This window comes from Ambystoma mexicanum, chromosome 4q (genome assembly GCF_040938575.1).
Source record: "Ambystoma mexicanum isolate Mex_15411 chromosome 4q, UKY_AmexF1_1, whole genome shotgun sequence".
Classification (NCBI taxonomy): Eukaryota; Metazoa; Chordata; class Amphibia; order Caudata; family Ambystomatidae; genus Ambystoma; species Ambystoma mexicanum.
The window spans coordinates 457,758,276-458,911,708 of record NC_090928.1 but is presented as its reverse complement, the minus strand read 5'-3'; the positions used below and the strand labels follow the sequence as shown (position 1 = coordinate 458,911,708).

General features: G+C 44.8%; 1 long non-coding RNA gene across 1 annotated transcript; it reads left to right on the top strand.

The window, feature by feature from the left end:
* Nucleotides 1–830,639: 830,639 nt before the first annotated feature.
* On the top strand, nucleotides 830,640–837,517 carry LOC138467787 (uncharacterized). Its single transcript, XR_011268138.1, has 2 exons — nucleotides 830,640–830,946; nucleotides 836,868–837,517. It is a non-coding gene; the product is annotated as an uncharacterized lncRNA (long non-coding RNA).
* The last annotated feature ends 315,916 nt before the right edge of the window (nucleotides 837,518–1,153,433 follow it).

Genomic DNA, 1,153,433 nt, shown 5'->3' with positions numbered 1-1,153,433 from the left:
CACTGGAACATTTTACCCATTGTGGGATGTATTGACCCACTCTGCTATACTACGCAGCCTCACTCTTCTATCTCGGGTGCAAGAAACAGTGAAATGCGGCAAAGCCTTTGCACGTGCCAAAACCTCCAATACTGCGTTTTTCAATGCACAAAAGGATGGTTGCACAACCGGCCATTCAAGATGTATGTGTGATGGAATAGAGGACATGCTGCAGAAAAAGTGCCAGTGGGCTCCATGACAAGCAAAGATAGAGTGCAGAGGGAAAAGCAGCGTTTTGCAAGTGAAACTGCATAATTCGCCTGTAGTTGACATTTACTTTGCTGCTAAAACTCCAAAATACCTGTACATAACACTTCTCAACACTCAAAATCTTGCTTGGCGCTAACATCCATTTAACCTAAGGAATCACTGCAAATGTACAAGGTCCTGAAAGGTTAAGAGCAAAACATTTTTCAGTAAAACTGGATTGCTTGTGAATGACAGTTCCTGTCAAAAATCTGAGTGCTGCCTGTGAATGACAGTTCCTGTCAAATAGGCTCTCCTGATTAAGCTTTAAAGTTATTTAAACTGAACGTTTGTCAGATTAGTAAATATAAAAGGATTGTTGCTGAAATAAACACAGATTTCAGTTGTTTTTGATCCTACAGGTTTAAGCTAAGAAAGTAATTTATTTATGTCATTTGATGCAACAAGTTTTTTTTTCTGGTGGATTTTAAGTCAAGAAATGAAGAATAAATTAGCCTGGCTGGGCTGCAAGAAGTGGAAAAACAGGTTTCCCCCAAGAGGAGGGCATTCCTCTCATCAGATACCCACTGACATATGATAATTTTGGGGTAGGACAGAGATTGAACAATGGCAGATTCTCCAGGCCAGGAAATGGACGTGTGAAGAGGTCATAAACTTGGCTTTCAGAAGGTTCCCAAAGGTGGGGGCTACTCCTTGAGCTCCAGGGAGAGACTAAAGGGGGACCTTTGCTGCTAAGAACATGTAATGAACGCTTTTTAGAGACTCATAACTTGTTATCAGAAATGGTGAAAAATATCAAAAGGGCAGATATGTTAGTCTAATTTTCGGCACTACATTTCAAAATGTGATGGAACTGTGTAGCATATCCTGAACAGGTATGGCGATATATGTGATTTTATGGGAACTGTATTTATACTAGAATTGCTAAACTTTACACACACATCCCTATGGTAGACACACATACTTGTGGACATTTGGACAAAGGTTGGAAATTGTTTTCATGAAGAAATGGACGAAATGCTGCAAAAAGGCGAAACAAGATCTCACAGCTCCAGGATTTTGATGAACAGATAACACATAAAATATGGAATCCTTGCATGTAATGTTCATAGAGTTACAAATGTATAAATATGTATTTAGAACAAAATTTGATTTTGATACTAGTGGCTACAGGATGTTTCTAAGGAATGTAAAAGCCAAACCATATATGTGACTACATCCATCCTTGATCCAATCACTCAGATGCAAGGCGGAGATGAGGCTGTGATCAAATCCCAGTCCAAGGGGAGAGTTTAGTTAAGCCGGCTCATACACCCATTTGTGTGATGTCATTTGAAAGGATAAATAGAGACAGCTGACAATACATAGACACTCACTCTTCTGATTCCAGCATAGCACTCTGGTCCAGCATTCAACAGCCAGCCTTCAACATCCTTCCAGATCCAGATGCCAAGGACTAGGCCAAGCAGTATCTGAACCATTTTCAATTAGGCCTCAATCCTCAAAATAATCCTTACAACCCAGTGAAGCGCTGTGGTGTGGGAAAGCATCCTGCAACTAGCATCCTGAGACTATCTGGCTTGTTACCATAATGCTTGCCTGATGAACTCACCATCCCGCTGATTTGAAATACGCAGAAACAAGAAGGGCAGATCCTGTGCCCTTCTTGTTTCTGCGGCCTAGCTGATCCAGTCCCACGCCTGATGTGCTGTCTTTCCTTGGTAGATCCAATCCATTGACCAGAACCGTGACTGTCCAAAAATCTTAAAATCCCAGTGGATTGTGAGTATTAATAGGACGCTAGAGAACTATTGTATACCTTGGATGATCTTGTTCCATTCTGATCTCTGAACTATCCCTACTTTCCTAGCCAGTTACAGTGTCAAAATCTTTAGTGCTATCTTATTCTGTCTAGTTGCTAAAGCGCCATTTTTATAGTCATCTTTATTTGTGTAAATCTGATACATAAATCCCACTTTGAGTGGTGGACTGGTGCCGCCAGGGAAGGTGATGGGGATCTGTTACTGAAGTCATGAATCAGTCTCAGAGCTTACTTCGTCCCAACTTGGTTGCCTAGCCTGAACGCTCTAGCCTTGAATGAAAGCATAAGACATATTTTCTGATTCTAAACTGAAGTCTGTGTCCAAATTCGTGTCTTTATTTTTGAAAAACACTTCTCACTAAAACCTCTATAACTCCCTCAGTTTTTAAGATAGAAACAAAATTTCAACTCCCACTTGTACCCAACACCCTTAGCTACATGTACAATGCAACAACAGTGTGATTGTCCAGTTATATCAAAAATCGCATAAGTAAAAGTTTGCCGCAAATTGACATTTGGAAAAGATTTACACGAGTGAATTACCTTTAAAATATTTCCCACTTGGCCTTTGAGATCCCAACTGTTTCCTTTTGATTAACTCATTGCTTGTGTTTGCTTGCATCTGTTCAAAGTGGCCCCCGGCAGGAATTTATAATAATTTAAGCATTTTGAACATATTTTGTGTTTTTGCTCAGCCAATTTCAAAGCCAAACTGACAGTTGAAAAGTCAATAATTTTTTCTCTTGTGTTTAAGGGGGGAAGGTGGGAGTGATATTCTGTTTCATCTGCATTATTCCTCAATACCTGCTTTCTCCTCACATCTATTTAAATTACCTATTAGTGGGTTGAGGGGTGTTGCAAGAGGAACCCCTAACCATAGTGCTATCTGTTCCAAACCAACTCAGAAGTATCCTTGTCTTTGCTGCATTCTTTTTGTGTTCATTACTTCATTCCTAGTTCATTAAAGATATTTTTCATTGTTCATGTCACCCCATTGGCGATTGTTGTTACCTATTAAAAATATATTGTGATTTTAAATTCTAAATAAACTAACAAATATTTACCTTTACAACTAGCCTGATTTCTAATTCAGTGTAACCAGGGGGGTATTTTGAGGAGGGTGTGATAGGGGTGGTATATCAATCAGAATATTTAACTTATAGATAACATTAAATAAGGGTTTCATTTATGCACTACATGCTGGGCAAGACTTGGGTGTGTGCCTGATTGAAATCACTTACAGCTTGGGAGCTCAGGTCTGGGATCCTGAATTTGACCTACCACTCGTGACAGTCTAACACAGCATACTAGCCGGCGGGGTACATATACCTTGTTGGGTTGGCATACTGTGCTAGACTGTACAAGCACCCCTCAAAAGAAATACTAAAAAGAATTGGGCTTGTTTGCAAAAGTAAATTAAACCTGAGATAAGTCAGAAGGAAATTATTATTTCTGGAATGGCAACCCCAGTGAACATTAACATTGCTGGGGAACACACCCTGCACAAACTGTTTGTCAGGGGTGAGTGGCCAGAACAGGATGAACAGGTATGGTTGCAGGAAATAAAAGAAATCACTGCAATTGACCTTGATACCTGGCAGGACAAGGGTCCATTACATCAAGCACTTAGCGAGCTTTTCATGGCCCCACAAATAAAAGAGGAGCAGTGTAAAATTGCCATAATAGCGGCCTACCTGTACCTCCACATAGGAATTATGCAGGAAAAGCATGCAGACAATATAGATTTGGCAAATAGGCAAGGGGAAGCACAGCAGAAAATCCAGACCAATCTGGACTCTGCAGAGCAAAGGCTCCAGGAAAGCAAAGAATCAGAAATAGAGGCTAGGCAGTATATCACCAAACTCCAATAAGATCTGTCTCTCTTACTACGAAAGAATGCAGAGCAAGATACCCAGGTACAGACACTGCAAAAAGAGTGTCAAGAAAGGTTTGACTCTTTACAACAGAGTCAACAGAAGTTGGAGCAGCAGTTAACCTTCAATAGAGCCTGCGCAGAGCAGGTAGTCACCCTACAAAACCGCCTAGAATCCTTGAAAGAGGAAAATAATAAATTAATTATTAAAGACATCCACTCTCAAGAGGAATTTGATGAGTAGCGCCAGAAATGTAGCGCATAAAAAAACAGAGGGATGACCTTGCTGCACAGAGGGTCACTCTAACTCAGGAGAGGGACGGCTTAGGCCAGGAGATCAGCCATTTAAATACTAAGTTAGAGGAAAGAAAGCTGGCCCTTCAGGAGTTTAGTGAAATCAAAACTGATTATGAAAAGCTACTAGAGCACATCAGGCAGGTGGAGGATGCTCTGGCAAATAACACTCAGACCAATAAGGACCAAACTCAGGAGGTGAGTCTCCTGCAGCACAAATTGGCACAATATTTCCAATCCAGTCAGGAAGCAAAGAGAGACGATGAGGCTCTCTGTGAAAAGAATGAAAGACTCCACGAGCAGATAGCTGTGCAGGAACAAATCATAGAGACCAGTAAGGCCTTAATAGAGGAGCAAAAGGGTCAGATTGTGGCATGTCATCAGGGAATACGGGCTGAAGGAGATGAGGTAAGATGGGAAAGAAAAACCCCTGAGCATAACCTCAGGACTCCTTTCATCAGGGACTTTAATCCCTTCTGTTCCATGGACTCTGCCACCCTCATGTCCACTGGCTCATATGAGCCAAGGGCCACAGGGATGGTAGACTTCAGCACAATGGGAAATATGGGACTGACAGATCAGCGCCTCCCAGAAATGGATGGGTGGGCCTCACTGTACAGATTCCCAAATGTGAGGGCTAGCCTCTCTGATCAGGAAGACTCCAGTGAGGGGATAATCAGAGAATTGGGTCCTCAAAAATATCACCTACCAAGCCATCAATCTGTCAAATTTGGTGGGGAACTTCATGAAACTAGACCCACCAAGAGCATCTTAGAAACCTCTTTCCAGCTAGGGCAGGTGGGGGCGGCTACTCAGCCAATCCTAGGAGCAAGGGAGAGTCAGAAGACTCTTCTCAGTACCACAGGTTTCAAGAGACTAGGCCCCCACATTCTGCAAACCATTCCCAAGCTCGCAGAATCAGGGAGAGCCTAGACGATCAGATAGCTACCTCCTGTAGCAGTGCCTCTGAGTCAGAGGATGGGTGGACAAGCGCGACCAAAACTAAAAAGGCCAACAAAATTAAGTGGGCTCTACTGAAAGATCCCCTGAAACAAATCAAGGACATTAGGAGCGTCATAACTCCCTATCATAAAAATTCAAATGTTCAGTGTGGGAGCACCTCGAGTTGTATGAGCAAATGATGTACACTTTCCACCTGAAGGAAAGCCAAAGTCGCATTCAATATGTCAAGTGGACATTTTTCCCTGAATACTCCAGCTTCTTTGCGGGGCTGGAGGATCAGAACCATTCAAGATTGTCCACCTATAGGGTGGCCGTCTTAAACCATTTCTCTATACATAGAAACCCTCAAGAGGCCCGCAAGGTGGCCTACAATCTGCAATGTGGGGAAGACCAGGCCCTACAAGAATTTGTACAAGAGTTGAAACGTGACTTTGTGCAGACCACCAGGAGGATGCTCACAGACAGTAGGAGTTCATCAATACCTTCTTTAATGCACTCCCTAAATACATTGTGATCCAGCTGGTGAGGGACTTTCATGAGAAGAGATCACTAGACTGGGTCAATGAACAGGCAACTCGCATTTATGAAGTACAGAAACCGGTAGAAAATAAAAGTACCAATAAAACCCCCAAACCAACAAACACCCCTGCTGCTGCTAAGGTGGCGGAGGTGAAGGTTGCTCCCATTTTAGATCTGGAGATGGGGGGGGGCCTAAAAATATTCCTGTGCAATATCCTCCTAACCAGAGACCCAGAAGGCCCTCGGGCCAATCCCAAGCAGGTAGTCAGGGAGGTAACCCCACAAATGGGACCCCTAACTCCCCTGTCTACATCAGCCCCCATTACAAGGGCAGCAGACCCATCCCCGCAGCCCAAGGGGGGAATCCAACCAGGCAGCTGCCAACCCAGGAAACTTCCCTCCTAACTTACCCCAGGAGGGTAGTAATCCCCCAAATGCCGGGTTGAGTTTCTTTCCCGAATACCCGCCAAACAGCAACCCCCAAAACAACCCTTCTTTATTTTCCCACTTTCCTGAGCCCAGACAGCCCAATCCGGGAGAGGGGAGGCCAAGGGTGGAGAGGTACCAGAACTATCCCAACCAAGGGTATTATGGGAGAAGGGACAGTTACCCTTCCCGTGATCAACCTAGGATGGACCAGAGAACCCCATACCAGCCAGAGCGTGTGTCCCAACTGGAGCGCCAGGTCCAGAACTTGGCACAGGATCTGGGTCGCATGATGAGGGCTCAGCAGAACTCTCAGATGAACATGGCGGCCCAGAACCCCTCAAATCAAGGGTCTGGTACTCCAGAGCAATGATGGGGAGAGAACCCTGATGACCCACCAGTTTCCAGGCAGGAGGCACAGGGAGAAGGGAGGTGTAAAGCCTTAGAGGAAGCTTCCTTCCCCACTTGTGAAAAGCCCCTGGAAACTCAGGAACTGGGACCAAAATCTCCTGCCCCGAAAATCTGCAACCTAAGGAACACAGGGCAGGTAGGAGAAATAAAGGGCCTAAAAAGACCCATTTTGTGGAAGAGGTTAGAATCCTCCAATTTGAAGGAGAGGGGTCCTCAGAGGATTCTGGGAAAAGGATCTTCTCCTTCAGGGATGGGGGAACTCCTCCCAAAGAAAAATGGGTCCCGAAAGATCTGGATCAAGACTAGGTAGATGTGGGAACCGAGTTAAAACCGCCCATTATTGAACCCCAGAATGACAAACCAGAGAATCACCTTGCCCAAAACCAATTCTGGTGACTGCCTCCAAAAAGGGGGGGCAGTCCAGAATCAGAACCAGGGGAGTCCAAAATGTCCCCAATATCCAATTGTCACCTTTTTCTTACAGGTTCCCAAGATCCCAAACAAAATCTTGCCCAAACTACCTCTCTGTCAGAATCAAAACCAAAGAAATGGACAACAAGAGGAAAACAAGTGGGTCCACATAAACCAGCTAAAGAGTTGCCACCCCAGGCATACTTTGCGGCAGATAGAAGGGCTTAAAGGAAACCCAGAGGGGGGAATTCCGGACAGCTAGAAAAATTATTAAATATTCATTGATTACACCTGAGAAAATGGGTAAATTATCACTGAATAATAGATGAGGTAAATGGCCAATTGTTAAGGAATGCAAGTGTCTTTCCCACTGCTAACATCCCCTGAAGATGTGTGGACACAGTAGTGGGAAAATGTCCATAACCATGCTATGTTCTGTTTTCTAGCATTTGAATTAAGAATCATCCCAAGAATCACAGAGGAGGACCACTCGGGGACCGGGAGGGAAAACCCAAGGAATCTGAAGTATTGTCCCACCCCAACCCGAACCAGCGAGGAGAGCGTGTCGCCTCATTCACTGATGGGAGAAGCAAATGAATTTCTCCAAATGGGCAGAAAAGAACATCCCAATTGTCTGACTCTCTCTCGACTGGAAGTCATAATGAAGTCGTGAGGGGGGATTTGTGGGATGTATTGACCCACTCTGCTATATTACGCAGCCTCTCTCTGCTATCTATGGTGCAAGAAACAGTGAACAGAAGGCAAAACCTTTGTACGCGTCAAAACCTCCAAAACCCTGTTTTTCAACACACATAAAGATGGCTGCACAACCGGCCATTCATGGTGCATTCGTTTTTCTCTTGTGTTAATGGGGGGAAGGTGGGAGTGATATTCTGTTTGGTCTGCATTATTCCTGAATACCTGCTCTCTCCTCACATCTATTTGAATTGCCTGTTGGTGGGTTGAGGGGTGTTGCAAGGGGAACCCCTAACCATAGTGCTATCTGTTCCAAACCAACTCAGAAGTATTTTTTCTTTGCTGCGTTCTTTTTGGGTTCATTACTTAATTCCTAGTGCATTAACAAATTAATTGTTCCTGTCACCCCACTGGTGATTGTTGTTACCTATTAAAAATATATTATGATTTTAAATTCTAAATAAACAAACAAATAATTACCTTTACAACTAGCCTGATTCCTGGTTTAGTGTAACCTGGGGGGTATTTTAAGGAGGATGTGATATGAGTGGTATATCTTTCGGAATATTGAATTTATAGATAAAAATAAATAACAGTTTCATTTGCGCACTTCATGCTGGGCGAGACTTGGGTGTGTGCCTGATTGAAATCACTTACACAATGTCTTGATTTAAAAAGTGCAAAACACACTTGCAAGGCCATTTTAATTTCTGTGTTTTTTAAAATCCTGTTTTTCATGAAAAGGGGGCCTTTGAATATCTTCTGCACATGTGACTTAAAGGCCGTTTTTCAGTTTGACCTTTCCTTTTGTAATGTCAGATATGCGTTTTGATTTCCAATGTTTGCCCATGATCTGATATGCTATGATATGGCATTTGTAACAGATGTTTCGAGGTGCGACGAGGCAAGGGAGGGGGAACAGAGGGAAGACAGACAACGATCCTACTAGGCCAGGTGTCGTTCAGATCGCGCAAGTTTATGGGAAAGGAGAGGGGAAAGTTTGGGGGGAAAGAGGAGGGGATAGTGCAGCACAAGGGATATGAATAAACAACAATAGTAAAAGTAAGCCCAGCAGGTGGCAAGTGCAGAGGTAAGTGCAGGCATCAGGTGTCAAGGGGTGGTAGTGGGACTGTAGGGACACAGAAACAATCCCCAAGTGTGGTGTTTGCCAGGAAGGCAGTGCAGGTGTGTGACTGGCGGGGGAGGTGACCTGGGCCAGAGAACAGAGGGTGGCCAGGTAACCAGTATAGTTTCAGCCAGGAGGTCAGCAGGGGAGAGGAGGAGGAAAAGCAGAAGCAAAGAGAAAGGTTTTGAGGTGCTTCCAGAACCAGAGATGGTTCTCCTTAAGTTTCAGGCAGGCTGTTCCAGAGGGAGGCCCCAGCTGAGGAAAGAGACCTACCACCAACTCGTTGCTTGGAGAAGCGACTAACCCTGAGGGAGTTGGAGGCAGATGAGCGAAGGGCTCGAGAAGGAAGATATTTAGGAAGAGAGAGTTGAAGGTATTGAGGCCCCAGGCCCCAGAAGGCCTTGTGTACAATGCAGAGGGGTTTAAACTTAATCCTCGCAGCCACTGGGAGCCAGTGCAGAGATTTCAGTCCTTTAGAGATACGATCCCTGGGCTTGAGGCCAAGGACAAGTCTCGCAGTCCTTTTCTGGATGAGTTGCAGAGGGCAGAGAGTAGAGGCAGGAAGATTTAGAAAGAGGCTGTTGCATTAGTCCAACCTAGGGAGAACAAGAGCTCTGGAGACAGTGAGCTTCTGGGTGAAGGTGAGGAAAGGAAGAATACCTCTGCAGAGGTGCAGCTGGTAGTGTGACCATTCACATAGCTCTCCCTTGTGTTAATTGCAGAAGCACACACACAGTCTGAATGAATAGACCCATTTTCAGTGTGGATGTTTTCTGAAGGCTGGTGGGTCATTTATCCAGTGGGCCTTTTAGTTATCTTTGCGTGAGCCATGTCAGCTCACACAAAAATATATTCAAAATGAAAACATGACCTGTTTAAATTCATTCCAATTACATGGATGCTTATAGCATGTAAAGGGCAATTTTCTGATGCCACAACCCGCTGTCTGTTAACCAGTTTTGGTTATATATTTGTATTTCCCTAGGATCACTGTGTACAATAAAGCAGGACATCTCAGTAACAGTCTTATCACATGCTAATCCATTGTCAGGTTTCTGTTCCTGTACAAATATATGTTCCCATACATGGAGTGTCTGTAAGGTTACCATCCCAAACACTATCCATCATTGTTGCATCCTTGATAAACCCCACCTAGACAGCTGAAACGTTTACAGATTTGCTGAGTCCAGTATCCAGTAGATATCAAAGCTCGATTTGATGTATTCCAGATATGCCTCATTCTCAAAAGACAGGTACCCCATTGGAGCATTTGCAAAGAGTTAGGATGAGGCCTCCAAATGGCCTCAATTCCTGTCTCTTCATCAAATCCCTCATCACATTCAAACAGTTGTTGTCACAAAGACCGGAAACAAAAAAGAGGGTACTTCATCAGGGCAATGACAGCGAGGAGAAATATGGATTACAGCAACAAAGGTCACTGCTCCTGTCATGTGCACCACCACCTGCCTTAAAGCAACTGCCACCTTTCTGGTGACACAGGCATCCATTGACACCACCACACCATGATCTAACAACATAACTGTCTCTGCTACAGCCTCCTTCTCAACCCTGAAGAAAAATGCAAGTCAATTTGCTCAAAACAATGGTAAAGATGCATGCATTGATTGAAACTAAAAGCAAGGAAGGACTAGCTAAGTCCACTCCTGTATGTTTCCTCCAGCATTACCAACATCACGGGCAGTTGCTCCAGTGGAGGCTGGGCCATTGATGGTGTCAGTGGAAGTAATTGCAGATGGCATGCAAACATGGGGGCAGGACTTCCTAGATGAGTCCCACCATCATCATCATGAATAAACAGAGACCATCACTGAAGATGAGAAGTGGGCTCTTCTAATTGTCCATGTTGGTGCAGTAAAGAGTTATTTGGTGTAAAGAAGACAGTGTCTCATATGGACAGCACATGTCTTGTGCTATAATTAAGATGTGCAAGGTTCAGCAGAAGTGTTCAAGAATATAATGACCTCTTTAAAGTAGATGTGTTAAGACAGGCATTTTTAGAGTTTATTGAGGTCTTTGACTGAAGAAGGCATTCATCACGACATTACCACTACCAGTTGTGGATCAAGATGGATATGTCATTGTGTATGCCAACATACAGGTGACATCTCATTTTATGTTGATTGATGATTTGGTATAGTGTAGTTAGGTGCATATTAAGTAAAGTTTTAGACAGAGCTGTGGCCTTGGGTATAGCACATACACTTATGTTACATGTAGATGGGAATGTATCCATGTTGCCCTAATGGGTCTGATTGGCAGGGAGTAATGTGAATTGAATGAGAGCAGTAGCTTTGATTCCCATTGAATCTTTTCAAAACAGGGAAAGATATTATGATATGTATTATCATTAGGCATCGGGCTGGCCAAATCATTGAATCTTCCTGTATATAAACAGGGGTGGTCCTTGTGCCTGTGTGTAGGCACATGCCAGAGTGCCGCTCAGGAGGCCATTACTTTTTTAATCTGGTAAGAGAGCTGTGAGACCACAGAAAGTGTAATCACTAATATGGAATGGTGATTGGAGATAGTAATGGGTCTTCAATAAAGTGGTGAGTGAGGATGAGATGTTTTAAATTTGAAGGCATATCATGTACCCCTGTGCTGATTGTAGCATTGATTAGACCAATCACCAAGGGAGCAATTACAGGAAGGCCAAGTGTGGGGGTGTTATCAATACAGAGTTGCAGAATGGGGAGGATGCTTCAGATGTATCCTGTGTCTTTGTGGTGCTAAGGACTGAGACTGAGTTGGCAAGATCTACCTTGGTTTCTGAGAACGTTTAGCTGGTTGGATGGAAAATCAGTAGTGGGGCTGTAGTGGTATCATGAAGACACTATGTGTGTGTGCAAAGCTGCACCAGATAATCACACAACATTTGCCAAGTTCATGGGGAAGAAGCATCTCTGGGAGGAAGGTCCTTCTCACAGAAGATTTAGTACATTTTCTTCGTTGAATTTGTCACATAGTGATGAAGCTTTGATAGTGTGCTGTGCTCAACCCACGGAGGGCAGATGTGTACCCTCTTTACATCACTATGTGGCAAGGATTACTAGCATACAGTACATGGTGCTGATTTCCTATAAGGTCTCTCAAATGCTGTACCTCCATGTTTCATTGCACATAGACTGTAGACAAATCACTTATTAGCCTGACTCTTACTAGAATTGGTTATTTTGGGGAGTGTGGCATAATGGCTGGGTCTGCAGCTGTACTACATTCCAAAACAGTTAGATTCACAGATTTGAAACAGTCTGTCCTGATTATATTATTTCCTCTGTACCAGGTTGGTCGAATAGCTTGATTCCTGGTGGCCAGAAGGTGAGTGACATTAGATGTTTCATGGAGAATAAGCAAGTGTCCAGACAAATAGGTGAATAGTTAATGTCTGTTTCTGATGTGAACATTCAGTAGAATTAGAGGTTATGGCTGTGACTAGCATCATGTGTAGATTGTTGAATAGTTTAATGAAGACAAAGCAGTCTGCGTATTCTGTAATCACTGGAGAATAACTGCTTTATTGGCTGACGGTCACCTTGCAGACACAGGCAGGAATAGCTTGCGAAAGATGCAAGATTGAGTGAAAAAATTAATGTCCATGGTGAAGACAGATTGCCTTTTAAGCTAAGAATATACAATATCTATCACATGCAATCAGGTCAAGGAAGTGCCACACCTAACAAAGTATCGATCACAAAGTCTTAGACTGGTTAGTGATTTCCTTGCAACAAATGTCATCAGAATGGTTCTCCACACACCCTTTCCATCTCCACATTTTAGCTAGCAATTCTATAGCTAGGAGGAAAGATATCACCGTTGAAAGGAATCTGAGATGTGTGACTCATAATTCTGAGAAGCTGTGGTCCATGTTCCATGATCATGTCATATAACTAGTAGAAGATTTTGGATAATTGGATGTGGCTTCAATTGGTGAATGTGTCCAAGAGATGCATGTTCCTGATTAACACTTGCAGAGTTTTTTGTGGGCTGTCACAATTTTCCTTGAAACTGTGGTCAGCTTGATGTGGGAAATCTCTGCAGGGCTTGTAAGGGGCACAGCAGAGTGCACTCATCCGTAGGAAGGGACTTATGAGGTCCAATATTTTGGTTGATGCTAGTAACTGCTCTTCGGAGTGCTGGATTCTTGGTTTTTCGATCTTGCCAATACATGCATGTGGTTGGATGGTAAAGTATTTAAGAGGTTATTTGAATATAATTAAACATTACCATTCTTTCAATGAAAAACTCTTAGTTCCTCAGAAGCAATTGAGGAAAGATTAATGAATATGTGAGAAGTATACATAATATATTTCAATATAGTCACACAAGGAATTTTCAAATTTATCATCTATCTTTCTCAGTTTCATACAAAAGCTGTCCAGGATTCCCAATGTATCCATCTTTTCCAGTCACTCCTCAATTGTCCAGACTGCTTTCAATGCCACAAAACATGTTTTTATTCCCACTGATATGGCTTTTTGCCAGATTGTGCCAAGCGTAGAGCGCTATTACTGTTTTGACCGACCATTAAACAAACTTGTCTGTGCATTTATTTAAAAAAAGGTCGCAGGCGCTCCTCTCCAGAGATAACATGGCATTATAACCTGTTCTGAGTGGAAAGTGTGAGCTTCGTCAATAAATAGATTTTTTACTTAATGTATGACATACATTTTTATCTTTTGGGTAATACACTGACATGTACTTGAGAGTCCCCTTTTCTCCCCACATTTCCAGAGAATGTTAAAATCATGGTTGTGGTAGGTCTTATTTTTGTGGGTGTCCAATTCATCCAGAGCCAAGATGTCTGTTGCCTTCATCTGTGTTGCAAGTTCATATTTGTCTGGGATATAGGTGATAACATTATGGACTATCGCTAATGAGGTTATTCACCAAGTCCACTCTCACATTTATATACCCAGATCTCCAGTCCAATTCAACCTAGTTTTATCTCACATATACCAATTGTCAGGTTGTATGCACTTAAAATCAAAAACAGCTTAAACTGTTTTTGTTTTCAGTTAGGACATGGATTAAAACAAAGTCATGCCATATGTGTTTTATCAACTTTCCAAAACTGGAACACTAAAATTGTTCTCAAATTCATATAGTTCAAAATTTCAGATACTGAATTCTTGCTTTAACATGGTAATTATGAATCCAAGAAAGCCAAAGACACCTATGCATTTTGGAATATGATATAAATATTGGTGGTAAGTGAGGAGTGGCTAACATTTCCATAAGGGCCCTTCATTCCATAATACTTTGTGAACCTAACTGAAAAAGAAATGAAGGTATCCTGACAGCATGGTTGCCCGCCAAGCCCTGAAGAATACCTGATCTTTTTTCATGATGCCGAGGTATGAGTACTTGTTCCGACCTGCAATACATGTCTCAGATTTTGAGAAAGGATTGGCATACATGGAGGATCGCCTGTCTCGTTAAGTTAAACCTTATTTGGCTATTCAGTGTGATGCCAGTAAAAACCATATTGTGCCATATGATTTTGCAGTTCTGAAGACACTGCCACAACGTGGTCATAGTTATGAACCTTAGTGACAGTCAATGGCAAGGAGAAGTGTTAGGTGATACACAGGAAGCTAGTGATTGGATAAGATAGTCAGTGATTTAAAGGAAAGTAAAACCAACCTTTAGGGCTAGAACAAACAAAAGCCAACCAATGCATTGTGTGTTAGTTCACATGCAAAAAGTGATATGTCTTGAACCGATGTGATGACTGCTATTAGTGCACCGAGCAAAGGATGTCTGATTGTGTTGATGATCCCAGTCTTTTGATCTGGGAAAATGTGCATGAGCCCAGAAATATGGGCCCTTGTAGGTCCAATGGCTGAATTCTGTTTGGTGCACAGGAGGTACACTGGCAGACTGATTTCATCACAAGCTGGCATACTTCTAGGCTGGCAATTACAAGAGGCCTAAATGTGTGTACCCCTGACCTCCTGTGTTGTCAAGAGTATATTTGTCCATTCAGCAATCAGTAGTGATGCATGGCAGGCAGGAGGTGTAAAGCTATCAGAAAGCTGGGGGACTTGTTGTCATTTTTAAATTGAGAGGAGAATGTAATCTTGAACAGACATAATTAAGTATACATATAATAGTGATAAAGTAAAATGCCCCAATGTCTGAATTATACAGTTATGCATATATAGCAAGATGCCATACTCAATATTTTCTGATCTTGTTCCAGGAACATAATCTGGAAATTGCTGTGGGTGTCATAAAAATGTGTTTTTGTCCCCCAGTTGCTCAAAAGGTATGGTAGAACCTTCACTATCAGGATAAATATCAGTTACTAATAAGTCTTACTTTAATTGGTGATGAGAACTACATGCATTGATTCCATCAACACTCCACTCACATTGCTGGTATTTTACATTTTGTAAACAGCCAAAACAACACACATATGCTTGATGTCCCCAATGGATACAGAATTCTATAACAAGACTGTCCAAAAAACATCTGCAGAGGCCTCGCCATCATTTATGAGCCATCATGGCCATGTAGCCAACTGGACATTGCAACCATTGGCTTTTTTACAAGACCTTTCCTGCCACTTTCCACTCTACTCAACAGACACATTATTATACGGATTTCGTGAAGACCATGTCACTCACGTATGCCAATAACATCTTCTTCCATGACTACAACATCCCTGGCAACTCAGCAACCATGACAATAAAGAGAGATCTATGCTACCTATTCAACACTCTGAACCTCACACAGTACACAAAAGACCCAACTCCCAGGAAAGGTAATATCCTCAACCTCACCATCACCGTCCTGCCCACCCTCCACCAAAGCTCTACAATGGTGCTCGACCGTTCATACTAACTGGCAACCTCAGTAACATTTTGTCACACTACACCAGTCAAGCAAACCCATTGGAATCCCAACAAACAAGCATTCAGATCATTTAAGAACTTCCCAGTGGAGGATCACACACACAATATACCTGGCTAAACCCCACTTCACATGGGCTGATCTACCTCTGAGAAACCAGGACTGTGACTCACTTCTAAAAGAACTCAACACCATGCCTCACAACCAACATCAGCTGCCACGCCTCAGTGAAACTGAAGAACTCAACGTAAACAAATTAACAATCAGAATACAAGAACAGCTCATACAACCTCACATTGCTCAATGAGCTCCATGCTACTCTCTGATGACTGATCACCACTGCCAACTTCAAGTACTATCAAAAAACCATAGACAATATCAACAATGAAAGCAGATCCCTCTTCAAAGCCATCAAGCACTTCATCAACCCTCTGCCCGACCCATCTGTGCCACACTTCATCGAATAATCCACTGCCATCAACTCTTTATTCATCCACAAGATCAGCATGATGTACCAACACATTGACGCCAATGCTACAACTGACAGCACACTACACATCCCATCTCACAATACCACAACGACTTGGACACATTTCAGGACACTCATTATAGAAGATGTCACTGCCACCCTAACATCCCCCAAGGGCACCTCCTATGTGAGAGAGATCTTCCTTACCTCTGTACTTGAGATCCTTCCTACTGAAGCCCTCCTCCCTTACTTGACCAACATCAAAAGCTCCATAACTCAATTCACCTTCTGCTCGACCCTCAACACTGGGCAAACCTGTCTGCTTCTCAAGAAACCAATACTGAACCCTGACAAACACAGCAACTACCGCCCCATCACCCATTTCCCTTCCTAGGTAAGATCCTCAACAAAGTAGTAGCTACACAACTCCTCCAACACATTGAAACCTACAACCATCTTCGGTACTACCAATATGGCTTCAGACCAAGATGCAACACAGAAATGTCTAAGATCAAGATTATCAATGATTTCCTTAAAACCCTTGATGATGGTCATCCTTGCCTCCCGGTTCTCTGTGACTTCTCAGCAACATTTGACAAAGTAGACCTCTAGACACTCACCACCAATCTACATCCCTGCATGGGGATCATAGAGATCATCCTCATCTAGTTCAAATTGTACTTTACTAATTGACAACAGTACAAATGAATTCGTCCAGATCACCAAATATGGCCATCACCTTGGGAGCCCCACAAGGATCTATCCTCTCCCCTGCAATCTTCTATCTTTACATGGAGCCACTGAAACCTGCCCGTCTCTACCAATATGCCGACTACATGCAGCTCTACCGCAAGATATCCTCCATTGAAGACATCTGCATGCTGAAGGCCAACCTCGCATTCCTTCTCCTGACCAACAACACAGAACACCCTGACATCAGACCTGGCTCTCTGCTATGCTCCTCAAGGGATTTAAAACCCACCTGGTCACCTGTGCAAAGTCCCTTGGGTTAGACATTGACAGATACCTCTCCTTCGAACAGCACATAGAAAGAAAGACACAAACAGCTTGGTACCAACTTCCTCTCTTGAGGGAAATAAAGCCCTTCATTCAAGAAAACAATCCTCTGCCACCCGGATGGTGGTTGTTCCCTTTTCAACAGCCTTACCGCCGACTACCCTGGCATCCCTGAGATAGCTGCAGCACATCTCAGAAAAGGAATCCACAAATTTGACATCACCATGACCCTCATCAAACAGCATTGGCTCCTGCTGCAAGCCTGTATCATCTTCAAATCCTGCTGCACCATCTACAAGGCTGTTACCCTGAAGTCTGCAAGCTACCTCACTGAGAAACTCAGCATCTCTGGAGGTATATGATCAACCAGAAGTAAGGACATGTTCAGACTTGAACTCTGCAGGTGCAGGAAATATAGAACTAGAAATCAGGCCTTCTCTGCTATGCTCCAAGACTCTGGAACCTCCTCCCTGTCACACCCAAATCGCCCCCTTGGTTCTACAATTCAGGAAGGAGCTCAAAACCCTCCTCTTCGAGGAATGGCTCTTCCCTAACATCTTGTTCCACACACCTCCACTCCCCGCCATACCTGAGACTGGATGATCTGATCCCCATTGTTTCCTACCCTGGTTGCTTTTTTGTAGATTCCTTGCTGACAAATTGCAATACCGTTCCTAGCTCTGATTCACTGTGTAGTGCTTCATGTGGTTTACTGAACTAAGATGCAGCTTTTTGTATATAAAATAATGAAAACAATGTTGCTTAAGAATGAATAGTACCCGGCGAGGGACAATCAGATTGCTACAAATCTGATTGGCCCTCGCCGGGTCCTTACCTGCTGGACACAGCCACGTTCCTCTGGTTCCTTCCATGACTAGCCACCATGGAAAGGAGAGAAGGGACTACCTGTAGTCATTGTCCAGTCAAACGATTGAAAAAAAAGGATCGAATGACCTTTTGCTCGAATGCAAAGGGATCGGAAAAAAAAGGGTCACATTTTTTTTAATTTATTTACATATATATTTTAGTTTGGGTTGGTAAAAAAATGTATTTAATAAAGAAAACGGGGGGCTGTGGGGGAACCCCCCTAAAAAAAAATAATAATAACAAAAAAATCAACCCTTTTTTTTGATCCTTTGTCGATCAAAAGGCATTCGATCCTTTTGTCTTCGACCCTATCACTGGCAACCCCTGTAGTCCCTTCTCTCCCTTCCATTGCAGACATTTGCTTTGTTTACTTTTTTAATATCTTTTTAATGGCCACCGTGGAAAACTAGAAGGGATCACGTATAGTCCCTTCTCCCATTCCATTGCAGTAGCTTTCTCTATTTAATTGTGTTAATGTTTTAAATGGCCACCATGGAAAAGGGACAACAGATTTAGTTTCCCGTTCCATGGGAAGCATTGTTTTTTTTCGGTTGTGAAAAGCGGTAGAATCTCGCAAATGAAAAAAGTTGCTAAGCCCCTCGCTGGGGGGCATTACCTATTCAGGTAATGCCCCCCCCCTCTTCCCAGCGAGGAGCTTATTGCTTAAATATTTGTTGGGCAGTTGGACTGTTGATTTAGAAGAAAAGGATGCATGGTAGTTATACCTGCATGACTTGTGAAATCTTCAGAGAATATGTATGGCTAACAGTAATATTATATTTAAGACATGCATTTCTTCACATCATAAAGATCCAGCATTTATTTTAAAACACAGTTCAGATGGTGCCCTTCCCCAATCAAGCCTTTCAGGTCAGGTAAAAAATCAGAAAGTGGTCGTTCAAGTTGTTCTGTATCCCAAACTTAACATTGTCCTATGTTTACAAACTGTAAGGCCATAGCAGTGCCCTGGGGTTTGATATTGGCTTTTCCACAGACGTTTGCGCACTATCACCCACTAGATGAGATTAATATATTGTTATTTACTTAGGATAAGAGATAAAGTGTTAAAAAGAGACTACATTTTATCTTTGTCTGGTATTAGCCAGATAAATAAAGTCAAGAAAATATTTAATCAGTATGGATTTACAAGAAACATTCATTGTTGGACTTTGTGTTTAGAGGAGAACATTAATTATATTTCAGAGAGAAATGTCTCAGGTGGAGTTATAGTTGACTAAAGTGACTTGTTTATTTTATTGAGGAATTTGGGACTATATCGTGTACACTAGATTAATAGAGTTTACATTTTTCTGCAAGATATTTTTTTATATATTTTTTCTTCATTTGTAGTTTCACTAAGTGCAGAAATAATAAAATTAGATTCTAAATAAAAGGAAGAAATACTGAAATATGTCATCTGTGAAATTATTTCTGCAGTAACGTTGCATGCTCCCAGGAAACGGAGCACATCAAACAAATAAGAGACAGTCATCACCACCATCATCATTTTTATTTAATATGTGAAAACAAATTTGCAACAAAGTGGTCATTAGTATTCCTTATAGTATATATAATAGAAATGCACTGCAAACTGAGAAAAGCCTTCTGTCAATTAAGCCATTTCATAAAGAAATGCATCTGTAAAATGTTGGTGCCTCATTACAAGTTTGGTGGTATTTTGATGGTAATTCTGCCGATTTTGCTAATTATTTGGCAGTAAGGTAGTGGATTTTCCTTCAGCTTACGCTGGAGAAAAATTCTCCATCTCACCGCCAAAGTTGTAGTACGACAGTGCAGTAATGGGGCGATAACTGAGTTACCTCATTTTTACTGTCGTTTATTTACCCCACCGGCGTACTAATAATGAGGAGTGGTCCTTTTGAGAACGAAAGTAACCACTGACATAATGTGCAGCCATGTTTTCGAGAAAGACAGTTCTGTATTGGCAGGGCCAAAACTTTAGAAAACTCAAGTGCTTAGTGTTATATATAATATAGCAAAATGAGCCCAAGTAGGGAAACACCCTCTGGTAAATAGTGGCTATCATCCGTTTCACAAACCAATGAAGTCTCAAATTCCTAGTCCCAACATCATGTAGATGTTTAAAGACCGGCAATGCCAACTTGAACCAATCATCTAATATCGCTGGTTTCACCTCTCATGTTCCAATCTTTGCTTCCTTGACTCGCATCCTAGATCACTCCCACTCCCACACCCACTACTGATTAAGATGTATCATTGGTTTCATTAACAAGGTAAAAAGCAATAGTTAGTGAGTGACTATAAATAGAAAACAGTGCCCAACTATACTCATTATGGATAGAAAGTAACTTCAGTATAAATCAGATTCTTATACAGGTTGTTCCATAATGTGGGGCCCAACATTCCCACTGTTCTTCCAAAATGTTTTGTTCTATGGACTCTTTCCCCCAGTGAAACAGGTTGAGGGCTCGATTCCATGCACAGGCTGAATGCATGGTGTGATGGCAAGGTATTCAAGTCTGTTTTAGAAGGATTTTTGTAACAAACCTAGGCCCTTTAAACTTTATTGTTTTCCATGTAAGCAGAAACGAGAGATCCTAGAATCATATTAAGGCATGGGCAGAAGATGCAGTGCAAACCTTGAACTGAAAGAATTTCCAGGGGCTTAACTAGATCGAACTTTACTGGTGTTTCCTGATGTTTGAGATATGAGGTTCCACTAGGTTTGACCATGTCCCTTTACAAATACAGGTGAGTAGGAAGTCCGGACAGCCAATTGTTGCCATTTGACGAGGCAGGAGAGCCATGCATTTGCGGAAAGGATTTTAGCTAGTGTATTGTGGAATTGAATTGATAAAAGAGCCTAGGTAGAGTTAGAGAATTAGCTTGGATTTTATTTTGAGGAATGGGATTTGGGAGAAATGATTTGCTGGGTGCTTGGGGGTGACTCGGCCATACCTGCTTTGAGGGTTCCACAGAAGGAGAGGTAGACAAAGAGAGAAATGAAGCAATCTTCAGGCACACCCCATGTGCCAGTGCATAGTCTTTTCCAAAAACGGTGTGAAAAAAACACATGCTTGTTTTAGTAAAGATGAGCAGTCACATCAAAAGCACGGGCATCCATTGCAAAGTAAACAGAGTAGACCCCAAGAAGGAGATGTAAAACCCTTCTCTTCCCTTCCATGAAAATAGGAGTGCAGGCATTGGGCACGGTTGCACCACCATCCCGCACCACTACAGCAGGCCCATCACTTGGAAGAGCAAAAAACAGTCCTGTAACGGATCAGGAAACCCCCAAACACTCCTGAGAACTAAACATCTGCAAAATATATCTATACTCACCTGAACTTGACAAAACACTCAAAAATCCCTCCAACCAATTTGTGAGCTTGTATTGTGCACTCCTAATTCATCGGGCACACAAACACGACAAAGGAAGCAGGAAGCAAGTTGGGCCTTTTAAAGCCTCAAGCCTGTTTTAGAATGGAGCAGGACTTTTGATTGGCAGGTCGAATTCCCCTTTTGAGGCTTGGGCCTTGTTTCCCATGGCAGCGTTTGACCTTTTGGCAATCCCATATGAATCCCACTGAGCCAGTTGGATCAGCCCAGAAAAGGGTGACTTTCCTGCATTGCACATTTTGGGAGGTTAGGGCACCCATAGTTTTCTGAAGCATACACACTGTCTTCGCTGAATTGTAAGGCATTTAACAAGACATCTGAATTAGATATTTGGGAACGTCTTCATGCATGATGTGGCAGCCTCAACATTAGTGACCATGAAAGCTTTACATGGGGCGGGAGCTCAGTAGAGGGCGAACTCGGACGCACGTATGTTCTTGCCGGTGTAAACTCACAACAACTGCATATGAGGTATTCCAGATCACAGGTTAATAAGGAGACCATCACATTTCCTGAGATTTTCCACGGGTTGTGGAGTATTGTTCAGTGTCTGTGACTATGTGAAGGCAGAAGTAGATATACATTCGGAAATGTAGTACTGCCTCCTTTATGTTACCCAGATATTGATCGGCATATCCTCTACAAAACCTGGAAGTTCAGAGGATATAATTTGTTGTCTGTGCTGGGATTCCTATGGGTACTGCTGCGGAACCCCATATATGGCACTGAAACGTTGGGAAGCGTGGTGCTGATTGCAACATGTATGTCGCAGTTCCAGAGAGAGGCGTTTAGCACTCGAGATCTCTTCCCATTAAGCCAGCCCATGTTGTCGGTGTGTGATAAGTGTGTTTTACATTAAGCATAAGGCAGGGCTGTCAGCCAGCTTAACATATGTCACATATGTCACATAGGGAGATCTTCTCAGATCTTCATTAGTGCAATGTAGCTTACTTCTATGGCCATAAATCATGATTTTCATCCATTAGCCTGCTGTGGGTCTGATCATAGAGAGCTGCATGTTCCCACTCTGGGACCCTACACTCCTCTGGCACAGGAATGGCAACCCTGGTATTAGGTGGTAATTAGCTTAGTCTATTGGGTATGCAATTTCTCCCTTATCTAGCATATGGTTATGATGGGGATAGATAGATAGATAGATAGATAGATAGATAGATAGATAGATAGATAGATAGATAGATAGATAGATAGATAGATAGATAGATAGATAGATAGGTGGGTAGGCAGGTAGATGATTAACTAACATTGATAGGTGAAAAACATTCTAAGACTCTAACTCAATGGTTAATTAACCAATGGATAACACATGCAGGTGGGGCGGTATGTCAGGCATGCTTGTAGCATTGCAAATTATTACGTCTTTTAAAAAGTCATGCGTTTTCAATGCGATCTATGATGACAATAATCTATATTTGTTATTACAATGTAAATAATTCCAGAAGTTCATTTATTTATGTACAATACAAATCAACTCAATGCAGATCTGGTATATGAACGGAAATCCACGAGCACTGAGAACTGAAAGGAAACGAGCAGACCATGTGCTGCAGGTCCATTGCGGTACTATGCAGTGTACACGCCCCCTTTAATCCTCCTCTTTCCCACTCTCTCGCCCAAATGACGGATAGCTTGGGTATGTGAGAGTCCAATATTAGCGACTTTAACTCACAGCACCCTGAGGCCGAGCACTATGCATGGAGCACTAGATATAATAGAGTTAATATTCTCTCGGTCTGCTGGGACCTTGCATCCACTTCCAAACAATTCTAGCAAAACATTTCCCAGCAACAGAAAAACAGATAATATGAAAGCACAAGGGCAGCTCAGAGGCATTCTCCAAGAAAGCAATATTTAGCAGTATGCATTATTTCTTATTGAAATATCTTCGGCTTATTTCTGAGCCTCAGGAACTTCTGACAGTAAAGTTCAGAATGATTATCATGATACCTCAAAGTCCCACTTAAATGTTTTTGGCGAATCTCTCAGACATTTTATAGACATATTTCAGCAAGGCTATGAAGGTTTATAAAGTGCACTTAGGAACAAAGTAAGGAACATCAATGTACACCCATACTGAAGCAGTGTCTCAGCAGGTGGAGCTCATTTTAGGGAATGTAAGCTTACTTCTAGCGCTCTGAAGTGTCTTCGAGACACTTAGCGCGATACAAAACAACCAATAAATAAATAAATAAATAAAAGCATACATAAATAAGTAAAATGGCACTAACAACATCATTGATAATAGCAGAATGGAAAATGGAACCATGGACATGACGTTTACAAAATAAAATAGATCATCACCATCTGACACAGATCAGAGGGTTCATTTAGTACAACTGGATGAGGCGTTGGAGGAGGCCAAAAGATGTGGTGCATTGCCAGAAGCGAGGATACTCCTGTTGATGGCAACTGCTGTACATCTAACATATTTCCGAACAGCCTCCAAGACATGCACAAGCATGCGTTGCAAATTCTGGTAGTCGCCATGTGTGCACAAGCTTACATAATAGTCTCCATAGCACTAAGAAGGTGGGTTATGTTCTTTATGTTGGTGTGGTAACTTGGTGAATAATTATGAGCCAGCTGGATGGGAAGTGTAGTATCGCTTCATAACAGGAAATAAGACCCACTGGGCCTGATTTGCAAAGTGTCTTTCAATGGGATTGCCCTTTTGAAAAAAACGCGTTTGTAAATCAGGCCCATTGTTGTCACTTTAACGATTTTATACATGCCCCAGCTCTGGAGTCAGCTTTTTTTCGTGAATGAAATTATGGAACATTAAACAGCCTAGAAACGCCCTTAGATTTGAGCACCATTATCTGGATTGTTAGACTTAAATAAGTGCACGTCTATTGCAACTATTTCACTCGCCCTTTTGGAAAAAGCCGATGGGTGCCAAGTAGAATTAAGTGGTAATTTAGGACTTAGCTGGACATCCACACAGGGTGATCACAGCTTCGTGTGAGGCCCTGGGCTCACACTTTTAGAGACGTTAGCAAATTTCGAACGTTTTTCGCAGGAGTCAGCGTGAGAGGCAGTTGCAAACAGTTCAACAAAGGCTTAAAGACGAAGGAAAATGAAGCGCCCAATTCACGACAAAAGAGAATTGTGTCCTCACCCTTTGCCACTTGCATGTTGTGATTGAGACAACCTGCTTCTTGTGAACACATTCTTATTCACATATGCGTTCCACGCATGCTCAGTGTGTTGCAGAAATCAGCCACGAATGGCAGTACTTAAAAAAAAAAAAGTTAATCTCCAGGTGCATGTCCATGGAATAAAAAATGAATGCTACTGGAAACAAAGTGAAAAGAAATATACATTCACATTTTTAATTGAAAGTGGTGAAAGCTATTGGGGCAAGTGAAACACTTTCAAGGAGAAATGGCAAAAGACCAAAATGGTTAAAAATGTGACTTATGTCCGGTTGAAAAAGCAGCCTGCTACAGTAGCAATGTGTAATGTCTACCATCACAGGATCTGCAGGTAAGTGGCAGGAACCACGCTGGAGCCATCAGGCAAGAAAGTGGAATAAGCTTTATTGTTGTTTCAGGGTAATAGATTTGAAAGAGGGAGAAAGGTCAGGTGGCTACATCCTCAAGCCATCACCTCACATCCTGAATCCTTAGCTGACATAAGTGGAACACTGAGGACACTTTGGCCCCGATTCATGGAATATTTGCCTGGTTCAAAGTGAATTTTCACTGCTGAAAAGGGACTTTGCACTGCATTTTGTACTGCAAAAATGACTATGCGCTGACTTTGCCCGGACTTTGCACTGTAAAAATACACTTTGCACAGCTCCATGAATCAGGGTTTGCGTTGGCAGCGCAAAGTCACTTTTCAGCAGTGCAAATTCACTTTTAACCGGGCAAATGTCCATGAATCGGGGCCACAGTGTTCCACCACCAACATTCTATAAGCTTGCATTGAATCAGCAATACAAGCAGGCACTACACAATTTAAGGATGTTTTTGTGACTCATAGTGCAACTATTACAGCCATTGACAATCCTCCAGACACATATATTTTTCATGTGCAAAGTGGATGTGTTTGGACATACAGTAAATTGTCGCAAATGGCTATTCTCACATTTTTGTCAAACATATGCTATTTGTACATGGTGCAATGTTGCACTTTGTTCAGAAGCAACAGGGACGTAATTTCACCAAAATTCCATGGGTAGCTGAAGTGACATCAGATGACCCTTGACCTCTGATGACATCACAGGAAGTGATGTCATTTGACCAAACCCCAAAGTGACATCACAGGAAGCAATGGAACCCAACCTTTCACTATTGACAAAACAGGAAGGGGCATCATTATGCATTGTTTCGAAAAATATGGTTATGATATCACTAAAATGTGATATACATTTCATACAAGAATTGATCACTATATGTATCATTGATATCTGTGTGTATAGGCCCATATTACCAAATTACTGTGAATGCAGGTAGACGTCCAAGGCCAAATGATAATGATGTATTTGTATGAAACACTTACGCTTAAGCGCTTTATATAGAAAAAATAGACATACAATTTCCCCCAACCTGTGTTTTTACTCATTTATCAACCTCAGAAGCACAAACGTCTAAGTTGGGGTGTTTAAGAACAGACTAAATCAGCGACTCATGACCTGAAGTGTGCCTGAAATAAACCTTTAATGAGTCTAGCAATTATTGTGTAGCATTCCAGAAAGATACATTATTTGTTATTCCTATTCTTTCTTATTTAGGGTCACTGCTCATAGTGTTACACTTGAGCAACCACTGTTTTTTTTTTTTTTTTAAGAGGCCTAAACAAGAAAGCCAGCTACTCCAGATACAAAGAGCCACATGGAGCTGGCCACATCCCAGGAGCTTCATGTTAAGTTTAAGAGGTTGGGAGTCAAAACATACACAGGTGGAGCCGCTCGTGAGTTTCATAAATCTTTACTGGGTTAGGTCTACAGGTAAGTACATGAGGATAGGAAGGTAAAGTACATAGGCAGGGGAGACATCCACCGGCCCCCTCTTCCATTCAGGGCCAGGTCCCAACTGATTTTCTTAGAACCCTCATGCGCAGTGGAACACTCCTGCAAGGTCCTGTCCAAACATTCTACAACACACTCAGTACAGCACCAACACATACTCTCAGAATGGACAGGGGCAGATCAAAACCTAACACATCTTCCCCCTATATAACCAGACAACAACAGGATAAAAACACAGGGAGAAGAAACAACATTGCTCTGAACACAAAAAAAAAATTGATACTGACCACAGAGGTCGGATCTGACAAATCCTCTTCAATACAACTCTGACTAACCAAGCTACAGCTCAGAGCAAAATTTGCTATCCTCACTTTACCTTACACTAGCTCAAAACAGCTAAGCACCAACCATAGACAAACATCAACTCTGCAGCGGGCCCCACCACAGACGTCAAATAACAGGGAACCAGCCCTCATACACCCGGCAACCATAACCACCATGTTACATGCAAAACAATCGTAATCATCAAACTTCCAACTACAAGGTGTGCGCAAACACCTTCAAAACCTAGCACACCTGCCAGGAATAAATTTGTCCCACGCACAAATAAAACTGACGGGGTTGCCCCCATCAACAATTTTCCACATTTTAATAATGACCCTTGTCCAGTGAACACAACCCATAACCAACTCCACTCAGACCTCCACACAGCCTCGAATTCAGCATTAAATATGGTGAACATTAACACAAAAATATGCACCCGGAATAGAACCATAATTTAAGCCTGCAGAGAGATACTGTGCGTACATGTGACAAAGATATTAATTGGATAATATACATTTCATCTGTGTGTACCTGCGGAAGAAAAATGTGTTAAACATATAGTGCATCACATGTAACTACCATTGCATTTACTTTACTTTAAGTAATACAGCAGTTGTCCTGCTCAACACCAAACCTTTGAACATTGTTATTTGCAACTCAACATTACACCTAAGCACACAACCATAATGACATCCAGTATGCCCAAATAGCTACTAACATATGACATCTCACATGCACCTCTAATGTACATCCTATGCCAGACCAAAGGCATAAATTGTACACTTAAAATGTACTACTCACGCCCAATCAGTGACGTAGTGTGCACATCATGCACAAAACCAAGAGCATCTACAATGCAACTTGTGTAGCTACTATGCTAAAACAATGGCATCACCAAAGCAAACTGTGGCACAACTATGCCGAACAAATGACACTTCTTGTGCACTAATACACAACCAATGCCAAACCAATAGCATCTAATATGCCAGCAATGTCACAACCTATGCCAAACCAAATGGCATCTAAATATGCCAACAATGGCACAACCTATGCCAAACCAATGGCATCCACTATGCCAGACTACTGGCGCCTGATATTCCAAATCCATATCCAACATCTCCAATAACAGACATTGCAACTAATGCTCATAATGTTAACCATGCATTAATAAATCACTTTGCCATTCCCATAACCTACCAATAGAATGAATCAGACATAGTTACGCACAAATAACAATTCATATGGAATGCATTTAAATCATTTTACCAGAATTGCCAGAATAAAACAAGTGGTGAAACCACAGTAACACTTTAAAAATATTATCACAGCAATGCATATCCTTTTTTCCAAACAGAGCAAACCCCCTAATCAGCAGAGTGTCTTTGAAATTGTTGTCACATATCATGTGTTGTCCCATAAAACTCGGCTGATAAGGTAGCTGACAAGCACATACCCTATTATTCTTCAAAAGACATGAAGTGCTTTCACTCTGAACATATTTTGGCCAGTAATTTTCTTCAATAAAGATAACTGTGCTCCTCTTCTCACAAACAGCATTACACCCTTTGTTGATGCCATAAAAACTTGAACGCCACCAAAAATCAATATGAAAAGTACCTTACGTCCCCCAAGCGGTAACAGCCGATGTTGTTTCAACTAAAAAAAAAAAAAAAACAAGTCCACACGATAGTTAGCTCTGTTGGTCCACATTTGCAGCTCCTTTAGATTACAACGAAACGAAAAGTAATCCATCGCAGCACGCACGTTGAAAGGTGCTCTTCCACACTGTGAAACTCTGTAAGACCCGGAAATGGGGCACGTACATAACACGTTGGGAGGTGCTTTTTTTTTTTTTGAACACTGCAATACTCTGTTGTGACGTTGTTGATCGCTTCTGGAACTCGGCATGAATGTTCTAACCAGCAACATCGCCGACACCTGCAGCAGCATAGTGACGTCACCATTTGGATGTGCGCCAGGGCCTCGGACAGATCTCTCCAGGCAAACCGTCACCTCAGGGCTGCCTGCCATACCGGAGCACACAGACTGTCCACTCACACGGCGTTCCGTCGGAAAAATGGAATGACGGTAAGACACATCCAATGATGCTCAAGTCTTTAGTGTCTCTCCGATCTTCTAATATGACACTTTAAAGCATGTTGTCCATGGCACTGCACTCCCAATTTGAAATGCCAAGACAGTTATTTACATGCTACTGCTCCATGTTTAATGTCGCTCCAACCTTGTATGTAGTTACATTAACGAACCGACAGCGACTTTTAAACCTTAAATCCCCAACCAGGAACACGTTCAAATGAGGCAACTCTTAGGTAATTCTCTGCACTTGCTACAGAGATTTCCCCCAGCCCCTGTGCGCTGTTATAAATGGGTAATGTGCAGTTCCAGCACCAAATTCACCCGAAATAACGGCCGTGCAGCGCAGCCCCTGCAGGCACTGATGAGCCTGTCTCTCACACTAGTCAACGGGGTGCGCTTACCTCTGGGGCCAGGAAGTGGCCGGTGGATGTCTCCTGCTCCTCTGGTGTTCTGCCTCCTTTTTCTTGCTGCAAGTGCACTCTGTCTTCAGTTTCCCTTTCCTGAAATGCAGCGCTTCCTCCTTAGACTGCTCTCTTTCTCCAGTGACCGTCTCCAGAGACAATTCCTCATCACCAGTGTTACGTTTAAGAAGTTGGGAGTCAAAACATACACAGGTGGAGCCGCTCGTGAGTTTTATAAGTCTTTACTGGGTTAGGTCTACAGGTAAGTACATGAGGATAGGAAGGTAAAGTACATAGGCAGGGGAGACATCCACCGACCCCCTCTTCCATTCAGTGCCAGGTCCCAACTGATTTTCTTAGAACCCTCATGCGCAGTGGAACACTCCTGCAAGGTCCTGTCCAAACATTCTACAACACACTCAGTACAGCACCAACACATACTCTCATAATGGACAGGGGCAGATCAAAACCTAACACTTCAATTTTAAAATATATATATATATATATATATATATATATATATATATATATATATATATATATATATATACTACAAAAAAAACTTTGTTGAGGGGACGTTATCGTTAAGTTGCTCTACCAAAAACCTGTGTACTTCATTAAAAAAAAAAAAAAAAATCTACCTCCCCGTTATGGGTCAAATTAAAACCGAAAAACCCCTGGAATTCGCCAGTTATGGTAAACTAAGCCCCCATACCTGCCATCACCACTGTACACTGCTAACACTAACACCCAGAACATGAAAGATGGCATCACAAATGTTATTGATGACATCACTGACGACATCACATGTGGAGCCCCTTTGTTTTCGTTTTGTCCCTTCCAGTAAAGACCAGTAGCCACATCCCTGACATTGTGGCCATTAACCATACATAGAGGCTCCCCCTCAGCGGCGGAAGCTGTACCGTTCAGTTGTTATGTACATGATGACACTTGTTAAAAATGAGAACACAATGACATGCACAAGACAAAGCTTTTCCGTCGTTGTCAATGACCTTAACATACATGTGTTGTACATGTAGTAATTTTTTTTCTATAAAAAGGAGGGTAAAAACGCAAAGAAGTACTGTACTTAAGTTAACATAGAATCCCAAAGAAACTGTGTGATGTGAAGGATAATGATGTCAGAAATACTGGCAGCAACACCATTACCAATCACCTTTCCACATATAATGTCGTAAGTGGAACAAGTCGAAAGGTGTGCAGATATGTGTATTTTGAGTGTGTAACCATGTATTATTTCACAAGAATTTCTGGCCATAGAGCATCTACGTGACAGGAATTGGCCTGATGGTGACAGAAAATGGACGGACGGCACTGAAGCATACGAGATGGGCTTCACCCTCCCACACCCAATGCAAGTGGTGCGCAGTACCTTTCGCAATAATGTTCCTTGGCTGCTTAAACAAATGGAGCAACTATAAAAGAACACATTATGTCCTGCAACATAGCATACCACATTGTGAAAACAGAGAGTACATTTGTAAAGAAAACACAAACATATAATAATTAGTACATACGTTTTATTTCACAATAAACTGAGCGAAATCATCACTCTATGTAATTAGTAAAATGGTTTGGTTTCACAATGACCTGTGCGAAATGATCGCCCTATGCACATTTTCATAGAAGTGGAATGGTTGTCTCTTTAGGTGACAGTGACAAGTTGAAAGGCCACATTCTTTTCTCACACACAAAAAGTTAGCTGTGCTGCCAAAGTAGTCGGTTTCCTCCCACAATCATGTGCAAAACGACGTCAACCGTTCTGATGTACACCAGCGGAAAGGATGGAATGTTACTTCTTATGACGACAGAAGCGTGTCTCTTTGGGTAACAATGAAAATTTGAAAGGCCACGTTGGTTTTTCACACACAGAAAGTAAGCGGTGCTGCCAAAGTAGTCGTTTTCCTCCCACATTGATGTGCAAGACGACGTCAGCCATTCTGATCTACACCAGCGGAAAAGATGGAATGTTACTTCTGATGACGACAGAAGCGTACGGACACAGAGGGCTGACATGATCATCCCAGTGAATTATGACACTCAGACAACCGGAGATGAACAATTACAGTTGACGGGTGCAAAATCCGTCACTCGGTAGCTGTAATCCGTGACAATGACAATAGGGAAGGAAATATCTGATGGGTAAAATGGGAAAAAAAATGTATGAATTTTTTAATGAAACCAAACAACCTTTGGATAAACGAAATTTATGACACATAACATTTTTATTGAAAATTTAATTCAATAGGCTGAAATGCAGTGGGACCCTATGTAAGGCGACAATGTGCAATGTCCATATTAGGGTTAGAAAATGGAACGGTACTGAAAGCTGGAATGTCGTTATTAATAATAAAATTATTGTTTGGAGGTAGCAGCACGGAGGAATACCAAACAAAACGTGTATCACCATGCAGCCTTTCTACAAAATAAAATTTTAACACTTACTTCTTTTAGTAAAAATTATTATAATTTGGGGTAATGTAGTGGTATCATACAAACGTCAACAATGTGCCATGTCCATAATGGGCGAAAACATGACACCGGAACATTAATCTTGTAAAGCATTGTGGAACTTTTTTTTATGCGGGCAAAGTGAAGAAATACCGTCAGTGTGCTATGTAGTTGGCAGACAGAGACTTACATGATTTGGATGGCCTCCATTGCGTGTGATGCAGGCAAACAGTAGTGTATGAGGATCAGTGGCTCTTCGGAAACTAATTTTGCATGCTCGGAGCAAATGGTTTTGAAGCATAACCTTATCAAGCGATATGTTTTCCAAACTGTTACTCCCTAAATTCTTTCTACTCTTTCCCTGTACGTCAAGGTTAAAAAACAAGGGACCCTTATGGGTGTTGACAAATATGCGACCGTACTGAGCTCATAGTGAAAACAGAAAACGCAGTGGCATTCACTCTGAATGCAAATACATTCTCATTTTGCAACAACATATCTGTGGCTATTCATGAGAACGGCTAATCGTCGACACGTGCAGAAGGCCTGTGTGTACGAAATAATGCAGGTGGCAGTGCCAGATTTCAAACAGTAGGATGCCAGGCTGACTGCAGTAATGATGTGAATGTGTTGTAAAAGGAACGCAATAAGTTCATTTCATACAATGAGTTGTAAGGCGCACCGTACGGTATGAGAGTGCTAACAATCATTATTACATATTTCTTTTTCATCTACCACGTCTCTCTAATGCTCACCTTTCCAAACAGTGTTCCATAAGTGCAGCAAGTGCATTGGTGTCTTCTTAGGGTAGATTTGTTACCACCGATGTGCCGATGTTTGCGGTCAACTGAAAACAAAGTAAACATTGCAGCCGTATCGAAAGATTACGACGCACTTCACGCTATGCCACAGCCAATCGGTGCAAGCGCAACATGGTCGCGGGCAGCATGCCACGGAATAGCCAATTGCAATCTTGTCCACGGATGGAACAGGGAAGTGTGTCCACTGAGCGGACATAGATATCAATAATTTTTACATACATACTTTTTGTTGGTTTTTCAGGGAACTACTGAATGGATTGTAACAAAATTTACAAAAGCACGCTTTCGTGCCCAAGCCCCTGCCACAGGCGCAAATTTGTTGCAAATCTGTCCAGCGGTTTGCCCTGTAGCCGTGTGCAAAGTTTTCCCCCATTCAGTCTATGGGAAAAAATAAGTTTTGGAAACCCCTCTATAACTTTCCCCACCCTGGACCAAACATCACCAAACTGTGCAAAAAAAATCAGAGTGGCCCATATACTTTTTTTGCAAAGTTTGGTGAGGATTAGTCCAGGTGGAGCAGAGTTATAGGCCGCCCAAAAAGTGCTCTTCCTATGGAAACAGCAACTTAACCATAACTACATGGCCACTACCGTGGCCATGTATTATATATATTTTTTTCTTTTTTTAGGGGTTTCAATGGGGACCACAGGGGTAGCAAGGGAGACCTCAGAGGTCACAGTTACGACCCCTGGCAACCCCCAAATGATGTCCCTGAGAAGCAAATGCAATTTTGGCTGCAAACATGCTTCATGAATCAGGCCAAAGCCCTATCAATATCCTGTCAGAGCACCGGAATACTCATCAACTAAAAACTACAGAAAAATAATTTAAAAACAAGAAATGTGTCTTGGAGTAAAAGCCACTCTGAAACTAATTTAAATACTGTTCATACTCTTGAATGATGTAGGGATGCAGGAAAGATTTGACAGTTTTAAACACTTTCAAAAGTGTCCCTGTAGGAAATATCTTGGTACAATCTTCTAATGTGTCAACCTTTTGCCATCATGAGTTCATGAGACCCTGAATGCAGAACAACACTTAAAACTGATCTCTGCTACAGAGAGTTGCATGTACTTATCTGCATGAGGTTTGTTGTCTGTGTCTGGTTAAAAGTGTTTGTGATTTGTTTATTTGGGTATCAATATGCTTCCTCATCCCAAAGAAAAAATGCATCAGTTGATCAATTTGCCACCTTCAAAATTGAATCAGCTTGTCAGTTTGTCTGCTCAATGGAGAAATACCCTGGAGCAACAATCATGCAGGATGCCGATCAGCTATGCATAGAACATTGTCCATCGTTTAGTAACTGATCTTTTTTGATAGACTTGATGACCTGAATGGTGTACAAAGGCTGTGGACGCTGAATGAGGTATTTAGGTGTGGATCACGTTAAATTTCCACCCACTAGATGAGATGCACTTGGATGCAGCTATTGTCGGAAAAAAACACCAATAGACTCTCATTGCATGGAGGTGAGTGCACAATTGCAACCTACCTTAATATTTAGACTGGAACAACACTTAGTTGTTAATACATAGTTTTCTTCTGTCATCAACACAAAATATCCCCTGCCTATGCCCTTAAAGTTGCTCACACTCTACTACTTACCTCTGCCATCTTCACTATTATGGCCACTACTACCAAAACATGCCCCACCAAAGATAGCAATACAAGACTTAGGTCGAGACTACCCAGTATCTATGAACCTATAAGTAACCACCCCAATAACGCCAATAGACATACTATCACCCAACCAAAGAACTCTCCCCCAACAGTAAGGCAGTCTACCCATACTAGTGATCTAACCCCCACTAAGATTCATGCTACTCAAAATACCCGTTCACCTAAAATGTGTACATTAGCCAAACCTGCCAGCTCCTTAACACTATTCGGATCCCTCATTAACGCTAGATCTGTAGTAGCCAATGCTACTGAAATTGCAGATATCCTAAACAATGATAACCTTGATCTACTAGCCATAACAGAGACTTGGCTACACGAGGCTGCAGGACCAACTCTAATGTTAGCAGTGCCTGACAATTACCAAATTCTTAGAGCTGGCAGACCTAATGCCAGAGGCGGTGGCTTTGCCATCATTTTCAAATCCACCCACTCTATTAGACTCACTGCGTCAGCCTCCTATTCATCCTGTGAAGTACTCTCAGTCAAACTTCCCCTCTCTAATAATCGCACACTATCTATACACTTGATCTACAGACCCCCTGGGCCTTTAGGCACATTTGAAGATGACCTAACTAGTATTATAGCCAACAACACCAAAGACCACTCTCAAACTTTACTGATGGGAGACATGAATCTCAGCTTCAATGATTCCGACAACAAACATGCAGAGTCAGTCGCAGCTTTGTTGAAGGACCATGGCCTTAATCAGAAGGTCCTTTCCAATACCCATACTAAAGGAAGAACCCTTGACTGGGTATCTGAACTGAACTGCAATATTAACATAACCAACATTGCACCACAAATATGGACAGATCATTATCTAATAACCTTCTCCACCACATTAGATCTTATCAGTCCTAAGACCAACAATATGGTACCCCCCCTTATGACTAGAAGCAAGAAGGATATTACGGCTGAAAAACTTATCCCTATTCTCCTCCCTGCTATCTGTGGTTCAGACAGCAATAACCCGGACACTTTGGTAAATACCTTTAATGATGCAATGACCAATGCACTGAACGCAATTGCTCCTGCCAAACTGCGCAAAGCTAAACAGGAAACCCATTTAAATGCCTGGTTTACCCCTCATCTGAAATCTCTAAGACTACAAAAAAGAAAACTCCAATCTACTTGGCGCCACTCCCCTACTGAAAAGAACAAAAATAACCTAATTGAATTTGCCAAACTCTACAAAAATGAAATAACCTTATCCAAGAAAAACTCCTAAAGCTAATTCTAACACTAAAGAGTTATTTTCTATCCTTCGCGAACTAGAATCCCCAATTCAACCCATAGACAATTCCCCCAAAAACAAAGAATGGCGCACCAATATACAAAATGCCCTATCTAACAAAATATCCTCTCTCCAATGCAAAATTGCAACAAAAAAAAGACACATTATCTTCGTCTGATCAACAAGTATCTCAACTTCCTGAGACTAGAACAACTACACCCTTTAGATTCAAAACTATCTCTATCATTGACACAGAGAAAATAATACTTTCCCTTAAACCTTCAAATTTCAAGGGTGACATCTGCCCAGCACAAATCATAAAGGATACAGCCAGGGACCTGGCTCCTTTTATCTCCAAACTCATAAACTCTTCCTTCAAATCTAATACAGTACCTGCCAACCTCAAAGAATCCTGGGTTCTCCCCTTACTCAAAAAACAAACCTTGGACCCTACTATCCCCACCAACTATAGACCAATCACAACTGTGGCATTTTTACTGAATATTCTAGATAAAGCTGCATATATACAAATTCAGGACTACCTGGAAGTAAACTGCCTACTCGGTTCACGGCAATCTGGCTTCCGCCGCCCTCCATGGCATGGAAACAGCTTTGCTAGACCTTAAGACACAAATTGAGGAACTAAAGGATAATGGGAAAACAGCTTTGCTTCTCTTACTGGACTTGTCGGCAGCATTCGACTTGGTGGACCATGCAGTACTATGCAATCACCTCAAATCTGCTGCCAACTTCACCGGAGATGCCATAGCCTGGGTCCAATCATTCTTAGGTAACCGTACCATGCAAGTCTTCTCCACTTCTGCGTTGGCTGACCCCATCAAAATAACCTGCGTTGTCCCACAGGGATCCTGTGTCTCCCCGACCATGTACAATATGTTCACCAAACCTCTGTTTGACAAGCTGGACAGGCTGGGTGTCACCTACACGAATTATGCAGATGGCACTCAAATCTTCATACCCCTTTCGGGTGACTTCGAGGCAGACTTAGCCTTGGTGAACAAGATTTATACCCTCATTCAGGCATGGATGGCATCTGATGGCCTCTGTCTGAATGACGATAAAACGGAGTTACTAATTTTAGGCTCTGAAATAAATATCTAAAAACTAAGCCCCAACTACGCATCATTCAACATTGATAACAATCCTATCAAGGTGATGTCAGTGGTTAAAACTCTCGGATTCTACTTGGACACCTCCCTCAAACTTGAAAAGCAAGTCAATTCCCTTTCCTCCTCCACAACATACACCTGCAAACTTATCCGAGCTGCTAGACCGTACCTCTCTATGGCCAGCTGCATCACACTAGCCAATGCTTTGATTATGTTAAGACTAGATTACTGTAATGCCCTGTACTCAGGAGCCAATAAATACATCACAGATAAAATTCTAAGACTACAGAACAATGCCTTGAGGGCAGCATTGGACATGCCCTACAGAGAGCAAATTACTAAATTCAGAAAAGAGGTCAATTGGCTGAAGATAACAGACAGAATCCTCCTCAAAATAGCCTCCCTTACATCCAAATGCCTGAATAACCTAGCCCCCCCCCCACCTCATGGACAAAATTACAAAAAGAACAGCCACCCGCCCTACTAGATCTGCCAAAACATTCATGCTAGAGACTCCTAGGTTCAAAAGATCGACTGCGGGAGGAACTAGCTTTCCTGCCAAAGCTGCGCAATGTTGGAATAAGTTACCTCTTGACCTTAGATGTGAACAACCCTACCCTAATTTCAGACACAAGGTACTCAAATGGCTACGCGCCAATGACACATTACCAGACCCACCACTTCCGGCCTCTTTCTCAACCTGCATCGGAGATCTAAATACATACTCTAGGTATTTTGCATGCATGAGCACCCAAATGGTTGTACATGTTGCAGAATTACATATTATTATGATGTAAATTTTATAAATATGATTTGTATATGTGCCCTTTACAGTTAACATGTTAGTGTATCTTGACACATTAGCTTTGCTCTGTACTTCTGCATGCCTGCATATCTGTTGTATATTCCTATGCTAAGCACTGTAACCAATCTTAAGACTTCTTGTTGCACATTGTATTGCTGCGCCCGGCTACCCAATGGCTTGTTGCACATTACCAAATAAATAAACAAACAAACAAACAAACAAACAATGTTCGGAAGTCAGAAGTTCAATGCCTCAGCCAAGTGGATGAGCTGTGTTGTTTAAATGACAAGTGACGTTGCTGAATGGTCTGCATGCGTATAAATCATATTTGCATTGGTATAGTGGACCTCCCAGTTCCTAACCCAAGGAAGCAGAGCACTAAAGCCTGAGTCAACCCCACCTTTTCACAACCACAGAAGACAAGGTAGGCCCCAAGTTACCAGGACAGTGCTAAGGACCTAGATTATTATACTTCTTCTCCACTGTCTCTTTATCTCCTTTTATAATATGTTACATGCATCTGTGCTCATCACAGAAGCATTCTGCCCAGCATTATTCACAAGAATTGGTATTTTATTAGGCTTGTACAAAGTTAAGATATAATTGAGTTTACCATGTGTTCTAAGAAGTTTTTTTTAATGTCCCCCAAGTGCAAGATATTTTTGTAGTGATATAAAAAAGCAAATTAACAAGAGGGGGGGTCCTGGGAGTTCCTCTGCCATACATTAGTCCTGGTTATGAGAGACTACCCAGAGTTTTTAGCTCACTATCTTTCACAGAGAAGAAATATCCCAAACATATCAGTCTTCGTCCTGCCCTGGGGCAGTCCAGCACCAAAATGCTGGGCAATTCTCCTCTGAATAAGAGTACCAACAGCATCCAGTTATTTGCATATTTCAAGTAACTTTGGGCCTCACCCTCAGTTACTAGGGGAATCCAGACGTGGACCCCTTGCTCACTATTCTTAGAGAGGCACAACTATACCCTACTGATGAGGTTCAACCAGACTGAAACACGTGTCTGGGGTTGCTGTTGGTACTCTTGTTCAGAGGAGAATTGCCTAGCACTTCGGTGCTGGACTGCCCCAGGGCAGGACAAAGACTGATGTGTTTAGGATATTTCTCCTCTGTGAAAAACAGTGAGCTAAAGACACTGGGTAAGGCTCTTGTAACCAGGACTCTTGTCTGGCAGAGAGTCTCCCAGGACCCCCCTTGTTATTTGTGGTATAAAAAAGGTGATGAAGTATTAGTAGAAGTAGTAGTGTTACTTTCTTAGCTTAATAGCCCACATTGTTCCCTTTTTTACCTTCATCTAAAATCAAGAATTTAGGAGTCATTATGGACCACATCCTAAGCTTAGAGCACCAGATTACATCTGTAACTAAGAGGATTTTAGTCGTATCCAATTGTTGGGGAAGATAGTCCCTTTTCTGACATTTGCAAAATAATATACAGCCCATCATGTCTACAATTCTCTTGATCGATTATGCCAAGTCTATACATGGGGTCCCACATTTGCCTGATTACAATACTCAAGAGAATGCAGAATGCAGCAGCAAGATTGTTACTTAGATTTGAGTGTAGATATTGCATAGGTCCAGCTCTTATATATTCTCAGTGGCTCCTGATGGGGTGTAAAGTTACCTTGAAGTTGCTCTCTTTCAGTGCTATTAGTATCCGTAGGTTGGGACCAAAATTATTGGAGAAAAATAAAGAGACAACTCCCCACTGGAATCATAGATCCTGGTTACACATAAACCTGGTAATTCCTACTTACACCAGAAGACATGTGTTGCGCTCATCCATCTGGACACTTGCACCTCATGTTTGGAACTTTGGCAAACCTGGCACTTTGCATTTTAAGGAAGCCGTATCGTCATTTACATCACACAATATGCTCCACAAGGGACGTGTTAAACACATAAAGTATCATCATCTTGTCTCTAATGTCTCTGTTGGTGAAAACATGTATTTTCTGCTTTATGCACTAATATATTGCCTTTGTTCCAGTTTGGTTTCAGAGTTTGCATTATTATGAAAACGAAATGAAATGACTTATATGCCTGTTTAATTTACTGCTTGCAAACCTTGCTGTTTCCTGAGATGACAACACTTTGTGATATTTGATTAATAAACAATAATTGATTTACTCAATTCAGGTGTCTATTGTCATAACACTTCACAACAATCTCGGCTCACTCATATACACAACTAAGCATTGCTCCTTACAAGTATGCTGATACTCATACCTGTCAGCACAACAGGTTATTTCTTCTTCTTCGATCTACTTCCGGAGATCTACTTTGCTATATACACAAGGTCTAAACATCTATTAATGTTATAAGTACTATCTGTTTATCTTTCTGTTTCCTGCAATTGCAATGAGAAGTTTTAGCAGGGATTAACAAATAACAATGTATACAATGACATTTGGGAGATTAAGGCTGTAACTCACTTACAATATTGCAAGTCACTCACATAGGTAAGTATGCCTTGTACATTATGCTGATAAACATGACTGTCAGCACAACAGAACACCATTAAGGTCAGGCCTCAAGACCTTGGGTTGTTTTTAGGACATTCATAATACAGTGAGAAACACAGATCCACATCTTCTAAAATACAATAATCGAGACTTTGCCCTACACTGTTGAACATTGGATGAGAAAATCCAAAGCTCGTATGTAGGGCATTGCACGAATTACGTTATACAGTTATCTGAGATCCTTGTGTTATCTCCGCCTGGATCGTATATGCTGTATCAATATTGGTCCACATCTTTCAGTCTCAAGCCATGACCTTAGACTATACAGAATGCATAAGTGCTTATACTTCCTAATTTTTCTAACTTTAGGTAGCATGTCTGCCAGGAACCACACAATATTATTCCCCTCAAAGGCGGTTTTCATCATAAAGGGAACTAATCACAATTCATCTATGCACGAAAAAGGAACACTCTTACGTCATATATCTAGATGACCAGGCTGATGATTATTCATTTTACCCACTCATCTTTCTTGTGTTACCAACAACATTCACCTCTTACATGTCCTACTCCTGGACTAGATAATTTCTGCTGCTGGCTTGGCAGCCCCATAAATACTATTCTACAATTCTCCAACTATACATAGTTTCACAGATTGCCCAAACATGTTCTCGAGCCCCTCACACTCCCAACACTAACCGATTTTAACTTGTACTTCTCCAAAGTTGCTTTGGTTCCACAAACTATATTTTATCACAACACGTACTTCTTTCCTTTCCCTTTAGAATCAAGTCAATATTTGTTGAACAATTATGCACCAATACTAGCATAAATATTCTCCCCAACCCAGATCATTCCACCACTTCACCTGCAACCTCTTCCCAGCACTCCCACCACGTACATGACTTACTTTCATGCTCTTCTCTTCAGCAGACTCAGGTCTGGTTTTCCTACAGGAGAGAGCACATAACGCCATTCACAGACAAGGCTGGACACTTTACCTTGGTGGTTATTTGGTGCGTTATAAAGCAAATTTTACATTGCATAATAAATTAAATTTACAAATATGCAAAGAAATGACAGTATTCAAATATTGGGCAATACTTCAAGGCTAAACATTTCACCAATAGTCTTGACACATTTTCTACTAAGTATTAAGATCCTGAAGACCCCCCACCCTTTTTTCATGACAAAAACAAGCAATTAAAAACAATAAGGGTAACAGTAAATGAGTAGTAAGCAACTAAAGAGACATGTGTTTGGTTATTGTTTCGATATTGACTTGTTGACCCAAGAAAAGACTGCTAAAAAAATGTGTAAAATGAGATCATTATCCTTGGAGAGATTTTTCACCTGGTACAGGTACTATGATATGCCTGGCTGGTTCTTACACAAATCATCAGACGGATGGATCTAGACCTATTCGAAAAGAGTTGAATATGTGTCAAATCTTCCCCCAGATGAACAGGGAACATTTAAAATAACAAGAGGGAATGTATAACCACCCTTTTGGAGCTCACTAAGGGTGTTATGTACAATAAGTATATGTTTAACACATAAATTCGTCTACGTGTAGCTAAATATGTAGGGACAAGACTGCTTGATATCCATGGCACATAGTGTTGAGGAGGCTACTAGTCACATGAGCAGGCCTTGCCACTTAGCTGCCCCGCCCACCATCAGCTTCCCACCTTTCTGGCTGCTACATAAGGATCCAAGCCCAGCACCAGGCAGGCAGTGTTGAGGAGGCTGCTGGCAGATGACCAGGCCTAACCACTCAGCCTCTGCCCCTCAGTTTCCTGCCTTCCCGGCTGCTACATGAGGACTCCAGCTCAGCTCTTGGCAGACAGTGTTCAGAAGATGCTGTTCATATGATCAGGCCCTGCCACTAAGCTGGCCACCCCCACTGCCAGATTCTTACCTTCCCAGAAGTGACCTAAGCATTCTAGCCTGGCTTCAGGCAGAAAGCATTGTGCAGGCAGCTGGTCACGTGACCTTTCCCTGCCACTCAGTTGGCCACCTCACCACTATTCTCTCATCATAATGGCAGCTACATAAGATCTCCAGCCCAGTTCCAGGCAGACAGTGCAGAGGAGGTTGTTTTTCACATGACAAGACCCTGCCACTCAGCTGCCCTACCCATCACCTATTTCACCAATATTCCTTAGGTGTCCTCATGGCTGGCTTCCTCTGCAAAGAATAGACACAGTCAAAGACCATGCTTGTTTGTGCCTGTTCAGGCCTGATTGCGCCAAGTGACAGTTATTCTCATACCTCGCACACAAGACAGACATCACAATCTGCCTTCTGCCAACACATCCGTGCCTATCCTCTCCAGGGTTGGTCAGCCAAGCGCCTAAGGCTGCCCTATAGAGCAACTTTGACAAACCTCATCAACATCCCCTGCCCCATAACATATGTAAACTACCCGCACTTCCCCACGTATTGCTGATTAATGCCTGCTCTGTAAATGCGCATGCTGACATCATCAAACTCATATCCTACAATGATATTGAGGCCTTTATTATCACAGAAAACTGGTTCACACCCACATACTCCCACATCTTTGACATACACCTACCTCATGGTTACTATATCCAATATACTGATCACAGAGGGAAATCCAGAGTTGTGGTGGCAGTAATCCATAAAATGGATTGACCCTTTATGTTACTCCCCAAGCCCCACATCCTGCCCTTGAAATCCCTCTCTATGGGCAATTTTGGGGGAGTCGGGCCACTTTGACCACTTGTCCAACTGTCTCGTCTCTGTGACAATTTCCTTTCTAATAACTTCTTTCTCAGAGACAATGTCTCTGAAGATCATCCTGAAAAACACCTGTATGATTCATTGCTTGCCCTGACCATCTTTATGGACCTCAATCAAATCATACTCACCCCTACACATGTCAAAGGCCACATGATCAATCTCGACTTTACCTCCTCCCTGCTCATTTCCTTCACAAACCCACACCTTCTTGACTAGACTGACCACTCTGTGATCCATGTATTCTTATCACATACATCATTGCCATATAAAGGCAAGGCTAATCTGCCAGTTTTCGAATGCTGCTCTTGAAAGAACTTCCCATTAGTCAGCCAAGGGCCGACCTTCAAGATATCTTCCACCACACTGGATGCTCCATCCTTTATGGAACCATTCATTGACTCTGCCAAGTAGGTAGCCTTTTCCCTTACACCTATAAAGACCAGTCGAGCCGAAGCCAAACCATCCACACTATAGCAAAGGCCCAAGCTCCACTAAAAATATGCACTTAATCAGATCCATGGAAAAGTGATGACACAAAATTGCAACTTGCAGCATCTCATCTCTCCCATATACCCGTGCTCCCAATGCAGACACATGCTCTCCAGTGCTAACACTGCTCATTACACATCCACAATCAAGGCAACCGCTGACAGGAGCAGAGACTTATTCTGAGTAGCCAAGTGATGTGCCAAGCACACACCTGATTCCGGGGGGTGCCAGCTTCACAAGTGTCAATGTGATGGAACCAGTAACTTCTTAATAAACAAAATTACTACAATCAGAACTCTCATTGACAGCTCCAAGTTGGACAATGGAGTGATTTTCACCTCTTCAAACAGACTCACCCAATGGACCAATTTCACTCTCCTCACCCCACAAATATCTCAGACTCCATCCTTCAAAACCATCACTTACATGGTGGCCACCCTTATTAAATAGTTAACCAGCAGAGCGCTCAACGTGCTCCTCGATATTGTGAACACCACACTCAATGAGGATTAATTCCCAGAATCAAGCAAGACAGTCTCAGAGGATCCCTCATAAAAAAGACAACATTTTGCCCAGAGGACACACATAACTATAAACCCATCACAAGCCTAACATCCATTGGGAAACTCAGAAAATGTTGCTGCGACCCAACTATTGACTAAAAGCAAAGACATCTGCCTCCTCCATGACTACCAGTCCAGCTTCTTCCCCAAATGCAGTAACAAGATTGCTGCACCATCCAAGTGCTAGATGATGCATTGCAATTCATTGACAAAGTTGCCGTGTGCCTCATAATACGCTTAGACATCTTGGCTGCATTCGACACCAACCCTCGTGGCTGAGAGGATGGGCTTCTCTTCTACTGTCCTCAAATTCTTCTCCTACTCACTGACTGGTAAAGACCAAGCCTTACAGAGAGGTACATTCAGATCCACACAATTCCCATTCAGATGTGGGGCCACACAAAGTTTCATGCTCACTCCAATTATTTGTAACTTCTATATGGACACGTGATAATAGGCAATTGGAATCATTCACCATGCAGTTGTTAGACTAAGTCAAAGCCCTAGACTTTTTTCTTGACTGTACCCTCTCCTTCCAAAAGCACATAGCCAAGAAAACCCAAACAGAATGCCTACAGATTGGAACAGAACACCACACTCCACACAAAATAAAACACTTCACCCACAGCCCTGTATTACTTCTGGGTAGTGGCTCAAGCTCTCATGATCTCCCACATTGATGGAGAAACACCCTCATAACCCTACTCCGAGCCATGCATTTTCATACCCCCTTCCTTGAAGGCAGTCCATCACACTGCTGACTGCCTCCTTACAGGTGCCGGAAAATTAGAGATCATCTCTACCTCCTTGCAAGAGATTCAATGGCTCTCCCTCCCTGTCATGAAATTATTCAAAACTGCTTGTGCATCATCTACAAAGGATTCTTGAATGGCACACCAATATAACTGGTGGCTAAACTCCCTCTGAAGAATATCACATCTCTGGAGGCTCTCACACCAATCATGGCATATCCATCAAAAGGTTTCAGTCAAAGCTAGCCCACAAAAACTCGACTCACAAACAGTCCATTTCTTGCCACACCTCGACCCTGTGAAACTCTTTCCTGCTGCAGGCTTTGAAATACCCTACCAGCCAAAATACTAAAAACGTGTCTCTTCCATCAATACCTCTGATACATCTAAATCCACATTTGTCAACCCTTCCTCTAACAGTATTGCACTAATGTCAAAATATATCATGCTTAATGCTGGCTCCCACACGTAAAATGCCCCATTGCTCTCGAACTAGGCTGGCACTATAAATGATAAAACAAAAACATATATACGGTGATCACCATGTTCTTTCTGCTCTGACTAGGATTGATACCATAATTCTCTTGATAACAGCCTTGGAAATGCATTGGCCCCTTTAGGACGGAAGGTAACCGTATCTAAATGAGAGTTCCAAAAGGTAAGTGTGTTAGCCTAGCCCTTGAGATGCCTATTACAATTAGTTTTTTTTAGGAGAGAGAGCATTGACCAATATTGTTGATGTTGCAGGAGTGAGAACACATCAAACCATTACTGTGGTTTTGAGGGACCATGCCAAACAATTAATGCAGGCCTTTTCATCATGGGCTGCCCAGGGCTGACTCTCTGCTAGACAGAGAGGGATGCCCGCCATATGATTCCACATCCACCCATTTTAAGCAGTGGTCGAAGTGTATGAAAAGAAGTAGTGGAACTATGTTCCCTACTGGCCTGCCACAGCTTCCTACAAACCCCATCGCCACACCCGCTCCCGTGCACAATACAAACCCCTAAACAAATGCACCTGCTGTTGAAGTGCAAGTTTCAACTTCTTCCTACAGTTATTTTAAAATAAAACCATTCTGTAATGGTTTCGTTTTAAAATAAAAGTATAGGAATGGTAAAGTGGAATTACAAAAAGTAGAGGAGCACCACTCCCAACCGCTCCCGCCCACTTTGACCACTAATGTTAAGCATTAAATGCACTTTATCTGCATTTGTATTAACTTCAAGACTGCGGAGGTCACTTTCGATCACATAAGACATGCACAGATGGTGGTGGCATTAACTGGAAGGATGCACGTAAAATAGAGCAAAAGTAGGAACAATGTGAGAACAAGACAAACAAAATAAAAACTAAACTAAAAGAAACTGGTGACTAAGAAAGTTAACATTAACATAACGAGCGGTACTATTCAAAGGTAGAAAATGAAAACGGTTGCATTATTTTGCGATACTGGAGAGAGTGATGGTGTCAGGTGTGAACGATGAGGGAGAGGGAAAGTTGATGCCCAACTCTGAAGAGATCCACAATCAGGCTGACTTTGGTTGTGATTGGAAGTGGGTTCCAATGGAGAGGGGAAGGAACGGAGAAATACAGAATAAAGAGGAGGTAGAAGAGAGATATGGGACAGTTAGGTCCCATGCAGAGGAGGAGCAGAGGGAACAAGATGATCCGTAGGTAGAGATACGAGTTAACCATGCATTGAAAGTTGATAGCTTTGTAGACTAGGAAATGGCTAGTGTACAAGGCTGCCCCCCTCCCCTTCCCTCCAACTCTCCTCTTTCTCACCCATACCACCGGATAAGGTCTCTAGACAAGTGCCCTCTATGAAAGTCTCCTCCAAACAGGTGCTCTTTTGCTCCCCCAGAACTATCCAGGACAACATTGCGAACCTTGCCTAATTTCTGCAACTGCTCCTTGGCCACTGGCTTCTTCATGCTAACCCTCAAGCACTCTTTAGTGCACCCTCTCCTCAAATAGCCTTCTGCCGACCCCTCCTGCATGGCTAACTATCGCCATATCTCCATTACCCCATTCTGACCAAACTCTTGGAGAAGCTGCTCATCTTCCAGCTGATCCACCACACTGAATCTGTTGGTTGTCTCCACAACCACCAGTCCGGCTTAGCATTCAGAGGCACAGAAACTGCACTCCTGAACATCCATGAAAACTTGCTCTCAAACATTGATTCCAACTCTCCTTTCGTTCTCATCCTTCTTGATCTTTCCTCTGCCTTTGACACAGTCAATCATGCCACCTTTATAAATCGGCTCTGTGATACTCTTGGCATTACAGACTTGCCACTGGACTGGTTGACCTTCTTCCTCTCTGACCGATCTGGACCCTTTCTCTCCCCCTCACACTTTCTACCTGCGGCATCCCTCAGGGCTCGATTCTCTCGCCGTGGCTCTTCAACATCTACCTTACCCCTCTAGCCCATGTGATCTCCTCCTTCTCTCCTCACTTCCAGTGTTATGCGGATGACATGCAGCTCTCCTTCAGGCTTCCCCCCACTGTCTCCTCTTCTGCCTTTCTCTTTCCTGACTGTCTGATGGCTATTCAGGCATGTTGTGCTGCTGACAATATTTGCCTTAATGCCAGTAAGACTAAGATCCTTCTCATTGGGACACCAGCTCCCTCCGTACATCCTACTCTCTAGCCACCCTCCATGGGCCCCTTCCCTCCCCCTCCTGTGAGGCAAAAAAATCCTTGGTGTCATCTTTGACTCCCCTCTATCCTTTTCTCCTCACATTGTGGACCTTGCCAAGAAGGCCCACGTTCAGCTGCACCTCCTCAGTGGCATTCTCTCCTTCCACACCTTCCAACAGAAACTCAATGTCTCTAGAGCACTGATCCGCTCTAGGCTGGACTACAGCTGCAGCCTCTTCCTCAATCTGCCCAAATCCTCCCTTTGCCCCTTTCAACTAATTCACAATAGGACTGCAAGACTTATTCTTGGCCTCAAGCCCAGGGACCATATCTCTCCATCCCTAAAATCTCTCCATATGGCTCTCTCCCGTTTGTTGTGAGCATCAAGTTCAAGTCCCTCTGCATCATCCACAAGGCTTTCTGAGACCCCACTTCATCCACCCCTCTCTCTCCAAACACCTCGCTGCTGGAGTCCTCAAGCTCCAACTCTCTGCAGGTCAGACACTTTTCCAAGCAGAGATTGTGGGGTAGATCTCTCTTGTCCACAGGAGCCTCACTCTGGAATGGCCTCTGTGCCCCTCTCAGGCTTGAACCAGATCTCCTTAAGTTCCAGAAGCTTCTCAAGATCCACTTCTCTTCACCCTTCCCTCTCCCCCTCCCCTGCTAATGTCACCCTCTGCCGTTTTTTGTCTGGCTAGCTGGTTCCCTCTAACTCCTACAAGGCACAGGCCCTCCTCACCCAGTGTACCCCAGCATCAGTCTACCCTGACCGCCCTATTCAACACTTGCCCTACTGGGCTCCCTCTCCTGTACTAACCTGGCAGGGCCTGTACCCCTACTGAGCCCACCCAGCCCCGTCTTTGCCCTTAGATTGTGGCCCTTCATTACCTGCACTCCCTGCATTCCTCTGGCACTTATCCACCTGGCCTCTCCTTAGCACTCACCAATCCCGGGGGCTCTCTTGCCCCCTCTTCTTACCCCTCCAGCACTTGCATGCTTTACACTCCGATCTGCACCTTCCTTACCCTCCTTAGCATTAGAGCGTTCTGCTCTGACGGCACATCCCCCCTCCTCTCCCACTCCCCTGCACTTCTTGATACCGAATGACAGAAGGCCCAGTAGTACTGTTTTTTGGGGGGTTTTGTTTTCTTCATCCCTGCCCCCCCCTTGTCTTGTTGCGCCTTAAAACAACATTTGCTGTATAGGCGCATTATAAATACCCAATAAATAAATAAAAGTAAATAAATGAAGAAACTTGAAAAAGGAGTCGTCGTACATGCAGAGGCATCTAGCATGGTGTCTGTAGGGTCTAGCAGGGGACACTCTGTTTAGCCTGTAGAGTGCAGAGAACAAGGTTGAGGGATTTGTCTGGAGGGAGTGAGGAGTAGAGAGGAAAGCCAAGGAGTAGGCACAAAGATTAGTCATCTTTCCCCAGCACGAGGGAGGAGAGTATAGAGTAGTTAGACATGGATGAATTTTCAGAATGTTTAAAGTGTTAATATGAGAAAAAGAGGCAATTGTAGTGATGCATTTCGGCAGTTGGAGGTAGATATTAAAGAGAACCCTAATGTTGTGATTCTTGGGTAAGGGAGCATGAAGGTCATGCGATAAAGAGATAAGAAAGGGGAGAATATAAAAGGGATTTTGGAAAATTAGATAAAGATGATTTCCAATTTTGAAGAGTTACACAGGAGGCAACGGAGAGCCGTCCAATGACAAATTGCAGTGAGGCAGTTGGTAATTTGATCCAGGATGGGTTTGTAAAGGAGAGAAAGGAAAACTTGATTTGAATTTCATCGGCAAAGAGGTGATATTGAAAAACAAACAACAAGATAAGTCTTCCTACTGCAGTGGTTAGAGGGTGAATATCAGAGGTACAAATACAGATCATTTTTGGACACCAACAGAAAAGTGGGGGGGGTCATACATTTACAAGATACATAAGATTGTAAAGAGCAACCTTCCAGGTAGGATGCAATACAAGTGAGAGCAGTCTGAGTGGAGCTTTTACTGTGGAGTGCGATTGGAGTGGATTTCCAAGAATATCAACCTGAAAGCACAGAGTGGTCCATTTGAAGACAACCCGTCTCTGTGACCTTGGTCAGGGACATCCTATAGGGCCTTAAACCCTCCAGATGCAATGCAGACACCTGCACTTCATAGCTCAGAAAAGACTTCAAGGACCTCCTACTGCTGCAAATCACTGACATCATCAATGCCTCATTTGCCTTCAGCTCTATCCCTGCATCACACAAAAAAGGACCATGGATCTCACCCTTCATCAAAACGCCTTCACTTGACCCATCCATCCCTACCAATTACAGACCTATCACCACAGTTCCCTTCCTACGAAAAAATCATAGACTGGGCTGCCTACATCCAGATTCAGCAACACCTCGAGCAACACCATGTTCTCAGCCTGCCTCAATCTGGCTTCTGCCCAAGGCACGGTACAGAATCAATGCTTGTTGATGTCAAGAACCAGCATGACAATGCCAGAGACTCTGGCAACCTCTCCTTCCTCAGGATTCTCGATCTGTCTGCTGCCTTCAACCTGGTTGAGAACTCCATCCTCTGTCCCCATCTGACCACCACTGCCTCCTTTTCTGCAGAGGCAACCAAGTAGGTTGCATTCTTCCTGACTGATTGAAGCTCTTTGCTGAAATCACTCATCCACCCCCACAGCCATCCCCTGTGGAGTGGCCAAAGGATCATGCATCTCCCCTACCCTCTACAATCTCTACACCAAACCCCTCTTTGACCTCCTCGACTCGCTCAACATCAACTATGCTGACGACACCCAGATCCTCAACCCACTCACAAGGGATGACCACCCGGAATCCCAAAAATTCAACGCAATCTACAAAACCATTCAAGCCTGGATGGCTACCGAACATCTGGTTACATGTCTTTATACCAAAATATTTTATATTGAATGAACATATCTTGAATATTTTATATTGAAAAATATAGTGAATGCTGTTTCCCAGCCCTAAAAACCCACCCCAACCGTTTCCCAAAAATATTTAACCCTTTATCCTACCCTTGATTGCATTCACTATAAAATTGGTCAATATAAGATATTCAAGATATGTTCATTCAATATAAAACATTCAATATAAAAACTGTATACCTGACCGTCTATGCCTGAATGATGAAAAAACAAAACTCCTTCTCATAGGCAACTCAGCTCCAACTGAGCCCAGTTTACCATCTATTCGCCATCGAGAACCATCCCATTCACATCGCTCCAGTCATCAAAAACGCTTGCCATCCATTTAGACGCCACTCTGGCCATGTTGTGCCTTGTCAGCGCCATTGCCTCCTCTGCCACCTTTGCGACCAAACTATTCAATGCGAGCCGACCCTTGTTATCCACTGACAATTGCCCCAATATCACCAGGGCTATCATCAGATCCAAGCTGGATTACTGCAATGCACTCTCTGGAGGCTTTTCTGAGCGAAAGCTAGAAAAAGTTGCAAACTATTCAAAACAACGCACTGTGAGCTGCCTTCGGCCTGAACAAGCATAATCATATCTCTGCAGCAAGGAAAGAAGCACACTGGCTCAGGGAACAAATTAAGTTCAAAATATTCGTCATCACCCACAGCTGCTCAACAACACCACCTCCTGCTGCCTGGCCCAGAGACCCTCCAAGCCAGCCACCTCAAGGCCCACACATTCTGCCTATGGCAATTACCTTGCCGTTCCAAGGTACCACCAGACCAAAGCTGGTGGCTCCAGCTTCCCTGTCTCTGCAGCCATGTTCTGGAACTCCCTCTCTTCGGCCTTCAGAGCTTAGCCTTCCTACAGCTTGTTCCCAAAATGGCTAAAATCTCACCTGTTTCATTAACAGCTTTAACTGCATGCTGTCTGTTGTTTTTATCTACATAACCATAAATCTCTTGTAACTAGCGCCTAGACACCCATGGGTTAAGTGCACTCCTACAAATGTAGAAAAATAAACATTAAATAAAATTAAACATGATCAAAGAACTTTAAATAATGGAGGAGTGGGGAAACAGGGCATTCATTTGACAGGATGTTTGGGTCAGCAGAGGGCTTCTTCAAAAGACATGGCAAAGTTGTAGATTTGAAGGAGGATCTAAGAGTCCAGTGGAGAAAGAGAGGATAAAGAGCACAGAAAGATAATGGCAGCTGATTGAGATTAAGTGACTGTCTGAGGAGCAAAGAGGTTCATAGAAGCACAAGGTTTGCTCCTACAAGCATGGGTGCTAATTTGGTAGGAGAGACAAAGGGGAAGATGAGGTGGGGAGGTGGGGAGGTGTGGTCCAGAAGGAGGGTGGGGGAATGTGAAAGAGGAGGGCTGCAAGAAAGAATTTTAGAAATATTAGGGGAAAAGTAGTGAGCAAAGTAATTTAAAAGAGACAGAGGAGGTAATGGATAATAACTTGGAAAGTGTTAGCAATGCGTTTTGGGTAGGCGAGGGTTGCAGGACTGATTGTGGATGTAGGAGATTAATGTGTGTGAAATAGGGTGATTTGTCCAGGTCCAGTACAGAGGTTAGGGCAGCAAAATAATTTTGTAGGCTAGTTTTTGGGTGGGAGTCTGTGAATTACAGAAGTGCCATAGGTCACAATGCATGTTTGGTTTGAGGGTCTGTATCTCAGAGGTCATCCAGGGCTGTGGACATAGACAGGAAGGTGTGAATGTGTCTGCAGTATAGTGTTGGTCAAATGGGATCAAAAGTGCATAGTGAAAGTCAGAAATATCATGGCCACTGGAAGAGGCATAAATAAGGAAGAGGGACCGGAGAGAGATCCTCACATAATGAATGTTAGTGGGTAGAGAGCCTTGCTTGATATTCCTAATAACCATTGAAAGGGGAGAAGAGAAATAAAAGGTGGATGGACCGAGATGTTAAAGTGAAGAATCGAGTAATCAGAGGGGGAGGGGTCAATGAAGGTGTCATCAGAGGGGAGCGAAGTAGAGGGAAAGAGATCAAGAGAGTTTGCAACAGAGTTGTTAAGTTGGTTGGGGAGAGAGAGGTCAGATAGGAGGGAGTTAACTTTAAGGCATGTGGATACAGGGATCTTGGAAAGGTCAAGGTCCCCCGCATGGCAATGGGAATGTCATTGGAAGGTGAATCAAGGTGAGGGTTCAGGTCAGGGGGGAAGGAGGTTCGAGGATCAGGGGGTTAATAGAGAGCTAAAACAATGATAGGAGTAGGAGGGAGGAGTTGAATGGTTCCAAGAAGAGATGATGTCAGAGGAGGGAATGGGGCAGTGCTGTGGGTGAGGGGGATAGATGTGTTGCAGATTCTGGGATAACTGCAGCACCAGTTTTGAGGGATGTGGGTGCAATAGTACACAAGGAAGTTGAAGACAAGGTAGAGTGAGGCAAAAGTTATACGGAATTCTGGCTGAAAGCTATGAGAGAATGGGAGGAGAAAAGGGAGTACAAGGTGGAATGTAGCGAAATCAAGGTGAATGAAGGAGGGTAAATGAAATAGGCAAGTGAAAATAGTAAAGGAAGGATGCAACCCAAGAGGGGGATATTAGAAGTGAGCAGGAAGGGTAGGACAAAGCATTGATTGGGAAGTTATGACCTAAGCTAGAATGGGGCTAAAGTTGAACAAATGAAGCTTAACAGGCTCAAAGAAGGGATGTGTCTTGTTTCTTAGAGGTAACAGCAGGTCAACAGTGAATGCAGAGTCATTGGGTCCAAGGATCCCAATGGGTGGATGTCAGTGTCAGGAAAAGGTTGAGCACAGAAAAGTCTGTCATGAGCAGGGGCTGTGTCCCTGGGCCTTTTCTGTCCCTAACTGGTCCAACCATGTTTTTTTTTCTTTCTTTTGCTGCTTTTTGCTCCGAACTGCGAATGCCAGGCTGGTTGCCAATTTGACTGCTCAAGATGGCTCCAGGACTGCCAGGCAGGATCGATTTGTGACATTTTGAGAACTGGCTTAGCCCCTAGCTTAGTTCTGGCACACAATGGAGGCAGTGAGTAATGACTTGACTAAAGATAAGCAGAGATAAATAAAACAATAGCCCTGTTAGGCTCCCACCTAAGTGACTTTTAACAAAAAGAGAGAGGAAGAAAGGAGATTAGGAGACAGGTGAAATAAACCTCCCTAAAGGGGGGCGCTGTTGAGCAGCCTGCAAGATGGCCGCTTAGCGCTCGAGCTCCACGCCTAGCCGCCACCTATCCGATTACATTTGCGGCTCCCTGCCTCTGGAAGAAATCGGACTCCGGGTACCCGTAATCCACCCACGAACTACGCGGGCGGCGGCGCGGCCTGTGCCATCGTTCGTCTCCCGAGTCTCTCGGGCCCCGACTCGGCGCTCGCCTCCGCTCACTTTGCTGCTGGATCGTGCCTGCGTCTTAGGCGCGGCTCCTCTACGCCAGTGGCCCGGAGTTACAACTATCTCCGCCTGCCCGCCCCTCCGGGGGGAGGAACGTTGCTGCGCCGGCCGTCGGGCCGCGGCTGAGGGAGTGTGCTGGCGGGCCCGCTCGAGATCGTTCCCCGCCCGGCTGCGGACCCTGAGGGCGACCCACGGATCTGCGACCTCTCCCTCCGCTCCCGGGGGGCTGCTGGAGGTCCGGCGTGCTGCGGCGGCCCTGCCTGGACCTGACCGGTTGAGCGGCGAACTGCGAGGTGAGATCCGGGTGACTGTATTTTTCTTCCCGGCGGGATGGCCAGCTGAGGCCTGGATGTATGGATCGCTGCTGGGGCTGCATGGGGACCTCACTCCGCTTCTGGGCCTACGCTGCACCTCACCTCCTCTAGGGTGGGCGACCTGCTCCACACCTAACGGACCCCCGCCTCCCTGGTCCTGCTTGATCCTCGCCACGTTAACCGGGCCCGCCACTGGCGGCGAACTTTACCGCACCGGACCGTTCCCACTGGCTCCGCGGCATCTCTTCCGCACATCTCGCCCTCTCAGCGCCCCAACCTCTTATTGACTACGCGCTGCTCGCCTTGGCGGAGTCCATCACTGGGTCTGTGCTGGGTGGGCTGCCGGTCCCTCTGCTGAGCCCTGCATTGGCTTCATATCTTCAATTCCCACGCATATCGTCTCCCGGCTCAGGGCTTTACCAACCTAGGCCTACTTGGCCGCCTCCTACGTGCCCGTAGCAGAACGTGCCGCTACATCTGGCTACTCTTCGCTCTGCATCTCCCTCTCATTCTCTTCCATCGACCATGTCGAATCGCTCCAAGAGCGGCGCTAGAGGGGGTGCCATGGACAAATTTACTAAAGCGGTCCCTCGATCCGAGGGGGGCCACGCATCAACTACGCCAGAGGAACCTGATATCGAGCAGAGCCCTGGGGCTCCATCCCCTGATCTTACTGCCATGATGGAATCGATGGCAAAAAATTTCGCCTCCTTTCATGAGAAGCTTGACGACATCAATGCTAATGTGGCTTCGCTCAAAACTCGTGTCGATCAGGCTGGCTCCAGAATTACAGAGGCCGAGAATCGGATTTCGACCAACGAAGACGAACTACACACACTACAGGACACTGTGGCTGCCTTGTCGCGTGACATGAAGAGCGTAAGGGCCAAATGTGACGACTTAGAATCCCGCTCCCGTAGGAACAACCTACGCATCATTGGGGTTCCCGAAACCGCCCTGAAGGGTCGTATGGAGGAGGCGGTCGAGCGCCTACTTAAGGACTTGCTTGGGGACCCGGAATTTTCCCCTTATTTCACTGTTGAGCGAGCTCACCGTGCCTTGTCCCCGCGCCCCAAGCCTGGCGATATCCCCAGGCCCATTATAGCCAGGATCCTCAATTACCGGGACAGAGACCTCATTCTCCGCCTGGCACGCGAGAAGGGTGAGCTGCGCTTGGAGTCTAACACTATTCGAATTTTCCCGGATTTCTCAGTGGCTGTGCAGCAGGAAAGGCGTCAGTTCCTTGGCGTCAAGAAGATGCTTCGGGAGCGCAAAGTCCCATATGCCATTTTATTTCCTGCCAGACTCAAAATCACCCACAGGGGCAAACTCTTTTTCTTCACCATCCCTGAAGAGGCGGCGAAATTTATTGAAATGGAGATACCGCTCCAGGGCCTTGCTGATGAGAACTGAGGGAATGTCGAGGAAAGGGTTTATTCGCTGCATTTGCTGTCTTTGTAATTACGCTATCTCACTGTGATGGTCTATGCACTCGTTATTGCCCGGGTTGGGATGCCAGGGCCCTACTCCTCCTTTGGTCTGGGTTGCCGCTGTACATAGGTCCAACATTGTAAGGTTTAGCTGCCCAACTGTCATGTTTTCCTCCCTAAGCGGCACTACTGCGAGACCCCCACTTCATTAAGACCGCTCCAGTTCCCCACTCAGGGGACACATGGGGTAGATGCTATTCGTTTGTTGACACTGGTCTGGTGGCTGCGGAGCCGCAGGGGCTTGCGTGAGGTCCCCACATTTCCGCTTGTGGGCGGGGACTCGCGCTGGGAGTCCACTGATACTGTTTGTTTTGTAACAGAGCCGCTGGCTCTAGGCGTGCTAGTGCGTGGCAACGGCGCACCCCATTGCGATTGCACTGTTTTTCTCTGTTCTGTTGTTATGGGTTGGCCCCTGTTGGGCCCTTGGGGGGTTCTGGCCAGGTTGTGGTTGGCCTAATGTCGGGCGGCTAAGGGTGGGTGATGGGTACACTGCTGATTCACGGTTAGTGGTGCGGGTGGGGGGTGGGAAGGGGGTTGTTTTCTCAAAAGGCACACGAGGTTTCATTGGGCGCATGCTGGCGGGACGCAAGCGCGCATGCTGTTTTAACTACGGAGGCCCACATTGCCACTTGGGTTGGGATGTTCACTGAGGATGAATACTGCGGTTGAATATGGCTACGATTAAAATGCCTACTGTCATAATGTCCTGGAATGTTCGAGGACTTAGCAACCATACCAAAGCGCGCAAGATCATGGCGTATGCCAACAGGCATAACTCTAGGATCCTGCTACTGCAGGAGACACACTCCAATGGTCTGATACCAAGGGCACTTGCCCCATCCTGGGGTCCCGCCAGATTTTTCACTTCCTACTCCACGCAGTCCAGGGGGGTTCTCACGCTTATCCACAAATCAATTAAGTTTGGACTTCATAAAAGCTACATCGACCCCGAAGGTCGCTACGTTATATTACACTGTACATTGGTCAATAGGGAATACCTGCTTGTCAACACCTACTGCCCCAATGTGGACTCACCGGAATTCTTTGACGCAATAGCCACCATACTTCTGGGTTATGTGGGAGTGCACATTATATGGGGAGGAGACCTAAACCTGATATTGGACACTGTCTTGGACAGAACATCCACGACTCCTAGGGCAGTCTCCCGCGCGGCGCGCAGACTACGGGGTCACATGAAATCCCTCAACATTTGTGACGCCTGGAGGACTCTCCACCCGCAGAAACGCGAATATACCTATTACTCGTCTGTACACGACAGCTCGTCCAGGATAGATCTGTTTCTTGTTTCCGGTGAGGTAATGGGCGGAGTGGAGGGCGCGGGCATTTTGGCCCGCACGCTCTCGGACCACGCCCCAATCACATTGTCCCTGAAATTAGGCACTACTGCTCCAACGGTCAGCACTTGGCGTTTTAAATCTGAGGCCCTAAAGGACATCGTGTTTAAGGCCGAAATACTAGCGGATATCGAGTCGTTCTTCGAACTTAACTCTCTCCAGGACACGACCGCAGCGGTTAGGTGGGAGGCCTTCAAAGTATATATAAGGGGCATGTCCATCTCCCGGGAGGCCGGGGTGCTGAAGGCCATTAGAACTGCCCTGGGGCAATCTGAGGCCAAATTGAAACAACTTGAGCAACGCGCCACTACCGGCTCTGACACCTCCATTCTTGCCCAGATTTCTGACGAACTTCAAGTATATAATACACTGGCCACCTCCGAAGTCCGTTATTTCAGTCGCCCACAGGCCGCCAGGAGATATGGGGAGGGCGATAGACCTGGGAAAACGCTTGCGACCCTGGCTAGGGGGGAATTGGGCCGTACACAGGTCTCCTTCATCAAGGATCGGAATGGGGACGTGCAATGGGCGGACCCGAAAATACTAGAGACATTCACTGAGTTTTACAGCTCCCTCTATTCCCAGCCCGCAGAACACGCCGAGCAACATATGCGCGAACTCCTCGGGCAAACTCCTACCACAGAGATTTCCCAACAGACTAGGGACCAGTTAGACTCCCCGATTACATTAGACGAGATAGTAGCGTCCATCTCCGACTTGCCCAAAGGCAAGGCGCCTGGCCCTGACGGCCTCACCGCCGACTTTTATCAGGAACACATTGCCGTCCTGGCCCCTCGTCTGTTCGAGGTATGGAACGAGGCGCTACAAACCTCCATCCTTCCCCCCTCCATGCGTGAAGCGGTAATCACGGTGTTGCTCAAACCGGGCAAGCCGGAAGACGAATGTGGGTCATACAGACCCCTCTCTCTCATGAACCTGGACACAAAGATCTTCGCTAAAATTATTGCCAACCGTTTCTTACCGATAATGACGCACCTTGTGCATGAGGACCAGGCGGGCTTCGTCCCGGGCAGGTCCACCTCCCACAATATCAGGAGACTGTTTAATGTCATGTCCCGCATAGACCAGGATGCCCAGGCTGTGGCGGTTACGTTAGACGCCCAGAAGGCCTTTGACATGGTCTCTTGGAAGTATATGTGGCTGGTCCTCGAGACAATGGGTGTTGGTCCAAACATGATAGGATTCATCAGACTTTTGTACACCTCCCCCGTGGCGCGGGTTCGTGTTAACTCTCTTACATCTGAGATCTTCACGCTTTTCAGAGGCACCCGGCAGGGCTGCCCCTTCTCGCCGATTCTCTTCGCACTGGCGATTGAACCGATGGCGGACTATGTGCGCTCGAGACATTCTCGCAAAGGTATAAGATTAATAGAGGAGCCTGAAATCATATCCCTATATGCAGATGATGTCCTACTTTACATCAGGGATCCCGCTACCCATCTCAACCCCATACTGAGAGACATCACTCGCATTGGTACACATTCCGGCTTTACGATCAATTACTCCAAGTCGGAGATCTTCCCGCTTACGAAAATTACTACACACCCTGCTTCTGAATATCCTCTGCGCTGGGCACGTAACGGTATTAAATACCTGGGAGTACATGTATCCCTCACTAAACCCACCCTACTCACCGATAATTACTCCGCTGTAGCGCGGACTGTTGAGGAAAAAATTTCACGATGGCGCACTCTCCCGTTGTCCTTTGTGGGTCGACTGTCCCTGATCAAAATGATCCTCCTCCCCAAGCTCCTGTACACCTTTAGTAATGTGCCCCTGTGGCCTGGGAGGGCATACTTCACTAAGCTTCACACACTCTGCGCACAGTTCCTCTGGCACTCTGGTGCGGTGCGCAAAAAGTGGACTGACATGGCACTCTCGTACAGGCGGGGGGGCATGGCTGCCCCTGACCTGGCTACATATTGGTTCGCGGCCCAAGCCCAGTATGCCACCCACTGGTACCCCGGCGCCCCGGGACGCCCTCACGTCAAGCTGGAACGGCTGGCATCCTCGGGTATTAATCTGATGACCCTAGTGCTGCACCGACACTACGCACCGGACTCCCCCATTGACCCCTTAGCCGCGACATTATTCGCCTGGTCACACATACTAAGCCCGTCGCCTGGGACTTCTCCGTATTACAAGTGGCTGCCTGTGTGGGCCTTCCCGGGCCTGGAACCCACGCACGATGTGGCCTTGACCCGCCACTGGGAGGCTTTGGGATATAGGGCACTATCTGACTTCTACCCAGAGGGCAAATTTATAGATCCCCGGACGTGGAGGCCGGGTCACACCAAATCTCCCTTAGAGACCCTTCAATACTTCAGGCTTCGCGCTTCGTTCCGCACTATGTGGCCCTCCTTCCCAAACGAACCCCCAGACGACCCTGCTTTAGCGTACATTGCCAATTCGGGCGGGGCACGGGGGGTTGTCTCATCACTGTATCACATCCTGCAGGTTGCCTCCCCTGCCCCGATCCTTGGGGCGCGCAACAAATGGGCTGATGAGTTGGGTCTAGAGATACCGGATGGGTTATGGGATGGCATGTGCCTCCACACCAAAAGAGTCTCCTTCAACTTTCGCTTTCGGGCCATGCAGTATAAACTCCTCAACAGGCTATACTACACACCTCACAGGACTTCTGGGTTTGCTCGCTCCGAGGTGCGCCTTTGCCCTCGTTGCAAGGCCACAGATGCTGATCACCTCCATATGTTCTGGTCCTGTCACAAGCTGTCCGATTTCTGGGGAGGGGTCATGAACACACTTAGTGCGGTAACTGAAACCACTGTCGATCCCGACCCTCTGGCAGTTCTATTTGGGATTTGGGGCACCGAGGAAACTAAACGCCTGAAAAAGTTTCTAGACATAAGTTGCATGGTTGCCAAGAAGTGTATACTTCAGGCCTGGCGATGTTCCTCTCCCCCGACCCCTCAGAGATGGTTGGGCATGCTCACATGGTCAAGGAACTGCGAGGAGGACTATCTGGCTACGCTGCCTGCTCGTTCTCGTCCTAAGAACATTTGGAGTGAATTCACCACATATCTCAATAACCTGTCTGATGCCACAACGGGGTCTTGTCCATCCCCGGCACCCACCCATGCATTGTGATCTTATCCAGCCTCCTCTTTTGTTTGTACAATATTGCAGTCATTGTTGTAAAGATGTTATTGTGGCCCGTTGACGGCTCTACGAGCCACTCGATTTATATGCTTGTTGTCCCGATGTTTGTACCCTGTGAACCTCTGCCAATAAAAATAAAAGTTTTAAAAAAAATAAACCTCCCTAATGCTGGCTCACAAACCATTTCATTTTTTATGTCACCAAAGCAATCCACATGTGTCTAAAGTCTTGTCCCGGCAATCATTCATGTCATATTGCTGTCTCCTCTCATACAGGTACTTGTGTGGCGTGTTTCCTTTTCGACTTGAGGCTGACTCTTCCCCCAACAATGTATTTTCCTTGAGCGTGTGATACAAACAAAATCTCTCTATCTCTCTCTCTCTCTCTCTCTCTCTCTCAGAGAACAGTTCCTAAGCTAATGTGTAAGAAGGAGGACTAGACAAAGGTTAATACGCATATGGAGTGTTAAATATGGAGTGTTAAATACTTTCATCTGATATTAAAAAAATGTGAAAGCAACAAAGCTTTTGACTGATATCATTCCTGAGTGAGATGTCTTTGCTTTGACTTAGAACCTACATGTACTGATGTTTAAGACAGTGTATTAATTTAGTAATAAATAATACCCTCTCGGAATGGACTACAGAGAAGAACATACAGTGGGCTGGAACACAAATTCTGATGGGCCTGACACCAGCTGCCTGTTAAACCTTACAGGTGTATTCAGGAAACAAGGGCTGGGTTGCACTAGTTCAGTTTACTCCCAGAAAACTCTTAGAAGTTAATGTTAATGTTATTATTAAAGGTATTTGTACCGTGCACCGACACCAACAGTTTTGGTCCCCAAGCAGATCTGTAAACGAGAAGGTGGTTTGGGTTAGTAAGGTGAAGAGGGATAGGATAGTGAAAGAAGTGATGTCCTGTTGGCAGCTTCAGTTGGGTTGACACGTGCGCTGAGCTTCGGTGCGAGTATCGGATCGATGTCAGACCTTGTGTGCTGTTGGTGCGGCTTATGTGTTGTTTGTTTGTTGTTGCAGTGTGTTGAAGATTGTGCGGCTTGCTGCATGAGATGTGGTTGTGTGGTTTGTGTATGGGTTATGTATGCAGAGATTTTTCAGCTTTTTGGTTAGTGGGTTATATGTCTCGCGGCTGACACTGGCGGTTTCACTAGATGCCTACATTTGAGGATCCTGGATGGTGGGGGGGGGGGGTCAGTTCTCACAATACACTACATTTCACCATACAGTAGACAAAGAAGTAGGCCCCATCTAGATTTGAGTGTCCTGTGATGTGGTGGGGAGGCCTAGGTTTCATAATGTGGAAACTTTACCTTCACTTTATGTTTGAATTTGTGCACTGCTCTAAATTCATGCTTCAAGCTCCTAACTAACCAATGAGTGAACAACAGTATGTGTGTCACATAAGTGGGAGCAGGGATAATTTGGCAAAGAGAAATCTACTCATTAACTTATATAGGATATTCTTGACCTGGTCCAATGCAAGGGAGGCAATGGAGAGCACCCGTTCAAGATACTCTAAATTTCCAATCCACAAGTAAGACATTGGATTCCCTAAAGGAGAGGTGGCTGCATTACAAGCCTATTACCCTTATTCAGAAGAATGCTTGGTGTGTTGGAAGCTGCATACGATTTTAATACCTGCTTTGCATGATGTTGCTTGGACTAGCCGCCATATTTAGAAATTCAGACACGCTCATGGAACATTATGGCTCACCTCTGGGAGAGAAATGACACCCTTTTTCTAACTGGGGGTAGCAGAGAAATGTATGTAATGTTCCCTTTTTAATTTCTTTGGTTTAGGCTTAGTAAGGGTAGCCCACAGAAAGACCACCTTCTAGTTGTGAACTCAGAGTTTTGGCAAGATGTAGTACTAGTTCAACAAAAGATATGTTTCTCTGTGGCCACAATGGAGTGCAGCACTGCAGCAAGTATTGTGATGCACTCTGGTCTGTGGATATGGTACTGCTACCATGTGCCTGTTTCCATTCATATGAACATAGCTCTTGGCAGGAGACTGAGACGTTAATCGTATGATAACTGTAACACGCTTTTCGAAAAAAAAAAAAAAAAAAACACTGTCAGTCCATTGAATGTATTCTGGGATGCACCATCACACCCCAGGGTTTTATAATGGAGCCATCAGTATGAGCAAAGACAAATCATGTAACCCCTCATCATTTTAATGAATGGGCCTGTTGATGGAGGTCCAATGTGGTTCACTAGTGTGCATTGCTTTTCATGATATATGTCTGAATGGAGCTGTCATACTTTGAGGCTAAGCATCAGAGAACACAAGTATCGCACATCAGACACCACACTGGCCATGAATGAGCGCTGTAGCAGGTCCACTGGACATTATTTTGGTAAACCGGCTTTTGTAGATCATACATGTTTTGCTCAGGCTCATTGTTTGTTCAGCTTTCCATGTGCTTTAGCACATATAATAAGGTATGGTGTGTGTTCTCTCCTCATATTATATTCATGTTTAATGGTTGGCTATGATATGGGCCTGCATGCCTCCTGTCAAACGCGCATGCCTTCTACAGACTGCTGGCTTTATGCTGCTCCCCCTTTCCAGCCTGGCCTTCCTCCTTTTTTAGAGTCCCCCCTCCCCGCGTCCACCATTGAATGCTTTACCCGAGGTGTTCCCTCTCCTGTTTCCTTACCCTACCCACCACTTACCAGGCCACGAGTGCATGCGGCCGTACTTCTGTACTTCCGCACCCCATCCGCCATCACCTTCTAGACCTACGGCGTGTTTTTTTGTAATAAAGATATGCCATATCTGCTATGCCCATATTCGTTTAAATTACCCACTGTATTCAGAAGCAGGAGCCTGCCATGTACGAAGGGATCTTTTTGTCTCCCCTTATAAATATTCAAAAGATACACACAATAGTAGTATAACTTTGATAGACTGTTAACAAATTACATGAGAGAAGTTCAAACTGCAATTCTACAACTGATTAATGGACATATACCATTGTACTTCGTTTCACAGGATATCATTTATCAAATGATAGAAAGGTTGACCAGGAGGGAGATTGATGTGGTACAGGTAAAAATTGCATTTGAAATGGGTAATGCAATGCCATTATATGTGGACTTAGAAAGATTGGAAATAGGGTTTTTACTATGTATCCCGTATGTAGCCCCTGAACTCATTTATCAAACCAAGTGGGTACACAATGTGGGATTCTGGCAAGAGGACACATTTATGTATAGATTAAGACTCCAGAAGTGGTGGCGTTTCAGTCATGGGAGCCTGAGGTTTACTTGATACCAAATTTGGAAACTTGTGTGAAATTTAAAGAACAACATTATATGTGCCAAGGTAAACCGTTTATTCCTGATGCTACGGACGCTATTTGTGGTTTGAAATCTGACCCAAGTAGTATAATTTAGCGTGTTTTGGAGTGCAGCGCCACTTCATGGGATCACATTATTGCTGTAAGGTGGTACAGCAAGCCACGTGTTGCCAGGGTAACATATGGACAGGTATATGAAGACAGGCTTTCTATGTTAAAAGAACACCATTTTTTTCTCAATACTTAGTTTAAAAGAAGACCATTTTTTTTTCTCTCACTTCAAATGCCTCAATTACAGGAGAAACGTTAGATAATTAATTAACTTGATTAACAAATACTAACACAATTTTAACTCCTTAACATTATAATGTGTTCTTCATGTGCAAAATGAGGCAGGCTGAGATTCATTTTAAAAGTGTGTTCAGATTTTTTTTCCTCTCTCTTTGCTCTGTTCACATTCTTTGCAGGAAGCAAAATTCGAATAGCAGGAAATCAGTTAGATACAGTTGCGTACAGTAAAAGTGAGCCATTGTTGAGGAAGAAGGGTAGAATATTGTGTATTTTTATTGGTGACATGTCACCTTAGGGGCTGTAACAGATGTTTCTTGAAGCAGCTCGGGGAGATCGAGAGGGCTTAGACATTTTGCAGAGCTGCTGTGAGGACCTGACTGGGCTGCTGGGAGGGATCGTTCCAGTCCACTGCTGACCTTCGGAGACTGGGGTTTCCTAGTCAATTGGCACCGGCTTGAGAACTGAAGATTGCAGATTGAACTGCATGTTCTCGCTGGGTGCTTTAAAAAGAAAGCCCTGGGCCACTTCTCGGAGGCAACAAGCCAGGAGATTTCGTGTTGCTGAAAAGCTACAAACAGTTGGTAACTATCACGTACAACTTGAGGGAGCGTTGTCTGAATGAAGTCTTTTTCAGATAGGATACATATAGCTGGGGAATCGCTGTGTTTAAATGCCACTTTATAATGTTGCCATCTAAATGACTGTTCTTTTTATTGTTGCAAAGGTAAAATGAAATGCCTTGTATTTTTGCACTTGTTTCTCTTCTGTTTATTCTAGAAAAGACTGCCTCGCAAAGATGGTAATGTATTATTTTGAAATGAAACTCTTATAAATCACAGCCTGTGTAAAGGTTTTTTTTTTTTTTGCTTCAGTCTTTCTCTGGCGCATTTCGCCCATATCACATAATAAAAGGGGAGGTTATTAGGTAATATATGTGCCAAACTTCCAATGCAGATGAAGTAATGTTATGAGCAATTATAAATAGCTGTGCGCGTGGTTCCACTCAGGGTATATGTGTGTGTGTGGCTTCTGAATGGAACATAATTCGATAGTCTGCTGGGTGTACATGAATCAGCAGAGAAAGAGGCCTCTGGAAATATAATTTCACTAATGTAAATAAATTACTGATAATACCACAGGGGTTGGTGAATGCTATATGTGGAAATTGTGGTATCCATAAAATGTAGGCCCAAGGTCTCTCTAGTGATCACACGAACAGACCAGGGGGTTTTGTATATTGGGACCACAAGTAGAACAGAAAATCATGCTCATCACTATATCACAACGAAATGTATACCAACCAAATGTATCTGTGTACTGAAATAATGCATAGCCACTATACCATTATAATACCAAACCCAATCTAAATGCAAGGAGTGATTATTGCTAAATTATTTTTATTTTTGGCGGTAAGAAAATACCGCTGGGCCCTAAATCTACACAAAATACCCAACAACGCGCCTGAATCAAGGATGTCATGCAAGCAGTATTTTGCAGGCCGCCCTTCTGTCAACTTCTAGACCTACGACGTGTTTTTTTGTAATAAAGATATGCCATATCTGCTATGCCCATATTTGTTTAAATTACCCACTGTATTCAGAAGCAGGAGCCTGCCATGTAAGAAGGGATCTTTTTGTCTCCCCTTATAAATATTCAAAAGATACACAAAAACACAACCACACACACACGCGCACGCACCTACACACACAGGTCCAGCCCTTTTCATTCTCGGAAGTAGTGGAATTTGGCTGGATATCCCTGGGAAAAAATGCATGGCAGGATTCTGAATCTAGGAACACAAAAATCCATGTCCAAGCTGCCACAAACTGCATCTAAAGTCGTTAACTGTTCCCTACCTGGGAGATGAAATTTCAGAGTTAGCTGATCTATGGTCCTGTCTACCTTTGTTTTGCATTTAGGCACAATAAGGTGTGATTAATGCACGATGGCTGAAGGAACAGCAGCAAAGGGGTGATCGGGACTGGAGCACTATTGTTCTGCAGCTCTGCTAGTTAGGAATGGAAGAAGGGCAATACTGCTGCATTCTGTTTAAAACAACAATACAAGCAGGTATCATGTATGTTCTTTCACTAGGTTACATTCAGTCTTGAAAGTACATTTAAAACTCGGATTAGATTGTGTAGGTCAGGGACGTCATTTGAACAAAAGGCCTGGGGTAGCGGAAGTGACATCACGTGACCCTTGACCTCTGATGACATCACAAGAAGTGTTGCCATTTGACCCCACCACAAAGTGACATCACGAGAAGTGATGGGACATGACTGTTTACCCCTTAACAAAACAGGAAGTGGCATCACATAGCACTGTTTCTAAGTACACTATGAAACAATTGTTACAATATTACTGTAACATGATATACATTTCATACAAGAATGGATCACCATATGTATCAGCAGAAAAAAAACATGTTATAATTGCAACTTGCGAAAAGCAAAATACATAGTCCGAAATGGATGCTTATTCTACTCTAGATGCTTTGTGAATTTGAGGTGTTTACGAACAGACTAAATCAATGACGCACCCCTTGAAGTGCACCAGAAATAAACCTTTAATGAGTCTAGAAATTATTGTATGGAGTTCCAGAAAGGCAAATAGTTCAGATAGCCACATGGCATTGGCCACAGCCCCAGCCCAGGAGCTTCAAATTGTAAAAACAAAAAAAAAGTTTTTTTTTAGTTATTTTTTTTTAGGGGCAGCAAAGGAGACCACTGGGGTAGCAAGGGAGACCTCAGGGGTCGCAAGTGAAATACATGCCGACCCCTAAATGATGTCTATGGTGTAGGCTCTGAATACTGTACATGCTAGTTTTAGACTTCCACTCGAGATGGTTAAAATAATGCACCACTCATACACTCTTTGCTTGTTACTATAACTATCGATAGATTGGTTGATTTAATGAGTCAGCTGTGTACATTGCAAGATATCTCTACAAAGAGCAATGCTGTTTTATATAAGCTCTGTGTATTTTTAACACTTTTTAAAATACTATCACTTCACTGCCAAGTAGCCCCCCACTTCATTGCTCCCCCTGCCTCCCGAAGGTGGTATTACACAATATTGTGTTTCCATTTCCAGCACTAATGTTCTATCCATCTTGATGGACAGTGGGGAGGGACAGGGATAGAACATTTGGTCCTCAATGTAAAAGTATATTTATAGTTCATGGATCTCACAAAATGCAGGTGTTGATACATTTTATTGGAGCGACTGGTATCCTCGTGCAGAGCTGGAACAATGCATAAGCATTCACAGTACTATAGACTTCTTCATCGAGCAATGCAGCGGTAGCAGTGTGTTTAGGGGAATGGAATATAGGGGCTCATTACAAGGTTGGTGGCATTCTAGTCGTAAATGCACCAGAATGCCACCAGATGAAATGACCAAGCCGCTGGCGATAATTCAGCCACATTTGCTGATTTTTTGGCTGTAAGGTGGCAGATTTTCCTGCAACCTTTTGCTGGAGGAAAATCCTCCACCCCAACGCCAAACCTGTAGTACGGCTGCTCAGTAAAATGGCAGTAACAGAATTACCACCAAGTTACTGCCATTTTCACTGCCCGCCATACTTGTAATGAGGCCCATAGTCTTTTCAAAGATCTAAACATTGCCCACTTTTGATGAACGTTGAGAACTTTTTCACAAGTTTGGCCTACACATTTTGGTACGGTCTGGAGAGGAAAATACATCCTGCTCAGTTTGAATGCATTAGTGTTGAGAAAGGGGACTTTATCTGTACAGCCCGAGCTAGAGAGTATCGCCAGGAGGAGGACTACTCTGCATAACTCTCGCCCCTGACACTTTCCAGAACATGGAGAGGAGTGAGCCTTGCCTTGACCTCTCGCAGCCTGCTCTCTTAGCCTTATTCCCCGTCCGGGGTGTGTCTGTTTTATTCTTTTGCACGTGTAAGACGGGGAGGGAACAAACATTTGGTGACCCCCTGCGACGTGATTTTGAGAGGTGCCTCGAGGCCCGCACCGTGCAGCGAGATCCGGGACGCCCCCCAGCAAAACCATCATCTCAGCGGCCGACCAGCCTGTGCGCACTACAAGAAAGGGTCAAGGGTTGCTGGTTGATGAATACCCGACTGAAAAGCTGCTCGCCGAGTCGGGCCATGGCTTGGTTGGGGTGCGAACCTGACTGGGGTCAGACCGTGAACGGTGACCCTCAGATTACCTGACTGATCACGTGAGTGCCGGTTGCGAAGGTTTCCAAGGAAAGCTAAGGGGGAAAATAAGGGAACAAAAGAACAGGTGATAGTGGATTATAGCAAAGAGTAGGGGCTGTGTGAGTGATGCTGAGACTTTTTCTGATCTGTCCTTTATATGGCCATTATGTTTTTTGAAAAGTGAGAAGAAGAAGAGAAGAGGTATCCTAGCCCAAACGGGGTAGAGGCAGCGCCGCGTAGCATTGTCTCGTCCAGTGCAGATAAATAAGTGAAGATAAAGAGAAAATAGTAGGAGTCTCGTGTATTGAGTAGACTCTGAGTAGATTATTTAGAATATTCTTTTTCCGTGTAAGCAAGAAATTCTTGGGAAAGAGTAAGAGGGGGTAAGAGGTGGGGAGTGAATGAGAAGAGAAGGTAAAACGGGGAAGGGTAAAAGGATTTGGTAACGGGAACAAAGGGGAAATAAAGGCGCGCAGGTAGTGCATGAGCATGTTATGTGTTATATGTTTATCGCTTCTTGTCCATTTTTTGTCGCATATGTCAAAATATTGTAAGTAATTTGTTGGTAAGGGGTATACATGCGAAAGTGAACTGTTGAAATTGGAAATGCAATAATTACAAAGGTAACATTCAATATTGATTCACAATAACTGCCAATAATTAAGAAACGCTTGACATACTGTTCATCTATACAAGGGGACAGGTGGTTGGAGGGTGTGATTAGAGGGGGGCTCAGGTGCAAGCACACATTCAAGTGAGGGGAGAAACATTGTCATGGGGGAATAACACTGTTAGCTCATATTTGCCAGCACCTCCCACTATACAGTGATAGGATACAAAAATACCAGGATCAGAGGGTGACGGAGATAAAAGGGGACAGTGTGACACCAATTTGGCCCGAGGGAGGGTCGTTTGACAAAAGGGTGTTAGATTTAGTGTCCACGCACTTATTGGCGAGATATAAGGGGAAACAGTTGCAGAACATAAGGGAAGTATTGGACCTGTGGCGAATGTTCGAGGAAATTGCCCCCACAGCGGTAAGTACAGAAAAAACAATCGAAAAACAGAAAACGCAGGAAGAGGTAAGCGGAACGCCAAAGGGTGAGTGCACAATGACCACAGCTGAGAATGACACAACCAAAATATACCCCTTAATGACAAGACCAGCAGTAGGATACAGCAAGCCTCTGTACATACCGGCATGCCCCACCCCCACTCCCTCAAATGGAGCAATAGCCACAGTACCACCGCCATATGACAAAGGAGGCCTTTATGGCCCGAAAAGTGCACCCCCGGTGAACTTAGCACGATTAACCAGAGATTTAGACTGCCAGCTAGCGCATGCACAAATGGAAATAACGTGGCTAAGGGCACTGTGCGACCGAGGACAAATGCCACCGGCGGGAGGGGAAGTACCACGGCAGATCTCACACCCCCGCTAAGTGCAACAGGGGAATTAGCCCCAGCGACGCCAGAGCCAGCACAGACCATACTTTCTCAGGGAACACCTACATCACAAGGGCGAGAGAAAGAATGGCGATCAGGAAAGTTCCTGTTCCATCTGAATGATAAACCAGTGAGAATTATACGCCCAGCCACCCAAGAAAGCCAGCGCGGAGAAAGACAAGAGGAGAATGGCGAGCAAGAAGAGGAAGTAGAGGGGGTGTGGAGCGATCTAGACGAATATGAGGAAGGAGTGGCAGCTGTTGGATCCCCACTGTCACATCATTTCGATGACATGGATCCACGATCACCGCCACGATGGCAGGGTAGATTAAGTGAGCGAGTAGGGAATATGCTGGTAAGTAAGACGAAGAGAGGGACAGTAAGTAAAACCGGGAAGAAGCATAAGTTGCAGATGCGGTTAATACATAAAGGAGCAGGCAGGCCACACTATATCCCGTGGGCCCAGATGGATAACAACAACTTGTTGAAACTCCTCCCCCCACTTGCGGGAGGGGCGGGGAAATGGATACATGCGTTCGAGAAGAACACGGCAGGAGTACCGTTGGCGATAGGCGATGTAAAAAGTTTGCTAGTGTCTGCCGTTGGTGATCAAGCAGACAGGGTTTGGGAAAAGGAGGGATTTCCGGGAGTAACAATGAGCTGTGACCGCCACGATGGATCATCCTTTAACAATGTTCGAGCACAAGTATGGGACGCATTGCGGCGCGCATTTCCAGATATTCCAGATTTACATTTGGTAATGCAATATACAATGGAGGAGAACGAGGACGCTACGCAATTCATATTGCGGGTGCAGGACTTGTGGAGAAGCGAAACTGGTACGGCGTGGAACCAATCCACCGCTTTGTTCTATTTTATCATCAAGAAAGGGCTCCCAAAGGAGGTACAGAAGGCCTTGGACAAATTAGCTGGGATAGAAACCAAGGGTTGGCCTGAAAATCAGATTAGAATTGTGCACCACTGTAGGAGGATCAAAGAGAGAGAAAAAGAGATAGCACAAAAATTGTTGGCAGACGAAGCAAAACTGGTGCAGAACAAATTAGTGAAGGTCGCCACCATAAACGCCAGCATAACTGCTGACAGAGAGAATGAGGGGGATGAAAGTGCGGGAAACAGACCAGTTGGGATAGCAGCGCTGTGGGCAGCAGGAGAACAAGGACTGTGGAATGGAGAAGAGCCACACAGAGGACCACAGTGGCAAGAAAGACCGGTGAGAGGAAGAGGTGGGTACCGTGGCCAGAGAGGGAGGTTCGGAGGTATGGGGAATAGAGGATTCGGTGGGCAAGGGATAAGAGGGGGATAGCAAGGGTCATGTTGGAACTGTGTGAGATGGGGCCATTATTCAAGAGATTGCAGAATGCGGCCTTCAGGGTATTTTCAAGGGCAACCACCCATGGACAATGAACAGGTATGGGGATGCCAACAACCAGGTAGCCCCTATGGATTACCAATGGGAGGGGGAACACCACAGGACCAGTGGTATAACGAACCCCAAATGCAACACAAAGACAGCCACCCCCACAACCACATCACAGTGCATCACAGCCAATGGCAAGACAAAACACTGTAGGGAATGCCAGCAATAACAGTTTCGCAACAGCTGCAAACGGTGCACCTGCACCATTCCGTGGCATAACAGTAGTTGGAGATAATGTCTTTTCAGTTCCAGGACAAGAAATGTATGCAGATTAGGACAGCCCACAGGGAGCACTTGCGTGTCCAGTCCTATCCACCACCCTACGCACAGAAGAGGAACCACTAGTGGGGGCAGAGATAGGAAACAAGCAGTTTATCTTTATGGTAGACTCAGGAGCTGAAAAATCATGTCTTATGGAAGGGCGGTTTCTGCTCTCAGGCAGGAATTTGGAAACGCAGGGGTTCTCTGGGGCAATTTTAAAAGTTCCTTACACCAAAGATCTTGATATAACGGTGGGGGGAAAAACAGTGCATGCACCCTTACTGTACCACGAAGACGCACCAAACAACTTGCTGGGTATTGATTTGCTAAGTAAATTGAACATGACCATTTCATTTACAGAGCAGGGAATAGTGTGTTCCACCCCAGGAGTATGCCCAGTACAAGTAATGTTGATGATTAGTACAATGATGAATGAAGTTGTAGTGCGAGGGATACCCATTGACATAGACATGTTTATCTATGGCATCAAACCTGAGATAACAAGAAAAGAATGGAGGACACCATCAGACTTTATATTCCGCCCAATTGCAAAACACAGATGTTGTGGCAGGCACGATAATGTCCATAAATACAAACAAGAGGTGTGCCCCCGTGTGCATGTGTGGGCAGGGGCAGTATAAACATTCAAAACAAGAAACCTAAAAAAGGGTACCCACGCCTATGACAGTCCTAAATTCTGTCAAATAATTATATTTTCTGCATAATATCCTATTTCATTTCTCCAATCAAATTACAATGTACACATGATGAATGTTATGCTTTATGTTTCTGTTTCATGTTTTGCTATGTCTTTTAAACCTATGTAAAAAGCATTCTGAAATTCTTTTAAAAAATCTGTTTGGTTGTATAAATACATTTATTTTCATGTACTCCTAGGATTTTTCTTTGGTTGTGTTGTTTCTGTGACTTTCCTCGAAAGCACACACTGTATAATAATATGGAGATTTAACCGAAATTATTGACAGAATTTAGGACTGTCATAGGCGTGGGTACCCTTTTTTAGGTTTTTTGTTTGAATGATAATGTCCATAGACATCGAGGCAGTTCAGGTATCGAGTAAACATATTGTGGTCATAGGCTTGGACACGCATGGGTGCGAGTGGAGAACTGTGTTATGCATAGATCTGAATATAATGCTAAGAGACATAACTGACGAAGAATTATTCACTGATAACAAAGACGATGGAGAGATAATAATGGAAATAAGTATACCACGTGACATCATGATCCAGTACAGGGAGGTCCACAACCCACTTATGGCTAGTGTTAATGCCCCACCGACAATATTTGAGGAAGACATGGCAAAGGTGGTACCAGAAATTTGGACTAAAGGCCCCCATGATGTAGGGTTACTACAAGAAGTGACACCAATAAAGATAAAACTCAAACCAGGTGCCATACTGCCAAGAGTGAAACAATACCCGATATCCTGAGAAGCAGAGGAAGGTATTAGGGAGACAATAAATGCACTCCTGAACCAAGGTATGATAGTGCCATCAAACTCCCCGTGTAACACGGCTATCTTCCCAATCAAAAAAGCAAAAGGAGGGGCATGGAGGATGATCCAAGATCTCCGCCCACTCAATGACATCATTCAAAAAGAGTTCCCGTTAGTGCCTAACCTGGCATCAATACTGTGCAGTATACCCAAAGAATCTACATGTTTTACTGTGGTTGACTTGAAGAATGCTTTCTTCTCCATACCACTTGACCCAGGATTGCAGTACCTTACAGCATTCACACTGGGAAACAACAGATATGAGCATCGCAGACTCCCACAGGGGTATTGCGAAAGCCCCAGCATTTTTAACAGAGTACTACGTGAAGATATTGGAAACATAGATGTAGAGAGCACCATTATATAATATGTAGACGATTTACTCCTCTGCAGCAAAACAGAAGGAAAATGCAGAGAAGACTCCATAACGCTATTAAACGTGTTAGCTACCAAGGGGTACCAAGTGGATAAAGGGAAACTACAATACTGCCTTGCCGAAGTTGTATACCTCGGAGAGTTAATATCAAAAGATGGAAAACGAATACTCCCAGACAGGGCAGCTGCTATACGTTACATAATCATACGAAAAACAGTGAAGGACATGCAAACATTACTTGGCATATGTAACTATTGCCGAGCATGGATCCTTGATTACGCAGCATACACATGTCCATTACTGCAAGCATTAAAAGAAGCACAAAAGAGTAGAGCCCCAATAAAATGGCCACATGACATGATGACTCAGTACTTCAGACTAAAAGGCCTTATTGCAGATGCCCCAGTCCTCGTGAACCCAGATTATGAGAGGGAAATCTTCTTGTTCTCGCACTGCAATGGAACACTGATGACAGCAGTGCTGACACAAAAAACATCATTAAGCCACAAACCATTGGCCTATTACAGCGGAACACTAGATGCAGTGATGCAAGGTCACTTCGCGTGCGAACAGGCCCTCGCAGCTGAGGCCTTCGCCATTGAAAAGAGTGCCACATTTGTGATGGGATGTTCAGTAACATTATATGCAGAGCATTCATTATTTGCGATTCTTGAACGGTCAAAATCAACATTAACAACACAGTGAGCAACCGCATACGAGATAATAATTTCAAGCCCCAATGTGCATGTGGTCAGGTGTAAAACAGTAAACCCAGCAACATTCATTACAGAGCCATGCACAATGGAGGACATGCAGGAACACGACTGTGCAACCAATGAGGGGGGGGGCGACGATATTCCCAAAGCAAGTGAAAACGCCCTGAAGGATGGAGAAGTATATTTCATAGATGGGTCAGCATCAGTAAACCCAGAAACAGGGGAGAAGCATGTAGGAATGGCAGTAGTACGTATGGAGGAAGATAGCTATGAAACAATTGTCCAAAGCGCCTCCCGTCCCATTACTCCTCACAAGCGGCTGAAATAACTGCATTGATTGAAGCATTACGCACAGCCAAAGATTGCACAGTGACTATATATTCAGATTCAGCATATGCAACTACCACAGTCCATTCAGGACTATCCAACTGGAGTAGAAGGGGGTTCAGAAGAGCAGATGGCTCCCCAGTACAGCACGCCGCGCTATTGAATGAATTGATAGATGCATTAGCGGAGCCATTGGTAGTTGCAGTGGTGAAATGCCAAGCACATACCAACAACACAGATGTGATCTCATTGGGAAAGCGGCAGCCGACACGGCAGCGAATGAGGCCTCGTATTTCAATATAACACCAGCATCCGAATGCATTGTAAAGGCAGCCACTGCAGAGCCACAAGAAGAAGCTTATAGTAACACACCCATAGCACAGCTAATAGAGCTACAGAGGAGAGCACCACCGGAGGAGCAAGAGTTGTGGAGCAAGCAGGGGTGCAAACAATCAGCCACAGACCTCATTTGGAGACCGGAGACAACGGGAAAGGTAGTGGTGCCGGTAGAATTACTAGAAGTAGCATTCCAACAGCTGCACTTCCCAGCCCATGTAGCAAAACAACACATCGCCTCAGACTTCCAGGAACATTGGTTTGTCCCCAACCTACAGGAACACTTGTCAAAATTTTTCATAGAGTGTACAAAGTGTAAAACACACAATTCAGGGATGACATTGAGGACATTGCGAGGGACTTTGCCATGACCAGCATGGCCATTCAGGGAACTCCACATAGACTACGGCGACATGGGAGAGAGATGTAACAGAGCAAGGTATCTAATTGTGGTGGTTTGTCCCTTTTCAAGTGTGCAGCAAATTTTCTAGTGCGAGAAGTGTTCTCCCGGTGGGGAATATGTGATGCGATACAGTCAGACAATGGCACACACTTTGTGAACAACATCTTCAAGGAAGTGACATCACTCTTGGGGGTAAAGCACAAACTGTGTTCCATTTATCATCCGATGGCTAATGGAATGGTAGAAAAGATCAACCGCCTGCTCAAGAATAAATTATCAAAGTTGTGTAATACATTAAAGAAAAACTGGGTATATTGCCTGCCCCTAGCACTGTTCCAACTCAGAATGCAACCATGCAAGGACCACCATCTGAGCCCCCATGAAATTGTGACTGGGAGGCGAATACACACACCACTCTCCCTGATTAGGAGAGAATCAGACGCACACAGGACTGCCACAGTGCTGGGGGAGAATTTAAGGAACACTTAACTCAGCTGACGCGCGCAGTACGCAGCATAGCCTGACAAATAGCACTGCCTTTTACTGAAAATGTGGCAACTGACATACCACACCGCCTGCAGACAGCCCAAGTGGCCCACCGATGCCAGGGGCACAGGTATACGTGAGAGGTTTTGAGAGGAGATGGAATTCACAGAGTTTTCATGTCCCCTACGACGTTATCTATAGTACGCTCACTGCAGTGTAAGTTAAGGGACTGAAATATTGGGTGCACCTCTCAGATGTGAGGAGGGCACGCAATAGTGCACTCCCTCAGAGCGAAAAGGAATGTGCAAGTGGTACTACAAATGAGGCTAAGAAACAATGACAATGTGATTTAAAGTAAAGAAAAAAAAAACTTGAAAGGGCGAAAGGGCGAAAGTAATGATGCGCCCTCTGATTTGCCATGCCCTATGTCCGTATCCTTCTTCCTTTCATTCTCTTTTCATCACTCTCTCCTGCTATAAAATGCCTAAAACAGTGGACATAATTGAAACAAACATATAACAAAAAAAACAAGCAATAGTAAATGGAAGTAATGAGTAAACATGAAATGTAAATATACATATATATAACTAAATGTTTATCACATGTGTTGTGGTGATGGGTATTTGTGTGCTTTTTGTGGAGAGCCACGATTGTGGATTGTTGTATATTTTTAAACATTTGGACCAGTATGAACTGACACATAATGTTGGCTAGAGACATGCAGGTAACATTAATTGGGATATTTCCAAAAAAATTAATCTGATCCGAGGCTGCTAAGTACTAAGCACCAAGCACTTTATGGACAATTAAGTCTTTATGCACGTATGCACCTGGCACTTTGACAAACTGCACTAGGCACTTTATTTGACAAATGTCGAATGCACTATGCACTTTACATTAAGGCATAAGACACTTTAAATAAAGGGAACAAGGTACTAGATGAAAACCATATAGTACCACATTAATCGGATCAAGTGGAATATTACTCGTATAAGTTGCAGGCACTATGCACTCTATTGCATAAATGGCTAATGCACCATGCACTCTACATGAAGGCATAAAACATTTCATACTTAGAGAATTAGGCATCTTATGGTAATTAGAAATTACCACACTACTTGGATCACGTGGAAACCATTTAACACACCTGACATCTGCAAGACTAGTACAAAGTGTGCCGTAGAAGAGACCATACCATTAAGAAGTTATTAAAAGTTCACGAATGATAGTACTGGGTATTACGAGAGTCTGTAATGATTATTTAATCACTGACTTCACATGAACCAACTTAAATGGGATAAAACACATCACAGGAACTAAGCCTATCTTAAGATGGCCGCCAGCACACAACCAACTAGTTACTAACATGTAAGACCCTTGTTTGTTTCCACTAAAATGTCGATCCGCATGTCCTGTTTCTATGCCTACAGTCATGTCTCTTTGTATTTTAACACTATGGTGATAGGATACTGGTGTTGTGAGCAAGCGGCGAGTAACGCCGCGAAACGCGTCAACTTTTGTTGGGAAAGCCGAGATGCAAGGCGTATTATATACGATGCCAACTTTTAACCAATAAAGAGGTTATAAAAGATTTGCTGAGAGTGATGTAAATCTCTGAAGTAACATCCGAAGGCGAGTGCTCCTCGAATGACTGATGGCAAGTCAGTTGCATGGATAACATATATATATATATATGTACATATTCTGGTGACTTAACAAATTTGTATCATCCCTCCAGGTGACAAATGGCCCAACGAAGCACAATCAAGGAGAATACATTAATGTTAGATAGTAATAAGGATGCCATTAGGGCTAAAAGGTTTTGCAATGTTGAATGCGTTTTGAAATGTGCTGCAGTTTTGTTTTCAGTGATGTTGTTTTTCATGGCCTGGTACCATACTCTCTTATCTATGGTAAATGACATGCACAAAGGTTGGAGCGGGGCTAATCTGATACGAGAAGGTTCCAACCTAATAGGGACTGGAGTAAAGACAATGTGGGGAGAAACATATAACATTGGTATTAACGGTACAAATGTAACGCAACCTTCAGAACACACCGCTGCAGGTCCAACAATTGTCTCCTTGTCACAACCTGGCATAAATATGAGTAATGATTATGAATCGAATGAATATGATGGCGACTATTATTGGCCGAGCAACCTAGCCAACACAGTACGCATGCACAAACAGCCATAGAACCTACCTCATATTACGCTGCTGCTACTAATGAGTATACACATGCCATATTCAACAGCAATGACAGTGCCTGGGCTGGAATGTTCCCAATACACTACCAAAAAGTGAGAAGCTACAAGGAGGGAGGGAGGAGGAAAAGGAAAAGAGGGGCGGGAGGGAAAAGATACAACATTTATCATGACCAGGGGTTAGATGAAATAGAAGACCTCCGCCACACTGATCAATCTAACAAATGGTATTCAGACATGAGTGCCACGACAAAGCAAGCAACAAATGAAAGTTGTAATGTCTGTTCACTCATACCACATGCATCAGGGACACCGAAAATGTTGGTACCACAGGAAGTGCCCTTGTCGGAGGATCAATGTTTAATTAATTTAGTTTTGTGCAGGATAGAAAACACCTTCCAGGTACACACCGTCACTATAGAAAGGATGGAAAATGAGAGAACATGCACAAGCCGGCGCCAAGGAGTAATTTGCCTCAGAGAGCCATTTCTTGTCATCAAAGGGACAAGGTATGCAGAGAATAAGTGACACGATGAAACTATCGAATGCAAAGCAGAAGCACTCCGGGGGCTATCTGAAGACACCTTCCAATGGATAAAAGAATTGTGTGCTCCCATTTGGTCGCAACACGTCACTAAGCTAACATGGATCACAGCACTGGAAAAGCCCATAAAAATACAGAAAGAAGTACTGCATGAACTATGCTTCCATGGGGAAGGGAAGGTTAACATGGGGGAGGCAAAGAAATGCAATAAGACACTAATAATACCTGGCTTGAGGAAAGGCACCGCAGCGCTCATGGATATGTACTGGATTTGCGGCAAACAAGCTTACCTGCATCTCCCTGCATCCTGGAAAGGTACTTGCGCCTTAGCCACCCTCCAAACAGCCCTGATGGTAATACCAGAAAGTCATGTCCAAGGAACAGCAGGAGAATCGGCTGGCAAATCGGCAGCAGGAGAATCGGCTGGCAAATCAGCAGCAGGGCAATCGGCTGAGCCATCGACAGCGCCCCAACTAACAGTAACAGAACCTCCAGCTTACGAACTGTTGTCAGAGCATGAGTTGAAAACAAAGCTATCACGAAGTAAAAGATCATCCAGCTATATCTCATCCGAATCTTCAAAACTGCTTGCTGAGATCCCGCAAAAGTACAAGCTTTTCTCATCTGCAGAGACATTCTTCACATCGCTCCTTTCTCCAGGGCTCCAAGCACGAGCCAATGCCAAATGGTTACAAATAGTGCGCTGGGAGCTTATCCAACTGGCCAACGACACTGAAGAAGGATTCAAGATAATAAAAATAGAGCTCCGTGCCTTGCGCCTAATGACAATGCAAAACAGATATGTTCTAGATCTCCTCACGGCGATGGACGGTGGTGTTTGCCAAAAAATAGGGGGGGCCTGTTGCACATTCATGCCATCTGAAGATGCAGATAACGGGACACTCTCACAAGTGATAACAACAGTCCACAACCTAGGAGAAAGGATGAGAACAGAAGGCGAGGCAGAAGAAAGCACATGGTTTGATAACATGTTCAGCTGGATACCATTGTGGGTGAATGTAATGGTGAAATTACTCGTCCCCATGATCGTCTTTGTGCTCCTATTCTTCTGCGTGTGCCAATTAGGACTCCGGTGTTGTGCAAAAAGTATGTCTACCTCAACTATGATGATGGTAACAATGGGCCGTCCGACAACGGTAGCAACCATGATAGATGCCCAAATACAAACAGGGGAACATAACACTCCAAAATACAGGATTACTGCCTTCTGCAGGCAATATGGGGACAGGGTTGATAATTTATATCACACCACAATTAAGGAACCAACAGAATTGCAATGGTATAACGAGGTATGGGTAGACCTGGACGGGGAAGGTGGGATATACTTAACATGCATTCCAGATGAATATGCAAGAAGAGGGAATAGCTTGAGAAGTGTATGCAGAACATGGATACCAATAAAGGGTACCCCAGCCTGGGAAGAAGCAGTTGCTGAAGCTGAGTACTACCGAAGGGAGAATGAAAAGAATAAAGTGTCATCATTTGTTACTTTAGATGTAACGAAAGGGGGAATGTGTAGGAGCAAGGGGCCATCAGGCCCCTCACATCCTTTACTTCTCAGTACCAAACTCGGACCAAGTGCCTCCAGTAGGGGGTTCGCCCCTTGCCCTTATGCAATGTTAACTTTTATTGATTTTCGCGTAGATGGGACCACTGAGCGGAACACGGGGCATTCATTTTTGTACCCCCCTTTTCACTCCATCTTGGTGACTAGGCCTCACTGGGATAGTACAAAAACGCTTCTCCTCCCTTTCTCGCAGCAGCCAGGCACGCAGGGCACAGGGCCCCCACCCTCGTTCTCACTCTGACTGGAAAACTCTGCGGTTCCATTCTCACGCTGAAGCCGGAGGTATTTGCAACAACTAATAAATGTAACACATCACTCTTCCTCTGAGATCACTGTCCTGCATGAGAACCTGCATGAACTAAGCACATAGCTCGTTCATCTCCACAAACGTGTCCTTGCCCCTGTACCCTCGCCAGTGGAAACTGCCATTGTGACCCTGTGTCCCTGTAGGTCATTCCTTTCATGTGCCAGACCACTGACCACGCCATGATGCCAGATCCCCAACTAACATTAGACCCCTGCTGCAGTATATCATTGCCTACCACTAACAAATGCCACATACCAGAGATTCTTGTGAGCACAGACCCACACTTCTACCAGTGTATTATAGTGGTCAAGACCCTTAACCTATGCGCTGTGTAATCCAATGTTATTGATAGTATAGATATACGTGTGACTTTTATAGAGACATGATAAACTACTGAAAGACTTTGAACAATTGTTATTTAGTGCATGCATTTTTGAGAATATATTATGTTAGCTTAGATAGTGACAACCCTGCTTCACAGCGACCTAACCTTCACCCACTCGGAGCACAGATGTCTGACATCCATCCTCCCGCCAACCAAGCAATCAACCCGGAGGAAGAGATGCCACCCACACCTAAGTCACCACACGAACTGATCAATCCAGGACCAACGTAGTATCCTATGTTAGTTGCGTCACTTCACTTATAAAAATGTATTGTAACGTTAATTTTGTCAGAGTGCTCTCAGAGATCTTTTGAATGCCATTCATTAGATAAACCTTGCCTTGAACTCTCGCAGCCTGCTCTCTTTGCCTTATTCCCCGTCTGGGGTGTGTCTGTTTTATTCTTTTGCACGTGTAAGACGGGGAGGGCACAAACAGTAATAATAAATAATAATCTAGCTTTTATATAGCACTTCGAAACCTCAGATATCAGAGCGCTGCTTATTATTACACACGGTGTGAAGGATGAAAGGCTGAGTTTGGCCCTGCAGGGATTCGAACCTGCGTCAGCAGGCTCTGCACAGATGTCAAAGCGAGCGCTTTAATCACTGTGTTATCAGACCAGCAAGCAACTTAGACAGTGTAAAATGCTAGCCCCACCACCTTGCCATGAGTTGATATTGTCTTTTCTGTGCATGACCATCATTAAGGGTCGCAGATTTGGCAATCACAGACCCCTATGTTGTATCTTGAAACTCTTTTGTTCCAAAGACTCGCAGGTTGACTTCATCTCCTTAGCCTCCAGTACCCACAAAAGGGAGGTATCTGTGTCTTCATGACCCATCCCCATCCAAGGAAACCTAAAATTAACTGATGGTCAGACTTTCTGTGGCACAGTACCTGATGGTGGGGGCATTAATGAGGGGTCACAGGTGACGGTCTTTCATCCACTTCAGCAACACTTTAAATTGGCCATAAGCTTTACACAAATTTATTTCTGTGCACATCTTGTGATTTCATCATGGTTAAAGGTTGTTTAATGTCACTTCTTGAGCACCAATCTGATGTAAAGATCACCTACTCCCTCGGACACCAGGGGGCAATGATTCCTTGACGTCACTTCTCAAGTCTGTGGTATTTTGCTGTGGTTTGCATTCTGAAATTACTGTGTTGCTTAACCTAGGAGTATAAAGCAAATAGTATTCATTGTTAAAAAAATATATGTCATTTTTCTTACATTATTTGTTTGAATATCTTGGGTTTCACTTTTGCATTCTTGAGTTTCAATTGGGTTCTTTCGTTTTGTTTCGTATCCTTTTGAGTAATGTTTGTATGAATGCATTTATTACTAGGCATTACTTTGACACAAATAGGAATCACATATAAATGCAAGTGTCTTGTATATTTTTTAAAAACTGCAGACGCTGTAAACAGAGCTCGTTCAAAGTCACATTTTAACCCATTTGTGTACACTTGGAAGTAAGAATTCTTAGGTATTTGCACCTAATCAAAGGGTGGCCACGAAACAAAGCCCCAGCTTTCACACTCACCTATCTTTCTAAAGACCTTTGGCACCCATTATCGAGCATGAGACACACTGAGCTGAGATGATAGCGGGCTGTGCACCATTCGAACATTGGTAAAGTTCTTTCTATTTCCCACATTGTTTGCAAGCTCACAGACTCTTCCCAGGCATGAGGCACTCGGTGGTAACATTACACAAAACGCCATTGAAACTTTGGGAACATAGTTTGTAGTGGCCACATTATTTGGAAACCGGTAAGATTAAGGAACTGTATTGAAATCACAGCATGGCCCGACACTGCTTATAGACCGAAAAGCACAAATACATACCTGGCTTTAGCAAAAACATCCAGGCAAAGGGCCATTCTTAAGAATAATAGGACAATGAAATCAATGTAGGTACAAATATGGATGAGGCTGCCAGGGTGTTGCAGAAATATATTTTATTCATAGTTGTTTATTGTTTAAAGTGCAGACCTGGCTTGAGATCAGCAGAGTGCTGTACAGGTTGTGGGTAGCCACCCTTTGGGTTAGCAACTTTTAACAACAGTGCAGTACTATGAGCTGCAGACTGTGCATCCATTGGGATTAGTCCTGGGTCAGGTTTAAAAAAAGAAATGTTTTCAGAGAATGAAATTGGAGAATTGTCAGGGCATTCCGAGCCAATACCGGGATCGAGTTCCAGAGGTACGCTGGTGTGCTAATTGTGATTGCTTTGTAGATGATACATGCAATCTTGAATACTATCCTGGCCTGAGGAGGAAGTCAATGTAGTTGAGGTAGGATGGGGTGATTGGATCAAATTTGCATGCACCCGTACTAACATGTGCTGCAGCTTGGTGGACTCCTTTTACGGGAGCCAAGTGAACAACTGAGAGACCTGTCAGGAGGGCACCTTCCTTATCGATGTGCAAGACTGTAAGAGCCTGCACTGCGGTGCAGTTGTCTGGGGTGAGGGGTTTGATTTGGCAAAGGCTGGCGTTTTTGGGAGACATGTCATTTGGGCCTTCCTGGCTATGTGTTTCTGGAAGCTGTAACAAATCCAGAGAGTTTTTTCCCCTTTCCCGAGGGACTAGGAGCGTGAGCCTGTTAAGATTAAAAACCCCTAGGTGACAGGGCCAGCGGAATCTCAGTGGGGGCAAACCCCCACACTCTTAGAAGACACAAGATAGGGCCATTTTTTATCATCCCTTATCCCAAAAAAATAAAACATTTGTTGACTATTTGGGAGTGAAATGGTTCACTAACTCATGACTTCACACGTGAGTTTCTGATTTGACACCTGATCCCTTGTCAGTTTCTGAATTGAGAACACAGAGAACAAACACGCCGCTTCTCATGGTGGAGCAAAAAGGTATGATTCACCGAGAGGAATGGGCAGTGAGTTGCTCATGGAGCGGCAGAGGCAGGCAGAACTCCTTCTAGGAGACGTGTCCAGAGGAGGCAGATCGACACCTGCCAAAGCATGCAACCATGCAGAGGCCTGGGGAACAGTGAGACGCTGAGAGAAGCAGAAGTCAGAACACCTGAAGAGTCTGCATCTGAGTGACTGATGGTGGGCCAAGGAAAACAAACCAGCAAATACCAAAGGCTCCGGTAGAGGGAGACTCCAACACTAACAATGGCTGAGACTATAGAAGCCACAGAGGAACTGAAAAAGCTGACCCCTAAGTGCCCTGTCTGCTTGCGGAGAAGCACAATAGAGAACAAGGTATGTGTTGGCTCCAGGGGACGTGGGAGGGTAAGGCCAACCATAACCCATGACTGGGAGCCAGACACCAACCCCAAGGGGTTCCATGTGATATAATCGCGGCAAAAATTGCCGTGATAACAAAACATTGCGGCAAAAATGCTGCTGTTTTTGCGCCGCCGTCAATGAAAAACATGCAGGGGACACCCCCGCAGCCCCCGGACCCATTATACCATTTAAGGTGAGCGGGGGACACCCCCGCAACCCTCACTCCCCTCAAATGGTATAATGGGCACACTTTTACCGGGTCAAACGGCGGCATTTTTGCCGCAATATTTTTTTACTGCAGCATTTTTGCCGCGATTATAATACCTGATACCCCCCAAGGTGAGAAAACAAACCCAGAACAGGGTACCAGAGAATAAACAAAAAGAAAGAAGCATGGAATCAGTATCTCCTCTCCCAAAGGCAGCCGGCATCATTGACTCAGACTACAGAGGGGAGGTTACATTATGCCAGAAAAAAAGAGCTATACTGAAAGGACGGGAGAACCAATTGCAGCTTTAAATGTATTAGAACGTCTTTCTAATTCAAATAGCGCCTCCCTAGGTTTTGAAGGAACCACTAAAAACCTGACCCCCAGACTGCCCACCTGATTTGGATGACACCACCAGCTTACCCCATCCAGCCTTTGTCAAAAGAAATGACCAATATCTAGCCAGAGCTTTTGAAAGGGCTGCTGCAGAAAGTCAGGGTCTTTATCAAAATGGATCCTTCTTTTTGTAAAGCAAGGCCTACTGGACCAAGTGTGTAGTGTGATGGCCAAGATAAGGCCCCCTCGGCCAGGCTCAGTTTGCGTAAAATAAGGAGATCAGACAGACTGGTGGTAAATCAAGCTTCATGTATTTATATCGAAAATTCACAGCATACAGAGTTATCAGCAGGGAAAACAGGATGCAGCATGCAAGTGTTCGGGCAGTAGCCACAAGGAGGTCTCCCTAGCCCCCCACCTTAGAGTGCCAGTTTATATGGCATATCATAGGGAAACGCTAATCTGTTTCTGTACTTTTACAATGGGGGTGTTACTTGGCACGACATTACAGACCTTTGGCAAGGACTGTCGACATGTTACTTGTGACCTTGTGACGCAGCCCTGCGGGGACATCACGGGGTATTATGAATAAGATGCATTTTGCAGAAACCCCTTCTGTTATCTCCCATATATGCGTCTAATGCTAAACATGTAGAGAATAAGCAGAAGGGAAGGCCTGAGGTGTCCTCTGTCCTAGGAGGCTTTTGGGCCTGTCCGGGGTGCTGCATGTAGAGCAGGCACAGGGAGGCAGAGGGAGGTGACATGGAAGGTCTGAAGCCTAACTGTATGGGAGAGCCTATTAGCATTGCATTGCATTGCATAACATAACATAGTATTGCAAAACATAGCATAGCAATCCTGCGCATAGCATAGCAATCCTGCCACATCAACCCCCATTTGGTCATCCTTGAACAGAGTGTAGACCACAGGGAGCGGAATTGCTATTTTAAAAATTCTACCCATTCGTATTGGTCATGTGACCTAAAACATCTACCATCTCCTGTTCATTGGAGGAGTCTTTTGAGGCGTCCTCCGTAATGTGAAACTTCTCTATTTCAAGTGGCAGCAGTTTAGCCTTGGTGGACAAGTGAGACACCTGTTTAGCACAGCATGATAGAAAGCAGCGAATAAGAAAAACGATCCTTGCAAAGTCGACATTTTTATAACAACAATAATTAAAATATCAGGTAGAATGGAAGAACCAAGTGAACCAAACGTCATTTGAATCCACGTTAACATGAGCCGGCATAACCCACGTTAATACTGTACAAGGTGGTACCAACCCCTTGGAGGTGTTTTATGATGTCCTCAGCCTGGGAGGAGGTATCTGGTCCCCATGTGCAGCATTCTTGTCCTATAATATTACAGGTACCCCCTTGGGCAGCCATTAAATAATCAAGTGCCATTTTATTCTGGAGGACCATTCTTCCGAGTGCTACTTGTTTGCTCTTCAGTATCAGTATACCTTTCGCAGTGTTGTTAGCTACCTATTTGAGGACAAGTGATAGGGCATGAGATCAGCCCTGTTAGTTGTAGTGCCAATGCTCGGGATCAGTAACCCTACGAGGCCTTTGAACCATGTTCAGGCATTGCATTGGCCCAGTGAGGTGTGTACTGAGCATGTGGAAAAAGGGACACATGGCAAATTGCTGTGCGAATAAACCCAATGGTGCACTGGCCAGTCCAGCTGGGAGCCATTGGTATGCACTAGCTCCACAAAGGAAATATAACCCCCTGTGGGTGTAGAAAGCGTGTTGGTGCTATAACTTTGAAATTGTCCTATCTTACTGACAGTATTGTTGTTACTTTTGCTTGTAGTAGTGCTTCTGTTAAGCACATGGGTTGTCGGTTTAATACCCATAGAAAGAAGGGTGCTTAGCATGGTGAAAGAGATCAGAGCGTGTGGAACAAAGGCAGTTGGTATCGTGGTTGGTACATTTTTTGGCATGGCTGGAAGAGAAGAGTCCCCCAGGAAAGGAATGCATCATATTCGGACACAAAGAGTTGTTTATCTGGAGTTCATAACATCATTCATAAATATTGAACGAGAAAGGGATGAAAGGAATCCTCTGACTGGCGTACATAGGAGTGTTTGAGCATATATAGCAATCAGAAGCATTCATTAGGCCAGCGTAGGCTGAAAAGAAGTTGAGGAAGTTGCTGGTGTCTGGGTGTGAGATGGGGTATGTACGGTGGGGTAGAGCAAATATCATTGTAAGAAACAGCAACATGGTTCAAATACACCACATAAATTAATGTAATAGCAGTAATATTCCTAGCTTTAGCATTCCAACCCTACGGAGATTGGGGCCCTATGTCCAAAAGTTCCAAAGGTTGTCTGTCGTCACCAGACCAGATAGGCAAGAGAGAAGCAGGGTTGAGTAGGGCGCATCTGATGAGAGTGTTGTAGGTGGCAAAGAGGAGCAGTTTTTCATTTTTGGTGAGATGTGGAGCTGATAGGTGATGTGTTTTACAACTGAGGAGTAGTGATAATGCAGAGTGTGGTACTGCTATGTTTATGTGATGGGCTAGAACGATGTTGTCAGCTTTTGTAAGAAGGGCAGTGGCAGCTGCTGCTCTGAGACATTTGGTAAATGTGGAAGCCACAGGGTCTAACTGTGAGCTAAAATAGGCTACAGGGCATTGTAAGTCCCCTTGCTTGTGTGCAAATACGCCTAAGGCATACCCATCTTTCTCATCACAGAACAGGGTGAATAATTTACCATAGTCAGGAAGGGCGAGGGCTGGAGTATTGGAGAGGGCAGACTTGACCTTGCTGAAGGCTGAGGAAGCGTCAGGAGACCACTTGAGCTTGCCAGGCTGGGAGCATTGTAGCATCACCTGCAGAGGTGCAACCTTACAGGCATAATCAAGGATCCGGGCGTGACAAAAGTGGCTCATTCCCAAAAAAGGAGTGCAGCTGCCTTTTAGTGGCGGGCATGGGACACTGTAAGATGCTAGACACTCGAGAGGGGGCAAAGCACCTAGCACCATTGGAAATGTCATATCCAAGGTAGCGAACTGTGGATAGGCAGAGCAGTTATTTCTCAATGTTCACTTTGTGTCCTTTTTCTGCCAAAGAAGGTGATGCTAATAGCATGTCATCCATGTATTCGATCATAGTGGATCCTCCAAGGAAGGTGACATCCTAGAGGTCTTCCGGTAGAATCTTTGAGAAGAGGGTTGGGGAGTCAATAAAGCCCATCGGAATGGACCTGTAGGTAAGCTGATGTCCCATGTATGTGAATGCAAAGATATACTGAGAATCATGGTGGATGGGGACAGAGAAGAAGGCAGAGGCAAGATCAATGCAAGTGAAAACGTGTGCGTGGGCTGCGACACAAGAGAGAACTGTCAGGGGTCCAGGACCGCTGCATGTGAGAGTATCATCGCCTTATTAAGGGCACACATATCGTGAGCAAAACGGGATTGCCTGTGCCATTTTTCTCAATTGGCAGTATCAGAGTATTGCACAGGCTAGTGGTGTAGTAGAGTATGCCCTGTTCAATGAGGGAAAGGTTACAGGCTTAATACCTTCCTCTGTTCGAGTGGATATTTTGTACTGGGGCACACGCAGGAGAGGAACTTCTGGATTGAGAGTGATGCGAACAGGTTTAGCAGAGAGAATGTGTCCTACCTCATTGGCATGTACTTCCCAGAGGGCCACTGGCACAGAGTCAATAAGGTGCTATAACTGTGTAGCTTGTGCAGGTGTCAGTAATGAAGGAGGCCCTGTAGGAGACTCCTTGTGAGTGGGCTGTTGGAGGAGAAGCAAACATTCAGCTTGCCTAGATTGTGGAACCTCTAGATAAATACCCTCAGGTAAACAATAAATTGTACAATGCATCTTACAAAGGAAGTCAACACCTAACAAGTTAGCAGATGAGCAAGGGCTTAACAGAAAGGCATGGTGTTCTAAAATAAGACCAATAGACACAGGCAATTGCTTTGATGCTGGCCATGAGAGAGTGGTGTCAGATATCTCAACAGCAATGACAATTCCTTTTGAGAAATCCCCATTTGAAAAATCAGCCGCTCGCAGCATGTAGCGCCTGACCCTACTATTAATCAAACAGTTCACGCAGAGAACTACAATATTATCCAAGCGGATAGAAAATCAGGGATTTGGGGTGGAGTGGCCATTATCGGCAAAACTAACCCAAACATCATAGAAGTCACCAACATTGCTTACCCTCTGCTGAATTCCTCTCTATCAAATTAACAATATCTCACACCAGAACTATACTTCTACACCTCATCTATAGACCACCTAGTGCCATCATTTCCTTTGAAGAGGACTTCGCCCACCTACTGTCTACCAACACTAAACCGGGCTCACAAATCATCCTTATGGGTGACTTTAACCTGGGCCTCAATGACCCTAATGATGCCAACACTATCTTGCTCAACAACACTATCACTCATTTAGGCCTTACACAACACATCACCAAACCCACACACTCAAAAGGGAGATCCCTGGATTGGTTGACTGACTCCAATTGTGACCTATTATTAATTGACACCACCCCCTGCGCTTGGACAGACCACCATCTCATCACCTTTTCCATACCCAAAGACCTGCCCAAATATGAGCCTAATTGCATGACACCTCAAACTACGTCCAGAGATAGACGCAATATTGCTATAGAGAACCTAAGACCACTCCCAAACCCAATCACCAATGCTAACCATCCTATCTCTAACTCTAATCCAGTGGCCCGCATTAAACTTTATAATGATAGGCTGGAACAGGCCCTTAATCAAATAGCTCCACTTCAACTAAGAAAGACTAAACCAGCTGCCCACATGAAGAAATGGTTCTCTGCTGAACTAAAAGCCCTCCGCAACATTAAAAGAACAGTGGAATCCAATTGGAGAAAAGCCCTGTCTCTTGCATCCAAAGATACGTTCTCATCGGCAGCAGCCACTTACAAAACTGCCATCATGAATGCCAAAGAGATTTTTTAATTTGAGAATATATGACGCCAAATCCGGCACAAAAGAATTATTCTCCATCCTAAGAGAATTGGAATTGCCTGTGCCCCTTACAGATGACTGTATCAAGGATAAAGCTTGGTGTAATAATATTCAACAAGCACTCTCAACTAAAATAACTCTCTTACAAGCTAAGATTGATTTTAAAAAAAGCTAGCCTTGCCCCAAAGACCACTCGAAAATTAAAAAGAGCTCCACCAGTCCCGACTGCCCACCATTTCACTTCGCCCCAGTAACAGAGTATGAAGTAATCAACATAATTGCCAGCCTTAAACCTTCAAACTGCCAAGGTGACATATGCCCTGCCTCAGTCATCAAAGACGGAGCTAAAGACCTAGCCCCCTTCATCACCACCGTGATCAACTCCTCATTCAAAAAATGTTCTGTACCCAATGACCTCAAAGAGGCATGGGTCTTACCTCTCCTCAAAAAACCCAACTTAGAACCCAACATACCTACCAATTATAGGCCCATCACAACCGCCCCTTTCTCCTCAAAATACTAGACAGAGTGGCATAGATCCAAATACAACAACATTTGGAAGACAATAATCTCCTAGGCCTGCTACAATCCGGATTTAGACCCAGGCACAGGACCGAAACTCCCCTCCTGGATCCAAAAATCCAAATGGATGACGCCAAAGACAAAGGCAATTTGGCCATCTTGCTCCTGTTGGATCTCTCTGCAGCCTTTTACTTAGTTGACCACCAAATTCTCACCCAACACCTCTCCTTGGCTGCCACATTCTCACAGAATGCCACCAATTGGATTCGGTCCTTCCTTTCCGATAGGTCGACTAGGGTCTTCACACCTTCGACTGAAGCTGACCTTGTCCCAATCCAATGTGGAGTACCCCAAGGTTCCTGTATTTCCCCCACGCTTTACATCTTTACCAAGCTCCTCTTTGACCGACTTGACGAACTGGGTGTCACGTATACCAATTATGCGGACGACACCCAGGTGATCATTACACTCACTGGGAATTATGAGAAAGATGCTGCACAACTTAATGAAATCTACCTTGAAATTCAAGCATGGATGGCCACCCATAGCCTCTGCTTGAATGACGACAAGACGGAACTACTCATAGTAGGTACCCAGGCATGACTTAACAAATTGAGCCTCAGGTACCAATCATTCACCGTTGATGGCAATATCATTAAAGTATCAAAAGAAATGAAAATGCTAGGCGTATATCTTGACTCTACATTATCACTCAAAAAACAAATAAACGCCACTATCTCATCCACGGCCTACACTAACAAACTAATTAATGCCTGTAAGCCGTTTCTCTCAACCACCAGCTGCCTTACACTATCCAGAGCATTGATATTGTCCAGACTAGACTACTGTAACACTCTCTTCTTGGGGTCCACTAATCACAATCTGAACAGACTGCAGGTCCTTCAGAATAATGCCCTTAGATGTGCCCTTAATCTTCCTTGCAAGGCCCACATCTCCACCATTAGCAAGGAAGTCTGTTGCTCCCCATCCAAGATAGAATCAAACTTAGATCGCTTGTCATGCCTCTTGCTGACTGTACCACATTACTTATCTGACAAATTCTCCAGACACAGTTCTTCCAGACCCACCAAAACACCTTACATGCACCAATTGAACATTCCCAAATTCAACCTGAAAACAGCAGCGGGATCCAGCTTCCCTGTGCTACCAGCAAAATGCTGGAACACACTCCCCATGGTAATCAGGGCTGAAGAATCATTTTGGTCCTTCAGAGCTAAAGTACAAACATGGCTCTCTTCGCAGTAAGAATACTAGTCCTACACACATATAATGTACTTTGTAATGCACTCTGTAACCTTGTCACGAACCACTGTGTTACCCGGTTCTCTTGCTACCAACGGTATCTCATTTTGTTTGTTAGGACATTGCTGGATGATATGACCCCTCTGCTGACAATATCTGCAGAAAGGTTGCCCTGTCAGAGGTTGATGGGCAGGCAAAAATGGATGTGCAAAAGTCTTTTGTGGCAGCGGGATCTGTTGGGAATAGGTCTGGTGTGGGGTATCCAGGTGTCCCTGGCTCCCAGAGGCCGTCTTTTGTTGAGTATGCTGTATTTGCAAAGCCATCAGGTGTGTAGCCACATCTTGCTCCTGGCGATTGAGTTTGTCATAGAAATGTGCTGCTTGCAGTGCTTTTTCAATAGATTGAGCCTACCACCCAATTTGCACATTCTGTATATTGTTTGAAGGAGACCACTCACAAAATGAGAAAGTAATACAGGTGTAGTTTGTTCCCCAAGTATTTAGTGAATCCATCAGGTAATCTAGACAGGTAGTCAGAGGAAGATTCTGACTGGTTTTGTTTGCACGTGGTGACTTTTAACCTGTCAGATTTGACTGGTTATTTCTCTTTGATGAGGGTGGTAAGTGTGGTATTATTTGCAGTAATAGTTACCCCATGCACCAGGGTGTCAGGCCATTGCAGTTTGTCCATAATTTGTTTGTATAGAGTGTCTTGGAGGACCTCCAATAGGAGTTGTTTAAGGTCTCCAATTGTGGGATCATAACAAGCAATTACTGTGTTCAAATGTTCCATGAATGCATTGGGGTTGTCAGGCAATGTGGGGAATTGCTGTGCCGTGGTATAAGTCAGTGGCGCTCCAGGGAGTGTGAATTCTCATAAGTTCCGCATCAATATTTGTCTGAGAGAAGGTGTGCATAAGAATAAGGGTGGCGGCCGCAGCAAAGGATGTGGAGGTGTCCATAGTGTGTAGCGTGGAAGACTTAGAAATGGATGAATGTGGCAAATGAATATCCTGCCTGGTCAGTTGTTCTTGCCTGGATTTAAAAGCGTAGGAGTTGGACAGTGATTACAGGTTCTCCATGTATTTCTGTCAAATTGAGACAGACATGCACCTATTTGAGGTGGGAACCTACTTGGCTGAGAGCGAGTCCAGGGTGGCATGTAAGTAGAGGCTGCTGGTGGCAGAAGTGGAGGCGGGACAGGGTGATACGAAGTGTCCTGTCTCCTTGCAGAGTGGATGGATCAGTTGAGAAAGCAGGTGGGGATGTAAGAGGCAGGAGAGGGTGGTGTGGGAATTTGACAGTTAGTCGTGGTGTAACTGGTGGCAGTTGGGGTGTAAAGGGAGGTGTGCATGCTCTCAGATGAGGTGAGTATGGTGTAACTTCCTCTAAAATGTCTACCGGTGGTGCTGTGGGAGCCTCTGCACTGGCATCTCTACTGGTGTCTGCAGAATAAATTGGGTAGAGGCCTGTTTATTTAGTGGGTCAACTCTTTTGCCGGCTGGCTTTTCCTCCAACCTACCCTGAGAGTTCTTAAGCAATCTTGGCTGACTGTTGCACAATCTGTCCATAGACACGTTGTACCATGTGAAATAAGTTGACCAATGACCATCTGAAACCTTACACTTTTGTAGAGGTGCAGCCAAGTACCCCCACCAAAACTCTTCCCCCATGTTACCCATATTTTGGCAACCAGAATTGATGATACATGCAGTTCTAATAAGAACGCCAATACCGCAAAGAACTTTCAAGATAAGGTACCCTTTGAGAAAACCCTATATGAATGCACAAAGAAATGGTGCCTGCCTGGCTGGAGTGCCAGAAGAAATGTGCATTTGAACACGGAAAGAGACTGATGACGTCATGCGAAGTAAGTGCTAATGCACCCAGAAAAGATGGACAAGGTGAAAGAACATAAACATTCTCTAAGAGCTGAAGAAAAGATGGTAAAGATGAGCAACATTTCGGGCTCGAGATGAAGATGCTCAGGCTACAGAAACGCTGAAGAATATGTAAATCAGTTTACACTTGTACAGACACCGTAACACAAGTAGAGAAAAGTAATCATAAGGATGGCTACGTAGTGAATAGTTTTGTGGTGATGTGCCAATGTATACATATAGGAATGTACAGAAGCTGGATATTCTATGGTGCACTTTAGCAATGCTCAAAATCCCAAGGTGAAAGAACAAGGATCCAGTGTTTGGCGCAATTGGAAATTACTGATGGTGAGGACGAATTTCGAGAAAGGCTTGGCTGGCTCAGCACCAAGAAGACGAGGCCACAGTGAGTTAGGCGTCTGTCAAAAAGGCTACAAGATACGTGAGAAAAGAACAAACTTCTGTTTGAAGAAGAATGAAAAAACATTGAAGGTATTAAATTCAGTAAAAGGCTGAAAAACGTGGTCTCTAGTTACATGGGTGAGATCAAAATAGCTTGGGTCAAGCTACATCGAAACCAAGAAGAGCGAATGATGCCGCACGCCCTTTATTTCTCTGGCGCAAGCAGCTTCTGTAAGGCCAAATTCAATGCCTTAATTGACCTGCAGACTGTAGGAGTGATGATAGATGTTGGACTCATTGGTGGGGAGCCAAGACCATGCCAAACCTCCATGCACCTGGAATGGTAGCCTGTGTGCTGCTAGCATGTGGAATATTCTAAAGGGGTGCAAGAGTGCCAAACCAATCATAGAGGGTCACGTAGTAAAGAGCCCTATAGTTTGTGTAACCAATTAACCATTGTGTATTTAGTGACAATGATGATAACCATTTATTTGCCATGGGCTTAGTTGCCCACCTGATTTAAGATACCCAATCATAACCTCCGGTTATATAGAACGTATACTTAGATGTTCCCTGAAAGCCAACCACCATTACTCATAAGTTTTTGTAGTTTTCCACATAGTATGACATCAGTAATGACAAGTTATTGTTATAAAATTAATGTTTTTTTCTGAAATGTGTTGAGATCATGCTGTGCGATGTTGGATGATGTCTTTTGCACTCCCTGTTTTAGATAATTGATAATAAAACAGAACGCAGTTTTGCCAACTTCCTGAGTAGTTTTGATTATTGATGTTTGAGTAACTTCTGCATGCCCAACCACCTCGAAATATTGCTTCCTTGACATAAAGGACTCTAAGGTCTATGAGTTCACATTGTAGCAGAGGATGGTTAAAGTCCCCTAGTAGGCTTTTAAGGGTCTCGGATTATCGGATGTCCTCTGCCATTTAGCTGGAGGAACGCAAAGCTCCCTGTAGATAGCGGCTAGCAATAAAAACTTGCAAGTCACTAAAAAGATAGTTGAGACAGGTTCCTCTTTCACGAAATTCCCCTCCCGATTTCTACAGGCAGCTGAGCAGACCGAAGGCTGAAGTGGCTGGTTAAGGAGGAGACGGTCCCGCGAGTCAGGAGCTGAAAAAGGAATGGTGAGTAGATTGGGAAATGTGCAGTGCATGAGGAAAATTATAATGGGGAGAAGTAACAGAGGGTTGGTTAGGTATTAGGTTAGTGATAAAGAGTATTGAGTAAAAGTATATGGACAAGGTGTGATCCGTGGGAGAACCCCAGAGGCCTGCATTCAGGAACATCAGAAGAGATTGTTTTAAAAACCAAAGCGGATATATAGGCGACAAACAAAATAGATTTTGTTAAAGAAAACAATCTAACTCCCCATCAGGAGTAATTATGGGGCAGAAAGTAGCCACGAGGAGCGTTGGCAAAGATGTATGTGGGCCAGTCTGTTTGTCTATGTGTCTTGTATGTTATATATTTTATGTGTAAAGAAAAAGTGAAGTGTCGAAGAGCGACAAAATAACAGAATTGTGTTTAAAGGATGAGAGAAAAAAACATGCATTTATTTAGTCATTGACAGTATTGACTGAGTAGGTAGATTGAAGTAAAGTGGGATTCAGAGGCTTGGATCTGTGACGGTTGGTGCATGCTCATATCATGTTATTTTTCAGAAAAGTGTTGTCTGTGTAAAACGCGGTAAGAATTGACAGTCGAGTGAGACTTGTCACAATGGAGGATTGTACACTGCTTATACACTTGTGCAAACAGTTGCCAAAACATACACCCAAACTTAAGCATTACAGTGCAGAATGGGTTAAGTGTAAGGCTGATAAGATGTTCATGCCATGGCCACAAGGGGGATCGCTGTCAAAAGCAGTTTTCTAATACATGACCACGTATTTGCACGCTGTGTGCACATGAAAAAAGTAGGAAAAAGGGTTAGCTAGCCTAGAGCTTTGGAAGATGTTCCAGGAGGAACGGGAAGACCGGACTCCTGAAGACTGGATGCTTAACCAGTTTAAAGAGTGGGGTGAAGAACCTTCTGCTTCCACTACCGTGCCTGAAGTAAATGGCGATAATGCAAAAGATGAAGGAGGGTATCCACTCAGAGTGCTTAAAGCAGCGACAGGATATAGTAATCTTACATATTAACTGCCTGCTTATAGCAGTGATGAGAGCTCAGAGAGGGCTCCAGAGAAAGATGTGATCCCTGAAGTCCCACGGGACAAAGAAAGAATTGAACGGTCAGGTGTGTCCCTGGAGATACAAAGAGAAATTAAGAGATGGAAAGGAGAAAAAGATAAAACTGCCAAGATCACGCTCATTCAGAATGAGTGGGTAGGCGGTCTGATATTTCTCAAACATGTTGGGAAGAGCATTGAGGAAGAAAGAGGACACTAGGAGAATCGAGGAAGCTAAACAAGTGCAGAAGAAATTGTCCAAATATGCTATAGGAGGAGCAATGCTGACTAGTGGAGAAGGGCTACGAGCACAGCAAGCAGCAGGTATGCCACAGGTGAATAACCAATGGCAGTCTGATCAAGGAGGAAACAGATTTATGCCAGGAGGCAGAGTAGGCTTCCACGGAAGAGGAGGCTTTCAGAATAATCCAGGAACTTTCAGAGTAATCAAGGACGTTTCCAGAATAAACAAGGTGGCAATCAGGGCATGCCAGATGGGCAAATTAGAAGATTCCCTCCTGTATGTTGGACATGTGGAATGACAGGACATATAGCGCAAACATTTGGGAGTCAAGGGTATGTATAGAATCGGCAATTCTCAAGGGGGGACAGCTTATCCTCCAGCATATAGCTCACAAAGCAGGTACAGGTTCGCCCAAGATCAGACAGTGTATCAGATACAAGTACCAAGAACACAGCAGGCTTTGCATTCACAGCAACCACCATTGAGTCCACCACAAGGACAATCACAGCACGCAGCCATGCAGATATACCAAAGTGCAAATACAGGACAGTTATTGACCCCTAGAATAATAGGTATCACTGTGGAGGGGGGGAATCCTTTCACAGGTACGAGAATAGTATGGACCCACAATAGGACAGCTCACTGGGTGACTTGATGTGTTCAGTACTGTCTGTGACACCTGATCCTCAAGAGGAACCAAGGGTTGACATCACAATAGGAGGCAAATCCTTTTTTTTTAGTAGACACTGGAGCAACTCACTCATGTATACGAGAGGGAAAAATGTTATTATCGGGTAAAGCCATGAATGCTCAAGGATTCTCAGGAGCCACAAGTAGAGTTCCTTTTACTGAAAAATTGCCTGTCTCTATAAGAGAATGTGATATGTCTGTTCCATTATTGTATTTGATACAGGCACCAGTTAATATACTAGGCCGAGATTTAATGACAAAGTTAAATATGACAATTTCTTTCACTGATGAAGACATTATTTGAATGTAAGTGAACTTATTATGGCATTCACAGGGCAAATAGCTTTGCGAGGAAAGCCGCTACAACCAGAGGTTTCTAACTATGGGGAATGCATTTTGTTAACATGGCTATCTGGACTAGTGGGCAAGGTAATGAGAGTACCTGATACATTTTTGTTTATACCACAGATGCCTATGGACGAAGAGGGGGGACAGATATTTCCTTTGGAGTTACAAGCAGATGTAGTGTGATGGGAGCTGGCCATGCTCGAAGGATTCGATGATGAGGGTAGGCCCTGGAGGACAGTGATTGATATTGGGGAAGGATACCGATTGACTGATGTAACTGATGAGGATATGTTTAGAGACAACATGTCAGATGATGAAGTAATGTTTGAGATGAGCATTACATACAAGATCAGGACAGAGAAGAGCGAGATCCCACAGTGAATGGTGATCGTGTGGCAACCTCCTACATTTTTTGATAAAGACATGGAGAAAATACCAATCTCCCTATGGACTACGGGCATTATGACGTAGGTCTGTTGAAGGGGGTGGTAAAGTCAAGATTAAGCTGAGGCCAGGAGCAATTTTACCTTGAGCGAGGCAGTATCCTATGTCTCCTGACGCGGATGAGGGGATTTTTAAGACTATGTCAGCCATGATGGATCAAGGCATTTTAGTGATGTCAGAGTCACCATGCAATACCGCAGTGCATCCTATCAAAACAGCAAAAGGGGGGTTGTGGCATTTAATTCAGGACATGAGGACGATTAACCAGATTGTAGAGGCAGAGTTTCCTCTAGTTCCAAATCCGGCGACAATCCTATATAATATCCCATTTGAGACACCATATTTCACGGTGATTGACTTGAAAAATGCATTTTTCTCGATCCCGTTCCATAAGGACTTTCAAGATCTTACATAATTTATGTTCTGTCAGATGAAGTTGAAAAACACACGTTTGCCTCAAGAGATTGTGAGTCTCCATTGATTTTCAATAGGTTCCTGCAGATGGAATATTGATTTGCCAAGTTTTGTGCTGCAATACGTAGTTGACATTTTAGTCTGTAGCACATCCGAAGAAGAGTGCAGACGAGACTAGATTCAACTAATGATAATTTTAGCAGAGAAACAAGGGTATAAGGTAGTGCAGAGGTGGCGCCAAGTACCCCCGCCCAAAGCTCCTCCCCCATGTTGCATATATGTTGGGAGCCAGAGTGTGAGACACATGCAATACCAGTGAGAGTACCAATACCGAAGAGAATCCTGGAAGTAAGATTCCCATTTAGAAAGCCATACATGCATACACAACATTTTGATGGCCATTTGAATGAAATCCTGGACGAAGCGTGAAAACTGAGCAAAAGAGAAGATTGGTGATGTCATGAAGAACAGAGCTGATGCACCTAGAATAAATGCAGGCACTTGAGAATATAAACACTCTATAGGCACTCTAAGGAGGAGGTGCCAAAGATGAATAACATTTCGGGCTCGAGATGACGATGTTAATGCTACAGAAATAAATAATAAGAAATCAAGTCATTTTACAATTGTACAGATGCAGTCATGCAAGTAGACAAAGTATTCCTAAGGCTGGCTATAGTGAATAGATTGCAGCAATGCACCAACATATATGCATAGGAAACCTATGAACTATGGATGATTCCACAACGCACTTTAGAAGATCTACATCCAGTGAAAGGAAGGTTTTCAGTGTGTTGCAGTTAGAAATCGGAAAACTTAACCATGGAGGTGTACCAACAAAGGGCTTAGCTGGCTCAACACCAAGAAGTCAAGGCTACCTTGGGCCTGAATGTTCAAAGCAATGGTTACAGAACGTGATGAAAGAGCAAAACTACTGTCTTGGGTAAGGAGTGAGAACATTGAAGATGTCAGAGTTTCATCATTCAATAGTATTTTAAATACAGAAAGACTTGAAAACATGGTCTGCAGCCACATGGTTGGATGAAAATAGACAGTGGGAAGAGCTGTATCGAATCCGAGAAGACAGCATATGCCCCTCCTCCCTCATATTCTCGAGCTCAGAGAACATTTTCAAGGCTAAGTTCAAAGTATAATTGACTGTCAGAATGCAAGGGTGATGATGGATGACAAGCTAATTGGTGGGAAGTTATGGTTATGACCATCCCACCAGCATCAGGATGTTAGCCTTCATGCTGCTTGTGTAGGTGGAATATGACAGAGGGGTACAAGGGTGTCAACCATTTATAGGGGCTACATAATAGAGAGCCCTGCAGTTTGTATAACCAATGGGACATCATGTATTTGATGACGTTCCTAAATGATCTGCACTAAGGGAGGACTTAGTTACCCCACATGATGTTAGAGACCCTAACACCATCCCAACACATATGGAATGTATACCTAGATGTTCCCTGTAAGCCAACCAATTTCCCAAGTAGGTTTTTGCAGTTTGCAACATAGGTTGACATCAATGATGACGTGTTTTTAGTATAAAAGTAGTTTTCTAATGAAATGCACTGAGTGTGAAGATCGAGCGAATTGGTTGTTCTTCATTTTAACTCACTGTTTTAGATAATTGATATTAAAATAGTAACACTTTGCCAACTTCCTGAGTTAGTTTAATTATTGATGTTTGAGTATATTCTGCATCCCCATCCATCTAAAAAAAGTATTTCTACCTCATCTAAAAGGGCTGGTTCTGACACCCCAGTTCACTTGGTAGCCGAGAGAGGATGGTTAAAAATCTATCGACATAGTAAGCTTTGGGGTCCCGGAAATATCAGACGTCCTCCACCATTTATCTGGAAGAATGTGATGGTCCTTGTAGATAGCGGCCATTAGTTCAAATTAAAACTTGCAAGTACAGGTGGGACGGGTCCCTCGTTTTCAAGCAAAATCCCCTTCTGACTTCTACGAGAAGCTGAACGAACTTAAGGTTGAAGCAGCTGGTTGAGGAGGAGATGGTCCCGAGGGTCAGAAGTTGAAAACGCAAATGGTGAGTAGACTGAGTGAGGTGGCAAACTGAATGAACACTGAGTGGGGAAGAGTGATAACAGGGATAGATTAACAGAGGGTTGGATGATTGGGGTATTTCTTTTTTTTTTGGGTTAAGATGAAGAGCATCATAGTGTGAGAAGATGAGAGTCACAGTTTAAAGTAAATAGACGAGGAACGATCTATATCACAAGCCTGGAATCCTACATCAAGGACGTTTAGAAGAAGCTTGTCCCGAAGTCCTAGTGGACCTATCTAGGCTACAAAAGATCAAGGTATAATCAAAGGGGACAGCTCATACTCCATCAGAGTCAATACTAGGGGCAGAGATAGTCATGAGGAGCATTGACGAAAGTATATGTGGGCCAGCCAGTCTGTCAGTTTGTCTGTTTGTCTGTATATTGTATATGGTGTATGTGGCAAAGAAATGAAATATTGAAAACAAGGAAGAAATAGACTGTGGTGGAAACATTGAGATTTGAAAGTTAATTATGTATTTATACAGTCGACTGATAATGTTCAGTGAATAAGTAGATTAAAGTAAATGTGATATAAAGGCTTGGAGCTGCAACGATTGGTGCACGCTCAGATTATATTATTTTGTACAAAGTGTTTATTTGTGTGAAATAAAATAAAACTGTGACAGTCCATTGTGATTGAGTTGTGATGAAGGATGTTACTCTGCTCAAGCACCTGTGCAAACAGCTGCCAAAACACGCACCCAAACTTAAGCAATACGGTGCAAAATGGGTTACGGGCACAGCAAATAAAATGTTCATGCCATGGCCACAAGGGGGATAACTGTCTAGAGCAATTTTGCAACATATGACGACAATTTAGCATGCATCATATTCGGGAAAAGAGTTGGAGAAAAGATTAGCCAGTTTAGAGCTTTGGAAGATGTATCAAGAGGAGAGGAAAAGCCTGCATCCATATATTATGTCAAGGGTTACCACACAATGTGCAGAGACAGTTCAAGAAGCTGGTGGGTATAGAGGCAAAACCATGGCCAGAAATACAACTGACAATAGCGCATCATTGCCGATTGTTGCAAGAGAAAAATCAATAGAAAGAAGATGGTAGGAAGCTTGAAGAGGCTAAGTTATTACAGAAAAAGCAATCGAAGTATGATATAGAAGGGGCAATGTTAACTAGTGGAGAAGGTTCTGGATCACAGCAAGCAACAGGTATGCCACCGGTGAATAACCAATGGCAATTTGGCTCGAGGAAGTGGAAACTTCAGTGGAAGAGGAGGTTTTCAGAATAATCAAAGGAATTTCCAGAGTAACCTAGGTGGGCGTCAGCCTATGCAGAATGATAATCAAGGCATGCAGGGAGGGCACATTAGGAGACTCTCTCCTGTATGTTGAACATGTGGAATGACAGGACATTTAACACAAACATGTGGGAGTCAAGCGTATGTGCAGAATGGGCAGTTCTCAAGAGGCGGACTGCTTTTCTGCCTGCATATAGCTCACAAAATAAGGAGGGGTTTGACCAAGAACAAACAGTGTATCAATCACAAGTGCCGAGAATACAACAGGCTTTGCAAAAACAGAAAGCACTGTTGACTCCACCAAAAGAGCAGTCACAGCATGCACCCATGCAAATACAACAGAGCACAAACAAAGGACAGTTAATGACTCCAAGGATAGGGGGTGTCACTATCGAGGGTGGAAATCCATTCACGGGCACAGAAATAAGTATGTACCCACAATAGGACAGCTCACTGAGTGAGTGGATGTGTTCAGTACTATCAGTAAAGCCAAATCCTCAAGAGGAACAGAGGGTTGACATCACAATAGGAGGCAGATCCTTTTCTTTTTTAGTAGACACAGGTGTAACTCGCTCATGTGTATGGGAGGGAATTTTTTTACTATCAGGTAATGCCATGAATGCTCAAGGTTTCACTACAAGTAGAGTTCCTTTTACTGAAGAATTGCCAGTCTCTCTAGGAGAATGTGATATGTCTGTTCCATTGTTGTATTCAAAAAAGACACCAGTTAGTATACTGGGGCGAGATTTGATGAAGAAGTTGAATATGAAGATTTAATTTAGTGATGGATGCATAGTGTGTTCAATACCAGGAATACATTATTTAAATGTGAGCAAATTCATTATGGCATTTACACGACAAATAGCCATACAAGGGGTATTGTTAGAACCAGAAGTATTTCATTATCGGGTGCACATTTTGTTTACATGGTTGCATGGTTTAGTAGGTAAGACTATGAGAATACCTGATGAATTTCTCTTTAGACCAGAGGTTCCCATGGACAAAAGAGGGGGGACAGATTTTTCCCTTCAAGTTACAAGCAGCTGTAGCACGAAGGGTTTTGGCTATGCTCATAGGATTTGATGATAAAGGCAGATCCTGGGGCACATTAATTGCCATTGGAGAGGGTTACAGATTAACTGATGTCACTGATGAGGATATATTTAAAAACAACCTATCTGATGGCAAAGTAGTTTTCAATATGAGCATTACATATTTGGTCAGGGCAGAAAGAAGTGATGTCCCACAGAGAATGATGATAGTGAGACAGTGTCCTGCATTTTTTGATGAAGACATGGTGAAAGTGCTAGTTTCATTATGGACCACATGCCCTTATGACATAGGCCTGCTAAAGGGGGTTGGAGAAGGTAAGATTAAACTGAAGCCAGGAGCAATTATACCTCGAGCACGCCAGTATCCCATGTCTCAAGAGGCAAACAAGGGTATTTTTAAGACGATATCTGCCATGATGGATCAAGGCATTTTAGTGACCTCAGAGTCACCATGCAATACCGCAGTGTATCCTGTCAAGAAATCGAATGGGGGGTCATGGCATTTAATTCAGGACATGTGCCCAATTAACCACATTATAGAGGCCAGGTTTCTTCTAGTTCCTAATCCAGCAACGATTTTATGTAGTATCCCCGTTGAAGTGCGATATTTCACTGTGATTGTCTTGAAAAAATAATTGTTCTCAATCCTGTTGCATAAAGATTCTAAGGATCTGATGTCATTTACATTCAGCCAGACTAAGTTCAACAGCACAAGATTGCCCCAAGGCTATTGTGAGTCTCCATCGATTTTCAATAGAGTCCTGCCGATGGATTTAAGCAATATTGATTTGCCAAGTGTTGTATTGCAATATGTAGATTATATTTTGGTCTGCAGCATGTCAGAGAAAGAGTGCAGATGAGATTTAGTTCAGCTAATGATTGTTCTAGCCGAGAAAGAACATAAGGTGGACAAAGAGAAATTGCAGTATTGTCAAGAAGAGGTGTTATACATAGGCCAGTTAATCTCACATGAAAGAAAGTTAGTTACACCTGAAAGGGCTGAGGCAATTTTGAAAACAGCAAAACCGCACACGATAAAGCACATGCAGCAATTTCTGGGACTATGTAATTATGTGAGAGCATGGGAATTTGATTATAGTTCATATACAAGACCATTGTTGCTGGCCCTGAGAAAGGCTCAAGAGAAGCAGAAAATATTGTATGGACTAAGGACATGGAGGAAGTGTTTGATGAGTTAAAAAAAAGCAATTTGTACAGCTCCAGTTTTAGGGATTCCTAATAATTCTGAGGAATTCTTCTTATTATCACAGACAAATGGAACAGTCATGACGGCAGTACTCACGCAGAGAACTACGGTAGGGTACAAGTCTTCAGCATATTACAGTGGGATTTTAGACCCAGTAATGAGGGGTCACTTCCAATGCAAATAATCTTTGGCAGCCAGCGCATTCACCATTGAAAAGTCTGCCAGCATTGTAATGGGGTGTTCCATGACGTTTTTTTTTTTAGCATGCATTATTTGCTGTTTTGGAGAAAACCTTAAGGTACACTGACGTCTCAAAGAGATTCTGCTTATGAGGTGGTCATATCAAATCCAGCGATTAAGATAGTTAGATGTACAACAGTGACCCTGCCACATTTGTAGCTGAGCCACTGGCAGAGGAGGAGCAGGCACATGATTGCTCAAATTATGAGGAGTTCTATGATGAAATCCCAAGAGTGAAAGAAAATGCTTTAGCCGGTGGGGAGATTCTCTTTCTTGATGTTTCTTCCAAAAATTTATCAAACTGATGGGCAAAGATATTCAGGTGCCGCTGGGATTAAGCACACGGCTAACAGGGAATTCAAAGTAATGCCAAGTTCACAACTACCGTTCCACTTTCAGCACAGGCTGCAGAATTAGTGGTGCTGATTGTCGCACTCGAGAACAACGCAGACCAGGAAGTGACTGTGTACAGTGACTCCTCCTATAACATCGACAGTACACGCAGGGTTAGCACGTTGGAAAAGGAGGGGTTACCTCCGGGCAGACGGCACTCCAGAGCAACACACTGCTCTATTGGACAGACTTATTAAGGCACTACAACGCCCAGTAGCCATCACAATAGTTATGTGCGCAGCACACACTAAGAGAGCAAACTTTATATCATGCAGAAACCAAGCCGCAGACAAAGTAAAAAGAGTTGCATATTCAGCAGACATTATGAACTTTTATACGCCCAATGTGAATGAAAAAATTGTGGTGATCATGATTATAAATGAAAGTTTTAATAATGTATCAAAGACACAATTAATGGAAGTTCAGGGTAAGAACCACAGGATGAGAAATATCTGTGGACACGGAGGGGGTGTTCTTTGTCCCCTTCCAAGGCATTGTGGTGACAGGAAAGCACTGGTAAACCAGTGATGCCTGTAGCCTTATTAAGGGTGGCATTAGAACAGCTTCACTACCTTGTGCATGTCACTAGGGAAAGCCTCGCAGCAACTATTCTGCAAGATTGGTTCATACCAAATTTGTTTGACCACGTTGCATTTTATGTAGTGAATTGCATCATATGTCAAAAGTTTACTTCTGGGCACACGCTGTGAACAGTCAGAGGAATTCTACCTCAACCAAATGGTCCTTTCAGCATTTACATATTGACTATTTTGATGTGCTGCAGGTCTGTAATTGATATAGATATATGATATTGGTGGTTTGCCCCTTTTCTAGGTGGATCAAGGTTGGTCCATGCACACACCCAGATTCTACTTGCACTGCAAAGTTCTTAGTCTGAGAAGTATTTCCTAGATCGGGAATATGTGAGTTATTAAGATCAGATAATGGCCCACATTTTGTGAAGGAAGTATTCAAACAAATGAGCGTATTGCTTAGTATAAAGCATACATTTTCCTCAGTTTATCACCCGCAAGCTAACAGGATATATGAGACACTCAACAGTCTGCTTAAAGAGAGAATAGCCAAGCTTAAGTTAACATTGAAAAAAGGATGGCTGCATTGCCTGCCTCTCTCATTATATGCATTGAGGAATCAAACAGGCTCTGACCATCACCTCACGCCCCATGAACTATAATGGGGAGGCGAATGAGAACACCTCTCACTCCTCCATCGAAGACTACAAGTGATGCCCAAACAACAGCAGAATTGTTAGGAGATGAGCTACGTGCCTACTTAACATGTATGATTACAAGCGTCTCTGCATTTCAGACCAAGTCAAGCGGATGGGGTGTCAGTCTCAGAACACAGATGAAGACCATACAGCAACCAGATCAAATGAACTTTATTACCAAAGATTTTCCCCGGAGATCAGGTTCTGATCAGAAACTTTGTTCGAAAAGGGCATCAACCCAGGTTTAACAGTAATTTCATCATAGAGGATGTTACACTATCAGCAGTGAAGGTACTAGAAAGACATTCCTGGATATTCCTCGGTGACGTAAAGATCTACACCGGCGAGACCTCATCACCCCCACCCCATTAGGAAGCAAGTCAAGGAGAAGAAGTTCAGCATGTGCAGACTAGATTGATGACGAGGAAGAAGGACGCAGAGACTGTCCAGTAAAGATAGATAAAGAGTTCATTGGACTGTGGTTCATTGGAGACACTCTTTGTAGCTGCTAAGCAAGGAGTGAAAAAGCTATTGTTCTTGAGTCACAGGTGTTTGCTGAACATTGGACTGAGACCTTTTGAAGTCTTGAAAGAAAGGTAATGCCAGACCTAGAGTTCCTTTTTGACATTTGGAAGAGGGAACAGTTCCCTGATTCCTTTCTCACTGAGTTTCTCTTTGGAGGAGCCCATGATGGTGCCTAACGGCAATGTTCATTGGATCATTCTTGCTGTTTTTCTCTTCATTCTTTGTGAGTATGCATCATTGGTTGGGAGAATGTCTGGTGTTTATGTATTCTTGCAAGATCCTAAAAATGGTCCAATTCTGATGAGACTGCTCACAGCCATAATTGAGCAAATCCCACAGCTGCCTGAATACAGTACAGCAAGCACAGATGGTCCTGTCTGACGAAGACGCACACAAACTGCTTGGAATGGTCTTTTATTTCTTGATTGAAGAGCATCCTCATCTTGTTGGATGACACACCAATACTCATGCATTCCTGAGAGATCCTAGAAATCGACCTATGATAGATTGGCTGATGCATGAAACATTGCAGGCAAATCTGTTTAATGAAGAGATTAGAATGTTGTGGATTCAATATATATGTGCTTTGCGCTCTTGACCACTCTTACAAATGGATATGCAAATATGAGGAATTGGTGACGTTAGCTATATGAGAACTGGCAGCGACCCCTTTTAACCCTCCAGCTCATCCACAGAAGCTGGAAAAATTGACAATCTGACATGTGTTTCGACCAGCGGGTCGTTCTAAAGGTCAATTACTGGTTCTTTCACAAAGGGACCAGATCCCTGCGAGTTGCGTTAATGGTCCATTTACGCAACACGTGGGGATCTGGCCCCTTTATTTTTTGGCAGCTCTGATTTTTGGGTATATATGTTCAACTAGCCATTGATGCATGGCTGAAATGTTTCCGGGTCACACCCTGATATTACACAACCAATTTTATGCAATTTTGTGGATTTGAATCACTATTCCTCCTGGAAATACGAATACCAATCCACTTTGAGTAACATTTTGTGCAAGAACCAGTAATTGGCCTTGAGAACGAACCACTGTTCGAAACACATGTTGGCTGTCCGATTTTCTTAATAAAACCATCATTCAAGAAATTTGCACTCGTGGACATTTCCATATCGAGACAACATATATTGGACTTTGAATGATTTTTCTTGCAACTTGAGCGCGACTCTTCGACCCATCATAACCATTTTGATTGCCAGATCTGTTTATTGCCTGACACAGCTTGAACGCATGAATGGGCTTGTCAAGTGACGACATTCATAAACTACTGGCGCTAGTCTTTTATTAATTGCTGAAGTACATCCTCATTTGGTTTGGCAAAAAGACAACTCTTTTTTATCTATCCGGAATTCTAACAATCGTCCTGCATACAGCCAGCAGTTTGTGGAGTTTGTGGAGCAGATCCAGCTATTGCCAGAACATTTTATGAGATTGGATGATTAAAGTTTGTTTTTTCCTTCCTTAAAAGTAAGCAGCTACAGGCAACATTGATAGCACTAACAATGTGGCAAACAACGAGAGAGCACCACGACGTGCAAGAGGCTATTGTTGTATATGATGGACATACTTATATATAATGTATACATGCATCATGTTCATTATTATTCTACTTTCACTCACAGTACGCACTGTCTATTATGTAGGTCCAAACAAGGCAGTAGTTCCTGTGTATCTTCCTATGCAGCAGGAGGGTACAGATGTGGCAATTGTAAGACCACCAAGTCCTTTTGTTATGTTCCTACTCCATGGGTGCATATGATAATGCCTAATCCTGTGACAGATAGGTCTAAACCTCTTTTTGTTAGGAGGTCAGTATTGCACGTTTTTCATTCTTGGTTACCTTTGTATTATGCCAATAGGAAGATAACTTATGTGACTCGTCCTACACCAGTAGCACATGTAAAGACACCGATTACACTGACATATGTCCCTATGATTCCCCCAGGAAAAAGAAATTATGCAGACATACTTCATGACATGATTATAAGAGCTCATGAGGCAAGAAGGAGACCTAAGAGAAGTACAAGGAAAGATTATCATGACTTAAATGATTATCTAGACAGCACAGCACATTTGGGAAATAACATATGGTATAAGCACATGAAAGAGGTAGGAAGGAGGACCTCAGAGGAGGAATGCTATGTATGTGCACTCTTGCCTTATAGTATGGGGAAGTCTAAGATATTCATAGCCATTGAAAAAGATGGTCAGACAGCACACTGTGTATCTCACATTGTACTCTGCCAAACGAGAGGTCAGTTCATGGGCCAAGCAGCCTATTTAGCATGGGCAACAGAATGGACAGATCCAGATGAAGATGATTATGTGCAAGTCACAAAGACAAGAGCAAGAGCCCATACTAAAAATCGTGTGATAAGATATGAACAGCCTGGACTGAAAGGGGCTGGAATCAGATGGGAAGTGAACAGATGACTTGAAAGTCAAGGAAAATCAGCATAAGAGATTTGAAGATGGAAGAACAGAGGCCAAATGCAGATTTGGGGATCAGTGCTTTTTCCAGATGGATGAGAAGAAGGAGTGGTCATCTGCTGAGTGTGGGTAGTAATGGGACGCTACAAACCGACTAATGACATTGTAGAGAACGGATGAAAACCTCTATGGCCGAGACTACTGACATGGGTCGAAGGCAAAAGAGGGCCTTTACAGATAGTGCCTCTGGAAAGTGCAAAGCTATGTTTCAGAAATAATGGTACAAGAAAACTTGGAGAAAACTAGAATTGTGGTTGAATCTTTGACATGCCAGGAATGAGCATTGGAACAGCAGTGTTAATGGATCACTACTGGCCTTGTGGATCCAGAGCTTATATGAAGCTGCCCAAGGATTGAGGAGGACTATGTTCTATAGTGAATGTTCATGTTCCAGCATTGGTAATTCCAAAAGGTGACCTGGACATTGGTGAGTTTCTTAAAGCAGATGCTCTCGTGAGGAAAAAGAGATCTGCTGAAATCCTGAACTGAATGAAGAGAGAGAATTATTTCTCAGCTAAGTCAATAGCAGCCTTTGATTCAATCCCATATGAACATAGATTGTTTAGTAAGACTTCAAAGATTTTCATGACAATCTTCATGCCAGGATCCAGACAGATGCAAACACTAAGTGGTTACAAATAACCAGATGGGAATTGTTGCAGACGATCAACACTACCATAAAGGGATTGAATGCTATCAAGGAAGAGCTGAGAGCCATACAACTGTGACACTTCAGAATTGATATTCCCTGGACATAATCACAGCCATGGTTGGAGGTGTTTGTGCCGAAATCGGAGAACCATGTTGCACATTCATACCTTCTCACAGTGACGAGAATGGCACCTTAACAGAGGCCATGTTAATGCTGATAAACTTGCACATTCAGATGATAGACGAAGTGCAAGACAATGCTGATGACAGTTGGCTTGGATCAATCTTCTTGTGGATTTCACAATGGATGGCAAACATGTTGAAGTTCCTTGGAGTCCTACTGGTGATGGTCATGGTCGGATTTTGTGTGATCAGAATAATAATCACACAATGCATGAAGACTGCAAGGAAATCAGTAGGAATGAAGATTATGATTGATGTTGAATCAGGAGTGGAGCATAAGGAGCTGACAAATAAAGAAATCAGGGACTACGTGAAGGCCAGCATCCATGCACTTGATAGGAACAAAGTTCCTGTATCCGAGACACCACAAGAAGTATGTTGGGAAATGGATCTACTGCAGCCCCAATGGACAATGCTTGCTTATGGGCCTCATCACGACCTCGGCAGTAACCCTTAAATCCGGCGGTAGCGCTATTACCGCCGGATTTAAGGGTCCTCCGAATCAGGGCCTCGTCATATTTCAACCCAGCTCTGAGCTGGTGTGAAATCCGCCTAGAATTTGCGCTCATACTGCCGGCGGGAAATCCGCCAGCGGTATGAGCGCAAAATTTCCCCATTGAGCCCAATGGGGAATGGGGCATTCCCGAATGGGCTCAATGGGGAATGGGGACATCCAAGTCCGCCCAACTCGTGATCCCGTGCTATTAGCGCCGGGGGCTATGGCGGTCGCGCTAATAGCCCCTGCGCTAATACCGCCGGCGTTACCGCCGAGGTCGTGATGAGGCCCTATGACTTGGAGCGTAGATGAGCAAGTGAAATCAGCAGGAGGTCTGAAGGGAGTCATAAAGATATGGATACCAAAGAAGCATTTCTTCAGGCGAGGATGTTTAGATGTGAAGGTTGATAATAGAGTGGTGGCTGAATCGCTCAGATGGGCGAGTGTACAGGTGGAGCCACGTACTCCCACCAAAATCTCTGCCCCCATGTTGCCTTTATGTTGGGAACCAGAAATGATGACATGTGCAGTTCCAGTAAGAATGCCAATACCGCAAAGAACCTTTGAGATAAGGTACCCATTGAGAAAACCCTATATGAATGCACAAAAAAATGGCACCTGTCTGGCTGGAGTGCCAGACGAAATGTGCATTTGAACACAGAAAGAGATTCATGATGTCATGCGAAGTAAGAGTTGAGCAACCCAGAAAAGATGGACGAGGTAAAAGAACATAAACATTCTCTAAGAACTCAAGAGAAGATGGTAAAGATGAGCAACATTTTGGGCTCGAGATGAAGATGCTCAGGCTACAAAAACGCTGAAGAATATGTAAATCAGTTTAGACTTTTACATACGCAATAAGGCAAGTAGGGAAAAGTAATCATAAGGCTGCTACATGCTGAATAGTTTTGCGGTGATGCGCCAATGTATACATATAGAAATGTACAGAACCTGGATATTCCACGATGCACTATAGCAAGGCTCGAAATCCCACGGGTGGAAAGGATTTCAGTGTGTGGCGCAGTTAGAAATTACTGATGGCAAGAATGAATTTTGAGAAAGGCTTGGCTGGCCCACCGCCAAGAAGACGAGGCCACAGTGAGTTGGACGCCTGTCAAAAAGGCTACAACGAACGTGAGAAAAGAATAAACTTCTGTTTGAAGCAAAATGAAAAAACACTGAAGCTGTCAAGAGTTCATCATTTAATAATATCAAATGCAGCAAAAGGCTCAAAATAGTGGTCTCTAGTCACATGGATGAGATCAAAATAGCTTCAGTTAAGCTACTCCAAAACCATGAAGACCGAATGTTGCCGCACTCCCTTTATTTCTTAGGCACAAGCAGCTTCTGCAAGGCCAAGTTCAAAGCCTTAATTGACTGGCAGACTGTAGGGGTGATGATAGATGTAGATCTAATTGGTGGGGAGGCAAGACCACGCCGATCCTTCATGCACCTGGAATGGTAGCCTACATGCTGCTAGCATGTGCAATATTATAGAGGGGTGCAAGAGTGCCAAACCAATCATAGAGGGTCACGTAGTAAAGAGCCCTATAGTTTGTGTAAACAATCAATCGTAGTGTATTTAGTAACAATGATGATGACCATTTATTTGGGGTGGGCTTATTTGCCCACCTGACTTAGATACCCAATCATAACCTCTGGCTGTATAGAATGTATACTTAGATGTTCCCTGAAAGCCTACCACCGTTACTCATAAGTGTTTATAGTTTGCCATGTCGTCAGCAAAGACAGGTTTTTGTTATAAAAGTACTGTTTTTTTCTGAAATGTGTTGAGATCGTGCTATGCGATGTCAGATGATGTCCGTTGTACTCCCTGTTTTAGATAATGGATAATAAAACAAAACGCAGTTTTGCCAACTTCCTGAGTCATTTGGATTATTGATGTTTGAGTAACTTCTTCACCCCCATCCACCTCTAAGTATTGTTACCTCGTCTTAAAGGCCTCTAAGGTCTGTGAGTTCACTTTCTTTGTTCCAAAGCCTCACACAAGACAACAAGGTGGTGCGTCTGAAATAACCCCACCAGTGACCACTGAAACTCCTTTTGACCCTGAGCCAAAACATTCCACACTTTCAAATATTTACAGTTGAATGCCCCATATGTCGAAAACATGAAGAAGGCATTCATCCCTACTGCATGAGTAAGTTGTGTTGTGGAAAGCTTAGAGCCCATAGCTAAGTCTAGAAATCCAAAAGAGACACAAGGGGTGGTAGGCCCGCAGGTACTGCCGATCAAGAGAGGTATTTGTAAAAAAAACTCCAGCCAATTGGCATTTTCCAGTGGTGACAGCTTAAAGACAAACAGGAGAGGTGTTACACAAAAGGGAGACAGGAGCAAGCACGTATTGATTGATTTTGCTGAATATAAAGATAAAGTCATATACAAGAAGGACCAGAGGAACCGTGTCCAGTTTATCTCACAAATAGCATTTGACAATTAACTATCAAATGGCCAAAATGCACTCTGCCTCTAAGCTGAAATAAGAACATAGATAGAGACTGCAGGGCTTTCAGTGTTGTGATAAATAAAGCAATGAAAGTGTGAGGCCAATCACGCAAATTTTGTTAAGCAGGAACGTTTTCTTGTAAATCAAGGCCTCCCCGTGCCTGGAAGAAAAGCATGTAGGTATTTCTGTAACACTATGTTGTCTGTAGCATGGACAGTGTGCTGGTGAATAGTAGCACAAAACTTAACAAAACAGACAATAAATCCAAAAAACAAAAAACAAAGTGAATTCATCAAATCAAATGACAATTACAAGTAGCCCCAATGAAAAAATGGCAATTCCCTAAACAAGGCGAGACTGCAGGCAGCAATTTAAAGATATCTGGCTGAGGCCAAGGATATGTGTGTTAATGGCATACCACGGCGACCCTTTGATTGAGTGGCAAAGGTAAGCCAAGGCGGAGAGAAAGTCAAAACTAACTCGGCGACAGAGAATAATCACAAGGTCAATCATTTAGTTATGCACTACCAAAATAAAACAGCGACAGTGTGCTGACACAGAATGCAGACAAAGAACTCCTAATGACCAGCGACGGACACATGCATAGAAATCTGCACACAATCCTGTCCAATGATACCACCTACAAAGGACCAAAATCGTGGTACCTGTGGCAGTAATGAATTACCAACTCACTCAATCTGGGGGCAAACCGTGTTTATGTGACAGCACACATCTACTTCAGGAGCAGTGATTCTCAACCCATTTAACTAGGAGACAGCATCATGTCTCACTAGCTCCAACACCTAAAATCGACATGTGACAGCACACAGTCCTTTCCTAAATCACAAGAAAATGCAATCAGTATCTAAACATTGGCTTCAAACAGTGTGAGCAGCAAAACTAACTGCAACATAAACAGTAAAACCTAACGCGACAAATGTATAATCCAAACCACCAGTGCAAGAAGTGATATCAAATTTACCACTAGTATAAACAACACTTCATTCTCACACTGAACATGACAAAGAGACAGAAATTGCATTACACTAAAGTTGTTCACCAGAAAAGGCCCTTTAAAAAAACAATGCCTCTCCTGGCTTCTGTAGTCCAGAGCTTAACGTTATCATTGTTTTATGTTTGTCGAGAACATTTGTGAAAACATTAAACACTGAACATTAAACATTTGGCTCCGATGTTGAGCTGTGCCTGCAATTTCTGCATTCGAATCATGCTGCACTGAATACAGGGAAGAGGGGGGCATGGCCAAATGCAGGGGCACTGCTCTGCTATACTATTGGACTCTATTGGTCGCTCTGTGTTTCTCTATTTGCAGCCACCAATTGTACACAAACTTGTAATACTATGTATGTCTCAGAAGATGGCTAATAATAAAAACAAATCATTACACGCATGAAAGCTTGCTGCACTCAATCGTAGTTATTTAATTTTATCTCTACACTGAATCCAGCATATAGCACCTAGAAGCCCACAACAGACAGACCGTAAACAAACACAATGAATGCGCTCAACAGAAATAAAACTCTCTGCCGTGCTGCTATCACATACAAATACTCAACACAAAACAACAGGGCGTGTAAGGAAAGTGAGAAAGAGACATTACAAATGAACATTAGTCAAAATACCATGCAGTGCTGAGAAAACACTGTGCCATAAGCGGAAGGTTGATGTTTACCCCACTCTGTCTGAGGAAAATCAAATAGGTTCACGGTTGTGCTCTGTGACCAAGATTTTCCAGAGGCCACTTCCCAATCACACCACTGAGTTTGGTTTCTTCGAAGATAACAGATGCACCATGCTTCTTAACAGCACCCTCAATATGATGAGGATTTAAGGTATTCGACCTGTGGTGGTGGTCAGTGAAAGCCCCCAGAAAACTTCTGCGCAGTCCTGAGAAGAGTCACAGCGCCATTTCTGTGGTAGCCAAGATAATACCCCCTCTGCCAGCCTCAGTTTGCAGCAAATAAGGAGATCAGACAGAAGGGTGGTAAATCAACCTTCATGTAATTTATATTACAAATGCACAGCGTACATAGTTATCAGCAGGGAAAACAGCATGTAGCATGCAAGTGTTCTGGCAGTCGGCACAAGGAGCTCTCTTTGGTCCCCTACCTTAGAGTGCCAGTTTATATAGCATATCATAGGCAAACACTATTTTTTTTCTTTCAGAAAGGAGTGTTTCTTGGCATGACTGTACAGATATTTGGCAAGACCTGTTGACATCTTACTTGTGACCGTGTGACACACCCTGCTGGGACATCATGTGGTATTATGAATAATGACATTTGCAGAAACCCCTTTTGTTATCTCCCATATATGGGGCTAATGCTAAACTTGTAGAGAATAAGCAGAAAGGAAGGTCTGACGTGTCCTCTGCTCTACGAGGGGTGCTGCATTTAGATCAGGCACAGGGAGGTCACATGGAGGGTCTGAGGCCTAACTGTATGGGAGAGCCTAATATCATTGCATTGCATTGCATGACATAACACATTATTGCATAACATAGCATAGCAATCCTGCATATCTTAGCATAGCATAGCAATCCTGACTATCATAGCATAGCATAGAAATCCTGCCACATCAGTAGTAAGAGGGATGGGACCGGGAGACACCCACAGGTCATTCCCAGGAGCCACCAGAGAGTGGTTATGGGCCTGGCTCATTCCCACCTAACCACCCATCCCCAGGAAGTAGCAGAAGCTCAGGAGCAAGTTCTCAGCAAATGTTACTGACCCAGGGTGTACACTAGTGCAAAGACCTATGTGGAAAATCGTGAAGTTTGTCAGAAGACCTCAGCATCCCCTGTCCCAAGAGCTGCTTTAGAGCCATTATGTATTATTGAACATGTTGTATTTAAACAAACTGAAGGTTAGTTGCAGCACTACATATTAAGTATACCTTTTAACATCTTTTAATGTAATGAACCTTCTCACAATAATTTGGTTTAGTTTGTTTATTTATATAGCGCAGCCGAACCCTAGGGTAACTGGGCGCTTTATCCTTAGCCGCAATGGTTACAGAAAGTGGCACTTACAGAAGACAGCATAAGATGATACGGTACAATAAATATTGTGAGGGACCAGATTACAAAATAGTCTGAGAGTAGTGGCAAAGTAAGGTTATAGGCGAACCAGGTTACACGTTGGTCCGTCTCAGAAGAGGCATACATTTGATACGAAGATACGAGTGGCATACATGGTGGCATATCTTTGATACATAATATGTTCAATTAGTCCAAAAATAGACATGACAGCTTGCTTTCTGTGAGATTTTACAATGGCACTAATACATCAACATTTCTTTTCACATCTTGGCACTTCATACTCACGTACTTGGGAGGATAGCTCAGGGGCAATGCGCTCGCCTTGGAGGCAAGATGATGCAGTGCAACACAGGTTTGATCTGCGGGTCCGCACTTCCTCTGGGTATTAAGCGCGTTGTAAATAACCAATTACAATTACCCCGGTCTGTCCACTAGCTCATAGCAAGGACATGAAAATGGACATTGTCAAACCCATCTATCTTTTACAAAGACAACTTTCAAGGCGAAACATCTCTAATCATGACCATAGAACGTAATATACCAACAAATTGTAAGGAAACGTTGATCAAGTAATCTTTAATAATAAACTCAGGAAGAGACCAGATAAACTCCAAGACACGTTTAAACCTGAACTACTACACCTGAAAGGGAATTTTGACCCAGAGCAAGTATACTTAGAAGTGAAACCTCTCTCTCCCAGGAGTGAGTAAATTGGAAAATGTGAATTAATGGCTGATCGCCGGCATGCACACCATAATTGAATGAATATAACATCATACCTTCAAATCACCCACCCACCCTGTGTCTTGGCTCTTTTATTCCTGTGTTTTTAGGGGAAGGGGGTTTCTTGGTATGTCACCAATGTGGACCGGGGTGGCAGGGTTGTGCAGTGCATAGGCTACAGAAGGAACACACATTACTGATAGTTTTCAGTGGTTGATGGGCCACCCAGTTCCTGCATGTTAATTCGGATGCCAGCAGCGGGAAATCACTGAGTAGCGGGCCACTATTACTCTTACCACGTGAACAGATTGCCATGAGTGAGGCCCTTGATGGATACCCCCTTTAATACATGAGGAAACAGTAAAACAGCAAAGATATATTCTTTCCAGAGAGTCTACAATGGGAATATGTGCAGGCCCTGGGTGATGGCAAGTAACACCTAATTTCAGGATGGAAGCATAGCTGGTAGGTGCACATTATATCCAACAATAAATAAACGGTTAGAGGAAATTCCATAAAGCCTGGAATTTGTCTGCTCATTCTGTCCAAAAAATGAAGTAAAATGGTGGGGCTCTCATCAGTGGATATTTTCCAACCTATCCCTTGTGCTTTAAGTCTTGAATGAAAATGTCTGCTAACCAGCTAGCTACAGTGGTGAAGTATTGAGAAGGAGGAGAAGCAGAGAGATCCTGCTAGTCCTCTCTCTCTGAGCCCATACATGCAATACTGAGAGCGAATTTGGATTCTCTTTCGAGCAAGCAAGAGTCTGCACACGAGCGAGTGTTGCTTCGGAGTTCTTAACCAAAACGGGATCTTGAACACCTGTGCAAGGGGGATTGATGACAGATTTGATTTCTGGCAGTGCCCAGTTTTCACCAAAACAGTTGGTTTGTGATGGGTGAGCGCATGTCCTTGTGCTTCTAAAACTCAAATATGGAACTCATGTTGAGGGACGGGTAATGCTTCCCCAGGTGGAACCCACCGTGGCAGCAGGAACTCTGAAAGTGGCCTCATTGGGAAAGACTGCAGAGCAAATAACATTTTCCATTTTGTCTCTCCGAATCAGCCTCTGCTCCAGACGCATGAAGGTTGACCCACTGATTGACTGATTGATCAACAGCATGTGTACTACTGCTGGTGACAAACACTCGTTGCTTTTTTTCAATCCACGCGTGATATTTGTCCATCGGTCCCAGGTATGGTCTGCAGGCAAGATCCTACGGCCATCTTTCCCTTCGGTCCAAATCTACTGTATTTAATTTTCTTCTCTGAGAATCTGCCTGGGAATCCTGCCATGTGTTTGCACTTCAAGAAAGAGGCTGTTTCTTATTCAGTAGCTTGAAAACATTTAAAATTACTCCCTTGAGGGTGAGTTTGGCAAGAATCTCAGACTCGCAGGACGAGAAACACCGTTTTCTCATTATCATCCAGGTCCTGGGATGCCTCTTAATTTAATGAGCCTTTTGTGTACTTTCTCTTGAGTAAGGTGAACACGGTAGGATTTAGAAACTGCAATGATTTGTCCTATGTGCGCCACTTCTATTTTACAGAAAATGAATTTATTTCTGACTGTCGTTTCATTGGCCATCACATCGGCAATTAAGGCCTGACACTGAGACGCTATTTCTCTGTTCCATCTTTTTAGTTCGATTTACGGGTATAGCATATTTTACATCAATGATCTGGAATTTATTTGACATGTTTAACTTTTCTACTATGTTTCCTTTCAATTCTCCATTATGAGAATGGCCAGCGCGCCGATGACGAATGACACATTCCAATGTAGCAGAGTTCCTGCTGCAATATCTTCCTAGCATAGCATGCATCTATGATAGCAATACATGGGAGGGGAAACCCACATATCAGGGAGGGGTCTGCAGGTGGATTCTATTATTGTGCAATGTCATGTAGCCGTATTCCCAACAGTCCACATTGTGCAGAATGTCCACCACCTATTAACCTAAATTGTACTGGAGTTCCTGCATCAGCCAGCTTATACTTTACATTATTTTGCTTGTATTATATTTTATATAGCACTTTTTCCCCAAGAGCGCTACAATGAATTACATACAGTACAACACATGTTTGGGTTTAAATGCAAAACACACCCGGGTAAACTAAAAAAAAAAAAACATTTGGTTACTTATGATGGAAAAAGAATAGACAAAAGGTGTTGTTTTAAGTGTTTCTTGAAAATGAACAATGGAGGGGAAAGACCAATATCTAAGAAAAGAACATTCCAAAGTGTGGAGTCAAAAAGGTCAAAGAAACGAAAACAGGACAGGGGACAAGATGGGCAAGTATAGAAAATGAAGGTCGATAGAGTGAAATAAGATCAGAAAGATAATTAGGAGCAAGAGAATGAAGACATTTAAAGACAAGACATGGACAATTAAACTACAAACGAGTGTTGATTGGAAGCCAGCAAAGTTGAGCTTAGTAAGACGAAATATTAGTAGAATAACCCAGGATAAATAAGATCTAAACCGAAAATGTAGAATAGAACGAAAAGGGATCTGTGCGTTATTCGGCAGGCCAACATACGATGAGTCTCCATAATTCAACTGGGAAAGAAGCAGAGTTTGGATCAAAAGTTTAGAAGAAGAATAGGTCAGAAGATGATGAATTTTCCAAAAAATGAATAGCGGAAAAAAAGAAGTGTGTACTATGGGCAAGATTTCCTTATGAAAAGATAAAGTAGAATCAAAAATAAAAGCAAGAGTATGCGCATGATCAGAAAGAGAGAGAGTAAGGGAAAGAAAGGACAGAAATTGAGGGTGCCGACCAATGTGAATGCTGGAAAAAATAAAATGTCTTTCTTTTTTTGGTTTGAATTTCAGAAAATTAGCTGACATCCAGGAAAGAATTGAATAAAGACAAGATAAAAGCTGCTGATGTAGAGAATCAGAAGAGGAAGGGAAAGAAAAGACAATTTGAGTGTCATCAGAATATAGGTGAACATTGAAAACAAACTGTGTAATTATGGCATCCAGAGTAGTCGTGAAAAGAGTGAAGAGCAAGGGAACCAACACTGATCCTTGAGACACCCCAAAGGGACAGGATATAGAGGAGGATCATAACCATTCCAAGACACTGAAGAGGTGTGAGCAGAAAGATAAGAAGAGAACAACCTAAAGCTTCTCTAGAAATACCAAATGAGGCCATTGTTTGAATCATAAATGTGTGATCAACCATGTCAAAATTGGCACTGAAAGCAAGTAAACTCGGAACAGAAGAAACCTTCAGATGATGAGCGTGGTGTGGAAAGTTAGAAGCAGTCAGGAGGGTCGTCTCTGTAGAGAAGCTTGGACAAAAACCAGATTGAAAAGGAATATTAAGTGAAGAGCGAATATTAAGATAAGAAGACATTTGATGATGAACAATTCTTATTAAAACTTTCCAATTCATTGTACAGGACCCCGTTCATTACCATGTTTAGGGCTGAAGGAACTCTGATGGACTCCTTCTATTTAAATCGCAAATCGCTTGTTTGCTAATTTCCCAGACATACAACTCTAAGGGGTTCCATCGGATAATGTCCCCTCAAAAATCTCGCCATGAAAGAATGACACCATTTTGTTGCAGCAACATTATCATATGGAACCTGAGGGGGACACCCCTGCCCCCATTTACCCCATATTTTGTCCCCTCATATAATGTTTCCTATGCCTTTTCCCGGTGACTATATGTAAGGTGACATTGTATAAGGGGACCATATTACATGATTCCCTGTAAGGGTGGTCCACCGGTTTCAACATTGCTCTAGTAATGGGACAGAGAAGACGCAGCTGGAATTTCATATTCCCAGCATATATCCTCCATGTATCCCCCATTGGGGGAGGACTCATTACGGTTAAGAGTGGAAAGTTAAATTCTTTCAGAGTTCCTTAGGAATTCCTCAGACTCGTGATTTCCCCATTGCATTATCGAGACAGTGAACATTCTTGTCTAACTAGAACTGAGTTGTCTGAAACAGACCTAATATACAAAGGAACAATGTCAATGCTTCCCTTTTTTTTATCACGCGTTGTCGATTATTCCCATTGCAATCCTCGACAATATGTATAACTCCATCAGAGACTCAGAGACATCCAGTAAAATTCTCCCACAGAACACATTCATTTCCTTATTCTGTTAGGGGTGGAACATGGCCAGTTAGCTATAAACCACGCACAGACAATTTTTCAGCATGTTTGTATGCCTGTGGGCCATTTTGGTCCAGATTCCATAAATGGAGCTGTTCACTGAGCATGGGGTTTTCCAGCTACAGGCAGGATAGTGTACATGGTAGCCTCCATTACTGAACATCATTGTGCACTCATGAAATTATGCAGTACATTTTGAAATTGGGACAGATAATGATGCCTGAACCCACAATCTACCTGGATTTGCGTGATATCATGCGGGGAGTTCAGGCCCACACCAGCATGTTTTTCACTGAAGCACCGGCACCATTAAGAATGGTGCCGGTGCTTCAGGATTCCCACTCCCATGGAGTACTATTGTACTCCATGGGTATGGAAACTTACCGTACCACCGCCTCTTGTGATATCCCAGTAGCACCGGGTTGTTAGGTGGCGGTAACAGTAATACAGGATTGTCAAAGACCCTTGCTTTCCTTTGATGAGACCCTTATAGGAAATGAGAAAACATTTGGGACAAAAGACTTTAAGAGCCATTGGTGATATGTTTCGTAACATCTGTGCATATCACAAACATCTCTATTGTGATTAGTGTGGGGCCCCGAATGAGAAGTCCATCCTTGCCTTTGCTTTATGCATCAAGCATAGCATCTTTTCCAATTAAATACTGGCATTTATATTTACTCAGATGGAACACCACAGTTTGCATAGACTGACAGACCTGAATCAGAACTCAATAAACAGGACAAACATTCAATTGGCATAGATCAAAACGATCCTCTCTCATAATTAATCAGGTGTGTTCACAAAGGCGACAAGTGTGAGATGAATCGCACTGCAGAGGATTTGCAATGTGCAAACGATCAGTTTACAGTGTACCAAGTAAATAAACATGGATGTTTTGGGCAGCATTCTGAGTGGTTTTGTGGCTGTCAAAATGTAAAGAAAACACATATTTTCTGATATACCTTCCACTAAAGCTTCCAAAGTGCACAGCCAAGCAAACTGTTGTTTGTTTGATAAAAAACATATGTGAATGTCCATGCCTGCTATGCACTCATTTCTGTACATGTCAGTTTGCACATGAATGCACATAGCGGATGTTCAATCACATTTGCATATGTTGTGTGTACAGTGATTCAACTGTAAACATTGGCTGCATTGCATCAGTCGAAGGAGCTTTCCTGCTGCAAATGCAGCATGAAGCCATTGCATTTCTTTGCTCTGTGGTGACTGCAAAACTGTTCAGAAGATGGTCACTAAAGTCTCATTCGCTGCTTACAGCGATTTTTACGATTGTTTTTTTGACTCCATTTTCCAACATGCAATCGTTCAGGAATACTGGCTTTGAAAACCTTGGACTGAATATTAAAGGGTTTAATGTCTCCTTCCAAGGAAATTGGTACTGTGCTTGCTAAACCAGTGACCTTTGCAACACATGTGTTGCAACTCAATCTGGCCGCGGTGAGGACTTCAATCCATGCAGGGGCTAACATCTGAGCCCTGAGCAGGGGAGCTGTTAAGTTGCATCCCCTTTACATCCATTTTAGATTCATGGGTAGATTGATATATCACCTAATATTTTAAGGATATTGACAATGCTTGTAATGCAATAGGTATTGGGTTTCTCACACATCATTAATCAAAGGTTTGAATGTTCGGAATAATCCATTTTCCAAACATCAAGATAGAAGTCATCCACATCCGTGGACAATGCTTTGACTTTAAGCTGGCAGTCACAACAGATGTCATGCTTGGCATGAAATAAACATTGCTCTCTGTCCCAACCATGAGTTAAATAATATGTCTGGAACAGTTTTGCCATTATTAGATGTTGCTTAAAACATGTTGATGTATTGGCCAGCGAAACTATACTTTTACCAAACGAAACCCTTGTTGTATAATGACTTATGAGATGACCATCCACTGAGATATGAATGTCCAACATAGCCTATTCACTCATCGCATTAATGTTGTCGTTCTCCCAGAATCCAGACAGGTATGTTATGACCACAACTCTATAGACACAAATGCAGAAATTGCACAGGATGTGTAAAACAATTAATTATTAATTTTACATAAATGTAGCAAAGTAGGTATATGTGTTTGTGACAAACATAATTGTCACCTATCACGCTTCAAACTTATGTCACAGTAGCTGCCATGATATCTCACACAACTCCAATATTGCGTTGTAATAACACCTTAACACAACTACATCTAACACCTACAGCATCATAATGGATGTGGGACATAGGCCGCCTCAAGTAGCACAGACATAAGGGATTCAAGCATATTACTGATTTATAGTTCACATAAATACAATTTATAGACTGGCATATTTCTTCACAATGGTGCAATACAGTCATGAAAAAACTTAACAAGAAAAAGAGAATGCTTTATGGTCCCTAAAACGTTAAGGCACAAACAGGAAGACAACAGGACTTTATGGCGTTCTTATGCCTCGAACAAGGAACATTGAGTGCCCTGTAAGCCTGACATGGGACAACATAAGAGGTCCTAAATGTATTTGAAATATTGTGTGTGGGAGGAGAGTATTGCCCTATATGCGAAACCATAGTTTGCTGAATTCTGCAATGCTGCCCTGACCAGTCACCTTAGTGCATCTGTCACCACTTGAACATGTTTCTTTCAATATTTCACACGTGTAAAGGGTGACATTGTCCAACTCCCTGTTGAACTGTGTCATGGGAAATAAAAACGCGGTTAATGGTATCACAGTTTTAGAACTGGTTTTAAATAGTGACAGTGTGGCAGCAGACCCTACTCTTCAGAGGAGAACTAGCTTTTCTTTGAAACATGTTTGTTTGGTGTGTTGTTTTAAATTATTCTAATGAAAAAAGGCTTTTAACCTGTGAAGTGTAGTGGACATTTTGGACAATGCATTGGGAGCATTCAACATGTCCATCTCTCGAATGGGGTAATGAAGATAAATGTGTAATGATTATATACCATACATCTATGCTTTGCAAAGTCACTTGTCAGCTGTGCCATATAGCTCACACTTTTCATTTCATTTTTAACAGAAGAGATCCTGGGCCTGATTCACAGAAGTGTTTTATATAATGGCGCAACCCCATAGGAAAATACTCTGTGAATCAGGCCCTCTATGTTTCTGTTTTGGAAGGTTAATCTAGTCTAATGCATCTTCAGAGATCAGGAATTCTATATTTGTATAAATAGGTATGAACATATTTGAGGCATTCTAAGCGGTGCTTGGCATTTGATGGCAGAAACTGGGCATGTAAGGAAACTGGGCATTTAAGGCATGATGGCGATGATACCATTCATGTAGGGCATTAGTTGGCATTCATGTGCATTTTGGAATAGGTGTTGCATATTATGGAAGAACCTGCACTTATGAAAGTATGCCTAACACATGTCAACTAAGCCATGCATATGATTAATTAACTGGCACGACATGGCATGACTGAGCATTTGGTATCGGATGCCAGCAACTGTACACGCCGGGTGGCACATTTTATGGGGGCACTATACCATGCCTATGAAATATTACCTAGCATTAGAGGGCATTTCTGATACATGTGTGCCTGCAATTGGGATTTGAAGGCAGCAGAAACACATGTGATGCTGCACCTTACATATGACCAACAAGGAATAGGCTGTGAACCCTCTTTTTTGGTTACGGTGGCCTGGCTCATGAGGGTATAACAGAGATATATAAGTCCGAGCTACCTCACTCTTAAAGCACTATGGTAAGTGTTGAAACACAACAATGAAAAACTAATGTAGCATGATCATACTACACTAGTATAAGCACACATGTAGTTAAAACAAAGTTTATTCTAAAACAGAAAGTAAAGAAATGGTGACAGCAAGCAAAACACCAACATAGTACTGTATATTTTTGTCACAGTATTTAATACACATCATAGTTTATGAGCAATGGATTAGTAACATAGCCCATCTCAAAAGAGGACTGTCGACACTATGTTTTGTGTTTCTAGTTCGGAAGAGAGTGTCTGGTCTGGGATGCAATCATCTAATTCCATAAGTCACCCAAGAGATCCAAAATGTCATCAGGACTCGCAAAAGCTGATTGGTATCAGGGTGTAAGAAGAGGAGGCGAGTGCTTCAGCAGTCGACCATTAGTATAAAAGCAATAGAGAACAAGATGACAAATTAATATGTGTTCTACCATATTAGGATACTACTTAAAATAAGCAGATAGTGAGTCGATATAGAGATGTGGGTGTCAACATACCAGTGGATAATGAATGTAGAGCGCCTTTGGGCTGAACACGATACGACGGTGCTGAATAGGTCATGTCGTGGAAAGGTTCAATGTAATTTTCTAATTTCAGTCCTGCGAGAGTCAGGTAACAATTAAATATTTTGAGTACCAAGAGGATCAATTTTGTATGTAACTAAATACGGAAAAGCAAATAAAATACCTGTAGTCACACATTCAAAAACGTAATGGATCCACGGAGGCTTCTGCACAAGGTGCAGTGTTATTCGGGAGGAGCCGCTACAAAGGAAAAATAAGTACATTGTAAATGTACTACTGTCAAAACACAGAAAGGCCATGTATATAGGGTGCTGTAATGGCACAGATTACTAGCGCTTACCCTAAATGGAGTATCTAGTGCACAGAAGGGCAGGCGTCTCTTTCAGCAGTGCACACAGAAACATTCTGATCTTGTCATTGAGGAAGTCCCTGGTGTGGTGGATCCCGTGTGTGAGCAGCGTGTACTTCAGAATAATTCAGAGTTCATCTGGTATATTCGTCCTGGTGAGAAATTGGGCCTGCTGTGTGTCATAATGGACTACAGCACACGATGTTTATGTATATTATCAGGCACCTAGCTGATTAAAGTGTGGAGGCGAATTATATATATATAAAAACGTGATGTCATCTTGGTCAAATGTTTTGCAATGTCATTGGTGTCAGAGGACATAGAATGTCACGTGTAATGCCATCAAGGTTGTTATGTCACTTTCTCTAATTGTCTGATAAACTGATGTCCCTGAGTGTCTGTGGCAAGGAAAATCAATAGCGTGGACTGACGTTTTGTGTTTTAGTTTGCATTTTTTTTAGATCATGACAGCATCGTTTTTTTTTCTGATTCTTAAGCATGCTTGTTATAATTTTTGTACTTTGGGTCTGCCTACTTGGCTAATAAAAAAGAAAACTTGATTTTCTCTAAAGTGAAACAAAACATTTAATTAACCTGTATTGATGTATCATGGCAACTAGGCATTGTCTGCCCATCATATTCAATAATTCCTTCCTGTCAGAAGCTGCTACCATACTTTCTGCAGGGTCCATGCCCTGATTGTTGCATGCATTTATATCATGTTTCAGAATATCACATCAAAGGGGCTTCCTACAAGAAGGGCAAGACGGTCAACGCTTTTCTTTTTATCTCAAAAATTAAATGCTTTCATCTTGGATAGGTGACATCATTTCCGACGGCCATCTTGGATCAGTCACATCACTTTCTGAGGCCATCTTGAAACAGCTCACTCTCCAGGTGAAGTCTACACGAGGCTCCACTGGGAACACCAATCATGAAGTAATCACCTCATCCAAGACACACCAGGGAGAATATTAAAGAGATCAACCACTGATGGACTAGAGGATCAAGTGACAAGAGTGTGTGACATCACTTCTGTAGTCCTTAGGAGCATACAGCCAGGGGTTTCCCAGTTCAGGGCAGACTAGTAATGGGTGAAGACTAACCATTGACCACCCTCTTTGCCTCTTTGCTTATGGGCCTTTGTGTTGCCTTCCTACCTGCTGCACCTGTGAGTACCCCAAGCTTGCTATTTACTGTGCTGTCTCTCTACATGGTGGTACTCAACTATAATGCATTCACTCCTGTTCCACCTGCTGCTCCTCCTACTCACCTCTCCCTACGCTTTCTCCAATCATGCTACAGTTTCCTCCTTTAATATCCCTGTTATAAAACTCACATTTTGAAACTCCCACTATTCCATCTATCTTGCAATTCCAACTACAACCAAACAAAGCTTACAAGGTAACCAGACCTCTCCTAAGACCTGTCCAGCTCACCTCTCTTCCTCTGAGACTCAATTTCTCAACTCCTCCTGATTGCATCAACTGAACATTTCACTCTACTCTAGAATGGTCAGTCTGTATGCAACAAAACTTCCTTTAATACTGAGTACTTTAATGCCAGCTCGCCTCCCCTAAAATCTCTTGGTATCACTGAAACCTGCATTTCTTTGTCTAACACTGCCACTATGGCAGCCCTACAAGACTCCAAACTATCCTTCATTTACTATCCTCATCTGAATGGCAGGGGTGAGGCATCAGACACCTACTCTCGTCCCACTGCAGGGCCTCACAGATCTCCAATGTCAAACCCTCTCCCACCTCTTTTGAATTGACCTTCTCTACTATTGCATCACATCATTCGGCTCACATCATCTCCATCTATCGCCCGCCTTGTCTCACGGCACCATTCTTTGATGAACTTGGGCAGCTTGCTGATTCTTTGTCCACTAAACAGCGCCTCATTCTCTTATGGGACTTTAAACTTCCCTCTCAAACCATGTCTCAGAAATCTTAACTTCAGTCTTTTCTTAGTGACCACTCTCTCTACTCTATCCATCACCTAGCTACTCACACCGGGGGACACCTTTGTATCTCTTATTCATTGCCACCTCTCGCTCAGCCACTAATGCTACTGTCTCACCATCCTTACCTGATTGCTCCATTGTTTCGACCAGCATCTCCTTTCCACCCTCTGGCATCTCCTCACCACTTGCCTCACCTGTTACTAAAAGGAAATGTGAACTTCTGCCATCCCTTACAATCTCTCTGGCCTACAGTTGCCACTCTCCTCCTTCACACTTGATGCCCCTTTCACTTAACTGGTTTCTCCTGCTTCCAATTCATACTATGTGACTCATTCTACTCTTACTTCCCACTGCTAACTTTCACCCTTAAGTCTCAGCATCCTTAAACATGGGTCACCTCATTCATATGCTGTCAGCACACAGACATCTATCGGCTGCTGTGCAAATGCACGCTTACCCACTCACATGAGGACCTTCAACTCTACCTCTCTGCCCTAAATTCTCTCAAGTCCTCTCTTCATGAAGTGAATTCTACCTCACTCTCCTTTACTCTAAATCCAACCATCCTTGCTGGCTACATGACACCCTAAACTCACGCCTCACTCCTCCTAAACCTATGAATATAAACTCTGCTCCCACAGCTAATGACCTAACTGAATATTTTGCTGCAAACATTTCCAAACCTTCCTCACACTCCCTCCTCCTACATTCTACAGTCTGCCAACTCTACCATCATCCTCTGCCTCTATCTCTCACTTTGGTCACAGTACTACTGGAGAAGTCCTATCTCTATTGATAAAGACTAACCTCCCCTTGTGCCCCTTTCAAACCTCTTTTTCCTCAGCTGGTCAAGTGTATTGCCCCTTTAGTGTTCTCTCAGCTCAATGAAATCCTCAACCTTTCCTTCGACTCCACTTCTTTTCCCTCTATTTTCAAAAAGGCCACGGTCATACCAGATAACGTTTGCCTTGTGTCTCTCCTTCCGCACTACTCAAAAGTGTCTGAAGGAGTTGTGTTCAACCATCTTACACATTTCTCAGACATCCACAATCTTTGAGACCCTGAACAAGCAGGTTTCTGCTCCTGTCACTCCATGGAAACTGTTTCCATGAATGTCTCCAACTTCATCACGTCTGCTTAGCAATCTAACCTATGCTCTATCCTAATTCTCCTTGACCAGTCTGCTGCCTTTGACACTGTCGAACACTCTTAATATATTCTCTTCTACTTGGAATTTGCAATGAATCCCTCCATGGATTGAATTTTACCTGGCACTTCACCAATTTGCTGTCTCCTGAAGCAACAAAGCCTCTCAAATCACTCCTCTGACTATTGGAGTGCCACAAGGCCCTGCCTGGATCTTTTCCTCTTGATACTCTACACCTCTGCTCTTGGGGCACTAATCTCCACCTTTGGGTTTTTGTATTACCCCTAACTTAATCTTCCCTAACCGGAGGGCGGGGGAAAGACGCCATGTAGACATACCACTAGCACACAGACGTTATATAGGCAAGTTAGGACATCACACAGGAATGGACAGGGAGGAACCAGGAAGGTGGGGAAAAAGGACACCAATAGACATTCCTCAAAACCAAGTGAGAAAATATAGGTAGGTAAGTACCCCACCCGGGAATTGTCAGGGGGCACCAGAATCTGCCAACCTTAACATCGCCAACCCCAGGGTGGGGGAACACGCATGCTCCAGCCAGATACACAAACCACTAAAGGAAAAAGAGGAAAAATGCCACCCATCAACATACATGGCAACTAGGCAGATTAACGACAGTACCAAAAACAAAAATAATCATAGATATGGAGGAAAGACAAAGAGGTAAGAAAAAAAGAAAGAAAAAACTGAACCCGACTCTAAAACATCAATTTCCACATACACTTCCCATACAAATATTCACACAACCACTTCTCTGCTCAGCAATCTGCATGTACTTCACTACACTGCAACAACAGACAAACAACACATAACCCAAATCAACAGCACATGGGGACTCAAACAAACCTGATAACCGCATTCAAGCTCAGCATACGGTGCAAACCGAACTGAAGCTGCCAATAGGACATCACAGCGCTCACTCTCCTATTCCCACTACACTCTACTAACCTCCCTAACCCCCTTTTTTTCAGATCTGTCAGAGAGCCCAGGGACCACTCAGGTGGTGACGGTGTGCGCTACAAATACCTTTAACATTAACATTAACACCCAAATCTTCTTGTCTGTTCCTGAACTCTTCTATGATCTCTCTATCAACATTTCCAACTGTCTCTCCGTCATTGTTTTTGGATGACCTTGCATTCTCAGATATTACACTCTAGCAAAACAGAGGTGCTCTTCTTCCCTAGCAAATACTCTCTCTTATCACTTCCCCTGCCTATCCAGTTCCCACCGGACACACTCCCGTACTCTACTTCAGCTAGAAAGATCAGCATCATCGTTGACCCTTCTCACACATTCCCTACCTTCATCTCCAAAACTCCAATGGTGGCTCGGATACAACTCCTAAGTATCCGTAAAATCAGGCAACTCTTTCATTTCAACAATGCCAAGCATCTCTTAACCACTTTTGTCTTCTCTAAACTCGACTACTGTGCCAGCATCCCATTTAGTCACACCGTTAATGCTTTCTGTCCTCTTGACAACATCATGAACTTTGCTATCAGGACTCTCTTTGAATTTCCTGACCTCAAAACTACTTCCTTGAACCATCACCAGGCTGGATGGCTGATGATGCAAAAGATGACCATATTTAAATGTCTTCTCCTGGTTTACAAATCTGTCCATGGTTTGTGACCACTTTATCTGTCCTCCTCTACCCAACTCTACAAGCCTTTTCGTAATCTCTGCTATGCTTCCTCGACTACTCTTGTGGCACCTCTTCATCCCTGTGCTTCCTCTCTTGTCCGTTCTTTCTCTATTTTTGCTCCACTTGCATGGAATTCTCTTCCCCTGCACATCTGAGAAACAGTGAGCATGGATTTGTTCAAAACCAAACTTAAAGCCTACCTCCTAGCATCCAAGTTACCCTCTTAAAGTACCTCTCATCTGCCTTCTAGCTCCCATGTTTCCCTTTCCTCTAACCTCCCTCTCTCCCTCACTTTCTCTGCCTCCACTCTAGCACTTCATCCCTCATGGCCACACCCCTAGCACAGTTGCCGTACTGCTTTCCTACACTTAAAAATGTCTAATGTTGATTTTCCTTAATATATCTATGCTCAACCATGGATTGTCCCCAGTGACTGTTCCATTTACTTCCCTCCCAACCTGATCATAATGTCACTCAAACTTACCCCATTGCAAGAGGCTCAATGCTTCCCATTAAATCTAATTTCATATTTATTGTATGTTGTTTTGTGATCAAAATAAATAAATACATTGTTAAACAAAAGACAGTTTAAATCTTTAAAAACGTATTTTCTAAATACAGAATTGTTTTACTAATGTCACTTGTCATACTTTTAATTTATGTAAGGGATATTCATGTTGAATTCATGCACGTGCGCGTTCTCAATGACACTGGGCCTAGTAACATTTTTGTTTTTGTTCTCCCTTGTTTCCCTCACTTGCCTTGTCGCGCTCTGAAACACTTGTGTACGAGTGCAATACAAATAAAATATCAATATCAATGTTATGTTATGTTATCTGGCTTTATAAAGCGCTGTGGTTGCCCAAAGGCATCATGGCGCTGCGGGTGGATACGTAACACAGAAAGCAGGTGTAGGTCACAAGAGAAAATTAGAAAAGAAATGTTTTGACTTGACGATGGAAGGCCAATGATCTTCAATAGAATGGATAGAAAATTGAACAATATTCCAAAGGATAGATGCTGCAATGGAAAAAGCACATCCACCCACACTAGTGCGATAGAATCGAGGAACCTGGATACACAAGGCATTCTCAGAACAGAGAGAAATGGCCGGAAGTACACATACTGCTGTGAGTTTCAAGGCACATCATGACGATCCTCAACCGTATGTTTCTTAACGTACTATACGTCTCATATCAAATTCCTATGATTCAACGGTTGATATTGTTTTCTGTTAAGAGGTGATACATTTCTTGCCAGTTCCAGCATTCATTCAGTATGAAGTGCAGCATTTTGTTTAGCTGTCTTTCGGACAGTGGGGTTGACTTGGCTAATAGTTTTTGTGTTATGCCCCCTTTTCTATGTGTTCCATGTTGGTGTTCAGGTGATGAAGTAAGTGGTTAAATGGTTGTGAACTAGATTGGAGTAGGCTGTAATTGTGGGTGGCAGCTATATGCTTGGGACCTGTGTGGATGCAATGTGCCTAATATGTAATCCTCTGCCATAGCTTCCTCTTTGAATCTTCATATGATTTGAGATGCTGGTAGTGTATGTTTGACACTTGGATACATGCCGGTGGACATCCTTGGAATGCTCGTGCATACCTATGTTTGTTATCTATGCAGCGGGCACTGATAACTGTTGGCAGTCTTTGCTTTATCTATAGGTGGTATAATTTGTTTATGGTCAGTGCTCGATTGTTCCCCTGTTAGGTTCCCACTTCATAACTCCCATACATACATATATACAAACATGTGTTAAATTGTTTCACGTGTCTTTTTCAGTATAATGTTGTCAGAAGTGTGGTGGTTTGCTAATCTTGCATGCCCTTTTTATCAGGCTTGTGTGTATATATGAATGTAGCCTTCTGGGGAATGGGGTGGTGATTGATACTGATGTCTTTTGCTACTAATCGGAGTCACAAATTATGAACATTTCAAATATTTTCATAGAGACACTCCATACAGCACTTCCTCAACTCTTAAATTAACTCCAAAACATTTCCACATATCTGCTTGTAACAACTTGAATTGAAGATTGATTTGGTAACTAGCTCCCCCTTTCTGGTTGTTATGTGAATTTCTCAACTGCTGTTTTTGCTGTGCAGTGCTATGATTCCTCACAGTTTTTTTTTGTAAGACTGTCACTGTGCCCGTGAAGATAAGAAAGCCCTTTGATTGGTAAGGGTTTACATATTTCTGTTGTGTTTGTGTGCTGTATGTACTGGTGGAGATTGGTTGGGATAACTCTGGTGCGAATGTGGCGTTGATGCTGGTTATCTTTGACTGTGCTTCAGTGTGTTGATTGCCTGTGTCCCTTGCAGTTCTTGATTGTTTGATTTTAATTTGTTTTCGTTTTGTGTGCTGTCATTATTGGCCTGTATGAATGATCTCCCTTGCATAGTGTGGATAGCTCTTTCAATGTTTGTATGCGTTTCTGTTTACATTATGATTTCTTTGTACTGTACTTGTGTGTGAAGTTTGTACATATAGCTCTTTTGTATTGCCTCAAAAAGCCATTTCATTGTCACTTCTCACCACTATTTTGGCCCCCAAATATCCCTCTTATACAGCTAGTATATCCATGTGAGACATTTGGCCTCATTTACAAACAATTTTTAGAGGATTTCCCATTGAGTCTAGGGACTGACCACAACCACCACATCATAATACGGCCATGCTCCCAAGACTCTGGCACTGGCCACAACAAACACACGACAATGTGAACACCATCTGCAGATTTCAAAGTAGACCGCCAACCCTATTTTTCCCCAATGGCAATATCACTATATCATCTAGATTTCACTCCCTTTCTCTAACATGCACTCTTGCAGTCACCAAATAACCCCAAACATGTTTCTCCAACTGCCCACTAAACACTGCCTACTGCAATAGTTGTGGCCAAATTATTGGATGCATGGCTGTATGATACTGCAGTAGTTGTGACAGTGCCTAGATTCTTGTGTGCATGGCCTATTTTTAACCTATGCAAAAATCCTCATATCATCTACATTCCACTCCCCTAACCTAATGAATACCTGCCTGCAGTCACCAGACAAGCTGTTCACTCAAGGCCCTGTCCATGGACTACCGCGGTGTTCGTGGACTGCCGCACCACACATGCTCTTCTTCCACCTAAACAAATAGCCCCATATCATCCATCTTTCACTCCCCCACCCTTCCCAGCCCCTCTTCCCAAATTATCTAAACTGTGTCCCCCCCTTAACGAAACCTCATCAAACTTGATAAGAATTTGTACAGGGGGAGTAAAGTTATAAGCCACTCAAAAAGTGTTCTTCCTATGAGTTGAGCAACTTAAGCATAACTACACGGCCACTACTGCATGCCGCATAATCTTGGTTTATTTAAGGAAAAGTGGGGTAAAGATAATAGATTATAATAATAGATTGTTTCCAGCATCTTCAATGATACGCTGCCAGGATGACTCATAGCAGAAGAACATTTGCTTTGGGTCGTTTGGTCCTACTGTTGTATAATGATAACCTGAGGTTGGACACCTTTAAGGCGTTGTTTAAATTGCAACCCTGTGGTTTCACCTATGACAACAGCTATACCTCTGAGAATATCATCTTGAGTTGTCTTGTGACTCTTTAGTTGTTACAGTAGCAAAGATAATGACACTGTTATCCACAATCACTCTGCCGTCAGAGCCAACAAGAAAATGATGGCAGGTGGTATCACTCAGGTGCACTTAGGAGCAAAGCAAAAACCTTGTGATATTTGTTCTATTTAAGGGAGGTAGGAATACCATATTAGCCAATCGAAAAGTGCAGGTTGTTGTTTTTTCTATAAAAATCAAAAAACAAAAGAGGATATTGCAGCAATGACACCTTCATTAGACTAACTCAATATGTATTTCTGTCAGCTTTCAAGAACACACGTGTCTCTTCCTCAGGCACTGTCACTTATGACACTTACAAAACAGTGCTTACAAATGTGTCAAATTTCCAAGGTCATGGCAGTAGCCTTTAAAATAACAGCAGCCTTAGAGGGTTACTTTGCTGCTGTGGTGTCTCGGCCCACTACAAGCGTAGATTCAGACATATTACCTATTGATCGGCATCACTCTATCATGACAACACAACCAACTACAATTAATCTAACAAGTTAAAATGGGAGCCTACCATTATGATGGTTTGCCTGTTCCCCACACAGTCCCACAGGGATCCTCCCTTTTCCCGGTATTGTTCAACGTTTATGGTCAGCAGTTACTGAATAGTTCCTCACAATTTAACCTTAGTTATCACTCATATGCCAACGACACTCAAATCTAGGTCAGGCTTAAAAAATAAAACTGAAGCAATCCAAGGAATACTTGCATATGCCCAAAGCTACAATTAAATACTAATAAGACAGAAATTATCCTCTTTGGGCCAAAAAACCTGCCAACTGGCTGACATTGTATCATTTCTTGCCCAGCACTATTCAAACTACCTGCTAAATCTTCCTCTAAAGTCAAACATCTTAGCTGCATTTTGCAGTTGAACTTAAATCACAATCTACAGATCAGTGAAATCGTTAAACCAATTTACTTCCAACTTAAACTATTGAGGCCTATTCTCCAACTCATCACAGAAAAAGATTGTCCAGCCGTTGTCGGGATCTGTGTGAAATCATAACCTTAGTAATGTACTACCCTTCTCCTATGTCTGAATTTCAAGGGTCTAGCCAGGCTCCCAGCTATCTTTGCTTCTAAAATCATGTTACACTGTTCATCCCTACCACTTCGATCAGCTTATCAAAGTCTTCTGGTGATTCCTCCTTATTTTGATCATCATGGAGACAAACGTTTTTCCATTTATGGCCCACAAGCCTAGAATTCACTGCCCCTTTATCTCCGAAAAAAACGAAGTCAGTAACTGTGGGATGTTTTTACCCATGCATCCTAGCCCTACCACAAAAACTGTGCAGTACTGGCATTGAAAACATCATGATAGCCAGAGCTTCCCAGAAAATACCCAGGGAAATGCATGAAGAATAGGCTGCCATCCATTTTTGCCGATGTTATGGGCACAGAAGGGCACTGCCTAAAACCACCATTGGACTACCCACACAGTAGCCTGAAACCATCGGGAATGGCAATGCTGATTGCCAAAAGCAACCTAGAACTGTGGGGAATTCATTTCTTAAATCCCAAAAATGGTTACATTACCAGTACTCACCACTATCAGAAAGCCGGCGTTTTAAAACAACACCAGACATTTGTGTAAAACTGAATAAATGAACCCAAAGCAGGCCAAGGAAAGACTTACTAAGAGGTGGATACAATGTAAAGTTATATGCTGAAGTGACTTGAATGTTCATAACAAGACTGGCTGAGCTCTGCAGGTCTGCAGCAGCCTAACTGAAACTGGATTTAAAATTACCAAAAATCGAAATGTGTAAATAAACTGAGGGACAGACTTGTGACTGCCACATAGTTTGTCACTGTTAAAATGTCATAGTTTTGAACTTAGAATCAGCATTCTAGCTGCATATGTAAATATTGTCTTGACTTAAACTGGGGAACAAAAAGTGACATTTTATCTGAAACCTGGCTTAATGAAACTGAATTTTGCCCACCAGCTACCCCCGACAGGAGTTGAGACTTGCACAACAGCTGTGTTCCCAGACCTAGCTGCCTTTTGCTGCTCCCACCAAAAGGGATATGACACTTCATTTCATTCCCCCAATCAAGGGGAAGAGGAGGAAGTGGCCAATGACAAGTGGAGAGGGGTAGGGCCTAGAAAGCTAGCCTCTCCACCCACTTTCAAAACACATAAAAGCAGACAGTCAGGACAGATAGAAGATTCAATTCCATTTGCTGCGGAGCATGCTGCCGGACCATACCACATCCAGAGATCCAGACTTCAAATCCATCAATCTTCATAACCTGTAACAGTACCTAGAAAGCAGAGCAGTATCCAGAATCCGGAGAGGCTAGACCAGCAGAGCAGAGCTGACCCAGACCGCTGTTAGCAGAACCAGAGAGCTGACCCAGATCACTGTGAAGTGCCAAGACCAGACCAGAGTCCAGTCCGAAAACCTGACCAGATCCGTGGCGAGGCCTATTTCTAAATATATTGTGAGTACCAAGCAGAACTGTGCAGAACCCAATCTCTTAGTTAAAATAATCTAATGCAAGCTATTTTAATCTAACCAGAACTGCCTAAAAGCTGTCACCTGTCATTTTCTATCTGCAAGCTGTAACCTGTCGCTTTGAACTTTTAAAATTACAAATCCAAAAAACTACCTTTATTTAATCGTCCGTATCTCTGGAGCCGTTTGGGCTAGGTTTAACTTTCCTCTGAAAGCTTAGAATCTTACCTTTCCAACAAGCCTAGAACCGACTTCCTACACCTCATACTTTTGCCGTAAACACGATTCTCGCACTCGTAAATTTTACCGCGATTTGCAATTTGGTTAAAAATCCAGCCACGTGTGAAAACAGCAGCTTCCTTGCTTTCCTTTGCCAAAAATTTGTTTAACCTGCTAGTTACTCCTAGATCCTTGCTAAAGTGAGCCTGAACTCATCCCAAGTATATTTCACTCACCCTGAACCTCCTAAAGGGAATTAAAACCATTTTCAGCATATTCCTCACTTCATTGCCAGCACATATAAAAGCATTTTGGGCCTGTGTTTCAAACTTCTGTAGTCTAAGTTTGCTGGGGTGAACTGAATTACATTTGATTGCATTTCTGAGAACTGTGTGCTTTCCTTCCATTTCCTTGCATTGCATAAAGGGGGGGGAGTGGATTGCCAGAGAAAGTGATTACATTGTCTTTTGCTGAAATCCTATCAAGTTATTTTCTGTATTGCATTTTCATTCCACATTGCATCCATTTGAAACCATAAAGGTATTGTTGCTATCTTATCCATCCTATAACCACTCATCATTGATTATAAAGAAGTGTGCTAGTGCCGGACTATCCATTATTGATTACTGCTCAGATTAAGTGTGATATTCAATTATTAATTCATTATAAAAGTGTGATATATATATATATTGTTTAAATTCTCAAATAAACCTTTTAAACTTGCAAAACAGAACTACTTCTTGGCTCAGTGGGGTCAGGGGGATTCCAAGAGAGGGGTGTTTATATAGGGGTAGTCATCCAGAACGCATGAACTGGACGTAAAGATATATCAATAAGGGTTTCCATTCAGTATCCCAGACTAGGCATTGACTTAGCTGTAGTGTTGAATTGAATCCTCTTACAAATTGGGGGCTCGGGCCGGACGTTTGGGTTAGATCTATCACTTGTGCAGATTAATACAGCGTGCCAGCTGACCAGATACACATATCCGGTCAGATCACCACGCTGTGTTACGCTGTAAAGCACTCCTCAAAGGAACGCTCTAAGGAAAAGGTCTGTTTTGCAAAAATAAAATATAAACTTCTGTAAGTCAGGACAGAGACCAATCTCTAGAATGACGACCTTAGTAGACATGAAAATAGCCAGAGAGCACTTCTTACATAAGTTATTTGTGAGAGGGGAGTGGACTCACCAGAACCGCATGGTCTGGTTGCAGGCCATCACGCAACAGGTCACTGAAACAGGGTCAGATACATGGAAAGATCAGGGTCCCTTACATGTGGCCCTGAGTGAACTATACATGGCTCCTAAAGCTAAGGATGAACAAGACAAGATGGTTAGGATAGCGGCATACCTGTACCTATATATGGGAGACATGCAGGATAAATGTACTGAAAGCCAGGATCTGGCGAATAAGCGACAGATGGCGTTAGAGAAGGTCCAATCTGACCTGGTCTCTTCTGAGCAGAGGCTGCAGGGGAGCCAGGAGTCAGAAAATGATAGTAGGCAGTATATCATTAAAATAAAATAAAAGAGGATGTGCTGCAACAGGAAAAGGCGGACCAGGATACCAGATTTCTGGCCTTGCAGAAGGAGTACCAAGAAGGTTTGGACTCCCTACTGCAGAGCCAGAAAAAGCTGGAGCAACAGTTAGACTTCAATAGGGCATGTGCTGAGCAGGTAGTCACCCTGCAAAGCCACCTAGATAGGGAGAAGGCAGCGAGCAATAAACTGATTTTGAAAGACCTGGATACCCAGGCAGAGTTTGACCAGGAGCGCCAGAAAGCTGGTGCCTTCCAAAGGCAAAGGGACGACCTGGCGGCACAGATGCAGGCTCTTAGTCAGGAAAGGGATACCTTAGGCCAGGAAGTCTGCCACTTAAAAAGGAAAATGGAAGAAAATCACCTGGCCCTCCAGGGACTGGGTGACCTCCAAAAAGAACACCAGAACTTGTTAGAGCACACCAGGAGGGTGGAGGATGCTCTAGCAAGAAAGGAGCAGGCCAATAGGGACACAGCTCAGGGGGTAACCCTCCTGCAGCAGAGACTGGCCCAGTACTCCAGGACCAATCAGGAAGCACAGAGAGAAAATGAGGCTCTCTGTCAGCACAATGATAGGCTCCAACAACAGGTAGCGATGCAGGAGCGACTGATAGAGTCTAGTAAGGCCTTAACTGAGGAACTGAAAGCGCAGGCTCTTGCATTGCAACAGGGAGCAGGGGCGGATAGAGACCAGGTTCGCTGGGAAAGGGAAACTCCTGAGCATAACCTCAGGCGCCCTAGTACCAGAGGCCTTTATCTCTCTCAGTCCCTGGACTCTGCCACCCCCATGTCCCCTGACGCACATGAGCACCGGGCCACAGGGATGGCAGATTACTATCCAGCCAAAAGCATGGGGCTCATAGGCCAGTACCTCCCAGGAATGGATGGGCGGGTATCCGGATATGGGCACCCAAGCACAGTGCAATTTAGTGGGGAACCCGAGGAGAATAGGCCCATTAAGGGCATCCTGAAAGCCTCTGCCCAGTTAGGTCAGTGGGGGGGTGCCCATCAAATCCTCGTAGCAAGGAGGAATCTGAAGACTCCTCTGAACGGCGCAGGACACAGGAGACCAGGTCCCCACATTCTGCCAGCCACTCCCAGGCTCGCAGAATCCGGGAAAACCTGGAAGAGCAGACAGGAACCTCTGGGAGCAGTGCCTCTGAGTCAGAGGATGAATGGACCAGGGTTACTCGAACCAAAAAGGCCAATAAGGCAAAAAGGGCCTTGCTTAAGGACCCATTGAAACAGATTAAGGCAATCAGGAGTGTCATCACGCCTTATCATAAGAACGCCAAGTACTCTGTTTGGGAACACTTGGAGCTCTATGAGCAAATGATGGAGACTTTTCATTTCAAGGACAGCCAAAGCTGTATCCAATATGTAAAGTGAACCTTCTCACCAGAATACTTAAGTTTCTTTGCGGGGCTGGAGGACCAAAATCATTTAAGATGGTCCACCTATAAGGCGGCCATCTTGAAACATTTTTCTGTTCACAGAAATCCTGAAGAGGCTCGCAAGGCAGCCTACAATTTGCAATGTGGGGAGGATCAGGCCCCACAAGAATTCGTGCAAGAACTGAAACGTGCCTTTACGCAGACCACCAGAAGGGTGCGCACAGACAGCAGAGAATTTGTCAATACATTTTTCCATGCCTTGCCCAAATATATAATGACCCAGCTCGTGAGAGATTTTCATGAGAAAAGATCTTTAGACTGGGTCATTGAACAGGCCACCCGGATCTATGAGGTGCAGAAGCCCATAGAAAATAAAAATAATGCGCCCAAAAACCCCAAAACCAACAGCACCCCTGCTGCTTCCAAGGTGGCAGAGGTAAAGGTCACCCCCGTTTTGGATTTGGAGATGGGGGGGCCTAAAAACCTACCTGCACCTAATAATTCACAGCCCAGAAGGCCCTCGGGCCAGTCACAGACAGGGAGCCAAGGAGGCAGCCCCACAAATGGGGTCCCTCGCTCTCCTGATTATGTAAGTCCCTGCTACAAGGGAAACCAACCAATCCTGGGTTATGTGTGGACTCCTCCAGCCCAAGGGGGGGGGGTCCAGCCAAGCACCTGACCCGGGGAACTTCCCTCCTAACTTCCCCCAGGAGGGCAGAAAGTCTCCAAATCCTGGGCAGAACTTTTTCCCCAGGTATCCGCCCAAATTCTACCCCCAAAATCCTCCACCCTTCTTTCCCCAATTCCCTGAGCCCAGACAACCTAATCCGGGAGAGGGGAGGCCAAGGGTGGAGGGGTACCAAAATCTTCCCAACCAGGGGTACTACCAGAGAAGGGATAGCTACCCTTCCCGGGATCAGCCCAGGGGAGAAAATAGAGCCCCGTATCAGCCTGAGCGGGTTTCCCAGTTAGAGCGCCATGTCCAAAATATGGCACGGGCTCTGGGTCACATACTGAGGGCTCAACAGAACCCTCAGATGAGCATGCCACCGCAGAATGCCCCAAACTCTGGACCTGGTGCTCCAGAACAATGACGGGGGCAGCACCCCGATAACACACCGGTTCCCAGGGAAGAGGCACAAGGGGAAGGGGGGTGTAAAGCCTTGGAGGAAGCTTCCTTTCCAACTTGTAAACAGCCCCTGGAAAACCAGGAACCGGAAACAAAATCTCCTACCCCTGAAAGCCTGCCTCCCAAGGAGCAGAGGGGGGGTAGGAGAAACAAAGGACCCAAACAGACCCACTTTGTGGAGGAGGTACAGGTCTTCCAATTTGAGGGAGAGGGAGCCTCAGAGGATCCTGGGGAAAGGACCTTCTTCTTCAGAGATGGGGGAACTCCTCCCAAGGAAAAATGGGTCCCAAGGGATGTCAATTCAGACTGGGGAGATATGGAGACTGAGCTACCGCCGCCCATCATCTCATCCCAGAACCCACAATACCGAAATCCCCTGGTTCAAACCCATCCTGGTGACTGCCTCCAAGAAGGGGGGGGCGGCCCAGAACCGGAACCAGGGGAACCCACAATGGCTCTGATCTCCAGTTGCCAACTTTTTCTTTCAGATTCCCAAGACTCTCCACAGAATTCTGCCCAAATCTTTACTCTAGCAATGTCCAAAACCAGAAAGTTAGCCCACCAGTTGTCCAAAAATGTGCATTATCTGTGCCCCTTGAGGAGAAGGAGGGAAGATACTATGCCCCGGTGCAAGTACAGGGGCAGGGTACAATTTTGGCACTGGTGGACACTGGATCCCAAGCTACCCTTCTGTCCAAAAGGGCCTTTGAGGAACTAAATGCAGAAAGGGGGGAGAATTACCAAATTCCTCTCACCTCTCTTCCTGGACAACTACAGAACTTTGACGGGAAGGAAATTCCTGTCAAGGGGACTGCAGATTTGGACATTAAAATTGGACGACACAAGGTGAAACACCCAGTCATAGTAGTGACTCCAGAGGGCACCCATTGTTTACTAGGGAATGACCTCCTGAGAAGGTTGTCACCTCTAATAGATTGTGTAAACAAGGTCCTCTGGACCCAGACTAGCCGACCAATAAAATTAAAACAGAGTGTCAACCATGTTAGTTTAAACGGCACCTGCCACATGGTTGAACAAAAATCTGACCAAGTAGAATTTCACTTCCAGAACAACCAAACTCCAGACGTGACAGTAATAGCAGTAGGACAACAGACTGGTGATGGGGGGTCCTCTCTATTTCTGAAAATCAACCTTCCTTCCAGTTTAAAGTGGTACTCCACGCTAGAAGGAAACACTTTGAAATTCTTTACTAATCCACAATCAGAAACTCTCACTCCTATAGTCCAGAAAGATGTGAAATCAGCTCAGAGCCTGGCTGATATTCAGCAAATTGGAGAGCAGTTGTTCATCCCTGTTCAGTTAAATGATGGGAAGGACTCTGTTCTCGCTCAAGTGTGTATGAACAACGGTAAGAGCTTCATCAGCGAAGCCATGTTCCGCCAACTCCCAAAAGATCCAGCAATTCCCACATTCAAACTGATAGACAAATGGGAAATGGACCTGGAAGCACCCAATTCCAAACGTCTCCTGCCAAGCAGGTGTATGCTCAAAATCTCCATTAGCAACAAGAGCATAGTCCACCATTGTTGGGTCGTGCGAGACGTCACTGCCGCCTTTTACTTAGGCAGTGACATTCTCAATCGCTTTGCCATTAGTTTGGACCTAAAAAACTTCAAAGCTTGGTCCCGATTAGCGGATAATCCCATGGGCTTTGATGATCCAGAAAAAGCATTTAGGTCAGCTCAATTGCTACCTTAGGCAGTTGAAATTCAGATCAAAGAGGAAGTCACCATCCCAGAAAGGACCCGACAATTCTCCCTGGAAGTGAAAGTTAAAAGAGGACAACATTTGAAAAACCCTGAAGCTTATATACATCTAAATGCTTCTCTCCAACAGCAAGGGTTGGGGGTAAACCCAACTCCATTAGTCAACATAGAACATGACACCATTCTAATAAAGGTGGATAACAGCAACTTAAATAGTATTACTCTAGCCGCAGGCACCATTATTGGAATGGCGGTTGATGACCGATATTTTTCCATCGATTTAGGAAATGAACTGTTAGGACCAATTCCCAAGGACTGTTTTGACAGTGACAGTGAGGACAATACAATACCAGACAGGATTTTTACCCGCTATGGGGGGAACTTCCTGGTGTACACTTCTTGCCCTTATGGTAAGGAAGATGTGACTTGTGACTTCAGGAGGGATGAGGTGATTTTCCAGGTCCATGAGGGCTGCCTTTCCCACCTGAAGCCTCCAGTCCAAATCAGCACTCTGACCAGGGACTTCTCCACCCAGCTGGAGGAGGCCGCTGAGATAGCCAAACCAGAAGTCTTTCCAGGCTTCAGGCAGATGGTGGAAGAGAGAGTCAACCTAGCTGATGCCTGTGTGACTCTGGAACAGAAGCAAAAGTTGAAACAAGTCTTCTTGGATTTCCAAGATCTCTTTGCGGTAGACTCATATGACTGTGGTCGCACCGACATCCACACAACAACAATCCCCACGGACCCTGGCATGACTCCAGTGTTTGTGAAGCAATATCGCTTGCCTCTCGCATCAATGGAGTCCCTTACTGAAATAATTAAGAACCTTGAGTCCAGGGGAATAATCCGTCCCGTCCACAGCACCTTCAATAATCCGGTGCTTGGAATATTAAAGCCAAACGGCCAGTGGAGACTCTGCGCTGACCTTAGGGAGCTCAACAAACGGGTCCATACTTCCCGATGGCCTCTTCCCTACATTGACCAAGGGCTGGCCCAGATTCAGGGGTCACAGGTATTCACTGCAATAGACCTGACCAATGGATACTGGACCGTGCCGGTCAGTAGGGAGGACCAATAGAAGCTGGCTTTTACCTTTGGGGGCCAGCAGTATACATGGACCCGGACTCCCTTCGGATACCTCAACTCCGGCAATTAATTCAACATTTTCCTACACAAGGCCATGCCCGACCTGGGTGCAAGGGGTAACCTGGCTTATGTAGATGATGTCCTCATCAAAAGTTCATCTGTGGAGGAACACATAGCGGAGATCCGTTATGTTCTGACGCAGTTGAGAGCCGCCGGAGCAAAACTTTCCTTTCAGAAAGCACAGTGGTGTAGAACCCGTGTTAATTTCTTGGGGCATGAGATTACTCCTCAGGGTCTCTGTCCCCAGGAAAAGAAAGTGAAAGACCCCACAACTCTGCGGGAACTAAGGAGCCTCCTTGGACTGACTAATTACAGCAGAAAGTTCATTGAGGGCTACGCAGAAACCACCAGACCCCTGATTCATCTCCTGAAGGGGGGGGTCAAGTGGGAATGGGGTCCAGAACAAGCCGAGGCAGTAAGACAACTCAAAACAAGCCTCTCGCAAGTGCCTTTCCTAGCTTACCCTGTCAGAAACAAGGAGTTCTTCCTGGAGACGGGGTTCTCTAATACGTGCTTGATGGCAGTATTATACCAAAAGCATGACAAGGTCAATAAAGTAATCTCCTATGCGAGCAAAACTTTATCCTCTGTGGAGGAAAAATTCAACGATTGTGAGAAGGCACTCCTGGCAACGGTGTGGGCATTGAAGAATTACCGCCCGTTTATCCAGGGGAAACACATCATAGTGGAGACTCCACACCAGCCTCTGCAATATCTCCAAAGTGACAGAATCCGGGCCGGAAATGTGAGTAATTCCTGAATTACTTCCTGGATTCTGTCAATGCAAGGCTTTCCTGTGGAGGTCAGATATGGCCAAAACAAGAAGAGTCCCCTCGCGCAAGGTCTGGCTGACTTGCATGATTGTGCCAGAGAAAACTGTCTCGAGGACGGAAGTCTAAAAATCAAGGACAACACGGAGGCATAACTTAATTTCCCACACAAAGTCTTTGAAGAGGACAAGTGTGAGGGAAGGCCCACTGTCTATGTGGATGGATGCTCGTACCATGTTGACAACGACGGGGAGAAAGAACTGGTGGCTGCCGTAGGGAATGCATGGGTGAAGGAGTTCCCAGAACCCTCCGCTGGATACAAAATTGGTCCCCGAAGTAGTCAGGTGGCAGAATCGATGGCTGTGCATCAGGACATCCTCACTGCTGTCCAGCATCAACTCCACGAACTGGTCATAATCACAGATTCGGATTATGTACGGAACGGGTTCGTGGAGCACCTGGTTAATTGGAAAACCAGAGGCATGTTATGTGCTAATAACAAACCCTTGAAACATGGGAAGTTGATCCAAAACATTGATGATCTGGTCACCTCGAATGAGATGACCATCTATTGGAAAAAGATCAAGGGTCATTCCAAAGTAGAGGGACCAGACAAAACTGGAAATGACTTAGCTGGCCAAAACCGGGGCCATCCAAGGGGATCTAATTGAGATTGAGTCCCTGTTGGGGGAAATCCAGGTCACTGCTATCACTAGGTCCCAGACAAATGCTCACAATGATCTTTCAATTGCACAATGGAGTAAGGAGACCCCTGATGCTGATTTGATTACAGCTCAGAAGGGGGATCCAATTATTGGTAAGTTTTACCAACACTTTGAGGACCCTGAGAACTTTCCCCTGACGGATACCGATTACATTGGGAAAGAGGACCTAAGAGTGTTGATGAAATGTCCAAAAATGTTCCGAATCCAAGACGGTTTGCTGGTAAGGAAATCCAAAGCTGGCCACGATCAGTGGGTGGTTCCTACCTCATTCCGAAGCCTGATGTTAAGTCACGCCCATGATGCGGCCACCGCCGGTCATAGGGGGTTTCACACAACACTGGAAATCTTAAGAAAGGTTGCATACTGGCCACACATGGGGCAGGACCTTGACCAATACTTGAAGGGGTGTCTTGTGTGTGCACAATTTCAGCCATCATCCCTCACGCACCGTGCACCACTCCAAAAGAGGGGGATGACACTGCCATGGTCAGATTTGCAAATCGAGTTTGTAGGCCCCGTGATTCGCTCTGCTAGGGGGAATAAGTACATGTTGACTGTGACATGCTTGTTTACCAAGTGGGTGGAATGTCTCCCAGCCCCAAACTGCAAGGCAGAAACGGCAGCTGCCTTGATGATTAACCACATCTTTTCCCGTTTTGGTCTACCTCAAAGGATTGAGTCAGACAGAGGTAGCCACTTCACCAGTGAAGTGATGACAAACATGTGGGAGATACTGGGGGTCAAAAGGAAGTTGCATATTGCTTACCGGCCAGCTTCTTCTGGGGCAGTAGAGAAATATAACCAAACCATTGTGAGCATATTAAAGATGTTTGTGGCAGATTCGGGGCCAAGTTGGGATATCCGATTACCTCTGGTCCTAATGGCCATCAGATCTACCCCTTCATCTGCAACCAAAATGTCACCATTTGAGTTGATGACTGGACGCAAGATGGTGCTTCCTCAGCATTTGCTCTACAGAACCCAAGAGCAAACGTTGATAAATGCCTCCACAACTCATGAGTATGTGGAGAATTTAAGGAAACACCTTCAACATGCTTTTGCCTATGCTCAGCGGAATCTAGAAAGATCAGCTGAGAGCATGAAGACCCACTATGACCTGAAAACTTCCAGGAAGGAATATCAGGTGGGGGACCGGGTCTATTTATACAATTTCCAAAGGAACCAGGCCAAACAGAGGAAATTTTTGCCTACATGGAAGTGACCCTTTGAGATTATAGACAAGATCTCCCCTGTGGCCTACAAGATCCACATCCCCAAAGGAGGTTTGGCAGAGGGGGAAGACAAGTGGGTCCACATAAACCAGTTGAAGTGTTGCCATCCCAGGCACGCTCTGCAACAACTGGAGGAGTCCTCTGCAATCCCAGGGGGTACCGCTCCAGAGTAATTCAATTCCAACCCTAAAAGATCCTACATATAGCCTATCAAATTCTGTGTTTCTCAAGTTTATGTGTTCCTGTCTCTTAATTTAAAAAAATGTGCATGTTCATATCTGCTGAGTTCTAAAATATATATGCCACCCCACTATATCAATGGTGGGGGAGAAATGTCCATGAATAGGTATTGCCGCTCTTCCTTTGTCGTCCTAGGAGAAAGAAAACCTTGAGACTGGCCAGGGAGGACGATCCGGAGACCGGGAGCAGAGACGCAAGGGGCCCGGGGTACCGCCCAATCTTCCCATCAGGACCGGCGAGGAGAACCGATCGATCCGACCGGATGGAAAAAAAGATGCTGAACTGTGCCATCTATTGGAAGAAGATGAGGAAACATCCCAGATCTTGCGAGTTCCATCAGTGAAACAGAATGGCCATCGCAAGAGGGGGGCTTGTGGGATGTTTTTACCCATGCATCCGAGCCCTACCACAAAAACTGTGCAGTACTGGCATTGAAAACATCATGATAGCCAGAGCTTCCCAGAAAATGCCCAGGGAAATGCATGAAGAATAGGCTGCCACCCATTTTTGCCGATGTTATGGGCACAGAAGGGCACTGCCTAAAACCACCATTGGACTACCCACACAGTAGCCTGAAACCATCGGGAATGGCAATGCTGATTGCCAAAAGCAACCTAGAACTGTGGGGAATTCATTTCTTAAATCCCAAAAATGGTTGCATTACCAGTACTCACCACTATCAGAAAGCCGGCGTTTTAAAACAACACCAGACATTTGTGTAAAACTGAATAAATGAACCCAAAGCAGGCCAAGGAAAGACTTACTAAGAGGTGGATACAATGTAAAGTTATATGCTGAAGTGACTTGAATGTTCATAACAAGACTGGCTGAGCTCTGCAGGTCTGCCGCAGCCTAACTGAAACTGGATTTAAAATTACCAAAAATCGAAATGTGTAAATAAACTGAGGGACAGACTTGTGACTGCCACATAGTTTGTCACTGTTAAAATGTCATAGTTTTGAACTTAGAATCAGCATTCTAGCTGCATATGTAAAAATTGTCTTGACTTAAACTGGGGAACAAAAAGTGACATTTTATCTGAAACCTGGCTTAATGAAACTGAATTTTGCCCACCAGCTACCCCCGACAGGAGTTGAGACTTGCACAACAGCTGTGTTCCCAGGCCTAGCTGCCTTTTGCTGCTCCCACCAAAAGGGATATGACACTTCATTTCATTCCCCCAATCAAGGGGAAGAGGAGGAAGTGGCCAATGACAAGTGGATAGGGGTAGGGCCTAGAAAGCTAGCCTCTCCACCCACTTTCAAAACACATAAAAGCAGACAGTCAGGACAGATAGAGAGATTCAATTCCATTTGCTGCGGAGCATGCTGCCGGACCATACCACATCCAGAGATCCAGACTTCAAATCCATCAATCTCCATAACCTGTAACAGTACCTAGAAAGCAGAGCAGTATCCAGAATCCGGAGAGGCTAGACCAGCAGAGCAGAGCTGACCCAGACCGCTGTTAGCAGAACCAGAGAGCTGACCCAGATCACTGTGAAGTGCCGAGACCAGACCGGAATCCAGTCCGAAAACCTGACCAGATCCGTGGCGAGACCTATTTCTAAATATATTGTGAGTACCAAGCAGAACTGTGCAGAACCCAATCTCTTAGTTAAAATAATCTAATGCAAGCTATTTTAATCTAACCAGAACTGCCTAAAAGCTGTCACCTGTCATTTTCTATCTGCAAGCTGTAACCTGTCGCTTTGAACTTTTAAAATTACAAATCCAAAAAACTACCTTTATTTAATCGTCTGTATCTCTGGAACCATTTGGGCTAGGTTTAACTTTCCTCTGAAAGCTTAGAATCTTACCTTTCCAACAAGCCTAGAACCAACTTCCTACTCCTCATACTTTTGCCGCGATTTGCAATTTGGTTAAAAATCCAGCCACGTGTGAAAACAGCAGCTTCCTTGCTTTCCTTTGCCAAAAATTCGTTTAACCTGCTAGTTACTCCTAGATCCTTGCTAAAGTGAGCCTGAACTCATCCCAAGTATATTTCACTCACCCTGAACCTCCTAAAGGGAATTAAAACCATTTTCAGCATATTCCTCACTTCATTGCCAGCACATATAAAAGCATTTTGGGCCTGTGTTTCAAACTTCTGTAGTCTAAGTTTGCTGGTTTGAACTGAATTACATTTGATTGCATTTCTGAGAACTGTGTGCTTTCCTTCCATTTCCTTGCATTGCATAAAGGGGGGGAGTGGATTGCCAGAGAAAGTGATTACATTGTCTTTTGCTGAAATCCTATCAAGTTATTTTCTGTATTGCATTTTCATTCCACATTGCATCCATTTGAAACCATAAAGGTATTGTTGCTATCTTATCCATCCTATAACCACTCATCATTGATTATAAAGAAGTGTGCTAGTGCCGGACTATCCATTATAGATTACTGCTCAGATTAAGTGTGATATTCAATTATTAATTCATTATAAAAGTGTGATATATATATATATATTGTTTAAATTCTCAAATAAACCTTTTAAACTTGCAAAACAGAACTACTTCTTGGCTCAGTGGGGTCAGGGGGATTCCAAGATAGGGGTGTTTATATAGAGGTAGTCATCCAGAACGCATGAACTGGACGTAAAGATATATCAATAAGGGTTTCCATTCAGTATCCCAGACTAGGCATTGACTTAGCTGTAGTGTTGAATTGAATCCTCTTACATACCTTTATTTAGGAAGTTTCACAAGTCTCTCCCCTTCTCACCTGCTTTTGTTGTTTGCTTGTGACCTTCTGTGATGTCTTCTTTCTCACGGTCCGGGATTTGTACAAACCCGAGTGCTGGTCCTCGGATTCTAGCGTGAGGTTCACAATCCAACTCCCGGGTACGTTCAGATGTCCAGGGTGAATACCAGGAAATAAATATGGTTGCACTCGGAGGCACGGAAAGCCGTGACCCGAGCGCGGTTGAAAGTCCAGGAAGTTCGGAGGTAAGGAAGAGGAATGGGAGGAAGGAAGGGAGATTCAAGGAACCAGGAAACAGGAATCAGAAGAAAGCCCCGAGTGAACTCCGGCAACACACGTCCAACTGCAGCAAGTGGTAGCGTTGAGACGCGCAGAGCCACGGGGGCGTGTCTGTTTTGTAGAGCGTATACCGTGGAGCATAGAGACTGGCAAGCAGCATTCCGTTTCAAGCGGCCATGTTGGAAGGATCACTGTATTCAATCCCCTATGGCTCAGGGACCAGGAAGTCCAGAAGGGACGCAGACGACGGTTCATGACAGGAAGAAGGTAAAGACTCACCTCTTTCATTAGTCTTCCAATTCTCCTCATGCATCTGCTCTCTTTGTGCTCTATATCATCACCATTTGTGCCTAGATACATTTCCTGCGTGGTTCCCTCTGGGATTTGAGCACTATAAATAATAAAATATAATGACGTCAAAATCAATTGTTACCACCTGTGAGTGAGTTGCTCAGAGCAGGGAGAGATCAACCCTGTGACAAAGCAAGCAAAGATAACCCTGACTTCTGATACATCATACTATTGTCCTAACATTTCCTTCCTTAATGTTTGGATTATGTTGATGTTACAAACATGTTTATGTTTTCTGTTACTCTTTTGTCTGCTTACGAGACAATACTTCTCATGTCGTGAACTACTTCTGCTGCATGAATCTTCTTTGTTTTGTGGTTTACTTGCCATGATTATTGTGGATCAACTGCATGAAATGTGTTCTGTGGCTGTGACCACAAATTAGGACAGATTTCAAATTAAAGACCACGTATGAGAGTAATATTTGGTTGTACTGCACTGGCAACGATTATGTTGCACATGGTCAAAGAGTTCTACAGTAGCACTCCCCACGAGAGATCTAGGAACCCAAACCATGTCCTGATCATCCCAAAGGCATGCTCTATGGGATTCCTGGTGTGTATGGGCCCGAGTCATTGAATTTGTTGCACAGTTCAAAGTGACTTTGCACTGCCGACACAAACCGTGATTCATGGAAGTGTGCAAAGTGTATTTCTCCAGTGCAAAGTCAGTGGAAAGTCCTTGTGTGTGACTTTGACTGTGTTGGCAATGCAGCATCACTTTTCAGCAGTACAAAGTCACTCTAAATCGTGCAATACATTTCATGAACCCACCCTACGCGTGCTCTGTATTAAGGTTTTTAGCCTGTAGTTCCTGGGTTCCAGGAAGGGGTGGGTAGGTGCCTCTTCAAAGGGTACCAACCACTATTGCCTGTGGATGCGTCATATGTTGTTTGATAGCATTTGTTCAAGTAGATGTATGATAAACGTTTGTTTCTGGACACACCAGGCAACTCAATGGTTGTGCTATGGTAGAGTGCCGGTAGATGTAGCAGTCATGAGTTGTTCCAGGAAAGTTGGCATTCACATTTAAGATGATGTTGGCTGGATTGCACCCAAAATGAACTTTCACAGAAAGCTAATCTACCAGTTCCTGTACACGTGTCCTGTAGTTGGCATTGGTCACGTGGGTGCAGTCAGTGTCATTGCACATACCGAGGAAGGAAGTAACGTGGTAAAATCCTATTACAATGTCTGCCCTTGTGCATCCATCATGGGGTATGGCTACATGTTTCCTGTCGATTGCAAGGATTTAATTGATGACCTGTTGTAGCATCTGTGACTGTGGGATCTGAGAGGTCCTAGATGTCATGCATCTTGTCCACAGAAATTATTCAGGTGAAAACAATTTAGGGCACCCAATAGCTTAATTAGTGATAGTAAGGAAATTCCTTCATTGATGGTGAGGTGAGACACTACTTCCACTGAGTATGCGTCGCCAGTATTAGCTGGGGTGGGGAATAGATGTCAGGTTGACCTCTTCATCTGCCAGGACAAATAAAGATCTCCTCCTATAAAACCTTTCCTCCCTTCCCAGTGGTAGAAGTGTACGAAAAGAAGTAGTGGAACTATGCCTTCACTCCCCACAATCCCCATCCCCACGCCCCGTCCTACACGTGATCCAAACCCCCAAACAAATGCATCTACTGTTTAAGGGAACGTTCAGTGAAGTGCACTAAAAGTGCAAATTTCAACTTCTTCCTACACATTTATTTTAAAATGAAACCATTCCGGAACGGTTTCTTTTTAAAATAAAAGTATAGGAACAGTAAACCTTAATTTAAAAAAAGTAGTGGAGCACCGCTCCCAACCACTCTTGCTCACTTCGACCACTGTCCTGTCCCCTTATCATTAGACGTAACAGAATCATGATTCCCACCAGGATGCGACAGTTTGGTTAGATATACATGGTTCACTGTACTAGCCGTTTTACACTGTGCTCTGTATTCTGATTGGAGTTTTCTGGGTCCGTTTTTTTTGTGGGTCAATCATGTGCTTTCTTTTGTGGGCTGTTGCAAAGCTCTGATTAGAGCATATGGCTATGGGCATTTTTCACACAAACCATCACCTCAGCTTTTTTTCATTTTGGTTTTTGGTTGCATTTTTCCCACTTTTGCTAGTCACTCCCCTTTTGTATGCTTATTTTTTCTTTTTCTTGATGTCCGGCCTCTTTGTCCATCTTTTACATTCCTTTTGCGCATCATTTTTTGCAACTGAGTATCTTTGAGATGCACACTTTTGAGAATCATGTGCATATATTGCTTGCGCAGTTGTTGCTCATCTCAGATTGGACCATTAAAATGTCTGAGTACCTGCCCCTTTCTGTATTTTGGATTGGGGCAAAACTTGTTTGCGCCATTCCAAATTGCACAAACATCGAACATGATTCTACATTCACTTGCTAAGCTTTTAGAAGCAACATTACGGCCCCGATTCATGGAATTATTAGCGTGGAAAATCTGGGATTTGCATACCATTTTGTGCGCGAAACCCTGTTTGTCGATTCATGGAATCGACTGCGAGGTACTTTTTCGTACTATGAGGTGACTTTGCGCAGGCTCAGCACATCTCTGTGAGCAGTCAAGTGTCTTGCCCGAGACATCACGCAGAGCTGGGTGAGGCCTACGCAGAGGGCGGATTAAAGGGGTGTAACTCGGAAAATGAGGAAGAACAAGTGAAAATGTGGGAGTTCTGAAGGACGGGCTGCAGGCAGTCCATAGCAAGCCCACTAATACACACGACAAAGCATATAAAGCATATGCATGGATGTGACCACACATCCTCTCCCCTATGAAATGCCCATGCAAATCCCTTGATCTCTTGGCCACCCGAAGGCAGGCATAAAGACACTTGCTCATAGGAATCGCAGTGCAGAGGTGGGTTTGCATGTCCGATGTAGGGGTGCGTGCACGCAGACGGGGATCCTATCGGACTCAGGTATGTGCATACACAGCGTAGTGGTGTGCTGGGCCGGTTTACAGGGGTCTGCATGCAGATTGACCAAAATATGAGAAAAGTTACGGTAAATGGTATGCATGTTCTTGGAGTGCCGGTTACAGTTACAGGGGAACCTGCACAGTGTCGTTGAGGTGCTGGCTTGGTTGTGGGGGACCCCACATAGTTTTCATGGGATGCGTGTGTTCGCGCCGGGGAGCCCACAAAGGAAGGTCAATGTGTCTGTTTTAGCTTTGTGTGGGGCCGCATCAGGGGGGTTCTGGATACGACTTGCATATAAACGTTTACTTTGCGCAAACAATTCCATGAATATGAAGAGTGCACATTGTTTATTCCGCGTGCAGGCTCGCGCAGTGTCGTTCTCAGCGCGTGGCCCTTGCGAGATAAATGCACACTTTTCCATGAATCGGGCCCTAGATGCTCTGCCCTCAGGGTGGAGATGTATTCGGAACACTAATCGCGCAGTTTATTCTGAACAGAGGAGCCCACATCTGCGGAAAGGCACTTGAGGGTGACACTGAGTGAGAGCCAGATAAGGATGTGGCAAAGGTTTGTGGACAATGACCATCAATGTGAGCTCGGTGAATCTAAGAGAAGAGCAAGACTAAGGTGAGGTGGGAGAAATCAAGGGTGAAAGGGGCAAAGGAAGTTTTGTGGGGTGAGTACTCTAGGATGAATAATGACTGTTGTATATTATGTGCTTTCATGATGATTATTAAAGAGATGTTGCTGACTGGTATAAGTGGCGACACAAATGAAATGTGTACCATTGTTGATTTAAACATATATTATTATCCCAACAATAAATGAAAACATATCAATCCATAAAAGCCATATGTATCGCTAGAGTAATGGTAGGCATGTTCCTGGCTTAAAACATTGCATTGGAAGCTGAAGTACTGCACCTTGGCTGTCTGGCCTCCTTGGAATCTTAGAATCTTGCATGTGGCACATTTGGTTCTGTGGTTCTTAGGTTAGCGTTTCTGGGAATGAATGGAAGTTCTTACACGAAGCAGCATTAACAAATGATCCAGAGGCTTCCAGAAGATCATTTGAAGGACCGTAAGCACCCAGGCACAATAAGCAGAGGTGTGGCCCAAGAACCGCTGCATGTCTGCCTGGTGTCACCCTCGCTGACTGAGAACATTGCCATTGTATTCTCCCGCCGAGATGAAGTATGTCGAAACATCTTTCCAAAAGCATATCCGTTTTTTAAAACACGTACTTCTGCAAGAAAATGGGGTTTACATTGTTAGACTGTCCACTAGGCTGCCTTATGGGTTCACATATTCTAGTTTGCAAAAATAAAAGTGACCTTCGGAAGGAAGTGTTTGACTCGAGAGGTCAGCCTTTTGTACGCTCTTTATTTTCATATTACTGCAGCCGACTAAAGAAGTGTTGCCAGGCGCAGACATGTTAATCCCCGTGTGTTTGAAACAAATAGGTGAGCCACTGGCATCACAAAAGGAGGGAGAGCCGCTCTCAATGTAAGCGAACGAAAGCGAGAAAAAAAAATACACGAACTGTGCTTCACTCGCCAGAAATCACCGCGGATATACACTACACAGGGACATCCGTCAACACTAATCAATATGTGTGGTGTTAGTCATGGATGATAAATTTGAAAGGGATTATAACTGTAAACAGTGATCAATAGAGACTTGCTGGGGGAGACAGGAAAAAAACAACGTTAAAATGTTACATGGCTAATAAAGTAAAGGGGTCAGCCATAAACAAAACTCCAGTGAGATCCACTTATGCCAGTGCTGTTTCTACAAAGAGGAAAAAAAAACAGCCATTTTGTGAAGGCAATTGCTACTAAAGGGCACATTATTAATTTACAGCGTATTTGCTGAGCCCTCCGTTTGGAAGCAACATTCTCCATTAGCATGTGGTTGCAGATGTTTGGTTGGATATGAGCTGGCATCCCAGAGGCCCCCTGAGTACCTCTTGACTTCCCCTCCTCCGCCCCGCCCCCATCCCCTTTCGCCCTGACTCCACCATGGGCATATATGACTGATCAGGACATTCACTGCGGGGACATTCATCTCTGCAAATAAATACATCCAGGGCTCCGAGCAACAAAGGCGCAGCGCCTCGGCGGCTCACCCACAGATGAACGGAGCGATCTGTCTTGTCACCAGGGGTCGCAGCAAGAGGTGACCGGGAGTATATACCTTGGCTTTCCGTGCTGACGGTTGCAAGCAGCTTCTTTTAGAAAACAAACATGCCACGTCAGGCCCTTATCCAGTTTCACCAGCACTGCTCTCTGATCATGTCTGCCCACACCTTCGGAGCCACAGCTCCAAGACTTGACATATGTGCTTTTTTTTTTCTCCCTGCCGACCTTTTGGTGTCCTTTCTGCCACTGTGTGTAAACTGTAAGCTGATATATGAAAGCAATTTTTTGTGGTGCCACTTGTTTCTGAGTGATTGCGCACACTTTACGTCTCTGGCCTGCCACCCTTCCGCCCCGAGAGAATCTCTCCGTTTGTTTTCGAGATGGCAGCAGCAAAGGTGAAAGCGGGGGCGAAAGCAAGTTTAACGGCGTCAAGTCTTTGGCTGCCCGCAAGCACCTGTACAGGGTAGAGATAGAAAGAGGACGCAGACTGGCTGACCAGAGCTAGTGTCTCCAAACCAAATCCCTTTACCTGGTAGAGAGTTGCCATCACAGACGTGCTGCTTTACAAACCAGGTCGTTTTAATGTAAAGACATCTGCAGGTGTAGTTTTCACATCTGTTGCACATGTATTCATTTACCCTTTGCTCTCTGGAGATCGCCTACAGTTTGGTGTAATGCTGAAAGAACACAGCACAGCGCTGAGCGCTCTATTGCTCTCTAGCTATACATTCTCCCTATATTGGCCCCAAAACGTTGGTTTCCTTACGTTTCCTCAAAAACCACAATGAATGACAGAATTCACTTGCTATGAATCGGACTTGCTCCCTGAAGAGTCTGCCAGTAGATAGGGTGGGAGGAAGGATATTTGAAGTAACCTGGAAAATTAACCAATTATGCTACATGTGCATCAATTTGGTTCCCTTGTGATAGCCTGGGCAGGTGCCTTGTATGAACTTCAACAGAACTGGTGGTGGAAAGACTGCTTCACCTAACTGAACATTTCAAATCTACTTGTCCACGTGGATTTCAATATGCATTTCCGCATGCGAATGTGACTATAGAAAGTCTCAGCAGTATTCACAGGCCCGTTTTTGCTCTCTTTATGTGCCATATTCTGAAGCGCACAATAAGCCCACCAAAAAATGCCTGAATGGGAGATTTGGCCACTCGAAAATTCCGAACGGCTGAAAACTTCGACCAAATTCCCCACTATATTGTGAGAAAGGGTTGCAGGGGTGTCCCCCGCAGCTGATCCCAAAAAGTAAAAAAAAAGGAAAGGACCCTGCATTGCCGGAAGTGAAAGGGAACAGCCGTTGCAGGACACGGCGAGTCTCTGGCACACAGCGAAGTGTGCTGTCGCAAGGTAAGTATGGGGGTAGGGGTGGTGATGGGGATTGGGGTTGGGGTGTGGGTGGGGGCCGAGGCCAAGTCGGAAATGTTCAGGGGAGAAAGGACCAAAGGTTATTTTCAGAAAAATAATCTTTGGTCTTTTCTCCCTCAAACATTTTCCTCACAGGATTCTAACCCCGATCCCCATATTCCAAGGGCCTCCTTCTTTCATTCCTTGCTTCTTAACCAATAGCTCATGCATACTGGGACAAGTAACTCCGCATGTTCATTTTTAACTGTGGTGCTACAATTTCCTAGCATGCCATTGGTGTTCACTAAAAAGCCAGATTTGGATTAAGGTTTTCCTAATGGTATAGGGGTAAGCAGACATATATGTTATCCCCTGGCTAGGTGGTATCATGAAGTTGCATAGGACCATAAACTGAAATACTATCAAAATGACTTCCCAGAATGTATAATCAAGTAGCTCAAGACACACCTATCATTTTCGATGTTTCCCCTGATTCGCCTGCATGGGAACTTTCCTCTGGGTGCTCTGATCCCATATGGCTCAAGAGGTTGGCAATTTTAGATTTGCATTTCAAATCACCTGGGCTTTTGCTTGTCAGGAGCACATGTAGTACCACAATAATGCACAGGGCTACCCACAGCACATGGTAATAGGCAACTAGATATTGAGTAGCATCCCAGGTACTAATACCCTGGGGTGCTGGCCACTGACCGTCCTCTTTACATGAAGTATGCGGTACAGATGCACCTTTTCCTCCGTAAATCAGATTTCCTGCCTCTTGAATGACAAGGTACCCTGTATGTCCTCCAGGAAGGTGATGGGACCTTGTAAGCAGCCACCATTGAACATTCTTGGAGACCAACTAATATCTAAGAGAAGATCCAGGGTAAGGAGCAGCCAGGATCCTCACCCCCCCCCCCCACTCTCTAGCAGGGACAAGCCGAAAACTGTTGCTCCACTTGATGAAGGAATTGGCCTTCCAGGAGAATGGCAAAGCCTGCTGCTGTGCCAAGACCTATCAGCTGTTGACCTTTCACCAGCCCACTGGCAGACCCATGCAGCTGAACTCTCAAGGAAGAAAGGTCTGGAACACCAAATTGTTCATCAGAGCCAGATGTTAGTGTCAACCACTCTGCAAGCATAGGTTACTGGTGGGTGGATACCCCGTAAGGGAGGATTGCCAAATTACCCCACCCACAATAAAGTAACACGACCACACAGGGCTGTTAAACCTGCATCAGAAGAGCCTCAGCGATCTCAAGGGAGCCTCTGACCACTGCTCCTGCAACCCAACACTGCCACGGTTCGCCGTTCCCCACATCACTCTGTCTTCACCTCAAATGCATGGAACAAGTAGATGTAATTCTCTTATCATGGCAGCACAACCCGGTGTGCCCACACATACTGATCGTAAAGGCGAGAGTCAATACCCTGTAGCAACAAACAATACACTGACAAACAGGTCCAACGCTATGCACCACTGGACACTAGTTGTGTACTATTAACATCTGGTAATAGTGACTGGGCCCTAGAAGCCCAGTATTGTCATAGTTGGGTAAAGGGTAAATCCCTATCACTGCCCCGTTCAGAATTGTATCTTATAAACTGCAACCAGGTGTCTTGCAAATAGATGGAAGGATAATAATGCTGTGGCCATGGGGGTCCCAATTGTGGTGGAACTACGAACAAGTGAAAATTACTGACTACAAGGTTATCGTAACAAAACCCAGCATTAGTATGTCCCTTATCAACTAATGTCTGCAAATGCAGCTTTCTGCCTTAAGATATTATTAGTGGACAAAGAAAAATGTAGGTTATGAAGGTCTACAATTGAAAGTGGTCTTCAGGGCCTGGTATAACGACAGTGCTGCCCATATTTCCGAATAGACATATGAAAACATAACCAGAATTGCCAACATTGGCTCACATTGTTTCAAATAACAGCAACAGCCCCAGTACTTTTCTGATTCTATTTAGGGTCAGGATTTTCTTCTAAGACACTTATTGTTGGTTTAGTTAATTCTGTTAGCTACTAAACAAGACATTGGCGTCATTCTGAGATTGCCGTTAAGCCTCCGGTAATACCGGCGGCTTACCGACAATCTTGATTTACCGTTTCCACCGCCCGATATTCCGGTATTACTGGGATATTACGGACGGCAGAGTAATGGTAAATTTCTATTCCCATGGAGTCCAACAGGTCGTTAACAGTGCTGGTGCTTTAGTGAATTCTCTGCCGGAGCCAGTCATACCAGCCTTATTTCCGGTGATGTTACCAGACAGGCACTCTTGTAATGAGGCCCATCGTGTTGCAAACGTAATAAGTGGATATTTGCAAGTAGGGGGCATTGTGGTAATTGAGCTATACTGTATCTGGTACCAATCCACAACCCCCCACCCAGAGCACTTGGGCCTTTGTTTTTCAACTACAGCTACCGTGAGTGGGTCAAGGAAATGTTGGTGTCCTCTCTAACTCTAGTCTGGGAAACCATGGGGAGCAAAGGCAGCCTCACACAAGCCACTTTAATCTGTTCCCTGTTTGTTCCAAAAGCCTGGAAATGTTTAATAGCTATGCACCTGTTTCTCAGTGAACAGAAGAGAAATGCCTTTTAGAATAATTGAAGAAAGGTCTGTGCACATCTTCTGGTATGAATGTAGGAGTGGTATTTGTAGTTATGATCTGTGCACATAAGACTTGTTGCTTTGAGATTCAGCACTTTTCTGGCACAACCATAAAGAGAGATAATATCACTGCATATAGTCTTTGATGACTTTGCAGAGAGGCACTGCATTTTGGCTTTACAACACATGTGCTAAAGTGGCCTCATTTAGTCTGTGTGATAGCAGGCCTCATTAAGTCTGTGTGCTCCCACACACTGCCAGCCAGGGGAACAGTAAGAAATGCATGGCTCTTTAACATTACAAGCAGCAGCAAAGGGTTGGGCCGGCCCGAGGATTTGCGGGGCATTGGCCAGCAAAAGATGTGCGGGCCCCCATATTTGCATAAATGGTGACCAGTGATATTACAGAAAGTTATTTCACAGAATGAGCCTTTAATATACAAAATATCATGTACAGTTACATTAAAACACGTTGCAATTATTAAGACAGGAGACAAATACAATGTGACATTCAGTATATGATTTGCCACTGTTAACATTTACCTATGAGGAATATCAGGAGTGGGGCTTTACTTTGTACTAGCAGAAAAAATGAGAAGGGAGTCTCATCACTGTACCCCGTGACCCTTCGTTGGCGAGGGTGAGCAGGCCACAACTGTTTGGCGGGTGCAGGAATTTAAAGGGGAAGCAGGGAATCCCATAACAGAATGTTGCAACGGTAGCTGTGCAGCTTAGGTGACTGTTGCTGAGATGTTATGTTTATATCTTCCTGTAAATCATATGTCTTATTTCCCATTACTGCTGTAAAATCTGCTTAAAGATGTGGTGTTGCGATTATGGGATGGATATGGCCCCATCGCATCACTAGTTGTGGGAACTTCTGGCCCCATAGTTAAAATCTAAAACTGCCACCTATGCATATACCCACACTAAGTGTACATATCTTAAAGCGAAATACACATGTTTGATTCAATTGACCTTTCCCCTTACAATATTATGCACCAGACAAAAGATTATTGGCATTTAAAAAATATTAATTAACACCAGAAAATGACCTTATAGGGGAGAATGTCCAATAACTATGTTGGCAAAGTGTAATAGTGGCTCACCCCTTTTTAATCCCAACAATCTATCTGAAATATTCCCAGGAAAACAAAATCCCAGTAAGAGACATGTGTTTTTCTGACACTTTTATGTGGTCTTGTGGGTAAGCATCTGCACTTGGACATCCTTGGTGAAATCCTTGTAGCCAAAAACTTGAGCAAGTATGCCAGATTCAAAAATACCCAAGCGGGGTAGCAGCCATCCTCTGAAAAACGTGTGCCCACTCATATGTACCCTCTACATAAGCCTAAAAAACAACACATGCCCACAATGAGGGAAAATAGCACTTCCAAAATTGCAACCTCTGGGCATATATACATGATTGGTGTGCCTGCTTTGCTTTGAACAGTATTCTGTTTTTATAAACATGACTTAAAAAGTACACATACAATAGTAAGGTATTCACACAAATATATAAATCCTTATGGAAACAAGTTAGGCAAACATTTTTCAATTGTGGCATCATTCTCCTCTTCTTGAATTGGAGACAACAAATACCAGAATGCAATTCAGCAGAAGGCCAAACATGGCCTTTGAGTTTTGAAAATGTACTTTCAAGACAGACTATTGTGAGAAAAGGTTACTTACCTGTATGTGTTTCAATATTTGACAGAGACTGGCTTTATATATGGCGTGATGAAAATATTACATAATACCTAAAATAAACTCTTTTTGGTGTGTTAAACATGAACATCTGAAAATAATGTAGTTAGTTTAAAACTGCTCTGTGGAATATATTATTTAGTGGCTGGAGAAGGGTGTAAATCGAAGCAGCTAACTGGTGCTCCTTAACATGGAAACGCCTTGCCCAAAACAATGGTCTCTTAAATGTAAACCGCTGCTGCTTTAAAAGCTAGGCTACAGCAAAGAAAGTGATTAGCAGTAATTGTGGGGCCTGCAGCACCTCATGGGTCGCTCCGAGGGGGTATTTGTCTTAAGAGCATCACAGTGGCTTCGGAGGTGACACTGTGGCCTTCCTCAGCAAAAGTGTAAATCGTCAAGGACGCAGCAAAGCCTCTCTTTAAAATAATGTGACCTGCTATAGACAAGGCTTGAGCTGGTGCCTGTGGGGCCCCCCATGAGAGCGGGGCCCTGTGCCACCGAACACACTGCACATGCCTTGGGCCAGCAAAGGGAAAGGGTTATGGCACCCCTGATCTCCCTCTATCTGGGCCTCTAGATATCATAGTCAGAAAGGCCAGTCAGGCAGGCAGGACCAGGTACAAATATCATGGCAAGAGGACAGCAGTGGTGCCATGCCCATCTTCCACTGAAGGGAGTTGGAGAGGGACCCAGCATCTTTGCTCTCCCTCTAGTACACTCGCCTTTCACTGCCCACTTTCTCCGTCACACAGTGAAAGGCAGTGAAAGGCAGCAAGGGAGCGCTGGGACACTGCACCCCTGCTACCTTGCATTCCTTCTCCCCAGCCAGCCAACAAAGTTGGGGAGGCCTGGCAAGCAGTGGAATTTGCAGGGCAACAGGGTATGAGACTTAAGTCCTATGGCTGCATCTCTCAAATGCTCGTAACATTGGGGATTTGCACATTTAGTAGCTCAATCCCAACACAGCTTGAGTTTATTACTAAAAATATGGAGCAATTTAATTAATGCAGTGTGGAAGTGGTGAAAATGGTCTGCTGTGGTCTACCCTGGTGAACCTGTGAGGATTTTCTCTGTGGCTGTTGAGGGAAGGAGGAGCCTGTTACAGCCTCACATCCACACAGAGACATAACCACACTTCCAGCGCAAAGCCCATGCTGTGTGGAAGTGGTGAAAGTGGTCTGCTGTGGTCTACCCTGGTGAACCTGTGAGGATTTTTTCTGTGGCTATTAAGGGAAGGAGGAGCCCTGTTACAGCTACACAGCCACACAGAGACATAACCACATTTCCAGTGCGGATCACACACAGTGTGGAAGTGGTCTGCTGTGGTCTACCCTGGTGAACCTGTGAGGATTTTTTCTGTGGCTGTTGAGGGAAGGAGGAGCCTGTTGCAGCCTCACAGCCACACAGAGACATAACCACACTTCTAGCATGGAGCGTGCGCGGTGTGCAAATGGTGAAAGTGGTCTGCTGTGGTCTACCCTGGTGCACCTGTGAAGATTTTTTCTGTGGCTGTTGAGGGAAGGAGGAGCCTGTTATGTTACAGCCTCACAGCCACACAGAGACATAACCACACTTCCAGCGTGGAGCACGCGTGGTGTGTAAGTGGTGAAAATGATATGCTGTGATCTACCCTGGTGAACCTGTGAGGATTTTGTCTGTGGCTGTTGAGGGAAGGAGGAGCCTGTTACAGTCTCACAGCCACACAGAGACATAACCACACTTCTTGCATGGAGCGTGCCCAGTGTGGAAGTGGTGAAAGTGGTCTGCTGTGGTCTACCCTGGTGAACCTGTTGTGAGGATTTTTTCTGTGGTTGTTGGGGGAAGGAGGAGCCTGCTACAGCCTCAAAGCCACACAGAGACATAACCACACTTCCAGCGCAGAGTGCGCACAGTGTTGAAGTGGTGAAAGTGGTCTGCTGTGGTCCGCTGGGTGCCGGTGAGGATGGTGCCATTACGTCTACTCAGAGTGGTAAGCTTTAAGCAAGAATAAGTAAACCTACAGCCAACATATGTAGTTTGGGCTAAAAAGTCAAGCCCCCAATAATTCACTACGGGTTGGACTAACTAAACTGGAAACAAAACAAAATCCACCCCATTTTATGAAAGACATTGTTATACCATCCCCATGTCAAGCACTACCCCATTGACAACAACAATAGCCCAGAGTTCACTCGTAGCTTAATTTCAGACGAGGTTGTAAATTGCAGGAGAAGATCTCAAATGGCTGTTGCTTGAAGCCGCTACAACACATACACAACACGTGCAGTGAACAAGAGGGACTGTGGGCTATAAGAACCAACGTATCTTTACCCACCTTCCCTCGGTCGTGAGACTGCAGGACAGAGATCCTTTGATCTAGGCCGGTAAGGTGGTCAGGTGGGGTGCGCGATTTGGTTGGAGGAGCCGGTGAGCGGCGAACAGGTCTTGACGCATAGGACTGGTGTTCAGCTCGTGGGGCTGACCACGCTCACTGAAGTCACCCTAGAACAACCGGGTCCTAGTGCCCGCAGTGGCATTCAGTTTAGGAGCCAGTGATTTCTCACTCGATTTTCGGAAAGTTAACACGGTAAAACAGTGCAATCAAAACAAATGTATGGAGTAATTTCTGTCAAGATGACAGGAGAGCCCCGGGATGGCACAGCATTACATCGGAAGAGGCAGTAGCCCCTACTAACCCAGAAATAAATGATCAGGAAGCTGGGCAGCATGTACACAATGGTGAAGACAGACACAATGTCAAAGCACAAGTGCATAGAGGGGCAGCATCCCTTACAACTCCAAAAAATGGAGAGATGAGGGAAGAAGAATATGTTGGAAGAGATCATTGGAAAAAAGGATTAGAATTTTCAGTTACAACCATGAAAATACAAAAGAAAATAGAAGACCACTTTGGCAAAAGTAGATCAAAAAGTGCATACGATGAAGAGATGATATGGATGGAAAGTAACTTTTTGAACCCCAATAAAAGATTGAGAAGGAACAGGGGGACATTAGATATGACAGTCCCCACAATATCAGGTCTAAACATAAGTGACTTGCCCAGCTCAAACAAGGAACATGAGTCGACAACGCTGGGAAATGAAGAAAACACGGAAGCTCGGCAAAGCTGCTTGGAAGCAAGCATTGCTCAACCTGAGAAAATACAAGAGCGGGAAAATCAAGTAAATAGAAATACACTCTCCGCACTAAACTATGTTCTGAGTTTCTTGGTGTCAGTATTTGAACTACTAAAGGGAGAAGTGCAATCACAAACAGGCACCCTCCTAGAAATGACAAAAGAGTTGGCAAACCTGGATGGGACAATAGAGGGCTGCAAGAATGTGCTAAATACAAATATCCTGCAAGAACTTCAAGGAGTGAGAGTGGAATGTACCAAACAGGGACTGGATCTATCTGCCATACAACAATGTTTGGCATCCCGGAAAACATATGAGGAGTTGGACTTCAAGCTGAAACAGGATATTTTATTACAACTCAAAATTCTGAATCAAGGAAATTTAGATACAGATGAGAAAAGAGACCAACAAGCTCAAAATTCCCTGATGGATGACACCCTACTGTAGGAATCTGTACTGGAATAGTTCAGAAGATTGGCGAATGCAGGTAACGTTCTTCAAGAAGAAGGGGTGGTGCCATTTCCCCAAATGGCAAAAGTAATAAAGGAGAGTGAGACTCACATGAAGGGGGTGGATGAAGACTATGATCGTTCACTACCTCGGGGAGGTAAAAGAGAAAGAAAAAGAGAAGCAAGGAGACAAAGAAGATTGAAAGAAAATATAACACAAAAAAGGAGAACAAATTTAAAAATCAAAAGAAAAAGAAACATAATAATGCAGAAACAAATAACTTTCTGAAGAAAATGATAAATAAATACATTGTCAACACAAACAAGGGGAGAATAGGAACTTATTGAATTAGACCCCCAGGAAAATCCAAGTGTGAATACAGGATTGACAAAGAAACAAAAAACCATGGTGGAAAAATGAAAATCGGTAAAGGCCAGTCAGTTATCCTATTAGAAGATATTAATCCACCAAGGATATCAACAGGCTGCCAAACAGAAATTGAGAAAGCTGGTCCGACGCCATCTGTAGAAGACCAAGGAGAGCCTACCGATTGCACCAATATTTCTAAGAATGAAACAAAAGGCTGGAACACTAAAAAAAAATCAAAATGTTGAGCCAAATGGAGAAGTGAAGACCACTTTGTAGGTTGCATCGATATTTCTGAAAAAGGCTGAAGTAGAACAAAAAAATTGGCTACTGGAGAAGAAATAAAGACGGGGGAGGGAAAGTATAGGATGATTGGTGAAATTGGGACTGAAATTGGGACTGGAGAAGGAAAATCAAAAGAAGTGAGGGGGTTTCCCATCCCAGAGTCAGCAAGAACAGTTTCGGTAGAGATCCCAAAAGAACAGTTGGATGGAGAAGCAAAATAGCCATCACCATTCGCCATGCCAATTATTTGGCTGTCCTCAATTGCGAATAAAAATCAGATAAAATCACCAAATGGAAGGACTATTCTATAACTGTTAAAAAAAAAGTGCTGAGTTTGTATCTCATTAATACTAATGACATTAAGTTTGTGAAATTCCCGGACATAGAACACACTTTGGTGGCCGATGTTGGATGTGCCTCAAGAGAGGTGTTCACAGCCATTAAAGGGGCAAAGGACGATCTGAAGAATTTGAATCTATTAGTCCCAAATTCAAGGCCAGAGATTCTGACTCAGCAGGGGGGTGGTGGTTTGGGAAGTAGCCCACATCATGGGACTAAAGAATCCCCCAGAATGGACTCACAGGTGGTGGGGAGCCCAATGGTACTCACAAATGCGATAACAAAGGAAAATGCTCTGTCTCTACTTGCGAGCATTCTCACAGAGGTTTTACAGAAATTGGGGTTGAGCCAAAAGCCTCTTTGAGAATGATTGTCTAAAAATCTTTTGTTGGAACACACGGGTGCGAATAACTTCACATCCAGGTCCATGAAAAGTTATCTCTTTGGGGAGGGAGATGTCATAATGTTGCAGGAAACATGGATGTTAAATCAAATTGCAGTAGAGGATTTTTTTTATAGAGACACAAGCAGCACCTCAAAAAGCAAGAGGTCGGCCAAGCGGGGGGATGCTCACGGCTCTTAAATGTGCTAAATTTAGGGATATATACCCAATTGATTGTAAAACGCAAGGGCTGCTACTATGCAAAGCAACATTGAAAGGAGAGAAGCAGGTCCTGGATGTGATAGCTTGTAATGTATATTGGAACCCCGCGTGCTCTGATTTGAATGTTTCTCTGGATAATCTATCACAGTCCCTGGAAAAGCAGGAAACATTGTTTGCAGGAGCAGAAATAATACTGGGGTGAGATTTGAACCTTCGATGCCTGCATCTATCAAAGGAGCACACAAAGCATGCAGGGCGGAGGGTGACAGAGAATGGTCACTAATGGGTGGACTTTTTAAAGATGTGGGACCTGAAAATGTCAAATGGTAATCTCCCAGGGGACATGCCTGCAAAACTGACAAAAGTTCAGGGCACCTCGGTGTCAGCACTTGATTGTTTATTTCTATTTAGTGGATTATTTGAACAGAAGGCTATGCTAGATATCCGGGAGGGGGGTAGAAGTGACCATCTATGGCTAGAGCCTTCTTTTCTAGAACTACTACTGGAAGTTCAGATGAGAAATTTACAAAAATTGGAGTGTAGGAAGGGGAGAGTGTGAACTCATAAATATAAGGTAGGGGGAGTGAAACTAAATGAAAAATGATCTGCTCTGCCTGAGTCCATCCAATATGAGAATAGCTCACCTATAGGATTTATAAAAATTCATCTGGTCAATCTGCCTGCCGAAAGTAAATGGAGATGGCCCCAAATATAAGCACAAACCTGCGTATGATGAGGAGACAATGAAAAGAAAAGAGAGCGAAATAGGAATATATATGGTTGATAAAACAAACTCAATAAGGGTAACAGCGAGGTTATAAAAGAGGAGATAAGGTTGTTAACAAAAAACTATAAAGAATGGTCTATGTCAAAGAAAACAGATAGACATCAAAAAGATGGAGAACACATGCTAGAATTATTAGCAAAAAATAATTCAAATGAATTCTGGTCTGTTATCAACAAGCTGGAGGGGAAATCGGTGTCAAAGCAATGCAATCTGGTCAAAGAAGAGGACTGGATTACCCATTTAAAATCAACTTTTGGAAAACCCATAAAAAACTATTTGTGAGTGTGACACTGAAGCAAATTGGCAAATTGAAACATGTTGAAGAATTGATTATGAAAGGCTCTTCCACAAAAGCAGCGGGACCAAATGGTCTGACTTATTAAGTATTGAGGAATAGACCGGATCTATGGTCAAAACATCTCAATTGGCTCTTTACGGAGATCCTTGTTAGAAGGCAATTGCACCCTTCCTGGGGCTCTGTGACCATAATCCCTTTGTTGAAGGGGGGAGATAGGACGGTGGCAGCAAACTACCGTCCCATTGCCCTCTTGGACATAGATAGTAAGATATTTATGAAGATTCTTTTGGGAGAGTTGGAGACCTGGTAAAAATAAATAAAGATTTTATCAAGATTCCAGACAGGCTTTACGGGGGGCCTCTCCACCACCCTAAATGGTATAGTGTTAAATCTACTAAGTGAGATAACACAAAAGAGTGGTGAAGAACAACTCTACTGTGCTTGGGTGGACTTCTTTAAGGCCTTCGATCAAGTGGATAGGGGAAGACTCTGGCAGAAATTGAGGGCAAAAGGAATTCCAGAGGGAATTTTGGGTATGTTGATAGAATTACATAGAGAGAACGATATCAGAGTCCGGTTGGATGAGTAGGGCCATTTGTCAGAACCAGTGAGGGTGAATTGGGGGGCGAGGCAGGGCCATTTGGGGGCTCCATTTTTCTTTAATCTCTATACAGCTGATATGGGAGACTTCCTGGAGTCTTATACTTTGGCAAGTCCAGTACTGAATGGGTTAAAATTCCACTTGCTTGCCTACGCAGATGACATCTTAGTCCTAGATAGAATAGCTATTGGGATTACAACAACTCCTAAATGGACTGCATCAATATGCAAGTAGAAATGGGCTCTCTGAAACCTGCCAAATTGAAAATACTAGTCTTCAAGCAGAAAAATACACATGTCACATCTCATCAATGGTCTTTGGGAGGAGAAAAAATAACAAGAGTAGAAGAACTGGTCTATATCGGCTTCAAAATATATGCTAACCCAGCAGTATACAAAATGGAGCTTGAGATGTCTATGAGACTAAAACCCTTGACGGCACAGATGAAAAAGATACTAGGGAGGTATGGAAAATTATCCCAGTGATAAAATTCTATCAAGCAAAAGTGGCGCCCATCTTACTTTATGGCTGGAGGCAAAACCTCATCTGTGGAATACACAATGGCAAAAATGGGAAGGCCTTCTGTGGAAACGTGCAATGGGGCTGCCATTGTGTTTATCGATGAACAACCTTAGGTTTGAATTGGGCCTTAGGTCACTTGAGTCGCAGGCAGGGTGGAAATTGATATCACTCCGGCACTGGACAGGAATTATACTCAGTTGTAAAAGCTCACATGGAATCAGGTAAATCAAATCTACTGGACAATTTAAACCTCCTTGTGGTAAAATTACTATCAAATGCCAAAATAGAAAGTAAATTACTTATAGAAGATCCGACGAAAGCCAATAAGAAATGGTAAGAAATGGATTGGATCCATACAATTGAGAAAATAAGATCAGGATCCAACCCAAATCCCTTTGAGGTTGTAGATCGGAAATTGGGGTTCCTGAGCAAATACTTGGTAAAGTTTCCTGATTGGAGAATCAGGAACACATTTTTAAGGTTAAGGTTGAATGTCACCAAAACAGGAGAGATCTTAACAAAAAGAGGAATGGGTGGTCTGGCATTAAAGTTGTGCCAGACCTGTGAAAATCCAGAACAGCAATCTATCAAAGATTTACTGCTAGCCTGTGATGGCACACTGGAGCCCAGACAGATCTGCTTCAGCAAATTCACATACCCTGAACTATATGATACACAAGAATCTTTGTTGGAAAGATTGACTGGTGGGCAATCACAAGAAATGACAATAGCAGTAATACATATGCTAGTAAAGCATGTAAACTGTAAAATCGAGCTCTAGATGTGTTATAGGATCATGCATATAGAACTACCCACTACCACTTTGTATAGGTGGAGCTATTATCGAGAAATGGTGGAGAGTTTATTTTGTTAACACTGTGGTTGTCAGGTCCTACCCACAAGACAAAGAGGGTGAGTGGGTCTGTGTATTTTCTATGACTTTGATTTCTCCTGTTATTGGTGTGGAAAGGAAATATTAGAAATTTGATTTTATTTATAATTTTAGTAGGTTTTAAATGATATATGTCAGTTGGTTCCTAGTCACGTGTTCGACAGTCATAGTGTCGAAATACAAAAGTTTTGACACAACAGGATCGAAAAAAAAATGTGAATGCATTGTTTTTTTTGGGGGGGGTTCCCCCCCAAACCACCGTTTTTTTGGCAAAACCCACTAATTTTACTATAAGAACCAAAAAAAACATTTACATTAAAAAAAATGCATTTGAATAATATGTTTACGATCCTTTTGTTTCGAAAGTATTGTATTTCAAAACTATGTATTCAAAACTTTGACTGGACACCATGTCAGTTTTATGTACATAGTTTGGAATTACTATGAATTATTTGTAAAAGGTTAATGGTAACCATAGGCAATACGTTTTAAAAAAATCATATTGCTGTCTGTAGATGTTGTGCAAATGCTACATCTATTATGTGAACCACAACTTAAAAACAAATGCTGGGCCACAATTGAATGAGATACAGACATGACTTCTACACGATACACAAAAATGATGTCTATATAGCATGCTTCCAGATTACTCCTCTGCAAAGTCAAGTCTTACATACCTATCCTGAGTTTTAGAACAGTTTTCCAAGCCTAGACAGAGGCAATATGCTGCTCACAGGCGTTCAGATGCCACCTTGACCCTCTGGAAACCATCTTGCATTCTGCAGCACACCTCATCACAGGACTACAAAAATCTGAATGCAGCACCCGATCTTCAAGGAGCTGCCCCTTCAAGTACACCTCCTTAATCGTGCAGCCTGCACCCCTACAATGCATTCACAACCACAACAGCACTCTACCTGACCAAGAAACTCATCATCTCTGGAGGACAGAGCACCACCGAAAACCACGACATTGCTAGACTGGAAACAAAGAACTACAAGAGGGTAGAAAACAGGGCACTGGCCTTTTCTCCTGATACCCACCCTTTCTCTGGAGAAATGTACCAATGCAGATCATACTAGCCTCATCCAACCTTCACTTCAGAAAGCAGAAAAACCCTACTCTTCAAAGAAAATCTTGCCAATCGCTGATCACTCCACTCAACCCTATTGCTCCCCCTCTCCCAGTTCCCCATACCTTCAGTAACTGAAAACAATCTTTGGTGGGTGTGTGCAATCAAGTCGAGAAACCCCCTAGTGCTCACAATCATTGGGACCACTTGCAGCATGACTTGTGAGGCTTCTTGCAGCACCCTGCCTTTATTATCCTCCTGTGTTAGTGCATGATTGGATTACTGATCCCACATTTGTCTCCAACTCCAGTGCTAGAGTACTTGAGAAGAGTGAAACACCTTTCTGCCATGCAAGTCACCTCCCCTTCCCCTTTGGTTGTAACAGTGTTCCACCATTGTAGAGGAGCTGAACATATTGGCATTTGTTGGCAAACCTTGAAAGTGGGCTGAGTACCAAGGCCTTTGATGTCAATACCCTGTAATTGTGAAAGTACCGGGCCATTTAATAGCAGTCCATGGGAATAATGTGAGAACATGGATATTTTAGTGCCATCTATAGAAAGAGTGTGACTACCTGCACATTTGTTGGCAATCACTGTTAATGGTGTGAGTACCCATCCATTGTACTTCAAAAGAGTGAGTATCGGACCTGCAAATGGAATAGTAATCTTCGACAATAGTGAACATATCTGCGCATATGATGGCAATACTTAGCAATTGTGTGAGTACCTGGATATTGTATTGCAATATTTGGCAAATATATGAATACTGAGGGATTTGATGGCAATACCTGTCAAATGATGTTAATACTTGCGCATAGGATGGTATTCCCAGGAAAATCTTGTCAATGCTGTAGAGGAGGAGCCAAGCACCTCTACCGGAAGTTCTGCCCCTATTCTGCCTATATGATGGCAACCGGAAATTGTGACATGTGCAATACCAGTAAAAGTGCCAATTCCATGAAACAAGGTATTCATTGAGAAAACCCTATATGTATCCACGAAGAAATTATGCTATTCTGAAGGAAGTTCCAGAAGAAGTGTCAGTATAAATGAAAGAAAGAACTGGTGACATCACATGGAGAAGAGATGACGCACACAGAGGAGATATCAATGAAGTAAGGATATAGACCCTGTAGAACCTGATGGCGAAGTAAGGAAGAATGATACATTTTGCCTTTGAGAAGAGGATTGCATGTGCGGAGAACCACCAAAGAAATTGCAAAACCATTTTACAATTGTACAGATGCAGTATTGCAAGTAGACAAAGTAATCATAAGGCTGGCTGTGCAGTGAATAGATTGTGGCGATGTGCCAATCTATACACATAGAAATACATAGAAACTGGATGTTTCACAATGCACTTTAGCCAACTTGGATCCCATGAATGTAAGAATTGGAAGTGTAGCGCAGCAGAATAAAAGCTGACGGTGAAGGAAGATTCGAGAAAGACTTGTGTGGCCCAGAGTTAAGAGTCGGGGCCGCCGAGAGCCTTGTCATGTACTCAAGAAGATACAAAAACATGAGAAGCAAGCTCAACTCCTGTTTGAGGTACAATGAAAACCGGTAAGGGTGCCAAGAATTTTTCATTTAATGGTATTAAAATACAATGAAGAGCTAAAAAATGTGATCTCCAGTCACATGATAGGATCAGAATTGACTTTGGGTCGAGCTACTCAGAGACCAGAAGATAAGGCCATTCTTCACTCCTTTTTATTCTCAGGCGCATTGAGCCCCTGCAAGGCCAAGTTCAAAGGTATTAACTGAATGGCAGACTGCAGGAGTGATGATGGATGTTGGGCTAATTGGGTGGGGAGGCATGACAAGGCCAAACCACCCAGCACCTGGAGTCCCAGTTGCGTGCTGCTAGCGTGTGGAAACTTTCTGAAGGGTAGAAGCATGGCAACCAATTATAGAGGGCCACATATTAAGGAGCCCTATAGTTTGAAACGACAATAGTAAGTCGTATATTTTCATGACACGGAAGATGACTTGCATTTGGGATGGGCTTAGTTCCCCACCTAACCTTAGAGAGCCAATCACATCTTCTATCCCATAGAAAATATATGTATATTTTCCCCGTTCACCAACCACAACTCCTCGTCGTTTTTTCTTATTTGCCACGTAGTTTGACATCACATATGACGAGTTTTTACTATAAAAGTGTTGTTTTTTATGAAATACTTCAAGATAGTCTGTGCGGCGTCCGTTGATGTCCGTTGTACTCCCTGTTTTAAAGACTTGTTATTAAACAGCTTTACCTTTTGCCAACTTCTTGAGTCAGTCTGATTATTGATGTTTGAGTAAAATGTGCATCCCCATCCATCTCAGATACTGTTACCTTGTCTTACAGGACCCAGTGTCCGGGTTCAATGCATTGGCATCTGAGGACAATAACTGGTAAGAATGTGATTATGCAAGCCTTAGATGGAATTACATAGTGCATGATAGAAACTTCTGCAATATAATGTCATTATTGCAGCCTATGATGGCAGGACCTAGAAAAAGTAGCCTACTATCTTACTGTGCAATAGATATGACAGGATGTGAGTAGCTTTGCATAGGTAGGCAGTGCTTGACACATTCCTAAACTATTGACTTTGTCATGGCTGGGTTATTGTTATAGGATTTAATGTTATGTAGTATTCTTAAAACACATTGTTGCTTGAGCTTTCATGAGTCTTGTGCTGTAATCGAGGCAACACCTTCTTTTGCCAGGCCTGGTTTGTCCACATTAAAGACTACTCCAGTGGAGAAGCACCTCTGCTGAGACGCTAGAGAAATGGTCTGCAAACCTTGTCCCTCCAAATATTCTGGACTACAACTCCTACCAGCCCTAACCAGTATAATCAATTTTAAGGAATCATGGGAGTAATAGGCCAAAAATCTGGAGTTGCTCAGGTTGCAAAATGAGCATGATGTATGTCTTTGGCTTAGGGAATGTCAGGATTCTAGGTTTTCTGCAGTGCCCGGGTGTGAATGTGGTGAAAAAATGAAGAAGAGAAAGAAGAGACAATACCATCCTACTCACTCCTTAGACCATGAAGAACTATGAATAGCCATGTCTCAGATATAAGAAAGCTGGGAGGAACTACGGCCATTCTTAAAGGAGAAAAAACATTGACTTGTGGCTAAAAGCGGTCTGATGCCAGAGGCTGATGGGAAGATCTTCAGGACGGCTATGGATTTATGCGGATGGCTATATTGGTTTTGGAGGCTGGATGCCTCGTGTGCTGAGGTGGGGCTCTTCTAGAATGTATCTGCGTATCCAAGCCATTTCATCCTTGTCTAAAAGAGCAACCATTATTTCCTTCTGTAAAAGAGTGCCCTAGGGCTATTCGGTGTCCCAAAGGGTTTTAGTATCATCTTATCAGATGGAAAAACGGTAAAGGGTGCTAGGTTATGTATTGGCCGCTGAACAGCACATGGCTGCTGCTTTTGAAATGCATATTCTCAAGTCGTTTTGGTAGTTGTGGAGTGAAAAGGACATACTGTTGGTTGGGGAAGCAAATACAACTATATGTGGTAGAATCCAAAACCCAAGACATTTTAGACAGTAAGATGTCATTGCATGTGGAAGAGTGCATAGTGATGTCTTGTGGAGAGATAAAGGAAATTGCTTTTATTTGCCTCCACACTCACCATACACACATACACAACCAAATTGCCACTCAAGAATGTACTGCAAGATACATTTTTGGCCTTGTCATTTATTGTAGGCCTGAGGCCTGATTTACACTGTGTTTTTCAATTGAATGTTCCCATTGAAATTACGTTTGTAAATCAGGGCCTCCATCTCTTCTGGGCTGGTAACGAGTGCTGGGATGCTCTTTGGTTATAGTTGGGAAAGGGGAACCTAATGCACCCTTCTTATGTAGATAGACCTGCATAACCATTGTCTGCACTTCTAGAGTGTAATGACTTCACTACATAGAAAATATGCTAAACTAAAACAAGCTCAAATAATGGCAACCATATACTAAAAACAGCTCTTCGTATCAATTTCAAAGAGTAAACAGCAGTGTGTGGTTGTCTTAATGGTCATATCTCGCAATTTAGAACTTAATAACTGTGGCATGGACAAAGTAACTTGTCCAAGATCACAATGTGTTTTCCATAGGGTAGCAGTAACTCTAAGATGTCCTCTTTCTGAAAGAAAGAAGTAAAACACAAGGTCATACGCCCTTCCTCTGCCCTCTAGAGGAAACCAATGCTTCAGCACATGGACAAGAAATACACATGGAAGATGGACAACACCCGCGAGAACACTAAAATATAAAGTCATCAAAGGACAAACGTAAAACAAAAGACACTTATCCTGACAAGAAATCGCTGAAGACGACCCATTCGAGATTGGCCTGTAATGTCTTCTGCCCTTGTTTATAATTGAGATGGTCCATCAATGCAGCGTTGTCACAGCACACAGGAAGCCAAGCACACATAAAGCATGGTGACGAAAATGGCGGCCGGCTTTAAGATCAGAAACAATGGCGCACTTTCAGTTACGGAAATGTGAGATGATTTCTCATGTAATGGACACATATGAATTAATTTATACTGTCGAGTGAAACATTGTATTTACAAAAATAAATAAAGTACAGAAATCAACAAGAGAAGCTAGAAAATTACTGCTGACAAAGATCTTGAGAGCCGCTGTCCATTCCTACTCAGAACAGTTCAGGCAGATCAACTCTTTCAAGATCTACTTATGCTTTGAGTGATGATCACTATGAACACCAGGCCCATGGATGGCACATGTGCATTCAGCCAGTTGGATTTTGCAGCCTGGTGATGCACAATGTGCTACTTTGATCGACTAACATATTTGGCACTTGCTCTTTGACAAATCACACGTGCGAAAGCCATTTTACTATGATTAGTATGTTGTTAGGCTCTCAAGAAGTAATTAAAATAGATATAAATTAACCACTCAGCTGTTCTCTTGAAACCTGTTGCCACAAACAGAAGAGGTGTTGAAACTGGTCGGTACATTTAGCAAGCTTCTGCCAGGCACACACTATATCTGCACCAGTGCAGTTGCTATTTGTGAAATGTTACTAGTTTTCGAGCACTTGTGTAAAATTGTAGGCAGCCTTTGGGAATGAACTTCCCTAAGTAAGTATACCTAATTCCTGGAGCCAGGAGCCATTACCATTTAAGCAATGTGATAAAGAAACCTATGTGTTAATATTGTGTTCTGCAATGCAATATAATTCCCTTGCTTTTAGTATTTGCTGTACACAGAGTATGCCGAGCCAGGTTCATGATTTTCTTTGATATTTTGGGTCTGTCTATCTGGACAAAGATTGTTTGCCATGTCTTGTATTTTGTGTCTGTCATTTTTCCAGATTTTATTGCCAAGAGTGCAAGTGCACACAGCAACCTCTGTATACATCAGTAAAATACACTCTGTAACAAAGGTATATTCTACTATTGTGCCCACCAAATCCCCAATATATTTATGCCACCTTAGCATCCATTTTTATTTTAGGTTGTTTACTAATGTTGTATTTACAGGTGGTCACATTTTATTTGTATAGTTTTGTCATGTAATTTTGTCCTGTCCTCCTCTCTGGTTTATTTTTCCACCTTCCCTTGCAACATCTGGTCTTGAAGTCACATTCTCTCAACACATTCACATGGACCCATATACTCCGCTCCTTCAATGTTACATTTTGTAAGTGCTTTCATTCCCTTTGATTTCTATAAATAAATAAGTAACCCGAGTTTTAGTTGGTAACTGAATTGGAACAGACCTCCTGACATTTTGAACAACATGTAGCTAAAAAAAAGCCCCCCTTACTGTAAGTGATTACGTCTGTAATGTGTAAAAACACAATTCAGGCTCACACTTAATTTGAAATAATATGGTCTTCCAATTTATAATCAATACTCTGCCTAGCCTTCTGTATCCAGTGAGCCCCCTTTCACCTCCACTGCACAGAATCTTCAATACGTCGTTCCACAGGGATATTTGTTGTCCCATTTACTATCAAATATTTCAGGGATATTTGTTGTCCCATTTACTATTAAATATTTAGGTGTGCAATCTGATTAAGAAGCTGCAGTTGATGGGGGTGCAGGTGCTTAATTATGTTGTTGACAATCAGTTTATTGTTAAGGTCTCACTCAATCCTGGCAACCCTATGGATAATTATCTGAATGTCTGTTATTTTGGCGGATGCATAAATTCTAATAATCTGAAACTGAACCCGTCCAAAATGGAAACATTGTTTTTAAGATCAGCTCAGTACCCATGGTTTGCCTAGACATGGCCCAAACAGCTGGCCACAGGATCTGAACCTCAACCTAAAGTTAACTGTTTGGGTGTTATGCTGGATAAGCACCTATCTTTGGCAGGTCAGGTGGCAGATGTCTCAAAAAACCTCCATTGCTTAAAAAAAGTGAAGTACCTTCTGCCCTGCTTTCCTATTTTTAGTGAAATGCTAGGTTCACTATTCTAATAGGATGTACTTGGTCCTTCCCAAATATTGATATTTTAGGGAAATTATGCGAAATTAAAGGATGCAAAGGAAAACTCTCCATTTAAAAATTAATTAATGGACTTCATCCTGCCCAAAGCATTCAAAAGAAACACATGCAAGGAAATATTGTGATGTCAGCATCTCATATCCAACAAGAGTGTGTTTGTCTACAATAAATGACAAGGCCAAAAATGTATCTTGCGGTTATATGAAAGTAATCATCAACCTTTACTAAAGGGTGAACAGCCAGATCTGAGATGAAAAATTACAGCACATTAAAGAAAAGTGAAAATTGAACTGAGGCCTATTTTATTTCTGATTTCTTCTTTAGAGGACTGTGAATCAGCACTATAAAATAAAAACCTACAGGGAGTTGAAGTGTAAATCTTTGACAGGAGCTTGATTGCAAAAACTTTACACTTTTGCCCCTGTATAAAGAATCAATTAAAACATGGAAACGTGGAAAAGAAAGTGACTTTAAATGCTACATTTGTGAATGCAACCAGCGACGTTGGGCTACAAAGCAAAATTATATTTTGTCCAACTCCAGACACCGTGCTGGCGAAATGTTTTCACAAGGAAATTAAACCCAGGCCTTTGAGGCTAGGCTATTTAATTTATGACACTACGTGGATTTACTAAAGGCCCAAATGTTCCCAAAAACAGGCCCTCAGAGGAAAACAGATTGGGTCCATTTACAGTTTCCATTTGTCACTGTGTCTGTCCACCAACTCCCTAAAACCACAAGAATATATTCATAGAATTGGGCACACTGTGGACTTGCCTCAAGTAATCAGAAATTCTCATCAAACGGTTCTTCCATTAAGGATGTAATTCACACTTATTCACACATGAAGCCAGGCATTTGTGACAGCCAGTTTTCCTAATCACTCTTAGCAACTGAATTTCAATGAACTTTCTAACAAAGAGTCCCATTACAACCAAACTCTCAAATGGCCCAGCTCCGAGCCTCCTAGAGACGACTGACACCCTATGACCTGTTGCCAGGCCTGGAACTTGAAATATCATTAACATTGTGAAGAAAATGATAGCATTTTCAAATGTTACACATACAGTAACATTTTCTTGAATATCTGTTGATAGGAATTTCATAGCAACTTATTTAAAAAAGAAATACTCTGGGTGAAAAACTCCATCAGATGAATGAAGGACGATATTTATTAAATATGTGTTCACTATTCAAATTATGCATATTTAGATATGTTTTCACAAAAATGTTGGATGTCAGTGATTCATATATCCGAGTTTCCATGCCGGGTAGGCTGATATTCTGGGATGGGAATATAATCTTTATGTGAAAGTATACAAGAATAGAAGGCAAACATCTGTCACACCCATACCATATGTCATGCTGAGATGAGAAATCACATTATTTGATTCACCTGAGGGAGAGCAATCTGGCAAACTAATTAGAAACTCAATCTCACGTGGGGAACGTGTATTATGCTGCAGTGGTTGAGGCCAGGGCCTAGAGTCTTGGGTGCTTATGCCTTTGGCCATGCCCTGAAGACTCTAGGCCTTGGCCACAACCACCGCAGCATAATACACCAATGTTGCCAAACTTTTTGACTGTGGGATGTGGGCTGCTTAGGGGATATGTTTTCAGAAAATGTGAGTACTAATTGGCAGTAGCGTAATAGTGTTTATAAGGTAGTGAGATGATGTGTGTTAGTTTGTTTGTTGGATTGTGTTCAGAATGTTGGTATTGAAGACTGTAAGCATTTTGGTTTGTATTTATTGGTGAGGTGTTCTTTTACATGGTTGTGTTATGTTGCACTATTTGAGAGTCCAATCATTATATACTTAATGTTTCCTTTGTTGAGGCTGTATGTAGAGTTTTGGCCAGGCCATGCAGTCAAGATGGTAGGGTTTGGCAACAAACACTGCAGCATAAGACACCCATGGAAGCAAACATTTTGGATTGTGATCTGTGGTCAGGTGTTTTCTTGAATGGGTGTGTTATGCTGTGGTGTTTGTGAGTCCAATCATTATATACTTACTGTTTGACTTTTTGTGGTTGTATGCAGTTTTTCATGACATGGGTAATTGGAACAGACATTCTTTTTCAATCTCTATGATAAAAGAAAAGACCATGGGCCTCATTACGACTCAGGCGGTAAGGGTTTTACGGCGGCGTAAACAGCGCCGACCCTTACCGCCTGATTCCGAGGTCCCTTAGCGCCATGGAGGTTTTAACACCTGCTTTTAGCAGGTGTTAAAATCCATGGCGCTAAGGGACCTTGATGTTAATTATGCCACCGTAATTTACGGTGGCGTAATTAACGCCTTCCCCACTCCCATTATGCCCTATGGGGCAAAATGGGAATGGGGAAGGGAAAATGGGAAAATGGGGATTTACCGCCCCGCCAAGGTTGGAATGGGGCGGTAAATCCGCCAACCACCATGGCGTAAACGTAGTTTACGCCATGGTGGTAAAGTCATGGCCCAGGCGGTAACTTACCGCCTGGGTCGTAATGAGGCCCCATATGTTAGTGTAGTTAGTTTATAATGAGTTATTGCGTTTCATAGTAGACATTTCTGTATTTTGTCGACCCTCATAGTTAGTACTTCAGAAGTACTATAGTTCAAACAAGTGTACTGTGAAATTTGCTCAGTTCCTTTGTTTGTTTATTAAATCATTGGGTCTGTGGGAAAAAAATTCATGCTGGAGTAAAAAAAAACATTCTATGTTGTGGTACAATATATTTCTTTCATTGATTTCAGTAGGAGGAATTGACTAGGTGTATGGTTTTTGTTTTGGAAGCGGTCGTAGTATTGTTACAATTAGATAGCAGTTGGTGTATTCTATTTGTTTATTTATTTTTCCATTTTAGTGGTATTCATCTATCTGTTGGCTTGTTGCAGATTTTTGGGGCAGTTAGATACCTGTTGGCATGTTCTAACTGTTTATTTCTTATTTAATTTTAGTGGTATTCATTTATCTGTTTGCTTGTTGCTTGTTGTGAATCTTGGGGCAGTTAGATACCTGTTGGTGTATTCTAACTGTTTATTTGTTGTTTCATTTTACAGGGTAATTCATAGAAATTCGCACAAAAGTGGCGCACGCGACTGGCGCACAGCGTGCCCATGCGAATGACGGCGCCAGCCGCGTGCACTAAAATCGATTTCCGCGCACAGCGTATTCATGGATTTTCGCATCCAAAACCAGCCGTGTCGCAGCGTGGCGCAGCGACCCTGCAGCAGCGCCAGTTACGCCCCCAAGAACGCCCTTGCGCAAGGAAAAGCCTTCAAAATCCCCAAATAATCGCAAAGGGCTGCGCTAACCCTGGACCAGTTCACAGGGCTGGCAAACAGCAAACGCCAAGCGGGGAACGTGTATTTCAGTGGTTCGCGGGAAGTTCCACACGCGATTGTCCTGTGTACGTGTGCATCAGGGGTGCGCGGGAAGTATCACACGCAAAATCAGCAGGGTACGTGTATTTCAGGGGTGCGCGGGAAGTATCACACGCGATTCCAGCAGGGTACGTGTATTTCAGGGGTGCGCGTGACGTTCCACACGCGATTTCAGCAGGGTACGTGTATTTCAGGGGTGCGCGGGAAGTTCCACACGCGATTGGCCCTGTGCGAGCAGGGTACGTGTATTTCAGGGGTGCGCGGGAAGTTCCACACGTGATTTCAGCAGGGTACGTGTATTTCAGGGGTGCGCGGGAAGTATCACATGCGATTCCAGCAGGGTACGTGTATTACAGGGGTGCGCGGGAAGTTCCACACGCGATTTCAGCAGGGTACGTGTATTTCAGTGGTGCGTGGGAATTTCCACACGCGATTGGCCCCGTGCGAGCAGGGTGCGTATATTTCAGGGGTGCGCGGGAAGTTCCACACGCGATTGGCCCCGTGCGAGCAGGGTACGTGTATTCCAGGGGTGCGCGTGACGTTCCACACGCGATTTCAGCAGGGTACGTGTATTTCAGGGGTGCGCGGGAAGTATCACACGCGATTCCAGCAGGGTACGTGTATTACAGGGGTGCGCGGGAAGTTCCACACGCGATTTCAGCAGGGTACGTGTATTTCAGTGGTGCGTGGGAATTTCCACACGCGATTGGCCCCGTGCGAGCAGGGTGCGTATATTTCAGGGGTGCGCGGGAAGTTCCACACGCGATTGGCCCCGTGCGAGCAGGGTACGTGTATTCCAGGGGTACGCGGGAAGTTCCACACGCGATTTCAGCAGGGTACGTGTATTTCAGGGGTGCGCGGGAAGTTCCACACGCGATTGGCCCTGTGCGAGCAGGGTACGTGTATTTCAGGGGTGCGTGGGAAGTTCCACACGCGATTGGTCCCGTGCGAGCAGGGTACGTGTATTTCAGGGGTGCACGGGAAGTTCCACACGCGATTTCAGCAGGGTATGTGTATTTCAGCGGTGCGCGGGAAGTTCCACACGCGATTGGCCCCGTGCGAGCAGGGTACGTGTATTTCAGGGGTGCGCGGGAAGTTCCACACGCGATTTCAGCAGGGTACGTGTATTTCAGGGGTGCGCAGGAAGTTCCACATGCAATTCCATCAGGGTACGTGTATTTCAGGGGTGCGCGGGAAGTTCCACATGCGATTGGCCCCGTGCGAGCAGGGTACGTGTATTCCAGGGGTGCGCGGGAAGTTCCACACGCGATTTCAGCAGGGTAAGTGTATTGCAGGGGTGCGCGGGAAGTTCCACATGCGATTTCAGCAGGGTACGTGTATTTCAGGGGTGCGCGGGAAGTTCCACACGCGATTTCAGCAGGGTACGTGTATTTCAGGGGTGCGCGGGAAGTTCCATACGCGATTGGCCCTGTGCGAGCAGGGTACGTGTATTTCAGGGGTGCGTGGGAAGTTCCACACGCGATTGGTCCCGTGCGAGCAGGGTACGTGTATTTCAGGGGTGCGCAGGAAGTTCCACACGCAATTCCATCAGGGTACGTGTATTTCAGGGGTGCGCGGGAAGTTCCACACGCGATTGGCCCCGTGCGAGCAGGGTACGTGTATTCCAGGGGTGCGCGGGAAGTTCCACACGCGATTTCAGCAGGGTAAGTGTATTGCAGGGGTGCGCGGGAAGTTCCACATGCGATTTCAGCAGGGTACATGTATTTCAGGGGTGCGCGGGAAGTTCCACACGCGATTTCAGCAGGGTACGTGTATTTCAGGGGTGCGCGGGAAGTTCCACACGCGATTTCAGCAAGGTACGTGTATTTCAGGGGTTCTGGGGAGTACTACACGTGAATTGGCCGTGTGGGTCCTCCCAGGTGTTCGCTCTACAACCTCCACGGCCCCTGCAGGCAGCCCACACCATGGGGGACTACCCTGCATCCCTGCTCATGTCCCGCAGGCAGCCCATCCACCATGGGCATGCCCCCCAGCCAACCCACATGTCACCTTGCACTAAGATCAACAATGCATGTCTCCCACCACCCCCACCCCCCAGCAGTGCAGGGGCAGCCTCCACAAGGCCCCCACCCATGTCTACCACCACCCCCAGCCCCCATCCACCAGGGGCAGCCTCCACCAGGCCCCCACTCATGTCTCCCACCACCCCCACCCCCCAGCAGTGCAGGAGCAGCCTCCACCAGGCCCCCACTCATGTCCCCCTGCACCCCCACCCCCCAGCAGTGCAGGGGCAGCCTCCACCAGGCCCCCACCCATGTCTACCACCACCCCCACCCCCCAGCCACCAGGGGCAGCCTCCACCAGGCCCCCACTCATGTCTCCCACCACCCCCAGCCCCCAGCAGTGCAGGGGCAGCCTCCACCAGACCCCCACCCATGTCTACCACCACCCCCACCCCCCAGCCACCAAGGGCAGCCTCCACCAGGCCCCCACTCATGTCTCCCACCACCCCCAGCACCCAGCAGTGCAGGGGCACCCTCCACCAGGCCCCCACTCATGTCTCCCACCACCCCCACCCCCCAGCAGTGCAGGGGCAGCCTCCACCAGGCCCCCACCCATGTCTACCACCACCCCCACCCCCCAGCCACCAGGGGCAGCCTCCACCAGGCCCCCACTCATGTCTCCCATCACCCCCACTCCCCAGCAGTGCAGGGGCAGCCTCCACCAGGCCCCCACTCATGTCTCCCCCCACCCCCACCCCCCAGCAGTGCAGGGGCACCCTCCACCAAGCCCCCACCCATGTCTACCACCACCCCACCCCCCAGCAGTGCAGGGGCAGCCTCCACCAGGCCCCCACCCATGTCTACCACCACCCCCACCCCCAGCAGTGCAGGGGCAGCCTCCACCAGGCCCCCACTCATGTCTCCAACCACCCCCTACCCCCAGCAGTCAGGGGCACCCTCCACCAGGCCCCCACCCATGTCTCCCACCACCCCCTACCCCCCAGCAGTCAGGGGCACCCTCCACCAGGCCCCCACTCATGTCTACCACCACCCCCACCCCCCAGCCACCAGGGGCAGATTCCACCAGGCCCCCACTCATGTCTCCCACCACCCCCACCCCCCAGCAGTGCAGGGGCAGCCTCCACCAGGCCCCCACTCATGTCCTCCTGTACCCCCACCCCCCAGCAGTGCAGGGGCAGCTTCCACCAGGCCCCCACTCATGTCTCCCACCACCCCACCCCCCAGAAGTGCAGGGGCAGCCTCCACCAGGACCCCACCCATGTCTACCAACACCCCCACCCCCCAGCCAGCAGGGGCAGCCTCCACCAGGCCCCCACTCATGTCTCCCACCACCCCACCCCCCAGCAGTGCAGGGGCAGCCTCCAACAGGCCCCCACTCATCTCTCCCACCACCCACACCCCCCAGCAGTGCAGGGGCAGCCTCCACCAGGCCCCCACTCATGTCTACCACCACCCCCACCCCCCAGCCACCAGGGGCAGCCTCCACCAGGCCCCCACTCATGTCTCCTACCACCCCCACCCCCCCAGCAGTGCAGGGGCAGCCTCCACCAGGCCCCCACTCATGTCCCCCTGCACCCCACCTCCCAGCAGTGCAGGGGCAGCCTCCACCAGGCCCCCACTCATGTCCAACTCATGTCTCCCACCACCCTCACCCCCCAGCCACCAGGGGCAGCCTCCACCAGGCCCCCACTCATGTCTCCCACCACCCCCACCCCCCAGCCAACAGGGGCAGCCTCCACCAGGCCCCCACCCATGTCTACCACCACCCCACCCCAGCCACCAGGGGCAGCCTCCACCAGGCCCCCACTCATGTCTCCCACCACCCCCACCCCCCAGCAGTGCAGGGGCAGCCTCCACCAGGCCCCCACCCATGTCTCCAACCACCCCCTACCCCAGCAGTCAGGGGCACCCTCCACCAGGCCCCCACTCATGTCTACCACCACCCCCACCCCCCAGCCACCAGGGGCAGATTCCACCAGGCCCCCACTCATGTCCCCCTGCCCCCCACCCCCCAGCAGTGCAGGGGCAGCCTCCACCAGACCCCCACTCATGTCCAACTCATGTCTCCCACCACCCTCACCCCCCAGCCACCAGGGGCAGCCTCCACCAGGCCCCCACTCATGTCTCCCACCACCCCCACCCCCCAGCAGTGCAGGGGCAGCCTCCACCAGGCCCCCACCAATGTCTCCAACCACCCCACCCCCCAGCAGTGCAGGGGCAGCCTCCACCAGGCCCCCACCAATGTCTACCACCACCCCCACCCCCCAGCCACCAGGGGCAGCCTCCACCAGGCCCCCACCCATGTCTCCCACCACCCCCTACCCCAGCAGTCAGGGGCACCCTCCACCAGGCCCCCACTCATGTCTACCACCACCCCCACCCCCCAGCAGTGCAGGGGCAGCCTCAACCAGGCCCCCACACATGTCCCCCCCACCCCCCAGCAGTGCAGGGGCAGCCTCCACCAGGCCCCCACTCATGTCCAACTCATGTCTCCCACCACCCTCACCCCCCAGCCACCAGGGGCAGCCTCCACCAGGCCCCCACTCATGTCTCCCACCACCCCCACCCCCCAGCAGTGCAGGGGCATCCTCCACCAGGCCCCCACTCATGTCTCCCACCACCCCCACCCCCCAGCAGTGCAGGGGCAGCCTCCACCAGGCCCCCACCCATGTCTCCCACCACCTCCTACCCCCCAGCAGTGCAGGGGCAGCCTCCACCAGGCCCTCACCCATGTCTACCACCACCCCCACCCCGCAGCCAGCAGGGGCAGCCTCCACCAGGCCCCCACTCATGTCTCCCACCACCCCCACCCCCCAGCAGTGCAGGGGCAGCCTCCACCAGGCCCCCACTCATGTCCCCCTGCACCCCACCCCCCAGCAGTGCAGGGGCAGCCTCCACCAGGCCCCCACTCATGTCTCCCACCACCCCTACCCCCCCAGCAGTCAGGGGCACCCTCCACCAGGCCCCCACTCATGTCCAACTCATGTCTCCCACCACCCTCACCCCCCAGCCACCAGGGGCAGCCTCCACCAGGCCCCCACTAATGCCCCCCTGCACCCCCACCCCCCAGCAGTGCAGGGGCAGCCTCCACCAGTCCCCCACTCATGTCTCCCACCACCCCCTACCCCCCAGCAGTCAGGGGCACCCTCCACCAGGCCCCCACTCATGTCCAACTCATGTCGCCCACCACCCTCACCCCAGCCACCAGGGGCAGCCTCCACCAGGCCCCCACTCATGTCTCCCACCACCCCCACCCCCCAGCAGTGCAGGGGCAGCCTCCACCAAGCCCCCACTCATGTCTCCCACCACCCCTACCCCCCCAGCAGTCAGGGGCACCCTCCACCAGGCCCCCACTCATGTCCAACTCATGTCTCCCACCACCCTCACCCCCCAGCCACCAGGGGCAGCCTCCACCAGGCCCCCACTCATGTCCCCCTGCACCCCCACCCCCCAGCAGTGCAGGGGCAGCCTCCACCAGGCCCCCACTCATGTCTCCCACCACCCCTACCCCCCCAGCAGTCAGGGGCACCCTCCACCAGGCCCCCACTCATGTCCAACTCATGTCTCCCACCACCCTCACCCCCCAGCCACCAGGGGCAGCCTCCACCAGGCCCCCACTCATGTCCCCCTGCACCCCCACCCCCCAGCAGTGCAGGGGCAGCCTTCCCCAGGCCCCCACTCATGTCTCCCACCACCCCCTACCCCCCAGCAGTCAGGGGCAGCCTCCACCAGGCCCCCACTCATGTCCTCCTGCACCCCCACCCCCCAGCACTGTGGGGCACCTGCCAGCAGGCCCCCACTCATGTCCAACTCATGTTCCCCTGCACCCCCACCCCCCAGTACTGTGGGGCACCTGCCAGCAGGCCCCCACTCATGTCCAACTCATGTTCCCCTGTACCCCCACCCCCCAGCACTGTGGGGCACCTGCCAGCAGGCCCCCACTCATGTCCAACTCATGTTCCCCTGCACCGCCACCCCCCATCACTGTGGGGCACCTGCCAGCAGGCCCCCACTCATGTCCAACTCATGTTCCCCAGCCAACATGTCATCACAATCTAGATCCCCGGTCCCTATGGTCAGCCTCCAAATGCAAAACACCCACCTGAGTATTGCATCCACCCACTCAGAAATGGCAATAACATGATAGAACTGCAATTGCAAGTTTGGAAACGAACACATGTCCCTCACATACACCCAATGGGTGTCAGTGAATCTCAAAACCCATATCATGATATGCATGAAACCAATGAGATGATACTACACATTGAAGTTTGATCAAAAAATATGTATTAAAGAAAACATGAATTGAATCAAAAATAAACTAACAGAAATGGGAATGTAAAAAAAGTAAAAAGAAGCATGTCCATGAAAAAATGCAAAACCAAAAATCAGAATCCAAAGGAATGGTGTCCAAAGTCACAGTCCAGAAAAGAAAATCCAATGGGAAATTATAATTGAAAGCCATTGCTCCATGGGTAAATTGTAAAAAGAAAAGAAAATCCAACAGTGAACTATGTACAGGTGAACAAGCCAGGGTCCATGATCCCAACAAAAGAAATGAAACCTATCTAACAACACTACCTAATAAAAAATAACTATATACAAAAATGTGGCCCATTGTCCAAAAGGTCCAAAGAAAATGCAAAAACAAAGGAAACCTAACACTAACTACATAACTATTTACAGGGGCAGCGGGCTAGTCCAACGGCTCACTGGATGTTGTCATCGGCCAGAGCATCATCGAACTCCTGTTCAATGGCTTGGAGGCGGGCATGTTCCCTGGCCCCGAGGTCTCGCAGGGATAAAGCAGTGTCCAGCTCCAACTCCCTGCGAAGACCCTCGAGGCACTCAGCCCGCCTCAGCGCCCTCCGCATGGAGTTCTCCGCCCTGACCATTGTGAGACGTTCCTCCTCTACCCGCTGCCGCTCCGCACCTATCTGCTGGCCCAACCGCTCCCACACGGAAGACACTCCCATTCCAGGTTTCTCCTGCCCTCCGGCCGATGCCTGCACCCCTGATGTTGATGGCCCCGAGCCATGATGCCTCCCACGTCGAGCCTGCCGCTGCCTCCGACGCAACTGCCTGTGCCAGCACGACGGCATCCAGGCTGATGGTATCCACCGACGCCGTCGTGCACGTGCCCTGCCCGATGATGCCGTCACATCCTCCATCTGCTGGGGTCCAGTTGCTGGTGTGTCCACCCCTGCTGGACCTCCAACTCCTGACTGTGGCAGGGATGGAATCCCCACCGAGCCGGCTGCATTGGTCAGGGCAGGTCCACAGGGGGCCCTGGTGGCATCTGGGCCGGAAGACGGCATGGAGAACGACTGGTGCATAGTCTCCACAGAGGAGGAGAGGGTCGCCAGATTGGCCGACACATGTAGGAAACCCCCGACCATGGCCGTTCCCAACTGGGCCACGTCGGCACGGTGCTCTCCGTGATGACGTGCATGCTCCTCCCGGGAAGCACATACCTCATCACGAATTGCACCTGTGCGCAACGCGACACCAATCAGGACCTTCTCCATACGGCCAGGGGTCCCCTCGTACGCAGGTGGAGGGGAGTCAGATGACATGGACATCCCCCCTACCTGCGGACAGGCCTGGGATGGGGAATCCCTGCTGGTGCATGGTGGTGCAGTCACAGTGTCAGGGCCAGTGACATGCACAGGCCCCTCCACGGCGACCTGTTCTGCCTCCTGCCCCTGCCCCTGGACTGCAACACTTGCACCAGCAGGGATGCCCCCACCAGGCCCCATGTGCGCCTCAGTAGCGGCCTCCTCCTCCTCTGTGGAAACCACCAACCTGGATGGCTCCACCCTGTCTTCTGCCGTTGCAAGCCCCTGTGGGGGCTCAGCCACCCCTTCTGCTGCAGCTGTGGGGGCATCCCCGCCGCTTTGCTCCACAGAGCCGTCTCCGCCCTCTTCTTCACGTGGCGCTGTGTAGAGGGAGACATAGAACACAAGCATCAGGGTACTGTACAATGGTCCCCTAGACAGGAAGCAATAGCAGATGAGTAGCACTGTCAAAGATCACTTCCATCATGTCCCTCCACAACACATGGCTCAGTGCAGGTAAAACACATGTGGTAACAGGCATGGCGCATGCTATAGCATACATGTCCAAGTGATTCTTGAAACATACACTGTTGTTTTGGAACTCACATGCATCATGTGCCAAGCCTATCACATGCACACACTTCACCCTAGTTTCATCCATCTGGCCTCGTACACCACAGACACAGTGGATACAAGGATGACTAGGCTGCATCAGTGAACCTGAACATTGCGACAGACATGTGTCATGCATCCCTTGCATTCACAAGTCACAGACACGCAGGTCAGACACACAGACATGGACAGCATACATGTGCATGGCATCAGCACCCATCCCTCACCCATGTCCAGGAACAGAGACTGGCATGCTTACATGTGGCCATTCCGCATAGGGCAACCCATGTTGCATTTGAACACATGCACCAACCATGTGGTTCACACATTACTGGTCTCACATGCATGACGTCCCTGCACACACACATGCATACATGGCCTATGTCACACATACAGGCAAGTACCAGACAACCAGCACACTGCGACATGCCCTGTCTCACACAGCAATGCTTGGCCACTTACCGCTCAACTCCAGACGGGTCTGCCTCTCAAGGATCTGGGCGTGGAGCGCTGGGCCTACGCGTTCCAGGACACTCATCTGGATGGTATTCATGCGGCCCCGGCCCCCCTCCACGAGGCGCCGGGCCTTCAAGAGGGTCCTGGACCTGCAGTCATCCCAGCGCTTCTTGACATTTGGTAGTCGCGGACTGCCACCCCCTCCGCGTTGATGGCAGTCACGATGTCAATCCAGATCCGAGTCCGTCCTTCCTTGTTGGCGCGCTTACTTCCAAAGAGGGCATCATACTGCCCCAGGACTTGCTCCACCAGGACACCAACTTCGGTGGCAGTGAAGCTGGTGCCCCTCTGCCTCTCTGGCCGGGGGTTGCCAGTGGTGCCAGATGTTGCAGTGCCTGACATGGCAACCCCAGAGGCAGGAGTGGGTGGGCAACTGGGTCCTGGGGCTGGGCTGTGGAGCGATGGTATCCCAGTCCGGAGTCTTCTGTTCCAGCAGGGGTGGACACAGCAAATGGACCCCTGCAGATGGCTGATGTGCAGGCACCAAATGGCAGGGCACGGTGGCAGCAGGCAGGCAGGCAGGCAGGCAGGCAGCAGATTTTGGCTCGTGGGAGGCTGCTCGGGGCTCTGGGGGGCAGTAATTCGGCCTTTTGGGCAGGAGAGTGGTCTTCCGTGTGCTTACGCGTGGCCAGCTTGATATGGAGTGATTTGGCACGTGAAAATCCTGCACGTCTGCGTGTAAATCGAGGAAAGGCCCTTAGCGCGTATGCACGTCAGCACACATATGCGATTTCATTGGACCAAAGGCCCTTAGCGCGTGAGCGCGTCTGTGACGTGAGGCGCGCGGGTGTTTCCCTCATTACACGTGATGACAGAGCACACGTGGATTTCCACCAATCGCGTGTGGAACTTCCTGCGCACCCAGAAATACACGTACCCAGGCAAATCGCGTGTGGAACTTCCCGCGCACCCCGTAGTACACGTACCCAGGCAAATCGCGTGTGGAAGTTCACGTGCACCCCGAAGTACACGTACCCAGGCTAATCGCGTGTGGAACTTCCCGCGCACCCCGAGGTACACATACCCAGGCCAATCGCGTGTGGAACTTCTCGCGCACCCCGAAGTACACGTACCCAGGCAAATCGCAGGGCTGGGGGGTGGGGTGGTGGGAGACATGTGTTGGACATGAGTGGGGGCCTGGTGGAGGGTGCCCCTGCACTGCTGGGGGGTGGGGGTGGTGGTAGACATGAGTGGGGGCCTGGTGGAGGCTGCCCCTGCACTGCTGGGGGGTGGGGGTGGTGGGAGACATGAGTGGGGGCCTGGTGGAATCTGCCCCTGGTGGCTGGGGGGAGGGGGTGGTGGTAGACATGAGTGGGGGCCTGGTGGAGGCTGCCCCTGCACTGCTGGGGGGTGGGGGTGGAGGGAGACATGAGTGGGGGCCTGGTGGAATCTGCCCCTGGTGGCTGAGGGGTGGGGCTGGTGGTAGACATGAGTGGGGGCCTGGTGGAGGCTGCCCCTGCACTGCTGGGGGGTGGGGGTAATAGGGGATATGAGTGGGGGCCTGGTGGGGGCTGCCCCTGCACTGCTGGGGTGTGGGGTGGTGGGAGACATGAGTGGGGGCCTGGTGGAGGCTCCCCCTTCACTGCTGGGGGGTGGGAGTGCAGGGGGACATGAGTGGGGGCCTGGTGGAGGCTGCCCCTGCACTGCTGGGGGGTGGGGGTGGTGGGAGACATGGGTGGGGGCCTGGTGGAGGCTGCACCTGGTGGCTGGGGGGAGGGGGTGGTGGTAGACATGAGTTGGACATGAGTGGGGGCCTGGTGGAGGGTGCCCCTGACTGCTGGGGGGTGGGGGTGGTGGGAGACATGGGTGGGGGCCTGGTGGAGGCTGCCCCTGCACTGCTGGGGGGTGGGGGTGCAGGGGGACATGAGTGGGGACCTGGTGGAGGCTGCCCCTGCACTCCTGGGGGGTGGGGGCGGTGGGAGACATGGGTGGGGGCCTGGTGGAGGCTGCCCCTGCACTGCTGGGGGGTGTGGGTGGTGGGAGACATGAGTGGGGGCCTGGTGGAGGCTGCCTCTGGTGGCTGGGGGGTGGGGGTGGAGGTAGAAATGAGTGGGGGCCTGGTGGAGGCTGCCCCTGCACTGATGGGGGGTGGGGGTGGTGGGAGACATGAGTGGGGGCCTGGTGGAGGCTGCCCATGGTGGCTGGGGGGGTGGGGGTAGTGGTAGACATGGGTGGGGGCCTGGTGGAGGCTGTCCCTGCACTGCTGGGGGGTGGGGGTGGTGGGAGACATGGGTGGGGGCCTTGTGGAGGCTGCCCCTGCACTGCTTGGGGGTGGGGGTGGAGGGAGACATGAGTGGGGGCCTGGTGGAGGCTGCCCCTGGTGGCTGGGGGGTGGGGGTGGTGGGAGACATGAGTGGGGGCCTGGTGGAGGCTGCCCCTGCACTGCTGGGGGGTGGGGGTAATAGGGGACATGAGTGGGGGCCTGGTGGGGGCTGCCCCTGCACTGCTGGGGGGTGGGGGTGGTGGGAGACATGATTGGGGGCCTGGTGGAGGCTGCCCCTGCACTGCTGGGGGGTGGGGGTGGTGGTAGACATGGGTGGGGGCCTGGTGGAGGCTGCCCCTGAACTGCTGGGGGGTGGGGGTGGTGGGAGACATGAGTGGGGGCCTGGTGGAGGCTGCCCCTGGTGGCTGGGGGGTGAGGGTGGTGGGAGACATGAGTTGGACATGAGTGAGGGCCTGGTGGAGGGTTCCCCTGACTGCTGGGGGGTAGGGGGTGGTGGGAGACATGAGTGGGGGCCTGGTGGAGGCTGCCCTTGCACTGCTGGGGGTGGGGGGGGTGGGAGACATGAGTGGGGGCCTGGTGGAATCTGCCACTGGTGGCTGGGGGGTGGGGGTGGTGGTAGACATGAGTGGGGGCCTGGTGGAGGGTGCCCCTGGTGGCTAGGGGGAGGGGGTGGTGGTAGACATGAGTTGGACATGAGTGGGGGCCTGGTGGAGGGTGCCCCTGACTGCTGGGGGGTAGGGGGTGGTGGGAGACATGAGTGGGGGCCTGGTGGAGGCTGCCCCTGCACTGCTGGGGGGTGGGGGTGCAGGGGGACATGAGTGGGGGCCTGGTGGAGGCTGCCCCTGCACTGCTGGGGGGTGGGGGTGGTGGGAGACATTGGTGGGGGCCTGGTGGAGGCTGCCCCTGCACTGCTGGGGGGTGGGGGTGCAGGGGGACATGAGTGGGGGCCTGGTGGAGGCTGCCCCTGCACTGCTGGCGGGTGGGGGTGGTGGGAGACATGGGTGGGGGCCTGGTGGAGGCTGCCCCTGCACTGCTGGGGGGTGTGGGTGGTGGGAGACATGAGTGGGGGCCTGGTGGAGGCTGCCTCTGGTGGCTGGGGGGTGGGGGTGGTGGGAGACATGAGTGGGGGCCTGGTGGAGGCTGCCCCTGCACTGCTGGGGGGTGGGGGTGCAGGGGGACATGAGTGGGGGCCTGGTGGAGGCTGCCCCTGCACTGCTGGGGGGTGGGGGTGGTGGGAGACATTGGTGGGGGCCTGGTGGAGGCTGCCCCTGCACTGCTGGGGGGTGGGGGTGCAGGGGGACATGAGTGGGGGCCTGGTGGAGGCTGCCCCTGCACTGCTGGCGGGTGGGGGTGGTGGGAGACATGGGTGGGGGCCTGGTGGAGGCTGCCCCTGCACTGCTGGGGGGTGTGGGTGGTGGGAGACATGAGTGGGGGCCTGGTGGAGGCTGCCTCTGGTGGCTGGGGGGTGGGGGTGGTGGTAGACATGAGTGGGGGCCTGGTGGAGGCTGCCCCTGCACTGCTGGGGGGTGGGGGTGGTGGGAGACATGAGTGGGGGCCTGGTGGAGGCTGCCCGTGGTGGTTGGGGTGTGGGGGTGGTGGTAGACATGGGTGGGGACCTGGTGGAGGCTGCCCCTGCACTGCTGGGTGGTGGGGGTGGTGGGAGACATGGGTGGGGGCCTGGTGGAGGCTGCCCCTGCACTGGTGGGGGGGTTGGGGTGGTGGGAGACATGAGTGTGGGCCTGGTGGAGGCTGCCCCTGGTGGCTGGGGGGTGGGGGTGGTGGGAGACATGAGTGGGGGCCTGGTGGAGGCTGCCCCTGCACTGCTGGGGGGTGGGGGTAATAGGGGACATGAGTGGGGGCCTGGTGGGGGCTGCCCCTGCACTGCTGGGGGGTGGGGGTGGTGGTAGACATGGGTGGGGGCCTGGTGGAGGCTGCCCCTGAACTGCTGGGGGGTGGGGGTGGTGGGAGACATGAGTGGGGGCCTGGTGGAGGCTGCCCCTGGTGGCTGGGGGGTGAGGGTGGTGGGAGACAATAGTTGGACATGAGTGGGGGCCTGGTGGAGGGTGCCCCTGACTGCTGGGGGGTAGGGGGTGCAAGGGGACATGAGTGGGGGCCTGGTGGAGGCTGCCCCTGCACTGCTGGGGTGGGGGTGGTGGGAGACATGAGTGGGGGCCTGGTGGAGGCTGCCACTGGTGGCTGGGGGGTGAGGGTGGTGGTAGACATGAGTGGGGGCCTGGTGGAGGCTGCCCCTGCACTGATGGGGGGTGGGGGTGGTGGGAGACATGAGTGGGGGCCTGGTGGAGGCTGCCCATGGTGGCTGGGGGGTGGGGGTGGTGGTAGACATGGGTGGGGGCCTGGTGGAGGCTGCCCCTGCACTGCTGGGGGGTGGGGGTGGTGGGAGACATGGGTGGGGGCCTTGTGGAGGCTGCCCCTGCACTGCTGGGGGGTAGGGGGTGGTGGGAGACATGAGTGGGGGCCTGGTGGAGGCTGCCCCTGCACTGCTGGGGGGTGGGGGTGCAGGGGGACATGAGTGGGGGCCTGGTGGAGGCTGCCCCTGCACTGCTGGGGGGTGGGGGTGGTGGGAGACATGGGTGGGGGCCTGGTGGAGGCTGCCCCTGCACTGCTGGGGGGTGGGGGTGCAGGGGGACATGAGTGGGGGCCTGGTGGAGGCTGCCCCTGCACTGCTGGCGGGTGGGGGTGGTGGGAGACATGGGTGGGGGCCTGGTGGAGGCTGCCACTGGTGGCTGGGGGGTGAGGGTGGTGGTAGACATGAGTGGGGGCCTGGTGGAGGCTGCCCCTGCACTGATGGGGGGCGGGGGTGGTGGGAGACATGAGTGGGGGCCTGGTGGAGGCTGCCCATGGTGGCTGGGGGGTGGGGGTGGTGGTAGACATGGGTGGGGGCCTGGTGGAGGCTGCCCCTGCACTGCTGGGGGGTGGGGGTGGTGGGAGACATGGGTGGGGGCCTTGTGGAGGCTGCCCCTGCACTGCTGGGGGGTAGGGGGTGGTGGGAGATATGAGTGGGGGCCTGGTGGAGGCTGCCCCTGCACTGCTGGGGGGTGGGGGTGCAGGGGGACATGAGTGGGGGCCTGGTGGAGGCTGCCCCTGCACTGCTGGGGGGTGGGGGTGGTGGGAGACATGGGTGGGGGCCTGGTGGAGGCTGCCCCTGCACTGCTGGGGGGTGGGGGTGCAGGGGGACATGAGTGGGGGCCTGGTGGAGGCTGCCCCTGCACTGCTGGCGGGTGGGGGTGGTGGGAGACATGGGTGGGGGCCTGGTGGAGGCTGCCCCTGCACTGCTGGGGGGTGTGGGTGGTGGTAGACATGAGTGGGGGCCTGGTGGAGGCTGCCTCTGGTGGCTGGGGGTTGGGGGTGGTGGTAGACATGAGTGGGGGCCTGGTGGAGGCTGCCCCTGCACTGCTGGGGGGTGGGGGTGGTGGGAGACATGAGTGGGGGCCTGGTGGAGGCTGCCCATGGTGGCTGGGGTGTGGGGGTGGTGGTAGACATGGGTGGGGGCCTGGTGGAGGCTGCCCCTGCACTGCTGGGGGGTGGGGGTGGTGGGAGACATGGGTGGGGGCCTGGTGGAGGCTGCCCCTGCACTGCTGGGGGGTGGGGGTGGTGGGAGACATGAGTGGGGGCCTGGTGGAGGCTGCCCCTGGTGGCTGGGGGGTGGGGGTGGTGGGAAACATGAGTGGGGGCCTGGTGGAGGCTGCCCCTGCACTGCTGGGGCGTGGGGGTAATAGGGGACATGAGTGGGGGCCTGGTGGGGGCTGCCCCTGCACTGCTGGGGGGTGGGGGTGGTGGTAGACATGGGTGGGGGCCTGGTGGAGGCTGCCCCTGAACTGCTGGGGGGTGGGGGTGGTGGGAGACATGAGTGGGGGCCTGGTGGAGGCTGCCCCTGCACTGCTGGGGGTGGGGGTGGTGGGAGACATGAGTGGGGGCCTGGTGGAGGCTGCCTCTGGTGGCTGGGGGGTGGGGGTGGTGGTAGACATGGGTGGGTGCCTGGTGGAGGCTGCCCCTGGTGGCTGGGGGGTGAGGGTGGTGGGAGACATGAGTTGGACATGAGTGGGGGCCTGGTGGAGGGTGCCCCTGACTGCTGGGGGGTAGGGGGTGGTGGGAGACATGAGTGGGGGCCTGGTGGAGGCTACCCCTGCACTGCTGGGGGGTGGGGGTGCAGGGGGACATGAGTGGGGGCCTGGTGGAGGCTGCCCCTGCACTGCTGGGGGTGGGGGTGGTGGGAGACATGAGTGGGGGCCTGGTGGAGGCTGCCCATGGTGGCTGGGGGGGTGGGGGTAGTGGTAGACATGGGTGGGGGCCTGGTGGAGGCTGTCCCTGCACTGCTGGGGGGTGGGGGTGGTGGTAGACATGGGTGGGGGCCTGGTGGAGGCTGCCCCTGAACTGCTGGGGGGTGGGGGTGGTGGGAGACATGAGTGGGGGCCTGGTGGAGGCTGCCCCTGGTGGCTGGGGGGTGAGGGTGGTGGGAGACAATAGTTGGACATGAGTGGGGGCCTGGTGGAGGGTGCCCCTGACTGCTGGGGGGTAGGGGGTGCAAGGGGACATGAGTGGGGGCCTGGTGGAGGCTGCCCCTGCACTGCTGGGGGTGGGGGTGGTGGGAGACATGAGTGGGGGCCTGGTGGAGGCTGCCACTGGTGGCTGGGGGGTGAGGGTGGTGGTAGACATGAGTGGGGGCCTGGTGGAGGCTGCCCCTGCACTGATGGGGGGTGGGGGTGGTGGGAGACATGAGTGGGGGCCTGGTGGAGGCTGCCCATGGTGGCTGGGGGGTGGGGGTGGTGGTAGACATGGGTGGGGGCCTGGTGGAGGCTGCCCCTGCACTGCTGGGGGGTGGGGGTGGTGGGAGACATGGGTGGGGGCCTTGTGGAGGCTGCCCCTGCACTGCTGGGGGGTAGGGGGTGGTGGGAGACATGAGTGGGGGCCTGGTGGAGGCTGCCCCTGCACTGCTGGGGGGTGGGGGTGCAGGGGGACATGAGTGGGGGCCTGGTGGAGGCTGCCCCTGCACTGCTGGGGGGTGGGGGTGGTGGGAGACATGGGTGGGGGCCTGGTGGAGGCTGCCCCTGCACTGCTGGGGGGTGGGGGTGCAGGGGGACATGAGTGGGGGCCTGGTGGAGGCTGCCCCTGCACTGCTGGCGGGTGGGGGTGGTGGGAGACATGGGTGGGGGCCTGGTGGAGGCTGCCCCTGCACTGCTGGGGGGTGTGGGTGGTGGTAGACATGAGTGGGGGCCTGGTGGAGGCTGCCTCTGGTAGCTGGGGGGTGGGGGTGGTGGTAGACATGAGTGGGGGCCTGGTGGAGGCTGCCCCTGCACTGCTGGGGGGTGGGGGTGGTGGGAGACATGAGTGGGGGCCTGGTGGAGGCTGCCCATGGTGGCTGGGGTGTGGGGTGGTGGTAGACATGGGTGGGGGCCTGGTGGAGGCTGCCCCTGCACTGCTGGGGGATGGGGGTGGTGGGAGACATGGGTGGGGGCCTGGTGGAGGCTGCCCCTGCACTGCTGGGGGGTGGGGGTGGTGGGAGACATGAGTGGGGGCCTGGTGGAGGCTGCCCCTGGTGGCTGGGGGGTGGGGGTGGTGGGAAACATGAGTGGGGGCCTGGTGGAGGCTGCCCCTGCACTGCTGGGGCGTGGGGGTAATAGGGGACATGAGTGGGGGCCTGGTGGGGGCTGCCCCTGCACTGCTGGGGGGTGGGGGTGGTGGTAGACATGGGTGGGGGCCTGGTGGAGGCTGCCCCTGAACTGCTGGGGGGTGGGGGTGGTGGGAGACATGAGTGGGGGCCTGGTGGAGGCTACCCCTGCACTGCTGGGGGGTGGGGGTGCAGGGGGACATGAGTGGGGGCCTGGTGGAGGCTGCCCCTGCACTGCTGGGGGTGGGGGTGGTGGGAGACATGAGTGGGGGCCTGGTGGAGGCTGCCTCTGGTGGCTGGGGGGTGGGGGTGGTGGTAGACATGGGTGGGGGCCTGGTGGAGGCTGCCCCTGGTGGCTGGGGGGTGAGGGTGGTGGGAGACATGAGTTGGACATGAGTGGGGGCCTGGTGGAGGGTGCCCCTGACTGCTGGGGGGTAGGGGGTGGTGGGAGACATGAGTGGGGGCCTGGTGGAGGCTACCCCTGCACTGCTGGGGGGTGGGGGTGCAGGGGGACATGAGTGGGGGCCTGGTGGAGGCTGCCCCTGCACTGCTGGGGGTGGGGGTGGTGGGAGACATGAGTGGGGGCCTGGTGGAGGCTGCCTCTGGTGGCTGGGGGGTGGGGGTGGTGGTAGACATGGGTGGGGGCCTTATGGAGGCTGCCCCTGCACTGCTGTGGGGTGGGGGTGGTGGGAGACATGAGTGGGGGCCTGGTGGAGGCTGCCCCTGGTGGCTGGGGGTGGGGGTGGTGGGAGACATGAGTGGGGGCCTGGTGGAGGCTGCCCCTGCACTGGTGGGGGGTGGGGGTAATAGGGGACATGAGTGGGGGCCTGGTGGGGGCTGCCCCTGCACTGCTGGGGGTGGGGGTGGTGGTAGACATGGGTGGGGGCCTGGTGGAGGCTGCCCCTGCACTGCTGGGGGGTGGGGGTGGTGGGAGACATGAGTGGGGGCCTGGTGGAGGCTGCCCCTGGTGGCTGGGGGGTGAGGGTGGTGGGAGACATGAGTTGGACATGAGTGGGGGCCTGGTGGAGGGTGCCCCTGACTGCTGGGGGGTAGGGGGTGGTGGGAGACATGAGTGGGGGCCTGGTGGAGGCTGCCCCTGCACTGCTGGGGGGTGGGGGTGCAGGGGGACATGAGTGGGGGCCTGCTGGAGGCTGCCCCTGCACTGCTGGGGGTGGGGGTGGTGGGAGACATGAGTGGGGGCCTGGTGGAATCTGCCACTGGTGGCTGGGGGGTGGGGGTGGTTGTAGACATGAGTGGGGGCCTGGTGGAGGGTGCCCCTGGTGGCTGGGGGGAGGGGGTGGTGGTAGACATGAGTTGGACATGAGTGGGGGCCTGGTGGAGGGTGCCCCTGACTGCTGGAGGGTAGGGGGTGGTGGGAGACATGAGTGGGGGCCTGGTGGAGGCTGCCCCTGCACTGCTGGGGAGTGGGGGTGCAGGGGGACATGAGTGGGGGCCTGGTGGAGGCTGCCCCTGCACTGCTGGGGGGTGGGGGTGGTGGGAGACATGGGTGGGGGCCTGGTAGAGGCTGCCCCTGCACTGCTGGGGGGTGGGGGTGCAGGGGGACATGAGTGGGGGCCTGGTGGAGGCTGCCCCTTCACTGCTGGCGGGTGGGGGTAGTGGGAGACATGGGTGGGGGCCTGGTGGAGGCTGCCCCTGCACTGCTGGGGGGTGTGGGTGGTGGGAGACATGAGTGGGGGCCTGGTGGAGGCTGCCTCTGGTGGCTGGGGGTGGGGGTGGTGGTAGACATGAGTGGGGGCCTGGTGGAGGCTGCCCCTGCACTGCTGGTGGGTGGGGGTGGTGGGAGACATGAGTGGGGGCCTGGTGTAGGCTGCCCATGGTGGCTGGGGTGTGGGGGTGGTGGTAGACATGGGTGGGGGCCTGGTGGAGGCTGCCCCTGTACTGCTGGGGGGTGGGGGTGGTGGGATACATGGGTGGGGGCCTGGTGGAGGCTGCCCCTGCACTGCTGGGGGGTGGGGGTGGTGGGAGACATGAGTGGGGGCCTGGTGGAGGCTGCCCCTGGTGGCTGGGGGGTGGGGGTGGTGGGAGACATGAGTGGGGGCCTGGTGGAGGCTGCCCCTGCACTGCTGGGGGTGGGGGTAATAGGGGACATGAGTGGGGGCCTGGTGGGGGCTGCCCCTGCACTGCTGGGGGGTGGGGGTGGTGGGAGACATGAGTGGGGGCCTGCTGGAGGCTGCCCCTGCACTGCTGGGGGGTGGGGGTGGTGGGAGACATGGGTGGGGGCCTGGTGGAAGCTGCCCCTGAACTGCTGTGGGGTGGGGGTGGTGGGAGACATGAGTGGGGGCCTGGTGGAGGCTGCCCCTGGTGGCTGGGGGGTGAGGGTGGTGGGAGACATGAGTTGGACATGAGTGGGGGCCTGGTGGAGGGTGCCCCTGACTGCTGGGGGGTAGGGGGTGGTGGGAGACATGAGTGGGGTCCTGGTGGAGGCTGCCCCTGCACTGCTGGGGGGTGGGGGTGCAGGGGGACATGAGTGGGGGCCTGGTGGAGGCTGCCCCTGCACTGCTGGGGGTGGGGGTGGTGGGAGACATGAGTGGGGGCCTGGTGGAATCTGCCACTGGTGGCTGGGGGGTGGGGGTGGTGGTAGACATGAGTGGGGACCTGGTGGAGGGTGCCCCTGACTGCTGGGGGGTAGGGGGTGGTGGGAGACATGGGTGGGGGCCTGGTGGAGGCTGCCCCTGCACTGCTGGGGGGTGGGGGTGGTGGGAGACATGGGTGGGGGCCTGGTGGAGGCTGCCCCTGCACTGCTGGGGGGTGGGGGTGGTGGGAGACATGAGTGGGGGCCTGGTGGAGGCTGCTCCTGGTGGCTGGGGGGTGGGGGTGGTGGTAGACATGATTTGGACATGAGTGGGGGCCTGGTGGAGGGTGCCCCTGACTGCTGCGGGGTAGGGGGTGGTGGGAGACATGAGTGGGGGCCTGGTGGAGGCTGCCCCTGCTCTGCTGGGGGGTGGGGGTGCAGGGGGACATGAGTGGGGGCCTGGTGGAGGCTGCCCCTGCACACCTGGGGGGTGGGGGTGGTGGGAGACATGAGTGGGGGCCTGGTGTAATCTGCCCCTGGTCGCTGGGGGTGGGGGTGGTGGTAGACATGAGTGGGGGCCTGGTGGAGGGTGCCCCCGACTGCTGGGGGGTAGGGGGTGGTGGGAGACATGGGTGGGGGCCTGGTGGAGGCTGCCCCTGCACTGCTGGGGGGTGGGGTGGTGGGAGACATGGGTGGGGGCATGGTGGAGGCTGCCCCTGCACTGCTGGGGGGTGGGGGTGGTGGGAGACATAAGTGGGGGCCTGGTGGAGGCTGCCCCTGGTGGCTGGTGGGTGGGGGTGGTGGGAGACATGAGTGGGGGCCTGGTGGAGGCTGCCCCTGCACTGCTGGGGGGTGGGGGTAATAGGGGAAATGAGTGGGGGCCTGGTGGGGGCTGCCCCTGCACTGCTGGGGGGTGGGGGTGGTGGGAGACATGAGTGGGGGCCTGGTGGAGGCTGCCCCTGCACTGCTGGGAGGTGGGGGTGGTGGTAGACATGAGTGGGGGCCTAGTGGAGGATGACCCTGAACTGCTGGGGGGTGGGGGTGGTGGGAGACATGAGTGGGGGCCTGGTGGAGGCTGCCCCTGGTGGCTGGGGGGAGAGGGTGGTGGGAGACATGAGTTGGACATGAGTGGGGGCCTGGTGGAGGGTGCCCCTGACTGCTGGGGGGTAGGGGGTGGTGGGAGACATGAGTGGGGGCCTGGTGGAGGCTGCCCCTGCACTGCTGGGGGGTGGGGGTGCAAGGGGACATGAGTGGGGGCCTGGTGGAGGCTGCCCCTGCACTGCTGTGGGTGGGGGTGGTGGGAGAAATGAGTGGGGGCCTGGTGGAATCTGCCACTGGTGCTGGGGGGTGGCGGTGGTGGTAGACATGAGTGGGGGCCTGGTGGAGGGCGCCCCTGACTGCTGGGGGGTAGGGGGTGGTGGGAGACATGGGTGGGGGCCTGGTGGAGGCTGCCCCTGCACTGCTGGGGGGTGGTGTGGTGTGAGACATGGGTGGGGGCCTGGTGGAGGCTGCCCCTGCACTGCTGGGGGTGGGGGTGGTGGGAGATATGAGTGGGGGCCTGGTGGAGGCTGCCCCTGGTGGCTGGGGGGTGGGGGTGGTGGTAGACATGAGTTGGACATGAATGGGGGCCTGGTGGAGGGTGCCCCTGACTGCTGTGGGGTAGGGAGTGGTGGGAGACATGAGTGGGGGCCTGGTGGAGGCTGCCCCTGCACTGCTGGGGGGTGGGGGTGCAGGGGGACATGAGTGGGGGCCTGGTGGAGGCTGCCCCTGCACTGCTGGGGGGTGGGGGTGGTGGGAGACATGAGTGGGGGCCTGGTGTAATCTGCCCCTGGTGGCTGGGGGGTGGGGGTGGTGGTAGACATGAGTGGGGGCCTGGTGAAGGGTGCCCCTGACTGCTGGGGGGTAGGGGGTGGATGGAGACATGGGTGGGGGCCTGGTGGAGGCTGCCCCTGCACTGCTGGGGGGTGGGGGTGGTGGGAGACATGAGTGGGGGCCTGGTGGAGGCTGTCCCTGCACTGCTGGGGGGTGGGGGTGGTGGGAGACATGAGTGGGGGCCTGGTGGAGGCTGCCCTGAACTGCTGGGGAGTGGGGGTGGTGGGAGACATGAGTGGGGGCCTGGTGGAGGCTGCCCCTGGTGGCTGGGGGGTGAGGGTGGTGGGAGACATGAGTTGGACATGAGTGGGGGCCTGGTGGAGGGTGCCCCTGACTGCTGGGGGGTAGGGGGTGGTGGTAGACATGAGTGGGGGCCTGGTGGAGGCTGCCCCTGCACTGCTGGGGGGTGGGGGTGCAGGAGGACATGAGTGGGGGCCTGGTGGAGGCTGCCCCTGCACTGCTGGGGGGTGGGGGTGGTGGGAGACATGAGTGGGGGCCTGGTGGAATCTGCCCCTGGTGGCTGGGGGGTGGGGGTGGTGGTAGACATGAGTGGGGGCCTGGTGGAGGGTGCCCCTGACTGCTGGGAGGTAGGGGTGGTGGGAGACATGGTTGGGGGCCTGGTGGAGGCTGCCCCTGCACTGCTGGGGGGGTGGGGGTGGTGGGAGACATGAGTGGGGGCCTGGTGGAGGCTGCCCCTGCACTGCGGGGGGTGGGGGTGGTGGGAGACATGAGTGGGGGCCTGGTGGAGGCTGTCCCTGCACTGCTGGGGGGTGGGGGTGGTGGGAGACATGAGTGGGGGCCTGGTGGAGGCTGTCCCTGCACTGCTGGGGGGTGGGGGTGGTGGGAGACATGAGTGGGGGCCTGGTGGAGGCTGCCCCTGCACTGCTGGGGGGGTGGGGGTGGTGGGAGACATGAGTGGGGGCCTGGTGGAGGCTGCCCCTGCACTGCGGGGGGTGGGGGTGGTGGGAGACATGAGTGGGGGCCTGGTGGAGGCTGTCCCTGCACTGCTGGGGGGTGGGGGTGGTGGGAGACATGAATGGGGGCCTGGTGGAGGCTGCCCCTGGTGGCTGGGGGGTGAGGGTGGTGGGAGACATGAGTTGGACATGAGTGGGGGCCTGGTGGAGGGTGCCACTGACTGCTGGGGGGTAGGGGGTGGTGGTAGACATGAGTGGGGGCCTGGTGGAGGCTGCCCCTGCACTGCTGGGGGGTGGGGGTGCAGGAGGACATGAGTGGGGGCCTGGTGGAGGCAGCCCCTGCACTGCTGGGGGGTGGGGGTGGTGGGAGACATGAGTGGGGGCCTGGTGGAATCTTCCCCTGGTGGCTGGGGGGTGGGGGTGGTGGTAGACATGAGTGGGGGCCTGGTGGAGGGTGCCCCTGACTGCTGGGAGGTAGGGGTGGTGGGAGACATGGGTGGGGGCCTGGTGGAGGCTGCCCCTGCACTGCTGGGGGGTGGGGGTGGTGGGAGACATGAGTGGGGGCCTGGTGGAGGCTGCCCCTGCACTGCTGGGGGGTGGGGGTGGTGGGAGACATGAGTGGGGGCCTGGTGGAGGCTGCCCCTGGTGGCTGGGGGGTGGGGGTGGTGGTAGACATGAGTGGGGGCCTGGTGTAATCTGCCCCTGGTCGCTGGGGGTGGGGGTGGAGGGAGACATGAGTGGGGGCCTGGTGGAGGGTGCCCCCGACTGCTGGGGGGTAGGGGGTGGTGGGAGACATGGGTGGAGGCCTGGTGGAGGCTGCCCCTGCACTGCTGGGGGGTGGGGTGGTGGGAGACATGGGTGGGGGCATGGTGGAGGCTGCCCCTGCACTGCTGGGGGGTGGGGGTGGTGGGAGACATGAGTGGGGGCCTGGTGGAGGCTGCCCCTGGTGGCTGGGTGGTGGGGGTGGTGGGAGACATGAGTGGGGGCCTGGTGGAGGCTGCCCCTGCACTGCTGGGGGGTGGGGGTAATAGGGGACATGAGTGGGGGCCTGGTGGAGGGTGCCCCCGACTGCTGGGGGGTGGGGGTGGTGGGAGACATGGGTGGGGGCCTGGTGGAGGCTGCCCCTGCACTGCTGGGGGGTGGGGTGGTGGGATACATGGGTGGGGGCATGGTGGAGGCTGCCCCTGGTGGCTGGTGGGTGGGGGTGGTGGGAGACATGAGTGGGGGCCTGGTGGAGGCTGCCCCTGCACTGCTGGGGGTGGGGGTAATAGGGGAAATGAGTGGGGGCCTGGTGGGGGCTGCCCCTGCACTGCTGGGGGGTGGGGGTGGTGGGAGACATGAGTGGGGGCCTGGTGGAGGCTGCCCCTGCACTGCTGGGAGGTGGGGGTGGTGGTAGACATGAGTGGGGGCCTAGTGGAGGCTGACCCTGAACTGCTGGGGGGTGGGGGGGGTGGGAGACATGAGTGGGGGCCTGGTGGAGGCTGCCCCTGGTGGCTGGGGGGTGAGGGTGGTGGGAGACATGAGTTGGACATGAGTGGGGGCCTGGTGGAGGGTGCCCCTGACTGCTGGGGGGTAGGGGGTGGTGGGAGACATGAGTGGGGGCCTGGTGGAGGCTGCCCCTGCACTGCTGGGGGGTGGGGGTGCAAGGGGACATGAGTGGGGGCCTGGTGGAGGCTGCCACTGCACTGCTGTGGGTGGGGGTGGTGGGAGACATGAGTGGGGGCCTGGTGGAATCTGCCACTGGTGGCTGGGGGGTGGGGGTGGTGGTAGACATGAGTGGGGGCCTGGTGGAGGGTGCCCCTGACTGCTGGGGGGTAGGGGGTGGTGGGAGACATGGGTGGGGGCCTGGTGGAGGCTGCCCGTGCACTGCTGGGGGGTGGGGGTGGTGGGAGACATGGGTGGGGGCCTGGTGGAGGCTGCCCCTGCACTGCTGGGGGGTGGGGGTGGTGGGAGATATGAGTGGGGGCCTGGTGGAGGCTGCCCCTGGTGGCTGGGGGGTGGGGGTGGTGGTAGACATGAGTTGGACATGAATGGGGGCCTGGTGGAGGGTGCCCCTGACTGCTGTGGGGTAGGGAGTGGTGGGAGACATGAGTGGGGGCCTGGTGGAGGCTGCCCCTGCACTGCTGGGGGGTGGGGGTGCAGGGGGACATGAGTGGGGGCCTGGTGGAGGCTGCCCCTGCACTGCTGGGGGGTGGGGGTGGTGGGAGACATGAGTGGGGGCCTGGTGTAATCTGCCCCTGGTGGCTGGGGGGTGGGGGTGGTGATAGACATGAGTGGGGGCCTGGTGAAGGGTGCCCCTGACTGCTGGGGGGTAGGGGGTGGATGGAGACATGGGTGGGGGCCTGGTGGAGGCTGCCCCTGCACTGCTGGGGGGTGGGGGTGGTGGGAGACATGAGTGGGGGCCTGGTGGAGGCTGTCCCTGCACTGCTGGGGGGTGGGGGTGGTGGGAGACATGAGTGGGGGCCTGGTGGAGGCTGCCCCTGAACTGCTGGGGGTGGGGGTGGTGGGAGACATGAGTGGGGGCCTGGTGGAGGCTGCCCCTGGTGGCTGGGAGGTGAGGGTGGTGGGAGACATGAGTTGGACATGAGTGGGGGCCTGGTGGAGGGTGCCCCTGACTGCTGGGGGGTAGGGGGTGGTGGTAGACATGAGTGGGGGCCTGGTGGAGGCTGCCCCTGCACTGCTGGGGGGTGGGGGTGCAGGAGGACATGAGTGGGGGCCTGGTGGAGGCTGCCCCTGCACTGCTGGGGGGTGGGGGTGGTGGGAGACATGAGTGGGGGCCTGGTGGAATCTGCCCCTGGTGGCTGGGGGGTGGGGGTGGTGGTAGACATGAGTGGGGGCCTGGTGGAGGGTGCCCCTGACTGCTGGGAGGTAGGGGTGGTGGGAGACATGGGTGGGGGCCTGGTGGAGGCTGCCCCTGCACTGCTGGGGGGTGGGGGTGGTGGGAGACATGAGTGGGGGCCTGGTGGAGGCTGCCCCTGCACTGCTGGGGGGTGGGGGTGGTGGGAGACATGAGTGGGGGCCTGGTGGAGGCTGCCCCTGGTTGCTGGGGGGTGGGGGTGGTGGTAGACATGAGTTGGACATGAGTGGGGGCCTGGTGGAGGGTGCCCCTGACTGCTGGGGGGTAGGGGGTGGTGGGAGACATGAGTGGGGGCCTGGTGGAGGCTGCCCCTGCACTGCTGGGGGATGGGGGTGCAGGGGGACATGAGTGGGGGCCTGGTGGAGGCTGCCCCTGCACTGCTGGGGGGTGGGGGTGCAGGGGGACATGTGTGGGGGCCTGGTGGAGGCTGCCCCTGCACTGCTGGGGGTGGGGGTGGTGGGAGACATGAGTGGGGGCCTCGTGGAATCTGCCACTGGTGGCTGGGGGGTGGGGGTGGTGGTAGACATGAGTGGGGGCCTGGGGAGGGTGCCCCTGACTGCTGGGGGGTAGGGGTGTTGGGAGACATGAGTGGGGGCCTGGTGGAGGCTGCCCCTGCACTGCTGGGGGGTGGGGGTGGTGGGAGACATGGGTGGGGGCCTGGTGGAGGCTGCCCCTGCACTGCTGGGGGGTGTGGGGGGTGGGAGACATGAGTGGGGGCCTGGTGGAGGCTGCCCCTGGTGGCTGGGGGGTGGGGGTGGTGGTAGACATGAGTTGGACATGAGTGGGGGCCTGGTGAAGGGTGCCCCTTTGACTGCTGCGGGGTAGGGGGTGGTGGGAGACATGAGTGGGGGCCTGGTGGAGGCTGCCCCTGCACTGCTGGGGGGTGGGGGTGCAGGTGGACATGAGTGGGGGCTTGGTGGAGGCTGCCCCTGCACTGCTGGGGGGTGGGGGTGGTGGGAGACATGAGTGGGGGCCTGGTGTAATCTGCCCCTGGTGGCTGGGCGGTGGGGGTGGTGGTAGACATGAGTGGGGGCCTGGTGGAGGGTGCCCCTGACTGCTGGGGGGTAGGGGGTGGTGGGAGACATGGGTGGGGGCCTGGTGGAGGCTTCCCCTGCACTGCTGGGGGGTGGGGGTGGTGGGAGACATGGGTGGGGGCCTGGTGGAGGCTGCCCCTGCACTGCTGGGAGGTGGGGGTGGTGGGAGACATGAGTGGGGGCCTGGTGGAGGCTGCCCCTGGTGGCTGGGGGTGGGGGTCGTGGGAGACATGAGTGGGGGCCTGGTGGAGGCTGCCTCTGCACTGCTGGGGGGTGGGGGTAATAGGGGACATGAGTGGAGGCCTGGTGGGGGCTGCCCCTGCACTGCCGGGGGGTGGGGGTGGTGGGAGACATGAGTGGGGGCCTGGTGGAGGCTGCTCCTGCACTGCTGGGGGGTGGGGGTGCAGGGGGACATGAGTGGGGGCCTGGTGGAGGCTACCCCTGCACTGCTGGGGGGTGGGGGTGGTGGGAGACATGAGTGGGGGCCTGGTGTAATCTGCCCCTGGTGGCTGGGGGGTGGGGGTGGTGGTAGACATGAGTGGGGGCCTGGTGAAGGGTGCCCCTGACTGCTGGGGGGTAGGGGGTGGATGGAGACATGGGTGGGGGCCTGGTGGAGGCTGCCCCTGCACTGCTGGGGGGTGGGGGTGGTGGGAGACATGAGTGGGGGCCCGGTGGAGGCTGTCCCTGCACTGCTGGGGGGTGGGGGTGGTGGGAGACATGAGTGGGGGCCTGGTGGAGGCTGCCCCTGAACTGCTGAGGGGTGGGGGTGGTGGGAGACATGAGTGGGGGCCTGGTGGAGGCTGCCCCTGGTGGCTGGGGGGTGAGGGTGGTGGGAGACATGAGTTGGACATGAGTGGGGGCCTGGTGGAGGGTGCCCCTGACTGCTGGGGGGTAGGGGGTGGTGGTAGACATGAGTGGGGGCCTGGTGGAGGCTGCCCCTGCACTGCTGGGGGGTGGGGGTGCAGGAGGACATGAGTTGGGGCCTGGTGGAGGCTGCCCCTGCACTGCTGGGGGGTGGGGGTGGTGGGAGACATGAGTGGGGGCCTGGTGGAATCTGCCCCTGGTGGCTGGGGGGTGGGGGTGGTGGTAGACATGAGTGGGGGCCTGGTGGAGGGTGCCCCTGACTGCTGGGAGGTAGGGGTGGTGTGAGACATGGGTGGGGGCCTGGTGTAGGCTGCCCCTGCACTGCTGGGGGGTGGGGGTGGTGGGAGACATGAGTGGGGGCCTGGTGGAGGCTGCCCCTGCACTGCTGGGAGGTGGGGGTGGTGGGAGACATGAGTGGGGGCCTGGTGGAGGCTGCCCCTGGTGGCTGGGGGTGGGGGTCGTGGGAGACATGAGTGGGGGCCTGGTGGAGGCTGCCTCTGCACTGCTGGGGGGTGGGGGTAATAGGGGACATGAGTGGGGGCCTGGTGGGGGCTGCCCCTGCACTGCCGGGGGGTGGGGGTGGTGGGAGACATGAGTGGGGGCCTGGTGGAGGCTGCCCCTGCACTGCTGGGGGGTGGGGGGGGTGGGAGACATGAGTGGGGGCCTGGTGTAATCTGCCCCTGGTGGCTGGGGGGTGGGGGTGGTGGTAGACATGAGTGGGGGCCTGGTGAAGGGTGCCCCTGACTGCTGGGGGGTAGGGGGTGGATGGAGACATGGGTGGGGGCCTGGTGGAGGCTGTCTCTGCACTGCCGGGGGGTGGGGGTGGTGGGAGACATGAGTGGGGGCCTGGTGGAGGCTGTCCCTGCACTGCTGGGGGGTGGGGGTGGTGGGAGACATGAGTGGGGGCCTGGTGGAGGCTGCCCCTGAACTGCTGGGGGGTGGGGGTGGTGGGAGACATGAGTGGGGGCCTGGTGGAGGCTGCCCCTGGTGGCTGGGGGGTGAGGGTGGTGGGAGACATGAGTTGGACATGAGTGGGGGCCTGGTGGAGGGTGCCCCTGACTGCTGGGGGGTAGGGGGTGGTGGTAGACATGAGTGGGGGCCTGGTGGAGGCTGCCCCTGCACTGCTGGGGGGTGGGGGTGCAGGAGGACATGAGTGGGGGCCTGGTGGAGGCTGCCCCTGCACTGCTGGGGGGTGGGGGTGGTGGGAGACATGAGTGGGGGCCTGGTGGAATCTGCCCCTGGTGGCTGGGGGGTGGGGGTGGTGGTAGACATGAGTGGGGGCCTGGTGGAGGGTGCCCCTGACTGCTGGGAGGTAGGGGTGGTGGGAGACATGGGTGGGGGCCTGGTGGAGGCTGCCCCTGCACTGCTGGGGGGTGGGGGTGGTGGGAGACATGAGTGGGGGCCTGGTGGAGGCTGCCCCTGCACTGCTGGGGGGTGGGGGTGGTGGGAGACATGAGTGGGGGCCTGGTGGAGGCTGCCCCTGGTGGCTAGGGGGTGGGGGTGGTGGTAGACATGAGTTGGACATGAGTGGGGGCCTGGTGGAGGGTGCCCCTGACTGCTGAGGGGTAGGGGTGGTGGGAGACATGAGTGGGGGCCTGGTGGAGGCTGCCCCTGCACTGCTGGGGGATGGGGGTGCAGGGGGACATGAGTGGGGGCCTGGTGGAGGCTGCCCCTGCACTGCTGGGGGGTGGCGGTGCAGGGGGACATGTGTGGGGGCCTGGTGGAGGCTGCCCCTGCACTGCTGGGGGTGGGGGTGGTGGGAGACATGAGTGGGGGCCTCGTGGAATCTGCCACTGGTGGCTGGGGGGTCGGGGTGGTGGTAGACATGAGTGGGGGCCTGGGGAGGGTGCCCCTGACTGCTGGGGGGTAGGGGTGTTGGGAGACATGGGTGGGGGCCTGGTGGAGGCTGCCCCTGCACTGCTGGGGGGTGGGGGTGGTGGGAGACATGGGTGGGGGCCTGGTGGAGGCTGCCCCTGCACTGCTGGGGGGTGTGGGGGGTGGGAGACATGAGTGGGGGCCTGGTGGAGGCTGCCCCTGGTGGCTGGGGGGTGGGGGTGGTGGTAGACATGAGTTGGACATGAGTGGGGGCCTGGTGGAGGGTGCACCTTTGACTGCTGCGGGGTAGGGGGTGGTGGGAGACATGAGTGGGGGCCTGGTGGAGGCTGCCCCGGCACTGCTGGGGGGTGGGGGTGCAGATGGACATGAGTGGGGGCTTGGTGGAGGCTGCCCCTGCACTGCTGGGGGGTGGGGGTGGTGGGAGACATGAGTGGGGGCCTGGTGTAATCTGCCCCTGGTGGCTGGGGGGTGGGGGTGGTGGTAGACATGAGTGGGGGCCTGGTGGAGGGTGCCCCTGACTGCTGGGGGGTAGGGGGTGGTGGGAGACATGGGTGGGGGCCTGGTGGAGGCTTCCCCTGCACTGCTGGGGGGTGGGGGTGGTGGGAGACATGGGTGGGGGCCTGTTGGAGGCTGCCCCTGCACTGCTGGGAGGTGGGGGTGGTGGGAGACATGAGTGGGGGCCTGGTGGAGGCTGCCCCTGGTGGCTGGGGGTGGGGGTCGTGGGAGACATGAGTGGGGGCCTGGTGGAGGCTGCCTCTGCACTGCTGGGGGGTGGGGGTAATAGGGGACATGAGTGGGGGCCTGGTGGGGGCTGCCCCTGCACTGCCGGGGGGTGGGGGTGGTGCGAGACATGAGTGGGGGCCTGGTGGAGGCTGCTCCTGCACTGCTGGGGGGTGGGGGTGGTGGTAGACATGAGTGGGGGCCTGGTGGAGGCTGCCCCTGAACTGCTGGGGGAGGGGATGGAGGGAGACATGAGTGGGGGCCTGGTGGAGGCTGCCCCTGGTGGCTGGGGGGTGAGGGTGGTGGGAGACATGAGTTGGACATGAGTGGGGGCCTGGTGGAGGGTGCCCCTGACTGCTGCGGGGTAGGGGGTGGTGGGAGACATGAGTGGGGGCCTGGTGGAGGCTGCCCCTGCACTGCTGGGGGGTGGGGGTGCAGGGGGACATGAGTGGGGGCCTGGTGGACGCTGCCCCTGCACTGCTGGGGGGTGGGGGTGGTGGGAGACATGAGTGGGGGCCTGGTGGAGGGTGCCCCTGACTGCTGGGGGGTAGGGGGTGGTGGGAGACATGGGTGGGGGCCTGGTGGAGGCTGCCCCTGCACTGCTGGGGGTGGGGATGCAGGGGACATGAGTGGGGGCCTGATGGAGGCTGCCCCTGCACTGCTGGGGGGTGGGGGTGGTGGGAGACATGAGTGGGGGCCTGGTGGAGGCTGCCCCTCGTGGCTGGGGGGTGGTGGGAGACATGAGTTGGACATGAGTGGGGGCCTGGTGGAGGGTGCCCCTGACTGCTTGGGGGTAGGGGGTGGTGGGAGACATGAGTGGGGGCCTGGTGGAGGCTGCCCCTGCACTGCTGGGGGGTGGGGGTGGTGGGAGACATGAGTGGGGGCCTGGTGGAGGCTGCTCCTGCACTGCTGGGGGGTGGGGGTGGTGGTAGACATGAGTGGGAGCCTGGTGGAGGCTGCCCCTGAACTGCTGGGGGGTTGGGGTGGTGGGGGTGGTGGTAAACATGAGTGGGGGCCTATTGGAGGGTGCCCCTGACTACTGGGGGGTAGTGGGTGTTGGGAGACATGGGTGGGGGCCTGGTGGAGGCTGCCCCTGCACTGCTGGGGGGTGGGGGTGCTGGGAGACATGAGTGGGGGCCTGGTGGAGGCTGTCCCTGCACTGCTGGGGGGTGGGGGTGGTGGGAGACATGAGTGGGGGCCTGGTGGAGGCTGCCCCTGGTGGCTGGGGGGTGAGGGTGGTGGGAGACATGAGTTGGACATGAGTGGGGGCCTGGTGGAGGGTGCCCCTGATGCTGGGGGGTAGGTGGTGGTGGGAGACATGAGTGGGGGCCTGGTGGAGGCTGCCCATGCACTGCTGGGGGGTGGGGGTGCAGGGGGACTTGAGTGGGGGCCTGGCGGAGGCTGCCCCTGCACTGCGGGGGGGTGGGGGTGGTGGGAGACATGAGTGGGGGCCTGGTGGATGCTGCCCCTGGTGGCTGGGGGGTGGGGGTGGTGGTAGACATGAGTGGGGGCCTGGTGGAGGCTGCCCCTGCAATGCTGGGGGGTGGGGGTGGTGGGAGACATGAGTGGGGGCCTGGTGGAGGTTGCCCCTGACTGCTGGGGGGTAGGGGGTGGTGGGAGACATGAGTGGGGGCCTGGTGGAGGCTGCCCCTGCACTGCTGGGTGGTGGGGGTGCAGGGGGACATGAGTGGGGGCCTGGTGGAGGCTGCCCCTGCACTGCTGGGGGGTGGGTGTGGTGGGAGACATGAGTGGGGGCCTGGTGGAGGCTGCCCCTGCACTGCTTGGGGGTGGGGGTGGTGGGAGACATGAGTGGGGGCCTGGTGGAGGCTGCCCCTGCACTGCTGGGGGGTGGTGGTGGTGGGAGATATGAGTGGGGGCTTGGTGGAGGCTGCCCCTGGTGGCTGGGAGGTGAGGGTGGTGGGAGACATGAGTTGGACATGAGTGGGGGCCTGGTGGAGGGTGCCCCTGACTGCTGGGAGGTAGGGGTTGGTGGGAGACATGAGTGGGGGCCTGGTGGTGGCTGCCCCTGGTGGCTGGGGGGTGCGGGTGGTGGTAGACATGAGTGGGGGCCTGGTGGAGGCTGCCCCTGCACTGCTGGGGGGTGGGGGTGGTGGGAGACATGAGTGGGGGCCTGGTGGAGGCTGCCCCTGGTGGCTGGGGTTGGGGGTGGTGGGAGACATGAGTGGGGGGCTGGTGGAGGCTGCCCCTGCACTGCTGGGGGATGGGGGTGGTGGGAGACATGAGTGGGGGCCTGGTGGAGGCTGCCCCTGGTGGCTGTGCGATTGCGTGGTGGGAGACATGAGTGGGGGCCTGTTGGAGGCTGCCCCTGCACTGCTGGGGGGTGGGGGTAATAGGGGACATGAGTGGGGGCCTGGTGGAGGCTGCCCCTGGTGGCTGGGGGGTGGGGGTGGTCGGAGACATGAGTTGGACATGAGTGGGGGTCTGGTGGAGGGTGCCCCTGACTGCTGGGGGTTAGGGGGTGGTGGGAGACATGAGTGGGGGCCTGGTGGAGGCTGCCCCTGCACTGCTGGGGGGTGGGGGTAATAGGGGACATGAGTGGGGGCCTGGTGGAGGCTGCCCCTGCACTGCTGGGGGGTGGGGGTGGTGGGAGACATGAGTGGGGGCCTGGTGGAGGCTGTCCCTGGTGGCTGGGGGGTGGGGGTGGTGGGAGACATGAGTGGGGGGCTGGCTGGTTTAGGCTGCCCCTGCACTGCTGGGCGGTGGGGGTGGTGGGAGACATGAGTGGGGGCCTGGTGGAGGCTGCCCCTGGTGGCTGGGGTGTGGGGGTGGTGGTAGACATGAGTGGGGGCCTGGTGGAGGCTGCCCCTGCACTGCTGGGGGGTGGGGGTGGTGGGAGACATGAGTGGGGGCCTGGTGGAGGCTGCCCCTGACTGCTGGGGGGTAGGGGGTAATAGGGGACATGAGTGGGGGCCTGGTGGAGGCTGCCCCTGCACTGCTGGGGGGTGGGGGTGGTGGGAGACATGAGTGGGGGCCTGGTGGAGGCTGCCCCTGGTGGCTGTGGGATGGGGGTGGTGGGAGACATGAGTGGGGGCCTGGTGGAGGCTGCCCCTGCACTGCTGGGGGGTGGGGGTAATAGGGGACATGAGTGGGGGCCTGGTGGAGGCTGCCCCTGCACTGCTGGGGGGTGGGGGGGGTGGGAGACATGAGTGGGGGCCTGGTGGAGGCTGCCCCTGCACTGCTGGGGGGTGGGGGTAATAGGGGACATGAGTGGGGGCCTGGTGGAGGCTGCCCCTGGTGGCTGGGGTGTGGGGGTGGTGGTAGACATTAGTGGGGGCCTGGTGGAGGCTGCCCCTGCACTGCTGGGGGGTGGGGGTGGTGGGAGACATGAGTGGGGGCCTGGTGGAGGCTGCCCCTGGTGGCTGGGGGGTAGGGGGTGGTGGGAGACATGAGTGGGGGCCTGGTGGAGGGTGCCCCTGACTGCTGGGGGGTAGGAGGTGCTGAGAGACATGAGTGGGGGCCTGCTGGAGGCTGCCCCTGCACTGCTGGGGGGTGGGGGTGCAGGGGGACATGAGTGGGGCCTGGTGGAGGCTGCCCCTGCACTGCTGTGGGGTGGGGGTGGTGGGAGACATGAGTTGGACATGAGTGGGGGTCTGGTGGAGGGTGCCCCTGACTGCTGGGGGGTGGGGGTAATAGGGGACATGAGTGGGGGCCTGGTGGAGGCTGCCCCTGCACTGCTGGGGGGTGGGGGTAATAGGGGACATGAGTGGGGGCCTGGTGGAGGCTGCCCCTGCACTGCTGGGGGGTGGGGGTGGTGGGAGACATGAGTGGGGGCCTGGTGGAGGCTGCCCCTGGTGGCTGTGGGATGGGGGTGGTGGGAGACATGAGTGGGGGCCTGGTGGAGGCTGCCCCTGCACTGCTGGGGGGTGGGGGTAATAGGGGACATGAGTGGGGGCCTGGTGGAGGCTGCCCCTGGTGGCTGGGGTGTGGGGGTGGTGGTAGACATGAGTGGGGGCCTGGTGGAGGCTGCCCCTGCACTGCTGGGGGGTGGGGGTGGTGGGAGACATGAGTGGGGGCCTGGTGGAGGCTGCCCCTGGTGGCTGGGGGGTAGGGGGTGGTGGGAGACATGAGTGGGGGCCTGGTGGAGGGTGCCCCTGACTGCTGGGGGGTAGGAGGTGCTGAGAGACATGAGTGGGGGCCTACTGGAGGCTGCCCCTGCACTGCTGGGGGGTGGGGGTGCAGGGGGACATGAGTGGGGCCTGGTGGAGGCTGCCCCTGCACTGCTGTGGGGTGGGGGTGGTGGGAGACATGAGTGGGGGCCTGGTGGAGGCTGCCCCTGCACTGCTGGGGGGTGGGGGTGGTGGGAGACATGAGTGGGGGCCTGGTGGAGGCTGCCCCTGCACTGCTGGGGGGTGGGGGTGGTGGGAGACATGAGTGTGGGCTTGGTGGAGGCTGCCCCTGGTGGCTGGGGGGTGAGGGTGGTGGGAGACATGAGTTGGACATGAGTGGGGGCCTGGTGGAGGGTGCCCCTGACTGCTGGGGGGTAGGGGGTGGTGGGAGACATGAGTGGGGGCCTGGTGGAGGCTGCCTCTGCACTGCTGGGGGGTGGGGGTAATAGGGGACATGAGTGGGGGCCTGGTGGAGGCTGCCCCTGGTGGCTGGGGGGTGGGGGTGGTGGTAGACATGAGTGGGGGGCTGGTGGAGGCTGCCCCCGCACTGCTGGGGGTGGTGGGAGACATGAGTGGAGGCCTGGTGGAGGCTGCCCCTGGTGGCTGGGGGGTGGGGGTGGTGGGAGACATGAGTGGGGGGCTGGTGGAGGCTGCCCCTGCACTGCTGGGGGGTGGGGGTGGTGGGAGACATGATTGGGGGCCTGGTGGAGGCTGCCCCTGGTGGCTGTGGGATGGGGGTGGTGGGAGACATGAGTGGGGGCCTGGTGGAGGCTGCCCCTGCACTGCTGGGGGGTGGGGGTAATAGGGGACATGAGTGGGGGCCTGGTGGAGGCTGCCCCTGGTGGCTGGGGGTGGGGGTGGTGGGAGACATGTGTTGGTGATCAGTAGTGCAAGGTGACATGTGGGTTGGCTGGTGGGCATGGCCATGGTGGATGGGTTGCCTGTGGGACATGAGCAGGGGTGCAGGGTAGTACCCTGTGGTGTGGGCTGCCTGCAGGGGCCGTGGAGGGTATAGAGGGAACACCTGGGGGGACCCACATGGCCAAATCACATGTAGCATTCCCCGGCACCACCGAAATACGCGTACCCTGCAGAAATCGCGTGTGAATCTTCCACGCACATCGGAATACACGTACCCAGGCCAATCGCGTGTGGAACTTCCCGCGCACCCCCACCTAGCCAGGCCAATCGCGTGTGGAACTTCCCGCACACCCCGTAGTACACGTACCCAGGCCAATCGCGTGTGGAACTTCCCATGCACCCCCACCTACCCAGACCAATCGCGTGTGGAACTTCCCGCACACTCTGTAGTACACGTACCCAGGCTAATTGCGTGTGGAACTTCCCGCGCACCCCGAAGTACACGTACCCAGGCTAATCGCGTGTGGAACTTCCCGCGCACCCAGGAACAAGCGCACACGCTATTTTTCACACAGCGGGTGTCCGTGTTTGTCGGTGCCCCTTTGCACCTCATTTGTCCTATAGGGCCACTGTATGGGCCATTCATCATGGCTGCATATGGGTTCTTTTTGTTACCGTGCATTTTGGCGCACATTTTTTTCAGTCGCAGGGGCGCTACCGCCTGCTTTCTTGTGGCATACTTGTTTTGCCCTGTGCGCGTCTTTGACTGTGCGCTGGTTTGCCCTATTCGATTCCATGAATACGGGTTGTAGGCGAGCGTGTGGGCGTTCCGCGCACTTGCCTCCTGTACTTCCCCCGTGACGCCCATATTTTCACGCGTTGTTCCCCATTCCGAGTGTTACGCCCCGTGTTCCGCCTACTTTTGTGATGTGCGCCGCGCTATGTTCGATTTCGCAGTGGCCGTGGCGCACGCTGTTGGATGACCTGTGCGCCGGCGTGCGCGGCGCACATTTTTAGCACACATCCAATGTTTTTCTCGCGCACGGACTTCCATGAATCGCTGTGCGCTGGTTTTCCTGCGATTTTTGCACTTGCACTGCGATTTTCGCACTTTTCCTGCGATTCGCACGTTTTGGCACCTCTGCGCGGGAATTTTCGGTGCACATTAATTCCATGAATCGACTCCCTAGTGTATTCATTTATCTGTTTGCTTGTTGCAGAATCATGGGGCAGTTAGATACCTGTTGGCGTATTCTAACTGTTCATAGTTTTGAAGTTGAAGTTTTGTTTATGTTCACAGATTAGTTATTACATTTTGATTTTAAGAATATTAAGTAAGTGTTTACAAGATTTGCTGGTAATCTCTGTTTTAGAGTAATAGTAGTATCATTACATTTGAACCATCCACAATTCTTTTTTATATATATGCAGTGTAGTGACCTGCATTGGTTGTGGCTCCTGCATGGTAGATTATACCTATTGTTGTGAAGGTTTTCTTACCAATTGATACTTGACCATGTGTGAAGCCAGACAGCTTGCAGTTGTTTGTGGTACCATCTGCATTGTAACGTAAAAGCATTACTATTACGTATTTTCTATGTGTCTGTATTTGTAAGGTGGAGCGATTATCTGAATTGCAGGTAGTACATAATATGCTACGGTTTGCATTTTGTACAAGTTGCTGAAATAAAATGGATTCACTGTTAGGTATGGATACATATACAAAGCGTCTGTGCTATATGGCTGCAAAGAGTGCATATATGTTTCCACAAGTATGAAATCTGGGAACCCGGTAAAGGAGCCCGGTTTGGCGGCAGCCATGGAGCTAACAGCTCCATGGCTGCCGCCAAACTCGTAATGAGGCCCTATGTCTAACTGAAGACATGAAGTTGTTTACTTGGCCTGTTGTTGAAACTGGTCTAGGGAAACCAAAGCGGCATTTGGTGTAGTATTTCCATTTGTTTTTATATTTGCGACGACAATACTTCCCACATTTGTGTCTTTGAAATTGTAAACTGTGTGCATGAAGGTCACTATGTGACGTTTGTGAAGGGATTTCACAAGTGACATATTTTTGAATGAAGTGCAAAACAGTGGCATCACTGTCCTGACCAAAATTAGGAGCATCTTTAATCCACAAAAGCATATGGATGTGTGGAGCTCCTCTGGCTTGGTATTCTTTTCTCCAAAAGAAGTGTTGCACTTCTCTGAGGGGAGGAACAGTTTTATTACAAATGAAGTGTAGGATAGCAATGAAGCGATGATGGAAATAGCTTGATACATTTACAGGATCTAAAGAGCAGAGTTCTGCTGATGTTTTTATATCTATGTTTGTTTTGTTTTTGTTTGCTATGTGTAGAAAATCATGTAAATGTTCCCATGCATATTCTGCACAACTTAATGTCACAAACCAAGTGGGTGGGACAAGGTTTCTTATCATACAGCGTACATCTCTGTGATATCGGAACCAATATTCTTTTGTAACACACGTTTGCTAAAAGATTTTTAATGCTTGACTGTAAAACCTCATCTTTTTCTTGCACTTTTTGTAGTAATTGCGTAGCTGACATATTTTGAAAATGGGTACCTGATTTCAATGTGTGTGCAACTCCGTAGCATAGAGTTGATAGTTCACTTTCAAAGAGAAGGTGGAATATGCGGTATTCTGATGCTGTTATTTGTGTGGGTCTATCATATTACCTTCCTCCTTTTACAGTCGGAAAGAGGAGAGGAAAGGCATGTGCTTTTATACTTTTTTCCCATATGCTGATTGGAGATCCTTTGGCTTGTCGCATTTGGTATGTTTCCAGTGCATCATCTATGGTGTCTTTAGAGTGTAATGGGTGAATTGTTTAATGGTCTAAAATATTGGATTCTGGAGCAGGATCTAGAAGTTGAAATTGACCAACTTCTTTTGTCTTTTGTAGGTATGCCTTTTACTAAGATAATTAAAGATTGATCTATTGGACGTTGCACTCCCAGAGTGTGTACATTTTCTTTGAGATCTCATGGCAAATAAACTACTTTGCCATGAATGTCTTTCACTAATGCAGAGGGTGGTAATTTTCCTGTTTTTGGTTGAAGGCGTATTATTGCTTGAAATGGGTGCATTGTTTGAATTATGATGCTCTCATATAAGTTAAGTTGTTGGGGAGTTATTTGTGATAGCACATGAAAGTGTATGGTTGTTGTCAAGTTTTGCAGTGCAGTAACTGCAAAGTATTGAGGGGTCAGTAATTTCATATTTGTTTTCTTCTATAATATAGAGAGTTAATTAGAACCACTTGGAAGCTTCATTGTCTTCTATTTTGTCCGTTATGTCTACAGTTTTTGTGCTATTTTTATAAAAAGTCCTGTGGCAACATACACACTCATGGTTTGGTACTTCAGCAGATATACTTTTAAACTTTAGTATTTCTTTTTCATATGTGTGTAGTAAGGTTGCCATCTGTAAAGTTGTTGCTAATCTGTTGTAAAGCTATTGCACTTTGTAAGTGGCTTTCACTTCCAAAATATTTTTTCTAGGTATGATCTATTTCTTCGAGTAGTTATTTGGCTGCACCATGTAGAAGATTGTTATATAAATTGGATAGTGCTAAAGCAGGACTTTTGGCACAGTACAGTTCATGAACCAGATTTCTTATAGTTGTATGGTGTGTTGATATAATTTTGATATGGTGGAAGGTGCTTTTGTAAATAGGTCCAGAAATGCAGGCTAATGAATGTCCTTGTAGTCCTGTGTATTTGTGCACTGGACAGGAGTCCATATTTTGTATTAGTTTAATTTTGAATTTGTCTTTGCCTTTCACATACTGATTGAGGAACTGGCGTAAATATTTGAAAGATTTTTGGGCTATGTTACACATTGATGTGCACCGCCATTTGTACACTGGATGTATTGGTTCAGTGGAATGGACAGTTGATACTAAGTTTTCTGGGGATATTTTTGTGAGCAGCGTTTCTTGTTCCATAATGGTATTATGTTTTTCATACCCTCGTCCACTGCTATGTATGGCAATTGGGTTTATTTGCTTTTGTTTGTACGCTTCTTCATTGAATACTGTTTCTGTGCTTGTGGTGTGACTCCATTCACCTCCGCAGATGTTTGTGAAGCTATCTTTTTTGATATTCCGTTAATTGAGAAGTCTTTATTGTAGTTTAGTACTTAGTTTTGTTAGTGGTTTTGTTCTGTTTAAAACAAAAATAAATAATTTCCTTTTGAGAACGATTGCACTGTCTATGAGAGCTTCTAGTATTAATTTTCTACGGTAGTTTTTAAGTGTTGTGCGTGATTTCTCTCCTTTTTTTAAGGTTATGAAGGATTCTGTGGGAGAACATTTTTCGCAAAATATTTTTTTTGGTATGCTTACATGCGGCTACATCAAGATTTATAGGTGCAGTTTTAGCACTAATGGTAGCTGAAGTCTTGTTAATCACTTTCTGTTTCGTTTTACATTTTGAAAGAGGAACCAAAGTTTCTGTACTGGAAGCTGGTTTTTTTTCGCTTAGTGACTATATTAGCTGTTTTGTTTGAACTTTTTGTACAAATTCTGCTAGAGGTGGATGTTTATTTTGGAGAATTTTATTTTGATTTTGTCTACTTCTGTTTTTCTTTCTACAGAGTTGCTTTTTAGTAGGCATTTTTAACAGTCTGTTGGAGAAAAATGAAAGTGTGGGTTGGGATGTTGTGCAGTGTATGTGTGCTTTGTGCATGAGTGTCTGAGTATGATGGTAAGGATGTATGTAGAGGTGTGTGATTGTGCACTGGGCTGCTACTTCAGGTTGGGAAGGTTATTCTCGTATTTGTGTGTTACTATACTGGCGTTCATATTTCAATACAAAGAATGCAGCTGCTGAGGGGAAGCAGTAGTAATGAATCTAATGTTGCAGGGTGAATACAATTGTTTGTTCTACAATACTAGAATTCTACAGTGTTTGAGTAACAGTTAGAACATTATGGCAGTATTGCACTTACTTTTTTGGGTGGAAAGAGTAGGTTTCTTCTGAGTTCTAGTTCGCACTTCAGACTATGCTGCTTTTCAGGAGAGTGGTCTTCACTGCAATTGTGAAAGAAGTTAGTAAATATTTCTGTTAATAGCACTGTTGTTAATGTAGACATGAATTTTGTTGCTTCTGCAGAAGTAGTGCTTTCTGATAACTGTGCATAGCATGTAGATGCACTTTCCTTTGCCTATGTGAATTCTGTATATTTTATTTAGAATATCTTAGTTGAACATGCTTTATAAATGATTACAAAAGTAAGCACACAGAGCACACCTGGCTTTTTAAGGCGGTGTCATTGGACGTTAGGAGATAGAAGAAATAATCGTATGCTTTTTTTGCTATTTATACAGGGTAAGTTGCAGGAACTTTGGGGAAAAGCATGCAATGTATGCATTTGTGAAGCTGTGGGAAATAAAGCAGAAGGATTTGATGGGTTCAGCAGCTTATTACTCTGCAGGATAGTTGTAGGGGAGAAGGTTCAAATACAAAAATATGGACAAGTGGCAAAGGGACAAAGCAAGTTTACCAGACTGCATGTGATTACCAAACTACTGGGTGATCCTGTGGTGCTTGGAGATGGGAGAGTCTGAAATAAAGTAAGGGTTGCATTGAAGGGTCAGGTATTTGCATTGCAGACTGAGGGAAGGGGGAAATGTTGTATGTCTTGGTTTACTAAACTTTTTATACATATTTGTACATGATGTGATAGACATGACTGCACCTGTGTATAGTTGAATGCTGTTGTAAATTCTAGAACAGAATGGGCAACCAGCTGGAATGAGAAAACTGTTTAGATTGGAAGAACAGTTGTAGAGGCAGTGGTGTTTCAGTTCAGCTGGGAACCTTTCAAATGATATTAGCTATCTATGTGCATGAATGAAGATGCATGTACTCATCCTGGCTGTGTGGCATTTGATAACACACTAGAAAGCCTTCTCCCACAATTATACTGTTATTTCTACCAGCTTTTAACATGAAATGACACTTTGTTAGACAGTTGTGTTTGTTGTGTCTGATTACTATTAGAATCATTCCTCAACGAAGTTAAAATGATAGAATGTATGTGAAATATGCAGAATGTATAGAAAGGAAATTCTATGTACTTCCTATGCACTATAATGCATTACATGCTATTATGGTTGAAATGTGGATAAATAGGTGGCAGTGGTTACAAAAATGATGGAATGAATGAAGAAAATAATAGTGTGCACATTACAGTTAGTAATATGGGTAAATAAAAATGTGGAGTGCAGCCAGCTTTGCATGTGACACTTGATCATAGCAGATGGAGGAAATTACAATAAGCATTTATTACAGATTATACAGGGTAAGTGGCAGTTACTCTGCTTATATGCATTTAAACAAGAGCTGTACATGTACTGTGCAGAACATATTCATACCTATAGTTTGGGTTCATGCATATGGATGTGCATGAATCTGCAAGTAGAAATCTTGGAGAGTTTTGTAGTAGTTGCTATAGGTGCTTTGTAATCAAAGCCCAATTGTATTCAGAGTGATCAACAGTACATCTAAAGGGCTGAACTGTGATGATAGAGTTAGATGTACAGTTCTTGGATGTGATTGGTGGATGGTTGTATGACTTTTGGTTAACAGTAGCCAATGAGGGAATGGTGCAGAGAGTGAAGTGGAAAGGGTAGAAGGGCTGCCCCAGTGTTACATGCTCCGCGGACACTGCGGCTGTCCGCGGACAGGGCGTGTCCCATCCAGGGCTTCTGAGCATAGAATGGGAGTGTATTTTGGGGGTGAGCCAATCAGGCATTTAGGTTCTGCTCTGTATTGAGAGAGGCTGTGTGTAGTGAAGATGGCAGAGGTGGAGAAAGTCAGGGTGTTTGGGGTTGGAGATATGTTTGTGAATGGTTTGGAGCAGTATGCTAAATTTAGTAATGTGGCTAACAATTTTGACATAAAAGGAGTGGAGGTGGTGTGGTGCAATGTGCCTGGTTTTAATTTGCAGGCAATGCTAGAAGTTTATCAGGATATGGCTAGGTTTAATAGTCGACATGTAGTTGTCCTGCACTGTGGTGCTTTGCATTTGGGCTACGTCAGTGCCCCTACTTTGTTGCAAGATCTGGAAAACTTGGTTCAGGCATTCATGAAAGAACATTCTGGTAATGTTGTTTACTTTAAAGAAGATGGCATGTCTGCATCTTTTATGGGTAATGCCATGCTGTTTTGGAACATAAGGATTGCTTTAGAGAAGCTAATGTGAAGATATTTGGAGGAAAACAAGGAAACCCCCCCCCAAAAATTACAAAATAAAAGGTGTTTCTGAAGTGTCTTTAAAAAAAACAAAAAAGGCTCTTTTCAGAGCCAACCTTAAAGGGGAAATGGGGCACATGATTTAAATGTGCATTCCCTACTCTAAGATTTTACGACTTGTCTGCAGACACAGGGATTTTGAGGTTGAGAGGCATTCAAAATGAGACTTAGCAGAGCAACTGATTGGTCAATAAGGTTTACTGGGTGTGATGTGTAAGGAGAGACTTTGTCAGAAAGTCTTTTTCCTGTGAGGAGAGCAGATAGCTATGGTTGTGTGTTTCAGAAGGCCGATTGTCTGGATTTTGGGAGACTTGTGGATAAATTGGTTGGAGGTACATGCAGATCACTGTGGAGTGGATGCACATCTTGGATTCTCTCATGTGGAAGTGCACTGGCATGGAGTATGCGGAATGAAGTGGCTGGATTTGGTACCTCTTTGTGCTACTTTGGTGACACAGCGTCATCCAGACATTATTAATATCCATTGTGGAGGGAACAGTTTAGGACATGTCTCTTTGGAATCTCTTTGCAATTTGCAATGAAAGAAGGAATTGGGAAAGTCATGAAGATCTTTCCAAACTCCCAAGTATTTTTTTCTCGTATTGCACAGAGACAAATGTGGCTGCGTTCTTCTTCATTTGGTCCACAAATGGATAAAGCGAGGCACAATGTACACAAAGCTGTTTGTGCCTTTTTAAGAGATGTTTGCATGTCCTCTTTTCATAATGAAAATATCATGTTTCGTAGTAAACACATTTTTCGCAGAGATGCAGTACATCTTACTTATGCTGGCAATCAGATTTTTATGTGAAATATACTAAATGCATTGCGACCCTTTTTGGAACTATAGCAATCCATTTTGCACTAGGTGTTGACAATTTGAAGTTTTTCGAAACACAAAAAACACCACAAAAAGGCTTTTTTCAGAGCCACCACCTCCTCCCAGAGAAAAGTGCAATGTTCTGATAGGGCAGCACCCCAAAAATGTTAGAAGTCTGTGGACTGTACGCAGACTTCTAAAAATGCACAGGCCCCTGCACTATTTATTTGCCACTTCTATGTTTAAACTGTGAAAGGCGTCTCTGAAAAGAGCCTTTTTCTTGTTTTTTGTTGTTGTTGTTTTATATTTTTTTGGGTTTTTTAAAAATGACACACAAGGAAAGGAAGGCAAAGGAGGGAAGGACGGTAAGGAAGAGGTACCAACCACGGGGATAAGAAAGGGCAGGTGTAGAGAGGAAGATGTTAGGTGGGCCTTAATCCGGTAGTGGGCAGTTCTTCTCATGCTCCTGGACAGCAGCCTCGGAAGCACTTCGAAGGTTCTCCCCCCTGCAGAGTACTGCATTGCAGTACATGCACAATACTGTGGCCCTCGAAAGGTAAGGGTGAACAGCATCACGTATGGCCTGCTAGGTAGCTGGAGGAATGCGCTGCCCCACTGGAGTGTCTCTTGTGGTGGCAGGAGCGCAAATGGAGGATGCTGCAGGGGTAATCAACCTAAAACGTTTATCGCAAGGTACAACCTTACAAATAGCTCCACCGTGGAATGACCATAGGTGTTGCTTCATTGAGGTATTACCGTAGCTTTACAAACCCGGTTTGCCACGACTCAGTACCAACTGGCACTGAGTGCAGCGCACCTTGTTTGCATGAGCTTTTGGTACTCCATCAAGAGTGGCAAACAAGCTCCACACCCAAGATTCATGGTGAGAACTAGTAGTAGGGACTCCCACTACCTCATCCTCGTCATCCTCTTCATCACTCTCCTCTGCATCCTCATGCCTGTTCCCCTCTGCAGGCCCTTGGGGAGGTTGTGGTGGTGGAGGGGGTGGGGGTGGTGCTGAGACAGCAGTAGCTACAGCAGCAGCCATGGATGCCATCAGGACAGCTGTCAGGAATGAGGAATAGTAAAAGCAGGTCCAGCAAGGATCAATCTCCAGTAGTGCTTTATCTTAGACAGAAAGCCAGATGAGGATCAGCTCTGGGGTGTTTTTTAGGGGTGCTGGGGCGCACTTCACGGACACCCACGCTGTCTGCGAACACTTCAAATACCAAAAAAGGGCTCAAAAAGTTCCAAAAAGTATGTAGATCACCAGGGACTTTGTCTGGGATATGTGCAAGGTTGACCTTTTACAGAAAATACCCTGGATTGCTCAAAAAAACACTTTTTGGGTGTCTGGGGGCCCGGACTGTGTTTGCAAACAAGGACCCACGCTTAGCATGGGTGCGGTCACATGATGACATCGCGGACACGTTCGAGAATGGGATGGGTGTCCGTTGGACACCAAATACACAGGGTCGAGTGTACGCATATGTGCATGTGTTCTACGGGTAGTGTTCATGTCCGCGGACTAATTAAAAGTGTGACACATGTGCTGCGGACAGTTATGGACAGGCACAATGTTTGTAGGACCCAAGAGTGTGATACGCCGGTGTGCAGGTGTTCTATGGACAGTTTTCAGGTCCCTGAACAAATTAAATGTGGGTCACAACTTTGTGGACAGGCGGACGGGCTATGTGTTCTACGGGCATATTCTTTCTGGTTGCGGACAATGCGAACAGGGGGAATGTTCTTAGGACACCTTAATTTGAATAGTTGCGGACATGCGCATAGATTTAGTGTCCTGCGGACAGCCCCCATTTTGACTACGGACAGTGCAAACAGGTATAGTGTCCTTAGGACATACCCATTTTTGTTAATTGCAGACATGCGGGCATCTTATGTGTCCTAAGGATACATCAATTTTGATTGCAGACAGTGCAAACAGGTATAGTGTCCTTAGGACACCCCCATTTTGGTTAATTGCAGATATCCTGGACACCTGAGCTGTCCGCGGAAACCCTAACAGCCTTTTTAAATAAAATAAGACACAGAGGAATTTAGTAACAGCACACATTATATTTTATTATTGTATATAAACATTTAAATTATTAAAGAGAGGGGGAAGCAGAAACAGATACAAATACAGGGGAATTAGGGATTTGTACATGTTGGATGGTAGGGGAGGAAGGGATTGAAGTTTCATCATAACATTTTTCTTGCTGGGGAGTTTTTGGGGATGGTTGGCTGGGACATAGAGAAGGGGTACAGGTACATGTGGGACAGTGATATTTAATTTTTTCCTTTATATGGTCCTTTACAAAGGCCCTCATTACAACCCTGGCGTTAAGGGTTTAACGGCGCTGTAAAAGGTGGCGGCGCCGTTAACCCCTTAAAGCCTGATTACGAGGTCCCTTTGCGGGTTGGCGATTTTAATGCCTGCTTTTTGCAGGCATTAAAATCCAACCCGCAAAGGGACCTTAGTGCTAAGTACAGTGCCACAATTTGCGGCACCGTACTTAGCGCCTTCCCCCTTTCCATTGAGCCCTATGGGGCAAAAATGGGAATGGGGAAGGGCCATGGCGGCATGGGGAATTACCGCCCGCCAACCTCGGAATGGGGCGGTAATTCCTCATTCCGCCATGGCGGAGTCAGTAAGTTACCGGCATGGACCATGGTGCTATTAGCCAGGGTCGTAATGAGGACCAAAGTGTTTTAAAAGAATGAAATTTGTCATTAATAGATCAATTGTTTGCTCTACACGCTGCAGATGATTTTCCAAGGTGTCTGTTTCTGTATTATTTTTAATGTCTGTATGGTCTATTAAAAAAAGAAATATGTTAAGTACACATAAAGTAATGGTTATTAATTGGTTTATTTAGAGAAGTGTAGTGTCTACCATTACTATCACTGTTTTCACTCATTTCATCCCGAGGGAAATTTTCTTCTAGCCATTCCAAAGTACTAGATATTCCTGTGTAAAAAACAAACAAAATTACTTTTAGTGTACCCTAATGCAGAAAGTTTATAAATATATAAAATTAATGTAGTGTACTTACTAGTTTCTTTTTAAGTTTTGCTGTTACTGCTGTGTAGGTGTGCTGTTGATTTTTGCTGTGCAGTTTCTGTGAGGTAATTCTGCTGGAGGTATATTTATTTTCTTTTGGTATGTTCCATTATATTGCATATGGTATGTAATTGGACTGTTGGTGTCTTAAATATACAGTTTCCACTTCTTATTTATTATTGAATGTAATTTATTTTATGTGCTGCTTTTTGAACATGTTCAGTGTTTTTATTGCATGACACAACAATATAAGATACCCCCTGAGTTTTTGGATAGTGTTGATGTTGACCATGTCCATCTGCGGACATGCGCACGGTCCGCGGACATCAAAATCACTAGCGTGGGACAGGCGGTTCAGTATGATCTATGTTACATGTATTTAATCTAAGGGAATCCTACTAAACACCTATCAAATTCATGCTATCTATATCTATATATAATCGGCGAAAAAACTTTTTTAAAGAGGCGTAATGGTTAAGTTGAGCTACTAAAAACCTATGAAATTCAGTAAAAAAACTTTGTTAAAAGGACGTTATGGTTAAGTTGCGCTGCTAAAAACCTTTTAAATTCAGTGAAAAAAACTTTGTTAAAGGGACATTATGGTTAAGTTGCACTACTAAAAACCTATGAAATTCAGTGAAAAAACTTTGTTAAAGGGACTTTATGGTTACAAGTAAAACCGAAAAACCCCAGAAATTCAGCAGCTGTGGTAAGCGAAGCAACCAAAACCCGCGCCACCACCGTGCACTGCTAAGACTAACACACAGGACATCAGAGATGACATCACAAATGTCATTGATGACTTCACTGATGACATCACATGTGCATTTACTTTTCATGAAAAGTCTGTACAAGCGATTCTTATGGTAATGTTGATAAAAAAGTGTCAAGGATCATTACAATAAATATCATGAGGTACGTAGTGCATTAAGAAATGCATTGATACAAATAGCATTCTATTATGAAGTTCTTTCCAGTATACTAAGCTACTCATGTAGAAACATAGGCATTGTGTGCAGCATACTTGATGGAGGTGCAATATTAATAATCTTACCATGTTGAATATTAAAATGATAAATGCTTTCTTATTAGACTTTTGCATAATATGAAACATTTAATAAGTAGCTAATAAAACGCACTTACTACATAATTGATTAGTACAGACAAAACACAAAGAGACACCAACACATACACAAATAAGCATATACAGGGAAAGTGAAGTAAGCAGAAAATCAGCAGTATTACCAGACAATGTTCATAACCTAACTGATTATCTCATGGTGGGAGACAGAGCTGATGTTATGTGAGGTGAAACTGCCAATGTTTCTTTTTCCAGGAGACATCTATAGAACTCAACAGTCAACACCTACCTGGTAAAGGCATACCTTTCCATTCTCTCATCAGAGTCAATAAAACCAGTGTATGACTTAGAGGCTGCTCTGCAGTATTTGATTAATAATAATAATATTTAAATTTTGAGTTGAAATGAAATAGTAATTGATTCTGACAGTGGAGCCATGGACACATGATGCATGCATGTGTTATGTGCCAGTGTTGTAGTTCGATAAGATGGTGATCTTGTAACAAATCTTTCAGAAAGGGCATATCCAGTTGGTTGGTCACATCTGGCCCGCTGCTGTGATCTAAAATGGAAAGATGCAGCAAATTTCAATCACCTCCTCTTAATGGGGCCAGCAAGAAACTTAAGATAGAATCTGATTCGAGTAGGAAATTAAGCCCACTTTTGAATCTCAAGAGTGTAGAAGGAGCCAATGATGAGATTATAGTTGTCAAAATTTGATTTGCCTGGGATATTCTGCACATTTGTTATTTTTTTATTTGTTTCTTCATGATAGCATACCTAAGTGAGGCTTCTAAGCACAGAGTCAGGATTCGAACCTCTGTTGCTCTATGTGGTCTTGCTTCCAAGACCAGTTCATTGCCCCTGTGCTATCCTCCATTCCAGCTACATTTTATCTCGTTAAGTCTTAAGGAGTTGTTGAACCATTTAAGGAACATAATGTGTTCCCATTTCCCCGTTTCCTCCCAATGAAAACCAATTCTCCCACCCAGACTTTGAAAAGCATCTCAGCCTCTTCTTGCTGCAGTTTTTAATGTTATGCACTACCCAGCGAGGAATTTGTCCTGTGATCCAATACACTTATAATTTTATGAATGCCAAAACCAGGTTAAGTGATCAATGAATCGTTAAGCAGCCAACATAGAGCAAATATATGGAACAAAATCTTCTCGGGTGAAAAATTTAAACCTAGTATGTAGGTCAGTAGAAATGACAGAAAGAGATGAATAGGCTGTAATATGAAACTCATGGAAGGAAGTGCCCTGGTGGAATGTCTGTCATTTGTCTCTGCAGCTCTTTCGATTTCAATGAACAATGAGGCTTGTCACTAGCACGTTTATCCCTCTTAGCCTGTTTTAATCTGTCTGCCTTTTTGAGAGACATATAGTTACATCATCCATAACTAATGCCCCTCCCAAACCCAATACCCCATAGGTGAGAAATGCTACTCACTAAGTCAACCATACCACCAAAATCCCAAGCAAGTGCAACAGGAAACGGACATTACCTAGGCTAAAGATGGCAAAAATGAACAAACCAACAATGAAACAATGCATGTGCCTGCATTAGACATGAAGCAAATGTGCACTATGAAGAACACGAACAATAGGTAATATATGAATTTATACATGAAGAATATTAACATGGTATCCATAAGACATGAAGAATACTAACGTAAGTAATGAATAAACTGAATGCAACATGAACAATACACAAATATAGCTCAGTAGAATAGAAATGCGAGAGTAATGGGCAGCCATCTTTATCCAAAATGGAAGCCGCAACACACTTCTAAGTAAATTAAAGGACTCAAGGCTTCATGAGAACTCAACATTCTGAAAGAACAAAATACAGATCCGCACAGAGCCCAGGCAGCAGCTAGCAACCTAAGCCAAGGTTACCATGAAAGAGGGAGATTAGGAACATTGCAATGAAAACACAAGATCGCGATTCCCAAGACACAAGCCATATATTCTTAGATGGATTCAAAGTACAACTAGCCTTTGTAAGCCAGGTGCAGGACAACTAGAAGCCAAAAGACTCCATGAAGATGAACCCAAGAGTGTACCCAGTGGTAAAAAGAATCATAACATTCTCATTATTATTAGCTAAAATGCCAATACTTGAAGGGTGAAATAATTCCAAATGCGGTCTCATCACATGTTACCCATAATTGAAGAACACTATTCATTAGTAATGAACTCCAATAGGACACCTGCATCACTCCTCATGCATATTCCCATTCACAATGCGCCGCAAAAGGTTGAATACAAAGAAATTACTCTAGCTCATGGTCTAGGGATAAGGGATGGTTCTTTCATTAATTGAAGGGAAAGCAGTCCATGGACCTCTCTCCCCCTACTCCTGTCTGGCTCATGTCTTGACAACCTGTCAGTTGCCCAAGGTTGCTCAGCAAGAAGCCAACCAATCAGAACCCCTGATGTTAAGCTGCCTAGTATGTATTATGCCAACAACTAGTCTATTGTAGAGATAATAACCCTGATTCATAGAACTGTGCAAAGTGTATTTTTGCAGGGCAAAGTCAGTGCAAAGTTCATTTTGTACTCCAAAAAATGAATTTGCCCGGACTTTCCACTGCACACATACACTTTGCACAGTTCCATGAATCAGGGTGTGTTTCAGCAGTGCAAATTCACTTTTCAGCAGTGAAAAGTCACTTTTGAACCACGCAAAAAATTCCATGAATCAGGCCCTATGTCTTTTTACTATTATCAACTTAAATGTGGCCTCAGGAGGAGCCATAAGATTGTTATTACCCAATCAGAAGTGTAACCCCTGTGGAATGTATATGTAGTCAATCCTCTCAATCAATCCCTGCAGACCGTAGGGTTTGGTAGCTAAGATTACTGTATGATGTCAATTATGACAAATAGTAAGCATAAAAACTGTTGTTTTTGATAAGCACGCTGAGAGCGGCAACATTATATGCTTGTATTGTTTCCCTGCTTATAGTGTTACAATGATACACTTGGTCTTAATTTTGCACTCCTCCCTGTCATAAGAAATGCAAATAATCCCCAAGCTTTCAAAGGATATTCCACTATGCCATAAACCTTAATAGAAACTACAGCACCGGTAACACCGCAGACTTAATCCCAGCAAATCTCATTAACGTTTCCTTTTGGATCACTTAACTGACTTTTAAAATGTGACACAATCCTGATGCCCTAAGATGGGAACATAGGTGGGCAAAATGAAAGTGTACCGAAGGCTCGATAACCAAACAAAAAACTCTTCACATGTGTTTGCCCTATTGGTGGCGATATGGATCGACACTGTCAGTTATCAGTGAAAGCCCATATTTTCTCGTTATAATATAAGAACTGTTCATAGAGGTGTAATGTTAATTTAAAGCATAAAAGTAATGTGGAAGACTTTTACGAATTCCACATTACTCAAGTTACACCTAAATTGCATTAATGCATATGGAGGAGGAGGGACGCAGACTGTAAGTTATGATTCCACACCCCCTTCTGCTCTGCCATTTAAAAATACTCCAGCATTAACACAAGCATGATATTTTACATGCAGATGTAAATGCTGCAGCTTTTTCTAGAATCCAGATGCTTTTTTTACCAGCAAAAAGCAGGTGGATTCCGAAGGGATCCATTGTAAGCACTGGCTGCCTTGCATAAATGGATGCGGGCATTTACTCGGATTGCATGGCAGAGTGCAAGAGGGAGGTTGGTTTTCAGGTGAGTATGACACCTTTTAATACTCCTGTTTTCCACTCCAATGAGCAAATATTGGAACATTTGCAGAGGGCACTTATGTAGCCTAAAGTCCAAACGCAGCAGGTACCGTCTGTAGAATGGATAGGGACCTCAAAATTGAACCCCATAGAGCTGACTTCTTAACCGTATGTAATCTTAGTAAATACATCAGTTTCCATTAAGGATTGGCTACACCAGTGAAGCACTGGCCTCTGATATGGGTGAAGCCTACAGCTGATACATTTAAACCAAGTGACAGGGCCGACAAAGTCTTTCGTCCTTCCAAGGTCGGTAAATTAAGTCCTTGAACAAATGGGGTGATATTAACAACTGCTATTATAGTGCTTAGAAATTCGAGGTGTATGGCACAATTAAAGAACACAATATATGACGCTGTTTAGAATGACAGCCAATCATACCCCGTCAAATTTTGTTAGTTCCCGGTGTAGCCTACAGCTCTTTCACAACAACAGCATAAGACTCAGGCAGCGGGATAAATTGACTTTTTACTGTACATCCGAATATTGAATTTAGATGTCATCAGGCCCTTTTCATATAAGAAAGTCAAGTAGGGGATTCCAAAACTGTCAGCTCCAGGATGGCAGCCCAAAGCTAACTCCCATCATCATCATCATCCTTAAGATGTCTATACCTGGCATTCCTGAGGTAATTCAACCCATCAAAAGGCAAAAGGGTGCTGAAAAGAGGGATACTGACAATGACATGGATGATAAACTGCAGGAGCAGGTCACCAAGGTGATGCTGGACAGTGCTGAGATTAAGACTAAGCTCATTGACTCAGAGGAGAAATGTACTGAACTGTCGCTAAGGGTTGATACTGCTGAATCACACTTAAATACAATGGATGATAACATCAGAGGGATGTTTGACCAAGTGAGAGATCTGTTGGAGCGGAATGAGAAACTTTCATCAAAAATCTCTGAGCAGGAAAACTACTTTAAAAGAAACAATATCCGAATAGCTGGATTCCCGGATAATGCAGAGAAAGTTAACCCAATAGACTTCTTACAAAAAACCTGATTAAAATACTCCAATTTAGACCCAAGGATGCAGTTGGAAATTGAAAGGACCCATAGGTCTTTGAGCCCAAACCTGCCCTTGGGCAAAGACCGAGACACTACATTGTAAAATTTCTCGATTTCCAACTAAAGAACTCATACTGAAGAAAGCATGTGAGTTGAAGAATTTTGCTTGGGGTGGCAACAGAATAATGATTTTCATTGACTTAAGTAAAGATGTCTTGGATAAAAGCACCCTTTGATACAGCAAACGATAAAGCGAGAGGCAAGCATCTGAAATATGATATGGTCCACCCAGCCATATTTAAGGTCATTGTGGAGGAGCAGTTACATTCTTTCACAGATCATAAAAGTGCAGAAGCCTTTTTATCTGATTTAGAGTCAAATCCTATGAAGTGTACTTCATCTATGAACAACATCAAAATGAGCACAAAAAAGAAAAGATAGAATGGAATAACCCTCTTGTTATTACTGTGGCATAATCTGCACTTTTTTTTGTTTTTACTTTGCTTCAAATGAGTAATGGAAATGTTTAATTTATGTTAAGGTTTTTCAATTGAATTTCATTAGCACAAAATGACCACTGCAAACTGCTGTTAACTTTTACCTCCATTAGAATCTTGAGCTAACTTGTGTTATTTTATTTTCACATGGGAAGCCTCTTAAGAAAAATAGAGGAAATAACTTGGACACAGGATGTGTTCTGATGCACGTTACTAACGAAATTGCTTTCCGTGAACAAAAATCCAGTCTGTACACCGTACGAGAGGAGTGGTAACCCGTGACCAGGCTTCGAAATACAAGATCGCTGTCATCCCGTGGGACACACAATGTGGCTGATGGAGGAACTAAAATGGAAGAATGCAACATCGGCCAAGGTTCTTTGAAGGACAGCGATAGTAAAAAAATGCTGTTACTGGTGAGATTTCCTAATAAAGACACGTTTAGACCGGATACTAGAGAATGGAATAATAATGGTTGGATTTTCGTTTCTTTAGTTACAGGACTGTAAATATCTACCTGAGAAAATGAAAAAGGGTGTTAAAATTTACAAAACAGATGCTGGGAATTGTCTGCACTTAAGGGGTAATAATGAGGCTGGACAAGGAGGAAATTGGCTGCTGGGTTTATTTAAAAATATGCATATAATAGGGTATGCAATCTTGCTGGATTCTGAAATGTAGTGTCGTAATATATACGGGGTAAAAAAACAAACGGGCTATGGCAATGAAATACATAGAATGTTTCTATATAATTGCAGATTGACTGCTAATTATCAACCTGATATATTAGAGGCAGGTGCATCTCTGAATGTGGGTAAATGCTCCTGATTTAGTGGCTGTGAATGAAAGTGCAATACTGTGTGGACGGGTGGGACCGGTATGCAAATTGCTAACTGAAAAATATAATGGCATTTGATTGAGAGATGCAATGGTCAAATATTAGATGAAATGTAGTTTTGACGTATGCCTGCAACTTAAAGTTACATATACAGTTGTCCACTGAAAGCCAGCCAGTTGGGTTCAATTTCAAATCTAAACAAATGTCAGGATTATTATACAATGTATGTGTGATGTATTGTACAGTAGCATTGTTTTATGGAATTGTGATGTATAGTGTGCTGTTGGCAGTGTGTCATTGTACAAGATGAGGAATAATTAACACTATGGAAATACTATGAAAATATCAGAATAATAGAGATAATGTGTAGCGCTTATAAAATGAAATTGAAATGGTTAGTTAGAATAGACAAGAGTTGGGAGGGATATTAGAAAAAATATATAGTGTTTTGTAGAGTGGGCATGGTTCCAACTGGTGTGTATGGTTTGGAATATATTGAGTTATGTATATAGATGTGCTCATTCAGTGTCTGGTGAGAGTCTGATATTATTCAAATGTTTGTCCTTTCACATTGTGTTATTGTGTGTATGTCTTGTGTGTTGTCATGTGTCCTGTATTTTTGTTTTGAAAAACACTGAGTCAGTTGGAATGGATTACTTTAAGTGGTGCATTATTCAAACGTATAGAGTTATTAGCAGGATTGTAAATAGGTGGTTAGATAGGGTTGGAGGATGGAGCCATTGAATATTATTATGTTAAGGGATTCATTTGTGCAAAAAAAGGCAAAAGGTGCTAGAAAGAGTCAGATGAGGCAGCGCAGATGTTGTGTTTATTCAGGAGACACAATTATTGAAGACGGAAAAATGCTAATTACCTCTAGGTATACATGTGCACTTTGTAGTTCGCATATAATGTCATCTAGAGGGTTGAGCATTCTATTTAGAAAGGGTCTAGTAATGCAAGTAGAGAAGACAGTAAGTGATAGTGAGGTTGGATTGTCTTGGCTGATATTGTTTATGATGGAAAGATAAATGCTATTGGTTCTGTTTCTGCTTCCTGTTCGCCAGCGATCCCCTTTTGATGAGTTAGACAAACTGTTCAATGCGATGTCTGGAGGAAACATCATATTGGGAGGGGATTTTAATGGGGATAGGTCTGCAGAATGTAGATTTTTGGGTAAGGGCATAAGTAAGGAATTCAATAATTTCCTTCAGAGGCATAATCTAATTGGCATATGGAGATTAATGCACGAAAAGGAAAGGGAATATAAATGTAATTCACCCATACACACTTCTTATTCAAGGATAGATTACTTGCTGATCAGTGAGAAGATGGCAGATGTGGTAATAAGGACTGAAATAAAAGAAAGAGTGATTTCTGACCATGCTATAATAGAACTTCAGATGAACCTTACTGGTATGAAACCCAAAGCAAATGTTTGGAGATTAGAGGCGGGGATACTCAAGGATTTAAGAGTATTGGTCAGATTGTAGTCATTTATTACAAACTACTTTTAATTAAATGTGGAAATGACTGATCCATTAATTTTTAGGGATGGATTTAAAGCAGTGGTAAGAGGAGAACTAATTAGTAGATCTGGACATGCTCTGAAGGAAAGTATAGAAGAAATGCATACACTGGAAGACAAACTCAAAATATTACAACAGCAATATGTGGTATCGAGTTTGGAAAGGGAAAGGATTGAATTGAAAAATGTGAGAGATGTCCATGGTAATATGATTGACTTAATTGCAGAAAAGGGCATTTTGTAAGCAAAACAAACATTCTGGGAGAGTGGAGACAAGAGTGGTATATTATTGACTGGTAAATGTAAAGGAATAGTGGAGAGGGCAAGCATAAGATGTATACAGCGTCAAGATGGAAAAGCAGTTGTAAAAAGCTCTGAAATGTGTGACTGTTTTCGGGTTTACTATTCAGAATTGTATACGGAAGATATATCTCCAAATGGTACGGATTTGGAAAATGTCTTTATGAAAATTAAATTTCCAAATTTGCAGCCAGAAGGGAACATTGTGATGGATGCAAAAATCGTAATCATTGAGGTTCTAGAGGAATTAGACAACTTAATGGCGGAAAATCCCTAGGTATTGATGGGTTGATAGTAGAATTTTATAAATTATATGCATCTCAACTCGTGAAACACTTATGTGATCTGTTTAATCATTCTGTATCTAGACTTGCTGTTTAAAACAATGAGGGAAGCTCTAATTGACTTGTTACCTAACCCAAATAAAGATCTTACTCAATGTCATAATTATAGACCGATATCTCTACTGAATGGGGATTTAAAGATATTTACAAAAATATGGGTGAATCAATTGAGGAAATATATGGGTGAGCTAGTGGAAAAATCTCAGGTAGGGTTTATGTCAGGAAGGTTTGGATATGATAACATCAGAAAGATTTTGGCTATTCTAGACATGAAGGGTGGAGAGAAAACTACTTCAGTGATGCCATTTTATGATGCAGATAAAGCCATTGACAGGGTTAACTGGAAGTTCCTCGGATATACTTTAGGAAAAATGGGTTTTGGCCCAGTCTTCATAGGAGTAATACATAGTTTTGACTGGGGTATATCGGCAAAGGTACAAATAAATGGGTTAGTGTCAGGCTCATTTCCATTGTCTATGGGCACTAGGCAAGGATGTCCGCTATCTCCATATCTATTTGTACTTGGCCCTCAAAACCATTAGCTGCATATATTAGACAAAGTAGGGATGTGCACGTGATTCAAATTGGAGGTGAAGAATTGAACATACTAGACTAGCATACATAGTTGATATGACAGTGTTAGTCTCTATTCCAGATGAATGTGTTCCGATACTGAAATCAAAGTTTGAAGAAGTGGGGTACCTATCGGGACATAAAATCAACTGGAGTAAGACAGTTATTTTTCCACTTACAGAGGACTGTTATAATAAAAAAAGTTCACCATAATATTGATATAGTAATCAGGAAATTATTAATGGACATTAACAAATGGGATTGGACGATGTTATCGATTTGGGCAAAAATGAATGCACCAAAAACGGTTTTATAGCCAAAGGTATTAAATATAATACAGCCCCCCCCATGTTGGTGCTGAAAATGATTTTAAGGAAGGTTGATGTAGCTTTTCAAATTCTTTTCTGGGGGGCTGGTAAACATGCAAAAATACCAAAATGATTCCTACTACATAGCATAAAAGATGGGGCGTTTGGATCCCCAGATCTCGTAAAATATTATAGAGGGTGTCTTCTGAAGAAAGCAAAATATTATTTTGATAATGAAGAGATAGCTGACCCAAATTGGTTGAAAATAGCAAAGAGTGTTAATAAGCTGTATTTCATAGATAACTTATGTACAATGAGATTAATAAGACAGAAGGACTTGGTGTGGTTGTAGTGGACTCTGGTTAAGATGTATACATTGGGGTTGCTTAAATAAAGATGACTCGTGTTGGGAGTGTGGAATAGAGAGAGGCACATTATTGCATCAACTTTGGGATTGCACACGAGTACCTAGTTATTGGAGAGAGGTACTGGATAGATTAGATATGATTTTGGGTATTAGTTCCCAAGAATAGCTGTACATGTGATTTTATTTCTCCATGATGGGAGGTGTTCCATTGCATGAGAGTTTGATGACTGGATTGATAGGGCTTTGATGATTGATGAAAAACGAATTATGAAGGTCTGAAAAACGGAATGTTATCTAATTATGAAAAAGTAATGCTGATGAATAAGAGACGTGTAGACTTATATGTATTGTTGAGGGATCCATTCAATAACTTATATTTGTGGGTGGTTTTTTTCTTCGTTTTTGGTTTGTTTTGTACTATTTTGTGGTTGTGTGTTATAAGTTTCATTCACTACCTGTTCACTTATGGATTTAATCATGTTGAAAGATGCTGCTTTCATATTCTATGATCCTTTAATTGTTATGTCAGATTAAACTGTGTTATAAATTAATATTCTTAGATGTGAAAGGAAAATGTGAGTTTGTATAGCGTTGCTGATGTACAAACTATAGTAGATATTTGTATGAAAATGATAAATAAAAATGTAAAATAAAAAAGAAAGTCAAGTAACGGTGCGCCTACTTGAATGAAAGATAGATGATGTGCAGAAATGTTTGTTCAAGCATGAGCAACCTTCACCAGCTCGAGACCTCAGAAGGACATTGCTTTGAAGAAGACGACAATGGGAGAGGGCTCCACGCACATTTACACCCAAGTGTTCTTCCAAGTACATTCTTGGTGGCATTCACCTCGCAGGGAGGGAACACAAAGTCACCATTAGTGACACCGTCCGCGGGAGAATGCCAGCCTCCAGAAAGTGCAAGCAGACAATAGCTCGGATGTAGAATGAAAACATTGAAAACACCATTTGTCCTGCCGTCGCTTTAATTACACTTGCCTTATTTGAAATAATAACAGCCTCGATTAAAATCAAGGATCTATGGCTTAAGAAAGCATAAGTTCAGCATCAAATGAAATCAAAAGAAAACGTTGTTTGTTTCCGTTATTACATTGGCAAGATTATGAAAACTGATGAATGCATTGTCGTGTCTTTGAACAAAGCAGGACTAACGGTGATGTGCTGGTTTAAAAGGATATACGTATTCACACTGCCCTTACTTTGCACACAGCTTTCAGAAAGTTGCAGGCCATAAATACAGATCCACTTAAAGCAAGGCGACTCCCTGGAGGTGTTGCGAAATTGGCAGCCATTTCAACACTCTCTATGATGGGGTGCCCTTAGAAAACACAACGAAATTACAGAGACAAAGAGAGGCCAATCAACACCTCTACCGCAGTAAGCTGTCACATGATGTATCAATTATACAATAATACCTCCCCGGGTTATTCTCTGAAAGTGGATATTGGCCCACAGGACATGAGACCTTTTAGGGCAGGGGTCTACAACCTTTGGGTCTCAAATGTTTTGGACTACAACTCCCATTAATCCTAACTGAAATATTTTTTTTTTTAAAACATATTTTTATTGAGAGAGCAGGTTTACAGCACGACTAAACATATACACATCAAAACACAGTTTGGATTTCTTACACCACTCAGAAATATCTATGCGTCAGGTGAGAAAGCAGCCAGTACAAGGGAGGTAAATAATGCACCTCAAGGTGAGGATATGGGCGTTACTTCAGAGTCTGATCCCAAATCACATAGGTAAAGACGCAACAGCGTCCAAATGTCTTTGGGGCGACAGGATGATGGGACCGAGAGTACAAAGAGTTCCTCATCATCATTCACCATACATAGGTCTTTTAAGAAAGTGGCTCTGGTTGGGGCGGCCGGCGACTTCCAACATTTAAGAATACAGCGCTTGGCAACAATGCAGGAAATATTAAACAATCGTCTCGTGGTTTCCTTCACCTTGCCAATGTCACCCAGTAAGTATTTCAGGGGGGACAGAGTCCCTGGGATCAATGTAATGTCTTCAAGAAGTTCTGCGACCTCCCTCCAGAACTCCACAATCAATGGACACGCTCAGTACATATGATAAGGCCCCGCATCAGATGCGTCACACTTGGGGCAGACACCTGTGCAATTGTCCACAAATGTAGCTAGTCTGGCAGGGGTGTAATGAAGTTGGTTTAAAACTTTAAACTAAATTAGTCGGAGCACAGAATTCATAGAGACAGATCGTGTAAGTTGACAGTAACGGGCCCAGCGGACATCATCTATCTGAGTACCCACGTCGCGCTCCCAGACCTCTCTCATCGTGTTGCGTGATGGGGAGTGGGTTTGCACTAGGGAATACAGCATAGAGACCCCCTTGCCATAGCTGCTTGTGGACACTATTGCCCTGATGCATTTGTGTGTCTGGGGTTCCAGCAAAAACGCTGGCCATTTCGCCGAGAATGCAGCTCTCATTCGGTAATATTGCAAACGCTTAAGCTGGCCCCCACCTCACCGCTCCAATGAAGTCTCGGAGTTTACAGAACTCACCATCTGGGAACATGTCCCGCAATGTGAAAAGCCCATTAGGATCCCAGGATTGCTGAAGGGCCCGATCAAATGTGTGGGAAATGCTAGAGAAGTTCCAGAGGGGGATTTCCAGGTCGTAGGGAGATTCCAGACCTATCCTCTTATAGATTCTGGCCCAAGCATGAGTGGTTGTGTATACCGGATCGAAAGGTCAAATGTCTCTGTAACTAGGATTAAGAAGGACTGAACGTATGTCGTTGGGGCGGACAGAGTGTTTTTCAATCAGTATGTGTGGGGCTGTGTCCCCAGGGTCAAACCAATGTTTCACAAATTGAGCTTGCGCTCATAAGTAATCTAGCTCAATTCTGGTGCAGCAATACCACCCTGCACAAAAGGTTCAACCATCTTATCCCATCCCATCCTGGCTGTCTTCCCGTTCCAGATAAACGAGGAGGCGAGTGATTTAAGTTTCGAGAAAAAGGGCTTACCAGGCCAGATTGGGATGTTATTAAAGTAATATAAGAGTTTGGGGAGGACCACCATCTTGAGCAACGCAACTCTGCCATATAGGGAAAGTGGAAGGTTAGCCCATATCTGGAATTTGGTCGAAAGGGTTGTCAACAATTCCCCATGATTAAGCGTATATAACATTTGTTTATCTTTGGCAACCATGATCCCTAAGTATCGTACCTTGGTGGGAGCGGGCCTAAACCCTTCTATTACAGTCAGGTCTCCCGTACTGTCGGTAAGGGGAAATATTTCGGACTTTGGTACGTTGATTCTATATCCCAAGTATTCTGAAAATTCATGTATGTCTAGCATAATGTGTTGTACATTCTCTATTGGGTCACGGACATACAGCAGGGTGTCGTCTGCATATAACAATATGATCGGAGGGGGGCCGGTCATTCTAAGCCCTCTGTGTGAGGGGTTCTGACGTATAAATTCCGCCATTGGTTCAATGGTGAGCGCGAAAAGTATGGGTGAGAAGGGACATCCCTGCCTGGTCCCCCTGTGTAGGCGGAATGACGGGGAAAGAGTGGTGTTGGTTAAAACCTTAGCCGTCGGCTGAGTATATAATAGCCATCCGCAGTTAATGTAGTACTGGCCGAGACCAAACCGCTCTAGCAGCAAGAAGAGGTACGTCCAGGATACAGAATCAAAAGCCTTCTCGGCATCTAGTGCGACCACGGCCGCCTTGGCGTCTGGATCTATTTGTGCCATTACGTTAGACATCAGACCGAGGAGTAATGTGTATTAGATATTTTATTTATTTTAATGTATTTTTTATTTTATTTTATTGGACATTTGTATGGTGCCAATACACAGGTGTTTCAATGCGCCACGAGACAAGATGGGGAAGACATGGGAAATCATAAAAATACAACAACAAAGAACGGTTATATTGGCCTTGTGACAATCCTACTGTGCAGGTGCATGACAAGGTAGAGGGAGAAGTGCAGGAGTGGCGTACCCCAACGGGTTGGGGGGACAAGTGCTGGTCGGGTCAAGGCTGCAAGAGCCAAGGGAAAGGAGGCTGGAGGATGGGGGGTGTGTGGGGTGGTCTGGCCACTGTATGACTCTGAAGAGACCAGGCCCCAGTTGCAGTGGCATATACAGAGTTCAGCACGGGAGAGGGAGAGGGAAGGAAGAGGAGAAAAGGAAGGCCTTGAGTAGTTTCCAGAATTTAAGAAGATCCAGCTCAAGTCTGAGCAAGGAGGGAGGCTGTTCCAGAGGGAGGTGCCAGTCGAGGAAAAGGATCTACCTCCCACTCTCTGCTTTGAGAAACATTTGACCTGCCGAGAGTTGGAGCCAGAAGACCAAACAACTCTGGCTGGGAGGCCATTTTGGGAGAGAAAGCTGGATGTCAGAGGCCTCAGACAGTCTTGTGGATGATACAAAGAGTCTTGAAGTTGATCCTTGTAGTCACCAGGAGTCAGTGGGGAGATGTTAGGGCTGGAGAGATGTGGTCCCTGGGCTTGAGGTCAAGGATACGTCTTACAGTCCTATTCTGGTTTAGTTGGAGGGGTCTGCAGTGGGCCCAATGAATTTTCATGGGGATTCTAGTACATATATAAAACTGGCTAGTGAAGAAGTCTGTCCCACAGCCTCTTATATTTTTCCATTCTTCTAAAGCTCTCCTTGTGTCAACTGAACTAGTTTCATGAGTTGTGTATGATGTGGCTACAATGTCCAATAAACATCTTTGTAGTGCTGAATCAATACACTGCCATGTTGATCGCTGACCAGGAGCCATCTCTTTGTTTCATTCTTACACATGGCTAGCATATCCTGTTGAGAATGACAATTTTCTGCATTTCCTTCATCCTCTCATTTATGCAGTTTACAATATTCAACAATAAGCACTCAAAGATGCCAGGAGATACTCCTCATTCCCTATCATCACAGCAATGTTTGGATCCTGTTTGAAGGTTGTGAAAAGATCCATAAGTCAGTTTCCCTGTTTCTGCATATCCAGACATTTCATGTTCATGTTGTATTGTAATTGTAATTGTAATCATCCTTTATGTAGCACCCTTTCCCCATTCGTATGGCCTCAATGCCCTTTGTGGCTGGAAAGCCCTCAGGGACCGAATTCCATGTATGGGAGCTTCTAAGAGTTAAGTCTAAGATTTGTGTGTGCAGTCTGCCAGCTTAGGACTGGAGATTAAATGTGTGATAATGATAATAATGTGTTATTTATATAGCGCCTTAATCCAAAGCGCTTTACAGAGCACATATTTGCATACAATATCACCCAACCGAAATTGGTGCTCACTTATCGACCTCGGAAGGATGAAAGGCTGAGTTGGCCTTGTTGGGATTCGAACCTGCGACCTGCAGATCATGTTCAAATCACAGCAGCGAGCGCTCAACCCACTGGGCTATCTTACCGGCTTGTGCCCAGCTAGATCGCATTTATTTATTGGGTTGTCACTGTATACTAATAGCAGAGGTGTTGAGGTACGTCAGGGGTTTCATTGTGGATGGCTATGTTGGCAGTGTCTGCAGCATGTGTTCACAGAAGTGGTGTGAGTTATACATACCTTAGTCTCGGACACCTTACAAGTGGAGGCAACACACAGACTAGGGACACAGCAGCAACTAGGAACACCCTGACTTGATACACTTAGCAAGTAGGGGAGACGTCCAAACGAGGGACACAGCAGCCAGTATAATCACCTAGATTTGAGACACCCGGCAGCTTGGATAAATGCCTGCAGTTTGAGGCACAGCAGAAGTTAGAAAACAACTATATTTGATATACCTGGCAAGTGGGAGAACGCCCAGACTAGGGACGCAGCAGCAATTAGAAGCAACCAGACTTGAGATACACTGCAAGTGGGAGAAGCACCTAAACTAGAGACACAGCAGTAAGTAGAAAAACATAGATTTAATATAGCTGGCAAGTGGAAGAAATGCCTGCATCTGGGTTACAGCAGCAATAGAAGTAGAAGGACAATGCCTAGGAGTGGGTCAAAGAAGTGGTGGGAAAATCCTTACTTAGGGACACAGTAATGGTAGGGAAACCCCTAGAATTGGAACATCTAGACTTGGGTTACCTGTATAGAGGGAGAAACACATACAATGGGGACAGAACAGTGAATGCAGAAATACCTAGATTTGGAATACCTAGACAGAGGGAGAAATGCATATAATGGGGACAAAAGAGTAAATGCAAAAAACAACTAAATTTGGGATACCTGGATAGAGGGAAACACTGATATTATAGGGGAACAACAATAAATGCAGAAACACAGATATTTGGGGTACCTGGATACAGGGAGAAATGCCTATAAAGGGGACACAGCAGTAAATGCACAAACACCTATATTTGGGATACCTGGATAGAGGGAGACATTGCTATGATGGGGACACAGCAGTAAATGCAGAAACACCTAGATTGTGGATACCTGGATAGAGGGAGAAACACCTATAATGGCAACGCAACAGTAAATGCAACAAAATGAAGTGATTGTTGTGCAGCAGTGATAGAACTACTACTTACTATCTGTATAACCTTGGTGTGCTACGTTATGTAGGTGAGAAGAGTGGTAGGGCTTTTGAAATATAGAAATTGCTGTACTCCCCACCCAAACCACACTTAGTCACTGCTGTTTGACAGCTGGCCTGCATCCCAGGTGAACACAGGCAAACACAGACTGGAGATACTTCTTCGGGAGCTGCCCTTTGCTCTGGGGTCCTTAGCCAATGGGGCTGCCTGGGCAGAGGGGCTGCCCTAGGGGGTGTTGGTAAGAGACTATCTCCTGGAGGGAGCAGTGGAGAGGTTGAACAAGTGCAGCAGAGGCCACTAGAAAGATGGAAAAAGACTTGGGGAAAAACAGGCACAAAGCAGAGGAATGGATGAAAAATCTAGCAGAAAAGCAGAGGAATGGAGAAAACACAAGCAAAAAAGCAGGTGAAATGGAGAAAGAAAAAGAGCAGGAAAGCAGGGGAATGGAGGAAAAAATTTGCAGGAAAGTAGAGGAAAGAAAGGCATGAAAAAAGACGAGTGCAGGTTGGAAAGAACAAGAAAGCAGGGCAAAGATTACAAAATGGAGGAGGGGGTGCAGGGTGCAAAAGCACAACAGCTACCTCATCAAAGCCAGGACACTGGATGGAAAGAGTGTCCTGGTCTCCAGAGGAGGCCTTGAAACAGCCAATCATGGTCAAAGGGCGGTGGAAGGAGGGGCAGGGGAGCGGTCACACAGGTGCAACAGAGCCTGCTAGAAAGAGGGAAAAAGACCTGGAAAAAATTAGCAGGAATGGAAGACAAAACGAGCAGGAACGCAGATGGATGGAGGAAAAAACAAGCAGGAAATCAAAGGGATGAAGGAAAAAACAAGCAGGAAAGCAGAGGAATGGAAGAAAAAACAAGCAGGAAATCAGAGGAATGGAGGAAATTAAGGGCAAGTAAAAAAGAGGAGTGCAGGTAGGAAAAGAACAAGAAAGCAGGGAAATTATTACAAAATGGAGGAGGGAGGCACAGGGTGCAAAAGCACAACACCTACCTCATCAAGGGCAAGACACTGGATGGAAAGAGCATCTTGGTCTCCAGAGGAGACCTTGGCTTCCCTAGGGGAAGTGCCAATCACGGGCACAAGACGGCGGAAGGGAGGAGAAAGGGCAGAGGTCGTAGAGATGATCCAGAGACCACTTGAAAGATGGAAAAAAGACCAGGAAAACACAGGCAGGAAAGCAGAGGAATGGAGGAAAAACTAGCAGGAAAGCAGAGGAACAGAGTAATAAACGAGCAGGAAAGCAGTGTAATGAAGGAAAAAACAAGCAGGAACACAGAGGAATGGAGGAAAGAAAGGGCAAGAAAAAGAAGAGTGCAGGTAGGAAAGGGTAAGAAAGCAGGGGAAAGATTACAAAATGGAGGGGCGTGCAGGAGGCAAAATCACAACACCTACCTCATCAAAGCCAGGGTGCTGGATAATTCTAATTCCAACATATACACCTATGGCTGCACTTCACTGGGTCATGTAGTGTACAGACTAGCCCTCTGGGAGGCCACTTCCAATGTCTGCTGCAAAGAAGAAACATTGTACAGCAGTTGCCAGTGTTTCAGTGTTAAGCAGGTACCACATATGTGCATGGTGTTTCTATTGCAGTAGTCGATCCCTGCATTGCACTGTTCTTGTAGATACTCCACAACATAAAAAGTAAAGACTGGGTGCTGAAATTCACTCTTACAGAAGACCACGCAACTTAGAGCAGAGTGACAAACCGGGTGTCATCAACAATTGATATGGCTGTGAGACAGAACAGAGGACCATTTGCCCCCTGCTGACACTAACAGGGGAAAGGTGTTGACATCTGATGGTGAGTATGATGCCCAGACGATTGTAATTAAACTCAACTTGAAATGTCGGGTGTGTATTCCCAGTAAACTACAGACATTCACTGTTGAGAAGGGAACCACCTGTATTTCATCCACTTCCATACTTGATTGTGCTAGAAGAAAGTTATGATAGCAATTACACTCCTTTGGATGAATTATGTAAATAGGATAGATTAGGACATCACAGATCTATTAAGGAGTCATCTACTTCCCTGTTTGAGATTGTGCTCATCACAACTACACCGAATTCAAATGAAAATTCCCCTGAAGAAGTTCTTACAATTCCACTAATATTTGTATAGGAATGAAACATGTTGGGTATCAACTAGCCATATTTGAACAGCTATAGAAATTGTACAATATTAATTTTACACTTTATTGTAGCTAAATAGTAGATTAATTATTCTGTATGAACTAATATTTTTAGTTTGATCAATGAACTCATTTTGTGTTTTGTGTGTGTATTTATGTTGTATTTAACTTTTGATTTAAGTCTATGTATCTACTATTATTTGTGCAATAAGGTATTTATTGGTAGTTTTACCTTGAATTATTAATTGTGGTTTTAACTGTGATTAGGGCAGTGTTTTTGCTGTACAATAATAAAGTATCAATTCATCTTTTGTAATCCAAGAGAGTAAATGGAAGCTTTTTTCTCTCTGCATTCATTCTGCCTCTCTTGTAAGAGTGAATGTCAGCGCCCAGTCTTTACTTTTTATGTTGTGTATGTTGTAACCAGGACCGACCGGAATGCGTCTATGCCTGGTGTCCCCAAATTTACTCCACCATACAGAGGGTTGAATTTTACAGCATTGGCGTTGCAGTTTTCTGCTGGTTGTAAAGGAGATGGTGGCATAACTGCACCATTCTAATATGTTCTGGGCACTGTATGAGCTGGTAAAGTGAGCACAGACCTTCTTGGACAAACTTACCATCTCATTTAGTGGTGGGTATTGGCTTATGAAGTGGGTCACCACAAGAGATTGAACATAGACAAACCTGGGATTGTATATAGTTTTGCCTATTCTCACAGCAGCTTCACCATGAGATCCTTTGTCAGCTGCCTGACCTTCACTTACCAATGTATCTTCTCACGAGACTCAAACCAGTAATCTCGCATACCCACCAACTCACACCTTGTACGGCTCCTCCTCTCACTAACATTCATAAGAGTCTCTCTCTGGCACACTGGCACCATGCCACCCACGTACACACACATTTCTTCACGCCACCTCTCCAGCACCAGACTAATACAGCCAAGGTTACTCTATCCAGCTACCACATTGCCCAACCAATCGCTCATGTCCTCCTACACACTAGGCTCTCCAGGCTCAGAGCACACTTCAATCCCCACTCACATCCTAGCCTCCCTCACACCATAGAGAGGAGGAATCTCTGATTATGCTCCAGCACCGCTACTACATATCCATGCCTCTCCACACCCGAATACCTGCACCACCAGCAGACCCCAGCTCTACAGCCACCTCCTGGTCCTCATCACCCAGCTCCCCCGCTCCCTCACTTCTCCCATCAGCAAACCCACTCTACACAGTGTCCCCACAGCCATCTCCTGCCGACATTCCTCTAACCCCCCTCACCCCACTCCTACCATAAAAAACAGTCCCAACCCTGCCCTCAAATGTGCCCTCATCAACGCTTGTTCTATCCCTGCCCATGCCCTTGAGATTAATGACCTCATCACCACCTTAGATCTCGACCTACTTGCCATCACAGAAACTTGGCTCCACAAGGCATCAGGCCCAGCCGTCCCTCTCACCCTCAGGGATACACCATCCTGCGTCAGGACCGTAAGCTATCCAAAGGCAGAGGTGTAGTAGCTCTCATCACTAAGGAGGCACTCGCCATTAGACTGTGCAACCAACCTTGGGAAAATAATTCTGATCTCCTTTCTGCCAAATTGTCTCTATCACCAAAATGCACCATAAATGTACTTATCACCTGCAGACCACCTGGTACAGCCCCAGACTACCAAAGGCTCTTGTCCAAATCCGAGGAAATAACTTAAAAAGCTCCACTTAAACAATCCTAATTGGGGATCTCAAATAAGGCCTCCACAACTCAAAGGACAAAGCTACCTCATCATTAGCCAAAGAACTCACAGACCTAGGGTTCTCCCATAGAGTCTCAGTTCCAACTCACTGTAAAGGCGGAACCATTGACTGGGTTGCAGACCACAACTGCTCATCCACCATCACCACCATCTAGGCCCTCCCCTGGATGGATCACAACTGCATCCAATTCACTATTCCCACTAAACCTTCCTCCAAAGTACTCTCATATGCTCCTCCCGCAAAGGTCAGAAGCTCCAAAAAATTACCCAAACTCAACCTCCTCCCCGTTCCTAGATGTCCCAGAACTCAAACCACCCCACCTCTCTCGCCAAAATATACTCCTACAATCACACCAAAGCCATTGACGCCATATCCCCAATTGAAGACAAAAAAGAAAGAAAATCTATGCATACCAATTTTTGGTTCACAGAGGAGCTATCTGCACTTCGCTCCAGCAAACGCCCGGCCTTAACCAAGTGGCAGTCCATGCCCAGCGATTCCACTTTGAAAGAATTTAAAAGACTTTCATCACTATACAAAAAAGCTATATTCAAAGCTAAATCTGAATCTTTCAACCTACGCATTTCCACAACCAACTCAAAATCCAAGGAAATGTTCTCCAACTTCAAAGATCTCATCAACCCTTCCACTAGCCCAGACGAGATCATTAAAGACGAAGCTTGGTGCTCCAGCATTCAGGCAGCTTTCCTTAACAAAATCAAACTCCTCCAAGATAAAATTCAATCACAACGCGAAGCTCTACCCAAACCTGACCAGCAGCCCATGCCCATCCTCCTCTCGCACAATTACCCCACCCCTCCCTTATCCTTCAGAGACGTCACAGAATCAGAAGTTGCAGATCTCCTCCAGCACCTCAAACCCTCCATGTGTAAAGGAGACATTTGTCCTCCTGGCATCATAAAAGAGTGCGCTGATGCACTGACCCTGATCATTACGGCTTTCATCAATGCCTCCTCCTCTACTGAAACTGTACCACACAGCCTAAAAGAAGCATGGGTCCGCCTCCTTCTAAAAAAATCTCCCTAGATGCCTCATTTCCTAACAACTACCGGCCCATCACCACCGTACCTTTCCTCCTTAAAATCCTAGATAAAGCAGCCCATTGCCAGATACAACATTACCTGGAATCTAATGCCATCTTAGGTAAAAGGTAATCAGGCTTCCGCAAAGGCCATAGTACAGAAACCGCCCTCTTGGACCTAAAAAACCAAATCACTCATATAATGGACAAGGGCAAACCAGCTCTCCTGCTACTCCTGGATCTCTCTGCTGTGTTTGATCTCGTTGATCACAACATCCTTATCTCCCACCTCTCCAATACAGCCCACTTTTCCAAGCAGGCATCTTCTTGGATAACATCCTTCTTGTTGGGCCGAGCCATGAAGGTCTATTCCAACCAGGCTAATGCTTCTCCCACCACCATCCACTGTGGAGTTCCCTAGGGATCCTGCACTGCACCCACCCTCTACAACTTGTTTACAAAGCCACTCTTCGACAAACTTGACTCCCTCAGCATAGCTTACACAAACTATGCCAACGGTACGCAAGTACTCATCCCTCTCACTGGTTCCTACGACCAAGACGCAGTAGCTCTCCTTCAGATCTATGCTACCATCCAAGCCTGGATGGCAGCCAATGGACTATGCCTAAATGGGGACAAAACAGAGACCATCCTCCTTGGCCCCAAAGAAATACTACCCAAACTCGACCACAAATTTGGCAACTTTACTATCAATAACACCATCATCCCTGTCTCCTCCTCTGTGAAGATCTTTGGAGTTTTCCTAGACTCCACCCTCTCGATGACTCGACAGGTCAATGCCATTGCCTCCGCCTACAACTCACACATCCAAAGTTATAAATGCCATAAAACCTTTTCTAACTAGCCAAAACTGCCTTTCCATCGTCCAAGCCACTATTGGAGCCAAACTGGATTATTGCAATGCCCTCCTTGCAGGTATTTCCGCCAAAAATCTAAACAGGCTCCAAATAGTCAAAAACAACAGGCTTCAAGCAGCCCTTAGAATCCCGAAAAGAGACCACGTCACTCAGGCGGGCCGACAACTAGCTCCCAGTTAAAGAGCGGATTAACTTTAAGGACCGCACATTAATACACAAATGTCTCAGCTTCACCGCCCGACTCTACCTATCTGAAACTATCAGTAGAGACACTTCCTCGCGTCCCAGAAGAAGTCACTACTCCAACCAACTACGAGTACCACCCATCAAGAGAGCAAATGCAGGAGGTATCAGTTTTCCTCACGCTGCACTTAAACTCTAAAATGCCCGACCTATTGCTCTCAGGGCCAAAACCTCTTTCGCAGCCTACCGCAAAGGCCTCAAAACGACACTGTTCAACTAACCCTCCTCCTTTCTCCCTCCTTCACCCTACTAACCTCCCTCAACTTGCTCCTCCCGCTTACCACTGCATATCATGTAACTAGGTTTTTTTCCTCTGCAACCAGCAAATTATTCTCTGTTACATCGCCACGATGCCTCAGGGCTGATGCGCCATTATAAATGTTAATAATAAATAAATAAGGTCCAAATCTAACCCATAAGGAGTGAGTCAATGTGCAACAACCTCAATTACTTTGTCCAAAAGATGAACTCCCCTGTAGGGCCTGCCATTTGGCAGCTGAAATCCTGGTATTTGCTGATAAGAGGTATGAGCTAGGGTGATACAGTGTCTGCTGATGGCCAAGAAATCTTTGCTCTTAGCACTGATCCATTATTCCTATGCTCACATTAGTCCAGTGCCATTCCCACTGCTTTCACAATATCTTAATAGAGGCATCATAATAAAGTTCACTTGACTAAGGGCTGACACAGAATTTCCCATCAGGGATCATCGAGGCCAAGGATCCATCTGAATCCATGACTTTCTACAAGGAAATCGGGCAGTAAGTCTATTGCCAACATTACAACAAGATTGTCATTAAATAGAAAGATTTTTTTGGATTCTCAAATGCCTCAACAACAGCGGGCTTGTTCATTGGGGAGGAAAGAGCAAGCTGTCTGCATGCCATGAGATCTGCAGGCAAAGACGGTACCCCAATATAGCTTGTGAAATTCTGTGAAAAAGCAAGATTCTCTTGTGTAGTTGTGCAGGATGTGGTGCAAATGTGCCTATTTTCATTCATTGGGGTTGCTAGGAGAGCACCCTGTCCTTTTTCTTTTGTCAGTCATGCAAATGAAACCATTTCACGTGGGCAAAAAGGGAAGAGGAGCCCAAATAGGTCCCTGAATTCCTACAAAAGGCACATTTCTTGCATATATATCAAGTGCCAATGTGCACATGATGCCATTCAGACATACAATAACTCCACATGCCTGATATTTTTGGCACGGTTGAACTAGGCCCTTAGCTCCTTCGTTACTTGGGGTATGCTCTGTGGACATGTCAATAGAATCTGTGTGAGTGCTCTTGAGTGAGGAACTGGTTTGGTTGATGTGACTGAATGCAAATTTGTACCACCACTAGTAAGTGTTTTTTCAGAACATTTTCGGTAAAGACTGCATAATGAACACAGGGTTTGACTGAAGCCTGCATCCATTGCACAATGCTTGCATTTGACAATTGTGTTTATGCATCCATGCCTGTTCCCTCTACTTTTCTCACTTAGTCTCCCACACTCTCTGTTGTTTAATCAAAATATAAGTGCCTGAGTCACACTCTTGAATCAGGGGATGAGGCATAATCCTTGTCCTGGTCTTGAATGACATCTATTTCCAAAGAAATTAGTATTAGGGAATTTTAGAAATAACCTCTTCTTCCTCATCTCTGATCTGATGTCATCTTCTTCTTCCTTCTCCTCCCTTTGAATTCCTTTCCCTGGCACTTGATGCACAGCCAATGATGCTGCATGACAAATTAGGGGCAACATTAAAATGGTTAGAAAGAATTACAGAAAAAGCATTCGAAAAGTCAATTGTTTTGGCTTTTTGTATTCATGGAAAGGCATTTTCCAGGCACTGCTCTAATAGTACTAGCTTGCCAAAAGATGGCAACAGCTGTAAAATGGTACTAGCACCTCAGTATATTATGAGAGTGCATGGCAAATGCCTATCTAATGCCTATGCAAGAGCCAAAACTGTTGGCCTTCCCAATGCTTGATATTTATATAAATTCAGTGCAAGGAACAAGCACAAGGGCACACATATTGGTCATTAATCAGGTGGCTGAAGACAGAGTTGGTTGAGACATTTGTTGTACACTAAGAGATGATTTCTAGCTGCAAATAAGCCACTAACCTTCTGAAGACTGCTGAGAAAAATATATAGGAATTCCCCTAAAAGCTCAAACAGATCTTGGAAGAAAGATGTTTTCAACAGGGTGGGAGAGGTAGTGGGTGAGAATTGCCATAGGGTTTAGTATTAGTGTGGATGGTCGATGAGTGGATACAAATCCAAATAGCCACAGGACCTGTCCCCTCCCCTTCGACCCCATCTTTCTTCTAGCTTCACCTAGTTCGGGCTCATAGTTTAGTTTAGTTTAGTTTATTTTTTTATATAGCGCACCTTGCCCTCGGGTATCTGGGCGCTTACATTTGAGGAAAAGTTACAGAAACAACAAACATTAAGCCGTTGACTAGTGTTACAAATCAGGTCAATGAGCCAGATGGGTAGAACATGAGCCGAGTTAGACAAAGACTCGTCATGAAACCAGACAGAGGCTTAGTATACTAAACATACAAAAATGCAAGGGGAACAATTGGTACAGATAAGCCACAATGAACAAGGATCAAGATATAAAGCCCGGCAATCGCAGAATGAACCGGACATGCAGGTTGCATGTAGTCAGTTGGTACTGATAATCAGACCTGGTCAGATTTTTAAGAGATTTACTTTTGCTGGGCGAAAAAACAATCTTTTACTTTGTTTCTGAAGGACCAGAAGGATGGTTCAGCTCAAAGTGCTGTGGGGAGGGAGTTCCACAGCTTGGCAGCAAGCACCAGGAAGCTGGACCCGCCGGGTTTTTGTAGTTTATACTTGGGAATGTTGAAGCAATGTGAAGAGTTAATCTAGTTGGTCTGGAAGATTGGTTCCTGATGAATTTGTCAACAAAATATGTTGGTGCTGTATTGGTCAGGCATTTGTGAGTGACTACTATAGTGCGAAGTGAGATTCTGTCTCACACTCGAACTTTAGAATAATCTAGGGTGTGGGTATTCTGCAATAAAGTATTTACGTTTTTCAAGCTGCCTCTGTCCAAATATCCCAGTTTTCACAGTAACAAGTCCTGGTTCCAAATGAACAATTTTCCTTTGAAAATTGATACCCTGACTTTTCTTACCCATTGCAAATAAAAGGTGGACGAATAATTACTAAAGACACTCATGTAACGAATGCCAGTCATGAGTAGGACATTTTGATATTTTATTTGATGAAGCTTATTCATTGAGAAACAAATAAAGTGATGGGTACTTTGTAAATGGTTAGACGTAAAGAATGTATTTGCCCGATAAACTGTAATGTGTACAATACTCAACACTGGTTTAAAGTTGCTCATAAGCCATCACAAATCAGATATTATCCTTGTGTCTGGTAATCATGTCTCTGCCTGCACATATTTATGATGGGGCATCTGCCATGTATAATAGTGAAATTAAATCACATTACTTTACAGTTTTCAAACAGCCCCGTGTCAGGGGTGTGTAGCCGGAGAAAGTCCTGTTTATGTCCTCTAGATTCTGGTACTTGTTGTATCACTTTTCTCATAAAAAATGGTGCACTAAAGACCACAACTGGATAAACTACATACATCTGGCATGGGCCAATTTTAGAATTCTGTCAGTTTGGCACCTATTGACATGGGAAAATCACATCATTGGTATTATGATGATTTAATTGTCCCTGCAGGGCAGAACAGCCAATGCAGAGTGGTGTTATGAAAGATAACCCTACTCTGCAGAGGCAGTCTGAAAAAAGAATGGTCAAAGTCATTAGTTTGGCTCTTGTTTAGGAATTTGCCAGTCACTGCTATAATATGCCGAGATATTATCACCACTCACTACCTGCTGCATTGTATGTTCTGGTTGTACAATTAGTGCCATGCCTGGAAAATGTGGATCCCATACCTATACAAAAGACAACAAAAGAGTTGACCTTGACAACACGTTTCACTATGCGTTTGTGAACTAGATTTCTTAATTGTTTTCTTTAGTGTAAAGAAGGAAAGGTGTAGATGACCCTTCAAACAATGACGGTGACATACATTCATAAATCTACAGTACTTACATCGAGTGCATTCTCCTGTTAATGTTATGTTCATGCTCCTCACTAGGTCCACTAGAGGCAAAAATAGCATGGAAGACGTTGTCCATGTTTTCACATGTGTCGAAGTGCACATGCAGAGAGAGGGGAGTTTGGGATATTTGGAATGGAAACACTAAGGGGCTCTTTTTCATGGGGGCGTAATGTAAGGAAAATGCATAAAAGTGTTGCGTAAAGGCTTTTACACATGTTCCTTACATTACACCCCATTTTAAATCTTTTGTATGACGGAGAGAAGGGGCAGAACACATCTTGCATTTTGCTGCCACTCTTCCCCTCTGCCACAAAAATGCTCCAGCACGTTAGGGCAGATTGTGTGAGGTAGTCATATTTTGCATTTAGCATAACTGTGAAAGGTAGCCCTATAGTTGGCTATTGTGCTGATGTTTGTATACTAATTGACCTTTTCACAATTGACGTCGGGAGAATTGACCTCAGGAGAATTGACCTACTTTAGAAGGTCAATTAGGACATATATGCGAGGGGAAAACCCCTGCAACTCCGCAACCAATCCAAAACCCCCCTGCAACATCCCACCCAATCCCCTTATAATATTTATTATTCAAAACCAGCCCAATACATATATAAAATAATATAAATGTCAATTGTGCAGAAGGTCAATTAGGACCACAATAATTAGGTCAATTGTGCAAAAGGTCAATTGTAAAAGGTCAATTTGGGTAATACCATGCTGATCACAATAGCTGCTGTGAGTCACATTTTGATAACATTGTGAGGATTAGCCATGTGTCACATTTGGATAGATTTGTGAAGATTATCCCTGCATAGCATCTTGAATACTAGTGTGCAGCTATCCCCCATGATCAATTTGGTCTAGCTTCACACGTAATCTTTACCACCTTGCAGATCCCAACATTTGTTAGAAAGCAGCTACCCCCATGACAGATTCAGCCTAGCTGTACACATACTACCTGTCTCACATACTCTGCACACCACCTCCAGCATTAGAATGCAGCTATCCCCATGATAAGTCCGGCCTAGCTGCACACATACCTAGTGCACGCACTCACTATTTATTTCTCTGACCATTTACACTTACCTGGACTGCTGTCCCTGAGGACGTTAAACATACAGCGTGTTGAGACCATATTAGTGGTGAAAGACAATTTACGGATGGCCATTAACATATCATAACATAAAGCAGACATACTCCATAGGGCTTTATTGCAAATGCTGCCTGGCCTGCTTGCATGGCTGGCAGCATTTACAATTACTAATACACATGGTTATATATTGGACATTGTTTATTTATAATTGTGAACACTGCTAACCTTACTTGCATGATAAGAAATGTACACAATGATAAATCAATGCTGCCTGGCATGCAAGCATGTCAGACAGCATTTAATTGTAATTTTGAGTGCCACTTTCCATGTGAGCATGGCAAACGGCAATCACAATCAAAAGTAAAAGCTTCCTGGCATGCCAGCGTTTACTGGCTTTGCACTGTGGATATCAAATGTGAAGGGTGAAAGGCGGCGTACAAGTCTATACGCCACCTTTTGCCCTTTACATTTGCATCCTGCAGTGCAAATGACCAAAGTGTGGTGGCAGGGATCCACTTACATTAAAGTCTAAATGTAACGTGTCTCTGTTGCCAAATTACAGGAGACTCTAAAAGGAGCTGCTGCGTGCCTTTAAATCATTCACAATCGCCTGGTAAAAAAATAGTCCAAGCTCACGCTATCAATTGATGGAGTTGCCACTGAAATGACTAAACTATGTGCTTATCTATGTATAAGGCTTATAGAGTCTACTCCAACTTGATACTTTCACAGCACTTGCTAGATTTTCCAGGGAACAAAGGAATTTAGCTTTTCGTCCTTCCATATAAATGTCTGGGCTACAAACAGGGCAAGTGGGCTTATATGGCTGAAAACTCTGGAGGTACGAATCTTTGACAATGACGACTACTAATAATAATGCTTTCCTAAAGAAAATATTATGTATACCTAAGAGATTGACATCTTTACCATCATATACTGAAATGATCTTACTTAGGGCTTGATTCACAGAAGCGCTCTATAATGGAGCAATCCCATAGGAATTTGTTCTGTGAATCAGGCCCTTAGTATCTTGTGCTAGCAGTGAAAACTCTTTTATATTGGGTTCAAGTTTGGAGTGTCCCTTTCTTTTGAAGCTTAGAGATGTTTTAGGGGAATTAATATCCTGAGATGGAGGCACATTTGTTCCATGGAAAAGTATATAAAAGATTTAGCATATTATATGTGACTTACTCTTATATAGTTGAATTGTTCTACTATAGCTACTACTTCTAAATGTTTAATCAAGTCAACATTTCACCTGAAAGAACAGGAATGCATACATAATGAGATTCAATGCTCCACAAGGTTTTTAAGGAATTTGCAAAGGAAATCTTATCTTGATTACATTAAACCACAGAATCTTACTTTTATGCTTGGTATCTTAGCGTTGGCACATGTAATTCACTCCTGGAATGTGTCTTTATCAGATCTTTGTCCTGATTCTACCATCGAAAATTAAACTGATCCACATTTCATTTTATTAGGTCCATTGTATTTCAGGAATAGAATTATTCATTTGAAACCCAGGTTTAGAGAGAAAGGCATCCGTAATATTACGACAGATAGGATTTTATGTAAATCGACAGAAAAGGAATTGTTGGTAGCCAAATACTTGCACAGAAAATGGTTCTGTAGAAAGATGTTTGCAAATGTTATATGTTGATTAATTGTGGATATACACCAGCTTAGCTCGTATATCTTATGATATTTGAAAATTAATGTATTTCCCCTTTTTATTGGATTGAAGTTTTTACTCTATAGTAATATCAGGATTGTATATTTGTTATTTTTTTTAGCTTGTATTTGCTTTGTCTAAAGTCTATCTTTCCATGCATTGCCAATTTCTATTTATTATGGTGACACCATATCAATCAACCAATCAATCAATAATTGCATTACTTCCATACTTTGATTACTTCCATACTTCCAGATGCTCCTGATTCTTTTGAAACAGATATCTTGGTTCTTTATCTTTGCAAATGAAGAGGAATACGGCTTCCGATTGACGGGTGAGAAAGGCATGGAAGCTTATGTATTATCTGGGCTTCTCGAACGGAAATGGCTGCTGCACTAGCAGGTGAAAACGGCCAACAGAAACATTTTCATCTGACCAATATACTCTCCCATGCCACGTTTGTCCTATAGTAGATTCAGGCAATAATTCAATTAAAAATTATCTTTGATAAATGTGCAGAGGGTTCCCATTGCTTTTGTCATCTCCTCTCTCTAGAAAATGCACATGGGATTCTCCATGCTTAGAAGCTTCTTCACTTCAACCTTCAACCTTCTCAATGGTCTTCGCCTTCACTTAGTAAGTACGCATGAGGTTCTCAGTGCTTTGGCCTTCTCCTATGCCTGCCAATTGCAATTGGGGTTCTCAATGCTTTGCCCTTCTACTGTGCCTAGTAAATGCACATCAGGTTCTTAGTGATTGGGTCTTCTCTTATGCCTACTACATGCACATTGTCTTTTTCAGTGCATTGGTCTTCTCCTACACCTGGTAAATGCATATAGTGTCCTCCGTCCCTCAGCCTTCTCCCTGCCTGCAAATTGCACATGGTGTTAAATGATGCTTTTCCTTCATCCCAGGGTTTTTCAGTTTTTGGGCTTCCACTACAGAAAGTAAATGTACCTAGCGGCACACTACGTTAACCTTCGCCTACGCCTAGAAAATGCACATAGGTTTCTCAGTGCTTTGATCTTCTCCTCCAAATACAAAATACATGTGGGGTCTCACTGCAATGGCCTTCTCCAATGGCTAGTAAATCCACATTGGGATTTAAGTACCTTGACTCTCATCTCTGCATAAAATATGCATGCAGGCAGTGCTTTGGCATTCTACACCACCTACAAAATGCACATTGGGTCCTCAGCATTTTGATTGCATTTTTCATCTCCTATTCTTGGGAAATGCAGGTTGAATTCTCAATGTTTTGGACTTCTCCCATGCCTAGTAAATTCACATGATGTTATCAGTGTGGTGGCATTCTCCTTCGCCTAGGGTTCACAGTGCTTTCTTCTACACTTAGTAAATTGTAAGGTTCTCAGTGCTTTGGTCTTCACCTACACCTAGAAAATGCACATAGTGCTTTGGCTTTCTTCTATGCCCAGCAAATGAAAATGGGGTTCTCAGTGTTTTGCCCTTCTTCCCTATCTACAAAATTCACAAAGGGCTTCTGTACATTTTGCTTCTCCTATGCCTAGTAAGTGCATGTGGAGTCCACAGTATTCTGGCCTGCTACTATGCTTGTTAAATGCACATGGGGTTCTCACTCTTGCTCATGGGATTCTTAGTTCTTTGGCCTTCTACTCTTCCTTCCAAACGCATGTGGGGGTTTCAGAGCTTAGGCCTCCTCCTAGGCCTAGTAAATGAACATGGGGCTTTCAGTACTTTGGCCTTCTCCTGCACCTTCTAAATGCGCATGTGGATCGCAAAGATTGGACCTTCTCATACACCTTGTAAATGCAAGTGGGGTTTTCAGTGCTTTGACCTTCTCTTCCATCTACAAAATGAATGTTGGGTCTCAATGAGTTGGTCTGCTCCTATGCCTAATAAATGTATGCAGGGTTATGTTATGTCATGCTATGGTATGGAATGGCATATTAAGGTATATTTTAATATATTATCAGGATTTATACCATGCTCCACTGTTATTTGCATGGTCTCCAGGATCTCTGGCAGAACTGAGAAGGAGGGTGGGGTTAGCAGGGGGAGAGAGAGAGGGAAAATGCAAGGTAGATATGCAGTTGTGTTGATGTGTGCAGACTGGACATACCCTGATCTATGTGTGAGGGTCAGTTTCTAGGTGTTTTGTGTCAACAGCATGGAAGCATTTGTCTGAAAGGAAGTCTTTTGTGCCTATGGTCCAATGATGTATTGTCTAGGACTGTGGTATGTAAGTTGGTTATAGTGGTGTAGTGTTCTGATATTTAATGTGCTTAATTGCGATGTGTGTGTGGCTTAGTTGGTATGCATATTTTGTGTTGGAACATAGAATGCAAGTGGGTTAGTGCAGGAGCAGCCAGAGGCCACAATGGCCCTCCAAACCTAAATCTACATATAGCTGTTTATAAAATGGCATAGTAAAGCATGTAAAGGGGCATGACAGTGATCACAATCCTTCAGAAGACATTGAAACACACGTAAATGGCTTTACAACCTGTGGTCCTCTCCCTGATCCCAGTAATTTATTGCAGATAGGTTCAATTTCACTTTCCAACATGCCATTGCCAGACCCCGTCTGTCCCATCTGCCCCCCTCTGTCCCTCTCACTCTCTCTTTCTCTCTCTCTCTCTCTCTCTCTCTCTCTCTCTCTCTCTCTCTCTCTCTCTCTCTCTATCTTTCTCTCTTTCATAGATACCTTTTACCTTATTTTGTTAAATGAATGCAAGCCTTGCTTCATGAAACAATGGAGCACTTTTCAAGTCATGTGCCACAAGGATCTGGGAATTGGCAGATGCAGGAAGTGGGTAGTCTGGAGACTTCACTCCTTATCATAAGCTTGTTGCTAACGGTCATGGGAGAAAACAACGTTTGGTTTGGAGAAACCACTAATTGAGATATGAAGACCTCAGAGACCCCTTTCATCTTGCTTCATATGTAGTTTGGCAGTCTAAGTGCCATCTGGAACCTTCCTGCAACTTGCTGAGATGCCATGATCAGTGGCCAGTTTGGACTTTTGCACTCTGGGGCAACGCCTGTTAGGGTTTAAGACAGCGTTTGTCAGGAGATCATGGCAGGGGCCAGAATCCATGGTTGTTTCTCTTAGACATCTACCCCAGTGTCGCCTACAAGCCTCATACTCTTCAAATAGTGATAAGCCAAAATGGAATCCTTGCTGCCCACCCACCTACCACCCCATACCTGGCTTTGTGGCTATTCCATAGTTTCAGTTTCAGGATGAATTTGAAGCCCTGCTTGGGTTTCTTCATGGTAAAATGATGTGCTAAACAATTAAAAGGATGGATCTAGGTTCCTCAAAGCTCCCCAGGAAGTTGGGTGCACCATCCCCTAGGCCTAATGGGGTGCCAAAACCTTAGGAATGTTGAATGCTGGCAGTGTGAGCGATTGGATCGGCGGAATAGTAATGCAATTTGGCCTTCTCCTTCACTTGATATATACACATGGGTTCTCAGTGTTTTGGTCTTCTCCCACACCTATTGAATGCACATGGGTTCTCAGTATTCTTGCCTTCGCCACTGGCTAGTAAATGCTTGTGGTATTCTCAGTGCTTTGGGTTCTGCTACACCTACAAAATGCCTTCTCTAGCTGTATATTAGCTCTATTATTGTACTCTAACAAAACTATCCTAGAACTAATTTACCCTAAGAAGCCTGGGACCTTGCTGCCTGTTAAAATACTAACCATGAACTGTTTTAACATTCTACTTACCTTCCTTTGTTTAGATGCAAGTACAAACTTGGTAGAACCTCATATCTCATACCCCGGGAAAACCTGCAAAGTTCAACCTGGGTGAACACAAAACAATTCAAATGGATTGACTTCATCTGAACCTTCCCACCCAAACTTCTTTGAAACAAGATACTCATCTAACCTAAAATAGACTGTCACGTTTGCAATTTTTCCTTCAAATCACTGTTTTGTTAGGACTTTAGAGCTGCTATATCTTAATACTAAACTATTGCTCCAGTAGCATTTTCAATGAAAAAAAAGTCCTGTCTTCTTCATTTTCTTTCAAAAATGGATTAGGAAAGAATACCAGTATCATTCTATTTAAAACTATGTAATATGTTTTGTCAAGCTATTGTGCTTACAAAAATACACTGTGATGCTTCTATTTATGAGCCGACATTTGGGAAAATCTTCCCCAATCAAATATTTATTTGAATCTCTCAGTACTACCAAAGGAAGCATTGTAACTCCCTAAAACAAATCTGACCATCCTGTGCTTCAACGTTCCTAGCCCGCAAGTAGCCCCATACGTCAGGATAACACTGTACAGAACCCCCATTTTTGCGGCTGTGGAGACTGTTGTCTCCTGCCCCTCAATGTCATGAAGTTCCCATCATTAGTGACTTGCTGTGTTGGTACTGGCATCTTTGCCCTCAGTGTGTTCCTTCTTTGCCACATCCTAACACATGTGCTTGGTTGTTGGTGGACATTTCTATAAGACATAACACATTTCCTACCAAGACTATCACTTGCTGCATAAGTACATGATATCCCGTCACAAAGCAAGGGGAGTCCAGCAATGAGGTCTGCGTGCTGGTGCGCATTTCATGAATGCGTGAGGATCAGCTTCCTGTTTTCAGCTTTTAACACAGTGATTCCACTGAAGTTGTTTTGATCATTCCTTTTCCAATGCCAGATATTTCCCGGGCAGCAATCTGTGTTGCATTTGGTCATCCCATCCGTCACAAGGCAATCTCTCTCTAAGCATTACTGACCGCCTGTCCTCCCGAAGCAGCGTGATCTCCCAGTCTATGGAAATCAGCAAATATCCCGCCACTGTTTCATTACCTCATAAATAGTAGCACAGAATGAGTAGCACTGAGTTATTTGTCATTCAGAAGTTGCACAATGTCTACTACGTCCTTTTCATGTGTCAATTGCATGGCTTTTTGAATTGGTGATCATTTTTGGATCTGCGCACCGTGCATTTATTAACATAATTCGCAATTGTCTATGTCCATGTGATAGGCAGAAGAAAGTTCCCACACCACCCTGAGCCTGCACACCTTTATCCACCTGATTCTCTCAGTAGTAATGTTTCATTTCAGTGGTCTGCAACCTTTGGCTTTTCAGATGTTTTGCACTACGACTTACGTTGGCCCTAACCAGAGTAGTTGAGGTAGCACATGGTCTAAAAAATCGGATTAGCTAAAATGTGTGCCAGTGCTAAAAATTGAGCAGATGCACTCAACACTAGTTGTTCTCCTTTGGTGACATGGAACGAGCAAACAAGTTATGGTCCATTTTGTCTTATCTACAAACCTTTTCACTTGGCTAAAGGGGGATCAGGCTGATTTTTGTACTGTTTTATGTGCAACATAAAAGTACATATGTTTTCTTTTTTAATAGTATCTTATGCAACAAACATAGAAATGTTTACTGTAGTGAAGACATTTCTAGATAATATAGATTGGGGTAAAACCTCTTTCCTTCATTTGATGTCATGCAGAAAATACTTTTGGTCTTATTTTTCTTTGACCTATTTTAATATTCTATTTTTTACAGAAAGACAAGGGGTCCCACAGGTTTCCGACCCCCTTCAGTCTTTTTCTCAGACTATGTTATGTTAGCACTTACTTTATAATCAATGCATTACCTACATCCCGAAAGCACACACGAATGCAACCAGACAAATGTAGGCAGGGCATTAAGAATGTTTTGAGGGGTGTTTAGGGGTTCTAATATGTTTCGATGCATTCTCAGGGAAAGTAGTGAAATGCTAGTTTAGAGTAGTGTAAAGATTTGTGAATGATAGGCCTAGTGACATTCGATTTTGGCCACGTTACCCTGGTCAATGGCCACTTTGTATGGTGAAATCTGTTTCTGGGTTAATCAAGGTTTTTGGATATTTGTTAAGTTGTGATGTAGTTTGAGTTAAGGTTGAAGCGCATATTTTAAGGAAGGTAGTAAATAGCTTGGGCTTTTGTTTCATCTCTACAAGGCACGGAGAACCTTGTTATACATTTATCTACACGACGCCACACAACACTGCGAGCCCATGACACTCTTGTTGTGCGAGGACTCGCTTCCTGGAGGAGGCAGGTCCTTTCCTGACCACGTGTGCAAGCACGTGACATCGATCGTGAATTTAAACGGACTGCAGCCGCCCGAGCGGCGCTTTTGTTTCATCTCTACAAGGCACGGAGGACCTTGTTATACATTTATCTACATGCCGCCACACAACACTGCAAGCCTGTGACGCTATTGTTGTGCGAGGACTCGCTTCCTGGAGGAGGCAGGTCCTTTCCTGACCACGTGTGCAATCACGTGACATCGATCGTGAATTTAAACGGACTGCAGCCGCCCGAGCGGCGCTTTTGTTTCATCTCTACAAGGCACGGAGGACCTTGTTATACATTTATCTACACGCCGCCACACAACACTGCGAGCCCGTGACGCTCTTGTTGTGCGAGGACTCGCTTCCTGGAGGAGGCAGGTCCTTTCCTGACCACGTGTGCAATCACGTGACATCGATCGTGAATTTAAACGGACTGCAGCCGCCTGAGCAGCGCTTTTGTTTCATTTCTACAAGGCACAGAGGACCTTGTTATACATTTATCTACACGCCGCCACACAACACTGCGAGCCCGTGACGCTCTTGTTGTGCGAGGACTCGCTTCCTGGAGGAGGCAGGTCCTTTCCTGACCACGTGTGCAATCACGTGACATCGATCGTGAATTTAAACGGACTGCAGCCGCCCGAGCAGTGCTTTTGTTTCATTTCTACAAGGCACAGAGGACCTTTTTATACATTTATCTACACGCCGCCACACAACACTGCGAGCCCGTGATGCTCTTGTTGTGCGAGGACTCGCTTCCTGGAGGAGGCAGGTCCTTTCCTGACCACGTGTGCAATCACATGACATCGATCGTGAATTTAAACGGACTGCAGCCGCCCGAGCAGCGCTTTTGTTTCATTTCTACAAGGCACAGAGGACCTTGTTATACATTTATCTACACGCCGCCACACAACACTGCGAGCCCGTGACGCTCTTGTTGTGCGAGGACTTGCTTCCTGGAGGAGGCAGGTCCTTTCCTGACCACGTGTGCAATCACGTGACATCGATCGTGAATTTAAACGGACTGCAGCCACCCTTGCGGCGTTAAGCCCGGTGGAGCCAAGCCCACTGGCTGTTGTGTGGCTGTTAGGTGGATGGTAGTGAATAATCTATCCCGTTACAGGTACTGTTAACTCACGCTACCATCACTAAGTCAGTCATTCAGCCAAAAGACTTTGCTTGCTTGAACTTATTCCTCTTTTTTGTGCTTTTAAATAACTGAGTGTGTTTTGTTTTACTTACAAAGTGGAAAACTCCACTTATTCTTAATAATTGTTTTGCAAACCACTTATGATTTCCTTGAAAACAGGTATGCCATCGGAGATCACTAGAGATCCCATGGTTATTCCTCCATGCCCAATGCAAAATCTATCGGACCACGATCGTCTCCCACAAACTCCTGTGAATCCGAATATTTCTAAATTACAGGACAAGCTTAAAAGTCGCACCCGCACTTCTAAGAAAAATATCATTCTAACACCGCCTATTAGAACCCCTACTCAACATGATATTCGTAAATTTTATGAGAAAACACCATGTGGTAGAGCAATATCTGATCCGATCGATTTTGCATCTCCTGGGAATACAATAACTGATTTGTCCTTACCCAAGGTTCCTCAAAGTGCTCTAAGTCCACCAAAACTCCCTACTTCTAATAAAGGCCCTCTTATGCCCCTTTTGAGTATCACCATTTCAGATCAAACTCTATTGACTGTACCTTATTCTCCCAACAAAATCATTAAACCTCTTCAAACATTTGCTACAGTTCTAGAAGAATCCATTCATGACACTGAAGAGTTATTAAAAGACAACAGTAAATCAGTACGAGATAAGTCTATTACGAACACCTCGGTGGCCTCAATACTTATTGAAGATGTGGGTCAAGTCAGCTTAAACAAGTCCACATCATCCCCCGTCTTATTCCCGCTGTGTGCAGAGATCTACAAAGTTCTAGAGTCTCAATTTTGACTGACTATGAACAACCATGCTCTATGGACTCAACAAGACAGGATGACGAGGTGTCCTTTATACAACCTACTCCTCGTCGCTGTCCTACCACTGATATGAAAAAACAAGCTTTCACATCCCCAGCTAATCATGCCTTATTAGAAATCACCTTGGGGGCCATTAATACCACCATTGCTAGTCTATTTAAGCTTTTTGAATCTTTAGATCAGAAAATAGTCAGTCAAACCACAAAGCTAGACCTTATAAGTGATTCGATGAGAGACAAATCGCCTAAAAGTGCTAAAAGCCTCCCTTTAGAGAATTTGGAGCGAAGAGTAACCATTCTTGAATCTTATTGGTCACCCCTTCAGAGTTTACTTGAACAATCTGGAGCTTCTATTACGCAACGTCTCTCAAATCTAGAAGCACTAAACAAAGTTCCCCTGCCCACCTATCCAGTGCTACCAGCTTTTTCAAAGATCATTCGGCCGATTGAATGTGTAGAAGACGCCCTAGTCTCAAAAAATAATGAGTCCTGGATCAGTGTTGACTCTCCTGTGAAAAGTGCTGTTCAATCAGTTGCCAACTCTAATTCGCTTGGTTGTTCTAAACAAAATTCACAAAAAATTAGTCGCACATCTGTAAGTACTGGCAAAACAAAATCTGTGTCAACCAAGGCCACACAAAGACAAAATAAAACTTTGGGTGGTATAAAAAAACAATATCAATTGAATCCCCCCTTGGGAGCTGCAAACACTTCTGTCAGCACCCCTGTGGCACCAATAGATATATGCGATGAAATTATAAATAATGATACGGCCGTTATGTCCAACGAGCCATCATTAAATAAAGTTTTGCCGTGCAATTCTCCACCACTCCAAATTGCCTCCAAGACAGCGCCCAATTATTCATCTAATTATGACCCTTTGAATGAGCTGGTACACTTGTTAACAGCTAAATCTGACAATGTGCGAATAAGGCAACCCTCTCCGGTTGTACAAACAACATTGACCGCACACTGTGGCGTAATCTCGTCAGGCGCCGTCAAGTTACCTCCTTCTGCCATTTCCACAGCAGGAGCTAATGATCGATTAAGCTCACTAAAAGCAGCAGTTGACACTTATCTACTCAACAGAATCTCAGAGGTATTGCCCAAAGCTGCAAATGTTAGTAATCAGCCTTCTCACACACTTAACACTCAACATATCACTGAAAACGAAATTTCACTCCCTAAAACCCGAATAGACACTTGCATAAAACCACTTTTTTGTAATGCCGTCTCAATCAAGATCTTCCAAAACATAGCTTGGGTATGGTAGTGTTTGGATTTGTGAATGTCAGGGTTAGTGGTTGATTTAAGTGACATATTGGGATGTGTCATACGTGGTCTGGAAAGTAGAAAGGGCAAGGATGCTCACAGTGTGGTGTAGAGTGATTTGAAAGGGACAGCAAAAATGCAGTTTTTGGTGATGTTTGCTGTCCTGAATTTATGTCTGTGGTGTGTGTTGTTTGCGATTAGGGAATCACACTTTTACACCGGAGCATGGTGTGCAACTCTATTGAATCCATTTTAAAGTCAGTAAGAATGAACGGAAGGGCAACTGTGGGCGGTGTGCTATGCTAAGTGGGAATCTCATGTAAAGCAAAAAATTGCTTGGTAATAGCCGTATCTGGAATGATAGGCTTAGTGACATTCTTTTTGCCACTGGCCAAGGTAGGGTAGCTCTTGGGCAATGCCCAATGGTCACTTAATTGGCATGTTATATGATGGAAGGAGTTATTGTGTCAGTCCAGGTCAGTAAATTCTGATGGCATTTCATGTATCAGTCCAAGGTATATGTCAGGAAAAGTAGTCAATTACTTGGTTAGAGTAATGTATGATTTGTGAACAGATGGCCTTGTGAGATTTTATTGTTGCCACTTTACCCTGGCCAGTGGCCACTTTGTATAATGGGAAGAGTCATTGTGTTAATAGTGGTTGATGAATATTTTAGGAGTGGTGATGAGTTTCAGGCATGGTTCAAGGGCATGTTTTATGAAAAGTAGTAAATTGCTATGCTAGGGTAGTGTTTGGATTGGTGAATGGCAGGGTTAATGGCATTTATTGTGGCAACTGGAAAAGGTAAAGTGGCAATGAACGGATGTATACGATTTGGCTGTTGCACAATTGTTTGTGCACAAATTGGCTGTGGTCAATTCGGCCACAAAGACAATTTTGCTATGGCCAAATCAGGCCAAACTTAAATTCCCCACTAATCCCCCAGCCATCCCCTACTTACCTTTTGGCATCCGCTCATCTTCTGACCTTGCAGCGTCAGGTTGGATCCAACGCTGCAGGGACCGTTTTTCTTTTTTTTTTCATTTTTATTTTCATTCCACCTCCAAACCTCTGGAAGCAGAGGACACCCCCACAACCCCTAAAGGTCATCACTACCAAACATGAGGAGTGCAGGACACCCCCACAACCCCTGTTCCCCATGTTTTAGAGTGATTACCCAATATGTTCATTTCCAAACGATCGAATGGTACTGGCCGAATTCAGACAGATTTACGATACTATCAATTGGGAACAATCAGTTTGGGTACTACCCAATGAACCTGGCCACAGGTCAAGCTCTGTGATAACTGTACTCTGGTCAGTGGCCAGTTTGTATGATTGGAAGGGTTATTGTGTCAGTGTGGGTCAATGAACATTGAAGGCCTTGTGATGAAGTTTCATGTATTGTTCATTGATATATTTTAGAGAAAGTAGTGAAGTGGTAGGCTAGAATAGGGTTTAGATTGTTGAATGGCAGGCCAGTGACATTCTAGAGTAGTTGTTCATCTGTGGGCAGTGGCCACTGAGTGTGATTTTAAACTAGGGTCAGTGTATGCTTTAGGAGGACAATTTCATGCATATGTTATATTTAAAAGTGTCTTTGACGATTTCTTATTTTTTTTTATTGTAGAGCATTACAGAATACCCCATGAAAGTGTTTGTCTTTAAAAAATAATAGATGTTTCATTAACTGTTATTTACAATCATTCAGTTGAATTTTTGATGAAATGTGCACATTTTGTAGATTGTTTAGTTAGATACTGAATGCAGGTGTAACCAATACATGAAAGGTTCATAACACAACATATTAAACCAGGTATGATGTTTTTTTAAGGAGTAACAGTGAGCTGGTTGAGTTTAGATAAAGATTTACATTTTGTATTTTAAAATAATGGAAACATACATGAATTAAGATGGAAATGTGTAACTGTGTCATGAACATAGCATTTTCTTACCCTTGTTTTCATACAATACTTTCTGTGTCATACAATTGTGTAGTATTTCAGTATTTTTCGAAACTTTGGGTCAATGTGTTTAAAAACCCCATAAGTATTTTTAAAAACCCACCTAATAGAGAAATGCTTAGTCTATTTGAATAACATGTATTCGTGTGCTGGACACCAATTGATATATACTCAACAGTAACGTGCACAGAGTTAACACTGTCAATATACATTTATCTTTATGTTACTATGAGAAAAAAGATTGTGGGTAATGCTTTTGAAAGTTACTTTTTTCAGGAACCCTCTAGGAAGTGTTTAGAAAACACAGACAACTCTAGCATGCAATAATACCTTGCAATGCACTTTTGTAATAGTTTGATGTATTCTGAACAGCTGCACGAAAAGAGACAACATTCCATAGTATAATATCCATTGTATATATGTATATATACATTCAGTGAAAAAACATTAAAGAGAAGTGTGACATGTAATTTCATGTCTTACCATGTGACCTATGCTTAAAGTGGCATATTTCAGCAATACCAACAGAAGGTTTGATTAACATCCCCAGTTTCCTTACGAAATGCCTGTCTATTTTGTTTAACGTTTTCAGCATTGAGGATTCCTTTTTGGACTGAAGGTTTTTGTGATTCTCCTAACAGGAGGGATTTCTGCCCTCCACGTAGGCAATTCTATACATTTGGACACTGCTACATAAGTGATACCATCCAAAGTCAGTTAATTGTTCAGGACACACACGCATGATACAGATAAACCATTTCATTTATTTTTATTTTTGCATCTTTACTCAACACTAGGATCTAGAAAGCTGACAACAATTCTTGGTGTTTGGAAGGGCAGGTAGAAATTGTTTTTCCCATTACAATGTGCTTCTTTAAATGTAAAAATGTGAATTCAATGGGCCTGTAATCACAAATTATGCGCATTTTATGCTTTTTGTAGAGTCAGCCCTGAAGATGGACTATTATTTCACGAAATGCATTGGCTATGGCTTCTGCTACTTTGTGAAGATATACACCACCTTGAAGGATTTACATATATTTTGTATACTCAGATTTTGTGCTTACTTTATAATTTAGATATCTTGAGTACTATTTTTTAATATGCAGTAGCATACACTACAATTTGGTGTCCCCAGTTCTGGTGAATTGCTTCATCTGAAAGTTTATTTTGGTTATGATTCAGCCATTGCCCAGCCTCAATGTAAATGCATTTAAATTTAGTAAAATGCAAGCCGCGAGATAAGCCTTATCAATGTTATATTAAATTACATCAGTGTTCTTATGCGAGAAACTGGGAAGAGTGCCAGTGACCATGAAGCTGGAACACTATAGTATTTTTCAATAAACAAAGCTGTTCACTGATCTCTAGGATTTTCTGGGACGAGTGCCACGTGTTCTGATAAATTGTAAACAAGAGATCACAATGTGAAGGAACTACAATACCACAGAAAAACTACATAACTCCCTCAATAGCTTTATGCTGCTGACAGATAGGGATAACCTAAGCAACCTTGCTTTAGTTTGCACTAACTTTATGCTGTTCACTGATACCACTGCTATGGGGCAAGACTCTCCCCTTTGTTTAGTCAGTTTTAGGTTTTTGGATGACCTAAACAGAACTTGGATAGTTTACAGAAGAAAGATGCCGTTCACTGACACCACTGCTACCAAGCAGGTCTCTCCCTAACCCCTTTGTGTAGGCAACTTTAGTGGTTGTAGGCATGGGACAGCTTTACGTTGTTGAAGGATGGGCATGCTAATGATGGAAGGTGACACATCCTGCCCATTGATTATAAATAAACCAGGCTTCAAGCCCAGACAGCAGTTTGGTGCAGCAAAGCTGGCAAGACAAGGGGGAAGAAGACAAAGGGCTGGAGGAGGCATAGAAGCAGAGGCCTTCCAGAAGGGAGGGTTCAAGTCACTCCTGTTTTCCTTGCTGGATTTTAAAGCAACTAAGATGGATTTCTGGCTGTTTTGAGGCATGTTCAGCCCCCAAAGGACTCTGCCTATTGACATTTGAGCAGAACATTGATTTTGATTGAGCGCTATGGGGAATAATTTTGCTTTTCTTCACCAAGGCAAATCAGCTCCCCATCTAAGAGCAGAACATATTCTTGATTGGCTACATGCTGGCATTATTAATCCCAATTGACGTTTAATTCTTTTGAAGCATTTTTTCCTATTTTGCATGTTTATCTGATGGTGCTCTGACAGGTGGCTTTTGATACATTTTGCCAATGTGTTGGCATGTGTCCTGGATTGTGTAAAGTGCTTCAGGCATCCAGTCTTCTCCAGCTCTCATTGTGTTATCTTCTAGAGTTAGTGAGTATGAGTGGCCTTTTATCCTTCATTGATAGGTGTTGAGGTATTTATTGAGGCACAACTCGATGAGTCAGGTAGCTGGTTTTTAAGGTGACTACGGTTTCTTCAAGAAGGTTGATCAGTCTTAGTTTTGACTAGAGATACAGACAATAACAATGAATTCAGCTTTTTCAGTAATGCCTTTTTTCATTTTAAGTGTGTTGTGCATAGTGAGAATAATAATAGTAGTGTTTCTTCATTACTTATTTCTCATAATTAAGTGATTTACATTTTACGTGAGAACATAAGAAGCATCAATTGAGTGTTCATTACTGAGTGTTTTATGAGGAGTATTTGAACATGAATTAAAGAATGGGGCATCATTCTAAATGCATTGTGTATTGATGTGTTAAATATGGTACATGTCTTCTAATACACATACCAAGGGTTACTGGATGGTTTGAGCAGTGGAATATCAATACAAAAATATGTGACATTGGTGAGCCCCTCCTGGACAGATAGAAGAGATTAGCTGCCTACTGCAGGGGTTGTTGCCTACTCTCTTTACTGGTGTAGAGTGACATGTATTTGCTTTTCCCTACCATTACCCCTACCACAGCCCTGCAGGGGGATTGCCTCTTGGACAGTCCCCTGGGGGTGGAGGGAAGGTTCTAGAGTGTGGGTGATAAAAATCACATCAGTTTAAGGTGAACATTTAACTCATAACAAAACCTTCGGTCAATTCAGTCTAAGCCACCTTAACTACTCCTCCCCGATTGCGCAGCATATGAACACAATGATGGCATCAGAGATTACATCACTGATGGTATCACTGATGACATAACATCATATAGGATTGGCTTATCAAAAGCACAGATTACATAAACTACATTTTAGAAATGTTAGAACTATTTTCTTTTACATAAAATATATATACACATATTTTCAAAATACATTCTTTTCTGCTGTAATTTCTTTAAATGTAATGTGTGGTACACAATGTAAAGTACATACCACAATGAGTAGAACAAACAATAGTGGAGTATGTAAAGCTTCATTTCCTTTGGCAGGTCATCTGTTGTAGAATAAAAGGTCATCATTAATTTATGAAAGCAATAACTGAAAGTAGTATAAATACAATTAATGTTTAGTATTCATTTTATTGTAGACAAGCTATACTCAGAATTCTTATAATATATCACAATACATAAGAGCATGTACCTTGTTTTGCATGTGTTTTTAACACTTCTCATTTAGAAAACAATGTGTATATACTATTACTATAATAAGTACAATTGAACATTTAGCATTTTCATTTAAGGATTCAACATGTTCCTATTTCTATCTATTCCTATTATCATGTTCTACTACTGTATATACATATTATAGTATCTAAGTACAGTTGCCACAATCAGGTACATTCTATGCAATTGGATATTGTAATTGCTTGCTATTGAAGAAAATAAAAGATATTTCTAAAATATTATGTATTCATATATTAAATGTCATTCTTTAATAAATACTACAAATGAATGCTCCACAAGTACTCATATCATACATGCCTACTCGTATATTTTTCTATGTCATGTTATTATTGTTATTAGGTATACTGAAATAACATATGTACCAAGTGATGTCTTATATGATATCATCAGTGATGTAATCTGTGATGTCATCATTGTGGTCATACTCTGTGCAACAGGGTGAGGGGAGTTCCGAGGGCATTGCCTGAATTGTCTGCTGAATTTCAAAGGTTTTATTGCCTTACATTTTCAACTTAACGTCTCTTTTTTACTGAATTTCAAAGGTTTTGTTACAATGTATTGTTTGCCTTAACCATTTTCAAACTAACAGTGTTTTCAATACATTTCAAAGGTTTTGTTGCTACGTATTTTTCACATGAAATCTGATCACCTTAACTATCTCTTAACTAAAGTTTCTTTTCACTGAATTTCAAGTTTTTCTTTATACTATAGTTTCTTTGGGGCCCACTTGCCATGGCCTTTGGCTGTAGCTACTGCAAATGCTGCATAAATAAAGTTATTTGCCCCACTAGCCATGGCTTTCAGCCTTGGCCATTGCACATGTTACACCAACAGGTTTCTTTGGGCCCATTTGCCATTTCCTTTGGCCGTTGGCCATTGTACATGTTGCACCAAAAGGTTTCTTTGAAGCACACTAGCCATAGCCTTAGGCTTTGTCCATAGTACATCTTGCACCAATGCATTTATTTGTGGCCCACTATCCATATCCTTCAGCGTGGCTACTGTACATGTTGCACCAATACGTTTCTTCAGACCAACTAGCTACGGCCTTTGGCCACTCTCCATGTTCCACCAATAGCTTTCTTTGGGAACCACTAGCCATGGCGTTCAACCGTGACCAGTGGCCATGGCCATCAGCCTTGGCCACTGTACATGTTACACCAATAGTTTTCTTTTGGTCTCACTAACCATGCCCTTCAGCTATGTTGTACTAATATGTTTCATTGGGGCCCAATCGCCATGGCCCTCATCAATGGCCAGTGGCGATGGCCTTCAGCCTTGGCCACTGTATATATTGCACCAATAGGTTTCTTTGGGGCCCACTAGCCACAGCCTTCAGCCTTGGTCACTTTCCACATTACACCAATAGCTTTCTATTGGGCCCACTAGCCATGACCTTCGGCCTTGGTCACTGTACATGTTGCACCAATATATTTCTTTGGGGCCCACTAGCCATGGACACTAAACCATGAACACTAAGTTCCCATGTTGCACCAATAGCATTCTGTGGGGCACACTAGCCATGGCTTTCAGCCATGACCTGTGGCCACAGCTTTGGCCACTGTACATATTGTACCAAAAGGTTTCATCGGGGCCCACTAGTCATATCCTTAGCCCTTGTATACTGTACATGTTGCACCAATACATTTCTTCGATGCCCACTCACCATGGCCTTTGGTCTTGGCCACTGTACAAATTGCACCAATAGGTTTCTTTTGGGCCCACTGGCCACAGCCTTCAGCCTTGGTCACTGTCCACATTACGCCAATAGCTTTCTATTGGGCTCACTAGCCCTGGCCTTCGGACTTGGCCACTTTACATGTTGCACCAATACATTTTTTGGGGCCCACTAGCCATGGACATTCAGTTCATCACACATTTCATCACTGTTGACAGGACGGATGGCATCACTGATGTGTCCCTAATGTCATCAATCCTTACAACATCCGAAAGACTAGAGGAAATGTTTCTCTAGACAGCATGTGAACAGCCCTCTACACTTTGGTACAATACATTATATTCACAGGGTGACTTGTTTCCCCTGTACCATTCGTGTCTATTCACTTGTGTGTGGATATTATGCATTAAATCATCACATACTATTTTTTATATATCAAAAATATCTTTTTATTGATTTCACTCTAAAACATAGATTCATAAAACAGTGTATACACTCCTATTTTATCTCAAAATGTGTATACCACAATCTAAAACAGACATTACACTTTCCGCATATAAACACTGTATTTTCACAATTTTCTGTGGTATCTTAATTCCTCAGTATTTTAATTCTCTCGTTAAATACATTCACAACATGGATCGTAGATTAGTACCCTCTCTAAATGAGACGGCCCACCATAGTCCATACCGCTTAGACTTCTCAGTGCTCACTCCACTCATTCCAATCATTCACACTGCATTCAACCATACTCCCAACATGTTTCTTTCCTTTACCTGTAGTAAATATTTATCGGAAATTCATTAGGGGTAAAAACCACATTCAATTGTAATATACAGCAATCTGTTATCTTCTTGGAACCATAGGGGAATCCACACATGGCCCCTTCTTTTGTTCCTCTCTTCAAGCTAAGACACTGAATGGATATCTGTGGGAAACAAGTAGAGGACAATGACTTTTAATGCTCGATACATCCACGTTGTATATTTAGTTACATACAACTCACTATGTGTAACTTCACAGCAGGAGGGAATCATTAACTTATAAACTCCTCCTACACATCTATCAATGACGTTCCCACACTTGGTAAAAGTAACAGGCATCACATGATTCAGTCTCATTAATATTTATTTCTCTTTTATCACTATTCAGTGTCATCTTTTCAGGTCACCTACTGATTATTATGAATTAAGCACCATATATTTAAACACCAACACTCGACATGACATGACATCATACATTACATCACAGATATCATTGTTTTGATTAGTTACATTTTGAAATATGACAACATTGGTTACATAACATACATGTACATTTTGCAAACGTGCACAGTACATTGTATTCTGCTCTTGTATCTTTAAATGTAGTGTAAAGTTCATAATTGTAAGTGCATTACAAAGAAGAGTCGCATTTAGGCATTACATACTTTGGAAGGTAATCTGTTATATTGGAAACAAAATTCACAATTTCTTTTTAAATGAAATGATTAAAATAGTAGTAATTCAATTTCAATGAATGTAATTAAATATTCACGTTCTAATCTTCATTTTATTTATACATGTAGTTATGTAGTACAAGTATCTGACTTCTTCAGAATTCTTAGATTCTATACAATCACAATGCACATGGGCACATACTTTATATTATATGTTATTATTTGTTTTATAAAACTTGTCATTTAGAAAATATTGTGTTTGTGTAATGTTATTTCAGTAAGTAGAATTGTACATTTAAATGTGTATATTTACTATTTACAGAACACCTACTATGAATGATGTTTCCACTTCTATCTTCTCTTATTTTCTTTTTACTACTACATATACTGTTTTATATTATGTTTGAAATACCTCAAATAAATGTACCTGAATCAGGTACTCTCCCTGCAATGTAGTTTTTGAATTGCCTACTAATACATGAAATTCATACAATTTTGATTATGTTACATATTTTTATTTTAAATGTTGTATGTAGATAATGAATGTTCCACACATAATCATATGATACTTCTGAATCAGTGTATTGTTCCATCTTATGTTGTTAATATTGTTAACTGTAATAACATAAAATATGTATCAAAAGAGTTGAAGAAAGATATTCTAATTTATATGATCAATAATGTCATATATAATATAATTAGTGTTCTCATCAGTGATGTCTTTTATGAGGTAATTAGTAATGCCATCAGTGATGTCATCAGGGTTGTCATGTGTGATGTAATTAGTGATGTCATCACTTATGTTATCTTTGATCTCATCATTGTGATCATACGCTGCTCAACAGGGGGTGCACAGTTAAAGGGCATGTTGTATTCTGGTATGTGAGGTCATCAGAGTCTTATTTGGAATTCTGGGTAAGTGTTACTCCTGTGTTTTCCGAGAGTGATGGTTAGTGATGGCCTGATTGAGAGAGAGGGTACCAGTGGATATCTCCCATGTCTTCTACTTGTATATGGTCTACCTATGTTCCTGTGTTAGTGTATGTTACCTGTACCTGAAACATACACAATAAAGAAGTAACTTGTGTTAAACTGCTGTTTCTGAGTCATCTGTACCAAAGTACCGCCATTACAATAGTGCACTTCTTGAAATGAAATGCGAGTGCAGAATTTCTGGGGTTTTGTTGCATTCCATCTCATCACATTAACTCTTAACTAATGGTTTACAACTTATTTTCAAGGGTTTTGTTGTCTTATGCTGTGGCCACTGTACAAGTTTCACCAACTGTTTCTTTCAGACCCACTACCAATGCCATCTTTTCCAGGTCCAGTGGCCATGGCCTACAGCCGTGGCATCTGTACATGTTGCATAGTTTTTAGGGGTCCTCAGCGAGCATGCAATTGGTAATTTACCAAAAATAGTCCAAAATAGAGTGTACACCATGCAAGAAGTAATGCTGTTTATTACAGCTGGGCAAGCAAAAATCAAACAGCACAGTGGTACAGAACTGGTTGATGAGAGCCGACAAAACAGGCCACTATGGCTGGATTTCTTATACAGCAAAACAATATTTGCATAGTGAGAAACAGTTACACTTGAAGTTATGAGTTGTCAAGTGTCCCACAAAGCTGATTGGTGCTAATACGTCAATCCCCTATAGCTAAACATAAATTATTGGAGCAAACAATCTCAGTGCCCTTCTGCTCCCTCACATCCCTTGTGGTTCCACATTCCTTCCCGCTCCACCCCAAACATTAGTTGTTACTACATGTATGTCATCGTGCTGACTTCAGAAAATGTATTAACCTGCCATTGGTCAGCACACATTGAGAAAAAAAAGGAGACATCCTGAGCTTGTGGGAAGGGAGATATTCACACGCATCCGACCAATGAGGTGCCCTGCTGACATTGGCAAGATACTTGTTTCTGTTCAGGGGCACCCAAACTCACCTGCTGATTGGCTCCTTCGTGTATCATCCCTCACCCCTGATCCTGCTTCCCAGGCCCATCTGAAAATGGGCAATTTGAAACTGCTGATCATACTTCTACTGTACCTTCCCAGACATATTTCTGTGAGCTTAGTTTATCTCCAGTGCCAGTGAACACCCGAGGGCTCGGGTTGCCGTTCATGTATGTATCAACTGGTTCTTTTCCCAGTGACTGCTGTCTCCTGGGAACAGTCAGTTTGTGTGTCTCTTCTCCCACCCCACTGCTGTGAGAGGTCAGCGCAATTTTCTAGGTGACCTACCATGCAGGGTCAGTCTGGGCCCTCCCCATGCAGTCTACTCACCTGTCATTTTCTCCTGGTTCAAACAGGGGCATATACAATTGCAAAACCCTACACATTGTGTGCCCCTGTTCACATGTTGAGCATTTCCAACCCCCTTCAGTGCCCTAGCTCCTCAGATTACACATTTGCAGGAGACACCTAATGTGCAGCTATCAATGATGCCCTGTCTCCTGCTAAAGGTGCCCCCTCGTCCCCTCATAATTCTTCCTACTGGTATATGTGTCCCCCTGGACAGTTCAGTATCAGCACTTTCATTGCATTCCCCCCTTCAATCGATCCATCGATCGACACTCTTTTTCCCACCATTTCTTTATTTCCTGTCTTGGGCATCCATATTCTTGTCACCCTATCCATGTTCCCTCCATCTTCTTTCTAACCCTCCAAAGTGCCCCCTATTACCAGGCAATCCTGCCCATCTTGTGACCATGCCACTTAAAAGGTGTCATAATCTTCTATGTTTGCTAGTGGTGCTACAAAGACCGCCTGCACGTAATCCTCACCACCATTCATTCTGGGATGTTTATTCTCCCTTGTGTTGCCCTCCTTCCCCACCTCATTAGCAGACATTATATATTGTGCTCTTTTCTATGCACAATTATAGTTTTCAATGATCCACTGTACTGCACAGATGGCAAAGAGCATCACAATGGGCATGGGGACAGTCATCTTAAACAAAACCCACAGCCACTCAGGCACACAGGCAAACAATATGTTCAGCCGTTTGTCTGATATTATATCCTGTGTCTCTTTCTCCATTTTCTCATGCAGTGCACACATTTCTTGGACCACCTCTGTAAGTGTCCCATTGGTGGCATCATTAGCTGGAACTGCAATGCAGCAACTGCTGCCAATCTTATGGCAACAATCTCCTTCCACTGCTGTCATCATAAAACCAGGGCAAAACAATTCTGAAGTGCTACCAAACGCAGTGGCCAGAGTTATTTTCTTATTACTTTTAGCCCTTTTACAGTGGTGTTTGCCAGCTGCAGCACTTCATACCCAGTGATCTGCAGCCACTTGGCATTCATGGTTGCTTGCACCCTAGGTAGCAACAAGATGTGAAAAACACAGACACCTTACTAAACAATGTTAAGTGCTGCAGGATAGCGTCCAAACATTGCAAGCATTCTTTGAAATGTAATTGCTACTTCTTTTCCTCCTTGTCGACTTTCTTTCCTCTCCTCCTTTTCTCTGCTCGTTCATCATCTTCCTTTGTCACATTATAGAGGGGTTGATAAATGGCAGTAAGTCATATTGAGGCAGGACCAATGCAGGGTTGTGAAGCGTGACAAGGGTGCACACTCCTCCCCTCTACTGAGACAACTGGACATATGCCTTGGACCAACAGCCCCACCACTGATCCATCATCACTGCCATCTCGCTCTACAGCACTGAGATGCTCATTGTCTCCCTGACAGCCAGTGTTAACCCCTAGCACGGTCGCCCCCAATGCTCTGAAACATAAAGAAAGATGTGTAAGATATATTAGGCTTCATTATGAGTTTGGCGTTACAGAATAAAGTGGAGGTCATTCCATTACCTTTATTTTTCCCACACCACTAAACTACAAGCTGGAGTTGAATCCTCCACTTTTCCTCCCAAGAATCGGCAGAATTACCATGTGTAATTACACCAGTTGTAATTCTGCCAAAAGTCACCAACAGAACCCTTTGGACTCCAGAAAATAGGGATTTACACCACCTAGCACCACTATATTTCTGTGGTAAATCCACAGGACCAAGTGGTGGTAACTGTAAATCCGTTTGGGGTATCTCAGAGGATTTACCACCAAAATACCTCCAAACTCATAATGAGTGCCTTTATGTGGACTGATCGGTGTCTCTCATCTATCCAGGTCAAACCATGTACATTAGTAATCCACATCGTCTGGAAACTTTCATTTAATTTTCTAGCCACCAGTTTTTCAAACCCCACTAGCCCTTCTGCGTGGCATTGCCCCATCCCTCTTTCCGATTTCCCATCATGAAACACTGAACCCCATATTCTCATCAGGGGTTTGCTGTGGCATCATTGGATATCATTTCCCATCACATTTCTTTATGCACCCTGTGTGGGTTTGTGAACAGCATCTCTGTCCTTAGTGCCCCCTCCATAGCATTTTTTTTAGTATTATATGCTTTGTGGCTTCTTTTTCAGACATGCTTTCTAGCTTTTTATCATTTTCAGCGTAAACCTGGATGCACTAGACCTCCAGCTTCTGCCTTTGGAACAACCCACGAGTCCTACACAAGGATGGGTGCATCAAGCATCCCCCATCCCTCTCAGTTAGTTCATGAGGCAGGAATTGTCTTGGTGTCCCTGTAACGTGTGTGATTAGTGAGCAAAGATAGCCACTGCCATCAGCCTTCTTTTGGGACACAAGTTTCATCTCGTTATACCAAATGTTTCCAGATGCCGTGTATCGCACCCTCAATTGCATCATAACACTTTTCAGCACTGAATATACTTCTTTTAGCACATGTGCTCTTTTCATTTTCTTTAGCCTTGCTACTATACTCTTTGTGTGAAAGATGCCAGAAATGAAGGAGAAAAAACAGAAGAACACAAAACAATCCGACCCCTAGTAAGAAAATATTATTTTTTGCATCCTCTCCTATTCCTTTGCCCTCAGTTTCTTGTTGCACAGGCCTTCTTTACAGTCTTATAGCAGAAAAGAAAGTAAATGATAACTGAGAAATACTCCCCATCATGGTTGTCCCCTTTATTCTTCTGCTGAGTGGGCAGTGCTGGTGTCCTTGTGAACTTCGGATATGTGGATCCATGCTTCATTCTCTTTTATATTCAATGCTGTGGGAGTTGCATAGACAATGACTTTGGGCTCAGTGAACTTAGTCTTACTACTTCCGCACAAAGTTGAGGAAGAATATTTTATAACCCGGATAGAGGGGCAGTGTTTGCAGAAAGGTTTCTGCGTCTTGTGCACTTATGGACGTGTCATTGTTGGGTTGCTTACTTGTTGAGCATTGGACCTGGCGAGACACGTATTCCAAGGCTTTCGTTAATTCAGTCAAGTACACTTGTATTTGATCTCCTAGAACCTCTATTGCTGTATGAGCATCCAGAATTGTACGGGCAGGAGGAACAGACGCATGCATCCTCCTGCCAGTGACAATGTTTTGCTTAGTCAAATGGTGATCCACACCTGGAGAATTGTACAAAGCAAAAAGGGCCAAAGGGAATAGGCAATAGAGCCAGTTCTTGCACAAAGTTGTGGTTAGCTTTGCTAAGAGCTCCTTAAGCAAGCCATTTAGTCCTATGACAACTCTGTTCAATTGCAGACAATACACTGTGCATAGTCGGTGCTTTATACCAAATCAGTTGGTTATTTCCTTAAAAAGGTTGTCTGTAAAATATTGCCCATTATCCAACCGTATTTTATCACACATTCCCCACCTCGGAAACACCTCGCACACCAAGAATTTTGCAGCCAACTTAGTGACATTTTGGGCACAGGGTACCACCTCAAGCCAAAGTGAAAATGGATGAACTACTACAAGAATATATCTATAAGAGGCATATCCATCTTGCATATAAAAATAGTCAATATGCAAGTGCTGGAAGGGCCCTGCCGGTCACAGTAACTTGCCATGATTTGTTTTCAATGTATGACAAGACAGAAATGAATGGCATACCACACAATTCCCAATAAATTCTGCAACAAGTTCATGTATTTTGGGGACATACCATCCTTCCTTTATTTCTGCTGCCACATCTGCTTTAAAGATACTGGTGGGAAAATATGATTGCTTTAGGAATTGCTGGTTTCCCTGTGCTATTTTGCAAGTCAGTGGGTGAGAGTGAGCAACCCCTCTGTATCCATAAATCGTTCTCCTCCTGGAGGACTTCCCTCTGTAAGTCAACTATCTGTACAATCGGTAGGGAGTTGAAGCTTTCTGCTCTGTCAGGTTCTGTGTGTTTTTTTTCCCCCTCAACTATCATAGGTACCCTCCCCTCTGTGCCCGGGTATAAACGGGTTGTCCCCTTTAGTAGATAGGCAGCCTCTTTTTCTTCCTGGTTGGCAAAGTAATTCTCTTGAGAAATCAAGACTTTCCCTCTTGTTCGGGCAGCACATTTTATAATGGCCACTTCCACCGGAAACTTCAGTTCCTCTATTAGTTTGCTTAGTAATTCAGTATGTTGTGCTGGGGGCCTGTTACTTCTCCTGAATCACCTCCTTTCCCATCATCCTAATCCAGAATTTCTAGTGGACGTGAGGTACGCAGAGTACGAGAAGATGTTCCCTACATGAACCTCTGCCGTGCTTAGTGTATGAATTATGGACACCAATTCTGCTGATTTTGCTGAATAGTGCGATGGCAATCTCACTTGGGATCATATCCAGAACTGTCCATCCCTGTAATATACTACGGCAGCACCAGTATGTCTGTTCTCTGTATTAGGAACTATCCTTGATGACCTGTCAATGAAGACCATGTCCCCTCCCTCTATTGGTTCGTCTTTTACCTGTATGTTTCCTTCCATGCGGTCCTTGTATGCAGTGCAGTCCTGCATATAGTCCCCCTTCTCCACCGGTTCTGCCATAAATGTTGCTGTGTTAACCACACAGCTCCTCACTACCTCAATTACTGGGTTTGTCAGGATAATTTCATAACTGGGATCCCTCTGCATCGTAAGGGTGCTCTTTGACTTCTCTAAGACGGCAAAAAGATAGTGCTCCACAGATAGAACCACTCGTGAACCCGTTGCTAATAGTTGATGCCTTCTCTATTGCAAACACTGCAGCCACAAGCGCCTGCATCACTAGATCTAAAAGACTACTGTAATAGTTCAAAAGCTTGCGCCCCTGTTGCTTCTTCTGTGTGAGGACCACCGTCATCACAGAGCCGTCCAATTCAGAAAACAGATATCATTTATCTGTGTAGTTGGGGGTTTCCAACAGTGGTGCATGGGCCAGCGCTTCTCTTTTATAATTGCCATTAATCTCCTACATCCACTTTATTGTCATTTCACCTTCTGTGCTTTCTTGTGTGCCTGTAATAAAGGCTTTGTGTTGGTTGTGTAGTTGAATAATCAGGCCCTGCAGTAGTTTCATAACCCTAGGAATTGTTCCACTTCTTTCACTGTGCAGGGGCGTCTTGTGTCTTGTGTATTGCCTCTACTCTTTCTGGTGTTATCTTGTGGCCTTTTGAGGATATAATGTGCCCCAAGTACACTACCTCCTCCTGACAGTATTGTAATTTTTCCTTGCCTACTTTGTACCCTTTTTCTGTTAGCAAGAAAGGTTAAGAGGTGCACTGAGTCTGCCCTGCACTGCCCCTCCCTTTCACTGCACACTAGTACATCATCAACATATTGCACCATCATGCTAGGACTCTGTCAGTTGTTGAGATCCATCTGAATCACTCTGGCGATTCACAGTACCCTTGTGGGAGCCTAGTATTTTCAGATCTGCTCCCCCATACGTGAACGCAGTGAGGTATCTGGATTTGAGGTATAGTGGTATGGAGAAGAAGGCATTCTTCAGATCAATGACCATGAATTATTTTGCCTTGGTCGGTATGTTGCACAATATCATGGCAGGGTTTGGCACAAGGAGAAATTCTGCTTCCAAAACATTGTTTAGGGATGGAAATCCTGAACAAATCTCTGTGACCCCCTTTGACTTCTTTTTTAGGGTATATGGCAGTGTTGTATGGAAATGCTGATGTCTATAATATGCCTTGCTGGCACAATGCATGAAGGTTGGAGTAAATCGATTTGCCTCACGGGATAGTGGGTATTGTTTTGCTCACGTCAGCAGAGCTCCCTCTTTCAGTTCTATTTGTACTGCTCCTGTTGCTTTTTTTGTACCCCTACATCATGGGACCCTGTGGTCCACAAATTCTCTGGGACCTTCTTTCAGGAGTTGCATCAGCTGTGCTAACATCTTTTCCAGCAACCTTGTTGGGCAGGGGATCTGTATCTGGAACACCATTTATCCTTCGTCTTCCCCTTCTGAGAAGATATGTTTGTATTTCACCCCTGTTATGGTCAATGTTGGGTCAATGATCATCATGGTATGGCATTCTGTGCCATCGCCATCCATCCTGCTTCATATTACCATATCTTTGCAGATCACTACTTCCTCAAGCTACAGTACTATGGTGTTGCCCCTTGCTCCCTCCTTCTGACACTGCGGTTGAAAGAAGAAGTCTGATGCCAATCTGAACACCTTTCTCTGTATTCCCGGTACACAGCCCAACAGTATCTGGACACCCTACATGAACAACTCTGGGTACATGGGCTGTCCTTGCTGTGTGCTGTGTGTGTATGCTGCCAGAAGGAGTGCTGCCACTCGGGCGTAGTACACTCTCAGTGTTGAGCACACCATCCCCCTTTCCAAGAATGATATTGTTGCATTCATTTTTCTCAGTAAATCTCTTCCCAGGATGTGTATTGGGGTATATTTTGATTACAGGATGGGAGCCACTATATGCGGTCTCCTATCGTGAGTGGCACATCTTTTGTTATCTGAACTGCGACAATAGCCCCAGAGAAGACCTGCGTATTCATAACATTGTTTGACAAATGAAATACACCCTCCTTTATGCATGACTTGGTGGCTCCTGTGTCTATCAAAAATGAAACATCGCTTGGTCCCATCTTCACTGCTACCTCAGGTTCCTCTTTAGGGTCTTCAGTTACTGCTAGGACTGATCAGACAAGCATTTCCTGCAGGCTTTCCTATTGGGGGGCTATGTTTTAATGGAACAGGAAAGGGATCGCCCCCATAACGCTGACCCTAGAGTAGTGAGGCACCACATTCATTTGTAGTGCCACTGCATTTCCCTGTTTCTGGGGTGGTGCTAACGGCAACCCTGGGTATCTTTCTCTGCTCTCCATCTGTCCCGCCAATGTATGTGACTGCACCTGTACTGTGGTAGCCTGTTTCTCCGGCCATTACTTTGCCTCTATTCCCACTATTTTATCTAAAGACACCTGCAGGTCCAATGGTAGTCCTTATAAAAATGTGGTAAAATAGCGGTATGAATTCATCCTATGGTTTCCGCGTCTCCTGTATCCAGAGCTCCTAGATCTGTTCTATATACCCTGCTGGGTCTTCCATTGGCTTCATCTTACTGGACTGACAGATCCTAAGTCTGAGCTATCTGGATACATGTTCCTTAATGCCTTCCACACGTGAGCCCACCAGTAACTGAATTGCTCTCTGTCATGTACTTTTGTGTTTAACCTCACCCGTTTATTTCCCGCCTGTTTCAATATCTTGCCCCCTTTTTCTCCTATTATAGCTCCAAATAGACTTTTCATATCCCCTATTGCTAACGTCACTCCTGCAGTCTCTTTTTCAAGTGCGTATATACATTTACTAGCCCCTGGATAAGGGAGGGCAAACTACATATTAGATTATCTCTGTTATTGTCTGCCATGGTATGCAGTGTGCTTCCCCTTTCCCCTTCTGTAGCAATGGCATCTGTGTCACCCATGGACATGTCCCTAGCCCCCCCCTTGTCGCCTGTACCCCTCCTGTCTGTGCCTTCTCCTTCTGATTGCGGAGGAAGGTTGACTAGTCCTTTCTCAGCTCCTCACTTCCCCTCTTCCCCTCTGCTTCCACTCCTCTCCCCTTCCTGTCTTTGGTGTCCATTGCTCATCCTTCCTGTCACTTATTTCCTCCTCCTCTTCTTCCTCCTCTGACAGGACAATATCCTTGTTCCCTATTTCCGTCTCCCCTTTTTCCCTCGTCCTGTGCTCCATCATCCATTTTAAATGTTATCCTCCCTGAAGTCCATGCTTTTTTTATCCCTCGTTGTTCCTCCCACCTTTGTCTTCCTCCGGACCTCCTTTGGCATAGCTCTTTCTTCTTCATTAAACAGCGCATCCACCTGTTGCCAGGTGCTATTTGATATGTATGCTACATACTTCCTCTCCTCCCTGTCAGCGTCTCCTTCCTTTGTGGTTTCCCTTCCTTTCTAATTCCCTTGCCCACTCTCCTCATCTTTGGGGACACCCACTGCGAGTTTGTTTAATCTGCCTCAGATCTCAACGCTGGGTATATATCATATGGTGGGTGTGGGGCTCTAGGTTCATCCCTCTCTTCTTCTTTTTTAACATCTCCCCTCATCTGCTCCTTCTTTTTCTCCTCATATAACTTCCCGAGGCCCAAAATACCCTGCTTACTCTTCACGCCCTTGTATTTAGTTAATAAAAATGAAAACATATGTCCTATTATTCTGCTATCAAACATTCCCTTCCCTGGCCATGCATAAAAACACTGTTCTGTAGTTTCCCGAACCCATTGAAAATTATATTTTAGTAGGTTAATGCGATATTGGGGTCGTTTTTCACACATGTGATCAAGGGGCTATCGTGAAAAAGCCTTTATTCACCCTCTCCCCTCCCCCTTATGTTGTATTCTAATGGTCCCCACTTTTCTCCCACACCTCTCTACTCCCCTTTTCTTTCTTTCTTTCTTTCTTTCTTTCTTTCTTTCTTTCTTTCTTTCTTTCTTTCTTTCTTTCTTTCTTTCTTTCTTTCTTTCTTTCTTTCTTTCTTTCTACACCTATGTCCTCATTCACTCCTCGGGCACACATGCTTACTGCTCTCTCATTCTGGCCTTCTCCACAGGCCCACCCACGCACTCCTCTTTCATACACAACAGCCCTCTCCACAGGCTCATTTTTACCTAGGTTAGTGTAGGCAGATTCCAAACCGCACCTTCTCCCTTCTGTGTTGACAGCCACTCCTAGAAATGCCAAGCGCGGTATCATGCAGCGGGTACCCTTCAGCGTCAACCCTACCACCTTAGTCTACACCACAAGATGAAAAAACAAAATGTTCTTCCCTTACTTCTTACCAACACAACACCATTTGAACAAACTCAAAAACAAGCAATACCCTTCTTCCCCCAATGACGCTACTATACAATCACCTGGACTATGCACAACTCCCGTATAACAGGGTCCACCCCTTAATACACACCCTCTCTGCTCTACCACAGGTTTGCCCCCTCACACACTTTTCACCCACATGGGGTAGAGTGCACAGAAATCTACGACTACTACGGCTGATCATCCTCCCACTTTCAGGATGCATCCTAAACAGCATAAAAATATTCCTTCCATCCTCGTGGGTATGCAACCATGATACTGCACATTCATGCATGAGTACACTTACATGTCCTCTTGGCCAGAGCCTTACTTGTGGACTCGAACCTCCTCCTGAGCGTGGCTAGCTTTTGGGACAAGGCAGACCTTCGAGTACTCAGCGTCTGCAGGGTCACCTCGATGGTGCACATAGAACTGATCTGCGGTCGCCGGACCTCCGTCCCCCAGGAGGATGGCTGGAATACCCCCAGTTGACTGAAGAAACTGTGGATCTCACTGGGGCCTCCAAAAGGTATTAGGGGCACACAATCAGTAATCTACCAAAAGTAGACCAAAAAGTAGTGTACACCATGCAAGAAGTAATGCTGTTTATTACAGCTAAGCAAGCACGTATAAAACAGCATAATGGAAAAGCACCAGTTGACCACAGATTTTGACTGGATCTTTTGTACATCGAAAAAAATATTACCATAGTGAGAATCAGTTACACTTGAAGTTACAAGTTGTCAAGTGTCTCACAAAGCTGATTGGTGGGGCTACGTCAATCCCCTATAGCTGAACATAGGTTAGTAAAAAATGAGTGAAGCAAACAATCTCACCCTCCCCCCGGTCCATCACCTCTGTCGTGGTGCCACATTGCTTCCTGCTTCACCCCAAACATTAGTTGTTACTAATGCTATGTCATCGTGCTGACCTTCGGGATTTTATTAACCTTCCATCGGTCAGTGCGTATTGAGAGAAAACACAAGACTTCCTCAGCTTGTGGGAAGGTACACATTCACACGTATCCAACCAATGAGGTGACCCGCTGACATCGGCAAGAGCACTAGATACATGATAGTGTTCAGGGACATGAAAACTCACCTGCTTCCAGCTTCCCAGGCCCATCTGCCAAGGGGCAATTTGAAACTGCTGATCGCCCTTTGATTATACATTCTCATACATATTTCTGTGCGCTTCATTTCTCACCAGTATGGGCGAGCGCTCTTGGGGTTGGCTCACCATCCTTGTATGTATCAACTGTCTCTGTTCCCAGCGACTGCTGTATCCTAGGAACAGTCAGTTTGTGTGTCTCTTCCCCCACCCCACTGCTATGATAGGGTCGTTCAATTTTCTAGATGACCCACCATGCAGGGTCCGTCTGGGCCCTCCCCATGCAGTCTACTCACCTGCCATTTTCACCTGGTTCTAACAGGGCGACAGCGCCCTTTACCATTGCACAACCCTACACATTGCACGCTCCTGGTTGCCCCTTGAGCACTTCCACCCCCCTTAGGTCCCCTAGCGCCACAGGCTGCTTGAATGCACAAGGCACCTAGTGTGCAACCATCAATCATGCACTGTCTGCTGTCAAAGGTAGCACCTCTCTCTGTCATTATTCTCGGAACTGACAGATGCCCCCTCACCCCAGACAGCAGTCTATCAGCACTTTCATGGTCTCACTAGCCATGGGCCTTTGGCTGTGGTTTTTGTACATGCTGCACCTTTTACTTACTTTTGGGGCTACTAGCCATTTACACTGGCCAAGTCACACCATTAATGTGTTACCAAACACCCATTGCCCACTGCCCAGTAGATGTAGGCATTGTAGATCTTAAACCTTTTTTTCTAACTCCTTATTCCCGTGATAATTTCATAGTAATCATTTCCAATACCAGAAATTCCTGTGCTAGAGTGGCAATTCCCTGATTCTGGGGATAATCGGAAAAGATACTTGTAATTAAAACATTTTCCACGTCATCAGAGGCACTCAACATTTGTCCCCCGTCTGGTTTCCAGGTACCCACACTCCACACTAATGTTCGTTTCCCTCCCTAACCCTCTTCCATTAGACCCAGCACACATTGCTTCATGTGATGCACATTTTGTTCTGAGGGAGTACTGCAGCGTTGCTGCTGCAATCTTGTGAGATTCTACTGATTTTCCCTAAACAGAACATATTCTATCTATGAATGACTCCCCAACCCATTTCTAAATCCCCAAATTCACGTGGTGTCTTCTTTCCCACTCACAGCCTCTAACCTAATGTGATTGCTATTGGTAATGGTATTGGTATTTATCTAAGCGCTGTAGTTCAAAACAATCAGTGTTCCCCTAGAAGTGACTTCATAAAGAGAAGAGTTTTGAGTCTCTTTCTGAAGTCGAGAAGGTTATTAGACTCTCTAACATCATGGGGGAGTTCATTCTAAAGCTTGATGGCATGCATTTTCCTCCTCCTTTTAGAGTTTTGGGTTCTTTCAATTTTGTCTTCTCCAGGTATTATTGCAGGCATCACTTGCAACAAAAAAAATGGTGGTTCTTCATTTCGGAAAAGCCTCTCTGCTGCAAAGCACCAATTCTGATATATACAGTTTTAAGGAGCAGGGGCAACCCTATGTCTCGGTCGAATATTTTAATAACTACTGGATGGATTTACCCCAAACCAGTCAAGTAAATTAAGACAATGTTTTGCGCCCAAACAGTTCTTATTTGATCCAAATCTCCCCAGGGGTATTACCGCTACAGCTGTTAAAAAAGTGACCCTTTTCTCTAGGTGAAAATGAATGAAAGTAGGTTGAAATCTGCATTTTATGTTTTCTAAATAATTTTAACATTTTTGATCTAACTATTCCCAAAACATTCAGTTTGTCGGGTGGGGGGGCTTGACAAACCTTTTGCTCAGAACCTTTCATCCAAATCCATTGAGCAAGTCAAGGGATATTAGCCTCTCTCACCTCTCTCCTGCAATGTACCATGGATGACATAAAGGTTTAAAGAAGCCGAGGGCACCCAAAAGTTTTGGTTGAATATATTAAAAACTACTGGATGGATTTACTCCAAGCCAGTCAAGGAAAATAGGTCATTGCTTTGTGCCCAATTTGTTTTGTTGGTTGGTCCAAATCTGCCCAGTCGTATTCCTGCTACAGCTGTTATAAAAACAGCACTTTTGCATTATGGGAAAATTCATGGGATTAGGCTGAACACTGTGTATTTATGTTTTCTTAATAACGTTTTCATTTCATAACGTTTCAAAGGATTCCCAAAATGTTCATTTTGGGAGCAGAGGGCCTTGACAAACCTTCTGTTTATAAAATTTCATCTAAATCCATCGAGCAAGTCAAACGTTATTAGCCTCTCTCAGTCTCTCTGCTGCAAAGCACCATTGCTGACATAAAGGTATAGAGGTACAGGGGGCATCCCCTTCTCTTCAGAATAATTTGAAAAATCATGAATGGATTTACCCCAAACTAATCAACGAATTTATGTCAAAGCTTTTTCTTCAAGTTATTTCTTATTTGGTCCGAATCTGCCCAATGCTTTTTGCACTATGGCTGATCAAAAATTATGCTTTTTCCCTATGAGGAAATGAATGGGAGTAGGACACAAACTGTGTTTGTTATTTTCTTAATAATGTTTTCATTTTTTAATGTATTGTTCACAAGACTTCCAATTTGGGTAAGCCCTTGACAAACTTTTTATTTCGAAAATGTTATTAAATTCTATTTAGCAAGTCAAAAGTTATTAACCTCTCTCAGCCTCTCTGCAGCAAAGCACCAAGGTTGATATAAAGGTTTAAACGAGCAGGGGGCACACCCTTCTCTATAGAATATTTTAAAAACTACTTGATGGATTTACCCAAATCGGTAAAGGAAATTAAGTACACCCTTTGTGCCCAAGTTGTTTATTATTTGGTCCAAATCTGCCAAGCGGTTTTCATGCCATGGCTGTTCAAAAACCACACTTTGTCACTATGAGAAAATGAATGCAGACGGCTGAAAACAAAATGGGTTTTTTGTTTCTTTTTAATTTTTCTTTATTTTTTAATGTATTGTTTGGAAGATTTCCAATTTGGAGAAGGGGCTTGACAACGTTTTTTGGGGGAAAACTTCATCCAAGTCCATCCAGCAATCAAATGTTTATTAGCAATAGAATATTGGGGAAAAATGGCAGCTGTTCATTTCTGAAAAGATTCTCACCCTCTCTCCTGAAAATCACCATGGTAGATATTGCTATTTATTTGGAAGCAGGTGACATGCACTTCCTTCACCTGTTGAATATTTTTAAAACTCTTTGATGGATTAACCTCAAACCTGTCCTTGAAAATGAATCAATACTTCATACACAAGTTGTTTCTTATTTGGCTCAAATCCACAAGCATTTTTTGCGCTTCGGCTGATCAAATATTTGACTTTTTCTCTATGGGAAATTGAATGGGTGTAGGCCAAAAACTGTGTTTTTTCTTTCTTAATCATTTTTTCATATTTTTAAAAAATCTTTTCCAAAATGTCCAGACCGGAGGTGGGGGCTGACTAACTTTTTGTTTTGAAAATGTCATCCAAATCCATCTACGAAGTCAAACATTATTAGGAAAAGCACGTTTGGTTTTCCTATGCCTCATAGGTTTCACCTTAACTATATTTATTACGGGGGCGGAAGTAGCGACCCTGTAGTTATGGTTAAGTTGGCTTTCCATTAGGAAGAACAGTTTCTGGGTGGCTTTTAACTTCATAGCGTTTTGACAAATCCACACTAAACTTTGCAAAACAAATTTAGACCTGATGCTGAATCATTTTTGAAATGTTTGTGTGGATTTTTCAAGGGGTTGCATAGTTGTAGTGGGGATCCCAAACCTTTTGAAATCCAGATAGATTTGAATGGGCAAATAATTTGCTTGTATCTACAGCCTGAACTATGCGATGGATTTGCAGCAAACTGTTGGTCTGGTCCAGAAAGCATTTGGTGTAAATCTGTCCAGTAGATTTTTTAAACATGTCCAAACATTAGGCAAAACAAATGTTGTTCCTGCCTGTGTACTCACGTCGAGAGTCAAAATCTGGAGACACCTCTCGACCAATCAGGGAGCCATGTAACATACACAGAGACCATGGGAGGGAGTCGATTGGCAAACCAAGGAATGCAAGTTGCATCAAAATGCTTTAAAATGGCAGTGCCATGCACCACAGACTGCTTTTGATATCCGCGGACAACCATTTAAAATTGTGGGAGCATGTGATATACTTTTGGTCATGTATTTCTGTTTGTTAATAGTGTTTGTTTAGGTTTAATAGTCATGTAGTGGGAACTTTGGAGTGTGGATATAGCAGTAGTCAGAGTAACCGTGGTTGTGGTTAATTTGAAAAAGTAAAAGAAGTGTGTAATACATGAGTGTTTTTATATAGTTGAGATGGATGCTGCAGGCACTGATGTTTTGCAGAGCATAAAATAAGTTCTAGTTGAAGTGACATTATAAGCAAGGTTGTATATTAGATTGTAATGTGAACTTTAATTTTGAGGCAAGGCAGGGCATTTCTAAACAGATCACATTGTTGTTGGTACTGTAGCTTGGTAAATGAGGTAGTTTTAATTATGTAACTGTGCACTGCCATAAGTATTAGAATATGTAGCAGACATATTGTAAGCAGAACAAGTTTTGAAAGCATTGCTGAAAAATTGTGATGGCGCTGCCGGCATGCTTGTTTTATAGCACATACAAAAGTTTATAGTTGAAGTCACTTTATTCAGAGGGTGGTATATAATTTCACTTTTGAAAATTAAAACATACCTGTAGGATGTCTTCTTAGATTGTGAGTGCTGTAGATCCTGGAAATCTGTAAAAGTTTGAAAAGTTGATTGTGATCGATGTGCTGGGACAGTAATGCAAGGCGGACAACTGTTTGATGGTTCATCAAAGTATGCCATTTTATACTTAAAATAATATACAAACATGGCGCACTGTCCCTACCATGCCAAACCAAAGCAAAGGAAACACACTCTAACACAAGAATACTGGCTCTCACACTAAACAACAAACATACAAAGAAACATATATGTTAATACAACATGACATGAATAACATTCACAGTTCTTAAATTACCTTTTAATGTCCTGGGTAATTTCCCTTCCACAGGACTCAAAGTCACTTCTGCAAATGTTCAACCAAAGAAAGAAAAAGGGCCTCATTAGGAGTGTGCCGGTCCGGTAACAACAGTGCCGGTAAGTCTAACGGCACCGTTGTTACAGGAACGGCACACTCCGAGACTGCGGGCGGATGCCATCCCGCTCCTAGGTCTGACCTGGTTGGCAGGACGGCAGCTGCCTGCAGACTTTCACGGAAGCACCTGCACCTTTATTAATGGTGCTGGTGCTTACATCATCCCCATTCCCATTGAGTCCTCTGGGTCTCAAATGGGAATGAGGATTAGTGATTTTCCGGCGCCTGAATTCAAGGAACACTGGGGTCGTAATCCCCAGCCAGGCATCGGAAAATATTTCAAGTTCGGCGGCAACCTGCTGGCAGCATCATTAAACCAGATTCCACTGACAAAAAACCTCTCTGGATGAAATATCCACTTTCCACTTCTAGCCTTATCACCTCCGTAGGACGATTTGCCACAGTTCAAAAGAAAATGCAACATCCACAGTGTCAGCAATATACAGTTCTTGTTCAACAGTAAAGACTTCTTGAATTACAGGTTTTAGCATTTACAATGGTATATTTGTCAGGATGTTTCCACTTCAACAACCACCCTTCTGCTTTTTTTACCATGAGCACAGTTAATTCTTGTGTCACAGTACTCCACCTTGTATATTCTACTGAAATACTGCTTCCACTGACATTTAGAAATACGACCACAGCTTCAGTATGTTGGTACTACTACCACAACTTCAATGACTTAGACTCTTAGAAAGGCTTTGGCAAGATATATTTAAAAAGTACTTTAACACCTTCTGATAGGCAAGGCCCTCTTCCTCTGAATATCTCCTTGCAAAAGGGGCACCTTCTTTGCCCCTCTTATCTGTTTGCCACAAATGTAACCTGTATTTGTCTTTTAGACTTTCTTCCCTCTCTCTTCCACAGTCTTTGGTACTACAGGTTGTATTTACTTCAGGATGGCCTTTACAGGCAGCCTGTTTTCCTTCCCCAGCTTTACCTTTACCTTTCTGCCAGCTATAAGCCCACGTTATTACCCAGATACCTTGGTGCCACTCTCTTAGCTTCTGGTAATGCGTGCACACTTGTAACTTAGGTCAATAAGCTGTTAGTAACCTTCTAGTAAATTTAATTGCTTTGCCACTTCAAGAAAAGTTGACATTGCAGTTAGAATGGGAAGACTCTTTGCTTGGGCAATGCTTGTTCCCTGCTTCAATGATTTATACACTTTAAGGTCTCATGCAGTAAAGGTATGTCTTGTTAAAGTAGAGAATAGAAAAAAGTCTTTATTTAGAGATCTGTCAGGCACACGCAACCACTCCTTGTTGTACCTTTCAGAGTTCAAAGATGCTAAAGTTCGGTAGGAAATGTTATTTCCGTATCACGTGAAGGATAGAGTTCAGTCCTCCTTCGGAAATTACAACTAAGCACACACAACCACTCCTTCAAATAGTATCAGTCGTATAATGGTGAACAATGGATGAAAGCAGCATTCTTTTTTCGATGCAAGTAGACAGCCTTTTCCTTCACACGCACGGGCTACATTTTCCATTATTCAGGTACTTCAGAGTAACAATAGTGAATAAGGGATGTAAGTATTATTTTCCTTCCACGTGAGTAAACAGCCTTTTCATGTGCATGTGAGTGCTACATTTCCCATTAAAGGAGTACTTCAAATTAAATAAAAAACTTCTACTTGCTTTACTCAGACGCAAGTAAACGGGGGAAAGATACTGTTGCCGGCAATGCTTGCACAAGGTATTAGATTGCAGAGCTTCTTCAAGGCTTGTTTTGTGGGTCACACTGCTTCCACGGCCTTCGCCTTTACCTGTGCTGCTTCTGGTTGCTTAAGGACCCACACCCTTCCTCCATGATCTGGCCACACTTTTCTGGAGCACCTCTCGCTCCTGAGACCCACAGCTTGGTAACTGCTCCTCGCCTCGGTCTCCAGCACTTTCAGAACGTGCCAACCACTGCAATCAGGCTCAAATGGGAAAAGACAGCTCTCCTGCATGCTTTCTGCTGCGCAGCCTCTGCACTTCAGAGTTTGTGGAACAGGACCCTCTCAGAACATGCAGGTGAAATGTGGTGTCTCCACATCCCGGCATCCCTCTTGTTCTCCCACTTCTGCTGGTAGTGCTGACCTTGTGTCTTCTTCATTCTGCAACTACCACTATGGCTTGCATTCCAGTCACAGTTACAGCTCCCTCCTCTCCTTCCTCCTGCCTGCACCTGATATGGCCTTTTATGCCTCCCAGGTTCCCTCAGGTTTGGGCTGTTAGGATCAATTGCCTGACTCATGCAACTGCATGCCTCTTCAGCCCTCATCTTCGTTCCAGTACTTCTGGGATTCTGGGACTTGTAGTCATTTTCTGCAAAGTTATAGTTATTTCAACTCCTGCAGTTTGACAAACAGCCATTAAAAGTTTAAGTCTTCCTGGTATGCCACCCCCCCCATCTGATCCACCTGCAGTACACCACCCCCTGGGTCAGGATCATGAAGCATCTGCCTTTCCATGGCCAGATGAGACGGGTCCCAGACCAAGTTTATTGATACATCACATAGAGCAGGCTGTGAATCACAGCACAAATGCACTCTCAGAGTTGACCTGAGGTGAGAAGAGTAGATGGAGGTTAGATGGAGGGTCTGTGCATGTGGTTTGTGGATGGGTCTGGACTGTTTGAATGCAGCCAATCATAGTGTGTTTCAGAGATAGGGTTAAAAAGAGAAGTGATGCTGTGGGTTCTGACATCCACAGACACGTGTTTGTTCGCGAATGGATCGCACGTGTCATGAGGACACTTTTACCATGCTCTCCAGGGAAAGAGGAGTGCGGATGCCGCTGACATCATGGACATTTGTGGACATCAGAAGTCTTAACCAATCAGGCCTTCTGCTTGTGGAGGAAGAGTTGAACTGTATAAGACAGGGCACCAAGTGCTTAATTTCTTGTTGCCTTTCCTGAAAGCATGCAGCTGAACAAGAAGACTGATTGGAACCTACCAGATTCCTGGGTTCATTGGTTGGAGAGCTATGCATAGCTGCTTGGTCTCTCACATAATCTTGACTTTGAAAAATTAGAGATGTTTTGGTATGGACTGTTATGACATGGAATCAACTGTTACCTATGTGTGAGGGAATGGTGCATTTAAAAAAAAACACAAATGATTATAGTGCATTCTGAAGGGAACAGTTTAGTGTATGTTACTTGAGAATATGTGTAGTTTATTATGAAAGATATGTTTACAAGTCGGATGAATGTTTTTAAATAAAAATGTGTATTTGCTCATGAATTAATAAAAGTATGGAAAAAGTCTACACTGGTTTGTCAGCAAATTGAAAACACCATGCGAACTGTGAATACAGCTATCTGTGTATTTCTGCAAGATTTTGGAATGCCATCTTTTAAAAATGACGAGGATGGGGTACTTCTCACAAATCTCAGAATTGAGTGTTTCTTTCCAATATTTAGAATGCAGGGAGTATGTGTTGGTGAAAGAAATAACATTGTGAAAATACCAGTATGTGATGAAAAAGTATAAAAGCCTACACATTGTATGTGTATATATGTTGAGATCACACTCTTAGAAAAACCAAAAGGCTATTTTATGAGCCACCATAAAAGAGTTTTGTTGATATAGCTGTCATTCCCTTTTTTATTGTTTAGTCTGCGGACATTGCCCTGTGTAAGCAGACACCATGAGAGGGAGAGGAAAACATCAGGATATGCTGTTTGTTTCATTGTAATTTTTGTAAGGTGGTTTCCCATGTAATGCACTTGTTTTTGTTTTTATGATTTTATTTGTTCGAGCAGGAGAGACAGAAAAGGAGTTAGGGGCACCAACCACTGAAAAAGAGGGCAGTCGGAGAACGGAAGATGTTGAGCACTGCCGATGGAATTAAGGGATGGGGTAAGCCCTCGAAGGTGCTCCTCACTTACTCCCCCCAGCAGATGAGCGCATCACAACATATACTTATATTATTATTTTATTTATATACAGTGGACAGTTGTCCTGCCTCTCAAGGTAGGGGTCAACTGCCTCCTGATTAGCTTACTATATTGTAGGAGTCTGCTTTCCAGCTGAGGTGGTGGAAGGTGATGGTGAGAGAGAAGATGTAACAAGACGCCCCGAGAAAGGAATGGCCCTTGTGAGAGCTGACGGATGCAACGTGAAAGTGTAGTGTTGCACGACGGTGGTGCCAAATGAGTACTGCCCCTTTTGGGCACTGCTGAGTATCCCACCACACTCACTGCATTGCATACAAGCAGCCCGAGCCTGAGACACTCCGTCAGTCTTGATGAATAACCACCCCACCCATAACTTCATTTGGCCGCTGGATGCCTGAGGTATCTTTTCTACCTCATCATCTTTGTTCTGTTCTTTTTGCAGCTCATCTGCTGCCGTGCTCCTGTTCCCTTCTCCCGCTCATCCAGGTGTTGGTAGTTTTGGTAGCCCCTGAGGGGGATAGATGGCCATGACTGATGTAATTTTCAAATTTTCAGCAGCTCAAACCAATGAAAAGGTGATGGGGGGTCTCCATCAAAAACATTTTTTGAATAATGGGTTAAAATTGTGCATTATACAGCACACTGTCTGTGAAAAATTAGGTAAAAATCCAGACAGTTTGCAATTGGTTTTGTTGGGTTACACATGAAAAAATCCATTAGATGCAAGTCACCAACAGTGCACAGGAACACTTCCCAACATATTTTCATGCATTTCTCCACAGCACATGCCAGTATAAAAAAACATGTTCATGCTCTCTAAGCCCATACATTTCCACTCTGACTGCAATATGCCAGTATTATTGTTGTGAAGAAAATTAACCTCTCCCGACCCCATGCTGCTAGCTCCCATAGAAACTTGTATTTGTTCCATAACTGTTGCTAATATGTGTTATCCCAAGAAGGAATGTGCCTGGCAAGGTCACGAGACAGTACCAGGCTCCACACAATGCACAGCCAGGCCAAGAGCAGAACTTCAACCCCCACCCAGCCCACCATAAATTATAACACCCACAACTACCCCAGTCCAAGACCCCTTAATTCCGCAATAGTAGGGGACCTTAGACCACCAACCATAACCACAGTTGTAAAAGATCTAAAAGAACACCACCATCCCACTTTATTGCACAATGATAAACTTTGTAATACGAGGTACAGGGTGGAATAATTTATAGTCCAAAGCGAGGTTGGAAGTCTTGGGTGCGAAGAGTGTGATATGGAATGAGTGAAGAATGTGTGGGTCAGCATGATCTTAAGCCTCCTCCTGTGCCAGTTCCCAAGTTTCCCAGGTGCACACCACAATGATAGAGTATCATTGTCTTACATAGTTACCAACTGCAAACGCAGCCTTGATTCCCTGGAGATGGTGAGCCCAGCTGACTCCATGTGATGGAAGATGGACGGATGAGGCTGGGACCTATAGCAGCCTGGTATCCCCTATGGAGCAGGTCGCCCATGTATAGGGTCTTACCAACCAGCCACGCAGATTTGTACTGTATATGTAATGTCATTAGTGACAATGTGTGTCCTTTTAACATTCTGCTTGTACTATTTTTCGGCAGAACGTTGGTGAGCAGCAGAGTTCTTTTCTGGCCTTCCTATTTTTTGTCTGTTTAAAACGTGTTATCCTTGCAAGAATCTCTTGTCTTTTTTCTTCCCTACCAGGTTGTATTTTTTCTGGCGTGAGCATTTGTGGGCATGCCTTCATTCCTAAATAGGAATGCACTCATGTTTGTTTCTTGTGTAGTTCCAGTAATGATATTATAAGAAAATATGTTCAATCTGGCTCTGCCATTACACACCAGTAAACCCAAATAAGAACATACTACTGTTGTCTTTGCCATTACAAATGCCATGCCACAATAAGAAAACATGTCCAAACAGGCTCCAATGTAGGCCAGACTGGGCACATAAGTGCACTTATCATGCTTGCTTTATCATAGATGTTAAGTAAAACATATCATGCAACAGTACAGACATAGCTAGGCCCGCTGCAAATAAATACCAGTCTAGCCATGTAATAAAACTTATCATGCTTGCTTTATCATAGATGCCCAATAAAACATGTCATCCCACAGTAAGCAATGGCCAGACTGTCTGCACCAAAATGCCAGTCTAATACCACATATTAAGTTGGCTTTGCCCAAAAATGCCAGTGAAACATGCCATGTCCCTCAAGGAAATGTCAACAATGCCCCAGTTCTCCCTGCACACGCTATCAACTCACACACACACACATAATCACATTCATACCCATTCACCCACCAGTCACTGACCCATATATTTCTCTCACATTCAATCACAATGCATTCTTCCATGGGCACCCACCCAGCCAGAACATTTATAGTTGCATTCATACCCTTTCACTCACCCGTCACTCATCCAAACACCTTCCACGTTCATCCACACTGCATGCTATACACGGGCAACCACCCAGAACAGTGGTTGGAACGGATGGAGCGGATGCAACAAATGGAGTGGATGCAATGGATGGAGTGGATGGAACGGATGGAGTGGATGGAACGGAAGGAGTATATGGAATGGCTGGTGCGGATGGAACCATTGGTGCGGATGGAAGGGTTGGTGCGGATGGAATGGTTGGTGTGGATGGAACGGATGGTGCGGATGGAACGGCTGGGGTGGATGGAACGGAAATACAGATGGAACAGATGGTATACATGGAATAGTAAGTGCGGATGAAACGGTTGGTGCTGGTGGAAGTGTGGATGGAGTGGATGGAACCCATGGAGTGGATGGAATGGATGGAATCGATGGAACGATGGAGTGGATGGAACGTAAGAAGTGGATGGAACTGACGGAATGGATGGAACGGATGGAGTGAATGGAACGGACGAAGCTTATGGTGCGGATGGTGCAGATGGTGCGGGTTGTACGGATGGCGTGGATGATACAGATGGTGTGGATGTCACGGATGGTGCAAATAGTGCAGATGCTATGGATGGTGTGGACAGTGACAACACCTGTTCACCATGATGATACCTAATACCTGTATCACCTATATATGCCATGTACCAGTAACTGATTATGTGTCTGTCGCTATATTTATGTATGTCGCTATGTACGTCCCCACTGTCCTGCTCATGTGCCCGGTCTCAGGAACCTGTACTGATATCCACCATATCGCACCAATATGCTTACTCTCTTCAATACACCATCATTCAACTAGAACACAGCTATACCATGATAATTCGGCCTAGCTGTTCTAATACGGACACAACCCCACAAACAGCTCATCACCCTAATAAAACACAGCCAGCTGAGCACATTCCAGCTAGCTTAGCGTTCCTCAGGCCTAAAGCAGCCAGAACCCAGTCTAGGTGTCCACCCACCAGACTGAATACATCCAACTGATTTCATCAGCACCACACCTATCGCTATAAAGCAGCTATCATCCAACACCCACACCAGCTGCACACATATCCACTCTTTCTCTCTACTGACTTCAACTACGGTTCCCGAGGGCGTTCAACCTACCAGCGCTTTGAAGTCATACCAATGATACATAAGGCACTATACAAATGGCAAGTAACACAACATAACATAACATACACTCAAACACACATGCATAATCACATTCATACCCATTCCTTCACCCATACACCTTCTCATACATCCTCTCACCCTGCATTCTCCACCTGAGCACCCACCCAGAACATTTGCACAATCACAGTAATATTCATTCAACCAATAGTCACTCATTCACACAACTCCTCTCACATTCATTCACACTGCATTTATTACATGGGCATCCACCCAGAACATTTACACACATACATAATCACATGCATACCCATTCACCCACCATTCACTCATCCATAGAATATCTCTCACATGAACTCACACTATCATCTCCACAAAAGCACCCACACAGAACATTCACACACTCTATCACATTCACACCCATTCACTCACCGGTCACTCCCCCATACACCTTCACACATTCACTCACATTTTGTTCTCCGCACAAGCACTCAGAACATTTGCACACGTACACTGCATTCTCAGTCACATGACAGGCACACTCACCAACCCACACATACATGCACCATTCACATGCATGCACATAAACTTACAAACATGCATAACATTACATACTTGCATACACAACCACAATCACATCAGACATGCATGCATGCACACACTCACACATACATTGTTTTAAAAGGTTTCCTTACCTGACCTGTTCCGCACAACATTCAATTTTCCCTCTAGGCCTCTGGCTCTGCGAGGCACGCACACTCGGACTCTGCTTTCTGCTTTTTGTCTGATGTGCACAGCAGAGCAGGAGACTTAAAGTCAGGATGACGGCTCGGCTGGACTCCTGTGAGACCCGGGGTGGTGGGCCAACAGTGGCACTGCGGGGGCTGCAGAGGCCTCCCCTATGCCAGTGGATTAAAAGACAAGTGCAAACTGGTAATTATGTTTGGTAAGGTGTTAACATTTTGCCACATGGCCTAAAGATGATTTACAGTGTAAATAAATATGTTTGGGCCATCTAGCTTTAAAAATGCTTGAATTCATTGAAGCAATAGAGAGGCAGGACATGGATTATAGTTGAATTATAGTACAATATATTGAACAATGTTTTGAAGTGGTTGAAGGCACAGCCACAGGAACAGCAGCTAAGTATACCCACCCGGGAGCATTACGAATTTCTCAGGGAGTATCCATGCAGGACAGTGACAAATGCCATGCCCTACAGCATGGTTCTGCAACCTTTGGCTCTCCAGATGTTTTGGATTGAAACTCCCATTTGTCCTTTGCTTTGTTGGCAATGGTGAAGGATCATGGGAGTAGTGGGCCAAAATATCTGAAGAGCAGCAGGTTGAAGACCCCTGCCCTACAGCCATTAAAACAAGAGTCAAAATGTGCGCACCCATGCCCCCTAATGACATAATTTGGAGGTTATCAATGATACAAACTGCAACCCGCCTCCTTGTACTTCAGGGGCAGTGTCACTGGCAATGGAAAGTAAAGAAGATTCTTGAGAGTCCTATGTACATCCAGATAGTTCCCACCCGTGGCCCATCGCTACTTTCTCAAAAAGATCTAAAATCTTTGGGCTCAGATGTCATAAAACATGACTTCCTGTAATACCACCAGTTATTTCATGTCACTTTTGCTACCCCTGAAATTGTGTTGAATTGGCATCCCTTCCTTGCACTGGCACAGTTTTCGCAAGGGCACCGCGGTCACTGTGCCTCACCCTTACATTATATGGCAATGGCATTATTCTCCATGCACTGGAATGAGGGCCACGTTGACCAGGGCATCGCGAAATGTAATGCCCTGTTAGCATTGCAGCTATGGCCAATGTGCCTGGCCAGGTAGAATTTCTGTGGTGCCATACTCTGGCATCACTACAGATAGAATCACTGTGCCTTATGTGTAGTGTTCTAGGGAAATGCCCGCAGGCCACACCCTTCTGAAATTGCAGCCACTGTCGATGGTCAAAGTATATTATTATAAAGCACAATATTCCTGGATCACTTATAAAGAAATCTGCTGATGCCTAATTTAAAAAAAAAATCTGCCTATGTCTAATTGTAACCATTTCAATGGAGGCGCTATTTCTGCTTCTGTAATAGGCATGTTGTCCCGAGAGGATAGCTCAGGGGCAATGTGCTCGCCTGGGAAGTAAGACGACACGGAATACCAGGTGTTCGATCCCCGAGTCTGCGCTTAGAAACCTCTGTGTATGAAGCGCGTTATAAATAACCAATCATATCATGATTAGACGACTATTATGTTTATTTTATGTTACATCATTATAGTACGTTACATTATGTATTTTTTTGTCCTTTGTTGTCGTAGTGTTTATGTTAACAGTGTACTACGTAGATATGCTCCATTCACATTGGATTAGTATACTGCTTTATATTAAAAATATATTAGACGTATCTTTAGAGATGAGGCTTCACACCAAACATTTTCATTTGACACCAGGATACGGAAGGGTCAGTGCGGGATTCAAAGCAGTGTCTGCAATACACAAATGCCACCGTAAAGGCTGCGGACTATTTGCTCTGATATCACAGTATAATAAATGATCATACATATAAATATATATATATATATGTATATATATATATATGTATATATATATATATATATATATATTTTTTTTTTTTTTAAGCATGCGCCTTCTGCTCATCCCCTCGAAGCAGTGGCGCAGTACATATCCGCCTCTGGCGTTTAGAAGCTGTCCCTTTTCATTTCCAAGTTCGTATTATGTACATGTCTCCAATTGTATAGGCAAAATAATCTTCCCTCCAACGACTGCGTGGCCAGCAAAGGGTTAATAGAGTTCATACGGAAGGCCCCGTCTCTTCAAACCCGATGCAGCGGTGCTGCGCCACGAAGGGACCTGTTTGCAGGCCCTGATAAGCCGGACAGAATTCGTAGGAGATTACCACACAGCTTCTGCCAGCCTGGGCTGCAGCGCAGGGTAATAGATATTCGCCAGCTCTAAATCCTAAAAGGCCCTGCTACATCTGTCAAGCATGCCCTGGAAAAACACCCTCAGTTCAGATGTTATCACTGCTCTGCCTGCATCCGAAGATTTAGTGTCCACCCTGGAGGTTGCTAACGCAGCGTGGCTTTTCAGGGGCAAAACAACAAGCAAGAAAGATGAGAGAAAAAGGCAAATTATTCTTGCTTAAAGCGAAAGGAAGAGAGTGAGGCGAGTTTTGCTTCTTGCCTTGCGCCTAGCAGGTCCCACGTCCCACATTAAGGAGATAGCGATGTTCCAAACTGATTAGCTCGGCCGTGTTGGATTTCCTGGACTGTGACACAATGTAGATGATCTTCCGAGCAGTGGCTTGTTCCAAAGTACAGCTAAGCAACAAACCCAGCAGGGATCCATAGAGAGGAGATGGGAGATGCAAATGCGCAATAATGAACTTTAAGGCTGGATGCCGAAAAGCTGAGCTGACATAAAAGGTACTTTTAAGCAGCAGGCATCAACGCTGAATACTCACCTAGGGCAGGCCTTTGTAAATCTGGAGTTCCAAGGGTTGACAATATGTTTGCGGAAAGCCGCTGGGGACGAATTGATCCTCTCTTTGCCGTAAATCCATGGTATCATTTACATATACGACATAATCATTAAATAGAGTGAAACAAAGAACGAGAGAGACACGGTGGCACCTTTTGGTGGTAAAATGTACCTGGCCGTTAGGACTTTAGCACCTGCATCACTGTTTCATGGGGGCTCAGATGGAATACTGCTCAGACAGACTGACAAAAAACAAATCTGACGACCCAACCTTGATTGGGCCTCATTACAAGTTTGGCAGTAGCCTTGCCGGTAAAACCGGCATGTGGCCTGCAAACTTGCATTTTTTCCGGCACCCGCGAATGGGCAATTACCGGGTCATTACGGCCCTGCCGGAACCTGGTAATTTCTCATTCGCTAGCGCCAGAATGGAATGCTCCCCATTCCCACTTGAGCTCACTAGGGCTCAATGGAAATGGGGAGGTCGGATGCACCGGCACCATTCAGAATGTTGTAATGACTTGTAATAACCCTCTGCCCGATTATTTAATGGTAATATTAACCACTCTGAGTCCTTTTCTCTTCCTCATCACAGTGCTTACTTTTGAGGTGGCCCACCTTTAATACAGGAATCATTTATCAAAGTCAAACCCCTACCTCCCACCATCCTGGAGGCATGTAATTTAGATGACTAGATGTCCCAGTATTTACTTCTTAGGAAGGAGGTGTATGCTGCCTGTCAGAATGTTGTTGCCCGGAGGTGATGCATGTTTGGAAAGTTGGTGTGTGAGCCTTAGTGAGTGTTCCACAGAGTTCCAGTTGGAAGTTTGCTGGCTGGGCAGCTGGATGAATAAAAGCAGTTTCCTTTCCTGATCCTAGTGTGGTACTTGCAGAACCGAAAGACCCTTGAACATTTTGGTGATGACCTGGTCTTCTGTCATCTCCAGGAGAGGACTAAGTGGGGGAGCATCCCATGGTAAGCCTGCAGGAGAGGTGGGAGCTGTGTGTGGTTCCCAGCAACTCACTGGCCGGGGGGTGTGAGTGTCGGTAGGCTTGAGCTGGCAGGAGGTAGGCACCATAGTGGGCAGCCTTCAAGAGCTTGCAAGTTGAACAGTACAGGCAGGAGGTGGCATGGGGCTGGTGACCGATCAGGACCATCCCTAGCGGTTCCAGGACTGTGCCTGGAATGAAGGTGTTGGCAGCAGCGGCTGGAGTGAACATAGGAGCTGGTGGTTGAAGTTGTGGCTTGAGGGGCTGCGACTGTGCTGGTGTTGTATGCAGGCTGGCAGGTTCATCATGTGGGCCACGACGGAGCTGACAAAGCTCCCAGCAGTGGTCAGTTCATGGCGGTGGCTCAGGAGGAGCAGTGAAACACTGTGGGCTGTGTGGTTCTGCAGGCCAGGAGGTGTCTGGTGAGGGTATGCTGTTTCACAGAGTTCTTGCCATGTCTTGAGAGAGTGGTGACGTCACCAGGAACACCCATGGCAATGCGCAGGGAGAACATTCATCAGGTGATGTGCTGCTGGAACATTCGTCATGTGACCACGGTGTGTCACAGTTACGTTTGTGACGGTGCCGGGGCAGAAAATAGGCCCTGCGTGGTGTCATCTCCTGGTGTCTCGGGGGTGGCGGGGTGACATATGCTATGGGTGCTGCTAGCAGGCTGGACATGGAGGGCAGTGCCATATCCTGTGCTATGAATTTGGTGGAAGCGTTCAGCGTGGTGTGCTTTCAAGATGCAGTAAGAAGCACTGAGCAGATGTCTGGGGTGGTCAGGAGACTTGTAAAGTCTATTGGATGGACAGGCATGTAGAGATTTCACAGGAGTGTGTGGTCTGCAGTGATGGGCGGCTGAATGGGGAGTACATTTGTCTGCCCTGCAGTAGGTTTGTTGCCAGCCTGGAGCAATTTGTTCCAGATCTTTCGACTTTGCACCTGGAGATCAAGGATTGGAACATCAGGGAAGAGGAATAGTTTAGGGATGTATTGTGAGACCCGTTTTCAAAATGGCACGTTGTTTGTGTTTTGTGTGGTAGCCGCTAGGTGTTAATAATTGGGTTAATATCTACCCTGGGTGTTGAGGGGATCTGTTTAGGTTTGAGAGGCCTGCATTATCTAATGCTGATGCGTACATGTTACCTGACCCCAGGGACATGTTTAGCAACATTTCACTGTTTGTTTTGGGGATTTCCTGTTTACAGCATTGGATTTCCAGGACTTCGGGGTGCAATTTATATTTGTTTTGTGCATGGTGCATTTTATTTTCTGGTGAACCTTTTTATTTCGTCCTCTGGATTTGTATTTTTGTTAGACATGAAGGTGCAGGGATGTTCTTTAGTGACATTTTCAGGCAATGTTTGTTTCTGGACATGAGGGCGGGAGGCGTTGGGACATGGGACATATGTTGATATGTTGATATGTTGATTACTCGGAAATCTGGACTTTGTGATCATTTGGGAAATGTTGGACTTTGTGAACACTGAGGAAATGTTAATTGTGTTGTTTTTTTTGGTTGGGTTTGTTCTGTGTCTGTTGTGATCAGGGTCTAAGGTGCAGTGAGGTGCTGTGTCAGCTAGATTTAGTTCAGTGTGTGCTGCTGGGGAGTATGTGGATTCAGTGTGGTGCTCTGTTTCACTTCAAAGGTGCAGTACGAGCTGGAAGGGATGGATGCAGTGTTGGTGCTGTGTCTGTTTGGTCTTTTGGTAAGGTGCAGTGAGTTGCTGCAGGGGAGCGGTGCTTCACGTCAAAGGTGCAGTAGGTGATGCAAGGGATGGATGCAGTGTTGGTGCTGTGTACGGTAAGGTCTGTGTAAGGTGCAGTGAGGTGATGCTGGGGTATGTTTGGGCGCAGTGAGGTGCTTTGTTTCATCGTTGGGTATAGGTGCGGTTTAGATTCTGGAAGGGATCGCTGTAGTTTTTGTTGATGTGCATGGTTGGTGACAGTGGCCATGCAGGGCAGTTTTTACTAGAGGGATGGTTGTTTGGGAGTTGCCTAGTCGCCAGATTGTATAGGCAATGCCCACTTGCTGTGGGTTAGGTTGTTGTTTATGTTGGTATTGTTTGACTGATGGTGTTTTGGAACGTGAGTTAAAGGTGACAGCAATGTATTTTGTGTTTTATTTACTGTGGGGGTTTTTATTCTGGTTGGAGTTGTACTTATTGGGTTGTAGTAATCTGATTGTAAATTTGGTCAGGTGTTTGGTGTGTTTCATTTTTCAAATGGGGTTTATAGGGCCAGTTCTTGTCTCCCAAAGTTGTTGGGGTGTTGGTGCTGTTCTGAAAATAATTGTTTACATGTGGTGATTTGGTTGTGGTTTTCATGTCTGGCAGGATTTGTGGTTGTTGTTTAGTTGCTCAAGGAGAGCATGGTGTTGCGCTCAGGTGTGGCAAGTAGGTTTTGTTGGTTGGTCAGGTGTGCAGGTAGTTTCTTTGCTTGGGGGACAGCAAGTCTGTGCTCTTGTTTGGCAGGCCTGGGACCCTAGGGCGACAGCACAGAGTAAAAGGAGCTTTGTTTTTTGTTTGTTGCTGTCATCCTGTTGGTTAGTGTGACAGTTTTGGTTTGTCCTTTGATCATTGTGTTCGGCTCCATTGCTGCCGCTGTTGTTCATTGGTTGGTGTGTTAAGGAGGGTGTAGGTTTGGTGTTTCTCTACATTGGGCCTCATTACGACCCAGGCGCCGTAAAAGGCTGCGGCGCCGTTAACCTATTAGCGCCTAATTAGGAGGTCTCTTTGCGGGACCCTACCTTAACGGCTGGTGTAGACTAATAGCACCATGGTCTTCCGCTAGGGTCGTAATGAGGCCCATTGACTGTTTTGGTTATGGACCGCACGCTATTTGTGTAACGGTCTGGGAACGTCAGTAGATGTAGGTGCAGTTGTTTTGATTTTGTTTTATGGTCTCTTGGTTGTGATTTATTTATCAATTTATTAACAAATTGAATAGCGCTCCCAGTTCCCAAGGGCTTAAGGGTGCCAACATAAAACAGAAGACATGACATAAAACATAATTATTGAAGCAGTGTGTGGGTGTAGAGGCAGATCGTTAACCATCAGGGTCTAAGAGAAAAGAAAGGTCCTTAGTTTCTTCTTTAAGTCTTCTCTCGAGACAATGTTTCTCGGAGCGGGAGCTAAGGCATTCCATGCGAGGGGGGCCACTAGGCCGAAAGCTCCATTACGTGCTTTGTTGGTCTTACAATGCAACGGTTTCAACAAATTTGTGTTGTCTGATCTAAGAAGATGAGTTCTGGGTTTCTTAACAACGGTTTCCATTAAGTAAGGTGGCATGTGACCCCTCATACATTTGTGTGTTATGAGCAGGAGCCTAAAGCGGACCCTTGCTCTGTCTCGCCTTCGACGCAAGATCTCTGCGATGAAGTCCTTTGATGACCCCCACTGCCCCATTCTGAACTACCTGAAGGTGATGGAAATCTGTCATGGTGATAACTGTCAAAAGGCTGCCACAGCAGTACAGTTTGGAGCAGACAATGGCTCTTGCCAGAGTCTCAGAGAGATGAAAGGACAAAGATGATGCAACAATTTAATAGAATAAGAGGACGAAGTGACCAGACGGCTCACCTGAGCCTTCATATTGAGGTTCTTGTCTAATATGATGCCTAGCGTCTTCACCTTGCTCTTTACCTCAATGACACAATTATCTATACAAAAGCTCATGCACATGGGACCCAACTTCTCCAATTTAGTGTCGGAGTCAACAGGCATAAGATCTGTTTTGGCGTTATTAAGTGGCAAGCCATTATGCACCATCCACTTTTGGATCTTCTGATATATGTGGTATGTGTACAAAGGGAGAGATGTTGCATTCTGCCTATCGGAACGTTGGTGCATGGAGGTGAAGCATGTTTGGAATGTTGGTGTGTGCGCCTGAGTGAGTATTCCACAGAGTGTCAGATGGAAGTTAGCTGTCTGGGGGTGCTGGATACCAGTGGTTGTATCTCTCTATCTTACACTGGAAAAATGGCACTTACCGCAATCACCTGGTCCTGGCATGGTACTTGCAGAAGGGAAGGGCCCTACAACAGAATACCCATGTGTAAAGACAGAACAAAACAATGAATAAGACCACACAACCCAAGGTGAATTTGAAACACTCTATGTCTGCAGTGGATACCGTGTTCAAAATGCTGCTGCAAAATATACAGTAGGGGGAACCCTCACTTTTTAGTCTATAACACCTGATGAAGGTACTAAAGTCAAACCACGTGGCTGCCCTATACATATCTATTAACAAAATCCCTTGGGAGTCAGCCCAGCAGGCCAACATGCTCTTGGTATACCCGCCTGCATCCTGGGTGTGGGGGGCACACCCTGCACTTTGTTAGCATTAGAGAAAGGAAACTGAATCCCTATACTTATTGAGACAGTAGAGACCTTTCTTTTTTCTCCAATGCCCCAAAAGGTACAAGAAAATGATCTGACTTCCTGAAATGAGAACACTTTTCCATACAGTTAAGAAGTGCCCTTCAAACAAAATTCCAGGTGAAGAAACAGTTCTTCCTCAGGCTGCAGTGCTCCAGGTAAAAAAGCAGAAGAATGTCATCCTGAGATCAAATACATTTTGAGAGCACTTTAGGAAGGCAGCAAGGGTCACCTTTCAGAATGAGGGCCTCCGGAAGGACAGTGAGAAAGGGAGGGGAAGCTAACAGAACCCCTTTGTCTCCCACTCTCAAACACTATTTAGTGGCCAGTACGAACACCATTTTAAGGGTCCAAAACTTTAAATTAATCAAATCTATTTGTTCAAAGAGAGGTACTTGTAAAGCCCTTAGAACTAAAGGAAGATCTCAAGGAGGAACCCCAGACAGGTGTGTGGGCATGGACAACAGGAAGTTCTTCAATAAGCGGTTAACCAAACTTTACCATTTGATATCTGTCCCGTGTTTCTGGTAAAACCCTGATGGCCGAGCAGAGGGCCCTAAGTGATGAAACTACCAACCCCTTAGAAAAGCCTTCTTGGAGAACGTGCTTGACATATGGGATTCCACACAAATACTGATGAATGCTATGTGTGGCCCCAAGTCTCATAATTCCACTACTGCCTGCAATAGGATTTCTGGGTTGCCTTATATCTGGAGTACTTAACATATGCCTCTGACTTCTGTGAGAGGCCTCTGTTATGCAGACTCTGCTTCTGATTCGTAAGACTCCCACTTCCATCTGTTGTGGCAAAGACCTGACCTAAGGCAGGGGAGGATATGGGTGGGAACAGCCAATATCAGGCCAATGACATTTCCATGAGAAGAGGAAACAACAAATTGGCAGGCCAGTTCTAGACTAATAATTCTTACCTTGAACTCTGGCTGAAGGACCACCTTAGGAGTTAAGGTTATTTGTAGAAATGCATACAATAGGTCCTTCGGCTTGTTTGGGCATACCATTCATCTCCATTCTCCCCAGCATAGAACCCTGGAAGTTTTGCATTCTCCCAGGAGGCAAAAGGACCAGGGATGGAGTCCAGAACCTGGAACAAATCTCCTCAAATATCCATGCGGCACAGTCCATTCATTGGAAGAAGAAAGCTTTCTGCTTGTTAGATCCACAGCTAAATTGTCTACTCCCCTTAGGTAAACTGTTTGAATGGATGCTAGATAGGTTTCTGCCCAAGTGCCCATCTGAAGTGCAAGAACTGTGAGATTCCAGGAGCTTGAAATTCCTTGCCTCTTGATACAGGAATGTGTTGTGATATTGTTTGTCTTGGGAATTACTGCTCTCCCTTGGACCTGGCTCAGGCCCCATTGTGGGGCTATGTAGACCATTGCTAGCTCCTTCTATTTGGAAAAGTGTCCATTTTAACATTGGCTCCCATTTTTCATTGTGACAAGCTTTTCCTGTAGATGCACCCCATCTGATCCCACTTGCATCTGTGGGAAGTGATACTGCGGATAGGTTGGATAGCCACCACTGCATAACTGGCATAAGGGATATGTTTACTGAGATTAAACCTCTGTAATCCTGGGAGGCAGACAGCCAGTACACGTGAACGTGCTCCACCAAAGAACGCAGCTGGCGTCTCGTCCATGGGACCACATGGACCCATCTGGCCATGTTCCCCTGTAGTCATAGGAGCTGCTTGATCAAAACTAATCCCCACTGAAGAATAGAGAAAAGCAGCCCTGAGTCTCTTTGCCCTCCCCTATGGTGAAACACTCTGCCTATGTCTGTCCTGAAATGGGCCCCAATAAACTGCATATCCTGCACAAGAAGGATGTGATATTTCTCATGGTTGATGACGAACCCCAGAGGTTCCATGGTCTGCATATTCCAAGACGCCTGGGATATAAGACAAGGGCAGGATCTAGCCTTGATTAGCCATTCTTTGCAGTTAGCAAATAGTTGGATGCCTTTGAGATGGAGTTCCAATATGATGGGTTCAGGACCTTGGTGAAGACCCTTAGTGTTGATTTGCGACCTGCAGTGAAGAACGCAAAACTGAAAATGGAAGTTGTTAGTTGCAAAATAGCGTAATCTGATGTCCACAATCCTTTACTCGAAACTAGAAGAACGCATCCAGGAGATCCAAGACAGCCCCTCCTCGCATCAAGGGAATGATTGATACAAGGATTCCATCATGAAATTCTAGTTTGTCAAGCAGAGGTTAAAGGACTTCAGGCCAAGAACCAGCCTGTTTTATTCTGAAGCTTTCTTCACCAAGAAGATGATGGAGTAAAAACCTAATTCTTCCTAACTCGAGGAAAACCCTCAAGATTGTTCTCTTTATCGGTAAGGCCTTTCACCCGATCAGCATCTCGGGTAAGGGGATAAAGATGGTCCCTGAAGGAGAGAGATGAGCGAGGAATTCTACCATGTATCCCAATCTCACAGCTCCAGATCCAACTGCTCTTAGGGGATCTTCTTCCATTAGTCCAAGAAGGTTGGCAACCTAGACCCAGCCAGGGGCCTCTGCCGCTTAGAAGGTGAAGAAGCATTTCCTGATTCCTGGCACACTCTTGCCCTAGACATTTGCTTCAGCCTTTGGCTTGTAGGGCTGCTTCTTCCTTTAATGCAGTTTGTCTGTGTGATTATCATTGCTGACGGCACTGCAAATGATATCCTAAAATGGATTCCCAAACACCAGGGCCCCTAAACATGGCATGCTCATAGCTGTCGACTGCTGAGCTCTTTCTGCATTTCTTTTGTTCACATGAACGTATCTCCATCGAGATAGTGTTGCCCCCATGGTAATGGCCACTGCCCATACTCCATCAAAGGAGAGGTTGAACTCCACCTGTTTTTTTTTCATGGCCCCCATGATAGGTGCTGAACCACCCCTACTAGCCTGGTGGAGATCCTGGAATCCATTGGGGACAGCCTTAGATGTGTAGTATTTGTATTTCTATGTATTTGATGAAAATGGATAGCAATTTTGGATTCGAAATGACTTACTATAACACATTAACAGATGGTGGAGGAATTCTCAGAAAGGGTACCTGTACAATAGTACAACACTGAGAAAAGGCTTGGAGCTAGGTTGTGAGGGTTTGAATAAACACAGTGGACATAGACCAATAGTAAAACAAAACAAAACAAATAAATAACCTAAAGACAAGTACTGCAAACTAACGAGGAGTACTGAATGAATATGTAAAATTACATAATTAAGTGGCACTTGAGGAACGGGTGGGGTAATGCAGGACGTATGAGGAAAGAGGTGCGTGAAGCTCCCTCTTTTGGCAGTTGGTGTAGTTTAAGCTGAGCTTTGAAGAGATTTAGAGTTAGGCTGGCATTGATTGTGATGGGCTGTGAGTTCCAATTTGGGGTTTACTGAGTGGCATAATTAGTATTTGTCTAAATACATAAAACTTCGACAGGTATTCCACCAAAGCTGATTATGAATCCAAATATTAGTTTTATTTAACAAATCATGGTCTAAACTTGAAAAATATTTTTTTAAAAAGGAAAGCACTTTTTTAAGTTTGTGCTCTTATGCTACATTTATTTTTCTTTGTTTTATTTCATCTTTATTTAATGCGCACAGGCCAAAAAATAACAGATTAACAACAAAAACAGAGGCCACATGTTTGGGAATATGTTACATATGCAAAACCAGTGCTACTCAAAGTAAAAGGCTTCACAAATGCAAAGTGTTATGTTGAAATGAACAAAATGGATACTACAATGTGCGACTGCCTTTGCAAGTCACACATTGGAATCTCTTGAGAGTTGCAAGGAAGCATAGGTGGAAAGTGAATTGCAATTCTTCATTTCAGCTCACAACAAAATCTGTAAATGTTTTCTGTCTGCTCATGCAGGACACACATTAAGTCTACATTTGAATTGAATGGACTCCACCTCCCTATATTTTTTAAAGAGGGCAATTCCTCCCCCATTCGCCAAACATGAAAAAGAACTCTGCCAGGGAGCCCAATTTTGTTAGAACATGATTGATCACATGCTGGAAAGTCTGACATGTAACTGAATCTGCCTAAACCATGCAATCTCTAAGAAAGCGCTTTATCTTTGGGGAGTTGCTTAATTCCACCGAATTTCAATCCATCTTCGTTTACCCCACATCCTTCTAACCACACAGGAGTATGTAAAACTGTACTGCTTTTCTAAGTCTCTAACACTTCAGCCATCTATCCCACAACACCAGCAGACATAGTGCTCTCCATCTCTCTGTGATCACATAAACATTTGTTCTCATCTTTCACACCATTCATATAGTGACAGACTGGCCTATACCATTATTCAAGGGGCTTCCCAAAAGGTCAAAATGATTTGGACATGCCAGCCATATCTTGCTCTGCCTGACATGTACCAAACTAATCCTCGAGTCTGTTGAAGTAAAAGAGGAAGCTTGTCTTTTGGGAAGTCTTGTGATTTCCAAATATTCTCCCCTTCTACCAATTTCACCAACAGACCATAACTCTCTGATTGTGTCCCATGCTGTGCCCTCATGCCTCTCGAGTTATACTTCCTCTAGCAGGCGGTCCCACTGGGAATATGGAGAGCGTTCTAAACGTTAGGTTTCCTAGATGCCCCTTCAGTGGGTGAATGTTATTCTGTCTGATAAATAATTGACTACCTCAGTCCTACTGCCCATCACTACCTGTTGTAAATTCCACATGGTTCGCCAAAGGCATTTCCCATAGGGACAACCAATGCTCACTTCCAATGCATCCTCACTGCTGCTCTCCATTACACAAACATATGCAAAATGGTCTGATATTTAATCAGGAATGCTGTTGAACAATTAATTCCATTCCCTTTTGCAAACTGCACTCCATATTTATCCATCTGTTTTGTTACATTGCATTAAAATGAGAAGATGAAGCTGGATTCGAATAGCAAGACATTGTTTAACAGGAGCTGAATAGCTACTTTTAAGCTGGAATTTGGCTGAATACTTACTTGAAGCCGAAGTTCAGTGCACCCCTAGTTCCCGGAGAGAGGGCAAGCAGGGAGAAAGAGCGTACGTAAGAGGAGGCATGTGAAAATGGGATAGGGAATTTGAATGGAGTGGACGAGCAAAGAGAAAAAGATGGTGAGTAGACATAGATGCAGTCAGCTACGTACTGGGGAGCAAGAACATGAATTGTTTGTAGACCTGCAGAAGGAACTTTAAAAGGCAATGATTGGGCATGCAGGGCCAACAAACATTTTGGTAGGCAGAAGGCGAGCTGTGTCGCTGTTAGCGGTTGTGGTTAGCAAAGTTGAGGACTTTGAGCCTCATCATGAGTTGGACCTTAGCCCTTAAATGCGGCGGTAATGCTATTACCACTGCATTTAAGGGATGGCCCAATCATGAGTCGGGCGGTAAGTGGTAGTTTTACCTCCAGATTTTGCAGGAGGTAAAAATGGCCCATTACCGCCTGTTTTAAGCCATTTTCGGTGCTATTACTGCCAGCACAATTACCGCCGGCGGTAATAGCACCCCCTAACACCATTGGGTCCACCGGACCCAATGGGGTTGGGAACTTAACACTGTACCGCTACTCGTCATCCAGCACTAATAGCGCTGGACCAAGTAGCGGTAACACTATTTGCGCTGGTGGTATCCCAGCGGCATTACTGTCGGGATACCAGCAGACTCCTGATGAGGCCACTTGTCTAGAGTGGGGAAGGAATAGGAAATTAGGAATTAGGAAAACAGGTAATAATACATAACAAAAGGATAATCCTAACAGAAAATCACACATTTATTGTTGTTCATGTGTGACCATAAAAGTCAAACAATATCTACGTCAGCCTCCTCTTCTCGCATGGAGTTAAACTAATATTCGTTCCATAACGAAACTCGAGTTCCTTTGCAAAATACGGAATGCAAAGCAATATTGTGAAAGCATTATGAAACAACCACTGTGATGTTCAGTCTGACTTAAGCCTGCTTAGTATGATCAATGAATATTTGTCTGCAACCCGTAAAAAATGTTGTTGCTTGATTGAACAATTTATGTCCATCTGGTATGTCATTGAATGCTTTCATCTATTTGGCCGAAAAATCATTTTTCCACTTCCTATGTTGAAGGTTCAGAGATCTTTTGTCGCTCAGGTGTGCGTTCACTGTGGGAAAGTTGCCAATGTATATGTCACTCTGAGGTACTACTAGGACTGGTGTCCCTGATGTTACTATGGGGCACTGACTTCCTTGTTCCATGTGATTTTACCAAAATCATTTTCACAGATGCATTTAATAACAAAACATTTATAATGAAAAAACATAATTTTTTGTGTTTTTTTTTATTTTGTGGTACCCACTCTGCCCCCATTTCCCTATGCTTTTAACGCCACCCTAACCTCTTCCACACACATTTTAACCCCTTACCCCACCCCCATATATACAAAGAAAATTGATGTTTTTTCGTTATAATTGTTTTGTTTAAAAAAAATATTCTGAATTGTTTTCGTTAAAATCACTGGATACCATACCTCTGCAATTTGGGAGCAATTGCATATATGCTTTTTAGCCACAAGCCAAATACTGATCCATTAACACTGCTGTTCACGTTTTCATGCCTGCTACATCAAACATGTGTTTACACCCAGTGCTCTTTCCAACATCTATTGTACCATTATTTCGAAAGCATAGGGTGGCATTATTTCAGGGTAGTATCTGTACTGGTCCACCCTCATTATTGGCCCATGTGAGTAACTTTGTGATTTTGGGCTCTACATTGATACATGCTGCATTTGCATTCAGCACCGCATCTTCCCATTGATCTAAGACTGCTAGTGCTTTGCACACCACTATTCCTTCAGTCCACCCCTCAGGTGTGAGTACAGATACCTTTATTTGTAATTAGGCCTTTTCCCAACATCTGGGTATTTCCTTCCCCTTCTTATCATTGAACTGCAGCATTTTTCTTCCTTCTATTCTGATCCCTGCCCCATTTGTTTCAGATGTCATATATTTGATCACTTTGTGCCATGTCTCAGCCTTTGTCATCATCTTCATCTCTTGTATGTAAGTATCTTCCCGTGTAGATTTTGCTTTGTTTACCCATATTAGTGAAGCTGTCTGACCCTGGAATTGCCCTCTAGTCAGACATGGTGCAAGGTGTGATATGTAATGTGCGGTATCAGCAGGTACGTCTGTTGTTATAAACACTCTGGAAACACTCGTGGCCTAGGGCACAAGGTAGCACACATAGCAGCTCTTTTTAGAAATCTCCCTCCCTACGTTGGGCATGTGCTGATATCATAAATCATTGGCACCATGAGCAGAATCTGTCATATATGTTTTTTTAAAATACATTTTTATTGGTTTTTACAACAAACAAAACACAACCAACACACCCGACATTTTCGGTTACTTGCTTCATAGCATACATTTACATATTATATATTACTGTCTTCCCCCCTCTGCCCCTTTAACTCGAGCTTCCAACCAAGTTCCACAGGTTCCCCTTCTCGGGGGGCTAATTCCCTTCATCGTTCCCGGACGTGCTACATTCACTGGGTTCGGTTGGGGAGGATCCCGACAATGTTGCTACCATTTGTCTCCATGCTATCAGAGGTCCAACTTCGTCTCACCCCCTCTGCTAGCTGCCTCACACCATGCTATTGTTTCAGCGTCTGCCCATTTCAGGAGATCATTCCACCACACCTCTAGTCTGGGTCTGTGAGCCGTTTTCCATCCCATGGCTATTCTCCTTTTGGCCAGAATGTAGGCCAGGTCCTTGAGTTTATTAACATGCTTTAAGTTGCGTGGTCTGGTAAATCCCCACATCATGCACGCCCACACTGAGTCCACAACCAGCTTAATTCCCTTCTCCGATAGTCGGAGCTGGACTTCCTCCCAAAATTTTCCCACCTCCGGACACGCCAATAACATGTGAATCATCCCGGCCTCCACCTCCCCGCACTTGGGGCATTTCTGTGCATCTTTACCCCCAAACTTAGCGATCCTATGAGGGGTCATGTATGCTCTGTGGGTGACATATAGCTGAATCTGGCGTTCCTGGACACTTTTTTATGATACCTCTGGGCCCATTCCCACTGTCCATCTTGCATGAATTCTCCCGCATCCTCCTCCCACTCTCATCTCAATTGGAGCAAATCCTTACCCACTCTAGACATCACTAGTTCATAGATCCAGGATATTGTGTGCCCTGCCTCTGAGATGTCATACATCGCTTCTATGGCAGTGTCAAGTTGTTCTGCTAGTGCCTCCTCAGTCTACGTCTCCTATACCCGTTTGATTATTCTGGTATATGTAATATGTTGTCCTCTATGCACCCCTATTTCATCCACTAACATTTGAAAGTCCAGTGCTTTCCCCTCTTGCCATATGTATCCCAGGCTAGCCAGGCCTACTGGTTCCCAGTATTTGCGGATCCCTTTTCTCAATTGCCCGTCCCCCCAGCATAGCGCCACAAGTTGCACCTGCGGAGAGCTTGGAGCCGGGTTTCCCACAGCTCGGCACGCTTTGCACCTTGCCTTCCAGCCCAGTTCCAGCAATCCCGAACGCCCCTGCAGCTCTGGTTTGGGCAGCCATATCAATTCTTTTAGGAAGTATGGGTCGCATTCACCCTTTAGCAGTCTAGATTCTGTTGTCTCATCTTCTGACAGCCACCTAGCGACATGCTGCAGCTGTCCTGCCAAGTGGTATTTCAAAATTTGGCAGATTTATGCCCCTCTGTCATACGTGTTCTGTAAATTCCATAGGGCCATTCTGTTCCTGTAGTTGTGCCATACGAATCCCCTACATAGGCTCTGGAGTTTGGTAAAGAAGCGTTTGGGCAACATGTATGGGATATTTGCAAAAAAGTGTAGTAGCCTAGGGAGGACCACCATTTTGAGCAAGGCCGCCCTCCCCACCATGGGTAGGGTGAGCTTTGAACAATACAGGGAACTATGTAGATCAATCCCTCAAAACTGGGGTATTTTGTCCTTTCTGTTATCTTCTTCAATATTAACACACAAAACAGAAATCGGAATAAGCTTCTTTTGAGCTAGTTAGTTAATAGCCCATCAATATGTGGCCCTAACACTCTCCTTAAACGGAAGAACACCCTTTCCCTTCATGTTTCCCTTCATGTTGCTTACTGGCCCTAGAAAGCGCTGTAGCACCGCCTACCTAAAAAGGGATAGATAGAGGGAAACTCGCCCTAATCCTACAATGAATGGGATGGCTTTGGGGCAAAATGCTAACAATTAATTGTATTTTTCGAAAACACCGCTATAGGCAACATTAGTTAAAAGTTGCAGTAGTAACAATTAATTGTCTCTTTCAAAAACACTGCTATAGGCAAAATTAGTTAAAAGTTGCAGTTGGGATTTTGGTCTCCCCAAGCTGCGTGCTTTGGTCAAACAGGCAGTTCGCGTGGGACTCGGCATCACACAATGTACAATTTAATTGCCCTCTGCTAAGTGTCTCTGGTTTTCTCAAAGCCAATAGTAGTAAAACAATTAAGAATATAAATAACGCGTAATGTTGCTCCGGAGAGAGAAGGAGTTTTGAAGGAGTACAACAACAATTTGAGAGTGTTATTTATATTCTTAATTGTTTTACTACTATTGGCTTTGAGAAAATCAGACACACTTCGCGGAGGGCAATTCAATTGTACAGTGTGTGACGCCTAGTCCCACGCGAACTGCCTGTTTGCCCAAAGCATGCAGCTTGGGGAGACCAAAATCCCAACTGCAACTTTTAACTAATGTTGCCTATAGCAGTGTTTTTGAAAGAGACAATTAATTGTTAGCATTTTGCCCCAAAGCCATCCCATTCATTGTAGGAGGAGGGCAAGTTTCCCTCTATCTATCCCTTTTTAGGTAGGTGGTACTACAGCGCTTTCTAGGGCCAGTAAGCACCATGAAGGGAAAGGGTGTTCTTCCGTTTAAGGAGCGTATTAGGGCCACATATTGATGGGCTATTAACTAACTAGCTCAAAAGGAGCTTATTCCGATTTCTGTTTTGTGTGTTAATAGGGGGAGCTTTGCCCATAACCCCATGCTGTTCCCAATACCATCCACTGCCCTCTCCGTGTTGTTTTTGTGCTCATCTGTGATCTGGTGGTAGATGTTAATCCCCAGGTATCTGAATAGAATCTGTCATTTATGTGTTCATGTTCCCAAAATCAACTGGCAGGTATACTTGGGAAAGTGTCCACTCTGTCTCCTTGGTTGCTGTATATATATTGTAAGGCCTGCAGTAGCGGCCCTGTACTTATGGTTAAGTTGCTCAACCCATAGGAAGAACACTTTTGGGAGGCTTTGCCCCCCCGGACAAATCCACACAAAACTTTACAAAAACATTGATTGATTGATTCTGCAAAGTTTGGTGAGGTTTCGTGCAGGGGGGCAAAGTTATAGACAGGTCCCAAAATGTGTGGTTTTCCCATAGACGCAAAGGGAAAGGATTTTTGCTCATACCTACAGCCCAAAGTGATGGACAAATTTTCACCAAATGTGCACCAGGAACGGCAGCTTGTGCCCGAAAGAATGCTTTTGTGAATTAGGTGTAAATAAATCCATGTAGTAGTTTTTTTTAAACTGCCAAAAGTTGAAGTCTGCGAACAGTCCAGATGTTTGGGTACAGTGCTGTGATGTTCGCTTACATTGCAGATGTTCGAAGACATCCATACCTATTTTTGAATTACAGGGTTGGTGAAAAGCAGTTTTTGGATGGCTTATAACTTTGGTGCCACTCAATGAAACAGCATGACATTTTGCAATATAATTCTAGACCTGGCGCTGTTTTGCTGAGAGAGAGCAAAAGTAAAGAGGGGGTTCCGTAATATTTGAAAGGCTTATACATTTGGTGCCATTTGACAAATCTGCACAAAAGTTTGAAAAAAAGATTTTAGACCCATAATTGAATGGATTGGAAAGTTTGGTGGGATTTTGTCAAGAGGGGTCCCAATTAGTGGGGGGGTATCAACATTTTTAGATGGCTTATAACTTTGTTTCTATTTGACGAATGTTTACGCAAGTTTTCACAAAGATTTTAGACTGAACCTTGAATGTATCTGCAAAGTCTGAATATATTTTATCAAGTGGGTCTAAGTTATATCATTATTTTATGTGTGTATATTTTGAAACTTTTCAACAAATAAAACATGGACGGATTTGCAGCAAACTCATGCAAGGAGCATTGGCAAGGACCTCAACGCATGGTTTTGCAAATGTGTAAGTGTTTTATTTTTTTAAAAGTGTCATAATATAGGTACACACAATTGTGATATACCTTTGGGACTGAGGTAGAACCTGTGGTCATGGGCAGTGGCCAGATTGTCCGGGTCATGGGCTAAGGCCATGGCCCAGACAATCTGACTACTGGCCATGACCACAAGCGACCGGAAATGGGGTTAAAGTGGGCATGGTCCCAGGGAAGGGCTATCCACTCAATCTTTTGGAAATCGGTATAGGTTTGAAAGGGAAGAAAAATTCTGCTCGTGACTACAGCCCAAAGTACTGGACAGGAATGCAGAAAACATTTGCGAGGAGCATCAGGAAGGACCTCAAAACATGGTTTTGCAACTCTGTCCTGTGTTTTCCCTTTGCTAAAGGGTCAAAATGTAAGTACAAAAAATTGTGATATGCATTTTGTGACTGGGCAATGGGCCTGCCCCTGAGTAAGACAAATGTGTACTCTGATCTGCTTATTGCTGCATATGGACTGGCCGAAGTCCTAGGTTTGAATGGGGGAAAAGATAATCTGTCCTGTGTTTTACTTTTTTGAAGTAATTACAAAAAATAGTGATATAACTTTGCTGCCTTGGCATTGGGCCTGGCCCTCGGCAATGACAAATGTCTAGTATTGGGGAATGCAGCATGGCTGAAGCCCATTCCCCATGGATTGTGGAAACTGGCCATGGCTGCAAGCCATGAGCACAGGCCATTGGTCACATTATGAGGGTATAGTGAACGCTGAACTAGGATGCAGGGTAGGTGCAGCAGATAACCGGGGTGGTTTGGTGGAGCTGGGGTCATGGTCGAGCCTCATGTCCAAGACAATTCAACCATGAATTTCATCCCCATCATACGCTGGTGATAACTATACACATCAGTATGTGTTGCAAAAAATATATTTGTTTAAGGAGATTTACAGTTCTTTCATATATGTTAAAAGAGGAATTATTAAGAACTTATATACAGTGATGTAACATCATGAAACATTTTCACTAATGAAAACCTGTAATTCACAGCACAAACGTTTAAAGGGATGTTATGGTTAAGTTGCCTAATAAAAACCCATGAAGTTCACTGAAACATTTTGTTAAAGGGACCCTATGGTTAAGTTCCACTAACAACATGGTTGCTTAGCTTCCCATAACTGGCAAATTTCAAGGGTTTTCCGGCTTTACTTGGAACCATAACGTCTCTTCAACAACGTCTTTTCATGGAATTTTATGGGTTATTGTTAGAGCACCTTAACCATAACATCCCTTTGAAAGCGTTGTTTCAGTTAATATATATATATATATATATATATATATATATATATATATATATATATATATATATATATATATATATATATATATATATATATATATTACATGGCCACAGTAGTGGCCATGTAGTTATGGTTAAGTTGCTGTTTCCATAGGAAGAGCACTTTTTGGGCGGCTTATAACTTCGCTCCCCCTGGACGAATCCTCACCAAACTTTGCCAAAAAAAGTATATGGCCCACTCTGAATTTGTTTGCAAAGTTTGGTGAGGATTCGTCCAGGGGGGACAAAGTTATAGGGGGGGTCCCAAAACTTTTTTTCCCCCATAGACTGAATGGGGGAAAAACATTGCTCGCGCCTGCAGCCCAAACCACTGGATGGATTTTCACCAAGTTTGGACCAGGAGTATCGGCTTGGTCCCAAAAGCGTGCTTTTGCAGATTTGGTGAAAATCCGTCCAGTAGTTTTTTTAAAATGACCAAAAAATAGGTCATAAAAAATTAGTGATATCTGTGTTCGGTCCGCGGACACACTTCCCTGTTCGCTCTGCGGACAGTGTCCTGATTGGCCAATCGGCTTGAGTGATGTACGCGGACATGCGACGTGTTTCCTGATTGGACGACGCAGAGCGTGGAACGTGTCAGATTTTCGGTAGCACCCGCCATCTTGGATTCGCGGGCGTCCACGGACAGCGCGGTTAAACTTGGTTTATAATTTGTATTTAGTAGAGTGTGTTGGTGTGTAAGAGTGTTTGGGGAGGGTGGGAGAGTATGAGATAGGTTAAATGTTGTGTTTTTTTATGTTGTAGACGCTCTTGGTTTGTTCGATTTGTCCGCGGACAAAACGGCTGTTCTGAAATGTTCTAAATAAACTAAATGGGGGGGGACGCAATATGTGTCCGCTTTGTTCGCAAGCAAGCTGAAACTGTTCTAAGAACACTCGCAGTGTCCTGAAATGTTTGTAGGGGGTGTCCTAAAGACGCTGTCCGCATTGTATATTGTCAAGTTTAAAGTGTTCTAAGAACACTCGCGATGTCCTGAAATGTTCGTAGGGGGTGTCCTAAAGACGCTGTCCGTATTGTTCTCTGGCAAGTTGAATGTGTTCTAAGAACACTCACGGTGTCCTGAAATGTTCGCAAATAAACAAAATGGGGGTGTCCTGAGGACGCTGTCCGTATTGTTCTCTGGGAAGTTGAATATGTTCTAAGAACACCCGTGGTGCCCTGAAATGTTCGTAAATAAACCAAATGGGGGTGTCCTGAGGACGCTGTCCGTATTGTTCGATGGCAAGTTGAATGTGTTCTAAGGACACTCACGGTGTCCTGAAATGTCCGAAAATAAACGAAATGGGGGTGACCTGAGGACGCTGTCCGTATTGTTCGTTGTCAAGTTTAAAGTGTTCTAAAAACACTTGCAGTGTCCTGAAATGTTCGTAGGGGGTGTCCTGAAGAGCTGTCCGTATTGTTCTCTGGCAAGTTGAATGTGTTCTAAGAACACTCGTGGTGTCCTGAAATGTTTGTACATAAACAAAAGGGGGGTGTCATGAGGACGCTGTCTGTATTGTTCGATGGCAAGTTGAATGTTTTCTAAGAACACTCGCAGTGTCCTGAAATGTTCGCAAATAAGCAAAATGGGGGTGTTCTGAGGACGCTGTCCGTATTCTTCGTTGTCAACTTGAAAGTGTTCTAAGAACCATCGCGGTGTCCTGAAATGTTCGTAGGGGGTGTCCTGAAGACGCTGTCCGTATTGTTTTCTGGCAAGTTGAATGTGTTCTAAGAACACTCGCGGTGTCCTGAAATGTTCGCAAATAAACAAAATGGGGGTGTCCTGAGGACGCTGTCTGTATTGTTCTCTGGGAAGTTGAATATGTTCTAAGAACACCCGTGGTGCCCTGAAATGTTCGTAAATAAACCAAATGGGGATGTCCTGAGGACGCTGTCCGTATTGTTCGATGGCAAGTTGAATGTGTTCTAAGAACACTTGCGGTGTCCTGAAATGTCCGAAAATAAACGAAATGGGGGTGACCTGAGGACGCTGTCCGTATTGTTCGTTGTCAAGTTTAAAGTGTTCTAAAAACACTTGCAGTGTCCTGAAATGTTCGTAGGGGGTGTACTGAAGAGCTGTCCGTATTGTTCTCTGGCAAGTTGAATGTGTTCTAAGAACACTCGTGTTGTCCTGAAATGTTTGTACATAAACAAAAGGGGGGTGTCATGAGGACGCTGTCTGTATTGTTCAATGGCAAGTTGAATGTTTTCTAAGAACACTCGCGGTGTCCTGAAATGTTCGCAAATAAGCAAAATGGGGGTGTTCTGAGGACACTGTCCGTATTGTTCGTTGTCATGTTGAAAGTGTTCTAAGAACCATCGCGGTGTCCTGAATTGTTCGTAGGGGGTGTTCTGAAGACGTTGTCTGTATTGTTCGCTGGCAAGTTGAATGTGTTCTAAGAACACTTGTGGTGTCCTGAAATGTTCGTAGGGGGTGTCCTGAAGACGCTGTCCGAATTGTTCCCTGGCAAGTTGAATGTGTTCTAAGAACACTTGTGGTGTCCTGAAATGTTCGTAAATAAACAAAATGGGGGTGTCCTGAGGACGCTGTCCGTATTGTTCGATGGCAAGTTGAATGTGTTCTAAGAACACTCGCGATGTCCTGAAATGTTCGCAAATAAACAAAATGGGGGTGTTCTGAGGACGCTGTCCGTATTGTTTGTTGTCAAGTTGAAAGTGTTCTAAGAACTGTCGCGTTGTCCTGAAATGTTCGTAGGGGGTGTCCTGAAGACGCTGTCCGTATTGTTCGCTGGCAAGTTGAATTTGTTCTAAGAACACTTGCGGTGTCCTGAAATGTTCGCAAATAAAAAAATGGGGGTGTTCTGAGGACGCTGTCCGTATTGTTCGTTGGCAAGTTGAAAGTGTTCTAAGAACACCCATAATGTCCGCAGACATTAAAAGTTTCCATAGCCCATAGTTGAAATGTTTGACTCTATGGGTGTGATATGCTGCTGTGGTTGTGGCCAGGGCATAGAGTGTTGGGTGCATGGGCATTTGGCCATACACCCAAGACTCTATGCCCTGGCCACAACCACCGCAGCACATCACACTCATAGTTGCTTATAAATTTGAGTCAAAAACAAATTTATAAGGAACAAAGTTATAAGCCACTATGGGTGTGATATTCTGCGATGGTTGTACTTATTATAATATACTTACTGTTTGGTTTAGTAACTGCAGTACATGTATTTCTTGTTCATTTCTGTGATAAAAGAAAATAGCATGTTAGTATTAGTATTTTGTAATGACTTATTACATTGTATAATCAACATTTTGTTTTTATGGACCCTCATATTTAGTAGATTACAAACCAGAGTACTGTGCAATTTGCTCAGTTTCTGTTTTTGTTGATAAAATCATTGGGTCTGTGGGAGAAAAAAAAATCCATGTTGGATTAAACAAAAATCCTTTTTCTGTTATGCTACAGTTTATTTGTTTGTTTGTTTTCAGTGTTCACTTGTTGTTTCTGGCTAATGCTTTATACATTGGCTTGTTGCAGTTTTTTGGAGCAGTAACATATTATTTATTTGTTTGGATATTGTAAAATTTTGGAGCAGTTAGATACCAGTAGGCATATTCTAACTGTCTATTTTTTATATATTTTAGAGGTATTGATTAATCTGTTTGGATATTGTTACATTTTGTTACAATTAAGAATATAAATAACGCGTAATGTTGCTCGGGAGAGAGAAGGAGTTTTGAAGGAGTGCAACAACAATTTGAGAGTGTTATTTATATTCTTAATTGTTTTACTACTATTGGCTTTGAGAAAATCAGACACACTTCGCGGAGGGCAATTAAATTGTACATTGTGTGACGCCTAGTCCCACGCGAACTGCCTGTTTGCCCAAAGCATGCAGCTTGGGGAGACCAAAATCCCAACTGCAACTTTTAACTAATGTTGCCTATAGCAGTGTTTTTGCTGATTGGATGACGCAGAGCGTGGAACGTGTCAGATTTTCAGTAGCACCCGCCATCTTGGATTCGCGGACGTCCGCGGACAGCGCGGTGAAACTTGGTTTATAATTTGTATTTAGTAGAGTGTGTTGGTGTGTAAGAGTGTTTGGGGAGGGTGGGAGAGTATGAGATAGGTTAAATGTTGTGTTTTTTTATGTGGTAGATGCTCTTGTTTTGTTCGATTTGTCCGCGGACAAAACGGCTGTTCTGAAATGTTCTAAATAAACGAAATGGGGGGACGCAATATGTGTCCGTTTGTTCGCAAGCAAGCTGAAACTGTTCTAAGAACACTCGCAGTGTCCTGAAATGTTCGTAGGGGGTGTCCTGAAGACGCTGTCCGCATTGTTCATTGTCAAGTTTAAAGTGTTCTAAGAACACTCACGGTGTCCTGAAATGTTCATACGGGGTGTCCTGAAGACGCTGTCCGTATTGTTCTCTGGCAAGTTGAATGTGTTCTAAGAACACTCGCGGTGTCCTGAAAGGTTCGCAAATAAACAAAATGGGGGTGTCCTGAGGACGCTGTCCGTATTGTTCGATGGCAAGTTGAATGTGTTCTAAGAACACTCGCGGTGTCCTGAAATGTCCGAAAATAAACAAAATGGGGGTGACCTGAGGACGCTGTCCGTATTGTTCATTGTCAAGTTTAAAGTGTTCTAAAAACACTTGCGGTGTCCTGAAATGTTCGTAGGGGGTGTCCTGTAGAGCTGTCCGTATTGTTCTCTGGCAAGTTGAATGTGTTCTAAGAACACTTGTGGTGCCCTGAAATGTTTGTACATAAACAAAAGGGGGGTGTCATGAGGACGCTGTCTGTATTGTTCGATGGCAAGTTGAATGTGTTCTAAGAAACACTCGCGGTGTCCTGAAATGTTCGCAAATAAACAAAATGGGGGTGTTCTGAGGACGCTTGCCGTATTGTTCGCTGGCAAGTTGAAAGTGTTCTAAGAACACTCATAATGTCCGCGGACATTAAAAGTTTCCATAGCCCATAGTTGAAATGTTTGACTCTATGGCTGTGATATGATGCGGTGGTTGTGGCCAGGGCATAGAGTCTTGGGTGCATGGCCATTTGGCCATGCACCCAAGACTCTATGCCCTGGCCACAACCACCGCAGCACATCACACTCATAGTTGCTTATAACTTTGAGTCAAAAACAAATTTATAAGGAACAAAATTATAAGCCACTATGGGTGTGATATTTTGCGACGGTTGTACTTATTATAATATACTTACTGTTTGGTTTAGTAACTGCAGTAGATGTATTTCTGGTTAATTTCTGTGATAAAAGAAAATAGCATGTTAGTATTAGTATTTTGTAATGACTTATTACATTGTATAATCAACATTTTGTTTTTATGGACCCTCATATTTAGTAGATTACAAACCAGAGTACTGTGCAATTTGCTCAGTTTCTCTGTTTGTTGATAAAATCATTGGGTCTGTGGGAGAAAAAAAAATCCATGTTGGATTAAACAAAAATCCTTTTTCTGTTATGCTACAGTTTATTTGTTTGTTTGTTTTCAGTGTTCACTTGTTGTTTCTGGCTAATGCTTTATACATTGGCTTGTTGCAGTTTTTTGGAGCAGTAACATATTATTTATTTGTTTGGATATTGTAAAATTTTGGAGCAGTTAGATACCAGTAGGCGTATTCTAACTGCCTATTTTTTATATATGTTAGTGGTATTGATTAATCTGTTTGGATATTGTTACATTTTGGGACAGTTAGATACCAATTGGCGTATTCTAACTGTCTATTTTTTGCTCTAATTTAGTGGTATTCATTTATCTGATTAGTTGTTGTAGAATCTTTGGGCAGTTAGATAGCTTTTGGAATATGTTAACAGTTTATATTTTTTTACTACAATTTACTTAAGGTTTAAGTACAGTTTAGTTATCACACTTTGGTTTTAAGAACATAAAATAAGCGTTTGTAAGATTTGCTGGTAATCTCTGCCTTAGAGTAATGGTACTAGCATTACATTCAAACCATCCACATTTCTTTTTTATATATGCAGTGTAGTGCCCTGAATTGGTTGTGGCTCCTGCATGGTAGATTATACCTAATGTTGTGAAGGTTTTCTTACCAAGTGATATTTGACCATGTGTGAATCCAGTCAGCTTGCAGTTGTTTTTGGAACCATCTGCATTGTAACGAAAAAGCATTAGTATTACGTTTTACTATGTGTTTGTATTACTAACGTGGAGCGATTATCCGAATTGCAGGTAGTACATAATCTACCATGGTTTGCATTTTGTACAAGTTGCTGAAATAAAATGGATTCACAATTAGGTATTGATATATATATATGAAGTGTTCATTGGGGATTTCTTCTTGTGTTACATTGTTGCAGAGAGTGCATGTATGTTTCCACATGTAAGAAATCTGGAAGATTTCATTTATAGGTATGTTTATATTTTCCAGTACTTGTAGTATGTACTTTAGACATTTTTCTGGATCTTCCTGTGAGTTTATAGTGAATTTAACCATTCCAGCACAGTAGTCCAATTGTTGTCTTATTCCATAAACACTATACGTGTTATCAGGATTGTTTGTTGCATTTCTGTGAAGTACTAACATTTGCAAACACAATTGGTCTGTACTGTGTAAGTAAATGTTTTCAACAATTGGTGGCAATTGAAATAGAATATTCATTTCTATGTTTGCGTAGCAACTTACTCCAACTATATTTCAGAGTTTAAATGGACCAGGTAGTTCTGTATCTGATTGATTTTTTTTTAGTTTGTCTTCCTTCTTTGATGAAGTACCTGGTTTACTTTCCCTAATGGGTTCATTTATGTTTGTGGTACTTGATGAAGTTTTAGTTTCTTTTACTCTATTTGGAAGATTTGCAGTGACATCCTGTTGCATTTCTGTTTGATTTAGTTTTCTTTTAGAACATTTTACTTTTTGTGGTACAGAATATGTGTTTAGATGGGGGGTGTATAGAGAGCGAAGTCTATTGTATTGTAAAATGCAAGGAATATCAGCGTTTACTTTACTTGCATCAAAGTTGATTAGAAATAGACCGTCAAGTGTACGTAAGCGTGATAGTGCTACGTAGATCATGCCTTCTTTAAAGACTGTGTTACCAATGTCTATCATTGCTTTGTCTATGGTAAGACCTTGTGATTTATGAATGGTGACTGCGTATGCAAGAGTTAGAGAAAATTGTTCTCTGCGTACATACATGTATTTGAAGAGAAGGAATCGAGCTGTTGAGCGTCCTATCCTTTTTACTTCTGAAAGTTTGTCAAAGAGAATATTGACAAACTGAATTTTGTTGTCACGTGGGTATGTTTGAAAGCCAACAACTGTACCCAGTGCTCCATTAACTAGTCCTTGCTCCACATCAAGGTTATGTTTAAGCATTACTCTGCAATTTAAGGATAATTCTAATATCTTTTCCAAGCCTGCTGTGTTTGAGATTGATTTTTCTAAACTATTTAGTCTTGTTGTGGCTTGGTCACACATGGGTAGTGTCATGCCATGTACATCTAGTTTGTCTGTGGCGCTAATTTCCATTATTGGTTGCGTTTCTTTACTTAACATTATTTCATTGAATTTTAAACAGCTTGCAAGAGTTGGCATTAAGGCCATACAATTGACATTTTTGTAGGCTAATTGTTCCATAACATCTGTAGCACATGCATTATCACCATAAAGTGCATGAATGTGTTGGGTTTCAATATTACTTCTGCTTCTTTAGAAAGTATACCAACTGTGATACTTTTTAAGATGTTGGCATAAGTGAGATCTGCAGATTGCCCCATGTTTTCTGTTAATTCTCTGTATTGGAAATGTTGCCAAAGGTTGACGTTTCCAATGCTGCCAACAGTTTTACGGCAGAGTTTGTGTCCTAATGTTTTAAAAATAGGCTCACCTTTTACTGGTGTCAATTGAAGAAGATCTCCGAAAACAATAATGTGTTTTCCTGCAAAGAGCTCTTCATAGTTTGTTTTGAGTACTTCTTGTAATCTTAGGTGAATCAACGCCACCATTAGGTTGGACACCATGCTCACTTCATCTATTAGCAGCATTTTCATTTGTTTCAATACTCTGCGTAATTCAATTGCAGCTTCTGTAGAAAGTTTGTAATAGTCTAATTTGTTTTGGTGTTCTACTGGCAGGAGTAGTAATCGGTGTAAAGTGACACCACCTATGTTGTAGGCAGCTAAACCTGTGGGGGCAGTGACAACAGCTGACAGTTTGTTGTTTGTCAATTGTTGAAGGAACTTACTGATGATTTTGATTAGGAATGTTTTGCCAGAACCAGCTTCACCACTGACGTACAATAGTATAGGTTTGTAATTTTGACAGGTGATTCTTTGTTTTCATGTTGTACACCATGTGCAATTTCTTTTGTTACTTCTTGAAAAATGCTACGTTGCTCATTGTTTAGTTTTGATTGTAGTATAGTTATGTCTTCTTTATCTTCATACTGACACATGGTGTTTTCTACTTCTATCATAGCTAATTCTGCCTCATTTGTTATTTGTGGCTCTCCCAGTGGTTCTTGGCTTCCTGTACAGAAGGTTGACTACTGTCAGGAGTGTCATTACCTAGTTGGGCCTGGAGTTCTTCTCCGTGTTGCTGTTCATTGTGCAACATTGTTTTGTACTGTGTAAAGTTTACATCAGTTATAGTGCTTTAATTTGCTTTGAAAGCATCTTCATATGAGTCATAGTTATCTTTTATTTCTTCTTCTTTTATCCATGGTTTAAAGAGTTGTAGCAGGGACATGTAATATACTTCTTTATGTTGAAGAGTCTTTAATGGCAATTTGATATGATTATTTAAATTTGGTTTGGTGAGTTTTACTAAGCTGCCTTCACAGTTTGTCACTCTGTATTTACCATTTTTTTCATCAGGTTTTATATTATTTTTGTATGTGTAGTTTTGGGCTATGTGGTATAGACACATGGTTTCCAAAGTGGTACTCCTGTTTGGGTAGTATGTGTCCAATAAATTGTTTTTTAAAATGTCTTGGCTGTTGGGATCATGTTTGGCTATTGTTTCTATATCTTCGTATGATTTTAGAACTCTTTTTCTAGATTTAGCTGGACCAAGACTTAGCCATACTATATTTTCAGATTTGCCATACAGTGCAGTACCAGTTAAATGATCAGCTGCTTCATAGGATCCACATTCTCTATGGGACAGCATTTTTATGCCCAAGCTGTATAATTTTTGAGATACTGTTTTATCAGATGACAGGTCATTCCAGAGGTCTTGCAGCTCTGTCTTTTCTGCTTTGGTTAAGTATGCTGTGACATATCGTGCAACTGCAGTAGAATTGTCTGCAATGTACTGCACATCTATGTTTGCATTCCATAAGTGGGCCATGATTGCATTGTAATCATTGATATATTTTTCTTCTTCTTTTCTTTTTATGTAATATGTATTTTTAGGTGAGTTACCTTTAACACTATGTCTAACTGAAGACATGAGGTTGTTGACTTGACCTGTATTTGTAACTGGTCTAGGGAAACCAAATCGGCATTTGGTGTAGTATTTCCCTTTGTTTTTGTATTTGCGACGACAATATTTGCCACATTTGTGTCTTTGAAATTGTAAAATTTGTGCATGAAGATCACTATTTTTGGATTTCGATGGAATTTCACAAGTGACATATTATTCAATAAACTGTAAAACAGTGGCATCACTGTCTTGACCAAATTTAGGAGCATCTTTAATCCATAAAAGCATGTGGATATGTGGTGTTCCTCTGGCTTGGAAATCTTTTCTCCAAAAGAAGTGATGCACTTCTCTAAGGGGAGGTACAGTTTTATTACAAATAAAATGTAGGATAGCAATGAAGCAATGGTGAAAATATCTTGAAACATTAACAGGATCCAGAGAACAAAGTTCTCCAGGTGTTAGTATATCGATGTTTGTTTTGTTTTTGTTTGATATGCTTAGGAAATCATGTAAATCCTCCCATGCATATTCTGCACAACTTAATGTAACAAACCAAGTGGCTGGGCCAAGGTTTCTGATCATACAACGTACATCTCCATGACGTCAAAACCAGTACTCTTTAGTACCACGCATATTTGCTAATACATTTGTAATATTTGATTGTAAAACCTCATCTTTTTGTTGCACTTTTTGTAATAATTGTGTAGCTGTCATATTTTGAAAGTGTGATCCTGATTTTAATATGTGTGCAACTCCGTAACATAAAGCTGCTAGTTCACTTTCAAAGAGTAGGTGGAATATGCATTCCACATTTTGTCTAAATCTGGGATCTTCAGAATACATCCGTATTGAGTGGTATTCTGTTGCTGATATTTGAATAGGTCTATCATCGTACCCTCATCCTTTGCCAGTAGGAAAGAGTAGAGGAAAAGCATGTGCTTCTATACTTTTTTCCCATATGCTGATTGGTGATCCTTTTGTTTGACGCATTTGATACGTTTCCAGAGCATCTTCTATGGTGTCATTAAAGTGCATTGGATGAATTGTATAATGGTCTAAAGTGTTTGATATAGTAGCAGGATCTAGTAGCCAAAATTGATCAGCTTCTTGTGTCTCTTGAATTATTTCAGTTGTATCCTTCAAGTTTTCTTCAATATTAATTTCTTTGTAATATTCATTTTTTCTCTTTAAGATATTGCAAGGCTTCTCTAACTTTATGTAAATCTACCAGCTGTTGCCAAATTATTTTGTCTTTTGTAGGTGCGCCATTTACCAAGATAATTAAAGATTGTTGCATTGGACGTTGCACTCCTAGAGTGTGCACATTTTCTTTTAGATCTAATGGTAAATACACTACTTTTCCACGAATACCTTTCACTAATTCAGAGGGAGGTAATTTTGCAGTTTTTGGTTGAAGGCGTATTATTGCTTGAAATGGGTGCACTGTTTGAATTATGATGCTCTCATATAAATTAAGTTGTTGAAGGGGTTTTGGTAGTCGATATAATTCCAAATTATTTGTGATAGCACGTGAAGGAGTTTGGTTGTTGTCAAGTTTTGTAGTGCATTAACTACAAAGTTTTACGGGGTCAGTTATTTCGTATTTGTTTTCTGTTTTAAGGTAAAGATCTAATTCAAACCATTTAGAATCTTCATTGTCTTCTGTTTTGTATGATAGGTCTACAGTTTTTGTGTTACTTTTATAAAAAGTTCTGCGGCAACATACGCACACATGGTTTGGTACTTCAGCTGATGTACTTTTACATTTTAGTATTTCTTTTTTGTATGTCTGTAGTAAAAGGTTGGCATGTGTAGAATTGTTACTAATTTGGTTTACAGCTATTTCATACTGTAAGTGGGTTTCACTTCCAAAATATTTTTTCTGGATATAGTCGATTTCTTCTAGTAGGCGTTTTGCTGCAGCATGTAGAAGAATGTTAAAGCAGGACTTTTAGCATAGTACAGTTTATAAACTAGATTTCTTATACTTGAAATGTGTTGATATCCTTTTGATATCATGGAAGGTGGTTTTGCAAGTAGGTCCTGTAATACAGGCCAATGAATGTCCTTGTAGTCCTGTGTACTTGCGTACAGGACAGGTATCCATATTTTGCAGTAGTTTAATTTTGATTTTGTCTTTGCTTTTCACATATTGATTAAGGAATTGGCGTAAAGACTTGAAAAATGGTTTGGGAATGTTACACATTGACGTGCATGGCCATTTGTACTCTAGACGTTCTGATTCAGTTGAATGGAGGTGTAATTCTAAGTTTTCAGGGCATATTTTTGCAAGCAGTACTTCTTGTTCCATTATGGTATTATTAACTTTTTCATAACCTCGACCACTGCTATGTATGGCAATTGTATTTGTTTGCTTTTGTTTGTACGCTTCTTCATTAAGGTATCTTTCTGTGCTCGTACTGTGACTCCATTCACCTCCGCAGATACTTAAGAAGTTCCTTCTGTTGACATTTTGTTTATTGAGAAGTCTTTTTTGTAATTTAGTTATTAGTTTTGTTAGTTGTTTCATTTTGTTTAACACTAAAATAAATAACTTTCTTTTGAGAAGAATTGCACTGTCTATCAACGCTTCTAAGATTAATTTCCTACGATAGGTTTTAAGCATTGAACCTGGTTTCTTTCCTGTTTTTATAAGATTTTGATGGACTTTGTGATGGAACATTTTGGCTAAAATACTTTTCTTGGTATGCTTACTTTGAACTATATCAAGATTTAAAGAAGCAGTTTTATCTGTAGTGATAGCTGATTTTCTGTTAATTGTTTTTTGGTTTGCTTTACATTTTGATAGAGGAGGTAAAGTTTTTGTACTTGAAACTTCTTTTGTTTTACTAAATTACTGTATTAGCTGTTTTGTTTCAACTTTTTTTTTTACAAATTGTGTTAGAAATGGATGCTTATGTTGGACACTTTTATTTTCATTTGCTCCACTTCTGCGTTGCTTTCTACGTACTTGATTTTTGGTAGGCATTCTTTAGTGTCTGTTGAAAAAAATAAAGAAGGTATGCGTTGGGGTGTTTTGCAATGTATGTGTGGTGTGTGCATGAGTGTTTGAGTAAGATGATAAAGATGTATGTAATGATGTGTGATTGTGCATTGGGAACTACAACTAGTAGGGATGGGTATTATTGAATTAATGTGTTACTAAACTTGGGTTCAGAGGACAGAAAAAAGTAAGCTAGTGGTGTGGAGAAGTGTAAATAGTATATCGAATGCTACACAATTAAAACAGTTGTTTTTTCTATAACATCTAAATTCCAGTGGTTGAGTTGGGTAATTTGTGTGTCGAAAAATAGGAATTTGTGAGCCATTCTGATTGTAAATCGCTGTTTAAGACATGGGGATTTTTGGACAGAATGGTGCAGAATCTCTATTATTAGGCACAGAAATAGCACGAATTAACCTTAAAGTGTGTTTGAGTAATAATACAAATATTATGGTGATATTCTACTTAATTTTTTTCTAAAATGAGCAGGTTACTTCTTAGTTTTTCTTTGTACTTCAAATTCGGCTGCTTCTTTTCAGGAGAATGGTCTTCACTGCAATTGTAAAAGAAACAAATTAGTAATTTTGTTTGTATATAGCACTGTTTTTAATTTTTAATTGGCATCCTCAGCGCCTTCCTCAAAACCATTAAAACTATCTTATTTACATAAGATACGTCGCACCAGCTGAATACATATGATATGTTCTTAATGAGCAAATTGTATTGCAATTACTAACTGTAGCAAACAAAATATCTTTACTATGTCTTGTGAAATTCATAACGTAGCACTGAATACCATTATTCCTGTAACTAAGCTCTTCCAAGTAATAGTGCCTCAATGTCATGGGCTGCTTGTCCTATGTAAATGTAAGTAATTAAATAAATAAATAAATACAATAAAAGATGTAATTGTACAAGTATTATTATTTGAGATTTGAATATAGAGTGTGCTTGCAGTTTTGTTTGACTATATGTAGTCTATACATTTCATTTATTTAAAAAATGTTAGTTTAACATGATTTGAGTGTGTGTGTGTATAAAGAAATTAAATAGTACACGGGTTTGTAAGTGACTGTTGATTTTAGGAGATTGAAAAAAGATAGTAGATTAATTTTACAGATTATAGAAGCTAAAAGTCAGTTAGAAAATGTGTTCATGTACTGTACAGAAAAAATGCATACCTGTACTTTGTGTTCATGCATATGGATATGCATGGAACTGCAAGTAGAAATCTTGGAGACTTGTACAGTATTTCTTGTAAATAGTGCTTGCCAATGATATGCCACTTGTACTCATTCACAGTACATATGAAGTGCTGATCTATGATGATGCAGTTAGATGTAGAGGTCTTGAATGTGATTGGTGGATGGTCATGTGACTTCTTAGCTACATCCAATGAGGCAATGGCACAGAGAGTGAAGTGGAAATGGTAGAACGGCTGTTCATGTTACGATATGTCCGCGGACTTGGCGGTAGTTCGCGGACATCAGGTGTTACTTCTGGGGATTTTTGGGTTCAGAAGTCATGCAAATGAGAATGAGCACTGAAAGGGATTGGTCAGGAAAGTTTAGTGGGTGTGTTGTGCCAGGAGAGAGTTTCTCAGATACTCTTTTTGCAGAGAGAAGAACAGGTAGCTACGGAAAACAGATTGTTTGGATTTTGGGAGACTCGTGGATACATCAGTGATGTCATCAATGACATTTGTGATGTCATCTTTGATGTCCTGGGTGTTAGTCTTAGCAGTGCACGTTGGTGGCGCGAGTTATGGTTGCTTAGTTTACCATAACTGGCGAATTTCAGGGGTTTTTCGCTTTTACTTGGAACCATAACGTCCCTCTAACAATGTTTTTTCACTGAATATATATATATATATAATTAAGTAATGTCTGTATGCATTTTGCACTTTATAAGAGGAAACTTTTTCCTCTCCAGTTTTAATAAAATCAGCAGCCCATGCATGTACCTCAGACTCTGTGAGAAATATAAATTAACAGAGATACTCTTTATTTTATACAATTAGGATACTATAATCCACATACTAAACAACTGACTACATAGCCCTGTATTCATAGGCGAGGTACATGCATGGACGGAGAGCACTATGCACTTTATTTTATTGCTGCTATGTAAATACATACTTTTGCTGCTAAAATGCTATTTGCACATATATCTAAATTGTTAATTTTGTATATTTGCACAAGCCCCAACAAATAGGTATTGTTACCTACATGCATTCCGTTCAAGTATTACCCTAGTTTTCTGTATGATATATACAATCACAGCATTTAACAATTAGGTATCATACATGTAGTGCAGCACATCCCTGCTCGAGCAGGTCAAAGGCATCACAGCCGATCTACACTCTGCAAAGGCTGCCCCCACTTTTGAATTCCACTAGGCAGCCAGGAGCAGTATTTGATTATTTTCTCTTTTCATGTAATGTTATTGCATAAAGGACACACAAAAAGACGGAATCTGAAAAACAAATGTGTTTTTTTTAAAGGTGCTTTATTTAAAGCGGCATCATTATTGTCCGTTCGGCATAGATTTTGAAATTGTGAATTCATTCTAAAACATTGCAGTACTGTCATCTATGTCTCGAATGCTAGAGGAAGTTGTCAGCACTTTCCTTTGAGAAATGTATGCTACCTAATTGTTTTAAGATGGCTGCTTGACAAAACATGCTAAACAAGCGGCATCTAGCAGGTAGACACTCTCCATGCACAATCAGAGAGTTTCTAGGGGTTAAATTGCAGTCCATCATCTGTGTTGTTTGTAAACCTACGTGATCAAGCGGTTTGTATACCGCGAAACGCGTCGTTCTTTTTTGGTTCCTTTTCCTGATGCATTTATATTAATAAAGAAAACGTGCTGCCAGGAAATATTGAGGTGTCTTTTCCACTTAATCGCCGCAAGGACATTTTTTCCCGTTGCTGCTGTTCTCTGGAGTGCATTCCACTGGTTGCCTTTCCCTCGAAAAGCTTAATTTTGACATATATATTTATATATATATATATATATATATATATATATATATATATATATCACTACCAAAAAACATTGTTAAAGGTTAAAGGGACGTTATGGTTAAATTGTACTACTACAAACCTATCCCCTTTACTGAAAAAACTATGCTAAAGGAAGGGTCTGGTTACAGTAGTCTACTAAAACCTATCACATTCAGTGAAAAAACGTTGGTGAAGCGAGGTTATGCTTCAGTTGCCCTAAGAACAACCTAGCAATTTCAGTGCAAAAACCTTTGTTACAGGAACGTTAAAGGTACTTTGCACTAACAACAACCTATCCATACTATGATTACAAGTAAAACCGAAAGCCCCCAGAAATTCGCCAGTTATGGTAAGATAAAAAACCATAACTTACGCCACCACCATGCACTGCTAAGACTAACACTCAGGACATTAATAGATGACATTACAAATGCTAGAAAAGTACTGTAGCCGCATGGGTTGCGCTGAATAATTATCTTCCTGCTCCACGTAATGAAGCTGTGTTTCGTGTTGTTGCAAGCATTCTTGTATTTCAGAATGTATGCATCTCTGTGAATGCTAGTCCTACAGTTAATGGCGTAGCATGATGTGTTTGTACTGGATGTGACGACAACTGAAATGGAAGCACAAGGGACCAGTGGGCAGGGTACTGCCCTTCAAATAATGCAGTAGGGTATTTTCATGTACAGCATTTTCCACATCTGCTGCAGCCAACAACAGGGGCACTCTTGTAGGGCAGCGGAGCTCTAAAACATCCTTGCAGAGCATGTGCCACGCTACAGACCCTTACCAGGCAAAGGGCATTGCATTGTGCATGTACTGCAATGCACTACTCTACAGAGGGAAGTTACTCAGAAGTGCGTGAGAAGGGTCTGTCTGGGAGCAAGACAATGACTGGCGCCTATGTAGGCGAGGGCCACACAATATTTCCCTCTCTCTGCATGTCCCCTATGTTATCCATGCAGGTGCTGCCCCTTCCGTACCAGGCCTTGCCTGCCTTTCCTTCTGTGGAGGGTTTTAGAAGACCAAAAGAAATAGAAAGGAACTGGGAAAGGAAAAAAGGGAAATAAAGAAAGCTCCTTTCAGAGGTGAAAAATGGAATTGCCAATGAACTGATCCACGGCGCGGCACTCCGCATATGCTCCACACAATGTGTGCAAAATAAAGTGAGGCATGGCACTGTGCAAAACACTGTAGTGGAATCGGGTAGAAAGGGGTACACTGTAGAAAATGATTTCTTTACGTGTTGCAGAGCATTTTGAAGAGTGTAAGTGTGCAACACTTACTTCAAAAATTCTTCCACTACTTTCAAGAAGGGCAGCAAGGCAATTTGGATAGGGCATGCAGAAATCGGGATGGCAGGAACAGTAAGATGAGCATTATTAGTGGAGAAAACTGTTTGTTTTGTGAAATGTCATATTCCCATGTGTGAAGTATGCCATTGGCACATGTCGTAGAAAGGCACAAATAGACTTCTTCACAATGTACACACTTTCTCCATTTGTCGACCAAATGAAAAATAACGCAGCCACATCAGTGTCTGCATAATGCAATAGAAAGTTATGCAGGAGATCGGAAACAGACGCATGCCCTGAGCAAGTGCCTCCTTCATCCCAAATGGCACTGAAACTTGTGTATCATACTGTGCAATTTTCCCTCCACAGCAAAGAACAATAATTTCTGCATGATCGCACGTCACGAAAGTGTCACACAGACAAACCAAAATCAGTCACTTCATTGTAGGTACTCCATAGCAGTAAACATCCACATGATAGACTCCAAAATGAGCAGCCACTGCACAGTATTTTCAATTCACTTTCAATCAATGTATTTAGAACCCCCCCAAAACCTGTACGCTGTGGCTCGTGAAACACACAGCCATTACCGCACCCTCTGCATTTCTGTTGACAAGTACACTGTGTAGCACAGTCGGTGCATACAAACCACACCCAGAAACCTTATTGAACAATCCTGTAGCCTCTACAAGCCCATTTCTATGGCCATCATCTGCAAAAGGGGCGTATTTAACACGTGCAACCCTGCAACTATCGCAATGTTCACAACCTTTTCGTGCTGTGCACAGGGGGGAGTGGTGGAATACATTTCAACCGGGGTAGGGGACGTTGTTAGTTTGGCAGCTCTGAAAATTGCCTTTTTTTGATTTAGTTAAAGGTGCTTCCATAGAAACACCCTTTTTGCATTTTTATACGTATTTTAGTGTTTTGTATGTCAGTTCACATTCTTACAATAGGGTCTTCAGTGCAGCCTGTAGATTGTGAAACAAAATATCATCGGCACTGGTCGACAGGACTCAAGAAGTCACACATGCTTCTGTTGATGAGACCCTTCCAACCTCTGGCTGGCGACAGGAATCATTGGAATTGTCCCATACTTTTCTCTGTGGTATACATGAGAAAAGCACCTTGGCAGTGGGAAAAATGTGCTGCACTACTTTCATCATCTTCTTCAGTTGATGGTACACACGCGAACAAGGCATGGAACCCAAAAAAAAGGCTCGAAAGTGCACGACCACAACATGTACAGTTGCGGAAGTGGCCATGCGTCGAAGTTCTGCAAGCACACCGCTGAAACAGCACACTTCCGCACTGCACCACAAGCACTCCACTACCTCTGAAATTGGCACAAAGGACTTTCTGGAGGGCATACAGGAACAGATCTTCCACAAAGGCATCAACCACTATGAAAACTGTGCTTATTGCCATGTTTGCCAGCTGGACTACACAAAGTAATGAAAAGAAGTATTGCTGCCCTTTCCTGTGATGCAGACCCAGAGCACCTGATTGGACAATCCCCACAGTCACATTTCCATTGGCCAGCAACGTGAGGAGTGCAGAATGTGGCATGTGCTCTTCCCCAAGTACAACGAGGGCCACACCCCAGTAAAGCAGGAGGGGTCCTTCTTCCTATTGCTGCCCTTGCCAGTGATGCACACCCTGAGCACCTGATTGGACAATGCCCACAGTCCCATTTCCATTGGCCAGCATGGTGAGAAGTGCAGAATATGGCACGTACACTTCCCCAAGTACTGCGAGGGCCGCTCCCCAGTAAAGCAGGAGGATTCCTTCTTCCCTGTGCACTATTTCTTGTTCATCACTACCTCATTGGGGACTGTTAAAGTGTCAAACATACATCCACCAATGGTAATTAAGACATTAACATCTTACACTGTTACTTCTGTACAACACCTCATATGTACCGTTACACATTAAGCCTCCAAGTGGCGTGTCATTGTAAAGCGCGTCCAGTAGAAAGTTCAGTAAAATAATGCAAAATTTGTGCATCAACATTCATCAACATGAACAACCATCACCACAAAGTGGAGGTATGAATATTATTTCTGAGAAATGTGTACAACTCTGTTATAGGTACTTGTGCGCATGGTTTGTGCCATTGAGCGTCCAATACGTTCGTAAAAATGTTACTGTTTTTTTTCTCCCACCCAATACCATGAAGTGACACGTCAATTGCATATGCTTGCAACGTTTCCATTTACCCATAACACCCATTGTAATATTGCAACAGGAACTCTCTTTTTTCCTTACGACAATAGTACGATTTATTTTCCCCACTAACCCATATCTTACAGAAATTGTAAAAATGTGGCTTCAAAACCAGCATGGAATGTACATAAGCAATGTAAAGCAAGGTTTGAAAACCTCCCTGTCTCCACGGCTGTGGTTCTCTGTAGGCTGCACTATTGCAACAGCCTCAGGCGAAATTTGCCTGCTTCTACTCTACGCCCTTTGCAACTGATCCAGGAGAGGACTGTACACCTCGTCCTTGGCCTTAGCCCAGGGATGGTATCTCTCCGGGACTGAAATGTCTGCACTGGCTCCCAGTACCTGCGAGGAATAAGGTGAAAAGCCTCTTCATTATGTACAGGATCTTTTAGGCCCTGGTCTTCAATACCAGCAACTGCCACTTTGTAAATATGTGCGTGCTCAAGCTCTTCCCTCATCTGCCTCCAACTCCCTCAGGGTCACTAGCTTCTGCAAGCAACCACTTGATGGTAGATCTCTTTCTTTGTCTGGGACCTTCCTCTACAACAGCCTCCCTGCCTCCCTGGAAATTGAGGAGAACCATCGTCAGTTCTGGAAGCAACTGAAAATCTTTCTCTTTGCCTCTGCTTTTGCTCCTCATCTCCCCTGCTGACTTACTGTCTGAAATGGATTCTGCTCTGGTTACCTTTCCACCCTCTGATGTCGTCTCAGGTCCCATCCCCCGGCCAGTTGCACCCCTGAGCTGTCTTTCTGGCAAACCCCTCACTTGGGGACTGTTTGCTGTATCCCTAACAGTTTGACCACCTCCTGATGTCTGCACTTATCCTTGCACTTGCCACCATCGGGCCGCATTTTCACTTCTTGTCATTTTCTCTTCTTCCCATGTACTGCACTTTCGCCTCCCCGTCCCCATGCACTTGGGCAATCTGAGTGCCAACTGGCCTATTAGGTTTGTTGTCTCTGTCTCCCCTCTGTTCCCCCTCCCTTGCCTCATTGCACCTTGCACAACTAATGTATAGGCGCATTGTAAATGGCATATCACACAATTTGACATTATATCATATCATACCCCCATTGCATTCATGGCAACAGGATGCCTGTCACTTACCTTGTGTACTTCATAGTTTTATTTTTCCCCGCAGTAAACCACTTAAGGCAATCGTTTCAAAAACTATTGCACAAAAGCACCACTGAATGCATGTTACCAACTTCAAATAAGTACATGCAGTGCTTGCATACAAACAGGATGCCTGCCCCTTACCTTGCACACTTCCACCATAGGCTTCTGCACTTCTTTGTACAAGAGACCTTCTGCCACAGGTTTTGCTTACACACCACAACCACAAACCTTATTGAGCAGTACCTTAGCCTCCACAGTCCCATTTCCATGGCTACCATCATGCAAATGTCACTGTAATTCTGAAACTGTCACAGAATCCACTGAGTTTTTTGTGCTAGAGGGCGGGGGGAGTGTGAAACAGGGTAGTGGTTTGGGTCTTTAGTACTACGTCTGAGAAGAGGTGCTTTTTTTTGTTGCTTTTTTTGTGTCCTGTTTTTGGTATGTACGTGCTTGCATACAATTTTCTTTTTTATCTCTTTTGATGCATTTCTGTTTGCTTCTCCTCCTGACATTTCTATGAACTGAAGGTGAACGCTTCTCTTACATTTCTACAGGATTCTCTGCAAAGCTTTGTGCATAGTGCCAAAAAAACAGCATTGCCAACGGAGGTAAAAAAATGACATTTCCTTGAAACCACTGCAAATCGTGCTCAATCATGCTGTCATAGTTGGTGCAGAACATCCCAGCACTGCACATAAAGTCACAAAGTCACACATGCTTCTGTTTATGAAACACCTCCGGACCCATGCTCCTCTTGGTGGTATGGCTCACCTTGGCAGTGGGAAAAATCTGCATCACTGCTGTCATCAACTTCTTGAGGTGACGGAGCAAATGTGAGCACGTCATGTACCCCAAATGTAGTGCTCCATAATGCACAATGAATACATCAACTGTACCGACAGAGGCCACACACGTACAAAGGAGAACCATGGCACAGAAACCCCACTCATAGACCGTGCCCCAAAAAGCTTCTACTCCTTCCAACTGAAAGTTAGCAGCAAAGCCTCTTTCCATGGCATACCTGTGCACATCTTGCACAAAGGTATCACCCACAATGAGCACTCTGCGTCTCTCCATCTCTACCAACCTCACTGCATTGACTTTTGGGGAATAATATCACCACCCCTTCCTGTCAACCACACCCTTGACACCTGATTCGGTAAATCCCACAGTTCCATTTCCATGCCCACCATCCTTAAAAGGGCAGGATGTGGCATATGCACGTTTCCAGCTACAGTGAGTGCCATGCCCCAGTAAAGCTGGGACTGTCCCTTTTCTCTTTCCACTGCAGCCATGCATGAAAGACGGTAGGCCCTCACCCCAGAGAACACACCATAGTACACGCTATGTTTAAATGCTCATGTCATGTGCACTGCACTCCCCATCTGCAATTCAGTCTGCCAGCTTTCATCCTGGGCACGTATTTGCATGCATGGCTACATAACGTTGCCTTGGGTGTGCTGAATGGTATGTAGGAGGCTGTACACATTAGCCATAGTTTACATGTGTGCCACTGAGCACGTCCTTTCATGCTGTAATATCTTAAAGAACTCCCTAAAGCAAGAGTCTTATAAGGGCCTAACCATAGAAAACGCAAATGGTGACATGTGGCTCCCTATTGTGCAGCAGGGGCAATTATGTGCACCGTATGCTAATGTACGCATAGCAGCTCACTTCTGCTGTTATACCAAGTCTACAATGTCCTCCACAACCATTGCTTAAAATCACCAACCTCGAATGCATGCAGAGTGACAACTGCATGGCTGAATTATGTTGTGGTGGCTGTGGTGAGGGCCTAGGCTGTTGGGTGCATGGCCTACGGCCAGTCCAGGCCTTGCCCACACCCATCACAACATAACAGAACCATGCAGGAAAACATGTAGGCATGTGCCACAATTCAGAAAGGCAACATAGGCACCAGCACTTCTACCCAACCTCTGCACCCTAAAGCAGTGATTCAAGCACACATGTTCCACTTACCGAAATGCACAAACATACCACAGTGTTTGGCACCACTACCCACTTCCATTCAAAAAGAATTGTAATAATACCAACCAAACAACACAATCTTCACAACATTGGTCCTGCTCCCAACACTCTACTGCATGCATAGAAGCAATACTGCATAGTGCACTGCAACACTTACTAATCTGTGCTATGCAGACTACAGAGGCACATATGAAAACCAGTTCAATCGTAGCTTTGTCTATATGTACACTATTGCAATAGTGCTCCCAGTGGACACACTGCACGACTGCTCACTGCAGCATCTCCACCCATACACCAACACCTGTACGATGTGCTAACAATCACCACACCCATGCAATGTGGCACCTACTTGCAACCAGTGGACAAAGCTTTTCAACCAGTGGGCATATTTTTTTTGTGCAAGGACTCCAGCCATGCAGCGAAGGGGCTATGGACTTACCACACACAACACACCATACTACACGCTATGTTTAAAGGTTCATGTCATGTGTAATGCACTCCCCTTCTGCAATTCAGCCTGCCACCACTCATCACAGAAAGAGATCGCTGTTGGAGCTGTCATGCCATAATGAAGACGGCCTGCAATCACCACACAAGCTTGTTGCTTGCTGAGGTAACCGCAAATTGGTGCAGTATGCACGGAGACAGCTGGCACACCACCGTCTTCTTCAAATAAAATCTATCACATAAAGCACTTCTCACTCCCCCACCCTTATCATCTCTTCTTCCCACCACCAGATGTGGTAAACTATGTTTTCCAGGCCCTTTTGCCACTGCATTGTCCTCGGATACAACATGCTGGCGTTATCAACAACTATTGATGCACAACACACCACTGCACACTGCAGTGCAAACAAAATTTTGGCTGTGCCGCGAACAGGGAAATGGGACGCGGAGCAGAGGCAGATATGACTACCTTTAATTGCCACACTGTTACATACAAGAGGCCCAGGAATGAATACAATGCCTTAGTGGCTTAGCATACACACCACAACACCATACTCTGATACACCATGGCAGTGTGTCAGAAAAACTGATGCACAGCAGGCTTCTCTCCAGCCTTCCACTGGCCACGTCCAAAGTTCTTCAACAGCACAGCGTACTGCAAGCCAAAGAGCCTTCTGTCCACAGAGCAACAGGGAAAAGGGTCTGCGGAGCGGAGCCAGATATCACTAGATTTTTTTAGATGAACATTTCAGTTCTTTGCAACAAAAGTACTGGTCAGATTTCCACCAAACACACAAAAGCACGCTTTGTAACCCAAGCCCCCGCCGCAAATTTGGTGAAAATCCGTCAAGTCGTTTGGCCTGTAACTGTGCGCAAAATTTTTCCCCATTCAGTCTATGGAAAAAAAAAATGTTTGTGTCCCCAGAATAACTTTGCCACCCCTGCACTAAACCTCATCAAACTTGCCGAATAAATTCAGAGCAGGGCATATACTTTTTTTGCAAACTTTTGTGAGGATTCCTCCAGGGGGAGCGAAGTTATAGGCTGGCAAAAAAGTGGTTTTCCTATGAGTTCAGCAGCCTAACTATACCTACACGGCAGCTACTGCGGGCTGTGATATATATATACAGGAACCCTGTCTCTTTATAGTTCTGATTACTGATCTGTTCTTGTCATTGCTGTTGTCTGTATTCATCAAAACTCTTCTTCATCTACATCTGCCTGTTGTGGCAGGGGGGTCTCTCTTTTGTAGAGTTTGATTTCATAAATGTGTAGCCACACCCATCTTCCTTGACCTTCACAGATGTTTGTGTCACTTCTTCCATGACAAAAGGACTCTCAAACCGTGGCTTGTGCCAGCAGTTTGTGAAATTTCTATAGAGGACCTTGTCCCGTGGGTAAAAAGCAAATGTTTTCAGAACTGTTGTATCAATTTGTTTGTTGTCTTCTTTGACCTACCCTTCTGCGCTCAAAGCTGTTGAGGCATAAATGTAACATTCTCCATCATATCAACCAAATATCATGCATTTCAGTCCCCAATACATTTGAAAAACTATGTGCATCATTTTGCACTCGAGTGGGTGGAGCAAGAGGTACACGCATACAGCCTCCCGTCACCAGATCGTGTGGAGTCGGTGATGGTCTGAGCCGGGCTTATTACGTAATGCAAAAAGGGATAAAGATAGGCAATGGAGCTATCATTTTTTCAGGGTCACTTTTAGTTTGGCAATGTGCTCATTTAGGAGGCTGTTGAGGCATTCACAAATGCATCCGAGTGTGTGTGACAAGCAAAGGTCCGAGTAGGGGATAGTAGGTTAGAGCAGGTCTCCTTGTAGGATTATATCGGGATCAAATTCCACGGAACCGGTCAGTGGAGCATCCAACTTAAAAAATCCTGTGTCACACTGGAAAAGTATAGTGCTCCTTTAAGGCTTTTTTCGATAGGCATGGAAGGGGTGCTATCGTCCCTGCCATCAAACTATATAAAAACAAGCATGTACCTCTACATTGTTCCGGGTTGTGATATGGGGCTTCTTATGTACCAAATTAATCTCGAAGTTGAAAAACACATTTCTTAAAAGCCTCCTTATGTTACTGCAGGGTACCCCCAAACACTTTATTACAGTTGGAGACTGACATTCCTCACATTGATTGCTGATACGGTTGTATTTCATCCCCTGCTGTATTGGCTACACCTCTATAATAATGAAGTCCTTGTGAAATATAGGGAAGCCCTTTACCATGTCCAGAACCTGGCGGGGGGAGGGTTGAGCCTACCCTGGTTGAAGCACGTCAGGGACACTCTCTTTGGACTTAATGAATCTGCATTGTGGACAAATCCCTGGGGTCTCAACACAATTGCTATTAGTAGATTAAAGAGGGACATGGCTTGCTCAACAAGGACAAAGATGGTGGAGGGGAGTTGGGAGTTGTACATTGAAATGTGGACTTCGTTATCTGGCTATTAAAGTTGATTTTGGATATGAAAGTTTCCTTGATAAATTCAATTCCCCATTTTGCACAAGCCCTATATTAGGGCTTTAGGTTGGGAAACCTGAGGGATGCTTCATTTACAAATTCATGGGGTGTGGGAGTCTCAGCTCAGTTATTTGCCTTTATGTCATCTTGTGGAGGAAACCATGGCACACTTTGTGGTTTCTGTGTCCTATCCCTAGTGCCCTGAGAGTGCAATACATAAAGCCTCTTCTACGAGTAGCAAGGGTATGCACTATAGCAGAAGCACTGGCTCTGTGTAAAAACTCTAACAATTTGCCCACTATGCTAGTAGTGGTGAAGTACATACATTGGGCATGGCTTGTAAGATTGAATGTGTTAACATGCACTGTTTTGCTGTATGAGTTATAGCTGTGTCTAAAGTGGAAGTTGTAAAACTGTCTCTGTAAATGATTTTATATTGGGGCTGAGATTTATCTCTCCCCTTGGCTCAGTGGTATAGTTGCGGTCCGAGCCATTTTATGCCTGGTTTTTAGAGTTGTATTTTATTATATATATTATATTATACGATAGTTTATTTATACAGCGCCTATACACAATGTGTTTCAAAGCGCTTCAAGGCAAGAGAGGGAACAAGGAAAAATACAATGACACTGTTACAGGCCATGAACATTAAGGATGTGAAATTAACTATCATACTCGGCCTGATGACATTTCAGATAGTGCAAGAGCTAAGACAAAGATAAGGAAGTGAGGGGGAGGGTGGGAAGGAAATGGAACCAGACAGGCGACTACCGTACTAGGCCTGACGACATTTCTGGTAGAGCCGGAGAAAACAAAAGGTGAGGAAAAGGGGTGCAGAAAGGGAGGGGAGGAACAAAACAAGTGACTACCGTACTAGGCATGACAACATTTCAGATAGTGCTGGGGTTAGCGGGGGGGGGGACAAGCTAGTTATCAGCTAGTTATACTATTTTTCTCTTTTATGTATTATTGAAGAATTTGTATGTATTGTATTAATGTTTTAGACTTAATGGCTAATGCCGAATAAAGTATGATTGATTGGTAAGCGGAGCAAAACGTGTGCCTATTACCCAATAAGAGAGTAATGTGCTCAAGTACTTCATTTACAAAGTGAGGTCCATTATCACATCTGAGAATTTTGCACATTCCCATCTTGAAAATACCTCACATACGAGGAACTTCACTGCACATGGGGCATAAGATGTGTGCATGGTCCAGCTTCAAACCATCGGGAAAAGGGGCATATGACTACTAGCCTATATCTGTAGCCATTACATATTTGGAGCAGAGCTACATAGTCTATATGCAAATGCTGAAATGGTTCAGTGGAACAGGGTATTGCACCTCTCACTGTTCGCAAAGTGTGCCCAGCAGTAAACTGCAGTAAGCAATTGACTCGAAATTCCGCAACAGGTTCTGCCAGGTTCTGAATAAACCAGTCCTCAGAGAGCAACACTGCAAGATACTCTTGTGTTGGGTTTACTGGGTGATATCATTGGTCTAATGCTACTTTGAGCAGCCCTAGCAGCATACCTGGTTTCCCAGTGCTCTCCTTCCACCACATTCATCTGTGGGGGAAAATTATCACACCCTTCATTTCCATAATCCTTGTTCTTCTGGTGGTGCTCTTGCCTGCTATAGGTAATGTATTAAAACCTTCCTTCATTACCATAGTTGTGCATGTATGTGCTTATTTGGTGAATTATCAAATCCAGATATTTCAAGGGAAATATGCTGCTCTTTTGGCTTCAAGTTCAGTGTCCTTGTTGCTGCAAGAAATCAAGTGTGCTTTCACCACAGCAATGGGCGATGGGAATTGTAGAGCGTTTATGAGCCTGTCCAATAATGGTGCATGCTGCATTGGTGTGCCATCTTTGTGTAGGAAGCCCCACCTTTTCTAAAGTGACAGTCCTGCGTACTGTTGATGTCACATGGGCGGAGTCAGATTATGCCATTGCCGCCTCATCTTCATACACTTCGAGTGGCAAAATGAGCACTTCCGGTTCTGCTGCTTGTGCTAAAAAATGCTCTGGCAATCTCACATTTACCACTGTCTCAAATTTAGCAGTCAAATCTGCTTTTAACACTGGTCCTCCTGTGTCGCTCATCCATGCTCTGATCTATTGATAAGGACCCGTCAATGAAGAGGACTGACTCCCTCCTAGGGCATTTTCTTTAACCTGTGGTAGTTCATCATAATATTCAGTATATTTAGTGCAGTTGTGCACATAACCTCCGTCCTCCACTGGCTCTGCTACAAATGTGGCTGGATTTACCACTTAACACCTGACAAGTTTAATTTATGGGATGGATATGATTAGCTCAAACCTAGATGCCTTCTATTTAGTCAATGTACTTTTGGGATACTCAAGGATAGCGAATAGGGCATGCTCCACATATAATGTGACTGCGCATCCCATGGTTATGCTGGCAGATATCTCAATCACAAAGGCTGCTTCCGCCAATGCTTTTTCACATGCTTTTTCACATGGATAATGGTCTCTCATTACTGAGTCTCGGATTTCACTTTAAAATGCTAGTGGCTTGTGTCCCATGGTAGTTTTGAGTGTGAGGACATCTGGCATTACTACTCTATTTGAATGGGAGAATAGAAAGCATTCTGCATTGTAATCAGGGTTTCCTAACACAGGCGCTGTGCTTATTGCCATTTTTTTTATTCATTGTAAGCATCTATCATTTCACCTCTCAAGGCTATGTCACTGTTGTCCTCCTATACTTCCTTGAGTCCTTTTAAATGTGGTCTGACATGCGTGCTGTAGTCAAAGACCCATGCCCTGCTATAATTGCAAAGGTCCAACAATTGTTTCAATTCCCTTACTGTTTAAGGTCTGGCTGTTTTCATAATCACTTCTGCTCTCAGAGGGGTCACTTTTCATCCTCCTTGGGATATTAGCTGGCTCATGTGTAAGACTTCTCCCTGACAATATTGCATTTTTCTTTATCGACCGTGTACCCTTTTTCCACCAGCACTGTTATTAGCTGTACTGAGTCTCTGCTACACTGTTCCTCCGTTTTGCTGCACATTAAAAGGTTGTCTACATATTGTACTACTGTGCTTTCAAGTTGTACATTTTTCAAGTCCATCTGATGTACTCGGTTGAAGACTGAGGGTGACTCACAGTACCCCTGAGGTAACCAAGTATGTTTTACATTTTTCTGGATAGGTAAACAAGATCAAGTCCTGGAACTCTTCATGGAGTTGGATCAAAAAGAAGGCATTCTTTAAGTCAATCACTGTTAAATATTCAGCTGTGCGTGGAATATTACACAATATTGTAGCCGGGTTCAGGACCAACAGGAACTCAGCCTCAACTATATTATTCAAGAGGCGCACATGCAGAATAATTCTCCACAACCCCTCCCCATTGCCTTTTTCACTTGGTACACAGCTGTGATACATTGGGATTCTGATGACACCAATATCCCGTGTTGCATTAAAGCGGCAACAGTGTCATAAATGCCTTCATCGGCTTCTTTTGACATAGGGTACTGTCTTATCCGCAGAAAAATGTCTCCTGGTTTCAATTTAGTTTTGACTGCTCCCACTCCTTTTAATAGACCAATATCATGTGGACTACTGGTCCACAATATGCTCAGCACTTGTACCAAATGTTCCTGGAGAAAGGACAGTATCTTTTTACATTCTCTGAGGTATTTCTCTGTTTACAATTTTTAGACGATATGTAGGACTTACATGAAACATTACTTTATCATCTGAGTCATCGTCAGTAAACGAAACTTCATCTGTCAAATCAGTCAGTGGATGTCCTTCTTCAAGAGCTATCACTTTGTAGAGGAGTAGGAAGACGCTATTTTGCAAGTTCCTGCTGCCTCAATGCCGTCATATTGGAACAGTCGAAGACAAGCAATAAATGGAACCTCTTGTATTGTTCCTATACTGTATACGTTTATGAGAGATGTTATGCACTCAGACAGCCATACAGAATGATCCCTCGCACTGAAAGTGTGGAAGGATGTTCAATGGAAGGATATCGCCTGTCAGGATGGGAGAATGCATCAATGAATACTATGGATGGACTTTAAAGTGAAATCTGATGAGGACAAAAGCGATGTTATAAGAAGATATATGAACCTATGCCGAAACAATATAAAAATATTTAAAAGTAACAATGTAACTGAAGCACTAAGAAGTAACATGTACCTCAAACTAAAGTAATCATGGATCTAAAGAAGATGAAGTAACTTACTGACCAACAACTGTAAATATGCAGTAACTCAAGGTAGAAAGAAAACGTCTAGAAGCTTGCTATAGAGCAATTTATAACATGGCAAGGACAGCTATGGTAGGAAAATGGACGCTGGCTCACATTGTACTTAACCAAGTTACCTCAGAAACGGGCTGAGGCTGTAGAAAAACAGTTGTGTATGCAGAGCAGACGATGAGTTGAGGTTGGTCCCGAATTAAGTATGACAACGTTTCATCACCAACATTTTTTAACTGAATTTAATAGGTTTTTATTATTTGTAGTAGTGCAACTTAACTATAACATGCCTTTAACAATGTTTTTTGTTAGTGAATTTCATAAGTTTTTAGTAGGGCACTGTAACCGGAATGTTGCTTTAGCATAGTGTTTTCTGTAAAGATGGTTTTTGCTACTGCAACTGAACCATAATGTCTTGTTAACAATGGTTTGTCACTGATTCCTTGGCTGCCCTCATGATGAACTTGTGGAAAGGCCAAATTCTCCAGTGTATATATCCATTTGTGCTACCCCTTCCTTTTCGTAATAGTGTTGGTGTTTCTTAGCAATTACAGATGCACATGGTAAGTGTTGGTGAGCGTTTGAGTGGTTTCTCTTTTTGTGTTAACATTGCATGGTGAATCTGTGCCACACACTTCTGTCCTCGATGACTGCAGGTGAGCAATATGGACATTTCCTAGGGAGACTGCACCTGGCTGGCGTATGTGCAATCACACTGCAGGTATCCCTAGGACTCCATTAGTGGCCACATGGCCGCATCTTCTAATGCACTTGTAATTAGTTGTCAGAGCGCACATGTATCTGTTGTACAGCTATACCCATGTGTAGGGCATCCTCTGTGTGCAGGTAACACCGCCCCTGTCGCCAGCCCTTTTATGTACTCCTGCCTACTACGTGGGTGGCTGTGCCAACCTACCAATGTATGGCTGCAGCATGCCTGGCTGTATGAGGCACACTGGTAAACAAGGAACAGCAACCTCCAGTGTAACATAGGCGTGTTAAATGTTGCATTGATTTGATTGATGTGCTGCTTGCTTTTCCATGACACATGAAACAGACACACCGTCTCTGTACTGGGCACTGTGAAGGAAAGTGTCAAGGGGTCGCCTGCGGGTCATACAGTTAAAGAAAACATGTAACTGCAGGTGCGTCAGTTTGTAGTGAGTCTGCAAAATGGCAAAGCTGGTGCGGATTGGTCACGCACATACTAGTGCATGTAAAGGCAAGTAAGCAAACAGCAGAATCTTCAGAGCGCAAACAATGTCAGTGGTGATTAGAAAAGTACTGTAGCCGCATGGGTTGGGCTGAATAATTATCTTCCTGCTCCATGTAATGAAGCTGTGCTTCAGGTTGTTGTAAGCATTCTCAGAATATATGCATCTCTGTGAATGCTAATCCTACGGCTAATGGCATAGCATGAACTGGTTGTACTGCACGTGAGGATAACTGAAATGGAAGCACAAGGGACCAGTGGGCAGGGTACTTCCCTTACAACAATGCATTAGGGTAATTTCATGTACAGCATTTTCCACATCTGCTGCGGCCAACAACAGGGGCACTGCTGTAGGGCAGCAGAGCTCTAAAACATCCTTGCAGGCCATATGCCATGCTACAGACCCTTTCCCGGGCAAAGGGCACAGAAATAGGGGTGGCAGCAATAGTAAGATGAACGTTATTGGTGGGGAAAACTGTTCCTGCTGTGAAACGACATATTACAATGTGTGAGGTACACATGTCGTAGTAAGGCACAAATAGACTACTTCACAATGTACTGCGCTTTCTCCATTTGGGGACCAAATGACAAATAACACAGCCACATCGGTGTCTGCGTAATGCGATAGAAAGTTATGCAGGAGATCGGAAACAGACGCATGACCTGGGCAAGTGCCTCCTTCATCGCAAACAGCACTGAAACTCGTGTAATATGCTGTGCAATTTTCCCTCCACAATGAACAACAATAATGTTGGCATGATCACGCGTCTCCAAAGTGTCACAAACCAAAATCAGTCACTTCATTGTAGGTACTCCATAACAGTACACATGCACATGATATAATCCAAAATGAGCAGCCACTGCACAGTGTTTTCCATTCACTTTCAATCAATGTATTTAGAATTCCCCCAACACCTGTATGCTAAGGCTCGTGAAACACACAGCCATAACAGCACCCTCTGCATTTCTGTTGACAAATACACTGTGTACCACAGTCTGTGTGTATAAACCACACCCAGAAAACATATTAACCACACCCAGAAAACATATTGACCAACCCCGTAGCCCCTGCAGGCCCATTTCTTTGGCCGTCATCTTCAACCCTGCAACTATCGCAATGTTCGCAGACCTTTCGTGCTGTGCGCGCGCGGTAGTGTGGGAATACATTTCAACCAGGGAAGGGGACATTGTTAGTTGTGGCGGCTCTTAAAATAGCCTTTTTTTTAAAGGTGCTGCCATAGAAACTCCTTTTTTTGCATTTTAATAAGTATTTTTCTGTTTTGTACGCCAGCTCACATTCTTAAAATAGGTTCTTCAGTGCAGCCTGTAGATTGTGAAACAAAATATCATTGCCATTGGTCCACAAAGGCATGCCATTTCCTTTGAAAAGGTGTATATATCGAGAACCAATTTTATCATTCTCACAGGAGAACATCCCAGCAGCACTCAAGAAGTCACACATGCTTCTGTTGATGAGACGCCTTCCGACATCTGGCTGGTGACAGGAATCATTGGAATAGTCCCATACTATTCTTGATGGTATACATGAGAAAAGCACCTTGCCAGTGGGAAAAATGTGCTTCACTGCTTTCATCAACTTCTTCAGTTTACGGGACGCACGGGGACACAACCTTTTCTGCAGTATGTTAAGCACTGTGTTATAAGTGCCTCTGCGCACTGTATCTGCCACTGAGTGTCCATTACGTTCTTTAAAAGCATACTGTCTTTTTTCCCATCCCCTATCATGCACGTCAGTGGTATGTGCTTGCAACATTTTCATTTACCCATATCATACATTGTAATATCAAAATAGGAGCTCTCTACTTTCCTTCCGGCAATGCTACGAAATGTTTTCCCAACTAACCCATCTCCTACATAATTGATAAAGATACGCCCCCAAAAGCAGCACTGCATGTATCTTAACAACCTAAAGCAACTTTCCAAAAGGTCACTGTCTGCACAGCTGTGTTTCTTGCTAGTCTGCACTATTGCAACAGTCTCTTTTTAAATCTGCTCACTTCTACTCTCCGCCCTCTGCAACCCATCCAGAAGAGGAATGTGTGACTTGGGATGATATCTCCTCTGCAATGAAATGTCTGCAATAGCTCCTAGTGGATGCGAGGAATAAGGTGACAACCCTCTGCATTATGCACAAGGCCTTCTGGGCCCTGGGACCTCAATACCTTCAACTCTCACTTACTATATATCTCGGTGCTCGAGCTCTTCCCTTATCCGCCTCCAACTCCCTCAGGGTCAATCGCTTCTGCAAGCAACCATTTGGTGGTAGATGTTTTTTTTCAGCTGGGGCCTCCCTCTGCAACAACCTCGCTGTATCCCTGAAACTTGAGGAGAACCATCGCCGTTTCCAGAAGCACCTCAAAGCCTTTCTCTTTGCGTCTGCTACTTCTCCTCCTCTCCCCGGCTGACTGCCTGGCGTAAACTGATTCTGCACTTGTTACCTGGCGACTCTGTGATGTCGGGCCCATGCCACCTCCCCCCACCAGGCAAACCCCTGCACTGCCTTTCTAGAAAACCCTGCACTTGGGGACTGTTTTCTGTATCCCTAGCAGTTCCTGCACCACCTGATGTGTGCACTTATCCTTGCACTTGGCACAATCGGCCCATATTTTTATTTATTGTCATTTATTCTTCTACCCATGTACTGCAACTTCCCCTCGCCCCACCCATGCACCTGGGCGATGTAAGTACCACCTGGACTAGTAGGTTTGTTGTCTCTGTCTCCCCTCTGTTCCCCCATCCCTTTCTCGTTGCACTTTGCTAAACGTATGTAAAGGCGCATTACGCATGCAATAGCATAAAATTGCACAACATATATCATACACAAAATGCATTCATAATAGCATGATGCCAGCCACTTACCTTGTACACTGCACAGGTTTTTTTTTTCTGCAGTACCCCACTGACTGCAGACTTTTCAAAAATGATAGCTCACAAGCAGCACTGCATTCATGTTTCGGACTTCAAACAAGTACATACAGTTCATGCATACACCCAGGATGTTTGGCCATTACCTTACCCACTTCCACCATAGCCTTCTGCACTTCTTTGTACAAAGAGACCTTCGACTACACTTTTTGCATACACACCACAACCACAAACCTCATTGAGAAGTGCATTTCGCTCCACAGTCCCGTTTCCATGGCTCCCATCTTGAAAATGGCAGGATGTGGCACGTGTAATCCTGAAAGTACAGCGTAATCCGCTGAGTTTTCGTGCTAGGGAGGGGTATGGAGGGTGAATTGGGAAACAGGGTAGGCGATTGGGTCTTTAGTGGTCCCTCTGAGAAGATTTTATTTTTTCTTAGTTTTTGTGTTTTTTACATGTTTTTTGTGTTTACGTGCTTGCAAGCCACCTTTTTTGTTTTTTTCTCTTTGTATGACTTTCTGTTTGCTTCTCCACCTTCATTTTTTACCGAATTAAGGGCAACGCTTCGTGCACAGTGTACAAGAAAATGGTAGTGCCCATGGTGGTCAAAGAAATGCCATTTGCATGAAAGCAGTGTATGTTCTGGAAATTCATGCTCTTATACTGGGTGGACAACATGCCACCAGTGCACATAAATGCAGACATGCTTCTGTTCATAAGACACCTTCCGAGCTGTGGCTGGGGACAAATTGCACCGACATTATCCCATACTCCTTTTCAGGGAATGGGTGAGAAAACGACCTTGGCAGTGGGAAAAATCTGCATCACTGCAGTCATTAACTACTTCGGGCCATGGGGCAAACATCCATACGACAGGTAATCAAATGTATACCTCTATAATGCACCACGACAACTTCACCAGTAACGAAGGAGGCCACATATCTACAAAGGTGAACAATCCCACCAAAACTGAACGCATCGAGACTGGCCCACAAAGCGTCCACTCCTTCCAACCTGAAATTAGCAGCAACGCCTCTTTGCACGACATACCTGTACAGATCTTGTACACATGTATCACCCACGATCTGCACTGTGCGTCTCTCTATGTCCACCAACCTCATTACACAGAGAGCATTGGGAGAAAGTAGTACCTCCCCTTCCTATGAACCACACCTTTGACACATGATTCCATAATTCCCACAGTTCCATTCGCATGCCCACCATGCTGAGAATGGCAGGATGTGGTGTGTGCTCTTTCCCAGCTACAGCGAGGGCTGCACCCCAGTAAAGCAGGGGCAATCCGTCTGCCCTCTCCACTGTTCTTCTTCCGGCGCTCCCTCATTGAGGATTGTGAGGTATTCACACGTGCATGGACCATTCACAGCCAAGAAGTCTGCATTCAACACTATAATTTCTGTACAGAACTTCATATTTACTGTTCAACACTCTGAGTATACGTCGCGTGTGCTTCCAAAGCAAATTCCGTACAAAGGTGTGGGAATAAAACCACAATGTCAGCATCCAAAATCGTCCAGTACGGCACCCATCATGCCATTGACCATGCACAGAAGAGTCTACTTCTTGCTGACGCCCATGACAACATAATGGAGCCATGCATGAGAATGCATGGCCATAAACCACAATACACAAACTTAAACTAGCCAGCAGCACCTCTACTCAACCCCAGCACCATAACACAGTGATGCATGGAAACATGTCACAGTTAGCAGATTCCACAAACATACCACTACCTGCGCCACCCCTACCCACTTCCATGCACAAAGTATTATGCCACTACCAACCAAACCGCACAATCCTGACAACATTGGGCCTACTCCCAGGAATCTGCACAAACCAGAATGACGAAGCACATCAAACATTCACTTTAACCCTACCCTCTTGTATACTGACAGTGTTCCAACACTGCATCCAGTGGGCACACTGTAAGACTTTTCACTGCACAATCTCCAGCCATACACCAAAAACCACAGGATGTTCCAACAATGACTGCACCCATGGAACCAACAATGTATGCATGTCAGCGCACTGCTGGTGCTCTATGAAGAGTAAAATGTGTTCCACAACAATTCTGTGGAGGTGACCAGCCTCTGAGAGATGCGGTCAAAACTGCATTGCTGCAGTGGGTGTGGTGAAGGCCTTGGCTTTCGGGTGCATGGCCTATGGCCTACGGCCTTTGGCGATGCACTCAATAGTCTAGGCCTTGGCCACACCCACCGAAACGTAATGCAGCCATGCATGGCAACATGTCATCAAGTACCACAATCCACACACATACCACAGCCACCGGCACTCCTACCCAAGCTCTACACAGTCATACGGCTATGCCTAGAAAGGTTCACCTTCTACCAGAATCTACACACTTAACACAGCTTCTACCCACTTTCATTCACATACGATGGTGTTACTGACAACACAACCAACCAACAGTATTTGCATGTCAGCTGACTTCTGGTGCTGTATCAAGTGTACAATGTGCTCCACAACCATTCTGTAAAGGTGGGGAGCCTTTGACATATGCAGTGTAAACTGCATTGCTGCAGTGGGCATGGGTAAGGCCTGGACTATTGGGTGCATGGCCTAAGGCCTACAGCCTTTGGCCATGCACCCAATAGTCTAGGCCTTGCCCACACCCACTGCAACATAATGCAGACATGCATACCATCATGTGCTCTCGTACCACACTGCAGACAAGTACCACAGCCACCTCCACTGCCACTACTACCAAACCTCCACACCGTAATTCAGCTATTCATGGAAACATAACACAACCTCCGGCACCCATACCCACATTCATTCTCATAGTACATCTCCCAGCTCCCTATTCAGTACAGAAAAGCAATATGTCATACTGCAGTACAGAAGTCACCACTCTTGGACACTACACAATCTGATGTGATATGCAGTTTAGTCCATCTCCACTTTTATGCACACACTAATGAAGAATTGCGCCCACTTCACACACTGCAGTATCCATGCACGTAGAAGATGCACTTCATCCCTACCCTCTTCAATACTGTCAGTATTGCAAAACTGCACTCAGTAGACTCACTGCACAACTGTTCACTCCAGTAGCTGCAGCCATGGATTAAACACTGTAGGATGTGCTAAAGAGCACCGCACCCATGCAATCAACTTTCTATGCTGACGTACCACACACAGTAAGGAACAATGTGAAACCTAATTCCAACCACGACACATTGTCATCACTGCAAGGCCTCCATCCATGCAACACACCGGAGTACACACTGTCTTATAATGTGCATGTCGTGTGCAATGCACTCCCCTTCTGCAATTGAGCTCTCACCAGTTGCCACGGAAATAGGTCTCTGCACCAGCTATCATGCCGTAACAAAGGCTGCCTGCATGCAGCACACATGGGAGGCGGCTGTGCAGAAACCCGCAAATTGGCGCTGTACGCAAGGACACTGCAGGTACATCAACATCTTCGTCCACCTATTGATATATCTCAGATGATTCACTTCTCACTCCTCCACCCTTTCCATCCTTTCTTTCCACCACTACATGGTGTAATATATTTTTTGCAATGCACTCCCCATCTGCTAGTCAGGTACCACCAGTCATCAAGGTAAGAGGTTGCGACACGAGCTATCGTGCCGTAACGATGGCTGCCTGCATTCACCATACATGGTTGGGGCCTGTGCAGGGACTGGGAAATTGGGCAGTACGCACGGATACTGCAGGCACACCACCGGCTTAGTCCACCTAATAATCACATATCTCTGATGAACCACTTATGTCTCCCCCACCCTTTCCATCCCCTCTTCCCACAACCACATGCCGTACATTAAGTTTGTCAGTCCATTTCGGTGATGCACTGTCCTCCGATACACCATGGCAGCACACTTTCTGAACCAAGCTCCCAAAATCTTTTACACACAGCAAACTTCTCTCCAGCCAACCACCGGCAGTGTCCAAAGTTCATCGTCAGCACACTGTCTGAACCAAGCTCCCAAAATCTTTTACACACAGCAAACTTCTCTCCAGCCAACCACCGGCAGCGTCCAAAGTTCGTCGACGGCACGGCGTACTGCAAGCCAATGAGCTTTCTGTCCGCGGAGCAACCAGGGAAATGGGTCCATGGAGCGGATCCAGATATCACACATTTTTTGAGACGTACTTTTCAGTTCTTTGAAACAAAAGTACTTGTCAGATTTCCACCAAACACACAAAAGCACACTGTCTGAACCAAGCCCCCACACTTGCCACAAATTTGGTGAAAATATGTCCAGCCGTTCGGCCTGTAGTCATGCGCAAAGTTTTCGCCCATACAGTCTATGGGAAAAATTTAAATTTTAGGACCCCCCATAACTTTTCCCCCCTACCCAAAACCTCACCGAACTTGCCAAAGAAATTCAGAGCGGCCCATATACGTTTTTTTGCAAAGTTTGGTGAGGATTCCTCCAGGGGGAGCGAAGTTATAAGCTGTCATGATGCCTTCACCCGGGAAACCAGACCAGGCCCAGCAGTCCCGGAAGCAGGCATAACGCCATTTGGAGCATGCCCAAAAGCCCCAGTTAGGGGCTGTTTGGGTGCAGTCCTGGCGCCTTTGGCGCCAGGCTCATAAGGACAAAGTCAGTCCTGGTGCCATAGGCGCCAGGCTCATTTATGATAACTTACCTAAAGCAGACCATGCTGCTTACTCACCTGATGCAGACCATGCTGCATGAAGACCTAAGCCAAATGAGGCTTAGGAGGGACTATTTTAATGCAGGGACTATTTTCTTACCTGGGTGGGGCAGTGGAAGAATACTTACCTGGGACTTCTTCCAAAGCTATTTAAGCCACGCCCGGACAGCCACACGTGCTTCGCGTTATTCTGCAGTAGCAGCGTAACGCTCACCGTGCCTGCAGCAGCTTCCAGTCTTCTGCCACGCCCGTCTACACTCCGGAGCTCCTGAACCCTGCAAGGAAAGCAGAAGGAAAGGTTAGAGCAAGAGTTTTGTTCATACTCACCTGAATCCTGCATCTTCCCGACTTGGACCTGGAAGAAAGAATCCATTAGACGCTCTTGCCGCACCTCCTGCAACGCCACGCTGAACTCACCTGTTGCCATTTTTAGCATTCCATCACGCACATCTTCAGTTCGCGGCCGCTCTTCATCACCTATGGACATAATAACAATAAGGTGAGCAACAGAGAGTTATCTAAGACAACAAAGGCAAATATTAAGACTTACTTGAGATCACCGGGGATACTCACCTAATCTCGGGTCGGCGCGACCTCTTCCGCATATCCGCCGCACCCCGGCCCCTATCGGGAAACATTCCGCTACAGACTTACCCAGTTGCGGTAAACGTTTCAATCCACGGATCTTCCTCCGAATGGATGCCTGAAAAGGAAAAAGACCACAGATTAGAGCAAGCTTCCCTCTTTATTCCGAAACAGCTTATAAACACTTACCTGCGCATCTCTGGTTGCCACGTGAACTCTTTCCAGATCCATAAGGGCAACCTAGGGGGAATTGGACAGAGTGAATTCCAGACGTTTTGAACTCTTTATAACTATTACCTCTACGGAGTCAACACCGTCTGCAACTCGCCAACTTCCCACACCAGTGAGGCAACTGGTCATCTACGCGCCCCTGCACGTGAAGCAGGATGGAGAGTTCATCTTTCCAGATTATCAGGTGAGAATCTAAAGGAGTGACAAAGTAATTCATGGGGAGAAGGTGGGGTAAAGCTTAAACCTCACAGGTGGTTAATTCCCCTTTCTGCATTACAGAAGAGTATTCATACGAGCCACACAGACCAAGCTGGGTGGCCCGGTCCACTCCGTCATCTCGGCGCTCCGTGTATCATTGGAATAAGTAACATCAGGCCGGTCCAGATCAACGCCCCCGTGGACACCAGGTGAGCGTAACAGAACGCGAAGCCTACCCACAACAAGCCACCTGGGCGTTATGGAGACCTCAGAGACGGATCAATTAGCCCAATTATTAGAGGAGCTAAGGGCTGAAGTTCATGCCGCCTGCCAGGAAACTAATGCCCTTAGGAAGGAGCTGATAGTTTCGAAAGAACGAACGGATGATCTAGCCAGACAGTTATTGCAAAATCAAGCTGGGCAAACGCCACTGCCTGGCCTCGGGGCAGGTCCAGCTCCTCTGTCATCGAGCAACCCTGTTCAAATACACTTACCAGGGGCCGTTCCATTGGCTCCACCCGAACGTTTTACCGGAGACCCAAAAAGGTTTGCCGTATTAATGAATCAGTGCCGCTTACACTTCTTATGCAGACCTGCAGCCTTTATCGAATGATCAAGCCAAGGTAGCCTTTGTGCTGTCATACCTCAGCGGCAGCACAGCAGACTGGTCCATTCCTCTAGTTAATCAAGATGACCCCATTCTTCGGGATTTCCAGGGATTTCAAACAAGCATGGAAAGACTATTTGCTCGACACTCCCAGGGTCAGGCCCTGGACAACGAACTCTTGACCCTACGACAGGGGAATCAGGATCTTCTTTCCTACATTGCAACCTTTAACAGATTAATAGTGGAAACTGAATGGCCAGAAGTAAAAAGAATCACATTGTTCCATCGAGGGCTTCGAGGAGAACTCAAAGATGTCTTAGCCCAGATCGTGAACCCGCCTCAAGATTGTACCGAATATATAAACTTGGTGGTCCAACTTGATCATAGACTTCAAAAACGGAAGGCCGATAAAGCCAGGTTTGAAAACAGAGTCTTGGTCAGAACTCATACCAGCCCCAAAGGGGCAGAGACTTCAGAACCCATGCAAATCGGAGGGGTGAGAGGACCCTTCACTCAGAAAGAAAGAGATAGAAGGCGACAATGCAGCTATACCTATATTGCGGGAAATCCGGTCATTTTTTGCTGAACTGCCCCATAAAACCGCCCAAAAAGGTGGTGGGGGCTGCGGATAAAAACTCTGACTCGGGAAACGATCCCGCCCGACAAGCGTAGAGGTCCGCTTGCCGAGCTCGAAGAAGGACACTCAGACCTCGCATTTCACCATTCCAATGATCCTCGTAGATCCGGAACAGCCATCTCGGATGCACGCGGTAAAAGCGTAGGTAGCTAGCGGAGCCATAGGAAACTACGTGGACAGTGAACTGGCTTCCAGGATGAACCTGCCTCTCGCCCAGAAACCCACTCTAGATGTCATTACCACAGTTGATGCAACGGAAATTGCCTCAGGCCCCGTAACTCACTCCACCACAGAAATGACATTGCTGGTGCAGGACGGGCACCGAGAGATTTTGGTGTTTGATTTAATCAAGGCTCCGCAGTTTCAAGTAATACTGGGGATACCTTGGTTGGAAAAACATAATCCTAGTATCGATTGGCGAGAGAAGAGAATTACCTTCCCAGAATGTGCGCACACCTGTTACCCAAGAAAATCTCAGAACACGGTCCTGGCTTCAGTAACTCCAGCTACCATACAACTACCTACAGAGTATCTAGAGTTTCAAGACGTCTTCCAAAAAGAACAGGCAAATACCTTGCCCCCACACAGATCATATGACTGTCAAATAGACCTCATACCAGGCGCACAACCTCCCTGTAGCAGGATCTATGCCCTTACGGAGCCCGAAAATCTTAATTTACGTCAATACCTGGACCAATACCTTGCTAACGGTTTTATTCGCCCATCTAAATCCCAAGCATCTTCTGCTTTGTTCTTCGTGCCAAAAAAGGAAGGCGACCTCAGAACGTGCATGGACTATCGCGCACTGAACCAAATAACCATAAAGAATCGGTATCCGTTGCCTTTAATTCCGGAATTACTTGACCAAGTAAAAGAAGCCCTCATATATACTAAACTAGACCTCCGGGGGGCGTATCATTTGGTACGTGTCAAAGAAGGCGACGAGTGGAAAACTGCGTTTCACACGAAGTATGGATTATTTGAGTACCAAGTGATGCCTTTTGGATTATGCAACGCGCCGGCAGCCTTCCAGTTCTTCATGAACGATGTCCTCAGAGAACTTATCGATGTTTGTGTCGTCGTTTATATTGATGACATCTTAGTATACTCCTCATCAGAATCTGATCATATCAAGCATGTCCGAGCAGTGTTAGAAAAGCTACGCCAGTACAAACTATATGCCAAATTGGAGAAATGTGTTTTCCACACCACTGAAGTGGAATTTCTAGGATTCATTTTAACCCCGGGAGGAATCAGGATGGATACACGAAAAGTGGACGCAATTCTCAAATGGCCTTCGCCAAGCTCTGTCAAAGGGGTACAGAGCATGCTTGGTTTTGCCAACTTCTACCGCAGGTTTATTCCAGACTTTTCGCAGATTGTTCATCCCATCACAGCACTCTTGAGAAAAAACAAACGCTTTGTATGGACAGACGAAGCTGAAAGCGCCTTTCAAGAATTAAAGGCCAAATTCACATATGTACCAATCTTCAGACACCCACGTCCTGAACTCCCGTACATAGTGGAGACTGATGCATCCAGTTTAGCAATGGGAGCCGTCCTTTCTCAAAAAGATCCCGAAACAAACCAGATTCACCCAGTGGCCTTTTGGTCAAAAAAGTTCTCGGCTCCTGAATTAAACTATGCCATTACTGATAAGGAGCTGTTAGCTATCAAGTCCGCCTTCAAAGCTTGGTGACACTATCTACTCGGAGCCAGGCACACCATCACGGTTATCACCGATCATCGAAATTTACAATATCTAAAAACAGCCAAAGCCCAGTCTTCACGACAACTCCGTTGGGCATTGTTTTTTGCCGAATTTGATTTTGTAATAACTTATCGGCCCGGTTGTAAGAATGGGAAAGCAGACGCCTTATCCCGAATAGGAATGGGAGAGACTCAAGTGACCCTGGAACCTGTACCCATAATCCCTGACCAGAGAATTCTCGGTATAACTTCAGTACAAACACTGGAAGACATTCAAGGGATTGTCCGGCAGCTCTTTGATCCTCAAGCCTTACAAGATTGGGCCAAGAAAGGCCCAGATTTCTGCATCACCAATTAACTACCATATTACCAAGGATGTCTATTTCTGCCACAAAAAGAACTACAAGAACTAGTCATCTCTCATTATCACGATACGTTACTAGAGGGACACCCCGGTATTACAAAGACCGAAGCTAAAATCAAGAAACAATTCTGGTGGCCCACCTGGCGAAAAGATATTAAGTCATTTGTCCTATCTTGTGGCATCTGCGCCCAAAACAAAAGTCAAAAAAGAAAACCAGTTGGGCTATTACAGCCTTTGGACATCCCACCGATTCCTTGGCACACCTTGTCATTAGACTTTATCACGGATCTACCCCCATGTAACGGTTTCAATAATATCCTAGTAATAGTGGACCTTTTTTCTAAAATGGCCCACTTTATTCTCTTAAAAGGGATACCCTCAGCCTCAACCCTGGCCAAGGAATTCCTTGAAAACATTGTTCGTCTACACGGTTTTCCATCTGTGTTAATTTCAGACCGAGGAAGTCAATTCATCTCACATTTCTGGAAAAAATGCTGCCAACTGGCACAAATAGATGTCAGGCTTTCCACTAGCCACCACCCCCAGACCGACGGCCAAACAGAGAGAACTAATCAGACTCTCGAACAATATTTACGCTGTATGCTACATCAGTCTGAAGGAAATTGGAAGGACACCCTGTGGATCGCTGAATATGCGTACAATAATTCAGTACACTCAGGAATTGGGCACAGTCCCTTTTTTACCATGTACGGACATCATTATCGAACCTCGGATTTGGATTCACCCCAGAGATGCCCGCAGTAGATCATCTTCACACAGTCATTACTCAAACCTTTAAGGAAGCAACAGAACATTTATAAAAGGCCAAGGAAAAATACAAGAAAAACGCTGATCAGCTTAGAAGAGAAGCACCACACTACCAGATAGGGGACCAAGTGTGGTTATCTACTAAGCATATTCCTCTCAAAGGAAAACTGACCTTTAATCCCAGGTATTTGGGGCCTTACTCCATCAAAGCCATTAGTAACCCGGTGGCTGTCAAGTTGGAACTACCTGCTCATATGCGAATCCATCCCGTCTTCCACGTGTCTCTTTTAAAACCAGTGCAACCGGGAACTAGGCTAAACGACCCACCTGAACCTATCCTAATAGACGGAGAACCCGAATACGAAATCAAGAATATTTTGGACTCAAAAAGAGTGAGATCTAAATTCTTTTACCTAATTGACTGGAAAGGTTATGGTCCGCAGGAAAGGTCTTGGGAACCTAGCGACCACGTGCATGCACCTCGTTTGGTGAAGAGGTTCCACCGGGAATTTCTAGACAAACCACGGCCAAGGAGAGGAACGACTTTGGGAGGGGCCTTGAGGGGGAGTGCTGTCATGATGCCTGCCCCCGGGAAACCAGATCAGGCCCAGCAGTCCCGGAAGCAGGCATCACGCCATTTGGAGCATGCCCAAAAGCCCCAGTTAGGGGCTGTTTGGGTGCAGTCCTGGCGCCTTTGGCGCCAGGCTCATAAGGACAAAGTCAGTCCTGGCGCCATAGGCGCCAGGCTCATTTATGATAACTTACCTAAAGCAGACCATGCTGCTTACTCACCTGATGCAGACCATGCTGCATGAAGACCTAAGCCAAATGAGGCTTAGGAGGGACTATTTTAATGCAGGGACTATTTTCTTACCTCGGTGGGGCAGTGGAAGAATACTTACCCGGGACAAAGCTATTTAAGCCACGCCCGGACAGCCACACGTGATTTGCGTTATTCTGCAGTAGCAGCGTAACGCTCACCGTGCCTGCAGCAGCTTCCAGTCTTCTGCCACGCCCGTCTACACTCCGGTACTCCTGAACCCTGCAAGGAAAGCAGAAGGAAAGGTTAGAGCAAGAGTTTTGTTCATACTCACCTGAATCCTGCATCTTCCCGACTTGGACCTGGAAGAAAGAATCCATTAGACGCTCTTGCCGCACCTCCTGCAATGCCGCGCTGAACTAACCTGTTGCCATTTTCAGCATTCCATCACGCGCATCTTCAGTTCGCGGCCGCTCTTCATCACCTATGGACATAATAACAATAAGGTGAGCAACAGAGAGTTATCTAAGACAACAAAGGCAAATATTAAGACTTACTTGAGATCACCGGGGATACTCACCTAATCTCTGGTCGGCGCGACCTCTTCCGCATATCCGCCGCACCCTGGCCCCTATGGGGAAACATTCCGCTACAGACTTACCCAGTTGCGGTAAATGCTTAAATCCACGGATCTTCCTCCGAATGGATGCCTGAAAAGGAAAAAGACCACAGATTAGAGCAAGCTTCCCTCTTTATTCCGAAACAGCTTATAAACACTTACCTGCGCATCTCTGGTTGCCACGTGAACTCTTTCCAGATCCATAAGGGCAACATAGGGGGAATTTGGACAGAGTGAATTCCAGACGTTTTGAACTCTTTATAACTATTACCTCTACGGAGTCAACACCGTCTGCAACTCGCCAACTTCCCACACCAGTGAGGCAACTGGTCATCTACGCACCCCTGCACGTGAAGCAGGATGGAGAGTTCACCTTTCCAGATTATCAGGTGAGAATCTAAAGGAGTCCCAAAGTAATTCATGGGGAGAAGGTGGGGTAAAGCTTAAACCTCACAGGTGGTTAATTCCCCTTTCTGCATTACAGAAGAGTATTCATACGAGCCACACAGACCAAGCTGGGTGGCCTGGTCCACTCCGTCATGTCGGCGCTCCGTGTATCATTGGAAGAAGTAACATCAGGCTGGTCCAGATCAACGCCCCCGTGGACACCAGGTGAGTGTAACATAAGCCACCAAGAAAGTGGTCTTCCTATGAGTTTAGCAACTTTACCATAACTACACGCCTGCTACTGTGGGCCGTGTAAGATACAGCACCTTGATTGGACATTCCCTTTATTTCAGTTTGCTATACTTTGCTGTTTGGTTCACTACTGGATCACATTCAAAGCCTTCTTCAGAGCACATCCTTCTCTCAGCACACCGTAACACAAAAGGTGAAGGGGGTATATCTCTTACCTGATTGGAATCACTCTTTTTTTGTAGAAGCTTGAGTGCTGAGTACGTGGTTTAGCCATTATTCATGCTTGTTCTACAGCAGGGCAGAAGTCTTTTCATCACACAAGGGTAATAAGCTTTGGCTCCTAGCTACTCTACAGAGCCACATCTATTTTTTCGTCCAATAGTAAGCTTCTCAGGTGCTCAGGTGAAGAAGGTTCTTTTGCAGTAAGTACACAGATATAAATCTCTCGAGAGCCTTTCACCATTTACAGCACTATTCCCTGATACAAAAACTGCTACAGTAATAGGTGGGCATTAAGACCACCTTAGGGGTGGGGCTTAACCTCAGAAAAAACAATTATCACAGTTACGTACATCTTGTGGTCACGTAGTTTGTTTGTAATTTGTTTGCTTCATCAGATTCAAACATATCTGCCCATTGCTAATAGAGCGCTCTTGGCATCATCACTTGTGAACTCAAGGTTGGACTACTGTAATAGTCTACTACTAGGTACCTCACAAGCAGTGGTCGAAGTGGGCGGGAGCGGTCGGGAGCGGTGCTCCTATACTTCTTTTAAATAGGTTTTACAGCTCCCATACTTTTATTTTAAAAAGAAACCGTTCCGGAACGGTTTTGTTTTAAAATATAGGTGTAGGAGCACATTGAAACTTGCACTTTCAGTGCACTGCACTGGACGTTCACTTAAACATCAGGCGCATGAGTTTTGGGGTTTGTATTGTGCATGGGAGGGGGTGCATCAATGGGGTTTGTGGGAAGCGGTGCAGGCCAGTAGGGAACGTAGTTCCACTACTTCTTTTTGTACACTTCGACCACTGCTCACAAGGCTATCTCCACCGCCTTCAGACTCTTCAAAATGGGTCTGTGAGAGCAGTTTTCAGACTTTCTATGCGTGACCAGGTAACAGCTTATAAAATTGCATTGGCTCCCAGTCAGGCAGAGATTTCTGTGGGCCAAGGCAGAGTATGGAGGAGGAGCCACCCACAAACTCCTGCACCAAAGAAGCAGGAACCAGGAAGAGAAGCACACAACTACGAAGTCAAGTTGAGGAGTCGAGTAAGAGGCTCTACAACGAGACGAAGGTCAGTCAGTCTACATCGCCCTTCCAAGGAGAACCACCAGATATACAAAGGTATGTAGTGGCTACCACAGAGTGAGAGAAGGGTGGCAAGGCCAGAGAAGGATGCTGTGATGTGGGGTAGAAATAGAGAAGTCCCAGAGTGAGGAAAGAGCCAAAGGATAAAGAAAAAAACAGAATATCTTGTGGCTACCTTCCATTTGCATTCAAAGTGGCCACTGCCATTCTGCTCCTTAATTAATCTTCCCTAGTTCTTACTGAACCATCCAATTTTTACCCTATTGCTCTTCTTCCCTGCGTCTCAAAATTACTAGAGCTTCATGTCCACAGGCATCTTAGTTCGCATTTTACCTCATTTAATCTTCCATCCCATCAGTCTGGTTTCCGTGAAGGGTTCTCTACGAAACTGCTCTCCTTTCTTTTTTAAATTCTATTCTTCATGCCCACCACCTCAAGCAGTCCTATGTTCTTTTCTTACTTGATCTTAGTGCTGCTTTTGACACTGTGGACCATTCTCCTCTTCGTTCCACCCTTTCTTCTCTAACTTTTTCTGACACTGTTCTCCACTGGGTTTTTTCTTACTTATCTCATCACTCTTTTGGTGTTTTCCTGGAAGGGTTCCCCACCTGACAGTCACATCCTCTGCATTTTGGAATACACCAAGGCACAGTACTTGGCCCTCACTTATTTTCTCTCTACACATATCCTTTGGCTTCTTTAAATCTTGATCACGGTCTTCAGGTGCACTTGTATGGTGACTTCCCTCAGATGTTAATCTCCTGCTCTGTATTTGATTTCTCTATCCATCAGCAACTCTACTTATACCTCTCTGCAGTTAAGACATGGGTGGCTAGCAGCTTCCTTTGTCTTAATTTGTTTTTAAATTGACATTTTGTTTTCCCTGCCTCTGCCTCTCGTCCTCTCCCTTTGTCTATTTATCTTTCTCCCTTTCAGCTTTAGTCAACAAACACGTAATATTGAGTTAATTTTTTGATTCTGCTCTTTCTCTTCAGCCTGAATTTGCTTCTGTTGTTTGATCTTATCATGTTCATCTTTTTTACTATTATGAAAATCCAACCTCTTTTGACTTTTACTTCTAGAAAACTCTTTTGCAAACAATTTTCCTTTCTCACATTAATTCCTGTTGTCCCTTGTATGTTGGTCTTCCTAACTACTATTTTTCTGTTGTGTTCTATATTACATTCTGCTGTAAGACTTCTCTTTGTCTTCCTCCTTCTTCCATCATACTGTCTTATCTATCATGTCTACACTGACTCCAGGTAAAGCAGCGGTTGAATTCCATTTTCATTGTCTCGTTTTCAAGAGCAATCATAAACTTGCTCCCACCTCTGTTATCTGATCTCTCTGTACCACCCTTCGAGAGGCCTTCACTCTGCTTCTCATTTTCTTCTATCTGTCCTTGGTCTTATCTCTCATTTCCCTTCATTACAACCTTTAGCTCCTAAACTTTGGAATACCATTCCTCTTGATACTCACACCTGTCCTACTTTCTAACTCTTTAACAAACATGCACAACTGTACTTCATTTTGTTTCTTCCTATGTCCCCTTTTCCAGGATTTGTATTGTTAATTTCATTTAATCATACTGTCGATTAACTATCAGCATTTTGGATAAAAGAACAATTTAAGCTTTATAAAATTTAAATAAAATACAATACAAAAAATCCCCAGTGTGGGGAATAAACAGAGGAGTCCCAGAGTGAGGACAGAAACAAAAAGAAGCCCTGGTGTGGGGAAGAAACAGAGAAGCCCCAGAGTAATGAGAGAAATCGAAGGAAGCCCCAGTGTGGTGAAGAAACAAATAATCCCAAGATTGGGGAGGGAAATAGAGAAAAAACATGATGTGGGGAAAGAACAGAGCCCAAGAGTTGGGAGAGAAACCAATAAGCCCCGGAATGGGGAAAAAGAGACAAAGAGAAGGCTGGTGTGGTGAAAGAACCAAGAAGCCTCAGTGTGGGGAAAAGAACCACAAAGCACTGATAGGGAAATGAGCAAAGGTAAACCCCAGAGTGGTGGAGGTAGAGAATGAAAGAAACCCAGTCTGTGGGAAAGGACAATTCAAAAGTGTTTCCAGAGGGAGGAGAACTGTGAGGCACAGAGGAACTATATGGTTTTGGACCCTGGACACAAACCAGGGCCTATGGAAAAGAGACACATGATGGGGTCAGAAGCGAGCAACCATCCCTTTCCCTTGGACAATGGCCAAAGTATGTCTTGGTTTCACTGTATTTTCTTTTGAGTAGTGGGGGGATAAGGTAGGTTGGACTAGGATGTCTGGACAGAGGACTTAATTTTATGTTTGACCATCTTTACACTCTGACAAGCACACCTATTCAACTTTATTTGTATAGATTAGGGGTAAGTTTCACCGAGATAGGGAAATATTAGGTCTTTAAATTTAAAATTAGAAGAGAGACTAAAACAAATGGTATAAAACAACATACTGATGTTCTAAAACCACTTGTATGCCGTCAAGCAGTAAATAAGTGGCTGATGAATGGAGATGTGATTACTCTTACCACTAGTTTCACTATTGCACCTACTGCAAAAGTTGGTGCTTTATTCGAAACAATTGGTGTAAGGATATAGAACAAATAGCAGAAGCCCCTAACATGTTTTCTGAATTAGCCTTAGACACATAGGGCCTCATTACGAGAATGGAGGTAGCCATGGAGCTATTAACTCCATGGCTGCCTCCATTCCGGGCTCCATTACCGGGTTCCTGTAATGGGGACTTACCGGGTTACTCCGACATAGGAGGACCCGGTAATTCCTCCTTGCAGGAACCCATCCCCATTCCCATTTGAGCCCCCATAGGGTCAATGGGAATGGAGTGGGAGGTAATAACGGGCAGATTACATCTGGTCCATTATTGCTCCCTCTTTCCCTCGCGGGACCCGGAAAGCACGCCTGGTTGTTTGTGATCCGGGTCCCGCGATGGGAAGCTCGTTATCGGATCTCCCGGAATAAAGGGGAATACCGGGAGAATACCGGGAGCGCCAGCCTTATAATGAGGGCCATAGATCATATAACTAGGTTTGGGGCGAATAAAGATATCCTGAAAATGCTGCTAGACATGTGTCCTTCACATCCAAGGAAAAACATTTGACCACCTAATCACATTTCACCCAAATAGAAAGCCTACTGAATCCTTAGCTAGACAGCTGTGGATACATTTAAGTAGACACTTTGACATGGTCAGACCACATGCTATGGAGATCACAGCTGTAGGAGCTATACCAGCAACACCCCATGGTTCATCTAGTGAAGAAGGGAGAATTCCATTCAATACCCTCAAAGATCTGATGGGTTATGCCCCACAAAGCAAGAGGAAATACCTAGATAGTACACCAATAAAGTGCCGCGATTTTGTTTTGCGAGTTTGGAGTTCCCGTTGGTAACACAGGAGTAGGGGGACTGTGGATGACTGAAAAAGTAACACTGAAAAGGATCACTTTACAAGTAAGTGAGGGTTTGGCCATGAGATGCTCCATGTATTGGGAGGTCTATTCTTTAACTGATTAGCGATAAAGTCACTGAATGGGGTTATGCTTTTTCAGATTCTAGACCCATGAAGGTCAGTGGAGATTTAGGGCCATTCCCCCCTTGTTTGGGAGAGTCCCCAGTGGAACATGTGACATGGGGCCGAGACATTTAGCGATACTACATCATATCTCCCTTTGAGATAGGTAAGATTTACCCTTTTTTTAAGCGAACAAAGATGGTTCTTGGAAACTCCCTATATTTTAATGTTGCCTCATTTGTACATTACTGTAGAGAAGAGAGGAATAGGGAACGCTAGAATTTCTGAAGAAATTGGGAATCTGCAGTGAATTTCAGAACAGGCCCAAGATTCATTAATGGGAAAAGAGGTATGTAATGAAAGACATACTTTTTGTTGCCCTTTGAGGAATGAGGGCACAATTTTATATCATTTGAGATTGATACTTGGTTATCAGATACTAATAGGGTGTCAATATTTTATTAACAGGGTGCTCCCCTAAAGAAGATTTTTTTAATAGCGGCACAAGACAATTTTGTTCTCCTGAGGAATGTCCTACATTACTGTACATCAAGGACAGAAACTTGTACAAGTCGGGTTGTTTGTATTACACCAAAAGGAAATAGGCCATTAGTAACGTGGCATAGGAATCACAGTGTGATATGTACACACAAGTTGTTGATCCTTAAGAAATGATTGTAATATTATTCACTTATGGTGAGTCTATTTGTGTGGTTTTTATATAATGTATATGTTTTATGTACTATGATCATTTTTATGATGAAATCTTTCAGATACTACAACACACAGGTAAAATGTAGAGATGGGCAGTCATCACTTTACATCAGATTTCTTGCAATCGAAACCCATAGAATAATGTAAAACACACAGTGATTGTGTACTTTGCTACCATGCTCTTTTCTCCCAGCAGCCCCCACCCTCCAGGCATCAAGCAGATATGACCACTTTGGAGTGAAGGCAAGGTACAGGTAGTGGGAGTGCAATCGGAAACATCATTTTGGCTTTTTATTTGAAAGGCAAAGTTTGGGAATAAATTATCTGGGGAAAAATCGTTTTTCAGCACACAATAAAGGTAAATTCAAGGCTTTGAGAATCCTGGTTAGAGAATAAATGGAAATTAATGGGAAATTTCGTTTTGCACCACTCATACAAGGGAAATGTAATGCTTTGGGATTCTTGCTTAAAATGAATGGGAACATTTAATGTACGCATTCTACATTCACTTGAAAGGCAGCATTATAGGGTTACTTCTTTTTGAGATTAAGGACGCCCCATTCTGTACAGAGGTCAGGGGTTTCAGAAAAATAGTCACCCAAGTACTTATTGTCTATACTAGCTCTAACACACTGGGCATGAACTTTGTTAGTTTTGAACTCTAACACCACTCGACCTGTGATTTTTCTATATGGGAATTCATTAATGTATCTTTAATTAAATGTGCTAAGGGTCTACACAGTTTCACCCCCTCCCCCACAATTTAATGGAAAGGATTAAGGTAAGCAATTCCCAACACAATTCAATGTAAATGGATAGGGTGCTTCTCTATAGGGGAATTCATTTGAGTTATATTTAATAAAGCGTGCCAAGGGTCAACCCAGTTCCACCCCTCTACCCACTATGCGAGATAGAGATTAAGGATGGCAGATTCCCCCCACACCTTTGTTGCCATTTGGATTAATCTACTTACATGAGAGGCCTTGGTTATGGGGCATCCAGGGACCCCGCAGGGCTCCTCTGAGGACAGCTCAGATCTGGTCAAAGGCTTTAGTCAAGGATAATCCCCAGTGCGCAGTCCTCCTCTGGCTCCTCAAATGGCAGGCCCAGCTAGCTTCTAGATTTCCCAGTCTCTGACCCCCATGCAATGATTAAGGCTTTTCCAGTTAAGCAGCTTTTCTCCTGACAAGTTTTACCCTAATGGCCTTGGTAGCTCTCGTTGCCTCAATGCTAGTTGTGCCTCGCAAGTGTCCAGAAGAAGACCACCTCCAGGAAAAGCGTGGAAAAGTCCCAAAAGTCCCTGTCAGATTATATACTGATTTCTTACAGGGCAGATGACAGTCACATATTATAATAATTCCTGCAATACGGATTGGCTAGCTCTCTCGCTCCCGATCCCAACATATAGGGCCACCGTCTGCTGATAGGACAAGGAGTTTGGAGGTGTGGGTGATGGATGCTGAGGGAGGAGAAAGATTCATGATCCCAAAATGACAGGTGGGATTACATTTTCAGTGTTCTTAAAATCTCACAACATGGCAGCTACCTTAATTTTTCAGATAACTGTGGGCACACATATATCTTATTTCAACATGCACTTCCTGGGAGAAGCTGTCAATTCCCAATGTTGCTCTGAAATAGTATAAATCTGACACTTCTAGATTCAAACTTTAATTTAAAAATGTACCACCACACCAACTTTCCATTTCCTCAGAATTATGACCGGAATCATAATTTTCTTCAAAACTCAAATTGTATACATCACACAAATTCATATTTACATGGCACTGACAGGCGTCCTATCCCCTTTAATATGAGTATTAAATGAGCTCACTGCAACACACAATGCCCTTTCTATTAAAGAAATTATAATCTATCTTAATCAGCCAATTCTTCTCATTTGAGTTCATAGTTTCATATGTAGCCCCACCTTTTTCTAAGTTTCATTTCTCTCCTGTGACCTGACACGAATATCTATTGATCAGCAGGGTCTGTTCCTACACAGTGTTTAAAGATCCATTAGTGGCTCTGAAGGCCATTTTTGAAGTCAAGAGGTCATGTCTGTGGCCCACTAATGCACAGTTAATGAGGATGCCTGACCTTAAAGGTTATTTCTGCTGGCCGGCTTATCTGAACACTCCACAATTCTGATCTAATTCTTGTATTTCTTTTACATTTAACTGAAACCCAGCCCTGTCTTCTCCTAGAGGGCCCCAGCCAAAGGCCTTACGGTTGCAGTTTAATTTCAATGGAATGGCACAAGCTTCATCCCTACTTTTGAAAGTGCACCTTTTAAATCGACAAGATGTGTTTACATGCAACATTTAGTATTGCATCTGGGCATGTTGTTTTCAATACAATCTTTATTTACATACTGTTTGAACAGACATAAGTTCACTTTTGGTATTATTCACACATATTCTACAGTTACATCGAAGCCAGTGTTCATTTTTACACAAAACAAAATAGGCCTTTCCCTTTAAATGTTGTCATTTATTATGATGAAAATAAATCTTTTTATTATGGACAAATGCAAAATGCTTGGCTTCACTTTGGTTTCTGGATCACCGTCTTGTGCTGTATAGCAGTCAATGTTGCATGCTGTTATCTGTCTCTTTAAGTTGGAATTGTAACTTTTCATATTTTCGGAAAAACAGCATTCCCAGCCCTACATGTCTTTTCTTATTCATTGGGCATATTCAGCATTTTTACACTCTCAGGTAAATTCCCTTTTACTTGAGTGCCTGTCCATTTTAGCAGAGTGGAAATAGGCCAATTTCTTTTCATTTCACTAGGCCTTATGCCGGAAATCACTGTTTTGTACTGGCTTTTATATTTCAATGGGACTCAACATCAACCAGCTTCACTCTCACAATAGGGCCCTAGCATAGTCTCTCAATCTCTGTCACTCTGGGGTGGTATTTTCACCCCAAAGCCTTTGCTTGGAAATGATCCCATAGTAGAATGGACAATAATGCCTCTCGAAGCCCCTGCTAGACTAGATGTTGCAAGGAGAGTGGATTTACTTCCTAATGAACAAGACAGGAAGCTTCAATTTGGAGAAATAGTATTAGCCACATGTAAGTATCTCAATAGAGATCACCTTCGCCGATGCCCATGAGAAGAATATAGAGAAGAACCGAAAGAGAACAAACATTGGCAATGTCAACAGTTTGGGTTTTTGTGTTCCCTCCGCATATTCCATTTCTCCATTTCTGTACTGTAATAAAATACTTTTTTTTTTTTTTCGGTGGTGCATAGCCCAAACTAAAAAGAATACAAAAATGCATGAGGTTACTTGTGATAAAAAAATTAGTAGGCAAAGAGTTCTGAAAAGCTATATGGTTACTGTTCTAGTTGGGCCTCAAAGGAACAAGACAACATTTCAATATGGGATGCTCTTATATACCAAACATAGCAACTTTATGTGAAAACCGAGCACAACATCCCTCTAGTTCCTCATGGTTCCATTATGCCACAGAAGTACTTTGCAACACATTTAGTGCATGCTGAAATAATTTTGTGTTAAGTTCATAGTACTTGAGTGGATTATTCTGAATTACGAAGCCCATATAAACAGATGCATTCCTCTGTGATCAAGAGTGGCTAAGGTACATGAATTGTACTTCTAGAAGCATCAATATTGCATTATTAGGAATGGGAGGTATGTATAACACTGCATGCTACGTTAGACAAGGACTGCTAGCACCTGATCCCACTCTGCATATTATTTCACTGTTTCTTTTCTGTTAGTCTTTAGACTAGTTGTTAAAACGAGAGGTGTTTTAACACTCACATTACTTTCCATATTGGCATTTTTAGACTTCTATTCCAGATGGAGAAAAATAAAGCTGCAAACATACTACTTTTGCGCACATATTACAATAGATATTTAGGCTGTGTCGTGTCAGTCCATTATGTGATTTGTGCATGTTTCATGTGATCTTTATGAAAACCTTGTCATTGTACTGCTGTGTTTGTTGCTCGTTTACAAGACTGTCACTTGCCTGCCATGATTCCTACCCTACCCTGCCCCCATCATTCTCGCCACTCCCCCAACCTATCCCCTTAGTTGGTCAGATCCCAGAGTAAATTACTTTAAGCTCAAGGTCAACCCATAGGATGGATGTGCTTATAAACATCAAATGCTATGTCAGTAAACTTCTGAGCATTTTAGATTGGTAAATCTAATACTCGCTCAAACTCATTGTGAGCAGTTGCAGTGTTTCACTTCCATCCATTTCACAAGGTTTGCAGATGAGAACATTGGTGAGAATTCCCCCTAAGCCTTTTATAGCACATTCATCATCCTTATCAGAGCTGTGCAGAACACCCTTTAAATGTTTCACTATTTCCACTATTACCGGCAGCAGTAGAAAAACTTGGCCTCTAAGGCAGTCTGAGAAGTAGGACGATCTGTTGCGAGATTGCCATTACTTGCAGCTGGCACTATGCAGGTCCCTTTGCTGTAAGGGACCCCTTTTTGAAAGAGGTGCTTGAGAAGCTGGAGGTTATTTGTATGTTTTTAAAACTTTTGATTCCTCTGAAGAGGAGGGCACATCGAGTCATAGGTGGATCTAAGCATCTTTCTTTCAATGTGTGAAAGTGAGGGCGCATCGCTCAGTAAAACAGCCTCATCCACTGGCAGGCATGTACTTTTACAAAGCCAGTATAACAGCTCAAGTCCAATTAGATTAGTTATTATTACAGTGCATGAAATAGAAGGAATCTGGCATGAAGCACTCTACAAAAAAGAAATACTATGTAGCACTATTACATCCTGGAACTATCGAGCACAGTACAGCAATGAGCTTAATTTCTTTAAATCTTTTTTTAACACCCAATGGCTTCTAGAGTTAGAGAAGGGAAACACAGGACAGTCCATGTAAACTACTGGGTGATACATGGACCAGCTTTCCGGTTGTCACATTTTTCTTGGCAAAAGTAAAAACATGTAGCATAAATGATAACCATAATTAGCTTAGAAAGTGCACAGTTCACACAATGCGGTAATCAGGATGCCAAACCACAGATCCCTGGAAGTTCTAGTCTGCGCATGGCCAGATTTTTGGTGTGGTCTTGGGGGGTTGATTGATGAATGGAAGCCCATCACAAAGCCCCATCATGGCACTCTTCAGCCTGTTGACTGGCTGACTGCTGTCATGTGCTGTGTGCTGTGTTCGAGACCTAGCACTCAGGATAAGGCTCTGAATGTGTGCTGTTGATTCAGCAGGCTCTCAGCAGCTCACCAGGTTTGTCACTGCGCATGTGATAAGAGCCAAGGGTAGCTAGTTGCACACAAACATCCTGGTATTGGGCAGTCTACATCAGCCCATCTCGGCTGGCTTATAGTCCCATTGCCTAGTGGCAGAACATACATGAAACAGTGAAACTCATTGATGCTAGCAAAATAAAAGAGGTGATAGCTGGATGGTTTAGAATGAATCTTAACCTCTGGCATTGCTCTGGGCAACCCTCCAGACCATCATTCTTTGCTTGCCAAACCATTACAAAAGGGGGAGACCATATGCAAATCAGGCCTGGTCCCACACCCAAAATGGCAGTCCAGCCCAAATTTCTTGGTCACATCCCTTCTGCACGAGAACACAAGCATCCCAGACATGTTTCAGCCTCATTGGGCCTCATCCGTGAGGAGCAGTTTAGGTCTCTAGGCCCAAACTAATGGAAGCAACAACGTGCCAGGGGTTGGGGGGGTAGGAATTTTATATTGTGCACTTCCACGCCGGCAGCCTGTTCCCACTCCCATGCCAGCATGCCTTGTCTCATCCCAGGTGGGCTTACATTCTGCGTGCTGTTCAGTACAGCTGACAGTCAGAGAGCCAGAGTGCTGCACAAATTTCAGTCACAGTGCCATGCCTACACTCCATGTCTCCCCTGGAATCGTGGGGAAACTTATCAAAGTTGGGACGGGCATTGTGTTTCGAGGATTTAGGCTAACCCTTATTTATCAGGCGTGAACACTGATACAATGTGCTTTAAAATGGAGTGTATGGTCTGGTAAAAAGCTGGCACCCACTGAAGAAACTAGAGGCTCAGATGGGGAGATGCTCCCAGAGGCCGGATTCAAACCACACTTCCTCAAAATGGGACAGTGAACTTCCATGCAGCCTGTGCCTTACGTCAGCTCACTGCATGCTCCTTGACCTTGAAGAGCGAATGTTAAAAAGCAAGCAAGCAGAAAGAGTTTTTGTGCAGAGGAGTTTTGGGTGGGGCGAGGCAGTAATGGGTAGAATAGCCATAGGATTAGCGTGGCCATGGGCAGGGAATGGGTGGGCTCATAATCAAACAACACCTATGCACTGTCTGGCCGATTCATGGAATTAATGTGCGCCGAAAATTCCGGCGCAGAGGTGCCAAAACGTGCGATTCGCAGTAAAAGTGCGAAAATCGCAGTGCAACTGCAAAAATCGCAGGGAAACCAGCGCACATCGATTCATGGAAGTCTGTGCGTGAGAAAAATATTGGATGTGCGCTGAAAAAGTGAGCGCCGCATGCCGGCGCACAGGTTATCCAACGGCGTGTGCCACGGCCGCTGCGAAATCGCACATAGCGCTGCGCACATTACAAAAGTAGGCGGAACACGGGGCGTAACACTCGGAATAGGGAACAACGCATGAAAATATGGGCGTCACGGGGGAAGTAGAGGAGGCAAGTGCACGGAACGCCCACACGCTCGCCTACATCTCGTATTCATGGAATCGAATAGGGCAAACCAGCGCACGGTCAAAGACGCGCACAGGGCCAAACAAGTACGCCACAAGAAAGCAGGCGGTAGCGTCCCTGCGCCTGAAATAAATGTGCGCCAAAAGGTGCGCTAACAAAAAGCACCCATATACAGATATGATGAATGATCCATACAGTGGCAATCTAGGACAAATGAGGTGCAAAGGGATACCGACAAACACGGACAACCGCTGTGTGAAAAATAGCATGTGCATGTATTACAGGGTTCGCAGGAAGTTCCACACGCGATTGGCCTGGGCACGTGTATTCCGGGGTGCGCGTGAAGTTTCCCACGCAAATTAGCAGGGTACGTGTATTCCGGTGTGCGCATGAAGTTCCCCACGCAATTTCAGCAGGGTACGTGTACTCCGGGTGCGCGGCAAATTCCACACGCAAATCTAGCAGCCTACGTGTATTTCGGGGGTGCCGGGGAGTCCCACACGTGAATTGGCCATGTGGGTGCTCCCAGCTGTTCCCTCTACACCCTCCACAGCCCCTGCAGGCGGCCCACACCACAGGGGACTACCCTGCACCCCTGCACATGTCCGGCAGGCAGCCCATCCACCATGGCCATGCCCCCCAGCCAACCCACATGTCACCTTGCACTACTGCCCACCAACGCATGTCTCCCTGCACCCCCGCCCCCCTGCATCCAGGGGCACCCTCCACCAGGCCCCCACTCCTGTCTCCCAGCACCCCCACCCCCCAGCACTGTAGGGCACCCTCCACCAGGCCCCCACTCATGTCCCCATGCACCCCCACCCCCTGCATCCAGGGGCACCCTCCACCAGGCCCCCACTCCTGTCTCCCAGCACCCCCACCCCCCCAGCACTGTAGGGCACCCTCCACCAGGCCCCCACTCCTGTCTCCCTGCACCCCCACCCCCAGCACTGTAGGGCACCCTCCACCAGGCCCCCACTCATGTCCCCCTGCACCCCCACCCCCCTGCATCCAGGGGCACCCTCCACCAGGCCCCCACTCCTGTCTCCCAGTACCTCCACCCCCCAGCATTGTAGGGCACCCTCCACCAGGCCACCACTCCTGTCTCCCTGCACCCTCACCCCCCAGCACTGTAGGGCACCCTCCAAGAGGCCCCCACTCCTGACTCCCTGCACCCCCACCCCCAGCACTGTAGGGCACCCTCCACCAGGCCCCCCACTCCTGTCCCCCTGCACCCCCACCCCCATGCATCCAGGGGCACCCTCCACCAGGCCCCCACTCATGTCTCCCTGCACCCCCACCCCCCAGCACTATAGGGCACCCTCCACCAGGCCCCCACTCATGTCCCCCTGCACCCCCAACCCCCTGCATCCAGGGGCACCCTCCACCAGGCCCCCACTCCTGTCTCCCAGCACCCCCACCCCCCAGCATTGTAGGGCACCCTCCACCAGGCCCCCACTCATGTCCCCCTGCACCCCCACCCCCCTGCATCCAAGGGCACCCTCCACCAGGCCCCCACTCATGTCTCCCTGCACCCCCACCCCCCAGCACTGTAGGGCACCCTCCACCAGGCCCCCACTCCTGTCTCCCTGCACCCCCACCCCCCAGCGCTGTAGGGCACCCTCCACCAGGCCCCCACTCATGTCCCCCTGCATCCCCACCCCCTGCATCCAGGGGCACCCTCCAACAGGCCCCCACTCCTGTCTCCTAGCACCCCCACCCCCCAGCATTGTAGGGCACCCTCCACCAGGATCCCACTCCTGTCTCCCAGCACCGCCACCCCCCAGCCGTGCGATTTGACAACCCCTGCATCCAGGGGCACCCTCCACCAGGCCCCCACTCATGTCCCCCTGCACCCCCACCCCCTGCATCCAGGGGCACCCTCCACCAGGCCCCCACTCATGTCTCCCAGCACCCCCACCCCCCAGCACTGTAGGGCACCCTCCACCAGGCCCCCACTCAGGCCCCCCTGCTCCCCCACCCCCTGCATCCAGGGGCACCCTCCACCAGGCCCCCACTCATGTCTCCCAGCACCCCCACCCCCCAGCACTGTAGGGCACCCTCCACCAGGCCCCCACTCCTGTCTCCCAGCACCCCCACCCCCCAGCATTGTAGGGCACCCTCCACCAGGCCACCACTCCTGTCTCCCTGCACCCTCACCCCCCAGCACTGTAGGGCACCCTCCAACAGGCCCCCACTCCTGTCTCCCTGCACCCCCACCCCCCAGCACTGTAGGGCACCCTCCACCAGGCCCCCACTCCTGTCCCCCTGCACCCCCACCCCCCTGCATCCAGGGGCACCCTCCACCAGGCCCCCACTCATGTCCCCCTGCACCCCCACCCTCCTGCATCCAGGGGCACCCTCCACCAGGCCCCCACTCATGTCTCCCTGCACCCCCACCCCCCATTCACTATAGGGCACCCTCCACCAGGCCCCCACTCATGTCCCCCTGCACCCCCAACCCCCTGCATCCAGGGGCACCCTCCACCAGGCTCCCACTCCTGTCTCCCAGCACCCCCACCCCCCAGAATTGTAGGGCACCCTCCACCAGGCCCCCACTCATGTCCCCCTAGACCCCCACCCCCCTGGATCCAGGGGCACCCTCCACCAGGCCCCCACTCATGTCCCCCTGCACCCCCAACCCCCTGCATCCAGGGGCACCCTCCACCAGGCCCCCACTCATGTCTCCCTGCACCCCCACCCCCCAGCACTGTAGGGCACCCTCCACCAGGCCCCCACTCCTGTCTCCCAGCACCCCCACCCCCCAGCACTGTAGGGCACCCTCCACCAGGCCCCCACTCCTGTCTCCCTGCACCCCCACACCCCAGCACTGTAGGGCACCCTCCACCAGGCCCCCACACTTGTCCCCCTGCACCCCCACCCCCTGCATTCAGGGGCACCCTCCACCAGGCCCCCACTCATGTCCCCCTGCACCCCCAACCCCCTGCATCCAGGGGCACCCTCCACCAGGCTCCCACTCCTGTCTCCCAGCACCCCCACCCCCCAGAATTGTAGGGCACCCTCCACCAGGCCCCCACTCATGTCCCCCTGCACCCCCACCCCCCTGGATCCAGGGGCACCCTCCACCAGGCCCCCACTCATGTCCCCCTGCACCCCCAACCCCCTGCATCCAGGGGCACCCTCCACCAGGCCCCCACTCATGTCTCCCTGCACCCCCACCCCCCAGCACTGTAGGGCACCCTCCACCAGGCCCCCACTCCTGTCTCCCTGCACCCCCACCCCCCAGCACTGTAGGGCACCCTCCACCAGGCCCCCACTCATGTCCCCCTTCATCCCCACCCCCCTGCATCCAGGGGTACCCTCCAACAGGCCCCCACTCCTGTCTCCCAGCACCCCCACCCCCAGCATTGTAGAGCACCCTCCACCAGACCCCCACTCCTGTCTCCCTGCACCCCCACCCCCCAGCACTGTAGGGCACCCTCCACCAGGCCCCCACTCCTGTCTCCCTGTGCCCCACCCCCCAGCACTGTAGGGCACCCTCCACCAGGCCCCCACACTTGTCCCCCTGCACCCCCACCCCCTGCATTCAGGGGCACCCTCCACCAGGCCCCCACTCATGTCCCCCTGCACCCCCACCCCCTGCATCCAGGGGCACCCTCCACCAGGCCCCCACTCATGTCCCCCTGCACCCCCACCCCCTGCATCCAGGGGCACTCTCCACCAGGCCTCCACTCCTGTCTCCCAGCACCCCCACCCCCCAGCACTGTAGGGCACCCTCCACCAAGCCCCCACTCATGTCCCCCTGCCCCCCCACCCCCCTGCATCCAGGGGCACTCTCCACCAGGCCTCCACTCCTGTCTCCCAGCACCCCCACCCCCCAGCACTGTAGGGCACCCTCCACCAGGCCCCCACTCCTGTCTCCCTGCACCCCCACCCCCCAGCACTGTAGGGCACCCTCCACCAGGCTCCCACTCCTGTCTCCCTGCACCCCACCCCCCAGCACTGTAGGGCACCCTCCACCAGGCGCCCACTCCTGTCCCCCTGCACCCCCATCCCCCTGCATCCAGGGGCACCCTCCACCAGGCCCCCACTCATGTCCCCCTGCACCCCCACCCCTCTGCATCCAGGGGCACCCTCCACCAGGCCCCCACTCATGTCCCCCTGCACCCCCACCCTCCTGCATCTAGGGGGACCCTCCAACAGGCCCCGACTCCTGTCTCCCTGCACCCCCACCCCCCTGCATCCAGGGGCACCCTCCACCAGGCCCCCACTCATGTCTCCCTGCACCCCCACCCCCCAGCACTGTAGGGCACCCTCCATCAGGCCCCCACTCCTGTCTCCCTGCACCCCCACCCCCTAGCACTGTAGGGCACCCTCCACCAGGCCCCCACTCCTGTCTCCCAGCACCCCAACCCCCCAGCATTGTAGGGCACCCTCCACCAGGCCCCCACTCCTGTCCCCCTGCACCCCCACACCCCTGCATCCAGGGGCACCCTCCACAAGGCCCCAATTCCTGTCTCCCAGCACCCCCACCCCCCAGCTGTGCGATTTGCCTGGGTACGTGTATTCCAGGGGTGCGCGGGTAGTCTCACACGCGATTCCATCAGGGTACGTGTATTATGGGTCCGCGTTAACTTCCACACGCGATACCAGCAGGATACGTGTATTACGGGGTTCACGGGAAGTTCCACACGCGATTTCCCTGGGTACGTGTATTTCGGGGTGCGCGGGATGTTTCATGCGAATTTGCAGGGTACGTGTATTTCGGTGTGCGCGTGAAGTTCCACACGCGACTGGGCCTGTGAGAGTGGGGTACGTGTATTCCAGGGGTGGGCGGGAATATTTACTCGCGACTGGGCCTGGGAGAGCGTGTTACGTGTATTCCTGGGGTGGGTGGGAAGATTTACACGGTCGCCTACAACACGCCAAAAAATAAAAGGTCCAATCCTGAAACACGTACGCCAGCATGAAGCAGGCGCACGTCCCGCGCAGCATAAAAGAGTGCGCAAACAACAAACAAGCTCAGACGCCAGGATGAATATACCGTTCCTAGCAGCAGTGGCCGTGGGATACCGGGCCCCCACTCCTGTCTCCCAGCACCCCCACCCCCCAGCACTGTAGGGCACCCTCCACCAGGCCCCCACTCCTGTCTCCCTGCACCCCCACACCCCAGCACTGTAGGGCACCCTCCACCAGGCCCCCACTCCTGTCTCCCTGCACCCCCACCCCTCAGCACTGTAGGGCACCCTCCACCAGACCCCCACTCCTGTCCCCCTGCACCCCCACCCCGCTGCATCCAGGGGCACCCTTCACCAGGCCCCCACTCATGTCCCCCTGCACCCCCACCCCCCTGTATCCAGGGGCACCCTCCACCAGGCACCCACTCATGTCTCCCTGCACCCCCACCCCCCAGCACTATAGAGCACCCTCCACCAGGCCCCCACTCATGTCCCCCTGCACCCCAACCCCCTGCATCCAGGGGCACCCTCCACCAGGCCCCCACTCATGTCTCCCTGCACCCCCACCCCCTAGCACTGTAGGGCACCTTCCATCAGGCCCCCACTCCTGTCTCCCTGCACCCCCACCCCCCAGCACTGTAGGGCACCCTCCACCAGGCCCCCACTCCTGTTTCCCAGCACCCCCACCCCCAGCACTGTAGGGCACCCTCCACCAGGCCCCCACTCCTGTCCCCCTGCACCCCCACACCCCTGCATCCAGGGGCACCCTCCACAAGGCCCCCACTCCTGTCTCCCAGCACCCCCACCCCTCAGCCGTGCAAATTTGCCTGGGTACGTGTATTCCAGGGGTGCGCGGGTAGTCTCACACGCGATTCCATCAGGGTACGTGTATTATGGGTCCGCGTGAACTTCCACATGCGATACCAGCAGGGTACGTGTATTACGGGGTTCATGGGAAGTTCCACACGCGAATTTGCAGGGTACGTGTATTTCGGTGTGCGCGTGAAGTTCCGCACGCGACTGGGCCTGTGAGAGTGGGGTACGTGTATTCCCGGGGTGGGCGGGAATATTTACTTGCGACTGGGCCTGGGAGAGCGTGTTACGTGTATTCCTGGGGTGGGCGGGAAGATTTACACGGTCGCCTACAACACGCCAAAAAATAAAAGGTCCAATCCTGAAACACGTACGCCAGCATGAAGCAGGAGCACGTCAGGCGCAGCATAAAAGAGTGCGCAAACAACAAACAAGCTCAGACGCCAGGATGAATATACCGTTCCTAGCAGCAGTGGCCGTGGGATACTGCAGGAGGAGGAGAAGGATAGTCAGGGCCAGAATCTTCACACCCAGAACCAGCCTATTTGGTATGCCTGATGACCAGGTGTATGGGAGGTACAGGTTTCCACCACACATAATACTCGACCTGGTCAGTGAGTAGGAGGATGACCTCACATCACCCACCCTGTGCTCCCAAGCACTCAGCCCCCTGGAGAAGGTCCTCAATGTACTGCACTTCTTGGCTACCGGATCATTTCAGCGGACAAGTGCCATAGTGGGGGGGGTGTCACAGGCCACGCAGTCACGGTGCCTACACCAGGTGTTGGCCATCATCACTGCACGCCCATCAGTCCGCAGGCACATATACCTGCCCAGAACACCTGCAGAAAGGCAGGCTGTCAGCCAGGATTTCTACAGGGTTGCACAATTCCCCAAAGTGCTCGGTGCCATTGATTGCACCCATGTGGCTCTACGTTCCCCCAGGGCATCTGAGCACATCTATAGAAACCGCAAGCACTGGCATTCCATCAACGTCCAGGTAGTATGTGATGCCAAGGGAATCATCACCTCCGTATATGCCAACTATCCAGGGTCCACCCATGACAGCTTCATTTACAGGATGTCAACCCTAAACCGGGACATGGAAGCTGGGCGGCATGGCGATGCATGGCTGCTTGGTGAGTAGAAATGCCACAGCACACGCATGCATGACAGATACAGAGTAATGCCAATACCCCACTAATGATCCCCATCACCACCTCCCCAGGGGACAGTGCCTACCCTCTGAGCAGACACATGATGATGCCAATTCGGAACCCCATCATGCCTCCCGAGGTAAGATACAACACATCCCATATTGCACCACGGGGCATAGTGGAGCGCACATTCGGAGTGCTCAAGTCACGCTTTCGCTCCCTTGACCGTTCTGGTGGGCAGCTGTTATACGCTCCCCCAGTAGTGTGCAGGATCATAGTGGCAGCATGTGTTCTGCACAATTTTGCAACACGCCGGGGCCTGGCTGTGGACATGGTGGTGCCCCCACATCCCCAACCACATGCACGCCCGCTGCGCATGGGAGGGGAAAGGGCACGGGGTGAGGCAGCCCGTACGCAGCTGGTGGCTAATTACTTCACATAGAAAGCACACCCCTGTGGAGTACACACAGCCCTGGCACATACCATCTGACAATCAATGATGACTCAATCTGACAATTCTGATGAATTAAGGGACAGTCAACTGTCAGAACCATAGCAGCCTGAGATTGTTCATCTGGAAGTGTCACAATCTGTGCATCCCTACCTACACAAACACCACCAATGCAGTGTCATCAAAAGACACACTTCCATGCAGCAAAAATGAATACCCACTTGCAAAATACAACATGAGAACAGTGCCATGTCACCCAACCCCTCCCCGGCACGGCCACACAACACACCATGGCATGTCATGCAATGTGAGAGCAAACAAATTAATCCCCACAACATGACCCAAGTGTCACCAACTACAGTGTCCCTAATGGAAACTGGTCACACATGAAATGCTCACAGTAATGCTGGACCAACAACACACATTACCAAATACTTACCAATAATACCAATCACCTACACAACCTCCAACCTACCATAAACATGACAGTACGGACTTGAAAAATTGGTAGCCTCACTACTTGATAATGCCAGCACTTCGAACACTTCCAACTATACAGTGTTAGCGCCACGCAAAAGTGTAGGTGCACTGCTTACAACATGGACTCCAGTTCCAAAGTAGACCGCCTTGTGAAGACATGAGAAATGGACCTGCAAATTAGGAGGATGAGATGGATGCAGCGGCACATATCAATACACCATGCAGTGTACAATACAACACCAATATGCACTAGGAATGTATACACAGTATTGACTACAGACTGCCCACACATCAAATGGGAGTCCAACGTCCCCGTGTAAGTCAATGTCACTTGGGCACACCCTTTGCAAGCCCATGGAAACGGGAAGCAGGAGGGGTGTGTGTCACACAAACCCAAGCATCTGACCCAAATTCAGGAGAAGCCTGCATGTGCCCAGCCATGGCCTGCACGGCTACCCTATTGTTGGAGAATCGCTGCTGTCGCTCTCCTCACTCTCTGCAGCTGCATCAGGAGGTGGTGGCACTATGGGAGGCAGCCCACGCAAAGCCCTAGTCTGGTCCTCCATGGCAGCAAGCATGCAGGTGTGGGAGGTCTGGTTCTGGAGGATAATTGTGCGGAGGTCCCCATGCAACAACTCACGGGATGCCCGGACCTCCTCCCTAGTTGCCTGCATCTCAGCTGAGAGTGTACGTGTGAGACGCTCCAGCTGCTGTTCTGTCCTCGTATTAGCTGAAGCCTCAAGCTCAACCAGAGTTGCCCTGAGCTGACGGAGTTCCACCCTCAGGGCTTCCCTGTGGCCCTGGGACTCAATAGAAATGGCTTCCCGCAGAGTCTCCAGTGCCGCCCGCCTGTCCCTTTTGGACGCCAACATGTCCTCCCTGTGTGACTGGCTAATGGAGTCTGTTGCCTGCTGTAGTTGTTCAATTAGCCTTTCTTGGGCGACAATGGAAGTGGCCACCCTATCCATGGCCTGAGCCATCATCTCAGTTGATGCTGCCTGTTGGTTTGCCATACCGTATATGGATTGCTCCCATGCGGTATTGCCAGGTGGCGTACGGCCACCGCATCGGCGGGCACCACACCTGTCTGGGGCAAGGCGAACTGCGCCTTGTTGTGCCAGCACTGCCTGAGGCTGCAGGACTGCATTCCCCCTCTGATCTGCTGGTCCAGGAACAGGATCAGATGTAGTGGAGTGTGACCCTGCATCCGTAACCACCAAAGGCGGACCTACCAACACTGACATCGCCATTGAGGGTTCTACCCCTGGTGCAGGTGGGTTGGACAGTACAGAATCCCTCCCAGAAACACTTACCTGCGACGGCACATAGGTCTCATCATCCGAATCGACACCTGAATAGAGCTCGGGGGAGGTGCACCCAGAGACACAGCAAAAACACAGAGGTGATGGCTGGAAGGTTTATAATGAATCTTAACCACTGGCAATGCTCTGGGCAACCCTCCAGACCACCGTTCTTCGCCTGCCAAGCCATTACAGAAGGGGAAAGACCATATGCAAATCAGGCTTGGCCCCACCCCAAAAGGGACAGTCCAGCCCGAACTGCTAGGCCACATCCCTTCTGCACGAGACCACAAGCATCCCCAAACATGTTTCGCCCTTGTTGGGGCTCATCAGTGAGGAGTAGCTTGGGTCTCTAGGCCCAGCAGGCACGGGACCCACGTCTGGGCATACCCGTCCCACTCAGGGTGACAAAGCAAAAACAAAGAGGTGATGGCTGGAAGGTTTAGAATGAATCTTAACCACTGGCAATGCTCTGGGTATATAGTTTACCCATGGAGCAATGGTTTTTGGTTTTAATTTTCCATTGGATTTACTTTTGTGAACTGTGACTTTGGACATCTTTCCTTTGGATTATGATTTGTGGTCTTACATTATTTTACGGACATGCTGCTTTTTGTTTTTAATTCACATTTTCGTTTGTTTCTTTTTGATTCCATTTATGTTGCTTTTAATACATATTTTTTCATCAGACTTCAATGTGTAGTATCGTCTCATTGGTTTCATGCATGTCATGATATGGGTTTTGACATTCCCTGACACCCATTGTGTGTATGTGAGGGAGATGTGTTCATTTATATACTTGCCATTGGGGTTGTATCATGTAATTGGCATTTCTAAGTGGGTGGATGCAATACTTGGGTGGGTGTTTGGCATGTGGAGGCTGCCCATAAGGGACAGGGATCTAGATTGTGATGACGTGTTGGCTGGGGGACATGTGTGGGGGCCTGCTGGCAGGTGCCCCTGACTGCTGGGGGGCGGGGGTGCAGGGAGACAGGAGTGGGGGCCTGGTGGAGGGTGCCCTGCACTGCTGGGGGTGGGGGTGCAGGGAGACAGGGGTGGGGGCCTGCTGGCAGGTACCCCTGACTGCTGGGGGGTGGGGGTGCAGGGAGACAGGAGTGGGGGCCTGGTGGAGGGTGCCCCACAGTGCTGGGGGGTGGTGGTGCAGGGGGACATGAGTTGGACATGAGTGGGGGCCTGGTGGAGTGTGCCCCACAGTGCTGGGGGGTGGGGGTGCAGGGGGACATGAGTTGACATGAGTGGTGCCTGGTGGAGGGTGCCCTGCACTGCTGAGGGGTGCGGGTGCAGGGAGACAGGAGTGGGGGCCTGCTGGCAGGTGCCCCTGACTGGTGGGGGGTGGGGGTACAGGGAGACAGGAATGGGGACCTGGTGGACGGTGCCCTACACTGCTGGGGGTGGGGGTGCAGGGAGACAGGAGAGGGGGCCTGGTGGAGGGTGCCCCTGGATGCAGGGGGGTGGGGGTGCAGGGGGACAGGAGTGGGGGCCTGGTGGAGGGTGCCCCACAGTGCTGGGGGGTGGGGGTGCAGGGGGACATGAGTTGGACATGAGTGGGGGCCTGGTGGAGGGTGCCCCACAGTGCTGGGGGGTGGGGGTGCAGGGGGACATGAGTTGGACATGAGTGGGGGCCTGGTGGAGGGTGCCCCACAGTGCTGGGGGGTGGGGGTGCAGGGGGACATGAGTTGGACATGAGTGGGGCCTGGTGGAGGGTGCCCTGCACTGCTGGGGGTGGGGGTGCAGGGAGACAGGAGTGGGGGCCTGCTGGCAGGTGCCCCTGACTGGTGGGGGGTGGGGGTGCAGGGAGACAGGAGTGGGGGCCTGGTGGAGGGTGCCGTGCACTGCTGGGGGGTGGGGGTGCAGGGGGTCAAGAGTGGGGGCCTGGTGCAGGGTGCCCCTGGATGCAGGGGGGTGGGGGTGCAGTGGGAAAGGAGTGGGGGCCTGGTGGAGGGTGCCCCACAGTGCTGGGGGTTGGGGGTGCAGGGAGACATGAGTTGGACATGAGTGGGGGCCTGGTGGAGGGTGCCCCACAGTGCTGGGGGGTGGGGGTGCAGGGGGACATGAGTTGGACCTGAGTGGGGCCTGGTGGAGGGTGCCCTGCACTGGTGGGGGGTGGGGTGCAGGGAGACATGAGTTGGACCTGAGTGGGGGCCTGCTGGCAGGTGCCCCTGACTGGTGGGGGGTGGGGGTGCAGGGAGACAGGAGTGGGGGCCTGATGGAGGGTGCCCTGCACTGCTGGGGGGTGGGGGTGCAGGGAGACAAGAGTTGGACCTGAGTGGGGGCCTGCTGGCAGGTGCCCCTGACTGGTGGGGGGTGGGGGTGCTGGGAGACATGAGTTGGACATGAGTGGGAACTTCCCGCGCACCCCGAAATACACGTACACAGGGCAATCGCGTGTGGAACTTCCCGTGCACCCCGAAATACACGTAACCAGGGCAATCGCGTGTGGAACTTCCCGCGCACCCCGAAATACACGTACCCAGGGCAATCGCGTGTGGAACTTCCCACGCACCCCGGAATACACGTACCCAGGGCAATCGCATGTGGAACTTCACGCGAACCCTGTAGTACACGTACCCTGCTGATATCGCGTGTGGCGGTTCACACATGATGAATTCGTGTGTCAGACTACACGCTCACCCCTGAAATACACGTACCCAGGCGGATCGCACTGCTGGGGGGTGGGGAGGTGGTAGACAGGAGTGGGGGCCTGGTGGAGGATGCCCCTGGATGCTGGGGGATGGGGGTGCAGGGAGACAGGAGTGGGGGCCTGGTGGAGGGTGCCCCTGGATGCTGGGGGGTTGGGGGTGCAGGGGGATATGAGTTGGACATGAGTGGGGCCTGCTGGAGGGTGCCCTGCAATGCGGGGGGTGGGGGTGCTGGGAGATATGAATGGGGGCCTGGTGGAGGGTGCCCCTGGATGCTGGGGGTTGGGGGTGCAGGGAGACAGGAGTGGGGGCCTGGTGGAGGGTGCCCCTGGATGCTGGGGGGGTGGGGGTGCAGGGGGACATGAGTTGGACATGAGTGGGGACTGGTGGAGGGTGCCCGGCACTGCGGGGGGGTGGGGGTGCTGGGAGACATGAGTGGGGGCCTGGTGGAGGGTGCCCCTGGATGCAGGGGGGTGGGGGTGCAGGGAGACATGAGTTGGACATGAGTGGGAACTTCCCGCGCACCCCGAAATACACGTACACAGGGCAATCGCGCGTGGAACTTCCCATGCACCCCGAAATACACGTAACCAGGGCAATCGCGTGTGGAACTTTCCGTGCACCCCGAAATACACGTACCCAGGGCAATCGGGTGTGGAACTTCCCGCGCACCCCGGAATACACGTACCCAGGGCAATCGCGTGTGGAACTTCACGCGAACCCTGTAATACACGTACCCTGCTGATATCGCGTGTGGAGGTTCACGCGGAACCATAATACACGTACCCTGATGAATTTGTGTGTCAGACTACACGCGCACCCCTGAAATACACGTACCCAGGCGGATCGCACTGCTGGGGGGTGGGGGGTGGTAGACAGGAGTGGGGGCCTGGTGGAGGGTGCCCCTGGATGCTGGGGGATGGGTCTGCAGGGAGACAGGAGTGGGGGCCTGGTGGAGGGTGCCCCTGGATGCTGGGGGGGTGGGGGTGCAGGGGGATATGAGTTGGACATGAGTGGGGCCTGCTGGAGGGTGCCCTGCACTGCGGGGGGGTGGGGGTGTTGGGAGATATGAGTGGGGGCCTGGTGGAGGGTGCCCCTGGATGCTGGGGGGTGGGGGTGCAGGGAGACAGGAGTGGGGGCCTGGTGGAGGGTGCCCCTGGATGCTGGGGGGGTGGGGGTGCAGGGGGACATGAGTTGGACATGAGTGGGGACTGGTGGAGGGTGCCCGGCACTGCGGGGGGTTGGGGGTGCTGGGAGACATGAGTGGGGGCCTGGTGAAGGGTGCCCCTGGATGCAGGGGGGTGGGGGTGCAGGGAGACAGGAGTGGGGGCCTGGTGGAGGGTGCCCCACAGTGCTGGGGGGTGAGGGTGCTGGGAGACATGCGTTGTTGATCAGTGGTGCAAGATGACTTGTGGGTTGGCTGGGGGGCTTTCCCATGGTGGATGGGCTGTCTGCGGGACATGAGCAGGGGTGCAGGGTAGTCCACTGTGGTGTGGGCTACCTGCAAGGGCCGTGGAGAGTGTAGAGGGAACACCTGGGAGGACCCACATGGACAATTCACGTGTAGTACTCCCCGCGCACCCCTGGAATACAAGTGCCCTGATGGATTTGCGTGTATTACTTCACGCGCACCCCTGATGTAGACGTACCCTGGACATTCGCATGTGAAACTTCCCGCGAACCACTGAAATACACGTTCCCTGCTTGGCGTTTGCTGTTTGGCAGCCCTGTGGACTGGTCCAGGGTTAGCGCAGACATTTGCGATGAATTGGGGATTTTGATGGCTTTTCCTTGCGCGAGGGCGTTCTTGGGGGTGTAACTGGCGCTGCTGCAGGGTCGCTGCCCCACTCTGCGTCACAACTGGTTTTGGAGGCTAAAATCCATTAATACGCTGTGCGATGAAATGGATTTTTTCGCACGCGGCTGGCGCAGTGTATCGCAGGGGGCACTGTGCGCCAGCCGCGTGCGCCACTTTTGTGCGAAATTCTATGAATTACCTTGTTAGTGTTCCTCCTATGTCATTCCTTTATATCCTTCACCATATTCCCTTCCTCCCAATGTGTAATTTATCCTGCATTTGAATGCAATAGTTTGGGCTTTGTAGGTGCCTCAAGTGACACATCATAGCCCAAACTAAAATTCAGGAGAAAGAAAAACACCCAGTAGTAAATTTGGCAAAGCCAGGACTACCTTCTCAAATCAAGGGAAAGGGGGAAGGCAGTACAACATAAGCCTACCCTATATAGCAGAGTAAAATGATATGGCTCATTGCACCTGCTGTGACATAGAAATATCCTTTCAGAGCTATAACCCAACTCTGAGAATCACAAAGGTGCATACATGAAGATACATGAAGATGATATTTTCTCTTATCCACAAAAAGGCAAGACACTGGGCTCATCATCCAAAGGAGATCGGAAACCTGTGAGAAAGCAAGACAAGAAGGGAGAGGAAAATCAAACAGCAGCTCTTCAATCAGAAAATGGAACAGTTCCAGACTCACAGGACAATTCCAGTAACTAAAAATTCCAGTGACTGGATAGAAGTCATTTCAGATTCTGGTTTGGACATTTGTATATTTGGGAGAAAACAGAAACACTATTTGAATCAATATGCCTATCCAAGGATCTCCAATCTTTAGCTCTGCAGATGTTTCGGACTACAACTCTCATCAGGCATATCCATCATAGACAATGAGGAGGAATCATAGGAAAGAAGTACAGGACATCTAGAGGACTGCAGTTTGCAGACCCCTGGCATACACAAAAGCAAGTAGAAATATAAATTCCCACAGAAAAGAAGGTAGGAAACAATAATGTCCATGTAACACATGAGCTGCTAGCATGAGAATTGTTCAAAGATCTTCCCTGCTACACAAAAGCCACACATGATAGACATAAACATTTGTGTTTTCTCCATGTTATAAGATAGATACAAGCATGAGAAAGTGTTAGGTTCTCCTTTATACACAAGAACCATGAACATGAACATCTTTTGAATGATCACTGTCATATTAGCACCACAAACACAAACATTGCCTAGGTTATCCCTGTCACATTACAGAAGTAAACTTGATAATGCTTCAAGCCTTCAATGATGACAAGTGACAGATCCATGAAACACATCTTTGGTTCTTCTATCTCTACAATAGCTGAAACTGAAAATATTTCTCAGTGCCTCCATCTTTCATGTGAGTCACAAACAATGTTCCCTCTAGGCTGTGCGCATTTGCATTTGCTCAGCTTCCTTCTAGGTGCCGCTCAGAAGAATTTTAACAGTGCACACAGTCAATTCCCATCTAATCAAAATTATTTAATAAGGCACAAACCACAGCAGGTACCTAATATTTGCTTCTCTCAAAATGAAGCTACATTATAATAACAAGTCTTGATATTCTGAACTAGCCTACTTACTTTGCCCTACTATGCAGGCTTGACCTTAAACACAGAATAAAAAAAGGAATACACACAGGAGGTTAAAAATGAATAAGAAAAAGTGGCTCCATGAACAGAAGGTATATGTAAGATATGCCTGCAAACATTAAACAAATGATCTTCCCTCCCCGCCCATGAATCCTATACTTGACTCTACCCCATGTATACATTATGACTTGAACATCTGCCTCAAGCCACATTCAGATATTACCAGACAACTTTGACTGTCTACAATGGCTCTGTAAAAGGTTACCAGACTTTGACCAACATCCACTTGTTATGCGTTTGTTATAATATGAATGACCTTCAAGCACATGAAGGTTCTCTTTACTCATGGTACCTTAGCAAAACATCACCCAGACTATGTATCCCAATTGTCAGCTCAAATATCAGATGATGGTAAGTAAGCTGGCTACTCCGATGTGTTTTGGATATATGTAACACAAGCACTTTGAACTTGCCCCCTTAACACATTATAAAACTCAAATATTAATTTGCCCTCTAAGGATTTTGAGTAGGCAAATGTCATGCTCAACGTATCCTACTTTAGCATTGCTAACATTACTCTATAAGTGGAGAGCAACATTGCAACATCATTTACGTAGCCTGCAAGCGATAATCGGTATGGACTATTGCTGGCATTATTTGTATATACTATTAGGGCAACTGATATTCAGATAACTAGAATGCTTTTCACCCTATCTGCAGTATTCCCAAGTTTTCAGAGTTCCATGTGGCATAGACTTTAACAAATTATATGGCTATTCACTTCTATACAAAAACGGTTGAACTGAGCACTTGTATAATCCTAACCAACAATAATTAATACCTTTATTTTTGGGTTTTTCTGAAACACAATACAACTTCTCACCCACATTAGGGTGGAATTAACTAGCGTCATTCCCATTCCCCACTCCCCGCACCCCACCCCTGGCACCTCCATCATGGTGTTCGGTATCAATGTCGGCACACTCCGCACCAAGCCAGTTCCTCGTTATAGGGCGACACAGAGTGCTGGGCTTAAGTGTTAACAACGTCACGGTCAATGACTAATGAGTGCTGGCAGGGGAGGCCGGGGCATCCTCGGCCTCGCTCATCAGGAACAGTGTCAGTGGGCCCCATATGTCAGGAGGACGGGCATGGAGAGGCAGCAGATTGACAAAGTCAGTTTCAACATCTTGGCAATAAAGGATGTCTTTACGCCAGGCGGAGATTGTGGGGGGTGGACCACAGCCCCATGCCATGGCGACCCTCCTCCGGGCGAGTGTTAACAGTAGGACAGCCAGTCTTCTTGTTGGTGCTGATAGCATTTTTGTCATTCTCAGTAGGTCTGCCGTGTAGGCAGGTTGAATAGCTTCTCCGATGATTGCTCCAGTAGTATCTAGAACCTGGTTCCAGAACGTGGTCATTTCGGGACAGTCCCAATCGAGATGGACAAAGTTGGCTGGTGCTACCCCACATCGCTCGCATCTTGAGGGAGATTCATGATGGTGTTAATTGGTCTTTGCTGGTGTGTGATAGGTTTGATGAAGGAAGTTGAAGTGGATTAATTTGAGGTGTGTGTTGAGTGCAATTTTTTGCGTTTGCTTCAGGATGAACGACCAGTCTTCTTCTGAGATGGTTGTACCGAGGGACCTCTCCCACCTGGTTTTTGCACGGGAGTTGTCGGAGGTTGTGTTGGTGATGATTGCTCTCTATAGTTGTGAGACCAGCCTTCCTTCTCCTTGTGATTGTATTACTTTGTGTAGAAGTTGCCAGGTCGGAGGTTGGCGTGGGAAGTCGGGTAGGAGTGCTTGAAATGTGTAGCGAGTTATGAAATAGATAAAGGTGTCGAGCGCTGTGGTCGCGCCTCTCATTTTCGCCTGCTCTGGAGTCAGGAAGGTATCTTCGGTGAACAGGTCTCCCAAGGTATTTATATGAAGCTTTTTCACCCATTGATGGAAAACCCTTTCAGACGTCAGCGGGATCCCCGGTATGAATTTGACGGGGAGGAGGGGCGAGTATCTCGATCGTACTTCACATTTTTGAGCGAGTTTCTTCTAGATTTTATACATCAAGAGTACTACATTCATGGTATTGTTGGAGACCAGGATCTGGCTGAAGATGACCGCCCTCAGTAAGTTTGGCGTCACTAGGGCTCGCTCCACCTGCACGTGGGGTCTGACTGCCTGTGTCGAGTACCAATGGCCAAGAAATTGCACCTGTGTCGCCCAGAAGTATTTCTCCAGGTCCGTAAGGGCCAGGCCTCCGTTCGTCACTGGAAGAGTCAATATTGAGTGCACCACTCTGGCTGGTGTGCCCGCCCATAGTAAATCGAGGACCATGCTTTTCAATTTTTTCAGGAAGGATTGCGGCAATAATAAGGGAATGTTTGTGAATAAGTACAACAGCTTAGGTAAGATCACCATCTTAACTAGGGAGGCTCTTCCCCAGAGGGTTAGCGGTAAGGTTTTCCAACGAGCCACCTTCTCCTGCAGTGATTTGGTGACTACTTCGTAGTTGGCATGGAACACTTCTTGGTGATTTCGTGACAGTTGTATTCCTAGGTACCAGACTTTGGATGTCTTCCACGTGAGCTTGAAGTCATCTGCAAAAGGTTTGGTCGCCGAGGTCAGTGGGAACACTATGGATTTTGACTGGTTGATTTTCAGCCCAGACGCTGCGCCAAATTTGATCACCTCTCTCATGACCAGGTTCAGATTATCCGCGGGGTCCCGTACGAATAGCATGACATCGTCTGCATACAGTGAAATGATGAGTCTATGTGGGCCGATGAGGAGTCCTCTTTGTTGTCGCTGTTCCCGAAGGTTAGAGGCAAGTGGCTCCATTACCAAGGCAAATAAAAGAGCTGATAACGGGCAGCCCTGCCTGGTGCCACGCCGCAGATTGATGGTAGCTGACTTTGCTGACCCCACTATGATGTTGGCTTGTGGATTGGTATATAAGAGGGATACTAGTTTAATGAAGCGTGCTCCCAGTCCCATCCTGGTGAGCACTGCGAACAGGAATGGCCTCTCCACCGAATCAAACGCTTTCTCAGCATCGAGCAGGACAGCGATTGCTTGCTGGGATGGGTCCAACGCCTCCATGACGGCGAACAGCCTTCTGATTCCAAAGGTCCTGTTGCGGCCTGGTATGAACCCTGCCTGGTCTGCAAGTACCAGGGCGGGCATCAGTGGCATCAACCTGCTTGTGAGAACCTTTGCTAGTATTTTATTGTCGAGGTTTAGTAAGGAGATGGGGCGGTAGGATGCGCATTGCTCTGGAGGTTTGTCTTGACGACGTTGGCTTCACAGGTAGACTGGGGGAGAATGCCTTTTTCTAGGGCTTCCTCGTACACAGCTGCTAGGAGAAGGGCCAGAGTATTCGCAAAGGCTTTATAGAATTCTCTGGCGAGGCCGTCCGGACCAGGGGCTTTGGAGTTTGGAAGAGACTTGATAGCTTCAAGGATCTCTTCTTGTGTGATTGGTTCGTTGAGAGGCTGCCGTAGCAGACCTTCGACCCAAAACAACTCTGTGTCTTCTTTTTTAAATTTTTTTTATTTAAAATGTTTTGTTTGGTTTTACAAACTTTTCATTTCTGTATTACAAAAAAAAAAATGAAATATTACACTACTAAAGGCAGAAAGAGAGCATCAGTAACAATCAATATTTGCTATTCATTCATCCATTTCGAATTTTCCTTAGTGATTTCCAACCAAAATTTAATTATTGTCAAAATTAGGCGTTTATCTTGACCTCTTAGCAAATTGTCCCATCTTTCTTGAGTTGTCAATTGCTTGTGCAATACCCCGAAATATTCTCTGTGCAAGGATCTTTGATCCTTCAGTGCTGGGCAAATCATCATCATATGGAATAGAGTTTCCTTGCAGTTAGTGTCTTTGCAAAAGTGACAATCAGGAGTTATTTTATTTGATTTGTCCATCATCGAATGATATTCTCGAGTTGGTAAGATGTTAAGCCTGAAACGGTGAAACATATCACGAATGTTACAATCCGGGAAGAGATTTAAATAAGCAGGCAATTCATGAAGACCTCTTGTTTCTGTTTGACATTTTAGATATCTTTTGTATTTATTTTGATCAGCTATGGTTTTGATCCAATCATTGGTCTGTATTTTACGCTTTGCGTACTGTGGTCTGTTGATCAACATTTCCTCAGAGATATCTTCGGCTTGCATTTTCATTTTGATTTCAGAAGCCCATTTGGTCAGTGCTGTAATGTGGAATGGTGATTTTTTTTTCTCTCAGGATTTCCACTGATGGAATCTTGTCTTTGGAAATTATTTTCCTGAGGAGGTCCATTTGTTTCCACAAAACTATTGATTTGATGGATTGAATAGCTAGTTCATAACGGATTCTTGCCATTGGGAAAGACCTTGGGAGAGATAGAGTTTTCCTCCAAAACAATGCTTCATACTTGGGCCAGTGTATAGTTTCTTGGTTGATCAGAGACTCGGTTGCATACGTCAGGATCGGAATTACATTTCGTTTATACAAGGCTATTGTGGGTTTTATAGAATATGTTCCGTATTTTCTATGAAAGAAACATCCTTGTCTGGCCAGGGATCTGGCTTTTCCCTCGATATGATTTTTCCACTCTTGTTCGTTTGCGGAAGAATTAATCATTGCACCCAAATATTTCATTGATGTGGTTGTAGCGATTTCGTTTCTTTCTAGATATATTTTTAGATTAGGTTGGGATTTATTGTTTTTTCACGAGGCGAGTTTCATTGCGTTGGTTTTATTGCTGTTAATTACCAGGTCATTTTCAAGCATGAATTTTTTAGCTTTATCAAGAGATTTTTGTAGACCTGATACAGTTTTGTCCAAAATAATAATATCATCGGCATATATTAGCGTCTGAATACACTCGTTGTAAATATTTGGAGGATTTGCCGCTGAATGTTGGATTTTTTCACTAAATTCATGGGTGTACAGATTATAAAGGCCGGCTGCCAATGGGCATCCTTATTTCAAACCATTGGAAGTGTGAATGGGAGGGGTTACCTTTCCGTCGTTGGTTAGCCGGACTCTAACAGAAGTATTTGAGTAGAGCTGCTTGATCGGATTCAAAATAGAAGCTGGACATCCCCAGGCAGTAAGCTTGGACCAAAGCTTTGGTCTGTTCACTGAATCAAAAGCCATCTTTAAATCTATAAAGATGGCATATACTTCATGTTTCTTGGTTATTGCCTCGTGTTTGATCAGGTTCAATAACAGGAGATTGACATTTGTTCCGATTTTCTTGACGAAACCAGTTTGCCTTTTTTCTTGCTTTGCATTCACCTCAGCCCAGTTGTTGAGTTTTTTTACAAGATATCCCGCAAATAATTTCCCCAAGGGATCCAGCAGGGCTCTGGGTCTGTAGTTTGAAGGGCTTTTTCGATCTCCAGCTTTGAAGATAGGAATCAAAACAGCCAATGTCCAACTACGAGAGATTTGTTTTGTTTTTTCAATGAGTTGAAGAAGAAAAATGAAGAAGGCTGCCCATTCGTTTGGACTTGCTTTGAGCACAGCATTTGATAATCCATCGGGTCCCGGAGCTCGAGAGGGGTTCAGAGCCATGATGTTATATCTTACATCTTCTCCGTCCAAATTGAGATTCAAGGAACTCTCATTTTGTATTGAGTCAGTTAATGTGTTGTTAGGATTGGGGTTATAGAGTGTTGTAAAGTGCTTAATCCATTCCTGAGCTTCTACTTCTTGGATCATGGTAGTTGCTTTGGAGGAATCGTTCAGCAACGACCATAATTGCCTCGTGTTTTTCTGTTTGAGTGCAGCTAGGATTGCTTCGGCATCATTCTGTTGCATTTGGGCCTTGATTGCTTTAATTGCATTTGAATATTTTTGTTTTCTTTTTTTATTTCAGTTTCAAAATCATGTTCTTTCGTTTTTTTAGCAGCCTAATTTGCTTTTGAAGACATTTTTTCTTCAATACGATTTCTGAGTTAAATTGATGTCTATTTCAATTTTTAAATTTGTTTTTCTTGCACGATGGTTGATGATATTTCTCGAGAATCCAACTGTAGTTCAGTTTTGTTTGATCCTGGAGCAGGGACTCTTTAAATGTTGTTAATATGCCAGGTATTTGATGAGTTTTGATACAGAGTTTATTAAGACCATTATTAATCTCCAGAGCTGGTAATGTTATTCGTGGGTATTTTGTTCTTACTGTGTTCCATGGAATTCTTATTTGATGGTGATCACTGGTGGACTGAGGAACATTAGCAGTAGAAGTGATTAGGTTTCTTATCCCTTCCGATGTAAAGATATAGTCGATGATAGATGTCGTATTTTCTCGTGACCATGTCGGCAGAGGCACTCCTTTGTTGTTCACAGTGGGCTCAATTAATGAGATTTTACGGATGGATAGTTCTTTAACCCATTTTTTGGCTCTCGTTGATAATGCGTTTGACTCCAGTTTTTGACCTTCTCTATTGAATAAATGGATGTGGAAATCCCCTGTAATTATAAATTCTGCTCCATGGTTAGAGGAGGCAATATTATCAATTTCGTCATATATGGAATCAAGGAACTTGTTGTCGTTGTCGGATTCCAAAATATATTGAAGATGGTAACACAGATGTTTTTTGGGCACTGATCTAAATCTTTGTTACGAGTCGGTATGAGAATGGTCGTATATTGTGCCCAAGGGTGAATGTTCTTCCTTGATACAATTATCCATGAAGGAGTAATTTTTACGAGGATCAACATGCCTGATGCCGGTCGGCCTTGTTGTGAAGTAATTGCGGGATTTATTAAGGTTATAAGACCTTCACAGACTACCTCTTCTATTAACCAAGTTTCCTGTAGGCATATTATATCAATTTCAGTAAGCTCAATTGAGCCTTCAGTGAGAAGGTGTTTATGGCCTCTAGTATTCCAGGAGCATAGAGAGACTGAGCTCACCTGGGTTGGAGTTCATCTTGGTTTTTATAGGTAGGTTTTCTTGTTCTGGGGCCGTTGTTCATGCCTCATATTGGATCTTGAGTTGGTGTCAGAATTTCAATCTTGGTCACGCCATATCCCTCGTTTTTTCACAGCCTCATTTGTGCATGTCAAAGAGTTTTCGCCACCATTATGTCTTGACATAGAGGGCAAGTTGTTACGATTTTTCTGTGCATTTTGTGGCTCTTTATGTGTATTTGTTTTGTTGTAATGATAAGAATCGATCATCGCGAGTTTATTGCTGCATTTATTCCGAGCCATTAAACTTGACACAATAATTTCTTCAGCTTCAAAACCTAGAATTTCCAATTGCTGCTTAGTGGACAATACTTTAGTTCTTCACAATAAAAATCAATCTGTACTGTTTCCATTTGTTCTTTGTTAGGGAAGAGAATCACGTCAATGTCTCGAGAGTTGATATCAGCTAATTGTGGGATAGCCTGTAGTAGTCGTAGAACATTAGCTCTATTTAATGTTACAGGCTCGTCGATATTTGTCGGAATGGGGGCTAGAGATATTCTGAAAGCGTAAGATCTTTTTGTCGGGTTAAGAAAAGTTGGTCTGACTAATGGTGGATCTGGTTGGGGGGGTAAGGTCACATTATTGCTTGATTTCTTTTTAGTTTCTGAATGAGGCCATGATTCGTCGTTTGACACCTCTGAATATTCCAAAGAAATGTTCATTGAGTTCTGAGTGGAGGAGCTCATATCTGAGTGATCAAGAGATGATTATTTACATTCATCGAGGACAAGAAATGCATTGTCTTGTGGATCCGAGGGGATGGAGTCCTCCTGAGTTGAGTCCTCATGAATTGAATCATCCTCAGTACCACTCTCACTGTCTGGGGATGGTGAGGTCACTTTAATAAAGGTGTCTTGACTGATTACCGCCAACAATGCATCTAGTGGTTCAGACTGTGGCTGGTCTCCACGTTTACTTGGCGTGTTCACTCTAATATCAGTTGGAGTAGTGGTGACAGCAGCTACCGGGTTTGTGGGCTTTGCCGTTGTTTTTAATGCGTTCTTGATTGTGTTCTCTTGCAAAGATTTTTGCACGAATTGCATTTTCCTTAAGAATGCCCGTGAGCTTGTCTGGGGTTTTTTTGGGTTCTTTCTTGTATTTGATTTGGGGTGAATTTCTTTTCCCACTATGCCTCGTTTGGTCAGATCAAAGATATCAAACGGGGTGCATATTGCCGGTTCAGCATTAGAGATAGGCATTGTTTGAATAGGTGCCAAAATACCACTGTTGCATGGTTGTATTTCATATTGGGTCCACTGATCTATTTTGAGGACATCTGTTTGGACAGGACTAGTTACAGTTTGGGTTTGTTTTGTTGTCCAAACAGATTGGGTCAACACCTGCGACTGCTTTTTGATTTTTTCCTCCATCATATTTTTAGTAATAGAAGATACAGTCTCTATCAAGTTTTGTATGTCAGCACGATCGATTCTTGGAACTTCAGCCAGACGGGTTTGCCACGATCTCGATGCCTCTGCCTCATATTTTAGTTGTTCCTTAATGTTTCCAATAAAACTTTCTAAGTGAGTTTGCTTTGTCATGATCATGGCTAGTAGAGTAGCTTGGTCTTTAGTCGAGTCCACCATTGCTTCTTGTAATTTTAAAAAAGGGATCATAGCTGCAGATAGTACAGCTACTAGCAAGTTTTGAAGATCTAACATCGTGTTTGGAAGTCTTTCCGGTCGCTCCTCGGGGCTCGTTGGATACTTCAGAGATCTTATGTGAAGAAAAGGAATCGTTCTCCATTAGTTCTTGGGTGGACTTTGGGGAATTTCTTGTGGGTACCTGAGATCCTTTTGGTGCAATTGGTGTTGAAGTATTGACTTTTGGAATTGCAGTATGATTCAAGATTTCTCCAAAAACTTCTTCTCTTTTCTCTTGTGAATCCATAATCGCATCAATCTCGGTTATATCGAGCGAAAGACGCGCGATGCGAACTGAAAGTGGTTTGGATTTCTCGCTATTGATCGTATCAATTGGTAAATAAGTCGATTGCCATTGTTGTTTGGCTGTTTTTGCTCGTTCCCTAAGGGTTGGTGTGTAGCAAGGATCCTCTAAAATGGGGTTATAAGCTAATTCAGCTGGTTGATGAGGATGTGCTGTGGTAATACATTATTGTTTTATAGAGAGTGAAGATGTAGGATCATGGTGGATCTTAGGTGTTGATCTATCAGCCTTGTCTTGGATAGTCGTTTCCGTTTCTGTATGTATAAGTTCAGTAGGACTTGCAGGTAAAGGCAATTTTAAATTAGAGGTTGGAAGAGTGTGAGGAGGGAGTGTATGATTTGATTGAACCGGCGGTAAGAGGGAATCAGGCTCAAGGGCCTGTATTATCTGTATTGATGACAATGTGCATACAGGAGTTTGTGAAGTTGCTAATGGATTTTCGGGCCTGAGCTTCGGGCTGGTGTGTATCCGTCATCACATCTACTTGCGCATTTGAGTTTAATTTCAGTATTTGCTTTCCTTTTATCAGAGTTTGAATCAGGCTTTTGTTTACCAAAGTAACCGTTTCTTCCAATTTGCCTTGAAGGCGGGTGTGTGGTTTAGTGAGTTCCATTTAGTAATTGATCACGCACACAACAGAGTACAATAATGGTCGACTGAATCGTGTAAGAGAGCTGCTGTTAGTGAAAATAGTACTTACCGCCACACCCAGCCGCAAACAGCAGGAAAACAGCCGCGCACTTTACTCCACAGCGGGCTTCATGCCGCAAGGTCCGCGGCTTGCAGTTTTTATGTGGATTTCCTGGGGGAGTGGCAAGAGTGGGTCATGTGACTCCAGTCATGTGACGAGTCAGGAAGCAGTTCGGAGTACCTCGCTCGCTTCAACTGCTGACGGCTTCAGCCGTCAGACTAACGCGAATCGAAGCGGAGCAGAATTTCCCAGGTCAGGTAAGCAAGCAGAGACAGCAGAGTCAGTTCTCCAGCCGCACAGCAGAAAACAGCCGTGCCCTTTACTCCACAGCGGGCTTCATGCCGCAAGGGCCGCGGCTTGCAGTTTTTATGTGGATTTCCTGGGGGAGTGGCAAGAGTGGGTCATGTGACTCCAGTCACATGACGAGTCAGGAAGCAGTTCGGAGTACCTCGCTCGCTTCAACTGCTGACGGCTCCAGCCGTCAGACTAACGCGAATCGGAGCGGAGCAGAACTTCCCAGGTCAGGTAAGCAAGCAGAGACAGCAGAGTCAGTTCTCCAGCCGCACAGCAGAAAACAGCCGCGCCCTTTACTCCACAGCGGGCTTCACTCCGTGTCTTCTAAATACTCGAGTGGTAGATCTGAGTTTCCATTAAGCTGGGTGTTATAGAGGTCTTGGTAGTAGAGTCTAAATTCTTCCGCCATTTCCTCGTCTGTGTGTATTAGCACTCCCTGCGTATTGCAAATGCCATCGATTGGAGTTAGCTTGCGGTCGGCTTTTATTAATTTTGCTAGTAGGGCACCGGTTTTTGACCCTCGCCTTACTGTCTGATTTGGCAGCCGCGGTTTAGGAATTTTATTTCTCGCTCTGCCGTGGCGTTGAATTTCTGTAGCTCCTCTCTCAGAGCGGCTTTTACTCTCGGGTCATCTGAGCTCGTATTCTGGCGTTCGAGGTTTTTGAGTAGGTCTTCACTGGCTGCCAGCTCTCGTCTAATGAGTTTGAGGATGCCGTTTTCCTTGGCTTGATACACTCCCCTTAAGAAGCACTTTAGAGATTCCCAGATCGTGCTGGCAGAGGGGACTGAGCCAATATCGGCTTCTAAGAATGTGTCAATCTCTTCTTTCAGTTCGGTAGCGAACACCTCATCTTGCATGGAGCCGGTTTTGAAGCGCCAGCATTGCAGCGTGGATTTAGGATGACAGGAGTTGAGGTTTAGGATTACCGGGGACTGGTCGGAGAGAGTTCTTGGAAGAATGTGGCAAGGGCCATTCTTTAGAGGACCATTTGCTGAGACGAACAGATAATCGATTCTCGAGCTCGAGTTGTGTACCATCGAGTGGAATGTGTAGTCACGCCTTTCTCCGTTGGCCGCTTTCCATGCGTCTTTTAAATCAAATGCTCTGCAGATATCAGCTATTTGTAGGCTGGCTTTAGATTTAGGTTGAGGTACGGCTCTCGATCTGTCTTTTATTGGATCTCCACACCATATTATTGTAGACGGTTCTTGTGAGGAGAGGTGTGACAGTACCCAGCCAAAATTATGCGGGCCGTCCACATTAGGTGCGTAGGAGTTGACGAAGGTTATCCTCTTGCCTGCTATAATGCCACTCACCAGGATGGCTCTGCCTTCGGAGTCTTTTGTTGTGTTGATTAGGCGAAAATTAGTCCTCTTCTGGATTAAGATAGTGACTTCCCTGGAGTAGGACAGGTATGATGAGAAGTACCTGTGGCAGCCACAGGATTTGGCCCATGTGTGGTCTTTCCCAGGGATTAGATGTGTTTCTTGGACCATAGCCACATCGACCTCATGTCTTCTCAGATACTGTAGGATTTTCCGTATTTTGGATGGGATGTTACCCTCTCTTATGTTCCAAGTTGCAACTTTGAACGGAGCAGGTTAGGGTATATCTTGGCATTTGATTGGCCTATATTGAACTGGAGCGTCGAAGCTAACCTTGAATTTATCGCCATGATCACTGTTTGTGAGGTTCTTGTTGGATGGTGCAGTAGTACCAACAATGAGATGAGAGATGGTGGGGTGGCGAGCGGCAGCGGGTGGGCGGCGCGGTTTCCCTCCTCTGCTTTTGGTGAACTGTCTCTACGAGCAACCCCCAACTGGCCCGTAAACGAACTAACGCCAGAGACTTTCCCTGGGGTCTCCAGGTTGTCTGTGGTGATCTTCCCCCCTGTAACCTTAGAACTTTTCCCATTACGCGGACAACCCCCAACTTGTCCATCAGGACCCCTCCCAACTTGAATTAGGTAAAAAATACTGTGTAAGGGGCACTTGGGGCCTCCCAATTGTTCCTGACCCGCTTTCTTTCCATCTTGATCTCGTTCCGGTGGGTTTGTTGTGGTCTATTAGGGTGTGTTGGTCTCCATTTCTTTAAGGGGGGTTTCTAGGATTCCTTTCTCTTTGGGGATGGGGTTGACGAGGGTGTTGGTCAGGGCATCAGTTCTGGTCGAGGAATGTCTGGGCCTCTTCAGGAGATTGGAAGAAGTGGACTCTTCCGTTGTGTTGCGCTCTGAGCTGTGCTGGGAACAGCATTGAGTAGGCCATCTGGTTGTCCCTGAGCCTTTGTCTGACGTTGGTAAATGCTCTTCTCTGTGTTTGGACCGCCGGAGAGAAGTTGGGGTAGAGGTGGAGTTTGTCCCCGTTGTGTAGCAGCGCTCCCTTTTCTCTAGCTAGCCGGAGGATGGTGTCCTTGTAATTAAGTAGTTTCACAATAATCGGTCTGGGAGGAGCTCCAGGGGCCGGTCTGGTGGATGGGATTCTGTGCGCTCTCTCCAATATGAACAGATGGGAAAGGGTTTCTCGACCAAAGAGAGATACACAGAGTGACTCAACCGATTCTTCCATCTTCGACTGGGGTTCTTGTTCTCGTACTCCGATGATGCGGATATTATTCCATCTAGATCGGCCCTCTAAGTCTTCATACTTGGCCAGAGTTGCGGTCATTTGGCTCTCAAGCCTGAATACCTTGCTCGACAGGGATGCAGCGCCATCGTCCAAGCCAGAGACTCGTTTTTCGACTTCATTTAGGTGTTCTCTGTGGGTGTCGATGCAGTGTTGTAATTGGTTCACTTTAGAAGATAGGCCGTCCATTTTACTGTTCAGACTGCCGATGCCCACCTTCAGTTCAAGGAGGAGTTCTTTTATTTCCAGCGAATTGCTCCCTGGTTCCGTTTGCTGTGTGCTTCTCGGTGTGGGTTCGTCTTCGTCTTTTAGGCAGGGTGTTTTTGAAGCTGTGCCATTGTCAAAGTTCAGTTTCCTTTGCATTTTATCTGTTTTCCCCATCGTTATTTGCTGGATGGATGTAGTCCGTAGGCCTTGACTGGAGGTCTGCTGTGAAGTGGGTTCTCTGTGGAGCCCTTAGAAGGGGCAAGAGCCACGATAGAAGCCAAGGGTGGTGGCAGGTGAGGATGCCTTCTGATATGGCGCCGTCTGGTGTGGCTGAGAGGGTTCTGCAGTGAGTGCAGTGAGTGTGCGGTCGTGCCAAGCCCGTTCTGTCAATAAGGAGATTGAACAGGAGTGGGGGCCAGCTCACTTTCAATCTAAAAGTTGTTCACCATGGAACATCTGCAGCCAGAGCTATCAGGTCGTTGATGGTATTGAGTTTGCGGGAGCTCCGGCTGGTGGAGTTTCTCCGGCAGCGCTATCTCCTCTGTCGCACCTCTATCCGTATGGGTGCTCCGCCCAGGCAAATTGATCTCACAGGGGGTAGCGGGTGGATTGTGTTAGTCCTGGGTCCCTAGGGACGCGGGGTTCCCTCTGTTGTGGCGCCGGAGGGCAGGGCCACCGGAAGCGAACGGGGGCCGCTGGAGTTCGTCTCCGGGAAGGAGAGGGCCTAATGAAGCAGGATGTGAAGAATGATCAGCCATCTCTCCCCGCCTCCAGCCGCCCATACCTCAGTCTTTGCACCGGTCGGGGCCTCGCTCCACCGTCTCTTCTCTCGTCAGGTTCCCACGTAATGAGCCACCTCAGTCTCTCGTCACGCCGGGGCACCGAAGCGCGCCTGCCCTCTGGAGCGCGGCTCACTGCCTCCGTCTACCGGCCGAAGCGGGCGACGGGGAGGAGGAGCCGCCGAGATTTCGTTAGGGGCTCGCACCGATGGTCCACCTCCGTCTCCAGGGCACCAGGAATGTCCACACCGCAGGAGCGGCCTGCACACCGGGGCAGCTTGCCAGGCCCACGCGACTCGCTCGGCCCCAGCACCTGATGGGTCGTATCAGCGCGTAGCAGAGCCGATTTTCCTCTGGATTTGGAGGGAGGGGAGACAAGGAGTTTAGGAGCCAGGGACACCACTTGGTTGGGTATAACCAACTCTGGAACAGCAGGATTCTTTCGGATTAATCCGAGGCAACGCGGGAGCTCAAGCCTTGGCGGCCATCTTGGGTGGCCCTCTAGCGCCCTCTATCCTAACCAGCAATTTAAAGATGGGTTATGTTGCAAACAATCGTGTACCCACTTCATAGCAATTATGCACATACAGATTGATGTCATTTTCTTAAACTGCACACAATATCATGGTGAGGCTTTTACATACATTTTCCTCACTACCTATTGTGGGTATGCAAATATCCCAGCTATTGTTTTATTGCTAAGATCCCTCACTTTTTACCGAGCCCTGTACACTAGTATTCGAGGTTAGTGGAGGGGTATGGTTGGAAAATCACAGGAGAGCGGTCTGTCAGCATGAAGAACAAACAGCAACTTTTGGAAAAATAAAATCAAAGGTTTTGGCAGTAAAGTATAGTGAAGAAAATGCATTGATTGTCTGCTAAAGGATAGGAAACTCAAGTAACAGTCTAGGAAACTGCACCTTTTGTTTCTTTCTATGCTCTTCTGCAGAGGGATTTTCAATATAATCATGTGTTTGCATTTAATGCCTCTAGCAACCCTAATGTATCTTATTAAAGTAATAGCAGTGAATTGCAGAAGAGTGGTCCCTAGTTAAAGAAGAATGCTCTGGATCTGTTGTACCTCTGAGCATTACTGCTATTGACTTAAAAGGCAAAATATGTGATTTTCTTCAACATGGCTCCTGAAGAAACCTTATAAAGGTTCTGGATGAATGTTGTCTAGGCTGTGGTGGGGAAGGGTGCCAAAAACTATAAGCTTCGTTATGTACCTTGTCATTACACTTAATATGTGATGGCTACAAGCATGGTTACCATCTGATTGTGCTCCCTACTTGGAATCAAGTGTTTTTTCGGGGAATAAAAAGTAATTAGCTTTGCAAGTAGGGATATTTGAGTTCCTAACAATGCCACTGCTCTACTGGTCACAGATTTGAAAGAATATCTGTGGAAATGTGTAGGTAGAAGCAGGGGGTAGGCCCCTATATGTTCATGGTTTCTCATTTTTGTTTGGCACATTTTCCTGTTTTTAGGAAGTAAAAATGGACGGTGTATATACCTCTTAGCTGTAAGCCTGGTTTTGAGCAAATGTTGTCACAACTCACATGACAGCATAATGTGGATAGTAAGCAGAGCCCTAGGAATTCTGATCATCATATTCTGTGGTGCAGTTATTCTGATGCAATTGTCCGCACACACATTATGAGAGCCATGTTCTCTTGGCCATGGAACTACTTCATTAAAGTGGCACATAAACCATTGGTTTCTGACACATTCCTTTTAGTTACCATTATTTCTTTTGCAAAAATCGTATCCTGTCTACATTTTTTGACAGCTACATCAGTGTGTGTTTTTTGCAATAAACATGAGTGTTCTTTTCCAGTGGCATTAGACATTTTCTGCAATGTCTCTGATCAGTGTCGACAAATGAACAACCAGAACTAAAGCTATTGTTTATCCTGAGCATACATAGTTTTTTTGCACACATACTTTTTTTCTCTGTAAAGGAGTACTCATGGTAGGTATGATGGCATATCTTGAAGTCCTGCACTGGATGCTGAGCTCTCCTTATAATCACATATAAAATATTTTGTTGTTTTAGCCTATATGTTTTGATTTTCTTTTTGTAAAATGCATCTTTTACAAATTGCAGTGGTCGGGAAGGGGACATTTCCTTCCAAACACTTTGGAGATGATAGCTCACTAACACTAACTACGGACGCTCACAAAGTGGCTTACCTCATTATTATGGTGCACACATGAAAAAATTATGTGTGCACGTAAACTAACCATTTCTGCACTTAGGGAAAAATAATTAGAGGGAACATTGGTCACAGATATACAATCACCCCTCGCCGGCAGGCGAACGCCGGCCCACCCACAAAGGCTACCAAACAAAGCAGCCTCCTGTCCTGAGCCTGAGCCCCTCATTCACAGCAACTGGACTTTTGAGGTGCAGGGCCCCCTGCCACTGCTGGAGCAGTGCCACTTCCACTTCAGGTGTGGCCAGGGATGTATTCCCATTTTGACCAGGCCGCCGCACCTTCTTGATAATTCGCTGCAAGCTGCATTGAGACAGCATTATTTCAAGATTTCCATTGATGCCGTGGAAATTCACATTTGCATCTCTGCCTCGATTAGGTTCCACGAGGCTGATGCAATTTAAGGATGGCCGCCCGTAATTTTTCGTTTTGAAATCACAGCCTCAGGAGGCTGGACTTGCCGTGATTGGCCCACAGAATCTACTTCTTCCAATAACATTCGCCGGCAGGTGAACGTCAGCCCACCCACAAAGGCTACCCAACAAGGCAGCCTCCTGTCCTGAGCCTGTCACAAGATGGACAGAGCCCAGGGCCAAACTCTATGCCGGACTTGTACCTACCAGGAACCACACATCATCCCTCCACCGCCCAGTCTGTGACCTGGTAAGACCTTCAGCACCGTGCAAATAATGTGCTCTCTGATTCTAAATACGGTGCTAGCCTGTTGTAAGCATCACCCCCAACTCCTTGCTTAATATGTATTCAATACAAAACTGTGCTTAATTTACGATATTCATTCGCCTATAGCCTTCATTTCACTCTCGAATAGGACCACGTTGTGACTACACTATGATTTTTGCATCAGCACCTGCTGTCATTGTTGTGTAACTAGTCTTCATTTAGCCTGCAGCCCTCATGCCCCGATATACTGTGTTCACCGGCTTTCCTGACGGCAGCCGTATGTCATGTTGTTCTGATCCTCTGTGCATTTAGCCTGCAGCCCTAGTGCCACACAGTTCCATTCCCATTTCGATTCGTGTCTGCAGCCCCCGACCTGTAAATACACAAATCCTCTTGATTTTATTATGCCGCACTTGTGCCCATACTGTACTGTGCATCCAGCCTGCACCCTTGTGCCTGGTTAACTGGTTATTACGTAGCCTGTGCATCTCTGTATTGTGTAGACTCACATTTTTGCCTACAGACCTTATACCACACTGTCATCACTGTATATGTAGCTTACAGTCCAGGTGCCACATTATATTTTGCCCATGTCCAATCTTGCTTGCAGCCCCTGTGCAAGGTCGACTAGTGATTACCGTACCATGGTGACTTACTACTTCTGTATTATCTGCTACTACTGTACATTTAGTTTGCAGCCCCTGCACCATGTTCTATTTTTTCCCTTTTTAATTTTGTGTGCAGCCCCTGCAGCCTGTTGTCCCGTGGATATACTGCATTTCTTGATTTTAGTTATCGAACTGTACCTACATCACATCTAGCCGGCACCCCTTGTGCCATGCTAACTTGTGACTACTCTGCATCTTGCCTACAGCGCCTGTGCCACTTTGATTACCACTGTGCATTTAACTCGCACCCCCAGTGCCATTTTGCAGCGCTTCCACCTCGAATTGTGCCCAGCTGATCTTTGCCGGCAGCCCTGCGCCACATTGATCTGTGAACATACTGCATTTTTTTACATTAGATCTGCCCCTGTGCCCATATTGAACTGTGCATACTTCGCATTTAGCCTGCAGCCCCAGCGCCATGCTGATTTGTGATTACCTTCATCTAGCCTGCCGCCCTATGTCCATGCTAAACTGTGATTATCTGAACTGAATTCCTGCAGTTGTGTACCCCTGTTGACATTTGCCCATCTCGCACATGTGCCCAGTAGCCCATTGTGCCTACTACATTTCCAGCCTGTACAACCCCACAGCGCTTACAATTAACTCACTGTTACAACTAATGGTACTGAACTGAACCCATTCCCAAGTTAATCTGAACAGCCCTTTGTGCACACGACTGTGAGCATGTTTACCGCAGCCTGCAGCCTGCTAACCTGTCTGTTGTTCACTACCCACCAGATATCCGACACTAGCACTCCCATTACCTTCAACAGAGCTCTGCATATCTTTATCACTACCCCCCAGCTACCCCTACACCATGGAACATCAGGCTCTGTGCCCCCTTACAATGCTTCACAGCAATCCATACAGTCTACTCCTTAGAAATTCCAGGCACGGACTTCACAAGCCCCTGACCAGAACCCTTCCTCCCATCAACAAAAGATCCATCAACCAGAAGGCTACTCCCAGTCATCCCTATAACATAACCAAATCGTTGTTGGCTCTAGGTGTGGAAATAACCATGCTATACTCTATTGTCTTTTGAGCATGCTGGTAGGATTCATGGGTCGCAAGATCACAGGAGCAGGCAGGGTTTAGCCAGTACCCCAATTGTTGAGTAGGTAAAGAGAGTATTCTCCTGGCTATCTTGCTTATAGTTTTTCCAAGAAAAGGTTCTAACACAGTGGTTGTTGCGATACAAGATTCACTTTTATTTGTGCTAGTAGTTGATTGTTCAATACTCAGTTGATATGCATTACATAAGAGGTAATTGTGTCCCCTGGTTGTCAGCCGACACATGTTTCGACCCATGGGTCTTTATCAAGGCTATTGAATGCAGTCTGTAACCCCTTGTGGGGTCCTGGTTCATAATGGTGGATGTCTGTCCTAGATGGACAGTGGCTCCTTTTGGGCCCTTTGTGCCAGACCGTGAGGCTTACATAACATAACCGCCTCCACCAAAACCAAACCTACTCATCATACTACCCCCCTCAAAGGAGGACTAATAAATGCTAGATCCCTGACTGCTCATGCCACAGATATCTGTGACCTAATCTCGATCGATAACCTGGACTTTCTTGCTGTCACAGAGTCCTGGCTACATGACGCAACAGGACCACTGCTCTCTCTTGCCATCCCGGAAGGTTGCACCATATTGAGACAAGGCCGATGTAATACGCACGGCGGCGGCATTAACATCATTGCCAAGACTAGCCTAGGCATGAGATGCACGCCTACCACAGTCTCCGAATCATGTGAAACACTTAGCACCAAATTGCCTCTAGCTAACTCCCAAACACTGACCATCCATCTTATCTACCGACCGCCTGGTTCCATAGGTTTGTTCGAGGAGGACATCCACAATCTACTCTCCAACACCCACAAAACCTCCTCACAATGCCTGGTCCTTGGAGACTTCAACCTGGGCTTCAATGACCTCCTTGATAAAAATGCCACAATCATCGCCAATATTTTCTCCGACCTGGGCATAACACAAAAAACCCTCAAACCCACTCATATCAAAGGGAGAACCCTAGACTGGCTAGCAGATTACAATTGCACCACCACCATCAAAGACATCATCCCACAACTCTGGACAGACCACTTCTTTGTGTCCTTTGATCGCTCCACCTCTAGACCACTCTTGTCAGCACCCACCATGGCCCTGCCATGTCTTACAAGAAACAACAAGATCATCACCAAGGACAAAGTGACTCCGGCAATCCTTCCCACTCTTAACTGTCTAGCAGATCACCTAGACCCTGAATCACTTGTCCACAAGTACAATAAAATCATGTTATCCACCCTGGATAACATTGCCCCTCTAAAACTTCGACCGAGTAAACCCAAATCCAACCTAAACAAATGGTTTACCCCCGAACTAAAGGACCTTTGATTACTTAAGAGAAGCTGTGAAACAGCATGGAGACTCACCCCCTCAGATGACCACAAAGATAAACTCACTGAAATTTCCTCCCATTACAAAAAGGAAATCCATTTTGCCAAGCAAAACTCTTTCAACAAACGCTTAATGCTAACTCAAGAAGTAGAGAATTGTTCTCCATCCTCAAAGAATTTGAGTCACCTATCCCCATTCCGAACACCTGTTCTAAAGATAAATAATGGTGTTCTGATATTCAACAAGTCCTATCGAACAAAATACCCATGCTCCAACAGAAAATCACCAAGAAAAAAGCTTCTCTCACTCAATCACCCCTGACCAAATGTTCCACTCCTAAGCAACAGGATATTGCCGCTCGATTCATGTTTGCCAAAACCTCTATCCTTGAGGTGGAGAAAGTTATCCTTTCTCTTAAACCTTCAAACTGCCAGGGTGACCCATGCCCTGCCCAATTGATAAAGGACGTGGCCAGGGATCTCTCCCCATTTATCTCGAAGCTTGTCAATGCCTCATTCACGCCCGGCATTGTGCCAACCAACCTAAAACAATCCTGGGTACTACCCTTGCTCAAAAAGCAACCCTAGACCCACTCATACCCACAAACTACCGTCCCATCACGACAGCACCTTTTCTTCTTAAAATTCTAAATAAGATTGCATACAACAAAATCCAAAAATTGTGTGGAGCAGCATAAACTCTTTGGAAAATGCCAATCAGAATTCCGCCCCAACACAGTACAGAGACTGCCCTCATTGACCTGAAAGCGCAAATAGATGAATTACGAGATAAAGGAAAAATTGCTCTGCTTCTGCTGCTGGATCTCTCAGCTGCTTTCAACCTTGTTGACCATGGAGTCCTCTGCAGCCACTTAGACTCAGCGCCACACTTCTCTAAAGAAGCCATAACCTGGATCAAGTCCTTCCTCAGTGACAGGACTATGAGGGTATTCTCCCCTGCAGCAGCAGCCAACCCGATTCCTATCCTGTGTGGAGTTCCTTAGAGTTCCTGCGTCTCCCCCACACTGTACAACATATTTACCAAAGCCCCTCTTTGATGATCTGGACCTTCTTGGTATCACCTACACTAACTATGCAGATGATAGCCAGATTCTCCTCCCACTTTCTGGGGGTTACGGCGAGGATTTGGCCTTGGTGAATAGGGTGTACAGCATCATTCAGGCATGGATGCAAACCCACGGTCTATGCCTGAATGATGACAAAACAGAGATCATCATCCTAGGAACCCACACTAACCTCAAAAAACTGAGCCAAGTCTACAGCTCATTTGAGATTGACGGTAATATTATCAGGGTATCCAAGGTAGTAAAGACACTTGGATTTTACCTGGACTTCACCAACTCCTTTGACAAACAGGTGAAATCTATGGCATATACATAGGAGCCAATAAACAAACCATCAAAAAATCCAACTCCTACAAAATAATGCGCTGAGAGCAGCCCTAGGAATCCCCAAGAGAGAACATATCTCTTATACCAGAAGAGCCAACAACTGGCTCTCCACTCATGATAAAATAAAACTAAAAACTGCCTCCCTCACCCACAAATGCTTGAATAATGCAGCACCCCATTACCTATCCGACAGATTTGCGTGCATTTGTATATGTCCTGTACATATTTTGCAGACTGTACATATATAATCTGTAATTGCCTGTTTATACTGTAATTAACTGCACATACTTGACTCAATATGTATCTCTGTATGTATCTCGTAACTGTATTTAAGCCTCACATATTCTGTACTGCTGCGCCCAGCTACCCTGGGGTTTGGTGTGCATTATATGTGAATAAAACAAACAAACAAACAAACAATATTTCTCTCCAAGTTACACACTAGCTAAAACCACACATTACTCTCTGAGTCTCCATGCAGAACAATAGCTGCAACACACCTTTTCTCAATGTATCCTAGCTTTTAGAGAGCCTAGATATAACATATTTCTCTGCATCTCCCTGCAATTCAACAGCTGAAACTGAAATATTTCTCTGAATCTCCTTCTTGGAAGAGAGCCACAGACATGAACATGTTTCATTTGTTCTCTGCAACAGAATACAAACGTGCACATGTTGTCTGTGTCTCCTACCTAAACAGTAGCTGCAACTGCAAATATTTCTCATGGTCCTGCTACTGCATGACAACCACTGACAATCAAACATACATATTTCTCTGGGTCTCCATGCTATCCAATGGTTTGGGGAGAAGAGAGGCAGGCAGGGTCTAGCGAGTCTTTGGCAATGAGATGCTGGCACAAGGTCAGCATACCAATCTGGGGTGTACCAGTGATAGTGCAATTTGACCAATTCCACCTATTTGACCTACACAGGGCAAGTTCCGGACCTCTGCTATCAGTATGTGCGGTTTTGGAAAATTGCCAACTTTGCAATGGTTGGCTCCGGCCCCACAACATTTGGCGGGCTGAAGTTTGGCCCTGAGGTCGGCATACCAGTCTGGTGTGTACTGGAGTTAGTGAAATCTGATCAACTCCACCCATTCACCCTGCAAAGGGCAGGGTCCAGCCCTGTGCTATCAGTATTGGTGATCTCAGGAGATTGACGATTTTGCAACTTTTCCGATAATAGGAAGTTAAGACACATGGGGCTCATTACACGGACGGCGGTAAGGGTTTACCGGTACCGGTAAGGGCACCGGTACCGGTAAACCCTTACCGCCTTACGACGAGGTCCCTTTGCGGGTAGGTACTTTAACGCCTGCTGTTTAGCAGGCGTTAAAAACCAACCCGCAAAGGGACCAGGGTGCTAATTATGGTACTGCAATTTGCGGCACCGTAATTAGCACCTTCCCCATTCTCATAGAGCCCTATGGGGCAAAAATGGGAATGGGGAAGGGCAATGGGGCAAGGGGGAATTACCGCCCCGCCAACCTTGGAATAGGGCGGTAATTCCCCTTTCCACCAAGACGGTGCCGGTATTTTATCGGCATGGACCAAGGTGCTAATAGCACCTTGGTCCTCCGTGTGATGCTGGAAATGCATCTGAGGGACAGGGCCTCTGAATCCTTGTCCTATTACTGTTTTTACCGTGTGTTCTGTTATGTTTTCTGCCCAGGAGTCCATGTGGGACTCCTGGCAGTGCAGCTCTCTCTTTTGGTTTGGTGAACAGACCCATGGGATACCCTTATGGCACCCATGGGTAGGGGTACAACCCTGTGCCCCTAGTGTATGTTTTTTTGGGCTCCTGTGGGTGGCCCACAGAGCAGGGTATGGGCTGGTGGCAGCTCCATGCTGAATTTGACAGGTGCTCTGGGTGTCCTCCATTTTGGGATACCCAGGCCCTGCCATTGGGATCAGTTGATTCCTGATAGAAAACAAGATGGCCCCTGTGGCCTCTTGCTTTCTATTGCCAGTTGTCTTGCTTTTCCCAAAGTCCTGGGAAGCCCTGACTCTGTCCCTTCCCCCTGACTGGCTGTTGGGTGAAAGGTCCATATATGGTGTTGTTGTGAAGGCCCAGTTAGACTGACTGGAGCCTTCCCATTGACTGTATGTTGTGGGTACCTCCTGTGGGTGGGACCTGGGTGAATGGAGTGGGTGACCAATATACACTCCTTGTTGTGGTTGTCTGGTTTCTGGCATGTGAGACAAAGACTGAGACAGCCCTGCCCGAAACTGGCCTGAATGCAGTGTGTAGTGTTGAATGGCTGGGTACTTGCCCCAATCCACATTCCTTGTTGTGAGTGTCTGAAAGGGAGGAGTGTGGCCTGAATGCACTGTGTGCCTGATTGGCTGACTGACTGCATGAATGCCCTTCTGTGTGATTGGCTGCTGTGTGTGTGCCAGCAGTGTGGATGAGAGACAGAATAGTATATCTGGGGACCTCTCACCACTGGAAATTGTTCAGAAGCGTTCAGAAGCTGAGTCTCCACTCAAGAGTAACTGGAACTGCTGATCCTCAACGTCCAGCTGGAAGAAGAAGACTTGCTGTGGCATTTGCTTCGACCGATCCGAAGGCTGACGAATTCGTCGGGGGCTGACCCGAGAGAGGACCTGGTAAGGCGCCCTCTTCCCGTGCTCCGAGGGACCATCGAGCACCGCTGAATCTTCGCCGACGCGCCCTGGAAGTCAGACACTCGAAAGGCTGCCGACCCGAGACGGGACCGCCGAGGAGATCGAAGTGAAGCACCCGGACATCGACGCTGTCGAAGTCCATTGCCGTCGACCAGGGTTCGCAGGTTTGTGTAACCGCTGGAGGCCCATCGAAGTTGTGTTGCCCAGCCGTGGGAACCACTTGACGCTGTGCCGCCGACGACCGGAGCCGTCCGCTCCTTTGCCTAAGAACATTCAATCGAAGGACTCTCTCGACCGCTTCGTCGACCGCTTATCCTGCCGGAGAAAGTCGAGGACGACCAACGCGCCGAGGAGAAACCTGCCGGTGGGTTTCCCGCCACCCGACGACCTCAAAGACTCGGACGACTCGACGCCCTTGCTGGGCTCCCGTCTCTACAATCTTTGCGGTCCAGAACTATTGTCATCGAGGTGCCCCGCACACCTCCGCCTTGCAGGACGCCGACGCCCCGACGCCGACGAGCACCGCTCGGACGAAGCTGCCGCCTCTTCGACACCGTTCTACCTCGTTTGTCGATGGACGTTCGACGCCCCGTGCCTCCCGCTTGAAAGGGAAGGCATTCAAGAAGGGCCGTCGATTCCCCGTCGCCGAACAGCGAGTCCCTCGACGTTTGTCGACGCCTTTTCGAGGAACTCGACTCCACCAGGTACATTGGGGGGGTTAAAAACATTATAGGAGAGAATAAGACTTGCAGAGCTATATATGGACTGGGCTTGTGTTATATCTTTCTTTACAGGTTGCCCAGGTGGGGGGATCTCCACACAGAACTGTGCCTAGTGGTAGGGGTCAGTATTCTGCCTATTGCTCAACCATCTTATTTTCTCTCCTCTCTCTATTGCTGGTTTCCCTCTATTGGTCTGTGTGACATTGTACAGTATTGTCCATGCACTTCAATGAGATCTAGGGTGGTACCACTTTAGGATTGTAAATATTTGCCATTGTAGATTTTGCCAGAGTACAAAGTGAGTTACTATGATAAATGTACATAACCTTAACTATTGATTATATAAAGACTGTGTTCTAACCAATACAGAGTGTGGATATTCCTTTGTGGGGGCTTGGGGATACACTGTACTTAAGAACCAGCCTGCATCACCTCCTGAGAAGCTAGGCCTTGATTGCTCGACCATTGCTACCGAATAGAGAATCTTGGCTGGGGTCTCCTGTGCCTCTCCTCCACCATATAGGGAGTGGGAGTACAGACACCCCCCACCGGTCGTTGAGGCCCGTTCTCTCACACTCCTCCTACCGTGTAATGAGGCCCATGGTCAGCATATCAGTCTGGGGTGTACTGGCGATAGTGACAATTGACTAAACCCCACCAATTCACCCTGCACACGGGTGGAGCGTGGTCCAGCCCTGTTCTATCTGTATAGGTGATTTCAGGAGATTCCTGATTTTTACGATTTTTCAAAAATAGGAAGTTGACACAATGAAACATAAACAAGGCTATAGCAGACCTCCACGTGCATGTCAGCTACAGACCCTTGCAACAATGGGTGGTACTACTAGTATGTAAATAACATGGAGTCAGTTATGGTAATATGGGAAGTGACGATAGATGGCATTTTAGTAGTTCATTCATTCTCTGAGTAATGCAACTCATTGCTCAAAGCTAAACGCATTTAATTGTAAAACTATGGGCCTCATTACACGGTAGGCAGTGAGCCATGGCGCTATTAGCGCCATGGCTCATGCCAGTAAAATACCGGCACCGCCTTGGCGGAAAGGGGATTTACCGCCCCATTCCAAGGTTGGAGGGGCGGTAAATCCCCCTTCCGCCATTGCCCTTCCCCATTCCCATTTCTGCCCCATAGGGCTCTATGGGAATGGGGAAGGCGCTAATTACGGCACCGCAATTTTGCGGTGCTGTAATTAGCTCCGAGGTCCCTTAGCGGGTTGGATTTTAACGCCTGCAAAAAGCAGGGGTTAAATCCCCCAACCCGCAAAGGGACCTCGTAGTAAGGCGGTAAGGATTTACCGGTACCGGTATTTTACCGGTACCGGTAAATCCCTACCGCCATCCGTGTAATGAGGCCCTATATCCTCTTCAGTTCAAGCTGGCCAATGTGACAGATCAATATAAATGCTGCAAGTGGCATTTGCCTAATATGCAAATAACCCCAAATCAGTTATGGAAATACAGGAAGTGACGGTAGACAACATTTTGGTAGTTCATTCATTCTTTGTGTAATTTGCAACTCATTGTAGTGCATGTATAGTACTCTTAAGTGTTCCAAAAAGTGATAATGAATTAAGTAGTACAGATTATATTATTTAAGTGTGCCCTGATTTAGATGGTAGTGAAACATTGTATCATTCATGTAATACACTATAAGCAAACGTTGATTAACTGATCAATCTAAGAAGAATCTTCTCTGTTCCTAACCACAATGGCACATTGATTAATGGCTATTCCAGCAATTGAAAAAATAACCTGTTTCTCTGTAAATACAATACAGGAAAATGAGTATTACTGATATTTCTCGGTAGTTACATATATCAAATCAAAAACACTCTTTTTAGACAAATCTACTATCATGTGTGAGGATGGTGTATACTATCATCTTTTATTACGTTTGTAGAGTGCTGGCAGTTAATGCAAGGACATGTCCCACGTCTGGATAATGGTGTGGTGGTTTAAGTACATTCTGCTCTAATCAACATGTATCTCAGAGCTCATTTCTTTCTGATATGCAAAGGCTGGGTGGTTCTTTAAACAATAAGTTGGTTTATTGATCACTTTAACATATTTGCCATTTTTATTCTTAATGTTACTTTGACCTTGGAGCTCCATCTTAAAGAAGTGGTGACATAAACCAGGCACCTTATTTTGTTGTAATAAACGTAACTGATCAATTGAAGTGACTTTCAGAACTGCCTGTTCAAGTTTGTGTTCATTATAACCCCTTTTACAGATGGTTGAATGTATAATATTGGTTTCTTGGTGTATTCATTCTGCAGGTTTCGATACAATTTGTATCACTTTTAAGTATATGGTAGTCGCTTGATAATGGATTAAGGGTGAAAACTGCCTGCATGTGGTACATTGTCTTTATCAACAGGTTTCACATACACAGTCGTGCTCACATTTTTCTTTTTTTACAGTTTTTCGGAACATCCAAGTGATATATACATTGTAGACTTGATTCAAACGTGCACCTAATACGATCATGATGTTACGTGCTTATACAAAACAAATCCTATAATTCCTTCATGGGAGCTGTCCAGATCCCAAAGATGTAGTGTAATGGAAGTGGTTTTGTATGGCATCCTTCAGTCACTATTGAGGACCTTCTGTGCTTGGATCTGTAAGGAATAAGGGGCAGGATTAATTTGTGGGACAGTGTGAAAGGCACATGCAACACTTGTGTTGTTGATGGGTGCAGGTCAGAAATACCCGGTTCCTGATTGCCAATCTGATTTCTATGTAAAATAACACAACTTTAATCAGTGTTAGCCATTAACAATAAACAATATATACATTCCATAAAAGCAAATTCTACAGTTTTTAAACCAATTCCGATAATCAAAGTGCAACAACACATTTTCAAAAAAGGTCTACCATACCTTCTAAAACACTCTCTTACAAATGTGCAAACATCTGATATACAATTCATATAATAAGGATATTGCATTCTTGGTCTCCCTGATACCATTTTTTGTAAAAAGGGTTTCTAAGAAGATGCCTTCTAAGATCATCCAGCAATGGCCAAATCAGCCAAAAATGTAGAGGTTCTCCACATGCCCTTACCCACACAAGCACTCTTTGTGACCCCTCAGACAATTTCTTGCTGTCAACGGTAACATGCTTACACTGACCTATTGGACTCTTCTCAATAATGTTTTTGCAAGCCGCTAGGAAGAATGACATTGAAGGTAGGGTACATATCCGCTTTGCCATAGTTGCATGTTCTAACGCAATTGCCTTAACTCTGAGACCACTCTTCTGCTCCGTCGGACTGCAGATTTGATGAAGTTCAATGCCCCATCTCCTTACAAGTGTATTTCCATATTTGTACCCTGTATACTATTCCTGCACACAGGATTTTTACTTCAAATTTAGAAATTCTTACAAATGAGTCCAGAAACTTGCTTTCCGCAAGAACTGCGATGCTAAGTACCCCCAGTTCAGCCCTGGGACACTAGGGCCCAGCCCAGTAATATTTCATAGAAAGTTATTTTGGACTAGTTAGGCACAATTAAGGAATCACCCCGATTTTGCAGCCATATTATACGGAGGAAGGGACTTTAGCTTTCATCAACCTAAGACATTTGTCCAATCCATTCCCCCCAAAATTGTATTAAAACTGTTGCAAACCCCTAAAATATGTTTGAATCCATTTTGCCACCATTTTAATATGATGTGACCAGCTGCAACTCCTATGGAACAGCAAACCTAAACAATTGTATATATTCTCTATTGAGATACTAGCATTATTTATAGACCATGCAAAATTCGTTTTGCTCTTCCCAAACACCACAATCTTTGTTTTTCCGAGGTTCAATTCCAAACCCTGCTACTCAAAGAACCTAGCAGCATATTTATTGGTCACTTATTAGGCGCTTATAAAATTAGCAAAACTGTTTCAAAGCACCCACAGGGAAAACAGGGTGGGGACAGGGGAAGGTAGACAATGAATTACAGCAAGGATAAACAAATTGCATTAATAGTACAAACACATATTGAGAATGGAGGGAAAGGGAGACAAGCCTTCTCTGCCTTGTGAGTATTCAGAACGTGCAAGTGCAGAGAGAAGGCTCTGTTGGAGACCACTATGTATCACGTCTATAAGCGTTTTATCATCCTCATACAATAGCGGCCCATGCCTGGCTCCATTTATAACTGGGGGGTTGGTTTTTGTCTTTCGATAGTAAGGGTCAAAATCCAAAAGAAACAAAATGAATAATAGAGGGACAAGGGTGCACCCCTGCCTGACCCCTGTATTAGTTACAAATTCCCTAGTGTACCCGTCTGAGCCAGAGCACTGTACATCGCCTTATGTTTCCGCATAAAGGAGTTGAATCAGCTGGAGAAATCCTTCCAGTACCCCTAATCCATTCAGTTTCATGCAGAGAATTGCCCTATCCAGGGAGTCAAATGCTGTTTCCAGATGCAAAAACGCTACAAACACACCCCCCTCCCTTTTCTGAACATATTTTTCTGTAATAGTATTCAACAGCACACAGTGATCCACCGTGTTACAACCCTTTCTAAAACCCGCCTGCTTTTCAGGGAGGATATTATTGTGATCATTCTAAGCTGAATGCATTTTGTAAACATTTTGCTAGAGCTATCAAACGGAGAGACAGGGCAGTAGCATTGTAGGTCACTATTTGCCCCTTTTTTTTTAAACCGGGACTATCAGGCTCTGATTCTACGATTGCAGCAAGTACCTCTGTGTTGGCTTTTGCATTGAAGACCCAGACCAGAATAGGGACACACCACTCGGGAAGCCATTTAATGACATCAATTCTAATGCCATTAGGCCCTGCTGCTTTCCTTCCCCTGGCTGCAAATGAAGACGTGGTGACCTCTTCTGCTGGAAATGGTGCACTTACATTGGCCAGGATTCCCTTATCTGTGCTTGTAACACCCTACTGTTTAGCATTAAAAGAAATACCTGAGAAATGGGGTATTTCAGACCATAGCCGTAACTGCACTTATCTCACCGTGCCCACTGCTATTTGACTCTTTAGCTACCAGTCTCTAGAACTCCTTAGTATTATTTTTGCAAACAATTTCTATCTAATCAGTCCCACTATTTATATATATGGGCAGCTTTTTTTCTTTTCAGCAGATTTTTATAGTCAAGTTTTAGCACATGAAATTCACCTGCATGAAGAGTTCTCGCCTTGGCTACCTCACACAGCTTCTGTTTTGCAGCTATACAATCAAAGTCGAACCAGGGTGCGTTGACTCTCCTTTTAGGCATCATGCTTGGAGTGCCCCTCTGCGTCTGAGTGATAACCCCTGCACTATGTCAGACTAACTCCACAAAAACATCTACAATGTAATGATTTCTATGCGTTTGGTGGAGAAGCTTGGGAGTATGTTATCCATAGGGAAGAGCCCAAGATCTAATACACTACAGTGCTTTGTGCCTGTTTAGCCACTGATGGGGGAGAATGCAACAGAGCAAAAGGTGGAGAGTTTAGTCATGGCATGGTCAGTGTTAATGTGCTAATGGGTAGGCCTGTAGTTGCCGTCTGTGTGGGGTTTATAATGGAGACGGTTAGTCAGGGGAATAAGGCAGTAAGACTTACAAGGCAAAATAACCTGCAAACCTGCTCTCTCTCAGGCTCATACTAGACCATCTGAGAAATGTAAACAGGGGATCTGCAACACAAAGAAGAAGCGTGCAGCTCTCTTAAAATGAGCAAAACAGCATTTTTGTGTTAGGTACAGGGATTTTGTAAAAGCATGGCATACTCTGTCAACCGGGTCTAGAGTTGTAGCATGCTGCTTGCAAGAGCTAATATAGTGCACCCTACCCAGTGTAAAGACCTATATACCCACATGCAGCAGAGAGAGGAAATGTGCAGCGCCCTGAAAAATGAGCAAAATATCATTTTCTGTGGATAGACCAAGGTATTTTGTAAAATACTGAGCTACTGTGTGAGCTCGGTCTAAAGTTGCAGAATTCGGGCTTAAGTGCTCCTTTAGTATACCCAGGCCTGTCTCTTTCTCTCTCTCACACACTCTCTCACACCAACATATATACACACCTATACATACAAACACACTCACACAGACACACATACATAAACAAACACACACAAATAGTGATTTGGAAGGCACTGACATCATATGATTGCGTACCTGCACTTTTCTTTCGGCTGTTTGTCATTTTATGGCCAGGGCCAAATGGCAGTGCTTGAGAAGCGTTCATTCCTTTATTTCTATCTCCTTCTATCTTGTAGTAACATTAAAGTTTAATTGTGTAGGACCTTCCAGTGTTTTTTTTCTAAGCAGTCTTCTGAGATTGAATGCCTTAATTGTGCATTTAAATTGGTGATCGAACATATACCATGTTTGAACTCACATCTTGCTGTCTGTCTTGTAACCTTTAATGCAACCGGTGCCAAGATACCTTTGGGTTTATTGCATGAGAAAAATGTAAAAATAAATAAATATATACTATTAACTGCATTAGAGCACAGGAGAATAATCCACACTAACAATGCAATTACAATGCCCTCTTAAAACTCTAGATAATATAAATCAGGGAATATTTCACTCTCACCTTGCCGAAACCTGCATCTGGGCGATCCAGTAGCTTGGCTCTTAGGCACCCCTTTCTAATGGGGTACATAAAATAGGGATCTCCTCCCTTCACCTCCTGTCATTGGATAGCTCCCTTCCTGGCAGGGTGCTGCACATGGAGGGAGTTTCAAATAGTGCCCCCACTCTCAGCCACAGGTTGCGTTCTCCAGCATGCCCTGATAGTATGAATATCATACCAAGATGTAGGGTTGCTCATTGTGAGAGAACATGAGTACCGACATCTACCATCTCCTATTTTCAAGGAACAAACGAAGCTATGTTTCCCACAGCCACGGCAGTGTACACAGTGTTCTGCTTGTTTGTTCACATCAAAATTGTGGAAGCAGCACAGATTCCCACTGGGAAATCTCCAGAGGTCCCTGTAGACCAGCCTTGCACTGTGATTTCCCCTGCACCTGGCCTGTTACAGGAGAAGCAAAAGGACGGTTCTTTGGGAGAAACATAAGGTTAATTGTGGTTAAAGTCAAAGTGAGTGATTCAAAGAACTTGGGGTAGTCACGTAGGACAATACAAGATGATGAGCTATTCTGGCCCTGGGGAAGAACACCCTGTCCCTAGGCAGGGTACGTATCGCTAGACGGCGGATGGTGCAACGCCTATCTAAGAGGGATAGGTCAAGAGACTGTCCCTGACTCTAATTTGTAGAGCACACTCAATTGTGCACACTCAATTCGAGCTTAAGTACATATATCCCCCTACCAATCCGTTCCTTTAGAAATTGCTCATTTGGCTTCACTATATAGATGACATTTTTGTCATCTTCAGAGGGAACAGCGAAGATCTTACAGCATTCCATGTGTGGATCAATGCACAGAACATCCATCTGCAATTTACCATGCATAAGGACAAGAGACAGACCCATTTTCTTGATCTAGCTATTGCAGCATCAGATGGAGGGCTCATCTCCAAGGTCTATCGAAAAGAGACTGACAAGAACTCGTTGCTCTCATACTCCAGCTACCATCCACAATCTTTAAAGGACAATTTGCCCTTCAGACAGTTCTTACGCTAATGCCGTCTCTGCAGTAGAACCAATGATGACACTACCCAGACAAGCATTTTGAAGAAACAACTCATCCAGCCTGGCTATCCATCCAGAATTGTTAACAACACATGCAAAAGGGCTAGACATATCCCATGGCCATGCACGCTTGAGCAACATGAAAAGAACAATGATGACCCATTGAGCACAGCAGTACTAAGCTACTCTCCACTTCTTAACAAGATCAAAAAAGAGATCAAGTCTCTGTGGCCATTCCTCAACACAGGAACATCCTCTATACCACCCCTCGGTTTGCCCTCAGGAGGAGATGCAATATGAGAGATGCTTTGGTCAATACCGTACCAACAGATGCAGACACCTTGCAAGATACACAAGGCATGCTATGGAACCACAATTGACCAATGGGGCACAGACCATGCGGGTTATGCTCCATGTGTACACAGACTACACGAAGCACCACACTTGACATTGGTTGGAAGACACCATGGGTCCAAAAACACTTCAACAACTGCAATACTAAAGGTGTGGTGTACATGATTACCTGTCCATGCAATCTGCAATATATCGGCATGACTGCCCGTGAGGTCAAAAAACGCATGATCAAACATTGATCATGCATCAGAACAAAAAAAAGGACTGCACCAATGGTCTCACACTTCATGGCTGAGGGACAAATGGCTGAAAGCTTTAGATGGACCATCTTGGATAAGATTAAGCGACCGAAATGAGGAGGGAACTACCATACCTTACTCTTTACACAAGAACAAAAATGGATCTTTTGCCTAGAAACCTGCAACAAAGGCCTCAACGAGGCTATGCAATGGCAGGAGCTAGCGGTATTGCAACACTGAGGACCCTACTTCAGGCATGCCAACGCCTGTCCTGTACCTGGTTCCATTTTCTTCAGTTCAGTTTTTTCAGTTTTTTCTGTATGGGGGCTTTCCTATCTGCTTCCCATCGGCGCCCCTAATTGTTTCTACCAGCCTCCGGCCACACTCACATTGGCACCGGCAGGATTAGCTGTTACCTTACCCCCCTTTTTTTTCTCTGCAAACCCCCACCTGACAACCCTGTTTGAGCAGCCCATCACGCTGGTGCGTGTCCCCATTAACGCCCCATTGGACCACCCCTGTCCGCAATAGATTTCCTTCATGCCCCGACCCATGGGGCTTTTTTGGATTCCCTTTCCCTCTTTCCTCCCCCCCTTGTCCTCTGCCTATCCCCCCTTACGGCCTCCTTCCGGGCAGTTGCCATCTCGCGATTGGCTCTCGCATTTGTGGCACATTTCTCTACCCTAGCCAACTGCGCAGCCGCAGAAGCAGTATTCACTGCTGCTTCCCTCTGCATGCACGCATCCACGCAGTTTTACACACTCAGAAACGGATTTCCAAGCGTCTGCGGTACACAGGCTTGACTCTCCACATCAGCCTCGCCTAGGTCGCACGCTGCCCTCGGGCGTGGCCCCCACCCCGCCCCCTGCCCGTGGAACTCGCACACCTCTGGTGTCAAACTCATTGATTTGAGGGCATCCTTCCCACACACCCCCCACATGGCGCATGCTAATTGGCTTTGGCACGCACCCTCTGAATCACAGGCCACGCCCCCCCAGCCGCACTCGGACACCTCCTCCCCGGACTTAGGTGCCTAGACCTTAGCCACACACTATGGTGGCCATACTCCTCACTGTTTTGGAGCGATCTGTTAACATTTAGCATTTGCCAGCTTTTGCAACTAGATTTTCAGCAGGTTTTGGCTGCATTATTCTTTAACATTGCATTATGAGGTATACTTAAGCCCCTCTTGCAATGTTATTTGTGTTTCCTCTCCAAGATCCCAAGCAGCCTGCTTTTAGCTGCCTGACTCAGAGGCCAGCAGGAAGACCAATTCGACTTATTCTTCGAAGACATTTTGTCCTGAAGAAGATGGTTTAAAAGCACCAGTATACCATCGAAACCCGTCAACCATACCAGTTGTGGCTCCTCCACAACACAATGAGATACTCCCCATACTACTAGGGGGTACAGAGAAAGCTTACTAAGAACTTACATAGAGTGGGTACCCTCTACAGCAAACCACACAGCTGTGGGCTTTGTGTGTTTTTTAAGAATTACTTTTTAACTTTTTTTGTTTCTTTCACCTTCCCAATATTTGGGCAACCACCAGCATATAGTAAATGTGGAGTCAGCAGGGTAATTAAAGATGGTTAAAGAACTAGACTATGAGATTGAATTTGCCTCTTGTAAGCACCTTCACCACCGTTGGTTGCCCCCCGCCTGTCAGGCTGTTGTTTTTCCCAAATAGTTTTTTTTGAAAATTGTTTTTTGCACAATTGAGTGTGCTCTACAAATTATTATAACCCTTGTAGAGAGTCAGGGACAGTCTCTTGACCTATCCCTCTTAGATAGGTGCTGCACCATCCGCCATCTAGGGACAGGCATCCCCAAAATAGCTCATCATCTTGTATTGTCCTATGTGACTACCCCAAGTTGTTTGACTCACTCACTTTGACTTTAACCGCAACTAACCTTATTTTTCTTCCAAAGAACTGTCCTTTTGTGTAACAGTACTGTTTTTTTACGGTTAGGGAAAGCAATAGTACTTCTGGCTTCTTAGGCCAGTAAACCCTGTTGTTTTCTCCTGTGACAACCCTTTGTAAAGCATGCATTGTATCAAGGAAGTGGCAGCCATTGTGTGTATTAGGTCAGTGCCTGCAAACACTTTGACTGGTTTGACTCATACTACCCATAGAGTTCCTGATGTCGGAGTGCAATTATCAAGATCAAGTCAGGAAAGGGTTTTGCAAATCGGCCGCAATGTTAGGTAAGCAATGACAAAGCCAAAAGTTGTGGTTGTTGTATGATGAATTTATCTACTCAGACATACTTACAGATACTAGGAATATGTCGAGGGTAAAGGAGACAAAGTGGAAAGGTGGCGCGGGAGACGTTGTTAAATGAATATGAAAGTGAGGACTGATGAATCAATAAGAGAATGTGATGAAGTCTGAATTAATATTTGAGGATAGATCCTTATAGGGTGCTAGTGCAATGAACCAAATATTTTGAAGATGGATGAATGAGGGAAAGCTTAATATGGTATGATAGTGTGAGGATGTATATATGGATAAATGCATAGGTGTGATAAGTGGATAATTGCATATGAATTAGGGATGGATACATGAGGGTGAGGATGGGAACGTCGATAAGAATACGAGGATGGGTGAATGAGTGAGTGTGAGGACTGCAGAGTGAAGCCCAAAGCAAGGTCACATTGTACACACCCGCTGTAAACATGGAGGCTTCAAGATGTTTGAGCATGCGTGACACAGAGGGTGAGGGCACAAGAATGATGGGGCATGCACAGAGTCAAGGACATGGGCATAGTACAGAAGTGGGGAGGATATAATGTAATGTATCCTCCCCATAATATGCACAGTGCAGTGCAATGTGTCTCTGCACTGTCTGCAGTTGCATCATGCAGCATGTAAAAATACTTCTGCAGGCTGCAGTCGTCAGCGTGCAAAATTACAAGTTCTGCAGACTGGAAGCTAAAAATACTTCTGCTCGCTGCATGCTGCGCACCTGTGCATTTGGTATGTCCCCGGGCGGGGAACAAACTGCACGTTTCCCTGCGCAGAGCACTGCTGCCCAGCCTCCAGCCTGCATCATTCCAGAACAAAGTGAAGAAGCCAGGCAGCAACACCTGCTTGTGCTGACTGAGAAGGCTGGGCTGGCATCTGCGACAGACAGTGTTTGATTATCGAGGGAGTAGGAGACTAGAGAGAGACTCGACTCGAGCTAGCTACGGTATCATAGTGTGTGTGTTTGATGTCGTGTGACTGGACGAGGGAGGGGGACAACGTGTGACTGAGTGTGTGATGTCATGAGGTGGGGGCCGATCTTTAAGAAAAGCACAACCCAATGTCTTGACAATATGCACTGTGCAAGTAGAAATGCAGGTAGATCCTGCTCTATACGCGAGTGCTTGTGTTCCACAATTATTTTGCATTGCACTGTGAAATGTATGCTGTTCTTTTAGAGAGAGTTTTCCTTCACGGTTTGGGAAACACCGATTTTGTGACAAATGTTTTGTCCACACAATAATGCCTTTTAATTGAATCACTGCTGCTACATCTGCAGGTCCAGAGCAGCTTTATTTTTTAAAGATCACCCAGTGTTAAAGGTCACCAAAATCTAGGTCACTGTACCAAAGTGTGTGTGTGTATGCACATGCAACCAGAATAAAAACAACAAACACACCCAACAAGTGTTTTCAAATGTTAATTCTTTGACAGAGCCACTACTTCAAGCGCTGGCCAGTTTTTAAATTCTCTCAGTTTAGGAGATTTGTCCAGGATCACGCATTTTTTGTTAGACATGGAGGAGATGCTGGGATTAACCCATGGGTCTCCTGTTTGCACAGTTGAAAGCACACAGATCACATCTCCATCGTGCCACCTATACTGTCTCTGACATTTTAGTGGCATTTCCATTTCATTGGATGGTAAACTCCATGACCTGCGGTCCAGAAGGGTAAAAGTTACTAAATTATGATTATTTTTTCATTATAATCTGGCATGGGTGCTGTAGGTCCATCGTATGGCAGACACCTATCCTTACTCTGACATGCTTTAAATAGTGCATCGGCTTCTCTTCGCTCCTGCAGTATGGCTGTACGAACCTATAGGGAGACCCCCCATGTGTATTTTTAAGCAGAAGTGAGGCGAGTCTGCTGTGCTGCATTGGCCACCTGCTGTAATCTGCACGCGCGCCTGTCCGGAATGCACATATGCCAGAGCAATGTGGTTAAAGCACTGTTTATACCCATTGGAGGTTTGCCCTCTGTGCTTGTGGCACTGTTGAGGCAGTCTGTGTGACATCGGGGAATGCCCCTGGGAAATGCACCCTGACCAAGGGGCACCTCGAGGAGGTATTGGATGATATGCAGTGATCTGCCCAGGATTTTAATGGGGCTGTGTGTTTTATACTTGTGTAGGGTGCTGTTTTTACCTTTGTGGGCCAAAGTGGTACTTTTTGAGGGCAGGCGCGGCAAATGTAACACAATTAGACTTATTTGGGCAGGGCTTATTTAAAAGGGCTGTGAGCTGCTCCCAGAATAGTAGAACATAGGAGATCTTAGGCAGATCACTAAACTGTCGCCATGGCGATGCGCTATCATTGGTATAGGGTGCAGGGCCATAGGTACATCTTCAGGTGACATGGCCTCAGGATATTGCACTTCACCCTGGGGCGGATGTCTGAGCCCATGCAGCACCATGGTGACGGGATGAGTTCACCAAGTCTGTGTGAAAGTGAGCTAGAAACACAGCAGCACCTGGACCACCATGTAGGACAGGGTTGCCGGGTCTGATCTCTGCCAAAAAATGTCTTCTTTAAACTGTCGATGCCGCCGCAGCCAGGATTCAAACATGAGATGGTTAGGGTCAAGGGTGAAGCACTTAACCACAAGGCCACTCCATTGTCCTATTAGGATATTAATGAAATTGCTTGTTTTTAGATTTAAAAGGTGTGCACCTTTTATTATTTGCTTGCAACGCTATAGGAAACTCTCAATTCTTGTGTTTTATTTCTATGTGTTCGTGATTAACCTTCCGAGAACCAAATAGTGGCATGGGTGATGTTGTAACACTGCGAGCACAGGATAGGTCGCTAATATTAATAATTGGTGTTCTTGTATAGCTCTTCATGTGGATTCCTCTTGCTTCTAAGAACGTGTACTAGTATGTGTTATTACCCAATAATGTAATGCTACACAAAGTATCAACCTTGAGAGGATGAATGGCTGGGCGAGTCCTACTGCAGTATCCCAAGTGCATGGAACATGTAACTCAGAGATGCGAAAGAAATGTTGAGCACTAATATAGGTTTCTTGATTAGCATTGAGTGGCATGAGAACATATTTATCTTCTGAAAGCTTAGCAGAATGCTGTCAGGCAAGGCCCTGATATGATTTGCTTCTGAACCCTTGCACACATCTGAAAGCACGCACTATTTAGGACTATTTTGGCCATTTGTCTGTGCCAACTTTCAACCAAAACTGAAACAACGGCACTCTCAAAAACAGCCTTATTCTGGGAAGATGGCGGTAAGGTTGGTAGCAGATGCCCATGGTGCAGTAACTGCGGTAAGGGAATTACATACAAACATCTCAACTTATTTAAAACTTTAACAAATTGTAGGAATTGTAGAGTTTAATGTGTTTTATGAATGAAGTTGTTTGGACTGTATACGTTTCTAAATTTAATGTTGCTGCTGACGTGTATGCAGTTCGTTTCAAATGGAGACCATATTGTAATGGTAGACAGACTAAAAACTATTTGATTTGCAGCTCCTCAGACCAGTTTGTACTGTCAAAATATTGTACTTTAAGAGTACCTTGCGAATTAAAACATATATTTTAAGTTCTGTTGAAAGAGTAGGTTTTCTTTCCCTCCCACTTCATCCATATCCCCCCAGGCTTGGCTGGCACTCCCTTTTCTTTTAACAGCTTGCCCACCTACAGCCGCAAGTCTTAACTGACCTTTCCTAGACTAAATAGGTGAACATTCATGACAATAACAAAACAGAAAAGATACATCATAAAATTATATTTTCCTGAATACCGTGCTCACTTGTTAAATCTCTACTGTATCCATTACATTATTATTAACCCCTACGTTTCCAATATTAAAGTCAACAATACCATGCTCATTGAAAAGTTTAGCAATGCATGCCCATGGTCAACTAAAGTTGGCATTTTTACATTGCATGAATAGTTCCAACAGAATCATGAATTCCTCCCCAGCAACAGACTTTGTGGTCTTAGGTATGAGGACTGTGTGATGGGTTAATAAAAAAAGATGTGAGGGCAAAACAATATCCTCCATAACAGGTTGAGCATGGAGCATGTCTGTTACTTGTCTATTATGAGGCACGATCACCCACTACACCTGGGAGGTGCATTGAATTGACTTTGACACACAGTAGTGTGTGTTATGTTATGTCAAAGGTTCTTATACCGTGCACTGTTGCCACTTGCACGGTTCCTTGGCGCTCTGGTGGCTCTGTAAAGCCAGAGAGTAGGTGGGGTAAGTTGGCAGGACTCAGCGGGAAAACACAGCAAGAAAGCTGTGATATGTTGTTGGCAGCTTCAGTTTGGTTGACACTGTTCCCTGAGCGTAGGTATGTTTTTCGGTTGATAGCCCTCATGTGCTGTTGTGAGAGGCTATGTGTGATTTGGTTTTTTGTGTGGGTTTAAAAACTCCACAGGAGCTACTTTGATAAATTGTGCAACCACAAATGCTGTGCATGCGTAAACTCTCAAATGCAACACAAATACATCTGCACTGCAAAATGTGATTGTGGTGGTATAACTTATTGCAATATTGGCCGTAGAACACTGTTACAGGGGCGTTTGTGCATTAGCACAGTGGCAAAAAAATCAATTGAAGGAATACATAATTGAATGTGGACATTTTCCTTGAAACAATATTATTTTTTTTTTTTTTTTTTTTTTTTTTTTGAACTATTACTCGGTGAAAACTGAGTTTTGTCAAAAATAACTGAGGGTCATGGACGAAGGTGCACGCTTTCATCCTTCACCGTGTAAAATTGGTGTCTCCGGTTTCTATGGGTTTCTACAGAACCTCCCCCAGGTCTCCAGTGGCTAGAAATGGGTTAATTGATTTGCTCCTTATTACTGTCAGATTGTCTGATCTGGTCAAACGCCATTTCAATTAGTTTTGCTAGGGCTTGTGACCACTTGTTGTTTTCCCCGGAGATCAATCTATTCCATAGCTCATTCGTATCGAAGATCCATAGGTTGTCCTCTAACGAGGGGAGGTACTGGTTTCTCTGTGTTTCCATGCTAGTGCATTCCATCACCAGATGTTTCAAGGATTCGGTCGCCTCTTTTTTTTTGCATAATCTGCACTTTTTCTCATTTCCGCCTCCTCTGATGGTTATGATCTCCCTGGTGGGTAGGAGGTTAAGCCTTGCCCTCATGATCGTCGTCCTGAGCCGTTTTTCCGGGAACTTCCTGCAGTACTGGAGTGGGACTTTTGCCTTATTGAAGGTCGGGGGGAGGTGGGCTAGTAATTTGTTACCGGTTGCTTTTTCGATAGTTGTTATCCAGTCCAGATCCTCCACCTTCTTTTTAATTCTGTCTGGGTTTTCTTTTAGCTCTATCTCCGAGCATGCGATCTTTGTCAGATCTTCCTTTCTCCTTTTTACCCAGTGATTCAAGGCCATGCACTTCCCCGATTCAATTTCCTCAGCCATCGCTGCCATGATCGGCAAAGCCTCATCCAGGATGATGTTTCTATATAAGCGCAATGCGCTTTTGTCTACCATTGAGGCGAGGGAGTATAGCCCTAGTTCTCTCCTAATGGCTGGCATGGAGGTAGATTTGGGAAGACCCAAAACTGCCTTCCATATGTGCCCTTCCAGCCTGGTCCAGGTATTGCGAGGGAGGTAGAGGGAGGTCTCGGTTCCATATATTAGTGCCGGCACCACTTTGGCTTTGTAGAATGTAATCGCTGGAAGCAAAGAGAATTTACCGAATTTACGGTCAATGGCTCTGGTTTGGGCTGTAAGACATTTTGCTTTTTCCCATATCTGATTTAAAAGGCTGTTTTCCATTTTGGAATTGTCCAACACTATCCCCAAGTATTTGAAAGACTTGACAATTTCAATTTTTGTGTTGTCCAGGTAAAAGTTTAGGTTAGCAGTTCGTTTGCTAGTTGCTTTCTCCATTACCATGATTTTTGTCTTGGTCTTGTTGATCGCCAGGTGGTTTTTCTCGATGTAGATTTCGAGGTTACGTAGTTTCCTTTGAAGGCCCACTTTGGTCTGGTCGACCAGGATGACGTCGTCTGCATATAATAGACGTGGAATTTCCATTTTCCCGATCTTGGGGGGAAAGGCGCGCGTTTTTGCTTCAGTGTCTTTGTAATCGCCTAGAAAGGCTATAAACAAGGCTGGAGCCAGCGGACATCCTTGTTTAACTCCTCTTTTCACCTGAATTTCTCCTGACAGTGCACCTTGGTGGTTTAGTTTTACTCTCATAGTGGTGTCCTTGTTGAGGGCCATTATTGGTTCCAAAATTGATCCCGGACATTGCCACCCTTGTAACTTTGTCCACAGGATGTTGCGGTCGATCATGTCGAAGGCTTTGGAGAGGCCGACGAAAGCCAAAAAGATCTTCGGTGCTCCTTCTTTGACTCTTGCTTTCAGAATATTCAGCACCATGAGGTTGATTGTTGTCGAACCCTTTTTTTGGAATCCGGTTTGGAGTTGATCTCGTGCCGGACTGATTTTCTCCCAGACTCGAAAATGTTCCAAGAGGCGAGTGGCAAATAATTTGCCCAAGATGTCTAGCAAAGCTATGGGCCTATAGCTTGCTGGTTCTTGTCTGGGGCCCTTCTTATAGATAGGAACTATGACTGCCTTTAACCAGGAATCTGGTACCATCTTTGTTCTGGCGCATAGTGCGAATATCTTTCCGATCCACTCAGCCCATTCCGCTGGAGCTGATTTCAAGTCTGCATTGGTCAGCCCGTCCGGGCCTGGGGCTCTGGAGGTTTTCAACTTTCGTATTGCGGTTTCAATGTCTTGGATCTCGGATAGATCAACCCACGGGGTTTCCTGGGTGGAAGTCGTTTCTTCCTTATTTCCTGGCACTTCGTCAAATTCAGTCGTGAAGTAATCGACCCATCTTTCTTCGGCTACCGCATTTAGCATAGTGGCTGTGTGCATGCGCTTGTCGTCTTCATTTTCCTTGAAACAATATTAGTGTAAATTAAACATTCTCAATCTACTGAGGCGACCAGTCCGATGAAATTACTATAATATAATATATATGCAAATTCACAGCCTTTCTCTCCCCCCACATTACAGCGTTGGCCTTCTCTTAACCAGCGATAGGAATCGATTTTTTTTCTATTACCCCCCACACCGCCCCTCCTCCCCCGCCCGCCTTGTGACCGGGCCGACCAATGGCCAGACACGAGGGTTAAATCTCCAAATAATACGCACATTGAATCCCATGCTACTCCTTCTTATCGTGTTTATAGAGGAAACGCTGTAGAACTTTCAACTAGAATCAAGCAATAGGTACAGCCCCTTTACTGTCCTCCTCATTATGCAATTCACATCAGTGACCAAAGTGGTCTATTTATCATGAAGTGGCTTGTGTAATCAGAGAGCGGCTGACATGTTCTGAGAGCAGAGTGGCTTTAACAGAAGGATTCCTACAAGTCACAGCTCCAATGATAATTAACCTCATAATTGACTAGAGAAAAAAAAAAGAATCATAAGGCTGTTAATACTATAAGCCATCATATAGTTGGGGGTTTGAAATGGCATTTCGTTGGCATTAATGGATTGCTTAAAATAAATAATGCATACAACAAGTACCTCAAGCACACCAAGCAACACACCAATCAGAGCACTGCAAGTTCTTATTAGGGACCTGCGCGAAGAAGGGAGTCGAGGCTCAATTTAAGAGTCTAGAGTAACACGTTTTGTCGGAGCATCGACCTTTCAGGGGAGCAAACATAAAGTTAAAAAGTTAAAGTCACCATAGGTAACCACAGCACTCTGCTAAAGCATCAGCTGGAGCCCTGGCTCGCACTAGTGGACCAGATCATGTTACTGTGGGCTTAGCTTGAGGCTGCCATGTATTCTGCGCCATCGTTTCTAACGCGAATATTCTCCGACCCTCCTACTTTATTCGCACTGATTGCTACAGATACTACTCTGAGCAGGGTTTCTGCAAGTGGCATATTCCAGATAAAGTGCTTCATTGTGATGCTAAAGCTTATAATAATTACTTTGTGTAAGTATATTTAAATTACTCACTGTGTCAAATAATTCATAATTTACCTTTCTTTTTGTGTAGCATTCCAACCATTAACAGTCTAAAGGGCAATTCATTTCTCTCTCCATCTTTCGAGTGTTACTTTAACAAACCCATTTCTTATGCCACACTTTTCACACGGTATGTCTCCCCCCTTCTCTCGCACATACATTGTCAATCTGGGTAGGATGCTGTTTTAACACAATATGACTTCTTTTTGGGCGAGACCTGTGTCTCCCCCCGCATGTCAGAGGTATGTATGTGCTTTGGGTCAGTGAGTGGTGGGTGAATGAGAGACAATGTGATAGTGTGTGTGTTTGAATGCCCTGGGTGTGTGTGTGCCTGTTTAGATAATGCAGTGAGAGTGGATGTTAGAGAAGGTGTATGAATGAGTGACTGATTGGTGAATGGCAGTACCAACAAAATCCTCAAGGCGGCGCTAGCGGTCTAAACTCTGACAGGAGAACTAAGTGCAGTTGCTGACAAAGGGATTTGACTCAGCTGACTTCAAAGGCTGCATTTTAATTAAAAATTAGCCACCTGATGTTCCCAGAGGCCAGAAGCCTGCGAAACCCTCTCACCTCACGAGATTCACACCACAGCCCAGGATATCACATGGTCATAATAACCAAATGCAAAGTGACCCCCTGGTCTGCTGACCTCAACCTCCTGGAGACCACACAATAGGCTATTGCACTTGAATAGAATATGTTGATTTTGACTGTTTCCTGTCAACAAAGACCTGCCTGCCAGAAGACACATGTGATCACTGACCCACCCAAGTCTTGGAGGCGGACTCCAATACTCTGAGAACTGAATTGAAAGCAAAATATATATTTTACAGAAACACTGATAACTCTTTGTAATCAAATGATAGGAATGTATAACTTTGAGAGCCTTCATTTAAAAAATGTACCTTCGATTCAAGCCCAAACTCCAATTTGTGTGATGTTCTGGGGCAACACCCTGCTATTTATGTATACTACAGACTCTGTGTTTAAGCTAGAGACATGGTAATTTACTGGAGTATGTATGGACAGGCCGTGTACATGTGTATAAATCTGGAGAAAAATCCGATGTTGCAAAACCCACTAAAAAGCACCAAAGGTTGCCATTTCTGAATGCAAGCCCCCAGGAAGAGCAGAATTGGAACAGGGGCTACCTCATGTGATATGTGATGGGTGCATGTAATTTCAAACCACTGTGTATCTATGAAATATGTCTTTAGGTCAAATATAGATTGTGTGTAAAGTTGACAGGGGTGGGTTCTCTGTATCATAAACAGACCTCATCATGATGACACTTCATTTCATTCCCCCAATCAAGGGGAAGAGGAGGAAGTGGCCAATGACAAGTGGAGAGGGGTAGGGCCTAGAAAGCTAGCCTCTCCTCCCACTTTCAAAACACATAAAAGCAGACAGTCAGGATAGGGAGATTCTATTCCATCTGCTGCGGGACGCTCTGCCGGGAAAATCCATACTTTACCTCCATCAACCTCCAGAGAGCCAACACAGAGACTTCAATCTATCCACCTTCAGAGACCAAGACTTTACTTCAGAATTTGTAGCAGAGAGGTCAACTACAAGCTAAATCCCTCTTTAGCAGGCCTCAAATCATTGCCACTATTCACAGCCAGGCGAGCTGTTTGAATTCTTTGCAAGAACTCTGGCCATTTGCCAGGGAGCAGTGTTGTATCCAGAGAGAGACCAGCTGAACCGGAGACCGCTGTATCCGGACCCACAGACCTGATCAGAACCAGAGACCCAGACCAGCAGAGTAGAGCTGAACCAGACGCTGTGCGCAGAAACCGTCCGTGGCGAGTGAAGAAAACCTGTTGACCAGATCCGTGGCAAGGCCTATTTCTAAATATATTGTGAGTAGCTAGCAGAACTGTGCAGAACCAATCTCTTAGTTAAAATAATATAATTCAATCTATTTTAATCTAACCAGAACTGCCTCCTAACTGTCACCTGTCATTTGCAAAGCTGTCACCTGTCATTTTCTAGCTGCAAGCTGTAACCTGTCGCTTTGAACTTTTAAAATTTCAAATCCGAAAAACTACCTTTATTTAATCGTCCGTATCTCTGGAACCGTTTGGGCTAGGAACTTGGTTTAACTTTCCTCTGAAAGCTCAGAATCTCAGCTTCTCGTATACTTCTGCCATAATCACGATTCTCGCACTCGCGAATTTTACCGCGATTTACAATTTGGTTAAAAATCCAGCCACGTGTGAAAACAGCAGCTTCATTGCTTTCCTTTGCCAAAAATTCGTTTAACCTGCTAGTTACTCCTAGATCCTTGCTAAAGTGAGCCTGAACTCATCCCAAGTATATTTCACTCACCCTGAACCTCCAAAAGGGAATTAAAACCATTTTCAGCATATTTCTCACTGCATTGTCACCATATTCAAAGCATTTTGCCTGTGTTTCAAAACTCCTATCTGTTGTATAAGCTGCTGGGGGGGAATTGAACTGAATTCTATTTTCATTGCATTCCTAAGAACTGAGTCCCATTCTATTCATCTCCTTACATTGCATTAAGGGGGGCGGGGGGGGTGAATTGTCCAAGAAAGTGATTACATTGTCTTTTGCTGAAATCCTATCAAGTTATTTTCTGTACTGCATTTCATTCCACATTGCATCCATTTGAAACCATAAAAGTATTGTTGCTATCTTATCCATCCTTTAACCACTCATCATTGATTATAAAGAAGTGTGCTAGTGCCGGACTATCCATTATTGATTACTGCTCAGTGTGATATTCAATTATTAATTTATTATAAAGTGTGATATATATATCTATTGTTTAAATTATCAAATACACCTTTTAAACTTGCAAAACAGAACTACTTCTTGGCTCAGTGTGGTCAGGGGGATTCCAAGAGAGGGGTGTTATATAGGGGTAGTCATCCAGAACGCATGAACTGGACGTAAAGATATATCAATAAGGGTTTCCATTCAGTATCCCAGACTAGGCATTGACTTAGCTGTAGTGTTGAATTGAATCCTCTTACAGTATGTGCCTGTATAGAGAATGCAGTGAGAGTGGATGTAAGAGAAGGTGCATGGTTCAGTGAGTGGTGGGTTAATGAGCAGGAATGTGACAATGTGTGTTTCAATGTTCAGGGTGTGTGAGTGTGTTCCTGTGTTCCTGTGTGTAGAATGCAGTGCAAATGGACGTGAGAGGTTTATGGGTGAGTGAATATGGCTGAAATGATGGCTGAAATGAGAGTGCCTGGAAAAACGGGGGTTAGATGCATCTGGAGGTCATGTGTCATCACTTCCTGTGATTTCACTTGGGGGCGAGGTCAAAAGACATCACTTTCTGTGACGTTATCAGAAGTCAAGGGTTACGTGATGTCACTTTCACTACCCCTGGAATTTTGGTGAAATGGCATTCCTGAGTACAGTTCACCTTTCTCCATCATGTGGGGGTGTCCTGCGCACCTTCTCACCTCTCCACAGCTCGCCTGTCCCGTTATTTGAGTTTTGCCCTTGATCCATGTTTTGCTCCTCACCTGTATCTCTGCCCCCTTGGACAGCACTGAGCTACCTTGCTCTCGCCATCACATGCTGCCTCTCCTACCTCATGGCAGCATAATTTTCTTGGCAGTCGAGATCTTTCCCTGGCCATGCCATGCTAAACACAGTGTCACCTTGAAATATGGTGCCACACAAAAATGCCCCATTGAGGATTTTTAACTGTTGTGCATTCAGGGCAAGGACTTTCAGACATTAATTTGCACTGAAAGCAAGCACTTCCAGCTATTCTACTGGAGTTTGACACTGCCATTTCATCTTCCAATCTGTTTCACTCCTCCTTTCCACTGACAGTGCACCCCGCTTTGTTGAAACTTCAGGGATTCCATTCTCCACATTTTAGCATTACTGCTCCTCAGCTCATCTACCTCCCTGAGAAGAACCCCAGAGGGTTTGAATATCATTATAGAGGGTTTGAATATCATTATAAAACCAAAGGTATGGTGCTCCATAAGCAGCTGGTTGCGTGGTTGGGGAGAGTGTGAGAGGGTATTCATTAATGACATATATCTGTGTGCACTGTGTGAGAAGAGTTTGAGGATTTTGGGAGACACTATGGTATACGTTGGGGAGAAGAAATGTGGTGAAATGGCCACTGAACTCATCGCTGATGAATGCCTCTATTGCCATTTACACCACCTGCGCATTATAGGGTGTGGTTTGAGATGGCTCTCAACCTGCCAACTAGCATACTAGAAAGGTTATATGAGTACCTTGGGTTTCCAAATCTCAGAGAGCCCTTTCTCTGAGCCAAATGTTAATGCCTCCCAGAAACCTTATCACCTTCCTTACAACAAAGAGTGGGGTTTGCAGACTCCCACCACATCTCAGGCAATGTACTATTTACCATGCATGCACAGACTACAGTAAAGTGATTATAGGCCACTGCAATGGCAGTTGGACGTGTGAGAAACCAGAGGGTATCTCACCCGCTAGTCCTCAGGGATCTCTCTCTCTCAGGTGGCCGGGGCACGGCCATCACCTTTAGATCCAGACCCTGAGGGTGGACCCAGTGCGGGAGGATCACCTCGGTGAGAGGTCTTCAGGGAATGGGGGTGAGATAGCCAATGGTGAGAAGTGGTATTCCCCCCTTTTTTGTTCATCTACCCCACCCTATTTTTCAGAATTTTCCAAAATCCCATCCTACCCTTTTTAAACAAACATTGGTGTGAGTAAGAGGGTGACTGAGAGTAACCAGACTAACTCTCTCACATCATACTGGACATGTCCGATTAATCGGGTCAGGCAAAGTCAGGAACTTTACCCTAAGTGCATACACTTGATACCAATTAGCTCTTCTGACATGAATAAAAGGCAACACCTAAAGCCACACTCTGAGGAAGGCTTTAGGTGTTGCCTACGAGCAGATCCTCCATGATGAAGGCACACCCACTAGAGCAGAGCAACAGACCAAGGGACGAGGGTAGCAGGCCAAAAACTTCAAGGCTTCCCTATTGGAGGTTGTTGCCTCCAACAGGCCATGAGAGATGTGTGGAGACGGCCAGATCGCACTAGTGAAGATTGCATTGTGTTTCAAGGGCACAAGCGACCGTGCCAGGTGAACAGCAGAGTTGTGGGGGCGAGGTCAAGCCTGTGGTACTAACCTTGACAAGAAAACCGGAAAGCGCCAAACAAAAAAGAAGCGTACAAAGCCTGTGAATTGCCAAGCGACCAGAGAGACCGGTGTGTGTTAAAGTGAATGAAGCAGCAACATCATATCACAAGTAAAGGCTGCACGCATGTTGATGAACTGTGAAGAAAGGCAGACCTGTGAATGAACTTTAAAGTGAAATACAGCTGCAAGATGAGCAACACTAAGTAACAGAGTGGTCCAGTGAAAGGAAGTAGGCCATTCGAAAGTCTCAGTGTAAGGTGCATTGTTTGAAGCTAAAGGGCGAACAAAATACAAGAGTGCAAGTAAATAGTGAACATTGAATCAAAGGGGTCCTGCAGTGGTCTATAAAGAAAGCCACGCACATTCAAAAAACTTCAACATCCGAAAGTGGTCCGAGCCCGATTGAAAGAGACCTGATATATATTAAGCTTGGGTAAGGGAGCCCCTTTGCAACTTTTTGTGAACTATATCGTGAAAGGTCTGAGCCCAAAAGAGGGGGACCAATCAGAACTGTGTGGTGAAAGGTCTGAGCCCATCAGAGGGGGACCTTTGTAAATGTTTTGGTTGAAACATTATTTTGAAAGCCAGAGAATGGAACTTTAATCTAGGAAGGCCAGGCAATGCTTGATCCACGGCTGTGAAGTGTTTACTGTGTTGGAAGCTGAGCCAGAGTGTGTCATCAAGACTACAAGGTTCGCCTTACCTTGTGAGGCCTAACGTGGGTAGGAGAGCTGGTTCAGCCACATTATCATTTGAACACTGACTTTTCCTTTTGCATTCATGTTATTCTTTTTATAATTTTTTTGTACAAGAGATAGGGCAGGCATTAGGGTTTTGTTAGTATAGACCATTTTGATTTGAAAGACTCCACTAGGTCTGTTTTGTTTATCATTTGATGGTAGAGACTACTCCCATCTTAGTTAGAGGGCAGAATAGGAGTTCCTCCAACACCAACATTATCAATAAAGGTTTTGCAAATGGTATCCATTGTGTCAGTGTAAATACTTGTGATACCATGCCTTCCCTACAGAAGTTACACAAATTACAGCTAACAGAACATAACATAGTCAGTGACATAATTTGAAAGAAAAGTAACGTAACATAGCATAGTGTAAATAGTGCATACAACTGTCAAAAATGACATTTCAGCGGCAAAAATGTTCCAACTTAACATCAGCAAACTATACTGACAAGGAATGACATCTTAGAAGTGTGGTTCAGGGAAGTTCTATATTTGCAGAAAAGCTAAATGACTTAACATAACATAAACAGCGATTACAATGCTATAATATTACCTTTCAAAGGTCCATATGAAGTCCCTCAATTTCTGAGTAGTTTCATCTTGTTTTCCTTTACTTTTAATGACTTTGGTGAAAAGTTTCTCTTCCTTTAAACAGTGCTCCAAAATGCTATTGGAATATGTGGCTTTAGGTGATGACCTACATAGAGGTGAGCTTGAGTTCATCTGCACAGATTCAGGAACCAGAGATCTCATGGGCAAAGTCACATCCATCACCTCAAAGGGAGAACATTATACTTGGATGCAGCTGGTGTAGAAGTGTGTACTACATCAAGGATGAATAATTGTAGCTCCAGGTATTATATCTTATTCATTAATTCAAAACACCTCATAGGTCAAAAGAAGAGTTTGCAATTACTATTGCACTATTGACATATGGATAGCTGCATAATCACATTAACTTATTTGCTTTTATCATCATCAACATACTTGATAACAAGTTCTGATATATATATATATAGGGGCAACCGGTAACATGGGGATTTCCTAACCCTCCCCAATGAAAAGCGCTACCTGATATACTATGGTGTCCACTCTAGACCTGTCTATGACTCAAAAAGAGTCACGTAGATCCTTTCCCCTTTGCCACAGATAAGCCAAGAACCAGGCCAGTGTATCAAAAGTATATATATTTATTAATCAATATGGCCACTGAATAGGTAAAAAATAAATATCACTACATGTGCCACTTTCTCTATGGCACAAAACAAAACCAAATAAAAAAAACTCACTTTTTGGGAATAACATTAAGAAAAAAATCTTAATATACACCAGATGTGTTCTTTCACTTGTGGGTCTCATGGAAATAGAACACAGGTCAAATATACAGTTCAAACCTTCTATCACACACAAACATCCCTTAGTGTCAAAATTAGACAGTACATTGGAACATTACAAGAACATGAGCATTGGCAATGCTTGATGAAGGTTACATTTAAATCAAATGCAACATTTTTCTATTTTCAATAACCATTCCACCCATGCAGCACTTTGTATATTTTCCTGCACACTTGGAATTGCAAGCAGTTTGGAAAACACAACAGACTTTTGATAATGCTTTTGGTTTATAGAATTCTTCTTCCTTCACCTCTATGCAATGCAGAATCTCTCCTACCCGGAGTCAGGGGTCACCTTCACACACTATGTAGAGAGTGTACATTTCAATTAGGGACTACACTTTATTTAATATTTAGCAAGACACCTTTCTGCCCCAACACCAAAAACCCAGACATTCAGTTTATATTCAGCTCCCCTCTGCTTAAAGGCAAGTTCTGAGGAATGCTGAACAGTTAGGAATGTCATTTATAATACTCCTCTCTCTTTAGGGAATTTTGGGGTTGGCCAAAATAAATAGGAGTACCCAATTATTTTACAGGCTATATTTCTTTCCACACTGGAACAATGTTGTTGATTTCGTAAATCAACAGAATTGCCCTGTGTAATTTATGTATATGGGAATGAATTCAATTATTGTTTAATAAAATGATAAGGTCTACTCAGTTTGCCCCCACCCACTTATTAAGGGGAAGGTATTAACTCAAAGAGATCTCCAACACACTTGGTTCTGTTAGACAAATTACTTACATAGAATGTATTCTACATTTGGTGCTCAGGAAAGACGTCAGTATTTCTGGACCCTCTCCAAAACAGGGGTCTGGTCTGGTGCTTCAGTCATGGATATCCACCATCATTCATCCCTCCATTTGGCTCTCCCTGCAAAGATCACAACCTCTGTCTCTTTCCTGCTGGTTAACAGTTCCACCCAGATTATTTCAGCCAAGCCTTCTCCTTCTTTTTCCCATTGTGCGACACCTTATATTGACTTAACCACACATGCAAATTATTAAAGTTAGCTTGGAGAGTCCCAAGCCTTGTAAAAGTTGAAAGGGCTATTGACAAGGGGCCAGATTAGGGTTTTATAGATATTGGTACCCACAAAGTTGTTATTATTGTCCCAGAATTCCCTCTGCAGAATAGATTTTCTCTTATGGAGGCTGAATCCCCGTCGGATACTGGGAATTTGTGGACAATGTTGGCAGGGGTGGAGGGGACAGAAAGTTTGAACCTGAGAACACACAACTAAATTACAGTGTTGAAGCCCCAAATCCCTAAAAGAGAACTGCAGTGACTATGAACCCAAGGGCATTGTCTGAACACGTATGTTCTGAGTGCAATTGTGACTAGAGAATGACTAATGAGCTAATGATGGAGGTTGGTAAACTTAAAGAAACAGTGGACATTTTATCCAAACTGTTGTGGACCAGGGAAACCAGCTCTTGAAGCCCGGAAGGAGTCTTCATCTCGTATGCTGACATTTCAGTCTGATTGCAAACTTAATATTGCGTTGGATAAGGGTCGAGGAGTTCCTGTGGTGCAGTATCAGGATAAGACCATCAATTGTAAGGACAGGTGGGTGCAGTTGAAAACTCCTACCGTAAGGGTGGAGAAGGATCCTCAGTGGGTTAAACCTATAACTGACATTATTAATAAACAAATGGCATTTGCTGAATGTAGCGTGCAACTCACGTGACAAGGGGGCAGCGCAGCATTGTTAGGGCCCTTTTCTCTGATGGGAACAAGCAGCTTCTGCCAAGAACAGAGAATGGAGAACCATAGGGTCTGGTGATAAGAGAAGCCTGTGTGTATGCTGCTGAAAGGAAATTAGCAAAAACGTTTGTCTCCTGAACCACTTGTCATCGACACTGCGAGTCTCCTGGGACTCTTGCCGGCTCGTTCCCACTTCCTGGAGGAGGAGGGGCTTAGCGGCAGTCATGTGAGCTGTCACGTGACATTATCCTGCTTGAAAAACCCACCCCAGCCGCCTGAGTGGCGTGTTTGCTGCTGAAAGGAAATTAGCAAAAACGTTTGTCTCCTGAACCACTTGTCATCGGCACTGCGAGTCTCCTGGGACTCTTGCCGGCTCATTCCCACTTCCTGGAAGAAGAGGGGCTTAGCAGTGGTCACGTGAGCTGTCACGTGACATTATCCTGCTTGAAAAACCCGCCCCAGCCACCTTTGCGGCGTTAAGCCCGACTGCGGAGTAAAGGGCACTGCATTTTATATGTGAAGAGCTGTTTTGCTGCTGTTTGGCTCTGGGTGGCACTGGTTCTTGGAGGTAAATAGGCAAATTGCTGGTTCAGTAACTGTAGAAGTATATGTTTGGACTACTGTTGCATTTAATCTGTCATTGGGGACGAGAGATGGGGAGGAGAGATGGATTAAGCCTGCTTCTCAAGCCATCGGGTGATTTTGAAGCAGTTGTAATATATCATATATACATTCTCCATGAACTTGTGAATTTTGATAAGTATTAATTGTTATATAAATTTTAAGCATATTGCTTGCCTATCCACTCACTCTATACATACTATTTTTTATTATTTGTGTAGAACAAAGCATATTTCGTCTGAGGAGCTCCTTTTAACATTAATAAGTTTTTAATCAACTATTAACTATACTTCTAGCAAGTGAAATCATGCCATTCACACTGAAGACAGGAATGCCAGCAATAAACTTAACACTAGTCAAAGATGGAACAAGAGTAACTCACACTTCTGTGGTTGATGCCCCGGTCACTCCATCAAGGCAGCAAAAGAAACAATCTGTAATCCACATGGTCAACAAGAAAATGGCAAATAAAGCCAAAAGTCCTTTGCTTACCAGAGGATGCGATATTCGTAAATATTGCAATTTGGGGGCTGCCACTGATACTAGAGGAAGTGAAATGCTCCCAGTCAAAGTGATGTCCAATAAACTTGCTAATCTCCACAATTTAAATACCCGCTTGCACTTTGAAGTCGCTGCTACCAAAAATAATGCCCCAATAATTGAGTGCATAAAAGGTGTATGCATGATTTCAGACATTACAATGGAAAATGAAAGCAAACACTGTGAGAACGATATTCAAGATTTAGGCAACAGACTCAGTACAATTGTTGAAAAGTCCCCTGAAGTCTGTACTATAGCTGCTCAACACAGATTAAGGGAGGCCTATTAGAACACCCACATAACTGGTCAAGCAGATGAGGATGCTCTCAATTTTATGAACCAGTCTGGGATGTCCTCAAGTGAAGAAGAAGTGGTTTTTGTGCATTCTAACACAGGTGATCTCATGCAGGTTGATGATTTGTCACCAATTAGGATGCAAAACTCAAGCAATCAGGTACCAATGAAGGTGTCTGATGGAGTATGTGATTCTCAAATTTTGACAAATAAGAGTCCTCGGACTGCTCATGACTCCTCACTAGGCTCTGACAAATACCTCCCTATAAATCCCTCGTCATTTGTCCTACGCACTCCAAGACAAGTAAAAAAATCTTGGGAAGGACATATTGTTATGGGACGTAGTAATACTCACTTGGAGGAAAGTGTTGTACAGGGTGAAATGAGCTCAACCCTTTTGACAATGAACTCGGCCATACTATCTTTGGCTAAATTATATGAAGCCATGGATGCAAAAATTAATCATCAGACGATACTGTTGACTAAATTAACAGATAAATTTACTGAAAGAGAGGATGTGACCAATCCTAGAACCTGTGAACCACAATTTGAGATCTTTAGGCACTGTAGTACAAAAGATTCAGAGTCACAAACTGATTACCTGATTATCACTGGCAACCAAAGACAAGTGCAGTCCAATCACTTTGTTTTTGGGAAATGCAAAGTTGTAACAAATGGGAGCTTAGAGTAGGAGTCGGAACTACAGATTGACTCTAATAGTAAGGACTTGAAGAATACAGCGTCCGGCTCAAATGTTGTAACATCTGAAGATGACTCTAATAATGTAGGAAGCCAACCTGAGCTAATTGATGCCTTAACAAGAACATTGCCAGATGTTTCTCTTAATAGTAGAAAAGCTGATCTCACTAAAAAGAAGAAAATTAATAAATTACGAGTAAAGCCAAGACGATTTTTAAAAATAACCAACAATAAGCATGATGAGGCTTTGGAGATAGTGAAACATGATGGCTGCAAAGATTGACCAGATCAGCCTATAGCGGCAAACAAGGGGAAACCCTTATTCAGGTTATGTTACAAACCCTTGGATGATTTAGTGGCTGCAAGTGAGGAGGTCAAAGTGGTGAACAAGGGAATATTTTCATTTGGGGTATGTCATAAACCTGTGAATGATCTGGCGATCGTAAGTGAGGAGGCCAGAGTGAAGGAAGGTACCCAACTGAAGTCATCTCTTGTTAACTTGTCCTTGGTTGTTGTTACGCTCACCTGGCTCCCACAGGGGTGTCAGTCGGACCCAGACAGCTGCGGTCTCCACCCACGTGATGCGTAGTGCAACGATGACTGACTGGATCTGCCCTCCTAATCTTGTCTGCTTAACCCGTAGAAATATTCTCCTGCAAGTGGAGAGATGGATTTAGCCACTTGTGGATTCAAGTGATGGCACCCCCACAGTCCTCCCCAACTAATCACCTCCGAAATGCCCTCACAGAAATCTCACCTTATATTCTTGAAAGATGAGCTCTCCATCCTGCGTGGATTTGCAGGGGCGCGTCGATTCCAGTTACTTCACTGGTTTGAAGGCTTGGGAGAGTTCCGGAGAGTATTGACTCTAAGGTTCCTGGTGAGGACCAGTAAGTATTAAGTTCATAGAGTTCAACATGTCCGATGTTCACTCTTGTTCCCCCCTTCCTTTCTTGTCTTTCAGCTGGCTCGAGAAAAGATTCTCTTGTGGCAGCTGGTGGCGCTCAGGTAAGAGTCTGTATTACCCGGCACTGTCCAGTAAATGTTGCACGTGGAAAACGTGTTGTTTTGTCTCTCTTTACAGATGCGGCACGTGAAAATAAGGAGAGTCACAAAAAGATACCTCCGGTGGTAAATCAGGTAAGTCTATGGTGGTAAGAATTATATTTGTTGGTTCCCTCGGCTCACCTTGTGGTTTTCTTTTGTCTCCTAGGTGCCGAAGTTCGGCGAAGAAATGATGGAGACAGCGCCGACCCGAAGGTTGCTGTGAAGACTGGTGAGTATGGCGCGGCGCTGCAGCTGGAGGTGCGGCGCGTGCAGAAATGATGTTCTTTACAGGTCCGGAGACGAGATGGATTCAGAATCAGGTGTGGAATAGAAATAAGTTTTTTTTCTAACCTTGTCCCTTTCTTTCCTCTTTGTTTTAGGAGCTCTGGATTTGAGGCGGGTGTGGCAGAAGACTGGATGCAGGCTGCAGGCACGGTGAGCGTTACGCTGCTGGATGCAGAATAACGCGAAGTGTATGTTGCTGGTCGGGCGTGGTTTAAATAGCCTCAAAAGTAGTTCCAGGTAAGAAGTCCCTAGAACCACACCCAAGTAAAAAATAGTCCCTGTAGAAAAATAGTCCCTTTCAGGCTTCATGTTGGATTGGAGTCATTTGCAGCATGGTCTGCCTGAGGTAAGTAATGACTATGAGCCTGGCGCCTAAGGCGCCAGGACTGAACCCAGATAGCCCCTAGCCGGGGCTGCTGAGGTTTTACTAAATGTCTAGATGCCTGCTCCCGGGGCTGATGGGCTTGGTCCGGATGCCTGGGGGTAGGCATCATGACAGCACTCACCCCAAGGCCCCTCCTAAAGTTGTTCTTCCCCTGGGCCCTGGTTTGTCTGGGAAGTTCCGATGGAATCTTTTCACCAACTGAGGTGCATGGACGTGGTCACTAGGTTCCCATGACCTTTCTTGTGGTCCGTAGCCCTTCCAATCAATTAAATAAAAAAGTTTTGATTTAACCATCTTGGAGTCCAGGATATTTTTTACCTCAAATTGAGGTGCTCCATCTATCAAGATGGGGTCGGGTGGTTTGGTTAATCTTGTTCCTGGTTGAACTGGTTTTAAAAGTCAAACATGAAAGACAGGATGAATGCGCATATTAGAGGGTAATTCCAATTTGACGGCTACCTGGTTGATAATGGCCTTAATAGTGTAAGGTCCCAAATATCTAGGGTTAAAAGTCTGAGTTCCCTTCAGAGGTATGTGTTTTGTAGCCAGCCAAACTTGATCCCCAATCTGGTATTGTGGAGTTTCGCTTCTATGTTAATCAGCATTTTTCTTATATTCTCTTTTGCTTGTTTCAAATGTTCTGTTGCCTCTTTAAAGGCTTGTGTAATAGATCAATGCAAATGACTAACTGCAGGCATTTCTAAATGCTGAGGCGAATCTAGTTCTGAGGTTCGATGGTGATGTCCATATATGGTACAAAAGGGGCTTTGTCCGGTTCCTGAATGTACAGACTTATTATATGCATACTCCTTTAGAGGAATAAAGTGGGCCATCTTGGAAAAAAGATCCACAATAACTAGAATGGTGTTAAAGGAATGGTTCGGTCAAAAGTTTTCGTCCATTAAACGCACGCGAAAACAGGCACCAGGGAGCTGCCATTTTGTGATAATCCTATCATTTCCCCCATCGCCCTGGCTGACCTGCTTTTGCGGCACTAAATCATATCCCCCGCCCCTGAGCCTGTCATCAGCAGACGCGTACCGCCCATTTCACAACGCCAAAGCACGTCTCGTGTCAACATTCGCTGCGCTTCAGCTAATGACGTGTCACCATGGAAATGGCAGGGCGCATCTTTCCTCAATAAGTATAAACAGACCATTTCACAACACACAGCAGCAGATTTTCAATTCCATTCCTCTCTCTGTGTTACTTTGAGTATTCTGTGACTCGTTTCTGTGCTCTGGTCAGCTACCTTCGTTGCTTGTAGCCCGTGTACCACTGCTATCAATTATTTTAGTTTGTGCAACACACAATGGATACAATAATGCCCGAGTATACCGAGGAGGAACTACTGGAAAGGGAAACAAGCGAAAACAAAGGGGCTTCGGACAGCAGTTGGCAGGACGAATCAACGGATGAAGACACTGGACCTAGTCGCATGGACTGTGTTTCCAACTGGTGCACATGCAATCGGTGCGAGCTAATGCCGACCAAGGAGGAGAACTGCTGCTGCTGTGAAAACTCGGGATGTGTGGCCTACATTTCGGAAGGCGAGCCACGACCACAATGCATCAACGAGCTGCCAGACTTCAGGGCAGCTTGCCTCACGCGGTCCGTGTTGAGGATAATGATGGTGCTTATGCACGAAATTCGCGCAACTGTTCGTCCTCGTAATCTGAGTAACGAGTAAGTATACTCTGCTTGTCATGCCACTACTATTTCATGGTCTTCTACTATATCCAAAATTAAATATACATATCATTGTAACGCATGAAAGTCGTTCAATAGTGTGCAGTGTCTAGATAGCATTTGTCCGAGCAGAATGCCATTAGTTACAAGAATTGTCATTGACAACAAACGTTTATTAAACTTATCTTGGTCATTTAAAAAACAGTTTGTTTCATTCCTTTCCATTGGTACAGGCTGGTGGCTGGTGGCCTATCGTTCCTTTACATGGTGGCTTCACGGGAGGCTTGGATACCGCGTTCGAAGAGCGATACCCGCCTGTGCCGTTCGTGCCATAAGAGAAACATTCCCGAGTGACAGCGGTCAGTACAGGGGATTTTCTCTCGCTGTGCTGCAACCTGAACTGTACAATCTGTAAACTTTTGTATTTTTGTGTCATCAAAATAAGCTATAAAATAAAACACCACATATATTTTAACAACGGTTGTTTCGATTTTTTAAATCAATCAAGTGTGTCTCCATTCAAGGATGGACGTCAGACACCTGTGCTCGAAATGGGTGAAGTTCAGGTCGCTGTGAAGCGGGGTGGTCACTATCTAAGATCACCAAATATATTATCAATAATGCATGCACCAAATAACACTTGTTCAAAGTCTTTCAGTCGGTTATGTCTCTATAAAAGTCACACATATGTCAATACTATCAATGAACATTGGATTATACAGGCCTTAGGTCAAGGGTCTTGACCACTATATTACAGTGTTTGAAGTGTGGATCTGTGCTCACAAGAATCTCCAATATGTGGCATTTGTTATTGATAGGCAACGATATACTGCAGCAGGGGTCTAATGTTAGTTGGGTATCTGCTAGGTGGCCATCATGGCGTGGTCAGTGGTCTGGCACATGAAGAGAATACCTTGCAGGGACACAGGGTCAGAATGGCAGTTACTTTCCACTGGCGAGGGTGCGTGGGCAAGGACACGTTTGTGGAGATGAACGAGCCATGTGCATGGTTCAAGCCGGTTCACATGCAGGACCGTGATCTCAGAGAGTGATGTGTTACATTTATTAGCTGTTGCAAATACCTCTGGAGTTTTCCAGTCAGAGTGGGAACAAGGCTGTGGGCCATGTGCTCTGCGTGCTGTACTATCGCAGTGAGGCCTGGTCACCAAAATGGAGTGGAAAGGGGGTACAAAATGGATGCCCCTTGTCCTTTAACATCACATAGGGGCAAGGGACGGGCGCAAACGGCCAAGGTGCCAAACAGCATGTACACTTCAAAAGGTATCCCACGCCCAGGGGCCATCACTCACATGGCCTCCTCAGACCCTGTGTCTCCAGGCAGGCATCCCCTGAGCCAGGCCGCCCCCCTGCAATCCACATAAGTTTGGCTCCATTCAGCAGTCTTCATGTGCCTTATCTGCCCGCCCCAGGCCCATCCATCCCACCCCCTCTATCAAAGGCGGTTCGCTACCCGGGGATGAGCGCTGGCATGGGGGGCTGTGACGGGCGCAAACGGCCAAGGTGCCAAACAGCATGTACACTTCAAAAGGTATCCCACGCCCAGGGGCCATCGCTCACATGGCCTCCTCAGACCCTGTGTCTCCAGGCAGGCCTGCCCTGAGGCAGGCCGCCCCCCTGCAATAAACATAATACCACGACATACACAAGTCATTCATTCACAAACACACCCCTGTTTCTTATACTTTATAAACCACTTGATATGTCTCATGAGAACATCTTTGTGCTTTGCAAGTCAACTCCTGAACCTTCTACCTGAGAAGCACTGAGATCTATGATAATCTGCTCGTCGCCGTGCTATCTGTGACCTCTTTGAGCAAACTCATCAGTGTGCTACCTGTGGCCATCTACCTGTTCTCCTGCAACATACTGCTCAGCCTGTTGAATCCATCTGTTTGTCGGTCAAAGTAAGGCCATGTATCCTAGTCATATTTCGGTCATTTTTACATTTCAATCTATTTGCTATTACAGTACCCTATAGAGCTATGGTCATTGGTCTCATTGCTATTGACTTGAGTTTCAATTGTTATGCTATCAATAGATCTAATTATTTTCATCTGTGTCAATTGTCATCGAATTGCATCCGTCGGGGGTCCAGTCTATAATGTAAGCATGGTTTCTTTTCATGCAAGACAAGACAGAAATTTCTGTAACTTATGCAAATACTAAGCCGCACATGATGAACTGGTATAGTTCCGGCGACCAAAACAAACCTTGCATTGAGCATGGTACGGTTCATTTACTTTTTTATGACATTTTTATTCATCAAGGTTTTATAATAATCTTGATATTTACTTTTCAGAATTTTCAACAATGCCTGCCTGTTCGATTAGCGGTTTCCCTTCGAAGACCCATGCTAAATCTGAAGGCACTACAATGCATGTATTCCCGAAAACTGTTGATCGAATAAGAGAATGGGTCAGACATTGCGGATATCCACTGGATGAGCTGGAAAGTAGAGTCCAACAAGTCTTTGAGGACAAGAGGGGTGATCGATACTGCATCTGCAGCCGGCACTTTCCCTCGAACATGTACACCACATCTTGGGTAACAAAGAAGAACAAACAGCGATCGACACGAAAATTGCTCGCAAACGCTATTCCCACTCTATTCATCCACAATCCGCCACTGGTGAGTCAAGTGTCCGTTTTTAGCTTTAGGACTTGCAGTAGTGTGTAGGTAGCCAAATGGATTAATTGATATTTTAGGTGTTGTTTCCAATTTGTAATACTTTCGACATTGATATGAGTGTATAGCTTTTTGAATAATGACATTTATCAATATATTATTTTTAGATTTCATAACCCACAAACGAAATCTATATATGGGCACAGGGAACTGTGCTATATTGCGCATTACTCAAGTATTCTGTCTCCTTACATGGCAATTTTAAATATTGGCATTTCATTATCAAACAATAATTTACCTTTACAACTTCTTGACTATCCCTTGAATCTGAAGCAAGAACATTCTACTTCTGTCACATGCTCGCAGTTATCAACCACTTCTAGCACGTATCAGGTAATCATACTTGGCTATTCCGCTAGAGACTTGTTTTATGCATGTCAAGTAATAGTTTTTATGTATCGTGTGATTATTTTACCAATTGTTTGGTTAGTGCTTTCCAATTGATATACACCTTAGTTGTCGTCCCCTGGTGTTTGTTTTCAGTTATAATTAGTGTTATCCATACTAATGCAAGTACTGTCTTTCAGGGAGATGCTGAACCGTCCACCACATTGACAACAGCCCTAGATGTTCTTCAGCAGCCCGAGGTATGGATACTGACAGCTCAACTGACTGTGATCATCAGGACTGGAACACTTGTCGTTTGATTGTTCTACACCATGTTTCATTTGTGGTTAGCCGTTGATATGTACCTGTGCGGTCGACCCCAAGGGTGTGTTGTGTTTTCAATATTGTAATCCTTACTAATGCAAATACTATGTTTCAGGCTGTTGTTGAATCGTCAACCCACGCACTTGATGCAGAGCCTGACATTCAAGTAATTCCGGTGGAAGCGGGACCATGCGGATACGAATCGGCGCAACAGCTTTCAGAAGTGCGCACCACATTGACAACAGCCCTAGATATTCTTCAGCAGCATGAGGTATGGATACTGACAGCTCCATCGAGCGTGATCATATAACGTGATTCCATTTGCTATACTTTCTTCCCTATTAACGCAAGTACTGTGTTTCAGGGAGATGATGGAGCTTTCACTACAATCACAAGATCCCATTTAGATGATACAGATGTAAAGAAATCGAAGAAATAAGTCGATTAAATCTGATCATTTTTAAATATTCCTTGATTCTTTTATATAATGCAACATTTGTGGTTATCTCTTTATATGTACCTGTGCCGTCGACCCCAAGTGTGTGTTATGTTTACGATATTGAAAACCATACTAACGCAAGTACTGTGTTTTAGGGAGTTGCTGATGCCCCCTCTTCAATACAATCATTTGTGGCAGTCCATGTAGAGCCAGAGGTATGGATACTGACATCTCCATCGAACTAGGTCATCAGAGCTCGAATACCTGTCGTTTGATTGTTCCACACAATGTTTAAATCGTGTTTGGCTATTGAGATGTATATGTGTGTTCGTCCTCACGTGCGTTTTATGCTAACAATATTTTGATACACAGTAATGAAAATACTATGTTTCAGGGAGTCGATGAAGCCTCATTCTGTGCTTTCTATGCGGATACAGAAAATATACTTGTTGCAGCGCAAGAGGAAGGGGAGACATGCGGATACGTATCAGAGCAACAGCGTGCAGATGTTGAAGGTCGAGTCAAAACAGTTGTAAAGAAAAGAAACCAAAATAAGGTTAGTTACAAACAGTTCATAACTTCAGACATTTTTTTGTGCTGGGGTCTATTTTATGTTTTTTTCCAGTCAATTGTACTATACTTTATCTTGTGTTTAAACTGAACATCCCTTTCCCAATCTGTCTTCTAGTTACCCGTGGGTCTACGAACTATACATACACAGACAGGTTACTAGATCCTGGTTACCTTGTCGTAATGATAAAAGTTCGTTATCCAGGGCCTGTCCCTGTGAATGTCTGGCAAATAGTTTTTCCATGCTCAATTGAAAACCTTGAAAATCCCGAAGAAGAGGGTCATCCTGGTTAACTAATGGAATTGACCAATCCACTGCGCTGCCACTAAGATATGATAGTACAAAGGCTACTTTGGTTTGGTCGTTAGGAAAAGCTCCAGGTCTGCATAAAAAGTGCAAGCGGCATTGGTGAAGCGAATGAGAGATGTTGCTTGCCAGACCACTTACACTATGGAGGAACTATTAATTCAGACGCGGCATGTTGAGACTCGGGATGCTCATGTCCAATGGCCAGAACATGAAATGAATGTGTCCGGAGAATCCAGCAAAGTTTTATTGGACCATTGCTACAGTACGACCGCACCGCCGCAACAACATGATACTGGAAGTATTGAAGATAGCTCTGAAGTAGTCGCAGATCAATTCACACAATCTACACCCGGCAAAAAATTGCCACCAAAAAAGCTGTCAACATTGTTGTGATCTCCCATCAATGTTGAGGTAGCAGATGTTGAAATGACAGAGAATGAACCAGCAGCAGCATTCACCGATGCATCAGAACTTGATAGCAGCGATATTTCTTTCAAATGTGGTGATATGTCCTCAACTTCACAGGCCGAATCAACTTTGACGCAGGGTGACAGTCTAATGAAAGAGGGCAAATACATAGTATTCGACAGTTGTTTGATGGATATTATAAGTATGCTGAAATGTGGGCATTCCGTCAGAGGGAAAGTATGTGGGAAGCCATTGATTCATGTGACTCGTCAAAAACAAGGCAGTAACGTCACAATACATGCCGCCTGTAGATTACATCATACGTTCTCATGGTCTGCACAACCGATGCTGGGGAAACTGCCAGCAGGCAATCTACTGTGTGCAGCTGCATCACTTTTTAGTGGCTCCAGTTTTAGAAAGTTAGAGTCTTTCTTTCAGTTTGTGGGACTCCATTTCATTTAAAAAACGCAGTACTACAAATACCAACATGATTATCTGTTTCCGGCCATTAGTGATGCTTGGAAAATTGAACAATTCTCTCTAGCAAGTACATTCGAAGGCAAACGATTCAGGCTAGCTGGCGATGGACAGTGCGACAGCCCTGGATTTTCTGCCAAGTACTGCACCTACCACTTTCAGGACATGGATAGTAAGAAAATTGTGAGTTTGGTGGTCGTGCAGGTAACACAATGTACATCCTCAGTGGCCATGGAGAAACTAGGATTTATAAAATCAGTGGAATATCTACAATCGAGGGGAATGCACATCAACCTCATAGCCAGTTCCCACATATTAAACATCAATTTGACGTATGGCATCTTGCTAAATCAATCAATAAGAAAATCTCGGCTGCAGGGAAAAAAAAGGTTTGGAAAGTATTTCAGAGTGGTCCCAGTCTATCAGCAACCATCTTTGGTGGAGCTCTAAAACTTGTGAAGGGTCAGTGGAAATACTACTTGAAAAATGGCGGTCACTGATGCACCACTCTACCAACGTGCACCGCTGGTCAGAAAACCTACATTTCCACCAATGTGAACATGGCCCTTTATCCCCAGTGGAGGCACGGAAGAAGAAGTGGTTGAATCCATCTTCACCGACACACAAAGCCATTGAGAAGATTGTTTTTGATAAAACTCTATCAAGAGATTTGAGGGGACTGACAGAATTCTGTCACACAGGAGGTTTGGAGGTGTTCCACAATATGTGCCTAAAGTACAGGCCAAAGCGCTTGCATTTCAGCATACAGGGCATGAGACATAGGACTCTACTTGCCGTCTTGGCCCATAACGAGAATCTCGGCCGTGAACAATCTAGGACTAAGGGTAATGTAAGGATGCCTCGCTACACTAAGGCCTTTTCAAAAAGAAGTAAGCAATGGGTGATCAAACCAGTCTATGAGGAAATGGAGTTCGACTTTGTCAAAAGCCTTATTGTTGCTGTATTAGAGAAGCACAGATATGGATTTTTGAACGTTTCTGTGCAGAGCACTGATCCATTGCCACCCAACATTGCCACTGTGCCATGTCCACCCAAAGGAGAGCTGGTTGTGAAGTATAAATCCTGGTTTAAATAATTGTAATACGATTGTCTTTTTGTAAATAAATTTTATTGTACAGTGTGCATACAAAGTACGCTAACCCTAACCCCTACCTTCACCATCCTGGGTGCCGAACTACCTGGGTGTCATCTTTGAATTCTCTCTCTATTCACCTCATATTGCTGACCTTGTCTATATGTGTATGTATATATTTTTGTTGATGTAACTAATTTTCGCAATCTCTTATAAATGCTGGGCACTGTTAACCGAGGGGAGGCTTGCATATTGAAAATAATAAAACAAACAAACAATAAATCTCACTTTCAAATCAACTGCTCGGGTACTTTATACTTTCACCTGACCTTCCCCAAAAAATTAAAAGTCTCAATAGTTATGGTTCTTTGGGGCTTCAAAGCTCGCAGACAACGAGGACAAAATTGGGGCCTTAGAACGCGCCAAGCGAGCAGTTGCAGATGGGAGAGAAGCCGGTTCGCATTTGCACATTGAGGCGCACTACATAGATGGATTCGAAACTTCAAGTTCTCACAGATGGCTTTACTACGGGATGTTACAAAGAAAGAATGTATGCTAATTTCTAGTGAAGGTCAGCGGCTTTGATTTTCAACTCGCGCCCTGAAGAGGCCCACAACTTGCACTGGCAGTATAAGGTTCTATTGTTTTTTGACCTTGGGAGACAGGGACCATGCAGAAAGAACTTCATTTGAGGAGGGGATTGGGGGGTGCAATAACGTTTGAGACAATAAGGCAGAAAATTCTTAAACTAGACCGAGTTTCATGTTAGTTCAGTATACGAAAAATCGGTGTCAAGAGCACAGTGGGATTTACGGACTGCATTACGCAGAGACACAATGGAAATTGCAAATATAATGTAAGTAGCTCTTTAGACGCTTTTATACTGGAATGAAGAATTAATGAATGGATGCATGAATAAATGAATGAATGAAGAGCTTTGAAAAGGTTTGTGGGATCATCCTTGTAGCGGGCACATGGGCATGCAGGTCCACATTCCACACGCATGTAGACAAAAAGTCGTTTCTCATTGTGTACCAACCTCGATTTATTTAGTTAGTTTTCGCATTGATTTTAGAGCCGAACATACTCCATTGCACTATACTTGAAAGCAAATAGTTTCAGCTCGGCCGTAATAAATAAAATGAATAATATTAATAAAGATCGGCTGGTGAGACTAATTATACATTTTATGTTTTCAAAATAGGTATATACTCCCATTTTGCCACTGTCACCAGTTTCAGACACCGGCAGACGGTTTCTTCAGCTGCCAGCTGCAGCTTAATGTAAACAACTGCACCATTCTGATGATCTTATGGGAAGATCGCCAAGGGCCCATATGCCCTTACGCGGTACTAGCGGCTAGAAGCAACATATCAACCTTTACGCAGGCCTAGTGCCTACTTGATGGAACAGCCTTGCGGTTTAACATGCGACAAAAATGCCTCTTTGAATGAAAACCAACACCCTGTGTACCATAAAGGAACAGCGCATGACTCACGATAAAATTTTAAGGATTTACGGATAGAGATAAAAGAAAATAAATGACTTTCGGAGTTCATATGGCAATTGCAGAATATTCTATAAACATTTAATGTCAAATAAATGTACTTTACCAAATTTACCGTTTTGCTGTTTGATTTTAAAGTACAGTTTCATATTCCGAATTGTGGCGCGCTGTGTTGTGAGCTGATCTGTGTTGGTTTCCGGGTTCTGTGTGAAGTCGCGTAGAAGACAACTGGGCGCGTTTGCCTACGCAACACAGAAACGTCACGGAGAGAGGCGGGGAATATGAATGTTTTGATAATGTCAGGCTCAGGGGCCGGGGATATGATTTAGTGCCGCAAAAGCAGGTCAGCCAGGGCGATGGGGGAAATGATAGGATTATCACAAAATGGCAGCTCCCTGGTGCCTGTTTTCGCGTGCGTCTAATGGACGAAAACTCGGGTAAGGTCCATAGGAAATTTTTCTAAAATCGAGTGACTTAGGCTTAAAAACACATGGCCGACCCGTAGGGGCAATACAAAATTTTGACCGAACCATTCGTTTAAATCCATTACATGGAGGTAGATCTGTAATAAAGTCTAACGATAAGGTGTGCCATGGTGTAGGTGGAATATCGAAAGGTTGTAAGAGGCCAGCTGTTTTTTTCTTCTGACTTTTGTTTTGGGCGCAAATGCCACAAGACATTACAAATGACTTTACGTCTTTTCGCCAGGTGGGCCACCAGAATTGTCTCTTAATTTTAGCTTCAGTTTTTGCGATACTTGGGTGTCCTTCCATCAGGGTGTCATGATAATTGGAGATGACTAGTTCTTGTAGTTCCTTGTGTGGTAGAAATAGTCGCCCTTGATAATAAGGTAGGTCATTGATGACTGAGTAGTCCGAGCCTTTCTTCACCCAGTCCTGCAGGGCTGTTGAATCGAAGAGTTGTTGGATCTTTACTTGAATATCCTCTAGTGTCTGTAGAGTGGTTATGCCAAGAATTCTTTGTTCTGAAAGTATAGGCACCTGTTCCGGGTTCGCATATGCTTCTCCCATCCCTATTCGGGATAAGGCATCTGCCTTGCCATTTTTACAACCTGGTCGATAAGTGATCACGAAATCGAACTCGGCAAAGAACAATGCCCATCGAAGTTGACGCGACGATTGGGCCTTGACTGTTTTTAAATACTGCAAGTTCCGGTGATCGGTGATTACCGTAATGGTATTCCTGGCACCGAGAAGATAATGCCGCCAAGCCTTGAAGGCAGATTTGATGGCTAATAAATCTTTATCGGTAACAGCATAGTTTAACTCGGGTGCCGAGAACTTTCTGGACCAAAATGCTACTGGGTGAAGTTGACCGGTTTCAGGATCCTTCTGGGACAGGACAGCTCCCATGGCCTATCTGGATGCATCGGTTTCAACTATGTATGGAAGTTCGGGACGTGGATGCTTTAAGACACGTGAATTTTGCTTTCAGCTCTTGGAAGGCCTTTTCAGCTTCTTCGGTCCACAAGAAGCGTTTGTTTTTTCGCAAAAGTGCTGTGATAGGGTGTACAACATGTGAAAAATCCGGAATGAATCTGCGGTAGAAATTAGCAAATCCAAGCATGCTTTGTACCCCTTTAACTGAACTGGGTGATGGCCACTTGAGGAGTGCATCCACCTTTCGAGAGTCCATTCGGACTCCTTTTGGATTCAAGATAAATCCAAGGAATTCAACTTCCGTAGCATGAAAAACGGATTTTTCCAATTTTGCATATAACTTGTGCTGGCGTAGTTTCTCAAGGACTGCACGAACGTGCTTCACATGGTCTGATTCTGAAGAGGAGTACACTAGAATATCGTCTATGTATACAACAACACAGACGTCAATGAGTTCACGAAGGACATCGTTCATAAAATACTGGAAGGCTGCTGGTGCATTGCACAACCCGAAGGGCATCACCTGGTATTCGAATAACCCATACTTCCATTTGTCGCCTTTCTTTACACGTACCAGATGATATGCCCCTCGGAGATCTAATTTAGTGTAGATGCAAGCGTCCTTTACTTGGCCTAGTAATTTGGGGATCAGAGGCAATGGGTATTGGTTCTTAACCTTGATCTGATTTAATGCGCTGTAGTCTATGCATGTTATAAGGTCACCTTCCTTTTTAGGCACGAAGAACAAAGCTGAAGATGCAGGGGACTTGGATGGACAAATGAAGCCATTAGCAAGGTATTGGTCCAAGTATTGTCGTAGGTGAAGGTTTTCGGGTTCCGTAAGGGCGTAGATCCTACTACATGGAGGTTGTGCACTGGGTATGAGATCAATTTGACAATCGTATGATCTGTTAGGTGGTAGGGTGTTTGCCTGTTCCTTTTGGAAAACATCCTGGAATTCTTGATATTCCTGAAGTTACTGCACGACTGGAGTAGCGACTGTGGCCAGGCCTTGGTTCAAGGGTTTTTTCAGGTAACAAGTATGTGCACAATCCGGGAAGGTTATTCTCTTCTCTCGCCAATCAATACAAGGATTATGTGTTTCCAACCAAGGTATCCCCAGTATTATTTGGAACTGCGGGGATTAAATCAAACACAATAGTCTCTCGATGCCCATCCTGACCGAATAGTGTCATCTCTGCGGAGGAATGAGTTACAGGCCCAGAGACAATTTCAGTTCCATCGACTGTGGTGATGACATCCGAAGTGGTCTTTTTGCAGAGAGATAGATTCATCCTAGAAGCCAACTTGTGCTCCACATAGTTTCCTATGGCCCCGCTATCAATATTTGCCCTCACTGCGTGCATACGTGATGGCTGCCTTGGATCTATAAGGACAATTGGTATGATGAAGTGCGAAGTCTGAGTATCCTTCTTCAAGCTCGGCAAGCGGACCTCTACGCTTGTCGGGCGTGGTCGTTTCCGGAATCAGGATCTGTTAGATTTTTATCAGCAACTCCGACTACTCTTTTAGATGTTTTTATAGGGCAAGACAATAGAAAATGTCCTGACACCCCTCAGTACAGACACAATTGCATCTGGCATCTTCTTTCTCTTTCCTTTTGAGTTAAGGGTCCCTTGACCCCCCCGATCTGCATCGGTTCTGATACATCTGTTCCTATGAGGGTAACATTGGGTTTAACCAATACCCGATTCTCGAATTTAGCACGATCAGCCTTTCTATTCTGAAGTCGGTGGTCTAACTGGACCACTAAGTCTATGTATTCTGCACAATCCTGAAGTGGGTTCACAACTTGGGCCAAAACGTCTTTGAGTTCACCCCAAAGTCCACGATGAAATAATGTAATTCGTTTTACCTCTGGCCATCCGGTTTCCACCACTAAACTATTGAAAGTGGCGATATAGGTTACTAGATCCTGGTTACCTTGTCGTAATGATAAAAGTTCGTTATCCAGGGCCTGTCCCTGTGAATGTCTGGCAAATAGTTTTTCCATGCTCAATTGAAAACCTTGAAAATCCCGAAGAAGAGGGTCATCCTGGTTAACTAATGGAATTGACCAATCCGCTGCGCTGCCACTAAGATATGATAGTACAAAGGCTACTTTGGTTTGGTCGTTAGGAAAAGCTCCAGGTCTGCATAAAAAGTGCAAGCGGCATTGGTTCATAAACACGGCAAACTTTTTTGGGTCCCCACCAAAACGTTCAGGTGGAGCTAAAGGAATGCTCCCTGGTAGAACCACTTGCACAGGATTTCTCGATGAAACAGGAGTTGGATTCCCCCCGAATCCAGGTAATGGTGTTTGCCCAGCTTGGTTTTGCAGTAATTGTCTAGCAAGATCATCAGTGCGCTCCTTTGACACAATCAGTTCTCTCCTGAGGGCATTAGTCTCTTGGCGCGCGGAGTGCACTTCTGCCATAAATTGCCCTAACAATAGGACTAGTTGGTCGGTTTCTGAGGTTTCCATAACGCCCGGGTGGGGATTTGTAGATAGGCTTTGCGTTCTCTTACGCTCACCTGGCTCCAACAGGGGCTTCGGTCGGACCCGGACAGCTGCGGTCTCCACCCACGTGATGCGTAGTGCAGCGATGACTGACTGGATCTGCCCTCCTAATCTTGTCTGCTTAACCCGTAGAAATATTCTCCTGCAAGTGGAGAGATGGATTTAGCCACTTGTGGATTCAAGTGATGGCACCCCCACAGTCCTCCCCAACGAATCACCTCCGAAATGCCCTCACAGCAATCTCACCTTATATTCTTGAAAGATGAGCTCTCCATCCTGCGTGGATTTGCAGGGGCGCGTCGATTCCAGTTACTTCACTGGTTTGAAGCCTCAGGAGAGTTCAGGAGAGTATTGACTCTGAGGTTCCTAGTGAGGACCGGTAAGTATTAAGTTCATAGAGTTCAATATGTCCGATTTTCACTCTTGTTCCCCCCTTCCTTTCTTGTCTTGCAGCTGGCTCGTGAAAAGATGCTCTTGTGGCAGCTGGTGGTGCTCAGGTAAGAGTCTGTATTACCCGGCGCTGTCCGGTAAATGTTCCACGTGGAAAACGTGTTGTTTTGTCTCTCCTTACAGATGCGGCACGTGAAAATAAGGAGAGTCACAAAAGGATGCCTCCGGTGGTAAATCAGGTAAGTCTATAGTGGTAAGAATTATATTTGTTGGTTCCCTCGGCTCACCTTGTGGTTTTCTTTTGTCTCCTAGGTGCCGAAGTTCGGCGAAGAAATGATGGAGGCAGCGCGGACCCGAAGGATGCTGTGAAGACTGGTGAGTATGGTGCGGCGCTGCAGCTGGAGGTGCGGCGCGTGCAGAAATGATGTTCTTTACAGGTCCGGAGACGAGATGGATCCAGAATCAGGTGTGGAATAGAAATAAGTTTGTTTTCTAACCTTGTCCCTTTCTTTCCTCTTTGTTTTAGGAGCTCCGGGTTCGAGGCGGGCATGGCAGAAGACTGGATGCAGGCTGCAGGCACAGTGAGCGTTACGCTGCTGGATGCAGAATAGCGCAAAGCGTGTGATGCTGGTCGGGCGTGGTTTAAATAGCCTCAAAAGTAGTCCCAGGTAAGAAGTCCCTAGAACCACATCCGAGTAAAAAATAGTCCCTGTAGAAAAATAGTCCCTTTCAGGCTTCATGTTGGATTGGAGTCATTTGCAGCATGGTCTGCCTGAGGTAAGTAATGACTATGAGCCTGGCACCTTAGGCGCCAGACTGATTTCTACTATGAGCCTGGTGCCTAAGGCGCCAGGAGTGAACCCAGATAGCCTCTAGCCGGGGCTTCTGAAGTTTTACTAAATGTCTAGATGCCTGCTCCCGGGGCTGATGGGCTTGGTCTGGATGTCTGGGGGCAGGCATCATGACAGTTGTACAACCAGAGGATAATGGGTGTGGGTGGATTGATACACAGATGTTTGAGGAAATAAACAAGACCATTGAACAGTATATCATAGAAAGACAATTGGAACTTTGTAAACAGGCCACCGAGCAGACAAATTCAGTGCAATGGAAATCCAAGCCTGCCCCTATGCCTATCTCTCATAATAATGAAAGAGATCTGGCAAAGGCAGGGAGAATGTCTCAAGGAGGACAGTGGCAAGAAAGTTCAAACCCTGCTCGTTTACCATCCTCAAAACCAAGAGTAATGGGTCAGAACAAGTATCCCGGCTTTATCTTAGAATGTAGAGAACATCCTTACGACCAATATGATCTTAATCGCTCATGCATTCTTAACATCTGCAAAGAAATACCTAAATTGAGGAATATAATATCCTCTGATATTGACAGAGTGGAATTCTTGAATGACAAAGATCTGTCAAAGTCAAGGATTACTCTTCGTTTGATAGTTTTGGCCGATTTAGTATGGGAAGCCAGAAATGCATTCTTTCAAATGGGTTTTAACATCTACAGAGAAGAGTGTCAGGAAGTAGGGGGTGAAAGAATGCATTCAAGGAAATGGTTTCCACACATCTATGGATCAAATAACAAAAGTCAAACCATTCATGAAAATGAAAGACTTGACCGTGCATAACAATCCATTACCAAAGAAAAAACCAACCTTGTATGCTGGAATACCCGGGGTTTCAAACATTTTGTCAATACTACCTGCTCAAATGTTGATGAATTTGATATTGTCGTATTACAGGAAACCTGGTTGGTTGATTCACCTATTTGGAATGGATATGATATAGTGCTAGAAGCTGCAATTGTGCCTTCAAGAAGAAGGCCTATGGCCGCTCTAGGAAATCTAAACATTTCAAAATCACAAACTTAAACTCTGGCACGCACTTTATTCAATTTATTAAATTGTCAAGCAAGACACATATTTTCTTGCTAGTCAACATCTACTGGGGGAAAGCCCACTTGTCATCAGAATGTTTCTTAGACCATCTGAAAAAATTGTTTTTGCAATTTACACTAGAAAACAATGTTAACTTTGTGCTAATAATGGGAGACATTAATCTGCATTTGTTGTCCCAAAAAAAGGGAAAAATAGGCATGATGAAACCAGATGGAATCAATGCATGGAGAATATGCAACTGGTTATGGTTAATGGTGCAGTGGAGGGTGATACTCCCTTTGTCAGTACATGGCATAATGGACTATGTGAGGCTACTATTGACTACATTTTTGTAAACAAAGCAATGATGAACATGATCCAGTCCCTGAATATAAGACCCAACACCAAAAGTGATCATCTCCAACTTTGTTTAAAGTGGGAATTGGAGATTGAACCATCGGTAAAGCATGGGGGAATTTACAAAGGCAATATAATTGCCAATAATGCAAGGAATCGATTGAAATGGTCTGATGACTCTCTAATGCGTTTTGATAAACATCTGTCTTTCAATTCAGGGAGGGACTATGTTTCCTTAATGCTTCAATATGTCTCAATTAAAAAATCTGTCCAAGGCCAAAGCTATAAACATACCCACACATTTGATATAGAGGTGAAAGATAGAAAATCTGAGTTACGTCATCAAATTCGCATGTTAAAGCAATTACCCAAGGAGGAAAGGATGTTAAAAACTAAGCAACTCCGTACGAAATATAAGAATTGGCAAAAAGGAAGGAAAGCTTTGTGCCTTCAGAGAGACAGTGAATTTATGTTAGGAAAGCTTGCTTCCAATTCAACAGCTTAAATATGTGGAGTATTAAATGAAGCTACATATAAGGACCAAAATTCTATTCAGGTAAATTCCATTTCAGCTGAAACGTGGTGTACGTATTTCAGCCAGATAGATCAATCCCTTTCAAGAGATAGTCAACCTTCCCTTGGAAGAGAAAGTAAAAACTGGAATCATCTATTCACATTTGACCGAGATGACATAGTAATGCATATAGCAAAACTTAGTAGTTCGAGAGCCGCGGGTCCTGACGGACAAGATGCTTAAGGAGAATGCCAACATGTGGTCAAGCATTTTTACACAAATATTTAAAGAAGTAATGAGAACTGGGGTCGTGCCGCCCTCATGGAGAAAGTCCATCCTTATACCGTTATATAGAAAAGGTAACAGATTAGATCTGTCCTCTTACAGGCCTCTAGCTATTCTCGACTGCCTGGGAAAAATTTTTGCACGCCTAGTACTTCGCAAATTTAATGTGTGGCTTGATGATAAGGGATTAAGAGATCCATGGCAAACAGGATTCGTTAAGGGTCTAGGCACAGGGATCAATTTGTTATGTGTAAATGCAATCATCGCTAAGTACGCCAAACTAAAATCTCCTTTATATGTGGCTTTTGTAGATTTTAGAACCACTTTTGATGCGGTTTCCAGGGAACTTCTCTTTATGAAGTTAATGAAAAACAACTGCCCCTGGAACCTTCTCAAGTGGATCATTGATCTACATTCTCAAACCACACTGCAAATTAGATTATCCAACAATGGGAGTTTATCGACCCGATATTCAGTTTTAGAGGTCTCAAGTAAGGATGTATTCTTGCATCATCTATTTTTAATTTTTTCATCCTTGACATTGGTAAAGACCTTTATGACATCATTACTGACTCCCCGAAGTTGGGCTCGTGTGAGGTTAAATGGTTGTTATATGGCGACAACCTTTTGTTGTTATCCAGAACGCCAATGGGTATGCTTTGTGCTGTGGAAAAATATGCAATACATAACAAAATGACTATTAACACTAGGAAAACTCAAGTGATCCAATTTGGCAGTTGTAAGCAAAGAACTAAAAAGATTGAGTGGAAATTGTATGGAGAGACTGTTGAAACTGTAACTGAATATGTATATTTGGGTTTCAATATCAGCAATAATTTGTTTGATTCCCCTTGCTACTCCAGTCTACATCGAAAATGGAAGAATCTGATATCCCAAGCAAAAATCATCAGGGCTAAATATTGCAAGTTTACCATTGCTCCTCTTCTAGTTTTCTACAAACAAAAAGCTATGCCAATTGTGTTTTTTGGAGCGGAAACCAAACCAATTCAAAACAGCTGTTTTTGGGATAAAAAGGAGGGGTTCTACTGGAGAACTTTGTTATGCTTACCTTCATCCGTTCCTGTTGCCCTAATAAGGCACGAGTTAGGGTTAATATCTTTATATGCGAACTATAAATGGAAAGTGTGTATGCTTTATAGAAAATGTGTCCTAAAGAAAAATAGAAATGGTCTTGTTGTACACTTGCCTCGTTATATACAAAACTCTAATGATGTCTACATTCTTCAATGGAAATTACAGGTGCAGAAAATTATGCAAATTGCTGGCATAACTGACAACCTACTTATCCATAACCCGGACAAGGCTAGATGTAAAATGAGGGAGATGGATTGGATAGAAAATAGAGAATCGTGTCACAAGTATAAAAGTTTTGTTCAAAATCCATTTGCCCTTAAAGCTTATGGTAATAGTGAATCGTATCTCTTAAAAACGCCTAGCACTATCCATCGCATCAGCCTTATTCGATTAAGATTGAATCTATGGCACACGAGAGTTGTAACAGCTAAATGGGCCAAAGACACAGTGGCGACCATTACATGCCGGTTCTGTAAGATTGAGGATGAATCCTTAGAGCACATCTTTACAAAATGTGATGTGTTAAAGCATTTAAGAATTAAGCACTTTAAAACCCTATTTGAATATAAACTACACATAGGTCCAGAAGATCTATGGAAGTATATATTCCATGTATATTCAAAATCAGTGGGGTATGCGTCGATACATTTTTTGAATGAGATAAAACTTGGTAGAGATGATGTGGATAACAAAAAGAAAACACTCTAATAGTGGTAAAATGGTCAATAAGATGTAAATGGTGTAAAGTTTTCTTATTGAGATTTTGACCTGGCTATTTAGAACATTTTGAAAAAGTATTGTTTTATATTTTTGTAATGATTAAATTTGTAATAATTGTTAAATTCTATCTTAATGATAAATGTAAAGATGTAATTATCATGTTTTGAAGGTTGAGTTTCTCAACCGTACCAAATAAATAAAATAAAATAAAATAAAATAAAATAAAATAAAATAAAATAAAATAAAATAAAATAAAATAAACATATGGTCACTCACCCCCTGCAATTAAGAGCAATGGGAGATATATTCCCTGCCCAACCCCATGTCAAAGGAATGGCACCCTTAATAATGGGAAGGCATCTAGTATCTAGCATTGCAAGTCAATTTCTATGTGCAATGTCCCCAAACTAAGCCTTGGTGCCTTTGACAATGAGGATTCCTTAATTAACAAGAGAATTCATTGGATCCGCCATATGTGAGGTGTTGCACTTCTGTCATTAGAGAGGATATTATAAGGGCTAGTAGAGGGAATATGGCTTCATGCCAGAGGGATTATATTGAGCTGGTACTGAGGGACCCAAATCTGGTGGAGGGGCTACAGGCAATAGAGGCAAGAACGAATCCCCACTGGCCTCATTGATTTCACTGAGACCGTCTTTACCTCAGGTCTGGCATAAGCAAGCGCTGGTTGATATACTATCAAAAGGCGGTCAGGATCTCCTTATAAGGGAGAAGGTTTGTATGAGGTAGATTGACACTTGCCCCCTCGCCCCCCCCCATTAAGCCCTACTGGGCCAAGAGGCACTAGGGTGCTTTTTTGGAATGTTGCTGGATAGCTTGTGTATCCTCAAATTAGATCATATGCATCCAGGAACCTTGGGCTCTGTCACACATTGAAATGCAGTGTTATAAGGCATTTAATATCCCAGCAAATAAAACTGCTAGAGGAAGTCTGTGGGGAGGGCTGCTAACTTTAATGGCAGTGCAATCAGGATGCGAAACTAAGATGAGTAGTCAAAGCACACCGAATTGTCAAGTGATTATTGGTACACATTCGGAGGAGGTTACCCTACCTATCTTTGATGTATTTAGTAGACCCTATAGGACCAACCCACTGGGGACACTGACCCTCTTACACGATTTAGTGAGCAGTTGGAACTCTAAGTGGTCTGGGTGACCTCATATAATTGTTGGAGGAGACTTCAACCTAGAGTTCGAACCATTAAGAGAAATTGAAGGGCTGTGGGAGGATGTGGAAGTGGCCTGGGAGATCCCTAATTTGGATGCCAACTTTCCTCTATGGGCACATAAACAGACTCTGGACTCAGCTGGATATTGTATGCACTGGATCTAAGGGCATGTTATAGTAGGTGTGCAGAAGGCAGGCCAGGGAAAGATACTTTCTTCAGATGTGAATTTTCTTCTAGGATAGATTATATACTGGTTGAGATGGATGACTGGGGGAAGTGGAGGATTAATTTATCTCTGACCATATATATAGCGATCACAAACCTCTTTTGCTTAAACTAGGATGGTTGGGTAATAAGCAGGAGGGAATTGTGCCTACTGTGCCGATTATGATATCTGGGAATTCCAGATGTGCTGTCAAATGGCATAGCATCATGACAGCAGGGTTGAAACACTCCATATATTTCTCAATGATGCCCTCTTTTGAAAATGTATGTGATCATAACCCAAGAGATGGTAGGGTATAGGCTGAATATGATCATCTAATTGATGAACTTAGTCCCTGGTTTACTAGTGTAGTACCTCTGAAAAAGCAGAAAAAAGTGCAGGAGTCCACCTACTTTGACTATGCATGTGGGTTGGCCACATAGGAAATTATGTCTCACCTTACAACTGAAGGGAAGGTGAATAAGGCAATGTGTCATGTCAATAGAAGTAATTATAAGAATATAGTGAAGATGAGGAAGATGGAACACCATAACGCTAAATGGGAAGAACTTAGAGGAGTGGCTATCCAGAAGCACAGCAAGGCATTCTGGTCCCTGGTCTCTGACCGCAAGGAAATACATGATAATGGCCTCCATTGTATGATTACTGCAGAGGAATGTTTTTCACATTTTAGTGGTGTATAGACAGTGGAGGCCTCTAGTGAAGAATTTCACACAGTGGGACCTGCTGGGTTAGGCCGGGTGTTAATAAACCTTATTTTCTCACATATTAAAATCACCTTGGCAGGTGTAAAAAGTCCATTATTGAACATTAAAGGCCAGAGTGCTCCTGGCCTTGATAAAACCCTGGGCTGAGTTCTGGAAGGAGAAGCCGGATGTCTGGATGCCGATATTACAGAGATTGTTTAAAGCAGTGGTTAGCCTCAATAAGGTCCCAGAATCTTGACGCTGAGCCGAGATTGTACCTATATACAAGAAAGGTGGGAGAGAAAGACGAGGCAATTATAGGCCCATTTCACTACTAAAGGCAACAGGGAAATTATTTGTTAAAGTGATCCTGCAACAATTACAGAACTGAGTGACTAGTAAGGGTCTCATCTCTCATTTGCTTGGCCTCAAGCTAATATCATACAAAAACTGGACACACATACAGACAAATATGTACATGTAAGGTTGGTTGATGAAACAAAAACGATATCACCAACTATATTGGATTCAAGAAAAAAATGAATCCTTTTGAGCACAGATGCATGCTGGAGAATAGGCGCAGTGAAGGGGACATATTCCCACCTATTTCCAGAATGCTAATTAGTCATTGGACTCTCAGAAGAGATCCTATAGTGGGTCAGGTAGATTTATGGATGTGACCTCAAAAAGAAAACAATGCTGATGTTCTTCAAGCACACTCGTCTATTATAATGGTGATGCATAGAGTAAACCATTATTCCACCGAAGTGGAAAGAGACAAGAAAGCTGTGACTAGACAAATGGCTAGGAGAGAATTTGAGATTAGTGACCTAGGAGAGGTTATTTATTAACGCAAGTGAACAGAAATATTAATGAAATCTGGAGTGGGTTTCTTGAACTATACGAATAAAGGGCTGGAGAATATTGTGATGGAACACCTCAGATGAACATTTGGGAATTATTAGGCCCATGAATCTATATGATTTATTTTTTAGTATACTATAAAACTTTTTCTATGGTGTGTAATTTAGGTAAGGCCCTTCATCTATCATTATAACATCTATAAAATAAAATGTAAAATTAAAAATGAAATTCTGAACCTACAAAACAAATAACTATTGAGCATGATTTTCACTGACTAACAAACACAGTCATCAGTGGTATCATTGGGGTGTGCCCCAAAAACACATTGGGTGGGTTTTGAATACTGGTTTAATTTCCTCACAAGGTATCACACGCCTTTTGTGAAGTAATGGATCTGGTATTCATGACTCATATCCAAAACAGAATTTAAGCACTGGTGTTATTGAGGGAATTTCACAGAATTTCATTGATTATCTATCAGATGGCAGGTTTGAATGATGTCATTACACTGATGATTATAACATATTAAAATCACTGTTGGTATAACCAGTGCAAATACCACTTGAAAACTGATCAAATCCTATCACGCAAGCAACACACTTTTTCAGCCTGTAAATTAAATTCACAAGAGATCTTCAGTTCAGACTTAGAGGAATGACACATGTAAAAAGATATCATTTAGATCTGTCAAGAATTGTCTATGATACTAATTACTGGGCTCGTTGTGACTAAAACATTTTTGATACTTTTAAAACATTTATGTTTTGCAAACATGTACAGTGATACCACAATCCAAGCAGGAGTCTTCTTCCAGTTTAGGGAATTTGGATGAATGATGACAAGGTGGAATGGAGTGTTATTGCAACAACATGTTTTTATCTATGAGTATCTAATTTTGACCACTTAAGAGCGGAATGGTCATCATGTGGTGAATAACTATTATTATAAACCTTATTTTAAACATTCTGAGGGCGGCAATCTCTTGTACTTGCTATTGTGTCCTCCATTCAAAGTACCTCCTGCCCCTTATCTATTTTCCACTTCCTGTGACATTCTTACCTTGGCTAGCTCCTTCAATGGATATCTTTCCTTCCTCACCCTCTGCCTCTGTGAGGAAAGAAATGGCACTGGCCACCAAGCATACAAGTTAAGTACACGTGGTTGCATTGAGGTAATACTCTAAGGATTTCCTTCATGTATTTGCACTCCAGTGTGCAAATTCGATAATTGTACTTCGACCTTGCTCCCACAAAAAGCTGTAGGCTTAGATCGGAGGAATAAGTCATTATTACCTTAGAAAATAACTTGAGGTCAGTCATTAGCCTAGAAGGTGGACTCCTCTCTTGGTATGTAAGACATAAATACAACCATTGCATTTCTGTCTGCGTTGACTGATTTTGATATTAATGCACCAATGAAGGATTTAGAAGAGCAGAGCACTGCTTTATTTTTGTCCTTTACTGCCCACTATTGAGATTGTCCACTATTGAGATTAGCCACTATTAGGATTTCCAACGTATTGCTATTAATTGGGAGTGGCAGAGGAGTCAAAGATGATCCATTGAAGAAGGAGATATTAAAAAAGGAGGAGATGCCAGACATTCTGGCAGTCATTTCTATGCAATCCAATCTTGGATGTCATTTTGATACAGGACAATGTTTCTCTAAGCTTCCACAGGAGATTCCTGATTGTAACTAAATGTTGAGACAAAAAATCAAAGCTTATGGTTTTCATCAGTTGCTCAAGCAGCCTTCAAGTGTTTATCTGCCAAACTCCAGCTAGCAGAAAGTGCAGTTCAATGTTACCAGTAATTCATGTTCCCTATGATCATCAATTGATTTTTGTGCAAACTTTATTTTGCAAGATGTGCCACTGAGTAAACCCAAGCATTTGTATTTAGGCAAATATGAATCACCAGACATTCTGCCAATTCGGCCAAAGAGAACTTTCCCAAATTCCCTAGAGATTGATGTTGGGTGGTTCTGATTAATTCAGCCTGACAGGTTACATAAGGCTTGCATGGTTTGAGTTCCTGATCAGCAGCAGAGGCAGAGATGCAATGTTTCTTAAGTAATTGATGGTAAAGTGAAATTGGGTTTAGTTGAGTGAGGAAGAGAAAGAAAATTAAGATAGGGTTTAGTTGAGACTTCTTGAGAGGCGATAATTCCAGTCACCATCTTGCAGCACTTACATGCACATGACATTTCTTGTCAGCGACTAGTAGAGACAAAATCCCAGAATTGGTTGGAGGCAGGCCGGCGATTACATTCAATGACAGCCTAAATCTGCCACTGTCTTGCGACCAGAGAGATTGCTAGTGAAGAGACATTCCCAGAGTTGGTTATAGGTTGGAGATTACATTAGGGGATTGCAACTGAGTATGCAACACATGTTTTATCTTCTGGAGGCTAATTCCAGGGAGGTGAGAATCCCAATTACCACCTTTAAGCCATGTGTGCAAATATTTATTTTCAGTGACTAGCTTGAGTTTTGAGTCATGTATAAGATGCACCTGACAGAATTAACTGCATCTAGGCACAGATGGACATAATGTGGAGGGGAAACCACAGAACTGCTTGGAGGCAGTTAGAAGTTTACATTTCAGTGACTGTAACTCAGAGTGGCATCTTTGTGTGACTACAGAGAATGCCGAAGAAAGGAACATGTCTGTCTTTGTTACATCCAATAGCTATAAACAAAATGAAATGCCACACACAGGGACTTAAATGTCAGAAAGACACAAAACAAATGATCTGAATGACTAAAACACAAGGTATCCTCCTCTTGTCTACTGGGGATGAGCCGAATCCCCCCATAGCAGCCAAGAGAGACCAGTCCCTGCAATCATGGGCATGATCATTGCCCAGGCATCTAGTTTTCAATCTTAGTTACTTCCTCTGTGCTGCATACATTCATACACACTGCTTGTTTATTTTTAGTGCTACCTTAGTGGGTTAACTGTGTGCTATATTATACCAGTAATTATAACAAACCATGCATTACTAGTTCCAGATTTCATTCCTAATCACTGATATATAATACTCAACAACATGTACACAGGGCTTCATAGTAATCTTTTAAATGTACCTTCCCATATTAGGCACATGCCCCACCACTTAACTTTGTTCCAATGAGGCCATAGGCTCAGATTGCATACCTGAATTGGGAGCTTCTTATCAGATTAAAATGAAATGTTTCTAAATCTTGCATAAGTGACTCATGCACCTCTTCTCTGACTCAAATCAAGTGTTCAATTATGGATCTCTAAATTCTAGGTCATAGTTCTTTTCAGACTATACACACGTTTCTTAATTGGGGATTGCTACAATGGGCACTTACTTTCTGACTCAAATTATATACAGTGGTTATGTGCCTCTGCTGCTTCCCTTATTGGCAATGGCACTTGCAAGTGCAGCACTTGTCTTCTGCATGGAGTCAAGAATCAGATTTGGGTCGAAAGTCCACTCAATGAAGAGCTCTGCTGAGGATGGCCACCACCAAAAGGCTGCTCCCAAACACAGAGCTTTTTTCTTACCTCTCTCAATGGTGCCCTTTTCCTTTCTCCAATGGAGCTCGCCACTCTAAGGGTTCCCTCTGGACCCTTTGTTCATGCGTCTTGCTCCAACATGCCCCGTCCCTTCCTTCTCCACCTCGCCCTTCGCATGTCATTTGCCCGCACCATCTACCCATCCCATGCCATAACAGCCCCCTCTTCAGATCATTTCTTGCCAATGACATCCTGCTGGCAGCCATTGATTTCATCACACTTCCGCCCCCTCTGCCCAAAGAAATTAATTGTTTGTCGATGGAGTTGCAGCTTGATAAATTTGCTTGGTTGAACAGCAATGGAATTAGATGCGTATAGACCTTTATGGCCCCAATTGACCATGAAACATAGTACAAATATTTAAATTTACCATGAAATATAGCATCTCAAAAATCCTTTGTGACTAAGAGGAATCCTTGATATTATGTACTGGTTGCAGTTGCCAAGTCCTGTTAAAGGGGAAGTTTGATCTCCTTCATAGAATGCCAGGGCCTCAATAAAGCTATCCACAAGGGCCTCATCATGCCCTGTCATGCCCCGGTAGTCGGGTTGTAACACGTAGACTGTGCTTATATTTTGGAGCATATTCGAATGCATGGAATTATGACTGCATGACAACATGCAAAGGATTTATTTGAAAGAATCGTCCACCTAGTCAATAGTGACCGCCTATATAATATGTACATGTGCACAAAACTACTAAAATGTGTTCCTCTAAAAATACAGTTTTCTCTGTTGTCCATATAAGCACCCCAACATTCATACATTGTGTGAATATTTGTCAATTTCTCTTCACTACCTGTGGTAAAAAATTAACATATTCTTGACAGTTTAATTTGAGATAGTAGCATCATTTCAGTTGTATCTTTAATCCCTACTCTCTTTCATTTTCATTACTGGCCAAGAGTGCCACCCCATGCTGTTCCCTGTCATGGTCCTTGTGTGCTGCCATTATTATAACACCGTCCCCACCAGCATTGCACACCATGCATCAGTGTTGTTTCTTCTGCTTGCCAGTCCCCTTCGCAGATAACCTAATGTGCAGCCCAAATAATACCACTCTGTGGCAGCGAAGCCTGCTACCAATCAATCATCTCACAATTGAAGTCAACCATTTGGAGTCATTAATACGTGATCACCTGTGAAGTGGGGAAATGCTTATTAAAGCGATCTCATCTGTTTGACTGCATCTGTGTTACGACAGTGTGATGAATCTGGGGAATCGTCCGTTCTTCCCTAGGGGAGCCACCCCCTGTGAGGCTAGGGAGGTGAGCCCACTCAGCAAAACCCTCCCTAGGTGGGTTGGGAAAGTGGGACCTCACTGGGAGTGACTCCCCTTTAGGGAACAAGGACTCATATCCCCAAAAGGAACTCCATATAGACACAGTATTATTTGCAAACATGGCATTAAGCAACACTGACAACACCTGTATGTGTTTGGCTCAAGCGAATCCTGACCATATCTCTATGTGTTTAGTCCAAGGTAACATTGACAATATTTCTAGGTGATTGGCTCAAACTAATGCTGACCATTTCTCCTTGTGTTTGGATCAAGGTAATGCTGAACTTTCTAAACGCTTGACAGCCGGTCGTGAACAACACACAAATCCCTTTCTAGGAACAAGAATAAAGGGCCCACAACCCTTGAATGGAGTAGGGGAATCCCAACGCTGAGACGAGTCCTGGACATAAGATTGATGGTGAAGGGAGGATTTGTGCAGAGCAGCAGACCCGCCTGCAGCACTGAAGGAATTGAACACCAGAGTGAGGCTTGGGACATTCAACTAGCCAGTGTGCATTGCCAAAGAAGCCGAGGCACAGAGCGGACAAAACCTGGAGGCACGGCCACGTCCAGCATGTGGTAGGTCCAGAGCCTGAAAAGTGTGGCAGAATCTAGGAATGAAGGGAGGACTGGGTCCTCCTCTCTCAAATGTTGAGCAAGTGAAGAGCGTGAGAGAGATGACCAAAAAGGAACGCAGAGACAACCCACTTTCCATGGTGAGGAGTGAGGAGCTGCAGACAATCTGCCGCATGTGAGACAGATGATCCCTGGAGCAAGCACTTCAACACAGCAGGTGTGCAGGTTGCCCAGGTCAGAGGGAGCAGGGCAAAACAGAGAACAAGTGTGAAAGAGGGAAGGATTGCCCAACCCAATACAAAGGTGCCAGAGACGGGAGAGGCCTGAAAGAAAAAGATGAGTCGAGAGTTTGCATGAACCTGAGAAACCCATGCAGCATAAAACCCCAGAGGGTCACAGGGACCCAAGAACACAAAGAGAATCAGAAGCAAAACAATAAATTACATAGTGGGTCAGGCAAACCCAAATGAGCCACAGGGCCTAAACAAGCAGAGTGACACAAACATTCCACAGGAGCACAAGAGCACCCAACAAGTGGGCGAATTGTGGAGAGATCGACGAAGGTGGTGGAAAGAGATCAGGGAAATATCCCTTCACATAAAGAAGATTGGAGATTTTGTCCTTTCAGGAACTTGAGACTAATGTTCTCAGGAACATTTTGATAGACTGACAAGAACTGTTTACATTTGAGTGGAACCTTTGTAAATCCTAGCAGTGGACCGACACCTAGGGGGGACTGTGAAAACCTGAATGAATGTCTAAGAGTTCTTATATTTTCCTTACATTACGCCAAGTGGTTGAGCCGGTTTAGTAGATATGTTTTGACCAAGGACGATTTTTTTTTTTTTGACTTTAGAAACGCAACTTAGTTTAGTTTGATAGGAAGGGAACTCCCTTTCAGCAATAGTGTCAGGCAGGCATATTTATCTTTTATTTTAATAAAAGTATGTTGCACCATGTTTTCTGGTCTAAATCCTTCTTCTGGCTTTTACAACAATCATAAAGGAGGTAGCAAATAGCCAGGCATTCCTGTTGACAATGGAGGTGACTTCTGCAGTAGCCATGCAATATTATACTGTGTGTCATACTTGTGGTAGATGCAGGATTCTTCTTCAGGCTTTGCATTGGAACCTTAATGAGGTTACACATGCATTAAAATGTGTGGTGTTCCTTTGAATAAGTGTTATGGAATATTAGGAACTCTTGATATTAACGATATGAGGAGTGGACTCAGTAAACAAATTCAGTACTTTGGCTTATGGAGAAGGCAGCCACCATGACACTATTCCAGTATGAGTGAGAGTGACGTTTTGGATTGGAGAATGCTGTCAATGGAACCCCTCAGGCAAGAATGCCACAACAGGTCTGCATGTTTAGGAGCTCAAAACCCCAAATATCAATCTGAAAGTTTGAAGAAAAGTAGGTTGACCAGGAATAGTGGAGTCGAGTTGCCAAAACCTAGTGAGAGAATACAGCATTTACGGTATATTAATCTGAAAATGCTTATCCATAAATAAAATATGAATCTCAAGAACCAACTATTATTTGGACACTGTCAATTTTGTTCTAAATTATTTTTGTTGTAAACATGCATTTATAAAACTTTGCTAGTTCCAGTAGTATTGTGTTTACAGCAAGGCCAATAACTGCAGTAGGGATTGAGAAAAGGTTCTGGCATCAAACGAGATTTGAGAATTCACCACAGTTAGCCCATTTTACAAGGCATGTTTTATAGGTGTTTACATTTATTGAGACACGCAGATATGTACCTGCTCTCTGAATGAATATAGCCATAATCTAGGTAATCTGGGTTTAACTAGATTAGTAAAATGGGGCTCATATGAAGGGATATACATCTCAAACTCATCAGCATAGAGTTGCCACCAGATGTTTGGTCAGCAACATCACTATCTCTCATAAATCACCATGCCATAATTAGTTATTGCCAATCAGAATTATATGATTTCTTAGCGGTATCTTTCACCTTCTACATCTATTCCTCAACCATATTATTGGTATTCAACTGCCAAACATAAAACCCTTCAAGCAAAGGTGATTATAGTGATCAGTATGCAATCCCTGCAATGGCCCCTTACTGAACACTTGCTTGACTAACCTGCAATTCATTTCTGTGACATGACATATACCTTCGCCTTTACAGCACATTACACGATACACGTCATGGAACGGCTGGTATGGATGCTGCCAGAGATATTTAGTAATCACTAATGGTTGTTATATACCATCCTTTGCAGAAAAGGAAATATGTCTTTGAAGTAAAATCCATCCGGCCATTCATGTTGGCATTACAATTACAGCCGTCTATACACGCATTATCAAGGGCAGTAATTGTTGTACTGTAATTCTCATACAAGAGAACCGCCTAGCCAAAATGGTGGTAATTATCATCCAAAGTAAGACACGTTGTGGGATGTCATAAAAATGTCCAGAACTAGCTGCACCTACCTAACGTGTAGGTTAGGGGTGATCACTAAACGCTAGATAATGGCAGATTCATTGTTTTTTATACAATATTATTGCACTGTGCCTGTGAGTCCTGCATCTGTTTTTATCTTATAGAGTTACCTACAGTTGGTACCAAATATGTACCCATATATGTTGCTTTGGGACTTGTAAACAGTGTCAGAAGCATACAAATGCTCTGCTCAATACCAGTAAACTTCATTGCAGTGAGGCCTACCTTTCCACATCACAATGCTTGTCAATGAGTGAGCGTCATAACCAAGAGATAAGCTACAGAGCTAGTCCCTAAAACTTAACAAACACATTTTAACTCCCCAAGACCTTAAGCACAGAGCATGTCACCAATCACCCACACTTGTTTGTAATATCCAATCAGAACCATAATGGTAAAAGACACATCACACAGAATACAGTAAGTGAAGGAGAGAATCAAGTACTATGAAATGGAAGTATTGAATATCATGAGTAAATAATCATGTTATCCCCCCAACTTGTCACATTCCTTATCCATGGCAAACTATCAAGAAGTGTTACATCTTTAACCAAGCTTGAGTGCACCAACTACAATTAATATGGGAACGACAGTTCTAATACATAAACCAGAAAGAGAAGAGATTAATAGGAAAAACCTTACAAACAGCTGCAGATGACCTGCTTCCACGCACTAGTACAGTGAATTCATAACACTGAATCCTGCAAAAGAATCAGGTTGTTGTGGGGACACCATTCCACGTGGCAAAAAACAAGCTAGCAACTGAATAATCACCAAAAACACAGAAAATTAAGTGGAGGCAGAAACACATACAATTAAACACACGCGGCATTCGAGCTGATGCCTCCCGGATACAAACAATCAGATAACACAAATACCTCTATAGCATCGGAAAGCAATCATTTGTTACATGCTGTGAAAAAGGATCCATCAAGAGAAAGCAAAAGAGTCAGTTGTGAAGTTCAGCACTTCTATCAAACATCAATGAGAAGGGGGTGAATGACTTGCATAGGGTCTAGAGGATCAATCTAAACACAATAAAGGATTATAGTAACAAAGGTGCCAGGACCCCCTTGGTCCCCTCTACCAGAAATCATTCCTTGCCTAAGATACCCTATAACTCTCAGGCACTTTCAGCTAAACGCCTATTAGGAGGCTTGGCACAATCTCACAGGATGAGGGATGTAGCAACCAGCATGATTCTTGACTTCACCAACTAGCAAGTAATTCTGCCCCTTGGCTTAAGGTACATGTCATACTGAATAACACTGAGTAGGCTTCCCTGCCTTCGTGATGCTCAATGGACACCCAATCCAGTGGCTCACTCTAATATTAATGAATAACAAAAATGCATAGTTCTAACAAATCTCTAAGAAACATCCAAATATATTACAGAACAAAGGTGGTTAGACTTGGTTGAGCCTCTCCCAGGGGCCATCCACCCAAGAACAGGTCAATGGGATGTGTTCGTGCAGGTAGAGAGACTCCCAGAATCCCCTTTGTTATCCAAATATATTACATCACATAGTTTATGCACATTTTTGCAGTTTTGCACAGAGACTATTATTCACCCATTTATGTGCTGTTTGTACATGTATTGTTTAAAAAAATGTATTGATAATAATACAATGTTTAATAATTGTGTAATATATTTGGATGTTTGTTGAGAGATTTGTTAGAACTATGCATTTGTGTTGTTCCTTAATAGCAGAGCGAGCCACTGGATTTATTATCCGGCACAAAGTAATCATATTTACTTAGGTGGCCACTGAACATCACGAGGGCCGGGTAAGCTATTTGGTGTTATGTAGTATTTTATACTTTTTCCCTTTTCTTAGAAAGCAGTTCTCCTTTATATGGATACAAATAGAGCGTTGACCCATTAGAGATGTTGTGTATTAAGGTACATGTCAGTCAGATACTCTCACCCTCCAGCCAGGGCTCACCCTCCTGGCCGGATGATGATACTTCAAAAACACTCCTATGAACAAATAAGTCTTGACCCTTGCTCAGACTTTTTTGTCAGGCTGTATTAATGAAAGCCACAAGCCATAGCTCACCCTTCTGGGCCATGGACTCAGCTGATCTCTCACTTTGTCTGTTCTCTTTCCAGCCACTGGAAAATAGCCCTCTATAGGCTCACTGATCTCTCTCCTCTGGTTTCGCCCAGATTTTGCCCTATTGCAATCGGCAGGCTCCGCAATGCCCCTCCTTTGTCTCGTGTCTCTGCCAATGCCTGAGATATAGCCCTGAGCAGGCTTCTGGCAGTCTTTCCTTGTTTGTGTCCGATCTCTAACAAGGTCTATAGTGTAGCCCACAAGTGCTTTTTGGTTGTAACGTTCTTCTTTCATGCCTCCACCATTGTCTGAGATATACCCCTCTTCAAGCTCAGCACCACCCAGCCCCCATGTCACTGGGCTCTGAGCTATACCCCTAATTATTGTTTTGGCAGTTTTTCTCAATTCTCGTTCTGGTCACCAGTCGAATCTCAGTAATAGTCATTGGCAGGTTCTCTGTATTATCTTCTTCTGGGTCAGGGTCCTGGACTTTCACTTGTGGATGTCTTCCTCTATTCTTCCCCATGTTATGATTCTTCCATTTGCCCGCCTTCTCTCCTCATGTCTGTTCCTTGATGGCAAACTGGTCTTTGGCATGGACAGCAGGGCCTGGTGCAGTTAATTTGTTTATCCAATCTGTTCCCTAATGGGTTGTTTACTTTACACTCACACATCTCCTTTCCAGCTTTGTTATTCCGACTTCTTAATTTGCAGGTTTCAATTGTTACACATGGCCTCCTAAGTGAATTCCCTGATGTTTGATTCCCTACCCTCTGTTCACAATAATGTGGAATACAGGCTGCCTGTCAAAGGCCAAACGTTTAAAATACTTTGCTACCATTTTAAAGTCAGTCAGGAGAGTGACTGTATGTGTGTGGCTTTGCTACGGAAGCCATAGTTCTGCTGGTATGATATGGAGGCCCAGCAGTTCTCCCAGGGGCTTGCCCATGAGTGTTGTAAATTGTAGGTATGGAGCAAGAGAAAATGCATGTAACTCTGGAAGCTGAGCATAGTGGTAGAACTTTCTGGCAGTTCCATGAGACCATTTACCAGATAGGTTGCAATCTGAGTTGAGGAGCTGTTTCACTGTATGTGCCCCAACCCCTTATCAAGACCTTTCCTGCAATGTGGCCTCCACTCTGATGTACTAGCAATGCACCTGCCCATGGGGCTACCTCAGGGTGCCAGCCAAAACAGGGGATCCCCCTCGAGTACCTTTAACTTTTCAGCATTGCTGGTGTACGCGGTCATGGAGGAGGCTCAGTGAAGGACTGGCCTAATGGGGAAAAATCCCTGTTACAATTATTGGGGGGACACCTTCATTGGCCTTTGTTCTGAAGTTGGTTGGCAGTTGGTTGGCACGCAATGATCCTTTTTGTTAAAAAAAATCCAGGCACTTTAGGACACATCAACAGGCTCTAGAGAAACCACCAAACAGCTCCAGTTTTGCCAGTTTCAAACGCAATCTGAAAACCGCTCTTTTTGAATAACCGTACACACTACTGTGTTTCACCCTCAAGGACTTTCCCAGCCTGCTATATTTTGTTTATTCTTCGTTAGTCTTGGCGCTCTCATAGCTCAGGGCTCTTGTTCAGCACTTTATAAATAAATAAATAAATAAATAAATAAATAAATAAATAGGCATCAATGCTCCCCAGAGCCCCAAGGAGTACTGATGGTATGTTAAAGAATGTAACTCCAGAGCAAGATAGTTACAGCATACATGTGGCCATAAGATCAGGCGATGCCTTAAATGTTTTGTTAATACCCCAATGGAAACCGAGGTAAAATATCAAGATACACAAAATGCAATTAATGTGAACAGTCCATTTATTCTTCTGTCACTTATGATTCAGTAAACACTCATCCATTCAGTCATAGCTAACTAAATAAAACACATACAATCTTTAACAAATCCGAAAATATCGAAAGACTTGGCTCATTAAAAATTTGGTAGTAACAGAATTTCCACTTCCGTAGAAAACTACGCGTTTGGCCTGGAAGTGGAGGATTTACCTCCAGCAGGATTCTGGAGGTAAATCATCCACTTTAATGTGAAAAATCAGCAGCTATACCATGGCAGAATTTCTGCTTTCAGGAAATCCCCCCAAAATCCCAGATTACTGTAGACTCCACAAATGGGGACTAACTGTACCACCACTCAGAATCCCATGGAAAATCCAGGTAGCAAGTGGAAGTAACGGTAATGTATTTTGGAGGTAATCTGGCTGTTTTACTGTGTATATTACCGCCAAACTCAGAGTGAGGCCACATATTTAAATAGTTTATGTTACTAAAGCAAGACACTTTGGGCCTGCTTCACAGAAGTTTTTTATAATGGCGCAATCCCATAGAAAAACGCTCTGTGAATAAGGCCCTTTATGTTTATCCCAATAATGTAGGTATCTTATTAATTTACTGATAGGTAACTGTAATTCCCTGGTCAAGTAGTCTTTGCTTCCTATCCTGTTTATTTCCTTGGATAAAGCCTTATAGTAAGAACATGCAGACTCTATGAATCATGTAGGGACTTATGGTAAAGTTTGGAAGGCGCCATTCTGCTGACCTGCTAGAACATGGTATTTGAAGCGCTGGAGAGTGTGGCGTGTTTTTCTATGTAACCTTGAACGTAGTAAAAAAAGTGGACAGGGAATAGGAATTCCCATTACACATTGAGTAAAAGAAGTGATTCATCCAGCAAAACCAGGCACTGTGGAGCAACCTACATATGGCATCTAGTCCAATAGACTTCAAAAGAAGACACTTACCATTTGAACAGAAGGATTATGATCTGTTAAGCAAACCCCTAATTATGACATCCACTGGATAAGCTGCCCTAAATTCAGCATATGAAAAGAAACATATGCCACATCAAATGCAACCAAGAATTCACCAAATACAGAGACAGTTCTCTCACTTTGCCAGATGGACAACTATAGCTTCATCAGAAGCAGAATGCTTTCAAAGCATTTGTTGAAAGTCTGAATTTGAATTATGTAACAACATATTGGGAGGTAACGCTTAACATAGGGGGTTCCTCCACCCCCCAATTTAGGGAGCCCACATCACACCCTTGGTTTGGATTCAACAATCCCTTTCAATGGGTGGATAGGCTCATCCCCGCTATTCTCCCCACCCTTAACTACTTCCTAACAATACCGACCCAGAAAGCATGGTCAATGAGTACAACGAAATTATGGCTTCCTTCCTAGATCAGATTACCCCTCTCAATCTAAGACTAAGTAAGTCAAAGAACCACCTAAGCAAATGGTTTACACCATTCCTAAAAAATCTAAGGCAACAAAAAAGAAACTGCAAAGCTGCATGGAAACTACTACCATCAGAAGCCAACAAACTAAAGCTTACAAAACTTTCATCACTCTACGAAAAAGAAATGTGCCTAGCTAAACGGGAATCCTACGACACCCGTATCTCACAAGGTAATTCCAAAATGAAAGAATTATTTACTATTCTTAAAGAACTAGAGTCCCCCATTGCAAAACCAGGCACCTGCACCAAAGATAAAAAATGGTGCTCAGATATCCAGCTCGCACTAGCTAATAACGTATCTACATTACAAAATAAAATATCCCCAAAAAAAAGCATCTTTAAATACTCCACCCACACCTAAACTGTCCGCGAACACCGTTGAAAACCACCCCATCCGATTTAACTTCTCTAAAGTATCTATCATCGAGCTGGAAAGAATTATTCTGTCTCTCAAACCAACCAATTGCTAGGGTGATCTCTGCCTGGCACAACTCCTCCAGGGTGCCGCTTGAGACCTGTCACCTTTAATATCCAAGCTCATCAACGCGTCCTTTGCCACCGGCACTATCCCTACTAACCTCAAAGAATTGTGGGTACTCCCACTCGTAAAAAAACCTACTCTTGATCCCTTAACTCCCACCAATTATAGGACAATCACAACAGTCTCTTTCCTTCTAAAAATACTAGATAAAGTGGACTACATGAAAATATAAAAATACTTGGAACTACACCACCTGTTAGGAGCCAGACAGTCAGGCTTCAGCCCACAACATGGAACTGAGACCGCCCTCATCGACCTCATAACCCAAGTCGACGTGCTCACAGACAGTGGCAAATCAGCTTGTCTGCTACTGCTGGACCTCTCAGCTGCCTTCGACTTGGTAGATCATAAAATCCTATGCAACCATCTCGACACAGCAGCACACTTCTGCAAAAACGCCTTAACTTGGATTAGATCTTTCCTAAGCGGCAGAACAATGAGGGTCTTCTCGCCCTCAGCAGCGGCAGACCCCATACCTATCACCTGCGGGGTGCCACAGGGGTCCTGCGTCTCGCCCACACTCTCCAATATCTTTACCAAGCCCCTTTTTGACGATCTGGACCATCTTGGTATCACCTAAACTAACTATGCAGATGATACTCAGATCCTCCTCCCACTTACAGGGGATTACGACAAGGATTTGGCCTTGGTAAATAGAGTGTACAACATCATCCAGGAATGGATGGCCATGCACGGTCTATGCCTGAATGATGATAAAACAGAACTAATCATCTTGGGTACCCCCACTAACCTAAAGAAATTAGGACCTGACTACACCTCCTTCATAATTGATGTCAACCTCATTAGGGTAGCACAGGGGGTAAAAACATTAGGTTTTTACCTCGACTCCACCTTATCCTTCTCTAAACAGGTCAACACGCTAGCGTCCTACACGGCATACATGTGCAAACTCATTAGAACCAGTAAGCCATTTCTTTCGAATAATAGCTGTACCATCGTGGCCAGAGCCCTCATCCTGTCCCGCCTGGACTATTGTAATGCCCTATACATAGGCTCCAACAAATCAATCATTACTAGAATCCAAACCTTACAAAACAATGCCCTTAGAGCAGCTTTAGGTATCTCCAGAAGAGAGCACATCTCTGAGAGCAGATGGCAGAACAACTGGCTCCGGACAAATGACAAAATGCTACTATATATTGTGTCGCTCACCCATAAATCTCTTAACAACGCTGCACCCATCTACCTCTCTGAGAGATTCCACAAACGGACATCCCCAAGACCAACTAGATCAGTAAACCTGGGCTGCTTGTCCATCTACAGATTCAAACGATCTTCGATTGGTGGCAACATCTTCCCTGTTAAAGTAGCCAAACTTTGGAACTCCCTGCCTCCCTCCCTAAGAGCAGACCAGTCCTACCAGAATTTCAGAACAATACTATCTCGTGGTTAAATCCACTGACCACTAACTGCACGACTGTGTAATCGAAATGCAACTCATAACTCCTACCTGCTAATCCCATAGCGGTAACTACACCTCTATGTACAATACCTGTAATATATGTAAATATCTGTATATCCTGCTTTGTATAATAATGTATAGTAATGTATTGCACCGTAGGACTCACTGTAACTAAGCTTTGCATATTCTTGATACCCTTGGATCTGGTGCACATTACAAATAATAAAACAAACAAACAAACAATGACTCATATAAAGCCATGGAGATGCCTCGCTCTGTGCCAACAATTAGCCAAGAACCAGACCAGAGTATAGAAAGAATATATATTTATTTAAAGTATATGTTCAATAAATCTTTTAATGGTTACACATGCCACATTCTCTGCGTCACAAAACAAAGCTTCAACTCGACATGCATTCCCTTTTCATAGTAAAAAGGCAAACATTGCTTGACAAAATTTGAATTGAAAACAAAGCACAGTTTTGATTTTAAAACAACCTACACATTACATGTACGGTACTTGATACATGGGGTTTTTCGGCACACTTGAAAATGCTCGCCATTTTGAAAACACACGGAGTGTGAAGATTTGTTTTATTAATAGAATCTTTCTTCATTCACCCCAAAAGCAATTCAAACATTGTGCTGCTATCAGGGTCACTTATTCACTCTCAGGAAAGAGTGTAGATTTTGCAATGGAGTATTACATTGGCTTTCACTTTTGCAAAGCACTGCTCTCCCCAAACACCAAAATCCAAGGCATCAGTTATATTCTGCACCCGTTCGTGTAAAGGCCAGGTCTAGGGAGTGGGGACAATTTAAGGGTTTCGTTTTGGGCCAAGGGCACACCTTTGTTTAAATGCAATGGGCCTCATTACAAGTTTGCCGGTCCGGGAGCTATGGCACTGGTAAACTTGCAGGTACCATAGTTTGCGCACCGGCAAACTACAAGTTGTGCTCGCGGGTGCCTTTCTGCCTGCCAGGTCTGACCTGGCGGGCTGAGTGGCACCCGCGAGCACAGCATGTCGGATGCACCAGCACCATTCTGAATGGTGCCGGTGCATCCGACCTCCCCATTTCGGCACCCGTGAATGGGCAATTACTGGGTCATTACAGCCCTGCCGGCCCAGTAATTGCCCATTCACGGGCGCCGATTCACAGATGCCGGAATTTTTGGGAAGTTTGCAGCAGCCTGAAGGTTTTACTGGCAAGGCTACCGCCAAAATTATAATGAGGCCCAATGTTCCAGGAGTGGTGACAATTGGGAATTTCGTTTTGGGACAAAAATACCTTTTGTTGATAGGCAGGGTTTTGGGAAGTGGTATCAGTTGGGAATTTTGTTTTGTGGCAAGGATACCTCATGGACCATAACTTTATTCCTGCTAGTGTAGAGGAGGTCCCAGACATGGTCTGCACCCCTGCCCCCCATTTCGAGGTATCAGGAACATACTCGCCAAAATATGTGACGTACGAGGAGCAATTGAACCAACAGAGAGCTATACTGGGCCTATGCCCAGAGCCCATCAGAAGAGCAATACCGGCTGAAATGCCTATAACCAGACAGCCATGGGCGTCACGGTACCCTCTCAGACAACCGTACCAGCAGCTGACACGAAATGAAGACTACTTACAGACCGTCCCGAAGAGACACAAAGAGCCCTAATTGAGGGTAAGTGGTAACGAATAAGAGCCCCGACAGATGTACAGATGAACATAAACGAGAAAAAAAGATGACACACAAGGGCGAAATACAAGAATAAATATGTAATGGACGTGTAAGAAGAAACAATGTTGATACATAAAGAGACGTAAGGAAACGTAGCTGTGAAACAAGATGGAAGACTTCAACCAGCTAACGCTTGTAAATAGGCTTGAAACACATGAAGCTAAGTAAACGGAACTGCTTGCAATGCTTATTAGAAGAATAGAGCGGCATGCACCAACTATATATCTACCTCAATAAAAGCACACTGTACTAGTGCGACTCCAGTTTGTAAAAGCAGAATTAAGCCCAGACTGCAAAGGGCTAGCAAGGCCAAGATTCATATTCCAGCCAAAGCCAAAGGGAAGAGCAGAATCGAAACTCAGTAAGAAGCAGGTCAATGCCTGGGAATTCGAGGTCAACCTAAGAAGGGGAGGAGAGATGAAGCCTCAGAGAATCGGAACTTCAGAGCATACCAGCCAGTCAGGTACTAGAGGGTGAGCTCTGACCTGTGGACCGCCCTGTTGTTCCCGTGGACAATAATAGTGTAAGTCCATAAAATCTGCAGTGGGTCTGAAGGAACCTGCCTTTCAAAGCATAACCCTTCTCATTCCCACGGGCAGCGGATCGGACGAAAAGAACGCAAGAGGTGGGAAAAAGGAGGGGCGGTGATCCCGAAGTTCCAGAGAGGAAAGGATGCGAGCGTTGAGTGAAACAATAAACTCATTACTTCAGCACATGTCTTGTAGGCATTAGAACAAGTAAGGGAAAGGTAACGGAGGGTGGCAGGGAACATTAAAAATAATCAGAAGTAGAGAAGACTGTATATATAAGGGGTGAATGACTCGAGTATAAGAGAAAAAAGTGGTTACCAGGATAGACACCCGAGAGAAAAAAGTGATTACCGGGATAGACACCCGAGAGAAAAAGTAGGTTACCGGGAGGACAGTTGAGAGGAGAAAGTAAGTTATTGGGAGGGCACCCGAGAGAAAAAAGTAGGAGGATTCGCCTTGTTCCTGCGCTTTAATACAGTGGTCAGAAGAAGCGTGAACTCAGAGCCCACATAATGGGTGCCGATTAGACTACGGTGACGATTAAATATGGCACTAATGGGATTCATTTAAACCCCATGTCGGGGTATTGATTAGAAGGCAGGTATATGTGTGTCCAGCTGGTGTCCGGCTAGTCTGTCAAATGTCTGTCATGTGTGTCCTGTTATATGTCAAATGTAAAGAACTGTATCATTGATTGTTTGAAATTAAGTTTGGGTTTTATGCGATTCCGTAACTAAGAGGGAATCGCCAATGGATTGATGTTCCTGAGTAAATTGATGATATAGAATTTCGGCAGGAAAGATTGGATTGGAGCTTGTGTATTTGGTGCTCGCTCATACTGTTGGACGTGCGAAAATAGCATAAAATATTGTTGGTAACGAAATTCAAGTATGGAAGTGATAACCCCACTTGCCCATTTGTGCAAGCAGTTGCCCAAACATGCAGCCAAGCTTAAAAAATTCAGCACAGAGTGCGTTAAGGGTACCGCCCACAAAATGTTTATGCTGTGGCCACAGAAGGGGTCCTTATCTAAAGCCATCTTACAGCATATGATGACTTATCTACATGCCACATACACAGGCAAGAAACTAGAGAAGCGTCTTGCTGTTCTGGAACTGTGGAAAATGTTCGAACAACCAAAGGAGGAAGAGCCTCCTGCAGACTGGATACTAAACATATGCATGGAGGGGGGTGAGATGCCTACTGCGCCACCAGTCCCGCCTGAGCCAGAGATCGAGGGGAGTAAGTCAGAGGCCCGACCACCGCAGGGTGTTGGCTGTGTGGAATGACAGGACATGTGGCACGCGCGTGCAGAAACCAAGGCGCGTGGCAAAATGGACATGGAATGGGAACAGACATGTTGAACCAGCCTGCCTTCCCGCAACAGGGCGGTACACAGAATCACACAGTGCAGCGCCGGCACCAGGCGTGCAGCAAGGTGCGCAGCAAGGGGTTCAACCCTCGAACATGGGGAACTTGCCACAGGGGGATTCCCAACAGGCGCTGCAGCAAATATCTCAGGGAACAAACCCCGGAGGGGGAGTTAATCCTGGAAATGGAGAAAACCCACAAGTTTACAGTGGACCGAACTTATACATGAAATAGGACAGCTCGCTGGGAACCCTGATGCCTTCTATCCTATCAGTGACACCAGACCCTAACAGGGAACCTAGGGTAAATGTCGTCATAGGGGGAAAAGAATATTCCTTCTTAGTTGACACGGGTGCAACACGCTCATGCATACGAGAAGGCAAGTTTTCCTTGTCCTGCCAGACCATAGATACTCAGAGTTTTACAGGAGCTCACAGCAGAGTTCCCTTTACAGCCAATCTCTCAATCTCTGCAGGAGATTGTGAGATGCATGTACCCTTATTATATTCATGTCAGACCCCAGTAAACATTTTGGGTCGAGATATAATGACAAAGTTAAATATGACTATATTGTTCACAGAGGAGGGCATAGTATGCTCCACTCCAGGAATGCATTATTCTAACATGTGTGAAATGATCAGAGCGTACTCCGGATGCATAGCCATGAGAACCATTCCATTAGAACCAGAAGTCTTTGCATATGGCGTGCGTATGCTTATGGCAGGATTGCCAGGCCTTGCAGATAGAACTATGAGAACCCCTGATGAGTTCCTGTTCAGGCCAAGAATACCTATGCATGAAGAAGAGGGACAAGTATTCCCTTATCGATACATATTGCAGCAGTACGAGGTAAAGTAGCCCTGGTCAAAGGGTTCGACGATGAAGGCAGACAATGGTTTGCAATTATCGCCATTGAAGAAGGGTACCGAGTGACTGGCATCACTGATGACGGTCTGTTCGAAGAACACCCTGACCTGAAAGAGACAAGGGTAGAAGTAAGTCTCATATTCTGGGTCAAAATGATCAAATGGGAAGTGCCACAGAGAATGATGTTGACACTGGTCCGTCCAGCATACTTTGATGATGATATGGCCCAGGTGCCTGTCTCAGTATGGACTACAGGACCCTACGACGTAGGCCTCCTGAAAGGGGCAGGAGAAGTGAAAATTAAACTGAAACCAGGAGCAATTTTACCCAGAGCACGACAATATCCCATGTCAGAGAAGCGGATGAGGGGATCGCAAAGACAATTTCTGCTATGATGGAACAGGGCATCCTAGTGACGTCAGAATCACTGTGTAACACAGTGATTTACCCGGTCAAAAAATCGAAGGGAGGGTCTTGGCGTTTAATCCAAGATTTAAGAGCATTAAACGACATAGTCGAAGCCGAGTTCCCTCTAGTCCCTAATCCATCTACGGTCCTGTGTAACATACCGAGCGAGGCAAAGTATTTCACGTTGATTGACTTAAAAAATGCTTTTTTCTCAATCCCGCTGCACCATGACTCGCAAGATCTGACGTCATTCACTTTCAGACAGATGCATCTAAAAAGTACGAGATTACCCGAGGGGTATTGTGAGTCCCCGACCATTTTCAATAGAGTCCTGCAAGTGGACCTAAGGAATATTGCGGTAGACAGTGTTGTTTTGCAGTATGTAGATGACATTCTGATCTGCAGCACCACTGAAGAGCAATGTAGGCGCGACTCTATCCAGCTACTGACTATACTGGCTGAGAAAGGATATAAGGTTGACAAGGAAAAGTTACAATACTGTCAACAAGAGGTGCTATACATAGGCCAGCTAATCTCACACGATGGGAAGAAGGTAACCCCGGAAAGGGCTGAAGTCATCATGAACACGGCAAATCCGCTCACGATAAAGCAAATGCAGAGCTTCCTAGGCCTGTGCAATTATGTTAGAGCAAGAGTCTTCGACTACAGCTCGTATACTAAGCCTTTACTCCAGGCCCTAAAGACGGCCTAGGCAACAAAGGAAAAAATTGAGTGGACTGAGGCTATGGACAAAGGGTTTACTGCACTCAAGAGAGCAATTTGCACGGCCCCAGTTCTCGGGATTCCCAATTATGCAGAGGAATTCTACCTGTTCTCTCACACAGATGGCAGAGTTATGACGGCAGTGCTCACCCAAAGAACCTCATTGGGGTATAAGCCCCTGGCGTACTATAGTGGGAACCTGGACCCAGTCATGAGAGGCCACTTCCCATGCGAACAAAGTTTAGCTGCCGCAGCATTCGCCTTAAAAAAGGAGACAACCATTGTAATGGGATGGTCCATGACGTTATACGTCGAGCACTCATTATTTGCCATACTAGAGAAACCGAAAGGTACACTGACATCTCAAAGGGCCTCTGCCTATGAGGTGATTATATCAAATGCATCAATCAAAATAGTTTGATACAAAACAGTGAACACAGCCACGTTCATAGCAGAGCCAGTCACTGAAGGGGAGCCGATACATGACTGCGCAAATTATGAAGAATTCTAAGGTGAAATCCCCAGGGTGAAAGAAAATGCCCTGGCAGGTGGTGAAATTGTCTTCATTGACGATTCTTCAAGAATCGACCAAGAAGACGGACAAAGATATACGGGCGTTGCCGTAATAAAACACATAGCATACAGAGAATTTCAAACACTTGTTAGTGCACGAATACCATCTCATTATTCAGCACAGGCTGCAGATTTATTGGCGTTGATACTCGCCATTGAGAATCATGCAGACCAGGAAGTAACGGTGTACAGTGACTCAGCCTATGTGACATCCACAGGGCATGCAGGACTAGCACGCTGGAAAAGGAGGGGCTACCTCAGAGCAGACAACATGCCAGTGCAGCACGCAGCCTTATTGGACAGGCAGATCAAGGCACTACAGCTCCCAGTGGGCATAGAGGTCGTGAAATGCGTTGCCCATACCCACGGGACAGATTTCTTGTCACGTGGAAACCACGCAGCAGACACGGAAGCCAAGCGTATGGCATCCAAAAATGAACCGATCAAGGAACTAGAAGTGGCACTCACCCATGAATGTATGATGATAGCTCGGGCCACACCAGAAGCCTATAGCAATATGGGGCAAACCCAACTAATGGAGCTCCAAGGGGAGGCACCTTAGGATGAGAAGAATCTGTGGAAGTGTCGAGGGTATTCTTTGAATCCCTCTGGCGGATTGTGGACGCAAGACAGCACTGGTAAACCAGTAATGCCTGTAGCCCTACTAAAGATAGCACTGGAGCAATTACATTACCCTTTCCATATGACAAAAGAAAATCTAGCAGCAACGCTCGCAGAAGACTGTTTTATACCAAATTTAGCAGAGCATGTTGCATTCTTTATGGTGAACTGCATAATCTGCCAGCAGTTCACCGCTGGGCACACATTAAAAGTAGTGAGAGGAGTCATCCCCCAGCCAAATGGGCCTTTTCAGCACTTGCACGTCGATTATGTCGACATGATTCAAGTATGTAACGGGTACAGGTACTTAATTGTAGTGGTGTGTCCATTCCCCAGATGGATAGAAGCAGGTCCCTGTACACACCCAGAGTCAACCTGTGCCGCTAAGTTCCTGATGAGGGAAGTATTCCCTAGATGGGGGGTGTGTGAGGTAATGAGGTCAGATAACGGGGCTCACTTTGTTAATTCAGTATTTGAACAGATTAGCTTGCTGCTTGGTATAAAGCACAAGTTCTCGTCGGCGTATCATCCAGAGGGAAATAGTATATGCAAGAGGCTCAACGGCTTGTTAAAGAAAAGGATAGCCAAGTTGAAGCTTACTCTAAAGAAGGGATGGCTGCACTGTCTACCACTGGCATTGTATGTTCTTAGGAACCAACCAGGCTCCGACCATCATCTTACGCCGCACAAGATAGTCACGGGAAGGAGAATGAGGACCCCCTTACCCTTCGAGATAGAGGTAGATGTGATGCACAGTCCATCCGAGAGGTCCTGGGAACCGAGTTGTCAGAATATCTGAACTGCATGAAATCAAGCCTCGCTGTCATTTCAGACCAACTGCAGCGACGACGAAAAGGGTGCAGCACAACACCAGTCCCAGCGGGAGGTGCTGAAACAGACACAGCTCAAGGCCTATGTGCGCCAATCATCTTCCCTGGTGATGCAGTACTGGTGAAGAACCACACAAAGAAAAGGTGGGATGAGCCAAGATTCAACGGCCCGTTCATCGTAGAAGACTGCACTCCCTCAGCCGTCAAACTGCAAGGGAGGAGAGCTTGGATCTTCCTAAATGACATTAAAACTTATATCAGTGAGATCCCTTTCGCTGCACCCTGCCGCGAAGAAACCACAGACAACGGGGAAGAACCTCAGCATGTGCAGACAAGATCCATGGTGAGGAAAAAGGATGCATAAGCAGCAAAGACCAGAAAAGGAACTCCTACGCAAGTTGGGCTTAAAAACAGGGAAAAAGGGGGAATAAGGACATAATACGGACACTCTGTGCATTATAGTTGCAGGGTGAAGAAGAACGAAAAGGGGAGGAGGGTTTAAAATGAACACTCTGTACATCACAGTTGCAGGGAAAAGAAAAGAATTGTGCATCCAAGCCACAACACACTGATCACACAAACTTTTGAATGAAGCCATCCTTGCGCATTGCTGAAAACCAAAGACTCAGATAGACTGTGAGAGAAAGACTTTTCAAAGCAGTGTCCTGAAGCAGCCAATATCAAGACGTTGTTTCACAGACTACATGGTATCTCAAGGAAGAAATCTCACATGGGATGTATTGACCTACTTTCAGCTAGTGGTAATTTCATACCCGTCACTTGTAGGAAGAGTCTCCAGTGTCACAAACTTTATACAAGATCCTGCTAATAAAAAAGTAATCTGGCAAATACTGAGTGTCATCGCGGAAGACCTCGCTGAGTTGCCCGAATACAGTAATAAGGACACAAAGGCTTCCACCACAAGTGATCATCGATGATCTGACATACACGCTTATCTTTTGCACTAAAGAGGAGAGCCCAGGACTCATCGGGAGAACCACGGATACACTAACATACATCAGAGATCCAAGAAACAATGAATATCTGAACGAACTGTGGATCAACTAAACTACGTGGTTGCAATCCACGCAGCAGGAAAGACTGTTCACGTCAAAAGAAAGGCCTATAATCTAGAAACCAGAAAGACAGGACAAATGTCGTTGTCACCAGAAGACAGCAGATATGCATACCATGTCTTCTGTCACCTCATTGAGAACTTTGCAGAACTAGTGGGTAGACCAAACAATGTTAACATACTCACATTTCTCGGAGATCCAGTGAAGAGTACTCAGCTAAACATGCTCTTGCATGCCATTATAGCTCAGATCAAAAACACTAATATCCATCAGCTTCTGGGGAGATTCCGGTGAAAACTTCCGCCGAGGGACAGATCCAGGAGACAGAGACACAGTTCTTCAATCTTTCTGCCGAGGGACAGATCCAGGAGACAGAGACACAGTTCTTCAATTGCCGTGGGACAGATCGAGAAGAGCAGAGAAGAGAACTTCACAGTTTTGTTTTATTTTAATTTTTAATTTTTATGTTTATTTTTATTCTTATTTTCCGATTTTTCCATTTTTCAATTTTTTCCATTTTTTCCGCATTCAAACAGGTTCAAGCATGTCCTTAGGACTGAAGCAAGATTCGGGGAAAGTATTGAGAATTGACCTGTTTTGAATATGCCCAATGAATGTGCTAGTCTAATCTTTTTCCATAGTCTAGCAAGGGAACTGCATCCTGTAACCAGAGACTATTGTCACACACGAGAGGGGTAACACTTACGAAGCACAAGACACTTTATGTTAAAAAGTTTCTGAAAGACAATGATGGAGTAAATGAAAAGAATAGAACTTTATAGAACTTTAACAATTGATATGATTGAAATGGGGGCCCATAACAGTAACCTAGTCCTCCCACAGGCGTAGGGGTGGTCACACTTCCCTGGAAGAAAATGCTGCAAATTGTCATATTGAAGGATAATGTGCATATGTATAGTGATTATTATTGTTTTCCTGTCACTAACAATCAGAACTGCATTCTTTATTGGTGCACGAAGCGTTCCAATTTCAGTGCACCCACCAGATAATGTACATACGAATCCCAAGCACCAAGACCCTATATAGTCATTCCGGTTCCAAGAAAACCTGATGGTAAAGAACCGAACTAAAATTGAATGTAATTACCAGTTAGTCATACACATTTGAGGTAACGAATGAAGAGAAAAGCTGGAGACAGGGTCAGCGCGGAAGGAATGAAAATGTAGCACTGGCCACTACACGCGCACACACACTGAATGCACACGAACAAGGGCAAGTGTCAATGGCTACAGAAGCTCGAAAGATGGCAACAGAAAGTAAGAGACTGCCTACCGAACAACCAGTTCCAGAAAATTGTGGAAGTGACTGAGAGGAAGCAAGCGAAAGGCCAACTAAAGAAGATATAACCAAAGCACTCAGGAAGACAGAGACAGCTACACAAGAATTCACTGCAAAGACACAAATGCTGACAGATCATTTGTTCCCGTTTATAGTTAGAGCAAAGAAATTGCATGAGGATCTGCGAAATAGAACCACAGTGACTATCGCAGCAAGCACAAGCACCAGGCTCACAATGTGGCCTCACGTTGGACAGACAGTACACAGGTGGTGGTTAAAGTAGATCTACGAGAGAATACAAGAGGAGAAGAAGAGAAACACAAAGCCTTCTCCCACCACAGCGATACAGGTAAAGAAGCCTGCCCCTCCAACAAGCAACATTGAGAGAAATTTGGAAAAACAGAAAAACAGAGGCCAAATGCGGATCTGGGGAACAGTGGTTTCCCCAAACGGATGGGAAGAAGGAGTTGTCATCTGTGGATGGTCCTTGGAGCCTGCAAGGAAGCAATAGAGAATTCACAGAGGTTATGCAAACCACTATGGCCGACATTGGTAAAGCTGCTGACATGGGTCGAAGGCAGAGGAGGACCCTTGCAAATAGTACCATTGGAAGACCTGAAACTTTGCTTCAGAAACAATGGCACAAGGAAGATGGGAGAGAATCAAAACTGCGTACGAATCTTTGAAGCCCCAGGAATGATGCAAGGGACCGCAGTAATTATGGACCATTACTGGGCGTGTGGATCCAAGGCATATATAAGTCTACCGAAAACTGGGGAGGCATATGCACAATAGTGAACGTCCACATTCCTGCACTGGTGATCCCAAAAAATGACCTGAATATTGACAGTTTCCTGAAAGCAGATGCTCATCTTAGGAAGAGGAGATCTGTGGAACTGGTATCCCGGATGAAGAGAGAGAATTACTTTTCTGCCAAATCAGAAGAAGCATTCTATGCAATCCCATACGAACACAGGTTGTTTAGCCTCACCTCAACCGTATTCACAACACTACTCTTGCCACATATCCAAGCTGGAGTGAATGCTAAATGGTTGCAGATAACCAGATGGGAGTTACTGCAGACCATCAACACCACCATAAAAGGATTTAACGCAATTAAAGAGGAACTAAGAGCAATACGATTAATGACCCTCCAGAACAGATATGTACTTCACAGGATCACAGCGATGGATGGAGGTGTTTGCACAAAAATTGGAGAATCATGTTGCACATTTAAACCTTTGCATGATGAGGAAAATGGAACCTTAACAGAAGCCATACGTATGTTGACCAACCTGAAGAACCATATGATCGATGAAACTGACGAAGTGGATGATGATAGCTGGTTCGGAGTACTGTTCTCATGGGTCCCGCAATGGACAGCAGATATATTCAAGTTTCTGGGAGCCTTACTAGCAATGATACTGCTAGGATTATGTGTTATCAAGATAATCATCACACAGTGCCAGAAAACTGCAAAGGAAGCCATTGGGATGAAAATCATGGTCGATGCCGAACCAGGTTGGAAGCCCAGAGACCTAACTGATGAAGAAATAAGATACTTTGTGAAGGCCAGCAAATTTGTGCCAGAAGGAACAAAATTCTCGTATCCCAGAAAACGAAGGAGGTATGAAGAGAAATGGGTCTGCTGCAGCCCAAATGGGCAATGCCAGCTAATGACCTGGAACAAAGACGAACACGTAAAAATAGCATGAAGTTTGAAAGGTGTTATAAAAATATGGACTCCAAAGATACACACGTTCACACCATAGTGTACAAACCCTGAATACGACGAACTGGACACAGAAGGACCAAGGAAGATGAATCCAAAGGAGGAAGCAGAGGTGGTTGATGAACTGACCAGAGGGGGGAGTGTAGAGGAGGTCCCAGACATGGTCTGCACCCCTGCCCCCCATTTCGAGGTATCAGGGATATACGAGCCAAAATACGTGAAGTACGAGGAGCAATTGAACCAACAGAGAGCTATACTGGGCCTATGCCCAGAGCCCATCAGAAGAGCAATACCGGCTGAAATGCCTATAACCAGACAGCCATGGGCGTCACGGTACCCTCTCAGACAACCGTACCAGCAGCTGTCATGAAATGAAGACTACTTACAGACCGACCCCGAAGAGACCCAACGAGCCCTAATGGAGGGTAAATGGCGACGACATAAGAGCCCAGACAAACAAACGGATGAACATAAACGACGAATGAAAGATGACACACAAGGGTGAAATACAAGAATAAAGATGTAATGGACGTGTAAGAAGAAACTGTCGAACAGAAAATTATATCATGCCTCCTATACTGTACGAATATATGTATATTGGCCTAGGCCAAGCTGCTTATAAGCCACTTGCGAGGAAATCCGCGTTGCAAGGTCTTGACCTTAGATCAGTGTAAGCCGCCATTTTAGGTCTAACCGCCATCTTAGGTTCTCCCTCTAAATGTCACCCTGTGTTTTAAGATGGTGGACAATGTCATTCCGAATGTAACATGGCCGACTTGACCTTTGTGTAAACTAATGTATATCTTGTCTGCAGGCTACATGTTCGGGTCATGAACTGAGACCTTGTCCTTCGCTGACCTCTGTGTAGAGGATTACTTGTGCCAAAGAAGCTAATCCATGAGCCTATGTTAAACACAATGTATTCAAATACTGAAATGTGAACACTTGCTTGACTACATTGTATAAAACTGTTTAAGAAGGTTTAACATGAAATCATAAGATATACTGTTGCCATTGAGGCTTTTTAGTGAATATATTAAAGATAAACCCTAAATGTACAGATAGACGAACTCGGCACAAACCCTAGATCTGTATTGTATTAACTTATATTAACTGGAAAATGGGTTGAACATCATGATTTCGACGCGACACCTCAGCAGCGCTGCACGACCCGATCCCTGGACGATGAGCTTGTGGTCCGAGACAGCATCTTGACGAGGGTCCACTTATCGAGGCGGGCAGATTTGCCGAAATCACCAAACACGAGGTAGGATCAGTTAGAAAAGAATCTTTGTAATCTGATCAGACCTCCTTAGGATTGATCCGGTGAGTTGTGACCTGATTCTTAAGTATCCTGATAATTTGTTTTGGCGCATTGTATCTGCAAATACAATTATTGACCAGGTAACACCAATATTTTGATATGCCTGGGAAATTGTCTACCTGCTTCAGGGCGTTATTCCACAGTGATAGGCAATCTTTGGAATTTAGCAATCCGGCACCACAGGAGGGGTCTCCGGCTTGTACTATGTACTGTAAGCATGGCATTGGTAGGGTTTAATGATATTTGGCACAGAAAAACCAGACATGCTTCCGAACTTCAGTGGCCGATCAATGGTAGTTTTGAAATCCCTCGCATTGAGTATTTAGAATCTATTTTATTAAAGAAAAAGGCTAGACCTGCAGCATTCAATGTTTTACAGAACTGGAAGAAAGAAGCTCTGTCACAGCTTAAGAGTAGAGAAAAACATGCGCGCCATCATAAAACGAATGCCGAAAAAGCGTTGTTATATGACCAAGATAAACAGTCTGAGTCAGCTAGGAATATGGATAGGGCTTTCTCACTTTGCATTCAGAAAATCTATCCTTCTAAAGACTTTCATTTTTCTGATGAATTTATTGATAAATTGTTAAATAAACGAAGGCCTGGTGCCTCTGCGCCACCTCTGTATGTTCCTCTTCCTGCTGCTTTGCCTCTTCTTGCTGTTGTTCCTGCTCCTCCTAATGTTCCTCTTCCTCCAGTTGTTGTTCCTCCACCTGTTCTTCCGTCTATTCCTATTGCACCAGTGGCAGTACCTCCATTGAATTTGCCCGCTCTCCCTCTTCCAAGTGGTCCTGCACCGCTTATAGTCGATCAGGGAGCGGGATCGAGGGTTGTCACTCGTAATACTGTTCCTCCAGAGACGAAACGGAACTTGATCGCATGGGCTAAGCATTGTATGGAGAGAGATGATCGAGCTAACGTTTTTGCCACACTTTCTTATATGGACAATTTTTATTGAGGGATTAGGGATTCACTTGTGTGTAATGTGGGACAGACTAAGCAATACAGATCTCTCACAAGGGTTGAGGGATTTGAACACCTTAGCGCTTTCTAGAGACACTGTGGAGAAGGTACAAGAGCATGTTGAGAGGGTATTTGAGCACAGGAAGGAGTTGGAAAGGTTACAGAATGAGGATGACGATGAAGATAGTATGTATGGACAGAAACGGTTCCTTCCTTGTCATAAATCGATATCCGAGGAAACACGAATTTGTACAAAAGATGCGATTAGATGGATTTCAGACATATTGATAACTCCAGTTGAAGTATATGACACATATAGTCAGTATACACTACAAATACAGAGGAAAGTGATACAGGTAATGGTAGAGTACCTGCAGGATGAATGTGTGAAGAGAAAGATGTGTTGTCCCACAGAATTATTGAGTATTTATAAGAGAGCTTTTTCACTTGACACTTCTTCGACTGCTTTAGCGCTCGACTTGGCTCTGTTGCTTAGTAAGTAATCGGAGTTGCCCACTTCTCAGTTGCCTATGAGAGAGGTTCCTCTGACATTTTTCCCGAAAGTTGAGATTGCGGCTAATGTTGCAGCAGGTACACCTGCTCGAGAAATTCCTGCACATTATGTGTCGCAGTTCGTTCACGTCCCGTTCTCAAGACAGGAAGTGAACACCATTAGACAATCTATTCCCGACATTAGGAAAAATCGGACAGGATTCTATAAAGAAATGGAGTCTGTCTTGCAATCCTCAGTATTTACCTTAGGTGATATTGATCTGTTGTTTCCTTTACTCCTGCCCGTAGATTTGTTGAAACAAGTTAGGACTATAGATGATGTAGCAGGGTTAGGAGATACATGGGCTAACATAATTAGATTTGATTGAGAAAGGCCAGCTGGTGAGAGACCGCCTCAGGTGATACTAACTTTACCTGACAGAATTATTGCTAAATTGAAACCCATAATTCCCGAAAAGATTATTTGGGACAAGCTTACGGCCTGTGTCCAAGGGAAGTCTGAGGGTGCTACCGAGTTCTTTAATCGGTTCGAACAGGTATTCTCCGATTTCAGTGGACAAGACTTAGGCACAGAGTCTGGGATAAGATTATTTGTAGACAAATGTGTGCGTGGATTGTTGCCTGACATCCAGTCGCAAATTATGTCTTCTGAGAGTGCTTGGCAAGCGAGGTCTCAAACAGAAGTACTACACATGGCTCAGTACTATGAGAATCGTGTCAATAATGAAAAAGAAAGAGTTGAAAAAAGGAAAGGTGATTTGAAGACAAAAGTATTGTTGCAGCAAATTGTTAGGGGCCCTAGAAGGGGTAGTTCACAGATTAGAGGTCAATATGTTCCATAAGGAAATGTGCCCTTGGGTGCTGTAAACATTAACCAGTGTGCCTATTATAGGCAAGAGGGTCATTGGCGTGCACAATGCCCGATCCTTTGACAAAGGTTAAATAATGCATTTGGAAACATGGGTAGACGATCCAGAGGGCGCCGGGTGTAGGGGGCCCTGGTAGAAGCCAGTTTGCAGAGGATCCACAGCAACCTTTTTCACAGGATAATCAGGTACCAAGTGAGGATACTAGAAACATATTCAACCATCCTTCTGCTGCTTGCCTCTCTGAAGAACTTCCTTTTGATGACATTCTGTTTCGTTAGGATTGCCCGTAGCAGTGTTTGGAACCGATGCCTATTCCCGTTAATCAGAAAGGTCCCTACGTTGATATGGTAGTGGGAAACAGGAAACATCTATTCTTGATAGATACAGGGGCACAGAAGTGTTCCATTGATCATTCTCGGGTTCCAAACTTTCCAATGTCAGGGCAAACCAATGTTTCTGTAGGGTTTTCTGGCAAACCAGTTGTTTGTCCAGTTTCTTTGCCGGAACCTATTTCTTTGGGTCTCTTTACGGACCACTGTCCATTCCTTTTGACTTCGAATTGTGGAGAGAATTTGCTGGGGTTGAATCTGTTGAAGGAATTAAAAGTGGTAATTCATTGTTCTTCTGATGGAGTACGTTTGACGATTTCACCACAGCAACTTTCTGTCTGTCAAGTCTTGACTAGACCTTTGCCGCCAGAAATAAGTGATGTACCTGAGAGTTTATGGGCAATCGACGACAATGATGTCAGTGTTTTACAGATCGAGCCTGTTAAAATAGTCTTGAAACATGGAGTACAGCTGCCACGTATTCCACAATATAAGATTTCAGTAGAGGGTGAACAAGCTGCGAAATGCATTGTTTCCGATTTTGTGCATCGAGGGGTGATTGAGGAAATTGCAGGTAGTTTGTGCAATAGTCCAATTTTGCCCGTGTACAAAAAAGGCGATAATGCAATTCCATTTCGTTTCATAATTGATCTACGTGCGATCAATAAGGTTGTCGCTCCACAATTTCCAATTGTGCCTGATGTGACGACCATATTAACTATGATTCCGGCTTCAGCTACTTACTTTAGTGTTGTGGATCTGAAGAATGCTTTCTTTAGTATTCCTATGCACAAGGACAGTAGATATTTGTTAGCGTTCATCTTAGGGGGACGCTCGTTCACCTTCACCCGTGCACCGCAAGGTTACACGGAAAGTCCTAGCATTTATAGTAGGGCTTTGAAAGAACAGCTTGATACTCTTGAGTTGCCCTCTACTTGTACACTGCTTCAGTATGTTGATGACTTGCTTTTGGCTGCCGATTCTGAGAGCGCTTGGAAGGAGGACACTGTGTTATTACTTATAGGTCTGGCTAAACATGGACACAAAGCTTCGCTTAAAAAAATCCAATATTGTTGTCGGGAGATCGCCTATTTAGGCTATCTCCTGTCAAAGGAGGAAAGAAGATTGACACCTGAACGAATAAAACACAGCTCTGGCATGTCTGTCCCAAAGACTCAGAAAGAAGTTAGAGCCTTGATAGGAATGGCTTCTTACTGTAGGTTATGGATCCCGAACTTCTCACTAGTGATTAAGCCGATGTTGGCTTTGACGAAGAAGGGCATTTCTTCACCATTGCCGTGGAACATGGAGCACCAGCAAGCATTTGATCTGCTCAAGACAGCATTGTGCTCGGCACCGGTTTTGGGCACACCAAACTATGAAAAGGCCTTTGTGTTGTTTGCGCATGAATGTGATGGATGTGCTTTGGCTGTATTAACGCAGGAACATGGAGGGAAGAATAGGCCATGCACTTACTTTTCTTCCGCCCTTGATCCTGTAGCATGTGCTTGCTTTGCTAAGATGTTTGCGAGCTGTTGCTGCTGCGTCTGTAAAACAGGGCGAGGGAATTGTCCTAGGCCATCCTCTAACCCTGATGGTGCCTCACTCTGTAGATGTTCTAATGAACAGAACTCAAACGCAACACCTCACTTCTGCACGGTTGACGAGATATGAATTGTTTGCTCCCCACATACAAATCAAGAGGTGTTGTGTTCTTAATCCGGATGAACTCTTACCTTTCCCGCAAGGTACTGCTTGCAGTGACGAAGAGTCACATGATTGTCTGTACACTACCGAACAAGAGACAAAGGGTGGAATTGATCTAAAGGACACTCCTTTGAATAATCCACATAGGGAGCTGTTTTGCGATGGCTCCTGCTTTAAACTTCCGGATGGTACATCCACAGCTGCTTATGCAATCACTACATTAAGCACGGTCATGGAAACCAAGAGAATCACGCATAACTCCGCGCAGGCCGCAGAGATTATAGCATTGACCCAAGCTTGTGAACTTTCTGAAGGGCTTACAGTAAACATACACTGATAGTCAGTATGCCTCTGGGGTGGTTCACAATTTTGGTAGACTTTGGTCAGAAAGAGGGTTCTTAACTTCGCACGGTACAAAGATTCAGCATGGCTCCCTAATAGTACAACTGCTCTCAGCGCTTGCACTTCCCACTCAGTTAGCTGTCGTGAAATGTGCAGCACATCAAAAGATTATAGATGATATAGGAAAAGGGAACGCTTTCGCTGATCAGATAGCTAAACAAACTGCCACCAACCTTTCCACAGAGATGTACATTTCAAGGGAGACCATAAATGCCTATGTAATGGATGAGGGTGTTGACTCTGAAAAGGACATCCAAGCCGATGCCACACTAGAAGAATCCAGGAGATGGGCAGAGGGTTTGGGGAAACTCATTGATGATGGGTGTTGGGTGGATGAGGTTGAAGGGAAATGGTTACTTCCTGACGCATATGTAATGATGATGGTCGTCATGGCTTATGGCCCTACCCATACAAGTGCCCGGAAGCTTACACACATTTTGGAAAAACGTTTGGACAAATGACAAAATCTCTAAAATGGCTGAGCGTTATGTTCAGAATTGCATGATCTGCTTACAGCACAATGTGGGAAAGGGAACATCAACTCCCAGGGGAAGTTTTGGGCCACCTTCTGTCCCCTTTGAGGTTATTCACTTTGGTTTTATCGAAATGGAACGGTGTAATAACTTGAAATATGTGTTAGTTGTCATCTGTGCTTTTAGCAAATGGGTTGAGGCTTTTCCTGTTAAAGACGCTACAGCCATGACTACTGCAAAAACTATGTTAAAAGAGTATTTTCCTAGGTTTTGGCTACCAAGAGTCATCTGGTCGGACAATGGTCCACATGTTGTCGCTGCTGTAATTCTGCAGATATGTGTGGCATTAAAAAGAGACAAACGGTTCGATTCGGCCAGACACGCTCAGAGTGCTGGACTAGTAGAAAGACAAAACGGCATCATCAAGAACAAGCTCGCTAAGACGTGTGCCGGCACCAAGCTAAAATGGCCGGACGCCTTACTGATCAAACTAGGACTGGGCTCTCTCCATTTGAGGTGGTAATGGGGAGACCTGTGAATATCTGGAACCTTCCGAAATGTCGGTCTTTAAAGAGTGTTGAAAATGTACTTCTTTCAGATTATGATAGCCAGTTGACTAAAAACCTGTATTTGATTTATCCCGGCCTGGGGACTGGGTATTAACAAAGGCATTTTAGCAATCTTCTTGCCCTGTACCTCGGTGGAGGGCCCTTTCCAGGTCCTGCTGGTCACACAGATGGCGGTGCGTGTCGCAGGCAGAAAAAATTGGATCCACGCAACGCATGTCAAGAGACTTCCACACCTGGTGCCATATGATACAGAAGAAACAGAACCCCTCACCAATACTGCTACCAACGATCCCGAAGCATTAAACATCAACAAGAGTCCATCGGAGTCTCTCTCTGAGCCCGTGAGGCCTGGGGAACCAGCCATTTTGTCTCACCACTCTCCAAAGGCTTTGTTTCCAGAATCTGTTGTTCCGGATCTTGCATCTTTACTTGCTCTTGATATGTTGCTTCCAACGCGAAGTGACGACACATTGTTCTCGGATCAATCAGTACCGGGAACAACAAGGTACAATTTGCGCCCAAGGAAATAGACTTACCGCTCAGTTCGGCTGTGCATACGAAGAAGAAAGGAAAATCATCAAGAGCTTGATTTTTGCCCAAGTAATTGTTTGATAAAAGGGGATTCTGTTGGCTAGGGATGTGGAAGGACTAAGAAGTCGCTCGGCCAGGAAGTCACCAGCAAAATAACTTTGGGGTTTTTCATTTGAAGACTGCAATGCCTGCAATCACTACCGCTCGTACAGGACTGATAAATGAGCGTGTGACCAGCAGTGAGAATGGACAAATTGTTTGGGCCCCGAAAACGTACTGCTGTCTTGTTATAATGTCAATTGATTTTATAATAGTGACTGTGTTAAGTTTTTGGTACCTGGAAGAAGTGCATCCATTCGAAACCTTGTTACCGACTGAATATGTACACACTGTCCCTACTGCTTTTGTGCATTTGCATACTTTGTCTCCTAGAGACTCTCAGCATAGACAGAAATATTACAACAATACATTGTCACTTATCATTAATGCTACGCATGCCATTTTTAATAAGTCCAACTGTTGGGTCTGTTCACATTTACCGCAACACGGGGATAAGGGGCTAGGTTGGTATATTCATCCTTTACCTTTGACAACTGCTTGTTATGCTTCTCTTAGAGCACTATTCTTTGGCCGATGGAACAATAGCATCTCAGGGAACTTTGATGGTACTAATTTGAATAGTTTTGAGAAACGTGTTCTTACGCCCTTGGGAGGCTCGCTTTTCGCAAATAGGAGCAAGCTCAACGTTGCTTCTATTAGGCCTTCTGATAGACTGTCTTTTCCTTTTCAGTCTTTGATTTCTTTTAAGATGGCTCCTATAGGCAATAAGGATGCCATGCCTCCTTCTTACACTGTTAAATATAGCCCTGATTCAGTTTCTTTCTGCATATAGAGGAATGGCACTCAGTCAATGGGAAATTTTAAAGGTTGTACCAACGTTGCGAATTTGACTGGGGAAGACAGACCTTTGTATGTAGGAGAACCTGTTTACTTTGTTTGCGGTAATGTAGCATTTCCATGGTTACCCAGGGACTGGCAGGGAACTTGTTATTTAGGGATCTTGTTACCCGGGGTATTCATAGCCAGTACTGCAGAGGTTTAAAAGGCTCGTCCATGACGGGATGAGAATGGTGACACTCCAGCACAGGTTCTGGGAGACGTAGCGAAATCCTTCATGCCATTTTGGGGACAAATAGCAAACTCTGAAGACATCAGGAGACTAGCGAAAGTACTGGAGAGAACCATCAACCGGACCACAGACATACTCTATAATATGACATTAGAACAGAAAGCAATAAGATTAGTGGCACTTCAGAAACGGATGGCATTAGATGTCATTCTGGCTGAACGTGGTGGAGTGTGTAAATTGGTGGGGTCCGCTTGCTGTGTTTTCGTGCCAGATTCCTCCCCAACTTTCTTCATGGCAATGCAGAATCTGCACGTCCTTAGTTCAGAAGTGCATGTTCCCGAGGGAAACTGGGATTTTAGCGCTTGGTCCTGGGACTTCTTGCGATCTTGGGGTTGGAAGGTGCTTTTGGTCTTGCTGATCATTTTAGGGATTCTGTTGTTTCTTTGTTGCTGTATACATGTATTTGTTTGCTAGGGGGATGTTGCGCACAGGCGATAGGTACAATAGGACACAAGGTATACGCCCCAGATAAGAGTTCCAAACAGTATGTGCTGGAAGAGGTTTTGATAGACGATCTAATGGCAATAGATATTTCGGACAGCGATTCAGGATGTATGGATGTTGAGACATGGAGTTGTTCGTCAAGTGACCAGAAGTAGTTTAGCGCTTGGCATAGGCCAAAAGGAGGGTTTGTCGAATGGAAAATTATATTGTGCCTCCTATACTGTATGAATATATGTATATTGGCCTACGCCAAGCTGCTTATAAGCCACTTGCGAGGAAATCCGCGTTGCAAGGTCTTGACCTTAGATCAGTGTAAGCCGCCATTTTAGGTCTATCCGCCATCTTAGGTTCTCCCTCTAAAAGTCACCCTGCGTTCTAAGATGGTGGACAATGTCATTCCGAATGTAACATGGCCGTCTTGAACTCTGTGTATAAACTAATGTATAACTTGCCTGCAGGCTACAAGTTGGGGTCATGAACTGAGACCTTGTCCTTCGCTGACCTGTGTGTAGAGGATTACTTGCGCCAACGAAGCTAATCCATGAGCATATGTTAAACACAATGTATTCAAATACTGAAATGTGAACACTTGCTTGACTACATTGTTAAAGAAGGTTTAACATGAAATCCTAAGATATACTGTTGCCATTGATGCTTGTTAGTGAATATATTAAGTTTCAAACTCTTCCAACCCCCCGCATTAATCTATTTGGGAGTTAACTTAATATACACTCAAATAAGATAAGGGTCATTCCAATTTGCCTCCCCACCCACTATGAAGGGAAGGTAAAAGGTCAGGCAGATCTCCCCACACACTGTGGTTTCAAATTGATAAATTCTACTTAAAATGGACCTCTGTTTTCAGGCACTCATGAAAGCCAGCCAGGCTCTGCTGGGGGAACAGCTTGGGTCTGGTCACAGACTGCTGTCAAAGATAGTAACAGCATCCATCCCTCATTTGGCTCTCCTTAAGAATCAGGGCCCAGTCAGCTTTTGGCTTTCCCAGTTTCATTCTCCCATGCAACGTTTAAGGTCCCTCAATGTTAAGGCCTCTCCACCGAAGTAATGTCAGCCAGCTGTCTCAGGGTTCCTCCAGGTGGGATATAGGCAATTCTCCTTCAATAGGTTTAACAGCTCTCCCTCCGAGATTCTTTTTAAAGGCAGATTTGTCTTGGTCTCATTGTCTGTTTGTCTCTCCCCTTTTCCATATAGCATGTACTTTTTAATATAAGGCACACCTCCAATTATTACAATTAGAAGGTTCCACTTTATTGCGGCTAACTTTTTCATTGGAGGATTATCCTCTCTTTCTCCTCCCAAGAGTCAACTACTCTCTGCTGATAGGTCCTTGGGGTCCTCTGATTGAAGTTAAGTGGAGTACTACACACCTTCTATCATTTACAATTTGTTTGAATGACAACTTTTTCACTCACAAAGTCCCTAAAGGGCACACATTTGTAATTTACTTATACATGCCATGATATATAGATATGCATGTTCCCCTACTCATGATCAATAGGTGTAGCTTACTTTCATTTTGGCACATGATTGCACGGGCATGATATGGTCTTTCACCTTTTATTGCGAAAACTAACATATTTGGGAACATGAAACTTCATAATCCAATAACTAATTTAACAAGCCATTAGCTCCCCAACATTCAGATTTCTAACCTTTTTGGGGCAGCTAGAAACACATTTTAGATTGTAACTAACATTCATAAAATCGCATTGGAATGAAAGTCACATTAACATTGTCTGAAAATGAACTTCAAAATGGCATCTATCACAACCCTGTAAGTATCACAGCCGCTATTTATTTATACATATGTTTAAGGAGTTTTATATATAAATGTCTTTGAAACCACATGGTCCAGAGCATCTGCAGCCTCTGAGCTGAATGTTGATTTAACATGCTGGCATTTGGCATATTTTCCTTGTAATTTTGAGTTGACCAACATTCATATCTAATAGTTTGTATTCTCATTCTCAAGCACGGTATCCAACCAGGGCAGGCTCTGTGTTGATCTGGCCACCTAGCAACCTCCCCATAAACCTCTTCTGCTATAGCCTCAAAGTGATCTACCTTCCAGATAAGGAGCCAAGAACACCTGCACTGGGGAAGGGCCCTTGTGATTTACATGTGGCATATTAAAACAAAATAGCCTTCTCAAATATTGCATTCTTGTCTCAGTCCAACATTTTACTTATTTAAACAACTTGCATCTTTCTGTTATGGTTCCATGCACTTTTGCATCAATATATTTACTTTCATGCTTTACACAGCCAGTATTTTTCTTAATGTGGCAAAACTGAAAGTGAAGGGCTGCTGCTCATTTTGGTCATTCACAATGGGCATTTTCATGTCTGTTTCTGTGTTGAAAAGTGGGCCTTAGTCACACAACATAAAACATACAAATATGGCTTTATTTTCACCTGCAAAGCCTAGTTTGTGCTCTTAACTTTACATGATGCACATTTTGATGTGTGGTAGTTCCACTGAAAAATGCAGATGTTTGTCTCTCAGTCAACATTGTGCATTTTCCATCTTCAAAGTATTGATGATTTAAGCAAGGCCTGTCATTCACCAGTGTGTCTTGCCAAGAGAACAATGTATTTCTAATTATTGGCCTAACCCAGCCTTTCCTTTTGTGTGCTAGAGCTGTCACTAAACCCCACAGCTAATAGGTAAACAATAGGGGCAATCAACAGAAAATTTAAATAAAAGGAAATAATTGGTTTGTCTGTGGATACAGGAACAATCATGGTAAAGGGTGGTGGCATAACAGCAGGAGAATTGTGGCCTCACTGGATTAGAGACCCGAGTCGCCACATGCCGTGGAGCATTCACACTTGTTACATCTGAAATCTGTATTTTCCAAACTTACATTTGTACGTTTATATTTCAACTGACGAGAAGTTGCATATTGTGGATTAAGCAAGAGCTCGTTGCTTGAGCAAGTCAGCATCCAATACAGTGTGTTTTCCCTGAAAACTGCAATAGGAACAGACCAATCTGATAACAGAAAACCAGACCACTTCAATGAACACATGGAAAGACCATTTTTGGACAAATGCAGGGGCGTTGCTAGGGGGGGGCTAAGGGGGCTATAGCCCCTGATCTTTTGGTTGTAGCCCCGGATAGAATCTCAGAAGCTACAGCCAAAAGACTAACTAGCCCCCAGTCCCAACAGTTCCGACATCCGCTTAGCCCCGGGTCTTTTCCAGACCTAGCAACTCCCCTGGACAAATGGAATCATGCCGGCTGGCCTGTCTCATAAATTCAGAGAGTGAACTGGTTAACGTTTATAAGTATGCCAATAAATGATGGTAAAGGTGAAAATATATTTTATCACCAGCAGAACTAGCAAGCATAACCATAACTGTGACTACTATGTGATAAAAGAAGTAAGGTTTATTTAAGGTTTGTTATCCAAAATACCCTGATGCTTGCCAAATTCGGCAATATGTGGGTCTCAACAAAAGAAGAACAAAGCATACTCTCCTAGAAGGGAGGAGTGGAAATGGGTTGAATTAGGCCTGCATATGTAAGTCCCAATTTCTAATAAAGCACCCACCCTATGCTCCACCATTCTGAAGAATCTTGATGCATGGCTTTCCATAAGCTGTACCCCACCCACCATCAAAGAGCTTTGTAGAGGGGTAGGAAGCAGTATGTCAAGATGAGCCTGCACTGCTGTTTCTACTTAGATGCAAGCCAGGAAGGTTTACATATGTGACTCCTCCTCTATGCATTGCCTACATCATAGTACTTGGTACGCCCAATGAGGTACTAGAGGAGGATAGATTTGATCCTGAATGTCAAGATCACAGCTTCCAACTGGAACCCAAATCCCAAGAGAGTAATACAAGGGAGTTGGTGTACAGCACCCCATGACCTGCAGATTTAGCCTGCCACCCTTTTTCATGTCAATAATAACTCTATGGGGGGAGGTGAGGCGATTGGTCAATGCAAAGAGACAGGTTGGGAATTGGTGGTAAATGCAAGGCACCGTGTCTTGCAGACAGAGCTCCCAGGGACAGTAGAATCGCCTTAGAATGGAATGGCACAGTTGCGGGTCTTCACCCACTGTGTATCTCAGAAGCACTCCAAGTAGGGCAAGGCCACCCGAATAATGAATGATCTGTACGATGACAACCATCACAACAAAACAAAAAAATCCATAAAATAAAATGGCTTCTGGATGTGCCATTGATAGAGATCCAGGGCCGGTGGTAACTTCACATCACATGAGACTCACATAAACACACAAAAAAACACACAACAAGAATGGGAACTTAGCAGTATGAGAATTATGTAAATAGTTACGAAGGTGTCAGGTGCTTTATACCAGGGCAGTGGGTGTAGTTAAATGTAAAGGCCTATTGCGATTGCAGGTTCCTCAGATGTGACTCACATTTATAGATAAGACTAAGTAGAAAGATGGACAAAGTGGCAACAGTGTCATGTGCTCTTGAATATTTATCATTAGTTGTAACATTCACTCAAATTACTGTTGGTTTCAGTCTTTTTTACACCAGCGGTGTCCAGCCAAAGGATCGAAAATAAAGGATCGAATGGCCTTTTTTTCAAATCCAAAAGGACCGGAATTCTTTTTTATTTATATATTTTTTTTTTATGCAAAAAAAAGTGTTTTTTTAAAAAGAAAACAGAGGGCTCGGGGGGGGGGCTTGTGAAAAAATAAAACAAATAAAATAAAAAGTCGACCCTTATTATTGGTCCTTTTGGTGTCGAAAAAAAGGCACTCGATCCTTTTGTTTTAGATCCTAACACCTATAACCTTTCACAGCAATGTGGTATTTGACATCAGCAGTTTGTATTCCATGATGACACTCCAATAGTTGTAAGCTATCTTAGTTAATGTTTTGCTTATTTAATTCAGCTGTTTCTTATATGTTTTACCATTGAACAGGGTTGCTTTAGTTTCCCATTTATTAGTGTGTGATTTGGTAACTCTGCTTTAACAGAAGCAAACTGGTTTATGCAACAAGTGAAACAAACATATTGTTCAGTCCTACAATGCAAATAAAAGTAGTTTTGTATTAGAAAATGTGAGAGAGTAAATGGAGCTATAAATGAAAAGGGGACACCCACACACAGTTCAATCGCATGACTGAAAGACACGGCATACCTTACATGGCCCAACATATACATTGCTTTATTGAAGAAGAGCATCGCTATGCCGGCACGCTCATCCCACGGATCCTAGCAACAGGGAATTACCATTTTCATTTCCTTTTCTTTTTACACCTGCAGTTTTCTAGATTTGTCATGTATTCTATTGTGATACCCAGGCAACTGTTATTTAATTTAAGGGTTTACTGCCAGACATGCTGCTGGCAATGCACCAACACACCAGAAAACGAGTAACAACATCTGGCTTTTGACACAGACACAGTGCAAGGAGCGAGTAAACACGCGCAGTCCCAGCGTTGGACTGGAGACGAGAAAGAGCGAGGTTTCAGCCCTCGACCTCATTGCCTGCTGGACCTATGGAAATGGGTTCCTTGGACAACTGGCGTTGGCGTTCCAGTTAAACATGTAGTGCACGTTCCCTTCAAGAAATACCCTTCTCTTCAGATGACGTTGACTTTTCGCGTCTGAGGCAGGGTCTCACAACGAGACACTATAAGCAATGGCCAGTGCCGGCACTCCTCCACGGCACAGGTGTGAGGTTACTCAAATGAGGTGTGTGGAACTCATCTTTGAATGGTTCCCTTCAAGAAATACCCTTCTCTTCAGATGACGTTGACTTTTCGCGTCTGAGGCAGGGTCTCACAACGAGACACTATAAGCAATGGCCAGTGCCGGCACTCCTCCACGGCACAGGTGTGAGGTTACTCAAATGAGGTGTGTGGAACTCATCTTTGAATGAGCCAGCCGTGGGTGCAATGCAGAATAGGTATATGAGCATAGGCAGAGTAGAAGTATGCAAGAAGGCATGAGAATTGGGAGAGGGAGCAATGGCACGAGTGCCATAGGTGTGGGAGAGCAGGCATTAGGAGATGGGGAGATGGGCATAGCCTTGTTTGAAGGTGGGCACATGTGCAGGTGAAAGAACCAGGCATGCATGGGCTGGGAAACGACACTATCAATTCATGATGAAAGTAAAGATCAGGAAGGCACGTGCACAGAGCAGGGAGAGCACAGATTTACATGGTGTAGCCAGAGGTGATAGTGAGCAAGAAAGGGGACATTTCCTGTGTAGGTGAGGTTCAGAAAAGGCGGCACAAAATATGTGACAGTGACGGTGGTCGCGTAGGGGATGTAAATGCAGAGATGCAAGGGTAGGGCAGGCGGCTGCCACCTGACTTTCGCCAAATAGAGTCATTTACCACGAAGGGGGTCATTTTATAGAAAATGCATGGAACCGTAGCACATGCGTGCTTTTGGGCCGAATGCATGCAACGTTCAACTCCTGCAAGGCTAAGGGTGAAACGGAATTGTAATCTCGGGCGAAATTGCCTTCGCTCTGCAGCTTTACTCTCTGTCGTGTAAACAAAAGTAAATGCAGCCTCCAAATCACATGTAGCAAATGGTATTTAACAATGGATTCCTGTGGACATAAAATAAAGCGCACTTTCAAGACGAAGGACGAAAGTGTGGCATAGATCATAACTCTGCGGCATACCCCTTTTCTGCTTGAAAACAAATGAAAATATGGTGGTGAGGTAATTGAAGGTATAAAACATTACGCCTTGCTTATATGATTTCATTTGCCATTCTGGCCATAATTAATTGACCACTCTTGCCTACCGACTTTCCTGGCATGGCGTGAAATGCATGCATGGGGGCATACATAAACATATGATGCATGCCTTTCATGCCACACCTCGTTTCCATTGTAGGATGCAGAGGGGTCACGGATCGTAAATTACGATCCTGCCTCTCCCTTTATCTTTTCCATACAAATACACCAGCATTTACACCAGCAACGGATTTTCATGCTGGCGTACATGCTATTGATTCAGATGGAATCTGCTTGATTTTTACACCAGCAAACAGCAGGTGGATGCCATAGGAATCCATTGTAAACACTGCTTGCCATGCAGAATGGAAGGAAGTGGGTACTGAATTTGCACTGCAGAGGGCAAAAGGGAGGCATGAACACGATTGGGCCACTGTTTTACACCTTCCGTTTACACTTTAGCATGCAAATGATGAACATTACACAGAGGGGATCTATTTTTACCAAAGTACAAATGTAAAAAGTCCCTTAGGTCAAATGTATGGAAACTCAAAAATTAGGAGTGATATGTTCTAAGCTGCACAGATAATGAGGGCCAGTGTGGGCACATGTCACACAGCCCATCGGTTTCACTGCCTGATGTACAAGCTAAGCCATTTTCATGTCCACCACATTCTTGTTCTTAAATTATGAAGTTAGAGTTGTGAATATTTTTCAAAAATCCCGAAATGTATACATGGAGTGAGTATAAAGTAAAATCCCAGCAGGGAGGAACGAGAAAGGGTTAGACAGAGGAAGGAGAAATGCGAGAGAGATGGAGGAGAGGAAAGAGGAAATGGAGGAGAGAGGAGAGTTAGGTTGGAGAAGCAGCAGGAGGGCTGATTGAGGAGGTGGGGTGTGTGGATGGTGTGAAGCTAGCAAGAGCATGTTCCCAAGTACCCACCCTATCCCAAACAAGGGGACCGAGGGGTCGGTGAAAAGCATATCCCCTGTTAAATGAACTCTATCACGGTGGGTGCCTCACACATCAGCAATGCATGGATGAGCCCCAGTTTATCCACTGTTCATTCACGGGGTCAGAGGAACAGAACACGTTATAGGTTACAATGCTCACGGGTTGCCCTCTTTACTCCTGACCCTTCTCTGCCATGCAGAGAGAAAGGGAGAAGAAGCGCAGCCATGGCAGCGGGTAGGCAGCCTGCACACTAGTGTCACATTCCAAATGCACACCACAGCTTAGTTGTCATATGCCTGTCATGGGCATAGAATACACAGAGTGAGCAAACATGCGAATGGCTGGGGAGGACATGGCAGAAGGTAGAGCACACGGTGACAGTGGGGTAGTCTGGACTTAAGAGGCTGCAAGGCATCAATGCATGCACTCACACCCTGTCGTGGCATAATGGTGGCCCAGTACCTCAGTATAATAATACCCTGAGCAGCATTTCTTTTGAAGTGGTAATCGCATGGAGGGGCCTGTCTAGGTTTGCACTTACCATGCCCTCGGGTTCTCTTCATGTACTTTGCCACATTTGCAAGATGCGCAGTAAAAGAGGTGTTGTAACAGATGAGTTGACTTAACACCTTTCTTTTACTCTTTGCTTTGCAAAAACTGTAACTGCATCCAGCCTTTTATATGGCAGGTAGCATTTGTTATGGATTGCTATGCAATCTGCCTGCATTTAGCAGACACTAATAATAGGCCGATTCTGCAGCGTTCCAGTGGTTTTAAAGCAGCAAGTACTTGTTTCTGCACGTGGAGTGGGAATGCAGGCAGAAAATGCTATCACCTTCCATGCCCCTGCTCCATCGTAAAACCCATTGAAAATGCCCTGGAGCATACACACACATGTCAAACCTACCATAACCCTCTTACACCGCTTGTAACACCTTTATTTACAATCGGGACGATAAAAAAAAAGGCCTACATATTTTTGTGGTTGTAGCATCGGTGAGGTGACGAGGCAGCTTGTCTTCGAATGCGGATGATGCAGGTGAGAGTGAGATATTGTTACTTGAACAAGGCTCCAAGGACACCTTACTACTTCACGTGTGGTAGTACCAGATCTATGCTCGTCCCATGAAGAGTAGGAGACACGATTAGTGGCAGGAACACGCAACGAGACCCACAGCTGAAGATCATTTGATTAAATAACGTCTTTATGGTGAATTCAAGTCTATCAGTGCAGAGTGAGTTTAAATGTGATTGTAGGCCATCATACGTGGGCTCTATCCAGTAGAACAAGTTATTTGGTCATGTTCGTACATTTTATATGGACACTCACAATGTAGGCAACTTGTTAAATGCTTAGGGTTGTACCCCAAGTGTCTACGGGTAATGCTGATGTCGACCTCTTTGCTCTCTGTGCTGAGACAAATGGCTCTCAGATACACCTCTTTGGTGATGCTTAACAAGGCAGAAGTCCAGCCCTGTAGGTGGGACCAGACTGATATGCAAATGTTCCTTTCTTCTCAGTGAAGTTACAGTTCACTAAAGTCTGATGGTAGACATATCCGAGTAGCACCATCCCATAGAACAGTCATTGTTTGCTCTCAGAAGAGGGTCTTTGACATTGCAGGCAAATTTGAAACTTTGGGATTGAACTCTAGGTTTGTAAGGGCAATCCAAGACATGGACCACTTGCTCTCTCTGCCTTGACAGATGCTTGACGTCAGCTGCACCTCAGTGAGGGTGCTGAACATGGCAGAAACACGTGTCTTGGAATGCTCATGTTACGCGTGTTTGGCGTAGAATTAACTTGCATTGTGGGTGGTGGTGGGTGCCCTTGTGGGCATGTGCAGACAAATGGATGTTTCTCCTCCGGTAAGGCACAGTGAGTGGCCACATTACTGAAGGTCTTCCTGAGTGGACGTCATCCCATACAATAGATATGTGTCCTTCTTCTTTCTCAGATAAAGGGCCTCCAACATTTTTGGCAAATTGTTTGAATATGAGGTTGTCACATTGTTCTAAATATCACACTCAGTGAACTTAAAAACCCTAAACTCATACTGTCAATAGGCAATATCAGACTATTGTTTTTGCAAAACATGTTTTAATAAAGGCTCATAGCGGCAAGAAAAAGTGTCTTATGAAGGACAGCGCATGCTTGGGTTTGAGTATGTTATGATTATTTTAGCACGTCTGTACAAGATGTAGAGTACGTACCATGGTAACAACAATATATAGTAGCTGCACAACGCAAATGAAAAAGTGTACGAGCACATATTTGCAAACAGCAAAAAGCAAACAAAAACAACAGACACAACAAATACATATGCTGCTCACGTACCAAAAATGTACCCACATACAAAAATAACCATTCATCAAAGTAATCAGCATGCCATTATTTACTTATAAATATAAATTCTGTTGACCAAGGTCATTAATTATGTTCAAATTAAGAACAAAAGGTGTATATATGTGAATACGCTCACATTCAGCAGGAGTGGGAGACACTTAAAACATTGTTACTACTTTAATATAACATGAACGAGAACCCAGATGGTATAGTTCAAAGAGAAAAGTCTGCTAGCTTTAGAATACTTAAGCTTTCTACTGCTGTATAAATATATATAATTGAACTCCCAGTTCAAGCATGCATTATCCGATCACTTCACTATTATTAATACCATTTCATAGCTCCCAAATTTCGGCTACTAATTGCATCCATACATTTCGATTCTTCTATAGAACCAGCATTAATGTTGGTATTCAGCAGGTATATTTTGTAAATGTTTTTCAACCATCCTGGCGTGCTGTCTTTATAATCACAATTATTTTTCATAGTAATAAATAAAGATGTCTTGTTTGGCTTTTATGATGTTAACATCTTCCTTTCGCCAACAACAGGGGTTTGTAAGATCTTTGGCTTTCCTGGCATAGCAATTGACCGCACTTCTGTCCATTGTGTTTTTTTTCGGTTGTACCTGCATTGATGTTTGTGAAGGATTGCCACCTGCAAGTATGTGAAAGCCCCAACTTTCACATTCAGGCAGGTCTTTTAATGAAACCCTCCCTTTCATAGGTCTCCATGCCAAAATGGTATTGCAAACATGAGCCTTTGCTGAGATACTCAAAGCCCCAGCCCTGCATTGACAAAGGGCAGGTTCAGAGGTTACATATGCATTTCTGACAGCTGCGGGGACACAACGTGACAGCAATCCAAGGTGTTTTAAAAAAAAATGTCTGCACCTCTGATACAACAACTAATAATTGTATACCTTTGTTTGGTGGCATGCAATTTTTTAAATATAAGTCATGCCCGGCGTGGCAGGGTGACTACTAAGAGCATGCAATTATACAGTCACAGAAATTAAGTAGCATACCAGTGTCATCTCTGTGACCCAGAAGGCAGCAATGCCAGGGCTGATGTTTATCGGTGTATGGCCCGAATGTCTCCACTACAGCCATGTGAGACAATGGCTCAGAATATGCCTTCATTTACCCTGCAGAGAATGGGTAACACTTTCCTACAGGCCACAGGTACCCGCCCCAAGGAGATCTCCTGGGAAACGCTCACATAGCAAAGCCACACTCACATCAGGGTTCTGACCACTGGAGTCCCTTTGAAGTCAGCCGACAGGAGAAGAGGGAAAAGTTAGTGGAGCCAGAAAGGTGAGGTGGGCTGAGAGAAGGATTCCATTATCTTAAGATCTGTTATCTAACACTTCTTATCCCACTTCCCATTTCCAGCAGGTAAAGCACTCTGGCTGTGATGTCAGAAGACAAAGGGCACTTGTTAGAGCAGCCTCGGGTTGGACCCCTCACAGCAGGCTTGCTATGGACCACTTCCTTGTGATATTTTGCCTTTATAAGGAGATTAAATGCTCAATTCACTCTTTTTAAATTATCTTTTCTCTCTGAACAAAATCCATCTGGAACTCTTGCAGGGATAGTGTCTACTCCAAAGTCGTCTGCCATGAAGGTGAAGACAGAAGCTTCTAAGTTAGAGGAGAGTGAACCGAACATATGTGGTTGAAATGTAAAGGTAAGTAAAAATGTTAGCACAGGTTAAAAAGAAAGAAAAGGGGCATATGAAAGGGAAAAGGAGGGGGCAGAATATTGGTTAGGATAAAATGGGTTATGGGGAATTCCTTTTATTTAGAAAAGGAAAATAAAAAAACAGAAAAAGAGACAGACACACATTTTGCTAATTTTTCAGTGGTTACTGCAATGGACCATGAACAATTCTGACATACAACCAGGTTATCATACCAAGATGGACATATGGATTATAACCATAATGTATTCTTTAGAAATACCCCTATGAGAAAGGAAATGGGGACAAATAACACCTGTGATAGTTCAAGCCAACTTTACACAAATTCAGACAGCATTCTGGGAACATAGGAATGTCCACAGATCTTTTTAGATGACAAATACAATACACGCTGGGCTTGGTGCACATTTTTGTCATTACCACACTCCCTTTAACATTAATGTTTTGTAACATTGAAGTATACATACTTATTAAGAGAGCCACAGATTTTGGAGGTGAGAGTGAACTGTGATACCAATCCCTCATTCAGAATCTTAGCTGTCAAGACTTTGCAGATTTTGAACTGGGTGTCAGATTATGGACTGCTGAACCCCTTCTCAGTTTGCAATACAGAGACATCCGAATGAAAGTATATGTGTGCGGTCTATGCACTACATGTTCTCTAGCTTACCATCAAAGAGAAAGTCGTCAAGATGTTGGGCATATGGGTTATTGAGACCTTCCCTAGCCCTTGTGCTAGTCCTGTGGTGCCGGTAGTAAAGTGTCCACCCATGTGAAGACTGAAGTCTGTTTTTGTGTGGACCACACAGGGCCCAATTGTATCACCAAGAGAGAAGCTTACTCTATACCTTGTGCAGATGAGCTGATTTACAGAGGTTAGCATTTTCCACACCAGAGGGGCTCTACCGGTTTACTGTTATGAACTTTGGGTTAGGTTAAACAGTGTCCCTCCCACCTTTCAGAGGATGGTGAATCAGGTCTTATCTGCATTGACAATGTTCAGCATTGCCTATTTTGATGATGCTGCTGTCTTCTGCTTTACTTTGGAAGGCCATATACCCCACCTGAAACATGTGGTACACGCCATGGAGAAGTCTGTCTTGACTATCAAGGTTTGTAAGTGCCAGAATGCACAAGATAGTGTGAGTTACTTTGGATTAAGTGGATAGCTGCAAGAAACAGCCTCTCCAGGCCAAAGTGCCAGTGAGGATGGATTAGAACATCCCCAACACCCAGAGAAATGTGTGAGCCTCCTTGGGTTATACTACATACTACAGGCCTTTCATTAGGAGGTATGGAAATGTTGCCCTTCACGGGAATAACTGGACATCTAAAAAGTTGCTAAAGCAGGGCACCTGGATTCCTGACTGCCAAACAGATTATCAAGACCAAAAATACAATTTGTAGAGGTCTCCAGTTCTAAAGATCCCAGATTATGGGTAGGAATTATGTATACAGACAGACACCTGTGTATTTGGAATTGGAGCAGCGTTATCACGGTGAACCGTTAGGTCCTTTTAAATGAAGAAGCACGTCATTACATGGATGCAGGTGCAGAATAGCTCTCAAACCAATAACCACACCGACTCAGGAAGTTGGCAAACAAAAGCTGTTTTATTGTCAATTGTCTAAAACAGGGAGTACAACAGACATCAACAGACATCTCACAGCATAATCTCGAAGCATCATATGAAAAAACATCCTTATATAGCAAAACCTTGTCATTCATGACGTCACACTACCTGGCAAACTAAGAAAACCTACTTGAGATTGTGATAGGTCTAAGGGGAACATCTAGGTATACTTTCTGTAGGGGATTAGTTTGTGATTGGGTATCTACTGTCAGGTGGACAACTTCTGCCCACCCCTTGTGCAAGTCATCCTCAATATTTGTTAGATACAAAACACACCATTGGCTCTCAGACTATAGGGCTCTTCAATACATGGCCCTCTATAATTGGTTGACACGCTTGTACCCTTCTGGAATATTTGACTCACTAGCAGCTCATAAGTTGGTACCCCAGGTGCTTGTGGGTGGGCTTGACCATGCCTTCCCACCCTATTAGCCCACCATTTATCATCACTTCTTCTGTCTGCCATTCAAATTGTCTTTGAACTTGGCCTTGCAAAGTATCACTGCTCATGAGAATAGAAGGGAGTGCGTGCACGTTCTTATCTTCAATTCTCGATCACGATGCAGCTTGCCCATTTTCTATTTCCATCCATCCCATGTGACAGGAGACTGCATTTAAGCTCCTTTCTTCGCATTTATTGATATTAAATTAATAAAACTTGGCACTCATAGTGTTTCCATCACACCTTAACAGGAACTTGCCTTGTTTCTCACCTTCTTTATATCTCCTCAACTAGATAACCAGTTCTTGGCTGCCCCAACCCTTGACAATGGGCCAGACAGCCTCCTCTACCCTTCCATGATTTTCTGCTGCTTTTCTCTACTGTGCCACACTTTCAGCAATTCTCTTTCACGGGTCCTGGCTTACTAAAGTTGCGACATTGAATATCCAGACTCTATACATATATATATATTTGTGGCAGCTGCAGTCTATTCACTACGTATAACCAGCCTTCATGGTTACTTAGTCTACTTGCGTTTCAGCATCTGTACAGTTATAAAGCAACTTTTATTTTGTTCAGTGTTCTTCATACGTGCAATCTTCATTTTGCACATTAACTGTTACTTGATTACTTATTTTCGTCATCAGGTTCCATAAGGTCTAGGAATTCTCTTCTTTGATCATCCTTCTCAGTGAGTCACTCTCATTTCCTGTGATGTCACCATCCACTTGCATTTACCGCTTCACACTTCTTCAGGGATCTCCCTTAAGAGGCTGTCATCTTTCTGGGATACACCATATAGCCTTCTCAATGGATACCTTGTTTCAAAGACCCTTCGCGGTATCAGGATCATTAGCGAGCGTTGTGGATATCACAATTTCTGGCTTCCAACATATAGGCCGAATAGGGGCGGGATTTCTGGTAGAGCCGTTTGGCTCCTCCTCTACAACAGCTAGACTCAGAGGGGGTTGGACAATTTAGCAGCCAGTTTACAGAGTGGCAATGCAACTGACTATAAACTGATAAAGATGAATGTGTGGTAGTTTGGGTGGTGTGCAAGTTGAAACCCTATATTCTTGAATCTCACTTTACCATCCACACTGACCACAGACCTCTCAGGTGGCTGATGGACATGCAGGCAGAAAACCCCAAATTGCTGTATTGGGCCATATCCCTGATGGGACTGAATATGTACAACCAGCATAAACCTGTGTCATTTCACTCAAATTCAGATGGCCACAGTATATTGGTTTTCTTTGAGGATTAGCCTGACCCCTAAAAGCGTGGTACTCAACTCTTTTGGCTAGAGACATATGTGACAGGATGCCATCTGATGAAGGTGTGAAAGTGCTGGCATTTTTGATTTGTATTAAAATATTTTGATGCAGATAATTCTGTTTCTGAAAGGGATGCCATCTAATCAGGCCCACTTTCATGACATGCTCCATGCCAAAATGATAGTGATACCTGATACTCTGAAAGCAAGTTGGGCACTGCCCCTGAGGCTTTGAGTTAGATTATTGAATCCTGCAATGAAATGTGTTCTTTTGGGTACAATAGGTCTTTGAATGATTTTGCGTGGACCCATCTTAACACCGTTTGATCCAGGTATCTATCTTGTGTGGTATTTGGAAATCCGGAAGCCCTATAGAATTTAATCAAACCCAAGCTAACACGGTTTGTTAAGAACTTTATTTCTGACTTATGTGTTCTGTTGCCCGTGAATCACATATCCCCCACGAGACATTCTCTGGATGTTTTGGCTGTGCTTAAAAAGGCAGGTGCCCTGTCTTCTGAAAAACCATAAAGCTGAACTTCTTTAGTGTGATGGATGTTTTGTTCATGAACATTATGTCCACGAAGTCCTCACCTGCCGCAATCGTTCGTGCACAACACCCAGTTATCCTTGGTCATGTTAAGAATCATAGATAACAGCCTAGGGCATGATAAAAATATACCAAATGTATTGTACAAAATGACTCTACGCACTTCACAAAACGTCAAGTTTGTTTTGTTACTCCATGACTTCCCAGAAACACGCAATTGCTGTAAACCGACAGCAGCATCTGTAAAGTCTGACTTACATCACACACACCCATTGTTGCAATCCACTCCACTAGTGACAGCAGAGACTTGAGAAGATACACATGCATTTCATCCTTACCTGAAACAAGGAGTCAATAATCTCACATAGGTGACGAAAAGTACAAAACACAGGAAAGGCAACGCTTGTGTTCAGAACTGTGCAATGCATTATGTTTCCTATAGAAATGCGCAGTGCACGTTAGTGTACAGCACCCCTGACATCCCACAGTACACTACAAAACACCCATCAGGATACTTGCCTTGATGCTTAATGATCCTCTTCTTTATGCATGCCTTTTTAGTCACGCGGCATTCCATGGGAGAGACATTTCTAGGGTTATGAGACATCGATGGGTTTCTCTCATGAACTACATATCACCAAACTTTTTTTTTTCAGCTTGGTGGTCATCCCTGGACTGAAATGGTTACACATTGTGAAGGGCCTGAAATTTGGAGGATACATTCATTACAAGAGGTGAAACTGCTCAAAAGCTTCAATGACCCAAGAAGTTTTGTAGCCTTCAAAAGGGATCCTTTAAAAAACTGACAGGGAGACAGGAGGGGTTCACAGCGTGCTCCTTAATCTGCAGTTGTTGTAATATGGAACGTGGTCCCCACCAGGTTCCATATTACACAGGGGCGATTCTGTTAATCAAATGACCATTGGGCTGGAAGCAAAGGATCCAGCTGGTGAGAGGCTCATACCAATGTAATTACAATAAACAATAAGTACTCGTCACCACCCTGTTGTGTCTGTGTTACTTCCTCAAAATAATGGCGATGAGTGGGAACGAATGAGAGGAGCCCTGAACAGAGATGCCTATAGCGTAGCCTCCATAATGGTCGTTGTACAGAGGGAGGAGCAGGAGGAGTGGAGCAGTTGTTGCGGCCGTGGGAGCTGTATGAAGTGCCCTGGAGCCGAGCCATGTTAGGCCATGTCCTACCGTGCGGTGCTTGTGAAATGAGGAATCAGGACATGTCTGATGCTGGAGGGGAGCAGGAATGGTGCCTTTGTTGAGGCACATGGAGCTGGAGCAGGAAAAGATCATGCTTTGAGGTCAAGTGCAGAGATTTTGTTGAGTCCCGCTGTGGCCATCTAAAGTGCGGGCCTTGAGTCAGGCCGTGCCCTGCGGGCAGGCGGTGTCCTCTGGTGCAGCACTTTCTTTGGATCAGCTTGGCATGACGTGGCCAGGAAAAGAGAGCATCCTTCCATCAGGTGTTGGAGGGCCCCAGAGTGTGGGGCCAGTGACGCTGTGTGTAAAGAGCAAGGCTGCTAAGCTGAGAGCAGCTTTGCTCAGTGACAAGTGTAACCAGAGGCATGCAGCCAGTTCAGGCAGAGATCACCAGGTGGATTTCAGTGCTGTGTGGTTGACCAAACGTAATTCTTTCATGCATTTCCGAGTAGATCTTACTACAGGGAAGAAGTGCAGAAGCTGTGGCTAGTGTGTTCAGTGAGATTACTTTGTGTGGTCTACCTGGAAGGAGGGTTTTGAAAAAAAATGTCCTTTGGGCACAAGTTTTGCAGTAGAATGGGGTGTCTGCGAGTAACACTACCAGCAAAGTTCTTGGAGAAACCTAGAGAGCCCACGAGAGGATGGGAGAAGTGGAAGTACTTGTGTACATTTTATTTGTTGGCCATTGGTGGGGATAAGTTATCAGATGAACCGAAGCCCGCAATGTGGATGAATTGCCTGGGTAAGGAGGCAGTAAGCATCATAAAACACGAACCAGATCCACTACCACCAGAGGGCGATGCTGTGGATGGGCCAACGAGGGGAGATATGTATAAAACACCTATATGGAAGATCGAAGAACAATATGGGTATCAGACAAATATTGCATTGGAAAGGAACATGTTATTTTCACGCAAACAGATGCCGATGGAGAGTGTGGATGTATATGTAGCAGGCTTGAGAATATTGATAGCATTATGCCATTATTCGGGTGAAGAAGATGAGTACACCCGAGACCAGTTAGTGCTGCGTACCTCAGATGTGATAGTACAAGAGAAGAGACATTCTGGCAGTCAAAGGATCTGCCATTGGCAAAGGCATTGGAGATAGCAAGGATCGTAGAATTGAGTAAGAAGTGTGCTCAGTATGTGGAAATGAAGGAAGCGAGTAAGGAGAAGAATGAGGACGCTAAGGCGATACAGCAAGTGGAGGTGGAGCAAACTGCAGTGGCCATGGTACAAATGAAGAGAGAGCCTCGACATACATGTGGGAATAGATGGGGAACAGGTTTAAGAGGTGCTTATTTTAGATGTGGATTGATGGGGCATATGGCATCAGATCCAGAATGTCTGGCTGTGAAGGGGATATGCCACAAGTGCAACAAGAAGGGACATTTTGTTAAGACGTGTGGAGATAGTGAGGGAGGGAGAAGAGTCAAAGGATCAGCAAAGCTGTGCATGAATGTGGTGAACTCAGATGAGAGAAGAAACTTTTCAAGAGTAGTTTTGCAAATAAAGGCATTCAACTCAATGGATGTGAAAAAATGGGACAAGGGGGATGAAGGACCATATAGGCCACCCCAGACAAATGTTAAGGTGGACAAGTATAGGGTTCGTGTGATGGTAGATTCGGTATCACCCTACAGGAAAGAGAGTGGATGATTTAAAGAAGAATGACATTGATCCATCTGTATATGGAGGAGTGGCAATCTATATCGTAGCGTATGTAGGGTGAGATATAGGAGCAGGAGGTCAAATTATCAATGGAAAGGTGTAGGTACCAAGGATGAATGGAACATAAAGCTGGGCAGGTGAATCAAGTTCAGCTTGTGGTCTCGGGGAGTGACTATGGAGGGCAGGAAATGGATAGATTTACAGGACATACGTATGCTGAACGAGTTCTGTCACAAGATCAAACCTAGGTGGGGTAATGTTCAGGTAGTACACAAGGTGAGACAGGTTCTTCTCAGTATGTCTTACACCTGGACTCTTGCATTCACCTCGATTTGGCAGGCATCTTTTGTTTTCCTGATGTCTGGCTGCTCCCGTTTGGCATCTTTGGAGGTTGCCGTTGAGACGCATGCAAGCTCCAAGCTCTGCAATACAGTCACGTGCTTCCCGTCAGGTGATCGATCATCTGATCTCTCCCGCTATGTGGGTCCATCATCACAAACATAAAAGAACAGTTCGTCCCTACGATGCTGCCTCTAATTGTAGAGTTACTCTGAACCGCAGTGCTTTTTTAACTTGTTTCTACTGGCTTTTGACTTCGGAATTGTATGTTCCTTGCCTATTCCCCCTACTGAAATCAGGCCGCACGCTGACGAACCGGATTCCCCTCCTTGCACTGCTTGCCTAACGATTTTGTGCCTTCATCCACTCGCTGATAATGGACCTCTATCGGCTCCCTGAAGTTCGTTCATTTCAGTGTGGTCCACTTGCATCCTGCCACTCTCTACGTGGACTTCGCTGCCTGCTGGACTTCGCTCTGCACATTACACTTTGTTTGTATCCCGCTACAAACAAGCATCCTCTGGTAAGCTTGCACTGTATCAAGTGATCCCGAACGGTCACAGTGAGAACTCTTGGAATTCTCCACGTTCCCAACCACTAGCCAATTCACAGTGATTCCTCCTGAACTGAAAGTCCCACTTATCACCTTCTACCTAAACCTGCAATAGACACCTTCACAGGATTGCTGGAATTCACCAAGTGCATCTACAAATGCTCTCCTGTCCCGTTGCACCATCACGGCCGGACCTAGCACATCCCTTGTGCCGTTCAGGGAGATTCTCCTGTACTAAACTTCCCATTTTATTATTTTCTCCTTCCATTGTGTGACTGTAATAGAACTTCTCAGGAAACTCTACCATCCTCCTAAAGGTAAGCTGGCCCTCTCAGAATAAACCCTGAGATATAAGAAGCATATAGGGCCTCATATGGCTAACTATTCCTTTCTGGTTCTTTCATAGGCACGCATCCTAAGTCCTAGACACCACAGTGATAGGTATTTATAGGTAATTGAGGATATTGTTGTATTCTGTTTCACAACATTGCACTAACCTTCCTTAGCAGTACTGGTGTTGCGGTGCGTGGTTTCTCGCTCTTGTATGTAATCAACACCTCTATCTGTCGATACATTCAAACAGCAGAGGGGTGTATTGAAAAGAAGAGTTCCCTCAGGTTGAGGAGGCCAGACTCTGGGTACGTCCTCGATTTATGAGTGGGTGTCCAGAGTCTTGGTTGACAATTGGCTATCAGGAGTGGTTTGTCTCCTTTTCTTGGGCGCTTGACTCAAGGTCTTCTAACCAATGCCTCGGCCTGTTCGGTGGTGAGTAACAGTATGAGAGCCGAACTGGAGTAGGAGTTGAAGGGATTGTTTAGAGAGGGTATCATAGAAGATATTGAGGTGAGTGTTTGATGCCCTTTTTTTTCGTGATTCAAAAGCCAGATTGCGAGATATGCATCTGTGTGGGTTTCCGCAATCCGGTGATTGGTATCCACTTACGAACATTAACAACTTGTTGGCTACCATGGGTAGGGTAAAGCCATTTTTGATGATTGATTTGTCGTCAGAATATCACTAGATGTATTTGCATCTGGAATTGAGACATGTTAGGTCATTCATTACGCCTATGTGTGCATACCAGTATGAGCTCATTCCGTTGAGTTTGGCATCCGCGAGTGTGGTGTTCCAGAGGATTGCAGAGAATATGTTCAAGGGAATCAAGGGGATACAGTGTTTTCGGGATGACATGTTGGTGTATGCATGAGAGGAGTACGAACATTACAAGTAGTTGGTTCAGGCTCTGGAGACATGCAAGAGGCAGGTTTGACAGTAAAGAAGGAGAAGTGTATGTTCAAGGTAAATGAAGTCACATAACTAGGGCATGTGGTAACTGGAGAAGGATCCAAGTTCAAACCTGAGCTCGTGAAGGTGATAAGGTAGGTAAGAAGACTGAAGGATAAGGAGCAGTTAAGGTAATTTTTAAGAATTGGAGAATTCTATGCTAAGTGTATTCTGAATTTTTCAGAGATGACAGCAGACTTGAAAGAAGTGTGGAAGAGAAGCAAAGAGTTTGACTGGTCAGATCTGATGGAAGAAGCATTTCAGAGCATTAAGGAGGCCATAATGAGGGCTCTCACCTTACACAGGTTTGAGATGGTGGCTAAGACAATTTTCCATGTAGATAAAACTTTGAGGAGATCAGGGTGAGTACTTAGCCAATGCCAAGGAATAGAAGTGGTGCCCATCGCATTTGCTTTAAAAGAACTCAATGAATGTGTGAATAGGTTTTCAGTCATTGTAAAGGAGGCATGGGCATGTTGCTGGGAAGCGAGATATGTTCGATTACATCTATGGGGTATACCGTTTTTGATAAGGAGTGATCATAAACCATTGGTGTAGTTGTTTTCTACCCGTGGTTTAGGTTTGGCCACTCCCCAGATTGTCATGTGGTTGGCTAATACCTAGGAGTTTAATTTCTCTGTGGAGCAAGGGGAAGGTTGATGGACAATTCTGCAGTGGATTGTTTGTCGAGAATACTTCCATCAGAAAGTGTTGAGAAGGATGTAGGGGAAGAGATGGATAAGTGGGTGGTGAAAATTAGTCAGTCAGTATTAATGAGTTGGTAGGAGTAATTGTGCCAGAGAGAAGTGGAAGAGAGCGACGGAAGAGAATGAAGTACTACATTGTGTGATAGGGTACACCCAGAGGGGGTGGCCTTTTCAGCCAAATTGTGATGTAGCATATAGTATAATTAAGCATGAGCTGATGCTAGGTGAAGGGGGTTTAGCATGGAAGGAGAAATCTATTCCCTCGCTTACGGTAATGGAGAGAATTGTGGCAAACGCACAAGTGGGACATTTGGGCCTTATTTTGGCAAAAAGACTAAGAGAGAAATACTGGTGCCCAGAAATCGATGACATGGTGAAGAGGGCAGTGAAGAGCTATCATACGTGGAAGAGAGCAACACAACTAAGAGGGTGGAGCTTGTGCCACTTAGACCAGTACGGGTGCCTTTGGATGTATGGGAAAAAGTGGGGATTGGTGTGATGGGCCCTATAGAGAAGGTGGAGCGATAGTGTTGGTATCTTCTGGTGATGGTAGACTATACATTGAGGTGGTTTGAAGTCAAATTTGCCAGCTCACTGACTACAAGAGAGTTGATAGATTTTGTACTGGAGTTATGTGCTGGGGAATGTTTGAAAAGTGCATTGTAAGTGACAATGGGGTGCAATTTGTATCTGCAGAGATGAAGCAATTTTTGGATGCACATGGAATATGGAAGCTGAGGACCTCATTGTTCCACCCACAGGGTAACAGCCTGGTAGAGAGTGTAAACAGGTTGATCAAAGAGACTTTACAGCTGTCATTGGCAACAAGGTTCCCATGGGAGCAAGTGTTGGGGGAAATTATTGCTGCACACATAGATACTCCTCATCTGGCCATGTGAACACACATTTTATTATTATGAGGAGAAGGAACATGAAATCGGATGTCAGCCCCACGTGGCTGGGAGGGAAAAGGGAAATCAGGTTGGATGAGTGGCCAATAATTGAGAGTGTATCAAGATACCAAACAGGGTACAAAAGAAGATATGATTGAGGGGAAAGATGTAGAAATGAGCAACAGGTGCATGTGGGTGCTGTTGTAAAAATCAGAAAGCTGTTCAGGGTAAATAAAGGTGATTAGGTATATTTTGAACCAAGAAAGGTAGTGCGGAGTGGAACACATTACGTGGTGTCGGATGGTCATCGGAGGTGGAACAAGCAAAGGTGGCCAGATGTGATGGGCACATTGGAGGGCAAGGATAAAGTGATGATACAGATGTGCAAGGTGATTGCAGGCAGAGAAGAGTTTAGAGGGTGTTCAGAGGAATGATGGTGAGGATGAGAGGAGTGTTCAGTAATATAGAGATGGACAAAGAAGAGAGGTTCCAAGGGGAAGTGCTGACACCAATGGCAATTTGCACAGTACGCAGGCTAGAACCATTACCAGGAGGTGGGAAGATTATGAAATGGAATAGGTGCAGAGATTATGAGTAAGGAAAAGAGGTGCATGATTCATGAGAAATGTTTTGATCTTTGATCAGTAATAAAATATTCCAATGTTAAGAAATGTTTAAACTGGCAGTAATAGAATACAGGGTTAAGATAATAATTAGTAGTACGTTTAGTTAAACGTAAAGGAAACACGTATCATATGTTGCACAAGTTTGTAATGGATTCTAAGACATGGCACACTCCAGCCAGAGAATTCTACCACTGACACTGAAGGTGGCGCACAATAAAACACACCCTTTTATTTTTATTCGAAGCCTGGGTTCTTTTTTTTTAGAAGGCACCCAACCCGTCTCACACCCACTTTGGCAAATACCCAGTATCAAATTGAACCATGAACTAGGCCTGTGTGTAACAAAGAAATATTTATTTATTTTTAAAATTCAAATGCATAATCAGAGCAAAACACATTTTTAGGGCAGCAATCAGCAGTGTGGTGTTAATATACAGCAAAATGTTATAATACAATTAATTTAAGTTTCTGACATCAGATACATAAACTTCAAATGGAGATGGAAGCAAGATCACTTTTTTTGACACACTCATAGATGGCACTTGTGTTATGCACTCCTACAGCAACACTCCCGCAAACACCTGCTAACTAATTCTGTGTGGATTGAAAGAAGTGGCAAGGAATCAGATATAAGAGGGAAAAATCTGTTTTTAAATTCGACGTACCGCCCCAGAATGGGAGGCAAAAACAAAAAATGAAAACCATAAAAAGGAACAAAATGGCATACTCGGAGTTCACTGGATACTTAGAGGTCAGTTTACATTTGCAGTAGGATAGATAGGACAGAAACTCATGTGGCTGTACTAAAGAGGCAAGGAAGGTTACAAGCTGCTGAGCATGGTACTAAAGCAACAGGAAAACAGGTCAGGAAATCGACTTTGAAAAAGAAAGCAATGCAGCAAAATCACACGTGGCAGAATTGCAATTTCTTATTTCACACAGGCTTAAAATAGGAAAACAGCTAAGATAACAGGCTACACAGTCAAAATCGAAAATCAGTTCTTATGATGGGGAACAAAGACACATAGCGGATAGGATAATGAAGGGAAAGGATGACTCTTTATGGGGTGACAGTATGGGTTTCTCTATAGGAAATGAAAATTGGGTTTTTAAGTAAAAAGCTTACAGAGGCAAAATCGGTTTTGATGGTACAATGACAGGTTCTACTGAGACTATATTTTAATGGCTAGCTTATTAAAGAAAGACTCTGCCCACAAGGGGGTTAATTTGCAATTTTCACCAGCTTGCGCTGCGTACCTCTTTATAGGGGAATTCATTATTTTATCTCAAAAATGGCCCTATGGACTTACACGGATAACTGAAATGATTAGAAAATAAATATGCTAACAGATATATATTACAGAGATTTTTCTAGGGAAAGTGTACACAGAGGATACTGACAATGTGGGAGCTGACTGGGGTTCTTCTGGGATTTTAATAGGATTTGGACAAAATGCGAGGAAAAAGAGCGGGGTGTGCAGTTTTTGGGTACTGGGGAAGGTGATACTTACACAATGCACTTGAGTTGGGTAATTTTGGACAGCCAGCCGGGTCTCTGGACAGCGGGGCATGGATCTGGTCATTGGGGAGCAGCTGGGCTCTCCTTTTTGGGAACAGCTGGGCAAAAGTGGTCTGGTCCCTGGATTCTCCTAAAGGGGATTAGCAGCCTCTTTTCCTTTCTCCCTCGATTAGTGGGTCTGACTGGATCTAGATGGTTGGTTCTGCCTGGATCTGGATGGTTCTGCCTGGATCTGGATCAGGGGTTTGTCTCTGGATCTGGATCAGGGGGTTGTCTCTGGATCTGGATCAGGGGTTTGTCTCTGGATCTTGATTTGGGTCTGAGTCAGCAGGTCAGAGGATCAGGCAGTAAGTCCGGAAATTCAGTCGGCTCAGTCAGCTTAGTCAGTTTGGTAGTCCCCTTATATTTCTTTGCCTCCTGCTTATATAGGGAAGATGACATCAGAGACTTTTACAATATGGGCGAAAATAATATGGACATACCACTTGAATAAGATAAGACAAGCTATTAGTGCCGCCTCCTCCCTCTGAGCTGATTGGTTTGAAGAAAGTGACCTCCCCTTAGGTGTATGCATTTTATGACTCCTTTTGTCCCACAAGCCTAATTTTTCACAAAAAGGAGTTATGGAATACAACTTTATATTTACAATAGTTGCCATCATAAAAATCAGATAGGCTGATCCCATATTTCAAAAGGAATATGCCAGTTCAAATGCCACCTCTGTGTGATGTTACTTTGCCCTTGAGCACAATTTTGCTGTTTTTAGGAGAACCAGAACACCTAAAATTCTGCAAATGGTTACATATGTGCATACTAGCACTTGGCATATTTTCCGCAAGTTTCATGTCTGCGCCATTTTTGATTCACATCGAAATACATTTATTCTGTCATTCCAGTTCGCCATGGGCTAAAACAATGCACCTAGTCTCATTCTGTGTGTCTAAAAATCCCATAAAAACTGTCATTATATCATATTACTGCTTATTGAGGATATTGAAAGAAATGTCTTAATTTAAATATGTTCTCTAATGTCTCTGGAGGGCATTTGTCACTGTATGGGCGGTCCTTCAAATCTCCACACACAACCTGTCCCCTCTGTCTCAGTCTGAACAACAGGGTTTCCATGGCACCCTTTGATACCAGGTAGTTGAAGCTAAGGATGGGTGTCAAAGAAAATCACACTTCTTTGTGACAGTGCTAGTTCCCCTTGGGTCCATTGTCCCTTGCTGTAGAAATGTCAGCCAGTCGTATGAGGTCGCAAATTTCCACACTTTGGCCCTTTCATATTTGTGGAGGGGATTTCTTTCCCATGGGGGTTGGTACCTTTGAAGTGCCTGCCTAGGCCAAACTTGTTCTGCTGGTTTCCAACTTTTTTTTTCTTTTCTTTCTTTTAACAGAAACCAAGTCTTTTTGGAAGTAAATATAATATACATTTAAACCAAACCCCAACCCCACACATGTAATACCGTTTCTGTGTGATTAATGGTATCATTTCGCATTTAATTTTAAAAGTGTAATTTCCCTGCTTTGCAAAAGCGGGTTTACACATGTTCATTTTATCTCAGGTTCATTTCACAAAACGTACTTTCTTTGGCATTCATTTTCTGAAAGGATTTTACAGATCAGGCCAGTTTCTGGGTACAGAAAGATGCTGGAAATAGTTTCTTTGTAACTGACACAAGGCCAGAGAGAAAGCCACGCTGTAGCTTTCCTTTGAAGCACTATGCGTGTGTTGATTTATTTCAAAAGTGAATCTTCACTGTGCAGATTGAAACAAGATTCTCTGCTATTCATGGACTTTATGGGATGAAAACAATGCTTACAGGGCTTGTCTTATTTCATAGCATTCTAATGCAATACACAGGCAGGGCTGTGTTAAATAGAACACATTGTGTGCTGTTTAAAACAAAAAGAGGCACCAGTGCAATGCCATCTGGAATGCAGGTCATTTTCCGGTGCAGCCTTGAGTTTTTGAAGTGACAGAACAGCCACGCAAAGCCATTCTGAATTAAAGTTATTCTCTCTGGATTCACGTGAAGAAAACACAATTCAGCCATTCTTAGGGTGGCTATGTTCAAATCTCACCCCATATGTGCTTAGCAGATAAAAGCACAGCCACTTTTGGGTAACTGCTAAAAAGCAGTTTTTTTGATGCAGGGAATTTCTGTTGGGGCTGGTAAAAGTACCCTGCAAGTTGTATAGTTATAGTATGTTATACGTGCATGCATTTTATAGATGATACTATGTATGTCATTTTATGTCTCTTGTAAGTAGTAAAAGTGTGTAAAGAGCATATGCTGTAATATGGAACATGGTCTCCACAGATTCCAGATTACGTAGGAGGATTCTGTTAGTCAAGTGATTGTTGGGCAGGAAGCATATGATCCAGCTGGTACAGGGCTTGTACCAATGTACTTACAATAAACAATAAGTAGTCACCACTCTGTTGTGTCTGTGTCCCTCCCTCTCAACAGTAGTTTAGTTATTTCATAAAGTATCTGGCACTTTATGAAATAACTAAAGAACAGCTATCCAAGCGGGGAACCTTAATAATCTAAGCCAGTTGGATCTTGCTTCCTGAGTAGGTCGAAATCACACATTTTGAAAGGTGCAATTTAACACCTTTTACTATGCCACAGTCCCAAAGGCACCAAACCTCAATGCAGGACTGGCCACTGTGCATGAGGTTAGCAGCACACGATTCCATTGCAGTGGGGCAAAACAGTAAGTATTAGAATAGCAGGTGCGAAAAACATCAAAGCAAGTGTTAAGACGGATTTCTGAACTCTGTCCTGGTGGCGCAGAAGTTCAGAAGGCCAACCTAATTACTTGGAACAGGGTAACCTCTGGACGAGCCAGACCAATCAAGGTAGCGATCGCGGCGGTCAAGACTAGGTCTCAAGAGGGGTGAGGGTGACTGAAAGCCCGCAATGAGCACACAAAGCAAGATCACTTACAAACTACTCCAAACAGTTGTTATATTAAAAATATATACACATTTATTTCAAGGCCTTTAAAACAATGACCGTAGCGAGAAAATCACAATATAACGATATTAAACCAACACATACCATATCAACACAATATATATACAAATACGACAGTCTCAAGCGTTAGATGCACGAAATGGGTAGTCCACCTAAAAGGGAAGGAAGACAGGCAGTGCGAAATAATGCTTAGACCCAGTTCGCCTTCAGAGGCACCTAACTAGATGGAAGTCCGAGCCCTGCGAAGAGTGGAGCCTTGTGCTCAAAAGTACCTGCACATGCTGGTGCCAACGGGCAAAAGGAGAAGCTCTTCGAGGGAAATCAGGCAGTTCAGTTTAGTGCACAACAGAAGAAGAACAAGTTCCGCGACTCAAGCGCAGCCTCCACAGTGGGCAGAAGCAGAGCGCGAGTACGGAAAAGGGTGCTGTTTGACACAGCGGGGAAAAGCAATGGGCTCCTGCAGAAGGGCGACCAGATCCTAGCTATGCTACTCGCCGGTCCCCGATGCAAGCAGACCCAGGCTTCTCCGCGTCCGTTTCAGTAGCTGGCAGGTTCAGAAGAGCAGGGAACGCCTCGTCGTCGTGTTGAGCAAAAAGACGTCCCAATCGAAGAAACCCGCACAGTTTGTTACCACAGCAGGGCAACGGAGCGGCCGTGTGTATTTAAGCCAAATGTACACTACTCACTTCCGACCTGGGAACGCCAAGTGTACGAAGCGTGTGAGAGTGACCCGGACTCGAAATACTACACACCCTGGCGGCGGTTACAGAGCAAGACTCCCGTGTAAGCTGGTCAGTCAGCTGGATGGCCCAGAGACGCTTCTGAAGGCTTACTGGCAGGAGATGATGAAGATGCCGAGAATAGCTGTTCCCGCTATTCCAAGGGACGAAGCACCAGTACAGGCCTTCTGGTTCGATCAAAGGTGAAAAGGGTTTCACAAGGCGACAGCAGTGCAGAGGAGAAGTCCTTCAGCGGGTCACCAGCGATTCCTCGGTCCAGCCTCTTGGTTGCAGGATACTTGGCTCCTGTATTCCTTCGTTCGTGAGAACTCAGGAGATCGACATGGTAGTGGTGTTTCCAGCCCCCTCTTATTCACGGTTCCCTTCGCGCCAAAACGGAGGGGACCCAATGGGAGATCCGCTCATCAACACTCACACCATTCGTGGACCAATCACGGACCACGGTGGTCCCAGGCATTCACACCACCCTAGACTCTCTGGCACCCAGGATGTGTATTGGGACCAGACATCCCAGCCCACATCCTGGAGGCACACACAAGACATGTAGAAGCCCGCGAAAGCATCCGTGTTTTGCGGGAAAGTACATGCCCAAATAAGGAAGGCCCCGGGTCGGCTCGACCTGGGGAAGGTGAGGGGAGCAAGACGGTCAGCGGACAGGACAAAGGAGCCTCGTGGTCTGGCCATTTTGGGAGCCAGGCCACCATTTTGGGTTAAGCGCGGAAAACGCGCTTAGAACGCCAAAAGGAGCTCAAAACACAAGAAAACGATCGCTGCCACCATTCCCGTCCCTGAATCACTTGCACCGATCAGATACAATCCTAAACGAGTATCTAGGGCCTGTAGAAGGCTAGAGACCCAAGAGAGCTGTAACTTAGCTTACAGTGCCCTCTTGTGTCATGTTGCACGAAAGCTGCAACATGATAAAAGAAACTACGGGAAACAGCGTTCCCCGGTACTGACTGTCTTAAGGGCATGTCAGTTTCCCCGTAAGAAAGGAGCGAAAGCCCAGAGGAGTGCGGCAGAAGGCTGCACTTCTCTGGCAAAGTCAAGAACAAGGTGAAAAACAACAGCAAAAAATGTAGGGGTTGCCACATGGAAGGAAAATTACCTACAATTACGAAATCTTTCCTAACACTCGCCCCTCCCAGACTATGGACAGGGGGAACTAATCCACCCCTGGATGAGTCTCTTGTTCAGGTCGGTTAAACATTCTGGACAACCCATCAGCATTGCTATGTTGGACACCTGGCCTATGCTCAATAGTGAAGTCGAAGCCTTGTAGACTTATGGACCACCTAAGCAACTTTGGATTCTCCCCCTTCATGTTCATTAGCCACTTTAAAGGCTTATGGTCAGTTTGCACAGTGAAGTGGGTCCCATAGAGGTAGGGCCTCAGCTTCCTTAGGGCCCACACAACAGAGAAACATTCTTTCTCTACCGTGGACCATCTGAGCTCTCTGTCCTTAAGCTGGCGGCTAATAAAACCAATAGGGTGTTCCTTACCCTTCTCATCTACTTGTAATAGTACAGCTCCTATCCCAGTGTCAGAGGCGTCCGTCTGCACGATAAAAGGTCTTTGATAATCAGGGGCCCTGAGGACAGGGGCCTGGCACAAGGAGTCTTTTAAGCCATTGAAGGCCTTCTCACACTCGTCGGTCCAAGTTACCTTCTTGGGTTTCTTCGGAGTTGTGAGGGCAGTCAGAGGGGCAGCTATGGTGCCATAGCCTGCCACAAAATTGCGGTAATACCCCGTGAGTCCTAAGAAGGCTCTCACTTGGGTTTGCGTAGTGGGGGTAGGCCAGTCTTGTACTGCTTGTACTTTACTGGGAAGAGGCTGTATCCTCCCTCCACCTACTTCATGTCCAAGGTAAACCACTGAGCCTTGTCCAATCTGGCATTTACTAGCCTTTATGGTCAGGTGTGCTTTCTGAAGAGCCTGAAGCACAATCCCGAGGTGTTTCACATGGTCTTCCCAGGTGGCACTGAAAACTGCTATATCGTCCAGATACGCAAGACAGAATTCGTCCAACCCATTCAACACATGATTCACAAGCCTCTGGAAAGTGGCAGGTGCATTCTTCAACCCGAACGGCATTACCCGGAATTGGTAAAGGCCATCTGGAGTAGAAAATGCTGTCTTCTCCTTGGCATGTTCTGCTAAAGCTATTTGCCAATAGCCAGCAGTGAGGTCAAACGTGCTGAGGTACTTGGAGGCACCCAAAGTATCCACCAGCTCATCTGTTCGAGGCAAGGGGAGTGCATCTGTCTTGGTGACAGCATTCAGAGCCCTGTAATCCACGCAGAACCTCAATTCAGAAGTGCCTGCCTTTGGAACCAAAACCACAGGGCTGGAGCAAGGATTACTGGAGGGTTCAATCACCCCAAGGTCTAACATCTTGTTGACCTCAGTCTTAATATAAGACCGTACTTTGTCTGACATCCTGTATCCCCTACTTTTGGTAGGTACACTGTCTCCTGTGTCAATGTTATGTTTGCACCAAGGTGTCAAACCAGGCGACTGTGAAAACAGGGGGGAAAACTGCCTAAGCAAACTTTTCACCTCAGCCTGCTGATCAGAAGTCAGGTGAGGGGCCACTCGGACACCCTCAAAGGAGCTATCTGAAGGACCGCTTTGGAACAGGTCGGGGAGAGGTTCCGACTCCTCTTCCTCAACATCTGAAGCCAGTAGCAGTGCTGCGATTTTGACTCTTGGGACGAAAGCCTTCAGCCTATTCACGTGAAACACTTTTGGAGCCTGTCCAGGCCTTCCAAGGTCCACTAAATAGTTAACCTCACCCAGGGGCTCCACCACTGTGTAAGGGCCTGACCATTTGTCCTGTAAAGCTCGAGGCCTTATGGGATTCATGATCAGGACTTGCTGACCAGGTGTAAAGTTGATGAGGGAAGCTTTCTGGTCGTACCAATGTTTCACCAGCGCTTGTCCTGCCTTCAATTTATCACTAGCCAAGCCCATCAGAAGTACCATCCATTTTCTGAGCCCTAGCACATAATCAACTACGTTGGTAGTAACAGGGGGAGTGGGCATCTCCCATCCCTCTTTGACGATGGCTAAGGGTCCCCGTACGGGATGACCGAACAGAAGTTCGAAGGGGCTGAAGCCAACACCCTCCTGTGGTACCTCTCGGTAGGCAAACAGTAAGCATGGTAAAAGAAGATCCCATTTTCTTCTCTGAGGTTCCTCCAGAGCCCTAATCATGCTCTTTAACGTTCTGTTGAAACGTTCCACCAGACCATTGGTCTGAGGGTGGTATGCAGAAGAGAACTTGTAGGTGACCCCACATTCTTTCCACATAGCCTGCATATACTTCAACATAAAGTTGCTGCCATGATCCGACACAACTTCTTTAGGGAAGCCAACCCTAGTGAATATGCCAAGTAAAGCTTTTGCAACTGACTTGGTAGTTACAGTTTTCAATGGGATGGCCTCAGGATATCTGGTTGCATGGTCGACCAGCACCAGGATAAACCTATTGCCCGAGGATGTTTGCGGGTCAAGGGGACCAACGATGTCGATCCCTACCCTTTCAAATGGTACCCCCACAACTGGGAGCGGTACCAACGGAGCTTGGATTGTCGCGCCAACCTTACCAGACAACTGGCAGGAGGCACAACTCCTGCAGTGACTTTCTACTTGCACCCCCATCTTGGGCCAGTAGAAGTGCATGGATAACCTTTGCTTGGTCCTCTTCATACTAAGGTGACCAGCAAGGGGAACTTCATGCGCCAACTGCAGGAGGAAGGGCCTAACAGCAAGGGGAACCACCAACCACCTATGGTCTCCTTCTGTAGACTCTGTGGGCTCACTATACAGGAGTCCACCTTCCCAATAAATCCTATGCGTCCCAGGAGGTTCACCCTCAAGCTGGGCGCAGGCCTGTCTCCTTAGGCCTTCCAGAGATGGGCACTCACGTTGGCCTTTACTGAATTCGTCCCTATCAGGACCTCCTTCAACTAACAAGTCTTTTAGTTCAGGATGATCGCTGGGGTCAAATACTTCAGGCATCGCCACCTCCTCGTCAGGCCCGAGCGATTGACCAACTTCCTCCACCGCAGTGGTAGGCGAGTTCGGGGGAATATTCTCTTTCCCTCGTCTTGACTTGTCGACTCCTTTCGCCTTGGGTTTCCCCTTCGGCTGGGGCAGCGTATTGGTCTTGGCCAATGCTGCCCGTGCTTGAGACCGTGTGTAGGGTCTTTCGGCAGTGTCTCCTACGAGCCCTAAAGCTCTGAGATCATTACCTAACAAGACCTTTCCCGGGACGTTTCTCTGAATGCTCACTGGAATCCTGACTGCTGTACCATTTAAAGTAAGATTTACAGGTATTACTGGGAACATACGGAGTGGGCTGTCAGCCAACTTAGTGGGCATCAGAGTAGCTCTGGCAACTTCCTCTGAGTCTACCAAGGTAGAATCCACTACAGTGCGACTGCACCCACTATCCCTAAGAGCTGGAGTATCTACTCCATTGATCAGCACACTGTCTTTAAAGTAGTGCTTGGTATTATCCGCAATCCTAGCATAAGCCTCTGCGACTTTAGGCTCCCAGGAACACAGGGAAACTAAAACTACCTCAGCCTCTATCCCGCTGGGAAATGAGTCTGAGGAGAAGGATGCTCCTGTAATCTCTTCTTCCTCGTAGGAGGAGAAGGCCAGATTAGCGGAGTGGACCCCCAAAGGTCTAACCTTACACCGGGGATCCCCCTTCACGTGGTCAGTTGCTCCACAAGCAAAACAAGATCCATTGGGTCTGTTTACATAGGGAGGCTTATTGTAACCAGAGTTCTGTTTCGGAGGCTGACCTCCACTACCCTGTGAGTTCTCTTGTGTCTTACCCTTATTTTTCTTTTTGTGGCCCTTATGAGAAGAAGATTTATCAGATTCTCCACCCTCCATATCTTTGGACTTTTTCCCTTCCTCCTGCTTACCAGGATGAGTTTTGTCCTTATGGGACACTCGATGTGACACCCATAAGTCTGCTGCAATGGCCAGCTTCTTAGGATCTATCTCCTTCGAATCCCCTCGAAGGTAGAAACCTTATAACCTTCGACCCAGCCAGTTAAGTTTTTCAAGGATTCAGTGACATAAGATACCCAAGTACCACCTTCCTTTTTCTTATACTCTCTGAAACGTTTCAAATATTGGGCCGGAGTCTTCCCAAACTTTAAAATGAGAGTTTGCTTTAACATTGCGAAATCAGCTCGCTCAGCCTTCGACATTTCCATAATGGCACTACAGCCAGAATGGGGCAGTCTGCTGAGTAACCATGCAATCTTATCAGCATTGTCAACTTGTTGAACTTCGCATGCATACTCAAACGCATTCAGCCAGTCCATAATGTCATTCCTTTCTTCATACACACTGAGCAGATCTTTCGGAAACTGTGGATGAGAGGAGGCCCCAGACTCATGTCCAGGACCCTTGGACCCATTTGCAAACTGAAGCTTGGCCAGTTCCAACTGGTGATCCCTGTCTTTTTGTTTTTCTGCCTGTTCGATTTTTATTTTGGCTATGCTGAATTCAAGCTCCTGCTGCCTAAACCGCAGCTCTTGCTTCTTGAATTCAAGGATAGCCTCCCCATCAGCACTGGCAGAGGAAACATGAGACATCTCGTCCTCCCTGTCCTCGTGGACGCGATGGATCAGTGCAGCGGTAGAACCGTCGGTTCTACCAGTGAGAGCAGCACCACCACCTTCCGCACTGTCCTCAGAAGTTATAGCGTCAAGCTGCGCTTCTTGCCACGCCACGATTCTTTGGATCATTTCCAATTTCGTGCCTTGAGAGGAAACACCTCTCTCCGCACACATCTTTTTCAGTGTTTCTGATTTGGAAGCATTTAAAGTTAACAAGGTATTTGTTTCCATACTGTTAGATAGGACTATGGCCTTTTTAAAGTTATACTACAACAATTCACTACGTGTCCTGGTTGGAATAACCTGAAATGCCTTAGTTCGTGCGCAACACTGGATACCTTCAGTCGTATCCCACCGCTGTACACCAATTTGTTAAGACGGATTTCTGAACTCTGTCCTGGTGGGGCAGAAGTTCAGAAGGCCAACCTAATTACTTGGAACAGGGTAACCTCTGGACGAGCCAGACCAATCAAGGTAGCGATCGCGGCGGTCAAGACTAGGTCTCAAGAGGGGTGAGGGTGACTGAAAGCCCGCAATGAGCACACAAAGCAAGATCACTTACAAACTACTCCAAACAGTTGTTATATTAAAAATATATACACATTTATTTCAAGGCCTTTAAAACAATGACCGTAGCGAGAAAATCACAATATAACGATATTAAACCAACACATACCATATCAACACAATATATATACAAATACGACAGTCTCAAGCATTAGATGCACGAAATGGGTAGTCCACCTAAAAGGGAAGGAAGACAGGCAGTGCGAAATAATGCTTAGACCCAGTTCGCCTTCAGAGGCACCTAACTAGATGGAAGTCCGAGCCCTGCGAAGAGTGGAGCCTTGTGCTCAAAAGTACCTGCACATGCTGGTGCCAACGTGCAAGAGGAGAAGTTCTTCGAAGGAAATCAGGCAGTTTAGTTTAGTGCACAACAGAAGAAGAACAAGTTCCGCGACTCAAGCGCAGCCTCCACAGTGGGCAGAAGCAGAGCGCGAGTACGGAAAAGGGTGCTGTTTGACACAGCGGGGAAAAGCAATGGGCTCCTGCAGGAGGGCGACCAGATCCTAGCTATGCTACTCACCGGTCCCCGATGCAAGCAGACCCAGGCTTCTCCGCGTCCGTTTCAGAAGCTGGCAGGTTCAGAAGAGCAGGGAACGCCTCGTCGTCGTGTTGAGCAAAAAGACGTCCCAATCGAAGAAACCCGCACAGTTTGTTACCACAGCAGGGCAACGGAGCGGCCGTGTGTATTTGAGCCAAATGTACACTACTCACTTCCGACCTGGGAACGCCAAGTGTACGAAGCGTGTGAGAGTGACCCGGACTCGAAATACTACACAACCTGGCGGCGGTTACAGAGAAAGACTCCCGTGTAAGCTGGTCAGTCAGCTGGATGGCCCAGAGACGCTTCCGAAGGCTTACTGGCAGGAGATGATGAAGATGCCGAGAATAGCTGTTCCCGCTATTCCAAGGGACGAAGCACCAGTACAGGCCTTCTGGTTCGATCAAAGGTGAAAAGGGTTTCACAAGGCGACAGCAGTGCAGAGGAGAAGTCCTTCAGCGGGTCACCAGCGATTCCTCGGTCCAGCCTCTTGATTGCAGGATACTTGGCTCCTGTATTCCTTCGTTCATGAGAACTCAGGAGATCGACATGGTAGTGGTGTTTCCAGCCCCCTCTTATCCACGGTTCCCTTCGTGCCAAAACGGAGGAGACCCAATGGGAGATCCGCTCATCAACACTCACACCATTCGTGGACCAATCACGGACCACGGTGGTCCCAGGCATTCACACCACCCTAGACTCTCTGGCACCCAGGATGTGTATTGGGACCAGACATCCCAGCCCACATCCTGGAGGCACACACAAGACATGTAGAAGCCCGCGAAAGCATCCGTGTTTCGCGGGAAAGTACATGCCCAAATAAGGAAGGCCCCGGGTCGGCTCGACCTGGGGAAGGTGAAGGGAGCAAGACGGTCAGCGGACAGGACAAAGGAGCCTCGTGGTCTGGCCATTTTGGGAGCCAGGCCACCATTTTGGGTTAAGCGCGGAAAATGTGCTTAGAACGCCAAAAGGAGCTCAAAACACAAGAAAACGATCGCTGCCACCATTCCCGTCCCTGAATCACTTGCACTGATCAGATACAATCCTAAACGAGTATCTAGGGCCTGTAGAAGGCTAGAGACCCAAGAGAGCTGTAACTTAGCTTACAGTGCCCTCTTGTGTCATGTTGCACGAAAGCTGCAACATGATAAAAGAAACTACGGGAAACAGCGTTCCCCGGTACTGACTGTCTTAAGGGCATGTCAGTTTCCCCGTAAGAAAGGAGCGAAAGCCCAGAGGAGTGCGGCAGAAGGCTGCACTTCTCTGGCAAAGTCAAGAACAAGGTGAAAAACAACATCAAAAAGTTTAGGGGTTGCCACATGGAAGGAAAATTACCTACAATTACAAAATCTTTCCTAACAGCAAGGCCATCCAGTCTTGAAACAACATAGAAAGTGATCCATCATGCACGACATGTGGCATCATGAAGATAGGCATAAGGAAAAAATGAATCAATGTAGTAAACAAAAAGCTTTCTTAACTACTTTTTAGTGGTAGTTAACAGGGCAAATTCAACTAGGAACTTACAGGTACTGATCTTCTGTCTAGTACCTTGATGGGCTTAAGCCTATGCAGACTTGTACGTGCTTTATGAGCATGGCATAATATTAACAGTGGTATGAAGTAACATTTCTCATCTATAACAATGGTATGTGCAACTATTTACTATATCATTACTGCACTGTCACTCTACAGTGGCATGTATTTAAAATGCTCTGCTCAATTGAAATGTGGGCACCTGTTTGTAAGGAATACACAAAAAAAATGGCATAGATCATCTAGGATGTCTGACCTTGACACTTTGAACCATGAATGGACTACCTCCATCAATGGCAAAGGGCCTCTGTACCGTATTAACGAAAAATGAAAAATTGAAGAGAAAAATTCTTCCCCAAAAATATGGGTTCACTTAATAATTGTTTTTTTTGTACAAGAGAATGCATGTTTAAAATGTGCAATAGTTTTTACTACACCCATTGGCGTCCTTAGGTCTGGTGATAATTTCACCTGACTCTTCTTTACAGCAACGCATCCTCTCAGCTACCAAAGCTTGAGGCTGATTGCGTTCTTAAAAATAAGAAAACAAAGAAAAGGGTATTGGTTGATTTTCCAGGGGCCCGTGGCAGAAGCATGTTCAGACGCCGCTGTTCTGTGACATACCTTGACATGCTTCATAGACATGTCAAGGTATTCATGTTTCGGTTTGCTTAAATTGCACTTTGTACAAATGAGCATATTACTGCAATTATTATTATTATTAGTAGTAGTTGTTGTAGTAGTAGTAGTAGTAGTATGACTAGTAGTAGTAATAGCAGCAGGAGTAGTAGTATTTATTTTAACTGTAAGCCAGTATAGGTAATTTTAGAGAGAAACAATTCACATTAAAAAGGTAATTGAAGGAGAGGTTGAAACCCATCTCCCAAGGCTGTTCCCTTTCTCACCTCGAGTGTTTAAAAACTAAACTACCAATGCCATGCTCACGAAGCATGATCAAGTGTCCATGAGCATAAACTCAACTCAACACGGTACCTCACGATGTGCTTGGCACCATCTTTGAGACAGCTCTGAGTGTCTAGACTCCAGGACAGTGGATAACGAAACAAAGTTGGGCGTGGCTAAAACCGGGTACATGGGCCGTTCAGTTTGCATGAAGAGAGTGAAGAGATGCAGTTGATTTTCTTTTAGGCCTGTAGGCAATGGGAATAAAAAAGTAAATAAGTTAGAGGCTGGCCACTGCAACCAAGGGTCTTCTTTCAGAGCAAAGGATGCTTTGCAAGTCAGACGATATTAAGAATGTAGCAGACAAATATTGCAGGTTAAAACAAGGTCACTGATAGATGAGTTTTCAAAAGGTTTCAGCAGATCATTTGTGTACAAGCTTAAATGAGATGGTAGGCTAATTACAGAGAACCATCATACATCTCACCTAAGAGAATAGGTCATTGCAGATGAAAACATTATGAGAAAAACATCTGCAAGTTTTGCAAAAATCTCGTCACTGTCACCAGCTAAATGAAAAGAATGATGTCAGTGCGTAGCTTTCAAGTGTTTCCAACAAATCAGCAGGAGGGTGTATATTTTCAGGGCATTGTATTTATCTGCCAATTCCATTTTCTCGGCTCCACAATCAGTACTATTATTTTTTTTCTCTTGCTGGAGGCACATCAGGATCACTAGAGAAAAAACTAAAAATATCTAACCAAACTCTCGAAATATGTTATAAGACTTTGTATGTATGTAGCACAATGTAGGCGAGATGTGTGAAACCACATAGTGCACCCACCCTGCACAACTACCAATGAAGTATCAAATATTTCACTATCCTTATAGTTCTTTATTCCTATCATTGTACACGTACCTGGTTAGATATTAACTACACAAGTGTTTATCTTAAAATTAAACACTTAAATGAACTCCCTTGGTCTACACAGGTGACATGATTTTATCCCTGCTGTGTCTTACTTGAATTTCTGAAGATAAATTGATCACTTAGATTTAATGGAAGCCTACAGATCTTTTTTTAAATAAATTAATTAATAAGCAATATCGTTACTGGTTCTCAACTTGGGAGCAAATGTTTATTCTTAATTTCTTTTGTAGTGGGAATATAACAGTGACAGTCTGTTGTACTTCATTTTAGCCCTGCTTACATTTCCAGATTTCCAAAGGATTTTATTATCTAATCAACTTTTCAACATTTGTCTTTAACCCTTAATATAAATAAGCATTAGTAACGCATTCCACAGGCTATACCAGGGGTAAACGGCCCTGCAGCCGAGGTAGATGGGCTCAGCGAAGCGAGGGCTTTTAACAAGGGCATTGGGACGTTTACCCTCGGTATAGCCCGTGGAATGCGTTACTGACGCTATTAGTACCTTGGGTTACCAAAGCAGTAACCAGGGGTGCAAAAAAAAGTATTTTTCATTCATTGAACATGACACATCCCGGTCAAGGAATGAAAATACTTTTCAAAGATGGCCGCCATTGTTGTGGCAGGCAGGGCTCTGTACAGAACCCCTCCTCTATGTCCATGGTGTCTGGAAAAGCAAAATGAAGGGAAGCTGTTACCGCCACCATAACAATTGGTAAATCGGGTGGGCGAGGGGAGTTCAAAAGAGAAAAAAAGGGAAAGAAGTGTAAGGACAAGATGGCGGTCTGGGGCGGGGGAGGCAGTCTGTGGTTTCCATGGAACATGGGTTGAGGTAAGCAGTTTCAGACTGCGATCCGTGGAACCTGATTGGCTGACTGCCCCCCACTCCAGGTGCTAATGCTAATGCTCCGTGCAGTTGGTGGGCAGCTAATAAAGTTGTTTCAACAGAATTTCCTACTGCTACATGCCTCAGTTCTGAAATGCCTAGTTGGGTACTCCACCATTTTTCTCTGCCGGCTCTCTATGCTTTCACCTAATGGCACCCACTCTGCCCTTGCATTATCACCAGGCACACGCACTCAGTAAGGCACCCTCTCCGGCATTCTCCAAACCTGCTTTCAATCTGATTGGCCCACCCCGCCTAGCCTATCCACTACACCGATCCTGGGGCACTGGCAGGCGTGAGCCGGCCCAAAACAAGGCGCACACTAAGGCGCCTGTCCTGTGCCTGTCCGTTGCCGTGCGGGCCGTCGGCCAGAAACGCTGCCCAAAACAACTACTGTACGCTAGCCCGTAAGTGTGTCCCCCTGACTTATCTTCGTGCAACTTTCACTGCCTTAACGCCTGCCCGCACTCACACTAACTGTGTTCCTCTGCCAGCCTATAGGGGCCCTGCCACTGTGTTACCATTGTGTTCCTCTGCCAGCCTATAGGGGCCCTGCCACTGTGTTACCATTGTGTTCCTCTGCCAGCCTATAGGGGCCCTGCCACTGTGTTACCATTGTGTTCCTCTGCCAGCCTATAGGGGCCCTGCCACTGTGTTACCATTGTGTTCCTCTGCCAGCCTATAGGGGCCCTGCCACTGTGTTACCATTGTGTTCCTCTGCCAGCCTATAGGGGCCCTGCCACTGTGTTACCATTGTGTTCCTCTGCCAGCCTATAGGGGTCCTGCCACTGTGTTACCATTGTGTTCCTCTGCCAGCCTATAGGGGCCCTGCCACTGTGTTACCATTGTGTTCCTCTGCCAGCCTATAGGGGCCCTGCCACTGTGTTACCATTGTGTTCCTCTGCCAGCCTATAGGGGCCCTGCCACTGTGTTACCATGCCAGCTTTTTACCGGCCCTGCCACTACAAGCGCTACCACTAGCCCCTAGATGCCCTGCCAGACCTACAACTGCCTCTGCACATGCCTCGACCTACCCCTAGTGCCAGCCCTGAACCGCACAACACCACCCAGCTCAGTGCTCTAATGCATCCCCCTGCCACCCACCTCACAGCGCCCACACCCCTCCTCTCCTCTATCTCGCTCATTACTCTCTCTCTTTGGGCCATCTGCAGCTTGCTCCCTGCATACCCAGACCTCCCTCCACCGCCCTCCATCATGCCTCACTCCTCCCCACCCGCATCACCACACACCACTCTCAACCACTGCATTATCAACCCTCCTGAACACCTTCTTAGGCGCTACAGACTAAGAACCCGTACCAAACCCTCATTTGTGCTCCACAGCTCTCCACCATCTACCTTCAGTAGGAACCAAAAGCTCAGCTATCGCACCCACGCAACATTTTCACGCTCACACCCTCCAGCCCATGCACATACCCTCCACCCCCATGCGCTCATACATGCCCCCCTCCCTCCTTCACTCACAAGTGCTCCCACCACTTCGCTCTCACCGAACACCAGCGCTCAGGACCCACCACCTACCAACCGATTCCTTAAATGCGCCCTCATTAATGCACGCTCCATCCATGCCCATGCCATAGAGATCAATGACCTCATCACCACCCACAAACTAGACATGTTAGCAGTATCCGAAACTTGGCTCCACGAGGCATCCAACCCATCCCTACACCTTGCCCTCCCACAGGACTACACCATCCTCAGGCAGGACCGCAAAACCTCTAAAGGTGGGGGCGTTGCCCTCATCTATAGAAACTCACTTGCCATTAGGCAGTGTAACCAACTCTGGGACAACAACACTGACCTTCTCCACGCCAAACTAGCTCTCTCCCCTAATTGCACCATCAACCTCTTAGTCAAATACAGACCTCCAGGCTCCCCTCCGGACGTCCAAAAGCATCTCCTCCAAATCATTAGCAACAACCTGAAAAGCTCCACCAAAACCATTCTACTTGGTGACCTTAACCTTGGCTTAGATGACCCCAAGGACAAATCTGCCACACACCTGGCCAACGATCTTACCAACATGGGGTTCATCCACAAAATCACCAAACCTACTCACTGCAAAGGCCGGTCCATCGACTGGGTAGCAGATCATAACTGTTCTTCATCCATCACCTCCATCTCAGCCCTCCCCTGGACAGATCACCATCTCATCCAATTCTCCATCCCCACCACACCCACTCGTAAAATCCTTACTCATGCACCCCCGCCAAAGTCAGAAGCTCCAAAAAGCTCACAGCGACCAATCTCGCCCCTCTTCTTGATATCCCTGAACTCAAGCATCCCTTTTTCCAAGATCCCACCTCTCTTGCTAACATCTACAACAACGCCCTCACCCAAGCCATTGACTCTATTGCCCCGCTGGAAGACAAAAAAGGAAAAAAATCCATGCACTCCAACTCTTGGTTCTCAGAAGAACTATTTGTCTTGCGCACCATGAAGCGCAAAGCCTTATCCAACTGGCAGTCTACGCCCAACCAATCCTCTCTCAATGAGTTCAAAGAAATCTCATGGACCTACAAAATGGCCATCTTCGAAGCTAAATCTGAATCATACAATCAAAGAATAACCAAATCCAGTTCCAAAACCAGAGAAATATTCTCTATTTTCAAAGAACTCACCACTCCCGAGTCCAGCCCAGACGAAATCATCAAGGATGAAGCTTGGTGCACAGGCATCCAGACAGCCCTCCTAAATAAAGTCAAAACGCTTCAAGACAAAATTGCCTCCCAACGTAAAGCACTCAATACCTCGGCCACGACTCCTTCTCTCCCCCTCACAACACTCACCCGCAAACACCCCTCTTTGCCTTCAGAGAAGTTACAGAACTAGAAACCTCTGCTCTACTCAAAAACATCAAACCTACCATTTGCAAGGGAGACATATGCCCTCCCACTATCATCAAAGAGTGCTCAGAAGCCCTCACCCCCATCATCACAGCTTTCATCAATGCCTCCTTCTCCTCAGGAACCGTACCTCATTGCCTGAAAGAGGCTTGGGTTCGCCCACTCTTAAAAAAACCCTCCTTAGATCCCACCTCCCCCAGCAACTATCGCCCCATCACCACCGTCCCCTTCCTCCTTAAAATCCTTGATAAAGCAGCCCACAACCAAATTCAGCAATACATAGAGACCCACTCTATCCTAGGCAGAAGACAATCGGGCTTTCGCAAAGGCCATGGGACCGAAACTGCCCTACTAGATTTAAAAAATCAAATCACCAAAATAATGGACACAGGCAAACCTGCTCTCCTCCTGCTACTCGACCTCTCCGCGGCATTTGACTTAGTGGACCATGACATCCTCACATCTCACCTATTTAATGCAGCCCACTTCTCCCTTAAAGCAACCTCTTGGATCACCTCCTTTCTAGAAGGCCGAGCCATGAAGGTGTACTCTGATCAGGCCAATGCTCCTCCGACTACCATAAATTGTGGAGTCCCACAAGGGTCATGCACCGCACCGACCCTATAAAACCTCTTCACTAAACCCCTCTTCGACCTACTGGACTCTCTCGACATAGCTTATACCAACTATGCCGATGACACACAAGTCCTCCTCCCCCTCACTGGAGACTATGCCCAAGACACAGAAGCCCTCCTTACCATTTACTCCACGATCCAGGCATGGATGGCGATCAACGGCCTCTGTCTTAACGGAGACAAAACAGAGATCATCATCCTGGCCCCCAGCGAAATCCTCTCCAAGCTCAGCCAAGACTATTCACACATAACCATCGACAACACCAACATACCCGTCTCCACTGCTGTGAAGACCCTAGGAGTATATTTAGACGCTACTCTCTCCATGACAAGACAGGTCAACGCCATCTCCTCCTCCTCCGCACTGACCACCAAACTCATCTTCGCAATAAAACCCTATCTTACCACTCCCAACTGCCTCTCCATTGCTAGAGCCACCATAGGAGCCAGGCTAGACTATTGCAACGCCCTCCTAGCTGGCACTTCAACCAAAAACCTAAATAAACTCCAAACAGTGCAAAACAATGCGCTCCGCGCTGCCCTGCACATCCCCAAATTCGACCATGTGTCGCAGGCCAGAAGAAATGCTCACTGGCTCCCAGTTAAAGAAAGAATTAACTTCAAAGTACTCTCCCTCACACACAAATGTATCAATCATACCGCTCCCTCCTACCTAGCAGAAACCATCACCAGGAAATCCTCCCTTCGTCCTATAAGAACCCCCCATGACAACCAACTCCGAGTCCCCACCATAAGAAGAGCTAAAGCTGGAGGCATTGGCTTCCCACACATAGCACCTAAGCTCTGGAACAACCTCCCTAACTCTCTTAGAGCGGAACCTTCACTGCTTTCCTTTCGGAAATCCCTCAAAACCCTGCTCTTCACATAATCACCTCCTACCCTCCCTTCCGACATGAATGACATATTTTTAAACGCCATGATGTCTGCACTGCTAAGTTTGTAACTAAAACATGTTACTGTAAATCTAATGCCTTGTAAACGTATATTTCTAAAACATATACCGTAACTCAAAATGCCTGTAAACTTTAACAACCTTCCTTCTGTAACCAGCCAATTGCTTATATGTAACAGCGCCACGATGCCCACGGGCTGAGCGTGCGCTTTAAAAATATGAATAAATAAATAAATAAATAAATGGCCCCCAAGGCAATAGAAGACAAATCCCACCACAGTTGAATGCTCCCATTAGCCCATTTGCTTCCAGCAAAAAGAGATCCTTGGCACCACAGTCATCATGCAGGGATGCTGATCAAGACAACAATGGAGGGCCAGACAAACACAGAAAGGGGGACATTCCCACCTGCCACTTCCCATCAAACAAGTTAAGTCATGTCAAAGTAGATTTACATTGCATCACATCACAGTCATTATTTACCTCTGAAAAAGGACTGTTGTCTACAATGCTGTTGTCGGGTTGAAGCTCAGGCCCCTTTCCTAAGCTCTCCCTTCCTTTTTAATGCACACATTCACATCTCGAGATATGAGTTCAGATGTTCAGTACGTTGAAAATGCTACTAACTTCATGAACCATCGTTTGAATTTTCTCCCAAAACACCGCACTTTTCAAATCATGCTTAGTGCGGGACTACCTCTCCCGGAAGGTTCCTGTACGAATGTGCAGTATATTGCCACAATTCTTTCCCAAAATGTGTGCCTGTGAGACCACGGAAGTAGCTTTTTTTGTTGTAAAAGGTCACAAATTGTGATTGATGAATTTGGGCAGGTTTTACGTCAGTGCCCTGGACAATTTACTGTCCCAGTTCAACTTTGCTGAGAGTGCAAGTAAATTGACAATTTAGGAACAATTGTGCAGTTGCCATAATCCACTGTTTAGAGACAGATCATCGAACAATCACAAACCAACAATGATTAACCATCACAATCGAAACCTTCCCAATTGAAACTGGCAACGTGGGCACGATGGTACCGCTAAACCTGGGGTAAATATTTCAGTTGTCTAGTCTCCAACACAGGATCCATTCTGATCTTAAACAACGATTAGTGTTGAAAATGAGATGCGGAAATAACACAAGAAATCCACACTCTTTAAAAAAAATGCAGGAGCAGTTGTTCAGTAATCATACAAAGGCCCTGTACATTACACAGTGCCCCAGAGCTGGAGCTGGCATCCGTTAATTGCTGCCGGATCAGGGATCAGGGCTTAAATCAGAGCATGACTACTGAAAAATTGTAAAATACAGGACCGGAACCATCTTGCCACTGCCTGCTTCGCTTAGAGATGATAAGAAAACATTATCACATTATTTTAAGGTGAAGCCAGCGTTTCCGGGGCTGATTGAGGCGAGAATTAGACAGTGTTTAGGGGATTATGAAAACAGCTTCCTCCACAGGTCAACAGCTAATCAGAATTCTCAGGAGATTTCGCTAAGACGTTTTTTCTCTCTTTCTTTCGCCTTATGAATAATTTCACCAAAGGCACAAAAATGGACACATTATTTATAGAGAGAGCTGTTTGATGTGTTTTTTTTTTCTTTTTGAATAAGCATTGGGTATTCGAGGATTTCTGCTAGTTCAGAGCAACAGGGACCGGCTTATTAAATGTTCCTGCCGCAATGCCTGCGAGCTAGCTGAGATTAATATCAGCGTAACCTGTTACTTAATTCATTATGGGGATACAGGCTAATTTGATTTGATATTATTTTAATAAAGTTCTGTGATATATAAGATTGTTTCAGGCTATCAAAATAATTTTCCAGTTATTACAGTTATTCAAGCGAGTCCTTTGATAGCAGCAGTTGGTCCTCGTCTGTTGTGAATACATTAGCACTGATGATTCATAGCAGCTGAGAAATGTTAAGCCTGTGAAGCATTGTGTTGACGATCAAATTTATTCTGCAGGCCATTAAAAAAAAAGAAAAAAATATTTTGTATGCATCAAGCTTACACGTGTCATTAACACAGCTCATTTTTTAAAGCCAGCCTTTCATACAAGACAGGGTTTTTGCAGAAAGAAAAATCGACTCCTCTCTTTGAAATTCAGTGATGCTATTTCGCATGTTTTCATATATACATGCGTGCATATATATTCATATGCATGCTTAAATATACATTTCTGCATATGAAATATATTGCTTATATATGTAAATCTGTATAAAAGTATACATATATTATACAGGTATTAATAAATATGCATACATGAATATATTATCTGATAATCAGTTATGGGAACGTACACAGGAAATATTCGCAGCACTTGAAGTGTACACTGGTTGTTTATACACCCAGGTGGAAGAAACAGACAATATATTGTCCAAGGGCTTAATTCGATAGCTATATTTTCTCTGTTTCCACTGGAGACAGCCACTGTGTTATCACACATGTGCAGTTCATATTTCAGTTATGAAACCCCTCAGTAGTGAATCATAAAAAAGTGCAATATTGCAATGGGATTTTGAATATAACAAATATTTAAATATTTAAACGTTTATTGTTGCTTCTTTTGGACTATATATGCATGTGTAAAACATCTCGAATTGTTCTCTGACTGTATTTGGTTCATTCATGGCACATATCATGGCATTGTTTCTTTCCATTTCCACTTTTGTTTGTACTCTGTCCCAGCTTTATACTACATCACCATCAGTACAATTCTGGTGAAGAGCCATCATGTGCTTCAGAGCAAGAGGATCATTCGTCCGGGATGGACCACAGGGACCCAGAGAAAGGTGTGCCCCTCAATTGCGGGAATGTGATTTCGGGTTGGGATGAATCTAAGAGCAGCGATGAGCCTTTTGCAGCGTTAGGCTTCAGGGATGCAATGGGAATGGACGGTGTAGAGGAGGAGACAGGTGCCTCTACCAGAAGTCCTGCCCCCAATTTGCCTATATGTTGGAAACCGGAAATTGTGACATGCGCAAAGGCCGTTATGATACCTATACCGCGAAAAGTCCTTGAAAGACGGTATCCATTGAGATAACCCTATATGATGTATGCGCGAAGAAATTACAGTCTTCTGAAGGAAGTTCTGGAAGAAGTTTGAAGATGAATGAAAGAGAAGACTGGTCACATCACATGAAGCAGAAATGACGCACCCAGAAGAGAAGCCAATGAAGGAGGTGAATAGACTGTATGGGATCTGATGGTGAAGTAAAGAATTGAGCAACATTTTATGAGCAAAATGAAGATTGCACGTGCAGAGAAGCACTGAAAATAATCCAAAGCCGTTTAACAAGTGTACAGATGCAGTAACGCAAGTAGACCAATTAATCATGAGGCTAGCTATATTTAGTGAATAGAACGCAGGCAGTGCTGCCAATATATATATGCCAATATATATATATAAGTGTGTATAGAATCTGGATGCTCCACAACACATTTCAGCAAACTTGGACCCCGTGAATAGAAGGGCTGAAAGTGTGGCGCAGTAGAATTAAATAGCTGAAGGTGGAGGTAGATTTGAGAAGGCTTGCCTGGCCCAGTATCAAGAGTTGAGGCCGCCAAGAACCTGGTTATCTGTTCGAGAAGATCCAATGAACCTGAGAAACAAGCCGAGCTCCTGTTTGAGGTGTAATGGAAAAACACTAGAAGTGCCAGGTTTTATTAATTTAATAGTCTTAAATATAACGAAGGAGCTAAAAACACAGTCACATGGTCAAGTTGGGAATAGACCTGGGGCGAGCTACACCGAGACCAGAAGATAAGGACATGCCCACACTCCCTTTTATTCTCAGGCACAGTGATCCTTTGCAAGGCAGAGTTCAAAGAACTAATTGAATGGCAGACACTATGAGTGATGATGGATGTTGGGCTAATTAGATGGGGAGGCATGACAAAGCCAACCCTCCAGCACCTTGGGTACCAGCTTGTGTGCTGCTAGCGAGAGGGATATTCCAGAAGAGTACAAGCATGCCAACCAATTATCGAGGGCCATGCAGCAGAGAGCCCTATAGTCTGAAAGCCAATGAAATGTCCTATATTTTCATGATGCAGAAGATGACTTGCACTAGGGGTGGGCATAGCTCAAAAGAGCTCTTCAACATCTTTAAAGAGCTCACTATCCCCCCTATCTGCACAGATGAGATCGTTAAGGATGAAGCCTGGTGCAATAGCATCCAAACAGCGATGTTAAATAAAATAGACCTTCTCCAAACTAAAATAGCAGAACACTATAGGGCTCTACACCCCCAACAGACCCTCTCCGTCAATACCGCCAAAGATAAGCACACCTCAAAATTCAATTTTTCGCCAATCACCGAGTCGGGCCCTCTCCACATCCTTAAACAGCTCAAACCATCTCAATGCAAAGGCGACATCTGCCCCCCCAACATAATCAAAGAGTGTGCCTCACCCCTCGCACCGATCATCACAGCTTTCATTAATGCCTCATTCAAGACGGGTAAAGTCCCGGACAGCCTTAAAGAGGCGTGGGTACGCCCGCTCTTAAAGAAACCAACCTTGGACCCCGCCCAACCTAACAATTACCGGCCCATTACAACGGTTCCATTTCTCTTAAAAATCCTAGATAAAGCTGCACATATGCAGATACAGGCCTACCTGGAAAACAACTCTGTCCTAGGCAAAAGGCAGTCCGGATTCCGTAAAGGTCATGGAACTGAAACTGCGTTACTAGATCTGAAGAATCAAATCACCCTAATCCTAGATAAAGGTAAGCCGGCCCTCCTGCTCCTCCTAGACCTTTCAGCTGCTTTTGATTTAGTCGATCATGCCATTCTCACGAACCACCTAACTCAGGCCGCTCATTTCTCCAAACAAGCCACAAATTGGATTACCTCTTTCCTCAAAGGCAGTGATGAAAGTGTTCTCCAATATAGCCAACGCAGAGCCTACCACCATCAGGTATGGAGTCCCTCAGGGTTCATGTACAGCTCCCACTCTCTATAATCTTTTCACCAAACCTCTCTTTGACAAATTGGACGCACTTGGGATCACATACACCAACTACGCTGACGATACCCAAGTACTCCTCCCGCTCACAGGACACTACCTCCAGGACGCAACCATCCTCCAGAATATATACGCCACCATCGAAGCATGGATGGCCACGAATGGCCTATGTCTTAACGGTGACAAGACCGAAATTCTCATCCTTGGCCAAAAATCCACTCTCAAGAATCTCGACCCTCTCTACACAAACTTCTGCATAGACAATTGTGTCATCCCAGTTCTACCTTCTGTAAAAACACTAGGAGTCCACATTGACGCATCACTATCCATGGACAAACAAGTCAACTCCATTGTCTCTGCCTCCGCTCTGAGCACTAAGCTCATTAATGCCATTAAACCATTCCTAACCAAAGATAATTGCTTATCTATTGCAAGAGCCACCATAGGAGCCAAGATAGATTATTGTAATGCACTACTGGCTGGTACTTCCATCACTAATCTCAATAAACTCCAAACAACACAAAATAATGCACTAAGAGCAGCCCTCAATATACCTAAACGGGACCACATCGTGCAAGCCAGAAAGGCAGCACACTGGCTACCTGTCAAAGAGCGCATCACATTCAAAATACTTACCACTGCACATAAATGTATTCACCTATCTGCACCTTCCTACCTGTCTGACACGCTAGTCAGATCGCACTCCACTAGACCAACCAGACAATGCCACACCAACCAGCTTAGGGTCCCACGCATCAAACGAGCCAGAACAGGTGGAATAAGCTTCCCTTACATTGCACCGAAGCTATGGAACGCACTTCCTAGCACACTCAGAGCAGAAACATCTCTCTTTGCCTTCCGAAAAAAACTGAAAACCACCTTGTTCAACTAGCTCGTCGTACAACATCATCTCCTCTTCCTTTCCTATCTTCTCCTTACTACTCTCTTGTAACTAAGTAATGACTTCTTTGTATGTATAACAAGTCATCTCTGTAACAAGCGCCACGATGCCCTATGGGCTGTATGTGCGCTTAACAAATGCGAATAAATAAATAAATAAATAAATAAATAGCTGTCCACTTCACCTTAGAGACCCAATCACGATCCCATACCCCAAAGAAAGTATACTTAGATGTTCCCTTTAAGCCTATCACAACCCCCCCCCCGCAGATTTTGCTTATTTTTCCACATAGTATGACATCACTGATGACAAATTCCTTTTATAAACCTGTGTTTTTTCTTTTTTCATGTGAATCATTGAGAGCGAGAATGCCTGTCTGGCGTCCGTTGATGTCCGTTGTACTCCCTGTTTTAAACAATTGCAATTAAAACAGTTACGCTTTTGCCAACTCCCTGAGTCGGTCTGATCATTGATGTTAGAGTAAGATCTGCATCTCCATCCATCTCAGATACTGTTACCTCATCTTAAAGGGCCTACGGGTTCACTGGTATTATCATGGTTAGTCCCAGAATGCCATCAAAGGAAATTGGCAAACTCTGTGCGCCATTTTCTAAATTGGACTTTGATAGAGTGCATAGAAGCATTGTGTGGAGCAAGTGCCATGAGTGGGGTCTACCTGGGCCTCCTTTGGATGTTCATGCCGTTGCATCGGAACACCACAATAAGAGTTAGATGAATGTCTCATGGTCACACTTATGAAGAGAATTCCACCTCTAAGGTCTGTTAACAAGGTGGTGTTTTCACCCCTTGTTTATGTAATCTCTCTGCTGCTGACGTCCTGGTGGACATGGCCAAGGTACAACTGTTTCCACCTAAGTTTGGTAGAAAAGACATACATTGAGTGGCATTTGCTGCAATCTAATTTCATGAGACACAAGGGCACTAGGTTTGCAGCAGGCTTTAATTAAGCAATGACACCTGTGGCAGTGCGCTGGACTGGCCAGTAACGGCCTGGGCCCAAATGATAGTCCCAAACTTTGCTAGGGCCTTTATGGCAGACCCCAGTGCTGGTACAGGCCGATCCAGCCTTCCTACATTAGTGTTATTGCAATTAGCATAGCAGGGCTGAGCCTTGAGGTGCTAATGGCCAATACAAGGTGACCTGCTGCTCGTGTGCTGATTGCAGTGAAGCATGCAATGGAAATGCGCAGAGCCTGTCTTCTATTTCTATAAGGTAGGAATGGGCGGTGTCCAGGGATGTAAGAGGCAAAGGCCAGATGGTAGAGGTAAGTGAGGGTTTGGAGAGGCAGTGAATGAGGGACAGATCAGGTGGAGAGAGGTGGTGGGGATGGGTGCTAGGGCACTGACATAGGAGATGGAGAGGGACTCTGGGAGGTAGTTGCCAGCCACAGGATCAAATGAAGGCTAGCATAATCAGACTCAGCCCGGGTTCCACAGCACCTGTAGACCACTGACACGAATGAAGGGGCCTCTTCTGCTAATCTGAGCACGTTATGAATTTGATTCAGAACATCCAACTGTCTCATTCAGTGATCATTTTGCCAACATTTTACGGCTCACATTGCACACCAAATCTTTAACGCAGGTGTTTTCTGAAAGTCTCAGGTAAGATAACAATATCTCAACAATTTTACTTGGAGAATATCCTTAGCAGCATCTTAGCATCACATGTAAGTTACTGTTTTTACAATGTAACGGGCAGAACATAACATTTTGCTTATTTCTTGTAAGTTTGTGTGTGTATCGGTTTAGAAGTTTGTAGAAATGTCACTCTTTTGCTAGTGGAATTCTTATATTTGGGACACTCGGTACGTATGTCTATAGGTCGGTTTTGGATGTGTTGCTAGAAGGCAGCAGAGTGTTGTATAAGTAGCAGAAGGCAGGGCTGGTCTTCGTTTCAGGAGGTGGTCTTAGAGCACCTGCAGACAGTGGGAGCGGGGGGGGGGGTTGGAGGGGGGTGCTGCGTGTGCAGCTGCAGACAGCCCAGGAAGTGGGTCACTTCTTTTTTGCATGTAACTATTTGATTGCAATATTGGAATCTCACCTAAGAGAAAGCTGGAAACTAGGGTAGAGGTGCACAATGGTCACATAAACTCATTTTGGCAACTAGCACCCACTGAGGTCCAGAGGTCGAAGTGGGCGGGAGCGGTCGGGAGCGGTGCTCCCATACTTTTTATTTTTAAGTTTTACTGTTACTGTACTTTTATTTTAAAAGGAAACCATTCTAGAATGGTTTAGTTTTAAAATAAAAGTGTAGGAAGAAGTTGAAGCAAATTCCCAAAAATAGCAGGTGTGTTTGTTTGGGGGGTTGGATTGTGTGTGGGAGGGGAGCAGGGATGAGGTTTGTGGGGAGCGGGGCCGACCAGCAGGGGACATAGTTCCACTACTTCTTTCCGTACACTTCGATTCGACCACTGCTTAGGTCTCCAATGTGCCAGCAGTGTGTCAGGAGTTCGACATTGATACTCAATTCGTGCTGAAGGCTGGCGAGTGGCGAATTTGGTGGAGGCGGTTCCTCTGCAAATCCCTGCTGGAGGGTGGAAGGTGGATCCCTGGCTAGGGACGCTCATGGACTTTGCATTTGTGCAGACCCCCCTTGTGGATTATTTTTAAAGAGACAGGCTGCAGTATGGAGCCGGCCTCTAAATAAACTTCTCTGTTAGTGAAAAATGTACTTAGCAGCATAGTCAGAAGCTTTTATAGGCAAGCTGCCTGACTTTAATTTGTAAATCAAACGTTTATTGAGTGGCCAGTGTACTTTTAAGTTCTGAGAGCAACCACAAACAATTGGTTACATTCTTCTGAAAAAAATGGCCGCTCTCTAGTTCTTTCAAAACATCTTTGTTTCTTATTATGAAAAAATGCATTGCTTCTATTTATCTATGTATTTATTTTTTAGATTTGTATAGCGCACAAACAGTCCATGGGCATCTTGCAGGGAACTTAGTTACAGGGAGGTACAAAATACAAATTTTACATTTTACATATTTTACATTAGTAGCACATTAATGCAGTAAGCTAGTTGCAGGTATATTTGCATGTTTACCAGGAGATGTGGTGAGAAGTCCTATAGGGACTGTGGTGTTGATCAGGCGAACAGTGTGGTTTTCATGGCTTTGCAGAAGGCAATGAGTGAGGCTTCGGCACGAAGCGTCATAGGAAGGGCGTGCCAGTGTAGGGAGGCAAGGTAGGGGAAACTAGCGCCTCCTGCCCTGGATCTTTTTACCGTGGGCACAGTGAGCATATTTGTGTAGGGTGATCTGGTTGGCCTCGTAGATGTGGCGGGATGGATTCTTTGTGAAAGGTAAGATGGTGTAGAGAAGTGGATTCTAGCTGCACCAACATATCACAAAACCAATCTATAATCGTATAAGACAATCAATAATGGCAGTTGTCATATTTAAAATACCTTAATAATAGATTGTCATTGAAATAATATGCCTTAATCAATTGGTGTATGTTCTGAAGTTTGATCAGCATGTGGCTAATCAGTCAGTGCTCACTGCCTTGAGGGCCTCTGTACTTGTATATGCTGTGGGTGTAATGCACAGAACGTGCTGTTCTTTTCAATAGGGCATGCTGCATCCTATTGACTGGGATTGGAAGACTGGGTGCAAATGGCAATGCATGCTGCCGTTTGCTTTCCTGAAACTCTACAACTGGACTTTCTTTTGTCAGTTTCCCCTTCTGATCAACATGGTTGGAAACAGATCCAAGCGGTAGCATTGGGGTGGGTTTCTGTTTAAATGTGTGTGATGCACCCCAAACTCCCCTTCTGGGTAATTGGGTGATGTGCCACGAACCTTCAACCTCCACAACCAAACTTAAACATCAAGGCCAAGCACTCTTCTCGAAATGCCATCCCAGGTTTAATTCTAAATTCAATTCTCTTGACTGGAGCCATTTTAGACCTTTCCTCAGAGAGGTGAAACTTTTTTTTTCTTTCTTCTAGATAAAATGGAACTCAGTAAGGTTTACAAATACAATCATCCTAAGTAACTAAGGGTAGCATTTGACCCCTTGCATTCATTGGATGGGACAATTCTGACCATTATCCAACTGGCCAACTGAAGAAATCCTGGAATTACTTCCAACAGCTGCATGAACTACATAAACTAAAATGGATCCCTCTCACTGAAGCAGTTGGCTCAGTTGGCCAAAGGTTGGGGGCTCAGAGAAGCTCCTTATTATTGCATTTCTGGCAATTAGAGATTACAAAGCAAGGCCTCATGGATCATCTTTGCACAAAGCGATCCATTAAACTAAATGCCGCTTATTTGATAAGAATATGAGACGCCAGGAAATTGAACTGGAAAAGATTGATCTTGTCGATCTACTAGACAAGAAGTATAGTCACAGCATAAAGTGCTAGATTGTCGCTATTGGGCGCCGAGATAAATGGACAAGCTTGACTCTCTAGATAGTGGTGCTGACTAGTCCTATAATCAACCCCAAGGCTAACCATCTACAAAAGGTTATTTGGCTGTAGAATGTTTAAGAATTTTAAGATGCAGATGTGATTCTGGACTCTTCAGAGAAGTGACATCTGGTACAACACTATGAGCATCATCATTGTGATGTGGGATTCAAGGGGCGGTCACAATGAATGGAGAAAGCTGAGCGCATTTTGTAATTATAATTTGATGAAAACCAGTTGTTCCTTTTTACACCAGCACGTATTGCCTTTTGCAGATTTAGCTAAATATTCTTCTTGTGTTTTGTAAGTTTTTTGAAGTTATCATAATAATTGAATTGGGGCATTGGTTCTTGGTAAATATTATTGTTGTTAAATTGTCCATATTAAAGCACCTATGCCTTTCAGTTTAAGTTCTTGATAAGGATCTTCATTATAAGTGAACGTACCAGGAGGGAGTTCGGGTGAATTTCAAGGGTTCTTTTAGCACTAAGTGCCTTGGATGCAAAGCCTCCCTTGACAGGCCTGCACTAATCCTACAAAAATAGAATTCACCGGTCAGATGTAATCTTAGAAAATTCGCACATGTACAGACGTAGATGTGTTTTGAGTTATGTGACCAAGTTTATAATCTTTATTTGAGATAAAACGGATTTTCAAATCCAACTACTCCTAAAACGTGAACATGCTGGTAACATGGAAGAGATTCCTAAATGTGCATATACTGTATTCATATATCATCTCAATGTATATAATGCATGGGACTAATACTGGAGTACTCATATAACAATGAACGTGCATCTTAGTACTGAAGGGTTTGTAGATAATAATAATAATAATAATAATAAAAAATAATAATAATAATAATAATAATAATGTGTTATTTATGTAGTGCTTTCACCAAAGCACCGTACAAAGAATTTGTTTTATACAATTATGTGACAGACAGGGTCATACGGTTGATCCTGTCAAGGGGGGTCAAATACCACAGATGTGTTGTGGGGTAGCTGAGAGAGCTCTCCATCCCTGGCTCCATGGTGCATATATATTGCCACCGTTTCCCACACCCAATGCCTATCAGCCTCTCTCCTGCCTAGGTCTCATTCTCTAATTGTGCAGGTGGGTCCTGGGAAGCAGCAACATCCAGAGAGGAAAGGGGATTACAAATAGCACAAAGCACCTGGGTCCACTTGAGAAGAGCAGGCCTGGAAAAGAAGGAATGGATAAGTCCCCCAAATGAAAACGGGGTGGGTTTCGCATTCAGGAGCAGAATAGCAGCCCAAACAACTACTTCAGGCTACCCAGGCACACTACAGGTAAGTAGGAGAGCAGCAGTCGTGGAGATGAAATCGGAAGAGACCAACAGAGCCCTGGGGTAAACTAGGGAACCTTTGCCTAAAGTGTGTTTGGATATTAATGTACTGCAGCCAACTGGGGAACAGAGAGCATATAACGTAGGCGCATGTATGGCAGCCAGGACGAAAATGGAGACTGGGAAGAGGATGGGTCTAAGAGCTCTGATTGAAGTCTTCCTGGGGTAATCACAGCCCAGTGGGGGAGAAGAGGGAAGGAATTGGGATTAAAGAAGATTGAGATTGGCTCAGGCAATCATCTGACGCGGGTAACCAAATGGAGCAGATAGAGCTTTCTAGCCAATATGGGAAGGGATATGAAAGGCTGGTATGGTATAGTAGGTAATGTTTGTTTGTATAGCGCCTATACACAGGCAAGTGTTTTCAAAGCGTACAATACATTGGCAGTGATAGGTGTCTGGGGGAGACCAAAAGATCAGCAAGTAGGTAGTATACAGCAGTGGGAGGAGGACTTTGAGGGTTGTTTGGAGAGTGTGAAGGCAAGGTATTGATATTGAGAGTGTGGGACCAATTTGTTTTTTTGTGTGTGAAGAAGAAAGTGATTGAGGATAGATTTTGAGGGATAGCAGAAGGAGGGTGGTCAGAGTAGGAGTGTGAGAAGGAGCTCGTAAGAGAGAGGGAAGTGAGAGACACGAAGGTAGAGGTGATTGGGCGCAGGAGTAGTGTTGGGACGAGAAAGACTTGGGGGGAAGTGGATAAAATGAGGAAAGAACGGAAGATCGGACACAGGAGAATGGGAAAGAGTGGAAAGACCAGGAGATAGAGTGTAGTAAGAGAGAGCAAGAGAGAGAGAGAGAGAGAGAGAGAAACAGTTAGAGAGAGACAGAGAGAGAGAAAGTGAGACCTAGAGGGAGAGAGAGAGAGATAGATAGAGAGCAAGGACAGGGTGGAGTAAAGGGGAGAAGGTTGAAAGCTGGTTCTGTGGATGAAAAGTGCACGCAGGCAATCAGAGTACCCCTGCTAGGTGCTACATCACCTAGGAAGTCCCTGAGGTAGTTCAAGAGATAAGACTACATACTTTAGGCCCTCCATTGCACAGGGCTAGACTAGACACTATGGGTGCACTGGCTGTAGAGAACTTGTAGTAGTATCAGACGATTTGAAATAGGGAACCTGCGATAGGAAAGTGGGAGCCCCCTCTGAGGACAAGTGAAAGGTTGCATGGACCATCCTTAGTCTGGGATCCTCAATAGCCTTGTTTGTATACATTGTTGTTTTTAAAGTGAAAAACCGTATCCTTTTGTCGTGTGACTCATTGCTAATTACCTAATTGATGTTGGTACACATTTTCAACTATGGATGGATGATAGGCTGAGTTGGCCTTAGTGGGATTAGAATCTGTTGCCTGCAGATCAACCAGATTTCAGTAGTGAGCTCTCAACCTTCACAGCTATCTCACTGCATAAATGTCATTGGTCTTAAGGTGTAAGAGCATAAGCCAAAGAGGTTCTGTAAGGATATTTGGCGTGTTACAGCACAGAGTACAGCACTACTGCACAGGTAGCAATTTCTTTTGATGCAGCACCACCACATGGGTGTGGTGCATTGCTATATGTGTTGCCAGATTAACATGGACATATAAGTAAAGACAGGCTATTCAGTCAAAAACGATTTTAACATATAAGATGCAAATCTATTTTTACAGTTAAAAGCACACGTGCACATTCAAAAATGCACACTATTTTTCACCTGAAATGCCTATGGTGCAAGAGACACATTTGAAAATTAATAACTAACCTTATTAATAACTAACCTGACTATTAAAACTGCATTTAACATAACCCACTAATAAAAATGTGTCTCCACTGCAGAATTAGGCCTACTCTGAAAGTGAACTTTTAAACGCACATTCATTTTTTTTTCTTTTTCTCTGCTGCTCTGTCCACATAACTACAGGAAGCAAAGGACTCAAAGGAACAGGAAATCAGTTGGTTACAAATGGTTACTGTAGAAATGAGCCATTGTGTAGTGAGGGAGGAGATGGCATGATTGATTCTGATTGGAGCAGCGTCATAGCAAGTATCATGCTAGAGGCAGTGATTAGAGTTTTGCTGGGGGAGCTTGAGGAGAGGGGGAGAACAATCGAGATTTGGCAGAGCTGGGAGAAGGACCTGTTTCCTGGCTGAAGCATTCCTGCTGCAAAAGCTGAGAATTCCAGGCAATAACCCCAGTTTGAGAACGAAAGACGCTTGTTTTCACTGGGGTTAATCTTCAAGGGAGCCAAATTCAGAAAGAGAACAGCTGGAGAAAACTCATGCTGAACAGATAAGGTAATTACAGAAGTGTGGGGGCTGAGTGTGTACGAGAATATTCAGTCAGTGTAGGAAAAGAGATTCCTGTACTTTACTCACATGTTTAATGTTGCAAATTGAGTCCTTGTCTCCGCCACTCTCTTTTCAGTGTATCACAGACAATGCTGTTACTGTGCTATTTTAATTATTTCTGTAAAGAGTGAGATTGTGTTTAAATGCAACTTTTATAATACACAAAAATATTTGAAAGCAGACGGGTGGTGTGTTTTATATTTACCAATACAGTGCTGATGATGTGGGGAGATGTTTAGAGTGTGCAATTGTCATTTTCAAGGTAGCTAAACATCAAATTTGGCTGCAGCCATGTGCACAATGTAATTCAGTATGAGCAATTATAACTAACTGTGTGTGTTGTAGTTTGTCGGAGGTCTATGAGTCGGCAAAAAGGGAGGCTCGGGACATAGTTCACTACCGTATATAAGATAGTGAAAATACCACATGATAGCTCGCTGCCGTAGATAAGACAGAGAGAAATTGCCCATGGTGGCACACTAAAAATGAAAATGTGGTGTTCCTGAAATGCAAGCCTGAGGTCTCTCTAGTGATTACACGAAAAATCTAAACAAAAATAAGGGGTTCTGGATATTGGGGCCACAAATAAAACAAGGGAATTATGCTCACCAAAATACCACCAACCACGCATACCAACCACGCATACCAAATACGCATGTCTGTGTGCTGAAATAATGCATGTCCACTGTATTATTGTTGTACATGGCCCAATCTGAATACAAGGAGTGATTGTTGCTAAGTTATTTTTCGGCGGTAAGAAAATACCGTCAGGCTCCAAATCTCCACAAAATACCCTACAGTTCAAAACACAATTGGACCTTGAACACGTTTCCTAACAATCTTTCCAGACAGTGAGTATAACATTTGTATATTTGTACATACCTACTTGACCCTTAGTGTTTTCTGCATGTGTAGGGTATTTTCTGTGTCTATCCTGTAATAGCATGTGTGTATTTGATTTGCTCTGCTATGTATATTTATTGTATAATGTATGTGTTCAAACTGATATGTAACCAAGCTGTAAGCTGTCTTATGCAATTGCGCCCTGATACCCTTGTGTCTGGCATGCAATACAAGTAATAAAAACAAACAAACAAACAAAAAACAATCAAACATTGATAAACCCAAGAAAGGAAGATGTAGGTGCATGAGATATAAATTACAGTACACCTTTTTGCTTTTCAAAATGTCTTTTCTGTGTCTCCTTGGATCTGGAAGCTGCCTTTTGCTATTTTGTCCCAATCCCCTCCCACATTGGACTATGGTATCCTTCCAGTACTTGCATAATGGTAGGGACATCCAGGCTCAAAGGGGACTGTTAGATTTTAATTCTACTGCGGTGGTCACTGATAGCACAGATTTTAAATGGTTTGCCCAATGTCTTCTGTTGGTACAGTTGGCACAGATGGAGAACTCCAATCCAACCACAAATCTCAGTAATATTTGGATCCTCAACAGGATTTTTGCAATTATGAATAATGATCCTCAAAAGGCACATCGAACCAGTATGCATGTCAACAAGGGTCCACCCGCAAGTTACCTTCCACATTATTGCTGTTTTACTCCCTTCTCTATTTCCTCTAAATTACTATTTCATCCACAGATGTTGGTAGTTGGTGAGTGGGAGGAGTATTCATGAGAAGGTGGACTACGACTTACAAACAATGGAAAGGTAAGCAATCGCCAGAATCCATGAGTTCACACCTTGTCGTTGATTCCCATATATTATATGTGAACAGCAACATGATCATCTTCTGTTAGACCAACAATCCATCACTTTGCTGAGCTCGACCCACGAAGTTGGAGAGATAATCAAATCCTACATTGGGTGTTTGGCATAACACAGTGACTCTGTATGGATGTAAAGATTTCCAGTGGACCCCTAAAGTGAAAGGACTTTGCAGGTTACTCAAACCCTCAGAGTTATTAACTTACAAATACCTAAGAAAAACACTTCCTGGTTGTAGCCCTTGAAAACTCACTTTGTTGCACATAACCATTTTGCGGCATCGTTCAGCACGGGTCAGCACCCCGCGCCGGTCTGCTCGGGTCAGCATCCCATGGTATCCTGCGCTGGCAGCGTTTCACTAACCGCTGACTGCCTCAAAACCAGGCAAGGGGTGCTGTTTGGCTTTTGTGAAGTACACATTGCCCCCTCATGGCCAAATACAAAAATAGAGGCAGGTGCTAAGTTGGACATAGATAAAGTTCAGCATTGGTAAACTTTTCTGTTGCACACCTCCAGATACATATTGATAAGAAGAGAATCAATCTGTTTGGCCTATATTTACTTGAGGGGATTCAGAAAGTTAACAACCACATTCCTGGAGAACCACCAGACCTGTGGGTGGAATGGCAGCATCAATGGAAAAATGGCATTCCTACAGTGACCATCACAGCAGAATTCACATCAGAATAAATACATGTCTAATGTTACATGCACTTGAGCCAGAAGGACAGAAAACATTTTGAATGCTACCTACCGTAAGTGAAGAAATAGGGGACATGAATGTCTATGAGAGTGCCAATAATCAACTGGATACAAATTATCTACCTGAAGTGAATGTAGCAAAGAACAGCTTTATTTTTTTAAAGAGCGGAGCACTATGTGTAAGCACTGCTCAACCTATCTTTAGCATGCAGTTTTGCAGCAGGGATCAGACCGGACGAATTGATAATGGATGAAATCATCATAGATACAAATATTCGGACTCTGCTCAAGAGCATATTTGAAAGTGTATTGCTCCTTCTTTGGAAGAGATGATAGCAGTGGCAAATAAAGTGGAGCACACTGAATGTTGCGTAAAAGCAATCCGGGAGGAACCAAATGCTACAGAAGCAGAACCCCAATTTCTCAGTCAATCCAGGCAATGAGCAACAGAGGAAGAGTAAGCAAAGGTAAAAGAAAAGACTTGTGAGAACCTCAAAAGAAGTGAAATAAGAATCAGGTAAGGAGACCACAGAGACAAATACAACAACACAAACCTGCGTCTTTAGTGGAAAGAGGAAAACGTTTTTGCTGTGGACGGTCAGGCCATCATGCAAATGCTCAGAATTTCCCAGCGTTAAATCAAAATGTGCAAGTTGTGGAATCTGGAACACTTTGCAGTAAAGTGTAATTAGAAGAAGAAGACAACAGAATATATTCAAGACATCAAGAACTCGGAGGAAGAGCAAGTGATGAGCATACTAAGCACAACGTCAGATGACGCCTTCAAATGCCCCAGTTAAAAGCTGGACATTGGATAACGATTATGGTAGGTAGCTGCTCACCTTATTCCATCACAACCAGTGAGCAATAGAAAGATCTATGACAAAGAGAATGGAATGTACCCTTGTTAAAGTCTGACATCAAAACCCCAGGGGTGTTTGAAGGGTCAACAATACAAATAAAGAGGTTGTGTAAAGCAGTGTTGGAGTTCACACCCAGAACCCACAACTAAACCTTAGGGCACCAATAGGATAACATGTGTGACCACTTGCTGTCCTAACACACTGGTCATTAAGAAGATCATCCAAAAACATTGGCACCTGGTTAAATGTAGTCTTCCACAGGACGAAACACCTCTCTGAGCACTCAAAAGATCAAGAAACATTAGAGACAGCCCGGTACACTCCCAATATAGGAAGAACATTAAAAACCTGGCCACCTGGAATTTGGGTCCTCTTATGGGCCATTATCCCTGTGGCAATTGCTCATCTGCAAATTTACAAAAATAATTGATTGATTTACCATCAGAGCCAGAGAATGGACTCTTAATGAAATTACCAACTACTAGAGTCAAACAGTTGTGTATTGTATCAATTGCGTTTGTAAACAGAGTTATGTGGGCCAGTCAATGAGAGCTATCAACATGCTCATTTCTGAACACAAGTCACACATTATATGCAGGACCCCCAGTGCACCTCTGGTACACCACTATACCCAAATTAATTATTCCCCTGAGCAAATGTTCTGGTGGGTCCTAGAAAGGATATTCAAAAGCACCAACCCAGAACAAGCCCTACTTTATAAGGAAGCCTGATGGATTCATCAGCTCCAGACAGAGATCTCAGGCCTTAATGACGACTTCCAGACTCCTTTAGACCAAGCTTGGTTCCATTGACACTGTGTTTATTTTAAGGCGAAGCCAATGCCAACACCATTAAAAGAAACCTCTATTTGTGTTCTCTATTTGTGATGAGCTTATCCACCGAGCCACATACATAATAAACAGGAAACCTTTTTGATTCCATTCCTTTCTTGGTCAGCCTGTCAATGTCTTTGACACCATCATATCTGTGATGTGACGTAGTGGCATAATGATGCCATCATGCTCTGACGTCATTTGTCACAACCGTAATTGGCTGCGTCCGCTGTGGAGAACCCCGAGTTTTGCTTTCTATTTAAACTCGCTCCAACTACCCTAACATAGGCCAGAAGACCTTTTTCACCGTATGGAAACGTTTTCACTACTTCTCTGACCTTGCTGGTAAGTAATCACATCACTGTGCCGCAGCCACAGCCCCATACTCTCTGTGTCCCTCTGCGTCTATTCATTTTCTGTAACCGTTTCTTTTCATTTTTTGCTCACCAGACTGTGCAAACTTTATTAAAACTGGAATGTGTGTTCTTGACATACTCCTAGGTCACTTTCAGGCACTGATTATCTTTACCACTACCCTGCACATCATTAAGGTGTGTGCTTTTATTTTAAGACATGTGTGCCTTTAAAAACTTCACACGGTCATTTAATTGTTCATTATTAACTGGGGAATTCATATGTTGTCCTTTTAACATTTCTGTGCCTAACATTCATTGGCTCTCTTTTCTCCTACATAATGAATTGCCACATTTTGGAATTAACATACCATCAAGGTATGCACATATATTTTATTCAACATCCTTTTCAGCATTCTGCTCTTTCTATATTGATGCTGACTGATCCATGCTCAGCCCTGACTCTGCTTTCCTTACTCTCTCCTACAAGGGCTCCTTTGAACCCTAGTGTTCCACCAACCCTGATTGTGTTCAGCCGGATGGATTACAACCCATTTTAAGGTGAGCCCCAAACATTTAAGCAATCACTTTTGTTGTTTTATACTATTGATGACCTCTTGCATCTACACACCAGTAAACTGTTTTTTCACCCATACAGGATCCTCACCATTAGAATCCTGGTCCTGAGGTAGGTGCACAATTAGCTGGCACCAAACCATCGACGACGTCGACCCTGCATGTTATTCAAATTGGCTGAGCTCCAGCCCTCCTATGTCCTCCTAAATAGAAGTTAGAGGATTTCCTCTTCTTGTGCGCGACATGTGTGAGCACTGGAACTTATCATTATACTTCTGAGACCCTGCTCTCTATGGAAGACCTCTCAGTTTCCCCTCAAATGAATTAAAACACAAAACCCTTCCAATGTGTATCTATTACCAAATCAGCAGAATATTCTTATGAATGTATACAGCTTTGCACAATGCTTTTTGCAAATATATAAATATCAACATTTATGTCACTCTGATTTTCTGTGTTTTATTTCTTCTTGTAACAGTACTAATGTTTGGCACATGCACCTTTCTCTAATATGGTTTGAACTATTGTTTGCAAATTTGTTTTCCTGATTCATTGAACCTGCTTACTTCATTAGATTTATTTTTATGAAGAATTTCTTTGAGTGCACTTTGATGTGGTTGACGATGCTTTCATTAATTGTACTCTTTAATTGCGACTTGAATTATTGACCTGAATTCATCAAGTATTTTGTTCAAAAAGAGCATCTCTTACGTAGGTTTATGAGTCACTTCCCCAGCTCTTATTGTGCAGGCGTACTCTGCCCTTCCAGAGCCTGTGTTAGAGTTCAAAGACAGGATGGCTCCAGTGAAGAATTATGTAGCAAAGACATGAGTTAATGTTATTGGTTGGAGGGACCAAACAATGCTACATTCAAAACTGTATGCTAAAAGCACAGAGCAAGTATTAGTGATTGTTCCCAATCATGACAAACAGAACAGGTATCCTGAAGAAGTTTGAAAGGACATTTAGAAAACCTAGATTACATTCACACAATTTTTTTTAAAAAACTTTTTTTATTAGTGGTCCAGAAAACACAAAACAAAGTTACAACTTCATCGTGCAGATAGAAATAAACCTGAAAAGGTAGAAAATCAGTGCATATACCATACATCTCCTCGAGGTGGTAAGTTTACACAGCTTCATCATCATCGGAAATCATATCACACAAAAACATTCTGAGGGGTCCCCATATATCTTTAGGTCTGCTCACCGATGGGCGGGTGAGGACAAACTGTTCTTCAGCTTCATTTACGTATGTCAATTCCCGAAGGAACTGCTTCACAGTGGGTGGCGCCAGATTTTTCCATTGTTGTAGAATACATTTTTTGGCCACTGCGCACGTGACATTAAACAGCCTTCTGATCTTTTCAGAGCATTTGCCTATATCCCGAATAATTTCTGTGGGGTTAATGTCCGGGGGATTTGTGTGATTTCTTCAAGTATTTCTGCCACCTCCCTCCAGAACTCAGCCACCTCTGGACAACTCCAGTACATGTGGAACGAACCAGCGTGCTCCGCTTTGCATTTGGGACATTTATCTGGACTATCTGGAATAAACTTGGCTATTTTGGCCGGGGTGTAGTGTAATCTGTTAAGAATTTTAAACTGGATTAAACGTAAACCAGCGTTCAGGAAAACTCTCTTGGTAAGGGAACAGTGGCTGTCCCAGGTTTTAGCGTCTATAGGGATTTGAAGATTATTTTCCCATTTGTCTTTGATCAAATTTGCCGTGGGCGAATGTGCTTGTATTACAGCATAGACTGGATACCCTCAAACGGTCTCCGGCCTTTATCATCTTCACGCAAGGGTGCGTAGAGGGTTCATTGGGGAAAGACGCCCAGCACCTCTGGAAGGCCGATCTCATACGATAATATTGCAGCATCGTAAGTGGGCCCCTGCCAAACGTCCCCGTTATCAGCTGAAGGGTTGCAAACTTCCCTTTGATTAACATATCCCCCAGTCTCATCTCACCATTGGGATCCCAGGCCTCACGCAAGTCTATGTCGTGTGTCGGTGGCATACCAGGGTAATTCAAGAGCGAAACCTCAGGATTATAGGGGGTCATCACTCCCAGTCTTTCAAATATAGCTCTCTAGGCACCAATCATACAGTTTACCGGGTTAAAGTCGCATGTATCTTTGTAGTCTGCATCAAAGATTACGGACTGTATGTTCGTGGGGGAAGTGGTGAGCTCCTCGACATCCACGTGAGGGGGGCCCTCATCATTGGAATACCAACACACAAACCATTTTTAAAGCAAACAGACACACCCATAAGCCTTAAAGTGAGGCGTGTCACTTTGGCAGTCAGGGGCGCAGAAGAAGAGCAACTTCGATGTTTGTTGGCAAAGGACATAATTGAAACAATTAAATATGCTGAACGGCTGGGCCCTATAGTGGTGGCACAAAAAACAGCAAACTAAGGGCTTGCTTAGAACTTAGAGAAATGATAAAAAAAAAACATTGTTATGGATACCTTTCCAATTCCAGTAATATCTGAAATGTTGAGCTGTGTGCATGAGGGGCTAAGTTATTTTCCACATTAGATTGATCATCTGCAGACCATCAAACTCCAAGAACCATTATCAACAGATATCTTACGTCACACCTTACTTCCTTTGATATGTTCCGTTATAAGAGGATGCCGTTCATTCTGGCATTCGTGGCAAGGCTTCCAAAGGGTTATGTCACACCTTCTAAAGGTTATATCCAGTGTCTCGGTGTATCAAGACGATATTTTAGTGTATGAAAGGGACATGATGGAACATGATGATAGATTAGATGAAGTGTTACAATGTATCAGCAAAGGGGATTTAACTATAGAGTTAAGCAAATGCACATTTAGAGCACAGACAGTGGAATGTTTGAGACACATGAAGAGCGATACAGGATAACATTAAAGCAATGAGTGCAATTTGAGATGCACTTGTACCAACCAATGAAGAGGAAGCAGAATTCTTTAGCATGTTTGTAAAGAACTTTGTACCCATCAATTGACGCACTTTACTAGCGCTTGAATTGACTGAAGCATGTGAGGATGCTATAAAATTGATAATGGTAGAGATCTGTGAGGTGAGCAATATTCTTAGGTTTTCCACACAATTACCTTCAATATTGCCAATAGGTGTTAGGACAAAGGGTTTTGGGAGCTGTCCTGTCACAGATTTTAGTCAAGGAAGAGAGAATTATATGTCATGCATCGAGAGGTGAAAGGGAGCTGAATCCCGATAATCAGTAATTGAGAAAGAGCAGTTGCCAAGCAGCTGAGGTGTAGCATATTTTTAGAAATACATGCAGGGTAAGCCTGTAATCATCTGCACTGACCACAAACCATTAGTGTACGTTTTGACTGTGAAAGGAATATTGCAAGCCAACCCATGGATTGCCCGCTTCTCACTTAGGCTTGCACAATATTACTAACGGCTGTGTAGAGAAGGAGCCAAGTACCCCCACCTCAATCGACCCGCCTCTTTTACCTGTATGCTGGAAACCAGAGTATGAGACATATACAGAACAGTTGAATCGACAAAGAGCAGAAGATGGACTTAGTCCAGTGCCAATAAAAGGGCCAGTACCTAAGAGGATCTGGGAGCCAAGGTACCCATTGAGAAAACCATATCTGCATACAAAGAAATATGTTGGCCATCTGAACGAGATCCCGGAAGAAGCAGAACCAATAAACGAAAAGTATAAATGGTATTATTACTAGCCATTTTCCAGTATATGTTTTAAGGAGCTGAAGATGAAGTACATAAAAAGATGCAGTGATCAGAGAATGCAGATATTCTATAAGGCATCAAGAAAGCAATAAGGATAAGTGACATCTTGGGCTCATGGTGAAGAAACTTATGTCACAGAAAAAGATGAAGATATTAAATAATTTTACACTTGTACAGATGCAGAAGAAACGCAAGCAGCAAAGTAATAGTGAAGCTAGCTCTAAGCTTATTGTAAAATAGATTGCGGCAAGCGCCAAAGTATACATACATAGGAATGAGAGAATTATGGATGTTTCCACTAAACGTATTAAAGCAGATTGGACATTAGCAAAAAGGCCTAAATTCAGTGTGTCACAGTTAAAAAAGCAGATATTGAATTACAGAAGCAGAGCTCAGAAAGGCCAGGTTGGATCAACCCCAAGAAGCTAAGTCTTATCAAACTGGAGTAAACTGACTTTGGATCCAAAATCGTGTGAAAGAACAAACCTCCTGTCCAGAAGGAGTGAACATAACAAGGAAGACGTCAGAGGTCTATTGGAATAAAATATTAAATACACAAAAAGGCTTGATTTTATGGTCTCTTGTCACATGGAAGCATGAAGTTGGATGAACGACATGACCACACCTACGCATGAGGCAGACTGTGCTGCTCACTCCCTAATTTTCTCAAGAGCTAACAACACTTTCAAGGATACATTTCAAAGGCTTAATTGACAGCAGACCACTGAGGTGATGATGGATTGATATGCTAATTGGTGGGAAGCTAAAGTTAAGGCAACCTCACCAGCATCTGGATGGCCAGATTGCAGGCTGCTAACGTAGGTGGAAAAGTACTGAAGATGGATAGAGCCCCTGCATATTCAGGGATCCTACAGTGTGTAAACCAATGGGACATTGTGTATTTAGTGATGTTCATAGAGGTCATTTTTAGAGGAGGGCTTAGTTGCCCACCTGATGTTAAGTAACCAATCACAAAGTTATACATTTAAAGTCTATTATGGATCATATACTTAGATATTCACTTAGAACCAATCACTCCCTCCGTTAGTTTTTTGTAGTTTGCCATGTAGGATGACGTTGGTAACATGTAGGTTAGATGTAATTAATGACACATTTTGCTTATAAAAGTACAGTTTTCTCTTAAATGCTTTAAGTTTGAAGCTCAAGCGTTTGCATTGATGTTCGTTATGATCTGTGTTTTAATTAATTGACATTAAACCAGTCTTTCTTTTGTCAACTTCCTGAGTCGGCTCTATTATTTGGTGTATGAGTAAGATATGCATCCCCATCCATCTCAAGGGTAATTGCTGCTCATCAAAGGGACTGGACTGTCCAGTTCAGATGGTAAATGTTCCCGAATTACAGAACAAAGTTGCTGATTTCCTATTTTACATGCCACTGTCCACGTCATATGTATGTAAACCAAAAGTAACAGAAGTGCAGGGAGAAGAGGAAGTGGTTGTAGGGTATGTAACATAATATATTCAAGTGATATTAAAAGATATTTGGGTTGAAGAATTGGTTGAATTTCATTACACATGTACAAAGGAAGGAAAGGCAAACAAGCATCCAAGAGTGCTTGAGAGATTATTGGGAAGTGAAAGAAAACATTGTCAATAGAAGAAGGATTGTTATTCAGCGTAAATGAATTGGTTCCATCATCGGTTGTGCACAATCAGTTGGTGCCACATGCTCATGATGGACACCACGGGATAACCAGCACAAAACAAAAGGTGCAAGAAAAGTATTTGTGGCCAGGAGTAGATACATTTCTGGAATGCAAAGTGAAGGACTGTTGGATATCTGTAAATAAAATCAGACAAAATGATTAGAACCATTACATTCCCCTTACCTCCAGTTCATGTCCATACTGGTACGTGGAAGTGCCTTGGGTTTGATATCCTAATTTCATATTATCAGATGTTTGGGGGCAAGAGCATGGTTTTGCTTGTCAAGAAAAATTATTACTCTAAGTGGCTGGAAGTGAAGACATTTGAAGAAGTTACGGGAAGTAGTAGAAATTATGGACAAAGGGCCTCATTACAAGGTTGGAGGTAGCCATCGTGCTATCAGCACCATGGCTACCCCCTTACCGCATACCGGGTCCGGGTTCTCGGTATGTGTACTTACTGGGTCATTCCGACCTTGGAGGACCCGGTAAGTCCCCATTCTGAAAACCATTCCCCATTCCCATTCGAGCCCCATAGGGCTCAATGGGAATGGGGAAGGAGCTAATAACCGGCCCGCAAATAGCGGGCCCGTTATTAGCTCCCTGGTCCCTTAGCGGCTCCCGCTAAGGGCGGCTGGTAAAACCAGCTGGCCTTAGTGGGACCCACTAAGGGACCTCGGAATACGGCGGTAAGGGATTACCGGCACCAGCATCCTTACCGGTGCTGTTAACCCCTTACTGCCAGCCTCGTGAATGTATTTAGGAGAGAAGGATATCCAGAAGAGGTAGTTAGTGACATTGGTACACAGTTAAGATGCACAGCCATCGTTATGGCAAAAGAAATGGTATGAAAAGGTGTCTGGTAGTATACAACCCTCAGAATAATGGACTAGTAGAAAGATTCAGCCAGATTGTTGCAGCAACAGTTGAACAAGCAATCTGAAATAAAATGCATTTGTCTAAGGCATTGGTCAAAATGCTACGGAGTGTAAGTAGACACAGGAGTGTCCTCATTCAAGAACATGAGACGGCGAGGAGTAAACTTCATTCTTAACTCAGCTTGAGTAAATGATGCAATGCCTGCTAAGGCGGTTGACAAAACCAAAGCAAGAGATATGAAAGGCCCAAGCAAAATAGGTTTGACAAAGATGTTACTGTCAGGAAATATCTAGAGTTTGCCATGGGGGACTCTGTGCAAGTCAGAAAGGAATTTGAAATAAAAATGGAATTTCAAAATGTTCTGATCCTTTAAGAGTTTTTAAAAGATTTTTCGAGGTAAGTGAGGGTTGAAGGCAGCATCTGGAATCAAGACAGTGTTATACGATGTTCTGCTGGCCACAATTGTCTACGAAGTGAAAGACACAGGGTGGGATGGAAAGCACATGCAGAGGAAATCTGTGTTAAAGAGAACAAGAATGATTGTTCTACTATTGCTATCAATAGCTAATCATTTAAAGATACAAGAGGCGTATTTGCCAAATCAGGAGCAAAACCTAGCCTAAAGTCTAAAGCATGGAAACAAATAAATGTCTGGCGACAACAATGGGGACAGACCATATGCACTACTTATTATCATTGATGGAAGTGCGGACTGCTAAACATAGTGCACATGGGAAGTTTGTTTGCAAATGACAAAATCAGTTATGGCATTAAAAAAAACATCCTCATAGCCTTCAAGGTAGAGAAAGTAAGGAATTGGCGTCACCTGGGAGAACCAAAATATGTAAGCATCTTGTACAAAGCAGTGTTTCTAGAGAATGTCAGACAAGAAGAGAAGGCACATTCTACATATTCAGAGCCAGGGCTGAAGTAAAAGTAACATCAGTGTAGTGGAAGATGAGCACTTAACAATTCACTAACTCGTTATCAACAAACAGAAACTCTGGAATCTTTCCATCTTAGGAAAATGGACCTGGAGGTAAGGTGAACTGTGTTGGGGTAGTAGAAGGCTCAACTGGAGTGAGGCACAGTTCAGATGGAGCAGTAATGACTTGAAACAGCCCAGTTGGAACAAAGAGAAACATTGAGCTATTACTTAAATGCACAGAGCCTTACAGTCCACTTAATACTCAGTGGTGATTAAAGCAGATACAAAGACATATAGATCACTGTACCATGAAAAGGTCATGGAGCACAATCATATTCCCCAATTGCAGTCTCTAGACCTATTTCGCGAAAACCTGATGCACTAAAGTGCAACACATCATAAGGCTGGTTTCGGGAACGGCCTAGAGAGCATCCGGATGAGGCAGCTGTGGTGAGTACAGGTATTTTAAGGGGGCAGACACAGTGTGGCAGTTGTGCAGCACAAAGGTTGGTGGGGTGCAGGACTCTGGGCCCCCAGGACATGGACAGGGGGAAAAAAGGGAGCATAATACCAACCTTGCAAGGGGAAGCATTCACAGGCTGCCTTCTGCAAGGTTGGTCTTTTGTTTGTGGGCATCAGACCGCAAGCCCTTTTTCCCAGATTTAGCTCAGTAACTGAAGATATCATGGGGTAAGGTCTGTTTGGATTTCTTGGCTTTGAGTGTGCTTGTAAGATGCCCATAATTGCGGACGAATACAAGGTGGCCCGCTAATACAGTTGATTGTTTTTGTGGCACTTGTGAGGAAGGTAGGTAACATTGTGTCCCAGAACTTATGATGTTTATCCTACTTGGGTCCCAGGACCTATGATATGAATCTGACTAGTTGCATCATGAGAATGATAAGAGTTTTAACTGTCATTCGTTTAAGAGAGTGAAGTGCTTCAAACAGAAACACTGGCGACAGTAGACATTCCATGGCTGGGTGCTTTATAATATGCACCAAAAATATAGTGGGTGGCACTTAAACCATGGATGGAGTGTAAGAGTCTTGAAACTTTCAATGGAGACAGCCAAACAACGTGTTGTTAAATTAACAGTATTTGTGTGCATGTATTTATTAATTAATTTAATGCAAATTACAGGGAAAACAATGCTATGCAAGTGGTTCTTCAGGAAGGAGGTGAGCTAGGATGTTGGATTTAAATAGAGATAGTGTGAGAGAGGAATAGCATTCCGGAGTAAGGGAGTGAGGAGAGGAAGAGAGCGGAAATGAGAGTGAGCGCAAGGACCACAAGAGGTAGCAAGCAAGTGGGATTAGGGTGATCATTGGGAGCAGGGGAGAGAGTAGGGAGTGAGATGGGCAAATAGTTTGGGTGGGGAAAGTCTGTGTATAGTTTTGAAGATGATGAGAATGAGTTTAAACTTTGTCCGCTGTCTCACAGATACCTACTTAACTGACAACATGCTGAGGAGGTGGAGGCGAAGCGGGCAAGGTTGAAGAGTGTACTGACAGCAAAGTTTAGGACTTTGTCGAGATGTGAAAATACGTAGTTGGAAAGGCCGTAGAGTAGACTGGAACAGTAGTCATATTGAAAGAGTACTAAAAAGGCGATTAGGTGCTTAGAAATGTTGAAGGGAAGAAGGTGTCTTATTTGTCTGATGTTAAGGAGATTAAGGGCCTCATTACGAGTCCAGGCAAAAATCAGCGGTAACTCAACAGCATTAGCATTTCCACCATGTGGAACAGTGTAATTACTGCTATATTGCAACCTGGCGGAATTACCATAGAAAATGGGGAAATCTGCTAATGAGTAGAGCAATTACCGTTACCACCCAGTCATCAAGCGGAAATTTCTCTGGCAGGATTACCACTGGTAGAAATCCGTCATTGCGGGAAAAGGAAGCACGGAGGTGGTCATTCCGAAAATCACCATTAAGGGATTGCCACCCAAGCCTACAACACACCTGTTAAGGATTTCAATCAGGCGATACACTCTGCTCTCGGCCTAGTGTACAGCACAATGGAAAAACTTATTTGATATATAGATTCAATTATTTGAAAGATGTGCCACTCGTATCACACCCCTTACTTAAGAATACCCCGGATCACGCTGGACCAGGAATCAGGCTGGTTTGTAAAAGGTATTGTTTATTTATTTATTTAAAATCAAAATCACAATATATATATATTAATAGGTAAACAACAATCACCAATGGGGTGACAGAACACAGAATGATATCTTTAATACACTAGGACTAAGTAATGAGCAAAACAAATGCAGCACAGAAAATAATACTTTTGTGTTAGTTTCAGATCAGATAGCACAATGGTTACAAATTCCCCCTGCAACACCTCTCAACCCCTCAATAGGCAATGCAAAGAGATGGAAGGAGAGAGCAGGTATTCAGGAATAGTGCAGATGAAACAGTGTCTCACTTCCCACTTCCCCCTTACACAGAAAGAGAAGAACGAAGTGGGCTTTTCAACTGTCAGGATGACCTTTAAAGTGGCTGAGCAAGAACTCTAAATGTGTGGAAAAATACTTAAATTGTTGTAAGTTCCTAAGGGAGCCGTGTTGAACAGTTGCACACAAGCATAACCAATGACTTAGTCAGCAGAAAACATTTGCAATCTTAAAAACCAAGTCGGAAGCAGTATAAATCTATTTTACACGTGTAAAATTTCACAGGATTTTAAAATCGCAGCAAACATTTTGGGTGCTATGGATAGCTATAGATGTTAGGTACAAGTAGAAGTTGAAATTTCATTTCTATCACAAAAACGGAGGGAGTTATAGTGGTTTTAGTAAAGGTTGTTTTTTTCGAGATAGGCACGAGAATGGAACGCGGCTTCAGTTTTAAAATCAGAAAAATATTGACTATGGACTAGAGCATGCAAGCTAATCCACCAGGACGGCACAGGTAAGAGTCAAGAGTGATTCACAACTGAAATTAATAGATCAAAGTTGACAAAAGACTAGGAAAAGGATGCTTTTACAGATAGGCAGAATAAGATTTCACTACGGATTTATACAATATTACTGATTATGTAAGTGAGGATAGTTCAGAGGTTAGGAGGGGACAAATAATGCACGGGGATCAACAGTTTCTAGCTTCCTGTTTATACCCACAAAACAAAATGAATTTAAGAGTTTTGACCGTCAGGATCCTGGACCATCAGGATTCTGGACTGTCAGGATTCTGGACCATTGAATCGGATCTATCAGGGACTGACAGCTGGACACATCGGACTGGACAAGGTCAGCAAGGCACTCTGGTCACAGCATGGCACAGGACTGGATGGGATCTGCCCTTCTTGGTTCTGAGGATATTTCAATTCAGCAGGCAAGCAGTAACAGCACAGCCCGGCTGTATTATGTTGCTTCCCCTAGGCTTTTTGGGTTCTGTTCTAGAATTTGAGGCCTAGCTGAGAATGGTTCAGCTATGCAATAGGCCTTTGCTTTGCCAAGTTACTGGAGTCTGGAACAAGGAAGATGTAGATAACAGCAGCAGGGCGCTCCGCCAGCATCAGGAGAGTGAGTGGACCTGTCTGTCCCTATGTGCTGTCAGCTGTCTCTATTTATGCTATAAAAATGACATCACAAAGGGGGTGTCTTAGCTAAGCTTGCCCCTTTGAGTTGGGATTGGACCGCACTTCATCTCCGCCTTGCAATTTGAGTGATTGGATCAAGGCTGGGTGATGTCAGGTTTTATGATTTGCTTTCCAATCCTCAGAGACCTCCCTTTAGCCACTGGTCTCAAAATCGGATTTTACCCTAAACACACATTTCTACATTAGTCACTGTTATACAAATTACACACAGAAATGCCATATTTTACATAGCAGCTATTCCTCAAAACCCCACAGTGGTGGGATCTTGTCTCCCCTTTCTACAGAATTTTGCCCTTTTCGCTATGAACACACTTACCAATTTTTCTGCAAACTCCCACAAATATGCGTGTTTAACATGGGGACATGCGTGTAAATTTTCATATTTCTAACAGTAATACATTTTGCATAAAACCACATATCTTGCCATTCCTGCCCAGCACATGTCACACAGTTCTGCCGCCTCTACACACGTGCAGCCAGAAATTAAATTAACAACTCTGTCATTTTTATATTTTTAACCATTTTAAACAGCAAGTTATAAGTCTTTTACAAAGTGTTCTTTGTTCATGTTTAGCAACAGATGGTCGCTTGGCTCTGCCTCTTTTTGTCTCCCTGCAGTCCAAGGCATCCCCCTCCTTGCCTGCTCCTCCCAGAGGCCATTTACGACCCCTTTTCACACTTCCAATTTCCTGGGCTGCACTTTGTCATTGTTCCTTTGCTCTCTGTAGACCAGATTCGGTCCCCACCTGCAATTAACACCTCCCGTGACTTTCTGCTGAGAGGAAGGCCCTCCTTCTGGAGAAGAAAACCTGCTTTTCCAGTTCTTTGCAGCTTCAGCCAAGCTAATTAACGTTTAAACTTAGCAAAAACCACATCTGTTGCATCACATACAAATACATTTCTTTCTTGGCCTTAAAATCTGTGGAATCAAAAACACAACTAAAACATGTATTTCTTTTTGGCAACAATCCTGTTTATGTTTGCTAATTCAGCAGACTTTTGAGTTTTAGCTCACTTTTAATGTTTCTTTAGTAACTTCTCTGACAGCTGTCATTCTGGCGGCCCAGGGTACTGCACCCAGATTTTGGCATAGAGGCTGTCAGTTTTCAGACTTTGTATGTTTCACATGAATGTTTTGCTCTTCATATTAGGACTTTGAATGTTTACAATGCTTCATTTGATACATGGATTTTAGCATGAGGCAAGATTGTGAATGTTGAAAAGTGTTGTGTTATAGGCATTTTGGAGTTTTTGGCAACAAAGCAAATGTTATTTGTAGACACATTTTTTAGTTTTATTTTCAAAGTGCTGCTTTTCTCTCTGCACTATGCTGGTCATGGAACCCACTGGCACCTTTTCTGTAGGGTCTGCTCTATTCCCCCGCACATGCAGCATGGGTGGCAGGTTGTGCATCCCTCTTTTTGTATGCTGAAGCACACGGTTTTGGGAGGTTTTTGTAGGTTTTTGGCACGCACAAGGGTTTTGCCGCCTTTGTTGTTGTTTCTTTCTCCATAACTGGCAGGGTGATGCAGCATGGCATAGCAGATACAATACATCCCACAGAGCCCCCCCTCCCGACGTGTTTTGACCGCCCATCAGGGGGAACTCGGGAGATTGGGATGTTCTTTTCTTTTGTCCATGTGGAGAATGTCAGCTGCTTCTCCCGTCAGTGCTGGAGGCGACCCGCTCTCCTTGCCGGTTCTGGTCAGGAGTATCGCTGGTTCTGGTTGGGAGTATGGAGTGGCACTCCGTCCTCCTTAAGTCTCTCCTCCTGGGACCTGAGTGGTCCTCCTTGGTAATCCCTTTGGATGCTTCTTAGTCCAGATGCTAGAAGATAGAACATAGAATGGTGCTGGATTTTTTTCCCACTCCTGTGTCGACACGTCATTTGGGGATATCAGCAGTAGGAAAGACACTTGCATTGGTTATAATCAGCAATATTCCCCATCTATGTTTACTACTGGTCTTAACACTCTTCTTGCACATACACAGTGAATATTTAGTGATTATTCTAGGTTTCTGGATTTTCCCCCCCTGGGTTTCCGGTTGGCTCCTCTATTTGCTGCAAAGTATGCCTGGGACGGCAACTCTTCAGCTGTTTTATGTGGACCCACTTGTCTTCCCATTCTGCCAAACTGCCCTTGGGGATGCAGATTCTGTAGGCGACTGGTGAGATTCTATCCACAATTTCAAAAGGACCCTGCCAATTTGGGAGGAATTTGCACTCTTTGGCTTGGTTCCTTTGGAAATTGTACAAGTAGACCCGGTCTCCTTTAGAGGAGGTCACAGGCATGGCCTGCACCCCTGCCTCCCATTTCGAGGACCCAGAAGCATACTTGCCAAGGTATGTGACGTATGAGGAGCAAATGAACCAACAGAGAGCTGCTTTGGGACTCTGCCCAGTGTACATCAGAAGAGCCGTACCTGTTGAAGCGTCCATAACCAGACCGGCGTGGGCTGCACGGTACCCACTTAGACAACCGTACCAGCAGCTGAGACGGAATGAAGAGTACCTACAAACGGTCCACGAAGAGAGCCAGAGAGCTATAATGGATGGCCAGTGGAAATGACACAAGGGCATGGACAGACTCGCGAATGAACGAAAACGGCTAACAAGGATAGAACGTCAGTGCGAGCAGCTATGAAAAGTAGATGTAATGGACACAAGAAAAGAGACAATGTTGAAAAGTAAGGAAACGTGGCTATGAGGCAAGATAGAAGTAGCCAACTAGTTAACGCATGTAAATAGGCTTGGAACGCAAGAAGCTAAGAAAATGATACGGCTTACAATGCTTAGTAGAAGAATAGAGCGGCAAGCGCCAATCATATATTTACCTCAATAAGGCACATTATACAAGAACGACACCATTTTGTTAAGCAGAAGCATGCCCAGGCGGCCAGAGGCCTACTAGGCCAGGTTTCACATTCCAGCTGAAGCCAGAAAGGGGAGCGGAATCCAAACTCAACCAAGAGCAGCTCATGCCTGGGAAGTCGAGGTCAACCCAAGGAAAGGGGGAGAGCGGCAACGCTGGAGAATCGAAACTTCAGAGCATACCAGCCTGCCCCGTGAAGGTCAAGATAAGGGGGGCCCAGGCAGGTGGCGAGGCTAAAGAAGAAAAAAATACACGAAAAGCTGGAAACTGAAGCAGATTCACGGTGAACAGACATGTGACCAGTCAGGCGCGAAGAATTACCAACGTCTGATGTCACCCAGATCCAAGAGTGCCATAACTTCTCCAGATAAGAGGCTACAGTTTCGAGACCATGCCCAGCCAAATAATTGACACAGAGCTCAAAAGCCCAGATTGATGGAAGGGGGGCAGGGTGAATCTTGGGACACTAGGCACCTAGGTGTCCAGTCTGCATGCTGCTAATTAAAATGGAGATTTACGTCTAGGGGTGTAACTTGCCCAATCACAATGGACCAAGTTATCTAGGGTCCTATAACTAGTAGAACTAATGGGACGTCGTAGTTGTGATGACGTCTATCACGTGAGGGTTCGGCGTAGATGCCCACCCGCTAAGAATTATCCAATCCGCATGCTCTGTTACCATATACAGATATAGCACCTATACTTAAGTTACCTTTCCTAACCAATTATATTGCATGACGAATTTGTAGAGTGAGACGTCATTGACGACGAGTTTTATGTATAAAAGTTGCTGTTCAACTAAAGTTCGAGGAAGTTGGAGTGAGACAGGCGATCGCCATGATGCTGATTTCCAATTGTTTCCCTGTTTGATGTACTTGTCATTAAACGGACCTCCCTTTGCCAAATTACTGAGTCCTCGTTATTGAGTCGTGTTGGAGTAAGTGAATCCTGCACCCCCATTCCTCATATGGTGCAGCTATCTTGTCCTAAAAGTACTGAGGGTGAGCACTGACCTACAGGCCCGTCAGTGGAAAAAAACCTGCCCTCGTGTACAGAGGATGGTTGCAGCCATCGATTATTGATTATTGATTATATAGTTCTAAGACACCTATAGACCGACAGCACAAAATAACTCTAGTCCTTTGGCAATAACACGAGTCCTTTCGCCATTCCGACTGAGTAGACTGAGAAGCTTCCCGTGGACAATGATAGTGTAAGTCCATAAAAAATCTGCAGTAGGGTCTGAAGGAACCTGCCTTTCCAAGCATAACCGTTCTCATACCCACGGGCAGCAGATCGGATGAAAAGACCGCAAGAGGCTGAAGAGTAAGGGGCGGTGATCCCGAGGTTCCAGAGAGGAAAAGATGCGAGCGGTGAGTGAAACAATAAACTCGTTACTTTGGCAAATGTTTTGTAGGCATTAGAACAAGTAAGGGAAAGGTAACGGAGGGTGGCGGAGAAAAAATAAAATAGTCAGAAGTAGAGAAGACTGTATATGCATAAGGGGTTAATGACTCGAGTATAAGAGATAAAAAGTGGTTACCGGGATAGACGCCTGAGATAAAAAGTGGTTACCGGGATAGACACCCGAGATAAAAAGTGGTTACCAGAGGGGCACCCGAGAGAAAACGAATGATTACCGGGGGGACACCCGAGACAAAACGAAGGATACCAGGAGGGATACCTGAGATAAAAAAGTAAGGATTCACCTTGTTCCTGCGCTTTAATACAGCGGTCAGAAGAAATGTGAACTCATAGCCCACATGATGGGTGACAATTAGACTACGGTGATGTTTAAATACACATCAAAGGAGTTTGTTTAAACTCCATGACGGGGTAGTGATTAGAAGGCAGGTATATGTATGACCAGCTGGTGTCCGTCTAGTCTGTCAAGTGTCTGGCATATGTGTCCTGTTCTACGTCAAATGTAAAAGAACTGTATTGTTGATTGTTTGAAATGAAACCTGGTTTTACGCGATTCCGTAACTAAGAGAGAATCGCCAATGAATTGATGTTCTTGAGTAAATTGATAGTATACATTTTGGTGGGAAAAGAGTGGATTGGAGCTGGCATCTTTGGTGCTCGCTCATACTATTGGTAGGATAAAACCTGCATAAATATTGATGGTGACGAAATTTAAAATGGAGGAGGTTACCCACTTGCGCATCTGTGTAAGCAGTTACCCAAATATGCACCTAAACTTAAAAAGTACAGCACAGAGTGGGTTAAGGGTGCCGCCCACAAGATGTTTATGCCTTGGCCACAAAATGGGTCCCTATCAAAAGCCGTCTTACAACATATGATGACTTACCTACATGCCACATACACAGGCAAAAAACTAGAAAAATGCCTCGCTGTTCTAGAACTGTGGAAGATGTTCGAACAGACGAAGGAGAAGAACCGCCAGCAGACTGGATATTAAATGTATGCACAGAGGGGGGTGAGACGCCTACCGCACCACCTGAGCCAGTCATTAAGGGAAGTAAGACAGAGGGACTCTACCCACTAAGAGAACTTAAGGCAGCCACAGGGTATAGCAATCCCACATACGAGTCGCCTATGTACAGTAGTGACGACAATAAAGGAAAGGAACAGGAAAACAACCTTGCCACCGCAGTCCGAGGGACAAGGAGAGACATGAAGATGAAAGGAAGGACCAGGCACAAATTGGTGCGCGTCTTGATAAGGGGAGAAAGGGGAAGAAATGGAAGGGAAATGAAGGTAGAACTGATGAGATAACATTCGCAAAAGACGAATGGATGGGAGGACAGATATTGTTGAAACTAGATGGAAAAGGAAGTGAAGATGTGAGACCAAGATAGGGGTCTGATGAGACGCAAAGGAGGGAGAGAGGAAAAGAGATGGAAATGAGGGACGAAAGGATAAGAAGGAAGGATAGGCTGAGGCGAGAGCAACTATATCACAAAGAGCAAGAGAAAGAGCTCGATCACAAACAGAAGGCAGCCTATGTCTAGCACAAACAGAATAAGCAAAGGTTGGAAGAAGAGCAAAGAGTATGTGAGAAGAGAGTGAAGAGAAGAGAAGATGAGGAAATTAGAAGGGCAAAGGAACGTAGAAACAAAAGGATGAGGGAAGTAGATAAGGCTAGAGAAGAAGCGAGGAAGCGCAAGAAAATAGATGAGGAAATAGAATGTAAGCGCTGACATAGGGCATGGGATCTTGAATATTTGGAGCGGGAAGTTAAAAAACCCGATCCCGTTGTAGAATGGGAAGATATAGAAGAATTCTTTCCTGCAAATGACTTGGTGCAAGGTACAAGTGGGACAAATATTGAAGATGACTTCGACACCAGAAGCATCGGGGAAGCGATCGATAAAATATATGATGAGATGGGGCTGGAACAACTTTCCCAAGGGGTAAGGGAAGATGAGCGCTTGGAGAGCTCTCAGCTGTATGACACTGAGGATGTCACCCGATGTAGTGGGAGCAGGGGACTGTCCCTAGACAGGCTGGAGATTGGGCAGAATGAAGAAGATGCAAGTTGTGTAAACTGGGAGCATTCAGAATCTGACTGCGGTGGGGAAACGGAGGATGAGGCACACGAAGAAGGGAGACGGTGCTAAAAGCAGCTCCCAAGGGACCAAGGGGTACAATGGTCAGATGCCAGCGAGTCCGCCACTAGGACACCGAAGTCAGCCGCACAGTCTGGCCGACATAAAGGAACACCCCATGGTCAGAGGGGGGTGTCAGCACCTGCCTATGCAGACAGATTAAGGGCATTGCCAGGTAGACGGCAAGGCAGGAATGCTACCCCAGCGGTAGACAGGAGAGCTATGGGAAGAGAGAAGGAAGACTGTGCATTCCAATTCCCGCTGCTAGAAAAGGGAAGAGCAAGAACACAATTTATTCCATGGCCACACATGGATCGGGAGAACCTGAAAAATAAGCTTCCAATGCTGACATCGGGAGCTGGGAAGTGGATACATGAGTTAGAGAAAATGACAGGGGGTGTCACCTTAGCAATAGGGGACATTAAGGGCTTCCTGATCGCCATACTCGGTGAAAGAGCAGACGATGTATGGAAACGGGCAGGGTACCCTAGGGTAACCACAATTACCACTTCCCATGACGGAGCACCATTTAACAATTGTAGAGCAGCAGTGTGGAAAGCGCTACGAACGCTATACCCAGACACTTCTGATATGGGAGATATAATGACTCGGAAAATGAAAGAGTCAGAGGATCCGTTGAGTTATATCCAGAATGTTCAAGACGCGTGGGTGCTCAAAACGCATGAGTCTTGGAAAAAATCTATCCCTGTATTCTACCACATATTGTGTCAAGGGTTGCCTGAACCGGTGCAAAAACAGCTCAAGAAATTAGTAGGAGTAGAAGCTAAACCTTGGGCCGAAATACAGTTGACAAATGCGCACTACTGTAGATTGTTGCAAGAAAAGAACCGAAAAAAGGAGGCAACTCGCAAGGGTGAGGAGGCGAAGCTGGTGCAAAAGAAACTCTCAAAGTATGCTCTCGAGGGAGCCTTGCTGACAAGCCCAGTTGAACCAAACGCACAATCAACTGCTAACCCATCCCAGTATAACAAGGGTAGCGTGGGATTTTACCTGAGGGGTAGGGTTTTGGAGGAAGAGGGTGGCAGAGTAACCAGGAACGGTTTCGAGGTAAACAGGGAGGGTTTCGAGGTAACCAGGGATTTTCACCAAGGTGGATTTCAAAACATGCAGATGGGCAGTCCAGCTATGCCAGATGGACAGATGGCCCGACCCCCGCCAGTGTGTTGGCTGTGTGGAATGACAGGACATGTGGCACGTGTGTGCAGAAGCCAAAGCATGTGGCAAAATGCTCAAGAAATGGGGGCAGGCATGGTGAATCAGCCTGCTGTCCCACAACAGGGCAGTGCACAAAATCACATTGTGCAGCATCAGGCGTCAGGCTTGCAGCAAGGTGCACAGCAAGTGGGTCAACCCTCGAACATGGGGAACTTGAGACAGGGACAAACCCAACAGGCACCGCCACAAATGCCTCAGGGGCCTAACTCAGGAGGGGGAGTCAACTCTGGAAATGGGGAAAATCCACTAGTATACAGTGGGCCAAACTTATATATGAAATAGAACAGCTCACGGGGGACTCTGATGTGCTCTATCCTATCAGTGACACCAGACCCTAATAGGGAACCTAGGGTGAATGTCGTCAAAGGGGGTAAAGAATATTCCTTCTTAGTTGACACGGGTGCATTACGCTTGTGCATACGAGAAGGTAAGTTTTCATTGTCCGGTGAGGCCATAGATACTCAGAATTTCACAGGAGCTCACAGTAGAGTTCCCTTTACAGATGCGCTCCCAGTCTCTGTAGGAGAGTGTGATATGAATGGACCCTTATTGTATTTGTGTCAGACCCCAGTAAATATCCTGGGTTGGGACTTAATGACAAAGTTGAATATGACAATCTCATTTACCGAGAATAGTATAGTGTGCTCCACTCCAGGAATGCATTATTCAAACGTGTGTGAAATGATCAGAGCATACTCAGGATGTATAGCTATGAGAGCTATACCGCTAGAGCCAGAAGTCTTCCCATATGGCGTGCATGTGCTCATGGAGGGAGTGCCAGGCCTCGCAGATACAACTATGAGGACACCTGATGAGTTCCTATTCAGACCAAGAATACTGATGCATGAAGAAGAGGGACAAGTATTTCCCTTAATGATACAATCTGCCGCAGTGCGAGGGAAAGTGGTATTGGTCGAAGGATACGATGACGAAGGTCGACAATGGTGCACGATTATCGCCATCGAAGAAGGGTATCGAGTGACTGACTTCACCGATGACAATCTGTTCGAAGAACAGCATGACCTAGAAGAAACAAGGGTGGAAGTGAGTCTCATATTTTCGGTCAAAATGATCAAACGGGAGGTACCACAGAGAATGATGTTGGCACTGATACGTCCAGAATACTTTGAAGATGACATGGCCCAAGTACCTGCCACAGTATGGACTACAGGGCCCTATGGCGTAGGCCTCCTAAAGGGGGCAGGTGAAGTGAAAATTAAATTGAAACCAGGAGTAATTTTACCAAGAGCGCAATAATATCCCATGTCCAGAGAAGCAGATGAAGGGATTGCGAAGACAATTTCCGCCATGATGGAGCAGGGCATAATAGTGATGTCAGAATCACCTTGCAACGCAGTGATTTACCATGTTAAGAAATCAAAGGGAGGGTCTTGGCATTTAATCCAAGATTTAGAGCATTAAACGATATTGTTGAAGCTGAGTTCCCTCTAGTCCCTAATCCAGCCACAATTTTATGCAACATACCCACTGAGGAAAAATATTTCACGGTGATTGACTTGAAAAATGCGCTTTTCTCAATCCTGTTGCACCGTGACTCACAAGACCTGACGTCATTTACTTTCAGACAAATGCGCCTGAAAAGCATGAAGTTGCCACAGGGGTATTGTGAGTCTCCATACATTTTTAACAGGGTCCTGCAAATGGACCTAAGCAATATTGCAGTAGACAGTGTTGTTTTGCAGTATTTGGATGACATTCTGATCTGCAGCGTCACTGAGGAACAATGCAGGTGTGACTCTGTCCAGCTACTGACAATCTTGGTTGAGAAGGGATATAAAGTTGATAAGGAAAAGTTACAATACTGTCAACACGAGGTGCTGTGCAATCCAGCTAATCTCACACGAAGGGAAAAAGGTAACCCCAGAGAGGGCTGAAGCTATCATGAACATGGCTAAACCGCTCACGATAAAGCAAATGTAAAGCTTCCTAGGCCTGTGCAATTATGTCAGAGCATGGGTCTTTGACTACAGCTCATATACCACACCATTGCTTCAGGCTTTGAAGAAAGCTCAGGCGACAAAGGAAAAAATTGAATGGACTGAAGCAATGGAAAAGTGGTTTTCAGAACTCAAAGTGGCGATTTGTAAGACCCCAGTTTTAGGGATTCCAAACTATGCAGAGGAATTCTACCTGTTTTCAAATACTGATGGCAATTTCATGATGGCAGTGCTCGCTCAGCGAACCTCGCTGGGGTGTAAACCCCTAGCGTATTACAGCGGGAGTCTGGACCCGGTTATGAGAGGCCACTTCCCATGCGAACAAAATCTAGATGCCGCCGCATTCGCCATCGAGAAGGCATCATCCATTGTGATGAGGTGCTCCATGACTTTGTACATCGAGCACTCATTATTCGCCATAGTAGAAAAGCCAAGGGGCACACTGACATCTCAGAGAGCATCCGCATATGAGGTGATCATCTCTAACCCACTGATCAAAATAGTTTGATGTAAAACAGTAAATCCAGCTACGTTCATAGCGGAGCCAGTCACAGAGGGAGAACCAGTACACTACTGTGCAAACTATGAGGAATTCTATGATGAAATCCCCGGGTAAAGGAAAATGCCCTGGCGGGTGGTGAGATTGTGTTCATTGACAGTTCATCAAGAATCGACCAAGAAGATGGACAAAGATACACAGGCGTTGCCGTAATAAAACCCAATGCAAACAGAGAATTTCAAGTACTCGTTAGTGCGCGAATACCATCTCATTATTCAGCACAGGCTGCAGAATTATTGGCATTGATAATCGCCATTGAGAATCATGCAGACCAGGAAGTAACAGTGTACAGTGACTCTGCCTATGTGACGTCCACAGTGCACGCAGGACTAGCACGCTGGAAGAGGAGGGGCTACCTCTGAGCAGACAGCATGCCGGTGCAGCACGCAGCCTTATTGGACAGGTTGATAAAAGCACTACAGCTCCCAGTGGGCATAGCGGTCGTGAAATGCGCCACCCACACCAAAGGGACAGATTCCGTGTCACGTGGAAATCATGAAGTGGACACGGAAGCCAAGCATATGGCATCCAAGAGTGAAACAATCATGGACGTGGAGGTGGCACGTACCAATGAGAGGATGATGGTAGCACGAGCCACACTCGAGGCCTATAGCAACATGGGGCAAACTCAGCTGATGGAGCTCCAGGGGGAGGCACCTCAAGAGGAAAATAATTTGTGGAAGCATCGAGGGTGCTCTTTAAGCCCCTCTGATGGATTGTGGAGGCAAGACAGCACTGGTAAACCAGTAATGCCTGTCACCCTACTGAAGGTAGCATTGGAGCAATTACACTACCCTATACATATGACAAAAGAAAATCTCGCTGCAACACTCGCAGAAGACTGGTTTACACCAAATTTAGCAGAGCATGTTGCATTCTTCATGGTGAACTGAATTATCTGCCAGCAATTCACCGCTGGGCACATGCTAAAAGTAGTGAGAGGAGTCATCCCCCGGCCCAATGGGCCCTTCCAGCACTTGCATATCGATTATCTCGACATGATTCAAGTGTGCAATGGGTACGGGTATTTAATTGTGGTGTTGTGTCCATTCTCCAGATGGATAGAAGCAGGTCCCTGTACACACCCAGACTCTACCTGTGCTGTAAAATTTCTGGTGAGGGAGGTGTTTCCTAGATGGGGGATGTGCGAGGTAATGAGGTCAGGTAATGGGGCTCACTTTGTCAATTCAGTGGTCGAGCAGATCAGCGTGTTGCTTGGTATAAAGCACAAGTTCTCATCGGCGTATCATCCGGAGGTGAATGGCATATGTGAGCGGCTCAATGGCTTGTTAAAGGAATTTGAATTTGAATTTGAATTTTAAATAACTTATTACGTGCACCAGACGGAGTCAACCATATTCGGGCACAGATGGTAACTATAAAGTTCAAGGGTTTCATAAGGGAAGAAAAGGAGTATCAAAAGTCTGTCTTGGTTTGACTGTTTACATTTATCTAATTTCAAGTGGAAGTTGATTCCAAACTTTAGGACCATAAGCACCAAACCTTCTATCTCCTCTTGACATACATTTTGTTCGCGGGATGCAGAGTATGAGTTTATCCCCTGACCGTAGACTCCTTTTTGGCTGATAAAATACAATTTTATCGGCTAAGTATGCAGGGGGGAGTCCTTTAATACATTTAAACACTAGGCATGCCATCTTAAATGTAATCCTATCTTCCACCATCAACCAGTGGAGTGATCTCCGCGTTGATGACACATGGTCTCTTTTCTTTAAATTTCCAATTGCTCTCACAGCTACATTTTGTGCTCTCTGTAGTGTCATCATTTGCTTCTGAGGAGTCCCTGCTAACAGACTGTTGCAATAATCGAGGTGGGGGTTAGTCATTGCCCCCACCACGACTGCCCTGTCTTCCATCGGAATGTAGGGGAGGATTTTCCGTAATGATCGGAGTGCAAAGTGAACTGTTTTCACTTTGGCCCCTACATGAGCGTCTGTCATGACCCCGCGAAATTGCCCCTTCTGGACCTCATGGTCATTGTCACGAAGGGCTTGTACTCCTTCTTCCTCCCAACATGGCCGTACCAAGCTCCGTGCTACGCACTAGCTTTCACGTCGTGGCACATACTATAAATTGGTCACGCCCCTGCGAGTTCGCGCGTCTCAATGCTATCTTCGGTAGTGACCCGACGTGTGCTTACTCTCTACATTGATTTCCTTTGATCCTCTTACTTCCTTCCTTGCCTTTATCCTGTTCCTGGATTTCCCCCCCTACTTACTCGTTCTTCGCTAATCCTGGATACCCTGGAACCACGAACTTCTCGGAACTCTGAACGCGTCCTGCAACCTGACGAGGCTCGGGCGAGCCTATTCAAGACCCGAACCATCCACAGGAAGGGTCCTGCGGCCGAACAAGGGAGATCCCGATCACAGGTGAGACGGGGGGAGATTTACGACAGTTTGAGACGCCAAACGATCAATACGGATTCTACCATGGAGAATGCTATTCAGGACCTGATGCGCGGAATGCAAGAACTTTCCACAGAGATGCAGAATTTAAAAGCCGAGAATGCGGCACTAAGACAGCTTGTCTTGTCACGTGACTCCGCGAACAAGGACAGCGTATTATTGGGAGGAGTGGTTGATAAATACGACGGTTCAACAAAGACCTTACGTGGATTCCTGGATTCTTGTTTGGTACATTTTACCTTCAAGCCCTACTATTTCTCAACTCCTAGGGCTAAGGTGGGCTTCATAATATCGCATCTTTCCGGTAATGCCCTTACATGGGCCACTCCTTTACTCAATTCAGGGGATGTTCTCCTGGATGATTATGAAGGCTTCATCGCGGAACTCAAAACCATGTTCGAACGTCCAGAGCTGGTCCATGGTGCTCAAGAGAAGTTACTCAACTTCCAACAAGGATCCCAAGACATGTTGACCTATGTTACCAGATTCAAACAGCTAGCCAAAGAGGCGGACTGGCCCCTGGAAGCCAGTTTTACCTTGTTTCGCAGAGGTCTAAATGAAGAGATTAAGGGCGAATTAGCCAGAGTGTCACGTCCTAGTTCATTCCAGGCCCTCCTGGACTTGTCTATGCAAATAGACTTCAGAATCCAAGAAAGAAAGGCCGAAAAGAAAAAGAATAAAGTCGCAATTCAAAGAAACTCCCCAGAGAATGCTACAAGGACCGAATCTGCCAAGAATCCGAGCACTGATTCTGAACCCATGCAACTTGGAGCCTTTCGTGGATCAATTTCCCCGCAGGAAAGGTTAAGAAGGATACACACAGGCTTATGCATGTATTGTGCCTCAGATAAACATCTAGTTAAAGAGTGTCCTCTGGCTCCTCCCCGACGCTCGGGAAACACCAGCTCCCGATCCTAAATGGAGCAAGGTTTCGGGAGAGCGATGTTTGCTCCACATCAATTCCATCCTTGAACTCTCCTGGACAAAACAAATTGGTGATATTACAGGCCTTTTTATCGCCATCCAAGGACAAGGTCTACCCCATACTGGCCTTGGTGGATTGCGGAGCAATGGGAGTCTTCATTGATCAAGATTGGGTCAGAAGTCATAACATTCCATATGAAGAAGAAGTTTTTCACAGCCAGTGGAAGCAATTGACGGAAGACCTCTTTCCTCAGGACCCATAAGTCTGCAAACAAGGGAGATCCATCTTTCCATAAATCATCATCAAGAAAGGATTGTGTTTGACATTATAAAATCACCCCATTACCCCTTGGTTCTGGGCATGCCCTGGTTACAAAGGCACAATCCATATATTAACTGGACGGCCAGATCCTTATTTCTGGGCTCGGAGTTCTGTATGAACCATTGTTTAAACCTGGACACCTCAGTCACAGCTCCTATAAGTCTACCAAGGTGTCCAGAGACACCACTCATGGTTTCCAATATTGTACAAGTTCCAGAGATCTATCAAGGGTATGCTGATGTATTCTCTACTGCCATTGTTCAAGCCTTACCTCCACATAGACCCGAAGACTGTGCATAGATACTGAACCCTCAGCAGTGATTCCCTTTGGCAGGATGTTTATCCTTTCAGAACCCGAAAAGAGAGCCCTCCGGGAATACCTAGACACTAATCTTGAGAACGGCACCATAAGACCTTCAAAATCACCAGCTGGTGCTTCATTGTTCTTTGTTCCAAAAAAGGATACCAAAGAGCTCAGACCTTGCCTGGACTATCGGGGCCTAAATCAATACACCCTGAAAGACAGATACCCACTACCCCTGATCTCGGATATCCTTGAAGCTGTGAGAGGTGCAGTGATATTCACGAAACTGGATTTCCGAGGTGCTTACCATTTGATCCGTATCCGGGAAGGAGACGAATGGAAAACAGCCTTTAGAACACCCTTTGGTCACTTTGAATACCTAGTCATGCCCTTTGGTCTGACTAATGCTCCCGCAGTTTTCCAGCGTTTTATGGATAGGGTGTTCTCTGACATGTTATTTCTCAATGTTATCGTCAACTTGGATGACATATTGATCTTCTCCAAGGACTCCTTGAAACATGAAGAACATGTAAAAGCAGTACTTCAACGTCTCTGTGAAAATCAACTCTTAGCCAAACCAGAAAAATGTTTGTTTCATGTTACATCAGTTCACTATCTGGGATTTGTCCTCAGTTCAGAAGGAATTAGTATGGACCCTTCAAAGGTGAAGGCCATACTGGCTTGGTCCGCCCAAACATCTGTTAAGCAAATACAATCCTTCCTGGGGATTGCCAACTTGTACCGGAAATGTATTCCCACCTTTTCCGAGATTGTTCAACCCATTGTTAATCTCCTGAAGAAAGACGTTCCATTTAACTGGTCTAAACCACAAGACAAGGCATTCCAACGCTTGAAAGAAGAATTCACTCAGGCCCCCATCCTGGCCCAACCTGACATAAATCGTCCTTTTCTAGTGGAAACTGATGCCTCCAATTACGCCATAGGAGCAGTTTTAAAACAAGAATCCGATGATAAGTTGGAACATCCCATTGCTTATCTCTCACAGACCCTGACCACCAGCGAGACTCACTACTCAGTTCTGGAGAAGGAGTTATTGGCTATTCGTCATGCCTTCACTGAATGGAGACATTTACTCCTGGGTGCTAAATATCCAGTTCAAGTCCGTACTGATCACCGAAATCTTCAGGTCCTACAATCCATGGAGTGCAGGAACAGTAGACAAGCTCGATGGGCCTACTTCTTTGCTCAATATCAATTTCAAATTTCACATGTTCCTGGATCGCAAAACTTGATTGCCGATGCCCTTTCTCGGCATCCCGACTACGTTCCCTTGGAGGATAAGATCTATCCAAAAATGTTTCCACTCACAATCTTTTTAGCTCAAGCGATCAATCTCCTGGAAGAAATCAGAGCACAGACTCAATTATCTGAACTCTGGAAGGACATATCGAAGAAAAATCCCTGGCGCCTGACAATCAAGGAAGGATATTTATTCAAGAACAATTCAGTGGTCATTCCGACAAAAGAACTTCAACAGAAGGTAATGAATCTATGCCATGATACTCTTCACTCCGGCCATCGAGGAGTAACCAACACCTTCTGTCTTATACAAAGACAGTTCTGGTGGCCAGGGATGAAGTCCAGTGTAGTTCAATACATCAAGACCTGTGCTATTTGTAGTCAGAAAAAATACGATAATCAGAGGCTGGCGGGTCTTCTTCTACAACCTACGTTGCCAACCCGACCCTGGGAAGTTATTGCCACTGACTTCATTGTTGAATTACCACCTTCCCGTGGATATACAACCATCATGGTAACCATTGACTTGTTCACTCATCTAGCTCATTTTACACCATTGTATAAACTACCATCTTCCTCAGAACTTGCTGGAATTTTCCTGGAACATATTTTTCGTCTTCATGGCCTTCCTTCCAAGATTATTTCGGATCGGGGACCTCAGTATATTTCACAATTCTGGAAACATCTCTGTCGTGTTCTAGGAATCCAACGTGCCCTTTCTTCAGGCTATCATCCACAAACCAATGGGGCAGTGGAACGAGTAAATCAAACCCTGGAACAATATCTTTGTTGTTTTGCCACCAAGGTTCAAGACGATTGGTCTCTCCTTATACCTTTAGCCGAATTCTCCTACAATAACTCAGATCATTCAGCTCTCAAGATCAGCCCTTTCTATTGCAGTCAAGGTTATCACCCGTCTGTTTTACCATCAGTTCTTCCCGAATCTACTCCAGTACCTACCCTTGACTCTTGGATTCAGACGCTGATCGACTTACAAAGAGAGGCAAAGGATCAGTTAGAACAGGCCCAGACTCGAACCAAAAGATATGCGGACTCTAAGAGAAGACCATCACCTTCCTATTCAGTTGGCGATCAAGTCTGGTTAGCCTAGAAAATGTTACCTCGACATCTACGACCAAACAAATTAGCTCCTCGCTATTATGGTCCATTTTCTATAAAGGAGATCATCAATCCTGTCTCCTTCTGACTTAAGCTCCCGGAGTCCTGGAAAAAGATACATCCAGTCTTCCATACTTCCCTGTTGAAACCCTACGTTAGTTCTACTCGAAAACCCTTCAAACCCACACCTGTTGTTGTGGACGACCAGTTGGAATATGAGGTGTCCAGGATATGTGATTCCAGGTATAGGAGGGGTCGACTACAATATCTGGTCGAGTGGAAAGGCTACCCCCCTAGCAAGAGAACATGGGAACCAGTTTCTAATTTAAAGACCCCTCGTTTGCCCAGAAGATTCCATCTTATTCACCCAGGCAAGCCTGGAGGAACCAGTCTTCGGAGGGGGCATGCTGTCATGACCCGGCGAAATTGCCCCTTCTGGACCTCATGGTCATTGTCACGAAGGGCTTGTACTCCTTCTTCCTCCCAACATGGCCGTACCAAGCTCCGTGCTACGCACTAGCTTTCACGTCGTGGCACGTACTATAAATTGGTCACGCCCGTGCTGGTCCGCGCGTCTCAACGCTATCTTCGGTAGTGACCCGACGTGTGCTTACTCTCTACATTGATTTCCTTTGATCCTCTTACTTCCTTCCTTGCCTTTATCCTGTTCCTGGATTTCCCCCCCTACTTACTCGTTCTTCGCTAATCCTGGATACCCTGGAACCACAAACTTCCCGGAACTCTGAACGCGTCCTGCAACCTGACGAGGCTCGGGCGAGCCTATTCAAGACCCGAACCATCCACAGGAAGAGTCCTGCGGCCGAACAAGGGAGATCCCGATCACAGGTGAGACGGGGGGAGATTTACGACAGTTTGAGACGCCAAACGATCAATACGGATTCTACCATGGACGGGGGAGATTTACGACAGCGTCGCTATTCAGATTCTCTTGCCACCAACAACCTAGGTTTTTTACTTTTTTTGTATATTGAATTGTTCTCCTAGGATCAAAGGGGGGAGGAGGCTTTGAATTTCCGATGTTTTTTTATTCTTTGGACTGAATAATATAATTTCCGTTTTTGCTGCGTTTCTGTAAATGGTTATGGTTCATCCAATTATTGAGTTCCTTCATGCATTGGTTGATTCTCTCGAAATCCTCTTCACTATTTTGTAGCTCAATATACAGTTCCGTATCATCCGCATATGAATGAAATGACAAGCCGTATTTCCTAAATATCCTGAAAACTGGACAAAAATAGAGATTAAAGATAAGTGGAGATAGAGAGGATCCCTGTAGAACCCTGCAGTGCAGTTCCACTATTTGTGAAGTGAAACCGTCAAGTGTAACTCTTTGTGTTCTGTCTTTAAGAAATTACTCGAACCACTTCACAACTTGTTCAGAGGCTCTCCCCACCTTCTTAATCTGTTCTGCCATCACCTGGTGATTTACCGTATCGAAGGCTGCAGAGAAGTCCAATATTAATAATACTGTGGATCCCCGCCTATCAGCTACCTCCATTAAATCATCATGCACGGCTAGAAGGGCAGACTCTGTACCGTGGTTTGGGCGAAAACCTGATTGTAGGTCGTCCAATAGATTCTCATCATCCACAAAGGCCTGGAGCTGAGTGCATACCACTGTTTCCAGAATTTGTGTTGGCCACATTAAGTTAGCCACTTGTCTGTAATTCTTCATCACTTCTGGGTCTAAAGTTGTTTTCTTTAATAAAGGTTTGATTAGTGCTTTTTTTAAAGATATAGGTATGTGTGAATCTTTGAGTGACTTATTTACGAAAGTCCCAATGAAGGAAGAAGGACGCATGAGCAGCAAAATAAAGGCAAAAGAACTCTGTTTTAAGTTGTGGCTTTTTAACAAGACATTTCCTCAAACCCGAGAAAGGTGATAAAAAAACTATAATACGGACACTCTGTGCACCACAGTTGCAGGGTGAAGAAGAGAACTACACATACAAAGCCACAACAACGTTGATAAAACTGGCTTTTGAAATCACGTCACGCTCAAGTAGCATAAAGAATCAAGACTCTGTTAGACTGCAAATAAGACATTTTCCTGAGAGCTTAACACAGCATCCTGAAGCAACCAGTGTCAAGACTTTATTCACAGAAGTTATGGTATCTCCCAGCAGAAATCTCAGGAGAGGATACCCAAGCGGAAACTCACATTAAAAAAGGGATGGCTGCACTGTCTACCACTGGCACTGTACGCACTTCGGAACCAACCCGGCTCTGACCATCATCTCACGCCGCATGAGATAGTCACAGGCAGAAGGATGAGAACCCCTCTTACCCCCCGAGATAGAGCTAGATGTGATGCCCAGCCAACAAGAGAGGCCTTGGGGACAGAGATGCAGGATTACTTGAATTGTATGACATCCAGCGTCTCTGTCATTTCAGGCCAACTACAGCGACAGCGAAAAGGGTGCAGCGCAGTACAAAACACAACAGGAGGTGCTGAAACAGACGCTGCACAAGGTTTATGGGCACCTCTCATCTTCCCTGGTGATGCTGTGCTTATAAGGAACTTCACAAGAAAGAGGTGGGACGAGCCACGATTTAATGGCCCTTTCATCGTGGAGGACTGCACCCCTTCAGCTGTCAAGCTTCAGGGTAGGCGGGCATGGCTCTTCCTAAATGACATTAAACCATACATAGGGGAGAGCCCTCCAACTGCATCTAACCACGGCGAAACCACAGACGACGGGGAAGAACCTCAGCACGTGCAGACAAGATCCATGGCGAGGAAGAAGGACGCATGAGCAGCAAAATAAAGGCAAAAGAACTCTGTTTTAAGTTGTGGGAAATTTACAAGACATTTCCTCAAACCAGAGAAAGGTGATAAAAAACAATAATACGGACACTCTGTGCACCACAGTTGCAGGGTGAAGAAGAGAACTACACATATAAAGCCACAACAACGTTGATAAAACTGACTTTTGAAATCACGTCACGCTCAAGTTGTATAAAGATTCAAGACTCTGTTAGACTGCTAATAAGACATTTTCCTGACAGCTTAACACAGCATCCTGAAGCAACCAGTGTCAAGTCTTTGGTCACAGAACTTATGGTATCTCCCAGCAGAAATCTCAAGTGGGATGTGCTTACATATTTCCAGTTGGTGGTGATATCATATCCGTCACTCGTAGGGAGGGAAACCAGTGCCACTGACTTTATTCAAGATCCTTCCAACAAGAAAGTAATCTGCCAACTGCTGACTGTCATCGCGGAAGCCTTTGCCGGGCTACCCGAGCACAGTGAAAAGGACACAAATGCTTCCACCACCGGCAGACATTGAAGAACTCACCTTCACGTTGTTCTTTCAAATAATCGAGAAATGCCTTGGACTCATCGGGAGAATCACTGATACGTGCACATTCATCAGAGATCCAAGAAACATTGAACGATTAAATCAGCTGTGGACTAAACTAAACTATCTAGTGGCAATCCACGCAGCAGGGAAGTGCAGAGACTGTTCGATTCAAAAGAAAAACTTGTGATTAGGGTCCAGCAAAGGTGGACAAATGTCCCTGTCACCCGAGGACACCCAGCTGGCACATTACATTTTGTTCAGACTAGTCACAGTTTATCAGGAAATGGTGGGACAGCCTGCAGATGTTGACGTCATCACCTTCCTTAGAGATCCAGCCAATATCCCACTCATGGGCACACTCCTCCACGGAATAATGCTCCAGGTAGAGCTATCTACCTTCCAGCGAGAATACTTAAGGAGATTCCAGTGAAACTTTCCGCCGTGGGACAGATCGAGGAGATAAAGACACAGTTCATCATCTTTCTGCCGTGGGACAGATCGAGGAGATAGAGACACAGTTCATCATCTTTTCACCGAGGGACAGATCGAGAAGAGCAAAAACGAGAACTACACCATCTTATTTTTCTTTTGCTTTTTCTATTTTTCCTATTTTTATTCTTATTTTTCCATGTTTACTTTTATTTTTATTTTTGTTTTTATTTTTACGACATTTTATTTTTGTGTGATTTTTAGCAGTTCCAGCATGTCCTCAGGACCCAGGCAAATTCGAGGAGTGCACTGGGACTTTACCTACTATGGATACGCATAATGAATTTGACGCGCCAAAAATGCTAGCCTAACCTTTCCCATAGTCTAACAAAGGACCTGTACTCCATACCCAGAGACTACTGTCTTCACTCGCAAGAGGGGGGACACTTGAGAAGCACTTGTCAATTTAGTAATTCACGAACTCTTGAGCAACGGAGTCAGGGTAATAAAAAGAAGTAAATGCATAAAACAGACTTACGTTTGAGATGTGGGCCCGGAACAGTAACTTGGTTTTACCACCAACAAACGGGTGCCCCCACTTCCCTGGAAGGAAATGCTGCCAACTGTCCTACAAGTCTACAATGTGTATATGCATAGTAATAATCATTGTGTTTCTGTCTTTGACTATCAGAACTGCATTGTTTATCGGTGCACGAAGCGTCCCAATTTCAGTTCACCCATCAGATAATGAACACCTGGGTCCCACGAAAGCACCCAGACCCTATATAGTTATCCGAGTTCCAAGAAAAGCTGATGGTAAAGTTAACAAACTAAAATTGAATGTAATTAACAGTGGCACATACACACTCGAGGTGATGAATGAACAGAAAAGCTGGAGGCAGGGTCAGCACGGAGTGAATGAAAATGTAGCACTGACCACTGCACTCACGCACACACTGAATGCACACACACAAGGGCAAGTGTCAATGGCAACAGGGCCGCAAACAAGGACAACAGAAAAAGAGAAACCGCCTACCGAACGACAGCCCCAGAAAATAGTGGAAGTAACCAAGAGGAGCCAAGTGAAAAGCCAAGGAGAGAGGGCATCGCAAAATCCCTCAAAAGAACAGAAGTAACCGCAAAGGAACTCACAGGGAAAACACAATTGCTGATGAATCATTTGTTCCCGTTCATAATTAGAGCAAAGAAACTGCACGAGGAGCTGAGAAATAGAACTACAGAGACTGCACGCCAGTACCAACGCAAGGAACAAACACCAGGCCTACGACACAGCCACGCGTTGGGAAGTTGGTGAGCCAATGGTGGTTAGAGGAAGTCTATGAAAGACTACAAGAGGGAAGGAAAGGAAATGCAAAACCGTCTCCTACCACAGCGATATAGCCAAGGCAACCTGCTCCACCGAGTCGCCCAGAGTGGAAAAGCAGCACAGACGCATTTAGAGACATAGTCAGAGCAAACTACAGAAGAACGCTGAGGATCAAGAGAAGCCTGCATGAAGATAACAACAAACTCAACAATTACCTGGACAGCACAGCCCATCTCGGAAACAATATATGGTACCAGCACCTGAAGGAAGTAGGACGAAGGCAATCGGAAGGAGAATGCTTCGTCTGTGCACTCCTACCTTACAGTATGGGAAAATCCAAGATCTTTGTAGCTGTAAAAATTGATGTCCCCACAGCACAATGTATGTCACGCATAGCAATGTGCAACACCAGAGGACAATTTATGGGAAGAGATGCCTCAATGATATGGGCCAACGAAAAGGATTACCCAGATGAAGATGGCTACGTCCAGGACATTAAAACAAGAAACAGGGCGCACACCAGGAATCACGTGATCAGGTACGAGAACCCTGGCGTCAAAGGGTCAGGGATAAGATGGGAAATAAACCCGAGACTGAACGTTCAAGGAAAAACTGCAGAGAGGCTCAAATTTGGAAGAACAGAGGCCAAATGCAGATTTGGGGAACAGTGGTTTCCCAAGATGGATGGGAAGAAGGAGTAGTAATCTGCCGAGCTTGGATGGTCCTTGGAGCCTGCCAAGAAGCAATAGAGAATTCTCAGAGGTTATGCAAACCTCTATGGCCAAAGTTGGTAAAGCTGCTGACTGGGGAGGCATATGCACACTGGTGAACGTCCACGTTCCTGCACTAGTGATCCCTAAAAATGACCTGAATTTGGACAGTTTCCCAAAGGCAGATGCTCATCTCAGAAAAGAAGATCTGTGGAACAGGTATGCAGGATGAAGAGAGAAACGTTACTTTTCTGCCAAATCAGAAGAGGCATTCCATGCGATCCCGTACGAGCACAGGCTGTTCAGCATCACCTTAACAGTATTCACAACACTACTCCTGTCGCACATCCAAGTTGGAGTGAATGCTAAATGGTTGCAGATAAGCAGATGGGAGTTACTGCAGACCATCAACTCTACTATAAAGGGATTTAACGCGATCAAAGAGGAACTAAGAGCAATCTGACTGATGACCCTCCAGAACAGATATGTACTAGACATGATCGCATCAATGGATGGAGGTGTTTGTGCAAAAATCGGGGAATCATGTTGCACATTTATACCATCGCACGATGAAGAAAATGGAACCCTAACAGAAGCAATAAGTATGTTGACAAGCCTAAAGAACCAAATGATCGATGAAAGTGATGAGGTGAACAATGACAGCTGGTTTGGAACCCTGTTCTCATGGGTCCCACAGTGGATGGTGGATATATTCAAGTTTCTGGGAGCCTTACTAGCAATGATACTGCTAGGATTCTGCGTTATTAAAATAATCATCACACAGTGTCAGAAAACCGCAAAGAAAGCCATTGGAATGAAAATAATGGTCGATGTCGAGCCAGGATGGAAGTGCAGAGATCTGACTGATGAAGAAATAAGAGACTTTGTGAAACCCAGTGAATTTGCGCCAGAAGGTAAAAAGTTTACATATCCCAGGAAATGAAGAAAGTACAAAGGAAAATTGATCTATTGCAGCCCAAATGGACAATGCCAGCTGATGACATGGAACAAAGATGAACATGTAAAAACAGCAGGAAGTTTAAAGGGTGTGATAAAAATATGGACTCCAAAGATGCACACATTCACACCATCCTGTACAAACCCTGAAGACGATGAACAAGACACTGAAGAATCTAAAGACAAAAATACAAAAGAAGAAGCAGAAGTGGTCGATGAACAGACCAGAGGTGGGGAGTGTTGAGGAGGTCACAGACATGGCCTGCACCCCTGCCCACCAATTCCAGATACCAGGAGCATACTCGCCAAGGTATGTGACGTATGAGGAGGAAATGAACCAACAGAGAGCTGCTCTGGGACTCTGCCAAGTGTACATCAGAAGAGCCGTACCTATTGAAGCGTCCATAGCCAGACAGCCATGGGCTGCACGGTACCCACTTAGAGAACCGTACCAGCAGCTGAGACGAAATGAAGAGTACCTAAAGTCGGTCCACAAAGAGACCCAGAGAGCCTTAATGGATGGCCAGTGGAAATGACACAAGGGCCTAGACAGACTCGCAAATGAACGAAAACGGCTAGCAAGGATAGCACGCCAGTGCGAGCAGCTATGAAAAGTAGATGTAATGGACACAAGAAAAGAGACAATGTTGAAATGTAAGGAAACGTGGCTATGAGGCAAGATAGAAGTAGCCAACTAGTTAATGCATGTAAATAGGCTTGGAACGCAAGAAGCTAAGAAAACGATACGGCTTGCAATGCTTAGTAGAAGAATAGAGCGGCAAGCGCCAACCATATATCTACCTCAATAAGGCACATTATACAAGAGCGACTCCATTTTGTTAAGTAGAAGTACGCCCAGGCGGCCAGGGGCCTACTAGGCCAGGTTTCATATTCCAGCTGAAGCCAGAAAGGAGAGCGGAATCAAAACTCAACAAAGAGCAGCTCATGCCTGGGAAGTCGAGGTCAACCCAAGGAAAGGGGGAGAGCAGCAACGCTGGAGAATCAAAACTTTAGAGCATACCAGCCTGGCCTGTGAAGGTCAAGATAAGGAGGGCCCAGGCAGGTGGCGAGGCTAAAGAAGAAACTAATACACGAAAAGCTGGAAACTGAAGCAGATTCACGGTGAACAGACATGTGACCAGTCAGGCGCAAAGAATTACCAACCTCTGATGTCACCCAGATCCAAGGGTGCCATAACTTTTCCAGATAAGAGGCTACAGTTTCGAGGCCATGCCCAGCCAACTAATTGACACAGAGCTCAAAAGCCCAGATTGATGGAAGGGAGGCAGGGTGAATCTTGGGACACTAGGCACCTGGGCATCCAGTCTGCATGCTGCTAATTAAAATGGAGATTTAGGTCTAGGGGTGTAACTTGCCCAATCACAATGGACCAAGTTATCTAGGGTCCTATAGATAGTAGAACCAATGGGATGTTGTAGTTGTGATGACGTCTATCACGCGTGATGAAGAGGGTTGGGCGTAGATGCCCACCCAATAACAATTATCCAATCCACATGCTCTGTTACCATACACAGATATAACACCTATACTTAAGTTACCTTTCCTAACCAATTATATTGCATGACAAATTTGTAGAGTTAGACGTCAGTGATGACGAGTTTTATGTATAAAAGTTGCTGTTCAACTGAAGTTCGAGGAAGTTGGAGTGAGACACGCGATCGCCATGATGCTGATTTCCAATTGTTTCCCTGTTTGATGTACTTGTCATTAAACAGACTTCCCTTTGCCAATGAGTCCTCGTTATTGAGTCATGTTGGAGTAAGTGAATCCTGCACCCCCATTCCTCACATGGTGCAGCTATCTTGTCCTAAAAGTACTTGAGGGTGAGCACTGACCTATGGGCCCATCAGTGGAAAAAACCTGCCCTCGTCTACACTCCTACTTGGTATTCCTTTTTAGTTGTCTTAAGGACATAGTGGTTTTTTGTACAGGGGGGTGGCCTGTCCTCGAGCATTTGTGCTACAATGAATAGTTGTAGTAACAGTTTCAACACATCTCCATATTAAAGTTTTAAATACATCTATATAAGTATGTATAATTGGAGGAAAGTACAAATCCAATGCCTGGAGAAAAAAACAATTTCAAAGACCTTTATTAATTAGGTCGCAGGTTTTAAACATTGGTAACTCAATGTACATAGAGAAACTTGAACATGCCAAGAATTTTTTGAACATGAAAAGTAGAATCAACCTTGTCACCCACTTGGTGTGTTAACTAGAACAAAAGTGCATGCATTTCAAATATTAAGTACAATTTTAAATAGCAAGCCATGTCCAGTGGTGACAGGTAATCACTCCATTGAGCCTGTTTTGTCCATACAGTGCAGCAAACAGAAGTGATCTAGAAGTGTACCAGTAATTCATAAAAACAGTACATTTGCAAAGAGGGTACAGTGTGTTATCTGCACACAACTGTACTGGTGCTGTGTTGTATAATTGAAGGTTATTGCTAGGTGAAGCAGGACTCCCTTGCTAACTAGGTCAGAGGTTCACTTCATGTTGTAAGGACCCTCTGGTTGGGTTGTAGGTGTTCAGGTGAAAGATTGGATCGTTTAGGGATGATCTGTTGGGTTCAGCAGCGTGGAGACGGTGCTGATCGCACTCAGCGCAAACGGCCCGGCAGAGTGAGTCAGACTCCACACCCAAGCCTCACAACAACAGGATAGAATTCTGATAACACTGCGCTCACTACAGGAGCCCGACAGCACCGTCTCCACGCTGCTGAACAAGGGAGTCCTGCTTCACCTGGCCCCAGAAGAAGGCTGTAACTTTTTCACAGCCGAAACGTCCATTTTGTCATCGTGCCCTGAGCCGACATCTTCCTGCCCGATGACCTGAATTCTTTATACCACCTTCATGTTGACATCGCCATATAGCAGACCCTATTTTTAGGTTCCTTTTAAGCACAGTGCTGTGTTAATGTTATATATGACCAGAAGAATATTTCAATAGGTTGACCAATATGATGTAATATTTGGCAATTCAATTATACAACACAGCACCAGTACAGTTGTGTGCAGATAACACACTGTACCCTCTTTGCAAATGTGCTGTTTTTATGAATTACTGGTACACTTCTAGATCACTTCTGTTTGCTGCACTGTATGGACAAAACAGGCTAAATGGAGGGATTACCTGTCACCACTGGACATGGCTTGCTATTTAAAATTGTACTTAACATTTGAAATACATGCACTTTTGTTCTAGTTAACACACCAAGTGGGTGACAAGGTTGATTCTACTTTTCATGTTCAAAAAATTCTTGGCATGTTCAAGTTTCTCTATGTACATTGAGTTACCAATGTTTAAAACCTGCGACCTAATTAATAAAGGTCTTTGAAATTGTTTTTTTCTCCAGGCATTGGATTTGTACTTTCCTCCAATTATACATACTTATATAGATGTATTTAAAACTTTAATATGGAGATGTGTTGAAACTGTTACTACAACTATTCATTGTAGCACAAATGCTCGAGGACAGGACCACCCCCCTGTACAAAATACTTATTTAGCCTTCATGTCCTGCCCGACTACAGGCCATCCCTGATGTTACAAAAATTAAGATTATAGTGGGTCTTCATACTGTCTGCATGTCAATAATACACAATAATGGGGAGAGAGAATTTTACACTTTGCCCCGAACCACAGAAGCCGAATGAATTCAACCCTCCCACCGTGGTTGGCACTGGTACTTCATGCATATAACACAGGTCACCACGTGGCAGCCAATGGGGGGAAGAGGAGTTAGGGAGAGGTTGTGGATAGGGTAGGGGGTTTTAGGAACACCGGATAGAGGATAAGGGAACACTTAGTTTGGATAGGACAGGGGAAGTAACAGGGTAAAACCCTAGCCTCTCTAAACTAACCTAGTACTACCTGCTCATAAACATACACCATGCAATTCCTATTTTGTCCCACACATGATAAGCACACCTTAATACGTGTACTGTCTTTTCCTTAACACATACAACAACCCATGTAGCAAGCAGTATGAACACATACAATTGGGAATATCCCACCATGAAGAACAATACACATGGCCCTCAGGGCAAGCCGAAGCACAGAATATCAACACATAACATGATTGTGACACTAAACATAAACGTGTGCTGCCATGCCCGTTCCTGTTTGAACAATACCCCAGACAACCAGTTACAGCAATGATTGGGAGGTAAGTAGTGCCCCCCCCCCGCTTTGAGCACCGGTGCTTCATCCAATAAACAACGTGCTTCCATTCCTCTTCCAATGCTTTTCTGACTTTAAACCAGCTGTGCTGAGTTTGTGCATTAACAGAGACAGAAATCAACACACTGGCCCTCATTACGACCCTGGCGGAAATCGGAAAACGATGGCGGAAATGCAATACCGCCATCGAATAGCGCTCGGTGCGACTATGACCCGTCACCGCAAAGTACGAAGCCATTAGCGACACCGTAGTGAACGCCAACGCTAACTGCACCAAGTACGCGCGCGCGCGCCATGCCAAACCGTAAACACCACCATGGCGCAAGGGTACGCGAATTCCGACCCTAGCGGACATGTACCTAACGCCATCAAGCATGGCGGAAAGCACCATTCCGCCATGGTGAGAAGTACGGCATCGCGAATCAACCGTAAACGGCCCCACTGAGTGCCTGTACACCGCTCCCTGCCCACAAAGTACAACTCCCCGTAGGTGCAATGAAGTCACAATGCAACCAGTGAAATGTACAAGTCACCCATGCATGCCAACGAACAAAAGATTCACAAGAGGGGCCAATGGGAGCTGCAGGGCACAGATGGCACGAATACAGAAGCCATTCCAATGGACATGACCACAGTCCCCCCCCCCGAAACGCACGCAAACACAGGCACCTGTGACCAGCAATATTCCGAAAATCACAACATTCCACCAGTCCACCTGGCTGACCGGCGTCTGTTACACAAAACCCAATCCCCCGCCCCTGAGCATGACAACATTCAAACAGTCATATTGGCAGCCCCCATCCCTGACCTCACTGGGCTCCGTAGGCAAACGCGCCCAGCACAGTACCACGCGACTATACTCCGAAACCGGAACCCAATGCAGATCTCCTCACAATACATCGCTCCCCAAATAGGAATATGCCACATCACTCGCAAAGAAGAACGCTACACGGCCCATATCAGAATAGAAATTTAATGCACAACTAAATCACCAAGCTCATACCGCCATTAGTCCATGAACTCCAAAACACATATCACCATTGTGGGCTGCATCCGCAAGGAATGACCAGCTACCACTTGTGTGACGCCCTGTTCCATCATGGCACACAGAGCCACATTCACGTACGAAAAGGCAACATGGAAGCGCACAGAACCGCAGGCCCGTCCCAATGGGGAGGCACTAGTCCAGCTGAAAGGCCGAAATGTTGCTCCGAGCCACTAGTACTGCGTAAGGGCATGTGGCCCATTGGCGATCGTCCCATAAGATCGTAATGCTGCTCCACTGATTAACACGAAGCAGCAGGTGTCGGGAGTAAACGCCATCTGCAGGAGTGGCATACAGATGGCAGTGGCAAAAGGGGAGGAGATACCTGTCAACCAAAAGAAAAGAAAAAGAACAGAATGGCCATCAGAACTACATTCGAACAACTCACTTCAATGATCACACTAAATCCACAGCCATATGCATGCTAGCCCACTCCAAAACCACTTGCGACTCATAACTATCTATATCGAGGTGTAAACACCATCACAAACGAGTGTACCTGTGCATGCGTCTGTCAAAACAGATTCCATCAGATGGGAATGTTAACGTGCATGGACACAAGTGTCTGAAGGTGCGTCGAGACAGGGAGGGCTCAACAAGGCCAGATAGACGATGGTCCCACTATGGGAGCCCTGCATCACATAGCGCAGGGGAGGCGGATAGATTCCAAGAAGCCCTGTACATGGCAAACCCTGTATCAAATCACCTGCCCATGCATCCATTCATCATTCCCTCATCCTGTTATAAAAACGCCTGAATATTTACTCACAAAACATTCGAAATTTCCATTGAGTCTGTGCGTTATGCAGCCTGCAAAATCCACAGTGCCCCAGCCCGTAATTCCAGTGTTGTGAAGTTACATGTATTTGGGAACTTCCGGCCTCATCGGCCACGTCACTATTGCGCATCCCAAACTATTCATATCAATCATTGCTCCTCGCCATGGCCTCTGTCTCAAGGACATTGAACAATAGAACGTTATATTTGCAGTCAGACCTGTGGGCATCTCCTCTCCGCTAGCTGAAAACCGAAAGCGCCGGCCTTCGAATTCCTCATTTGCAACATCACGTCGAAACGGCATCTGTGGCCGTTTGAAATCACAAATGAATCCATCTAGTGCGGCTGTGTGTGAAAATGGCAACTGCCATCACCCACTAATGGGACGCCCCGCCCGTCGTTGCAACTCGGTACAGTGATGCATGATGGCCCACCGTTACTCGAGTACTACGTTCCACTGACCCATCACAAGTCTGTTCGCGACTGCAAAGATTGTATGTGAAACAATGGGACCATAGCCGAATGTACATATCAACAAATGTTACACGGCCATCGGGTACAAATACATGATTGCAATAGCAAGATGCCATTCCTCGATTTGCAGCGTTGTGTGCGGGACGTGCTCGCCCAAAGGGGAGAGCAGCTTGCACAGGTGGAATGAATTACCACAGGTGGAGGCCATACAGCCTGAAAACACATAAAATGCACACCCAGTCTCCTCCCACAACCACACCCACTCCGAAATGCTACCGGCAGGACTCGCGATGTTGGCCCTGGGGGACCTGATAGCACTGCAAGTACTGCAACTCCAAGAAGAAGACGAACACCAACTACAACCGGCCGCACGGAGGAGACGCAGGAGGAGGAGGAGGCCAAGGCAGGGCCAGCAAGGGCCGCCAGCACAGCCACTACCACCACGCAGGCAGCCCGCAATCCCACGCCTCCGAGCACATCCGTTCAACCTCACTGATGAGCAGATCCACACCCTCTACCGTTTGGACCGGGACACCATAGCCGCCATTGTGGACATGACACAGGCTGACCTTGTCAGCATGATAGATAGCCCAACCGCCATCCCACCCCTACTGAAGGTGGTGTCTGTACTCCACTTCCTGGCCACAGGCACCTACCAGCACACAGTCGGACAGTTGCATGGCATTTCTCAGCCACTGTTCTCACGGACACTATTGCAAGTGCTCGATGCCCTCCTGCAGCACGCAGACGACTACATCTCTCTACCACGCTCGGAGCAGGAAATAACCAACACAAAAGTGGGATTCCATGCACTTGCCGGCATACCGGGTTGCATTGGTGCCATCGACTGCACCCATGTGGAATTGGTCGTCCCACATGCCATGGAGGCCCAGTACCGCAACCGAAAACAATTTCATTCCCTGAATGTACAGATGGTGTGTGACTCCAACAGGATCATTACACATTGTTGTGCCAGATTCCCTGGATCAACCCATGATTCTATGGTCTTGAGGAACTCTACTATACCACGCTACATGGAGCGACACGCAGGGAACAGATCCTGGCTACTCGGTGAGTCTCTTTTCATGCATGATGATGTGGGGTATGTGATGCAGCAATGACCTGGCAGGAAGGGGGGGGAGGTGTGCGTACGTAGCAATGGCATTCCACATCATACGTTTATCGTCCACATACAGGTGATGCTGGGTATCCACTGAAGAGATGGCTCCTCACACCAGTCCGGAACCCACGGGACCAGCAAGAGGAGGACTACAACCATGCCCACTCACGTACCCGTGTAGTCATTGAACAGGCATTCGGCCTACTGAAGACTCGTTTCCGCTGCCTCAGCAGGTCTGGCGGGGCACTCCTGTACCGCCATGAGAAGGTTGCAAAGATGGTCATGGCATGTGTCATGCTCCACAACATGTGCGTACGTAGAAATGTGCCCATGCCCCCTGACGCAGAACTGCAAGCACCTGATGATGGTCATGATGAGGGTGGGGATGTGGCAGCACCTCAAGGAGTCTGCGAGGCACCGGAGGGCCGTGACATTCGTCAGCATCTCATTGATGCATGCTTCTAGCACTCACGCCTGGTGGCTGATACATGGACACGGGACTCGTGGCACTGTGTGTGTCTGGTACATGCACAATATGGACTGTACGCCTATGATGGCCTAGTACACAAAGATCATTGTCCACACATCTCATTGGTTGATCGTGCACTGTTTATGGCATATGTGATATCATGTTGGACACCCTATCGACCCGCCACCCAAGTGAGCCCAACACACCCCCTCCGCCCTCCTACCTCCCCCCCGAACACCAGTGTCCAAAGATGCTCATTGTCAGTGGGCTGTCGCTATTGCAAGCCCCCTCTGCGGGTGTCAGGGGCACCCCTGCCTGTGGAGCGCAGGTTCCTCCCAGATCTACGTTGGGGGCTGCCCTGGACGGAACTTGCAACGGATGATGTCTCTGCCTGCTCACGTCCATGCATGTCCCTAAGGGTTTGTGAGAGCTCAGTGAGCACACGGCGCACTGCGGCAAGTTCGGCACATACGTCTTTGGACGTCGCATGCAGTTCCCCCCTCAGGCTCTCGGTGCTACTCTCCATTTGTGCCCTTAGTGTCTCTGTACTTCTCTCCATTTCTGCCCTGAGTGTCTCAGTTGATGTTTCTATGTCTGCCTTAGTGCGCCCACATTCATCGGCATGGTCCTTGAGGAGCGTGGCCAGTTGCTGCTGTTGCACGATTAACTGGTCGAGGGACTGTTGCCTCTGCTGGGCCATGGACATTTGCGGGGGTGTCACAGAGGGGCTGTTGACCTCATGTTGCCTTGCCACAGGGCTTGTGGGGGATGGCCAGTCGTCGTCTTGTGGGTGCCCCTGCGTGGTATCCTCATGTTGTATGGGATGGGACAGACAGGGGGAATGGGACAGGTCATGGATGGATCTGACTTCGACATCCCCGTCTTCTGTGTCGGAGCATGCTGCCATCAATGGGGTGTCACCTATGGTGCTGCTGCCACCAGAGGCAGTGCCTTCTGTGGCATCCGTTGGGGGGACCTGTGGTGGTGGTGTTGTGGGCATGCTGGCTGCTGGGGTGCCTGTTGATGTTCCCTCCTCTGTGCTGCCACCTGATGTGTGCTGCTGCCGTGTCTTGATGCGTGCAGCTGAGGTGGAGGGTCTTTGGCCGTTGGTCTTGGCCCTCTTTGCAGGTGCGCTGGTAGGGGTGTCCTGATGCTCGTCGTTTGGATCAGACCCTGTGGTGGAGTGAAGGAGGGCGAGGGTTAATAATGGGTCTGTGGGTATTGGAATGGCATTGTATCACATGCATTGGGGTGGTACCTGAGGGTGATTTGGGTCGGGGCCTTGGAGGTGCTTTCATTTGTGTGTGGAGTGAGGGTGCAGTTGTTTGGCAGCCTGCAGTTAGGGTGTGCCTGCTGCACGTGTAGTGGGTGTTTTAGGGGTTTTTAATTATTTATGTATTTATTGTGAGTTTTAAAGTGCGCTATCAGGGCGATGTGTGTGGACGTTCTCCTGGACATGTGTTTCTGTTGCACTATGTGGACACATGGTAGTTCACATGATTGGACATTGTGGATTTAGCATTGTTTTATCTGGCCCACCTACCTGAATCTTCGGATGTCTGCACTCCTTTCTCCATCCCTCCGACTCCCTCTATGCTCTCCATTCCGATGGTGGAGGCACAGATTTCTTCCCAGGGGGTCAACTTGATGGGTGATTCTGGACCTCCCCCGGTGGCTGTGGCAATGTTGCGGTTGGCAGAGAGTATGCTGCGGACGCGTATCCGCAGGTCGTCCCATCGCTTTCGGCATTGCTGTGGGGTGCGGGGTGCGGTCCCCACTGCACTTACCCGCTGTGCCACCAGAGCCCATATGGCCTTCTTGTTCGCAAGTGCCGTCCTGGTCATTTGCGTGGAGAAGACGACGGCAGCATTCTCCTGGAGGGTCTCTGTTAGCACGGTGAGTTCCTCACGGGAGAAGTGGACCTGCCGCTTGCGGTCGCACGCTTTCTTCGCTACTTTTCCCATTTTTCTTGGTTTCGCTAGGGTGGATGACGGGTTGGGGTGTGTCTCGGGGTAGTGTTTTTAGTGGTTGTGTGGTTTTTGTGGTTTTATAGGTGTACGGCGGGATGTTTCCCGTTCCGGGCCCATGTTTTTACTTCCGTTTCCGTATATTTCCGGTCACCGTACTTTCCGGTAGGCGCACTCTGCGGTGTCCGCTGTGATGGGTGGCGGTATTGCACCTAGGGCGACGTACGGCGGCGGTGTGGGCCGTTTTGGGGTCATTTCCGCCATCGCGGACTTTGCACTTCCGCCATGCCGTGGTGCTCGTGCCCGATGGGTCGGAATGGGCCGCACTTTGCTCCTTCGTGCAATGGCGGAAACGCTATTTACGCTGTTGCGGTCCGGTCAGTCACTTTCCGCCAGGGTCGTAATGAGGGCCACTGTCCCCGTCTCATGTGTGCCAGTTCACTGAGAGAGAAGCACTTAGGAGCATACACAGATTACCCCTACAGCCCCTCCCGCACTTATCTGAGTTCCGGGATGCCCGCAAGCCTACCCGGACGAAGTCTTGAATGCCGAACACCGCCTGCAACGTTCTCTCTGCCCACCGCTACTGAAAACAGAATCCTGCCGCTTCAGCAATGCTAAACGAAGTTATGCGGCTGCGTTCCTCGATCGTCCTTCATGCCCGCTTCATGCTGCAAATAAAATAAGGCACACCTGCCGCGCGCCGTTGGCCCGTAATAAGCTGTTCTTAATCACTAACAGCTAGTTACACGTGCGTGCGGCTTCACAACTACATATTTCCCAAGTGCTGATGGGAAGTGTAGTTTTTCCAGATCTTTCGTGTCTCCAGCCCTTTTTACAGTCTTTTGCACACTCCCCTCTTACACCAACTCTTACTCCTGACACTGAAGATCTTTCTAGATTCCACTGAGCATAGGCAAAAGCATGTTGAAGGTGTTTTCTCAGATTCTCAAAATACTCATGAGTTGTGGAGGCATTTATCAAGGTCTGCTCTTTGGTTCTGTAGAGCATCCTTCGTTTGGTCATCAGCTCAAGTGGAGACAATTTTGTTGCAGAAGAAGGGGTAGATCTGATGGCCATCAGGAGAATGGTTAATCGAATGTCCCGGCAAAAACAAAGAAGTGATGGCTGGAAGATTTACAATGAATCTTAACCACTGGCATTGCTCTGGGCAACCCTCCAGACCATCGTTCTTTGCCCGCAAGCCATTACAGAAGGGGAAAGACCATATGCAAATCAGGCTTGGCCCCACCCCAAAAGGGGCAGTCCAGCCCGAACTGCTGAAATCACATCCCTTCTGCATGAGACCACAAACATCCCCAAACATGTTTCGGCCTTGTTGGGCCTCATCAGTGAGGAGTAGCTTGGGTCTCTAGGCCCAGCAGGCACGGGACCCACGTCTGGCCATACCCGTCCCACTCGGGGTGACAAAGCAAAAACAAAGAGGTGATGGCTGGAAGATTTAGAATGAATCTTAACCACTGGCATTGCTCTGGGTAACCCTCCAGAACATCGTTCTTCACCTGCCAAGCCATTACAGAAGGGGAAAGACCATATGCAAATCAGGCTTGGCCCCACCCCAAAAGGGTCAGTCCAGCCCAAACTGCTAGGTCACATCCCTTCACTCACCCATGCATTCCCTAAGCTGGCCACAAGTTCCTTTTCCATGTTGTTGTCAACATGGTAGGAGCACCCATCCACATAGACAGTGGGCATTCCCTCACACTTGTCTTCTTCATAGACTTTGTGTGGGGAATTAACGTATGCCTCCATGTTGTCCTTGATTTGAAGACTTTCGTCCTCGAGACAATTTTCTCTGGCACAATCATGCAAGTCAGCCAGACCTTGCGCGAGAAGACTCTTCTTGTTTTGACCCTCCACAGGAAAGCCTTGCATTGACAGAATCCAGGAAGTAATTCAGGAATTACTCACATTTCCGGCCCGGATTCTGTCACTTTGAAGATATTGCAACGGTTGGTGTGGAGTCTCCACTATGATGTGTTCCCCCTGGATAAACGGGCGGTAATTCTTCAATGCCCACACCGTTGCCAGGAGTGCCTTCTCAAAATCGTTGAATTTTTCCTCCACAGAGGATAAAATCTTACTCGCATAGGCGATTTATTTATTCACCTTGTCATGCTTTTGATATAATACTGCAGTCAAGCATGTATTTGAGAACACTGTCTCCAAGAAGAACTCCTTGTTTTTGACCGGGTAAGCTAGGCAAGGCGCTTGTGAGAGGCTTCTTTTGAGTTGTCTTACTGCCTCGGCTTGTTCTGGACACCACTCCCACTTGACTCCCCCCTTCAAAAGTTGGATAGGGGTCTTGTGATCTCTGCGTAATCCTCAATGAACTTTCTGCTGTAATTAGTTAGTCCAAGGAGCTCCTTAGTTCCCGCAGCGTTGTGGGGTCTTTTATTTTCTGGAGTGCTTCTACTTTCTTTTCCTTGGGACAGAGAAACACTCATGTCGCCAAGAAATTGACACGGGTCCTGCACCACTGTGCCTTTTGGAAAGAGAGTTTTGCTCCAGCAGCCCTCAACTGGGTCAGAACATAATGGATCTCCGCTATGTGTTCCTCTACAGTTGAGCTTTTGATTAGAACATCATCTACATAGGCCAGGTTGCCCCTTTCACCCAAGTCGGACATGGCCTTATGCAGAAATATGTTAAATTCATTGCCGGAGTTGATGTATCCGAAGGGAGTCTGGGTCCAAGTGCAGTGCTGCCCCCCGAAGGTAAAGGACAGCTTGTATCGGTGCTCCCTAATGACAGGTACAGTCCAGTACCCATTGGTCAGGTCAATTGCAGTGAATACCTTTGACCCCTGGATCTGGGCCAGCCCTTGGTCAATGTAGGGAAGAGGCCATCGGGAAGTATGGACCAGTTTTTCGAGCTCCCTCAGGTCAGCACAGAGTCTCCACTGGCCATTTGGTGTCACAATCCCCAGCACCGAGGTGCTGTGGACTGGACGAATTATCCCACGGGACTCAAGGTTCTTAAATATTTCAGTAAGGGACTCCATTGATGCGAGAGGAAAGCGATATTGCTTCACAAACACTGAAGTCATGCCAGGGTTGGTGGGAATTGTTGTGTGGATGTCGGTGCGACCACAGTCATATGAGTCCACCGCAAAGAGATCTTGAAAATCTAAGACAACTAGTTTCAATTTTTGCTTTTGCTCCAGAGTCTCACAGGCATCGCTAGGTTGACTCTCTCTTCAACCATCTGCCTGAAGCCTGGAAAGACTTCTGGTTTGGCTATGTCAGCGGCCTCCTCCAGCTGGGTAGAGAAGTCCCTTCTCAAAGTACTGATTTGGACTGATGGCTTCAGGTGGGGAAGGCAGTCCTTGTGGACCTGAAAGATCACCTCATCCCTCCTGAAGTGACAGGTCACATCTTCCTTAACATAAGGGCAGGAGGAGTACACCAGGAAATTCCCCCATGCCGGGTGAAGATCCTGTCTGGTGTTGTGTCATCATCGCTATCACTGTCAAAACAGTCCTTGGGGATTGGTCCTAACAGTTTGTTACCTAAATCTATGGAAAAATGTTGGTCATCAACCGCCATTCCAATAATGGTGCCTGCGCCCAGAGTGATACTCTTTAGGTCTCTGTTATCTACCTCAATTGGAATGGTGTTGTGTTCTATATTGACTAGTGGTGTTGGGTTTAGCCCCAACCCTTGCTGTTGGAAATGAGCATTGAAATGAACATAGGCGTCAGGATTTTTCCGTTTCTGTCCTCTTTTAATTTTTACTTCCAGTGAGAATTGTCAGGTCCGTTCCGGGATGGTGACTTCCTCTCCAATCTGAATTTCAACTGCATATGGCAGCAGTTCAGCTGACCGAAATGCTTTCTCTGGGTCATCAAAGTCCATGGGATTACCCGCTAATCGGGACCAGGCTTTGAAGTTTATTAGGTCCAAACTAATGGCAAAGCGATTGAGAATGTCACTGCCTAAATAAAATGCAGCAGGGACAACTCGCATGACCCAACAATTATGGACTATACTCTTGTTACCTATGGAAATTTTGAGCATACAACTGCTAGGCAGGAGATGTTTGGAATTAGGTTTTTCCAGGTCCATTTTCCATTTGTCTAACAGTTTAAATGTGGGAATGGCTGGATCTTTTGGGTGTTTGCGGAACATGGCCTCGCTGATGAAGCTCTTACCGTTGTTCACGTATTCTCGGGCAAGAACAGAGTCATTCCCTTCATTTAACTGAATAGGGATGAACAACTGCGCTCCAATTTTCTGAATATCAGCCAAGCTTTGAGCTGATTTCTCATCATTTTGGACTATAGGAGTAGGATTTTCTGATTGTGAATTTGTATAGAATTTCAGAGTGTTCCCTTCCAGTGTGGAATGTCACCCCATCTTCCCAGTCTTGATCAGGATCTCTTGGGACCCATTTTTCTTTGGACGGAGTTCCACCATCCCTGAAGGAGAAGATCCTTTTCCCAGAATCCTCTGAGGACCCCTCTCCTACAAATTGGAAGATTTGCACCTCCTCCACAAAATGTGCCTTTTTAGGCTCTTTATCTCTCCTACCCGCCCTCTGTTCCTTAGGTTGCAGATTTTCGGGGGCAGGAGATTCTGGTTCCAGTTCCTGGTTTTCCAGGGGCTTTTCACAAGTGGGGAAGGAAGCATCCTCTAAGGCTTTACACCCCCTTCCCCTTGTGCCTCCTCCCTGGGAACCGGTGGGTTTGTCGGGGTTGTCTCCCCGTCATTGTTCTGGAACACCAGACCCTTGATTTGAGGAGTTCTGAGTTGCCATGTTCATTGGAGGGTTTTGCTGTGCCCTCAACATGCGATGCAGATCCTGTGCCATGTTGTGAACCTGGCGCTCCAGTTGGGACACCCGCACTGGCTGGTACCGAGTCCTCTGGTCTACCCTTGGTTGATCACGGGAAGGGTAACTATCCCTCCTCCCATAATACTCCTGGTTAGGATAGTTTTGGTACCCCTCCAACCTTGGCCTCCCCTCTCCCGGATTGGGCTGTCTGGGCTCAGGAAAGTGGGGAAAGAAAGAAGGGTTGTTTTTGGGGTTGAGGTTTGGCGGGTACCGGGGAAAGAAACTTGGCCCGGCATTTGGGGGATTACTGCCCTCCTCGGGAAAGTGAGGAGGAATGTTTCCTGGGTTGGCAGCTGCCTGGTTGGTTCCCCCCCTTGGGCTGGAGGAGTCCACACATAGCCCAGGATGGGTCTGTTGCCCTTGTACCGGGGGCTGATGTAGTCAGGGGAGTTAGGGGTCCCATTGGTGGGGTTACCTCCCTGACTCCGTGTTTGGGATTGGCCTGAGGGTTGGTAGGATTCTGTGTGGGAATGTTTTAGGCCCCCCATCTCCAGATCTAAAATGGGGGCAACCTTGACCTTTGCCACCTTAGCAGCAGCAGGGGTGTTGGTTGGTTTTGGGCTTTTGTTAGTATTTTTGCTTTATAGTGGCTTCTGCACTTCGTAGATGTGAGTTGCTTGTTCAATGACCCAGTCTAGTTATCTTTTCTCGTGAAAGTCCCTCACTAGCTGGGTCTTAATGTATTTAGGGAGGGCATGAAAGAAGGTATTAATAAATTCCCTACTGTCAGTGTGCACCCTTCTGGTGGTCTGCACAAATGCACGTTTCAGTTCTTGGACAAATTCTTGTGGGGCCTGGTCTTTGCCACATTGCAGGTTGTGGGCCACCTTGCGGGCCTCTTCAGGGTTTCTATGAATGGAAAAATGCTTTAGGATGGCCGCCCTATGGGTGGACCATCTTGAATGGTTCTGATACTCCAGCCCCGCAAAGAAGCTGGAGTATTCAGGTGAAAATGTCCACTTGACATACTGAATACAGCTTTGGCTGTCCTTCAGGTGAAAAGTCTCCATCATTTGCTCAAACAATTCGAGGTGCTCCCACACTGAATATTTGGCATTTTTGTGGTAGGGCGTGATGACGCTCCTAATAGCCTTTCAGTAAAACTCTATTAACTTTGTTAGCCTTTTTAGTTCTGGTCACCCTGGTCCACTCATCCTCAGACTCAGAGGCGCTGCTACCAGAGGTGACTGTATGCTCCTCTAGGATCTCCCTGATTCTGCGAGCTTGGGAATGGCTGGCAGAATGTTGGGGCCTAGTCTCTAGCGACCTGTGGCGCTCAGAAGAGTCTTCTGACTCTCCCTTGCTCCCAGGATTGGCAGAGTACCCCCCACTCACTGTCCTAGCTGGGTAGAGGATTTTAAGATGCTCTTAGTGGGCCTAGTCTCATGGAATTCCCACCCAAATTTCACTGACTGATCTCTAGGTAGGTGATATTATTTTTGAGGATCCAGTTCTCTGATCCTCCCCTCACTGGAGTCTCCCTGATCAGAGAGGCTGGCCCTAATATTTGGGAACCTGTACATAGAGGCCCGCCCATCCATTTCTGGGAGGCGTTGATCTGTCAGTCCCATATTTCCCATCAGGTTGAAGTCTACCATCCCTGTGGACCTTGGTTCATATGAGCCAGTGGACATGGGTGTGCAGAGTCCATGGAATTAAAGGGATTTAAGTCTCTGATGCCAGGGTTCCTGAGGTTATGCTTAGGGGTACCTCTCTCCAATCTTACCTCATCTCTTTCAGCCCCTACCCCCTGATGACATGCCAGAATCTAACCCTTGTGTTCCTCTATTAAGGCCTCACTGGTCTCTATGAGTTGTTCTTGCATGACTATCGGTCTATGGAGCCTGTCATTCTTTTCACAGAGAGCCTCATTGTCTCTCTGTGCTTCCTGCCTGAATTGGGAGTATTGGGCAATGTTTTGCTGCAGGAGACTCACCTCCTGAGTTTGGTCCTTACTGGTCTGATTATTCTTTCCCAGAGCCTCCTCCACCCGTCCGGTGTGCTCTAACGGCTTTTCATAATCCATTTTGATTCCACCAAGTTCCTGAAGAGCCAGATGATTTTCTTCTAGCTTTGTTTTTAAATGACTGACTTCCTGGCCTAAGGCATCCCTTTCCTGAGTTAGAGTGCCCCTCTGTGCAGCCAGGTCGTCCCTCTGTTTTTAAGGGCACCGGCTTTCTGGCACTCCTCATCAAACTCTGTTTGGGATTCTAGGTCTTTGATAATCAATTTATTATTTTCCTCTTTTAAGGATTCTAGGCGGTTTTGCAGGGTGACTATCTGTTCTGCACAGACTCTATTATAATTAGTTTTTGCTCCAGCTTTTGTTGGCTCTGTTTTAAAGAGTCCAACCTTTTTTGACACTCTTTTTGCAGTTTCAGTACCTGGGCGTCTTGCTCTGCATTGTTTTGCAGTAAGAGCCTCATTTCTTCTTGCAGTTTGGTGGCATACTGCCTAGCCTCTGTTTCAGCTTCTTGGCTACTCTGGAGCCTTTGCTCTGCAGAGTCCAGATTAGTCTGGATTTTCTGCATTGCTTCCTCTTGCCTCTTTGTGAAGTCTACATGATCTGCGTACTTTTCCTGTATGACTCCTATGTGGAGGTACAGGTAGGCCGCTATTTTGGCAATTTTACATTATTTTAGGGATATTGTACAGCTCACTGAGTGCTTGATGTAATGGCCCCTTGTCCTGCCAGATATTAAGGTTGGTTTCAGTGACTTCTTGTTTTATTCCCTGCAGCCATACCTGTTCGTCCTGTTCTACCCATTCACCCCTGACAAACAATTTGTGCAGTAGGTGTTCCCTTGCAATATTGATTTCCACTGGGGTCGCCATTCCGGAAATATTAATTTCCTTCTGGCTTATTTCAGGGTAAATTTACTTTTTCAAACAGGCCTGATTTCTAGAGTATTTATTTTAGGGGCGCTTATACGGTGTAGCACAGTACTCACACCACACAAAGTATTATTACTCTGCAGGTTAGGCTGCTGTGTTAGACTGTCATGGGTGGCAATCAATCAAACCCTGGACTTGAGCCCCCAGACTTGTTAAGGATTTCAATCAGGTGATACACTCTGCTCTCGGCCTAGTGTACAGCACAATGGAAAAACTTATTTGATATATAGATTCAATTATTTGAAAGATGTACCACTCGTATCACACCCCTTACTTAAGAATACCCCGGATCACGCTGGACCAGGAATCAGGCTGGTTTGTAAAAGGTATTGTTTATTTATGTATTTAAGATCAAAATCACAATTCATATATTATTAGGTAAACAAAAATCACCAATGGGGTGAAGAACACAGAATGATATCTTTAATACACTAGGACTAAGTAAAGAGCAAAACAAATACAGCACAGACAATAATACTTTTGTGTCGGTTTCAGATAAGATAGCACAATGGTTAGAAATTCCCTCTGCAACACCTCTCAACCCCCAATAGGCAATGCAAAGAGTTGGAAGGAGAGAGCAGGTATTCAGGAATAGTGCAGATCAAACAGTGTCTCACTTTCCCCTTCCCCCTTACACAGAAAGAGAAAAACAAAGTGGGCTTTTCAACTGTCAGGATGAAAGTGGCTGAGCAAGAACTCTAAATGTGTGGAAAAATGCTTAAATTGTTGTAAATACCTATGGGAGCCGCTTTGAACAGTTGCACACAAGCATAAGCAATGATTTAGTCAACAGAAAACATTTACAATCTTAAAATCCAAGTCGGAAGCAGTTTAAATCTATTTTACACATGTAATATTTCAAAAATCACAGCAAACTTTTCTGTGCGTGAAATTCGTGATAACGGGAGAACCGCACTGTTGAAATGTTTTTGGGTTCCATGGATAGCAATGGATGCTAGGTACAAGTAGAAGTTGAAATTTCGTTTCTATCACAAAAACTGAGTTATAGTGGTTTTAGTAAATGTCCTTTTTGCGAGATAGGCGTGAGAATGGAAAGCGGCTTCAGTTTTAAAATCAGAAAAATATTGACTATGGATTAGAGCATCCAAGATAATCCACCAGGACGGCACAGGTAAGAATCAGGAGTGATTCACGACTCAGTCCTGGTTCCTCGCTGTCCACCGTGGAGCGCTAGGCTGGTCACTCGAATGAAATTGATAAATCAAAGTTGACAAAATGACTAGGAAAAGGATGCTTTTACAGATAGGCAGAATAAGATTTCACTATGGATTTATAAAATTTGACTGATTATGGAAGTGAGGATAATTCAGAGGTTAGGAGGGGACAAGATAATGCACAGGAATCAACAGTTTCTAGCTTCCTGTTTATACTCACAAAACAAAATGAAATGAAGAGTTTGGACCATAATAATTCTGGACCGTCAGGATTCTGGACTGTCAGAATTCTAGACCATTGAATCGGATCTATCAGGGACTGAGAGCTGGGCACATCGGACCGAACAAGGTCAGCAAGGCGCTTTGGTCACAGCACGGCACAGGACTGGACGGGATCTGTCCTTCTTGGTTCTGAGGATATTTCAATTCAGCAGGCAAGCAGTAACAGCACAGCCCGGCTGTATTATGATGCTTCCCCTAGGCTTTTTGGGTTCTGTTCTAGAATTTGAGGCCTAGCTGAGAATGGTTCAGCTATGCAATAGGCCTTTGCTTTGCCAAGTGTCTGGAGTCTGGAACAAGGAAAATGTAGATTTCAGCAGCAGGGCACTCCGCCAGCATCAGGGGAGTGAGTGAATCTGTCTGTCCCTATATGCTGTCAGCTGTCTCTATTTATGTTATAAAAATGACATCACAAATATGATATGATATGGCATTTGTAACGCGCCTATACACAAGTGTTTCAAGGCGTGACGAGGCAGGGGGGGAACAAGGGGAAGACAGACAACGATCCTACTAGGCCAGGTGTCATTCAGATCGCGCAAGTGCAGGGGTGGGGGGAAGGGAAAAGTGCAAGGGGAAGGGGAGGGGGGGAAGTGCAGTACAAGGTAAGTAGCGTAAAAAAGAATAAATAAGGCCGGCTGGTGGCAAGTGCAAGGTAGATGCAGAACAAGTGCTGGGAAGGGGGGGCTGTAAGGATACAGTGACAGTCCCGCAGTGCAGGGGGGTGCCAGGGAGGCAGTGCAAGTGGAGAGTGGCTGGGCCCTGGACCGAGGTCACTGAGAGTGGCCCAGTTGCAGATTCAGAGCAGATTCAGTGAAGAATTAAAGCTGTTCAGCAGGGGAGAGGGAGAGAGAAAGCAGAAGCAAAGAGGAAGGTTTTGAGGTGCTTCCGGAACCGGAGGTGGTTCTCCTCAAGTTTCAGGGAGGCAGGAAGGCAGTTCCAGAGGGAGGCCCCTGCTGCACAGAGAGATCTACCCCCAGCTCGTTGCTTTGAGAAACGGCTGACCCTGAGGGAGTTGGAGACGGATGAGCGAAGGCCTCGGGAAGGAAGATATTTAGGAAGAGAGAGTTGAAGGTATTTGGGCCCCAGAAGGCCTTGTGGACAATGCTGAGGGTTTTGAACTTAATCCTCGCAGCCACTGGGAGCCAGTGTAGAGATTTCAGTCCTGGAGAGATACGGTCCCTGGGCTTGAGGCCAAGGACAAGTCTCGCAGTTCTGTTCTGGATGAGTTGCAGAGGGCGGAGAGTGGAGGCAGGCAGATTAAGATAGAGGCTGTTACAGTAGTCCAGCTTTGAGAGAACCAGGGCTCGGGAGACAGTGAGCTTCTGGGGGAAGGAGAGGAAGGGAAGAATACCTCTGAGGAGGTGCAGCTGGTAGTGTGACTTCTTAGAGACGTCTGATATATGAGGAGAGAAGGAGAGTGTGGAGTCGAAGATGACCCCGAGGTTTTTTGCCTTGCAGGTAGGAGCAGGAAGGGGGCCAAGGGAGGCCGGCCAGAGAGCTGCAGGGAAGGAGGGAGTGGGTGTGCCGATAAGTAGAATCTCAGTCTTACTGGCATTAAGGCAAAGGTCATTGGCGGCACACCATTCCTGGATAGCAGACAGACAGTCAGAGATGAGGGAAGGAGAGGAGGAGGCCGAGGGTAGCCTGAAAATGAGCTGGGTATCGTCCGCATAGCACTGGAAGTTGGGGCAGAGAGCGGCGATGCGGAGGGCAAGGAGTGCCAGATACTGGTTGAAAAGCCAGGGAGAGAGGTTAGATCCCTGGGGAACACCACAGGAGGAGAAAAAGATGTCAGAGAGAAAGGACCCCAGTTGGACCTGGGAGGGTCGATTGGAAAGGAAAGAGGTCAGCCACGCCAGAGCCTGACCAGTGATACCCAGGTTATCACGGAGACGGTTGAGCAGGATGGCATGGTTGACAGTGTCAAAGGCAGAGGAGAGATCGAGTAGAATGAGAGCACACAGAGTGTTGGAATCGAGGTTCGAGAGCAGGTCCTCACGGATGTTCAGGAGAGCAGTTTCCGTGCTTCTGGCAGCTCTGAAGCCAGATTGATTGTCATGAAGACTACCAACAGATTCAGCGTGGAGGTTAAGCTGGGAGATGGCCAGTTTCTCCAGGAGCTTGCCCAGGAAGGGAGTAATGGAGATTGGGTGATAGTTGGCCGGGTAGGAAGGGTCGGAAGAGGGTTTCTTGAGGAGGGGGGTGCACAAGGGAGTGCTTGAGGGGGGAAGGGAAGACTCCAGAGGCGAAGGAGTGGTTGCAAAAATCAGCCAGGGCAGGAGGCAGGGAGTCGATGTGGTCCTTGATGGTTTTGGAAGAACAGGGGTGAACCTGTTTAGACGAGACTTTCATAGATCGGACTTGTCTGGAAACCTCGTCAGCAGAAAAAAGTGGAAAGGCAGAGAAGGAGGGAGGAGGGGTGGCTGCAGAAGGGCCAGAGGAAGAGCCGGGAAGAGAGGGAGGGAGGTGAAAGGAGGAGAGCGAGGACAGGATGTCCTGAGTTTTTGAGATGAAGTGAGAGGCCAGTGCAGGGCAGAGGGCCTGGGAGGGGACAGGAGAGGTAGAGACTGCAGCAGGGTTGGCCAGCTCCTTGCAGATTTTAAAGAGTTCGGCCGAGTTGTTTGATGCCTCAGAGATGCGGGCTTGGATAAGGGCTCTCTTCTTGGTGAGAACGGAGAGCCGGTATTGCCTTTGGAGCAGGCGGCAGGCCAGTTTGTCAGAGGATGAACATGAAGCACGCCATTTCCTCTCTGCCACCCTACACTTGCGTTTTAGGGTGACGAGATCCGAGTCATACCAGGAGTTACATTTGGCTTTGGGCTTCAGGCGGATTCTCATGACGGGGGCAAGGATATCAAGAGTATTAGATATAGCAGAGTGGAGCATGGAGAGGGCTGTGTCAGGGTGGGAGTCAGCCGAAGGGGGAGGCGGGGGCGAGAAGGTAGCAGCAAAAGCCTCAACTGACACGCGCTTCATGGGTCGGATGACCGAGAAGGTGGGTGGTAGTGAAGAGGGTGGCTTTGCCTGTGGGGTAGGGAGGGTGATGTGGGAGGATAGGAGAAAGTGATCACTCCAGGAGAGAGGAGTGGAGAGAGGGACGGAGAGGGGAAGGTCAGAGGTGATCAGAGGATCAAGAGTGTGCCCAGCAGAGTTAGTAGGCCCAGACGGGAGAATAGAGAGTGTGAGAGAGTCGCAGAGGTCACGAAAGAGACCAGTGGGGGGACAGGAGGCATTGAGGTGGATGTTGAAGTCAACAAGAAAGAGGAGTTGAGTGGTTGAGGACAGGAGTGAGGAGGAGAGGTCAGCCCACTCAGAAAGGAAGGAGGAAATTTGACCAGGCGGCCGATAGATAGTAGCCACGGTAAGGGAATGGCTAGGAGAGAGAGAGAGTCGGCAGACAAGACATTCAAAAGAGGAGTAGGTCTACGTAGGAGTGACAGTGGCAGGAATCCACTCAGGGAAGATAAGGGCAACACCACCCCTGCACGGTTGGGCCTGGGCACGGAGAGGATCTTGTAACCGTCAGGTAGGAGTGTGTCAAAGCTGGTGGCAGAGCTGGCAGTGAACCATGTCTCAGTGAGACCGAGGACGTCGAGGTCCAGTTCCTCAAGAAGGCGACAGATATCAGAGGAATGCTTGATGGCAGAGCGAGAATTAAGAGTGGCAATGTGGAGAAGGTTGCCATCCTTGAAGAACTTCCGGGGAGGGGTACAGATCAGAGGTACGCCCTGCGGAGGTGTTGGAGAAGGAGGTGAATAAGGAGCACGAGAGGGGGCAGGGAGGGAGGGTAGAGGCAAGGTAGCCGAGGACAGAGGAGGAGGGACAGCAGGAGAGGAGAGGAAGTTGATGAGGCGTGGGAAGCGTCTATCAAAGAGGTGAAGGTTGGCCTGAGGGCCTTGCACCAAGACAGTCCCATTAGCGTAGACATTAATAATGGCCTTAGAGGAGCAGAAAGGGGCCAAGAGGACATCCCAACGGGTGCCACCATTAATGGGAGAGGAGGAGAAAGGAGAGAGCACAGCGACCATATGAAGGGTCCATAGGTCAGGCGAAGGCACGAAAAAGAGAATGTCAGTGAGAGTTTCCTTGGAGCTGGCACTAGTGTAGGTGTCAGCGATAGGGAGGCCTGGGTTGGAGACCAGGATGTCCTTTTTAAACTTTTTCCTACCAGATTTAGTGAGGAGAGCAGGATAGTCAATGGAGAAGCAGTTAGAGAAGATAGGCGAGATAGAGAGCACCATGGAGTAGGAGGGAGTGGGGGGGTGGGGGGGAAGACAGACGAAACGAGAGCACGCAGACAGGAAGTGAGCGGCAGGCAAGTTTACCACATTTCAGAGCAAACAATAATGCGTATTAGGTACAGGGCCACCTAAGTTTGAGAGTCCTGCGAGGGGAGAATAACACCCAAGTTAACCACAATTGTGGAATACAGTGAGGCGAAGGCACCATGCGGATGAGGTGAACCAGGTGAAGGAGGGGTGGGCCGGGGGAGCGGAGAAGCAGGTGAAGCTGACCAGGAAGTGGGAGGGGGCAGCAGGAGAAAGGCACACAACGCGCACGGAGCGCGAAGCAAGTTCAACAGCACCAATTACAAAATTAAATACTCACGGGGCCCAGGCAGGGCTTCCAAGCCTGCAGTTCCCTCTGGGCTACCGGCGACCGCTCTCCCACGCACCGCTGAGCAAAGAAGCGGACGGGGGGAACGGCCGTCGAGTAGGCCAGAAGGGAACAGCAAGGTAGCCAATCAGAGGGGGGGTGGGCGGGCAGGGAGGCGGGAGGGAGAGGAGGACCAGGAAGTGGGAGGGGGCAGCAGGAGAAAGGCACACAACGCGCACGGAGCGCGAAGCAAGTTCAACAGCACCAATTGCAAAATTAAATACTCACGGGGCCCAGGCAGGGCTTCCAAGCCTGCAGTTCCCTCTGGGCTACCGGTGACCGCTCTCCCACGCACCGCTGAGCAAAGAAGCGGGCGGGGGGAACGGCCGTCGAGTAGGCCAGAAGGGAAGAGCAAGGTAGCCAATCAGAGGGGGGGTGGGTGGGCAGGGAGGCGGGAGGGAGAGGAGGACCAGGAAGTGGGAGGGGGCAGCAGGAGAAAGGCACACAACGCGCACGGAGCGCGAAGCAAGTTCAACAGCACCAATTACAAAATTAAATACTCACGGGGCCCAGGCAGGGTTACCAAGCCTGCAGTTCCCTCTGGGCTACCGGCGACCGCTCTCCCACGCACCGCTGAGCAAAGCGGTGCTTGGGAGACAAAGGGGGTGTCTGGGCCGGCTTAGCAAAGCCTGCCCCTTTGAGCTGGGATTGGACCCCACTTCATCTCCGCCTTGAAATTTGAGTGATTGGATCAAGGCTGGGTGATGTCAGGTTTTATGATTTGCTTTACAATCCTCAGAGACCTCCCTTTAGCCACTGGTCTCAAAATTGGATTTTACCCTAAACACACATTTCTACATTAGTCACTTTTATACAAATTACACACAAAGATGCCATATTTTACAAAGCAGCTATTCCTCAAAACTCCGCAGTGGTGGGATCTTGTCTCCCCTTTCTACAGAATTCTGCCCTTTTCGCTATGAACACACTTTCAAATTTTTCTGCAAATTCCCACAAATATGCCTGTTTAACATGGGGACATGCGTGTAAATTTTCATATTTCTAACAGTAATACATTTTGCATAAAACCACATATCTTGCCATTCCTGCCCAGAACATGTCACACAGTTCTGCCGCCTCTTCATACGTGCAGCCAGAAATTAAATTAACAACTCTGTCATTTTTATATTTTTCACCATTTTGAACAGCAAGTTATACGTCTTTTACAAAGTGTTCTTTGTTCATGTTTAGCAACAGATGGTCGCTTGGCTCTGCCTCTTTTTGTCTCCCTGTAGTCCAACGCATCCACCTCCTTGCCTGCTCCTTCCAGGGTCCATTTACTACCCCTTTTCACACTTCCAATTTCCTGGGCTGCACTTTGTCATTATTCCTTTGCTCTCTGTAGACCAGATTCTGTCCCACCTGCAATTAACACCTCCCCGTGAGTTTCTGCTGAGAGGAAGGCCCTCCTTCTGGAAAAACCTGCTTTTCCAGTTCTTTGCAGCTTCAGCCAAGCTAATTAACTTCTAAACTTAGCAAAAACCACATCTGTTGCATCACATACAAATATATTTCTTTCTTGGCCTTACAATTTGTGGAATCAAAAACACAACTAAAATCTGTATTCCTTTTTGGCAACAATCCTGTTTATGTTTGCTAATTCAGCAGACTGTTGAGTTTTAGCTCACTTTTAAAGTTTCATTAGTAACTTATCTGACAGCTGTCATTCTGGCGGCCCAGGGTACTGCACCCAGATTTTGGCATAGAGGCTGGCAGTTTTCAGACTTGGTATGTTTCACATGAATGTTTTGCTCTTCATATTAGGACTTTGTTTGTTCACAATGCTTCATTTGATACATGGATTGTAGCACCAGGCAAGATTGTTAATGTTGAAAAGTGTTGTGTTATAGGCATTTTGTAGTTTTTGGCAACAAAGCAAATGTCATTTGTAGGCACATTTTTGAGTTTATTTTCAAAGTGCTGCTTTTCTCTCTGCACTCTGTTTGCTGGACATGGAACCCACTGGCCCCTTTTCTGCAGAGTGTGCTCTATTCCCCCACACATGCACCATGGGTGGCAGGTTGTGCATCCCTCTTTTTGTGTGCTGAAGCACATGGTTTTAGGAGGTTTTTGGAGGTTTTTGGAGCGCACAAGGGTTTTGTCGCCATTGTTGTTGTTTCTTTCCCCATAACTGGCAGGGTGATGCCGCATGGCATAGCGGAGTGGGTCAATACATCCCACACACCCCAAACATGTCTTCACGCAAAGGCAAAGGGAAGGTGACAGGAATGTGTCAAAGAAAGCCAGAATTTAGTGAGTGGGAGCTCTCTGTGCTGGCTAAGGAGGTGGCGGCTAATGCAGATGAGCTATATGGGGGATAACACAGAAATATGCCCCCACAGTGCAAGGCTGTCATATGGTCCGGAATATGGGACAAAGTTGACGCCGTGCCAAACCATCCACGGGACATGGACGAAATAAGGAAGCAGTGGAATGACCTGAGAAGCAGGGTGCAGATGCTTGTGAACACCCACTGCATGGTCACAGCAGCCACAGTTGGAGGCAATGTGGCCTTACTACAGCTCAAACGATGGGAGAAGAGGGATAAAAGCATCTTCCACATGATGGGCCATGAGGGCATGGCTACGGCAGATCTGGAAGTCAGCTGCCAGGAAGATCCTGGTGAGTACATGAGTAAGTGGATCATGTCCCACATGCACAACAACTACAATAGAATGGCAACAGGCACACTTGCAGTCACCCAGCTAATTCAAGAACAACAAACAAAACATTTTGGTATAGTACATTAATGGGCATGTTGCTCGTGAACCCCATCTAAGACACACAATTAGCAAGGACCTGGCCCACATGTAGGACATACACAACAACAATAGCGTTGTAAGCACCATGGACAATGACCCATTTACATGGTATACATCTGCCACCTTGGGGCAACATGTCCAACACCCTTCTAACAAAACATCAGCCAAAAATCCGCCACACACTGCACAAATGGCATACATGCAACAGCTGCAGATGTCAGGGTCAAACACCCACGAAACACTACAAAGCACTAGCAGGAAGGCCTGAGTCAAAGGTGCCTCCTAATGAAAGTCACACAAACACTACCATGGCTAGCACAGCATCCCTGATGTGACAGGAGAAGAGGAAAAGCATGAAACAATATACCAGCCCTACATTGGAACACATTCCCTTGCAGAGTCACCAAGTACATGCCAGCATGAATACAAAAAAGGTAGCAGGCACCCCTCTCTAGAAAGAATATGGCATGATAACCTGTTCTGTGTTTTTTTTCCCACTTTGAGGGTCCGCTGCCATCGCTTTTTGCTCACTGTACTTTTCACACAGGAGGAATACCCATTTGCATATCAGTCTTTGTCCCGCCCACATGAGCAGTCCAGCACCAAAATGCCAGGCAAACATCCATGAACAAGAGTACCAACATCAACCCCAGACAAAAGTCTGCCTCCCTGACATTTAGTAAGTATTTTGTCCATTCTTTCAGGGGCTGATAAACAACATTCCGTCCTGAAGAAAAGGATGTCTAGGTCTGCTGAAATACCACTTCTGCAGTCACAACTAGCAATCCATGAGATTGCAATGGCAGATGGGGTAGACCCAATTCAGATTAAGATTCTTCTTCAACTCTATTTCTTATACTTACAAAATGGTTTTTCTACTTGTTCACTGAAAAAAGTGTTTACAAATTCATGTTGCAGCCCTAATAATTTGATCTGCAACTACTTCAATCAGCGTTAGTTAGTCTTTGGTGTATGACTAATTGTACCTATTTGTATTTGCTTACAGACACACTATCCTTGTTTGATACCCCTGGTATCCTTCGGTCTTAGAATTAATATGTTTGCATTGGCTCCTTTGTTAGTATGTATACACATCCTTCTGTACCAATTTTGCTTGATATTATCATACATTTGTGATCTTATGTTTTGCACGTTTGTTAGTTTTGATTTCATAAGTACCCTCTGAATATATCTTTTTGAAGAATTAAACAAAACTTCTGACATAATTCGTGGTTCACTTTTTGTACCTAGTATCATGCATACCATGAACAATATAATTTAATCTTATGTTCACAGCAGAATGCGTTATGAGTTGCATTTAAATAGTGTCCAACGGGAACCCCTTTGGTTTGTGTATGTTCTACTGCTCCTCCCAGTCCCCTTTGTGCATGGAGTACCCTTCAGTGTTACACACTTCTGGGGACACAGGCACACCAGCCAAGCCAGAGTTGTGGCAGTGGAACAGTAATCTACTGTGGACACTGTCACCACAACCGATGTTGCAGCAGCACCTGACACTGGTGCCCATGGCTCCTCCTCTCCAGCTGCCCCTGTGACAGCGATGTCCGAGAGATCATCCCCTCTTTTCGGTCTCTCACCCATGTAGCCCCCCCCCCGTCTTCTCACTGTGCACTCCATTGGCCCAATACTGAGGACACAGGTCCACAGGCAGATGACAGCGAAAGTCTGAAAGGCAAAACTTGAAAAACATAATTGCGGAGTGTCCTGCCCTAACTGCTTTACGTAGGGACATTTCTTAAGTGTTATTTTATCACTCGCTCTTTGTTAACTTGGGAAACATTCTGGTGGAATGTATTAGTTAACCCCAATGATCGTTTGCTAATTAATGTGATGAATTTACTAAAGCTGCTTTTGTCCTTATATGAAATGTCTTTGATTTAAGATGGTTTTATCATTGTATCTACGATGTTTAATGATTTTTTATATATTTAAATTTTGTTTTAATGTGCTGAATGTTTCTATGTGAATATGGGCATGGCTACCTCCAAACTCGTAATGAGGCCCAAAGTATCTACTTGGGCTATTATTTCTTTTCTGTATTCGATCAGTTCATCTGCCGGGCACGTCACTGTGGTACCCTGCCATTTGTTGTTGACATGTGAGTGACCTCCAAAGGAAAAATATGGTGCTTGTAGACACTTGCTGTATTTTGTAGTGCAATTGCATAGCACTGGGTCTAGATTGATGCTCCTCACTGCACGCTGTGTGCCTGGAATGTGTACTTTATCCTACATAGTGCAAGATGTACCAGGCATTGTGCCTCTATATTTGGGAATGGTTGTGAAACTAAAATCTTTGGAGCCCCTGACGCATGCGGGATGAGTGCACACACGTAACAGCTTTCATTCCTCACATTCCTTCCCACAGTACGCATATCAGAGTACCAGCTATTAGACGACTCTGAATGCTGAATGTCAGAAATGGCCTCAAAGCCAAAACCCTTATATAAGTCGAACGTCATTCGCACTTCCTGTCTTATTTGTCTAAGCAAATCTGTGTGGGTAGCCAGCAAAAAGTAAGACATTATTTCATTCTTATTTTTCATAGACAGATTCATACCATTGTTCATGAATCTACTAATATTATTTTCCTTTATATGTAACTGTCCATCCCCCCTTCATATGGCCACCCCATATAACAGACATACCTTCATACACTCTGACAACAACATCCAGTGTCACACAAAACCATATTATTATCGGTCTACCAAGAAAGTATAATGCAGAATTCCTAGAACAAATTACACTTAGTTTGTCATTATCCCCACATAACAGGGAGGTTTGAACACATCGGTCACACATACTTGCTGATCCCTGGAGAGGAGAAAAGGGTCACCAAGAAAGAGAGAAAGAGGAAGAGGGAGAGAGAGAGAGAGAGAGAGAGAGAGAGAGAGAGGAAGAGGAAGAGAGAGAGAGAGAGAAAGAGAGGATGAGAGAGAGACCAAAGAAGAGATAGAGGGAGAGAGATAGAGAGAGAGAGAGAGAGAGAGAGAGAGAGAGAGAGAGAGAGAGAGAGAGAGAGAGAGACAAAGAGAACCTTTTCCCACAAGGGAGGACAGGGTTGTAGACCTTCAAAAATTTCAAAATTAAAAAATTGTAAAAGGTAAAGAATAAAAGAACAATAATAAATGAAAAAAAGAAAAGAAAAAAGAAAAATCAGGGTTGTTCCACTGCACACCACCCTGGCATGGATCCTTTACTAAACTTCTTTATCATCAGTTATGTCTTTGATCTGTCAATTGAGCTTTGTAGTGCACTTGTCTCAGGCGCTCTTCGGACATCCGAGAGATGCACCCAATATTGTAACTCCTTCACACAGACGGCGAGAGGCATATAGAACATCACCTCATTTGGACCTTGAAACCTGGGACTTTTCCATCGGCGCACAGCATTTTTCACGTAGATCAGCTACCCAGCTAATAATGGGCCAGTTGTGGCAGATATGTTTGCAGTTGCTGTCCCTTACTGTGTGTCCTGTCCTTTGCTCCTGGGTGACACAATCTGTCGGGAGATATATTTGATAGCACGTGTTAGTGCTGTAAATATTCCCTAAATTCCGCTCCTGGTACTGTCGCTGCTTGATGTGCATCTGATGCTTTCCTCACAGGTGATATGGGGGTTTGCATGTGCCTGCCTCTAACTATTTCATGTGGTGTCAAATGGTAGTCCTTACTAGGCTGTGTGTGTAAACTGAAGAAGACCAAGGGCAAACAGTGTACCCATTTTTTCTTCAACGTGGAATGCAATTTTGACAGTTTACTTTTCAAAAGCACATTGATCCTCTCTTCAACGCCATTAGCCTGAGGGTGGGAAATTGAGCACATCAATGTTTTATGCCCAATAGCGCTGTGGCATGCTGAGATAGCCCATTAAAGAAATGTGTTTCATTATCCGATCTCAATATCTCGCACACACCCGATCGTGGAAACACCTCTCTGACCGGGAACCACATTGCACACTTAACATCTGGGTGTGAACATGGTCCTGCTTCCACCCAACTTGAGTAGGGGCAAACCACCACAATAAGGTACCTATAACCACTGCACCTTTCCCCCATATCTGCATAATCTATGTGCAATTCACGATACACGGCCCCATGGGGTGAGGCAATGTACCCCTTAATGTCTGTAATGTCATCCATGTGCTAAACCTTTAGCATGTCAGACAGTGTATTACTTTTTTCTAAATGCTCTCCTGGAGGTTTGATACAAACCAGTCCTCCTTGATATCTGCCACAATATGATGTTTGGAGCTGTGGGAGGGGAAATGTAGTTGCTCAAATGCCACAGAGAGTAATTCCTGGGGCATCACCACCTTCTCAGAACTCTCTTTTTGGAAAACACTTATATGGAATGCGCTTCAGGCAAAATAATAAATCTGTCACACCAGCAAGTTCACTTTTTAAGTAATATTTATTTTTTGCATTAGTAGCATGCAATATCCTATTTTCCAAACATGAATTCACAAACTGATAGTTTTTTTTTTGCCTCTCAACACGTGTTTCCCCATGTCTTATGCTCGTGGTTCATCAGGAGAGATGCTAAATAAAGAAAGAATATGAAAGAAAGTAAGAAAAGAATGAATGAGTTATGTTTGTAATTATTTTAATAATTAAGTAGTGGTGGTGTGTTGGGTGAGCAACTCTGATTACATTAGCCTATTAGTTGTACTCACCTAAATTCCTTGTTGAGTAAACATATCTCTGATTAATAATTCCTCTTGAGTTTTGTCTCTCTCATTTTTATGAGTTCTTTTATTAGTAAATTTCTGTAAACAATGAGAGAGGGTAACATCAGTTTAACCTGACTCTTTGTATCATTTTTCAAACTTCATTCAAATGCCCTCTTTGGAGCAGTCACATTTATTGTAAAGGTAGAGCTACTGTGAAGCTCTCCCCCAAAGTTCCAGAATACTAAAGTTTAAAATGCTGTTCACACCCAAAGTTATCTGAAAGAAATTAGATTAAATTGAATTACCTTTTATTTTTACTTGGTACGATTGCCTTTCCTCCTCAATTTTTTTCCCTTGCAACTTTATGATCTGTGATATGGGCAATGCTGTGTATGGAACTGTGGTCTCGCTTTCTACTAGGGTGGTCACTATACACTCTGTTAACATTGTATCTTGGAGATAGGCTGCTAACTTGGCTGCCTTGTCTGCAGCTGTGTTGCCTTTAGAGATTTCATCCGTGGCATTAGTGTGGGCAGCGCATTTGATGACTGCCACAGTGGAGGGCCATGCTAAGGCTTCAATCAGTTCTTCCAACAGCCTTGCATTCTGCATTGGAGAACCATCTTCCCTCCAAAACCCTCTCCTCTTCCACCGAGATAGAACTGCATGCACTGTTGTGACATATGCTGAGTTTGAATAGATGGTGACACAGCGCCCCTGAGAGGCTCTCAATGCCTCGATGAAAGCGACAAGCTATGCTGCCTGAGCTGAATAGTGCATAGGTAATCTTTTCATTATCAGACCTTCATGCTCCCCCCTTTACCGTGCACCACTGCCGTCCCTGAGTGCCTTCGTCTTGTCCTGGTGAATTATTGATGACCCATCAACATATAGTATATCTCCTTCCATAGATGCACTGTCTCTACCTTTAGATTTACCCTCCTCTTCACCCTCTTCACCCTTGTATGTAGCAAAGTCAGGCATTTTCAGGTCATCATCAGCGGATGAAAATTTGGCTAGATTCACCGTCCTACACCTTATTATATGAATATGAGGTTTGGATATTATAATCTCATATGCAGAAGATCTCTGAGTCGTCAAGGTCAAGCTCGACCTTTCCAAAATCGCAAATAGCGAAAGTTCAACAAACAAGGTAACAGAGCACCCCATTGTAGAGGTGGAGCAAAGTACCCCACTCAAACCTCGGCCCTGATGCTGCCTATATGCTGGGAGCCAAAGTGTGCAACACCTGCTGTACCTGTAACAATGCTATACCGCAAAGAATCATCGAAGCAAGGTACCCATTGAGGAAACCATAAATGCACTCACAACAATATTATGGCCATTTGAATGAAATCCTGGACTAAGTGTGAAGATAAGCAACAAAGAAGACTGATGACATCATGAAAAATAGAACTGACGCATCCGGAACAGAGACAGAGGCTGAAACATTCTACGAGATGTGAAGACAAAGTGATAAAGATGAGCAACATTTCAGGCCCCAAAAGAAGATGGTTATGCTGCAGAAACCTTGAAGAAAATTTAAAGTAATTTTGCAATTGTACAGAGGCAGTAAACGCAAGTAGGGAAAAGTATTCTTAATGCTGGCTACGTAGTGAATAGATTGCGGCAATGCACCAACGTATCTGCATAGGAATGTATAGAGTATGGATGTTCCACAATGCACTTTAGCAGAGTCTGGACCCTGTGAACAGAAAGGGTTTTTCAGTGTGGTGCAGATGGAAAATGACTTAATGTCGAGGTGAATTCAAGAAAGGCTTGGCTTCACCAGTAGCAGGAAGTCAAGGCCACTGTGAGCCTGTATGTTCATGCAGACGTTACAAAACGGGTGAAAAGAACAAACTCCTGTCTCAGGTGAGGAGCAAGAACATTGAAGACATCAGAGGTTCATCATTTAATAGTAATTTAAATACAGAAAAGCTCTGAAACATGGTTTCCAGTCACACGCTCAGATGAAAATAGATACTGAGTTGAGCTGTTTCGAAACCAAGAGACAAAGTATGCCTATACTCCCTTTCATTCTCAGGCACAGAGAACATTCCCAAGGCCAATGTTTAAAGGGTTAATTGACTGGCAGATGGCAAAAGTGATGATGGATGGCAGGCTAATTAGTTGGGAAGCTATGGTCATGACCAGGCCACCAGCACCTGGGTGCCAGCCTGCGTGCTGTTAGAGTGAGTGGAATATTACAGAGGGGTACAAGGGTGCCAACCAATTACAGAGGGCCACGTAATAGAGAGCCCTATAGTTTATATGACCAATAGGATGTTGTGTATTTGATGACGTTCGTAATGACTTGTACTAGAGGAGGGCTTAGTTGCCCCATCTGATGTTAGAGACCCAATCACTTTCCCTGACAAGCATGGAACATATCCCTAGATGTTCCATTTAAGCCAATCACTTTCCCAAGTAGTTTTTTGTAGTTTGCCACATAGATTGAGGTCAATGATGATGAAGTTTTGCTATATAAACTGATGTTTGTTATACTCCCTAGTTTACATAATTAAACATTAAACAGACATACTTTGCCAACTTCCTGAGTCAGTCTGATTATTGATCTTTGAGTGTATTCTGCATCCCCATCTATCTCAAAGTAGTGCTACCCCCGTCTTAAAGGGCCCAGTGTTGGGTACACAGGTTCAGGTGCTAGCAGAGAGATTATGGTTAAAGACCCATCGAACAAGTAGGCTTTTAAGAGTCTCGAAATATCGAATGTCCTCTGCCATCTAGCTGGAGGAACGTGAAGCTCTGTGTAGATAGCGCCCATTAGTAAAAACTTGCAAGTCACTAAAGAGATTGGTGGGACGGGTCCCTCTTTCACGGACTTCCCCTCCCAATTTTTACAGGCAGCTGAGTGGACCGAAGGCTGAAGCGGCTGGTTGAGGAGGAGGCGATATCGAGGGTCAGAATCTGAAAACGTGAATGGTGAGTAGACAGAGAGAGGGCAAACGATAAATGGGCATTGAGTGGGGAAAGTGATAAAGGGATAAAAGGGAAAGAGTAATGCTGGGTTTGTTGGGGTATGTTTAGTTTAAGGATGAAGAACGTCATAGTTTAAGGCATATGGACGAGGAGCGATCCATCTGATAAGCTCAGAATTCTTCGTCAAGAGACGTTTTAAGAAGAAGTTGTTCTACAGTCCCAGTGGACATACCTAGGCTACGAACGATCAAGGATTGTTAAAGAGGACAACTTATACTCTGATCTGAGTCATTATTAGGAATAAGATTAGTCACGAGAAGCGTTAACAGATATTTATGTGGGCCGGCCAGTCTGTCAGTTTGCACTCTGTCTGTATGTTGTATATGGTAGATATTGAAGAAGGAAAAGTAATAGATTGTGGTAAAAAGGCTGAATATGTTTATTTATTTATTTAGTTGATTTATGATGTTCATTTAATAGGTAGATCGAAGTAAAGTGAAACATAGAGGGTTGGAACTGCGACGATTGCTGGACGCTCACATTGTATTATTTTTCTGAAAAGTATTCATCTGTGTGAAATAACGGTAAGTATTGACAGTCCATTGTGACTAAGTCATGATGGAGGATGTTAGTCTGCTTATACACTTGTGCAGACAGCTGCCAAAACATGCACCCAAGCTTAAGCAGTACAGTGCAGAATGGGTTAAGGGCACAGCAAATAAAATGTTCATGCCATGGCCACAAGGAGGATCACTGTCTAAAGAAGTTTGGCAACACATGACTACATACTTGCACGTAGCGTACATGGGAAAGAAGCTAGAAAAGAGCTTAGCTAGCTTAGAGCTTTGGAACATGTTCCAGGAGGAAAGGGAATGCCCACCTCCTGAAGACTGGATGCTTAACCAGTATAAAGAGGGGGTGAAGAGCCTTCTGCTCCCCCTAACGCACCTGAAGTAAATGGCAACAGTACGAAAGATGACAGATTATATCCTTTAAGATGGCTTAAGGCAGTAACAGGGTATAGTAACCCAACACATAAGTCACTTGCATGTAGCAGTGACGAGAGTCCCAAAAAGACTCCAGAAAGAGATGTGATCCCTAAAGTCCCAGGGGACAAGGAGAGATGTGACCGACCAGGTATATCTTTAGAGATAGAAAGAGAAATAAAGAGATGGAAAGGAGAGAAAGACAAAGCTGACGTGGTAGCGCTTATACAGAACAAATGGATGGGTGATCAGATATTGCTCAAACTTGATGGGAAGGGCATTGAAGAAGTAAGGCAAAGGGAAGATCGGGACGAGCAAGATAAAAAAGATAGTGAACGAGAGAAACAATTGAAAGAACCTAAAGCTAAAAAGAAGAGTAGACAAAGATGGGAACAACGGTATCAAGATGAACAGTTGAGAAAGCAGGAGTGATCAGAGGAGCAAAGAAAGTATGAGATTAGGCAAAAGGCAATTGATGAATGAGATAGGCTGGAAAAGAAAAGGGAAGAAGGGGAAGAACAAAAATTAAGGGATAAAAGAATACAAAGATGAAGAGATGAAGAAGTGCATAGAGCAAACGAGAGAAGAGAGGTGAAAAGACAGGAAGACGAAAGGGTTAGGGAGGAAGCAAAGAAACAAAAAGAGTTTGATGAGGAAATGGAACGAAAGAGAAGGCAAAGGCCATGCGACATTTATCGCATAGAGAAAGAGTTAATGGAACCTAATCCAGTAGTGGCATGGGAGGACATAGAGGAGTTCTTCCTGACACAAGAACCAATGCCAAGACCCTCTAAAGTAGAATTATGAGATAATGTTGATATAGGAGCTATTGTAGACAAAATCTAGAAAGCGTATCAGGAGATGAGGACAAAAACTTAATCGAGAACTAAAGGGAAAGACGATCGATTTGAAGGAGCTCAGTCTCGAGTCAAAGAGGGGGGTCTGTTCAGGCTCGAGCATAGAACTTTGTCTTTCGACAAACTAATGTTAAACAGAGACGAGAAAGATGATAGCCATACTAGCTGGGGACAAGATATGTCAGACGAAGAAAGAGAAACCTTCCATGGGGAGGAGGGCGCTAGTGCATGTGGTCCTGAGGAGTGTTCTCCGACAGATAAGGAAGTAACATGGTCGGATCTGGACCTACTTAAATCGAGGACGCCAGAGCCCCTAGTGAGGCCAGATTGACCTAAAAGGCGACCTCTTAGTGAGAGGGGGGATTCACCACAATATGTGAGTAGGCTTTGGTCATTACCAGGAAGAAGACGGTGTCCCTGCTCTGGACAGGCAGACGACAGGAGACGAGAGTGATTTTGGGATTTTGCAGTTGCCGTTGATAGAAAAAGGAGGGACCAGACCACAGTATATACCATGGCCCCAGATGGATAAAGATCATTTAAGGTGTAAACTCCTGAGTCTGACGTTGGGTGCCGGAATATTGATCTATGAATTATAGAAAATGATAGGAGGAAATACACTGGCTGTAGGGGACATTAAGGGTCTTCTAGCAGCTATCATTGGGGAGAGGGCTGATGACATTTGGTCGAGAGCAGGATATGTGAGTGTAACTGCACAGAACACAGCACACAATGGAGCGTCGTTTAATAGTTGTCAAGCGGCAGTCTGGAAAGAGTTTTGAGTACAATATCCTGATACATCAGATATTGGCGCTATAATGGCACAAAAGTTGCAGGAACGGGAGGATCTGCTTGTTTACATTCTGAATTTTCAAGAGCAGTGGTCTTTGGAAAGGCAGGAACCGTGGGGAAAATCTATACCTGTATTCTTTCATATAATATGTCACGGACTACCAAACAAGGTACAGAGAGAGCTTAAGATGCTGGTGGGTATGTAGGTGAAACCATGGCCAGAAATACAGCTGGCAATTGCGCATCATTGAGGATTGTTGCTGGAGAAAAATCAAAAGAGAGACAATGTTAGGGAGCTTGAGGAGGCTAAGCTAGTACAGAAGAAGCTCTCGAAGTATGCTATAGATGGGGCAATGTTAACTAGTGAAGAAGAGCCAGGATCACAGCAAGCAGCAGACATGCTGCAGGTGTACAACCAACAGCAGTTTGATCAAGGAGGGAATGGATTTGTACCAAGAGGTAGGGGAAACTTCAGCAGAAAAGGAGGCTTTCAGAATAATAAAGGAAATTATCAGAATAATCAAGGTGGGTTTCAGACTATGCAGAATGATAATCAAGGCATGCAGTGAGGGGAAATCAGAAGACTCCCTCCTGTTTGTTGGACATGTGGAATGACAGGGCACATGGCGCTAACCTGCAGGAGCCAAGGGTATGTACAGAATGGGCAGTTCTCAAGTGGGGGACCGCTTATCTGCCTGCATATAGCTCGCAAAGTAGGGATGAGTTTGCCCAAAATCAGATAGTGTATCAAGCACAAGCACCGAGAATGGAACAAGCTTTGCAGCCACAGTTACCACCATTGAATCCGCCACAAGGGCAGTCGCTGCACGCACTCATGCGGATACAGCAGACCCAAATACAGGACAGTTATTGACTCCTAGGATAGGGGGTGTCACTGTCGAAGGTGGGAATCCTTTCACGGGCACAGGAATAAGTATGTACCCACAATAGGACAGCTCACTGGGAGACTTGATGTGTTCAGTACTATCTGTGACTCCCAATCCTCAAGAGGAAACGAGGGTTGACATCACTATTGGAGGCAAATCCTTTTCTTTTTTACTAGACACAGGTGCGACTCGCTCACGTATACGTGAGGGAAAATGCTCATTATCAGGTAATGCCATGAATGCTCAAGGATTCTCAGGAGCTACAAGTAGAGTTCCTTTTACTGAAAACATCGCTGGTCTCTATAGGAGAATGTGATATGTCTGTCCCATTCACGGCAGACACCAGTTAATATACTGAGTGGAGATTTAATGATGAAACTAAACATGGTAATCTCTTTCACTGATTAAGGCATACTGTGTTCAATGCCAGGAATACATTATTTAAACGTGGGAGAACTTATTATGGCATTTACAGGGCAAATAGCCATACAAGGAGTACCATTAGAACCAGAAGTATTTCACTATGGGGCACGCATTTTGTTAACATGGCTGCCTGGTATAGTGGGTAAGACTATGAGAATACCTGATGAATTTCTCTTTGGGTCAGAGATTCCCATGGATGAAGAAGGGGGACAGGTTTTTCCCTTAGTGTTGCAAGTAGCTGTAGTGCAAGGGGAATTGGCTATGCTCATAGGATTTGATGATGACTGCAGATCATGAAGCACAGTGATTGCTATTGGAGAGGGTTACAGATTGACTGATGTCACTGATGAGGACATATTTAGAGATGACACGTCAGACAACTAAGTAATATTTTAGGTGAGCATTACATCATGGGTTAGGGCAAAAAGACGCAAGGTTCCACAAAAAATGATGATAGTGCGACAGGCGCCCTGCATTTTTTGATGAAGATATGGCAAAAGTGACAATTTCTTTATGGGCTATGGGCCCCTACGACATAGGCCATTTAAAAGGGGTTGGAGAAGTTAAGATCAAACTGAAGCCAGGAGCAATTTTATATCGAGCAAGGCAGTATCCCATGTCTCAAAAGGCAGGCAGGGGTATTTTTAAGACGATAGCCACCATGATGGATCAGGTCATTTTAGTGATGTCAGAGTCACCATGCAATACCGCTGTGTACCTTATCAAAAAATCTAAGGGGGGTTGTGCCATTTAATTCAAGATATGAGATCGATTAACCAGATTATTGAGGCTGAGTTACCTCCAGTTCCTAACCGAGCAACTATTTTATGTAATATCCCTGTTAAGGCGTAACATTTCACTGTGATTGAAATCAAAAATGCTTTTTTTCTCAATCCCGCTGCATAAAGATTCTCAAGATCTGACGTCATTTACATTTCATCAGACTACATTGAAAAGCACAAGATTTCCCGAAGGGTATGGTGAGTCTCCATCGATTTTTTAATAAAGTCCTGCAGATGAACTTAAGCAATGTTGATTTGCCAAGTGTTCTGTTCCAATATGTAAATGATATTTTGGTCTGCAGCACATTAGAAGAAGAGTGCAGACGTGACTCAGTCAGTTAATGATCATCCTATCAGAGATGGTATATAAAGTGGACAAAGAGAAATTGCAGTATTGTCAAGAAGAGGTGTTATACATAGGAAAGTTAATCTTGCATAAAGGAAAGAAAATTGCACCTGAACGGGCTGAGGCAATTTTGAAAACAGCAAAACCGCACACGATTAAGCAAATGCCACAGTTTTTAGGACTGTGCAATTATGTCAGAGCATGGGTATTTAATTATAGTTCTTACACAAGACCATTGTTGCAAGCCCTGAAAAAGGCACAGCAAAATCAGGAAAATATTGTATGGACTGAGGAGATGGAGGAAAGGTTTGCTGAGTTAAAAATGGAAAGTTGCACAGCTCCAGTATTGGGGATTCCAAATTATTCAGAGGGATTATTTTTATTTTCACACACGAATGGAACAGTCATGACAGCGGTGCGCACGCAGAGAACTATGTTGGGGTACAAGCCTCTAGCATATTACAGAGGAATTTTGGACCCAGTAATGAGGGGTCACTTCCCTTGTGAACAATCATTGGCTGCCACCACGTTCACTATGGAGAAATCTGCTAGCATAGTATAGGGGGTTCCATGACGTTATTTGTTGAACATGCTTAGTTTACTGTTTTGGAAAAACCTAAAGGCACACTGACATCTCAAAGAGCTTCTGCTTTTGAGGTGGTTATATCGAATCCAGCGATTAAAATAGTCAGATGTAAAATGGTGAATCCTTACAACCTCAAGGAAAACCCAAAGTAATCACCCTAGGGTTATACTGTACCTTAATTTTGGGGGAGACAACCTTTTTTATACACACAGAAGGTAGAAAAAATCTATCAACAGTGATTCTCTCAGAAACAATCTCTAAAATTGTATTCAATATTTTATTAAGATTAGAATATTTATAAAAATTTCAAAACTGAGATCGCAATACACAACAATTCATTGAACTACTCTTAAAACACAGATAAAACATATACATAAAGTGCAAGTGACAAATCAATTAAATCATCAACTATTTATATCTAGAACAACACTAGAGCAGAAAAATGTGCATCTTCTTATTGTTCAGACTCTTAATCAGTCGCAATATACATTTCTAGGTTTCAATTATTACTAGAGGGAATAATCAACATGTTTCAGTCCTCTTGGTATTTATGGGACTTTCATCAGAGAGGTCACACAAAGGGAGTTCCAGCTTTCACTATGTTTCTTTCACTGAGGTTTTTAGTCACAGGTAAGCGAGAATTACTGTTGATAAATGATAAAAACAAGGATGAGCTGTAGTTGCTCAGAGTCCTTACAACAAATTAGAGTCATTTGAGCTAAACGAGGTCTACAAATTACTTGGTCTAGCTGGTGGAGTTAATCTTCCATGGTTAATTGTCCTCAAATGGACTATGGTTGTAACTTTAGGAAAGGATAGATTCCTCCTGTACAGATAGATTCCCATATGTAAATCAAATTACGTATGGGAATTATAAAAATGTGCCATCAAACAGTGCGACCAAAAGGTAATCGCTTCGCTTCTTTGAAGCCATCTCATTTACGGAATGAATTCTTATTTTGTGTCCTTGGTAATGATTTTAAACAAACCCTTAAGTAGTCGGTATATTCCAATATATTACATGTATCTTACATCTATAATTCTTCACGGTGACTCAAGTTTGACTATTCAGTGATGGTCGAGAGTTTCTTAATAGTTTCTACGTGCTGCCACATCTATCTGGATTTCCGCTACAGTATATTTAGAAATGTCGCACGGTTCCTCTGGTAACTCGATCCGGAGAATTCCTATGGTCAAGGATGGAAAGTAGTCCCTGTTTTTAAATCTACATATAACGAACGTGTTAATATTTTAGGAATTAACCTATGTTGGCTACATTCTATATTAGAAACCTACCTTCACCCAGTTCTTTACTCCTGCAGTTCTTTAATCACGCAGTATCTTAATTTAAAGTAATGGAAACAATTCAGCGGTCAATGTAGCTAACTGCTCTACACATATGGTGCAGCCCTGTAATGATAGTTAAAACAGGCATTACTCTGACTATTCAAAGTTGATTACAAATCCTGGCACTATGCTCGGTAAAACCTGTAGTTCTATTACATGTAGCGCTTGACCAACACTCACCTATAAGTGCAAAATCTGGAAGTTGACTAGATCTGGCACTCCATCTCGTTGTAGAATCGTGATTTACCCGTAACAGAGTCGAGGTTCCCCATGGATCGGGATGTATTTTGAAACAACGAGAAAAGACTGTGACACCATCTTGCGAATCAGTATATTACACGATTTGAGTACCTTTTTGGTTTCCATTACCTTCCAAAACTTGGAGCATCCGTCATTATGCAATGGAACAGACCAAAATTCCAAAAGCTTACCATTGTATGTAGAATCTACCAGATGACTTTATCTGGCATGTCATCTAGTTGTAAACTCACGGTTTAACCCTCAAGGTTCTTTTAAAATATATTGTCAAATAACCAGAAAAAACTGTGATGCCATCTTGGGAATAGTTGCATGTCCCAATTGTGGTACTTTTTTTGTTTCTATTGGCTCGCAAATCTTGGAGCATCCATCATTATCCAGTGAAAACAGAACCATGAAGGCTATTTGAAAATGTGGACAAAAGTAATGTTAAAAGGGAATACCTTGACAAATCACATCTTAGATACTCATTTACGGCAAACTGCCATAGATGTATCACGATAAAGAACCACTAACATTTGAATTAAGAGACATTAACAAATTAAATTCTCTTAGTAAGTACAGCTAAAATTAGGTTTAGCTAACCCTTGGGAGAACAGCGCTCTTAAGAATGGTCATTGTTTGCTATTTTGGGAAATTACATTTACCCCGAAACATAATAATGAGTTCTAATACTTAACCTCTGCCGCACGATAAGGGCTATACCGCTAGTCAAAACAAGATTAGTAGCCATCTGCTGTAATAAGTAGTTGTCTCTTGTCATGGGCAGGGTTACACATGGTTTTTAAATCTTGTGCCATTCGATGGCTTCATTCAACCCTTTGGTTTCACTTTGTGTTAAGAAGATGAGCCTTTGTTCTTTTTCCAACAGGATTCTATTTTTGATGTTATGTTTATTACCCTGTATGGTTAATAATACCGTCCATCTTCAAAACCATGTCCCTTCTCTACAAAATGTTCAACCATGGGTACTAATAGTATCTTATTTTTCATGCAACTCTTATCTTCAGTAATGAGTGTTTTCACCTTTCTGTTGGTTTTACCTATGTATCGAAGGTGGCTCGAAGGTCTACTGGTGATGCCAATCGAGGAAGAGGCAATTCTAACTATAAAAAAGGAAGAGGTAATCAGAACCAAGGAACACAGTCTTTTTTATACAGAAGACCCAACAGGGGCAATTGGAACAGGGATCAAAGATACACCAAAAGCAGGAATCACTTTAAGTGAATTTATCTGACTATAAACCGACCCCGATGGAGGAACAAGTATTCAATAAAGGTCTAGGGTATCTGATTTCAAAAAAACATGACCCGTTCCTGTTCCATACAGACTTCCACAAATGTATGTCTAAAATCCATTTAAAATAATTTTTTGCGAGTAAAACAGATGAACAGAATGAGACCACAGTGCTGAACCATTCAGGGTTAAAGCCTCCCTCTACTTTTTGCCCTCCAACATACACGTTCTCCCAAGAATCAGTAATTTTAAAAAAAAGAGTACTGGCGGACATGACTAAACTTGAGCCGATCAATACCTCTATGTTTCAAAATCTAAAAACAGAAGAAAAGAAAGCACTGGACTCTCTTACCGGTAATGCATTATCATTAAAAATCTATAGTCATGCTAAACAAAACTAACTATATTGAAGAATGTTATAAACAATTGAATAACACACACCATTATAAGAAGTTACTTCAGGATCCCACCAAAGAACTTAAAACAATGCTTGAATTAAAAACGACTAAAGCTCGCGATCGAGGGTAGATCAGCAAGCAGCAGTATTCTTTTTTTAACAATCCTGATCATGCAATCCCCTCCTTCTACTGCTTACCTTCTTCCCTTTCCATTATTTTTTGTCCACCACTACCTCATTGGGTACGGGTAAATAGTCACACACGCATCCACCAATGCCGTCCAAGACGTTTGCATCTAACACTGTCAGCTGTGCACAACACTTCATATGTACCGTTAAAAATTCAGCCTGCAAGTGTCTTGTCATTCGAAAGCACTTCCAGTAGAAAGTTCAGTAAAAGATTGAAAGATTTGTGCATCCACATTCATCCACATGAGCACCCATCACCACAAAATAGAGGTATGAATACTTTTTATGCAGTATGTTTACAACTCTGTTATAAGTGCCTCTGCGCATGGTATCTGCCACTGAGCTTCCATTACGTTCTTGAAAAGCATACTGGTTTTTCTCCCATCCCCTACTATCAAGCGACACTTCGATGGTACGTGCTTGCAACGTTGTCATTTATCCATATCATACATTGTAATATCGAAACAGAATATCTCTTCTTTCCTTCAGACAATGCTACAAATTGTTTTCCCCACTAACCCATCTCCTACATAAATCATAAAAATAAGGCACCCAAACCAGCACTGAATGTATCTTACCAACTTAAAGCAAGTTCCCAAAAGGTCACTGTCTATAGAGCTGTGGTTCTCTCTAGGCTGGACTATTGCAACAGCCTCTTTTTAAATCTGCTTGCGTCTACTCTCCGGCCTCTGCAACTCATCCAGAAGAGGACTCTGCAGCTTGTCCTCGGCCTCAAGCCCAGGGATCGTATATCTCCTGGGCTGAAATGTGTGAAATACCTCGCAGTCACTTCAATGAATAAGGTGAAAACCCTCTGCATTATGCACAAGGCCTTCTGGGCTCTGGGACTTCAATACATTCAACTCTCACTTCCTAAATATCTCTCTGCTCAAGCTCTTCCGTCATCCACCTCTAACTCCTGCAGGGTCAGTCGCTTCTGCAAGCAACCATTTGGTGGTAGATCTCTATCTTCAGCTGGGGTTTCCCAGCAACAGCCTACCTGCCTCCCTGAAACTTGAGGAGAACAATTGCTGGTTCCGGAAGCACCTCAAAGCCTTTCCCTTTGTGTATGCTTTTTCTAATCTGCTCCCCGGCTGACATCCTGGCTGCAACTGGTTCTCCACTGGTTACCTGGCCACTCTCTGATGTCGGGCCCAGGCCACCTCCCCCCGCCGGTAGCACCACTGCACAGTCTTTCTGGCAAACCCTGCACTTGGGGACTGTTTTGTGTATCACAAACAGTTCCACCACCACCTGATGTTTGCACAATCAGGCCGTATTTGTATTTATTGTCATTTGATCTTCTTACCATGTACGGCACTTTCCCCTCCCCTACCCATGCACTTGGGTGATCAGAATGACACCTGTCCTAGTAGTTTTGTTGTCTATGTCTCCCCTCTGTTCCCCCTCCCGTGCCTCGTCACGCCTTGCAAAACTTGTGTATAGGCGCATTATAAATGGCATATCATACAATTTCACATCATATGATACCATGCACACATTTCATTCATGCCAACAGGATGCCTGCCACTTACCTTGTACACTTTACAGGTTTCAGCATTCAATGCATGTTACAACTTCACGCAAGTACATACAGTGCATGCATACAAATAGGATGCCTGGTCCTTACCTTGCACACTTCCACCATAGCCTTCTGCACTTCTTTGTGCAAAGAGCCCTCTGCCACAGTTTTTGTGTAAGCACCACAACCACAAACCTTATTGCGCTATGCCGTAGCCTCCACAGTCCCATTTCCATGGCTCCCATCCTGAAAATGGCCTGATGTGGCAGGTGTAATGCTGAAACTACTGCGGAATCCGCAGAGTTTTCATGCTAGGAAGAGGGGTGGGGGGGGTGTGAAACAGGGTAGTGGATTGGGTTTTTAGTGGTCCATCTGCAAAATGTTGTTTTTTTTATTTTATTTTGTTACTTGTTTTTTAAGTGCTTGCAAACAACCATTTTTGTTTTTTTCTCTTTGTATGAGTTTCTGTTTGTTTCTCCTCCTTCAATTTGTACCGAATTATGGTCAATGCTTCTTGCACAGTGTAAAAGAAAATGGTATTGCCAATGGCGTTCAAAGAAATGCCATTTGCATGGAAGCAGTGTATATTTTGCAACTTCATGCTCTCATAGTGGGTGGAGAACATTCAATCAGTGCACATGAATGCAGACATGCTTCTGTTTATAAGACAACTTCTGAGCTATGGCTGGGGACAAATTACACTGGCATGGTCACATACTCCTCTTGGTGGAATGGTTGAGAAAACGATCTTGGCAGTGGGAAAAATCTGCATCACTGCATACATCAACTTCTACAGGTGACAGAGCAACCGTCCACACGACATATAACCCAAATGTAGACTTCCATAATGCACCACAACACATTGACCAGTAATGATAGAGGTGACATATCTGCAAAGACAAACCGTACCGCCAAAACTGCACGCATAGAGACTGGCCCACAAAGTGTCCACTGCTTCCAACCCAAAAATAGCAGCAACGCCTCTTTGCACAGCATACATGTGCAGATCTTCCACAAATGTATTCCTCACAAGCAGCACTGTGCGTCTCTCCATCTCTACCAACCTTATTACACAGAGAGTATTGGGAAAAAGTAGTACAGCCCCTTCCTGTGAACCACACCATTGACACCTGATTCCATAATCCCCACAGTTCCATTGCATGCCCACCATGCTGAAACTGGCAGGATGTGGCACGTGCGCTTTCCCAGCTACAGCGAGAGCTACATCCCAGTGAAGCAGGGACAGTCCATGTCCCCTCTCCACTGTTCTTCTTCCAGCACTCCCTCATTGAGTACTGTGAAATAATCACGCATGCATGCAGCAATCACAGCCAAGAACTCTGCAGCCAACAGTATCATTTCTGTAAAGTACTCCATATTTACCATTCAACACTCCGAGTACACGTTGCATCTGCTTCCTAAACACCTTCAGTACAAAGGTCTGGAAAAAAATCGACGATGTCAGCATGCAAAATCATCCAGAGCGGCACCTAGCACGCCTTTGACCATGCACACAAGAGTCTGTCCACACCCAGCACAACATAATGGAGCCATGCATGCAAATATGTGGCCAGAAACCACAATCCACAAACGTAACATAGCCAGCGGCACTTCTATCCAACCCCAGCACCATAAAACAGCGATGCTAAATCTCCAGCCATACACCAAAAACCGTAGGATGTTCTAACAATGACCGCACCCATGGAAGCAACAATATATGCATGTCAGCACACTTCTGGTGCTTTATGAAGAGTAAAATGTGCTCCACTACCATTCCGTAAAGGTGAGCACCCTCTGATAGGTGCAGTCTAAACTGCATTGCTGCGTAGGTGTGGGCAAGGTCTAGACTATTGGGTGCATAGCCAACGGCATACGGCCAATGGCCATGCACCCAATAGTCTAGGCTTTGCCCACAACCACCACAACGTAAGGCAGCCATGCATGGAAACGTGCCCAAGTTCCACACTCCACACACGTACCACAGCCACTGCCACTGCTACCCAACCACTGCACCTTAATACAGCTGTGCATGGAACCATGCAACAGTTAGCAGATTCTACAAACATTTGACAGCCTCTGGCACTCATACCCACTTTCATTCACACAGTATGGTGTTACTGCCAACCAAACCAAAAATAATTATGAAACAGTGGCCCTGCTCCCAGCACTCTATTCAGTACACAAAAGCAATACCTCATAGTGCAGCATAGTAGTCAGCACTCCGTGCAATGGACACTACACAATCCTATGAAATATGCAGTTCACCCTTATCCACTTCTCTGCACACACTATTTGAGTATTGCACCCACTTCACACACTGCAGTATCCATGCACATGGAAGATGCACTTCAACCCTACCCGCTTCTATACTGACAGTATTCCAACACTACACTTAGTGCACACACTGCAGAACTGTTCACTCCATTAGCTGCAGCCATGGAGTATACAATGTAGGAAGTTCTAACAAGCACCACACCCCTGGGTGCAACAATGTATGCAATGCTGACAAACCACACACAGAAGGCAACAATGTCAAACCTAATTGCAACCATGACACATACTGGGCGATGCAAAGCCTCCATCTGTACAATGAATGAGCTACGGCCTTACCACATGCAACACACAGGTGTACACGTTATCTTGCAATGTGCATGTCATGTGCAATGCACTCCCCTTATGCAATGGAGCTCCGACCAGTCACCATGGAAAGAGGTCCCTGCACCAGCTGTCCTGCCGTACCGAAGCCTGCCTGCATTCAACACACATGGTAGTGGCCTGTGCAGAGACCCGCGGATTGGCCCTGTATGGACAAATACAGCAAGCACAACAACGTCTTCCTCCACCTATCGACATATCTCAGATGAATCACTTCTCACTCCCCCACCCTTTCAATCCCTTCCCATGACCACATGGCGTAATATTTGTTTTCCAATGCACTCCCCTTCTGCAAATCAGTTGCCATGAGTCACCACGGTAAGAGGTCATGGCACAAGCTATTGTGCCGTAACGAAGGCTGCCTGCATTCAGCAAACATGGTAGTCACCTGTGCAGGGACCGGCGAATTGGCGCAGTACGCAAAGATACTGCAGGCACACCACTGTCATCGTCCACCTAATAATCACACATCTCAGATGGAACACTTCTCTCTCCCCCAACCTTTCCTTCCCTTCTTCCCACCAAAACATGCCTTACATTACATTTCTCGGTCCCTTTCAGAGACGTCCTGTCCTCTGATACACCCTAGCGGCGTTCCCCAAAAATGTTGACGCACACCACGCTTCCTTCCAGCCAACCACCGGCCGTGTCCAAAGTTCACAGACATCACGGCGTACTCCAAGCCAATGAGACTTCTGTCCGCGGAGCGAACAGGGAAACAGGTCCGCGGAGCGGTGCCAGGTATCACGCATTTTTTAGACGTACATTTCAGTTCTTTGCAACAAAAGTACTGTTTGGATTTCCACCAAACGCGCAAAAGCACGCTTTCGAACCAAGCCGCCGCTCCTGCCATACATTTGGTGAAAATCCATCCTGCCGTTCGGGCTGTAGCCATGCGCAAAGTTTTTGTCCATTCAGTCTATGGAAGAAAGAAAATGTGGGACCCCACCTATAACTTTTCTCCCCTGCACGAAACATCACCAAACTTGCGTCAAAAATTCAGAGTGGGCCATATACTTTTTTTGCAAAGTTTGGTGAGGATTCCTCTAGGGGGAGCACAGTTATAAACTGCTGAAATTGTGGTCTTCCTATGGGTTTAGCAACTTGACCATAACTACACGCCCGCTACCGCTGGCCGTGTAATGTATATGTGGGTGTATGCTGCAATCTATTCACTATGAAGCTAGCCTCAGGAATGCTTCATTTGCTTGCTTTTTTTTTCATCTGTACACGTTTAAACTGGCTTGATATCTTCATCAGTTCCGTGGCATAAGCTTCTTCACCTTGGTCCCAAGATGTCACTTATCCTTGATACTTTCTTGATGCATTACAGAATATCTCCATATTCTTGCCTCTGCATCTCTTCTATGTACGTCAGCCTTGCTTTGTATGACGTCACCATTCATCTTCGTCATTCATTTGTTCTGTTTCTGCTGGAATTTCATTCAAATGACCATCGTACTGTCTCATATGTATATATGGCTTTCTCAATGGGAACCTTGCTTCCCAGATTCTCCCAGGTATTTCCCTGGTACTACACGTGTCTCACATTCAGGCTCCCAACATATAGGCAATATGGGCGAGTTGGTTGAAGTGGGGCTATTTGACTCCTCCTCTACAAGCCTTTGAAGTGCAGGGCTATAGAAGGGGGTGGGGGTTTAGAGAGAAAAGAAGAACAGAGCACAAAGGTGTAAGTATTTTTCCATATTGATTTTCTGTGCACTGCTCTTTCCTTCCTGTCCTCCACACAAAGCACGTTGGGTATGATTCAAAAAGGCACAAACCACTTATTAGGAGAACAAGGATTGGATCCCTTAAAGCAGGGTTGCCTTTATAAAGAATGTGTTGCTCCACTTTCTTTGATTCATTTTGAACCTTCAAGATTTCAAGAAGAATTCATTTGGACCTCTTTTGGGAGAATTGATCTTTCCAAAGTGTTCAGCCAGTGAGTTAAAGAAGACGTGATCCAAGGCAGAGTCAAGCCCTGCTTCCTAGCCATCCTCATGGAACATTCAGGTTGAATTGCTGCCAGAGCTAGACCTACCTACCTGTCAGCTACACGGGTACCCAGGACCCCACTGGAGGTCAAGGAACCCTGCAGGTGTCAGCCAGCCTCTCCAAGTTCAGAGAACAAGAACATTGATTAATCATGCTCCTGATCTCCTGGATTGAAATTCACAGCAACTTAAGTATCAAAGCAGCTGCCCCCCCATCTGCATCGCACCGCCATCGACCCATGGTCAATTGCATTCAAGCCAACACACACCAAGGTGCTGCCTCTTCAGCCGCTGTTGCTGCTGCTCGAAATAGTTCAGCGATGCACCATTCCAATCCAAATGAGCACGTCATTTTCCCTGGATCAAACAAGAAGCTTACCACTGTGCAAGCCATCAAACCACCACATCTGGAATCACACCTTGAATTTACAGCATCTTCATGGCCAAATCCTACTTGAATGCCAAATCAACCGTGTTGGTACCATTGACCCATATTCTTCAAAAAGCCACATCAAACAGCAGCCCAACTCAACACCAGCTGCCTGTCTGGATCACTGCGACTTGCTGCATCTGAACTTGTTTCAATTCACTCACACAACATCAAGAAGCCTGTTTCAAGGCTCTCAAACTGCCAAGAACTGATTAATACTTTTGAAAGACCCCAGCCCACCAGGTACATTTTTTGGGACCCTAGAGACTGGTTATGCCCCCTTTTGCACCTTTTTCCCAAAGCCACATCCTTTCAACATCATTGAAGTTATGTATGGCCTTGTTGTCCCTGCTAAGTATCCATAGTGCTTGCATCATTATATTCTGCATTGCTCTGTCTTCCTATACACATGTGGGTTTTTGTTAGTGTTTTTTTAGGACAGCTGTATTGACTATTGGTGTATTTAATTAAGGTATGTATATTTGTATTGATCCTTGATTGGCCATTCATTTTTTGTGTGGAATTTTTGTATTATTTCTGCTTCGGTTGCTACTGTCTCACATTCACACCCATCTTAAGAGTGTAGCATGACCTTCTTCCACGTGACCACAAAAGGCGTGGAAGGTATATGTCTTATCTGTGCCTTGTTCACCTTTTCAATTGGGAATACTGTTGTTTTCAATACCTGTGAGTAGATGGTGTAGCTACTACTTATCCCATGCACTTCTGCAGGTCAGTATTCGTTTGGTCAAAGGGACGTTAGTTCTCTGACGGCTGATAGAAGGGGTTGGTGCCTGCCTCAGGTCAAGAGACAGTTTGATCGGCTTGAGGAAGAACTGCATCTAGACTACAGAGCAACATTCCAGTGTACAGAAATGCACCCCTTGTAGAGCCGCATGTGGAATACACTGTTGTACATTTGTGAGGATATTCATACATCGCAGTACTTTTGTGTACCTGTGTGTTGTGCTCCACTAACACATATACGTCCACACGTAATCATCAGACGGAGCCTTGCCTGCTGTGAACTGCTTTTATTCACTCCTACAGTGTAACTAACTTTTTCCTTCCCTGGCCCCTCCCTTTCCGCCCTGTTCCCGCTTCTCCCTGTGTCTGTGTTCTTAAAGAGGCTGCATCTTTTTCAATCACGTATAACACCTCCCCCGTGCTTAACACAAAAGTCCAGTTACATCTGTTCGATGAGTCTCACTGGTTTCTTTATTGTCCTGGGAGGTCTTCCTGGGGATTCCCTGCTTTCGCCAGTCGTTTCCACCGGGGGTTCTGTTTCTTCTTCCTCGCTTTGACTTCCCTCTGCGGGCTCCCATAGCTCTGGTTCTTCAAGATAGAGTCTCTTAAATAATTAGGAGTTCCGGGTGACGTCTCCTGGTTCTCCGGTCGCCGTGATCATGGGTCCTTTGATGGCTGTGATGACCCGAGGCTCTGGGCTGTAACGTGTGTCTGTTTTCTTGCGTTGGGTTTTTCTTACTAGGACGGTTTGTCCTATCTCTAGTTGGTGTTCTTTCGCACCCCTTTTTTTGTCGGCCCACTGTTTGGCTTTCCTCTTCTTTTCGGCGTCGCGTTCTCTGATGGCCGTGTCCTCTTCTGGCGTGTAGTCCTCCCATCGGGGAATGCGTGTCCTGGGTTGATACTTCACCATGAGTTCGGTTGGTGGCTTTCCTGTCGAGTCATGTTGGGTGTTTCGGTAGCTTCTGAGCATACTGCAGATGGCTTGCAGGTGAGGTGTCTGCTCTGCTGCTGCTTTTTGCCTGGTTAGTTTGATGGTGGCCATAAACTGTTCCACCATCCCGTTGGCCTGGGGCCAGAGTGGTGTAATCTTCTGATGGTGGAACCCTAGGTGGTTCGCAAAGTTTGCAAATTCTCTTCCCTGGAAAGGGGATACATTGTCTGTTTTGACGACATTGGGGATGCCCCATTCACTGAATAGTTCATCTACGATGGGTGCTGTCTCCCTGAATGCTCTTGAGGGTATTTGCTTGATGAAAGGAAACCTTGAATATTCGTCTATTATTACTAGTAAATATCCCCCTTCTCCTAGGGGTCCATAGAAGTCCATTGTGACTTTTTGCCAGGGCCTTGTTGGAAGTGTGGTTAGTTGGAGGGGGCTCGGGGTTGGCCCTTTTGCTGCCAGTTGGCAGGGTCTGCAATGCATGAGCATGTCTTTGACTATCCCGTCCATGTATGGAAACCAGACGTAATTCCTGAGAATTTGTTTCGTGTTGTCTACTCCCCTGTGGCCTTCATGTGCCAGTGTTACCAGGGTCTTCCTTAGGTCTTTCGGGGCTACCAGCCTCTTCCCACGCAGTAATAATCCTTGATCCGTGGCTATGAGTTCATCATGTACTTTGGCTAGCCAATCAAGTTCCTTCGTGTCTGCCTCCTCCCCTCCGGTACCTCTTTTCTGGTGCTCTCTCCATTTGTTAGAGCGGGTGAGAGAGACGGCGGCCCTGATCGTTGGGTCGGCTTTGCTCCTTTCCTTGAAAGTCGCGGTTGAGATCGTCTATCATGGGATGTCTGGACAGGTAGTCCGCTGGGTTGGCGTCACCCCCTGGTTTGTGAATGATTGCATAGTCGTATTCTTGTAGTCTTATTCCCCACCGCTCTATACAGGGTGGCATCTTGGTTTTGGGGTTTCCAAATATTGAAAGGAGCGCCTGATGATCTGTCACTAGGGTGAACTTCCGGCCGATGATAAAGTGGTGATATTTCTCACAGGCCCATACTGCAGCTAGGCTTTCTCTCTCCGCTTGAGAGTAGGCCTTTTCTGTGTGTGACAGGGCGCGGCTGGCGTATGCATGTCGGGCACTGTCTGTGGTATCGGTCTGCGCAAGGATTGCTCCGAGACCCACTGGACTGGCATCTACCGTAATGATGGTGTGCCATTCTGGACGAAAGTATGCCAGCTGGCGGTTGTTGGTGAGACTTTCTTTTATGGTCGTGAACGCTTCTTGGCAGGGTGCATCCCAGATAAAAGGCTGGTCCTTCTTGAGGAGGGTGCGGAGTGGGTCAGTTATTGTAGCGCAGTTCGGGAGATAGCGTGCATAGTATCTTGCCATTCCTGAGAAGGAGCGCAGTTCTGCAGCAGTTGTGGGTGCTTGGAGGTCGGTGATGGCCTTTATCTTGTCCGGGTTGGCTGCTATTGCTTTGTTGGAAAATATGTGCCCAAAGAACTTGAGACTGGTCTTGTTAATGACACATTTGGGTTCATTTAGCGTCAACCCTGCTTCCTGGAGGATGTTGCAGACGGCTCTTAGGGCTCTGTTGTGCTGTTCTTGATCCTTCCCAAAGATTAAGATGTCGTCACTGTAGTTTAGTGCATTCATATCAGATGCTATTAGGCGTCTGATTGTCTCCTGAAAAATCTCTGCAACAGACCATATGCCAAAATGTTGTCTTTTGTATCTAAATAGTCTGTCTTGAGTTGCAAAGGTGGTGATGGGTCTCGATTCCGGGTCCAGGACGAGCTGGTGGTAGCCCTGGTTGAGGTCTAGTTTCGAGAAGAACCTTGCTTGATTTAGCCTGATCAACATGTCTTCCAGGCTTGGGCCTGGGTGCCTCTCTCTCTGGATAGCAGTATTTGGGATGCGCATATCGACGCATATGCTGAGGCGTCCATTGTCTTTGGGCACAATAACTATTGGGGATACCCATGGTGTTGGTCCCTCTGCTTTCTCTATGATGTCGTTGAGGAGGAGGAGTTGGATCTCCTTCGACACCTGTTCCTGAAGGTGGAAGCCCACCTTGCGGGGGTGCTGTGGTACTGGTGTGATGGCGTCATTGATGTGTAGCTTGATGGGCGAGTTTTTCTTCAGCATCCCTACCCCTTCAAATAGTTTGGGGAATTGGTTTTTGAGGTCTCCTTTCACAAGGGGTCGGTCTGTTATCACCATGATGGATTCACGTATCGATGGGTGTCCCTCTATGATTTCTGACATGTCGTAGTGTAGGTCAATTAGGGCCAAGGCACTGGCTGTTCGGTAACTGAGGAGGCAGCGGCCGATGGATGGGCTTCTTATGACATCTATCGTGGAGGTCACCGTGAGATCACGGTGTCGTAGATCACATTGAAATTGCCCTCTCGAGGTCATGGGTAGGACCGCTCCCCATTGAAAGATGTGTGTCCTGGATTCTCGTAGGGGATATGAAAAGGCGATCTTCCGGTAGATGTCTTAGTTCATGACGTTTACCGTCGCTCCTGTGTCGATGACGAATTTGTTTCTGGTGTTCCCCATTTGAATTGTTACTCTGGGAGCTGACGTGTTTTCCACGTCAACGCTGAGGAGGGGGACGCACTCCCTGTCGTAGCCATCTTGTAGGTATTCTGTATGTTCGTTTTCTCTTGACTGATATCTTGGTGGGGAGTTGAGATATGGGTTCACATCCTGTTCGTGGGGGAACAGGGTTTCCCCCATGTATGTCGACCCTTGTTCTGGCACTTGCATGAGGTCTCATTGGCGGATGTCATATAGCTCATGGTCTTTTCTGTCTGGTTCGATCTGGAGTCCTTCAAGGGCCCTCACAGTGTTCGGGCATTGATAGGCGATTATGGTAGATGGAGTGTTTCTATCTACCGGGCGATGGTGTTCCGCATCTGTCTCTGTCGTGCGGTTGGCAGGCCGCTGACGTGTTGAACTTCCTTCAGGTAGTTGTTCCTTGCACATCACTTGGAAGTGGTTTTCCATGCCGCATCGTAGGCAGCGTTGGCCGATGGCAGGGCACGGGCCCCTGTGCGGGTACCCAATCCACAGCGTAGCGTACCATAGCATTGGCAGTCACTTTGTGTCCGTTGACTTGGGTATCTTGGGTTGGATCTGTTTTGTGAGGCAGGGTATCGGGCATAGGGATTTACAGCTGCAATGATGTCGCCCCTCCTGGGATTTTCAATGGCTGCGGCTTGGATGTCCACTCTTTCATAGACTCTGGCCAAATCCAGTACTTCCTTTGGGGATAGGGGCTTCTTTAGGAGGTGTTTCTGGAACATTGAGGATATGCATCCTTCAATTATGCGTAACCTGATGGCTTTATCGTCATTAAAGTTGGTGAAGTCGCCCTTTGTTATCTTTCTTTGAAGGCGAATGATGAATTCTCCTATTGATTCATGGGGAAGTCGACCACATTGATTAAAAGTGTATCGTTCATAGTCGCGATTGGGTGAGATGACAATCTTCTCATTGATGGCTTGTAGGAGTTTTGCATATGTGGTGCGGTCTTGTAGGGGGATCGTGCGTATGATGTTTTTAATTTCTCTCCCTGCAACATTGGCAAAGATGCTGAGTATGTTGGGTGGTTCTTGTGTGCCAATGGCACCTACAAAGTCCTCAAACTCTTCTACCCACTCTTCCCATCGCTGACCCTGGTCGTGGTGCGGGTTCAGTTTGGGAGGAGGGTGTTCCTGGTAGTTGGGCAGTGGGGGCCGCTGCGTCCTGATTCGACATGGTGGCGTAGCTGGATGCTCTTTAGTGATTCAGGTGGCCCGTGGGCGCTGGTTGTGGACGCCTCCGGGCGGCACTGGGACGCTTCTCAGGTTTTGGGTGTGGTCTTTCCTTCTGGAAACTTGAGGTGGCTGGCCTTTTAAGGTGGGTCAGCTGTGACATTCTGTGGCATTCTTGTGTGGTCGTTGGGCCCTGGGTTTTGGCCTTCCACTTGAGCCCACATCACTGTTCATAGTGCCACGTTTCTTTCTAATATTTCCTCGTGTCACTAGGTGGGAGATGCTGGGTTAACCTCGCTGGGATTTATCAGTATGATTTCAATTGTCACTCTGGGCGACGCGGGGTTAACCACGCTGGGTTTTATTAGTATGATTTCAATTGTCACTCTGGGAGACGCAGGGTTAACCACGCTGGGTTTTATTAGTATGATTTCAATTGTCACTCTGGGAGACGCGGGGTTAACCACGCTGGGTTTTATTAGTATGATTTCAATTGTCACTCTGGGAGACGCGGGGTTAACCTCGCTGGGATTTATCAGTATGATTTCAATTGTCACTCTGGGAGACACGGGGCTACTCTCAGCCGTGGCTCCTTCCGTCCCCAGCCCTCGACCGAGCTCCTTACTTTGATCATTGCGACCGCACCGGTCGGGTGATTCTTCCCGTCTTCTCCCGGTGGGCGGATAGATCAGCTGGGCCGCGGGCGTCTTCTGCTTCCTCTGCTGGTGGCTCCGCAGTTGCTGGGACTTCCGACACGGGCACACAGCCGCGCCGTTGGCGTCGGGCGCACGGGCCCGCAGGCGGTCCTCTTCGGGTCGTGGAGGGCTCAGCCTCTGCGTTCACAGGGCGCGCAGGCCCACAACACTTGCTGGGCACACAGGCCCCTCAGCAGGGCGCACGGGCCTCTGCATTCATAGGGCACACGGGCCCACCACGCTTGCTGGGCACACAGGCCCTTCGGCAGGGCACACGGACCACTGCACAGTTGTAGGGCACACAGGCCCACCCAAAGCTGCTGGGTGCACAGGCCCTGTGGCAGGGAACACGGCCACTGCACAATTACAGAGCGCGCGCTCTTCAGACCTGCTGGGCTCACAGCCCTCCGCTGCTGCCGTCACACAGGGTACGTGTCGGCCTCGTCGCCAGTGTTGGGCTCCACTCACACATATACGTCCACACGTAATCATCAGATGGAGCCTCGCCTGCTGTGAACTGCTTTTATTCACTCCTACAGTGTAACTAACTTTTTCCTTCCCTGGCCCCTCCCTTTCCGCCCTCTTCCCGCTTCTCTCTGTGTCTGTGTTCTTAAAGGGGCTGCATCTTTTTCAATCACGTATAACACTGTGCAGGAGCTGTACTGCCCAGCCACTCATATGCACTGGTGAAGAGTCCTGTATGCCTGAGACACCTCTGTACAAGGATGAGATTGGATGTGGAGCGGGGGCACATTCTGGGGAGGGATTCTGCACACTGGTGTATTTGGGACACTACTTTTCACTGGTCACTTCAGACTATTAATTGAGTCTCTTCTGCACAGCTGAGGTTGTGGATTGAGGGCATTTCTATACACTGGTGGAGGTGTGTACTGTAAAACTATGGGACCTTAGAACTATTTTAAGAGATGTATAAGTAGTCACCAGTGTACAGTTGTGAGGGTGGCATTTACATATACAATCGGATGCACAACCTGTATAGTGCGCAGAGCTCCTTTCACTGGGTTACAATCGTGATGCATTGCACACAATCCCAAAGCAGTAAACAGAAGGGCCCCTGTGCCCACACTGGTGCCACTATGCCCACACTATAACATTTTACCTACACATAGGACTGCCAAATATCCGCAGTTTGTATTATTCTGACAAAACCTAAAACAAAGACTTCAGACTTGCCAACATTGGCCATGGCAACCTGCAGAAGTGCCCTGCATTCGCTGGTCGGGTCCAGCAAACACAATCAACATTTTCCAAATTAGTTGGGCACATGTTCACTGCAGTAACCCGTGTACAGGTGTGACTCCAATGGAAACCCCTTCAGTTTACAGAATTGCCTTTTTGTCCAGCCCCCCACTGTTGCACTGAGGTGCTGCAATTGCATAAACCACTCTCCTATACACTGTATCTACATGTGCAAAAGTGTCCTGCGTATCCCGGTATGGAATTGCCCCTATCCTTTGCGGCCTCCTCCCCTAGCCCCCACCCTCCCATTTGCTCTGGCAAGCTGAGAATACTCCATCATCTGTAAACTCGACTTGCCTAGCCAGGGGTTCATAGGCTCCAGTTATCCCTGAAATAAAGCTTGGCGACATAAAACATGGCAAAGTGTTCGCTGGGGAGGACTTCAAACAGCACCGGAAACAGTGCCATTAATAAAAGGCTTCAGCTGAACTGCTACAGCTAATTTTGGTGAGCATGAAACATTGTCTATTGAATGTGACGTGGGAAATGCAAATCGATTCAAATGAAGAGAACTGAAATTAACCGTTAGATCTTTGCAGCCTTAGACAACACTACCCATCGTTTCCGGCACTTCATCGCTTTCTCTAACAAAAACTCCTGTTTTCATTTTAATTGCAAATTGTTCATGGTTCTCCTTTATTTTGTAAAATTGCACTACAATGCCTTTCCATAAGTCGAATGTAAATGCAAGAAATAATGCACGAAGCGATGTGCGGCCAATGATTTCAAAGCAATGCCCCGAGTGCATGGTAAAGGCCAAGCAATTATTAAATGCATGTAACTGCTTGGACACGGCCAAAAATGCCGTAATATAATTTGTTATAATGATCGCTTTCTTTAGATATATATTGATGTAAATGCATGAGCTGTTTGCATGAGTTTGCCTGTCCTCAATGCGTTCCCTTTTAACGAGAGGTCTTAAAGAAGCAGAATGATGGCGAAGATGTGTGTTTGCTTGCTCAGCCTGTACACTGTATGCGCGTAAGTGCTAGCTACAAACCATTCCTCTTTTTCTCTTAAAGTGAAGAGTGCTTCTCTCGAGTATTTACGTTATTTGTTTGTCTGTTGCAGTGCTGCTCACAGATGAAATGACTGTTGCTTTGCCCATGCCTGCCCCTATTCAGATCAACCACTAGTTTGGGGAAACGAGGCAGCAGTGTTCTTACCCCAGTTGCCACTGGAAATACTGCGCAAATCTAGGTTCCAACATTGGGCCTCATCACAACCTTTGCGGAATGGGTTAACGGGTGCCGCTAATGGAAGCGGACCCATAAAACCCATTCCGCAAGATTACGAGGTTCTCTCGCGGGACCCGGTAAGGACGCCTGGTAGAACCAGGCGTCCTTACCGGGTCCCGCGAGGGGACCAGGGAGCTAACAACGGGCCGGTCGTAATCGGCCCGTTGTTAGCTCCCGCTCCCATTCCCATTGAGCCCTATGGGGGCTCAAATGGGAATGGGGAAGGTCCGGGCCCGGGTTCCCTGAAGGAGGAATTACCGGGCCCTCCAAACTCAGAATGGCCCGGTAATTCCCCATTCAGGGAACCCGGACCCAGTTTTGGTGGCAGCCATGCCCTTATTAAGGGCATGGCTACCGCCAAAGTCATAATGATGCCCATTGTGTGTGAGACAGGTTCAAAACCTATGTCACACCCGGACTTTCAGATCCATCCCCTTAATTTAATGGGCTGCCACTGATTGAATGGAGCATATAGTGCTACTCCTCATTTGAGCCTAAGTGCAGAGCAGTCACTATTGGAAAATGAGAATTGTGCCACGACAAAAATATCTCTTGTAAGCTATCCCATGCCTGCTGATTTTATGTTTATTACGATTTACATCGCTGCCATTTACATGCTCACCAGGCGCCCTGAAATGGCAGCAGGGAGGAAGGTTAGTGGGGAAAGAGGGAAAAGGCAATTTACCTTTGCTGTTGTGTTGCTATATACAGATCAGAAGTATCCTGAGCTCTGTGGCTCTGTGTATAGGTCTGCTACTAGGTGTTATGTAATGAGATCATAGATGTACCTTTATCCAGAGGGGAGATGTGCGTGCCAGTGGTGCTAGGATGCATTGGCCGGGAAAGGGATGTGTACGATGATTGTAGAGTTGTAACATTCCGTTTTTTCGGTTGGGAGGGTTATCCTAGTGCCTCAGAATGACTGTGATGCACAAGTGGTGACTTATGCATTTTCTATAAATAAATATTATTCAATTGCAGTGTGTAAGTGGCTTAGTTGGCATGCATATAATGGTCTTGAGCGTAGAGGCTGACAGAAGCTTCCCCCAGAAGTTTACTGTCTCCAGAGCCCTGGTTCTCTCTAGGCTGGACTACTGCAACAGCCTCTTTCTCAATCTACCTTCCTCTACTCTCTGCCCTCAGCAACTAGTCCCGAACAAGACTGCGAGACTTGTTCTTAGCCTCAAGCCCATGCACTGTATCTCTCGGGCCCTGAAATCCCTCCACTGGCTCCCGGTGGCTTCAAGGGTAAAGTTCAAAACTTCTGCATCGTTCACAAGGCTTTCTCGGGCCGGGGCCCGCACTACATCCAACTCTCTCTTCCAAAACACCTTCCTTCTTGAGCCCTTCACTCAGCCACCACCAACACTCTGAGGGTCAGAAGCTTTTCCAGGCAGAGAGCGGGGGGTAGATCTGTCCCCTCTGTGTGTGCCTGCCTCTGGAATGGCCTCCCTGCCCCTCTCAAACTTGAGCTGGACCACCTCAACTTCCTGAAGCAACTCAAGTCCTTCCTTTTCGCCTCTGCTTTCTCTCTCTCTCTCTCTCTCCACTGTTGACCTACCTGTCCGCTGCACTGATTGGTTACCTAGCTACCCTCAGAGTCTTGCAGGGCACAATGATCCTCTACAACCAGTTGCCCTTGCACTGCCTCCAGGTCTACCGTACACTTAGGGACTGTAACCCTACAGTCCCCTGCCTCCTCACACTTGCAGAGAGCTGCACAGTCCCGGCTGCACTTACTCAGAGCAACGCTGCCCTGATTGCATTTCCCCCTTCCATCCCTCTGACACTTCTCCTCCCCTTACCCCCTGCACTTTGCGTTTCGCACTTGCAAGATCTGCATGACACAAGTCCTAGTAAGATTTTTTTTTGTCCTCCCTCTGTCTTCCCTCCCTTGCCTTGTCACGCCTAGAAAAACCTTTGTACAGGCACATTATAAATGACTTATCAGATCATATCATATCAGTGTTAGCATTAGTTCAGTGAGGTTAGTGGAGGTTTGGTGGGCACCTCAGCACACTCATCAATCAGTTACAGCTATGGTGACATCAAAGAAGGCTTGCGCCTTGGGCAACATCTCAGTTATTGCATCCTTTGGGTAAGGTACTTGAGAGGCTATGTTCTGAGGTATATTTGAGAAGGGTGGTAACAATGGAAGTGAGCAACACCTGGTGCTGGATGATTGTGGGAGAGGAAGTCATATGGCGCATGCAGCACTGGGTACCTAGTAATCATTGGGTGAGCATAGTTTGTGAGTGAAGTTCAGAGTAGGTATTCAGTTGAAAGCAGAGTATTGTGGGGGCCCTAGGAACAAATCAGCATTCTACAAGGTTAAGATGTAGTATCTAGGAGCCAGTCATGTGAATACGTTCAGCATCAGAAAGCAAAATGCAAGGTTCAGTGCTAATTGCATAGGGAAGCAGAAGCCATCTCACACTGGGACACCAGGGAGAAAAACCTCAGATTGTGAACATTGCAGTGAGACATGGAAGAGAGCGATGCTAGCAGACAGAATCACAGTGGGGCACATGGTAGTAGTAAAGTATGAGCTAGAAAGCAGCATGTTGAGTAGGTTAGCAAAGGGCAGAAACAATGAAGCCACCTGTGGCAAGGCGTAAAATGACCTACCATAGCATGGTAAGGACTGATGTTCAATGGCAGGGCGTGGCAGTAGATCAAAGAGATAAATACAATTCTATTGGGAGGCCTAAATGTCGCTCCATCCAGCATCCTGTTACCTAGACAACATCCCTTCAACGGTTGGAACTTACTTTCCCTTGGACTCTCGGCTTGTCACACAAGACCATACATGTTTAGGAGACCAGGTCACCACACTAAATGCCATATCACCATACACCACAACACAAATAAAAGTCTGTGAGTCTCCTCAAACAATACTTTTTTGGGGAAATGTCATATTTGTCTTTAAAAGGCACCATTGGTGCAATCAGATGTATGCTGGGTGCACTATATGCAACAAGGGTTATCCAAGTTCAATTGCTCAGACACTTGAGCCAACATATTAGTAAGAAGGGACAAGTGTCCAAGGACGAGGTGCACAAAGTTGCCCTCCCATTAACGCCCTAACATGGCAACTTGGATTTGACTCTAGCAGCTGAGGGAATTGGGTTTCTGAAATGGAATAAGAAAAATGTTATTGGGCTAGCAAGATCTTTTCTAAGGATGGATTATCGAATTGCTTAATAATTGCTTAATAATTGTGACCAGGGATGAAACTGACAAGATTCAATACAATGCAATTCTGGCACTCGTCTTTGGGGCTGACAATAAATCTGGCACCAGCAGGAAGCTTACCCCTTTTGAGGATGCACTTAAATTACAAATACGTTCTAGAGAACTCCCGTAAGGGCTTTATAAGGCTCCTCCTGGTGAGCTACCATGCACACAAGAGGATTGCCTGGGGAAGTGTAGATGTGACCCTTTCTCTGTTTAGCATGAGGAATTTGAATATAGGTAGTACATGACACTCATACATTAAACATTTGACAAAACTAAATCAGAATGTTTCTTCCTGGGCATTATGTGAAGAAACAGGGACCATTCAGCCCATACGGATGTCCCTCTTTGCAATCCATCTACACTGGTAGGATAGGCTGTAAGCAAGGTGACGAGAGAGAAGTAGATGCATAACCAGTGTTGGTGGGTGTAATGTTACCATTATCACATTGTTAGATCCCATTTTGCCCTCCTCACAAAATGACAACATACCAAATATTCAGAGTTGCCTTCCTCACAAAATGAGAATGTACCCAATATTCAGAAAAGTTCATAAGAACATCCAGTAATGACATCAGAAACAGGAATGCTGCTGCCAGGCATGTTTATTAACACCATTGAAAAAGAATGTCAGGCAGTCTGCAGAGTGCTCAACACGCTAGACACTGCCAATGAGTCAGAAATTCAGCATTGACTTTCTTGTGAGACAAGTAGGTGAAGATGGTACCCTTCTCCACTGCCCTACAGAGCCATGATGAAGGTACTCCTAGTGATTTAGTCAATGAAACTGCTACCCCACTTATAGATTTGCCTTGGAGTATGGGACCAAAGTCGCTCTTGACTGCAATGAACAATGTGTAATTAAATTATGTATCCAGGGACTTACATTTGTCAAGGAATGTCAGCTTTACATAAGGAATCTGTGAGGATCTAAGACAGCTCTTCTCACATACAATACATACAAGGCAAGCTCCTCTGTATACTTTGGAGAAGCACAGATTGCAGAATGAATGTTGTCCTGATATAAGTGAAGCACTGAAAGCATGAAAGAAAGGACCCCATGTCATGGCTATCAAAGCAGAAACTCTGGAAGGACTTTCAAGCACAGAGAGTAGCTACTCATGGATCCTAAATCTCCCAATCTACAAATAGAAGAAATTGCGACCATAAACATGGGTTTAAGGTGAATCATTCAAATTAACTTCCTCATGAGGTGGAAAGGAAGGAACTAGAATTGCCCCCAGAGTTACAGTTAAAACTGAAAGAGGAGCAATCACTGTTTAGGGAGAATTTAGACAAATGAATCCACTCGTTTGCCAACATACGAAATACTGCAATTCCTCATGGTCGCTAAAATCCCTGACCACACTTGGGAATCCAACATCCTGGTGTACAGTAGAGAAAGCAGCGCATTAAATCTGGATGCAAAGAGACCCAGAGTCCAGAGGCTCAGTTCTACATTTCCCTGTGTCCTCCGTTGATGGTCATGGAACTCGCTTGCCAGTCTTGGGAGACACAGAACCTAAAAGGCTGAAAAAGGCACACAACCCACTGAGTCTGGGTTCCTGCAATCTGTCTGTCATGTTTGCTTATGGTGAGGATTTCAGACAACATAACTGGATGTTTATGCATAATCCACTTAAGATAAATTATGTTGCTTCTACAGAAAATGTACTCAGACCATTGTATTGGGTATTGCATATATGCTGCATAATTGTTTTTTGTTCACAAAATCTTTGTACGTTAGTTTTGCAATCTGATGCCACCATTGAATTTCTAGTTTGCCAGCCATTCTTTTTTTACTGGATGCATTTCATTACAAGTAGCGAGTCCACACACATAGGACTCAATTTCCGGGCATACCTCTTTATCTATCTAGGAAGAAGAAGAACATAAAAGAATCATGTAGCTCCTTTTTTGGGCCTTTTCAGGAGTGGCTTGTGTGAACTAAGCATGTGTAGTAATTATTAGGAACCACCATATGAGTTGCCTTGGGACCTGCTACTTAAATATCAGAACAAAATGGGTCCTGTTTAGGATAAAGTCTATAAAAAATGAACTTCAATAAGCTTCACAAACCTTAGTTGGGAGTGTGCTTTAGTCATACTCCCTTCAAAATTGCAGATGATTATCATGGACATGTTCTAAATCAAACATTGCCCTAATCAATCCCCATTACATTGTCCCAAGTCTGTGCATTGTTGCCAATTCTGTATTACAAGGAACTTTTCCTATTGTTTATGACATCGACGTGATCGATTGGTGAAAACTTTCCCAATTCCTGTAGCCTGATACCAGAAGGTCATTGAGTTAGCTAGTTAACTATGCTCAGAGAATTTAAGGATTTGCATCATTTCTAAAACATCTTTAAATCTAAGTCCCAAATTAGTTGAGGAATAGAGACAAGCATCTGAGGTCATGGTTATGGATTATTTAATCTTAAATAGATTTAAAATGAACATGTTATTTTGCTGTTGCCCCTGATTAATGATTTATCAATGTCAAGGTTCACAAAGGATCAAAGCTTCAAATGTATTGATGTTCTGAGATTTTAATATCAAGGCAAACTGGAGAGAACATGTTGAAACCATAACTTTAATAGATTTTATGGCAATTCATGATATTTCCTTTTGAACTAATAAACCCTCAAAAACTAAAGGCCACACTCTGGATCTTATTCTATATAGGCATTTAAACATAGACATGATTGTTACACTTCCTACCCCATGGTCTGTTCATCTTATCAGTGTTTTAAAATGTTGTTTTAGTCCAAATCACAGACACAGAATGTTTAAAGCACTTAAGCCTTTCTGTATTTAAAATGAGTTTTGGAGAACCTTTACACTACTTAAACTCTAATTTGGAGATAGGGGTCAAATATTGCCTGTCTAGCCTTCTCAAGTGCACTGCGTGAGGACGTCTTGACTATAGATGATGGCGTTCCACTGAAAGACCAAAGAAATATCGAGGCTTAGTACCACAAAATGAAATATGCCAATCATGGGTCAAAAGATACAAGTATCTTTATTTCTGTACAGATTTCAATGCAAACCAGATAGCTATCTGGCTCCCAACACATTGCAGTGTGTACCAGCCGACACAGTGAGGGGTGAGAGTGTTGGACATCTCAATACAGGCTCTTTTTATACATTAGTCCAATCATTGTTCAGCCCCTCGCCAAACTCATAATTTGCTTGCTAGGGTTCGTGCCCAGTTCACATGACCAATATGACAATATTGTCTAACAAATTTATCAAGTTTGCTTGGCCATGAAGATACAATGGCAATGTTGGGTCTCCAGCTCATAGTAAGCCTAGTTTCAAGAAAGAACACAATATATTACAACAAAAGCACACGGTTTGAGTTTGCTTCACATTGTTGCATTGTTTAGATGAGGATGAGGCTTGTGAGCGCAGACAACTATTGGATTGCAGTTCATACGTGTCACAAGGTTTCTTTGCACAGAACGAACAGTCTGCTCTCGGTCAGCCTAAATGTTGACGGAACCCAAAGTTTGTTTGGCTCGGCTGTAGTTGAAAACACAGTCCATCATTTTAGGACACAAAGCAAGAGTTAAAATCAAAATGGCCAATATTCATAACAAGGCGGTATTATATGAATACAGTTTAACAAACCCTCCTTTTGGCCTAAACCAAGAGCATTACTCAAACATTCGATTTATTCAAAAACCCACGCCTCAATGTCTGTACATTCTGAATCACATTCTTCAGAAATATCAATCGCCATGAGTTCCTTAATAGTAATATCCTTTATTACTAAAGCATTAGCAGTTATCTTGGGCATATGTACCTTTGGTCCTAGTGTACCTATCGCTTGTGCACAACATCCTCCTAACATCGAACATATGACAGGGAGACATTGTACACAACAACAGCAAAACAGTAGAATACCTAGAACTATTACTAGGACTGCAAAGAGTTTCCAACCCCATGATCGTAACAAATCCCAGAACCAAGCACTAAGATTCCAGTTTCCCTCGGGGACATGTACTCAAGGTATGCAGATTTTGTATTGCCTTGAATATAGTAGGGGAGGAGTTAGGTAAAAAAACACAGCATGTGGATCCCACCGATTTGCATACCCCCCCCCACTCTCCATCCTATTTTGGAGGGCCACAAATCTAATTGCCTTTTGCTCCAACGTCATGTTGTTCAGAATATAAGTAGTCATATGGATGGTCTTTTCCAGTACCCTTGCTAATCTTCTTATATCCTCGGAATTCATTATCTGTCCCCAAAATGGCACAAAGGATTTTGCTACATCACCCATGACTTGTGAAGGTGTGTCACCATTCTCATCCCGCCTTGGACGAGCTTTAGAGACTTCAGTGGTGATAGCCACGTATACAGTGCTTAATTTGTAAAAAGAATAAGTTCCAGGGCCCAAAATATATTGGCCCCATAATGCCGGGCACGGCGCCGCCCGCAGGTCGGGCGCGCGGCCTCGGCCAGTTCAGTGCTAGACCTAGATTGGCCCACCACCAGCCCATCTCATTGCTGCTACTCCATGTTTGGCGCTGATGCATCTGCTCGCACAGGCTAGTAGTTGGATGTATGGGGAAGGGCACACATGGGTTGAGGAAGTATAATACTTTAAAGCTGGAAAACGCTTGTTATGGTAGGTGTAGTGGTTCCAGCATTCTGGCAATGCCAGAGGCAAAAGAGGGCATTTGAACACACTTCCAAGTTCTAGACCACAATTGTTAGACATCTGGACCATACTTGCTGTCCTCGAAGTGATAATGCATTTGATAACATTGTTGCAACCCATAGCATTCTCGAGGCGGTAGCTACAATCCCATTGCTAACCAAAGTTTACTTATCATGATAAAAGAGCCTAGGGTGTGTATATTGGAACAGGGCAGCAGGGTACCTGTCCACACACTCACCCCATAATGTAGGCACTGGGACGAGAAAGGCAGACATGATGTCGTCTGGTGTGTAATCCGGCATTACGCTAGTGTATAAAATAGCTGAGAAATAAACTGTTATTTAGTTTGCAGGATTTGCAAGGCTTTAAGAAGGGTAAACTAGCTGTGAACATCTGTTTATTGCATTACAAGTACTTGCTGCTTCCATGGCACAGTGCTAGGGTGTGGTCCTAATAATTGAGACAAATAAATAGCTTAAATATGTTTTTAAACTACACAACCACGTTTTGTATACATGTCCCAAACATTACTTTAGAAAAACTCTGCTGGTCTCTACAGTTAAAGGCCTCACATCAGCGTCAGTTATTTTACCAGCATTAAACGAGCACTCTCGGGACACAGTCATTTGTTGGACTGTGTTCTTATCCCTAGTGCACCCCTTCTGAACAGCAGATATGTATTTATAAACTGAGATTTGAGTTCAGGACCCCTGGACAGCTCTCCTCGCGGCTCACGCGCCAAGTACCACTGCTCGGGAAAACTGTGCGGTGTCACTGCATTATGTCGCATTGATAGAGGCTGCAGTGCCTTCAGTGAGACCACTGCATCCAGCCAAGAGCTGCAATACCACGCAACACCTATTTCAGCTCTGCAGGGGGGCTGACATCCCTCAACAGTTTGGAATTCTTTCGGACAGCAAGGTGCATGGGGGTATGCAGTGTTTAACTGTCACCTGTAGAATGCGAGTTAAATGTCTTTGGGAGGAAGGTCGACAAAATACAGGAGGCTTTCATCTACGCACCACTCACTGGCCATACACCGACTAAACCACCTTGTAAGGACCACCCGGAATAACATAGCGAGCAAGCTTGCATTATAAGTGCAGCATGATTTGGCAAAGCGGGTTCAGAAACACAGGAATAAAGTTGTGCACATCACACCTGATTCAATGGGTACACACTATAAACATCCGAAAAGCAACTCATCATGGAACTGTATACTAGCTAGCCCAGCATACGACTACACGCCGCAGTACTGCGGTCAAAGAATGGGAGGGGCCGGGGAGGACTCTTACCTTATCGTATCCATGGCGGTGGCCTGCCGCAATAATAATGTTGGCAAGACGCAGCAGCCTGGCAAGGATCATGCGAGTGACACTCGCATTGCCTCAGCCCTCGCAGCCTGCCTGCCTGTCAGCCAGCCAGCTGAGCTTGGGCCACCACATCCCGGTCTGTGGCCATAGTTGCGGGCAGTGGGACACGTACACCCTGCAGTCAAAAGGTGCGGGGGGGGACTCTTACCTTACATTATTATTGCAGCGGGTCGCCACCATGGATATGCATATCCACGGCGGCGGCCCGCCACAATAATAATGTAAGGTAAGCAGCCTGGCAGGCAGCTGGCACAACTTGGATCATAATGCAAGTGACACACACTTGCATTGCCTATTTGCCTCGTGGCCTGCCTGGTGCCTGCCCAGCTAGGGTCAGGACACAGCCTGGTCTGTGGCCGCGGGCAGTGGGACAACCGGCGGCTCCCACATGGTCACTCACACAGTGACAGTACTGCGGTCAAAGGAGTGGAGGGGCAGAGGGCTCTTAGTCTTACACTTACATTATTATTACAGCGCAGGCACCACCATGGATTTCACAACATCCACAGCAGCAGCACCCGGCCTGAATAATAATGCTACGAACTTAGCTGACATGCAACATCACAAAAGAAGTTCTTCAGAACTTACTGCGTTGTGTGCCGGAGTGCCTCACCGAGCAAGCAGGGCCTGGCATGTCCGGGCTGCCCCTGAGGAAGTTAAGCTGCAGCAACTCTAGGGCTAGGCCGCACACGTGCAGGGGAGGCTCTCGGAGTCGACTGCAGCACCACCCACGCCTTAACAAGTGTACTGAGGTGGCAACGCTGCCTCTGCAACAAAGACCCACGTGACCACGCACCCTCCCAACCCCACGTCACCATGTCATTTCACTGGCTCACAAGAACAGCCAATGGAAACTATACATTCTGTGTTACTATACAGAATGTATCAAACACTGCATATTAACAACGAATGTTGTTTTTCATTGGCTGTCCTTCTTGTGCTGAACTCCCAGGCCCAGCCAAGCCTGGCTGCAAGCAGAGCAGAATGAATTATGATGGAACTGGAAGCTTGGAAAGTTGGAAGTTGAAACTTGGAACGAAAAAACAAAGCAATTACACGTGCCCAATAAAGAGTGCCGGTGTTGGCCAACAACAGGGTCTCCTACGTACAAAGGTCTGTCCTCACTGGTTAGATTTGCAATGTTAGTACAATCCTCAAATGTACCCATTAAATGAGAAACTTCCCTTTGTATACAGAAAGAAACAGAGTTGGAGCTATGATTAATAGTATAGGAAGGAGGCATGGCATCCCGGTTGCTTACGGGAGCCATCCTGAATAAATCAATGATTGAAAAGATCTAGCGAGTCTATCAGAAGGCCTAATAGAAGCAACATTGAGTTTGCTTCTATTTGCAAAGAGAGAACATCCGAGAGGTGTTAAGACTCGCTTTTCAAATTCATTCAGATTAGTTCCATTGAAGTTCCCAGAAATAGTATCATTCCAACGACCAAACAACAATGCCCTGAGCGAGCCATAGCATGCAATAGTTAAAGGAAGAGGATGAATATACCAGCCAGTCCCTTTTCCCCGTGTTGTGGCAAGTGTGAACACACCCAGCAATTTGTTCTGTTCAGAATCACATGGGTCGCATTCATGATCATTAAGAGAGTGTTATTATGGTAAACCTGTCTATGTTTGGAGTGTTGAGGAGAAAGACTGTGCAGATGCACGAAAGGTGGAGACACAGTGGAGATTATTTCAGTGAGTAACAGTTTATCAAGTGGATGCACCCTTTCTATGTACCAGAACACAAGCGTAAATATAACTATGAAACAGAACAGTACTATGACTAGAAACAGTGGGTCCTTAAGGACCATGATCTTCGGTGAACAGATTCTTTATCAGCCAAGAGACCAATAGCTTGCTCCGCACGAGTGGTTTTAGGGAAGGACATTGTTTCTCAGAGTCTGTTTAGAAGCCTCTCCGTTAGGCTCTTTTAGTTAATCCGTCTGTGGCTCCTGACCACTTGGCCTATCTTGCTTGAAGGTAACTTTGCCGGTCCCTGCCTCTTATTTATTTTTCAGCGGAAGAGTGACAAGGGACTGGCTCAACGATGATTCCTTGTGGGCACAGCCAATGCTGTGCTATAAGTCCGGTGTCTCAGATGCAGATCGTACCTCAAGACTCCAGGTACGGTGTGTTCTGCGAACAGAGTGTTGTTGCTTCCTGAAGGAAGTGATGAAGCAGAAGCAAGATTGCTCAACGGTGAAGAAAGATCCAAAGAAGAATTTGAAGGCTAAGCAGCAGTCTCCACAGGCCCCACAGAGTCAGGAAGGATTTCCGTAGACAAAACAGGCTCATGGTGAGAATGAAAGTGAACAATCTCCTTCTCTTCCCCTTTGTCGTGGGGCAGAGGAAAAGGTATCTTCTTGATGTGTGTTGCATGTATCCAGTATCATTTCCCTTCCACTTGTACAGCGGTCTGTGCGGTCCTCTCTAGTGAGGTGCGAGACAGGAGGCTCTTTCAAATGACTTTATGAGCACCCAGTCCCCAGGTCAGAGTCGATGACCTGGACCCTCATACTTTACTGGGAGGGCTTCTCGCACCTGTTGATAAATCAAATACAAGTTTTGAGTTAACTTGTCACAGTACTCAGAAAGGAGCAAATGTTCTACATCTTTTAGCAGCTTAGGTTTAGGTACATTCCAAATATTGTCTGATCTCCCCATGATTATCTCATAAGGAGAGAGCACTGTCTTTGATTGTGCGGTCCTTCGCATGCACAACAGAGCTATCGGTTAGGCATATGGCCATTTCAAATTGCTGTTCGTGCAGATCTTCGCAATCTTATTCTTTAAGATACCGTTGTGGTGTTCTATAAGTCTGCCACTATGAGCATATTTGGGCGAATGGAACCTTTTATTGATCTGTAATCCCGCGCATGCTTGCAGGATAACAGCAGCGATAAAATGTGGACCATTGTCCGACCAAATGACTCTCGGCACACCAAACCTAGGAAAATATTCCTTCAGCATGGGTTTCGCTGTCGTCATTGTTGTGGCATCTTTTAGTGGAAAAGCTTCGACCCATTTACACAAATAACTACTAGAACATACTTATAATTCTGGCAATGCTCCATTTCGATAAAGTTAAATGCCCTCATTACGACCCTGGCGGTAAGTAACGGTCATTACCTGCATGGCGCAATTAACGTGTCCGTGCTGTCCAGATACCGCTAAAAGCGGCACATTACGACTTCTCGGGCGCGAGCATTGCGCCAGGCCGGTAATGTAATCACTGCCATGCTGCTAAAGTCCTTAAAACCCCACTTACCGGCATCGTATGCCGTGCAAATAGCACCTCCGCCACCCTAGCTATCGACATTAGCGGGAACCGCAATTAGCGGTGAGCGCAAATAAGCGGATCCGGAAGTTGTGTCACCGCACAGGAACAGGAAAGAGCACAGCGGCCATCTTTAAAAACACAAACCATTGCCATCCTCTTCAACCAGTGGACACCTGACCCCCCCAACCTCCACAAACCTTCTCCTACACCTATCAATCATCAGAATGCCTAAAGTTCTGAAAAAAACGGAGATCGGCTGCGGCAGGAGCGCTTTTCCAGGGAGGAGTTGAATATGTTGGCAGAAACACTACAAGAACATGCCGACGTAGTTTTCTCGACAGAGATGGCCATACCGGCGATAACACGAAAGAAGGCCATATGGGACATGGTAGCACAGAGGATCAGTGCAGTTGGCACAACACCCCGCAATGCAAGACAGTGCCGAAAAAGGTGGGACGATCTACTGCTCCACGTAAGGAATATACTGTCTGCAAATAGAAACTTGGGCATGGCAACTGGTGGAGGAGCTGAGTCACCGATGAAAATGCAGCCGTGGGAGGAGATATGTGCCGCAACCACAGGCACAGAGAGCATAGAGGGGGTCGGAGAAATGGAGAGAGGAGCCCCGACATCAGGTGACGCAGGTAGGTGCCTTGAATCCAGCCATGCCAAACTCACTGAAGTCCAGATTTTTGGGAAGTGCAATGATGCCTAACTGGGTTAACATGACACATTAGCAGAAGACTGCCTACAGGCAGTGTTGATCTCCACCTTCTACACATGCAGTATGCACACCCTTTCTGTAGGCACCCACATGCCTCCATGCTTCTACCACCTAAGAGGGAGACAACCTGTATGTCACTGCCTCCAATGTGCACCATCTAGTAATCAAAATGAATGCAGCCATCACAACGCCTGCTCAATGTCCGCAGACACATCACTAACCCTTTCCCTCCTTTGCTCCACCGCAGGTTCTCATTCGGACTGTGCCGATGATGGCACTGCCACCACACCTGCCAAGAAGGCCAGGCCCGAAGTCCCAACACACCGACCCTCCACCTCTGCTGCAAAAGGCAAACCCCCACAGCAGCCGAAATCTACCAGCACAACACAGGCCAGGGCACAGATGTGCACCAAGTCAAGCACCACGGTACCACCTGAGACAAACATCCACCAAGTGGTGTCCACTGAAGGCACTGGGTCTGCAGGAAGCAGCACGATTGGCGAGACTGCTGCTACTGCAGCAAGCTCGGACAATGATGTAGGGGATGATGATGTTGTTGTGGGTCCCGCCACTGCCCCCCTTCATACCGCCTATCTGTCCCCATGCAGCCAGCATGATGATGGCATACAGGGGCAATCCCCTGATGACTCTTGGCTGGCCACTCCATGCCCAGTAGCAGATGTGCAGGAGGGGAGCAGCACAATGGACACGCCAAAAAAACCAGGAGTCGATGGAAGAAATCATCACGCGCCAACAACAACTGTCCACCGTCTTGACACAGCATGTGGCAGAATGTGGAAGTGCAAGGGCGGAAATGCAACAATGTGCAGAAACTGTGAAGGCTGCTATAGAGTCCAGCTCCAATGATATTTGTGCAGAACTGGCCGCTGTACGGCACGTACTTTCGGAGCTTGTGCAAACGATGAGGGACATGCGTCCTTCTGAGCAGGCCAGTACCTCCTCGGCTGCAAGTTCTACAAGAACCAGGCCCGTCCACAGATGGAGCAGGAACCTGCGGCGTACTGACAGGGGTGCACCGGGTGCCGGGAGAGGGGGGTGCCAATATAGGCCACCCTGTGGAACGATCACACACGATGCACTTGAACACTGACATCCACAACATGTTAAGGGGAGTTGAGGGGGAGGGGGGAGTGGGTGTGTTGGGGAGTTGAGGGGGATGGGGGGTGGGTGTGTTGGGAGTTGATGGGGAGGGGGAGTGGGTGTGTTAGGGAGTTGAGGGGGAGGGTGAGTGGGTGTGTTCATTCAAATCATTATTTCAATACACTTTTTGGTTATGCACAAATCACATGTGTGGACATTGGGCATTGCATACGTGTGCTTTATTGGTGAACAGTCCACAGTGTGCATGTCCCAGACACAGTGCCCCAAGTGCCATCTCCATGTGACACCCCAGTCCATGTGTGCTAGAAGCATTGGTTAATGAGAGTCTGACGCATGTCACGTCCCTCCTGTGCATCGCTTCCTCCATGAGGTGCTGCCCCATCCCCATCCTCATCATCCTCTTCATCAGGTGGTTGCAGTTCAGCATCAGGGGGCAGGGGCACATTCCGTCTGATGCACATATTGTGTAGCATTACACATGCCATGACGATCTTTGCCACCTTCTCATGGCGGTACAGGAGTGCCCCACCAGACCTGTTGAGGCAGCGAAACTGTGCCTTCAAGAGGCCAAATGTCTGCTCAATCACCACACGGGTTCATGCATGTGCACGATTGAAGTCCTCCTCATGCCAGTTCTGTAGGTTCCGGACTGGGGTAAGGAGCCACCTCCTCAAGGGATAGCCTGCATCACCTGTATATGGGAAACAATGTATGTGTCAGTCAGGACATCAGATTGCAAATCATTACGTGACACCATGGCATGCATTCAACTTTTAGCTTGAACCCCATTTCCATGCACGAATGGAGTCACACGATGTGACCGCTATATGTGTCTTCCCCTTATGGACAGTTTTGCATGCCATCAACTAGTGTACGCAGGGAGGTCCAGTACCTTGTGAGTTCCCATCCACTGGCCCTCATTACGACCCTGGCGGAAATCGAAAAACGATGGCGGAAATGCAATACCGCCATCGAATAGCGCTCGGTGCGACTATGACCCGTCACCGCAAAGTACGAAGCCATTAGCGACACCGTAGTGAACGCCAACGCTAACTGCACCAAGCACGCGCGCGCGCGCCATGCCAAACCGCAAACACCACCATGGTGCAACGGTACGCCAATTCCGAACCTAGCGGACATGTACCTAACGCCATCAGGCATGGCGGAATGTACCATTCCGCCATGGCGAGAAGTACGGCATCGCGAATCAACCGTAAACGGCCCCACTGAGTGCCTGTACACCGCTCCCTGCCCACAAAGTACAACTCCCCGTAGGTGCAATGAAGCCACAATGCAACCATTGAAATGTACAAGTCACCCATGCATGCCAACGAACAAAAGAAACACAAGAGGGGCCAATGGGAGCTGCAGGGCACAGATGGCACGAATACAGAAGCCATCCCAATGGACATGACCACAGTCCCCCACCAAGAAACGCACGCAAACACAGGCACCTGTGACCAGCAATATTCCGAAGACCACATCATTCAACCAGTCCACCTGGCTGACCGGCATCTGTTACACAAAACCCAATCCCCCGCCCCTGAGCATGACAACATTCAAACTGGCATATTGGCAGCCCCCATCCCTGACCTCACTGGGCTTCGTAGGCAAACGCGCACAGCACAGTACCACGCAACTAAACCCCGAAGCTGGAACCCAATGCAGATCTCCTCACAATACATCGCCCCCCAAATAGGCATATGCCACATCACTTGCAAAGAAAAACGCTACACGGGCCAAATCAGAATAGAAATTTTATGCACATCAAAATCACAAAGCACATACAGCCATCAGGCCATGAACTCCAAAACACCAATCACCATTGTGGGCTGCTTCCGCAAGAAATGACCAGCCACTACCTGTGTGTCGCCCTGTTCCCCCATGGTACACAGAGCCACATTCACGTACGAAAAGGCAACATGGAAGCGCACAGAACCGCAGGGCCGTCCCAATGGGGAGGCACTAGTCCAGCTGAAAGGCCGAAATGTTGCTCCGAGCCACCAGTACTGCGTAAGGGCATGTGGCCCATTGGCGATCGTCCCATAAGATCGTAATGCTGCTCCACTGATTAACACGAAGCAGCAGGTGTCGGGAGTAAAATCCATCTGCAGGAGTGGCATACAGATGGCAGTGGCAAAAGGGGAGGAGATACCTGTCAACCAAAAGAAAAGAAAAAGAACAGAATGGCCATCAGAACTACATACCAACAACTCACTTCAATGATCACACGAAATCCACAGCCATATGCATGCTAGCCCACTCCAAAGGAACATCACCACCCCAAAACCACTTGCGACTCATAACCATCTATATCGAGGTGCAAACACCATCACAAACGAGTGTCTGAGGGCGCCTCGAGACAGGGAGGGCTCAACAAGGCCAGATGGACGATGGTCCCACTATGGCAGCCCTGCATCACATAGCGTAGGGGAGGCGGATAGATCCCAAGAAGCCCTGTACATGGCAAACTCTGTATCAAATCACCTGCCCATGCATCCATCCATCATTCCCTCATCCCGGGATCAAAATGCCTGAATAATTACTCACATAACATTAGAAACATCCATTGAGTCTGTGCGTTATGCAGCCTGCTAAATCCACAGTGCCCCAGCCCGTAATTCCAGTGTTGTGAAGTAACATGTATTTGGTAACGGACGGCCTCATCGCCCACGTAGCTATTGCGCATCCCAAACTATTCATATCAATCATTGCTCCCTCGCCATGGGCCCTGTCTCAAGGACATAGAACAATAGAACGTTACATTTGCAGTCAGACCTGTGGGCATCTCCTCGCCGCTAGCTGGAAACCGAAAGCGCCGCCCTTCGAATTCCTCATTTGCAACATCACGTCGAAAAGGCATCTGTGGCCGTTTGAAATCACTAATTATTCCATCGAGTGCGGCTGTGTGTGAAAATGGCAACTGCCTTCACCCACGAATGGGACGCCCCGCCCGTCGTTGCAACTCGGTACAGTGATGCATGAGGGCCCACCGTTACTCGAGTACTACGTCCCACTGACCCCTCACAAGTCTGTTCGCGACTGCACAGATAGTATGTGAAACAATGGGACCACAGCAGAATGAACATATCAACCAATCTTACACGGCCATCGGGTACAAATACATGATTGCAATAGCAAGATACAATTCCCCGAATTGCAGCGTTGTGCGCGGGACGTGCTCGGCCAAAGGGGAGAGCAGTTTGCACAGGTGGAATCAATCACCACAGGTGGAGGCCATACAGCCTGGAAACACATAAATTGCACAGCCAGTCTCCTCCCACAACCACACCGAAATGCTACCGGCAGGACTCGCGATGTTGGCCCTGGGGGACCTGATAGCACTGCAAGTGCTCCGACTCCAAGAAGTAGACGAACACCAACTACAACCAGCCGCACGGAGGAGACGCAGGAGGAGGAGGAGGCCAAGGCAGGGCCAGCAAGGCCCACCAGCACAGCCACTACCACCACGCAGGCAGCCCGCAATTCAACGCCTCCGAGCACATCCGTTCAACCTCACTGATGAGCAGATCCACACCCTCTACCGTCTGGACCGGGACACCATAGCCGCCATTGTGGACATGACACAGGCTGACCTTGTCAGCATGATAGATAGCCCAACCGCCATCCCACCCCTACTGAAGGTGGTGTCTGTACTCCACTTCCTGGCCACAGGCACCTACCAGCACACAGTCGGACAGTTGCATGGCATTTCTCAGCCACTGTTCTCACGGACACTATTGCAAGTGCTCGATGCCCTCCTGAAGCACGCAGACGACTACATCTCTCTACCACGCTCGGAGCAGGAAATAACCAACACAAAAGTGGGATTCCATGCACTTGCCGGCATACCGGGTTGCATTGGTGCCATCGACTGCACCCATGTTGAATTGGTCGTCCCACATGCCATGGAGGCCCAGTACCGCAACCGAAAACAATTTCATTCCCTGAATGTACAGATGGTGTGTGACTCCAACAGGATCATTACACATTGTTGTGCCCGATTCCCTGGATCAACCCATGATTCTATGGTCTTGAGGAACTCTACAATACCACGCTACATGGAGCGACACGCAGGGAACAGATCCTGGCTACTCGGTGAGTCTCATTACATGCATGATGATGTGGGGTATGTGAATTGTCAATGACCTGCCAGGAAGGGGGGTGGGGGGGTGTGCGTACGCATCAATGGCATTCCACATCATACGTTTCTCGTCCACATACAGGTGATGCTGGATATCCACTGAAGAGATGGCTCCTCACACCAGTCCGGAACCCACGGGACCAGCATGAGGAGGACTACAACCATGCCCACTCACGTACCCGTGTAGTCATTGAACAGGCATTCGGCCTACTGAAGACCCGTTTCCGCTGCCTCAGCAGGTCTGGCGGGGCACTCCTGTACCGCCATGAGAAGGTTGCAAAGATGGTGATGGCATGTGTCATGCTCCACAACATGTGCGTACGTAGAAATGTGCCCATGCCCCCTGACGCAGAACTGCAAGCACCTGATGATGGTCATGATGAGGGTGGGGATGTGGCAGCACCTCATGGAGTCTGCGAGGCACCGGAGGCCCGTGACATTCGTCAGCATCTCATTGATGTATGCTTCTAGCACTCACGCCTGGTGGCTGATACATGGACACGGGACTCGTGGCACTGCGTGTGTCTGGGACATGCACAATATGGACTGTACGCCTATGATGGCCTAGTACACAAAGATCAATGTCCACACTTCTCATTGGTTGATCGTGCACTTTTTATGGCATATGTGATATCATGTTGAACACCCTATCGACCCGCCACCCAAGTGAGCCCAACACACCCCCTCCACCCTCCTACCTCCCCCCCGAACACCAGTGTCCAAAGATGCTCATTGTCAGTGGGCTGTCGCTATTGCATGCCCCCTCTGCGGGTATCAGGGGCACCCCTGCCTGTGGAGCGCAGGTTCCTTCCAGATCTACGTTGGGGGCTGCCCTGGACGGAACTTGCAACGGATGATGTGTCTGCCTGCTCACGTCCATGCATGTCCCTAAGGGTTTGCGAGAGCTCAGTGAGCACACGGCGCACTGCGGCAAGTTCGGCACATACGTCTTTGGACGTCGCATGCAGTTCCCCCCTCAGGCTCTCGGTGCTACTCTCCATTTGGACTCTCAGGCTCTCGGTGCTACTCTCAATTTGTGCCCTTAGCGTCTCTGTACCTCTCTCCATTTCTGCCCTAAGTGTCTCTGTTGATGTTTCTATGTCTGCCTTGGTGCCCCCACATTCATCGGCATGGCCCTTGAGGAGTGTGGCCATTTGCTGCTGTTGGACGATTAACTTGTCGAGGGACTGTTGCCTCTGCTGGGCCATGGCCATTTGCGGTGGTGTCACAGAGGGGCTGTTGTCCTCATGTTGCCTTGCCACAGGGCTTGTGGGGGATGGCCAGTCGTCGTCTTGTGGCTGCACCTGCGTGGTATCCTCATGTTGTACGGGAGGGGACAGACAGGGGGATTGGGACAGGTCATGGATGGATCTGACCTCGACATCCCCGTCTTCTGTGTCCGAGCATGCTGCCATCAATGGGGTGTCACCTATGGTGCTGCTGCCACCAGAGGCAGTGCCTTCTGTGGCATCCATTGGGGGGACCTGTGGTGGTGGTGTTGTGGCCATGCTGGCTGCTGGGGTGCCTGTTGATGTTCCCTCCTCTGTGCTGCCACCTGATTTGTGCTGCTGCCGTGTCTTGATGCGTGCAGCTGAGGTGGAGGGTCTCTGGCCGTTGGTCTTGGCCCTCTTTGCAGGTGTGCTGGTAGGGGTGTCCTGTAGCTCGTCGTTTGGATCGGACCCTGTGGTGGAGTAAAGGAGGGCGAGGGTTATTGATGGGTCAGTGGGAATTGGAATGGCATTGTATCACATGCATTGGGGTGGTACCTGAGGGTGATTTGGGTCGGGGTCTTGGAGGTGCTTTGATTTGTGTGTGGAGTGAGGGTGCAGTTGTTTGGCAGCCTGCAGTTAGGGTGTGCCTGCTGCACGTGTAGTGCGTGTATTAGGGGTTTTTAATTATTTATGTATTTATTGTGGGTTTTAACGTGCGCTATCAGGCCGATGTGTGTGGGCGTTCTCCTGGACATGTGTTTCTGTTGCACTATGTGGACGCATGGTACTTCACATGGATGGACTGTGTGGATTTGGCATTGTTTTATCTGGCCCACCTACCTGAATCTTCGGATGTCTGCACTCCTTTCTCCATCCCTCCGACTCCCTCTATGCTCTCCATTCCGATGGTGGAGGCACAGATTTCTTCCCAGGGGGTCAACTTGATGGGTGATTCAGGACCTCCCCCGGTGGCTGTGGCAATGTTGCGGTTGGCAGAGAGTATGCTGCGGACGCGTATCCGCAGGTCGTCCCATCGCTTGCGGCATTGCTGTGGGGTGCGGGGTGCGGTCCCCACCGCACTTACCCGCTGTGCCACCAGAGCCCATATGGCCTTCTTGTTTGCAAGTGCCGTCCTGGTCATTTGCGTGGAGAAGACGACGGCTGCATTCTCCTGGAGGGTCTCTGTTAGCACGGTGAGTTCCTCACGGGAGAAGTGGACCTGCCGCTTGCGGTCGCACGCTTTCTTCGCTACTTTTCCCATTTTTCTTGGTTTCGCTAGGGTGGTTGACGGGTTGGGGTGTGTTTCAGGGTAGTGATTTTAGTGGTTGTGTTGTTTTGGTGTTTTTATAGGTGTACGCCGGGATGTTTCCCGTTCCGGGCCCATGTTTTAACTTCCGTTTCCGTATATTTCCGGGCACCGTACTTTCCGGTAGGCGCACACTGCGGTGACCGCTAAGAGGGGTGGCGGTATTGCACCTAGGGCGCCGTACGGCGGCGGTGTGGGCCGTTTTGGGGTCATTTCCGCCATCGCGGACTTTGCACTTCCGCCGTGGCGTGGTGCTCGTGCCCGATGGGTCGGAATGGGCCGCACTTTGCTCCTTCGTACAATGGCGGAAACGCTATTTACGCTGTGGCGCTCCGGTCAGTCGCTTTCCGCCAGGGTCGTAATAAGGGCCACTGTGTTAGTCCATAGCGGTTGTTTTGGTGATCTGGCAGATGTCCAGTGATATTAATGCTTTCATCATGGCACCATTTCTGTCAGCCTCATGATGATCTCACTGAGCACTAAAAATGATGTTATGCAATTCAGTTGGGCCTCTGTGTCAGTGTAGTGGTGTATTGGTGGTGTATTGGTTTATTGGTGTTCATGCCCGCCATGTGACTCCTTTGTGCACAGTTATGGGGGACTGGCCTTTCAGTTGATGGTGTTTGGTGCTGTGTATTGCCTGAAGTCATTGCATGTAGGTACATTGCGTTGGGGTGGGTGTGGTCTGATTTGGTACAGTGCACATGCAGATGGTTGTGGACTGGTTGGAACACAGCTTCATTCACATGGTAGGGCTGATCACATCTAGCATTATGTGGTCTGGTGTCAGCTGCAGTCTGGCCTGCTTTAGGTTATGAGCTTGCTCCATTACCTCTGGTACTCGCAGCCAGGTAAAGTATGCATCTCTCCCCCCCCATGTTAGACAGGTAAAGTATGCATCGCTCCCCCCATGTCAGACAGGTAAAGTATGCATCTCCCCCACATGTCAGACAGGTAAAGTATGCATTGGTACGTCAATCACCTACCTACCTCACATTTTCATGGCCATGACATGAGACTCACCGAGTAGCCAGGATCTGGGCCCTGCATGTCGCTCCACGTAGCGTGGTATTGTAGAGTTCCGCAGGACCATTGAATCATGGGTTGATCCGGGGAATCAGGCCCAACAATGTGTGATGATCCTGTTCGAGTCACATACCATTTGCACGTTGATTGAGTGGTATAGCTTACGGTTGCGGTACCCTACCTCCATGGCATGTGGGACCACCAATTCCACATGGGTGCAGTCGATGGCACCAATGCAACCAGGTATGTCGGCCAGTGAATGGAAACCCACTTTGGAGTTTGCGATCTCCTGGGAAGAATGTGGTAAGGAAATGTGGGGTGTGGATCTGCTCAGTGGTGAGGTTGAATGGACTGGCTCTGATGCGCGGGATTTGGGGCTGCCTGCGTGGTGGCACTGGCTGTGCTGTTGGGGATTGCTGGCCCTGCCTTGCCCTCCTTCTCCTCCTGCGTCTCCTCTGTGCTGCCTGTTGTAGTGGTAGTTGTTGTTGTAGCACTTCCATTGCAATCAGGTCCTCCAGCCCCGAAATTGCTAGTCGTATTGGAATCATTGTGGAGTGTAACTGGGTGTGGGAAGGGGTGGGTGGGCTCCTTTTGTACTTGCCCAGTCTGTATTCCCTCCACCTGTGCTGATTGTGTGCACCTGTGGCAGCTGGGAACACTGCACATGGCCATTTACGGTTGGTCCGCGATGGCGGTATTAGCGCCATGGCGGTAAGGTACTTTATGACCTTCACAAAGGCGTTATTTCCATGTCCGCATGACTCGTAATGTTCCCAACTTAGCGCCATGGTGGTATTTACGGCATGGGAGTTGCGTGCCCGCGCCCATGGCGCTTTTAACGGCACTGTTGATTACGGTGTTGCTAATAGCGCTATCTCGGGTCATAATCGGCTCTAGCGGTAGGCGATGCCGGTAATCCTTTACCGGCATCGTTTTTCACTTACCGCCAGGGTCGTAATGAGGCCCAAAGTGTATAACCTCAAAAGGCATAGAGGGGGAACCAAAACTGCCCTTCGGTGTCGATGTACCTTTCCCAACATTATGGTGTAAGCATACCATGCAATTTTGGACAAAACACTCAGCAGTTTGAGATATTTACATTAACCCAGACAGGTTCTAACCATTACATATCTTTTTGGGACATATGTGAGTTGGACCATGAGCCATCGTAACTATAGAGGTGACATAAGCATCGGACAGCATCCATTTTTGTTTTCCATTATCTACCCAACAACCTTCATCGTCTAAACTTGCTGAACCTTCAGCCCACTGTTTAAATTTGTCTAGAATGGCATCAGTCTGTATGTCTTTAATGCAACCAATTCCTATGTCTATCATACAAGTGTTAGTGACCCCCTTTGTTATACACATTTTGGAATGCAAATTGGTGGCAGTCTGTTTGGCTATTCTGCCAGCAAAAGCTTTTCTTCTCCCCATATCATCTGTTACTTTCTGGTGTGCTGCACACTTCATTATTGCTAACTGAGTAGGATGCGCAAGTGCTGATAGTAGCTGAACTATCAGAGTACCCTGTTGTATCTTAGTTCCATGCAAGGTCAAGAAACCTCATTCTGCACATAATCGACCGAAGTTGTGAACCACCCCAAAGGCATACTGACTGTCTGTAAATATATTCACACTAAGCCCTTTGGAAAGTTCAGAAGCTCGAGTCAATGCAATAATCTCTGCGGCCTGTGTAGATTATGCAGAATTCTTTTGGTTCCACAATAGTGCTTAATGTAGTGATTGTGTAAGCAGCAGTTGATGTACAATCTGGAAGTTTGAAGCAGGAGCCATTGCAAAACATCCTTGTGGATCTTTTAAGGGTGTATCACTTAGATCAATTCTGCCCTTCGTCTCTTGTTCTTGGGTACAGAAGCAGTGATGTGACATTTTGTCACTGTAATTAATTTCTTGCAGAAGAGGCAATAGTTCGGCCAGATTTAATTAGCAACATCTCTTAATTTGGATATGTGGTGCAAATAGAATCAGCTTGTACCTTGTTAGTCATGCTGATGTGAGATGTTGCGTCTGCATTCTGTTTAATAGAACGTCTACAGAGTGAGGTACCATCGCGGTTAAGGAGTGACCCAGAACCATACCCTCACTTTGTTTTACAGATTCAGCGGCAGCAGCAACAGCTCTCAAACATCTCTGCAAAGTGCATGCAACAGGGTTAAACATGGAGGAAAAATAACCACACAGTCTATTCTTTCCTCCATGCTCCTGCGTTAACACAGCCAAAGCGCATCCATCACATTCATGCACGTACAAAATAAAGGCTTTGTCTTAATTTGGTGTGCCCAAAATTGGTGCTAACCACAAGGCAGCCTTGAGCAGATCAAAAGCTTTCTGTCAATCCATGTTCCAGGGTAAAGGCAAAGAAATGCCATTCTTTGTCAATGCCAACATTGGTTTTATCATTAATGAGAAGTTAGGGATCCACTGTCTACAGTATGAAGCCATGCCCATCAAGGCTCTAACCTCTTTCTGTGTATTTGGGACAGACATGCTAGAGATGTTTTGTATCCGTTCAGGTGTCAGTCTTCTCCCCACTTTTGACAGGAGATAGCCTAGATAGGCGACCTCCTGTTGACAATATTGAACCTTTTTTAATGAAGCTTTATGCCCATGTTCCGCTAGATGCATAAGCAGCAACATGGTGCCCTCCATTGCAAGCAACTTCTGGATCTGCAGCTAAAAGAAGATCGTCAACATAATGCAACAACATACAGGTGGAAGGCAACTCAAGTGTTCAAACTGTTCTTTCAAGGCTCTACTATAAATGCTTGGACTCTCAGTGTACCCTTGTGGCACACAAGTAAATGTAAACGAGCGCCCCCCTTGGGTGAACGCAAACAAATATCTACTGTCAACATGTACAGGAATACTAAAGAAAGCATTCTTTAGATCCACAACACTAAAATGAGTAACTGAAGCCGGAATCATTGTTAATATAGTAGTCACATCAGGCATGTGGGATGCATTGACCCACTAGGCTCTGCCCTGCGACATCACTATGTGCTGGTGGCACCAGAACCAGCAAAATGGCTGCAAAAAGCCCTATGCGCACTGAACCTCTGAGAATTGCGCAGTGAAACCAGAAAGTTGGCTGCCAATCTACTTTGCCTGTGTCAGTAGTGGAAAAGGAGACCACACTGCTAAAACTTGTCATTGGGCTGCCCACAGAGGGAAAATGGAAACTACATGAAAGGCAGTGCTTCATTGCAAGGATACCCAGAAGTGCTCTGAAATCCGTTTTTCCTTGGTTGCTGAAATTGCAAAATAATGGTTCCCAAACATCAGAAAAGATCCAACATCCTTGCAGGGTGTTCCCCGGCACTTTATTTAAGGAATCCACATAAGCACACAATGTCAGGAGAAGCAGATTTCATCACAAGAATATCCACATTAAAAAATGGTGCTTGCCTGGGAAAATCTGTCAGGTATGGGCGCAGTATGAAAGCTGTCATTTAATTACACTGTAAGCTTAAACTTGTGCAGTTCAAATCAAATGGTTGAAATTAAGTGACTTGCTATAAAAAACAATATAGGTTGCCACTATTTAATTTCTGTGTTTAAAAAGACTGGGATTGGAGATATGTTTGCCCATTTTGAAAATGTAAGTATATTTTCATCAAAGAAAAATGTAAACAAAGTGGATTTTGAAAGTCAACCCCTGATGCCAGTCACAGAACTTCAAAGCAAATTCCACAGCGTGCCCCAAACAAAAGGCACTTTCCTCCTGCTCTCTGCCACAGGAACTCCCATATGTGTAAAAATGTGGACAAATCTGACATTGGGTACCGAACCAAAAGTGCAAAAAATTGCCAAATCTAGACCCGAGCTCCCACCAAGTCGGGGCTCGGATGAATACTTGCTCCAACAAATATCTGATATAAATATGCTATTGATATTAAGGTTACAAAATTGTAAATATGACTTGTATGAAAAATAGATTTCATGTGCATAAACAGAGGGGAGGTTCTCCCTGGATCATCAAATACAGCGTCATCATGACATCAGGTTTTCTTCTCAAATCAGGGGAGAGGAAAGACCCTAACCAATAGAATCCCTAGGGGTGTGCCTAGTAGAAGTCAAAATACCCACCCATTTAGAAAATACATAAATAGAGAGAGCTTAGGACCTAGAAAGACACACACATTCGCCCACCATTAGATTGCTGGTGAAGCACTTTGCAAGAGAAATCCATATTCCAGACTCCAGAACTTTGAAAGCAGAAAGGCCCACTTCCAAAGCTGAACTATTCTCAGCTTTGCCTTTAATAAATCCTGAAACCAGATTTTACCCCAGACCTCCAAAGGGAACAACAAAAAGAACAGCCTGGCTAGGCTGTGCTGCTTTCTAGCTATGAATTCTTGCCAGAATCCAGAGATCCGACCCAGTAGAGCAGAGCTGTGACCAGATTATTGTGATCCAGAACCAACCCATCAGATCCAGCCCAATTCCGCCGTGCAGTGTCCAGAGTGCCATGCCGAGTGCAGAACCAGAGTGCCTTGACTCCAGTCCGGTGTGTTAGCAGAATTCCAGTCCAGAAAGTATCCCTGACCAGATCTCTGACGGGTCCATTCCAAACAGTGCTAGTGAGTATCCATAGCATAGGATTGTCTCTAGCATATGTATTATCCATAAGTCATCCCTATCCAAACCCCCTCTCTTATATCCAGAACTGCATTGTAGAAAATCTTTTGTCTTACTTGAATCGTTCTCTCGTCCCTATAGTCCTTTGGTAATGGTAGTGTTAAATCATCTTTGCGCTAATATATTTGCTGAAGAAAGACAAGCACCTCGGCGGGAAAAAAACAGCGTCGCTGGAGTGGTGGCTGTGCTGTCGTGTAGTTTGTGGCTTCATAGTCCCCCTAGTATAAGAAACCTTGTTTGTAATTTTAAAAAGCGCAACCTTGTATTACAAATTTTGACCCTTTCTGAAAAACCAACCTCTATAAAAACCTTCATAACTTCTTCACTGTTTATGTTAGAAATGAATCCAAAACTGCATTCCAACTCCTTGTAGTTTTTCCGCAATCGTGCTTACCGCGTACGGAAAAGTTTGCCGCAAATTTTTCGTTTGGCTCAAATCTATCATGTGTGAAACAGCTGTACATTGCATCCGACCTCAGAATTAAGTTTTCAATCTGCTAATTACTCAATAATCATTGCTAGTGTTTATCTGAAACTATACAGCGCGGCTCCCACTAGTATTGAATCCATTTTAGTGAATTAAATCCATTTTCAATGTTTTTCCCATTCATTTAAAGCCACATTCAAAATCATTTTGACAAGTTGAATCATTCCTTTTTTTCTCTGTGTTTGCTGGGGGAAATTGGGATTGATACTATATTTGTTGAGTGTGTATTCCTGAAACCTGTTTCCTCCCCTTCCATCTCTTTATACTGCATATTGGGGGGATTGAGTAGTTTGCAGGGGGAAAGAGTGACCACATTGCATTTTTGATTGAACCCACACAAAGTATTATTCTATGCTGCATTACTTTCCTTATTATTACTATGTGTGATTAAAGAGATTTATTGTGTCATCACCCCATTGATGATCATTGTATAAATGTTAAATAGTGAAATACATAAAATAAATCCTTTTAACTTTGCAAAACAGCCTGCTTCCTGGTTCAGTGTGACCGGGGGTGAGGGGTATTCAAAGAGAGGGGCGTGACATAAGGGTATATCATTCAGAAATAAAAGAACTTATAGACATAAATAAATAATTAAGGGTTCCAGCTGTGCATCACACGCTAGGCATTGACTTAGGTGGAGTGCCAGGTTGAAATCACTTACAGGCACAACCAGAAATTGTCCAGCAACAATCTTATTGATGGCGTGCAAATCAATAATAAAACAGAAAGGAATTGCATTATCCCCTTGTTTATATACCGGTAGGATCGGATTATTACACAAACTTCCTGCAATTTCGTCAATTACTCCTCGATGTACAAAATCATAAACTATGCTCTTCAAAGCTTTTTCACCATCAACTGAAATCTTATACTGTGGAATATGTGGTAGTTTAACACCTGGTTTCAACACAATTAATACAGGCTCAATGTGTAAAATACCAACGTAATTATCATCAAACGCCCATAAACATGTCGGAACCTTATCCAATTCAGTTGGGAAAGGCCTAGTCGAGAATTGTGAAGCAGAAGTTCGTTGAGGTGAAATCGTTAAATGCACTCCATCCGGAGAAGAGAAATTACAGCTTTTCATTCTTTCAACAGATTCAACCCCAACAAGTTCTCACCACAATTCGTCATCAAAAGAAATGGACATGAATCAGTGAATGGCCTCAGTGAAATCGGTACCGGCCGAGAAACTGGACTAACCACTGGCGTACCAGAGAACCCTACAGAAACGTTGTTCTGCCCTGACAGTGGAATATCTGGAACCCGCGAATGATCAACGGAACGCTTCTGTGCTCTTGTATCTATCAAAAAGAAATGCTTCCTATTCCCCACCTTCATCTCAACGTATGGCCCTTTCTGATCGACGGGAATAGGTAATGGTTCCAGACTCTGCTTCGGGCTGTCCTAACGGAACAGTACATCATCAAATGCAAAATCCTCAGAAAAATAGACAGTTGAAGGATTATCAAAAATGTTCACATTATGAACACAATGCTGCTGACTATCCTGTGAAAATGACTGTTGATACTGAGCGAACTGACTTCTACCAGGACCCCCTATACCAGGACAGCCTCTGGATCATCTACCCATGGTACCATACGTGTTATTTGATCGCTGCTGAAGGATCGGGCATTGTGCTCACCAATGACCTTCTTGTCTGCAATAGGCACATTGGTTCATGTGCACAAGACCCATTTGTGCAATATCCTGTGGTGCAAATTGACCTCTAAACTGTGTATTCCCACCTCTGGTTCCTCTAACTATTTGCTGCAACAAGACTTTTGGTTTCAAGTCTCCCTTCTTCTTTTCTATCTTCTCTTTTTCAGTATTGACCTTATTCTCATAATACTGAGCCATATGCAATAGTTCAGAATGCAAATTTGCTTGCCGTGCATTTTCGAAGTCATCATTTGTGATTTGATATCAGGCATCAATCCACGCACAAATTTGTCTACAAACAGTCTTTTTCCTGACTCCGTACTTAAATCCTGACCACTGAAATCTGAAAACACTTGTTCAAACCGATTAAAAAATTTGGTAGCACCTTCAGATTTCCCCTGGATGCAAGCTGTAAGCTTCTCCCAAACTATTCTTCTCTCTGGAACCAAAGTTTTCAATTTAGTTGCTATTCTGTCTGGCAGTGTCAATATCACCTGTGGCAGTTTCTCACCTGCATTCCTTTCTCCATCTATCCATACCAAGTTAATCCATGGGTCACCCAATCCTGCCTGATCATCTACAGTTCTAATCTGTTTCCATAAATCAGCAGGTAGGGTCACAGGGAACATCAAATCTATATCACCCAGAGTGAAAACTAACAAATGCAAGACAGATTCAATTTCTTTATAAAATCATGTTGGATTCTTCCTGATATCTGGAATTGTCTGTCTAATGGTATTCACTTCCTGTCCAGAAAATGGGACATGAACAAACTGTGAGACATAATGTGCTTCAATAGTAGTGGCTGCTGCGCCTGTTACGGCATTAGCTGGAATTTGTACTTTAGGAACAAATGTCAGAGCAACCTCCCTCATTGGCAATTGAGAAGTAGGCAATTCTGAACGTTCATTAAGCAACAAAGCTAAATCAAGCTACAAAGTAGTCAAAGCAATATCGGGCGAAAATGCTCTCTTATAAATGACCATCAAATTTGCAGGACAACAAACCTTTTTCTTCATAAACTCATCCTGTAGATACTCGACCATTACCTGTAACACTTTCCTTTGCATTGCCGGAGCATACTGACTAAACGTGTCATACATTTCAATGGGAGAAATTGAACCATCCAAAATCCATCTAAGTGCGTCTCTTGTGCAAATACGCATCTCTTCACACATTGTTTTACATGAAAGAAAAAATAGTTTCTGCACGAACGAGGCTTCCATTCTATTACCATCTATTTCATCATTCTGTAACCAATCTAACTCCCTTTTAAACTCAAAAACCCTCTCAACATGCTCATGTACTTTCTCCACAGTGTCCCTTGAGTGAGCTAGGACATTCAAATCCCTCAACCCCTGTGGGACATTCATTTCCGTCAAATCACTCCAAATATCAGCCAAATGCATTCCCATCCCCTCTATCAAAATATTCTGTTCTGGAATACGTTCTTGGTCAGAAATCGCAGATAAGACAGCTGATTTTTCACCTTCTTCTATATATTTCTTATCCCATGCATACAATTCTCTTTTTCTAGCTTTAGATATTGTACCACGAGTCACTATTCTTGAATCAGCACTCACTCCTTCAATCGCTACAAGTGGAGCAGAACAACTTGGAAAAGAATGTTCAGACAAATCTTGTACAATAAGCAGTGGAGACACTACCACTGGCAGTGACGATGGAATTAAGGGAACGGCAACTGTTGGTAAGGGCGAGGATGCAGAAGAGGAAACAACAACAGGAAGAGGAGCAACAGCTGGAGGAGGAGCAACAACGGGAGGAAAAGGAACAACAACGAGACGAGGTGCAACAACAGCAAGAGGTAAAACAACAGGGAGAGTCACATAAGGAGGTGGTTCAGTGCCAACAGTCCTATGCTCATTCAATAACTTATCGATCAGTTTGTCTGAGGTATGAAAATCCTGAGACAGATATATTTTCTGTACTCCAAGTTGAAAATCCCCATCCATCCTTCTAATAGATTCTGACTGCTTCTGTTGATCATAAAATAATGCTTTTTCAGTATTAGACATATGTCGACGTGCGTGTTTCTCTTTACTCTTAAGTTGCTGCATAGGTTCCTTTCTCCAATCCTTAATTACATCAAATGCTGCAGGCCTAGCCTTTTACTTCATCAATATAGACTCTAAATACTCTATACGGGCAATTTCAAAACTACCATGAACTGTCCTCTGAAATTCGGAAGCATGTCTAGTTTGTCTGTGCCAAATATAGTTAAATACAATACTATTGGGGCTGTACTTACAGTACATTAAACAACCCGGGGAGCCAACAGGTGTCACCAAATGGCCACGTCTCAAAGATTGTCTGTCTCTTCAAAATAAACCCCTGAAACAGGCAGACAATTTCCCAGGCATGTCAGATTACCGGTGTTACCTGGCGGTTTGTGCTCATGAGTACAAATCTGCAACCAATATCAGGATTCTTAGGAATCAGGGCATGACTCACCTGATTTCAAAGTCTAAGGAGGTCCGATCGGATTACAAAGGATCCTCGTGGTTGGTGATTTCTGCAAAGAGCCCGCCTCAATATGGGGACCCTCGTCAAGATGCCCTCTCGGATCGGTTGCTCACCGTCCAGGGATTGGATCGTGCAATTCTGTCAAGGTGTCGTGTCTCATACAAAGGGGCCCTCTTTTTCTCACTCTCCGATCCCAGTCCGATAGCCGTGTCTTCTTTTCAGTGAGGTGACATCAATCTTGAAGGTCCCTATTCGGGCACCACCTGAAAGACCAAAGAAATATCGAGGCTTAGTACCACAAAATGATATATGCCAATCATGGGTCAAAAGTACAAGTATCTTTTTTTCTGTACAAATTTCAAAGAAAAACAGATAACTATCTGGCTCCCAACACCTCGCAGGGTGTACCAGCAGACATAGTTAGGGATGAGAGTGCTGGACATCTCAATACAGGCTCTTTTTATACATTAGTCCAATCATTGTCCAGCCCCTCTCCAAACTAATAATTTACATGCTAGGGTTTGTGCCCAGTTCACGTGATCAATATGACAATATTGTTTAACATATTTAACAAGTTTGCTTGTCTATGAGGATACAATGGCAATGTTGGGTCTGCGGCTCATAGTAAGCCTAGTTTCAAGAAAGAACACAATATATTACAACCAAAGCGCACGGTTTGAGTTTGCTCCACATTGTTCCGTTGTTTAGATGATGGTGAGGCTTGTGAGCGTGGACAACACTTGGATTGCAGTTCATACGAGTCACAAGGTTTCTTTGCACAGAACAAAGAGTCTGCTCTTGGTCAGCCTAAATGTTGACGAAACTCAAAGGTTGTTCAGCTCGACTGTAGTTGAAAACACAGTCTATCATTTAAGGACACAAAGCAAGAGTTAAAATCAAAATGGCGGATAATTCTTAAAATAGAGGCGAAGTTGATTAGAAATCGGAGCATTACATACAAGGTTTTCCGTACAACGCAAATGGGCTTAGGCCAATATTCATAACAAGGCGGTATTATATGAATAGAGTTTAACACCCCCATTTCAGGGATGAAAAATGTAAAACAAAAGGTATTGCTTGTCTTACCTCTGAAATAAGGGCATACGAAAAGAATTGCCAGCATTTGGAAATATGTTGACCGAATTCTATTTCACCTTTCGATCATTTAAAAACATTCCTAAATTATTATACAAAAAAAGGTTTTTGATGTCAAAATAGAGCTTTATATTGCAATCCACCGGGAGCTTTCAACAAACCCAGAGAACCTTTTATTTCATCAACCTTTAGCCAACCTTTAGCGATGGTGAACACTTAAAAGAGCAGAGTGCTCCTTTCAACCTGTGTTTATCATTAACATTATAAACAAAACACTTAGACCGAAATTAACTCACAGAAAAAAGAATTTATTGTACATGAAGGCGGTGCTAGGGATGATCTATTGTGAGGTCATTTGAAATTCATAAATGTCATCCTTCCTTTACGTTTGTCACTTCAAACTACTCGTCGTACAGAAGACACATTGACATCATTTTGACAAACCACTTTGCCTCCACTTTTGAGCTGTTCACTACTCCTCTGTTAGATAAGTGGACTCTGATCCTTTAAAGCGGTGAGTCAAAATTCCCCTCTGTGGAAGACCCTCTTTTGCTTAAGAATTTTAGACCAACAGCAGGACTCCCCTGCACCTCAAATGTTTTGAAAAAAAGAGGTCACTTCCCAGCCGTAGTCCTTTTATGAAAAACAGATCCTGGATGTATTTTAGTCCAGATTCTGCCCGAGGGAGCGGGGCAGAGAAGCCGTGTTTGCAGTGTGGGATAAGGTGTTGGGAGTCAACTGTCACTTCTTGTGCGTTGGTTCCTGTTAACACTGATAACCCTGATTAACCTCTCAAACCCCTGTCACCAATAGATAGCGTATATGATTCAGCACAAGAGTGGTTTCATTATGTTCTCTCAAAGAGAGAACAGTGAGTAACATTGGGGAACATTTTCAGCCATTGTCATTTTTTACTAGGAATTCAGGGATGCCATCTCATTGATAGTCCAATGATAAGCAAATACATATGTGTATCTCCAGGCCAAAAGAAGGTTGTTCCACACTCATTCATTATATGACCATGATTTCGAACTGCATGAATGAGTGCGGTCTAAAACTTAACAACACTAAAACTGAGTTTATTTTGTTTGGAACTCATACTTTTTTCAATGACGTAACACAGTGCCAGACCTCCCAGATTCACTTCACTGGGCACATTCCTTTCAGCCAGAATGATGAACCTAGCTGTAATCTGGGAATCCAGTCTATGGTTAAAAACGCACATAAATGTGCAGTAAAAACACTTAGACGACTTGTAAATTTACATTTCTTTTTCTTAATGTCGTATTGTCTTGTTCACTGAAATCTTAAACATTACAGTCTGAGTACTCTTTTATGTAAATCTCTATCGGCACACACGTGTTCCCATCACATCCATATTTTGTTTACGAGATTACAACCAGGCCATCCCATACTGAAAGCTGAAATACTGACAAGGTCCAAAATTAAAAAAGACAAACATTGTGACTGTGTATTCCCTGTTTCAATATCCTTGCTTCCTTATCATCCCAGTGTAAGTATGTCTCACAACATATGCCTAACTGGTTAAACACAGAGTTTCCTTATATGTGACGTTGCTTTTAGTTTGCCTGCTTGCTTAATATGCTAGTGTAAGAATGTCTCACAGGATGTGCCTAGCTGGTTAAACAGAGAGCTTTCATCGTTGTGACTGTCAGTATTTCGTCTTTCAGTATGTCTGCCTGCTTATTATCCCAGTGTATGCATGTCTCACAGGATGTACCTAGCTGGGAACACACAGACCATTCCTATTTGTGACTTTGCCTGTACTTGCACTTTCGGTATGCCTGCTTGCTTATTATCCCAGTGCAAGCATGTCTCACAGGATGCACCTAGCTGATTAAACACAGAGCTTCCTTATTTGTGACTTTGGCAGGATTTCCTCGTTCAGTATGCCTGCTTGTTTATTATCCCAGTGTAAGCATATCTCACAGGATGTACCTAACCGGTTAAACACGGAGCTTCGTTATCTTACTTTGTCAGTATTTCCTCTTTCAGTCTTTCAGTAAGCCTGCTTACTTATTATCCCAGTGTAAGCATGCCTCACGGGATGTACCTTGCTGGTTAAGGACAGAGTTTCCTTCTGTGTGGTTTTGCCAGTATTTCCTCTTTCAGTCTTTCAGTAAGCCTGCTTGCTTATTATCCCAGTGTCAGCATGTCTCACAGGATGTACCTAGCTGGTTAAACACAGTGCTTCCTTATTTTTTACTTTGCCAGTATTTCCTCTTTGAATCTTTCAGTAAGCCTGCTTGCTTATTATCCCAGTGTCAGCACGCCTCAGAGGATGTACCTAGCTGGTTAAACACATATCTTCCTTATTTTTGACTGAGCCTTTCAGTAAGCCTGCTTACTTATTATCCCAGAGTAACCATGTATCACAGGATGTACCAAGCTGGTTCAACGCATAGCTTCCTTATTTTTTACTTTTACAGTATATCCTCTTTGAGTCTTTCAGTAAGCCTGCTTACTTATTATCCCAGAGTAACCATGTATCACAGGATGTACCTAGCTGGGTCAACACATAGCTTCCTTATGTTTTACTTTGACAGTATATCCTCTTTGAGTCTTTCAGTAAGCCTGCTTACTTATTATCCCAGAGTAACCATGTATCACAGGATGTACCAAGCTGGTTCAACACATAGCTTCCTTATTTTTTACTTTGACAGTATATCCTCTTTGAGTCTTTCAGTAAGCCTGCTTACTTATTATCCCAGAGTAACCATGTATCACAGGATGTACCAAGCTGGTTCAACGCATAGCTTCCTTATTTTTTACTTTTACAGTATATCCTCTTTGAGTCTTTCAGTAAGCCTGCTTACTTATTATCCCAGAGTAACCATGTATCACAGGATGTACCTGGCTGGGTCAACACATAGCTTCCTTATGTTTTACTTTGACAGTATATCCTCTTTGAGTCTTTCAGTAAGCCTGCCTGCTAATTATCCCAGTGTAAGCATGTCTCACAGGATGTACCAAGCTGGTTCAACACATAGCTTCCTTATGTTTTACTTTGACAGTACATCCTCTTTGAGTTTTTCAGTAAGCCTGCTTACTTATTATCCCAGAGTAACCATGTATCACAGGATGTACCTAGCTGGGTCAACACATATCTTCCTTATGTTTTACTTTGACAGTATATCCTCTTTGAGTCTTTCAGTAAGCCTGCCTGCTAATTATCCCAGTGTAAGCATGTCTCACAGGATGTACCAAGCTGGTTCAACACATAGCTTCCTTATGTTTTACTTTGACAGTACATCCTCTTTGAGTTTTTCAGTAAGCCTGCTTGCTAATTATCCCAGTGTAACCATGTATCACAGGATGTACCTAGCTGGGTCAACGCATAGCTTCCTTATTTTTTACTTTTACAGTATATCCTCTTTGAGTTTTTCAGTAAGCCTGCTTACTTATTATCCCAGAGTAACCATGTATCACAGGATGTACCTAGCTGGGTCAACACATAGCTTCCTTATGTTTTACTTTGACAGTATATCCTCTTTGAGTCTTTCAGTAAGCCTGCTTGCTAATTATCCCAGTGTAAGCATGTCTCACAGGATGTACCAAGCTGGTTCAACACATAGCTTCCTTATTTTTTACTTTGACAGTACATCCTCTTTGAGTCTTTCAGTAAGCCTGCTTACTTATTATCCCAGAGTAACCATGAATCACAGGATGTACCTAGCTGGGTCAACACATAGCTACCTTATTTTTTACTTTTACAGTATATCCTCTTTGAGTCTTTCAGTAAGCCTGCTTACTTATTATTCCAGAGTAACCATGTATCACAGGATGTACCTAGCTGGGTCAACACATAGCTTCCTTATGTTTTACTTTGACAGTACATCCTCTTTGAGTTTTTCAGTAAGCCTGCTTACTTATTATCCCAGAGTAACCATGTATCACAGGATGTACCTGGCTGGGTCAACACATAGCTTCCTTATGTTTTACTTTGACAGTACATCCTCTTTGAGTTTTTCAGTAAGCCTGCTTACTTATTATCCCAGAGTAACCATGTATCACAGGATGTACCTAGCTGGGTCAACACATAGCTTCCTTATGTTTTACTTTGACAGTATATCCTCTTTGAGTCTTTCAGTAAGCCTGCTTGCTAATTATCCCAGTGTAAGCATGTCTCACAGGATGTACCAAGCTGGTTCAACACATAGCTTCCTTATTTTTTACTTTGACAGTACATCCTCTTTGAGTCTTTCAGTAAGCCTGCTTACTTATTATCCCAGAGTAACCATGTATCACAGGATGTACCTGGCTGGGTCAACACATAGCTTCCTTATGTTTTACTTTGACAGTACATCCTCTTTGAGTTTTTCAGTAAGCCTGCTTGCTTATTATCCCAGTGTAACCATGTATCACAGGATGTACCTAGCTGGGTCAACACATAGCGTCCTTATGTTTTACTTTGACAGTACATCCTCTTTGAGTCTTTCAGTAAGCCTGCTTGCTAATTATCCCAGTGTAACCAAGTATCACAGGATGTACCTAGCTGGGTCAACACATAGCGTCCTTATGTTTTACTTTGACAGTACATCCTCTTTGAGTCTTTCAGTAAGCCTGCTTGCTAATTATCCCAGTGTAACCATGTATCACAGGATCTACCTAGCTGGGTCAACACATAGCGTCCTTATGTTTTACTTTGACAGTACATCCTCTTTGAGTCTTTCAGTAAGCCTGCTTGCTTATTATCCCAGAGTAACCATGTATCACAGGATGTACCTAGCTGGGTCAACACATAGCTTCCTTATGTTTTACTTTGACAGTACATCCTCTTTGAGTTTTTCAGTAAGCCTGCTTACTTATTATCCCAGAGTAACCATGTATCACAGGATGTACCTAGCTGGGTCAACACATAGCTTCCTTATGTTTTACTTTGACAGTACATCCTCTTTGAGCCTTTCAGTAAGCCTGCTTGCTAATTATCCCAGTGTAAGCATGTCTCACAGGATGTACCAAGCTGGTTCAACACATAGCTTCCTTATTTTTTACTTTGACAGTACATCCTCTTTGAGTCTTTCAGTAAGCCTGCTTACTTATTATCCCAGAGTAACCATGAATCACAGGATGTACCTAGCTGGGTCAACACATAGCTACCTTATTTTTTACTTTTACAGTATATCCTCTTTGAGTCTTTCAGTAAGCCTGCTTACTTATTATTCCAGAGTAACCATGTATCACAGGATGTACCTAGCTGGGTCAACACATAGCTTCCTTATGTTTTACTTTGACAGTACATCCTCTTTGAGTTTTTCAGTAAGCCTGCTTGCTTATTATCCCAGTGTAACCATGTATCACAGGATGTACCTAGCTGGGTCAACACATAGCTTCCTTATGTTTTACTTTGACAGTATATCCTCTTTGAGTCTTTCAGTAAGCCTGCCTGCTAATTATCCCAGTGTAAGAATGCCTGACAGGATTTGCCTAGCTGGTCACACACTGAGCTTCTTCCTAGCTTCCACAACCAGGAACTGATGCATCTGTGGTTCAGAAACTGCATAAACACCATAACAGAATTTCAATCAAATTTAATTAAAACAAAAAAGAAAAACTGATCAGTTCTGCCTGGCTTTTGACTGACGTCTGCTTTACCACCGGAAAGTGTCTAAGGTCAGCTGAATAGGGCACTATTATCCTGCATCCAGGTGGATTCGAGTTACCTATTTATTGTCTTGCTCTACTTGAATTACTGATCATGTGTATTATATATCACAACTTCTAGTAAATTAAACATAAATAAATCAAAGCTGTAAAAGAGCCTTGCAAAATCAGAGGTCACATTTTCTGGAAGCTATGTAGCTCCGCCCGTTGCCTAAAAGAGACTAGTTAGCTAGGCATCAGCAGCTACCTGTAGCCACTTTTCACTTTGCAAGTCAACTGGTACCATGCAAGGATACCTGCGTGACATTTGGGGTTAAGTCTGTGTTTGTTAATACCCCCTCTCATCAATTCTTTATGCGGATTCCGGCACATGCATTTTGAATCCGGGCCTTAGACACACGTTAGAGAGGATACCGGCACACCATGAGACAACATTTACCTGTGTGTCTAAAAGAAGGCGAAGAGAAGCAAAACAGCCTTCTATAATTAAAGCTTTGTGAAAGCTCTAAGAAAGTAGAAATGTAATTCCCTTTTTTCTGCAGCCTATTTGAATGTCTTGTGGGTCCACATAGGATTATGGAACTGTGAGGAGAATATTTCATGGCGACTCAAGTCCACGAGAGAGAGAGAGAGAGAGAGAGCAGGAAGAAAGCTCTCCTGCTTTAGCCATCTTGCAGACACTAAACGCCAGCAACTAATTCAGTGCCATGCTGTGCTACAGCCGCACAGGGTCATCCTAATTTCCAAACTGGCTTCCTCCCCCCTCCCTTCGGCCATCCGGGGTGATTACATTACGAGCAATTCCAGGCCCCATCCCCGCAGCACACACCTGGCACTGCCTGGTGCAAAAGACACACAGATAATGTTACCATGGATAGGTTTCACAGCTCAGCTGGTGGTCCTGGACATTAAATTGATGTCTTTCATGCAGTGGGCTATGCATGCTAATTCCGCCAGATAATGTAGGCTTTTACCTTCCATGTCAGAACATTTCAGGCGCGTTCTTATTATGCGCAGTGTGCTGCACATTTTATGCATAAGTGAAATGAAAAAAAAAAGACCGCAGCTGAGCTCTTTCCATGAAATTGCATGGTTACTGCGCTACCTCAATCCCCCCTGCCCCTCGCCACCATCGCGACGCATCATTCTCCCAGAATTCGTGAACAACACAAGGGGAGGCGCTGGACAGAGTAATAAACACGTGAAGGGAAAAAGGAAGCAGCCTCGCTAATATGAGTACTCCGAGCTTGCACATTACAATGCCTGATAAGATCAAGAGAGGCGACGCAGCAAATAGTGTGTATCAATTAAATTAGGTCTTTTGTGACTTTTACCAGAGAAGTACTTTAGTGGCATCGGCGTCCAATTCAGAGGTATTAGTGGGTCCCAGATCATTATGGTATGCCCTGGATCAAGTAGGGGCTAATGACCAGACAGGGGCATAGAGGGGCATACAGGGGCGCAGCCGCGCAGGCTGTTGTTTTCAATGTGGTAAATTCAAAGAAACAACATTGTACGTTTTCTACTTTAGTACATATCAATTATTGGTGTGTTCAATAGGACACGCAATAGACATGTATAACAAAATTGCTCTGCATATATCTCATTAGCGGTTTGGCTGTTTTCGAACTGCATTACCCCATGCGGTAATTACTGTTAGCGCATTCGATAATCTGACAGGCTCCGCAAAGGTAGAAGAACACAAACTTCGCGGCAATAACAGATGTGCATTTACTGATATATTGCGTGGTATTTCAGTAAATCTGCACGTACACGGTTTATCATTTTTTTTTTAAAGCAGTTTGAGTTTCATTTTGATGATAGAAATGGATTATATACAGTAGGGGAATTATAGCACTACTTTACAATTTTGTGTTGTTTTGGTAATGCAAAGGAAGGTCAATCTTGACCCTTCTTTGCATTATACTGCAACGGTATTGATGCAGTGGACGTGAGAGGTGCCTACTTTTTCACCGCTTTCAGAGTCGCCAAGCGCCGCCAAGCAGAAATGTTTCTACTTCAATGAAACACATTCTTTGTACTTCCTTTTATGACAGGAAACAATCTTTTAAAACATTTCGAAGAACTTCTGCCATTTTTACCTCCACCTCTTGGAGATCTTTTAGGTGGTATTCATCCATCATTCACTATTCCCATCCAAATGCCATCGCTGTTATGTGGGACATAGGGAGAGCAAAGATCACACAGCTTCTTTAGAGTATAATCTCTCCACCTTCCAGAGCTGATTGTTTTCCTCTCTATGGGCGATGGGAAAAGAAGCTTCAGATATGTTTCACCTGTGGCACTGGACAGCAACAACAAATTGAACACTGAGATAACTCAGAATACAACTAACAACAAAAGGGGCCCCCGCAAGTGGGTCACCTTCTGAGATACAAGTAGTGATTCAGCCTCTGGAGGACGTATATAAATATAATTTTCAACACAACCAACGAGCAGGAAGCCAGAGGCCTTGTTTAGGCAGATGTCCCTCATGAGGCCACCAAGGGGAATTTTACAATCCAGAGTTCCAACCATGGGGAGGTAAGAGACGGCAGAGGTCCCACAGGAAGATGTTCAACTACTGAGTATGACCCAAGAGGAACGAAATGAGAATCTCTCGGGAATAGCTCTTACGCCCGCTCAGACGCATGTATTGACTAACATACCTTTGCTTGTTCCAACCAACAAGACAGATTGGTTCACTTCAGAAAAGTAATTATAAGGATTTTTTTAAAAACTGAGGCTCACATTTTTCTTTAAGGATTCGAACTCTAGGGAAGAGAGATAGGAAATGGGGCTCCGAACACCATCTTCCTTTACCCCACAGGATAATCAAATATCAAAGGAGCTCTTATTGTTTGAAGCTTGTGTTACAGGTGATCGTAAGGGATTAAGTGGTCAGAAGCAACAAACTAGCCAAAACGTGTATATTGCAGAGCGGGAGACACTTCAAAGTCTCATGTTAGACCAACGATTCACCATCAAACCAGCAGACAAGGGAAGAGGCATAGCTATCTTCAATATTGACCAATATAATAACATGGTATTAGAACTACTACATGATGAAGAGAGTAACTGGTCCCTCAGGAAGGATCCATCAGTGGAAATAAAACAGGAAATACTGGAAACCACACAATTTGGAGTAGATAGGTGGTGGATTACTAAAGATGAATTGGAATATCTTAACAACTCCGAACAAAGTACTCCTACCCTCTATGCCTTACCAAAAATATATAAGAACCCTCTCATACCACCAAGCAGACCAATTGTGTTGGGCTGTGGCTCAATTCTGGAGCCATTATGCAAGTTTGTGGATGTCTTCTTACAACCAATCAGTAGGTCTACAGTGACATATATAGGGGACACCATGACAACCATCAAAACATTTGAGGGACTTACGTTTGAGCCCAATTGCAATCTTTAAGTCACAATGGACATTAAGTCCCTCTACATGAGTATTCCACAAGAAGGAGCAACCGAGAAAAAAAATCCCTTTTTGACTCATGAGGCCACTCAACAAACAGTACCTGTGGAATTCACTATATACTTGATGAGCATAGCTCCTAAGAAGAACTTCTTTCTATATGCTAACCAATAGTGTCTACACGATCAAGGAACAGCGATGGGTGCAGCTTTCGCTCCTCTTAGCAATACTCTATATGGCAGCATTTGAGGACGAGTTTCTCCTTGCAGCCAACAACCCATATCGACCACAGATAGCCGATTGGTATAGATATATAGATGATATCATATTCACATAGTCAGGCAATCAGGAGTCACTGACAGACTTTCTTGACTTCCTCAACAAGTGTCATCCTACCATCAAATTTACCATGGAATTTGATCAACATCAAATTCATTTCCTAGACCTTACTATTAAGGAAGAGACAGACTTTTCGAAGTGCTAATTATATAAGAAAACCACAGATCCCAGCACAACGCTCCATTTTGCATCCTTCCACACGATGACATTGAAAGAAAATCTACCATTTGGCCAGTTTATGTGTTTGACACAGAAGTATACATCACTGGAGGATTATTATGAACATGCCAGCAAGTTGCGGGATAGGGGGTCTCTGAAGAAACTTGTCTCTCACTCCCTGAAAAGGGCGAAATTTACACCCAGAGAAACTCTCTTGGAACCCAATGACAGACAAACAGCTGAAGACAGGTTCACGTGTGTTACCACATAAAATACAAATGAATTCCATATTTAAATAATGATAAGTAGTATTGGCCAGTGGTGAATTCCTGCATGCCAGATACTGCGCTGCCTCTCTTTGCATTCAAATGCTCTCAAAACCTTAGGGATAAATTGTTTCATTCGAAAATCAAGCAAGCAACAGCTAGTATGTCAAACTTGGACCTTCATCACTTGAAATCATGTAAATTCACTACAAAGAAACTTTCATTTAACATCAACAAAAATAATTGGGAGATAAGATGTATGTCTAACTTTAAGAACACACATGTGATTTACTGTAAAGAGTGCCTGTGCGGTCTAACATATGTTGGGCAAACAATGAGAGCAGTCCATTTAAGTATCAACAAGCATATATCAAGAATCAGCTGCAAGAACCTGACAGCTCCTCTAGTTGGCCACTTTATAGAATACAAACATACAGCAGAAGATCTCAAGTGGTGGGTATTGGACCTAGTACAACATACATCTCATCCACAGAGAGTGTTACTTAAGAAAGAAGCCAGCTGGATATATCGCCTGAACTCCTTGGATGCAGGACTAAATGAAGGAAATACTATGTTTGGATACATTCGGGGAAGAAAAACATCTATACCTATGATAGAAACTGAGGAACGCTCGACCCATTCAAGACTTAGTGCTTTAATTTGAGTCCTATATGCGTAATGGGGTGACATAGATCTTCAGATTAGATGCATACCATTTATCTTTGCAACTTACTTGTTTTAAGACTCATTGTAAGAACTTTAGTCTCTTGTGCCTAACAGGTAGACATATTCCTTTAGACTGTATACACACTGTGGAATTCAGCTAATTACTTGGTTGCATGGTAAGAGCCAGCACCAATTCCACCTCAAGCCACTAAGTTCCCCCTAGGGGTCCCACTACAAAGGAGAAAATCAGCAGGCGCCACCCAGGTTTCTACAACCTATGTACGACATCTTCAGGCTCGACTGTATATTATTGAGAGTTTTAGTTTAGTTTTATACTAGCATGCGTGTAATTTAAATAAAGGGAAGAATCCATGTTGGATACAAGCAACAGCTCCTCCTCTCAGCTATTAAGTTCCCCTTGTTGTTCTAAATAGGAGAATAACAGCTGGAGGGCTCACGTACTAGTGCCACCAATGCACAGCATTCCCAGGCCCTATCGCATGTTTTCACGAATTGTTGCAATATAATACCCATGTTTACATAAATCACTGTTTTACTACACATGCAACATCAGAGGAGAATGCCGATGATTTCATCATAATATTGGGTACTTCTGGCACTATGTATGAACATGTATCGCAACTGTTCCGCAACTAATCAACTTATACATTGGAATACCACCATAGAGGCTCCACACCAAGTTGGCCCCCCAGTTATCATTGTCCAAATAGGGGATTTCAGACCATATTGCATTCTCTGGTGATACTTTTTATTACAACATTCACGTCCACATGCACAGACAACTGTGTAAACTGATACGCGACTGTGGAATAGAATACCCGGATGTTCATATACCTGTATGCTTCTAACAAAGGCACACTGACATGATTCAGTTAGACATGCTCCATTGCTGAAACACTCTTTTCGCACATTCTTTAGATGCCTGCTGACACCCCATTAACTCCTGGTGACTACACATAGAGGAAAGCAACGGACATAAGGACTCCCTCACAAGGCTTATTTGTGCTACTCGCCTTGAAACAGTGACACGCTGCGGAGGTGAGACATTTCAACCGCATCTCCATAATTATCCCCGCCATGCATTCCAACACAATGATCTGTTATTATTGATCTTTTGTGTTAACTTTGAATAGATCCAATATGTATTATTTCCTTTGCTCAACAAATATGTTTACAGACTATTAATGCTGCTTTTTGGGACACAGTGGAAAAATGTATAGCGAGCCTGGTCGACCGGTAGCCTAATATTGCAGTCTAATTCAGACCATAATAAAGGTAACTGCATACAAGCAGCATACACATCATCTAACAGCTGTTAGCAATCCTTAGTCATTACAGGAATAGTTTTCAAAATGTCACCATTTCTTTGCACTGCTCTTGGGTCACTGTTCCACACTAAACTGCCTCTTTACATCTTCTACAAGAGGAATAATACATTAACTTCCTTTACCTCTCAGTGAGAAATCCTACACTGGACAGGGTATGTTTTTTATATATTTTCTCTTTCATACCACTCAGAGATCTCAACATTACACATGGGTTTGGTCAAGGGGTTATCTCCCTATCATTACTTTTGGTGTGAGGACTAGTATGATCTTCTGACCTGTACTCTCTTTTGTTTTTAACAGAACATTCCAAGTTGTTTTAACACAGCAAATCTCAATTGTTGTTAAACTCCCACATGGTGGAGGTGATCTGTATCTTGGTTAGATGCTTTAACATCTTTGGGCATTTTGTGGATTAGCACTCACAATAGCTTTTTCAATGACTCCTCAGGGGTCGGTAATACAATTGTGTCTGGTCCTGAGGAAGGCAGAGCAATATGGATAACACTGCCAAAACGTATTAGTCATGTGTGATCCTCATAGACACACATCTGTGGCAGTTTAGTACTAGCTCATGAGTACTGCACTCTGCGTAGACCCCTGAACCCGAAAGTTGACCCTTGTGGCGGGTTATGTAACAATGGAATTTTACTAGCTAGACAGAGAGGATCTCCCATATCTAGCTGGTTATTTGGCGAATTAAGTGCCCCCTTTTATATATCCCTTTTCTCTTATTATTCTCGTAATGTATGTAATATCAATAACAAATAATTGAAGGTTCATTGTATGTCCAAGGAGATTTTTCCACATTTTTGAGCATTGTATTGTGTCATGTATTATATGTTTGTTTTCCTTTTTTTGCATATATAGATATGCTTTGCCAAAATAATCTCAGAATACATAATGCTGTATGGTGCAAAGAATTAATATCAATATGCTTTTGGAAGTGATTTCTTCATTACCAAGATAAAATATTCTTAATTTATATTAGAATGGATATAGGCACCTATCTTTGAATTTTGCCTTGTATACTTTACACCTCACAAATCAGAAGAAATCATTTCCTAATTCAGATTCAATTTCCTGTCGGGACAATCTTTTGTGTTTACTGGACTACTGCAACAGCCTCTTTCTAAATATCCCTGCCTCTACTCTCTGTCCTCTACAACTTATCCAGAAAAGGACTGTGAGACTTGTCATTGGCCTCAAGCCCAGGCATCGTATCTCTCCAGCACTGACTTCTCTTCACTGGCTACCAGTGACAGCAAGGATCAAGTTCAAGACCTTCTGCATCGTCCAAAAGGCTTTCTTGGGCCTGGGACTGCACTACCTCCAACGCTCGCTTTCTAAACATCTCCCTTCTCGAGCTCTCTGCTCATCCACCTCCAACTCTCTGAGGGTCAATCACCTTTCCAAGCAGAGAGTTGGGGCAGCTCTCTTTCTCTGGCTGGGGTCTCCCTCTGGAACAGCCTTCCTGCCTCTCTCAAACTTGAGCAGAACCACCTCTCATTCTGTAAGCAACTCAAGACCTTCCTCTTCTGTTCCACTTTATCTCTTCCTCTTCCATACTGATGACCCTTCCGGTCCACGGACTTGTCACCTGGCCACCTTCTGAACTTGGGCCCAGGTCCTGCATGTCCAGTTGCACCTTGCACTGCCTTTTGGCTCCCACAACATTTGTGGTCTGTACCTGTAACCCTACAGTCCCCTCTCTCTGCGCTTAAGAGCCACACATGGGCTGCACTTTCTTTCTCCTGCACTGAGCTACCAGCTGGCTGCACTTTTGATTACCTGCACTGAGCCACCCCCCGCTGACCGCCCTCCTTGGCACTTCCCCCATCCACTTCCCCGCATTTGCACATTCTGAATGACATAAGGCCTAGTAAGATTGTTGTTTTGTCCTCCCTCTATCCCCCCCCTTGTCTTGTCGCACCTAGAACCACTTGTGTTCAGGTGCGTTATAAATTCCATATCATATCATAGCCAAGATTATGTGACCATTGCTATTTGGGTGATGATTTAGGAACTCATTTTTAACCATCCCCAAAGTTGTGCAAATATCATGATCCACTTGGCATTGAAGGCCTTTGCGTGGTAGTTCTTTCTTTGGGCTGTTTTGGACCTTCTTGGAGTATCCTCTCATCTTTCGGCTAATTACGCCTTCTAATGTCATCATCTGCTTCCTAGACACATTTCCCCTTTTGCGGATTAGTTTGTTCTGAAGAATTGCATCTTAAAGTGAAGTACTGTGGCTTGACAAAACTAGTTAGACATTTTCTGCAGGGACTTTGAGGTATATTTATTTGTATTGTCTTTACTTCATTTTTCTAATGAGCTACTTGCCTCAAGTGCCTTGAGAGTCGGGAGCTAAAACTAGTGAGAACAGAAGGAAAGAGTTAGTTCTCAACGAGGGAAGTGTTCAATTGTTTCCGGAATCATAGATCAGTGGTGTATTGCCAAAGTCCTCACAGTAGTAAGTTACACAGATTTGTTCCTAAAAAGAAAAATGACTGCCTCCTACGGTTGCCCTCAGGAGTTTCAGGATGCATTTGGGTTTAAAATCAGTGGGGTGCATTTTCCATTGCAGATGGGAGGTTGTGAGTATAGAGAGCAGGAATTCAAGTCCTAATTCATGAAGAGCCATGTGTTGACATTGTGATTTAAATTTGGATGCTTTAGGCGAGCAGCCCACCAGTGAGCAGCAGTCAGGCCCGGTGAGGCGTGTCCTTTGAGGCCATGAAACAATGGAGTCCTTGCTGCTGACTTTAAGTTTCCATTAAGATTCATTGAAGGCGTTTGACTTCCCCGGTTTGGAGACTGAGGTAGATATTGTTGCCATGTTCGAAGCTTTGAGAGATTAAGGGTTCCGGCTTCACGCTGTCTGGAAAGAAGTGAAAAAGGAAGACTCAGCCAGGTTGCTTGCTCATGTGTGGAGTGGACAGGTGCCATTCATGGCGGCCATATAGATTCTCTTTAGAGGTCTGAGAATTTGCCGAAGAGCGGAAGCACTACATTGGAGGAGTTCAGTTTCAATGAGTTGCCACATATCCAGGGGTCCAATCTCTTAACAGAAGATGTGAAGGTAAGTGGGTTTTCTGTCTGGTAGTGATTTCAGACAATCTGAAGAAATTTGCATGTGTCGTCGGCAAACATGGTGCCATCCAGCAGAAAGAGGAATGGTTTGAAGATGACAGTGAATAAGGCACATTTCTGTGGCGACTGCAGGTGATGGGGAGAGAAGACATGTAATGGGAGATCATGGTTCTGTGGTGTCTGCTTTATAGGAATGAGGAGAGCAAGTTAAAGTTTGCGCATTTCAGTCAATAAAATTATGAGTGGGTGGCCAAGACCCTGATAGTCACCCATGTCTAAATGGAGTGTATATGGGGCAGAAGAGGTATACTATGGACTAAATGGGGGGATTGGGTTTAAAGAGATTATTTGGATTTATGTAGAAAGCTACAGTTCCCATTTTTGTAGTGAAAAGTACCCTCATTCTTACGGCAGAGGAGATGTGCGATAGTGTCTGTGCTATATGTGAGTGAGGGTGTGTGGAGTGAGAATGTGCCTTCCGCTAAGTAGCGAAGGTGCGGTGTGCATAGGGAGAAATGGGTTAACTGTACTAACAACACTGTCTATTTCCTGGGTTGCATCTATGTACAAGGAGCATTGCTAGGTGTCAGAGGCGATCTAAGTGCTCGATGAATGCATAATACTCACCCTCTTAGAGGTTCTTAGAGTGAGATAATGCCATCCCTATTTCCTTCTATGGTGGTGGGCTGGTTGATGGTGAAATGTTTGACAACAAAGATGCTTCCAATATGCACAATTATGCCTGTGAGAAGGGAGAGTACATGCACAATCTGGTCAAACAGATTCATGCTGAGTGTGAGGCTACGAGTGGCTTGGGTCCGAGGTTGGTCACAATATGGGCCTGATTTGTAAATTACGCTGAGTCAAATGAAAAGATGTTTTTGAGCACCAGCTACTACATGTTTCACAAATCATAAAACCACAGCAAAAATGTAAATGCCTGAAGCATCATTGTGATTATCTCGTGCAATTGCTTTTCACAAAGATGTGCAGAACAGCATCTCAGAGTATCTCCAGATGTGTGACAGTGTTATGGTTTGTAAATCAGATAGGTCAAAATCTGAAGTGCTGACATGCACCTACTGATTTGATCCAGTGCAAATATGTGTGAACCTGGCCTTGTATGTTAATGTCCCCTGTAACTATATTGTTGGTTCATGACAGTTCAATCTCTGCAACATCAGCCATGTGGTCCGTGCAGTGATTGGGGCTGGGAGGTTTGTAGACAAGTGGATTTTCCAGTAATCATTGTACCTGGAAATGCATTTCACAGATAGTTGTTAAAAAGAGACATATTCCTCAATCATCCGCTTTCCTTCCTTCACCCCCTTCAACTAATCTAGAAAAGGACTGCAAGACTCATCCTTGGCCTCAAGCTCAGGGACCATGTCTCTACAGCCCTAACATCTCTCCATTGGCCCCCGGTGACCACAAGAATCATATTCAAGACCATTTGAATCATCCACAAGGTTGTCTGGGGCCTGGGTTCTCTCTACGTCCAGCTGTTTCTCCCTAAATACCTCCCCACCAGAGTCCTTCTGTCCTCTGGCTCCAACTATCTGCAGGTCAAATGTTTCTCCAAGCAGAGAGTGGAAGGTAGATCCCTTTCCTCAGCTGGTTCCTCCCTCTGGAACAGCCTCCCTGCCCCCCTCAGACTTGAGCCGCATCTCAAGACTTTCCTTTTCTACTCTTCCATCCCTCTCCCCCTCCCATGCTAACTCTCCTTTTGCCACTGCGACTGAGGCATGGTCCCTTCAGAGTCATACAGGGGCCAGACCACCCCCACCAGTTCCCACAGCACTTGGCTTCGGTCTCCCTTACCCGGACTAGCCCAACCTGGTCCTCCCTGTCCACTGCACTCATCCTCCCTTCTCCCCTCTTGCCCCCCTTTCACTTACCACCTTTGCCATGCACTTGCAGTGTAGGATTGACAATATAAACATTTTTGTTTTTCTTTCGTGTTTACCTTTTTCCCCCACCTCCCCCAATCTTGTCTTGTGGTGCCTGGAAACACTTGTGTATATGCGCCATACCAATGTAAAATTAAATAAATAAATAAATAAATAAAAGAGGCTTTAATTGATTTGTATGCAGGATGGTATGACTCCTGGTGGACCCGAGTGAAGATGGTGATGAGCCGGGTTTCTTTTAGTTAGAGTAGGCAGAGATTTCCAAAGGCATATTTTAATGCCAATATAGTAATAATAGTGGGCGGTTCAGGTCCCATATTTCTCGTTTGAGGGCGTGGGATATATGGGGTGGGATCAGTACTGTTTCGATCACATGGCAGGCAGTGGGGATAGAATCTTAAATCCTGCCATCTGTTTTTTGGGCAGATTAGGATATGTGTGATAATAGTGTCATAGGAGTAATGAAGTGGAATTTCAGGGTTGAGAGGAAAATTAAGGGGTGCCAGCCATGAGACACCATATTTGAGAGCCACGTGGCCTGATATGTCAGCGGATACTGGCTCTACTTACAGATGTTTTCTATTGGGTGCAGGCTCACTTTGAGTTGCCTGTGTATATCATCTTCAATGTGCACAGTTCAGCAGGTTTACTTTGTCGCTCTTCCATTCCCTATTTTTATTGCAGATTTCTTTACATGGCACTGATGATTAAGAGACCTACATGACTTTGGTGATGATGTTACTGTGTAGTAGCAGACATGTTAATTAATAATTCTGTTCAGGTCTATGTCCAATTTCGGGTTCCATAGAGGGCAGTGTTTGGCCTTATTTTAAGGGGGCGGGGGGTGGATACTGCATATGGTCCTCTAAACCCCAAATGCAGGTACTGCTAGGAGACAGTGAGATATTTCCGGATCCTCACATTTCTATTTATAACAGACATTCATGTTCTGGTTTTCATAATGTTCCAAGCTTAAGTAGAAAGACTGAATCAATATTGCTTGCCGAACATTGTCAGTGACTCGCTGTGACACGGCCACTATTCGTACAATTCATGTAAAGGTGTTTGAAGCAGCGTATGTTTGGCTGGACTTGGCAAGTGGTGCAAATACATGAGTGTAAATGCTAACCTCAATATACCTGCAGTCATAGAAAACAAAAAAAATGTTCTTTGATATCCATTGCTTATTCAATTTATTGTTGCAGTTATGTTCCCTGTTCCTACTACAAAACAGCCTGTTGTATTCCCCTTTGCACCAACCCTGCAAGGCAACAATTTCAGTAGTTCTTCACACTTTATAATGATGCCTGGATTGACGTGAGGTGCATATATAAACTCCTGCAGAAACCCCATAAATCCATACAACTCTCTTCCAAGCAGAACTCAAGGCACTATGGGACTCATCACAAGTCTGGCAGTCTTCCATTGGTAAATCTCCCAGAACACAGCCACACTGAATTACCGTTACCGACATTTGGTCCAGCAGAATTACAGCTGGATTACAAGTGGCGGTATGGCGGTTTTAGTCCTCATTTATGGAGTCCATAATTCTGACAATTTTGCCAATTTGTGGAGGTAAGGTGACAAACTCAGATTGTATGATAGAAAATGTTAATTTATTGTCCAACTTTGAAGAAGGCCGTCAGCCGAAACACGTGTCGCATACTGGACACTTTTCGTTACTATACTAGCACACTGGACACTTTCTATGACGATACCACAATGAGCCAGTAAATAAACCTTTACAACTAAACTGGCACAGATAGCGTAGTGGCATTATTGCAAGGATGGTAAAAAAATTGATTTGTTTTTAAGGCCACTGTCAGCAATGTCAAATATGCCAATATACACTTAATTGAATGTATGCCCATGTATTCATACATAATATAGTTACTTGATAATTAAATAAAGATATATATGATGGCAATATCATGTGGTCACATGGTGCTCATGGGAAAACCTGCAATTGGACTGGTTTGTCTTTGAAGATTATCCTGAAAAAACCTTCAATGGAAGACTCAAAACATCTTAAATAGGCTAATGCAAGTCTGCATGTTAGACCACTGGCAGGTGTTGTTTTCAGTCTAGTGTTTCTTATTGGCAATATTGAAGTTGGCTGGTGCATACTTTAAACTCTTAGAATTCCCCAGTTTTGACAAGGTCAAGCATTTCGAGTTTTTGTAAGGCTCAATAGATAGGGTTTGAGCGGGATGACCTTGCATCTATATAAAGGAAGGCACGTAGAAACTCAGAACAGTCGGCGGTTGGAAATTTAAGAGGCAAGAATGATACCTAAGAGCTCTGGTTAATCAAGGAATGACCTTCATTTAGCTAGTGGATAGTTGAGGATTACTACTAGTGTAGTTTACAATACATTACATTGTTCTTAATGCTTAGGTACAGTCAGAGATTTAGGGGCGGATTTTGTGGGGGAGTCGAGACACATAATTTGTGAGTGGATGGGATGTACACCAAATGAGTGAGTGTCAAGCAGTTCTAAGCACATATCTTGTAGACCAAGAAGAACCCCAAGGCAGTGAGCATACATTCCAAAGGCAAAGAAGGTGGCCAAGACAGTTATGTAAGTCTGCTTATTGTATGGGGCAGGTGAACAACATTGACATGACAGAATTTGCTGCAGTACCCACACATAGTAGGGAATATGAAGGATCTGGGTGAGGAGTGCATCGATTGGGTGTTCTTCACCTGCTATATGAGGGAATGTATGTGTTGGAGGAACCCGGATAAATGAAGGAGTACGTGCCAGCCAGACGACCACTCATTAGAAACAGATTGTTTCCCTTGCAAAGAATATGGCCACTTGTTTAAAGTGAATCCTAATGGAAAAACATGATTGGAGAAAAATGTAATCATGCATGCACTGCTGTTGCACTTGCATAACAAGATAGAGGATGCACTTCTGGAAGGAGTAGGGGGAGGATGAATTTGAGCAACCACCATCTGATGGAGAATAGATTACATAATCTCAGAAACAAAGAGAGGAATGTGCAGATGCTTCCTGAAAATCTCCCACCTATGATTCCAGTGGAAGGATGTAATGAGAGTACCGAGGTCATCCCCTGCAAAAAGGCCAAAGATCCCAAATATGGGGAAGAATTTCTAATGGGGAAAGAAGGTGAGTGGTGGCCATTGGCAAAGGAAGAGGTGGGAAGGATATATTTGGGAAAGCAAAGGGTCTTGGGAAAAATTGGCATATTTGAGGAAGTGAATTGCCGGATAAGTTAGAGACAGATATTTGGGGGAAGAGAGGGATGGTAAAAAAAGGACACACACAGGCACATACCTATACATACGGGGTGTTTGATAGTTAAAATGGTCTGATCAAAATGATGTCGCTAAACTGTCTGATGAAATGTGCCTTAAGTGGCCAGATATCTTACCATTGGCACTCTTTAGCATCTGAGGTACATAATCAGGAAAACTGATGAAGTTTTGATGCGCCAGCCCATGAGTTGCCCTTCACTGTTCTCCATTAGTCTATGTTTGAATGACAACATGATGGAGTACTGTAAGAGATGCATTACCTGTTTTAAGTCTATCAACTCATGACCAAAATAAGCCTTACCTAAGGACTGAGAGGATGCATGCCATTCGCTGGAGCCAGATGACCACATTTATGTAAAGCTTCATAAGCTCAAATCGTCATTGACCCCCATGTGCAAGATGCCCTATTAGGTACTATTATCTATGAACATTGATATTTTATTATTATATTATTAATATAATAATAATAATAATAATAATAATAATAATAATAATAATAATAATAATAATAATAATATTAAATACATATTTGTACAATACAAACCTATGCCCTTGAGCATCGTTATAGAGTAAAGCATTGGTAACGAGAATTTAACAAGTAATCAAGTCACCAAGTAAATGTAAAGGAGCTACACACCTGGGTTAATGCAACCCATTGCAACAAAGATGGAGCTACAAGAGATGAGGTTATGGTTCCTGCCAGCTAGTATGCTAGCCATTGGCATGGGGCATTGGATCACAAACTGTGGGAAAGAAAAAGGAAACTATTTGAAACGGTTAACCCTAGGAGTCACTCTGAGCAATGTATATAACATAAGAAAAGGTACATGATAGCATAGCGGGAGGTATTTGTGTATTTCTTGGAGCTTGCGGCTAACGAGTGGACATTTATTGGTTTTGATTTCATATGCAGCAAAACGCAAAGTAGGACAGGTTGTCCATCAATGTATAGCCCTTTCCATTTGGAAGTCAGACAAAGATTATCAGCAAACAATATCTCTAAAGCTACTCATGTCCCTACAAGTTATCCCCACCATGTATGCTTCTCCCATTACCCAAGTGGATCAAAGTCAGATGAAATTATGTGATCCAGATCAATTCACATGAGCAACTATGCTTGATAGTGTGCTAATATTTTATATATTTCAGAACATGGAAGATTTTATGACAAGTGCATGCATACCGTAAGTACTATTAATTGTTGCAGACATTTGTTAATGTCCATGGTCTGGATATGCACTGTTAGGTTCCTCTTCCTGAAGCAGAGTACCTGGTGGCTGCCTCTGTTTTTTTTTACAATAATGACCATAACCTAGATATTGAAATAAGCTCCTATTGCTTCTTACTGAATGAAAGACACTACCACAAAAAGGGTATGCTCTGGCAAGTCTTGCTTATATTCTATGCAATAATATTTAGCACATGATGTGTCCTCCAGTATTTCAGTACTTTATTTCTCGTTTTATGAATAGAGCTTAATGGCACTCTTTTTCCCACAATAGCAAGGTCAGGTGCTGTGGTATGAAACCATAGATAGGCTGGATGTAGCAGGACACAGGTGGTACATTTTGATTCATACTCTAGGCACCAACAGTTTCTCATGAACTATATCTGTCTTCCAGATGAATTTCCAGTTACCAAACTGTTCATAATGGAAACATTTAACAGCTAGCCTAGCAGAGAGCTTTGTTCATCACAAGATGTAACCGGGATGTAGAAGAACATGTGTGTAATGGAGGAATTCTGAACTTGCACCCTGAGCATGTGGAAATACAAATCACTTGACAGCCATTTGAGGTGATTTGAAAAAGCAATTGGCTTCTGACCGTAGAGCAAATTTGTTACACTCACTTGATATCCACGGGGATGCCACTCAGCCCTGGCTGGAAGATTAGCACTCTGGAACCCTCTCACTTGATAGTGTGTTGGACGTGGATAGCGCCTGCAATACAGGAGATCTGGATATAAGGCTTAAATGTCTCTCTGGGATTGATTCCCACCTCCCTCAGCCTCAAATTCCTCCCTTAATCTAGTCTCTCTCCTCAACTTAATATTAGGTATGGTGTGCCCTCCGTCCTGCAACTCTGTGCAGGGGTGCGTTGGAGGTGTGGGCATTCTGCAACCTAGTTGCTTCACTGGTGTGTTGCCCCGTGTTCGGGTCCAGGCCTGCTGTGACTCCGATTTGTGTGATGAGGTAGGTACTATTGTTTTACAGTCTTTTACCTTGCCCTTTCCTCTTTTGCCTTTTTGTTGTTATTAATGTCTCTAGTTTCTTTCCCTCAGATGAGTTGAACAGTTTTGGCGTTGCCGTGCTGTATAGGATGAGAATCCCAGCAAGGTAAGTGAATGCGCGGTGTGCAGCGCTTTCTTGCCTTTTCCTTTTGCTAAGCTGTGCCTGCGCCGCTTCCTTTGCAGGTTGTTATGATGTTCCAGGCCACTGTGATGTTCCGAGATTAAGGAGAGACTGCACCTGGTAAGTGGTTTTCGTTGTCCTTGCGTGGCCGTGAGCGAGCGCTCACTAATAATGTCTCTCTTTGTCTTTTTCAAGTTGCTACAGCGTTCTGAAGATGGATGCGGCGTCGTGATGAAGAATCCCTGGATCGCGTGTATTCAGGTGAGCAGCTGGTGGTAGTTTGAAGATGGAAGATTCAAGACCAAAGCCAGGCTGCTACTTACAGGTAAGCACTGAATAATGGTGTTCTTCTTCTTCCGGATACAGGATTCAGTACGTGGCAGGATGCAAAAAACATTCGAGATCAGAACTGGACATGGTGAGCGTTACGCTGCTAACTGCAGAATAACGCGAAGCATGTGCTGCTGTTTGGGTGTGGCTTATACAGCCCAAATAAAGTAGGTCCAGGTAAAGTAGTCTCAGGCCCGGCCACACCCAAAACACTAGAGCGCATAGCTCATTTCTTTGGAACTGAGCTATGTGAGTGCCTCCATGTTAACTGAAGTCCCAATTCAAATGATGACCTTCACATAACAGAACGAGCTACCAGGGCTGGCTCCAAGATAGTCCCTGATGGTGTTTTGTGGCCCTTGAGGCCACAATGGAAGCCTGTAACCTGGCCCCAGCTGAAAGGCTGGTTTGGCCATGATGACCAGGGGCATGAATCATGACAAAATTACAAACATCAACACGAATGTCAGTGATCAGTGAGTTGTCTCTGTTCTAAGCACCATCATGAAGCCTATATTGAAGAGCCTGATCTAGAATGCAACAACAGGTGCCAAAGCAATGGAATGAGATATTACTTGTTCAGAGGTCCAGGATTTCGTCAACAAGCAGTTGCTAAGATCTTGTCTGGATGTGCAGCAGCAAGTCTTGCCCAGAGATGGGATTCCTCCAGAACTATAGCAGTGGTGGCTGTTTTGGAAAGGAATACCAGCTGACAATGTCAACAAACACAGTTCTCCTTTCAATTATAATGACCCTTCAAAAGAGTTTGTGCTCCTCCAAGTCTGACAATGGCTGGTCCATGGGCAGGATGTCTGTGTGATTGGATCACCCATAGAGACATATCGGAAACTGTTGGACAGCTAATAATTGTACTTAGCTCCTCAGAGGCCATGTTTGTTGCTTGATTCGGTACTGGAAGTTATTGGCCGATGTGGCCTTACACCACCCCAGCTACACTGTGTCAGACCAATGAAACCAGGGCAGATAGTAGTAGTAAAAGATATGATATGCTGGGCGGAGTTTGTTATGGGTTCTCCTTAGAGCAAACATATTTTTGGAGTGCTAATGACAGTTGCATTTGGGTTAGAGTTATGCCATTTTAAGACATTTACTTTACACTACAAGCATGCTCTAGGACACATACAGACTATTGGCCAGCTGAGAGGAAAATTATGTTAAATATTGCCTATGAAATAACATTTCATTACTGAATTCTTTGGCCCCATCGTTTTCCTGAATGTCTTCGACATTATGTCTATGGTCCAGCAGATCTCTGATATAAATAGATGGACACACATTATAGAAACCAGTTCTGTACTTTTTTTAATGGATATATGGGAGGAAAGCTTCCACTTACTGTCTGTGATAATTTGTATTCACTTAAAGTGTACCTTTCATTGTTGCTTATCAGTGCTGTACCTACATTGAGGGAATGTACCTTGGCCTACTGCTGAAAGAACAGGACTAGTTTTGTGATGCAAGTTTTCAGTGCTGCTATATCTGCATTACTTGTTACGAGATACACACCCTGTTAGGCTTAGAACCAATCGTAGGCCATGATGCATGTGAGAATTTTTCGGTCTGCCAATTTGCAAAGAAGATTAGGAAATTCACTCATGGAAACAAGGTATGGCACCATAAGGGTCACACTCATTGCAAATCTCAAAATGTTATTTATATAATTTTGCTACAATGCACTAAGTGCTACATAGGTAAGACTCAAATACCAGTGCACCTAAGGATAAACGAACACAGATCCAGAATTAGAAGGTGCGTCAACATAAAGTGGATGCTTTGAAATGGTTTGTTCCAGAAAAAGGTTAATGCTAGACGAGGATCTATTGATCAAAAATTGTCATAATGCGATCAATTTCAGAAGTGTAATCAGTGATCACATATTGTAGGTCTTAATGCACTTTTGGACTGTTCAGTTTTATTCTTAAGAAGTAGGTTAATGCCTTCCATCTATCCGGTATTAATGCATTAAAATGAACTTTTTGCAATATATAATAGTTTGTGCAAAAAGGTAGCAGGCGTCCCTCTAGATTGAGCATGGCATTGTTCTGTGGTGTTTTCCCACTTTGAGAGTCCGCAGCCATTGGAGCAAAAAGCGGTGTATTTGTATTTGTTTATATTTTATATATTGTATAGTGCTTTGGATTAAGGTGCTATATAAGTAACACTTAATTATCATTATCATTTTTGGTAATAAAATGACCAACCCTGCTAATATCTATATATGTCTGCTAGGAGGTTTTTTGGCAAATTAAGAGTGCTGGCAAATTGAAATTAGGCATTTTTGCACACCTGTCCTATGCATCTTTAATGGGTTACTGGCTAGCCCAGACTTGTTTTATAATTTTTGAAAAACAATATGAGATTGTCAAGGTATATTTGTGTATATTACAAAATGAAATGATGCACTTTATGGTGAATTTGGAGTCATCTTGGATACATTTGACGGAGACATATCTTTCTATTTTCCGAATGTATTTTTAAATTGCTAGAATGCACTGTCTGTTTATGGATGTATTGGCATGTATAAATATACGTGATTGTTAAGATATACGTATGCAATATGGAGTTAAAGATTCCTCACTTTAATAACTACCCAGGAGCCATGGATGGCTGTTCTTTTTCATCATCATCAATTAAAACATGTATTATTTGACATTGGATAGCTTCTTCGATGTCATTACAAGCTCATGTGAATGATGAATGGGCACGAGTGCTAGATATATATGTATAGGATGATGCTAGATAATGTCTGTCCCAGAGGAACTGTTGGTTCTCTTGAAATAAACATGAAGTGAAAAACAAAATGATAGTTAAAACGGGCACACACAGAGACTGTGTTTTTGTTTTGTATGTACATGTTAGGCCAGTCACAGAATGGCTTGTTGGGGCTATCAGTGATACTGCAACAGTCTATTATGTGGGGGTGAACCTTGCAGTACTTATTCTTGGGGGTGGTACCTTGCAGTGCTGCTGCCAGTGCTCGAAGTGTTGTGGGAGGATGGGACGATTACATGTGCAGTGACTGCCCTGGGGAGATGAAGCTCCCACTGCTCTGCTAATGTTGGACCTCTTGTGGGAGGGTTGTTTACACTTTACACTTTAAGTGCTGGGCCTATTGTGTTAGTGAAGTAAGCACGGCTGTTGTCTGTGAATTACCTTGGCAGGTGAGTGTGAGTGAAGCGTGCACTATTACTGAGAGTGGTGTATTCATTCAACTAATGTATGGCAAGCATTTGATTGTTCCTGGTGTTGGTTGTGCTGTAACTAGAATGGTAATGCAGAGGTTGCCATTATGGTTTTCTGGGGCAATGTTGAAACTGTCATTTCAATGTGTGCTTACCATATTCATGTAGTCCACGGGCATGAGGAAATTCACCAAGCATATGAAGCCATTTCTGGCATATGACTCTGTACATGGGCATACTAGGCTGTAGCTATGTATGTGAGCATTTTCTGATCATGTGTTGGTCAACCATGATGAACCCGTTCCTGGTATATAAGTCTTTTAAAGGCATGTGAGACCTCTGAAGTGGCACCTGGGCCTATGAAGCTATTGTGGCATATTATGGCATATGTAGCAAGGTGAGCAAACGCTCGTCAGATTAAGGCTGATTTTATAAAAGCCTGGAAATAATTATCTTATTATAGGCTAGTTCTGACATCACAACTGACCTGTGATAGAAACATGACATCAGAACTGCTCTGTAATCAGTTCTATGCCTCTGTCGTGATGTCATAGGGACTGCTACTTGGGCCAGCAGAGAGGATTCCAGCTGTCACTACAGCACTTACTTAAAGCCGTAAATTGCTTTTCAAATTCCTTTCTTGCGTATTAGTTTTCGGTGTCACTTTACAGCCATTAATTGAGAAGGAACTGTCTATGGTAGCATGTTTTCACCTGTGTGCAAGAATCTGCATGTAATTACCTATTTTAAAGCACAACAAAAAAATGTGTTTTCAGTACATATTTACACTGCTTGAACAATTTTTCTGCAACACATTAGGAGCTGCAATTTTGCCTTTTTTTTAAATACAAACAGATTCTATATTGATTATATGGATTAACAAATGGAAAATCTCTTACCTATATATATGCAAGAGATGATGTATTAAAGTGAATGACATAGTGTGACCATGTATTATAAGAAAAAAAATACCCCCTACCATACATAAAAAGGATATTGTAAGTAACCTTGGAGTTTTGTGACCTTATAAACTAACTGGCCCTCATTCCGCTATTTGGTCACGAAACTCCTTGGTGACTTGCAAGCTGCTTATGGCGTACGGTGGGGGTACTTTATCTCATATATTATGTTTCGGTCATGGGCCTATTACAGTGCTTATGGCGCTATGCATGACTTTATGAAGCCTCGACCTAGGCCTGTAAAAAGCTCTTAGCATACCATTTTCGTTTAGTTTGTTCTCCATGGAAGGTGGCTTTGACAATGATTGCAGCTATATGTCACAGTCTAATATAGGGTCATGTTTGTAAGAAATACTTGCAATGTTCGACTATATTTTTATTTAGTTTACTTATTCATTTATTTATTTTTTATTTTTTTAGAATATCCCACAGGTTTACAATATACTTCAGAGTGCAATATATACAATGATGCATAGAAACAAACTAAAAACAAAACTTAACTGAAAATGTCCATAATCATTCTCAAATATAACACAAATAAAGCAGCTGTTGTTTGGCTCTTAAACAGAAAAAAACGTTCCTAGAAAACTGGTTTTAATTTAGAAGCGATAAAAAATCATGGATTCAAAAAATGTTTATTGTAGTGATATTTTAAAGACTCTACTACTTAAACTATCTCTGTGGATTACACACCAGGTTTTCGTTTCTAAATTGTTTCATAATATGCTATTATAAATGTATGCGCTCTGTTGTGGTAAACCACACTTCCTTCAGCAACAGCATGCGAGGCAGCCTTATGAAATTGTAGCTGTTAAAAAAAAAGCGTGTAACTGATTCAAAAAAGCCTCAACACAACATGGCTTATCTTATTTGCTCAGCCTTTTTTGAAGCAACTGTCTAGCACAAAGAGCCGCGTGTGACAGGCCTCTGTTATCTGTCAAACGGAAATGAAGACCAAGCTGCACATTTCTGTTGACCGTTGGCTCCTGTGTCGTCGCACAGGTGTTTTGTGTGTTGGCTACAATCAATACCGCAATAAAGAGGGAAAATGGCCACTGAAAGGATAATGAGTCACGAGAACGGGGCAGGTCAATAACCCGCTCTCAAGGTCAGGTGTCTCCACACACCTGCTTGTTCTCAGAAAACACCTGCTCTGAGTCACAAACAAAAGGGGAAATAAACGGCAAGGCTCCTTTGATCAGGTTCCCTGACCTGAACTGCTTGGGGAGCCATGAGCTTGTACTTTACACTGGCTTAACTGAAGGCAATAAAAGGCAAGCCGCCGTACCATCTCCAGCAAGGTCAACCATGCTCCTGCTAAAGATCGCCTAGATTCTGTCTAGTCGAGTAAATAGAAGACGCACATAACAGTACAGTACAGCACAGTAGAACATGGAAACATGGTATGAAATGCCTGCCAAGTACCCAATATCGCTTCATGCCCGCAGCCGTACCATGTTGCATAAGAACAACGTAACAGACCACAGAATGCACAATGCAGATGCCTCTCTCAAAAGGTGTCACAAGTGCCCATAGCAGCTAAGCAAGCAGCCCCATGTCACGCTGGGCACAAGGAGCGAGTCTTGGGTTTTCACGTTGCATGCTGGGACTTGTAGTTTTTATTTTAATGTAAGTATAGGCCTACAAGTTCTACCATGCAATGTAAGAAGCCAGGTCTGTCACAAGTTGTCACATGTGCCATGATGTCTCTTGGCAGGTCTGTGGCACACAAGATCAATGCTGTACTAATGCAGGCAGGGTCGGCCTTAGCTATGGCAGCGCCCGTGGCGAGTCAACAACATTTCCCACAAGGGTCCCTGCAAGGGGGGGCACTGATATAGAGCACTGCAGCAAAGCCAACAGCAGTGCTTAATGAAGTGCTTAACTGCCTTCATTAGAGTGCAGGGGGCTGCCTTTCAAAGGCTGCCACCTGCTGGTGTAGCATTGGTGTCTTATTGTAATAAAAAGCACCCTGCTCACCTGCTGGCACTGGATAGCGGGGCGCATTTCATTACAATAGAGCACCTTCCGCGCCTTCACCCACCAAGCCAGCTCTGAGGAGCCCTTGAAAGACTCCCCTGAGCTGGAGTGGCAGGCGGGCTAATATGCAACCTGGGCAGTCACCCGGGCTGGCCCGGACCTAAGGCCGGCCTGAATGAAGGCAGCATACATGCAAATTGTGCATCCGTCTTTGTGCTGCATTGCCACAACAATGAGATTGAATGGGTAGCTTGTTCACAGCTGATGATGTGCCTTCATTACATGGGGGTTACTTACATGTTCTTGCCAACTTCCGTTTTTCCAACCCCCTTTGAGTTCTAGAATGTTGCCCAGCTACATGTATCATAAATTCCATAAACATGGACAATTGCCCTTTGCAGCAGTTCACCTTGCTTAATCATTCCTAACAGGGATGGGTAAGCTAGGCAATGCAGCAGAGCACACATGGCTCACGATCACCCCTAGTGTCACCTTCCCTCAATTGTTACTGTCTTGGAGAATATCAAATGTAGAATGGCAAGATAACAGATAAAACAGCACAATCAGCAAATGTTTTTAAATAATGGTCAAATCAGATTTAAACTAGGAACTGATACAAGTATGTAGTTCATCATTTGTCTGGGAAAAGGCGAGTTTGGAGGTATATGGGCAGTAAATATGCAAAGATACAATAAACTTTATTACCGTTACTGTCACTTTCTACAGCAGTATTACTAACAGATTACAAGTGGCCATGACAGTATAAATCCCCATTTTATTTTGCCCATAGGACTCAATGGGGCATACCGCAGCTGTAATTGCTCAGTGGTAATTCTGCACAAATTTGGCAGACCCACTGGAGGGGAATCCTCCACCTTTCTGCCAAACTTATAGTTGAGTGGTGCATTAATGCGGCAGTATATGGTTATACCATTGCACTTAACCTATCTTGCCATTAACTCTTCTTTTAAGCATAGTACGAAGTGATGAATAATGGATCTGGGCATTCTTGCTTCACAAAAGAGCAGCTATCCTCTACTCAAAACAAACCTCTTGAGATGAAACTAAGCTGACAAGTTCTATGTATCAAGGAAAAAGACACTGTTCTCTTTGTGTCATTTTCCCTTGTAATGTAAATCTAATAAAGCGAAGGCCTGCTCTTAAACTACCTGATCTTGCATGTGATTTGTAATTATCATTCTGTGTATCCTTCATAGAATACTGAAATCCAAGTGTCACAGTATTGCATGGTCGCTTTCTCATAAGAACAACCATGTAAGACTACATATTAAAATATATTATTACTTAAAAAAATCCTAAAAACAATGTAAAACATTTTCAATTTATTTTATCTGTTTAACATTAATTGCTTTTTATTTCAGTTTGAAAATATTGAATTATTTAATGGAGAGTGTTACATTCAATCAAATAATACGCCACAGACCAAGCCTGATTTACAAAGTTAATGTATCCTTCTGAAATGGCAAGTCAGGTTGAAAAACAATGGTCTGGATGATTGTGTAGAACAATTGCCATGGGTTCAGATTCAATCAAAACCTTCCACCCATCACCTAAGTTTTCCAAATTGGGGAAAATGAGTTAATGGTTCAAAAGTTATTAAGAAAATACAACATAAACAGTTTTCTGTCAACTCCCATTCATTTTCCTATACAGGGAAAGGTGCTTCTATTGAAGAAAAGTATTTCCAAAACTGCAGGATGGATTTACACCAAATAAGAAACAAGTTAGGCACAACGCATTACAGATAAACCGTTGTTTGGTTCTGTTTAACTCTGTCCAGTAGTTTTTAAAGAATTGACCAGAGAATGGCCCAGTCTATAAAATCTTTTATATATGTCCCATGGTGCATTGCAGCAATGAGGATTTTCAGAAATGAAAACATACTATTTCTTTTGTTCTCTTGACACAAGTAATCATGTGGTAAGCTGAAAATGAAAAAGGCTCAAAATTATATTTGTATGTGGGAAGTGGTGGTTTCTCAATAGGGTAGAGGTGTGGAGGGGTAAAGAGAACCACATATGCATTGGGAGAGTTTAGATTGGCCATTGTGTCATTGTAATCCGGCTGGATTCTGACAGGATTGCTGAAGAAACAATGGAAGACATGCTAGGGGATACATGGGTCACAGGAAACAGCAAGACAAAAAGGATAGTAGGAGAGGGTAGAGAAGGATTCAAACAGAAAGGGTCAGATGAGGTGACCTAGAAAAGGGGGGGACACATGGAAAATGGCATTGGGGATGGGGAAGGCTTTTATATTGTCAAGCATGTTCCCATTACTGCAGCATTCAGCAAATAATACATTATTTTGGTAATTATTTTTTATTTTTATTTTATTTGATTTAGTTGCACGCAACTTTTCAAATTAGTATACAAAAATACATACAATTACAATTCCTATATTACATAAGAACAAGCCAAAATAAAACATAAAAATAACCCATTTTAGTTAGGGTACAGATTCTTTACCACCCAAGGTTTTTTTAAAAAATATTTTGTTAGGGCCACACAGTAATTGATTACTTATCATGGTGACCCTAAATCATATACACCCAAAAGAAGACCAGACTAGGCAGGCCACAACAGTGACGTATTAAATACAACACATATGTAATCTGTGCTAGTCTGTTCTCTACCGTTTTTCATAATACATGTTCTTATTTTCATTTCCTTTATATGTGCTAATATTATTCGTAAAAATTGTACTAGAGCAATCTGAACCCTTAAACGCATATTTGCAAACAACATTTGCCATATTTGATCACCCTCCAGATCTGTATGAATCGAGAACACGTTATTAAACCATCTCGCTTGCACTTCATTCAAGGCTCTACATTCGACTACCAGATGTTGTAGTGTTTCCCTTTGTTGTAGAGAAAGACAGTATCTACAATAGTTTTGATCACTTGTCAGCAATTTCCATTTACAGAGGACCTCACGCGTGCTCCATAAATTAAGTATAAATCTTAAGTAATGAGAGCGGACGTTCGGTGACGGGTATTTCAACAAGAATGGCGATGTCATACCATAGCGCTTCATTCCAAACAACCAGATGCTGAAATCTTTATATTGGGTACACCTTGACAAGTTCCTGGACCAGTCAGCTTGATAAATTTTCACCTTTGCTCGGGTAGGGTTCCGAGCTAAGAAGTCTAAGGAGATATCTGCTTCTGCCAGGTTATTCACGGCTTCGTTTCTCCATGTTTTTGGGAAGCCATTACTTGATTTAAGCAGATTATAGCCTATTATTTCTAGGATGTTTCCACTCTTTGACCCCACCATACATTTATGGAAAAAAGCGCACTGTCTCCACAGTGCCTGAGCATAAAGGGAAACCAAGCCAAGTTCATAACGTAAAATCGCTATTGGAATGCTATTTGGAAGGACAAGGGTCTGCTTCCAATATGTCGCATCTAAGGCATCCCAGTAATGCTGATTCCCCAGGTATCTTCCCTCTGAGCCATATAGGATGATTGGTCTCACCTTCATTTTATAGAATAATAAGATATGTTTCAGAGAGAATTTCCCGAATTTATAAATCAAAATACAGGACTGGGAAATTAGTTGCTGGAGTTTGATCCGTGCTATTGCCTCGACATCACTCATAACCTGTCTATTTTTAATAGTGACCCCAAGATATTTGTATTGTGTGACATTTAATGACTTAGCATCTTGCAGGACCCAAGAATAGACGGGACGGTGGCTCCCAACTCCGGGGCTTGCAGTACAGCTCAAGGTTTGGGATTTCAATATATTAATTTCCAAATTATTAGCCACCACATATACACCCAATCGAGACAGCATACGTTGGAGGCCATGCAGAGTTTGTGAAAGCAGAACAAGATTGTCCGCATATAACAAATACGGAATTTTCTGCGGTCCTATCTTCGGGGCATCGTTGTTACAGTTCATAAATTCATGGCCCAAGTCTATCATAAAAAAATTAAATAGAAATGCTGCCAAGGCACATCCCTGCTTTAAGCCACGTTTTGTTGGGATTTCCGGGGAGAGCTTGCCATCAAGAGTGATCCGCACTCTCATAGATGTTTTAGAATGGAACAAAATCATTAAAGCCATAAGCGACGGTGGGCACTCGTATGCTTTTAGTTTTTGATACAGCAAAGATCTATCAACTGAGTCGAAGGCAGCTCTAAAGTCTATGAACGCCATATATAGAGGCTGCCTTCGCTCCGCCTGCTGGGCCTGTATCATGTTCAAGGCGATTATGTTTGGAATAGTTGCATGACCCTTTACAAATCCCGATTGTAGCGGATCCAGTAGGTTTTTAGACTTCACCCATAACTGTAGCTTCTCCAAGATTAGCCGACAATACAGTTTACCAGAAACATCCAGTAACGAAATGGGTCTATAACTACTTGGGGCTTGCCTATTCCCCTTTTTATAAATTGGAATAGTGATTGCCTGAGTCCATGAACTAGGTAAGGTCTGAGTTACATTTATAAGCGAAAATATTTTAAACAAAATTGACGCCCATAGTTCCGGATGTTCTTTAAGGGTGTAATTAGATAGCCCATCAGGGCCACTTGCTTTGGAATTGCTAGCAGTATTAATTAAATATAAAATATCCGCTAACTCAAACTTCAGATGAAAATCCAACGCATACCGCAGGTCCCCCTGGGTAGAGATAGTCAAAGGTAAGGTGTACAGGGAAGTAAAGTGCGCCACACAGGTATGGGTAGAAACTGCACTGGCCAGTAAAGCCAATTGGGGTGCAACAACCAAGTGATTAATCACTGCCCACATTTTCGCGATGTTTTTGTTGGCCAAGATCTTTAACATGTTAGCACCATCCTCTTGGTACAAGGCTGAGCGATTATTTTTAGACCAGTTCCTATAGGTAGTTCTTAATTCAGTAACTAGCTGTTTTCGCAAGTGGACAGGTTCTTTTTGCGCTCGTCTCAAATCAGCGCGAAGCTGTGATTTCCTTACTTTAACCACTCTATCATACACATGGAGGTGTTGGGTAGGCTTCGTGGGGTTGCGTTTTTGATGTTGAAATATTAGGAACACGTCGGATTGTACGTTTGCCACATTCTCAGGCTGTATTTCAAGATCAGGCAGCCCTAATATTAGCAACTGTTCAAGCTGAAATACTTCTGTCTCTGACCATCAAAGTTTGTTCCCACCCGCATTCACCACACAACACCTTTTCATAAATGCCTTAATGGGACGGCTAAGCATTGAGCAGTCAGCCCACTTTTCTACAAGAATATTAGGATCGCTCGCATCACATTTCACAACCTTAAAGTTCGTCATTGCGGGCCACAGGCCCTCATTCACATAAATATAATCTATGACTGAGTGACTTTCACCTTTTTGCCATGTCGAGACCGGGTGGATGTCAGATTCGAAGGCCCCATTAAGAACAACCAGGCCTCTCACTTTAACCAATGATGACCATCTTCTAAATCTCCCTTTATTGCGGTTGCCTAGCTCACTCAGGCAATTTAAGTTCAAATCGCCTGCCAACACCCAGGCCCTCACATTTGGTGCTACCGCTACCAGGTCTAAGATTGAATTTAGGTCATAAAAGAAGCTCTCGTCTGACATGGCAATCGGGTTCCAGTAAACATTCACAATTGCGTAACACGTATCCCCTGCCATAACTTTGACCAACAGCATGTATTTAATAGGCATTGCCCACAATTCAGAGGTCAAGCCTCTGCCCATTTTTACCGCTGTCAATAACCCTGAGGTTGGGCATCCTACCACCGGTTTTAGGGCTGGATTTAGGTACACATCATGATTATCCCAAATAGGGACCATGGTCAGCCAGGTCTCTTGCAAGAGCACTATGTCACTGCTATTCAAATCACTATGGTCATTATTTAGGAGATGAGTGAACCCCCTAGTGTTCCAACTTAATAGAGTTAAAAGGTTCACTCTCTCCCGCTCCTCACATTAGTTCTGGGCACTCAGGATCAGAACTTCCAGCAGTCTTCATCTTCTGGGGGTTCATCGCTCTATTACTTTCAGCAGTACGACCCTTCTGCCAGCTCTCTTGGGGACTTTGTATGTTTGAATCAAAAGTTGGATTTGACTCTGTACACAGGGCGAAACCCAATTTATCGAGCTCCGCTTTAGCCTGCCAGATAACATTCTGAACAACTCGGAATTTTAACCAGATTCTTACAGAGTTTAGCTGGCCTTTCGCTGTAAATTCCACTAGTGCCATGTCCGAGGATACAATATCTTCCAGTAGTGGAATCTCAGAAAATGTAGCCATCACTGCACATCTGTTCAAATCATATTGTGTAGATGGCGGACTCCTACAGGCTAGCACCAGTGAATAAGCAGCAGGCGCGCTCCTATGTAGCGACTTATGAGCCTTCCCCACCCCGTGAGAGATTTGGACAGACGGAGTCGGTACAGATCTTTGATGACTTGGCGCTTGCATCTTATTTAAAGCACTCTCTATTAAAGCCATAATGGCTCCAGACATATGTGCCAAGTCACCAACCTGTTCTTTTTGGTTATGTTGTTCTTGATTTTGAATTTGGCCCACTGGAGGTGACAATTGGGGCCGAATATGATTTTTCTTCAATTCGACCGCCACTCTGGCTTGGATCAATTATGTTCAATTTACAGGATTCCACACTTTGGCCCACCACTGGGATCTCTAGCGTACTTCCACCTACCCCTACTATAGGGTCACTCGCATCAGGGCAAGATGTCCTATGTGAGGGGAAAGCTAGTGGGGCGGGGCCAAGACCTACCATATAGGCATCTACAGCTTTCCGTATTTCGGCCCTATGCACCTCCAAATAAGCCTCTGCTGTTTTTGAAGCATTACTTGACTGTGAAGAAGCCTCTTTTGGGATAGTTTGCACTATATTTTCCACATTGCTGACATCACTACAGTTTTGTTTTTTTGCTAGAGCTTCCATTAGTTCCTCCAGTGGGGGGTACTCCATTGTGTGAGCAGGGACAAAGTTAAGGGACTCATTTCGTTTCCCCTGTGCCAACTGTTGGTATTTTTGCTTAATTGCCTGCGATTGTCATGATGCCTACCTCCAAGGAGCCAGGTCCGACCCAGCAACCCCAGAGGCAAGCATCATTTCCCCCAGGGGAGTGCCAGCGGGCCCAAGCTGGGGCCCTTTGGACGCAGTCCTGGCGCCTTAAGCGCCAGGCTCATGTTGGACCTCTGTCCTGGCGCCTTAGGCACCAGGCTCATAAAGCTAGACATGTGTTCAATTGTTTTAATGTGCACGTACCTGATGCAGACCATGCTGCCACATCCAGGCCCTCTTGAGGCCTGAATGGAACTACTTTACCTGCGGGACTACTTTCCACCCGGGTGTGGTCGGGGAAGGATACATACCTGATCGGAGGAAGGATACAAACTTGGAACTTCTTCCAAAGCTATTTAAACCACACCCGATCAGCAACTCACGCTTCGCGTTGTTCTGCTCCTCGCAGCTGGACGCTCACCGTGTCAGCTCCTGCATCTGGACCTCAGCCACGCCTGTCAGTATCCTGGGTCACCTGCAAAGGGAGACAAAATACTTTACCTGCTAAATCAGCACCACAAAGACATCACACCGACGATCCTGAAAAGGAAGACATCATTTTAAAAGCATTTCGCTTCGATCGCTGCAGCGCTGCATTTCACTCACCTTTCCTGGACGCCACCATCTTCAGCAGCGATCATCCGGATCCACAGCCACTTCCCAGAGCCTAGAGAGAAAAAGACAAGAACAAGGTGAGAGAAGGAAGGGAATAGGAAAAGCTCAGTTTCCTTCTAAGTCTTACCTGTTGGGTCATTCCCATTTCATTTCGGGTCTTGCCGCTTCCAGGCATCCGGACCCCGGCCCCTATGGGGAAAAAAGACAAAGACATTGAATGAGCGAATGCAAAGACAATACCCGAGCGCTCATCCAGAACTTACCTGTCATTTACTGGAACTGCACGTTTCACTTCGGGTCGGCGCCATGTCTCCGAACCCCGGCCCCTAAGGGGAAAAAGACAATGAACATTATTATTAAGCTTGGACTTTTGAACTTGCAACAGAACTTTTACAGAGCCTTACCTGAATAGTCAAGCTTACCTGAACTCCCATCAATCCTCAATCCAGTGAAGTAACTGGGTTTCAACGCGCCCCTGCATCAGAAGCAGGACGGAGAGCTCATCCTTCCTGACCCTAAGGTGAGACTTCACAGGGAATCGTGGAAGGGTATCGTGGAGGGTTGGAAGAGAGTGGGAGGCTTGAGCATAACTCAGTCAGTAGGTAATACTCCCTTTTCACGCACAGGGGAATATTCCTGCGAGCCGGAGAAGCCTGAGTAGAGGGGCCCTTCCTGTCCATCTTCAGAGTCCTGCGCTTCACCATTGAAGAAGCATCAGCACTCGAAGCCAGACCTGCGCCTCCGTGGGAATCAGGTGAGCGTTACAGCGATGCAGATGGGGCATTCCGCTTCGGGACAGAGATAACCTTAAAAAACTGTTTCGCCGAAGCTTTGCCTATATTTTTGGGGATTTGTTGATTTTTAGGTAGTTATATCCCACATGGATTACTTTTTTTACAACTTTTCTCAGTTGGTGGAGGGACCATTAACGCTTTATTTGGGCTTACCCATTTACATTGCTCAACTGCAGTTGCGACTGAAGCCACATTTGGGCAAAGGCCCTCCTGTTTCTGTGATCCAACCCCTACTTCATAAATAATTTCTTTAAAACAGGGTACCACTGATTTAACTACCTGGATTTCCTTATCAACATGGGAGTTTTTTCCAGGGGTTGCTTCTTACTTGCGGCACACTCTGTTTGGGATGCCACAGAGGCCATACACCCTTTAAACTTTCCTGTCGATGATGATCTTAACTCAGAGTTCTCTGGCGTTCAGCAGAGAGGCAAATACATGAGATCTGAGCAGGGACAAAACATGACATCATGGGGGAATCCACAGGGAGTACTCTGAATTAAGATTGTCGTAGTTATGTTTAAATTGGGTTTAGGGTGGTGTATACCTTTGGCACTGTTCCACTAATCAGCACAAAACATTCCAAAACAAATATATTGCCGACTTTCAATTTATTTGGAAAGATTGGTGTGGCTTTATGAAGGGGGAATTTATAAGGGGATACCATTTTTTTTAAAAACTCTGTATTGTCTTGAAGGGGAAAATAATTTCTGTCACAGCTACAGCCTGAATCACTGAACAAACATGCGCGAGGAATAGCATCCTGTTCCCCAATGGAGTTTTACTAATTTGGTGTTAATACTTCCAGCAAATTTGTAATAAATAGCACAAAGGTATTTTAAAAAAATGTGCGTTATCTGATATCTCGGTCTGGTCTGTGGACTGACTTCTGATTCAGTGTCTGCAAACACCTCTGGGCGTTCATGGACATCAAACAAAGGTGCTGATTGGTCAATTGGGAAACATGTGGAAAGTAAAAAAAGTGAAAAGTTGCCAAGTTGGATTTACGAAATGAAGCTGTAGTACACAAACAGTGTGGGAAGAAAATATTCAAAAACACAGCAATTCACTTGTATTACATATAAAAGAAGCTGGTCTGGGAAAGTGAGGGATGGTAAGGATGGGGTGGAATATGTTTAGATGAGGGAACACATCAGCATTTTGTGTCAAGGTTTCTGGAAAGTAAAATAATCAAGGAGTCACAGCTATGTTCACAGACACTTTAAAACCTTAGGTCCTTGCAAAATACTGCATTACATTTGTTTTAAATGTGAAACAACTTCTGCAGTGATGAGGGAAGGTAAAGATGGCATGGAATAGGTGTAGTAAAAGGCAAAACACAAATCTGTTTTATGATGTTGGCGGACACCAACATGTTTGGGGGCACGTTATGCTGTACGCAGATTCAAACATTCTAGTCCCATTTTGGCATACATCATTATTCTTGCCTAACATTTGAAAACCTGGTCTTTAGGAACCCGAATTTTCAACTGGAGTGCTGATGCTGTTCCCACTGTCCACCATAAGTTTGACCCATAAACACATCAGTGTGTGGAGCAGTGAAACTGCCTGCCTGCTAGAGCAAAGCAGCTTGTAATTGACTCCCAAAAGATGAGTCTGACTTGTAGTTTGCTCTCAATGTACTGAAAGTTGCATACTCGCCTTTGGGCGTATGTCGTTTATGTGAATAAAAGGGTTGCAGGAATGAATCACAGTCAGAGATAAGTCACGTAAAACAATTGTATTTGTTCTTATGCTTCTTTGATTTTATGCAAACTATCAAGTAACGTGTATGTGTGGTATTTTTATTCGTCCTATTCCACATTGGTGCGCTCCTTGCTTATTCGATACTGACTGAAGATGCCATAAAGAAATCACGACAGTTAAAGTGACATGGCCTTTAGTGTGAGTTGACTAGTGCCTCTCTAAGGAATAATTGCTGTGGTAAATCCAAATCAGGAGATGGACAACTTATTGTGGTTCAAACTAAATGCTTTTATTTTTAGTTCCCCAAAAAACGGCACTAGCCTCACGACTTTGGTCCCTACACTAAGAGAAAGAAAAGAGTTCAAAGGGTGCATGACAGGATGTCATCCACATTATAGTTTGTCTGCCATCTAGAAACCTAACTATCCTGATCCCCATCACTAATACTACAAACAGAAAGAATCTAAATCAGAACAAAAAGTTACATAAGGGCCTTTTGCCTCAAAGGCTGCTATCTACCCCGTACTGCACTTTTTACGGATTGAATAAGGACCTTTTGCCCTGAGCATGATTTCAATGTATCACTAAAATCTGTCTGTGGTTCTTTTTCCTGAGCTACAGTCTCAGCACCAATGTTCAACCAGTCGCTTTCGTTCCTCTTGCATGTGGTACAAGGAAATAAGGATTGGCTCTTGGCCTCCTGGCCTGCTATTCAGTTCCTGTCCTCTGCAAAGCAAAGTCCCCTCAAAGGTTTTTAGATAGCTGGGCCTCTTCCAGCATTACTTTAGATTATTTGTTAGGTGCAACCAAATTGGCCCTGGGGCATACGGGCGCCGAAGACAATCAGTAGCGAGAAATCAAAATAGAGAGGTCTATGCACACCCTGTTATTTGAATAAGTGAGTTTTGATTATTTTTTTTAAATCACTCTTAGTGTTGAGCAATTTCTCAGAACTGAAGGCAGGGCATTCCATTTTGCTGGAGCAGCTGCCCAGAACGAACCCCTTCTAACCAGTTCCAGTGGGGTTTTTGAAATGTGCAGGTTTTGTTCACAATTTGAATGAAGGGAGCTCACCAATGGTTTATATTTTAGTCTGTTGGCAATATAAGCAGGAATGGATCCATGAAGAGATGGTGAGAAACCTGAACTCTATCCTCTCTGCAATGGTTAACCAATGCAATTTTCTTCTCACCTCTGACACAGGAGCAAACTTTTGTAAACCCATGATCGCTCTGGTTGTGCTGTTCTGCACCACTTGGAGTCCTATTTTACCTGCTCCTATGAGAAGGGAACCACAATAATCAATGTATGCAGAGATAATAGTTCGAGCAATCATTTTGCAGCCCTTTTGAGATAAAAAAAATGTGTATTTTTCCCTTTGGCGGGATGACATGATCCGCAATGCAGAAGGATTCACACTCTGAGTCAAGTTTGGCAAGTCTAGGTCTAGAGCCAATTATCATGAGCTCTGTCTTGCCATGATTCAACGACATCCCACTCATGTCCATCCACTTGTGAATAAGGTTGTATACCTCTGACACTGCTATGGCATCCTTCTCGTAGATGCCTGTTAGGGGGATGAGACACTGTGAGTCGTCCGCATAGTTTGGAAAGCAGATATTTTTTTCTTCAAGCATGTGAAAGAAAGGGGCTGTAAGGAGGTTGTATAAGACCGGGGAAAGTGAGGCCCCTTGTGGAACACCGTAACTAACTGAAACAGGGTCCGCTTCCACTTGCTTTCTACAAACCCACATCATCCTCATCCCTAGGAACGACTGTAACCAGTCCCTTACTTGCTCATTAAAATTAGCTACCCTCTGTAATCTATCCAGAAGGAGAGGGTGATCCACCAAATCAAATGCGCCCGATAGGTCCAAGGACATCAACAACATTGTTGAGCCCTCATTAATATTAGTCATCATGTTGGACTTTAGTTCCAGCAATGCTGATTCAGTACTGAAACCTGGTTAAAACCCAACTGACCTTCATTCAGGAAAGGATGATCTTTTATGTGGCAAAGGAGTTGTTCATACGCCACTCTATCCATTATCTTCAAAATGAAGGGGGAATTGGAGATCGGCCGATAATTAATGGACATTTTAGGGTCGAGATCAGGTTTCTTTAGCAACGGAGTGATCCAGGAAACCTTCAATTTGGTGCGAATCCTACCATTTTTAAAAGATGCATTCACGATTCTTGTAATTGAGCTAGTCAGGAGCTCAGAACAGGCCTTAATAGCCGTGGCTGGGAATTGGTCCCCTTTGCAGGTGGATGGCTTGAGTTTAGCTAAAATGGTCCGAAGTTCTTCTTCCGAGATACTCTTGAAGTTAAACTTAGGTATAAACTGCAAGATAGTAGGTACGTGTGAGGCCTTAAGAGGATCTGCAAGCTGTGAATTCAAGGTTTGTTCGATAACATTTTTCATTTTTTTGTCTTACTTATCATGGCTTCTTGAATCTGAGTACACCACTCCTCTTTATCAATAGATTACCGATATTTAATATCAGGTTTTTCCAATTCTCTAATAATTGCAAAAATGTCCTTCGAATCGGGTTGAGCATTTTCAATACATGCTTCATTTGATTCTTTTTTAGCTTTTATGACTGCCAATTTAAATCTATTGGCCGCTCCCCGATGAATTATCCTGTCTTCTTCCTCCTTCAAATTGGTTTCACACCAGCTCTTGGGGTTGGTCTGATAGTAGCCCTCTGTGGGCCTGATGGATTCCCTCCCTGCTGTGGGTCTCGGGTTTCACACGCACTTGTAGGGTATTTGCTCTCTGCCCAGCTTGGGCTGTTTGGTCTCTCAGTCCCTATCATGTTCTTTAGCATTTTGACCCGGTCTTGGGTAAATAGGGTCTCCTCCTGTCTCAGACTAGCTGATGCCTCTGCCCTCTTGGGGTTTTTCGCCTTGTCCCCCCCAGCCATTGGGTTATAAAGATTGTCACCCCATCTCAGGCTATCTGTTTCCTCAGACCCTCTTAGACTCTTTGCTTTTTCACCCCAATGTGAGGTATTTATAGATTCTTACCCTGGCTTGGGCCCTCGGGTGTGTCAGCCACTGTTGGGCTTTTCAACTTCTCACCCAAGCATGGAGTGCATAGATGTGTCCCTTCTCTGAATATCTGTTGCCTCAGCCAATCTTGTGCTCTTTCCTTCCTCACCCTGGCATGAGGTATATACAGGACTGCAACTACACCACAAAAAGAGAAAACTGGCAAAAGAAAAGCACGGAGATCGCGGATAAAAGAAAATACTGTACCAAATAGCCCAGCTCGGTTGAGGAAAACGAAAGCTAGCATGCGCAATCCAGTAAAGAAAAGGCAGAAATACTATGATCTTCCAGAAAAGGTAAAAACAAAAAAGCTCTAATAAAAACAAAGACCAAGTAAAATCAGTATTGAGGTGTTAACTTGTCCCAATCCTTAGTTACACCACCTCGCACAGCTACCCATTGGTGGCAAAGATCAGAGATAACTCTCATAACTTGGCAGACAGTAAAACTGGAACATGTGGAGTTAACATTGCTGCCATAGTCGACGGTTCATTAACTGTTGGTGGTGTTGCAGACCTCTTTTCACCATGCACGGAAGATTGGTCCCCATCGTGAGGTGCTGCAGCTGAGAGGTATGGACAGAAGAACCCAATGCCTCAGAATGCCTGGGCTCCTAGCTTGGCTCATGAAATGTGTGGGTAGACTGCAATCACCTTAACCCAAAGAGGCCCACCACTTAAGAAGTGAATACATGGTTCTACAAAAAAGCATGTTGATTGTGCAATGTTGGAGTTGCAGAACCAGACTAAACCAATTCTAAACACACCACATCAGTTTGCATCTGTACAGTTTTACAACATTTAAAACACTGCCAAAATGCTTTATTGTAATCCACCCCTCAAACATGATTGGACACAAATCTCTTCAGAGAGATCACCTATTTTTCCAATTCTGACATTTTCATTGGCCAGGATGATATCAATAATTATCTTCAGCTTACATTCATAAAACATCTCTTCTTATAATTCGTACTAGGTCATGACGACAACACATGGTAAGTCATTGGTATTGAAAACATAATTAATTACTAGCCTATGCCATTTAAACCCAAATTCTTGATTTGCACATGGCTCGCATGGACATTCCCCACAATATGAGGAGGCTCGGTGAATGATGAGGCTGGGTGAATAATTTTTCTTTGTTCGTGATACTATCTCATTTTCTAGGTCACTGTTCCATTGAAACTTTCCAATCTACAAAAACTCCCTCTTTATCGCACAATTGAAACTCCTAAATAGCTTTAGGCACTCACCAGCTTACCCTGTATTTTCCCACTGACTAAAATAAATAATGAAAGTCCTTTGATCACGCTCTCGAGCAGCAGGAGATTACATCTAACATCTACAAGACTTATCAGACCATAAAAACTCAAGGCGATTTCTAGAGCTGCTGACGCGAAGGTTGAAGTTCCTCATTCACCTGTGTTCTAAAAACCTGCCCAGGTTTGTTTAAAAGTCCAAATGCAGTTTGCAAGAGAGCCCCAACCACCGTGTTTTGATTCATTGTGAAAAGGCCACTTAAATAGAGATTCATTAATTCCCCATGTATTTACATTAATGTGCATATATGCTTTTAAATTTGGTGGATATAATACTTTATCGTTCTGCATGCGTACAAGCTATTAAGTATCAGTTCTGAACAAAAAGTTACCCTAAAAGTAAAATATCTCATTGCAATTGACTACACTCAATACATATGAAATTGCTACCTCACGCTCAGCTCGCTGCACCCCCAGTCATCAATAAGGTGCACGCAACATGATCCCTTCGTAATGATGGGGACCACCCAAACACTTACATCTAGTGTTTGATTTTTTGGGGTTTGTACACCACTTTGTTCTTTTACATCCTGGTGCATTTTCCCTGCTGTGTTCTTTTAAATCTAGGTGCAATTTTCCCTGATGTGTTCTTTTGAATCTAGGTGCATTTTCCCTGCAGTGTTCTTTTAAATCTATGTGAATTTGTCCCACTCCGTTCTTTTAAATATAGGTGCATGTTACCCCACTGTGTTATTTTTCATCTAGGTGTATTTTCCCCAATGTATTCTTTTAAACCTAGGTGCATTTTTCCCTGCTGGGTTCTTTTAAGTCCAGGTGCATTTTACTGATGTCTCTTTTTAAATCTAGATGCATTTTCTCCCTGTGTTCTCTTAAACCTACTTGCATTTTTCCCTGCTGTGGTCTTTTAAATATAGGTAAATTTTTCCCTGCTGTGTTCTTTTGAATCTAGGTGCATTTTCCCCTGCTGTTTTCTGTTAAAACTAAGTGCATTTTCCCCACTCTGTTCTTTTAAATATAGGTGCATGTTCCCCCGCTGTCTTTTTTAAATCTAGGTGCATTTCCCCACTGTGTTCTTTTAAACCTAGGTGCATTTTTCCCTGCAGTGTTCTTTTAAATCTATGTGCATTTTCCCCACTCTGTTCTTTTAAATCTAGGTGCATTTTCTCCATGTTCTTTTAAATCTATGTGCATTTTTTCCAGCGCTGTTCTATAAATCTAGCCACATTCCCCCAGCTACGAAGTTAATCCAGGTATGTATTACAACCTCTTTGAGCCTTGAATCGCAGGCATCTTTCCCAATAGATAGACCGGATGCCTCACACCGGTCCAAATCAGAGCAGCAGGCTGGTGCTCCACAAAGCCTATTGATGCCCAACCCAGACAACCCCCACCCTCTCCCTCATCAAGCCCCCTCTGCCCCAACTAACAGGCAGCCCCTTATGTCCCCTTCATCACTCCCAGTTAACCACTTCACAAACCCCCTTTTCCAACCGCCCTCTTCTCCCACCCATCTAACCTCAATGTAGATCTCATTCCTCCCAAGCCAGAGCTGCATGGTGGGGAGCTAGATTTGAAAACATTAACCCTCCCCAACATCTCCACTGTCTCTCCTACCCAGCTCCTCCCACCCTTCCACTCCTACCCCATGTAGATTTGCTTCTGTCCTTCATCCCACATCTCCAGAACATCCTTTCCCTAACCCTGCCAACTCACAATTCCCGGCGCTATTGTCACGCTCACCTGATTCCCACAGAGGCGCAGGCCTGGCTTCGAGTGCTGATGCTTCTTCAATGGTGAAGCGCAGGACTCTGATGATGGACAGGAAGGGCCCCTCTACTCTGGCTTTTCTGGCTCGCAGGAATATTCCCCTGTGCGTGAAAAGGGAGTATTACCTACTGACGGAATAATGCTCAAGCCTCCCACTCCCTTCCAACCCTCCTCGATACCCTTCCACGATTCCCTGTGAAGTCTCACCTTAGGGTTTGGAAGGATGAGTTCTCCATCCTGCTTCTGATGCTGGGGCGCGTTGAAACCCAGTTACTTCACTGGATTGAGGTTTGATGGGAGTTCAATATAAGCTTGACTATTCAGGTGAGGCGTTGTAAGAGTTCTGTTGCAAGTTCAAAAGTTCAAGCCTAATAATTATGTTCATTGTCTTATTGCAGCAAGCGCTAATGCTTATGTCTTTTTCCCCTTAGGGGCCGGGGTTCGGAATGCCGGAGATATGGCGCCGACCCGAAGTGTAAGTTCTGGATGAGCGTTCAGGTAATGTCTTTGCATTCGCTCATTCAATGTCTTTGTCTTTTTTCCCCATTGGGGCCGGGGTCCGGAATGCCTGGAAGCGGCAGGACCTGAAATGAAATGGGAATGACCCAACAAGTAAGTCTTAGAAGGAAACTGAGCTTTTCCTTTTTCCCTTCCTTCTCTCACTTGTTTTCTTGTCTTTTCTCTCTAGGCTCTGGGAAGTGGGTGCGGATCCGGATGATCGCTGCTGAAGATGGAGGCGCCCAGGAAAGGTGAGTGAAATGCAGCGCTGCAGCGATCGAAACGAAATGCTTTTAAAATGATGTCTTCCCTTTCAGGATCGTCGGTGTGATGTCCCCGTGATGCAGCTTTAGCAGGTAAGGTCTTCTTTCTCTCCAATTCCTTATCTCCTTTTGCAGGCGACCCCGGATGCTGACAGGCGTGGCTGAAGTCCAGATGCAGGAGCTGACACGGTGAGCGTCCAGCTGCGAGGAGCAGAACAACGCGAAGCGTGAGTTGCTGATCGGCCGTGGTTTAAATAGCTGTGGAAGAAGTTCCAGGCATGTACCCTTCCACCGATCAGGTATGTATCCTTCCCCGACCACACCCAGGTGGAAAGTAGTCCCACAGGTAAAGTAGTTCCATTCAGGCCTCAAGAGGGCCTGGATGTAGCAGCATGGTCTGCATCAGGTAAGTGCACATTAAAACACTTGAACACATGTCTAGCTTTATGAACCTGGCGCCTAAGGCGCCAGGATAGGGGTCCAACATGAGCCTGGCGCCTAAGGCGCCAGGACTGTGTCCAAAGGGCCCCAGCTTGGGCCCACTGGCACTTCCCTGGGGGGAATGATGCCTGCCTCTGGGGTTGCTGGGTCGGACCTGGCTCCTTGGAGGTAGGCATCATGACAGCTATGTGCAGTAAGGGCTGCCCTGGCCAACACTCTGATTTCTGCACCCCCCACTCTCTCCCACACTCCATGGGTCACAAGAATGATACAAAAGTGCCATGGCCTCAGCCAACACAGGCCCCACCTTCCCTCTCCCATGCGTCATCCCAGAGCCCAATCCTTGCCCCCTCGCTATAGTTCCCAAATCTCCCCTCCTGCCAGCATTCCATTCTGAGCTCTATTCCCCTCCTTTTCCCATGTGTCCGCCTATCCCCCCAACACCCTCCTCTGGCCACCCCATCCCCTCCCCTGCTTCGACCACTTCCCCCTCTCCTTCAACAACACACTCCCGACTCCCACTGTTACCAGGAACAACCCCCACCACTGAAATCAAACCTGTCTCTTGCATTCTCATCAATGCCAGGACGGTCTCTAAAAACAAATGTAACAACTTTGACTTGATCTCAGATGAAAACCCAGACATCCTCTTCATCACAGAGACCTGGTTTGCAGATAACTATGAACCCATTGAACATGAGACTCCCCCCGGATAACAGACCTAGAAGAGTATGGGGGAAGTAGTCACCCTACACAAATACCAGATTCCAGTCCTACTCAAGGGCACCTCAGCCTGCAGCACAGATTATGGATCCCTGCTTGTAAAATTGCAAATCTTCTCCACTTCCTCCCACAGATGTCTATTATACAGACCCCCTGACTACAAAAGAAACTTTGCAGACTCTCTCAGTGATGCACTATCAACAACCTTGAACCAACATCCTGCGCTCACCATACTAGGAGATTTCAACATCCTCACGGATAATCTAGAAGCTCTCAGCCTGACACACCTCAATTCACTCCCAACTCATACTGTAGGCTACACCCTCAATACAGTATTCAGCATCACAAACATCATATACACTCTACCGCCCCCTAATCTGGACAGATTACTCTGTGATTTCCTTCTCCCTGTCATCCTCACCTTCTGCCCCTCCCAGGACTTCATCCCGCCATTGCCAACCTCCGTCCCCCTGCACCCTTCTCTGGAATAAAGTATTCATCACCCCAGATCTAGCCAATTCCCTCCACAACTCACTCCCAGTACTCTCTCTCCAGCAAGGCCCTCCTTCCATAAAACTCTTTGATCATTGGCTCTCCAGTACCCTTACTTCACCCCCCAAAACAAAACCTCCCTGGCAAGACTGACAAAAGCCAGCCGGTCGGAAATTAGAAAAGCTAGAAAAACATTGTATCGGAACAGAATCTTGAATTCTTGCAACCCAAGCAAAGAACTGCACAGAATCATCTCTGAATTCAAGTTGCCTGGTTGCTCAACTCCTTTCCCCCTTAACTCCCAATTGCTTTGCAATGCCTTGTCCGAACATTATACCTCTACTTGAAGATGCTCTCAGAAAACCTGGCTATCGCTTTGGGAGAATTAGGGTTAGACGGCCCATCGCGCCAGAAAAATCAGTCACAGCAACATGTAAGATAAACTCCATCTGAGTTTAAGGTATTTAAAAATGCACCATTTCTGTGGACATCTGCCACAGGCACAGCTCTCTATCCATGCACACTAGAATACAGCTATGGCTATGACAACTTCTGTCTAGCTGGCTACATTAATTATGGCACTGAAACCACAAACTTGCCTCAACACCTCTGCCATTAGCATAAAGCGACAAACTATGACAAATTCTGTCTAGCTAGGTACACGTCGAGTCTCCTGCATGAGCACTTTATCATGGCCACCCACAGCACCTGGCCACATTCCTGACCTCTTGGGTTGCTTACTGGAGCCTAGCCAGAACTAATCTTGGCCAAATGCATACAAGCATCTTAAAGTCTAGTCATATAACAATTCCCTATACCTGGATGTGGTCCCCGAGGGTGTTCCAACCACAAAGAGCATTGAGGCCATACAAATGGCAAAATGGTGCTATATAACTGATGACTACAATACAATGCAATACATGTCCAGGGTTTGTGGTGGGGTTGGATAAAGTTTCATAGTTCCGATCAGGTTGCAAGTTGCTATTTGCAGGACAAACCCTATTTGTTGTGCATCAGCTTAATCCTTTGAGACATATTATTTTTTGCACTGGCACAACTCAGGAGGATTTCACCACAACACAGGCTGTCAGATTTAGATTTCCTACTAAAATGTCAGAAGGCTTAATAATGTAATCAAAGCCAATAAGGTTCTAGTATATTGTTGTAGGCTTTGTTTAACTATACTGTCCTTGCAAGAAACTAATCACTAAAAATATACAGCATGAAACAATTGGCAAAGAATGGGGACTCGATCTCTGGCAAGCATCTCTTTCACATCATTATCAGGGGTTTTAACGTTGATGCTTAAAAGTGTTCCCTTTGTGTATGACTCATAAACAGCTGATCCTAATGCCAACTTTGTAGTGGTGCATGGCAGATTGATAGATTGATACATTTTAAGATCAACTTGGTCAACACCTATGCCCCCAACTATCACATTCCAGACTTTGAAATGTTTCAGTATGTGCAACTTCTCTGGATAGATCATCCACCGCCCATGTGCCACAATCCACATCAAACAGTAGGCTTGCTGTGTTGGTGGAGTTCTATGGTCTGGTTGATGCTTGGAGTTGCAAGAATGACTTGGAACACAACTACACTTACTATTCTTCAGTATATGAGTTCTATATGAGGATTGATCATTGGTGAATTTCTCAGGCTTGCGCACAAGATTGTTACATTGCATTATATACAATCAAGAACAATGCCAAAACACTCCTACATCGTATTGGTCCTTCAGCTACCTGACCCCCACCTCTTCGTCCAAAATGTCCAATTTCCTCCTAGATGTAGAATTCTCCCCTGCGATCAAAGAGTGGATAATAGAGTAATTTGAGATTAACAAAGGGCTGTTAGAAGATTACCGCACTGTGTGAGAGGTGTTCAATGTGCACACCTTGGGTCTCACCATATCTAAAGGTGATGTCTGCTGAAAACAAACTTGATGTGAGCTATCAGAATTGGAGCACTGGCTATATACACTAGAAGGGCAACAGGAAACTACCAAATATGATTCCCTTCTAGAATAAATATATGCCAAACTTGATTTGTTTCAAAATTTGGCATGGGCATTATGCTGATATATTAATGCTCAGGTTGCTGAAAATCAGCAGGTTTCTCTGGAAAAGAGTCTATTATCCCCCTCTTCTTGAGAGACACATCTAGTTGTCCTCCTGAAACCTGATAAAGATGTGAGTGACCCAGTGTTCTTTATGTGGACTCTTGTCGATAATAAATGTCAATAATAAGATTTTGGCAAATTTATGGCATGCCAACTGAAACCATTGATGCCAGATCTAATTCTGCCCATTCAGGTTACGATTATGAAGAGTAGATCTGAATGCCTGTTTTTGCAATTTTGGAAAAGATAACTCTGTTCTCCCTATAGTCCCTATAGTTGCAGTCCTCCTACACATTCAAAAGGCATTCAAATAATTAAGTTGCTTTTCCTGTTTGTGTTTCTTCATAGTGAAGGTGGGAATTTGTATAGCTAGGTTAAACTGCTGTATTTTGAAGCACCTGCATGCAAGTGTACTGATGGGATTTTTCCTCATTGATTGCACTTTCTAAGAGCAATCCACTGTCTCCTTTGCAGTTTCAGATCAGAATGGCGATCCTGGCATGCAGGCTCAGGGAACATCGTGCTCATTGGGGACTAAACATCAAGAGAGTTCAGCTCTTAGTATCTTAATTTGCTAATCTTGTGTTGCTTTACATTAAGGGCCCTGCTCGGAACATGCAGGCAATTCTTAATGAGGTGCCACAATTTGATGGGGTTTCTGAATTAAGACTCAATAAAACAAAGTCGGAGATTATTCCAGTAACATCTAGCACTTGAGAGTTATTCTGGTGGCAAGATACCGTTCTTATCTTGAAATTAATTAAGCTTGCTTGAAGGATCTATTTTTCAAATATAAATATAGAAAGCTATTGGACTATTTTATGGGAAAGCTCTTTCTACCCGTAAATATGATGGGCAAACCTACCCTATTGTGAATGATTGTGTTGCCAAAAATGTCATATTTGATTGCTAATTTGCCCTTGAAAGTCCCAAATACATACATTAGGTTTGTTTTCAATCATCATACCAATTTCCTAGATGTCCACAAACATGGAGACCTCCTTCAAGCAGGTTTTCACTCTTGGCATTCCATCAAAACAGCTACATGAATGTCTCCAACTTCATTGCCTCTGCCAAGCACTTCCAACCCTTTCCGCTACCCAAATTCTCCTTGTCCTATCTGCTGCCTTTGACACTGTCTATCGCTCTCATCTGCTGAATATTCTCTTCTTGGGATTTGCGATTAAGCCCTTGCCTGGTTTGAATTCCACTTTCCACCTAACACCTCACCAATTCTCAACTCTGAAAGCCTTCTCCTAATCTCTTCTCTGCTTCCTCGACTACCCTTGTGTTACCTTGCCCTCCCTGTGCTTCCTCTCGCTTCCACTCTTTCTCTCTTCTTGCTCAACCGGAATACAATTATGTTTCCCAGATATCCAGGAAACAGTCCACAACAATTTGTTGAAAGCCAACCTTCTTGCCTCCAAGTGATCCCCTTAACCTCTCTCTCATCTGCGTTCCCTCACCCCTAACCTGCCTCTGTCCCTCACTTTCTCTGCCTCCACTCTTACACTTCTTCCATCATGGTCACAGCCCTAACAGAAATGGCTGCACCACCTACTTGTACTTAAACATGACTAATATTGGTTGTCCGTAATCTATGGAATTCCGCCGATGCATTGTCCCTGGTGACTGTTCCATTCACTGCCCACCACAACCTGTTAGGAATATCACTCAAACTCACCCCATAGTAAATAGCTCACTACTTCCCATCAAAACTGATATCTTATCTATTGTGCGCTCTGTTCTGTTATCAAAAGAGCATTATACTTCCCAGTGCCCTCTCAGGGGAGGCAGGTGGGCACATGTGAATCTATTAAAGATACCAATGCTGGAGAAATACATTTACAGGTAAGTAACTGCCACAGCCCCTGAGTTCCACAGGTGGGCAGGAGACCAGCCTCCAACGTCCCTGCTGCCAGAGCGAATGAAGAATAGATGTCTGCACCGTGTGTGCAATTCCTGTAAGGTGCTTATTGTGCACTATTGGACTGCTCCACCTGATCCCTACCTCCTTCCCTCCTGAAAAGCCCTACCAGACACTTTTGGGCCAGATTCACAGCGTTTCACCATTATTTCCGCACCCATGATCAACACACGAGGAGCTGCCATCAGAAAATGGCCACCGGCACGATTGTTGTTCAGGTTGCCTAGTAACACCAGAGGATGAGCCCTGCATCACCATTGGCTGCCCGCGTAGATTTCCTGTGCTTTGTAGCACCGGAAGGTGCTAGCCGGCCTTCCTAAAAGGCACCCTCCAAGACACAGGCCTGTCTATGCCTGTCCATGACGAGACTTGGCTTTGTGACACCCCCGTCGCTAGACATTCATAAGTACTGCACATCTGACCTTTATTGGTATTGTTACTAATATAAGTTTGCCACGATTGCCATTAGCCACTACACCATCCCAGCCACGGACTACCTAAAATGGATGATACGTGAAAGGCATAGCCAGCATTGCCCTCTTGGTCAGTTTCTACTTCACGCCAGATACAAAGAATATAGACTTAAATACAGCATCCGGCCCCCCTTGCTGGACACAATTGGCACCTCGCCACCATGCGTAACATGCTCCATGTGGGAGCACCTTGTACTATGAAAGTGCGCTCTCGCACACATCATAAATATCATACGTACCTGTAGTATACCCCTGTGCTGATCCGAACCACTAGTGTAAGCAATGTGTTAGCCTAAATACAGTATCAAGATGTTGTGCTATGCCAACTTTACCTACAAGTAGACTGTATTTTGTTGGCTGCATCCCATTAACGCCACTGTATCCCGTCATTTATGTGCCTTATGCCCTTTGATTCTTTCATTCCACACACAAATACAAAATGTCCACTGCCTGACTAAGTTTAATCATATTTCTCATCAAAGTGCAACTTATCTACCATTATGATGCTATTGCTGACCTGTACCCCAGCCAGACCATATTGAACTGCATTTTGCTCCATTGTGTATTGTACCCCACAGATAACTGCCCTGCTGACTTGTATGCCTAGCCAGACTATATTGAATTGCATTTTGCTCCTTTGTGTATTGTATACTGTAGATAACTGCCCCTACTGACCTGTGTGCCTAGCCAGACCATACTGAACTACATTTTGCTCCTTTGTTAATTGTATCCCGTAGATAACTGCCCCTGCTGACCTGTGTGCCTAGCCAGACCATATTGAAGTGCATCTTGCTCCATTGTGTATTGTATCCAGCAGATAACTGCCCTGCTGACCTGTATGCCTAGCCAGACCATATTGAACTGCATTTTGCCCAATTGCGTATTGTATCCCGCAGATAACTGCCCCTGCTGGTCTGCGTGCATTAGCCGGACTAAACTGAACTCTACATTGCACTGGTGCGCAAAGTATCCCGCAGCTAGTGGTCTCTGTCGACGCGTGTGCCATAGTCTTGATACATCCCCTCCCCGACTGAGTTCATAACTATGCTTAGCCTTCTTCTCGCCACTATGTTTCCTTTCTGCATTGTACAAGACTGCCTACCCTGCACAGGAAGTTACTTTATCCCCCAGGAAAATGGCCTTACCAGAATGGTTTGCCACCGGCACCATCCCATCCACTATCCTACCTCATTCCTACCCTCTACTCCACCCTTCCCTATCATTCAGGACCATCGCAATACTCAAAATACCAGGAGGGCCCACCTTAATGCTGAGTCCACAACTAGCACCCTAAGCAGTCTGACAGAATATGCGCTTACCAATCTGAACACTTCTGTGGTGGCTAAAATCCCGCACCTACCAGCTCCATCAAATTCGCAATGTACCGCATGCTAAGTATAGGCACCAAAAACACAACCCCCTCCCCAACTGAAAACTCCAGAAGCCACCATCTATATTTGCCACTAGACAACCCTGTAGCACACCAGCACCACAGCCACTCACCACTACCACTTAATCTCCTATTGTGACACCACCAAATGTCAAGTGTGCTCTAATTAACGCCTGCTAACTCGGAGCCCACGCCATTAAGATCCATGACCTCACCATTAAACAACAATTGGACTTCCTTGTAGTTCCTGAAACTTGGTTGCATCAAGCATCTGGCCCTCTACTAGCTCTTGCCATCCCTCCAGGCTATAATATCATTAGGACGGACAGAGCCAATGCACAAGGAGGTGGCCTGGCCATAATAGTCAAAGCTAATGTGCAAATTAGGTCCTGGCCCCTTGAAGAAATAGAAGGGTACGAATTCCTCCTAGCCAAATTCTCATCCAACCCAAAAACAACACCCATCATTAACACCCACCTGGATCTAGAGATCCCTCTCCTATTAGCATCCTATATTAAACCTAACACCAAATGCATCATCCTAGGAGACATCAACTTAGGCTTCAACAACAATCAGGATCATAAAGCTGAAGCTTCCCATACTGCACTCCAAGACATGAGTTTTACACAACTAGTGAATGCACCTACCCATAACAAAGGAAGAACACTTGATTGGGTACTTACGTTTAACTCCCAGGTATGCATCGAGGAGAATGCGCCCCTTAGCTGGACCGATCACCACTGCATGAATTTCACTATTGTCAATAATGAGAAATGCACCCCTAAAACCACACGTTTGCAACTAGAAACACCCGGAAGCTCACAGCAGACAACCTATCCCCACTACTTAGTGATACCTTTTCAAACTATACGACCACACACAATAATCCATGCCACCTTGCAGATATGTACCAGAAGTGTCTCACAACTACCATTGACTCAGTAGATCCCATTGTCACCGAAACACGACGAGGAGATAAACACACAAGGTTTTGGTTTAATGATGAACTAGTCGCACTCAGGCGATCAGAAAGATCTCTTGAACATATCCTCAAAAAAATCTCTCACAACAGACTCGGCCAATGCATTCACAGCGGCTAATGAAATATATAAAGCAGCAATTATAACCCACAAAGCTAATGCGCTTAACGTTCACATTAATAACGCCACCTCCAATTCTAAGGAGCTTTTCACCATCCTCAGAGAATTGGAAAATCCAACTTCTGTCACCACTCAGGCGAATTCTAGTAAAGAGTGGTGTACCACTATCCAAAACGTGTTCGTCTCCAAAATTGAATTACTACAAAAGAAAATTTGCACAAAAACAAAAATACTAGTTGACAAAAATACACGTGAACCCACCCTCAATACAACGAAAGACAATGCGAATATGCTATTCCACTTTTCTCCTTTGACTAACAATTTAGTGTTAGACACCATTTCTAAATTAAAAGCTTCTAATTGGAAATGGGATAATTTCCCAGCACACTTAGTCAAACTATGCGCCCCCACCCTCACGCCTATTATCACTAATTTTGTGAATTCTTCGTTCAACACGAACACGGTCCCAGCCAGTATAAAAGAGGCTTGGGTGACTCCTCTACTGAAAAAAAACTTCACTAGACACATCAAAACCTACAAATTACCAACCAATAACTATGGCCCCCTCTTTTGCTCAAAATCATAGATAAAATAGTGCAAACCCAAATCCAAACCCATCTACATAGAACAAAACCAGCTCTTGGGAGCTAGACAATCAGTATTCAGGCCCAACCATAGCACCGAAATGGCACTCCTGGACTTAAAAATCCAGATGGACACCATTAGGGACAACAGTAGGCTATGCATATTACTGCTGTTAGACTTATCAGCAGCATTCAATCTAGTGGACCACAATAAATGATGTGCTACGCTAGTGAATGACTTCAGCTTCTCTAAGGATGCCACCCTTTGGGTGAAATCCTTTCTAGCTGAACGTATGTCCAGAGTAGCCATTGGTAAAGAAGCAGCAGATCCCATCCCAGTCCCCATCGAGGTATCTCAAGGAACATGTCTCTCACCCACTTTATACAATACCTATACTAAGCTCCTGTTATCGGCCTTGGATGCTATGGGTGTCGTCTACACTAATTTTGCAGATGACACCCAGATCCTCATTGCAATCACAGGAAACTATGACCACGTCACGGTGATCATCAATAAAATCTACGCAATAATACAAAACCGGATGGCCTTGAACAGCCTATGCCTCAACAATGAGAAAATTGAGATTCTCATTGTGGGCTCCCAATCTAAAATCAACGCCCTCCACTTGGACTACACATCCATCAACATTGACGGTACGTTGATCCGAGTATCAAAACAAGTAAAAACTTTAGGAGTCTACTTAGACGCCAACTTAACGATGAAGAAACATGTGAATGCACTCTCCTCATCCACCTGCTATATATCCAAGCTAATTGCCGCAAGTTGCCAGTTCCTCACGCCTACAAACGGCATCACCTTTGCTAGGGCATTGATACTATCCAAGATGGACTACTGTACCGTAATCTTACTAGGCACTTCAAACACCAATTTAGGTAAACTGCAACTCATGCAAAAAAAAGCACTACGATCAGCTCTAGGCCTAAAAAAGTCAGATCACATCTCCATTATTAGGAGGGAAACCCATTGGCTACCCATTAAGGCCAGAATGATTTTCAAATCACTATGTGTCACCCACAAATGTCTTGCTAAGAAAGCACCTATTTACATGAATAACTCAATAATTAAAAAAAGAATCTAACAGAATGCCCAGATCCAACAAAGAGTCGCTCCTGGTGATTCTGTGCTATAAAAGCTCCAGAGCAGGGGGAAGCAGCTTCCCTGTTATGACCCCTAAACACTGGAATACTCTCCCCTTATGCATCAAAAACAAAGAATCCTTCCAGTGATTCATAAAACTACTAAAAACTTGGCAGTTTAACCAATTCTAGATACATAATACTCAGCCAATAACAGCCAATAAAAGCTAGCCACCCGCCTCACCAGACATGATGCAAACTAAATATGGACTACCACAAAACGTGCAAATAAGTATCCTGGACCTCTAAAGCTGACATATGTAAATGTAATTGTCATCTGATACTGTTTCATTATGCAATCTTTCACTGTAACTGTGTGGAATACGTATGTACTTTGAATGCTGTTGAATTATAACCAAGATGCCATCAACTACACCGTGATACCCCAGGGTTTGGGCGTGCAACAAATGTAAGAAATAAATAAAAATAAATAAGTATATATGAATAAATATATAAAATAAACAAATTGCAAAGCTTTGTAGGTTATCCAGCAAGTTTGTGTGGGGTAATAAACACTGTAGGGATACCTGGTCTACTGGGGAGCATCACAGGTTTTTTTTATGTCAAATTGCGATTGGTATACAGGTTGTGAGAGCCCATTATATGTTTGTCTTGAGCAGGGACTGAGGGATTCCCACACTCTGGAAAAGGTGTTGATCGAGCAACTTGGTGGGTTTCCCAGGCTATAGATAGAGGAAACACAGTAATGTGAGTGTGTTGGAAAGGACATAAGAGGCTCAGACTGGATAGGTTCTTCTCATCTAAAGGTTTATTGGGCAAGATATCCGGCCCTCCAGTCACATTTGAGACATCATTCATCTATCCTGTTTGTTTGCAAAATCCCTGATCACAGAGAAATTGATTAGAGGTAAGACTCCCTGGGTGCAATATGCAGCAAAAGAATGTCAGCTTCATTGCTCCCCCTGAGGCATCTCCCATGGACATCTCGCAGGTTATAGGGCCTACCTTGAATCGCTGAAATGATTTCAATATTTCTTATGTTTTCTGTTTATTTCTGAAATATGCTACAAAATGTCTCCAGACACAGGTTTCCTCTGATTCTTTTTTTTCCCTCATTGTTGATGGTTAAATTGTACGATATTGTCCTGTATGTTATTATGGGTTATCTTATAATAGTTAATTCATTGAGGTATAATAAAATGATCATGGTATGAAGAAGTTGGAGGAAGGATACTTGGCAGCATAAAGGAGTTAGTGCTAAAGCACATCAAGGGAGATGCAGAGAATTACAATAAGTCGTATGCTGGAAAAAACATTAGCTGACATAAGTAGGAGAACACAAGGAGAACACTGTAGAGGATGTTGAAAGGAGCATCAAAGGAAAGAAAGAGAAGAGTAATAAGAAGGACTTTGAGAGGAATATCAGAGAGGACTAGACAAACAGTAAGTAAGAGGTTGGATGGAACATCAGTTGAAAGGAGAATGAGAAGGAGAAGGAGATTAGAAACCTTATCAGGCGAAAGTAGGATGGAGGCTGGGAGTATCAGCAGAAAGGAGGATGTTGAAATGAAAACCAGGAGAAATTAAGAGAAGAAGGTGGATGGAAGAACCTCAGAGGAAATGAAGGGTAGAATCATCAGGAGAAGGCTGAGAAAACAACAAAGAGGAAGAGAGATTTGATGTAAGAATGAGAGAAAAACGACCTAAGCAAGGAGAAAAGAGAGATTGCTAAATGTAGAGATTGAAAAAGTGTCTGGTGGAGGAGGAGGGCTGAGGAAAGTGGGCTGGTAAGTACAAAGCCTGTAAAGATTGAAATAAGGGGGGTAGAAGGACCACACATTTGGGGTCGAGGAGGCATGGGGGAGGAAAAGCAATAGGTGTTGAGGCAAGAGCACGAAGTACAGAAGGGGTCTCTTTAAGTGCAGGATCATTGGGAATCATTAAAGGGGTAGACAAGGGCTGGATGTGGGAAACCAGATCCAGAACGCTGAAACAGAGTGGTGGCAATGGTGTCTCAAGTAAAGCCTCAAGACCAGACCGTGCTGACAACCACCTTGTGTACTGTCCAGGAATGTGTTCACTGGTGTTCATCACAAGATTTACCTTCACCCAGACCAAATGGGCAAGAAACTCTAGAGGTGCTGGAGGATCAATGGGTGAGGGCATCTTGAACAGACCATCAAGATACACAGGTCAACATCTGTGGGAGCAGAAGACAAAAAATATTAGACGAAGAGCAGTGGGCACTTTAAAAGCCAGAGAATGTGAGTAACTAAGAAACAACTAGACACCGAGGAGGGTCTCTGACAGAACCCAAGACAAACAAACTTTAATTCCAAGGAGAGAGAATTGTGTTTGGTTTTGGTGTTGTATGGTATTTCCATGTCATGAACCAAGTGGGCAAATGGAAGTGTCATGTAAACAATAGGGTGATGGGTGTGGAGCAACAGGCACGTTGAGTAACGGGCAATAGAAGGGACAGCGGAGGGCATGTTGGTAATTTACCAAAGTATGTGCAAAAAGATGTTCTTTGAATAACAGGTTAAAGGAGTTAGTGCTAAAGCACATCAAGGGAGATGCAGAGAATTACAATAAGTCGTATGCTGGAAAAAACATTAGCTGACATAAGTAGGAGAACACAAGGAGAACACCGTAGAGGATGTTGAAAGGAGCATCAAAGGAAAGAAAGAGAAGAGTAATAAGAAGGACTTTGAGAGGAATATCAGAGAGGACTAGACAAACAGTAAGTAAGAGGTTGGATGGAACATCAGTTGAAAGAAGAATGAGAAGGAGAAGGAGATTAGAAACCTTATCAGGCGAAAGTAGGATGGAGGCTGGGAGTATCAGCAGAAAGGAGGATGTTGAAAAGAAAACCAGGAGAAATTAAGAGAAGAAGGTGGATGGGAAGAACCTCAGAGGAAATTAAGGGTAGAATCATCAGGAGAAGGCTGAGAAAACAACAAAGAGGAAGAGAGATTTGATGTAAGAATGAGAGAAAAAGGACCTAAGCAAGGAGAAAAGAGAGATTGCTAAATGTAGAGATTGAAAAAGTGTCTGGTGGAGGAGGACGGCTAAGGAAAGTGGGCTGGTAAGTACAAAGCCTGTAAAGATTGAAATAAGGGGGGGTAGAAGGACCACACATTTGGGGTCGAGGAGGCATAGGGTGGAAAAGCAATAGGTGTTGAGGCAAGAGCACGAAGTACAGAAGGGGTCTCTTTAAGTGCAGGATCATTGGGAATCATTAAAGGGGTAGACAAGGGCTGGATGTGGGAAACCAGATCCAGAACCCTGAAACAGAGTGGTGGCAATGGTGTCTCAAGTAAAACCTCAAGACCAGACCGTGCTGACAACCACCTTGTGGACTGTCCAGGAATGTGTTCACTGGTGTTCATCACAAGATTTACCTTCACCCAGACCAAATGGGCAAGAAACTCTAGAGGTGCTGGAGGATCAATGGGTGAGGGCATCTTGAACAGACCATCAAGATACACAGGTCAACATCTGTGGGCGCAGAAGACAAAAAATATTAGACGAAGAGCAGTGGGCACTTTAAAAGCCAGAGAATGTGAGTAACTAAGAAAGAACTAGACACCGCGGAGGGTCTCTGACAGAACCCAAGACAAACAAACTTTAATTCCAAGGAGAGAGAATTGTGTTTGGTTTTGGTGTTGTATGGGATTTCCATGTCATGAACCAAGTGGGCAAATGGAAGTGTCATGTAAACAATAGGGTGATGGGTGTGGAGCAACAGGCACGTTGAGTAACAGGCAATAGAAGGGACAGCGGAGGGCATGTTGGTAATTTACCAAAGTATGTGCAAAAAGATGTTCTTTGAATAACAGGTTAAAGGAGTTAGTGCTAAAGCACATCAAGGGAGATGCAGAGAATTACAATAAGTCGTATGCTGGAAAAAACATTAGCTGACATAAGTAGGAGACCACAAGGAGAACACCGTAGAGGATGTTGAAAAGAGCATCAAAGGAAAGAAAGAGAAGAGTAATAAGAAGGACTTTGAGAGGAATATCAGAGAGGACTAGACAAACAGTAAGTAAGAGGTTGGATGGAACATCAGTTGAAAGGAGAATGAGAAGGAGAAGGAGATTAAAAACCTTATCAGGCGAAAGTAGGATGGAGGCTGGGAGTATCAGCAGAAAGGAGGATGTTGAAAAGAAAACCAGGAGAAATTAAGAGAAGAACGTGGATGGGAAGAACCTCAGAGGAAATTAAGGGTAGAATCATCAGGAGAAGGCTGAGAAAACAACAAAGAGGAAGAGAGATTTGATGTAAGAATGAGAGAAAAAGGACCTAAGCAAGGAGAAAAGAGAGATTGCTAAATGTAGAGATTGAAAAAGTGTCTGGTGGAGGAGGACGGCTAAGGAAAGTGGGCTGGTAAGTACAAAGCCTGTAAAGATTGAAATAAGGGGGGGTAGAAGGACCACACATTTGGGGTCGAGGAGGCATAGGGAGGAAAATCAATAGGTGTTGAGGCAAGAGCACGAAGTACAGAAGGGGTCTCTTTAAGTGCAGGATCATTGGGAATCATTAAAGGGGTAGACAAGGGCTGGATGTGGGAAACCAGATCCAGAACCCTGAAACAGAGTGGTGGCAATGGTGTCTCAAGTAAAACCTCAAGACCAGACCGTGCTGACAACCACCTTGTGGACTGTCCAGGAATGTGTTCACTGGTGTTCATCACAAGATTTACCTTCACCCAGACCAAATGGGCAAGAAACTCTAGAGGTGCTGGAGGATCAATGGGTGAGGGCATCTTGAACAGACCATCAAGATACACAGGTCAACATCTGTGGGCGCAGAAGACAAAAAATATTAGACGAAGAGCAGTGGGCACTTTAAAAGCCAGAGAATGTGAGTAACTAAGAAACAACTAGACACCGAGGAGGGTCTCTGACAGAACCCAAGACAAACAAACTTTAATTCCAAGGAGAGAGAATTGTGTTTGGTTTTGGTGTTATATGGGATTTCCATGTCATGAACCAAGTGGGCAAATGGAAGTGTCATGTAAACAATAGGGTGATGGGTGTGGAGCAACAGGCACGTTGAGTAACAGGCAATAGAAGGGACAGCGGGGGGCATGTTGGTAATTTACCAAAGTATGTGCAAAAAGATGTTCTTTGAATAACAGGTTAAAGGAGTTAGTGCTAAAGCACATCAAGGGAGATGCAGAGAATTACAATAAGTCGTATGCTGGAAAAAACATTAGCTGACATAAGTAGGAGAACACAAGGAGAACACCGTAGAGGATGTTGAAAGGAGCATCAAAGGAAAGAAAGAGAAGAGTAATAAGAAGGACTTTGAGAGGAATATCAGAGAGGACTAGACAAACAGTAAGTAAGAGGTTGGATGGAACATCAGTTGAAAGGAGAATGAGAAGGAGAAGGAGATTAGAAACCTTATCAGGCGAAAGTAGGATGGAGGCTGGGAGTATCAGCAGAAAGGAGGATGTTGAAAAGAAAACCAGGAGAAATTAAGAGAAGAACGTGGATGGGAAGAACCTCAGAGGAAATTAAGGGTAGAATCATCAGGAGAAGGCTGAGAAAACAACAAAGAGGAAGAGAGATTTGATGTAAGAATGAGAGAAAAAGGACCTAAGCAAGGAGAAAAGAGAGATTGCTAAATGTAGAGATTGAAAAAGTGTCTGGTGGAGGAGGACGGCTAAGGAAAGTGGGCCTCGTAAGTACAAAGCCTGTAAAGATTGAAATAAGGGGGGGTAGAAGGACCACACATTTGGGGTCGAGGAGGCATAGGGAGGAAAAGCAATAGGTGTTGAGGCAAGAGCACGAAGTACAGAAGGGGTCTCTTTAAGTGCAGGATCATTGGGAATCATTAAAGGGGTAGACAAGGGCTGGATGTGGGAAACCAGATCCAGAACCCTGAAAAAGAGTGGTGGCAATGGTGTCTCAAGTAAAACCTCAAGACCAGACCGTGCTGACAACCACCTTGTGGACTGTCCAGGAATGTGTTCACTGGTGTTCATCACAAGATTTACCTTCACCCAGACCAAATGGGCAAGAAACTCTAGAGGTGCTGGAGGATCAATGGGTGAGGGCATCTTGAACAGACCATCAAGATACACAGGTCAACATCTGTGGGCGCAGAAGACAAAAAATATTAGACGAAGAGCAGTGGGCACTTTAAAAGCCAGAGAATGTGAGTAACTAAGAAAGAACTAGACACCGAGGAGGGTCTCTGACAGAACCCAAGACAAACAAACTTTAATTCCAAGGAGAGAGAATTGTGTTTGGTTTTGGTGTTGTATGGGATTTCCATGTCATGAACCAAGTGGGCAAATGGAAGTGTCATGTAAACAATAGGGTGATGGGTGTGGAGCAACAGGCACGTTGAGTAACAGGCAATAGAAGGGACAGCGGAGGGCATGTTGGTAATTTACCAAAGTATGTGCAAAAAGATGTTCTTTGAATAACAGGTTAAAGGAGTTAGTGCTAAAGCACATCAAGGGAGATGCAGAGAATTACAATAAGTCGTATGCTGGAAAAAACATTAGCTGACATAAGTAGGAGACCACAAGGAGAACACCGTAGAGGATGTTGAAAGGAGCATCAAAGGAAAGAAAGAGAAGAGTAATAAGAAGGACTTTGAGAGGAATATCAGAGAGGACTAGACAAACAGTAAGTAAGAGGTTGGATGGAACATCAGTTGAAAGGAGAATGAGAAGGAGAAGGAGATTAAAAACCTTATCAGGCGAAAGTAGGATGGAGGCTGGGAGTATCAGCAGAAAGGAGGATGTTGAAAAGAAAACCAGGAGAAATTAAGAGAAGAACGTGGATGGGAAGAACCTCAGAGGAAATTAAGGGTAGAATCATCAGGAGAAGGCTGAGAAAACAACAAAGAGGAAGAGAGATTTGATGTAAGAATGAGAGAAAAAGGACCTAAGCAAGGAGAAAAGAGAGATTGCTAAATGTAGAGATTGAAAAAGTGTCTGGTGGAGGAGGACGGCTAAGGAAAGTGGGCTGGTAAGTACAAAGCCTGTAAAGATTGAAATAAGGGGGGGGTAGAAGGACCACACATTTGGGGTCGAGGAGGCATAGGGAGGAAAATCAATAGGTGTTGAGGCAAGAGCACGAAGTACAGAAGGGGTCTCTTTAAGTGCAGGATCATTGGGAATCATTAAAGGGGTAGACAAGGGCTGGATGTGGGAAACCAGATCCAGAACCCTGAAACAGAGTGGTGGCAATGGTGTCTCAAGTAAAACCTCAAGACCAGACCGTGCTGACAACCACCTTGTGGACTGTCCAGGAATGTGTTCACTGGTGTTCATCACAAGATTTACCTTCACCCAGACCAAATGGGCAAGAAACTCTAGAGGTGCTGGAGGATCAATGGGTGAGGGCATCTTGAACAGACCATCAAGATACACAGGTCAACATCTGTGGGCGCAGAAGACAAAAAATATTAGACGAAGAGCAGTGGGCACTTTAAAAGCCAGAGAATGTGAGTAACTAAGAAACAACTAGACACCGAGGAGGGTCTCTGACAGAACCCAAGACAAACAAACTTTAATTCCAAGGAGAGAGAATTGTGTTTGGTTTTGGTGTTATATGGGATTTCCATGTCATGAACCAAGTGGGCAAATGGAAGTGTCATGTAAACAATAGGGTGATGGGTGTGGAGCAACAGGCACGTTGAGTAACAGGCAATAGAAGGGACAGCGGGGGGCATGTTGGTAATTTACCAAAGTATGTGCAAAAAGATGTTCTTTGAATAACAGGTTAAAGGAGTTAGTGCTAAAGCACATCAAGGGAGATGCAGAGAATTACAATAAGTCGTATGCTGGAAAAAACATTAGCTGACATAAGTAGGAGAACACAAGGAGAACACCGTAGAGGATGTTGAAAGGAGCATCAAAGGAAAGAAAGAGAAGAGTAATAAGAAGGACTTTGAGAGGAATATCAGAGAGGACTAGACAAACAGTAAGTAAGAGGTTGGATGGAACATCAGTTGAAAGGAGAATGAGAAGGAGAAGGAGATTAGAAACCTTATCAGGCGAAAGTAGGATGGAGGCTGGGAGTATCAGCAGAAAGGAGGATGTTGAAAAGAAAACCAGGAGAAATTAAGAGAAGAACGTGGATGGGAAGAACCTCAGAGGAAATTAAGGGTAGAATCATCAGGAGAAGGCTGAGAAAACAACAAAGAGGAAGAGAGATTTGATGTAAGAATGAGAGAAAAAGGACCTAAGCAAGGAGAAAAGAGAGATTGCTAAATGTAGAGATTGAAAAAGTGTCTGGTGGAGGAGGACGGCTAAGGAAAGTGGGCCTCGTAAGTACAAAGCCTGTAAAGATTGAAATAAGGGGGGGTAGAAGGACCACACATTTGGGGTCGAGGAGGCATAGGGAGGAAAAGCAATAGGTGTTGAGGCAAGAGCACGAAGTACAGAAGGGGTCTCTTTAAGTGCAGGATCATTGGGAATCATTAAAGGGGTAGACAAGGGCTGGATGTGGGAAACCAGATCCAGAACCCTGAAAAAGAGTGGTGGCAATGGTGTCTCAAGTAAAACCTCAAGACCAGACCGTGCTGACAACCACCTTGTGGACTGTCCAGGAATGTGTTCACTGGTGTTCATCACAAGATTTACCTTCACCCAGACCAAATGGGCAAGAAACTCTAGAGGTGCTGGAGGATCAATGGGTGAGGGCATCTTGAACAGACCATCAAGATACACAGGTCAACATCTGTGGGCGCAGAAGACAAAAAATATTAGACGAAGAGCAGTGGGCACTTTAAAAGCCACAGAATGTGAGTAACTAAGAAACAACTAGACACCGAGGGGGGTCTCTGACAGAACCCAAGACAAACAAACTTTAATTCCAAGGAGAGAGAATTGTGTTTGGTTTTGGTGTTGTATGGGATTTCCATGCCATGAACCAAGTGGGCAAATGGAAGTGTCATGTAAACAATAGGGTGATGGGTGTGGAGCAACAGGCACGTTGAGTAACAGGCAATAGAAGGGACAGCGGAGGGCATGTTGGTAATTTACCAAAGTATGTGCAAAAAGATGTTCTTTGAATAACAGGTTCTTCAGTGTGTTCCTGAAGTGCAGAAGAGAGGGACCAGCCTGATTGATAGAGCTAATGCATTTCAATGTGTTGGTGTGCAGCAGCACAAGACATTTTATTTGTTTTCTCCTTTTTCACATTTGCATTCCAATCTGGTAATGTTAGTGTATCTAGTGATGCTTTGCCCTCCCAGATTGGTGAGGTTTTCATCTAAGTCTGGTGTTGCTTTTCTCCTCATAGTCTTGCAGCTGGTGTATGCCAATTTAAAATGATATTGGCCTGCAGGTCGGAGCCATTGCAGTTTATTCTGTGAGTGCGTGATGCAGTTGAATTTATCCTGACCTCTGATGATGTATGAGCTTTGTGTTGGACTGTTGGAGGCTTAGCCATCAGACAGAAGGACTTTGCCACCATACACATCAGAGAAGACAAAAAGAAAAGACACATTCTTAGATGATACATCCAAAATCAGTGGCTGCGATTAATGGCTTGATTTTGCAGAGGATTGATGGCTGATAGAAAGTTGCCTGTGTTGCTTGGCAATGTGACCCTTGAAAGAAAGGTTGCAATCTCTGCTGACTCTGAGAGGGTTTTGTGAAGGGTATCAGCTCAATGTCTATCAGCCATTTATGGACCACAATTTGGTTGGTTCCATTACCTAGTAGAGTAAACTCAGTTTTCATGTTGTTGAATAAGGGCTGCAGGAGGGAGAGGAATTATTTCAATGAATGATTATCAATTATTATTGGTCTATCCTTTCTTCTTCCACTATATTCCCCCTCATGCTGTAGCATGATTCATCAAGTGACTATGCAAATTCAACCACATCACCCCGACTCTCCTCAAACTATAGTAGTTCCTGCAGCAAGTGCATCTCACCTTGACATTCTGCTGCATCATCTACAAGGCTGTCACCCTCAAGTCCTCAAGATACCTAACTGATACACCCAGCTTCTCTGAAGGGTTATGATCCACCAGAAGTAAAGACATGCAGTATTGAACTCCACTTGTGCAGGAAGGGAATAACCAGAATCCAGGACTTCTGTCTGTATGCCAATAGTTTCTGGGACCTCTGTGTGAACACAAGACTCACTCCATAGCTTTTACAATTTAGGAATCAACTCAAGACCCTTCTCTTCAAGGATGGCTCCCTGATAACACTTAGTTCCACATGCCCTCCACTCCCCATCTAACCTGAGATTGAGAGATCTGCCCCCCCCTTTTTTTTCCTCCTGGTTGCTTGTTGATCCTGTTATACCAAATTCCTTGCCGCCACTCTGTCTTTGTTAGCTCCCCTCTCTATTTTATCCCTTACTTCCTGACTGTATTCTTCCCCTATGACTTTTAATGTACTTGGTTGTTTCCTGAACCTAGGTCCACACTCAATAAATGCCCTAATACTGCTTTTACTAATAATAACAATACTAATAGGAATCCTTTCCAAAAGTTACAAAAGAAGGAACTTGTCAAATGGCTCACCTCCAGACTAAACACCTAAGAAAGGAAAATCATAAACTGTACAAAATCTGGAGGAAAAACAATGGGCCTCATTACGAGGCTTGCAGAATGGGTTTAACCGCACTGGTAATGGTGCCGGTGCCGTTAAACCCACTCCGCCCTATTAGGAGGTTCCCTCGCGGGACCCAGAAAGGCTGTCTGGTAAAACCAGACATCCTTTCCGGGTCCTGCGAGGGGACCAGGGAGCTAACAACGGGCCCGTTATTAACGGGCCCGTTGTTAGCTCTCTCCCCATTCCCTGGGGCTCAATGGGAATGGGGATTAATTTTTACCGGGTCCATGGAATGGGCAATTACCAGGTCCGCCATAGTCGGCATGACCCGGTAATTGCCCATTCCATGGACCCGTTAAAATTTCCTTACCGGCGGAAGCCGTGTCCTTAATAAGGGCACAGCTACAGCAAGCCTCGTAATGAGGCCCCATATGTAAACTATCAAATTTGCCTACCATCTGCCATGTGTAGGCACCCATTTTTGCCTTTCGCGGTAGAAAAGCAGCATTTGAGATGCTATGATATACCAGAATTCCCCTCATATAAGTAACTAGCATAGGCCCGACAATACCTGTTAGTAGAATGTAGTGTTAGTAGAATGAAGTGCTTAGAGACTAGTGAAGCACTATAAACTTGGGGAGTACTCTACATTGAAATAGCAATACAGTGCTTTAAACATCAAGAAGCACTCAAAGCACTAGAGGCCTGTATTGGTCTATTTAAGCCTCAATTGGTACAAGCAGCCTTCTAGTGTGTTTTTAAGTCATTGCTACATGTAACCATTCATTTTAGCAAAGTGCTTAGTAGTCTTTATTGTAGGGTGGTGATAGCCGCCCTATAGTTAAGGTGAGTCATACTCCCATACGAACCCCTCACAATTCTATTATTAATAACTTTTGATTTGAGTAACGGATTTGACAGACATTTTGAAAGTGATTAAGGACTTTCTCCCCCCCCAGACTGCAACGTTTTGTAAAGATTCATAAAAAAGTTATAAAGAAGATAACAAAATATTTTTTTTCTAAAAGTAAAGCTTACTTCCCATTCATTTTATCAGAGACAAACATGGTCAATTTTTGTGAAAGCGCACAGCCCAAAAACGCTGGACCAGGTCCGAAAAAACTTGGGCATGAAGCATTGACTTGCGATCCATGCATGGTTTGGGGTTATTCCATGCAGTAGTTATTAAAATATTTGACAGAGAAGGGGGTGTCCCATTCCCAAAAATAGATAGCTATATCTCAGTGATTTACCTAAAACCGGGTGTTTTAAGAAATGAACCAGACGATGTGAGAAATAACCGTGGTTATTGCCGAGGATAACGGGAAAGGTAAAGGAGTAAAAAGCTATTTTCAGGTTAATATAATTGCATATGAGTTTAGTCTAGAGGACTGGTGGGTGTTGGAGGACACCAAGTGACATTTGGGAGTTATAGGAGGTCCAGGAACTGAGTTTGCATCACAAAGCTTTCTGTAGCCGTGGCTATAGCATCGAATAGCTGACATCTCAAAGCAAACTACATCACAGAAACAACGTGTGTTGTGGGAGGAAAGGGAGAGGGCAGGGGAGGTGAGGAAGCCATCTGGGGAGTGGGGGGAGCTGGCACAGATGAGGGGGCGCCTGGTGAAGGCTTGGGGGCAGGAAAGCATTTTGTCTCCCACTGTTTTTCCTATAAGTCCGGCTATATCTGAGGCTATGAAGGACTACAGAGAACTGCGGGTAAGAGTAGTTTCGTGCCCACTGCTATACATTTTGGGGTGTCTGTGTTTTATTTCTTTTTAAAAGTTATTTTTATAGGTATAGTGACGTCGGGGGGGAACATCACTGGCCATGGCCAAAGGCCATGGTCAGTGATGCAGTAGATATTTGTGAGTCTTATCTATTTTGGCTGTGTGTTTTCAGACGTTCTTACATGTGAGACTGTGGAGAAAAACAGAATACATATGTTTAAAAATATCTACACAAAAAGGAGCCACCCTACTCTAGTTTTAGATGCCCCATACACTGTATTGTAGCCTGTTTATTGTCACCCATGCTATTATATCTTGTGTAATTGTACCTATTAAATGGTTCCCCACCTGGTTTACTGTCAAGTATTATACTGTGCTTTCTTTTTCTTTATCTACCTTACATAACAAAATGAGCAGTCATTTACTGTATTGAAATGTTAACTTCTATTGTATTATAACATCCCCCCTTTAACTAAGAATTTGTAACCACGGTTATAAAATTTTCAATGAACTCTAACCGCTGTTGGATTTAAAATGTAATGTTGGGTATTTTGTTATTGTATTTGTCTATTTATATGTGATAAGTAGTCCTTAAAAGGACTGTTTTGGGGTACAACGACTGTAGTATTTTAGCAAATCAGGAGTACTGTTTTGATGTTATGAAGGAACACTGCATGTCCTTCATCAGTTAGGTGTACTTCATCATGTCTATAGAAATTGAGTATGCAGAACTGTATGTTGTTGTTTGAAATCCATAATTCGTTTTGGTCTCTCATGAATGCTGAAAATATTTTATCATCACCCACTTTACATAATTCCATGAGCAGCCATTTATTGTTTTGATGCCTTTTAAGTACCATCGTATGACTATTGTCTATTTTGTTATTCATATTTCATACTCAGATATAAAATTTAAAAAAAGAATCTGTATAGCCGCCGCTATAATAAAGGGGAGTGATTGGTGTTTCCAATGTTTTGCAAGTTTACTGAACTACTCCATCCTTTTTAGTTCTGTATGTTTATTTAATTATCTAAGTTTTTTTTAATGTAATTTCGTTGTATTTCTGTATTTATATGTGATGGATGTTATTTAATTTTATTTCTATATTAATATGTGATAAGTAGTATATAAAAGGACTGTTCTGGAGTACACAGAGTGTAGTATTTAAGCACATTTGATATGCTCTCTTTATCATCATGTATCTTAAATAACTGTTTTTAACTACCATTGTATCACTACTGTCTCTTTTGTCATTTATATTCCATACTTAGATATATATTTTTTTAAATCTAATACCCGTGGCTAACCAACACTCACCCGTTGTGCGGCATTGCTACCTGCGATACCCTGTACAGCCATGGCTATATACACGCAAATGACACATCAAGTGTCTGTAAATGTATGATATCCACGGCTATGAGAGGGGCTTTGTGGGGGAGGACTGTGGCTATAGGAAAAGAAGGAGTGATTGGTCTTTTGACAATCGCGCCTAGGCACAGCAACGTGCGAGTGTCTTTAACCATGACTATCCACTACATACCTGGCACGCGACATTGCCACCCTTAGTACAAAGTGGTACCCTGTGCAGCCGCGGCTATATACTAGCAAATGGCATGCCGAGTGTTTGTGTTTGTGTCTTATCTGCTGGTAATAACAGCCGAACCGGCGATGCTTCTCTATAACCGTGGCTTTAAGAACCACGTGGATGAGTGTGTCAACGATTTTTTACCTTTTCATTGGTTGTTCTGATAGACGTGACCGTTGTTATAGCTGCGTCTATTTGACCATTAATTTTCTGTGCAATAATCAAATTTTTATGTGGATGATACAGGTCAGAATTTGATCTGTGTGTGTTATTTTGTGTGCTTGGGTGTTTCCTTGTTTTATTTGAAGTTTTGAAGGTTGGCTTAGTTTGGTTTTCAGTTTGTAGACACTGTATATGTACCCGTGGTTACAAGAAAGATTTGTAGCCGAATTGAATAGCCGTGGCTACTGGAGATGCTGGGAAGGGCTTTCTATGAGTTTCGGTGTTTCTGATTGGCTAGTGCTAATGTTGTAAATGTGTACTTCTTTGTGATAGGTTGCAGTGAAAATGTATTAGCCTTTTTATTAGTTTCCTTACAATATAGTCAACTATTTCTGCTTTTGATTTTGGAAACTATGAAACCTATTCATTCTGTCTACTTCTCCATTTTGACTTTAGAACTAACATTGTGTAGTTCATGTTACCTGTGACCAAATATAATTGGCATTAATAAGTCGTTTGTCAATGGTTTCTTGAAAGGTGTATCTGATAATATGTTGATAATGGGCTTTGTATTTTTTTTATCTTACTGTATTTGTTAACAATGGAGTGTTCCTACTGTATATGTGGAAAATGGGTGGGAGAAATTGTTGGAAGTTATTTATTAGGAAAGAAAATGTATTTCATTGAAGTGCATGATATAGCATCACTAAGGACACTTACTGCTCTGAAAATAAAAGAATGATCACAGAGCAGTAGAAATGTGATTTTATTTAAAGTACTTTTATAATCATTTATAATAAATGGTGTTTATTAAAGGGGTTTTTGGGGTGATCTGAAAATGTGTGTGATTTTAAAAAGATCTTTTTTTTGCAGGAGTGTGTTCCTGTGTTGTTAAATATACGAGAAAGTATTGTCTTTGTGTGTTTGATGTTTTGTGAAACCTAGGCCCTCATTACGATACCGGCGCTAAACCATGGCGCTATTAGCACCATGGTTGGTGCCGGTATCATAACGTGTCCGCCATGGTGAAATGGGGAAATATCGCCCCATTCCAAAGTTGGCGGGGTGGTATTTCCCCATTTCCCCATGGCCCTTCCCCATTCCCATTTTTGCCCCATAAGGCATAATGGGAATGGCGAAGGCGCTAAGTACGGTACCACAAATTGCGGTACCATACTTACCGCAAAAGTCCCTTTGCGGGTCCCTACTTTAACGGCTGGTCTACACCAGCCGTTAGGGTCGGGTCCCGCAAAGGGACCTCGTAATTAGGCGCTAATGGGTTAACGGCGCCGCAGCCTTTTACAGCGCTGTTAACCCATTAGAACCAGGGTGGTAATGAGGCCCCTAGTCTTTAATTTCATGAAAAATATTTTGATTGTTTTTATTTAATATTTAATAGAATATAGGAATGGTATTAGTTGTGCAAACTCATATTATGTAAAAAAGAAATTGAATGTTTTTAACGGCACAATATGTCCCAATAAATACAAATTAGCGGCATGTCTACTCCCTTACCGGGGACCGGGTCCGGGTTCCTTAAATGAGGAATTACCGGGTCATTCCAACCTTTGAGGGCCCGGTAATTCCTCAATTAAGGAACCCGGTCCCGGCACATCCCCATTCCCATTCGAGCCCCCATAGGGCTCAATTGGAATGGGGAGGGTGCTAACAATGGGACCATTAATAACGGGCCCGTTGTTAGCACCCTGGTCTGCTCGCGGGACCTGCTAAGGATGCCTGGTTTTACCCAGTGGCCTTAGCGGGTCCCGCGAGCAGAACTCGTAATGAGGCGGTAAGGGGTTGGCGGCTCCGGCACCTTAATCGGTGCCGTTAACCCCTTACCACCTCCTTCGTAATTACCCCCATAGACATGCTTTTCCACAGCAGAAACTTGTGTGCAGATTGTAGGTCATGGGTTTGTACATTGTGATGTAAATTAGCCTTTGTAAAGGGTTGCACTATAGTGTCGTAATGGGACTGGATGAGGTCCTTAATTAAATTAGAGGTTGCAAAAGTTTGGGATGGTTTATTGGAAGCTTCCATCTGCAATAGTTTAAAATAGGAAACACACTGAACTGTTTAAATATCCTTCTTACTCCTATACTACTTGACAATGAATAACTGCCAGCTGTCAGTGACAGTTTTCTGGGCACACTGATTCTTTCATGGAGTTAAGGCGAATATTTAGCATACACATGCACATCTTCATAACTTTATGTCATTGATTTTTTTCTCTGTGTGCTGAGCAGGTCTCCTGTAAGGTGTGAGCAAGTGATTCGGAAATTCCCCAATAAAGTGACAATGTGCAATGCAGCTTAGACATATCCCTCGTGTTTATTTTATTTATGTGTTGAAATATGTCAGCAGGATATGTAGTCAAATATTTTTAAACTAGTGATTTATATAAAAATCAAACAAAACAGAACAAGTACTGAATGTTTATTTTTAACCAAACTGGTGTTTCTTAAATAGGGGATGGATAAAGTTTGAAAGAATTAATAAAAATGAACGTGATTTGGTTACTGTTTTCCCTGATGAACGATTTGCCAAAAAATGTGCCCTTGACTGCTGCTGCCGTAGATGTTGGTAGCTTGCTTGAAATAGGATCAATTTATGCTATTGTTAGGCAACGTTTGTATGCAGTACCCTCTGGGAACACTACAAATAACTCTGACTACAGGTATAGGAAAACCAACCTTTGGTATAAACTTGTACTACACAGTTTTGGCAGCGTGTTGAGCAGCCAGGCTTTACTTAAGAGGGGTCAATGTTTGCTGTAGGGGAGTTACACAGAGATTCACAGTGACAAGTATTCAAATAAACACTTACACTCAAGGTTTCTTAAATAAACAAATATTAATTTATTTATCAATCAGTTAGAATATGCCTTCTTCAGAAGGGAGCAATATTATAATAACATTCAAATACACTTCAGGAAATACACACTCTTAATATCTTTAAGTCCATAGATACCCTTTTGGGATGGCCCACAGACCCTACCTAGACCCACAGGTGACTTCAATTGCTAGGGTACTGGGGGAATTAATATATCACTGTTGCATTTAGAATCAAATAGTAATCAGTCAAAGGAAAAGGTTATTTAGAACATACAAGAGACCACAAATATTCTTAAGCAGGCAAATACTTTTGGATCCCCAAAGAAGAGGCATTCAGTACAATATGCTAAGCCAAATTCAAGGGGCAAACATCTTATATTGGATGAAGCACTTCTGGTGAGTAAGTAGAAAAGTCTTTGCACAATGTTTTAGAAGTCATTGAAGAAAAGAAGAATCAAATGTAGGGTCACACGCTGATTAGGCTTGTGAGTAGTAGAAGGTGCAAGCAACTCTACAGTGAGAGGTAAGTTCTCTCAGAATTTACAGTACCTTGGTATTGAAGAAAAAGTGCAGCAGATGACTTCTGTTCCGGTGGAGCTCTGCAGATCTCACTGTTCCTGGGCCTCAGTCATGGGGACAAGAGGGAGGACTTCTGTGGACTCCTGCACTGCAATTGAACAGTCACCACTCGCAACCAGTAATCTTCAATTCAGTGGCTGTTCAGTGTTTCAGCTCCTCGCGTCTACTGCAAATAGCAACACTTTGGTTCCTGGCTGTCAAGATGGACTTTCCTTGCTTCTGGTATCCTGCACTCTGTTGAGGGGGCTCAGGCTTGGTCAGTCCAGCTTCCTAGAAGTACAGAGGATCTTCCTGGTGCTCTAGGCCAGCTTAAAAGCAACGCACACGATCTGGTGTTCCACTCCCTGGCTATATGGTTTCGAGCAGCAACTCTATGGAAATTCAACCAGCTCCGAGATGGATGTTCAGGTGGATTACTTTGGAGTTGATTGGTCCCCCCAAATCAAGGGAAGAAGTCATCCTTGCAGGGGCTTCTCTGTCGATACAAATTTGGAGTTTCAGCACAGCTACAGGGCTTCACCGGGCAAACCAATGGTCCAGGAGCAGCAGCAGGCATCATCTTCAAGTTCTTCTGCGGTTCCTTCATCCAGTGGTCAACTCTGCCTTCCAAGCCAAAAGCCTTATTTTTGATTCAGTTATCTCCCATTCATTCCAGCCTGGCTGTCAGTCACCCAGGAGGGGGGCTGTCCTTGCTGGACAGTCAGCCGGCCAATCACCACTGAGTGCAGTTGGGTCTACTAGGAGGCTAAGCACAGGGAGTTTTTGGAACTTCCCTCACTTCCTGCCTATCCCAGACACCCTGGAGCCATAGGCGGGCTTCACTCATGACTCCTGCCAAAGGCAATGGGAACAATGGGAACAAATCTGGTTTGGCGTGCAGAGTAAATCTCAAGAAGGACCTTTCCACAAAGAAATGGCAAAAAAAGAAGACCGGGGCCATTTTGACAAAAATGGCGCCCTTGGGCGCTTTACTGCACCTGCAAACGCAGCCCGTTTTAAATGTACATCACGGTAGTTAAAACAAAAGCACTGCCACCAGCCATTCAGTGAGAAAAGGGTAACATAAATATGTTACATGAGAAGCTAGACAAAGGGGGTACTAGGTAACGCCTCCAGAACCCTATCGTAAGATAGTGTGTGCTGGGTCTAGAAAGTTACAAATGTCAATTTCACTTTACTCCTCTGGGAAACAGTAGTTTATCCCAGAGAAGGTATTTAAACCTTTGGGAAATCTGAAAGACTTCTCTTTGCCGCTGAATGTGCTGTGTGACACAATGTAAAAGATGATGCCTATGGAGTTTGTCAGACTTCACAACCAAAAGAAATACAGAGTTCAAAATCACATTAAAATACATGAGCGAGTGGGGAAATGGGTCTCACTCTCTCCAGGTTAAAAACATCTAGTCCTCAAAATCCAGCAAAGTTGCTGGGGGTCTCTAAGGTGGAGGGCAATAGCACATTTTTGAGAATTCTCCTTAACAACTATGATGGCCCTTTTCCTTTCTGTTTCTATTGTACTCTTTGGCAATATGTAGTATGCATATAGCTTTAGGGGCCCATTTTGTGAGAACTTTTGTGTCTATGCGGCTCTCTTTTCTCTTTTATTTTATCAACCAGGTGGAGTATATCTGGCTTCTGATGTGTTCAGTATACTTGTCCATGCAGGTGAGCATTATTTTTTCTTTTTAAGGTGTTTTAGACATTCATTTTGGCAGATGTGGTCTGGGGAATTAATTCTGTATTTTATGATTCTATCTTTTTTGGCCAGTGATATTCACAACCTTCTCATCCGGTACGCCAGTGTTTTTGTTGGTGGCTTCAATTGTGATGACAACGGATGATTGAGAGTGTCTGTGTCAAAGTTGTCTCCATTCTTCTTCTGATTTTACTTGGTTTTTCTTTTCTTTAGAGCTTTTTTGTCTTTATCTTCACTGAAAGATGACAGTGTTTCCATCTTCTCTTCACTGGACAGCTCCTGCCACCTGTTGTTTTCCTCAATGAAACTGGGTGAGGATATATAGATCACAGTGCTTTATTTGCCACGTTTATCCTTCTGTGGTGTACTGGTAGGTGTGCGGCCAACATTTGCTCTTTGGGCTTATATTCTTCCCCCTTTTTCTCATTCATGGTCCCTGTACTTCTAATCTTGTCCATACCTTGGGAGAACCGCTTCTAACTCTGCATGAGGGATAGATGCTGTGAACTATGTCTCAAACTAGCACCTAACATCTTCTGGATGGTCTGGACCATACTGGGCTGCAGCCTTTTTTGGCTTAGATGTGGTCTTACTTGTTCTTTGTAGCTATGAGCAGTGGTTGAGCAGAATCAACCTCCACCCATTAAAGGTGCTGCCAGCATCAGCCAGAGTCTTGAAACAGAGTCTTGTTGCACTGGAGCACTCCATTTGTCAGTATCAACAATGAATTGGCTTTCCTGACTCTTCTTGCGTGGTACCTTGGCTGTAGATGATCCCTAGTGAGAATTCAGTCACGTTCGGGTGTCGTGAAGATAGGGGCGAGAGTCTCCAGATGTCACCTTGCCCGATAGATGGGATTCCCAGGAGGGGCGGAGTCTGGAGTAGAAAGCCAAAAACCAGGAGAAAAAACCTTTCCAACAGGAAGGAAAAAACCTGAGATCTGGGGTGGCTCTAGAAGTAGTAAAACTTAGATGACGATTCGTAGAAAGACAGGCACAGTTGTAGTTCCAGTACAAGGAAATCCAATTATAGCAAGAAGGCAATCCAGAAGAGGGTAAGGACTTTAGACAGGGAATCACAAGGAGCAGGTAAAGCAGACAAGGAAAACAAAAGCCAAACAGGGAGTACTAGACATGGTACCAATGAAGGAGGGAAGGATTGAAAAGGAATAAGTGGACACAAGGCTGCAACCAGCAAAGGAACAGGAACTGAGGAAAACTTCAGAGCGCTGTATGATGCAGGGTAAAACACATACCTAGTGTTGAGACACGAGGTCCCTCTGTCAATGAATGGCATATATTGTGCAAAAAGCAGAAAGCGCTCCGTTCCCCAGCACAGAAACACTAGAGCGGAATGAAGGAATACCTGGAGTCGTGGCATCTGCCATCTTGGTAGGACAAATTGTGCCCGTGATAAATATACTATTCTCCAGGATGACCAGGGAGACCATGGTCAGTAAATTGTGACAGAAATGCTAGAGAGGTTCAGAGAGGAGGCTTCATTTTTCTGTGGTGTTGTCTTTTTAGAGTTGTAATTTTTGTTATTTTACATTTTCCTTACCAGTTAGACAATTTAACATATCTAATCATTAGATCAGCAGCAGCAGCGATGATGATACCATCTGGGTCCCCAATCCATCTGGAGCCAGTCTACTGGGATGATGTGGATAATTCGTATTGGAAATTGCATGAGCACCACATAATAAAAGTGCATGGGGCTCATGTATTACATGCATGGAAATTGGCAGCACATCCAGAACACACAAGCACACCAGTGCGATGCCACCGAAACTGAATGAACCCTCGACTTTGGCAGCAGTGTCAACTCCACATGTTCCAGTTTTACTGGCTTCCAATGTCTAAGTTATGACAGTCATCTGTGATCTATGCCACCAATGGGTAGCTGTGGGAGCTGCTGCAACTAAGGATTGGGACAAGTTAATAACTGAATACCAGATCGTCATCCTTATTTAATTTTTTAAGTGGCAATTTATTCTCATCTTCTTTAGAAAAACAAAATTATTATTTGTACGTAGATGAAACACTTAGGACATTAGACACACTGTTATTTATAGGTTTGCTTATAAAAACTTTGAATTTCTTAACAATGCAGGCTACGATTGCAGAAGTCACACTGTATACATACGTACTCTGTTGCTGATGTAGACATCTGTGGATATTTTGGATAAGCAGATAGTGTCAGTATATTTTTAAAGCTTTATTTGCAGTGGAAACTGAGAGAGTGCACTTTTCGTGTTATTTAGAGTTTGCTTTAAGATAAACTATTGTTGACCCTCTATTTGTTTTTTTCTATGCATATTACTTTTCAATAAAAAAGAAAAACAAGTAAAGAAATCAATTTACACACAGGTTTGGGGAATTAGTGTCTTTTCAGTCTAATTGTGTAATATATTGCACATCTGTGTTGCAGAAAAATATTAATATTATTATTATGTTTTAAATATGTTTTTATTCAGATCCGTGGTTAAACAGTAATTACACAACATTCGTCCCACATAAGGGGAGTCAATAATAAGATCAAGAACAATTTTTACATTTTGTAATTTGTAATTTGAAATAAAGAAGGAGAAAGAAAAGAAAAAGGAAGACAGAAAAGAAAAAAAACAAAAGGAACCCTGCTCCCCCCTCCCTGCCTCCCACTTGCCTCTTTGCTCAAGGCCTTTTTCCGCTGGTGAGGATCTGCGAAGAACTTCGGGTTTGCAGACGATGGTAGGGTAGTGGGTCGCTGGTGAGTGTCTAATCCGTCATGCATTCAGAGTTCTTGTCTGACTACCTGAATCAGAGCGTCTGTGGGGGTCTACTGGTGACTGATCAATTAATGGGGCCATTCAGCTGTTATAGTGGGTGTTCATTCATGACTTTGTGGTGGATTATGTGGAGGAGGGTTTATGAGGCCACGCTATTTGCCTCCCAGTATTCTAAAAAGGAGAGCCATTGTATATAAATGTGTGTGTGGGTTTCTTGGAGTGCCGCTGTGACGCTCTCCATCTCGGAGATCACTTTAGCTTTGTGCAGCCAATCTTTCTTTGTAGGCAGGTCTGTTCCCTTCCATTTGATGGTTATGCAAACTCATGCTGCTAGAAGCAGGTTTCTCGCCATGTGGGGGAGGACCGAGTAGTGCTCTTTGACTTTCTCTACCCCAATCAGTACCAGGAGAGGGGTGAGTTCCCTACTGATGTCTTCTACGTCATGGATCCAACAGAGGATCTCCTTCCATTAGGTCTGTGCGAGTGGACAGTCCCGCCATTGATGCCAGTATGTGCTGGCCTGCATACACCCCCTCCAACAATAAGGACTGGTTCCCGTGTACATTTTAGCTAGTCGATGGGGGGTGAGGTGCCATTGAGTGGGAATCCTGCAGTGGTGCATATTGTATTGGATTGCTATAGACGATTTCCAGACTGCCCGGTAAATGGCCTGCCATCATTCCTGATTGTTTTCACATCTCAGTGATTTATCACTTTGCACTTGGGTCCGAGGGGTCGGGAGATCACTTCTCTCTAATAGTGCTCAGTACATTTTTGCAATCAGGCCTCTGATCCCCGGGTTTGTGTTTAGTATGTTCTAAAAGGGAGTTAGAGGGCGTTGCAGCTGTGCTTTCTATCTTGAGTCTGTAAGGACCCCTTTAAATTGCAGGAAGGGCAGTTGTTTGATGTTGAGGCCTTTCTATGCCTGTTCTAATTCTTCTCTGGATAGGAAGACTCCCTCCTTCCACATTTGGCCCGCTCTGACTAGCCCCTGCTCGTATTGTGTTTGGAAGCAAATGGGATCGATGACGAGGATCCTAATCCGGGAGGCCCAGATGCAACCTAGGGGTGATGGCCATGTTGTTATACCAGTTAGGCATGGGTCCCCTGTCTTCCAAATGGACCATAGTACTCCCAAGACTGGGTGGTCCAGTGCTCAGCGCGAAATCAACCCTAGAGGAACCCAGAGCCATTCTCCCAGGGTAACTGCAGCATAATATCCATTTTCTAGGTGGACCCACTGTTTGTCTTTAGTTTCTCTGTCGTGGTCTTCGAGTACTCGGAGCTGTGCTGCTCTATTGTATTCTTGGAAGTCTAGGTATGCTAAGCCACCCTTTTCTTTGGGGAGAATCAATGTGCTGTATGCAATTCAAGGCCTTTTTTGCTCCCACAAAAACACGAGCAAAGTGCTTTTGATCTCTGTGAGAAATGCGTCTGGCAGGACGATTGGAAGAGATTGAAATAGGAAGAAGAGTTGCAGCAAGACATTCATTTCACTGCCGTGAGCCTACCCGCCCAGGAAAGCTTCAATTTCGCCCAGCCCTGATGTGCGTCCAGAGCGGTTTATAATTTGCATGGTACAGGTCGTTCAGATGTTTTGTTTATGGATATTCCCAGGTATTTGAGATTGTTGCTTGCTGTCTTTAGGCCCCAGTTCACAGGGTTTGAATCTGGGTGCACTTCCTCGTCTTTCAGTGGGAGCGCTACTGTTTTATTGCCATTGATGCGGAACCCAGAGTACCTGCCATATTGTTCAATCGTGGATAGGAGTGCTTGGATAGATTGTGAGGGGTGGGTTAAATAAACCATGACATCATCTGCAAACAAAGCTAGTTTGCATTCTTTGCCCAATTTCTTAAGGCCAGTTATCGTGCTCTCGTTTAGAATGATTTGGGTGAGGGGCTCCATGACTAAAATGTAGACCAATGGCGAAAGGGGGCAGCCCTTCCTAGTTCCTCTAGTTAACTTGAACGGGAGAATGCCACTCCATTAACCACTACTCTTGTCCTCGTGTCATTATAGAGTGCTTGTGCACCCTGGATCCATCCAGGTCCAAGGCCCACCCTCTCCAGAATACTGACCATGAAACACCACTCCACACGGTCAAATGCTTTTCTGCATCAACTGATATCAATGTGGGGCCAACATCCCCTGGTTCAACAGAGGCCATTAAGTCAAGAGGTTTTTGGACGCTGTCCGAACCCTGATGTCCCTGCACATATCCTACCTGGTCACTATGAATCAAAAGTGGAAGGACTTTGTTCAATCTGATGGCCAGGATACTAGCATACATTTTGGCGTCCACGTTTAGGAGCGAGATGGGCCTATGCGAGCCACAGTCGAACATATATTTACCTTCTTTTGGGAAGGTAAAGATCCTAGCTTCAGTGAAAGAGGGTGGAGCTTGTCCCGTGGTCATCACGTTGTTGAACAAGACGGATAGGAACGGGGAGAGGGCACTCTTTAGTCTTTTGTAGTATGTTGGAGTAAAGTCATCTTGGCCTGGTGCCGAGCCTTGTTTAAGGTTTGAGATGGCGTGATGGATTTCCTCTGTTGCTATGTGGGCATTGAGCTTGGCACAGTTTGTGCGCTGTATAGGAGGAAAGGTAATTTTAGAAACAAATTCTGCCATGTCTGCGGAGGAAGGATTGCAACTAGAGGTATACAGTTGTTCATAGTATTGAGCAAAACGGGCTGTTAAGTCAGATGGGTCATTTAGGGTAGCTCTGGTGGGGATTGTATCCTGTTTACTGCTCTTTATGCTATTTGTTTTCTAAGCCTGGTGACCAGTAATGTGTGGGGCTTGTCCCCCTTCTCATAGAATCTCTGCTTGACAAATCTAAGGTGTGCTAGCGCTTTCCCTTGCCAGATGTCTTTGAGTTCCTGTCTGAGTTCCCTTACTTCAGTTAAGATTTCCGCTGCCTTTCCTTTATCCTGTTCTAGGGCCAATTCTTTTTTGTGTATTCATTTCTTTAATTGGACATCTCTGAGCTGCCTCCTTCTTTGGGCCATTATGAGGCCTCTTACGGTGGCCTTTGCCGTCTCCCACACAGTACTTTGGGGGATGTCGCCCGTATAATTTCTTTTAAAAAACTCCCTTATCTCTGTGTCCAGGGATTCCTTAAAGAGCCTGTCTTTGAAGAGCGTGTCATTGCATATCCAACACTTGTCTACCATCTTGTTGGGGGCCAGGTCAGACCCACTGTGACCATGTTGTGGTCAGACCAACCTATTGGCTCTATAGTTGCGTTCCTCAAACGGTGCTCAAAATCATACTCCAACAAGATGTGATCTATTCGGGTGAAAAATGTTTTGTGGGGAGAGTAAAATGTGTATGAGTTCTGTTGAGGGTGTTGGATTCTCCAGGCATCTATCAACAAGTGTTTCTGTATTGAGTTCCGGAATGACCCTGTGTCTTGGGGAGGGGGCTGCTCCCTCTCTATAGGGTTTCCAATCTAGTGTTGGTTCCATAACTAAGTTAAAGTCTGCTCCGCAAATCAAGGAGCTCGACCTTCCATTGTCTAGCCGTGTGAGGAGGTCTTTGCAGAAAGCTAGTTGCTAGACATTGGGGGGCATACACAGAGCACAGTGTGATGTCTTTCGTTCTAATGGTCCCATCTATAATTAGATATCTCCCGTTTGGGTCTCTGTGAGTCTGGGTAATGCATAGCTCAAGGGAGTGGTAGTACATGATGCCAAGTCCATTTTTCTTTTCTGGTCCCGAGGCCCACAGTGCTCCCCCCACCCGTTTGCCATGCAGTGGGAACTCCTCTTTGTTTCAAATTTGGTTTCTTGAGTGAACAGCAAATCCAACTTAGATTGTTGGAATAGTTGTGTCAGCATGGACCTTTTATGTGCCGATTTGAGACCCTTGACGTTCAAGAACCCCATGAGTATGGTGTCAGCTGCCATCAAGGTTCTGTGATGTGTGCATTGTGTGTCTCGTGCTTAGTTCGATGTGTGGACCCTGCACCCTCTTCTGAGCGTTCCCATGCTGTTGATACGCCTCGATTGTTGAGCCGCAAGTGTTTGGGCACGCTAAGTCATATCCCAGAGCCTGCCTATGAACAGATCCCTGCCGGAGTGTTACCTCCTCCAGCGGATTTATCCCTCCCACACAATTATTTTTGCCTGAGTCTCGAATCCCTCCCTCCCTACCCCTTCCTCCCCTAAGGAACAACAAAAGAAGAAAAATAAGGAAAGATACAATGTCTTGAGCCTCAGAGATACTCTAGTGAATGACATAGGGCCACTTGACGGGTGTCTCCGTTGGACCCTTAACTCCACAACATTATAACCTTTTAACTGATAAAAGGTCGGTCTGTGTCTTGACTCTTCCAAATGCTGCCCAGATGTGCGTACAGGAGCCCAAAGAGGAGTGTCCTTGAGCTGAGGCGACTCCCAGTTGCTTTACTGTGCCAGGTGTTCAACGCGGTCTAATCTCTTCCTCCTCAAGGACAGTACTTGTCCTTCTGGGATTCTGTGTGTCCAAGTGGTTGCATAAACAAAAAAAAGTTTGGTCTACTCTAAGAGGGGTCCAGCCTCTTACATTTCCTTGTACCGTTTGCCCGGCCTCACCTCGGGTAAGGTCCTTGTGGTGTCTGTGCTGGCTCCGATGAGGATGGCATTTCCTCCCCTTCTTCTGCCATGCTCCCACTTGCTCTTAGTCCCTTCAGGACCTGTGCTGCTTCCTCCCCTGAGACCACTCTACGCTCTTAATTTGCATAGCTGAATGTAAGTGAAAAGGGGTAGCCCCATCTGTATCGTGTGTCATGTTTGCACAGCCATGCGGTCGGGGACGACAGGCTAGTCTCTGGGCAAGAGTGGCAGTAGCGAGATCCTGGTTTATCTTGACCCTGGAGTTCTCAAACTCTATGAGGTCTCATTCTCTCGCCAGCCTCACAATTTCCACTTTCTGCCTATAATAGTGTCACTTTGCTAGTATCGATCTTGGGTCTCCTGGTGGGCCACCCGCCCGGTGAACTCTATCAAATTCGAGCACAGGGGTCAGGGGTATTGAGAAGAGGGAGTTCACCAATGCTTTCACCCTTCTTTCCAGACTCTCATGGGTCTCGCTAGGGGCCTTGACCAGACCTTGAATGAGGATGTTTGTCCTCCATTCTCTGTTTTGGATATCGTCGATTTCCGCCTCCAGATCAAAGTTCCTTTGCTCTAGATCTTGCAGTCGGACTTCCATTTTCATTTCCATTATGTCTGTGAACTGCTGGTAGTTGTCCAGTGCCTCTACCTTGTCTTTTATTTTATGAACTAATTCCTGGAGAACGTTGACTGCAGTGGTCATATTGTTGCTGAGGGAAAAGAGTTCATCCAGCAGGATGCGGACATGTGCTTTTGTGGAGGCATCGTGATCCCCTCCTGGGATCAGTGATGCTTCCTGGGGTAAGGGGGTTGCCATGGCCCTGCACTCCCTTCGGTACTTTTGTAGCTTCAAGGCTATGGCAGGATATAGCTCTTTCTGCATGTGCGCCCTGTTTCACTTATTTGTGCCTGGAGGGCTGAGACACGTGCATTGTGTTAGCTGACCTTTCTTTCAGCACCTCTTCAAGAGACCCCCTTCCCTTCTCTTTCGGTACCTTCTTGGTGCAATTGTACCTGAGATGGAGCGATCAAAATTGCAGTCAAGGGGAGCGACAGGGCCCCTGACCGCAAGCACTCAGATTGTTCACACGTGATTACGGGTGTTGTATTGGTATGGGACCCGAGGGAAGCTGTCAGGTCTTCTTCGTGCTTTTTGTGGTGGAGGCGTGCAGGGGGGAGCTGTGGCTCTTTTGTCTTAGGCAGCGTCTTTTGCAATGATGGTGGAGATTTGAGGCTCCCTCTGATGGGGTCGCTTATGGGGTATTCTGTGGTGTGTCTTGGGTCTCACCTCGGGGGAATCGTTGCAATGGTACCTCGCTCTCAGACATGTCTCTCACCCTGTTGTGGCCGCACTGCGCTGTGCGCTCCTAAGACATTTATTGGTTCAGGCTTACACACGGGGTTCCCTCTGTGGAGGGTGGGGATGCGGAGCACTCTCTTACGTTGGGCCCGTTTGGTCAGCCGGGCGCTGTGATGCTGTCCGTATTTTTAGGAGTGTTTCAGCTCCTCAGGCTCCCACTCTTTATTGTGGTGACTGCAATTTTGCTGTTCGAGTTTGTGAATGGTAGTCCTGCCTCTATTGTCACAGCTACTTCTTGCCTGTCGGAGTCATGAGTGCGGCCTCACAGAGCAATCCAGTCTGCTTCTTTATACCTTGCATCTGGTTGCAGGTGCACAGGAAAGTCTGTGTGAACGGGCGGACTGGATGCTCAAACACGTGTGCGTGCTATGCACTGCTTGGAATGCTCCATAGGATGAGTCTTGTTGAGGCCCTGTATGTGGCCGGCATATTGTGGGAGGATGCTGGATAAGAAAAAAACAGAAACTACATAGCTGACTGCGGGCGGAGAGCTGAGGGGAGAACCTGTCCATTGCTTGTGTTTGCTGGAGCCCTACTGGGCTTGGCTCAGACCGCTTTCCAATGTGGCGGTCCATTCCTGGCGTAGGGGGCGGGGGCAAGGAGGACCACAGTTATCGTGGGTGCAGTGTGCGTCATCCCCCCCTCTTGACCCGCTCCTTACCAGTGCCTCTTTGCCATTGCGGTACACGTGGTCACAGGGGCCGCGCCACAGGGTCCTGCTGCGCGGCTTCTCTGTCACTCTGGCCAGTGCCGGGGGTGCCTTTCAGGATGGTGTTTCGGGTGCTCTGGTGTCGGCGGCTTCTCTCTGCTTCGGGATTGGATGTGTCACATTGGTCAGAGCCTGTCGCACGGGGTGACCCGGGAGGGGGGGGGAGCAGCGAGCGATGGTGTTCCATTTTCTCCCCTCTGCAGTGTCAGTGTGTAGCCATCTATGTCGTGGAGTAGACGCGCTGTCTCGTGGCATGGTCTGGCACGGTCTTCAGGAGAGTGGGGGCCAAAGCCTGAATCACTGTGAGTTCTGCTCTGATTTTTCCCAGGATTGGGCTGGATGGTAGCTGGCTTCTTCCTGCTGCTGTCCTGCGTGTCGGATCTGCTTGCGGGCTGGGCAAAGCAGTGATGGACCGCCGCTACTCACAGGTTCCGACAGAGGCGAGCGTTCAGGTTTCCATCTTGCCTGTGCCCCCTGGTGGTCACTGTGTCAAAAAATATTATTTAACATGAAGCTGTGAGCCAGCGGGGGCATTACCACGTCAGGTAATGCTCCAGGTTCCATAGTTACCTGATGTGGTAATGCTGCCCTGGCTTTTGGCTTATTGCTATTAGGTCTCTGGCCCATTAGACCGATGTACTAATAGTGTCTTTATTTGGTTGCAAGACACACCAGCATTTTGCAACTGAAAAAGATGTCCGCCATGGAAAGGGAGAGGAAGTCTGTTCGCCCTTTTGATGGACACCTTTTAAAATAGAAGGAGTTCATGTGCAATTTTTGTGATAAGGTTTTTCGGAGTGGACCTTTAAAGAAGCTGTCGCAAAGTTTGAGAACCTCAACGTTTATTCAACATCTTGTCTGCGTACTTTGGGATGAAGTGAATGAATCGTATAGGAAGGCACATGTGAAAGAAAAGGTAAAAGTGCATTGAGCAAGATTGGTGCAGCGGTAGTTATCATCTGTACCATAGAGTTCCAATACCATTACTAGTTATTTTCCACTAACTAACACCGGACCTCAGTCCATTCTTCCTGCAATTGATATTTCAAACTTTGTGGTGATGTGCAAAACCTGTCACAGCTTGATCGATGTGAGAGGTGACATGCTAGATGCTTTGGACAAGGCTCTTTTAGAACATGTGGCCAATTGCGAAAGCTAGGAATATTTTTAAGTATCAATTTTGTTTACCCCATTGTTTAGAAAAAAAACATTAAAAAAGTACAAAATATAAAATGTGAAAATAAATTGTACTTTTTATTAAGCTTTTATTATATGCATGACTCCTAGTGTTTTCCCTTCCCAGTTCAGTTCCTACCTCTTTTTTCCTTCAACCCAGAAACTTTCAAACTTTGTGGTGATGTGCAAAACCTGTTACAGCTTGATCGAGGTGAGAGGTGACATGCTAGATGCTTTGGACAAGGCTCTTTTAGAACATGTGGCCAATTGCGAAAGCTAGGAATAATTTTAAGTATCAATTTTGTTTACCCCATTGTTGAGAAAAAAAACATTTAAAAAGTACAAAATATAAAATGTGAAAATAAAATGTACTTTTTTTACAGCTTTTGTTATATGCATGACTCCTAGTGTTTTCCCTTCCCAGTTCAGTTCCTACCTCTTGTTTCCTTCCCCCCAAGAATTGGACTTTTCCAGACCAACTTTTCAGTTATAAAAGTAGACATGTTAAGGATTTTAAAGGGGCATCACACTCCGGACGAGGACTCTTTATACTGGCCAGGGATGCAGCGCACATTCTAAATGCTTTTAAATTTATGAATTTGGTTTCAGCTTTGAGAAGGCAGCTAGCCCATCTCACACCCCCCTTAGCGTACACCCCATGTCACAATGGACCATGAACCAGGCCGGTGTAATAATAGAATATTTATTTATGTTTAATTATGAATAAAATCAAACACATTCAATATATGGCAGCAATCACCAGTGTGGTGATAATTACACAGGAAAATAATAGAATACACTTAGTTTAACCTTCTAGCACAGGATACACAATGCACAACTGAATGAAAGCAAGATTACTTGTGGCTAGTGCTTTTAATTGGCAACACAGTTAAGCATTCCCCCTGCAGCACTCCCTCATACCCCTGTTAACCAAATTCTGTGTGGGTTGGGAGGAGTAGCAAGGAGTCAGGTATACTATGCAAAATTCGGATCGAAAATCCGACTTAACATCCCTGAATGGGAGGCAAAAATCGGATTGAGCTCCCTTGAAAAATGAGCAAAATGGCACTCGGAATTACTAAAAAGTTGTTTTACATGTGCAGTTGAATGGATAAGGCAAGAATGTGTGTGGCTGTATCAAACAACCAAGAAAACTCGCAAGCTGCAAGGCAATGTAATAACCAATGGGCAAACAGTGTAGAAAATCGACTATGGAAGGAAACACAGTGCAGCAAGAATCACACGTGGCGAAGTTTCAATTGCTTCGTTTCACAGGTTTAAAATAGCAAAACAGCTTGGGAAATGAGTTAAACAGACAAAATCGGAATGCAGTTTTAATGCTAAGCTACAAAGTCATATTGCAGGTTGGATATGAAAGTAAAAGGGTGGCTGTTGATGGGTTACAGTATGGGATTATTTAAAGGAAAGAAAAACAGGTTTTTAAATGAAAGCAGTTGCACAGGGAAAATCGGTTTTAAAAGGAAAATGACAAGTTTTACTGAGACTATGTTTAGTGGCTAGAAAAGAGGAATGCTGTCTGCGACAAAGGTTAATTTGCAATTTTAACCCCTTCATGCTGTGTGTCTCTTTAGATGGGGATTAATTAATGTATTGCAAATAGTAGTAAAGACTTATATAGCGGACTAAAACAATTTGGAAAGAATGGCGCTAACACATGGAAATTAACACAGATTTTCCTAAGGACAGGGTACACAGAGGATTCTGACAATTTTAAAGATTTTGCTAGGGTACTTATACGATTTCTATGGGATTGGACATAATATCAGGTAACAAAGCAAGGGATGCAGTTTTTGGCTACTGGGGAAGGAAAATACTTACAACAAGCACTTGAATGGAATAGGTTGGACAGCCAGCCAGGCCATGGGACACAGGACAAAGATCTGGTCAGTTGGGCAACAGTGGGGCTCTCCTCTAGGGACAGAGCGGGGCAACCGCAGTCTGGTCTCAGTACACAGCGGGGCTCATCAGCTGGGCAAAGCAGGACGGGTTGCTGGATAATCACAAAAGGGTTCAGCAGCCTTCCTCCATTTTTCCCTGAATTACTGGGATTTCTGTTGGGTTTAATTCTGGATTAGAGGTTTAGCCTGGGTAAGAGGTTCTGGCTTTGCTCTGGAGTCTGTAATCTTGCAGGGTGAATTTTGGATGTCTGGATCTCTGGATGTTGAGTTGGATTTTTGGATCTTGGATTTTTTTGAATGTCTGGTATTTTTGAATGTCTTGACTGTCTGTATATCTCCACCTTATATAGACCAGATGACATCAGAGGATTTTTACTATGTGGGCAGAACTAAGCTAGACATATCTCCAAATTGGACAGGTCAACCTGTAACCGACACCGCCTCCCTGTAAGCAAATTGGACTGAAGGAAGTGACTCAGTTTTAGTGTGGGTGTTTTTTACAATGTGCTTTGTTCTACCAAAGTTAGTTTTGCCAAAATCGGTTATGACACAAAATGCTCATTTTTATAAACGTCACCCTTATAAAAATTAGATAGGCAAATACCATATTTCACAAGGAACATTTCCGTCCACACGACAAGTTTGTGCGATGCTGTTTAGTCATTCTGGCAATCTTTCACCATTTCCATGGAAAATATTTCACCTAAAATTCTACAATAGTCTACATATATACATATTATCACTGGGCATATTATCATTAATTTTCAAAACAGTACCATGTACGCTTTCCCCAGAAATTACGTTTTACTAGCGTTTGCGTCCACAACATGTCAGAAAAACCTACAATGTCTTATTTTAATGGTGCAAAAATGACATTTAAACGATCATAATTTCACATTACTGTTTCTTTAGATTACTGAAATAAATGTCATGATATGCACAGCCTTTGAAATTAAATGGGCTGGCTTTGTTTCCAAATATGTGCAGTCTTTCCAAGCAAAGGTCCTTCCCTGATCAACTGGCACATGGAGTTGCTATGACTCCCCTTTGATCCTAGCCAGTTTGAAGATGAGGAGAGGTGCCAGGGGATTTCACACCTCTGTGCCAGGGCAGTCCACTGTCTCATGCTGCAGCAATGCTGCTTCACCTGACAAAGTCACCACATCTCACACCTCAGAGCCATTCATGTTATAAAAGAACTTCCTTTCCCATGGGGCTGGTACATTTTAGAAGTGCTTGCCTTGCAAGAACAAGTTTGGCAGCAATTTCAGGGCCGAGCCATGATGTGGAAGTTCTTTTTGTGGGGAAATATACAGTACACAGAGTACAATTTACTCATATTTTGGCAACTTTTCTTCCCAACATATATAGTTTTATTTCAGGGCATGTCACAGTATTATTTCCATTGAGCTGGTACAATTTCCATTCACTGTTTTCCAGAGCAGTACAACCCGGGTTCATTTTTACTTTCCCTGGTCATTTACAAATGCGATTTTCCTTGCATCTTTATTCTGAACATTTCCATAGCTCTGGCCAATTTCTAACACACAGGAATTTGTTCAAAAACAAGGGTTCTTTGAAACTGACATAAGCAAAGGGAGTGAGAGAGAGAGCTTCTTGTGAGGAATGTTACCAGTGCTACTTTGTTGCAAAAGTAAAACACTTGCCGTACGGCCTGGCGTGAATTTCAATGCTATTTTACAGTTTTTTCTTGACACATAATGCTTTTCAGGGAGGACTGCCCCTCCTTTGCTGGTCTAAAACCTGAAGATAGATGGACATGAATGTGTCTTATCAGCAACCAAACTGTGTAATGTTGAAAAGATGGAAATAGCATCAGTGAGAACTTAATGCAACAAAACCCCTGAAATTCTCCTAAAGCCCCCTTAACTTCCTGTCCTGTTGAGCAGCCTATGGACACAATGATGACATCACAGATCACATCACTGATGACAAAACTGATTACATTACAACAGTAACTGGCATTGAGGATGGACTTCAGTCTTGGTCAGTGTGCATTGCCAAATATATTTTTAACACATTCATGTGTACTAATCATGGCTTTCAGTCATGGACACTGGTCACAGTCTTTACCCATGTGCACTGTATATTTTAAAACACTAAAAGGCCACCAACCATAGACTTCGGTCTTCACCAGTGGCTACAGCTTTTGGTTGTGACCACTGTATATTATATACACTAATCAGGCACTGGCAATGGACCTTAGCACAATACTGGCCAGTAGCCACAATCTTTGGCTTTGCCCACTATGTATTCTAACATATAAATGGGACTCACTAGTCATGGCCTTTGACCGTGAGCAGTTTGTACACCTTTTGGCCATGTCCACAGTATATTTGAAAACAATAAAATGCAATAAGCGATGGCCTTTAGCCGTACCCACTGTGTGTTATGCAACACTAGCAAATCACTGGATATGGCCGTTAGCTGTAACCACTGTATATTATAGACACTAACCAGCCACTAGGTATGGTCTTCAACACAATACTAGCCAGTGGCCATGGCCTTTGGTTGTGCCGACTGAAGATTCTAACATATATATGGGCAGCAGCTATGGCCCTTAGCCATGCCACTGACTACAGCTTTCAACGTTGCCCACAGTTATAACAGTGATGGACTACTAGGCATGGATTTTAACCATGCACATTGGTATTTGTAAACACTAACCCACCACCAGATTTGACAATTGGTGCTGGCCAGTGACCCCAGCCTTTGTCATGGCCACGGCCTAAATTGTTATTAAGGTAATCAAAGGTTTCCTGAGCTAGCTTATAAATTATGTTATGACTAATTCCATTATTGATGTAATCAGTTATATACAATGTAATTGGTGTTGTCACCGGTGATGGCATCAGTGATGTGATTTTTATGGTCATCAGTGTTCTCATAGAACATGTTAATAGTTATGACACCATTGTGGTCATAGGTTGCGTAACAGTTAAGGTGGCTTTAGCTGAATTTCAGGGGTGTTGTTGTGTTAAGTTTTCACCTTAAAGTCCCTGCAACTAAAGTTGTTTCCTTGAAAAAAAAAAAATATATATATATATATATATATATGCATGCAAACATGCGTACATATTTAGTTCTGCATACTCTATATATGCTTTTGAGCCAGCAAGCAATGCAAGCAAATTAGTTTTTATTCTCTGCATTACCAAAAGGTAAAACAGCAGTTTGCTGATGAAGCCAGAGACACAGTGTAAACGGCCTTGACTTCATATCTAGTAGCAGGATGACTTTCCCGTGATTATGTAGCTAAACATTCAGAAGTATCAAGCTAAAACTGAAAAAGTGATGAGACAATCAACTAATAAACTCTAGCTGCCATACCCGGTGTTGCCTGTGTCCTGATTGAGTGTTGTCACATGTGCCCTGGAGGATGTTGCTCGTGTCCTCTTGTCGGCAAGTCTTACTCTGGTTTGCTTTGGTGTCTCACGTGCCCTGGAGGATGTTGCTCTTGTCCTCTGATCGGCAAGTTGTGCTGCTGTTTGTTGTTGTGTTTCAGAAGCTCTTGATACTGATTTTCGCTTTGCATCAGATGGAGCTTTTCCAACTGATGTTCATTTTTTGTGTGGCATGTTTCATTCTCTTAATGGCTTCAGCACATTCGAGAAAATGTCCAAGAAAGATTGATTGATTGTGCTCTCTTCTCGTGAATGAACTTAAGTAAACTGTAACCTTGCCATTTCTCATATTTGGAGTGGCGTGATAAGAAAAATGTTCAATTTTTTTTATTCCCTTGAAAAAAGCTTTAATAAACAGTTTCAAACTGTATACAGTAGTAAAACATTTTAAAGGAATAGCCGACATATCGAACATTTAGCTTCAGACACTTTTCCAAGTTTTGCCTCCTTATGGCACCTACTGTAGTGAATCGGGGTGACCATCAGTAAATGACGGTGTCTACAGAGTTCATTTTTTGCATCCAAACATAGACTGCAATCTTGTCCCAGACAAATGAGGAATCCATGCTAAATATGGTAGCAGTGGGTTCAACAGTGTTGAATTGAATAGCTGGACAAACATACACACAAACACATACAAAACATTTTCCATATAAGATTTTTTCATCCAAACATAAACTACGATCTTGCCCCAAATAAAAGATGAATCCATGCAAAATGTGGTAGACATGGGTTCAACGGTGTGGATTTGTATAGCCAGACAAACATACACACACACACATACATATACTGAGCTTTATATATAAAGATTTTCCACCATGCATCTTTTCTAACTAGGTTTACTAATTTCAGGCTGTGTTACAGAGTTTTTCAATGACTGGACAATTCCCTTACTAAAGAAATCATGTTTGATCCTCAGTTTCCATCCAACATTTAAAAGGTTGTTGAATATCATTTGTTGGGCAGATCCCTACGGAAGTAACATCTCTGTTGAGGTCCATGCAGTCCCAGTTTGTCTATCTGAGGTGAGCTTGTGGGATGTTTCAACCCACTAGTCCAAGCCCTGCAACATTGATGTGCATTGCTTGCAGCAGAAACATCAGAATGGCCCCTGGAAAGCATGCTGCTTGCTAAAAATCACCAGAAAGTGTGCAGTCAAAATCTGAAAAATGGGCCGCCATCCACTTTTCCATATGTCAGTGGTAACACCGGAGACTACTGCCAAACCCCATCATTTGGCTACCCACAGAGCAAAATCATTGCAAAAGAAACACAGAGCTGTTTTAAAAATCTGTTTGTCTTGGTTATCAAAGTTGCAAAAATCATGGCTCACAAACCACCTAAAAGATCCAACCTCCTTGTTGGGGGTTCCACATTATTCTACTGCAAGAATCAACATAAATACAATGTCAACAAGAATCACATGTCATCAGAACAAAATCCACTTTTAAAGATACTTGATGGAAATAAATCTGTCAAAAATGGGTGCAGTACCGTTACTCGCCTCCGGCAGGCGCTGGCGGTCTTTAAATCTGACAGGAGAAACTTGTTTCAGAAGCTAAAGATGCCAAAGAAGGGATTTCCATCAAAATGCCATATAAAGGGCCACACATTGATTTCATGTTGAAAAAGACTGAATTTCAAATTTATAAATGTAATTTTTTCACAAGGAACTATGTTACTATTGACCATAAGGCAACCTAATTCAGCTAAAACTTTCAAGAGGCTTTCTTTCCCTGAGAATCTCCCACCTTGTTCTTTCCCACCAAAAGGAGAGGATTTTGAATTGGCATGTTAATAAGAAGGGGAGGAGATTTCCTCTGCTGCCCTGAGCAAGAAACAATGAGTTCCTTGAACTGAATAGGAATGCTAATTTGGGTGTGACTGACAACAACTGCTCTGGCAGGAAGACAAGCCATGTAACCCTCTGACTCAGCCCAGCTTTGGAGGCGGACCAGACTGAAAGTGTGGATTGAAGTTGAAGTAAATGTATGTTTTAGAAAAATGCTTATAACAAATTGTACTGAACTGACAAAAATAGGTTGTTAAAATGAAAAATTCGCCCACAGTTTAAAACTAATCTGGAATCTGTGCGATGTTCTGAGACTGAACCCCGGAATTGATTCATATTCCAGCCATTGTGTTTATGTTAGGAACATGAAAAATTACAGGAACATGCCCAGATGGGATGTGTATGCATGTATAAAAATTGGTGCAGAACTAACATTTACAAACCCACCAAAAGTGTGAAAAAGTTGTCATTTATGAACTAGAGCTCGTAGGAAGATGAGAGTTGAACAGAAATGTACCTTAGGCAACCTGTCATGTAATTATGTATTATTAACAAGTTGTGCATCTTGGAAATATGTTTTTTTGGGGAAAATAGATTTCCTAAGTAAAAGCAAAGGGGAGGGATTTCCTTTGGACCATAAGCACAGTGTCACTCTTACACATATGACACACTGCTCCTGTCTCAAATCAGGAGAGGGGAAATTCTCTGACCTATCAGATCCTTAGAGGGTTGGGCATAGATAATCAGCCTCCCCACCCACTTTGGAAATTGATAAATAGGGACTGTTGAGGACCCAGAAACACACACACGTCCACTCATCAACTGATCCACCAGCAAAGCACCCTGCAGGAAGAACCAGACTCCAGATCCAGACTCTAGAACCAGACTCTGGAACCCTGAAGCAGAGGCCTAATCCCAAAAGCTGAACCCTTTTCAGAAGGCCTTTAAAAATCTTGCAAACCTGATTTTAACCCCTAACTTCCAAGGGGCACCACAAAATCCAACAGCCTGGCTAAGCTGTGTTGCTGGTCTGGCCAAGAACCTGTGCTAGAACCCAAGATCCAGATCCGTCCAGCAGAGCTGCAACCCAGAACCCGTCAGACCCAGTCCAAGAGGCCGTGCAGACCAGAGGGCCTTGCTGAGAGCAGAACCCAGTGCCTGAGACCTGTCTGGTGGCGAGAGACTCCCAGCCAAACCCTTGACCAGATCTTTGACGGGCGCATTCCATTCCAAAGCCATAGGAGTGAGTATTTAGTATAGAACTGTCCATAGTCATCTCTTAGTTTAAAGTAATCCTATTCAATCCATTTCAACCTATCCAGAACTGCATTATAGAATCTTGACTTTCATTTTGAAATCTTGACTCTGTTTCTGAAAAATCTACCTTCACAAAAACCTCTGTAACTTTTTTACCACTTTTTAACCATACGTCCTAGAGACGAAATTTAAATGTCATTTTGAAGCTAACAACCTCAGCTTTCAAACAAACCCAGAACAAATTCCTTATAGTTGTTCCGCAATCGCGTTTCCCGCACGCATTTGGCTCAATTTCACCCCATGTAAAAAAAAAGCTATTTCTTGATTTCAACTTTTTCCACCTGCGAATCATTGCTAGTGTTTACCTGAACCAATCCAAAGCAACTCTCACTAGTTCTGAATCGCATTTAGCAAATTAAAATCATTTTTAGCATTTTTCCCGTTCAATTCAAACCACATTTAAAAGCAATTGACCTCTTTAAAATACCTGTTCTCTCTAAGCTTGCTGGGGGAATTGGGATTGAACTGAATTGTGATTGTTATTCCTGAACCCTGTGTGCCCTCATTCCATATCTTCATATTGCATGTTGGGGGGGAGTGAGTAGTGACAGGGGAAAGAGTGATCATATTGGCTTTTGATTGAAGTCATATAAAGTGTTATTTCTGTGTTGCATTCTTTCCTATCATTGCATTTCCTTGAACCATACAAGGTTATTCTCTGCTACATTATTCTTCCTATTTCTACTCCTAATTGATTAAAGAAATTGTTGATATCGTAATATTAACCATTGCTGATCATTGTTCATATTCATAAGTGTGATATTCAGATATTATTCATATTCATAAAAGTGTGATATATATTGTTTAATTCTTCAAATAAATCTTTTAATTTGCAAAACAAGCCTATTTTCTTAGTTCAGTGAGACTGGGGGAATTCAAAGACAGGGGCATTATATAAGGGTACATCATCCAGAATTTAAAGAACTTTGACATAAAAATATATAAATAACGGTTTCCATTGGGCATCCCATACTAGAGTGCAGACTTTCAAAAGAAAGTATTTCAAAACACTTTGAACTCTGACCAGAATCAGATCAACAAGGTAAACAACCTATGCCTTCTGTTGTCAGAGTTCAGAGTTCTCTCCCCTGACAATAGGATCAGTACCTTACTGTGTTCAAGGAAACTGGTTACTCAAAGCTCTCATAATGCTGTGTTTTTTTTCCATTTGAGGAAAAAAATGCATGGCATTCAGAAGTTGTATTTCCTTAGTTCTTAGAAAATATGGAAGTCTCTTTAGATTGAATATCCCAAGTAAAAATGATAAAGCTGGCCAACCATACATGATCAAATCCCAGGTTTTCACTCCAGACCACGAAACCACGTGAAAACATCTGCACATGTAAGAGGAAATGGAAAATCAATAGCGGTCATGAACAATCCACTTTCCTGTCCTCGCTTAGCCATGAAAATGTAAAGACTGTCTTTAACGGATGGTCCTATTTTACCTGGAATTTGTACATTGCCTCCTTCAATGTCAAGCAGGTTTTTGCCTTGCCATGTGTACTGAATGTTGCTTGTGTAGTGCTTTCAATGGCCAGTAGGAGATTGCTGATAGCCAGCAACTGTGTTTATTCCCTATTAGACCTTTGTATGGTCGTTTTTGATAGAGTGGATCATCCATAGTTCCTGGACAGATTTTCTTTGAAGGGCTGTTGTGGTACCCTGTTAAACTGGTAATAATTGCATCATAGTGATTGATTCCAGATAGTCACACCTGAACCATTTACTTCCTCAGGAATTCCCCTAACTTTGGGAATACCCCATGATTTGGCATCATCACCCTTTTTATTTAATCTGTACATTTCACCTGTGGCATACCTGGTCCACTCATTTGATTTTAAATCGTATACTTATGCTGACCATGCATAATGATAGTAGTGGTCTCAAAGCACACAATCTTAAATCTTGTCTTGCTCTGATTGAACATTGAATGCACCTCAATCACATCAAACTAAATGGCAGACACTAAGAGCACCCACTAGTAAACTTTAGGCAAGCAAGTGGTCTGATGATTTCTAGCAATCTTGTATGGGCCCTTGTACTGACACAGGAGAGCTAGTGAAGAATCCAGGTATAACAATCAATGCATCATGGTCAATGCCTTGCTATCCAACAGGTTTGACAACTGTGACATGGTTTGTCTCCCCAAGTAACCTACTGACAAGTTTTAATAATTTGGAATTGTGGTTTCTCATGTGCTAAATGATTTGGGCTCCCATGACCATGTCTCTCTTGATCTCCACCAGCTGAATTGGTTACAAGTGAAGTAGATGTATAACATCTATTGACTTTGTCTTGCACACAAAGCCAAGTATGGCCGCAAACCTGTCTTCTTGCCCTATTCATTTTCATGTGATATTCCATCACATAGAATTTTCTCCTCTATGGACGAACTAATTAAACCCTCTGCTTATAGGTGGACTCATATCGGAAGATGTCCGTTTGCCTGCCAGATATTAGGTCTATGCAAATCTGTATCCTACATTTAAGGGTCGCTCAAGATGTATTCAAGTTTTTGAAGGTTTTTGAAAGCCTTGCTCTATACCATCTAATGTGCTTTGACTACTTCTGAATCTTCTTCCTGGTTGAGTCTCTTATCAACCAAGCACCAAGATGACAAAAGGTGTAGGTTCATGCCTAATAAATAGGAAATAAACAGGAAGTAGAATTAGGCATTGTTGTACCTATTCCCCGGGTCATGCTTGTAAGAGGATTCAATTCAACACTACAGCTAAGTCAACGCCTAGTCTATAATACTGAATGAAAACCCTTATTGATATCTCTTTATGTCCAGTTCATGCGTTCTGGATGACTACCCCTATATAACACCCCTCTCTTGGAATCCCCCTGACCCCACTGAGCCGAGAAGTAGTTCTGTTTTGCAAGTTAAAAGGTTTATTTGATAAGTAAAGCAATATATATCTATCACACTTTATAATAAATTAATAATTGAATATCACACTTAATCTGATATGATAAATATTAACAACGGAGAATCTGGCACTAGCACACTTCTTTATAATCACTAAGGAGTTGAGATGAAATGGATAAGGTAGCACACTGGTAAATAGGTACAGAAGTATAATGTGGTAGAGAATGCTTTATAGGGTTCAAGGAAATGCAAGGTTGAATGAATGAAATGCAGTATAGAAAATACTCAATATGATTTCAACAAAACAATGTAATCACTTTTCTCTGGCAATTCACCCCCCCCCCCTTTTATGCAATGCAAGGAAATGGAAGGAAGCACACAGTTCTCAGAAATGCAATTAAATGTGATTCAGTTAACCCCAGCAACTTAGACTACAGAAGTTGAAAACACAGGCAAAATGCTTTGATATGTGCTGGCAATGGAGTGAAAAATATGCTAAATTTGCTTTTAATTCCCTCTAGAAGTTCAGGGTGAGTGGTATCTAGTTAATATTAGTCCAGGCTCACTTTAGCAAGGGTCTAGGGTGTAACTAGCAGGTTAAACGAATTTTTAGCAACTGAAAGCAAGAAGCTTCTGTTTTCACACGTGGAGAAATTTGCAAATCGCGGCAAAATTCGTGAGTGCGTTTTGTGTGTTTCTAGGTTCATAGGAAAGCCACGATTCTCAGCTTTCAGGGGAAAGTTACTGCAAGTCTCTAGCACAAACGGTTGCGGAGATATGAGCGATTAAATAAAGGTCGTTTTTCAGATTTGAAATTTTAAAGTTCAAAAAGACACGTGCAGCTTGCAACTAGAAAATGACAAGTGACAGCTTTACAAATGACAGGTGACAGTTAGGAGACAGTTCTACTTAGATTAAAATAGGATTGAATTATATTATTTTAACTAAGAGATTGGTTCTGCACAGTTTTCTAGGTACTCACACTATATTCTTGAGTGAAATGGGCCTCGCCTTGGATCTGGTAAGGTTTTAGACTCGCCTCTGGTCTCTGCACTTCACAGTGATCTGGGTCTGCTCTCTCTCTGGATTCTGAAGATTGAGGGATTTAAAGTCTGGATCTTTCTGCACAGCTTTCTCTGGAGATTGATGGAGGTAAAGTATGGATTTTCCCGGCAGAGCTTCCAGCTGCAAATGGATTTGAAAGTCCCTATCTGTCATGTCTCTCTGCTTTTATGTGTTTTGAAAATGGGTGTGTGTGAGCATCACTGACCCTACCTCTCTCTCAGCTTCTAATTGGTCAAACTTCCATTTCTCACTTGATTGGGGGAGCTAAGTTGTGTCAGAGTGATGTCATTTTATGGCTTGCAGATAGGACACTCCCCAGTCAAATTGCACACATTCTATATATGATAACAAAAGACATATTTGCACAGGTAAACATTGGTTTAAAATTACATGCACACATCACATATCACAGGAGATATACCCTGTCCAAACTTTGCTCTTCCTGGGAGCTTGCATTCAGACATGGCAATATTTTGCACTTTTTAACTGGTTTGCAATTCCGGACATTACCCCAAATTTACACACATGTGCGCAAGGAGTATGGACATTAATTGATGAAGTGTCAGATTTTTCACATGCATACATTTAGAGTAATATCCACTTTTCCACTAACACCCCCCTGAACATACCACCGGTTCTAAAAACCTCTTAAACTGTGGGCAGAAAAATCACAAGAATTATGGTATCATTTATAAAATTTTCACATGTCCGCACCATGAGTTATTCATCTTTTTCTAAACAATATTCTGGCTACAAAGGGGTGTGGTTTCCCAGGTCACATGGTGGAAATACTGGTTTATCCAGTTCTGCCAAGCCAGCTTGCTCTCACAGGCAGTGCCCCTCCCAGCTTCTGCCAAGAGGAAGCTACATTTTACGACCGCTGTAATAAAACCTTTGCCTGAGTCAGGACAGGGCTTTGTTCAATTTCCTGCAGAGCCCAGGTAATTCAATCAGGGAAGTGTCATATCCCTTTTGGTGTGAGCAGCAAAAGGGCAGCTAGGCCTGGGAACACAGCTGTGACTCAAGTTTCACTCCTGATGGGGGTAGTTGCCAGGCAGAATTCAGTTCCTTAAGCTGTCATTTCTGTTCCCCAGTTTCTGCATTCAAATAAAACTAAACATTTTCACATATGCAGCTAGAAGGCTGATTCTAAGTTTAAAACTATGACATTTAAACAATTGCAACCTATGTGACACTCAAAAGTAGGTCACTCAGTCAATTTAAACATTTAGATTTTTTTTAGTGTCTTTCAGTCCAAATTTACTTAAACTGCTGAAATCCACAGCGCAGCCAGTCTTGTTATAAACCTTCAAGTCACTTCAGAATATAACTTTACATTGGATCCACCTCTCAGTAAGTCTTTCTTTGGCTTGCTTTGGGTTCATTTATTCAGTTTTCTACAAAATCTGGTGGTTTTAAAACGCCGGCTTTTGGATAGTGGTGAGTACCGGTACTGCACCCCTTTTTGGGATTTAAGAAAATGAATTCCCAACAGTTATGGGTTTGCTTTTGGCAATCAGCATTGCCATTCCCAATGGTTTCAGACTACTGTGTGGGTAGTCCACTGGTGGTTTTAGGCAGTGTCCTTCTGTGCCCATAACATCGGCAAAAATGAGTGGCAGCCTATTCTTCATGCATTTCCCTGTGCATTTTCTGGGAAGCTCTGGCCATCATGATGTTTTCCATGTCAGTACTGCACAGTTTTGAGGTAGGGCTCGGATGCATGGGTAAATACATCCCACAAGCCCCCCTCTTGCGATGGCCATTCTATTTCACGAATGGGACTCGCAAGACCTGGGATGTTTCCTCATCTTCTTCCAATAGATGGCACAGTTCAGCATCTTTTCCTCCATCCGGTACTGATCGATCGGTTCTCCTCGCCGGTCCTGATGGGAAGATTGGGCGGTAACCCGGGCCCGTTGCGTCTCTGCTCGCGGTCTCCGGATCGTCCTCCTTGGTCATTCTCCATGGTTTCATCTCTCCTAGGATGATAAAGCAAAAGCGGCAATACCTACTCATAGACGTTTTTCCACCACTGTTGAGATAGTGGGGCAGCATATGCATTTCATCATAACAAAACATTACATTCTTATTTTGAAAAAAAAAACAGTATAACTAAGAGACAGTTTCATGCAAATCACAATATTTTAGAGACTAGATGTGGTATGTTTTATGGTTGGAACTGAATTAGTCTGAGACAGTGCCCGCTAGGATTCCAGAGGATTCCTCCAGTTGTTGCAGAGTGTGCCTGGGATGGCAACATTTCAACTGGTTTATGTGGACCCACTTGTCTTCCCCCTCTGCCAAAGGACCTTTGGGGATGTGGATTTTGTAGGCCACAGGGGAGATCTTGTCGAGGATCTCAAAGGGTCCCTTCCATGTAGGCAAAAATTTGCGCTGCTTGGCCTGGTTCCTTTGGAAGTTGTATAGATAGACCCGGTCTCCCACCTGATATTCCTTCCTGGAAGTTTTCAGGTCATAATGGGTCTTCATGCTATCAGCCGATCTTTCTAGATTCCGCTGAGCGTAAGCAAAAGCATGTTGGAGGTGTTTCCTTAAATTCTCCACATACTCATGAGTTGTGGAGGCATTTATTAGTGTCTGCTCTTGGGTCCTGTAGAGCAAATGCTGAGGAAGCACCATCTTGCGCCCAGTCATCAATTCAAATGGTGACATTTTGGTTGCAGATGAAGGGGTAGATCTGATGGCCATTAGGACCACAGGTAATCGGATATCCCAACTTGGCCCAGAATCTGCCACAAACTTCTTTAATATGCTCACAATGGTCCGGTTATATCTCTCTACTGCCCCAGAAGAAGCTGGTCTATAAGCAATGTGCAGCTTTCTCTTGACCCCCAGTATCTCCCACATCTTTGTCATTACTTCACTGGTGAAGTGGCTACCTCTGTCTGACTCAATCCTTTCAGGTAGACCGAAACGGGAAAAGATGTGGTTAATCATCAGGGCAGCTGCGGTTTCTGCCTTGCAATTCGGGGCTGGGAGACATTCCACCCACTTGGTAAACAAGCATGTCACAGTCAACATGTACTTATTCCCCCTAGCAGAGCGAATCACAGGGCCTACAAAGTCGATTTGTAAATCTGACCATGGCAGTGTCATCCCCCGCTTTTGGAGAGGCGCGCGGTGCGTGAGGGATGATGGCTGAAATTGTGCACACACGAGACACCCCTTCAAGTATTGGTCGAGGTCCTGCCCCATGTGTGGCCAGTATGCAACCTCTCTTAAGATTTCCAGTGTTGTGTGAAACCCCCTATGACCGGCGGTGGCCGCATCATGGGCGTGACTTAACATCAGGCTTCGGAATGAGGTAGGAACCACCCACTGATCGTGGCCAGCTTTGGATTTCCTTACCAGCAAACCGTCTTGGATTCGGAACATTTTTGGACATTTCATCAACACTCTTAGGTCCTCTTTCCCAGTGTAATCGGTATCCGTCAGGGGAAAGTTCTCAGGGTCCTCAAGGTGCTGGTAAAATTTACCAATTATTGGATCCCCCTTCTGAGCTGTAATCAAATCAGCATCAGGGGTCTCCTTACTCCATTGTGCAATTGAAAGGTCGTTGTGAGCATTTGTCTGGGACCTAGTGATAGCAGTGACCTGGATTTCCCCCAACAGGGACTCAATCTCAATTAGATCCCCTTGGATGGCCCCAGTTTTGGCCAGCTGATCAGCTAAGTCATTTCCAGTTTTGTCTGGTCCCTCTACTTTGGATGACCCTTGATCTTTTTCCAATAGATGGTCATCTCATTCGAGGTGACCAGATCATCAATGTTTTGGATCAACTTCCCATGTTTCAAGGGTTTGTTGTTAGCACATAACATGCCTCTGGTTTTCCAATTAACCAGGTGCTCCACGAACCCGTTCCGTACATAATCCGAATCTGTGATTATGACCAGTTCGTGGAGTTGATGCTGGACAGCAGTGAGGATGGCCTGATGCACAGCCATCAATTCTGCCACCTGACTACTTCGGGGACCAATTTTGTATCCAGCGGAGGGTTCTGGGGACTCATTCACCCATGCATTCCCTACGCCGGCCACCAGTTCTTTCTCCCCGTTGTTGTCAACATGGTAAGAGCATCCATCCACATACACAGTGGGCATTCCCTCACACTTGTCCTCTTCAAAGACTTTGTGGGGGGAATTAAGGTATGCCTCCATGTTGTCCTTTATTTTTAGACTTTCGTCCTCGAGACAGTTTTCTCTGGCACACTCATGCAAGTCAGCCAGACCTTGCGCGAGGGGACTCTTCTTGTTTTGGCCATATCGGACCTCCACAGGAAAGCCTTGCATTGACAGAATCCAGGAAGTAATTCGGGAATTACTCACATTTCCGGCCCGGATTCTGTCACTTTGGAGATATTGCAGAGGCTGGTGTGGAGTCTCCACTATGATGTGTTCCCCCTGGATAAACGGGCGGTAATTCTTCAATGCCCACACCGTTGCCAGGAGTGCCTTCTCACAATCGTTGAATTTTTCCTCCACAGAGGATAAAGTTTTGCTCGCATAGGAGATTACTTTATTGACCTTGTCATGCTTTTGGTATAATACTGCCGTCAAGCACGTATTAGAGAACCCCGTCTCCAGGAAGAACTCCTTGTTTCTGACAGGGTAAGCTAGGCAAGGCGCTTGTGAGAGGCTTCTCTTGAGTTGTCTTACTGCCTCGGCTTGTTCTGGACCCCATTCCCACTTGACCCCCCCCTTCAGGAGATGAATCAGGGGTCTAGTGATCTCTGCGTAGCCCTCAATGAACTTTCTGCTGTAATTAGTCAGTCCAAGGAGGCTCCTTAGTTCCCGCAGAGTTGTGGGGTCTTTCAGTTTCTGAAGTGCTTCCACTTTCTTTTCCTGGGGACAGAGACCCTGAGGAGTAATCTCATGCCCCAAGAAATTAACACAGGTTCTACACCACTGTGCTTTCTGAAAGGAAAGTTTTGCTCCGGCGGCTCTCAACTGGGTCAGAACATAACGGATCTCCGCTATGTGTTCCTCCACAGATGAACTTTTGATGAGGACATCATCTACATAAGCCAGGTTACCCCTCGCACCCAGGTCGGGCATGGCCTTATGTAGGAAAATATTGAACTCATTACCGGAGTTGAGGTATCCGAAGGGAGTCCGGGTCCATGTGTATTGTTGGCCCCCAAAGGTAAAAGCCAGCTTGTATTGGTCCTCCCTACTGACCGGCACAGTCCAGTATCCATTGGTCAGGTCTATTGCAGTGAATACCTGTGACCCCTGGATCTGGGCCAGCCCTTGGTCAATGTAGGGCAGAGGCCATCGGGAAGTATGGACCCGTTTGTTGAGCTCCCTGAGGTCGGCGCAGAGTCTCCACTGGCCGTTTGGCTTCAATATTCCCAGCACCGGATTATTGAAGGTGCTGTGGACTGGACGGATTATTCCCCTGGACTCAAGGCTCTTAATTATTTCAGTAAGGGACTCCATTGATGCGAGAGGCAAGCGATATTGCTTCACAAACACAGGAGTCATGCCAGGGTCCGTGGGGATTGTTGTTGTGTGGATGTCAGTGCGACCACAGTCATATGAGTCTACCGCAAAGAGATCTTGGAAATCCAAGAAAACTTGTTTCAACTTTTGCTTTTGTTCCAGAGTCACACAGGCATCAGCTAGGTTGACTCTCTCTTCCACCATCTGCCTGAAGCCTGGAAAGACTTCTGGTTTGGCTATTTCAGCGGCCTCCTCCAGCTGGGTGGAGAAGTCCCTGGTCAGAGTGCTGATTTGGACTGGAGGCTTCAGGTGGGAAAGGCAGCCCTCATGGACCTGGAAAATCACCTCATCCCTCCTGAAGTCACAAGTCACATCTTCCTTACCATAGGGGCAGGAAGGGTACACCAGGAAGTTCCCCCCATGCCGGGTAAAAATCCTGTCTGGTGTTGTGTTGTCATCACTGTCACTGTCAAAGCAGTCCTTGGGGATTGGCCCTAACAGTTCATTTCCAAGATCAATGGAGAAATGTCGGTCATCAACCGCCATTCCAATAATGGTGCCTGCGGCTAGAGTAATACTCTTTAAGTCGCTGTTATCCACCTCTATTGGAATGGTGTCATGTTCTATGTTGACTAATGGTGTTGGGTTTACCCCTAACCCTTGCTGTTGGAGAGAAGCATTTAGATGTATGTAAGCATCAGGGTTTTTCAAATGTTGTCCTCTTTTAACTTTCACTTCCAGGGAGAATTGTCGGGTCCTTTCTGGGATGGTGACCTCCTCTTTAATCTGAATTTCAACTGCATAAGGTAGCAAATTGAGCTGACCTAAATGCTTTTTCTGGATCATCAAAGCCCATGGGATTATCCGCTAATCGGGACCAAGCTTTGAAGTTTATTAGGTCCAAACTAATGGCAAAGCGATTGAGAATGTCACTGCCTAAGTAAAAGGCGGCAGGGACGTCTCGTACGACCCAACAATTGTGGACTATGCTCTTGTTGCCAATGGAGATTTTGAGCATACACCTGCTTGGCAGGAGATGTTTGGAATTAGGTGCTTCCAGGTCCATTTCCCATTTGTCTATCAGTTTGAAGGTGGGAATGGCTGGATCTTTTGGGAGTTGGCGGAACATGGCTTCGCTGATGAAGCTCTTACCGTTGTTCACACACACTCGAGCGAGAACAGAGTCCTTCCCATCATTTAATTGGACAGGGATGAACAACTGCTCTCCAATTTGCTGAATATCAGCCAGGCTCTGAGCTGATTTCACATCTTTCGGGACTATAGGAGTGGGAGTTTCTGATTGTGGATTAGTATAGAATCTCAGAGTGTTTCCTTCCAGCGTGGAGTACCACTTTAGACTGGAAGGAAGGTTGATTTTCAGAAATAGAGAGGACCCCGCATCACCAGTCTGTTGTCCTACTGCTATTACTGTCACGTCTGGAATTTGGCTATTCTGGAAGTGAAATTCTACTTGGTCAGATTTTTGTTCAACCATGTGGCAGGTGCCGTTTAAACTAACATGGTTGACACTCTGTTTTAATTTTATTGGTCGGTTAGTCTGGGTCCAGAGGACCTTGTTTACGCAATCTATTAGGGGTGACAACCTTCTTAGGAGGTCATTCCCTAGTAAACAAGGGGTGCCCTCTGGGGTCACAACTATGACCGGGTGTTTCAACTTATGTCGCCCAATTTTAATGTCCAAGTCTGCCGTCCCCTCAACGGGAATTTCCTTCCCGTCAAAGTTCTGGAGTTTTCCAGGAAGAGAGGTGAGAGGAATTTGGTAATTCTCTCCCCTTCCTGCATTCAGTTCGTCAAAGGCCCTTCTGGACAGAAGGGTAGCTTGAGATCCAGTGTCCACCAGTGCCGAGATTGTACCCTGCCCCTGTACTTGTACCGGGGCATAATATCTTCCCTCCTTCTCCTCAAGGTGGCACAGATAATGCACATTTTTGGACAACTGGTGGGCTAACTTTCTGGTTTTGGACATCGCTAGCGAAGAGATTTGGGCAGAATTCTGTGGAGAGCCTTGGGAATCTGAAAGAAAAATTTGGCAACTGGAGATCAGAGCCATTGTGGGTTCCCCTGGCTCTGGTTCTGGGCCGCCCCCCCCTTTTTGGAGGCAGTCACCAGGATGGGTTTGAACCGGGGGATTTTCTTGCTGTTGGTTCTGGGATGAGATGGTGGGCGGCGGTAGCTCAGTCTCCACCTCTCCCCAGTCTGGATTTGCATCCCTAGGGACCCATTTTTCTTTGGGAGGAGTTCCCCCCTCTCTGAAGGAGAAGATCCTTTTCCCAGGATCCTCTGAGGATCCCTCTCCCTCAAATTGGAAGATCTGTACCTCCTCCTCAAACTGTGTCTGTTTGGGTCTTTTGTTTCTCCTACCCCCCCTCTGCTCCTTAGGAGGCAGACTATCAGGGGCAGGAGATTTTGTTTCCGGTTCCTGGGTTTCCAGGGGCTGTTTACAAGTAAGGAAGGAAGCTTCCTCCAAGGCTTTACACCCCCCTTCCCCTTGTGCCTCCTCCCTGGGAACCGGTGAGTTATCGGGGTGCTGCCCCCGTCATTGTTCTGGAGCACCAGGTCCAGAGTTGGGTGCGTTCTGCGCCGGCACGCCCATCTGAGGGTTCTGCTGAGCCCTCAGTATGTGACCCAGATCCCGCGCCATGTTTTGAACCTGGCGCTCTAACTGGGAAACCCGCTCAGGCTGATACGGGGCCCTGTTTTCTCCCCTGGGCTGATCCCGGGAAGGGTAGCTGTCCCTCCTTTGGTAATACCCCGGGTTGGGAAGATTTGGGTACCCCTCCACCCTTGGCCTCCCCTCTCCCGGATTCAGTGGTCTGGGCTCAGGGAATTGGGGAAAGAAGGATGGATGGTTTTGGGGCTGAAAGTTGGGTGGATACCTGGGGAAAAAGTTCTGCCCAGGATTTGGAGAGTTTCTGCCCTCCGGTGGGAAGTTAGGAGGGAAGTTCCCTGGGTTAGGTGCTTGGCTGGATCCCCCCCCTTGGGCTGGAGGAGTCCACACATAACCCAGGATGGGTCTGTTTCCCTTGTAACGGGGACTTACATAATCAGGAGAGCGAGGGACCCCATTTGTGGGGCTGCCTCCCTGGCTCCCTGTCTGTGACTGGCCCGAGGACCTTCTGGGCCTAGCATTATTAGGTGCAGGTAGGTTTTTAGGCCCCCCCATCTCCAACTCTAAAACGGGGGTGACCTTTACCTCTGCCACCTTGGCAGCAGCAGGGGTGCTGTTGGCTTTGGGGTTTTTCTGGGCATTACTTTTGCTATCTATCGGTTTCTGCACCTCATAGATCCGGGTAGCCTGTTCAATGACCCAGTCTAAAGATCTTTTCTTGTGAAAATCCCTCACGAGCTGGGTCATGATATATTTGGGCAATGCATGGAAAAACGTATTAATAAATTCCCTGCTATCCGTGCGCACCCTTCTTGTGGTCTGTGCAAAAGCACGCTTTAACTCCTGCACAAATTCTTGTGGGGCCTGATCCTCCCCACATTGCAAATTGTAGGCTGCCTTGCGAGCCTCTTGAGGATTTCTGTGAACAGAAAAATGTTTCAGGATGGCCGCCTTATAGGTGGACCATCTTAAATGATTTTGGTCCTCCAGCCCCGCAAAGAAACTGGAGTATTCCGGGGAGAAGGTCCACTTTACATATTGAATACAGCTTTGGCTGTCCTTCAAATGGAAAGTCTCCATCATTTGCTGAAACAATTCTAAGTGCTCCCAAACAGAATACTTAGCGTTCTTATGGTAAGGCGTGATGACGCTCCTGATCGCCTTAATCTGCTTTAAGGGGTCCTTAATCAAGGCCCTTTTTGCCTTATTGGCCTTTTTGGTTCGGGTAACCCTTGTCCATTCATCCTCGGACTCAGAGGCACTGCTCCCAGAGGTTCCCGTCTGTTCTTCCAGGTTTTCCCGGATTCTGCGAGCCTGGGAATGGCGGGCAGACTGTGGGGACCTGGTCTTCTGTGTCCTGCGCAGTTCAGAGGAGTCTTCAGATTCCTCCTTGCTGCCAGGATTTGATGGGTACCCCCCCCCACTGACCTAACTGGGCAGAGGTTTTCAGGATGCCCTTAAGGGGCCTACTCTCCTGGGGTTCCCCACTGAACTGTACTGTACTTGGGTGCCCATACCCGGATGCCCACCCCTCCATTCCTGGGTGGTACTGGCCTATGAGCCCCATACTCTTAGCTGGATAGTAATCTGCCATCCCTGTGGCCCTGTGCTCACGTGCGCCAGGGGACATGGGGGTGGCAGAGTCCAGGGACTGAGAGGTATGAGGGCCTCTGGTACTAGGGCTCCTGAGGTTATGCTCCGGAGTTTCCATTTCCCACCGAACCTCATCTCTATCCGCCCCTGCTCCCTGTTGCAATGCAAGAGCCTGCATTTGTGCCTTCAGTTCCTCAGTTAAGGCCTTACTAGACTCTATCAGTCTCTCCTGCATCGCTACCTGTTGTTGGAGCCTATCATTGTGTTGACAGAGGGCCTCATTTTCCCTCTGTGCTTCCTGGTTGGTCCTGGAGAACTGGGCCAGTCTTTGCTGCAGGAGGTTTACCTCCTGAGCTGTGTCCCTATTGGCCTGCTCCTTTCTTGCTAGAGCATCCTCCACCCTCCTGGTGTGCTCTAACAAGTTCTGGTTTTCTTTTTGGAGGTCACCCAGCCCCTGGAGGGTCAGGTGATTTTCTTCCATTTTCCTTTTTAAATGGCAGACTTCCTGGCCTATGGCGTCTCTTTCCTGACTAAGAGCCTGCATTTGTGCCGCCAGGTCGTCCCTCTGCCTTTGGAAGGCACCAGCTTTCTGGCGCTCCTGATCAAACTCTGCCTGGGTATCCAGGTCTTTCAGAATCAGTTTATTGCTCTCCTCTTTCTCTCTATCTAGCTGGCTTTGCAGGGTGACTACCTGCTCCGCGCATGCCCTGTTGAAATTGATCTGTTGCTCCAACTTTTTCTGGTTCTGCAGTAAGGAGTCCAAACTGTCTTGGTGCTCCTTCTGCAGGGCCAGAAATCTGGTATCCTGGTCTGTCTTTTCCTGTTGTAGGATGCCCATATCCTCTTTTATTTTAATGATGTACTGCCTGCTGTCATTTTCTGACTCCTGGCTCCCCTGCAGCCTCTGCTCAGAAGAGACCAGGTCAGATTGGACCTTCTCTAACACAACCTGTTGCCTATTTGCCAGATTTTGGCTTTCAGCACATCTATCCTGCATGTCTCCCATATATAGGTACAGGTATGCTGCTATCCTGGCAATCTTATTGTGTTCCTCTTTGGCTTTAGGAGCCATATATAGTTCACTCAGGGCCACATGTAATGGACCCTGATCTCTCCATAAGTCTGACCCTGTTTCAGTGACCTGTCGCGTGATGGCCTGCAACCAGGCATCCTGGCCCTGCTCAGCCCATTCACCTCTCACAAATAGTTTATGTAAGAAGTGCTCTCTGGCTATTTTCATATCTACCAAGGTCGTCATTCTAGAGATTGGTCTCTGTCCTGACTTACAGAAGTTAGTATTTTATTTTTGCAGAACAGAACTTTTCTTGGAGTGTCCCTTTTGAGGAATGCTTCACAGCGTAATGCAGCGTGGTGATCCGACCGGATGTATGTATCCCGTCAGTTAGCACACTGTATTAAGCTGCACAAGTGGTATTCTAACCAAAACGTCCGGCCGAGCCCCCAGGTTGTAAGAGGATTCAATTCAACACTACAGCTAAGTCAACGCCTAGTCTATAATACTGAATGAAAACCCTTATTGATATCTCTTTATGTCCAGTTCATGCGTTCTGGATGACTACCCCTATATAACACCCCTCTCTTGGAATCCCCCTGACCCCACTGAGCCGAGAAGTAGTTCTGTTTTGCAAGTTAAAAGGTTTATTTGACAAGTAAAGCAATATATATCTATCACACTTTATAATAAATTAATAATTGAATATCACACTTAATCTGATATGATAAATATTAACAACGGAGAATCTGGCACTAGCACACTTCTTTATAATCACTAAGGAGTTGAGATGAAATGGATAAGGTAGCACACTGGTAAATAGGTACAGAAGTATAATGTGGTAGAGAATGCTTTATAGGGTTCAAGGAAATGCAAGGTTGAATGAATGAAATGCAGTATAGAAAATACTCAATATGATTTCAACAAAACAATGTAATCACTTTTCTCTGGCAATTCACCCCCCCCCTTTTATGCAATGCAAGGAAATGGAAGGAAGCACACAGTTCTCAGAAATGCAATTAAATGTGATTCAGTTAACCCCAGCAACTTAGACTACAGAAGTTGAAAACACACGCAAAATGCTTTGATATGTGCTGGCAATGGAGTGAAAAATATGCTAAATTTGCTTTTAATTCCCTCTAGAAGTTCAGGGTGAGTGGTATCTAGTTAATATTAGTCCAGGCTCACTTTAGCAAGGATCTAGGGTGTAACTAGCAGGTTAAACGAATTTTTAGCAACTGAAAGCAAGAAGCTTCTGTTTTCACACGTGGAGAAATTTGCAAATCGCGGCAAAATTCGCGAGTGCGTTTTTCACGATTACGGCAAAACTATAGGGGGTAGGAATGTGTTTCTAGGTTCATAGGAAAGCCACGATTCTCAGCTTTCAGGGGAAAGTTACTGCAAGTCTCTAGCACAAACGGTTGCGGAGATATGAGCGATTAAATAAAGGTCGTTTTTCAGATTTGAAATTTTAAAGTTCAAAAAGACACGTGCAGCTTGCAACTAGAAAATGACAAGTGACAGCTTTACAAATGACAGGTGACAGTTAGGAGACAGTTCTACTTAGATTAAAATAGGATTGAATTATATTATTTTAACTAAGAGATTGGTTCTGCACAGTTTTCTAGGTACTCACACTATATTCTTGAGTGAAATGGGCCTCGCCTTGGATCTGGTCAGGTTTTAGACTCGCCTCTGGTCTCTGCACTTCACAGTGATCTGGGTCTGCTCTCTCTCTGGATTCTGAAGATTGAGGGATTTAAAGTCTGGATCTTTCTGCACAGCTTTCTCTGGAGATTGATGGAGGTAAAGTATGGATTTTCCCGGCAGAGCTTCCAGCTGCAAATGGATTTGAAAGTCCCTATCTGTCCTGTCTCTCTGCTTTTATGTGTTTTGAAAATGGGTGTGTGTGAGCATCACTGACCCTACCTCTCTCTCAGCTTCTAATTGGTCAAACTTCCATTTCTCACTTGATTGGGGGAGCTAAGTTGTGTCAGAGTGATGTCATTTTATGGCTTGCAGATAGGACACTCCCCAGTCAAATTGCACACATTCTATATATGATAACAAAAGACATATTTGCACAGGTAAACATTGGTTTAAAATTACATGCACACATCACATATCACAGGAGATATACCCTGTCCAAACTTTGCTCTTCCTGGGAGCTTGCATTCAGACATGGCAATATTTTGCACTTTTTAACTGGTTTGCATTACCCCAAATTTACACACATGTGCGCAAGGAGTATGGACATTAATTGATGAAGTGTCAGATTTTTCACATGCATACATTTAGAGTAATATCCACTTTTCCACTAACACCCCCCTGAACATACCACCGGTTCTAAAAACCTCTTAAACTGTGGGCAGAAAAATCACAAGAATTATGGTATCATTTATAAAATTTTCACATGTCCGCACCATGAGTTATTCATCTTTTTCTAAACAATATTCTGGCTACAAAGGGGTGTGGTTTCCCAGGTCACATGGTGGAAATACTGGTTTATCCAGTTCTGCCAAGCCAGCTTGCTCTCACAGGCAGTGCCCCTCCCAGCTTCTGCCAAGAGGAAGCTACATTTTACGACCGCTGTAATAAAACCTTTGCCTGAGTCAGGACAGGGCTTTGTTCAATTTCCTGCAGAGCCCAGGTAATTCAATCAGGGAAGTGTCATATCCCTTTTGGTGTGAGCAGCAAAAGGGCAGCTAGGCCTGGGAACACAGCTGTGACTCAAGTTTCACTCCTGATGGGGGTAGTTGCCAGGCAGAATTCAGTTCCTTAAGCTGTCATTTCTGTTCCCCAGTTTCTGCATTCAAATAAAACTAAACATTTTCACATATGCAGCTAGAAGGCTGATTCTAAGTTTAAAACTATGACATTTAAACAATTGCAACCTATGTGACACTCAAAAGTAGGTCACTCAGTCAATTTAAACATTTAGATTTTTTTTAGTGTCTTTCAGTCCAAATTTACTTAAACTGCTGAAATCCACAGCGCAGCCAGTCTTGTTATAAACCTTCAAGTCACTTCAGAATATAACTTTACATTGGATCCACCTCTCAGTAAGTCTTTCTTTGGCTTGCTTTGGGTTCATTTATTCAGTTTTCTACAAAATCTGGTGGTTTTAAAACGCCGGCTTTTGGATAGTGGTGAGTACCGGTACTGCACCCCTTTTTGGGATTTAAGAAAATGAATTCCCAACAGTTATGGGTTTGCTTTTGGCAATCAGCATTGCCATTCCCAATGGTTTCAGACTACTGTGTGGGTAGTCCACTGGTGGTTTTAGGCAGTGTCCTTCTGTGCCCATAACATCGGCAAAAATGAGTGGCAGCCTATTCTTCATGCATTTCCCTGTGCATTTTCTGGGAAGCTCTGGCCATCATGATGTTTTCCATGTCAGTACTGCACAGTTTTGAGGTAGGGCTCGGATGCATGGGTAAATACATCCCACATGCTCAACACCTAAGATGTTTTATTTCTGCAGGTATTTGCTGCAAAAGGAACCATTACACTATGCCCCCTTATCCATAGGGGATCCTCCCAAAATCTGGGTTCATTTAGTTTAAACAAAATCGTTTTCACATAATGGAAATTGATGACTTGACATTCTGCCATGCAAGGTTTACTCCAATAGCAAAGAGAATTAATCAACATGAATTGTCACTACTGACTGCATTCCATGTCAAAAATTGTGCCCCCAGTGTTTGTAGAGCTGCAACCTAGAATAATACAGCTGACAGGAAGAAGCTGTTATCAAAAGTATGAAAAGGATCAACATGGCTAGAATATCTGGTAAAGCGGTATCACAGCAGGATACTTTACCCTCCACTCATTACAATGGCGATAACCCATTGTGTCTATAGGAAGAGCGTTTTCTCATAAGATGACAAGATGTGCAGCTGCTGTCAGCACTCCAGCTTGGATCTCCTAATCCTAACAATGCGAAAGGATCTTCAAGCACCTCGTTGCTATGGTGAAAACTCTACATCTCCAAATTATGTTGCCCCTTATGCATACACTCCAGATGTTCCGTCAGTATAATATTGTTCTGTCTGACACTTTCCCAGGAGATAGAGTTCCTAGACTACATTCACATAGCACTGTGAGCAACAAGTGCCAGGGAACACTAATCAAGAAACATGTGGTCACTGTGTCCAACATTAGTCTTCATGTGCTCTCAGATAAAAATAACATAGCCTGAAGACAAATGTAAACTTTCAATTAAGTTGTCCATGATAGTCTTCTGTACTCCAGGAGATCGCTCTGGACTACATGGCGTTGTCTGTCTCTTAGGTGAGTAGCCTTCCAACCAACACATGTTCATCAGTCATATGTCATCATCACACCAGTTCCACGCCATACCAACTAGTAAAAGATATAGGATAGTGAGAAACAGCACTTTGTTAAATACACAAAATGAAGATGCTGCAGTCCAGGTGAGTTAATTAACTCTTTACTTCAGGTAACTGTTACAGGATCAGGATTGCAGGTACAAAGGTAAGTACATTAGGTAAGAGACATACAGAGACATCCACCGTCACCCTCGCATCCAGGCAGCTCACCTCCAACTGACATTTACAAAACACTCAAAGGAAAACACTCACTCAGAATTCTGAATCCAACATTCCACAGGGACTCCACAGCTCACAAGCTCACATCACAGACACATGGGAGAGGCAGGTTACAACACCCATCAGAGTACAATTGGGTGCTTTCAAATATAGGTCTTGCTACAAAGACGTTGTCAGTGGGCTAGTCCACTGCACCCTACATGTTTTAGACACTATAATTGCTTTCACAAGAACATACATGCATGTTTACCAAATGGTGTAATCTACACCCACAACCAAACTGTCCAGAATGATGGAAATGTGAGTCTACTAGTACTGACTAAGGTTGACCCCGCTGCAAACTTCTTCAATCAAATATCCTCTCCTATTGTGAACAGTATCTATGGGTTGTAGATTATTACTTCATATTAAGGCATGCGCCACAAAAAATAGATTCCACACAATTGTATATCTGTGACCCAACTCAAATTTTATCGAGCGGCAATTAGTATTTCAAAAACAGGCCCTTTGCGATAACACGTGTTTCTGCGAACACAATGCCTTTCTCAAATCAGGGCAAAATTCCACAAAACGAAATCAATCAATTCTGTTATGAGTCATTTTTCTAAATGTTTGGAGTAATTGGTATGTCATGGGTTGAATCCCTCCTGAAAATTCCTTAGTTCATAACGTCCGTGTGTTGTACCATCTGTGGGTTGTAACCAGTGGTCGAAGTGTACGAAAAGAAGTAGTGGATCTGTGTTCCTTGCTGGTCTGACCGTTCCACAAAAACCCCATCACTGCGCCCCCGCCCACACGCAAACCAACCCCCAAACAAGCACTCCTGCTGTTTAAGGGAATGTTCAGAGCACTGAAGTGCAAGTTACATCTTCTTCCTACACTTTTATTTGGAAACTAAACCATTCCGGAATGGTTTCTTTTTAAGATAAAAGTATAGGAACAGCAAAACCTTTTTGTTTCAAAAGTAGTGTAGCACCACCCCCACCTGCTCCCACCCACTTCAACCACTGGTTGTAACCGTATAACATCACAAAAGGCAATTGGAATAAACTCTCTTCTTTCTATGACAGCTTAAGCAGACAAGAGTTATTTTGATCTACAAAATGACACCTGTGCAGGCTGCATTACAGAAATACTGCAACACTACAAATGCAATGTTGCACGATATCAACACTAGGACAAGAATTGCTACACTACAGAAACATATGCTTTCATAGCATTTTTACACCCAGGCAATGCTTGTCGCTGGCTAAATCGGGCAATATACTAGCACTGGATTAAAAAAGCATTGCATGCATATGTTTGTTTGTTTATTTTATTTATATAGCGCTCCAGACCCGGGAGGGATAGGTTACAAGGCACAGTAAATAGAAATTACAATGATACATTTGTGAAGATATGTACGGTATATACAGCCAGATGTAATTAGACAGACAGTTATGTCATTTATGCATGTACAATGTATACAATTTGTGGTGGGCTAAATCAAACTAAAGGTTGTTTTTTATTCAGCCACCATCCAATGGCAAGTTTCCTAAATAGTTGGAAGGATTTGGTCAGCTTAATGTTCAGTGGCAGGGTGTTCCAGAGTTGAGAGGCGAGGACCCTGAAACTCGAGCCATCAGCTCTTTTAGAGGTGAATCTGGGGAGTGTTGCAGGATCTGGTGATTCTAGTGGCTGACTTCATGGTGAATTTGCTTGTGAGGTAGGGAGGGGCTAGGTGGTTTAAGGCTTTGTAGGTAATATGTCATTTGCACTCAGGAAATTACTGTTCTAGGGCTCAAATCCTACATAAATGTGCTTGCACGGGTGCACAGTTTCTGTAGAGCGACCCATTGAAAAGAGCATGAGGTACCTTGGATCCAAGCTGCTAAGCAAAATTAGAAGCAAATGACACTGCGAAGCATGTCTTTAAAGCGCAGACTCACATGGTCATGAGTGAGCAATACATTAAAGCCTTCTTAGCAGATTCTCTATGTGAACTGAAAGTCGTTGTTGATTGTTTAAAGGCTCTCAGTTGCTCAGTTGCTGTGGCCTGCATGGTAAAGAGATTCGTCCTCCATGTTATGGCTTAACTAACTGAGTGCAGCTTCTTCTGTTTTTGCCAACTGCCACTGGGGCTCTCCCCTCTAAGCCAACAGGAAGGGTCCTGACCTCCTGACCTCCCGCAGGGTGGTCGAGCCAGCTCTCATTTTCCTTTAGAGAGGCCATCTCACTTCAGTCTTGTTGGCCTGGGGAGAAAGAGGACCCCTTTAGACTGTATGCTGCACTGTGTCAACCTTGTAATAACTATAATAATGAAATTATAAGCAGCTTCACAAACTATCAGAAATCACGCAGTTCAGGCTTTGCGCAATTAGAGATCCCGACGGTTTCTGTTCACATGTTTTGGTAACCGAACACATGCGATCTCTTTCGGGTGGTTAAGGCCGAGAGAGCCTCCGCCAAAAGTATCCCGCAAGTATTCCAAAGTCAAACTAAGCCAAATGTTTGATAGCACAGCAGCAAAAAACTGCAATTCTCCCATCTGCACTCAGTGCTCCCCATGGTCCCCCTTCACCCCTGCTGCTCCCCAGGACTCGTTTGCAGCGTGAACTGGAAATGGAACAGCAGTTGGACATGCCCACTCGTCTGTGGGGGCCTGCCAGGTCCCAGCAGAGTGTCGGGTTGGTTTATAGGTCATTTTGTGAGAGGGTAACAGCTTTTACACGGCTTGAAATGTTTACTACTGCATGTCCTCAAACTTGTCTGCACAAATCTCTGGACATGTTTGAAAGGTTCTGTGGGACCCAAAACCACCACAAATGTGGGAGTTTTGGCAAATTGACGCACTTACTCGCCCAGCGGCTTGGTAACGCACGTGCTGTTTGTTGCCTGACGTGGCATTACGTGGAGAGGCTGCTGAGTGGCCCAGAGTTACTGACCCCGCCTTCCCATTGCGTGGCTCGAACAAGCGACGACTTTGCGAGTGATTAATTACTCGGCACGTGTCCTTCTGACTCCAGACAATAACGTGTCTTCCATTTTCCTTTCACACTATGAAGAGTCATTTCAAGATGTATTTATTTCTTCATTTTTTGTCATATATGTTTATGGTTATAATAGTTTGCCAGCACATCATGCTTGTTTGTAAGTTCTACTTCTAAATCGCTAGTTTACCTGGCCTGCAATACCCAGGCTCTGCATACATTAATGCCAGGAAACAATGCGTGTTCCGCTGGTGACTTGCACATGCATTTCTGTTATTTTCTTCCACAGAAACCCTAGTCCAAGCAAATCTTCTGTTTAAAACATTTCTGATTGGCAACTAATCTAGAGCAGCCGAAGAGTTTCCTCGACCAACAAACACCCCAAAGGCAGAGTGGCAGGAGAAAAAAAAAATCACTAGCGAGCCCTAACCTTGCAGCATAGAGTTTTTGCTAAAAATATATATTAATAATATATTATTGAACGGGCCAAGATGAAGAAGGCCAGGGAAAGAGTAAGCAATAAGAGTGCGCGCAAGGTCAGTGTTCTTTGCCCGAGGACTGCACAATCAATAACACCTGGTCAATAGCTGCTTTATTACTACACTACCACTGCAAGCAAAATCATTTTTAAATTAAGAATATATTTTGCAAGACTGAATTAATAATATTGAATATTTTGCTCTTTGATATGACTGGCCTTCAAAATTAAATGAGTAAATGTGTGGACAAAAGCACAGTGTTTCTTTCGTTCGTTCGCTCCCTCTCTTTCCTTCCACCTCTCCCTCGCCTTTTCTCTCTCGCTTAATCTCTCTCTCTTTTCGTCTTTGTTTCACTCTATTGTCCTCCCTTTCTTGTGCGACGATCTCCCTTTATGCTCTGCATTTTGTCTTTTTTTTTCTGTCGCCCACATGTTTCACATTCTTTGGACAATGGGACAGCTTTTCTTCCACAAATGGCAACTAAATTAAGGTTTATTAAACGTTCGTTTAAAACTACGAATATGCATTCATGATTACATAAAAATCCAGAGCTTTTAACATCATAACTAAAAGACTAGTAGTTGGCTTTTGAAATGAAATGAGTAAATATTGAGAAGAAAACCTTCTCCTCACACATTTGTCACATTAGCCACTGCTTGTCTTTCTTTCTTTCTTTCTTTCTTTCTTTCTTTCTTTCTTTCTTTCTTTCTTTCTTTCTTTCTTTCTTTCTTTCTTTCTTTCTCTGTCTCCAGCTCTCCCTTTTTCCACTTTACATGCCTTTTAATGCATCTAAATGAGACCCGCACTATAACCCTGCATTTCATACCATTCACATACACAAGACAACAGAAAGCTATTAGTTCCTGAAGAATAGGGCAGCAAAATGGTGCTAAAGGAGTGTGTTCTTTTCTTTGAAGCGTAGGGAATCCGTATTGCAGAAACTCTGCAATGGTGCAAGTGCAATTTGGAATTGTTATGCAATTAGGAGAAACATTTCCCTAGTGCACACACATTCTTTTAATGCATTTTTGCACCAGTGCAATGTTCAGCCTAGTAATACAGAATCGTGTTAACAGAAATGCAAACATTGCCCTTGTGTAAAAACTCTGTGAAAGATGTTTTTGCAGCAGGGCAATGTTTACCCTATAACTAATATTGTGCAAAATTGCATTTGCACCCGAGCAAAGTTGCTCTAATACTGCCTTTGTTGTACTATATGTCAAGTTAACACGACACCCAGCAAGCTATGCCATTAGCCCTGCCTCCGCCAACAACATCTGAGCCCTGTGCTGTCCCTTTTTGTGTGGAGGTGAAAATAGGGGCAAGCACGGCGGGCTACATGCAGAGTATTGCATCAGGAACAAAACACGGGGTAGGAGAGGGGGTGACAGCAACACCTGAAATATGCCCACTGACTATTGGGGTAGCACCAGCATTTTCGCTTCTCCTGGAATGGACGCAGCAGATGAACGAGAGGAGGGGGGGGCTCTCTCTCGATGTGAGGATTTCTCCAAAGCAATTAACCACCAGCCCGAGCAGAAACTGCGATCTACAATGCTTACAAGGCTTAGTGCCCTTGTGGCATAGCCCAAGACCACGGAAGAGCCATTGAGTGGACTATTGAACACTCATGCAGGGGACTGCCAGATTGTGGCTCCTAGTGAGGCGGAAGGGAATTGTTTACCTGCATTGCCAACTTAAGCAGAGGTGGTGACAACCCACTTAGCTGGGGCCCGGTGTGGTGAGCCCTCCAGTCCCCATCATGCTATTGCCCACCGGAAGCATCAAGGACCCCCAAGTTACCTGGAAAAAAAGTAGCTGGAAGCCGTGGGGATTGACTAATAACTACAATTTCAACTGTGCATCCAGGTCCTTTACATATAAAAAGAGCCCGATGGTGACCCTAACTACATCGGCAAACAAGACAAAGATGTCGGGGAAAATCCCCGACTATTTGCTGCTGCAGAGCAGCTTAAGAGTGGAACAGTGAATTCTATCTCAACCCCCTGTTCCGATGATCGCTGTTCATCAGGAAGACCAAGTCGGACGAGAACATAGAGGCTCTGGCTTGCAGGACTCGAACAACTATACACCGATGAAGGAACCAGAAGAGGGCCAAATTAGAGGTAAACAAAGGGGCCTGTTTAAAAGATCAAGACTGGAGCCGGTTGAGTCTTTGTGGGAAAAGGAACGAGCAACCCACCACCAAGCCTATACCCAAACGGATGGAGTCGATAAATCATTGGGCAAATGGAAGGGAAAATTTCCTTTTCCAACTATACCCAAACAGAGCCACCAGTGTTGTCAGAAGGAGGCAAAAGAAATTGCCCCTGAGAACTAGATTTTACGGCAATCGCAACCCTATCTTCTATAATGAAACCATTTATGAAGCTCTACGAGCAGGTGGCGGACCAATTGAGAGACCAAACCACTGTTTTAGCCATGCTACATTTCAAAACAGTATTTGTTGAAGGTTTTGTGACAGGGCTTCAGAAGAACATGGACAATAGTATGGCGCAAGTGGCAGAACTTCTACACTCCATTTTGGACCCAATAATTAAAGAGAAAGAAATAAGGAGAGCGTTGAGACCATTCGACCCAATGGGGTCCCATTCTGTGGACAATGTGCTCCACTCATTGAATCTGACTATGGCAAAAAAGATCGGATCGGACTGAACAACTTCCAGATGTCCCTGACCAGCTAAATACAATGACAGTAGCAACTGAGGAGGCACAAACTGAAGGTCCTAAAGGTGCCCAGGGATTGCGACTTGACGGTGCAATTGAATCCAATACACAGGACAGGGGGACCGAGCAAGCCATGCCTGGAGAGGCGATAAATCCAGGCCTATCACACCACCCCAGGAGGAAGAATAGTATTGTGGTCCTGGAGAAGGAAATGGCCTCCAAGGATAGGCCAGCTTTTGTGCCCAACCAACTCACGGCCCCTCAGGTGAAAATGTGCCCAACCTTTACAAAAAAATGTTAAATGACAAAGACAACTCAAACATCAATAAACATAAGTTCTGATAATGTGCTAATACAAAAAATACCAAAGGAAAAACACAAATCACAGGAGGTGATTACTGCAACAAAAACAAAGAACATGAAAACCTCAGCAAAAACAATGTCAAATGCTAGCAAAACCTTTGTTAAGAGACTTACGATTCTGATCCAACGAACCAAGAAACAAGAAAGGACCAAAAATCCTACAGCAGAGACAAATAGATCAGCAGCTAAAACACAAAGATCGCAATCTCCTACAATACAGAGTGGCCAGAGTGAAGAAAAGGATGACGATGGTGAGATCTCGGTGAATCTTCTGGAACTGTCTACTTACTCGATATCGGAACAAGAAAACTCAGAGGGGAGTAACGAGAGAAGTACCATAGAGGACGGAGAAGAGAGAGAAGGAAAATCAGTCTTGGAGGGGGGTTCAGTGGGGCCGACCAGGGTGGCTCCAAACAACAAGCCAAAAATTCCAGCCCCTGGCAATAAACAGCAGTTTGGTGGAACAAAGTCAAATCCATGCGTCAACTGGAAGACTGATGATTTAATTACTGGTTCAGATGTAGAGACTAACAAGAAACAAGCATGCCTTGGACGGGCTACGACTGTTTCTAGTCCAGACCGAGGAGAGGCCGAGAAGAGAAAGGCTGAGACATCTAATCCCCAACAAGGGAAACAGGGGGCAGCTAGCAAAGGGATGCCTATACACGAGGTACAAGTAGAAGGTAAACATGTAGAAGGAAAACAAACACGGAATGGGGGCTCTGCTAATCAGCAAGCCTCGACCACTACTAATAGTATGGCAAAGATGGCAAAGATACTGGAAGGGGGGATGACCCCAGAGGAAGAGCCTACTAGACCGGACCATGATATCATCTTCATTTCCCCTCTCAAATTGTCTTCCCGAAGGGATCTACGAACCAAAGCCAGATCTACCAAGAATCTTTATGAGAGTGTTAAAAGGTCCCATGAAGGGCGGAACCAGAGGCTGAACCACTTTGATCAAGATAGGTTACTACTTCAGAGGATAGAATCGGCAGATGATGGACTAATATTGAATAGAGCAAATGTGGTCCGATGTACCATCACGTTCCAAGCCTGCAACTCCTCGCTTCGGATGACTTGACCACGGTTGAGTTTTTTGATGAATTACGCACAGACAGGGTAGCTCTCTATCCTTCAACACCTTTGATGCACCTGAGGCCATTAGGATTCGATTTATTGGAGTTTGATCCCCCACAAAGTCATCCATCTTTGGTAACCCTTAATAAAAGGGCCTCAGGTGATAAGGAACACTGCAAGGGGAGAGACCATGGGCGGACTAATAAAAGAGAATTGTTGAAGCGACGGTTTGGAAAACCAAGACAGAAATCGGTAAGATCAAGGAGTAGGTCACTTGATAGGAAGAGCAAGAGACATGTACCACGAGACCGAATGGAAAGAGATCTAGTCCACAATAGATCAAGGCGCCCAGAGGCCTCGAGACAGATTCTCAAAGAGACAATCAAAACAGTCTGCCATCCTCGAGGGATCTAAAAGGATGTAATACAAGAGACCATAAAGGGTCAGACAACAACTGGAAGTGGCTTGTGGTTCTCCTAGCCAACAAAATAAACATGCCGTAACTAGGCCAAGGGGCAGAGAACATCCCAGTGAGCCTAGCCAGCTGGAACATGAGGGGATTTGTCAATGTATTTTCTGGGGGTGATGAATCGCTTGTTAACCATGACATAATATGTCTCCAAGAGACATGGTTAAGAGAAGACCCTATACTTGAGTGCTACGAGGTGTACCTAAACCCAGCGATCAAAGGTACCAGGGGTAGACCATCATCAGGACTATTAATTGCTATTAAAGATCATTTGGACTTTGAACTAGTGGAATCTTCTTCTCCGAACCCTTATATCCAAACATTGGTTGGCAAGATGACGATGGGAGAACTAACTTACAAAAAGACAGTAATCAATATGAACTTATATTGGAAACCGGCATGTGCAGAATATGCGCTTTTTCTGGATCAAGTAGCTGAACTGATTGATGACCAGCGTTTAAAGCATAAGAACCCATGGGTAGTCCTCTCTGGGGACCTAAATTGTATCTGCTTCGACGCCAAGGGTGTGCTATCAGATATTGATCGTATCCAAGCAATGAAAGCTGAAGAGAGAGGCAGGACATGGCAGCAAATGATGGCCTCAAGGAACTTAACAATCTTGAATGGCAGTACAGATGGAGACAAACCAGGGAAAGCGACAAAAAGTGTCTCCAGACAGGGTCAGATCTTGGACTACATCTACACGTCTGCAAACATGGTAAAACCGTAAGATCCCTGACAGTAATTCAAAAAGAGACAAGTGACCATAACTTGCTAAACCTGACATGGCACTCTGCTTGCCATGAACGCCGGAGTGACATACATGGAATTCTAGAAATAACACCTGGTAGAAATCGACTGCGGATCCCACCCAGCAAGATTAGTCATCTTACAACAAGCCTGGACATTTGGATTACTAGTCTGAAGTCTAAAGGGGGAACAGCGAGAATTGACTATACAGGTTTATTTAATTTATTTGAAGCAAAAAAAGAAAGGTCACGAGACAAGTTTTTGATCATTGCCACGTAAACGACCAGGCCGTCGCCATCAGAAAAAAGATCCTATACAAGAAAATTAGGCAGCTGAAAAGGGATTGATCAATTGACAGTATTGACCAAATTCGGAAGCTTAGGCAGCAGCACAGGAATTGGCTAAAACTGCATAAGAAAATATTTCTTAGAAATTATGCGGAAGACATGCTGGACAAAATCAAGTCCCGGAATACCAGTGAAATATGGACGATATTAAATCGACAGAAATGTCCCCAAGAAGCCTATCTGAGGAACTCCATACCGGTAAAGATATGGATAGAGCACTTTAAGAAATGTTCAGATACGAGGGCCGTGGATTCCAGAGTAGTGGCCAAACACGATCAAAAGTGGGTGGAAATTGACCTGCTCCTGACTTGATCAGAAAGCATCAAGAAACTAAGCAGCTCGCGTGCACCAGGGCTGGATGGACTTACGAACAGGATGCTAAGGGATAACCCTAGCCAATGGGCAGACTTCCTGTCGGTCCTATTTCACCACATTGTGGAGGCCAGGAAAATACCCCAGTCATGGAAAAAATTAATCATTGTGCCTGTATTTAAAAAAGGCTTGCGGTCGGAACCTGCCAATTATCGGCCAATAGCGCTTCTGGATGTGGTAGGCAAATTATTTGCCTCCCTATTGCTAAAAAATCTAGCACAATGGGCAATAACATCTGCCCATACTGACAAAGGGCATAGGGACAACCTTGAATCTCTTCATCATCAGCATTTTTAAAGCAAGGGCAGAGAAAAATAGAACAAAAAGGGTATACCTGGCCTTTGTGGATTTATCACAAGCGTTGACACTATCAACCGCCATGCTTCACGTGCGAAAATGGAACAATGGCATTGACCTAGGAGCATCATGGACCCCAGCAAAGATTTTTATACCGAGACAACACTGCAAGTAAGAATACATTCTATGGGTATGCTTTCAAGGCCCTTACCAACAACCAAGGGCTTGAAACAAGGTTGCCCACTTGCGCCAGAATTGTTCAAACTAATAATTTCGGACTTTGACCATGCCTTTAAGGAGACAAGATGCTTTCGCCTAAATTGAGATTGGAACCGGTGGGACGACCCCTGTTCGGTGATGACATTGTTTTGGCTGACCAAATGCCAGTATGCCATCAAAGGCAACGACGCGTTGCAGTATATATTTCATCAAATGGGCTGCAGATTACCCATCAAAAACAAGAATATTGAAATTTGGCAACTCACTTGCAAGGATCGGAAATACTCCACAGTCTTGGCATCTAAGAGGGGAAAAGCTACAAGAGGTGAAATCACTAACTTACTTGGGAGTTTGTCTAAACACAAGCTACAGTGACGCCCATAGAATTAAATTACTGAGAAGAAAAGCAAAGACCTTAGCAGCCCTGGGTCGAATCATCATGAGAAAGGTTTGTGGTTTCTCAATGATCCTGCTCGTTAGCTTTTATAGGATGAAAGTGATCCCTATACTGACGTATGGAGCAGAGACTTCTTTGAACTGCAAAGCTAAGATCTGTCGGTCTCTCGAAGGCTTATTTTGAAAAAGTGTGTTGGGCCTGCATAAGAGCGTCCCGATACAGGCTGTAAGGATGGAGCTGGGGTTGACGTCTCTAAAAGCGATAGTGAAGTGGAAAACTCTACAACTGCTGAGGAAATGCAGGGAAGAAAATCCGAGTGGTGGCGTTAAGACCCTCCGAAACACCCTAACATCCAACTCTGAACAACCTCTACGAGAATCGGAAGGGGCATGTATTATGGTCCCTGAAGAAATTGGTGAAACTGTCACTAACCTGTTGTGCAACCCAGACAGAGTAAAGTTGAAACTATACAGAAGGGCTTGGATCCAGACACACGACGAGAGGGGAAACTACCATGATATGTCCGGCTGTAATTGATCTAATGGTACGGTTGATGTCAGAATCAATCCAGAAGTATGGTAACTGCCCAAAGAAGGAATGGTGGAAAAGGTTATTATTGGGAGAGCAGGTTTCTATCACGCTGGCTTTTGTAAAATTGGTACTTGCAGTTTAAAAAAAAATTGAGGAGGCTGCATGCAACTAACACATGTTACGACTGAATGGTAAAGTCATATTGGTGTGGGGGATAAAGCTTTTCTTTTTCTCTTTTATGGATTAAAGATGTGGCGGAAAGGTTTAATTTGTTTAACCATGAAATGCCAATAAGAAAAAATAAAAAAATGAAAAATATATACATTTTAGGGGTTCACCGGACGCCTATGTCAGTGTTCTGAACCTTTTTGTTATGAAACAGTTCAATTTGGAAAAAACCTTTCTTTCCCCACAAACATGTGTTCAATTCAGTGGTCCAATCTGAGAAAAGGAAATTAAGACCAGATATTAGGAATGTAGTTGCTCTGAAAACACTTCTGAGATATAAAAAAAGTGAAACATCTAAAACAGAGGTTTAAGAATTGGCTCAGGGGCCATAGAAGTATACTGGCACATAATGATGTGGAACAGATGTTAGTTACTTTGGCCTCCAAAAACTCAGCAGAGATTTAGTCCCTTGTAAAAATAAAAGGCACTACACAGCAATCTGCATTGCAGGTCAACCCAATAGCGGAGGAGGCTTGGGTGGCTTACTTCACAGATTTGTTTAAAGAGCTCCCTAAATGCAACCAGGATCCCCAAGTAACTTTGGAAAATTAATGGTTGCTCCCTTTTTATTTAGATGATATCACTCCTGCGATCGCTAAATCTAATAACTCCCGAGCACCAGGCCTGGATAGCCTTTCAAACGTGATGTTTAATGCCCATCCGTTGGCTTGGCCCGAAATGTTCGGGACTTGTTTAATAAGGTTTTGGATTTTAAATGTATTTCATCATCCTGGAAGAGGTTGATTGTGATCCCAATCTTTAAGATGGGTGACTGGACAAATCTGCAGAATTATCGTCTGATTGCCTTTCTTGACACTTGGGGACATTTTGCTGCCCTGATTTTGAGGACTCTGTTGGTTTGTGTAAGGGAGTATGGGTGCTTCAATCATTTCCAATCGGGATTCATCATGGGGTTGGGCACCTCTTTGAATGCTTTTCCTTGGGTTTCATTAAAAAAGAGCATTACTCATGGGGCAGCCTATTCATCTTGCTTCTATTGATTTCCGACTGGCATGTGACTGTGTACATTGAAAATCTGCTATGGGGCCAACTCCAACAGTGGGGTTGCCCAACACATCTGTTATCCATCATTAAAGATCTATACAGCCAATCATCCATGCAAGTCCAGCTAAGCTGCATTGGCCAAGTATCACAATCAATTTCTACTTTTTCGGCTACTAAAGCAGGGATGCATTTTGGCCCCTGCTTTGTTCAACTTCTTTATCAGTGATCTGGGTGTCCATTTGACCAAAGCCCAATCCTTTTCTCCGAGGTTTGGTGATTTCCCAATCCAATGGCTGCTTAATGCAGATGATCTGGTCCTTATGTACCAGACACCTGTAGGTTTGCAGAGACAACTAGCCATGTGGGAATCGTATGCTGTAGCCAATGGCTTTAGAGCCAACATAGAAAAATCAAATGTCAAGAACTGTAAGGAAGGATATGAGTGCAACAGAGCGTTTTTGAAATGGTAACTTTGTGCTTTACCCCTAATGGTGGCAGATGAGTATAGATATTTAAGGGTGTGTATAAACGACAATTCTATTGAAACCCCTTTCATAAACCAGCTTTGCCAAAAGGCTAGGGCAGCAGCAGCGCAGGGGCTGTTCATTCATCAAAGGTTTGGATGCTATTCAATTTACCCACTTCTAGCATTCTATAGACAACAGGTGGTAGCAACTCTCGTTTACGGTGCGGCGAACAAGTTGGGATTGAGTCACCTGAATTGGAACGTCATTGAGGGGACCTTTTAGAAAATGGTTCTCTCTTTGCCTCAGGGTATTCCAATTCAGGTGATATACTTTGAATTGAGTTTTCTGATGCTCTCTGTCATGATAAGATGGAAGCCATTGGCCTGTCTAAGACAGTGTTTATTGGCACAACCAAATTCCATACTCGCACTTCTCAAGGCCGTGCTTGTCGATAAGTTGGATCAGACTATAAGTCGGTGGAAGAAGGAGTGCCTGGAGCTTTATTTCTTGAGCAGATATCTCTTTGGATCACCTGCTTAACAGCCGTGATAGGGCAAAGGATGAACTGTGGCTCTACCACTGGTGCGAGACATTGACTTAATGCAGAACGTACAGGATTTGTGAACATTTTATACATGAGGGGAAGGCGTTTAACTCAGTGCCACAATATCTGAAAACATTCGCCAGCCCTTCTTATCGTACCTGGTTTCTCAGATTGCATTTAAATTTCCTGCCAACGAAGGAAGTGCAAGGGAGAATACATAAATGGCCTAAAGAGGAAAGAAGCTGCTGATTTTGTATAAACCTCTTGGAAATTGAAACCCTGAGACACTTGTTGTTACCCTGCCCCAATTTGGCAGATATAATACGGCATCTGAGTAAATTTTTTGACCAAATTAGAATTATTTCAGAAGAAAGTGCATGGGCTGTCATCTTTAGCGGGCAATACCTATCTTTAATATTAGCCATCATTAGGTGTCTTCTAGCTATGGGCCTTGTATTTTATAGTATCTAATGTTTGCATATGATTAACTGTGATTATTAATTTTTATGAACTGTTATGAAAAATGGTATAATGTATTTTATGGCTGTAAATGTATTATATTTCATTGTAAGGTTGATTGAATCACCCATAAACAATTAATAAAAATAAAGAAAAATAAAATACTATCTCACTCATATACAAGAAAGACGTTGCCTCCAGGGACAAGAATCGGCAAACTCCTTGCTCAGTAAGAGATAAGGCAGTCCTGGAGGTATTCACTGCAGGCCATCGCGAAAATCAGACAACAATAAAGATTTCTGAACCAACCAATAGGGAAAGTCAGTTATCAGAAAACCGGTACCAGACAGGGAGTTTAAACAAAACAAATACGAACATAGCTGATAGGCTTGGCTTTAATTTCGGCAAGGATTAGGCATTTGTTAGGCATTCACTTTTTTCCAGATATTACCATCATTTGGCCAAATGCGCTTTTGGCAATCTAAATTCTAGGGGCCCGATTCATGGAAAAGTGCGCATTACTTCCGCAATTGCTGCGCGCCGGGAACAACATTGCCTGAGCCGGTGCACAGAGTTAAAAATGCGTGCCCCCTGTATTCATGGAATTGTCTGCACAAAGTATCCGTATATTCAAGTCGCACCCTGAACGCCCCCTCGCAAAGCAAAAATAGCCAGAACAGCTACCTTTACTTGCACCCCGGGGTGCGAATACACGCACCCTTCAAACAGTGCGTGGAGTCCCTTGCAAGTGTGCCTGCATTTCGGGGACACTGCACCGGCACCCCAAGGACATGCGTACAGTTTGAAGGAAATAATTTATATTCCTGGTCAAACTGCGGGCAAACCCCCGTAAACTGTCACTGCCCCCTTGCGCTATGTATGCACAAAACTAAGTATGATAGGTATCCTGTCTGTGTGCACACACCCCTAAATCCAACATGCAAACTCACCTACAGAATTACGATTACTCCGCATCACAGAGATTTCAAGGGCACTGCATGGGTATTCACAGGCAAGTGGTTGCACGGTCACATCCATGAATACGCTTTGTCATCCGCATTTGTGGACATGCTGTGCACTACCTGCGTTCCGTCCCTCATAACGCCCACTTTCTGGCTTGTTGTTCCTTATTTTGCATGTCTGTCCTCTGTTCTGGCCCCTACAAAGGCCACGCCCACCACTGCACAGAGTCTTGCACAAGGCACTTGGCTGCTTGCAGAGACGTGCCGAGCCTGTGCGATCTCCATGTAAGTACCAGAAAAGTCCTGCGCAGTTGGTTCTATGAATCAACAAGCACTGTTTTGCACGCAGTTTGACATGCAAGTTCCAGATTTCACGTGCAAATAATTCGATGAATTTGGTCCTAAAACTGCCCAGGCAGCTCATGGCACCGCACATGCAAATGCACATCATCACACAAACACACTCCACCCCCACACCACTGCACTGCATTGCATTGCACACATTTGCTACGCAACACTGCATGGACCACAAATATCACCCATCCAATAAACGTACTTCAGCCACAGAACTGCACTGCACACACGTACACACATGCCCATTGACCCTGCAGTTCACTATAAACACACAGACACAACACTCCACTGCACAGAAACAACCACCCAAGCAACCGATGGTTTCCCCCATTTAATTACACAAGAAAACTGCCCAAACACTATTGTATAGTTCCCCAGGAATGCACTGTAACTCACAATGGACTGTATTTCAGATAAACACATTTACCTCAGCTTTGCATGCCACACACAGAGAGATCACCCATAGGCTGCATTGCACCAGCACAGTTTATATTGAGCTCTGCATACATACATACACACACACACACACACAAACATGTGCACACACATCATTCCCAGAAACACACGCCACCACAGTACTGCATGAACTGCACACACACACACACACACCCACACACACACATTCAAAATGAACAGGCACTGCAAACTCACATTGCCTAAAGCTCTGCAATCAATGCAAATTGTTCCCACCTTTGTACACATGCTGTTCAAGTACTGCACACACACTATCCTCAGCTCTACACTTCACACACTCACTCATGCCAACCCATTCAGTACACATTAATATTAACACTTAGAGAGAACACATACCACTCCAGTCTGCATCCATGTTCAAATACACATAAACTGCTCTTAACTCTGCATTGCAGATTCACACACCAACTGCAGCAGTGCAACACTACCTCATAATTGGATTTGCCTATATATGTAGACACATACACACAGAGTCCCCTATTAGGGCAACACAAACCCACACAACCGCCATGCTGCCCCAGCAACCCAATGCAAACACACACACACTTGCCACCCAGTGCTATACTGCACACACCTGAATTGCCTACACACAAACACACACACGCTCACACTTCCCATGCAATACAATGTACACATACACACACATCACACAAACACCTGCACACACGCCCTGCTCCAGGCATTGCATGCATACACTGTCCCAGCTCTGCCTGCATATACTGCCAAAATAAATGTAACACACCACATACACTTCCTAGAACTGAACTGTACACACATGCACAAAGACACCCCAATACTGCACTTTACACACATCAGCACTTCACTTATATCCACACCATTACGCTGCACACACATTTTACACTTTACACTTTACACTTTACACTCACACACATACTATATCCCATCGAATCAGACCATGTTGTATTATCTTAGCATAGTATAATATTGACTTGTTATACTTGCTGGTGTCCATACTGCTATCTGCCATTATTGTGATCATTTTGAATAGTGGAATGTAGCCTTCCTGTGAAAATAGTCACACCCAAATCTGGCATTGATGCGCTGCCTGGCTTAATAGTGTCTGCTTAATAGTGTCTGAATGAATGGGTTGAGGAGCGGGCGGCCACTTTGATGACAATTGATTCCTCAGATGGCGAGTTCTTTAACAAACCCAATAAAGTTAAGCAGAAATTGTATAGGTCAGCTTGGATTGACACTACAGCAGTAGTTCTCGAATATCGATTTTTCTATGATCACTTCTGGTGGTCGATAAAAAGCATTAATGTCATGGCACCCTATTTAAAGAAGCACCCTTCGAGACAGTTTCGTACTAAGATTTTAATTGAATTGGCTCCCCACAAGAGAATTGCAAGGAATGAGGAGAACCATTGATAAATCAATGACAAACTGTCGTTTTTGCTCTCAGAAAATAGAACCTTTGAAACATCTATGTATTGACTGCCTGGCCCTTATTGTGATTCGAGGCAAGAAACTTTCTGTGTTTGGGGGAACACTAGATGAAGAGTTATGGATTACAATTTTAAATACCAATGCATGTTTGCTTTTAATTAGGAGGCTGGAATTTGTGCACCAAATTTTAGATATGTAATCGTAGTGATTTACAGTTGTTTGTCTTCTTTTGTAGTGTTGCACTCAAGTGATTAATTAATTGAACTGTGTAAATGCTCAAAAAGTTCAGTTGATGAACTATAAAAAAGCACACAAAAATGGTATCTGCTTTCACTCTGTTAAATTGGCATAATAGAACTATATTTGATATAAGAGATCTGGTCACTCCTTTCCTAAGTGGACTTAATGGAATATGGCACAGTTGTGTTAATAGCATAGTGAAATATGGCTTTGCTATGTTAACTGTGCATATCCTTTACAATGGTGTGAGTACCTGGACTTTTCATAACAAAGCCTTATAATTGCTTGAATACCCAGGTTTTCAATGGAATCTACTGGTATATCAATGCAATATCTAGCATACAATAGGAGTTCAAGTGCACATAATTTTAATACCTGGTAAATGATGCAACATCTATGTCATATGATGGTAATCTGAGGAACTTTAGATATGATTCCAATGACTATGTAATTCTCATATAACAGGCACAACTACTGATTTAGTCAATGTATCTTGGAGCATTAATTGCCCAGGTTGATTGGAAGGTTAAAGGGAATACACAACAAGGAAACAAGACTGATATGGAAATAAACAAAGCATCAACAAAAAATAACAACCTTAAACACCTTATCGTTTGAAATGTATTACTACTGTATACAGTTCAAAAGTGTTTATTAAAGCATTTTTAAAAGGAATTTTAAAAAAGTTTTAATTGCGCCACTCCAAATATGGGAAATGGCAAGATTACAGTTTTCTTAGGTTCATTCACAAGAAGAGAGCTCAATCAATCACTCTTTCTTGGAAATGTTCTCAAATGTGCTGAAGCCATTGAGCGACTGAAACATGCCGCATAAAAAACGAACATCACTTGGAAAAGCTCCATCTGATACACAGAGAAAATCAATATCAAGAGCTTCCAAAACACAACAACAAACAGCAGCACGACTTGCCAACCAGGGGACAAGAGCAACTTTCTCCAGGGCAAATGAGATGCCAGACCAAACTTAAGCAAGACTTTCTGACATGATGACAAGAGCAACATCCTCCAGGGCACATGAGACACCAGAGCAAACTGAAGCAAGACTTGTCAACAAGAGGACAAGAGCAACATTCTCCAGGGCACGTGAGACACCACTCGATCAGGACACGGGCAATGCCGGGTACCCCAGCTAGTAGAAGATGAAATTCAAGGTCTCTTGCAAACTTCATCTAATGTTTTAGAACAATTCACTAGGGTACCTGTAAATGTAATTCCGGCAACTTATTAGGGTACCTGCAAGCTGAAAAAAGAACCCTCACTATGTGGAAAAGAGAACCCTCAGTTCGAGCAACAGCTTTCCCATCTAGTAACTGAAATTCAAATAGCAGAAACTTGGAAGCAGGGTCATCAGTACTAAAGTCCACAGATGTTTTAATGTTCTGAAACAGGGTGACATTTTGGTTGACAGTAACACGTATGAAAACATGTGATATGCCCACCACTCCAAGTCTTCCCCGCGCACTTCTAGCCCACGTAAATGTATCTTTGTTTAAAAATGTTCACTTTATGCCACTGAAGGAATATGAAATAGCCAGTCAGCAAAACTTTGAATGATGGTCAGCCATCCAAAATTCTGTGTGTGCTGTTATACTGTGTGTGGTTGGATTTGTTTTATATTTGAAAAAAGTACTATACTTAATACCAATACAGGGATTGGAAGTTCTGATCGCCATGAATACAAGAGAACCAGTCATCTAAATGACATAATGGGAGAGTAGCGCTTTACCAGAAAGAACGTGAAAGAATGTTTCATGGGAGCTCTGGATATCCGAGGTATGACGTGTATGTTTCATGCTGGAACCGTGCTGATCTTGTGTTCAATCTTGTTTTCGATTTGGCATAAGGGGCGTTCAGTCTTTTGCCACGAACACACTTTTTGCAAGGTCCTGAAAAAATGACAAGCAGTGGAAACATTGGAAATAGTGACTTACACCTATTACAACAAATGTCATCACTGAAAGTAACTGCCTTGAACTTTGGCCTAAGCTACCATGATTGCAGTAACATGTTTTAAAATACAATATGAAGATTTTTCAAAACACCCATAGCATTGTTACACCGTATAAACGGAGAGAGGGGTCATTATCACAGGATAATGACCCGCCCCAAGTTATTGCCTAACGAAAAGCAGAGAAATAATGACCTCTCCTGAGGGCTACAAGGCTATCATCACATGGAATCATGTACGGTTAATGTTCAAGCAAGCTTAGTGAAACACAGAACTTCATAATTTCAACTTGAAGTGATGAGGGACTGTGTGATGTCACATAACAGATGGCAAAAGAGCTTTACATGAGAGTGTGAACTATGCCCTCTTTCTGAACTTCTCTTACACGTCATCAGAGAGGCTTTGGGGAGAAGCTGGAAGAACCCACTTGAGGAAGAGCATTAAGAGATATGTACTGCTGGATGTGGTAGCATGTGTGGCGGTATTTGGGTAGATGCGATGTGCATGGAGGCTGGCTATGTTAAGTTATGTTGATTTATACTACGCACCCCTACCACCCAAGGGCAGTCTCCAAGCGCTCATGTGAGGCGAGTACTGGTTGATGGAGGCTGCAAGTGAGGTGAACGGCACTGGAGGATGTGCAGCTTGTATGGAGATTGGATTTGAGGATCTGCCACTGTGAAGATGGGTGAATGTTAGTTACGAAGCCTGACACTAGGGGAATGGATGAAGAGTGGTAATGGATGGGAGGCTAGTACGGGACATGGGAATGGAGTGAGCCTAAAAATCCGGACGGGGTATTGGGCACGTCAGAAGGAGCATACAGTCTGTGCTTCTCCTACAAACAACTATCCCCAATTTCAGAACGTATTACCCTAAATATGTACTTATTTATTTATTTGTTGTGGATGGAAAGGTGATGTACCACGCAGCTGCACAGTCGCTTCTGCTTTCGGTTTCAGCAAGACTTTTTGAATAAATTAGCTGTACATCTAGTTTCACAGCATCGACCTGTTATTTGCCTCAACTGTTTGATTGTAAAGGAGCCCCGAAGTGTCCACAAAGGAACATCTCCTGCTCTATAAAAGAGAAAAACGTAGACAGACTTTGTGGTGTGTTTTCAATAAGGAGACACTTTGCCATGTTCGTAGCAAACTTAGTAGCCCCCATCAGGGTTATGTGCTCGCCTCTGACGTCAAAGAATCAGCACCTGCCAGTTTAGAATCACGGTAGTACTGACCCAATTCTTCATCTGGCCAAGGTCAATGAACTGAGTCCCATACAACTTGCTTGGTTATAATAACTCCTATCTTTGCAGTGCTAGAGCTGGTAGGGATTGTGGTGTGGCCCCTTTAACATAAATGACTATTGCCCGTTTAAGAGTATGAGTCATGACCTCACCATGACACCAGTTAAAAAAAGGGACCTCTCTGTGCACGCGTGAGTAGTGCAGCAGTGGACTCTGAAAGCATCAGTCTGGTGTTTGTGTATTCTTGTGAGGTGTGTCTGCCGTGCGCTCACGGCCTTCGAGTGTGCCTTGGCCTGTGTGCCCAAGGAGCCAAGGAATAGTTGGGCTGGGTAATCCCAGCGCATGGACAAATTCGGATGATCCAGACAGCATCAGGGTGCTATCCCGGGTATCCCCGAGCAGCATGACCGTAGCACATCTGACTTTGCTCGGTGCTTCCCAGCAACAGTGTGTCTGGCCGAGTGCCCCAGAGCGAGACAACACATTGGCGCTGAGGACGCAGACCCCTTGTGTGCAGGTCTGCAGCTGCCCACATTTGTGGGCTTGTGGTGTTGCCACCCGAGGCCAATGGTGAGGGAGGCCCGCTGTGCTCTGGGCGCTGCCAGAACTCCAACACAGTGGTTAGTGGCCGTGCCCATCCAAGCTGCCTGACTGGTCCTCCTGGGCTACATCAGTGAAGCGCTGCACGGCTAAATAGGAGGAGCAGTCAAGTCCTCTGCAGATCGCGGCCCGCCCGGCCATGAAAGCTGTGAAGCGCTGCACGTCGGCGAAGACAAAAGAAAAAAGCACTGGACCCTCTGCCTTGGAGGCGGTGTGTTTTCTATTGCACTCCGAGTGTCGCAGCAAAAAATAAAAAGCGAATGGCCCCATGCAGATCCCAGGCCCATTGCCGACCCCAGGCCCATCGGTGGTGAGTGCAAAACAAGCATAACGTTTCACCTGGTGGAACAGTTGCAGGCCTGTCTGCAAGGCCCTTTAGAAGGAGGCTCTGCACTCTGCCAGAAGACTACACTGGCACTGCCTCCTCAAGGAAGGTGTGGGGCTCTCTAGCCACCCTAGTAAAAAAGAAATCCACTTTTTGGATTGTTTTTGGATTGCTTCTGGCTTGTTTTCAAGCTGCAGATTTTTTTGGGATTTATTTTGGATTTTTTGGGGATTTTTCCAAGCAAGGATTTATTTGTCTTGGGTTGGAGGATTTATTTTGGATTTTTACTGACTTGTTTCTCAGTAGAAACAATCCACTAACACTAACTGGCAGGCACGCATTTTTACAGGATTTATTTTGGATTTTTACTGACTTGTTTCTCAGTTAAAACAATCCACTAACACTAATTGGCAGGCACGCATTTTTACAGGATTTATTTTGGATTTTTACTGACTTGTTTCTCAGTTAAAACAATCCACTAACACTAATTGGCAGGCACGCATTTTTACAGGATTTATTTTGGATTTTTACTGACTTGTTTCTCAGTTAAAACAATCCACTAACACTAATTGGCAGGCACGCATTTTTACTGGATTTATTTTGGATTTTTTGACAAGCAAGGATTGTTTGATTTTAAAGTGAGGATTATTTTGGGATTATTTTCAATTTGTTTCTCAATAAAAACCAATCCAGCAACACTACACATTTTTACTGCATTTATTTTGTATTGTTTTACCAGCAAGGATTGTTTGGTCTTACATTGGAAGATTTATTTTTGATTTTTTCCAACTTGTTTCTCGGTAAAAACAATCCAGTAACTCTAGGCACACATTTTTACTGCATTTAAATGTTGGAATGTTTACCTAGTTTAAACGTTGTTTGCCGTTATTTATGATTTTAATGTGGTTAAAAATGTCACAGAGTTTATTTCTTTTGGAACTTTTATTTGTGCACTAAAAGTTCCATTGCACTTAACTATTTCTTTATCAAATAATGCCCAGTCGCTAAGCTTTTTCTTCAGGGTATACCGATTTGCCGCCATAGGAATAGCACTCTATCCATTGTCTTCAGTGACTTTAGTGGCTTTGCCAATGCTTGTTTTACATGTGGCTTCAGTGGCTTTGCCAATGCTTGTTTTTAGCACATGGCCGATACTGACCCGACTGAGTCCGGTCTCTGATCCACTTTTGTTATTTGTGATGCTGTGTTGTATTATTATTGGTAAACACTTTTGCTGTGTGTGTTGTATGTGACAACTTTGATCTACGGCAGGAGCATTCATTAAATCATTATTTTCAAAAAATCTCTGAATCATGCTATAGACACACATGTTTGTTTACAGATTATTATTTTTGATAGTAAATTGGTTTCCATTAAGTTTAACAAAGCTTCAGAGAGGCTGTGGTGGGCAGCGCTTTTATTAAATCAGAGAGTCTAAAAAAGTGTCCAATTTTGCAATCTCCATTATGCACCCATATACATGCAAACATCCGTTCAAGAGACCTTAGTCCAGTGCTGATATTTTCATTCTGCTTTCTGGGACGTAGAGTCTGGATTTATAATGGGGGAATACAAGCTCCAGGATGCAAGGAATAAAACAGGAATAAACTTGCACTTTAAAAACGTAATGGGGCATATTGACATGTATGCATAGCATTCACTGGGAGAGATTTATGTTTTTGCATGGGGGAACACAGAAAAAAGATGAGACTGCCACACAAGGGTGGGTGTGGCTATTCTTTGTTAGTGGTGGAACAAAATCAAACTTCACCCTGCCGGAATAAAGCCTTCATTTAAGAACACTTTCCTCCCATTGTATTACAACGGGCATATGCAGCATTGCACTTATCTGATAGCAAATTGTCCACCATCGGGACTGAAAAACCCACACATGAACCCAGAAAGTCCCCTTGTGTGGTTCCCTGCACTGGAACGGGAGATATCAAGACCCCAGTGGAGACAAGGAAAAATGAATTAAACAATTCACAGAAAATTAATGGCGGGTTGTCCTCTGCAGGAGGTATTTGGCATGTGTTGTACCCTGACCCAAGTGTGGTGGAGGCTGTGAAGACTGCTCATACAGATACCAGACCTCGTCCACCCAGAGCAAGTTCCAGGAGTTGACAGGCCCATTGCAGTAAAAGAGGTACAGGTGCAAATCACATGATAAACCATGCTGACAAACATATCCTTATAGAAATATGTGTAACACTAAAAAGAAAGTGCAATTTTAGTTGCCCCACCCCATCCTCCTCCCCATTTTCACTGAAAAACTACATTTACCAGAAGGAAAAGTAATATGAGCCTAATCTCCATGTGGTTTGCAAATGTGCTTTCAAGACACACAACAAAATGTATTTTGTAATAATAAGGTCACCTACTTTTAGTCATCTTTTTTTCTTCATTCATGCGGCTGCCGGAGCGACTGCAGCTTTCTTCTTCCCCAGCTCTCTACTATTATGCCTGCATGCACGTGCAAAGGTAAGCCCCTCACCACTGGGCTCCCACACGAGGCGCGCATCGGCACATTGACTTTGTTGAATATTGCAATAATTGTGCCTGCATAGACATCTTATCAGCGAGAATGTTTAAACACTGTTGAGCTTTGATAACGCTCTGTTTGTTGCCGCATTGCATTTTAGCTGCCTTACGTCCATGGATTTTTGCCATTCTAAGATGGTTGTTTCCACTGCCTGCACCAGGTTGCTGGGCACGGTGCTGCTGGGTGTATGGGATTGGCTGGGGCTGTCTACATCTGGCCCAATGGGAAGGCCGGCAGGCTTGGCCGGCCCTCCTAACAAGGCCAACTCCTAAGGCCCTGTCTACCCCTGTCCATGACGGTCGTCTGTGTGTCCGTATGCTCCCCAACCCCCCCTTGGTCGCCTGTATGTCCATATGCTCCCCACACCCCCTTGGTCACCTGTGTGTCCGTCTGCTCCCCCCCCCCTTGGTCGCCTGTCTGTATGCTCCCCACCCACTTGGTCGCCTGTGTGCCTGTATGCTCCCCAAACCCCCCTTCCCCCTTGGTTGCCTGTGTATCCGTATGCTCCTCAACCCCCCTTGGTCGCCTGTGTGTCTGTACGCTCCCCACCCCCCCTTGGTTGCCTGTGTGTCCAGATGCTCCCCACCCCACCCCCCTTGGTCGCCTGTGTGTCCGTATGCTCCTCACAACACTCCCCATTGGTTGCTTGTATGTTTGTATGCTCCTCACCCCACCTTGGTCGCCTGTGTGTCCGTATGCTCCCCCCCCCCTTGGTCGCCTGTGTGTCTGTATGCTCCCCACCCCCCTCCCTGGTCACCTGTGTGTCCATATGCTCCCCACCCCCCCCTTGGTCGCCTGTGTGTCCGTATGTTCCCCGCCCCTCCCTTGGTCACCTGTGTGTCCGTTTGCTCCCCACCTCTCCCTGGTCGCCTGTGTGTCTATATGCCCCCCCCTTCCCGGTTGCCATGCAACATGTGGCTGGCACCATGTATTTTCCAATCTTTATGTACTTATACTGTAACCTTAAGCATTGTATGTACTTTTGCTCTGTAATCATCAAGTAAAAGCTCCTTGACACCTCAGGGTTTTGGGCGCTATATAAGAACAGTAAATAATTTAAATAAATAAATAGAGAATATCATTTAACTGTGCTGCTTACAGAGGGTGTTTTAAAAAAAAGTGTTTCTGAGGAGAGTGGAGTTAAATTTGCTTGTGTGAGCAGCAGCTTATTGTAAAATATTTTATTTTAGCACTGTGTATGTATAGTTATGCTATTCTGTTGCATTTCTTACTTTGGAGACCTAACCACTTCGTTTTGAGTGAGCGCTGTTACTTTCTGCTCATTGCAATGGGAGTCGGCCTGTTTTCGGCTTGTTTTGGAGGGGCATTGAGCTTTTTTTTTTGTTGGACCTGGCAACGTGGGTAGCAATGGCGGCGGAAGAAGATACGGCGGCGGTGCTGGTGGGCTCGAAAAACAGGATAAATACCACACAAAAGGTAAGTGAGCACGCGTTTATTTATGTTCGTGTCGTTAGGTAACACAGACACACGTGTCAGTTTACATCATGGGTGCACAATACGGCCCGCGGGCCAGTTGCGGCCCGCCATGCTCTTTTGTCCGGCCCGCGAGGCACAAAGACTTTCCTAATGCATTAGGAAAGTCTTTGTTGTCTTCCGGGCCGGACAAAACACTGGCCGTCATTGGCTCAGCACACATGCACCACGTTGCTCCTACGAGCCACGTAGTGTGTGTGTGCTGACCCAATGGAGGGCCAGCACTACGGCTGGCGTGGTCCATAAGGCTTGATGCCGGAAGGCATTTCAGCCTTGGACCACGCCAGCCGTACGATTCCAGCGTTCCTGCTTACCTGCCTTCCAGTTCCAGCACGTCTCCGGTAAGTGGTCTGTTTGTGTTTGTGTGTCGGGTCTGTTTTACTTTATGTTTGTGTGTGTATGTTGCGATGGGGGGGTGTCGGATGTGTATGAATGTTGGAATTTGAATGTATTTTGTGTGTGTTGAGATGCGGGGGTGGGTGTCGGATGTGTATGAATGTTGGAATTTGAATGTATTTTGTGTGTGTGTTGAGATGCGGGGGTGGGGGGGTGTCGGATGTGTATGAATGTTTTGATTTGAATGTATTTTGTGTGTATGTTGAGATGCGGGGGTGGGGGGGTGTGTCTGATGTGTATGAATGTTTGTATTTGAATGTATTTTGTGTGTATGTTGAGATGCGGGGGTGGGGGGTGTGTCTGATGTGTGTGAATGTTTGTATTTGAATGTATTTTGTGTGTATGTTGAGATGCGGGGCTGGGGGGGTGTGTCGGATCTGTATGAATGTTTTGATTTGAATGTTTTTTGTGTGCTGAGTTGGGGGGGTGGGGGTTCGGGTCTGTATGGGTGCATGTTTGTGTGTGTGCTGAGTTGGGGTTGGGGGGTTCGGGTCTGTGTGTGCTGATTTGGGGGGTGGGGGTTCAGGTCTGTATGGGTGCATGTGTGTGTGCTGATTTGGGGGGTGGGGGTTCGGGTCTGTATGGGTGCATGTGTGTGTCCTGAGTTGGGGGGTGGGGGGTTCGGGTCTGTATGGGTGCATGTGTGTGTGCTGAGTTGGGGGGTGGGGGGTTCGGGTCTTTATGGGTGTGTGTGTGCTGAGTTGGGGGGTGGGGGGTTCGGGTCTGTATGGGTGCATGTGTGTGTGCTGAGTTGGGGGGTGGGGGGTGCGGGTCTGTATGGGTGCATGTGTGTGTGCTGAGTTGGGGGGTGGGGGTTTGGGTCTGTAAGGGTGCATGTGTGTGTGCTGAGTTGGGGGGTGGGGGGTTCGGGTCTTTATGGGTGCATGTGTGTGTGCTGAGTTGGGGGGTGGGGGGTTCGGGTCTGTATGGGTGCATGTGTGTGTGCTGAGTTGGGGGGTGGGGGGTGCGGGTCTGTATGGGTGCATGTGTGTGTGCTGAGTTGGGGGGTGGGGGGTTCGGGTCTGTATGGGTGCATGTGTGTGTGCTGAGTTGGGGGGTGGGGGGTTCTGGTCTGTATGGGTGCATGTGTGTTTGCTGAGTTGGGGGGTGGGGGATCGGGTCTGTAAGGGTGCATGTGTGTGTGCTGAGTTGGGGGGGTGGGGGGTTCGGGTCTGTATGGTTCATGCTTGAGAATGTGTGTGCTGCGTTGGGGGCGGGGGTTCGGGTCTGTATGGGTGCATGCTTGAGAGTGTGTTTGGGGTATAGTGTTTGGTTGGGGGTGAGGGGGCCATGGGGCATAGTGTTTGGTTGGGGGTGAGGGGGCCATTGGGCATAGTGTTTGTTTGGGGTTGGGAGCCATGGGGCATAGTGTTTGGGGGTGAGGGGGCCATGGGGCATAGTGTTTGGGGGTGAGGGGGCCATGGGGCATAGTGTTTGCTTTGGGGGTGAGGGACAGGGGGCATAGTGTTTGGTTGGAGGTGGGAGCCATGGGGCATAGTGTTTGGTTGGGGGTTAGGGGGGTGAGGGGGCCATGGGGCATAGTGTTTGGTTTGGGTGAGGGGGCCATGGGGCATAGTGTTTGGTTGGGGGTGAGGGATAGGGGGCATAGTGTTTGGTTGGGGGGTGAGGGACAGGGGGCATAGTGTTTGGTTGGAGGTGGGAGCCATGGGGCATAGTGTTTGGTTGGGGGTTAGGGGGGTGAGGGGGCCATGGGGCATAGTGTTTGGTTTGGGTGAGGGGGCCATGGGGCATAGTGTTTGGTTGGGGGTGAGGGATAGGGGGCATAGTGTTTGGTTGGGGGGTGAGGGACAGGGGGCATAGTGTTTGGTTGGGGGTGAGGGACAGGGGGCATAGTGTTTGCTTGGTGGGTGAGGGACAGGGGGCATAGTGTTTGCTTGGTGGGTGAGGGACAGGGGGCATAGTGTTTGCTTGGTGGGTGAGGGACAGGGGGCATAGTGTTAAGTTGGGGGTGGGAGCCATGGGGCATAGTGTTTGGTTGGGGGTGAGGGGGCCATGGGGCATAGTGTTTGGTTGGGGGTGAGGGGGCCATGGGGCATAGTGTTTGGTTGGGGGGGAGGGACAGGGGGCATAGTGTTTGGTTGGGGGGGAGGGACAGGGGGCATAGTGTTTGGTTGGGGTTGGGAGCCATGGGGCATAGTGTTTGGTTGGCGGTGAGGGACAGGGGGCATAGTGTTTGGTTGGCGGTGAGGGACAGGGGGCATAGTGTTTGGTTGGGGGTGGGGGCCATGGGGCATAGTGTTTGGTTGGGGGTGAGGGGGCCCATGGGGCATAGTGTTTGGTTGGGGGTGAGGGGGCCATGGGGCATAGTGTTTGGTTGGGGGTGAGGGACAGGGGGCATAGTGTTTGCTTGGGGGGTGAGGGACAGGGGGCATAGTGTTTGGTTGGGGGTGGGGGCCATGGGGCATAGTGTTTGGTTGGGGGTGAGGGGCCCATGGGGCATAGTGTTTGGTTGGGGGTGAGGGGGCTGCGGAAATAGCCATCTTGATTGGTTACTGCTGCATAGCGTTGCAGCATGCACAATCAGACTTCTTGTGTGGGCTGATAACCAAAAGCCTATCTATGTGACCCCTGAGCTTCGATTGGTATTGGTAGATATGGGTGAGGTGGGGTGGGCATGGTAGTGTGGAACAGAAGGTGAGAGAGGCAGATTGTGTGGTTAAGTGGGATGAGGTGACATTGGATGGGTTAGAGAGGGGTATGGTGTAGAGGGGTGGAGTAGGTGCATAGAGAAGAGTAAAGCATACTCGAGCAACAGTGGGAATGGGAAGGGATGGGACAGCAATGCGTGACAAAAGTTTGGCCCGGTTAGGGATCGTCACAAATGGCACAGAAATCACCCCAACTCTCTCAGGCAGTTTAAAGCTTTTTATTGAAGGTTTGGTAGGCCCTAAGACTCTCTTTCTCGTTTTGTAATGAACCCCCTCCCTAACCCACACATCCTTAAACCTGTAAGGCAAGACCTCCAAACAAGGAAAACCAATCCTCTTAGGTTAAAAGCTTGGTGCACCTCTTTGCAAGGAAACACATTTATTTTGTATATTTTGTATACCAGAAGGGAAAAGGTGATGGAAGGTCCCATAGAACCTAACTGTCACCAAGTTATATAGTGCCCACTGCCAGTTTCCCTAGGCACACACGCACACGCTCTGCAGGTCATTGAGGTGCTTAGGTTGCAAACACGTATCTTTTTCAGTGGCAGTGCCTTTCATGTGCATGATAGGACAATTAGAACACAAATGGAAGTTTGTGACAAAGAAGCTGCACATCTACCTTTGTTTATTACACAACTTCTTGCATGTCTTAAATCGCTGAAAATACAATGGGGTTAAAGAGATTTTTCAGGTTGACATTATTTTGCATTCTGGGACTTATAGTTTACCATTCAGGATGTGAAAATTAAAGCCACAAGGAACATTTCCACCCACCTCTGCCCAAACACACACTCCTTGGATCCCCTTAATTGAAGCTATAAACGGGCCACTGGTGTAATAAAAATGTCTTAACCAGGTCTGCCCCCACCCACTCAATTTATAAGCACTATATGTGGTTCTGTTGAAAACAAGCATTGGCAAAGCCAACAGTTTTGGCTTGTGTATAAGTATTAGGCATTTGCCAGGCACTACTGTTATATGCCCAGATGCTCGCTCCATTTTGCAGTTGCTACCATTGATAGCCAATTAATGCCACTAAGGCAGTGCCTGCCTGGCAACTGCCTTTCCAAGCCTACACAAAAGCCCAAACTATTGGCATTGCCAGTGCTTGTTTTTGGGCGGTATTTATTACTCTACAAAAAAATAGAGATACCATTATTTATGCTGGCTATAGGCAACTCTTCTACTGCAGTGGAATCACACTGTTGGACACAGCAGTGGCAGATGTTGTGTTGTGTTACAAGCATAACATCCAAACCATCTCTAGTCAATATAATTAAATATTATATTTGCATCATCTTTTAAAGAAAACTATCAGCATGGAAACACGACAAAATGCAATTCCTAGTTTTAATGCAGTATGCGCATTGTCGCAATGGTTCCTAAAAAAAAAAAGAGAATTTCTGCACATATTCACTGTCTATGCCAAGTTTGTCCCAGAGTTTCTTAAATAAGTCTACAACACAACAGTCAGAAAAAAACACTGGACAACATTCTTGGTAGAGAGTTTATGCAAGGGATGCATCATCTTGATGAATTAGATGGGGCAATTGACAATTTAATAAGATGGCTCATTGAGTTGGGCACTTTCTCAAACAGTTGTGCATAATCTGCAAACGCAGGTTCGGGCTCAGGGCAAACCCAGACTTGTATCAGTCCAATGTTAATATGTACATATACATCTGATGATAATATTAATCAGGTGTTAGAGTAAAGCAATATTTTAAACACAGCATCCTTAACTCAAATATGCCACAATAGAAGAGATTAACATAAACGCAGGGACCAAATATACCAAAGGATCTTTCCAAACCATTACTATTCAAATGCAAAGTGCTGGATTGCAATGAATGCAATTGAAATGGCAGTTGCCGTTGTAAATGATACACATTGCAATCCCTCCTAAATTCCAAGGTAACTTAGGTGGGAAGTGAGTTTGGCGCGTATGTGTCATGTGTGTAGATATCCATTTCCTGACTGTTTTCTCACATGGAACACTAGAGATTGATTTTGCTGGTGCACACATTGCTTCACAATTGATCTCTTGGGGCCCCCTCTTCTCTCCTTCCTCTCCCCTGTCACACCTGATGAGGTATCTAGACCAGTCCTGGTACCTGCTCACCCTGCCACCCACTCGCACTGCCTCTGGGCCACCCCTTGCACTGGGGTCTGTATCTGTACCCATACAGCCCCCCCCGCCCTTTATCTTTATGCATTTATCAGACACACCCTGTCTGCTGTCTTATCCCAGCACTTGCCACTTGTTGGCTGCACTACCACTGTTTGTTGCCTTTATTATTTATTTATTTTCTATTTATCCATTTCTCCTCTGCTCCACACTTCCCCCCCCCCTCCATGCACTTTTCCCCTTCCCTCTGCCCCTGCGCAATCTCAATGTCACCTGGCCTAGTAGTCTGTCTTCCCTCAGTTTCCCCTCCCTTGCCTCGTCATGCCTTGATACACTTGTGTATAGGCGCGTTATAAATGCCATATCATATCTATGTCTTAGCACAATCTGAATTGTCGTCAGGCCGAGTACAATAGTTAATTTCACATCGTTACTGTTCATGGCCTGTAAGAATGTCATTGTATTTTCCCTTGTTCCCTCCCTTGCCTTGAAGCGCTTTGAAACACATTGTGTATAGGCGCTATATAAATATACGATCGTATCATGAACCGCTTTGCTCACATAGCCTGCATCCTAGTTGCTATGTTTCATAAAGTTTATAGCAGCGACTAGTTGTACTTTGCTTGCTCTTATCAAACTTTTTACACAAATCTTTTTTTGCATTTCAGAATGTATCCATGTTAAAGCCAGGGAAATGGGCTTTCCAATACTCTCTGCATCCGAGTACAGAAAAGCCCTTCAAAATAAAATTGGGAACTACCGGATGAAGAAGGAGCCAGACCTGGTCTTTTCTACACCAGTGTAGTTGGGCATTCCCTTGCTCCCTGGGCTGGACCCCACCTGACTCACTTGCTTTCTGGGCTGGGCCTGGATAATTGTGTGACTCCCTGGACTGGTTCTGTGTCCCCTCTCAACCTTGCTCCCTGGGCTGGACCCCACCGGACTCACTTTCTCCCGTGGCTGGGCCCCACCGGACTCGCTTGCTCCCTGGACTGGGCCTGGATACTCGTGTGACTTTCTGGACTGGTTCTGGTTCCCCTCACCCTTGCTCCCTGGGCTGGACCCCACCGACTTGCTTGCTCCCTGGGCTGGGCCTGTATACTTGTGTGACCCCCCCTGGACTGGTTCTGTGTCCCCTCTCACCTTTGCTCCCTGGGCTGGATCCCACCTGACTGGTTCTGGGTCCCCTCTCACCCTTTATTTTTAAATTGTAAAGCACCCGTTTTTGGGATTGCTACAGTCGTGTTTTTGTGCTATGTACACAGTGTCCGATTGAACCTCTGCTTCTTTTTAATAAATATAGTGGGAAGAAAAAAAATGTGTTGCTTCTTTTTAAATATAGTTAATATGCCATTACATGGTCTTGACTTTCATGGCCATTTTACCTAAATGACTGTGACCTAATAAGTCATCACTATTGTTATAAAAGCAATTCAAAATGCAACACTGTGAAATGGGTAGTAATTAAGTCACAGTGACGCTTTTAAAGCCCAATTCAACAAGGTGAGCCAAATGTGTTTTTAAGCATTTCTTTTCAGGATTATAGTAAACATTATTTTTGTTAAACTCCTAAAAAAAAAGTCCAGCTCATAAACCGAAACAATGCCTATATTGTTAAAGGATATTTAGAGGATTGCTTTGTTTTTTTTATTTGTAAAGTATTATTTGGTGACTACATTAATTGCTTTTGAATTTCAAAAGGTTTATTTGGGGATTGCATTGCATTGCTTTTGGATTTCTACGAGGAAGGATTTATAAATAACATATTTCGGGTGCATTAAGCCAAAAGGAAGGCAGATGTAATCTGTTGCTTTTGGATTTATTTAGGGATGGCACTGGTTTTGGATTTTTATAGGATTGTTTGGGGATTGCATTGTTTTGGGATTTTTGCTGGATTGAGCATTGGATTGCTTTTGGATTTTTATAGTTTGGGGGGTGGATTTTTTTGGGATTGGATTGCTTTTGGATTTATAGTGGATTGTTTGGGGATTGGATTTTTAGTGGATTGTTTGGGGATTGGATTGTTTTTGGATTTTTAGTGGATTGTTTGGGGATTGGATTGTTTTGGGATTTTTAGTGGATTGTTTGGGGATTGGATTGCTTTTGGATTTATAGTGGATTGTTTGGGGATTGGATTGTTTTTGGATTTTTAGTGGATTGTTTGGGGATTGGATTGTTTTGGGATTTTTAGTGGATTGTTTGGGGATTGGATTGTTTTTGGATTTTTAGTGGATTGTTTGGGGATTGGATTGTTTTGGGATTTTTAGTGGATTGTTTGGGGATTGGATTGCTTGGATTGTTTTGGGATTGCATTCCACTGAGGATTGCTAATTAACATATTTCAGGGTGCATGAAGCCAAAAGGAATCCAAAAGCAATCCACTGAGTACAATGGGAGTTTCTGGAGTTAAAGAGGATTTAAAGAGGATTTAAATGTTTGGGAAAATCCAGTAGCAATCCACTTTCAATCCAGATTTTTTTGGTAGGGCAGCCCAGGATACAGTGCCTATGGAACACAAATAAAGTGCTTGGAGTGGTTCTTTGTGGGCACAAGGAGCAGAAGGGGGAAAAGTATAGGAGCTATGTGCATTAAACGTTCTGTAAGGCCCGTGGTCAGTATCCTTTCACAAATAGGGGCTGGTTTGTGGGTGTGCTCCGGGCGCTGCATGCCCACATGCTTGGGGTGCAACAGGGGCAGTCTGTGAAGATGATGAAAACAAAGATGTGTTTTTCATGTCCTCCCCCAAGTGCCAAGCGGCATCTCCAGCAAGCAAGGGAGGACTGGAGCTTGGTTCCCCGTGGCGAACAATTTGATCCTGGAATATAGGATGTCCAGCTGTCGAGTGGGTCACCTGCATCCAATAACGTGATGGGTGTGTGGACTGGAATGCACCAAATGTTGTTGTGCTCAGTTACTTAGCCAATGTTGTTATTTTGGTTTGGTTATGAAAAAGGAAGAGTGTGCTGTGGCGCCTTTAACATAAATGTATTGCCTGTTTAAGAGCATGAACCATGACCTCATCATGACCCCAGTTAATAAAAGTGTCTTCTGTGTGCACATGCAAGAAGTGCAGCAGTGGACTGGACTGCATCAGTCTGGTGCCTGTGTATTCTTGTGAGTTGTGTCTGCCATGTGCTCACAGCTTCTGAGTGTGTCTTGGCCTGTGTGCCCACAGAGCCAAGGAATAGTTGGGCTGGGTGATCCCAGCACATGGACACAGACGGGTGATCCCGACTGCATCAGGGCGCCACCTTCGGTATCCCGATCTGCGTAACTGCAGCACATCTGACTTTGCTGGGTGCTTCCCAGCAATGCCGTATCTGGCCCAGGTGCCCCCGAGCCAGACACCACAGGGATCAGTCAGGAAGTCCTGTATAACACCCTGATCTTATTATGCACCAGCTTTTGTTATTTTTTACGTAATCCAGTCTTTCCTCCATTAAACCCCTCCGAGCAAGATGCCAATTTGTTGCTCTCTTTAGTATACTGTTTCCTCCCTATCGTCTTCATTTTCTTATTTATTGATATATGATGCATGACCAAAAGGACAATTTGTTTGTAGCCCACACATCTGGAACTACAAATTAGAACCTTCGTGTTTTTTACTATTAATAAGCATGTGTATATCGTCAGCTGAATTCTGAAATCTGTGCCTTGTATTGTAAAAGCGAGGTCATGGAGGCAAGTTCACCTTGTGGTCGAGTTGTATTGATCAGTTTTGATCAAATCTAAACCACAGGAAATGACATCGATTCTCCTTGGTGATCTCTTCATGTACATTTGAGTACAAAAGGTGTGACCCGATGGGTGGGCTTGGTCCTCAGCCCTGCAGTTGGTCGTGTAAAGAAGGCTGAGCAAAGGCTGTTTAAATCCAAGCTGGTAGATACTTTAGCTTCTAAATCGAAGCACAGTGACTTGTTACAGGGACACACAACACAGACTTTAGCAGTAAAGTCTAAGCCACAAACTGGGAAAGAGTAGCAAACGGCATTTAGATTTATGATTGAGAAACTGCTAGTGTGGAAGGAGGGCAGGGGTAAATGTAAAGTATATCCCTGTACCTTTCACTTTGTCTGACAAAAGTACAGCTAAATATCTGAGATTTCACAGTGGAGGGTCTAGAGAGATTACCGGGGCGGTCATGCCCCTGTTGCCCACTCTATGTCCCACTTGGACGGGCATGGGCATGCTTTTGAAACAACTATGCAAGAAGCCGCTCGGACATATGACTTAGTTGCAGTTTTCACATATGCAAAGGGGTTTTAGCTGATTTGGTAGAGTTTGTTTTGTCGAATTAGAATTCATATTTGTTTTTCTTTCAATCTATTTGGCCCCAAATATATGTAGGGGGAGACCCCCGCTGTTCTCCCAACCTCCCTCTATATCTATTATTTTGATTACCCCACCTCGCCACATATATGTTTGCGGCCAAATTGCGCCAAATAAATTCAACAAATTCCAATTCGAGGAATTGTACAGCGACCAAACGTAATGTAAACCTTGGGAAAGATGGTCTAAGTCCCATATAGTTTTGCAAATCAAAATTCAAAACAAGGTCTGTGTGCTTGTGCCATGCCCTACCTTCTTATTGCTGGGCCCGGGACTTGCCAGGGTGCATCTGATTAATTTCAGAGTGCCTACACGAAGTGGGAGGGGGTGAGCTGAGCCAGTGACACACAGGCATTGTTCATACAACATCTTGCTCGAGTTGAGTCCAACCCTGCACACCCCAGGTTGGACACCTGCAATACCTCATCCTCTCGCCTTCCTCCCAGACCACACATGTGTTGTCTCTTCCTCCACCTGCTTTTCTGCTCCTCTAAAAGGAGTCTTAAATTGAAAGAAGAGAGGACACCTCCACCGTGTGGAAAGGGAAGTAAAAGAAAATGTGTGTTTGACTGCATGTTTTGATTGCAATGTTGCATATGTACGGGTGCATGTGTGTGCGTGGAAGAGACTTTGAATGAGTGTTCATCATGGTATGAATATATCTGTATGCATGCATGAATGTATGCATACATTGTGTGTGCATGTGTATGTGCTTAATCTATAATCTAGTGCATTCGCACTATCACCAGCTACTGGCCCGCGCAGACCATCCGTGATGGGCACAATTCTGCTGCACATCTGAGGAAAAGCATATCTGAATTACACACTCATCAGGATTCGTTTTGTGTGCATTCTCCGCTTTACTGTGCCGAAATCGTGTAAATTTTCCTCACAAAGATAGCCACTGCCGTAGAAGAGAAGCATTCCTGCAGCTAGAAGTGGCCACGTGTTGGGATTGGCCAGCCAGCTGTATTTCCACCCAATCTGGGTGCGCCGGCAGGCGTTGGCCGGCCCCAAACAAAGGCACCAAAATAAGGCACCTGTCCTGTGCCTGTCCAAGACTGTCCAGCGACTAGAGCCCCAGAGTGCCCCCCACTCATGCTCCACACGGATGGATTCAAGCCCCTTCCCTACCACTTACTGGACCCTGCAGACCTTCAAAGAAACACTGTATTGCAGTGCCTTGCTCCAAGCAGCGGTAAGCCTGTGCTAAAGGCATCCCAGTCTATCATTGTATCACCTGACTCTATTGCACCGTCTAGTCCTCCTAGCTTTAACTGTTGTAAACTTTGTTATATTTCACCATCATGTAAAGTCTAGAATTTTCGCAATGAATGTACACTATTAGAATGTCACACTGTATTTCTCCTGAGCAATGGACCGACGATCAACATAAGCTCATTCTCTCTAGCCTCTTTCCTCTATAGACATAATTTTGCCACACTAAGTAGCGTACCCCTGTGACACGGCTCTGCACGATGTCATAAACCCATTCTCATCCACCGGTTTATCAATTGCAGCATTTGTATATTGAATACTAACTGAAACGCTGTGTCCAATTATGCCATTACTATTGCTTCTACAGGATTGCTTTATCAATGTATGCATATCTCCTGCATATCTCCGGTAATGTCTTGCCACTACAATTTTTTGTGACTGGATCACCACACCAATTTGTGTATACTTCATGCAAGGTTTTGCCTTCTATATGCAGACCCCAGTACCTCCTACACTGGCTTGGCATTGATGCCCATGTGATATACACTAGAACTGTTTTGAATGCCACTTGCATCACTGCCTGTTGCTCGCCCGCATTGAGATTGCTTTACCCATTTGCAATAAACACTGCCTGCCAAACATATCAGTTTTGAAAGATGGTTAGTGAATCATAGCTCCGAGCCAAAAACGCTGTGATCACCTAGTGACACGGCTCCCTACTAGTGCAGAAGTAAGATTATTTCAGGCGAGCTAAGTAACCATTGCTTTAGATCCATTATTGCTAGCCTAACTCATCTACTGTGAAACTAGTAATTAGTTCTTGTCCTTGACCACATACACTCCTAAACATGCACATCAGAAGGAGTCTACTGCCCTCCCTCACTATTGCGACAGTGACCTCGTACTTAGTGATCATACTGATAGACTACCATCGCCATATCACCCAAAACACGACTATGGCCCTACTACCTACTCCCACAAGTAAACAATGGCCTACTATACTTATCACGCAAGGACCTTCACTGAATGCCCAACTGTGTAACATCACTGACAGGAATGGAAGACTCTGTTCTAGATTAGCCAAACTCTATGAACCTTTAGCTAGATCCATTGTTTCCACCAATAAAAGATCCAACCATACTCCGTCTCTCCCATGACCAAAATAAAAAGATGTCCTATACTTACTGCCCCCATCCCTTCCACCCCTAAGACCCAAACTATAACAGGCTCACCACTACCAGCTGCAGCCAACAATAGTCTTAAGGGTGCCCTAATACATGCGAGATGCATGGTCGCTCATGCAACAGAGATAGCAGATATCCACTCAAAACACCTCGACATCTTAGCGCTCACTGAATCCTGGCTTCATGCCACTGCAGGACCAGCTCTCTCATTAGCTATCCCCAATGGATATACTATCTTAAAATCCGACAGAGTTGATACCCGTGGAGGAGGCATCGCACTCATAGCTAGAGCTAATCTACCGATTAGACTAGTGCCAGCCCCCGTTATCAAAACATGTGAGAACTTGACAGCCAAGCTTAACATAAACAGCTCCCAGACTCTGACAATCCATTTGATATGTAGACCTTCAGGCCCTATCGGTACGTTTGAGGATGACATATCTAATATTGTATCCAATAACTTAAAAAACTCTTCTCATGTTCCACTATTAGGGGACCTAAACATAGGTTACAATGACCCGAAAGATGCACATGCATCAAGTGTGGCTAATATTCTAATGGAACAAGGCGTCACCCAAAAAGTACTTTACCCTATACATGTTAAAGGAAGAAAACTGGACTGGGTAGCAGACCATAATTGCAATGCCAGTATCTCCGCCATAGCACCTCAGATATGGTCTGACCACCCTCTCATAACCTTCACCACTCTAGACACTGAAAAACCCATTACTACACCTGTATCGCTAGCCCCACCTATTCCCACCGGGAATAAAAAGAATATTACCTGCAACAACTTACTCCCACTTATCCTTCCTACACTTAATGCAATCCCAGAAAACCTGGGACCGGACACTTTGGTCAATGAATATAATCATATCATGGCCACCTCCCTAGACACAATTGCACCACTCAAATTAAGACAAAGCAAACCCAAGGCCCATCTTAATTCATGGTACACACCATACCTAAAAACACTACGCACCAAAGAAGGCAATGCAAAATATCCTGGAAAGCACATCCGTCCGAAGAAAACAAAACTACTCACAGCCCTATACAAAAAGGAAATACTCCTAGCTTTCCCAAGTGTAAGAAGATTCAATTCAACACTACAGCTAAATCAATGCCTAGTCTGGGATACTGAATGGAAACCCTTATTGATATATCTTTATGTACAGTTCATGAGTTCTGGATGACTACCCCTATATAACACCCCTCTCTTAGAATCCCCCTGACCCCACTGAGCCAAGAAGTAGTTCTGTTTTGCAAGTTTAAAAGGTTTATTTGAGAAATAAGACAAAATATAGATACCACGCTTTTATAATAAATTAATAATCAATATCGCCCTTATAAATATAATGTTAATCAACAATGGGTAATCTGACACTAGCACACTTCTTTATAATCAATGAGGAGTTAGTATAGGATGGATCAAGTAGCAAAAATACTTTTATGATTTCAAGGGAAAAGCAATGAGGAATAAAAGGCAGTACAGAAATACTTCAGATGATTTTAGCAAAAGATAATATAATCACTTTTTCTCTGGCAATTCACCCCCCTCCCCTATGCAATGTAAGACATGGAAGTAGATGGAAAGAGGAGCACACAGTTCTCAGGAATGCAATCAAATACAATACGAAATTCAGTTTCCCCCCAGCAAGCTTAGAGAAAACCGGTATGAGTTTTAAAACATAGGCCCAAGTGCTTTGAATGTGGTGGCAATGAAGTGAGAAATATGCTGAAAATGCTTTTAATTCCCTTTAGGAGGTTCAGGGTGAGTGAGAGATACTTGGGATGAGTTCAGGCTCACTTAAGCAATGATTCAGAGATGGTGATTAAGAGGCAAACAAATTTTTAGCAAGGAAAGAAATGACTGCTGATGGTTACACGTGGCTGGATTTTTAACCAAATCGTAAATCGCGGTAAAATTCGTGAGTGCGTGAATCGTGATTGCGGAAAAAGTATAAGGAGTAGGAAGTCGGTTCTATGCTTGTTGGAGGAAAGTTAAACCACGTTCGTAGCCCAAACGGTTCCAGAGATATGAACAATTTTGTAAAGGTCGTTTTTCGGATTTAAAGTAAATTCAAAATGACAGGTGACAGCTTTGCAGTTGCAGAATTGACAAATGACAGTGGTGCAGCTTTTACTGCGATTTGCAGGTGACAACTTCTAGGAGGCAGTTCTGATTAGATTAAAATAGTTTGGATTAGATTATTTTAAACTAAGAGTTTATTTCTGTCACAATCTGACCTAAGTACTCACAATATATTTTGGAAGGACTGGACCTCGTCACGGATCTGATCAATCAGGCTAGCGGCACTTCACAGCGATCTGGTCTCTGGGCCTGCGGTTCTGCACGGTCTGGTCTGATCTGACACTGGTCTGGTCTGTCCGGATACAGCGGTCTCTGCACGGCTCCTGGATCTCTGCACTGGTCCTGGCAAAAGTTCTTGGCAAGGGATTCAAGCAGCTCGCCCGGCTGTGAGTAGCTTGCAATGATTTGAGGCCTGCTGCAGAGAACTCAGCTTGTGGGTTTAGGCCTCTGATTTAGGTTCTAAAGTATAAGTTCTAGGTTCTGGAGTATGTAGCTGGACTCAGTCTGGAACTGGTATCTTCTGGATGTTGTGTGGTGCGGCAAAATGCTCTGCAGCAACTGGATTTGAATGTCCTCTCTAGCTTCCAGTGGCTTTTTTTATGTCTTTTGAAAGTGGGTGTGTGCGCAGCATCACTAAACCAGCCCCTCTCTCAACTGATCATTGGTCAAGCTTTTCTTTCTTCCTTGATTGGGGGAAGGAAATGTGAGTCAGAGTGATGCTGTAGGTTTTATGGGTCAGAGGATCCTCCCCTGGTCAGATTGCCCACAAATCTATATTTGATTCAAATACATATTGCACAGATACACAGTTGTATAAAATTACATGCACCCATCACATATCACATGAGGTATACTCTGTTCAAACTCTGCTCTTCCTGGGGGCTTGCATTCAGAAATGGCAACATTTTGCGCTTTTTAGTAGCTTTCCCCATATCAGATTTTTCTCCAAATGTATACAATTGTGTGCAAGGCATGTGGGCATTTAGATAAGGAGGTGTCAGATTTTTAACATGCATACATTTAGAGTAACAGCCTCTTTTCCGCTCGTAAACCCCCAAATCATACCACTGGGTCCTGAAACCTCTTAAAATGTGGGCAGAAAAATCACAAGAATTATGGTATCATTTAGATAATTTTGACAAGTCCGCACCATGAGTTATCTATCTTTTTAAAATTATGCTCTGGCCCAGATGGGTGTGGTTTAGGTTCCAAAGCACATGGGGGAAGCTTCTGCTTGTCCCCGCCTCCAGCTCGGGTGGCTCCCAGAGGTACTTCTCCTCCCACTTCTCCCAAGAGAAAGCCACTTTTATGACGCCCCCAATATAACATTTGCATGAGTCCAGGACAGGCCTTTGTTCACCTCCCTGTAGTCCCCAGCTGCTCCACCCCTAATCTAATCAGAGAGGTGACAACTCCTTTTGGCAAGGGGAAGAGTGGTTGAGCAGGTTTTAACTCCTGTGGGGGTAGATGTCAGGCAGAATTCAGTTTCATTAAGCCAGTTTTCCGCTAAAATTTCACTTTTTGTTCCCCAGTTTAAGTCAATACCATTTTTACATATGCAGCTAGAATGCTGATTCTAAGTTCAAAACTATGACATTTTAACAGTTACAAACTATATGACACTCAAAAGTAGGTCACTCAGTTAATTTAAACATTTCGATTTTGGTGGCTTTAATCCAGTTTCAGTTAGGCTGCTGACATGCATAGCTCAGCCAGTTTTGTTATGAACATTGTTTTGGGCTCTTCATCTTCCCAGATTTTGTATGCACACATACTTCATTCTGCCAGATGTCCGCTGGTGTTCAGTGAGATTTTTGGATGTGTTGCAATGTTTGAAAATAGGCATTTTGAGCTGGCATTCAGAGAAACCAAAGGTAATTTTAAAGCGTTTTTGAGCTAACAGGCGCTGCTGTTTTACCTTTGGCACCCATTCCACTCATGGCACCCTGGCCTATCATGCTCGCACTGGTGGGTGGCAAGTTAGGCAGCCATTTTGGTGTACGCGCAAACTGCGTGGTTCTCCTGGATTCTGGCGCACATGTGGGCTTTTTGGCCATCTTGGATTTTCTAAGCCCACAGCACCAAATGTTGCAGCATGATAGCTCAAACGTGGGTCAGGACACCCAACACAAGCAAACTCAAGCATGTAGGAACTCTTTATCATCCTTAAAGAGTTAGAAGCTCCTATCCCAGTGCCAGACAACTGCGTAAAAGATAAACTTTGGTGCTCGAACATTCAGCAGACACTAGCTAACAAAGTTTCAACTTTAAAAGCAAAAAATGCTAAGAAAAAAGCTTCATTAACCACCAATACACATCCTGACCTACATCCATCTAATAACACAACCCTACCTTCTCGCTGTAAATTCTCCAAAGTCACCGTAATTGAAACTGAAAAGACTATACTATCACTCAAACCTTCCAATTGTCAGGGCGACCAATGTCCCGCTCAACTTATAAAGGATGTGGCTAGAGACCCAGCCCCCTTTATTACAAAACTCATCAACACGTCATTTGCATCCAATACTATCCCACCTAACCTCAAGGAATCATGGGTGCTCCCATTATTGAAAAAACAGACCTTAGACCCTCTAATTCCAACTAACTACCGACCAATAACTATGGTGCCTTTTCTCCTGAAAATCTTAGACAAAATGGATAATACACTACTTCAAAAATACTTGGAATCTAACTCTCTACTAGGAATAAGGCAATCAGGCTTCCGGCCGCAGCATGGGACCGAAACAGCTTTAATAGACCTGAAGGCCCAGATAGATGTACTTAGAGACAAATGGGAATCAGCCCTTTTCCTCCTCTGGACCTACCGGCCGCTTTTGACTTGGTTGATCACCAGGTACTATGCAGCCACTTGGACCCAGCCACATACTTCTCCACAGAAGCCATAAATTGGATACAATCCTTTCTAAGCAATCAGACTATGAGAGTCTTCTCACCTATGGCTGCAGCAGACCCCATACCTATCATGTGCGGTGTGCCCCAGGGATCTTGTGTCTCACCTACCCTATACAACATCTTCACCAAGCATCTTGTTGATGATCTGGATCATCTGGGTATCACCTACACCAACTATGCAGATGATACCCAGATCCTCTTATCTCTTACGGGTGATTACGACAAGGATTTGGCCTTGGTGAACAGGGTCTATCTCATTCAGGCATGGATGGCCACTCATTCTTGGCACACCCCCCTCCCTTAAAAAAGAGAGTCTCAAATACTCGGCCTTTAACATAGACCACAATATCATCACTGTCGTTAAGGAGGTAAAAACCCTGGGGTTTTACCTGGACTTAACTCTCTCGTTCAACAAACAGGTTAACGCCATGGCCTCGGCCACAGCATATACCTGTAAACTTATTAGAGCAGGTAAGGCCTTCCTCTCAAACACCAGTTGCATCACCCTTGCCAGAGCACTATTTTATCTAAGCTCGACTACTGTTACGGTTTGTACATAGGAGCTAAAAAATTATCAAGAAAATTCAATTCTTACAAAACAATGCTCTTAGAGCAGCTCTTGCCATTGCCAGAAGTGAACACATTTCTGTGATGAGAAGAGACAACAACTGGCTGTCCACTCACAATAAAATCAAACTAAAAATTGCCTCTCTTACACATAAATGCATGAACAATGTGGCACCACTTTACCTCTCAGATAGAATTATCATGAAACCTGTTACCAGAATAAACAGACTTTCGCACACAAACTGCCTCCTGAGCTCTAGATTTAAACTGGTGAGAATTGGAGGTAGCAGTTTCCAGGTCAAGGCAGCTCAACTATGGAACTCGCTACCCTCTGCACTAAGAGTTGAGCACTCGTACCATAAATTCCATCAAAGCCTTATACTGCGGTTCAAAGGCGATTACCTCTAGGTTGTCCCCTTATTCCTAGACTAGCCCACTACTACCGACTGCTGCCAACACTTTACTGACTATTACCTTGTGAACCTCGACGTTCCTATGATCCTATGTGTCTGATTTCAGCCCATATGCCAAATCAAATGTATATATCCTGTACGTATATAATTTGCCTGTGTGTATCTCAATTGCCTTATGTAAATGTACATTTTTATGTGTTACCAAGCTGTGAGTGATCTTTTGCAATGCGCCTGAATACCCACGTTTCTGGTGCGCAATATAAGTAATAAACAAACAAACAAACAAACAAACATGTGTGGATAGGGGAAAAGGGTTGCACTGGTGGCATGATTATGCAGGCATGTAGTTGGCACAGACAGTATACACATTGGGCCTCATTACGACCCTGGCGGAAGACCATGGTGCTATAAGCACCATGGTCCATGCCGGTAAGTTACCGACTCCGCCATGGAGAAAGGGGGAATTACCACCCCATTACAAGGTTGGCGGGGCGGTAATTCCCCCTTCCTCCATGGACCTTCCCCATTCCCATTTTTTCCCAATAGGGCTCAATGGGAATGGGGAAGGCGCTAAGTACGGTGCTGCAAATTGCGGCACCGTACTTAGCACCAAACCAGCCGTTAAGGTCAGGTCCCGCAAACGGACCTCGTAATTAGGCGCTAATAGGTTAACAGCGCCGCAGCCTTTTTACGGCGCCTTTACCCCATTAGCACCTGGGTCGTAATGAGGCCCATTGTCTTATGGGCAATTAAGCCATGTATTGTTCAGAGCCAGTCTAACAGTGTGTTCATACCATTGTAGGTTAAAAGACCAATTTTAAAAACGCGCACATAAGAAAAAGGGTTTAGAAAGACTGCTCTGTGACCGCTCAGAGCGTTCTTTCTAAATCGAACAGTCAGCCCCTGCGACACACACGAGTGCGCGCAGGGGCTGGTAGGCACTCCAGGACCCGGAAGCGGCAAAGAGGGAGAATAGGTAAGTGTGTGTTTGTGTGTGTGTTGGGTGTACGTGTTTGTTTGTGAGTGTGTAATGGTATGGGGGTCTTAGGAGGGGAGGGAGGTACGTTTGGGGGATGAAACCTGCCAATTTGCCGCAAATGGGGAAAGGGAGGATGGGGTTGGAGGGTTGGAGGTGGCGGGGGTGCAGTGTTTGAGGAAATGTCATTTTTTCAATTTTTTTTAGGCTGCCTAAAATCTGCCGAAAAAAACAGTCTTTTGGTTTGGAGACCTACAAAAAAATGAAAGAATTACATAGAACCATTCTTACAGTGCTAATACTGATATAAATTGGGCAAAATATGAGTATCTCAGTATTTTACTATGGCAGAATTAGCATATATTGGACAAAGTATGTTCTTCTAGTAGCAAACCTGGAATATATTGAACACAGCCAGCATCAACAGGTTCTTGCAGTGGCATTCTGGAATATATTATGCATAGCCAGAATGAACATATTTAGAGGACAATGCTGGCACATATTGTTGGAACCTGGCAGCATGATAATATGTTTTACAGGGCAATATTTTTGTGTATATTGTTTAGATAGGCTTTGTGATTTTCTTTGGATTCAGACATGAAAATATATTGCAAAATGATCCAGTGACCTGTTGGTGACCTGGCCCTTGCAGCTCATGTGACATCCATCAAATCCCTGCCACAGCATCCAGTAGCTTGCTGACCACTGCACAGGTCTACATGGACAAGTGCAGGTTCTGTTTGGCCCTGTTAGGGCGTGATAGGTCTTTGCACAACACAGTCTCTCCTTTTACCCCTCCATCCATGTTCCCATCAATGCAGAACTACCACGTGAGCCCCATTTCCTAAATCTGTGCAATCAGTATTATAACCTTCCACCAACGGATGTACCAACTGCATCTTGTTGCATTTCCTGGTCACCCATAATCCTGTGCATCACTACATTGCAATTCGTGGTCACCTAGGACCCCGTGATTACATTTCTAAGTTATATAGAACACTGTGATTTCTTAAATTTGAGTTATTGGATGCCTATCACCATGTAACGTCATCTCTTATTCACCTAGAACCCTTTGATTTTTTACATTGTATTTCTTGGTAAGATAGGGTGCTGAGGCTTTTTAAATTACATTTCTTGATCATTGAGAACCTTGTACCCCAATACACTCTGAACATCACTTCTTGCATATCATGCTCCTGTCAATCCTGTACCTCTTTGTTAGTGTTCTTTCCCTCTCTCTCATGGCCACTTCCAACCTCCTCTATCTTCAATCCTTCCCCCTTGTTCTCTCCCACAGCCTCCCGATTCCCATACTTCATTGACCGTTAAAATGCCAGTCACATTTCTTCTCTCTTTCCCGTTCCACCCAAACCCAACCTTATGTACCCTGCTTGCTTCCCTTCATCTACTCCTCTATCACTGTTCTTCCTACTAACCACACCCTGGGTCTAAGGCACGTCCAATCACTCTGCAAAAAAACTCCTTTCTCACAAATCATTTTGATTCAAATCACCCCAAACTCTTGTTGATGGCTATTGCCGAAACCTGGATTCCCACCCATGGTAGTGCCACCTTCACAGCACTCTATACTGACTTTGCCTCTTTCTCTCACTCCCCTAGTCTCCCCCAAAAAGGTGGTGATGTAGGTCTCTTGATCAGCATAGATACACCATTGGAACCCATTAAACCATCTGACTTAACACCCTCATTCTTTGCGCATATGTCAGACCACCTCTTGTCTACATCCCTATTACTATGCCAATTTGCCACCCACTGGACACCCTCAATGTTTTATTTTCTGATCTTGACCTCTTAGTTGAAATGCTCCCAGCTGATGTCCTTGCAATCTTAATGGGCTAGCTCAACCTCTCCAATATGACTATGGCCAAACTGTTCCAACATGATTCCATTCTTTCTGACAACTCAACTCACTATTCAAGGTAACTGTCTTGATCTTATATTCCTATCTTCCACCCTGATCTCCCCTGCTCCCACAATTGACCCCTCCGCCTCTGACCATTCTCTCACTTCACCAACTCTTTTCCTTCCCCACTCTCCCATTTGCCTCCCTCACCAAATGTATAGTTAAGCCTGACTCAATGGTCCACATCCTCAACCAGGTAAGCATCTTGGCCAAGCTCTCGGTCCTTTATTTTCTCACTCCATTGAACCCACCTTTACCAAATTCAACTCTGCACTGAATACCCCTTTCATTGTTCACTATCCTGCCCACCCATACAGCCCCTCCAATCTAGCCCCTCAACCATTGGTTTTCACTGCCATCCTGCTGCTGAGGGCAACAGAGTTTCACTGCTTACACCATTGGTGTAAAGACTGATCCAAGACTCTTCTTACTTCCTTTAAAACTCTCTAATGACACTGACCACAACTCTTGGCACAGCCGAGCCATCCTATTACACTGATCTTATTTCCTCTCTCCACTTGTGCCCTCGCAAATTATCCATGACCAACCAGGCAATGGTTTCCCCCTAAAGACCACTCCATTTCCTCCTCTCTCTGAACCAATGACTTCTTCTTCTACTTCTCCAATAAAATCAATAAATCAGGGGACATTGTATCCACCTTTCCATCTGTTGCAGTCCCTCCATCATTAGTCCCTCCTCGCATCTTCCCCACATTCTCCTCTCTATCGCGTTGCAATGTCAACTCATGCTGTGCTCCAATTGGTACCTCTGCACAACAATGTTAAGGCATCTTGACTTGTCACCTCTGATTACCTCTATGCCTTTTTCAACCTTTCTCTTTCAACGTGTTGCTTCCCAGCCTGTTACAAAACAGCAAAGGTCATACCACTTTTGTGGAAACCAACTGATGGCTGCCAACAGCACCTCTATTTTAGAGACCTATTGTTATCACTTTACCGCTCTAAAATCCTCAAGAGGGTTGTCTTCAACTGCAAAGTCAACTATGTCGAGGTACACTCATTTGCTGACACCCTACAATCTGGATTCTGGTCCAAACACTACAAAGAGACTGCCTCCTTTCATGTTGCCAGCCCTCTTACCACTGCTAATTAAATTCATCTCTCCTTCATTCTCATCCTCGTAGACATTTCTGCTGCCTTTGACATATTGCATCATCCCCAACTCCATAAAATGCTTCTTTCTCCTTGATTTGAAGTACACTGTAATCCCTAGGACATCCCCTTGAACTGCTCTTTCTCTATCGCATGGGACACCAGCACCTATGCCCCAGCAACCTCTTCCGATGGCCCACTCCTCTTCACCCTACACCGCTTCACCCTCGGTAAACTAATTTCCTCCTTTGGTTTTAATTATCACCTCTTTGCTGAATATAATCTTCTCCTTCCTCTCCTTCACACCTGCTAGTTATGAGTGTAAACAACTGCCTACAGCCACGTACCACTGGATACCTTTATGCTGCCTCATACTGAACTCTTCAAGGATTAAGTCATATTTCTGCCTGCCTCAATGCCAAACCCACTCTCCACTGTCCTGTCTCTTTCCCCCTAACTTACTCAATCCATCACCCAAGGCTCACAACCTTGCAGTTCACTTTGAAAGTGACCTGAAACTCTATCAGTTCAAAATGGCCACTGCTACTGCAGCCTGACTCAACCTCCTAAACATTCGAAAAATATGTGCACGGTGCACTCAACTGAAACATGTATATCTACTCTTCTGCTCTGCAAACTGGACTGCTGGGAACCCTTTCCTGCCCTTGGAACGGGTGATAACGCCATATTACTTAGTTTCCTAATTGTTCTGAATTTGAACTGTAAAAAGTGCCATTACAATCCATTATATAAAAAACATTTTAAAAAAATATACGGAATGTTATACAAATGGCTTGAATTTCATGTATAAGTTAACAATTACAATACTTCATTGCAAGGAAAGTATCTGATTCTGGGAAATCTATTTCAGTTATTTCAAACAAAATACAATAAGTACATGCAGTAGTAAAACAAATAAGAATAGATATTAGTAGAAACATGTTAAATAGTAAGTGTTATGAATATAGTTAATTTTCACATTTCAATGGACAATTCTCCTTATTGTAATAACACTGCATGAACTAATAATTTTCTAAATTACATGTTTTACAACAAATTAATTGCATATAAAAGAATGTACATGCCCATTTGTATTGTGATACTATATTATCTAATAATTAGAAGTTTGGTTAATATGCTAAATAAATCAGTTCCTTATACTACATAATTAATTTTGTAGAAAAGAAATGAAGATTAGAAAGTAAATGCTTAATTATAGTCATTTCAATGACATTACAAATATTTTTAGTGATTTCTTTTGAAAATAAATTTTGAATTTGTATTCCAATATAACAGATTACCGTCCAAAGTATAAAAATGCCTTCATAGTATTCTTCTTTGTTAAAATGTCTGTATGTACTTAAAATTATATACCACACTTTACATTTAAAGAAACAAGGGCAGAAAGCATTGTACTGTATAAGTATGAAATGTCCACATTATCTTATGTTAACAAACAGAGTTGTCATATTTCAAAATGTAGGTAATAAAACCAGTAATGTCAGTGATATCATGCACGATTGAACTAGTGATGTCATGTATGATTTAATTAGTGATTTCAACAGTTATGTCATCAGGGATGGCTTCTGTGATTTCATCACTGTGGTCATACGCTGTGCAACAGGGGGGGCATATTTAAGGTGGGCTTGCTCGAAATGCAATTGCTGAATTTCAAAGGTTTCGTTGCTATGTGTTTTTCACATTATACCCGATCACCTCAACTCTCTCAAAACTAAAGATTTTTCACTGAAGTTCAAGGGTTTTGTTATACTATGTTGGGTGTCCTGACCCACGTTTGAGCTATCATGCTGCAACATTTGGTGCTGTGGGCTTAGAAAATCCAAGAGGGCCAAAAAGCCCACAAGTGTGCCAGAATCCAGGAGAACCACGCAGTTGGTGCGCACACCAAAATGGTTACCTAACTTGCCACCCACCAGTGTAAAGAAAGATCTTTGTTAACAAAATCCACTGTTACTGATGTCAAAAAGTTGCTGAAATCGTGAGTCATTGGACCACTTTAAAGATTCAACCCTTTTGTGGGGTTCCACATAACCATTTTACTGTAAGGAGCCCCATCAAAACAATGTTAAGCAAGGATTTACTACCATGTAAGAACCATTCCTGTTTGGAATGCATTAATCGAAGAAAAATCCCAAAAATGGTTGCATTACCAGTACTCACCACTATCAGAAAGCCGGCGTTTTAAAACAACACCAGACTTTTTTTTTTGTGTAAAACTGAATAAATGAACCCAAAGCATGCCAAAGAAAGACTTACTGAGGGGTGGATACAATGTAAAGTTATATTCTGAAGTGACTTGAAGGTTTATAACAAGACTGGCTGAGCTGTGGATTTCAGCAGTTTAAGTAAATTTGGACTGAAAGACACTAAAAATCTAAATGTTTAAAAGAAATGAGTGACCTACTTTTGAATTTCACATAGGTTGCAATTGTTTAAATGTCATAGTTTGAAACTTAGAATCAGCATACTAGCTGCATATGTAAAAAATGGTTAGTTTTATTTGAATGCAGAAAATTGGGTAACCAAAAGTGACATTAGCTGGGGCCTGGCTTAAGGAACTGAATTCTGCCCACCAGCTACCCCCGACAGGAGTTGAGACTTGCACAACTGCTGTGTTCCCAGGCCTACCTGCCTTTTGCTGTTCCCACCCAAAAGGGATATGACACTTCTCTGATTGAATTACCAAGGGACTGCTAGAGACTAAACATAGGACCCAGGCAGAGGGTTTATTGAAGTGGCCATAAATGGCTTCCCCTTGAACAATGGGCCTTCCAGGGCCCAGGCAGATGGTTTATTGCAGGGGTAATAAAAATGGCTTCCTCTTGGCAGAAACTGGGAGGGGGAGAAACTGGAGACAGAGGCTGAGCTTGAAGAAAGTGGAAAGACTGGGTTCTGTACCATGTGACCTGAAAAGACACACCCCTGTAGCCAGAATATGGTTTTAGAAAAAGATGAATAACTCATAGTACGGACTTGTCATAATTATTTAAAAGATACCATAATTCTTGTGATTTTTCTGCCCACATTTTAAGAGGTTTTTAGAACCGGCGGCATGATCTGGGGGCAAGCTAGCAGTTAAGAGGGTATTACTTAAAATGTATGCATGTTAAAAATCTGACACTTCATCAAGTAATGTCCATACTCCTTGCGCACATGTGTATAAATTTGGGGTAATGTCCGATATTACGAAACCTTTTCTGTATTGCATTTTCATTCAACATTACATCCATCTGAACTTATATAAAGCATTCTCTACCACCTTATTCTTCTGTTCCTATTCACAAGTGTGCTAGTGCCAGACTATCCATTATTGATTACTGCTCAGATTCAGTGTGATATTCAATTTTTAAATTATTATAAAGTGTGATATATATATATATCTATTGTTTAAATTATCAAATAAACCTTTTAACTTGCAAAACAGAACTACTTCTTGGCTCAGTGGGGTCAGGGGGATTCCAAGAGAGGGGTGTTATATAGGGGTAGTCATCCAGAACGCATGAACTGTACATAACGATATATCAATAAGGGTTTCAATTCAGTATCCCAGACTAGGCATTGACTTAGCTGTAGTGTTGAATTGAATCCTCTTACAAATTGGGGGCTCGTCCGGGATGTTTGGGTTAGATCTACCATTTGTGCAGATTAATACAGCGTGCCAGCTGACCAGATACACATATCCGGTCGGATCACCACGCTGTGTTACGCTGTAAAGCACTCCTCAAAGGAACGCTCTAAGGAAAAGGTCTGTTTTGCAAAAATAAAATACAAACTTCTGTAAGTCAGGAAGGAACTCAAATTCCAGAATGACGACCTTAGTAGACATGAAAATAGCCAGAGAGCACTTCTTACATAAGTTATTTGTGAGAGGTGAGTGGACTCACCAGGACCGCATGGTCTGGTTGCAGGCCATCACGCAACAGGTCACGGAAACAGGGTCAGATACATGGAGAGATCAGGGTCCCTTACATGTGGCCCTGAGTGAACTATACATGGCTCCTAAAGCTAAGGATGAACAAGACAAGATGGTTAGGATAGCGGCATACCTGTACCTATACATGGGAGACATGCAGGATAAATGTACTGAAAGCCAAGATCTGGCGAATAAGCGACAGATGGCGTTAGAGAAGGTCCAATCTGACCTGGTCTCTTCTGAGCAGAGGCTGCAGGGGAGCCAGGAGTCAGAAAATGAGAGTAGACAGCACATCATTAAAATAAAGAGGGATATGGACATCCTGCAACAGGAAAGGGCTGACCAGGATACCAGATTTCTGGCCTTGCAGAAGGAGTACCAAGAAGGTTTGGACTCCCTACTACAGAGCCAGAAAAAGCTGGAGCAACAGTTAGACTTCAATAGGGCATGTGCTGAGCAGGTAGTCACCCTGCAAAGCCACCTAGATAGGGAGAAGGCAGAGAGCAATAAACTGATTTTGAAAGACCTGGATACCCAGGCAGAGTTTGATGAAGAACGCCAGAAAGCTGGTGCCTTTCAAAGGCAGAGGGACGACCTGGCGGCACAGATGCAGGCTCTTAGTCAGGAAAGGGATACCTTAGGCCAGGAAGTCTGCCACTTAAAAAGGAAATTGGAAGAAAATCACCTGGCCCACCAGGGACTGGGTGACCTCCAAAAAGAACACCAGGACTTGCTAGAGCACACCAGGAGGGTGGAGGATGCTCTGGCAAGACAGGAGCAGGCCAATAGGGACACAGCTCAGGAGGTGACCCTCCTGCAGCAAAGACTGGCCCAGTGCTCCTGGACCAATCAGGAAACGCAGAGAGAGAATGAGGCTCTCTGCCAGCACAATGAAAGGCTCCAACAACAGGTAGCGATGCAGGAGAGACTGATAGAGTCTAGTAAGGCCTTAACTGAGGAACTGAAGGCGCAGGCTCTTGTATTGCAACAGGGAGCAGGGGCGGATAGAGATGAGGTTCGCTGGGAAAGTGAAACTCCTGAGCATAACCCCAGGAGCCCTAGTACCAGAGGCCTTTATCTCTCTCAGTCCCTGGACTCTGCCACCCCCATGTCCCCTGGCGCACATGAGCACAGGGCCACAGGGATGGCAGATTACTATCCAGCCAGAAGCATGGGGCTCATAGGCCAGTACCACCCAGGAATGGAGGGGCGGGCATCCGGGTATGGGCACCCAAGCACAGTGCAATTTAGTGGGGAACCCCAGGAGAGTAGGCCTATTAAGGGCATCCTGAAAACCTCTGCCCAGTTAGGTCAGTGGGGGGGGTACCCATCAAATCCTGGCAGCAAAGAGGAATCTGAAGACTCCTCTGAACGGTACAGGACACAGGAGACCAGGTCCCCACATTCTGCCAGCCATTCCCAGGCTCGCAGAATCCGGGAAAACCTGGAAGATCAGACAGGAACCTCTGGGAGCAGTGCCTCTGAGTCAGAGGACGAATGGACAAGGGTTACCCGAACCAAAAAGGCCAATAAGGCAAAAAGGGCCTTGATTAAGGACCCATTGAAACAGATTAAGGCAATCAGGAGTGTCATCACGCCTTATAATAAGAACGCCAAGTACTCTGTTTGGGAACACTTGGAGCTCTATAAGCAAATGATGGAGACTTTTCATTTGAAGGACAGCCAAAGCTGTATCCAATATGTAAAGTGGACATTCTCCCCAGAGTACTCCAGTTTCTTTGCAGGGCTGGAGGACCAAAATCATTCCAGGTGGTCCACCTATAGGGCGGCCATATTAAAACATTTTTCTGTTCACAGAAATCCCCAAGAGGCTCGCAAGGCAGCCTACAATTTGCAGTGTGGAGAGGATCAGGCCCCACAAGAGTTTGTGCAAGAACTGAAACGCGCCTTTGCCCAGACCACCAGAAGGGTGCGCACAGACAGCACAGAATTTGTCAATACATTTTTCCATGCCTTGCCCAAATATATAATGACCCAGCTCGTGAGAGATTTTCATGAGAAAAGATCTTTAGACTGGGTCATCGAACAGGCTACCCGGATCTATGAGGTGCAGAAGCCCATAGAAAATAAAAGCAATACCCAGAAAAATCCCAAAACCAACAGCACCCCTGCTGCTGCCAAGGTGGCAGAGGTAAAGGTCACCCCCATTTTGGATTTGGAGATGGGGGGGCCTAAAAACCTACCTGCACCTAATAATGCTAGGCCCAGAAGATCCTCGGGCCAGTCACAGACAGGGAGCCAAGGAGGCAGCCCCACAAATGGGGTCCCTCACTCTCCTGATTATGTAAGTCCCCGTTACAAGGGAAATCGACCCATCCTGGGTTATGTGTGGACTCCTCCAGCCCAAGGGGGGAGATCCAGCCAAGAACCTAACCCAGGGAACTTTCCTCCTAACTTCCCACCGGAGGGCAGAAATTCTCAGAATCCTGGGCAGAACTTTTTCCCCAGGTATCCACCCAATTTCCAGCCCCAAAATCCTCCACCCTTCTTTCCCCAATTCCCTGAGCCGAGACAACCGAATCCGGGAGAGGGGAGGCCAAGGGTGGAGGGGTATCCAAATCTTCCCAACCAGGGGTACTACCAAAGAAGGGATAGCTACCCTTCCCGGGATCAGCCCAGGGGAGAAAACAGGGCCCCGTATCAGCGTGAGTGGGTTTCCCAGTTAGAGCGCCAGGTTCAAAACATGGCGCGGGATCTGGGTCACATACTGAGGGCTCATCAGAACCCTCAGATCGGCATGCCGGCGCAGAACACACCCAACTCTGGACCTGGTGCTCCAGAAAAATGACAGGTGCAGCACCCCGATAACTCACCGGTTCCCAGGGAGGAGGCACAAAGGGAAGGGGGTGTAAAGCCTTGGAGGAAGCTTCCTTCCTCACTTGTAAACAGCCCCTGGAAACCCAGGAACCAGAAACAAAATCTCTTGCCCCTGAAAGTCTGCCTCCTGAGGAGCAGAGGGGGGGTAGGAGAAACAAAAGACCCAAACAGACTCAGTTTGAGGAGGAGGTACAGATCTTCCAATTTGAGGGAGAGGGATCCTCAGAAGATCCTGGGAAAAGGATCTTCTCCTTCAGAGATGGGGGAACTCCTCCCAAGGAAAAATGGGCCCCAAGGGATTCCAATCTAGACTGGGGAGATATGGAGACTGAGCTACCGCCGCCCATCATCTCATCCCAGAACCCACAATACCAAAATCCCCTGGTTCAAACCCATCCTGATGACTGCCTCCAAAAAGGGGGGGGCGGCCCAGAACCGGAGCCAGGGGAACCCACAATGGCTCTGATCTCCAGCTGCCAACTTTTTCTTTCAGATTCCCAAGGCTCTCCACAGAATTCTGCCCAAATCTCTTCGCTAGCGATGTCCAAAACCAGAAAGTTAGCCCACCATTGTCCAAAAATGTGCATTATCTGTGCCCCCTTGAGGAGAAGGAGGGAAGATACTATGCCCCGGTACAAGTACAGGGGCAGGGTACAATTTTTGCGCTGGTGGACACGGGATCTCAAGCTACCCTTCTGTCCAGAAGGGCCTTTGACAAACTGAATGCAGGAAGGGGAGAGAATTACCAAATTCCTCTCACCTCTCTTCCTGGACAACTGCAGAACTTTGACGGGAAGGAAATTCCCGTTGAGGGGACTGCAGACTTGGACATTAAGATCGGGTGACACAAGTTGAAACACCCGGTCATAGTAGTGACTCCAGAGGGCACCCCTTGTTTACTAGGGAATGAGCTCCTGAGAAGGTTGTCACCCCTAATAGATTGTGTAAACAAGGTCCTCTGGACCAGACTAGCCGACCCATGAAATTAAAACAGAGTGTCAACCATGTTAGTTTAAACGGCACCTGCCACATGGTTGAACAAAAATCTGACCAAGTAAAATTTCACTTCCAGAATAGCCAAATTCCAGACGTGACGGTAATAGCAGTTGGACAACAGACTGGTGATGGAGGGTCCTCTCTATTTCTGAAAATCAACCTTCCTTCCAGTCTAAAGTGGTACTCCACGCTGGAAGGAAACACTCTGAGATTCTATACTAATCCACAATCAGAAACTCCCACTCCTATAGTCCAGAAAGATGTGAAATCAGCTCAGAGCCTGGCTGATATTCAGCAAATTGGAGAGCAGTTGTTCATCCCTGTCCAGTTAAATGATGGGAAGGACTCTGTTCTCGCTCGAGTGTGTGTGAACAACGGTAAGAGCTTCATCAGCGAAGCCATGTTCCGCCAACTCCCAAAAGATCCAGCCATTCCCACATTCAAACTGATAGACAAATGGGAAATGGACCTGGAAGCACCTAATTCCAAACAGCTCCTGCCAAGCAGGTGTATGCTCAAAATCTCCATTGGCAACAAGAGCATAGTCCACAATTGTTGGGTCGTGTGAGACGTCACTGCCGCTTTTTACTTAGGCAGTGACATTCTCAATCGCTTTGTCATTAGTTTGGACCTAATAAACTTCAAAGCTTGGTCCCGATTAGCGGATAATCCCATGGGCTTTGATGATCCAGGAAAAGCATTTAGGTCAGCTCAATTGCTACCTTATGCAGTTGAAATTCAGATTAAAGAGGAAGTCACCATCCCAGAAAGGACCCGACAATTCTCCCTGGAAGTGAAAGTTAAAAGAGGACAACATTTGCAAAACCCTGATGCTTATATACATCTAAATGCTTCTCTCCAACAGCAAGGGTTGGGGGTAAACCCAACTCCATTAGTCAACATAGAACATGACACCATTCTAATAGAGGTGGATAACAGCGACTTAAAGAGTATTACTCTAGCCGCAGGCACCATTATTGGAATGGCGGTTGATGACCAACATTTTTCCATCGATTTAGGAAATGAACTGTTAGGACCAATCCCCAAGGACTGTTTTGACAGTGACAGTGATGACAATACAACACCAGACAGGATTATTACCCGGCATGGGGGGAACTTCCTGGTGTACACTTCTTGCCCTTATGGTAAGGAAGATGTGACTTTTGACTTCAGGAGGGATGAGGTGATTTTCCAGGTCCATGAGTGCTGCCTGTCCCACCTGAAGCCTCCAGTCCAAATCAACACTCTGACCAGAGACTTCTCCACCCAGCTGGAGGAGGCCGCTGAAATAGCCAAACCAGAAGTCTTTCTAGGCTTCAGGCAGATGGCGGAAGAGAGAGTCAACCTAGCTGATGCCTGAGTGACTCTGGAACAAAATCAAAAGTTGAAACAAGTTTTCTTGGATTTCCAAGATCTCTTTGCGGTAGACTCATATGACTGTGGTCGCACTGACATCCACACAACAACAATCCCCACGGACCCTGGCATGACTCCTGTGTTTGTGAAGCAATATCGCTTGCCTCTCGCATCAATGGAGTCCCTTACTGAAATAATTAGGAACCTGGAGTCCCGGGGAATAATCCGCCCAGTCCACAGCACTTTCAATAATCCGGTGCTGGGAATATTGAAGCCAAACGGCCAGTGGAGACTCTGCGCCGACCTTAGGGAGCTCAACAAACGGGTCCATACTTCCCGATGGCCTCTTCCCTACATTGACCAAGGGCTGGCCCAGATCCAGGGGTCACAGGTATTCACTGCAATAGACCTGACCAATGGATACTGGACTGTGCCTGTCAGTAGGGAGGACCAATACAAGCTGGCTTTTACCTTTGGGGGCAGCAAAATACATGGACCCGGACTCCCTTCGGATTCCTCAACTCCGGCAATGAATTCAACATTTTCCTACATAAGGCCATGCCCGACCTGGGTGCGAGGGGTAACCTGGCTTATGTAGATGATGTCCTCATCAAAAGTTCATCTGTGGAGGAACACATAGCGGAGATCCATTATGTTCTGACGCAGTTGAGGGCCGCCGGAGCAAAACTTTCCTTTCAGAAAGCACAGTGGTGTAGAATCTGTGTTAATTTCTTGGGGCATGAGATTACTCCTCAGGGTCTCTGTCCCCAGGAAAAGAAAGTGGAAGCACTTCAAAAACTGAAAGACCCCACAACTCTGCGGGAACTAAGGAGCCTCCTTGGACTGACTAATTACAGCAGAAAGTTCATTGAGGGCTACGCAGAGATCACCAGACCCCTGATTCATCTCTTGAAGGGGGGGGGTCAAGTGGGAATGGGGTCCAGAACAAGCCGAGGCAGTAAGACAACACAAAAGAAGCCTCTCACAAGCGCCCTGCCTAGCTTACCCTGTCAGAAACAAGGAGTTCTTCCTGGAGACGGGGTTCTCTAATACGTGCTTGACGGCAGTATTATACCAAAAGCATGACAAGGTCAATAAAGTAATCTCCTATGCGAGCAAAACCTTATCCTCTGTGGAGGAAAAATTCAACGATTGTGAGAAGGCACTCCTGGCAACGGTGTGGGCATTGAAGAATTACCGCCCGTTTATCCAGGGGGAACACATCATAGTGGAGACTCCACACCAGCCTCTGCAATATCTCCAAAGTGACAGAATCCGAGCCGGGAATGTGAGTAATTCCCGAATTAATTCCTGGATTCTGTCAATGCAAGGCTTTCCTGTGGAGGTCAGATATGGCCAAAACAAGAAGAGTACCCTCGCGCACGGTCTGGCTGACTTGCATGATTGTGCCAGAGAAAACTGTCTCGAGGACGAAAGTCTAAAAATCAAGGACAACACGGAGGCATACCTTAATTCCCACACAAAGTCTTTGAAGAAGACAAGTGTGAGGGAATGCCCACTGTCTATGTGGATGGATGCTCTTACCATGTTGACAACAACGGGGAGAAAGAACTGGTGGCCGGCGTAGGGAATGCATGGGTGAATGAGTCCCCAGAACCCTCCGCTGGATACAAAATTGGTCCCCGAAGTAGTCAGGTGGCAGAATTGATGGCTGTGCATCAGGCCATCCTCACTGCTGTCGAACATCAACTCCACGAACTGGTCATAATCACAGATTCGGATTATGTACGGAACGGGTTCGTGGAGCACCTGGTTAATTGGAAAACCAGAGGCATGTTATGTGCTAACAACAAACCCTTGAAACATGGGAAGTTGATCCAAAACATTGATGATCTGGTCACCTCGAATGAGATGACCATCTATTGGAAAAAGATCAAGGGTCATTCCAAAGTAGAGGGACCAGACAAAACTGGAAATGACTTAGCTGATCAGCTGGCCAAAACCGGGCCATCCAAGGGGATCTAATTGAGATTGAGTCCCTGTTGGGGGAAATCCAGGTCACTGCTATCACTAGGTCCCAGACTAATGCTCACAATGATCTTTCCATTGCCCAATGGAGCAAGGAGACCCCTGATGCTGATTTGATTACAGCTCAGAAGGGGGATCCAATAATTGGTAAATTTTACCAGCACCTTGAGGACCCTGAGAACTTTCCCCTGACGGATACCGATTACATTGGGAAAGAGGACCTCAGGGTGTTAATGAAATGTCCAAAAATGTTCCGGATCCAAGACGGTTTGCTGGTAAGGAAATCCAAAGCTGGCCACGATCAGTGGGTGGTTCCTACACCATTCCGAAGCCTGATGTTAAGTCACGCCCATGATGCGGCCACCGCCGGTCATAGGGGGTTTCCAACAACATTGGAAATCTTAAGAGAGGTTGCATACTGGCCACACATGGGGCAGGACCTCGACCAATACTTGAAGGGGTGTCTTGTGTGTGCACAATTTCAGCCATCATCCCTCACGCACCGTGCGCCTCTCCAAAAGAGGGGGATGACACTGCCATGGTCAGATTTACAAATCGACTTTGTAGGCCCCGTGATTCGCTCTGCTAGGGGGAATAAGTACATGTTGACTGTGACATGCTTGTTTACCAAGTGGGTGGAATGTCTCCCAGCCCCAAATTGCAAGGCAGAAACCTCAGCTGCCTTGATGATTAACCACATCTTTTCCCATTTCGGTCTACCTCAAAGGATTGAGTCAGACAGGGGTAGCCACTTCACCAGTGAAGTAATGACAAAGATGTGGGAGATACTGGGGGTCAAAAGGAAGTGTCATATTGCTTACCGGCCAGCTTCTTCTGGGGCAGTAGAGAGATATAACCGAACCATTGTCAGCATATTAAAGAAGTTTGTGGCAGATTCTGGGCCAAGTTGGGATATCCGATTACCTCTGGTCCTAATGGCCATCAGATCTACCCCTTCATCTGCAACCAAAATGTCACCATTTGAGTTGATGACTGGGCGCAAGATGGTGCTTCCTCAGCATTTGCTCTACAGGACCCAAGAGCAGACACTGATAAATGCCTCCACAACTCATGAGTATGTGGAGAATTTAAGGAAACACCTTCAACATGCTTTTGCTTATGCTCAGCGGAATCTAGAAAGATCAGCTGATAGCATGAAGACCCACTATGACCTGAAAACCTCCAGGAAGGAATATCAGGTGGGGGACCGGGTCTATCTATACAATTTCCAAAGGAACCAGGCCAAGCAGCGAAAATGTTTGCCTACATGGAAGGGACCCTTTGAGATTATAGACAAAATCTCCCCTGTGGCCTACAAGATCCGCATCCCCAAAGGCGGTTTGGCAGAGGGGGAAGACAAGTGGGTCCACATAAACCAGTTGAAGTGTTGCCATCCCAGGCACACTCTGCAACAACTGGAGGAATCCTCTGGAATCCTAGAGGGTACTGTCTCAGATTAATTCAGTTATAACTTAAAATATCCTACATATCGCCTATCAAATTCTGAGTTTCTCAATGTGGGTGTTTTCGTTTTTGAATGCAAAAAAGAAATGTGCATGTTCATATGTTTTGACTATAAATTTATATGCCACCCCACTATATCAATGGTGGGGAGAAATGTCCATGAATAGGTATTGCCGCTCTTCCTTTGTCGTCCTAGGAGAAGGAAAACCTGCAGGCTGGCCAAGGAGGACGATCCGGAGACTGGGAGCAGAGACGCAAGGGGCCCAGGGTACCGCCCAATATTCCCATCAGGACCGGCGAGGAGGACCGATCGATCAGTACCGGATGGAGGAAAAGATGCTGAACTGTGCCATTTGCAGAATTGGAAGAAGATTATGCGGACAGACCAGTGCGTGGGTAAAAACCCTTGTGCACCCGACTCCCCATCGACTCAAATTCAAAGGGCAGTCACGTGGGGGGATCTGTTGGGTGTCCTGACCCATGTTTGAGCTATCATGCTGCAACATTTGGTGCTGTGGGCTTAGAAAATCCAAGATGGCCAAAAAGCCCACAAGTGCGCCAGAATCCAGGAGAACCACGCAGTTGGTGCGCACACCAAAATGGTTACCTAACTTGCCACCCACCAGTGTAAAGAAAGATCTTTGTTAACAAAATCCACTGTTACTGATGTCAAAAAGTTGCTGAAATCGTGACTCATTGGACCACTTTAAAGATTCAACCCTTTTGTGGGGTTCCACATAACCATTTTACTTTAAGGAGCCCCATCAAAACAATGTTAAGCAAGGATTTACTACCATGTAAGAACCATTCCTGTTTGGAATGCATTAATCCAAGAAAAATCCCAAAAATGGTTGCATTACCAGTACTCACCAGTATCAGAAAGCCGGCGTTTTAAAACAACACCAGACTTTTTTTTGTGTAAAACTGAATAAATGAACCCAAAGCATGCCAAAGAAAGACTTACTGAGGGGTGGATACAAAGTAAAGTTATATTCTGAAGTGACTTGAAGGTTTATAACAAGACTGGCTGAGCTGTGGATTTCAGCAGTTTAAGTACATTTGGACTGAAAGACACTAAAAATCTAAATGTTTAAAAGAAATGAGTGACCTACTTTTGAATGTCACATAGGTTGCAATTGTTTAAATGTCATAGTTTGAAACTTAGAATCAGCATACTAGCTGCATATGTAAAAAATGGTTAGTTTTATTTGAATGCAGAAAATTGGGTAACCAAAAGTGACATTAGCTGGGCCCTGGCTTAAGGAACTGAATTGTGCCCACCAGCTACCCCCGACAGGAGTTGAGACTTGCACAACTGCTGTGTTCCCAGGCCTACCTGCCTTTTGCTGTTCCCACCCAAAAGGGATATGACACTTCTCTGATTGAATTACCAAGGGACTGCTAGAGACTAAACATAGGACCCAGGCAGAGGGTTTATTGAAGTGGCCATAAATGGCTTCCACTTGAACAATGGGCCTTCCAGGGCCCAGGCAGATGGTTTATTGCAGGGGTAATAAAATGGCTTCATCTTGGCAGAAACTGGGAGGGGGAGAAACTGGAGACAGAGGCTGAGCTTGAAGAAAGTGGAAAGACTGGGTTCTGTACCATGTGACCTGAAAAGACACACCCCTGTAGCCAGAATATGGTTTTAGAAAAAGATGAATAACTCATAGTACGGACTTGTCATAATTATTTAAATGATACCATAATTCTTGTGATTTTTCTGCCCACATTTTAAGAGGTTTTTAGAACCGGTGGCATGATTTGGGGGCAAGCTAGCAGTTAAGAGGGTATTACTTAAAATGTATGCATGTTAAAAATCTGACACTTCATCAAGTAATGTCCATACTCCTTGCGCACATGTGTATCAATTTGGGGTAATGTCCGATATTACGAAACCAGTTAAAAAGTGCAAATGTTGCCATTTCTGAATGCAAGCTCCCTGGAAGAGCAGATTTGGACAGGGTATACCTCCTGTGAGATGTGATGGGTGCATGTAATTTTAAACAAATGTGTACCTGTGCAAATATGTCTTTTGGGTCAAAATATAGATTGTGTGCAATTTGACAGGGGTGGGTTCTCTGTATCATAAACAGACCTCATCATGATGACACTTCATTTCATTCCCCCAATCAAGGAGAAGAGGATGAAGTGGCCAATGACAAGTGGAGAGGGGTAGGGCCTAGGAAGCTAGCCTTTCCACCCATTTTCAAAACACATAAAAGCAGACAGTCAGGACAGATAGGGACATTCTATTCCATCTGCTGCGGGGCGCTCTGCCGGGAAAATCCATACTTTACCTCCATCAACCTCCAGAGAGCCAACATAGAGACTTCAATCTATCCACCTTCAGAGACCAAGACTTTACTTCAGAATTTGTAGCAGAGGTCAACTACAAGCTAAATCCCTCTTTAGCAGGCCTCAAATCATTGCCATTATCACAGCCAGGCGAGCTGTTTGAATTCTTTGCAAGAACTCTTGCCATTTGCCAGAGAGCAGTGTTGTATCCAGAGGGAGACCAGCTGAACCGGAGACCGCTGTATCCGGACCCACAGACCTGATCAGAACCAGAGACCCAGACCAGCAGAGCAGAGCTGACCCAGACGCTGTGCACAGAGACCGTCCGTGGCGAGTGAAGAAAACCTGACCAGATCCGTGGCGAGGCCCATTCTATTTCTAAATATATTGTGAGTACCTAGCAGAACTGTGCAGAACCAATCTCTTAGTTAAAATAATATAATTCAATCTATTTTAATCTAAGTAGAACTGCCTCCTAACTGTCACCTGTCATTTGCAAAGCTGTCACCTGTCATTTCTAGTTGCTAGCTGTCACTTGTGACTTTGAACTTTAAAATTTCAAATCTGAAAAACGACCTTTACCCTATCGCTCATATCTCCGTGACCGTTTGTCTTAGAGACTTGCAGTAACTTTCCTCTGAAAGCTGGGAATCTTGGCTTTCCTATGGACCTAGAACCGCATTCTTACCCCCTATACCTTTGCCGCAATCGCGAAAAAACGCACTCGCGAATTTGCCGCGATTTGCAAATTTCTCCACATGTGAAAACAGCAGATTCCTTGCTTTCCTTGCTAAAAATTCGTTTGCCTCTTAAGAACCATCCCTGAATCATTGCTAGAGTGAGCCTGGACTAATATTAACTAGATACCACTCACCCTGAACCTCCAGAGGGAATTAAAATCATTTTAGCACATTTTCCAATATATTGCTATCACATATAAAAGCATTTTGGGGCCTGTGTTTCAAACTTCTGTAGTCTAAGCTTGCTGGGGTGAACTGAATTACATTTGTTTGCATTTCTGAGAACTGTGTGCTTTCCTTCCATTTCCTTGCATTGCATAAAGGGGGGAGGGGATTGCCAGAGAAAAGTGATTACATTGTTTTGTTGAAATCATATTGAGTATTTTCTGTATTGCATTTTCATTCAACATTACATCCATCTGAACTTATATAAAGCATTCTCTACCACCTTATTCTTCTGTTCCTATTCACAAGTGTGCTAGTGCCAGACTATCCATTATTGATTACTGCTCAGATTCAGTGTGATATTCAATTATTAAATTATTATAAAGTGTGATATATATATCTATTGTTTAAATTATCAAATAAACCTTTTCACTTGCAAAACAGAACTACTTCTTGGCTCAGTGGGGTCAGGGGGATTCCAAGAGAGGGGTGTTATATAGGGGTAGTCATCCAGAACGCATGAACTGGACATAAAGATATATCAATAAGGGTTTCCATTCAGTATCCCAGACTAGGCATTGACTTAGCTGTAGTGTTGAATTGAATCCTCTTACAACTATAGTTTGTTTGGGGTCCACTAGCCATGGCCTTCGGCTGTGGCCACTGTACATGTTGCATCAATAGGTTTCTTTGGGACCCATTAGCCGTGCCCTGAGGGACAGAGTTCCATTACCCACTGCCTGGGAGATATGATCACTGCTGGTGTAAAATTACCTTTTTTCACCCCTCATTCACGCAGGATTTCCCAGATATTCCCCCAATAATGGCAACAAACTACACAAACAGCGGCATTGAACTAAACATGACCGCAGGATATCCCTGGTATTCCCCCAATGATGCTCGAAAATCCCAAATTCTTCCCAGTCCTCACAGGCACTCACCCAGTTCCCCCTCCTCTTTTCAGTGCCCCCCCCACGCGCCCCAATTGATGTTTTTCTTCCATGCCCTCTACTGGCCATTATCCCCAATTATTGTTTGGTTCGTGTGACGCATTTTCTTCTCCAAGCTGGACTTGATTGAAATGTAAATGCTGAATTTCCCAGGTTTTATTACATTAAATCTGATTACCTTAACTCTCTCTTAAATGTTTTTTTACTGAATTTCAAGGGTTTTTCTATACCTTAGTTTCCTCAGGGCCCACTATCTGGGCCTTTGGCCGTGGCCACTGCACATGGTGTAACAAGAGATTTATTTTGGGCCCACTAGTCTTGGTCAGTGGCCACAGCCAAAAATGTTGCATAGTTTTCTGAGTTCTCACTAGCTAAGGCCTTCGGCCGTGGCATCTGTGCATGTTGCACCAATATCTTTCTTTTGGGCCCACTGCTCATGGGCACTGGCCATGTCAGACCATTAATTTTTTTACCAAACACTGATTGCCCCTTGCCCAGTAGATGTAGGCACTACAGATGTTTCACCTTTTTTTTCTAACTCCTTATTCCCGTGATAATTTCACAGTAATCCTTTCTAATTAAAAGATATTTGAGCTGTAAAGTAGCAGTTCGCCAATTCCAACGATAACGGTAAAAATGGCTCAAAATCATAAAGCCTTCAGTGTCCTCATAGGCACACAACACGTGTCCCCCTTCTTATTCCCATGCCCCCTCACACCATTCAATTGCTTTATCCCCTCCCTAACCCTCTCCCATTACCCCTAATCATTAATCGCTTCATGTGATGCACATGTGTTTCTGAGCACATCTTGCAGAGTTGCCGCTAATCTCATGAGATTCCTGCGGTTGTGCCCTGATAAACAGAACATTTTCTACCTATAACTGTCTCCCCAACCCACCCCCAAATCCCTAACTTCACATAGGGCCCCATTACACGGTAGGCGGTAGCCATGGTGCTATTAGCGCCATGGCTACCCCCTGCCACCGTCGGAGTCCCGGTTCCCGGAATAGGGACTTACCGGACTATTCTGACATTTGTGGGACCGGTAAATCCCCATTCCGGGAACCATTCCCTATTCCTATTTGAGACCCCGTAGGGCTCAATGGGAATGGGGAAGGAGCTATAACGGTACCGCAACTTGCGGTACCGTTATTAGCTCTGAGGTCCCTCAGCGGGAACCGTCCATAACGCCTGGGCAGACCACACGTTAAGGACGGGACCCGCTGAGGGACCTCGTAGTAGGGCGGTAGGGGATTACCGGCACCGGTGCCCTTACCGGTGCCGGTAATCCCCTACCGCCTACCATGTAATGAGGCCCATAGTCTTCTTTTCCACTCTTGACATCTACCCTGATGTGATTACTATTGCTATTGATATTTATATAGCGCCTACGGCCAGGCAGCCTAAGTGCTGTGGTTCAAACAAATCAGTGTTCCCATAGGAGTGACTACATAAACAGAAGTTTTGAGTCTCTTTCTAAAGCCAAGAACATTATTAGACTCTGTAAGGTAGTGGGGAGTGTATTCCAAAGTTTGATGGCATCCTTTTTCCTCCTGCAAATATCATTGATTAAGTGTTTCATTTGCAGCTTCTCACAGTAATGTTGAGGGAAAAACTTGGACCGAGCACAACAAAAAAATGTGTCTTTTCATTTCTTAAAACCTTCTCAGCCTCTCTTCTGCAAAGCACCAAGGCTAATAAGTATAAAGATTTTAAAGAACAGGGGGCACCCCATGTCCTGTCGAATATTTTCAAAAACACTGGATATATTTACCCCAAACCAGTCAATGAAATGAAGTTAATGCTTTGTGCCCAAATATTTGGTCAAAATCCGCCAAGCAGTATTCGCGCTACGGCTGTTCAAAAACTGCACTTTTTCTCTGTGGAAAAATGAATGGAGGTAGGTTGAAAACTGTGTTTTAATATTTTCTTAATAACGTTTTCATTTTGTAACAATTTTTTGGTTTAGAACATTTTATACAAACCATCCAGCAAGTCTAAAGATACTACTCTATATAAGCCTCTCTGCTGCAAAGTACCAAGACCAATATAAATATTTTAAGGTGCTGGGGGCAACCCGTTCTCTGTCGAATATTAAAAATAACTACTCAATGGATTCACTCCAAACCAGTAAAGAAAATTATTTTGGACTTATTTGGTCAAAATCAACAAAGTGGTTTTCACATTATGGCTGTTCAAAAAATGCACTTTTCGTCAATCGGAACATAAATGCCGTAGGCTGAAAACAGCAGTTTTATGTTTCCTTAATAACTTTCTAGTTCAGTGGGGCTCTTGAAAAACTGTTTGGAAAATGCCATCCAAATCCATTTAGCAGGTCAAAGGTTATTATCCTCACTCAGACTCTCTTCCCTAAAAAGCACCAGGGCTGATATACAGGTTTTAACATTCAGGGGGCTCCCCCTTCTGTCGTGATACCTATCTAAAAATTAAAAGTAACACATGTACATAAAAATTAGGAAACCATAGAAAATACAAAGGAAAAATGTATGTACATATACAAACAAAACAAGAAATCAATTTGACCAAACAAATATTGTCAAATAGAACATCCAAGCATTAAATGTTAGATGTCGGAGGCCCACAATGGGCTTCTGTCATACTCCTTATCATCAGTGATAGCCCTTCCAGAAAACCGCGGAGTGGAAGAAGGGCACCTCGTCTATGTCTATTCTAGAGATGAGTGGAAGAGAATATGCACATCAAGGTACAATGTAAAGTCATGTACCCCAGTATCACATATTAAAAAAACTGTAATGCATATTCGTAATCAGCAATGGATGATAATCGACACATAGTTATTCATATAAACAGAGATCATACGGAGGGTACCTTTCCAATGTTTCAGCAGTTTGAGTTATATTCTTTGACTTTGAAGATAGACGACCCTGTAGATGTGGAAATCAATAAGACCAGATAAAATAACCAACGTACACGGCTTTGATAGCAGGTTCAATATCCATTCATAGACCGTCACCAAACACACAAACCTCCATGTATGCACACCCTGTCCCAAAGGAGTACAGTGTCCCTTCACCAGAAGTACAGATCACCACTAAAAAAGGAATGATTACAAATGACTAAAATTTGAAGACACCAGGTTACCACAAAGTGTCCCTAGCCAAAGCAAGTTGTCATATGGATACGTGCATAGAAGTGGCTGAAATACAACTCAACAGGAAAATAGGCCAGGATTCTTAAAACTAAGGAGAGGAAGAAGTAGTCTGAATCTGTCTTCGTGGGGTGACTAAAAACCAATTCCACAGTTCTCCAAAAATGAGGACAACAGGACAAAATGATACAAGCCATTCCCAAAAGGTGCCAGTCTGAAACGGAGGGAGATGACAAAAATCAGTAAAAATCAGGGAGGTGTTGACCTGCCAAAAGGAGAAGACGGACACATGGGGGGTTGCAGCTGTGAATACCTTGGTTTCCAGTAGATGAAAATACTGCATCCTGACCAAGTGGTCAGCCAAATGTGTAGGGGCAGCATATGAATGCAGATAGATAGTGGCTGCAAAAAATCAAAGCGATAGATCCAGAGAGCATCAGCCAAGGTAGAAAGCAATAAGGTTAAACTAGAACGGAGGGCCACAAGTGCCCCATATATAAAGTGGGGCAGAGAGGGGATAGATCTAATAATTTAAACATACCGCTGTTGGCTTCAAGATAGCTGCTGTTTTTTTGTTTTTGTTGTAGGTATGTCCGCCCCAGTGTAGCCGGGAGAATGTTTCTGGATTCAACATGCAAGGAGCCTAGTCTTGATCACTCAGCTTCACCATCCTGAACTGCTGACACAGCGTAATCTGCGTGTCGGTAGCAGCAGAACGAATCATGCAGAGACCCTGACAGGAAAATAAAGGCAAGGGCCTGATTATAATGGGAGCGGGGAGAGGCAAATACATGTAACTAGTCCTTCCCAGAGGGAACTTTCACCTTGTTCTACTTAAATCCACTCCGCCAGTCCTTTAAAAAAGTGTAATGGCAGCCCAGAGATCTAACCCTGTAGCCTATTAAGTGCAGGTTGTGTCACGTTAACCACGTCACATGGACAGGAGCTCATAGTTTTGTGAGGCCAGCAGTCCACCAAAAGCCCAGCACCATCTTGTAGTGGATGGGGATGCACATAGACGTGCTTAGAGAATAGCTTGACAGGTCTATGCTGTGAACAAAGTCTGACTCAGGAAAGATGAAAGGTCCAAAGCCTGAGCCTGTCAAACATCTAGCAGTATTAGGTAGCCTGGCTGCCTCGTAGGCATGAGCCTTATGGTGCCATCCAGCCCCACCTCAGGAGCGATGCGCTATGGAAGTAGGGAAAATCACAAAATGACAGTTACCAATGTACAGGCAACCACCTACAGAAAGACACGAAAGGCCGGAGAAGGCATGGACTGATCTAAACAGCAGCAAAGGCTAACTGGGCAGGGTAAAAATGGCCAGGAAGACTACATCTAACATAGTCAGTTACATGCTCAAATGTTGTGCGGATCAGCCATATCAGCAGCCATACTATGCTGCCTGGTTTCGCCCCCATATCCAAATAGAAGTGAGAAACCAGTAAGGGGGGGAGGTTACCAATATGTAGGCAATACATCATTCAGCCCATGCTCCAGTGTATCCAACCTATGGGTCCTCCCAGCTTCCTTGAGGGCTTGTGTGCCCCTTAGGGGCATTTCTGGCAATGTCTAATACCCACCAGGATAACTCATCCATGCAGTGTCTACATTCAGTGTAGCCAACAGGGGAGCTGTGGCATTCTTACAGCAAATACGCAACCTTTGTTCTGTGATTTGTATCTGTATCTGTACGGTTCTAGTAGTCTGTTTACATATTGTATGCAGTAAATATCGTAAGGTGTCTTGTAGTTGGTGTGGTTCATGAGGTACCATTGCCTGCCATCTATGTCAAAATATTTAAGTTGTTTGCAAAATGTGCAGACTGAGCAATGGCCACAGGGAAAGTGCCCTACAAGTGGTTTTAGGTCCCAGGCAGTGCTTGCTGCCCTACTCTCCTTGGACCAAATGGTCTGTAAGGTTCTTTTGGCATGTGAGGGCAAACAGCGGAATGGGCTCATTGGGGATGTTCAATTGGAAAATGTCTTGATACATTTTTTAATCGCAAAATTGTGTGTGCTATATGTGAGGCACACACCAATTTACCCTGCTCCTTCTCCTCTTTAGGCTAGAATAGAGTCTCTAGCAGTGTAAATCTTGCTCTCCTTAATGTGGGTGACATCACTTCCTTGGGTCAGCCCCTCGCTTTGAGTCTCTCTGGCAGGTTATTTGCATGTGTATGGTAGTCAGGTGCAAGAGTGCAGTATCTCCATAATCACAAAAATTGACCATATAGCAGATTTTCTTTCTGGCTTCTAGGACGGAAGCTGGAGAAGAGCCGTAGTGTATTTCTATCTATCATTTTCCTATATCATGAGCATACCAATATCCTGATGGTTTTAATTATGAGATCCAGAAAACTGATCTCCTAGTTGCTGGTATTCATCATAAAGTGTAAATTGGTATGACATTGGTTGATCTAAATCAGAAATTCACCCAGTATCTCCACTGGCCCTGACCTGGTGAAAATGATGTTGTCGATATAGTGCTGCCACAGAGAGATTCTGTGGAGGAAAGGGTTGATCTCAGATAATGCAAAACACTCTTCAAACAATGCCATAAACATTGCTAAGTAAGGGTGGACGTTCTAGTTATCTCTGGTGGTTCTGGCACTATACCCATTATATTTTGGCATGCAGCTGTAACCGTGCTTATTCAAGTGCAATATTTCTGTGACATCCTTATATTATGTGATTGTATCTATTAATAATCTAACCTAATACAGAACTTTCCAGTATTAGTGTTTATATTTGGAACACTTGGAATGTTGTGATTCCATGTTTGTATTTTCATGCATGATCATGCACTTTGCACTTTAGTCAATGCATGGTCATGTTTTGGTGTCTTCTCTCACTTTATTCAACACTTCAGCCAGTTTACTTAATTTTTCGAAAGTTTTGTGTATACTTGTCAATATTTTACTAACGTTCAAAGATGACCGTCGAGTTGTGCTTCTTTTCATGCCTGCTTCGAGAGTTCTGAGAGTTTTCTACCAATGGTTGGAACCATAGAGTTTTCACTTAAAATTAATGTTGTGAAGTGTGTTAACATAAATTTGTTTTTGAAAATGTTGCCTTTTGCACTTTATTTAACTCTTGTTCTTTCTTCTGGTGTCTACTTTCACTTCTACCACCACTTGGTCCGGTTAATTTTTAAAATTCTGTGTATACTTTTGAATATTTTACCCATGTTTAAAGATGGCTGCCAACTGGTGCCTCTGAGTATTTTGCTGGTTGATAGAGTTTTGTGACTCACCTTAACTATAGGGCTGCTTAAATGTGGTCAGATGGGGTTGTGGGATGTATCACAACAGTCACCAAGAGACCGACCATAAAACAAGGGGCTTGTAGCATGCTGCTTAAACAAAGTGTGTGATCCTTGGCAAATAATATAATCTCACTGTGCATTGCCTAAAAACATTGTGAGTTCTCAAAGCCTGCACTGTTTTATGCATAACAATTACACTGTCAAAAAAGGTCAAAATCAGTTTGTGATTGATGAACTTCTTTGAGCGATGGGTTGCAAGTGTTTTAAAATATAGAGTGGCCATGCCCGCCGTCCATGGACGAAGGCCATGACTAGTGGTCTGGTAGTGTTTTAAAATGGAGTTCTCAAAGCCTGCACTCTTTTATACATAACAATTACACTGTCAAAAAAGGTCAAAATCAGTTTGTGATTGATGAACTTCTTTGAGCGGTGGGTTGCAAGTGTTTTAAAATATAGAGTGGCCGTGCCCGCCGTCCATGGACGAAGGCCATGACTAGTGGTCTGGTAGTGTTTTAAAATGGAGAGTGGTCATGGCCATGGCCAAAGGCCATCGCTAGTTGTCTTATAGTGTTCTTAGATATACAGTGGGCACGGCTATAGGCTGTGGCCACTGGCCGTGTGCAGAAGACATCTATGTAGTAACAAAACCCTTGAAATTCAAGGAAAAAAACATTAGTTGCAGGGACGTTAAGGTGAGAATGCAACAAAACCCCTGAAATTCAACTAAAGCCACCTTAACTTTGCTCCCCGGTTGTGCAACCTATGACTACAATGATTACATCACAGATGACACTGATGACATCACTGGGGAGTTACACAAATAGCAACAGTAACAAACCAGGAATTAGGAGAATTAGCAAGTACACAATCAAGTAATTCTTGTTTCAAATAATCTTGTTCAATCTTGCAAAAATATCTTTTGATATGTTTATAGGCTGTGCTAGGGCAAGATAACCAATTTAAGTGTCTGTTGTACAATCCCATCCCACAATTCCAGGCAGTAACCAGACAGTGAGTGTCCTAAAATTAGAATTTATTTAAAAGAGTCACTTTAAACAAAGGTGGTTTCCAGCTGTATACTAAGGAGATAAATACAATGTTATACGATCAAATACCATTGATCAGTCAAACACATGTTACCTCCCTGTATAAATCATTCTTCTGGTTTTACATACAAACAATAATTACCAAAAATCAATTATATATATTCAGTGAAAAAAGTAGTAAAAAAGAAGTTAAGGTGACATGTTGTGCAACGTGTGACCACAATGATAAAAAAAAGATATTGCATCACTGATTACATCACTGATGACATCACTAATTACAAAACAAAAGCGGTGATGGAAGGTTTATAATTTATCTTAACCTCTGGCATTGCTCCTGGGCAACTCTCCGGACCTTTGTGTTCTTCACTTGCCAAGCCATTACAAAAGGGGAAAGACCATATTCGAATCAGGCTTGGTCCCACCCAAAAAGGGCAGTCCAGCCCGAACTGCTTGGTCACATACCTTTTTCATGATACCACGTGACATCACTAATTACATCATATATGACATCACTTATTGCATCACTGATGACATATGGCATACCAGCTCAGATATAGATCAAGTGGAAAACAACAAAAAATGTGATAAAATTGGCATGCAATAAAAACAAAAAAGCAAAATCTCATAGTCAATCTAATAAAAATAGAAGCTTTGTGGCAGATAGCAGAATGCATGCGCTAAAATGTTCATATGCCATACATAAAAAGTGGAGTACAACATTAAAAAAATAAAGCTTACACATTTGGGGTACAAGGAAAATATGCCAATCAGTGCTACAATTGTCTATCTAAGATTAGTACCCAGCGAGAGGGAGTGGCGGCCTCCCAGCCATTGGGGAGACTCAGAACGCAGGCGTTACAAGGCAGTAATCCTATTGCCCTGAGCCTCTTCAGGGCTGGCGGACGCCATCTCCCCTCGACAGGGAATAGGGTAAGTCTTCCCCTCCCCCTCAAAGTGCCATCCACAGAATTCCCTTACCGCCCTCCCAACCCACTTGCCTTCTTTAATGTCCATTTTGGGAATGGACACACTGGGAACACTTGTATCCCCAGCGCGTCTGCTCCCGATCTGCAACAGGCCATCATAGAAAGGGAAAAGGGACTACACATAGTCCATTGTCTCCTTCCCATTGCAGTCATTTTCTTTGTTTACTTTTTTTAAGGGCCGCCACAGAAATAGAGAAGGGACTATGTGTAGTTCCTTCTCCTGTTTCCATGGCTGCTGTTTTTTTCGTTTACTTTTTTCTATTTTTTTCAATGCTCACGGTGGAAAGGGAAAGCAGACTTTGTGTTCCCTTACCCGGCAAGCATTTTTTGACAATTTCTTTTTCTGTTGTAATACAGCAGAGCATTTCGGAACAGAAAACAAAATGCTTTTATTACCCCGTTTTATGGGCCAGGGTACTACTAGCAATAGGCCCCTCGCAAGGGGGGCATTACCACTTCAGGTAATGCCACGAGGCATTCCCTGTGGTGGTAATGCCCCCCCTGCCCGGGGCCAATTGCTTAATTCAGTCCACATTCTCCCATTTGATAGGGTCTCAACTTTAAATAAGATCCCCATTTACGCTGCAAAAATAAAACATCAGGGCATTTGCTCGACCAATGATCCCCTCACTTTGTTCGCCCGCCCCCCCACCCCGAGAAAAAACAATAGTTCCCAGGCATTATAACATGAACTAGTCATCACAAGATAGTAAAGAGCCTGCTGACATTGTGAAAATGAGTTGTCTTAGGATCAGTATAATGGTACTTTTTAAAAAATATGTGTTTATACAGGACAAAAGAAGAAGAAATGTAATAAATCTTCTATGCCTGCACTACATTAGTGTCAGAAGAAAAACCTTGCCACTTTGCAGTGTTAGCTCTCAACCTAAGGTTATCAAAACATGCCCTAATTATCATGCAACAATCCGTCTATTTATGACTGAAAGTAAGATATTGTTGTGGCTAGTCAACGCTGATGCCGATTGCATGCCTCCTATTAAAATGAATTATCAGTTCTTTAGATTCCTGGCATTCTTTAATGATGCTTTTAAAACTTTCCTTATAACCATGTTTTGGGCCATCAGTCAACAAAGTGCTAGGCGCAAAAAAGTCCTTGTGCATTGAGCTGTGACAGGCACAATTTAATATAATACAAACAAGGAATCTTCATTGCCCCTTCCCTACAAAGGAGTTCCTTGATTATAAATTGAGTAAGGAGCACATAGGTGTACGCCCAAGTTAGCAACCAATGGAGTAGTGGGGCCATAACTTCAAGTATGACTTGATTGATAAAATAACTAATTACACTAATAAAATTTTCAACATTTAGGACTGTTTTCTTTTACATAATATGTACATTACCGGGCCTGCGGTAGCAGCCTTGTACTTATGGGTAAGTTGCTCAACCCATAGGAAGAACAATTTTTGGGCGGCTTATAACTTTGCCCCCTAGACAAATCCTTCCCAAACTTTGCAAAAAAAGTATATGGCCCTGCCCAATTGATTCAGCAAAATTTGTGAGGTTTTGTCAACAGGGGCGAAAGTTATAGTTGGGGTCCCAAAATGTCTATTTTTTCCATAGACGCAATGGAAGAAAGGTTTTGCTCACGTCTACAGCCCAAACTGCTGGACCAATTTTCACCATATTTGCAGCAGGAGCTGCGTCTTGGTCCCAAAATTATGCTTTTGTAAATTTGGTGAAAATCCGTCCAGTATTTTTTTTTAAATGGCCCAAATGTAAGTAAAAATAAATTAGTTATATCTGGGTTCGGCCCGCCGACTCACTTCCCTGTTTGGTCCACGGACAAGCATCCAAATGGCCTAGAGGGTGACGTGATGTCTGCGGACATCGGATGCGCCCACTGATAGGATGGTGAAAAGCGTGAAGTGTGTCAGATTTTTGGAAACACCCGCCATGTTGGATTCGCGGACAGCAGCCATTGTCCGTGAACATACCACTTGTCAAACTTATCAAACAATCTCTGGGGAGGTGAGGGGTGATGAGGATGGGATGGGATATGGCTTTAAGAAGCCAAAAAATGGGTGATTTTCATCCCCGAAGTCTGCGAACAGTCTGGATTTTCGGGTACAGTCCTGTGATGTTCATGAACACTTCAGATGTTCAAGGAGATCTATGTCTATTTCTGCATTACAGGGTTGGTGAAAAGCAGTTTTTGGATGGCTTATAACTTTGGCGCCACTCAATGGAACTACATGAAATTTGGGAATTATGTTCTAGAACTGATTCTGAATGGTGTTGCAAAGTGTGGAGCTGTTTTGTGAAGAGGGAACAAAATTAGAGGGGGGGTCCCAAAATATTGTAAAGGCTTATAAATGTGGTGCATTTCACTAATCTGTTTAAATGTTTGCAAAACAATTTTAAATCTCGATATAAATGTTTTTGCATAGATTGGTGGGATTCTGTCAAGAGAGGGCTAAATTAGAAGGTGGGGTCTCAGCATTTTTAGATGGCTTATAACTTTGTTGCCATTTGATGAACTTAACAAAGGTTTTCAGAAAGATTATAGACCCAACCTTGAATGTTTGTGTAAAGTCTGAATGGATTTTGTCAAGTGGGGGCTAAGTTATATGACTATTATATGTACATATATTTTGACACTTTTAAAAAAATAAAACATGGGCGGATTTCCAGCAAACCTATGTAAGGAGCACTGGCAAGGACCTTTAAGCATGGTTTTGCAAATGAGCCCGTGTTTTATTTTTTGACAAGTGTAATAATTTAGGTACAAAAAATAATGATATACCTTTGGTGACTGATGTATAGCCTGTGGCGAGGGGCAGTGGTCAGATTGTCCGGGTCATGGCATAAGGTCATGACCCGGACAATCTGGCTGCTGACCATGACCACAAGAGATGGCAAAATGGGGTTAAAGCATAGGGTTCTCTCTCTCTTCGCTTTCTGCAGACTGACGTGGAAAGGGAAGAGGGGCTCTGTACGGAGCCGCGCCTTCCCTTTCCATGGTGGCCATCTTGGAAAAGGATTTTCCTTGCTACAGCGGGGCGCCGAACGCGTTCCGTAAGTAGGAAGAAAAATGTTTTTTTTTAGCACATTGGGTTACCGCTTTGGGAACCCGGGGTGTTAATGGCCTTCACCCCCCATTGCAGGGGCTGGAACGGGGAATGATATAGCTTGGGCAGGGGCTGGATCGCCTGGGCCGATAACTTGGGCTGCCAAGCCGTTATGCCCCGTTCCAGTCCCTGGAATAGGGGATGAATGCCACATTATTCCCATTAGCATAACACAAAATGCTAATGAAAATGTTGGAAAATCTTATTGAGTCTATGTACTTTACTGAGTAATGTAAAGTAGATGGAGTCTATAAGATTTTTTTTGTTCTACTTTTTTAACTGTGAAAGGTGGTTCCTAAAGGAACTTTTCTTTTGTTGTTTTTTGATGTATTTCTTTTTTTTTCAGGAGAGGTTAGATTGTTAGGTGGGGAGGGAAATGAGGGAAGAGGCACCAAGCACTAATATGGAGGGGCAGGTTGACAGGGGAAGATGTTCCACGTGTGTTACTTCTAAGGTAGGGGGCAGTCCTTCCCCATGCAGAGTGGTGTGTTGCAGTATATACAGAGGACTGTTGTCTTTGAAAGATATGGATCAGCAGCCTCTTTTATTGCTTGCAAGATAGCTGGTGGGATTTTGTGTCCCACGGAAGCAGGCTGTGTGGTTACAGTATTGGTTAAGGAAGAAGACAGCCTGCTACTTGCTAAGAAAGGAACAACCTTTCTGAGAGCATTGGAGTGGTTGGATTTGGTGTGGTGGCGCATGGATGTGGTCCCGTAGGAGAACTGTCTAGGTAGTCCGCGACTGAGTACAAAGTTGCACTCAGTGCATTTCACTTTGGTAGCTTTAGCCTTTGGTGCATTCCCAACAGTAGTAAAGAACTGCCACACCCATGATTCTCTCTGGGTTCAAGATGTAGGCACTTCCTCTACCTCATCTTCTTGGTCCTCTTCATTGTCTTTGGAAGTACTGCGCTTTTTTTGATGTGTAGGTCCTCGAGGTGGTGGTGGGTCTTGGGGAGGAAGGATGGCAATTGCTGATGCCATTTCTAAGATAAACAGCAGCTCTGCTAATATTTTTCCAAGGATGTGCTTTGTAGTAGATTGTTAATGGATAATGAGTAAGAATATGCGCAGGAGCTGTGCAAGGGTACATTTTTAGCTTGAAAGTTCCTAGAGCAGTAGAAATTGCAGTTCCGAACTTTCCTCGAAGCACAGACCCGATTGTGAAGTGTGGATGCGTTTGCGGACATGCCATGTTGCTGCGCGTGAGCGCATCATCGAGTGGCACTGTCCAGTAGGTCCGCAATAACGTCAGATGTTCGCAGATGCTGACGGATGCAAAAACAGTGAAAAAAGTTGCAAAAAGTGTATAGAAGTGTTAAACATTTTGCTGGAAGGTGGGAAATGGCAGAGTTTTAAGGTGAAACTTTGTAAATTGGACAAAAATGTTGCTCTATTGGGGTAATTATGATATTAGTACGTTGTAGAAAAATAGCATGCACTGGTAAAAACCCATGAAATTCACTGAAACAACTTTGTTAAAGGGACGTTATGGTTAAGTTGCACTAATAAAAACCTATGAAATTCAATGAAAAAAACTTTGTTAAAGGGACGTTATAGTTACAAGTAAAATGGAAAAACCTCAGAAATTGCCAGTTATGGTAAGCGAAACAACCATAACTCGCGCCACCACTGTGCACTGCTAAGACTAACACCCAGGACATCAAAGATGACATCACATCTGCTGGACGGATTTGGACCAGGTCTGAAACAACTTGGGCACGAAGCGTTGACTCGTGAACCATGCATGGTTTGGGGTTATTCTGTGACGTAGTTATTTTAAAATTTGACGCAGAAGGGTTTGCCTCCTTCCCCAGAAATTATAGTTATATCTCTGTGGTACATTGTAGGATCATGGTTTTCAGAAATGAAACAACCACTATCTTGTTTTTCTTGTGATGCAAGATATATTCATGTCAATAGCCGAGGGTATGGGAAAATGAAACGTAGTCAAAAGCTATTTGCAGGTCAAAAAATATACACATGCTGTCAGGTGTAGGCGGGGGGGGTGGTTAGGGGGCAGTGAGTGAAATTTGGCAGTTGGAGGGGGTACAGGGACCAAGTTTGCAACACAAAACTTTCTGTAGCCTCGGCTATAGCCGCCAATAGCTGACATCTGAAAGCAAATTGTGTCACAGAAGCAGTGTGTGTTCTGGGGTGAAAAAGAGAGGGCAGGAGAGGTGGGAAGGCTGCCTGAGGAGTGGGGAGCTGGCACAAATTAGGAGGGCACTTCGTGAGGTGCGGGGAGGCAAGAAACCATTATTTTTGGGGGCTGTTTTGCTGATATTCATGGCTATATCTGAGGCTACAAAGGACTACAGATAGCCGATGGTATGTGTAGTTCGGTATCTGCGGCTATATAGTTTGGGGTGTGTCAGTGATTAACATTTTTTTGAAAGTACTTTGTTTAGGTATAGTGACGTCGGGGGTGAAAAATCACTGACCATGCCCAGTGATCTGGAAGGTTTTATTTTGGATGTGTGTTTTCTGACTTCGGAGCATGTGAGACTGTGGAAAATTATAGAAGAAAATAGTTTAACAAAAATAATATGAAAAGGAGCAATTGTAGTCTAGTTTTAGATGCACCATACAATGTATTTTAGGTTGTGAATTCACACTTATGGTATTATGCTGTGTGGGTGTGCAATGTTTTACTATCTAGTTTACTGTTATGTATTTTTCTATGGTTTCTTATTTTTCAGTTACCTTTCATAAGTACATGAGTAGTGTTGTTGTGTATTGATTATTTAAGTTCGATTGTAGTATGAAACTTGAAGTCAGTGCCTTGTCAACTGACTTTTAGTAACTGTGGTTATGATAAAAGTCAATGAACTGTAGCCGCGGTTATAACAAAAATATTTTTTGTTATTATTTATTGTATTTGTGTATTTAAGTATGATGATTAGTCCTTGAAAGGACAGTTTTGGGGTACACTGTGTGTAGAACATTAGCACATTAGGAGTACGGTTTTGATGTTATGAAGGAACACTGCATTTCCTGCATTGGATAGGTGTACTCTGTCATGTCTATAGAAATTGGCGATGCAGAACTGTATGTCGTTTTTTGCAATCCATAACTGTCTGTGTTCTGTCATTAATGCTGAAACTGCTTTATGAAAATAGCTCAGAGATTTCTCAATTTTACCATTAAATCTTGTAGTCCTCCATTTTTGCCTCTGAGTGAGAATGGAAAAGATAAAGATGGTGTGAGGAAATAGTTCCATTAGTTTTCCCATGTCTTGTTTCATCATTAAAGTAAGGAACACCCTTCGTACATTCCCAAATCATTGCCTCCACTATGAATTAGTATGACCTCTGGGTACCCTGTACTCAGACTTAAGAATTTTGGAAAAATCTCAAACCAATGCATTCCCTGTAATGCAAACCATTTAATTGTAAAATCTCTCAAACCTAGGTCCATGTTAATATTTAGTTTCTCAAAAAAAGCCAGAAACCAAAATAGCCAACTGTCTCCAATCGGCCACACAGTTTTCAAACCAGCCATTATATGAGCAGTATTTCTCTATTTCCAGGAAAATGATTCCTAGTAAGAATTTCTGGTAGTTTGTATGAGCAGGGTATGTATTATGTGTGTATGTTGTACTTTTTAATTGGTCGATGGAAATACAATTTTGAATTTGTAGTTTTTGTATATACCCGCGGTTATCAGCAAATGTCTAGGAGGACTCTTGTATAGCTGTGTCTATAAAAAGCATGTGCATAGGCGCGTCACTACTATTCCGCTTTTCATTCCTTACAGCTAGAACTGCAGGTATTTAAGGTTTCCTCTATAAATATAGATTTTCTGTGCAGTAATCACATGTTCATGTGGATGATACTGTACAGAGTGTTATTTGTGTGTGCTATTTTATGTACTTAGTTGTTCACCTATTTGATATGAAGGTTTGAAGACCAATTTAGTTTGATTTTGGTCTTGCAGAAAAATGTTCATATAGCCGCGGATATAAAAGATGACGGATGGGGTAACAATCGGTCTGTGTCAGTTTAATTGTTTGTTTTTGGTTGGTGTTACTTTTGCATTTGTGTAGGACTTAGTAATAGGTTGTGCTGAAAATGTTTCAGCCATCTAAGTAGTTTTATTGGTATATATACCTCTTTTTTGGTGTTTGGTTTCCAAAGTATAAAAGACACAATTTTCCGCAGTTTTGTCCTTTTGATTCCTGAACTCTGACTGTGCACATGTCTTAATCTTTATTTACACATTTGAAGGTTTATTTGCAGTGTTGTGTGTGTTAGTTGTAGTGAACATTGCTTTGAGTGGCAAGTATGTATTAATGTATTTTTTAAGTTTGAAAAATGTGGACATGTAGCTTTTGTATTTGTTATTAAGGTTGAAGGATATTTGTACTTCTTGTATTTTTAATGTATTTTGAGGTATGCATTACTTGTATGTCTTTTGGGTGTTTTATGAGGTAGTTAAATTGCTGGTGTTGTGCAAGTTCATTTTTGTAATGTGCTTATTTTTGTATTTTCTTCTAGCTGCATGGTTATCCTCATCTCAGTGGGTTTGCACTATAAGGTGTATAGTTAACACCTGTGAGAGGTCAAACTGTATTCAAAAGACAGTGGTACTGCTGGAGATGGAATCAGGAGATGTATGAAAAGCTGTCTTAGTGACCTTTGTAGTATTTATAATGATTTTTCACATGGAGTGGAATCTCTCCCATTCCTTAACTGTGGCATCTCCCTTGGCTACCCATTCAAGGCATCGTCCACACAGGACTTTTCTCACTGAATCTGGGAAGTGTTATTGGGCAGTGCACCTGCTGAATGCAAACTTGGTTATGATACCGCTGTTGAACTTCAGAAAAAAAGGGGAGAAAAATAAATTGTCACTTAAAAAAAAACTAACGATGGCAGGTAATGTGGTGTGTGATTAAATTCTGCCATTTGCTAAATGTGGCATCTCCCTTAACTACTGAGAAAGCGGGACTGGGCAAAAAAGCCTAGCGGGACACTGCGCTTGCAGAATAAGATAAGCACACGGAAGCCAGCGGGGCTGGAGGTTGTGGGTACCTTGCCAAAGTACTCCACGATAATAGTGAACTGAAGGGAAGTTTTTCCAGTCTCACTGCGCCAACACAGAAAGTAATAGACAATGCTTAAGTTGCAGATTTGTTTAATGAGGTGCTGTACAGCCTGACACGTGTTTCGAGCAATCCTTGCTCTTCCTCTGAGGCTGGTACGTATTAAATAACATGTATGATTCAACACAAAAACACGGAAAGTTAAACTTAAAAAATTATTTGCCACTCAGATTAAGACATTCAAACCTAAGTGAGTTACACTAGTACCATCAGAGATCAGGTTACAAACCATGCTTAACACCCATATCCTGATGTCACTAGAAGACGATAATATACAGTCAGAATTCAGCCTTTTGAACATCTTAAGTGACCTAGACATTGAACAACAAAACTTGTCCATTAAAGAATTAAGCTCCAAATCCGAATTTACACCTGTAGTGGCCCAAGATAACATTATTGATACTTTCTATCAAGCGGTCATCAAGGATATACATCAAACAATAGACAAGCCGAAACCCTTTTCTACCTCAGCTAGCAACAAGCCGAACCTAAGCCCAATAGAACGGACAGCCCTTAAGGGTTTGGCACAAAACCACGATTGCATCATCAAGGAAGCTGATAAAGTCGGCAATGTGGTCGTAATGAATAAGGCAGACTACATTTCCATGGGCCTTTCTCACCTCAATCAGGTGGGTTGCTATCAGAAATTATCTTCAAGCCCTATTAATCAGATCAAAGAAGAGATTAACAAAATGATTTTTGAGTGGCATAAGAAAGGAGTTTTATCGGATACGGAAAGACAATTCTTAATAGCAAATGGCCCCACTATCCCAACAATCTATTTCCTGCCAAAGTTGCACCAAGGGTATACTAATATACCTGTAGGCAGGCCAATTGTCAGCGGAAGAGGAGGTGTGTTGGAGCCTGTCTCCTTATACATCAATGAATGCCTGTTATCTGCAATGCTCACGACTCCGGCATACATAAGGGACACAATGCATGTTCTTCAAATTTTGAATGTTATTACCCTTACAACCTTACCTATTAATGGTTGTTTAGATGTTAAATCATTATATACATCGATCAAACATGATATGGATATCAAAAGTGTAGACTACATTTTCAGTCAAACTTCTGCGTCATTCTATGTATATGGGACACTTTGAAACTCTTTTCGCCTGGCAACATCCAGACTTCACGATCAACAACAGAATTGCTTTTTGGGGAAGATACATTGACGATATCATTATCATTTGGAATGGATCAGAACAACAATTACTTGAATACTATGATTTTTTTAACAATAATGATTACAATTTAAAATTCACTATCAATTATAACCAACATGCCATTAACTTTCTGGATCTTCATCTGTATTTACAAAATGGGACAATTCACAGTACACTGTACACCAAAGAGACAGCTGTTGACAGTATTTTACATGCCTCAAGCAACCATCCTCGTCACATCATTCAGAACATTCCATTTGGAGAATTCCTTCGCATCAAACGGGACTGTACATCAGACCTGGAATGTAACAAGCACCATTGTATAACAAGCATCAGTAACTATCAAAAAATGTAAAAACCGTGGCTACAGTCCAAAACATTTAAAAGCAATGCTTCAAAAAACCAAAGAGAGATCCAGACCAACTTTACTAAAAGAGAAAACCAAAAAGTTACCAACTTAGGATACACCCAGGTTCATCACCACCTACAGCACCAATAACCACAGTATCAAGAAAATCTTACAAAGAAATTGGAACATATTGACAACTGATGTGGATTTGAATATACTTCTGGACAAGAAGCCAAATGTTGCCTTCCGTAATTGTATCAATCTCAAGAAAATAATAAGTCCATCATATTTTGACAACAAAAAATATGAGAAGTACAAAAAAGATTCTCCAACACACACGCAATCCTGGCTACCAGCGCCCACACAAGGGAACTACAAATGCAACAACTGCCAGATCTGTCCATATATGCTGAACGCTAAAAAGGAATTTGTTCAACCAAATGGTTAACAAACAAAAATCAAAGAACACATAAACTGTAACAGTAATTTTGTGATATACACCATCATTTGCGTATGCAAGAAACCCTACATAGGAAGCACAATAAGCAAATTCAAAATCAGAGTTGGCGAACATCAGAGAGCCATAAAAAATAACGATATGACATCCCCTCTAGCATTTCACTTTCATCAACATCAAGAATCAGATCTAGCTAAAATCCAATGCTATGGGATTGAGAAACTGTCACCACCAAAAAGAGGAGGCAATTTGGAACTATGCCTTCGAAAAAGAGAAGCCTACTGGATTTGGTCTATGGACTCAATCCAAAGTGGGTTCAACGTGGATCATGTTATGTTATGTTATGTTACCTGAACTTGTAGAGCGCACGGTCGCCCGGGGGCATCATGGCGCTGGTGAGGAGGCTATCAAACAAGAGGAACAGTAATAGTCAGAGAGTTAGAATAGAGTAGTTTTGAGGGCTTTCCTGAAAGCCAAGTGGTTGGAGATAGACTTGAGTGGCAGTGGGAGGGTGTTCCACAGCCTTGCCGCAGCAATGGAAAAGGCTCTGCCACCGAGTCTTTCCCGGTTATACTTAGGAACCACCAAAAGATTGGTGTTCAGGGAACGAAGGTTGCGTTCTGGGATATACCGAACAAATTTGGTCTGAAGAAACTCAGCACCTAGGCCCTGGATAGCTCGATGGACAATACACAGTGACTTGAACTTGACTCGCTGGGCCACTGGGAGCCAGTGGAGTTGGCGAAGCACTGGCGAGATATGAGCTCCATAGGGGGAACCTGTGGCCAGTCTAGCTGCCAGGTTCTGTATACGTTGAAGGCGTTGGAGAAGGCCCGTCGGCTGAGCGAGGTATAGGGAGTTGCAATAGTCCAACCGTGAGAGGACTAATGCAGCTACCACAGGGGGACGCATAGCCTCTGGGATCATAGGGAGGACCTTCTTAAGTACCCTAATCTGGTGATGGGCGGATTGACAGACCGTAGAGACCTGATTAGTCATGGACAGGGAGGTAGAAAGAATGACTCCTAAATTCTTTACTTTGCCCACTGGACAAGGCAGAGGGCCCAGTGAAGTAGGCCAAAAAGCAGGGGTCCATAGTGACGGGCAGGGAGGACAACCCACCAACATCACTTCAGTTTTATCGCCGTTAAGCTTGAGCCAGTTTTGGTCCATCCAGACACCAACTGATGTCAAACAGTCATGAAGAGAAGCTGAGACCTTGATATGATCCTGATCCAAACGGATCAGGATTTGAGTATCATCCGCGTAGGAATAACAGTTAAGTCCATACGAGCGGATAAGGCAGACCAGCGCCCATATGTAAATATTAAATAGGATAGGGGAAAGAGAGGATCCCTGGGGAACACCGCAGGTGAGGGCACAAGGGGCAGAAAGGAAAGGGGGCATAGCAAGGGTCTGAGTGCGGTCTGCGAGAAAAGAGGTGAACCAGGCCAGGACTGATCCAGAGATCCCGATTTGTGCTAGACGTGAGAGGAGAATAGGATGGTCCACTGTATCAAATGCAGCGGACAGATCCAACAGAATCAAGGCTCCAGCTCCACCTGCGTCCGCAAGTCTAGACATGTCATCTTGCACTGAGACAAGCACACTCTCCGTTCCCCTTCCTGGCCTGAAACCTGCCTGGGCAGGATTAAAGATCTTAGAGGATTCCAGAAAGGAGGAGAGAAGGGGCGTGACCAGAGATTCCAGGAGTTTAGACAAGAACGGGAGCAGGGATATGGGGCGAAAATTAGAGGGGATAGTTGGGTCAAGGGACGGCTTCTTAAGCAGGGGAATGACCCTAGCAGATTTGAGTTCCGGCGGAACCAGGCCAGACTGGCATGAGTGATTTATAGCCACTGTGACGTCAAACAGAATGTCTGGGGCAATAGACTTCATCATACTTGCTGGAATGGCATCCTCTGGAGAAGAGGACTTAATTTTTAGAATCGCTGCTAGAACCTCTGCCTCAGTGAATAGAGGAAAGGTGGACCAGCTGGCAGGGGGGTCAGTGAGGGTGAGTGGCACAAAGCTAGTAGTGCCGGAAGGTTGCATAGCGAGAGATTTGGCAATGTTAGATCGTATCACATCGATTTTCGTAATAAAAAACGATGCCAGGTCATTGCATAGCTTTTGCGATGGTTTAACCATCGAGGTGAGGGGTTCAGAAGAGGAGAGTGATTGAACAATAGAAAATAGTGTGCTACAATCATGAGCTACAACACTTTCGACAGTGAACTTAACTGTTTTTTGTTTAACTAAGAGCCACTTAATGGGCCAATACTGTTCATGCTAACCAGAGAATGTTGCGAGTTTTGTTTGTTTTTCTGCAAAAATATTTTGAATATACATTAGTCCATCTGGCAGTAAATGAGGTAATTACATTGAATTTCTCCTTCCAGTAACACACCGGAGTGTAGCGCTTTTTGAGCACGAATTACATAATACTTAACCCGTCCATTTCTACCTCCTTACCTAGAATTCTTAATTGAAAATAAATATTGTAAAACCTAGCCTTATAAATAACATATAACTGAATGTTAAACGGGTGGTTGTTTAGGGTTCATTAGCCAATACCTACCAAGAGGCACAATTATCACGAAATGATTTCCTTAGAACACGGCTCTTTTTTCGAGATTTGGCACACCATGTTAAAATGGCGTGCACACAAACGCTTTTCTCAACATGACTTTGTTTCTCCACAAAACAGCATATTTTTTGACACCATATCCATCTAGTCTTTCTTACCAATGAGCAAGTGTGATAAACCCATTTGGTTTATCACAGTTCAGTCTGGAGCAATCCATTTCAACATGGCGTACATATGAACACACACTCGGGGATGCGTTCACGTGACTTCTACGTTTTAGCGTTCGCTCCCATGTTTACATTTCTGGGTCATAACAGGCAGCGTTCTCACCACAAACATATGGCAATCGTACCAAAGTTCCACCCACATCTGTATCTCCTAACTCCATGCTTCATACCGAGGTAAGAGGTTCTACCTAATAGGGACTGGCGAGCAACAATATCTCCGTAGTGCTCGTACCCCAGAGCATGCTAGTTTTGCTATTTTAAATACCAGGCACTATTTACATCGAACACATTCATTGTCTTCACTCAGGGTTTTCGGAAAAGGCAGCCACAAGCAGCGTTGATAGTACAAAACCTAAACTCATCATATCACTAACGTGAAATGGGCTGCTCAAGTAAGTGTTTCTATGGATTTAGTGAATCGTATCCTAAACAGTAATTTCCCCACATCCACCCATTTTCCAAGTGGATTAGTATTATAAAATAACAACCAAACAGGCTATATGCCAATTGGGAAACCATTTTCCTCTTTCCAACAGAAGTAATTTTTCCCTCGTTTTTCCCCCTTTCTTTTTGTTTTTCACCAAGTACTCTTACATAATCAATAACATCATCAGCAATATTCAATATTTGTGAACTAGCAACCTCCTTTTGAACTAATTTCAATTTAAAATCCCCTGAAGGTCCAGCAAACATCAGACGGTGAAACACGTGGCGGTATAAGATCAAGAGGGTATAGACTCAAAACAATTGTATCTTTGTAGCAACAGCACAGGATTGAATGGAATCAAAAACTTTGAGATAACAGTACTCATAACAATTGCATTTGTGTGGCAACAGCACCGAACTGAATGGAACTAAAACTGCAAAGGAACAGCAACTATTTGAATACAACTTTTCATTCAACTTACAAATGTACCTAAGTGCATGAAACTGTCACTCCAACCAAATATGAAATTTGGGAAAAGTTAAAATCTGTGATGCAACAGTGTTTATTTTGAATGCAATCTATAATTTAAAAAAAAACATTTCCTGTTTGGAATAAAATCAAGGCTAAAAGACTAATTGGTTCAATGTATTATTGAAAAAGACTTTGAAACCAGTATTTAAAAAATAACCTTTTTCTTGCTGATTGAGTAAATAGTCTCACCCACTGCAGAGGGCAAAACACCTTAAGGTCTGCACAGGTAATTGCATAGTTTTGTTTCCCTTTACAGTCTAAGGGTAATAGACCTTAGTTCCGCTGCTTTGCATCTACTTCATTTGGACACAGTGAGGAGCGCCAGAATCAGCCAAAGACTGTTTCAATTATATACGTCATTCTATGTACACATCGAATTGCTAAAACAATTTCTGCTGTTTACACTACAAAACAATGTTTTTCTTTTTAGTGAAACGTACTATATTCAACTCATTGGCGTTTCCATGGGTGCAAGCTTTACACCAGCACTGGCCAATATCTTTATGCACTACTTTGAGCAGGAATGTGTCTTCTCCAATCACGCATTCAAACCATTTATCTCTCTTTGGAAACGATATATAGACAATGTTTTTATGCTTTGGACAGGTAACATGGAACACTTCTTCTATTTGTCAACTTACTCAACTCCAACACATGGAGCATCCAATTCACTTGCTCCTCCAGCTACAATAGTATTGATTTTCTAGATCTTACTATTTCAAACACGGACTCTGGCCTCACAACTAAAACCTTTAGAAAAAGCAATGCAGTGAATTCAGTTCTACATGCAGTCAGTTGTCACAAGAAACAAGTCATCTTAAATATTCCCAAGGGAGAACTCATCCGATATCAACTGAATTGTTCATCATCACAGGATTTTGACACAGAAACCAAGCTCATTCAGACCAGATTCACACAACGAGGTTACAATGATAAACACATTGCAGCCACAGCCCAAAAGGTCAGCAAGAGATACAAGAGATATGCATTAATTCAACTGAAAAATCGAGCCTCTAGACAAGGTCCCAACAAGATTTGATTTATAACTAGCTACAATATGGATAGTCATGCTCTGTATACTATCATGAAAAGGCACTGGCACCTATTACATTTGGATGTGGACATTAACAACTGGATTGATCATTTCCCTAATTTCACCTTTAGCAAAGGAATTACCCTTAAGAACATACTTAACCCTTCCTTTATGCATAATCAAGAACACCAATCCACTTGGCTCAGCCAAGATCAATTCTAAGGTTTTCTCAAAGGTTTTCGCAAATGTAGCAGCTGCTCAATGTGCCAATATGCTCTTGAAACTGTTGGATGTATTGATTCACTTTTGCACTGCTATGCTGCATCACTCTGTTAAGAAGGTGGCAGAAATAGCAAAATGGCCACAAAACCCTGGTGTGTGCCAAAACCCCTGAAAATCGCTCTTTTCAACGTACAAAAAGATGGCTGCCCAATCTGCCACGCATTTTGTCGGTGGTGGAACAGAGCAAAACTACTGAAATATGTCACTGGGCTCCACAACAATTGAAAGTGGAGTGCAGAAGGAAAAGACAGTGCTTTGCTAAATGAAACACCAAGATTCCTTTAAACCTCTTTTTCTTTTCTGCTGAAACTTCATAATGCCGGTACAGAACACCTTCAAATATTCAAAACTCTTGGTGGGGGCTACAATTTACTTAGTTTAAGAAAGCATTGTGAACTTACAAGGTCCTAAAAAACTGGGAGCATAAAGAGATTTCCACTGGAAAAGCGGCCTGCCTGTGGATCTGTCAAAAATCTTTGTGCAGCAGAGGGCTGCTGTGATGACAGCTGTCAGGGGCCTGCCTGATTAAACTTTAACATGTACACATTGAAAGTCAAATGTTTACAATCTAAGAGGCCTGTTACTGATAGTAACCCATGCAAGGAAGAAACATGGGGGATGGCTCCTGGGCTTCCAGGGAGAGAGCAAGGGGTGGAGCCAAACAACCATTTCTTGCTTAAGAAGGACAAAGAACATATTTTTAAAAGACTGATAATTTACTATTCAAAATTGTGAAAAATATAAAAAATAACAGAGTTGTTAAGTTAATTTCCGGCTGCACGGGGGAAAAGGCGTCAGAACTATGTGACATGTTCTGGACAGTAATGGCAAGAAATGTGATTTTACACAAAATGCATTTCCGCTAGAATTGTGAAACTTTATACACTTATTCCCATGTTGAACACGCACACTTGTAGAAATTTGCTTAAACATTGGACATTGGGTTCCTAGTGAAAAGGGCAACATTTTGTGAAAAGCAGAGACAAGATACCACAGCTATGGGGTTTTGAGGAATAGCTGCTATGTAAAATATGTAATCTGTACATGTGATTCTTATAGAGGTTGCACATGTGTAAATATGTATTTTACCAAAAAGTGGATTTTGTGTTCCAGGGGCTAGGGGTGGATTCTCAGCCTCATAAAATTGCACCATAAAGATGACACTCTGTTTCTCTCCTCCTTTCAAGGAAGATAGTAGACTCTACCCAATCACCTTTCAAAGGGACAAGCTTAGCTAAACCAGCTCACACACCCCCTTTATTATGTCATTTCATAGGATAAATAGAGACAGCTCACCGCACATAAGGACAGACAGATTCACTCACTATCCTGATGCTGGCGCAGCACCCCGATGCTGAACTCTACATCTTCCTTGCTCCAGACTCCAGAAACTTGGCAAAGAAAAACGGCCCTTTGCATAGCTGAACCATTCTCAGCTAGGCCTCAAATTCCATAACAGAACCCCAAAAGCCTAGGGGGAAGCAACATAATACTGGTGGGCTGTGCTGTTACTGCTTGCCTGCTGAAAATAAATATCCTCAGAACCAAGAAGGGCTGACCCTGTCCAGTCCTGTGCTGTGCTGTGACCAGAGCACCTTGCTGATCCAATCTGGTCCTGTGCCGTGGTGTGACCAGAGCACCTTGCAGATCCGATCCAGTCTGATGTGCCCAACCATCTGTCCTAAACCAGATCCAATTCCCTGACCAGAATTGACAGTCCCATTTAAAAATGTATCCAGTGAGTATACATAGGAAGAATTGTGTCACTAAGAATATGTAATGTGCATAGTCTTGTCCCTATCTTAGACCCATCCTCTCTTGTATTCAAAACCTGTATTGTTAGGAGTATCTTTGCATTGTCTGAAACCTCTCTCCAACCCATCCTATCTTTCCTCCAGAACTAGTATTGTTAAGACTATCTTTGCGCTGATCCTTTTCTCATCTGAAGAAAGTGAGTTTCCTTATCAGGCAGTCACCCTGATCAAGTGACTGTGTTCCTGTGTGGTATTTGTTTTCTTCATAGTGTAAGCAACCCATTTGTCATTTTAAAAGTGCATTCCTGTTTTCCATCCTTGTGCCTATCTCGAAAAAATGACCTCTACTAAAACGTCTGTAACTTCCTCAGTTTTTGTGATAGAAAGACAATTTCAACTTCCACTTGTAGCTAATATCCATATCTATCCATTCCAAATCAATGCGATTCTCCCGTTATCGTGAATATCGCGCAGTGAAAAGTTTGCCGCAAATATTTGTTTTAGGAAATTTGTACATGTGTAAAACAGCTTTTAATTGCTTCCGACTTGATTTTTAAGATTTCTAATGTTTTCTTTGGATTAATTAATTGCTTGTGTTTGTGTGCAACTATCCAAAGTGGCTCCCATAAGAATTTATAACAGTTTTAGCAATTTTTACCATATTTGGTGTTTTTGCCCAGTCCAGTCTAAGGATAACTTTAAAAGCCATTCTGACAGCTTGACAATCAATTCTGTTTTTCTCCTGTGTTTGCTGGGGGAAAGTGGGATTGATATTCTGTTTGAATTCTGCAATTCCTGCATACCTGCTCTCTCCTCCTATCACTTTACATTAATTAGTGGGGGTTGAGGTGTGTGCAGGGGGAAGCTATAATCACAGTGCTATCAGATCTGAACCCACAAAAAAGTATTATTTTCTGTGCTGAATTGTTTTGCTCACTACTTACTCCTTGTGTATTAAAGAGATTATTCAGTGTTACCACACCCCATTGGTGATTGTTGAGTACCGATTAAACATATTGGGCCTCATTACGACTCAGGCGCTAATGGGTTAACGGCGCCGTAAAAGGCTGCGGCGCCATTAACCTATTAGCGCCTAATTACGAGGTCCCTTTGCGGGACCCGACCTTAACGGCTGGTGTAGACCAGCCGTTAAAGTAGGGACCCGCAAAGGGACTTTGGTGCTAATTACCGCCTTCCCCATTCCCATTGAGCCCTATGGGGCAAAAATGGGAATGGGGAAGGGCCATGGAGGAAGGGGGGATTACTGCCCCGCCAACCTTGTAATGGGGTGGTAATCCCCCCTTTCTCCATGGCGGAGTCGGTGGTGCTAATAGCACCATAGTCTTCCGCCAGGGTCGTAATGAGGCCCATTGTGATTACATTTTTAAATACATAAATAAATATTTACCTTTGCAAACCAGCCTGATTCCTGGTTCAGTGTGACCGGGGGGGTTCCAGGAGAAGGGCGTGATATGAGTGGTATATCATTCAGAATAAAGAACTTTTAGACAAAGATAAATAAGGATTTCAGTTGTGCGCTACATACTAGGCTTTGACTTGGATGTGTGCTGGATTGAAATCACTTACAAAACCAAAAATGTCCTGTTTAACCAAGGACAGGTACACAGGATTGACTCATTTATTAACTGCAACACCACATTCACTGTATATTGCATTATCTGTGTGTGAGATAAGATATACATTGGCAGCACCATTAGACCTCTCAAGACTTGAATTAGAGAACATTTGTCCACCATAGCCAGTCAGGACGCTAAACTTACACTGGCCAGCCACTGGCAGAAATATCATCAACTAGACCTTAAACAAAACATCATATTTGTAGGACTTGCAAAAGCTACACTACACCCAGGTGGGGGTAAATTAACATTGATACTCCAGAGGCTTGAAGCAAGACTTATATGCCATTACAGGACTGTATATTGTGGACTTAACTCAGACCACAAACTGGCTGTTTTCTTATAATATATTAGCTCTGTTTTGGACATGCAATAATAATGTCTTTCTAACGTCTCTCTTCCTTCTTTCTCTCCAATGCATCCACATCCATAATTGTTGCTGTGCCATTGACCAAGTGTGTTAACATGCACTAGTGCATACTCAACCTGTTAATTCGTATGAACGTATGAACGTTCGCATCAGAATTTCTTCAATCCAAGGTATATTAGTTGATCTTATTTTTGGTGTTTTTACAACGAACGCAACACCATACTGAGCAATCACATTACAATAGTTGGACTAATGCATTTGTTGCCGCTCTGTTTCTCTCCCCTGCTTTTTCTTTTCTTTCTTATTTATTTTCTCTCCTCAAATGATGAATCAACCCCTTTGTACCTTGGTCCCCTTCAAAAACTACCATTCATCAAAATTACAGTATTTAAATTTCTCACACTTATACTCATATTGAATATTAATGTTCAATTGTGTGTACCCAAATGCCAATTTTTTCTGTTCTTTACCTAAACTCAAATTCTGTTCTGTTAAATGACATCTTGTCGCCGGTGTTTTACCGTCTCCGCTTTGGTGGATGGCGGAATTACCGTCCTACTCCAAGGTGAGCGGGGCGGTAATTCCCCATTCACCAAGGCACTACCCCATTCTCATTTTTGCCCCTATAGGGCTCAATGGGAATGGGGAAGGTGCTAATTACGGTACCGCAAATTGCGGTACCGTCATTAGCACCAAGGTCCCTTTACGGGCCCGTTCCTTAACGGCTGCTAAAACCAGCCGTTGAGGTCGGGTCCGGCAAAGGGATCTCGTAGTAAGGCGGTAAGGGTTTACCGGTACCGGTGCCCTTACCGGTACCGGTAAATCCTTACCGCATTCCGTGTAATGAGGCCCAATATGTGTTAACCCATGGGGAAATTACCTCTAATTTGGTTTGCTTATACCGTCTGCCCCGATTGGATATATTTGTCAACATCATCGATCCTAAATCATTGTATCGTACAATTTATAATGCATTTTGATACGTTTTTTATTTTTTATCAATTATTATTAATTTTTTAGTTTGTGCAATAATCTTTTTTGTGTTGAATCATACATGTTACTTAATACGCACTAGCCTCACAGGAAGATCAAGGATTGCTCGAAACACGTGTCAGGCTGTACACCACCTCAATAAACAAATCTGCAATTTAAGCAGTGTCTATTACGTTCTGTGTTGGCGCAGTGAGACTGGAAAAACTTCCCTTCAGTTATCTTCCTTAACTATCCAGTGGCAGCATTTGTACACATACACTTCATCATGGTTAGATTGGGCGTCAGTAAGAGAGGAGTTTGTTTAATGGATACCACTGCTGATGTAGAGGCTTATTTTGCAATTGGAGTTGTTGATGCACTGGTGGATCGAGGTTATGTAGGTGATGCTAATTGCCTTCTATGCACAGAATGGACCCCATGCATTTTTTTTGTGATGTTCATGTGCTTAATGATAGTCATCATCAACTTCATTCCAATGGATTCGCACTAGATGGTTAATCATAATAGATGTTCCCAGGCTTTGAGATGGAATATCTGAAGGCCCACAGTATAGAGTTTTATTGCAGAAGGTGCACAGTACCTAGTCTGCCTCTTTTCTGGAGCAGTGTTCCTTCACTTTGAAGAAGCACCAACTGTCAGCTGTTTTACTTTTTTATTTTTGTGTGCTGCTTCCTTGGTGGTGAAGGATTGTTGACCCAAATGATGCTGTCGTCACTACTCAAGCTCTCATGTCCAGGCATGTTGGAATTTCTTAGTAGGAAGGAAAAAGTAAAACTTTCAAAAAGACAAAACAAAAAAGACAATCGGTCATTACAACCTTGGTGCTAAGTGCACCAACTTTACCACCATGGTGTTAACTATGTTTACACCATGGTGGATGGCGGATTTACCGCCCCATTCCAAGGTGAGTGGGGCGGTAAATCCCCATTTCCCATTTTCCCTTCCCCATTCCCATTTTTGCCCCATAGGGCATAATGGGAGTGGGGAAGGCGCTAATTACGCCGCCGTAGGGGGGGCGTGGCTTGGAAGCCATGTGAAAAGACGTGCCTGTACGGGGGCTCCCGCTGATCCGTACATAATCTGACTGATACCCCGCAAGGACCACTGCGATTTGGCGAAGATTGTGAAGACTGTGTACATGAAGTTCGGCTGCACGCGAGGATACAATTTTACACGGGTTCGTATTGCGCACGTGTACTTAGGAGCCGAGTGAAGCACTGGTGGCGAGACCTCGACGGACGACAAAATGGCCGCCGCCGCTTGACGAGGGGACAAAGGAGCGGCGGATCGGGACCACAGCATACGTGCGCCCTCTCGGCGGTACGAAGGGGGCAGCGCGACCCTGCCCATCTGAGGGGAGCGCCGGACAACAGCGGTGCCTGAGATTGTTGGGCGAGCTGGGACTCTCAAACTGAGTTGTGGTGTATGGGCATAGTGCCTCCCTGCCTTGGACCGGAGCGCGGCCAGAAGGACGCTCCTGACTGGAGATATGTCGAACAAGCTTCTGAGGGCGAAGAATAAACAGCCCACGCTCGACGAATACGCCAAGACGCCGCCCGGCCCGGAAGGAGCCAGGAGCAAGGATAAGGCTCAGACCAAGGAGATGGCCGCCGGTGGTGCGAACCAGGAGGTCCTCGCTGCGATCGCGGACCTGAAGGCGACGTGGGAGACCAAGCTCCAACTTGCTGTGGCCGAATTGAAAACTGCGATGGAACTACAGGTTGGGGCGGTGCAGGAGGACGTGAACCTCCTGAGGCAGGATGTGCGAGCCCTGGCTGAGCGCACGGAAACTTTGGAAAAGGAGATGGGCCCTACTGTGGCGGACTGCACCGCACATAAGCGTGATATCCATGCCCTGGTGCAGCGGGTGGGCAACTTGGAAAGTAGGGCTGAAGAGGCGGAAGGACGTGCCCGGAGAAACAACGTTCGCATCGTGGGCCTGCCAGAGGGGGCTGAAGGCCAGAATCCAATGGAGTTTATTGAGAACTTGCTGCTGCAGGAGATCACTGGGGGAGCCCTGTCGCAGGGGTTTGCGGTGGAGAGGGCGCACAGGGCCTTGATCAGGAGACCACCGCCGGGGAACCCGCCTAGGCCTGTGATCGCCAAGATCCTCAATTATCGGGATCGGGAAAGGATCCTCGAACACTTTCGTAAGGGGGGCACCATACGGCGAGGAGAGGCGACCATTACTGCTTACCCCGATTACACCTTGCAAGTGCAGCGCAGTCGCATGAACTTTGGGGCGGTTAAGAGGCGATTGCGGGCAGCTGGGTACAAGTATATGTTGCTCTACCCAGCCAGACTGAAGGTTTTCTTCAAGACTAAGATGCTGTTCTTTGACACTCCGGAGGAGGCCATGGAATGGCTCGATGCACAAAACTGTCCTCAGGAGCCAGATGAGCGGACTGCGGATGGAACGGGAAGAGATAAGTGACGCTGCGGGCCCGGTTGGGCTATGAACATTGGGACTGGAATATAGTCTTTGTGACTTTGTTATGGAAGTGTATGCGTTAGGACTTTGGAACATGGTCCGTGTGCGCGGATACGGAAGTGTGGGAGGGGAGCCTCCAGGGGCTGTTCTTTGTACCCCAGTTTGAGTTTAGGTTAGTCACTGTGTGTGGGGTGACACCCTGTCGGGTTCTCTACTTGGGTTCCAGAGAGAACCGAACACGGGGATGCCTGAGATCCAGGGATGGAGCTGGGCAGTTGGTTGGGTTAGGGGGGTGGGGTGGGTCAGTTTTTATATGAGCCTGGGAGAGAAACTGGAAATGGGGGTCTTTGAGGTGGGGGGAGGCGAGTAGACCTGGGAGGGAGGAGGGAGCTACTGATAAATCATGGGGGACCTTAGGATACTAACGTGGAACGTTAGAGGGCTTAACAGCTACCTTAAACGTAACAAGGTCATGTTGTACCTAAAAAGGCAAAAGATAGATGTCGCCTTGTTACAGGAGACGCATCCGACACGGGATAAACTGGAACTGGTGGGGAGGAAGTGGAGAGGGACAGTAGTTGGATTTACATATTCTGCCTATGCTAGAGGTGTGCTGGTTTGGGTTGCAGCACATGTCCCGTTTAAGCTACTTGGGGAGGTTGTGGAGTCTGATGGGAGGCTGGTCATGGTAAGGGGGCTTGTGGAAAATAAAGTAGTGTGTATTATAAATACTTATGCTCCCAACCGTGACACGGCGACATACTTTAGGACACTGATCACTAGACTTGGTGAAGGGATGGGGGGTCCGGTGATTTGGGGTGGGGACTTTAATTGTGTACTAAACCCCAAGGAGGACGGGTCGGATGACAGGGTGGTCAGGCCCAGCCCGGCGGCTAGGGTACTGCAGGCGCTGCTGGTAGACCTTAGCCTGGCAGACGTGTGGAGGACGAGACACCCTGGCGTGAGGCAATATTCGCATTACTCGGCCCCGCACCAGCTACACACAAGGCTGGATTACTTTTTCGCCACTCCGGACGTTGTCGCGGAGTGTGACCAGATAGACTACAGGGCGAGAGTCCTTTCGGACCCCTCGCCCCTGGTCATGCGATGGCAGCTTTGTCCCCCACGTGCGCGAATTCCAACATGGCGCCTTAGGGCGGAAGCACTCAGGGATCCAGTCTTCAGAGAGGACATGAGGGAGGAGATAGTTGCTTACTTTGAGGCGAATACAGGTAGTGTCAAGTCGGCTGGTACTTTGTGGGAGGCCTTTAAGGTTGTAATGAGGGGGGTTGCCATTGCGAAATCCAAGGGATTAATGGGAGGAGTCCTGGCTGATCTGCGTAAAGCTGAGATTGAGTTGGAGAAAGAGCTGGGGGAGTGTGGGATGGATACGGAGGAGGTCACTAATCTGCAGCAGAGGTGCGCAGAACACTGGGACAGGCTCTGTAATCTGAATTACAGGAAGTACATTGAGAGGTTGCATGCGGGGGGGGACAAGACGGGCAGGCTTCTTGCTTGGCTGTATAAGAGCAAGACCCCGAGATCCCCGATCCGATCAGTTATCACTGAAAAGGGCATGGAGGAGGACACCCAGGAAGGGGTGAATGGGGCATTCGCGGAATATTATCAAGCATTATATGAGGATCGAGAAGGGGGAAGCCGGGAGGAGATAGAGGTAGTACTTGAAGACATAGGCCTGCCCAAGATAAGTGACGAAGAGCGAGAGGAGATGGATGCTCCGATCACTCTGGAGGAGCTGCAGGAGATTGTGCAGCAGCTACCCACTTGTAAGGCCCCAGGAGCGGATGGGTTCCCCAGTGAATTTTATAAAGCGTATGGAGAGGAGGTGCTCCCGCCCATGCTGGAGATGCTTAATGAAGCGTTCGAGGTGGGGCGGCTGCCGGAATCGCTCAGGGAGGCGATTATAGTACCGCTCCCCAAACCCAATAAACCGGGACATGATTGTGGCTCCTACCGCCCCCTGTCGATGCTGAACCAGGACAGCAAGATCCCAACAGCTGTCCTGGCGGCCAGAATGCGGAGGGTGATAGGCAAGCTGATCCATCCTGACCAGATGGGCTATGTCCCGAATCGGAATATTACTCAGAATCATAGACGCCTTCACAGGGTGGTTGAATGGGGGTGCAATGAGGACAGCGAAATGGCGATAGTGGCGTTGGGCGCGGTTAAAGCGTTCGACTCTGTGCGATGGCCGTGGCTGCTGGCGGCTTTGGGGCGGTTTGGACTGGGACCAGGCTACATGAGGTGGGCCGAGCTATTATATAGTGCGCCTCTGGCTAGGGTCCGTACGGGCGCTGTGGTGTCAGATAGATGGCAGTTAGGTAGAGGCACTAGGCAGGGGTGTCCTTGGTCCCCAATGTTGTACATACTGGCCCTCGAGCCCTTAGCGATTTACCTCCGGCAGCAGTATGATCCGGTGGGCATAGAGGTGGGAGGGGAGTGCCATCTTATATCCCTGTATGCAGACGATATGCTGTTATACCTGAAACATCCGGAAGAGAATTTGCAGTATATCTTGGAGGTATTGGAGAGGTACGCCTGGTTGTCCGGCATAGAGGTCAACCCTCAGAAACCCGCACTATTCCCGCTAGGCAGTTATGTGGGGATACCGGTGGAGAGGTTGCCAGTGCTGCGGATCCCGTGGGCGACGAGCTCCTTCCGGTACCTGGGCATTGACGTGTATCACACGACCGAGGAAGAACACAGGCATAATACTGAGCTAGCTGTGGGAAAGATTGAGAAGTGCATGAGGTTCTGGGAAAGATTGCCTTTAGCGATGATGGGTCGTGGAGCTATGGTTAAAATGGTGGTGCTGCCCAGGCTCCTGAATTACTTTAATAACATCCCGTATATGATACCTAGGAAGTTTTTTGCTAGGTTACATAGTGTATGTAGGAATTTCCTATGGCACGGCACGCGCAACAGGGTCGCATTGTGGAAATTGCAGAACTCTTATGAGAAAGGTGGCGCGAAGCTGCCGAACTTTGAGGCCTATTATATGGCGGCACAACTGCAATATGTGGCCAGGTGGCTCTCGGATGAAGAGACCTCCGAACACAGGCTGCTAGGGAGAGACTGTTCCTCCTTCTATCTGCGGGAGGTGATCTGGGTGACCGGTTCATGGATGAGAGAGCGTCCTAAGATGCTAGCCCTTGGCAGGAACATATGGCGGCGCGCCTGTCGGATGATGGGTGACCCCTCGCCGTGTATGCCGCAGTTACCTCTGGTCGCCCTGGCGAAGGAAGACGGGCAGCTGAGAGCTATTCTCCGGACATACTGGGAGTCAGTGGGGTTGATCACTATGGGCGACATCTGGCAGGATGGGACCCTGATGGAGTTCGATGAACTGGAGGCAGGGTCGGGGCTACACAGGGGTCAATATGTGACATATCATAGGGTGGTCGGGGAGGTCCGGAGCACGTGGTCCGAAACTACTTTGGCCGATGAACCGGATGCCACGCTGGAAATAATGTATGACGCATCAGAGGGTGGGCACAAGGTCTCTAGGTTGTACGAGATGTTGATGACAAAGGTTGGGAAGGATTTGGGGCACCTGAGACTGGAATGGGAAGCGGAGATGGGGGCCTCGATGTCGGATGGGATGTGGGAGCGCGCCCTGGGGTACCACAAAAAGGTATCGAGGAACGGCAGGTTTAAGCAGATACAGCTCTATATTACGCACAGGGCATATATGACCCCCCTTAGAATTTCCAAATTTCTGGATAATGGGCGCCAGGCGTGCCCCAAGTGTAACGAAGAGAATGCGGACATGATACACATGTTCTGGGCATGCCCAGTGATTGCAACCTACTGGGGTGAAGTGGCGCGGAGGCTGGCAGGGAGGGGTATCACACTTAAGGTGGATTCGGCTTGGGCCTGTCTGCTGGGAGGGTATCCCAGGGCGCGTAAGCTTCGACATGTTGAGAAACTTAAAGATCTGGCCTATGTGCTTGCCAAACGTAGGATAGCCATGGGGTGGAAGAAATGTCATAAGCCGCGAGTGGAGGTCTGGTGGCGAGATCTCCAAAAATGGGCTGATGCCGAAACGACAGTGTGGCAGGATGGCAGTATGGCAGGGGAAGAGGTACAAACAGGCTCTCTCACGGCATGGAAGTTATTGTTAGCTGAGCTGTTTGGTACGGGGTCGGCCTCGGCTGGACTTGAGAGCGATGAGGCCCCACCGCATGGAACGGACACTGATGGCGGACACTCTACAGGCTCATAGGGGGGAGGGATGGGGACTGCAGTGCCTTATTTTTTGTTCGTTTGGTTTTGTTGTTTGAGGTGTTTTATTTATGTTTCGTTGTAATGTTGTTTGGTTGAGATAAAATAAAAAATATATTTTTTAAAAAAAAAAATTACGCCGCCGTAAATTACGGCGGCGTAATTAGCACCATGGCGGGTTAGCGCCATGGACTTTAACGCCTGCCAAAAGCAGGCGTTAAAGTGGGAATCCGGCGTTAAGGGTTAACGCCGTCGTTAACCCTTAACGCTGGGGTTGTAATGACCTCCAATGATGCAAAAAAAGTTACAAAAAAAAGAAAAAGTTGTTTGATAAACTAGATTTGTTTGGTGACTTGTTCTCCAAATTTACTTACCTACCCTATTTTCTCTTGTTCTGCAAGTTTACTTATTCTACCCTATTTTCTCTTGTTCTCCAAGTTTACTTAACACTTCCATCCTTTGTCTTGCATGCAACTAGTATAATGTTCTTTGTTTATTTTCACCCAGTTTATATATTTGTGTTTGTTTTTTGTAGTGGTATTTTCTTATTTTTTTATATTGTATGTTTTTTTTCCCAATGATTGGTATGTGCAAAGACAACAACAGTGTATTATGCACTAATGTATCTTTTATGTAGTGCATGTGATGCACTGCATATAAAATATAAGGGTCATAAAAACGTGTGTATAAAATTGTGTTTATTAAATTGGGTGTGTCATTGAACTGATTCTGTTTTCCATTTTTTCAAATATAAGGATATTAGTATTTTTTAAACATAGATGTATAACCGTGGCTACAGTTTAGGCCAATGTGCCCTTGGTATTTGGAGACACGGGTAACTACAGCAATGACTGGGGGGTGATCTAGGTGCGATTTCGATGACACATACCCGCGGCTATAGCTGTGTGAAAAGTGCATTCTTTACATACTCCTTTTTTACTTTCGTTTGTTATTGATATTTTACATTAAATTTATGAAAGAAAAAAAAAGACACATAATCACGTAGACATGGTTATAAGATTTGGGGCGTAATTAGATTTTTGGTAACCGCGGCTATTCAAAAAAATATTAAATGTGGAACATTTTTGTTAATATGTATTGAGTGTAGTGTTTTTAAACAGTTATTAAAATATTTAAAATACTTTTAAATCATTAATAATGCATGCAAGTGTACAAACTTTTGCATAAGTGTACATAAATAAATATTCAAACACATTTTGCTGAAAACAGGTTTATTTAGGAGGGGATGTGGTTGTGGGTTTTCTTTTTCATTTAGTAAGAAAAGATTATGGGGCCGATTCATGGAACAAATGTGTGCCGAAATTCATGGCGCAAGCTGGCGCAAGCGTGAAAAAGCAAGCGCACATGCATGCGTTTGATTCATAGAAGCCCGTGTGCGTGTTTTCCCCGGTATGTGCGCCAAATCCGCGGGTGGCGCACACGGGCACACACGTCATTGCTACATCCACAACGCTGTGTGCGACGCGCACAGCGAAAGCGCACAATGTCAGCACACACACCAAAAAGGGGTCGGAACACGGGGCGGAACACGCGGAATGGGGAACGTGTGAAAAAGAAGGTGTAACTGGGGAAGTACTGTAGGGAAATACATGGAACGCCCACATGCACATGGACAACACGTATTCATGGAATCGAATACAGGAAATGCGTGCATGCCAAAAGACGCGCACAGGCGTAAACACGTCCTCCACACGAAGGCAGGCGGAAGCGTCCCCGCGCAGTATAAAAGTGCACGCAAACAACAAACACGTATATACAGCTGCGATTAATGCCACATTTGTCGCAGCACTGATCGTGGGACACCGCAGTAGGAGGAGAATAGCTAGGCCCTGCATTTATTTGCCCAGGACCAGCCTTTTTGAGATACCTGATGACCAGGTCTATGGCAGGTAAGGTTTCCACCTCGTATCATCCTAGACCTGGTCACTGAGTGGGAGGATGACCTCACATCACCCACCTTGTGCTCCCAGGTGCTCAATGTCCTGCATTTATTGGCCACTGGGTCATTTCACCGGACAACTGCCATAGTTGGGGACGTCTCACAGGCCACACAGACATGCTGCCTACACCAGGTGTTGGCAATCATGACTGCGCACCCCTCAGTCCGCAGGCACATATACATGCCCAGAACACCAGCAGAAAGGTAGGCCGTGGTTCTGGACTTTTACAGGGTGGCACACTTCCCCAAAGTGCTTGGTGCCATAGATTGCACCCATATGGCCCTACGTCCACCTAGGGCCACTGAGCACATCTATCGAAACTGCAAGCACTGGTATTCCATCAACGTAAAGGTTGTATGAAATGCCAAGGGAATCATCACCTCTGTCTATGCAAACTATCCTGGGTCTACCCATGACAGTTTCATATACAGATTGTCCGCCCTGAGCCGGGCCCTGGAAGCTGGGAAGCATGGCGACACATGGCTCCTAGGTGAGTACAAATGCCTTTGCACATGCATGCATGTCACACACAGACAAATATACAAACCCAGCTAATCACAACCATTATCACCTCCCCAGGGGACAGTGCCTACCCTTTGAGCAACAACATGATGACGCCAATACGGAACCCCACCACACCACCCCAGGTAAGATACAACGCTGCCCATATTGCAACAAGGGGCATAGTGGAGCACATATTCGGAGTTCTCAAGTCACGCTTCCGCTCCCTTGACTGCTCTGGCGGGCAGCTACTATATGCACCCCCAGTAGTGTGCAGGATCATTGTGGCAGCATGTGTCCTGTACAATGTTTCAACACGGCAGGGCGTACCGGTGGACATGGGGATGCAGTCACAGTGTCAGGGACAGAGACATGCGGAGGCACCTCCGCTGCGACCTGTGCTGTCTCCTGCCCCTGGACTGCACCACTTGCACCAGTGGTACCACCCCCACCAGGCCCCATGTGCAGCTCTGTAGCAGCCTCCTCCTCCTCTATACACACCAGCAACCTGGATGGCTCTTCACCGTCTTCCGCTGTTGCAAGCCCCTGTGGGGGCTCATTCGCCCCTTCCGCTGCAACCATAGTGGCAGACGCGGCACCAGTCCCCTTGCTCCCGGATGATGGAATTTTCTGGGAGGGTGACTGGGCCTTGCGTCGCTAGCCGATGGAGGCATCCCTGCCGCTTTCCTCCACAGCGCTGTCTCTGCCCTCTCTTCACTCGCCTCTGTGTAAAGGGAGACATTGAACACAAGCATCAGGGCACTGAACTATAGTCCCCTAGACACAAAGAAATAGCACATGAGTGGCACTGTCAAATGTCACTTCCATCATGTCCCTCCACAAGACATGGGTCAGTGCAGGCAACAAACATGCAGGAACAGGCATGGCACATGCAACATATATTGGCATCCATGCCCAAGGCACCATAGTTGCATACAATGGTGGGCTGATACTCACATGCATCATGGGACATTCTGGTCACATGCACACACATCACCGGAGGGTCATGCATCTGGCCCGGTATACCCCGAGACACATTGGATACAGGGATGACTAGGCTGTATCAGTGAATCAACACATCATCACAGACATGTGTCATGCATCCAGGCGCACACACTACTCAGACACACGGACATGTACATCATGCATGTTCATGACATCAGCACACATCTCTCACACCCCAAACATGTCAAAGTACAGACACAGGCATGCATACATGTGTGCGTTCCGCATGCTGCTCCGCATGATGCATTGTAACACATACACCATCCATGTGGGTCATGCCTGACTGGACTCACATGCAGCACCATGGGTGGGCAACTGGGTCCTGGGGCTGGGCTGTGGAGTGATGGGACTTCAGACGCAAGTCTTTTGTTCCAGCAGGGTGGTCACAGCAACTGGATCCCTGCAGATGGCAGATGTGCAGGCACCAAATGGCAGGGCACGGTGGCAGCAGGCAGGCAGGTAGCAGCAGATGGCTCGTGGGAGGCTGCTTGGGGCTCTGGGGGGCAGTAATTCGGCCTTCTGGGCAGGAGCGTGGTCTTGTGTTGTCGCATGGCCAGCTTGATACGGAGTGATTTGGCACGTGAAAAACCGCACATTTGTGTACATTCAGAGGAAAGGCCCTTAGCGCGTAAGTGCGTAGCTGACATAAAATCCACACAGGCGTTTCCCTCGCCACGGGTTGAAGGTCCCACATGGGTTTCCATCACTCTGTACGTGCTCTTCGTGGGAAGCGGTACGTGTATTCTGGGGGTGCACATGGACTTTCACATGCGTTTTCGGTAGTGAGAGCGGGGTACGTGTATTCCGGGGGTGCGTGTCGACTTTTACATGCATTTTCGCTAGCGCGAGCGTGGTACGTGTATTCTGGGGGTGCGCATGGACTTTTACAAGTGTTTTCTCTAGTGCGAGCGGGGTACGCGTATTCGGAGGGGTGCGCATGGACTTTTACACGCGTTTACGTTAGCGCGCGGGCTATGCGTATTCCGAGGGGTGCTTTATTAAGAATTGTTATGTTATGTAAGAAATTGGTAGTGTGGTGTATTAGATTAGCTCACTTTTCATTTAGGTTTATCATTGAAAAATGTATGCTCCCAGGCAAAGATATATCAGAACTTGGCAAACTTAATGACCAGTTAATGACATTCTACTTTTTGTAAGTGATGTTCAGTTGCATTCTACATTAGTTAAGCAGTTAAAGGTGAGGTGTAGATAGGGTATTTTTTTGTACTGCAGGATTGTTGGTAGGAGTGATGGCTGTTGACTTTGTAAAGGTGCAGGTCATAAATGGGGGATCTCTGAATTTGCTAGCACGTACATCCTCCACAATGGGGTCGGAAGGTTCTCCTCAGGAGAACAATGTAGAAAAACTGGGTCTAATGTGTGCAATTTGCAGCATAGTTTCACAAAAACAGTACCCTAAGTTTTTACTAATATGTTGTACAAACAAAAACTTCTTTATACTGTATTTGTCAATGTGGAACATGGGTGCATATGCTGGGCATAGAGCCATAGAGGCTTAAACCATAAATGAGAGTAAACGAGTTTGTGTTTAATGTACACTTGCCAATCACAGGCATATAAGCAGAGCATCCACCTGAAAAATGGAAGGCCCTTCCCTGGCTTTTATTATTGATGGATTGAACTCCTATGATGGCTGCAATTTGAGGTGTTTACTTCAACATATGTGGTGTTTCCGCTTCTGGTGCGAGCATTACAGGAAGCAATGATACATTTCTAGTTTTCCCAGATGCAATTTTGTTGTGTTGTTACATCCAGTAATTACTGTTACTGCATGTGTGGGGGCAAAGGTCTAATCATCCAGTACAACTCTCATTACCACATATGGTATCAGTATTTAACGGACTGATTTTCTCCAGACATTTTATCACCATTATCTTTGAATAAAGCACTGAGTAAATTATTTTCACCTCTCTTGAGAATAACACTACCGTGGTTGAGAGAGGATAAGCAGTCAATAGTCAGGGGACCCGACAAGTGGTCAAGGACTTTGTGGGAGTCAATGAAAACAAAGGTTGTCTGAGTCGGAGCAAACCATACTAGCCGAGGAAGGGGGCAATGAGACATTCAGTGGTTGTTGTCAACCTGATGTCTAAAACAGACCCTAGCCAAGCATACACAGATATGAGGCAGGATGTGGGACAGAGTAATGGCCGTGTCAGCATATCGCCCAAATAGCAAGATGTATTACAAACCAATGTGATGACCTGAAGAGGCGGGCACTCAAAATATTATTGACCACATATATGCATGCATGGCCTCAGGTAGACAAACCATCCCAGTCCCTTTCATGCACTTGCCAGAAGAAAAAAACGCAATAGTAGTTGACATAACCGGCATTACAGGAAGTGGTGATGCTAAGGTCAGGAAAGGCACGCAGTTTGATGTCGGTGCGGATCACAGAACAGTCAAATATGCCACTAAACCTATTGTATATGCCATGTATTCAAAAGTGTGCACAGCAACTAAACAACCATGTAACTCATGATTATCCACAGAGGAGATGAAGAGGGCCCGTCATTCTTAAGATCAGGTGGGCCCACAACTCTATCAGCAAGCACCACTGCAACCTTTGTCCCCACCAACTAAAAGGCCACTCAAATAATGCACCTACCCGAGATAGAAGGGGAACCCATGGAATGGATTCATACACAGATCACTCCACCTGCCTGGCCAGTGCAAATCCTCTTTCCAGAATGTGAAGCCAAGTCCTTCAAGCCATCAAGCCATTCAAGCCTGCACAGGCCGGCCAGCTGAAGAACCAGTCAAGTCACACCATCCAGTGGTGACAGGGTATGTGCCTGTGGTTGTTGGCCAGGATGCCGTTCAGCACATTATTCCCTCTGAACTGATTGCAATTCATCCATGTGATGACATGACTGAGGATTTCATAGTCATTTTATATGACACTGATGGAGGCATAGTTGTTACGGGTGTGTGATACTCAGATTCCCTGGTCCACAATGACATCTGTATTCACACAAGTGAGACACGGGAATCAGCTGGTCTAGGGCATCATACAGTTCATCCAGTAGTGGAGCCAAAATGTACTGCATGACCACAGAGAGGGTGAACATGTGTATATTATCATCTATCTCCATGAGCCAGACACAAGGTTCTGTAATCAGGAGGACATAGCCAACTTTCAATGACAGAAGTTATGCTGTCATAGGACATACAAGAAATGTTGGTTAGCTTTTGTCACTGCTTTAGGGAAGAGTTGACAGCTTGTTTAGTACAATTGTACTGTAGAGTCAGAGAATTAGGGAGGGTACAATTAGCCTTACACATGGATTCAAACTCGGCCGTATTTGAGCGAATGGAGCACTCCCTACACTCATGCAGTCCTTGTTGTCTGCCAATGCAACTACCCCACACCTCATTAGACACAAAAGATGAGTCTGCCATGGGCAGCTCTTGGTGTCTCTCAGGCAGACTCTTTCCTAGTCCTCCTACCAGCACACCAGGGTAAGACAAGAGAGAATATTGTCCCTTTTGAGGAGGAGGGAAGAAGTGAGGAATGTGTTATGGGGTGATTGGTAGAAGGGAGAATAGAAATGTATTAAGAGGTGTTTGGGGAGAGGTAGGGTGTGGAGGTGTGTGTTAATGGGTGTATGGGGGATGCAAAAGGGTATCAGGTAATAAAAATGCCATGGTTTGAGCGGTAAAGGTGTACCCCATTATACCATCTAAGGGGAGTGCGGGTTGCGGGGGTGTCCTCCGCTCCACTAAAATGGTATAATGGGTCCAGAGGTTGCTCCTTTACATGATTGTGGCAGCAAACCCACAGCATTTTTGCAGCAATATTTTGTATTCACAGCCATTTTTGCCGCAATATTTTGTATTCACAGCCATTTTTGCCGCGATTTTAATGGTGGAACCTGCAAAAGGACAAAGCCATGAATGCTTCAATTTTCAAGTTTGAATAAAAGTCTCATAGCAAATCTATGCTTCTGTGCTCTTTTGTGGATGGCCACCTATGTATTGGTGTCAGCTAGGGACAGTATGTTGAGCATACAGTATGTGGCCGTTCTTTTGTTCATAAACTGCATGGCCTGCCAGGACAGCATTTTCTATCCCACATTGGTTGCATTTTTGCTTCCCAAGTCATCATGTTGGCATTTACCCACAAGATGTTTGCAACAGACATGCCCCGCAATTCGTAATCATGTAACAGATCTCTAGTATACCCAAAGTGTCTCTGTCTTGGGAATCCATGCTCTATTAGTGCATGCAAAGGCATCTGATACAGGTGCTAAACCTTTACACACAGAAGCCAGTATGTCATGAGTTTTCTAGAATGTGCTATAGGGCCATAATATTGTGACTTCCTATAGAGTAAAGATTAAACAACACTATATAATATACAAGGTGAGAGGTTAACTGGACACATATGTACTGATACTATGATCATTTCCAGACAGATTTGGAATATCCTTATGATTCGGGATTCCAACACATCCTTTTGGAGATGCATAGATGTTCATCATCATCATAATCATTGCCAATTACCAAAGGTTTTGTTTCATTGTGGGGGTGGGAACATTTTACCTTATGCACAGATTGTTAAGGACGCAACACGCAGTTATGATGTGGAAAGCCTTTTCAGGTGCATACATTAGGGCTCCTTCTTTTGTCTGGAGAAAATGGAGCCTGGCTTTCAGCAGTCCAAATGTCCTCTCAATGTCCTTTTGTGGGCCACATTTTAGCATTGCTCATCTGGGTCTGTGGTATTCGGAATGGTGCCATGAGCCATGGCTGGAGCAGATAAACCTGACATCAACTGTTAGGATGGGGTTAGAAGGTGAGTCAGTGCTGCATTATACGTTGGTGTACATTCACAATTATAGTGCATGGGTTCCAAATCATTGAGACTTATCCTTGGCCTCAAGCCCAGGGGCCGTATCTCTCCAGTTCTTAAATCTCTCCACTGGCTCCCAGTGGCTGCAAGGATCAAGATCAAGACTCTTTGCTGTGTGCACAAGGCTTTCTAAGGCTGGGGCCGGCACTACATCCAACACTCTTCCAAAATACTTTCCTTATTGATCCCTTTGCTCAGCTACCTCCAACTCTCTAAGGGTTAGACACTTCTCCAGGCAGAGCAGAGAGTGGGGTGTAGATCTCTCTCCTCTGCAGGTGCCTCCCTCTGGAATGGCCTCCCTGCCCCTCTCAAACTTGAGCCAGACCAACTGAAGTTCCAGAAGCAGCACAAAACATTCCTCTTCTTCTCTGCTTTTTCTCTCTCCCGCCCCTGCTGACATGCCTGACCGAATTGTCTGCTATACCAACTGGTTGCTTAGCTACCCTCAGAGTATCATTGGGTACTAGGCTCTTTCTTGATCAGTCACACATGCACTTCCTCTGGGCCTACCACACACTTAGGGGTTGTAACTGTAACCTTACAGGTCTTGTTCTTCTTGCACTACCCAGAGCCGCGCTGTTCTGGCTGCACTTAGAGCATTTGTGCCCTATTTTCCCCTCCCCTCTCCCTTGCACTTCCTCCGTCCCTTTGCCTTTGCACTTCTCGTTCTTGCACTTGCACGATCTGAATGACACAAGGCTTAGTAAGATTGTTTGTCTTTTCCTCCTTCTGTCTTCCCTCCCTTGTCTTGTCGCGCCTAGAAACACTTGTGTACAGGTGCATTATAAATGACTTATCATATCATTTGGGATGTTCTTTGGGATATATTTGATAATTGTAGGTCATATGCTGACTCGCCTCCTCCAATTATACTTACCCCATAACCGCACTCTCACAGGCACTCCCACTTCAGCCCTCCACCTCAAGCAGGCACTCACCATTGAACCCCTCAGTCACTTCCTTGTCACTCTCCATGTTTCACTTACCAAGGAGACATGTCAATTGTCCCATGTTTGTGGCCAGGAATGCATCCAGGGTACTGTTTCACAGTACCATGAAGTCCTGTGTGGACATAGGAATCCTGGTGAAACAGGTTGTGGAGGTCATGTCTGCATCACATCTAATATGTACATGTAGGGTTTACTATTGTTTGCAGTTGTGGAAGACATGCTTCCTCCCAATGGGTAACACACATGGCATATCGGACATGCATGCAGTTCAGGAAAGATTACTGTTTGGGACCTGGGCAGTGATGTAAAATTGTCTTTTTATATCATCTGTTGCCCCTGGGATTTTGGATAGTCATGTGTGCTGTTGCATGGTGTAGGGGAGCTATTGCCACCTTTGTGAGCATGTGCAGAAATGTTGGCTCTATCAGGTTATGAACCATGCCAACAGTGCATTGGGAGAAGCCTGTTTCAAAACAATGGTGTGTAGCTACCAACTTCAAATGGTGCGACATGTCAGTGTGTATGTTTGCTTTGCATTCAAAGTCTCTCTCAATGAGCTGGAGTATGTAGATGATGGTGGGCTGGTGCAACTAATATGATCTCCTGATTTTTTACTCTGTTTTGCCCTATGGGGACAGTCTGACCCTGGGTATGAGTGGCCATCATGTTCTCCTCCTTACTTGCAGGGCCATCTGTTGCATGATTGTTATCATGCCCTTAATCAGTAGGGATAGCCCCACAAGATACAGCAAGAGGGTTCCACCAAGTTTCATGGTACTCTGAGTCTTGTCTGAGGTGCAGGTATGCTTGTCATATCCACAGCGGGTCAAGTCGATGCACCTCTACTTCCTTTCAGAGCATGTGGCAGTCATGCCCACCTTCATTGTGGTGGAGGTTATTTTGGTGGTTTAATGTGCTATATTTGGCATTGCAGGTAGACCAAATGGCTGATTTTCCAGCCTGTGTTGTGTCAGGTTATCCACATCCTGTTTTTTCCAAATCCTGTTTTCTCTGTTATGGCATGTATTGGGTTTTAATATCACACCCATTTGTTCTGGATGTGGTGTGGATGTCGAATTATTATGGTATGTAAGAAATAGGTAATGTGGTGTATAAGATATCAAATTAATGAGTGTGCATAGTGGGTTGGGGGAAACAGCATTATTGATGATGTTTGTTACGAAGGTTTTCTGGGGCTGCTTAGGGCACATGGTCATTGAAACTTTAGTAGAGCGGGCATGGACAGCGAAGGGATGACATGCTCATATTATTTTGTTGATTAGTAGTAGTAGTTAGTAGTTTGTAGGTGAAAGGCAGGATAGTGGATTAGGCTATTGTGTTATTATGATGAAATTGTTTGGAATCAGTTGAGGTAGTTAATTGTGCATGTTTTTTTTTAGGATGGCTAAGGAGGAGTAATTAAATGGGTGCTGAGAGAAGCAAGGGTGTGGTATGGCCTAGTTAGGTGAACACTAATATACTTACAGGGTAATTCATAGAATTTTGCACAAAAGTGGCGCACGCTAAAATCGATATCCGCGCACAGCGTATTCATGGATTTTAGCCTCCAAAACCAGCCGTGGCGCAGATTGGCGCAGCGACTCTGCAGCAGCGCCAGTTACAGCCCCAAGAACGCCCTCGTGCAAGGAAAAGCCATCAAAATTCCCAATTCAGCGCAAAGGGCTGCGCTAACCCTGGACCAGTATACAGGGCTACCAAACGGCAAACACTGAGCGGGGAACATGTATTACTGGGGTGCGCGGGAAGTTCCACACGCGATTTCAGCAGGGTACGTGTATTTCTGGGGTGCGGGGAAGTTTAACACGCGATTTCAGCAGGGTACGTGTATTACAGGGGTGTGCGGGAAGTTCCACACGCGATTTCAGCAGGGTACATGTATTTCTGGGGTGCGGGCAAGTTCAACACATGATTTCAGCAGGGTACGTGTATTTCTGGGGTACAGGGAAGTTTAACACGCGATTTCAGCAGGGTATGTGTATTACAGGGGTGCGCGGGAAGTTCCACATGCGATTTCAGCAGGGTACGTGTATTTCTGGGGTGCGGGGAAGTTTAACACGCGATTTCAGCACGGTACGTGTATTACAGGGGTGCGCAGGAAGTTCCACACGTGATTTCAGCAGGGTACGTGTATTTCTGGGGTGCGGCCAAGTTTAACACGCGATTTCAGCAGTGTATGTGTATTACTGGGGTGCACGGGAAATTCCACACGCGATTTCAGCAGGGTACATGTATTTCTAGGGTGCGGGGAAGTTTAACACGCAATTTCAGCAGGGTACGTGTATTACTGGGGTACGCGGGAAGTTCCACACACGATTTCAGCAGGGTACGTGTATTTCTGGGGTGCGGGGAAGTGTAACACGCAATTTCAGCAGGGTACGTGTATTACAGGGGTGCGCGGGAAGTTCCACACGCGATTTCAGCAGGGTACGTGCATTTCTGGGGTGCGGGCAAGTTTAACTTGCGATTTCAGCAGGGTACGTGTATTACTGGGGTGCACGGGAAGTTCCATACGCGATTTCAGCAGGGTACGTGTATTTCTGGGGTGCGGGGAAGTTTAACACACGATTTCAGCAGGGTACGTGTATTACAGGGGTGCGCGGGAAGTTCCACACGCGATTTCAGCAGGGTATGTGTATTTCTGGGGTGCGGGGAAAATTAACACGCAATTTCAGCAGGGTACGTGTATTACAGGGGTGCGCAGGAAGTTCCACACGCGATTTCAGCAGGGTACATGTATTTCTGGGGTGCGGGCAAGTTTAACACGCGATTTCAGCAGGGTATGTGTATTACTGGGGTGCACGGGAAATTCCACACGCAATTTCAGCAGGGAACATGTATTTCTAGGGTGCGGGGAAGTTTAACACGTGATTTCAGCAGGGTACGTGTATTACTGGGGTGCTCGGGAAGTTCCACACGCAATTTCAGCAGGGTACGTGTATTTCTGGGGTGCGGGGAAGTTTAACACGCAATTTCAGCAGGGTACATGTATTACAGGGGTGCGCGGGAAGTTCCACACGCGATTTCAGCAGGGTACGTGTATTTCTGGGGTGCGGGCAAGTTTAACACGCAATTTCAGCAGGGTACGTGTATTACTGGGGTGCGTGGGAAGTTCCATACGCAATTTCAGCAGGGTACGCGTATTTCTGGGGTGCGGGGAAGTTTAACACGCGATTTCAGCAGGGTATGTGTATTTCTGGGGTGCGGGCAAGTTTCACACGTGATAGGCCCTCTGCGAGTGGGGTACGTGTATTTCAGGGGTGCAGGGGAGTCCTACACGTGAATTGGGAGTGTGGGTCCTCTAAGGTGTTCCCTCTATACCCTCCACGGCCCCTACAGGCAGACCACACCCCTGGTCATGTCCCGCAGGCAGCCCATCCACCATGGGCATGCCCCCCCAGCCAAGCCACATGTCACCTTGCACTAGTGATCACCAACACATTACCCCCTTGCACCCCCACCCCCTAGCAGTGCAGGGCACCTGCCAGCAGGCCCCCACTCATGTCCCCCAGCACCCCCACCCCCAAACAGTGCAGGGCACCTGCCAGCAGGCCCCCACTCATGTCCCACTCATGTACCCTTGCACCCCCAGCAGTGCGGGGCACCTGCCAGCAGGCCCCCACTCATGTCCCCCAGCACCCCCACCCCCAAACAGTGCAGGGCACCTGCCAGCAGGCCCCCACTCATGTCCCACTCATGTCCCCTTGCACCCCCAACCCCCAGAGGTGCAGGGCACCTGCCAGCAGGCCCCCACTCATGTCCCCTTGCACACCCACCCCCCAAGCAGTGCAGGGCACCTGCCAGCAGGCCCCCACTCATGTCCCACTCATGTCCACTTGCACCCCCACCCCCCAGCACTGGGGGGGCACCTGCCAGCAGGCCCCCACTCATGTCCCCTTGCACCCCCACCCCCCAGTACTGAGGGGTACCTGCCAACAGGCCCCCACACATATCCCCTGCACCCCCACCCTCCCAGCAGTGTGGGGCACTTGCCAGCAGGCCCCAACACATGTCCCCCAGCCAACATGTCATCACAATCTAGATCCCTGGCCCTTATGGCCAGCCTCCACATGCCAAAGACCCACCCAAGTATTACATCCACCCACATAGAAATGCCAATTACATGATACAACCCCAATGGCAAGTATGTAAATGAACGCATGTCCGTCACACACACACAATGGGTGCAAGTGAATGTCAAAACCCAAATCATGACATGCATGAAACCAATGAGATGATACCACAAATGGAAGTATAAAAAAATATATATTAAAGTTAACATGAACGTAAATCAAATAAAACACACAACAATGGGAATAACAAAAGAAATGGTCCATGTCCGATAAATTATGAAAATCAAGAAAACATAAGCAAAAGAAATCCAAAAAGAAATGTTGTCCAAAGTCACAGTTCAAAAAATCAAATCCAGGGGAAAATAAAAACAATTGCTTCATGGTGAAGACAAAAAAATATTAAAAAAGGTGAATCCAATGTAAAACTATGTACAATTGAAGAATCCAGGGTCCATGAGCCCAACTTAAGAAATGAAACCTACCAAAAATTACTACCTAATAAAAAAACTATATACAAAAATGTGGTCCATTGTCCAAGCGGTCCAAAATAAAGAAAAAACCAAAGGAAACCTAATACTAACTAACTAACTATTTACAAGGGCAGCAGGCAAGTCCAACGGCTCACATGTTGATGTCCCGGGCCAGGGCATCATTGAACTCCTGCTCGATGTCCCGGAGGCGGTCCTCTTCCATGACCGCGAGGGTTCGCAGGGACGATGACATCTGGAACTCCAGGTCCCAGCGAATGGCCTCGAGGCACTCGGCCCGCCTCAGGGCCCTACGCATGGAGTTCTCCGCCCTGACCATCGTGAGCCGTGCCTCTTCCGCCCACTGCCGCTCCACATCTATCGCATGGCCCAACCGCTGCCACACGGAAGACACTTCCCGTCCAGGGCCCTCCTGCCCTCCGGCCAATGCCTGCCCCTCCGATGATGAAGGCCCCGAGCCATCATGGCTCCCACCTTGTTGCTGCTGCTGCTGTGCCGCTGCCTGTGCCCTGGTTCCTGCTGCCTGCACATCCTCCTCCAGCTGGGGTGCCGTTGTTGAGGTGGCCACCCCTGCTGGACGTCCGACTCCCAACTGTGGCAGGGATGTGTCCTCCACCAGCCTGGCCATAGGGTCAGAGGCAGCTCCACAGGGCACCCAGGTGACGCATGGGTGGGAAGATGGCACAGAGGATGACTGGCGCATAGGGAGTTCAGTTGAGGAGGGGGTCGGAACAAGGTCCAGAAAACGGAGGAATCCGGCCCTGGTGAGCTGTCCCAATGGGTCAACGCGGTCAACGAGCCATGCGAGAAGATGTGCAGTCTCCTCATGAAAAGACTGCAGGTCAGCTCGCATGGCACGTTGACGCAATGCCACCCCACCCAGGAAAGGCTCAACCCGGTGCCGGATAGCCAAATCCGCAGGGAGAGGAAGGCCAGTTGGTGTAAGCCAATCCCCTCCCTGAGAACGGGTCTGGACGTAGGCATCCCTGCTGGTGCAAGATGATGCAGTCACAGGATCGGGGACAGGATTACACACAGGCACCTCCGCGGCGGCCTGTGCTGCCTCCTGTCCCTGCCCCTGCACTGCACCACTAGCACCAGTGGAATCCCCACCTCCAGACCCCGTCTCTGTCCCTTGCACGGCCTCCTCCTCCACCAAACCCCCCACCAACCTGGATGACTCCGTGCCATCTTCCTCCGTCGGGCCCTGTGGGGTCTCAGCTGCCCCTTTGGCTGCCGAGGAGTCCAACTGCAACCTCCGCCTCTTGGACCTCCCCTCGGCAGCTGTGACCTGGGACGCGGCACCGGACTCCTCACTCTCTGACGAGATGACAACCTGGGAGGGGAGCCGGGCCTTGCGTCTCCAGCTGGCGGTGCAATCCCTGCCGCTGTGCTCCACAGCACCTTCTCTGCCCTCTTCATCAGTTGACGCTGCAGACAGGGAGAGATAGGAGACAGGCATCAGGGCACTGTACAATGGACTCATACACACATGACAGTTGTACATGAGTGGCATTGTCAAACTTCAGACATGGCATCACAATCCCCAACACACATGTCATTGCAACTCACACACATGAGCTATTGCACAGCCATATTGCAACAGCCAGCACCATCCATACACATACAACAGCATGAGCAGCCAAAGGTGAGCCAGACATCACATGAAACACAGGGAGTGCACTAGACGTGCACACACGCCACCACAATTACATGCATGTGTACACCTCCGCCAACTGTCGCAGTGATGAGATTGGCATCCATGGCACATCTGACAATCAGTCTTCTACATATCAGTCTCACATGCATCCATGTTGCATCACTGTTGCACCCATGTCAAATACACATACATGCACATGTACACGGTGCAGATACATGCAGCTGGAACCAACATCCATGTGTGACACCACAACCATGCCAACTTACATACACAGTAATCCAAACATGTGTGCTCACACATCTGCATTTGGCCTGCATGCTTACCCACACATAAACCATCCATGTGTCTCACTTGCATGTGTCAGCCTCACAGCCCTGTACATACACATCCATACATGGCCCTACAAAACCACATGTACAACCTGCACACTACTGGCACACCACCACACGCACAGCTTCCAATCAGTATGCATGTACATTTACCGCTCGACTCCAGACGGGTCTGCCTCTCAAGGACCTGGACGTGGAGCACTGGGCATATGCGTTCCAGGACGCGCATCTGATGTTCCGACAGGTGGCCCCGGCGCCCCTTAGCATCAGCTGCCTTCAAGAGGCACCGGGCCTTGTTGAGGGTCCTGGACCTGAAGTCCTCCCAGCGCTTCTGAACATGTTGGAAGTCGCAGACTGCCACCCCCTCCGCGTTGATGGCAGTCACGATGTCCGTCCAGATCCGAGTCCGTCCTTCCTTGTCGGCGGCCGAACTTCCGAAGAGGGCATCATACTGCCCCAGGACTTGCTCCACCAGGACACCAACTTCGGTGGCAGTGAAGTTGGTGGCCCTCTGCCTCTCTGGCTGGGGGTTGCCAGTGGTGCCAGATGGTGTAGTGCCCGACATGACAACCCCAGAGGCAGGTGTGGGTGGGCAACTGGGTCCTGGGGCTGGGCTGTGGAGCGATGGAATAGCAGTCGGGAGTCTTTGGTTCCAGCAGGGGTGGTCACAGCAACAGCACTCCGGGCTGACGTGCAGGCAGCAAATGGCAGGGCACGTGGGCAGCAGGCAATCAGGCAGCAGCAGATGGCAGGTGGGAGCATGCTCGGGGCTCTGGGGGGCAGTAATTCTGCCTTCTGGGCAGGAGCGTGGTCTTCCGTGTGTGAACGTGTGGCCAGCTTGATACAGAGTGATTTGGCACGTGAAAATCTTGCACGTCAGCGTGTAATTCGAGGAAAGGCCCTTAGCGCGTAAGCGCGTCAGCGCACGTACGCAATTTCATTGGACCAAAGGCCCTTAGCGCGTAAGCGTGTCTGTGACGTGACACACGCATGTGTTTCCCTCATAGCTAGTGATGACAGAGCACACGTGGAAAAGCTGCACGTCCGAGTGTCAGCGCATGTAATTGGAGTAAAGGACGCGTACACGCGTAAGTAACGTGTACGTATGGGCCGGTTTAAAAGGTACGTGTAGAATGCCATTTTCTTGTACATGCTTTTCGTGGAGAGCGAGTGGGTGAATTCTGTACTTCTTGTCGGTTCACACGCGATTACTTCAAAGCGTTTCAAGTTCGTACTCCCTGTTACCTCTGACAGCTTTCATTTTTCTACTTTTTTTGGGCCCGTTTCCTCAAACAGTGTTCACTTCTCCTTTTGTCCTGTCTCCTCAGACAGCGTACAATTCTTCTTTTGGCGGGGGTGTTACCAACGCGCATACGCACGTATTTTTCAAGTTCTTATTCCAGGCAGACGGTGAGTTCCGCACGTACTTAGCAACTGTGCTTGCCCCGTGTGTCGCACTCCCCTTCAGAGGTAATTGTAGGCTGTGTGTATTACGCGTACGCTTATTTTTGTGTTTCTGGGTGCCACAGCATAGTGCGGGTTCATTTTTCCACGCACGTGGTCTACGAGGGGTTGCGTGCATGTTTATTTTTGTTTTTGGGCTGCCTGTGCGTTGCGTGACCTGTCATCTTCACCCAGGGGTCACAGACAGCCTTGTTAGAGCTCTAGGGTACAAATTAAATCTAGTACCCTACCCCTTTGACCCCCAATTGCCCAGGACAATAGTTTACTGCTCCTCCCATACGCACAACAACATCAGAGCAATGGTTGGGAGGTGACCAAGCGGTAAGGGAGGCAAAGGTGGCTGACCTTCAAAAGGTGGACGTGGTGGGCACGTTAGGGGACGTGGCCAGGATTTGCAGGGTGCCCCTAGACCCCCATGTGTGGAGGACCAATCAGGGACACCCATGCTCCCCCCCATGGTTGAGGGAAACGCGGCTGAGACCATCCCAGCTCAGCCCCTGTTGGACCAGCCCATTGTGGCACCTGACCTGGCACAGGATGACTCCCTGGCTGACTTCCAGGTCAGCAAGTCTAGGCCATGTGTGGCGGTGCAAGTTGTCACCAAGGCACGTGGATCTGGGGCAACTATGTCATCTGCTGCCCCAAGTATGCAGGGTGGTGAGGCTGAAGGGGCAGCCGCAGCTCCATCTGCCCCAGCTCTGACTCTCCCAGCCAGGACAGTGTCGGTCCTGGTCCATCATACTGATGTTCCCCCTGCCAACATCACACTTCAGGCAATGCCTGCACCAAGTCCTATGGTCAATGTGCATTCGCACACTCCAACAACCGAGTCCACTGGTGATTCTGCCCCTACTGACCAGAGCGGTGTTAGCCACTCTGGCTCCGCTCCACCTTCTAAAAAGAGGAAGAAGGGTGCTCTGGCACGACAGGCTGAGACCCCAGGCATGGCTACACACTCCGGCACATCAAGGAAGCCTTGCTTTAATGACGCGGAGCTTAATGCACTTGTGAGCTATGTATCGCAATATAGCCACGAAATGGTGGTGACTGCAGGGTCCAAGACCACACCTGGTCAACGTAAGGCACACTGGCAGACCATCGCCAACCACATAAGTGCCCTTGGATTTGTGAGGCGCTCAGCTGATGATTGCTACAAGCGGTGGAACGACCTGAAACGCAGAGCAAAGGACAAGCTGGCCTCAAATCATGCCGCTACTCTGGTGACTGGCGGTGGGTCTCCACAAGAGGACAACGAACTCACTGAACATGGGTCTGTTGCTCGGACCTTCGTCACAGAGGAACAGATCCGAGGTGTGGGAGAACTTCCTGATTACGAAGCATTGTCCGGTGAGTGCCCTTGCGTGTGTGTGTAGTGCATGTGTATGTATTTTGGGTAACGGGTTCTGATTGAGTGCCAGGTGAGGGTGTGTACTCCAGAGTGTTATGGGTCACTCATTTCCTTCTTAGAAGAAAAAGTAAGGTAGCATTACCTAACTTAAGGCTAGAGCTCTCAGTTGACCTTTGGCAGGGTTGCGCAGTTAAATTCAAATATTCAATGAAGTATTTTAATATTAATTCATAGATACGCAAAGGTTGTAGTGAATTCTTCAACAAGAAATGTTTTATTCACATTTCTAGGTTAAGTGTCACCAATTCAATTCTCATATAGTGAGGCAACTTTGAAAAACATAGGTTGTTTCATCAGTAAGCACATATGCCAATGCATTTCGGTCTATGACCATCTTCAGGGCCATGCTTTAGTGAATATACCATCAACTAATCATTTGTTTAACAATGCAGCATTTCAACACAAAACATATATTAATAGTTTAAGGATAATACAAGAATAGGTAAAGCACATACCCCCAGGTGGATCCGTGTGAGTGAACAAGGGAGAAAATAAATGGAAAGTATATCAATATTGTTAAACAACTATGTATTTCCAGTGTTTAACTATTCCCAGCATGCGGCAGTCTGTACCTGCTTTAAATTGGTTGTCCTCTCATATGGGTATTCTCAATAGTTGTCTCCAGCATTCCTATTAAGTAACGGTAGGAGAGTCTGAGTGCTTCTACCTGTTCATTTACATATAACTAATATATTCGCACTAAAGAGTATCTTACCTTCGTGCGCGGAGCTCGCACGCAGAACCGATCGCGTTGAAAGCGAAAGTGTAATGCGTGCAAGCTCAGACGCCATCTAAGATCGCCATTGGAATGTGGGGGGGGCGACGCTGAGCAGCGCGAATGCTGCTGCATGTACGCATCGGGTCCCACCTCTCTGCAGTGTTACAGAGGGGCGGGATTGTTGCCACGGTCGACCCGTTTGTCATGAAACGTTAGCAATATGTTACTGTGCTCAAATGTCAGTGTCTATACGATCACTTCATTCCGTAATCCTGAACCAAATAATAAGAATTTAGACACAAGAAATAAGAAAGAAGAACATTAATATTAAAAAACCATGTGCAAATGTTAATCCAAATGGAACATCTTAATTAGGGAAAGAACGTATAGCCATATCCGGAATTCATCTACTATACATTATTACGTTGACCGCATGATGTATATGGAAAAATTGTAACAATTGTGTCCACAATGTTCTGGTTCACAGTGCTACAGTAGGGAACTGCAGACATGCACTTGTTATCTAAATTAGAAAAAACACATGTGATAGATACTGCTTCCCAGAATATCAGTCCAGAAGCAACATCTGTTTGTGTTTATTACAGGAAACACATGTAATTGATATCTTCATTAATTCCTTTTGGGGTGAGAGAACTCAATCTGTCAATCCAAAATGTCTCACGTTGGTCCAGTCTTCTCTGTAAATTCTCATGTTTCTCTCTTCTTTGGACTCTCTCAAGGACCACAAACTTTATCTGTGCCGAATTGTGTTGTTTGTTCTGCCAATGTCTTGCCACCGCCGAGTTTACAGTCTTGTTCCTAATGCATGATCTGTGCCCGTTCCACCTAATTTTAGCTGTACGTTGTGTTTGTCCAACGTAATACAATCCGCATGGGCATTTAATCCCATATATGATTCCTGGAGTGTCACATGTTGCATAGCATTTTAATGTGATCTTCTCTCCAGTATAGGGATGATTGATTGTTTCTCCTTTCATAATATAACCGCAGTTGCTGCAGTTTAAACATGGGAATGTACCTATTCGGTCTGTGTTCTTCTTCTTCTGTGGAGGTCTCGTGTGAACTAATCTGTCTTTAAGGTTGGAGCTTCTTTGGTAGGTGTTAGGCGGAAACCTGTGCAGTTCCCTCTGGGACCAAAGCAAAAGATTTAGGACTACAGGCGTTGGCGGTGAACCCACTTGGTAGCAGTCTGCACCACACAGATTCACGTAGTAGCTGTGGCTGAGCAGTCAGACTTCTCTCAAGAAAAGTTGAGCAGTATGTGGAGTATACAAAATAGGGCAATTCTTCACAGCAAGACAAGTAAATACGCAACGAGGCTTAGTGTAAAGATATCAAGGTATTTATTTTATAACAGAACATCTCTGAAAAACACTAAAGCAATCACGGCAAACAAATCAAACACAAATTACTCTACGAGGTAGAAAACGATCAATCCCCCTAGCAAAATATTGACAACTCTAGGTTCTACCGGTACCACTTATTTTCAGACAGCGGTGTATACCTCAACCTAGATGACACTCGAATATTAGTTAGGACGGGGGAGAAAAAGATAGGCGGGTTATGAAATCAACACAGTTTAATCCTACGCGGATAAAATGCAAGGCAAGAAGGCAAGAATCGCAATAGATCATAAAGTTCAGAGGCCAGGCCCACTCGGAGAGAGGCAAGGCGCGATGTCCCAAAAAGTCTCTAGTGGAGATGCATTCAAGTCTTTAGAGCAAATTGTTATCAGCAGATTGAACCAGTTCAGAACAAAGAATGAGCAAAGCTTGGAGGCGACCCAGCGGAACGGAGAGGATTAAGACACCTCACTCGAACCGAACGAAAGGGAAGCCAGGTAGACACGGTACCTTGTTGTGGAGGGCAGCTCCGGCGGGGGCAGTTGTTCCTGGTGGTGGATGCACGTCGGGTCTTTGCCAAGAGTAGAGATGATCTCGTCGTCGAAGGAAAGTGAAGTCCGGTGCACCACCAGGGAAGAGACCAGCCGCGGAGTGCTCCGTCACAAGGCACCACCTTTTGGTCGCGGTACAGGGGTAGTGACTATCCGGTTGCCGAGGTGCTCTGCACGGGCAATTCGACCACTGCATCCTGAGGCGAATAAAAAGCAAAGGGGACTGGTTGTTCCCACCAGTCAGGGGAAGAGACTCTCCGGCAGGGAGATCGCCTCTGTCGTCGGGAAGTGGTGAGTCGGCTCAGCAGGGCTCCACCGGAGGTGTCGTCGTTGCAGGTCGGCTCAGCGTTACCCTCGTCGGATTCTTAGGTCCTGTGGCGACTTCTGAAGATCCAGTCCCAAAAGCCCTGCTTTTATGCAGAAAACCCCCATTCATTCAGCCTAGCTGTCAATCAACACAAACTAAGTGGTGAGCGGGAACGCTCACCACTTGGGCCAATCACTCCAGAGTGCGACCGGAGTTGGCAAGGCAACTCGGTCCAGGGTGCCTAAACCCCCTCCCACACCCCTGTGGTAACCCAGACAGAATGGCACCACTTTGGAGGGTCTCTGTACAGAGCCCGCCAAAAGTGGAACAAAGGGCTCGACCTTTGGTTTAGGAGTCACAGAGACGAACACAGACGCCATTTTAAAAACCGAGTTCTGGCAGAAAATACCATCCGATAAACTTATTTAAGATAAGGAGACCGGTGGTACGTTAGAGATTAACGAGAAAAAGAGTCAATCTCCAACAATGGGACGAATCCCATAGGGTTATGTTCGGGGTCGAACATAACAAGTAGTTTCCACTGCCACCAGCCAAAACTCGACGAGGGGGGACGGGACAGTGCCCCCTCGAGTAACAGATCTAGGAGTAATCGAATTACCCCTACTAGTACGTCCACAATAGGATGGTTTGTACTAGTTCTGTTAGTAAATTTAGGTCTAGTAAAGCCAATGGTGACTTTACATGCCCGGGGAGACAGTAGTCAGTCCCCGGGTATGGAGTCTATGGTGGGGGTCCGCTAGGACGCCCAGTGTTATGGCACGTAGGGTGCGGTGTAACACACATAGAAAAACATATGAGACCCTATGGAGTAAAAGACCCCATAGCCCATCGAACACATTGACATTTCAAAGGAATTCCACACATACATGTCCAAGAGTGGGAGGAAAAGAGTCTCACTCTTGGCAGGATGGAAAAAAAACAAACTCCAGAAATCCAGCAAAGCTGCTGGGGGACTCACTAGGTTAGGAAATTCAGCCTAAACAGAGAATTCTCCCTAACACTCGCCCCCCCCAGACTAAGGGACAGGAGGATTTAATCCACTCCTGGTTGAATCTCATACCTCTAGTCGATGACATACATCCTAGAGAGACCATCAGCATTTTGGTGGTGACACCCTGACCTGTGCTCAATGGTGAAATCAAACCCTTGCAGGCAGATCGACCATCTCAATAGTTTTGGGTTTTCCCCTTTCATTTGCATTAACCATCTCAAGGGTTGGTGGTCAGTCTGAATGACAAAAGTAGAACCATACAAGTACGGCCTAAACTTCTTCAGAGCCCACACGATAGCAAAGCATTCTCTTTCGATTGTTGCCCACCTTGTTTCAGGATCCTTCAGCTTGCGGCTGATGAAGCAAACGGGGTGCTCCCTACCTTTCCCATCCAGTTGACTGAGTACGGCACCTATCCCTACATTGGAAGCGTCTGTCTGCACAATGAAGTGTTGGCGGTAATCAGGAGCTCTGAGTACTGGGGCTTGGCAAAGAGCCTTTTTCAGGTTTTCAAAAGCCTGATTGCACTCCTCGTTCCATTTAACCTTTTTAGGAAATTTGGGCGAGGAGATGACATTCAGTGGAGAAGCTATGGTCCCATAGTTCTCTATGAAATTCCTGTAATACCCAGTGAGGCCTAGGAAGGCTCTCACCTGGGTTTGAGTAGTCGGTGTTTGTCCAATTTTGCACAGCTTCAATCTTACTGAGCAAAGGCCTTATTTCTCCACCCCCTACCTCATGTCCAAGATAGACTACCTTACTCTGTCCAATTTGGCATTTACTCGCCTTTATGGTCAGATTGGCTTGTCCAAGAGCCTGCAAAACATCTCTCAGGTGGGTTACATGTTCTTCCCAGGAATTGCTGAACACTGCGATGTCATCCAAGTATGCCATGCAGAAGTCCTCCATCCCGTTCAGAACCTGGTTTACCATCCGTTGAAACGTAGCAGGTGCATTCTTCAATCCGAAAGGCATTACCTTAAACTGGTATAAGCCAACGGGGGTAGAAAATGCAGTTTTCTCCTTGGCATGGTCTGTCAGGGCTATTTGCCAATAGCCTGACGTCAAGTCAAATGTGCTGAGGAACTTGGCGGCGCCAAGCTTATCCACCAACTCATCTGTTCTTGGCAAAGGGTGGGCATCAGTCTTGGTGACTGCATTAAGAGCTCTATAATCCACGCAGAATCTAAGTTCTTTAGATCCGGCCTTCGGTACTAACACAACTGGGCTAGACCATGGACTAGTAGAGGGCTCTATTACCCCGAGATCGAGCATCTTGCTGACCTCACCTTTGATGTGGGTTCGTACGTTTTCTGACATGCGGTATCCTCTGCTTTTGACAGGCAGACAGTCACCAGTGAGTATATCGTGCTGGCCCCAATGGGTCAAGCCTGGTGAAAGCGAGAACAGAGAGGCAAACTGATTCAACATAGATTTGCACTCTTCTTGTTGCTCGGGTGTCAGATTGGAGGAGAGATTCACTCCTTCAATTTTTTCATCTAAAGGTAAGCCTCTGAGGAGATCCGGAAGAGCTTCACTCTCTTCTTCTTCCTCGGATGATGCTAGAAGCAACGCTCCTACATCAGGTCGCGAGACATACGCTTTAAGTCGGTTGGTGTAAAAGACTGTCGGAGCCTCCTTGGGATTGCCCAAGTCCACCAGGTAGTTAACCTCTCCGAGTTTACCCACTACTCGGTAGGGTCCCATCCACTTATCTTGCAAGGCCCTCTGCCTTGTTGGGATCATAACGAGAACGAGCTGGTCTTGAGCGAACTCAACCATGTTAGCTTTTTGATCGTGCCAGTGCTTGACCAATGCTTGTCCAGCTTTCAAGTTATCGCTTGCTTCCGTCATCATGTGCGACATTCTCCTCCGGAGACCTATCACGTAGTCAGTCACTCGAACTGGCTTATGGGGAAGGAGCACTCTCCAACCCCTCCTTAATCAGGGCCAATGGACCTCTGACGGGATGACCATAGAGTAGTTCGAAGGGAGAGTAACCTACTCCCTCCTGAGTGACTTCTCTATAAGCAAAGAGAAGGCATGGCAGTAGAAGGTCCCACTTACGCTTAAGGGGTTCCTCTAAAGCACCTATCATGCTCTTCATGGTTCGGTTGAACCGTTCTACCAACCCATTGGTTTGTGGGTGGTAAGCCGTTGAGAACTTGTAAGTTACTCCGCAGGTTTTCCACATGGATTTCATGTAGTGGGACATAAAGTTTGACCCCCTGTCAGAGATAACTTCCTTAGGAAACCCGACCCTGGTAAAAATACCAAGGAAGGCCTTAGCCACAGCCGGAGCTGTAACAGTCCTCATAGGAATTGCCTCAGGATACCTAGTAGCATGGTCTACTACAACAAGTATAAACCTGTTGCCTGAGGAGGTTGGAGGATCAAGGGGACCAATGATGTCAATCCCTACTCTCTCAAATGGGACTCCCACGACTGGGAGAGGCACTAAAGGTGCCACATTCTTGGAGCCAACCTTACCAGAGGTCTGGCAGGTGTGGCAGCTCCTGCAGTGTTTTTCTACTTCGGCCCCCATCTTTGGCCAATAGAAATAGAGAGACAGCCTTTCCTTAGTCTTCTTGAAACTCAAGTGACCAGCCAAAGGAATCTCGTGGGCTAACTGCAAGAACTGTGGTCTGTTCTCTTGGGGTACTACAAGTCGTTTGTAGTCTCCAGGTGCAGACTCGGTCGGTTCACTGTAGAAGAGGCCATCTTCCCAGTGCAACCTGTATTTCCCAGGCTCTTGCCTTTCAGCCTGAGCTTCTGCCTGATGGCGAAGACCTTCCAGAGTTGGACATTCTCTCTGTCCCTTACTGAAGTCTGCCCTGCTGGGTCCACCTTCTGCCAGTAGAGACTGCAGCTCAGGATGGTCAACAGGATCCAGATCTCCAATGAGTTCCTGGCCTTCCATTAGCTCTTCCTCAGAGCCTAATTCCACCACACAGGGTTGTACCTCCCTCTCAGCCTCGGCTGGAGGTGGAGTTACGGGTGTGACGTTGGACAACCGCGGGGAAGTCCGTGTCGGCTGCACTGGAATGCTGGCGGCTGGTTTCGGGATAGAAGTCTTAGGTTTCCCCTTTGCTTCTGATTTCTTGGAGACAGCGGCCGACAATTCCAGTGGAGCAGGAGTGATTTCTTTCTTCATCATCTCCTGGAGAGTACCGCGCATGGTCCTCTCTCTTGCGTGTCTGGTTAGCTCCTGTAACCGTTTACTAGGAGGTCTGGGAGTATGCGATACAACTCCGAGAGTTTTCAAATCGTTACCCAACAGTACGCGTCCTGGTACCTCACTCTGTATGCTGACAGGTGTCTTCACAGTCATGTCGTTACACTGGATGAGAACTGGTAATTGGGGAAGCATCTGCACAGGCCCTCCAGCTAACTTGGTGAGGCGTTTGGGTGCCTTAGCAACATCCTCAGCCTGAAAAAACGATTTATCCACCACAGTTATGCTGGCCCCAGTGTCCTTAATGGCAGGAGTCTCCTGACCATTCACCTGGACACTGTCCTTATTATACTCTTTAGTATTATCGGGGATAGAATTATAGACATCTAAATTCTGTTGTTCCCACAACCCCAGAGATACTAAAGAAACGCTGGCTGAGACTCCAATGGGTTCGTCAGCTAGCAGTAGAAAGTTTCCACTTGCCATTTGGACTTCCTCCTCTGGAGCGAAGGCTAAGGAGACAAGCTGGACCCCTGAAGGTTTACCCTTACATCTGGGATCTCCTTTCATGTGGTCAGTCGAGCCACAAACAAAGCATTTACCGAATGCTTTCTGGAATGGTGGCTTGTTCTGACCTCCTTCCGGTTTGGCACCAGAAGACACAATATTCTGCTGTGGTTTTCCCGGTGGCTTACCCTTCTGGTTTTGTTTGGGGCCCTCTTTGGAAGGTGAGTTATTCGAATTCTCTTTTGAGTCTTTTTTAGGCTGTTTTCCCTCATCCTTTTTCTGAGTTGCCCCAGAATCCTTATGAGTAGCCCTGTTGGCAACCCACAAGTCAGCAGCCTTAGCTAGCGCCCTGGAATCCAATTCCTTCGAATCAGCCAAGTGCTGTCTGAGCTCAGGAGAACAGGCATCATAAATAGACTCCAACATAAAAAGATTTCTCATACCCTCATAAGTGTTCACTTTGTAACCCTTAATCCATCCCTCTAAGTTTTTCAACCCTTCACTCACCCAGGTAGCCCAAGGGGTACCATCATGCTTTTGGAGGGTTCTAAACCTCTTAAGATACTGGGAAGGGGTCTTCCCGAATCTATCTATCAAAGCTAGTTTCACACTTTCGTAATCCGTCTTATCCGCCTCCCCCAACTCCATTACCACATCAGTCGCAACAGGAGGGAGTCTAGAGAACAACCAGGGAAGCAAAGCATTCCCGGTGATGTCCTGGAGCCCATGATTGTATTCAAACAGTTTCAGCCAATCCAACACATCCAATCTCGGTTCATACATACCCACTAATTCCTTCGGCATCCGGGGTCTTTTGGGACTGGAGCTCCTAGAGGAACCAGAGGAGAGAGAAGCATTTTCCATTGACAACTATTTCATCTCTAATCCGTGATTAAGTTCTATTTCTCTGATACTTAACTCAGCTTGCTTCTGCTCAGCCTGGGCATTCATCCATCTGAACTCGAGTTCTTGGTTTCGTTCAGATTGAGCCAAGAACCGTTTGTATTCTAGTTCGAGCTTCATTTTTTCAAGTTCAAAATAAGCAGGGTTACTTGTGGGACCTGGTATGGGCCCCGTAGGCACAGCTGGTAAGGCAGGTAGCGGAGCGGGGGAGACAGTTTCGTTAGCCTCTCCGTCCTCGTCAGCCTCTTCATCGCTATCATCAGAATTACGATTCAGATCAACATCATTACTGTCGTCTACAGTCGCTGGGGAGATTGGTTCCTCTGAACCAGTACCCAGACTTTGGTTCGCCAGCAATCTCTCAATTAATTCTAATTTCTTGCCTCTTACAGAAAGATTCTCTTGCCTACAGAGAGCTCGCAAACTCTCAGTATTTTCACCTGACAAAGACTCTTGACTGTAAGTTTCCATCGTAGACATGTTTTTTGAAAGTTGCTTTTTGTGCAAAGTTTTGTGGTTAGTTATCCTACAGTGTCGAAAAGCACTCTAAGCTGTATACTCGATACAAATTCCATCGCTGTACACCAGTGTTAGGCGGAAACCTGTGCAGTTCCCTCTGGGACCACTGCAAAAGATTTAGGACTACAGGCGTTGGCGGTGAACCCACTTGGTAGCAGTCTGCACCACACAGATTCACGTGGTAGCTGTGGCTGAGCAGTCAGACTTCTCTCAAGAAAAGTTGAGCAGTATGTGGAGTATACAAAATAGGGCAATTCTTCACAGCAAGACAAGTAAATACGCAACAAGGCTTAGTGTAAAGATATCAAGGTATTTATTTTATAACAGAACATCTATGAAAAACACTAAAGCAATCACGGCAAACAAATCAAACACAAATTACTCTACGAGGTAGAAAACGCTCAATCCCCCTAGCAAAATATCGACAACTCTAAGTTCTACCGGTACCACTTATTTTCAGACAGAGGTGTATACCTCAACCTAGATGACACTCGCATATTAGTTAGGATGGGAGAGAAAAAGATAGGCAGGTTATGAAATCAACACAGTTTAATCCTACGCGGATAAAATGCAAGGCAAGAAGGCAAGAATCGCAATAGATCATAAAGTTCAGAGGCCAGGCCTACTCGGAGAGAGGCAAGGCGCAATGTCCCAAAAAGTCTCTAGTGGAGATGCATTCAAGTCTTTAGAGCAAATTGTTATCGGCAGATTGAACCAGTTCAGAACAAAGAATGAGCAAAGCTTGGAGGCGACCCAGCGGAACGGAGAGGATTAAGACACCTCACTCGAACCGAACGAAAGGGAAGCCAGGCGGAAACGGTACCTTGTTGTGGAGGGCAGCTCCGGTGGGGGCAGTTGTTCCTGGTGGTGGATGCACGTCGGGTCTTTGCCAAGAGTAGAGATGATCTCGTCGTCGAAGGAAAGTGAAGTCCGGTGCACCACCAGGGAAGAGACCAGCCGCGGAGTGCTCCGTCACAAGGCACCACCTTTTGGTCGCGGTACAGGGGTAGTGGCTATCCGGTTGCCGAGGTCCTCTGGACGGGCAATTCGACCACTACGTCCTGAGGCGAATAAAAAGCAAAGGGGACTGGTTGTTCCCACCAGTCAGGGGAAGAGACTCTCCGGCAGGGAGATCTCCTCTGTCGTCGGGAAGTGGTGAGTCGGCTCAGCAGGGCTCCACCGGAGGTGTCGTCGTTGCAGGTCCGATCAGCGTTACCCTCGTCGGATTCTTAGGTCCTGTGGTGACTTCTGAAGATCCAGTCCCAAAAGCCCTGCTTTTATGCAGAAAACCCCCATTCATTCAGCCTAGCTGTCAATCAACACAAACTAAGTGGTGAGCGGGAACGCTCACCACTTGGGCCAATCACTCCAGAGTGCGACCGAAGTTGGCAAGGCAACTCGGTCCAGGATGCCTAAACCCCCTCCCACACCCCTGTGGTAACCCAGACAGAATGGCACCACTTTGGAGGGTCTCTGTACAGAGCCTGCCAAAAGTGGAACAAAGGGCTCGACCTTTGGTTTAGGAGTCACAGAGACGAACACAGACGCCATTTTAAAAACCGAGTTCTGGCAGAAAATACCATCCGATAAACTTATTTAAGATAAGGAGACCGGTGGTACGTTAGAGATTAACGAGAAAAAGAGTCAATCTCCAACAATGGGACGAATCCCATAGGGTTATGTTCGGGGTCGAACATAACAAGTAGTTTCCACTGCCACCAGCCAAAACTCGACGAGGGGGGACGGGACAGTGCCCCCTCGAGTAACAGATCTAGGAGTAATCGAATTACCCCTACTAGTACGTCCACAATAAGATGGTTTGTACTAGTTCTGTTAGTAAATTTAGGTCTAGTAAAGCCAATGGTGACTTTACATGCCCGGGAGACAGTAGTCAGTCCCCGGGTATGGAGTCTATGGTGGGGGTCCGCTAGGATGCCCCAGTGTTACTGCACGTAGGGTGCGGTGTAACACACATAGAAAAACATATGAGACCCTATGGAGTAAAAGACCCCATAGCCCATCGAACACATTGACATTTCAAAGGAATTCCACACATACATGTCCAAGAGTGGGAGGAAAAGAGTCTCACTCTTGGCAGGATGGAAAAAACAAACTCCAGAAATCCAGCAAAGCTGCTGGGGGACTCACTAGGTTAGGAAATTCAGCCTAAACAGAGAATTCTCCCTAACAGTAGGCAAACGTGGGAGTTTCTTTAAATAGATGTTCAACCCTTTATTCTTTATAATTGCCTTAATGCGATTAATTTGTCGTGAATATTTCGATACAAAGACTAGTGGAGGTGAAGTATCTTTCTTGGTTTCTCTAGGTTTGAGTAGATCTTCTCGATTCTGTGTGATCGTCCGTGCTTCTGCTGATGCAATTTCTTCCTGTGAGTAGCCTCGTGCAAGGAATTTGCTTGCTGCCCATCGCCTTTACTGCTGCTTCATATTCACTCTGGTTGCTGACAATTCTTTTAACTGTAAGCATTTGGCTATCGGGTAGATTTCTAATCAAGCTTGGTTGGTGAAAACTGAGCCGTTGTAACAGACTATTCCTGTCTGTATTCTTCCGATAGATTGTTGTCTGATATTCAGTTTGTGTGATGTTTATCCGTTACAACTTGGAAAAACTTCTTGAAAGGGCTGAAGATTTGTACTGCCATCTTGCAACTACATTGGTCAGAATTTGTAAGTGTGCCTTCAGGATAATATTTTCCACTCTCCCCTTTTTTGCTAGACATTTATCAACCATATTGTGACATATGTGATATGCTTCGGTCATTGTTTACTGGCCACACTGGGGCAATGCTTTACCTGGTTATGTACACAATGAGACCATTCAGGCTGATGGAGTATTGGCCAGCACTAATGTTTAGATGAGTGCCTGTTTGCATGTGGAAAATGACAGATGTTTCCTGTGATGTCAATGTGAGGAAAAATAGATCAGCCAACTATTAAAGTATTCTTGTACCTTGTACCTTGCATGTGTTGCAGTGAGTGGCACATGTGTACTTAGTCCCAGTATGCTGCATTTTTCATGTCATCATGTCCATCTCACATGGATGGGTGACAGTACTCAATCACTGACATATGGCTGTACTTGTCAAATGTACCATGGCTATGCTAAATGCCATCTGCGTGCTGCCATGTGTCATGTATGTGTATTGGACATGCCACTCACAGGCCAATGTGTGATGGCAGTGCTACCCAGCATGCAGCAAATGTGTTGCTCTCCCATATTGGTGTCATCAGTGTCTGCCTTTTGCCTCCCCTTACTACTCAGTGACAGTGCAGGCATGGGAGGGTTATAGTCATGTGGGACATGTGTGAATCATGTACTGGTTCTGTAGCTTGACAGGCCTATTTGTGTGCTATGGTGCTAATGCCTGTTTCCATTTTTTTTCTTTCATGTTTTTGCAGGGGATGACGCACTTGATGCAGTTGAGGTTCAGGAGATGGTGCAGACCCAGGAGGAATCCCAGGCATGACCGGGCACCAGTGGGGGACGTGGTGTGGTGGTGGGTGAGAACCCATTCCTCCTGCAGACCATACTTTCCAGGGGTGTCTCTGGGTGCACCTCCCCAGACCTCTATTCAGGTGCTGATTCGGATGATGAGACCTATGTGCCGTCACAGGTAAGTGTTTCTGGCAGGGATTCTGTTCTGGCCAATCCACCGTCACCAGGGGTAGATCCCTCTATGGGGATGTCAGTGTTGGTAGAGGCGCCTTTGGTGGTTACGGGTGCAGGGTCACACTCCACAGCATCTGATCCTGTTCCTGGGCCAGCAGATCAGAGGGGGAATGCAGTCCTGCAGCCTCAGGCGGTGCCAGCACAGCAAGGTGCACATCGCCTTGCCCCAAACAGGTGTGGTGCCTGTCGACGCGGTGGCCGTACGCCACCAGGCAATAGCATATGGGAGAACTCCATGTACGCTATGGCAACCCAACAGTCAGCAGCAGTTGAAATGATGGCTCAGGCAATGGAGAGGGTGGCCACTTCCATTATCCCCCCTGAAAGGCAGATGGAGCAACTACAGCAGGCAACAGACTCCATTTGCCAATCACACAGGGAAGACATGTTGGCGTCCAACAGGGACTGACGGGCGGCACTGGAGACTCTGCGCCAAACCATCTCAATAGAGTCCCAGGCCCACAGAGAAGCCCTGAGTGAAGAACTCCATAACCTCAGGCAGACTCTTCTTGAGCTTGAGACTTCCGCTAATTTTAGGGCAGAACAGCGGCTGAAGCACCTCACAAGTATGCTCTCAGCTGAGATGCGGCCAACCCAGGAGGAGATCCGGGCATCACGTCAGGTGTTGCATGGGGATCTCCGCACTATAATCCTCCAGAACGAGACCTTCCACACCCGCATTCTTGCTGCCATGGAGGACCATACCAGGGCTTTGCGTGGGCTGCCTCCCATAGCACCACCACCTCCTGATGCAGCAGCAGAGGGTCATGAGAGCGACGGCAGCAGTTCTCCCACATTGGAATAGCCATGCAGGCCATGAGCCCATGGAGGTGTTTTTTTCCCAACATCCACACAGGTGGCTGTCCTTGGACCTCCTGGGTGGCCTCCCTCCCAGACCCCACATGGCCATTTTTTATTTTTTATTTTTTATTTTTGATTTTTGAAATTTGACAGTGTGTTGCCTTGTGTGGCTTCCGTGGGCATCCACTGTATTCCGGCTGGGCACATGCAGGCTTGTTCTTAGTTTGGGTTAGATGCTTGGGTTCATGAGACACACACCCCTCCTGCTTCCATGGGCTTGCAAAGGGTATGACCAAGTGACAGTGATGTACACAGTGACGTTGGGCTCCCATGAGCTGTGTGGGCAGTCTGTAGTCAATACTGTGTAGACATTCCTTGTGTATATTGTTGTTGTATTGTACACTGCAGGGTGTATTAATGTATGATTTTGCTTCCATGTCTCTCTCTGAATTTGCAGGTTCATTCCTCATGTCTTCACAAGGCCGTCTACATTGGAGATGGAGTTCATGTTGTATGCAGTACACAGACCAGTTTTGAAGGCTGCAAGACTACAGTTTAAGGGGGCAATGTGGTGGCATATTCAGGTTGTATGACTACGACTACTTTAACTTAGTACTGTCATGTTTTAGAAATGTTTGAACTTGTCTAGATGCATTGTTTAGTTGGTAAGTATTTGGTCATGTGTGTTGTTAGTTCAACATTACTAGGAGCATATTGCGTGTGGCCAGTTTCCATTAGGGACACTGTACTTTGTGACACTTGTGTCAGGTTTTTGGGATCGCTTTGTTTGCTCTCACATAGCATGACATGCCATGGTGTGTTGGGTGGCGGTGCTGGGGAGGGGTTGGTTGACATGGCACTGTTCTCATGTTGTATTTTGCAAGGGGGTCATGCATTTAGCAGCATATGTGTCTTTTGATGACACAGCATTGGTGGTGTTTCTGTACATAGGGATGCACACATTGTGACACTTTCAGGTGACCAATCTCAGGATGGTATGGTTGTGACAGTTGACTGTCCCTCATGTCATCATCATTGATTGTCAGCTGGTATGTGGCAGGGCTGTGTGCACTCCACAGGGGTGTGATTCTAAGTGAAGTAATTAGCCACCAGCTGTGTTCGGGCTGCCTCACCCCGTGCCCTTTCCCTCCCATGCGCAGCGGGCGTGCATGTGGTTGGGGATGTGGGGGCATCACCATGTCCACCGGTAGGCCCCGGCGTGTTGAAACGTTGTGCAGGACACATGCTGTCACTATGATCCTGCACACTACTGGGGGAGCGTATAACAGCTGCCCACCAGAACGGTCAAGGGAGCGGAAGCGTGACTTGAGCACTCCGAATGTGCGCTCCACTATGCCCCGGGTTGCAATATGGGCTGTGTTGTATCTTACCTCGGGTGGCGTGGTGGGGTTCCGAATTGGCATCATCATGCTCAGAGGGTAGGCACTGTCCCCTGGGGAGGTGGTGATGGGTATCATTAGTGGGGTTGTGACATTACTCAGTATCTGGCATGCATGCATGTGCTGTGGCATTTATACTCACCAAGCAGCCATGTATCGCCGTGCCGCCCAGCTTCTAAGTCCCGGTTTAGGGTTGACATTCTGTAAATGAAACTGTCGTGGGTGGACCCTGGATAGTTGGCATATACTGAGGTGATGATTCCCTTGGCATCACATACTACCTGCACGTTGATGGAATGGCAGTGCTTGCGGTTTCTATAGATGTGCTCAGATGCCCTGGGGGGATGTAGGGCCACATGGGTGCAATCAATGGCACCTAGGACTTTGGGGAATTGTGCCACCCCGTAGAAATCCTGGACGACAGCCTGCCTTTCTGCAGGTGTTCTGGGCAGGTATATGTGCCTGCGCACTGATGGGCATGCAGTCATGGTGGCCAAGACCTGGGGAGGTGTAGGCAGCGTGACTGTGTGGCCTGTGACACCCCCCTCGCCCCCCCACTATGGCACTTGTCTGCTGAAATGATCCGGTGGCCAAAAAGTACAGTACATTGAGGACCTTCTCCAGGGGGCAGAGTGCTTATGAGCAGAGGGTGGGTGATGTGAGGTCATCCTCCCACTCACTGACCAGGTCGAGTATTATGTGAGGTGGAAACCTGTACCCCCCATACACCTGGTCATCAGGCATGCCAAAAAGGCTGGTTCTGGGTGTGAAAATTCTGGGCCTGACTATCCTCCTCCTCCTCCTGCGGTATCCCACGACCACTGCTGCTAGGAACGGTATGTTCATCCTGGCGTCTGAGCTTGCTTGGTGTTTGCGCGCACTTTTATGCTGCGCGGGTCCACGTACGCCTGCTTCCTGCTGGCATATGTGTTTCCGGATTAGCGCGTCTTTTTTGGCGCGTGCATGTGGGCGTTCCGCGCATTTGCCTCCTGTACTTCCCCGCCCACCCCAGATTTACACGTACCCCACTTGCACAGGCCCAATCACGTGTAAAACTTCACACGAGCCCAACTTCCCGCGAGCCCAACTTCCCATGAGCCCCTGAAGTACACGTACCCCGCTCGCCCAGGCACAATTGCGTGTGAAACTTCCCACGTACCCACGAAATACACGCTATTGTTGACATAGCGGGTGTCCGTGTTTGTCGGTACCCCTTTGCACGTCATTTGTCCTGGAGGGCCACAGTATGGGAAATTCATCAGAGCTGTATATACATGCTTTTTGATAGCGCACATTTTTTTAATGCGCAGGGACGTTACCGCCTGCCTTCGTGTGGCGGACATGTGTTGATGTACATAGTTGACTTTTGGTTTGTGTCATGGAATCGCCATTTCACTACTGGGGGGTGGGGGTGCAAGGGGACATGAGTGGGGGCCTGCTGGCAGGTGCCCCTGACTGCTGGGGGGTGGGGGTGCAAGGGGACATGAGTGGGACATGAGTGGGGGCCTGCTGGCAGGTGCCCCTGACTGCTGGGGATGGGGTGCAGGGGGGCATGAGTGGGGGCCTGCTGGCAGGTGCCCCTGACTGCTGGGGGGTGGGGGTGCAAGGGGACATGAGTGGGGGCCTGCTGACAGGTGCCCCTGACTGATGAGGGGTGGGGGTGCAGGGGGACATGAGTGGGACATGAGTCGGGGCCTGCTGGCAGGTGCCCCTGCACTGCTGGGGGGTGGGGGTGCAGTGGGACATGAGTGGGACATGAGTGGGGGCCTGCTGGCAGGTGCCCCTGACTGCTAGGGGGTGGGGGTGCAGGGGGACATGAGTGGGACATGAGTGGGGCCTGCTGGCAGGGGCCCTGCACTGCTGGGGTGTGGGGGTGCAGGGGGACATGAGTGGGACATGTGTGGGGGCCTGCTGGCAGGTGCCCCTGACTGCTGGGGAGTGGTGTGCAGGGGGACATGAGTGGGACATGAGTGGGGGCATGCTGGCAGGTGCCCCTGACTGCTGGGGGTGGGGGTGCAGGGGGACATGAGTGGGACATGAGTGGGGGCCTGCTGGCAGGTGCCCCTGACTGCTGGGGGGTGGGGGTGCTGGGGGACATGTGTGGGGGCCTGCTGGCAGGTGCCCCTGACTCCTGGGGGGTGGGGGTGCAAGGGGACGTGAGTGGGACATGAGTGGGGGCCTGCTGGCAGGTGCCTCTGACTGCTGGGGTATGGGGGTGCAGGGGGACATGAGTGGGACATGAGTGGTGGCCTGCTGGCAGGTGCCCCTGACTGCTGGGGGTGGGGGTGCTAGGGGACATGAGTGGGGGCCTGCTGGCAGGTGCCCCTGAATGCTGGGGGGTGGGGGCGCAAGGGGACATGAGTGGGACATGAGTGGGGGCCTGCTGGCAGGTGCCACTGACTGCTGGGGGTGGGGGTGCTGGGGGACATGAGTGGGGGCCTGCTGGCAGGTGCCCCTGACTGCTGGGGGGTGGGGGTGCAAGGGGACATGAGTGGGGGCCTGCTGGCAGGTGCCCCTGACTGCTGGGGGTGGGGGTGCTGGGGGACATGAGTGGGGGCCTGCTGGCAGGTGCCCCTGACTGCTGGGGGGTGGGGGTGCTGGGGGACATGAGTGGGGGCCTGCTGGCATGTGCCCTTGACTGCTGGGGGGTGGGGTTGCAAGGGGACATGAGTGGGGGCCTGCTGGCAGGTGCCCCTGAATGCTGGGGGGTAGTGGTGCAGGGGGACATGAGTGGGACATGAGTGGGGGCCTGCTGAGAGATGCCCCTGACTGCTGGTGGGTGGGGGTGCAGGGGGACATGAGTGGGACATGGGTGGGGGCCTGCTGGCAGGTGCCCCTGACTGCTGGGGGGTGGGGGTGCAGGGGGAGATGAGTGGGACATGAGTGGGGGCATGCTGGCAGGTGCCCCTGACTGCTGGGGGTGGGGGTGCAGGAAGACATGAGTGGGACATGAGTGGGGGCCTGCTGGCAGGTACCCCTGCACTGCTGGGGGGTGGGGGTGCAGGGGGGCATGAGTGGGGGCCTGCTGGCAGGGGTCCTGCACTGCTGGGGGGTGGGGGTGCAGGGGGACATGAGTGGGACATGCATGGGGGCCTGCTGGCAGGGGCCCTGCACTGCTGGGGGGTGGGGGTGCAAGGGGACATGAGTGGGGGCCTGCTGGCAGGTGCCCCTGCACTGCTGGGGTGTGGGGGTGCAGGGGGACATAGGTGGGGCATGAGTGGGGGCCTGCTGGCAAGTGCCCCTGACTGCTGGGGGGTGGGGGTGCAGGGGGACATGAGTGGGACATGAGTGGGGGCATGCTGGCAGGTGCCCCTGACTGCTGGGGGTGGGGTGCAGGGGGACATGAGTGGGACATGTGTGGGGGCCTGCTGGCAGGTGCCCCTGACTGCTGGGGGGTGGGGGTGTTGGAGGACATGAGTGGGGGCCTGCTGGCAGGTGCCCCTGACTCCTGGGGGGTGGGGGTGCAAGGGGACATGAGTGGGACATGAGTGGGGGCCTGCTGGCAGGTGCCTCTGACTGCTGGGGGGTGGGGGTGCAGGGGGACATGAGTGGGGGTCTGCTGGCTGGTGCCCCTGACTGCTGGGGGGTGGGGGTGCTGGGGGACATGAGTGGGTGCCTGCTGGCAGGTGCCCCTGAATGCTGGGGGGTGGGGGTGCAAGGGGACATGAGTGGGACATGAGTGGGGGCCTGCTGGCAGGTGCCCCTGACTGCTGGGGGGTGGGGGTGCTGGGGGACATGAGTGGGGGCCTGCTGGCAGGTTCTCCTGAATGCTGGGGGGTGGGGGTGCAAGGGGACATGAGTGGGACATGAGTGGGGGCCTGCTGGCAGGTGCCCCTGACTGCTGGGGGGTGGGGGTGCTGGGGGACATGAGTGGTGGCCTGCTGGCAGGTGCCCCTGACTGCTGGGGGATGGGGGTGCTGGGGGACATGAGTGGGGGCCTGCTGGCATGTGCTCTTGACTGCTAGGGGGTGGGGGTGCAAGGGGACATGAGTGGGACATGAGTGGGGGCCTGCTGGCAGGTGCCCCTGAATGCTGGGGGGTAGTGGTGCAGGGGGACATGAGTGGGACATGAGTGGGGGCCTGCTGAGAGATGCCCCTGACTGCTGGTGGGTGGGGGTGCAGCGGGACATGAGTGGGACATGAGTGGGGGCCTTCTGGCAGGTGCCCCTGACTGCTGGGGGGTGGGGGTGCAGGGGGACATGAGTGGGGGCCTGCTGGCAGGTTCCCCTGACTGCTGGGGGGTGGGGGTGCTGGGGGACATGAGTGGGGGCCTGCTGGCAGGTACCCCTGCACTGCTGGGGGGTGAGGGTGGGGGTGCAGGGGGACATGAGTGGGACATGAGTGGGGGCCTGCTGGCAGGTGCCCCTGACTGCTGGCGGGTGGGGGTGCTGAGGGACATGAGTGGGGGCCTGCTGGCAGGTGCCCCTGACTGCTGGGGGGTGGGGGTGCAAGGGGACATGAGTGGGACATGAGTGTGGGCCTGCTGGCAGGTGCCCCTGACTGCTGGGGGGTGGGTGTGCAGGGGGACTTGAGTGGGACATGAGTGGGGGCCTGCTGGCAGGTACCCCTGACTGCTGGGGGGTGGGGGTGCAGGGGGACATGAGTGGGACATGAGTGGGGGCCTGCTGGCAGGTGCCCCTGACTGCTGGGGGGTGGGTGTGCAGGGGGACATGAGTGGGGGCCTGCTGGCAGGTACCCCTGACTGCTGGGGGGTGGGGGTGCAGGGGGACATGAGTGGGACATGAGTGGGGGCCTGCTGGCAGGTGCCCCTGACTGCTGGGGGGTGGGGGTGCAAGGGGACATGAGTGGGCGCCTGCTGGCAGGGGCCTCTGACTCCTGGGGGGGTGGGGGTGCAGGGGGACATGAGTTGTTGATCATATTGGAAGGTACAGTAACATAGAAATGGCAAAATCCCAAATGTTTTGTTATCTGGGGAGTCATTCTCATATGGGACACAGTTATAGGAACAAAGGGGTGCCGTAAGGCACTGAGAATTAATTACCCCTCACTACTCTTGCTCTAGAGATGGTAGAGATTCAGGGATTATAGTCATATACAATTTAATATAACATACAAATTGTTTTCTGAACACATAGACATGGAGTTAAATTAACAGTCCGAAGTATACTCAACATCAACAGAACCTTAAAAATTTAGTTTTAATCATATAAATGTAAACAACAAGATCAATTCATACATCAGTGTATCCGAAAAATACAAAACACTAAAAGACATATAAAACACACAAATCAAACAAATGAGTCATTCAATAGCCCTATTTTTAGAAGACAAATTCATATAGCTATACTGCCTATCTTTAGACATTAGCTGAGACATAAAGTGTCGACATGTTTCGGCCCACAAATGAATTGGACATTTGCTCAAATGTCCATTCGGAGATAAATATGGTGGCCATCTTCAGGACATATGATTTCTTCACAATTGGTCTTTTCTATGATGTAGATGGGACATTGCAGATCTAAAAAATCTAAAAGAGTTTCGGTATTAATACATAAATACAACAGAAACTGTTACATATTTCATAGTTGGTCTATACTTCGGACATTACATGGGTGGGCCACTTGAAACTGTGGCACATTTCATAATTGATCTATACAGATATAGAACTAGTAGTGATGTCAGGGATTTCTTACACTATACTGTTCCATAGAAACTTCCCTTAATTGAACACACCTTTTAACCTTATTAATAATACAGACAGATTCTGTATACAAATAAATGCCACAGATACAATAAATACAAAAAAAGATACAACAAGAAACAAGCAAAAGACCTACATGACTATGTGTGACATATAATCTGTACTCAATCCCTTACTTGTTTGCTCTAGAGAGGGTGTGACCTAGTCGGTGAACGAATTTCATCCGTCTTTCTCAATACTTTTTTTGTAGAATCCACAGAGATGTTGGCTGAACGTCAGTTTCACTGGCAAGTGTCACCTTGTCCTATATTTTAGAGGGAGACATGTGTGTATCAGTGATCCCCTCTTAAACTCATCATTATTGGTTCATGGCACAACAGCTTCTACAGTGGTTATTTTCCCTCCCTCCAAAGTTAGGGGGTGGTAAAGTACAGGGAGGACACCAAATCCACGATCTTGCCCCAGTAGCTTCAATGTTATTGAAAGAGCACCACAACAAATCTACTATTAATGGTGGATAATTAACACCATTACATGTTGAGTTATCGAACCCAAATAGGCCCAGAGAGCGTAGCACGACACCTCACGTAAAATTAGGGGTGTGTGCGCCGTCAACTGCATAAAAATGCAAAAGTAGACGACATGATCATTAAAACCCTAACTAAGAAAAGAAACAGTTGATTATTCAATGGACTGCTAAAAAGCACATAGTCAATAAAGAGGGCAGCAGTCATACCTTGGTTCTCTAAATCAATCGAAGAATGGTTTGAATAAGCGTGCCTGGTATAGGTGATCAACTGGCACGGGAAACGGTAGAAGTGCGACAATGTTCGCACACGTGTAGAACCAATACACGCGTCCCGAGGCAATCTGATGATAAAAAGGAATATGTCCAATTGGCAAACGTTTTTGAAACAGACCCCAAATTTATTTACAGGCCCCCAAAAACAGCAGGTCAGGACCCACGAAAGGTCGGCAAACTTACCGCTTCTACCAAAGCCCCAGGTCATGCAGACGTCAACCTCGTTAGCAGAGTTCACTCACTATGTGAAAGGAAAGAGTGAAAGCGAGCGTCCGATTAAATGAGTATGTACGCATCTAGGCGGGCCATACACATTCAAGGTCCTGCGTTACGTGGCAGAATATGATTGTCATCTGACAGAATATCGAGGCTGGATTTTAAAGGTATAGAGCAGAGAAACCACTGCTTCAAAAATACAGCATTATGCATGGAACTGTACATATTCCTCACAAACTGCCATGTAGAAATTGTTGGAGAAACGAAACAAAATGCACCGGCGGCAGCATACCAAATTGAGCATCCAGAATGAGCACAACAGCCCTCTGCTTAGGAGAAAGTATTTTACGAAAAGCCACATCAGACAGCCTCAAAAATGTAGCCTATTTTTAGTCATTCCCAGAGTCTGTGCAACATGGTATTTCCACGGCCACAACGACGTTGAGAAATAAAGGCTAATACATAGGAGCCTGTGAACTACATGACCAATGAAGGCAGACACAATGGTAACTATGCCCCGATGACTGAGGTGTATACGAATGGATGTGCAAGCATAAATCTAGCAGAGGGAGGAACAACCAGGGTACCCATCATAGGTAGGCACGTACATCTGAAATACCCAAGAGTTGGATAAAGGTCGACCCTCAGGTTGAAAAAACCTCACAAAAACAGATGGAGGCAAATTAATCGGACAAGGGATGACCTGAAATATCATTGAAAAGGCGGGATAAGGATTAATCAAGGATATAAAGTAGAGTGTAGGTTATCAAATTATTCCACTCTACAGATACATTCAAACCCTGATCAACCGTGTTGAGATTATATATCCATCTCTGTTCTGCTACAGTTAATGCCGAATCTCTATTGCCGCCTCTAGGTGAGGCAGATATTTTTTGGATGACAAACCACTGTAATTCGGTATAACTGTGTTTGGCTGATATATAGTGGGCCACCAGCGGTTTTTTATCCATTTTGTTTTTCAGACACAATCTATGTTCACATATTCTATGCCTTACAGGTCTACTAGTTTTTCCAATATAAAGTAGATTACAGGGACACTTAATGCCATAGATGAGCCAATCTGAGCCACAAATCGAAAAAAACTTTAGGTTCCAAATCTTCCCATTCAGTTCCAAAGTTTTGCAGTTGATAGTTAGAGCACAGACTGAACAATGGCTACATTTATAATGACCAAGAACTGGAGGTAGATTCCAGAGAGTCGGTTGTATAGAGGGAGCACGTGATTCTGGATTTGTGTGAACCAGAATATCCCTAAAGTTATTCTGACGTTTAAACGCGAATCTAGGTTGGGCTGGACAAAAGTTATCAGTGGCTAAAATGTGCCATTGTTTTTTGATGGTTCTTCGCAGGGCATTGCTAATAGGGCTAAAGGTAACTCACACATGTGACCTAGATGTTACCTCACTCTATACAAGCATTCCTGAGGGAGAATGCCTGACCGTTATGGAATTATATCTCAACAAACGTACTGACACTCTCAGCAAAGTCCCTACTTCATTCATCATGGAATGCATCAAGATTGCCCTTACTGAAAATTTCTTTCTGTATGATGGCACATTCTATAAACAAATACATGGTACAAGTATGGGGGCAACCTTTGCCCCTGATCTAGCGAACCTATTTATGGATCATTTTGAGTCTACTTCCATATTTGATTCCCATAATCCTTTTAAGAGCAATATCATCAAGTGGCTTTGCTATATTGACGATGTCTTACTTATTTGGAAAGGCGACTCTACTCTGTTACTATCCTTTTTAGAGTGGTTAAACAATCACCATCAACATATAACCTTCACTATGACGTATGATCTACACACCATACCTTTTCTGGATCTTTCCATTTATAAAACAGAGTCGGGTTTGTTGAAAACAAAGTTATTCCGAAAACCGACCGACAAAAATACTTTATTAAGATTTAATAGTTTCCATCCTTTAAGTCTACGAGAGAATTTACCGGTGGGGCAATTTCTCAGAGTAAGAAGAAATTGCTCTGATGTCTGTGATTTTGTACAGGAGGGTAAGGAACTTAAACAGCGGTTAATCACTCGAGGTTATCCTAAAAAATGTATCAATCAAGCTTATAAGAGGGCTAAATATGCCAATAGGAATAGATGCCTCCACCCAGAACAAAAAATGTCAGAGGAAAGGGTCACATGTGTGAGTACCTTTAGCCCTATTAGCAATGCCCTGCAAAGAACCATCAAAAAACAATGGCACATTTTAGCCACTGATGACTTTTGTCCATCCCAACCTAGATTCGCGTTTAAACGTCAGAAGAACTTTAGGGATATTCTGGTTCACACATATCCAGAATCACGTACTCCCTCTATACAACCGACCCTCTGGAATCTACCTCCAGTTCTTGGTCATTATAAATGGGGTCATTGTTCAGTCTGTGCTCTAACTATCAACTGCAAAACTTTGGAACTGAATGGGAAGATTTGGAACCTAAAGTTTTTTTCGAATTGTGGCTCAGATTGGCTCATCTATGGCATTTAGTGTCCCTGTAATCTACTTTATATTGGAAAAACTAGTAGACCTGTAAGGCACAGAATATGTGAACATAGATCATGTCTGAAAAACAAAATGGATAAAAAACCGCTGGTGGCCCACTATATATCAGCCAAACACAGTTATACCGAATTATAGTGGTTTGTCATCCAAAAAATATCTGCCTCACCTAGAAGCGGCAATAGAGATTCGGCATTAACTGTAGCAGAACAGAGATGGATATATAATCTCAACACGGTTGATCAGGGTTTGAATGTATCTGTAGAGTGGAATAATTTGATAACCTAACACTCTACTTTATATCCTTGATTAATCCTTATCCCGCCTTTTCAATGATATTTCAGGTCATCCCTTGTCCAATTCTTTGCCTCCATCTGTTTTTGTGAGGTTTTTTCAACCTGAGGGTCTACCTTTATCCAGCTCTTGGGTATTTCAGATGCACGTGCCTATCTATGATGGGTACCCTGGTTGTTCCTCCCTCTGCTAGATTTATACTTACACATCCATTAGTATACACCTCAGTCATCGGGGCATAGTTACCATTGTGTCTGCCTTCATTGGTCATGTAGTTCACAGGCTCCTATGTATTAGCCTTTATTTCTCAACGTCGTTGTGGCCGTGGAAATACCATGTTGCACAGACTCTAGGAATGACTAAAAATAGGCTACATTTTTGAGGCTGTCTGATGTGGCTTTTCGGAAAATTCTTTCTCTTAAGCAGAGGGCTGTTGTGCTCGTTCTGGATGTTCAATTGGTATGCTACCGCGGGTGCATTTTGTCTTGTTTCTCCAACAATTTTGACACGGCAGTTTGTGAGGAATACGTACGGTTCCATGCATAATGCCGTATTTTTGGAGCAGTGGTTTCTCTGCTCTATACCTTTAAAATCCAGCCTCGATATTCTGTCACATGACAATCATATTCTGCCACGTGACGCAGGACCTTGAATGTGTATGGCCCGCCTAGATGTGTGCATACGCATTTAATCGGACGCTCGCTTTCACTCTTTCCTTTCACATAGCGAGTGAACTCTGCTAACGAGGTTGACGTCTGCGTGATCCGGGGCTTTGGTAGAAGCGGTAAGTTTGTCGACCTTTCGTGGGTCCTGACCTGCTGTTTTTGGGGGCCTGTAAATAAATTAGGGGTCTGTTTCAAAATCGTTTGCCAATTGGACATATTCCTTTTTATCATCAGATTGCCTCGGGATGCATGTATTGGTTCTACACGTGTGTGAACATTGTCGCACTTCTACCGTTTCCCATGCCAGTTGATCACCTATACCAGGCATGCTTATTCAAACCGTTCTTCGATTGATTTAGAGAACCAAGGTATGGCTGCTGCCCTCTTTATTGACTATGTGCTTTTTAGCAGTCCATTGAATAATCAACTGTTTCTTTTCTTAGTTAGGGTTTTCATGATCATGTCGTCTACTTTTGCATTTTTATGCAGTTGACGGCGCACACACCCCTAATTTTACGTGAGGTGTCGTGCTACGCTCTCTGGGCCTATTTGGGTTCGATAACTCAACATGTAATGGTGTTAGTTATCCACCATTAATAGTAGATTTGTTGTGGTGCTCTTTCAATAACATTGAAGCTACTGGGGCAAGATTGGGGATTTGGTTTCCGCCCTGTACTTTACCACCCCCTAACTTTGGAGGGAGGGAAAATAACCAATGTAGAAGCTGTTGTGCCGCAAACCAATAATGATGAGTTTAAGAGGGGATCACTGATATACACATGTCTCCCTTTAAAATATAGGACAAGGTGACACTTGCCAGTGAAACTGACGTTCAGCCAACATCTCTGTGGATTCTACAAAAAAAGTATTGAGAAAGACGGATGAAATTCGTTCACCGACTAGGTCACACCGTCTCTAGAGCAAACAAGTAAGGGATTGAGTACAGATTATATGTCACACATTGTCATGTAGGTCTTTTGCTTGTCTCTTGTTGTATCTTTTTTTGTATTTATTGTATCTGTGGCATTTATTTGTTTACATAATCTGTCTGTATTATTAATAAGGTTAAAAGGTGTATTCAATTATGGGAAGTTTCTATTGAACAGTATAGTGTAAGAAATCCCTGACATCACTACTAGTTCTAGATCTGTATAGATCAATTATGAAATGTGCCACAGTTTCAAGTGGCCCACCCATGTAATGTCCGAAGTATAGACCAACTATGAAATATGTAACAGTTTCTGTTGTATTTATGTATTAATACCGAAACTCTTTTAGATTTTTTAGATCTGCAATGTCCCATCTACATCATAGAAAAGACCAATTGTGAAGAAATCATATGTCCTGAAGATGGCCACCATATTTATCTCCGAATGGACATTTGAGCAAATGTCCAATTCATTTGTGGGCCGAAACATGTTGCCACTTTATGTCTCAGCTAATGTCTAAAGATAGGCAGTATAGCTATATGAATTTGTCTTCTAAAAATAGGGCTATTGAATGACTCATTTGTTTGATTTGTGTGTTTTATATGTCTTTTAGTGTTTTGTATTTTTCGGATACACTGATGTATGAATTGATCTTGTTGTTTACATTTATATGATTAAAACTACATTTTTAAGTATCTGTTGATGTTGAGTATACTTCGGACTGTTAATTTAACTCCATGTCTATGTGTTCAGAAAACAATTTGTATGTTATTTTAAATTGTATGTGACTATAATCCCTGAATCTCTACCATCTCTAGAGCAAGAGTAGTGAGGGATAATTAATTCTCAGTGCCTTACGGCACCCCTTTGTTCATATTGCAAGGTGACATGTGCCTTGGCTGGAGGGCATGCCCATGGTGAATGGGCTGCCTCTGGGACATGACCAGGGGTGCAGGGTAGTCCCCTGTGGTGTGGGCTGCCTGCAGGGGTCACGGAGGGGGTAGAGGGGACACCTGGGGGGACCCACACTGCCAATTCACGTGTAGGACTCCCCGTGCACCCCCAAAATACACATTCCACGCTCTGACAGCAAAATCACGTGTGAAACCTCCCGCGCACACCTGAAATACACGTACTCAGGCCAATCGCGTGTGAAACTTCACGCGAACCCCTGAAATACACGTACCCCGCTCGCCCAAGGCCTATCGCATGTGAAACTTCACGCAAACCTCTAAAATATACGTACCCCGCTCGCCCAAGGCCTATCACGTGTGAAACTTCCTGCGCACCCCCGAAATACACGCACATGCTATTTTTCACACAGCGGGTGTCAGTGTTTGTCGCGTACCCCTTTGCACGTCAATTTTCCTAGAGGGCCACAGTATGGGACATTCATCATGGCTGTATATACGTCCTTTTTGTTAGCGCACATTTTGGTGCACATTTCTTTCATGCGCAGGGACGCTACCGCCTGCCTTCGTGTGGCGGACGTGTTCAGGCCTTTGCGTGTCTTTGCCCGTGCGCTGGTTTGCCCTATCCGATTCCATGAATACGTGTTGTAGGCGAGCGTGTGGGCGTTCCGCGCACTTGCCTCCTGTACTTCCCCCGTGACGCCCTCATTTTCACGCGTTGTTTCCCATTCCGCGTGTCATGCCCCGTGTTACGCCTACTTTTGTTGTGTGCGCCACGCTATGTGCGCTTTCGCTGTGCACTTAGCGCACGCGGTTTGAAGACATGTGCGCCGCATGCGCCACGCTGTATTTTGGCACACATCAAGGAATTTCCTCGCGCACGGACTTCCATGAATAGCTGTGCGTGGGTTTTGCTGCGATTTTCGCACTGACACTGCGATTCGCACGCTTTCGCACGCTTGCGCTGAAAATTTCAGCGCACATTATTTCCATGAATCGACCTGTTAATGCTGTGTGCTTGGAGTTGTCGTTTCGCTATTACGTAGAGGCTTATATGGTGTGAAAACTGAAGCGGGTGGACCAACTAAGTGGAAGTGCATTATCCTGGTGCTATGTTCTCTTATGTTGTTATTTCTGAATTGAGAACATAACATAGATGCATTCATAGCTGGTTGGAATATGAAAGCAAAGATGTGTTACATATTATTTTGAACACCTTTATGAATGTGAATGAAGAAATGTCATGTTGTTTCTAGTGAACGTTTCTTCTATTTAGAATTTGTTTGGGAATTGTATTCTGAAGTTATGTGTAGAATGTGTGAGTTATTATTTAAGAAGTGTATAGTGTTATGGGGATTAGAGTATTGTTGATTAGGTTTGGTAAGATAGTTTTATGGTGCTGCTAGGGAACTGATATATTTTGTTGAGGAGTAGTAGTCATTTTAGTTAAAAGGTTCCTTTTGAATTATGGTGGCCAAATTGAACAGTTATTTTTATGTTTGCTGTCATCTGAAAAGGGAACAAGTCTCTTTTTGAATTAAATCGTGGTAGCATATATTAATTTTTGATGGTAGGTGTACTCCACTTCAATATATATCTGGTCAGGAATATGAAAAAAAGAAAATTATCTGGACCCAGGAAAATCACAGGGTGTGAATAAATATAACACTTTGGCTGACGGGCAGACACAGGCTTTTATATTCTGCAGCTTTGAGTGAGTGTCTTGTTTTGCTTGGCTCTACAAACCCTGGGTTGTTGGCCCGTTAAACTCCATCTCCACCTCTCAGCCTGGGCTTGAAAGTTATATTTTATATTTAAAATATAAAAAAACAGAATGCATGAACTTGATCATTTCCAATTTTTTACACAGCTTTTTTTGTATGATGCCATCAAGAAAACAACAAGAAGAAAGGGTAATCTGCAGGAAAGTAGTCACAAATAGGATCATTTTTTAAAAGTAGTATTTTTAAATCTGTAGATTCAAATCCTGTAGATAATACAACAATTTTTAGTGTTGAGGATAGTTTTAAAAATGTTTAAGTTGAAATAAGAGATAAGCCAACACAAAGTTTTGCTGGAACTGATAATGTTTTTATTGAAATAAAAAAAAATAATTTGTGTTACTAGCTAGTAAAAAAATAACGATTTTTAGAAAAAAGGTAGCGAATGTGTTGTCAATTTGAAAAAGAGGAAAAACGATATATATAGGAAAATGTATCACTCCTGAGTTTTTTACAGAAGTGTGACACCAAAATGTAGATATGTGGTAAAACGTTTTTTGCCAAAGAAAAAAGTAGAAGTAATCATTAATAAAGCTTTTAATATGAAAAGAAAATTGTTCATTTTCGTATTAAATAAACTTAATAAATTGCTTAAGGTGATTACATCATTCTATACAAATATAGAAACAGTTCATGTGCTTACACGTGACAGCTTTTGTGACATCGTTGGTGGAGAGTGGAAACACACTTCTCGTACTGAAAGATTTTTTAATGAGGAGAGTAACATTCAAGGAAAGAATATTCCACTATTAATGAGAGTGGACATAGCTATGGAGTCCGAAATGGTGTGATTTCTAAAAAAGAAGAAATTATACAATGTAATAATACGGAAATGGAAAATGTAGGTCAGTCAAAAATTAAATGAAAGAAGGATTGTGAGGTATGGACTTGCAATTTATTTTGCAATATTGATACGTTTTCTTGTAGAGTTTTAAAGAGATTTTTGCAAGTTTTGCACAAAAATTATAATGTTCAAAGACATATCAAGATCCTACAACGAAAAGATGACTGTGAAGTTTGTGAAAAAAACAGGACTTTTGGGTCACTCTCTAGCTTGTCTTCATAAAAGTAAGAGTCAGTTTCATCATGTACGGATGCTGGCTGCACATCATACTAAAATGAGATACCTTCTAGTTAAACTGTATGAATACAAAGTACCAAGTATGTCTCTTGCAGTTTTAAATGAAATACCTTTGAATGGAACTGCAGAAAGTTTAGTTCGACAATGAATATGATAAATATGATGCATTTAAAAGAGTATGGGCCTCATTACCAGAATAGAGGTAATGAAAATAGGAAGCTGGAATGGTATTACCGGCATCGTTAACGGGTCAGGGCCATTATGACCCGACAACCCGCCAATACCTCCACCGCCCGTACCATGTCCCTTCATAATGGCTTGCGCGCATACATGCGCCCCTTCGTGGAGGAAATACTGGGATGCCGTTAATAGGAGGACATCGGCCCTCATTACAACCCTGGCATTAAGGGATTACCGGTAACGGTAAGGGTACCGGTACCGGTAATCCCTTAATGCCTGATTACGAGGTCCCTTTGCAGGTCCCGACCTTAACGGCTGGTCTGGACCTGCAAAGGGACCTTGAAGGTGATTACGGTACCGCATTTTGTGGTACCGTAATTACCACCCTCCCCATTCCCATTGAACCCTATGGGGCAAAAATGGGAATGGGGAAGGGCCAATGGTAAATGGGGAATTACCGCCCCGCCAACCTTGGAATGGGGCGGTAATTCCCCATGTCACCATGGCGGACCCGGCTAATAGTGCCATTGGTTAACGCCGGGGTTGTAATGAGGGCCATCACAAGTTACGCGGGCATGCACTTACCGGCATCCTGAAGGCGGTAAAGAGTGCCTGCATGACGGCGGCCATACAGGCATCGCGGACCACCTGTAAATAGTAACCTGCAGTGAAGGCAACTGCCACAGGTGCACACAATCACCACAGGTGGAGTCAAGGGAGCCTGTCCCAGTATAAAAGGAGAACACCCACGCACCACACCCCTTCCCACACCAAAACGTTACCACTAGCTTGCAATCATGGGGCTGGACGAAATGCCTGTACTGCTACAACTACAGCAACAACAGCAACTACAACAACAACTACAGCCACAACAACAGGAAGCACAGAGGAGACGCAAGAGGAGAAGGAGGGTGAGACAGGCCCAGCAATTACCACCAGTGCAGCCAGTAGTACCTCGTAGGCAGCCACCAATCCCTCGCATCAAACCCAGTCCATTCAATCTAACCCCTGAGCAGATCCACACCCTGTACCGATTGGACCGGGACACCATCACCACCATTGTGGACATGATACATGACGACATTGTCAGCCTCATTGAAATATGCACTGCCATCCCCCCGCTACTAAATGTTGTGTCTGTGCTCCACTTCCTGGCCACAGGCACCTACCAGCACACAGTGGGCCAGCTGCATGGTATATCACAACCACTCTTTTCACACATGCTGACCCAAGTGCTGGATGCCCTCCTAAAGCATGCTAGCACCCACATATCCCTACAACGGACTGCCCAGGAGATTGCTGACACCAAAGTAGGCTTCCATGCACTGGCAGGCATGCCCAAATGCGTCGGTGCCCTCGACTGCACCCATGTCGAATTGGTAGTCCCTCACGCCATAGAGGAGGTGTACCACAATCGCAAGCAATACCACTCCATCAATGTGCAGATGGTATGTGACTCCAGCAAGATGATCACACATTGTTGTGCCCGATATCCCGGATCGACACATGATGCCATGGTGCTGCGTAACTCCATGTTACCCCGTCACATGGAGCGACATGCTGGACGACGTGCCGGGCTGCTTAGTGAGTTGCCTGACTGGCCCATGGCAGTGCATCGGGGTTGTGATGTGGGGGGTGCATGCTCCACCTGGGTGGGAATGGGCGGTGAGTGGACAATGCACTCAGAGCTAAACACTTCTGACCTGAACCTCCCAACCCAAACATGACACATCACTGTCACACATTGGACCAATGCCGTACATAAATGACAACATGTAAGACGCACAACCAGGCCACCATGGGTATGTCAAGCGATGCATGACTAAACATTATTACAACTGTGCCAACTTGGCTAGTGTGATTAGGCACAGAGTAGGATACACTGCAATCATGGGAGGCAAGACATCGTTATGCATCCACAGTGCATCTGCATCAGCATACAAGTTAACACCCTGCATCATCTGTATAATGCCATCCAGACTAGCAGACCATATTGCAGTACACATGCATCCAAATAATCTTTGTGCATATGTACAGGGACATGTGCCTGTCAACAGCAAATAGCTGTGGCCATGGCTGTGAATCCTGAAGGTGGCAGCTCAGAATGGCTCACACAGACCTCTTTGTACTCCCATGCAGGTGATGGAGGATATCCCTTGAAGCCGTGGCTACTTACCCCTGTGCGGAACCCACGTAACAGCCATGAAGAGGAGTACAATCGGGTCCATACCCGTACCCGTGTCGTGATTGAGCAGACCTTTGGCCTGTTGAAGGCGCGGTTCTGCTGCCTAAGCAGGTCTGGAGGAGAGGAGCACTTCTTTATAGGCCTGAGAAGGTGGCAAAGATCACCTTGGCCTGTGTCATGCTGCACAACATGTGCATCCGGAGAAATGTACCACTGCCACCTGACATTGACATGCATGCACTGGGTGAGGATGATGAGGATGAAGATGGAGGAGAAGCAGCACCCCTGCCAGTACGTGATGCACAAGATGGCTGTGCTGTACGCCAATCACTGACTGACGAATACTTCTGAACCACAGGGACATTGATGGATATGTGTCAGTGCTACACTGAGCACTGGGTCCATGTGGACATGCACACAGGGTATGTGGGGAGTTGGGCACTGTGCACTTTCATGAATAAAATGAATACACAAGAAATGAACAATGTCCAGGCATTAAATGATTTTTTACACAACAGGTGTATTAATGAAAACTACAGAAAAGTGCCTCACCCCTCCACCACTCACATGCCCTCCCCCCAACACAACAAAACTCCCCATACCCCAATGAACTCCCCATACCCCCAATGAACTCCCCATACCTGAATGAACTCCCCATTCCCCCCAATGAACACCCCCTTATTCCCCTATACACCACCAACACCACCTCCCCCACTCCCATTGTTGTCCCACACTATTTGTGTGCTTTCTTTGTATTTGTATTTATTTTATTTGTATAGCGCAAACCAGGCCCACATGCTACCGGGCGCATGTCTTCAAACAGTGGTTACATAACAGTATGACATTACAAAGAACATTTACATTCAGCAGAAGAGTACAATATCATTGATCACAATACAGGTTAGGCAAGTAATATCAAGTAATAATGTTTTCAAAGAGTCAATTGGTTGCAGTGACTAGCCAACGTTTGGGTTTGTGTTTGAATAGGTTCAGGGAGGGCCAGTTTCTGATGGTGAGAAGCACAGAGTTCCACAGTTTGGCTGCCAGGACTGGGAAGCTAACCCCTCCGGCTGTTTGGAGCTTATATCTAGGGATCAGTAGGCTCTGGCTGAGGGAGGACCTTAGTGACCGGGGTGGGCTATATTGAGAGAACCGTGAAGTTAGATAGATGGGGGCCTGGTTATTCATGCATTTGTAAGTCAGGGCAAGAGCTTTCAGTGATATCCTTTGGGAGACTGACATCCAGTGAAGGTTCTTCCTAGTTTCAGAGATGTGAGCTGATCTGGGGATGTTGAGGGCTGCTCTGATGGCGTTATTTTGTGTGATCTGGAGTTTGTCAAGGTTACATTGGTTAGTGCCTAAGTACAGTGCATTGCAGTAGTCAAGTTTGGACATGACAAAAGTCCTAGCAAGGGTTATGCAATTTTGAGTAGAGAGAAAAGGACGACAAACTGTGATCAACTTGCATGTGTAGGCAGAGGCGGCTGCGACTGCATTCGTTTGTCTGTGGAGGGAGAGAGTGGAATCAAGGTAGATTCCGAGGGTTTTTGTATCTTTAGAGAATTTTATGGAGTTTCCGTCGATATTGAAGGAGCTGAACATGGGGTTCAGCTTGTTGAGTCTTTGCTATGTACCTAGGATGAGGAGCTCTGTCTTGTCATCATTGAGACAGAGCTCATGTTGTGCCATCCAGGCTTGAATGACATGGTAGATGTCATTTAGAGATTTCGAGTCTACCGTGTAATCACCCGTAATGGGAATGAGTATCTCAGTGTCATCAGCATAATTAGTGTAGCTGAGACCCAGATAGTCAAGCACATCAAACAGAGGTTTAGTGAAAACATTGTAGAGGGTAGGGGATACGCACGATCTTTGCGGGACCCCGCAGGGGACTGGCGCCAGGTCGGCTGAGGAAGTTGGGGAAAAAACTCTCATATGTCTGTTGTCCAGGAATGATTTAATCCAATTAGTGGCGTTGTCAGAGAAGTGGGCTGCAGTTTTCAAATGATTACATAGTATTTGGTGGTTGACCAAGTCGAAGGCAGCGGATAAGTCTAATAGTAGAAGCAGGGCTAGTTTGCCTTTGTCTTTTAGATCCTCAATTTGGGTTTTGAGGTCTAAAAGGGCTGTCTCTGTGCCATGCTTAGGTCTGAATCCGGATTGTCTAGTGCCTAGAAGATTGTTAGTTTCCAAGTAGTTCTGCATCTGAATGTACGCTGCTCTGTCTAAGATTTTTAAGAGAAACGGGACAGTGGTGATGGGCCTATAGTTGGTTGGGACCTCAGAATCTAGGGAAGTTTTTTTTAGAAGATGGATGACCCAAGCATCCTTCAAATTGTTAGGGACCACTCCCGATTGAAATGAGGAGTTGATAAGAGTTGTGATGAAGGGAACAAGGTCATGGGCCGATTCCTTAATGATCGGGGCTGGACAGGAGTCCCCTTGGCGATTGGAGGGTTTTAGGTTGCAGATGATTTTTTTAACCTCCAGGGTGGTGAGCGGTGTGAAGTTGAAAGGTGGAGGAGAGTCTAAGGTGGTTGGTTTGGGTGGCAGGGTTTTGATTAAGAGGGGAGTATGCAGAGAGTTTTGTTTAGCGTTAATTTTAGATTGCAGAGTGGTTATTTTGTTGAGAAGTGCATTTTGTATATTATTGCACCAGGTGCTATCTTTAATGCATGAGTCAGGGGCAGGTGAAGGGGATTCTAATTCTTTAAGAATTTTGAATAATTCTTTTGTGTTGGATTCTGCTTGTGTTATGCGTAGGTTATATGTCTCTTTTTTGGCTTGAAGTATGGCTTCCTTGTAATTAAGTGAGGTGATCAGGAGGGAGGCTTTGTTAGTCGTGCTAGGATGACTTTTCCAGAGAGCTTCGGCCTTACGCTTATCTTTTTACATGGTGTTTAGTTGCGGGGTGAACCAGGAGTTCAGGTGGGATTGTTGTTTGGCTTTGCGAATTTTTAACAGAGCTATGATCTCAATGGCTTTGAGCAGAGTGCTTTGAAGGTGTCTACTAAGACGGTGGGGTCCTTGTGCTGCGCGGCTCAAGTGTTTAAGATGGGGAAGATGAGAGGAAGCAATTTCTCCCTGGTAATGTCCTTTTTATTTCTGGTGGGTATAGCAGAGGCTACAGTAGGTAAGGGCTGAGGGTTGGTGGCTGGCACGAGAAAGGAAATGACGTGATGGTCAGACCAGGCACAAGCAGTGTTAGAGCTGACAGTGGTGTTGCAGTTGAGGTCTGCTAACCAGTCGAGCGTTCTGCCCTTGTTGTGGGTAGGATCACAAATGCGCTGCTGGAAACCTAGGTTGGCGAGGGTGGTTGCCACTTCGGTGGCCATGTTGTCCTTGGGATCGGAGAGGCCAAGGTTGAGGTCACCTAATAGCAGTACCTGGGAGATGGGCTTTGTGTTGGCGGGCAATGTAGCTGTGACATCATCAGTGAATGACCCAAGTGGTCCTGGAGGTCTATATATAAGGTGGATAGTTGCTGTGTGGGTGAGAGGGATAGTTTCACTGATAGGGATTCAGCAGAACTGAATTGTGCATTAGTCATAGTTCTCATGGTGATCTTGTCACTGTGTATGAAAGCGACTCCTCCTCCTTTGGACAAGTTGGAGTGTCGATCATTTCTAATGATGGCGTAGCCCTTAGGTATGGATAAGGCAAGAAGTGGGCCAGAGGCATAGTTTAACCAAGTTTCTGTAATGGCTAGGAAGAAGTCAAGGTTTTGGACAGTGATTAGGTCTGAAATGTCAAGGGCGTGAGCCGTGAGTGATCTGGCATTGATGAGGGCTCCCTTGAGTGATGAGCTAGATGTGGTGGAGGGGGAGGGGTTAGGTAGCGATGGTGGGATAGGTTGTGAGAGGGCGGTGTGGCTGCGCTGAATGCAGGGTGGTTGGGGCAGTCTAGATCTGAGTCTAGTGTTCCTAGATTGTATTGTGCATGGAAGATTTGGTGTAGGTTTGGTGGCAAAGTGCTTAAGCCACAGAGCTGGGTCATTGAGGTACGGATTAATGGGCAGGTCAATGCGGTGGAGCATGGTCGCAGGATGGGTGGAGTGGAAGTCGTGGATGTAAGTGTTGTGTGACTTAGAAATGCTGGCGGGGGAATGCCTACAATAAAGGATAAGAATCCTAAAACGGCTAAAGGGTAGAAGCTGGTAGAGGGCAGTGGATGCATGTTGTGGCCAGATAGTTCACGTGATAAGTATGGTGTGTTACCCAAGTGCGGGATTACTATTAGGTGGCAGGTTAAGTAAGTCTAACAGGAACGTTCGTATCGAGATTTAGCAACAGGCTGAATACGACTAACATGGCAGGCTAAATGCAGCATGAGAGTACAGTGTAGTGGCTGGCTAAATGCAGCTATCACGCCAGGCTAAATGCAACTATCATGGTTGGCTAAATGCAGCTATCAAGACAGGCTAAATTCAGCATAAGAATACAGTGTAGTGGCAGGCTGAATTCAGCTATCACGCCAGGCTAAATGCAGCTATCAAGACAGGCTAAATGCAGCTATCACGCCAGGCTAAATGCAACTATCAAGACAGGCTAAATGCAACTATCAGGACAGGCTAAATGCAGGTATCAAGACAGGCTAAATGCAACTATCAAGAAGGGCTAAATGCAACTATCAAGACAGGCTAAATGCAGCTATCACGCCAGGCTAAATGCAACTATCAGGACAGGCTAAATGCAGCTAACAAGACAGGCTAAATGCAACATGAGAATACAGTGTAGTGGCAGGCTGAATTCAGCTATCACGCCAGGCTAAATGCAACTATCAGGACAGGCTAAATGCAGCTATCACGCCAGGCTAAATGCAACTATCAGGGCAGGCTAAATGCAGCTATCAAGACAGGCTAAATGCAACTATCAGGACAGGCTAAATGCAGCTATCAAGACAGGCTAAATGCAACTGTCAAGACGGGCTAAATGCAACTATCAAGACAGGCTAAATGCAGCTATCACGCCAGGCTAAATGCAACTATCAGGACAGGCTAAATGCAACATGAAAATACAGTGTAGTGGCAGGCTGAATGCACTATCGGGTAGGCTGAATGCATTATCAAGTCAGACTAAATGCAGCTTTCAAAAGATGCAGTGTGCATGTACATGTAAATAGCTAAGTATAACTATCAAGCAGGCTAAATGCAATACAGCTTTCAAACATGCATTGTACATTTAAATAACTGGATGCCACTGACCAGTGAGAATAGTAACACATTAATGCATATACTTGTGCAGTTGTAGGGCAAAATAGTAGGTGTCTCTGACAGAGGATAGTGCAGCAAATAGCTTGACTTGGGAACAGTTGTCAAGTGTTATTATCAGAAGGCAGCTGGTCTCACACTTAGGAGTAACAGGTAAGCAATGTTCACATGAGAGTTACCTTTGTGTGATGAAGAACGCTGCCGTAGCATCAATGTAGTAAGGTATGCTGCGCCGGACAAGTGCAAAGGGCAGTCTAGGTAGGTTCAGTGATAAGCGGTGAGCAGAGCTGATGGTGTTGGGGTAAAAGCCTTGGTGCAGCCTGCAGCTCGGTCAGATCAGTCAGCACCTGAGCCTTTACACAATGCCTTCACACGAAGGCCGGCTCACGCTTATCCGGTTCCCCGATTGGTAATTTAGCAGCAGCTGGAACCAATGAGGGCTGGTAGGTGCGGGCTCAGAGGAGTGGAGGAAGTGCGGGCACTCGAGGTGGCCATCTTGGAATGGCAGATAGCCTTGTGCATCGAAAAGAGGCCAGGGGCATGCAATGTTTGAGAAATAGATGCAGCAGGCTTCTGTAGCTTAAGAGCTACTAGTTTCACGTCGCAGGAATTTTAGAGTGAATACTGCAAGTTTCGCTGAATTTCCAGCACGCTCGCACTGGGCTGGGAGCGTGTGGGGGAGTGGGTCCTGACTCCCCTGATTACGTCGGTCGGTTTGGGTGCAGGAGATAGTCCAGGTGAGTGGCCCAGAGCTCCTGCTCTGGGGAAGGCACGCTGCAACTGGGCTCAGTCAGCACCTGAGCCTTTACACAATGCCTTCACACGAAGTCTGGGGGCAGCATTTCAGACTGCCTCACACTCTGCCTTGTCAGTCGCACAGGGCTGGAGGGTGCAGAGGATGCAGGTGTGGAGGATGGGGTGGATGCCATAGGGATTGGCACGGCTGGTGCAGGTTGTTGTTGCTGCATGTGTTGCAGTATGCCGGTCAGGACCTGCGTGATGGCCCCCAAACTGTCATGCACCATGACTGTAGAGGCATTTATGGCGGCAGTGTTCCCTGCAATGGCCTGAGCGATCTCTCATCTTGTGTCCTCTCCATCAGCCACATATTGGCGAACAAGTTCAAGCATAGAGTCCTGATTTGCCTCCACCCTTGACAGCTGTGCCTCCAAGTCAGTGGGAGCAGCAGAGGTTGAGGGTGCTGCGACTGGACGTGCAATTGCAGGGCTGACCTCGGGGGTGGTACTGAGGTCGGAACTGTGCAGAATCCACAATGGGGCTGGAGAGTGTGGCCCGAGTGTGGGGTTGCGGGGTGGATGGGGGGCTTGGAGTGTGTGGACATGCAACATGGATTGCGCCTTCTTGGTCCACGTACTCCTCCGCTCCTATGTCAATATCACTCAGTGGGGCTGTGGCTGCTGCCTCACCCACAGAACTTGTTGCAACAGAATGGGTGCCACTGGCCTCCCCTTCCACTGTTGTTGGCAGCTCTGTGCTTGCAGTCTCATCCGCAGCTGTGGGGTCCTCATGTGCCGGCATGGCCTGTGCACTCACCCTGGCTTGTACTGTGGGCTGCAATGCTGCCCCGGAGGTGGTTTTGCCAGTGCCAGGTGGTTTGGCCCGGGATGTGGATGGCCTTGTGGCTGGGTCTTGACTGTCATCCTCTCCATCGGTGCTTGGGGGGAAAGAAGAGATGCAGGGCATCAGTGATGGTGTTACATGCAAGATGCATGAGATGGTGATGTGTAGTTTTTCATTTCTCATGCATTCATATCTTACAGGTGTGTCACACAGGATAGTTTGAAGGGGGGGCATTTTGGCATTAGCCGTGACATCTCAATTCGGCAATTCTGCATGCCAGGTGGCATGCCGTTGTATTGGGTCTGTGTGATGTATGACACGGGAATGGTCCCTGTGTGTTGGCTGTCTGTTGGTAATGGGATTGGCACTCAGCATGCATTTCAGTGTGGCAGGGTTTGGGCCTCCATCTGGACATGGATATGTGGATGTGTGTGTGATGGGACATGTATTGCCTTGCCTAGGCTCTATTCCACATCACTTGTGCTACGTCATGGTTTGCGGGGTCACTCACCTCCATCTCCAGATGTTGCGGCACCTGTCTCCATCTCCCCGAAGCCCTCGATCGACTCCATCTGGATGGTAGCGCTGCATGTCTCCTTCCATCGCATTAGTTTGACTGGGGAGTGGGCACCCTCGCCAGTGGCCATATCCTCCCGACGATTGCTGGCCAGGATGTTGCGTACCCTGAGACGGAGGTCATCCCACCTTTTCTTGCAGTCTTTAACTGTGCGTTGGGTGGTGCCGACTGCAGACACCTTGCGGGCTACCTCCTCCTATATCTACTTCTTCCTCTGCTGTGCCTCCCTTTTGAGGTTATGGGTGTTGATCTCATCAGCATGGGCAGCAAGGGTGTCTGCCAACATGTTCAATTCCTCATCAGAGAAACGCTTCTTGCGCAGGCGGGAGTTGGTTTTTCGGGTTGCCTTAGACATGTTCTTTTCAATAGCCCTGGTCTCTCCTATGCAACACTGGTGGTTTTGGAGGATTCCAACGGATTATGTTTTTAAAGGTGGCCGCCAGCGCATTTCCCGTTCCGACGCGATGATGTTACTTCCGGGTCCGGTATTACGAGCCTGATATTTACATGGTGTTATTACCGGGTCGGTATTAAGGGGTGCTTCCTAGGCGGAGGCGGTATCGGCGGGTCCCATGATGACGCTATCGGGGGATTGGAGGGCCTTTAGCAGCATGGCGGTATGGCCGTTACCGACATGGGGATTTGCGTGTGCTCGCACACTTGTAATCAGCCGCTATTAGCAGCGTCAAACGAGCACGGACTCAGTACTTCCTCCATGCGGGTAATGACCCCGTTTTTAGCGCACTTCTCGTAATGAGGCCCAATGTGTGCATAGATGAAACACTTACAGGTAGTGCTTTCAAGGGATCAGATATGTCAACAGTATAAAAGAAGTATTGCAATGGTTAAGTTGTCTTCTACTGAAAGACCTGACATTATTTGTGTATCTTGTTGACACACTTTTTGTAAGTCTCAAATGCAACTAGTGTATATTTAGAACAAAGTTAAACGCAGTGTAGAAGATGTTTTGAAAGAAATGTATCTTTATTTGTTTGTAGAAGAGCGATTTGATGCAAGTGAGGCACTTTATGTTAGTGTCTTCAACGAAATGCTAGTGCCTGATATCCCTTTTTTGCTTCAGAAATTGAACATGTTAAGTGATTGCATTGCAAACTGTTCTTCCTTTCCAAGTTATTGTTAGATTGCAAACAGAGATGTCAAATCTGCCTAAGAAGTTATTAGTGCAAGGCGTGAGAGGCAAGTTGTGTATTTACCCCTGAATTTGGAAGAAAATTATAATACTCTAGGAGTGAAGCGTGACATTGCAGATTCTTTGTTTGTTTTAGTAAATGGTGTTGCCACTAAAGATAAGAGCATTTGGCAACAGCTTATCGATATTGGAAAAGTGAAAACGCATTGGCGTTTCTATGGGAGCACAATGATTCATACAAAGGCAGTCTGACTGTACCAGATTTGTCTATGGTTGATGTTAAGTGAACAAACAAAAGCAGTGACGGTCAGTTTCAGCATCTATATGTTGTGGAAGGGAATAGTTTGTATGAACATTACACTATTCATCTCTGAGTCCCAATCAGAGGAGCTAAATTTCCCAAATGACTCCAGGATCACAACAGGTGCCAAAATCAATAAAATGGGCCTCAAAGTTTATGTAGGAGGGAAAGGGGAAATCAATCCCAAAAGAGCCCATATCCTTCATCCTCAATCTACCAACATGGATCCCTAAGCCAGTAAAATTGGCACCTATTTTCCTTCAAAGGAAAAAGGAAAAAAAATCAGCAGTAAGCACCTCAGGGCAATAAGCAAATGCCCCCGACGGATGACCCACCTCCAGGAAATCACAGAGAGGGGAATATTCCGCCAGCTCAAAGACAAACGCCCAATTTACTCACTGGCAGAAGAATTAACATAATGGATCCTCGTACCTCAAATATCGAATACAATGAGACAATGATTGCGACAAACAATCCATCTCCCACTATGCCTGATGAAGAAACAGCACCCTTTGCCATGCCAAGATTATGGCTTAAATGTACTAAAGGCCCAAGGACCACAAATCCTTGAACCAAGATGCTTTTCTCTCTTACATCAAGAAAATTCCGGATCTGTACTTGTTCTCTTCAGAAGACATAGAATTCATCCGTTTCCCAATAGAAGATACATTTTGGTTGGCTAAAGTGGGATTAAAATCCAGGGTTGGGTTTAAGGCCATTCTATCTGTCGCTAAAGCCCTCCAGAAAAAGGGTCTGGATGTCCATACGATGCTCCCAACCAGGGAAAGGAGAGCAAGCCCCTGGAGGTCAAGGTATGGTGTAGGCAAAATAGAACAGTCCTCAGGTGTTGTTGTTCATCCAATGAGCTCAGCAACGACAAGCGAGAGACTGGATGGTCAGAATGACATCCTTACAAAGACCTGGGGCCTCATTATAACTCGCCCGGTATGGAAACAACGGTGGCGGTAAACCCGCCGCCACCGTTGTTTCCATGCCGGGCGATCACTACTCCTGCAGGCGGAGGCGTCAAACCCGCCAGGTCTGACCTGGCGGGTTTAACACCGCCCGCCTGCATGCGGACCAGGAAACACCGGCACCATCACGAGATGGTGCCGGTGTTTCCATGATCCCCATCCCTATTGAGTCCCATGGGACTCAATGGGAATGGGGATTAACACCATTCTGCCTCCGGAATTCCAGGGACACCGGGGTTTTAATGCCCCGGTAATTCCGGGAGTCACGGAGGCGGAATGGTAATACGAGTCCGGCGGTAACCAGGTGGTTTTACCGCCTCGGTTACCGCCGGACTCGTAATGAGGCCCCTTGTCTTTATTGCCAGACATCTTTACTAAAATATTTCAGAGATTAGGAGATGGGGGGGGGGGCGCCTCTTTAGTTGCAATGAATGGCACCTTATGAGTTGGAACATGCGGGGCACCAGTTCATTTAAAGTCAGTACCAATGTCTTTGGTAATAATGATCTTATATTGTTTCAAGAGACGTGATTGATTCATTCCTTTCAGATGAAGGGATTTACTACATTGCACCAGGTGACATTACATCAGGGGGGAGGGAGGACATCGGGGGTCTTTTGATTGCTGCCCATAGCTCCCTGGTAATGGGGATAGAGGTGTTACCATGCAAGTGCAGGGGAATACTAGCAGCTGAATTGGAGTTAAGAGCATTTGAACGTGTCCAACATTTGCTGCTTATTCATTTATCTCCATAAATCCATATGAGATTTGGAGACCAGATGTTGGCCGCAAAAAGATCCTAAAGTAAGAGTAGATTGCCTTAAGAAAGACCTTAGGAACTGGTCTTGAAGTCGATGAGTCCTTCACTACCAAAAAGACAGTGAATCAATGTCAAGAGTGGTGACAAGTAATCATCCACACGAATTTTGGGCACTGTTGAATTATCTAGTGGGCCCTCAAGCCGGCCTTCAGAGTAATGTTATCTCAGAGTCCAGGTGGCATAATTGTGTCACGCTCCTCTATAAAAAAGACATGCACAAGTGCTTCCTTTGAGCTTCCCAGGGGTGATTGGGCAATATACCATTCTGAATGCCTTATCACTGAACTGATTAGTAAATCTTCCTCCTCAAGGGCGGCAGGGCCAAATGGCCTGATTTACCAGGTTCTTAAGGGCAATGTAGGACTATGGTAAGACTATGGTCAATGCTGCTGTCTCAGTAACTGTCCCCATTTTCAAAGGAGGTGATCGGACTGGCCCAGGAAACTACTGTCAGATAGCCCTCCTTGATGTGGACAGCAAAATCTTTGTGGGCCTTGTGCTGAGAGAACTGGAACGGTGGGCCAGAGATAGTAACATCTTACCAAGGTTCCAGACAGGTTTGTTTCAGTGGCTGAAAGAAGAGTGAGGCAGTGTTGTCTGGTGGCACCACTTGTGTTCAATCTATATCTGACAGACATGGGGGAAACCTTGACAACGGTGCTGGCCAGCCCCAAGATTGGCACTCAACCACTCAGGTGGCTGGCTTACATTGATGATATTGTTCTTTTGGACAATATAGCTGTGGGATTGCAGCAGCTCCTAAATGCATTGGGGAGTATTCACGGATGACCGAGCTAACGATAAACCCTTAGAAATCAAAGATTCTGGTCTTCAAAAGACCCGGTCAGTGACTGGTAAACAACAAATGGACCATGGGAAAGCAGACCATTCTCGTGGTAAATTAGTTACTATTTCTGGGATTCTCAGTGTATGCCTTCCCGAGGGTGGGACAAATAGAGCTCGACTTCAACGAGAATGCCCCCCCCCGATTGATTCCCCAGATAAAAAATCTTTCGATGAAATTCTGTAAATTGTCCTTGTTACCACAGATAAACTTTTATATTGCCATGGTAATACTTGTCTTATTATACGGATTGGAAATGAAACCTCAGGTGTGGGAAATGTCTTGGCAAAGGCTAGAGGGACGAATATGAAAGTAGGTGCTGGGACGTCTGAAGAGCTTGCCTAAGGCAAGTCTAAGATATGAGCTGGGCCTAAGATCGCTCAGATCTTTTGTGGAGTGGAAACTGGTCTCCTTGTATCGAACAATAGTTGCCCCGCAGGCCAACTCACTTTACGAGGACATCAAGCTGCACCTCGACCAGGCACATCAATGTTCCTATCCAAATTAGACCAGTTGGCCATGGGTATCCTTAGGGACTGTTATATTGATCTAGACACTTTAATTTCCAACCCAATGAATGCAAAGAAAGCTGCAATTCGTTACAATTGGATTTATACAATAGTACTCACCTAGTTGGAGAATGAGGCAGTCTTTCCTCAGAATCCGAATGAACCTACCCCATACTGGCAACATTGTATCCAGTTGGGGCCAAAACATCGAAGCTAAGACATTTTGCCCAAGTTGTGAGGATCCTAGCCTTCAGACACTGAGGCACCTCCTCATGGAGTGTAGAAGTACATGGGAGGTGAGGGTAAGATACCTCTCGCAATTTGTGGACAAGGTGGAAGGTTTAGCTTCTGATATGTTCTCGGAAAGGATAATAGTGCAAGTTTTGGAGGCATGTGGTTTTATACAAAACAAATATCATATGTCATGAACATCTGCTTGCAGATTGCGTTAAGGGGGATGGAAGTTTCGAAGTTGGGTATGTGCATTTCCCTTTCTTTTTCCTTTTATTTCTTTCATTTCTTTTTCTGTTCCTTTTCTCCCTCTCTTTTTCTTATTATTCTTCTTTTCTTTCTATTTTTGTATCAATTTTAAAAGTCTGTAAATAAATTTGTAATTAATAATGATGATCATACTATATTTTGTAAAAGCCGTACTTTGGCTATATACAATAAAAATAAAAAACAAATAGTAAAGTAATTTAAAATACGGGAAAATCATATTGCAGCCACTTCACCCAGCCATTGCTGTACTCGAACTGAAATGAGTGTCAATCATTGTCATTCGTTCTCGAGTGCTGTTTAAACTAGCTAGGGGATTTGACGGGCGATTATCTGAGAACCTTGCATTTCAGGTGGTTCAAAGTCATGCAATCCTTTACACCTTTTTTAGAGATAAGCCCAGAAATGTGTGAGGTAACACAGTAGTTAAAAATACAAATGTGGGCCCTCTAAGAGAAGACAGGGTGTTGCTATCCTAAACAGGGCAATATACCATAGTCCGCGGGCCTACAAAGACATGCAAGGACATCATTGCAATAGTTTTTCATTAGGAAGTTGTGGTTTGTTCACTTAAAAGGGACTCACATACATTTGCGAGCCATCCAACGTTTGGGTTCCATGACCTCTGAACAATTGCAGGTAACTTTTGCGAATGTTCACCCTGCCTTATTTCTCACGGTGCCAAGAGGACATCGAATTGGTGAAAGCGTACTTTACAAATAACCAAAACACAAAGCTAAACACACATGACTTCTGCAAACAGCCCATAAAACGTCTCTTTCATATAGTCAGAGTGGTGGCATTTGCCAGTTTGCCTGCTATGTTGTGCCTTACAAAGTTTTTTTTGAGAGGTCTGGATCTTTTTGTCAATGCAGCCTTCTACACGGCCATTAATGACCCCATATTTGTCTTCACAAAGCCAGGCATGGACTCTAGGCGGAGGCCTTCCCGTGCTTGCAGCCCCAGAGTGACTGATTTTGCTTTCTTTTTTTCCCTCTCCTCTCAGGAAACAAATACTGTGTTAGAGCGTAATTACTGTGTTTTGTACAGTTAACATTTCATACCGTGACATCTCTACACAGAGGTAACAAGTTTAGTTGATTACTATTTGTTTATAGTGCTGGAGAAACCTGTAATCAGGGAGCGCATAAAAGGATTGCAATTAGATCTATTGGTTGAGAGCTGCACCTTGGTGACCCACAGCAAAATACTTAGCACTGCTATGGAGATAATGCGTATTTGCAGCTGGCGCATCTGCACGTACAGTAATAACACGGCCTAAACTCACATAACCACACGCGCACTGATACAGGCCTCTGAGACTCGGAGCAAAGAACAGCGTTTCGTCGAGAATGTTAAAGTGTGTATCCTTGCAAGAGACTTGACTCGCCATCATTAAAAACAGAAAACCATTGTTTTATGTTTCCTAGGCACCATTATAAGCTAATTACAGCTTAATGTCAAATAATCACTCCTTACACATGCTGACTTTTCCAACCATGCTGCTTGCATTTTGAAATGACATCCATGTCATTAGGGGGGACCAAGGGGGAACGCGAAGCGTTTCCCCCCGGGGAGTTTTTTGGCGCTGCACACGGCCAGCGAGTGGCCGTGGGGGTGCAGAGCGCCCCTCCAGGGGGTATTTAAGGGCTCAGGGAAGGTTCGGGAGGCAGGCGACGGTTGGGACTTGGCGATTGTCAAGTCCTGTTGCCCGCTCCCGAGCCTTCCCTGTGGTGCCTGGGGCCTAGGTGGCGAGTTAGTGCAGGTGAGGTAGGGGAATAGTATAGGAGGAGGGCGGTTAGGTTTTGTAAAAAATAAAAAAATAAAAAAAAAATAATAACAAATCACAGTTACGTTGTTTATTAGTTTTGTGTAGGAGGGGTGCCGTAGATAAGACACCCCTCGCGTCTTACCGTGTCTCAGGGCTTCAGTTTTCGCGCCGGGGGTAGCCCGCGAGCGGGGGGCGTGTGGGCTCTGTGGTTTTCGGCGGGGATTCGGGGGGAATACGGCATCTGTGCGCGGGCCCGCTGTGCGTGTGGGTTTTTAGGGCCTGGGTGTGGAGCGGAGCTGCAGCGGCTTTTCCGCGGCTCCTCAGGGGGATTTTTTCCTTCTTTTATCGAGCGTTTGGGCTAGTTATGGTTGGCACGTAGCAGCGCTCGTGAAGAAAGGGGGCAGGGCAGCGCAATTAAAGGGGCCGTGTCCCTCGTGTGTGTGTGAAGTGCGGTGCTGTTTTGGCACCGCCAGGTGGCAGTGTGCACTGCCATTAGTGCTTGTTCTTATAGTGTTTTTGGTGGGCCCCCCTTTTCGGGTTTTTTGACCAGGGGGTAGGGAGGGAGGGGGTTGAAGGATAAAAGTTTAGTTTTTTAGGGTTTTAATAAAAAAAAAAATAATACAAAAAAGAATATTTTTATAGATTTTGCAAATTAGCTTAAGGAAAGCATATAGGGACAATACTAGTAATAAAAGCTAATTAGGGAAAGATATTTTTGGTAAAAACTTTCCTTTTTTATTAATTTTCAATTTTAGGGAGGTTATTTTACGGGTTATCACACAAGGTGTGTTTTTGGTTTTGGGGGGCTGTTTCTTTAGTGTCAGGGTCCTCACGGCCAAGGGTGCTAGTCCACGGGTAGGTCCCGGCTCGGGGGCATAGAGTACGTAGTGCAATTTTTAGGGGGCATATTTTTGGGCACACGCGGATTAGGGTGCACAATGACAGGCTGGGGGCAAGCAAGAAGGGGCTGGTGGATGCTGGGGCCTTGAAGAAGGCCCTGGAAATCATTAGCAGGGCAACTAAAGCCCAATTGGAAGGGGCGGTAGGGGAAGTTACGGGTGAGGAGGAGTGTGGTGGGGGCCGGCCGCAGCGTAGAGCGGCGGCAGACGGTGCCTTGGCGGCGGTGGTGGCTTGCACCCCTACGCAGGGAGAGGGGAGATTTGGGAATCCAGGGGCAGGAGGATGAGGAGGGAGATAGACAAGAGGGCGGATGGGGGTTTGAGGAGGTCGGGGGGGGCAGCCAGGGAGGGAGGAAGAGTATGATAGCTCTAGGGAAGAGGGGAACGCTTGAGAAGTTAGGGACCGAGGGAACACCAGTGGGGGCAGGGGTAGGGCGCAGGCAGGTGTGTCGGGGCAGAGGGGAAGAGGGGGTAAATACCTGCAGAAGAGCGCAGGTGAGAGAAGGAGGGAGAGGTCCCCGTCAAGTGAGGAGGGTAGGGTGGGGCGCGGAACGGCCCCCCCGGGTAGGAGGAGTGGGGGCGGAGGGCGCTGCGCAGCCCCCACTGTACAGATGGAGGGCGAGGGTTTCGGTACGGCCCCTCCTCGGTCAACGCAAGGTGAGCCTGGAGGGCGCAGCACGGCCCCTAGCAACGAGGATTTCAGGGTGGAGGTCGGAACGCCTCGCCCAAGAGAAGAGGACCAGGCAGGGGTTCCCACAACCCCGCCGAGAAGATGTCAGGGGAGTGGCGGGGCGGACGCCCCGGGCTCGCAAGAAGAACAGCAAATCATCTCGGGCAGAAGCTCGCATCCTCAATGGTATTTAAGGGGTGATGAAGTTGGTTGGGAGGAATACGGGGGGCAATGGGAATTTGAAGATTACAGGGCGGAAAAGGAAAGGGGGGAGGAGAGAAGAAGTTCAAGGTGGGATAGGGAAAGGGAAGTACAGGGTGGTCGGGGTGAAAGGGGTCAAGGGAACTATTGGCTGGGTGATTGTGCTGACATGTTTTGTCCCCGCAGCAGGAGCCCTCTAAGAATGGAGAGGATGAGCGCCGGTGTGGATGCCAGGCCGTAGGTGGCAGGTGTGGAAAGAGGTGAGCGGGAAAGGGATTGGTCATCTGCATGGCAGAGAGGGGTTATAAGTAGGTGGTTGGGGGATGAACGGGGTGGTTTTCAAGGTGTGATGAAGGAGGTTGGGGTGCAGGCCATTGGAGCCGAAGGGGTTGAGAAGAACATTTGCTCAGTGGAGGTCGAAACGGACAAAGTGGTGGAGCCATTGGGGCTCGAGGTGCAGGTGGGAAAAGAAAAACGAGGTGGAAATAAAAGGAAAAGAGAAGAAATTGCCATACATGGGGATAACAAAACCATTGGGGGCACATTTGATGGCGGCGACCAGGGAAAAGATACAGGCAGGTGAATTTGTAGATGTCTTCAAATTGCTTCATAGGGAGGTGAGAGCGAAAGAGGGGTCTAAGGAGGAAGAGAGGGAACTGGCTTCACGCCCGAGGGTCCCGGTGACCATTGAGAATTGGACGTCGGCGTTTATCATTTATGCCAGCGTGTATTGCGAAAAATTCCCGGAGCGTTGCGTGGCTCTGCTTAAATACATGGACGTAATAAGGAAGGCTTTTACGAGCTTTGGGGGCTTTGCCTGGGTAAGGTATGACAAGGAATTTAGAGCGAGAATGGCAGAGGACAGTCAGGCGGTATGGGGGGAGATAGATATGGATCTTTGGCTGCAATGGATGGCTCCAACGAGGCCTGCCCCGACATTACATACGGCGAGTGGGCTGCCAGTGCCTTTCCGGCCCTTTCTTGGTCGCCCCGCCCATGAAGGGGCGGGGGGAGGAGGCAGGGGCCAGTCCTCAGCAGCGTGCTGGGGGTACAATAAGGATAGCTGCGCAAGAACCATGTGCAGGTTCAAGCACGAGTGCAGTAAGTGCGGGGGAAAACACCCTCTCACGCAGTGTTTCCAACAAGGAGACAGGGGGAGGGGGAGAGGTGCAGGAAAAGGGGTTGGAGGGAAGAGCTTTTACTCCAATTAAAGTGGGGGTGTTGGAAAAATGGTTGCAATTTTATCCGGATAGGGAAGGGCTAAGATTTTGAGTGAGGGTTTCGGGCAGGGGTTCAGATTAGGTTACCAGGGCCCAAGGGTATGGCGGTGGGCGGAAAATTTGAAGTCGGCGAGAGAGAATGTGGAGGTGGTAAGGCAAAAATTGAGCAAGGAAATAGCGGCTGGAAGGATGGTGGGGCCATTTGATGACGTACCGGGTGACTTAGTGATATCTCCATTGGGGGTGGTGCCCAAGAAAGCCCCGGGGGAGTTCAGACTGATTCATCACTTGTCATGGCCGGAGGGTATGTCAGTTAATGATTTTATTGCCCCGGAAGAATGTGGGGTTGTGTATGCGAGTGTAGATCAGGCGGTTGAGCTAATAAGGAAGGAAGGGCGAGGGGCCTTCATGGCCAAGTGCGATATCAAGGCGGCGTTTAGATTATTGCCAGTGCACCCAGAGGATTTTTGGTTGTTAGGCTTGCAGTTTGAGGACCGTATTTACATAGATAAAGCATTGCCTATGGGGTGCGCAATTTCCTGTGCGTTGTTTGAACGATTTAGCTCTTTTTTACAGTGGGTCTTCTCATTCAGCTCAGGGTGGGAGAGTGTGTTGCACTATTTGGACGACTTTCTTTTCATTAGCGGGGCAAAAAGGGAGGAGGATTGCATAGGAATGCTAAAGTGGTTTCAAGACTTGATGGAGGAGCTTGGGGTACCATTAGCCGAAGACAAAACGGAAGGGCCGGCAGTGGTGTTAACATTTTTGGGTATTGAGTTGGATTCAGTGGCCATGACCTCACGCTTGCCGCACGACAAGGTGAGCAAATTGGTGGTTCTGCTGGAAAAAGCGGTGGGGGCCAAGAAAATGATGCTGGTGGAGATGCAGAGATTGGTTGGGCATCTGAATTTTGCTTGTAAGGTGGTGGCCCCGGGGAGGACGTTTTGCAGGAACATGGTGAGGGCCATGACGGGAGCGAAGTGCCCACATCACCGGATAAGAGTATCGGGGGCAGTGAGGGAGGATTGCAGGATTTGGTTGCGCTTTTTGGAGAGTTTCAATGGAACGTCAATGTGGTTGCAGGTAGATCCAGTGACATGGGAAGTGCAGATTCTCTCAGATGCAGCGGGGGCCGGTGGTTTTGGAGTGTTTTGGGGGGGGAAATGGTGTGCCGAAAAGTGGCCAGAGGGATGGTTGAAGGAAGGGAGGAGCATAGCATTCCTTGAATTTTTTCCATTACTAGTAGCATTGGAGTTGTGGGGGAAGGAGTTGCGTAATAAGAAGGTGAATTTCAATGTAGACAACAAATGCGTGGTCCATGTGGTGAACAGGCAGTCAGCGAGGGATCAGAGGGTGGCAAGGCTGATGAGAGAATTTGTCCTGCGCTGCATGGAATGGAATGTGGTGTTTAAGGCAACACATGTGCCAGGGAAGGATAATGGCATCGCTGATGCATTATCTCGTTTTCAATGGCAGAGATTCCGTGGATTGGCTCCAGATGCAGATCAGGAGGGGCAGCAGATTCCGGAGGAGCTGTGGAAGATAGGAAGCTGAGAGCGCTGGCACTGGTGGAGGGTTCATTGGCCGCAGCATCTAAGAAGTCATACAGGAGGGCCTGGGAGGATTTTGTTAGAGGAGGAGCTTGTAGTTGGAGGGGTAGATGGGACGCGGAAGAGCGGAGGAGGGACAATGTTATGAATTTCCTGCTGAGGTGCATGGACAGGGGTTGGTCAAGGGCAACGATAACAGGAAAGCTAGCGGGGATTTCCTTTTATGGAAAATGGTTCTGGGGTTTTCAACCAAGTGGGGGGGAGATGGCGAGTAGGATGTTGGAAGGATGGGCAAGGGAGAGTAAGAGGGACAAGGATAAGAGGAGGCCGATATCGGCTGAATTGCTGCAGAGGTTGATTGAGGTTTTGGGGGAAGTTTGCTGGTCGGTATGGGAAGGGGAACTGTTTGAGGCTTGTTTTACATGGTTATTTTTTGGGGCCTTCAGGGTTTCTGAGTTGGTTGGGGGACAAGGGGGGGTAGGGGGGCTGCGGTGGGAAGATGTGCAAATTACAGAGGAAGGTTTAGACATCAAGATTAAAAGGTCCAAGACGGATCAGAAGGGAAGGGGCTCTTGGGTACTGCTGGGTCGTGGGAGCGAGGCTCTATGCCCAGTTCAGGCGGGCAAGATGTGGAAGGAGCGCTGTGGGGTTAACTCAGGTTTGGTTTTTCAGCATTCGGATGGATCGCCGGTCACAGCTGCGCAGGTGCTGGGGGTATTGCGTAAGGCGTTGGGCAGGGTAGGAGAAAAGGGGGAGGAGTTTGGGACTCATTCTTTTAGGATGGGCGCAGCATCTGAGGGGAGCAGACTGGGTTTTTCGGAAGAAAAGGTGAAAAGCTTGGGGCGTTGGAGGTCGGGAAAATACAAAGGTTACGTTAGGGATTTTGGGAACGGGGATTGTTGAAGAAGATGGGGGAGGACCCGGTGGGCAAGTTGTGTTGTTTTGTAATAAGTTGATTTGTAAGTAATTTGTTGTAATTTCTGTTTCAGATGCTGCGCAAAGAAAGGGGGAGTTGGCGCAAGTGTGGATTGTTGGACATTCAATTGTGAAGTGGGCTGGCAAAGAGGCGGAGAAAAGGGTGTTTGGAAGGCAATTGGGGTGCAGTTATAAGGAAGTGGTGGTGAGGTGGCACGGTTTGGGGGGCCTGCGCTGGGATCAGCTGCTGCCCATATTGGCAGGGATGAGGGAATGCTATGGAGTTCCTCGGGTGGTGATGCTGCATGCTGGGGAGAATGACCTGGTTAGGGACACGGGGGTGGCTCTGCTGAGGAAAATGAAGAGGGATTTAGGGTGGATTAGGGATATGTGGCCTCAAGCGGTGGTGGTGTGGACTAAGTTGTTGCCGAGAAGAGTGTGGAGGGGAGCAAGAAATGAGGGAGCAATAGAGCGGGCCAGGAAGGGGATAAACCGGGAAATGGAGAAATTTTGTGTGTCAGTGGCGGTGAGGGTCATGGACCATAAAGAAATAACATATGAGGGGTTTCTTATCTTTAGAGAGGATGGGGTACAATTGTCCATGTATGGGAATAGTCACTACCTGGCGGACTTGGGTTCTTGGCTGGGAGACTGGGTGAAAAGTTTGAGAAAATGGGGGGGAGGGGTTGGGGCAGAAAGAACTCCTCGGGGGAGGGTTTTTCTGGTGCCGGGGGCATGGCCCCCTTTTGATGTGGGGGGAGGGAAGCACAATAGGGGAATGACACGGGAAAGGAGGGGGTGGCGCTGTTTGCACAAGCAGGTCACCCCGGGGGATCAGGTATTGAGCCTGGAGGGGCAGGGCCCCTGGGGAGAAAGCGGGACGCCTGGAAAAGGGGCAAGGATACGGTAGGATCCAAGGGATCATTAGGGAGGAAATTGGTTATTTAATTATTTAATTGTTGGGGGAAAATGAAAATGTTTAAGTTATTTAATTGATTGTTCAAATAGCTATTTAGCTTGTTAGGCCATGGAGCCAGTTAAGCGTTTTGATTGTAAGCTTTGACCTGTCATATTAAAGCGACCTTTTCCACTTTTAAATGAGTCTGGGTTTTTGTGCAGTAAGCCAAAATGCGTTTTATGAACCGTCGCCCGTCCAGAGAGGCAGACGGGTGACAATCCGCCATATTAAAAAGGTGTCAGGAACCGCAGAGATTAGGCAAACTGAAACGCTATTCGTACTACAGAATGAGAATGTGTTTCAGAGACACTTGCTCCCTAATGGCATATTGTTGCGGCGGGCTACCCACTTCGTGACACCACATGGCACAGTGTTTCTGGCTTTATTTGCAGTACGGTTAACAATTTAACCTTTAGCAAACACACACAAAAACAAATACAGTACAACATGTATACATAAACCAAACATCATGTTTAAACAGCGTTTAAGACTAAATCAATACAATTTAAAACAGTAATACTTAAATATATTCCGTTAGAATTCAAAACCGATTCCATAAATACACTTGTGACAACATGGCATGATAATTCATAAACCTCGCAAACATCTGCTTTCTCAAAGAAATTAAAATTACACATCGCAACACCAAATGCTTAGGTGTTTTGACCTCGGTGTAACAAAATCTACATAATCTCTCACTTCTTCAGACCACTAATCGAGCACCAGATACTTCATTTGTTAAAAAAAAAAATGTAACCTAAATCTATAAAACTTTGCTCTAAAATCACGGGACGGATGTTTACATAGGTGGGGAGGTACATTGTATGGTCTAATGTCTTATATTGAACAATAAAACAGATTGTATTCTACAATCCTACCTCTATCATGTATCCAGTCCAATTCAAATCATTTGTGATTAACCTTACGAGGAGAAAACATCAGATCCTCAACTGAACAGCCCGTATTATCCAAAATCTGTGTACATTTGTTTACCCAACACTTCAACACATTACAATTATCCACTTCCAATTGGCCTGGCAAAGATAAAAATAACAAATAGTTTGGTGGCAATAACATTTTCACGTATAACTGTAATCATTGCGAATGTATGCATGCTTGGGTGGAGATGAAACCTAATTCATGCCAATTCAGGCTTATCAGAACTTCCCGCGGGAGCGCCAAGGTTATTCTTCATATAGAGGCCTGAATCTTTTTGGCCCAATCCAAGTTGTTACATGTGTGTCCTGATCGCATACACACACCACCATGAGCCCCGTCCCAGTCACACACTCACACAGAGAGATGTTTCCAGTTCGGACTCCCCGGTCGCTCTAGCGCAGCCGGAAACGCCCTGTTTATTTACAGGCACGCAGCGGAGTGCAACGTCTCTCTGCCCCGTGCTGAACCCTTAAAGGGGCAGCACCTCACAACAAAACAAAACAGCGCTTTTCTTAATTAACACACAAAAATCAATGCAACACACAACCCTCAGGAAAGACCCCTTTAATGAAAACCACCCGGCTCTGAGTGTTACTGAAGCCTTCTGGCCTGCTCCTCCGAGCTCACGACTCCAGTACATAGTCCTCGAGGTGGACAAGTTTCCCTTGCCCTGTCGTCAGGGGATACATCCTGCCCACCTTCCGCATTGCAGATCCTTCGGCGGTGGTCTCCCTGGCTGGAGAGCAGGGAAAAGGGGCCACACCCCTACCCAGTCAGGGACATCTTCCCATGGGGGTGCCGGTTCCTTATGAGCACCTCATATCCGGGAACCAACTGCTGAGGTCTGAGTCCCCTTCGAAGGTTCTCCTGTAGCGTCCTTAGCCTCCGGTCTCTCTCCACCTGTTGGTCATCGATCACAGCTGGCTCGTTATCCCCCACCTCAGGCAGCAGCCCTCTCGGGCACCGTCTGAACAGGGCTTCTGCTGGCACCACCCCCATAGATGTGTGCGCGGTGGCCCCGTACACTCGCAGAAACTGATATAATGGCCTCTGCAAAAAGTGGCCTTGTCCTTGTGCGATGCGGAACACCTTATTGAGAGTCCTCATCATTCTCTCAGCCTCACCATTTGCAATGGGCCACTTTGGGGTGACCTTGGTGGATCCCATAGTCCTCCATCAGCCTGGCAAAGCTTTTGCCTTGGAAAGGTGCTCTGTTGTCCAAACATAGTACCCTGGGAGCCCATGAGTGGCAAAGATCTTCTCCATCGCCACCACCACATTTTCAAAATCGACAGATTCAACAAACTCTACCTCAGGGTACCTGGACCACTCATCTACCACAACCAGGAAGTGGGTGCCACGGGTAGTGGAGCCAAAGTCTGCATGGACTAACTCCCACAGTGTCGTGCGGCATGGTTTCAATTACAGGCTCTTTTTGGGCTGGGGACGCCACCTGACACCACACACATGACGCAACAAATTCCTCCATGTGCCTCTCCAGCTTGGGAAACCAGAACTTCTGGCGCAACCAAGCCTTTGTTTTGGTCACACCTTGATGTCCCTGGTGGGCCAGCTCAATGACCGGATGTATTTTCACCTGAGGGATCACAATCCTGTATCCCCGAAGCAGAAGACCAGCCTCCAAGAACATCAGCTTGTCTCTCACCTTCCACAACTGTTCGAGGGTGACTTTGGCTTCTTGTGTCTGTAGGGCGAGAGTGTCCAGTACAGCCTTCCACAATCCTTGCTGAATCGCTGACTTCAGGATGAGAAAGCACTCATCCTGGGCTGCCGCCAGTTCTAGGTCTTCCAGCTGCACTGAGTTGGGTGTTGCTGCCTCCACCACCAACTGCACGTGGGCATCCGCCTCCTCTGCACAGGTGTCCTCCTGATCGTCGGGGACCTCTCTGAGATGGCGAGATAGGTAATCTGCTGCATTGTTGCTCCCAGGGCGGTAGACAAGAAAGACCCCATACTCCAGTAGCGCTAACATCCACCGCTCAATCCTCGCAGGCGTCTTTCAGGACCAGCCTGCCAAGATGGGCAGCAGGGGCTTATTATCGGTAACCACAGTCTCACTGGCCGCCCTAGGATGTATAGCCTGAAGTGGCGACATCCCCACAGGACAGCCAGGGCCTCCCGCTCGATCTGGGAGTATCGTTGTTCAGTCTCCGAGAGGGTCTTGCTCACATACGCCACTGGCCGGACACCCGCGTTGGCGTCTACTTGGGTCGGTACCGCCCCCAGGCCAAACAGGCTGGCATCCCCCACAATCCACGACTGCAGGGCTGGGTTGAAGAAGGCCACAGTGTCTTCAGCCATGAGGGCACTTTTGATGTCTTCAAATGCCGTCTGTTCCAGTGGCCCCCGCTGCCATGTACTGTCCTTCTTCGTGAGGGCTCGCAATGTCTCTGAACGAGAGGACAAGTTCTTAATTAAGCGGCCACAGTACGTGACCATGCCTAAAAAGCTCTGCACCTCTGACACATTCTCTGGAGGTTGTGCTTCCATGATGTCTTTAACCTTGCGAGGATCAGGTGACACGCCACCCTCTTTGAACACGAACCCAAAGAATTCAATAGTTGTCTTCAGAAACTCACACTTGTCGCGGTGCAGGCCCACTGACTGGAGCCGCTCAAACAATTTGGCCAGCTCATGAAGATGTTCCATTTCCGACTTGGCGAAGACTAGAATGTCATCACTTATATTGAGGACACCATCCAGGTCCGCAAGGGCGCCCCATATGATGTTTTGAAATACTTCTGCTGCCGAGGATACCCCAAAACTCAGCCTGTATTACAATTCAGCCCCCGATGAGTGGTAAATGTGGTGATGTATTTTGAATCGGGGTGCAGCACCACCTGGTGGTATCCGGCTCTTAAATGAAGTTTGGAAAAGAAGCATGAACCCTGCAGCTCTGTGATGATATCATCGCTTGAACGCCTTGTTGGGGAGTCGCATGTCAATGCAAATTCTCACAGAGTCTGGCTACTTTGGCTTCCTGGCAATGACGATGGGGGACACCCACAGGGTTGGGCCTTCAACCTTCTCGATGATATCAAGGCTGACCAGATTGTTCAGCTCCCTATCGACCAATTCCCGCAAATGGAAGGGCACACGTCGATGTTTCAGAGCGATGGCTTGAACCGACTTGTCAATGTGCAGTCTCACAGGGTTCCCTGCCATACGCCCAATCCCCTCAAACAAGTGGGAGTACTTGTCAACATTTGAATGTCCTCCACATACAGAGAGTATGTGAAACAGACAAACCCCAGGGTCTCTGCCGTCGCGCAACTCAGCAGGGTATTGCTGCTCACAGTTGTCACATAGAAGCGAGCTCTTATCCGAGAGTCCCCATGTCCCACATTAGGCACAAAGGTTCCATCCAGCGGAATGGGTTGCAACCCCCAAACGTGAATATTCACGCTTTGGGGCAGCCAACCGCAGGGGGTATTACATGGCATCATAATGTTCTCTCGCCATGACGTTTACTGAGGCCGCAGTGTCAACCAGCACCGGGAATGATGACTCATTCACGGTGAACAGACACCTCGGTTGCCGCCTGGTCTTCAAGCGCAGGACCTCTACACTAGACACAAAGAAAATGTTCTCCTCCTCCTCTTCATCTTCTTCAAGTCGTGCGCCCTCTTCTCCTTGGTCCACCTGGGCGACATTGGGCTGGCGTGACTGACAAATTCGCCAGACCGGATTGGACCTCTCGGCACCACCATGGGCAGGGGAGCTTGACAGATGCGTGCATAGTGATCGGCCAGACCACACCGGCCACATGCTTTTTCTGCAGCCGGGCACTCCGCATGGTGGGGGCAGGTCATACCTACACTTTAGGCACAAGTCTCCCGACCTTCCACCCCAGTCACAGAAGTTGCTCCATTGCCTTCTGGCACCTCTGTCACCCATGCCACGGCCTATCACACATACCTCTTCTGTTTTGCCAAACCGTACCCCGGTCTCCATCCTGGATGCCCTCACTTCAGAGACTTCCTGGCATCGTCCCAGCTCAAGAATGCGTGGCAAAGTGATGCCTGGCTCCCACAGTACCTGTCGACGTAGCTTGCCAGATGCACAACCTTAGATCAGCTGGTCTCTGACCATCGTGTCAGGGTTATCCCAGGTGCATGTCACTGACAGCTGGCGCAGTCAGCCATAGAGGTTGAACAGAGTTTCATCGTCCTTCTGACGGGTAAACCTCATCACAAAGCACTCATAGTCCACATTTGCCAGCGGCAGGAAGTATTTGTGAAGAGCAGCCTTCGCTGCACCGTATGAGGTGTCCGCCGGTTGAAGGGATTCAAAGAACTTGTATACCGCAGGCCCAGCAGAGTATAAAAGTGTTGCCAGCTTACTGTCATAATTTGTTTCCGTAGTGGCTCGAAAGTACATATCCAGCTGATCTATCCACCTTTTCCATCGGGGCCCCAGGCTGGACCGGGCACCCGAGATGTCAAACTCAGGAATTGGTTGAAGCGCCCCTGGTCTCATCAGGGCCATCACCTGGGGCACAGGGGCCAGAGGTCCAAGCACAGGCGCTCCTTGGTCAGCCTGATCATTCATGGCTATGAGTGCACAGGCACCCCACCTAACTTACAGATGGGGCCGCAACTCACACACCCTCCTTGGCGAAGTGGGCCACTTCCCCCTCGAAACAGGACAACACTGGGTCACTGGAGCCTCCACAGATGTTGAAAACAGTGAAGACTGATGAAATTCAGGGTCCCAGCAGGAAGCTGCAGTGGGCACCACCCAGCATGGGTAGGCCACTCAACCAGGATAAGCAAATGTCCCAGCCAAAGGAAAAGGCCAGCCAGTGGCCCCAACAATTGAGTTGGGTGGGCCCAGGGAAAGCAACAATGGAACAGCAGGCCTCTTCTGGCTACTCACCTCAAACTCAACGAAAACGGATGAAAATGGATCAAATTCTGTCCAAAAAGCACATCATCTACCATTATCAGCTGCCCGCCGCTAAAGTGTCCAAATATTGGGCTTGGATGGCTCAACGTCACCCTAAAATCAAGCCGCGCCCATCCTAGGCCCATTCTGTTAAATGCCTGCCAGCCGCGTGGTCTGCACCCCCTTCTGTGGCATTTCAAATGGTGAAATCCTCATCAAAAGAAAAATTCAATCACCGCCGCTTTCACCGCCTTGCCCGGGTTGCAGATCCCGACTCGTCGCCACTGTTACATGTGTGCCCTGACCGCATACACACACCGCAATGAGCCCCCTCCCAGTCACATACTCACACGGAGAGATGTTTCCAGTATGGGCTCCCCGGTCGCTTTAAAGCGGCCAGGAACACCCCGTTTATTTATAGGCACGTGGCGGAGTGCCACGTCACTCCGCCGCATGCTGAACCCATCAGATTGAGATGCCACCAAACAGTATTATCACAAGAGAACACAGTATGGACTGCACACACATCATACACATTTGAAAAAATGATTCACCTAAACAGTTTCTTCAATTGGGTTAGACTGTAAGGCAACTTTGGAACCCTGCTACTTGATTAAGGTCCAAAACAAGCTAGGATGCTTATTCGTGATTAAGGTCCAAAACAAGCTAGGATGCTTATTCGTGAACGCTCTCAGTAACCCGGAAGGATAGCTCAGCGCCAACGTGCTCGCCTTGGAAACAAGACAACACGAAGCATCACAGGTTCGATCCCTGGGTCCGCACTTAGAAACCTGTCGGTATTAAACGCATTGTAAATACGCAACTAAGACATATTCCTGTAACAATGCCTTGATGCCCTGGGCTGTGTGAGCGCTTTAAAAATGCAAAATAAAGCCTGAACGTTGACGAGATTGTTTCTGAAACTCGTTGAACCATCATGCCCTTATTATTCCCAGGGCATATAAGGACAATTCCTGTGTGAAATACCTCCAAACTCGTTTGCCTTTTCTGACACTCATGAATGCATTAAATCTGCCAGATTAAGAGGGATGGAATCGAGGGGTTAATCTCCACTACTCGAGTTCCTATGACTCCATTGGGGACATGTAGATTCGTCATGGGTGGTCTGTCTGTGTTAAATCCTCACATTTTTTGCAGTCAAATGGGGAAAAAAACCCAGCCAAGCGGTGTCTGATTTACCACCAAATTCGGAATTCGGTGATGAGGGAAAAAGGCAGTGAAGTGGTAGTTATGAAATGACTACTACTTTGCCACTACTTTTCACAGCACTACCACACTCATAATGAGCCCCCCTGCATTGTGCTGTGCATATGCTGGACATTGGAGGTATACTTTAATTGATCTCCAGCACTAAATTATGCATAGCACAGTGCATGGTGAGGGGGTACCCAATACTCAAAGTCAGTGACTTTGGCAGTCCATTTTCCTATCCTGGGGAATTAATATAGCTATCACACTCACATCAGTGGGTGTACAGGACCGGTAATGACTTACAGGCCCCAGTTTATGCAGGCCAGAGTGAAGCAAGTGCCTAGCGAGGGCTCAGAGCCATTATCGGCCCTGTACCTCGCTCCCAACAAGGGGGTGATTTATATGCGCACCCCAGGACTTGGTCTGGGATGTGAATATATTTTATTAATGGGAGATGGGCTCCATGTGTATTGCATGAACCCAATCTTCCATAAAATTAAAATAACAAGATGGCCACCACCATACATAAAAAATAGAAAAGGGATCTAGTCCCTTTTCCATTTCTATGGTGGCAACTGTGACAGGAAGGAACAGAGGTGCTGGGAGGCCTAGCAGGCAAGTTCATTGGGGGTGGTGGGTTGGAGTGGTAGGTGTGGGTTGACCTTGGGCCTCAGGTGGCAGGGAAAACGTGGGTGGTACACTGTGTGTTTCCACCCACGTTTCAATCCATCAGATTGGCTGAACGCCCTTCCTGGGTGCGAATAAAATATCCCGTCCTCGATCTTCCTATGACAGGGCACAGGCAATCAGCATACGTTTGCTGAACCATTTCTTATGTAAAGGCAGGACCAGGACATGTTTAAGGAAGTTGTTCATTGCTTGGTGACTCCCCGCCTGGGCTGAAGTGTCATTCCAAACCTGCACAGTAGAAAAGTCTCCCAGTAAAAAATAAGACATAACGTTGCACCCTGGCTTGTGCAAGCCCATGTGCGCTGATGCAGAGAGTAAGATATCAAGGTACATGATTCTACTGCAGCACCAGTAAGTACTTGCATGTGTATGTGTGCACGGCATGGGGTAAAAGCGAGTGAGCCTGTCTGTCTCTCTCTGTCAGTGGGTGTGTTTCAGCAGTACTTGCACACACTGCAATGATCTGGGGTAAATGTTAAACTGGCCCGCTCATTTTTGTGGGAATGCAGAAAATAAAATACCAATGTGCTTTGCTTGGGCAAACTGTCTTGGTACTGTTGAAACTGCCAGACATATATTTCTGCAAGCACGGTGAAACTGACATTGTCATTTTCTGTGGGCAATGTGGAACCTAGCATGGCAATGTGCTTAACTGGGAAATGACAATGCTTTAACAAGTGTGAAAGTTTTCTGAAGTCAATGAAAAACTGTCATGGTTAACTTCTGGGTTCAATGTTATGTTATTTTAAAACTTTTTTTTCAAGAACTAAGAGCATGGAGAGAGATATGAACTAGCATGAAAATGGGCTAAAGAGTAGCTTTTTCTGCAGGCAAAGGTAAACTAATACAGTCGTTTCCTGGGCAATTGAGGAGCTTGTATAATATGTGAGCATCTGGGCCAAGACTGGCATATCACTGGTAAATATATCATTAAAACCTTATGGGGCAATGTCACACAAGATGCACGTACATATTAGTACCTTTGTATTGGAATAACTTATGATACTATGCATAAATGGGAAAACGTCCAATAGACTGCATAGTATCTTCAGTAAGTGCATCTTGTTTGATTCTAAAACTGGACAACACATCATCAGGATTTTCTTTGCACTAGAATAATGTGAAAGCTAAATGGTAATTTTCAGATGACCATGTAAACAATGTGTTTAACTGGGGCAGAACATCACAGCCCTATTGAAACTTGCATAGCACTTTTCTGGAGGAAATGTAAATGGGTTGAAAGGAAGGAGGTGCCTGATTTTCCTAATATTTAGGAGGTGGAGGTGAGCCGCCATTGTAGTTTTAGAGATGAGGGTAGAGAAGGTGTGGGAATGGTCTTAGGTCATGCTGAGGCTCCTAGCTGAAGAGGAGTATCGGAGAGTGTCAGATGGGAATTCGATGAGCAGGGGAAGAGATGAGAGCGAGTATTTAGCAGGGCAGTAGAGCACCTCTGTTATGGTAGAGTTTAACAATAAGAGCTTGTGAAGCCATCTAATATTTAATGGCAGAGAGGCAGTTTGACATTTTGATAGATCAGAGGAGAGTTCAGGAAAAAAGAAGAAAATGTGGGTGTCATCCTCAAAGAGTTGGTACATGAACCCAAAGGAGGAGATTAGTGCCCCAAGAGCAGAGGCGTACAGTGTAAAGAGGAGAGGACCCAAGACAGAACCTTGTGGAACACCAAAAGTTAGAGGAGTGAGTAAGAGGTGTTGTTGTTCCAGGATACAGAGAATTGGTGATGTGCCAGATAGAATTCAATCCAGGCAGGGGCTCGAACACAAATCCCAAGAAGAAAGAGAGGATTAAGGAGTTCAGAGTGATTGACAGTGTCAAATGCAGTGGACAAGCAAAGTAAAATTACGATAGAGGATAGGTTAGAACGCTCAGCAGAGGAGATGAAGTTGGAGACATTCGTGAGAGCAGTTTCTGTAGAGTGAAAGGAGTGGAAACGTGGAAGTCTAAGGAAATGGTAAGAGGGTTGAACACAACCCTTTTGAGCACTTAAGAGTAGTGCGGAAGGAGAGACACAGGGCAACCATTTGCCAGCTTGTTCGGGTCAGCCTCTTCCTTTTTTAGGAGTGGTATGACCATGGCCATTTTGAAAATAGAGGCAAACCAAGCAGAGTTGAAGGAGAGGGTCAAGAGTTCAGAGAGATGAGAAACCACGTAAAGGGCAATAGGCTTGACTAGCTGAGGAACAATAGGGTCTGGTGGGGCACAAACATGGTTAGCCTTCATCCGTAGAGATAGACCTACTTCTGTATTAGTGTGAATAAAGTGGGAGATCAAGGCAGGGGATGACGGTAGAGTAAGCAGAGTGTAAAATGTAGCAGGGGGTGAGTGTGAGTTAGGTTAGGAGAGAGTCTCTCATTTTGGAAGGTTTTGCAGTGAAGTATTCATCTAGATCATTAGCTGTGAAAGTGGAGTTAAAAGTCATAGGTTTAGGAGGAGTGAGGAGTGATTCTAGGATGCCCGGTAGGATGTTTGGAGTGAGAGTCAATGAGGGTGAGGTACAAATCCGTTTTTGCTCTATCAAGAGAGGATTTGGGAGAGTTCAAGACAGAGAGGTAGAATTGCAGGTCCTTGAGTGAGTGGGTACACCTCCAATTGTGCAGCAGGCAATGCATCTCTGTGCGGAGACACTGTGTATGAATAGGGTTAAGGATGATGAGATTTAGGGGTGAAAGTTAAAAGTGGGAAGTAAGAGGTGAATAAGTCACATAGAAGGGATTGGAAGCTGGATAATGCAGTGTTAGTGGAAGAAGCCTTGGTGTGAAGGAGGAGAGCGAGGACTGTAGATCCGAGAGAAAGGCAGGAATGGCAGAAGGTTTATATTTCCTTTTAGTAATAGGTAACAAATGTGGTGAGGAGAGGTGATGAATACAGAGATTGGGGTGGGCACCAATGGTCTTTGATATAGAAACAACTTTACAGGATACAAGTCTCCGAATAAAAAGTGTCACATAGAAAACACTTTACGATACAAATGAGAAAGACCTGGACACACTGCCCTTGTTTATGTATCCAGATTTTCCCTGCAAATATGGAAGATTTGCTGGAGCATATTTAAACATTGCGAGATAATCAGGAATGATGAAAGAATGAAAGGGCTTTTGATAGAGCCCCCTGTTTTTGCAAACGTAGTCAGAATCTATGAGATTTACTTGTTAATACTGATGGCCAGATCATAATGAAACATGCATTGAGTTGTGTAGGAACGTACCATTTTCTCAATTGTGGCAATTGTAACAGTGTAATAAAGGGGTCTGTAATATTTCATCCTAGAAATTGTGAGAACATGCCTTTAAAGTGTTATGCCTCTTGAGAATCAGAATGTGTGGTGTATTGTTTGTGATGCCAATGTGATCTCCACTACATGGAACAAGCATCTAGGAAGTTGAGAGTAAGATGGAACGAACACAGATCCTGAATGCAAACAGGCAACATGAATTTGTCAGCAGCGCGGCTCTATATGGAACAAGGACAAATGAGATTCCAGGTTTTGAAAGTCACCAGCAAAGCAGAATTCAAAGTGAACATATGCAGAAGACTGGAACAGAGGGAATCATTGTGGGTACGTCGGTTGTACTCTCTTGCACCGGGAAGCATGAATAAAGAATTTAACCTGCATTGTTTTTTATTAAATGGATTCTGTCTTAAAGATTGCTATGTGGAACTGCACTATGTCAATGAATAAGTTTGAGGTTTGTCACATATTATATTTACATCGACTATTTCTGAATCCTTTGTGAATGTTGTGGTTATATCAATCACGATGAGGCTAAAGTGCAGAGTTAGGCCTACCACTTGAAGTTCTCCAGCATATATGAGTAACAATAAGATATATGTCTTCTTTTCAGGATTATATTATGAGGTCGTTCTATCCTTATTGTTTATATTTAATGATCATGTTTTGGAGACTATGCGTTGACACGATTGTGATGTCCCAACGTCGTGATACCTTTTCTTAGTGCGTTCAGTGTTCATTATAAATTGTGAGTTAATGGTAGTATGTACAAGTAGGTCTGAATGCGGATAGTGCTTTTTATGCACCTCATTTACACTCCTATTTTTACATGGTATGTTGATACAGTTTTCGTACTGTGCTGATTAATTTTCTGATTTATCTACTGGTGTGACTCTAGAGTATCTGCATCTTAGATACAACAGATACAACATGTTTTTCAGGGCTTGAGCATGGACAAAGTAGAGTGTTACCAGTAGGACCTGTTTTTTTTTTCAACATTGTGGTTCTGCTTGGATCACTTATGAGTTTCATTTCAATTGGGAACACTGATTACCATGTTTCATTTCAAGTGACAGCCTATAACTACTCAGGTGATACCCAACTCATGTTCAAGATAACTTCCACCCAAGACCCAAACAACACCCTCAACAAATGCCTCATGGACATATACACCTGGATGACACACAACAATCTCAAACTAAATCCAACCAAAACAGAAACAGAACCAAGCACAACCAGAAAGCTGAGAGCAGTGATGGCAGTTTGTCCTGGTTCTGCAAGCATCAACAGAAGAGCACTACTTATATCCTATCCCTCTTGCATCACTAACCAACCCCTCCAACTTTTTTACAGAGCCACGCGAGTGCCTGGAGACCATGCAATTGACAGTGGTGCACAGCATAAATCATCATAACATAACAAATTGTGAGTGCTGCCTGCCATGAAAGCATGGCAAGCGGCACTCACAAACAAAAGTAAACGCTGCCTGGCATGTCAGCATGATAGGCAGCGTTTATGCACTTTGCACTGCTGAGTGCAAATGCGAAGGACAAAAGGTGGTGTACATGCTTATAAGCCACCTTTTGCCCTTTACATTTGAACTCAGCAGTGCTAATGACAAAAATGTGGCGGCGGGGACCCTTTTACTTTAAAGTTTAAACGTAACGGGTCTCCACCACCAAATTACTAATTTAAAGAAAATGAGATCCTAAGTGCTTCAGCTCTCTGCTGGCTGGCCTTCTCGTGATAATTGGCGGCTATTAACTCCTGGCTGTATTTGTCTCCACCCGTGGGTGCCACAAATAGTGTTTTGCTCTAAGCAAGGGCGGCATCCCAACCAACATGTTGAAATGGATCCACCACACATCAGCTGCTTCAGCTCGGCCTGGGCATTTTCCTATTTGTCTCACAAAGTGCCCAGAAAGTTCTAGAATAACCAAATGTACTATTTCTGACGGCTCCAAAATGTGATCTTCAAAACTGTGGTGAAACACAGCTTCACAAATGATTGCTATAACTTTTTAAAAGGAAACAGTGATGCACTACTACTTCCAGGGGATCTCTAGAGTGACAAAGCGGCCAACGGACAGTGTTGGATGCTGTCCAGGTACACCAGCACACCATTTAGGGATTGGCAAAAGAACATCCACATTTTCAGAGATACAAAGTACCCTAGCAGCGCATAGGAAGACCCTCGACTGTGCCATTGGCACTCCGATCCCTGCGAGGAGCATTTCCAGACGGGCTTTATTGTCCGGGTTAATTGTTTAATGCTTTTAGTTAGAATTAAACTTTGCACCTGCGCTGACATTGATGAATGGGACGTGCTCCGCTTCCAATACGGGTGCCCTCTTTAAGTAGGGACCCAGGCGCGAGTTTCCTCTTCCTTCCCAGCATCCGAGGAGCCTGTGCTACCGTGGAGCGTAAACCAGCGTCATTTGTCACCACTGCGAGTGCCAATTAAATTGATTGTGCTGCGCTGAACTTTAGGACCCCGAATGCAGCACCGGGGACAAAATGGCTTCCATTCTTTTCCATTTCCCCTCATGGAATGCAGCAGAAGGCTTTCCGAGCTCAAAAAAAGCGTTTTATTTTCAAAAGGAATGGCCATTGATCTGTTGCATTGAGAGGTGAGGATAATTCCAGGGTTTGGAGGCTGGATTTGTGCTTAAGGTCTAAATCTCTTTCTTTAACCTTTGGGAGGGAGGGGAGAGGGTGGTGACATTAAAGCAACACAGAGATTACTATTGCAAAGGGCTCGCGAGTGTAAATGATGCCGCTGTGGTTGCTCAAATACAGCTCAGCCAGTGTACACATCCACAAGCTTCTGATCTGTTAGTTTAAGGCTTGTAAAAACAACTCGTGTTTATTTGTTTCTTCAAAGTTTTCTTGGCAAAGGATTGAGAGACAAAAGCGGAGGAGTGAATGCTCTTCTCCCATGGAGTTCAACGTCGTGGCTGCTTGAAAAGTAAACATTGCACAGAACAGAAGCCAAGCCAATACGATTTTAAAATGTTTTTTGAAGTCATTGACTAGGTCACTGCCATGACCTTAATTCATAAAAAAAAGTCGCGTTAAATCGGAGAAACGTCGAACATGGCTTGATTGGGGAGCACTTGTGAGTTGAGGATGTATTATTGTGCGACCCACACGCCTTATTCATTTCACATTAAGGCAGTCAAACAATAGGATTGGCCCTTAGCCAGGCAGCCTGACTCAGGTCCCGATCCGGATGACGGTGCAAATCATTGAGACTCCTGGAAATAGCCTTGATAGTTGGCATCTGTTCTGATGAATGCAGAATTGCACACATTACACAGATGCATTAGGTTCGTAATAAAAAAAAATATGTTTGCGCATGGCCTGCAAACTGTCACGACAGCCACGTAATTCGAATGTGTATCAGGACCTCAGGAATTCTAACGCGGTACTGACACATTAACAACTCCCGACAGTTGGCAGAGAATTCCTTTACCACAGCTGTGAAGATGACAGTTGGAAGCTGTCATTGAATCTATTGCAGGCACCGCCACACTGTGACCAGGGACCCGGGCAGCAAAACAAAATGAAAGCATCGGCGCCATATTGTTTTTAAATGTGCCCTGCTCCAGAGAGCAGGCCGCATTTTATTTCAATAGGGCGCCGGTCACGCCTTCTCCCACCACGCCAGCTCGAGGGAGATCTTGAAAGACTCCCCCCTCAATCCCTCATCTGGCGTGGCGGGGATGGGTAATGGCACCGCGGGTGGTGTGGTGGCCCGTGCGGCCCTGACTGTGACACATGTGTTACATCAGCCATATATTGGGTATATTGTTATTTATCGAATTTCATACTAATTGCCGGAAATGCTGTTGATAACCTGACTCAATGGGTAGTGTTGAATCATTGAATTATTGAATTATTGATGCACTGGGAGGCTCTCAAGGCATATTTGCACCTCACAATACGAGCACAGCCAACACCACCCCAAGGTAGAGGTTGTACAAGGGGCATCCAGAAATGTTCTAGTGTATTGTGCTGATTCCCACACACATTCTACCGCTATCGGAATCTGACACTACATGTTCCCTTATTATCGCGCAATACCTCTCATTGTTCCAAACTCAGTAGTTCCCTTGTTTTCGTTTGAAGTTGAACATCTTGGCAATTGTGCAAACTCTCAGGAAGATAATGCTTATCATGTTTGTAGCAAAGGCTCCCCAGACTGTCAATTTTCACAGCAGAGTGGGGATAACGTTTCCCAGCGAGAGAGAGAATCAAGTGCACTCATACCATCATATCAGAGTCATGTTGGGTTCTTTGTGAAGAAGAAAAAAATCAGAGGTCGGGCGTCCTGTTGAAATCCCCACGATTAAGAAATGGAGGAGTCGAGAAATGGGACAAAATGACTGCTTTACTAACAAGTTTCAAAAAGCAGCGAAAGGCACATGCACCTCAGACCTTGTGCAGTCGCAACATCTCCCCTTCCATCCATGGTCCTCTGTACTTCTCTGGCCACCCACTTGTTTTCCAAAACCCAGGACACTCTGTCCTCCCTCTCCTCTACCCCCACCCCTCTTCCCTCTCCTTCTGTTATGCCTACATTCTTCCCTCCGCCACGTCTCTCCTCCTTCTCTCCCATAGCACCGGATGAGGTCTCTAGAGTAGTCCTATGTATGAAAGTCTCCTCCAAACAGGTGCTCAGTGATCAAAGTGGGCGGGAGTGGTTGGGAGCGGTGCTCCTATAATTGTTTTCATTAAGTTTTACCGTTCCTATACTTTTATTTTAAAAAGAAACCGTTGCAAAATGGTTTTGTTTTAAAATAAAACTATACGAAGAAGTTGAAACATTCCCCTTAACCAGCAGGGCATGTGTTTGGGGGGTTTGGATTGCACGTGGGAGGGTCGTGGTGATAGGGTTTTTGGGGCGCGGGCGGGTCAGTGGTGAACATAGTTCCACTGCTTCTGTTCATACACTTCAATCACTGCAGGTGCTCCCATGTTCTCTAGAACTAGCAAGGACAACATTGCCTCCCTTGTGTCTTCCCTAACAGACTTCTGTAACCACTCCTTTGCCATTGGCACCTTCTCTCAGCCCTTCAAGTACTCCCTTGTGCATCCCCTCCTTAAAAATCCATCTTCAGACCCTTCCTGGGCAAACTCATTCAGAAGGTTACCATCTTCCAACTGACTCAACATTCCAACACTGTCGGCTGTCTCCATGACCATGAGTCTGGCTTCAGAGCTGCCAGAGACACGGAAACTGCTGTTATGAACACCTGTGATGACCTGCTCTCTAATTTTGAGTATAACTATCCTTGTGTTCTTATCCTCCTTGATCTTTCCTCCGCCTTTGATACTGTCAACCATGCCACCCTGAAAAATCAGCTTTGTGACACCCTTGGTATGACGGGTCTGACTCTGGACTTGCTGACCTCCTTCCTCTCCGACAGACCCTCCCAGATTCAACTGGGCCCTTTTCTCTACAGTATCACACTCTCCAACTGCAGAATCCCGCAAGTATCAATCCTCTCACTGTAGCTTTTCAATATCTACCTTGCCCCTTCTGGCCATTTGATCTTCTCCTTCTCTCCTCACTTCCAGTGTTAGGCAGACAACATGCAGCTCTCTTTTAAGCTTCCCTCTACTTCCTCCTCTCCCTCCTCTCTCAACCCTGACTATATGACTGCCATTCAGTCATGGTACACTGCCAATGATCTCTACCTTAATGCCAGTAATACCGACATCCTTTCCCAGCTCCTACCTTCCCAACCTCCCTCTAGCCACCCTATATGGTTCCCCCCCTCACCCTCTTGTCAGGCATAAAAGCATTGGGTCATCTTTGATTACTCTCTCTCCTTCTCTCCTCACATTGCAGATGTTGTTAAGATGGCCCACTATCAACTGCACCTCCTCAGATGCATTCTCCCTTTCCTCAACTTCCCCCAGAAACTTAAGGTCTCCAGAGCTCTGGCAGTTTCTAGGCTTGATTATTGTAACAGCCTCTTCCTTAATCTCCCTTCATCCTCCCTTCATCCCCTTCAATTTATTCAGAATAGGACTGCAAGCCTTATTCTTGGGCTCAAGCCCAGGGTCCACATCTCTCCAGCCCTAATTTTGCTCCACTGGCTCCGAGTTGTGCTAGGATCAAATTCAAGAGCCTCTGCATCATCCACAAGACGTTCTGGGCCCTGTGACCCTACTACATTGTTCTTTCTCACCCTAAATTCCTCCCTGCTAGAGCCCTTTGGTCTGCTAGCCTTAACTCCCTGTGAATCCTGTGCTTCTCTAAGCAAATAGTGGTGGGTAGATATCTCTCCTCTGCAGGGGCCAACCTCTGGAATGGTCTCCCTTCCCCTCTCAGGCCTCAGCTGGATCGCCTTAAGTTTCGGAAGCTCCTCAAGACCTTCCTTTTCTCCTCCTTCTTCTCTCTCCCTCTCCCATGCTAAACCCTCCCTGCCCCTCTTTGACTAGCTCCCTGGTTCCCTCTGGGTATTACTGGGTCCCAGGCCCTCTTTTGCTAAATCCTCCCATGCCCCACCCCTCCATTCTTTGTCCGATGTGCTTACCTGCTCTACATGGCACTTGCCTTTGGGCCTAACAGTGATACTAGCACTTCCCCGTCCCCTCCCCTCCCACCTTAGCTCTTATCGCTCAGACCTGCCCCTTCCCTCGTACTTCTCTTTCAGCACTTCCACAATCCGAATGTCACAAACCCTAGTTGGACCTTACTGTATCTTTCTCCCTTGCCCCCCCCCCCATTTGTCTTGTGGCGCCTTGAAACACCTCTTGTGTATAAGCGCTTTACAAATGGCCAATAAATAAATAAATAAATAAATACAATATTCAAATGCACTCTGAACTCATTACAGACTGATAATGGTGTTTTATTACACAGTTACATCACAAACAAACAATACATTCCTGAACTTCAGATGAGATGGGATTGGGTGAACTAATTGGTCCAACCATATCGGGTAAATCCATCTGGGACCACCCACAAGATGTTGCAAGTGAAATCATTTCATGCTAGTGTGGTGTGAGTGGCTGCTGCAACAAATTGTGAGCAGAGTTAGAGACAGGTGAGTGTTGGCCAGGGTATGCCTTTTCAGCTTGAGGAAATTACCAGCACATTAGCACAATGGAGGTTTGAGAGAAGGGCCCCAGTGTGTCACCTTTTCCCAATAAGATTTCCACTTCTCTGACTCCTCTGTCCTCGACAAGGACATTCTAGCCTCCAATATAATGCTGTATTACTTTTTGTATCTTCTGTCTTCGATTTGGTGGGGACAACGGTCTCTGCCTGCCTTGAATAAATGGGCTTTGTTTCCCAGGTTCAGATCACATGTGTGGGGACCGTAAACCTGAGTTTCTCTGCTTGCATTTATGAAGAATTTCAGTTTCCTGCCATTGCAGGTGTCCTATCTTTTCTGTTGACTCGAAACACTCTCCCATGGTGTCCTTGGCAAGGCTGGGCAAAATAACTGCACTGCCAACCCAGTTTGCATTTCTCAGGGAAATCAGTATTTCAGGCCTCTGCCTATGTTTTTAAGCCTCTCCAGTGTCTTTCATTCATTTCATTGCAGCTGTGTCTTCCATCTTTATTTACATGGCTGTTCATGTTAGTGGCACTTAAGCATCAGAAAGCAGTTCATGTGTTTTCTTGTGCAACTAGCTAAGTGAGTCATAAGCATGTTCTTCGTGTCTAACTACCTCAGGGTCATTTGCTTCTCCAAGCAACGAGTTGGTTATAGATTTCTTTCTTCAGCTGGAACAGCCTCCCTGCCTCTCTGAAACTTGAGGAGAACCATCTCCGGTTCCGGAAGCACCTCAAGATCTTCCCCTTTGCTTCTGCCTTCTCTCTTCCTGTCCCCTGCTGATTTCCTGTCAGATACTGCACTGGTCACCTAGCTACCCTCTGATTTTGGGCCCAGGTCGTTGCCTGCCCAGTTGCACACCCGCACTGCCTCCCGGCAACCCTTGCATTTCGGTCTGTATCTGAAAACCTACTGTCCCTCTACCTGTACTTTTGGACACCTGCTGTCTGCACTTACCCTTGCACCTGCCACCTGCTGGTCACACTTCTTGTTATTCTTTTGATCCCATGCACAGCACTGCCCCCTCCCCTTTCCTCTGGCACTTTTCCTGACCCCTCTCCCCTGCACTTGCGCAATCCCATTGTCACTTGGACTAAGTAAGATCATTCCTTGCCTCATCGCGCCTTGAAACACTTGTGTATAGGCGCATTGCAAATGCCATATCATATCATATCTAAGGGCAATGTAGAATAAATGTTTGTGTAACTTCCTGCAGTGTGTGCTTCATGTCTAATGCATTGATGGGCCTTATTACAAGGAAATAAGGGTGCCGGTAGCACTGTACCCTTTCCGGACCAGCAGACTACAACTCTGCTTTCTTGGGCCTGCACGCAGGCAGGTCTGACCTGCTGGGCGCAACAGTCCCGGAAAGCAGAATTGTCACAGAAGCAGCAGCACCATTAGTAACGGTGACTGTTCTTCAAAGTCCCCATTCCCGTGGAGTCATATGGGACTAACATTTTCTGCTGCCTGATAACCCGGGTGGCCTGGACTCGTAAAATCCCGGTGGTACTGGGATATCAGGTGGCAGAAATAGTGTTTCAGTTCGGCAGCATCCCGCCTATAGCACTATAGGCCTATAGGCCTTATGTATCTATGTTCAGCCATGTCGCCTCTTCATGATTACTTTGGTGCTGTCATCAGGTTATGGTTTGTGGGGCTGCTTCAGTGAATGGTGTCCATCCTCTTGTTTCACATCCGTTCCATAGTTTAGGGTGACATAAGATCACAACAAGGGGTTTTCACATGATTCCCAGTTTTGCCATATCCCAGCCTTAGCCCTGACGTTTCAGCAGTTAATATTTAACTATTTATTTTTAGTCACTAGCAAAAAAGTGGTTAGAGAATTACCACCAATTTTATCACTCTGCTGAAGTATACTGAAGAGGGAAAACCGAGATCAAACCCATGCCCCCTCACCCCAGGCGCATATACAGAAGAACAGCAGGAAGAACAAGGAGCGCACATATCATTTGAACCAGGCCCCAGCGCACCCATGGGTGACAAATATGCTGAAACACACCCACTTCACCAACAGTGCAACTACCATGCTACATTAGAATCAATGCTGCAATATCAGAACCCACAAACACAAAAATCCCTGTTTAAAGGCTTGCAAATGCCTATATGAATTAACATGGTCTAATTGCACAGTGTAAAGCCATGTTTCAGGAAAATTACAGCCAAGTTCATTTCTCTCACTGAACACTGGCTGCAGAAGCCTTCAGCAATGTTCCTCGCAAAACCCCCGAACTGCCAAGGCCGCACATTCAAGATAAGACTGCCACAAATGCGAATAAACCACGGCAACCCAGTGTGTTTTTTTTTCTTTCTGGGAAAGAAAGACATTTTCTCAAGGACTCGCACAACATTTGAAACATAATTGTAACAAGAATGGCGCAGCCCAGCCAATCTGCGCTCAGAGCTCAAGTGCAAACTGCTTTCTTCAGCTAAAAAGTTATGGGAACAAAGTCATAATGTAACAAGTTAGAATTAGGTAATGGGGGCTGGCACAGTTAAACCAACCCACTGACGCAAAAGGCCAACATCCAATTGTCAGGCTGTCTATAAGGGCTACATAGGTAACCTATCACTTAGCAGCCAATAGCAGGAGGAGATAGGTTTCTGGGAACTGATCCAATTCTGTGAGGTCAGCCTGCAGTGTGATTACAAAGCTGGCTTGCAAGCCAGCCCCGGAGAGACGGCGCCTGAACTCTCGATGTGCACGATGCTCTGCGTGTTTTTTTCTTTTTGCTGCCCAGAAATAAACGCAGTTTGGAACATGCTGCTGCCTGCTTGGGACTCTGTTGCATTTCTGGGGGCCATATGGGAGGTCTTGGGGTCTCCCATAGCTGGTGAGGGTATGGCTGCTGACCCCCCACTGCCCTGGTGGGGGTCCAGCTTCTCCCCAACAAGTTGGTGCCCTCTGTGAGGCTCATTGCTCATTGTAACATGGGTGAATGAGCACTGCCTGCGCAAGCCCTGCGTTGAACTGCACTCCCTGCCGCCGACTCAAGGAAGCTGTGGGACCCTCGCCTGCACCTGAAGACCACCGGAAAACGCGTAACCGGCTAAAGGCATCAGGGGCCACTTGGAAATACCCCGCTTGAGGGCAGGTGAGAGCCCTGCAGGAGAAGGGATCCCGGTAAAGCGCCTTGAGGGGGTGTCCAGCAGCAGAGCAAGTGCCAGTGCAGCATAGGAAATAGTAAGTCAACCAGCAACATGGGCTTTGAGGGGGGGGGAAATGTTTAAAGTATTATGATGCATTGTTGATCAGTATGTTGCAGAAATGTTAAGTTCTTTTGTTTGGGTAGAAACTGGGGGAGGAATTGTAAATTGGGTGGTGGGTGATTGTACATTGTCGCAAAATTCAGCGCATTGGTGGTGATCGGCACGTGAATTGTAGTTGGGACTGGGGCGGTGGCAGTGGTCCCTTCTTGTGTTTTTGAGCTTATTGGGTGGGGTAGTGACTCCCTACATATAGAACAGGAGTGCCGCGCTGATTGATCTGGATGGTGATTTCATGTACGGGGTCTAGATTTCCTATGAATTGACGTTATAGATCAATGTGTAGATGAGGTTCCCTGCTAATTGAGCGTTTTAGTTCAGTGAGTGGATGATGTTTCCCCGCAGGAGGTAGCTAGATTGTTCCCGAGTGCGGAAGATAGTTGGCTGGTTAAGGTCCCCTGGTGAGGAGCGTATCACACGTGAGGCGACGCAGTGTGTGCAGTCCAATTATAAGAGTTTTTATTGTAGTTTACCTTGTTCCAGTTGAGACAGGAAGACAGCTGTGGGGATTGTGGGGTTTTATTTTGGGATTTTTGTGGGGTTGGGAGAAATGGGTTATTGTTCTGTGTATGCACATTTGTCTGTTCATTTGCACTGTGTTTTTAGTTTGGTGACGTCACCTTCAGATTGATGCATAGGACACAAAGTTTTGATGGTGAGGAGATAGTGGTGTGGTTTTGGATTTGGAGAATAGGTGACCCAGAGGCGGTGTGTGGAAGACACATGCGCAAGATTGTGGGGGTGTGCCGGAGAAGGCAATGGTTTGGTGAAGATGGGCTGCACGTGGAGTGCACTGGCTAAGGTGCGGAGCCAAGAAGGCTCACAGAAGTTGAAAAATGTTCAATTATCTTCTAACTTTTGCTCCCTGAACAGCGGACTATCGATATTTTCAAATTGAATAGAGGTAAAATGTATCACACAATACAGAAATGACTCCCCTTCACCTGTTGTGTAGCACATAGCTCCCATGCCGAAATAAGTCAGTAAAACATAGTGTGCAAAGATTCAAAAGTACTGAAGGTAAATTAAAAAAGACCATGGCTGCTCATAGGCGGCTTCTCCAGAAGCGTGCAGCAATCGCTAAGGACACACATACACAGCACTTACACGGGAATAGCTTTAAAAGCACATGGCTACAGTTGAACTGTGTGCACGAAGGAAAGGGAAGATGCGAGGGGTCATCTGATGCTGAACCAGCACGAGCAGAGGGAAGAGGGGACTCACCATTCTGAACCTCCGGGAGTGTAATATTTGATGACACAGATGGTAAGCAAGGAATGCATTGCATGAGAGAACTGAAAACAGCAAAAGGACATTTAAACACCACACACACACACACACACAATCACAATACACTAAAGCGAACAAACAGGAAGGTGCAGAACAACCCACTAGCAGCACAGGAGTGAGCAAGGGAGGGCTGCAGTGCATGGAAGCAGATTTGAAGGCACCGGTACAGAGGAATTAAATTTAAAGGGAAGATAACGGGGGAGGTGCAAGGAGTAACAATGGCAACAGAGAGGGGGAACTGGAAAGGGAAGAAAGGGATTGGAGGAGAGAAGGACTGAACGAGACAGCACAGCCAAACATGATAGAGGATCAGTAAGGGGTGGTGCAGCATGCATGGGGTTATGGAAGGGAGGAAGGAAGGATAGCGCGCTAGAAATTGACTGTGTGCATTGTAGATTGTGGCAAGAAAACGGCAGGGGCAGAGAAAGGCAGATGAGGACAAGTAGGCACAAAATAAATTATTAATGTATGCAGTGGGAGGGGCAGTTAAAAACAGCCTCAACACACACGCACAAGAATCACAATAGCAGTGTCAACAACCACCACAATATGCACCGCCCATGTGGGGAGGATACATGGGGCAGGACGGGATGATTTCAGCAGACACCACAAGCACCAACGCAGGCACTGTCACCACTACATGTACAGACACAACAAATGACAGCACCACTACCCCAGGACTGACAAGAATCACAACACAGGGACACTGCACAGCAGCCAGCACCCATACAGAACACTGACACAATAGCAATGGTACCGGTTACATGACTGGGAGGGGTCTTCCTGATGGGAAACAAACCTTTCAAAGGACATAGATTGACATTATACCGCTAATAGGACAGCCCAAGACAAACTTGATTTGACTCACTCTGCCACACACACTCATGCTCCACCTCCCCGACAGAGCGGGCGAGACGCGCGCCGACACACACACTCACGCACACTCAATAATGCAGAGGACAATTGCATAGGGGTGGTGATAGGTATCAAAACATTTTCTTTTCTGGGTGACAGTGGGACGACCAGGCCATGCATTAGGGAAGAGACATTTGTGACATCATGAGCAATGTGGATATGACCACCTTATTAACAGAGAAATCCATAACTTGTTAAACACCAGGCATACACATGTTGAAAGTAAGGAAGATTGTTTAAGCATAATGGGGGTGCATGGTACAGAGGGGGGTGCATAATGATAGCGCATCACAAGAGAGTACATTTAGCCACATTTTGAGCACACATCTTTCAGCGAGGAGACTGGGCTCATGAATACGCGAATAACACAGAACAATTAAATGAGACACACAAGGTGGAAGAAGGTGCACTTGAGGGGGGAGGCCTACATTTCATTGACAGTTCACCACGGGAGGAGAGAAATGGAGGTAAAGGGTGGATGATCCATGTTCCCAACAGAATGAATTTGGCGACAAAATAACAGTGCAAGTGGTAATGCCACTAGCGCTTTTGAAAATAGCACTGGCACAAATGCATTAGCCAACACACATAGGGAAAGAGGTCATTGCTGCACGAACTGGAGATTGATGGTTGTATTAAAATTTGAGAGCAGATAATGGGGGGAGAAATATATTGTTTAAATGTAACAGTAATTACAGTAGTGGAGTAATAAAATACTAGACTAAATGAGTAATTAACAGAGTAGGTAGGGTTTAAAAAGTGGACATGGGGTGGGATAGAGAGAATGGGAGTAAATTTTGAGGGTTGGGTTTGAAAGAAAAGAGGAAATAAATAAGTAAATAAATAAATAAATAAATACAAAAGAGGGGGAGAGACAGGTAGCGAATAATTGGTAGCGAATTTCATTAGTACCAGCTTAAAGGGCCTGCAGTTCACTGCGAGGCACGCCCTGAGAAGTTGAGAGAGGAGCCATAGAAAAAAAAAAAGATTTAAAAACCCTGCGATTATCTTAACTAAGTAACATGGTGCACTTAATTTAGAAACACAGCCACCCTATATGACAAACTTACCACCCTGATGTTTCCCTAATTAGCTTGTCAGTGCCTGATGCCCCAAGGGACAAAGGCACGCACTATAAATAGCTTACAACAAAAGCACAGTAAATATAAAGATCCAAAGGCCCATTTGTACACTAGCACCTACATTGCATATATATGATACAAGTGTGTAATGAGTATCTTCACATAAATTAAGTGCCTACCCATTTTCTGGGTACATTTCGAATTGTGTAACAATTTACAGTCAGACCGCCATTGAACGCCACCAGGTGGTGACAGGATGGTGCATAGGTGTACCATTGGCTCCTCCCACTAGGACACTGAAAAGTGTGAGAGTAGTGCAGAGAGGTTAGGTCAAGAAATTGAAGAATATGTAAATTCTCAGGTCTCAAGCGCTTCCATTTCATTTCTCGCCAGATATAAAGGACCCAGGGCAGGCCTGAAGACAACGGACAACCAACACCCAATGGCTATGGACTACAGTGGGACATTTTCTCCTCCTGACAGACTTTGTTAGATGTGTGAGGCGTCAAGCCCTACAAACCAGTGGCCACCCTGGCAACGAGGGAGCAACGATCAACAGGGCCAACGCAAGAGATTTTCATGAACTGCAAAATAGCACGAACACTCCAGAGTTAGGGAAACATGGCCATCCTATGGTCCAACGCACACTAGCAACTAGAATAGGGACTGACACACGCATTTCCAAAGTTTAATTGAGTTTCATATTACATTTTGTGCACCTACAGCTGTAACACTGTTTTGTTCCTTCTCTTTTCCCCGCACATGCAGGTTGTTGCGTATGTATGCAGTTAGAAATGTGTAGGAAATTTCCTAATGTTATCTTCCATTAGAAACTGTGAGGCCTACTGATTAAAACATCGTGAAGCATTCCCCACTCAATTGCCCACCCTATCAAGAACCTCAGACCCCTTAGAGCATGTTTCCCTGAAGTATATTTCCTTGCTTCCATTGAATAAACAGCCCAAGATTTTCCCTACCCATATTGAGAAATTTTGAAAACACGAAATGTCCAGGGGGAGGTTTGATTTTTGCCCTTAGTGATTGTTTAGTTCGCGGAGCTTGAGGTTACTAACAAGTACTAACGTATTAACGCCTTTCTTGCGATTTTCAGGCGGGCAACTTTATCATCTCACCAGCTGCAAGGACCTAGCAGCGTAAGTGGTTATGGGCAAGCAAATAAGGACTTTTATCTTCACGATGGGACTATTAATGATGAACGAAATAATGGGGGTGGTACTTTGAAAATTATATGTAATAGTGAGCATTACCGCTGTATCCCCTGCTAACATTCCCTAACCTAAGCAGGAAGAGTTACGGCATCAGTGGGTGAGGAAAAGCTGCTGCTAAAGTAAGGAGAGTTAAGGGCAGACACAAAGGGAGTAAAACATACACATAACACACATATCAGAAGTGACCAACAACATGCACACATGTACAAAATTGGTAGGGACATCACTGGAGAGAGCTGTCCTGACTGTTCTTTAATATATGCCGGAAGAGAATTGATTACAACAGAAATTACTACAGCAGAGCACGACGCCCATGTATGCCAAGGTGCGAAGAAGATTGCAAGGGAAGACAGCAACATTGAGATTGATAAAAAAAAAAAAGGGGGGTAATCCCCTGTGGAAGATGATTACATAAAGCAGCTAATTGGAGAACAACTGTATGTGTAAAGTGACCAGAGAGAGAAGAAACAACGAGCAAATGCACCAGTGAGCAAGCTGCAAGTGAAAAAAAAAAAGAATAAATAAATAAATAAATAATAAAAGAAGAAAAACAAAAAGAGAGAAGAAAAAATAAAATAAAAGAGAGAAAAATATGATAAGTGCCTAACGGAGTGAGAAAAAAGAGCGAAGATAGTCACTTGGGTGGAGAATGAAGAAGTTCGTATACTGTTAAGGTACCAGCGTTATGTTACCAGCACAACAGTGACAAGAAGTGGACAATCATTCTGGATGCAAGAAGGTGGAGAGAAGTTGCGAGATGAGAGCAGGAACATCACTGCTTATGGACTACTATTGAGCACATGCATCTAAAGATCAAGAGAAACTACCACTGAATTGGGGAGGAGAGTGTTCATTGGTGCGCATCAGCATGCCCTTGTTGGTGATGACCAAGGAAGATGTGAAGAGTGACACATTCACCAAGATGGAAAACAATGGAAGAAGAGAAACAGACAGAGGAGTAAAAAGAGGGGGGAATTACTTCTCGAGCGAGACAGAAGAACGATTGGGTGAAGTACCAGCATACTAAAGAATGATCAGCAAAAAGTGCATCTGAAAAGAGAAAGCAAAGAACTAGCTAGTGCTTGCATGGTAATGGATGACATCATGATTGCCTGGTTGATTGAAGGTGATAACGGAAGGACTAGTACCGAGCACAGCATCATTGTGCAAGATAGAGATACATTGCAAGATATAAGAGAACAACAGAAGAAGACATCGGAATGCAAATAAGAGACAAGGTGAAAGGAAGAGCCGGACTAAGATAGCGGTGTGCAACATAGTTCCAGCAGTAATAAAGGTGGCCACTCCCTGTGATCAGAGGAAGTACGAAGGGAAGTGAGTGTGGTGGAACACAGAAGGAGAACACTCCTATATGTACTGTTCATCAACAACAATGCAAAAATTATGGAATTGAAAAAGATATGCAGACCGGAAGGAGGTGAATGTTGCTTGGTGGTGTGGTCGACAAAGTCGACCAGAGGGGGGACTGAAGAGGGAAAACCGAGATCAAACCCATGCCCCCTCACCCCAGGCGCATATACAGAAGAACAGCAGGAAGAACAAGGAGCGCACTTATCATTTGAACCAGGCCCCAGCGCACCCATGGGTGACAAATATGCTGAAACACACCCACTTCACCAACAGTGCAACTTCCATGCTACATTAGAATCAATGCTGCAATATCAGAACCTACAAACACAAAAATCCCTGTTTAAAGGCTTGCAAATGCCTATATGAATTAACATGGTCTAATTGCACAGTGTAAAGCCATGTTTCAGGAAAATTACAGCCAAGTTCATTTCTCTCACTGAACACTGGCTGCAGAAGCCTTCAGCAATGTTCCTCGCAAAACCCCCGAACTGCCAAGGCCGCACATTCAAGATAAGACTGCCACAAATGCGAATAAACCACGGCAACCCAGTGTGTTTTTTTTTTCTTTCTGGGAAAGAAAGACATTTTCTCAAGGACTCGCACAACATTTGAAACATAATTGTAACAAGAATGGCGCAGCCCAGCCAATCTGCGCTCAGAGCTCAAGTGCAAACTGCTTTCTTCAGCTAAAAAGTTATGGGAACAAAGTCATAATGTAACAAGTTAGAATTAGGTAATGGGGGCTGGCACAGCTAAACCAACCCAATGACGCAAAAGGCCAACATCCAATTGTCAGGCTCTCTATAAGGGCTACATAGGTAAACTATCACTTAGCAGCCAATAGCAGGAGGAGATAGGTTTCTGGGAACTGATCCAATTCTGTGAGGTCAGCCTGCAGTGTGATTACAAAGCTGGCTTGCAAGCCAGCCCCCGAGAGACGGCGCCTGAACTCTCGATGTGCACGATGCTCTGCGTGTTTTTTTCTTTTTGCTGCCCAGAAATAAATGCAGTTTGAAACATGCTGCTGCCTGCTTGGGACTCTGTTGCATTTCTGGGGGCCATATGGGAGGTGTTGGGGTCTCCCATAGCTGGTGAGGGTATGGCTGCTGACCCCCCACTGCCCTGGTGGGGGTCCAGCTTCTCCCCAACAATAGTCTTGCCCTTGATATGCAGGATTTACCAACAGCAAAATGCTGGAGTTTAATTATCCACTTCAATGGAAACAAATGATCAAATTTACTACAGTGGATTTACCATCAAAATTGATATCTTTGCCCAAATGGTGGATACGTCTGAAATATCAAAACCAGACTTATTTCCAGGTTTTCGGCAGATGGTCTGAGCACAGATCTGTCTGGCCGATGCCTTTTTGACTGATTAACAACCGAAACAGTTGAGACAGGTATTACTGGATTTCCAGAATATCTTCTCAGTTGACACCTAAGATTATGGGTTTACAACTGTTCATTCAACTACAATACCGATGGACCCTGAAAAGGCTCCTCTGTTTGTAAAACAATACTGGTTGCCTCTGGCATCCATGGAATCACTCACAGAGATTATCAGAGATTTGGAATCCTGTGGGATAATTCAATCTTTCCACAGTACCGTTTACAATACAGTGCTAGGAATCCTAAAACCAATGTGCCAACCTGACACAGATGGGTAAACTGGTCCACATCTTAAGGCGGCCTCTTCCCAATTTTGACCCAGCACTGGCCCAGATCCAAGAATCGAAGGTGTGTTCAGCCCTTAACCTGGAAAAACGGTTATTGGACAGTACCTGTGAATAGGGAAGATCAGTATAAGGTCGCGTTGCACCATCAGCCGGGGAGGTTGGGCAGCAATATGCTTAGACCTTTACACCCTATGGATACATCAATTCAGGGAAAAATGTCCAAATTTTCCTTCACAAGGCCATACCTGATCTGAGCCAAAGAGAACACTTTGCTACGTGGATTATATGTTGATAAAACACCCAACTGTGGAATACCATCTGTCAGAAACCTGATATGTTGTTTCCCAGTTGAAAAAAGATGGCTGATTTGAAATTATCTTTCCAGAAAGCACAATGGTGCAAAACAAGAGTGAACATTCTGGCACATTAAATCTCAGCTGAGGTTCACAATCCAAAGAAAAAGAAGGTTGAGGCACAACTCAAATTAAAGAACCTTCAACTATGCGTGAGTTGGAATATTCCTTGGATTGACTAATTATAGTCGAAAATTTATTGAGAATTATATAGAGATGACTAGATCTTTATTCCACTTGTTGAATGCCCGAGTGGGAGTGTGATGAAGCACAATCCGAACCATGCAAGCAATTGAAGAGAAGCCAGTCACAAGATCCTTCTTTGGCTTGCACTTTCAAGAATAAGGGTTCTTAGAGACTGGTTTCTCAGACACCTGCTTGATAGCAGTGTTATACCAAAAGTATGACAAAGGCAACAATGTAATCCCTTACGCAAGTAAACATTTACTTCTGCAGAAGAAAAGTTCAATGATTGCAAGAAAGCACTCCTGCCAACTGTGTGGACACTGAAAATCTACTGTCCCGTTTATCCAAGGGGAGCACATCTTAGTAGAGACCTCCCCCCAACTGTTACAATATCTGCAAAGTGATAGAATATGAGCTGGGAATGTCTCTAATTCAAGAACTACTTATGTCAATGCATGCCTTTCCTGTGGAGGTCAGGTATGGCCAAAATAAGAGGACTCTATAGCTCAAGGCTTGCAGACTTTCATGATTGTGCTGAAGAACACTGTCTCGAGAACAAGATTCTATTAACCACTGTTAATGTGGAGGCATACCTGGCATCCTGGCAGAAGGTATATGAAGAAAACACTTGTCAGGCAATACCCACAGTTTATGTGAATGGGTGTTCCTACAATATTTCTATTGATAGGGAGAAAGAATTGGTTGCTGGCATTTGGAATGTGTTGATGAATGATCTTCCCAGACCCTCTTCTGGTTACAAAATAGGTCCTTTAAGTAATCAGGTGGTAGAGCTGATGGAAATGTATCAAGCTCTCCTTTCTGCCATAAATCACCAATTCACAGAACTAGAAATGATCACTGATTCTGATTTTGTACAAAATGGGAGTGTGGAACACCTGATTAATTGGAAAAATTAGACATGCTTTGTGCAAATAATAAAACATAAAATCATGGTAGATTATTCCAGACTATTGATGATCTGGTGTTGTCTAATGCAATGAATATCTATTGAAAAAAGATCAAAGGTCATTCCAAAAGGGATGGTCCTAATAAAACCAGAAATTATTTGACTGATAACTTAGCAAGAACAAAAGGTCTACAGTGGGACTTCATAGATATGGAACATGTCCTGGGAGAAATCCAGGTCACGCCAGTGATCAGATCACAAATTTGCCCTGGCGGGGAGAATTCAGCTGTTCATTGAAGTAGAAATGCCCCTGATGCATACTTTATCACTGCTCAAAAGGAGGATTGAATTATCAAGAAATTCTACCGATATTTACATGACCCAATCAGTTTTCCTCCCACAGAATCAGATTTTCAAGGAAAAGAAGACCTCTGAGTTTTGATGACATTTCAGAAAATGTTCAAGATTCAAGTCAGACTGTTGGTGAGGAAACCCATCTCTGGGTATGACCAGTGGGTGGTGCCTACCTCATTCTGAAATAGGATGTTAAACCATACCCATGATGTGGCTACTGCCGGTCATAGGGTATTTCAAAAGATTCTAGAGGTACTGCGACAAGTCACTTGCTGGTCACACACAGGGTACAATCTCAATAAATATTCAAAGGGGTGACAAGTGTGTGTTCAGTTCCAACAAGTTCACCCAAACCCAGAGCTCCTCTGCAGAAGGGAGGGATGACATAACCCTGGTCTGAGGCTCCCACGTGAGTCAGGCACGTGAGATGGTGATACCTTTCTCAGGTAAGAGCAGGTTGGTTTCCTCGACCCCATCATCTTCATCTGCTCACCACAAAGGACAATCCTTTAGGGCAGAGGATCCCAGCGGCGGATTCCCAGGCCATACCGAATGTTGTTGACCCTTACCTTTTGAGGTTCACAGTGCTATGTAGGTATTGTGAAGCACCGATCTGTAGGGGGGAGCAGTTTCAGAGTGCTTTTGAGGGTGCAGTCAAGAAGCATGAGAAATACTGCCACCTACCTTATTAAGGGCCACTCAACATCTTCCTCTCTCCACCTGCCCCTTTGTTGCTGTGGTTGGTGCCCCTTCCATCCCTTCCCTCTACCTTGACTCTCCTCAAGAAAATGCAAAACAAAATATAAAATTGAAAAAACACACAAAAAAGGTTAATTTAGGATCCACCTTTCACAGTTAAAACATGGAAGTGAGAAAAAAAAGTCACAGGCCCCTGTGCAGCTTGCTTAGCGCGCAGACTTCGAAAAAATTCAAGGCGTGGGACAATTGTTTTGCGTTAAAAAAGGGTGACTTTTGGGGTTTCTGCATTTTATATATTTATTTTATTGGGTTTACAACTGAACTATGAAGCCATTTTACTGAATTTAATTATTTCTTCTCACTTTCACAGAAACTGCTCCAAAGCATTTTGAATGTTATCCACAAAAATCTGTTTAGCCACATCAGTTAGATGAACTCCATCTCGCTGAAAATGTTGGCACTATCAAATCAAATGTAATGTTCTCATTATGAAACAATGCCATGCCAACATCTCGACCAAAAGCACACACAGATTTATTGATGTTGCTCTTCGCTTTTTCCATTTGTGGACCTGTCACTGGGCAATGCGTGAAAAAATAGTTTTTGAATTAGAGAACATTTCCTTCAACTTTCCCAATGTCTCCTTCATTGAAAACTGCAATGAAATTACAGTCACTTTCCCCAAACTGTTCCGTCCATAATGAACAATAATAATGTCTGGATGTTTCAATTCAACCATATTTGCACAAAATAGGAGCAAGTCTACCCACTTCATGCCTCGCAATCCATACCAGAACTCATCCAATTCAGAGCATCCAATATTTCTGGCTATTCCACAATGCTCAGCATACAGATCCAACCAATAAGCCCAAGAGTCCCCCAAAATCCAAACACTATGCCTGCTGAAAGACATTGCCATGGACATTTTCAATTCTCTCACATCTCATACTAACACACCTTCTGCTACTCTCTCTTCCTGTACACCACACCCAGGAAACCTGATTGGCTGATCCCGCGATGTCCGTGGATATACCTGACTGTCTGTCGTCTCTGCAGTCCCCTTTCCATGACAGGCAACCTTAAAAGACCCAGATGTGGCACGTGCTGTCTGCGGATTACATCGGTGTCTGTGGACGTTGGGGCCAATCAAAGGGGTTGGTGTGATTATTAAACAAAATGTAAGTTATTTAATCTTTAGTGGTTGCTCTGAAAAGAAACTTTTTTGAGAGGTTGTTACCAACCATCATTTTCTTCCTTGATAATTCAATTTGTGGACTGGAAAATTTTGCTGAACCTCTGCATGTTTGCCTCTGATTTATTTCAGAAAAAAATAACCTTAGCAGCAGGAAACAGTTGCATTAGGCTTTTAAAGAAATCCTTCCGGGCAACTTGCAAAGACACTTGAGTCACAAACACCAAACTGTCCCTTCCACAATGCACAATTACAATGTCTGGACATTTAAAGTGAGCCATACTCTCACAGAATAAAAATGAGCCTGTCCAGTTTAAGCCACAAACTGCATGGCACAAACTTCTGCCAATCCAATATTTCTAAGGATGCCATGATTTTCAGCATACACCTTCGATGATTGAATTGAAGAGTCCCCCAGAATCCACAATCTACCTTTTCAAACACATAGGTATAGGCACTGGCAGTGTTCTCACAACTCTTGCAAACAAAACCTCTGCAACCCTCTCTTGCTGTACACCACACCCAGAAAACCTGATTGGCTAATGCCCACAGTCCCCTTTCCATGCCAGGCATCCACAAAAGACTTGGATGTGGGACGTGCCATCTGTGGATGACCACAGTGTCCACAGACCCGACAGGGGCAGCCTTTCTACCTTTTCCAAGTCCATGTTCTCAACACTCCCCCTTGGCTGCTTTCAAAGAGTCACACATCCATCCACCATTCACATCCAAAATCTCTACACCTAACCCTGTTATCTCACTTGAACACTTCAGATGTACACTTGAGCTCTCAGAGTTAATGAAAGGCATCTACATAAAAACTACTTTGCAACTGTCCAACATTTCTATTTCCAGATGCAACAAGATCTGCATCTAACCATACATAGTACAGGTATGCTTATATCTTAAAAAAATATTTCCTTCAACGCTTTCACAGATATATATATATATATATATATATATATATATATATATATATATATATATATATATATATATATATATATATATATATATATATATTCAATGAACAAAAACTTTGTTAAAGGGACATTATGGTTAAGTTTCACTGATAAAAACCACCCGCCCATGTTTTATTTTTTCAAAAGTGTCAGATGTATGCACATACAGTAGTCATATAACCTATCCCCCACTTGACAAAATCCAGTCAGACTTTAAGAAAACATATATATCTAGATCAATAATCTTTTTGCAAACCTTTGTGTAGATTTGTCAAATGGCACCACATTTATAAGCCATAATTTTGAAGTTGAAAGTTCCTCGATCAGTAGAAAATGCAGTTCCAAACTCTCCATGAAGCACAGATCTTATTGTGAAGTGCGGACGGGTTCTCGTGTACGTCGCCGCGCACCGGCGTATGGTCAAGTGGCACTGTCTGGAAGGTTCGCAATGAAGTCAGATGTTCATAGACATCTACGGATGCAAAACTAGTTGAAATAGTTGCAAAAAGTGTATAGAAATTTTAAAAATGATTCTAGAAGGTGGGAAATTACAGAGTTTTAAGGTGACACTTTGTAAATTGGACACAAACATTGCTATATTGGTTAAGTATGATATTAGTAAGTTGTAGGAAAATAGTATGCACTGGTAAGAACCCATGAAATTCACTGAAAAAACGTTGTTAAAGGGATGTTATGGTTAAGTTGGACTAATTAAAAACCTATTAAATTCAATGAAGAAACTTTGTTAAGGGGACGTTATGGTTAAGTTGCACTAATAATGCAGGCATACTTTTTTCTCTACATTCTCTGACTTGTACTCCAACTATCACAATGAGAAAAGTGCAACTACAAGTCCCAGAATGCAAACAATAAATCTAGGACTACATAAACACTTACAGATTAGAATGCATCATGTAGGTAAGAATGCATATACTCCTAACATATTAAATATCCACACACCAACTGCCATTTAAAAGGTTACTACAAATCCTTTCCAGCAACTTTTCTTCTCTTTTACAAAATGTTACAGAGCTTCTACAAATGCACATACACAGTTCTTAGCGTTCATGAAAATGCTCCTATAAGCCATCATTTTTAACTGTCCACCAATTTAATCAACTGTTTTCCCACCACTCCTCCCTCTTTCATAAATATTAATCCTGCTTAGTAAAAGTACTTTGCATAACCACATATCCCCACTAACTTTGTTTTGCAATTACAGGAAAGAAGCACATTACGGATGAAAACAACCAAAAAACAAATACCCTTTGCATCCAACAAAGTAAGCTAATTAATATACCATATATATATATATGTATATAATTACAGCAGCACAGTTCCACTATATATTACCCCAGACTACTCTTTTCAAACCAACATTTATTTCACTCTAGCCCATTATATTTCACCATTCACACTCATACTACACCACCATTGTAACACCCACTCTGTTGCTCAAAACAGTGCAATCACTCTACAGATTTCATCACACCACCACGCCATTACTCACTAAGGCTTTTTTTTTTTTTTTTTTTTTAGGCTTTTTTATATAGCGCTACAAACCCTCAGGTATCTGAGCGCTGCTTATTATTACCCACGGTGTGTGGTGCTCATTTATCGACCTCGGAAGGATGAAAGGCTGAGTTTGGCCCCGCCGGGATTCGAACCTGCGTTAACAGGCTCTGCACGGGTGTCAAAGCGGGCGCTCTACTCGCTGTGCCACTTGACTAACCCAACTCCATCACACCTCTGCAGAATCTTACTCTCACAACCTTCCCAACCACATAATATGCCACCTCTCAATCAAACAGTGCTCTATTCATCTCTACAATCACACCCACAAACCCATGCATTATACATGCATATACATTGCACACATTTTCCACGCAAATGTTCTCTTTTCCCAACAGGCAAAAAAAATGCCTACTAAAAAGCAACGCCATAGAAAAGAAAGAAAAAATAGAACATATACAAATAAAACTACACCATATAGTCATCCACCTCTAAAGCAATGTATAGACAACATTAAAACAAAAGAGCTAGTTACCTCACTCAACAAAATTAAACCAGCCATGACTAAAAAAGGTAGGGCCCCTCTTGCAAAAACGAAAAGTAAAAAAGAATTTACAAGAAAAGCAGACCTACTAACAAACCTAATCCACTATCTGCCAGTGTTAACATAGTCACAGTAAAGCAATCTAAAAAATGCATGTTACAGAAAATGTTCCACCGTAGAGTTCTTTACAATCTTATAAAAACAGCAGAAAATCACAATCTACCCTTAAAAACTGTCACAGGAGACTAATCCTCCAAGCTCTAATTGACAGCGCTTTTCTCCTAAAGAGAAAATTGTTTGTATTGATTTTTAACATAATGAAACTAAATGAATCAATACATTACAAAAACTACTTCTAAACATGTGCAGCGTCAATATACAAACCTTTTCAAACTTCTGTAATGGTGAAATGCTTCACAAAAGCAGCACAGAACCATATTTCATTGCATAAGCTTATAAACAAGAACAACAAAAAACAATTGGCATAGACAAGAATGGTAGAGGATATTAAATGCTGGAGCAAACTATTATGGCAAAAGAAACTCTTATAGAACAAAAGTCCTCAACAAATTTTTAGCCAAATGCTCCTTTCATCTAAACAAACTATATAGTGTACAAATGGACATGCAGCGCAATGTGTAATGTACGCCAACAATCCTTTAAAGCTTTACTACAATTCCTCAATCACTATGTGAAACTAAAAGACACAAGTAAAATAAAAACTTTACAAACCTTAGACTCCTGTCCAGTACGCAGCAACACTGGTATGCAAGGACATTCAATAGCCTGCATTTTAGGAACTCATTGAAAAAGCACTTTTGACCAAATCAGAATGTTAGCGACACACCATTCGATTATACATAATCTTGGGCATTGACTATACTATGCAAAAAGTATTGCTCTAGAACTGCACATTTCTTTCGGCATCAATTAAAAGATTCATCACCTATCTGCGGATTAACATCTTACTTACTATTGAGAATACTGGCCGATGGAAAATATTGCCCAGGTAAGAAAGAATCTGCCATCTCTGTAACCAAACTGGAGTCTGCACAAAACATTCTCACACAATGCCCAGCCATGACTCTTTTTATGTAAAAGGATATGACAGTTTTATTTCCCATGAGCTGAGTAGAGAAGTACACTGTTTGGAGTGCAATCAGTTGTGATCACAGTTGCAGCATACTATGTATGAAACTGCACTTATGCACTTATTAATGGTCAATGATTTTAATTGATTTTTATCTCATTTAGTTGTATATTCTTTCATTATTTATGATATTGTTTATATATTGTATTCTTTTACATTGGTGTATTAATTTTGTTTAAGGTTTGTTCTAACCAATAAACACATACAAAAAAAGAACTGCAAAATTTAAATAACATTCTCCTACATGGAACAGCCAAAGAACTGGTTCAAGAAATAGAGCACATCCAACGTAAATACTTTGGAACTGAAAGTGACTTTGAAAATTCTGTACCTTCAGAAAACATTACTGAAAACCTCATGAACGCCAACGTCCTAATAAAGATATACAAAATAGAAATAGCTAAGTTTCAAAACACATCTGCTGAAATACCAGACCAAATTTGTGTCTGTTGTTGCAGAACATTTTTTTAAAAGAGCACAAAAATAGTAGATCGAGCCTTCAAAATAGCAGACAAGGAAGAATACCAATGGTTCTAATTAGCTTTATGTCTAACAGCAGAAACTAAATACAAATTAACTGACACCTCAACAGTTTGCACGTACTGCAACACAAAGCTTGACAATAACCAAATACCATCACCTGCTTTCACTAATAACTTGGAAATATTCCCAATTCCTAAAGCTCCCCAACAGCTTAACTTGTATGAGAGCATTATAATACAAAGAGTGCACCCATTTCAAGCTATAATACGCCTTCCACCGAAATCAGCCAAATTACCTCCATGCGAGTTACTAAATGGCATCCGTGGCAAAGTAGTATATTTGCCATTAGATCTAAAGGAAAATCTACAAACCCTAGGAGTACACCGACCAACAGAACAATGTTTGATTGTACTAGTTAATGGTGTGCTAACGAAAGACAACAAAAGTTGGCAAAAACTAGTCGACATAAACAGAGTTAGACAAGTCCTACAATATCTAAAAGAAAACAATGAATACTACAAAGATATAAACATAGAGGAACACGTAAGAGAAACCACCCAAATTATTCAAGACTCACCAACATCTGGCCAATTTAAACGTGTAGATCTTGTTATTGCAGCCAACATTTTAGACCAGTTTACAATTCACCCACTACACTTCAAAGACACAATTGACGATGCATTAGAAACATATCAAATGCATCACGCCAAAGGATCACCAATGAGCATATGGGAAAAAAGTGTAGAAGCACGTTATTTTCCGTTAGTCTTTCCTACAGGAAAATGAGGAAGATATGATGAAAGTTCTGTGCAAATTATTGCTTCAGAATATCGCTCTTTTAGAATCTAATCTGAAGACCACAGATTCAGACAAAATATGGAATACATGTTCCACCTCCTCTTTGAAAGTGAAAAAGCAACTCTATGTTATGGAGTTGAACACACATTACAACAGGCTCTAACATTTTAAACATGTCCGCTACCCAACTGCTTCAAAAAATAAAAGACAAAGATGGGTTTTGCAGTAAAGTGTCAAAAATCTCTTGGCAAAAATGTGTGATACAAAAGAATACTAGTTCTGACGTCACATTGATGTATGTTGTATGCTAAGGAACCTAGGCCCACCCACATGGTTTGTTACTTTAAGTTGTACATAGCACACATCGGATGACATGCACGACTTCTTACACACTGCACAATAAAATAAAGATGGAAAAGATATAAAAACACCAGGAGAACTCTGTTCTCTTGACCCTGTGAATGTATCAAGGTACTTTCACCATTGCTTCATTGCCATACTACATTTTATCTGCAATAAAACTACCCCTCCGCTCGGAGAAGTGCAACACTTCTTTTGGAGAAAAGAATATCAATCCAAAAACATAAGTGTGGCAAACACTGCAAATGTAGATATAAAAACAAAGGCAAATACTATACCAAGTGTCGCATAGTCTTCCCTAGACCAGTTTGCAAAAAAGGACAAGTAAATAGCTTGATGTCATCTGTTAGACACAGCGTAAAAAAGAAAATCCCCTAAAAATACATACAACATTAAAAAGGACAAACCATCCAAGTACATCAATGATTACAATGTAATCATTGCAGTCTTGTGCAATCCAAACATAAACATGCAATACATTGTAGACAATTCCACTGCCTGCAGTTGCAAGATATGTCACAGCCTATCTCACCAAAGCTGAGAAAACAGAGCTAACGTATCATCTGATAAAACACTATCAGAGAAATCATGCAGGTTCTGAATAAAAATGCTCTCCCACAGAGAATGCAGGGGCTACAAAGCTGCAGACCGTTTAACAGGTACAGTCTTGTATAGTAAATCTGAACACATTGTCTGGCCGAAACTTCGACCTGCTTCCTCCCAAAAAAGAGTGCTAAAATCCTACCAAGAGATAGAAAAAATAGCCACAAATGATCCCAACAGCCAGGACAATTAAAAAAACAATTCAATTGACACATACTACCCAAAGAGAAGTACTGCTTTGGAAAACATGTGTCTGTATGACATTGCCCAAAACTACACCTACAAAAACAATGGGCCTCATTATGAGGCTGGTGGTAAGGGGTTAACGACGTCGGTAAGGATGACGGTGCTGTTAACCCCTTACTGCTGCATTACGAGGTCCCTTAGTGGGTCCCACTAAGGCTGGCTGGTAAAACCAGCCGTCCTTAGCGTGAGCCGCTAAGGGATCAGGGAGCTAATAACGGGCCAGTTATTTATGGGCCTGTTATTTGCTCCCTCCCGATTCCCATTGAGCCCTATGGGGGCTCGAATGGGAATGGGGAAGGGTATTTTGAATGGGGACTTACCGGGTCCTCCAAGGTTGGATTGACACGGTAAGTCCCCATTCAAAGAACCCAGACACGAGTTTGGAGGCAGCCATGGCGCTAATAGCTCCATGGCTACCTCCAAATTCGTAATGACCCCCAATGTCACATCAAATGAGACAACTGGCAAATATTCAGTCTCAACTTGTGAAGGAAGCCTAGTGAAACTCACCAAACCCAGTCTAATAATCATATAAAGTTATCATTTAAATCTTCTACTTAACACCAGTGAAAGGTCAACCTATTGTCAAAACATTAGGAGACAAACAATGCCGCAATACCCTCGGCAGCATTGGAAATGTAAATCTCTGGCAACATTTTCACTACAAAGAACTAACTCAAAACATGTGCCAGTCTGCAGACCTCACTTATGCTAACATTTTAAAAAGCATTAGAACTGATCTGTTTAGTAAAGATGCAAAATCCATCTTTAATAGTAGACTAATCCATGCACTATATGGACGAAACACATCTACTATGTATGTCCTTAATGTCAACCCTTGGAAACTGTATTCAATTGAATGAGCAATGTTGAAAAACGAAATGCAACCCATACAGCATATGAGCTCCAAAGACAAACTAGTGGTGCACCGCATCTCACTTTCTATGTGTCAAAAAGCAACAGCATGACTAAATAGCTTAGAAAAATGTATCTCCGGCACAGCTGGATTGGAGACAATATTGACTTTGTGTCTCAACTGCAGAGTAATTCTAAAACGTGACCTTGATGTAGAACAAGGTTTAGTCAATGGAACAATTGGTACAGTTGTTGGCTTCCAAAGATATCTACATGACAACAACATTCAGTTTGTCAACATCCACTTTAACAAAGTTGCAGAAGTTAAAAAAATTAGCTGGTCAATAGCACGTTTCCTTCTTTTCAAGGACATGTACATATGCACAGAGCAATTTTCTCTATCTTCTGCATATGCTGTCACTATTCACAAATCACAAGGTCTAACTCTTGATCAAGCATTGATTGACATTGGCAGAAGAGTCTTTATAGAAGGTATGAGTTACATAACACTTTCACATCTGCATACACTCAATCGTCTATTCCTAGTTATCTTTGATGCAAACACAGTCAACGCTGGCATTCCTTGCATCCTGGAATGCAACCAGCTACGGGCACTATACAGCCCCCATCTAGATATGTACCCTGTGCCTCAAAAAAAGAAACATTTAAAAAGACAGAAAATACAAACAGAAACTATGGCAGATCTCTCAACAATACCACCAAAAAACAACAACCAACTCTTTCTGCATCAAACAATACAACCACAAAACTGTCTAGAACAAATTCAACTGCACGTCCATCAGAAAAGAAAGACACACATGTCTCTTCTTCAGATAAATCTGCAGGCCCATCAAACGATCCACATACAGAACTCTCTGGTCTATTTAAATTCAGCAACACAACTGGGGTAAATTGTTATGCTAATGTGACAATGAATCTTCTCTTTCAATTGCCACCAATTTTTCACAGCATTTATTTAAAGGGCTCAGATGAGTTGTGTTTGCAAATGCATGTCCTTCCTAGAAATCTTACAAATATTCCTGACAACATATACAGTGTCTCAGGTATAGGGCAAGAAGTGGACTACTGTGTAGGAATGATAACATTTACCATAAACACACAGGAAGATCCAAAATAATTCCTAATGTACTTTTGACAAGTACTGTAAACAAAAAACATCCTTATTAATGTAATCGTCCAGAGATCATACACTCTCTGCAACCATGTTTCACAAGACCACATCCCTAATGAACGATTTGTACATGTATACATAACACATTCTGAATCCATTCCATGGCACCAGCTTCTGCAGAATGGAAATCATGGCATATTATACCCTTTTTGCAATTCAGACAATCGTTCCACCAAACAAATAAACTCACATAGCCAAAATGTCATACTAATGCTTCTAAGGAACAATGCAGATGGTACCAAAAATAACTGTTAGCTTACAGGCTTCACACATGGCCAAGTATCTCATGGAAAGAAAACCTTCACAACAGTAGGTATAGTATACCACACTGGTGCCACAAACACTTCAGAGCACTGCTCTGCATACATCAATAAAATAAGTGGTTGGTTTGAATATAACAATACCTCTGTTACTCCAAAACATAGGCTACCAACACATTTAAAAAATGCCTACTTAATGTCCTACAACCCAAATTTATTCACTAAACTATAGCACAATTTACAGTTCAAATACGCCAGCAGGTATCTAATTACATCCATAAAACTTCAACAGTACTTTTGAAGGTCAATCTAGTTAGAATACGCCAACAGGTATCTAACTGCTTGAAAAATGCCCTTAATTCCAAAACATGTCAAATACGCCATCTCAATTCTTGTACGACAAAATGTCTTCTAACCTCTAATGTAGTTAGAATATGCAGACATGTATCTAACTACTACAAGCATTCCCTTAATCACAACATATTTCAAACAAACATACTATCTATCACTCTTACACTCATGTACCTGTATTTGTTTGTTTAATCCAGTGCAGATTGTTTTCTCCAGATGAACCAATGATTACTTAATGTCAAAACAACAGCAGTGTGTCATACACTAATGTTGTACCAAACATGGTACTTAAAATTGTATGCAACTACATATTTTAAGCTATCCTGTTTAACAAATTGCACTGTTTTTTCCACAGAAAATAAACCAGAGATTCCAGTTTCATAACGCTATAAAACTAAGTAACCATAGCAATTATAATCAAATACATATTATATGAGCACTATCCTCAATTGTACTACTATCATAAGTACCATATACAGTTTCATTACATCACTCCTCCATGATACAAACACTTTGTACTCCCACTACATTACCTATAATTACTATACACATATTTCTACTATGGTGATTCTGGCCATACTCCTACTACATTACCTATAACTACTATACACATATCACTGCTGTTGTGGTTGTGGCAATGGACATGTTCTTGGGGCCATGGCCACTGGCCACACCCACCACAATACAATGAACTATGTAAGAAGTACATACCATACACCATCAAGTAATAAAAATCACCCCGAACCCCATCGAAATGATGTCTGCGGACACCAAAATTGATTGCGGTCTTGGCAGCATTTCCAAATCCTTTTTTCACCTACAAAAACAGCTTCACATTACCTTCATTCCACTTCCCTATGAATGCTACACCCTCTTTCAGCCATCAAATAACGCCAAATATATTTTCCAAACCACCCATTCACGGCACTGTCTGTGATCTACTGCAGTGTCCGTGGACAGATACGACACCTGCTTGACCTTTTTACACCTACAAAAATAGCACCATATGATCTTTTTTCCAGTCCCCCACCCTTCCCAGCCCCTCTTTCCACCAACAGATAAACCCAAATGTGTTTTCCTGACTTTTCCCCCATAGCGCTGTGCGCAGACAGCCACCGGTACAGCCACGGATGGAACAGGGCAGGCGTTTCCAAAAATCTGATGGCCCTCAAGCTTTTTTCCATCCAATCATTGAACAGAGAAGTAAGTCCGGTGACTGAACCCAACTATCACTCATTTATTTTTACCTACTTTTTGGATGTTTAAAACAAACTCTACTTGATGGATTTACACCAAATGTACAAAAGCACACGTTCAGGACCAAGCTGCAGCTCCTGTCGCAAATTTGGTGATAATCCGTCCAGCGGTCTGGGCTGTAGGCGTGAGCAACATTTATTTTGCATTGAATATATGGGAAAAACCAAAAATGTTGAGACCCCTATAACTTTGCCCTCCCTCGCGAAACTTAACCAAACTTCGGAGGATAAATCTGATGGGGCCATATACTTTTTTTGCTAAGTGTTGTGAGGATTTGTGGAGGGGAGGGCAAAGTCATAAGCTGCCCAAAAGTGCTCTTCCTATGGGTTGAGCAACTTAACCATAATGACAGGGCCACTATCGCAAGCCCTGTAAAATATATATATGTTCACTGAAGAAACTCTGTTAAAGGGACGTTATGGTTAAGTTGCACTAACAAAAAACTATGAAATTCAATGCAAAAATGTTGTTAAAGGGATGTTATGGTTACAAATAAAACCGAAAAACCTCAGAAATTCACCACTTATGGTAAGGGAAAAAACCATTAACTTGTGCCACCAACATGCACTGCTATGACTAATGTCCAGTACATACAAGATACTGGACATTAGTTCTAGCAGTGAACTTTGGTGATGCAAGTTATGGTTGCTTACCTTACCATAAGTGGCAAATTTCTGAGGTTTCATTGATGACATCACTGATGAAATTACATATCTGCCCCATTTGTTTTTGTTCACTGACATATCTAGGATAGTTTTTATTTTTTACTAAAAATGACAATTTTCAAAAATTCAAAAGGTGCTACATGTATATACATTAACCTTTTTATATCTTCTTAAAGTACTTTCCATAGAATTTGATTTGGACTCATAGTGCACATACATGGGGCAATAAGCATGCCTCAAACACACAATTTGTGCACTTGATAATGAACTCTAATGTTATTGTAATTTGTTGGTGCTGTTGTTTCTTTCTTCTTTACTTGAGTTCCCCTGTGTATGGCTCTAATAGTATACATTCTGGGTTTTTATATGTATGTTTTGTACTAACACAAGTAAGTTGTACATTTGAAATTGTTAGCTATTTATTCCATGTTTAACATTACGCAAAACTTTGATAAGGTGGAATGTATTATTTTGCTATTGGAAATTACCAGATTAAAAATGTTGTACTTTTTTGGTACATTGTGCAGCCATTGCCTATATTTATGTATGATTAGGTTCCTGTATTAACACTTGAATATAATGTTTGCTTTAGATGAGAACATTATTTAATACATGAAGTAGTTTATGATAGATCCCCCCATTTCCCCTGACATCTTGTTACCAACATTAGAAACACTACCTCTTGTAGGGAATATTCATGAAAATTATTTTAATATGTGATGTCATCAGTGATGTCATCAATGACATTTGTGATGTCAGCTTTCATGTACAGTACACAGTGGTGGCGCAAGTTATTGTGGGCTCAAATGGGAATGGGGATGGGTTCCTTCAAGGAGGAATTACCGGGTCCTCCAAAGTCAGAATGACCCGGTTATTCCTCATTGAAGGAACCCGGTACTGGGACCCGGTATGGAGGCAGCCATGCCGTAATGATGGCCATGTGTTTGGGCTATTCTACTAGCTCTTACTGATGTATGGCGTGTAAATGTGTCGCAGAGGTATGAGGGTGCTTGATTATTTAGGCACTTATGTGTTAGTGAGAGTGTTTTGAGATCAATTCTTTGATTGATATTTAGTCACTTGAGGTTTTGTCTAGCTGTGGAGATATGATGTATCCTTGGGATATTGCAGGCTGATCTGACTGCATTATTCTGCATTACTTGCATTTTATTTATATTCTGTTCTGAAGTACCTAAGTAAAGCGCGTTGCAATAGTCAAGCTTGGATAACACTTATGCTCTTGCTACTGATATGCAGTTAGTCATGGATAGGTAGGGGCAACAAGCTGTAATAAGCTTGCAAGTATAAGCTGTGGACGATGCTAGTGCATTAGTCTGTCTGGTGAAGGATAATGATGCGTCAATGTAAATACCCAATGTTTTCACATTGTGTGCTACATTGATTGTGTTGCCATCGATAATAAAAGTTTTAAAGGAGGTATTTAGTTTGTTCAGTTTGGTAGGAGACCCAAGTAAGAGAAGTTTAGTTTTATCATCATTTAGACATAAACCATGATTAGCCATCCAGATTTGTATAACTCTATAGATGTCATTCAATGTTTTACTATCTGCAGTGTAGTCACCAGTGATAGGGATGAGGACCTGGGTGTCTTCCGCATAGTTAGTATACGTGACACCCAGATGGTCAAGTATATCAAATAAAGGTTTGGTGGAAACATTGTAGAGCGTTGGTGATACACAAGATCCTTGAGGGGCACCACAAGAGACAGGTGAAGGTAAGGCTGAAGCGGACGGAGTAAAGACTTGCATAGATCTGTTATTAAGGAATTATTTAATCCACATATTGGCTTGGTCAGAGAAGTGTGCGGCTGATGACAGGTGCTTACATAGTATATCATGATTCACCAGGCCAAATGCCGCGGATAAGTCCAGTAATAATAGCAGGGCTGATTTACCTTTATCTTTTAGAGTCTGGATCTGATTCCTTAGATCAACAAGTGCTGTCTCTGTCTGGGTCTGAACCCTGATTGTCTTAGGCCTAGTAAATTAATAGCTTCCAAATATTGCTGGATTTGGAGATAGGCTGCCATCAATGACATTTGTGATGTCATCTTTGATGTCCTGGGTGTTAGTCTTAGCAGTGCACGGTGGCGGCGCGAGTTATGGTTGCTTATCTTACCAGAACTGCCGAATTTCAGGGGTTTTTCGGTTTTACTTTGAACCATAACGTCCCTTTAACAAAGTTTTTTCACTGAATTTCATAGGTTTTTAGTAGCGCAAATTAACCATAACGTCCCTTTAACAAAGTTTTTTTTACTGAATTTCATAGCTTTTTAGTAGCGCAACTTAACCATAACATCCCTTTAACAAAGTTTTTTCACTGAATTTCATAGGTTTTTAGTAGCACAACTTAACCATAATATCCCTGACTTCATATACATGTAACATAGAACATACTAACCCCCTCGTAGTGATTTTCATGTCCGCGGACTACCGCCATGTCCGCAGACACATCGAAAATCTGGGCGTGGTGAATGTAAATTTTAATATTATGCCCCATTTCCCCTTTGAAGTTGGCTCTGAAAAGAGCCGTTGTTTTTTTTTTTTTTTACAGATGCTTGACAGACACCTGTTATTTTGTATTTTTTTTCTTGTTTTTTTTTCTTACTTTACTCCTAAAATCTTTATATAACCTTCTCAAAAGCAACCCTTACATTCCAAAATAGAAAGGCATTTCCCGTAAAAGATAAAGAAATGCCATCTTCTTCAAAATTAACAGCATTACTGGCATCAATATTCTCATTGTTACAGAAGAACATACCAGCTCTAAGCATGAAGGCACACATGCCTCGGTTGATGACACACCTAGCAATGTTTTGCTGAGGACAAAAAACTGAACTATTGTCCCATATTGCCCTAGGTAGTAATCCAGAAAAAATTACTTTCGCATTTGGAAGGATCTTCATTACGGCTTGAACCATGCATTCCAAATCAGCCAACAAAGTAGGGGCACTGACGTTGCCCAAATGGAAAGCACCATAGTGCAAAACTACCACATGCGGACTGTTCATCGTGGCCTTATCCTCACAAACTTGTACAATTCCCTGTACATTGCAATCAGGCACAGTGCTCCACACCACCTCCACTCCTTTCACATCAAAGTTCTTTGCAACATGCACTAACATATCTCCGAGCACCAACACCCTGACTTTCTCCACTTCTGCCATCTTCACCACACACAGTCTCTTCTTTCAACACAAATCCACAACCTCGACATCTGATTGGCTGATCTGTACAGTCTTCTTTCCATGTTGGATTTCCTGGAAAAACCCGGATGTAGCACGCCCTGTCCACGAACAGCCGCGGTGTCCGCGGACGGCGTCCACTTTACTCTCTGTGCCATTCCCTCATTGCATACAGCTAAGCAATCACACAATACGAATAACGTCCTCAGAACACCCCCATTTTGTGAATTTTCGAACATTTCAGGACAATTATCATTTCTTTATTCAACATATTAACATTACAAATATTATACTTTTATCTTGTACTCTGCACACAATGCTATGTTTCTCCATTAGGAGCTCAGTATACTAGATAGAATCCCATAATACAATGCTATTTATATCAATTCATCGTTCAAAGCACTAAGAACGGTATGATATTTATTGCAATATCCTTGACACTTTTTTCGCAACATTATAATAAAAATCCCTAGTACACAAATTCCATGAAAAGTACATACACATGTGATGTCATCAGTGATTTCATCAATGACATTTGCGATGTCATCTTTGATGTCCTGGGTGTTAGTCTTAGCAGTGCACGGTGGTGGCACGAGTTATTTTTCATAGCTTACCATAACTTGTGATTTTCAGGGGTCTTTCTGCTGTACTTAAAACCATAACGTCCTTTAAACAAACTTTTTTTAATATCACGCAAAAAATATACAAACATGGCGTGCAAAAACCAACTTCTCACAAATGGCTTTACACAGAATGTTGCAAAGTAAGAATTTATGCTCGTTCACAGTGAAGGTCAGCTGCTTCCATTTTTTTCTCGGGCACCGGAGAGGCTCACGAAGCGGACTATAAGGTTGTATTGTGTTTTGACATTGACAGACAGAGATTGTGATGAAAGACTTCTCTTGAAGGAGAAGAACAAAGTTATGGCAGAAAAAGTCACAAGTCCACAGCGCTTATACAGTGATTAAAAAAATAAACATCAAGGCTGCGGGTATCTGGGCGGTGTGGGTGTACTGCCAATACACATCCACAGGAATAGTTGAGGAAAAACAAAGATGTTCCCAGTCTCACTGCACCAAGAAATTATAATTAGTTGTTTGTGCAAAGAAAAGCCTTTATTGTTTGTGCGAAGAGATGCCTGACACGTGTTTCAAGCTGTGTACAGCTTTTCATCAGAGGCTTAGGTTGCAGCAATAAGAACTCCACATTTAGAGTAGGACAATGCCAGATACAGTTCTCAAAATGCCTCGCAGTTGCGGAAAGCTCAATGACCGCTTGTTTCAGTCTACTCGTGTTACCATTGCACTGAAGGAGTGTTGCTAAAATGTAAGAGAAGATAAGGATGAAATTTATGAAACGAAACCACTTTTATATATTGTATCACTATGCGAAAGATCGTTGGCACACCCAGAGTCGTATTTTGGGACTGCACCACTCATAGACAATGGAAATTGCAATTGTACTGTAAGTAACCCTTTAGATTATTTTATACCAAATATAATTACAATAGCGTAGCATTAAAGACCGCTCAAGTTGAACTTGTTCGTTGAAAGTGGCATAATGTTTTCTACCGCACACTATCACCGCTGAATTGATCCCCTGTTGTTTAGAGGGCTCTGAAAAAGGCAGACGACATAGGGTGGGTTAATACAAATAATTTAACCGGTCTATAGGCGGTCAAGCGCTCTACTCGCTGTGCCACTTCACTGTAGCCTGTCAAATGGCACAGCGAGTACAACGCTCGCTTTGACATCCGTGCACAGCTTGCTAACGCAAGTTCGAATCCCGGCAAGGCCAAACTCAGCCTTTCATCCTTCCGTGGTCGATAAATGAGCACCACACACCGTGGTTGATAATAAGCACTGCTTAGATACCTCACGGTTCTTAGCGCTCTATGAATGGGAAAATATTATTATTTTATTATTAACATACTCCGTTGCACTATCTTCGATAGCAAATAGTTTCACGCCCTAATAAATAAAATGATGATTTTTAATGAAGATCGGCTGGTGAGACTAATTTATGTTTTTTAAAACAGGTATGTGGCCCCATTTTGCCTATGTCACGATTTACAGACTCCAGCGGATGGGGTCTTCAACTGCCAGGTGCAGGTCCAAATATGCAACTTCATGACCCTCACCATTTTATGGGACAATCGCCAAGGACCAATATGCCCTTACGCAGTACTAGCGGCTACAAACAACATACCAACCAATAGGGTGGTCTAATGGCTCGTTTTTGCAGCAACCTTCCGATTATCAGAGCGACCATTTACTGCTTTTATCATAAACCAACAGCCTGTCTACCGCAAAGGAACAACGCGTGGCTCCAAATAAACTTTTGCTGATCGACAGCAGAGACAATAGCAAATCGCTGAATATTCACTAAACATTTCATGTGAAATAAATGTACTTTACCAAATGTACAATCCTGCTGTTTACTTTTAAACCACAGTTTCATATTCCGAATTGTGGCGCACTGAGTTGTAAGCTGATCTAACACCCTCTGTACCACAAAGGAACATCGCGTGCCTCAATATGAACTTTTGCGGATCGACAACAAAGACAAATGCAAATTGCTGAATATTCTTTAAACATTTGCTGTCAAATAAATGTACTTTACAAAATTTACAATCTTGCTGTTTGCTTTTAAATCACTGTTTCATATTCCGAATTGTGGCGCGCTGTGTTGTGACATAATATGTGTTGTCTTCCGGGTTCTGTGTAAAGTCACTTAGGACCGGAGAGGACTGGGCACGATTGATGACGCACCCTTTAACGTCACGGAGAGAGGCGGGGAATATGAATGCTTTGATAATATCAGGTTTAGGGGCGGGAGATATGATTTAGTGTCGCGAAAGCAAGTCAGCCAGGTCAATAGTGCCAGTCATAGGATTATCACATAATGTCGGTGCACACCAGCCGGATTTATCGTTTCTTTAGTGGACAAAAAGTCAGTTGATGCCCATAGGAAATTGTACTATTAGCGGACAAAAGGAGTGGTCTTAAAACACTTTCACCCTGACAACGAACAATACAAACAACGTTCTCAGAACACCCCCATTTTGTGTAATTGCAACCATTTCGAGACACCGCGAGTGTTCTTAGAACACATTCAACTAGACAGATTACAATACGGACAGCGTCCTGAGGACTCCCCCAGTTTGTGTATTTACAAACAATTAAGTACACTGCGAGTGTTCATAGCTCATTTTACCTTCCTAGCGAACAAAAATGACACATACTCCGTCCTCTAAACACCCCACCATTTAGTTTATTTACAAAATGTCAGAACAGCCGTGTTCTCTGCGGACAAATCGAACGCAACAAAAACATCTAGCACATAAATAAAATACAACTCTGAACCTATCTCATACTCCCTCATCCTCCCCAAAGACTTCTACACACCAACACACTCTACTAATTACACATTTTGAACAAACTTTCACCGCGCTGTCCGCGGACGTCCGCAAATGCAAGATGGCGGGCATGACAGAAAATCTGACGTGCATCACGCACCACGCCGCCCAATCAGCGAACACGTCGCATGTCCGCAGACATGACGCAAGCCGCTGGGCCAATCGGGGTGCTGTCCGCAGAGCGAACAGGGAAGTCCGTCCGCAAAGCGAACACAGATATCACTAATTTTTTTGCCTTACATTTTGGTCATTTTTTAAAACACTACTGGACGGATTTACACCAAATTTGCAAAAGCACGCTTTCGGGACTCCTGGTGTAAATCCGTCCAGCGGTTCGGGCTGTAGCCGTGCGCAAAGTTTTCTCCCATTCAGTCTATGGGAAAAAAAAAGTTTTGGGACCCCTCCCTATAACTTTTCCCCCCTGGACGAATTCTCACCAAACTTTGCAAAAAAATTCAGAGTGGGCCATATACTTTTTTTGCAAAGTTTGGTAAGGATTCGTCCAGGGGGAGCGAAGTTATAAGCCGCCCAAAAAGTGCTCTTCCTATGGAAACACCAACTTAACCATAACTACATGGCCGCTACCGCGGCCATGTAATATATATATATTATATATATATATATATTATAGATGCATATGGACAAATAAAAGATGGATGTTTCCACTACACGTTATAAAGCAGTGCTGAACATGAACAAGAAGGCCTCACTTCAGTATGTTACAGTTATAAGCAATTTTAATTACAAATGAATATCAGCAGAGGAGTTGGCTGAGCCAAGAAGCCAAAGTCTTATCAAACAGGAATTGCCTGACATTGGATGCAAATTGTGTGAAGGAACAAGAGGCTCCTGTTCAGAAGGCTTGAGCAAAACAAAATACGTCAGAGGACTATTAAAAAATAATATCAAATACACAAAAAGGCTAGATTTCATGGTGTCCAGTCACGTGGAAGGAAGAAATTGGACGATCGAGGTGGTCACAACGCACAAGTGCAGGCTGTGCCTTCACTCCTTAAAATTCCTCAGAGCACAGTACAAACTCAAGGCCAAACTTCAAAGCACTAATTGACACTGGACCATTGAGGTGATGATGGATTGATATAATAATTGGTGGGAAGCTAGTTTCTAGATGAGCCCACTAACACCTAGATGTTCAGTCTGCGTGCTGCTAAACGTAGGTGGAAAAGTACTGATGAGGTTAGAAGCCAACCAATTATAGAAGACCGTGTAATTAGGGGTTCTATAGTTTGTGTAACCAATGGAACGTTGTATATTTAGTGACATTCGTAGTGGCCATTTTGAGGGGAGGGCTTAGTTTCCGCACCTGATGTTAAGCACCCTATTACTTTCTTTCATGGTTCTATACTGATATGGAACTTATACTTAGCTATTAACTTAGAGCCTATCTCTTTCCTCGATAGGATTTTGTAGTTTGCCACGTAGGTAGTGACGCAGGTCAATGTGATGATGATGATTTTATGCAATATCACCTCCGTTTCTAGTAAGATGCGTTGAGTAAGAGGATCAAGCAAATTCTGATGTTCGTTGAACTCCCTGTTTTATATACTTAATATAACAGACTCCTCTTTTGCCAAACTACTTGAGTTGTTTTGATTATTGATGTATGGATAAAATCTGCATCCCCATCCATCCCCAGGGTATTGCTACTCATCTTAAAGGACTGTGCAATCCAGTTCACCACCCTTGGGATTCTTGGAGCAGAGGAGTCCTAAGGGTGGGATACATCTTAACCGTAACATCCCCTTAACAAGTTCTGTCAAATTAATATGTTTTTATAAGTCAAAATGTTTCATAGTGTTACATTACTGTGGGCCTCATAATGAGTTGGGTGGTATCCCCGATGGGATACAACCCATTTATTTGCATTACTGCCCACCCACCTGGTGATATTACCACCGGATCACGGGTTGGGTGGTAAACATTATTTCCCATTCCCCATTGAGGCCATGGGACCCCATGGGGAATTTTCAGTTCAAATACCGCCAGCGGTATTGCCTCGTGGTAATTGTGCGGAAAATCACCATTTTTACCCACCATTTCAGCTGGTGGTAAACACGCCAGACTCATGATTGGGCAGACCCTTGAATGCGGTGGAAAAACCCCATTACCACTGCATTTAAGGGCTACCGCCCAACTCCTGATGAGGCCCTGTATATAAGTTAATAATAATTCCTCTTTTCATATATATGAAAGAACTATAAACCTCCTTTAAAAAACATATTTTTAGCAACACATATTTATGTTTGTCATTATCAGCAGCGCATGCTGGGGAAATAAATCATCGTTCAATTGCCTCAGGCATATGGCTCCACCATGACCCCAGCCAAACCAAACCACCCCATTAACCACTGCATCTACCCTGCATCAGTGTCCACTATACCCTAATAATGTAACCAATGGCCAGTACACATAGCTTGCATCCATGGCCAGTCTCCAAGTCCCTGGGGTATAATCTACGCCCATGCCGCTTTCCCCAATATGCAAATCAGGCTACACATTTGCGTTTGTTGAGGGCCAGGCCCATTACCCACACACCAAATGTATATCACTAGTTTTTCTACTTACATTCTTACACTTTTCAAAAATAAAACACAAGAGATATTTCCAAAAACACTCTTTCGGGTCCCTTTCAGGTCCCTGTTAATTCTTGTTGCATAAATTTGTTGTAATCTAGGCCTTTAAACATTTTTGGTACCCCCCCTCTAAGTTAATTCCCTCTTGACCAAACAGTACCACACTTTGCAGAACCATTCAGAGTCAGGTCTAGAATAAAAGTCCAAAATGTCATGCATTTTCATTAAGTGGCGCCAAAGTTATAAGCCATCTAAAAACTATTTTTCTACCGCAGGCCCTGTGATATATGTTCCAAAAGTTACAACTTTAACCAAAACTTGAGTGCTCTGCCTCAATTGCACAGCTGGTGCTCTAGGGCAAGACTATAACTCAACATTTTCAAAAACATAGTAATCCATCATACACACAGCATAAATAGCGCATGGTAAAAAGATAACAAAAATCACCCAAGCACACACAGAAAAGTGCTTGACATAATTTTATTTAGTGCAAGATATATAGACAAAAATTGGACTGTTAAATATTGACGGTCCACATGGACCAGAGTTCAAAACACACGCCCCATGGGTTAGAAAAACGCCATGCCTTCCGCCCAAACAGGGGCTTCCTCAGGCTGTGAATACACTTCAAGTTGTGTTTGTTTCCTCCCTTTTTTCCTAGAAACGCTAGCTTCACATTTGATCACCTTTGTCTTTTTAACATTAAGACTATACAGCATAGCTTGGTTATATACTGGAGCCATACATATTCCAAGATAGCACTCAGTGTGAATCTGCCAGATTCTTTGGGAATCACATGAGCAAACTATGAGGTGATTAAATGTGAAGCTAGCATTTCAAGGGAAAAAGGGAGGAAACTAACACAACTTGAAGTGTATTCATAGCCTGAGGAAGCCCCTGTTTGGGCGGAACGTGTGGCGTTATTCTTACCCATGGGTTGAGTGTTTTTAGCTCTGTTTGGTGCATGTGGACCATCAATATTTAACAGTCCAGTTTTTGTTTGTATATCGTGCACTAAATAAAATCATGTCAAGCACTTTTCTATGTGTGCTCAGGCAATTTTTGTCATCTGTTTACCAGAAACTTTACCAGGCGCTGGTTATGTTGTGTGTATATAGGATTACCATGTTTTTGAAACGCGTTATACTTGCTTTTTTGTCCCTGCGAGGGACCCATTAATAAAGGACTGTATGCTGCTAAATGACTTGATGTCGGCTATTTTGTGGATATTTACGGTGGTGGAGTGCATTTGCAACGTGCCCAGCATGGTTTGTTTCGTTATATATAGATATATATTTATATTCAAAGAAACAACTTTAGTTGCAGGGACGTTAAGTTGAAAACTTAACGCAACAAAAGTCTTGAAATTCAGCTAAAGCCACCTTAACTTTATACCCCTGTTGCGAGGCCTATGACCACAATTATGACATCATGGATCACATCACTAATAACATCACTAATTACATTACAACAGTAACTGGCACCAACCATGGTCAGTGTGCATGGCCAAATATATTTGAACACATCAATGGAAATTAGTCATGGCCTTCAGTTATGGACAGTGGTCACAACTTTCACCCATGTGCACTTAATATTTTAAAACACTAATCGGTACCCCAAAAGGAAATACACCAAATGCAGGTTTACAAAGATAGACAGATCTTTATTCTACAACTGAACAGTTTTCAAAGGAACAAAGTATCAGATAGCTATCTGGCCCTCAATACATCACAGCGAATACCAGCCCTGTCGGTGTGAAAAAGTGAGTGAGGCTGTACATCAGAACATTCACTCTTTTTATACAATTTTACAACATGATGTCCAGCCCATTTACAGCTTAACCATTTCTCGGGCTAGGGGTTCGTGCCTAGTGCACTTCTAATTTATTCATCTTTTGCATATGGATTATTCCTAATACATTCACAAATAGGTCACAATGGCAACAGTATATTCTTTGTATTTAACATTAAGCCTTCGTACATGTTTTATACAATGTAGTTCAACAAGTGTTCACATTCAGTATTTAAACAACATTGTGCTTAATATATGCTCGCGGGTCAGTTTCGTTGGCACAGGTAATCCTTGATCTACAGGTCAACGAAGGACAAGGTCTCCTTACATGACTCTAACATTTGGCCTGCGGGCAGTTTAGGCATTAACTTGCATGTAGTGGTCAAGACGGCCAAGTTACAAACAGAAGAACACTGTCCACCATTTTAGAACACAGGGTGACTTTGGAATGAGAATCAAAATGGTGGATGAACCTAAAATGGCGGCTGGATCGATCTAAGGTCAGAACTTCGCAACACGGAATTCTTCGCAGAGCGACTGGGCTTAGGCCAATATATACAATAAAGGAGGCACGATATGATATCCCGTTTAACAAACCCTCCTTTTGGCCTAAGCCAAGCGCTGAATTACTTCTAGTCACTTTACGAGTAACTCCATGTTTCAATGTCCATACATCCTGAATCACTATCGGAGATATCAATCGCCATAAGATCAGTTACTAAGATTTATTTCAGCACATATTCATTGGAGTTCTTGTCTGGGGCGTATACTTTGTGTCCTAATGTACCCATCGCTTGTGTGCAACATCCCCCTAGCATCGAACACATACCAGGAAGACATTGTATACAACAACAAAGAAACAACAGGATACCTAAAATGATCAGCAAGACCGAAAGTAATTTCGATCCCCAAGATCGCAAGAAGTCCCAGAACCAAGCGCTAAGATCCCAGTTTCCCTTGGGAACATGCACTTCTCAACTTAGGACATGCAGATTCTGTATTGCCTTGAAGATAGTTGGAGAGGAATCTGGGACGAAAACACAGCAAGCGGACCCCATTAATTTACATACCCCACCACGTTCAGCCAGGATGACATCTAATGCCATCTGGTTCTGAAGTGCTACTAACCTTATTGCTTTCTGTTCTAGAGTCATATTATAGAGTATGTCGGTGGTCTGGTTGATGGTCCTCACCAGTACTCTCGCAAGTCTCCTGATATCTTCAGAGTTCATTATTTGTCCCCAAAATGGCACAAAGGATTTAGCTACATCTCCTAGAACTTGAGCTCAAGTGTCACCATTCTCGTCTCGCCGCGGACAAGTCTTTGAAATCTCTACAGTACTAGTAATGAATACCCCGGGTAACAGAATCCCTAAATAACAAGTTCCCTGCCAATCCCTGGGTAACCACGGAAATGCTACATTACTGCAAACGAAATAGACAGGTTCGCCTAGATACAAGGGTCTGTCCTCACTAGTCAAATTTGCAACATTGGCGCAACCCTTAAAATCACCCATAAACTGACTACCATTCCTTTGTATGCAGAAAGAAACTGAATCGGGGCTATTATTAACAGTGTAGGAAGGAGGCATGGCATCCTTATTGCCTATGGGAGCCATCTTGAAAGAGATCAAAGATTGAAAAGGACAGGACAGTCTATCAGAGGACCTAATAGAAGCAACATTAAGCTTACTCCTATTTGCAAAGAGCGAGCGTCCCAGGGGCGTCAGAACACGTTTTTCAAACTTGTTCAAATTAGTCCCATCGAAGTTCCCCGAGATGCTATCGTTCCATCGGCCAAAGAATAGTGCTCTAAGAGAAGCATAGCAAGCAGTCGTCAAAGGTAAAGGATTAATATACCAACCTAGCCCCTTATCCCTGTGTTGCGGTAAATGTTAACAAACCCAACAATTAGATTTGTTAAAAATGGCATGTGTAGCATTCATGATGAGTAATAGTGTGTTGTTGTGATAACTCTGTCTGTGCTGAGAGTCTCTAGGAGATAGAGTATGCAGATGCACGAAAGGAGTAGAAACAGTAGGTACATTTTCAGTAAGTAACAAATTCTGAAACGGATGTACTTCTTCTAAATACCAGAAACCTAAAACAATGACTATTGTGAAACGAATTAACATTATCACAAGACAGCAATACGTTTTCGGGGCCCACACAGTGGATTGTCCATTTTCGCAGCTGGTCACACGTTCTCTTATCATTTCTGTACGAGCGGAAGCGGTTGCAGGCATTGTATTCTTCAAACGAAAGCACCAATATTATTTGCTGGTGACCTCCAGGCCGAGCGTTTTCTTAGTCCTTCCACAAACCCAAACCAACAGAATCCCCTTATGTACAAATGATCGGGCGAAAAAGACAAGCCCTTTGATGATTATCCTCAATGGCAAAGCCGAACCGTGCAGTAAGTCTATTTCCTCGAACGCAGATCGTACCTTGTGATTCCTGGTACTGAGTGATCTGTGAACAACGTGTCATCACTTCCCACTGGAAGTGGCGAATAATCGGAAGCAAGATCAGAGACAAGATTAGGGACAACTTCCGGAAACAAAACTGTTGGAGAGTGTGGAGATGGAATGGCTGTTTCCCCAGCCCTCACGGTGTCAGGGAGAGTCTCTGATGCACTCTCGATACAGGTTGCTGCTTTGTGATCGTTGGGTACAGCATTGGTGAGGGGCTCTGTATCTTTTGTATCGTGTGGCACTGGGTGTGGAATCCTCTTGTTATGCGACGTGTGTATTCAATTCTTCCGGCCTGCTACCCAAACCGCAGTCTGTGTGACCAGCAAAACTTGGAAGGGGCCCCGCCAACGAGGTGTGAGGCAAGAAGATCGCTCAAATGATTTGGTGAGGATCCACTCTCCCGGTCGTATGCTGTGCCTGGGACCCTCGTACCATACAGGTAAAGCCTCTCTCACCTGGTGATAAATCAAATACAGATTTTTAGTAAACTGGCCACAATAGTCAGAGAGAAGTACATTTTCGACGTCTCGTAAAGAACGAGACTTCGGAACATTCCAAATATTAGCAGGCCTCCCCATAACCACCTCAAAGGGAGAGCGCCCAGTCTTAGTTTGAATGGTTGTTCGCATAAATAACAAAACGATCGGTAAGGCGTCCGGCCATTTTAGTTTGGTGCCGGCACACAAGCTTGTTCTTGATGATGCCGTTGTGTCTTTCTACTAGCCCAGCACTCTGAGTGTGTCTAGCCGAATGGAACCGTTTATCGATCTGTAATCCCGCGAATATCTGCAGAATTACAGCAGCGATAAAGTGTGGACCATTGTCCGACCAGATGACTCTCGGCAACCCAAATCATGGAAAATATTCCTTTAACATAGTCTTTGCCGTGGTCATAGTTGTGGCATCTTTGACAGGAAAAGCCTCAACCCATTTGCTAAAGGCACAGATGACGACTAATACATACTTGAAATTGTTGCAACGCTCCATCTTAATAAAATCAAAATGAATAACCTCAAAGGGGACAGAAGGTGGACCAGAACTACCTATAGGAGTTGATGTGCCCTTTCCCACATTATGCTGCAAACAAATCATGCACCCCTGAACGAAACGTTCAGCTACTTTAGGGATTTTGTCATTTACCCACACATTTTGCACCATTTTAGTAATTTTACGAGCACATATGTGGGTGGGACCATGAGCCATAACAACCATCATCATAATATATGCGTCAGGCAGTAAACATTTCCCTTCAACTTTGTCCACCCAACAGCCATCATCATCCAGTTTTCCCAAGCCCTCAGCCCATTTCTTACACTCTTCTAACGTGGCATCGGCTTGGATATCCCTTACGGAATCAATACCCTCATCCAAAGTACAGGGATTTGTGGCTTCCCTTGAAGTATCCATTTCTAAAGAGAGATCAGTGGCAGTCTGTTTGGCTATCTGGTCAGCAAAAGCGTTCCCTTTTCCAACATGATCTACAATTTTCTGATGCGCTGCGCATTTTATGATAGCTAGCTGAGTAGGGAGTGCAAGTGCTGAAAGTAACCGTACTATCAAGGATCCATGTTGGATTTTCGTACCATGCGAAGTCAAGAAACCTCTTTCTGCCCAAAGTCTACCGAAGTTGTGAACCACCCCAAAGGCATACTGACTGTCAATATATATGTTTACCGTAAGCCCTTCAGAAAGTTCACAAGCTCGGGTTAATGCTATAATCTATGCGGCCGGCGCAGAGTTATGCGTGATTCTTTTGGTTTCCACAACCGTGCTCAATGTAGTGATTGCATAAGCAGCAGTGGATGTACCATCCAGGAGTTTGAAGCAGGAGCCATCGCAAAACAGCTCCCCTTGTGGATTGTTCAAAGGAGTATTTTTCAGATCGATTATACCTTTTGTCTCTTGTTCGGTAGTGTAAGGCAGTCAAGTGACTCTTCGTCACTACAAGCAGTATCTTGCGGGAAAGGTAAAAGTTCAGCCAGATTGAGAACACAACACCTCTTAATTTGTATGCGCGGTGCAAACAAGATCAATTCATCTCTCGTTAATCGTGCAGAGGTGAGGTGTTGCGTTTGTGTTCTGTTTAATAGAACATCTACAGAGTGAGGTACCATCAGGGTTAAAGCATGGCCTAGGACCATTCCCTCGCTCTGTTTTACAGACGCAGCAGCAGCAGCGACAGCTCGCAAACATCTTGGCAAAGCACATGCTACAGGATCAAGGGCGGAAGAAAAGTAGCCGCACGGCCTATTCTTCCCTCCATGTTCCTGCGTTAACACAGCCAAAGCAGATCCATCACATCATTCACGTACAACACACAGGCCTTTTCGTAGTTTGGTGTGCCCAAAATTTGTGCCGAGCACAATGCAGTCTTGAGCAAATCAAATGCTTGCTGGTGTTCCAAGTTCCACGGCAATGGTGAAGAAATGCCCTTCTTCGCCAAAGCCAACATTGGTTTAATCACTAGTGAGAAATTGGGGATCCACTGCCTACAGTAAGAAGCCATTCCTATCAAGGCTCTAACTTCTTTCTGCGTATTTGGGACAGACATGCTAGAAATGAGCTTTATCCGTTCAGGCATCAACCTTCTTCCCTCCTTTGACAGGAGATAGCCCAAATAGGCGAACTCCTGACAACAGTATTGACATTTTTTAAGTGAAGCTTCATGTCCATGTTTAACCAAGTGAATAAGCAACAACACAAGCGCTCTCTGAGTCAGCAGCTAAAAGCAAATTGTCAACATATTGAAGCAATGTACAAGTAGAGGGCAACTCAAGGGTTTTGAGCTGCTCTTTCAAAGCCCTACTATAGATACTCAGACTTTCCGTGTAACCTTGCGGTGCATGGGTAAAGGTAAACAAGCCTCCCCCTAAGGTCAACGCGAACAGGTATCTACTGTCTTTGTGTATAGGAAAACTAAAGAAAGCGTTCATTAGATCCACAACACTAAAATGAGTAGCTGAAGCCGGGATCATAGTTAATATTGTTGTCACATCAGGCACAATTGGAAATTGTGGAGCAATGATCTTATTGATGGCATGTAGATCAATTATGAAACAAAAACAAATTGCATTATTGCCTTTTTTGTACACGGGTAAAATCGGACTATTGCACAAACTACCTGCAATTTCCTCAATTACCCCTCGATGCACAAAATCGGAGACGATGCATTTCAAAGCTTTCTCACCATCGACCGAAATCTTATACTGTGGAATATGTGGCAGCTTTACTCCATGTTTGAAGACAATTTTAACAGGTTCAATTTGCAAAACACCGACATCATTATGATCAATAGCCCACAAACACTCCGGAACATGACTAAATTCCGGTGGCAAGGGTCTGGTCAAGGATTGAATGACAGAAAGTTGCTGTGGTGAAATTGTCAAACGCACTCCATCAGAAGAACAATGAATGACCACATTTAATTCCTTTAACAGATTCAACCCCAACAAATTCTCTCCACAATTCGTAGTCAAAAGGAATAGACAGTGGTCCATAAATGGACCCAAAGAAATAGGTACCGTTGAAGAAACCGGACAGACAACTGGTGTGCCAGAAAACCCTACAGAAACATTGGTTTGCCCTGACAGTGGAATGTTTGGAACCCGTGAATGATCAATGGAACACTTCTGTGCCCCTGTATCTATCAAGAATAGATGTTTCCTATTTCCCACTAACATCTCAACGTAGGGACCTTTCTGATTCACGGGAATAGGCGTTGGTTCCAAACCCTGCTTCGGGAAATCCTAGCGAAACAGAATGTCACCAAAAAGAAGTTATTCAGAGAGGTAAGCAGCAGAAGGCTGATCATAAATGTTTCTACTATCCACACTAGGTGCCTGATTGTCCTGTGAAAACGGTTGCTGTGAAACCTGTGAAAACTGACCTCTACCAGGACCCCCTACACCTGGGTGACCTCTGGATCGTCTACCCATATTCCCAAATGTGTTATTCAACCTCTGTTGGAGGATCAGGCATTGTGCACGCCAATGACCCTCTTGTCTGCAATAAGCACACTGGTTAATGTTTACAGGACCCAAGGGCTCATTACCATGTGGAACATACTGACCTCTAAACTGCATACTACCCCGTCTAGGGCCTCTAACAATTTGCTGCAATAGTACTTTTGTCTTTACGTCACCTTTTCTTTTTTCAACTCTTTCATTTTCATTATTGGCACGATTCTCGTAGTACTGAGCCATGTGCAATACCTCTGACTGAGATTTCGCTTGCCAAGCGCACTCGGAGGACATGATTTGCGACTGGATGTCAGGCAGCAATCCAAGCACAAATTTGTCCACAAATAATCTTTTCCCAGACTCTGTGCCTAAATCTTGTCCACTGAAATCTGAAAATACCTGTTCAAACCGATTAAAGAACTTGGTAGCACCCGCAGACTTCCCTTGGACACAGGCAGTAAGCTTATCCCAAATAATTCTCTTCTCATGAATTATAGTTTTCAATTTCGTAACTATTCTGTCAGGCAAAGTTAGTATTACCTGAGGCAGTCTTTCGCCAGCTGGCCTTTCTCCATCGAGTCTAACCATGTTAGTCCATGTATCTCCTAGCCCTGGTATATCATCTATAGTTCTAATCTGCTTCCACAAGTCAACAGGCAGGAGTACAGAAAATAACAAATCAATATCACTTACAGTGAATACCGATGATTGCAAAACAGACTCTATTTCTTTGTAGAACCCCATCGGATTCTTCCTAATGTCGGGAATAGATTGCTTGATGGTGTTCACTTCCTGTCTTGAGAACGGGACGTGAACAAACTGCGATACATAATGTGCAGGAATATTTTGGGCAACTGGACCTGTTGCAGGATTAGCCAGAATTTCAACCTTTGGGACAAATGTCAGAGAAACCTCTCTCATGGGCAACTGAGAAGTAGGCAACTCCAAACGCTTACTAAGCAACAGAGCCAAATCGAGCGCTAAAGCAGACGAAGAAGTGTCAAACGAAAAAGCTCTCTTATAAATACTCAATAACTCTGCAGGACAACAAATCTTCATTTTTACACACTCATCCTGTGGGTACTCTACCATTACCTGTATCACTTTCCTCTGCATTTCTGGCGTATACTGACTATACGTGTCATATACTTCAACGGGAGTTATCGAAGTGTCTGAGATCCATCTAATCGCACCTTTCGTACAAATTCGCATTTCCTCAGTTATCGATTTTCGACAAGGAAGGAACCATTTCTGTACGAACATAACGTCCAAGCTATCACCATCTTCATCTTCATTCTGTAACTTTTCCAGCTCCTTTCTATACTCAAGAATCCTCTCAACATGCTCTAGCACCTCCTCCGCAGTATCTCTAGAGAACGCTAAAGTATTCAGATCCCTCAATCCTTGTGGGAGATCTATGTCATTCAGCCTATTCCACATTACACATAAATGAATTCCTAATCCTTCCATAAAAACGTTTTTCTCAGGAAGATTGTCTATATTAGAAAGTGTAGCAAAAACATCAGCTTGTTCGCCTTTCTCCATGCAATGCTTAGCCCACGCAGTTAACTCACGTTTCTTCTGTGAAGACATAGTACTACGAGTGACAACCCTCGATCCCGCTCCCCGATCTACTACAAGTGGTGTAGAACCACTTGGAAAGGGAGAGAAGGCAAGTTTTGAACATCATGGAACAGAGGTGCAATTACTGGTACAGCAGGCAAAGGTGGAGGAATGGGTGGGGGAGCAACGACAAGAGGAGGAACAACGACTAGAGGAAGAGGAACAGCAGGAGGAACAATAGGAAGAATGATAGGTGGAGCAGGAGGAACTATGGGAGGGGAAATAACAGCAGGGAGAGGCAAAGCAGCAGGAAGAGGAACATACGGAGGTGGTGCAGTGGCACCAAGCCTTCGCTCATTTAACAGTTTATCGATAAGTTCATCAGAAACATGAAAGTCTTTAGAAGGATAGATGTTCTGGATACCAAGTGAGAAAGCCCTATCCATATTCCTAACTGACTCAGACTGTTTATTTTGGTCATACAACAAAGCTTTTTCGGCGTTCGTAATATGACGGCGCGCATGCTTTTCTCTACTCTTAAGCTGCTGCAAAGCTTCTTTCTTCCAATTCTGTAATACATCAAGTGCTGCAGGCCTTTTTCTTCAATAATATAGATTCTAAGTATTCAATATGAGGGATTTCAAAACTACCATTGATTGGCCACTGAAGTTCGGAAGCATGTCTAGTTTGTCTGTGCCAAATATCATTAAATACTATACTACCAATGCCGTGCTTACAGTACATAGTACATGCCGGCGACCCCTCCATTGGCGCCGGATGGCCAAACTCCAAAGATTGTCTGTCCTTGCGGAATAATGCCCTGAAGCAGGTAGACAATTTCCCAGGCATATCAGAATACTGGTGTTACCTGGTCAATAATTGAACTCGCGAGTGCAATACGCCAAAACAAATTATCAGGATACTTAAGAATCGGGTCACAACTCACCTGATCAAATCCTAAGAAGGTCCGATCAGATTACAAAGTTTTCTAACAAAGATTTCCTCGTGTTTGGTGATTTCGGCAAATCTGCCCGCCTCTATATATGGTCCCTCGTCAAGATGCCGACTCGGACCACGTGCTCACCATCTAGGGATCAGGTCGTCCAGCGCTGCTGAGGTGTCATGTCTCATCCAAGAAAGGGGCCCCCTTTACACCGTCCGATCCCGTCCAATAGCCGTGTCAACCATCAACGAGCTGACATCAATCTTGAGAGTCACTATTCGGGAGCCATCTGTAAAAGCAAAAGGAAATATCGAGGCTGAGTCCCCCAAAAGGAAATACACCAAACGCGGGTTTACAAAGATACACAGATCTTTATTCTATAACTGAACAGTTTTCAAAGAAACAAAGTATCAGATAGTTATCTGGCCCTCAGTACATCACAGCGAATACCAGCCCTGTCGGTGTGAGAAGTGAGTGGGGCTGTACATCAGAACATTCACTCTTTTTATACAATTTTACAACATGATGTCCAGCCCATTTGCAGGTTAACCATTTCTCGGGCTAGGGGTTCGTGCCGAGTTCACTTCTAATTTATTCATCTATATGCATAAGGATTATTCCTAATACATTCACAACTAGGTCACAAAGGCAACAGTGTATTCTTTGGATTTAACATTAAGCCTTCATACATGTTGTATACAATGTAGTTCAACAAGTGTTCACATTCAGTATTTAAACAACATTGTGCTTAATATATGCTCACGGATCAGTTTCGTTGGCACAGGTAATCCTTGATCTACAGGTCAACGAAGGACAAGGTTTCCTTACATGACCCTTACATTTGGCCTGTGGGCAGTTTAGGCATTACCATGCATGTAGAGGTCAAGACGGCCAAGTTACAAACAGAAGAACACTGTCCACCATTTTAGAACACAGGGTGACTTTGGAGTGAGAATCAAAATGGCGGATGAACCTAAAATGGCAGCTGGATCAATCTAAGGTCCGAACTTCGCAACGCGGATTTCTTCGCATAGCGACTGGGCTCAGGCCAATATATACAATAAAGGAGGCACGATATGATATCCCGTTTAACATACCAACAATAGCTGTTGGCCTTTGTCAGTGGATACAGCTTTCAACCATGTCCACTGTATATTATATACACTGGTCAGGCACTAGCAATAGCCTTTAGCACAATACTGTCCAGTGGCCACAATCTTTGGCTGTGCCCTCTATATATTCTAACATATAAATGGACCACTAGCCATGGCCTTTGACCTTGATCAGTTTGTACATATTTTGGCAATACGCGATGGTCTTCGGCCGTGCCCACTGTGTATCATACAACACTAACCAGCCACTAGCCATGGCCTTTAACACAATACTAGCCAGTGGCCACAGCTTTTGACTGTGCAGGCTGTATATTCTAACATATTAATGGGCACTAGCTATGGACTTTAAACACGGCCACTGACTACAGCTTTCATTGTTGCCCACTGTATATTTTAAAACAGTGAAGAGCTACTAGGCATGGATTTTAACCATGCACATTGATATTTCTGTACACTAACTGACCACTAGCTATGGCCTTTGGTACTCGCCAGTGACCACAGTCTTTGTCGTAGCCAAGTCCACAACCTAAATTGTTATTACAGTAATCAAACTTTTCATGAGCTAACTTACAATGATGTTATGTCTAATTCCTTTATTGAAGAAATCAGTTATATTCAATGTAATTAGTGTTGTCACCAGTGATGGCATCAGTGATGTGATTTGTAATGTCATCATTACACTCATAGGCTTCGCAACAGGGGTGTAAAGTTAAGGTGGCTTTAGCTGAATTTCAGTGGTGTTGTTGCGTTCTCACCTTACCATCTCTGCAACTGAAGTATTTTTCTTGAATTTTAGAGGTTGTGTTACAATGTGTTGCTCAACTTAACATCTCTGCAACTAAATGTATTTCCTTGAATTTCAAGGGTTTTGATATTCCATAGATATTTAGAATGCTCCAGACCACTAGCACAGTCTTCGCAATGCGCAGTGAGACTAAATTATTTGCCATGGACCACACACTTCGGTTAAGCAGCATGCTCCAATCGGTCACCCTTTTCAGCGCCCTATTTTTCACCGATCTGATTTGGTGTCGGCCATTCCGCTGCCGTGCTCATTTTGGCACACCCTCTTCCACACGAAAGCCAGTCCAGCAGTTATTTGGGCATGAGGGATGGTTGTACGTGGCTGACATTGAAGCCACGTCTAAATGCCCTTTTGCCAAATAAGATCACAGGACGGCACTGCAACAAACCTCACCACCTCTCAGTTGCGTTGATTTTATTTTAATTAAATTAAATTATTTAAATTAAAAATAAAAAACATATAGGGCCTCATTACGACTTTGGAGGCAGCCATGAGCGCCATGGCTGCCTCCAAAATCATGTCTGGGTTCCCTGAATGGAGAAGTACCAGGCCATTCCGGGTGTGGAAGGCCCGGTATTTCCTCCTTCAGGGAACCCGGGCCCGGTCCTTCCCACTTGGAGTTAACAGCACCGGCACCATTACCGGTGCCGTTAAACCCATTCCGCACTTCTCGTAATGAGGCCCATAGCCTTGAACCCTGGTCTGCTAGAGCTCAAGATGCAGCATTTAACCACTAGGCCAAAAAGGCTTGCTGGTTCACTGGGCATACATTTCATGTTCAATGATAAAGGCTAGGTGTGAAACATGTGGCAATCCAAACAATAACATCATTGTAGCATAATGGTTAAGTAATATGATATGATATGACATTTTTTAATGCGCCTATACACAAGTGTTTCAAGGGGCAACAAGGCAAGGGGGGGTCAGATGGAGCACAAGAAAACAACGATCTTACTAGGGCCCTCATTAGGACCCTGGCGGATTTTTTCCGCCGTCGGCAGACTTTTCCGCCATGGCGCAAAGTCCCTTTACGCCATGGCGGATGGCGGACTTACCGCCCCATTCCGAGGTCGGCGGGGCGGTAAGTCCCCATTGACCCATTTACCCTTCCCCATTCCCATTTCGGCCCCATAGGGCTCAATGGGAGTGGGGAAGGTGTTAATTACGCCACCGTACACTACGGTGGCGTAATTAACACCGAGGTCCCATAGCGCCATGGATTTTTACGCCCGCAAAAAGCGGGCGGAAAAATGACCATGGCGCTATGGGAACTCGTAGTTGGCGGTAAGGGGTCGGCGCAGCTAACGCTGGCGCAAACCCCTTACCGCCAGGGTCCTAATGAGGGCCTAGGTCTAGTGACCTTCAGAATGTGCAAGTGCAGGGGACCGGGAAGGGGAGAAGTGCCGGGGGTGGGAGGATGGACAAGTGCAGGACAAGTAAACAACAGGAAACACCAGTAGTGCAGCCAACAGGTGGCAAGTGCTTGTGCTAAGAAGTGCAGAAGTGCAGACATGAAGTGTCTAATAAGTTCAAGAGAGGGGACTGTAGGGTTACAGATACAAACCACAAGTGCAGGGGGTGCCAAGAGGCAGTGCAGATTTGCAGCTGGACCGGCAGGGACCTGGACCCAAATTCAGAGGTTAGCCAGGTGATCAGACAGGAATTCAGCAGGGTAGAGAAAGAGAGAAGGCAGAAACAAAGAGGAAGGCCTTGAGGTGCTTCCAGAACCAGAGATGGTTCTGCTCAATTTTCAGAGTGGTAGGGAGGCTGTTCCAGAGGGAGGCACCAGTCGAAAAAGATCTGCTCCTAAACCATTGCTTGGAGAAGCGACTGACCCTCAAGGAGTTGGAGGTGGAGGAACGTAGAGCTTCAGTATGAAGATATTTCAGTAGAGAAAGTTGGAGGTATTGGGGACCCCAGCCCCAAAAAGCATTGTGTATGATTCAGAGGGTCTTGAACATGATTCTTGCTGCCACTGGGAGCCAATGAAGAGATTTCAGTGCTGGAGAAATACAATCCCTGGGCTTGAAGTCAAGGAGAATAGAGGCAGTTAGATTTAGAAAGAGGCTATTGCAGTAGTCCCGCCTAGAGAGAACTAGAACTCTGGAGACAGTGAGCTTCTGGGGGAAAAGTGAGGAAAGGAAGAATACCTCTGAGGAGGTGCAGCTGGTAGTTTGGCTTCTTAGAGATGTCAGCGATGTGAGGAGAGAAGGAGAGTGTGAAATCAAAGATGACCCCAAGGTTCTTAGCCTCACAGGTAGGAGCAGGAAGAGGGCCCAAGGTGGGAGGCCAGATAGTGAGAGGAAAGGAGGGTGCTGGTGATCTGATGAGAAGGATCTCCATCTTACTGGCATTAAGACAGAGACCATTGGCGGCACAAAACTCCTGGATTGCAGACAGACAATACGGGATGAGAGAGGAAGAAGAGGTGGCTAAGCATCATCCGCATAGCACTGAAAGGTGGGGCAGAGACCAGCTATGCAGTGGGCGAGAGGTGTAAAGACTGGTGGGGGGTGTCTGTACTGCCGCTCTCTATATGGTAGAGGAGAGGCACAGAAGACCCCAGCCAAGATTCTCTATAAGGTAGCAATGGACAAGCAATCAAGGCCTAGCTTCTCAGGAGGTGATGCATGCTGGTTCTTAAGTACAGTGTAGTCCCCGAACCCCCACAAAGGAATGTCCACACACTGTATTACTGAAAACTCAGTCTTTATATAATTAATATTCAAGGGTATTTACACAATCACAACAAAGCACTTTGTACTCGGAAGTCAATAAAGATAAATATATACAATTCTAAAGTGGTACCACTAATGTTATCAAATCTCATTAAAGTGCATCAACTGTACGGTTAAAATGTCACACAGATCAATAACGAGGAAACCAGCAATAGAGATAGGAAGGAACGCAAGATGGTTGAAACAACAGGCAGAATACTGACCCCTACCACGAGGCACAGTTCTGAGTGGAGATCCCCCCACCTGGGCAACCTGTAAATAAGGATATATCGCACAAGCCCAGTCCATATGTTCAATAGTCTCACTTCTTCCTATTAAGGTTTTACCCCCCCAATGTACCTGGTGGAGCAGAGTTCTCCGACGATGCGTCGACCGATCCTTCTTGAGTGCCTCCCTTTCAGGTGGGAGCCACGGATCGTCGAGAGGTGTCGGGGAACTTGGCGTTCGGTGTCGGGGAATCGACAGCCCTTCTTGAGTGCCCTCTCTTTAAGGCAGTACTCACGGGTCGTCAAACGTCCGATGGGGAACAGGGTGAACTATGGCAGGGAAGTGGCAGCTTTGTTCCTAGCGGTGCTCGTCGACGACAGAGCGTTGGCATCCTGCAAGGAAGAGGCTTGCGGGCACCTCAGTGACGATAGTTCTGGACCGCAAAGAGATGATGAAGAACTGTGGCCCAGCAAGGGCGTCGAGTCATCGGCATCTCTGTGGTCCTTAGGTGGCAAGAAACCCACCGGTGGATGCTCCTCGGTGTGTCGACGGTCAGGCCTTCTCCAGCGGGAGACAAGCGGGTGACGATGCAGACGAGAGCGTCCGATGATCAATTGAAGTTCTTAGGCAAACGGGAGCACGGCGGCTCCGGTCGGCGACAGTGGTTGTCGACAGTGGCGGACAACAGTCCGAGTGCTTCTCCTTAGAGTTCCGCAGCAGTCCCTGTTTCGGATCGGCAGCCTGTCGAAGGTCTGTCTACCAGGGAGCGTTGGCAAAGATCAGCTGTGCACAATGGTCCCTCGTAGCTCGGGAAGAGGGCGCCTTACCAGGTCCTCTCTGGGTCAGTCCTTGGAAACACAGCAGCCTTCAGATTGCGAGGGAGAGCCACAGCACTCCTTCTCGTCCAGCGGGGATTTCAAGGTCAAGTGTCAGTTACTCCAGTTACTCGTCGTAGCGGACTTCAGCTTCTGAACACGATTCCTAGCAGTGAGAGGTCCCCAGATATACTGTTGATCTCCCATTCATTTTGCTGGGTCACACTCAAGCATCCAATCACGACTACGGGCATTCATGCAGGCAGGCAGCCAATCAGGCACACGAGGTATTCAGGCCATTCACTTCTCTCCAGACACTCACAACAAGTTATGTGTATTGGGACAAGTACCGAGCCATTCAACACTCCAAGCTGCATTCATACCGGTTTCCGGCAGGGTTGTCTCAGTCATTGTGTCAACCACCAGATACTAGACACCCACAACACAGAATGCATATTCGTCACACACTCCATTCACCCAGGTCCTCCCCACAGGAGGTACCCACAACATACATCACCGGGAAGGCTTCAGCTAGTCTGGCCGGGCCTTCACAACAACACCATATATGGCATTTCCACCCGACAGCCAGTCAGGGGGAAGGGACAGAGTCAGGGCTTCCCAGGACTTTGGGAAAACAAGTTAATGGGTAATAGAAAGCAAGAGGCCACCGGGGCCATCTTGTTTTCCATCATTAATCAACTGATCCCAATGGCAGGGACGGGGTATCCCAACACCTGTCAAACTCAGCATGGAGCTGCCACCAGCACCTACCCTGCTCTGCGGGCCACCCACAGGTGCCCAAAAACATACACTAGGGGCACAGGGTTGTACCCCCACCCATGGGTGCCATAAGGGTATCCCACGTGTCCGTTCACCAAACCAAAAGAGAGCTGCACCGCCAGGAGTCCCACATGAACTCCTGCGTGGAAAACACGACAGAACACACGATAAAAAGCAGTAAAGGACAAGGATACGGAGGCCCTGTCCCTCCGATACATTTCCAGCATCACAGGAGGTACCTGGTATTGGTTGAAAAGCCAAGGAGAAAGATTAGACCCAGGGGAACACCACAGGTAGAGAGACAGATAGAGGAGAGGAGGGTCAGTCAAAGAGAACAGAGGTTAGCCTGGCCAGGGCCTAATCAGTGATGCCCAGGTTATCAAGGAGCTGATTGAGTAGGATGGCATGGTTGACAGTATCAAAAGCAGAAGAGCGATCAAGGAGGATACGGTCAGAAGGATGGTTAGTTTTGAGGTTTGAGAGCAGGTCTTCACAGATTTTCAGGAGACCAGTTTTCGTGTTTCTGGATGCTCTGAAGACAGACTGATGGTCATGGAGACAACTGCCAGATTCCGTGTGTAGGTTAACCTGGGGGATGGCCAGCTTTTCCAAAGGTTTGCCCAGAAAAAGAGTAATGGAGATCAGGTGATAGTCAGCCAGACAGGAGGGGTCGGCTGAGGGTTTCACAAGAAGAAGGTGTATCAGGGAGTGCTTAAGGCGGAAGGGAAGGTGGAAGATGTGAAAGAGTGGTTGCAGATGTCAGCCAAGTATGGAGTGAGGGTGTCAATGTGGTCCTCGATGGAATCGGATGAACAGGGAAGAACCTGTTTTGATGAGAGTTTCATAGATTGGACATGTCTAGAAACATTGTCAGGGGTGAACAAAGGGAAGGAGGAGAAGGGAGGAGGAGAGGCAGCCACAGGAAGGCCAGAAGTAGAGGAAGAAGGCGGAGAGGAAGAGAGGGTGGACAGGATGTCCTTGGTTTTAGGAATGAATTGTGAAGCCAACGCCATGCAGAGGGCCTGGGAGGTAGCAGGAGAGGTAGAGACTGCAGCAGGATTGGCCAGCTCATTACAGATTTTAAAGAGTTCGGCTGAGTTGTTAGATGCCGCAGAGACGCGGGCTTGGATGTGTACTCTCTTCTCAGTGTGAACAGAGAGTCAGTACTGCCTTTGGAGCAAGCGGCAGGCCAGTTTGTCAGAGGATGCACATGATGCCCTCCATTTCCTCTCAGCCACCCTACACTTACATTTAAGGGTGACAAGGTCTGAGTTGTACCAAGTGTTGCACTTGGCTTTGGGCTTCAAGTGAATCCTCATGACAGGGGAAAGTACATTGAAAGTGTCAGATAGAACACTGGAGGTTAGAAAGGGCTCTGGCAGGATGTGAGTCAGCCAGAGGCGCAGGAGGGGGAGAGCAAGTGGCGGGCAAAAGCCCCAACTGACACACGCTTCATGGGTCAGATAACACATAAGGTGAGTGGCAGTGCTGGAGTTGGCTCGGCCTGAGGAGTAGAGAGAGAGAGAGATGAGAGGAGAGGCGAAAGTGGTCACTCCAGGAGAGAAGATTGATGATAGGGTTAGAGAGGGGATGGTCAGAGGAGATCAGAACATCCAAGATGTGCCATGCTGAGTGAGACAGGTCAGAGAATAGAGAGAGAAAGAGAATCATAGAGTGTCAAAACTTGTTAGCTAAACATTAATTATGGTCTTAGAGGAGTGAGTGGAAGAGGGCCAGGAGGGCCTCCCACCAGGTGCCATCATTAATGGGAAATGAGGAAAAAGGAGAGAGCACAGAGACCAAATGTTGAGTCCATAGGCCTGGAGAAGGAATGACAAAGAGGATGTCAGTGAGGGTCTGTCTGGAGGAAGCACTGGTGTACATATCAGCAATAGGGAGGCCTAGGTTGGAGATCAGGATAAACCTTTTGAACTTCTTCCTACCAGCCTTAGTTAAAATGACAGGATAGTCAATAGAGAAGCTGTTACAGAAGATAGGAGAGACAGAGAGCACCATAGAGGATGAAGAGGCAAGGGTGGGGGGGTGGTGGGAATTGGGGGGTTGAGGGGTGGGGAAACAAATGGGAGTGGAGAAAACACTAGGGGTGGGCACGGTGAAGATGGTTGCAAGCAGACGATACAAGAACAAGACAGAGGATATAAATTGGCAAATTCAATTCAGTTCAAGATGGGTTTGATGAGACAAAAAGAAAAGCAGTCATGTAGCCGTGAGTAACCAAACAAGTTAACAGAGCAAAAAACGACAAAGGGAACTTGACAGAAACTGGGGTGGCGGCAGCACGATGCGAGGGAACAACCAGCAGAGCAGGTCTAAGTAACAGAACAATTATTGAGGGAACCTAAAGGAGGAGAGTGAACAACATCCAGAAGTAGACAGTACAAGTATACAGCAGTCAAAGACAGCAGACTCAAGAACAGAGCAGGCAAACAAATAGGGGACTAGTAGAAGAAAAACATTCAATATATCATATAGTAGTAACAAAGGGTAAGGGAAGGTGCTGGGTTGGCGAAAGGGCAGGGAGGAGGGTAGGGGCCTGCAGGAGGAGCAGGATGCACAGCAGGTCAGGGACAGGGCTGGGGTCACAGGTGGGCACTCGTGATCGAGGGATGTGCCTGGGCACACTACATCTAGGACGTGATAGAGCGTGCACAACCAGACATTGTGCGGGAGCCTAGCGTTCAGGGGATGAGTGGAGCGAACACACCTGGGATGCAAGTGGAGGGCAGGAAGTTGCAGTCAAGGGTTGCGAGAGGCCCACACAATCAAGGATCACAGGGGAACGCAAACGGCCTAGGGACAAAGGGAGCGCGGGAGCACATGAGATCAGAATATGAGGTAACCACGCAGAATGAAGTGGTGTGGGCATGCTGGCAGACTGGGATGCAAGGGGAGTTGGTGCGCACACAATCAAGAATTGTGAGGGAACCACACGGGCAGAGGACGTGCAGGCACAAGCGCAGCCAACGATGGATGGGCGTGCAGCAAGCAATCGAGGATTGTGAGGGAACCATGCTGGCAGAGGATTTTCAGGCGCAAATGCATTCAAGGATGGAAGGGGTGCAGAGCACATGCGATCAAGGATTGCAAGGGGACAACGCGGGTAGAGGACACACAGGTGTGAATGCAGCCAAGGATAAACGGGGCAGAGGGCACAAGCGTTCAAGGATACCGAGGCAACCACACAGGCAGAGGATGCACAGGCATGAGTGCAGCAAAGGATGAAAGGGGGATAGTGCACATGCAATCAAGGATTGCGAGGGAACCATGCAGGCAGAGGATGCGCAGGCACGAGTGCAGCCAAGGATGGAAGGGGTGTGGAGGACACACTATCAAGGATTGCGAGGGAACCAAATGGGTAGAGGACATGCAGGCACGAAGACGAGAATGGAAGGGGTGAAGGAGTGCAACACGATAGAGGAGTGCAAAGGGACCACATGGTTTGGGAGCAAGAGTAATGTGGGATGCAAGCAATCAGGGAAAAGGGAAAAGAGGGTACAACCAGCCACTGGGGCTAGGGCAGAGGGACACATCTCAGGGGGATGGGAGACGCAGGCAAGGGGAAAAAGGGCACCAAGTCAGAAGGGCAATGAAGAGCAGAGCAAGCTAAATCTCCCCACAACTTCCTACCTGTCAGCCGCAGTAAAGAGGGTGGGTCGTCTACACTCACTGACTATGCCGCAGACCCCTTCAACGCAAAACACCTGTGTCACTCAACACCGCTGCCTTGTCCTGCGAGGGCTTTGCTGCAGAGGGTCCGAACGTTGGATTATATAGGCTCGGAAGCGTGGACATAGCAAACAATATACCTCTCGTCAGACAGCGTCTTCTGCGCACCTGCATCACTGAACACCGCAGCCTTATCCTGCGAGCGCAGTGCAGCAGAGGGTCCAAACCTCAGTTTATATAGGCTTGGAAGCATGGATGTAGCAAATGTGCTACATTCCGTCGAGCAGCATATCCTGTGCACCTGCATCGCTCAACACTGCAGCCTTGTCCTGCGAGGGCTTTGTCACAGAGGGTCCGAACCTTGGATTATATAGGCTCTGAAGCGTGGACATAGCAAACGTGCTATGTTTTGTCGGGCAGCGTCTCCAGTGCACCTGCATCACTCAACACCGCAGTCTTGTCCTGCGAGGGCTTGGGCCCAGAGGGGGCGAACCTTGGATTATTTAGGTTCAGAAGCATGAACGTAGCAAACGTGCTATGTTTCATCGGGCAGCATCTACTGCGCACCTGCGTCGCTCAACACTGCAGCATTCTCCTGCAAATGCTGTGCCACAGAAAGTCCAAACCTTGAGCCTTTCTCAAATCTGGGCATAATAACAAACATCCATAATTGGCTGCAATTGTGAGTTCACACTGTGCCCAGATTTTGTTACTATGCCCATATTTGAGAAAAGCTCAAACAAGCGTGTCATCTGTGAGGGCAGTTTGTTAATGCATAAGAGGGCAGTTTGTTAATGGATAATTAAAGATTCTAAGTTACAATAACTTGGCGCAAGTCTCCAGGAGTTTCTTCCTTCATTTTGCGCACTTAAGTGGCTCATCCTTTCCCGCCTCCTACTCCAGGGAGATGAGACAAACTTCTTAAATACCATTTGCTAAAAGTATTGACAACAACACAGCAATAGCAGTTAAGTATTTGCGTCGCCAGCAGAATTTCAGTCCTAGGGAAAGCAACGTTTTTGTTCTGAGATTATGGGCCTCATTACGACCCTGGCGCTAAGTACCGGACATTACTGGCATGGGGCAATTACCGCGTCCGTACTGGCAGTCGACAGCTAAAAGCGGCCCATTACGAGTTCCCAGGCACGAGCTTTGCGCCATGCCGGTAATGACCTCACTGCCATGACGTAAAACCCCGAAACCAACGTCTGAAGTGGAAATAGCTCCTCCGGCATCCAAGCCTTCGGCATTAGCTGTGACCACTAATAGTGGTCACCGCTAATAGTGGTTACCGCTATTAGCGGTGACCGTCATTAAGCGGAACCGGAAGTAGCATCATCGCACAGGAACGGGAAAGAGCACGGCGGCCATGTTTAAAAACACAATATATTGCCATCCACCACAACCAGAAGTCATCTGACCCCTGGAACTCTTACACACCTCCACCACTACCTTTTGCATTTAACCAAGCCAAAATCTGTGAAGAAAATGGGAGATCGCCAGCGCAAGGAGCGCTTCTCCAGAGAGGAGCTGACAATGCTAGCTGAGACACTGCAGGAGCATGCAGATGAGGTCTTCTCAAACGAGATGTCCCGTCCAGCAATGGAGCGCAAAAAGCAGATTTGGGCGGAGGTCAGCCAGAAAGTCAGCGCTGTTGGCACCACACCCCGCACACCAAAAGAATGACGTAAGTGCTGGGATGACCTGCGTTTACGCGTACGCAGCATACTCTCCACAAACCGCAACATGGGGATGGCGACAGGTGGAGGTGTGGAGTCCCCCATCAAATTACAACCGTGGGAGGAGATATGCACCACCACCATAGGGGCAGAGTCAATTCACAGAGTCAGGGACATGGAGCGAGGAGCACCGTCATGGGCCGATGCAGGTAGATGTCCCAAATGATACAATGCTAATACCACCACGATGATGTCCACCTGAACTGACAGTGCAATGATGTAGAGCAAGTCCACCAGACACATGAGTACAAGACTGCCTGCAGGCAGTGCAGAGCATCACCTTGTCCACATGCTGAATGCACCCCATATGTGTAAGGCCAGACGCCTCCATGCATCACCCACCCAAAAGCCAAGCAACCAGTATATCACTCCCCCAATGTCAATCATCTGCCAATCCATATGGATGCAGCCACCCCAATGCATGCCCGATGCTTGTAGACCCATCATGAACCCTCTCCCTCTATTGCTCCCCCACAGGCATGCAATCAGACAGTGGTGATGAGGACAACAGGGAGGAAGATGGCACACCACATAAGAAGGTCAGGGCCGAGAAGGGACAACACCGCCCCTCCACTTCAAGGGGCATAGGCCAACCGGCACCATATCGGAAGGCCAAGACAACACCACAGGCCACAGCACCAATGTGCTCTACGGCCCCCACTATAGCACCCACAACAGCCACCAGCACCCAAGTGGCAGCGGCAGAAGGGACTGCATCGGCTGCAAGCAGCACAATGGGTGAGACAGCTGCCACAGCAGCAGTCTCTGATGATGAGGAAGAGGATCAGCTGCATGTTGCAACTCCCGCCACAGGCCCCCTGCATTCCCCACAACTGTCCCCAAACAGCATGCGCAACACCAGCATGCACGGGCTGTCTCCGGATCATTCATGGCCTGCAACTCCCAGCACCATGCTAACTGTGCCCGAGGAACATAGTATTTTGGAAACCCCACAGAGATCCACCGCAGCCCCAACCACCCAAGAGGGGATCCAGGACATTCAGAAGCGCCAGCAAGAGCTCACTGGCCTGTTGACGCAGCACATAACTGAATGTGGGAGTGTAAGGATGACATCCGGGAATGTGCTGCATCTTTGAAATCAGCTATTGAGTCATCCTCGAAGGACATTTGTGTCGAATTGGCAGCAGTGCGGCACATCCTCTCTGAGATGGTGGCAGCAATGCAGGCCATGCGTCCACCAAAGTTTCCTGAACAACCGGGTACATCATCAACTGCTAGTTCAACCAGGACCAGCCCCGTGCGGAGGTCTGGCAGGAACTTGCGCAGATCAGACTACTGCACACCATGTGTGGGGGAGTAGAAGGGGGAGGGGGGAGAGGGTGTGTGGGGGAGTTGAGGGGGTAAGGGGAGAGGGTGTGTGGGGGAGTTGAGGGGGGAGCGGGAGAGGCTGTGTGGGGGAGTTGAGGGGGGAGAGGGTGTGTGGGGGAGTTGAGGGGGGAGGGGCTAGAGGGTGTGTGGGGTGGAGGGCTTGTTCACTTTTTCATAATTCTTCAATACACATTTTGGTAACTCATAATTCACATGTGTGTACATTGCTTATTGCGTACGTGTGCTTTATTGGTGAACAGTCTACAGTGTCCATGTCCCTGACACAACCAGTGCCCCGAGTGCCATCTCCATGTCACACTCCCCGTCCATGTGTGCTAGAAACATTGGTTGATCAGAGTCTGACGCATGTCACGTCCCTCCTGTGCATGGCTGCCTCCCTGAGGTGCTGCCCCATCCCCACTCTCCTCATCCTCATCGCCAGGTGGTTGCAGTTCAGCGTCAGGGGGCAGGGGCACATTCCGTCTGATGCACATATTGTGTAGCATGACACATGCCATGGCGATCTTTGCCACCTTCTCATGGCGGTACAGGAGTGCCCCACCAGACCTGCTGAGGCAGCGAAACCGTGCCTTCAAGAAGCCAAATGTCTGCTCAATCACCACACGGGTACGTGTATGTGCACGATTATAGTCCTCCTTGTGCCTGTTCTGTGGGTTCTGGACTGGGGTAAGGAGCCACCTCTTCAAGGGATAGCCTGCATCACCTGCATGTGCGCAACAATGTATGTGTAAGTCATCAAATCATATGGGACCTCCTTAATTGACACCACAGCATGCATTTATTTCTTCATTTCAACCACATTTCCCTGCATGAATCGAGACACACAATGTGACTGCTATGTGTGTATTACTTGTATGGACTGGTGTGCGTGCCATCAACTAGTGGGTGCAGGGGGATCCAGTTCCTTGTGAGTGCTCATGCATTGTGTTAGTCCACGGCGGTTGTTTCTATGATCTGGCTGATGTCCAGTAATTTATATGCTTTCATCCTGGCACCGTTGATGTCAGCCTCATGATGATCTCACTATGCACAACAAATGGTGACATGCAATTCAGTTGGACCTCTGTGTCAGTGTAGTGGTGTATTGAAGTATTTGACCCTCATGTGACTCCTTTGTACGCAGTAATGGGGGACTGTCCTTTCAGTTGATGGTATTTGGCCATAGTAATTGCTTGTAGCTGCATTGTGTTGAGGGGGATGCGGTCTGATTTGGTACAGTGCACATGCAGATGGCTGTGGAATGGTCGTGATACTGCATCATTTACATGGTAGGGCTGCTTTCGTCTTGCATTATGTGGTCAGGTGTCAGGTCCAGTCTGGGCTGCTTTGGGGTATGAGCCTGGTCCATTCCCTCAGGCACTCGCAGCCAGGTGAAGTATGCATCTCTCCCCCCCCCATCTCAGCCAGGTGAAGTATGCATCTCTACCCCAATCACCTACCCACATCACATTTTCATGGGCCTAACATGCGACTCACCGAGAAGCCAGGATCTCTGCCCTGCATGTCGCTCCATGAAGCATGGTATCGTGGAGGTCCGCAGGACCATTGAATCATGGGTTGATTCAGGGAATTGGGCACAACAACGTGTGATGATCTTGTTTGAGTCACATACCATTTGCACGTTTGTTGAGTGGTATAGCTTACGATTGCGGTACGCTACCTCCATGGCATGTGGGACCACCAATTCCACATGGGTGCAGTCGATGGCACCAATGCAACCAGGGATGCCGGCCAGTGAATTCAAACCAACTTTGGTGTTTGAGATCTCCTGGGCAGACCGTGGTAAGGAAATGTGGTCGTCTGTGTGCTTGAGGAGAGCATCAAGCACTTGGTTCAACGTACGTGAGAATAATGGTCGTGAAATGCCATGCATGTGGCCCAATGTGTGCTGGTAGGTGCCTGTGGCCAGGAAGTGGAGCACAGACACTAGCTTCAGTAGGGGTGGGATGGTGGTGCGTGTTTCAATCAGGCTGACAATGTCGTCATGTATCATGTCCACAATGGTGGTGATGGTGTCCCGGTCCAGACGGTACAGGGTGTGGATCTGCTCAGGGGTTAGGTTGAATGGACTGGCTCTGATGCGAGGGATTGGGGGCTGCCTGCGTGGTGCCACTGGCTGCACTGGTTGGGCATGCTGGCCCTGCCTTGCCCTCCTTCTCCTCCTGCATCTCCTCTGTGCTGACTGTTGTTGTTGTTGTTGTTGTTAATGTAGTAGCACTTCCACTGCTATCATGTCCTCCAGCCCCAGCATTGCTAGTAGTATTGGAATCATTGTGGAGTGTGACTGTGTGTGGGAAGGGGTGGGTGTGCTCCTTTTGTGCTGGCCCAGTCTGTATTGCCTCCACCTGTGCTGATTGTGTGCACCTGTGGCAGTTGGGAACACTGCACATGGTCGTTTACGTGTGGTCCGCGATGGCGGAATTAGCTCCATGCTGGTAAGGTATTTTTCGGGCTTCAGTAGGGCATTATTTGCATGTCCTCCTGACTTGTGATGATCCCCTGTTTGCACCATGCCGGTATTTGCGGCATGGGTGGTAGCGTGCCCGCGCACTTGGCGCTTTTAACGGCACCGTTAATTATGGTGCCGCTAATAGCGGTCTATCAGGTCCTAATCAGCTGGAGCGGTAAGCGATGCCGGTAATCCTTTACCGGCATCGTTATTCACTTACCGTTGGGGTCGTAATGAGGCCCTATATAGGCTTGGAAGTGTGGATGTAGCAAACGGGCTATGTTTCGTCAAGCAGCGTTTCCTGCGCACCTGCGTCACCCAACACTGTGGCCTTGTCCTGCGAGGGCTTTCCCGCAGAGGGTCCGAACCTCGTATTATATAGGCTCGTGAGCGTGGACATAGCAAACGTGCTATGTTTCATTGGGCAGCATCTCCTGCGCACCTGCGTTGCTCAACACCGCAGCCTTGTCCTGCGAGCGTTTTGCCGCATATTGTTTGAAAATTGTATTATATAGGCTCGGAAGCGTGGACGTAGCAAACATGCTATGTCTCGTCAGGCAGCGTCTTCTGAGCACCTGCGTCACTCAACACTGAGGCCTTGTCCTGTGAGCGCTGTGCAGCAGAGGGTCCTAACCTCAGAATATATAGGCTTGAAAGCATGGATGTAGCAAATGTGCTATGTTTTGTCGAGCAGCATCTCCTGCACACCTGTGTCACTCAACACTGTGGCCTTGTCCTGTGAGGGCTTTGCCAAAGAGGGTCCAAACCTCAGATTACATAGGCTTGGATGTGTGGACGTAGCAAACATGCTACATTTCATCGGGCATAGTCTGCTGTGCACCTGCATCGCTCAACACTGCGGCCTTGTCCTGCGAGGGGTTTGTCACAGAGGGTCTGAACCTTGGATTATATAGGCTCGGATGGGTGGACGTAGCAAACGTCCTACATTTTTTCGGGCAGCGTCTCCTGTGCACCTCTGTCGTGAAGCGTGGACCAAGCAAACGTACTACGTTTCGTCGGGCAGCACTTACAGTGCACCTGCGTCACTCAACACCGCAGCCTTGTCCTGTGAGGGCTTTGGCACAGAGGGGGCATACCTTGGATTTTATAGGCTCAAAAGCATGGACGTAGCAAACGTGCTATGTTTTATCAGGCAGCATCTCCTGCGTCACTCAACATTTCAGCATTGTCCTGTGAATGCTTTGCCACAGAGGGTCCAAACCTCAGATTATATAGGCTCGAATGTGTGGACGTAGCAAATGTTCTATGTTTTGTCAGGCAGTGTCGCTCAACACCGCTGCCTTGTCCTGTGAGGGCTTTGCCACACAGGGTCCAAACCTTGCATTATATAGGCTTGGATGGGTGGACGTAGCAAACGTCCTACATTTTTTCGGGCAGCGTCTCCTGTGCACCTCTGTCGCTCAACACTGTGGCCTTGTCCTGCGAGGGCTTTGGGACAGAAGGGGCGAACCTCGGATTATTTAGGCTCAGATACATGGAAGTAGACAACGTTAAATTATTTGTTGAGGATCACACACTTTGGTTAATCAGCATGCTACAAGCCCCTTGTTCTATGGCTCGTCTCTTGGTGACTGTTGTGATACATTGCACAACCCCAACTAACTGCATTTAAGCAGCACGTAAAAGGGAAAGAAATAACTAGCTGCAAGAATCACATATGCCCAGCTTCAAAGTGAGGAAGGGTCTGGCCCCCACAGGACATGCTGCTCTACGTTTCATCGCACAGTATCTCCTGTGCACCTGCGTCGCTCTACAAAGCAGCATTGTCCTGTGAGGGCTTTGCCACAGAGGGTCCGAACCTCGGATTATATAGGCTCACGAGCGTGGATGTAGCAAACGTGCTACGTTTCTTCAGGCAGTGTCTCCTTCACACTTGTGTTGCTCAACACCGTGGCCTTGTCCTGTGAGGGCTTTGCCACAGAGGGACCAAACCTCGGATTATAGAGGCTCGGATGCATGGACGTAGCAAACAAGCTACATTTCATCGGGCAGCGCTTCCTGAGCCCCTGCGTCACTCAACACTGCAGCCTCATCCTGCAAGGGGTTTGGCACAGAGGGGGCGAACCTGGGATTATAAAGGCTGGGAAGCATGGACGTAGCAGACGTGCTATGTTTCATCGGGCAGCAACTCCTGTGCATTTGCATCGCTCAACACTGTGGCATTGTCCTGTGAATGCTTTGCCGCAGAGGGTCCGAACCTCGGATTTTATAGACTTGGAAGCGTGAATGTAGCAAACGTGCTATGTTTCATCGGGCAGTGTCTCCTACGCACCTGTGTCGCTCAATGCTGCGGTCTTGTCCTGCGAGGTCTTTGCAGCAGAGGGTCCGAACCTCGGATTATATAGGCTCCCGAGTGTGGATGTAGCAAACATGCTATGTTTCATTGGGCAGCATCTCCTGCACACATGCGTTGCTCAACACTGCAGCCTTGTCCTGCGAGGGCTTTGCTGCAGAGGGTCTGAACCTCAGATTATATAGGCTCGGTAGCAATGATGTAGCAAACATGCTACATCTCATCAGGCAGAGTCTCCTGTGCACATGTGTCACTCAACACTGTGGCCTTGTCCTGTGAGCACTGTGCAGCGGAGGGTCCAAACCTATGATTATATAGGCTCAGATGCACAGATGCAGCAAATGTGCTACGTTTTGTTGGGCAGCATCTCCAGCGCACTTGTGTCACTCAACACCACAGCCCTGTCCTGCGAGGGCTTTGCCACAGAGGGTCCGAACCTTGGATTATATAGGCTTGGATGCGTGGACATAGCAAACATGCTATATTTAATCGGGCAAAGTCTCGTGCACATCTGCGTTGCTTAACACTGTGGCCTTGTACTGCGAGGGCTTTGTTGCATAAGGTCCAAACCTTGGATTATATAGGCTCTGAAGCGTGGATGTAGCAAACGTGCTACATTTCATCGGGCAGTGTCTCCAGTGCACCTGCATTGCTCAACACTGCAGCCTTGTCCTGCGAATACTTTTCCGCAGAGGGTCCGAACCTCAGATTTTATAGGCTCGGATGCGTGGATGTAGCAAACATGCTACATTTTGTTCAGCAGCATCTCCTGTGCACCTACATTAGTCTGCACTGCAGCCTTGTCCTGCGAGGGCTTTGCTGCAGAGGGTCCGAACCTCGGATCATATAGGCTCAAAAGCATGGATGTAGCAAACGTGCTACGCTTCGTCAGGCAGCATCTCCTGCACACCTGCGTCACTCAACACCGCAGCCTTATCCTGTGAGGGATTTGCTTCAGAGGGTCCAAACCTCAGATTACATAGGCTCGGAAGCGGGGACATTGCAAACGTGCTATGTTTCATTGTGCAGCATCTCCCGCGCACCTGCGTGGCTTAACACTGTGGCCTTGTCCTGCGAGGGCTTTGCAGCAGAGGGTCCGAACCTCCGATTATATAGGTTTGGCAGCGTGGATGTAGCAAGCATGCTATGTTTCTTCAGGAAGTGTTTCCTGCACATCTGCATCACTCAACACCGTGGCTTTGTCCTGCAAGGGCTTTGCCATAGAGGGCCCTAACCTTGGATTATACAGGCTTGGAAGCGTGGACATAGCAAACGTGCTATGTTTCTTCAGGCAATGTCTCCTGCGCACCTGCGTCTCTCAACATTGCGGCTTTGTCCTGCAAGGGCTTTGCCATAGAGGGTCCAAACCTTGGATTATATAGGCTTGGAAGCATGGACGTAGCAAACGTGCTATGTTTCATTGGGCAGCTTCTCCTGCACAACTGCATCTCTCAATACCGTGGCCTTGTCCTGCTTAACGTGCTGCATCTCGAACTCCTGCATGCCAGGATTTCCAATGGCAGTGTTCAGCATAAATGTGATTTCTTTTAATTTCATTTTTTCTGTATAATTTTGCCAAGAGATAGTGTAGTCCTCTTTTTAAATATCTGTGCAGTGTAAGCGGGAATGTGTGGTGTGAGGGTGTGCATGTCATCTGAGGTGGAGTGCATGCAATGTGTGTGTGTTTGATGTGAGCATGTGTGAAAGTGTGTGTGATGGATTGTGTGTGCAGTGTGCATTTGCTCTGTGATGGAGAGTGTTAGTGTGTGTGCATGCATATGCACCCCTGTTTTTATGTGAGCATTGTGACATGTCGAGTGTGTGTTTTCAGTGTCAGTGTGTGTGTGTGTATGTGTGTGTGTGTGTGTGTGTGGGTGTGTGTATGTGTGCATGTCTCCATGTAATTTGGAAGATGCCCATCCAGATCTCGATTTCTTTTCATTTTGTGTCTTGCAGTTTTGTTTTGTCCATCAAGTGTCCTGTACTACAAAAAGCAAAGTAAAAAGGAAATCTGAATGATCATCTTCCAAATAAAAAGGAACTTGTGGCATAGAACAATGTATACAAGACATGTAACTTGGCTAAACTGTAAGAATAACATTTGCCAAGGTACTTTCTGCACCCATAGCGAAAAACAAAAGCTGGCACCCATGAATATACGCACAGTACACCAAAGTGAGTAAGGGGCCACCCCCCTCAGGCCGTGTTTCTCTAATTGGTCTTGTAACATTCATTTATTTATTTGACACCATGGCCTGAGGGGCCAGTCCTTTTCCTAGCTTTGAAGCTAACCAGGATCGGTCCTGGTTACTGTATGGATGGGAGACCCGAGGCACCAGTGTTTTTTCACCCCGAATATCAGTGTAGCTGTAAACATATCTATTTTTTTTTTATAATGTATAAACGATTGCAGGCTTTGGGAACTTCCAATGTTTTAGTTAACAGCTATGTGCTATGTGCTGTTAAATTATATGCTGAGGATCACACACTTTGGTTAAGCAGCATGCTACAAGCCCCTTGTTCTATGGCTCGTCTCTTGGTGACTGTTGTGATACATTGCACAACTCCAACTAACTGCATTTAAGCAGCACATAAAAGGGAAAGAAATAACCAGCTGCAAGAATAACATATGCCCAGCTTCAAAGCGAGGAAGGATCTGGCCCCCTCAGGCCATGCTGCTCTAAGTGGTCTTCTAAGAGGGTGTGTTTATTAGGCAACATGGACTTGGGGAGCTAGCCACTTTCTTGCTTTGAAGCTAAGCAAAGTCAGTCCCAGTTTCTGCATGTATGGGAAACCCCCTTTAGCTGTAAACATGTATATTTATTTGTTATTATGTATAAAAGAGTGCAGGCTTTCAGAACTCACAATGTTTTTTAGTCAATGCGCAGTGAGATTAAATGATTTGCCGAAGGATGATACACTTTGGTTAAGCAGCGTGCAACAAGCCCTTTGTTTTATGGCTGGTCTCCTGGTGACTGTTGTGATACATCGCATGACCCAAACTATCTCCATTTAAGCAGCCCGGAAAATGGCAAAAAATGATGAGCTGCAAGAATAACACCTGCCCAGGTACTTTTTCCCCCACAGTGAATATCAAAAACTGGCACCCATGAAAATACGCAAAGTAAGTGACCATATATTTTGAAATGAAATATACAATTGTAGTTCAATTGACCTTCTCCTTAGAAGAAAGTGTGCAAGACAAAATAGCATTGGACAAAGTATTGAACACCAGAAAAATAACCATAGAGAGGAAATCTTCCAATAAATATGATGGCAAAGTATAAAAGGTGCTCATCTAGCAATCTGTAGTGAAGTATTCCATGGAAAACAAAATCCCATTATGAAACAAGTGTTGTGGACTTGTGGATAAGCGTCTGCACTGGGAAAATGACAAACTGAGTAAAATCCTGGTATCCAAATACTTGAGCAAGTTACCAACCTCAAAAATACCCAATGGGTTACATCCACCCTCTGAAGAAAAGTTAGGCTGTCCACCCAGAATCAGGTGAAAATAACTGCACCAGTGTCTACGATTGCAAACTCTCTTGCCACATCGTGGGCAAATACTCATGATTTATTAGCCCTCTCATCATTTCCTCTCATCACCCCACATGTCTGGCTTTCAACAACACTCTGCTTTATAAAGCAAACTTGAAAAATGTACATGACATAGTGTCACTCAAATATTTAAAGAAAATCATGCAGATGCCATGAGTTATGAGATATTTAAAACTAAGAAAACACACAGCATTCAGGAATGTGGACTGTCTGCAATCCATGCAGTAACCAGCATCGACCAAACTTAGTTTCAAAGCGAGGAAGGATTCAGCCCCCTTAGGCAATGTTTCTCTAAGTGTTCTAGTAAGGTGTGCTCACATATTAGGCAACATGACCCCTTCCTCACTTTGAAATTAAGCAGGGTTCATCAAAGTTACTGCAGGGATGGGAAACCCATTGTTTTTGTAATAATAATTATATATATATATATATATATATATATATATATATATATATATATATATATATATATATATATATATATATATATGTATATATATATATATATGTATATATATATATATATATATATATATATATATATATATATATATATATATATATATATATATATGTATATATATATATATATATATATATATATTTATACACGGTAGTGGCTGTGTAGTTATGGTTAAGTTGCTAATCCCATAGGAAGAGCCCTTTTTGGGTGGCTTATAACTTTGCTCCCTCTGGACGAATCCTCACCAAACTTTGCAGAAAAAGTATATGGCCCACTCTGAATTTGGTGAGGTTTGGTCGCGGGGGGGCAAAGTTATAGGGGGGTCCCAAAATTTCTTTTTTTCCCATAGAGTGAATGGGGAAAAACTTTGTGCATGCCTACAGCCCAAACCGCTGGACGGATTCTCACCAAATTTGCGGCAGGAGCAGCGGCTTGTTAAATTTGGTGAAAATCAGTCCAGTAGTTTTTTTTTAAAACTATCAAAAAGTAGGTCTCAATAAAGTAGTGATATCTATGTCCACTCTGCGGACACACTTCCCTGTTCGCTCCGCGGGCAGGACACTGATTGGCTAATCGGCTCGTGTCATGTCCGCCGACACGCAATGTCGATTGGCTGGAGTGAGGCGTGATGTGCGTCAGATTGTTCCGATGCGCCCACCTTCTTGGATCCGCCGACAGCGCGGCGGCGAACAGAGGCGAAATGCAGTTTTGGGGAGTGTTTTGGTGTTCAAGAGTGCTTGGGGAGGATTGGGGAGTAAGAGATGGGTCAAATACTGTATTTGTTTAGGTGGCAGGTGCTACTTATGTATTCGCCATGCCCCCGGTGTCTAGGATGTTCGTAATTAGTGAAAATGAGGGGTGTCCTAAGGATAGTATTCCCGTCCGTGCTGTTCGCAGGCAAGTTGAAACTGTTCCAAGGACAAGCGCGGTGTCAGCTGACATAAAAATTTACCATATGCCACACTTAAAATGTTTGATTCTATGGGTGTGTTACGCTGCGGTGGTTGTGGCCAGGGCCTAGAGTCTTAGCTGCATGGCCAAAGGCCATGCACCCAAGACAGAAGTTATAAGTACTGAGGTTATAAGCCACCATGGGTGTGATATGATGTGGTGGTTGTGGCCAGGGCCTACAGTCTTGGGTGCATGGCCAAAGTACCCAAGACTGAAGTTATATGCACTGAAGTTATAAGCCAACATGGGTGGCTTATAACTTCGCCCTCCCTGGATGAATTCTCACAAAACTTTGCAGAAAGTGTGATATGGGTGGGCCCATATAGACAGTTAAAATGTTTGATTCTGTGGGTGTGATCTATGGGTGTGATATGCTGTGGTGGTTGTGGCCAGGCCCTAGAGTCTTGGATGCATGGCCGCAGGCTGTAGGCCTTAGGCCATATACCCAAGGCTCTAGGCCCTGGCCACAACCACCGCAGCATATCACACCCATAGATCACACCCATAAAATTGAATATCTATCAAATGTTTGCAAATCTACAGTTTCTGTACTGTTTGATTTGTATAGTTTGTATGTGAAGTTTTGTCTACGTCATGTCATTAAGATTGTAGAGTTTGGTAACAAGCACTGTAGTATAACATATCAATGGAAGTGAACAGTTTGTATTGTGGTGTATGGTTAGATGTTTGCTTCAACGGTTCTGTTATGCAGCTGTATTTATGCGTTATATTGGAATATACTTACTGTTTGATTTTTTGAGATTGGATATATTTTTTTCATGAGTTGGGCAACTGGAGCACATATTCTTTTTCAATTTCTGTGATAAAAGAAAAGAGCATGTTAGTGTATGTATAACCAGTGTACTGTGCAATTTGCTCAGTTTCTGTGTTTGTTTTTTAAATCATTGGGTCTGTGGGAAAAAAAAATCCATGTCGGATTAAAAAAAACGTTTTTTGTTATGCTACAGTCTGTTTGTTTTCAGTGTTCACTTGTTGTTTCTGGCTAATGTTCTATCTGTTGGCTTGTTGCAGATTTTTGGAGCAGTTAGATACCTGTTGGTGTATTCTAACTGTCTATTTTTTGTTATAATTTAGTGGTATTGATTTATCTGTTTGGTTGTTGCAAAATCTTGGGGCAGTTAGATACTTGTTGGCGTATTCTAACTGTTTATTTCTTGTTATATTTTAGTGGTATTGATTTATCTGTTTGGTTGTTATAGAATCGTGGGGCAGTTAGATACTTGTTGGCGTATTCTAACTGTTTATTTCTTGTTATATTTTAGTGGTATTGATTTATCTGTTTGGTTGTTATAGAATCGTGGGGCAGTTAGATACCTGTTGGCGTATTCTAACAGTTTATAGTTTTTTAATTGAAGTTTTGTTAATGTTTAAGTACAGATTAGTTATTAAATTTTGGTTTTAAGAAGATTAAATAAGTGTTTGTAAGATTGGCAGATAATCTCTGGTTTAGAGTAATGGTACTATCATTACATTCGAACCATCCACATTTATTTTTTATATATGCAGTGTAGTAACCTGCATTGGTTGTGGCTCCTGCGTGATAGATTATACCTATTGTTGTGATGGTTTTCTTACCAAGTGATACCTGACCATGTGTGAATCCAGTCAACTTGCAGTTATTTTTGGTACCATCTGCATTGTAACATAGAAGCATTAGTATTACGTATTTACTATGTGTTTGTATTAGTAAGGTGGAGCGATTATCTGAATTGCAGGTAGTAAATAATATACCATGGTTTGCATTTTGTGCAAGTTGCTCAAATGGAATGGATTCACAATTAGGTATGGATACATACACAAAGCGCTCATTAGGGATTTGTTCCTGTGTCACATTGTTGCAGAGAGAGCATGCATGTGTCATTTATAGGTATGTTTTTGTTTTCCAGTACTTGTAGTAAGGATATTAGAAATTCTTGTGGATCTTCTTATGAGTTTATAGTGAATTTCACCATTCCAGCACAGTAGTCCAATTCTTGTCTTATTCCATGAACACTATACGTGTTGTCAGGATTGTTTGTTGCGTTTCTATGAAGTAGTAACATTTGCAAACACAATTGGTCTGTACTGTTTAAGTAAATGTTGTCAACAATTGGTGGCAATTGAAATAGAATATTAATTGCTACATTTACGTAGCAACTTAAACCAGTTATATTTTAAAATTTGAATGGACCAGATCGTTCTGTGCTACATTTCATCGGGCATAGTCTGCTGTGCACCTGCATCGCTCAACACTGCGGCCTTGTCCTGCGAGGGGTTTGTCACAGAGGGTCTGAACCTTGGATTATATAGGCTCTGAAGCGTGGACCAAGCAAACGTACTACGTTTCGTCGGGCAGCACTTACAGTGCACCTGCGTCACTCAACACTGCAGCCTTGTCCTGTGAGGGCTTTGGCACCGAGGGGGCATACCTTGGATTTTATAGGCTCAAAAGCATGGACGTAGCAAACGTGCTACATTTTATCAGGCAGCATCTCCTGCGTCACTCAACATTTAAGAATTGTCCTGTGAATGCTTTGCCACAGAGGGTCCAAACCTTCAATTATATAGGCTTGGATGGGTGGACGTAGCAAACGTCCTACATTTTTTCGGGCAGCGTCTCCTGTGCACCTCTGTCGCTCAACACTGTGGCCTTGTCCTGCGAGGGCTTTGGGACAGAAGGGGCGAACCTCGGATTATTTAGGCTCAGATACATGGAAGTAGACAACATTAAATTATTTGTTGAGGATCACACACTTTGGTTAAGCAGCATGCTACAAGCCCCTTGTTCTATGGCTCGTCTCTTGGTGACTGTTGTGATACATTGCACAACTCCAACTAACTGCATTTAAGCAGCACATAAAAGGGAAAGAAATAACCAGCTGCAAGAATAACATATGCCCAGCTTCAAAGCGAGGAAGGATCTGGCCCCCTCAGGCCATGCTGCTCTAAGTGGTCTTCTAAGAGGGTGTGTTTATTAGGCAACATGGACTTGGGGAGCTAGCCACTTTCTTGCTTTGAAGCTAAGCAAAGTCAGTCCCAGTTTCTGCATGTATGGGAAACCCCCTTTAGCTGTAAACATGTATATTTATTTGTTATTATGTATAAAAGAGTACAGGCTTTCAGAACTCACAATGTTTTTTAGTCAATGCGCAGTGAGATTAAATTATTTGCCGAAGGATGATACACTTTGGTTAAGCAGCGTGCAACAAGCCCTTTGTTTTATGGCTGGTCTCCTGATGACTGTTGTGATACATCGCATGACCCAAACTATCTCCATTTAAGCAGCCCGGAAAATGGCAAAAAATGATGAGCTGCAAGAATAACACCTGCCCAGGTACTTTTTCCCCCACAGTGAATATCAAAAACTGGCACCCATGAAAATACGCAAAGTAAGTGACCATATATTTTGAAATGAAATATACAAATGTAGTTCAATTGACCTTCTCCTTAGAAGAAAGTGTGCAAGACAAAATAGCATTGGACAAAGTATTGAACACCAGAAAAATAACCATAGAGAGGAAATCTTCCAATAAATATGATGGCAAAGTATAAAAGGTGCTCACCTAGCAATCTGTAGTGAAGTATTCCATGGAAAACAAAATCCCATTATGAAACAAGTGTTGTGGACTTGTGGATAAGCTTCTGCACTGGGAAAATGACAACCTGAGTAAAATCCTGGTATCCAAATACTTGAGCAAGTTACCAACCTCAAAAATACCCAATGGGTTACATCCACCCTCTGAAGAAAAGTTAGGCTGTCCACCCAGAATCAGGTGAAAATAACTGCACCAGTGTCTACGATTGCAAACTCTCTTGCCACATCGTGGGCAAATACTCATGACTTATTAGCCCTCTCATCATTTCCTCTCATCACCCCACATGTCTGGCTTTCAACAACACTCTGCTTTATAAAGCAAACTTGAAAAATGTACATAACATAGTGTCACTCAAATATTTAAAGAAAATCATGCAGATGCTATGAGTTATGAGATATTTAAAACTAAGAAAACACACAGCATTCAGGAATGTGGACTGTCTGCAATCCATGCAGTAACCAGCATCGACCCTACTTAGTTTCAAAGCGAGGAAGGATTCAGCCCCCTTAGGCAATGTTTCTAAGTGTTCTAGTAAGGTGTGCTCACATATTAGGCAACATGACCCCTTCCTCACTTTCAAATTAAGCAGGGTTCATCCCAGTTACTGCAGGGATGGGAAATCCATTGTTTCTGTAATAATAATTATATATATATATATATATATATATTACATGGCCACGGTAGTGGCCATGTAGTTATGGTTAAGTTGCTGTTTCCATAGGAAGAGCACTTTTTGGGTGGCTCATAACTTCGCTCTCCCTGGACGGATCCTCACCAATCTTTGCAAAAAAAGTAGTTGGGTCACTCTGAATTATTTTGCAAAGTTTGGTGAGGATTCGTCCAGGGGGGGCAAAGTTATAGGGGGGATCCCAAAACTTTTTTTTTTCCCATAGACTGGATGGGAAAAAACTTTGCGCACGGATACAGCCCGAACCGCTGGACGGATTTACACCAAATTTGCGACAGGAGCGGCGGCCTGGTCCCAAAAGCGTGCTTTTGTAAATTTGGTGTAAATCTGTCCAGTAGTTTTTTTAAAAATGACTAAAATGTAAGGCAAAAAAATTAGTGATATCTGCGTTCGCTTCGCGGACGGACTTCCCTGTTCGCTCCGCGGACAGCACCCCGATTGGCCCATGGGCTTGCGTCATGTCCGCGGACATGCGACGTGTTCGCTGATTGGATGGCGAGGGGTGTGGAGCGCATCAGATTTTCTGTGGCGCCCGCCATCTTTTATTCGCAGTCGACCGCGTACAGCGCAGTGAAACGTAGATAAAAAATTGTATTTAGTGCCGTGTGTTGGTGTGTAAGAGTGTTTGGGGAGGGTGGGGGAGTATGAGATAGGTTCAATGCTTTGTTTTTTTATGTGCTAGACGTTTATGTTGCGTTCGATTTGTCCGTGGAGAACACGGCTGTTCTGACATTTTGTAAATAAACTAAATGGTGGGGTGTTTAGAGGACGGAGTGTGTGTCATTTTTGTTCGCAAGGAAGGTAAAAATGAGCTATGAAAACTCGCGGTGTACTTAATTGTTCGTAAATACACAAACTGGGGGTGTCCTCAGGACGCTGTCCGTATTGTAATCTGTCTAGTTGAATGTGTTCTAAGAACACTCGCAGTGTCCCGAAATGGTTGCAATTACACAAAATGGGGGTGTTCTGAGAGCGTTGTTTGTATTGTTCGTTGTCAGGGTGAAAGTGTTTTAAGAGCACTCCTTTTGTCCGCTAATAGTACAATTTCCTAGGGGCGTCAACCAACTTTTTGTCCACTAAAGAAACGATAAATCCGGCTGATGTGCGTCGACATTATGTGATAATCCTATGACTGGCGCTATTGACCTGGCTGACTTGCTTTTGCGACACTAAATCATATCTCCCGCCACTAAGCCTGATATTATCAAAGCATTCATATTCCCCACCTCTCTCCGTGACGTTACAGGGTGCGTAATGAAACGCGCCCAGTCGTCTCCAGTACTACGCGACTTTACACAGAACCCGGAAGACAACACACATTATGTCACAACACAGCGCGCAACAATTCAGAATATGAAACTGTGATTTAAAAGCAAAGAGCAAGATTGTAAATGTTGTAAAGTACATTTATTTGACATCAAATGTTTAGAGAATATTCAGCAATTTGCATTTGTCTTTGTTGTCGATCCGCAAAAGTTCATGTTGAGACACGCGATGTTCCTTTGCGGTACAGAGAGTGTTAGATCAGGTTACAACTCAGTGCGCCACAATTCGGAATATGAAACTGTGGTTTAAAAGTAAACAGCAGGATTGTACATTTGGTAAAGTACATTTATTTCACATGAAATGTTTAGTGAATATTCAGCGATTTGCTATTGTCTCTGCTGTCGATCAGCAAAAGTTTATTTGGAGCCGCGCGTTGTTCCTTTGCGGTAGATAGGCTGTTGGTTTATGATAAAAGCAGTAAATGGTTGCTCTGATAATCGGAGGGTTGCTCCAACAACGAGCCATTAGACCACCGTATTGGTTGGTATGTTGTTTGTAGCCGCTAGTACTGCGTAAGGGCATATTGGTCCTTGGCGATTGTCCCATAAAATGGTGAGGGTCATGAAGTTGCATATTTGGACTTGCACCTGGCAGTTGAAGACCCCATCCGCTGGAGTCTGTAAATCGTGACATAGACAAAACAGGGCCACGTACCTGTTTTAAAAAACATAAATTAGTCTCACCTTTTGGAACAGTAACAGATTCTTCATTTGTTTTGATATTATAAAATTTTGGAGCAGTTAGATACCAATTGGCGTATTCTAACTGTCTATTTTTTTAATATATTGTAGTGGTTTTCATTTACCTATTTGGATATTGTTAAATTTTGGGACAGTTAAATACCAATTGGCGTATTCTAACTGTGTGTTTTTGGCCTAATTTAGTGGTATTCATTTATCTGATTAGTAGTTGTAGAATCTTTGAGCTGTTAGATAGCTTTTGGAGTATTCTAACAGTTTATATTACTTTAACACACATTTATAATTTTGGCACAGTTAGATACCAATTGGCGTATTCTAACTGTGTATTTTTTGGTCTAATTTAGTGGTATTCATTTATCTGATCAGTTGTTGTAGAATCTTTGAGCAGTTAGATAGCTTTTGGAGTATTCTAACAGTTTATATTTTTGTAACACAAATTTACTTAAAGGTTTAAATACAGTTTATTTATCAAATTTTGGTTTTAAGAACATCAAATAAGCGTTTGTAAGATTTGCTGGTAATCTCTGCTTTAGAGTAATGGTACTATCATTACAGTCAAACCATCCACATTTCTTTTTTATGTATGCAGTGTAGTGCCCTGAATTGGTTGTGGCTCCTGCGTGGTAGATTATACCTATTGCTGTGAAGGTTTTCTTACCAAGTGATATTTGACCATGTGTGAATCCAGTCAGCTTGCAGTTGTTTTTGGTACCATCTGCATTGTAACGTAGAAGCATTAGTATTACGTATTTACTATGTGTTTGTATTACTAACGTGGAGCGATTATCTGAATTGCAGGTAGAGCATAATCTACCATGGTTTGCATTTTGTACAAGTTGCTGAAATGGAATGGATTCACAATTTGGTATTGATATATATATGAAGCGTTCATTGGGGATTTCTTCTTGTGTCACATTGTTGCAGAGAGTGCATGTATGTTTCCACATGTATGAAATCTGAAAGATTTCATTTATAGGTATGTTTTTGTTTTCCAGTACTTGTAGTAAGTACATTAGAAATTCTTGTGGATCTTCCTTTGAGTTTATAGTGAATTTCACCATTCCAGCACAGTAGTCCAATTGTCGTCTTATTCCAAAAACACTATATGTGTTGTCAGGATTGTTTGCTGCATTTCTGTGAAGTACTAACATTTGCAAACACAATGGGTTTGTACTGTGTGAGTAAATGTTGTCAACAATTGGTGGTAATTGAAATAGAATATTCATTGCTACATTTGCATAGCAACTTACACCAACTATATTTGAGAATTTAAATGGTCCAGGTAGTTCTGTATCTAACTGCTTTTTTTGGAGTTTGTCTTCCTTCTTTAAAGAAGTACCTGGTTTACTTTCTCTAATTGATTCTTTTTTGTTTGTGGTACTTGATGGAGTATTAGTTTCTTTTACTCTCTTTGGAGGATTTCCAGTGAGGTCCTGTTGCATTTCAGTTTGATTTAGTTTTCTTTTACAACGTTTTAGTTTTTGTGGAACAGAATATGTGTTTAGATGGGGAGTGTATAGTGAGCGAAGTCTATTATATTCTAAAATGCAAGGAATATCAGCGTTTACTTTACTTGCATCAAAGTTGATTAGAAATAGGCCGTCAAGTTTACATAAGCGTGATAGTGCTACGTAGCTCATGCCTTCTTTAAAGACTGTGTTACCAATATCTATCATTGCTTTGTCTATGGTAAGACCTTGTGATTTATGAATTGTGACTGCTTATGCAAGAGTTAGAGAAAATTGTTCTGTGTGTACATACATATCTTTGAAGAGAAGGAATCTAGCTGTTGAACGTCCTATCCGTTTTACTTCTGAAAGTTTGTCAAAGAGTATATTGACAAACTGAATTTTGTTGTCACGTGGGTATGTTTGAAAGCCAACAACTGTACCCAGTGCTCCATTAACTAGTCCTTGGTCCACGTCAAGGTTACGTTTAAGCATTACTCTGCAATTTAAGGATAATTTTAACATCTTTTCTAAGCCTGCTGTGTTTGAGATTGATTTTTCTAAATTATTTAGTCTTGTTGTGGCTTGGTCACACATGGGTAGTGTCATACCATGTACATCTAGTTTGTCTGTGGCTCTAATTTCCATTATTGGTTGCATTTCTTTACTTAGCATGATTTCATTGAATTTGAAACAGCTTGCAAGAGTTGGCATTAAGGCCATACAATTGACATTTTTGTGGGCTAATTGTTCCATAACATCTGTAGCACATGCATTATCGCCATAAAGTGCTTTAATGTGCCGGGTTTTCAATGTTGCTTATGCTTCTTTAGTATACCAACTCTCAAACTTTTTAAAAATGTTGGCATAAGTGAGATCTGCAGATTGGCGCATGTTTTCTGTTAATTCTCTGTATTGGAAATGTTGCCAAAGGTTGACATTTCCAATGCTGCCAACAGTTTTACGGCAGAGTTTGTACCCTAATGTTTTAAAAATAGGTTCACCTTTTACTGGTGTTAATTGAAGCAGATCTCCAAAAACAATAATGTGTTTTCCTGCAAAGAGCTCTCCATAGTCTGTTTTGAGTACTTCTTGTAATCTGAGGTGAAGATAACATCAGGTTGGAGACCATGCTGACTTCATCTATTAGAGGCATTTTCATTTGTTTCAATACTCTGCGTAATTCCATTGCAGCTTCTGCAGAAAGTTGGTAATAGTCTAATTTGTTCTGGTGTTCTACTGGTAATAGTAGTAATCGGTGTAATGTAACACCACCTATGTTGTAGGCAGCTAAACCTGAGGGGGCAGTGACAACAGCTGACAGTTTGTTGTTTGTCAATTGTTGAAGGAACTTACTAATGATTTTGATTAGGAATGTTTTGCCAGAACCAGCTTCACCACTGACGTACAGTAGTATAGGTTTATAATTATGGCAGGAACATTCTTTATTTTCATGTTTTACACCATGTGCAATTTGTTTTGTTACTTCTTGAAAAATGCAACTTTGCTCATTGTTTAGTTTTGATTGTAGTATAGTTAAGTCTTCCTTATCTTCATACTGACACATGGTGTTTTCTACTTCTATCATAGCTAATTCTGCCTCATTTGTTATTAGTGGTTCTCGAAGTGGTTCTTGGCTTCCTGTTACAGAAGGTTGACTACTGTCAGGAGTATCCTTATCTAGTTGAGCTTGGAGTTCTTCTTCATGTTGCTGTTCATTGTGCAAAATTGTTTTGTACTGTGTAAAGTCTACATCAGTTATAGTGCTTTGATTTGCTTTGAAAGCATCCTCATATGAGTCATAGTTATCTAGTAATTGTTCTTCTTTTCTCCATGGTTGGAAGAGTTGTAGCAGGGACATGTAATATACTTCTTTATGTTGAGGAGTCTTCAATGACAATTTGATATGATTAATTAAATTTGGTTTAGTGAGTTTAACTAAGCTGCCTTCACAGTCTGTCACTCTATATTTACCTTTTTTTTCATCGGGTTTCATATTATTTTTGTATGTGTAGTTTTGGGCTATTTGGTATAGACACATGTTTTCCAAAGTATTACTTCTGTTTGGATAGTATGTGTCCAATAAATTGTTTTTTAAAATGTCTTGGCTGTTGGGATCATGTTTGGCTATTGTTTCTATATCTTCATATGATTTTAGAACTCTTTTTCTAGATTTAGCTGGACCAAGACTTAGCCATACTATATTTTCAGATTTACCATACAATGAAGTACCAGTTAAACGATCCGCTGCTTCATAAGATCCACATTCTCTATGGGTGAGCATTTTTATGCCCAAGCTGTATAATTTCTGAGATACTGTTTTATCTGATGACAGGTCATTCCAGAGGTCTTGGAGCTCTGTCTTTTCTGCTTTAGTTAAGTATGCTGTGACATATCGTGCAACTGCAGTAGAATTGTCTGCAATGTACTGCACATCTGCGTTTGCATTCCATAAGTGGGCAATGATTGCATTATAATCATTGATATATTTTTCTTCTTCTTTTCTTTTTATGTAATATGTATTTTTAGGTGACTTTCCTTTAACAGTATGTCTAACTGAAGACATGAGGTTGTTTACTTGACCTGTATCTGTAACTGGTCTAGGGAAACCAAATCGGCATTTGGTGTAGTATTTGCCTTTGTTTTTGTATTTGCGACGACAATATTTTCCACATTTGTGTCTTTGAAATTGTAAAATTTGTGCATAAAGATCACTATTTGTGGCTTCTGATGGAATTTGACAAGTGACATATTTTTCAATAAACTGTAAAACAGTGGCATCACTGTCTTGACCAAATTAAGGAGCATCTTTAATTCCTAAAAGCATGTGGATATGTGGTGCTCCTCTGGCTTGGTATTCTTTTCTCCAAAAGAAGTGTTGCACTTCTCCAAGGGGAGGAACAGTTTTATTACAAATAAAATGTAGCAAAGCAATGAAGCGATGGTGAAAATATCTTGAAACATTAACAGGATCCAAAGAACAAAGTTCTCCAGGTGTTAGAATATCTATGTTTGTTTTGTTTTTATTTGATATGGTAGGAAATCGTGTAAATCTTCCCATGAATATTCTGCACAACTTAATGTAACAAACCAAGTGGGTGGGCCAAGGTTTCTGATCATACAACGTACATCTCCATGACGTCGAAACCAGTACTCTTTAGTACCACGCATATTTGCTAATAGATTTGTAATATTTGATTGTAAAATCTCATCCTTTTGTTGCACTTTCTCTAATAATTGTGTAGCTGTCATATTTTGAAAGTGTGATCCTGATTTTAATATGTGTGCAACTCCGTAACATAAAGTTGCTATTTCACTTTCAAAGAGTAGGTGGAATATGTATTCCACATTTTGTCTAAATCTGGGATCTTCAGAATACATCCGTAATGAGCGGTATTCTGAAGCTGATATTTGAATAGGTCTATCATCATATCTTCCTCCTTTGCCAGTTGGAAAGAGTAGAGGAAAAGCACGTGCTTATATACTTTTTTCCCATATACTGATTGGCGATCCTTTTGTTTGACGCATTTGGTAAGTTTCCAGTACATCTTGTACGGTGTCATTACAGTGCAAAGGATGAATTGTATACTGGTCTAAAGTATTTGATATTGTAGCAGGATCTAGTAGCTCAAATTGACCAGCTTCTTGTGTTTCTTGAATTATTTCAGTTGTATCTTTCAAGTTTTCTTCAATATTAATTTCTTTGTAATATTCATTATTCTCTTTAAGATATTGGAAGGCTTGTCTAACTTTATATAAATCTACCAGCTGTTGCCATATTTTTTTGTCTTTTGTAGGTACTCCATTTACTAATATAATTAAAGATTGGTGCATTGGACGTTGCACTCCTAGAGTATGCACATTTTCTTTTAGATTTAATGGTTAATAAACTACTTTTCCACGAATGCCTTTTACCAATTCAGAGGGAGGTAATTTTGCTGTTTTTGGTTGAAGGCGTATTATTGCTTGAAATGGGTGTACTGTTTGAATTATGATGCTCTCATATAAATTAAGTTGTTGTAGAGGTTTTGGTACTGGGTATAATTCCAAATTATTTGTGATAGAACGTGAAGGAGTTTGGTTGGTGTCAAGTTTTGTGGTGCAATAACTGCAAAGTAGTAAGGGCTCAGTTATTTCATATTTGTTTTCTGATAGAAGGTAGAGAGCTAATTCAAACCATTTAGAATCTTCATTGTCTTCTATTTTGTATGATAGGTCCACAGTTTTTGTGTTACTTTTATAAAAAATTCTACGGCAACATACACATACATGGTTTGGTACTTCAGCTGATGTACTTTTAAATTTTAGTATTTCTTTTTTGTATGTGTTTAGCAAAAGGTCGCCATGTGTAGAATTGTTGCTTAATTGGTTTAAAGCTATTACATTCTGTAAATGGCTTTCACTTCCAAAATATTTTTTCTGGATATAGTGAATTTCTTCAAGTAGGTCTTTTCCTGTACCATGTAGAAGGATGTTATTTAACTTTGCTAGTGCTAAAGCAGGACTTTTAGCATAGTACAGTTTATAGACTAGATTTCTTATAGTTGAATGATGTGTTGATATCCTTTTGATATCATGGAAAGTGGTTTTACAAGTAGGTCCTGTAATGCAGGCCAATGAATGTCCTTGTAGTCCTGTGTACTTGCGCACTGGACAGGTATCTATATTTTGCAGTAATTTAATTTTGATTTTGTCTTTGCTTTTTACATATTTATTGAGGAATTGGTGTAAAGATTTGAAACATTGTTTGGGAATGTTACACATTGACGTGCATGGCCATTTGTACACTAGACGTTCTGATTCAGTTGAATGGAGGGGTAATTCTAAGTTTTCAGGGCATATTTTTGTAAGGAGTACTTCTTGTTCCATTATGGTATTATTCACTTTTTCATAACCTCGAACACTGCTATTTATGGCAATTGTATTCGTTTGCTTTTGTTTGTACGCTTCTTCATTAAAATATGGTTCTGTGCTCGTAGTGTGATTCCATTCACCTCCGCAGATACTTAAGAAGTTCTTTCTGTTGACATTTCGCTTATTGAGAAGTCTTTTTTGTAATTTAGTTATTAGTTTTGTTAGTGGTTTCATTTTGTTTAACAGTAAAATAAATACATTTCTTTTGAGAAGAATTGCACTGTCCATCAATGCTTCTAAGATTAATTTCCTACGATAGGTTTTAAGCTTTGAACCTGATTTCTCTCCTGTTTTTATAAGATTTTGAAGGACTTTGTGACGGTATATTTTGGCTAAAATACTTTTCTTGGTATGCTTACTTTGCATTATATTAAAATTTGAAGAAGTAGTTTTATCTGTACTGATAGGTGATTTTCTGTTAATTGTTTTTTGGTTTGTTTTACATTTTGATAGAGGAAACGAAGTTGTTGTACTTGAAACTTTTTGTGTTTCACTAAATGATTGTATTAGCTGTTTTGTTTCAACTTTTTTTACAAATTCTGCTAGAGATGGATGCTTATGTTGGACACCTTTATTTTCATTTGCTCTAATTTTGCGTTGCTTTTTACGGAGTTGTCTTTTGGTAGGCATTATTTAGGGTCTATTGAAAAAAATAAAGAAGATATGGGTTGGGGTGTTCTGGAATGTATGTGTGCTGTGTGCATGAGTGTTTGAATAAGATGATAAAGATGTATGTAATGGTGTGTGATTGTGCATTGGGAACTAAAACTAGTAGGGGTAGGTATTCTTGAATTTATGTGTCACTAAACTGGGGTTCAGATGACAAAAAAAAAGTAAGCTAGTGGTGTGGAAAAGTACAAATAGTAAATGTAATGTATACAATTAAAACAGTTGTTTGTTCTATAATATGAAAATTGTAGTGGTTCATTTGGCTAATTTGTGTGTCCAAAAATAGAAATTTGTGGGCCATTCTGGTTGTAAATCGCTGTTTACGACATGGAAATTTTTGGACAAAATGGTACAAAATCTCTATTTTGAGAAACCAAAATAGCTGGTATTAATGTTATAGTATATTTGATTAATAATATAAATAATATGGTGATATTTTACTTACTTTTTTAAAAAAATTAACAGGTAACTGCTTAGTTTTTCTTTCTTCTTCGAAGTCGGCTGCTTCTTTTCAGGAAACTGGTCTTCACTGCAACTGTGAAAGCTTCAAATTAGTAACTTTGTTTGTATATAGCACTGTTTTTAATTTAGATATTGATTTTTTTAATTGAAATCCTCAGTGCCTTCTGTAAAACTATTAAACTAATTTATTTACATAAGATACATTGCATCAGTTCAGTGTATATGATATGTTCTTAATGAACAAATTTTATTGAATGACTAACTGTAGCAAAAATAAAATATCTTTACTATCTCTTGTGAAATTTATAATATATTAGTGAATACCACTATTTCTGTAAGTAAACTGTTCTAGGTAATAGCGCCTCAATGTCATGTCTAATTTAAAGTAATTAAGTAAATAAATAAATAAAAACAAAAAATATGAAATTGTATAAGTATTTTTATAAAGGTTTAAACATAGATTGTGTTTGCATGCAATTTTGTTTGAATATATGTGGTCTATATATTTCATTTAAAAAATGGTAGTTTAACATGATTTGAGTGTGTGTGTTTAAAGAAAGTAAAAAGTATAAAGGTGTATAAGTGGTAGTTGATTTTAGGAAATTGAAAAAAGTACAGTAAATTCATTTAACAGATTTTACAAGGTAAAAGTCTGTTTGAAAATGTGTTCATCTACCATAGCTCTCAAGTCACACGCTTTTGGCGGGTGTCACATGCCTTGTAAAGGGCAGACTCACCCGCCAAGCCTCCTGCACGCCCATTCATTGCAATGGGCATCTCACCCGCTAAAAACTAAATCGGGTGATTTCACCCGCCTGTAAAACAAAAATGGTTGAGAGGTATGTCATGTACTATACAGAAAATATGCATACCTGAAGTTTGTGTTCATGCATATGGATATGCGTGGAGCTGCAAGTAGAAATCTTGAAGACTTGTACAGTATTTGTGGTAGATGCTGCTTGCCAATGATATGACACTTGTACTCAGAGAGATTCAGAGTACATTTGCAGTGCTGATCTATGATGATGCAGTTAGATGTAGAGGTCTTGAATGTGATTGGTGCATGGTCATGTGATTTTTGAGGTACATCCAATGAGGGAATGGCAGAGAGAGTGTAGTGGAAATGGTAGAAGGGCTGTTCATGTTACGATATGTCCGCGGACATGGCGCTAGTTCCAGGACATCGGGAGTTACATCCGGGGATTTTTGGGTTCAGAAGTCATGCAAATGAGAATAAGCACTGAAAGGGATTGGTCAGGAAAGTTTGGTGGGTGTGTTGTGCCAGGAGAGATTTTTTGAGATACTCTTTTTGCTGAGAGAACAAAAGATAGCTATGGCTGTGTGTTTCAGAAAACAGATTGTTTGGATTTTAGGAGATTCGTGGATACATTGGTTGAAGGTGCATGCAGAAAGCTGTGGAGTAGCTGTAGATCTTGGATTCCCACATGTGGAAGTACACTGGCATGGAGTACGTGGAATGAAGTGGTTGGATTTGCTACCTCTCTGTGCTACTTTGGAGACAGAGCAACATCCAGACATAATTGTAATTCAATGTGGAGGGAACAGTTTAGGGCATGTGACTGGAATTTTTTTGCAATTTGCTATGAAAGAAGGACTGAGGAAGGTTATGGACATGTTTCCTAATTCGCAAGTGATATTTTCACGGATTGCGCAGAGACAAATGTGGCTTCGTTCTTCTTCATTTGGTCCACAAATGGAAAAAGCAAGGCGCAATGTTAATAAGGCTGTTTGTGGCTTTCTAAGAGATTTTGGCATGTCTTCTTTTCACAATGAAAATATTATGTTTTGTAGTACATACATTTTTCGCAGAGATGGCGTCCATCTTACTTATGCTGGCAATCAGATTTTTCTGAGAAATGTACAAAATGCATTGCGACCTTTTTTGGAATTACAACAACGATTTTGAAGTAGATGTTAAGCATTTACAATTTTTGACTTACAAACACCACCCTAAGGCTCTTTTCAAAGCCACCACTTCTTTCCAGAGAAAATTACAATGTTTGTGATGGAGTAGTAACCCAATTTTTTTAATGTTCGCAAACTGTTTGCGGACTTCAAAAAATACAAAGAGCCCTGCTTCATTTATTTTCACTTCTATTTTTTAACTGGGAAAGGCGGCTCTGAAAAGAGCCTTATTTTTTTTAATTTTTGTAATTTTGTATTTTTTTGGGTTTTTCAGACACGACACAGTAGGAGAGGAGGGTAAAGGAGGGTAAAGGGGGGGACACCAACCACAAGGATAAGAAAGGGCGAGCTGAGAGAGGAAGATGTAGAGTGGTTTTTATTTGGGTAGTGAGCAGGTCTTCTCGTGCTCTGAGACGATAGTCTCAAAAGCACTCCGAAGTCGCTCCCCCCTGCAGAGTACTGTGTCACAGTACATATATACAACTGTGACCCTCGAAAGGTAAGGGTCATCAGCATTCTGTATGGCCTGTGAGGCAGCTTCAGAAAGACGCTGTCCCACAGAGGTGGTCCTTGTGGTGACAGGATCAGAAACAGAGGATGAAGTAGAGGAAATCAACCTGCTACGTTCTTCGCAAGCGAATAGCCCCAGAGTGAAATGACCTGAGGTGTCGCTTCATAGTAGTGGTCCCAAAACTGTAGTTACCGTGCTTCCCGCGACTGAGTATCATTTTGCACTCATTGCAGGTAACATGGTTCGCACGAGCCTTAGGACCATTCCCATGAATGGTAAATAACCGCCACACCCAAGACTCACGCCTAGTGCGGGTAGTAGGGATTTCCTCTACCTCATTCTCATCATCCTCTTCTTCCTCCTCCGCATCCTCACTCCTGTTCCCCTCTTCAGGCCCTTGGGGAGGTGGTGGTGGTGGAGGGGGTGGTGGTGGTGCTGAAGCAGGTGCAGCACCAAGTGGCAGTTCATCAGCCAAGGATGCCATGTCGATGATGGTGTAGTCTGCAGGTGGCAGCAAAAATCACTGTGTTCTGAAGAATAGCCAGAAACACAATGGGAATAAGCTCTTGGGCGTGGTCTTTTATAGGGGTGCTTGTGCGCGGTCCGCGGACATGCACACTGTGCGCGGACAGATCGATCACAAAAAAAGGATCGGAAAGTTTCAAAACGTATATAGAAAGTCAAGATTGCTATGTGGGACTTGTGGCATGGTGAGATTTTATTGAAAAATATTATGGATTAACTGAAAATGTACTTTTAAATTGTTCGGGGACACGAACAGTGTCCGCATTTCAGGACACACGATGAGCGTGGGCGCGGTCATATGATCTGTTTGCGAACTAGTCTGCGAAGGAAGCGCCTGTCCGCAGGACACCAAGTGCACGGAGATTGGTTAGCGCATGCGCATTGATGTCCTACGGACACTGTTCGGGTTCTGAAGTAATTAAAAGTGCGTCACACGTGAAACGAATATTTCAGGACACCGCGTGTGTTCTTAGAACAGTTTAAACTTGGTAGCGAACAGTAAGGACAGATATAGTGTTCTTCAGGACACGTGTAATTTAGTTTATGTAGGAACATTTCAGGACACCAATTGTGTTCTTAGAACACTTTCAATTGGGTAGCGAACACTACGAACAGTTGTACTGTTGTTCATGACAAATCATTTTCGTGTATTTAGGAACATTTCAGGACAGCAATTGTGTTCTTAGCACAGTTTTAAGTTGATAGCGAACATTAAGGACAGATATAGTGTTCTTTAGAACACTTTAATTTTTGTTTCTTTACGAACATTTCAGGACACCACGTGTGTTCTTAGAACAGTTTCAACTTGCTAGCGAACAGTACGAACAGGTGTGGTGTTCTTTAGGACACCTCCATTTTCGTTTATGTACGAACATTTCAGAACACTCGCACTTTCCGCGGACACTTTTATTGTTTTTAAAAAAAAAACGGAAACTGTTCACAATACAATATAAAAATTAAACTTTATTTAACATATATTAATAATTTATGACAGAGAAGGTGAGGCAGAAACAGAAACAAAAACAGGAGAATTTGGGGTTTCAACATGATTGGTATTAGGTGATGAAGGGATGGAAATCTCATCAAAACGTTTTGGATTATGGAGAGGATTTGGGGAAAATTGACTGGGATATGGTGAGGAGGGACAAGTACATGTGGGGCAATGGTATGACGTTTTTGTTTTAAAATGATCTTCAACAAAAGTTTTTAAATTATTAAAATTGGTCAACAGTAAATCAATTTTTTCTTTTATGTTGTGAAGCGTGTTTTCCATAACAGCTTCTTCAGAGGTAGTTTCTATTTTGTTATGCTCTGTATAAAAAAATATATATATGTTAAATGTATACAAAATAATAATATTTAAATGGTTTATATTGTAAAGTGTTTACCATTAGTTTCACTATCTTGTGACATTTCTTCATGTGGGAAATTGTCCTCTAGCCATTCCAGAGTACTAGACATTTCTGTGAGAAAAAAAAAGAAAAGATAATATATTTTTTAATCTAATACAGAAAGGTTATAAATATATGAGTAACATGAAGTACACTTACTATTTCTGGTAAGATAAGTCCTATGTATTCAGTGGGTCTGGTCTTGTTCTCAGTTCTGTTGTGTCTGTGAGGTAATTATGTTGGAAGCCAATTTATGTTCTTGTGGTATATTCCATTTCAGAACATATTGTATTTAAATGAATGGTTAGTGTGTTACATATATGGGTTACATTTCTTATGTATTACTATATATAATGTGTTTGTGTGCTGCTTTTTGAATGTGTTAAATGTTCTTATATTATGATATAACAATCAAACATACCCCCCCAAAGTTTTTAGGTAGTGGTACTGTTCTCCGAACATGTCCGCGAACATTAAATAAGTTCGCGGACATCAAGTTCATAAGAAGAGATCTAGTCAGTTCCATATGACATGTATATAAAGTCAAAGTCATTATTGTTAAGTTTTGCTACTAAAAACCTATGAAATTCCGTGAAAAAACTTTGTTAAAGGGACGTTATGGTTAAGTTGCGCTACTAAAAACCTATGAAATTCAGTGAAAAAAACTTTGTTAGAGGGACGTTATGGTTAAGTTGCGCTACTAAAAACCTATGAAATTCAGTGAAAAAAACTTTGTTAAAGGGACGTTATGGTTAAGTTGCGCTACTAAAAACCTATGAAATTCAGTGAAAAAACTTTGTTAAAGGGACGTTATGGTTCCAAGTAAAACCGAAAAACCCTTGAAATTCGCCAGTTATGGTAAGCTAAGGAACCATAACTCGCGCCACCACCGTGCACTGCTAAGACTAACACCCAGGACATCAAAGATGACATCACAAATGTCATTGATGACATCACTGATGACATCACATGTCTGGCTCACTATTTTTTCTTTTGCTGACATATCTAGGCCACATGGTTTTCTTCAGTAACAGTCAGAAACTAAGAATTTTATTTTATTTGTAGACATATCCTTCTAGTAGGTTCTTACAGTAATTCCCTTAGAGTACAGTCACATCATATGAAACATATACATATGGGAAAACACAAGCTTGAAAGACAGCAATCCCTTTTGTGCATAAAGATAATCACTAGACTTATGAGCACTTTCTGATAGTTCTGTTGTTTTTTTTTTATGGCTGTACTTTCCCTGTATATGGTCATATTTGTATACATTGTACTCACACTACTTTCCTTAGGGTCCAATCACATCAAGTGATACATATACATAGGGTAAATAGCAGCTTTGAAACAGAGCAATCATTTATTTGCATGAAACTAATCAGTTAAGTTATGAATTGTTTCTGCTACTACTTGTGCTTTTTTGCTAACTTCACTTTCCCTGTATATACCCATATTGGTATGTGTTCTTGTGTCTTTGTGTTTTGTATATAGTAATGCAATTATGCAATACATGGGTTTTATTAGCTACTTATTACATATTTCACAGTACACAAAAATCTATTAAGAAAACAATTATCATTTCATTATTCAACATATTAACATTACGAATATCATACCTTCATCTTGTACGCTGCACACAATGTTATGTTTCTGTATGAGTAGCTTAGTATACTAGCTAGAACCCCTTAATAGGATGCTATTTATATCAATGCATCGTTCAATGCACTTATTAGGGTATATTTCTTGCAATGATTCTTGACACTTTTTTCGCAACATAATAAGAATCCCTTGTACACATATTTCATGAGAAGTACATACACATGTGATGTCATCAGTGATGTCATCAATGACATTTGTGATGTCATCTTTGATGTCCTGGGTGTTAGTCTTAGCAGTGCACGGTGGTGGCGCGAGTTATGGTTGCTTAGCTTACCATAACTGGCAAATTTCAAGGGTTTTTCGGTTTTACTTGGAACCATAACGTCCCTTTAACAAAGTTTTTTCACTGAATATATATATATATATATATTTTTTTTTTTATACACGGTAGTGGCTGTGTAGTTATGGTTAAGTTGCTAATCCCATAGGAAGAGCCCTTTTTGGGTGGCTTATAACTTTGCTCCCTCTGGACGAATCCTCACCAAACTTTTCAGAAAAAGTATATGGCCCACTATGAATTAGGTGAGGTTTGGTCGCGGGGGGGCAAAGTTATAGGGGGGTCCCAAAATTAATTTTTTTCCCATAGAGTGAATGGGGAAAAAACTTTGTGCATGCCTACACCCAAACCGCTGGACGGATTCTCACCAAATTTGCGGCAGGAGCAGCGGCTTGGTAAATTTGGTGAAAATCCGTCCAGTAGTTTTTTTTTATAACGATCAAAAAGTAGGTCTCAATGAAGTAGTGATATCTATGTCCACTCCGCGGACACACTTCCCTGTTCGCTCCGCGGGCAGGACACCGATTGGCTAATCGGCTTGCGTCATGTCCGAGGACATGCAACGTCGATTGGCTGGAGTGAGGCGTGATGTGAGTCAGATTGTTCCGATGCGCCCACCATCTTGGATCCGCCGACAGCGCGGCGGCGAACAGAGGCAAAAGGCAGTTTTGGGGAGTGTTTTGGTGTTCAAGAGTGCTTGGGGAGGTTTGGGGAGTAAGAGATGGGTCAAATACTGTATTTGTTTAGGTGGCAGGTGCTACTGATGTATTCGCCATGCCCCCGCTGTCTAGGATGTTCATAATTAGTGAAAATGAGGGGTGTCCTAAGGATAGTATTCCCGTCCATGCTGTTCGCAGGCAAGTTGAAACTGTCCTAAGGACACGCGCGGTGTCAGCGGACATAAAAATTGACCATATGCCGCAGTTAAAATGTTTGATTCTATGGGTGTGTTACGCTGCGGTGCTTGTGGCCAGGGCCTAGAGTCTTAGCTGCATGGCCAAAGGCCATGCACCCAAGACAGAAGTTATAAGTACTGAGGTTATAAGCCACCATGGGTGTGATATGCTGTGGTGGTTGTGGCCAGGGCCTAGAGTCTTGGGTGCATGGCCAAAGTACCCAAGACTGAAGTTATATGCAATGAAGTTATAAGCCAACATGGGTGGCTTATAACTTCGCCCTCCCTGGATGAATTCTCACAAAACTTTGCAGAAAGTGTGGTATGGGTGGGCCCATATAGACAGTTAAAATGTTTGATTCTATGGGTGTGATCTATGGGTGTGATATGCTGTGGTGGTTGTGGCCAGGCCCTAGAGTCTTGGATGCATGGCCGCAGGCTGTAGGCCGTAGGCCATATACCCAAGACTCTAGGCCCTGGCCACAACCACCGCAGCATATCACACCTATAGATCACACCCATAAAATTGAATATCTATCAAATGTTTGCAAATCTACAGTTTCTGTACTGTTTGATTTGTATAGTTTGTATGTGAAGTTTTGGCTACGTCATGTCATTAAGATTGTAGAGTTTGGTAACAAGCACTGTAGTATAACATATCAATGGAAGTGAACATTTTGTATTGTGGTGTATGGTTAGATGTTTGCTTCAACGGTTCTGTTATGCAGCTGTATTTATGCGTTATATTGGAATATACTTACTGTTTGATTTTTTGAGATTGGATATATTTTTTTCATGAGTTGGGCAACTGGAGCACATATTCTTTTTCAATTTCTGTGATAAAAGAAAAGAGCATGTTAGTGTATGTATAACCAGTGTACTGTGCAATTTGCTCAGTTTCTGTGTTTGTTTTTTAAATCATTGGGTCTGTGGGAAAAAAAAATCCATGTCGGATTAAAAAAAACGTTGTTTGTTATGCTACAGTCTGTTTGTTTGTTTTCAGTGTTCACTTGTTGTTTCTGGCTAATGTTCTATCTGTTGGCTTGTTGCAGATTTTTGGAGCAGTTAGATACCTGTTGGTGTATTCTAACTGTCTATTTTTTGTTATAATTTAGTGGTATTGATTTATCTGTTTGGTTGTTGCAAAATCTTGGGGCAGTTAGATACTTGTTGGCGTATTCTAACTGTTTATTTCTTGTTATATTTTAGTGGTATTGATTTATCTGTTTGGTTGTTATAGAATCGTGGGGCAGTTAGATACCTGTTGGCGTATTCTAACAGTTTATAGTTTTTTAATTGAAGTTTTGTTAATGTTTAAGTACAGATTAGTTATTAAATTTTGGTTTTAAGAAGATTAAATAAGTGTTTGTATGATTGGCAGATAATCTCTGCTTTAGAGTAATGGTACTATCATTACATTCGAACCATCCACATTTATTTTTTATATATGCAGTGTAGTAACCTGCATTGGTTGTGGCTCCTGCGTGATAGATTATACCTATTGTTGTGATGGTTTTCTTACCAAGTGATACCTGACCATGTGTGAATCCAGTCAACTTGCAGTTGTTTTTGGTACCATCTGCATTGTAACGTAGAAGCATTAGTATTACGTATTTACTATGTGTTTGTATTAGTAAGGTGGAGCGATTATCTAAATTGCAGGTAGTAAATAATCTACCATGGTTTGCATTTTGTGCAAGTTGCTCAAATGGAATGGATTCACAATTAGGTATGGATACATACACAAAGCGCTCATTAGGGATTTGTTCCTGTGTCACATTGTTGCAGAGAGAGCATGCATGTGTCATTTATAGGTATGTTTTTGTTTTCCAGTACTTGTAGTAAGGACATTAGAAATTCTTGTGGATCTTCTTATGAGTTTATAGTGAATTTTACCATTCCAGCACAGTAGTCCAATTCTTGTCTTATTCCATGAACACTATACGTGTTGTCAGGATTGTTTGTTGCGTTTCTATGAAGTAGTAACATTTGCAAACACAATTGGTCTGTACTGTTTAAGTAAATGTTGTCAATAATTGGTGGCAATTGAAATATAATATTAATTGCTACATTTACGTAGCAACTTAAACCAGTTATATTTTAAAATTTGAATGGACCAGATCGTTCTGTGTCCAAGTCATTTTTTTGGAGTGTGTGTTGCTTCTTTGAAGAAGTACCTCAGTTACTTTGAGTAATAGGTTCTTCTTTGGTTGTGGTAATTGATAAAGTATTAACTTCTTTTACTCTCTTTGCGGGATTTGCAGTCAGATCCTGTTGCATTTCTGTTTGAATTAGTTTTCTTTTACAACGTTTTCCTTTTTGTGGAACAGGATATGTTTTTAGATGGGGGGTGTATAGTGAGCATAATCTATTGTATTCTAAAATGCAAGGAGTATCAGCATTTACTTTACTTTCATCAAAGTTGATTAGAAATAGACCGTCAAGTGTATGTAAGCGTGATAGTGCTACGTAGCTCATGCCTTCTTTAAAGACTGTGTTACCAATATCTATCAATGCTTTGTCTAGGGTAAGACCTTGTGATTTATGAATGGTGACTACGTATGCTAGAGTTAGAGAAAATTGTTCTTTGTGACATACATGTCTTTGAAGAGAAGGAATCGAGCTGTTGAGTGCCCTATCCTTTTTACTTCTGAAAGTTTGTCAAAGAGAATATTGACAAACTGAATGTGGGTGTCATGTGGGTAAGTTTGAAAGCCAACAACTGTACCCAGTGCTCCATTAACTAGTCCTTGTTCCACGTCAAGGTTACGTTTAAGCATTACTCTAAAGTTTAAGGATAAATATAATATTTTCTTCAAACCAGCTGTGTTGGAGATAGAATTTTCTAAGGTATTTAGCCTTGTTGTGACTTGTTGACACATTGGTAGTGTCATACCATGTACGTCTAGTTTGTCTGTGGAGCAAATTTCAATTATTGGTTGCATTTCTTTTTTCAACATTGTTTCTTTGAATTTGGAACAGCTTGCAAGAGTTGGCATTAAGGACATACAATTGACATTTTTATGTGCTAATTGTTCCATAACATCAGTAGCACATGGGTTATGGCCATAAAGTGCATGGATGGGCCGGGTTTTTAATATTGCTTGTGCTTCTTGATATAGTACACCAACTCTAATACTTTTTAAAATGTTGGCGTAAATGAGGTCTGCAGATTGCCGCATGTTTTCTGTTAATTCTCTGTATTGGAAGTGTTGCCAAAGGTTGACATTTCCTATGCTGCCAACAGTTTTACAGCAGAGTTTGTGTCCTAAGGTTTTAAAAATAGGTTCACCTTTCACTGGTGTCAATTGAAGAAGATCTCCGAAAACAATAATGTGTTTTCCTCCAAGGAGCTCTTTGTAATTTGTTTTAAGCACTTCTTGCAAACTGAGGTGAATCAAAGCCAACATTCGGTTGGAGACCATGCTCACTTCATCTATTAGTAGCATTTTCATTTGTTTTAATACTCTGCGTAGTTCCATTGCAGCTTCTGTAGAAAGTTTGTGATATTCTAATTTGTTTTGGTGCTCTACTGGAAGGAGTAGTAATCAGTGTAAAGTGGCACCGCCTATGTTGTAGGCAGCTAAACCTGTAGGGGCAGTTACAACAGCTGACAGTTTGTTGTTTGTCAATAGTTGAAGGAACTAGCTGATGATTTTGATTAAGAATGTTTTGCCTGAACCAGCTTCACCACTGATGTATAGTAGTATAGGTTTGTAATTTTAGCAGGTACATTCTTTATTTTCATGTTGTACACCATGTGCAATTTCTTTTGTTACTTCTTGAAAAATGGTGCGCTGCTCTTTGTTCAATTTTGATTGTAGTGCAGTTAAATCTTCTGTATCTTCTTCATAGTGACACATGGTGTTCTCTACTTCTGTCATAGCTAATTCTGCCTCATTTACTATTAGTGGCTGTCCCAGTGGTTCTTGACTTCCTGTTACAGAAGGTTGACTACTGTCGGGAGTGTCCTTATCTAGTTTGGCCTGGAGTTCTTCTTTGTGTTTCTGTTCATTGTGCAACATTGTTTTGTACTGCGTAAAGTTTAGTGATAGTGCTTTCATTTGCTTTGAAAGTGTCTTCATAGGAGTCATAGTTTTCTTGTATCTCTTCTTCTTTTCTACATGGTATAAAACGTTGTAGCAGAGACATGTAATATGGTTCTTTCAATTGAGGAGTTTTTAATGACGATTTGATATGAAGAATTAAGCTTTGTTTGGTAAGTTTCACTAAGCTGCCTTCAAAATCTGTGACTCTATATCTACCTTTTTTTTCCATTGGGTTTTATATTATTTTTGTATGTGATGTTTTGGACTATGTGGTATAGACACATGGTTTCCAAAGTGGTACTTCTGTTCGGGTAGTATGTGTCTAGTAAACTGTTTTTCATAATGTCTTGGCTGTTGGGATCATTTTTGGCTAATGTTTCTATGTCCTCATATGATTCGAGAATTCTTTTTATAGATTTAGCAGGACCAAGACTTAGCCATACTATATTTTCAGATTTTCCATACAAAGCAGTACCGGTTAAACAATCTTCAGCTTCATAGGAGCCACATTCTCTACGAGAGAGCATTTTTATGCCTAAGCTGTACAATTTCTGAGATAGTGTTTTGTCTGATGGTAGGTCATTCCAGAGGTCTTGAAGCTCTGTTTTTTCTGCTTTTGTTAAGTAGGCTGTAACATATCATGCAACTGCAGTGGAATCGTCTGCAATGTACTGCACATCTATGTTTGCATTCCATAAGAGGGCAATGATTGCATTGTAATCATTAATATATTTTGATTCTTCTGTTCTTTTTATGTAATACGTGTTCTTAGGTGATGTACCTTTAACACTCTGTTTAACTGAAGACATGAAGTTGTTCACTTCACCTGTTTCTGTAACTGGTATAGGCAAACCAAAGCAGCATTTGGTGTAGTATTTCCCTTTGTTTTTATGTTTGCGACGACAATATTTGCCACATTTGTGTCCTTGAAATTGTACAATTTGTGTATGAAGATCACTATTTGTTGCTTTCAGATGGAATTTCACAAGTGACATATTTTTCGATAAACTGTAAAACAGTGGAATCACTCTCTTGACCAAATTTAGGAGCATCTTTATTCCATAAAAGAATGTGGATATGTGGTGCTCCTCTGGCTTGGTATTCATTTCTCCAAAAGAAGTGTTGCACTTCTCCGAGAGGAGGAACGGTTATATTACAAATAAAGTGTAGCATAGCAATGAAACGATGATGGAAATATTTTGAAACATTAACAGGCTCTAGAGAGCAAAGTTCTCCAGGTGTTAGTATATCTATGTTTCATTTGTTGTTGTTTGATATGTGTAGGAAATCATGTAAATCTTCGCATGCATATTCTGCACAACTTAATGTAACAAACCAAGTGGGTGGGCCAAGGTTTCTTATCATACAACGTACATCTCCATGACGTTGGACCCAGTACTCTTTAGTACCACGCATGTTTGCTAATAGATTTGTAATACTTGATTGTAAAACCTCATCTTTTTGTTGCACTTTTTGTAATAATTGTGTAGCTGACATATTTTGAAAGTAGGTTCCTGATTTTAATGTGTGTGCAACTCCGTAACATAGAGTTGCTAGTTCACTTTCAAAGAGTAGGTGGAATATGTATTCCACATTTTGTCTAAATCTGGGATCTTCAGAATACATTTGTAACGAGCGATATCCTGATGCTGTTATCTGAGTAGGTGTATCATCGTACCTTCCTCCTTTGCCACTAAGAAAGAGTAAAGGAAAGGCACATGCTTCTATACTTTTTTCCCATATGCTGATTGGTGATCCTTTGGTTTGTCCCATTTGGTATGTTTCTAGTGCATCATCTATGGTGTCATTAGAGTGTAATGGATGAATTGTATAATGGTCTAAAATATTGGATACTGTAGCAGGATATAGAAGTTCAAATTGACCAGTTTCTGGTGACTCTTGAATTATTTCAGTTGTTTCCCTTAAGTTTTCTTTAATATGTATTTCTTTGTAGTATTCAATATTGTCTTTTAGATATTGCAAGGCTTGTCTAACTTTATGTAAGTGCACGAGTTGTTGCCAATTTATTTTGTCTTTTGTTGGTACACCATTCACTAAGGCAATTAAAGATTGCTCTATTGGACGTTGCACTCCCAGAGTGAGCACATTTTCTTTCAGATCTAATAGTAAATAAACTACTTTGCCACAAATGCCTTTCACCAATTCAGAGGGAGGTAATTTTGTTGTTTTTGGTTGAAGGCGTACTATTGCTTGAAATGGGTGCACTGTTTGAATTATGATGCCCTCATATAAATTGAGTTGTTGTAGGGTTTTGGTAGTGGGAATAATTCCAAGTTATTTGTGATAGCACGTGAAGGAGTTTGGTTGTTGTCAAGTTTTGTAGTGCAGTAACTGCAAAGTATTAAGGGGTCAGTTATTTCGTATTTGTTTTCTGCTATAAGGTAGAGAGCTAATTCAAACCATTTGGAATCTTCATTGTCTTCTATTTTGTACATTACATCTATCGTTTTTGTGTTACTTTTATAAAAAGTTCTGCGGCAACACACACACACATGGTTTGGTACTTCAGCGGATGTACTTTTAAATTTTAGTATTTCTTTTTTGTATGTGTGTAGTAGAAGGTTGCTATGTGCAGAATTGTTGCTAGTCTGTTGTAAAGCTTTTGCATTTTGTAAGTGGCTTTCACTTCCAAAAAAATTTCTCTGGATATGGTCGATTTCTTCGAGTAGGTCTTTGGGTGTACTATGTAGAAGAGTGTCATTTAAATTGGGTAGTGCTAAAGCAGGAAATTTAGCATAGTACAGTTTATAGACTAGATTTCTTATAGTTGAATGATGTGTTGATATCATTTTGATATGATGGAAGGTGCTTTTGCAACTAGGTCCTGAAATGCAGGCTAATGAATGTCCTTGTCCTGTGTATTTTCGCACTGGACAGGTATCCATATTTTGAAGCACTTTCAGGCTACGTCAGTGCCCCAACAGTTGGTTCAAGCAGTAATGAATATCCTTCCAAATGCGAAAGAATTTTTTTCTGGATTACTACCTAGGGCAATATGGGACAATAGTTCTGTTTTTTTGTCCTCAGCAAAACATTGCTAGGTGTGCAATCAATCGAGGCATATGTGCTTTTATGCTTAGAGCTGGTATGTTTTTCTGTAATAATGAGAATATTGATTCGCGTAATGCTGTTTATTTTGAAGAAGATGGCATTTCTTGATCTTTTTTGGGAAATTCCATGCTGTTTTGGAATGTAAGGGTTGCTTTGGAGAAGGTTATGTGAAGATTTTAGTTGTAAAGTAAGACGAAAAAACCCCCAACAAAATACAAAATAACAGGTGTCTGTCAGCCATCTGCAAAAAAAAGGCTCTTTTCAGAGGCCACCTCAAAGGGGAAATGGGGAACACTATTTAAATGTACATTCACCACACTCGGATTTTCAATATGTCTGCAGACGTGGCGGTAGTCTGCGGACAGCACATATTACATACGTTGATTTTGTGGTGGAGAGGCATGCAAATGAGAATGAGTGGAAATACGGATTGGTCAGCAAGGTTTACTGACTGTGTTGTGTAAGGAGAGATTTTGTCAGAACGTCTTTTTCCTGAGAGAAGAACAGCAATTTGTGATGTCATTGTTGATGTCCTGGGTGTTAGTCTTAGCAGTGCACGGTGGTGGCGCGAGTTATGGTTGCTTAGCTTACCATAACTGGTGAATTTCAGGGGGTTTTCGGTTTTAGTTGGAACCATAAGGTCCCTTTAACAAAGTTTTTTACTGAATTTCATAGGTTTTTAGTAGCGCAAGTTAACCATAACGTCCCGTTAAACAAGTTGTTTTACTGAATATATATATATATATATATAGGAAAAGAGAGGGATTTCGGTTTTACTTGTAACCATAACGTCCCTTTAACAAAGTTTTTTAAAATTTCTGGGGGTTTTCGGTTTTACTTGTAACCATAACGTCCCTTTAACAAAGTTTTTTTACTGAATATATATATATATATTACACAGCTACTGTAGTGGCTGTGTAGTTATGGTTAAGTTGCTGTTTCCATAGGAAGAGCCCTTTTTTGGGTGACTTATAACTCCGCTCCCCCTGGACGAATCCTCACCAAACTTTGCAAAGTATATGGGTCACTCTGAGTTTTTTTGCAAAGTTTGGTGAGGTTTGGTCCGGTGGGGCAAAGTTATAGGGAGGGTCCCAAAACTTTTTTTTTCCCCATAGACTGAATGGGGAAAAAACTTTGCTCACGCCTACAACCCAAACCGCTGGACGGATTTTCACCAAATTTGGACCAGGAGCAGCGGCTTGGTCCCGAAAGCGTGCTTTTGCACATTTGGTGAAAATGCATCCAGTAGTTTTTAAAAAAAATGACCAAAAAGTAGGTCACAAAAAATTTGGGATATCTATGTTCGGTCCGCGGACACACTTCCCTGTTCGCATCGCGGACAGTGTCCTTATTGGCCTATCGGCTTGCGTCATGCCCGAGGACATGCAACGTGTTTGCTGATTGGACGGTGAAGAGCGGGAAGTGCGTCAGATTTTTGGAAACGCCCGCCATTTTGGATTCGCAGACATCCACGGACAGAGCGGTGAAACTTGGTGGAAAAATACTATTTAGTAAAGTGTTTCGGTGTGTAAGACTGTTTGGGGATGGTGGGGGAGTAAGAGATGGGTTAAATGTTGTATTTATTTTGGTGGCAGGCACCCCTGTTCTGACCGCGGACAATACGGGTGTCCTGAAATGTTCGTAAATAAAGGAAATTGGGTGTCCTGAGGACACTAAGCCTGTCCGAATGGTTCGTAGGCAAGTTGAAACTGTTCTCTGTTCTAAGAACACATCAAGTGTACTGGGATGTTCGTAAATAAACAAAATGGGGGTGTTCTGAGGATGTTCTGAGGATGCTAGAACTGTCTGAATTGTTTGCAAGCAAGCTGAAACCATTCTAAGAACACACGCAGTGTCCTGACATGTTCGTAAATAAAGGAAATGGGTGTTTCCTGAGGATGCTATGACTGTCCGTATTGTTCGTAGGCAAGTTGAAACTGTTCTAAGAATACAAACGATGTCCTGAAATGTTCGTAAATAAACGAAATGAGGGTGTCCTGAGGACGCTGTCCGTATTGTTCGTAGGAAAGTTGAAATTGTTCTAAGAACATGTGTCCTGGGATGTTCGTAAATAAACAAAATGGGGGTGTCCTGAGTACGCTATACCTGTCCGTACTGTTCGTAGGCAAGTTGAAATTGTTCTAAGAACGCATCAAGTGTCCTGGGATGTTCAGAAATGAACGCAATTTGTTTGTAAATAAACAAAATGGGGGTGTTCTGAGGACGCTATGAAATTGTGGTAAGAACACATCAAGTGTCCAGGGATGTTCGTAAATAAACAAAATGGAGTGTTCTGAGGACGCTAGAACTGTCCGAATTGTTCGCAAGTTAGCTGAAACTGTCCTAAGAACACACGCGGTGTCCTGAAATGTTTGTAAATAAATTAAATGCGTGTGTCCTGAGGATGCTGTCCGTATTGTCCGTAGGCAAGTTGAAATTGTTCTAAGAACATGTGTCCTGGGATGTTCGTAAATAAACAAAATGGGGGTGCCCTGAGGACACTATACTTGTCCGTATTGTTCGTAGGCAAGTTGGAACTGTTCTAACAACACATCAATTGTCCTGGGATGTTCATAAATAAACGCAATAGGTGTGCCCTGAGGACGCTATGCCTGTCCGTACTGTTCGCAGGCAAGTTGAAACTGTTCTAAGAACAATCGTCATGTTTGCGGACATTAAAAGTGCCCATATGGCATAGTTAAAATGTTTGACTCTATGGGTGTGATATGCTGTGGTGGTTGTGACCAGGGCATAGAGTCTTGGGAGCATGGCCGTATGGGCATTCACCCAAGACTCTATGCCCTGGCCACAAACACTGCAGCATAGCACACCCATAGTTGCTTATCCAGTCTTGAGTGCATGGACAAGATCAAATTCATAAGCACCGAAGTTATAAGCTATTATGGGTGTGGTATGCTGCGGTGGTTGCGGTGTCCTGCAATGTTCGTAAATAAACTAAATGGGTGTGTCCTGAGGATGCTGTCCATATTGTCCGTAGGCAAGTTGAAATTGTTCTAAGAACATGTGTCCTGGGATGTTCGTAAATAAACTAAATGGGGGTGTCCTGAGGACGCTATACCTGTCCATACTGTTTGTAGGCAAGTTGGAACTGTTCTAAGAACACATCAAGTGTCGTGGGATGTTCATAAATAAATGAAATAGGTGTGTCCTGAGGACGCTGGGTATGTCCTGAGGATGCTGTCCGTATTGTCCGTAGGCAAGTTGAAATTGTTCAAAGAACATGTGTCCTGGGATGTTCGTAAATAAACAAAATGGGGGTGTCCTGAGGACGCTATACCTGTCCGCACTGTTCATAGGCAAGTTGGAACTGTTCTAAGAACACTTCAAGTGTCCTGGAATGTTCATAAATAAACAAAATAGGTGTGTCCTGAGGACGCTATGCCTGTCCTTACTGTTCGCAGGCAAGTTCAAACTGTTCTAAGAACACTCGTCATGTTTGCGAACATTAAAAGTGCCCATATGGCATGGTTAAATGTTTGACTCTATGGGTGTGATATGCTGCGGTGGTTGTGGCCAGGGCATCGAGTCTTTGGAGCATGGCCGTATGGGCATGCACCCAAGACTCTATGCCCTGGCCACAAACACCGCAGCATAGCACACCCATAGTGGCTTATCCAGTCTTGGGTGCATGGACAAGATCAAATTTATAAGCAGCGAAGTTATAAGCTATTATGGGTGTGGTATGCTGCGGTGGTTGTGGCCAGGGCCTAGAGTCTTGGCTGCATGGTCAAGACCAAATTTCTAAACAGTGAAGTTCTAAGTCACTATGGGTGTGGTTTGCTGCGATGGTTATACTTATTATAATATAATTACTGTTTGGTTTAGTAACTGGAGTACATGTATTCCTTGTTAATTTCTGTGATAAAAGAAAAGATCATGTTAGTATTGGTATTGTGTAATGACTTATAACATGGAATAATCAACATTTTTTTTTTACCCTCATATTTAGTAGATTACAAACCAGTGTACTGTGCAATCTGCTCAGTTTCTGTGTTTGTTGCTAAAATCATTGGGTCTGTGGAAAATAAAAATCCATGTTGGATTAAAAAAAAAACTTTTTTGTTATGCTACAGTCTATTTGTTTGTTTGTTTTCAGTGTTTACTTGTTGTTTCTGGCTAATGTTCTATATGTTGGCTTGTTGGAGATTTTTGGAGCAGTTAGATATCTGTTGACATATTGTAACTGTCTATTTTTTGTTATAATGTAGTGGTATTGATTTATCTGTTTGGTTATTGAAATTCTTGGGGTAGTTAGATACCAGTTGGCGTATTCATACTGTTTATTTTTTTATATAATTTAGTGGTATTCATTTATCTGTTTAGTTGTTGTAGAATCTTGGGGCAGTTAGATACCTGTTGGCATATTTTAACAGTCTATATTTTGTTGTAATGAATTGGTATTGATTTATCTGTTTGGTTATTTTAAAATCTTGGGACAGTTAGATACCAGTTGGCGCATTCCAACTGTCTATTTTATGATATAATTTAGTGGTATTCATTTATCAGTTTAGTTAATTAGCATATTTTAACAGTTTATAGTTTCTTAACAGAAGTTTTGTTACTGTTTAAGTACAGTTTAGTTCAAACATTTTGCTTTTAAGACGATTAAATAAGTGTTTGTAAGATTTGCAGGTAATCTCTGCTTTAGAGTAATGGTACTATCATTACATTCAAAGCATCAACATTTTTTTTTTAAATGCAATATAGTGACCTGCATTGGTTGTGCCTCCTGTGTGGTAGATTATACCTATTGTTTTGAAGGTTTTCTTACCAAGTGATACTTGACCATGTGTGAATCCAGTCAGCTTGCAGTTTTTTTTGGTACCATCTGCATTGTAACGTAGAAGCATTAGTATTAGGTATTTACTATGTGTTTGTATTAGTAAGGTGGAGCGATTATCCGAATTGCAGGCAGTACATAATCTACCATGGTTTGCATTTTGTACAAGTTGCTAAAATGGAACGGATTCACAATTAGGTATTGATACATACACAAAGCGATCATTGGGGATTTGTTCTTGTGTCACATTGTTGCACAGAGTGCATGTATGTTTCCACATGTATGAAATCTGGAAGATTTCATTTATAGGTATGTTTTTGTTTTCCAGCACTTGTAGTAAGTACATTAGACATTCTTGTGCATATTCCTGTGAGTTTATAGTGAATTTCACCATTCCAGCACAGTAGTCCAATTGTTGTCTTATTCCATAAACACTATACGTGTTGTCAGGATTGTTTGTTGCGTTTCTATGAATTAATAACATTTGCAAACACAATTGGTCTGTACTGTGTAAGTAAATGTTGTCAACAATTGGTGGTAATTGAAATAGAATATTTATTGCTACATTTGCGTAGCAACTTACAGCAATTACATTTGAAAGTTTAAATGGACCAGGTAGTTCTGTATCTGGGTGTTTTTTTTTAGTTTGTCTTCCTTTTTTGAAGAAGTACCTGGTTTACTTTCCCTAATAGTTTCTTTTTTGTTTGTGGTACTTGATGAAGTATTCGTTTTTTTTTATTCTCTTTGGAGGATTTGCAGTTACATCCTGTTGCATTTCTGTTTGATTTAGTTTTCTTTTAGAACATTTTACTTTTTGTGGAACAGGATATGTTTTCAGATGGGGGGTGTATAGTGAACGAAGTCTATTGTGTTCTAAAATGCAAGGAATATCAGCATTTACTTTCCTTGCATCAAAGTTGATTAGAAATAGACCGTCAAGTGTACGTAAGCGTGATAGTGCTATGTAGCTCATGCCTTCTTTAAATACTGTGTTACCAATGTCTATCAATGCTTTGTCTAGTGTAAGACCTTGTGATTTATGAATGGTGACTGCGTATGCAAAAGTTAGAGAAAATTGTTCTCTGCGTACATACATGTCTTTGAAGAGAAGGAATCGAGCTGTTGAGCATCCTATCCCTTTCACTTCTGAAAGTTTGTCAGAGAGAATATTGACAAACTGAATGTTGTTGTCATGTGGGTATGTTTGAAAGCCAACAACTGTACCCAGTGCTCCATTAACTAGTCCTTGATCGACGGCAAGGTTACGTTTAAGCATTACTCTGCAATTTAAGGATAATTTTAATATTTTTTCCAATCCAGCTGTGTTGGAGATTGAATTTTCTAAACTATTTAGTCTTGTTGTGGCTTGTTCACACATGGGTAGTGTCATACCATGTATGTCTAGTTTGTCTGTGGCGCTAATTTCAATTATTGGTTGAATTTCTTTTTTTAACATTGTTTCATTGAATTTGAAACAGCTTGCAAGAGTTGGCATTAAGGCCATACAATTGACATTTTTGTGGGATAATTGTTCCATAACATCGTAGCACATGCATTATCGCCATAAAGTGCATGAATGTGCCGGGTTTTCAATATTGCTTGTGCTTCTTGAGATAGTATACCAACTCTAATACTTTTTAAGATGTTGGCAAAAGTGAGATCTGCCACATGTTTTCTTTTAATTCTCTGTAATGGAAATGTTGCCAAAGGTTGACATTTCCTATGCTGCCAACAGTTTTACGGCAAAGTTTGTGTCCTAAGGTTTTAAAAATAGGTCACCTTTCACTGGTGTCAATTGAAGAAGATCTCCGCAAACAATAATGTGTTTTCCTCCAAAGAGCTCTTCATAGTTTGTTTTGAGTACTTCTTGTAATCTGAGGTGAATCAAAGCCAACATTCGGTTGGAGACCATGTTCACTTCATCTATTAGTAGCGTTTTCATTTGTTTTAATACTCTGCGTAGTTCCATTGCAGCTTCTGTAGAAAGTTTGTAATATTCTAATTTGTTTTGGTGTTCTTCTGGCAGGAGTAGTAATCGGTGTAAAGTGACACTGCCTATGTTGTAGGCAGCTAACCCTGTGGGGGCAGTGACAACAGCTGACAGTTTGTTGTTTGTCAATTGTTGAAGGAATTTACTGATGATTTTGATTAAGAATGTTTTGCCAGAACCAGCTTCACCAATGACGTACAGTAGTATAGGTTTGTAATTTTGGCAGGAGCATTCTTTGTTTTCATGTTGTACACCATGTGCAATTTCTTTTGTTACTTCTTGAAAAATGCTACATTGCTCATTGTTTAGTTTTGATTGTAGTATAGTTACCTCTTCTTTATCTTCATACTGACACATGGGGCCTCATTAGGACCCTGGCGCTAAGTGTTTAACGGCGCCGTAAAAGGCTGCGGCACCGTTAAACACTTAGCGCCTGATTACGAGGTACATTTGCGGGACCCGACATTAACGGCTGGTCTACACCAGCCGTTAAAGTAGGGACCCGCAAAGGGACCTTGGTGCTAAGTACGGTACCGCAATTTGCGGTACCGTACTTAGCGCCTTCCCCATTCCCATAAAGTACTATGGGGCAAAAATGGGAATGGGAAAGGGCCATGGTTCAATGGGGAATTACCACCCCGCCAACCTTGGAATGGGGTGGTAATTCCCCATTGAACCACGGCAGACCCGTTACAACACCGCACCAACCATGGTGCTAATAGCGACATGGTTTAGCGCCGGTGTTGTAATGAGGTTCATGGTGTTTTCTACTTCCGTCATAGCTAATTCTGCCTCATTTGTTATTAGTGGCTCTCCCAGTGGTTTTTGGCTTCCTGTTACAGAAGGTTGACTACTGTCAAGAGTGTCCTTATCTAGTTAGGCCTGGAGTTCTTCTTCATGTTGCTGTTCATTGTGCAACATTGTTTTATACTGTGTAAAGTTTACATCGGTTATAGTGCTTTCATTTGCTTTGAAAGCGTCCTCGTAGGAGTCATAGTTATCTATTATTTCTTCTTCTTTTCTCCATGGTTTAAAGAGTTATAGCAGGGACATGTAATATAGTTCTTTATGTTGAGGAGTCTTTAATGACAATTTGATATGATTAATTAAATTTGGTTTGGTGAGTTTTACTAAGCTGCCTTCACAATTTGACACTCTGTATCTACCTTTTTTTTCATCGGGTTTTATATTATTTTTGTATGTGAAGTTTTGGCCTATGTGGTATAGACACATGGGGCCTCATTACACGGATGGCGGTAAGGATTTACTGGTACCGGTAAATCCTTACCACCTTACTACGAGGTCCCTTTGCGGGTTGGGGGATTTAATGCCTGCTTTTTGCAGGCGTTAAAAACCAACCCGGAAAGGGACCCAGGGAGCTAATTACGGTACCGTAATTAGCGCCTTCCCCATTCCCATTGAGCCCTATGGGCCAAAAATGGGAATGGGGAAGGGCAATGGTGGAAGGTGGAATTACCGCCCCGCCAACCTTGGAATGGAGCGGTAATTCCCCTTTCCGCCAAGGCGGTGCCGGTATTTTACCAGCATGAACCATGGCGCTAATAGCGCCATGGTTCTCCGCCATCCGTGTAATGAGGCCCATGGTTTCCAAAGTGGTACTTCTGTTTGGGTAGTATATGTAAAGCAAATTGTTTTTTAAAATGTCTTGGCTGTTGGGATCATGCTATTGTTTTTATATCGTCGTATGATTTCAGAACTCTTTTTCTAGATTTAGCAGGCCAAGACTTAGCCATACTATGTTTTCAGATTTTCCATACAAAGCAGTACCGGTTAAATGATCTGCTGCTTCATAGGAGCCACATTCTCTATGGGAGAGAATTTTTATGCCCAAGCTGTATAATTTCTGAGACAGTGTTTTGTCTGATGACAGGTCATTCCAGAGGTCTTGGAGCTCTGTTTTTTCTGCTTTGGTTAAGTATGCTGTAACATATCCTGCAACTGCAATGGAATTTTCCGCAATGTACTGCACATCTATGTTTGCATTCCATAAGTGGGCAATGATTGCATTGTAATCATTGATATATTTTTCTTCTTCTGTTCATTTTATGTAATATGTATTTTTAGGTGATTTACCTTTAACACTATGTCTAACTGAAGACATGAAATTGTTTACTTGACCTGTTTTTGTAACTCGTCTAGGGAAACCAAAGCGGCATTTGGTGTAGTATTTCCCTTTGTTTTTGTATTTGCAACGACAATATTTGCCACATTTGTGTCTTTGAAATTGTAAAATTTGTGCATGAAGATCACTATTTGTTGCTTCCGATGGAATTTCACAAGTGACATATTTCTCGATAAACTGTAACACAGTGGCATCATTGTCTTGACCAAATTTAGGAGCATCTTTAATCCATAAAAGCATGTTGTCAGAATGCACACAATAATGGAGGAGAGGAATCGATACTCTCTCCCGAACCACAGAAGCCGAATGAATTCGACCCTCCACCCGTGGTTGGCACAGGCGCCTTATTATAGACACAGGACACCACGTGGCAGCCAATGGGGGGAAGAGGAGTTAGGAGGAGGTTGTGGATAGGGTAGGGATGTAGGAACACCGGATAGAGGGTTAGGGAACTAGTAAGGTGGATAGGAAAGGGGAAGCACAGGGAAAAAACCTCCTTATCTAGTTCTTTTACTAACCAAACACATAAAGTATGCGCTATTAATCTTGCCTCCAGCCTACCTCTAAATCGTATAAACACACCTTAATATGTGTGAACATGTAACAAGATAAACATATAGCAAGCATAGATGAACACCAACAATGGAATTAGATTTCATACATGAAATACATGACACATGGCCCGTTGGGCAAGCTGAAGCAACACTGAACACATATAGCCATAATGTACATGCCCAGACAGGAACACAGATCACTGTTGTGCCTAAACAGCCCCTAACCCTGAATGTCCTGTACTGTATGTTGCTGATTTAGCAACCCTAAACATGGTCCGCACTCTGCCGTGTGCCTTTAAACACACGAGTATTAAGCATCAAAGTCCTTAATAAGGATTTACTGAAAACACACACTTTTCTGTAAACTCGTAATGTGCCCAGTACTTATCTGAGCTCCGAGCGGCCCCACGGGACCACTCGGAGTCTGAAGAAAATGCCGTAACCAATGTCAGCCAGCCCGCCCGCATTCCTCCTGCTCCCCGTATTTACCAGCGTAATGTACCCATTACTTATCTGAGCTCCGAGCGGCCCCACGGAACCACTCAGAGTCTGAAGAAAATGCCGTAACAACTGCCCGCCAGTCCGCCAGCTTCGTCTTGCTCCAAAGTCTTATGGGCTGTAAGGAAAGCTTCGCTCACGTCTCGCTCCAACCGCACCGATCCAGGAACACAAAATAAGCCACACCTGCGGTTGCGAGCGTGTTGGCTTTATGCTGCCCTTCATTACTTGCAGCTGGCAATGCGCGGCAACTTGCGCTGAACTACAGGTCCTCCCAGGAATGCTGGGAAATGTAGTTCTCTTTACCAATGCTTTAATAAACAAACTTAGTTACTCCCCGGCGGCACCAGCCCTTATTCCTGACATTACCTCCTCTCCCAGGCCTCTTTCCAGGACCGGGTTTTTCTGGATGTCTCAAATGAAATAATTTCACCAATCTGGGGGCATGTACGGCCTCTGCTGGTTCCCATGAACAGTCTTCTGGTCCGTAACCTACCCATTGAATGAGGTACCATAGATGCTTCTTCTTCCTTTTCACGTCCAAAATCCTTTTAACCTCGTATTCCTCTTGTCCATCTTGTACAATCGGTGGAGGCCGTTTGGTCTTCATTCCGGGAGCTGCAGGTTTAAGTAAAAATACATGAAATACGGATGTACCGGCACAGTATTTGGCAAATGCAATTTCATAGCAGTATTTGATACACACTTACATATTTCATAAGGACCAATAAACCGAGGCATAAATTTACGTGATTCTACCAATGAAAGATTGCGTGTTGATAACCAAACTCGATCCCCCACTTGATACTGCGGACTCTTTTGTCGATGTTTATCCGCCTGTATTTTATATGCTTCTTTGGCTCTCTCCAAATTTGTGTGGGCCCTCTGTCTGACTTGAAGAAGCAACTGTTTTCGCTCTTGCAACGCTGGCATATTTTCCATGTTTGGTAGTTGTTCTGGTATCATGTTTTGTTCATGCCCATACAAACATTCATTAGGTGCCATTCCCAAAGAACTGTGAAAAGTGTTATTATATGTAAACTCCGCCAACCACAGTGCCTGCACCCACGATTCTCTGCCATCCCCCAGGTAACCTCTCAGGTATTGCTCCAATGTCTGGTTCACTCTTTCGGTCTGCCCATCGGTTTGGGGATGATAGCTAGTGGACAGAGGACAATTGATTCCCAACATCCGACAGAAAGCACGCCAAAACCTGGATGTAAACTGCAAGCCCCTATCCGACACAATGCTCTTTGGCAGACCATGCAATCTGACTACATGTTGCAAAAACAACTCTGCCAACTTGCCTGCTCCCGGAATTCCCACACATGGAACAAAATGGGCTTGTTTGGACAGAAAATCTACCACCACCCAAATGGTATTGAACTGATTATCGGGTGGTAGGTCAGTAATGAAATCCATTGACAGGTGAGTCCATGCTCTTTCAGGAGTGGCCAATGGTTGTAAGAGCCCTCTCTTTTTTACATGCTCAGACTTATTACGCGCACAATTTTCACAATGTAATAAATATTTCTCCACATCCTTTCTTAATGTAGGCCACCAAAAGTACTTCTCTAACATAATTTGCATTTTCCTTCGCCCAGCATGTCCTGCTAAAGGAGAATTATGGCACCAATACAACGCCTTTTCTTGTAATTCTTTGGTGGGTAAGTACAAATGCCCATTATGGTAAGGCAACCCCTCCTGCACCTTTCGTGTTGCATCCATATTTTTCCACTTCTGCATTTGACTTGGTGACCACACCTTCTTTATTTGGTCAGTTATGTGTTTAGTGACTGCTCCAATAACTTTTTCTGGGGCAATAATGGTTTTGACTTCCTCTACTAGATTGTCTGTATTTTGTTGTCGGGATAAGGCATCCGCCTTCCCATTTTTACTGCCTGGTCTGAATGTTACCACAAAATCAAACTCATTAAAATACTGGGACCATCTCAGTTGTCTCTGGCTCAGGGTTTGTGCAGTTTTAAAATATTGCAAGTTCTTGTGATCTGTTACCACCACCACCTGATGCCGTGCCCCTAGTAAATAATGTCTCCATTCTAGAAAGGCTGCCCGAATGCCCAACAATTCCTTATCAGTAATGGAGTAGTTCTGCTCACAACCGGTCAATTTTCTAGAGAAAAATGCCACTGGATGCCATATTCCATCCTTCTCTTTCTATGACAGTATAGCTCCTATGGCCACATTGCTAGCATCTGTCTCCACCTGAAAAGCTTTCTCAATGTTTGGATGTCTTAACACGGGTGCTTTAGTAAAGGCTTTCTTTAATTCTTTAAAAGCATTTTCTGCCTCAGAATTCCAAACAAATCTTACTGCCTTCCGAAGTAATTGTGTGATAGGAGAAACTATCTTGGAGAAATTACTAATGAAACGCCGATAAAAATTGGCGAACCCTAAGAATGATTGGATATCTTTAATGCACTGCAGGGAAGGCCACTCAGCTACTGCCTGCACTTTCTTGGGATCCATAACCACTCCTGCTGGAGTCAGAATAAATCCTAAAAATTCAACCTGTTTTACATGGAATACACATTTCTCCAATTTTACACTCAGTTGGCATTCCTGCAGACGCTTCAACACGGCCTGTACATGTCCAACATGTTGTTCTGGGGAATCTGAGTATATCAAAATGTCATCAATGTAAACAATAACAAAAATGTCAATGAAATCTCGCAAAACTTCTTGCATAAAAAACTGAAAGGCCGCCGGAGCGTTACATAAGCCAAACGGCATTACAAGGTACTCAAACAACCCAAACTCAGTTCTGAAGGCCGTCTTCCACTCATCACCCTCCTTAACTCTTATCAAGTGATAGGCACCTCTCAAATCAAACTTAGTGTAAATCTTTGCGGACCGTACTTGATCCAACAAGACAGAAATCAAAGGTAAAGGAAACCTATTCTTAATTGTGACCTTATTTAGTGCACGATAATCAATGCATGTTCGTTAGGTGCCTTCCTTTTTGGGAACAAAAAATAGGGGGGAAGAAACAGGGGAAGTTGTATGTCGGATAAACCCTTTAACCAACATCTCATCAAGATATTCTCTGAGATGTTTGTTTTCAGTTTCAGTGAGAGCATATATCCGACTGCAAGGCAACTTGGCCCCCTCCTCTAATTCGATAACACAATCATATGGTCGATGCAGTGGTAGTTGTTCTGCTCCTCTTTTGTCAAAAACTTTAGCAAATTCCATATACTGGGCAGGGATCTCTGTTTCCACCGCTCCTACTACTGGCATATCCATTTTCCTTTCCACCAACAATGCTGCCGGTTCCAATTCTGATAACATATGTTCCTTACACTCCTGTTCCTCGAACCACAACCTCTGCTTTACCCAGTCAATTCTTGGATTATGTTCTTTCAACCAAGGCATTCCCAGGATCACACCAAACTGAGGTGCTGCTATCAAATCAAATGTGATTTCCTCTCTATGACCTGCCGCACATATCATTTCCAATTTCTCAGTCTGCTTCCGAATTGGTCCGGACATCAACGGGGACCCATCCACTGACTGCACACCTTCCACCCTCTCCTTGTCTTGCACAGGTAATCCTAAATGTTCAGCCAAAGTAATGTCTACAAAATTTCCCGTAGCCCCCGAATCCACCATTGCCCATACCTCTTTCTTGGACAACGCAAAACATAATTTCACCAAGATATAAAAATGAGAGGTTTTGCTTCCAACCGTGTTTGCTACCCATCTGGGGAACCTTACTTCACTCGGGCCAGACACCTGTGTTCCCCCTAAGGCCGGACCATCTCTTTTACCGTTTCCTTCTTGCTCTTGTCTCCCCCGCCCCCTTTCTGAGGAGTATTAGGGCAATTGCGGATAAAATGCCCTGCTTGTCCACACTAGAGACATAGATTGTTACTTTTACGCTGCTCTTTTTCCGCTGTTGATAAAGGTCCTCTGATACTACCAATCTGCATGGGTTCCACCTCACTCAACCTTCCTCCTCTACTTCTATCTAGTCTCGCAAACGAAATGGCCTCCGGTCTTTTTCTTTCACCTCTTCTCTCGTTCAATCTGTGATCTAGTCTCAATGCCAAATCTATCATAGCTGTACATGTTCTAGGTTGCGGCTCCACTTGAGCAATGGCATCCTTTAGTTCATCCTTCAATCCTTGATAAAATAACACTGTTTGTTTAGCCTCTGGCCATTCTGTTTCAATCACCAATCTATTAAATTGGGTCACATACGTTACCAAATCTTTAGTGCCCTGCTTCAACCCTAATAATTCTTTATCTTGGGCCAAAGACACTTCCCGCCGATCAAACAACCTTCCAAATTCTGCCAAAAACCCATCCCAACTATACAGCAAAGGATCATCCTTTTGAACCAAGGGCATTGCCCAGGCCGCCGCATCCCCTGTCAAGTATGATATTACAAATGCTGTTCTGGCCTGAATGGTCTCAAACGCCATGGGTTTACACAGAAAATGCAATCTACATTGTGTAAGAAACATCATATACTTCCGAGGATCACCAGAAAACCGTTCAGGTGCTGCTAACGGTACATTACTAGGAGATTGAACAATAACGGTAGCATTTTGACTAGTAGCTGGTTCTCTAACATTAGACCGACTAGCCCCCTCCAAGGGGGTTCGCTGAGCCATCAAACCTTGTACTTGTACTTTTAAGTTGTCTGACTCTTGGCGTGCCTGTGCTAATTCTAACTGAATATCTTGAAGAGCCTTTAGCACATCGGCTAAAGGCGGAGGAGTCGTATCCATTTGGCTTGGGTGGTTTTAGTATCCCAATATGGGGGTGGCTTATTATGTCAGAATGCACACAATAATGGAGGAGAGGAATCGACACTCTCTCCCCCGAACCACAGAAGCCAAATGAATTCGACCCTCCACCGTGGTTGGCACAGGCGCCTGATTATAGACACAGGACACCACGTGGCAGCCAATGGGGGAAGAGGAGTTAGGAAGAGGTTGTGGATAGGGTAGGGATGTAGGAACACCGGATAGAGGGTTAGGGAACTAGTAAGGTGGATAGGAAAGGGGAAACACAGGGAAAAAACCTCTTTATCTAGTTCTTTTACTAACCAAACACATAAAGTAATCGCTATTAATCTTGCCTCCAGCCTACCTCTAAATCGTATAAACACACCTTAATACGTGTGAACATGTAACAAGATAAACATATAGCAAGCATAGATGAACACCAACAATGGAATTAGATTTCATACATGAAATACATGACACATGGCCCGTTGGGCAAGCTGAAGCAACACTGAACACATATAGCCATAATGTACATGCGCAGACAGGAACACAGATCACTGTTGTGCCTAAACAGCCCCTAACCCTGAATGTCCTGTACTGTATGTTGCTGATTTAGCAACCCTAAACATGGTCCGCACTCTGCCGTGTGCCTTTAAACACACGAGTATTAAGCATCAAAGTCCTTAATAAGGATTTACTGAAAACACACACTTTGCTGTAAACTCGTAATGTTCCCAGTACTTATCTGAGCTCCGAGCGGCCCCACGGGACCACTCGGAGTCTGAAGAAAATGCCGTAACCAATGTCAGCCAGCCCGCCCGCATTCCTCCTGCTCCCCGTATTTACCAGCGTAATGTACCCATTACTTATCTGAGTTCCGAGCGGCCCCACGGGACCACTCGGAGTCTGAAGAAAATGCTGTAACAACTGCCCGCCAGTCCGCCAGCTTCGTCTTGCTCCAAAGTCTTACGGGCTGTAAGGAAAGCTTCGCTCATGTCTCGCTCCGACCGCACCCATCCAGGAACACAAAATAAGCCACACCTGCGGTTGCGAGAGTGTTGGCTTTATGCTGCCCTTCATTACTTGCAGCTGGCAACGCGCGGCAACTTGCGCTGAACTACAGGTCCTCCCGGAATGCTGGGAAATGTAGTTCTCTTTTATTCCTGACACATGTGGATATGTGGTGCTCCTCTGGCTTGGTATTCTTTTCTCCAAAAGAAGTGTTGCACTTCTCCGAGTGGATGAACAGTTTTATTACAAATAAAGTGTAGCATAGCAATGAAGCGATGGTGAAAATATCTTGAAACATTAACAAGATCTAGAGAACAAAGTTCTCCAGGTGTTAGTATATCTATGTTTGTTTTGTTTTTGTTTGATATGCGTAGGAAATCATGTAAATCTTCCAATGCATATTCTACACAACTTAATGTAACAAACCATGTGGGTGGGCCAAGGTTTCTTATCATACAACGTACATCTCCATGACGTCGGACCCAGTACTCTTTAGTACCACGCATGTTTGCTAATAGATTTGTAATACTTGATTGTAAAACCTCATCTTTTTGTTGCACTTTTTGTAATAAATGTGTAGCTGACATATTTTGAAAGTGGGTTCCTGATTTTAATGTGTGTGCAACTCCGTAACATAGAGTTGCTAGTTCACTTTCAAAGAGTAGGTGGAATATGTATTCCACATTTTGTCTAAATCTGGGATCTTCAGAATACATCCGTAACGAGCGGTATTCTGATGCTGTTATTTGAATAGGTCTATCATCGTACCTTCCTCCTTTGCCAGTAGGAAAGAGTAGAGGAAAAGCATGTGATTCTATACTTTTTTCCCATATGCTGATTGGTGATCCTTTTGTTTGTCGCATTTGGTACGTTTCTAGTGCATCTTCTACGGTGTCATTAGAGTGCAATGGATGAATTGTATAATGGTCTAAAGTATTGGATACTGTAGCAGGATCTAGAAGCTCAAATTGACCAGCTTCTGGTGACTCTTAAATTATTTCAGTGGTTTCTTTCAAGTTTTCTTCAATATTAATTTCTTTGTAGTATTCATTACTGTCTTTTAGATATTGCAAGGCTTGTCTAACTTTATGTAAATCTACCAGTTGTTGCCAATTTTTTTTGTCTTTTGTAGGTACACCATTTACTAAGATAATTAAAGTTTGCTTCATTGGACGTTGCACTCCCAGAGTGTGCACATTTTCTTTTAGATCTAATCGTAAATACACTACTTTTCCATGAATACCTTTCACTAATTCAGAGGGAGGTAATTTTGCTGTTTTTGCTTGAAGGCGTATTATTTCTTGAAAGGGGTGCACTGTTTGAATTATGATGCTCTCATATAAATTGTGTTGTTGTAGGGGTTTTGGTAGTGGAAATAATTCCAAATAATTTGTGATAGCACGTGAAGGAGTTTGGTTGTTGTCAAGTTTTGTAGTGCAGTAACTGCAAAGTATTAAGGGGTCAGTTATTTCGTATTTGTTTTCTGCTATAAGGTAGAGAGCTAATTCAAACCATTTAGAATCTTCATTGTCTTCTATTTTGTATGTTAGCTCTACAGTTTTTGTGTTACTTTTATAAAAAGTTCTGCGGCAACATACACACACATGGTTTGGTACGTCAGCAGATGTACTTTTAAATTTCAGTATTTATTTTTTGTATGTGTGTATTAGAAGGTTGCCATGAATAGAATTGTTGCTAATTTGTTTTAAAGCTATTTCATTCCATGAGTTGCTTGCATTTCCAAAATATTTTTTCTGGATATAGTCGATTTCTTCAAGTAGGTCTTTTGCTGTACCATGTAGAAGAATGTTATTTAAATTGGCTAGTGCTAAAGCAGGACTTTTAGCATGGTACAGTTTATAGACTAGATTTCTGATAATTGAATGATGTGTTGATATCATTTTGATATGATGGAAGGTGGTTTTGCAAGTAGGTCCTGAAATGCAGGCCAATGAATGTCCTTGTAGTCCTGTGTACTTGCGCACTGGACAGGTATCCAAATTTTGCAGTAGTTTAATTTTGATTTTGTCTTTGCCTTTCACATACTGATTGAGGAAAGGGCGTAAATACTTGAAAGATTTTTTGGGAATGTTACACATGGACGTGCAGACGTTCTGATTAAGTTGAATGGAGAGGTAATTCTAAGTTTTCTGGGGATATTTTTGTAAGCAGTATTTCTTGTTCCATTATGGTATTATTAACTTTTTCATAACCTCGTCCACTGCTATGGATGGCAATTGTATTTGTTTGCTTTTGTTTGTATGCTTCTTCATTAAAATATGGTTCTGTGCTTGTAGTGTGACTCCACTCACCTCCACAGATATTTAAGAAGTTATTTCTGTTAACATTTTGTTTATTGAGAAGTCTTTTTTGTAATTTAGTCATTAGTTTTGTTAGTGGTTTCATTTTGTTTAACACTAAAATAAATAACTTTCTTTTGAGAAGGATTGCACTGTCTGTCAAAGCTTCTAAGATTAATTTCCTACGGTAGGTTTTAAGGGTTGTGCCTGATTTCTCTCCTGTTTTTATAAGATTTTGAAGGACTCCGTGGCGGAACATTTTTGCTAAAATACTTTTTTTGGTATGCTTACTTGGCACTATATCAAGATTTATAGGAGCAGTTTTATCAGTAGTGGAAGCTGAATTCTTGTTAATTGTTTTCTGTTTCATTTTACATTTTGATAGAAGAGGCAAAGTTTCTGTACTTGAAGCTTGTTTTGTTTCACTAAATGACTGTATTAGCTGTTTTGTTTGAACTTGTTTTACAAATTCTGCTAGAGATGGATGATTATTTTGGACACTTTAATTTTCATTTGCTCTACTTCTGCGTTGCTTTCTATGGACTTGATTTTTGGTAGGCATTCTTTAGGGTCTGTTGAAAAAAATAAAGAAGGTATGGGTTGGGGTGTTCTGCAATGTATGTGTGTTGTGTGCATGAGTGTCTGAGTATGATGATAAAGATGTATGTGATGGTGTGTGATTGTGCATTGGGCAACTACAACTAGTTGGGATGGGTATTCTTGAATTTATTTGCTACTGAACTGGGGTTCAGATGACAGTAGAAAGTAAGCTAGTGGTGTGGAGAAGTACAAATAGTAACTCTAATGGTATACAATTAAAACAGTTGTTTGTTCTAAAATATCAAAATTCTAGGGGCTGAGTCGTGTCATTTGTGTGCCGAAAAATGGGAATTTGTGTGCCATTCTGCATGTAAATCTCTGTTTAACAAATGGGGATTTCTGAACAGAATGGTGCACAATCTCTATTTTTAGGTGCAGAAATAGCATGAATTAACCTTACAGCATGTTTGAATAATAGTACAAATATTATGGTGGTATTTAACTTACTTTTTTTGTGGAATGAGCAGGTTTCTTCTTAGTTGTTGTTGTACTTCCAATTCTGCTGCAGCTTTTCAGGAGAGTGGTTTTCACTGCAATTGTAAAGGAAACAAATTAGTAATTGTGTTTGTATATAGCACTGATGTTAATTTAGACATTGATTTTTATGTTTTTGTACAAATATTGTTTGATATTTGAACATAGTGTGTGCATGCAAATTTGTTTGACTATGTTAACTCTTTATATTTTACTTTAAATATGTTAGTTCAACATGCTTTGCAAATGTGTGTGTAAAAAGAAATTAATTAGCAGATAGGTTTGGAAGTGACAGTTGATTATAGGAGATGGGAAAAATGACAGTAAGTTCATTTTATAGGTCATACAATCTAAAAGTCAGTTAATATGTTTACATGAATGTATAAGAATTGTACATGTACTATACAGAAAATATGCATACCTGTAGTTTGTGTTCATGCATATGGATATGCATGCAGCTGCAAGTAGAAATCTTGGAGACTTGTACAGTATTTCTTGTAGAAGGTGCTTTCCAATGATATGACACTTGTACTCAGAGTGATTAACAGTACATTTGAAGTGCTGATCTATGATGATGCAGTTAGATGTAGAGGTCTTGGATGTGATTGGTGGATGGTCGTGTGACTGCTTAGCTATATCCAATGAGGGAATGGCACAGAAAGTGAAATGGAAATGGTATAAGGACTGTCCATGTTACGATATGTCTGCGGACATGGCGGTAATCCGCGGACATCGCGTGTTACATCTGGGGATTTTAGGGTGGGGAGGCATGCAAATTAGAATGAGCAGAGCAAGGGATTGGTCAGTAAAGTTTAGTGGGTGTGTTGTACCAGGAGAGAGTTTGTCAGATACTCTTGTTCCTGAGAGAAGAACAGATAGCTAGGGCTCTGTGTTTCAGAAAACAGATTGTTTGGATTTTGGGAAACTCGTGGATACATTGGTTGAAGGTGCATGCAGAAAGCTGTGGAGTAGCTGTAGATCTTGGATTCCCACATGTGGAAGCACACTGGCATGGAGTACGTGGAATGAAGCGGTTGGACCTGCTACCTCTCTGTGCTACTTTGGAGACAGAGCATCATCCAGACATTATTGTAATTCATTGTGGAGGGAACAGTTTAGGACATGTGTCTGGAATTTCTTTGCAATTTGCAATGAAAGAAGGACTTGGGAAGGTCATGTTTCCAAATTCTCAAGTAATTTTTTCACGGATTGTGCAGAGACAAATGTGGCTGCGTTCTTCTTCATTTGGTCCACAATGTCAATAAGGCTGTTTGTGCTTTTCTAAGAGATGCATGTCCTCTTTTCACAATGAAAATATTATGTTTCGTAGCACATACTTTTTTCGCAGAGATGGAGTCCATCTTACTTATTCTGGCAATCAGATTTTTCTGAGAAATGTACAAAATGCATTGCGACCTTTTTTGGAATTACAGCATCCATTTTGTAGTAGGTGGTGAGCATTTCAAGTTGTTCAAACACAAACAAACACCACCAAAAGGCTCTTTTCAGAGCCACCACTTCCTCCCAGACAAAACTGCAATGGTTATGTTAGGGCAGTACCCCAAAATGTTAGATGTTTGCGACTGTCCGCGGACTTCTAAAAAATACACAAGGCCTTGTTTCATTTATTTTCACTTCTACTTTAAACTGTGAAAGGCGGCTGTGAAAAGAGCCTTTTTTTGGGGGATTTTTGTTTTTTTAATATTTTTTTGGTTTTTTACATACGACACACTAGGAGAGGAGGAAAAGGAAGGTAAGAGGGGGACACCAACCGCTGGGATAAGAAAGTGCGGGTGGAGAGAGGAAGATGTAGGGTGGGTCTTACTCAGGCAGTGAACAGATCTTCTCGTGCTCTGAGACCAGAGTCTCAAAAGGACTTCGAAGTCTCTCCCCCCTGGAGAGTACTGCATCACAGTACATACACACAACTGTGACCCTCCAAAGGTAAGGGTCATCAGCATTGCCAAGGGCCTGTGAGGCAGCTGGAGGAATACTCTGTCCCACAGGAGTGTTCCTTGTGGTGACAGGATCGGAAACAGAGGATGTAGTAGAGGAAGTCAACCTACTACGCTCTTCGCAAGGTACAACCTTGTGAATGGCCCCAGTGTGGAACGACCTTAGGTGTCGCTTCATAGTAGTCGTACCAAAGCTGTACGAACCAGGCCTCCCGCGACTGAGCACCATTTTGCACTCTTTGCAGGTGACTTGGTTCGCACGGGCCATAGGTCCGTTACAATGAATGGTAAATAACCGCCACACCCAAGACTCAAGGCGAGTGCTGGTAGTAGGGACTTCCACTACCTCATTCTCGTCATCCTCTTCATCCTCCTCTGCATCCTCACTCCTGTTCCCCTCTTCAGGCCCTTGGGGAGGTGGTGGTGGTGGAGGGGGTGGGGGTGGTTCTGAGGCAGATGTAGCACCAGGTGGCAGTAGTGCAGCCATGGATGCCATCAGGTTTCAGAAATAAATCTTAAAAATTGGCAGCAGAAAGGCACTGTGCTCTGTAAGATAGCCAGAAACACAATGATGAGCTCTGGGGTGTGGCCTTTTATAGGGGTGCTTGTGCGCGGTTCGCGGACAGATCAAACACCAAAAAAAGGTTCGAAAAGTCCCAAAAAGTATGTAGAAAGTCAAGATTACTGTCTGGGACTTGTGCTATGGTGATTTATTATTGAAAAATATTGTGGATTGCCTGAAAAGGTCGTTTTAAATTGTTCGGGGACATGGACAGTGTCCGCAGTCAGATCACATGCTCAGTGTGGGCGCTGTCACATGATAGCTTCGCAAGCATGTCCGCGAAGGGAACCAGTGTCCGCAGGACACCAAATGCACGGGAACTGTTTTGCACATGCGCGTTGGGGTTCTACGGACACTGTTCGGGTCCTGAAACTAATAAAAAGTGCGACACAAGCGAAACGAACAGTTGCGAACAGGCGTTTGTTCTTAGAACAGTTCCAATCCACTTGCGAACAATACGGACAGGCATAGCGTCCTCGGGACACCCCCATTTTGTTTATTTATGAACATGTCAGGACACCGCATGTGTTCTTAGAATAGTTTCAACTCGCTTGTGAACAATACAGACAGCGTCCTCAGGACACCCCCATTTTGATTATTTACGAACATTTCAGGATATTGCTTGTGTTCTTAGAACAGTTTCAACTCGCCTGCGAACAATACGGACAGCGTCCTCAGGACACCCCCATTTTGTTTATTTACAAACATTTCAGGATATTGCCTGTGTTCTTAGAACAGTTTCAACTCGCCTGCGAACAATACGGACAGCGTCCTCAGGACACACCCATTTTGTTTATTTACGAACATTCCGGAACACTTGATGTGTTCTTAGAACAGTTTCAACCTGCCTACAAACAGCACGGAGAGGTCTAGCGTCCTCAGGACACCCCCACTTTGTTTATTTATGAACTTTTCAAGACACCGCGTGTGTTAGTTTGATTACGGACATCTCGGACACCGAATGTGTTCTTAGAACAGATTGGACTTGTTTGCGAACATTACACACAGGCATAATGTTCTTAGAACATCTCCATTTTGGTTAGTTGCGGATATCCCGGACATCTTGTGTGTTCTTAGAACAGTTTCAACTTGCTAGCGAACAGTACGGACAGGTATAGTGTTCTTAGGACACCTCCATTTTCATTTCTTCACGGACATTCCGGATACCCACGCTGTCCGCGGACATCTGAACTGCTTTTTTTTAATAAAAAAACAAGAAATTAATTAGGACACAATATAATAATTTTACTTTATTATGTATGGATGTTAAAGTTATGACAGAGAAGGTGAAGGAGAAACTGAGACAAACACAGAAGAATTGGGGGTTAACACAGGAGAATTGGGGGTTTCAAGAGGATTCATATGAGGTGAAGAAGGGATGGAAGTCTCATCAAAACGTTTTGGTTCATGGAGAGGGTTGGGGGATAATTGACTGGGATATGGTGAGGGGTGGACAGGTACATGTGGGACAATGGTATCTAGTTTTTTGTTTCAAGTGATCCTCCACAGTTTTTTAAATTGTTGAAATTTTCCATGAGTAGGTCCATTTTTTCTTCCATGTGCTGGAGAGTCTTATCCAATATTTCTTTTTGTTTACTATTTTCAATGTTTGTATGGTCTGTACAAAAATAAAATGTGTTTGTTAAATGTATATAAAATAATATTTATTAATTGGTTTATATAGAAAAGTGTCTACCATTAGGTTCACTATCTTCAGACATTTCCTCATGTGGGAAATGCTCCTCTAGCCACTTCTGTGAGAAAAAAAAATAATATCACTTTTTGTGTATCTAATACAGAAAGTTTAGAAATATATGAGTAAAATGCAGTACACTTACTAGCTTCTGGTAAGGTGTGTTCTTACTGGTCTGTAGATCTGGTGTTGCTCTTAGTTGTGGAGTTTCTGTGTGGTAATCATGTTGGAAGCCTATCTTTCTTCTCTTGGTATGTTCCATTTTAGAACATATTGTATTTAAATGAATGGTTGATGTGTTATATATATGGGTTACACTTCTTATTTATTACTACATATAATGTGTGTGTGTGCTGGTTTGTGAATTTGTACAATGTTCATATGTTATGATATAACAATTAAACATACCCCCAGACTTTTTGGGTAGTGTTGCTGTTGTCCGCACATGTCCGCGGACATTAGAAGAGTTCACGGACATCAAATTCAGTAGAGGGGGTTCAGTATGTTCCATGTTACATGTACATAAAGTCAGAGATATTATTGTTAAGTTGTGCTACTAAAAACCTATGAAATTCAGTAAAACAAACGTTGTTAAAGGGACATTATGGTTAAGTTGTGCTACTAAAAACCTATGAAATTCAGTAAAAAGACTTTGTTAAAGGGACGTTATGGTTAACTTGCGCTATTAAAACCTATGAAATTCAGTAAAAAAACTTTGTTAAAGGGACGTTATGGTTCCAAGTAAAACCGAAAACCCCCTGAAATTCGCCAGTTAAGGTAAGCTAAGCAACCATAACTCGCGCCACCACAGTGCACTGCTAAGACAAACACCCAGTACATCAAAGATGACATCACAAATGTCATTGATGACATCACTGATGTATGGTCCTCTACAAAGTTTTTTAGAAGACACTTCTTTAAATAAATCAGTTAATAACCATTATTTGATGTGTACTTAACGTACATTTTTTTAACAGACCATACAGACAATAAGAACAATACAGAAACAGACACCTTAAAAAATCATCTGCAGCGTTTAGAGGAAAAAATGGATGTATTAATGAGAAATTTCAATCGTCTAAAAAACTTTGTAGAGGACAATATAAAGGAAAAAATGTAATATCACTGTCCCACATGTACCTGTACCCATTCTCTATGTCCCAGTCAACCATCACCAAAAACTCCCAGCAAGAAAAACATTATGATGAGACTTCAATCCCTTCCTCCCCTACCATCCAACATGTACAAACCCGAAATTCCCCTGAATTTGTATCCATTTCTACTTCCCCCTTCCTTTCATAATTTTTATATTTGTATACAATAATAAAATGTTATACGTGCTCTTTCTATATTACTCTGTGTCTTGTTTTTTTAAAACCACAGTTAGGGTGTCCGCGGACAGCGCGGATGTTGGGGATGGAGGCGTCCTAAGGAGACTATGCCTGTTGGCACTGTTCATAATCAAAATGGAGGTGTACTTAGGACACATAAGATGTCCGCCTGTCTGCAATTAACCAAAATGGCAGTGTTCTAAGCACACTGCGCCTGTTTACACTGTCCGCAATCAAAATGGAGGTGTCCGCAGGACACTAAAGCCGTCCACATGGCCGCAACTATTCACAATAAGGTGTCCTTTGAACATACCTTCTGTTTGCATTGTCCGCAACCACAATGAATATGTCCGTAGAACACATAGCCTGTCCGCCTGTCTGCAAAGTTGTGACGCACATTAAATTTGGTTGGGGACCTTAACTCTGTCCGTAAAACACCCGCACGCATGCATATTACACCCATGGGTCCTACGAACATTGTGCCTATCCGTAACTATCCGCAGATGTGTATCGCACTTTTAACTAGTTCGGGGACACGAACACTATCCGTAGAACACCCGTACACCTGACCCCGCGCATTTGGTGTCCTAAGGACACCCGTCCCATTTGCGAACATGTCCGCGACATCATCATGTGACCGCACCCACGCTAAGCATGGGTCCTTGTTTGCTAACACAATCCAGGCCCCTGGACATTAAAAAAGTGCTTCTTTGAGCAATCCAAAGTATTTTCCTGGAAGAATTCAGCCTTGCACATGTCCCAGACAATGTCCCTAGCAATCTGCATACTTTTCAGAACTTTTCTGAGCCGTTTCTTGGTGTTCAAAGTGTTCGCAGACAGCGCGGGTGTTCGTGAAGCGTGCCCCAGCACCCCTTTAAAAGGCCACACCCCAGAGCTGATCCTCATTCTGCTTTTGAATTTCTAAGCAAGACAGACCATTGTTGGACATTGATCCTTGGTGGATCTGCTTTTGCTATTACATTAAGCCCTTTTGGAAAATTCCTGCTAGCTGTCCTGATGGCATCCATGGCTGCTGCTGGTGCTACTTCTGTCTCAGCACCACCCCCAACCCCTCCACCACCACCACCACCTCCCCAAGGGCCTGCATGGGGGGACAGGTGTGAGGATACAAAGGAGGATGGAGAGGATGACGAGGATGAGGTAGTGAAAGTCCCTACTACTAGGACTCACCATGAGTCTTGGGTGTGGAGGTTGTTTGCCACTCTTGATGGAGTACCAAAAGCTTGAGCAAAAAGGTACGCTGCACTCAGTGCCAGCTATTTGTAAGGTTGTTGTCATGGCCACTGGTCATGGGCCAGTTACTTTGCATCCTGCAGGGTCCCAATGGACCCAGTCTTGGCGCCTATTGCACCAAGCTCATTATAAAGTATGCTCTGCACACAGAATGTTGAAGGCACGTGCATCTGGACTGGGCGGGGCCCTAGCAATGCATGGAAGGCACGTGCAAAAGACAGGAGGAGTGGCAAGGTGGGGCCTCAAGGCGGGGCCTAAGGGGAGTGGCTGGGCCAGGCCATATAAACTGGCCCCACCCACATGCGTGCTTCGTGTTAGTCTGCTAGAGCAGGTTTACGCTTCCCGCCGTTCAGAAGACCCTTACCTGATTCAGTACGAGCATCTTCAGTCTCCGGAACCTTCCAGCATTTTACCTGGAATCAGCCACGCGATCGCTGGAAGCATTGCTATCGCTTCCCCTTCTGCATTTACCACGCGCACCTTACCTTGAGGTCAGCCACACCATCGTTGGAAGTTCAGCTACCTGCTTCTAACTCTGAAGTCTATGCGCGCATTTTACCTGAGTCAGCCACGCACTCGCTGGAAGCATTGCTACTCACTTCTGACCTTGCAGCATCTGCACGCATCTTACCTGTCTCCTCGGGTCCTCCACGGGTGCCACCTAGCATCCTTACCTGTCCCGAACTTGCATCAACACGCAACCTTCTTCCGACGCAGCATCCTCGCAGATCTTCATCTCCAGCAGCCGGCAGGAGTTTGTAAACCGCTCACCAGCAAACACCATCCAGCTGCACCTGGAAAGGAAAACACAAGGTTAGCAATTGCATAGACTTTAACACGCTAAGCAGTGAACTTCTGGGAGAGGCTACTTACCACCAGTATGTCCTCCGGAATAGACCTTTATCACCACATGCTCCTGGGTCATCTTCACACCTAAGAGAGAGAGAAAGAATCAAAGGTTACACACAATAATCTTTGGGGAAGATTTTCACAACCAATACGAACAATAATCATAGTTGCAAAACCTACCTTCAAGACGGAATGGTCGCAGCTGGTCTGGACCTCCACGCTAAGGACCAGTGATGCAACTAGGTGCATCTACAGCGCCCCTGCTGGAAGAGAGCAGGACAGAGAGCTTACCCTTACATCAAAACAGGAACATAATGCAGCGGCTGAGGGAGAGAGTCGGTCCATGGGAGCCAGGTCCAGGAAGGGCTCCAACTGCGCCCCAATGTCCCCGCAGAGACCAGGTGAGCGTAACAGTGTACCTTGTGATAAACATAGTAGGTTGAGTTCCACTGCAGCTTTCTCCGTTTCTGCTCCTGCCACCACAAGAGACACTCCTGTGGGGCAGTGCATCCCTACAGGCCATACATGATTCTGTAGACTCTTACCTTTCGAGGGTCACAGTATTATGTATGTACTGCAACGCAGTACTTTGCAGGGGGAGACCCTTTGAAGTGCATTTGAGGTTGCGGTACAGGAGCTGCCAACTACCTGAGCAAGGCCTACCCTACATCCTCCTCGCTCCTCCTGCCCTTTCTTATCCCTGTGGTTGGTGCCCCTTCTTTACCCTCCCTTACCTTTCTTTCCTTATGTGTCATGTCTGGAAAAAAAAAATACAAAACAACAAAAAACAAAAAAAAAGGCTCTTTTCAGAGCAGTCTTTCACAGTTCAAAAATGGAAGTACCAATGCAACGCTGCAGGGCCCTGTGCATTTTTAGAAGTCCGTGGACAGTTCGCAGACATTTAAAAATTTGGGGGAACTGCCCTATCAAAACCATTGCACTCTTTGCCGCGAGGAAGTGATGGCTCTGAAGAGCCTTTTCGTGTTTTTTTTTGTGTTGTGAAAATATCAAATGGTCAACACTTACTGGAAAAAGGATTGCTATAATTCCAAAAAGGGTCGCAATGCATTTTGTATATTTCGCAGAAATATCTGATTGCCAGCATAAGTAAGATGTACTCCATCTCTGCGAAAAATGTGTGTACTATGAACCATAATATTTTCATTGTGAAAAGAGGACATGCCAACATCTCTCAAAAAGGCACAAACAGCCTTGTTGTCATTGTACCTCGCTTTCTCCATTTGCGGCCAAAATGAAGAACACAGCCACATTTGTCTCTGTGCAATACGAGAAAAAAATACTCAGGACTTTGTATACATGTCCATGACTTTCCCCAAGTCCTTCCTTCATTGCAAAATTGCAAAGAGATTCCAGAGACATGTCCTAAACTCTCCACAATGAATAATAATAATGTCTGGATGACGCTGTATCACCAAAGTAGCACAAAGAGGTACCAATTCCAGCCACTTCATTCCATGCACTCTATGCCAGTGCACTTCCACATGAGGGATTCCAAGATGTGCAGCCACTCCACATCAATCTGCATGCACCTCCAACCAATTTATACACGAGTCTCCCAAAATCCAGACAATCTGCCTTCTGAAAGACACAGCCATAGCTATCTGCTCTCCTCTCAGGAAAAACACTTTCTGACAAAGTCTCTCCTTACACATCACACCCAGTAAACCTTATTGACCAATCCCTTGCCCTGCTATGTCTCATTTGCATGCCTCTCGGCCTCAAAATCCCCATATCTAATATGCGCTCTCTGCGGAACAATCGTACAAACTGAGAGTGGGGGATGAACATTTAAATTGTGTGCCCCATATCTCTTTGAGGAGGGCTCTGAAAAGCGCCTTTTTTTTTAAGATGCTTCAGAAACACCTTTCAATTTTGTACATTTCTTTGTTATTATTTTCCTTATTTTCCTCCAAATATCTTCACATTAGCTTCTCCAAAGCAATCCTTATGTTCCAAAACAGCATGGCATTTCTTTAAAGTAAACAACATTACCAGAATCAATGTTGTCATTGTTGCAAAAGAACATGCAAGCTCTAATCATTAAAAGCAAACATGCATTGGTTGATTAAACACCTAAAAACATTTTGCTGAGGACAAATATGCAGAACTAGTGTCCAATACTGCCCTACGTACCAAAGTAGAAAAAATGACCTTGGCATTTAGAAGTACCTTCATTACTGACTGAACAAAGTTTTACAGATCTTCCAACAAAGATGGGGCACTGACGTAGCCCAAATGCAAAGCACCACAGTGCAGGACAACCATATGTGGACTGTTAACCCTAGCCATATCTAGACAAACTTCTAGCATTGCCTGCAAATTGAAATCAGGCAAAGTGCTCCACACCACCTCCACTCCTTTTACATCAACATTGTTCGCCACATTCCTACATTTAGCATACTGCTCCAAAAAATTCACAAACATATCTCCAAGCACCAACCCCCTGACTTTCTCCGCCTCTGCCATCTTCATTACACATAGCCTCTCTCAATACGAAGCAGAGCCTCAACACCTGATTGGCTAATCCACAAAATACACTCCCATTTCTTACTCAGAAGCCCTGGATGTGCCACACCCTGTCTGCGAACAACCATGGTGTCGGCGGAGCGCGTACGTAACACTGGGGCAGCCTTTCTACCCTTTCCGCTTCACTCTCTGAACCATTCCCTCATTGGCAACTGTTAAGCAGTCACACAACCATCTACCAATCACATCCAAGACCTCGACATCTAACTCTGACATCACAGTCCAGCACTTTAGATGTACTGTTGATCACTCTGAGTATAATTGGGTTCTTATTGCAAAGCGTGTACATCAACAACTATTGCAAAACTCTCCTAGATTTCTGCTTCCAGATTCATCCACACCCACATGAATGAACACAAATTAAAGGTGAAAATATTTCCGCACAGTACATGTACATGTACAGCTCTTGTATAAATGCATATAACCCTGCATAACCCATAGCTCCCAACCTTTTGTGTCACCAAGGCGGGTGAAAACAACCAATTTTCTTTTGGCACGTGAGAGGCCATAGAAGTGAATGGACATATGAGGGACTTGGTGGGTGATTCAACTGCTTGCAAGGCAGGTAACAACTGCCAAAAGTGGGTAAGTTGAGAGCTAATAATAACCTGTAAAAAAAGCTTACTGTCATTCCTCCCATCTGCTATGATCAAGTGTCGCTTCCAAAGCTATCTGCTCTCCAAATGTTTATTTATCTATATTACTAAATATAATGTGCAAACTGTTACTCTCTTCATTCATTCTGTCATTTGTGTAACCACTGCCACCTATTTATCCACATTTCAACTATAATAGCATTTAATGCATTATAGTGCATAGGATGTACACATAGTTTCCTTTCTATACAATCTGGATATTATACACAATCTATCATTTGAACTATTAAAATGATTATAATAGTAATCAGACACAACACACACACACCTATCTAAAGAACTGGCATTTCATGTTGAAAGATGTGCGAAATAACAGTATAATAGTGGGAGAAGGATTTGTAGTCTGTTATAAAATGACACACAGCCAGGATGAGTACATGCATCTTTATTCATGCACACAGATACCCAATATCATTTGAAAGGCTCCCAGCTGAAACAACACCCCTGCATCAACAACTATTCTTCCAATCTTCACAGCTTTCTTATTCCAGCTGGTTGCCCATTCTATTTTAGAATTTACCACAGCATTCAACTATACACAGATGCAGTCATGTCTATCACATCATGTACAAACATGTACGAACAATGTAGTAAACTAACACATAACACATCTCCCGCTTCCCTTCAGTCTGCAACGCAAGCACCACACCCTTCATTGCAACCCTTACTTTATTTCAGACTCTCCCATCTCCAAGCACCACAGGATCACCCACTAGTTTGCTAATCACCTGCAGTCAGGTAAACGTGCTTTGTCCCATTGCCACTTTTCCAGGTTTTCTTATTTCAACCTTCTTCTCTACAACTATCCTGGAGAGTAATAAGCTGCTGAACCCATCAAATACTGCTACTTTATTTCCCACACCTTCACAAATGCATACATTGCATGCTTTTCCCGAGAGTTCCTGCCATTTATCCTGTATAAATAGCAAGAAAAACATACAGTTATTCCTCCTATCTCCTAACATCCAATAACACCGCCTTAAAAAGCCACATGTGCTCTGTGTGCTTACTATTGTAATCATTTCTAAAGCACGTTCAACTGACAGATTCTAAATAAAATATACAGAATGCACATAGACAAAGGAAAGTGCATCTACATGCTATGCACAGTTATCAGAAAGCACTGCTACTGCTAAAAGAAAAATAATGTCTACATTAACAACAGTGCTATTAACACACATATTTACTAACTTCTTTCACAATTGCAGTGAAGACCACTTTCCTGAAAACCAGCAGCGTCTAAAGTACGAACCAGAACTCAGAAGAAACGTACTCTTTCCATCCTAAAAAGTAAGTCAATACTGCCATAATGTTCTAACTGTTACTCAAACACTGTAGAATTGTAGTATTGTAGAATAAATAATTGTATTAACGCTGCAGCATTAGATTCAGTATAACTGCTTGCCCCTTCGAACCTCCATACTTTCTATTGTGATCTGAACACCAGTATAGTAACACACAAATATGAGACTAGCCTTCCCAACCTGAAGTAACAGCCCATTGCACAATAACACACCTCTACATACATGCTTACCATCATACTCAGACACTCATGCACAAAGCACACATACATTGCACAACACACAACACACACAACTCACACTTTCTTTTTTTCTCCAACAGACACCAAAGAACGCCTACAAAAAAGCAACTCTGTAGGAAGCAATGCAAAAGTAGACAAAATCAAAATAAAGTGTCCAAGGTAAGCATCCACCTGTAGCAGAATTTGTACAAAAAGTTCAAACAAAATAGCTAATACAGTCAGTAAGCGAAACAAAAACAGCTTCCAGTAAACAGACTTTGCCTCCTCTTTCAAAATGTAAAACAAAACAGAAAGTGATTAACAGGACTGTAGCTACCACTAGTGCTAAAACTGCACCTATAAATCTCATTGTAGACACAAGTAAGCATACCAACAAAATTATTTTACAAAGAAATCTCTGCCACAGAGTCCTTCAGATTAACAAGGGGGGTCCTGGGAGTCCCTCTGCCAGACATTATTCCTGGTTACGAGAGACTTACCCAGAGTCTTTAGCTCACTATCTTTCACAGAGAAAAAATATCCCAAACATATCAGTCTTGGTCCTGCCCTGGGGCAGTCCAGCACCGAAATGCTAGGCAATTCTCCTCTGAACAAGAGTACCAACAGAAACCCCAGACACGTGTTTCGGTCTGGTTGGACCTCATCAGTAGGGTGGATCTGTGCCTCTCTAAGAATAGTGAGCAAGGGGTCCACGTCTGGATTCCCCTAGTAACTTAGGGTGAGACCCAGAGTTACTTGAATATGCAGATTAACAAGGGGGGTCCTGGGAGTCCCTCTGCCAGACATTAGTCCTGGTTACGAGAGACTTACCCAGAGTCTTTAGCTCACTATCTTTCACAGAGAAAAAATATCCCAAACATATCAGTCTTTGTCCTGCCCTGGGGCAGTCCAGCACTGAAATGCTAGGCAATTCTCCTCTAAACAAGAGTACCAACAGAAACCCCAGACACGTGTTTCGGTCTGGTTGGACCTCATCAGTAGGGTGGATCTGTGCCTCTCTAAGAATAGTGAGCAAGGGGTCCACGTCTGGATTCCCCTAGTAACTTAGGGTGAGACCCAGAGTTACTTGAATATGCAGATTAACAAGGGGGGTCCTGGGAGTCCCTCTGCCAGACATTAGTCCTGGTTACGAGAGACTTACCCAGAGTCTTTAGCTCACTATCTTTCACAGAGAAAAAATATCCCAAACATATCAGTCTTTGTCCTGCCCTGGGGCAGTCCAGCACCGAAATGCTAGGCAATTCTCCTCTGAACAAGAGTACCAACAGAAACCCCAGACACGTGTTTCGGTCTGGTTGGACCTCATCAGTAGGGTGGATCTGTGCCTCTCTAAGAATAGTGAGCAAGGGGTCCACGTCTGGATTCCCCTAGTAACTTAGGGTGAGACCCAGAGTTACTTGAATATGCAGATTAACAAGGGGGGTCCTGGGAGTCCCTCAGCCAGACATTAGTCCTGGTTACGAGAGACTTACCCAGAGTCTTTAGCTCACTATCTTTCACAGAGAAAAAATATCCCAAACATATTAGTCTTTGTCCTGCCCTGGGGCAGTCCAGCACCGAAATGCTAGGCAATTCTCCTCTGAACAAGAGTACCAACAGAAACCCCAGACACGTGTTTCGGTCTGGTTGGACCTCATCAGTAGGGTGGATCTGTGCCTCTCTAAGAATAGTGAGCAAGGGGTCCACGTCTGGATTCCCCTAGTAACTTAGGGTGAGACCCAGAGTTACTTGAATATGCAGATTAACAAGGGGGGTCCTGGGAGTCCCTCTGCCAGACATTAGTCCTGATTACGAGAGACTTACCCAGAGTCTTTAGCTCACTATCTTTCACAGAGAAAAAATATCCCAAACATATCAGTCTTTGTCCTGCCCTGGGGCAGTCCAGCACCGAAATGCTAGGCAATTCTCCTCTGAACAAGAGTACCAACAGAAACCCCAGACACGTGTTTCGGTCTGGTTGGACCTCATCAGTAGGGTGGATCTGTGCCTCTCTAAGAATAGTGAGCAAGGGGTCCACGTCTGGATTCCCCTAGTAACTTAGGGTGAGACCCAGAGTTACTTGAATATGCAGATTAACAAGGGGGGTCCTGGGAGTCCCTCTGCCAGACATTAGTCCTGGTTACGAGAGACTTACCCAGAGTCTTTAGCTCACTATCTTTCACAGAGAAAAAATATCCCAAACATATCAGTCTTTGTCCTGCCCTGGGGCAGTCCAGCACCGAAATGCTAGGCAATTCTCCTCTGAACAAGAGTACCAACAGAAACCCCAGACACGTGTTTCGGTCTGGTTGGACCTCATCAGTAGGGTGGATCTGTGCCTCTCTAAGAATAGTGAGCAAGGGGTCCACGTCTGGATTCCCCTAGTAACTTAGGGTGAGACCCAGAGTTACTTGAATATGCAGATTAACAAGGGGGGTCCTGGGAGTCCCTCAGCCAGACATTAGTCCTGGTTACGAGAGACTTACCCAGAGTCTTTAGCTCACTATCTTTCACAGAGAAAAAATATCCCAAACATATCAGTCTTTGTCCTGCCCTGGGGCAGTCCAGCACCGAAATGCTAGGCAATTCTCCTCTGAACAAGAGTACCAACAGAAACCCCAGACACGTGTTTCGGTCTGGTTGGACCTCATCAGTAGGGTGGATCTGTGCCTCTCTAAGAATAGTGAGCAAGGGGTCCACGTCTGGATTCCCCTAGTAACTTAGGGTGAGACCCAGAGTTACTTGAATATGCAGATTAACAAGGGGGGTCCTGGGAGTCCCTCTGCCAGACATTAGTCCTGATTACGAGAGACTTACCCAGAGTCTTTAGCTCACTATCTTTCACAGAGAAAAAATATCCCAAACATATCAGTCTTTGTCCTGCCCTGGGGCAGTCCAGCACCGAAATGCTAGGCAATTCTCCTCTGAACAAGAGTACCAACAGAAACCCCAGACACGTGTTTCGGTCTGGTTGGACCTCATCAGTAGGGTGGATCTGTGCCTCTCTAAGAATAGTGAGCAAGGGGTCCACGTCTGGATTCCCCTAGTAACTTAGGGTGAGACCCAGAGTTACTTGAATATGCAGATTAACAAGGGGGGTCCTGGGAGTCCCTCTGCCAGACATTAGTCCTGGTTACGAGAGACTTACCCAGAGTCTTTAGCTCACTATCTTTCACAGAGAAAAAATATCCCAAACTTATCAGTCTTTGTCCTGCCCTGGGGCAGTCCAGCACCGAAATGCTTGGCAATTCTCCTCTGAACAAGAGTACCAACAGAAACCCCAGACACGTGTTTCGGTCTGGTTGGACCTCATCAGTAGGGTGGATCTGTGCCTCTCTAAGAATAGTGAGCAAGGGGTCCACGTCTGGATTCCCCTAGTAACTTAGGGTGAGACCCAGAGTTACTTGAATATGCAGATTAACAAGGGGGGTCCTGGGAGTCCCTCTGCCAGACATTAGTCCTGGTTACGAGAGACTTACCCAGAGTCTTTAGCTCACTATCTTTCACAGAGAAAAAATATCCCAAACATATCAGTCTTTGTCCTGCCCTGGGGCAGTCCAGCACCGAAATGCTAGGCAATTCTCCTCTGAACAAGAGTACCAACAGAAACCCCAGACACGTGTTTCGGTCTGGTTGGACCTCATCAGTAGGGTGGATCTGTGCCTCTCTAAGAATAGTGAGCAAGGGGTCCACGTCTGGATTCCCCTAGTAACTTAGGGTGAGACCCAGAGTTACTTGAATATGCAGATTAACAAGGGGGGTCCTGGGAGTCCTTCAGAACCTCATAAAAACAGGAGAGAAATCACTCATAACCCTTAAAACCTATCATAGAAAATTAATCCTAGAAGCTCTCATAGACAGTGCAATCCTTCGCAAAAGGAAATTATTTATTTTAGTTTTAAACAGAATGAAACCACTAACAAAACTAAGTACTAGACGGTGGTCAGTCAAAATGTCGAAAAAAAAATGTTGAATGACAAAAATGTCGAAAAAAAATGTCGAAAAAAAAATGTTGAATCTATTATTTTTTTATTTATATGTATTTTTTGGGTTTGGTAAGTATAAAAAATGGGTAAAATACAAAAAAATTTAAAAAGGGGGTTTGGGGGGGGGACCCCCATTTGAAAAAAAAACGTATTGAAAAAAAATTCGACTTTTTTTTTTCGACTTTTTTTTTTCTACATTATGACTTTCGACATTTTTGTTTTCGACATTATGACTATAAACCGTACTAGACTACAAAAAAGACTTCTCAATAAATGGAATATCAACAAACATAACTTCGCAAACATCTGTGGATCTGAATGGACTCACACCACCAGCACAGAACCATATTTCAATGAAGAAGCATACAAACAAAAGCAAATAAACCCAATTGACATACATAGTAGTGGACGAGGGTATGAAAAACTTAAGAATACCATTATGGAACAAGAAACGCTGCTAACAAAAATATCCCCAGAAGACTTAGTATCAACTTTCCATTCCACTGAACCAATGCGTCCAGTGTACAAATGGCTGTGCACATCAATATGTAACATAGCCAAAAAATCTTTCAAATCTTTATGCCAGTTCCTCAATCAATATGTAAAAGGCAAAGAGAAATTGAAAATAAAATGATTACAAAGTATGGACTCCTGTCCAGTGCGCAAATACACAGGACTACAAGGACATTCATTAGCTGCATTTCTGGACCTATTTGCAAAAGCACCTTCCACCATATCAAAATGATATCAACACACCATACAACTATAAGAAATCTGGTTAATAAACTGTACTATGCCAAAAGTCCTGCTTTAGCACTAGCCAATTTAAATAATATTCTTTTACATGGTACAGCCAAAGAACTACTCGAAGAAATAGAGCATATCCAGAGAAAATATTTTGCAGGTGAAAGCCACTTACAAAATACAATTGCTTTAGAACAGACTACCGAAAACTTTACAAATTGCAACCTTCTACTACACACATACAAAAAAGAAATACTAAACCGAAGTACCAAACCATGTGTGTGTGTGTGTTGCCGCAGGACTTTTTACAAGAATAGCACAAAAACTGTAGACATAATGTACAAAATAGAAGACAATGAAGATTCCAGGTGGTTCCAATTAGCTCTCTATCTTATAGCAGAAAACAAATACAATATTACTGACCCCTTAATACTTTGCAGTTACTGCACTGCAAAACTTGACAACAACCAAACACCTTCACGTGCTATCACAAATAACTTGGAATTATTCCCACTACCAAAACATCTGCAACAACTTAACTTGTATGAGAGCATCATAATTCAAACAGTGTACCCATTTCAAGCAATAATACGCCTTCATCCAAAAACAGCAAAACTACCTCCCTCTGAATGACTGAAAGGCATTCGTGGCAAAGTAGTTTATTTGCCATTAGATCTGAAAGGAAATGTACACACTCTGGGAGTGCAACGTCCAATACATCAATCTTTAATTATCTTAGTAAATGGCGTACCTACAAAAGACAAAAAAAATTGGCAACAACTTGTGGACTTACATAAAGTTAGACAAGCCCTGCAATATCTAAAAGACAACAATGAATACTACAAAGAAATACATATTGAAGAAAACCTGAGGGAAACCACTTAAATAATTCAAGACTCATCAGAAACTGGTCAGTTTCAACTTCTAGATCCTGCTACAGAATTCAATATTTTAGACCATTATACAGTTCACCCATTACACTCAAAAGACACCATAGATGATACACTGGAAACGTACCAAATGTGACAAGCCAAACGATCTCCAATCAGCATATGGGAAAAAAGTATAGAAGCACGTGCCATTCCTTTACTCTTTCCTACTGGAAAAGGTGGAAGGTACGATGATAGACCCACACAAATAACAGCATCAGAATACCGCTCTTTACTGATGTATTCTGAAGACCCCAGATTCAGACAAAAAGTTGAATACATAGTCCACCTTCTCTTTGAAAGTGAACTTACAACTCTATGCTACGTAGTTGCACACACATTGAAATCAAGTACCAATTTTCAAAATATCTCAGCTATGCAGTTGCTACAAAAAGTGCAAGAAAAAGATGAGGTTTTACAGTCAAGCATTACAAACCTTTTAGCAAACATGCGTGGTACAAAAGAATACTGGTTCTGATGTCACAGAGATGTACGCTGTATGATAAGAAACCTTGGCCCACCCGTAAGTTTTTCAGAATATGCATGGGAAGATTTACACAACTTCCTATGCATAGCAAACAAAAACAAAACGAATATAGATATAAAAACACCAGGAGAACTCTGCTCTCTAGATCCTGTAAATGTATCAAGATATTTCCATCATTGCTTCATTGCTATGCTACACTTCATTTGTAATAAAACTGTTCCTGCCCTCGTAGAAGTGCAACACTTCTTTTATAGAAAAGAATACCAAAGGAGCACCACACATCCACATGCTTTTGTGGATTGAAGATGCTCCTAAATTTGGTGAGGACAGTGATGCCACTGTTTTGCAGTTCAACCAAAAATATGTCACTTGTGAAAGCCCTTCACAAACAACACATGGTGACCTCCATGCACACATTTTACAATTTCAAAGACCCAAATGTGGGAAGTATTGTAGTCGCAAATAAAAAAAATGGGAAATACTACTCCAAATGCTTCTTTGGTTTCCCTAGACCAGTTTCAGAAACAGGTCAAGTAAACAACTTCATGTCTTCAGTTAGACATAGGAGGTCATTACGACCTTGGCGGTAAGGGGTTAACTGCGCCGGTAAAGATGCTGGGGCTGTCAACCCCTTACCGCCCCATTACGAGTCTGCTCGCGGGAAACCGCTAAGGACACCTGGTTTTACCAGGTGCCCTTAGCGGGTCCCGCGAGCAGACCAGGGTGCTAACAACAGGCCCGTTATTGATAGGCCCGTTGTTAGCACCCTCCTCATTCCCATTGAGCTCTATGGGGGCTCGAATGGGAATGGGTTTCTTGAATGAGGAAGTACCGGGCCCTCCAAGGTCAGGATGGCCCAGTAATTCCTCATTGAAGGAACCTGGACCCGGTAGCCAGTGAAGGGGTAGCCATGCCGCTAATTGCGGCATGGTTTCCTCCAACCTCGTAATGACCCCCATAGTGTCAAGGGGAAATCACCTAAAAACACATATTACATAACAAGAACAGAAGGATCAAAATACATCAATGATTATAATGCAATCATTGCCCTGCTATGGAATGCAAATATAGATGTGCAGTACATTGCAGACAATTCCACTGCAGTTGCACGAAATGCCACAGCCTACTTAACCAAAGCAGAAAAAACAGAGCTCCAAGACCTCTGGGATGACATATCATCTGACAAAACACTATCACAGAAATTGTACAGCTTAGGCATAACAATGCTCTCCCATAGAGAATGTGGCTTCTTTGAAGCAGCAGACCATTTAATCGGTACTGCCTTGTATGGAACATCTGTAAATATAGTATGGCTAAGCCTTGGTCCTGCTAAATCTAGAAAAAGAGTTCTGAAATCATATGAAGACATAGAAACAATATCCAAAAATGATCCCAACAGCCAAGACATTTTGAAAAACAATTTTCTGGACACATACTACCCAAATAGGAGTGCCACTTTGGAAACCATGTGTCTATACCACATAGCCCAAAACTTCACATACAAAAATAATATTAAACCAGATGAACAGAAAGGTAGATACAGAGTGGAAAATTGTGAAAGCAACTTAGTGAATCTTACCAAATGAATCTTAATTAATCATATCTAATTGTCATTAAAAACTCCTCAACATGTCCCTGCTACAACTTTTTAAACCATGGAGAAAAGAAGAAGATTTACTAGATACCTATGACTCCTATGAAGACACTTTCATAGTAAATGAAAGCACTATAACAGACATAAACTTTGCACAGTACAAAACAAAGTTGCACAATGAACAGCAACAAGAAGAAGAACTCCAAGCACAACTATACGTGGACACTCCTGACAGTAGTCAACCTTCTTTTACAGGAAGCCAAGAACCACTTGGACAGCCACAAATAGCATATGAGGCAGAATTAGCCATGACAGAAGTAGAAAACACCATGTGTCAGTCTGACCAATCTACAGAAGACTTTGCTTCACAACTAAACAATGAGCAGCATAGCATTTTCCAAAAAATAACAAAACAAATTGAACATGGTGTGCAGCATGAAACTAGAAATTGTACCTGCCAAGACTACAAACCTATACTGCTATACGTAAGTGGTCAAGCTGGTTCAGGCAAAATGTTCTTAATCAAAATCATCAGCAAGTTCCTCCAACAATTGACAAACAACAAACTGTCAGCTGTTGTAACTGCCCCCACAGGTTTAGCTGTCTAAAACATAGGCATTGTCACTTTACACCGATTGCTACTCCTTCCAGTAGAACACCAAAACAAAATAGACTATTACAAACTTTCTGCAGAAGCTGCAATGGAACTTGGCAGAGTTTTCAAACAAATGAAAATGCTGCTAATAGATGAAGTAAGCATGGTTTGCAAGCTAATGTTAGCCTTCATTCACCTCAGATTACAAGAGGTCCTGAAACAAACTATGAAGAACTCTTTGGAAGAAAACACATCATTGTTTTCGAAGATGTTCTTCAATTAACACCACTTAAAGGTGAACCTATTTTTAAAACCTTAGGGCACAATCTATGCCATAATCTCTTGGCAGCATAGGAAATGTCAACCTTTGGTATCATTTGCAATAGAGAATTAACTGAAAACATGCGTCAGTCTGCAGACCTCACATACGCCAACATTTTGAAAAGTATTAGAGTAGTGTACTATCTCAAGAAGCACAATCTATATTGAAACAGGGCACATCCATGCACTCTATGGCCATGATTCATGTGGTACTGATGTCATGGAACAATTAGCACACAGAAATGTAAACTGTAAGTCCTTGATGCCAACTCTTGCAACCTGTTCAAAATGTAATGAAACAATGTTAAAAAAAGAAATGCAACCATTACATTAAATTTGCTCCACAGACAAACTGGACGTACATGGTATGACACTACCCATATGTTAACAAGCCACAACAAAGCTAAAAACATTAGAAAACTCTGTCTCTAACACAGCTGGTTTGGAGAAAATATTAAAATTATCTTTAAACTGTAGAGTAATGCTTATACGTAACCTTTACATGGACCAAGGACTAGTTAATGGAGCACTTGGTACAGTTGTTAGCTTTCAAACATACCCACGTGACAACAACATTCAGTTTGTCAATGTTCTGTTTGACAAACTATCAGAAATTAAAAGGATAGGACGTTCAACAGCCTGCTTCCTTCTTTTCAAAGACATGTATGTGCGCAGAGAACAATTTTCTCTAACACTAGCATATGCAGTTACTATTCACAAATCACAAGGTATTACCCTAGATAAAGCATTGATAGATATTGGTAGCACAGTGTTTAAAGAAAGCATGAGCTATGTAGCACTATCACGCTTACGTACACTTGACAGACTATTTCTAATCAACTTTGAGGCAAATAAAGTAAATACTGATATTCCTTGCATTCTAGAATACAATAGACTATGTTCACTCTACACCCCCCATCTAAAAACCTATCCCGTTCTGCAAAAAGCAAAACTTTGTAAAATAAAACTACTTCACTCTCAAATTATGCAGGATCTCACAGCAATTCCTCCAAAGAAATTAAAAGAAACCACAACCAAAGAACAATGTACTGCACAAACAAAGTCAACTACCTCTTCAAAGAAAGAACGCACACTCTGAACAAATGACTTGGACAAAGAGCTGTTAGGCCCATTCAAATTTTCAAATACAACTGGTGTAAATAGCTACATAAATGTAGCATTCAATATTCTACCCCAATTACCACCAATTATTGACAACATTTACTTACGCGGGACAGACCAATTGCGTTCTTCATAGAAATGCAACCAACAATCCTGACAACACTTACAGTGTTTCTAGAATAAGGCAGGAATTGGACTACTGTGCTGGAATGGTCAAATTCACTATAAACAGACAAGAAGATCCACAGGAATTTCTACAAGTACTAGAAAACAAAAACATACCTATAAATGTAATCTTCCAGATTTTATACATGTGGTAACAAACATGCACTCTTTGCAGCCATGTCGCACAAGAAGTTCCTAATGAACGCTTCGTGTATGTATCCATACCTAACTGTGAATCCATTCCATTTCAGCAACCTGTACAAAATGCAAACCATAGCAGATTATGTACTACCTGCAATTCAGGTAATTGCTCTACCTTACAAATACAGACACTTAGTAAATACATAATAGTAATGTTTTTACGTTACAATGCAGATGGTAGCAAAAACAACTGTAAATTGACTGGATTCACACATGGTCAAGTATCACTTAGTAAGAAAACCTTCACAAAAATAGGCATAATCTACCACGCAGGAACCACAACCAATGCAGGTCACTACACTGCATATATACAAAATAATTGGAAATGGTTTGAATGTAATGATTCTACCATTACTGTAAAACAGAGATTACTAGCAAATCTTGTGAACGCTTACTAAATATTCTTAAAACCAAAATTTAATATGAAATCTGTGTATGAACATAAAGAACACTTCAACTTCAAAACCATGGACAGTTAGAATACGCCAACAGGTATCCAACTGTCCCAAGATTAGTTAACAAGTAAACAGATAAATGAATAAAACTAAAATAAAACAAGAAATAAACAGTTAGAATACGCCAACAGGTATCTAACTACTTCAAGATTTTGCAACAAACAAATAGATAAATTAATACCACCAAAATGAAACAAGTAATAAACAGTTAGAATACGCCAACTGCTATCTAACTGCCACATGATTTCACAACAAGCAAACAGATAAATGAATAGCACTAAAATAAAACAAGAAGTAAACAGTTAGAATACGCCAACAAGTATCGAACCGCCCCAAAAATCTGCAACAAACCAACAGATAGATAAATACCACTAAAATAGAAAAAGAAATAAACAAATAGAATACACCAACTGCTATCTAATTGCAACATTACTACCACCCTTCCAAATCAAAAACCATACACCTATTCAATTCCTCCTACTGAACTCAATGAAAGAAATATATTGTACCACAACATAGAACATTTTTTTTTTAATCCAGCATGGATTTTTTTTCCCACAGACCCAATGATTTAATAAACAAACACCGGAACTGAGCAAATTGCACTGTACACTGGTTTGAACTATAGTACTTCTAAAGTACTCGCTATGAGGGTCTACAAAATACAGAAATGTCTACTATGCAATGCAATACTCATTATAAACTACCTACACTAACATGTATTTTTTTTCTTTTATCACAATGATTGAAAAAAATATGTCTGCTCCAACTACCCATGTCATGAATAAATAGCAGACAGCCACAAAAAGTGAAACAGTAAGTATATAATGATTGGACTCACAAACAGCACAGCATGACACACCCATTCAAGCAAACACTTGACCATAGACCAGAATCCAAAATGTTTGCTTCCATGGGTATCTTATGCCACAGTGCTTGTTCCCAAACCCTACAATCTTGACTGCATGGCCTGGCCAAAACTCAACATACAACCTCAACAAAGGAAACAGTACGTATATAATAATTACACTCACAAACACTGCACCATAACACAGCCATGCAAACGAACACCTCACCAATAAATATAACCCAAAATGCCTACAATCTTCAATACCAACAATCTGAACACAATCCAACAAACAAACACACATCATCTCACTATCCTAAAAACACTATTACACTACTGCCAATCACTACTCACATTTTTTAAAACATATCCCCTAAGCAGCCCACATACCACAATCAAAATATTTGGTAGCACAGCCTTTGGCCAGCATCCAAGACTCTAGGCCCTGGCCACAACCACTGTAGTATAACACACCCATATAAGCAAACACCTACCAAACCACCACAACACAAACACATAACACATCCACCTCAAAACCTATCCACTTCAATTAACATTCTAAAATAATAATTACAACCAATGCACAAACTCCTCAATTCATACACTCTTCACCCAATGCTCTACTAACGACCCAAAACCAACATCATAGTAAAGTAAAATAGCCGATAGCACGCCCAGTGTCTAGTATGTCTGCGGATAACTGCGGTGACCGCGGACACTGCGAACACATCACGGCCTTCTCCCGCTTAAACAAATACATCATTTGACACATCTCTTACTCCTTCACCCTCTCCAAGCACTTCTACACACCAACATACTCCCCAGAATTAGATTTATGTTTACTTCCACGCCGCGATGTCCGCGGATGTCTGCAGATGCAATATGGCGAGCACATCGAAAGAATATGACGCACCTCACGCTTCACCCCAACCAATCAGTGAACATGTCATAAGTCCATGGACACGATGCAAGCCGATTATCCAATCAGTGTCCTGTCCACAGAGCAAACAGGGAAGTGTGTCTGCGGAGTGGACATAAATATCACTAGTTTGTTGACACCTACTTTTTCATTGTTTTAAAAAAAAAGTACTGGACGGATTTTCACCAAATTTACAAAAGCACACTTTTGGGTCTAAGCCGCCGCTCCTGCTGCAAATTTGGTGAAAATCCATCCAGTGGTTTGGGCTGTAGGCATTCATAAAAAAGATTCTCCATTCAGTCTAAGGGCAAAAAAGAAATTTTGGGACCCCCGTATAACTTTTCCCCCTCTTAATCAAACCTCACCAAACTTTGCTTATACATTTTCTGCAAAGTTTGGTGAGGTAGCGGCCATGTAGTTATGGTTAAGTTGCTAATCCCATAGGAAGAACACTTTTTGGACCGCTTATAACTTCGCTACTCCTGGAAAAATCCTGGAGAAAAAAACTCCTGCAGCCCAAACCGCTGGATGGATTTTCACCAAATTCGTGTCAGGAGCGGCATGCTTTTGTAAAATTGGTTGAAATCTGTCCAGTAGGTTTTTTTTAAAATGACCAAAAAGTGAGTCCCAAAAAGTTAGTGATATCTATTACCGCTCTGCAGAAACGTGAGGGGGGTTCGATTTTTGGAAACACCCACCATCTTGTATTCACAGGCAACGACCGGTGTCTGCGGACATCACGGTAACACATATTAAAAACCACAACATTGCACTTGTCAAACTTATCAAATAATCTCTGGGGAGGTGAGGGATGATGATCCAAGAAACAAAAAAATATCTGTTTTCACACGAAAGTCCGCAAACAGTCCTGAGAAGTTCACGGACACCTCAGCATTACAGGGTTGGTGAAAAGCAGTTGGAAATTCTAATTTAAAAATGGCCCTCATTGATGCACCACTGCTCCAACGTTCACTCATGGACAGAAAACCAACATTTTCACAAACGTGAACATGGACCTTTAACGGAAGAGCAGGAACGCAAGAAGAAGTGGTGGTTTCAACTTCACCTGCACACAAAGCTCTTGAGAAGATCGTGTTTGATAAAACTCTATCAAGAGATCTGAAGGGACTCACAGAATTCTGTCACACAGAAGATTTGGAGGTGTTCCACAATATGTGCCTAAGTACCGGCCCAAATGATTGCAATCGGTATACAGGGTATGGAATCTCCCGCAATACTTGCGTTATTAGCACATAACTGCGCTGGAGGAAAAGGGTGGGCGGCAGTCAATGTTCGCTGTGCACAGCCTTTGCAAAGGTGGGGGCTGTTGGTGCTCCCTGTGCACGGAGCTCGCTAGCAGAAAACTGGAGAAATGCTCAGCTGATAGGTGGATTATGAATTCTGAGTGTTTTCATAAAGTGAGTAAATCTCTGGAAATTTTGCACAGCATTGGTGTATGCAAGCAAACAACTCGTTTGTTTTTCATAAATATTCTTAATGCTACAGTGGTGCACATGGGAATCGATACCGTGGGTCTTACTCACCGGTATGGGGAGTGCGTAAAAAACAGACCGGTCCTTTTGTGCTGGGTATTTGCTTGAAGAGCTCGGGTTGGAGCCTCCACCCGAGCCTCCTCTCTGTGAGGGAAATGAACTCTTTAAACTGATATGACCACCTGCTGTACTGTTACCAGGCAAGGGGACCAAACAATCAAAAGAGCGGGGAGAACACACCACCACGGACCCAGCTGTAAAGAAAAGACAAGAGATGAATATTCTAATAGAATCAACCCTGGCCTTCCCCAAAACCATAACCCTTAATAGAGTACCTGAGTGAGTTCCCCTTATGCTGTAAAAAAAGGACCTGGAGCAACCTATAAAGCAGAAGAGACTTTAGGTACTAGCTAAATGTGAGACTGCCCAATTATGCTAATCAAGGAATAATACTTTACCACTGGTAGAGGCGAGAATAGTGCAAAGAATCCCGGGCAAGCAACGAAAGTATAAAACAAAAAAAAGGAAGGTAAGTAGGGTAGCTATACCCGGACGGAACGAGGGTCGCACTGGTTTCGGGATGGTGCACCACAGCAAAGCATTCCAAAATGCACTTAGTAATGAAGGCAATGTAACCCAAAAGATGAGGTAACAGTTTGGTGAAAAAACAGAACTTAAAATGAGGAATTGGCCTTACCAGTGTTATTCCCCAGGAGAAGGCACACACTCTGAGGAATGTGCTCAATAGTTCGCGGACGAGTAAGTGATGGTATTCACACAGGAAGCAACTGTAGCAAAGTCATAAACCAGGAGTCCAGATGCAGGCAAAAGCTCTGGTACACGAGCGGACAGCAAACAAAACCAAATCACAATCCAGGAGTCCAGGAGCAGGCAAAGGGTCTGGTACACGAGCGGACAGCAAACTGAACCAAGGCAGAACCAAGAATTAGGAGTCCGTGTGCAGGCAAGGTCGGTACACGGGCGGACAGCAAACAAAACCAAGGCAGGATCAAGAATTAGGAGTCTGTGTGCAGGCAAGGTCGGTACACAGAGAAAACGGGAGACTTCTGGAATTAAGGCACAGAAAATAGCACTTCAGAGAAATGCCGGCTGCAACTATAAACAGAAGCAGTGTTCTGAAAACCGCCGTAGGTTAAGTAACAACAAGGAGGTGGAACATAGTTGGAAACGAGGCTCCCATACTAATGCCGGAAAACTACAACCCATGTTAGGTTTTCTGGGAAATGTAGTTTATTGCAGCTATTCTCCATGGTAGCTGCCACTGTGAGAAAAAAGGTGCATGACAGCGCTGTAGCCGCTTATGAAGAGCAACCACTCTCTTGTTCCTCTTTCTAGCTTTACATAGAGCTCCCCAACTGTCCTTGTTAAAGCGGGACACCGGGGGAGCACGGGGCAGACACTGGGATGTGGGATGAGGCAAATGTCGGGGTGTAACAGCGGGCCTCAAGGTCAATGCCTTGAGCTGTCTACTCCCTTCTGTCCTGCCGAGTTAATTTGTCACTTCAATTTACCAAAAGCAAACTGGGCATAAGCCTGTATGGTTTTTTGTCCTTGGAAATAAAGGGAGGATTCCTAAGGAAAGGAACGGAATGGTGTGAGGTATGTAAAAACGTCAAATATGATAAGGGTCAGCATTCCAAAGCTGGACAAAGTAATATTTCATTTCATTTGATGAAAAATTGTTGATCTGAACAGACACTCTACATTTTGCCAAGAGAATGGAAATGCTGATTATTATGTAAGTTTTACTGTAGACAAATTTGTAGACAAAGGATTCAAGGTTTCATTTTATGACCGGTATGGATGGTTGGCTAACTTTGCAATGGCTTGTTGGTTTTGGCAATTGTTGAGGAGACTCAGAAACAACCGGTGTGTACTTGCATTTGTCCCATGGCACGTGGGCAGTCCAGCACCGAAATGCGTAGAGTCCACGTCTGTGTTCGCACATGTTCCACCAATGCCCAATTCTAGGCTAATGTTACATTAAAATGCTGTCCATGTGGTATTCAAATTCTTCAGTCCACTTCCGCATCGGTGTCCCATTGCGAGCTAAACACACTGCATAGCACTAACCTCTCAATCACATCGTTGACTCCAACATTGCACATTGTTTTCTCTGTGTTTGCATTGTTTCACGTTTGTGTCATCCTTAGTTTTCACATGGTGCATAAGTAATGGATCGATTAGAATAGAAATAAGAACGGCTACTGAGACACATTTCTGTTATGTTTTCTACACAGCCACATCCTGCTCTATTGCAAATGTCATAATTTCCAGATACCAATTGATGGCTTCTTTAGCCGGCAGTTGATGATACACCTCAATGTTTGGATGGCCATCAAGCTGTTTGGGATGATCACCCCGGGCCTATATGCCCTTTTGCTGTACTGGCAATAAGCAGTACCTTGCCATTGTTTATGGTGGTGTAGCAACAAGCTGATGCCGAAGACTTGCGAATCACAGTGCCTCCATCCAATGAGTTTATACCCAAAGGAACACCATGTGACTCACGATAAACATCTGTCTATCGAGAACAAAGAGAGAAACCAAAAATTTGGTTGAATATGGAAATCGGCGGATGTTCTCGGAGCGTTGTTTTGTATTTAGAATTGGGACGCGCTGTGCTGTGAAAGGCTGTGTGTTGATAGTCTGGGTTCTGCCTCAACTGACGTCTGGACATAGGTGACGATTGGCTGTGTTTGTCTACGCTGCACAGTAGCGCCACAGATATAGGCTGAGAATATCGCTAGGAATGGTGATGTCAGCTTCAGGGGCAGGGCCTATGATTTAGTGCAGAAAGAGCACTTGAGCTTAGGGCGATGCAGCAACGGATAAGATTAGCACAAAATGGCCGTGCACTGCTTCCTGATTTCGCATATGTAAAAGTGATGAAAAGCTCGATAAGGTGCATAGGAAAAGTTTTTACGATCGATCAACGTATGCTTAAATACACATGCCCGAACGCTTGGGACAATAATATTTTTGAGCGCACTACTCCTTTAATAAAACTGCATGAAATTTTGTAATTTTATTCAACCAACCTAATTCCAAATGAGTTTGCAGTTTAGTGGGATTCTGACAAGAGGGTGGAAAAATTAGAAGGGTGGTCCTAAAATAATGTAAAGTCTTATAAATGAGGTGCCATTTGATGAATCTACACTTAAATTGGCAAACTGATAACAGATCTATATATAAATGATTTTGCGAAGTTTGGTGGGATTTTGTCAAGAGGGGGCAAAGTTAAAGGGGGATGCCAAAATAATGTAAAGGCTTATGAATGAGGTGCCATTTGACAAATCTATAATTACTTTGGTGACTGATAATAGATCAAGATATAAATGTTTTTGCAAAGTTTGGTGGGATTTTGTAAAGAGGGGCAAAATTAGAGGGGGGTCCCAAAATATTGTAAAGGCCTATAAATGTGGTGCCATTTGAAAAATCTACACAAAGGTTTGCAAAAAGACTATAGATATACATATAAATGTTTTCGTAAAGTGAGAATGGATTTTGTCAAGTGGGGGCTACGTTATATGACTATTGTATGTGCATACATTTAACACATTTGAAAAAATTAAACATGTGTGGATTTCCAGCAAACTTGTGTAAGGAACATTGGCAAGGACCTGAAAGCATGGTTTTGCAAATGTGCCTGTGTTTTATTTTTCATAATGTAGGTACAAAAAATAGTGATATACCTTTGGTGACTGAGTTGTAGCCTATGGCCATGGTCAGTGGCCAGATTGTCCAGGTCATGGAATAAGGTCATGATCCGGACAATCTGGCTACTGGCCATGACCACGAGGGACAACACATGCGATTAAAGTGGCCATGTCCACCTTGGACTGGCTTTGTGTTAAAGTTATTCGAAATTAGGATAGGTTTGAAAGGAAAGAAAAATGTGCTTGTGGTAATATGGTCATAGGGTTCTCTTTTCACCTTCTGCAGGTTGCCCTGGAAAGCAAAGAGGGGCCTTGTAGGGAACCCCGCCTTCCCTTTCCATGGTGGCCATCTTGCAAAAAAGATTTTCCTTCCTAGGAAGAAAAATCCTTTTTTTAGCACCCCAGGTTCCTGCTTTGGGAACCTAGGGTGTTAATGGCCTTCATCCCCCATTACAGGGGCTGGAATGGGGGGATAATATCCGGAGACCTCATTATCCACCCTCGCTTGAAGGAACCATTCCTCATTCCCATTTGAGCCCCCATAGGGCTCAATGGGAATGAGGTGGGAGCTAATAATGGGCACGCTAATAACGGCCCGTTATTAGCTCCCTGTTCCCCTCGCGGGACCCAGAAAGGATGTCTGGTTTTACCCGCAAAGGGGCTCCCGTAATTAAGGGTGCTGGTCCCGTACCGGCACCCTTTATTACGGGACTGCCAGGGTCGTAATGAGCCCCAATTTACTTTACTGAGAAATATAAAGTAGATCGAGTATATATGTTTTTTTAGCTCTATTTTTTAACTGTGAAAGGTGGTTCCTAAAGGAACATTGCTTTTATAGTTTTTGGATGTATTTCTTTTTTTGGCAGGAGAGCTTAGAATGAAAGGTGGGGAGGGAAATGAGGCAAGAGGCACCAAACACTAATATGGAGGGGCCGGTGGACGGGGGAAAATGTTGCACTGTGTTATTTCTAAGGTAGGGGCTGTGTTTCTCATCCTCCTTGATCACAGTAATGGTGGTGTCTCTTGGGGAGGAGGGATGGCATTAGCTGATTCCATTTTAAGATAAATAGCAGTTTTGCTAAAAGTATGTACCGTGTACTAGATTGTGAATGGATAAGTAGGAATAGGTGTTGGAGCTGTGCAAGGGAAGTTTTGAAGTTGAAAGTTCCTAGATCAGTAGCAAATGCAGTTTCGAACTGTCCGTGAAGTACGGATTTTATTGTGAAGTGCGGACGGGTTGTCGGACACGTCATCATGCCGCTCGCCATCGTATGGTCATGTGACACTGTCTGGAAGTTTTGCAATAAAGTCAGATGTTCGTAGACGTCTATGGATGCAAAACTAGTTGTAATTGTTGCAAAAAGTGCATAGAAGTGTCGAAAATGATTCTAGAAGGTGGGAACTGGAAAAGGTTTAAGGTGACACTATGTAAAATGGACAACAGAATTATTGCTATATTGGGTAAGTATGATATTAGTAAGTTGTAGGAAAATAGCACACACTGGTAAAAACCCATGAAATTCACTGAAAAAACTTTGTATAAGGGACGTTATGGTTAAGTTGCACTAATAGAAACCTATGAAATTCAATGAAAAAACTTTGTTAAGGGGACGTTATTGTTAGGTTGCACTAATAAAAACCATTGAAATTCACTGAAAAAACTTTGTTAAAGGGACGTTATGCTTACAAGTAAAACCGACCCACACGTGGACTCCCTGCTCAGTGTGCTAAGAGAGGCACATCTCCACCTCACTGATGAGGCCCAACAAGGCTGAAACACATGTATTGGGTTACTGTTGGTACTCTTGTTCAGAATGGAATTGCCATAGCATTTCGGTGCTGGACTGCCCATGTGGGCGGGACAAAGACTGATATGCAAATGGATATTTCCCATCTGTGAAAGGTACAGTGATCAAAATGCGTGTGCTGCAAACTCTCATCTCAAAGTGGGAAAAAAACACAGAACAGGTTATCATGCCATTTTCTTTCTGGAGAGGAGCGCCTGCTACCCTTTTTGAAATATTTGCACGGAACTTGGGGTTGGTCACCCTGAGTTAACTGGGCGAACCCAGATGTGGACTCCCTGCTCACTGTGCTCAGAGAGGCACAGCTCCACCTCACTGATGAGGCTCAACAAGGCTGAAACAGGTGTATGGGGTTGCTGTTGGTACTCTTGTTCAGAAGGGAATTGCTATAGCATTTTGATGCTGGACTGCCCATGTGGGCGGGACAAAGACTGATATGCAAGTGGATATTTCCCATCTGTGAAAGCTACAGTGAGCAAAACGCGTGTGCTGCAAACTCTCATTTCAAAGTGCGAAAAAAAACAATGAACAGGTTATCATGCCATGTTCTTTCTGGAGAGGAGCGCCTGCTACCTTTTTTGAACTACGGGCAAGTTTATTTATGCCTGCCTTCGGGTGGCGGATCAAATGAAGGACTTGCTTGGCCATTTCCCAGCCGAGAGGTTGCACGATCAAATCCATGAATATGTCTCGTGCCACGTAATTGTGGGCGTGCTAGGGACTGCCTGCAGGCCATCTCTCGGAATGCCCACTTTTTTGCGTGTTCTCCCCCATTTCTGGTGTTCCACCTCCTTCCCAGTCCTCTGCGCAAGTCACACTCACGCTGCGAGGAGTCTCTCGCAAGGCCTCCAATGGCTCGCACAGATGTGCCGAGCCAGCATGAACTCCACACACGTTCTGGAAAAGTACAGCACATTTGATTCCATGAATCGACAAAGGGCAGATTTGCAAGCAGTTGTGCATTTGCAAGTACCTTATTTGACACGCAATTAATTCCATGAATCGGGCCCTAAATGTCTTGTGGTGCATAATATTTGTGTCGATGAAAACATCTGCCAGCCTTCGCTCTTTCGCCCACATTGCACAGCTTCCACTAGTGCGGCATTCTATATCTTGATTAATTTGAATGAGACAGTAGTCCTGCCTCAACCCGTATCGCTTGCGAAGGTCTTTGCATGAAGATATTTGGGTCAAGCCCTTTGAAGACTGCATAAAATCAAGGATATTCATGAATTTACATAAAACATTTTAATACAATTATTACCCAACCAAAGTTGGTGCACATTTATCGGAAGGGTGAAAGGCTGAGTTAGCCTTGTCGGATTGGAATCCTGCAGCCTGCAGGTCACACACAGCTCACTACAGGGAGCAGTTGAACCACTGAGCTGCCCTACCATTCTCATTTTATAGTTCTAGTATGTTGCAGGGAGCGTTTTGTTAAAGGTTGCCTGTAATTGTTATGTGATCTTTTCGGCTTGTTGCTGTGGAGAATCTGAAGGGAATGAGGAACCCCTTAGGTCCACAACATGTCTGTTTGAATAATGGGAGCCAGTTTAGCAGGTAGGGTTCGAAAAAAGTAATTCAGGCAAGAGAGACATACGGTGAAAGTGGGTGGGGAAAAGGAGAAGGGTGGGAGAGCAGCCTAGAATCGTGTTGCAAATGTTACAAAGCATAGATGTTAAGCACGTGGCAATGTCATTATTTGATTAGGGGTGGGCTGGAATGTCCTCCCGATCCCAAACCCTCATTTTCCCACGACCTTGTGGTGAAATTGACCATGTTGTGTTGTTCATGTTCAAACATCTATGAGCTCATTGTCTTGTTATATAAAATAGAGGCTAACAAATAATAGTCCAGGGATTATTATCTGGATCGCGAGGCCCCTCCCACCATCGTATTCAGGGCTGCTTTTATAACCCTATGTCTGGCTCTAATCTACAAGACAGAAAACATGAAAACTATATTTTCCCTTTCTAGACCTAAGTATGAGTTAGATATAACTACAAAACAATATAATTACAAAACTACGAGCATCATCATATCACATTCTGTTAGAAGTGTTCCTTCATAGTTGACAGTGCGACACTCATTTGCCACCATCAACCATCAACGGACCTTCATTGTAACTTGACTGTGAGTCCATACACAGACAGCTGTAAAAGACAGCTATGGTGATGGCAGGTTTTGCTGGCACAGCACATGTGGGTTCGCTGATCAGTGAGGCACTGCTTATTCCAGCAGCAGTTGCACTGGTCTTCCTGGGGATAGGCAGGCTGGACTTGTTTTTAGCCTCCAGGTTTTCCTCAATCACCACTTCACTGGGTTAATGTGCACTTCACAGCTAGACAGCACGGGGAGCGTGTCTGCAGCAGCAGGAGATGGTTATTGCTTTTCATTTTGATTTTGTTTGGTGTGCACGAGGCCCGCCTAATCTGCAGCCCCAAGATTCACATCCGTGGCCTCTTACAATGTTCCCTGTGTAGTGCACACACATGTGACCATTCACTGTGATCGTGCAATCACGTGGTGACTCTGCTTTAGGGAGAACATCAGTCCTTTTTGAGTGTTGCCTTTCCCATAACGTGGGTGAACACCCATATTGATTTCGTGGGCACTCCAGGGTTTCTCTCAGTCCCAGTTTAAATAGTAGGGTCGATAAGACATTATGCGCACAGTATGCCTGGAATGAGATGGAGCTTACTAAGGCCTAAGTATTGTGTTAATGGCCCTCGTGTGCCACTGGCTGCATGTTTCTATGCAGAAGGGGGATGTTGTAAGATATCTGTGTGTGTTGATCATGTTCTGTATTGCATATGGACCCTTTGTCATCTTCTGTATGTATTGTTGTTTTCTTGCTTGCCTTAGGCTTCCCTCCTTTGCACTGTGGTTTGGGTGTGTTGGGAGGTTGAGGTGGGGGGCGAAAGGGGGTCCATGTTTCACTGAATAATTTTACTTATATTGAAGTCATGGCAGTTTGATAGGTCCCTTCTTGTCTGCCCTTCTTTTGGCTGCCCATTTCGAAGATTAAACAAAGCCTTTTTTGGCCACGGTGTGTGTTGGCAGAGAATTTTACAAATGTTTGTAGTGTTTAAGCCTGTGCTGACTCACTATTGGGTGTTTAGGTTAGTGTTTTGTAGTCAATCAGGTGTGAGTAGAGTCTAGAAGGACAAGAGTTAATCTGGCCATGGGTTTTTTGGCAGCAGAGTGTTAAACTAGCTTCGCAAATTAATGTTGTGTATTCTAGCAGCACATATATGATCTAACCGCACACTGTGATTGTCTGGCCTCAGAACCAAAAATTGATCTAGTTGCAGGAGAGATTCACTGGCTCCAGATCAGTGGGTCTATCTGTGCAAAGGACTCATCTGTCTGCAAAAGAAAATGATTCCAGCCATACAATAAGCAAGTCTGAAGGAGCTCAATCAGTGAACTTGCAGCAAAAGGAAATTACACCAAAAGAGTTAGTCTAGTTATGCTATGGAATTATCTGTCAGCAACACACATTAAACTAGTACATAATGATATTTTCTGGTGGCAATTGAGATTTAACTAGTTCCATAATGAGGGTGGCAGAGAAATGGGGTTACACTAGCTACACAAAGAGATTTAACTAGTTCCATAATGAGGGTGGCAGAGAAATGGGGTTACACTAGCTACACAAAGAAGGTGCATACCAGCAAATGGATTCCTCTACCTACCTAATAGAGTCTCTGGGTTTAAGATGAAAGATTGATCTACTTACAAGTACACTTTTCCGTCCAGCAAAAGGCAATAATCTGCATATGCTAAAGAAAAATGAATCTTGCTATACGATGATATTGTCTGGCATTACAAGAAATTAATCTAGCTCTACAAACAAATCCTCTGACTGCAAAATTAATCTATCTATGCAATGCTTTTTCTTTGGTAGTAAAATAAATTAATCCATGCATTGAATTCTCCAGCAACAAAATAATCTAGCTATACATTGAAATTCTATGGCAGCAAGATGAATTGTTCTAGCTATGCAAATACATTCTCTGGTAGTAAAGGTACATTAGCCTAGCTATATGCACTTACCTTCCCTGACAGCAATATGAATGAATAAGTGGTAGAATAAAGTAGGTGGGTGTGTTTTGGTTGTAAAGTGTGTTTCTGTTATTGTTTGAGTGTTTGCATTTAAATTAATAATTACAATTTAGGCCAGAGTATAATATGTAACAAGTATGCAGACTAAAAGGAATATATGCTGCTTATGAAGGACATGAATCAATAATATAGCATTCAATAAAAGGAATAATATTAAAAAAAATGTCAAACATATGGGTACACATGCCAATCCTGTGACTCAATCGAATAAATACATACACAACTATTTAAGTATATTCCAGCAAAGGAAACCCACAGCAAGAAGATCAGTGCTAGAGCCTCCCCAGTCCAAGTATCCCTCTCCTCTAAAGTAATAATTAGTTTACTTAGTACTTATTTGTACTTAGCAGAATCCCAATGTACAGAGGAGCCTCCACTATGGCTTGCTAGCTTGTGGTACCCTTAAGGGTTTGGGATTTCTCGGTGCTATACGCACCTCTGAGATGCATATAAAGGTGGATATGGAATGAGAAACCTATGTGTAATTATTGACACAGTTTACTAGTTAAGCCTGCAGGGAATCCATTCCCCCTCCCTAAACACAGAAGCTGAATGGAGTATGACCCTCTCACCTTGGTTCACACGGGTCCTGGTTTGGAAGTAACAGGTCACCACGAGGCAGCCAATGGGGGAAAGAGGGTTTGGGAGAGGTTGTGCATAGGTAGGGGAAGTTAAGTAAACCGGAAAGAGGACTAGGGATACTTAAGTTAGGCTAACAGCTCCTACACACTCTACACACTGAAGTACTTATCCACACATGTGAATAATGAAACTAAAATCACATGCAGCCTTATACTATGCTCCAAAACTCCACACTCGACTAATGTACGCCTTTGTTCTGTGCACCTATGCTGAGAATCTTCCATGAGTCTCCTGACCAACCCTAACACATTAGGGCATGACTTTAGCACGTACATGAATGAGCAGGATTATGGAAACACATTGATGAATGACATATGGACTCATGGATGAACAAACACATAGATGACTAAGCAATGGAGGTGTGATTACATGTGCTCACTCAAACACATCACTTAGCCAATCACACATTGCAGCAATGAAACAATGGCTCTCAAACAATGATACAGCATGGAGAGTGTTTCATCACACTGCTCTAAGTGAAAACGCCTCTACAGTTGCGGTACTAATGCAATGTCTGCTCACAAGATGTACACTGAGCCCATAACTCTGTTGCTTCACCGAGTCATAGCTCAACAACAAGAAATAAACAGAATTCCGGGACCAGACTACTTATCTTACGGCCGGGGAACCTCACAAGGCCTCCCCGGGCATGTTGCAAGGTGGCGTGTCAGAAAGGATGGATGGCATGCAGGCAGCTTCTCCCATGCTGACCCACAATCAGGAAAGTGGCAAAATCCAAAGCATGCACCCGGTCTAGCTGGAAATAGCCCAAATGCCTGCTTCTGCTCTGGTACCCATGCTGCAAAAAACCAGAATAATCAGCATGCAAGCATGGGTAGGCAGAGCTTTTTCAGGCACCCCACCAGAAACAGAGTATACAGCACGCCACTCCACTCCGCAAGGAATCACAGGACTTGTGGTCTGCAAATGGTTGCGGGCCCCGTGAGCCGCACCTACAGGGCTTATTAGTCCTTGCTTGATGACTACGACCACAAAGGCCCCCAACCACTCCACAAATCCTGACAGTACCCCCTTCTTGGGGGTCTTAATGGGCCAGGTTTTGTTGGATTTTTCCTGTGGAACAGTTCCACTAGTCGTGGTGTATTTACGCTCTCCGCAGATTCCCATGAACAGTCTTCTGGTCCATAACTCACCCATTACACAAAATACCACCACTGTTATGATATGATATGGCATTTATAACGCGCCTATAGACAAGTGTTTCAAGGCGCGACAAGGCAAGGGAGGGGGAAAAGAGGGAAGACAGAGACAACGATCTTACTAGACCAGGTGACATCGAGATTGTGCAAGTGCAGGGGAGGGGGGAAAGGGAAAATGCGGGGGTAATGGGGCGGTACATAGGATCAACAGTAAAAAATGAAAAGAATAAACAAAGTAATAGGTTGAAAAGTGCAGCCAGATTGTGGCAAGTGCAGGGGATGAGTGCAGACATCAAGTGTCAGTAGCTGGTGGAGACTGTAGGGATACAGAAATAGCCCCCAAGAGCAGGGGTTGCCTGGGAGGCAGTTCAGCTGTGCAGCTGGTGGGGGAGGGGACCTGGGCCCGAGATCAGAGGGTGGCCAGGTGACCAGTGCAGTTTCAGTCAGGAGTTCAGCAGGGGAGAGGAGGAGAGAAAGCAGAAGCAAAGAGGAAGGCCTTGAGGTGCTTCCGGAACCAGAGATGGTTCTCCTCAAGTTTCAGGGCGGCAGGGAGGCTGTTCCAGAGGGAGGCCCCAGCCAAAGAAAGAGATCTACCACCAACTAGTTGCTTGGGGAAGCAACTGACCCTGAGGGAGTTGGAGGCAGATGAGCGAAGACCTCGAGAAGGAAGATATTTAGGAAGAGAGAGTTAAAGGTATTGAGGCCCCAGGCCCCAGAAGGCCTTGTGGACAATGCAGAGGGTTTTGAACATTATCCTCGCAGCCACTGGGAGCCAGTGCAGAGATGTCAGTCCTGGAGAGATACGATCCCTGGGCTTCAGGCCAAGGACAAGTCTTGCAGTCCTGTTCTGGATGAGTTGCAGAGGACGGAGAGTAGAAGCAGGCAGATTTAGAAAGAGGCTGTTGCAGTAGTCCAACCTAGAGAGAACCAGGGCATGAGAGACAGTGAGCTTCAAAGGGGAAGGAGAGGAAAGGCAGAATACCTCTGAGGCGGTGCAGTTGGAAGTTTGAGTTTTTAGAGACATCCGAGATGTGGGCAGAAAAGGAAAGCGTGGAGTCAAAGATGACCCTGAGGTTTTTAGCCTCACAGGTGGGAGAGGGAAGAGGGCCAAGATTGGCTGGCAGAGAGCGATAGGAAAAGAGGTAGCAGGTGTGCCGATGAGGAGAATCTCAGTCTTACTGGCATTAAGGCAGAGATCATTGTGGCACAACACTCCTGGATAGCAGACAGACAGTCAGAAATGAGAGAAGGAGAAGAGGTGGCAGACGGGAGCCTGAAAATGAGCTGAGTGCCTTCTGCATAGCATTGAAAGTTTGGGCAGAGAGCGGAAATGCAGTGGGCAAGAAATGCCAGGTATTGTTGAACAGACGGGGAGAGAGGTTAGACCCCTGGGGAACACCACAGGTAGAGATAGAGATGGAAGGAGAGGAAGGACTCAAGTTTGACCTGGGAGGGTCGATCAGAGATGAAAGAGGTTAGCCAAGCCAGGGCATGATCAGTGATATCCAGGTTATCACAGAGACAGCTGAGCAGGATGGCGTGGTTGACCGTGTCAAAGGCAGAAGAGAGATCAAGTAAGATGAGGACACAAGGGGTATTGGAGTCAAGGTTTGAGAGCAGGTCTTCACGGATGTTCAGGAGAGCGGTTTCCGTGCTTCTGGCAGCTCTGAAGCCAGACTGATGGTCATGAAAGCAAACAACTTGTTCAGTATGAAGATTAAGCTGGGAGATGGACAGCTTTTCCAGGAGTTTACCCAAGAAAGTAGTGATGGAGATTGGGCGGTAGTTAGCAGGGGAGGACGGGTCGGCTGAGGGTTTCTTAAGAAGAGGGTGCACAAGGGAGTGCTTCAGGGGGTACGGAAAGACTCCAGTGGTGAAGGAGTGGTTGCAGAAGTCGGCCAAAGCAGGAGCCAGGTTGTCAATGTGGTCCTTGATGGTTTTAGAGGAACAGGCGAGAACCTGTTTTGACGAGACTTTCATAGATCGGACTTGTCTAGAAACCTTGTCTTGGTAGGAAGGGTGGCCACAGAAGGAAGAGAGGGCTAGTAGACGGAGGAGGAGGAAAGGAAGAGAGACAGGACAGGATGTCCTGAGTTTTAGAGATGAAATGAGAAGCCAGGGCCATGCATAGAGCCTGGGAGGGGACAGGAGAGGTGGAGACTGCAGCAGGATTGGCCAGCTCCTTGAAGATTTTAAACAGTTCGGCCGAGATGTTGGATGCTGCAGAGACTTAGGCTTGGATGAGGGCTCTCTTGTTGGTGCAGACAGAGAGCCGTTATTGCCTTTGGAGCAGGTGGCAAGCCAATTTGTCAGAGGATGTACAGTAAGCACACCATTTCCTCTCAGCCACCCTGCACTTGCGTTTAAGGATGACGAGGTCTGAGTCGTACCAGGAGTTGCACTTGGCTTTCAGCTTCAAGCAGACCCTCATGACAGGGCAAGAACATAAAGAGTATCAAATATAGCAGAGTGGAACATATAAAGGGCTGTGTTAGGGTGTGAGTCAACCAAAGGGGGAGTGCGGTGAGAAAGTGGCAGCAAAAGCCTCAACTGATACACGCTTCATGGGTCGGATAACCGAGAAGGTAGGTGACAGGGCTGAAGTTGGCTTGGCCTGAGGGGTGGAGAGAGTGAGCTTTGAGGAAAGGACATAATGATCACTCCAGAAGAGAGGAGTGGTGAGAGGGATAGAGGGGGAAGGTCTGAAGAGACCAGAACATCCAGAGTGTGCCCTGCAGAGTGAGTCAGTCCAGAGGTGAGACTAGAAAGAGAGAGAGAGAGACACAGAGGTTGAGAAAGAGTCCCAAGGAAGAACAGGAAGCATCCAGGTGGATGTTAAAGTCTCCAAGAAGGGGGAGTTGAGTGGTCAGGACCAGGAGGGAAGAGGAGTGATCCACCCACTCAGAGAGGAAGGAGGAGATCTGACCAAGTGGCTTATAGATGGTAGCCACAGTAAGGGAATGGCTAGGAGAGAGAGAGAGCCTGCGGACAAGGCATTCAAAAGAGGAATAGACCTGCTTAGGAATGACAGAGGCAGGGTTCCACTCAGGGACGATCAGGGCTACATCCCCTCCAGAACAATTGGACCTGGGCATGAAGTGGATCTTGTAAGTGTCAAAGCTTGTGACAGAGCTGGCCGTGAACCATGTCTCAGTGAGGCTGAGGACATCGAGGTCCAGTTCTTCAAGGAGGCGGCAGATGTCAGAGGAGTGTTTGACAGCTGAGTGACAGTTTAGGGTGGCAATATGGAGAAGGTTGCCATCCTTGAAAGAATTCCGGGGAGGGGTACAAATCAGAGGTACTCCCTGCGGAGGTGTAGAAGAAGCCCCAGGATGGCAGAAGAGGAAGGAGTAGATGGCAAGGTAGCCAAGGAGGAGACAGGAGAGGGGGGCAAGGAAGCCATGGGGGGAAGGGAGGGGACAGCAGGAGACGAAAGGGAATTGATGAGGCGGGGGATGCATCTATCAAAGAGGAGAAGGTTGCTCGGAAGGCCTTGTACCAAGATGATACCATTCGGGCAAACATTAGTGATAACCTTAGAGGAGTGGAAGGAGGACAGGAGGGCCTCCCACTGTGTGCCACCATTAATGGGAGAAGAAGAGAAAATACAAAACACAGAGACCATATGAAGAGTCCATAGGTCTGGCGAGGGAAGGACTTTTAAGATGTTGGTGAGGTTTGCTTGGAGGAAGCACTGGTATAGGTGTCAATGATAGGGAGGCCTGGGTTGGAGATCAGGATGTCCTTTTTGGCGACATGTTCTTGAATCTAGGATATGTCGCACCTCCAATTCGTTTTGCCCAACCTTTCTGATAACACCAAGTTTCCTGGTTCTGAACCAAGCAGGTTTAATTAAAGACACATGAAACACTAGATATATTTTCAGGGAATTAGGCACTTCAATGTCACAGCAGTGTTTGATACACATTTATCGATCATATATGGTCTAATAAATCGAGGCATAAATGTACATGTATATGTTCCCACCATCCAAAAGTTTTGCGTGGGCAACCAACTTTCTCTCCAACTACATACTTGGGTGCTTTGCATCTTTTTTGTCTGCATACTTCTTGTATGTCTCTTTTGCTTGTTCCAGATTTTGGTGTGCTTTCTGTTCTAAAATCTCCTATTTGTGCTCAGCAACCACCTGTAAATTTAAAGAATCAGGTATATGCTCTGGGAGCATGATTTGTTCCTGACCATATAAACACATGTTCTGAGACATGCTTAGTGAAGCATGTTCAGTGATGTTGTACATAAACTCAGCCAACCAAAGGGCTCTGACAGATTAATTCATTCCATCAGCCAATAAACATCATAGAAACTGACCCATAGTTTGATTCACCCACTTGGTTTGACCATCTGTTTGTGGGTGATAACTCGTAGACAGTGCACAGTTAATTCCCAAAAATCCACACAAAGCACACCAAAAACCATGATATGAACTGTGAACCCGGATCACACACTATGGTTTGGGCAATCTGTGTAACCACACTGTGTGCTGAAGGAACAACGCTGCTAATTGACCTGCACTAGGTATGCCACAGCAGGGTGTAAAGGGATTTCAATCAGGCACACACCCAGGTCTCGCCTAGCAATGTACTGCGCAAATGAAATACTTATTTATTTTTGTCTATGAGTTCAATATTCTGAATGATATACCACTCATATAAGAACCTTCTCAAAATACCCCCCGGTCACACTGAAACAGGAATCAGGCTAGTTTGGAACGGTAAATATGTATTTATTTATTTAGTATTTAAAATCACAATATATTTTTAATAGGTAACAACAATCACCAATGGGTGACAAGAACAATGAATAATATCTTTAATGCACTGGGAATCAGGTAATAAACCGAAAGAGAATGCAGCACAGAAAAGAATACTTTGGGTTGGTTTGGAACAGATAACACTGTGGGCCTCATTACACGGACGGCGGTAAGGGTTAACGGTCACCGTTAATGCCAACGATGACCGTTAACCCTTACCGCCGTACTACGAGGTCCCTTAGCGGGTTGGTGCTTTAACGCCTGCTTTTTGCAGGCGTTAAAAACCAACCCGCTAAAGGACCTCGGAGCTAATTACGGCACCGCAAAATTGCGGTGCCGTAATTAGCGCCTTCCCCATTCCCATAGAGCCCTATGGGGCAGAAATGGGAATGGGGAAGGGCAATGGCGGAAGGAGGATTTACCGCCCCACCAACCTTGGAATGGGGCGGTAAATCCCCTTTCTGCCAAGGTGGTGCCGGTATTTTACCGGCATGAGCCATGGCGCTAATAGCGCCATGGCTCACCGCCTTCCGTGTAATGAGGCCCTGTGTGTAGAAGTTCCCACTGCAACACCCCACAACCCACCAATAGGCAAATTAAATAGATGTGAGGAGAGAGCAGGTACTCAGGAATACTACAGACCAAACAGAATATCACTCC